Genomic DNA, 1,153,433 nt, shown 5'->3' with positions numbered 1-1,153,433 from the left:
CTCAGGTCTATGCTTATCGACCTCAGCTGACATTACTGATCTCATTCTTGCACAAGACCTTGACCTTCTTATCCCAACTGAAACATGGCTCAATGATACCTCCTCACCCATTCTGGACATTCTAGTCCCCCCAAATATGACATCACAAGAAGAGCTGGGGGCGTGTAATGCTATGTGGACCAAGCGGGTGACCATTGACTCCATTTTGTGTGAGTGACTCTATTTTGTGCCCCCCGGCAGCTGCAGGGCAAATGTGTTTTTCTACAACATGTTTTTCTTTTCACAAGTACAGAGTAGGATAGTTTTATGTGGGATGCGCATTTGATAACATTCACAATGTTGAGTTTGTTTTTGCCAGAGGAATGTACGGCTCTGTCTCGGACCAAACATAGGAGCCTGGCCAGCTCCTGTGAGTGATTTAGATGCAGATGAGTACAGCCAGCATTAATTTCACACCAGAAGAGAGAGGGTTTTTATAACACTCTCTCCTTGAGTTGTTTAAGGTTTAAAAGACAGGAAGACTTGGCACTCGTGCAGGAGCTCGCTGTGGAACAGACGTGTTGCTCAGAGGCCTATTGGTGGTCCCAATCGAGACTCCCTGTCTGCCTTCCTGCTGAGGGCTCCCCAGTGACTGCAAAGATGTTCTCGGCAGCTCAGTCGGTGATGTACTCTAAGACTTGATTATTTGGTTCATGAACACATGTTCTGTTGATGTATTACACATTTCTTCTGTTGAGATATCTTAAATCTTGATCACTTGATTCATACATTTCTTCTTGTATATTTGTCTCTTTTACTTAATGTTTGGGAAGTGCCTTAATAAATACAGTACTTCATATTAAGAGTGCTAAGTCCCTGTGACACTGTGTCCTATGGCTTCAAGTGTGGCGCAATACAAGGTGGCTTAGAATGCATCTACCACTCCATACTCACTGTGAAATAATCACAAATTGTGCTAATACACTCCTGTGAATACCTAGGTATTGAAATCTTTAGCAGTGACATGGTAATATGCAAGCTGCACATGATTTACCACCCCCAAGAGCTAACCTACCTTTCAACAAACAAATAAACGAGGCCATCTCTTCCAACTCGAACCAGCACACCAACCATATCTTCCTTGGGGATTTCAACATACACTGGAATGACTCTAATGACCATATACTTAACACCTTTAAGGCTTTGCTCACAGATCTCAACCTCACCCAATCTTGTACCAGCCGAGCACACAGTAGAGGCTCCACCCTCGACCTAATCATCGCTAAGGTCAACATCATTCAGCTTGAATCCATAACCCCTTGTGGCTAGTCTGACCATTACCTAATCTCCTTCCTCATCCTAGAGAAGGTGCTCTCTAGAAAGGGCCAGCCTCTTAAACTTACACAATGGTCCAGAGACTTGAAGAAAATGAATCTAGCTGATCTGACTTCTATTAGCAACAACATCCTTCCGCCTCCCACAACTATGACGAATGTGAATGATCTTACTGAATACTATATCCATTCAAAGCCAGACATACTTGATACAAGTGCTCCGAAGTAGCTAAAAAGACTACTGAATAGACACTTTAAACCCTGGTTCAACAACAGCCTAAATAATGAAAGGCACAACTTAAGGCTTGTGGAGAGATCATGGAGAATCTCTCCCTTCTTCTCATGCCTTAAACACCTGAGGTCGACAAGTAGCTAATACAACAAAAACATCCGAAATTCCTAAGCAGAACACTTTAGGATGCAACTAGACAATGCCAAAAACAGGCCCAAAAACAGTTTGAAATCATCAAACTACAAGCAGTCTGCAAATCTAACCATCACTTGGCAAACACTGGCCCCCTGTCAACCAGTGATGAGTTCTCTGCCTATTTCATTGAAAAGTCAAGGAGGATTGAATCTGATCTGCAACTTGCCTGACAGCTTCTGCAATCCCTGGTACAACCCAGTATCCTACTTGTAAAACACCAGGTAAGAGCCCCTCCTGTACCCTATTCTACCAAAAACAATACTACTTGGAATGCCTTCAGAATCCCAGATGAAGCCGATTTACTCTACTCACAATGTTAACATCAATAAAACCCTCCAACCACTTCAATTAATCTCTGCCCCCAAGGACATCAAACAGCTCAGTCCTCCCATACTCCCTCCTTAAACTAAGATATTAGACACATGTCTCTCGCTCTATCAGGGCTTGTTTCCTGACTGCTTAAAAGTAGGACAGGTCACCCCAATTCCAAAAAAGACAAATGCGGACCTGTCTGACCTCAACAATTACTGCCCAATCACCAATATCCAGACACTAGAAAGATATTAGAGAAATGCATGCATCTGAAACTCTGCAACCACATTAAGCAGTTTCAACTCCTAGATCACCATCAATCCGGCTTCAGAATGGCTCATAGTACTGAAACAGCTTTCACTCACATTGTTGATGATGCCCTGGGAATGTTGGACCAGAACAAACCCTACCTAATTATACTACTTGAGCTCTCCTCTGCCTACAACATGGTCAAACATGCACGATTTACCTTCTTGAGAACTGCTACAGTGTTAAAATGGTTTGCTTTGTTACTTCATAATACAGCACAAAGAATCAAAGTCAATCAAACACTTTCGACACCTCATCCGTCACAATGGGAGTTCCTCAAGGATCTACGCTCTCACCCACGCTATTCAACTTGTTTATGGAACCTCTTACCGAATTTCGGAAACTCTCAAACCTCCATTACCACATGTACGCGAATGATACACAACTATATTTGAAAATACCCTCACCCAGTGATATCAAAGTGCTCAACTGCACCCTTCTGAAAATCCAACAATGGCAGACCTGCAATCACCTTATGCTTAACATTCTCAAAACTGAATTCCTCTTGATCACCCCTCACAATCAAACTGCTCCCAATAAAAATTATCAAAATACCTCACTGTCCTCAACTGCACCCCACATATTATTGACTCCACAAGATCATGAGGCATAACATTGGACATATCAGTGCAACCACCAGAGGAGATGATTACCAACTGAACACACAAGCGAAAATCAAACCCTTCTTGCCACCCGATGACTTTCAGTTAGCGGTCCAATCCTTAGTCATCTCTCAATTTGATTAAGGGAACACTACTCTGGCAGGCTTACCCAGTGTAAAGTTGGAGCCATTAAGAGCCAAATTGAACTCAGCCGCTTGGCTCATCACTGCATACAGACGATTCAACCACATAACATCAGACCTAAACCATATAAATTGGCTATTGTTTGAATTAAGAGTTCACATAGCTTACATGACCCACAAGACCCTTCACCACAACACACATGTCTACATGGCTAAAAAAAACTCAAACTATCCAGTTGTAGTCATTCCCTGAGAAGCACTAGCTCCCTATTACTAAAACCACAGAAGTTTATCAAAAAGAAAACTTACAAGCACTCATTTTCCGGTCTAGTCCCAAGAACATGGAATGCTTTGCCACCTGAACTTAGGACAAACCCCTCTGCTACATCATTTAAAGAAGAGGTAAAATTCTTCTGATGAACTGTCTCCTTCAGAAGTAGCCATAATGTCACTCAGCATGACCATCTCACGTAGGGAGCTCTGGACCCTGGACCTAACAGGCTGATTGCTATATTGTATCTGTATTGCTCCCTGCATATTGCTTCTTGTAATGTCTCTTGTATACACAACCTGACTGCTAAATGGACAGCACTCCGATACCCTGATGGGTCAGGTTCACGCTATATAAAGCTCCACAAATAAATAAATAAAATAAATAAAAGGACTGGACAAACATCCCTTGAACCCAGGAACCCAGAGTGACTTGGAGGGCTAGTTGACTTGCCTCCTGATGTGAAGTCTCAGGGATAAAAAAGACTACCAATAACCCGGCTTTTGCACTTGGACACTGCCATCTTTGATTCTACCCTGGCAAGGGGTGCCACCCCAGTCCTGGACCCTTGGAAGTGGGCCTGAGGTGTTTTCTCAGCAGAACAAATGCATCCTCTGCTGAGTGACACATCCTGAGCAGAACAAATGCAGCTCCTTGGCTCCGTTAGGGCGTTGGGACATTGCTGAGCTTATATTTTGCCCCCTCAGCTCCCCAATTAATATGAGCGAATTACTTACTTTTATCTTTAATTGCTTTCATTCTGTCCACCCACAGCAGGCAGCCTTTGCCACTGGGCGTTGCATAATCGAGGCTGAGGCAGGTCCTAAGCCAGTGCAGGTATGAGGGAGGTGGGGTTTACTAAATATTATTAACAATGACAGATAGTCAATAGAGCTAGCCAGTGCAACTGAGCTCAAGTGTGCATGTCAGGTTGGACAGCTGCCTCTCTCCAGCCAGCCAGCCATGCGCACTAGAGGCTGCCCAGAGTCTCCCCTCCTGCGCATTAGTGAGCCAGGGGTGACTCAAAGTCTCACTAATGAACATTGAGGTTGCCTGCCCTAGCCAATCCAGGCATTGCTATAACCGCAGGAGCAGCATCTGGATTGGCTTAGAGGCGTGGTAGTTTAGTTACCACGCAGGCCCCTGCTCTGGTGCAGACTGTGTGTGCGTTTGACTGAGACAGCGCAGGGGGAGGAGGCTGTCTCTCTCTCTCTCCTTTTCGGCATGAACAGAGACAGGCATTGGTGGTTGCTAGTTTTGCATTTGATTTGAAAAAAACTTCTGTAGCAGGTAAGTAACTAAAGGATGTTTTGTTTGCAATGCCGAAACTGCATGTTCCACTTTATTTTGACTAGTTTGATTCAAGCTGACATCTCAGCTCAGAAGAAGGCTGAGAAGATGTGCAAGATCATGGCAGAGGTTGTGGGTCAGGCTAGCAGGCTCAGATGATGCTTTGTAGGTCGGACATGCCTTTCTAACAGTGAGGCAGACCTTTCTGACAGTGGAACAGGCTTTTCTAACAGTGGGGCAGGCATCACATCCTTACTGAAAAAAATACCGGCACTATCTGTTGGTCTAATGCACTCTCTGGCAGTTGAACAGGCTATCTTTGGAAGTCCCATGTTATCGCTGCTAGTCTAGCATCTTCGCTGAGACTGAAACAGGCACTCTCTGGAGTCTTCTCGGACCGCGACAGGTCCTCTCTCTCAGTCTTGTGTTCTGCCTGACAGTCCCACATCCTAGATGAGATGGACCCTGTCTTGCAGCATCACTTTCTCACTACCACTGAGGCAGACTATGTCAATCTCACACTTTCACTCTCAGATACATCTACCTGTCTCAAGTTTCTCTGATCCATGTGTGAGTTCCTCACCTAGTTCTAGATGCTCAATTTTGTGTTGGAACGTCTGAATTTATATAGCAATAAACAGTACTACATGTGCCAGAATGCAATGGAAAACAACCGGATGAACACTGGAGGCTTGTGAGAGGCTTGCATGGGAGGTGTGTGGCTCAGGCTAGCAGCTTAAAAGCTCGGGTTGACTGTGTAGGGTCACTTGAGGATTTATAGGTCAGCCTAGTTCCTCAGAAGCTCAGGAGAACCTGTGCAGATGCCTAGGGAGCGACGTGGATGGGGTGACCAGCCAATTATATATTGTTCAATGGCATGGGAGAAGTTGAACCGCCATATAACTGTGGGTAGGATCAGAAGTGTATGTCAAACCCAAAAGGTTTGGAAGGTTTTTTGTGTGCACCTTTAAAAACTATTGTTATGCAGGAGGTTGAAGAATACTTTATTGGCTGAAATATACACTTGTTCACATTTGTTGCACTCTGACCTCCAGAGAGATGGGGTATATGCAAGGGTGCCTCCTTCGCTATGGCGAAGGAGCGTCACCCCTCTAGCCAAGAGCCAGGAGATGAAAAATTAAAGGATGTTTTTTTGTCACTTCATTTTTCATTTGCTGGCTCAGCCAGCAGTACAGGGAGGGGTGGGGCTGGGCTGTTGAAGGTGGGAGGGGGGAGGAGTAGAGAGTGCACCTAAGTGCGCATGTGTGTTTGGCCGGCCATCTGAGGCACTGCACCCTGAAGGACTGCAACATCTGCACACTTGGGCTTCACCACAAAAAGGACTTTGCCTGGCTTCAACTGGTTCAAGAAGGGACTCCTTGTTTGCTACAGGTAGAAAATAGCTAATCACACTCCCCTGCATCAAACCCTGAAGAAACCGACCAGCTGCTCACTGTCCAGTTGTCATTTTTAAGTCTGAGCCAGGTGCATTCTGGGAGTTGGAGTTCTACTTCTCAAGAAGCAACTCAGAGCTTCTGGACCATTGGGGTGAGCTGTGGACTCCTAAGGGACCTTCAAAGACCTTCTGGAAAAAAGTTGCATAAAGGGACCGATCCTATGTTGTGAGTTAAGCCGGCTTATGTCGACCTCGACCTGGCCTGACTTGCAGGTTCCCCCCCCCTGCTGAAAAGCTCCGGAGCCCCAGACTTGCAGGATTTCACCCATATGATGTTAACTCAAATTCAGCTTGCTAGGTCGTTCAAAGCCGGAGAGAAAAAGCTCCAAAAAAGTGACAAAGTCTGAACATAAAAAGTTGACCGAGGCTTCCCGCGCAGCATATTCAAGGGCGGCTCAGGGTCGTCGGATCCAATTTCAAGTTCAGCGGGGATGAATATTTCCATTCCAAAAAATCAACTAAGTCCGAAGGTAGCATTCTCCACAGAGGTCTCCTGCGACATGTATCCACACAGGGCTCCTGGGAGGTCAAAAGAAAATCCTGGAGAAAAAGACTAAGGTCCGCATTACAACCCTGGCGGTAAATGCCGCTTACCGCCGTGCAGAAGACTGCCAACATACTGTTGCGGCCGCTGAATTCCGCTACAGCTATTACGGCCCACAGCTCGGAATCCGCCATAATACAGACACCCACACAAGTCTGCCACACCAAAGGTCAGTGATAAACTGGCGATTACAAAACCGACACCGTCACGCCAACAGGAATACGCCCACACTATCACAACCCACGAATCAATGCAGCGGTCTTTCAACTGCGGTAATCCATTGCTCAAAATACACACACATATACAAAACACAACCACATTGGACAATTCGAAATACACACACCTGATACACATACACACACCACACCCACACACTCACAAACACTATAAAACACCCACCTACATTACCCACAATCCCTTACTACCAGAAATTTTAAAGCAGGCCAGAGAGAGACACTACCTAAAACAACACCAGCATCATTAGACACACAACACCATCACTTACACAACATCTACGCACCTCAAACAACACACACCAATACATCCCCTCACACATCACAACACACACCACCTCACACATCACCAACACCACATCATGGCACCTCAACGACACCCCAGGTTCTCTGAGGAGGAGCTCAGGGTCATGGTGGAGGAAATTGTCCGGGTAGTGCCACAGCTTTTCGGATCACAGGTGCAGCACACCTCCATTGAAAGGAAGATGGAGCTATGGTGCAGAATTGTTGACAGGGTCAACGCAATGGGACAGCATCCAAGAACTAGGGATGACATCAGGAAGAGGTGGAACGACCTACGGGGGAAGGTGCGTTCCGTGGTCTCCAGACACCAGATTGCTGTACGGAGGACTGGCGGTGGACCCCCACCTCCTCCCCCACAACTAACAACATGGGAGGAGCAAGTCTTGGCAATACTGCATCCTGAGGGCCTCGCAGGAGTAGCAGGAGGACTGGACTCTGGTAAGACATATCTTTATTACCATATCCCCCACCCCACCTGCATGCCATCACATACCCCCACCCTCACCCTCACCCCCGTCACTCCAACACCTCACATATGCCCCACGATCACAACCCAGCCATCCCAATACCAAGTCCTGCATGCAACACCAAAGCATGGACACCCATTACCAAAGCATGTCCACTACAGATACCCACACAGACCCCAAACCAACTATCACACAAGGACCAAGCCAAGAATGCAAGCACTGGAGTACAGGGTCACTCACCCATTGCACACGATGGCACACACAGATGCAATAATCATGCCTTTACACTCCTACAGGACCCCTACCCAACATCACCGAACAAGTGACATAGCCAGTCCCCCCACAGAAGAGACCCACAGTGATGACAGCAGCTCTGCACAACTGGATCAAAAAGACCAGCACAGCCCATCAGGGACCTCGGGACAGTCCGTTCCCCTGACACAGTCACAAACCACCACTGAACCTCCCCCCACAGGAAACACCAGCACAGCACCCACCCAGCGGGCCCATCCCTCTGTCCCCAGGACACGTCAATCAGCAGTGTGTCCACCACTACAGGGAACCCAGGCAAACCCACTAACACAGGACGATCAGGGACCTGGGGGCAAAGGCAGTGGGCACACGGTTCAGGGGACAGAGGCACAGGAAAACAGGGAAGCTGGGAGGACTGCTGTGCGACATCATGGGAGCTTACCATCATTCCCAGGAGACGATGGCAACGGTACTGGCCAAGTTTCAGGAGACCCAGCGGCTGCAGGAGGAACACTACCTTGGGATCAGGGAGGACTTGAAGTCCATTAACAACACCCTGGTCACCATTGCAGGGGTGCTGCAAGACCTTGTCAAGACCAGGAGGGACACAGTGGCACAACAAGGGGCCCCTGACACTAGCCTGGACGATGAACAGCCCTCCACCTCCGCTGGCGCTAGTAGACAGGAGGCACCGCCACAGGAACACAACACCAGCACCCCACGCCCTGCAGATGGAGAACCACCCCGCAAACGGTCCCTGAGATCCAGGAACAAGACAGAGAACATTTCCAAGACCCCTGCCAGGAAATGAGACCCCCCTGAATGTCACCTTTCTGTCCCACTTTGTCACCCTGTCCATCCTTCAACTGCCATTGCTCCACTTCCTAGGCCCCTTTGGACAATGCACCTGTGAAACAAATAGACTGGACTCTGCCATGGACATTCCTCCACCATCCCCCAGCCCATTTTACAACCCCCTCCACTTATTTGCACAGAAATAAACACACTTCAGTCACAAAACAATCTGGAGTCAGTCTGTGCTTTCACAAACGTGTAATAGCAATAACCATGGAATACAGCAACGTCAATTTACTTGTGCACATACCGATGTAAAACAGCTGTAGGCCTGGAGGAAATATAGCAGAGGGCACAAAGTGGGACCCACATCTGTGAAATGGAAAGGCAAAGTGACAAGTCAGGGTCCATACACTGAGTGAAATGACAGACTTATGCTAGCTCCAGAAATTGTATGAGATGTGGGAGGCAGTGACATGTTCTTACCTGTGTCTCACTGGAAGTATTGCATGATTATGTTGTTTCGGTTGTCGATATCCTCTTCTTCTGCCTCCTCTTCTTCACTGTCCACAGGCTCCACAGCTGCCACAAGACCACCAGCTGGCCCATCTCCTCCTGCAGAAAAGGCACCTGCCATCGCAAAGCCAGGTTGTGCAGCATACAGCAGGCCATGATGATCTGGCACACCTTCTTTGGTGAGTAGTAGAGGGAACCACCTGTCATATGGAGGCACCGGAATCTGGCCTTCAGGAGGCCGAAGGTTCATTCGATCACCCTCCTAGTTCACCCATGTGCCTCATTGTAGCGTTCCTCTGCCCTTGTCCTGGGATTCCTCACTGGGGTCAGTAGCCATGACATGTTGGGGTAACCAGAGTCACCTGCAAATATGGAAGGACAACTGTTAGACACACACTAACCCTTAGGGGCAACCCCATACCCAGACATCTATTCACACTGTATTGGCTCCTTGGCCTCACCTATTAGCCACACACGGTGCATCTGGAGTTGCTCCATCACATAAGGGATGCTGCTATTCCTCAAAATGTAGGCATCATACACTGAGCCAGGAAACTTGGCATTCACATGGGAGATGTACTAGTCTGCCAAACACACCATCTGCAAATTCATAGAGTGGAAGCTCTTCCGGTTTCTGTACACCTGTTCACTCCTGCGTGGGGGTACCAATGCCACATGTGTCCCATCAATGGCACCAATGATGTTGGGGATATGTTCCAGGGCATAGAAGTCACCTTTCACTGTAGGCAAATCCTCCACCTGAGAGAACATGATGTACCTGCACATGTGTTTCAGCAGGGCAGACAACACTCTGGACAACACGCTAGAGAAAATTGTCTGGGACATCCCTGATGCAATGGTCACTGTTGTTTGAAAGGAACCACTTGCCAGGAAATGGAGTACTGACAGGACCTGGACTAGAGGGGGTATCCCTGTGGGATGGAGGATAGTTGACATCAGGTCTGGTTCCAACTGGGCACACAGTTCATGGATTGTTGCACGATCAAGTCTGTATGTGATAATTATGTGTCTCTCTTCCATTGTGGACAGGTCCACCAGGGGTCTGTACACCGGAGGATGCCGCCATCTCATCACCTGCCCCAGCAGACGTGCCCTATGGAGGAGAACAGCGAGCAGAGAGTCAGCCAACACTGAGGTATCCCAAAATGACATTTGCACAAAATTATTAATCCGCAATGCGCCTGTAACTGTGAGTATTCCAGGCCTACATAGGTGTGACGCAGTTATTATTAATGCCATTTGGCCCCCTGAAATGGCGGCTGTCTGACCTGTAAGGTGGGACAAGGGGATATGAGGTAACTGCGCTGGCGTTCTACACCGTCGCGGTGGGCGGTCAAAGACCGCAGCGCTATTCTGCATTGGTTAACATTGGGCCCTATGGGTCTGAGGAGCCAATGACGATGTACGCCGGCAGTGACGGTACGCACCCCCAAGGACGTGACCGCCATTTTCTGTCTGTTTTCTCACTTGATACCTGACCTTCAACAGTAGAGGACCTACACTGCAAGTGCTGCTGTGACCTGTGTCTAGAAGCAACAATGGCTCATGTGTCTAGGGAAAGGGCCCCTGCCTTCACTTTGGAGGAGTTGGAGGGACTAGTGGATGGGGTCCTCCCCCAGTACACGCAACTGTACGGTCCTCCAGACAAACAGGTGAGTACACTGTGAGCATGCTTCATGGGCAATGCCTGTTTTGAGTGGTGTGGATGGAAGATACATGGGGGGGGATGAGGCCTGCATGTGCGGATGGGGAGTGTATGTGCATCAGGGCAAGGGTGGGAACGGGGGGCAATGAGTATGACGGTCCGGACGGGAAAGTAATGTCCTCTCCCCCTGTACCATACCTCTAGGTCAGCGCCCACCAGAAGAAGGGTATTTGGCGTGCCATCGCCAAGGACGTCTGGACCCTGGGAGTCCACCACAGATGGAGCACCCACTGCCGGAAAAGATGGGAGGACCTGCGCCGCTGGCGCAAGAAGATGGCGGAGGCCCAGCTGGGGATGGCCTCCCAACGTGGGAGGGGTGCCTGTCGCACCATGACCCTCCTGATGTTCCGGATCCTGGCGGTGGCGTATCCGGAGTTGGATGGGCGCTTGAGGGCATTACAGCAGCCACAAGGGGGTGAGTACACTCTCATTCAGCTGACTTTGCGCGCATTACAAGGTGTCTGGGCCGGGGAGATGGGCAGTGGGTTCCCCTAGGCCAGGGCGATCTTGGTAGGCAAGGTCCCTTGTGAGGCAGGCTATGTGGCACCCCAACCCCACTGGTGGTTAGAGCAATCTACACCTAGTCAGGCTCCTGTGACTTCCAGGTGTGCAGCAATTGGGCTTAGGCCTCATACCCCATGGGCATGTGATTAATCTAGGAACTATAAGTACATGGCGTAGTGCAGAGGGCTGCTCACTGTCTGTTGTGTCTGCCAACGGTAGTGGTGTTGCATGCACTGAACATGTCTTTCTTCTGTCCCCCCCCCCCTTTTTGTGGTCTCCCTGTTCTTGTGTGCAATAGCATCATCAGGCGGAGGAGCATTGGCACCGGAGCAGCAGGGAGCTGCATCCCACTTGGCCCTGGAGGTTGACGCAACGGAGTCTGAAGCTACCAGTGGGATGGAGGGCGAGGGGAGCTCCACGGCGGGGACAGGAGCAGAGACCAGCGACAGCGACTCCTCCTCTGATGGAAGCTCCCTTGCGGTGGTGTGCCCCTCTGTGCCCACCGCATCAACAGGTACAGCCGCCACCCCCCCTACCAGCACCGCCCTCCCATCAGCCCCTCAGCGTCTGTCCCGTGCCCGCTCACCCAGGAGGGTGGGCATCTCCTTTACCCCAGGCACCTCAGCCCCTGCCCCATTCAGCCCTGCTGCCCTCAGTGAGGAGGCTATTGACCTCCTGAGATCCCTCACTGTTGGACAGTCTACCATTCTGATGCCATCCAGGGTGTTGAGAGGCATTTGCAACAAACAAATGCATACCTGGAGGGCATTCATTCTGGCCAGGCAGCCCAACAGAGAGCATTTCAGGCTCTGGCCTCAGCACTGATGGCAGCCATTGTCCCTGTGTCCAGCCTCCCCCTCCAACCTCCTCCACCCAGACCTGCATGCACACACATCAACACACAAGATTGGCTCAGGCAAACATAAACCACACAACCCACAGGCACACACACAAGCATCATACCCATGCACATATACCAACATCCACTTCCTCCACTGTGTCCCCCTCCTCCACGTCTCCATCCTCCCTCCCAGTCTCGTCTCCACTCACACCTGCATGCACTACATCCTCAGCCACTACCTCCATCACCAGCACGCCCATCACCACACACCGCTCACGTGCACTCACCACCCCCACTACCATTCACACATCCCCAGTGTTCTCTCCTAGTGTGTCAGTGAGCCCTTCTCCCAAAGTACACAAACGCAGGCACACACCCACCCAACAGCCATCCACCTCACAACAGCCTCCAGCCCATGCACCTTCACCCAAATTCAGCAGACGTCCACCTCCTACAACCACTACCTCTTCCTCCACTCCCAAACCCCCTACATCTACCCGTCCCAGTGTGTCTAAAAAACTTTTCCTGGCTAACATTGACCTCTTCCCTACACCTCCCCCCCGTCCTTCCCCTAGGGCCAGGCTTTCCAGGTCCCAGCCCAGCACCTCAGCCACCACATCCCCAGGCACAGTGGTGCCAGCAACTGCGGGGTCACGGAGTGCGCCAACCATCAGGGCTGCCAGCATGCCACGGAGCGAGGGCAAGGATATTCCACCACCTGCCAAGGTGAAAATGAAAGGGGATAGTGGCAAGACAACTGCGCCACCATCAAAGGTGGGGAAGGGCCAAAAACTGAAGGGCAGGTCAGGAGAGGGCATGGTGGCACCAACTGAGGGACCAGTGTCACACCTTCTGTCCACGTCCATGCCAACCTGTACGGCGGCGAACACCGCCACCTGCACTGCCACCTGCACTGCCACCTGCACCACCACCTGCACCGCCTCCGGTCCCCAGCCTCTTCCCCGGTGGGCTGCAGGAGACATCCAGCTTTCTCCCTCAGCAGGTGCTGACACATGCCCCGCCGCCACAGACCCCGCCGACAGCACCGCCGCCACAGACCCCGCCGCCAGCACCACCGCCACAGACTCCGCAGCCAGCACCACCACGACTGACACCGCCACAAGCACCGCCAGCGGCCGGCGACGTCCTCGGACAGTGGCACCACCGCAGACATGCCTACCATGCCCTGTGGTCAGTCGTCCGAGGCTGGTGGTGAGTTCCAGGACCCTGGGTAGCTTCCATGAAGCATTACTGTCATCACAGTTGTCACCTGCAGGTTGAATGCGAAGTCGCAGCAGTGTGGGGTATGTTGCAGCCTCCATGGCGTATCATGCTACCTGTACCTCGGCAATCTCGTGTCACACACACCCAGGTGAGGGAATTGTACCGGCCATACTGCACGTGGAGAACTCTGGGCACCAAGCCCCCTCCAGAAACAGTGGACAGATACATCCCCTACCTCAGTCCTTGGCAGGATGAAGCAATCTGGGCACCAAGCCCCCTCCAGAACCAGTGGAGAGATACATCCACTACCTCAGTCCTTGGCAGGATGAAGCACTCTGGGCACCAAGCCCCTTCCAGAACCAGTGGAGTATCACATCCACTACCTTAGTCCTTGGCAGGATGAAGCACTCTGGGCTCCAAGCCCCCTCCAGAACCAGTGGAGAAAGGCATCCCCTACCTCAGATCTTGGCAGGATGAAGCACTCTGGGTGCCAAGCCCCCTCCAGAACCAGTGGAGTATCACATCCACTACCTCAGTCCTTGGCAGGATGAAGCACTCTGAGCACCAAGCCCCCTCCAGAACCAGTGGAGACTGTTATCCACTTGAGAGACTGTGGCTTTGCACTCCCCAGGATAAAGCAGTGGGCAAACCACCCACTTGAGAGACTTGAAAGACTGTGGCTTTGCACTCCCCAGGATAAAGCAGTGGGCAAACCACCCACTGGAGAGACTCGAGAGACTGTGGCTTTGCACTCCCCAGGATAAAGCAGTGGGCAAACCACCCACTGGAGAGACTCGAGAGACTGTGGCTTTGCACTCCCCAGGATAAAGCAGTGGGCAAACCACCCACTTGAGAGACTCGAGAGACTGTGGATTTGCACTCCCCAGGATAAAGCAGTGGGCAAACCACCCACTGGAGAGACTCGAGAGACTGTGGCTTTGCACTCCCCAGGATAAAGCAGTGGGCAAACCACCCACTAGAGAGACTCGAGAGACTGTGGCTTTGCACTCCCCAGGATAAAGCAGTGGGCAAACCACCCACTTGAGAGACTTGATAGACTGTGGCTTTGCACTCCCCAGGATAATGCAGTGGACAAACCACCCACTGGAGAGACTTGAGAGACTGTGGCTTTGCACTCCCCAGGATAAAGCAGTGGGCATCGAGTCCCCTCGTGCAGCAATGGCATTGTGCGTTCATCTGGCTGAGGTGCCCACCCTCCCACTCCCCCTGAGGTGCCTGTTTCATTTCGATCTGATGCCCCTGCATTGTTCTCTCCCTTTCCAGTCAGGTGTCATGTGTGGGCTTCGCCCATGCATTTTGGGCCCAGTGGTCCACGGACAATGATTGGTGCACTATCCGGACTTGTGTAGTTGGTGTACATAATTGCGTTTACTGGATTTTTAACTTTGATAATGATATTTCACATGATTACATTCATTCAAATCAATTCCTTTTGTCCTTGCGTTCTTGCAGGGGGTGGGGGGTGTATGTGTACTGTTGCTGCATGTATTTGTGTGTATGGTGTTTTGGGTGGGGGTGGGGGTGTTGCGTGTTGCGTGTGTGTGTCACTCTCTTTTCCCTCCCCTCTCGCCTGTGTTGTAGGTGCAGTACTCACCGTGGTCATCGCCGCCGTCGTTGGTGCTCCTGATAGAAGAGGAGGAAGACCATCATCGGCAGTATCTTCAATTCGGGCTCCATGGCGTCCTGGTTCCTCGTGGGGTGTGAAGAGGTGAGTGTTTTCCCTTCTGTGTACTGTTTCCGCAGCGTTTTTGTTTGCGTTGGTTCCGCCCCGGAAAAGGTGGCGGATAGGCATCTTGTGATAGGGTGGGCGGGACATTGTCTTCCGCCTGTCTGTTGGTGGTGTCCGCCGCGCTGTTTGTTTGTACCGCCGTGGCAGTCGGAGTGTTAAAGTGGCTGTCTATGTTGGCGGTTTCCGCCACGGTTGTAATCCCATTTTTTTTTTCGCCGGCCTGTTTGCGGTATTACCGCCGCTTTAACACTGACCGCCATGGTTGTAATGAGGGCCTAAGTCTGAAGGTAAATTTTTGACCGAAGCCTTCCGCTTGCTGTAGCCAAGTAGGGCTCAATCACAGACGGCCTCAAATTTTGACTTTCCCCGGTGCCCGGGTAGAGTGCGACCAGATGTCCAGATTGGCTAAAAAACATTTATTCTTTAAAAAATCATATCTCTGGTTCCCCTTATCCAATTTTAATTGTTTTGGTGTCAAATAGTAAATAAAAAATATTTGCTAGTTCTCTAGATCGGTTTTGTATTTTTAAACTGTTTCCTGTGTTTTATTTAATTACTGTTTTGTAATATTTGAATGCTTTACATACTTTGGCCCTCATTATGACATTGGTGGTAAGTTCTGCTTACCGCCATGCCGACTGCTGCCAACATACCACTGTGGCGGCGGTTTACAGCAACCAAAAATTATGACACACACATAGCAAACCATTACTATACTGACACACACACAAGTCCGCTAGCCCAAAGGTCAGTGATAAACTGGCAGTACCAAAACCCACACCGTTACACCAACAGAACTACGCCCAGAATATTATGACCCATGAGTCACTGTGGCGGATATTCAACTGCGGTAAACCATTGGCGGTACATACCGCCGCGCTCAAAATACACACAACCTAACAAAACAACACTACATTGGACAATTCAAACTACACTCACCTGACACACATACACACACCACACCCATAGCACTATAAAACACACACACTACCCACATCTTATTACACTCACTTTAATCAATTCCTTTTGTCCTTGCATTATTCCTGAAGGGTACGGGGTGGATATGTAATGTTTGTGCATCTGTTTGTGAGTATGGTATATGGGGGTGGGTGTGTTGCATGTTGGGTGTGTGTGTCACTCTCTTTTTCCTCCCACCTCCCTTGTGTGCTAGGCGGCAGTAATCACTGTGGTTGTCTTCGCCAGTGTTGGTATTCATGGTGAAGAAGGAGATAGATGAGCATGGGGAACACCTGCAACTCGGGCCCCATGGCTGCGTGGTTCTTCTTTGATTCTTCAAAGGTGAGTTGTTTCCCTTCTGTGCACTGTTTCCGCAGTGCTTTTGATGTTGTTAGTACCGCCCCGGAAAAGGTGGCGGATAGGCCTGTTGTAATAGTGTGGGTGGTACATTGTCTTCTGCCTGGCTGTTGGCGGTTACCACTGTAGTGCTTGTTGCTACCGCCGTGGCGGTTGGTGTGTTAAAGTGGCTGTCTGTGTAAGCCGTTTCCGCCGTGGTCATAATTCCATTTTTTACCGCCAGCCTGTTGGCGGTGTTATCGTCTCTTTGTCACCGACCGCCAGGGCTGTAATGAGGGCCTTTGTCTCCTATGTTAAGCCTTGTTGCTCATTGCCTAGCTACCAAGGTTTCAGCTGGGGTTAATTTATGAAGACCTAACTGGACTCAGTGGGGGTTGGTGGCCTATTGCTAATTGTAGGTACTTACCTGCCCTGACCAATAATCCACTTTCCAACAAGTGGCATAGCAGAGAGTGGATTACCGTGATGTAGACCAGAGTACCACAGAGTGGAGTGGAGTGACGTGGCGTAGTATACAGTGGAGTAAGATGTTGTAGAGAGCAGTGATGTGTGGTACAGTGGAGTTTACTGGCATGTTGTAGAGTGTCAGAAACTGTCATAGAGTGGAGTAGAGTAGAGTGCCACAGAGTGGATTACAGTGTTGTACAGTGGAGTGGCATGGAGTAGAGTACAATACAGTATGGTAGAGTGGAGTTACATAGATTGTGATAGAGTAGAGTGGCACAGAATAGTGTACAGTGGGGTGGTGTATAATGCAGTAGAGAACTACAGTGGAATAGAGTAGCATACAGTGGAATAGAGTGCAGTGGAGTGGCGTAGAGTGGGATGGCATGGAGTGGAGTAGCAAACAGTGGAGTAGCATGCATTAGAATACAGTACAGTGGAGTGGTGTAGAGTGGAGTGATGTAGAGTGGAGTGGGGTAGTGTATTGACATACAGTGGAATAGCACACAGTGAAGTAACTTACAGGGGAACGGAGAGAAGTGGAATGACATACAGTGCAATAGTGTACAGTGAGGGAGGCAGAGTGGTGTTACAACGCTATTACACTACAGGCCTGATTTGGAGTTTGGCGGAGGTATTACTCTGTCGCAAATATCCCATCTGCAGTATTACAAGTTCCATAGGCTAAAATGGAATTGTAAGATGGCGGACCATATATCCGTCATGTTTGTGATGAAGTAACCCCCTACGTCAAACTCTAAATCAGATCCATAGTGTAATAGCGTTGAATACAGTGGTGTAAAGTGGAGTGGTGGACACTGGAGTGGCATTGACTGGATTGGAGTAGAGTGGAGCAGTATACAGTGAAATAGCATACAGTGGAGTGATGTAGAGTGGAGTTGGGTAGAGTGGAGTGGTGTCAGTGGAATAGAGTATAGCAAAGTGGCATATAAGTGAGTGGTGTACAGTGGAATTGTGGACAATAGAGTAGTGTATACCAAAACAGAGTAGAGTAGAGTAGTGTACAATGAAGTAGGTGCAGTGGAGTGGTGTACACTAGAGTGGCATAGAGTGGAGTGGCATATACTGCAATAGTGTATAGTGAAGTGGCGAAGAGCAGAGTAGCAGTCAAGGCAGTAGAGTGGAGTGGCGTAGAGTGGATTGGCGTACTGCGAAATGGCACACAGTGGAGTAGCACACAATGGAATAAGGCAGAGTGGAGTGATGTAGAGTTGAATAGTGTAAAGGGTAGTTGTGTACAGTGGGAAAGCATATAGTGGAGTGGTGTAGAGTGGAGAGGGGTACAGTGGAGTGCTGTAGGGTAGAGTAGGGTACAGTGGAGAGAGGTTGAATAGTATAGTGTACATTAGAGTCTTATAGAGTGGAGTAGCAGACAGTGGAGTGGCCTACAGTGGAATAGCATACAGTGGTGTAATGTAGAGTGGAGTAGGATAGAGTGTAATACCGAGTAGCATAGAGTGGAGAGGCATACAGTGGAGTGGCATACAGTGGAGTGAGGAAGAGTGTAGTGGCATATAATGGAACAGCATAGAGGGGAGTGGAATAGAGTGGAGTGGCACAGAGTGGAAAAGCGCACAGTGGAGTGGCATACAGGGGGTCATTACGACCTCGGCGGTCTTTTGAAAAGACCGCCGAGGCCACGGGAGACAGAATACCGCCATTGCCGGCGGTATTCCTGTCTCCCTATTATGAAATTTCCGCTGGGCCAGCGGATGGTAACAGTGTTACCGTCCGCTGGCCCAGCGGAAATGTCACATCAACATTGCAGCCGGCTCATAATAGAGCCGGCGGCAATGCTGATGTGCAGCGGGTGCAGTAGCACCCGTCGCACATTTCACTGCCCGAAATTCGGGCACTGAAATGCGCGACGGGGCTATGCCTGCGGGCCCCTGCACTGCCCATGCCAAGCGCATGGGCAGTGCAGGGGCCCCCAGGGGCACCCCAAGTACCCTTACCGCCGGCCTTTCAATGGCGGTGTGTACCGCCACGGACAGGCCGGCGGTCGGGAACTCATAATCCCCAGGGCAGCGGTGATTGCACCGCTGCCCTGGGGATTATGACCGCCAGGCGGAATCCTGGCGGGAAAATGGAGGGGACGGCGGTATGGCCGTGGCAATTCCGCCACGGTCATAATTGCTGGCGGAACACCGCCAGCCTGTTGGCGGTGTTACCCCCAACATACCGCCGGCCGCCAGGGTCGTAATGACCCCCACAGTGTGGTGTCTTAGAGTGGATTAGTGTAGAGTGGAGCGGTGTAAAGTGGAGTACAGTGGAATAGCACAGAGTGGAGTAGCATATAAAGGAGTTATGCACACTGGAGTGGCAAAGAGTGGAGGGGCATTGAGTGTAATAGCTTAGAGTCGGGTAGCATGGAGTCAAAAAGCATATAGTAAAATAGCATACAGTGGAGTGTGAAGAGTGGGGTGGCATAAAGTGGAATGATGTAGACAGGAGTGGCGTTCAATGGTGTTGCATATACTGTAATAGTGTGGAGTGGCATACAGTGTGATGGTGTAGAGAGGAGTGGTGTAGAGTGGAGTACAGTGGAATAGTATAGTGTAGAACAGCATAGAGTGGAGTAGCATATAATCAGACCTCCTGCCCCAGGATACTGCGGCATATATTTCCAAATTTTGCTGTGCTAAAATGGAAATTTTCGGGCACAAAAAGGGAAATTTTGCTGCATTATCGCAGCACTTGATTTTACTTGTAATCATTCCTTTTCAGCCTTAATTTAAAGGAAACTGTTTTAGCAGAGTATTCATCTTTGAAATAGGCATGTTTATAAAGTGCCTGAGAGTGTTTGTTTACTATATTCGCCTTTGTGGTAACATTCTGGATCATAGGTTAAGGCAAGCACAATATCACAGGGTTGCTGGTCATCCTGTTTTCTGTGCTGACTATGCGCTAGCAGATCCAAGCACAAGAACCCTCTGCTGTAGGACACCATGCTCTGATATTTCTACTATTGGAACCTTGAAGAACATAAATGGAATTCAACACCCAGTTACCATGAGCCACAGAAAGAGACCCAAACCCACAGCACATAACGATGTTACATAAAGGAACCCATTTATGAGGTTCTTAGCAGACTTTAGGGGGCTGTAGATTTTTATATCACTAGTGGTACTGGAAAAAAGGGTTTGTACGCCTAAACTATCAAGTTAAGTTTGACTGAATATCAGTATCCATTTGGGTTGGATTGACCTATGCGGCAATCAGGCAGAGCCTGATGGGATGGGCAGATATGATAGAGTCTGAGCCGTTTTATTGGAGGTTCGAGGGCCTGTTTTATGGTCTGGTGGGAAGGTTTTTACTGTTTATTTTACTGATATTACTACAAACATTGCTTGTAGCAAACAAATGCATGCATATGTTACAAAACACCTATACAATGTGACCCAAAAACTCCAAGAGGCCGATGTGGCCCATGATTTTAGCTATCTGATGCACTAATGGGGGTGCCACTTTTATTTTGGTGCCCTGGCCTATTTTCTATCCCAGTCCGACCCTGGTCTCCATATAATGTGATTTGAGAGTGCAGTATTCACCCTCTTTTGTGGTTACTGGTTCAGTTTGGACCCACCTTCTTGCAAGCAGAGACTGTTGCTCTTATGGGAAATGTGTGTCAAGGACTACATTAAGCACTCTCAGTGATGGTCAAAATACATAGCAGAACACAAAAAGTTGAAAAGGGCCATGATGGAACATCTTTGCTTGGCACATGAGCAGTTTTGGGCTTAGGCTAACTCCAAATGTAACCAGACTGGTTGAGGGAAATTGTCATTGCTTAGTGAAACAGTCGTTGACAAAGCGTGTAGGTTTGGCTCTTGTATAAAACACACATGAAGAGGTACACAACAAATAGTTACAAATGCACAGATAGATCATAACACATGCACATAGGTCAGCACCATCCATTTCAATGAAGCCCAGCTATCATAAAAGTGCACATTCACACAGAGCAAGGAGCACCAGTGATACATTTCAGGGGAGCATTAGGTGTAGGGGGCACTGAGAAATGTTCCTCAGGGGTGCACTGGGAGATATGCAGCATGGCAGCCACAGGTGCTGTCTACTGGTAGTGGGGGCAGGGGGAAGTAAGCACTGATCTTTGTGCATGAGATACTGATTTCTTGCCAATGGGTGTTTTCAAGTCATTGCGGTCTTGCCATTAGTTCCTATGACTTTGACTCATGCTCAGTGCACTGCCCTACTTTTCCTGGTTTGTTTGTTACAGGCTCTCTGCCAAGATCACACATTGTCTCTGCAGCTTCACTCTAGCCTTTTGTAGACACAGGTCCATTGCTTGCTTCCAGTTGCTTATTTACACCCCAAGAACTCCATCCTTAGGCTTTGCTCAAGCATTTGAGTGCTAATATTCCACTACCAAAGGAAAAAATACACAACACTGTCTGACAGCCAATGGCATAAACTTAACCCCACCTTCAAAGCAGTTAGTCAACATCGGTATTTGCATTGCTGAAACTCCGACTCCAGGGAGAAATCAGCACGCACAGTTCCATGACTGGATGTATTCCATTTCATTATTGAATTTACATTTTGGGTTACGGATCGTTATGAGGTTTTATAGGTTCCTTCCCATTAAGCCCCTCACTATGTACCTCACTCAGCTGCTGCAGTCTCTGCTTGCGATGACTCGGTTTTGTAGGACTCTTACAAGTGGTCCAGGCCTTGTGAATCCTTCCAGCTGCTTTCAGAAGGACTGAATAGGCCCCTCATCCATGTTACGTTCGCAAAAGCCTATATAAAAAAGCTTAAGGGGCGTTGATAAAATTGTACTCACATTTTGCTTTTGGCACTGAGGCTGCTGGCAGCTCTCTCTCTTTCTCTGTCCCCTTATGTTGCCACTATCTTGCTCCTCCTCAAGTGCTGAAAACCGTGACCTCAAGAAACGGCTCTTACTCTCTTTTTTCTCTCCTTCCCTTCATTCGTTCCCATGTGAAACGGATCTAAAGAAACAAAAAAAATATATTGCTGAAAATGTGACCTTTTCGGACATTTTTCCCTTCCAAAGTGCAACTTCGGGACAGAGTAAAAAAAAGGAAGAAAAAAAATGTTCAAAGTTCGTCAGAATAACTAAATAAATTAAAACAAGACAAAGTGGCCACAAAGTGGCCAGATTCGTTTTCTTCACACCCAAACACGAGCGCCACTTCAGAGTTTGCCAATAAAGCTCTACTTTTGTTTTCTCGTCGTTCTTTCAACAGTATTGTTTTGACTTTTGTTCTGTGAGGTATTCTGAACGTGATGTCTCGCAGGGCCCACTGAAACTATTGTACATTTGCTTCTGTAATTCCTAATGAGTCAGGAGGAAGCAGACCGCTATTATTGCTGTAGGTCGCCACCTAGTGGTGAGTGTGCGCGTACAGCCGGAGGACTTTGCAGCCAAAAAGATAACTAATGAGGTCATCGCACTCCTCAGCTGAATTTGCCATTATTTCATGAATTGTGAAATTGCAAAATGCTGGCTTTGAGTATACTGGAGTGTCATAGAGTGGAATAACATAAATTTGAGTAGCATAGAGGGGAATTGTGTATAGTGGAGTAGCATGCAGTGGAGTGTGTAGAGTGGAGTGGCATAGAGTGTAATAATCTAGAGTGGAGTGGCGTACAGTCTCCATGCATATACTGGAATAATGTAGAGTGGAATAGTGTGGAGTGGAGTGTAGAACTGTAGCCTACCATGGAATAGATGACAGTGGGGTGGCATAGAGTGCAGTGGCATAGAGTGGAGTGAAGTAAAGGGGAGTGGCATAGAGCGGAATAACATACAGCATAGTGGTGTACAGTGGGATGTCATAAGTGGAGTGATGTAGAGTGGATTACCATACAGAAGAGTGGCCTATATTGAAGTAGTGTTGAGTGCAGTGGTGTAGAGTAGTGTGAGGTCAATGTATTGGTGTACAGTAAAATAGCATACAGAGGAGTGGCATAGAGTAGAGTGGCATACAGAGGGGTAGCGGAGGGTGGGATAGCTTACAGTGGAGTGGTGTAGAGCTGACTACTGTAGCATGGAGCGTTGTAGAGTGGATTGGGTACAGTGTAACGGGCAGACAGTAGTGATGTAAGTGTAATAGTATACAGTAGAGTGGCATAGAGATGAGTGCAGTAGTGGTGTAGAGTGGAATGGTGTAGAGTGGAGTGGCATACAGTGGAGCAGCATACCGTAGAATGATGTAGAGTGGAATAACGTTAAGTGTAGTGACAAACAGTGGTGTGACATAGAATAGAGTGCCATATAGTAGAATAGCAGAGTGGAAAGGTGTAGAGGAAGTGTTGTACAGCAGAATAGCATAGAGTGGAGTGGTTTACATTGAAGTGACATAAAGTTAAGTGGTATAGAGTGGAGTGATGTACAGTGGACCTACATAGACTGAAACAGTGTAGAATATTGTCTTGTATATTATATTGTGGCAATAGCCACTCTTAGAAATAATTAGGACTTCCAAATATGGGAATTCCTCAGATTTTATTTCTTGCTAACCAGTTTCACGAATCTTCACAAAACGTTGCAGACCTATTCTTTTTTCTACATTGGCGGATGATGCAAAGTTTTGCAGATGTTCGTAAAGGGGGTACAAAGCAAAAAGGGTTTACTGATTCCATTCAGGTGGTAACTGTGTGAAAACTATAAAGGCTGGCCCAGACTGCATGCTGCTCATGTTTGTGTCTGCTCTCTATGTGATTGCAATGATGTTGCGACTCCTGGCTGCCCAGCAGAGGACGAGGAGGAGGAGAAGACAGGAGAGGATCTTTAGAACCAGGCTTACCATTTTCTAACAGACAGAAGAGGAAATCTTTGAGAAATACAGGCTGAGTAGTGCAGTGATATTAGATTGTTAGATTAACTTAAACCACACCTAGAAAGCAATACCCTGCGCAACAGTGGCATTCCCACTCAGGTTCAGGTGTTGTGCTCACTTCACCTTTTAGACTTAGGTAGCTAACAGGGTGTGAATGCTGTTGCTGGTGTGGTGTCTCAAAGTACGCCATCAAGTTTTCTCAAGACGTTCCTTGATGCCATGCTCCTACACGTGAACAGTTAAATATACCTACCCAGGAATGCAGAGGAAATTCAAATTACAAAATAAAACTATTACAGGCTTGTCAAATTCCCCCATGCCTTAGGGTGTATAGATGGAATGCATGTTCTTATTTATCCTCCAGCCCATATAGAATACCTGTTTCCGAATAGGAAAAATACACATTCACTCAACATGCAAGTTGTATGTGATACCCATAATATAACCACAATAAGAATGGGCAAATACCCAGGGAGCACCCTTGATGCATACATCTTCAGGCACAGTGGAATACAACAACGCCTGCAAAGAGGGGGGTTTGAGGATGGCTATTTACTAGTGAAGTGATGCTGCAACATAACACACATGAATGTGTGCGTCAAATCTCAGGTCCTGACATGCTCACGCTTATATTTCTTCTTCTAGTTACAGTTCATAAGTATTAAGGCCTAGGATATGAACCTCATACCTATCACCAGCTAATCAAAATGAAAGGTGTTACAACATTGCCCATCCATGCTCCAGAGCGGTAATTGAGCGAACATTTGGTGTGCTGGTTTAACTTTGGTGTTGCTCGGAAGCAGAAGCTGTGTGTGGACTGTCATGTTGTTGCGGGGGAGGAAAGACAACGGGAAGCGGGGCCGAGAACGCCAAGAACGCTAGCTGGTCGCTATTTGCTTTGAAGCAGGAGGTGCTCAAACAGGGTTGAAGCGGGGCTGAAGAGGAAGGCACCCACTTTGTGGGAGAAGGCAAGAGATGACAAATTGAGGAAGTGAAGACAAAGCACAAGCCGCTCACTCTGCGACTGTAGGAGGCTGTCCTGGCTTATAGTGGGTACCTGATAGTACTTACACCTTGTGCCAGGTGCAGTTATCCCTTATTAGTAGATTAGTAGTATTCTAGCAGCTTAGGCTGATAGAGGTAGCTCTTCACAAAACATTGCAGACCTATTCTTTTTTCTACATTGGCGGATGATGCAAAGTTTTGCAGATGTTCGTAAAGGGGGTACAAAGAAAAAAGGGGGTCCCAAAATGTGTTTTGGCACCAATGCAATTTTGGGTAGTGTAAAAACAGTAGAATGGACTTAAATTAAATTTGGCAAGAATATAGATTATCAGTGTGTAGATGATCCTTTTGGGTAGTACAGGCAAGTATTTTTAAAGTTAAAATGTACTGAACTAAGAGAACTAAGTGACATGCAAAGCTCCTACTATACCACTTATATCACATAACACTATATCATAAGAATCACAATACTCAGGGTTACTAAAAATAAAGGTACTTTATTTTAGTGACAATGTGCCAAAAATATCTCAGAGGATATATTACCTTAGGAGGTAAGTAATATACACAAAATATACACACAAATCGAAATCAGGTAAGTAAACAGTTAGAAAAGTAGTGCAAACACTGTAGAATACAATAGGATGCAATAGGCCTAGGGGCAACACAAATCATATACTAAGAAAGTGGAATGCGAACCACTTAGGGACCCAAGGCCTCGTGTAGTGTGTAGAGGGCCGCTGGGAGTGTAAGAAAACACTAAGGGTGTCCAAGATACCCCACCCCAAGACCCTGAAAAGTAGGAGTAAAGTTACCCTACTTCCCTAGAAACACACTAAAGTCGTGATAGGAGATTCTGTAAAGACCACAACAGACTGCAAAGCACTGAAGACGGATTCCTGGATCTGAGGACCCTTAGAGGAAGAGGGCCAAGTACAAGAGTCATGAAAGTATTGAGTGGGGGCAGGAGCCCACTAAACCCCGGATGAAGTTGAAAAATGTCTGCCTCCGGGAGGAAGAAGCTGAAGATTCTGCAACAACGGAAGATGCCAGGAACTTCTCCTTTGCACAGAAGATGTTCCACGACATGCTGGAGGATGCAGAGTTGTTTCCACGCAGAAAGACTGCAAATAAGCCTTGCTAGCTGCAAAGGTCAGGGTTGAAGAAAATGGGTGCTGCCCGGGCCCATGAATGACCAGGAGTTCGCCCCTTGGAGGAGGAGATAGAGGGGGCACTCAGCAACACAGAGAGCCCATGCAGAATCAGGCAGCACATGCAGGTGCACTTGAACACAGGTTCAAGAAAACTGAGCACGGCAGTCGTCTCAACACTACAAAGGAGGGTCCCACAAAGCCGGTGGTCAACTCAGCAAGTTGAGCAATGCAGGACGGAGTGCTGGGGACCTGGGCTGTGATGTGCACAAATGATTCCTTGCAAAAGTGCACAGAAGCCCTAGCAGCTGCAGTTCACGCAGTACATAGGATTACTGTCTGGTGTGGGGAGGCAAGTACTTACCTCCACCAAATTTGAACAGATAGAACACTGGACTGTCTGGGTCACTTGGATCCAGCTCCTGTGTTCCAGGGACCACGCTCGTCACGATGAGAGGGGACCCAGAGGACTGGTGAAGCAGAAGTTTGGTGTCTGCATTAGCAGGGGGAAGATTCTGTCGACCCACAGGAGATGTCTTCTTGGCTTCTAGTGCAGGGTGAAGGCAGACAGCCCCCAGAGCATGCACCACCAGGAAACAGTCGAGAAAGCCTGCAGGATTAGGCGCTACAATGTCGCTGGTGGTCTTCTTGCTACTTTGTTGCAGTTTTGCAGGCGTCCTGGAGCAGTCAGTGGTCGATCCTTGGCAGAAGTCGAAGCGGGAGATGCAGAGGAACTCTGGTGAGCTCTTGCATTCGTTATCTGAAGAGAAGCCCACAGGAGAGACCCTAAATAGCCCTCAGAGGAGGATTAGCCACCTAGTCAAGGAAGCACCTATCAGGAGGGGTCTCTGACATCACCTGCTGGCACTGGCCACTCAGAGGCCTCCATTGTGCCCTCACACCACTGCATTCAAGATGGCAGGGGTCTGGGACACACTGGAGGAGCTCTGGGCACCACCACTGGGGTGGTGATGGACAGGGGAGTGGTCACTCCCCTTTCCTTTGTCCAGTTTCGGGCCAGAGCAGGGGCTGGGGGATCCCTGAACCGGTGTAGACTGGTTTATGCAAGGAGGGCCAAACTGTGCCCTTCAAAGCGTTTCCAGAGGCCAGGAGAGGCTACTCCTCTCAGGCCCAAAATACCTATTTCTAAAGGGCGAGGGTGTAACACCCTCTCTCAGAGGAAATCCTTTGTTCTGCCTTCCTGGGACTGGGCTGCCCAGACCCCAGGAGGGCAGAAGCCTGTCTGTGGGTTGGCAGCAGCTGTAGTTGCAGTGAAAACCCCAGAGAGCTGGTTTGGCAGCACCCGGGGTCCATGGTGGAGCCGCCCGGGATGCATGGGATTGGCACCCCAATACCAGATTTGGCATGGGGGGACAATTCCATGATCTTAGACATGTTACATGGCCATATTCGGAGTTACCATTGCGAAGCTACATATAGGTATTGACCTATATGTAGTGCACGCGTGTAATGGTGTCCCTGCACTCACAAAGTCTGGGGAAATTGCCCTGAACTATGTGGGGACACCTTGGCTAGTGCCAGGGTGCCCTCACCCTTAGTAACTTTGCACCTAACCTTCACTAAGTGAGGGTTAGACATATAGGTGACTTATAAGTTACTTAAGTGCAGTGTAAAATGGCTGTGAAATAACATGGCTGTTATTTCACTCAGGCTGCAGTAGCAGTCCTTTGTAAGAATTGTCTGAGCTCCTATGGGTGGCAAAAGAAATGCTGCAGCCCATTGGGATCTCCTGGAACCCCAATACCCTGGGTACCTAGGTACCATATACTAGGGAATTAAAAGGGTGTTCCAGTGTGCCAATTAGAATTGGTAAAAATGGTCACTAGCCTGCAGTGACAATTTTAAAGGCAAAGAGAGCATAAGCACTGAGGTTCTGGTTAGCAGAGGCTCAGTGATACAGTTAGGCACCACACAGGGAACACATTCAGGCCACAACTATGAGCACTGGGGTCTTGGCTAGCAGGATCCCAGTGAGACAGGCAAAAATAAACTGACACACAAGTAAAAAATGTGGGTAACATGCCAGGCAAGATGGTACTTTCCTACAGCGACTCTACAGGGCTGCTGACCTTTAAGAATTGGTGCTGTGGCTTAACGAAAGGCAGTGGCAGTCAACGTTAGACAACGAGAGGAAAGCTACCAAAAAAACACTGTCCAGTGCAATTAAGGGCACGGTAAGCCCATGGTGGCTGGGTGGAGCCTGTATTATTTGTGCCCCCCCGGAGTACAAATACAAACACTAGTCAAGGGAGGTCAGTGAGCTCTCATTGAGCTTCTTAGTGTGCTGCCTAGTTCTCCCATGCCCACACTTCTGCTGTATGACTGTGTTGGAGCCTAACGACTGTTGCCACTGAACTATTGCTAAACTGTTCTTGGGGTTTTCGGACTTGAGTTTGCTTAATTACACCCAGCACAAGGTGGTGCAAAGGTGTGGCTGGAGTAGTTGGAATAAGGAGGATGAATTCTAAGGAGGTGAAGGAGCACATCGTATGTTCCCCCTTAAGGGGAGCCTCAACAGGGAGTTAAGCTGAGGGAAGCAGAAGCAGATGAGCTAGTTTTCTGTGTGGCTTGCGGCCCGGTACACCCCCTAGCTAGGCCTGGGGGTAGTTAGCATAGCAGCAGTAGCAGAACTACGCAGAGGCAAGAAAAAACTCTGTTGCGCTATGTGGAGGTCCGCTAGCGGACGGAGTTTCTTACTGCGCCCATTCACATGATGTTTAACGTCACTGACAACGCAAAGTTGTACCTCGCATTGGAATTCTCACGCAAATGGCACCACGCGGTCCGCATGGGTGTGGCCATCTTGGTTTTTTTGCTTGTGGTGCTGGGGACTACTTTTTTATCCATTTTTATCTCTCCCATCCCTCTGTTTTCAAACATATTTTCCCCTGGTCTATTTTTATCATATTACCTTTTCTCTTTCTCTTTTTATATTTTAACTTTTCTCCTAATTTTTTTGTGCTTTTGCAACTTTAACCTCCTCTTTTTTTCTTTTCTTTTTTTTTCTCTTCCGTTTTTCTAATTGTTCCTTCCTTATCTCCCCCCCCCCCAAGTCCCCAGTGCCATGGCCCAGCAGGGAAGTGGCAGAGCCAGCCCCCTTCCTTGCAGACGGCGGCGATGTCAAGGGTTGCAGCCAGCGCGCCATATTTTCTGAGGTGGAGGTGGCTCCCTTGGTGTTCCATGTGCAGTGCCACCTACCCTCTACCTTGGCAGCAGACAGCAGGCCCGGGTCTAGGTTCGGCGTCTCGGAGTGCCAGCAGCACAGGAGAGGGTGCGCCGGGCTGTCTGCTGCAGCTCTGGGGTCCCGTGCACCCAGCAACATCTGACGCAACGGTGGGCCGACATCCTCAATCGGGAGACGAACCTGCTTGACCTGCTAGGCATTGAGGTTGCGCACAGACTCCTCCTGTGTCCTGTCAAAGATAGTCATCGTTAATATATTCATATTAGTGATTTTTAATGTTCTCTCACTTCTCTGTGCCTTTCTTTTTTATAGCTCGTACAGTGCCAATTGCCAAGCAATTTCCCAGTGATGTATAGTAGTTTTGCATGCATTCAATCTATGCATTGAGAGATTGAGAATGAGATGAGAACTGTAGAAATCATTCATTGCAAGTTATTAGTAATTCCAAAATGTGGTTTAGGGAATTAGGAATAGGGTCAGGAAATCTGAAATAGGATGGTCCTTGATACTAATATTATTACTATACAGGCCCCCCTGAAACTCTGATGTAGAAATATTACTGTGTTTTTATTTTGCTGTAAAAAAAAAAATATTCTTGGAAAGATTTTTTTATCAACAGTGCCACTAATCTTTGCAACAAAAAAAAATTCTTACATCATTCAGCATCCAGGGGCAGGAGGAGAGCTGTTGTTGAGGTGAGCGAGGCAGCTGAAGATGACCTCTCCACACGTGCTGGGGCAGATGGCTCTGCTGGCCCATCCTGTTGTTGTTAATATTATTCTATATTTCCCGGATTTTTACCGCTCCACACTTAGAATTATTTTCTACCTTTTTACTGTGGCTTTCTCCTAATTTTTTTCCAACTCCACTTTGATTTATCTGTCTCGTAAAATCTTCTTATCCCTGCATTATTCAATGTACTTTTTGTCTATACTTCAGATTTCATGAGAAAGCTTTATTTTTCTTGCTCCAGCTCAATCATTTAAAAAAAAGAAAAAAGGGTGTTTTTGAACATGGGCATGTAATTGTTTTTACCTTACAATGTTGTGTATGTATTATTAGCATACTACAGCTGATGACTGAGCGCCATGGTTGGAAGTATGAGGAGGATGGCCCCATTGCATTAGCTAATATGTCCTTCATTGGCCAATTCTTGCACCTTTTTATTTCTCTCGAAAAACTCAGATTCATCAGTAGCTATTTCAGCTCCTCCATTATCATTTTGTTTATTTGAATACCAGGCTTTTAAAAACATCCCAAACAACAAAGTCCCTCATTACATTCCTGGCGGTCGGCGATAAAGCGGCGGTAAGACCGCCAACAGGCCGAGGGTAAATAAAATGGAGTTACGACCATGGGGGAAACTGCCAACACAGACAGCCACTTTAACACTCTGACCGCCACGGCGGTAGAAACAAACACCGTGGCGGCAACCGCCAACAGACAGGCGGAAGACAATGTACCGCCCACACTATTACAAGGTACCAATCCACCAGCTTTTCCGGGGCAGTACCAATGCCATCAAAAGGACGGCAGAAACAGTCTTTGGAAGGGAAACCACTCACCTCTCGACACCCAACGAGGAACCAGGAAGCCATGGAGCCTGAACTACATGTGTTACCAATGTTGGTGTCTTCTCATCTACCAGGAGTACGAACGGCGGCGGCGACGACCATGTTGAGTACTGCACCTAGCACACAGGGGAGGAGAGGAGGGAAAAGAGAGTGACACACACACACAACACCCCCACCCACAACAACACACACACATATCCATTCACATCACAGATACACCCGTCACCCCCTGGAAGACCGCAAGGACCAAACAAAATGAGTTTAACTAGTGTAATATTCAAACAATCATCTAGCCCAAGAGAACAGTAAATAATCAGTATATACAAATATTTACAGCAAGTTCACAAGTCCGTACACTGTCCCATTAAATGTCCGTGGACCAGTGGTCCCAAAAAGCATGGGTGAAGCCCACACATGACACCTGCCTCAAAACGGAGAGAACACTACAGGGGCATCAGGTTGATAAAAAAACAGGCACCTCAGGGGGAAGGGGAGGGGGGGCACCTCAGCCGGATGATGGGATGACGCCACTGCTCCTCGAGGGGGCTCCATGCCCACTGCTTGCTCCTGGGAAGTGCAAAGCCACAGTCTCTCAAGTGGGTGGTTTGCCCACTGCTTGGTCCTGGGGAGTACAAAGTCACAGTCTCTCTAGTGGGTGGTTTGCCCACTGCTTGCTCCTGGGGAGTGCAAAGCCACAGTCTCTCTAGTGGGTGGTTTGCCCACTGCTTGGTCCCGGGGAGTACAAAGCCACAATCTCTCTAGTGGGTGGTTTGCCCACTGCTTGGTCCTTGGGGAGTACAAAGCCACAGGCTCTCAAGTGGGTGGTTTGCCCACTGCTTGGTCCTTGGGGAGTGCAAAGCCACAGTCTCTCAAGTGGGTGGTTTGCCCACTGCATGGTCCAGGGGAGTGCAAAGCCACAGTCTCTCAAGTCGGGGACATGTTCCACTGGTTCTGGAGGAGACTTGGTGCTCAGAGTGCTTCATCTTGCCAAGGACTGTGTTAGTGGATGCTTTTCTCCACTGGTTCTAGAGGGGGCTTGGTGCCCAGAGTGCTTCATCCTGCCAAGGACTGTGTGAGTGGATGCTTATCTCCACTTGTTCTGGAGGGGGCTTGGTGCCCAGAGTGCTTCATCCTGCTAAGGACTGTGTTAGTGGATGCTTTTCTCCCCTGGTTCTGGAGGGGGCTTGGTGCCCAGAGTGCTTCATCCTGCCAAGGACTGTGTTAGTGGATGCTTTTCTCCACTGGTTCTGGAGGGGGCTTGGTGCCCAGAGTGCTTCATCCGGCCAAGGACTGTTTTAGTGGATGCTTTTTTCTACTGGTTCCGGTGGGGGCTTGGTGCCCAGAGTGCATCATCCTGCCAAGGACTGTGTTAGTGGATGCTTTTTGTCCGCTGGTTCTGGAGGGGGCTTGGTGCCCAGAGTGCTTCATCCTGCCAAGGACTGTGTTAGTGGATGCTTTTCTCTACTGGTTCTGGAGGGGGCTTGGTGCCCAGTGATGCTGCACCTGTGGTGTGGCTGTTCCCATTCCCTCACCTGGGTGTCTGAGCTACGAGATTTTCAAGGAACAGGTAGCATGATACTCCATGGAGGCAGAGCCACGCTCCACCTTGCGGCGACTTAGGCTGCAAACTGCTGGTAGTGCCAGTGGTGGTGGTGGTGCCTCATGTAGTGTGTGCAGGGTCCAGGCCGTCTCCTGCAGCATCGGAAGGCTGCCAACTGGGGATGCTGCTGATGTCCGCTGTAGTGGCACTGGCTGGGCACGTCGCAGGGCAGGTGGCGGTGGCTGCGGCGGTGGCTGCGGCGGAGATGCTGGCAGTGCTGCCCATGGAGCAGGTGTCTGTAGTAGTGGAGGGAGACACCAGGCCATCTCCTGCAGCCTTGGACGGCTGCCCACTGGGGATGCTGCTGATGTCCCCTGTAGTGGCACTGGCTGGGCATGTCGCGGGGCAGGTAATTGTGGCGGTGTCTGCGGTGGAGATGCTGGCGGTGCTGCCCATGGTGCAGGTGTCTGTAGTAGTGGAGGGAGACACCAGGCCGTTTCCAGCAGCCTCGGACGGCTGCCCACTGGGGATGATGCTGGTGACTGTAGTTGTGGCAGCTGCCGTGCAGGTGGCGGTGCAGATGGCGGTGCAGGTGGCGGTCGTTGCGGCAGTGCTCACCGTGGTACAGGTTGCTGGCCTATCTTGAGAAATGGGGGTCACCAGTCTCTCACCAGGAGGCTCCGTGCCCTGAGGTGACTTTCCTTTGCTTTTGTGTCCCTTCCCCACGTTGGTAGTCGCTGCTGGGACCTTGGCACTGTCCTCTTGGGTTCTGGATGAGGCCTTGCTGGGTGGATGGTGCGGCTTTTCCCTTCTGCATGTTGGCCCCTTCTTTACCTTGGCATTTGGTGGAATCGGGTGGTCCCTAGCTTCAGTAGGTGGCACACTGGCAGCCCTGATGGATGCCCCCTTCGATCCTCCCGGACTTGCAGGGACCACAGTGGACGATTTGGTGGCTGAGGTGTTGGTCTGGGCTCTAGACATCCTGGCCCTAGGGGAAGGATGGGGCGGGAGGCGTAGGGAAGAGGTCAATGTTAGCCAGGAAATGTTTTTTAGACACACTGGGACGGGAAGATCGAGGGGGTTTGGGAGTGGAGGAAGAGGTAGTGGTTGTAGGAGGTGTACGTCTGCTGAGTTTGGGTGACGGTGCATGGGTTGGAGGCTGTTGTGAGGTGGATGGCTGTTGAGTGGGTGTGTGCCGGTGTTTGTGTACTTTGGGAGGAGGGCTCACAGACACACTGGGAGAGGACACAGGGGACGTGTGAATGGTAGTGGGGGTGGTGATTGCACTTGAGCGGTGTGTATTGATGGGCGTGCTGGTGATGGAGGTAGTGGCTGAGGATGTAGTGCATGCAGGTGTGAGTGGAGACGAGACGGGGAGGGAGGTGGAGGGCGTGGAGGAGGGGGACACAGTTCGAGGCAGTGGATGTTGGTGTGTCTGCATGGGTATGGTGATTGTGTGAGTGCCTGTGGGATGTGTGGTGCTTATGTTTGCCTGAGCCACTTTTGTGTGTTGATGTGTGTGCATGCTGGTCTGATGGTGTGCTTGGGATAGGCTTAGGTAGAGGGGGTTGGGTCTGGGTAGTGGAAGTTGGAGGGGGGAGGCTGGACACAGGGACAATGGCTGCCATCAGTGCTGAGGCCAGAGCCTGAAATGCTCTCTGTTGGGCCACCAAGCCAGAATGAATGAACTCCAGGTATGCATTTATTTGTTGCAATTGCCTCTCGACACCCTGGATGGCATTCAAAATGGTTGACTGCCCAACAGTGAGGGATCTCAGGAGGTCAATAGCCTCCTCACTGAGGGCAGCAGGGCTGACTGGGGCAGGGCCTGAGGTGCCTGGGGTGAAGGAGATGCCCACCCTCCTGGGTGAGCGGGCACGGGAAACACTGAGGGCCTGCTGGGACTGTGGTGCTGGTAGGGGGGTGGCAGCTGTACCTGTTGTTGCGGTGGGCACAGAGGTGTCTGCCAACGCAAGGGAGCTCCCATCAGAGGAGGAGTCGATGTCGCTGGTGTCCCCTCCTGTCCCCGTCGTGGAGCTCCCCTCGCCCTCCATCCCACTGGTGCCTTCAGACTCCGTACATTCACCCTCCTGGGCCATGTGGGATGCCGCTTCCTCCATCTCCGGTGCCTCTGCTCCTCCGCCAGATGATGCTAATGCACACAAGGACAGGGTGACAAAACAAAAAGGCGGGAAAAGACAGAGGAGACACATGGTCAATACCAACAACACAACTACCTTTTGCGGACACAACACATAGGGAGCAGCCCTATGCACTAGGCTATGCACTAGCAGTTAGTAGGAAAAACACCTGCCCATGGGGGACTATGCCTAACCCCATTTGCTGCACACCTGGAACCCACAGGAGTCTGACTAGTTGTAGATGGCCACTACCACTATTGGGGTTGGAGTGCCACAGAGCCTGCCTAACAAGGGACCTACCCTACCAAGTTTGCCCTGGCCTAGGGGAACCCACAGCCCACATTCCCCACCCAGACACCTCGTAAAGCGCGCAGAGTCAGCTGAATGAGACTGTACTCACCCCCTTGTGGCTGCTGTGAAGCCCTCAGCTGGGCCTCCGCCGTCTTCTTGCTCCAGTGGCGCAGATCCTACTATCTCTTGCGGCAGTGGGTGCTCCGTCTATGATAGACCCCCAGGGTCCGCACTTCCTTGGAGATGGTACACCAGATACCCTTCTTCTGGTGGGTGCTGACCTAGAGGAAAGGTAAAGGATGAAAGGAAATTACTCCCCCGTCCGGTTCGTCATACTCATTGCCCACCACTTCCCACCCATGCCCTGACACACTTACACTCACCATCCTCACATGCAGGCCTCAGCCCCCCCACATATGGCTTACACACACAGCACTCCATACATTCATGACCCACGCATCATGCTCACAGTTTACTCACCTGTTTGTCTGGAGGACCGTAGAGTAGCGTGTACTGGGGAGGACCCCATCCACTAGTCTCTCCAACTCCTCCGAAGTGAAGGCAGGGGCCCTTTCCCCAGACACTTGAGCCATGGTCGCTTCCAGACACAGGTCACAGCAGCACTTGCAGTGTAGGTCCTGTCCTGTTGAAGGTCAGGTATCAAGTGAGTGAACAGATAGAAAATGGCGGTCACGTCTGCGGCAGTGTGTACCGTCACCGCTGGCGTACATCGTCATTGGCCCCTGGAACCCATAGGGCCCAATGATAACCAATGCTGAATTGTGCGGCGGACTTCGACCACCTACCGCGATGCTGCACAACGCCAGCGAAGTTACCTCATTTCCCCTTGTCCCTCCTTACAGGTCATGCAGCTGCCATTTCAGGGTGGCACATGGCAGGGAACCTAACTGCATCACAGCACAATTGGGCAGGAATACGCACAGACAACACCACACACGGATTTACTCACATTACAGCAAAAACACTTGTGTGACCTACGTGGTACATGACCCTCTGCTCACCAATCTCCTCCATAGGGCACATCTGCTGTGGCAGATGATGAGATGGCGTCATCCTCCGGTGTACAGACCCCTGGTGGACCTGTCAACAATGGAAGACAGACACATCATTATCACCTACAGACTTAATTGTGCCACAATCCAAGAACTGTGTGCCCAATTGGAGCCAGACCTGATGTCAGCTATCCGCCATCCCACAGGTATCCCCCCTCTAGTGCAGGTCCTGTCAGTGCTCCATTTCCTGGCAAGTGGTTCCTTTCAAACAACAGTGGCCATGGCATCTGGGATGTCTCAGCCAATGTTCTCTAACGTGTTGACCAGAGTGTTATCTGCCCTGCTGAAACACATGCGCAGCTACATCGTTTTTCCCCAGGTGGAGGATTTGGCCACAGTGAAAGCTGACTTCTATGCCCTGGGACATATCCCCAACATCATTGGTGCCATTTATGGTACACATGTGGCATTTGTCGCCACGCAGGAATGAACAGGTGTACAGAAATCAAAAAAGCTACCATTCAATGAATGTGCAGATGGTGTGTTTGGCAGACCAGTACATCTCTCATGTGAATGCCAAGTATCCTGGCTCTGTGCATGACGCTTAGATTTTGAGGAATAGCAGAATCCCTTATGTGATGGGCCAACCACAGAGGCACCGGGTGTGGCTAATAGGTGAGCCCAAGGTCCCAACACAGTCTGAATAGGTGTCTGGGTACGGGGAAGTCCCTTAGGGTTGGTATGTGTCTAACAGATATCCATCGACATTTGCAGGTGACTCTGGTTACCCCAGCTGCTCATGGCTATTGACCCCATTGAGGAATGCCAGGACAAGGGCAGAGGAACGCTACAATGAGGCACATGGGTGAATTAGGCGTATTATTGAGTGGACTTTCGGCCTCCTGAAGGCCAGATTCCGATGCCTCCATCTAACAGGTGGCTCCCTATACTACTCATCGAAGAAGGTGTGCCAGATCATCATGGCATGCTGTATGTTGCACAACCTGGCTTTGCGATGCCAGGTGAATTCTCTGCAGGAGGATGGCCCTGATGTTGGTCTTCTGGAAGCTGTGAAGCCTGCGGACAGTGAGGAAGAGGAGGCAGAGGAAGAAGATATTGACAACCGAAACAACATCATCACGCAGTACTTCCAGTGAGACAGAGGTAAGAGACTGGTACTGCTCATCTCATATCTGACTACTGTAGGACATTGTATAAGCCAGCCTTTTAACCTCTGTGTACGGACCCTGACAGTTCACTTTGGCTTTCATTTTCACAGATCTGGGTACCTCATCCTGCCTTCTGCTATGTTTACTGCTGCCCAACAACTGTCATACAATGGTATGTGCTAATGAACTTTTACATTGATATTTGTCGAATAAGTTGTAATAATACATTTGTGAAAGTGCAGACTGACTCCAGATTGTTTCGTGATTCAAGGGTGTTTATTTAAGTGCTAATAAGTAGAGGGGGGTGTGCAATGGGCTGGGGTGATGGTGGAGGAATATCCATGGTAGAGTCCAGTCTCTTGGTATCACAGGTGCATTGTCCGAGGGGGCATAGGAAGTGGAGCAATGGCAGTTCAAGGTGGGGAGGGTGACATAGTGGGAAATAAGGGTGACAATCAGGAGAGTCTTATTTCCTGACGGGGTCTTGGCAATGTTCTCTGTCTTGTGCCTGGATCGCAGGGACGGTTTGCGGGGTGGTTCTCCTTCTGCAGGGGGTGGGGTGCTGGTGGCCTGTTGGTCCTGTGGCGGGACCTCCTGTCCACTAGCGCCGGCGGATGTGAAAGGCTGTTCATCGTTCAGGCTGGTGTCAGGGGCCCAGTGGTATGCCACTGTCTCCCTCATGGTGTTGGCCATGTCTGCCAGCTCCCCTGGAATGGTGACCATGGTGGTGTTAATGGACTTCAAGTCCTCCCTGGTCCCCAGGTACTGCTCCTCCTGCAGCCGCTGGGTCTCCTGAAACTTGGCCAGTACCATGCCAATGGTCTCCTGGGAATGGTGGTATGCTCCCATGATGTTTGAGAGTGCCTCATGGAGAGTGGGTTCCCTGGGCATGTCCTCCCCCTGTCGCACAGAAGTCCTCCCAGCTTCCCTGTTATCCTGTACCTCTGTCCCCTGAACCGTGTGCCCACTGACCCCAGGTCCCTGATCGTCCTGTGTTTGTGGGGTTACCTGGGATCCCTGTAGTGGTGGACATTGCTGATTGACGTGTCCTGGGGACAGTGGCATGGGCCCGCTGGGTGTGTGGTGTGGTGGTGTTTCCAGAGGGGGAGGTTCAGTGGTGGTTTGGAACTGTGGCAGGTGAACCGACTGTCCACAGGTCCCTGATGGGCCGGGCTAGTCATCTTGATCCAGGCGTGCAGAGCTGCTGTCGTCACTGTGGGCCTCTTCTGTGAGGGGACTGGATATGTCTGGCACCTTCTGTCCGGTGACGTTGTGTAGGGGTTCTGTTGGGGTATAAATGCATTGTTATTGTATCTGTGTCTGCCATCTTGTGCAATGGATGTGTTTCCCTCTACTACTGTGCTTGCAATATCGCCTCAGCCCTTGTGTGAGTGGTGATTCTGTGCCCTGGGTGAGTCACTCCGTTGGACATGCAGGTCTGTGATTGGTGTCCATGCATTGTTGTCACATGCAGGGCTTGGTATTGGGATGTGTGGGTTGTGATAGTGGGTTATATGTGAGGTGTTGGGGTGATGGGTGTGAGGTTGTTAGATGTGGGGGAGGAGGTGGGGGTCCACCGCCAGTCCTCTGTACGGCTACCTGGTGTCTGGATACCACGGAACGTACCTTCCCCCCTAGGTCATTCCACCTCTTCCTGATGTCATCCCTTGTTCTTGGATGCTGTCCCACTGCGTTGACCCTGTCGACAATTCTCTGCCATAGCTCTTGTGTCTATGTAGAAGTATATGTTGAGATATCACTGAAAAGTGATATAAAGGGGGTCATTACAACATTGGCAGTAAATCCTGCTTACCGCCATGCAGAAGACTGCCAACACACCGCCGCGGCCGCGGAATTCCGCCACAGCTATTACAACCCACAGCTCGGAATTCGACAAAATCTAGACACCCACACAAGTCCGCCACACCAAAGGTCAGTGATAAACTGGCGAGAACAAAACCTCCACTGTCACGGCAACAGGAATACACCCACAAAAACATGACCCACTAATCCACGCGGCGGTCTTTTAACCGCGGTAAACCATTGGCGGCACACACCACAGCGCTCAAAATACACACACATTTACAAAACACTACCACATTGGACAATTCCAAATTCACACACCTGCCACACATACACACACCACTCCCACACACCCACACCAATATAAAACACCTGCCCACATCACCCACAAACCCTTACTACCTAAAATATTGACGAAGGACAGAGAGACAGCACAGCAAAGACAACACCACCATACAGAGGCTCACTCATACACATTCACGCACAAAACACCACACACCCCTAAACATCACCCCACACATCACAACACACACCACCTCACACATCTCCCACACCACTTCATGGCACCGCAAAGACACCCCAGGTTTTCTGAGGAGGAGCTCAGGGTCATGGTGGAGGAAATCATCCGGGTAGAGCCACAGCTATTCGGATCACAGGTGCAGCACACCACCATAGCTAGGAAGATGGAGCTATGGCGCAGAATCGTGGACAGGGTCAACGCCGTGGGCCAGCACCCAAGAACACGGGATGACATCAGGAAGAGGTGGAACGACCTACGGGGGAAGGTGCATTCAGTGGTATCCAGACACCACATCGTGGTTCAGAGGACTGGCTGCGGACCCCCACCTCCTCCCCCACAACTAACAACATGGGAGGAGCAGGTATTGGCTATACTGCATCCTGAGGGCCTCGCAGGAATAGCAGGAGGAATGGACTCTGGTAAGTCAAATCTTAACTATTACATCCCCCACCCTACCTGCATGCTAACACATACCCCCACCCTCACCCTCACCCCCATCACTCCAACTCCTCACAAATGTCCCATTATCACAAACCACACATCCCAACACCAAGCCCTGCATGCAACACCAAAGCATGGACACCCATCACCAATGCATGTCCACTGCACATACCCTCACAGACCCCTAAACAATGAGCACACAAGGTCCCACACAGGAATGCAGGCACTGCAGTACAGGGTCACCCACCCATTGCACACCATGCCACACACAGATACTAAAACTATGCCTTTACACCCCTGCAAGACCACTACCCAACGTCAATGGACAGGAGGTTCCAGACATGTCCACTCCCCCCACAGAACAGGCCCACAGTGATGACAGCAGCTCTGTCCAACTGGATCTAGATGACCAGCCCGGCCCATCTGGGACCTCGGGACAGTCGGTTCCCCTCACACTGGTACAAGCCACAAAAGAGCCTCCCCCCTTTGGAAACACCAGCACAGCACTCACCCAGCGGGCCCATACCTCTGTCCCCAGGACACATCAAGCAGCAGTGTGTCCACCACTACAGGGAACCCAGGCTTACCCACAAACCCAAGAACAGTAGGGACCTGGGGGCAGTGGTAGTGGGCACACGGTTCAGGGGACAGAGGCCCAGGAACACAGGGGAACTGGGAGGGCTGCTGTGCGACAGGGGGAGGACAGGCCCAGGGAACCCACTCTCCACAAGGCCCTCTCCAACATCATGGGAGCCTACCACCATTCCCAGGAGACGATGGCAATGGTACTGGCCAAGTTTCAGGAGACCCAGCGGCTGCAGGAGGAACAGTATTTGGGGTTCAGGGAGGAACTCAAATCCATCAATACCACCCTGGGCACCATTGTAGGGGTGCTGAAGGAACTCGTGAACACCAGGAGGGACACTGTGGCACCACAAGGGGCCTCTGACACTAGCCTGGACAATGAACTGCCCACCACATCCGCCGGCGCTAGTGGACAGGAGGCACCGCCACAGGACCACAACACCAGCACCCCACCCCCTGCAGATGGAGAACCACCCCACAAGCGGTCCCTGAGATCCAGGACAAAGATGGAGAACAATGCCAAGACCCCTGCCAAGAAATGAGACCACCCTGATTGTCATCCTTCTGTCCCTCTTTGTCACCCTGTCCATCCATCAACTGCCCCAGCTCCACTTTCTATGCCCCTTGGACAATGCACCTGTGAGACAAATAGACTGGACTCTGCCATGGACATTCCTCCACCATTACCCCTGCCCATTTTACATCCCCCTCCACTATTTTGCACTTAAGTAAACACCCTTAAATCACAAAACTATCTGGAGTCAGTCTGTGCTTTCACAAATGTGTATTTGCAATAACTGAGAGAAATAGCAATATCCATTGTATTGTCAACATACCTATGTCACACAGCTCTTGTCCATGAGGAAACATAGCAGAGGTCACACAGTGGGACCCACATCTGTGAAATCGAAAGGGAAAGTGACAAATCAGGGTCCATGCACTGGGTGAAAGTGACAGACAGATGAGAGGTAGAACAAGTGTATCAGATGTAGCAGGCAGTGATGTCTTCTGACCTGTGTCTCATTGGAAGTATTGATGAATCACGGTGTTTCTGTTGTCAATATCCTCTTCTTCTGCTTCCTCTTCTTCACTGTCCACAGGTTCCACAGCTGCCACAACACCTCCTTCAGGACCATCCTCCTGCAGAAAAGGTACCTGTAGTCGCAAAGCCTAGTTGTGCAGCATACAGCAGGCCACGATTATCTGGCACACCTTCTTTAGTGAGTAGAATAGGGAACCACCATTCATATGGAGGCGCCTGAACCTGGCCTTCAGGCGGTCGAAGGTCCTCTTTATAACCCTCCTAGTTCGCCCATGTGCCTCATTGTACCGTTCCTCTGCCCTTGTCCTGGGATTCCTCACTGGGGTCAGTAGCCATGACAGGTTGGGGTAGCCAGAGTAACCTGCAAATGTTGAGGGACAACTGTTACACACACACTAACCCTTAGGGACAACCACAGACCCAGACAACTATTCACACTGTATAGGGTCCATGTCCTCACCTAATAGCCACACACAGTGCATCTGGAGATGCCCCATCACATAAGGGATGCTGCTATTCCTCAGAATGTAAGCGTCATGCACTGAGCCAGAAAATTTGGCATTCACATGGGAGTTGTACTGGTCAGCCAAACACACCATCTGCACATTCATAGAATGGTAACTCTTCCGGTTTCTGTACACCTGTTCACTCCTGCGGGGGGACCAAGGCCACATGTGTCCCATCAATGGAACCTATGATGTTGGGGATATGTCCCAAAGCATAGAAGTCACCTTTCACTGTAGGCAAATCCTCCACCTGAGGGAACACGATGTAGCTGCGCATGTGTTTCAACAGGGCAGACAACACTCTGGACAACACGTTGGAGAACATAGGCTGGGACATCCCAGATGCTATGGCCACTGTCATCTGAAAAGACCCACTTGCCAGGAAATGGATTACTGACAGCACCTGCACTAGAGGGGTTATCCCTGTGGGATGGCGGATGGCTGACATCAGGTCCGGCTCCAACTGGGCACACAGTTCATGGATTGTGGCATGGTCCAGTCTGTAGGTGACAATTACATGTCGCTCTTCCATTGTCGACAGGTCCACCAGCGGTCTGTACACCGGAGGATGCCACCATCTCCTCACCTGCCCCAGCGGACGTGATCTATGGAGGAGAACAGCGAGCAGAGGGTCAGCCAACACTGAGGTACAAAACACAACTTCATTTCACAAATTTTTCAATTCGCTATTGGCCTGTCTTAGTGTGTATGCAGGGCCTAGATATGTGTGACGCAATTAAAAATTATGCCATGTGGCCCCCTGAAAAGGCGGCTGCCTGACCCGTAAGGTGGGACAATGGGATATGAGGTAACTGCGCTGGCGTTGTACACCGTCGCGGTGGGCGGTCGAAGACCGCAGCGCAATCCTGCATTGGTTGACATTGGGGCCTATGGGTCCTAGGAGCCAATTACAATGTACGGCGGCAGTGACGGTCTGCACCGCCGCGGACGTGTCCACCATTTTCTATCTGTTCACTCACTTGATACCTGATCTTCGAGAGGACCTACACTGCAAGTGCTGCTGTGACCTCAGTCTGGAAGCGATAATGGCTCATGTGTCTGGGCAAAGGGCCCCTGCCTTCACCACGGAGGAGTTGGAGAAACTAGTGGATGGTGTCCTCCCCAGTACACGCTACTCTACGGTCCTCCAGACAAACAGGTAAGTACACTGTGAGCATGCTGTATGGGCACTGCCTGTGTGGAGTGGTCTGGATGTAAGATACGGGGGGAGAATGAGGCGTGCATGAAACAACAGTGAGTGTATGTGCATCATGGCAAGGGTAGGAACGCGGGCCAATGACTGTGACGGTCCGGACGGTTATATCTTCTCCTTTTCCCCTGTACTATTCCTGTAGGTCAGCGCCCTAGAAGGATGTTTGGCATGCCATCAGCAAGGAAGTCCGGACCCTGGGGTCCACCACAGACGGAGCACCCACTGCCGGAAAAGATGGGAGGACATTCGCCGCTGGAGCAAGAAGACGGCGGAGGCCCAGCTGGGATGGCCTCCCAATGTGGGAGGTGTGCCCGTCGCACCATGACCCCCTGATGTTCTGGATCCTGGCGGTGGCGTACCCGGAGTTGGATGGGCGCTTGAAAGATTCACAGCAGCCACAAGGGGGTGAGTACACTCTCATTCAGCTGAATCAGCGCACATTGGAGGTGTCTGGGTGGGGGAGGTGGGCTGTGGGTACCCCTAGGCCAGGGCGAGTTTTGTAGGCAAGGCCCCTTCGTAAGGCAGGCCATGTGGCACCCCACCCCACCAGTGTTAAGAGCCAACTACACCTAGTCAGGATCCTGTGACGTCCATGTGTGCAGCAATCGGGCATAGGCCTTGTACCCCATGGCCCTGTGATTAATGAGGGAACTCTAAGTGCATGGCGTAGTGCAGAGGGCTGCTGTGTCTGTAGTGTCCGCCAGCGGTAGTAGTATTGCATGCACTGAACATGTCTTTCTTCTGTCTCCCCCCCCAATATATGTGGTCTCCCTGTTCTTGTGTGCAATAGCATCATCAGGCGGAGGAGCAGTGGCACTGAAGCAGGAGGGAGATGCATCCCACATGGCCCTGGAGGGCGAGACAACGGACTCCGAATTCCCCAGTGGGACAGAGGGCGAGGGGAGCTCCACGGCAGGGACAGGAGCTGAGACCAGCGACACGGACTCCTCCTCTGATGGGAGCTCCCTTGCAGTGGCGGACCCCTCTGTGCCCCCGCATCTACAGGTACAGCCGCCACCCCCCTACCAGCACCGCCCTCCCAGCAGCCCCTCAGCGTGTGCCCCCTGGCCGCTCACCCAGGAGTGTGGGCATCTCCTTCGCTCCAGGCCCCTCAGGCCCTGCCCCTCTCAGCCCTGCTGCCCTCAGTGAGGAGGCCACTGACCTCCTCAGATCCCTCACTGGTGGGCAGTCTACCATTCTGAATGCCATCCAGGGTGTAGAGAGGCAGTTGCAACAGACGAATACATACCTGGAGGGCATTCATTCTGGTCAGGCAGCCCAACAGCGAGCTTTTCAGACTCTGGCCTCAGCACTGATGGCAGCCATTTTCCCTGTGTCCAGCCTCCCCCTCCAACTTCCTCCACCCAGCTCCAGTCCCCTGTACCTCAGCCTATCCCAAGCACACCCTCAGACCAGCATGCACACACCTCAACACACAAGGGTAGCTCTGGCAAACATAAGCACCACACATCCCACAGGCACTCACACAAGCATCATACCCATGCACACATACCAACATCCACTGCCTCCACTGTGTCCTCCTCCTCCTCGTCTCCCTCCTCCCTCCCTGTCACGTCTCCACTCACACCTGCATGCACTATATCTTCAGCCACTATGTCCATCACCAGCACGCCCATCACCACACACTGCTCACGTGCACTCACCACCCCAACTACCATTCACACATCCCCTGTGTCCTCTCCCAGTGTGTCTGTGAGCCCACCTCCAAAAGTACACAAACGCAGTCACACACCCACCCAACAGCCATCCACCTCACAACAGCCTCCAGCCCATGAACCTTCACCCAAAGTCAGCAAACATACACCTCCTACAACCACTACCTCTTCCTCCACTCCCAAAAACCCTTCATCTACCCGTCCCAGTGTGTCTAAAAAACTTTTCCTCTTAAATGCTGACCTCTTCCCTACACGTCCCCCACTCCTTCCGTCCCCTAGGGCGCGCCTTTCCAGGTCCCACCCCAGCACCTCAGCCACCACATCTCCGGGAACAGTGGTGCCAGCAGTAACCGGCTTCTGGAGTGCGCCAAGCAGCAGGGAAGCTAGTGTGCCACAGAGCCAGACCACGGACAGTCCACCACCTCAGAAACATAAGAATTTGGCCACAGCCCGGAGGGAAAAGGGCAAAACACCTGCTACCAAGGGCTCTCCTACGACTACAGTTGGGAGTGGCAAGACAGCTCCGCCACCATCCAAGGTGGGGAAGGGGTAGAGAAAGAAAAGGAAGACGCCGCCAACCTGCACAGCGGACAAGACCGCCACCAGCACCGCTTCCCAGGACACCGCCGCCACCCATAAATAGGGGTGTTCGCCAGGGATGTGTGTTGGCACCGATCTTGTTTTCTTTGTTTATTAATGAGGTGGTACAGGCTATGATGGCCTGTCAGGGCGATGCCCCTACTTTGGGGACCCAAACAATTCCTATCCTTCTCTTTGCCGATGATTCGCTTTTAATCTCAAAGACGCCTATGGGTTTGCAAATTCTCATTGATAGGTTTAGTGCATTCTGCCAGGATTATGGACTAGAGCTAAATCCCAAGAAAACAAAGCTAATGGTTTTGCGCTCTGGGAAACAGAAGAAGTGTACCATCAATTTAAAAGGTGATTCCCAGACTAAGGTCAGTTCTATAGATTATCTAGGAGTAAGGATAACTGACAACTTACATTGGGAAGAACAGATTAATAAAAGCACTGGTCTTCTCCAGCACAATGCAGCATCTATCCTTCGTTTTATTAGGAGTACCTCTACAAAAATGGTCTCCCCAGCTATTAAGATCTATGTAGCAAAGGCACAGGGAGCTGCTGTATATGGTGCGGAAATATGTTTTTTTTTTTATACCAACAAGCTCACCCTAGGAGAGAATAGCTTTGCAAGGGCCCTTAGTGCTTTTCCCCCTAGTACACCTTTGATCCCACTGTTTTTAGACTTGGTATAAAACGGATAGCCGACCTGATAAACTTAAGACCATTGTTGTACTGGGTCAGGCTATGGACCGTCCCTGAATTAGGTGTCTCTAAAGCCTCACTTCTAGACTTGCTAACATGCACCAACTCAGCTTCTATTCCGTGGGTTAAGCACATATCCACCTGGCTCAAGATGTTGGGGTTAGGAGATTATTGGGAGAACCCTCACAAACTTGAGAAAGTCCATCTCCAAGCACTGAAGCGGGTTTATTGGTCTTATTTGAGGAACTATGTTATCAATCATAAATCATGCGGTCGTTTAACCAACTCATTTATTGATATTAAGTGGTACCCAAGGTTTGAATCTTATCTAGACCTTATACCTGACATTTTTGGCAAAAGCATATATGCTAGATTTCGCTTTGGGACTTTACCATTGAAGACCGTAGTGTGCAGATGGGATCCAAATGCGACTAATGATACTTGCCCTGTGTGTGGCAACACTTCGAATCAATTATGTACATTATGTTTTTTTGCCCTGCATATAAAGTTCCTAGGTCTAAGTGGATCCGTGATCTTTGCTGAGAAATGAGAATAATGGAATGCGCAGTAGCATTGAGGATTTTAAAAAGCGATACTACCAAAATGCTAATATATTCTGTTAGCAAATATTTATTGTCAGCATGGCGTATAAGGATCTTTTATGTTAGTAAAACCGATGGATGAGGCTTTTCTGTTAAGTCGGTCAGTGGAGGGGATATTTTTGCTTAATAACATGATTTTAGGATTTGTATTTATTTTTTAGGTGGTGTTACCATGTGGTTTTATGCTTTTGGGATGGAATTGTAATTTATATTTTTATATTTTATTATGATGATATTGATTATGCACTGCTTTGATGATCATTGATCGAATAAAGCTTTTGTTGACACACACACCGCCGCCACCAGCACCGCTGCCAAGGTCACCGCCGACACCAGCACCGCTTCCCAGGACACCGCCGCCACCAGCACCGCTGCCAAGGACACCGCCACCACCAGCACCGCTGCCAAGGACACCGCCGCCACCAGCACGCTCAATGAGCCACCCACCAGCACCGCAGGCCCATGAGCGCCGCACCACTGCTACTGAGGCCGCCGCAAGCACCGCCAGCGGCCACGACACATCATGTGCCAGTGGCACCACCGCAGACATGGCTGCCATCCCCAGTGGTCAGTCGTACGAAGCTGGTGGTCAGTTTCAGGGGCCTTGACAGCTTCCATGTAGGCTCACCGTCAGTGGAGAAAGGCATCCACTACCTCAGTCCTTGGCAGGATGAAGCACTCTGGGCACAAAGCCCCCTCCAGAACCAGTGGAGAAAGGCATCCACTACCTCTGTCCTTTGCAGGATGAAGCACTGTGGGCACAAAGCACCCTCCAGAACCAGTGGAGAAAGGCATCCACTACCTCAGTCCTTGGCAGGATGAAGCACTCTGGGCAAAAAGCCCCCTCCAGAACCAGTGGAGAAAGGCATCCACTACCTCAGTCCGTGGCAGGATGAAGCACTCTGGCCACAAAGCCCCCTCCAGAACCAGTGGAGAAAGGCATCCACTACCTCAGTCCTTGGCAGGATGAAGCACTCTGAGCACAAAGCCCCCTCCAGAACCAGTGGAGAGTTACATCCACTACCTCAGTCCTTGGCAGGATGAAGCACTCTGGGCACAAAGCCCCCTCCAGAACCAGTGGAGAAAGGCATCCACTACCTCAGTCCTTGGCAGGATGAAGCACTCTGAGCACAAAGCCCCCTCCAGAACCAGTGGAGAGTTACATCCACTACCTCAGTCCTTGGCAGGATGAAGCAATCTGGGCACAAAGCCCCCTCCAGAACCAGTGAAGAAAGGCATCCACTTGAGAGACTGTGGCTTTGCACTCCCCAGGATGCAGCAGTGGGCAACCCACCCACTGGAAAGACTTGAGAGACTGTGGCTTGGTACTCCCCAGGATAAAGCAGTGGGCAAATCACCCAGTGTAAAGACATGTGAGACTGTGGCTTTGCACTCCCCAGGATGCAGCAGTGGGCAACCCACCCACTGGAAAGACTTGAGAGACTGTGGCTTTGCACTCCCCAGGATACAGCAGTGGGTATGGAGCCCCCTCGTGGATCTGGCGTCGTGCACTCATCCGGCTGAGGTGCCCCCCCTTCCCTTCCCCTTGAGGTGCCTGTTTTATTTCGATCTGATGCCCCTGCAGTGTTCTCTCCGTTTTGGTCGAGTATCTTGTGTGGGCCTCGCCCATGCATTTTGGGCCCAGTGGTTCACGGACTATGTATGTGCAGTACATGGACTTGAATTCTTGGTGTATATATTTGTTAATAGTGTATATATATTTTATGAGTACTGGATTTTTATTGATTACAATCGTTCAACTCATTTTTCTTTTGTCCTTGCATTCTTCCGGGGGGGGGGTTGGGAGGTGTAAATGTAATGTATCAATATATACTTGTGTGTGTGTTGTAGTGGGTGAGGGTAGGGGTGGGGGTGTTTCGTGTGTGTGTCACTCTCTTTTCCCTTCCCCCTCCCCTGTGTCGTAGGTGCAGTACTCACCGTGGTCTTCGCCACCGGCGTTCGTGCTCCTGGTAGAGGAGCAGGAAGACAATGGCAGGTAGAATATGGAGTTCCGGCTCCATGGCGTCCTGGTTCCTCGTGGGGTGTGTAGAGGTGCGCGTTTCCCCTTCCAAGTCCTGTTTCTGCCGTGTTTTTGTTTGCGGGGAATCCGCCCCAGGAAAAGGTGGCGGATTGGCCTCTCATGATACTGTGGGCAGTACATTGTCTTCCGCCTGTCTGTTGGCGGTGACCACCATGCTGTTTGTTTGTACCGCCGTGGCGGTCGGAGTGTTAAAGTGGCTGTGTCTATGTTGGCTGTTTCCGCCACGGTCGTGATTCCATTTTTTTTACCGCCGGCCTGTTGGCGGTTTTACCGCCGCATTAACACTGACAGCCAGGGTTGTAATGAGGGCCAAAGTGTCTTAAGTCTTTTAAAAGCAAACAAAGGGGGTCATTCTGACCCCGGCGGTCATGGACCGCCGGGGCCAGGGTTGGCGGGAGCACCGCCAACAGGCTGGCGGTGCCCGCAGGGCATTCTGACCGCGGCGGTTTGACCGCTGTCAGATGCGGAAAACCGGCGGTCTCTCACCGGTTTTCCGCTGCCAGAATGAATCCTCCATGGGATTCTGACACCCCATACCGCCATCCTGTTCCTGGCGGTTCGCCCGCCAGGAACAGGATGGCGGTATGGGGTGTCGTGGGGCCCCTGGGGGCCCCACTTTGTATTTCAGTGTCTGCTTTGCAGACACTGAAATACGCGACGGGTGCCACTGCACCCGTCGCACCTTCCCACTCCGCCGGCTCAATTCTGAGCCGGCGTCCTCGTGGGAAGGGTGTTTTGCACTGGGCTGGCGGGCGGCCTTTTGGGGTCGCCCGCCAGCCCAGTGCAAAACCCAAAATACCCTCAGCGGTCTTTCGACCGCGGAGCGGTATTTTGGAGGGGGGAACTCTGGCGGGTGGCCTCTGCCGCCCGCCAGGGTGAGAATCACCCCCAAAGTCTCTTTGAAGCACAAAGTACATGGTTCGTGTGAAAAATCTCCGCAAAGAACCGCAGAGGAGGAGAAGCGTGGAAACAAAGGGGTGTGCGTTGAATTCTCAGGCCGCACACAGCGATGCATCGTTTAGTTTTCACGCAGGGATGGCTGTGTGTCGATTTCCGGCTCTAATTCGTGGATCCTCTTTGGGTTTCAGGGCTTTCAGATGCCCCGGGGACGATGCGTGAATTTCCGGCACTGGCAGGATGAAGTCACAGGAGCTGCGTCGATCCGGTGGGGGTAGCGTCCAATTTTCTACCACACGGCAGGGGCTGCGTTGATTCCTCTCTGGAAGTTGGGCTGCGTCGTTCTGGCTCAGCTTTGTGTCGATCTTGTGAGGCTGGGTGTCGAATTTCCAGTCACTACTCTGGCGTTGCATCGATCTTCTTGTTGTGAAGTCTGGCTGCGTCATTCAGGTTCGGCGTGCAGTGACATTTTCACTGTAGTGCAGGCTGTGTGTCATTTCTGGCAGGCTGTGTGTCAAATTTCACCGCACAAGGAGTCCTTCTTGTAGAGACAAAGGGGGTTATTCTAACTTTGGAGGAGGTGTTAATCCGTCCCAAAAGTGACGGAAAAGTGACGGATTTACCACCAGCCGTATTACGATTCCATTATATCCTATGGAACTCGTAATACGGCTGGTGGTATATCCGTCACTTTACCGTCACTTTTGGGACGGATTAACACTCCTCCAAAGTTAGAATAACCCCCAAAATCTTTTTGGTCCTGATACTTCAAGGAATAGGAGCAAGCGCTATCCAAGCCCTTGGAGAGCACTTCTTCACCACAGCCAGAGAGCAGCAAGGCAGCGGGGCAACAGCAAGGCAGCAGTCCTTCGAAGAAAGCAGACAGGTGAGTCCTCTGAGCAGCCAGGAAGGTCTTCTTGGCAGGATGCAGGTTCTGGTTCAGGTTCTCTTCTCCAGGAAGTGTCTGAGTTGGTAGGGGCAGATGCCATGTTTAAATTCCCAAATGTGCCTTTGATGAGGGAGAGACTTCAAAGAGTGGCTTAGAAGGGCATAAGGTCCCCTTTCAGTTCAATCCTGTCTGCCAGGGTCCCAGTAGGGGGTGTGGCAGTCCCTTGTGTGAGGGCAGGCTACTGTCCTTTGACATGCAAGTGTCTGGCCCTCCACCCTCCCAGCCCAGAAAGACCCATTCAAAATGCAGATGTCTGTAAGTGAGGCTGATTATCCTGTGTTTGGGTCGTGTTTGAGTGAATGCACAAGGGAGCTGTCAACTAAACCCAGCCAGACATGGATTGGAAGGCAGAGAAGAATTTAAGTGCAGAGAAATGCTCACTTTCTAAAAGTGGCATTTCTTAAATTAAATCCAACTTCACCAGTCAGCAGGATTTTGTATCACCATTCTGGCCATACTAAATATGACCTTCCTACTCCTTTCAGATCAGCAGCTACCCCTCAAACAATGTATGAGGGCAGCCCCAATGTTAGCCTATGAAGGGAGCAGGCCTCACAGCAGTGCAAAAATGAATTTAGGAGTTTTACACTACCAGGACATGTAAACTACACAGGTACGTGTCCTGCCTTTTGTCTGCACAGCACCCCGCCCTATGGGTTACCTAGGGCATACCTTAGGGGCGACATATGTAGAAAAAAGGGATTTTAAGGCTTCGCAAGTACTTTTAAATGCCAAGTCGAAGTGGCAGTGAAACTGCACACACAGCAATGGCAGGCCTGAGGCATGGTTAAGGGGCAATTTATATGGGTGGCACAATCAGTGCTTCAGGCCCATTAGTATCATTTAATCTACAGGCCCTGGCTCATGTAGTGCACTTTACTGGAGACTTATAAGTAGATTAAATAAGCCAATTGGGTGTGAACCAATGTTACCATGTTTGAAGGGAGATAGCATATGCACTTTAGCACTGGGTAGCTGTGGTAAAGTGTGCAGAGTCCTAAAACCAGCAAAAACAGTGTCCAAAAAGTGGAGGGGGCAGGCAAAAAGTTAGTGGTGACCACGCTAAGACTGGCAGGTCTAACAATCAGCATTGCAACGCCAGTAGAACACCGCCAGCCGTATTATGACCATCAATACTGCCTTGCAGTGTTCTGCTGGTGGGGCCCTGCTGGCAGTAGCAGCACCCCTTCCCGTTCCCTGTCGGATGACCTCCTCGCCCAAGGCAGGACAGGGAAGGGAGGTGGGAGGGTGGGGGATGTTGTGTGTGTGTGTCTGAGTGTGTGCATGAATGTCTGAGTGTGTATGTGAATGCGTCTGTATGTGTTGTTTGCGTGGGTGTATGCGTGTGAGTGAATGTGTGTAAGAATGGAATGGTGAAGTGAGTGTGTGTCTGCATGTCAATGTGATTGTGTGTAAGAATGTGTGTGAGCATGTCTGGAAGTATGCATGAATAAATGCATGTATATCAGTGTGTGAATGAATGGGTGTATGTCAGTGTAAGTGAATGGGTGTATGCCTGGTGCGTGTGGGTGTCTGTGTGTGTGTGTGTGTGTATGAGGGAACGGGGGTGTGAGGTGAGGGGCGCTGTGACTGTAGTGGGGGTGGGGGTGATGAATGCTTGTGTGGCTGTGAGGAGTGGGATAGGTTGTGTTATGTGTGCGTGTATGGGGGTGAGTGAGTGGATCAGAGGGAAGTGGGTGGGTTTGTATATGTATCTGGTGGGTGAGTTTGGATGGAGAGGGGCATCATGTGAGTGTTGGGGGTGGGGGAGCCATCTACCGGTGACACAGAAAGAATTCCCTGTGACCGATAGGGCCTACTGCCATGGTTTTTGTGGTGTTGCTAACGCCACGTCAACCATGGTGGTAGGCTACCTCATAATGCCATGGGTAGTACTATGCCGGCTGCCAGGCCGGAGATAGACATCTCCGGCCCAGCGGCTCATATCACCATTGCAGTATGAGAGGAGAAGTGGCGGGTTTGCTGCAGCCTTCTCACCAATCTCATAATGTGGTGGTATATACCACCAGCCTGTTGGCGGTCATACCCCCACATTATCCCTGGTGGTCAGAAGACCGCCAGGGACATAATGAGGGCCTTAGTTACATATTCTGCTGCTGTGATTTTGTGGTACACCGCAGCAGATGCGATGAGAAGGCAGTATGTGATTGGCTAACGGCTGTGTTTACAAAATGTAAAAAGCAGCCACATAGTTTTTAGCACACTTTTGCTGCATTCTAGGTTAGGGACTTTGGTATAGGTAAGTAATAGGTTTGATTGTTGTTCCCCACCTATTCCCACTTAATTAAAGGAGTAATAAGTAAAGCAATGTATTTATATTTCTATATATTTGTACAGGACTTTAAAAAAAAAACTTTTTAAGAAGCATGGTAATTTTTAGGTTTTATGGTACTAACCTCTGGACTTTTTTGGTAAATAATTCAGGGCCACATGTACAAACAAAAAGTTTTGTTATTTCCAAATTGCAATTAAATGTGAATCGCAAATAGGAAATCGCAATTCCTTAGCGTGCACAATGTTAGTCCACAAATAGCGAGTCGGTAATGAGTCGCTCCTCAATTTTGGTAATCACAAATAGTGACTACCAAAATTGCGACTTGTGTCGCAAATTCCAAATGGCACTGCAAATAGGGAAAAAACACTTCCTGGTTATGGGTAAACACCTCTGACCCAGGAAGTGCCTCACAGTTCCTGCCTGGAGACCAGCCTGAATGGAGGTGAGGTGCAGCTGCCATTTACAACAAAAGTTGAACAAACCCAAAGGAGATCAAGTAGCACTAATGACCAGCGAAAGTGGGGAAAAAAGTGCTGGAAGAAGAAAAATAAAAATAAACTTTTCGGTAAAGGAGTTGGATCTATTGGCAGAGGAGTGCTCTGAGAACCATGAGGTACTTTTTATAAGGGCATCTATGACGGTCCTAGAATCACAGAAAAAAAGAATCTCGCATGAACATCCAACCAATATTGATGCCATTGGAGTCACCCACTGTTCCATGGTTGAGATCTGTAAGAGGTGGTATGACCTCAGGTATTGTACTAAGGAAAAGGTAGCAACAGGAGTTTCTAAATCCCGGGCAACAGGAGGTAACCCTCCAACTGTATCACCACCTACTGCACAGGAGACCATGGATCAGACCACCCTGGAGCTTCCTCACTTCCCGCATGCTACATAAGATCTTATAGAGACTACCCCTCTACATGAGCTGCACCGTGACACAGGCCTTCATCACCAGCCGACTGGATTACAACAATGGCGTAGGAATCGGCCACACCTTCTATAGAGACTTCAGACCACACAGAACGCCACTACCAGACTCATCTGTGGCCTTTCCCAACGATTTCACATCACACCCCGCCTCAGGCAACTCCACTGGCTCCCTATACAGAAGAGATGCCAGTTCAAGCTGCTAACCCATGAACACAAGGCTCTACACAACCAAGGACCCCATATATTAACACCCGCCTGAACTTTCACCAACCGTTGAGAATACCATGCTCTGCCTTCTTTTCACTTGCCCATTCTCCCCGCATCTACCAAAGCAAAAAAGGAGGACGCTCCTTCTCTCACATTGCAGCAAAAAAACCTGGAACAGCTTTCCCACGCACCTCCGGACCATCACCTCACTTCTCGAATTCCGAATGGCCCTCAAAACCTGGTTGCTCTATTAAGCCTCGGGACCTGCAAGCACCTGGATATCTTATCGTATGGTTAGCAGTGTTTAACAAATCCTGATTGATTGGAGCCTGAGGCTATTGTGAGGATTGGAAATATCACAGTTCTGAACCTGGAACCTCACAAAGTAAGTGTTAAATATTTAATATTGTCACATCTCAGATCTCATATCTATGTCCAAGTCCACATAGAACTGCAGCATACATCAGACGGTTGTTCTCCAAATTTGTTTCACAATGTACCACTGAAGTGCAATATGGGTCATGTAGACCAAAAGTCAGCTTAGGAGTCACATCTACACATTTATTGGGCTACTGCTACAAAAACATAGGCATTTTATTCTCATCATATCAGTGAGTAAACTGAATCTCATTTGCCCCACAGATATTCCTTAGGTACAAAGTGTTGACACCAATGTGGAGGGAGTAGAGGACGTAAACATGGCAGCTGAGGAACCCATCCCTTTTGACAGTCACCCAAGCACTCCAGCACCTCAATGTAGCAATGTGTCACTTTTGCCACAGGCAGCATCAATGGAGGATGACAAAGTCTCTCCGCAAACAAGTCTCATCCAACAGTCATGTGTGAGGCAACACCTGCTTATTCCAGGGAGTGGGCGCAGTAGGTGCCATGAGGCACATCTAGCTGTAGAAGCTGTAGAAGCTGAAGCCAAAGCACAGTTGTGTAAGTCTGGAGCCACCTGTCATGGGAACATACACCACTGATTCCCTAGAGAATTATACAGCGCCCCCATCATAAATTTCTGGACCAACGTAGTCCTTTCATGGACAATTCGCAATTCTACACAAATGAAGCACATGTTTGAACCAACTAAGACTGCATAACGCTACTAGTGCTTAAATAGATTAACAAAGGCTGCCTAACCCCACTAGCACTTTTAACCCTCATAAATATGCCCAAATGTTAGAAAGGCTTATGCATGCAGACTAACCTAAGAATGACTTGTTTGTTAGTGTGTTATTTCTAGCATCTCAAGGTATATGGATGCAGCATCTACACAGGATAGATGACCAGCTGCAAGGGGTAGGGTCAGAAACAGTTGTACGCATAGCGCTTAGAAATTTACTGGTATGCAGCTGGAGCCAGTGAAGTAACTGCTGCCAAATGTCTGCTGATATCATTAGCTAAATGCTGGTCTGCTCATGTGAGAGGTAATAATGAGGAATAAGTGATTGTACACAGGAGAGAGTGCAAGACAGAAATGTTGAGTAGCATAGTAATTTGTTTATATTATCTTACAGTGCACACTAACACACAGACGAGAGTGACAGCTACCCAATAAAATCAGACAAGGGTGACCAGTGGAGCTGTGGACCAGATCTCCTTTATTATTTTGTCACATTTCCCCATTCCCTTCATTGTGACCTGGGCCGGCAGTAATGCAGTCCGCATTGCTTAAGAGGGTGTGTTTGGACAGTCTACAAACATCGCTCCTGCTGCGTCAGGATTATATGCCAAGTTACTGCAACTGAACATACTGAGTTCTGACACATTGCCTAGCCCATGTATGCTACCGGCCTGAGCGATGGATGCAAATCACACCTTGACATCTATTTTGGAAACAATTACCAGTCTGCAAGTCGAAGTACAAGCTTCATGAGCAGAAAGTCAAGAATTACACAGGGAATTAGGGACTGTACATAGGGAAGTAGCAGGGTTGTCTTGTAAAGGGAAATTAGGTCCCACCAGTAGTAAGGGAAACCCATGGACACCTCTGCCACCCTTACATACCTCAGGTTGTACATTTTCTAATCACACTTCCCCTCCTTTTCCTCCTCTTGCTCAGTCAGGAGCTGGAATGAATACCACACAGCACATAGCACACATGTAGTGCAACCCCCTATTTCGGTGGTGGCTCAGGAGAGATTCTATGGGGACCCCAAGAAGTTCTCTATATTTCTCAATCAGAGCAAGCTACATTTCCTATGCAAACAGTTGACCTTTCCAGATGACCAGAGTAAAACTGCCTTTGTTCTGTCGTATCTAGGGGGTAATGCTGCCAGTTGGTCAATTCCCATCATTGAACACAATTACCCCATTGTGTACAATTTCACAGCTTTTTGTGAAGAGATGAAAAAGCTTTTTGAGTGGAGGACACATGGGCTTTACTTAGATTGATTACCCTACGTCAAGGCACACAAGATCTTTGTAATACATCACCACGTTTAATAGGCTAATAGTAGAAACAGCATGGCCAGAAGCCAAAAGTGCCTCCTTGTTTTATCAGGGTCTCCATGAGCTCAAGGACGCGTTTGCAGGGGTGGTTAATGGTGGTTAATCAACCTGACACATGTGCGGAATTAATTAATTTGATGGTACTGTTAAACCACAGGCTATTGGAGCATAGGGGAGGTAAATTTAGGCCAGACTCTAAGGTCAGAGTTGTCAGCTCCAAACCTACAACAGCAGAGAAGGGTATCAAAGGTAATAATGACCCCAAACCTTCTTATGCAGTTGAATGGAATCTGAGCAGCTCTCACCCAGGAGGAATGCGAAAAAAGGAGAAAGCAAAAATTATGTCTGCAATGTGGAAAGCTTGACCATTTTATTAAAGACTGTGGAAGTTACCCCAAGTTAGGTGAGAGAACGCCAGGCAAGAAGAAGCAAAGCAGTAGTAAAGACCCGGATTAACCAAGAGGGAGTGGAAAACTAGAGCTCTCAAGTATGATAGAGATCCCTGACTTGAGAGTAAAGACTAACCAAGAGATCTCCAACTTTGTGACTAATACACAACAGGAGGCGGTAGCTCATATCCGTTTAAACAAATCTCTGACATTGCTGGATGGCAAACAAGTACTGTTAGTGGCTCTTATCGACTTCAGAGCTATTGGTAATTTCACTGACCAATCTTTAGCTGGTCAGCTAAAAATACCATGTGTTAAAATGGCCATTCCTAAGCCAGTTAAAGAGGTCGATGGGATGGCTCTAACTTCCGGGCCAGTACGTTACAATACTCACTCTCTGGTCATGCTCTTAGGGTTCAGCCTTTATGAGCACATTCAATTTAAGCTTATTGATGCATAAAATGTCAAACTTATCTTGGGAATGCCTTGGTTAACCTTGCACGATCAAACTGTACACTAGAAGGCCCAAACCGTTACTCTTGACTCATCCTATTATAGTCAACATTGCACAAAACAAGCAATATACCACAATTTGTTGGACAATTGACCTGCTCATTGCCTGTCATATAGAAATGAGGCCCAAAACTGTTATATCTCTACCTTACCCCAAGAATATCAAGATTTCCACAAGGTCTTTAAAAAGGAATAACGATGCCAACTACTTTTGCCTCATGAATACAATTGTAGAATACACCTAATACCTGGAGCCAGTATCCCTTTTATTAGGATTTATGCACTTACAGAGACAGAGAACCAACACCTTCACCAATACTTGGATGAAAATCTGGCTTCAGGGTTCATACATCCCATCCAGTCTCCAGCGTCTTCACCTCTTTTCTTAGTTCATAAGAAAGGAGGTGACTTACTCACCTGCATAGACTACAAGGTGGTGAATAAAATATCGCTACCCATTACCACTAATACTTGTATTAATGCACCAGCTAAAGCAGCCAAGTTCTTCACTAAACTAGACCTTAGGGGTGCATACCATCTTGTGCGAGTCCGAAAGGGGGACGAATGGAAGACTGCATTCAGGACCATGTTCGGCCTGTTCAAATATCAGCCCATGCCCTTCGGACTTTGCAATGTCTCTGCTGCCTTCCCATATTTTATGGATGACATCTTACAAGGGAACCTGGGCGTTTTCTGTGAGGTATACATAGACAACATTCTAATTATTTCAGACAACCTGCAGGCACATGCTCAGCACATCAAGGCCGTGCTCACATGCCTAAAACAAATCACCTTTTTGCAAAGCTGGAGAAATGTCAGTTTCACGTATCCAAGATTGAGTTTTTAGGATATGTCATCAACCCTGAGGGAATGATGATTGGCGAACATAAGGTATCCACCTTCAACCAGTGGAAGGATCTAATGACTGTAAAATCTTTTCAAAGCTTTCTCGGTTTTTCACATGTTAATCTGAGATTTATACAGATTTTTTCCACTATTGTACACCTCTTGACATAACTCTTGTGGAAGAAAGCTGCCTTCCCGTTGACCGCAAAAGCTGAACTAGCATTTGGCCAGCTAAAGACCACTTTACCCAGGCTCATATCCTACAGCATCCTGATGTAACCTTGCCCTTCCAGTTGGAAGCTGATGCCTCATAGCATGCGATGGGGGAGTCCTTTGACAGTGGCATCCAGTCACTGGCCAGATGCACCCAGTGGTCTTTTATTCCTGGAAGTTCCCTCACAGTGAAGTAAATTACACTACCATGGACAGGGCATTACTAGCCATCAAGAAAGCTTTTGAAAATTGGAGACATTATCTGATTGGGAGCTCCCCAGACAGTCAAGATTTATACCAACCATCAGAATTTCCAGTTTCTGAAGTCAGCCAGAGCTCTCACGTCACAACAACTAAGATGGTGTCTTCTGATTTTGATTTTCTTAGCACATATTGCCATGGATCCCAGAATAGCAAGGCTGATACTTTATCATCGACGCAAGCTCAGCCACCCACCATAACAGTGCTGCTATCCAGACAGCCACAGTTGATTCTTAATGGAGGACTGCCCGTGGAAGAGCACTTATTGCATATAAATGCCACATTATGGTATCATGAATTCTTATCAGACGTAAGAAAAGTCAGTCGAGACATAGATGTTCGGACCTGGATTTCCACTGAAAACAAAAGGAAGAACACAACTTGTTATTCCATCAGGAAACATTGTACCAACCAAAAAAAAGTTATGGCACAGGGTCATGGTTCCGTGACTGGGAGTTAGCAGGACACCTAGGAATCCCGAAAAAACAAAGACATTTTTGGTGGCCTACCTCACATGAAAATGGCCAGAAGCACATTTTAACATGTATGTTGTGTGCTAAGGCTAAGGTAGATCACAGAAAGCCTACTGACTTACTCCGAACCATACCAACATCCCTTAGTTCATGGCACACAGTGTCCATGGACTTTATTGTAGAAACGCCTGTGAGTCAGGGACATACAGTCATCCGCGTTGTGTTAGATCATTTAACCAAGGTAGGGCATTTTAAAGCATTACTCAAATTGCCTTCAACAGAGACCTTAGCCTGCAGGTTTACACAACACATTGTGTGTTTACACGGAATACCCAATGTGCTAATCACTGACATGGGAACACAATTTACTGCACATTTCTGGCAGCAAATCTGAAAACTCATGAAAATTGACATTAGACTATCCACGAGCTATCATCCCCAGATGGACGGTATCACAGAGAGACTTAACCAAACCTTACAACAATATTTGCGCTGCCTGGCACTTATGGATGGCAGAGTTTGTGTACAATATCGCTGAACATTGAGCATTAGGGTATTCCCCTTTCTTTGTCTCCTTTGGTTATCACCCAAATGTTCTGCCATTCAAATGGCCTGCCCAATCCACCAATCAAATAGCATTAGAAAATCATCAAATCTTAAGAACCATTCATAACCAAGCTAGGAAACATCTAGAAATGGCTAAGACTTAGGCAAAAGCCTATGGAGTCAAAAACAGATATCCAAATCATATATACGCAATAGGAGACCATGGGGGTTATTCTAACTTTGGAGGAGGTGTTAATCCGTCCCAAAAGTGACGGAAAAGTGACGGATTTACCACCAGCCGTATTACGACTCCATTATATCCTATGGAACTCGTAATACGGCTGGTGGTATATCCGTCACTTTACCGTCACTTTTGGGACGGATTAACACTCCTCCAAAGTTAGAATAACCCCCCATGTCTGGTTGTCAACCAAACATTTGGCCATTAGAGGTCATTAGCAAATGAACCGAAAATGAATTGGCCCCTATATGGTTAATACAATTATTAACCCTGTGGTAGTCTCATTGGGCTTACTAAAAGCTGTAGACATCCACCCCGTCTTCCATATCTCACTTCCCGAACCCTGCCATCCAGACTTGCGTCAGACACAGGCCCCAGTGCCTATAGAGGGGGAGCTCGAGTACGAAGTGAAGAAAATATTAAACTCCAACACCATCCAAGGACAATTGTATTACTTTGTGGGCTGGAAAGGGTTTCATTTGCATGCACCTCGATTAGTAACACAACTCCATCAATTACACCCCACAAAACCAGTCCTTCCATTTTCGCAGAGACAACCACCAAGACAGTGGTCATTAAGGAGGGGAACTGTCATGGGCATATACACCACTGATTCTCTAGAGAATTATGCAGTGCACCCTACCATGAATTCCTGGACAACTTAGTTCATTCATGGAGGCTGTGCAATTCCACACACTTGATTTAATGTGTGCATGTATATATGAGGCAACCCTACCAGTATGAGCCCGTTTGATTGCAGTACTAGTGCTGATATTATATGTATAGTTCTATGTTCTCAGTGAGCCTGATTGTGTTGTCTGATGACTAAGCAATCAGGAGATTGCCTGATGACTAAACAAACAGGAGGATGCCTGATGAGTTGCCTGATGACTTAGCAATCAGGAGTTTGCCTGATGACTTAGCAATCAGGAGGTTGTCGGATGAATAAATAATTGGGAAGTTCCCTGAGGACTCAGCAATCAGGACACAAAGCTATTATCTATCAGTGGCCATCTTGACAAGACTGAGTTTACAAATAGCTATGCCCAGTTTGCACCCATTTGCCAGGCAATTGGGAATTCAAGTTGTGCCACACATCGTCGGACCATTCCAGTGTTCTGCACTTGGCTGGGCAAGCGGCCTATTCCTTTTAAGACAGCACCTCCAGTTGAGCTTGGAGCTCCTACCAGCTCCGATACCCCCTGCATGTAGACTCACGAGCGAGGACAAAGACCACAGTAAGTCACCCACGGATGGGAAGTGTTTCCTGAGGGAGGCCTGGTAACTCTGACCGCATGCCTCACTACCAGAACAGTGCAACTTACAGTTCCGATTTATCAAGGGCATGACATAGTATCAGTTGTGCCAGTCTTTTAAAAGCACACCCAGACAGAGAGCTTCACCCGTGCTACAAGCCAAATGGTACACCTGAAGTACTTATGTGAACCAAGACTGCATAATGCTACTAGTGCTTCAATAGACTAACAAAAGCTGCCAAACGCTGCTAGCGCTTTTAACCCACATATATATACACAAATGTTAGAAAGACTTATGCATGCAGACTAACCTAAGAAAAACGTGTTTGCTAGTGTGTTGCTGGCGTGTTATTTTTAATGTTTCAAGGTATATGGATACTGCACCTGCGCAGGATAGATGACCAGCTGCAAGGGGTATGGTCAAAAACAGTTGTACACATAGCGCTTTGACATATAGATGTGAGGAACTAGAGCCAGTGAAGTAACTGGTGCCAAAAGTCTACAGATCCTATGGACAATAAGCAGACACCATTGGCTGTATGCTGATCTGGTCACATGAGAGGTAATAATGAGGAATGAGTGACTGTACACAGGAGAGAGTGCTTGTGAGTGATTATGCTTGTCTTATAGTACACTACATTTTCAACGCCACCTGACACGCATGGATGAGGGTGACTGCTATCCAATAACATTAGACATGGGTGACCGGTGAAGCAGCAGAACAGATCACATTTATTATTTTGTACCATTCCCTTCATTGCGAACTGGGCTGGCAGTAATGCAGTTCGCATAGCTTTAGAAAGTGTGTTCAGACAGACTGCGAACATCGCTCCTGCTGGGTCAGGATCATATGCCAGGTTAGAGCAACTGAACATACTGTGTTCAGACAGCATCCATGCTCTATGCTCAACGCCTGCAAAACAAGCAGTTGAAAATCATCAGTAGGAAGATGTAGAGCATGCAGAAAAACATATCATTTGGATTTGACAACATTGGGACACAATTGGCTACAATGAACACCAATGTGATCAGCCACACCACCGTCATAGAGGAATCACAGAAAATCTAGTGGCTTACTCCAACCCATACCAACGTGGCCATCAAAGGCATTGTGATCATAGTGCTGCAGCTGGAATGGACTGCCTAAGCCATTCCATTGGTTGTTCTGCCAATTCTACTTCCAGCCTATCAAGGAGAAGAGTTACATTACATGTGGTAATAGGATACTTTAGTGGTGACTTTGCCAGGGGCCCAGGGCATGTCACATCTGCAATTGAAGTGCTACAATAGATACTGGCAATGTGCTTCAGAATAGTGAAGATACCTCAAGTGATAGCAGTGTATCTGCCAGTGATGCACGTGACCTGCAATGCATCAGCAGCCATACCCCTGTTGGAGAACAAGCAGGGAGAGGCCATGGTGGACGAAGCTGCAAAAAACAGTGATGGACACATCATCTTGTAATGTCATATTGACATGGTTATAGTTCGTTTGGTGTTGTAACCAACATTTATTTGTCCTTTTGTGACCACTTGGTAATCATACTGCTTACATCTTAAACCATCAATATAGTAACCTGACATTAAAGGTTGCTTTGGTGTGTAAAATTGTCTGTGCTTTCATAATTTCTGTGAGTGTAGTGCTGTACATAAGTGACCTGGCAAAGTAATGTATTGGTATGTGATCCCGTCAGCATTTCCCTCCACTGCTGTACTCTGGCCTCCAGGCTACTAAAGAGGGAGTTCTGGGTAATCATCTTCAAAATCCATGTCCTCCAAAGTGATGTGTATCCCTTGCCTGGTCGCTATGTTGTTCAACATCGCACGTGTTGCAACAATCTCAGGAGCATCTGTAGTGCACCTCTACTCTTGTGAAAGGCACCTGAATCTGGATTTCAGCATACCACGTTTCAAGTTTATTTTATTCATGTTACAGAACTCCAAAGAGATCCACAAAAAAGGAAAACATTCAAATAACCTTATATAAAAATATACTATACATAAATTCTATAAAACCTTCAAATTCATGGAATTCATTACAGACCATACGGAATCAAATCAGTAACCCCAGATATACAATAAGATCAATACAAATTTAAAAAACACTTTAAAAAGCAAAATGTTTGATAACAAAACAGTTCATGGGGATGTGGGGTGCCACAAAGTACCTGCAGGACTTCTGAGGAGGCTCGCATAGACAACTTCAGAAAGATAGGCCTCAGCCATTTTTGACGATACTGTAAAAGAGCTGGGAAAATGAAAAAAAATTACTCACGTTTTGGATCTCACTCTGACAAAAGTTACATGATTTAAATGTTCCATACCATTTAGCTGTAAGACAATTTAAAGGAAGCATGTATGTCTAGCCACAACAAGATCCAAAATCGTTTAACTCCGTGGGGCAGATTCCGTGTGATACAAGGTTGTGCTTTATTCCTTTAGATCAAGTCTTTTATTTTTTCGTTCCCCTCTTTTTGAAACACACTTCACTATCCAGGTGACAGCTTAGGCTTGTGAGGCCTGTTTTAAGCTGTCTTTTAACCCGCAGGGTGCCTGGGGCGAGTAGGTCTCGTCCAGGCACACGGTTCTCCTGTGCCTGGGATGAGACCAGCTCGTCCTGCACCCGGCCCACGGGGGGAGCACTAGCGCTCCCCTCATGGGCCTCCCACCCACACCCCCAGTCAGGACTGGACGGGGAATTGCTTCCCCCTCCACCCGACCCCCTCCTCTGCAATCTGATGACGTCAGCGCGCTCAAAGCGCGCCAACGTCATCAGAAGCTGCAGAGGATGCGCTGGAAGCCATTTGCTTCCAGCGCGTCTAGAGAGAGGATGTATTTTTGGTAAGTCCTTCTCTTTTTGGGGAGAAAACAGACACAGAGGGAAAGGAAAGAGTTTTTCCTTTCCACCTGTGCCTGTTTTCAATGGATTCCTTTTTCACGATCGTGGGTGGGGCCCACGATCGTGAAACAGGAATCCCCACTAGGCACCAGGGATTTACGCTGGCATTAATTTTGGGGAGCGACCCATTAGGCAAGGGTCGCTCCCCTTGGGGGCAATAATAAATCCTGTTTCGGCCTCCCCGGGGGCAGATCAGCCGTTTTTTCGACCGATCTGCCCCCAGGGGGCATTGAAACCCACTAGACACCAGGGAATATGTTTATTACAAAGTTTTAGGGAAGCGACCCCTTAGGCAAGGGTCGCTGCCCCGGGGGAAATATTTTTTTATATGTTTCGCCCCCCACCGGGGCTAGATCGGCCATGTTTTTGGCTAATCTCACCCCCGGGGGGGTCGAAACCCACTTGGCCCCAGGGATTGTGTGTTGTGTGTCTGTTTTTTGTGTCTGGGGGGGCACCCCTTGGGCAAGGGTCGCCCCCCCAAAGGGGGGAAATTAGTGTTGGCCATTTCTGCCCCCCTTGGGGGCAGATGGGCCTATTTGTCAGGCTCCGGCACGGGCGCGGTTTCAATCGCATCTTTCCTGAGGCTTCCCCAGATAAACTACGTTCCTGCTCCATTGTTTCTAATGTCAGATGGTTCTTCTCCCGTCCCCTTTGTGGCAAGGTTCATTTGCCAGGAGGTAGCAACAAATGGTGGCTTAATTGCCCTCACCCTTCACACACGGTGCCTGGGACTTCATATCCCAGCAATCCTCAATAGTAGCCATTTTTTGGGTGTGGCTCTCCTATATAAACCAGCCACACCCAAGCTCCAGTGCACACTATTCTGGAGCCGTCCTTGAACTGACTTTGTTTCCTGATTCTGCTTCAGAAAATTACTAACGAGTGTTCGAACTCGTTCCCGGTGAGCTCGTTCCATCGGGGCTTTCCCTGATGGTGTTTACTTTTGTTGCTAAGCAATTGTAATTGTTGGCGAACTCTCCTCCGGCCTTCGGAGTTGAGTAACTGCTTGTTTCTATAGTTACAGGTTTCCTTTTACCGGAAAATCTGTTTAGAATTCTTTCTTGAATACAATGTAGCTAAATAACTGAAATTGCTTGTTTCTATAGTTACCAGTTTCCTTTTACCGGCAACTCTGTTAAGAAATCTTTCTTGAATACATTGTATCCAAATAACTGTCAATTGCTGAAAAGAACATTTATTTCCTGCTGATTGATGTTTTAGATCGTTTGTGATGTTTATTCAATACATGTTACAGAAAATATAAGAAAGGATCTTTTAATTGTTTACTCTTGTAGAATATCGTTGTTTTTTTATTAAAAGACAAAAAGGAAGCGAGTGGACTCCAATGTAGAACGATGTTCTTGTGTAATTAACCTTTGGCTTCCTGGTTTCTACTTTGGGATTTGTTTCTCCTGAGCTTCTGGCATATGCTCTTTGGTACATTCTTGTTTTGGTCTGGAGTGCCAATTCTTTTAGGTTCCCAAGCGAGATTAGGGAGCTTTAGTTCGTTTAATATGTTTGATTGAAAAAACATATGCACTGTATTATGACGTCTGATTTGTAATTACTCTATTGATGTTTTGTTTTGTGTCTAACATTTTTTCCTTTTTAGATCTCCCTCCTGGCTGTTCCTATCCTACTTTCCCTTCCCCCCACCTGGCCGCTCCAATCATCAGTGCTATTACGGCATACTGAGTTGGTGCTGCCTGGAGGCGGGCCTCTAATCATCAACGCACAGACCCCGAGGAATTGGGCCCTGACAGAATAGTGTGCCCATGAGTTTTTTACATTCCTCTTGGTCTGTGTGGTTGTTGGTTAAGATGGCCACCTTAGATACCGTAATGCAAGCCATTACGCAGTCACAAAAAGAACTCCAAGACTCTAAAAACACAATGGCGGCGCTAGTCACAAAAGTGACACAGTTACAAGCCAAGGTAGACGGCGCAACACCCCAACCACGTGTACCTCCCAGTAATATATCTGTGAATGCTCCTCTTGCGGCCCCTGAACGCTTTTCGGGAGACCCTTCAAGAGTACAAGTTTTCCTTACTCAGGTGGAGTTACATTTCACATTCCGCCCTACTGCTTTTCCAGATCCACAATCCAGAATAGCATTTCTCATTTCGTACTTGACTGGTGATGCTGCCTCTTGGGCAGTCCCCCTGGTGCGTCAGGATAGTCGATTATTATTATATAATTGGCGTCTTTTGTTGAAGAATTTGAAAAAGTATTTGATCGACGCGCTGTTACCATGTCAGCTGACAGAGAACTTCTTGAGTTAAGACAAGGCAATAAAGACCTCATCTCTTACCTGTCTCATTTCAACCGTTTGGTAGTAGAAACTTCTTGGCCGGAGGAGAAAAGATCAGCCCTTTTTTATCAAGGACTTAAAGAGGAATTAAAAGACATTCTGGCACAAATAGACCCGCAACCCAAGACCTGTACGGATCTAATTAACCTCACTCTGAGATTAGATCATAGACTCACCCTCGAACGAAAAGGAAACAAAAAACGCCCTGAGCGTAGTTCTTGGTATCCAGACAGATACAGAAATCCTTTACCCTCAGCATCGTCGGGGAATGTGGGAGAGCCTATGGAAATAGGAACTCTCCGCCAGCCTTTAACCAAGGAAGAAAAGGATCTTCGTTGCCGCAAGGGACAATGGCGGTCATTCTGACCCTGGCGGTCAAAGACCGCCAGGGCGGAGGACCGCGGGAGCACCGCCGACAGGCCGGCGGTGCTCCAATGGGGACCGGTAAAGCCGCGGTCGGACCGGCACCACTGGCGGGCTCCCGCCAGTGTACCGCCGCCCCATTGAATCCTCCACGGCGGCGCAGCTTGCTGCGCCGCCGAGGGGATTCCGACCCCCCCTACCGCCATCCAGATCCCGGCGGTCCGACCGCCGGGATCCGGATGGCGGTAGGGGGGGTCGCGGGGCCCCTCGGGGCCCCTGCAGTGCCCATGCCACTGGCATGGGCATTGCAGGGGCCCCCGTAAGAGGGCCCCTAAATGTATTTCACTGTCTGCTGCGCAGACAGTGAAATACGCAACGGGTGCAACTGCACCCGTCGCACAGCTTCCACTCCGCCGGCTCGATTCCGAGCCAGCTTCATCGTGGAAGCCTCTTTCCCGCTGGGCTGGCGGGCGGCCTGAAGGCGACCGCCCGCCAGCCCAGCGGGAAAGTCAGAATTACCGCCGCGGTCTTTCGACCGCGGAACGGTAAGCTGACGGCGGGACTTTGGCGGGCGGCCTCCGCCGCCCGCCAAGGTCAGAATGAGGGCCAATGTCTCTATTGTGGAAAGAAAGGCCATTTTGTGAGGGATTGTTTAGCTAAACCAAGAAATAAAACAGATTCTACAAACATTCCACAGAAAAAGGTAGCCATGTTAGATAATCCTGAGGAAAACTAGGAAACCCAAGAAGCAAGGAAGGGGACCTCTTGGGTAATTTAATGATCCCTTCAGTACACTCTGATTCTAAGTGCCATAATAGACATCTGCGGCTCTCCATGCAAATCCTGGATTTGGGGAAATGGCAAAAGGTTCAAGCCCTAATAGATTCTGGTGCAACAGGAAATTTTGTAGATTCACAAACAGTCAAAACCTTACAACTCTCTTGTTACCGGAAATTGTACAAGCCGTGGATGGGAGTGAGTTATCTGGAGGACCAGTAACTATGTGTACTTCCTCCATTCACACAATTTGTCAAGACATCGATGGTCATAATCATTCTGAGAAACTCCTTTTTGATATTATTCAGGCCCCCCAATATGGCTTCATACTTGGCATGCCTTGGTTAATACTGCACAATCCTCACATAGATTGGAAAAAACAAACCTTAAAGTTTTCCTCAGCGTTTTGTCTAAAGAATTGTTTGCATGATAAACAAGAAAAAACATCTCAATGCATAGCCACGGCTGCAGAAAAAGCTATTGTCTTACCTGATATATATTCTGAGTATGCCGATGTTTTCTGTGAGAAAGCTGCAAGCACTTTACCTCCCCATAGGCCGTACGATTGCCAAATAGACCTTTTACCTGGTGCTGCCATACCTAATTGCAGAATATACGCTTTGTCGGAAAAAGAAAACTTATATCTGCAAGAATATCTTGATCAGTGTTTAGAAAACAAGTTAATTCGACCCTCACGCTCTCCAGCAGCCTCTCCGCTATTCTTTGTACCTAAGGCAAACGGAGAGTTAAGACCTTGCATAGACTATAGAGCCATAAACAAAATCACTGTCAAAAACAAATATCCATTGCCACTAATCCCCGTCTTGTTAGACCAAGTTAAAAGTGCAGTGATTTATACCAAGCTGGACTTACGTGGAGCCTACCATTTAGTTCGCATACGTGAAGGAGATGAGTGGAAAACAGCGTTTAAAACCCGCTATGGGCTCTTCGAGTATCAGGTAATGCCCTTCGGACTGTGTAATGCTCCTGCTGCATTCCAATATTTTCTTAACGATGTACTAAAGGAATATCTCGATATTTTTGTGATCGTCTACATCAATGACATCCTGATTTACTCCTATTCAGATGATCTTCATAGAAAACATGTGATACAAGTATTACGCACTTTACGAAGTCATCGTTTATTCTGTAAATTGAGTAAATGTGAATTTCACGTCAGAACTGTGGAATTTCTAGGTGTCACTCTAACTCCTGATGGAATGCTGATGACAGAACGAAAAATCCAAGCAGTAGTAGATTGGCCTATGCCTAAATCAGTAAAAGACGTGCAATGTTTCCTAGGCTTTGCAAATTTTTACCGGCATTTCATAGACCATTTTTCTTTAAAGGTATCTCCTATCACTAGGTTGTTACGTAAAAACATTCCTTTCCAGTGGTCTACTGAAGCCAATGAAGCTTTTATCGTACTCAAAAAGGCCTTCACTAATGCCCCAGTTCTAGCCCACCCCAGAGTCACAGAACCTTTTATTGTAGAAGCTGATGCCTCTGATGTAGCAATAGGAGCCATATTATCACAGCGTTATCCCTATACTGGGCAATTACATCCAGTAGCCTATATGTCACGAAAGTTGAATGCTGCCGAACAAAACTACACCATCGCTGAAAAAGAATTATTAGCAATTTGAGACGCTTTTAAAGAATGGAGGCATTATCAGGAACACTGCACAAAATCACAGTATACACTGATCATCGGAACTTGCAATTCATGAGCTCAGCTAGGGTGTTAACTCCTCGAAAACTACGATGGATGTTATTTTTCTCAGAATGTGATTTTGTTGTAACCTTTTGACCAGGCACGGAGAATAGAAAAGCAGATGCCTTAACAAGACAAGACTCTTCTCTCTCACACAAGAAAACTAGACCACAGCCGATCATAGATCCTACAAAGGTTTTATGTTTGATAGCCGCTGAAGACTTCCTTGACATTATTCGCTCTCACTTCCATATTACAGAGTGGAAAAATTGGTTGCAACAAGGTACCATGTATACCATCCAACAAGGCTTACCACTATATGCATCTCAAGTTTTTCTACCAACTATAGATTTAAGACAAACAGACTTTCATTGGCTACACACTCACCCAGTAGCAGGACATCCAGGCCCCCAAAAAACTATAGATCTTATGAAAAGATACTTCTGGTGGCCCTCTTTCTCTAAAGATATTAAATCCTTCATACAATCATGCGAAATCTGTGCTCGCTGCAAGAAAACACACAATAAACCAAAAGGATTGTTAATTCCCTTACCAACACCAAGTTATCCTTGGGAACACATTAGCATGGACTTCATCACTGGACTTCCAGAAGCGTGCCATCAGAATACTATGTTAGTGGTCATAGACAGTTTCACAAAGTATGCACATTTTAGCGCTTGCAAAGGTCTACCAACATCCTGTAATTTAGCCACCCTTATCCTCCAAAATGTCGTCCGCCTTCACGGACTCCCAAACACCATTCTATCTGATAGAGAAACACATTTTTCTGCCCGTTTCTGGCAAGCATGGTGTCGAGGATTGCAGATAGACTCTGCCCTATCCACCAGTTACCATACCCAAACTGATGGTCAAACAGAAAGGCTAAACCAAACCTTAAAACAATATTTTCGATGTTATGCTTCTGACGCCCCTACCACATGGCCTGATCTTCTTTGGCTCGCTGAATTGGCATACAACAATTCATATCACTCACAAATTATGGAAACCCCTTTCTATGGGTTATACGGTAGACATCCTGAAGTATTGCCAGTTAAATTGCCAGTCGCAATCCGAACTTTATCTGCTGTCCAAGATGCGTTATCTCACATGTTAAAAATACACTCAAACTACAGACCAACTTACAACAGGCGAAAGCGAATTACAATTTGCAATATGATAAGAAACATCAAATTGGTCCAATATATAAAGAAAAGGACAAGGTCTGGTTATCTACAAAAACTTTTATGTTTAAGGATCATAACATGTTTAAACCTAAATTCATCGGTCCTTACGAGATTCTTCGTCAAGTCAACCCAGTGACATACAAATTGAAACTACCGCCCTCTTTAAAAATTCATCCGGTCTTTCATACATCCTTGTTGAAACCCGCCAACTCCTCTAGCGTACCTCGGCCACCTCCGATATTGGTGCAAGGGCAATGGGAGTATGAAGTGCAGGCTATTCTAGATTCTCGGTTCCGAGGCTCCTCGTTGTGGTATCTGGTGGCATGGAAAGGATATGGACCTGAAGAAAATTCCTGGGAGCCTGCCACTCAAATACATGCCCCACGCTTGATACAGCGGTTTCATCATCTACATCCCACTAAGCCCGGTCTTCAACCGTGCTCGGGGAGGGGGTGTACTGTCAGGCTCCGGCGTGGGTGCAGTTTCAATCGCATCTTTCCTGAGGCTTCCCCAGATAAACTAAATTCCTGCTCCATTGTTTCTAATGTCAGATGGTTCTCCTCCCGTCCCCTTTGTGGCAAGGTTCATTTGCCAGGAGGTAGCACCAAATGGTGGCTTAATTGCCCTCACCCTTCACACCGGGTGCCTGGGACTTCATATCCCAGCAATCCTCAATGGTAGCCATTTTTTGGGTGTGGCTCTCCTATATAAACCAGCCACACCCAAGCTGCAGTGCACACTATTCTGGAGCTGTCCTTGAACTGACTTTGTTTCCTGATTCTGCTTTAGAAAGTTACTAACCAGTGTTCGAACTCGTTCCCGGTGAGCTCGTTCCATCAGGGCTTTCCCTGATGGTGTTTACTTTTGTTGCTAAGCAATTGTAATTGTTTGCGATCTCTCCTCCGGCCTTCGGAATTGAGTAACTGCTTGTTTCTATGGTTACCGGTTTCCTTTTACCGGCAAATCTGTTTAGAATTCTTTCTTGAATACAATGTAGCTAAATAACTGAAATTGCTTGTTTCTATAGTTACCAGTTTCCTTGTACCGGCAACTCTGTTTAGAATTCTTTCTTGAATACAATGTAGCTAAATACCTGAAATTGCTGGTTTCTATAGTTACCAGTTTCTTTTTACCGGCAACTCTGTTAAGAATTCTTTCTTGAATACAATGTGGCTAAATAACTGAAATTGCTTGTTTCTATAGTTACCAGTTTCCTTTTACCGGCAACTCTGTTTAGAATTCTTTCTTGAATACATTGTATCCAAATAACTGTCAATTGCTGAAAAGAACATTTATTTCCTGCTGATTGATGTTTTAGATCGTTCGTGATGTTTATTCAATACATGTTACAGAAAATATAAGAAACGATCTTTTAATTGTTTACTCTTGTAGCATATCGTTCGTTTTTTTTTTAAAAGACAAAAAGGAAGCGAGTGGACTCCAATGTAGAACAATGTTCTTGTGTAATTAACCTTTGGCTTCCTGGTTTCTACTTTGGGATTTATTGTTTCTCCTGAGCTTCTGGCATATGCTCTTTGGTACATTGGTCTGGAGTGCCAATTCTTTTAGGTTCCCAAGCGAGATTAGGGAGCTTTAGTTCGTTTAATATGTTTGATTGAAAAAACATATGCAGTATATTATGACGTCTGATTTGTAATTACTCTATTGATGTTTTATTTTGTGTCTAACATTTTTTCCTTTTTAGATCTCCCTCCTGGCTGTTCCTATCCTACTTTCCCTTCCCTCCACCTGGCCGCTCCAATCATCAGTGCTATTATGGCATACTGAGTTGGTGCTGCCTGGAGGTGGGCCTCTAATCATCAACGCACAGACCCCGAGGAAATGGGCCCTGACACTATTTCTTTTAGGCCCATCTACCCCCAAGGAGGGCAGAAACCACCAATACAGCAGGGATTTATTTTTGTCCCCCCCCTTTTTTTTGTGCTGGGGGCACCCCCTTTTGCCCCCTTTAGCAAGGGTCACGCCCCAAAGGGGGCACAGACCTGATTGGCCTATTTTTTTTAGGCCCATCTGCCACCAAGGGGGACAGAATCCACTTAGGCACCAGGGATCCTGTGTGTGTTTTTGTGTGGGGGGGGCAGCACCTTTGGCAAGGGTCGCCCCCCCAAAGGGGGCACGTTACTGATGGCCATTTCTGACCCCCTTGGGGGAAGATCTGCCTATTTTCTTTAGGCCTATCTGCCCCCAAGGGGGCAGAAGCCACCAAGACGTGAGGGATTTTTTTTTTGTTCCCCTTATTTTTTTTGTGCTGTGGTGCCCCCTTTCGCAAGGGTCGCGCCCCAAATGAGGTCCAGAGCTGTTGGCCATTTCTGCCCCCCTTGAGGACAGATCGGCCTATTTTATTTAGGCCCATCCGCCCCCAAGGGGGACAGAATCCAGTTAGGCACTAGGGATCTTTTGTGTGTATGTGTGTTTTGTTGAGGGGGCATCCTCTTTGACAACGGTCGTCCCCCAAAGGGGGGCACATTACTGATGGCCATTTCTGCTCCCCTTGTGGGCAGATCGGCCCATTTTTTAAAATCCCATATGCCCCCAAGAGGGGCCGAAGCCACTTAGGCACCAGGGACAATTTCTAAGTTCTTGGTGGCGGGGTGTATGTCAACTGGCGAAGTATTTGTATTTGTGATTATAACAGTTTATTTCTTCTTTTTGTTCTAGTTCAAAGCTTTTGCTTCCTTTGCTGTGGATCATTGCGGTTTTGGCAGTAGTTGCCCTATGGTTTGCATAGTTGCATGTTTTAGGTAAGTAAAAGCAATTTACTCCAAAGGAGTATTGTTGACATGCATGAATGACATGTTTGTAGGTGGTGTACTAAATGCAGGATTGTGTGAAATTGTCCTTAGATTTGAGCACAATGATATTTGTGTTGTCATATGTCAAATTTTCTTTTTTCTATTTAGTGGGATATCATTGGTGATTGCTGTGTCTGTGCAGAGTAGTTGCTGGTGAGCAGCTTTTTCAGGCAAGTGAGTGGTATAGTTGTTTTAGTAAATAACTCTTTGTGATAAAGCTACACTTTATTACTTATTTTAGTGCTGGTTGTTGTTGGCAAACCATTTGTTGTTAGAAAGGATCATGGCTAGCCGCAGAGTGGCTGCTCAGCAGGTTGTTGGCATGTTTTTTGAGTCGTCTTCAGACCATGATTATGAGACTGACTCTGCATCTGAGGCAGAGGAGGAAGTGAGAGATTCTGGCAGTGAGTTTTCTGTCCAAGAGGATTCTTCTGATGAGGAAGCCACACTCAGTGCAGATAAAGGGCCTGTTTTAGAGAAGGACATTGATGTTCCAAGAGTACAGCAGCCTGGGGCTGAAGGGTTTCCTATTAGAAGACCTGACACCTGGATTGCCCCAAACATGGAGCAGCCACAGTTACCTGCATTTACTGGTCTCTCAGGGTGTAGTCAATATGGAAAACTTTTTGCCTGTCAATTTCTTTCACTTGTTTATGGATGATGTATTTTTGGAAGAGATTGTGGAGCAGACTAATTTGTATGCGGAGCAATATTTCAGGGACAACGCTACCAGACTTAGGCCTCAGTCTAGAGCTGCTCAGTGGGTTCCCACATATCTGGAAGAGGTGAAAAAGTTTTTAGGTTTGACTTTTTTGATGGGATGGATAAGGAAGCCGTCACTGGCTTCCTATTGGTCTACTAGTTCCTTGATGGCAACGGCTATATTTCCTGCAACTATGACACATAATCGCTATTTGCTTCTTCTTCGTATGCTGCATTTTGTAGACAATGCTTTAGCCTTGCCATGACATCACCCTGATTGTGACTGTCTTTTTAAGAATAGGCCTGTCCTTGATCATTTTGTAGATCGGTTTTCAGAAGTCTATGTTCCAAGCAAAGAGATAAGTGTAGAAGAAAAGGGGCGTTTAGTTTTTAAGCAGTACATTCCTAGTAAGAGGGCATGGTATGGAATTAAATTGTATATGCTGTCAGAAAGTATTACAGGACACATGTATAATTTCCAGGTCTACACTGGTAGGGATTCCAGTATTGACCATCCTGGTTGTCCGCCCACTTTTGGAGTTAGCAAGAAAATTGTGTGGGAACTTGGTAGACGACTGTTTAACAAAGGTCACAATTTGTACATAGATAATTTCTACACTGGAGTGCAGTTGTTCAAGGAGTTGTTTAGAGTGGACACTGTTACTTGTGGCACAATCCGTTCTAACCGGAAAGGCTATCCAAGGGAGCTTGTCTGTAAACAACTTGAGAGGGGATAGTGCAGTGCCTTGCGAAATAATGAGCTGCTAGCTCTGAAATTTTCAGACAGGAGGGATGTGTACATGCTATCTACCATCCATGATGAGAGTACTTCCCCTGTGACTGTTAGGGGTCAGGTTGCCGAAGTGCGCAAACCTGTGTGCATTTGGGACTACAATAGGCACATGGGTGGTGTTGATAGAGTAGATCAGAGGTAGGAACCTTACACTGCTCTTCGTAAGTCTTACACATGGTATAAAAAGTTGGCCCTACATTTATTTCATTTGGCAACTTTTAATGCTTTTATTGTGTTCAAGGATTGTTCACCTGAATCAAGGATGAAATTTGTTACATTTCAGGAGTCAGTGATAGAGAGCCTTATTGTGGTGGAACAGGCAAGAGTTCCTAGAGTAGCAGTGGTGGACGATGTGGCTAGATTGAATGATCGCCACTTTCCAGATCACATTCCTCCCACTCCCAAAAAAGACTTGCCCACTAAGAAATGTAGAGTATGTGCCCGAAGAGGTATCTGGAGGGAGAGCCGGATGTACTACCCCGATTGCCCTTCAAAGCCTGGGCTGTGTGTGGCCGACTGTTTCAGAAGTTACCACACGAAGAAACAATTTGGGGAAATACCGTGAGCGTAAACTGCTTATTTTATATTTTCATATGCTCAGTTTCATGGTTGGCATTACTGTCATATATTTAGTTAGAGCTTTTGTGTTTGTAGTTTTGTATTTATTTTATAATTAGTTAGTAGTTTCTTTATTGTTTATAAACAAAAAAAGGTGATGGCGGTGTGCGTGGGGTGGCGCTTGTCTGGCGGTGTGCGTGGAGTGGTGCTTGTCTGGCGGTGAGCGTAGGGTGGCGCTTGGCTTGCGGTGTGCGTGGGGTGGCGCTTGGCGGGCAGTGTGCTTGGGGTGGCGCTTGGCTGGCGGTGTGCGTGGGGTGGCGCTTGGCTGGCGGTGTGCTTGGGGTGGCGCTTGGCTGGCGGTGCCAGCCAAACGTCAGTCCACACACTCCCATCAGCTAGTGTGACTGCTGTATCAGGCATGTGGGTGTATGTAAGTGATGGGCCCTTGAGTGGCGCTGTCTGTCGATGTAAGTGTTATAATGTGCTGGGCCCGTGGCTGGCGGCGTGAATGGTTTTGTGCATGTCATGTATGAAAGGTGTGTGAATGGATTGTAAAATGGTTGGTGCCTTGACGCGGCTTTACAGCTCACGAGCTGTGAGTCATTGGTTCAGTTTTTTGGCCTTTCAGTTATTAACAGTGCATTTCACTTTTGTGAAATCTCTTGTTAATAAAATTTTATCTACTGAACCATCACTCACCCTCGTGCCAAATCCAACCAGTATGTGTGGTAAAAATGACAAAACCTGCTGCGCTGTAATCAGGTGTCACAGCACACTTGTGACATGCTAGGTGTCTCAGGTGGGACCCCGATGATGAAGCATGCCACCAACTTGGTTGGTGGGTGAGGGGTCTTTTTCACATAACCTAAGTGCGTTTCTTTTCAAATTTTGTGTTTGGCACATCACAGACGTACGTGGACACATCAAAATGATATATTACAAAACTACCTGTGTTTGGGGGGGAGGGGGCACCTATGTTTTTGGTCCTGAGTGCAGCCTTCATCTAGGAAAACCTACCAAACCCAGACATTTTTTAAAACTAGACACCCCAAGGAGTCCAGGGAGGTGTGGCTTGCATTGATCCCCCAACATTTTCTTACCCAGACTCCTCTGCAAACCTCAAAAGTTGCTTAAAAAAGCATATTTTCCTGAATTTCTTTGTAGGATCACCGCTCCAGCATAAAATTCCTACTCCCTAGCATTCCCCTCAGTCTCCCAAGTAAAATGACACCTCAGTTGTGTGGTTCCCGAAAGCAGAGTCAGCCTAAAGATGTATAAAAGAACAATATGTGCTTATCAACTCGCTGTGATATCCCCTCAATCTCTACAAGTTTTTGGCCTTTTTTTGTTGCAGGCACCTGGCCCACCCACACAAGTGAGGTATCATTTTTATCGGGAGACTTGGGGGAACGCTGGGTTCCTCTCAGATTCCAGAACTTTCTGTCACCGAAATATGAGGAAAAAGTGTTTTTTTAGCCAAATTATGAGGTTTACAAAGGATTCTGGGTAACAGAACCTGGTGAGAGCCCCACAAGTCACCCCATCTTGGATTCCCCTAGGTCTCTAGTTACCAAAAATGCACAGGTTTGGTAGGTTTCCCTAGGTGCTGGCTGAGCTACAGGGAAAAATCCACAGGTAGGCACTTTGCAAAAGACAAAAGATCAAACCCTGAGGAAGTACATTGGCAACAAACCAGAGGTATCCTATAGAAGAGGAAACACACTTAATATTATTCTTAGTCCAAGTTATCTAGAAGATAAAACTAAGCCCAATTGGCTGAATTCACAAAATATTTGTTTTTATAAATGCGGTTGTTGTGCAATGTGTAGGTGGGCGTGGCATGCAAAGAAGGATTTTCAAGGTATTGGGAAGAATAAACATTATTCGGTCCCATATAGATTGTAAAAACTAAATACGTAATATACATGCTAATTTGCAAATGTGGAAAGATATATGTGGGTAGTACTATTCGCCCCCTTAAAGTGAGAATATCAGAGCATTGGAGAGCAATAAGACAGGAAGACGAGCGTTATCCCACAGCCTCTTATATGAGAGTATGCAATTACAGGGAGTCTACAAAGACCTTAAGTTTTTTGGTTTTGAGCATTGTGAACAAAATCCACGAGGTGGTAACAGGGAATTACCCCAAAGAAGAAAATAATCCGTTTGGATTATGCGTTTAGGGGCAGTAGAGCAAGGTTTGAATTCCGATCATGAAATGGAGTATTTCCTTGGTGATAGATAAGGAGTTTAATTGGGTATAATAATTGAACTCAACTTACGAAAACCATAGGATTGTGGCAAAAACATGAATGTGGTAGAGAAATTGTAGATATAAAATATGCAGGGTGGATATTATACTTATATGGCTTAGTAGTATAGACTATAGGTAGACAAGATACATAGGGCCTGATTCTGACCCCGGCGGTTCCTTACCGCCGGGGCCAGGGTCGGCGGGAGCACCGCCAACAGGCTGGAGGTGCCCCGCAGGGCATTCTGACCGCGGCGGTTTTGCCGCGGTCAGAAGTGGAAAACCGGCGGTCTCCCGCCAGTTTTCCGCTGCCCATTAGAATCCTCCATGGCGGCGCAGCTCGCTGCGCCGCCATGGGGATTCTGACAGCCCATGCTGCCATGGGCACTGCAGGGGCCCCCGTAAGAGGGCCCCACAAAGAATTTCACTGTCTGCATTGCAGACAGTGAAATTTGCGACGGGTGCAACTACACCCGTCGCACCTTCCTACTCTGCCGGCTCAATTCTGAGCCGGCGTCCTCGTGGGAAGGGAGTTTTACACTGGGCTGGCGGGCGGCCTTTTGGCGGTCGCCCGCCAGCCCAGTGTAAAACAAAGAATAGCCACAGCGGTCTTCCGACCGCGGTGCGGTATTCTGGAGGGAGGAAGTCTGGCGGGCGGCCTCCGCCGCCCGCCAGACTTAGAATGAGGCCCATAGATAGCAACGGAGTGGTTAATAATTTGCTAATGTGTACAATGACAAATAGCCATGATTTATGATAAAAGAAGATATGAGGAATCAGACATATTGAGCTGCCTATAATGTGGCTTATTTATTCTGTTGGTGAAATTATATAAAGGAGTGCCTCAGGTAGCAGAATATATGTAATGTAGTGAGATATAGAAAATATGATTTTATTCTCCATGCCCATGATCCGGGTTGTGTGGGTCGGAATACGATATAGTAACATACTTGCAGGGTTAATACATTACATATAAAGTACCCATTTATTTGGGGCAATGTGTGGTGATGACTAATGAATAAGGACTTATACATTTGACACCTAAAGAGCAATGTGTTTATTTGTGGCATTGCGTGGTGAGGGATAGCGAATAAGAACTTATGTTATTGATGTAAAGAACAAGGCGATGAGAAGACGAGTCTGTCTTCTATGTTTATATGCGATACGAGGATTAGTCCTTCCTTTATGTTTGCGTACGATGAGGGCGGGCTTTAAAACGCAGACGAGGAAACTATGTTCCTCCCTGCTGCTCATCCGACTTACTCGCGGATTGTACACAGAGAGAAAGGAGTAAGGTAAGAGCTCGTGGGAGGGAAATTGGACGTTTGTACTTCGAAATATATTAGGGGGCTACTAACTTGCAGTAATATCTTTAGGATACGCCGCTTTATGGCTCAAGGCATCCAGATACAAGACTCTTAAGGGTAAACACACACAGTCAGGTAAGCGGCATGATTATAACATTGTCCTGTAGGGCATTTATGACTTAGGGGGTCATTCTGACCCTGGCGGTCCATGACCGCCATGGCGGAGGGCAGCGGAAGCACCGCCAACAGGCTGGCGGTGCTTCCTGGGCGATTCTGACCGCGGCGGTAAAGCCGCGGTCAGAAAAGGGAAGCCGGCGGTTTCCCGCCGGTTTCCCGCTGGCCCAGGGAATCCGCCATGGGATTCCGACCCCCTTCCCGCCAGCCTGTTTCTGGCGGTGTCCACCGCCAGAACCAGGATGGCGGGAACGGGTGCTGTGGGGCCCCCTAACAGGGCCCCACAAAGATTTTCCCTGTCTGCTTTGCAGACAGTGAAAATCGCGACGGGTTCCACTGCACCCGTCGCACCCCTGCAACTCCGCCGGCTCCATTCGGAGCCGGCTTCATTGTTGAAGGGGCTTTCCCGCTGGGCCGGCCAGCGGTCTTCTGGCGGTCGCCCGCCGGCCCTGCGGGAAAGCCGGAATGGCTGCCGCGGTCTTTTGACCGCGGAGCGGTCTTTCGGCGGGAACCGCTTGGCGGGCGGCGACCGCCGACCGCCGCGGTCAGAATGAACGCCTTAATCTGATACATGAGAAGACACTAACTAGAGAATACATATGTATTTCAGCATTAAGGACTATTTATGGCAGCACAGTGAATAGTTTGCAAAGATTAGTGAGAAGGTACAAGTTTCCTTTTATATTTGTGTTTTTGAAGATGTAAGAGCACACTTATTGCATCACTATACTTTTAGGCATGCTCTCCACATTTATAAGGATTCAGTTTACAAAGGCCAGGACACAAGGAATGAGATATCAAATGATTGCATTTTGACAATTGGGATATGTATTTGAACAAATTAATATATTTATAGAAGGTATTGGTACTTTGGACTACGTTAAATGGATACACTGCTATATACTGAAAAATTCACGGTTTTCACATTGAGGCATGTATTAAGCTTGTCACTGTTGATGGTGAGGGACTCGTATAGTAATACAATGTTTTATGTTAACTACATATACAATGAAACTGTTTATTGTAGGAAGTCCTGATGAAGTCAAGGGGTATTCCCCAGACGAAACACGTGTTGACGGGAATGTGAGCAATTTTTGGATACCAGATTTTTCAAGAAGAATAAATTACAATTTGATTCAACTTATGAAGATTGTTTTGATGAGGACTCTTAAAGCGACCTATACGAACATGAACTATTGAAGTCGACAAATCTGTAGCGTGTGCTGCTACATCTTTATACCTGGCATTTATGGTCTGCCTATTGAGTTCTATGCCATGTACCGTGCCAGTTTAGCTCTACGATTGCTTGCTGTCTATAATCGAGTCAAGGAATAAGGATGCCTTCTGAACAGCATGGGAATGACATTAATCACGGTTCTCCCAAAACCTGCAAGAGATCCACTCGGGGTGGCTTCATACCACCGGCTCTCATTACTTATCCTAGATTATAAGGTACTAGTGAAGGTTTTAGTGAATAGATTGACTCTGATGGTGCATACGGTGATCCATATAGATCAAAACAGGTTAATTCTAGGTAGGAATACATTTCTGGATATCTGTTGTTTATTTGGCACCATAGGCTGGGCCCATAAAATTGACACACAGGGCTAGGTGACCTTCTTAGACATAGAGAAAGTATTTGACACCCTGGGGTGGAACTACCTACTTGGTGGTCTGCACAAATTAGGATTTGGTCTTAAAATCCGTAGGTAAATCCAGATCCTTTATAATTAGCCAGCGGCAAGAGTGCTTAGGGGAGACATTATTTCAGATAGCTTTTGTATAGCATGAATAATCACCTGTTAGTGTCTCAAGGTGCTGGGGGGGTGTTTGTGCAGTTCACTCGAAGAGCCAGGTATTGAGGTCCGTCCTGAATTGAGGCAAGGAGGGTGATTGCCTGAGATGTAGTGGTAGAGAGTTCCAGCTCTGTGCCATGAGGTAAGGGAAGGATCTTCCTCTGGCCGAGATCTTGCGGCTTCTTGGGATAGTGGCCTTGCCCAGGTTGGCGGAGCGGAGATGTCTGGTGGGTGTGTAGAAGGTGGTGGTTGAGGTATGCAGGTCTGGTGTTATGGAGGGCCTTGTAGGCATGCGTGTGGAGCTTGATAGTGATTCTTTTGTTGATCGGGAGCCAGTGAAGGTCTCTCAGGTGACCAGAGATGTAGCTGCGGTGGGGGATGTTCAGGATAAGTCTGGCCCGAGGCGTTCTGCATTCACTGCAGTTTCTTTTGGAGTTTTTGGGTGGTGCTAGCATAGAGTGTGTTGCCGTAGTTGAGCTTGCTTCTGAGGAGCACCTGGGTGACCATTCTCCTGAACTCAGTGGGGATCCACTTGAAAATCTTCCAAAGCAGGCGGAGCATGTGGAAGCAGGAGGATGAGACGGTGTTGATTTGGTGGTTCATTGAGAGCAAAGAGTTGAGGATGATGCTGATGTTACCTGCGTGGTTGGTGGGTGTAGGGGAGGTTCCGATCACTGTGGGCCACCCAGAGTCGTCCCAGGCAGAAGGGCTGGTGCCCAGGATGAGAACTTCGGCTTTGTCGGAGTTGAATTTGAGGCAGCTGTCCTTTATCCTGGCAGCGGCTGCCATCGTTGTGAAAGTTGCTCATAGTGGCTGTAGGTTCGTCGGCGAGGGAGAGAATCAGTTGGGTGTCTTCGGCGATTTTGAGTCTGTGGTTTCTGACCATGTCTGCACATGGGGCCATGTAGATGTTAAAGGGGGTGGGGCTCAGAGGGGAGCCCTGAGGAACTCTGCAGCTGATCTCTATAGGTTCCGAGAAGAACAGTGGAAGCTTGGCTCTCTGGGTTCGGCTGGTGAGGGAGGAGAGGATTCACTCTAATGCTTTGCCGTGGATTCCGGGGTCGTGGAGTGTTGTGCAGAGGGTGTGGTGGGAGATGGTGTTGAAGTTGGCAGAGAGGTCCAGGAGGATGAGGGCTGAGGTTTCGCCTTGGTTGAGGAGAGGGTGGATGTTGTCTGTTGTGGCAAGGAGTGCAGTCTCAGTGCTGTGGCTGCTTCGGAAGCCTGATTGGGAAGTGTCCAGGGCATGGTTAGTTTCGATGAGTTTGGTGAGTTGGGCGTTGATGGCCTTCTCAATGACTTTGGCTGGGACGGGGTGCAGCGAGATAGGTCTGTAATTTTTAAGGTTTGTCGGGTCGGCAGAGGGTTTTTTCAGCAGGGGGTGATTTCTGTGTGTTTTCAGTCTTCAGGGAAGGCCGTAGACTTGATGGAGCAGGTGATGGTGTGGCAGAGTTTGGGGGCAACGGGGGTGCCAGCTTGGTTGAAGATGCTGTGGGGAGAGGTCTGAGGGACTATAGAACGTGGGACTAGGCAAGGCTCCCCACTATCCCCCTTATTCTTTGCCCTTGCCATAGAACCCTTGGCTTGTTTGCTGCATACACAGGCACTTGCATGGGTATATAGGGTTGCAGATCACCCACAAATAGTGTCAATGTATGACAATGACACCCTGATTTACTTAAAAGCAGATCCATTGATTCTGCCAGCGGTTATGGCACCTCTGAACAATTTTGGTGAAGTGTCTGGGCTCCGGATTAACTGGGGGAAAGCCGTGCCTTTTCCCACTTTTGCTTACACCCGAGACACATTATTCTCAAGACACAAGTTCTCCCTTACCAGGGGCATCTGATACCTTCAAATATCTGAGAGTCCATCTTTACCACTGGGAAAAGGATCTCATTGATGGCAAATTAGGTAGAGTGCTTACTTCAATCAGGCAGTCATTACCCTTTTGGACACAGCTACTGCTGTCCCCAATGGAGAGAGTTGCTGTAGCAAAGATGTTAGTTCTTCCCCGACTCCTTTATTTCTTTGCAGCACTTCCAGTTATTCTGAGAAAACTGTTTTTCTCTGAACTTCGATGGTTAATTACCTCCCTCATCTGGGGCATGAAAGATATTGTCAGCGTTCATGACACTGACCCCAACATTGGAACCGGGAGGCTTAGGTGCCCCTAATGGCCATTGCAATGGTTACACTATGGATCTTGCTCTGGAAGAGACACTTTGGGTACTGAACAAAGAGAGAACGCACTTTTGGGGTGGCTTTTGCGCTGTCCCTACCCTCTTGCGGAACCAAACATTTTAGTAAAAGTGGCAGCATGGTGTTGGAGGAAGTATGTGTTTTATGGGCGCAAGGGTGTACTATCTGCTCCCAGTTTAGCTTTATTGGAACTGCCACCTTGCAGAGCTTTAAAGGTGCTTCACGTAGTAGATGCTTGGACGTAAGCGGGACACACGACGTGGGGCAACATAGTAAATTGTGGTAGATGGTAAATTGTGCACATTTCATGATTTAGTACAGGGGAGGCTTACCACACGGACAGTTCTGTTAAACTCGGCCCTCCACAAGGTGGCTGGTTGACTGTGGAATCCTGAATAGGATCTTTCATGAGTGGCAGGCCCTCTTGAATTAATTCTGACTACGGAATGCTCAAAGCGGGTGATATCAGTTATCTACGGGACTCTGAATCAGTATCATTTGGATCCCTACTTCCGGCCCCTGAAGGAGTGGTGGCAGGTTAAATTATCTATAGAACTGACTGACACTGCTTGGAGGAGAAGCCTTGGATACCTCAAAACGATAAAGTGGAATGCCAGGTTCTGCTTTACACAATTTAATTACTTTCACCACACATACCTCTCCCCATAGAGAAAAGGCAAAACTATACCCGGGGGGGAAAACACAATGTCCCAGATGCCATCAAGAGGGGTGGACTATCTGCATATGATATGGGGTTCCCCAGTGATTGTGGATTACTGGCAATCTGTGCCAACTTGTATTTCTTCCGTAACCAATTCTGTTCTACCTCGTGATCCTGCTTGTTGTATCCTACACACATTGGGGTGACGAAAAATAAAAGCAAGTGGTGCGTTTTCATGGTTTTGAGCTTATTCTTGTGAAGCGTAGCATCGCTATGATTTGGAAGGCGGTGGCGGCCCCCTCACTTATAGCATAGTGTAAGGATGTGGTGAGATGGGCATCCGCTGAGCTTTCAAAACAGATTAATACAAGTGCCAGGGATGGGAGGTGTAACTTAATGGAGCAGTGTGATGATTATTTGACTAAGTTGAAGGAAGTGAACGCTTAGTCTGATGGACACTCTCCTGACCACTTGTGACAACTATGAGAATGCTCAACTTCATGCTGTATGTCCACCGAGATATGTTTGTGTTGGGAGGGTGGGAGCGAGCAGGGGGACGTTGTGTTGAACCTCGTTTTTCAAGAGTGCACAGTTGATACATTGATTGTTTCTACTGATTTCCAGGTTCCTCCGCTTGAATAGCGGGAGAACCATTGATACAGACAATTGTACATGTCTACAGTGATTGTTTGACTTCGGCCACATGCCATGGCCCATAGGAACTAATGTGTAGTGTACTTGTTTGGTGATTGCTGATGGCTTTGTGCCCTTACATAGTGATGTATGTAGCAGTTGTTTTTTTTAAATAGAAATATTTTTTTTAAAAATAAAAAAAGTCTCCCACTCAAACAGCAAGAGCCCCACACCAGTGAATTGACACATGTCCTACAAGACCTTTCTGCTATTGGATTCAGTGGTAAAAGTGGGATCAGTTACTGGTGTTCAATGAAGATGCAATTCAGTTTCACTGGAGACTAAAATCATATTAGGACCAAACAGTTGTTATCTGTTCAGTAACAGTACGTACATTTTAGATGTTTAGAGTTTACTACCTACAGTCAAAAAATCCTGGTGTCATTAGAACGCACAGCATCCACTGCTTCACAACCTCCTACTGAGGACTTTATTTAATGGTCTCTTTATTAGCAAGTTCTTTGTTTTGATGTTGCCCCGGTTGTAGTTTAAACATTTAGGTTTTCAGTTGTTGACAATGTTAAATTTTGAGCATCACAAACAATTTCTAAACATTTCATCCCTGATTAAGGGTGCATTTCAGTAGTCCAAACACATGCTATATCAATTTTCATGTTCTTCAGTGTGCCTCATTGTATGTTCATTGTTAATTTGTAAATAAAATGTGCCTGTGCCAAAAGCTCTCCTCTGAAACAGCAGCTGATGTATTCAAAAGTGTGCACACAGAATACTGAAGCCATCTTGGGCCTGATTAATCCATTCACAGCCACTCTCTGTCCCTTCAGGCCACTCTTGCAGCTTTCTGCTTTCTCCCTTTGTGACATATTTCTGTCTTTCTTTGCTTCATCTTTCCTATATGTGTCTTTTGCTCAGAATAATTGCCCGATACAGAAAAATACGTGCTAGCCCTCAAAAATAAGTGCTGGTGCCCCCCACAGTAACCACTTGCTCACATTAAGCACTGGAGTGGGTTATAGGATTACAAGTGGGTGTAGTCAGAGATTCATGCAGTGGATATTCTGAGTTACCTGAATGGTAAGAAAACAATTAAGGAAAATTTAACAAGGTACATGACCAAATTATAGCCCTAGTTCAAATATAGCCAACATATAAATAACTATTATCTAATTTGTTCTTTCAACTTGTTGGATCAGCCCCACACGTTTTGCCTTCACCCTTTCTGTCTTGCTGAATTCGTTTTTGTTGGCTTTAGGACTCTGTGCACTTTAACACTGCTAACTGGTGGTAAAGTGCTTGTGCTCTCTGCTTCAATCATTGTAAAATTGGCATATCCTAAATTAGGTCATTTAATTTACTCAGTCCTTAGTCTTCAACAGAGCTGCAACCAGCACCCAAACCACATCCACAAACACACCTATCAACCATCCCCTCTCCCTCCACTCCCAACGCCTTACCCATGACCTACCCGCTGCACCTAAGAAAAGATTCCTGCATGAGTTTTCACTGTTCCCATCCCCTGGTCCAGTCCCTGTTCCCCCCAAATGCCCTGCTAGCCTTCCCACTGCCCTGCCTTCCACGTCACTGTCCTCCTCTGGGCTCGGCCATGCCCCGCAGTCAGCAGTCTGCAGTGCTGCCACAATAGGCACACCTGCCCCTCACACCCCCAGCCCTGATGGCACTCCATCTGGGTCCCCTGCTGTGGTGGCCTCCACCGCCGTGCCACCTAAGAAGGCAGGAAAGAGGGGCAAGGCTAAGACGTTCCCCAAAAGCAGGACAGTAAGGGGGGAAGCCTAATAAGAAGAGGAAGGACACCCCCCAAAACCCTGATCACCCCCCACCTTCCCATCCCTGAGATGTCTGCATACCCCATTGATGCCCCTGCCCTGTGGAGGTCTGCACATTACAGTCCGGAGTCAAGTTGGGCAGTCTTCACATGCCCAGTGTGCCTAGGACATTTGGACACTGATGCACTGGCCTTTGTGGTATTTTGTATATAGTTATTGTCATGACATATTTGTTATTTCCAAAAATATTTTTACTACAATGGCACCATTGGTGTTGGTGCTACATTGCTTGTCCTGGCTTTCCTTGCACATGCATGTATGGAGACTGTGCGTTTGCTTGTCTACTAATGTCCTTCCCTCCAGTGTGTGCTAGGCTAGGGTTCTTACGGCTGGTGTCTGTGTTGACGTCACTAGTCCTGGATGTCAATGGCCAGCAGGAGCATCGGAAAAACTTGCAATTCGCGTGCCATGGCGTCTACGGACATGCTTGTGTTCCAAAAGGTGGGTGCTTCCTTTTATGTTGTTCGTTTCCGCCATGGTTTTCATGGTGATTGCACCACCCCGGAAGTCCTTGCTGTGCGCAAGCTCGTAATACGGTGGGTGGAAACTGTCTGACCACCAGCCTGAAGAGGCCTTCTGCTGGCAACAGCGGTGCGTCCACAATGGCGGCCTGGACGGAAACTTGACTGTGCTCTGCAGGTGCCTTCCCAGTACTCGTAATGTGGCGGTCCATGGCACCGGGCTTACGGTGGTGCGACCGCCATCTCCACCGCAGCGTTCCACCTACCGCCAAACTCGTAATGAGGGCCTAGGTGTATATTTGCATGAATGATGTTTTGTGGGGGTTTATGCATTTATATTTTTATTTTAAATAATTGTGTACATGATTATGCAAACAATTGTGTATTATTGCCACTAGAGTGCTACAGAGTAATTTGTCACCTTGGATGTAGGTATTTTTAGGTTCATTAAATGTATCACATGGTCTGAGCAGGAGGTTTTTAGTTGGCAATTCCCCACCTTAGCAAGGTTCAACTGCTATTTGTAATAGGACTTTTCTTTTCCGCGCCTGGTAAATCCGAAAGCGATCTTTCCACACCGGGGAAAACCAGGCGCATAAAAATCGAACCTGTGCCAGTGAAACTATTGCTGGCTTGAAACTGTATGAAGAAAACACGCTTGACCGTAAGTCTGTAGTTACTATTCCAATTCCACGTGCGCTTTCAAACTGGGGTAGATTGTTAAGCTGAAATAAGCAAATATAATTGCACTTTTAGCTTTTTTATACACTCACTTGAAAGTACCCCAAATCACTACTGGGACTGCTCCTTATAGTGCACTGATCAGATCCTCACCGTTTCCAGTTCTCCAAACGCAATACTGCAGATTCATTTCATAGTGGTTTTCTTATCGTTGTTGAATCACTCACAAGTATAAAAGTGTTGGTTACCATCGTGGACATGTGCTTCGTAGTTGTATGGGTGTACTTGAAATCACACTTGTAGTGTATCAGGTAAATTACCAGTCCAAATCATGTAGGCGCATGGCATGTCTCTTGAACCAAATTATTCCAATCAAGTTAGGGGAGAGCACACGTCCAGCAAGTAAGCACCTACTCTCCCATTGCATTATGGTAGATGCAGTTCAGAGCGTTTTTAAATTACTCACAAGTATCAACATGTTTGTCGCCATTGTGGGCGTAGCCAGTGCTTGTATTTCTACACTTTTGTTTCCAGGTCCTCAGTAGAGAGTAGCTGGTAGGTTTGGATGTGCCTGAAATGCCGCTCCGACTATTTTAGTAAAGTACCAGTCCAAAACATGCAGTTGCATTCCATGGTTGCAGTTCAGAGTGTTTTTGAATTACTCAAGCTGAAGGTGTTTGCCACCAGCATGGTGTAGTCAGTGCTTACACTTCCGCATATGTCTTTCCGGGACTATGCCCATTTTAAGCAGAAATTAGAGGTGGTAGGTTGAACTGGAAGAGAATATTGAAGATCTGAGCCTAGTGATTGCTAATTCAAAGCACTTCCTATCTACCAAACCCTGTTGATATCCCTTTTATTTAGTGCAGTGAAATGTCTACATAACAGACAATTTGTGTGCAGGTCCAGCACCTTCCAAATGATATTTGAAAAATGCAAATCTTTCCATATTCCATATTTACCAGAGTGCCCTTGTGTGTCAGCGTCCGTGACAGACGGTGCTCAAGACTCATTAGAAGGGTGTATAAAATGCCAAGCCTAAACTGGGCCAATCAGAATTGCTGAGTTTCTGGTTTTCGGTAGTTGCAAGGAAATAAGCTATCGTCTCATATGCGTAGAACATGTTCAGTGTCCTGCAACAATTCAGACTTGATTATTATTCCTGTATTTTTAAACTTAATTTGTAGCATTTCCTGTATGACAGCTGTCCAAAATTGTTTCTATATTCATAACACTACACATGGGTCAATGAAAGGATTACCCTCGTCGTACTGGACATCAGATGCAGACACTGTAGCAAAGGAAGGTACAGCAGCTCCTGGACTGAGGGATGGGCCATCTGAGTCTCGCGCACAAAAGTATTACTGTTTTACTTTAACAACTGACTGCAGTGATGCCAACTGATCTATACCCAACACCTTTCAAGTTTCATATCGTGCTGCACAGCCACAACATGGGGCAGATTTATCAACACCTTGCGCCGGTCTAAAGAGACAAAAAGACACGCAAACAGACACAAAGGGGGTCATTCTGACCCCGGCGGTCATGGACCGCCGGGGCCAGGGTTGGCGGGAGCACCGCCAACAGGCTGGCGGTGCCCCGCAGGGCATTCTGACCGCGGCGGTTTGGCCGCGGTCAGATGCGGAAAACCGGCGGTCTCCTGCCGGTTTTCCGCTGCCCATTAGAATCCTCCATGGCGGCGCAGCTCGCTGCGCCGCCATGGGGATTCTGACAGCCCATACCGCCATCCTGTTCCTGGCGGTTCTCCCGCCAGGAACAGGATGGCGGTATGGGTTGTCGTGGGGCCCCTGGGGCCAATGGCATGGGCACTGCAGGGGCCCCCGTAAGAGGGCCCCACTTTGTATTTCAGTGTCTGCTTTGCAGACACTGAAATACGCGACGGGTGCCACTGCACCCGTCGCACCTTCCCACTCCGCCGGCTCAATTCTGAGCCGGCGTCCTCGTGGGAAGGGTCTTTTGCACTGGGCTGGCGGGCGGCTTTTTGGGGTCGCCCGCCAGCCAAGTGCAAAAGCCAAAATACCCTCAGCGGTTTTTTGACCGCGGAGCGGTATTTTGGAGGGGGGAACTCTGGCGGGCGGCCTCCGCCGCCCGCCAGGGTGAGAATCACCCCCAAAATGTTGATTAAGTATTTAGGGCGATATTTATACTTTTTGACGCAAAGCTGCGCCGGCGCAGTTTTGCGTCAAAAAAATTACCGCCGGCTAATGCCATTTTGATGCGGCGTACGGGCGTCAAATTTATACTTTGACACACGGCGGCGCAACCAACAGGTGGGAGTCATTATTTCGTGATGCACACAGCGGCGTCAAGTCGTAAAGGAAACCAACGTTAACGTGACGTAAATGACTATGGGTCGATTTACGACAGCGCAACCCGGAAAGCGCCGTTTGTTTTGACGCAATAGCGTCAAATTTACCCGCGAACACTGCCCTTTCAGCAGAGGAGAGCCAAAATGGATCCCAAATGCCACAACAGACCCCAGGAAGATGACAGCAGACCAGGAACCAGCCAGGATGATCCATACAGGAACCAAGACATATATAGAAAAAAAAGAAAGTGGCGCTTCAGTGCAGAGGAGCAGGAAATCCTGGTTAAAGAGGTGAAGGAACACCAGCACCAACTGTTCATCACCTCTAAGTTGCCAATCAGCAGCAGAGAGGCCATATGGCAACAAATTGTGGACAAGATCAACAGTGGGGCTGAAGAACGCAGAACAGTCACCGAGTGTAAGAAACGCTGGCATGACTGCAAACGTAGGACAAAGGAAAAAATGGCCAGGAACAGGAACAGGAAGGCAGCACTGCAGACTGGAGGTGGGAGTCCAGCACACCAGGAGGCCCTGGACCACATGGAGGAGATGGTCGCAGCCGTCATCCCTGAGGAGATCGTCACAGGGATTCAAGGACAGGACAGCGCAGACTACCACGAGACAACGCACATGCAGGGTAAGTCGCATGGGGAATTATAATGCAATAATGATAACTGCAACCGGGGTGGGGAATACCTACTACACAATGCATGTAAGTCAGCATATATATGAAGTGGCATGGGTAAAGGGGCATGGCAGGGGGGCATGCCCAGCATAGACAGAAGCTGGGGCACGACAAAACACAGCACCAACAACAGTCCCATGGGGCCATCCTGTCATGACAACAATGGAGCTAAGGGAAAGCCGCGACAGGTGGGAAGGCCACTACGTCAAACTTACATCCAGGCACTTGTCAGTCAAAATAGATCCTACATCAACTAGGTCCCTATCAGTAATCCAGTAGCCAAAACAACAACTGCAATGTAACTGTGACAACAGTTGACACTAACACCTCTGATCTCTGTGCAGCTATAGTAGCTAATGGCAGGAACCTCCCCATGGAACATACATACCTAAATTAGGGGGTGAGGATGACATCTGCAAATATTTCCAGAAATAAGACAAAGGCACCAGTACACTCAAATGCCAATGCCCATAGTTGACACATACATCAGCCAAAGAAAACAGCAATAGTAGCCACACAGCACTAAGGACACACACATGCTGCATACGTCAGGGTCCCTCACGTGCCTGGCTAACAAGGCAACATCACTAATGTCATACTGCTCAGACAACAACATTGAGGAGGGGACACAAGCAACTGGTCACTGAAACACACCTGCACAGTCTGAGAACCAAATAGGACATTGATACGATAAACAGGGCAATCCAATTAAACACACATTACCCAACATCAGCTGGAAACATCAACAATGTCTACATCCATATCACATCGTAACATTGCCATGCATAGGATATGCCACAGAACAATTACAATTAGGTCAATGTGAATAAAAAGATTTTGGGGCAGGTCCTGAGAGGCAAGTGTGCTGCCAGGGCAATCACAACACCCACAGCCAGTGAAAGTGTAGTGTGGTTAGTTTTACGTATCCTTTGCGCATTAGCTTCAGGCTTTAGGCCTTTGTGCACTTTGCCCTGAATGTATTTAATTCATTTGCTGACAGCTTAGAGCCTCTGTGCATTTTGCTCTAAAGGCTTTTTATTTGGCTTCGTACTGTTATTTTTCAAATAGCCAGTTCTACAGTGTTGTTTTTTATTCATATCACACTGTTTTGCCTACTTCAGCACTGGAGTTCTCCATAACATATTCACTCTGTGCTTCAGTCAAGGATACAGTCTGGTACATTGCCGATAGACGTGGTAGGAGTTTAGATTTGGCATTCCTGCGTAGGGACATTTTGTGATCACGATGACATGTTAGTTAAAAAATCACTTCCTTGTCCCAATACACGCACGAGGGAGATTCCGACCAGAGAACCACAACTAGACGCTGACTGCCTCGTTGCAGATGCTGAACCAGATCACATGCCTTTGCTCAGGTATGAGGGCTGATGTCTCCCCAGTGATTCGGAAAGGCAAGCTAGAAGCTTAACATGCTGTGCTCTAAATAGAACAAGCAGAGGGAGAGTAGAAACTGTTAGGCACTATGATAGCTTTGTTTTTATGTTTCACTCTCCTGGTGACTATTTCAATCCTACTATGTTGTATTGTTCTGGTTATTGCGGCTCACGCCTTATTATCTAAAATACAGTCGTTTTATGAAAACATTATATAAAACTTATACTGTCTTTGTCATTTGTATATGAGATCATATTGTAAATGAGAGAGTTAGTTTGGATCTGAGTGACCACGACTTCCCTGAGAAGTTCCAAAGATGTCATGCGCTCGGCTGCCTAATCATTTCTTCCCCGTGGGAGAAATGAGGCACTGCTAGTTAGCCGGAGCAAAAACCGGATTTAGGGTGACAGAGTTCTTTACAAGTGGGTCAGACTCAGTCCCCCACACCGTTATCGATCCTGCTGCCTAGAAATCCAGTAGTCTCATTTAGGATAATGAGAGCCCACGCGACAAAAGGTCTCACCATAAGAATAGATATACACGGAGGGACGAGTAAGACAAAAAGATGGCTATTCCCTAATTGGTACAAAGCAACACCTAGAGGCGATTAGGCAGACAAGTCTGATAACTCTATGTCATACATGTGACACACAGGTGGGCCATAGGCCTATAACAATGCCCATATGAAGGACAGCCGATACCAATACCAAACCAGAGCACAAAGTAAAGTCATCAAAAGGCTTGCATGTTACGGCAAAATTGTCACAACACAGACACACTAATTGTACCCTGTTTCATTGCAGAGGAACATGGATCTCCTGCCGATATGCCTGTCCCTGATTTCCCTGAAGACATGGATGACGAGCCCATAAACGTGTCCCAGGAGACCATCCAAAAGGTCCTTGAAAGCCTCCAGACCCCACCTTCAGTCACAAGGAGGAGCTCAGAACAAGCAGCCATCACAGAAGACCCACCCACCACCCCAATTGTAAGACCTGCCAGCTCCAACACAGCTGAGGACTCTGACGACACTGGCACCAGCTTTGAAAGAACTGTAGTTGGTGTACAGCGGGAGCTGGCCAAGGAGGTGCGGGTGGGGATGCAAAATATGGCAGCCAGCCTTGAGGGGGTGCGTTCGTGCATGACGTCATTTGCAGATCAGGCAGCTGCTATGCAAGCCCTAACATCTCTCTTGCAGGAACTTGTGAAAACACAGAAGGAAATTAGCACAGCTGTAATACAGTTGACACAACACCTACAACTGCAATCCAGTCAACGCGTGCACAAATGCAACATTGAACCCCTCAGGGCCGACCTGGCTGCCTACCATCGTGATGTGGCTGCTATTCTCAAAAACCAGCAGGCCCTCCTTGCAGCAGTACTGCCCTTAAGAACTTCACAGGGAGCAGCCCCCGGGATGTCTGACTCCACGTCTTCTAACACTGAGGTGTGTGTTGCCCCTTCACAACCAACAACAACAAGGACAAACCAGGCAACACACACATCAGAAGAAGAAGACATGGAACAGATCACATTCTCATGGAAGAGTACCCGGAAGCACTAGTCCCTGCACCATGGCCTACTTTGACCAAGGTCCTACGTTTTGTCAAATGACAGTCTCACTACAACTAAACTCAATGACTGTTCTGCTAACCACTGTATGACTTGTCACCATTGCCAGTGAATGTCTCTCTCCTACTATTCGGCAAATCCTGTCCCTCTGCACTGTCTGTGACATCACCCCAGCATGTCTGGGGCATCATCCACACCCCTTCTGTAGGATCACCATGTAAGAATGCACCAGAACGGACTCAGCAAACATGGACAATGGACATTTTGCACTGCAGCACCTATCAATAAATAGCACTTGCACACCTAATATGTCTCTGTGTTATGTGACACATCAACTGTGCAGTAGATAACTCTAAAGTGCCTGTGTGACAACCATGTAGCTTGTCAATACAACTGTCCTGACATCATGTAGTATGATACATCTGTGCAGTGGCCAGGATTGCATCATAGCCTTACCATCCTGAGGAGAATAACTGATGAAGGGACAAACCACACACAATCATGCTGTGTTGGACAGAATAATGCTCCATCTATAGCAATTCAAGTCAACTAATGGTGGCTGATAAATGTAGGCACCATGCAATACTAAAACATGAAATTATGCAGCATAATCTAAGCAAACACAAATAAACACTGCATCAATCACCCTTTCTTAGTATACTTCCATGAACGGAAGTCATGCTGAATTATTACACACATGATCTATATCAGCAATGAAGGCAACAAGACAAGAGTGTTAACAACACCTCATCTACAAAGATCTCCCTGAACATCACACTGCAGTCCGACCTAATAAATTACCCACAATACCAAGTCTGGAAGCACACTTTGTGATGTAGAATACCTACTCATCAACACAAATTCTTGGTGATCGATGTAAACTACCAATGGTGGGTCTCCCAAATGGTGGATACTTACCAAGTTAGCACAGGGGTAGCTGCCATGTTAAACTCCATTTTCTGTGGTGGGTAGCATAGGACACAAATGTCATAAAAAAACATTCACCTACACTGATGTCAAGGCCATGATAAAGTAGCAGTTAACGCATAATGCAAAGGGTTAACTATATGTTTATTCCTATGTATTCACACCAGAGGCAACTAAGGGAAAAGTCATACCTACACTAATCTAACCTGGCTACTCCTAACCCACAACTGTCCCTAACTAACCTAAGCTAAACTTACTCTACACATATAACAAATCGATCTAAACATCAACCCCCCACCCACCATTATGAGACAGGACACATACAGGACAACACATACTAACCTACACACATACTATACTATCCTAAACAATCATATATTTTTTTGGTGTTTTTTTTTTTTTTTTTTTTTTTAATAACAAACAGGAATTCCAACATTAACCCCCACCACCCACCCCAAAAAGAAAAATAGAAAGAATAAGGACCCCCCCACCCTCCTCCCTAACACTAACTAAGTTAACAACCTACACTAACCTAATACTAATCCCCAAAACCCAACTATCAGTACAAAAAGGAAAGAGGAGAGAGGGGAGGGGTAAATGTAAAACATGCAAAAAGTCCTAGAGGTTGGCCCTCCGTAGGGTCCGCCTGATGGACCGAACCCTTTTCTTAATATATGCCACATCCTGGCTTAGCTTGTCCACCTTTGAAATAACTTTGTCCATTTTACCACTTAATGCCAGGAATGCCGCTGGGTCTACAGGAGGGGCTGCTGCAGTCTGTGTGCTGGCCGAGGTGGACGGTGTGGCAGTAGTTGTATGCCCACTGGACTGTCCTGCATGTTGGAAATGGCTGGGTCCAGGTCGTGCTGACGAGGCAGGGTCAACTGTCCCCGCCATTGCTGGGGCCACTTGGGGAGACCTGGTGGATGTGGTGGCTGTTGTGTGCAATGTAGGGCCACCCTGTGGTGAGGCCCACCATGCCCCGGAGGCCCGATTGGCTTGGAATTTGCGGGCCATCCTCCTGAACCCTGACTGAACCTGCAGGATGTGCCGGTATCACATTGCACGCCGTTCAACCTGGTGTCTCTCTGCTGCACTCATGTTTGCAGCTGTGAAGAGATATGGCAACTATTTACCATAGGAAATGCATTGGGTGGAATAGCACAATGGGTCAATTGCACATTACTTGTACTGTATTTGTTACAGCGATTGTCACAACATAGTTCATTGAAAGTCTCAGAGAAAGTACATGTGAAGCCTGCATACAAAAGCCCATCTCACACCTAGCATATCCATGTCTCTACATGATGGGTGACATCTGCCTAAACTTCTCATCCAAATAATGGCTAATGCAGCTGACATTATGGCTGAACCTCTTCCGCATACTGACTTCACTACATATGTCACTCTATGTGATAACTATCACAACCCTCACTCAATGCCATTTGTAAATTGTTGTTTGCAAATATTGAACTCATGTGCCATAACCGAATGTGTACACTAGGTTCTAAACAAAGTTGCAAAAGGTCACAAGTATGTGTAACATACTGGTTGCTACAGTCCTAGGTACCCTATTCCCAATCACATGGCAGTCTTTGAGGGTGGGGTGGGAAGAACAACCAACAATCCCAGATTCAACGCACACCCAGGAGTGTATAGAAAGGTTAACAAGTATTTGCCTCCACACACAACACCAATGAAGGGCTAGCAACAATTTGGAGTCAGCCAAACATTGTCCTATCCAAGGTCCACACATGTCAAAATGCACTGACTTAGGCCAACATCACATACTACCAGTGAGGCATATTTAAACACACACACAGAGGAGCAAGAACACCCATGATCATGAGTAGAATGAACACCTAGGCCATTGCACTCTAGTCCCACACACTTCTAGTTCAACTTGTGGAAGTACATGCCCCCGGAAGATCCAACCTACAGTGTACTCAGTCCATCCTCAACTAGGAAGCTGCATATTTAAGACAAGCCTTTTGCAGAAGCTATCTGGGAGAATGTCAGTCTGAAATGCAGACTCAGTCCAAGCCAAGTCCCAGAGCAACTCTTACATTAACCAGTGTATTCCACATGACTCATCCCACTCCCCATAGCGGGGCCGACTGGAATGACCACCAGCCCCTAAATCTGAGAGATGGATAAGCATTGGTCTACAGAAACTGAAGTGATATTTGAAATCCCACTAATGCAACAATACCAATGAACGGGCAGCGCATCAAACCTTGAATTCTGTTGAACACACAGTAGTCCATCATGCATCACTAGCAAACAATAAAAATAGCACTCATGCCACACTCACTGTAGGTGTCGGGGTCCTCAAAATGAGCCACCTCTCCCACGGTGTACGGTGCAGGTCCACCTGTAAAGCATGGAAGGAAGAATATACTCAGACTCCGTGCACTGACAAACAATTGCAGTTACAATGACAATGTGAGAATATGACATGCGTAATGAAACACTTTGACACATGCTCATACTGCATGGAAGATTTCTTAATCAACATTTACATTGGAGGAGTCTCCTGCTACAGTTACACACCATACTACACACATGCAGTGGCCAGGACAGTCATGTGGTGTCAAAGATACACCTCCATTAGTATGCCACAACAATATCGGGGTGCATTCATCTCATCATGTGCATCCCAGAGAGACATCCAAAAGCTGGTTACTTGAGGACTGCATGACCCCTCAAACTCAAACAGGCTATGTGGTAATTTTCAACACACACCAACCAGACACACATGTGACATATGTGTGGACAACATAGCTAACTTCAATTGACGTGAAGGCACCACTCATTTACAGCATCATAATGGTTTTACAAATTTCTGTCTAGCTATGGCGTCTACATATGTAGGTATGATGTTTCAACATCCCTTTTTCACTGGCAATTATGACCTGTAGAGTTCAAATAGAGGCATTAACGTGTTGCTTGTCTGACACAAAGGCAACACTACATTACATACAGCTACAGGCATCCGGTATGTGTTGAAAACATGAGCTATCTGACTGCTAGCATTTGTCTTCCTACACATTGTGCAACAATTTCCCAGTAGGTTTCCCTAGCAATACACACAGTCAGCTACTTATCTAGCAGATTGGGTAACAAACATCACATGTCCCCACACAGCTTTCAATTATTCACATGTAATTGATTTGTACTCACCAACATGGCCACCAATCCTGATTCCCAGGTGGTTGAGCAGATCCTGCTCCCTGGATATCAGATCAGCCCAGCGGTGCTTGAGTTGATGGTCATTCCTCATGCTACCGTATACCCGGACCAAGTGATGGCGCACCTTCCCCCACCGGACTTTACGTGCCTCCGTGTGATAACCCTGTATCACACGGCCCCCAGCCTCCAGCATGAGTGGGAGGAAATGGAAAAAAAGCCAAATAAATCCCCCCAATTCCTCCTCACCCATCCTGGAAAGCCGTGGCCTACCTGACATCTTTACAATTACAAAGGTGAAAAATGTTGAACAAAAAGGAAAAGGGGGAAATGGGGAAAGGTAGAGTAATGAAGGAAAAAGAAAACTTAAGAAAAATAGCCCAACTAACCCCAAATTTAAACTACCCAGAACAGACTCCCACAGACAAAAAAAAGAAACACTGGATTTGACAAAAGTATACAAAACAGACTCAGACAATATTAGACAACAAGACAATGATCACAAAAGCACAATAGAGAAGGTACACTGGACACAAAAGCACTACAACACAGGACAACACTTTTCACACAGCCACACAGTCTAAAATAATCTAAGACTGCAAAGTGAAAGTGAAAGTACACTCACAGTACAGATTCTGTAAACAGGATATCCTATTACATCACATCCTGCATAAAATGGCCGCCGTTTTTATTTTTCCGTTATGCGTCATATTTTCACGCATACAGATTGTGCGTCATATTTTTTGACGCATAACAGTGCACATAATGCAGAGTCAAAAATAATTTCTACATTGTTCCCTTACATTTGTGTGAGGCTGAGTTTACAGTTCTAAAGTTGAAATGTAATTCGCTGGCAAATATGAGAACCAAATATGAAAATTATTTTTGACTCTGCATTCTGTGCACTCCAGAATGTCAAAAAATGATGACGCCCATGCTGTATGCGTGGAAATATGACGCATCATAGAAAATATGGTGGCCATGTAATGCAGCTTATTAATCTATTATTTTTAATATGATATTTTTTGACTCTGCATTCTGTGCACTCCTGTACATCAAAAAATTATGACGCCCATGCTGTATGCGTGGAAATATGACGCATCATAGAAAATATGGTGGCCATGTAATGCAGCTTATTAATCTATTATTTTTAATATGATATTTTTTGACTCTGCATTCTGTGCACTCCTGTACGTCAAAAAATTATGACGCCCATGCTGTATGCGTGGAAATATGACGCATCATAGAAAATATGGTGGCCATGTAATGCAGCTTATTAATCTATTATTTTTAATATGATATTTTTTGACTCTGCATTCTGTGCACTCCTGTACGTCAAAAAATTATGACGCCCATGCTGTATGCGTGGAAATATGACGCATTATAGAAAATATGGTGGCCATGTAATGCAGCTTATTAATCTATTATTTTTAATATGATATTTTTTGACTCTGCATTCTGTGCACTCCTGTACGTCAAAAAATTATGACGCCCATGCTGTATGCGTGGAAATATGACGCATCATAGAAAATATGGTGGCCATGTAATGCAGCTTATTAATCTATTATTTTTATTATGATATTTTTTGACTCTGCATTCTGTGCACTCCTGTACGTCAAAAAATTATGACGCCCATGCTGTATGCGTGGAAATATGAAGCATTTTGACAAAAATGTCTTAATTTTGTCGAATTGTGAAAGGAATTTTGTCAGGACCAAACGGTGCTAAGTGATACACATTTGTGGTTAGCTATGGCACATGTCCCTTATTGGATGTATAGAAGGCATTCACAGTGTAATATTAATGATTGCTCAAAATGGTTATTACCCATATTTGTACACATATTTTGGGTAATTGCTGATGGCTAATTTCAAATGATGAATGGGATACCAGGATGGATTCCTTAGCAACAATGTGTCCACAGTTATCACGGTAATCCATTTATCTATAGTCCAAACAGGTAGTGCAATTGTCACTTACACTTTTTATGGGGCTAACCATGTCCTAATAATGATTTTGTGTATTTTATATGTGTTTTACATTTCACATGTAGGCCACACATGCTCCTTATGCATGTGTTTACTTCACATGTCATAATTCTTGTATATTTGGGGGGCGGTAGAGGTGGACTTAGGCTCCCAGCACCCTAGGGTTTGCCCTTCCAGATTTGCTAATTTATCCACGGCTTTCATTTATTCTGTTATGCTAAACCTGCAGCGGCAGGCTCATGGAAGGCCATAGGGTATGATTGACTGTTAGCCATTCAATAATCCCATTTGCCCATTTGACGTTTGCCCTATTGATTATTTGGAGCAATCTGACATACCATTTTGCACTGAAATTTTTTGCTAAATCTCGGCGTTCCTCATGTGCTGATGACAAATAGGTTGTTGATGTGTGTGGCCCTTTATGCATTACCTGGTTTAGTGGCATGTTTCATTCTTCCTGCTAGGTTCGAACTGGGACACTACTGTGATCGGCTGCTTGCAAATATTTGGTTGATTGGATGGCATATGTTTATATGTGTGGTCCAATGTAGATCCACTATCAACTGTCTGGGTGAATGTTGTCACTGTAACTTCAAGGTTTCCTCATGAGTTAGTGGCAGCTAATCTTGTTCCAATTGGGCATTGTTTGTAGCAAAAATCGAGAGAAGCCATTGAGGACATGGTCACGTACACATGGATGGTCCCACCCTGTCACTGAACACGTGTAATGAGACTTTCAAATGAGCTACATTTTTGTGCTGAGTGAGAGAATGTCTCAGGTGTCTGGATCAGGCATGTGTCATTGCCACATTTGTACTCCTGTTGGCCTCTGTGGATGGTAATGTATCATGAAACATCATAGCCTCTGTGCAGACATTTGTGGTGTATATTTTTTGTGTGATGAGTGTTATGTCATTATTGCTCAATGAGACGACATTCTTCTTCAGCAATTTCAAACTTAAGGTGGGCAGAAATGAATAGGCCAAACCATGATGTGGTGTTTGTTATCTGTGTTTATTTACAATTGTGCAATAAGTGGTGATATAAGAAATTATGAAAATAAATTATTTACAATCTGTTGGCGCCTACGCACTCCAGCAGCTGTGTTTGGTTGTTCCCCCTCCTGTTGCAGGCCAGCATCCTCCTCTTCTTCGTCTTCAGGCATGTCTGGGTCTGGTTCTAGGAGGGGAATGTTCCTTTTTACACAAATATTGTGCAATATGGCACAAGTGAGTATGATCCTACAGACCATCTCTGGGGAATATAGTAGGCTACCGCCAGTGTTGTCAAGGCAGCGGAACCTTGACTTGAGGATCCCAAAGGTCCGCTCAACAATGCTGCGTGTCCTCTTCTGGGCGTCGTTGTATGCCCGCTCTGCAGCAGTAGTCGGGTTCCCAAATGGTGTCATTAGCCAAGGCTGGATGCCATATCCCTGATCAGCTGAAAGAAAAACACAGAATGGGATCATGTAGATGTAGGAGGCACTCTTGTACAGACCTTTGATGGCAGTAGTTGTCTGGTGTTGTCTGTGACTCTTTTGTGTACTAATGTGACAACCTATACTTGTAGGCTAAAACTTTTGCATTGAGTTTTTTCCTTGGCTGAGCAAGTGTTTGTTAGCTAACCGTTTGTCAGCAGTATGTTTTGGGATTTTCAGTACAGTGTGCCCTCCCTAGCATTGTGACTTGTGATACAGGTGTCCGTGTGTCTTCACTGGGGGTGAGATGATAGTTCCATGCAGAGTTAAAAATGAAAGTGTAGTTAACACGTTCATATGAAAGTACCCTGGACATCCCATACCTTAAGACTTATGCAATGTATTAATGTACAGGTTATTGTGACACTTACAATTTGCAAGGTGAGATTTAGGCAACCACACTCATTAATGTCTTCTCATTAAGCTGTACAGTAAATTCCAATGTGTGACAGGTTCAATGGTGACTTCAGAAACATGGCTTGTGATGTGAGGACCTCAGTGTGTTCCTGGCTAGGTGTTGCTATTGTGGTGTATGTGTTGTGTGTCCTAGAGGGTTGCTGTGCAGTGTGTATATAAGTTGGATTTTTGTACTTACCAACAAGTAGTCCATTGCCATACCGTCCATCCTGGAAGTGTTGGTTGATGGTAGAGTGACGGAAGATGAATGCGTCATGTACACTCCCAGGATATTTAGCCACAATGTTGCTGATCAGTCCTTGGTGATCGACTATGGCCTGCACGTTGATTGAATGTGTATGCTTCCTGTTGCGGTAGAGGTGTTCTGTTGCAGCAGGTGGCACAAGGCGTACGTGTGTGCAGTCGATTGCACCAAGGACGTGTGGGAAGCCACTGATGGCGTAGAACCCCTGTTTTGTTTCCTGCTGCTTCTGCAGTGTGTTAGGGAAGCAGATGTGGAGGGGTGTCAGGCGAATTATGGCATCCAGTACTTTTGGCAGAAATGCGGAGAATGATGGTTGTGATATTCCACCAACCAGGGCACCAGTTGTTTGAAACGAGCCACTTGCCAGCAGGTGAAGTACGGCAAGCAGCTTTGTTTCTGTTGGGATGGTGTGGGGTGTCACCAAAGTGGGGGCCAACTGCTGTTCAATATTTCTCAGGAGCTGCTGAATGGCCTGCCAGTTCAACCGGTACCTCTGTATGATGTTGTGTTCCCTGAGGCCATGCAGGGTTGTTCTTGGGCGGAATATCCTCTCCTGCCTTCTGCGCTGCCTTTGGGGTCCCTGCTGTTGTTGTTGTAGCTGCTGTTGTTGCTGCAGGGCTCTGCGTCTACGTGCACGCTGGATAAAAATCACCTCCATGTCTCCCTGTTGCTGCTCTGCTGCTCTGCTGCTCTGTTGTTTGTTCTGTGTGTTCTGATTAAATACAGGTGTGTTTGCCCCATTTTAACGCCTGCCCTGACCCAGGCGTTAAATTTTGACGCACATCCCGGCCGAGAGTCATTTTGCTCCGGAAGCATAAATACGACGCACGGCTGCGTGCGTTGTTTTTTGGACGGGAACGCCTACCCTGCATATCATTAACGCAGGGCGGGTTGCCGCATCCAGAAAATGGCGCACATTGCGGATTTTTATCGTCCGCGGGCTCGGGCGTCAGGGTTTAAATATGGGGCAACGTTTGCGCTGATTGTGCGTCAAAAATGTTGACGCACATTCGGCGCAAACGGAGTATAAATATGCCCCTTAGTTTCCAGTGCCAAACTTTTTGGCACTGGAAAGTATCCCTACAAGTAGTGGAAACAGCGCATGGTGCATTATGCTACTTTGCATCATGTGTGGTACATCAGCAGTTCCCAAGCTACCACTCATAGTTAATTATGCAAATCCCTGTCACCACTTGTAGATAGGGCTTTAAGCTAAAAATAATGCCCCTTAAGGCAGGCACTAACAAGGAGAAATGGTTTGATTTCTTCTAACTTTTCCCACATTTCATGTGTGCTGCACTGTACAGCACGCTTATAAAGTGTGAAGTATGTCTAAACATAGGTGGTCATTCTGACCGCGGCGGTCGGCAGTCGCCGCCCGCCAAGCGGTTCCCGCCGAAAGACCGCACCGCGGTCAAAAGACCGCGGTGGTCATTCCGGCTTTGCCGCTGGGCCGGCGGGCGACCGCCAGAAGACCGCCGGCCGGCCCAGTGGGACAGCCCCTTCAACAATGAAGCCGGCTCGGAATGAAGCCGGAGGAGTTGAAGGGGTGCGACGGGTGCAGTGGCACCCGTCGCGATTTTCACTGTCTGCTAGGCAGACAGTGAAAATCTTTGTGGGGCCCTGTTAGGGGGCCCCTGCACTGTCCATGCCAGTGGCATGGGCAGTGCAGGGGCCCCCAGGGGCCCCACGGCACCCGTTCCCGCCATCCTGTTTCCGGCGGTGGACACCACCAGAAACAGGCTGGCGGTAAGGGGGTCGGAATTCCCATGGCGGGTTCCCTGGGCCAGCGGGAAACCGGCGGGAAACCGCCGCCTCCCCTTTTCTGACCGCGGCTTTACCGCCGCGGTCAGAATCGCCCAGGAAGCACCGCCAGCCTGTTGGCGGTGCTTCCGCCGTACTCCGCCATGGCGGTCATGGACCGCCAAGATCAGAATGACCCCCATAGTCTTTTCATCTAGAAAAGGTCTAGTACAAACTCTATGCTAGACACCGCACAGACTTTTGCACTATGGTGCTAGCCAGCCTTAAAGAGTGCTGTCACTGGGGAAAAGAGCAGTAGGGATGTATATTATTAGTAGATATGGTGATGTCCCGCCTGCTCCTCCAAGTGCAACTATATATTATCTATGATGTGAATGGCTGCCAAGCAAACAGCAAAAAAGCTTTATTATTTACCCGACCAGCAGCTAAACAGCAGGAATTAAATACTGTTTGGAAAGCAGCCAACTAAATAGCAAATACACTTTGATATTATTCAGACTGCTGGATGAAGAGTTGTCTTTATTATCTATTAGGCCAGTGGACATGCAAATAGCAATGAAACATCATTAATCACCAGGGTGCTGTCTAAAGCGATGATTTTATGTACAATGTGAATGGTGTCTGAGCAAATTGCAAAGAAACATCTTTATTTACCTGACCGCTGGATAAATGGTAGAAATTATGTACGTTTGAGCTATATAGAGTATCTGAAACAGGAACTCCATATTCAACCAAACAGGAAACTGGGATCTACTGCATATACTGTGTTCCACCTTAAAATAAACTCGATATTATTATCATGGGGTATAGTACCAAAGGTAAGAATATAACTGTTTTAGGTAGTAGAGTGGGAAATGTTTTTAAGTTGTGTAATTTATAATTGTTTCCAAAATTGTTAGTTGCCTAATTAGTTAATTACATTAGTTTGATATGTGTTTACTAATTAATTGTGTAGTTATAGAATGTTTATTTTCATACTTTAACATTTAACATATGGTATTGATTGATTGTAATTATTTGTTTCTACATTTTAATATATTAATTGTATTAAATTTAAAATGTGTTTTATTATTTTATTTTGCTGAGGATTTATCTGGTTCAGAGTGGACTAAGTTGAAATGTTCTTTTCAATTTGCATGATTAAGAGTTATAGTTTTATTGTTTTTTAATGTTTAATCCAGTAATTAATTAGGTAAATTATTTAAAAAATATTTAGTTGTTAAATTGTCATTGTTTTACTTGTAATTGCAGACATTTTTATGGACTCCTTTAAATGTCTACAATTTAATAACTGGAATGATTTGTAATTTTATTTGATTACTTTATTTTTAAAGGATTGATTTGTAAAGATTTAGGATAAGAAGTTTACATTTGATGATTACATAAAAAATAAAAGTATAATTATTTAGATGTTTTATCATTTTTAACTCTTTTAAAAAAAAAGATTTATTTTCCTTTATTTAATTTTTCAAAAGTTAATTTTTTATAGCACTGCATTGTTTGAAAGAAAGAGCAGGATAACCCAATATCTAAAAATATATAGTGCTTCTGTTGTCTTCCAAAGCACTGGTGCACTTTTTGACTGCTTAGTGCCACACACCCATTTGCACCATAGTGCAAAGGTGTATATGGTTGTTTAGCATGGGTTTTGTACTGGAAGGATAGGCTTTGTGTAAAAAATAGCTGGCCTAAATTTACATTTAAACATTCCCAGGGTGTATGTGTGCTATACTGTATAAAACACATGAACAGTTAGATAAGTTTGGAAAAAATAAACTTTTCTCCTTCTTTGCACCTGCCTTAAGGAAGTGTACATTTTTGGTGCAACACCCTGTCTACAAATGTTAGTAAATGGGACTTTGCATCAGAACTTATGGGTGCTTATTATATGTTAATGTATAAACACTTAATATAGTGCAACGAATCACCCCTGAAGGGGTCTCTCGGCGCTGGAACACAATCCAGGTAAATAAGAGAAATGGAAGATTAGCATACTAAGAAAGGCAGGCTTTGAGGAGCTTTTTGATGCGGACAAGGTCAGGACATGCACAGATGTGCAAAGGTAATCTAATCCAGTTATGTGGGCAGAGATAAGAAAAGGATCAGCCTCCATATTTGGTAGCATGAATACGATGGGCACAGAGAAGGAGCTGGTCTTTCGATCTCATATTTGTGCTAGGGAGATGTAGGTGAAGTTTGTTATGAAGATATGCAGGTCCCTTACCAGCTAGGGATTTCTGCAACAAGCACAAGATTTTGAAAATAGAGCTTTTCCTGGTTGGAAGCCAATGAAAGGATTTTATAGTGTGCTTTGAGGGAGATCTTGGAAGAAGTTTGCAGACTGGACAATTCATCAATTAGAATGCCAAGATTTTTTACCACTTTTTTGGGATATGGGTGATGTCCAGTTCAGACGTCTACAAGTCGTCTGACCAGTACGCCTGGTCCTTGCCGAACAGCAGAATATCTGTTTTGTTGCTGTTCAACTTTATGCAATTCTGGGACAGCCAGGAAGTGACTTTCCTCATACATTTCTTCTTTTGAATTTGCATTTTGTGGATTTGGGGTTGGGACCCATGGAGATGATCAATTGTGTGTCATCTGTGTATAAGATAACATTGAAGCTGCTAGATTTTACCACTTCAGCTAGTGGGGCTATGTTAGACGTGCCGTCCTTGGGGTGGTCTTCCCTACCTTTTTGCCTCTGTTTCCCAGGCTGTTGATGTATGCTGGACTCTGTTTTGCTGTTTTTTGTTACTCTGGGCACTGTACCCCTGCTATCCAGTGTTAAAGTGCAAGTGCTCCTATGTAATATGTATGTGTAATTGACTTTCCATGATTGGCATATTTGATTTACTAGTAAGTCCCTAGTACAGTGCACTAGAGGTGCCCAGGGCCTGTAAATCAAATGCTACGAGTGGGCCTGCAGCACTGGTTGTGGCACCCACTTTAGTAGCCCTGTAAACATGTCTCAGACCTGCCACTGCAGTGTCTGTGAGTGCAGTTTTAAACTGCCAATTTGACTTGGCATGGTACCCACTTGCCAGTCCTAAACCTTCCCTTTTTATACATGTAAAGCACTCCTAAGGTAGGCCGTAGGTAGCCGTATGGGCAGGTGCAGTGTATGTTAAAGGTGGGACATGTACTTCTGTGTTTTACATGTCCCAACAGTGAAATACTGCCAAATTCGGTTTTCACTGTTGCAAGGCCTCTCTCTTATAGGTTAACATGGAGGATTGTCAACATCGGGGCAGTGCGCGCTCTACGGCGACTAGAATGCAAAAACCCAGCACTTTCAAGATAACGTAATTTATGCATTGTGCTGATATGCTGTTGTTTAACCTTTTGCATTGCAGAGTTTAATCCTGAAGACTTATGTTTAAGGTGCTTATAAATACTGTTCATTTGCAATGTACTGCTGCAGGCTTTCAGTGTGTGTCAGGGTGTGGTCCCTTTCCAGGGCCTTCTAGAAGCTTTCCCTGCAGCATGCCTGGGTGTGGTTTGTGGGCTGGGCCAAGACTCTATATAAGGGAGCCAGCCCAGCTCCACGTGCTCACTATTCAGGGGTCCCGGTGCAGAGCAGCAGCAACTTCCTGAGCTCCTGTTCCGGAGGCCTACTTTGATCTTCCAGGCCTTGCCCTTTCACTTTGTCGGTGACTCTTGATCATGGCGGTAAGACGGAGGTTGGGCTGGGCCCCCTATCCCTTCTCGAAGGTTTTTGAGTTCTTGGGCCTAATTTGCATGATAAAACAATTTTGCTCTTGTGCGTGTGAATGTGCGCTTGATTTTTTATGGCATTTACATGCTGACACTCGAATCGGCAAGATGCGCAATTCTTTACTTGTGTGCAAATCTTGATATTCATTGTACGCTACCATTTCATGGCATTCACATGGTGGCATCCGAATCGGCAAGACGCACAATTCATTTCTTGTGCTTAATTCATGTTATTCATTGTACGCTACCATTTCTTGACATTCACATGGTGGCATCCGAATCGGCAAGACGCGCGATTCATTTCTTGTGCTTAATTCATGGTATTCATTATGCGCTACCATTTCTTGGCGTTCACATGGTGGCCTTCGAATTGGCAAGGCGCGCAATTCATTTCTTGTGTTTAATTCGTGAATATTCAGTGTGCGCTACCATTTCATGCCATTAACAAGGTAGCATTCGAATCGGCAAGACGCGCAATTCACTTCTTGTGCTTAATCCATGAAATTTATTGTGTGTTACCATTTTATGGCATTTACGTGGTGACATTTGAATCGGCAGGACGCGCGATTCATTTCTTGTGCTAAACTCATGTTACTCATTGTGCGTTACCATTTCATGGCATTTACGTGGTGACATTTGAATCGGCAGGACGCGCAATTCATTTTTTGTGCTAAACTCATGTTACTCATTGTGCGCTACCATTTCGTGGCATTCACATGGTGGTATTCGAATCGGCAAGACGCGAGATTCATTTCTTGTGCTTAAATCACGATGTTCATTGTGTGCCACCACTTCATGGCATTTGCTTTGTGGCCTTTGAATCGGCAAGTCGCGCAATTCATTTCTTGTGTCTAACTCATGTTATGCATTGTGCACAATCATTTCATGGCATTTATAAAAACCCTTCTGGAAATCCGCAATGTGCACAATTCATGTTCCTGCATTTTAAGAAAACTAAGGTGTTGGAATTCTAGATGTTATATTGTATGTGCATAATAAGTCCCCTAAGTACAATTCATATGGTGTTATAGAAATCATTCAGATTATTTCCTGGTCCTCATGCTAAAGACTATGCTTGAATTTGAAAGCGTAATTCTAAAAGGTTCTGATGTTTCTAATCCATGTGTAACATTTCATTGAGAGGTTCATTGGAAAGTTGTATTAATCTTTCTTGACTCCTTCACAGGTATCCAGACATCGTGAGGCCTGGTTATTTTAGTCCATGCTTAAGTTATCCATGTTTCCAGTATGACAATGCTTAGAATCATAGTCTAGTAATGATTAATATGATATAATCTTGATATTGTGTGTTTTAATCTTTTTGATTCCTACAGGTCTCCTTCCCAGCTGTTCCCTACCTATTCCCCTATTCCCCACTTGGACTTTCTTAGACTCTGTGACATTCTAATCAGAGTATTGGAGCTGTCTTGTGGTGGACGTGTTGGGAACGTGCACAGACCCGAGGATCTGGTGACTCTGACAGGGATGCCTTTAAATATTATTAAAGTGCAGATTCCCTTAGGGTGCAGACAGAAATCTGAAGTTTAGGGTCTTTGAGCACACAATTTAAAAATGCATCTTTTAGTGAAGTTGGTTTTTAGATTGTGTGTTTGAAAATGCCACTTTTAGAAAGTAGGAATTTCCTTGCTAAACCATTCTGTGACTCTGCCTGTTTGTGGATTCCCTGTCAGGATCAGTTTAACAGTTGGGCTGTTTGCACCTCTCTCTAGACAGTGACACAAATGGAGCTCGGATGTAGCCTGCATATCCTGATGAGCCATCTGTGCTAGGAGGGAGGGGAGGAGTGGTCACTTACACCTGAAAGGGCTGTGCCTGCCCTCACATAATGCAGTCTCCAACCCCCTGATGTGTGTCTGGGGCCTGGCCTGGGCAAGGCAGGATCTTACAAACAAGAGAGACTTTCCTTTGAAGTAGGCCTACTTCAAAGGCAGAAAGGGGTATAGGAAGAGCCCCGTAAACCCCTGAAAGTCAGATCACTTCTGGAATCAAGAGAAGAGCTGAAGAGCTGAGGAGAAGTGCTGCCCCTGCCTGTGACTGTGCTTTGTTCGGCTATCCTGCAGTTGTTGCTTCTGCGAAAGGGGACAAAGTCTGGACTTTGTGGTATAATCCTGCATGAGAATAATCTCCAAGTGCTTGGACTGAGCTTGCGCCCTGTTCTGAAGTCTCAGGGCCATCAAACACTTCCCCTACCAGTACCTGGACTCTCTGTTGAGACTCCTGCCCTGACAAGTGGTGCCCTATCCAGTCCCTGGGCCCTTGAAAGGAGAAGCTGGTGAAAATCCAAGAAAACCGACCTCGGACGACTCCGGACCGACGCCGCTGCTGAATCCCATGACGCCGCCTGCAACCGACTCTGTGGTCCTCGCTGGAGTGTGACAACCCTCGCAGGCCTGACCCAGCTGCAGCCCTGCCAAACTTCGCGACTCCGTGGAAGTTGCTGCACCACGTCGTGACCGCCGGAGATCGACTCTGCCCGAAGTGCATGGATTCAACGCTTCACACCGACACCGCCTCACCTCCACTGCTCTGCAGCAAGAACCCAACGCCTCTTTATGACGCCTCAGCTTTTTTGCCCCACAGCACCGGACCCAACACCGCCTCGGAACCAGCAACTCCAAAGATACTTTGCGCACCGGCTTGTTTTCACACTTTACTAAGGTACTGTACCTGGGGGTCTGCGTGACTCCGTGCCGGCACCGTTGGCGTCGGATTGTTGGGAACGACTCCATCACGATGCTGTGTTAACACCTCATTGAAGCATTTTGTGTTTCTAAGCGCTGTTTTTGAGTGTAATCTTTAAAAATTCATAACTTGACTTGTGTATGTCGGATTTTTGTCATTTTGGTCTTGTTTTGCTTAGATAAATATTACCTATTTTTCTAAACCTGTGTTGTGTCATTTTGTAGTGTTTTCAATGAGTTACCGTGTGTGTTGGTACAAATACTTTACACCTTATCTCTGAAGTTAAGCCTGCCTGCTCGCGCCAAGCTACCAAGGGGGTGAGCTGGGTTTAACTGAGGGTGATTCTCCTTTACCCTGACTAGAGAGAGGGTCCTTGCTTGGACAGGGGGTAACCTGACTGCCAACCAAAGACCCCATTTCTAACAGGCTACATATATTAAAGAGCATGAGGCTCAGCGAGGAGCCCTATTGTACCCTTTTGTCTAGTGACATGACACAAGGATTAAATAGTCCCAAATGTCTTGTCTGTGTCCGATTGCTAAGGAAATTATTGAGCCACCTTAGGGTTTTTCCGCAGACACAATCTCTGTATGTCTGTGAACCATGATGGAATCAGAGATGGTGTTGAATGCTGCAAATAAGTCGAGTAGCATCAACATGGCAGACAAACCATCATCTAGGGAGTGTCTGATGGCGTCCTGCACAACCATTAGTGTGTTTTCTGTACTATCTGAAGCTCTGAAACCTGATTGGAAAGGGTGTAAGATGGCACTAGTTTTCAAGTATAAGGTGAGTTGTTTATTTACTAAGGTTTCCAAGTTTCTACTTAGGGAGAGGTGAAGTAATATGGATCTGTAGTTTAAAAGTTTCAGGGGATCAGGGTTAGTTTTAAAAAAAATGGGAATGACTAGTGCAGTTTTCCAAGCTAATGGTACAGTCGCAGTACTGAGAAAGAGGTTAAACAAAGTAGTGATGGCTGGAAGCAGAGTGGTGGGATGTGGGTCACCATGATATAGGGTGTGGTGGGATTGTAGGGGGGAGGAACAGATTTGATTTTGTTCATTGTTTCCAAATAGGTTGGAAAAACTCCAGAAGAGTGGGGCAATTGCTGATCCGGGGAGTAGTGGGTCAGTTGGGGGGTTGGTGAGAGAGTTTCTTATAGATAATCATGATTTTCTCTTCAATATGACCTGCCAAAACATAGCAGTGGGCATTATGAACATTTTCAAAACTTTAAAAGCCTTTTATGATTGCTCCTTAATGCCAAAGATTTTTTATTGTGTTCAAATGATTGCTTTTAATGAATTAATTTTTTCAGTTTTTTTTATAGTGTTTGTTTTAATGTTTGTATTAATTTCAGAATAGTTATTATGAAATTCATTGTATAATAATTCATAAAATAAATTTATTGGATATTGTCATGAGGCCTTCTTGGGCCAACCTTGATTCTACATTTTAGTTTTACATTTTACATTTTTTAGGCTGACATCCTTTTTTAGCAATATTATTTTACATGTTTATGTTTGCACGATATTATTCTGAGAATATGCTGTACATGCTGCTTGCTTTCATTAAGCCTTTCTCACCGATCTGTACACTCTGTCCAAATCTAGGAACATAGAACAAGATTTCCTAGTGCCTGTGTTGACCATTTGGAGTCAGCTTCATGAATCTAGAAATATCATCACATCAGATCTGTGCCTCTAGCACAGTGTGGTTTTGATTCTGTAAACAGTGCACCGCCCTGCAGGGGTCAGAGGAGCACTGCGGCTGTGATTGTCCTGGAACTGTTCCTGTGCTTGATATGCAGCTCTGCTGATGCTGACTCTTTACCTTGCAGAGGAGGATTGCCATCTTCAGCCTAGACCAACTCCCTGGCTCAAATATCCAGGTATGGGGGCTCAGGCTATTCTTCGAGATCTGGCAGGGGGTACACCTAGCTCTCAGAGTTTAAGTAGTGGTAGGTAGGAAGATAGAAAAATAAGATTGCCACGGGTGGATTATTTATTCTGGTCATCATGTTAGTAATGCTGGTTGCAATGCTTTGTTTCATCTGCATAATTATCACATCTCATTCTCTCTGTTCAAGAATACAATTATTTCAGCAAATGTTTGTATCTTTCTTTTGTGTTGTAATTTTTTATTACGTATAACAGCAGGTAACATACAGTATAAAATACAGTATAACACAGCCTCACTGGGCAAGTAAATAAGCCATATGAATAAGACTAATAAACATCAATTCGTGCACAATATGGTCCCAAAAAGAAACGCAAGAATATTGCCTAAGGTACGGCTGTAAAAACATGACATGTACATCAGTATCTATAGAACCAAACAGTGTCAGGGAAAGAAAAAGGAAAGAAGATCAAAGGGAAATAATAGTGATGGGGGCGACCAGCGACAGGGAACGAATCGGTCAGTACTAAGAAAGGGGAGGGGGAAGGAAACGAGAGGTGGAGGGAAGTGGGCGGGGGATGCAATCCTTTCAGAAATCTGCTGACAAAAGAAGGTGGGGGAGGAGGAAGGGGAGATCGGCCAACAGATTTGGACAGTGTTCTGAGGTGTATTCGTCGCATATGGTTCCTACTTCTCTGTGTATCATCTCCTCCCTCATTAATGACTGATGTGAGTAAATAAGCATGCATTTGTCGCAAGCAGGATCCATCTCGTAGCAGAGGCTATCAGACAGGGCATATGTGGGGGCAGGGAAAGCCGCTCCATGATAGTTGGGCAATTCAAGAGCAAGGGTTGCGGAGGCAGGTGTGGTAAAAGGGTGGGATTTCCAGGTCTTGCAGGGTTAGTCGGTAGATGGATAGAGAGGAAAGAAGAGAAGAGCAGGGGTAAAAGGAAGGAAAGGGATCTGGTGCTGAAGAAAGGGAGAACATAAAATTAGAAATAAATATAGGTGGGAGGGGTGGGGGGAGTGAGAGGGTGTGAGAGAAACCAAACAGCCAAGTACAGTGATCCCAAGACTAGGAGAACAAAGAGGGGGAGGTATGGAAAGGGGCAATGATAGGGGGCTATGGGTGGGAAGGGGGAAGGGAGAGGAATAGGAGAAAGAGAAAAAGAAGAGGAAAATAGGAGGTGCATGAGGTTAACTGGGGAGCAGCAGTAGTGACAATGGTACAGTCTAGACGTCAGTAAGGAAGGGAGTCCATACCTGAGCATAAATGGCAGCCTGGTCCTGAAGGTTGTAAATGACTCTCTCATGTGTGGCTATGCTAATTGTTAGAAATGGGGTCTTTGGTTGACAGTCAGGTTACCCCCTGTTCAAGCAAGGACCCTCACTCTAGTTAGGATAAAAGAGAATCACCCTCAGCTAACCCCTGCTTACCCCCTTGGTAGCTTGGCAGAGCAGTAGGCTTAACCTCAGAGTGCTGGGCGTAAAGTATTTGTACCAACACACACAGTAACTTAATGAAAACACTACAAAATGACACAACACCAGTTTAGAAAAATAGGAAATATTTATCTAGACAAAACAAGACCAAAACGACAAAAATCCAACATACACAAGTCAAGTTATGACTTTTAAAAGGTTTAAAATAAAAAGAGTCTTTAGGTAGTTGTAACAACACACTAGCGCTGCTAGCGTGTAAATGTACCTGGTTTGCGTCAAAAATAACCCCGCACGGGCGGTGTGCGTCGAAAGTAACCCTGCACGGCTGTGTGCGTCGAAAACAACTCGGCACGGCGGTGCGCGTTGAAAAAGCCAGCCACACGACGATCCGAAAGTCCCGCGGCGCAGGGTGCGATCTCTCAGCCTCCGTCAGCGATGCTGCGCGTCGTTTCTCCTGCTCCGGGCGTCGGTTTTTCGGTCGCGTTTCCTGCGGCGTCGTTTCTCAGCTGCGGAACCGGCGTCGCGTCGTTTTCTCAGCCGCGATCGGATTCGCGTCGATCTTTTCTCCGCACGGCGCTCGGTGCGTGTATTTTTGTCCTTAGGCTGCCAGCCTCTCCTTTCAGGGTCCCAGGAACTGGAAGGGCACCACAGAGCAGAGTAGGGGTCTCTCCAGAGACTCCAGGTGCTGGCAGGAAGAAGTCTTTGCTATCCCTGAGACTTCAACAACAGGAGGCAAGCTCTACATCAAGCCCTTGGAGATTTCTTCTTCAAGATGGAAGGCACACAAAGTCCAGTCTTTGCCCTCTTACTCTGGCAGAAGCAGCACTGCAGGAAAGCTCCACAAAGCACAGTCACAGGCAGGGCAGCACTTGTTCCTCAGCGATCAGCTCTTCTCCAGGCAGAGGTTCCCCTTGATTCCAGAAGTGTTTCTGAAGTTTGTAAGTTTGGGTGCCCTTCTTATACCCATTTTAGTCTTTGAAGTCACCTTTCTTCAAAGGGGACTCACACCTTCTTGTGAAATCCTGCCTTGCCCAGGCAAGGCCTCAGACACACACCAGGGGGCTGGAGACAGCATTGTCAGAGGCAGGCACAGTCCTTTCAGATGAGAGTGACCACTCCACCCCTCCCTCCTAGCAGAGATGGCTAATCAGGAAATGCAGATCACACCCCAGCTCCCTTTGTGTCACTGTCTGGTGTGAGGTGAAAAACAACCCAACTGTCAAACTGACCCAGACAGGGAATCCACAAACAAGGCAGAGTCACAGAATGGTTTAAGCAAGAAAATGCTCACTTTCTAAAAGTGGCATTTTCAAACGCACAATCTCAAAATCCACTTTACTAAAAGATGTATTTTTAAATTGTGAGTTCAGGGATCCCAAACTCCACCTGTCCATCTACTCTCTAGGGGAATCTACACTTTAATCATATTCAAAGGTAGCCCCCATATTATCCTATGAGAGAGAGACAGACCTTGCAACAGTGAAAACGAAATTGGCAGTATTTCACTGTCAGGACATATAAACCACATTGCTATATGTCCTACCTTATCCATACACTGCACCCTGCCCTTGGGGCTACCTAGGGCCTACCTTAGGGGTGCCTTACATGTAAGGAAAGGGAAGGTTTAGGTCTGGCAAGTGGGTACACTTGCCAAGTCGAATTTACAGTGTAAAAATACACATACAGACACTGCAGGGGCAGGTCTGAGACATGATTACAGAGCTACTTATGTGGGTGGCACAACCAGTGCTGCAGGCCCACTAGTAGCATTTGAGTTACAGGCCCTGGCACCTCTAGTGCACATTACTAGGGACTTACTAGTAATTCAAATATGCCAATCATGGATAAAACCACTTACATATAATTTAAACAGGAGAGCATATGCACTTTAGCACTGGTTAGCAGTGGTAAAGTGCTCAGAGTTGAAAAGCCAACAGCAACATGTCAGAAAAACATAGGAGGTAGGAGGCGAAAAAGACTGGGGATGACCCTGCATAAGCAAAAGTCCAACACGACCCCCTACCAGCCTAAAGCCAGGGGAGAACAATCAATACCTTGATGTACTTCCCTGATTGGGGCGATAGAACAGGGACCCAGGCCCACAACAGCAGGGGCATGTTCCAGTTCTACGCCTTCCTGACTCCAGTTGGATCCCTCTGTCCATACTCTCAGGGCCCACTAAGCTAACCCATGGGGAACCCTTCTCCACATCTACAGACACCATCTGTGCAACACCTAACTTTACTTTGCTCACAGATGTATTGCAATGGGCAGATAGTACCACCAGGGCCAACACAGTGGTGTTGCCCACTCCACCCCTGGGGTGTGACTCTCGTCCTCCCCCCCCCAGGGGCAACTCTGTCCACCAGGACAGCAAGCCACAGTGGCCCCAGACAACTGTCAGGGATGAGAGCCCGACCTCAGGCCTCTCTAACCACTGTGACTGTGGAGAGTGGGGGGTGGTAGCCCCGGGTGCCTGGCACCCTTTGACCACTCTCTCTTCCACCAGGCCAGGGATGACAACCTGACCCTGGTCCTCCCCTCTGGGGCTCTGTACCCTCCCTGCAGAAGCGGCACCCCCAGAGTCAAAAACTGTCAGGGTGCTTGTAGAAGCAGTCCTGCACAATTCTTCCATCAGTGCAGGGATGTTAACCTGCAACTGATCCTCCAACCTGGGGTCTGTACCTTCAGGTTGGACCAGGGCCAGGGGTGAGGCTTCCCTCCCCCTGCCCTCTCTTCTGGGGTCCTGAACCACCCAACTAGGAGTGGCCCCCCCAGAAGACAACATGGTAGGGGCACTGTTAACAGTAGCCCCTTCCTCCAGGTCAGGGGGGACACCCTTAACCTGGCCTCCCAATCCAGGGTCTGTACCCACAGACTGGATCACTGCCTGGCAAACCAGGGCTTCCTGGGGGGCATACCTACCCCCTACCAGGTCAGAGTTTACCCTCTGAACCTGGTCATCCAACCCAGGGTCACCACCCTGCGGTTGAACCACTGCCTGGCACACCAGGACTTCCTTGGGAGCACACTTACCCCCCATCAGGTCAGAGTTTACCCCCTGAACCTGATCATTCAACCCAGAGTCACCACCCTGCGGTTGAACCATTGCCTGGCACACCAGGACTTCCTTGGGAGCACACTTACCCCCCATCAGGTCAGAGTTTACCCCCTGAACCTGATCATTCAACCCAGAGTCACAACCCTGCGGTTGAACCATTGCCTGGCACACCAGGACTTCCAGGGGGGCACACTTACCCCCCTCAAGGGACACACTGTCCCGAAGGGCCACACAAGAGTCTGGCTGGCGCAGGTCTCCTGACCTCTGCCCATCTGACAGAGTCTGGATTCCCCCCAACCCAGAAATGGTCTCACCAAGGTCATTCATGGGGGGCTCTGCTCTCAGAGCTGACTCCTGACCCTCCAGGTTCTCCACTGGGGTCCGCAACCCCCTCTCAACCCTCTGTCTGGACTTCTGCACCCCCTCACTAGGAGTGGTACTGCCAGACACCAGAACTGGTGGGACGCTGGCTACAGCGGCCCCCCCAAGTTCTCCTGACACTGTGGGGTCTCCCTCAACAGATGGCCCTATGGTACAGGCTAGGCTCCCCTCCTGGGGTTCCCGCAGGGAACCCTCCAGGACCTGGGACCGGATCTCGGGCACCTTGGGCCTCAACCCATCCCCATTCCCTCTCCTCTGAGACTGGACATGGGGTCCCTCACCCATCCCACTACACTGGGACCTACCTGGGACACTACAATCCTTCCCTACCTCACCTGGTTGGGAACTACCTAGACCACTCCTCTCAGGAGCACCCCCAAATGCCTCTTCAGACTCTCTGGTACTCACCCAGAAGTCTGCCTCCATTGTAAGCTCCCTGGGGTCAGAGAACTCACACTCCACCTGGTGTTGGCATAGCTCTGGAAAATAAGGACTAGACATATGCTCTCCAGCAATTACATCACTCAGCCCCTCACATGAATTAACCAAAGTACCCTTCACCCAACCATCCAGTGACTCTGCCTTGAAAAAGCACCCCACATCACCCTCCTGAGACTGGTGAGACAGTACCTGACTGTCCCTGACACTCAGCCCACACTCTTCTGGGATGTTTTCACACTCCATAACCAGGACTTCTACCTGGGGGGAACCCCTCTCCCTGTCACTCTCACCTAGAGTCAGTAGAGTGTCCCTCCCACCAGTAGGAATATGACTCCCCATGCCAGTTCCCCAATCCACCTCAGGGACCCTGTGCATCACTGGAGCTACCTCATACCCCTGAACCTCCTGGCGTGTGTTAACTCCCTCCTTCAAGTAGGGCACCACCTCTCTGGGCATGTGCACTTCTGCAGCATCACTGGATATACAATTGTTGCTGCCACCATTCCAGCTGGACTCAGCCCTCATGACTTCCAGCTCTTTCAATTTAAGCTCGTAAGCATAAATCATTTTTTTAATCTCTAAGTTCCTCCTCCTTTCTTCCAGCTCCCAATCGAGCTTTTTCTGTTCCACCTCAAGGGTCAGCTTTCTCTGTTCCACCTCTAGACTGAGCCTTTTCAGCTTCAACTGGTACTCCCTCTCTGCCTGTCTGTCCTGTAACTCTCCAGGTGTCAGACTCTTGGAGGACACACTGCTACCTGCCCTGGAGATTCTCCCCTGAGACATAGCAGGCCCACCCACTACATCAGTGTGAGTGACTTGCAACTCCTCTTCCCCCTCTGGCTCCTCATCTGTGTGCCCCTCAGCTGCTTTGGCTGTCACCCAGGCCCTCAGCGCCTTTTGCAGCTCATCCTTCTTGGATGAGCTCTTAATGGGACAGCCAACATTACTACAAAACTGCTTCAACTGAGCCACTTTGTAGCTCTCCAATTTCTCCAAGTCAAAAGCAGCTTCAGCTAGGGCATCTCCAGACTGAGACATGATGAGAGGTTAAAAAAAAATATGCACAGTTCCAAAAACAGAAAAGCAAGTTCTCAAATGAAGTTTCAGCAAAGTCAATCACGGGATCAGCGAAAAAAGAGAAACTGAATGCAGAGAAAAACAGTCCAAGTAAAAAAACAAAAATCACAAGACTAGTAGTATGTGGTCACGTAGTGGTCTGAGATCAAAACAGTAGTGTACACTTAATTACTGTATGTCAAGTACAAATACAAGTCCAAATCCCACCGCTGCCACCAATGTTAGAAATGGGGTCTTTGGTTGACAGTCAGGTTACCCCCTGTTCAAGCAAGGACCCTCACTCTAGTTAGGATAAAAGAGAATCACCCTCAGCTAACCCCTGCTTACCCCCTTGGTAGCTTGGCAGAGCAGTAGGCTTAACCTCAGAGTGCTGGGCGTAAAGTATTTGTACCAACACACACAGTAACTTAATGAAAACACTACAAAATGACACAACACCAGTTTAGAAAAATAGGAAATATTTATCTAGACAAAACAAGACCAAAACGACAAAAATCCAACATACACAAGTCAAGTTATGACTTTTAAAAGGTTTAAAATAAAAAGAGTCTTTAGGTAGTTGTAACAACACACTAGCGCTGCTAGCGTGTAAATGTACCTGGTTTGCGTCAAAAATAACCCCGCACGGGCGGTGTGCGTCGAAAGTAACCCTGCACGGCTGTGTGCGTCGAAAACAACTCGGCACGGCGGTGCGCGTTGAAAAAGCCAGCCACACGACGATCCGAAAGTCCCGCGGCGCAGGGTGCGATCTCTCAGCCTCCGTCAGCGATGCTGCGCGTCGTTTCTCCTGCTCCGGGCGTCGGTTTTTCGGTCGCGTTTCCTGCGGCGTCGTTTCTCAGCTGCGGAACCGGCGTCGCGTCGTTTTCTCAGCCGCGATCGGATTCGCGTCGATCTTTTCTCCGCACGGCGCTCGGTGCGTGTATTTTTGTCCTTAGGCTGCCAGCCTCTCCTTTCAGGGTCCCAGGAACTGGAAGGGCACCACAGAGCAGAGTAGGGGTCTCTCCAGAGACTCCAGGTGCTGGCAGGAAGAAGTCTTTGCTATCCCTGAGACTTCAACAACAGGAGGCAAGCTCTACATCAAGCCCTTGGAGATTTCTTCTTCAAGATGGAAGGCACACAAAGTCCAGTCTTTGCCCTCTTACTCTGGCAGAAGCAGCACTGCAGGAAAGCTCCACAAAGCACAGTCACAGGCAGGGCAGCACTTGTTCCTCAGCGATCAGCTCTTCTCCAGGCAGAGGTTCCCCTTGATTCCAGAAGTGTTTCTGAAGTTTGTAAGTTTGGGTGCCCTTCTTATACCCATTTTAGTCTTTGAAGTCACCTTTCTTCAAAGGGGACTCACACCTTCTTGTGAAATCCTGCCTTGCCCAGGCAAGGCCTCAGACACACACCAGGGGGCTGGAGACAGCATTGTCAGAGGCAGGCACAGTCCTTTCAGATGAGAGTGACCACTCCACCCCTCCCTCCTAGCAGAGATGGCTAATCAGGAAATGCAGATCACACCCCAGCTCCCTTTGTGTCACTGTCTGGTGTGAGGTGAAAAACAACCCAACTGTCAAACTGACCCAGACAGGGAATCCACAAACAAGGCAGAGTCACAGAATGGTTTAAGCAAGAAAATGCTCACTTTCTAAAAGTGGCATTTTCAAACGCACAATCTCAAAATCCACTTTACTAAAAGATGTATTTTTAAATTGTGAGTTCAGGGATCCCAAACTCCACCTGTCCATCTACTCTCTAGGGGAATCTACACTTTAATCATATTCAAAGGTAGCCCTCATATTATCCTATGAGAGAGAGACAGACCTTGCAACAGTGAAAACGAAATTGGCAGTATTTCACTGTCAGGACATATAAACCACATTGCTATATGTCCTACCTTATCCATACACTGCACCCTGCCCTTGGGGCTACCTAGGGCCTACCTTAGGGGTGCCTTACATGTAAGGAAAGGGAAGGTTTAGGTCTGGCAAGTGGGTACACTTGCCAAGTCGAATTTACAGTGTAAAAATACACATACAGACACTGCAGGGGCAGGTCTGAGACATGATTACAGAGCTACTTATGTGGGTGGCACAACCAGTGCTGCAGGCCCACTAGTAGCATTTGAGTTACAGGCCCTGGCACCTCTAGTGCACATTACTAGGGACTTACTAGTAATTCAAATATGCCAATCATGGATAAAACCACTTACATATAATTTAAACAGGAGAGCATATGCACTTTAGCACTGGTTAGCTGTGGTAAAGTGCTCAGAGTTGAAAAGCCAACAGCAACATGTCAGAAAAACATAGGAGGTAGGAGGCGAAAAAGACTGGGGATGACCCTGCATAAGCAAAAGTCCAACACTAATCATAGCCACAATCCATTCCTCTGGTGTAGGGGGAGTCGGCGACCTCCAGTGTCGTAGAATATATATTTTCGCAGTTGCCAAGGCTGTATGCAAGAGTCTTTTTTGCGGTCGTGATAAAGCCGGAAGGGAGGCTGTGTCGTGCAGCATGAGCAATGAAGGAGGTAAGGGGGTTGGAAGCAACATGGAGTCCGCCAGGACATTCTCCACCGCCTTCCATAGAGGCTGTACCGACGGACAGCTACTGAGTACGTGAAGTAGATCACAGCGCGGGTCTGTGCAGCGCAAACATGATGCATGCGGAAGAAGGACAGTCTTATGTAGATTCACCAGGGTCCAGTACCAGTCGTGGAGTATCTTGAAGAGGCAGAACTTTAATCGAGCCTCGCGTGTTCCTCTGTCTAACGCTTCAACTGTGTCTGCCCAATTCTCCTCTTCAAAAGTCTGCTGAAGGCGGGTTTGCCACTGCAGACGCAGCTTATCCAGAACCGGTCAGGAGAATAGATGACTTATAAGGACTTTGTACAGGCCAGCCATAACATCCTTATGCTTACCCCATGTCGTCAGGTAGGCTATTATAGGTGAGGGTTGTAGTCCCCGACGAACAATATCAGGGTTTTGGCACAAACAATGCTGGAGTTGTAGGTACTTCCACTTCTGTGTAGAATGGAGATGAAATTCCTCCCTCAGACTAGTGAAAGGTTTGAGTCTGTTGGTCTCCAGCACCAGATCTAGGCAGGTTATACCGGCGTCCCTCCATTGCGGCCAGTTGAGGGCTATTCCCCCTATGCCTATACTGTTGTTGTGCCACAAGGAAGCCTGGGTGTGGAGAAAGGGGTGAACCCCTAGGAGGCAGTGGACCCTCTGCAAAGCCACATGCCTCACCTTCAGAATCGGATTTTGGTCACCAGGGGGGACAGAGGTCATGCTGTAAAGCCTGTTAAGGCCTCCTCTGTGGGAGAGCAACTCTCTCTCCACTGATACCCACTGTGGCGACTCTGCAGGGCTAGACAGTGTGGCAGCCAATGGTGATAGATGGAGGGCTAGAGCATAATGCTTCACCGAGGGGAGTCCCATTCTGCCGTGTGACCTGCTTGCTATTAGCTTGGCCGATGCTAGACGGGGGGCGTAGTTCCCCACACAAAGGCCCTGATTGCAGCGTCTACCGACCTCAACGTGGAGAGGGGTATCTGGAGCAGGAGAAGTCCCAGTACATATGTGAAGCGCGGTACCGTGACCATTCGCACCGCCTGCAATCTGCCCCACATGGAGGGGCCTAGTTGGGCCCATTTGTCAAAGTCGAGTCTCATACGTGCAATGAGAGGCTCTAGGTTGTCCGCTGTCATTCGCTCCAGGCCGCGGTTAACAAGGACCGCCAAGTATTTAAGGCGCTTTGGGGTCCAATGGAATGGGAAGCCCAGGATCACTGATTTCATCGTCCCTCGTGACAGAGGGAGAGCTTCGCTCTTGTCCCAGTTTACCCGATATCCAGAGGGAGGAGCAAAGCCATCTATAATCTCCATAATGGCAGGCAATGAGCGGTCAAGGTCACTTAGAGTGAGTAGGATGTCGTCAGCATACAAGTAAAGTTTAGAGGTGATGCCACCCGGCAGGGGAATGCCTGCTAGCCCAGGGGATGCGCGGCCGCCAGCAGCTCCAACGCTAGCAGAAAAAAAAGAGGGGAAAGAGGGCAGCTCTGCCTTGTTCCCCTGCAGATAGGAAAAGGATCCGAGAGAAAGCCCCCACAGTTGACCCACGCCGTAGGATGGTCGTATAGCAGACGGACTTTGGAAATAAAGTGGTCTCCCAGGCCGTATTTTGTCAGTGTTGGGAAGAGGTATGGCCATTCTATGCTGTCAAATGTTTTTTCAGCGTCAAGGGACAATGCTTGGGCAGCCTCAGGGATGGCCCGAACGCCCCAAAGGGTGTGGCATAGGGTACGAAGATGATTCTGTGAGCTGCGACCCAGCATGAAACGGACCAGCGACTGGTGTATGAAGGACAGTATGACCTTGCGCAGACGGATCGTCAAAACACTAGCCAATATCTTAATATTGCAGTTTAAAAGAGATATGGGTCAGTAACTGCTGCAAAGCAGAGGGTCTCGCCAGGCTTTGGTATGACAGCGATTACGGCGGCAGTGGATGTCGCACCCAGCAAGCTAGTCTGACAAGCTTCGTCCAGCGCCCCATGTAGAACATCAAGCGTTTCTTCCGCTGCCCACTTGTAGAATTCCACTGGGAATCCATCTTCTCCAGGCGACTTGTGATACAGGAGACCAGAGACGACCTGCAGAATTTCCTGACAGGTGATGTCTCCCCCCCCCCCAGTAGTTTCCGGCCCTCGTCGGAAAGTGAGGGCAAGGTGACAGTACTGAGGAAAGCCTCTATCTGGGCAGGAAAGGACTGTGATTCCGGGGTTTAAAGGCAGTGGTAAAAAGTCGTAAATTCACCCACTATATCCTGCGCATGCGTGAGAATCTCCACCGATTGAGCCTTAATGGCCGGTATAGCTAGGGTCGCCGCTCTCTGGTGAAGTTGTGTGGCCAGTAAGCGGACAGCCTTCTCCCCTTGTTCGTAATGCCGTCCCTGCAGGCGTTGCAACGCATATTCAGCCTGAGAAGTAAAGAGTTCATTCAAAGCCATGTGGGCTTTCTCCAACTCCCTGCGAGTGAAGAGGGAGGGGCGGGCTGTGTAGTGCCGCATCAGGCGTTCAATGTCCTTGTTTGCCAGTGCGGCATCACGCATAATATGGCCCTGTATCGTTGCTTTAGCCGCAGCCCAGGTGACCCTCCTGGACGCCACTGACCCAAGATTGTCCCGGATGTATGTGGATGTGTGTGCCTGCAGCTGCGCCTTCCCCTGAGGAGTTAGGTAGCAGTGGACAGCGAATCGACATGGCTTACGGCCTAGGGACACCATGCCCAGCTGAATGACTAAGAGAATAGGGGAATGGTCCGACAGGCCCCCCCTCAGTATGTGAGAGTCCTGCGCGGGTGCCACAAGGTTGTGTGAGATGTGAAAGTAGTCCAGTTGGGATTGGGTACCATGGACTGGGGATAAGAAGGTATATTCCCTATCACCTGGGTATGTCAGTCTCCAGACCGTTGTCGTGCATTACGTCAGACCGTAGGGCTGTCTCCATTATTGATGGTGTCCAGAGGCCCGTCCAGTCTAATATGGCATCACAAGCCAGATTCCAGTCTCCGCCGATAATGTACCGGGAAGCTCCAATCTCCCTCAAGCGGCGGTTGATGCAGAGAAAAAATTGTCTTTTAGGGCCTACTGGGGCATAGACAGATCCCACACAAAGCGAGGCGGCTCCTAACTTCAGTTTGGCAAATATATATCACCCCTCAAGATCAGCCCATGATTTGGTAAATGGAAAGGGTAGGCTCTTTCGCAGCAATATCGCAACCCTGCATTTCCACAAAGCACCACTCTGTTCATCCAGCGAGGGTGCTACAGCTGGATAGCGCAGTCCACATCCAGTCCCTTCGCAGCTTATCAGATTTGAGCCTGATCAAGTGGGTTTCCTGAAGGAGAGTTACATCTACCTGCTTGGTATTGAGGTACGAAAGTATTTTCTTCCGTTTAATTAAATGGGTGAGGCCATTGACGTTCCTAGAGACAACCCGTAACGGGGTAGGTGGGGCATACTGACGTCCAGTCATGGGAAAAAGCTAGAAGGAGCGGCGAGGGCGAGAGATGCAGAGAGGTGAGGTAGAGAGATAGGGAAGGGGGATGAGGGGTACGGGACACTTTATAATATAAGACCAAGAGAATTGTGAGTGAGGGAAAGGGGTGTGAAGGAAGATAGAAGGAGGAAAGTGTGAAATAGAAAGAGGCACCAGGGGGAGGAGAAAAAAGAGGAGAGCAAAAGGCGGAGGACAAGAATATAGAATATAAAGTGTGGGAGGGGGTAGAAGGAGAGGGAGGAGGGAAAAAGAGAGGGTATGAGGGAGGGGTGGGGACGAGAGCGGGGCGAGGACAGGCAAAGAAACAGACACAACAAAGCAGAACCAGTCCCAATCAGGGGAGGGAGGATAGCAAAGAGCAAAAAGAAAAGAGAGGAAGGAAGACCAAAGAAGAGAAGAGTCGTGAAAGGGAAAGGAAAGGAGGGAGGCAGGGGAGAGAAGGAAAAAAAGGAAAGAAGAAGAAAAAATGGAGCAAACTAAAGCCCCAGAGAACCTAAACTTTAATCTGCGGGTCTATACCCGGACCTTACAAGTCCCAGCGCAAGGCAAGGCCGGCGGGGCCACAGACAAGAACGGGGGCGCAGCGCAGGGCTACCATTGTCCATTGGTACTAACTTCCCAGGGTCCCGGAGCCGGGTTCCCCCAGGAGGGCATGACGCTATGAGATGTAATTTGATCTGGTATCCCTTAGCAGAGAGCCAGATAGAGCAGCGTCACACAGCTGGAGAACAAACCCGCCGAGGTGGGGGGCCGAGGGACGCCACAGCAGAGGCAGTAACAAGCCCCCCCCGGGGAAGGATGAAGGGGGAGGGGAAAGGGTGGGAATGGGGGGAGGGAGGGGCAGTAAAGGCCATGATTGTGTCAGTGTTGCTGGATGCACATCAAGGGGGGAGGAAAGGGGGGAAGGCGGAGCGTAATGCAAAAAGAAAGGAGGAAGAAAGGATGCAGAGAGCAACACGAGAGCCCCAAAAAGGGAATACAACAATGAAAACAATTGTGGGGCTATTAGGCCTAAGGAGCATGTATTGTCCCACATACCAGCAGTTCCAACGTGGTCTGGACAATCCTCATGAATCTACTCGACCCCCACATTATGTCTGTAAGAAAACTTTGCTTGACGAGGATAACAAAGGGATAACAAAACACCCAACATTGTGCAGGAATAAAAGAAACTGTACTCAGCCAGCTGACGGGTCAATGAAGGATCCGCTGTCCCCAGGCTAGGGGGGCCGTGATCACCAGGCTCTCAGTTCCTGCAGTCCAATAGGGGTATAGCAGGTTCAAGTGGGCTCTGCTGGGGCCTTCAAAGGGGAGCGGGATTTGTCTCTGTCCGCCACCTGCGTATGAAGCGCCACCGCTTGCAGCACCTGCCCTCTGTCATCGTGGTTGTTGAGGAGTCTCTCCAAGTCCCGTCCCCTGGGGTAGGAGAGAGGAGGCTGATGGACAGACCATGACCCTCCTGGGGCAAGGTCGTGAGAGGGAGTGTTCTGATCCGCAACCATTGTATCTCGATGTGGAGTCGGGGTGGAAGAGTCCATGAGCGACAGGCCATCCAAGAAGGAGCGTAGGTCTTCTGGGTCATAGAAGTCTTTGGATGCGCCATTTTTTTTTATCCACATTCGCGCTTAGTCGAACAGGCTGTATTTCACCTCCATCTGGCGTAGCTGAGGGCCAGGAATGCCCTTCAACGTTCACTGGTTTCTTTGGAGAAGTCTGCCGATATTCGGATCGCGTGTCCATCCAGCTGGCAAGGACCCTGTGTATGTGCTCTCTGTATAAGTTGGTGGGCTTGTGCATGGCAAAGAAGGCAGGCTATGATCGGTCGGGAGCGGGCATCCATGCCGGGTCTCCTGGGGCCCAGTCTGTGAGCTCTTTGGAACTCCCAGGGTGGATCAAAGGTAATACCAGTCAGCCTAGGCAGCGTATCTCACAGGAATCCCTGAAGGCCCTCTCCCTCAATATTTTCAGGAAATCCTAGGAAGCGGACGTTGTCCCTCTGGCTCCTGTCCTCCAGGTCTGTCAGCTTACTGCAAAGAAAGAGGAGTTCCTGATTTCTGTCCTGGAAAGAAGAGGCGTGGGTCTCCACTGTTGACACGGGTTGTTCCAAACCCAGGACGCGGGTCTGAAAGCTTGCAATTTCCGTATGGATGGATTTAGTTTCTGCAGTCAATGAGACCATTGCACTATCCATCCCCTCCAACCTACGGCCAACTGCTGAAATTTCCTGGAGGATACGATCCATAGTGGATTCCTGGGCTGAGCCAGCCATATTGTGGTGTGTGGCAGATGGCTGTGCAGCCGACGTGGTAGGAGGGGGGGCCTTTTGTCTGGAGTAAGGCCTCAGAAAAGAGCAACTTTCTCGCCGGCTTGCCCGAGTTCTTGTGGGACGACCGTCCGCCTGGCATCTCCGGCCCTATCGCAGAGCCTAGTAGCGGCGGTATGGAGGACCGGGGGTCCCAGGGGTCCTCTCTCGAAGCTGTAGTTGGTCCCACTCTGCGTGATTGGGCAGATGGGTGGGAGGGGGGGATAGGCTGAAGGGCCCTGGTTCCCACAGTAGCTTGGCCGGTGAGTGGCACAGTCCCAGTGGGGTCCGCGGTGCAGTCCGTGCTCTAGTAAAGGGAGGAAGTCGCAGCCTAGAGATAGAAGGTGTCTGTCTGTCGCGATAGCAATGTGATGACAGAGCGAGGGCCTCAGTCTCAACGTGCAGGGGTAAGAGTACTCCGCTAGGCAGGGGGCACCGGCTCCCTACGCGTCGTGGGTCGTTTCCCGGAGGTCCCTGCGGTAGACGGTGCATCCCTCCACACCTGTACCTCACAATGATGAAAGGGGGGGGTGAAGCAGGAAGCACTAGTTCCATTCGTCATCTCAGTCATTCGGTGTTAGACCCCCAAGGGTCCCGGCAAACTCCCAAGGGGACAGCCGTGAGGCCTAGATCCCGCAAAACCCCTCCGTTGGTATAGTGTATCTACTAGGCCCCGTCCAAGATAACTGGGCAAAGACAAAGTCCAGAAGGCAGCCCAGCGGGGATATCATTCAAGCTGTGGTGGTAAACTCCATCTTGTGTTCCCCGGCACTGTACCCGGCTCCGTTGGGGGCTTTTCCAGGGCTCCCAGATGTTGCCTGTAACGTGGGGGGACACGGGTGTACCAGGTCCAGCAGGCGTGGCAGGGCACCCAGCACCAAGAGGAGACCGACCTCCCCGTCCGTCCTACGTCGCGGTCCCCAGTGGTCCTCAGCCCCCCCTCCTTGACAGCAGGATGGGAGGGTGGGCAGGCAGGCGCGGAACCTCCAATGGGGGAGCAGGGTCCCGCAGGGCCCCCAGCACAGCGCGAGTCCTTCTGCAGCGCCTGCGCCCCTCATCTGCAGCTGGAAGGGTGGCATCAGGCGCGGCGCAAAAAGCAGGCCACAAGGGGTCAAGGTTCCGAGCCCCCCCGCAGACTGCGCACCAGCGGCAAAGTAGGAAGATGGTCAGAGCGGCAGTGGGGGGGAGTCGCCAAAGTTTAGGCGCCCAGGAGAGTCCGCTCTACTCCTAGGCTGCCGGGTCATACTCGAGAGCACCGGGCTCCGAGAGTACTGGAGGCCGTGTCTCCGGGCTCTCTCCTAGGCCGCTCTGACGCGGCGCCGATCACTCCGGGGCCGCAAGCCCGCGGCGTTCACAGGAAGCGTCTTCGTCACCACAGCGCTTCTCTGGCCACCTCTACACCCCCGGGAAGAGGCTCCGTGCCCCCGCAGAGGCCCCGGCCCAGGCCCAGCCGCCTCACGGAGCACAAATTTTAGGCGGCCATCGCACCCCGTGGCCAGACCACACCCCCTTGTATCTTTCTTGTGTTTACCTTGGGCATGCATGAGTAAACAATGAAAGGGTAAGATCTGTTTCCATGACTTCCTTGGGAGTCAGAGTGGTCATGTTTCAGGTTGCCAAAATCATCTGTTACCCTGGGAAGGTTAGGGGTTCAGGTTAGACATTGTGAGCTAGCTTGGAATTGGGCTGAGATTTCCTGATGGTGTAGACAGAATCAGGGGGTCATTTTGACACTGGTGGTCGGTGGTAATGTGGCAGTGGTACCGCCAACAGGCTGGCAGTACATACCACCACATTATGACACTAGCAGGCAGCTGAAGCCAACCCGCCAATGTACCACTCCAACCGCAATGGCGGTAGCAGCCGGCGGGCTGGAGATAAGAATCTCCAGGCGGCGGCGGCTATTGTACTGCCTCAGGCATTTCGACCCAGCCTACCACCATGGTTTCCGTGGTGTCTGTAGGCCCTATCAGTGACAGGGAATTCCTCCCCTTTCACTGAGAGGAGGCCACCTCACCCCCCCACAACTTCCCAGATGCCGCCCACCCCCCATCCATGCTCCCCCCTTCCATTCCCCCACCCTCCTACACACACACATGCAGACACGCACCATGCATACACACACCCACTCACATAGGCATACATGCATGCATCCATTTATTCATGCACACATCTGCACCACATTCACACTGACACGCAGACACGCATTCACATATCCATTCAGACACGCATTCTCACACATGCATACATGCACGCAAACAACACTACACATACATTTGCATTCACGTAGACACTCACACACTCATGCACACACACACCCACACCCACACAACAACCCCAGCCCCCCTCCCCTGTCGTAAACCCAACTTACCTGGATCCAGGGGTCTTCCGGCCGGGGATGGGACAGGGCGCTGCAATCACCAGCAGCGCCCGCCAGCAGAACACCACCAGGCCTTATTATTTGTCATAATACGGCTGGTGGCTGTCTACTGGCGTAGCACTGCTGGTGGTAGCAGTGCCACCTTAATGCCATCTGCCAGCATGGCCACAGCCCGTTTTTCCACCATTCTTGCGGTGGAAATCCAGCTGTGGTCATAATTCGGTGGACGGCTGTCAGCCATGGTGATGGTCTTTTGGCAGCCGTTGCCGCACGGGTAGGCAGCACTTACCGCCAATGTCATAATGTAGGCCTCAGTCCCTACATGCTGAAGTTCTGTCTTCCTAATACGCAGTCCTACTTTTTGTGGAAACTTTATAATATGGCATCTCCAACGTTTATGGCTCTGGTATGTATTTAAGTGGTCTCCTGAGCAATTTGTGTGTGTACTAAAGGTCTACTATTCACCTTTAAAACGGAGACATCCATGGTGTTAGGGATTACTCCTGCTCATCATTATAGGAGTTACTACTTTTGTCTGTAGGTTGTTCAAGCTTGACTTTTGAAAGGATGCCCCACTATGGAATTTTCCTCTCTCAATTCCATTAATTAAAATGGCATATGTTATTAATATTCCTGCTAATTGCAGACATGCTGCTACAGCACACTTAACATTACATTGACTACCTAATCGGGGTGGAGATGTTACCTTTGTGGTTAAGGCTCACAAAGCTTATAAAATGGAAGTATTGTACTCATGGGTCACTATTCCTGCAGTTGATGCTAATACACAGACGTTTCACACACACACTGGCCAATAAAGAGCTGAAAATGATTTAGAAAGGGTATTAACATATCAGGAAAATAAAAATTGGTTCCAAAGCACCCTACCACATGTATAACAAAATATTAGGCTAGGTCAGCTCAGCAATGATAGGGCTACATGGCCATTCTTAGCTGGCTAAACACCATTTAGCACCACTAAATGTGGGTGAATCAGGTGTTCTATACAATGGTCTAGTTAAACTGTATAGATATTTAACACAGTTTGTTATGAGCACAATAACAACTGCCCCAGCAAGGGCGGTTCAAGCTGCCTAACCACAGATAGCTGTGCCTGTAAAATTGTACAGTAAATACCAATGCAATTATGGGTAATATTCCCACCAGATAGGAGGAGATCCCGTTCTGGATTACATAAACATCATACGAGCGTGAAGCAGTGTTCCCCCATATGGATCCCAGGACCAACATGGAATTCTCACAATGTGCTTACCGCTTGGAATGGTTCCCCCTAATGACGACTGCGCCACTTGGGGTACAATCTTAGATTACCAACATTTAAATAGTCACACACGCACATTTGCAATTCAAAACTCAAACAGTACGGCTTTAAAGAACAAACACTATAAAAAATCTGAGCAAATTAAATAGTCCATAAAAATATAAAACAACCTTGGATATTTCCAACAGTTTTTTCTGCAGAAATATAGCACTTGAAAGCAGGTATCTAATTGTGTTCTCAGTGCTAGGCTCTCACCATTGCTTTTGTCGACTCCCTCAGGGGTATAAGAACAGTCCTGGACTTTTTGCTGCCCGCGTAAAGACAACTTTACATGATATTGACCCAGAAGCATCATCCTATGTTGATGATATATATCTAACAGATGGTGACTTAAACACACATTTAGGGGGTGATTCTCACCCTGGCGGGCGGCGGAGGCCGCCCACCAGAGTTCTTCCCTCCAGAATACCGCACCGCGGTCATTAGACCGCTGCGGGTATTCTGGGTTTTACACTGGGCTGGCGGGCGACCGCCAAAAGGCCGCCCGCCAGCCCAGTGTAAAACAACCTTCCCACAAGGACGCCGGCTCCGAATGGAGCCGGCGGAATGGGAAGGTGCGACGGGTGCAGTGGCACCCGTCGCGAATTTCACTGTCTGCAATGCAGACAGTGAAATTCTTTGTGGGGCCCTCTTATGGGGGCCCCTGCAGTGCCCATGCCAATGGCATGGGCACTGCAGGGGCCCCCATGGGCCCCACGACAACCCATGCCGCCATCCTGTTCCTCGCAGGCGAACCGCCAGGAACAGGATGGCGGTATGGGCTGTCAGAATCCCCCATGGTGGCGCAGCGAGCTGCGCCGCCATGGGGGATTCAAATGGGCAGCGGAAAACTGGCGGGAGACCGCTGGTTTTTCACTTCTGACCGCGGTCAAACCGCCGCGGTCAGAATGCCCAGCGGGGCACCGCCAGCCTGTTGGCGGTGCCCCCGTCATTTTAGCCCTGGCGGTCTTGGACCGCCAGGGTTAGAATGACCCCCTTAGTCAGAGTAGATCACTCCCAGTATATGTCAAGGCACTGCACTTGAGCTCTGTTTCTACAGGAGAGTGCTTCAGAGAAGAGAGTGATGGTGAGATGTCAGATGTCAGACGCCAGTTGCCGCAGATGCACTGCTTCTCTGAGGTTCTGCAGACCCCCACTGCTGCTCCAGGAGCCAAGCGGGCTGAGCAGGGGGCCGAGCAGGAGGGTCAAACGAAGGGTCATGCAGCAAGGGCCAAGGCATCTGCCTCTTTTTAGTAATCGCTCGCAGGTTCTGGCTGTAGCAGGGGGCCACGTCCTACCCTCCTGGAATCTAGGGGTCACTGGGAGGACACAGGAAGTGGACTGTGGTCACAGAATACCAGTGCAGTGTGGCGCTAACCACATGATCCTGATCCTCTCCTTCGCCCTGACAGTTCTTCGCAGTTGCTCTGCCTGTCTTACCACCTGTTTGCTGCCCAGCCCACCCAGACCAAGAGGATAGGTCCTCTCTCTGCCTTTCACTGCCCTCAGAGCCACCTGCAGCATTTTGTCCCCGGGTCTGGACTGTTCTATTTTTCCACTCCATCCACTTAGCTACCCATCCCATGCTGAAGAGGTTGCAATATAGTCCTCTTGAATTGAATCGATCTGCACACCTTTGATCTCAGCATGCTCGTGCCCCTTTCCAGGCAGCCCCAGACTGCAACAAGGACCAGGGAAGGTGAGGTGGAGTATACAGAAAGTCTACTGTTTTTGATCACCGATCTCCTGGCTACTCCTGGTCTTTGGATTTGCGCTGCTCAGGGGTCATCACCACCACCAGATCAGTGCCAAAAATTAAGCTGCGGTCTGGCCAGGCCTGACCAGGTTTTCCTTTTCCAGCAGCAAGATAGGCCATCTGCAGTGATGCCTTGGAGGAAGCAGGTGACCCATAAAAAAAGACTTGGTGGAGGAATTGTCTCACCTGTCCTCACCTTCTGCTCACCCTACATTCCCTACTCCTTCTGGCAAACTGGAGGGGAAAAGGAGCGACTCAAGTAGCTCCCCAGTGTAGAAAATAATATCCTCAAAGGGGATGATAAGACAGTTTTTTTTTTAAAGCCACTGACATTGCTCCATTTGGTACACTTATCAATACACTAGTGTTTTCAACAATTCACACTAGTCCGTTCATGTGCCCTCTCATTTCTAAATGTGAAGGTCCGTTAACAACTGGCCCAACAACAGACCTAAAATTCTGCAGGTCATAATCATGTCCATGGGTCAGGGTAGAGCATTTGATAATTGATCTACTGTCCCAGTCCTATACTTCGCCATCAATGGATGCAAACCACAGGTGTGAAAGCATACTGGATAAGCAAGCTCCACTCCACCAACTACTCGGGCCCATTGTAGGGCCCCAGTATTAGCCACAGTAAAGCAAAGCACAGTGACAGTAGCACCCCAAATTCATCCAAGTCCATGTCCACGTTCATGTCCAAGTCCAATGTGGTTGCAGAAGTGTGGAGAAACATGATTGCCCACAACCATAATGCCAATGACTGCCAGGAGGGACAGCATAACTGACCAAGAACTGGGCAATCCTTTGGACTGTGTCCTTTCCACAATAGAGGCCCAAATAAACAAGACATTTTGTCATATTCCAATATTGGGAAGGGGCCATACAGACAGGGTCAGCAGCCTCTCTCAGGACTGGCACCCACCAGTCCCTCACTGGCTCCCAACAGCACTTTAAAGGACACAATCGCCAGAATGTTGTTCTGTCAATCAAACAAGATGGAGCTCCAGATTGACCTGATACAATCACTGTCAACTCACCTGGCTGAACTAGAAACCAAACTAAGTAACCTGGAGGCGCAATGAGGACTATGGGGAAGAAGAAATCTTGCCCTTGTTCCCTGGTTATAAATTAGCTAAGCACTTTACTCAAGATATTAGCCACTTTAGTGGATACTGCAAAGATCAACATATCAAGGATCCCACCAACTAACCAGGAAGCAATCTTTAATACTTATGAGTCTCCTATCTCATCTACTAGTACAACTGGCTCTGTTGAAGCAACAGCATAGGTGGGTGAGATTAATACTCATCCAGCACCCATCAACCACTATGCAGGTAAAGAACCTACAAGAATCCTGTCCATTTTAGCACCAACAGGAAATGCAGAACACCACGGGCCACCGCAAATGTGGTCACACTGGCTCCCCCAACAGTCACCATCCAATCAAGTAAAAATCAAGAAAAGGATGAAGAAGCATATTTGTGCATCTACCAAAAACAAACTCCAGTGGGACTGGCCCAAAATGCAAATGAAGGATTGCTCAATCCAGTACAATGCAATCGGCCCACAATGAAGCGCTCCACCTCTGAGAACACACTGTCGGTCACACCAAGGGCATCAATCTCTGTCCCAGCAACTAAGAGCCAATGAGGACAAGAAGCATTGGGGCTATTTTAGGAGTGCCGGTGGTCAGCCAAATGCTGCCTCCTGGCGCTGTGAGAAGTGTGGTTGACACGGGCACTCAGTCAAACAGTAACTATCTAGGTCCAATATCCAGTCTTCACCTTGGGGGACAGCATAGGGGTCCTCTGTCAAACCCAGACACTATTACTTCTCCATCTAATGGAAGAGGGCAGGAATTAGCATATTCTAGACACCTAGGCCTAGATTTAAGAAGCTTTAGCATCACAGTAGCTTCATTTTTTAAGCAAATGTGGCATTAGGCTTCAAAAATAGCTGCACCATATTTACAAAGTGGCGCAATGTGTGCATTGTGCCACTTTGTAACCCCTTGTGCCACCTTATGCCTGCACCAGGCATAATGTATGCAAGGGGGGCATTTCCCCATTAGGGGGGCCAAAATAATGGTGCAAAGAAATCTAAAAGATTTCTCTGCACCATTTTTTTGCTGCATTTTAACACCTGCACAGAGCAGGAGTTATAAGGGGTATACCAATATTCATAATAGGCCTCAATGTGCTTTGCAGAATCAGCATCAATTTTTTTGACGCTAATCCTGCAAAGTGCCAAACTAGTGTCAAAATGTTGACTCTAGTTCCCTGACTACTGCCATTGTGTGCCGTATGTTAATTATGGAGCACACATTGTAGCATTAGCAGGGTGCTAAGGGGCACAAGAAACTTGGCTCTGCATTGGATGCAGCGCCACTTTTCTTAAATTCGGCCCCTAGTGCCTTCTTGCCAGCTGAAGTGAGAGCCAACACTAACTCAATCAGGCAGAAGCATTAAGGAGGAACGATGTGATGGCTCTGAGTTGATCTTCATACCCCAATACTGCCCTAAGGGCTCGCATGGCATTCTCAATAGAGGTAATCTTCTGCAGTTGTTTGGGCACATTACCTCTCCGAAGTACCTCACCTTGGAAGACATAGTGTGGGTTAGGTTTGATACCCCAACCTCTGGCTCAAACATAGAAGTCACCACCAAGGTTTGGTGGAGGGAGGGCCAGAGAGATGCCGTCTGGGCTAAAAATAATATATTTGCTGAATGGGGGATCGATCTCTAAAAGCCTCTGCCATTGAAATATCCATACGTCCTTCTACCACAGCCTCCTAGACAAACAGCCACAAGGGTAATGAAGGGCACAAGAGGGGTAACAGGCGGCATAGGTAAAGCAGCAGCCTAGGAAGCCCTATACCTAACAATATCATGCTTAAACAACCAGAGGGATGTGCGCTGTGACAAAACAGCCAGTACATACTTTGAGGAGGGGGTGGCCAGAGAAAACCATCAATGGGAGACTGAGGTATCATCCATAGCCCAGAATTGGACCACCGCCACCAACCCTTGAGAACAAATGCCACATCAAGCATCACAATAGCATTATGGAATGTGTTTGGGCTCAAAAGCATTAGAGCAAGCAAGCAAGCAACAGCCTACCTGCGGAACAGTGACATCTTGTACCTCCAAGAGACCTGGGCCCCCTCCCTATTGATCTTTCCCGGTTTCTATGAAATCTGGCACTTCAGCTCAGCCTCTTTGGGCGTCCATCTGGAGGCCTATGGATCTTTATCAAGCATAGGAGCAAGTTAGAGGCCACTTCAATCCATTCAACTTTCCCGTGGCCACGGGCAGTCTCAATTACAGTTATGGAAATTAACCTAAAACAGATCGGGTTGTTACTTGTCAACTGCTACCTCATGGCTCCTAAAAAGGCTAAGACAACCATGGCAGAAGACCTGCGTGTGAGCTTGGAGGCTCTCTTCTCTGACTTTCCACGAAATGAAATCATGCTTGTAGGTGATTTCAACACGCACTGCCAGGGGAATGCAACTGATACCTTCTCTCCGTCCAAACAAATTACAAACTAATTTCGGTACAACAACAGACAGAGGCTCAAGGAAACCAGCAGACGTTTCCCCTAACTTGCAAAGAAATTTGACAATCGATTATGTCTTTCTTTTAGAGAGTTTAGTGGGTCAGCTCACAAACTTTGAGATAGATAGCAGAACAGAAAGTGACCACAACCCACTAAGGTTCTCTTTGTACTCAAACATCTCCTATGACAGACAGAAGTAGATACTAAGGTTGGGCGGAACTCGCGGAGTTTCACTCTGCGCAATTCTGCGTAGTTAAATGAAAACTCTGCTGGATTCCGCTGAGTTTCATGGAGCGGGCAGAATTGGCAGCACATCGTGCTGAAATACAGAAAAGAAAGCACTTGGGTTATCTATCAGGGTTATTTACTAATTTCAGTGAGTGCTTCAATCACAATTGCAAATTAACTGGAAATGCGGCATTTTAAAGATCAGAACATTTTGTAAGAAGAATCGTTATGAAGTACATACCGACGACCGGTGGGTTTGCTAATAGTACTCCTGCAGTCCTGCACAGTGCAGAGGATGTCGCACTTGCTTCACCTCACCCATATCAAGCTGTAACATGTGGCTTTATGATCTCCCAGTGCTCTCAGGAGAAATCAACTTCATCCCGCGGGCTCCCTCTGTTGGCAGTCTGTTTGGCCGCCGTTATCAATGCAGCGGGACCAACTGGCCACTGACGACCAAAAACGAAAGCAGTTACACTGTCCTCACTTGTGCGGCAGAGCTAGCGGAAGGTCCAATAATGATGAAGAATGTAGACTGGCCTACAAAACGCGCACATGACGAACATATGAGACCCTTACACGTACCAGTGCTTAGCTAGAGCATTAAGATTGGCAGGGGGACAATTGTTTTTGGTCAGCTGCTGTAAGTGGGCTGAATTTTATGTGAGCAATCAGTGAGGTTTTTTACTGCTCTGTGATCACACGGCTAACCTATTGGATTGTCCAGTGTAGCTAATTAGCTCCAGAGTTCCGTGGATGCAACAGTGCCAGTGCTTTTCAGTCACAAGATGCGCTGACGATGCCTCCTCGCAGACAAGCAGTGAAACACGAACATGGGCTGTTATTAGAGAACCATGCTGGGGGATGAATTAAACGGAAGGAAGAAGTACCACCCACCCCTAGTAATCACATGGGTTGCTCAACTGGGGACGAACTTGAAAGCTTAGTGAGGGGAACTACATGGAGACTGGAATTCTCCCCAATAGTCAATGCCTGGATGGATATGCGGGATGTCAAGTTAATTACAAAACCCCCAAAAACTGTGCATCAGGTGAGGCAACGTCATGGAAGATCTTAGAGATCATATGGCAGGCCATGGCAGCAAGCTGATTCGCATAAGAAACGGCAACAAATGGATGCAACAAATTCACTTTAACAAAGCTATCATCTTCACTAGCTGAGCTTTATGTAAAGCCCAGTGAGTACTTAAACAAAGCCTACTGTAAGGTCAACAGTGATGTTGCACTCGCCAGTCAAGACTAAGGGCCTGATTCTGATCTTGGTGGATAGAAAACTCCACCACTAACGCGACAGATATTCTGTCCGCCATAGTATGATCTCAATTGTATATAATGGAATCGTAATATGGTGGACAGGATATCCTACATGTTTGTGAGAGAGTAACCCCCATTTGCCAAAATCTATATTGGGCCCCAAAACTGCAATTAGGTCTTGTGAATCGGTCCGTAGACTGCAAAACCTCTCAATTAAAAAACTACATCAGGAACAATGAAGGCCCCCACTAACTCATCAAAGGGTAATTTGAAATTTGTCTTTGTGAGGGAAGTATCTTACATAACCTGGGAAAAAAACAATAAATAGATGTTGGACTTTTGGCCTTACGCAGGGTCATCCCCAGTCTTTTTGCCTCCTTCCTCCTTGTTTTTCTGACCTCTCGCTGTTGGCTGTAGGACTCTGAGCACTTTATTACTGCTGACCAGTGTTAAAGTGCAGGTGCTCTCCCATCTAAAGTTGGTATGATTGGCTTATACCTAATAGGCATATTTAATTTACCTATAAGTCCCTTGTACAGTGGTATCTCTATACCCAGGGCCTGTAAATTAAATACTACTAGTGGGCCTGTAGCGCTGCTTGCGCCACCCACTGAAGTAGACTTTCAAACCTGTCTTAGGCCTGCTAGCGCAGGGCCTGTGTGCGCAGTTTTCTGCCACAGGGACCTGGCATCTAAACTTCCTTGCCAGGCCCAGAACTCTCCTTTTACTACATGTAAGTCACCCCTAAGGTACGCCCTAGCTAGCCCTGTGGGCAGGGTGCCATGTATGTAGAAAGGCAGGACAAGTGCCAAGTTGCGTGGCCTGTCCTGGTAGTGACAAACAGCCTAACTGGTGTCTCACTGCTGTGAGTGCTGCCTTCTCATAGGATTGCATTAGAAATGCCCTGCCTTATGTGTAAGGGGTATTGTCTGATTTATGAGGGGTAGCGTAGGCGTGTTTGGTATGGTTGTGATGGTGATAATAAATACTGCTTACTGGTGTGGGTGTATTTTTTATTACTATCACAGAAATGGCACTTCTAGAAAGTGCGCATTTATCTGTGCTTATGACTCTGGTGTTTTGCAGCTTGACTCCAATCCACGTCTGGGCAGAGTGACAGTTGGGGCTTTGTGCATACTTTTCAGACAGCCTGTACACAGGGAGGGTGGAGGTGTCACCGAGGTGCATCTACATACTGAATAGTCTTCCTGGGCTGAGAGAAGGGAGAGGCGGGGCACACCTACATTTGTAAAGGCTGTGCCCTGGCCTCACACAATAGGGTTGTTACCCCCACTGATGTTTGGAGCCTGTGCTGAAAGGAGAGAGGGGGCACTCCCAGAACCAGTTGTAACTGGCTGGAACCTCCTCTCCCTATCATTGTAAAACACTGTAAAAACGGACTATAAGTACAGGGGAATTTCCCACACAATTTGAACATTCTTGGAACTTGAAACTGGACACAGAACGCTGATGAATGGACTCACCAGGAAACCGCCTTTGACTGCTGCTGCTGTGCTGACCTGTGACCTGCCTTGTCACTAGGAGGAACTGCCACCATCTGCACCCCTTGTGCTGGCCTGTAGCTGGGCCCACCAGCCCTGTACCTTTTCCTTGCTTATTGTTCCCAGGGGCAGGGTGCTGTGGCCCCTGACCCCTGTAAACAATCTCCACAACTTGTCCAAGGGCGCTCTTCTAAATTGCTGAGGAAGAATCACCGCTGCAGCCCAGGCTGCAGATCGTGCCTTAGCACTGTGAAAAGCGCTTTTTTTGGAGCCCCCGGATCACCGCCGCAGCCGGGTTGTTTGATGGCTTCAGAGCGCGAGGATCGCGCTCAGCTCAGTGCCCCCGGGGCACGAGAAAATCAACACAGAAGGAATCAGGAGCAAGCCTGCTCCTAGCGGTGCCCCAGGGTAGGGATCGCTCCGAGGAGCACCCCTGGGGCACCAGAAGGCCCTGCCTTGGGCCGGAGAATCATCGGAGAGGCGAGAGGAGAGGAGGACGCCTCTCCCTCGCCTAGAGAAGCCTCTGAAGGCTTCGGTTGTCTGGTGAGCGGGCAGCAGCCTCATCGGAGGCTCACCGCACCCCCAGATCCCTCAGGGCCCCTGCGAGGGCCAGCCTTGCAGTGAACGGGTCTCCCTTTGTGAAAGGGCCGACGGAGGCCCCGGGAGACCCCAGGATTTCGCCTCCTTACTTGCAGGATTTCCCTGACTTGGGCCCCCCCTGGAAAGGGCCGGTGGAGGCCTGGGGGCCCCCCAGTGATCACGGGTCCCAGAAGGGGCCCGTCAGGAATTCAGAGAGGGTGCGTGCTGCCCCTCTCGGTCCTCAATGCTCCGGGAGGCCCCCGTTTTGTGCAGAGGAGCGCCGGGGGCCCCATTGTTTGTTTTAAGCACTGGAAGTGCCTCTTCATCAAGACAGGTACTTTTAAAAGGACCAATATAACTATAATTGAAGTTCTTTCTACAGACTTTGCTAATTGTGATATATTGCCTGCCTGTTCTATGATGCTTTTACATATATGTGCAAATGTTCCTTTTATGGGCATGATTTCTAATGTTCCTACTATGGGCGTTTTATGATATTCTTATGACAAGTGTTCTAATGTGATAACGTGTTTCCTGACTACTGCTTATGTTGCAGAATACTGAGTAACCTGTGCGTTAGGTGTGACTACTGCTAGTTTCCAGAGTAACTAATGTGTAACGTTCTGACAACTGCTAAGGTAGCAGGATAGTACTGTTATGTGATGTTTGGTCTGATAATTGCCTTGTGGACAATACAGTATATTTTCATATAATCTGGTGTTGTGTTTCCTTTGTGGTGGGGATATTGCGTCACATGTGTTGTGTGTGTTGTGCAAACGCTTTACACATTGCCTCTGGGTTAAGCCTGACTGCTCGTGCCAAGCTACCAAGGGGGTGAGCAGGGGTTATCTTGGACGTGTAACTCCCTTGCCCTGACTAGAGTGGGTAAGTTCTGCCTGGCCGAGGTGCATACCCTAGCCAACCAGAAACCCCATTTCTACAAAATAGACAATTGAGGAAAGGTCAAGGGAGCAAAATCACTAGACAACTCGGCCCCTTTTCAGACCTTGAACTACCTGGTGGGAAATCCTCAACTATACCTCCTGGAAGACATGTAGGGTGATCCTGTCCATGCGACTTCTAGTGCAAGCAGTGAGAGACTTCAACCCAGCTTGGGCTGGCCAAAGTGCAATGGGGTACTGTAGGTTGTGCAGTTGCAGTCATGAGACATGGCTGCACCGGATATGTTGCTGCCCTAATAATACACCAAACGGAGGCCACTGATAAAGCCAATTTTTCTCATGCAAGGGGTACAATTGTACCAGGAAGCATCCTCCTAATGTTTCACAGACGTTGATGCATAGGTCCTGGTGAGATGTGTGAAATTCGTGAACAAACTCAGGTCTCAGCTCTGTCTGCCACCTGAAAACGCACCCTGTCAAAAGAAAGTCCAAAAATGTATAATGCACTATTTTCCTGAACTGGACTGATACGCAGCCCCAGGGTTGATACAGTGACCTGAATAGGGAATTAGGCTGTGCGCAGCATCAAATCCAGGACCAGGACATCATTCGCTATGATAATAACTGTGGTTTGGGCTACTAATCTAACAGGCTAAGCTTGGCTTTTAAGAAATGCTTGAATTTTAATAATGTCTTTGATAATAAGTTTCACTAGATCACACTGAGGTCAATCAACCTACCTCCCTGAAACAATGCTATCCCTTCTCAAACATTGCTCAAATGTACTTTACTACTACTACGAGAACATGAATCAGTAAATGCGAGCTGTATCCATAAGAAAAAAATTGGGAAAATGCCAATTTTTATTGCACCCTTTTAGCTGTATAGTGAACTGCTTTTGCTCACAGATGTTATGGTTTTTATTGACCAAACAATAACGTTTTCTGTTAATAGAGCACATTGTTTTTGGATTGGCTAAACATGGTTAAAAACTGAATTTCAAGAAAAAGAAAATTGCCTTCTTCAGTGTCCTATTTTTAGGGTACTAGTTCTCATATGAGGGCAAGAGCCTGGAACCACATTCCCTAGAAAAATTTGCTCTTTTGGAATTAGGTTTTCTCAACTTTGGTAGAACATACATAAAGGATTATGTACAACACATAAAACCTTTGTATGACTTAATTCACGCTAATTTCTCCAGTACACATTGGACATCAGGACGTACACAAGTTCTTAGGTCACTACAGACTGACATGCTTGCATCTACACACTTACACATGTGTCAATAAAACAAACTTGATTGTCCATATAATTGCGGGTTCCACTGCTTACACACATGTCACTTTTAATGAAGGTGGCACAGTGCTCATTGCATATAAAATTACATTTATATTCTAAGGATGAAATGTGTTTTGCACCCACTGAAAAAATACTGACTGCAGTTCTGATGACAGTTATAAAAGAAAGACCTTTGGATCAGGGGAAACGCATAATTGTGGTTACTCCTGTCCCTGCCTTAGAGGCTGTCACAAAGGCCAGCATTCCTAACACGATCTTACATCATAGATAATTAAAATGGGCCACTTCCCTGACAGCTACTGATGTAGACTATGGGGGTCATTCTGACCTCTGCGGTAAAAGGCGCTTACCGCCGGTCAGAAGACCGCCATAACACCGCCGCGGTAAACCGCCACGGTCATTCTGACCCGCAACTGGCAAACCGCCAAAAACCCGACATCAACAAAAGTCCGCCACAGCAACGGCCAGTGAAAAACTGGCGATGACCAAACCTCCACCGTCACGCCAACAGAAATACGCCCATGCCATTCCGACCCACAAATCTCCGCAGCGGTCTTTCAACCGCGGTATTCCATTGGCGGTACACACCGCCGGGGTCAAAATACACACATCTTTACAAAACACTACCACATTGGACAATTCAAAATACACACACCTGAGACACATACACACACCACTCTCACACACCCAATTAAATATAAAACACACACCCACATCACCCACAAACCCTTACGACCACAATTGCGACTGAAGGACAGAGAGAGACAGCACAGCATAGAGTAGACCATCACACAGAGGCAAATCACAACATAACCCACACAATATCCACGCACAAAACACCATACACCACCACACTCACCTCATCCACACCACCCCATGGCACCCCAAAGACACCCCAGGTTCTCTGACGCCGAACTCAGGGTCATGGTGGAGGAAATAGTTCGGGTAGAGCCCCAGCTTTTCGGGGCACAGGTGCAGCACACCACCATTGCCAGGAAGATGGAGCTATGGCAAAGAATAGTGGACAGGGTCAACGCTGTGGGACAGCATCCACGAAATCGGGACGACATCAGGAAGCGGTGGAACGACCTACGGGGGAAGGTGCGTTCCATGGTATCAAGGCACAACATCGCGGTACAGCGGACTGGCGGCGGACCCCCACCTACTCCCCCAGAATTCACAGCATGGGAGGAGGAAGTCTTGCACATCCTGCATCCTGAGGGCCTCGCAGGAGTAGGCGGAGGAATGGACTCTCGTAAGTCAAATCTTCACTACTTCATTCCCCCCACCCCACCTGCATGCCAAATAATACCCCCACCCTCACCCCCACCCCCATCACACCAACTCCTTTCAAATGGCTCACCATCACAACTCACCCATCCCAAAACCTAGCCCTGCATGCCTCCCCAAAGCATGGACACCCATCACCAAAGCATGCCCACTGCACATACCCATCTCCCCCACAAGCCACCGTCACAAAAGCCCCCACAAGGGAATGCCAGCATTGGGGTACACGGCCACCCACCCATTACACGAAATGGCACACACAGAAGCAATAACCATACTCTTATACCCCTGCAGGACCCGAACGCCACCACACCGCCCAGGAGGGTCCAGAGATGTCCATCCCACCCCCAGAAGAGGCCCCCAGTGATGACAGCAGCTCTGTCTCCCTGGACCCAGATGACCAGCCCAGCCCATCGGGGACAGTCGGTTCCCCACAGACAGCCACAGGCTACAGCAGACCTAACCCCCTCTGGGAACACCAGCACAGCTCCCACCCAGCGGGCCCATGCCTCTGTCTCCAGGACACGTCAATCAGCGGTGTGTCCACCACTACAGGGCACCCAGGTTGACCCACCACCCCAACAACAACAGGGACCTGGGGGCAGTGGTAGTAGGCACACGGTCCAGGAGACAGAGGCCCAGGGAAACAGGGGAACTGGGAAGGCTGCTGTGCGACAGGAGGGGGACAGGCCCAGGGAACCGACTCTCCAAGAGGCCCTCTCCTCCATCATGGGAGCATACCACCACTCCCAGGATACAATGGCTACGGTACTGGCCAGGTTCCAGGAGATCCAGGTACTGCAGGAGGAACAGTACATGGGGTTCAGAGAGGAACTGAGAAACATTAGTTCCGCAATGGCGACCATTGTCGTGGCCCTTAACCAGATAGTCACCACATTGCGGGACCATGTGGCACCACAAAGGGCCCCTGTCACTAGCATGCACCAGGAACAGCCTACCACCTCCGCCGGCGCTAGTGGACAGGAGGCCCCCACACAACGACAGGCCACCAGAACCCCACCTCCTGCAGAAGAAGAACCACCCCGCAAGCGGTACCTGAGATCTCACAAGAAGACAGAGTAGGATGCCAAGACCCCGCCAGCAAACGATACCCCCTGATGTCATCCCACTGTCCCACATTGTCACCCTGTCCAAACTTAGACTGCCCCTGCTCCATCCTTCCACAGGCATATGGACAATGCACCTGTGAGACTGAAAACTGGACTCTGCCATTGACATTACTCCACCATCACCCATCACCGTTTTACAATCATGTCCCTAAATTTAGCACTTTAATAAAATCACTTATTGCACTTAAAAAATCTGGAGTCTGCTTGCATTTTGAACAAATGTATTAGACATAACGTTGCCAAAATGTTCAGTTACATTGTGATGACAACATACCACTGTCACACAGCTGTAGTCCATGGGCAAACAAAGCAGAGGTCACGCAGTGGGGCCCGCAGCTCTGAAAACGGAAGGGAAAGTCACAACTCAGTTAACAGGAACTGGGGGGAAACACAGACAGTAGAGAGGCAGGAGACTTTAAGTAAATGTAAAATGGCGGGGTTGATTCGTACCTGTGTGCTACTGAAAATACTGTTGTATCACTGTGTCCCAGTTGTCTGTGTCGTCCCCGTCGTCTTCCTCCTCTTCACTCTCCACAGGCTCCACAGCTGCTACAACACCACCATCTGGACCATCCTCCTGCAGGAAAGGCACCTGGCGTCGCAAAGCAAGGTTGTGAAGCATACAGCAGGCCATGATGATATGGCACACCTTCTTTGGTGAGTACATTAGGGATCCACCTGTCATATGCAGGCACCTAAACCTGGCCTTCAGGAGGCCGAAGGTCCGCTCGATCACCCTCCTAGTACGCCCATGGGCCTCATTGTACAGTTCCTCTGCCCTTTTCCTGGGATTCCTCACTGGGGTCAGTAGCCACGACAGGTTGGGGTAACCAGAGTCACCAATTAGCCACACACGGTGTCTCTGTAGCTGTTCCATCACGTAAGGGATGCTGCTATTTCGCATGATGTACGCGTCATGCACTGACCCAGGGAACTTGGCATTTACATGGGAGATGTACTGGTCAGCCAAACAGACCACCTGGACATTCATCGAATGATAACTTTTTCTGTTCCTGTACACCTGCTCACTTTCACTGGGGGGAACCAAAGCCACATGGGTCCCATCAATGGCACCAATGATGTTGGGGATATGGCCAAGGGCATAGAAATCACCCTTCACTGTAGCCAAATCGCCCACCTCAGGGAAAACAATGTAGCTCCGCATGTATTTCATCAGGGCAGACAACACTCTGGACAAAACCTTAGAAAACATTGGGGGTCATTCTGACTTTGGCGGGCGGCAGAGGCCGCCCGCCAAAGTTCCGCCGGCAGAATACCGCTGCGCGGTCAAAAGACCGCCGCGGTAATTCTGAGTTTCCCGCTGGGCTGGCGGGCGACCGCCAGAAGGCCGCCCGCCAGCCCAGCGGGAAACCCCATTCCATGAGGATGCCGGCTCCGAATGGAGCCGGCGGAGTGGAAGGGGTGCGACGGGTGCAGTTGCACCCGTCGCGATTTTCAGTGTCTGCGTGGCAGACACTGAAAATATTGTTGGGGCCCTGTTAGGGGGCCCCTGCAGTGCCCATGCCATCGGCATGGGCACTGCTGATGCCCCCAGGGGCCCCACGACACCCGTTACCGCCAGCCAGGTTCTGGCGGTCAAAACCGCCAGAACAAGGCTGGCGGTAAGGGGGTCGGAATCCCCATGGCGGCGCTGCAGGATTCCCTTGGGCAGCGGGAAACCGGCAGTACACCACCGGTTTCCCGTATCTGACCGCAGCTGTACCGCCGCGGTCAGAATGCCATGGGAGCACCGCCAGCCTGTTGGCGGTGCTCCCGCGGTCGTTGGCCCTGGTGGTCCATGACCGCCAGGGTCAGAATGACCCCCATAGGCTGAGACATCCCTGATGACATGGCCACTGTTGTTTGGAATGATCCACTTGCCAAAAAATGGAGTACTGACAGAACCTGCACCAGAGGCGGAATCCCTGTGGGTTGGCGAATGGGGGACATCAGGTCTGGCTCCAGCTGGGCACACAGTTCCTGTATAGTGGCTCGGTCAAGTCTGTATGTCAGTATGACATGTCTTTCTTCCATTGTCGACAGGTCCACCAGCGGTCTTTACACGGAAACATTCCTCCATCTCCTCGCAAGTCCCAGCGGACGGTGCCTAGGAAGGACAACATGGAGCACAGAGTCAAGCAACCCACAGGTACGTAACCACAGCTTGCACAGAACACGATTCGCTATGCATTGAATGGCTTGTATGAGTGGCAATGCAAGGCCTAGGCCTGTGTGACGCAGTAGAAATTAAGCCATGTGGGCCCTTGAAATGGCGGCTGCCTGACCTGTGAAGTGTGACAATGGGATGTGAGGTCAATGCGCTGGCGTGGCACACCGTGGCGGTAGGCGGTTGAAGACCGCGGCGCAAAGCAGCATTGGTTAACATTGAACCCTATGGGTCTCAGGAGCCAATGACGATGTGCGCCGGCGGTCGCAGTACACACTGCCGCGGTACGCACCGCCGCGGGCATGACCGCCATTTTCTATCTGCTTAATCACTCGAGACCTGATCATCCACAGGAGAGGACCTATACTGCAAGTGCTGCTGTGACCTCGGTCTGGAAGATACAATGGCTGCTGCGACTGGGGAAAGGGCCCCTGCCTTCACTTCTGAGGAATTGGAGAAACTTGTTGATGGGGTCCTCCCCAGTATGCGCTACTCTACGGTCCTCCAGACCAACAGGTAAGTACACTGGGACAATGCTTTGTGGGCAATGCCTGTGTTGAGTGGGGTGGATGAAAGATGGTGGGGAGGGGAGCGAATGAGGCATGCATCGCACGACAGATGAGAGCATGTGCCATATGGCAAGGTTGGGGAGGGGGGGCCACTCACATCGACCATGCAGAAAATGATGATATTTATTTTCCCACCCTGTCCATGTCACATAGGTCAGCACCCATCAGAAGATTGACATTTGGCGTGCCATTGCCAAGGACGTCCGGACCCTGGGGGTCCACAACAGACGGGGCACCCACTGCCGCAAGAGGTGGGAGGACATCCGCCGCGGGAGCAGGAAGACCGCGGAGGCTCTGCTGGGGATGGCCTCCCAACGTAGGAGGGGTGGCTCTCGTCAATTGACCCCCCTGATGTCCCGGATCCTGGCGGTGGCCTACCCCGATTTGGATGGGCGCGTGAGGACATCACAGCAGACACAAGGGGGTGAGTACCAGCACATTCTGCTATGTTAGCGCACAGTGGAGGTGTCTGGGTGGGGGAGGAGGGCTGTGGGTATCTCTAGGCCAGGGCGATTTCTGAAGGCTGGGCCCCTCCGTAAGGCATGGCCCTGTGCCCCTGCCCCCCACCTCTGTAGGGTGCTAAGTACAGCTATCCATGGCCCTGGGTCACCTATGTGTGCAGTTGTCGTCCATAGGCTTGTAGGCCAAGTCACAATAATTGAGTAGTGTACACCGAGTGGGCGGCGTAGTGCAGGGGGCTTCTGTGTCTGTCCTCTCCGCCAACGTTGTCGCCAATGCATGCACTCAACATGTCATTTTTTCTCCCACCCCCCTTTTTTGTGGTCTTCCTGTTCATGTGTGCATTAGCATCATCAGGCGGAGGAGAAGTGGCATCGGAGCACGAGGGAGCTGCATCTCACATAGCCCTGGAGGGCCATGCAGCCGACTCCGAGTGCACCAGTGAGACGGAGGGCGAGGGGAGCTCCACAACGGGACCCGTGGAGACGTCAGCGACACAGACACGTCCTCGGAAGGGAGCTCCCTTGTGGTGGCGGCAACATCCGTGCCCACCGCTACAACAGGTACAGCCGCCACCCTGCGCACCAGCTCCGCCCTCCAAGCAGCCCCTCAGCGTTCGCCCCGTGCCCGCTCGGCCAGGAAGGCGGGCATCTCCTTCGCCCCAGGCACCTCAGGCCCTGCCCCAGTTACCCCTGCTGCCCTCAGTGAGGAGATCATTGACCTCCTCCAGACGCTCATTGTTGGGCAGTCTACCCTTTTGAATGCCATCCAGGGTGTAGAAAGGGAGGTGCACCGGAGCAATGCATACCTGGAGGGCATTCATTCGGGTCAGGCTGCCCATCAGCGATCGTTCAACGCTCTGGCCTCAGCACTGACGGCAGCCATTGTCCCTGTCTCCTGCCTCCCCCCTCCAATTTCCTCATCCCAGTCCCACTCCCCTGTTCCTCTGCCTATCCCAGCCACACCTACAGACCAGCCTGCACACACATCAACACCCAAGGGCAGCTCATCCAGACATAAGCACCACAGATCACACAAGCATTAACACATGCAACATCCACATGCAGACATGCCAACAGCCACTGCCTCCTCTGTGTCCCCCTCCTCTTCGTCTCCCTCCTCCCTCCCTGTGACGTCTCCACTCACACCTGCATGCACACCACCATCAGCCAGTACGTCCATCACCAGCACACCCACCAGAACACTCCGCACACGTGCAGTCACCACCCCCACTGCCATTTACACGTCCCCTGTGTCCTCTCCCAGTGTGTCTGTCACCCCCTCTTCCAAACCACACAAACGCAGGCAGCCACCCACCCAACAGCCATCCACCTCACAACAGCCTCCGCCACAAGCACCTGCACCCAAAGACAGCACACTTGACTCTCCTACAACCACATCCTCTTCCTCCACTCCCATACCCACTGCACCTCCCCTTCCCACTGCTCCTAAAAAGTTTTTCCTCTCCAAAATTAACCTCTTTGCATCACCTGACCCACCCCCTCCATCTCGTAAGAGTCCAAACAGCACCTCAGCCACCACAAGCCCTGCACCTACAAGGAACATAGTCCAGGGCTATTGGAGTCCACCAGCTTCTAGGGCAGCAACATCGGCCAGCAGCAAGGGGACAGCCAGCCCACCCCCTGGGAAAAAAACTAAAAAATGGAAGGGCCGGCGCGAGAGGCCAGAGACGGCAGCCCCCAAAGGCACTACCCTGGCACCGTCACCTGGCACATCCACAAAGGGAGGCAAGGGCCCCAGAGAATCGGCGAAGGAGGACAAGGGCAGCAGGGCAGACATTTCCGGCAGCAGACGAGCTGTCCAGGAGGGCCCCACCAGCCCCATTTCGGGTGTGAAGGAGGACACCCACGGGCCCAGGACTCCAGCACAGGAAGGCCCCGCAAGCGAAAGGTCGGATTGCGACTGAGCGGAAAATGTTGGCCCGATCTGGTTCCCTGGGAACACATGTCAAGCACCGCTGAACAGGGCCCCGCCGTGACAAGCACCGCTGAACAGTGCCCTTCCTGTCAAGCACCGCTGAACAGGGCCCCGCCGTGACAAGCACTGCCGAACTGGGCCCCGCCGTGACAAGCACCGCTGAACAGGGCCCCGCCGTGACAATCACTGCCGAACAGGGCCCCGCCGTGACAAGCACCGCCGAACAGGGCCCCGGCGTGACAAGCACCGCTGAACAGGGCCCCGCCGTGACAAGCACCGCCGAACAGGGCCCCGCCGTGACAAGCACCGCCAAACAGGGCCCCGCCGTGACAAGCACCGCTGAACAGGGCCCCGCCGTGACAAGCATCGCTGAACAGGGCCCTTCCTGTCAAGCACCGCTGAACAGGGCCCCGCCGTGACAAGCACCGCCGAACTGGGCCCCGCCGTGACAAGCACCGCTGAACGGGGCCCTTCCTGTCAAGCACCGCTGAACAGGGCCCTTCCTGTCAAGCACCGCTGAACAGGGCCCCGCCGTGACAAGCACCGCCGAACTGGGCCCCGCCATGACAAGCACCGCCGAACAGGGCCCCGCCGTGACAAGCACCGCTGAACAGGGCCCCGCCGTGACAAGCACCGCCGAACAGGGCCCAGCCGTGACAAGCACCGCTGAACAGGGCCCCGCCGTGACAAGCACCGCTGAACAGGGCCCTTCCTGTCAAGCACCGCTGAACAGGGCCCTTCCTGTCAAGCACCGCTGAACAGGGCCCCGCCGTGACAAGCACCGCTGAACAGGGCCCCGCCGTGACAAGCACCGCCGAACTGGGCCCCGCCGTGACAGGCACCGCTGAACAGGGCCCTTCCTGTCAAGCACGGCTGAACAGGGCCCTTCCTGTCAAGCACCGCTGAACAGGGCCCCGCCGTGACAAGCACCGCTGAACAGGGCCCCGCCGTGACAAGCACCGCTGAACAGGGCCCCGCCGTGACAAGCACCGCTGAACAGGGCCCGCTGTGACAAGCACCGGTGAACAGGGCCCTTCCTGTCAAGCACCGCTGAACAGGGCCCCGCCGTGACAAGCACCGCCGAACTGGGCCCCGCCGTGACAAGCACCGCCGAACAGGGCCCCGCCGTGACAAGCACCGCTGAACAGGGCCCCGCCGTGACAAGCACAGCTGAACAGGGCCCTTCCTGTCAAGCACCGCTGAACAGGGCCCCGCCGTGACAAGCACCGCCGAACTGGGCCCCGCCGTGACAAGCACCGCTGAACAGAGCCCGCCATGACAAGCACTGCTGAACAGGGCCCTTTCTGTCAAGCACCGCTCCGCTGGGCCCTTCATCTCAAGCACCGCTCCGCTGGGCCCTTCCTGTCAAGCAGTGCTCCGCTGGGCCCTTCCTGTCAAGCACCGCTCCTCTGGGCCCTTCCTGTCAAGCACCGCTCCGCTGGGCCCTTCATCTCAAGCACCGCTCCGCTGGGCCCTTCATCTCAAGCACCGCTCCGCTGGGCCCTTCCTGTCAAGCACCGCTCCGCTGGGCCCTTCATCTCAAGCACCGCTCCGCTGGGCCCTTCATCTCAAGCACCGCTCCGCTGGGCCCTTCCTGTCAAGCACGGCTCCGCTGGGCCCTTCATCTCAAGCACCGCTCCAGTGAGCCCTTCATCTCAAGCACCGCTCCGCTGGGCCCTTCCTGTCAAGCACTGCTCCGCTGGGCCCTTCATCTCAAGCACCGCTCCGCTGGGCCCTTCATCTCAAGCACCGCTCCGCTGGGCCCTTCCTGTCAAGCACCGCTCCGCTGGGCCCTTCATCTCAAGCACCGCTCCGCAGGGCCCTTCATCTCAAGCACCGCTCCGCTGGGCCCTTCCTGTCAAGCACCGCTCCGCTGGGCCCTTCCTGTCAAGCACCGCTCCGCTGGGCCCTTCATCTCAAGCACCGCTCCGCTGGGCCCTTCCTGTCAAGCACCGCTCCGCTGGGCCCTTCATCTCAAGCACCGCTCCGCTGGGCCCTTCCTGTCAAGCACGGCTTCGCTGGGCCCTTCATCTCAAGCACCGCTCCAGTGGGCCCTTCATCTCAAGCACCGCTCCGCTGGGCCCTTCCTGTCAAGCACCGCTCCGCTGGGCCCTTCATCTCAAGCACCTCTCCGCTGGGCCCTTCATCTCAAGCACCGCTCCGCTGGGCCCTTCCTGTCAAAAACCGCTCCGCTGGGCCCTTCATCTCAAGCACCGCTCCGCAGGGCCCTTCATCTCAAGCACCGCTCCGCAGGGCCCTTCATCTCAAGCACCGCTCCGCTGGGCCCTTCCTGTCAAGCACCGCTCCGCTGGGCCCTTTATCTCAAGCACCGCTCCGCTGGGCCCTTCCTGTCAAGCACCGCTCCGCTGGGCCCTTCATCTCAAGCACCGCTTCGCAGGGCCCTTCATCTCAAGCACCGCTCCGCTGGGCCCTTCCTGTCAAGCACCGCTCCGCTGGGCCCTTCATCTCAAGCACCGCTCCGCTGGTCCCTTCCTGTCAAGCACCGCTCCGCTGGGCCCTTCATCTCAAGCACCGCTCCGCTGGTCCCTTCCTGTCAAGCACCGCTCCGCTGGGCCCTTCATCTCAAGCACCGCTCCGCTGGGCCCTTCCTGTCAAGCACCGCTCAGCTGGGCCCTTCATCTCAAGCACCGCTCCGCTGGGCCCTTCCTGTCAAGCACCGCTCCGCTGGGCCCTTCCTGTCAAGCACCGCTCCGCTGGGCCCTTCATCTCAAGCACCGCTCCGCTGGGCCCTTCATCTCAAGCACTGCTCCGCTGGGCCCTTCATCTCAAGCACCGCTCCGCCGGGCCCTTCCTGTCAAGCACCGCTCCGCTGGGCCCTTCCTGTGAAGCACCGCTCCGCCGGGCCCTTCCTGTCAAGCACCGCTCCGCTGGTCCCTTCATCTCAAGCACCGCTCCGCTGGGCCCTTCCTGTCAAGCACCGCTCCGCTGGGCCCTTCATCTCAAGCACCGATCCAGTGGGCCCTTCATCTCAAGCACCGCTCCGCTGGGCCCTTCCTGTCAAGCACCGCTCCGCTGGGCCCTTCATCTCAAGCACCGCTCCGCTGGGCCCTTCATCTCAAGCACCGCTCCGCTGGGCCCTTCCTGTCAAAAACCGCTCCGCTGGGCCCTTCATCTCAAGCACCGCTCCGCAGGGCCCTTCATCTCAAGCACCGCTCCGCAGGGCCCTTCATCTCAAGCACCGCTCCGCTGGGCCCTTCCTGTCAAGCACCGCTCCGCTGGGCCCTTCATCTCAAGCACCGCTCCGCTGGTCCCTTCCTGTCAAGCACCGCTCCGCAGGGCCCTTCATCTCAAGCACCGCTTCGCAGGGCCCTTCATCTCAAGCACCGCTCCGCTGGGCCCTTCCTGTCAAGCACCGCTCCGCTGGGCCCTTCATCTCAAGCACCGCTCCGCTGGTCCCTTCCTGTCAAGCACCGCTCCGCTGGGCCCTTCATCTCAAGCACCGCTCCGCTGGGCCCTTCCTGTCAAGCACCGCTCAGCTGGGCCCTTCATCTCAAGCACCGCTCCGCTGGGCCCTTCCTGTCAAGCACCGCTCCGCTGGGCCCTTCCTGTCAAGCACCGCTCCGCTGGGCCCTTCCTGTCAAGCACCGCTCCGCTGGGCCCTTCATCTCAAGCACCGCTCCGCTGGGCCCTTCATCTCAAGCACTGCTCCGCTGGGCCCTTCATCTCAAGCACCGCTCCGCCGGGCCCTTCCTGTCAAGCACCGCTCCGCTGGGCCCTTCCTGTGAAGCACCGCTCCGCCGGGCCCTTCCTGTCAAGCACCGCTCCGCTGGGCCCTTCATCTCAAGCACCGCTCCGCTGGGCCCTTCCTGTCAAGCACCGCTCCGCTGGGCCCTTCATCTCAAGCACCGCTCCGCTGGGCCCTTCATCTCAAGCACCGCTCCGCTGGGCCCTTCCTGTCAAGCACCGCTCCGCTGGGCCCTTCCTGTCAAGCACCGCTCCGCTGGGCCCTTCATCTCAAGCACCGCTCCGCTGGGCTCTTCCTGTCAAGCACCGCTCCGCTAGGCCCTTCATCTCAAGCACCGCTCCGCTGGGCCCTTCCTGTCAAGCACCGCTCCGCTGGGCCCTTCATCTCAAGCACCGCTCCGTTGGGCCCTTCCTGTCATGCACCGCTCCGCTGGGCCCTTCATCTCAAGCACCGCTCCGCTGGGCCCTTCATCTCAAGCACCGCTGGCCCATTGGCAGGGCCGGATCTGTGTCGGCCAGGGCTTCACGGAGCACTCTGGGCACCATGCCTCCTCCAGAACCAGTGGAGTCTGTAATCCACTTGATGGACTGTGGCTTTGCACTCCCCAGGATGGATCAGTAGGCAAGCCACCCACTGTAGAGACTTGAGAGACTGTGGCTTTGCACTCTCCAGGATGGTACAGTGGGCAGCCCACCCACTGTAGAGACTTGTGAGACTGTGGCTTTGCACTCCCCAGGATGGTACAGTGGGCATGGAGGCCCCTCGTGGATCTGGCGTCGTGGACTCAACTGGCTGAGGTGCCCCCCTTCCCTTCCCCCTGAGGTGCCTGTAGTTTTACTATCTGATGCCCCTGCAGTGTGTTCTCTCCAATGGAATTGGGTCTCGTGTGTGGGCTTTGCCCATGTGTTTAGGCCCATTGGACCACGAACAATGGATCATAGCCAATATGGCCCGGACTTTTGACCTATGTATATATTGTTCATTATGTAATATATTTTATTTATATATTTCATATTTCACTTAACTTCAATTATGCTATAATATACTTCATTTTTAATGATCATTTTATTTTGTCTTTGCATTCTTCCGGGGGGGTTTGGGGGTGTCACTCTGACTTGTTGCTCTGCATTGATGTGTGTGTTGTAGTGGGTGAGGGTGGGGGTGGGTGTGTGGCGTATGTGTGTCCCCGTAATTTTTTGCCTCCCCCCTCCCCTGTGTCGTAGGTGCAGTACTCACCGTTGTCTTCTGCGCCGGCGTTCGTGCTCCTGGTAGAGGAGCAGGTACACAATAGCTGGTAGGATGTGTAGTTCGGGTTCCATGCTGTCCAGATTCCTCGTGGAGTGTGTAGAGGTGAGCGTTTTCCCGTTCGAAGTCTGTTTCCACTGTGTTTTTATCGGCGGGGCTCCCGCCCCGGAAAAGGTGGCGGATTGGTGAGTTGTGATAGGGTGGGCGGTACATTGTCTGCCGCCTGTCTGTTGGCGGTGACCGCCGCGCTGCTTGTCTGTACCGCTGTGACGGTCGGAGTGTTAAAGTGGCGGGCTGTGTTGGCGGTTCCCGCCAGGGTCAGAATTCCATTTTTTTGCCCGCCTGCCTGTTTGCGGGTTGGCCACCGCTTTTACACCGACCACCAGGGTCGGAATGACCCCCTATGTCTTTGACCCTACTTTACCCTTTCTAGAATGTCTCCAATATGAACAAGAATATCCCTTGCCCAGTGATATGTTGCCTCTTGAACAGTATTAATATATTATATATATACTCCTGGTTCGGCTCAGCGTGCTAAAGGCACTAAACACCATTACTCAGTGGCCTGCACAAGAGTACACAGTGTCTTGAAGGATCAACAATTCCATCCACAAAAAACAGTTACACAATTCTTAGGGGATTGTACTACACAATTGGCTGAATTGAAAGTTTTAATTCTCGTACTAGAAAATATGGATCCGGAATTTCCCACAATCATAGTGTATGATTTTTATTATTGTGCCCAGTCTTTTAATGAAAACTTATATTATTGGTGCCTGAATGGATTCAATTACTCAAAAGGGAATACTATCAAGTATAAACTGCTTTGGTGAAAGTGGCACAACTTAAAGACAGTTTGCCACAGGCTCATGTCATACACACATTGAGCAATCATCGTGTTGGAGTACACACTGTAGGGAAATCATTGGCTGATGAAACTGCCAAATCTGCAGTCAAGACCAAGTATATCTGTGAATATTTCTTCACGTACAAAGGTGGATGAAGTTATTATGGCTGCTGTCAATGCTTTGTGTAAAGGCACCCCTTACATAAAAAATATCCAGCAAAATATTCTTACCACTGGAGTGTCTAAAACATTCCTTTTGCAGGCATCTCTGGGGTGGCACATCATGTGATATCTAACCAGTAAAACAGACTAGAACTAACAATAGATGTTCATGAGGGTGTAGCATCTTCCCATGCACGTGTGGCAAGTTTCTGTGCTGCAGAAGCGGAATTGGTGGCATCGTCTGTACAAGCAGACAAAACAATATGTCCTTAGCTGTGACAATTGTCAACAAAATTAAGGCTCCACCATTGCTCACCCACCACAGACACACCTCTTAGTACCAAATAAACTGCTTTAATGCATGCATCTTGATCATTGCGGACCTCTAAATTCAGATAGCGCATTGACGTTTATTCTACTTGTAGATTCTTTCTCCAGGTTCCTAAGTGTGACCACAGTGACTGGCTGATGCTCGAACTGTTAATAAAGATTTGACATAAATGACCCTTTCTCTGTCTTACAGAACTGCAAGAATTCCAATATGAACGATCAAAGTTTCCAAATGTTCTGCCACTGAAGGAGTGAAGGAGCAACCAGTATCTTCCAGCTGGATTCCAAATGTTGGGGATCTAGTTCGATAGAAAATTGCAGCGGAAATTTTAGTGCCCATCATACTGTGCACTGGTGCCAGTGCTCCACATTCAAGGTAAGAGAACAGTGATTTTGCTACTACTTGCTGGTTGTAAAGACAAATGATTTGTCTCAATTGATCAAGTAAAATTGCATAATGGGATCCATCCTACACAGTAGGCCATGATGACTCCTGAGTAGCTCTGTAACTCCTCTCACTACCCTACAGGGAATACCTCTACAAGTATTGAATAATACCAATATTATTTCCCCTCAGCTAGGTAGGGTTGAGAATGAACTTTTGTTGATTCTGCTACCACTGCAAACACAAGCCATATATCAGGTGTAAGTCTACAACTTTCCAATGATACTTCTAACAACGGAGTTGATATTGATGAACCACCAGTTCTACCAGTGTCTACCAGTTCTATTTCACCAATTGAGACCCCTGTTTTTACACAGAGTGCTTCTGAATATTTTGTTGAAGCTGATGATTTTTCTTCTGATTTCTCATATATTTCACTACATGGTGTACATGATATTCTTCACTGGTTGAACCACACTTATCTGCCTCCTCTATGGTCTTACATTTTGTTAGAAATTGGGTCTCTAGTTGGCAGAGGTATGCACCCTGTCCAAGTAGGGACCCTAATCCTAGTCAGGGTTAGTCATTACAAAACCTAAACTGTCTTGTGTTAACCCTACGGTAGCTTGGCATAGAGCAGGCCGGCTTAACTTGGAAAGAAATGTGTAAAGTATTTGTGAAATACCTTATACAGTAACACAGTAAAAACACCACAGAAAGTACTCCACACCAGTATAGGAAAATAGATATTGTTTATCTGAATAAAACAAGACCAAGACTACAAAGATCCAGTATGCACAAGACAAGATACCACTTTTCAGAGGTTTAAGTAGTCTTAATACATAGGAATCAATAGATGTATCCCTTTAGCACAAAAATAATGCCACTGCGGGCCACAGAGGAGGTGAGGCTGCAGAAAGTGAAGATATGCATCAATTATTCCAGCATGACAGAGGTGATGGATTCATTCTTTTCTCACAGGCAAGGTGATGCATTGGTTTCCGGGCACGCAGCCTTGGTTCCTTTCTGCGATGTGTAGTTTGATGACAAATTGGTGCACAGGGATGATGTGTGGAAAATCCAAACATGATGAAACAGTTGATGATGAAACAGGTGCTGCGTTGATTCCGTAGGCCCTATGGTGATTTTTCAGCCATGAGACAGGCCCTGCGTTGATTCTGCAGACGTTGTGCTGATTTTTCTAGCACAGTGGATTTTCACTTGTATGGGGAAGGCAAAGTCCTTCCAGCAGAGTCAGGGAGCAGCAGGCCACAGGGCAACAAACAGGAGAGCAATCCTTCCAGAAAAGCAGTCCAGATGAGTCCTTTGGGCAGCACTGTATTCCTTCTGACAGAGCAAATTTGTAGGTCCAGAACTGTCTAATTTGAGCGGGTCACAGACCCTATATATTCATATATATACCCAAATGTGCCTTTGATGTGGGGGAAAATTCAAAGAGTGGTTTTGAAGTGCACCAGTTCCCCTTTCAATCCAGTCCTATCTGCCAGGAGATCTGTCCTTTGTGTAAGTGAGAGCCCTTCCACCCTTCCTGCCCAGGAAGACCCATCAGGCTGTCTGGTTCTCATATGATATTTTTTACCCTACAGAATCTCTGCAGATTCCTTATGTATTTAAAGTAGCCATGGGTGTCTTGTAAACCCCCGGTTCTACTTTTGATGATTGGGACATCAGAACACCATCTATGCACTCTGAGCTTGAATATTATACAGTATTTGAAAGTGGGAACTGGTATATGAAACTTGCAAATTATCCTGAAATGTTTTGTTACTATTGCTATGCCCATTACTAATTACACAGGGCTAGTACTCCACGTGCAGCTTTGAATTACACACGGTGGGAACATTGCCCTACTCCACCAGCTCCAAAAGATAGTTGGACAAGTTTGCATATTTCTCTGGTCTTAATACCTAAGATCCAGTGTCTTCTTATTGTAAACTTACCCCAACAAAAATAAATACAAATATGCTGACCCATACAAAACTGATTAATTCAAATTAATTTATTTGAATTCAATAATTTCCCAACTAGCAATAAAAAACTATGACTATTGAAAAGAAACTATTGAATTAAAATCAGCTTGAGTAACCACACATTGGCAAGTGCAAGGCAAGATGCCTTACTAACCCCTTCGCTGCCAGGCCTTTTCCCCTCCTGGGGCGAGCCTTTTTTTGGCTATTTGGGGCAGTTTGCGCTTAGGCCCTCATAACTTTTTGTCCACATAAGCTAGCCACGCCAAATGTGCGTCCTTTTTTTCCAACATCCTAAGTATTCTAGGGGTACCCAGAGCTTGTGGGTTCCCCTGTATGAAACCAAGAAATTAGCCACAATATAGCTAACATTTAGTTTTTTTTTAAAACATTGAAAAAAAGGACTGCAGAAGAAGGCTTGTGGTTTTTTCCCTGAAAATGGCATCAACAAAGGGTTTGCGGTGCTAAAATCACCATCTTCCCAGCTTTCAGGAACAGGCAGACTTGAATCAGAAAAACTAATTTTTCAACACAATTTTGGCATTTTATTGAGACATACCCCATTTTTACTATTTTTTGTGCTTTCAGCCTCCTTCCAGTTAGTGACAGAAATGTCCCGGATCCCGGAAAGATAAACATTTTTGAAAAACAAACAAAATTATGAATTCAGCAAGGGGTCATTTGTGTAGTTACTACAAGGATTCCCTTCAGAAAATAACAGCTGAAATTAAAAAAAAAATTGAAATTGAGGTAAAAAACAGCCATTTTTCTCTACGTTTGAATCTGTAACTTTTTCCTGCGATGTCAGATTTTTTAAAGCAATCTACTGTTACGTCTGCTGGGCTCTTCTGGTTGCGGGGATATATAGGGCTTGTATACCGGGTATGCAGCAATTCATTTGCTGAAATATAAAGAGTGAAAAATAGGTATCAAGAAAACCTTTGTATTTACAAAATGGGTACAAGATAAGGTATTGAGAAGCAGTGGTTATTTGCACATCTCTGAATTCCGGGGTGCCCATACTAGCATATGAATTAAAGGGCATTTCTCAAATAGACGTCTTTTTTACACACTGTCTTACATTTGGAAGGAAAAAATGTAGAGAAAGACAAGGGGTAATAACACTTGTTTTGCTATTCTGTTCCCCCAAGTCTCCTGATAAAAATGGTACCTCACTTGCGTGGGTAGGCCTAATACTCTAGCTCAGCCGGCACGTAGGGAAACCTACCAAACCTGTGCATTTTTGAAAACTAGACACCTAGGGGAATCCATGATGGGGTGACTTGTGGGGATCTCACCAGGTTCTGTTACCCAGAATCCCTTGCAAACATCACAATTTGGCCCAAAAAAACTACTTTTTCCTCACAGTTCGGTGACAGAAAGTTCTGCAATCTGAGAGGAGCCACAAATTTCCTTCCACCCACCGTTCCCCAAGTCTCCCAATAAAAATGGTACCTCACTTGTGTGGGTAGGCCTAGCGCGACATGAAATGCCCCAAAACACAAAGTAGACACATCACATTTTCCCAAAGAAAACAGAGCTGATTTTTGCAAAGTGTCTAGCTGTGGACTTTGGCCTCTAGCTCAGCTGGCACCTAGGGAAACCACCAAACCTGTGTAATTTTGAAAACTACACACCTAGGAAAATCCAAGATGGGGTGACTTGTGGGTCTCTCACCAGGGGCCATATGTATGAAAGCTTTTTACCATAGACACAGAATGGGTAAAATCCTTTCGTACATCTGGCCCCAGGTTCTGTTACCCAGAATCCTTTGCAAACCTCAAAATTTGGCTAAAAAACAATTTTTCCTCACATTTCGGTGACAGAAAGATCTGGAATCTGAGAGGAGCCACAAATTTCCTTCCACCCAGAATTTCCGATAAAAATGGTACCTCACTTGTGTGGGTAGGCCTAGTGCCTGCGAAAGGAAATGCCCCAAAACACTATCTGGACATATCAAAATTATCAAATACAAAACGACCTGTTTTTGCGGAGGGGGGAGGTGGGCACCAGTGGTTTTGGTCCTGGGCTCATCAGCCATCTAGGGAAACCTACCAAACCCAGACATTTCTGAAAACTAGACACCCGAGGGAGTCCAGGGAGTTGTGACTTGCCTGGATCCTCAAATGTTTTCTTTCCCAGAATCCTCAGCAAACCTCAAATTTAGCTAAGAAATCAAATTTTTCCCACATTTCTGTGTGGGATCACTGCACCGGGACACATTTCCTACCACCCAACGTTCCCCTCAGTTTCCCGGTAAAAATGATACCTCACTTGTGTAGGTGGGCCAAGTGCCTGTGATAGGAAAGAGCCAAAGACATGTCAAAATTGAGGGGGAACCAAAGCGGGTCCAGGGGCAGTATGAAAAAAAACATTTTTAGGATGGCAAGTGCAGCAGAATTTTTATCGGTATAGATGAGACAATGCTGGGTGGTAGGAATTTTGTGGATTCCTGCAGATTCCGGAAGGTTCCATCACAAAAATGTGGGGGGAAAAATGTATGATTTCCAGCAAAGTTGGCAGTTTGCAGGGTATTGTGGGTAAGAAAATGGTGCGGGGTGCATGTGAAGCATACCACCCGGGAATCAACCAGATGTTTAGTTTTCAGATGTGTCTAGGACTTGTGGATTTTTCTACATGGCAGCGTCCCAAAGTCCAAAAAGTGCAGCCCTCACCATTCCAAGTGGGATGATTTTGAGAGTTAGCCAAGCTCTCATGGCCCAAATGTAAAACCAAAATCCAAAATAATCAAATGTCCTCTTGCTTGCCATGGGACAAGATGTTTTAGTGTGCGGGGAAAGAGATGAAAGACTTTTACCCACTTCATTTGGGGTGGGGGCATAACCAGGCCCATACTGGTTGGTAGCCACCACCCCACTATTTTTTTTTAATTTCCTGGCACCTAGTAGACTTTTCTGACCCCCCAGGGTGTGGATCGGGGGTAATTGCCCCATCTACCCAATGGTGGGCAGAACAACTTTGGCCCCATTTATTTGGGGTGGGGGAATGGCCATACCCCCACCATCTTATTTAGAAAAAAAAACCTTCCTTAGTCTCTGGTGGGCCTTCCAAAAATAGGCCGATCTGCCCCCCAGGGGGGCAGATATGGCCAACAGTAATGTGCCCCCATGGGGAGTGACCCTTGCCCAAGGGGCTGCCCCCCATACAAAACACACACACCAATCCCTGGTGCCTAAGTGGTTTGTGCCACCCCGGGAGCAGAAATGGCCTAAAATAAATTTACCACTCCAGGGGAGTGACCCTAGACTAAGGGGTTGCTCCTCTTGCGTGAAATTGGTGCAAAAAAAAATCCCCAGTGCCTACTGGTTTCTGCCCTCCTTGGGGGCGGATCGGCCTAATAAAAATCAGCCGATCTGCCCCTAAGGGGGACAGAAATGGCCTAAAATAAATTTGCCCCCCAGGGGAACAACCCTTTCCTAAGGGGTCGCTCCCCTTGTGTGAAATTGACGCAAAAAAAAAAACCTTGTGTCTAGTGGTTTCTGCCCCCCTTGGGGGAAGATTGGCCTAACAAAAATAGGTTGATCTTCCCCAAGGGAGGTAAAAATGGCCTAAATACAATTTGCCCCCCAGGGGAGCGACCCTTGCCTAAGGGGCCGCTTCCCTTGTGCACAAGTATAAAAAAAATACCCTGGTGTTTAGTGGTTTCTGCCCCCCTATATACCTGGTGTCTAGGGTACCCCCCCCCCCCTGTGGCACATCGGCCTAATTATAATAGGTCGATCTGACCCCGGGGAAGCAGAAATGGCCTAAGGCCCGCTGGGGAGCGACCCATGCCTAAGGGATCGCTCCCCACATATAAAAAAATAAACACATTTTTTTTATCCCTGGTGTCTAGGGGGTTTCTGCCCCCCTGGGGGCAGATCACCCTAATTCTATTAGACCGATCTAAATGGCCTAAAAACAATTTGGTCCCCTGGGGAGCGGCCCTTGCCGCTTATGAGTAATTCTGAAGAAAAAAAATTACCTGGTGTCTAGTGGGCATTTCAGCTGCCGATGGCATCGCGATCGGCCAGCAGTAATGCTTGCAGAGACATGAAAGGAAAGGAAAGGCCTTTCCTTTTATTTCATGCCTCTTCCTGCCCCCTCCTCCCAAGCGGAAGAGAAAGGCTGAGCATTTCTCTTCCGGATCGTGCTGGAAGCACGCTTCCAGTGCGATGGGAGGTGACCTCTGATGAGGTCAGCACCTGATCGCATGCTAACGTCATCCGACGTCACTGGGGGGGGTCGGGGTGGAAGGGGAAGTGATTCCTTGCCATGGGGGGGGGGGTTAGACTCATGGAGGGAGCGCTTCCGAGCTCCGGTGCCAGGACGTAATGGTTACGTCCTCGGCACAGGAGCACTGCAGGATGTAACCATTACGACCCCCGGCACAGAAGTAGTTAAGAGCTTGTTTGAATCCTATACAAATGACCTTTCTGAAAGAAACAGTTCAGCCAACTACTTGCTTGGGTCTATCAAAAATTAAAGAAATGAATATGTCCAGTATTTACTTTATTGCACGTTTTGATAATTAGCACCACATAAATTAGATAGAAGAACAGTTCAATAATATGGTACAGAATGATCATATAACTCTCCACTTTCAGGTCCAAACGGGTGGTTAGTGTGTCCAGTAGACACACAATTTTTAAACTCCACACAGGTTTTAAAGCAAGCAGACGAGATCATTGTTCCATCCAGTCCCAACACTCAGGGTTGAGTTCCTACTCAAGAGTGTAAAAAAAGGCATGCCAGCAATAGATACAACATTACACTTTGGAAGTGCTAGTTATCTTGATTCATCCAGTGTTTCGATTAGTCTCAAATGGAAGTTATTTAATGTTCAACAATCAAGGCTGAGTGCAGGGGTCCCATATGTGGTTTCAGTCTCTCACATAGTTACATGTTATAAAAACATGCTCTTCCCTCCAATGCACATGATTGGAGTAGTTAGCCTGTTGGTTAACTTTGACAAACTGAGCAGAATAAAAGCCTCATTGTTTCAGAGATTCGTGACACTTACATCTGCTCAAGAAACTTTTGAACTACAAGTTGCAAGGTCATCCTCTGAAATTAATTTGCTACTGAGCACAAACTTCCCTCGCCATTTTGGTGAAAGTGTGCATCGAATACCTAACACTTCTAGCAATGCAGGTGTGGTGCACTTTATTAAAGCTGTTGGGTCTGGCTTTGTCAACACATTTCAGACAGTTTTTGGAGTGATACAGTCTTTTATCCACTATTGACTGTGAATTGTATAGGTTTGTGTGAATGGTGGGGGATGTGAATTAAAAGTCCCATCCATTAACCATGTTTTGCTTTGAGTATGGGCTAGTAAGTTATTGGGGGTGGAGAAAATTATTTTTCTTTTTTCTTTGCTTCCATTGTCAGATAAATAACATTTTGGTTTCTATGGATTTAGTTTAAATATTGTGTAATTTCTATTTCTGGTAAGGTTATTGGCATCCTTATTGTTTCCTGGCTGGTCTTTGTTTTCTACTTATTAGACTTTTGAGGTTAGAACTTTTGCCTAGTTCCCAATTGCTTCTTCAATGAATGAATCAATCAAACATTTATAGAGCACGGCAAATCACCCATGAGGGTCTCGAGGCGCTGCAGATTTGTGCTGCTGTGTGGGGGAATGATTATTCAAACATCCAGGTCTTTAGTTCTCTTCTGGAGTAATGGTGTGGTCCTGAGGTACAGGGGGAGGTTGTTCCAAGCCTTGGCTACCAGGTGAGAGAAGGAGTGTCCTCTGCTGCTGGCTCGACAGATCCGTGGTTTGTCTGCGAGGGAAGGAAGCTGATCAGAGGTGTTGTGTTGGTTGGTGGAATGTCAAACATTTGTTGATGTTTGCTGGTTCTTCATTGTACAGGGCCTTGTAGGCGCGGGTCAGCATCTTGAACTGGCATCTTTTTTTAATTGGGAGCCAGTGTAGATTTTTGAGATGGGGTGTTTTGTGGGACCTTCTGGGGAGGTCTGGTGCGAGTCTTGCAGCTGAGTTTTGTATTGTCTGGAGGCTCGTCAGAAGGCGTGCTGTGATTCCTACATACAGCGTATTTCTGTAGTCAAGTCTGCTGATGATGAGGGCCTATGTGATTGTTCGTCTGGTGTATGCTGGAGCCACCTGTCAGAGTCACCAGATCCTCGGGGTTTGCGCACGTTCCCAACACGTCCTCTAATGAATAACTCCAAGACTCTGATAGACAATTCACAGAGACTGTGAGACTTCAAGAGGGGAAGAGGGGATTAGGAAGGGTACTGCTGGGAAGGAGACCTTTAATGGGAAAAAAGGTTAGAACACACAATATAACCTGAAGTAAATATTAATAAACATAGTCTTTCTGAAAATATGAGTAATCTTGAATTGCAGTTTTAAAAATGAACAGCTTTTGTGATGATCAGATACCTGTAATGGAATCAAGATTAATTGAAATAAAACTTTTCTTATTCAAGCATGAATTAGAATAACAAGAATATGCATAATAGGAGCATATAATATTGCATCTAGAACTTCTGATCCTATATATATTTTCCTTGAAATGTTTTCAACACAGATTACACTCTTAAAACACTAGAGAAGAAATATTTTTCAATGGGTTCAATAGTTCAAGAAATATTTCCCATACTTGTCAACTCGAATTGTATCAAGCAATTATCCTGGAATGGTAATATGCAGTTCACAACATAAATAAACTCTAATAAAAAATTGCATGTCCTGCTGACTCGAATGCCACCATGCAAAGTCAAGAAATGGTTGCACAATAAATAGCGACAGGTTTTGAAATTATCTTAAATTGAAATACATCGTGCCACTTCAAAACCTTCTTTTAAATGTCAATAAATAGTAACACACAATGTTCCACAAGCTTTTAAAGCTTCATAAACAAACCGCGCCTCTTGCCGATTCGTGATCAATCATGTATGTGTCAATAAATGCCAGTGCGCAATGCAACTCAAGATTTCAAAGCTTTTCAAACGAATCGCGCCTTCTGCTGATTCATAACTATCCACGTGTATGTCAATAAACACTGGCGCGCAATGTAACATGAGTTTCAAAACTATAAACGAATCGCGCTTCTTGCCGATTCATAAACATCCATGTACACACTTTAACAAAAATACTCGAGTGCACTTTTTATGACTATGACCTTAAAACAAATTGTTAACATAAATAAACGATCAGATCTTAGAATGAGATAATTCTAGATAAAATAAACGGTATTGGGAATAAACCCAACTACCGTCTTACCACCCAGGAACAAGATGCACCAATGAAGATTTCAAAGCAGAACTGGGAGATCAAAAAGGCCACTGGAACTGAAGTTCTGGAAATAGCTGCTCTTCTGCACTGGAACCTCTGAATAGTGAGCACTGGGAGTTGGGCTGACTCTCCTTATATAGAGTCTTGGCCCAGCCCAGAACCACGCCCAGGCATGTTGCAGGGAAAGTCTCTGGAAGGCCCTGGAAAGAGGCCACACCCTAACCCACTCTGAAAACCTGTAGCAATACCTTGCAAAGAAACAGTATTTGTAAACATATTAAGTTAAGAATAAGTGTTTAGGATTGAACTCTGCAATGCAAAAAGGTAAAATACAACATATCAGCACAATGCATGAATCATGTTGTTTTTAAAGTGATGTTTTTTTGCTTTTTTTTACGCCAATAGAGCGCGTACTGTTCTGGTGTTGACAGTACTCCCCTCTCCCATCGTGCTCTAGGGCCTGGTTTGCTTGGATTAAGAGGATGAAAGTGTCTCACAAGTACTGGAGCATGAACATCAGATGCGGAAACCCACGAGTTACTTTCAGGACCATAACCTTTCCATGAGATTAAATATCAAAGATTATGTCCTCTCAGTTTAGAATCCAACACTTTCTTGACTTCATATTCTTCTTCCCCTTGTACTAAAACAGGAGCTGGATGAGGATGGACCTTTTGGACTGCCTTTTTCAAGAGGTAAGTGTGGAACACTGGATGAATCCGTAAGGATCCGGGCAATTGTAGTTTATAAGTCACTGGATTGATTTGCTGAAGGACAGTATAAGGACCTATGAATTTGGGGTTAAACATGTGCTTCTTCTTGAAGTCTATATGTTTTGTGGAAAGCCACACTTTGTCACCTGGTTGATATTGCAGTCCCTCACAATGTTTCTTATCATAATGTCTTTTATATTTTTGTTTGTCTTTTTCTAGATACTGTTGAATCAGCTTCTGGGTTTGATGTAAATGCTGAATGGTTTCTGACACAGCTGGAGTAAGAGAACTTTCTTGAGGAATTGTGATGGGCAAGGTGTCAGGATGATAACCAAATAAACCAAAAAAGGGTGTAACGCCAATGGAAGTGTGGAATGAGTTATTGTAAGCTAACTCAGCTAAGCAGAGCATAGATGTCCAAGAATGAAGTGCCTTTTCAGCGTAGGCACGTAGGTATTGTTTTAAAGTCTGATTTAGTCTTTCTGTTTGACCATCTGTTTGAGGATGGTGACTAGTGGATAGTGTAGATGTCACTTGGAGTGTTTTACACCATGTCTTCCAGAAATAGGAGGAAAATTGTGACCCCCGATCGGAGAGGATAACCTTTGGTAGTCCATGATAACGAACCATTCTGTTCAGTAAAATGTTTGCCAATTCACTAGAAGTGGGCAATTTTTTACAGGCAATAAAATGTCCATATTTTGTGAGACTATCTACTACCACCAGAATTCCTGAATGCTGTTGAACCACTGGCAGACCTGTAATAAAGTCTAATGAAATGTGTTCCCATGGACGACTTGGAGTTGGAAGTGGATGTAATAATCCTTTTGGTTTAGAATGACTTGTTTTAATGTGAGCACAAACTTCACAGTTGTTTACCATTGCTTTTACATCTTTTGTTAGGGTAGGCCACCAAAAATAACATTGGATCAGTTCAAGAGTTTTAGGAATACCTGGATGACCTGCCGTAGGTATAACATGTAACCAATGAAACACTATCTTGCGAAGTTTGATAGTGGGTATGAATAAACGAGTGTCATGAAAGGGTAAACCTTGTTTGATTGACCTTTTGGGATCAGCTTGGGCCCATGTTTGCCATTTTTCAACAGTGAAGGAATTGCGAATTTCTTCAAAGAAATCTTCAGTTTTTATGATACATAGAACCTTGTCTGGAGCAATGATAGCTCTGGAGGCTTGAAATGCAGGCAACGTGGTAGACTCTTGATGGGACAAGGCGTCAGCCTTGCGATTATCTTTACCAGGCCAGAAGGTTACTACAAAATCAAATTCGGCAAAAAAAAGCATCCAGCGTAATTGCCTAGGGGTCAAAAGTCTGGCGGAACTCATGAAATGAAGCTTACGATGATCAGTATATACTGTAACAGTGTATTTGGCACCCAATAAAGGATGTCTCCATTCTTTAAAGGCGTCCCGAATTGCCAGAAGTTCTTTTTCAGCAATGACATAGTTTTGTTCGGCTTCGTTCAACTTCTGAGACATATAAGCTACAGGATGAAGTTGACCAGTATCTTTATTTCGTTGTGATAAGATGGCTCCTATTGCTACATCTGAAGCATCAGCTTCCACTATAAAAGGTTGATTCGCATCAGGATGAGTTAAAACTGGGGCAGTGGAGAAAGCTTTCTTTAAAGTCGAGAAGGCTTGATCAGCTTCTGGGGACCATAAAAACTTTGCTTTCTTTCTTAGTAGCTTAGTGATTGGAGCCACTGTCTGGGAGAAATGACTTATGAACCTCCGGTAAAAATTTGCAAACCCCAGGAAGCACTGTACATCACAAACAGTTTTTGGAATGGGCCACTCAGATACAGCTTTTACTTTCTTTTCTGTCATCACCATACCTTGAGGGGTAAGAATAACCCCCAAAAACTCCACAGTGGTAACATAAAACTCACACTTGATTAGTTTACAATATAAATGGTGTTTTCGAAGGGCTGCAAGAATTTTCTTGACATGTTGTACATGTTTGTTTTCATTGTCTGAGTAGATCAAAATGTCATCGATGTAGACTATGGCAAATATGTCAAGGTACTCTCTAAGAACGTCATTCAAGAAAAATTGAAAAGCTGCTGGAGCATTACACAGACCAAAAGGCATGACGGTATATTCAAATAGGCCATATCTTGTCTTGAACGCTGTTTTCCATTCGTCACCCTCTCTCATTCTGACCAAATGATAAGCACCTCGAAGATCAAGCTTCGTGTAGATCTTTGCTCTCTTTACTTGTTCCAATAAAACCGGAATTAGGGGTAAAGGATATTTATTCTTGATGGTGACTTTGTTTAAACCTCTATAGTCAATGCAAGCTCGAAGTTCTCCATTAGCTTTTGGAACCAAAAATAAAGGCGAAGCTGCAGGAGACTTAGAGGGGCGAATGAAGCCATTCTCCAAAAATTGATCTAGGTATTTTCGTAAATGTTGGTTTTCATGTTCTGACAGAGCATATACACGACAGTTGGGAAGTGTCGCAGCTGGGGCTAGGTCAATTTGACAGTCATAAGATCTATGAGGAGGTAGAGTCTCTGCTCCTTTCTCATCAAATACATCTTTGTACGATGAATACTGTTTGGGCAACTGAGTTTCTTTCTCCGCAGCAGTAGCTATGTTAGAGTTGCAAACTGTTGGTACTTGATTTTTTTGGAGACATTGTTCATTACATAGCGCAGATGAGAACACGATTTGTCGTTCTGCCCAATTGATTTCTGGATTGTGATGAGTTAACCATGGCAAGCCGAGGATAATCCCATATTGGGGAGCATGGATCACATCTAGAATGATTTTCTCTTCATGTTTCTTTCTTAGAATCTTATCTTCACAAATCATTGACAAGGGGATAGTCTGAAGAGTTACCGGACCACCAGTCAAGAGTTTTCCATCGACTGCCTGGATGATTTCTGGGTTTTTCTTTTCAATACATGGGATCCCCCATGCACGAACCAATTGGACATCAACAAAATTCCCAGTAGCTCCAGAATCGACTAGAGCTTTTTTGAAATAGATCTCTTTCTTGACCTGAACTCTTATTTCCAGTTTAAGATGTCTAGATTGTGAAGGGTCCACGGTGACACCCAAGAGCAACCCTTCTCTGCATCTCGGGTGTTTTAGTTTTCCAACTCGACTGGTGCATTGGCTGCGACCTTCTGAACTGGACCTTGCTTGTTCTTTGGTTTGATGGGACAATCTTTGGCAAAATGACCTTTTCGCCCACAATAAAGACATTGTCCATTTTTTCTGCGTAAGTCCTTTTCATCTTTAGTCAAAGGTCTTCTGATGGTTCCAATTTCCATCGGTTCCGACGTTCTTTCTTTCGGAGTTCTTGAATCTCTGTTATCATGAACGCGCCATGAATATTTTTCAATCTTTTTGTGCGTTCCTTTACGTTCTGCTAAACGATGGTCAAGTCTCAAGACAAGATTTATTAACTCTTGACAGTCTGTAGGTTGTGGATCGATTTGCGCTAAGATATCTTTTAATTCCTCTTTAAGTCCCTTGTAAAACAAGACCGCTTGTTTTTCTTCAGGTCAGGAAGTCTCGGCAACCAGCTGGTTGAAGTTGGCTAAATACGACACTAGGGGGGTCATTCCGACCCCGGCGGTCAAGGACCGCCGGGGCCGGGGATGCGGGAGCACCGCCAACAGGCTGGCGGTGCTCCTTAGGACATTCTGACCGCAGCGGTTCAGCCGCGGTCAGAACAGGAAAACCGGCGGTCTCCCGCCGGTTTTCCGCTGTCCTGCAGAGTCCTCCATATTCTGACACCCCATACCGCCATCCTGTTCCTGGCGGGTCGCCCGCCAGGAACAGGATGGCGGTATGGGGTGTTGTGGGGCCCCTGGGGGCCCCTGCAGTGCCCATGCCAATGGGCACTGCAGGGGCCCCCATAAGAATGCCCCACTTTGTATTTCAGTGTCTGCATTGCAGACACTGAAATACGCGATGGGTGCCACTGCACCCGTCGCACATACCCACTCCGCCGGCTCCATTCGGAGCCGGCTTCCTCGTGGGGAGGGGTTTCCCGCTGGGCTGGCGGGTGGCCTTCTGGAGGTCGCCCGCCAGCCCAGCGGGAAAGCCAGAATGGCCTCCACGGTCTTTCGACCGCGGAGCGGCCATATGGCGGCTCCCTCCAGGCGGGCGCCTCCCGCCGCCCGCCGCCCGCGGGGGTCAGAATGACCCCCTAGGTCTTGATTTCCTTGGCGTAAGTTTAATAATTCATGATCTGCTGACTGTGTTACAGTTCTACGATCAAAAACTCTCTCAAATTCACGAACAAAATTTCTCCAATTATACAACAAGGGACTATTTTTACGCACAAGAGGAATTGACCAAGTAGCTGCATCTCCAGTCAGATATGATAACAAGAAAGCTACTTTGGACTGGGCATCGGGAAAGGTATTTGGTCTGCAGGTGAAGTGTAGTTCCACTTGAACCAGGAAAGATTGCGCTTTCAATGGGTCACCTGAGAAACGTTCTGGGGGAGCTAAAGGAATAGCAGCAGGAACATTTAGGGAAATTGGACTACTTCCAGAAGCCTGAGAAGAAGTACCTGGCCAAAACACCCCTGTGGGACTTTGCTCCTTCTTCTCTACTTTATCTTGCAACTGACTCACTCTCTCTGCTAAGCTGGTTGTCAATTCTTTGGATGATACCACCTCTGCTTGGAGCTGGGTGATAGCCTTAACTAACTCGTCTAGCGTGGCCATGCTGAGAACATACACAAACCAGGAGGATAATAATTCGTGGGCTCACTATTCTGTCAGAGTCACCAGATCCTCGGGGTTTGCGCACGTTCCCAACACGTCCTCTAATGAACAACTCCAAGACTCTGATAGACAATTCACAGAGACTGTGAGAGTTCAAGAGGGGAAGAGGGGATTAGGAAGGGTACTGCTGGGAAGGAGACCTTTAATGGGAAAAAAGGTTAGAACACACAATATAACCTGAAGTAAATATTAATAAACATAGTCTTTCTGAAAATATGAGCAATCTTGAATTGCAGTTTTCAAAATGAACAGATTTTGTGATGATCAGATACCTGTAATGGAATCAAGATTAATTGAAATAAAACTTTTCTTATTCAAACATGAATTAGAATAACAAGAATATGCATAATAGGAGCATATAATATTGCATCTAGAACTTCTGATCCTATATATATTTTCCTTGAAATGTTTTCAACACAGATTACACTCTTAAAACACTAGAGAAGAAATATTTTTCAATGGGTTCAATAGTTCAAGAAATATTTCCCATACTTGTCAACTCGAATTGTATCAAGCAATTATCCTGGAATGGTAATATGCAGTTCACAACATAAATAAACTCTAATAAAAAATTGCATGTCCTGCTGACTCGAATGCCACCATGCAAAGTCAAGAAATGGTTGCACAATAAATAGCGACAGGTTTTGAAATTATCTTAAATTGAAATACATCGTGCCACTTCAAAACCTTCTTTTAAATGTCAATAAATAGTAACACACAATGTTCCACAAGCTTTTAAAGCTTCATAAACGAACCGCGCCTCTTGCCGATTCGTGATCAATCATGTATGTGTCAATAAATGCCAGTGCGCAATGCAACTCAAGATTTCAAAGCTTTTCAAACGAATCGCGCCTTCTGCTGATTCATAAATATCCACGTGTATGTCAATAAACACTGGCGCGCAATGTAACATGAGTTTCAAAACTATAAACGAATCGCGCTTCTTGCCGATTCATAAACATCCATGTACACACTTTAACAAAAATACTCGAGTGCACTTTTTATGACTATGACCTTAAAACAAATTGTTAACATAAATAAACGATCAGATCTTAGAATGAGATAATTCTAGATAAAATAAACGGTATTGGGAATAAACCCAACTACCGTCTTACCACCCAGGAACAAGATGCACCAATGAAGATTTCAAAGCAGAACTGGGAGATCAAAAAGGCCACTGGAACTGAAGTTCTGGAAATAGCTGCTCTTCTGCACTGGAACCTCTGAATAGTGAGCACTGGGAGTTGGGCTGACTCTCCTTATATAGATTCTTGGCCCAGCCCAGAACCACGCCCAGGCATGTTGCAGGGAAAGTCTCTGGAAGGCCCTGGAAAGAGGCCACACCCTAACCCACTCTGAAAACCTGTAGCAATACCTTGCAAAGAAACAGTATTTGTAAACATATTAAGTTAAGAATAAGTGTTTAGGATTGAACTCTGCAATGCAAAAAGGTAAAATACAACATATCAGCACAATGCATGAATCATGTTGTTTTTAAAGTGATGTTTTTTTGCTTTTTTTTACGCCAATAGAGCGCGTACTGTTCTGGTGTTGACAGTACTCCCCTCTCCCATCGTGCTCTAGGGCCTGGTTTGCTTGGATTAAGAGGATGAAAGTGTCTCACAAGTACTGGAGCATGAACATCAGATGCGGAAACCCACGAGTTACTTTCAGGACCATAACCTTTCCATGAGATTAAATATCAAAGATTATGTCCTCTCAGTTTAGAATCCAACACTTTCTTGACTTCATATTCTTCTTCCCCTTGTACTAAAACAGGAGCTGGATGAGGATGGACCTTTTGGACTGCCTTTTTCAAGAGGTAAGTGTGGAACACTGGATGAATCCGTAAGGATCCGGGCAATTGTAGTTTATAAGTCACTGGATTGATTTGCTGAAGGACAGTATAAGGACCTATGAATTTGGGGTTAAACATGTGCTTCTTCTTGAAGTCTATATGTTTTGTGGAAAGCCACACTTTGTCACCTGGTTGATATTGCAGTCCCTCACAATGTTTCTTATCATAATGTCTTTTATATTTTTGTTTGTCTTTTTCTAGATACTGTTGAATCAGCTTCTGGGTTTGATGTAAATGCTGAATGGTTTCTGACACAGCTGGAGTAAGAGAACTTTCTTGAGGAATTGTGATGGGCAAGGTGTCAGGATGATAACCAAATAAACCAAAAAAGGGTGTAACGCCAATGGAAGTGTGGAATGAGTTATTGTAAGCTAACTCAGCTAAGCAGAGCATAGATGTCCAAGAATGAAGTGCCTTATCAGCGTAGGCACGTAGGTATTGTTTTAAAGTCTGATTTAGTCTTTCTGTTTGACCATCTGTTTGAGGATGGTGACTAGTGGATAGTGTAGATGTCACTTGGAGTGTTTTACACCATGTCTTCCAGAAATAGGAGGAAAATTGTGACCCCCGATCGGAGAGGATAACCTTTGGTAGTCCATGATAACGAACCATTCTGTTCAGTAAAATGTTTGCCAATTCACTAGAAGTGGGCAATTTTTTACAGGCAATAAAATGTCCATATTTTGTGAGACTATCTACTACCACCAGAATTCCTGAATGCTGTTGAACCACTGGCAGACCTGTAATAAAGTCTAATGAAATGTGTTCCCATGGACGACTTGGAGTTGGAAGTGGATGTAATAATCCTTTTGGTTTAGAATGACTTGTTTTAATGTGAGCACAAACTTCACAGTTGTTTACCATTGCTTTTACATCTTTTGTTAGGGTAGGCCACCAAAAATAACATTGGATCAGTTCAAGAGTTTTAGGAATACCTGGATGACCTGCCGTAGGTATAACATGTAACCAATGAAACACTATCTTGCGAAGTTTGATAGTGGGTATGAATAAACGAGTGTCATGAAAGGGTAAACCTTGTTTGATTGACCTTTTGGGATCAGCTTGGGCCCATGTTTGCCATTTTTCAACAGTGAAGGAATTGCGAATTTCTTCAAAGAAATCTTCAGTTTTTATGATACATAGAACCTTGTCTGGAGCAATGATAGCTCTGGAGGCTTGAAATGCAGGCAACGTGGTAGACTCTTGATGGGACAAGGCGTCAGCCTTGCGATTATCTTTACCAGGCCAGAAGGTTACTACAAAATCAAATTCGGCAAAAAAAAGCATCCAGCGTAATTGCCTAGGGGTCAAAAGTCTGGCGGAACTCATGAAATGAAGCTTACGATGATCAGTATATACTGTAACAGTGTATTTGGCACCCAATAAAGGATGTCTCCATTCTTTAAAGGCGTCCCGAATTGCCAGAAGTTCTTTTTCAGCAATGACATAGTTTTGTTCGGCTTCGTTCAACTTCTGAGACATATAAGCTACAGGATGAAGTTGACCAGTATCTTTATTTCGTTGTGATAAGATGGCTCCTATTGCTACATCTGAAGCATCAGCTTCCACTATAAAAGGTTGATTCGCATCAGGATGAGTTAAAACTGGGGCAGTGGAGAAAGCTTTCTTTAAAGTCGAGAAGGCTTGATCAGCTTCTGGGGACCATAAAAACTTTGCTTTCTTTCTTAGTAGCTTAGTGATTGGAGCCACTGTCTGGGAGAAATGACTTATGAACCTCCGGTAAAAATTTGCAAACCCCAGGAAGCACTGTACATCACAAACAGTTTTTGGAATGGGCCACTCAGATACAGCTTTTACTTTCTTTTCTGTCATCACCATACCTTGAGGGGTAAGAATAACCCCCAAAAACTCCACAGTGGTAACATAAAACTCACACTTGATTAGTTTACAATATAAATGGTGTTTTCGAAGGGCTGCAAGAATTTTCTTGACATGTTGTACATGTTTGTTTTCATTGTCTGAGTAGATCAAAATGTCATCGATGTAGACTATGGCAAATATGTCAAGGTACTCTCTAAGAACGTCATTCAAGAAAAATTGAAAAGCTGCTGGAGCATTACACAGACCAAAAGGCATGACGGTATATTCAAATAGGCCATATCTTGTCTTGAACGCTGTTTTCCATTCGTCACCCTCTCTCATTCTGACCAAATGATAAGCACCTCGAAGATCAAGCTTCGTGTAGATCTTTGCTCTCTTTACTTGTTCCAATAAAACCGGAATTAGGGGTAAAGGATATTTATTCTTGATGGTGACTTTGTTTAAACCTCTATAGTCAATGCAAGCTCGAAGTTCTCCATTAGCTTTTGGAACCAAAAATAAAGGCGAAGCTGCAGGAGACTTAGAGGGGCGAATGAAGCCATTCTCCAAAAATTGATCTAGGTATTTTCGTAAATGTTGGTTTTCATGTTCTGACAGAGCATATACACGACAGTTGGGAAGTGTCGCAGCTGGGGCTAGGTCAATTTGACAGTCATAAGATCTATGAGGAGGTAGAGTCTCTGCTCCTTTCTCATCAAATACATCTTTGTACGATGAATACTGTTTGGGCAACTGAGTTTCTTTCTCCGCAGCAGTAGCTATGTTAGAGTTGCAAACTGTTGGTACTTGATTTTTTTGGAGACATTGTTCATTACATAGCGCAGATGAGAACACGATTTGTCGTTCTGCCCAATTGATTTCTGGATTGTGATGAGTTAACCATGGCAAGCCGAGGATAATCCCATATTGGGGAGCATGGATCACATCTAGAATGATTTTCTCTTCATGTTTCTTTCTTAGAATCTTATCTTCACAAATCATTGACAAGGGGATAGTCTGAAGAGTTACCGGACCACCAGTCAAGAGTTTTCCATCGACTGCCTGGATGATTTCTGGGTTTTTCTTTTCAATACATGGGATCCCCCATGCACGAACCAATTGGACATCAACAAAATTCCCAGTAGCTCCAGAATCGACTAGAGCTTTTTTGAAATAGATCTCTTTCTTGACCTGAACTCTTATTTCCAGTTTAAGATGTCTAGATTGTGAAGGGTCCACGGTGACACCCAAGAGCAACCCTTCTCTGCATCTCGGGTGTTTTAGTTTTCCAACTCGACTGGTGCATTGGCTGCGACCTTCTGAACTGGACCTTGCTTGTTCTTTGGTTTGATGGGACAATCTTTGGCAAAATGACCTTTTCGCCCACAATAAAGACATTGTCCATTTTTTCTGCGTAAGTCCTTTTCATCTTTAGTCAAAGGTCTTCTGATGGTTCCAATTTCCATCGGTTCCGACGTTCTTTCTTTCGGAGTTCTTGAATCTCTGTTATCATGAACGCGCCATGAATATTTTTCAATCTTTTTGTGCGTTGCTTTACGTTCTGCTAAACGATGGTCAAGTCTCAAGACAAGATTTATTAACTCTTGACAGTCTGTAGGTTGTGGATCGATTTGCGCTAAGATATCTTTTAATTCCTCTTTAAGTCCCTTGTAAAACAAGACCGCTTGTTTTTCTTCAGGCCAGGAAGTCTCGGCAACCAGCTGGTTGAAGTTGGCTAAATACGACACTAGGGGGGTCATTCCGACCCCGGCGGTCAAGGACCGCCGGGGCCGGGGATGCGGGAGCACCGCCAACAGGCTGGCGGTGCTCCTTAGGACATTCTGACCGCAGCGGTTCAGCCGCGGTCAGAACAGGAAAACCGGCGGTCTCCCGCCGGTTTTCCGCTGTCCTGCAGAATCCTCCATATTCTGACACCCCATACCGCCATCCTGTTCCTGGCGGGTCGCCCGCCAGGAACAGGATGGCGGTATGGGGTGTTGTGGGGCCCCTGGGGGCCCCTGCAGTGCCCATGCCAATGGGCACTGCAGGGGCCCCCATAAGAATGCCCCACTTTGTATTTCAGTGTCTGCATTGCAGACACTGAAATACGCGATGGGTGCCACTGCACCCGTCGCACATACCCACTCCGCCGGCTCCATTCGGAGCCGGCTTCCTCGTGGGGAGGGGTTTCCCGCTGGGCTGGCGGGTGGCCTTCTGGAGGTCGCCCGCCAGCCCAGCGGGAAAGCCAGAATGGCCTCCACGGTCTTTCGACCGCGGAGCGGCCATATGGCGGCTCCCTCCAGGCGGGCGCCTCCCGCCGCCCGCCGCCCGCGGGGGTCAGAATGACCCCCTAGGTCTTGATTTCCTTGGCGTAAGTTTAATAATTCATGATCTGCTGACTGTGTTACAGTTCTACGATCAAAAACTCTCTCAAATTCACGAACAAAATTTCTCCAATTATACAACAAGGGACTATTTTTACGCACAAGAGGAATTGACCAAGTAGCTGCATCTCCAGTCAGATATGATAACAAGAAAGCTACTTTGGACTGGGCATCGGGAAAGGTATTTGGTCTGCAGGTGAAGTGTAGTTCCACTTGAACCAGGAAAGATTGCGCTTTCAATGGGTCACCTGAGAAACGTTCTGGGGGAGCTAAAGGAATAGCAGCAGGAACATTTAGGGAAATTGGACTACTTCCAGAAGCCTGAGAAGAAGTACCTGGCCAAAACACCCCTGTGGGACTTTGCTCCTTCTTCTCTACTTTATCTTGCAACTGACTCACTCTCTCTGCTAAGCTGGTTGTCAATTCTTTGGATGATACCACCTCTGCTTGGAGCTGGGTGATAGCCTTAACTAACTCGTCTAGCGTGGCCATGCTGAGAACATACACAAACCAGGAGGATAATAATTCGTGGGCTCACTATTCTGTCAGAGTCACCAGATCCTCGGGGTTTGCGCACGTTCCCAACACGTCCTCTAATGAACAACTCCAAGACTCTGATAGACAATTCACAGAGACTGTGAGAGTTCAAGAGGGGAAGAGGGGATTAGGAAGGGTACTGCTGGGAAGGAGACCTTTAATGGGAAAAAAGGTTAGAACACACAATATAACCTGAAGTAAATATTAATAAACATAGTCTTTCTGAAAATATGAGCAATCTTGAATTGCAGTTTTCAAAATGAACAGATTTTGTGATGATCAGATACCTGTAATGGAATCAAGATTAATTGAAATAAAACTTTTCTTATTCAAACATGAATTAGAATAACAAGAATATGCATAATAGGAGCATATAATATTGCATCTAGAACTTCTGATCCTATATATATTTTCCTTGAAATGTTTTCAACACAGATTACACTCTTAAAACACTAGAGAAGAAATATTTTTCAATGGGTTCAATAGTTCAAGAAATATTTCCCATACTTGTCAACTCGAATTGTATCAAGCAATTATCCTGGAATGGTAATATGCAGTTCACAACATAAATAAACTCTAATAAAAAATTGCATGTCCTGCTGACTCGAATGCCACCATGCAAAGTCAAGAAATGGTTGCACAATAAATAGCGACAGGTTTTGAAATTATCTTAAATTGAAATACATCGTGCCACTTCAAAACCTTCTTTTAAATGTCAATAAATAGTAACACACAATGTTCCACAAGCTTTTAAAGCTTCATAAACGAACCGCGCCTCTTGCCGATTCGTGATCAATCATGTATGTGTCAATAAATGCCAGTGCGCAATGCAACTCAAGATTTCAAAGCTTTTCAAACGAATCGCGCCTTCTGCTGATTCATAAATATCCACGTGTATGTCAATAAACACTGGCGCGCAATGTAACATGAGTTTCAAAACTATAAACGAATCGCGCTTCTTGCCGATTCATAAACATCCATGTACACACTTTAACAAAAATACTCGAGTGCACTTTTTATGACTATGACCTTAAAACAAATTGTTAACATAAATAAACGATCAGATCTTAGAATGAGATAATTCTAGATAAAATAAACGGTATTGGGAATAAACCCAACTACCGTCTTACCACCCAGGAACAAGATGCACCAATGAAGATTTCAAAGCAGAACTGGGAGATCAAAAAGGCCACTGGAACTGAAGTTCTGGAAATAGCTGCTCTTCTGCACTGGAACCTCTGAATAGTGAGCACTGGGAGTTGGGCTGACTCTCCTTATATAGATTCTTGGCCCAGCCCAGAACCACGCCCAGGCATGTTGCAGGGAAAGTCTCTGGAAGGCCCTGGAAAGAGGCCACACCCTAACCCACTCTGAAAACCTGTAGCAATACCTTGCAAAGAAACAGTATTTGTAAACATATTAAGTTAAGAATAAGTGTTTAGGATTGAACTCTGCAATGCAAAAAGGTAAAATACAACATATCAGCACAATGCATGAATCATGTTGTTTTTAAAGTGATGTTTTTTTGCTTTTTTTTTACGCCAATAGAGCGCGTACTGTTCTGGTGTTGACAGTACTCCCCTCTCCCATCGCGCTCTAGGGCCTGGTTTGCTTGGATTAAGAGGATGAAAGTGTCTCACAAGTACTGGAGCATGAACATCAGATGCGGAAACCCACGAGTTACTTTCAGGACCATAACCTTTCCATGAGATTAAATATCAAAGATTATGTCCTCTCAGTTTAGAATCCAACACTTTCTTGACTTCATATTCTTCTTCCCCTTGTACTAAAACAGGAGCTGGATGAGGATGGACCTTTTGGACTGCCTTTTTCAAGAGGTAAGTGTGGAACACTGGATGAATCCGTAAGGATCCGGGCAATTGTAGTTTATAAGTCACTGGATTGATTTGCTGAAGGACAGTATAAGGACCTATGAATTTGGGGTTAAACATGTGCTTCTTCTTGAAGTCTATATGTTTTGTGGAAAGCCACACTTTGTCACCTGGTTGATATTGCAGTCCCTCACAATGTTTCTTATCATAATGTCTTTTATATTTTTGTTTGTCTTTTTCTAGATACTATTGAATCAGCTTCTGGGTTTGATGTAAATGCTGAATGGTTTCTGACACAGCTGGAGTAAGAGAACTTTCTTGAGGAATTGTGATGGGCAAGGTGTCAGGATGATAACCAAATAAACCAAAAAAGGGTGTAACGCCAATGGAAGTGTGGAATGAGTTATTGTAAGCTAACTCAGCTAACCAGAGCATAGATGTCCAAGAATGAAGTGCCTTTTCAGCGTAGGCACGTAGGTATTGTTTTAAAGTCTGATTTAGTCTTTCTGTTTGACCATCTGTTTGAGGATGGTGACTAGTGGATAGTGTAGATGTCACTTGGAGTGTTTTACACCATGTCTTCCAGAAATTGGAGGAAAATTGTGACCCCCGATCGGAGAGGATAACCTTTGGTAGTCCATGATAACGAACCATTCTGTTCAGTAAAATGTTTGCCAATTCACTAGAAGTGGGCAATTTTTTACAGGCAATAAAATGTCCATATTTTGTGAGACTATCTACTACCACCAGAATTACTGAATGCTGTTGAACCACTGGCAGACCTGTAATAAAGTCTAATGAAATGTGTTCCCATGGACGACTTGGAGTTGGAAGTGGATGTAATAATCCTTTTGGTTTAGAATGACTTGTTTTAATGTGAGCACAAACTTCACAGTTGTTTACCATTGCTTTTACATCTTTTGTTAGGGTAGGCCACCAAAAATAACATTGGATCAGTTCAAGAGTTTTAGGAATACCTGGATGACCTGCCGTAGGTATAACATGTAACCAATGAAACACTATCTTGCGAAGTTTGATAGTGGGTATGAATAAACGAGTGTCATGAAAGGGTAAACCTTGTTTGATTGACCTTTTGGGATCAGCTTGGGCCCATGTTTGCCATTTTTCAACAGTGAAGGAATTGCGAATTTCTTCAAAGAAATCTTCAGTTTTTATGATACATAGAACCTTGTCTGGAGCAATGATAGCTCTGGAGGCTTGAAATGCAGGCAACGTGGTAGACTCTTGATGGGACAAGGCGTCAGCCTTGCGATTATCTTTACCAGGCCAGAAGGTTACTACAAAATCAAATTCGGCAAAAAAAAGCATCCAGCGTAATTGCCTAGGGGTCAAAAGTCTGGCGGAACTCATGAAATGAAGATTACAATGATCAGTATATACTGTAACAGTGTATTTGGCACCCAATAAATGATGTCTCCATTCTTTAAAGGCGTCCCGAATTGCCAGAAGTTCTTTTTCAGCAATGACATAGTTTTGTTCGGCTTCGTTCAACTTCTGAGACATATAAGCTACAGGATGAAGTTGACCAGTATCTTTATTTCGTTGTGATAAGATGGCTCCTATTGCTACATCTGAAGCATCAGCTTCCACTATAAAAGGTTGATTCGCATCAGGATGAGTTAAAACTGGGGCAGTGGAGAAAGCTTTCTTTAAAGTCGAGAAGGCTTGATCAGCTTCTGGGGACCATAAAAACTTTTCTTTCTTTCTTAGTAGCTTAGTGATTGGAGCCACTGTCTGGGAGAAATGACTTATGAACCTCCGGTAAAAATTTGCAAACCCCAGGAAGCACTGTACATCACAAACAGTTTTTGGAATGGGCCACTCAGATACAGCTTTTACTTTCTTTTCTGTCATCACCATACCTTGAGGGGTAAGAATAACCCCCAAAAACTCCACAGTGGTAACATAAAACTCACACTTGATTAGTTTACAATATAAATGGTGTTTTCGAAGGGCTGCAAGAATTTTCTTGACATGTTGTACATGTTTGTTTTCATTGTCTGAGTAGATCAAAATGTCATCGATGTAGACTATGGCAAATATGTCAAGGTACTCTCTAAGAACGTCATTCAAGAAAAATTGAAAAGCTGCTGGAGCATTACACAGACCAAAAGGCATGACGGTATATTCAAATAGGCCATATCTTGTCTTGAACGCTGTTTTCCATTCGTCACCCTCTCTCATTCTGACCAAATGATAAGCACCTCGAAGATCAAGCTTCGTGTAGATCTTTGCTCTCTTTACTTGTTCCAATAAAACCGGAATTAGGGGTAAAGGATATTTATTCTTGATGGTGACTTTGTTTAAACCTCTATAGTCAATGCAAGTTCGAAGTTCTCCATTAGCTTTTGGAACCAAAAATAAAGGCGAAGCTGCAGGAGACTTGGAGGGGCGAATGAAGCCATTCTCCAAAAATTGATCTAGGTATTTTCGTAAATGTTGGTTTTCATGTTCTGACAGAGCATATACACGACAGTTGGGAAGTGTCGCAGCTGGGGCTAGTTCAATTTGACAGTCATAAGATCTATGAGGAGGTAGAGTCTCTGCTCCTTTCTCATCAAATACATCTTTGTACGATGAATACTGTTTGGGCAACTGAGTTTCTTTCTCCGCAGCAGTAGCTATGTTAGAGTTGCAAACTGTTGGTACTTGATTTTTTTGGAGACATTGTTCATTACATAGCGCAGATGAGAACACGATTTGTCGTTCTGCCCAATTGATTTCTGGATTGTGATGAGTTAACCATGGCAAGCCGAGGATAATCCCATATTGGGGAGCATGGATCACATCTAGAATGATTTTCTCTTCATGTTTCTTTCTTAGAATCTTATCTTCACAAATCATTGACAAGGGGATAGTCTGAAGAGTTACCGGACCACCAGTCAAGAGTTTTCCATCGACTGCCTGGATGATTTCTGGGTTTTTCTTTTCAATACATGGGATCCCCCATGCACGAACCAATTGGACATCAACAAAATTCCCAGTAGCTCCAGAATCGACTAGAGCTTTTTTTAAATAGATCTCTTTCTTGACCTGAACTCTTATTTCCAGTTTAAGATGTCTAGATTGTGAAGGGTCCACGGTGACACCCAAGAGCAACCCTTCTCTGCATCTCGAGTGTTTTAGTTTTCCAACTCGACTGGTGCATTGGCTGCGACCTTCTGAACTGGACCTTGCTTGTTCTTTGGTTTGATGGGACAATCTTTGGCAAAATGACCTTTTCGCCCACAATAAAGACATTGTCCATTTTTTCTGCGTAAGTCCTTTTCATCTTTAGTCAAAGGTCTTCTGATGGTTCCAATTTCCATCGGTTCCGACGTTCTTTCTTTCGGAGTTCTTGAATCTCTGTTATCATGAACGCGCCATGAATATTTTTCAATCTTTTTGTGCGTTCCTTTACGTTCTGCTAAACGATGGTCAAGTCTCAAGACAAGATTTATTAACTCTTGACAGTCTGTAGGTTGTGGATCGATTTGCGCTAAGATATCTTTTAATTCCTCTTTGAGTCCCTTGTAAAACAAGACCGCTTGTTTTTCTTCAGGCCAGGAAGTCTCGGCAACCAGCTGGTTGAAGTTGGCTAAATACGACACTAGGGGGGTCATTCCGACCCCGGCGGTCAAGGACCGCCGGGGCCGGGGATGCGGGAGCACCGCCAACAGGCTGGCGGTGCTCCTTAGGACATTCTGACCGCAGCGGTTCAGCCGCGGTCAGAACAGGAAAACCGGCGGTCTCCCGCCGGTTTTCCGCTGTCCTGCAGAATCCTCCATATTCTGACACCCCATACCGCCATCCTGTTCCTGGCGGGTCGCCCGCCAGGAACAGGATGGCGGTATGGGGTGTTGTGGGGCCCCTGGGGGCCCCTGCAGTGCCCATGCCAATGGGCACTGCAGGGGCCCCCATAAGAAGGCCCCACTTTGTATTTCAGTGTCTGCATTGCAGACACTGAAATACGCGATGGGTGCCACTGCACCCGTCGCACATACCCACTCCGCCGGCTCCATTCGGAGCCGGCTTCCTCGTGGGGAGGGGTTTCCCGCTGGGCTGGCGGGTGGCCTTCTGGAGGTCGCCCGCCAGCCCAGCGGGAAAGCCAGAATGGCCTCCACGGTCTTTCGACCGCGGAGCGGCCATATGGCGGCTCCCTCCAGGCGGGCGCCTCCCGCCGCCCGCCGCCCGCGGGGGTCAGAATGACCCCCTAGGTCTTGATTTCCTTGGCGTAAGTTTAATAATTCATGATCTGCTGACTGTGTTACAGTTCTACGATCAAAAACTCTCTCAAATTCACGAACAAAATTTCTCCAATTATACAACAAGGGACTATTTTTACGCACAAGAGGAATTGACCAAGTAGCTGCATCTCCAGTCAGATATGATAACAAGAAAGCTACTTTGGACTGGGCATCGGGAAAGGTATTTGGTCTGCAGGTGAAGTGTAGTTCCACTTGAACCAGGAAAGATTGCGCTTTCAATGGGTCACCTGAGAAACGTTCTGGGGGAGCTAAAGGAATAGCAGCAGGAACATTTAGGGAAATTGGACTACTTCCAGAAGCCTGAGAAGAAGTACCTGGCCAAAACACCCCTGTGGGACTTTGCTCCTTCTTCTCTACTTTATCTTGCAACTGACTCACTCTCTCTGCTAAGCTGGTTGTCAATTCTTTGGATGATACCACCTCTGCTTGGAGCTGGGTGATAGCCTTAACTAACTCGTCTAGCGTGGCCATGCTGAGAACATACACAAACCAGGAGGATAATAATTCGTGGGCTCACTATTCTGTCAGAGTCACCAGATCCTCGGGGTTTGCGCACGTTCCCAACACGTCCTCTAATGAACAACTCCAAGACTCTGATAGACAATTCACAGAGACTGTGAGAGTTCAAGAGGGGAAGAGGGGATTAGGAAGGGTACTGCTGGGAAGGAGACCTTTAATGGGAAAAAAGGTTAGAACACACAATATAACCTGAAGTAAATATTAATAAACATAGTCTTTCTGAAAATATGAGCAATCTTGAATTGCAGTTTTCAAAATGAACAGATTTTGTGATGATCAGATACCTGTAATGGAATCAAGATTAATTGAAATAAAACTTTTCTTATTCAAACATGAATTAGAATAACAAGAATATGCATAATAGGAGCATATAATATTGCATCTAGAACTTCTGATCCTATATATATTTTCCTTGAAATGTTTTCAACACAGATTACACTCTTAAAACACTAGAGAAGAAATATTTTTCAATGGGTTCAATAGTTCAAGAAATATTTCCCATACTTGTCAACTCGAATTGTATCAAGCAATTATCCTGGAATGGTAATATGCAGTTCACAACATAAATAAACTCTAATAAAAAATTGCATGTCCTGCTGACTCGAATGCCACCATGCAAAGTCAAGAAATGGTTGCACAATAAATAGCGACAGGTTTTGAAATTATCTTAAATTGAAATACATCGTGCCACTTCAAAACCTTCTTTTAAATGTCAATAAATAGTAACACACAATGTTCCACAAGCTTTTAAAGCTTCATAAACGAACCGCGCCTCTTGCCGATTCGTGATCAATCATGTATGTGTCAATAAATGCCAGTGCGCAATGCAACTCAAGATTTCAAAGCTTTTCAAACGAATCGCGCCTTCTGCTGATTCATAAATATCCACGTGTATGTCAATAAACACTGGCGCGCAATGTAACATGAGTTTCAAAACTATAAACGAATCGCGCTTCTTGCCGATTCATAAACATCCATGTACACACTTTAACAAAAATACTCGAGTGCACTTTTTATGACTATGACCTTAAAACAAATTGTTAACATAAATAAACGATCAGATCTTAGAATGAGATAATTCTAGATAAAATAAACGGTATTGGGAATAAACCCAACTACCGTCTTACCACCCAGGAACAAGATGCACCAATGAAGATTTCAAAGCAGAACTGGGAGATCAAAAAGGCCACTGGAACTGAAGTTCTGGAAATAGCTGCTCTTCTGCACTGGAACCTCTGAATAGTGAGCACTGGGAGTTGGGCTGACTCTCCTTATATAGAGTCTTGGCCCAGCCCAGAACCACGCCCAGGCATGTTGCAGGGAAAGTCTCTGGAAGGCCCTGGAAAGAGGCCACACCCTAACCCACTCTGAAAACCTGTAGCAATACCTTGCAAAGAAACAGTATTTGTAAACATATTAAGTTAAGAATAAGTGTTTAGGATTGAACTCTGCAATGCAAAAAGGTAAAATACAACATATCAGCACAATGCATGAATCATGTTGTTTTTAAAGTGATGTTTTTTTGCTTTTTTTTTACGCCAATAGAGCGCGTACTGTTCTGGTGTTGACAGTACTCCCCTCTCCCATCGCGCTCTAGGGCCTGGTTTGCTTGGATTAAGAGGATGAAAGTGTCTCACAAGTACTGGAGCATGAACATCAGATGCGGAAACCCACGAGTTACTTTCAGGACCATAACCTTTCCATGAGATTAAATATCAAAGATTATGTCCTCTCAGTTTAGAATCCAACACTTTCTTGACTTCATATTCTTCTTCCCCTTGTACTAAAACAGGAGCTGGATGAGGATGGACCTTTTGGACTGCCTTTTTCAAGAGGTAAGTGTGGAACACTGGATGAATCCGTAAGGATCCGGGCAATTGTAGTTTATAAGTCACTGGATTGATTTGCTGAAGGACAGTACAAGGACTTATGAATTTGGGGTTAAACATGTGCTTCTTCTTGAAGTCTATGGGGGTTATTCTAACTTTGGAGGAGTGTTAATCCGTCCCAAAAGTGACGGTAAAGTGACGGATATACCACCAGCCGTATTACGAGTTCCATAGGATATAATGGACTCGTAATACGGCTGGTGGTAAATCCGTCACTTTTCCGTCACTTTTGGGACGGATTAACACCTCCTCCAAAGTTAGAATAACCCCCTATATGTTTTGTGGAAAGCCACACTTTGTCACCTGGTTGATATTGCAGTCCCTCACAATGTTTCTTATCATAATGTCTTTTATATTTTTGTTTGTCTTTTTCTAGATACTGTTGAATCAGCTTCTGGGTTTGATGTAAATGCTGAATGGTTTCTGACACAGCTGGAGTAAGAGAACTTTCTTGAGGAATTGTGATGGGCAAGGTGTCAGGATGATAACCAAATAAACCAAAAAAGGGTGTAACGCCAATGGAAGTGTGGAATGAGTTATTGTAAGCTAACTCAGCTAACCAGAGCATAGATGTCCAAGAATGAAGTGCCTTTTCAGCGTAGGCACGTAGGTATTGTTTTAAAGTCTGATTTAGTCTTTCTGTTTGACCATCTGTTTGAGGATGGTGACTAGTGGATAGTGTAGATGTCACTTGGAGTGTTTTACACCATGTCTTCCAGAAATTGGAGGAAAATTGTGACCCCCGATCGGAGAGGATAACCTTTGGTAGTCCATGATAACGAACCATTCTGTTCAGTAAAATGTTTGCCAATTCACTAGAAGTGGGCAATTTTTTACAGGCAATAAAATGTCCATATTTTGTGAGACTATCTACTACCACCAGAATTACTGAATGCTGTTGAACCACTGGCAGACCTGTAATAAAGTCTAATGAAATGTGTTCCCATGGACGACTTGGAGTTGGAAGTGGATGTAATAATCCTTTTGGTTTAGAATGACTTGTTTTAATGTGAGCACAAACTTCACAGTTGTTTACCATTGCTTTTACATCTTTTGTTAGGGTAGGCCACCAAAAATAACATTGGATCAGTTCAAGAGTTTTAGGAATACCTGGATGACCTGCCGTAGGTATAACATGTAACCAATGAAACACTATCTTGCGAAGTTTGATAGTGGGTATGAATAAACGAGTGTCATGAAAGGGTAAACCTTGTTTGATTGACCTTTTGGGATCAGCTTGGGCCCATGTTTGCCATTTTTCAACAGTGAAGGAATTGCGAATTTCTTCAAAGAAATCTTCAGTTTTTATGATACATAGAACCTTGTCTGGAGCAATGATAGCTCTGGAGGCTTGAAATGCAGGCAAAGTGGTAGACTCTTGATGGGACAAGGCGTCAGCCTTGCGATTATCTTTACCAGGCCAGAAGGTTACTACAAAATCAAATTCGGCAAAAAAAAGCATCCAGCGTAATTGCCTAGGGGTCAAAAGTCTGGCGGAACTCATGAAATGAAGCTTACGATGATCAGTATATACTGTAACAGTGTATTTGGCACCCAATAAATGATGTCTCCATTCTTTAAAGGCGTCCCGAATTGCCAGAAGTTCTTTTTCAGCAATGACATAGTTTTGTTCGGCTTCGTTCAACTTCTGAGACATATAAGCTACAGGATGAAGTTGACCAGTATCTTTATTTCGTTGTGATAAGATGGCTCCTATTGCTACATCTGAAGCATCAGCTTCCACTATAAAAGGTTGATTCGCATCAGGATGAGTTAAAACTGGGGCAGTGGAGAAAGCTTTCTTTAAAGTCGAGAAGGCTTGATCAGCTTCTGGGGACCATAAAAACTTTTCTTTCTTTCTTAGTAGCTTAGTGATTGGAGCCACTGTCTGGGAGAAATGACTTATGAACCTCCGGTAAAAATTTGCAAACCCCAGGAAGCACTGTACATCACGAACAGTTTTTGGAATGGGCCACTCAGATACAGCTTTTACTTTCTTTTCTGTCATCACCATACCTTGAGGGGTAAGAATAACCCCCAAAAACTCCACAGTGGTAACATAAAACTCACACTTGATTAGTTTACAATATAAATGGTGTTTTCGAAGGGCTGCAAGAATTTTCTTGACATGTTGTACATGTTTATTTTCATTGTCTGAGTAGATCAAAATGTCATCGATGTAGACTATGGCAAATATGTCAAGGTACTCTCTAAGAACGTCATTCATGAAAAATTGAAAAGCTGCTGGAGCATTACACAGACCAAAAGGCATGACGGTATATTCAAATAGGCCATGTCTTGTCTTGAACGCTGTTTTCCATTCGTCACCCTCTCTCATTCTGACCAAATGATAAGCACCTCGAAGATCAAGCTTCGTGTAGATCTTTGCTCTCTTTACTTGTTCCAATAAAACCGGAATTAGGGGTAAAGGATATTTATTCTTGATGGTGACTTTGTTTAAACCTCTATAGTCAATGCAAGTTCGAAGTTCTCCATTAGCTTTTGGAACCAAAAATAAAGGCGAAGCTGCAGGAGACTTAGAGGGGCGAATGAAGCCATTCTCCAAAAATTGATCTAGGTATTTTCGTAAATGTTGGTTTTCATGTTCTGACAGAGCATATACACGACAGTTGGGAAGTGTCGCAGCTGGGGCTAGTTCAATTTGACAGTCATAAGATCTATGAGGAGGTAGAGTCTCTGCTCCTTTCTCATCAAATACATCTTTGTACGATGAATACTGTTTGGGCAACTGAGTTTCTTTCTCCGCAGCAGTAGCTATGTTAGAGTTGCAAACTGTTGGTACTTGATTTTTTTGGAGACATTGTTCATTACATAGCGCAGATGAGAACACGATTTGTCGTTCTGCCCAATTGATTTCTGGATTGTGATGAGTTAACCATGGCAAGCCGAGGATAATACCATATTGGGGAGCATGGATCACATCTATAATGATTTTCTCTTCATGTTTCTTTCTTAGAATCTTATCTTCACAAATCATTGACAAGGGGATAGTCTGAAGAGTTACCGGACCACCAGTCAAGAGTTTTCCATCGACTGCCTGGATGATTTCTGGGTTTTTCTTTTCAATACATGGGATCCCCCATGCACGAACCAATTGGACATCAACAAAATTCCCAGTAGCTCCAGAATCGACTAGAGCTTTTTTTAAATAGATCTCTTTCTTGACCTGAACTCTTATTTCCAGTTTAAGATGTCTAGATTGTGAAGGGTCCACGGTGACACCCAAGAGCAACCCTTCTCTGCATCTCGGGTGTTTTAGTTTTCCAACTCGACTGGTGCATTGGCTGCGACCTTCTGAACTGGACCTTGCTTGTTCTTTGGTTTGATGGGACAATCTTTGGCAAAATGACCTTTTCGCCCACAATAAAGACATTGTCCATTTTTTCTGCGTAAGTCCTTTTCATCTTTAGTCAAAGGTCTTCTGATGGTTCCAATTTCCATCGGTTCCGACGTTCTTTCTTTCGGAGTTCTTGAATCTCTGTTATCATGAACGCGCCATGAATATTTTTCAATCTTTTTGTGCGTTCCTTTACGTTCTGCTAAACGATGGTCAAGTCTCAAGACAAGATTTATTAGCTCTTGACAGTCTGTAGGTTGTGGATCGATTTGCGCTAAGATATCTTTTAATTCCTCTTTGAGTCCCTTGTAAAACAAGACCGCTTGTTTTTCTTCAGGCCAGGAAGTCTCGGCAACCAGCTGGTTGAAGTTGGCTAAATACGACACTAGGGGGGTCATTCCGACCCCGGCGGTCAAGGACCGCCGGGGCCGGGGATGCGGGAGCACCGCCAACAGGCTGGCGGTGCTCCTTAGGACATTCTGACCGCAGCGGTTCAGCCGCGGTCAGAACAGGAAAACCGGCGGTCTCCCGCCGGTTTTCCGCTGTCCTGCAGAATCCTCCATATTCTGACACCCCATACCGCCATCCTGTTCCTGGCGGGTCGCCCGCCAGGAACAGGATGGCGGTATGGGGTGTTCTGGGGCCCCTGGGGGCCCCTGCAGTGCCCATGCCAATGGGCACTGCAGGGGCCCCCATAAGAAGGCCCCACTTTGTATTTCAGTGTCTGCATTGCAGACACTGAAATACGCGATGGGTGCCACTGCACCCGTCGCACATACCCACTCCGCCGGCTCCATTCGGAGCCGGCTTCCTCGTGGGGAGGGGTTTCCCGCTGGGCTGGCGGGTGGCCTTCTGGAGGTCGCCCGCCAGCCCAGCGGGAAAGCCAGAATGGCCTCCACGGTCTTTCGACCGCGGAGCGGCCATATGGCGGCTCCCTCCAGGCGGGCGCCTCCCGCCGCCCGCGGGGGTCAGAATGACCCCCTAGGTCTTGATTTCCTTGGCGTAAGTTTAATAATTCATGATCTGCTGACTGTGTTACAGTTCTACGATCAAAAACTCTCTCAAATTCACGAACAAAATTTCTCCAATTATACAACAAGGGACTATTTTTACGCACAAGAGGAATTGACCAAGTAGCTGCATCTCTAGTCAGATATGATAACAAGAAAGCTACTTTGGACTGGGCATCGGGAAAGGTATTTGGTCTGCAGGTGAAGTGTAGTTCCACTTGAACCAGGAAAGATTGCGCTTTCAATGGGTCACCTGAGAAACGTTCTGGGGGAGCTAAAGGAATAGCAGCAGGAACATTTAGGGAAATTGGACTACTTCCAGAAGCCTGAGAAGAAGTACCTGGCCAAAACACCCCTGTGGGACTTTGCTCCTTCTTCTCTACTTTATCTTGCAACTGACTCACTCTCTCTGCTAAGCTGGTTGTCAATTCTTTGGATGATACCACCTCTGCTTGGAGCTGGGTGATAGCCTTAACTAACTCGTCTAGCGTGGCCATGCTGAGAACATACACAAACCAGGAGGATAATAATTCGTGGGCTCACTATTCTGTCAGAGTCACCAGATCCTCGGGGTTTGCGCACGTTCCCAACACGTCCTCTAATGAACAACTCCAAGACTCTGATAGACAATTCACAGAGACTGTGAGAGTTCAAGAGGGGAAGAGGGGATTAGGAAGGGTACTGCTGGGAAGGAGACCTTTAATGGGAAAAAAGGTTAGGACACACAATATAACCTGAAGTAAATATTAATAAACATAGTCTTTCTGAAAATATGAGCAATCTTGAATTGCAGTTTTCAAAATGAACAGATTTTGTGATGATCAGATACCTGTAATGGAATCAAGATTAATTGAAATAAAACTTTTCTTATTCAAACATGAATTAGAATAACAAGAATATGCATAATAGGAGCATATAATATTGCATCTAGAACTTCTGATCCTATATATATTTTCCTTGAAATGTTTTCAACACAGATTACACTCTTAAAACACTAGAGAAGAAATATTTTTCAAAGGGTTCAATAGTTCAAGAAATATTTCCCATACTTGTCAACTCGAATTGTATCAAGCAATTATCCTGGAATGGTAATATGCAGTTCACAACATAAATAAACTCTAATAAAAAATTGCATGTCCTGCTGACTCGAATGCCACCATGCAAAGTCAAGAAATGGTTGCACAATAAATAGCGACAGGTTTTGAAATTATCTTAAATTGAAATACATCGTGCCACTTCAAAACCTTCTTTTAAATGTCAATATATAGTAACACACAATGTTCCACAAGCTTTTAAAGCTTCATAAACGAACCGCGCCTCTTGCCGATTCGTGATCAATCATGTATGTGTCAATAAATGCCAGTGCGCAATGCAACTCAAGATTTCAAAGCTTTTCAAACGAATCGCGCCTTCTGCTGATTCATAAATATCCACGTGTATGTCAATAAACACTGGCGCGCAATGTAACATGAGTTTCAAAACTATAAACGAATCGCGCTTCTTGCCGATTCATAAACATCCATGTACACACTTTAACAAAAATACTCGAGTGCACTTTTTATGACTATGACCTTAAAACAAATTGTTAACATAAATAAACGATCAGATCTTAGAATGAGATAATTCTAGATAAAATAAACGGTATTGGGAATAAACCCAACTACCGTCTTACCATCCAGGAACAAGATGCACCAATGAAGATTTCAAAGCAGAACTGGGAGATCAAAAAGGCCACTGGAACTGAAGTTCTGGAAATAGCTGCTCTTCTGCACTGGAACCTCTGAATAGTGAGCACTGGGAGTTGGGCTGACTCTCCTTATATAGAGTCTTGGCCCAGCCCAGAACCACGCCCAGGCATGTTGCAGGGAAAGTCTCTGGAAGGCCCTGGAAAGAGGCCACACCCTAACCCACTCTGAAAACCTGTAGCAATACCTTGCAAAGAAACAGTATTTGTAAACATATTAAGTTAAGAATAAGTGTTTAGGATTGAACTCTGCAATGCAAAAAGGTAAAATACAACATATCAGCACAATGCATGAATCATGTTGTTTTTAAAGTGATGTTTTTTTGCTTTTTTTTTACGCCAATAGAGCGCGTACTGTTCTGGTGTTGACAGTACTCCCCTCTCCCATCGCGCTCTAGGGCCTGGTTTGCTTGGATTAAGAGGATGAAAGTGTCTCACAAGTACTGGAGCATGAACATCAGATGCGGAAACCCACGAGTTACTTTCAGGACCATAACCTTTCCATGAGATTAAATATCAAAGATTATGTCCTCTCAGTTTAGAATCCAACACTTTCTTGACTTCATATTCTTCTTCCCCTTGTACTAAAACAGGAGCTGGATGAGGATGGACCTTTTGGACTGCCTTTTTCAAGAGGTAAGTGTGGAACACTGGATGAATCCGTAAGGATCCGGGCAATTGTAGTTTATAAGTCACTGGATTGATTTGCTGAAGGACAGTATAAGGACCTATGAATTTGGGGTTAAACATGTGCTTCTTCTTGAAGTCTATATGTTTTGTGGAAAGCCACACTTTGTCACCTGGTTGATATTGCAGTCCCTCACAATGTTTCTTATCATAATGTCTTTTATATTTTTGTTTGTCTTTTTCTAGATACTGTTGAATCAGCTTCTGGGTTTGATGTAAATGCTGAATGGTTTCTGACACAGCTGGAGTAAGAGAACTTTCTTGAGGAATTGTGATGGGCAAGGTGGCAGGATGATAACCAAATAAACCAAAAAAGGGTGTAACGCCAATGGAAGTGTGGAATGAGTTATTGTAGGCTAACTCAGCTAACCAGAGCATAGATGTCCAAGAATGAAGTGCCTTTTCAGCGTAGGCACGTAGGTATTGTTTTAAAGTCTGATTTAGTCTTTCTGTTTGACCATCTGTTTGAGGATGGTGACTAGTGGATAGTGTAGATGTCACTTGGAGTGTTTTACACCATGTCTTCCAGAAATTGGAGGAAAATTGTGACCCCCGATCGGAGAGGATAACCTTTGGTAGTCCATGATAACGAACCATTCTGTTCAGTAAAATGTTTGCCAATTCACTAGAAGTGGGCAATTTTTTACAGGCAATAAAATGTCCATATTTTGTGAGACTATCTACTACCACCAGAATTACTGAATGCTGTTGAACCACTGGCAGACCTGTAATAAAGTCTAATGAAATGTGTTCCCATGGACGACTTGGAGTTGGAAGTGGATGTAATAATCCTTTTGGTTTAGAATGACTTGTTTTAATGTGAGCACAAACTTCACAGTTGTTTACCATTGCTTTTACATCTTTTGTTAGGGTAGGCCACCAAAAATAACATTGGATCAGTTCAAGAGTTTTAGGAATACCTGGATGACCTGCCGTAGGTATAACATGTAACCAATGAAACACTATCTTGCGAAGTTTGATAGTGGGTATGAATAAACGAGTGTCATGAAAGGGTAAACCTTGTTTGATTGACCTTTTGGGATCAGCTTGGGCCCATGTTTGCCATTTTTCAACAGTGAAGGAATTGCGAATTTCTTCAAAGAAATCTTCAGTTTTTATGATACATAGAACCTTGTCTGGAGCAATGATAGCTCTGGAGGCTTGAAATGCAGGCAACGTGGTAGACTCTTGATGGGACAAGGCGTCAGCCTTGCGATTATCTTTACCAGGCCAGAAGGTTACTACAAAATCAAATTCGGCAAAAAAAAGCATCCAGCGTAATTGCCTAGGGGTCAAAAGTCTGGCGGAACTCATGAAATGAAGCTTACGATGATCAGTATATACTGTAACAGTGTATTTGGCACCCAATAAATGATGTCTCCATTCTTTAAAGGCGTCCCGAATTGCCAGAAGTTCTTTTTCAGCAATGACATAGTTTTGTTCGGCTTCGTTCAACTTCTGAGACATATAAGCTACAGGATGAAGTTGACCAGTATCTTTATTTCGTTGTGATAAGATGGCTCCTATTGCTACATCTGAAGCATCAGCTTCCACTATAAAAGGTTGATTCGCATCAGGATGAGTTAAAACTGGGGCAGTGGAGAAAGCTTTCTTTAAAGTCGAGAAGGCTTGATCAGCTTCTGGGGACCATAAAAACTTTTCTTTCTTTCTTAGTAGCTTAGTGATTGGAGCCACTGTCTGGGAGAAATGACTTATGAACCTCCGGTAAAAATTTGCAAACCCCAGGAAGCACTGTACATCACGAACAGTTTTTGGAATGGGCCACTCAGATACAGCTTTTACTTTCTTTTCTGTCATCACCATACCTTGAGGGGTAAGAGTAACCCCCAAAAACTCCACAGTGGTAACATAAAACTCACACTTGATTAGTTTACAATATAAATGGTGTTTTCGAAGGGCTGCAAGAATTTTCTTGACATGTTGTACATGTTTGTTTTCATTGTCTGAGTAGATCAAAATGTCATCGATGTAGACTATGGCAAATATGTCAAGGTACTCTCTAAGAACGTCATTCAAGAAAAATTGAAAAGCTGCTGGAGCATTACACAGACCAAAAGGCATGACGGTATATTCAAATAGGCCATATCTTGTCTTGAACGCTGTTTTCCATTCGTCACCCTCTCTCATTCTGACCAAATGATAAGCACCTCGAAGATCAAGCTTCGTGTAGATCTTTGCTCTCTTTACTTGTTCCAATAAAACCGGAATTAGGGGTAAAGGATATTTATTCTTGATGGTGACTTTGTTTAAACCTCTATAGTCAATGCAAGTTCGAAGTTCTCCATTAGCTTTTGGAACCAAAAATAAAGGCGAAGCTGCAGGAGACTTAGAGGGGCGAATGAAGCCATTCTCCAAAAATTGATCTAGGTATTTTCGTAAATGTTGGTTTTCATGTTCTGACAGAGCATATACACGACAGTTGGGAAGTGTCGCAGCTGGGGCTAGGTCAATTTGACAGTCATAAGATCTATGAGGAGGTAGAGTCTCTGCTCCTTTCTCATCAAATACATCTTTGTACGATGAATACTGTTTGGGCAACTGAGTTTCTTTCTCCGCAGCAGTAGCTATGTTAGAGTTGCAAACTGTTGGTACTTGATTTTTTTGGAGACATTGTTCATTACATAGAGCAGATGAGAACACGATTTGTCGTTCTGCCCAATTGATTTCTGGATTGTGATGAGTTAACCATGGCAAGCCGAGGATAATCCCATATTGGGGAGCATGGATCACATCTAGAATGATTTTCTCTTCATGTTTCTTTCTTAGAATCTTATCTTCACAAATCATTGACAAGGGGATAGTCTGAAGAGTTACCGGACCACCAGTCAAGAGTTTTCCATCGACTGCCTGGATGATTTCTGGGTTTTTCTTTTCAATACATGGGATCCCCCATGCACGAACCAATTGGACATCAACAAAATTCCCAGTAGCTCCAGAATCGACTAGAGCTTTTTTGAAATAGATCTCTTTCTTGACCTGAACTCTTATTTCCAGTTTAAGATGTCTAGATTGTGAAGGGTCCACGGTGACACCCAAGAGCAACCCTTCTCTGCATCTCGGGTGTTTTAGTTTTCCAACTCGACTGGTGCATTGGCTGCGAACTTCTGAACTGGACCTTGCTTGTTCTTTGGTTTGATGGGACAATCTTTGGCAAAATGACCTTTTCGCCCACAATAAAGACATTGTCCATTTTTTTCTGCGTAAGTCCTTTTCATCTTTAGTCAAAGGTCTTCTGATGGTTCCAATTTCCATCGGTTCCGACGTTCTTTCTTTCGGAGTTCTTGAATCTCTGTTATCATGAACGCGCCATGAATATTTTTCAATCTCTTTGTGCGTTCCTTTACGTTCTGCTAAACGATGGTCAAGTCTCAAGACAAGATTTATTAACTCTTGACAGTCTGTAGGTTGTGGATCGATTTGCGCTAAGATATCTTTTAATTCCTCTTTGTGTCCCTTGTAAAACAAGACCGCTTGTTTTTCTTCAGGCCAGGAAGTCTCGGCAACCAGCGTCGCCCGCCAGGAACAGGATGGCGGTATGGGGTGTTGTGGGGCCCCTGGGGGCCCCTGCAGTGCCCATGCCAATGGGCACTGCAGGGGCCCCCATAAGAAGGCCCCACTTTGTATTTCAGTGTCTGCATTGCAGACACTGAAATACGCGATGGGTGCCACTGCACCCGTCGCACATACCCACTCCGCCGGCTCCATTCGGAGCCGGCTTCCTCGTGGGGAGGGGTTTCCCGCTGGGCTGGCGGGTGGCCTTCTGGAGGTCGCCCGCCAGCCCAGCGGGAAAGCCAGAATGGCCTCCACGGTCTTTCGACCGCGGAGCGGCCATATGGCGGCTCCCTCCAGGCGGGCGCCTCCCGCCACCCGCGGGGGTCAGAATGACCCCCTAGGTCTTGATTTCCTTGGCGTAAGTTTAATAATTCATGATCTGCTGACTGTGTTACAGTTCTACGATCAAAAACTCTCTCAAATTCACGAACAAAATTTCTCCAATTATACAACAAGGGACTATTTTTACGCACAAGAGGAATTGACCAAGTAGCTGCATCTCCAGTCAGATATGATAACAAGAAAGCTACTTTGGACTGGGCATCGGGAAAGGTATTTGGTCTGCAGGTGAAGTGTAGTTCCACTTGAACCAGGAAAGATTGCGCTTTCAATGGGTCACCTGAGAAACGTTCTGGGGGAGCTAAAGGAATAGCAGCAGGAACATTTAGGGAAATTGGACTACTTCCAGAAGCCTGAGAAGAAGTACCTGGCCAAAACACCCCTGTGGGACTTTGCTCCTTCTTCTCTACTTTATCTTGCAACTGACTCACTCTCTCTGCTAAGCTGGTTGTCAATTCTTTGGATGATACCACCTCTGCTTGGAGCTGGGTGATAGCCTTAACTAACTCGTCTAGCGTGGCCATGCTGAGAACATACACAAACCAGGAGGATAATAATTCGTGGGCTCACTATTCTGTCAGAGTCACCAGATCCTCGGGGTTTGCGCACGTTCCCAACACGTCCTCTAATGAACAACTCCAAGACTCTGATAGACAATTCACAGAGACTGTGAGAGTTCAAGAGGGGAAGAGGGGATTAGGAAGGGTACTGCTGGGAAGGAGACCTTTAATGGGAAAAAAGGTTAGAACACACAATATAACCTGAAGTAAATATTAATAAACATAGTCTTTCTGAAAATATGAGCAATCTTGAATTGCAGTTTTAAAAATGAACAGATTTTGTGATGATCAGATACCTGTAATGGAATCAAGATTAATTGAAATAAAACTTTTCTTATTCAAACATGAATTAGAATAACAAGAATATGCATAATAGGAGCATATAATATTGCATCTAGAACTTCTGATCCTATATATATTTTCCTTTCCTTGAAATGTTTTCAACACAGATTACACTCTTAAAACACTAGAGAAGAAATATTTTTCAATGGGTTCAATAGTTCAAGAAATATTTCCCATACTTGTGAACTTGAATTGTACCAAGCAGTTATCCTGGAATGGTAATATGTTCACAACATAAATAAACTCTAAGGAAAAATTGCATGTCCTGCTGACTCGAATGCCACCATGCAAAGTCAAGAAATGGTTGCACAATAAATAGCAACAGGTTTTGAAATTATCTTAAATTGAATTATACATCGTGCCACTTCAAAACCTTCTTTTAAATGTCAATAAATAGTAACACACAATGTTCCACAAGCTTTTAAAGCTTCATAAACGAACCGCGCCTCTTGCTGATTCGTGATCAATCATGTATGTGTCAATAAATGCCAGCGCGCAATGCAACTCAAGATTTCAAAGCTTTTCAAACGAATCGCGCCTCCTGCTGATTCATAAATATCCACGTGCATGTCAATAAACACTGGCGCGCAATGTAACATGAGTTTCAAATCTATAAACGAATCGCGCTTCTTGCCGATTCATAAACATCCATGTACACACTTTAACAAAAATACTCGAGTGCACTTTTAATGACTATGACCTTAAAACAAATTGTTAACATAAATAAACGATCAGATCTTAGAATGAGATAATTCTAGATAAAATAAACGGTATTGGGAATAAACCCAACTACCGTCTTACCACCCAGGAACAAGATGCACCAATGAAGATTTCAAAGCAGAACTGGGAGATCAAAAAGGCCACTGGAACTGAAGTTCTGGAAATAGCTGCTCTTCTGCACTGGAACCTCTGAATAGTGAGCACTGGGAGTTGGGCTGACTCTCCTTATATAGAGTCTTGGCCCAGCCCAGAACCACGCCCAGGCATGTTGCAGGGAAAGTCTCTGGAAGGCCCTGGAAAGAGGCCACACCCTAACCCACTCTGAAAACCTGTAGCAATACCTTGCAAAGAAACAGTATTTGTAAACATATTAAGAATAAGTGTTTAGGATTGAACTCTTCAATGCAAAAGGGTAAAATACAACATATCAGCACAATGCATGAATCATTTTATTTTTAAAGTGATGTTTTTTTGTATTTTTTTTACGCCAATAGAGTGCGTACTGTTCTGGTGTTGACACCACCTGAAGATCTTGCAAAGGGTGTGGAGACTGCGTTGACTTGTTTCTTCGTGGATAGTTTGATATCCATGATGATACCAAGTATGCAATTTTGGTCTGTAGTGGTGGTGATGTGCCAATCTCTGGGGGCCACCATGTGTCAGTCCATGGTGAGGTGTTGTTCCTAAAAATGAGGACTTCTGCTTTTATGGTGTTGAGTTTGAGACAATTGTTCTTCATCCAGTCTGCTATGTTCATCGTGCATCTGTAGAACTTAGCTTTTGTGGTGGAGGGGTCTTCGGACAGTGAGAGGAAGAGCTGTGTGTCAACGGCGTAGGAGATAATGTTGAGTCTGTTTGATCTGATGGTGTTGGCCAGGGGGGTCATGTAAGTGTTGAAGAGAGTGGGGCTGAGGGACAATCCTTGGGGGACTCCACAGATAATCTTCTTGGGCTCTGAGGTGAACGGTGGGAGACTGATCCTTTGGGTTCTGTCAGTGAGGTATGAGGCAATCCATTTGACGGCGTTTCCTTGAATCCCAATGTGGTGGAGTCTGTTTATGAAGATGTAGTGGGAGACGGTGTCAAATGTGGTGGACCAGTTCAGGAGGATGAGGCCTGCTGTTTCCCCATGGTCCAGGAGGACATTGATGTCATCTGTGGCTCCAATCAGGGCTGTCCTGGTGCCGTGGTGAGCTTGAAATCTGGATTGGGAGGGGTCCAGGAGCTGGCTTTCTTTAAATTTTGTATTGCATTTCTAACTTATACTTCTGATTCATTAGGGATATGGTTGTGTTCTCTTACATTCTATACAATATAATTTACTGTGGTTGCTCTCCCATTGCAGTCATTGGAATGATATTTTATGCATTTCCACTGGGCTATTTCATTAGCTCTAGGGTCCTTACTGTATGTGTAAAGCATGCAGCCCTAAAGGTGTTTTCCTTATGTGATGTGACATAATTTGCTCTTTCTGTAATATTGTGATCTGTGGATCATAATACTATGGAAAATGTATATATTTTGTATTTAAAATGACATTAATTTGTAGTTATTAATTTTATTACATACATTTTTTATACTTCACCTTGCATTCTTACATGATATCTTTTCATTTTTTCCAATTGTAGAGTTTCTGAAGTGTTTCTTTTTTTCAAGCAGTTCAGTTTGTTTTTTGTGCTTTTTTTCTTGGTTTGAATATTTAAACAAAAAATGTTGTTTTATAAATTTGTATTTTAAGTTTAATTTTTACTATTTGTGTTTATTTATAATTTTTTTTTTTATTGTTGGTGATTTAAAGTTGTAAAATATACTTTTTTACATTTTAATTTTCATACTCATTTTTTGTGGATTTTCTTTAGATTTTCTTTTGTTTCGGTATTCAGGTTTTTTCTTTTTTTCTTCACGCTTGTTTGTCACTTTTTCTTTGGCTTTTTTAATCTTTATTGTGAATACGAAATGTAATAATGCAAACAATTGGGTGCATCTAACCTCTATGCTGTAAGAAGCAGCCTTCATTAGCTCTCTGACTACTGCAGGATTCCGGCAGTACTCCTGGAGGCTGAGGACCAAAATAACAGGCAGAATAGTCTTCTGAACACTTTCTGATGAAACGGAGAACTGCTGCTGATACGGCTTTGCTATTTCCAAGGATGAGACAGCTGTTGTCAACCTAGGCAAATGAGGGCCACAGCGGAGATAGCAATGTGGAGATAGCCTGCACCATGTCCTACCTCCAGTCAGAGGAGAGACATCTTCTCTCTTTTTTCTTGTGGAACTCCAAATGAGAAATACACAGTGAGTCATTAGCGCTCTATTAGAGAATGGGGAAAACACAAAAACATAGGGACGAGGTCCCAGTAGATGCCTCTGCATCAAAGACAAAAATATGTCTGGGTCAGTGGATCAGCGTGCTATTGATACTAAGAAAATGGGTAAATTTGACACTATTTTAGCAGCTATTGAATTAACTTGACACTCTCTAGAATGCATATTAGGCTCACTGGTAGTAGATTTGGTAGTTCAGAGAGATGATTACAGGAAAATGTCACAGCTTGTGCAAAAGGTGGAGTCTGTAATATGAGAACTTATCCCCACGGCAGAAAGCCTTAAAACCAAGTTAGTAGCTATGACTGACCACTAAGTGCTACAAAGCAGAGTGAAAGATTACGAAGGTCAGGCAAGGTGTCACAATATATATGTGGTGGGCCTCCCAAGAAGTTAGAAGGTCCTACCATGGTCTTTTCCTTGAGGACTGGCTACAGGAAGTGGGAGAGCTCGAGCCACTCTCTAAAGTTTATGCTTTTTAAACTACACACAGAGTTCCTGTGCACCCCACCCCACAAACCTTTTGGATTGCAAGACCAGTGGTGGAGCGACTGCTGCATTTCAGAGACCAAGGGGCGTATTTATGTTTTTTGCTGCAAAACTGCGCTAATGCAGTTTCGCTGCGAAATCCTTAGCGCTGGCTAGTGCCATTCCATAGGGACAGACATGTGCCATATCTATGGAATGGTGCATGCCGGCACTAAGGTTCAGCTAGCGTTTAATAAAAATACGCTAGTGGGGGGGTGGCGGTAGGGTAGAACACGCTAGTGGGCCAGAAATGCTGCTAGGCTGGATAGCGACAATAGCTATGCTGCTAACCAACTTATCGTCATTTTCTGATGCACTAGCACCCAAAAATTACTCCTGTCTTAATTAAGACAGGAGTCATGCCTGCCACCCCAATGGCCAGCACAGGGGACCAGTGTCCCCTGTGCAAGGCCATAAGACCCAGTGCCAGGTAAGGGCCCCCCAATGGCACATTAAAAACATATATATATATTTCCTATACTTACCCAGGATGGGGTCCCACATCCTATGGTGTCCCTCTGGTGGGTGGGGTATTCCTGGTGCTTGGGGTGGGCATCTGTGGGCCCATTCCATAGTGTTTGGCCATGGAAATGGGTCCACAGGTACCGTAACGCCTGGTCTGACTCAGGCGTTAAATAATGGCACTAAGCAGGCTTAGTGCCATTATTTGGATCCGCCTACTCCGTGCGTGTCGTTTTGGCACCGGAGTATAAATAAGGGGATAGGGCGTTAACGTTATGTTGTGGACAGGAACACCTACCTTGCATCTAATTAGCGCAAGGTAGTTTGCTGCATCCACAACATGACGCTAACTCCAATATTTTGACGCTAGACAGGTCTAGCATCAAAATGTATATATGGAGTTGGCTCAGTGCCATTTTAGCGTCAATATTATTGATTCTAAAATGGTGCAAGCAAAGTATAAATATGCCCCTAAAACTTTATACTATGCCAGACACATACCACTGTCGTCCCCTTCACAGCCAATTATGCAAGGATGGAAATGCTTCTGGATTTTACAGTTGTGGAGTATAGGCAGAGGGCATCATTTATTATGGTAGAGAAGAGACCACACAAACTTGGAGCGCATTATAGTTTTCAGTTAAACTGAGGATCGACGTGGACAGTAAGTCCTTCTTTTTCATTAACCCTATGGCAGCATAGGACTGGTTGGACAACTATAAGGATGGAAGCCAATCAATTGGGAGACTAGAGATTAATAAACCACAAAAAAGTGGAACAAATGGCAATCGGCTGGGGGGGGGTGCACCCAAAGCAGCAGCAGAATAAATCTGGGTAAGAGCTGGTAGTTGTATCAGCAGTGATGCTGGGAATCCCTGTGTGAAGCACAGAGGGGACAGTGGCCTCTCAAGAAGACTCAGGTTGTTGAAGTGAAAAGCCTGCAGGGCTCTGAGGATAGCGACTGTAGGCCTGAAATAGCGCCTGACATGGTGGATGACATAATGTAAGCAGTTTCACGCATGCACTTTAGTAGACAGCTATACCGATACTCGTGGTCCGGGTAGCCATCTATCCTTTATGCTTTGCTGGTGACCTGTGGAGAGTCTGGTGAGGGCTGACTAGTGCATTGATCCTTTTCCCCTTTTTCTGTCCTTATCCTAATGTATTGATGTGGCCCCTTTTGTGGGTTGTGTTGAGGGTGTAGTTATAGATGTTCTTTTACAGTTCGGATGACATGCAGTGTTGTGCCTTTCCTGGGTGGGAAAAGTTGGAGACACATTGGTCGAAATGCCCATCTTGTGTTGTTAGCCCCTTGATTTTTGCCTAACTCTTTGGTTGGCTGAGATGAGTGGACATTGGCATATATCTGATTGGCACATTTAATTTACATATGTCACTAGTATATGTCACTACATTTTCCCAGGACCTGTAAATTAAATACAGCTACTGAGTTGCAGCAATCATTATGCCACCCGCTACAGTAGCACTGTAAAACTTGTCTCCAGGCCTGCCAATGCAGCTTGTCTGAGCAGTTTTTTAACAAGTCAAAATCAAACTTTTGACAGGTATAAGCCTGTCCTTCATTTTTTTTCAACTACTTTACTTTTTTTGTTTTCTTGCACAATAATCATAGAACATGTCAAAGCAATATAACTTAAAAAGGGTAAAGGATAACAAACAAGAGTGGGAATCACAAACCACTGATAGATATGACAAAGTCAAGTAAGAGGATCGAATCAAAATATGAGGTTTCAGAAACTGCATAGATATGTTATTAGGTGTGTGGCACTAATGTCATTGGCAGTCTACAGTTAAGGGTGCGATTACCAGGTGAGATCAAATTCGACTGCCAACATCACATGCTTTGTCTAAACGCTTTTGTCCAGAGTGGTGTAGGAGAGGTGTCATTAAAGGTGGATTCCTACCACTCTCTGCTCTCTTTTCAGATATGTGACAAAGGGACCCCAGGTCTTCACAAATTTGCAGTTGTGAACCAATGCCATCCATCATTCCATAGCATAAATTGACCATACACCCCCCACCACATGTTAATGGAAGGTGTTGAAGGGAGTTTCTACAAATGAGCTATGCCAAGTCGGGCAGCTAGTAGAAAATAAGATCAGTATTCCCAATTGGAGAGGTCAACCAATAAGACTCCCTGGTTACCAAGCAGGATAGTTAAGGGTCAGTGAGGAAGAGTAATGTATGTTATCTGATGTATTTGAGCTAAACTCTCCCGCCAAAATGTTTATATGTGTGGATGAGACCAGCAGATATGGAGTATTGTGCCTCATTCCCCATATCCCCATATCCCTTCCGGCAGCTGTCTGAGCTGCTAAACATGGTATGTAGCATGAGGTACCATTTGGTTAATAGTTTGTAGGCGCTAGTTATGTGTTGTATGCACTTGAATGAGCCCACTGCTGTCCTCCATAACACCCTCAATGCATCATCAGGAATAAAGTCAAGAGATACCCCTTTGTCAGAAATTCCAGGCCATCTCATTGATCAACCATGGATGAGAAGATGGTTTCTATGGTGGGTGGGAGCACTCATCAGGAGCCAGGTCAGGGCATGATCCAATAGTGATCAGACATCAATGGAGGTGACTACCAATTTGGACCGCAATGTCCTAATAACCAAAAAATAGTCCATTCATGGGTATGTCTTGTGTACATTTGAATAGAATGTATAATCTCTATCAGAAGGGTGGTGAAGGCACCAAATGTCCACTAGGTTCATGTCAATGACCAAATGGGTTAGGGAAGCTAGACGCAATGAGTCAGTGTGTTGAGGGTGGGATCAGACCATGGGAGGGACAAGGGGAATGTTATAGTCACCCCCTTGAATTATTTCTCCTTCTGCAAAGTAGGCAACTGTAGGGAAGAAGGTGGCATAGAATCGTTCTCTGCCTTTGTTTGGTCCATTAATTGAGAAGACAGGCAAGAAGGTGAAACCGAATTTACCTTTAATCACCACCATGCATTCTTCTTGTCCCTCAGTATATCTTCCATTTGGTAGGAAAGCCATCTCCGTAACAGGATCACCACCCCTCTTGTTTTGCATATATTAGATGCATGAAATTGTAAAGCAAACCAAAAGGATCTAAGAGCCAGATGTATGAAGCATTTTTCTACTCACAAACGCCCCCCTTTCCCATGTACCAACTCTATTCTACAAGTCAATAAACTACTACGGACTTGCATTTAATGGTTTGTAAGTCACTATTAGGACGAGGCATGTAAAGGGCATCCCTTCTTAGTGGTGAGTCGCATTGGCATGCATGAATGTTTTGCGACTGAGTTGCAAATCATTCATACTTTACCCACTCTTTTAAGGAGGTGGCAACCCATTAGCAAACGGGAAGAAGTCCCCAAGAGACCACTTGCCCTTTGTGAATGGGGTGCCAACATTTTTTCAGAGCAGGCAGTGGTCCCACGGACCACTACCCACTCTAAAAAAATGAAAAGAAAACTTTTCATTTTTATTTTTGGACTGGATCCTCTTCTTCTGTAAGGAAAACGGGCTGCATTTGAAAAAACGTGGCTTCAGCAGGCCACCATTCCTGTGAGAGCTGGCCACTCCCAATGGGTCGTAATGGCAACCTGTCTCATGAATATTAATGAAGCAGGTCCCTTGTGACCCATTTGGGAATCTCAAACAGTGTTCCAGACACTGTTATACATCACTGTTTGCAACTCTCAACATGCGAGTCGATAAAAATTTCAAATTGCGAGTCGCAAACTCTGAGGGTCGTATATCTGACCCATAATCTCCCAGTGTCTGTTTTCAATAAGTGGGTCTCTTGAAATAGGGCTATATCAGTCTCCTTGTGTTTCAACCACTGAAGCAGTGCTTTCCACTTTGTGGGAGAATTGAGGCTTTCAACGTTAAATGAGACTACCTTGATTGTTGTCATTCAGGTGAGTAGTGTGGTGGTGCTTTATAAGCAGGTGGCTGAATCATTGTAAAATTTAGACAAGTGGTGGGGGGGCGGTCGCAGTGGTATTTTGAAATGGTCTACCTGTATGGCATGCCCAGTTGCAGGGTGTCCCCCCCATTTCTTATATCTTAACAGGATAAAAAGGAGACTGGGGAGAAAAACGTGACAGAGAAGTGGGCAGTAAAAGTGTAATAGAAAAACACAACCAGTAAACAAGAAGAAGAATGCCTGGGCAGTTGTACTGGGGGCGGGGGGCAAAGGGGCTGGCTCGGAGAGTGGTGAAACTAAACCCCTCCCCATTTTACTACTGAGCAAAAACCTGTTACCAATACAACATGGATGTTTTCTGTAAGATTCAGATGTAGGTAAAAACATCAAACGAGGCAATTCATGTCAACATGTCCTCTTCTGAAGACAGAGTGTGATTCTGGAGTTTTGGAATTGCTAGCCACCTCCAACATCTGTAGGGTTGCTGGAGCTGGGATCCTGCTTGGATAGTGCCATGGTATGGAGACCAAGGGCCCTCCACCTTTTCTGGACATCTAGAATCATAAACTGTTTGTCTTTAATTATAAACAGGAGCCTGAATAGGCACCCCTATCTCTACAGGATATTTTATTGCTGGAGGTACTCCGTGATCTCTTGGAGATCCTTTGCAAACAAGCATTTGCACTGAAATGTCTTGGAACAAGAATATTGAGTCTTCACGGAATATCATCAGCTTTGGTCAGGCCACGATCAGGATTTTCGCTTACATATAGTAATAGTGAACTCGGGTCAGAACATCTGGAGGCAGATTTCTATGCTGTTGAATTGCTTAGTATACCTTATCAGTGAGAGGGTGTAGCTTACATAACCTATATTGAAATGAAATGCTTATATCAATGTATAATGATGCTGCATAGAAAACAATAACAATAACGATTTTGCTTAAACGTGCACCTGAATTATAATTACAGTAAATGGCCACCAATGTATACGCAAACTAACAATGATGAATAAAATGTTTATGTTATGTTTAATTAAGCTTATATTAACATTTATGTTACTCTTTATAGGCCTTAAGTTAGCGTGAGCTGTGGGTTTTAGCTGCCCAGCTCTCATATTAAATGCATTTTTAGGTTTTTCAAGTGTGCTGACTCGCAAAGGGCCATGACCCTGCAAATGTTCTTTTTCTTCAATTTGGAAGACGAATGTATCTATGTCGATTCCGTTCCCAAGCTCATATTTGGTGCCTTGGTTTAAAAGGTTATGTGCATACTGAAACAAATGTAGATTAATGTAATGTACAAGGTCACTTAGACCGAAGGACAATGGATCTGCTGACCCAAAAGACGTGCCAAAGAGTGAAGTAACACCGGACGTGCCACCTCCGAAGACGTCAATTACGAAGATCAATCAAAGTGTTATGAATAAATGTGGGGTGGCAATTGGGATTACCTAATGCTAAGTCTGATAGGTTAAAGATAGTGGGGTATAGTTAATGTCCAATAGAATTTTGGGGGAATGTACTACGAAAAGGGATAAAGACCCATGTCACAGAAGGGCGAGGGGAACTAGGTAGGGAATGCTATTGATTTTATCCAGAAACTCTGTCACTCTGTTCGGTGACTTGGAGAATTATTAAAACCATCCTCACCCATAGTCTGCCCATTTACACTTCTCCTCCTTATGAGGGGAGTGTCCCCTATACCCTTTAGTTAAGCTTGGACGGATGGTGTTTTGACCGATGTCCTGAAGACGAAGACTGATCCTGTGTGCTGATCTAATCCTTGGAGGGTAATTATGACAATGCAATTTGTAATTTGTCTGTTTGCTTTTCCTTTCTAGGTACCAACTGCTTAATTTTGATAGAGACCATAGTCAGATGTTTTCCAAATTGGTGACTGACATTATGCTATGTTGAACTGACACGCATTTGACAGTTTGCTGTGTTCTGATCTATGTTTGCGCTGTGTTATATTTTGATGTTTATGATTCTTGCCTTATTGAAATCTTACCAGAGTTGCCATATTGTAACTATGCTGTTGTGTTTCTTGGTTTTGAGATTGACGCACTTACTTTTAGACTGTAACTAATAGGGAATAAACTTCATAAAATTCTATTAAAGGTGTGGTTATTCATGGCTGAAAGGTCATGGTTGCGTCATCAATTTGATTAATGTCTTTGACCAAAGCGAAATGTATTGTGGTGATAAACATTGATGACATTATTGATATATTGATTGACATATTGATCAGCTATCTCGTCCTACGGTGTCTCTCAACTGGGTCAAAAAATGTATTGGCCTAAAACGAGTCCTAATGTGTAATAAATTAACATTAAAGGACGCGTTAACAGTTCTGGTAGCAGAGCAACGGTTTTGGCCCTTTGGGGCCCTAGGACGGGGAATTATTGTTTAAATTGTTTTTCTGTGATAATGCAAATTGGAGGTATGATGGGTCTCTAAATTCACCATGACTTTCCCAGGATCTCGGAGCCTGCCTAAGTGAGTTGGGAATGTTCTCGGCATCATAGTGTGTGTGGTATAGGGTTTTTTTTTTTTGCGCTTGCTCAGCTTATGCCTTTTTGCAGGTGATCAGTGAAGTTTGTGTGTATTTAGGTCAAGTAAATGTTGTTTTAGTAGGAGTGGGCGTACTCCGCAGTATGAGAGTAGCGAAGTTGGCGTACTTCATGTGAGTGTGGCGCTTTGTGCTCAAAATTATCCACGTGGTTGGTTGTTTATGTACGGACCCGTCGTGGTCTAAGACTCCGGAGTATATTGACAAGTGTAGGAGACACTTGAGTTTATGTTGTAATCTGTGCGGTTTAATAGGTCAATCAGGCGTGGTTGAAAAGTCAAGTGTGAGTCGAAATGTATGCATGAAACCTTCGATGGAGATTTGGCAAGTTCTAAAGTGCACTAGGACGAGCCATTGACAAGTCGAGAGTAGAGTTTGCGGGTCAAATTCTGCTTGCATATGCGGGAGCTGAGAAGGAGAGAGTAGCGGCCGAGGCTTCAAGTGAAATCTCTGTAAAGTTCTGAAGCGAACGTGTTACCCTTCCTGTAGTAAACCGGCAGATTTGTGTTGTCATTAAAGGTGCTCGCAATAGTTTGCATTAGTTTGTGTGAATTCAGTGAGGGGCGGACGAGCCACAAGACTTTGTCAGCTGCAGTGTGTGAATGTGACGTCAGTGGTGCCGCGCTGAGATAGGTCAGTTGTCGAGAGGGGTCGCGCACGGATTGGCTGCCGTCCGTGAGAGGCAATAGGTTGAGAAAGGTGGGTGAAGAGTGTCCTGGGAACTAAGTCGCTTTCTGATTAAATACAAATAAGAGAAAATCGCAAAATGAATTTTGTCAAGGCATTTAAGAGTGCTCTGAAAGGAGATGCGTATATTATGGCAACTGATGGGGAGCCTACACCGCCCGAGGGTACTCCAGCTTACATGGTTATGGAAGAGAAGGGTGTTGCGCCTTGTTTATGGATGAAACAGTGGCGCAAATTAACAGAGAAAGAGGGATGTCTAGCGTTCCCAGAACATGGGACGTTCAATCCGAAGGTGCTAGAGAACTTAAGGAGGATGTTAAGTACACAAAAACCACCTCCGAGGCCAGCTCAATATGAGGCTTTAGCGATTTGGGATCTGATGGCTCTTAAACATAGACAAGAAAGGTTTCAAAGAAGACTGAAAAGGGCAGAAAAATCTTATGCAGAGGCTAGGTGGGATAACGAGAACAAAATGTGGAGACGGGGAATTGTAGACGGATTAAAATTGTTCCCAGCGATAGCACAGGGAGAAGAGACACAGTGAAAGAAAGCCTCCTGTAAACCAGATAAAGACTCTAATAAATCTAAAGAGAATAAAAGACCTTGGGAAGAAGAAGATGATTCAGACGATGAGGAATTCATGGACAGATTATTACATGATCGTCCGCCACCATATGCGGTGAGCGACAGTGCTACAAGCACTAGTGTAGATCCTGGGAACCAGACACAGGAGAAGGGAGTTGCTGATACGGTGCAGGCTAGTGATATGATTTTGATACAGAATGGTGTCAGTGTACCCACTGCGCCAGACATGCAGAAACAGTTGCAACCTCCACCGCAGATACAGAGAATCTACCCAGACGTTCCAATACTTGAGACTACTACAAATCTGATAGTGCCACCAGACCCGATATATACAAAATCAAGGTTAGTGCAGATTGAGTCAACTCCGAAACTGCTGTCCCAGCCGCAACCACAATTGATACCAGGGTACAACCCAGTAGCTGGTCCTCCATTAGTACCTGTCCCGGGTACTTTGGAACAGACCTATGGAGTTACTGCTCCACGGAGTTTGGGACCAGGTCAGACACCTGCTGCCATATCGTTACCAATTACTGTCGGTCCACCAGTGCCATTGTATGCACAAGGCAAATCTGGCGTATGTGATCAGGGAGTAATGACCCAAGATGCGATAAGAGGAGGGTCCATAGGAACTCCCCAGATAATGGCTCCGGCAGAACAAGCAGTTGAAAAGCCGAGGTCCTTAATAGACCTTAGCCCAGTAGAGGCACCCTTGGAAGCAATGCGTCAGGCAGGGTTAGGGGTTTTAACTCCACAGACGATAAGTACGAACAGCTCACAGTCGTCAATGATACATGCAGGGAAATTTCACTGCAAGGTTTTACAGTGCAACAGCTGAATGAATGGCTAGAAAAAACGTATACTTCACAAAAGACTACAGTGACTGCAGTGGAACCGGAAAAGGTAGGGCAAGATGACTATCTAAATTTTGTAAGACTGGGAGTGGAAGCTGCTGAATTAGTGGAATGTACGATGGGGGTAAACAGATTAGAGTCCTAAACTGAAGCAGAACTGAGATTCTTGTGCCCTAAAATTACCAAAGAAGTGGGCAAGGTGCATCAGAGATTAGCAAACCTGGCAGACAAATACAATATTGACATTGAAAACACTAAACATTTGAAAAGAAGCTACAGATTAGACTTTGATTCAAAAGATTTTGAGCACATAAGTTCTGCTGGAATGAAGGCGCATTTAAAAGAACTATTTCAAAGTGTGCAAATTTGGGGTGCATTAGAAAAATGGGAAGGCAGACGGGCAAAGAAAAGAGATAAGGAAAAAGGTGACAGTCCAGGGTCAAGTCAGACCAAAGCCTCACCCGATACAGAATCAGTAAAAATACTACCCATGAGAGAAATTGCTGGTGGAGTTTTGGTACATGTACCGTGGTCCAGAGGAGACATCCTATCCTTTACAAACGATTATCCCAGATTGAGGGAGAAACCGATCGAGTGGTATCAGCAAACAGATAGGTTTGTGAAGCTTGCGAATTGTCTTTGGGAAGACTTGAATACCTTGTTTGAGATCATTGTTCCGCCTGATTTGTGGCTCGAGTGTAAGAGAGGGGTAGATTGGCTGACGAAGGATCCGGCAAGGGATAAGGTGACTGGAGCTCCCTCTGAGGAGGTGATGAAGTACTATCATAAGGTGATTGAGTTTTTGAAACAAAAGGTGTCGCCGAAGGTGACTGATTGGCAGAAGATCGACCGGACCTCGCAAGAGGTTAAGGAATCAATACATGCTTATTATGAGAGGTTGTTAAAGGCATTCAAACACTACAGCGGTACTGAGACAATTGAGCTGAAGGACATGAACCATCTTGTGTTCAGATTCGTTGAACGGCTGAGACCAGAAGTTAGTCAGATGATTAAGAATCATTTGATTTGTTGGCAAGCGAAGCCGATTGATGAAGTATTGCAGTATGCGAAATACTGTAGTGATGAGATCGAGCTGAAGCAGAAAAAGCTGAAAGAGAAAGTGATGGTGATGCAGATAAGGGCTGCACAGGCAGGAATACAGGGAAAATGAGTTCAACAGATGATACAGCAACAACCGCAAATGAATGGTGTGTTTCAGGCGCAACCGACAGGTTGAGGCCGAGGGTTCGTGAATCGCGGTCCAGACTTGAATACCGTTGTGGTTCAAAATGACATACAAGGGATGAAAAAGATGTCACCATGTCACGTGTGCGGGGCGTGGGGCACTGGAAACGGGAGTGCCCGAATGTGGTGCAGGATGGTGTTGTTCAGCAAAGCACTAATGTCGGTACATTGCAAAATGTGAGAGGTCCAAAATTGAGAAATCAAAACCCAAAAAATAATCTGGTACAAATGCAAGGGGTACAGCCCATGCAGCAGATGCAAATTCAGCGTTTCCAGCCAGTGCAGATGCAGCAAGTACAACAGCAGGTTCCCATGGTACCTAGACAGCAAATGCAATTACCCATGGCTCCAATGGGACAGCATCAGGTCATGCTTCCTCAACAGGTCACAGGTCAGGTAATGAGTCAAAATAATATAGTACAACAATTCCCATTACGAGGTGAAAGTGGCATGAGTGAAGAATGGTCGGATGATAGCTCAGATAGTGAAGAGTGCAGGCGTGCAGCATCCTTAGAGGTGGATCAAAGGGGTCCCTATGTGGAAGGGAAGGTAATGGGTTACAAAGTCTCGTTTTTGGTCGACACTGGAGCTACACGCTCTACAGTCAGGAGTGCGGAGATTCAGAAGCCACCACTTTCGGGACATACCATAAGGGTAGTCGGAGTGGCAAACCAGTACCTGACAAATCCGATTACAGATCCAGTACAGGTTGAGATTGGCAACTTCCAGGGACTACATAGATTTGTAGTCTGTGATTCAAGTCCGGTATCCCTACTGGGAAGGGACTTACTGTGCAAGACAAAATGTTCAATTACCTGTTCCAATGATGGAATCAAAGTACAGACAAACAGTGACGATGAAGGAGACAAAGGTCAGTTTTCAGAAGAAGAGATAGGGACAACAAATGAGGATTATCCTTTAATCACCTTGTTTCCGATGCTTACAATGATTGATCTACCTGTCGAGTTACAGGGAACAGTGACAGAGAGAGTGTGGGATCTGACAGGAAAGGACGTGGGGCTAATAAAAGTTGTAGAACCAGTTAAAGTACAAGTAAAACCAAATGCAGTGTTTCCCCAGGTGACACAATATCATATGGCACAAGATGTTCTTATTGAAGTGTCGCAGATAATTGCAGATTTTCTAAGACAGGGAGTCCTGAAGGAAGTTTTGAGCAGTCCATGTAATTCTCCAACAATGGGTTTGAAAAAGCCCTGTGGGAAAGCCCGAATTGTACAGGATTTGAGAAAAATAAATGAGATTGTGGTAAAATGTTGCCCCATAGTGCCCAATCCAGCAGTGATAATGTTTCAGGTTCCATGTGATGGTGAGTGGTTCACTGTTATAGACCTGTCACAAGCCTTCTTTTCGATACCTCTTCATGAGGACAGCCAATTTTTGTTCAGTTTCAAATTCCTGGATAAAGTGTACAGTTGGTGCAGAATTCCTCAAGGGTTTTTTGAATCACCGTCCATTTTCAATCAGATATTGAAAAAGGATTTGGAATCCTTAGTATTGCCTTTTAACTCGACCCTAGTAAAGTACATCGATGATTTGCTGATTGCATCCAAAACAAGGGACAACTGTAAATATGATACCATTGCCTTACTGAATCATTTGGAACAGAACGGACACAAGGTGTTACCTAAGAAGCTGCAATACTGCCAGAAAGAGGTAAAATACCTAGGGCATCTAATTGAAAGAGGGTCCAGAGTATATCGAAAGAAAGAATAACAGCCATTTTGCAAATGAACCCTCCAACGACAAAAAGGGATGTCCAAGATGTTTCTGGAAATGGTGGGCTACTGTCGTCAGTGGATGCCCAACTTCTCGATCATCTCAAAACCTTTGATAAAACTGACAGGTAAAGAGATCAAGGATGAGCCATATACCATAGCTTTGTCCAAAGAAGAGCTTGAGTCATTCATGGAATTGAGAGAGTGCATGTGCAGGGCACCAGTGTTAGGTATGCCTGATTATACAAAGCCTTTTCTATTGTTCTGTCATGAACGTGATGCATGTTCTTTGTCTGTCTTGACACAGGTCCATGGAGGTGCAAATCGCCCTGTAGCATATTTTTCAGCTACCTTGGACCCCGTCGCAGCAGCCTTACCGGGTTGTTTGCGTGCAGTTGCAGCAGTTGGTCAGAGCCTTATGCAGTGTGAAGGCATAGTCATGGGATACCCTCTAATAGTAATGGTTCCGCATTCAGTTGAAATTTTGTTGACTCAAACTAAAACTCAGCACATGACAAATACCCGTCTTACTAAATATGAGACAATCATACTGGGGTCACCAAATGTTTCGCTGAAACAATGTACTGTATTGAACCCGGCAACTTTACTTCCTGCTGAAAATACTGAAATTAACAATGAGGAAGAATTTGAACATGACTGTCCACGACCAGATATTCAAGACACACAGCTGAAAGAAAATGATTGTATCATGTTTGTCGATGGGTCCTGTTTAAGAGATTCCGTCGGAACACTAAGGGCTGGTTACGCTGTATGTACTATAGCTGGTATCATTGAAGCTTCCTGGCTCGAGAAAGTGTTTTCTGCACAAGTGGCAGAATTAATTGCCCTTACTAAGGCATGCCACGCAGCTGTGAATCTGAGTCACTATCTATACTGACAGCAGATATGGATTCGGAATTGTACATGATTTCGGCCAACTGTGGTGACAGAGAGGTTTCATGACCTCTTCTGGTTCTCCTGTGAAAAACGGTGAACAAATAAAGGATTTGTTATATGCAATTCAGTTACCTCTTGAAATTGCCGTGGTGAAATGCAATGCTCATGTTAAGTCCCAAGACTTTGTGTCCATGGGAAACGGTTATGCAGATCAAGTCGCAAGGTTTCGCGCATTGAACTGCATATTGTTCAAGGAACAGTGGGAATTGTTACCGCAAACTGAAAATGACACATGTTTGAACCTTGCATTAAGGGTGGTCGATACCCTAGATGAGTTAAAAACATTACAGGGTCGTGCTAGCAAAGAGGAAAAACAATCCTGGCAAAGGATGCAATGTGTACAGAGAGCTGATGATTTGTGGGTCTCAGAAGAGGGAACATTAGTCTTACCAAACAGCCGTCTGTCCCAGTTTGCCAGGCTATACCATGGACAAGCTCACCTTGGGAGAGATGCAATGATCAGATAATTTAAAATCGATTGGTTCAACCCAAAGTTCAGACATGCCGCAGAGGTTACCTGTCACAGGTGCATCATCTGTCAACAGATGAATGCTGGAAAAGGGACTGTGGTAACCTTGAGCCACATTGGGAGAGCTGGTGGTCCGTTCAGCAAAATGCAAATGGACTTCATTGAGATGCCTGTTTGTGGAGGATTGAAGTACGTGTTGGTAATTGTGTGTGTTTTCAGTCATTGGCTTGAAGCCTACCCCACACGTAGAAATGACAGTCTCACAGTTGCAAAACTGCTGCTTAGGGAACTAATACCAAGGTTCGGGTTTCCGGTCTCTATAGAGTCAGATAGGGGCAGACACTTCCACAATGAGGTGATTAAACTCCTGTGTGCAGCATTAGACATCGAACAAAAACTGCATTGTAGCTATTGCCCTGAGGCATCAGGCCTAGTAGAACAAATGAATGGTACTCTGAAATCAAGAATGGCAAAGATGTGCGCAGCTACCAATATGAAATGGCCAGATGCATTGCCCTTAGTGCTGATGTCAATGAGAAACACCCCTGACAAGAAAACAGGACTATCCCCCATGAGATCCTCATGGGTAGAGCTATGAGGTTGCCAGCAGTACCAGCAAATGCTCTAGTGAATATCACAGATGATATGGTGTTGGACTACTGCAAGGGTTTGGCTGATGTGATTCGCTCTTTCTCTCACCAGGTAGAGGCTAACACATTGCCACCGATTGCGGATCCAGGTCATACCCTACAAGCCGGTGACTGGGTGGTTGTCAAGAAGCACGTGAGAAAGTCGTGTTTGGAGCCACGCTGGAAAGTGCCATATCAAGTAATCTTGACAACAACCACTGCCGTGAAATGTGCAGGCGTTCCAAACTGGATACATGCCAGTCACACAAAGAAGGTAACGTGTCCAACTGACAAGGAACTTGAAGTTTCCGGCACAACAGTTCCAGGAAGAGAAGTCTCAGGGCCAGAAAACAACCAAGAAGGAACTGAGACTGCAGGAGAGCCCACTGAGAACAGCCTTGTCCCTCAACCAGTGAATGAGTTCGAGAGAGGTGACAGAGTGCCTATCTCAGTAGAGGTGGCAGGAGAACTAAGTCAAGAACAGGTTCTCCCAGAAGAAGACGGATACGGATTAGAACTTGAACCCGTTACAGATCAAGAAGAAGAAGAAAGAGAAGAAGGAGAAATAATAGAAAGAGATCAGAGTGTGCCAGCATCCCCTGAGCCAGTTGCAGGTCCATCAAGTGAAAACACCATATCACAAGAGGAGGGTGCTGACCAACGTCCTGAAAAGACATATCGGAAGAAGATGCATAAGGGTGATAACTGGCCAGAGAAACCACTTTTAAGGATAAGAAACATACCAGATGAAACAATAATAGAAGAAACTGATACATCCCGAGTGGAAGACCTAAGTGAAGGAGAACAGCAAGGTGAAAGAAGGTTGAAAAGAAAGAGAGTCGCAAACAGAAGATATACAGGTCCTGAATGGGCGTATGCTACCACATCTGAATGGCAACAAGAATTCTTAGCATTCTGTTTTGATCGAGAAGTACCAGGCCAATACTACGGTACCTGAACTAATTCAAAGATTCAAAGAAAGAGTTTGTTAAAAAAAAAAAATTGAAATTGAAAACTAAGAAAGAGACTTATAAATTACCGGATGTGACATTAGAACCGGATTCGACTTTGAGAAACCTGATTACGACAAGCTGCTAACCTGATTTGACAAAGGGGTCCTGGAGCAAGTGAAAACGCGGTAAATACACGCAGAGAGCAAGAGAGAAAAGAGTTCTAAAATCATCCTCTAGTTGATTGTTATTCTGCTATCTGATTCCATACAGACATGGCTTATAATAGAGGTAGTAACAAGGGAAGTAAGGTGTGTGGTTGGTTAAGCCTTATAATAGCTATTGTGTGTGCAATAATAATTGTGGGAGTGATTGTGGGAATGCCATGGTTCGAGAAAAAGACTATTAATGCTACTTCAAAACATGAAACTACAACACTAACACAGTGGGAAATTTTTTAGCAGGATGCAAGACACTCGCATGAGGGAACTAATTCAAAAGGGGAACTTCTACTAATGTCTTCTATCGCTTACTGAATGGGTATGTAGAGACCATGGATACGAAAGACTGTTATGTGTGTACCAAAATTCCTTCGTCTGTGCAAGAAAGGGTTACCTATCATAGCCTCCCCCTAACGTACGGGATTAGCTGTAGTTTGCTACTAACCAGATTCTATAATCAAGAGCATGTGCAATACTTTTATTCAAATCTGGATGTTGTGTTTTCGTTTGTGCCTGTTATTGAATTCTTGAACAAGCTGGCTAAGGAACATGATATAAAAATAGTTAGAGGATTCTTTGAGCCGACACTTACATTTGGAACTGCTTATGCACATCGCAATAATCTGACCTGCTTATTGTCACCTGTAGAGAAAAGCTTTTTAGATCACACTGATGATAGACGCAAAGCATTGAAAGATTAGAAAAAGGGTTTGAGAAACGCACATATGCAAATGATTATGCTTACACTGCGATAAAAACACAAGGCAAACTAGCTATAGATGCATTGCATGTAGGTAGGCTTTGTATATATAGGCCAAAATCTGAACAGGACAATTTGTTTGGGGGAACGAGTGAATGTAGACATGTGTTTTTGTTTCAGAGTAAATGGACATTTATGTTGAATGGACAGGATCCAGCGATCCCTGGGATCTATTACATCTGTGGACTTAATGCTTATTACCGTCTCCCTAAGGGATGGTATGGGACATATTATTTGGGAATAGTCTTCCCAAAGATTTACCAGATTGATGGCTTAAAACAAATACCTAAAACGTCTGAATTACAACAGTCTAGGCAAAAACAAGAATCCGTGGCTGCTGTCATTGGTGACATATTTGGAGCTATAATCCCTTCAGTAGGGGTTATCTTGAATTCTATGAAGATCCAGAAGTTGTCTACTATTGTGGATAACATGCTGACGAATTTTACAGGGGCTATACTCCTGATGGATACTGAACTTGCTGCAGAAAGAGCTATGACTCTTCAAAATCGGCTTGCTTTAGACATTCTTTTAGCAAAGAGTGGAGGGGTCTGCAAGATGCTCAACGAGCGCCATTGTTGCTCGTTCATTCCGGACAATAGTAAAAAGATTAGAGGTATGCTTACTAACCTAACTAGAGATAGTGCAGATTTGAAGGATTTGAAAGAACCTGGAGTTTGGGAGAAATTTCGAAAAGGAATTGCCAGAGTAGGGAGCTGGTTTACCAACATTTGGAATGGGGTACTTGCAAAAATACTAATGGGTCTATTAATTGTCCTGGCCTGTCAATTAGGATTATGGGAGGTATGCAAAATCAATGATAAAATTAAGAAGAATTGGACCAAAAGCACCAGAAGAAATGAAGAAAATGAAAGAGAGAAAATATTCAATGAAATTTGGGAGAGTTCACGTAAGGGACAAGATGTTGAAATGCGCATTATGCGTAAAGTGAAAAATTAAAGGTTAAAGGGAAAGGTTTGTGTGATGACGAGCGTCATCAGAGGAGGGACTGAGCGGGCATAGCTTACATAACCTATATTGAAATGAAATGCTTATATCAATGTACAATGATGCTGCATAGAAAACAATAATAATAACGATTTTGCTTAAACGTGCACCTGAATTATAATTACAGTAAATGGCCACCAATGTATACACAAACTAACAATGATGATTAAATGTTTATGTTATGTTTAATTAAGCTTATATTAACATCTATGTTACTCTTTATAGGCCTTAAGTTAGCGTGAGCTGTTGGTTTTAGCTGCCCAGCTCTCATATTAAATGCATTTTTCTGTTTTTCCAGTGTGCTGACTCGCAAAGGGCCATGACCCTGCAAATGTTCTTTTTCTTCAATTTGGAAGACAAATGTATCTATGTCTATTCCGTTCACAAGCGCATATTTGGTGCCTTGGTTTAAAAGGTTATGTGCAAACTGAAGCAAATGTAGATTAATGTAATGTACAAGGTCACTTAGACCGATGGACAATGGATCTGCTGACCCAAAAGACGTGCCAAAGAGTGAAGTAACACCGGACGTGCCACCTCCGAAGACGTCAATTACGAAGACCAATCAAAGTGTTATGAATAAATGTGGGGTGACAATTGGGATTACCTAATGCTAAGTCTGATAGGTTAAAGATAGTGGGGTATAGTTAATGTCCAATAGAATGTTGGGGGAATGTACTACGAAAAGGGATAAAGACCCATGTCACAGAAGGGCGAGGGGAACTAGGTAGGGAATGCTATTGATTTTATCCAGAAACTCTGTCACTCTGTTCGGTGACTTGGAGAATTATTAAAACCATCCTCACCCATAGTCTGCCCATTTACACTTCTCCTCCTTATGAGGGAAGTGTCCCCTATACCCTTTAGTTAAGCTTGGACGGATGGTGTTTTGACCGATGTCCTGAAGTCGAAGATTGATCCTGTGTGCTGATCTAATCCTTGGAGGGTAATTATGACAATGCAATTTGTAATTTGTCTGTTTGCTTTTCCTTTCTAGGTACCAACTGCTTAATTTTGATAGAGACCATAGTCAGATGTTTTCCAAATTGGTGTTCTAAATTGTTTTGCATAAAGCCCAACATGCCGATGCTAATTAGTGGTTAGGACAGGCGATCATCAAATTGACGCAAATAGACAAACGACTGACATTATGCTATGTTGAACTGACACGCACTTGACACTTTGCTGTATTCCGATCTATGTTTGCGCTGTGTTATATTTTGATGTTTATGATTCTTGCCTTATTGAAATCTTACCAGAGTTGCCATATCGTAACTATGCTGTTGTGTTTCTTGGTTTTGAGATTTACGCACTTACTTTTAGACTGTAACTAATAGGGAATAAACTTCATAAAATTATATTAAAGGTGTGGTTATTCATGGCTGAAAGGTCATGGTTGCGTCATCAATTTGATTAATGTCTTTGACCAAAGTGAAATGTACTGTGGTGATAAACATTGATGACATTATTGATATATTGATTGACATATTGATCAGCTATCTCGTCCTACGGTGTCTCTCAACTGGGTCAAAAGATTCATTGGCCTAAAACCAGTCCTAATGTGTAATAAATTAACATAAAAGGACGCGTTAACATCAGTCCAGTCCAGGAGTACTAGGGCATTGTCACGGAGGTTCCAAAGATGGCCAAATAATGCTTGGACATGTGACTCAAGCTCTGCTGCTGCCAGAGTGGATGATAAGCCGAGGTACGAATATTGTTTTGATGTAATCTGTTTTGAAGATTGTTGAACGTTTCTTCATCTCCAAATGGGTTGTATGGTTTCCTTTGTCACAAATGCTTTCTGCCAGGTTGACCTCTACTTTAGCCAGTCTCTATTCTGTTTTACGTAGAGAATGATCCAGATCTCATATGGTCCTTCAATTGAGAACAGATAGGGCATGGACAGACATAGAGCTCAGTGTCTTGTCAAACTGAAGCCACCAAAAAGAGTGAAGCACAAATTTGAGGGTGACTTTGCTGCCTCTGAGTCAAATGATCAGAGAGCCATGAAACATCTTCAATATTTCTACTCTTAACTCCATGGAAAGGATAAATTGAGTTTTACCCTAAAAGACTGGACTTTCTTATGAACCAGTCCTTGCAAGTGGACCATTGCATCTTCTGAAATTTGGTGTAGCTGTTTTGCATCTTGTCAATCCAACAATGCCTTGAGGGTCAGGGTATCCACAAGAGATGGTATCAGCCAAAATGTTTTGGGACCTAAAATGTGAGTAATGAAAATATCGTACTGATTGAAAAATAAGCCCAATGAGCCTGTTGATTTTTCGGACATTGTATGTTTTCTAGACCTTGGCGAGTACGGTGGTCTGTATGAATCTCGAAAGGCTCACATGTACCCATCAAAAACTGCCACCATTCCATACAGGTAATTTTCATCATCAAGAATTCTCTTTCAAAGACTGAATAATTTCTCTCTGAGTCCGATACAATGTGAGGTAAACAAAAGATGGAATGCTCTAGCCCATCCTCTTCTTCCAACTGTAAAAGTACTGCTCAGATGGCTTGATCAGATTTATCAGTTTTGACCACAAACTTCTTTGTTGTATCTGGAGGATCTAGAACTGGTGCCTGGGTAAAGGCTTGCTTTAGTTTGAGGAAGGCCTCCTCAGCCTGGTCATTAGATTGGAAAGCTTTACTTAACATGTCCTTAATCAAAATGTGAGTAATGTTGCTGGTTAGATGCACCACATCTCCAATGAATTGTCAAAAAGAAGTTAGTGAACTTCCGAAAACATTGAGGCCCAAATTTATACTTTTTTAGCGCTGCATTTGCAAAATACAATTGTATTTTGTAAGTTTGTGCCGTTTTTGCGTTAAAACGCAGCGCAAATGCAGCGCTAAAAAAATATAAATATGGGCCTGAGTTTATTTGACATTCATAAGAGTAAGCCAGTAAAGAATGGCTGAGATCTTCTTTAGAGCCATTGAAGTTGTACTGTTCAATCAAAATCCCAAATATCCTACCTAGTATTACTGGAAATCACACTTTCTGAGTTTGCAGTAAAAAAGCACTTGTTTGACATGTTGACAATGGGAAGCAAGATCTTTCAAGAAAATACAAATGTCATCAAGATAGGCAACAACAAACTGATTCATCATACCTGCAAACAAAATGGTAAATGAAGCGCTGAAACAAATTGCAGGTGCATATCTGAGGCCAAACCACATAGGGGCAGATTTATGAAAAGATGCCCCCTTAGCGCCCCCCTAATGCCACCGTGTGTGAACTGTATTTAAAATACAGCACACCATGGCGGTAGTTAGGGGTACTAGTGTCCTTATTTTTTTACTCTAGATGGGCGCTTTGCAGGATTAGCGTAAAAAATGTTGACGCTAATCCTGCAAAGCGCCCAGAGGCCCATTGAAAACAGTGGGAGCCTCCCTTTAACTCCTGCTCTTAGTAGGCATTGAAAATGACAATAAAAATTATGCAAAGAAATCTCTTGGATTTCTTTGTGCCATTTTCTCAGCCCCCCCAATGCCTGAACGTTTGCTTGCATTGTGCAACTTTGTAACCCCTTGCACCACATTATGCCTGCACCAGGCATAATGTATACAAGGGTGGCATTCCGTCGCACGGGGGGCTGAAAAAATGGAGCAAAGAAATCTAAGAGATTTCTTTGTGTCATTTTTATCTGCATTTTTAATGCCTGCTAAGAACAGGTGTTAAAGGGAGGCTCCCGTTGTTTTAATGGGCCTCTGGGTGCTTTGCAGAATTAGCATCACATTTTTTTACGCTACTGCTGCAAAGCGCAGGACTAGCGTAAAAAAGAATGATGCTAGTACCCCTGACTACTGCCATGGTGTGCTGTATTTGAAATACGGTGCACACATGGATGATGGCATTAGGGGGGCGCTAAGGGGCTCAAGAAAAGTGGCACATAAATCTGTCTCATTATGCCTGGCGCAGGTACACTGTGGCACAAGGCGTTACAAATTGGCGCAATGCAAACACTGCACCACTTTATAAATATGGCGTGGTGTTTTGGCCTCCCAATGCCACATTAGCATCAACAAAATAATGCTACTGTGGCGTTGGAATGGTGCTAGGCCCTTTTAAATCTGAGCCATAACTCTGTATTCAAAATGTCCTAGAATGGTTCTAAAGGCAGTTTTCTACACTTCTGCCTCTCTAATCCAAAGGAGGTGGTAGGCTCCACAAAGATCCACTTAGTAAAGATCTTTGAATCCCATATAGATTCTAATATATCCTTTATTAAAGGTAGACTACATTTGTCCTTAATAGCAATTTTATTTAGTTCCCTATATTCGATGCAGGGTCTTAGACCACCAGTCTTTTCAAGGTCATGAACATAGAGGCAATGCTGGAGAAGATGATTGAGTGATAAGGCCGTGCTTCAGATTTTCTTTCAGGTAAGCTCTGGGGACTTCTAGTTCAGAATCAGACAGGGAATAAATGTGTCTGAAAGTAATTGTACTATCAGGCTTAATGGATATAGCACAGTCAAATTCACGGTTAGGAAAGATGCACTTCCTTAGGTTTTTCAAAAAGGTCAACAAATTCATGATATTGAGAAAATAAACCTAGGAGAAGATTAATTGTCTGGAATCCATAATTTGGCTTGCTGAAATTTCTTTTAAAGTCCAGTAATCATCTGATGTGTAATAGTTTTAAATGCAAAACTGGGAGCACAAGGCTATTGATCTAGTTTCCCAGTTTATCTATGGGTTATGACGGATAAGCCAAGGAACCCCAAGAACTACTGTGGGACTGGGAGTGAATATTAGGTCGAAAGCACTGTTCTTTTGATGTTTTCCAAGGGTTAATTTCAAAGGAACTCTCACTTCCTTGACTGGGCCTTAGGTTAAAAATGTACCATCCACCATCTCCACTTGTTCTGGAACTTCTTTGGAAACTTGAGAAATATTAAAATCATGATTACAGCTAAAATCCAGATATACTCCACTAGTTCCACTGTCCAAAAGAGCCAGAATTCTCTCTTTCCTTCCAGTTGTTAACTCCAAACATATCAGTAAAAAAACAATGAAACGTAAGAATCATCTGAGCAGCCGATGAAAGGGACTTGACATTTTTCCATCCAAGGGAAGGGATCTGACGTTTCCTGACTGCTTCAGACGGCATACAGGGTAAACATGGACTAAATGGTCTGGTGGCCCACAATGCATGCACAGGCCATTTTCATATCTATATTATCTTTCAGATTCAGTAAGGGCCCCAGAAGTGATGCCAAACTTGCAATTGTTGTTCATTTGAGGAGGCAGATGGATCTTCAGTAGGCGTATCAGTCCTGGGCGTCCATATATTAGCCAAGGGCAGGGAAGATCTAAGTCTTTGTCTCTCAGATTTTTTTCTCTTTTAGATGATGTTCGATAGTCAAGGCTTGAACCATGAGTGAAGACAGAGGCTGTGATCTGACAGAGTTGACTAATTCATTTTTTATTTCTTACCGCAAACCCCAACTGAGAGCAATTAAGATTTGCTCATTCAAAGTAGCTTCTGCTAACAACTGAACAGAACATCTTTACTTTCCTGCTGGAGGTCACAAAAAGCCTCCTCTGCCGAGATTGAAAATCGGGTTCCTCAAAAAGTTGTTTAAAGCTGATTTGAAACAGAATGTATTCAGAAAGACTAGGATCTTTTGAGGCAACAAGAGGAGTCACCCAGGCTAACAATAGTTTAGACAAGGCACTAATCAGGTAACAAACCTTAGCCTAATCTTGAGTAAATTGAGTGGGGTGGACGGTAGATAACACTTTTAAGGATTCCAACAATTCCTTCATCTTATTTGGAGTGTGAAGGCAATAAAGAAACCACTGGAACATTTGAAATTCTGGCAGAGACAGCTGTCGCAGGGCAATATTTTCAACTCTTAACTGCTGCAATTCTTGTGTTTGTTGCTGAATTGCTTGGACTAAGGCTTAGTCTCGAATAACCTGGGCCACCAGAGTAACGTGCCATTTGCTCTCCCTCTGTACTGGAATAGTGGCATTGCATACTGTCAGGGAACTGACACTTAGTCGAGGATCCCTGGTCGCAGACTGATGGAGAACTCCAGGTCCTGACTGTTTTTGCCTGCAGGAAGTCAGAGTGACACTTTTCTAGTACCCATGTTGTAGTAGTCATGTTGCTGCTGGCGCAGGAAGTGCCCAAGCAAGAAAGTGCTCTCCAGAAGGAATCCCAACAAAGAAAAAAGCCAGAGGGCAAACAACCTCCATGAAGGCAGTGGAATTCCAAGTGGAGAAAACCAGGGCAAAGAACTAGAAGGATTCATGCAGGATGGAACCCAGGAGGAAATGGCAGACTTTACAAAGAGTTACTTAAATTGCAGGGGAAGAAAACCAGTAGATAAAGAAGTGATAAATAATAAGGCAAGGAGCACGAAGCGTTGCAACGCAAAGCATAACATGGACAAGCTTCCTTGTATAGGCCCACAAATAGGAAGATACTAGGAATCCATCTTGGAATGCGAAAAGTAATGAATAGCAATGAGGGGTGGTCATCTTGTATTGAGCTTAATTTGAGCTCAGAAGTCCTCCTAGTGAATTCTGGGAAGGAAAAGACCTGGCGCAATGGAGATGCTGATAGTGTCCTCCATGAGCAGCCCCTGTCACGCCACAGGAAGAGGCATGACAACACCAGCAGGTCAGCCACTGTATGGTGAATGCAGGTATGTGGCACTGCGACCCGCCGGTGTGCAGCCCGTGCTCTCTCCGTTGGCACCCAGTAGCACGTCCCGCCCACCCAACAGGAGTTCAGGCATTGGGATTGGGCAGGACATGAGTGGCAGAGCCAGACAATGACATGAGTAGCCTTGCCCTTTTTCTCATTCTTACTCATGGTCATACCAGCCTGCGCAGCCAATAGTCCTTCACTCCAGGTACTACAGGCAACTGTTTGAAAGTCAAAGCAGCGCCAAATCGCTGGTAGCTGACAGTGTGTAAACCTAGCCCCACCTAGTGATATAACAAAGTGGAGAGATTTTATAAAAGAAATTTGTGGTTTTATGAGGAACTTTGACTTGAGCCAGTGAAAACGCTTGTGTTGATTACTGAGCTGGGACATTATAATTCAAAGCGGAGTACTCTGCACCTGGATTTGTTTCTAGAGAAATATTCTGTTTAAAGAGAAACAAACAAACAGTTCACCACCAAAATAGTAAATCCGAGCTATAGCTCACATTACAACCCTGGCGGTTGGTGATAAAGTGACGTTAAGAGCTCAGATAGACAGCCACTTTACCACACCGACCGCCAGGATGGAAATAACAGGCACCACAGCAGTAGCTGCCTACAGCCAGGCGGAAGTCAATGTTCGCCCACCGTATTAAGACCCTGCAATCCGCCACCTTTTCCAGGGTGGTACCAACAACATCAAAAGCCTGGCGGAAACATTGCACAGAAGGGAAACGACTCACCTTTGGAGACACAGGCAACAACGCCGCCGCCACTGAGCCTGAGATGCAGATCTTCCCAATTATCTTCTACGTCCTGCTCCACCACGATCACCAATGACGGCGAAGACGACGATAGTGAGTACAGCCGCCTAGCACACAGGGGAGGGGGAGGAAAGAAAGAATGATACACACAACACCCCCCCCAACACCATACACACAATCAGATGCACAAGAAAACATTTTTACCACGTAACCATCAGGAATAATGCAAGGAAAACACCAATAGATGAAGGTGAGTGTAATAATATAAATACATCAAAAATACATACATCCAATCAAAATGTATATACATATGTATAAATCAAGTGGCACAGCCCAGTCCTCAATTTGTATGGGCCACAGGGCCACATCACAAAGTCCAAGGCCCCACTTGTCTCCTGCAACAACACAGAGAGAACACTGCAGGAGCATCAGTTGGAAAATAGGCAGGCACCTCAGGGGGACATGGAATGGGGGGGCACCTCAGCCGGCAGATGGAACAAGACCAGTGGTTCTGGAGGGGGCAACATTCCCATTGCTCTTTGTCCTGGGGAGTGCAAGGCCACAATCTCTCAAGTGGGTGACTTGCCCACTGGCTCTGGAGGGGGCAACATGCCCATTGCTTGGTCCTAGGGAGTGCAAAGCCACAGTCTCTCAAGTGGGTGACTTGCCCACTGCTTGGTCCTGGGGAGTGCAAGGCCACAGTCTCTCAAGTGGGTGACTTACCCACTGGTTCTGTAGGGGGCATCGTGCCCTGTGATCTTCATCATGGTGAGGATGGGGTGAGTGGGTGCCATACCCACTGGTTCTGGAGGGGCCATCGTGCTTTGTGATCTTCATCCTGGGGAGGATGGGGTGAGTGAGTGCCATACCCACTGGTTCTGGAGGGGGCATCATGCCCTGTGCTTCTGATCCTGTTGAGTGCAAGGTCACAGTCTCTCAGCTGGGTGTCATACCCACAGGATTTGCAGGGGCAGGCTGCACAATAGCCCATGGATGCAGGTCTACTGAATGACCGCAGGTAGTGACAGCTGCTCAGTGGTGGCAGTGGTGCTGCTGCTGCTGGTAGTGGCAGTAGTGGGGGGAAGCTCCAACCCATCCCCTGCAGCCTCAGACGGCTGCTCAGTGGTGGCAGTGATGCTGCTGCTGCTGCTGGTGGTGGCAGTAGTGGGGGAAGCTCCAGCCCATCCCCTGCAGCCTCGGACAGCTGCTCAGTGGTGGCAGTGGTGCTGCTGTTGCTGCTGGTGGTGGTAGTGGGAGGAAGCTAAAGTCCATCACCTGCAGCCTCGGACGGCTGCCCACTTCTGGTGGTGGTGCTGATGGTTATGCTGGTGATGATGGTGGAGGTTGTGGGGGGAAGCTCCAGCCCATCCCTCGCAGCCTAGGATTGCTGCACAACCATGGTTGGTGATGGGGGCTCCAATTGAGGCCTTGCACCAGGCTCCTTCTCCTTCCTGCCTGCTGGTGCAGGCCCCTAGCCCTTCCTGGCAGCAGCTGGGGATGGCTCCTTGCTCTTAAGGCAGGAGCTGGTGCAGGCCCCTTGCCCTTTCTGGCAGCAGCTGGGGATGTCTCCTTGCCCTTCCTGGCAGCAGCTGGGGATGTCTTCCTCCCCTTCCTGGCAGCAGCTGGGGATGGCTCCTTTCCGTTTCTGGCAGCACTTGGGGAAGGCACCCTTTCCGTGAGGCTGGCTGGTGGCCTGGATCCTTTACCACCACGAGCTGCTGTGGACACTACTGGTCCCCTGGACTAGGTGGCTGAGGTGCTTGCCTGGGTTTTACACACCCTGGGCAGATGTGAAGGACGGGCGAAGGGGTAGGGAAGAGGTCAATGGTGGAGAGGAAAAGAGGAAAAACTTCTTAGGGACAATGGGGCGGGAAGAGGGAGAAGGTTTGGGCGTGGAGGAAGAGGGAGTGGTTGTGGGAGGCGTCTGTCTGCTGTGTTTGGGTGCAGGTGCAGGTGCATGGGCTGGATGCTGTTGTGATGTGGATGGCTGTTGGGTGTCTGAGTGCTTGCATTTTGTGTACCTTGGGAGAGGGGACACAGACACAGTAGGAAAGGACACAGGGGACTTGTGCATGGCTGTTGGGGTGGTGTCTGCCAGTGAGGTGTGTGTTCTGATAGGTGTGCTGGTGATGGTGGTAATTGTTGAAGATGTAGTGCATGCAGGTGTGAGTATAGACGCAACCGGGAGGAAGGTGGAGAATGAGGAGGAGGGGGAGCCAGTGGAGGCAATGGATGTTGGTATGTCTTCATCTGGATGGTGTTTGTGTGAGTGCCTGTGGGATTAAGTGTGGTGTTTGTGTTTTCCTGAACCACTCTTGTGTGTTGTCTTGTGTGCATGCTGGTCTACCTGTGTGCTTGGGATAGGTTGAGGGGAATGGGATTGGGTAGAGGAAGTTGGAGGGTGGAAATAGGGACAATGGCTGCCATCCGAGAGGAGGCAAGAGCCTCAATTGATCGCTGCTGGGCCACCAAGCCAGTGTGAATGCCCTCCAGAAATGCATTGGTTTGTTGCATTTGGGCTGCCAGCCCCTGGATGGAATTCACAATGGTTGACTGCCCAACAGAGATGGATCTCAGGAGGTCAATAGCCTCCTCACTCAGGGCAGCAGGGCTAATTGGGGCAGGGCCTGAGGTGCCTGGGGCAAAGGAGGTGCCCACCCTCCTGGGTGAGCGGGCACGGGAAACTTGCTGAGGGGCTGCTGGGAGGGCGGTGCTGGTACGGGGGTGGTGACTGTACCTGTAGCTAGGGTGGTCACAGAGGTGTCCGCCACCACCAGGGAGCTTCCATCAGAGGAGGTATCTGTGTCTGAACTGTCCCCTCCAGTCTCCGACGTAGTGCTCTCCTCACCCTCCGTCCCACTGGTGCCCTCAGCATCGGTGGACTCAGCCTCCTGGGTCCTGTGGGATGCAGCACCCTCTGCTCCCCCGCCAGATTATGCTTATGCACATAAGGACAGGATGACAAAACAAAAAGGGGGGTAAAGAGACAAAGGAAACACTTGGTCAATGGCTGCACCAATACCACCGTTGGTGTACACAACAACCTCACACACAGGTAACAGCCCTACGCACTATGCAGTACACTACCAGTAACAATGCTAGTCACCAGGGCATGGGGAGGGACACATACCACCAACTGCAGCATACCTGGGACCCACACAGCCCTGCCCAGTAATGGATGCTTACTAGCTAGTTAGGAGGAATATCACTTCTGAAACCTGCCGAACATGGGTCCTACTCTGCGATGTCAGGCCTGGCCTAGAGGCACCCAAAGACACACATCCCACCACCCTACCATGCGTAAGTTGTAATGATGGGCACTGTACTCACCCCCTTGTGGCTGCTGTGATGCCCTCAAACGCCCATCCAGCTCCGGATAGGCCACCACCAGTATGCGGGCCATCAGGGGGGTCAGGGTTCGAAGGGTTCCTCGTTGGGAGGCCATCCCCAGCTGGGTCTCCGCCGTCTTCCATGCCCAGCATCTCAGGTCCTTCCACTCTTTGTGACAGTGGGTGCTCCGCCTGCCGTAGAACCCCAGGGTCCACACATCTTTGACGATGGCATGCCATATACCCTTCTTTTGATGGGTGCTGACCTGCAGTGAAAATACAGACAAGGAAAGGCATTACTCAGACCGTCCTGCCTGTTGCACTCATGGCCCACCATACCCCTTCCCATCCCCATTTGCGCAGACATGGCCTAGCACACAAGCTGCACATCGCCCAGGAGACATACACCAACCTCCCCTACACAAGGCCTTCACACACACCACTCCATGCATTCATGCCCCAGGCATCATGCTCACAGTGTACTCACCTGTTGGTCTGGAGACCCATACAGCAGTTGGAACTGGGGTAGGACCCCATCCACCAGTCGCTCCAACTCCGCCGAGGTGAAGGCAGGGGCCCTTTCCCCAGTCACACGAGCCATGGAAGGTTCCAGACACAGGTCACAGCAGCACATGTAGTATAGGTCCTCTCCTGTTGAAGGTTAGGTAGCTAGTGAGAGAACAGATAGAAAATGACAGTCACAACCGCAGCGGTGCATACCGTCACCACCGGCGTACATCACCATTGGCCACTATACCCCATAGGGGCCAATAATATCCAATGAGGTGTTGAACGGTGGTTCACGACTGCCTCCCGCAACGGCGCACAACGTCAGCGGAATTACCTCACTTCCACCTGTCCATCCACAGAGGACAGGTGGACACCATTTCAGGCAGAGGGCAGGCCCTGGATTACAACTGCTTCACAGTTCACAATTGTACAATCTGGACAAATGCAACAAATACTTTTCACAATTACATCATGCATTGTACTGCTGTGGCTCCAATGTACAGTTTATGACCACCTCCTCAGTCTTTTGCCCCCTAGATTGCATCCGCTGTGGATGAATAGGAGATGGAGACATACCCCCCATGTACAGACCCCTGGTAGACTTGGCAATAATGGAGGACAGGCACATTATCCTCACCTACAGACTTGACAGGTCCACAATCACAGATCTGTGTGCAAAACTGGAGCCTGACCTGATATCTGCTATCCGTCACCCCACTGGGATCCCCCTCCTTGTGCAAGTCCTATCAGTGCTCCATTTTCTGGCAACTGGTTCTTTCCAAGTGACAGTGGGCTTGGCAGCAGGAATGTCACAGCCAATGTTCTCAATAGTTCTGACCAGAGTGTTGTCTGCCCTGATTAAACACATGTGCAGCTACATTGTTTTCTCCCAAGTGGATGATTTGGCCACAGTGAAGGCTGACTTCTATACAATGGGACATATCCCCAAATAATTGGGGCGATTGATGGAACGCATATTGCATTTGTCGCCTCCCTGGCAGAATGAACAGGTCTACAGAAATCGAAAAAGTTTTCATTCAATGAATGAGCACATGGTGTGCTTGGCGGACCAATACATCTCCCACGTCAATGTGAAATATCCTGGGTCTGTGCATGATGCCTTTATCCTGAGGAATAGCAGCATCCCAAATGTGATGGCCTAACTACAGTGGCACCATGTGTGGCTAATAGGTGAGCCCTGGTTCCCACCCAGTAGATGTTGGTGTATGGGTATGATGTGGGCCATAAGGGATAGTGTGTGGCTAAATGTTGTCTCTCGATATTTGCAGGTGACTCTGTTCACCCCATCCTATCATGGCTCCTGACCCCTGTGAGGAATCCCAGGACAAGGGCAGAAGAGCGTTACAATGAGGCACATTGGTAAACCAGAAGGATTATAGAATGGACCTTTGGCCTCCTGAAGCCCAGGTTCAGATGGATCCATGTGCTACTCACCCAACAAGGTCTGCCAGATAATAGTGGCATGCTGTATGTTGCACAACCTTGCCCTGAGACACCATATGTGTTTTCTGCAGGAGGGGGTTGGAGATGCCTGTGTGGCAGCAGTGGACCCTGTGGGCAGTGAGGATGAGGAGGCAGAGGATGAGGACAGCAGAACAGCAGTGATCAGACAGTATTTCCAATGACACACAGGTAAGGCAGTGTTACTTCACATTTCATTATAATTATATTTAATTTCTGTGGCACTGACATGCTGTTATTTCCCACTTCTATGACTACTTACTGTACCCTTTGGCATATCATGTCACAGCTGTTGGTGCCTCACAATACTGTAGTTCCTGGTGTGATCACTGCAGCCTGCTACAGGTCATTAACATATGCTCATTTACTGTTCATTTGAATTGCATTGTTTGAACCTGGTTAAATGATTACATATTTGAATAATTTGACATACTCCATATGTGTATTTTTTCCAAGGGTGATAGGCAAAAGAGGGGCACGTGCAATGGGATGGGGTGATGATGGAGGAAAGTCCAGGGTATTGTCCCAGTCTATTTCTAGCACAGAAGCATTGTTCAAGGGGAGCAATGGCAGTTCAAGGTCGACAGAGTGACTGTGTGGGACACAAGGGTGACAATCAGGAGAGTCTCATTTCCTGGCGGGGGTCTTGGCAAGTGTCTCTGGCATCAGTCTGGATCACAGGGAATGTTTGCGGGGTGGTTCTTCTTCTGCAGGGGGAGGGGTGCTGGTTGGCTGTTGGTCCTGTGGCGGGGCCTCCTGTCCACTAGCAGCAGCGGAGGTGGAAGGTTGTTCAATTGACTGGCTAGTGGCAGGGGCCCGCTGTTGTGAGGCTGCCTCCCTCATAATGTTGGCAATGTCTGCCTACACCCCTGCAATGGAGACCAGGGTGGTGTTCAGGGCCTGCAAGTCCTCCCTGATCCCCTGGTACTGTCCCTCCTGCAGCCGCCTGTTCTCCTGCACGTTGGCCAGTATCTGGCCCATCGTGTCCTGGGAATGTTGATATGCTCCCAGGATCTCTGCAAGCGGCTCCTGGAGAGTTGGTTCCCTGGGTCTGTCCTCCTCCTGGCGCACAGCAGTCCTCCCAGCTTCCCTGTTGTCCTGTGCCTCTGTCCCCTGAACCGTGTGGCCACTGCTACTGACCCCAGGTCCCTGATTGTCTTTCGCATGGGGGGTGCCCTGGGGTCCCTGTAGTGGTGGCACACTGCTGATTGATGTGTACTGGGGCCAGAGGTGTGGGTACGCTCGGTGGGTACTGTGGTGGTGTCTCCAGATGGGGGAGGCTCTGTGGTGGTGTGTGACTGTGCCTGGGTAACCGACTGTCCAGAGGTACCTGATTGGCCAGGTCATCCAGATCCAGGCAAGCCGAGTCGCTGTCATCACTGTGGGCCTCTTCTGTGGAGGGACTGGCTAGAGCTGGCCCCTCTTCTCCAGTGACATTGGCTGGAATACCTGTGGGGATGTAAATGCAGTGTTATTGTTTCTGTGTGTGACATTTTGTGCATGGGTAGGTTGCCCTCTTAGGTTATATGTGCCCTGGCAGCTTTAACTTATGTGAGTTGGTATATGGTGGGCTAGCTGATTCTCTCCAGTGTGCATGCTTTAGTGATAGGTGTCAATGCAGGTCTGTGAGTGGTGTCCATGCAGGGCTTGGCATTGGGATGGGTGATATGTAATCGTGGGGTGTGTGGGTAGTGGTGGAGTGATGGGAGTGAGGGTGGGGGTATGTGATTGCATGCAGGTGGGGGTTGATAGTAATAAAGAGTTGACTTACCAGAGCCCAGTTCTCCTGCTACTCCTGCCAGGCCGCCAGGATGCATGATTGCCAAGACTTGCTCCTTCCATGTTGTTAGTTGTGGGGGAGGAGGTGGGGGTCCACCGCCAGTCCTCTGTACAGCTAGTTGGTGTCTTCCTGCAATGGAACGCACCTTCCCCCGCAGGTCATTCCACCTCTTCCTGATGTCGTCCCTTGTTCTGGGGTGCTGTCCCACGGCGTTGACCCTGTCCGTGATCTTCCACCATAGCTCCATCTTCCTAGCAATGGCTATCTGCTGCACCTGTGCTCCAAATAGCTGTGGCTCTACCCAGATGATTTCCTCCACCATGACCCACAGCTCCTCCTCAGAGAATTTGAGGTGTCACTGTGGTGCCATGGGTGTTGTGTGAGTAGTGAGGGTGAGGGTGTGTAGGGTGATGTGTTGTGGTGTGTGTTGTGAGGTGCTTGGATGGTCTCTAGGTGATGGTGGTGTGTGCCTCTGGTTGTGTGAGTGATCTTGCTGTCTCTCTCTGGTGGCAATTATTTATAGTGGTGTGGGTGTGGTGCGTGTATGGGTGTCAGGTGTTTGTAGTTTGAATTGTCCAATGTGGTGCTGTTTTGTTTGAGTGTGTGTATTTTGAGCATGGCAGTATGTACCGCCAATGGTTTACCACCATTGAATGTCCACTGTGGTGATTCGTGGATCATAATGTGGTGGGTGTAGTTCTGTTGGCGTAACGGTGTGGGTTTTGATACCGAAAGTTTATCATTGACCTTTGGTGTGGCGATATTGTGTCTGTGGCTGAATAGTGACGGATTGGTGTGTGTGTCATAAGATGCTGAACGGATAGCTGCTGTGGTGGCGGTATGTTAGCGGCAGTCAGCATGGCAGCAAGTGGGATTTACCGCCAATGTCATAGTGAGGGCCTATGTGTCCAGCCCGATGATTAAATAACAGAAAGTATTGATGATAAAGAAACTGTTCTACAGCAGGCGTTTAAAATACAGAACTAGGCCTACACAGAGTACTAATCTTTAGGATTATTCCATGTATAAAGAAACTGGTGATTCTAATGTAAATTAGTGGGGAAGGCTAATATACTCTTGCCTAAACATGGTTTATTTTTCTTGCCATTTCAGAACTCCCTCCAGATGTTCTTTTCCACAACACCCTACCCCTCACCTGGCAATCCCAACACTCTGTGTCCTTTGTGGTTGTCCCTTTTGAGCATGACAACACTCTTGAGGATACTTACAGCCTGATAGAGCAGTCCTGGGTTGATTTAGTGGATTACTGTCTTAATGCACTGGATGGTAGGGTGAAGGGCAGACAAGTGAGTGATTATGATGGGCTGGACACTCTATTTATGAGTCAGCCCATATTCAGTGATATTTGTGCAGAGCTATGCCAACACCTTATTGACTCAAAGCTCACTGTATCCACGGATCCCACAAAGGAGACGGACCTCTGGATTAGTACCAGAGTGTTCAAAATAGCTTTGAAGGGGACTCTGAGAAAGGTGGATAGGATTCCTACCTGCAGAAAGAGGCTAGAGTATTGATGGGGATATTTACCTGTGTGGGTTTCCTCAAAGTGGTTATATCAGACAGGGACACCAACTTAGGGCGTGATTACGACCTTGGCGGAGGGGATTACTCCACCCCAAATGTGACGGATATCCTGTCTGCTGTGTTACAAGTTCCATAGGATATAATGGAACTTGTAATACGGCGGGCGGGATATCTGTCACATTTAGGACGGAGTAATCCCCTCTGCCATTGTGGTAATCGGCCCTTAGTGTTTGAATACATGAAGTGAGATGAATGTGGGGTTAACCTACAAGTTCTCCACACCAAACCATCCCCCGAACAATGGGCTTATTGAGAGATTGAAAACGCTCACCCACTGGCAATCACAGTGGCATGCTTCATCATCAAATTCTCCCTGACACAAGATGTATCGGCCTGCTTCTTACCTTGACCCAACGAGGGATCACTAATTTAATGGGTGGGGATCTTGAAACATAAAATTGCCTCAATGGTACCTTGATATTTAGTTTTAATATGGGTTTGTATGACAGGATTAACAGGAGGCAATGCCTGCAAGTTCCAATCACTCACGAATCTACTTTGGTCTACATGTTTTGGCCACCTTGACAGCCAAAGAATGGTCCCGTGGCTTTTCTCAGGACTGAATCAGATCCCTAAATTACTCAGATTCTTATATTTGTAACCTATTCCACAGAGCACATTTTGCCCAGCCTCATTCAAACAAAACATTTATGCAAACTGATCCAGGAGGACTTCTCAGTAATCTGTAGGTAGAAAAAGGGAGAAAAGAGAAAAGGAACAAATATGTTGTGTATATGTTATTGTTCTATTGTTTGGCTTTCAAAACTATTTTTTTTTTCTGTGTACTGTTTCACTTTCACAATTTGTGAATCCATTCCAGTGTTTGAAGCAGGCAATCATGCATTTCTCGAGGTTGTGGTATACATCCAGCTCACTCCCCTCATTGTTTCCAAATCCTCCATGCCCCTTGTGAACATCCTTAGTGACAGTGAATACATTCGTGTACACTACAAGAGACTGGTGATTTTAATGGTTTTTAAGGGTTGAATAGACCCGTATTAGTCTCACACTCTCCCCAGGTATAAACAGAAATAAATATAGTATATCTAGGAGATCAGTATAACTCTCTCACTCCTTATGGTGCAGGAGGGGGGGGGTACCTTGCAACCACACACTGTTGAATAATCAGAGAAACAGAAAAACAAGATCCAATGAGGGCGTCTAGTAAAAACAGCAAGTCATGTAGAGGGAATTACCACATGCTTGTCTCTACTTACTTCATCAAAGGATCACACCCTCAGTTCAGCCTAGATACCTTCTCCAGCCCTTGCACGGTGAACAGGACGGAACGACAATGTGCCTTTTCAATTGCTGGCTGCTTCTGTGTCACATGACTGCATCAACGTGGTGATGTGACACGTCACGTTGGACTGGGGCATTATCTTACAACCCTCCCACCTTATGTTTCTTTTCGAATAATTATGAGCGCAGAGCAGAAACCTGCGTTGCGTTGTATATTATATATTCTATAATATACATAGAGGTTATTAAAGCAACACAGGTTTCTGCTCTGCGCTCATACACAATCCAAAAGAAACATAAGGTGGGAGCTTTGTAAGATAATATCTCTGACTGCCTGTCCGATAAAAGGTTTGTTAGAAAATACCCATTACTAAACATCGGTGATCAAATGGCTGGGTGCTATTTTGCTATAATTGTAAACAACTCCAAACATTTTTCATATAACCATTTCTTATTGTTAACTCTGCTGATTACACCGGCATGGTAAGTATGACCCATATTGATATCTGATTTATATGAGTCATGTGCCACTATGTTTCCTTCATGAAAAACGGAGAGGGGGGATTGGTCAATAGCGACTTGCTATTTATAGGCATGCCCATATGGTTACTGAAAAGAGGAACGAGTCATATATATTTAAAGGTGTTGGGCCACTTGCCATTTATAAAAGTGACCCCCAAGGGATATCATCATTCAATCCAGCCTTGTCCGTGGCTATCCTGTACACCCACCATTGCTCTTTCTCATTTAAGTAACGTATCACATCACTTTTCAAGTTGTCCACCTCCTCAAAGGCTACCCAACGGACGTCCTTCACATTGTGTTTCATAGATGTGTAGAGATTTGACACACGAGTTGTGTTCCACTTGCATTGCAAATTGCTGTGGTACTCACATATATGTGTTCTTATTTCTCTGCAAGTCATTCCAATGTATTTCAGTCCACAGCTACAGGTTATCATATATATAACCTGTGCTGATGTACAATTGGTATGTCTTTGTAGGATCCAAGGTTTTCCCAGTCCCAATGTTTAAGTTGGCTCTGTGAGAAAGCATACACTGCAGCTGCCACAAGGAAAGTGGTCAGCTATGATAGACAGACCCCCACATGTTGGCCAAGCTTATTGGGTTTCTCAAGATTAAGGTGACTAGTGTTGAGTATTCACCAGGTTTGTTTTTATATATTATTCTCCTTGATAAGGTTGGAAGTTACACGGGTCAGTCTATTGTCATTCTTCTCTCTTATTGTGTTTTCCAACAGAGCTTTCTGTTGCTGGTCATTACCCTCGTTACAGCTTTCTGTATGATCTTTTCAGGATATTTCCTGTCTCTCACTTTGTCCACTAGGGACAAAGGCTGCTCCTTGTACTCTTGGAGGCTAGTGCAGTTTCTCCTTGTTTGTATAATCTGGCCATATGGGAACATCTCCCATAGAGGCCTTGGATGGAAACCGTCAAATCTAAGTAACTTGTTTTTCAAAATGTACCTCTCATATGCCATTGTACTCAGTCCACCCCACTCAGGAAAATCCTGATGTCCAGAAATATGAGCTGGATGCTCCATGGGTCTGTAAATAGAGAGTACCCTCGAATTAGAAAAAAATCTTAGTTAAGCCCATTTTAGCACTCTCTAGAATGAAATGTCTTGGGACTGAGCCTTGAGGCTGAGTAATTCCAAAGTGGTGTTGGACCTCTTCAATTACCTCTATTATTTCTGTTGGGGTAAGCTAATATACAGGCTTTCAATATCTAGGCCTATAAGAAGTTGATACTCTCGGCTCAAACTCCAAATCTCGTAAAAGGCATAGTAGATCTTTTGAGTTCCACAGATAAGTTGATGTACTTTTGACTACTGTGCATAGAAAAAAAAGCTACAGAATTGTGAAAGTGGTTCTAAAATGGAATCTATGCCCAAAACGATTGTACGTCCTGGTGGGGGAATTTCATTCTTGTGGACTCTGGGAACTGAATAGTGGGGTCACTGGTTACTTGTTTACCAGAAACTCTGCATCTCTTTCTGAGATCCAGCCACATGATAATCCTTCTTTAATCATAAAACCTCTCTCTTTTGAGAGTCTGTGTTGGATCCTGATCCGAGATCCTATAGTTTTTTTACCCACTAGTAATTGTTGGCATTCTCGTCTGCAGGCAGTGGTTGCTTGTATCACAATCCCTCCACCTTTATCTGCAGGCTTTATTGTTAAATCTTTATTTGATTTTAAAGCCTCTAGTGCCTTTCTCTCTGCTTGGGATATTTTATGAAAGGTTCTTAGTTTGGCTGCATCTAGTGTGTCAATCTCATTGAAGGCTGCTTTTTCAAAGGATTGAACCTCTACAGGTGAAGTGACAGGAGGTGTAAAGGTCGATTTCCTCCTAAGTCCAGTGTGTCACTGGCTGTGTTATCTTGTGTGTTTTTATCTCTAAAGAAGCCTCTAAGTTTGGTTCTTCTGAGAAATGCTGCTAATTCACATTTGACTTTGAAGCTGTCAAAAGTGGGAGTAGAGGTGAAGCCTATCCCTTATTTAGGACTCTCATTTTTAGGCCTATTTGCTTCGGTTTGAAGGTTGTTTGAAGGATACCCACTCGGGTTGAGCTGTGCTGGTCCCCAAGGCTGCTTCCCTGGTCATGCTTTGCATGTGTACTCTCTGTGAGTTGCTGTTGTCTTCCGACTGAACATGTGCCTTTCTTTTTGAAGGTCCCTGACCACCCCTAAAAAAGGCAGGTCTGAATTTCGTGGTGTGTCTTGGGGGTTTGTATTGGTTAAAAGGGTGTGACCATCCTAAATATGGTTTCATGTGGTACTAGGGGGTGGAGGTTGGTGTGAAGAAGGATAAGTCAGAGGTAGGAGATTAAAAGTTCCCCATGGGTGTCCTCTACATTTGCCTCAAATTTTACTTCTTTTGTTGTTCATTGATTCCTCCCCCTGCTCACTATCAGCCTGGCTATAAAGCATGGGTGATGGGGGTCTTTTGAGCTCCGGGCCTTGCAGGAATGGTGTAACAGGCCCTATGAGGGGAATGAGAAAAAAGGGAGGTCATCTACCTTACGGATGTCAAGACATCAAGTAACACCCTTAGGGTCCTGTATGCAAACTACCTCAAGACCCACTTTGAGAGGTCTGAAGTCACTGTGCTTTTGGTGACAGATGGTTATGAGGAGGAGAGTTAACCCATCTCTGAACTCCTGCTTCCAAGGAGCAAGATGGGTCAGTGAATGCAGTCATCCTCTCCCCTACCCAGATCAAAGAGCAATTGAGGGATTGTCACCAATTGCTGAAGCAATTTACCCTTCTATTCTTACTTGCCACAGGGCTCACTGACTGGTGTACCCACATACATGACATAGACACAAAGGACAACATGCCTGTCGAAATAAAATTTACAGATTCATTTTTAAAGCATTGAGGACAGGTGGTGTGGATGGCACCATATGCCTCTGAGCCCCTAATGCCAAGGCTCTTAACCTAGGGGGTGCCATGGGGCTACTCTTTAAGCCCTACCTTATTTAACAGCTATATGCCTTCTCTAGCCCCCTCGGTCAATTCATTTGAGGCCAAATATATCTTGTATTTCGATGACACTGTTCCTATCATTTAAGGACCAATCCCTTGGCTGCCTGATAGTCTTTAAAAACCTGATTGGAGACCATGTTGAACTGGATGCGGGTCAACAATCTTCAAAGTAATTCTGTTAAGACTGAGTCCCTCATTACGAATCTGGTGGTCCTAGAACCGCCAGACTTGCGTTGGTGGTTGGACCGCCGCCATTGCAGCGGTCCGGCCTCCACATTATGACTGTGGCAAACGCGCCACAGCACCGATCGGCACTGCCAATGCTTTTTCCACATTCTGATCAAGAAAACCCAGAATCTGGAGATAAAAACGCACCAGGGGGATAAACTCACTGCACTATCATTACTGTGCTATCCATTACTTTGACCAGAAAAACTCATAATCACGAGGTAACACCACACTGGTAAATACAAGACCTTGGGCCCAATTACATGTCTGGCATTTCCGTTTTCAGCTCAAAACAGGAGTTTTTGGTCAGAAAGTCAATCACAAGTGTACAGGTGCCTATCCACCTGCTGAAATGTTAAAATGTGCCTGGGAAATAGACTATAAAGGGAGGATAACATACAGAAATCGATGTAGTAATGCCGATTTCCAGATTTGGAAACTCCTACTATCACGGTGAAGAAGCAAAAATACTGTCTGGTTTTAAGCAGTGCCAGGTGCGTTATTACCAAGTTTTATCACTGGACCACATGTTAATCACCTGCGATCCTGTTGCACGTCCGTTTTCCAGTTGCGTCATTAGCTCTCCAAATTTAAGGCCTTGCTGAATGAGGGCCTCAGAGTCTTGCACTGCATCTTAAGAGGGTTGAAACATTTCTACAGACTTCAGCATTCTTTTCAGAAACAATAAGTTAGGTTATGGCAGGAGACAGATTCACATGAGTAAACTGTGTTTCGCAATCCTGAATAATGACATGTTCCAATATCAGCTAAGAAAGAAGACAGGGAATGCGGCATGAGGCGAAGAAGAAAGAAGATGGCAATGAAGAAAGAAGACAGAGAAGATGGCATTGGCAAAGAATATGGCAGTGAAGAAAGAAGACAGGGAAGATGGTATGCGACGACGAAGAAAGGAAACAGCAGCAAAGAAAGAAGACAGAGAATTCAGCATGCAACAAAAAAGAAAGAAGAAGGGCAGCGAAGAAAGAAGACAGAGAAGACGGCATAAGGCGAAGAAGACAGCAGTGAAGAAAGAGGACAGAGAGATGGCATGTGGCAAAGAAGAAGGGCGGCGAAGAAACAATCCAGAGAAGATGGTATACGGCGAAGAAGATACAAGACTGCATGCGGCAAAGAAAGAAGACTGCATGCGGCATAGAAGAAAGAAGATGACAGTGAAGAAAGAAGACAGAGAAGATGGCAAGCAGCGAAGAAAGAAGGTCTATTTTAGTGGGTGGGACAGTGAGTGCCCAGTAGAAGCATTTAATTGACAAGGGCTGACTACCCTTAGTGACATTTACTAGGGACTTCCAAGTAAATTAATTATGGCAATTAGGTGTAGGGCAATTCACCATGTTTAGAGAGAAAACAAGCACTTAGCATTGGTTAGCTGCGGTAAAGTGCATAGGGTCCTAATGCCAATAAAAAACGAGTAGAGAAAAGTAAGGGGCTGAAAGCAAAAAAGTTTGGGGTTATACCACGTCAATAATGTCAAGTCTAACAATAATCCTGTTTCAAATTAGTCATCATTTAATTACTTTTATTTACTTACTTTTGTAAAGATTAAAATACTTTCCTTCATTAGTGAGGCAAAATTGTTCTTGGTAGACTTTCACTCAGACAGTCTGCTGGTATGGAGTCTTCAAGTTCAGACGTCTGGTTCATTTTGTTGTTTTTTTTAAATACTTTTTTGAATTAGGCAATTGTCTCTAGGTGTTATTTCTTTTTAGGCTTAATTGCCTAAATGTTTAGCTAGGAGTTTGGTTAGAAGAACTTATTTTTTATATATTTTTTTTATATGTATTATTTTTATTTTCGATTTATTTTATATTGTCAAATAAATACTTTTAACCTTTCTTAATAAAATAATAAATATTTTTAACATTTTTTATTTTGTGACATTTAAGTGTTCGATATTTATGCTATTTTTATTGAGGTTATAGTTCATGTGTTGTTTTAGTTTGTTGACATTTTTTCAATATTTTTGTCTTTTATATTGTTTTTTAATATATTTTATTGCCAATATTTGTGATCGATCTATTTGTCTTTTGCATTGAGTTTTACCAACGAGGTTTTACATCACAAAAAAAAAAAAAAAAGGTTACAGGGTTGTTATAGTTAGGTTCACATTTTGAATGCACAAAACCATAGAAATTCAGCAGTTAGAGTTATCTCAAGTAACTATGACTTGTGACCTAAGGTAATTATGACTCTGCTATGCACAGTTTTCTCATCAATAATTTCAGAGCAAATGTTGCAGTGATATTATTTATGATGTCATAGAAGATGTTATGAGTTCTGTAATATGTGGGGTAATTAGCAGTGCATGACAAGGGCACAAGCTATAGTAACCTGAGTGCCGAATGTCTATGGTTTTGTGCAAGTAAAATGTGAACCTAAACATTATGTCCATGTAACCTTTTTTTTTAGTGAATTTCTAAGGTGTTTTAAATTCTATATCATAACTCTGATGTCCCTGAAACCTTTGTTTTTTTTAGTGAATTTCTAAGTTTTTTTTTTTTAGTGTAAAGTAATATTTAATTACCATATGGTAATACAACCTCTGCCTCACAGGGCCCTGTAGCAAACCCACCGCATGCAGCCACAGCCAACCCCATGCCATGCATGGCCTTCTGCCGTGCGCAGCAGAAGGTTGGCAATTGGTCCTGGGCTGTCGTTAGGCCCTGTCACCAACCCCCCCTAAGACTGTCAGTCTGGGTGGGGGCATGCAGCCCCATCCCCAGGACTATTTTGGCCCCAGGACACCATCCCCCATGGCCTGCCATCAGCTTTTTAGGGGAGGGTGGCATGTGCCCCTCCTCTGTGGCTATATTTGCCCCCTGGGGCCCGATCCCCCAAAGCCTTCCAGTAAATTATGGGTACCCTGGAGCCCACCAGGGCACCCACTTCATAACTGAAAAGGGGAAGGGGGCACAGTGCCCTTCTCCCCAGGCCTATTTTGGCCCCGGGGACCATATCCTGGTTAGCTCCTGCCAAGCAAGAACAAACAGATTTTTCCTACCCACACCAGTGCAGGCAGGGAAACCTCTTTGTCCCAAGGGGTGGGCACCCCAGGACACAGCAGGAGCTGGGCCTGGGGGTTGGCAGTCACCAGGGCCATTAATGGCTGACGCACCACTGGGGGGCGGATATAATTGACAGTGAGCAGGACCTGCTAGGCGTTGAGATTCCAGGGCTTGGGTAGTATTAAATTATTGTGTTTGTGTTCTACAATGCTAACTTTGTTTCCAAATAGAATGCAGCTTGCACTCAGAGGTAACTTATGTTTAGTTCACGTTAAGAATATTATTTATTTTGTGATCCAGTTAGAGCTAGGCAGGTGCTTGGTGCTACATCATTGTACTCGTAGGCACTCACTTTGGCTGACTATTTAAGAAGCCATTGCAACGCAGACTCCTCTGTCCTGCTGTCTCCATAATGAATTAGAGATGTGTCCTGCCATTTGATAAAGTTTGTTTTGACCAATGACTTTGTGTTTCACCACTGCGCATATTAGTTGCTCAATGTTCACCAGTAGCACATGGTATGTTTTGTTCAGTTGAGCCGCCTATTGGCTTTGACATGGCATTAGCCATTACTTTCTGTATTCAGTTTAGCCGTCTATGGGCTTTGACATTGCATTAGTCATTACATTCTGTATTGTGCCTATAGGCTTTGACATGGCATTAGCCATTACTTTCTGTATTCAGTTGAGCCGCCTATGGGCTTTGACATTGCATTAGCCATTACATTCTGTATTCTGCCTATTGGCTTTGACATGCTGTATCCAGTCTAGCCGCCTATTGGCTTTGACATTGCATGCCTATTGACTTTGACATGATGTATTCAATTTAGCTGCCTATTGACTTTGACATGCTATTAGATATTCTGCCTATGGGCTTTGACATGATATTATATAATGCATTTTGTATTCAGCTTAACTGCCTATTGGCTTTGACATGATATTCAGCTCCGCTGCCTATTGGCTTTGACATGATATTATACATTGCATTTTGTATTCAGCTCAGCTGCCTATGGGCTTTGACATGATATTATACATTGCATTTTATATTCAGCTCAGCTGCCTATTGGCTTTGACATGATATCATATATTACATCCAGCTCCGCTGCCTATTGACTTTGACATGATATCATATATTACATTTTGTATTCAGCTCCGCTGCCTATTGACTTTGACATGATATTATATATTGCATTTTGTATTCAGCTTAGATGCCTATTGGCTTTGACATGACACTAGACATTGCATTTGATATTTAGGTTAGCTGCCTATTGCCTTTAACATGACATTGCATTTGATATTTAGGTTAGCTGCCCATTGCCTTTAACGTGGAGTTCTGTATTTTTCCAAGCTGTGTTTTTGCACCAGAGAACCAAGATGTTTTGCTCTCACAGTAGACTAGACCTGATAAGAGAGAGTACATGGGCGTTGTTTCTCTTCCCTTGAGCTTGGGAACAGGAGTAGTCTTGGAGACCTGGCCAGTCTCCAAAGGGCTTGCTCAGTTTCCCAGGTCTGAGAGGAGGGGGCACACCTTTGTAACGAATGTAACAGGCTGCAGAGAGTCAGATTCGAATCTGCCGGACCTCGTGCTGGAGCTTGGCGCCAGCTGCCAGCATCCTGTGTGGGTAGATGACACTCTTTCTCGCGGCTGACAGGGGTCCTCAGCTTGCAGACCTTAGAAAGATGTAGCTGTAAATAGTTCCTACACGGTGAAGTATTTGTTTTGCTTTGCATTCAATATCTTATAAATATAACCTGCTGTGTATATTGCAAACTGATATATTTTGTTTGATTAACGCGGACTTGAAAGCTACTAATTCGTCATTCATTCATAAACATTGTGGTTGGGGAAGAATAAAATAACAATAAAAGTCTTCTTTGACCTCAGAAGTGCATTTCTGTTGTGTTATGTTAGTGCTTAGAAACTAAATAAGAGGAAAGCACTACAATTGGTACCTGGAGTCGTGGGGTCGGTCATTAAGAGGTGATTAAAGGGGTTTGACGAGTTAGTAGATTTCTAAGTGCACACTTTAAAAGTGTAATTGTTTTTTGTTGTTTGGAGAATTACAGAAATTGTTTTCTGTTTGGAGAATCACAGTAGCACGGCAGACCATGTCTGAGAATACATGTGTTGATGAACTGCCTGATGGTGCTAAGAAAAACTGTGAATTGTTTTCTGTTTGGGGAATTACAGAAGAAAATGCATGTGTAGCTAAAAGGCCTGATAATGCTTTGAGAAATAATTCCCGTTGTATATATGTAGAAAAAGTGTGTTTTGGAAGTAATGATGACAGAAAGGTCTGGATACCTTTATCTGCTTACAGAGAAATGCAGGAGAAATGTAGGCAGTTGGAACATGAAAATAGGAATTTACGTGAGCAAATTAGCCCGACTGAAAGTTATAAAACTGCTGTTTTTGAAGAATCTTTCTTGTCCCATTCCAGTAATGAGGGGGTTAAGACAGCTCCGAGCTGCACTGAGTTTCCGTGTGAGCCAGGGTTTTTGGCAGCCAAAATGCATTCCTTAACTGATAACACGGACGAGAGAGCTCAGAATGTGATTTACGAGTTACCATTGCAAAATGCACAAGTAAAACGAAAGATTTTAGAGCAAGAGCCGACTTTCATTAGCTTGTTTGATTTTTGGAAAAAGAATAGCCCTCATTTGAGAGAAATCCTAACACTTTTGTACATGGTCACTGTGAAAAATTATATGCAGTTGCGCGCTTGTGATTTGGCAAATGAAATAATGCAGACTTTAGGTTTCTGCGCAGTGCAAGAAGGAAATACTTATGTACATGTAATTCAAGAACAAGGGAAGAAAATACTGCCCCTAGCTAGAATCATACAATGGATCTGGTACTTGCAAGACAGGGCTAGAGTACCACAGATAAAAGAGTTACCAATGAAATTGTGTGCACCATTTGAATTCGTGTCTACTGAAGATAAAAAGCATGTTTGTTTTACTGATGATTCATTGACTGAAATGTTGTTTTCTGGCACCGTAGAAGGAACAGAGTTGTATAATGTGTGTCAGATTTTAAAGCAAGAGCTACGTGAGATGTGTCATTTTTACGCTGATTTTTGGTTCTTTGATAATTTTTTAGCCACATGGCTTGTACCTAACTGGTTCAATTACCTTGCAGATGTTAATCAGAAAAATTCAGAGAGAGAAGTGTTCACCCAGAATTCTGCCTTAGTGGGGATGGCTATGTGGGTGCCCCAGAACTGTGAAAAGGCCACTTACAGGTGGGCAGAGATGAGAGAGATGCACATTCCCCTAGATTTGATAAAAACTGTGCAGCACGCACAAAAGCAATCTGTCATGCAAGCAGTCACAGAGCAGTTGGGGAGAGGAAAGTTACCAGAACAGAAATGGCAAAGTGATCAGGTTTTAGGGAGAGTGATTGCTGCAGATTACCAAGGAAAAATCGAAATTATGCTGATACCTAGAAAAGAATCTGATTCATTCATACAAATTGGAGACAGAATGGCCCAAATTGACAAAAGTGCAGTGAATGGAGGTTTGGTAAAGAATGAGTCTGCCCCAGCCCTTCTGACAGTGCAAGAAAAAGGAAGCTGTGGCGCAGCAGATAAAAACCTCAGTACTGATGTGTGGGCTGAAGCCCCAAGTGACCCTCCAGAACCTGCAGAAAATATAACAAAGGGCCCCAAAAACATCCTGCTGATTATAAAACAGGGAAAGAAAGAGGAAGGGTGCAGTTTAAATGAAAAATGTTATTTGCAAGAAAAGTCATACTTGTTTCTTTTGCAGATCCGACCACGTTTCGCCACTGTCCCTGAGTGTGCTGTGTGGTCCCCCTTCCGGTGTGTGCGTGTGGGGTCGGGGAAGGGACCGAATCCCCAACCTGAACCTGGCTGAGTAAAGTGCCAGCACCATGGATCCACTTTGCGCAAACTGCGCCTTCAGTTCAAGTTCAACTTGTTTGCTGTGTTTTTTTTTTTTCCCCTCTCGTATGGAACTCTGACTTTTGCTTACCTTCCAGAAAACCTTTCAGGTGGACCGTGCACCTTTACATGAGCAGAATTCATGCCACATCAAATTGCTAACACTGTTGAATTAGAGACTCATTCAGAGAAAAAAAAAAAAAAAAAAAATTGCCCAGTCTTTTCTATGTATATGTATCTGATGTGAAAGGTTATGAAATCAATGTGTTAATTCACTTCTATTGCTTTACAGGGATTGCTTTGATCATTGAAATTTGATTTGATCATAATGTTTTTTTTTTTGTGCTGATGTTTTTTTTGTTTGTTTGAAATATGAGATATGTGAAACAAAAATTCATTGGTCAAAGGGCGGAATGTCCTGCCATTTGATAAAGTTTGTTTTGACCAATGACTTTGTGTTTCACCACTGCGCATATTAGTTGCTCAATGTTCACCAGTAGCACATGGTATGTTTTGTTCAGTTGAGCCGCCTATTGGCTTTGACATGGCATTAGCCATTACTTTCTGTATTCAGTTTAGCCGTCTATGGGCTTTGACATTGCATTAGTCATTACATTCTGTATTGTGCCTATAGGCTTTGACATGGCATTAGCCATTACTTTCTGTATTCAGTTGAGCCGCCTATGGGCTTTGACATTGCATTAGCCATTACATTCTGTATTCTGCCTATTGGCTTTGACATGCTGTATCCAGTCTAGCCGCCTATTGGCTTTGACATTGCATGCCTATTGACTTTGACATGATGTATTCAATTTAGCTGCCTATTGACTTTGACATGCTATTAGATATTCTGCCTATGGGCTTTGACATGATATTATATATTGCATTTTGTATTCAGCTTAACTGCCTATTGGCTTTGACATGATATTCAGCTCCGCTGCCTATTGGCTTTGACATGATATTATACATTGCATTTTGTATTCAGCTCAGCTGCCTATGGGCTTTGACATGATATTATACATTGCATTTTATATTCAGCTCAGCTGCCTATTGGCTTTGACATGATATCATATATTACATCCAGCTCCGCTGCCTATTGACTTTGACATGATATCATATATTACATTTTGTATTCAGCTCCGCTGCCTATTGACTTTGACATGATATTATATATTGCATTTTGTATTCAGCTTAGATGCCTATTGGCTTTGACATGACACTAGACATTGCATTTGATATTTAGGTTAGCTGCCTATTGCCTTTAACATGACATTGCATTTGATATTTAGGTTAGCTGCCCATTGCCTTTAACGTGGAGTTCTGTATTTTTCCAAGCTGTGTTTTTGCACCAGAGAACCAAGATGTTTTGCTCTCACAGTAGACTAGACCTGATAAGAGAGAGTACATGGGCGTTGTTTCTCTTCCCTTGAGCTTGGGAACAGGAGTAGTCTTGGAGACCTGGCCAGTCTCCAAAGGGCTTGCTCAGTTTCCCAGGTCTGAGAGGAGGGGGCACACCTTTGTAACGAATGTAACAGGCTGCAGAGAGTCAGATTCGAATCTGCCGGACCTCGTGCTGGAGCTTGGCGCCAGCTGCCAGCATCCCGTGTGGGTGGATGACACTCTTTCTCGCGGCTGACAGGGGTCCTCAGCTTGCAGACCTTAGAAAGATGTAGCTGTAAATAGTTCCTACACGGTGAAGTATTTGTTTTGCTTTGCATTCAATATCTTATAAATATAACCTGCTGTGTATATTGCAAACTGATATATTTTGTTTGATTAACGCGGACTTGAAAGCTACTAATTCGTCATTCATTCATAAACATTGTGGTTGGGGAAGAATAAAATAACAATAAAAGTCTTCTTTGACCTCAGAAGTGCATTTCTGTTGTGTTATGTTAGTGCTTAGAAACTAAATAAGAGGAAAGCACTACAAGATGTCAGTGAATTAATGTTCTCTGTGACTTTTATCTATGCAGCTCGTACAGTCCCAAGCAATTTCACAGTGATGCTAGTATGCATCTATGCACTGCAAAAAACAGAGACTGTGTTGGTCCATCAAGGGGGGTTGAGAACTGAGAATAGATTCAAAGATCATTCAATGCAATGCATTTGTTCCAAATGTAGTTTTTGGTAAGTAAAATTTGGAATAGGTATTTTGTAGAATAGCTAACTCAACTATGGTCATTCATACTAGTACCATAGTCGATCTGATTTAATCACAATGGTATTGCATTTGCCTCTTATATAATAATTAACCGTACCACTAATGTATTTTGTTAACTTCTTTATTTCTTACATCAGCACCCAAGGGCAAGAAGTGGGGCACTACAGCAGGTCCAGCAGGACCTGGGGAGGCGCCGACCACCAGCGCCGATGCTGATGGCACTGCTCATTCTAGTAAGTCCTTTTATTTAATATTATTATTATTTCCCTAATTTTTATCCTCTTCCCACTATTATAATGCTTTTAATTTTGCCTTGTTTACTTTTTTTATACTCTGTCTCCAAGTTTTTATTTCAACTCCCCAATCCAATTTTTGTTTAATTCCTGCTATCCCTGCATTATCTTTTATTCTGTCTTTCATTGACAATTTTGTATTCCACACCTTCACTGCGCTTCAATGTTTCTGAGTTATCATCATCATAGGCTATAACTCTGCCTGTCCATTACTCAAAGATTTTGGTTGGCTTGATTTCCTGGCTTTTCTAACATTCCAAGAAAATAGCCAGAGTGATATTTTTGATTGAAAATACTGAAATGCTAACTGAACTGTAACAATGTATTGCAGTTGCATTTGTTTGATTAAAAAAAATAAGAAGGGGAGGTGTACCTGTTATATAAAAATTGTATACTGTTTTTTTCAAGCCACACCTACCAGTGGAGCTGGCTCAAGTTTCATCACAGCAGGAGCAGATGGAACAGGGGGATACGCGGCGGCAGGGTTGGGCGATGGCAAGTCACACTGCTTGCTTATTGACAATTACTTTTACTCACTAGCTACAAGGATGTTGCGACCAGAATCGTGAACCCCCCACATTACAGCTACAGCCGTGGTTGGGGTAGTATAGCCACTTCTATCTGCAACTCAGCAAAAGCACATATAATATAAGCTACAAAATGATGGCTTGAGAGAAACAGGAAAGAACAGAAAGTTAAAAGAAAGGATGGGTCAAAAGAATGAAAGGAAAGGATGCATTTGTGGATGAAAAAGGATGTGTGGGTGAGTATAGGGTCAATGGATGGATGGGTGAAAGGATGATTGAAAGAAAGGTTGGATAGTGGGTACTGATTGTGATTTAGGTGAAAGACTTGATAAGAGAAAGTAAAGCTTAAATCATGATGTCTATGAGTGAATAAAGTAGAAAGAATGAAAGGATGGTTGAATATTTGCTTGGATGAATAAAGAAGAGAACTCTTCTGTAGAGGTAAATTCCATTAAGTTTGAAAAACCAATCACTTTAAGGATAAAGGCGGTCATTACAACATTGGCGGTAAAAGCCACTTACCGCCGTGAAGAAGACCGCCAACACACCGCCGCGGCAGAGGAAATCTGCCACAGCTATTATGGCCCACAGCACGGAATCCGCCAAAATTCAGACACCCACACAAGTCCGCCACACCAAAGGTCAGTGATAAACTGGCGAAAACAAATCCTCCACCGTCACGCCAACAGAAATACGCCCACACTATCACGACCCACGAATCCACGTGGCGGTCTTTCAACTGCGGTATTCCATTGGTGGTACACACCGCCAAGCTCAAAATACACACACTCTTACAAAACACTACCACATTGGACAATTCGAAATACACACACCTGATACACATACACACACACCCAATACAATATAAAACACACACCCACATCACCCACAAACCACAATTACTGAGAGAAGGCCAGAGAGAGACACGACCATCAACAATACTAGCATCCACAGGCACACAACACCATCACCCACATAACTTCTACGCACCTCACACTACACACCACTACATATCAGCACACTTATCACCCCACACACCACCCCACACATCACCTACACCACCCCATGGCACGGCAAAGACACCCCAGGTTCTCGGAGGAGGAGCTCAGGGTCATGGTGGAGGAAATCGTCCGGGTTGAGCCACAGCTATTCGGATCACAGGTGCAGCACACCTCCATTGCAAGGAAGATGGAGCTATGGCGCAGAATAGTGGACAGGGTCAACGCAGTGGGACAGCACCCAAGAAATCGGGAGGACATCAGGATGAGGTGGAACGACCTACGGGGGAAGGTGCGTTCCGTGGTCTCAAGACACCACCTGGCAGTGCGGCGGACTGGTGGCAGACCCCACCTCCTCCCCCACAACTAACAACATGGGAGGAGCAGGGCTTGGCGATTCTGCATCCTGAGGGCCTTGCAGGAGTAGGTGGAGGAATGGACTCTGGTAAGTCAAATCTTAACTATTACATCCCCCACCCTACCTGCATGCCAGCACATACCCCCACCCTCACCCTCACCCCCATCACTCTAACTCCTCACAAATGTCCCAACATCACAAACCACACATCCTAACACCAAGCCCTGCATGCAACAACAAAGCATGGACACCCATCACTAAAGCATGCCCACTGCACATACCCATACACCCCCCTAAACCATCATCACACAAGGTCCCACACAGGAATTCAAGCACTGGGGTACATGGTCACCCACCTATTGCACACCATGGCACACACAGATGTAATAAACATCCTTTTATACCCCTGCAGGACCCCTACCCAACGTCACCGGACAGGAGGGTCTACACATGTCCACACCACAAACAGAAGAGACCCACAGTGATGACAGCAGCTCTGTCCAACTGGATCTAGATAACCAGCCTGGCCCATCGGGGACGTCTGGACAGTCGGTTCCCCTCACCCAGTCACAGGCCACCACAGACCTTCCCCCCTCTGCAAACACCAGCACAGCACCCACCCAGCGGGCCCATACCTCCGTCCCCAGGACACGTCAATCAGCAGTGTGTCCACCACTACAGGGAACCCAGGCTAACCCACCACCCCAACAACAGGGACCTGGGGCAGTGGTAGTGGGCACACGGTCCAGGGGACGGAGGCCCAGGAACACAGGGGAACTGGGAGGGCTGCTGTGCGACAGGGGGTGGACAGGCCCAGGGAACCCACTCTCCACAAGACCCTCTCCAACATCATGGGAGCCTACCACCACTCCCAGGAGACGATGGCAAAGGTACTGGCCAAGTTTCAGGAGACCCAGCGCCTGCAGGTGCAACAGTATTCAGGCTTCAGGTAGGAACTCAGAGCCATCAATTCCACCCTGGGCACCATCGTAGGGGTGCTGAAGGAAGTACTCAACACCAGGAGGGACACTGTGGCACTACAAGGGGCCCCTGACACTAGCATGGACGATGAACTGCCCACCACCTCCGCCGGCGCTAGTGGACAGGAGGCACCGCCACAGGACCACCACACCAGCACCCCACCCCCTGCAGAGAGAGAACCACCTCGCAAACGGTCCCTGAGATCCAGGACAAAGACAGAGAACGATGCCAAGACCCCCGCCAAGAAATGAGACCACCCTGAATGTCATCCTACTGTCCCACTGTGTCACCCTGTCCATCCTTAAACTGCCCCAGCTCCACTTCCTATGCCCATTAGGGCAATGCACCTGTGAGACTAATAGACTGGACTCTGCCATGGACATTCCTCCACCATCACCCCTCACCATTTTGCTACCCCCTCCAATATTGAGCACTTAAATAAACACACTTAAAGCACAATCTGGAGTCAGTCTGTGATTTCAGAATAGTGTATTAGCAATTACTGTGGCAAAAAGCTCTTTCATTTGTAATGTCAACATATCTATGTCACACAGCTGTAGTCCATGAGTAATCAAAGCAGATGTCACACATTGGGACCCACATCTGTGAAATCGTAAGGGAAAGTGACAACTAAGTGACCATACACTGGGTGAAAACGACAGACAGTAGAGCGGTAGTAGTGTTTAAGTACATTTATATTCTTACCTGTGTTTCACTGGAAATATTGCTGGATCACTGAGTCCCTGTTGTCCATGTCTTCTTCTTCTGCTTCCTCGTCTTCACTGTCCACAGGCTCCACAGCTGCAACAACACCGCCATCTGGACCATCCTCCTGCAGAAAAGGCACCTGTCGTCGCAAAGCCAAGTTGTGAAGCATACAGCAGGCCACAATGATCTGATTGTTGAGTAGAATAGGGATCCACCTGTCATATGGAGGCACCTGAACCTGGCCTTCAGGAGGCCGAAGGTCCGCTCGATCACCCTCCTAGTTCGCCCATGGGCCTCATTGTAGCATTCCTCTGCCCTTGTCCTGGGATTCCTCACTGGGGTCAGTAGCCATGACAGGTTGGGGTAACCAGAGACACCTGCAAATGGCGAGGGACAACTGTTAGACACACACTAACCTGTAGGGATATACCCAGACCCAGACCACCATTCCCACTGTCTTGCTTCCAGGTGCTCACCTAATAGCCACACAGGGTGCCTCTGGAGTTGACCCATCACATAAGGGATGCTGCTATTCCGCAGGATATAGGCGTCATGCACTGAGCCAGGGAACTTGGCATTCACATGGGAGATGTACTGGTCTGCCAAACATACCATCTGTACATTTATCGAATGATAACTCTTCCGGTTTCTGTACACCTGTTCACTCCTGTGGGGGGGGGACCAAAGCCACATGGGTCCCATCAATGGCACCTATGATGTTGGGGATTTGTCCCAGGGCATAGAAATCACCTTTCACTGTCGGCAAATCCTCCACCTGAGGGAAAACGATGTAGCTCCGCATGTGTTTCAGCAGGGCCGACAACACTCTGGACAACACGTTGGAAAACATAGGCTGGGACATCCCTGATGCTATGGCCACTGTTGTTTGAAATGACCCACTTTCAAGGAAATGGAGCACTGACAGCACCTGCACTTGAGGGGGGATTCCTGTGGGATGGCGGATAGCTGATATCAGGTCTGGCTCCAACTGGGTACACAGTTCCTGGATTGTGGCACGGTCAACCCTGTATGTGATGATCACATGTCTTTCCTCCATTGTCAACAGGTCCACCAAAGGTCGGTACACCTTAGGATGCCGCCATCTCCTCACATGTCCCAGCGGATGGTGCCTATGAAGGACAACAGCGAGCACAGAGTCAAACAACTCAGAGGTACGTACCCACAGCTTACACAGAACACCAATCATAATCTAAAAAGTGGCCTGTATGTGTGTTGAGTCTAGGCCTAGGTATGTGTGACGCAGTTAAAAATGAAGCCATGTGGGCCCCTGAAATGGCAGCTGCCTGACCTCTAAAGTGGGACAATGGGATGTGTGGTAGCTGCGCTGGCGTTGTACACCGTCGTGGTAGGCGGTCGAAGACCGCGGCGCAATGCTGCATTGGTTAACATTGGACCCTATATGTCCCAGGAGCCAATGACCATGTACGCCAGCGGTGACGGTACGCACCACCGCGGACGTGACCGCCATTTTCTATCTGTTCAATCACTCGATACCTGATCTTCAACAGGAGAGGACCTACACTGCAAGTGCTGCTGTGACCTCGGTCTGAAAGAGACAATGGCTCGAGTGTCTGGGGAAAGGGCCCCTGCCTTCACATCGGAGGAGTTGGAGAAACTCGTGGATGGGGTCCTCCCCCAGTACACGCTACTCTACGGTCCTCCAGACAAACAGGTAAGTACACTGGGAGCATGCTGTATAGGGTATGCCTGTGTGGAGAGGTGTGGATGTAAGAAGGAAGGGGGGAGAGTTCGGCATGCATGAAACAACGGTGAGTGCATGTGCTACATGGCAAGGGTAGGGCTGGGGGCCAATGACTGTGACGGTGCAGTTGGTAATAAATTTCTCTTCCCCCTGTACAAATCATGTAGGTCAGCGCCCACCAGAAAAAATATATTTGGCGTGCCATCGCCAAGGACGTTCGGACCCTGGGGGTCTACCACAGACGGAGCACCCACTGCCGGAAAAGATGGGAGGACATTCGCCGCTGGAGCAAGAAGACGGCGGAGGCTCAGCTGGGGATGGCCTCCCAACGTGGGAAGGGTGCCCGTCGCACCATGACCTCCCTGATGTTCAGGATCCTGGCGGTGGCGTACCTGGAGTTGGATGGGCACTTGAGGTCATCACAGCAGCCACAAGGGGGTGAGTACACTCTCATTCTGCTGATTTTGCGCGCAGTGGAGGGGTCTGGGTGGCGGAGGTGGGCTGTGGGTTTCCCTAGGCCAGGGCGAGTTCCGTAGACAAGGTCCCTCCGTAAGGCAGGCCATGTGGCACCCCACCGTTCCTCTGTAGAGTGCCAAGTACACCTAGTCATGCCCCTGTGTGCAGATGTCGTCCATAGCCTACTAGGCCATTTCCCAGGAATTGAACAGTGGAGCCCGAGAGCGCGGCGTAGTGAAGGGGGCTTGTGTGCCTGTCGTGTCCGCCAACGGTAGCAGTAATGCATGCACTCAACATGTCTTTCTTTTGTCGTTCCCCCCCCTTTTTGTGGTCTCCCTGTTCTTATGTGCATTAGCATCATCAGGCTGAGGAGCAGTGGTACCAGAGCACGAGGGGGCCGCATCCCACATGGCCACGGAGAGCCACACTATGGAATCGGACTCCACCAATGGAACGGGGGGCGAGGGGAGCTCCTCGGCGGGGACAGGAGCTGAGACCAGTGACACGGACTCGTCCTCTGATGGGAGCTCCCTTGTGGTGGCGGCAACAACTGTGCCCCCCCCCATCTACAGGTACAGCCGCCACCCCCCCTTCCAGCACCACCCTCCAAGCAGCCCCTCTGCCTTGCCCCGTGCCCGCTCACCCAGGAGGGTGGGCATCACCTTCACCACAGGCACAACAGCCCCTGCCCCAGTCACCCCTGCTGCCCTCAGTGAGGAGGCCATTGACCTCCTCAGGTGCCTCACTGTTGGGCAGTCTACCATTTTGAATGCCATCCAGGGTGTAGAAAGGCAGTTGCAACAAACAAATGCATTCCTGGAGGGCATTCATTCTGGTCAGGCGGCCCTTCAGCGAGCTTTTCAGACTCTGGCCTCAGCACTGATGGCAGCCATTGTCCCTGTGTCTAACCTCCCGCCTCCAACTTCCTCCACCCAGACCCAATCCCCTGTACCTCAGCCTATCCCAAGCACACCTCTAGACCAGCATGCACACACGTCAACACACAAGAGAAGCTCAGGCAAACATAAGCACCACACATCCCACAGGCACTCACGCAAGCATCACACACATGCAGACACACCAACATCCACTGCCTCCACTGTGTCCCCCTCCTCCTCATCTCCCTCCTCCCTCCTAGTCTCGTCTACACTGACACCTGCATGCACTACCTCTACAGCCACTACTACCATCACCAGCACACCCACCACCACACCCCGCTCACGTGCAGTCACCACCCCCTCTACCATTCACACGTCCCCTGTGTCCTCTCCCAGTGTGCCTGTGACGCCCCCTCCCAAGATACACAAACGCAGGCACACACCAACCCAACAGCCATCCACCTCACGACAGCCTCCAGCGCATGCACCTTCACTCAAAGTCAAAAAACGTACACCTCCTACAACCACCACCTCTTCCTCCACTCCCAAACCCCCTCCAGCTACCCGTCCCAGTGTGTCCCAAAAACTTTTCCTGTCCAACCTTGACCTCTTTCCCACACCTCCCCACCCCGTCCGTCTCATAGGTCCCGAACTATCACCTCAGCCACAACATCTCCGGGACCAGTGGTGCCTCTAGTCACCGGAATCTGGAGTGCACCGGCCACCAGGGCAGCCAGTGTGGCACTGAGCCACAGCACAGACAGTCCCCCACCTGTGAAGCATCAGAAGTTGGCCAGTGCCCAGCGGGAGAGGGGGAAGACTCCAGCCACCAAAGCCGCTCCCAGGGGTCCCGGTGGGAGTGTGGAGTCAGCTGCGACACCTTCCAAGGTGGGGAAGGGCCACAAGAAACCAGGAAAGTCTGGGAAGAGCACCACGGCAGAGGAGACCACCATCATCCCTGCTGCCCAGGAGGCCACAGCCGTCATCCCCGCTGCCCAGGAGGCCACAGCCGTCATCCCCGCTGACCAGGAGGCCACAGCCGTCGAGGCCACAGCCGTCATCCCCGCTGACCAGGAGGCCACAGCCATCATCCCCGCTGACACAGAGAGTACCGCCAGCACAAGCCCCGCTGGGACAGAGAGGACCACCAGCACAAGCCCCACTGGGACAGAGAGGACCGCCAGCACAAGCCCCGCTGGGCCATGAAGGACCGCCAGCAGCTGAGTCACTGCAAAGGAGCCCGCCGCTCCAAGAACCAGTGGAGAGATCCATCTACTACCTCTGTCCTTGTGCCCATTCCCCCTCCAGAACCAGTGGAGAATGACATCCACTACCTCTGTCCTTAGCAGGATGAAGCACTCTGGGCACAATGCCCCCTCCAGAACCATTGGAGAGATCCATCCACTACCTCTGTCCTTAGCAGGATGAAGCACTCTGGGCACAATGCTCCCTCCAGAACCATTGGAGAATGACATCTACTACCTCTGTCCTTAGCAGGATGAAGCACTCTGGGCACAATGCCCCCTCCAGAACCAGTGGAGAATGACATCCACTACCTCAGTCCTTGGCAGGATGAAGCACTCTGGGCACAATGCCCCCTCCAGAACCAGTGGAGAGATCCATCCACTACCTCTGTCCTTAGCAGGATGAAGCACTCTGGGCACAATGCCCCCTCCAGAACCAGTGGAGACTGTTATCCACTTGAGAGACTGTGGCTTTGCACTCCCCAGGATTGAACAGTGGGCAACCCACCCACTGTTGAGACTTGAGAGACTGTGGCTTTGCACTCCCCAGGATTGAACCGTGGGCAACCCACCCACTGTATAGACGTGAGAGACTGTGGCTTTGCACTCTCCAGGATTGAACAGTGGGCAACCCACCCACTGTAGAGACTTGAGAGACTGTGGCTTTACGCTCCCCAGGATTGAACAGTTGGCAACCCATGCACTGTAGAGACTTGAGAGACTGTGGCTTTGCACTCCCCAGGATTGAACAGTGGGCAACCCACCCACTGTAGAGACTTGAGAGACTGTGGCTTTACACTCCCCAGGATTGAACAGAGGGCAACCCACACACTGTAGAGACTTGAGAGACTGTGGATTTGCACACCCCAGGATTGAACAGTGGGCATGTGGCCCTCTCGTGGATTTGGCGTTGTGCACTCAACCGGCTGAGGTGCCCCCCCTTTCCCTCCCCTGAGGTGCCTGTTTTCTTGCTCTCTGATGCCCCTGCAGTGTTCTCTCCGTCATGGTCGGGGATCTTGTGTGGGACTCGCCCTTACCGTGTGGGCCCAGTGTTCCACTGACTTAATTGGAGCACTACCTGGACTACTATGCTTGGTGTATATTTTGTTAATGGTGTATATATATATTTTAGCATACTTGATTTTAATATATTACAATGGTTACACTCATTTTCTTTTGTCTTTGCATTTTTCCGGGAGGGTTGGGGGGTGTAACTGTGATGTATCAATATGTATTAGTGTGTGTGTTGTCGTGGGTGAGGGTGGGGGTGGGGGTGTTGGGTGTTGCGTGTGTGTGTCCCTGTTTTTTCCCTCCACCCTCCCCTGTGTCGTAGGTGCAGTACTCACTGTGGTCTTCGCCGCCGGCGTTCGTGCTCCTGGTAGAGGAGCAGGAAGACTATCGCAGGGAGAATTTGGAGTTCCGACTCCATGGTGTCCTAGTTTCTCATGGAGTGTGTAGAGGTGAGCGTTTTCCCTTCGGAATCCTGTTTCTGCCGTGTTTTTATCTGCAGTGAATCCACCCCGGAAAAGGTGGCGGATTGGTAGGTTGTGATACTGTGGGCAGTACTTTGTCCTCCGCCTGTCTGTTGGCGGTGACCGTCGCGCTGTTTGTTTGTACCGCCGTGGCGGTCGGCGTGTTAAAGTGGCTGTCTTTGTTGGTGGTTTCCGCCACGGTCGTAATTGCACATTTTTTACCCCCGGCCTGTTGGTGGTCTTACCGCCGCTTTAACACCGACCGCCAGGGTTGTAATGACCACCAAAATGATCACCCATCAGCCCCCAGCCATTGCAAATCATCGGAAACAAGTTTACAAATTGTTGAACTCCCTCCCTCCCTCACTGTCAGCCACCAGATACATAAGTCATCACTCACAAATTCACAATAAAAAATTACCACTCATTGGTGCAATAGTTACTTAGTAGTCGCCTCTTCCAATTTAAGCACAGTGGCTGAACAAAATATCTCCTCATTGATGATATCAACACATTGGAATTTGGCATTGGCACTGGCAGTCTTTTAATCAATGATCTTCTAGGGCAGCCCTGCTAGGTGAAGAAAAAAAGAGGATAGGCAATGGCATGTGAGGGAGGTAGGCATTGTCTCCAGTGTCCTGAATGGTATGCAGGGGATTCTTTACTGCACATGGGTCCAACTTCAATTCAGGCTTATATGTGAATACAAATGGTAGGGCAGCATAAATTCAACACTAACATAATGGTCCACTAGCATTTTTGTTTGCAAAGAAATAAATAAAAAAAGAGGTTCAATGAGAAATAAATAACAAGTTCTATGGTGGCACTGGCCTACTCAGTCCAGGAAGTGGAGTTTGTCCTCAAACTCTGGTGGTCCACCCTGAAGTTGCTCATCTAACACACTTGATTCTGACCAATCAACCTCTTCCTCCTCCTGTGGTGTTTTGGGAACAGTGTAATCAGTAGTATAAAATCCTGGTTCATTTTGATCATGTTTAATCTCTCCATGTTTTGAGATGAGAGACTGGTCCTTCTCACTGCAACAACTGCACCAGCTGCACTGACACATGTTCTACAGGACAAGCCAGAAACTTTACTGCCAGCCTGCTGAGCTCTGGCCATTGGTGCATCTTCCCATACCAGTGCACCAATCCACATACACCTCTTTTGGGTCATCCAGATATTCCTGGAACATCCTCTGAATGGTCACTGGTGATGCTACTTGCTCGACCGCTTTTGCCTTCACCCCTGCACTGGACTTAAGACCTGCCACTTGAAACCATGCCAATGCAGAAGTTGAGTCTGATTCTTCTGTTGCTGTTGTTGTCTGTTTTCTTGTTGGTGGGGTTGGCGGATGTGAGACAACAAGACTGCCCTTCCTGTAAGTTGAAGGCAGCACCCCAGAACTGTGGAGTGGGGATTTAAGTTCCAGCCGTTCTTCTTCCAGTTTTCCTGCTTGCTCAACAATCCACCTCTTGTATTGTGTAACATGCCCTTGAGAAAAAGGAATGAAAGTGGGAAGAATTTATTTGTAGCGTAGATCGAATAGGGTGGCATAGATGTACTCTTTGGAGGAGTATATGTCATTTTGCAGCCTCTCATTACGAGTCAAGCAATAGTTTAGGCTCTCAACCAAGGCATGCACTTCTGGGTTTCTGTTGGCACTCTTGAATGCAAACCTGTCTTACACCTTATTTAGCTGCTCCAGTAGCAAATGCAATAACGGTATAGTTTAGCCCATTGTACTGTCCACCTTGCTAACTTCCCGCGTGAAAGCCTCAAAAAGGAGCAGCATCTAAGTGAAACATTTGACTAGGCCCCATTTGTCCGCATCCGTGGTCATAGCTTTCCCTGTTGCATTTCCTCCTCTTTAAATTACATAGTCATTGATTTGTTTCTACTGATCAAACAGACTTTGCAACATATAATATGTTGAGTTCCAATGTGTTGGTACCTCCTGTATCAGGGCTTTAACTAGTATTCTGTTACCAAGCTGAATAATCCGTAACTGTTTCCGGGCTTTAAAAGAATGGCTGAAATGAGAGCAGATGTTTCTGCAGGTGGTCACTATGTTGCTGACTAGGTCTTCTTTTTTAAGAAAGTCTTGCACAACCAGGTTGAAGCAGTATGCCGTTTACAGGACCCTGAACTAGCCATCTGCCATGGCTTTGACTATGGTACTGCCATTGTCTGTGAAAACAAATCCAATTTGAAGACCTCTGAGTCATAGCCATTCAGTCACCTTGCTATTATTTTTGTCCAAGATGTTTGCAGCTCGGTGTGAATTCTCCATGGCGAACATGGCTGCTGTTGCATGCCACTGAACACTCTTACAAATTTCATCAGGGCCAAGACCTGTAAATAGCTTTTCCTTTACTCCCTTAAAAGAAATCTAGTGTGCAGTGATGCACATGTAATCAGTCCCCTTAATACTGGTCCACATGTCTGTCGTCAGGTGGATAGGGTGGACAACACTTTGCTGCAAAGCTTGTCTAAGCAATTGCAGCACTTTGTGATGCAGCGCTGGAACAGAAACGCTGGCAAAATAGGTACGACTTGGAACCTTCCATTTCAGGCAGATGGCTGCCACAAACTCTAAGAATCCCACTCCTTCCACAAAAGAAAAAGGGAGGCGGTCCAGAGATAACATTTCTGCCAGCTTCCCATTGTGCAAACCTGCCATTGGGCGTTACGGTCATAGGACAACTCCTGCCTAAACATACCAGTAATAGTAGCCTGTATTTTCTTCTTTTGTGGGGCCACTGACGCCGGTGACTTTTGAGATGTACGTGTTGGTAGACTCAATGTACGTCATGGTGCAGTCACCATATGCCATGGTTTTGCCATCTGACTCTGAGTCTTCTTGTGCTATTGTGAGGTCGCTGAGGCGGATGGTTCTGATACACTGCTGGGTATAGGGCTGCTTTGTGTGAGGATGATGTCACCCTCTTCTTCCTTACCTTCTACCATGATTTGACCAGTTGTACCTGGTGTTTCCCAGCTCTCCCCACCTTCACCATCGCTACAACGTTCAGCCGTTTTTTTATGGTGATCCTCCCACCGAATTGTGTGATGTTTTTTCATATGGCTCGTCTGTTCTCCAGTACCATAATGTGAACCAGGCTTACCTTCAATGAACCCCTGCTTGGCAAATTGAGCATATCGCAATGTTCTCCTCCTTTTGGCTAACCATAAAAAAGTCCCAAACTGGGGAGGAGTACTTTCTTCTTGGGCCACTGCCTATACCTGATGATTAACTGGAGGTAGGTGGGTGTGTAGATTGCCTGTCTGCAAAACATACTTCTACTGTGGTAAGGGTTGGTGCAGGTCTCTGCTGGGGCCTTACAAATATGGGTGCTGCCTGTGCCACATCAATCAAAGCAGGTTGGATAGCAATGTCAGACTCCTCTGTGCCAGCTTCCACAATGACTGGCTCGTCGTCATCATCCCCTTCCATGATTCTAAGGCTTTCTGGAACTTTTCTTTTCCCTTGCCTCTACTGGTATCTCCCAAACTCTGCCAGGGTCCACTCCATGTCTCTATCATCATCATCAGAAGTGGTGCTTGGAGAAGATTGTGGAGTAGTATCATTCCTTATTCTTGCTGGGAATATGGGAGCCCTTGATTCCAAAAGAGGAAGAACAGAATGCTTGACCTTGTCAGGAATAAAGCCATGCGCGGTCCAGGTCCCGCCTGAAACTCCGTTGTTGGCTCTGCGGCACTTTATGCGCACCACTTGTCATCCCTTCTTGTTCCAAAGGTGGCCATCAGCGTCATCTGCCCTGTGGCAAAGCTCATAGAGCTGCAGGTTCAGGACATTGTTGGACAAGATGCACTTATCAGTGCTATTCCCTGAAGGGACTGCAATTCCCATGTTTTTAGAGGCAGCAGCCATCTTGGGGTGTGGCAGGCCTATAAAGCCCAGTCACACCCAAGCACGTTGCTCAGTATTTTGAAGACTTCGATGCAGTCAGACCTCGTGGAGGGCTCTCTGAAGAAGAGCAGAGTTCCTGCATGGCAGAGTGACATCCAATCAAAGTATCTTTGTTTCCATGGTGAATTAAAACACAAGTAGGTCGTACTCGTAGAGGTAAGGTCTTGATGAATCCAATTTTGGAGGAAGTCATTACTTCCAGAAGGAAAGCGCCCATTAGCACAATGAGCAAAGCGTTTTCAGTTTCCAGAGTACAGAGGCCTTGGCGCGACGATTAAAGGCATTTCAGTTCACAGGTGTAAAAGCGCTCTTGCACGGCAATTAAGGTGCTTCAGTCCACAGGTGTAAAAGTATTCTTGGCACGGCAATTCAAGCGCTTCAGTCCACAGATGTAAAACGGTCTTGGCACGGCAAATCAAGCGCTTCAATCCACAGGTGTAAAGTGCTCTTAGCACGGCAATTCAAGCGCTTCAGTCCACAGGTGTAAAGCGCTCTTGGCACGGCAATTCAAGCGCTTCAGTCCACAGATGTAAAACGCTCTTGGCACGGCAAATCAAGCACTTAAATCCACAGGTGTAAAGCACTCTTGGCACGGCAATTCAAACGCTTCAGTTCACAGATGTAAAAGTGCTCTTGGCACGGCAATTCAAGCGCTTCAGTCCACAGATGTAAAACGCTCTTGGCATGGCAAATCAAGCGCTCCAATCCACAGGTGTAAAGCGCTCTTGGCACGGCAATTCAAGCGCTTCAGTCCACAGATGTAAAACGCTCTTGGCACGGCAAATCAAGCGCTTCAGTCCACAGGTGTAAAGCGCTCTTGGCACGGCAATTCAAGCGCTTCAGTCTACAGGTGTAAAGCGCTCTTGGCGCGACAATCAAAGCGCTTCAATCTACAGGAATAAAAGGCTCTTGGCACAAAAATCAAAGTGATTCAGGCCACATGAATAAAGCACCCCCTTAGCATAACAAGTGTAGCGGTTCAGGCAAGACATGTAAAAGTATTCCTGGTATTATAAGTAAAGTGTGTCAAGTTCAATGAGTAAAAACATTTCGGCCTGTATAGTTGTGAATGTGAAAGTTTTTTTGGAGATAAGCAAATCACAGTTTTCATTGTTTTTTGGAAAGCATACTATGTGAAAAGCATATTTAATTCTTTGAGATTTTCTAGGTCATGATCAAAGGTTTATGTTATGAATGCATAGATGTTACAGGATTGATAATCTGAGTATGATCGTAGTCCAAAGCTCTTGCCATCTCTTGGTTCAGAGGTCGTAGTTTATTCTTGTTCCATTATGATCATAGTCCAAAGCTCTTGCCATCTCTTGGTTCTGAGGTCGTAGTTTATTCTTTTTCCATGGTTTAAAGAAGGGGCTTTGCCCTCATTTCAAAAGGGGTCTCCATCTGATATCGGAGACGCATTTAGTCAAGAGTCTATTGAGGAGTTATATTTCTATGAATGAGTAAGTGCACATTTGTTCTAACCTTTCCTTTTCAGATCTCTCTCCCTGCTGTTCCCTACCCCCCGACTGGCTTCATCATAACTCTATCCTGTAATAGCTTTCTGAGTTGGTGACGCCAGAAGGTGGGCCTTTTGTTCAGCAACGTGCAGATCCAGAGGAAAGGACACTGTTTTGCTCCAAATTCGGGAAAATCTACTATTGCTGGCTGCGACTGATTCCCACTTTGCTCTGTTTTGTGAAATGATTGGGTATTACTTTGCAAAAAGGACAAATCAAATTTTACATCACTGTTCGTCGGCGCCACCATGATTGCAGTGGCTGCCTCAATGACAGACATGGTCTTGGGCTTAGGTTGGGGAAGTGCTGTTGATGCAGGAGTGCTGCTCCCAGGTTCCCCCCTGGCAAGCACACGTCTCCCACTGGTGGAAAGCTGCTTCTTCTCACTGGCAATGTTTATGGGAGCAGCTTTCTTTAGGGCTATCTGCAGCTCTAGGCTGGCATTGGCACTTAGGGCCTCTTTACATGGCTGGCGGTAATGAGACCCCCAGCCACGCTGTGGCTGTCAGACCGTCTCACTCCTGCTGGTCCGACTGCCACATTATACCTTGGTGGCCGGTGGTCACACCGCCAGGGGACCGCCATCCCCACCAGGAACATGGTTCTCAACAGGCTGATGGCAGTTGGACTTGTGGACAGCCACAGCAACGTTGAGTTCAGCACCGCTATGCTGATCATGAGTCCCCTTTCCACCAGCCTTTACATGGCGGTTTAACCGACATGAAAAAGCTGGAAGAAAGGAAGTTCTGGTGGGTGCAAGGGGAACCTTGCTCTGCCCACGACCATGTTGTGGGCAGTGCAGGGCCCCCCTGACCATCACCCTCAGAATGCACACTCTCTGCTATGAAGAGAGTACACTTTCCGAGGGTGCTGTTGTGCTAGGGTATTGGTTTCGGTTCCTTTAAGGGAGCCGAAACCTATACCGTAGCACTGTTCCTGCCATCTGACCGGCAGGAATATGGTGATACAATATTCCCGCCAGTCAGCCTGATGAGAACATCATGATACGACTGAGGGTGAGGCCTTTGGGTTGACGGGGCTTCATGTCTGTAAGTTTTGCAGTCGGCTCGTCCAACCGCCAAACTCGAAATCAGGCCCTAAGATGCTCAAGCAAAAGAGTTTGGAGGACCAAAGTAACTGTAAGGTCTTTTCTTTGATAGTACAGTAGGTGATGTGGGTCTCTTCTCTTGTGCATCTAAAAACAAGAAAGAAAGAAAAACACATAGGCCCTCATAATGAACACGGCGGTGTTTACCACCGTGTTCAGGCTGGCGGTCATTTAACTGACCGCCAGTCCCCCTGAAACCTCGTCGGCCGTATAAAGAACGTTCTGCTGGGCTGGCGGGCGGAAACATTGTCTCTGCCCGCCGGCCCAGCGAATGCATGGCCGGGACATTGCTGGTGGCTTCACATGGAGCCGCCGTCAATGCCTCTGTGCGGCGGGTGCAGCTGCACCCGTCGCGCAGATCACTGCCCGTAAATCAAGCAATGACCTGCACGATGGGGCACTGCTCAGGGGCCTCTGCACTGCCCGTGCCAAGTGCATGGGCAGTGTGGGGGCCCCCAGGGTGGCCCCGGAGCACCCCTTCCGTCGGCCTTTTGCTGGCGGGGGAACCCGCCAGGGAAATGCTGGGGGCAGTAGGGATCATTATCCGAGGGACAGCAGCACTGCCCTGTCGGATAATGATTCCTTCCACCGTCAGGCTGCCTGACGGAGGCAGCCTGGCAGTGGAGGGCGGCCCTCCATGTGTTCATTATATGGCGGTTCCGCCCGCCATGCCTGTGGCGGTCTTTTAACCCGCCGCCGGCATGTCGGACTGAACCACCGGGATTCATAATGACCTCCATAGTTAGTGAAGCGTAGCATTGTTGCAGGTTGTACTAGTACAGATAAATGCAATCTTAGTGGGATTGGTTACCTATCTAATGTATACCAATTTAATCAAGCATTGTAAAGTCAAACCACAACACCATACCATAAAGAAATTACATTTCAAATCAGACAGCAAAACATGCAGATTTAGCTCTTTGCTTTATCTCCATCTGTTTTAAAGGGGACCGCTAGGGTAGTCAAAAAAAGATGCATGGGTAGATGGAATAATCCTTTAAAAAACCTATGGCAGCAAGATGGTCCAGGGAAAATGGAATAATCATTAACAAAATGAATTATGCTGTTGGTTTGTCTGCAGTGCTCTGCAGCCAGGATGTCCTAGAAACCGAATGCTGTATGTCTGCTGTGCATCTTTGGTGGATGGATGGATGAATAGATTGATAAATGTATGGACGTGGATGGATGGATAAAGGCAAAATGCAGAATAAAACAAAATTAAAAATAAACAATTATAAAAACATTTAAAAACAAAAATGCAAAAATTAAAATTAAAATCAAATTAAAATCAAATTAAAATTGTAATAAAAAATCAAAGCATAAAAAATTAAATAACTAAAATGTAAAAATTAAAATAAAAATAAAAAATAAAATATAAAAAATGAAATAAAGAATGAAATAACAAAGTAAAATTAAAAATTAAAATAGAGAATTCAAATAAAAAAAGTGAAATAAAAAGTTACAATTACAAATTAAAATATTAAAAGAATTTAAACTTAAAAAACAAATAATCAATAATTAACAATGTTTGTATGCAAGAATATGGCAAAGACACACTGGCTACATGCACAAAAATGGCTGCCACCCTGTTCCCACAACAACAACAAGGAGGAAGGAGGCATGGAAAACAAAGGACATATGCAAGCCTATGATCAAGTGACACTGGCTGAATCTACAAAATGGCTGCTAGCCACATGGTCAAACAACAACAATAAGGAGCAAGGAGGCATGGAAAACAAGGGACACATGCAAGCCTATGACAAAGACAAAGTGGCTGCATGCACAAAATGGCTGCCAGACAGCTACATGGTCAAACAGCAACAACATGGAGGAAGTAGGTATCGCAAACAAAGAACACATGCAAGCCTTTGGTAAAAGGACACTGGCTGAATAGACTAAATGGCCAACAACCACATGGTCAAACAACAACAACAAGCAAGGAGGCATGACAAAAAAGGACACAAGCAAACCAATGGCAAATACACACTGGCTGCATGCACAAAATGTCTGCCAGCCAGCCACTTGGTCAGCCAACAACAACAAGGAAGAAGGAGGCATGGCATACAAAGAAAACCTGCAAGCCTGCGGTAAAGGACACAGGCTAGATGGACAAAATGGCCATCAGACACATGGTCAAACAACAAAGAGCAAGGAGGCATGGCAAACTGAGAACACATGCAAGCCTATGGCAAAGGGACACTGACTGCATGCACAAAATGGCTGTCAGCCATCCCCCATGGTCACACAAAACAACAAGGAGGAAGGAGGCATGGTAAACAAAGAACACATGGAAGCCTCTGGAAAAGGGACACTGGCTGGATGAACAAAACCACCACCAGCCACATGGTCAAATAACAACTGCGAACAAGGAGGCATGGAGAACAAAGAACACATGGAAGCCTATGGACAGAAAATGGTCCCTGGCCATACTACATGGAGAACAAAGAGAAATGGTGGACGATAACAAACACACACTGGCCATAAGGAGGCATGGTGGTGGTAACACTGAAGAAAAGTGACCAACATTAATTCAGCATTGCAAAAAATGAAAATTAACTGAGATATAAAAATCCTTCGATGCCGTCAGATATTACCCCTGAACATGTACAGTTTTGCAAACAAACATTAAATGCAAACAATAGCCAACATTTTAATATACCACTGAAATATTTATTTCATTTTCATACACTGATGACTACTAGTGCTGGCGCATACTGGCTAGATAGCCCTTTGGAAATCTAGGCCACATAGTAAAATAATATTGCAAATGTAACAAATATGTAGAAAAGGTATTGAGCTGTGCAACAATTTTCCTTTACAAAATGTGAAAAATCAATAAAATTAAAAATAAATAAGATCAAGGCCTATACTAAAACACCAGCCCACCCACCACTATAAAATTAAAAAATATAATTAAAGTACAAATAAATACTGGTGCATGACCAAGCAAACAAACAACAGCCTTATTCAACAGTTTTTAATACTTGTGGGATTCAACAAAAGAAAAGTCCTTACATCCAAAAGTATATCCAGGAGACAAAGAGAGTGAGCCTTCCACCTCTAACAAGTGAAATGTGACCAAGAGATGGACAAAGCACTGGTAGGAGCCTGCCCGACAGAAAAAGGAAGTTTGAGTCTCTGACTCACTTCCTTCCTGCTTGACAAAAAAAAGGCTTCTCAATCTGAAAAACACATTGCCGGGTCCATGGAGAAGAAAATCTGGTCAAAATCTCTTTTTGACTAGATTTAGTGGCTCTGGAGTGGCAAATCCACTCCAGAAGTGAGTTTGCACATGCAAGTGGCACTGTTTTGCCCGCCGACGTAGCCAGACGCAGCGCAAGTGAATGCGAAGTCTTGTGTGCACTCACTAGTGGCCCAGGAGTATCGTCGCACTCGCAAGAGAGCTCCAAAACCCAATCTCGGTAGTGCGAACATACTCCTCTCCGTGCTGGAGTGGGGAATTCAGGAACTCTGTGCTACGCTGCGCAGCAGAAAGTGCCCAAATTCTGCAAACTCTGCTGGTGGGGTGGAGTTCTATGCCCAGGCCTAATATTTATAGATATGTCACAACATATAGAACACTAGCTTGCAGTGGTATAAGTAGAAGCAATTAGATATAAAGGAAGAAAAAGCACATTTTCTCAAATGTGTATTAATCAACAAGTTCTGCCATTAATTGCTTTATCTAAATTAATGAATATATGCAAGAATAAACAAAAAAAAGCCAAGTTTCTCAGTTCTCCGGTGATCACACAGTTATATTTCATTTAGAAATAGGAGATAATTTACAGAACATTTCCTTACAGGCGTTTCTAAAATGCATATCATAAATTTGCAACCAAATACCCCCATGTGTTGACAGCATTTTGACCTCACTACAAGGCAAGAGGTCATCATCAGCACATAGTTAGAATCCAAACATTCAAGCACAATGTCTGAAAAGGTAAGTGTGCCAGCCAGTCAGACAATGAATGAAGAATCTGAAGGACATGAAGGACTAGGTTAGGAGCTGAACTGAAATGAGTAAAACAATAATGCATACCACATCCTGCATTAGGATCACTAATAGGAGACTGTAAATTTTGATTTGGTGACTGGAAACTGGACATTTTTAGATATGGATAGGACCCAGGACAACTAGCTTGGGTAAAGGAAGGGACGGAGGTCAAGTTATGGAACCAGTGATACCCAATTATGGGTACCCGTATGCCCAGTGGACTCAGACAGACTCAGCTGAGTATACCAATTTTGCTTAATTTATCAGTGCTAAGTGATTCTTACAAAGCAGCACGTACGCAGAGCTGTTTTTTGCTGGCTGTGGGATCCCATGTATCCAATTGCCTCATTCTAGCTCCTGTCCAGGTCAATACCCACTCTATGTATATTGTAAGCAATAAGGGGGTCATTCCGCCGGGGACCACGAAAGCACCGCCAACAGGATGGCGGTGCTTCCAGGGCCATTCTGACCGCGGCGGTAAAGCCGCGGTCAGAAAAGGGGAACCGGCGGTTTCCCGCAGGTTTTCCCCTGGCCCAGGGATTCCGACCCCCTTCCCGCCAGCCTGTTTCTGGCGGTTTACACCGCCAGAACCAGGATGGTGGGAACGGGTGTCGTGGGGCCCCTGGGGGCCCCTGCACTGCCCATGCCACTGGCATGGGCAGTGCAGGGGCCCCCTAACAGGGCCCCATGAAGATTTTCACTGTCTGCTTTGCAGACAGTGAAAATCGCGACGGGTGCTACTGCACCCGTCGCACCCCTGCAACACCGCCGGCTCCATTCGGAGACGGCTTCTATGTTGCAGGGGCTTTCCCGCTGGGCCTGGTTATACAGCTACATACACAATATCTCAGTATCATCATTGTGAAAGTGGAACCTACCTGGGCCTGAAATTGTACTCCTAAAATGCTTTAATGAAGGTAATGTGTTGACTGAAGCATCCTCACCATTGAGACAGTTTCAGGTATCTGATTCTTCCTGCACTTCACTTATAATCAGCTTTGCTACCACTAACGAAGAATGTGGCCCTCATTAAAACTGGCAGTCTTCTTCCCACCATGTCACGAGTACTGCTGGATTTCTGCCACATTTTGGGTGGAAATCCAGCAGTAGTGGTGCTGTCGGATGGAGGCACTGGGGCAGTTCCACCGCCCTCCCCGTCCCACCAGAAGGACTCCACCCACCGAATTATGTGCAATAATATGGCGTGGCGGTGTCCTGATGGCGGGGCACTGCTGGAGGTGGAAGAGCCCGTTCCCATTCCCTGCCAGACGATCTCCTCCCTGGACCAGGTAAGTCAATCGTCCATCAGGGGAGAGGCGTGGGAGGGTGGGTTGTGTTGTGTGTGTGTGTGTGTGTGTGAATGGGTGTTGTGTGCGTGTGTGAGTGGTTGTTGTCTGCGTGTGTGCAAGTATGTGTGTATGCATAGTTGTATGCGTGTATGAATGTAGAAGTGAGTGTGTGTATGAATGTAAATTTTTATGAATGTAGAAGTGGGTGTGTGTATGAATGTAAGTGTGTATGCGTGTGTGTATGCAAGTTTGAGTGGTGTGGTGAATGTGTGTATGGATGCATGTGAGTGAATGCGTGTATTTCAGTGTTGGTGAAAGGGTGCGGTGCATGTGGGTGTCTGTGCACGTGTGCATGTATGCGGGGGTGGGGGATACTGTACCTGGAGGGGGCTGGGGAAGGGGGTGCTGTCCCTGGAGGAGGTGTGTGGACGCTGTACCTGAAAGGGGAGTTAGGGGTGCTGTACATGAAGGTGGGGGGTTGGTGGATATTGTGCTTGCTGGGGGGAGTCGTCTGCCAGTGACAGGGAAGAAATTCCCTGTCACCAGTAGCCTTTCCGCCAGGGTTTTCATGGCAGTGCTACCGCCACAGAAACCCTGATGGTAAGACGACTCCTTATACCGCCGGCAGTCTTCTGTGGACCGCCGGGTCAGAGATACTTATCTCCAGCCCAGTGGGTCCGACCGCCCTGACAGAATGAGTGAGGATGTGGTGGGTTGGCAGAGGCCAAACAGCCACACTTATAATGTGGTGGTCTTCACCGCCAGCCTGTTGGCAGTGAGACCATCACCTTTGCCCTGGCAGTCAGAAGACCTCCAGGGTCATAATAAAGGCCTATGTGTATACATAGGATATTGGATGCTTTCACACTGAACCATTTAAATTGCACCCATCCAAACTGCCAGACAGAAGAGGAATGTGAAACGTGATGGGACACAGATTCCTCTGTTGGAGTCTCTGGAAGAAATGCATTGCATACCCTTGTGCGGGTCCATTAGAGAAATAACAAATGGTCATGAATATTCTTCTACTTATAAAATGTGTAATAAGTTATATCTCCTGTGGCAGATATGTAGGCAGATAGCCATCTGCAGATTATCATTAATCCTTAGATATATTATAATCCAACAAATTTAACTGAATCATTATCAGATGAGTACCTGGACTTTTTTTCAACCAGCAAAGACAAATACTAAATACTTTCAACTAAAGTGAGTGTTATCAGGCACTTCCTTTACCACAATCCATCTGGGTGAATTGTGTGCTTGTATGCCAAGCAGTATGATCTCACCCCTATTTTGTTCTTGCCTCCTGGTTGACTTATTGGCCTGACACCACAAGATTGCCGCTCCTCAACAGCGAGGCACAGCTCAAGGAGTTGCCAGTGTGTACTATTTCTCCCCTGCCTTCCACAGTCCACCTGAATACAGTAGGGTCATCATTGCTCTTTCCCTTAAAAAAAAAAAAAAGGGAAGGGAAAGGAAAAATAATAGAAAAAAAAGCTCAAAAGCAGAGATCAATTCTCACGATTGACAAGAGGAACAAAGGGATGTGAATGTGCGGCTGTGACACCTCCTGGACATCACTAACATAGACAGAGAGACATGTTTGTGATGACATATAGCACAGACATATCCCATAGGCATCAGAGCAATTTTCAATAAAGCAGAATGTAGTAATAACAAATAGAAAATGTTGGAAATGGCCCTCTCTGCAGGGTCACCCCCAAACATTTTGCCTTTTTATTCCTCCACTTTTGCTGAATATGTTTTTTGTTTGGCCTTATGATTCTGGGCACTTTACCACTGCTAACCAGTGCTAAAGTGCATGTGCTCACTCATCCAAAATTTTGAAACATTGGTGTATCCACAGCATATTTAATTTACTTATAATTCCCTACTTAAGTGCACTATATCTGCCCACGGTCTGTAAATTAAATGCTACTAGTGGGCCTGCAGCACTGATTATGCCACCTACTTACTTAGCCCTTTGAACATGTCACAAGCTTGCCACTGCAGAGCCTGTATTTTCACTATCACTGCCTTGTCAACTTGGCATTTAAAACTCCTTGCCAAGCTTAAAACTCCAATTTTATTACACATAAAACACACCCCAAAGGTAGGCCCTAGGTAGGCCACAGCGCAGGGTGTGGTGTAAGTAGAAGACAGGACACAGGCTTTTTAGTTTTACAAGTCCTGATAGTGAAAAACTGCCAAATTAGTTTTTCACTACTATGGAGCCTACCCCTTTAAGAGGATAACATTGTGGATTTCTTAATACATTTATTCAGTGTAATTCCTGATTGAGAAGGAATAGGAATGATGTGTTTGGTACCTAGGGACCTGTAATAATAAATCCTCCTTAAGGGTAAGGTTGGATTTATGATTGCAACTTTAAAATGCCACTTTTAGAAAGTTGTCATTTTTCTTCTCTGTGCCTACCACTGATATATTTGTGGGTTGGGCGATAGCTGGGTTTTGTGAATTCCCTCTAGACAGTCACACACAAAGGAAGCTGAGGTATGCCTGATAGGCCATGCACATCCTAATGGGCCATCACCTGGGCAGGATGGGAAGGAGGAGCTGACATCTGCATCTCAAAAGGACTGTGCCTGTCCCTACACTATGAGCTTCATACCCCCCTGTAGTGTGTCTGGAGCCAAAGGAGAAAAGGGCTTACCTGTCTGCACTTCAAAGCCCCTCTTTGAAGTCACCCCCACTTCAAAGGCACCACTGGGTGTAAGAACTAGACTTCGGACCCCAGCAAATCAGTATACTTCTGAACCTGTGGATAGTCTGTAGGAAGAAGGACTGCTTTCTTGCCTGTGCTGACCGCCTGCCCTCCTACTGCCCTCCTGCTGTGAGAAGGACTGGCCCAACATCATCCCCAGAACCAAAGTGACTTGAAGGGCCTGTTAGCTTGCCTCCTTTTCTGACATCTCAGGGACACCAAATACTTCATTCAACTTCCCTACAGCTGATAACTGTGGGTCTTACCCTGATAAGTGGTGCCATTCCAGTCCTGGACCCTTGGAAGCACGTTTTGCAGCTGCCTTCTACAGAAATTCATCCATCAACGTCACTGCACCAATCGGAATTGCTGCATCTCTCCTGTCTCTGAGGATGAGGACATCCCAACACCGACCCGCTGCATGTCTCAGAAGTGACTCAGCACCCTTGGCCCGATGCATTGCCTTCGCATCGCCGGCTGCGCGTGCAATGACGATGCATCATATTTATTGTAAAGGGTTCGATGCTGCACCTTGAGAACATCGCGGCAATGAGTGTGCACCTTGACGATGGTGCATCCCGGTCTGAGTGGATCAGAAACATCATTACATCATCTCACCCTGCTCTTCGCCTCGATTTTTGATGTGGAGCAATCCTCCACACAAGGTACTGTACCAGTGGGACACGGTTAGTCCCTGTAGCCAGCCCATGCTCCATTGCAGTCAGTTTGACCTTGCAGATTTCCCCAGTCAAGCGCAACCATATAGCCCCAGTTTGCATCTTTATGTTACTAAGCACTATGGCCCTCATTACAACATTGGCGGTAAAAGCCGCTTACCGCTGTGCAGAAGAACGCCAACACACCACCGCGGCCGCGGAATTCCGCCACAGCTATTATGACCCACATTTCGGAATCCGCCAAAATTCAGACACCCACACAAGTCCGCCACACCAAAGGTCAGTGATAAAATGGCGAAAACAAAACCTCCACCGTCACGCCAACAGAAATACGCCCACACTATCACGACACACGAATCCACACGGCGGTCTTTCAACCACGGTATTCCATTGGCGGTACACACCGCCGTGCTCAAAATACACAAACTTTTACAAAACACAGCCACATTGGACAATTCGAAATACACACACCTGAAACACATACACACACCACTCCCACACACCCATTACAATATAAAACACACACCCACATCACCCACAAACCCCTACTACCAAAAATTCAGAAAGAAGGCCAGAGAGAGACAGCACCAGCAGGAACAACAGCATCCACAGGCACACAACACCATCACCCACAGAACTTCCACGCACCTCACACAACACACCAATACATATCAGCACACTCATCACCACACACTCCACCCACACATCACCTACACCACCCCATGGCACGGCAAAGACACCTCAGGTTCTCGGAGGAGGAGCTCAGGGTCATGGTGGAGGAAATCGTTCGGGTAGAGCCACAGCTATTCGGATTACAGGTGCAGCACACCTCAATTGCAAGGAAGATGGAGCTATGGCGAAGAATAGTGGACAGGGTCAATGCAGTAAGACAGCACCCAAGAAATCGGGAGGACATCAGGAAGAGGTGGAACGACCTACGGGGGAAGGTGCGTTCCGTGGTCTCAAGACACCACCTGGCGATTCAGCGGACTGGTGGCGGACCCCCACCTCCTCACCCACAACTGGGGAGGAGCAGGTCTTGGCGATTCTGCATCCTGAGGGCCTCGCAGGAGTAGGTGGAGGAATGGACTCTGGTAAGACAAATCTTAACTATTACATCCCCCACCCTACCTGCATGCCAGCACATACCCCCACCCTCACCCCCAGCACTCCAACTCCCCACATATGTCCCAACATCACAAACCACCCATCCCAACACCAAGCCCTGCATGCAACAACAAAGCATGGACACCCATCACTAAAGCATGCCCACTGCACATACCCATACAACCCTCTAAACCATCATCACACAAGGTCCCACACAGGAATGCAAGCACTGGGGTACACGGTCACCCACCCATTGCACACCATGACCCACACAGATGTAATAACCATCCTGTTATACCCCTGCAGGACCCCTACCCAACTTCACTGGACAGGAGGGTCCACACATGTCCACACCACCAACAGAAGAGGCCCGCAGTGATGACAGCAGCTCTGTCCAACTGGATCTAGATGACCAGCCCGGCCCATCGGGGACTTCTTGACAGTCGGTTCCCCTCACCCAGTCACAGGCCACCACAGACCTTCCCCCCTCTGGAAACACCAGCACAGCACCCACCCAGCGGGCCCATACCTCCGTCCCCAGGACACGTCAATCAGCTGTGTGTCCACCACTACAGGGAACCCAGGCTAACCCACCACCCCAACATCAACAGGGACCTGGGGGCAGTGGTAGTGGGCACATGGTCCAGGGGACGGAGGCCCAGGAACACAGGGGAACTGGGAGGGCTGCTGTGTGACAGGGTGCGGACAGGCCAAGGGAACCCACTCTCCACTAGGCCCTCTCCTCCATCATGGGAGCCTACCACCACTCCCAGGAGACGATGGCACCGGTACTGGCCAAGTTTCAGGAGACCCAGCGCCTGCAGGAGGAAGAGTATATGGGCTTCAGGGAGGAACACAGAACCATCAGCTCCACCCTGGGCACCATCGTAGGGGTGCTGAAGGAACTCGTCAACACCAGGAGGGACACTGTGGCACTACAAGGGTCCCCTGACACTAGCATGGACGATGAACTGCCCACCACCTCCGCCGGCGCTAGTGGACAGGACACCCCGCCACAGGACCACCACACCAGCACCCCACCCCCTGCAGAGGGAGAACCACCTCGTAAACGGTCCCTGCGATCCAGGAACAAGACAGAACTCGATGCCAAGACCCCCGCCAAGAAATGAGCCCACCCTATTGTCATCCTACTGTTCCACTTTGGCAACCTGTCCATACTTAAACTGCCACAGCTCCACTTCCTAAGCCCATATGGGCAATGCACCTGTGAGACTAATAGACTGGACTCTGCCATGGACATTACTCCACCATCACCCCTCACCATTTTGCTACCCCCTCCAATATTGAGCACTTAAATAAACACACTTAAAGCACAAAACAATGTGGAGTCTGTCTGTGCTTTCGAAATAGTGTATTAGCAATTACAGTGACAAAATGCTCTTTCAATTGTAATGTCAACATATCTATGTCACACAGCTCTAGTCCATGAGGAATCTAAGCAGATGTCACACAGTGGGACCCACATCTGTGAAATCGTACGGGAAAGTGACAACTCAGTGACCATACACTGGGTGAAAACGACAGACAGTAGAGAGGTAGTAGTGTGAAAGTACATGTAGTAGGCAGGTCTGTACTCTTACCTGTGTCTCACTGGAAATATTGCTGGATCAATGTGTCCCTGTTGTTCATGTCTTCTTCCTCTGCTTCCTCGTCTTCACTGTCCACAGGGTCCACAGCTGCCACAACACTGCCATCTGGACCATCCTCCTGCAGAAAAGGCACCTGTTGTTGCAAAGCCAAGTTGTGAAGCATACAGCAGGCCACGATGATCTGGCACACCTTCTTTGGTGAGTAGAATAGGGATCCACCTTTCATATGGAGGCACCGGAACCTGGCCTTCAGGAGGCCGAAGGTCCGCTCGATCACCCTCCTAGTTCGCCCATGGGCCTCATTGTAGCGTTCCTCTGCCCTTGTCCTGGGATTCCTCACTGGGGTCAGCAGCCATGACAGGTTGGGGTAACCAGAGTCACCTGCAAATGGCGAGGGACAACTGTTAGACACGCACTAACCAGGAGGGATATCCCCAGACCCAGACAACCATTCCCACTGTCTTGCTTCCAGGTGCTCACCTAATAGCCACACACGGTGCCTCTGAAGTTGACCCATCACATAAGGGATGCTGCTATTCCGCAGGATGTGGGCGTCATACACTGAGCCAGGGAACATGGCATTCACATGGGAGATGTACTGGTCTGCCAAACATACCATCTGTACATTCATCGAATGATAACTCTTCCGGTTTCTGCACACCTGTTCTCTCCTGTGGGGGGGAACCAAAGCCACATGGGTCCCATCAATGGCACCTATGATGTTGGGGATGTGTCCCAGGGCATAGAAATCACCTTCACTGTAGGCAAATTCTCCACCTGAGGAAAAACGATGTAGCTCCGCATGTGTTTCAGAAGGGCAGACAACACTCTGGCCAACACGTTGGAAAACATAGGCTGGGACATCCCTGATGCTATGGCCACTGTTGTTTGAAAAGACCCACTTGCAAGGAAATGGAGCACTGACAGCACCTGCACTTGAGGGGGGATTCCTGAGGGATGGGGGATTGCTGACATCAGGTCTGGCTCCAATTGGGTACACAGTTCCTGGATTGTGGCACGGTCAAGTCTGTATGTGATAATCACATGTCGCTCCTCCATTGTCGACAGGCCCACCAACGGTCGGTACACCGGAGGATGCCACCATCTCCTCACATGTCCCAGCCGACGGTGCCTATGAAGGACAACAGCGAGCACAGAGTCAAACAACTCAGAGGTACGTACCCACAGTTTACACAGAACACCATTCATACACAAAAGGTGGCCTGTATGTGTGTTGAGTCTAGGCCTAGGTATGTGTGATAAAGTTGAAAATGAAGCCATGTGGGCCCCTGAAATGACGGCTGCCTGACCTGTAAAGTGGGACAATGGGATGTGAGGTAACTGAGCTGGCGTTGTACACCGTCGTGGTAGGCGGTCGAAGACAGCAGCGCAATGCTGCATTGGTTAACATTGGACCCTGTGGGTCCCAGGAGCCAACTGACGATGTACGCCGGCGGTGACGGTACGTACTGCAGCGGACGTGACCGCCATTTTCTATCTGTTCAATCACTCGATACCTGATCTTTGACAGGAGAGGACCTACACTGCAAGTGCTGCTGTGACCTCGGTCTGGAAGAGACAATGGCTCGAGTGTCTGGGGAAAGGGCCCCTGCCTTCACATCGGAGGAGTTGGAGAAACTCGTGGATGGGGTCCTCCCCCAGTACACTCTACTCTACGGTCCTCCAGACAAACAGGTAAGTACACAGGGAGCATGTTGTGTGGGCTATGCCTGTGTGGAGAGGGCTGGATGTAAGAAGGAAGGGGGGAGAGTGCTGCGTGCATGAAAGACGGTGAATGCATGTGCCACATGGCAAGGGTAGAGATGGGGGCCAATCAGTTTGACGGTGCAGTTGGTAATAACTTCTCTCTTTCCCCTGTACATTTCATGTAGGTCAGCGCCCACCAGAAAAAAGATATTTGGCGTGCCATCGCCAAGGACGTCCGAACCCTGGGGGTCTACCACAGACGGAGCACCCCCTGCCGGAAAAGATGGGAGGACATTCGCCGCTGGAGCAAGAAGACGGCGGAGGCTCAGCTGGGGATGGCCTCCCAACGTGGGAGGGGTGCCCGTCGCACTATGACCCCCTGATGTTCAGGATCCTGGCGGTGGGCTACCCGGAGTTGGATGGGCGCTTAAGGGCATCACAGCAGCCACAAGGGGGTGAGTACACTCTCATTCTGCTGACTTTGTACGCAGTGGAGGTGTCTGGGTGGGGGAGGTGGGCTGTGGGTTTCCCTAGGCCAGGGCGAGTTCCGTAGGCAAGGCCCCTCCATAAGGCAGGCCATGTGGCACCCCACCCCACCTCTCTAGAGTGACAACTACACCTAGTCATGCCCCTGTGTCATCTATGTGTGCAGATGTCATCCATAGCCTTGTAGGCCATTTCCCAGGAATTGAACAGTGGAGACCAAGAGCGCGCAGTAGTGCAGGGGGCTTCTGTGTCTGTCGTGTCCGCCAACGGTAGCGGTAATGCATGCACTCAACATGTCTTTCTTCTGTCGTCCCCCCCCTTTTTGTGGTCTCCCTGTTCTTGTGTGCAATAGCACATGGCCCTGGAGGGCCACACTACGGAATCGGACTTCACCAGTGGGACTGAGGTCGAGGGGAGCTCCACGGCGGGGATAGGAGCTGACACCAGTGACACAGACTCGTCCTCTGATGGGAGCTCCCTTGTGGTGGCGGCAACATCTGTGCCACCCCCATCTACAGGTACAGCCGCCACCCCCCCTTCTAGCACCGCCCTCCCAGCAGCCCCTCAGCCTTCGCCCCGTGCCGGGTCACCCGGGAGGGTGGGCATCACCTTCGCCCCAGGCACCTCAGCCCCTGCCCCAGTCACCACTGCTGCCCTCAGTGAGGAGGCCATTGACCTCCTCAGGTCCCTCACTGTTGGGCAGTCTACCATTTTGAATGCCATCCAGGGTGTAGAAAGGCAGTTGCAACAAACAAATGCATTCCTGGAAAGCATTCATTCTGGTCAGGCGGCCCTTCAGCGAGCTTTTCAGACTCTGGCCTCAGCACTGATGGCAGCCATTGTCCCTGTGTCTAGCCTCCCCCTCCAACTTCCTCCACCCAGACCCAATCCCCTGTACCTCAGCCTATCCCAAGCACGCCTACAGACCAGCATGCACACACGTCAACACACAAGGGAAGGTCAGGCAAACATAAGCACCACACATCCCACAAGCACTCACGCAAGCATCACACACATGCAGACACACCAACATCCACTGCCTCCACTGTGTCCCCCTCCTCGTCGTCTCCCTCCTCCCTCCCAGTCTCGTCTACACTCACACCTGCATGCACTACCTCTACAGACACTACGTCCCTCTCAGCACACCCACCACCACACCCCGCTCACGTGCAGTCACCACCCCCACTACCATTCACACGTCCCCTGTGTCCTCTCCCAGTGTGTCTGTGACGCCCCCTCCCAAGATACACAAATGCAGGCACACACCCACCCAAGAGCCATCCACCTCAGGACAGCCTCCAGTGCATGCACCTTCACCCAAAGTCAGCAAATGTACACCTCCTACAACCACCACCTCTTCCTCCACTCCCAAACCCCCTCCAGCTACCCGTCCCAGTGTGTCCAAAAAACGTTTCCTGTCCAACCTTGACCTCTTTCCCACACCTCCCCCACCCCGTCCGTCTCATAGGTCCCGAACTAGCACCTCAGCCACATCATCTCCGGGACCAGTGGTGCCTGTAGTCACCGGAATCTGGAGTGCACCGGCCACCAGGGCAGCCAGTGTGGCACGGAGCCACAGCACAGACTGTCCCCCACCTGTGAAGCATCAGAAGCTGGCCAGTGCCCGGCGGGAGAGGGGGAAGACTCCAGCCACCAAAGCCGCTCCCAGGGGTCCCGGTGGGAGTGTGGAGTCAGCTGTGACACCTTCCAAGGTGGGGAAGGGCCACAAGAAACCTGGCAAGTCTGGGAAGAGCAGCACGCCGGAGAAGACCACCATCATCCCCGCTGCCCAGGAGGCCACCACCAGCACAAGCCCAGCTGCCGAGGACAGGACCGCCAGCACAAGCCCAGCTGCCGAGGACAGGACTGCCAGCACAAGCCCAGCTGCCCAGGACAAGCCTGCCAGCACAAGCCCAGCTGCAGAGGACAGGACCGCCAGCACAAGCCCAGCTGCCCAGGACAGGACCGCCAGCACAAGCCCAGCTGCCCAGGGCAGGACCGCCAGCCCAAGCCCCGCTGGGCCATGAAAGACTGCCAGCACAAGCCCCGCTGGGCCATGAAGGACCACCAGCAAAAGCCCCGCTGGGCCATGAAGGACCGCCAGCACAAGCCTCACTGGGCCATGAAGGACCGCCAGCAAAAGCCCCGCTGGGCCATGAAGGACCGCCAGCAAAAGCCCCGCTGGGCCATGAAGGACCGCCAGCACAAGCCCCGCTGGGCCATGAAGGACCGCCAGCAAAAGCCCCGCTGGGCCATGAAGGACCGCCAGCAAAAGCCCCGCTGGGCTATGAAGGATCGCCAGCAGCTGAGTCCCTGCAATGGAGACCGCCGCCTCAAGCACTGCTGAACAGGGCACCGCCATCTCAAGCACCGCTGCACCGCCATCTCAAGCACCGCTGAACAGGGCACCACCGTCTCAAGCACCGCTGAACAGGGCACCGCCATCTCAAGCACCGCTGAACAGGGCACCACCATCTCAAGCACCGCTGAACAGGGCACTGCCGTCTCAAGCACAGCTGAACAGGGCACCGCCATCTCAAACACCGCTAAACAGAGCACCGCTGTCTCAAGCAACGCTGGCCCATGAGCGTCAAGGGCACTGACGCTACTGAGTCCGTCACGGGCAGAATGAGGCACTCTGGGCACCATGCCCCCTCCAGAACCAGTGGAGATTGTCATCCACTACCTCTGTCCTTAGCAGGATGAAGCACTCTGGGCACAAGGCCCCCTCCAGAACCAGTGGAGACTGTCATCCACTACCTCTGTCCTTAGCAGGATGAAGCACTCTGGGCACAAGGCCCCGTCCAGAACCAGTGGAGACTGTCATCCACTACCTCTGTCCTTAGCAGGATGAAGCACTCTGGGCACCTGGGCACAAGGCCCCCTCCAGAACCAGTGGAGACTGCCATCCACTACCTCTGTCCTTAGCAGGATGAAGCACTCTGGGCACCAGGCCCCCTCCAGAACCAGTGGAGACTGTCATCCACTACCTCTGTCCTTAACAGAATGAAGCACTCTGGGCACAAGGCCCCCTCCAGAACCAGTGGAGACTGTCATCCACTACCTCTGTCCTTAGAAGGAGGAAGCACTCTGGGCACAAGGCCCCCTCAAGAACCAGTGGAGACTGTTATCCACTTGAGAGACTGTGGCTTTGCACTCCCCAGGATTGAACAGTGGGCAACCCACCCACTGTAGAGATTTGAGAGACTGTGGCTTTGCACTCCCCGGGATGGAACAGTGGGTAACCCACCCACTGTAGAGACTTGAGAGACTGTGGCTTTGCACTCCCCAGGATGGAACAGTGGGTAACCCACCCACTGTAGAGACTTGAGAGACTGTGGCTTTGCACTCCCCAGGATGGAACAGTGGGCATGTGGCCCCCTCGTGGATTTGGCGTTGTGCACTCATCCGGCTGAGGTGCCCCCCTTTCCCTCCCCCTGAGGTGCCTGTTTAGTTGCTCTCTGATGCCCCTGCTGTGTTCTCTCCGTCATGGTCGGGGATCTTGTGTGGGCCTTACCCATACCGTGTGGTCCCATTGTTCCACGGACTTTCTTAGAGCACTACCTGGACTACTATGCTTGGTATATATTTTGTACATGGTGTATATATATATATTTCTGACTACTTGCTTTTAATATATTACAATGGTTACACTCATTTTCTATTGTCTTTGCATTCTTCTGGGGTGTTTGGGGGTGTAACTGTGATGTATTGATTTGTATTAGTGTGTGTGTTGTAGTGGGTGAGGGTGGGGGTGTTGCGTGTGTATGTCCCTGTTTTTTCCCTCCCCCACCCCTGTGTCGTAGGTGCAGTACTCACTGTGGTCTTCACCGCCGGCGTTCGTGCTCCTGGTAGAGGAGCAGGAAGACTATTGCAGGGAGAATTTGGAGTTCCGGATCCATGGCGTCCTCGTTCCTCGTGGGGTGTGTAGAGGTGAGCGTTTTCCCTTCGGGATTCCTGTTTGCGCCGTGTTTTTATCCGCGGTGAATCCGCCCCGGAAAAGGTGGCGGATTGGCCTGTCATAATAGTGTGGGTGGAACATTGTCTCTCGCCTGTCTGTTGGCGGTGACCGCCACGCTGTTTGTTTATACCGCCGTGGCGGTCGGAGTGTTAAAGTGGCTGTCTTTGTTGGCGGTTTCCGCCACGTTTGTAATTGTAATTTTTTTTACCGCCGGCCTGTTGGCGGTCTTACCGCCGCTTTAACACCGACCGCCAGGGTTGTAATGACCACCTAAATTTGCAGGTATTCTTTAAAAATTGATATGTTGACTTTTACTGATTGGATTTTTGTTGTTGTGGTATTATTTTGCTGATTAAATTAAGATCTATTTTTCTAATCTTGTGTGGATTTTTTTTATGTGGTGTTTTCACTGTTTTACTGTTTCAAGTGTTGCACAGATACATTATACATTGCCTCCTAAATGAAGCCTGCCTGCTCTGTGTGAAGCTACCAGAGGATGAACACAGGCTATGGTGTGTAACTGACCTGTGCTGACTAGGACTGTGCTCTCTAGTTGGATAGGATGCATACTTCTGCCAACTAGAGACCCAATTTCTAACAGAAAATGAAAAAGTAACATTAAAGAGGGAGAGAATACCAGGTTAGCCTCCCCGGGAGGTAGAACACTTCACAGATTTTTTGTAAAACATAGCAGTGACAGTCCAGTGGTACAGTACCACGAGCTGGACAATAATTGTGCTAGTTGAGTTAGTCTGCAGTTGACAGGGGCATTAGGGGGCATGAGCAGGTTAGGTCACGTGTCATTCAAAGAGAAGAGCTTTGAAGTAATTTATGAAGGTGACATGACGTGCTCTGGCGGAGGCTCGACAGTAAAGAGTTCCATATTCTTGTGACGCCTCATGTATCACTCATGCTTGAAGGTGGGGGTGTTCCAGGAGGAGCAATTTGACGTTTCGTGAGTCTTGGCCACCACTTGAGATTTTCAGTTTCTCTTAAAGGTATGTGGGTAAAGAGGAGTTCAGAGCTTTATACGTGCTATATTCCTATAAGTACTTGTATAGGAAGCCACTGAAGTGAGCATAGAATGGGCTAGATATGACCACATTTCTTGTGCCCTGTCACGAAGCGGGCTGCAGCATGTAGGAATGCTATGAGAGAACCTAGGTGATCTTTAGGAATGCCGGAAAGGAGTGAAATTCCATATTCAAGTCTGGAGAGTACAAGTGCCTGGACAACAGATTTAGGGTCATGTTAGGGATAAGGTTCCTGATTCCCCAAAGAAGACTTAGCTTGAAACAATCACTCTTAGCCGTGGAGTCGATCTGGGTCTGGAGGTCTGGACATCGTAGAGGGTGAATCCCAAAGATTTAGCATTCTGAATTGACTGACACTGAATGTAGGGCGGAAAATGCAGATCAAACTGTCAGCTCACAGGAAGCAAAAGGTCTCATTTGGAAGTACGTGGGATCCAATAGAACATGGGTACTCGCAAACATTTTCCAGGGGCCAAAAAGTTTGGTATGTGACACACCTGGTGGCCGCATTGATGCCAGGGCAGTGGCAGTCAAGTGGGGTGGTTGGGGGGATTGGTGGCAAGGTAGGTATAGGAGAAACAAATGATATACATCTAGTGGCTGAAATAAACAATGGGAAACCAGAAAACCTGGAATGAATCCCGGCTTACCCACTTTTCCAAATTGTGTGATCTTAGGCAATTGTTTAGTCTCATTTTCCCTCCTCTTTCTGCATTATCACATTTAAGATGACCTCGAAATACATGATTCATGGTGTGCGCTGCACAGAACGGTGTGCGCTGCACAGAACATGCTTCTGGGTTTGATTTAATAAATGATAATGTTGTTAATGTATGATAGGAACCCAGGCCACCCATAAAGTGCACATACCAAGTGACTTGCCTCTTTAATTTACTATTGGTGGTGTTCTTAGGGTAAGGGAAATAATTAATGTTTCAAAATGCATGTTTCCAAATGTATGTTTGAAAACTATCACTTTTAAAGGAATACATCTCAATGCACTGATGAAATGAATTGTACTAAGGCAAAAAGTTTCTTCATGGTAACTAAATACACTTTTTTTAATTTTGAAGAGACTGTCTTAGTTTTACACTTGTGCTACAAGATGTCTTTAAAAATTAAGGCGTTTCTAAAGTTAAGTGCAGGAGTCCCTAGTTACTGCCTTTCTTTAACACCAATTACGTTTGAAATAAATGATTGTGTGTCTATTTAATATTTTTATTGTAAGTGCTGAGTCACAAACAGCTGCCCAGTGCTCCTGTTGCCCAAGGGGCCGCTTGTAAAGGTCAGAGGGGCCGCGTGAGGCCCACGGGCCGTACTTTGAGTATCCATGCAATAGAAGAACCTTAAGCTTGTTGTCCTCTAAAGCTTTTTGTCCCTTCAAAGAGAAGAGAAATAGAATAACCCAGGCCCAAAAAGGGGAAAGCTGGAGAAAAAATGTAAATCATTGCGTGGAAAAGTAAAGTCAGGCTAAGGAAGCAAGAAATACACTTTCAGACTGAAGCCTGTGACCATTAAAGATTTAATGTTCAGTTTAATGTGCACAGCACATACATCAAAAAAAGTAACAGTCCTGTATAAAACTACAGACACATTTTGATAAATGTACCACAACATCAACAAACGGTAGTTTATCTAATTCACAAATTTGGTTTATTTCATAAGTAGCATTCTTTGCATAGGTATCGTCACAATTAAAAGTGGCACATTTAGCACTTGTCGTAATTCAGTTAAAGTAGCAGGTACAACTATAGCAGCATAAAATGTGAAGTAATATAGTTTTCAACAACACAAAGTGAAAAAGAAAAGCACGTGAAGTTTGAGCACCTTCTTGCACTTCAATATATTGCCCTGTTAAAAGTTACTGATTTGTTCATCCATCTCAAAAAAATTGTAGTAGCGTGGCAGTGATTAAATACATTGTTCATTCGTGCTGGTGCATATGGCAGATGTCTGGATTCAGGACACTCAAATCTCTTATGACAAGCACTTTGGCCCGAGTTACGACATTGTTCACGATTTGTGTACCAAATAAGGAATACAATTACCGATTCATACTATGGTTGCCAGAAGGGGCATTACTTCGGGGATGTGGGTATTTGGGGTGTTACACTCCACCTAATAATTGTTTTGAAAATTCTCAAAAGTATTGGTTAGTTTACAAAACATTGTGTTTTTTTCTTTTAATACTCCTACCAATCCGCAGTCCTCTCCCTTTCCACGCCCTTGGTTGCAAGGGGCATAAGTTGGTCTGTCAGACTGGGAGGGGGTGGGGGTGAGCTTCAGAATTCCAACAATGGTGCTGGTATATCATGTTAACATATATTATCCGACAAGCAGGGCGTATGAGAGGGGCTAAAGGGGCAGTGGAAATGGATAGGAATGCAGGCTGGTATGGGTACTAAGGGAGAGAAAACATATTATGTTGTAAAATAACCAACATTTTTGGAGACATGTGTAATACCCCAAGCACCCCCCTGAAGTTACGCCCCTGGTAGTTGCATTATGGGAAAGTTATCAAATTTCGTCCCGCATACCAATCAACAAATTTATGAAGGACACCTTTGTGTCAATTTCGTTTATATTTTCAAATCAAGTACTTAATAGGATGGAAGGATTTTAATTCACGAGATAAAATATTTAGTTGTTATTTTTTCAGTTACTGAACGCCTAGAATGGAAATTTACTTGGAAAATTATATGTCAAAAGTTAAAATAACTGAGAACTGATTTAGGCAGATCTTGGGAGAATAAAGTGGTAGTGGTACAAATACCACTGTAAATATAATTACCTCCCCTTCCGTTTTCCTTATCCGAGGTCTAACAGATTAGGCCTCGCCTCCAGCCATAGAAATCGTTTTACCTATTCCAGTAAACCTTTAAAAAACACAGAATGATAACAACGTCATGCTGTTTAATATTTCGGAACGTTCTGGCGAGTGGTTTACGTGTTTCAAGCTCAGATTAAATATAACGTATGACATCTTTAATTCTGAGATAAAGGCGTTTTTCCAAGGAACTTCATAATAGAAAAAATCGATTAACCTTTCTCCGATGTTTGACGAGCACTTTCTATTAGTTCATTTTCAAACGTTCCAATAGAAAGCCAACACATAAATGCTACTGGAGATATGAGAAACGTGTTCTAAAGTTAACAAATCCTCCCTATTTAGGGTTTCAATGGAAACCTGAAAGTGTGTTCAGATATTGGTATCTAGGTTTGGTTTTTAGAGCCTTTGAATGCTATTCGTTTGTACTATCACGACGTTCACTAGTCACTCAAAATTTAGAAAATAAAATGTGTTCTTTCTATTTTTGTGACACACCGGTTTTTAAAAACACGTGCCCAGTGTGGCCACCTTAACGATGAAAAGGCTGAAGCGTGCAGTACCCCAGGTTTGATCGCCCAGCCCTGACCTGACCATGTTAGAAGTGTTTTTTAAGAACTGCAAAGTAAAATGAGCTGTTTTGTAATACTTACATATAGTATCTGAAAGTAGGTGAACTATGAATGTGACTGTACAAAGGAGCAGAGTTATACAACTAGAAATTAAATGAAGTTGGAGAATGAATTTCCTGTCAGTTCCCTCCCACTTCCAGCTCCATCTAGTAAATGGACAGAGGGGGCTTACTAGCCGTGGTAGAGCCTTTATGCTGCTGCACAAGTGCCAGAGTAAAATTAGGCTGGAGTGTTCAGGGTAGTCAGTGCCATATAAGCAGACTTCCCTTACACCCAGCACTCCCTCCACTGGCCCCGCGCACACACACGGACGATCCCATTCCTAATTTGCTTTGCATGACAGTCATTGATGTACAACTAAGAAGGTGACCATCTGACTCCATGTCACCAAGGACACAGCGCTCCTGGCCTGGTTTTTCGTTTAACAAGCTAATGCATTTTGGGAGTTGTAGGTTGGTTCCTTTCAGTTACTTTCACTGAACTAACACCTGAAAGCAATGAGGCCAGGAGTGGCGAGTTATGTCCTTTGAGTCATATGGTAGGCTTAATATTAATTAATTAATGGGATTAATGCTCTCTGTGTTTAAACCTGCATTGCACTTCCATTACATACCCAGCAGCCCTGGATGTGTTTTGAAATACACATCTACTTTTCATTAGCCCTCTCCCCAGCTTTAGAAACGATTGCAATTTAATTTAATGATTTCACCGTCCCCACAGCCAACAATAATTCAGCCTCCCTTACCGCTCTAATTTATTTGCAAAAGTTAAATTTGCAAAATATGTAGGGAATAAATAGGGTCACTTGACGCCGGTCTAATGCAGCCTAGCAGCTGCGTGCACATAGCTTTGACGTGACGTCCCTGTGCTGGAAGGTAATGCGCATGTAAAGATAGCTCTAGCAAGGCCGAGGGGCTCAGAGGGGACGAGGCTGGCGTCAGACATTCGTATCAGGATGCAAACACGCAAACCTTGCATTTGAAAAATAACATTTCTAGAAATAAGGGAAACAGTTGTCTCTAGAGGCACCCAGATATTGATGAGAGATTGACTTGGTGAACCAATGAGCTAGACATGAAGTAACTCTTTAATGGATTTGATAACAAAGTCAGCACCGTGGTGTACCATCAAAACCTAAAATGTTTATGCGCCTGGAAATACATTCACACTCACAACCCACTTAGATGTTTTTACAACAAACTGCTTAATAGAATTTTTTTACCTAAAAACCTAAACAGTAGATATATATCTCAACTGTATATCGTATTTTAAGTCAAATGGTTTCTTAGGGAGTTACTTCTCAATAGTTCAGCAAGTGCTGTGCCCAGACATACCAGGGTGCCACTGCACCGCAAAAAGAGTTTTTGTCATTTAATATATAAGACCTTTTAACTACCACGGCACGACACGGGGGACTATTTCCTTGCTTGCTATGGAGCCCATGGGACCTCTACTGTGCCACTGGCCTAACAAAACTGGATCACTTAGAGACCACGTATTTGAACCAAGAGCTGCCAGGTGTTTAGCACTTTACAAAAAAACATATTTCTGCCCACACCTTTAAAAGCGTGATTTGAAATTTCATTTTGGAAATCGTAGTTTGTCAATAAAGTGCGATGCGGCAAATCAGAGAAGAACTAATAACAGGCAACACTCTCAGACAGTGTGATGTCATTGTATGCGAGAAAATGTAGTTATGAGTTTTTGGGTCAGGCATAGGATTAAAACTTAAAACGACAGAGAACTTTATTCTCTGTCGTTTTAAGTAGGAGTTTGTTCAGCAGGAGTAGAAGCAAAAATATGCATTCTAACCAATGCCTTTGCGTAAGGGGCGGAATCCACGGTTGCTATTTGTTTAGAAAAAGTTGAGAGTGTTTAATGTATCATCTTAAACTATTAGCAGCTTAGAAAAATCAGCGCGGTTTCCTGTGGGGTTGGATGCCAGCTTGGATTTGCAAAGTTGCCACGTGTCTCCTTTTCTTGTGTGACCCTACAAGTCGTGGTTTTGCAGCCAGTGCGGATGACTTGGCGGTCACTTCTCTCACACCGGAACCTTTAGGATCACACAAACCATGGGGAATGTAAAACTACAAGTCCCAGAAGGCAAAGTGCTGCTGATTTCCCTCCATTTGGATGTTCAACGCATGACTTCAGTTTAATTTCCACCTATGGACGACTCACGCATGCCATTGGACAACCTGAGCATTCTGTAAAGTGTTTCATGTATTCATATGAAAGGTCTGTGTGGGGCAAGGGAGGGAGATGGAAGCTTAAAACCCGTCACAGAACAGTGAAAAAATACCAGAGACGTGAAGTGTTGGAAATAAACAGAGGTGTGGACAGCCAGACACTTTCATTGACTTCAAGGTTTTGCCAAAAGAAATCAAAGACTAAATGAATTGAGCGGTGAAATCAATGACAGAACCCTGCCAAATTCGATTGGGATGTTCTGTCAGCCATGAAGTTCAATTTACTTTATGCCTGTGAGTTTAATTGCCATGCCACTACCACTAGTGGCATAGTTGTGAAGTATTGCAGTGTCACGCATGACACCTTCAGCCTGCCCTGTGTGTTAATCCAACAGTACTCTGTGTGTTGGGGAAAAATAATCTTACACGTGCATTGGGGAGAATTTAACTACAAGCCCCAGAATGCAACATATTGTTGCCTGAAAAGCACTGACTGACATGGTTTGTAACTTTCAAGTGTTTTATTAGACCAACCCCTTTCCCTCTCACGCCCCACAGTGGAGAAAAACAACAGGAGTGGTTACTAGGCATTGAAACCTGATGGTTTTTACAGTGATCTGTGGCATTAGAAAGTGGGGTTCCTCTACCCTCAAAGAATGTTTCACTTGTTTATTTTGTCACCACAGCTCTCAAAATATCTTTGCTATTAGGAGAAGGGAGAACAGAGGAAGTACCAGTGGACATCAGTTCTTTTTATGGGAGGGCAAGGAGGTGGCGTGTAGTGGGAGAGAAAGCCAAACATACACTTCATGCCTCAGTGTATTTTTATGTTTTAAAGAGGGAGGTAGGTCATGCGCCCAGACTCCAAAACATATCTGTCCAAACTTTCCACCTGTCCCTCGTCAGCATGACAATCTTGACCTATATTTGCAAATGTGTATTTATTTTAGATATTTACCCTTTTGAAGAATCCCTTGTGCCAGTGTTTTAAGACACTTTTTTGAACTCTAAGAGAACTGAGCAGGAGCTAGAGAATCAGAAAGGTTTTACTTGCATACAGCAAGAGCTTTAGTTAGCATCACATTGAATATTCTCGTTTTACTCTTGTAATCTGCGACCTGGGTTCCAAACCTGGTTGTAGCAGGTGTCCGAAGGCAAATGGCTGTACGTCACTGTAGTTTGAGTAATGTATAAACACGTGCAATGTAAAGCCCGATTGTGCACCATACTTCCTGTGATGTCCCACTACATGGTGCAACCCCCATCTCTTCATCAGCTTTTTTTTGTGCAATTGGTTTCAACAAGATTGCACACGCACACACACACATCACAACACCGTTATATGTACAGCACCTCAAAGCTAAATGCCACTGCCACAAAAATATTCATTGTAAAGCCCTCCTCCACTCCTCGGAGATAGGTGAACACTATATCAAATGCCTAATATAAAAAAGTAGCTGTACGCACACATTGACTCCGCATGTCTTTTGCTCTTGCTCTGTTTGGGCAGCAAATGGATTAGCCCATCATGGTCTCTTACTGGCAGTTGGAACTGTGACCTATAGGTTACAAACAGATCACTGCTGCAAACTTTGAGTAACATGAAGTGGGATTTTATGCCCAAATTAGTATTACAAGTTATTTAATTCAAAATGTCTTATTACCGTACATCAAATTGCTGAGGGGTTTTCAGAGAACATATTTGCCTTGTCAGATCTGAAGGACCTGGTCTCCGGAAAATTGACTAAAATTTTGAAATGGCATGTAGAAGTCGGTGTGGAAACACACACTTCGGTTGTCACTCCCCATCTCCTAGGGGATAACTTTGGATACTGTGGTAATTCCACACTACGAAACTACAAATACCCGGGTATTATGAATTTCAGATGCAAAATTACTGCACTGCATTAACTCCAATGGAAATCTGTAGGAGTCATAGTTCCTATGGCATGTTGTCAGCTCAGTCTATTTATCTCCTGCTTTTCCCGGGCTGACTTTATTCAACACATAGGGGCTTTAACACATGGATAGATTTTAGAGTGTTCAGGAATGTTATTGACTTTAGAATAACGCCCTCCCTCCCACTGGAATCCCTAACATTGCTAACCCTTGAAATGCTCTTCTCCACCCCTGCCCCCTCGCTCGTCTCAACATATTTTTAACTTGGTGCCCCGCGTACTAGGAAACCACAGAACACCCCTACAACCTCACTTTGATATGCCTCTGTTCTAGAATGGACAGTGGCCCGGGTGTTGGGAACATGCATGTAGAGACTGCCAGACAGAGTTGTGAACTATACAGTCTACCTTTTCTATCGACCAACTTGTTTGATGCAGCCATTAGAGGGACAGAAGTAATTAAGCGGTGTTGCCTCCATCTGACTGATGACTTTTAAATATGCTGCAGGTGGCCTACATGCCTGGTTGACAACTCAGGATCCAAAGCGATACCCTAATCAATGGTCTAGTAAATGACCAGAGCTTACAATTCACTGGAAAGGAAAATCCGATTGATTGTGACAAATACTCATAGTAGTGGGGCATGCTTCCAAGTTGGTGACCACCTCAATATGGAAACTGTGGTTCTTGATTGATTTCGTTTTCTCTGGTTAGCGCCCCTGCCTCCATGGTGGGGAATGGTTGCGCTCCTCACAGCCATCACCCTACGTAAAACTCCAATATCACCAGGTAATTTACATCAGCCATAACATCAGCCCTACTTCTTTTGTTATTTTTCATTCTATACTCCAATGGGTGGCTAGTATGCCCAACTTCCCTCTCACTCTTATCCTCCTTTCTTATCAGAAACAGCACAAGTGCTAACACAGTTTCACAAACTATCTATATGTAGCTAAATTTGAGTATCATCACCACAGATTTATTAGCACGATCAAATACATTATTGTATCCACCAACGGGTGATACAATGAGTAGACAAAAGAAGAGATAATGCAGATCCCTGTGAAACACCACACTTATGAGAGCCAGCCAAGGAAGTGGAAAATATCACTAGGTCTTACCAGGATAAGCACTCAAAAGTATGGCTCATGAGATCCCTTCTCTCTTACAGATGAGACAGCAGGATCTGATGGCTCCTATATGCTTCTGACTGATCAACAGGATCTTTCCACTGGTAACATGGCATGTGCTGCAAGCCACGAGTCTTCGAACAAGGATACTTGTATTGTTCTGGTCTGCTTACCTAATCTGTATTGCAACTCAATTCGCTTTGTATTCTAGTTTGTACAATCACTTGTATTGTTCTGGTCTGCTTAGCTAACCTGTATTGGAATTCAATTTCCTTTGTATTTGTGTGTAGCTGTTATATGATTGCACTGTTTATACCTCTGTGAGTTCAGATGTTCGTCTGAAATTCCCTAAATTCCATATATTAACCCCTTTTTTCACCAATGTAGGATCCAAATCTGCCTTTCCCCAAAGAAGGGCACCTCCTCTCCAAGTACAATTGGCTCAATTAAAACCACAATGAGCTAAAGAAGTACATCGATGTTCACAGAGTAACATCTAAGGGTGAAACCGTTGACTTGTATTTCGTAGGACAATGATCGGGTAAAATAACACACAGTAACTGTGTTGGAACAGTATTCACGTGAAATACATCACCTTCTGTATGTGTATGTACAATAAGGTGCTTTCGTCTTTCCAGCTACTGGCCTGATGTAAATTGAGGCGGACAGTATATCAGATTGTATAAAAAGAAGGATTTGGCTTCTTACACTGACTCTTAAACCCACATCAGATAGCTCACTGGTGGTTGCCTTGACCACCGCCCTGTCTACTCTTCTGTTTTCAAACATTTCACATGGGGTCACTAAGGCTCTCACTCTTTCTAGCTTATATTACAACAACTTCATCTTGTGTGAGGATACATTCTTAGAATAGATCTATTTTTCAACTGCCACCAAACACAGTTCCCAGATCGAAAGCATGTATCCCCAGCATTGCATCAATGTTAGCGGCCTGAAACACGGTGAGGAACCTTATGCATAGCTCCTAACTCCAGTTCAAACAAGCTAACTTTTCGATCTTCCCAAAAAACTAACATACTCATTCTCTCCACCTCTCATTCATTGCCTTAATTGTTAGGCAAACACATATTGGGTTAACGCCAGTGGTTGTTCCTTTTAAGTGCTTGACCAATATGCGAAAATACCCTCCCAGTTCAACGTGCTTATCTGAAAACATCCAGCGTAAAAAAAAAGATAATGTAGGATTTCCATTCTTAACCCATCAAAGTACCACCACTTGGTCCAGTAAGTGATGGAAAATTAAAAATCGATATGACGAATTATATAAAAGATCTAGATAACCATTGTGGAAACGAACTGCATATTTTGTCAGAAGTGAATGCAATTAGTAGGGCTGCAGCTAAATACTTTTGGACGTTTTTAAGGCTGCAAAAGTAAAACAAAGAAGTGCCAGAAAGTCAAAGATTTCTATAGTTGACCGTTGAAATGTTTAATTTGTTTTGACCCTGCCCCCACTTTTTTTTACTTTTTCCCCACCTGCAGCTTACAATGCATGGCAGAGTTCATAATGGTTGAATGAAAATAGCAGCGCTATAATTTGCGGCGATGGGCTCCTCCCAAGATTGATACAACGTGGGCCGTTTCTTTCAACAGTCCTTTCTCCCGGTTGCCAGCATTTACTTCTAGGTGCGTTTCACTGCAATATATAAATTGCCATTTACATTGTGCTAATGCCAATGATCAAATATTTTGTATTATACCACTATGTCATTTTGACAACACACAAATGGATAGCACCAAACAAGACGTCAGATTTCCGGAGGCTCCAATATAAATATAAAAATATACAGTCCTCTAAAATACAGAAATATATCAATTTCGTATACCTTAAGGCTATGTTACACTCACAAGGATTGAACATTGCTGCGAGTCAGTGGATCCTGAGACAGAATTCATATTTTTCTAATTTGGCTTAAACTGCCATATTACCTCACCATAAATTAGGTGTATGAATAAATATGATCACTTCTGTTAGAATAAGGAAATAACTAAAGTTGTTGTAATTAAGGTTTTAGACACAGTTGCATTTGAGCTAATCATTTCTAAAAGTAAGGGACACACATGTAAAAAGAACCGAAAGCCATACATAAATGCAGCAACGTTTCGATGAGAACGTTCTACTAGAAGGGTAGCCCCAGTAAAAAAAAATAACTTTCTTTCTTGCTGGAATCCCCTCAGCTGGTTGATCACCACAGGGCTTTTTTGGAAATTACCCAGCGACTTGAAACTGAATATAGGAAGTTAGCGGATCTATTTCCTCGCGATTACAGTTTTCCTGAGTCAAGACATACTGTGTGAGATGGTATGCTGCAAACGAACCCACAATTTACATATTTTTCATTAATGCTGTGCAGGCTGGTCACCCAAATGTCTCGAAATGGCGGATTTATGCTAGGTGTTGAGGATGTCCACAGACGATAAATTTACATACAATGAATTCAAACAGTACTTAGTTGTATAGTCCATGGTAATCCTACATTTCAGACAGGGATCCACCACACTTGGACCTACCTTAGCCAAAACCGATCTACAACATTACCTGTAATCCAACACACATGGGGGCATATTTATAAGCCACATTAGCGTCATTTTTTTAGGCTAACATGGCCCAATGAGGCCAAAATCCTTGCACCAAATTGACAAAGTGGCACAATGCATGCATTGCACCACTTTGTACTCCTTTGCACTACATTATGCCTGCACAAGGCATAATGTATGCAAAGGGGGAGTTCCTCTGTTAGTGGGGCCGAAAAATGATGCAAGATTTCCTTGCCTCATTTTGTATGGCACTTTTAACGACTGCTCAGAGCAGGCGTTAAAAGAGGGCTTCCATTATTTATAATGAGCCCCTATGTTCTCTGCAGGAGTAGCACCATTATTTTGATGCTACTCCTGCAGAGCACATCAATAGTGTGAAAAATGACGCTATTGCCCCCTAAACTGCACCATTGTGCACCGTATTTTAAATACGTCACACACATGCTGGCGGTATAGGGGCGATAGAGGGCACCCCCTACCTCAACTTTTCTTAAATATGCCCCATGGAAATCGTATCTCTGGAACATCGCAAGAGGCTGGAAGCTGGTAGTCTGATTTTTTTTTTTCAGTAGGAGTTACTTCGCTGCTGGCTGAAAACAAAAGACCTTAGAAGATCAACCGGCTGGCTAGGGACGACTTAATTAAAAATTGTGACTGGGGTCCCTTAAATATTATTAATGGTGCAACTCACTGTATGCCAAAAACACTTTGTTTGTGTTCATCGCAAAATAGCAGCTTATTTAACAGCTTCAATAAACAAAAAAATAAATATATAACAGGCTTGAATCTGATTGCACCATAAAATAAAGTGTATCCGTTTTTAAAAAATAAATAAATAAATCCATAAATTAAATATTCCTGAGCAATATATACAAATTTCAGTCATTCTTATGTATATTTTACACCTACTAGGGTGTAAAAGTATACAGTGAAAGTGCATTAAGTTTTTTGCTGATCATCTTCAAAATTTGGAAGTTGACTTTTAAAAGAGAAGTCAGATTCTGGGAAGAAAATGTGTTACTGTCATGGTAGGAGACACTTTATTTCCTTTCTTTGCCTTCCCATTTTTGCTCAAGGCGATGTACATCCCAGGGTAACGCCAAGATTCATATGCGTTGTAGTTATTTGGTAGAAGCATTTCTTTGAACTTGCACTCATCGCTGAAATATTTCTAAAATGCAAAAACAGAGATATATTAATGTCAATTATTCCAGTTAGGAATAGCAGTTGTCACATATTTAACTAATAAAGTATTTGTTACCAAGGGATTCATGTCAGCATTCTGATTCCACAACATTAAGGGCCTCATTATGAGGCTGGCAGTCTGAAGACCGCCAGCCTTGCAGTGGCGGTCAGACAGCAACGCTCCAGGTGGTCTGACCTCCACAGTACAACCCTGGCAGACGGACCGCCATCCCCAAGGGTTGACAGCGGCCGGAGTCGTGCTCAGCCATGGTGGCTCTGAGTCCAGTGCTGCCACGCTGATCACAAGTCCATTTTCTGCCAGCCTTTTCATGGCAGGGATCCTGCCATGAAAAGGCTGGCAGAATCGGACCGCCATCCCCAAGGGTTGAAAGCGTCCGGAGTCGTGCTCAGCCATGGTGGCTCTGAGTCCAGTGCTGCCACGCTGATCACAAGCCCATTTTCTGCCAGCCTTTTCATGGCAGGGATCCTGCCATGAAAAGACTGGTAGAAACCCAGTGCTGGGGGCCTCAGGTTGCCCCTGAACTGCCCAGGACCATGTTGTGGGCAGTGCAGGAGCCCCCCACCTGTCCATCCCCCTCAGGATGTGCACTGTGTGCTACGGCAGACAGTGTGCATTCTAAAGGTGCGGGGACACCCTCTGTACAGCAACATTGGACTTGGCTTCATGAGGAGCCGATGCCAATGCTGCTGCATGGTTTCCACTGGGCTGACCAGTGGAAACCTCTGATTTCAGAGGTTTCTGCCAATCAGCCCAGTGGATACCTTGTAATGGGGCCTGGGGGAGACCACCAACTCTGCAGTGGTCTCCTCTCCACAGGCCTGGCGGTCCGGGTTTTGGACCGCCAGACTCGTAACGAGGCCCTAAGTCTTGTTGCCAAAAAGTAAAGCTTCCTCTTCCAATAAGAGCCCCTTTCTCCTTCATATGAGTTAGGCGACGACGTTGCACGTATCTGCTGGGAGATGACATTTGGCACAGAATTTGATAGAAATTTTACTTCTGTAGTACACAGGTGTCTTTGTACTGTGTGTAACAATTTAACAACATTAAAGAAATAGAGAAAATTATACCCAATAAAAGAGGAAACAACAAGTAAAGCAAAGGGCATTTATACCCAGATTTATACAAGCAGGTCAGTTTCTTGCAAATTATGTTTGTCTACCTCCAAATTGTCCCACATCTTAAACACCACTGTTATGGAACGCTCTTTACAACAAATTTAATCTGTGCTAGCTTCAAAATTATTGTTCACAAATTAATGCAAAAGTATCCGTCGAAGGCCCCCTTAAAAGTCCTTGATCATGACTTATCAGGGCCATTAGTGAGTTTGTATCCTCACAACCTGTCTGATTGAACATCTTTTTTTCAGTAAAGCACATTGGTCTAGTGTCTGCCCTTACGAATGTCCTACTGAGAGATGCTGCAGGAAATCTCTAGATCTGAAAAATAGAACATTCAGTTCAAGTCTGACTTTTTCGGTTCTGGCCAAGACAGCCAAGAAAGTGCATTTCACAAAACAAATTGTCAGACAGGAACCATCTACCATTGTTGATTCAAAGTTGGTTTAACACCGTTTTTCTCAATAGACTTCTTTGAAACCATCTGACAAAGGCCATTATTGATAATAAGAATACTAAATAATGTTAAAAAGAACCAATATGTGCTCCTTTTCTACTCCACTTCCTACTCCATTATTCTTCTGCTCCTCTCAACCGATATAGCTTAAAGTCATGTACCTTATGGCTGCTGGTAAAACACTAAGGCCCATATTTATACTTTTTTAGCGCCGCATTTGCGTAGCGTTTTGACGCAAAAACAGCGCAAACTTTTAAAATACAATTGTATGCAAAATGATGCAAATGCGGCGCTAAAAAAGTATAAATATGGGTCTAAGCTCTTCTTTTCATCCTTGTCAAGCCTCAACACTATCTGCCAGGGTGTTTTTTTCAAACCCAAAGGTAGAGATTTTTTTGACAATGTTTCTGTTGGCTCTTCATACATACTTACCTTGTTAGCCCTCTTAAACAACCTGAAAAAATACTTCTCATTCCGAAATAGTCCAGGATATTTATCAGTACACTGTTTGTTTTAAATATGGTTACACTTATTAGATATTTAGAAAAAAGGATTTATGTGAATTAGTGGAAAATGAAAACTGTGAAACCACATTGGAGAAAACCAAATCATTGGAAACAAATTTTAAGGAAAGACAATTTTAAAGAGAAACAAATACATTTGAAATTTAATGAAACATTTTGAAAAAAGATACATTTAAGTAAAAATCCAAAATGACATTAAACTTGGGGTAGTTTAGTACCAGTGAGGGTTTTTTGGGTTTACTAATGGGTAATGTTTAGGAGTGATCAGGGGCTTTAAGAATTCAGGAATGCGTGGAGTTCAGGCATAGGAAGGGATTTTTAGTGTTCAGGGATGGATTGAGATTAGGGGTTGTGAGGTTTTTTCATAGGTATCAGGAATGGGTTGGTTTTAGGGGTATGAGGGATGTTTAGGGTTCACAAATGAGTGGTGTTTATGGCTGTATGTATTTATAGACCTCAGTGATGGGTAGAGTGTAGGGTTGTTGAGGGATGTAAGGTTCATGGATGGTTGGAGTTTAGGGTTGGTGAGGGCGTTTAAGGTTCAGTAATCAGCAGAGGATATGGGTGGTGAAAAGATTTTAGGGTTTAGGATTGTGCGGAATTTAGGGTGGTGAGGGGTTTTAAGGATGGGTGGAGATTAGATGTAGAAAGGGAATTTTAGGGTTCAGGGATGGGTGAAGTTTAGGGGTGATCAGGGACTTTAGGGGTCCTGGATGGGTGGTGTTTAAGGGTGGTGCTGGCCGTTTTATATTTCAGGGATGGGTACAGTTTAGCTGTGGTGAACTGTTTTAAGGGGTCAGGCATGAGTGTGGTTTAAGCGTAGAAAGGGTTAGAGTATTGAGGAATTGGTGGAGTTTAAGGATAGTGGGAGTTTTTACACTTCAGGAATCGGTTGAATGTAGGGGCAAGAAGGACTTTTGTAGTTCAAGGATGGGTGTAGTTTTGGTGTAATGAGGGGTTTCAGGTTTCTGGAAAATAGGTGAAGCTTAGGGGTAGAAATGTCTTTTAGGGCTCAGAGACAGGCATAGTTTAGGTGTGCTTAGGGTTTTTTAGGGGGAAGGGATTGATAGTGTTTTGGGTTGCCACAGGTCAGTGAATTAAATGCATACAAAGGAGGTGTAGTCTGGGATCACACTAATGCTTTGTATTTGTACATTTGTCTGTACATAAACTCACATTAAAGAATCTTCCTGCTTGGTATTTGTCTGCCAAAGAAGGAATGTGGCCAGAAAAGAGGTACTTTTTAATTTCTGTAAAATAAACTTGGATTTTCTTTTCTTGCTACCCCATGCAGGAATATGCCAATTGGGAATGTGATTGCACATTTTGATCCCTTTGGGTCCGCTGAATATGAAGATACCATTTTCTGTTTCTGTTAGTGAAGCTCTATATTCTGAATGCTTTCTAACACAGATTGGTAATTTCAGAAGGTTTAACAAGCTTGTTGTTGCTGTTATTATTAATATTATTGCTAATATTACTATTACTTCTATCCTACTACTAATAATAATATTTCTCGTCAACATACATGCTGAATGTATATCATTTATTGCAAACAATAGTATATTTCATTAAAACAATTAGTACAGTTTATAGAAATTGTTAGAAATAGGGTCTTTGGTTGACAGTCAGGTTACCCCCTGTTCAAGCAAGGACCCTCACTCTAGTCAGGGTAAAAGAGAATCACCCTCAGCTAACCCTGCTTACCCCCTTCGTAGCTTGGCAGAGCAGTAGGCTTAACTTCAGAGTGCTAGGTGTCAAGTATTTTTACCAATACTCACAGTAACTTAATGAAAACACTACAAAATGACACAACACCAGTTTAGAAAAATAGGAAAAATAGGAAATATTTATCTAAACAAAACAAGACCAAAACGAAAAAAATCCGACATACACAATTCAAGTTATGAATTGTTAACGATTAAACTAGAAACACAAAATGCTTCGATGAGGTATTAACACGGCATCGTGACGGAGTCATTCCCAACAAGCCGAGACCAGCGGCGCCGGACACGGAGTCCCGTAGACCCCCAAGTACAATACCTTTGGTGAAGAGCGAAAACAAGTCGATGCGTGAAGTCGGGGATCGCGGCGTCTATGCGAAATGTTGAATCCGTGCACTTCGATCAGCGTCGGTCACGATGTGGTGTGGCGACTTCCACGGAGTCCCGGACTTGCGAAGGTCGTACCGTCCCAGCGAAGATCACAGAGTCGGTTGCAGGCGGCGTCACCGGATTCGGCAGCGGCGTCAGTCCGAAGTCGATTTCATTGGATTTCCACCAGCTTTCCTTTCAAGGGCCCAGGGACTGGATAGAGCGCCACTTGTCAGAGCAAGAGTCTCTCCAAAGACTCCAGGTGCTGGCAGAGAGAAGTCTTTGCTGTCCCTGAGACTTCAAACAACAGGAGGCAAGCTCTAAATCAAGCCCTTGGAGATTTCTTCACAAGATGGAAGGCACACAAAGTCCAGTCCTTACCCTCTTACTCTGGCAGAAGCAGCAACTGCTGGATAGCTCCACAAAGCACAGTCACAAGCAAGGCAGCACTTCTCCTCAGCTCTTCAGCTCTTCTCCAGGCAGAGGTTCCTCTTGATGTCCAGAAGTGATCTAAAGTCTGTGGTATTGGGTGCCCTTCTTATACCCAATTTCCCCTTTGAAGTAGGCCTACTTCAAAGTAAAGTCTCTTTTGAATGTGAAATCCTGCCTTGCCCAGGCCAGGCCCCAGACACTCACCAGGGGGTCAGAGACTGCATTGTGTGAGGACAGGTACAGCCCTTTCAAGTGTGAGTGACCACTCCACCCCTCCCTCCTAGCACAGATGGTTCATCAGGAAATGCAGACTACACCCCAGCTCCTTTTGTGTCACTGTCTAGTGTGAGGTGCAACCAGCCCAACTGTCATACTGACCCAGACAGGGAATCCATAAACAGGCAGAGTCACAGAAATGGTATCAGCAAGAAAATGCTCATTTTCTAAAAGTGGCATTTTCAAACACACAATCTTAAAATCATCTTTACTAAAAGATGTATTTTTAAATTGTGAGCTCAGAGACTCCAAACTTCACATGTCCATCCGCTCTCAAAAGGAATCTACACTTTAATCAGATTTAAAGGTTGCCCCCATGTTAACCTATGAGAAAGACAGGCCTTGCAACAGTGAAAAACGAATTTAGCAATATTTCACTTTCAGGACATATAAAACATATTACTATATGTCCTACCTTAACCATACACTGCACCCTTCCCTTGGGGCTACCTAGGGCCTACCTTAGGGGTGTCTGACATGTAAGAAAAGGGAAGGGTAGTCCTGGCAAGTGGGTACACTTGCCAAGTCGAATTTACAGTTAAAACTGCACGCACAGACACTGCAGTGGCAGGTCTGAGACATGATTACAGAGCTACTCATGTGGGTGGCACAACCAGTGCTGCAGGCCCACTAGTAGCATTTGATTTACAGGCCCTGGCACCTCTAGTGCACTTTACTAGGGACTTAATAGTAAATCAAATATGCCAATCATGGATAAACCAATTACATATAATTTTACACAGAGAGCATATGCACTTTAGCACTGGTTAGCAGTGGTAAAGTGCTCAGAGTTCAAAAGCCAACAGCAACAGGCCAGAAAAAATAGGGGGCAGGAGGCAAAAAGATTGGGGATGACCCTGCATAAGCAAAAAAAGTCCAACAGAAATAATGAGAACGAAGAGTTTCTAATGATTTGTGGGAATGTTTGAGTTTTTATGATGATGTGTCTGGTGCAGTTTTTAAAGTAAATCATTACTTGTAGATGGTTATTGTTAGAGCTGGGGTTTCTCATTGGCTAGGGTATGCACCTACGCGGGACAGAAGCCAAGACTCTATTCCAGAGGTCATGTGTAAAGCATTTGTGTAACACCCTTGCACCAATGACACTATAAACACACCAAAAAAGAGACTCCAAAAAGGGTTATAAAAATATGTGATGCATATTATTTATAAACATAGACAAAAACAACATTATTCATAAGCATTGTACGTACTAGTTTGTTACCCAAAAAGCACTAAGGCCCAAATTTATACTTGCTTTGCGCTGAATTTGCGTCATTCTTTTGATGCAAATTCAGCGCAAAACGAACTACAACTAATCATGGATAAACCTAAACCAATTAACAGTACAATTTACACAGAGAGCAAATGCACTTTAGCACTGGTTAGCAGTGGTAAAGTGCTCAGAGTTCAAAAGCCAACAAAAACAGGCCAGGAAAAATAGGAGGAAGGAGGTAAAACGTTTGGGGATGACCCTGCAAAAAGGGCCAGATATAACAACTACCTTGCGTCAATGAGATGCAAGGAAGACGTTCCGGGCAAATAATTACGATATAGCCTTAACGCTATATTTATCCCCGTGCTAAAATCAAGCACAAGGGAAGGGGGCCTTAAATAATGTTGCTAAGCTTGCTTAGCACCATTATTTAACAGCTGGGTCAGGGCAGGCATTAAAGGACCTGTGAACCTATTTCCATGGTCAGAGACCATGGAATGGGCCCACAGGTGCCCTTTCCTAGCCCCAGGACACACCCACCCACACCAGAAGGGACGCCAGAGGATGGGGGACCCCATCCCAGGTAAGTAAGTTAAGTACAGGTAGGTTTTCTTTATTTTTTTAAAAAGTGTCATGGGGGGGCCTAACGTGGACCTCCCTACATGGCACTGGGCCCAATGGCCATACCCATGGGACATATGTCCCCGGGGCATGGCAATTGGGGTGGTGGTCATGAGTCCTGTCTGTATTAAGGCAGGAGTCATGTCCATGGGGGTTTAATGTAAAAAAATGATGCTAATCTGGTCTGCCCCTACTAACGTCATCCTTTGATGCACAACCTCCTGTTCCCCCTACGCCTCCCTCACCCGGCTAGCATCCTTTTTGATTACGCTAGCTGGCCCTTACCGCCGGCTACCATAATTCCATAAATATGACACCCGGCAGGCGTCTAGGAATGGTGGTAGCCGGCGGTATACTTTTTCAGTATAAGTATAAATATGCCCCTAATTATCCCAAACACTGAAAAGCAAAATTAAATATACCATTGAATATGCTGGGCATGGGATGCAATCGATCATGAACAAGAAGGTACATAGTTAATCACATTAGTAGAGTAATGTTATCTGGTTTGGTGGTAAAATACATGAGGCACCATACATTACCATCACAATCTAGGTCACCAAATATCTTTGTAAGACCCAACATAATAGTGCACCTGCCCCTTCGTTAGGCCTTATACATTCTCGCCTGAGGACAACAACTAGTAGCTGGAAGGGGGCATCTGTCCAGATCACGCTGTGTGGTCCTCGGTCCAGTGGGTCATGCTCAGGGATCCGTTATTGGGTTGTCAGCCCTCTCCCTAGGAAAATGGCAGGCAGACCATACAGGACTGACCTCACCCTGTTGAGGCAGTCTTGGCGGTTGCAATCAACTCATGGCTCCTCAGGCAGGGTGACCTCTCTCCCCACCGGTTCCTCTTCTCGGCACAGTTTTCACAGGCGGAGTCCATGATACTACGTCAGTGCGGGGTATAGTTGCAGCAAGCCTAGTGCACATACTGCTCCTTGTGAAAAGGCAGTGCTGTGGGGCTCACGCTGCTGAGGGTGAGGTAGAGCACTCCTCCTGCAATGCCTGAGGGAATTGCCCGTGCTCAGCACACACCAGTGGGCGAGAACACGTCAAGAGAAAGTAAGCACTTACCATGTGCTAGTTGTAACAGGTGAGAGGTGCCAAAAACAGTGCCTCTCACACTCTGGGCTCCCCAGAGAGCAACAGAAGGGGGGGTTCTGAGGTGCAGCAGGCATATGAGGCAGCACATAAGCAGGGAATACTGATGGCTGTCTCCCCTGGCATCCCATCAGTCCTCCATCGATGTTGCCAGCAATGCCTGGCTACAAGTCCCACTCAGTCCCTGGGCAGAAGAATGTCAGGGAGTAGTTAGCATCAGGGCAACACACACAAAAGCAATCCACTGAGCCCTTTGTGCCTCCCATCAGGCAGCAGGACAACAAATGAAGAGCAGTCCAGATGAGTCTTTTGAGGGAGCACAGCCGTCCCTCTAGCAGAGATTCAGTCCCAGTTCCAAGATGCTCTAGAAATCATGGGGTAGGGGCCCTGTACTTATACTCCAAAATGTCTTTGTTCAGGGGTGACTTATAGGGAACGGTTTCAAGTGTAACACAACCTCTTTGAACCCAGCCTTTGCTCCAGACATCAGTAGAGTGTAAATCAGCCCATTGTGTGAGGCAGGGACATAGTCTATACAAATGAAAGTGTGCCTGCCTCCCTCTCTCCCAGCCCAGGAAGACTATCAATATGCAGATGGATGCAGATGCCTCTCCTGTTACACCTAGCCCTTCCTGTGTTGTGGCTATCTGGAAAGTATGAACCAAGTGCAGTCGTCACTCTGCCCTAGAAGTGGACTGGAGTCAGGTTGCAAAACATACCAGTTATAATGACAAAGAAATGCCCACTTTCTAAAAGTGCCTTTTCTAAAATAGTAATGCAAAATTCAACTACACCAGTAAGTTTCTCACTACCATTCCAAACATACCAAACATGCTAATGCTTCTTCTTCCGGATCAGAAAAAATGACTTAAAAATATATAAGGGTATCCCTAATGCTAACCTATGAGAGGAGCTGCCCTCAAAGTAGTGAAAAACTAAATAGACTGTTTGTCATTACTAGGACATGTAAAACATATTGTACATGTGCTACCTTTTACATAAACAGCTCCCTGCCCAAATGAGTATCTAGGGCCTACCTTAGGGGTGACTTAGGTGTAGTAAAAAGGGAGTTTAGGTCTTGGCACATAGTTTGAGATGCCAAGTCAATGTGGCAGTAAACTATGCATGCAGGCATAGCAGTGGCAAACCTGAAACAAGTCTGAAAGGCTACTTCTGTGGGTGGCACGATCAGTGCTGCTGGCCCACTAGTGGCATTAAATTTACAGACCTTTGGTATATGGTATACCACTTTATGAGGGACTTACAGGTAAGTTAAGTATGCTAAACCGGTGTAAGACAATCATACCAAGTTTGAGGGGAGAGAGTACATGCACTTTAGTACTGTTTAGTAATGGTAAAGTAAATTAGACAATCGCAGTGATGTAGCATCAAGCGGGATAGTGGAGGATTTGTTTGCCTTGCTTCCACCTATACAACAATGTGGCATGGGCCTCATGGTGAATATAGCAACAAAAGGAGGAGCAGTGCTCTAAACCCCCACTCCTTACTGGTGTACCACAATTTGATACACATGGAGGTCTCTTTTAGCTCGTGTCAAATGTGGGTAGTTAATCCTGTCCTAACATTTCTTTGCATACTTGTACTCGGAGATTTAGCTTTCCATTACAAATGCAGTGTTACAAGTAAGATAATGAAGAGAAAAAATCCATAAAATTATTGTTTAAACAAAATAAATGTGCCAAAGCATTGTCGGAACTAGGCTGTAAATAATGTTTCTTTTGCACATTTGTATCTTATTTAGTTGTATCCAACATGGGACATCTTGCAATATCTGTAAATTGTCATTTAGCGTGTGCTGTCACTAGATGTGATAGATTTGTTCAACAGTCACTGCAAAACCAATTGGTCCAGCTTGCATTTAGAGCCATGGATAAACATTTTTTTTAAAACTAACACAAGCAAATCATGATTGCTTTCGGTATATAATGCTTCTACCATACGAAACATTTAGGGCCAGATGTAGGTAGCAAAAAATTTGCGAGTCGGAAATTGTGAGTTGTTGCGACTCGCAATTTCCGAATCGCAAAATGGTATCCAAGAAGAAAAAGCGACGACTCGCAAATGAAGTAGCACCGCAGATTGCGAGTCCGCTGTTAGCGAGGTCGCTTTTTGCGACCGCGCTAAAAACGAACACGCAAATTGCGAGTGGGTGTTGCAAATTGCGACTGTGCCGCAAATTGAATGCAGGTGCAGCAGAACACTCTGGAAAACACTTCCTGGCTCTTGATGATGACATCACAGCCAGGAAGTTTACTAATACACCTGGGAGGAGGGAGGACCACACCCATTTTAAACTGCTGAACAGCCAACAGGAAGAACAGCAGCTACAATGGCAGAAACACACAGGAAGAGAAAGCTGAAATTTGCAGAGAAAGAACTGGAGGTGCTGACTGAGGAATGCTGCCAGCACCACGAACAACTATTTGGGAGCGCAGCCCTCAGTGTGCCAGAGCAGGAAAAAAGGTGGATTTGGAGTGAAATCCAGGACAAAGTCAACTCAATGGGTGTGAGCCACAGAAGTATTGAGGAACTAAAGAAAAGGTGGTATGACCTGTGCTCCCGGACCAAGGAGAGGGTGGCAGAGCGGCTCCGGGAGATGAGGGGCACTGGAGGGGGACCATCAACCATACCACCACCCACACCCTTGGAGGAAAGAGTGGAGGAGACCCTGGAGCTAGAGGCAGTCTCCGGGATAGGACAGCTGGACACGTCAGCGCCAGGACCATCTACTAGTGAGTACCATGAGACATGCATGTACACCCATATCTGCCATAACCCCACCCACCTAGTACACAGCAGCGTGCACAACCAAAATAGCTCCATTTCAGAGTAGCAGCCACCTGCATGGTGCATTATGGGCAATGTAGTCAAGTAAGCAGTTGATAGGCAACAGTTTATTAGGAAGCAGATAACAGATGGTAGATACTGACAGTGTGTTCCCTATGTCCTACAGGTCTCCCACACGACACCACCTCCAGCCACAGCGTCCAGGGGCCACAGGTCAGCCACCAGCCAGCACAGGACCCAGGACCAGCCACCACAGGGACCTGCACCACCCAACCACAGTCCCCTCCTGATGCACCAGTGGCCATACTGGAGAGTGAGCCAGCACCCGGTCCCAGCCACAGTGCCAGTGTACAGGACACAGAACCTCCAACCCGTCGCAGGCGACGTCTCAATGTCCCTCCAGTGCCACAGGGTGAAGTACGGGACGCCTCCATATCCGCCGCCGAGGCTGCACTCCTACATGGTCAGCGCCTGCAGACAAGGGAGATAAGAATTATTTCAGGGGCCATGCGGCGCATGGAACTCAACCAGACCACAGGGCTGCAACAGGTCCACATTGAGCTGCAACATCTCAACAGCACTGTTGGTGACCTTGCGCTCTCAATAAGACAACTGGTGTCAGAACTTGTCACTGAGAGAGAGGGTGCAAGGCGCCGTGACCGGCAGCTCATCCACCTCCTGGACCGCATGGCTGCCTCCATGGTCCGGCTGGCTGTTAACACCACTGGGCTGTCACGGCGCACAGTCAGCCTCCAGGTGGACATGGGCCACTTTGCCAGCGATGTGGCATGTGGGCTGGGACGTATTAGCAATGCAGTCGATCTGATGGAGGCACGACAGGTGGCTAGGGGCGCGGCAGACACGCTGCAGGACATTGAGGAGGGCTCTACCATTAGCAGTGTCTCAGCCACAGACACCAGGGTGTTGCGCAGTGGTAGCGCACGGCAGGGCACTGCAGACGCACCAGGAACCAGCCATGCTGGGCGAGCATGGCGTAGGGTGTGAGCTACGCACTGTCATAGACTGGAGGCACATGAGGTTAATGTGTCCTCATAGCAGGTGGACTTTTACAGCCCCTGATCTGTAGTTTGTGTAAATAGTTTATTGGTGCACATCTTTAAAGTTCTTGTTTGTTCAACTTCACACCTGGACTCTTTGTGAGTGACATTCGTGTGTGTGGTGACATTTAGCACGTATCTTCCAAAGTGTTGGTTTGCAATGTGGTCCCGTCTCTGTCTGCCTTGATTTGCAATGCTTCTATCCCCATGATGGCGATGTGGTAGCTCTTGCTCGTCATCCTCCGAATCTGGATCTTATGGGGTGAGAGGTAGCCCACGTCTGGTGGCAATGTTGTGCAGTATAGCGCATGCACCAACGATCTTGAATGCTGTTATTGGGGCATACTGGAGGGCACCTCCACTTCTGTGGAGGCATCTGAATCTTGCCTTCAACAGTCCAAAGGTCCTCTCTATAATATTTCGGGTCCTCCTATGTGCACTGTTGTATCGCCTCTCTGTCTCATTGCTTGGTGTTAAGTGCGGGGTAAGTATCCATGGTTGTAGTGCATATGCACTGTCACCTGTTTAGCACAAAGGGCCAGATGTAGCAAACAAAAATTTTGCGACTCGCATTTTGCGAGTGAAGCGACTCGCAAAATGCGAGTCGCAAATTGGAATGCAGGGAAAAAAAACGTGCAGAAATAGCGACTCGCACCCGGACTCGCAACGCAGTGTGCGAGTCCGCCGATTGCGAGGTCGCTTTTTGCGAGTGTGCAAAAAACAAACTCGCAATTAGCGAGTACATGTCGCAAATTGCGATTAACTTGTAAAATGATTTTAGGTGCAGCAGAACACTCCAGAAACAACTCCAGAACACTCTGGAAACACTTCCTGGCACATGATGATGACATCACAGCCAGGAAGTTTACTAATACACCTGGGAGGAGGGAGGACCACACCCTTTTATAACTGCCAAACTACACACAGGACAAACAGCAGCTGCCATGGAGGGAACACCAAGGAAGAGGAAGCTGAAATTCTCTGAGAGGGAGCTGGAGGTGCTGACAGAGGAATGCTGTCAGCACTATGATGACTTGTTTGGTAGATCAGCCCTCAATGTTCCTGAAGCCACCAAGAAACAGCTGTGGCAGGACATACAGGACAAGATTAATTCCCTGGGGGTGAGCCATAGGACCATAGACGACATCAAGAAAAGGTGGTATGACCTCCGCTCCCGGACCAAGGAGAGGGTGGCTGAAAGGCTCCGGGAGATGAGAGGCCACCACCCACACCCCTGGAAGAAAGGGTGGAGGAAACCTTGGAGCAGGAGGCAGTGTCTGGATTTGGGGACACCTCAGAGCCCACCACATCAACCGGTGAGTACCATGTGATATGCCTGTACCCCTATCAATGCCATACCCCCACCCACCATGTACACAGGGGCATGCACAACCATGATAGCTCCATTTCAGGGTAGCAAACACCAGAATGATGCATTATGGGAAATGTAGTCAAGTAGGCAGTTCATAGGCAAATGTTTATTGTGAAGTGTGCAATAGATAGTAGACACTGACAGTCTGTTCCCCATGTCCCACAGGTCTCCAACAAGACACCACCACAAGCCACAGCAGCCAGCCCCATGAGGACACCTCAGGACCCGCCAGCACCCCCACCTGCACGGTCAACAGCATCCCTGCAGTAGCCACACCTGCTGCAACAGTATCCCAAGAGGCTGCCCCAGCAACAGGCAGGGATGAGACAGGTGAAAGCACAGGGCAGCCACCGCTGCGCAGGAGTCGTAGATCCATTACACCAGGGCTGCAGTCTGCATCCGGGCTACTTCCTCCCAGCACCAGTGAGGCACATCTGCTGCATGGTCAGCGCCTACAAAATCGGATTTTAGGGAGGATTAGTGGTGTGCTGCACCGCTTCGTGGGCAATAACCATGCCAGCATGCAGCACCTGAACTCAAGGATGGACATGACTTGCAATAACACTGGGGACCTTGCCCTTGCCATGAGGGAACTGGCGGGAGGACTACTGGCCCAGGCCGAGGGTGGGCGGCGCAGGGACCGTCAGCTCCTGCACAGACTGGACTGGATGGCCACATCCATCGGCAGGCTCGCCATGAACACCACAGGCCTGTCGAGGAGGACAGTTGGGCTGCAGGTGGAAATGGGCCATTTTGCTGGGGATGTGGCTAGGGGCCTGGGACGTCTGACCCACATCATAGACATGATGGAGACACGGAATATGTCGAGGGGCACAGGGGAAACACCCCAAGACAGTGAGGAGGGCTCGACAGTGAGCAGTGTCTCTGTAACTGACAGCAGGGTGCTCAGGAGTAGCAGGCAGGGCACGACGGAAGCACCAGGGAGCAGCCAGGCTGGCAGGAGGGGCAGAAGGTCTTAGAGATCACCCTGGACCATAAGATGTGGCACATGACGTTAATGTGCCACATGCCTGGTTTGCATTTTCATGCCCATGGACAATCAGTAATTGTAAATAGTTTCATTAATGCACAAATAAAACAGTTATTTTTGTTCCACTTAACAAATTGAGTTTTTGGTCAATAGGTGAATATGGTTGGAGTTGACACGTACCTTCCAAAATATTGTGTTGCGATGTGTTCCCGTCTCAGTCTGCCTTGATTAGCGATACTCCTATCCCCATGATGGCGATGTGGTTGTTCTTGCTCTTCATCATCAGGATCTGGGTCTGCAGGGGTGAGAGGTAGCCCACGTCGGGTGGCTATGTTGTGGAGGATGGCGCATGCGACCACAATTTTGAATGCGGTAATGGGGGTATATTGGAGGGCACCTCCACTGCGGTGGAGGCATCTGAATCTTGCTTTCAGGAGTCCGAAGGTGCGCTCAATGAGGTTCCTGGTCCTCTTATGTGCATTGTTGTATTGCCTCTCTGAATCATTGCTGGGTGTTAAAAACGGAGTCATGATCCAAGGCCTAAGAGCATATGCACTGTCACCTGTTGGGCACAAAAAGTAAACTGTTAGGAAGTCCATATTGTCGTGCACAGTGACCTGTGTGTATGTCTGCAAGTGTCTGTAGCTCTACCTAGGAGGTAACCGTCTCTGAATTCCCCACGTTCCAGGCGTTGATGTATCCCACTATGCCTAAACATGTATGAGTCATGGGTACTGCCTGGAAACTTAGCTACAATGTCCGTGATGACATAATGGGCGTCACAAACAACCTGAATACTAAGTGAGTGGGTACACTTTCTGTTGCGGAAAAGGTGTTCAAGATTTGCAGGGGGGCATATTTGAATGTGTGTCCCATCTACACACCCTATGACATGGGGAAAGTGGGCAATGCGGTAAAAGTCCAGCTTGGTGCTGTTCATTTCTGCCTCATTCCTTGGTAGGTATATGAAGTGAGACATGTGCGTGACTAAGGCATCTAGGAAGGCCCTGAGGAACCTTGACACTGCACTTTGGGATACCCCACCTGCCACAGCAATGACCCCCTGATAGCTCCCTGAGGCCAAGAGGTGCAGTGAGCATAGCACTTGCACATGCGTAGGGATGGCGCAGCCACGCATAGTCTGGTGTTCTAGCTGTGGTTTGAGTAAATCAATTAATTCTAGGATGGCTGCGCTGCTAAGGTGGTATTTATTGTATATCTCATCCTCAGTTTGCTGAAAAAGAGTCTGCCTTGTTCTATATATCTTCTCCTGTCTGTGGCCCCTCCTCCTCCTCTGCTGGGCTGCGTGGACTCTCCTTCTCACTGCTATCAGGTATATCTCCGCCATCTTGGTGAACCCAGATGCCTTCTGGGTCTCCTTTTATACTTTGGTAATGGTTACCACCTGCTCTGAGTTAGTGGTAAATGGGACGTGCAAAATGGGCTTTTTGCGACTAGTCGCAATTTGCGAGTTGCAATTGCATAAGGGTTGCGACTCGCAAATTGCTACTTGCTATTTGCGGGTCGCAAAATGGGGTCACAACTGATGCGAGTTGCAAACGGGTCCCATCGCTTTTTGCAAGTCGGTAATGGGCTTTTTGCATCCCATTTCCGATTTTGCACTGTCGCAAATAACGATTCTGCCCGTTTGTGACTCGCAAAACTTTGCTACATCTGGCCCAAAATGTACAATGTTAGCTGGGCATAGATGGGTTCCACATTGACCTGTGTGTATGTCTGCAAGGTGTATTCAGCTATACCTAGGAGGTATCCGTCTCCAAACTCCCCACGTTCTGGGCGTTGGTGTATCCCACTGTGCCTGAAAATGTAGGAGTCATGTGTACTCCCTGGAAATTTGGCAACCATGTCAGTGATAACATAATGGGCGTCACATACCACCTGGATGTTCTGTGAGTGGGTACACTTCCGGTTGCGGAACAGATATTCCAGATTTGCAGGAGGGCATATTTGTATATGTGTCCCGTCGACACACCCTATTACATGGGGGAAGTTGGCAATCCTGTAGAATTCCAACTTGGTGCTGTTGGTTTCTGCCTCATTCCTGGGTAGGTATATGTATCTGGGCATGTGTGTGAGTATGGCATCTAGGAATGCTCTGAAGAACCGTGGGAGTGCACTTTGGGATACCCCACCTGCCACGGCAATGACCCCCTGATAGCTACCCAAGGCCAAGAGGTGCAATGAGCATAGCACTTGCACATGTGTGGGGATGGTGCTGCCGCGCACAGTCTGGCGGTGAAGCTGCGGATTGAGTAGATCTATTAAATCTAGTATTGCTGCACTGCTAAGTCTGTATTTATCATATATCTCCTCCTCAGTTTGTTGGAAAAGTGTCTGTCTGGTTCTGTATATCTTCTCCTGTCTCTGGCTCCTCCTCCTCATCTGCTGCGCAGCGTGGGCTCTCTTCCTCCTTGCTATCACATATATCTCCGCCATCTTGAGTAACCCAGGTGCCTTCTGGGTCCCCTTTTATACTTTGGTTATGGTTACCACCTGCTCTGAGTTAGTGGTAAATTGGAAGTGCAAAATGGGGTTTTTGCGACCAGTCGCAATTTGCGATTGGCTATTGCACATGGTTTGCGACTGGCAAATAGCGACTTCCTATTTGCGGGTCGCAAAATGGGGTCGCTATTTTTGCGAGTCGGTAATGGCTCGAGTCGCATTTTGCGATTCGGAAATGGGATTTTTGCACCCCATTTCTGATTTTGCGGGGTCGCAAATTGTGATTCGGGCCATTTGCGACTCGCAAAAGTTTGCTACATCTTGCCCTTAATGTGTGATGACTCTGGACTTTTGAGTTGTGAAACAGTCCCTTAGCATTGTAATGCGAGTACTCTGGAAGAGGGAGAATAATAAATTGAATAGCCAATAGCATAAGGTGAGAATGAAATGCTCCTCTGGGTGGAGCCAAAGCACACTCTGTGTATATTTACACACACTATTAACAATAGGTAAATGGCAGTATCACTGTCAAGCCACGTTAAAAAATCGAAAACAAATTACTACTTTGCGGTTTCATTTTCGTCCCACTTGAGGCAGCCATATAACGACCACACAACAAAATGATGTGGAATGTATTAGCTTTGGTAGGATGAGGCGCAAAACCGTGTTAAAAGTGTTGGTAACCAAAACTTTATTTTCACTGGCTATTTACTGTAGCACCGACACTGTGTTACAAATAACTACTTGTGAGTGCACTTATATTCAAAACAAAGAGACACATAATACCAGCATTGAAAATGACCTTCATTTTAGATTTTCGGTTTCAGAAGGAAATTGCCATCCTTATTTTAATTGGTTACAGTAGGTGCATACGGTTGATTACTGTATCCTGAAGTTGACTGCAGTAGATTAAGATTTGAATTCCCTTCCCACTAGTGGATTGTACAATGCGATCACGTTATTTCTTTGACCGTGCATAGGCCTCCACTTGATAATAGGCAATTGCTGAGACCAACCGTTACACCAAATACAGTAGTTGTTCAATTAATATTCTTTTTTTTTTCAGAATAATTTACTTTTAATTACAGAACAAAATGACTCTGGTTAGGATATCTTGCATTTGATTTCAGGACATCGGGCCACTGGAAATACGTGATGGAGAGGATAACATTATGCATCAGGGTTGACCAGATTATGGGGGTTATTCCAATTTTGGAGGAGGTGTTAATCCGTCCCAAAAGTGACGGTAAAGTGACGGATATACCACCAGCCGTATTACGAGTTCCATAGGATATAATGGACTCGTAATACGGCTGGTGGTAAATCCGTCACTTTTCCGTCACTTTTGGGACGGATTAACACCTCCTCCAAAGTTGGAATAACCCCCTATGTGACAAAAAACACAATTTATGTTGTGTAATGTGGTAAATGTTGCGACAGTATTAATACATTACTTTGTCTTTTTTATATGTGATAACACTGTCTGGGCAGAGTTACCACCATACTGGTAGGAGTTTAACACTCGATAACAGCAATAGCCAAATGAAAGGTGACCTGGCTTCTTTGTGAAGTGCCTTCCACTGTGCAGCAAAATCTCTGCCTTTTGAGTAACCTTTGGTATGTTTGAGCTAGAAACATGTTTTGGGTGAAATGTGGAAATAAGCAGATGATGGATTATGTGGTAAATGCGTAAAAAACCTGTGGCCACAGAGTCGCTTAATTCCCGTGGCCCCCGAGAGATTACTCAGAACCTGTAACCCTTTATTAAATTATTGAACAATACTACATTTAACCATTCATAACATGGCAGAAGGAAAACAACTCATTATTTCACTTTGTTATCCATTAAAGCAGATTTTTAAGATTATTAATCCACTCTGCTGTAGAACACAGAGGCAGATTACTCTGAATGATTTACCCTACAATATAATAAGGGACATTATTGCTTTGATTACTTTACCTTTTACTTGTTTAGTAAAGGAAATGTGGTGTTTGCTTTACTCTGCATTATATTGCAAAAAGAATTTAGCCTTCACTGTTGTGTTGGAGATTTATTTGACTGCATTGCTCTGCATTAAATTACACAAGGTAATAACTCTGAATTAGATGATAAGGTATTACCTCTTCGTCCCCTTCCCTGTTCCTCTCATTACGAAATGAGGCATTCATGCCTCTACAGATACTTTTCTAAGCCCAAATTCCTGTAAAAAATATACTTAACACAAACCGAACCTCTCACTCCTGATACATATAGGTCCTCATTATGACCCTGGCGGGCGGCGGAGGCCGCCCGCCAGGATCCCGCCCTCCAAATTACCGCGCCGCGGTCAAAAGACCGCGGCGGGTATTACGAGTTTTCCCCTGGGCTGGCGGGCGGTTCCAGTAAAACCGCCCGCCAGCCCAGGGGAAAACGACCTTCCCACGAGGATGCCGGCTCGTAATCGAGCCGGCGGAGTGGGAAGGTGCGACGGGTGCAGTGGCACCCGTCGCGTATTTCAGTGTCTGCAAGGCAGACACTGAAATACTTTTCGGGGCCCTCTTACGGGGGCCCCTGCCGTGCCCATGCCATTGGCATGGGCACGGCAGGGGCCCCCAGGGGCCCCGCGACCCCCCCTACCGCCATCCTGTTCATGGCGGCTTTCCCGCCATGAACTGGATGGCGGTAGGGGGGGTCAGAATCCTCATGGCTGCGGAGCGCGCTCCGCAGCCATGGAGGATTCCAAAGAGCAGCGGAAAGTCAGCGGAAGACCGCTGACTTTCCGCTTCTGACCGCGGCTGAACCGCCGCGGTCAGAATGCTCATTGGAGCACCGCCAGCCTGTTGGCGGTGCTCCCGTGGTCGGTGGCCCTGGCGGCCACCGGCCGCCAGGGTCAGAATGACCCTCATAGTTTTGGCTCACCTGGAAATAGCCAAGCTCCATAATCATTTGAATTAAGTACCGGAGGCAGGAGAGAGGGGTCTAATGATGGGAACAGGGAAGTTTGGACTCAGAGTAAAGATGTTACCAGTAAGAAATCTTGCAATAGTAGTAATATTTTACCATGCATTAAATTGAATACAAGCTTCCTCTAACTACATGATCTTGTATTAGGTTAAATAAGTTCATGCCAATTGCCTTATCCAGCACTGGATGTTAACAAATGAAGCTTATTACCTTATTTTAGTATTTCATGTTCTACATTGGATTACGGCGATTCCATTACTGCTGTCAAATAGAGTTGATTACTCAGATTTATTTATCCTACATCAGATTGCAGGACATTAATATACTTACTTCACATGCATTATATTACATCCTGGTATTACTCTGACTATTGTGCCCTTTTCTGGAATACAGCAGAGTACTTCTGTTGCTGCTCACTGCTTAACGCTAGATAAATTAATCGAAGGTCATTTGTCTTGCTTCCTTTTACTGAAGTAGATTATGGAGGTGACTACTTCAATTATTATTTAGACAGCTTTTCAGAAGCTTATTACTTTTATTGCATTCCTTTTCATTAGATCAAAAGAAAATACTCTGATTATTTTATACAGCGTGTGATCACAAATTACTTCAATTGTTTTACCCTTTGCAGGATTTATCTCACTACTTTACACTGCATAAGTATACAGAAATAGATTCCACTGCTTAATTTCCCTACACCAGAACTGAGAAGGCAATTACAGTATTTACTTCCCCCGAATAAGAGAGCAGAAAATTGAATCACACAAGTAAACCTCAGGCAACTTCAATGCAACCTTCTGTCACACACAGCACAGATGCAGTACAGACAGTAGCAATACCACCTTCTCAAAAGAGAATGGGCAATAGTAGTATATGCTGGTATTGCCACATAAGGGACAGGACGGTCAGCAAAAGTGTGGGTTCATGTCACACAAAGAACAGATTCAGCACAGGAAAAAACAATTCAAAATAAATATTTTAGAGTAGCTAAATTAACACTGTTCACAAAAATAATGAAACTTAGATGATATTCTTAAGTTTAAAAGTTTTATTTAGATAATAAAACACAAACCAGAGATTTACAAGAACAAAGTATAGCTTATAACATCTCGTAAGAACAGTAAAGCAATGGGAAAACAAGAATACAGTTTATGTAGAGCTATATTAAGTAAGTAATATACTAAAACTTATTTTTAACTTTTATAGGGAGAAATGCTAAACAAGATAAATAAAGACACAAAAGTAAAAGAAACAGAAAAGGCAAGGAATAGCATAGTGAAGACCAGGTAGAACTATAAATAGTGAAAACTAGTAAGAAGGAATGATAGCAGTGATAAGAAAGAAGTTAAAGAAGTAAGTAAATGATTATGCCAATTGTGTATAAATAGACAGACAGTATACATTTCAAACAATTTAAACTTCTCCAATGTGACAGAAGATACATGCAAAAGGCTCTCAGAAACAGTGCTTCAATAGGTTGTTATTGGGAACCAAAATGTGTTTCTATTGGTTGTTTAAGTTGAGGAACCCACAAACGCTCTATCCAATCGATGGTAATAAAAAAACAGCACACCATCATACTTTAAAAGAAATATCTGAAGACCATTTCTAATTGATGATTATTTGCTGAAAAGCAATAACTAATAACAAGCCTAACAACCTAGTGCAGAATGCTAGATGATGTTCTTGAACCTTGCTCTAAAGCTGCACTTTCCTTGTAGAGAACAGCTGTTTTAAAATACGGTCAACATTTAAAGATGGCTGCTCATTTAGAGGAGATCACCAACCAATCGCTGTGTTGCAATACCAGTCATCATTTATCATAGATTGAAGCGCTACCTTTGCACTCATAGGCAATACAGTATGATGCACTGGTTGAATGCGGAGCAAAATTGAAACCATTCATTATCCTCTTTACCATGATTTACCTTCAGTAATACTACTGTAACAATGGTTTTACACTAATGATGCTGAATTGCCAGCCCACCAAAATATAAAAAGAAAAATCCTATGAATTAGGACAAGAGCAGAAGCGCTCATGAAATATGAAAAATATAAAGAAAGAAGAAGCACAGTCTTAGAATTCAGCAACAGAACGAGATCCAGGGCGGTTCTTTTCCTCACCGCCCAAAGCATCCTTATAGAGATGTAGAGGAAACAAAGGAAGGAAGGAAGGAAGGAAGGAAGGACAAGGCAAAGGCCAATCAATGCCTATTGCAGAAAACTTGTGAACATTACAAGGATGCTGCACCCCAACCCCTAGAAGCAAGTACACATTTTACCATTCCAGACTATACACCTGGTACTAATACCGCCAGAAGAAAGTCAAAGGGCAAGGGTTCCCATTCCAAATACAAAGAAGACTGAAAAAGAATTGTTCTAATTTTCAGAACCTGGAAAATCATTCACCCTATAATGTTTACAAAAACCTTGGCTATGGCTGAGAAGTGATCTCATGAATACATTGTAGCTTCTTTTTGAATCTGGAGCTTCCACAGTGCTCAGCTGCGAATCTGTGGTATTAGAAACATTATGGGGGTCATTCTGAGCCCGGCGGTCCTTGACGGGCTGGCGGTGCTCCTCAGGACATTCTGACCGCGGCGGTTCAGCCGCGGTCAGAACAGGAAAACCGGCGGTGTCCCGCCGGTTTTCCGCTGTCCTGCAGAATCCTCCATGGGGATTCTGACACCCCATACCGCCATCCTGTTCCTGGCGGGTCGCCCGCCAGGAACAGGATGGCGGTATGGGGTGTTGTGGGGCCCCTGGGGGCCCCTGCAGTGCCCATGCCAATGGCATGGGCACTGCAGGGGCCCCCGTAAGAGGGCCCCACTTTGTATTTCAGTGTCTGCTTTGCAGACACTGAAATACGCGACGGGTGCCACTGCACCCGTCGCACATACCCACTCCGCCGGCTCCATTCGGAGCCGGCTTCCTCGTGGGGAGGGGTTTCCCGCTGGGCTGGCGGGCGGCCTTCTGGCGGTCGCCCGCCAGCCCAGCGGGAAAGCCAGAATGGCCTCCGCGGTCTTTCGACTGTGGAGCGGCCATATGGCGGCTCCCTCCAGGCGGGCGGCGACCGCCGCCCGCGGGGGTCAGAATGACCCCCTATCTTTGTAATCTATTTGAAGAGATATCAAAACCTTACATGAATAATGGAGCACATTTCACGACAGGTTTTGTTCCATTGTGGAATGGTTCGATCATATATGCAGGTCCATGAGGCATGTCACTGGGGTTAACATAATTTTCCTTTATCGTATTAGAGACCTATGTGAATGCTGAAACCTCTAATAGTGGATGTCCTAGAAGGACAACTGGTCTGTACAGTGAGTAAACTAGTGTGAATTTGTCACAGTGAAGACTAAGTAATATTTTGTGAAGGTTGAGAACTGAAATTTTAATGAAGCCTCCAGGGGCGGCCCTTCCATAAGAGAGTGGAGCATTGCCCCACTAAAAAAATGCTCCAAAAATTCCAGAGAGCTCAAAAATCTAATGGTAATAAACTCTGAATCAAGTGTCAGGACGGGACAGGGCAAGTTCTGGTCTGCTGCTGAGTGACAAGTTAGTTTAAAGTGTGCATGTCACTTTTCATCAGAGGTCACCTCCCATTGCCCTGGAAGCTGAGCTTCCAGCGCGATCCGGAAGAGAAGAGAAATGCAAAGCATTTCTCTTCCGATCGGGAGCTGGGGGCAGGCAGAGGCATAAAAGGAAACAAAGGCCTTTCCTTTCCTTTCCTTTCCTTTCCTTTCCTTTCCTTTCCTTTCCTTTCCTTTCCTTCCTCTGTGAGCATTTCTGCATCCGCGATCGGGCTGCAGAAATGCCCACTAGACACCAGGGATTTCATTTTTATGTGTGTTTACTTATAAGGGGAGTGGCCCCTTTGGCAAGGGCCGCCCCCCCCAGGGGGGTAATCATTATTAGGCCTTTTCTGCCCCCCTGGGAGCAGATCGGCCTATTTTAATTAGGCCGATCTGCCCCCAGGGGGAAAACAACTCACTAGACACCAGGGATCATTTCTTTTTTGTTTTTTTACATGCGGGGAGCGACCCCTTATGCAAGGGTCTATCCCCTGGGGCAAATTATTTTTTGGCCATTTCAGCTCCCCTTGGGGGCAGATTGGCCTATTTGTTTAGGCTAATCTGCCTCCAGGGGTGGGCAGAAACCACTAGACACCAGAGATTTTTTTTTTACTCAGTTTAACGCAACGGGAGTGACCACTTAGGCAAGGGGAGTGACTCTGGTGGGATGGGGTGAATTTATTTCAGGACATTTCTGCCCCCCTTGGAGACTGATTGGCCTATTTTAATTAGGCCGATCTCCCCCCAAGGAGGGCAGAAACCACTAGGCATCAGAGATTACATTTGGGCACATTACTTTTGGGGATTTTTGTCCCCTTTGGGGGCAGATCAGCCTATTTTTGTAAGGCCCATTTGCCCCCAAGGGGGAGAGAAAGACCACCAGAGACCAGGAAAGATTTTTTTTTTTTAAATAGGGTGGGAGTATGGCCATACTCCCACCCCGAATAAATGGGGACAAAGTTGTTCTGCCTACCAGTGGGCAGACGGGGCAGTTACCCCTGTTCTACTCCCCAGGAGCAGAAAGCCTACTAGATGCCAGGGAATTAAAAAAAATAGTGGGGGGTGTGGCTACCAACCAGTATGAGCATGGTCATGCCCCCACCCCAAATGAAGGGGGTAACAGTCTTTCAGCTCTCCCCTTACACACTAAAACATCTTATCCCATGGCAAGCAAGAGGATATTTGATTATTTGGGGTTTTGGTTTTACATTTGGGCCATGAGAGCTTGTCTAACTCTCAAAATTGTCCCAGTTGGAATGTTGAGGGCTGCACTTTTTGGACTGTGGGACACTGCCATCTAGAAAAGTCTACAAGACGTAGACACATCTGAAAACTAAACATCTGGGTGAGTCCAGGGTGGTGTGCTTCACATACACCTGCATCATTTTCTTACCCACAATGCCCTGCAAACGTTCAACTTTGCTTGAAATCACACACTTTTCCCACATTTTTGTGGTGGAACCTTCTGGAATCTGCTGGAATCCACAAAATTCCTACCACCCACCATTGTCGCATCTATACCAATAAAAATTCTTCCCCACTTGTCAGTCTAACAACTTTTTTTTTCAAACTGCCCTTTTGGACCCGCTTTGGTTCCCTCTCATTTTCAAAATGTTTTTGGCTCTTCCTGGTCACAGGCACGTGGCCCACCTACACAAGTGAGGTATCATTTTTACCAGGAGACTGAAGGGAACATTGGGTGGTAGGAAATTTGTCCCGGTGCGGTGACCCCACACAGAAAAGTGGGAAGAATTTGATTTTTTAGCTAAATTTGAAACACTGGGGGATCCAAGCAAGTCACACACCCCTGTACTCCCTTGTGTGTCTAGTTTTCAGAAATTTTGGGGTTTCAGTAGGTTTCGCTAGATGGCTGCTGAGCCCAGGACCAAAAATGCAGGTGGCCCCTCCGCAAAAAACAGGTAGTTTTGTATTTGACAGTTTTGATGTGTCCACATAGTGTTTTGGGGTATTTCCTGTCATGGGCACTAGGCCTACCAACATAAATGAGGTACCATTTTTATTGGGAGACCTGAGGGAATGCTGGAAAGAAGGAAGTTTGTGGCTCCCCTCAGATTCCATAACTTTGCAGCACCGAAATGTGAGGATTGTTTTTTTTTTTTGGCCAAATTTTGAGGTTTGCAAAGGATTCTGGGTAACAGAACCTGGTGAAAGTGCCACAAGTTACCCCATCCTGGGTTCCCCTAGGTTTCTAGTTTTCAGAAATGTCCATGTTTGCTAGGTTTTCCTAGGTGCCGGATGAGCTAGAGCCCAAAATCCACAGCTAGGCACTTTGCAAAAAACAGGTCAGTTTTCTTTGGGAAACTGTGATGTGTCCACGTTGTGTTTTGGGGCATTTCCTGTTGCGGGCACTAGGCCTACCCACACAATTGAGATACCATTTTTATTGGGAGACTTGTGGAAATGCTAGGTGGAAGGAAATTTGTGGCTCCTTTTACATTCCAAATCTTTCTATCTTTTTTTGCCAAATTTTGAGGTTTACAAAGGATTCTGGGTAACAGAACCTGGTGAGAGTGCCCAAGTCACCCCATCTTGGATTCCCCTAGGTGTCTAGTTTAAAAAAATGCACAGTTTTGGTAGGTTTTCCTAGGTGGCCGCTGAGCAACAGACCAAAATCCACAGCTATACACATCCATTTCAAGACCACATTGATCATTTCCACACAACAGCTTAAAGTAGTTTATCCATGCTCACTATTGCGCAAGATGGTCAGCAGATGTAGGCTATTTATATAGAAGGCCTATCAAGCAGGTGCCGAACAACACAGACTCAACCAAACCACAATGCTACAGACAACAGGGTTGAAGAACAAGGATTTTTGAAGTGCAAAAGGTAAGTATGCTATAGCTTTATAAACAAACCTTGCACAGCCTACCACATTTGGCCTTAATTTCTATTATGTGGACTAGGAACAACAGGGAATAATAAACACACATTGGCTGTTCTTAATGTTCCTTTAGACAGGAGCATGCAGATAATAGCAACTTAGGGAATACAGCAATAAGGAGACTTCTTTCAGTCCCAAGACTACCCCTACATGCATTGCAGACCCAGACCTGACAACAAGTCAAACATGATTTACTCCCAATGCTAGCTTTCCACAGAACAAATACTGTTCTAATTGCTGATTGCAGTACTTCTAATAGATGAATACCTTTGCATTTGCCAGATTCTGCAACGTCCATCGTGAATATCCCAGACCATCCACATCCGAGTACTTCTGGAGGAGAGATACTACTCAATACACAAGCAGAACAGCCAGGTCTTAGTGCTCAAGAATTGGATGATCGGCTCAAGGGTATAGATGTCCCAAATGAGAATAGAGGTTCAGGATACAGGGGGAGGACGTTTCAAACCCCAGAGAAAGAAATGAAAAAAGATGTGTCCAAATTGAATTTGGAATTGAATGAGATGACACTGGGAACACTTGACACAGCCCAATTAGACACCTATCAAGAAGGCGAACTAGTGTCCGTATGCAAAGACATTACAAGACGTATAGGTCAAGCTCATGAGAGACTGGCTGCATTATTCCAGAGATATGAAGTTGATTAAATAAGTCCAAAGCATTACAGAGGAACTATCGCTTGAGCTTTAATGATCGAGACAAGGCAAACATGAATTAAATTACAGATGAGGGAATTAATTGGCTACATTCCAAAATGGAATTAGATAGATGGGAAAGCACAAGGGTAAGGAAGAAGGATGCAAAGAAAGTGAAGTTAGAGATGCCTCAGACCAGAGCATATAAGAATGAGGAAGATGTCCAAATGCTTCCAATGAGAGAAGTTCCTGGTGGAGGTTATGTTTATGGACCTTGGAGTAGAAGTGATATTGGGTAATTTTCAAATGATTTCCCAAAGTTGAAAGAAAAGCCTGTGGAAGGATACAGATAAGCTCAGCGATTTTTGAAGCTTTCAAATATTTTGTGGGAGAATTTGAACACCTTGATTGACATTGTTTTTCCAAGTGATCTGTGGGTTGAATGCAAAGCGCCTGGCGATTAGCCTGACAAAGAATCCTTTAGGTATTCATTCACTAAACATCTGGCTCCAGTAGTGATGAAGAAGTATCATCCAGTGATCTCACTCTTGAAATTAAAAGTGTCACCTAAAGATATTGATTGGGTCAAGATTGACAGAATGGCCCAAAAGTACAAAGAGTTAATACATTCCTATTATGAGAATTTTTTGTAGGCGTTCAAACAGAGTACTGGCACAGAGACTGTTGAGCTGAAAGGTATGGGACTTTTTGTTTTCAGATCTGTGCAGGGATTGACTCTTGGAGTTAATACAATGATTCAGCAGCAATTGATATGTTGGCATAGTAAGCAGATTGATGAAGTCCTGAGATATGCAAGATATTGCAGTGATAAACAGGAGACGAAACAGAAGATGTTGAAAAGAAAATGTATGATGGTACAGATGAAAGCTGCATAGAGGAGTCAGAATCCACAGTTTGTATAGGATGTTGGTGCTATGCAGGGAGTCTATCAGCAGGGAGTTCTGTTGATGTAAGGCGGTAATGGATTTCAACAGCAGGGTTTTGGATGAGGAGTTCCAATAGAACCAAACACATGAGTAGATTTGGCCACTTTGGAAAGGACTAATCTGTGTCATGTTTCTGGCAATGTGGATGATGGAATTTCATTTTAATCTGAATAATGTGAATCAGCTACAGAATCAGTACCCCACGATCCCAACAGATGAGGATTGCAATTCTGATTAATCCTAATGACGGTGCCTGAGTGGGGAGCAGGAATGCATACTTGGTGCATCCTTAGACTTAGTCCAGAGTGGTCCATTCACAGATGGTGAGGTAAATGGCCACCGTGTCATTTTTAATCGACACGGTGCTACCCACTCTATTTTGAGAACAGCGAAGGTTCACAACCTATGCCTATGAAAAAGAATCCATGTTTTCAGAGTTGCAAATAAACAGTTGAAAAGCCACTTAACAGAAGCTGTACCTGTAAAAATAGGGTCATTTGAAGAGAACCACCAATTTTGTGGTGTGTGATTCGAGTCCTGCGAGTGTACTTAGACACGACCTCTTGTGCAAACTTAACTGTTCTATCAATTGCACGCCAAGAGGCATAGAGATACAGACTCATAATGAGGATGTTGTATTTAAAATTGTGAATTAAATCCCAGAAGTCATATTGTCCCCCAGGCTGACAAGTGATGGTTTACCTACAAATCTGAGAAACAACATACTACCTGAAGTCTGGGACTTTTCAGGGAAGGATATAGGTGTCATCAAGGGTGTTGAGCCTGTACGGAAAACTGTAAAGCCAAATGCTGGGTATCTGAGAATCCCACGATTAAACATGACCCCAGAAACATTTGCAGGGATTACTCCATTGAACGGCTCCATGATTGAGCAAGGGATACTAAAAGAGATCATGGGGAGTCCATGTAACCCACCCATCATGGGACTGCGGAAGCCCCATGGAGAGTACTGCATTGGATTTGAGAAAGATCAATGAGATTGTAGTTCTTTATTCCCTTGTGGTACCCAATCAGGCTGTGATGTTGTTTCTGATTCCGTGTGAGGCTAAGTGGTTCACTGTAAACGACCCTTGCCAAGCATTTTTCTTTATACAGTTGCAATAGGAAAACCAGTTCATCTTCACAGTTCGGTTTGGTAGTCGTATTTTGGCATGGTGCCAAGTCCCATGAGGGTATACTGAGAGCCCATCCATCTTCAATCAGGTTCTGAAAAGAAATCTGGAGTCTCTTGTGATGCCCTATTATTCAGTCCTGATCCATTACATTGACACAATACTGGTTGTGTGAAATACACAAATAGCCTGCAAATGAGACACAATTACCCTGTTGAACCACTTAGCTAAGAATGGACATAAAGTATCCCTGACCAAATTGCAGTACTGTAAGAAAGAAGTCCTATACCTTGGACATCACATTGAGAACGGTGCACAGAAGGTGTCGCAAGAGAGAATTTCAGCAATTCTGCAAATGAATCAACAACCAACTCATAAAGAATTCAGGATGTTCTTGGGAATAGTGGGCTACTGTCATCAGTGGGTTCTTAACTTTTCCCTTGTGGCCAAGCCTTTACAGAGGCTGACAAACTAGAATGTGATGTGAACCTGTACCTTTGGATGACACTTGCATGCGTGCCTTCTCAGTGCTGAGAGAAAGTCTCTGTCATGCCCCTGCCTTGGGAATGCCTGATTACAACAAATGTTTTATTTGTATTGCAGTGAGGAGGAGGGATGTGCTCTCTCAGTGCTAACACAGTTACATGGCAACACTCACAGGCCTGTTGCCTATTTTTCAGCTACACTTGACTCAGTAACTTCGGCATTGCCCAACTGTCTTAAAGCCAGTGGCGGGCGGCAGCTTTAGGAGGGAGGGGGGCGGGCGGGGCACACACACACACACTCATTCTTTCACACACAGACACACACGCATGCACGCACATCCATTAACAGCACTCATACCATTCAAACATGCAAGCACGCACCAAACATTGTTTTTAAAAAATCACACACACTCATTCTTTCACACACGCACGCACATCCATTAACAACATTTATACCATTCAAACATGCACGCATGCACCAAACATTCAATTTGTAACATCACACACATACACACACACTTACCTTAGGCCTCCAGGTCCCAGGAGGGCTGGGACTGCTGCCTTCCCTCATTGGCTGACCTTAGGTCAGCCAATGAGGGAAGGCAGCAGTCCCAGCCTCGTCACAGAGTGGGATGGGGTCAGTGAGACTGCTGACCCCACCCCACCCCACTCTGTGACGAAGTGTCACTGATTGACACTCACCCTGGGCACTTCAGGGCTTAAACTGAAGCGCCCAGGGAGAGTGTCAATTGGTGACGCTTTCCTCGTCACCCAGGGGAGGGCCTCGAGGCACCTTTGCTGGGCCGAGGAGGTCACGCCCATGGGAGCTGTGATCTCCTCAGCCCAGCAAAGTTCAGCTCAGGCAGCCAGGAGTCTGTGCAAATCGCTCATGTCTGCTCCTGGCTGCCTGATCTGAACATGAAGAGTGTCTGTCAGGCTGACCTTTGTTCAGCCTGACAGACACTCTTCATGGGGGGCAAAAGGTGGGGGGGCGTGGCCCCTCCGCCCTAAAGAACGGACTGCCACTGCTTAAAGCCGTTGCCACCACCAATCTCAGCATTTAACAGAGTGAAGGCATTGTCATGAGTTATCCTTTAAATGTTTTTGTTCCCTACTCTGTAGTTATTTTGTTGACCTGAACCACAACTCAGCACCTTACAAGCAATATATTGACATGTTATGAGCAGGTGATTTTAGCCACTTCAAATGTGAATCTGAAAAGGTATACTTCACTGAATCCTGCAAATTTGTTGCTGTTTCCTGTAAATGGTACAAATGTTGATGATGAATTTGAGCATGACTGTCTAGATGTCACTGAAATGTGCACCAAGCCAAGACCTTGACATACAAAAATATGCCACTTTCTGAATACGACTTTGTAATGTTTTTGGTGGCTCCTGCTTGAGAGACCATGAAGAAAACATGAGAGCTGCCTACACAGTCTGTACCATCTCAGGTGTGGTCAAAGCTTTCTGGCTTCAAGGGGTATTTTCATCAAAAGTGGCTGAATTGATTGCCCTTACGAGAGCATGCTGTGTTTTAGACCAGCTGAAGGTGACCATTTTTACTGAAAGTCAGTATGGCTTTTGTGTCATCCATGACTTTGGACAATTATGTTCGCAACAGGGGTTCATGACTTCTTCTGGCTCAACCGTTCGCAATGGCAAAAGGGTCCATAACTTGTTGAAGGCATTACAGCTGCCTGCCCAGATTGTGAAGTGCTCAGGCACTGCAAAGGAACTGATTATGTGACTGTAGATAATAACTATACAGACAAAATAGCCAGGTACGGTGCTTTAAACTCCTGTTTTTTTCAATGATAAACATAACAAGCATTTGAAATGCAACAGGTCTTGCATTTCTCCAAGTTAGAGCTATTAGCAGTTGTAAACTCCCAACCGGACTTTTCTTGCCACTTTAAACTTATCGGCAAAAGTGAAATTATCTACTTAACAGGTAAAAGTGCAATTAACTATGTAACAGGGTCGATGTCATGCAAAGCGCTCGACTTCGGCCAAGTGAGATGGTGCTGCAAAAAAGATAAAAATTAGTCCACAAACTGGACGGAAAACAGCGAGTCTCTCATGTTTTCTGTACTTAGGCACTGCGCTCGAGGAGGGCTAACCACCCTGAATGCTCCCGATCTCAAAAACTAAGCAGGGTCGGGCCTGGTCAGTACTTCGATGGGAGACCTCCTGGGAATACCAGGTGCTGTAGGCATTTTGCCTCTCGCAGACACTAGGTGCTGCACGTCTTAGCTCAATTACACAGCTTCCTCGCTAATTTCATTTTCCACTTTTTATTTCCTGCACTCTCTTTTTTCCTGTCTTAAAAAAAGAAATAAAAAAGAACAGCAATAACAATTAAATACACACTTTCCAAAGGAAAACGTGCAATTATTCTGCACTTTACACTTGGCTCAAGCTGAAGAAAACATTTGCTCCACGACGGGCAAAGGAATCCCTAGCTAAGGCTTTGCTTTCTTGTGGTAAGCATATGCGTGAGGTCTTAAGACCAGATCTCACTTCTTGTGATGTCACTTCCTGTTAGGTCATGGGTTGTGATGCCACTACCTGTAATTCCAGGTGCGATTTCACACGCCGTGGTGTCATGTGCCAGGATGTCACTTGCAAAGTAGCAAAGTTGTTATTAGGAGATCTCATTCCACAATTCAGGTTCCTGACTTCTCTGGGGTTAGACCGAGGCACTCATTTCAAGAATGAGGTTCTGAAATTACTGTGTGCAGCATTGCAAGTGGAGCAGGGACTACATAGCAGTTACATACTGGAGGCTTCTAGTCTTGTTGAGCAGGTTAATAAAATGCTGAAATCCAGACTGGATAACATATGTGCTTTTACTTCATTGAAATAGCCTGATGCATTGCCTCTTGTATTGATGAGTCTTTGCAGTGTTCCAGATAGGAGAATAGGACTGTCTCCCCGTGAAATCACCATGGGATGAGCCATGAGATTACTAGTTGTTTCTGCAAATGCGCTTGTGACTATAACGGATGACATGGTTCTTGATTACTGCAAGGGACTGGCTGATTTGATTCATTGTGTGTCTCATCAGATTGGAGATTACTGCAAGGGACTGGCTGATTTGGTTCATTCTGTGATTCATCAGATTGGAGGGGCTACAGCTCAGCCGCAGCAAAAGCAGTGCTATGTCCTCAGTCCTGGCAACTAGGTTGTGGTGAAAATGCACATATGCAAGACATACTTGAAGCCTTGGTGGAAGGGTCTGTTCTGGGTAATTTTAGTCACTACAACTGCTGTTAAGTGAGGAGGTCTCCCAAACTGGGTGCATGCAGTGCAAACTTGTAGAGTCCCATGTCCCGTTGATGATACAAAAGCACCTGTTTCTGAAAGGCCGGTTCCAGAGAGACGAAGGGAGCAGGTTAGTCAAGCTGCTGGAGATAAGAAAGTAATAGGGATGGCACATGTTTGGTCAGAGGGGGGGTCTGAGTGAGCCTACAGGTGACATCCGTGCAGAAGAGTCGCAAAATGAGACGTTGACTGTGCAAAACTCAGATGCTGACGAAGGACCTAGTGCTATAGTAAAATGAGTTGTGTCTGGAGACCAGTGGCCAAGACAACAGGCTGTGTCTGAAGTATGAGTTTCATTAACTATTGCAGAAGAGACTGAGGAGTTTGAGCAAGGTGATGGTGAAGGGCCAGTAGTCCACAGATCAAAGAGAGCAAGGGTACCCTGTCGGAAGTATGACACGCCTACATGGAAATATCTTGCTGCCAATGACTGGGAGAGAGAATTTGGAATCTTTTGCTATAACAATTCAAATTCAGCGGAGTCTCCTTGAACTGATCTTTGAAATTTCATTGCCACTTGATAGACTGAGACATTATATGCTGGATGCGATTATTAGTGAATTTCGAAGTTTATTACAGACATTTGCTAGACTTTGTGGAGAATAAAGAAGAGTACCAAGTTCTGAGTATGCAAAATTCCTCATAGGGTTGTCATTTAGAAGATCACGGAGTAGGGTTAAGGAAGACTAACAAAGAAATTGCAATTAACATTCAAACTTTGTTGCATAGGCAATTGCTTGCTGTTGCCTTGCTGGATCAAAAGACTGAAAAAGACTATTGCTATTGCTGCTGCATTTTATTAAACAGTCTGAACCAAGCTACCTTAACACTAGACTGTAAACATCGAGGGAAAGTATGTCTATATAGACTACAATCAACAACAGACACAAAGTTTGTAGGAAAGAGTGAGTGTGAACACATATTTGAATTTAAGAACAGTTGGACCTTTCTGTTATTTGAATGAGATCCTGCTATACTTGGAGTGCATTTCATTTGTGGAGATCCAGATATTTTAGGGTGCCTAAAGGATGGTATGGAATATGCTATTTATGTATAGTTTTCCCAGGGATTTATCATGGGGAACATTTCAATGATCCTGTGTGAGAAACATAAACAAGATTCAAGAGGGGTGCCAGTGGTTCAGAAATTATAGGACATATTTTTGATGCAATGATTCCATCTGTAGGAGTGCTTTTGAATGATCTCACAATAAGAAAGTTGTCCACAATTGTAGATAAGTTGTTCGCTAGCAAAACAGGTGCCTTAATACTAGTTGATTCTGAGATGGTTGCCATACGATCAATGGTTTTGCTTTAGACATCCTACTTGCGAAGCAAAAGAAAAGAGCTACATTTTGAGGATGGGCACCTGCAGAGGTAGCAGGAGACAACCCTGGGGTGGTGGTGGTCTCCAGGGCAATGTATGGCTCCAAAAGGGGGGCTGCGCAACCCCCCTCCATGTTTTCGATTTTGTCCCAGGGACTCATTGTTACATATCATAGCCCGGGGAGGTGGTAGTCTCCAGGACTCTGGGGGCCCCGTCTAATTTACTACATTTGGTCCTGGGGAGGTGGTGGTCCCTGGGGCTGGGGGGGGGGTCTGCATGGCCACCATCTAATGAACTACATTTGGCCCTGGGGAGGTGGTGGTCCCAGGCCCTTGGGGGTTTGAGTACCCCCCCATCTAATTTACCAGATTTTTCCCCAGAAAGGTGGTGGTCACAGGGCTTCCTAGGGTTCACGTGGTCCCTGCGCATTCAATTATTACTACCCAGTGAAGGTTATGGTCCCAGAAACCCGGGGTGGTCCGTGGGACCACACTTTTAATTTCTATTACTTGCCCCCGGGAGGTGCTAGTTCCGGGTCGTTGACGGGGTCCAAGCACCCCCATACATTACATTACTGTAGCCCCGGGGAGGTGGTGTACCTGGGGCCCCTGCAACCCCCCCTATATTTTTGGAATGCCCCCAGGACCTGGCCCGCCTGTGGACCAAATAAAAAGCAAGCGCAGGACACCTCCCTTGTCTTTTTATTTTTTAAATCCTTCACAAAATCTGCAAATATTTGTGAATTTCACTGTGAAAAGAAAATGCTTCTTAGCCTTGGCAGGGTCCCAGGGGTATCCCTACCCTGGCCCCTTTTCTTTTTTTGCTCATTTTTGGGGGGACTCGGCTGAAACCAAGTCCCAAAATGACTCCCAGCCTTTCCTGGTTGAAGTGTTGCCAGCCAAATAAATCGCTGCATGAGATCGGGAGTATTTGGGAAGTCGTAGCGACCCTACACATACACATTTGAATTTCCTTTGATTTCTCTTAAACTATTGAACAGATTTACACCAAATAGGAAAAAGGGTGATCTGTGGATCATAAATCTACCTTCCGGCCAAGTTTGGTGTAATTCCATCCAGTGGTTCGGGTTGCAGGCCTGTCTAAAGAGAAACACACTTTTTTGACCCCCTTTGTTTCATCCCCTGCTTGATGGATCACCCCAAAACCTTCCAGGTACACTGAGATCCTAGAAGGCACTCTTTTTAGAAAATCGTGTGTAGATTAGTCAAGCGGTACTAAAGATATAGGCAAGTAAAAAAATGCTGGAAACTAGGTCCTAACTATAACTACTTACTGGCGACTGCCAGTAGGTAATATATATATTTATATTACCTACTGACAGTCGCCATATATATATATGTATATACACAGATATACGTGACTCACAGCCCTCTCCAGCTAGGGCCCTGCGACCGCGGGTGACATACCTGCTCAATATCTATCTACTCCAGTGCTTAATTTGTAAATAAAGAGGTGCCGGTGCTGCAATTAAATGTGTGAACACAGAATACTGAAGCAGCGTAATCCTGAAGCCATCTTGGGCCTCTTCAATCCATATACAGCTACTCCCTGCCCAATCAGCTCACTCTTGAATCTTTCTACTTTCTTCCTTTGTGACGCTTTTTCGTTTTTCCCATCTTCCGTCTTCCCCATATGTGTCTTTTGCTCGCAGCAAATGCTTGAGGCAGAAGACTAAGCCCCGGCTCTCAAGAATAAGTGCCGGTGCTCAGCACTGGAAACAACAAGCACAAATTAAGTACTGATCTACTCCTTTATGACATAAATATGCGCACTCCAATGCAGACACATCAAAAAGTTCAGCTCATATTGCAGAAAACTTTGTTAATTCCAGTGCAGTCACCACAAAAAAAAAAAAAAGAAACTGTGTAGGTCATGCCGTAACCACAGGTTGAGTAAACACTCAAAAACCCTCAACATAAATAAACACCGTAGTGAACATAAACAAAGGGTGAGGGCAAACATCAACACAACAATGTAAACATGGCAGCCATCTTAAAATCCGATTAGGGGACAGTTCTGTAGTCCATATAGCAACCTGAGGGAATAACGTCCTGGAAACTGAATATCATGGATTTAGGAAAAAACGGAGCATGTATCCAACAGAAAAACTCCTGCTGAGACCCCAATTTAGCTATTCATAATAAAGATATGTCCATTTAGTTACTGTACATGATAGTTCATAAAGCAGATAACTGCAATGCCAACACAAAAACAAGGTAGAACAAATTGGAACAATTGTCAAATTATTACTGGAATGCAGAATTAGAATTAGGCCTGAGCTGGGCAAATAAAGAGTATAATATAGTTTCACATCACGATGAGCACCAAAAGGAACAAAGGGTCCAGCTCAAGTGGGCACCAGTCAGTGTCTGGGTATAAAAATGCACAACGGAAAAAGTTGCAAAGGTGTCCCCTGTGCCTTGGGGGAAAAAATACTCATCTGAGCCAATAGAAGTACAACGAGCACCCTTTGCCAGGACAAGCACACAATGTCTGCCCAATCAAATCCTGCAGGGAAGATGATCAACATGTGGTGGAGCCAAACCCCCACTCTTAGAAATGAAGAAACATGGACATTAAAGAGATATCTTTGCAAATGAAAAGAAGATATGGTTTGGAATTCCATAGTGCAGCTCAACACACAGAAAAGGGCTTCAACTTCACGTTCCCAAGGTGGCTGATATTCCAAGTAGGTTGTAAGAGAATGTAGGGGCAAGACATGAATTTGTGGTTCAGTGACCTATAGTCAGAGGAATAGGAATAACTACACCAACCTTTAGGTTGAGTCTTGTGGCAAAATGCAAGCAATACACTGTGGCAAGAGGAAGTGTCATTTTAACATTTTCTCAGAGGCAGAAGCAAACAAGCTATAGTGTTCTACACAATGTGAGTTCTGCGTGTGATCATTTTGATGATCACGATTCCTTCATGCCATGCTCGTGGCCTTCATCCTACATCCTTCCCTCATTAAATTGATGCTCACACTATACAAATAACCCAAGGCCAGAATATGTATTAGGTGGCCTGTCGAATACATTTACTCTCCAACCAAGTACCAGGCAAGGCTGCCCTCTCTCACCATTACTATTCCTCCTAACACTTTAACTCCTTCTGATACAAATCAGGTATGACCCCTCCCTCCCAGGCTTTCCTTTCAAAGCAGGCCAGCAAAAAGTGGCAGCTGATGCAGATGACATTTTTCTGTTTACTACCCAAGCAAATATAGCTCTACCCTACCTCATGTCCATTAAAAGCAAATATGCTCAAGTCTCAGGTTACTGTTTTAATAAAGATAAAACGGACGTACTGCCTTTCAATATACACTCTAATAGCTCCATTGCAAGTAACCTTGACCTCAAATGGTCCCCTGACGACAAAATACTTGGACTATGATTTTACAAAAACTCAAATGAATCCAGGGGACCCACTGGACCCCCATCAAAATGTTTAAACTGGGTCTCCAGGACTTTAGCACTTGTTGGAGCTGTAAGAAAGAACTAAATGACATGGAACAAACACTACTAATCTGTGTCTTCTCTAAAACCTCTGGGCTGAAATCAGTATTACTATATCTAAAATTATGAAACTAACATGGACACCTACCCTGGCCTCTAATTTCCCTCGGTACCCTCTCCCCCGACTTGCACCACAAACTAAACGAAGTAGACTACCAGCTTTGGGATACCCTTGTATCAACTGGTCTCAAAGTCATTCTCTCTGAATGGAAGGATCTTTCCAAACTCAGCCCTCACACATGGTGGGAAGGAATACAATTCACCAGAAGGATAAAAAACTCCTTGAATACATCCCTAAAGACTAACTCAAAAAAAGAGACAGAGTATGCCCAAATTAGTCAAAATACACATCCATAATCTCTGCCAACCCGACCCTTCTCTCCCATACCCACCCCCTTCCGTTACTCCATTTCCTCGACTACCCCTTCTCATACCTCCCCCATATCTCTTACATCCTCTCTTCTATCACCTGTCCTATCTTCTACCTATTCCTTCTCACCTTATTCCCATACTCACACGATCATCAGGGGCAACGTACTTTTGAATGGCCACCTACCAGTCAGTTCATTGAAATCCCCATACACTGCTTAATTTGTAAATAAAATGGTGCCCTTGCCCAAAGCTCTTCTCTGAAACACACGGTTTCTGCAATTAAATGTGAGAGCACGGACGTAGCATAATCCCAAAACCATCTTGGGCCTCTTTAATCCATTTACAGCCACTACCTTCGCCTTGAACTCACTCTTTCAGCTTTCTGAGTTTTCCCTTTGTGAAACTTTTTCTTTTTTCTCTTCCTCAATCTTTCCTATCCGTCTCTTTTACTTGCAGTAAATTCCTGATGCAGAAAAATAAGTTCTGGCCCTAACAAATATGTGCAGGTGCCCGCACCGGAAACCAGATGCTAAAATTAAGCACTGCTCCCATACAAATGTCATATTTAAACCACATTCACTCTTCATCCATACATAGATACTCATCCCCGTCATCACGTATGCTAATCTACTTACACATACCTATAATATTGTTCAGCTATGTGTTAGAAATGGGGCTCTAGTTGGCAATTAGTTTGCACTCTGTCCAAGCAGGGACCCTCAATCTAGTCAGGGTAAGGTAGATACACACCTAGGATAAACCCTGTTCAACCCCTTGATAGCTTGGCGGCTTATCTCAGAGGCAATGTGTAAAGTATTTGTACCAACACACACAGTAGTATTGTCGAAACACTACAACATGGACACAACACCAGTTTAGAAAAATAGCCAATATTTATCTAAATCAAACAAGTCCAAAATGACAAAAATCCAATAGACATAAGTAAAGCCACTAATTTTGAAATTAAAAAGAGTGTTACTCCACAGAAAACAATGGTTGTGTTACTCAAAGTACCTGGTTTGGGTCAAAAATAAAGCTGCATGGGTGAAAGTGCATCCAAAAAGACAGCGATGCGTAAATTCTTTAATTGCAAGTGAGACCGTGCATCGTTTTTCTCCGGTTGGGTCGGTGATGCGTTGTTTTTCTCTCCTGCAAGAGAGTGATGCATCGATTTCTGGATGGGCACCTCTGGATGGGTCCGCACAGTTTCACATTGATTTTGATGCCCAGCGACGATGTGTGCGAAATCCAGCCACACTGTGGTGAAGAACCGTGCTGCGTAGGGTTTGAGTCAATTTTAGCAGCAGTAAGCGGGTGTTGCGTTGATTTCACAGCCGCAATGCAGGTGATGCAATGATTTCCAAGCTGCAGTGCAGGTAATGTGTCGACTTCCCAGCCGCAATGCAGGTGGTGCGTTGATGTCTCAGCCGCAATGCATGTGGTGTGCCAAATCTTTCCCCGCCCGGCTCCTGTGCATGTATTTCAGCCTTGGTTCCATCAGCTTCAACTCTCTGGGGCCCAGGGACTTGATAGGGCACCACTTGGCAGGGTAGGAGTCTCAGCAAGAGAGTCCAGGTGCTGGTAGAGGAAGTCTTTGGTGGCCCATGGACTTCAAAACAGAAGGCAAGCTCAGTCCAAGCCCCTGGAGACACTTCACAAGTAAGAATATACCACAAAGTCCAGTCTTTGTCCTCTTTCAGGCAGAAGCAACAACTGAAGGCCAACCCACTGAAGCACAGTCACAGGCAAAGGGGCAGTACACCTCCAGCTCTTCAGCTCTTCTCCTTGGCAGACGTTCCTCTTGACTCCAGAAGTAATCTAAAAAGCTGAGTTTGGGTCCACTATTTACACATCTTTCTGCCTTTTAAGTAGGCAAACTTCAAAGGAAAGTCTCTGTTGTTGACAAGATCCTGCCTTGCCCAGGCCTGCCCCACGGCACACACCAGGGGGTTGGAGACTGTCCTTTCAGGTGTGAGTGTCAGCTCTTGCCTCGTCCTTCTTGAGCCCAGGAGACTCATCGGGATTTGAAGGCTATACCCCAGCTCCCTTTGTGTGATTGTCTAGTGGAGATTCACAAACAGCCCAACTGTCAGTCTGACCCAGAGATGGAATACACAAGCAGACACAGGCTCAGGCACAGAATAGTTAAGCAAGTAACGTCCACTTTCTAAGAGTGGCATTTTTAAACTGACAATCTAAAAAAACATTTTTACCAAAAGATGTGTTTTCAACTTGTGAGTTCAGAGACCCCAAACTCCAAATCTCTATCTGCTCCCAATGGGAAACTGCACTTAAATGATACCTTTACCTTACACTACACCCTGCCGATGGGGCTACCTAGGGCCTACCCTAGGGGTGCTTAACAGGTACAAAAAGGAAGGTTTGGGCCTCGAAAGTGGGTACACTTGCCAGGTCGAATTGGCAGTTTAAAACTGCACACACAGATACTGCAATGGCAGGTGCGAGCCATGTTTAAAGGGCTACTCATGTGCGTGGCACAATCAGTGCTGCAGGCCCACTAGTAGCATCTGATTTACAGGTCCTGGGCACCTCTAGTGCACCTTACTAGGGACCTACTAGCAAATCAAAAATGCCAATCATGGAAAAGCCAATTACTTATACAGTTTAAACAGAGAGAGCTTGCACTTTAGCACTGGTCAGCAGTGGTAAAGAGCCCAAGGTACCAAAACCAGTAAAAACAACATCCATCCAAAAACTCAGGAAGCAGAGGCAAAAAGACAGGGGAGACCACACCAAGGATGTCAGGTCTAACATGTGTCCCATCAAGCTGAAAGTAGGGAGAATTACCCAACCTCATGGGAGTTCTCATCACTAAGGCAGAAGAATCTAGACAGACCATCAGGATTGGAGTGTTCAGTTCAAGGGCATTGTTCAACTGTAAAGTCCATTCCCTGTAGGGAGATAGACCACCTCAACAGTTTTGGGTTCTCACCCCTCATCTGCATTAACGATGTGAGGGGCCTGTAGTCTGTCTGAACCTGGAAGTGAGTCCCAAACAAGTCTTCAGTACGCAGACCACAGCAAAAGCTTCCCGCTCAATTGCACTCCATCTACGTTCCCAGGGAAGTAACCTCCTAGGCTACAGGCTGGTCTAGACATTCTTCATTTAGCTCTGCAAGTACTGCTCCCACACCATGCTCTAAAGTGTCAGTCTGCACAACAAATTCCTTGGAGAATTCAGGTGCCGTGTACATGGCTGCCTTCAGGGCATCAAAAGCGGTCTGGCAAGCCTCAGTCAAGATCATCCTTTTGGGTTGTTTCTTAGAGGTCCACTCATTCAAGGGGGCATCAATGGTGCCATACCCCTTTGCAAACCTCCTGTGGTACCCCGTGAGATCTAGAGAGGCTCTCAACTCTGTCTGGGTCTTGAGGGGCTGCCAAGCCCGAATGGTATACATTTCTGGTTGCAGGAGTGCCACCTGGCCTCTCCCCGCCTGGTGTCCTAGGTAAACCACAGATCCATGCCCGTTTTTGCACTTACTGGCCTTAATAGTGAGGCCGGTTTCTGCAGAGCGTTCAACACTTTGCAGAGGTGCTGCAGGTGTTCCTCCCAGCTGGAGCTGAACACTGCAATGTCATCCAGGTAGGCTGCACTGATATCCTCCAACTTAGCCAAAACCTGGTTGACCAACCTCTGAAAGGTGGCAGTGGCATTTTTAATCTCAAAGGGTATAAGCCTAAACTGTTTTTCCCCATCTGGGGTGGGAAATACTGACCTATCCTTTACCCCATTAGTAAGGACAATCTGCCAGTAATCAAAAGTGAAATCAAATGTACTGAGGCAGCTCTCAACCGATCAATGAGTTTATCAGCTCTGGGGCTGGGGTGAGCATCAGTCTTCGTGACAGCATTGAGTCCACAGTAGTCCACACAGAATCTGAGTCCTGGGGTGGAACTGGGGGGCAGCAACTTTTGGGACCAAGACCACTAGGCTGACCCAAAGACTGCTGGAGAACTCTACCCCTAACGCTAACATCTTGGAAACCTCATCCTTGATGCTAGCCCTGACCTTGTCAGTCACTCTGTAAATCTTGTGCTTTACAGGGGGACTGTCCCCAGTGTCTCCATTATGTGTTCACAGATGAGTGACCCCTGGGATCAAGGAGAACAAGGAAGCACACTGCACCAACAACTGGAAACAGTCTCTCTGTTTATTTGGGGTCAGTGTGGGGGAGAGGTTCACACTTTCTACAGACCAATCTTTCTCCTGGGCAGACAGGAGGTCAGGAAGAGGCTCACTCTCCTCCTCCACCCCATCATCTGTCACCAAGAGCATTGTTAACTCAGACCTCTCAAAGTGAGGTTTGAGGGGGTTCATATGCAGGACCCTTAAAGGGTTCCTTGGAGTCTGTAAGTTCACAAGATAGGTGATATCACTCTTGTGCTCCACCACCTCAAAAGGCCTAGTCCACTTGCCCTGGAGAGCGTGGGCTCCACTGGGGCCATGACCTACACTTTCTGGCCAAGTTGAAACTCAAACAGAGTGGCATTCTGGTCATGCAAGCATTTCATGTCTTCCTGGCTTGCTTCCAGGTTCACCTGAGCAAATTTCCTGAAGCGGGCTGTCTGGTTTCTAAAAGCCAGCATGTAACTAAACACATCCTGGGAGGCTTACTAGAGGTCTTCTCCAAGCCCTCCTTTACCACACTCAGAGGTCCCCTCACAGGGTGGCCAAACAACAGTTCAAAGGGGCTAAAACCAAGTCCCTTCTGTGGTACCTCCCTGAATGCAAATAGAAGGCATGGCGAGAGGACGTCCCACTCACGTCTCGGGGGCTCGGGCAGGCCCATTATCATGCCCCTCAGGGTTCTGTTGAATCTCTCAACCAACCCATTTGCTTGGGGGTGGTAAGGAGTGGTGAACTTGTAGGTCACCCACACTCCTACCACAGAGACTTCACATAAGTAGATATGAAGTTGGTAACCCTGTCAGATAACACCTCCTTGGGGAACCCTATGCAGGTAAAGATCCCCATCAATGTACGGCCCACCACCTGGGGCTGTGATTGATCTCAGAGGGATAGCTTCCAAGTACCGGGTGGCATGGCCCACCAAGACCAGGATAAACCTGTTGCCCATGGCTGTCTTGGGATCAAAAGGCCCCACAATGTCAATGGCCACCCTCTCAAAGGGTGTGTTGACCACAGGAAAAGGATGGAGGGTAGCCTTACGTTTCCCCCCCACTCCTGCCCTTGCTTGACAAGTTTGGCAATACCTGCAATATGCATCAGAGTGCCTGCACATTTGGGGCCAGTAAAAGTGGGTGTCAATCCTTTTAAAAGTTTTGTCCTGCCCCAAGTTTCCTGCCAAAGGCACATCACAAGCCAAACCCAGTATGAAGGCTCTGTAGCACTGGGGTACCACCAGCACACGTGCTACCTCAGGCTGAGCAACCTGACGCTTACTATTCAAGAGGCCATTCTCCCAATAGATCCAGTGTGATACAGACTCCTTGCCGAATGCCTGGTCTGCAGCCTGCTGCCACAGACCCTCAAGAGTCTGCCATGCCTTCTGTGCCTCACAGAATTCCTCCCTGGTGGGACCGCTTACCTGCTGCCAATGGGTCAGCTCGGGCACCTCTCCCAGTTCAGCCACTTGTTCCCCTGTAGGTTCCGGGGCGTCCCCCTCAGGTTCATCCTTCCAGACTGTGGGAACTTCTGGGGCTGGTTTCCTGCACCCCTTGCCCTTCCTCTTTCTGGCAGGCCCTAGGGTCACTATTTCAGGCTTCAGGTCCTCCTGATCACCCTGAAGGGCTGCCATTGACTGGCTGGTCATGCATGCCCACCCAGGCAGACCCAACATCTCCAAGTGTGACCTGCGTTCCACCTCACTCCAAGGGGAATCCTACAGGTCATTGCCTAGCAGACAATCAACAGGCATGGTTGGACTCACAGCTACTCTCAAGGAACCTGAAACCCCCCCACTCAAAGGGAACCTGCACCACTTTGCACAGGCACTTTGAGTTCTCTACTGCAACTACTTTGTGAAGTACATGGGGAACTACCTGCTCTTCAGACATCAGGTGACACCTCAAAGTAGTCACACTGGCTCCTGTGTCTCTCAGAGTCCCCACCTTCTGTCCATTGATGGGCACCCACTGCCTGTGCTTCTTAGTGTTTTCAGGCCAGAGACAAGGATCATCTCAGCTGGCTCCCACCCTTTTCCTGGAACCAGCTCCTCCCCAAGCGCTACACTGGCCAAACCCTGTGACTGAGCACCAGTGGGTGCCTGTGCCTCCTTGGGGCATTTGGGGTGTCCCCTCATGTGACCCACCTGATCCCATGCATAGCACTTGCAGAGACCCCTCTCTGCAGGTTTCCTTGTAGAGACCAATGGTTTCTTCTCACTGGGGGCTGGGAATCCTTACCCTGGGAACTAGGTTGGGGTCCTTTAGAGAACTCCACTGTTTACCCTTACCCTACTCCTCTTTTGGACCCTGGTGCTCTCCCACTGGTCCGCGTCCTAAGCAAGCTTCCTGGAGTCAGTCAGCTTGCTGTCAATTAAGTGCTGGCGCAGCTCTGGAAAACAAAGACTATACATGTTCTCCTAAGCAATCAAGTTGCACAGCCCCTCATAAATCTTTACCTTACTGCCCTTCACCCAACTATCCAGTGACCTGCAGTAAGAATCTACACATTCCAGCCACGTTTGTGATTCCTTTTTCTTATATGATCTAAACTTCTCTTTGTACTGCTCAGGAGTAAAACCATATCTGGAGAGTAGGGTTTCCTTCAAGATAGAGTAGGTTAGTCCCTTAGAATCTCCTAAGGATGTCAGACTGTCCCTCCCCTCTACCTCAAAGTGCTTCCACAGACCCACCACACAATGTGCTTCAGGGACCATGTTCATGTGGAGACCTGACTCATACCCCTTAAACCACAGATAGATGTGATCCACAATCCTTTATTAAGTCCTTTGGAATGTGTACTCTCCTTTCAGGCTGTACTGAGATACTGCTGCCACCATTTCTGCTTGACTGAATCCTTTGGTCTAGCTCCCTCAAACTTAGCTCATGAGGCAAAAACATCTGTGTTTCCTCTATGGCCAGTTTTCTCTCTTTCATCTCTATTTTAAGTTTCTCTAATTCAAATTGGTGCACCCTCTCTGTTTGTCTGTCCTGCAACTGTTCAGGTGTCAGACTTTTGGAGGAACCACTACTGCCCACCCTGCAGATCCTCCCCCCAGACAGAAATGGATTACCTAACACAACATCATGAATACTCTGCACCTCCTCACCCCAATCCTCCTCCTCTCCGTGCCCCAATCCTCCTTTGCTACCACCCAGGCCTTCAATGCCTTTTGGAGCTCCTCCTTCCTAGTGGATCTCTTGATTGGGCAGGCAAAATTGCTTAAGTTGAGCCACTGTATACACCTCCAGTGTCTCCAACTCAAACACAATTTTTGTAGCCACAGCTGGTGCATCCCCAGATTGAGACATGCTTATGGGTGAGTTTCAATAAAGATGCAAGAGTTCCAAAAAGGCAGAGAGATCCCAATAAAAACCAAAAAAAGGAAGCAGAAAAAAATCCAAAAAGAGAAAAAAAAAAAGAATAGTTTGTGGTCACGTAATGGTCTGCACAGAAAACAGCAGTGTACACTTAATCACTGTATGTCAAGTACAAATACAAGTTCTATCTCATCCTGTCACTAATGTTAGAAATGGGGTCTCTGGTTGGCAGTCAGTTTGCACTCTGTTCAAGCAAGGACCCTCACTCTAGTCAGGGTAGAGGGATGCACACCTAGGATAACCCTTGCTCACCCCCTTAGTAGCTTGGCACAAGAAGTCAGGGTTATCTCAGAGGAAATGTATAAAGTATTTGTACCAACACACACAGTAATTCAGTGAAAATACTACAAAATGAACACAACACCAGTTTACAAAAATAGCCAATATTTATCTAAATCAAACAAAACTAAAATGACAACAATCCAACATACACAAGTAAAGTTATGAATGTTTAAATTAAAAAGTATTATTCTATAGAAAACAATGGATGCGCTGATGTTACACAAAGTACCTGGTTTGCGTTAACAATAAAGCCGCACAGACGGGCGTGCATCAGAAAAGTCAGTGATGCATCAATTTCTTACTTGCAAGTGAGGCCGTGCATCATTTCTTCTCTGGTCAGGTAGGTGATGTGTCGTTTTTTTTCTCCTGCAAGAAAGCGATGCATCAATTTCCAGACTGGCACCGCAGGTCTGCACAGGTTCATGTTAATTTTGACGCTCAGCGATGATGCATGTGAAATCCAGCCGCACAGTGGTGAAGAACCACATTGAGTGGGGATTGCATCAGTTTTAGAAGCTGCAAGCGGGTATTGAGTCGATTTCTCAGCCACAATGCAGGTGATGCATTGATTTCCTGCCCGTGATGCAAGTGGTGCATTGATTTCTTAGCCACGATGCAGGTGGTGCAACGTTTTTACAGCTGCAATGTAGGAGGTGCGTCAAATATTTCCCTGCTTGGCTTCTGTGCATACATTTCCACCTTGGTTCCATCAGTTTCACCTCTCAAGGCCCCTGGGACTCGATAGGGCACCACTTGGCAGGGTAGGAGTCTCAACAAGAGAGTCCAGGTGCTGGCAGTTGAAGTCTTTAATGACCCTGAGACTTCAAAACAGGAGGCAAGCTCAATCCAAGACTTTGGAAACACTTCACAAGTAGGAATATGCTACAAAGTCCAGTCTTTGTCCAGACAGAAACAGCAACTGAAGGCCAACCAACCCAAGCACAGTCACAGGCAAAGGAGCAGTACTCCTCCTCCAGCTCTTCAGCTCTTCTCCTTGTCAGAGGTTCCTCTTGACTTCAGAATTAATCTAAAAATCTGGGGTTTTAGGTTCACTACTTTCTGCCTTTGAAGTAGGAAAACTTCAAAGGAAAGTCTCTGTTGTTGACAACATCCTGCCTTGCCCAGGCCTGGCCCCAGGCTTACACACGGGGGTTGGAGACTGCATTGTGTGAGGGCAGACACAGCCCTTTCAGGTGTAAGTTTCAGCTCCTCCCTCCTCACTTTAATCAAGGAGAGTCATCAGGATATGCAGGCTACAGCCCAACCCCCTTTGTGTCACTACCTAGAGAAGAGGTGCAAACAGCCCTAGTGTTAGTCTGACCAAGACATGGAATACACAAGCAGGCAGAGGCACAGAATGGTTAAGCAAGAAAATGCCCACTATCTAAAAGTGGCATTTTCAAACTGACAACCTGAAAACCAACTTTACCAAAAGACATATTTTTAAATTGTGAGTTCAGAGACCCCAACCTCCACATATCTATCTGCTCCCAATGGGAAACTGCACTTAAAATATATTTAAAGGCAGTTCCCATAGTGATCTATGAGAGTTATAGGCCTTGCAATAGTGAAAAACGAATTTGCCAGTATTTCACTGTCAGGATATATAAAACACATCACTACATGTCCTACCTTTAACATTTAGTGCACCCTGCACATGGGGCTACCTTGGGCCTACCGTAGGTGTGTCTTACAGGTACAAAAAGGGACGGTTTGAGCCTGGCAAGTGGGTACACTTGCCAGGTCGAATTGGCAGTTTAAAACTGCACAAACACAGACACTGCAGTGGCTGGTCTGAGCCATGTTTAAAGGGCTACTCATGTGGGTGGCACAATCAGTGCTGCAGGCCCACTAGTAGCATCTGATTTACAGGCCCTGTGCACCTGTAGTGCACTTTACTAGGGACTTACTAGTAAATCAAATATGCCAATCATGGAAATGCCAATTACACATACAGCTTACACAGAAAGCACTTGCACTTTAGCACTGGTCAGCAGTGGTAAAGTGCCCAGAGTACCAAAACCAGCAAAAACAAAGTCTAGCACACAGCCAAAAACACAGTAAGCAGATGCAAAAAGACAGGGGAGACCACACCAGGCATGCCAGGTCTAACACAATGATACCACCACAATACACTTGTGTCTTCTCTTATATCCTTACTTGTATTGTACGTTTGTTGTTCTTTACTCATGTAAAACCCTAGTAAAATGTATCTTGAAATAAAAAAGGATTTTGAGATTTTGAGCCCATATAGCAAATAGTGCCATTGTCTGGTCTGGTTTAAAAGAGAGGGCTGTCTCTAATTCCTCAGAATGGAGTAATGGAAGATTTATTTCTAAACATCTCAATAAGACCACCTTATAGACTAGCAGGGCACACAGAAGAGAGGAGACAAGTTGATGTTGAAGTTACAGACTGTGCTGACAGGATTGGGCAGTGGTCTGTGTATTGTCCTTCCCATCCTGGGTACTTGTCAGTAAATATGCCACATACAGAGCTATAGTAAAAGACATCTTTATTCTTTGGCGTGTAACCGCAAACTCAACATTCTAAACTAGCTTTCCCTTCATAGCTTTCTAAATGCTTTCATCACCAAGCTACAGAGTCCATCAGGAACCCTTATAGTTCTGTCATTCACAACTCACACAACACTACACCCTCTCTGTTAAGTGAAAAATTGCAACTTTAAAAAAAACATACATATATACAATTATAATTCTTCAATGAACCTTCTAGGTGCTTTTATGGATCATCCCAGGCGTGTCATTAGGATCTGTGAATGATTACCATTGGTGTCCATGACATGAGTTGTTAATGTGGGAGCCCCTTCAGTCAGAGTTTCATCACATCAGTTTTCTTTCCTGCACAGATGTCTGACGAGCACTGAACTACACATTTGAAGTGCCAAGAGTCCAGCATAATGGACTTTCCAGGACATTGGGCAGTCATCATGTTTCCTTTCATATTAAAAACCTGAAAAGGGTCCGAGTCAAATGGAGCATCAGATTTACTCTTGCATGACTGACAATCACTCCACCTCCTGGAGTGAACATGATTTCTTTAGCATGCTGTTGTCAAGCTGCATAGGCCTTCATTTTTTCCATATGACTCTAATCTTTTATCTGTACTTTTTTCTCAGAAAGTGAGCGCTGGTTGGTCCATTTAGGTAACTTAGTTATCATAGCTCTCCCGAACATCAACTCTGCAGGACTTTTGCCTGTGGTCAAGTGAGGATTAAAACAATAAGCTTGCAGGGTAGAATTCAGTACAGTTTTGAGGTCAAGCTTTTCTAAAGCAGCAAGCTGAACAGCTTCCTTTAATGTGCTCATGAATTGTTCAACAAGGCATTTGGCCTGGGGTCACAGAAGTGTGCTCTTCTGATGCTTCACATTTAACTGACTGAGATAATGTCTGAACTCTTGAAAGTTAAAAGGTGGGCCATTGTCAGACTTCAAGATTGCTGGAACACCCCATGTCACAAAGAGAGTGTCTAATCTCTCAATAGCTTTTTCTTGTGTGATGGATGAGAGATCTTCAACCAAAAGAAAACAAGAGTATTCATCACCTACTACCAGCAGGTGATATCCATTATTAAGAGGCCCAAAAAAAGCAACAGCAATTCTCTACCACAAATGCTTTGGCAACTCTGACATGTTTAATGTGTGTTGAGTGGTCTTCGACTCCTTTTCAACTTGTTCATCAGATAAGGGAAGCTTATTTGGTAGCAACAATTCCAAGATGTCCTTCCTGGGCCACTTCAATTATCCGTTGACTTAAACTCTCCAGAAATACAATTCTTGACCCTCTCAGTACTATGCTTTGTTGAGTTACAGAGAATTGATCTTTAACATTTGTGAATTTCTGATACTCACTGTCACAGGCAAGAGGTCCATTGTACTGGTTCCACGATTGATGTGTTATAATATCTTTCAGTTTCAACATGTCACTGTCTTCGACTCATAGCATTAACTATTTGCTCCAACAAAATGGAAGCTGGTGTATTCGATTTTATAAAGTTAATGTAAGCTTCAATCATTTTGGTAGGAGATTCAAAACACGGCATAGGGTCTCTGCAAAAATAGTCAGCAAGATTTTGATCTTTTCCCGAATAATGCACAATTGTCTAATTGTACTCCTGCAGTGGTAGACCCCAACATTCAATGTGAGGAGACATCTTGGCCCTTGGAATGACAAAGATGGTTAACAAAGCTTGATGATGTGTCATTAGTGTAAAAGGCTTTCCTTACAAGAACACATAAAAACGTTCATAAGCCCACACAACTGTTAGACTGCCTTTCCCAGGTTGAGAATAAGCATGTTCAATTTGCAACAAACTTTGACTTGCATATGCCACAATATGTCTTTGAGCGTTCGGGTGCCCACTGTGCTGTGCAAGCACTGCACCTAACCGGACAGGGCTAGCATCAGCAACAACTTCCCTTTGAAGCTTTAAAATTGAAATATGCCATTGGAGCCACATTCTGGATTGCTTGCTTGATATTCTTAAATCCTGTCTCACAATCATGTGACCAATGAAATGAAAAGTTGTTTTTCATCAACTCTCTCAATGGAGCACTCACAGTGGCAAAGACTCATATATCTGGAACAGCAGCTGGCAATGCCAAGGCATGAGCTAATTGAAACATCTTGTAGGAGACTGGCAGGTGACAACACTTACTCTTTAGCAAGGTCCAGTGTCATATCCCCACCCAAAAAGATATGGCCAAAGAGTTTTAGCTTTCTTTTGTGGAATTCATACTTTTCAGCATTCAAAGTTGAACCTGCATCAGCAAGCAACAGACAGACCTGATTGGGAGCTTTGTCATGCTCTTTCTGTGATGCTCTTTCTGTGTAGCTCTGAAAACCAATATGTCATGCTCAATGATATCATGTTTAAGCAATGATTTAAGTTCCTTTTCAACAGCTTCTTGTAAATGAAATGCAATTCTGCTGTGTCTTTGAGTAGGAGGACGAATGTCCTCATTTATGTGCATTTGTACTCTCATAGTCTTCTATTTTCCTTACCCATGAAATGATGAAGGAAACAGGCTTACTATTTTATGATAAGCATTCATGTTGTAATTCACTGAAATCAGTCCCATGTCAGTGGCTATACTGAAACTGTGTAAACAGGCACTTGAGGCCGTACCTTGAAATACATGAATGTGCGCTCGCACTTTAGTCTTCTTGTGCTTCATTGTCACTAAAAATGAACCTTAACTTTTCAAAGGCTTCGATGCAGCCCATGTGTACCCTTTTGTTTATGTTTTTCTTCAGGCATAATATTTATTGATGTTCTGTTGTATATATTGAAAGGTATTGAGCAACCATTTACTTTCAGTGTAATCTTCGGACAATGTTTGAATGACTTTGGTGCTTTGTCATGTCGACTGTTCTTTGACTGATATTTTTCTTTACAGGCAGCCAGTTCAACATCTGCTTGTTTTTCTGAGGTAGACATTGACGTACAATTATTTTTTTCACTTTCACTTGAAACAGGTAGTGACAAACTCTTTGATGATGATTTAGATGGCATTCAACTTTGTTGGGTGTCGATTTGTCTCAACTGGTGTCACTTGGCCTTGTGGGCATGCAAGTCGCTCCTGGAATGTTTGGTCGGCCATTTTGTCTTCATGCTGTGGCACGCTCACTTGTTCCTTCACCCTGTAAACTGTGACAAAATGGTTCTCCTTTTTACAGCCTTTATATATTTGTCCAATAGCAGGACATTTACCTTCATGAAGAAATGCAAAGCCACACCTAAAGCACAACTTATTTTTCTGTGGTGACATCATTTTGCAGCCTTAAGCTTTGTACTTTTGATTAATTTCCATGTTCATGTATAATTCACTCTCGGCACCTCCAGCCTCTGTATCAGCAACTTGTCAATCAGCACGCTTTTCAGCTCTGGCATCCATGAAAACTCTATTCAGACTTAGATTTCCTCTCAAAGTTCGTCTTTGGAATGAGTCTGACAAGCATCTCTCACTCACTCTGAGAAGTATGGCTTCTTCATTCTTAAATTCATGGAACTTATAGTGTTTGATGAGCATATTCAGTCTCCCAAGAAATTCATCAATGGTTTCACCAACTCTCTGTTGTTGTTGACTAAAGATGTATCTTCCGTAATCCACATTCGGCAATGGATTGGGTTTGAGATTCAAAGCATCTCTGTTGTGATGGTAAATGATTTCATCATCTCTCTGAATCTCCTTTATGGCTTCTTTTACATACTCAGCAGCCAGAGTCTTAAGGTATTTGATAATCTTCTTGTTATCTGTTTCTTCTAGTGCATCAATGAAAAATGTGAATGTATCTATCCAAGCAGTCTATCTATCTCTAATTTTGTGCATTCTAGTGGTGTTGAAAGGTACTGGCAGTTTCAGGAAGGCAGCATCCCTATAACCAGTGGTGGAACTTCATGACATTGAGAGTAGGTCCTGTTCCCCTTTTATTTGTTGTCCTCTAGGCTCTGTCCCATTAATACCATTTCTAAGCCATTGTGACATACTGGCTTCTGGGTCATCCTTGATAACAGCAGGAAGTGCAGCCTTTTACTTCATCTCAATGGGTCAGACAGTCTTTCGTTCACTTACCGCCCACTCTTGGTGTTTCAACTTTTGAAGACGTGCAGTTTTTGAACCTCACCCTGCAATTTTGGTAGGATGGTCACTTTGGTAGGAATGGCTCTGCAAGCACAACCGTGGGCATTGCATCTTCAAGGGTTCTCTTTTTGTTGCTGACACCTGGTTAATCTCTGCCACATGTTACAATTACTGTTTGCTGCATATTCAAAACCAGATGCATCTTCCTTCAGCAGTTTAGATACATCCGACATATAACTTTATATTGTGTAGCAGCGTGGTCCATCTTTGTATGGCCTCACCAGCAGATTCTAGACCAATAACCGCCCTCATTATGACTTTGGCGGTCTATTCCAAAGATGGCTGTGGTGATGCCTGCCAAAAGACACCCTCGGGCGGTAATCCGCCCGCCGTATTATGAGTTACAAAAACAAAACCACCGGAAAGCAGCCACAAAATCAACACTTATACACCCTTCACGCATCACACACCACACATCATACTTCTACACCAAACCCACACAACACCACTGCACTCAATCACTACTTCACAGCATTCCACATACTCACACACCCTGCACTCCTACGAAACACCCCACCCTCTGCACAACACACACACTACACCCACTACACAATCAGCATGTCTCAACAAAAGTACCCCCATTTCACTGATGATGAGTTGCAGGTCGCCAGGGCAGAGCCACAGCTGTTCGGTGCACAGGTTCAGCAGTTATCCATTGCCAGGAAGATGGAGTTATTGTGGAGAATCATAGACAAGGTGAGCTTTGTGGGAACCTATCCACACACAAGGGACAACATAAGGAAGAGGTGGAACCGTCTATGGGGAAGGTCCGTGCAATGGTATCCAGATACCACATTGCCGTCATGAAGACTGGCGGTGGACCCCCACGTCCCCCACCACAGTTGACAACATGGGAGGAGAAGATCTTGGCTATCTTGCATCCTGAGGGCCTCTCTGGAATAACTGGAGGGCTGGACTCTGGTAAGTCACCCATACTTCTCTACCACCATGTACACCTGCATGGCATGCCTCCCCGTCACCCTATCTCCCTTCAACCAACTCCATCCCAAACTCATACCCACACCCTTCACCATCCTTATCAATTTCCCTTGCATGTCCAACCCACTAAAATAACACCTCTCCAACGTCATCATTCATACACATAAGTAATACATGGTTAGCATGAAGCACTACGAATCCCACAATGCATTACCATACACAAACAAAATGTTTAAATCACAACACCCATCACATAGGGAAACCCCTCATTGCTGAACATATATACACCTGGGACACCTGAGGTGGTAATAACAAACCAGGATATGGCAATGACATTTACTGCTAAATACATATATACAAAATTAATTTTTCAATAAAAATATTCAAATGAATATCGGTAATACAGGAAAAAAATAATTGTCAACTGCCAATGCAATACCTGGAGAGCAAGCACCCTGCACTAATTCCCTGCTGTAGCTATATTAATATCTGAGGATGATATAAATAACTATCATACATGTCCACAGGTACCCCAGCTATTGCAATCCGGCAGCATGTGCCACGTCTACCCAGTTCTCCACCAGAAGAAGGCCCCAGTGATGACAACTACTCTGGATGTCTTTGTCTGGAAGATCTCCCTGGCCCATCTGGCACCACTGGTCAGTCAGACACCACAAGACTCATGCAGCCCACCCAAGAGCACCCCACATCAGACTCCACTACAACAGTAGCCACCCAACGTCCCCAAACCTCTGTCCCCAGGACACGTCAATCTACAGTGTGCTCACCTGCATAGGGACTGGAGTCAACATCTCTCAGGCAAGACGAAGAAGGTCTTGTTGTAAGTGGGAGTGGGCACACAGTTCAGAGGACACGGGCATCTGTGTGCTAAGGGGTGGGCCAACCCAGGGAACCGACTGGCCAGGAGGCAGTGTCACAAGTCCTAGGAGCATACCAGAAATCTCAGGACAGGATGGTCCAGGTAGTCACCACCTTGCAGGAGAACCAGAGGCTGCAGAGGGAACACCACCAGGAGGTCATGCAGCAATTGCAGGTGCTCAATGCCAACATGGCCTCCTTTGCAAGGGTGCTCAGTGAAATCGCCACCATCATGTGTGAGTCCTCAACACACCAGCTGGCCCCTTCCACTAACCAGAGTCCTGACCAGCCCTCTACATCTGCTGTAGCTAGTGGACTGGAGGCCCCGCCACAGGACTCACAGCCCACCAGCACCCCTCCCTCTGTATCAGAGGAACCACCATGCAAACATTCCCTGTGAGCCATACCTCCTACTGAGACTGTAGCCAAGACCAAAACCACTGCCAGGAAGTGAGCCTCTCCTACATGTCTCCATTGTGTGCCACTGAGACACCTTGTTTGCTTTGGACTGCCATTGCTCTTTTTTCCTATGGCCCCATGGATACTGGACCTGTGCTACAAACTAACTGGGCCACTACACTGAAGATTTAATCCAGCATCACCCCACTCTATTGCACTATCCCTTCCTTTTTGTAATTAAAATAACCACACTTCAACACAACTGAAGGATTTGTGCATTTATTTTATCAATATGCAATGTCTTGACTTTTATTTTCCTGTGCAAATGTAATGTAAAATGTGAATCCATCCAATGTACAGTCAGCTTGGGGTACACATTACCAGTGTAAGTGCTTGCCACAATTCACCATCCAATAACTGTGTGAAAGCAGTCTGTAGGCATTCAATGAGTACACAGTAGTGACCACACCAACAGCTGAAAGAGATTAAACATTTAGTGACAATCAAATTAGAAGTAAAGGGAAGTCAAGCAATATGAGCCCCTGTAACAGAAAAGCCTACATTCATCTGGTCACATCAAGTTAATACTATGCACTGCCATTAACTCCAAACACTAATAGTGACAAGATACACCTTTTGTAAGTGCCTTAGCCAAGATACCATGGTTTTAGCTATGTCATGTTATTAGTAAGCCAAATTCCTCCTCTATAACACCTAGTCTAGGCCAAACTGTCATGGATAGTAAAATCACAGAGCAGTTGTGTAAGCACATTGAAACTCACATTACATTTCCAGCAACAAATGGTAAGTACTGTATGAAATGAGGACACCGTTTGATGTGGGCATGTATTTGAAACTGCAAAACAGTTGATACATTAAGCTTTTTTCCATTAATCATACCACTGGCAACATTAACCACTAACGGAACAGTGTTAGGTTTCAATATGCACACATTAGAGCTTGGTACATTATAGCTGCCACACAGCTCTTCATTAAAATAGTGGTATGAACAGCACTACAAACTTATCTGACTGTCATTGGAAGTTCTGGTGTATCAGATTTGTCCTGTTGTCCGCATCTTCCTCCTCTCCTTCTTCATCACAGTCCTCAGTTTCCTCTGCCGGCACAGGTGCATTGTCTACCCCCTCCTCCTGCAGTAAAGGCACATGCCTTCTGAGGGCCAAATTGAGAAGTATGCAGCAGGCCATGACTATCTGGCAGACCTTTACAGGGGAGTAGAGTAGGGATCCACCAGAAATATTTAGCCACCTTAATCTGGCATTCAGTAGCCCAAATGTTTCTATCACTCTTCTGGTCCGTCCATGTGCCTCATTGTAGCAATTCTCCACCTCTTTCCTCGGATTCCTCACTGGTATCAACAGCCAGGATAGGTACGGGTAGCCTGAGTCACCTGGAAATAGTGAAAATCCCACATTACATGTGTACAATACTACAGAGGACAACTTAAAGGTTATATAATGTAACATTCATTGAATGAAAACATCATACTCACCAATGAGCCAGACTGTCTCTCTCTGCCGTTGTGCCATCATCTGTGGTACTCTGCTGTTCCTCATTATGTAGGCATCATGTACAGATCATGGAAACTTGGCAGTAACGTGAGAAATATACTGATCAGCAAGGCACACAATCTGCACATTTATGGAATGGTAACTGCCTATTTCTAAACACCTGCTCATTTATCCTCAGGGGAACCAAAGCAATGTGGGTCCCATCAATTGTCCCAATCACATGTGGAATATGTTCCATTGTATAGAAAGCAGCCTTAACAGTGGCCAGATCATCACTTTGGGGAAAGTTATATAGCTGTACATGTGTCTCAGCAAGGCATTCAGAACTTTTTTCAGCACTATAGTAATCATTGGCTGAGACATACCAGCAGCCAAGCCCACTTTCACCTGAAATGATCCACTGGCCAGGAAGTGGAGCACTGGCAGCACCTGTGCTGTTGGAGGTATTGCAGTAGGACTACGAAGAGCAGGAAAGAGATCTGGCTCCAATTGTGCACACAGTTCAATTATTGTCGCCCTGTTCAGACGATAGGTGAGAGTTATATGGCGTTCCTCCATTGTACCCAAGTCGTCAATTAGGAGTCCGTACATGGGTGCATTCCTCCTTGTGAGAAAACAGGGCTGATTGCAGAGGCCCCCTAACTTTTTGCCCCCATTTTCCACTTTATGCTGGTGTTTTCCTGACTCTGATGGTGCCCTGGGTACTGCTAACCAGTCCCAGGGCCTGTGCTCTGTGTAAAATGGATATGCAAATTAGGCTAATTATAATTGGCTAAGTTAACCTACCTATAAGTCCCTAGTATATGGTAGGGCATGTAGGTTTAGGGACCACAGCATAGGTAGTGCACCCATAGGTGCACTGCTGAGGTGTCCAGTGTCATTTTAAAGGCAGGCCTGCCTTGCTGGCTGCTTTTAAATTAAAGTTATATGCAAATTCGACTTTGGAATTAAAAGTAGTTCCAAAGTCTTAAACTACCTTATTTGTACATATAAGTCACCCCTAAGGTGTGCCCTATGTGCCCCTAGGGCTGGGTGCCATGTAACTATAAGCAGGGACTTTATAAAAATAGATTTATAAACCCTGGTGAGGTAAAAACAGCCAAATTCGTTTTTCCCTCATTGAAGTAAATGGCCTTCATAGGCTAGAATGGGGAGACTTTATTTTAAATTTTAAAGTCTCCTTAAATGTTGCATACCAAGAATTTGGTATCAAATACATTTTTGTAATAAATCCCACAACTTCCAGTTGTTGGATTTAATATAACTTGTTCAGGTAAAGAGTTTTAGACTTTACCTAAAAAGTTGCCAATTTCTGCCCTGCATTGTTTTTGCTGCTGTGCTCTGATTGGCCAGCCTGCAGCAGCTTAGTCAAAGCTGCCTTGATGAGGTGTGAAGTGGCCTGGCTTCACACAAAGGAATGTGCTTGTGGGAGAGAATCTCCCCTCAGCAGATGGTGAGGCAGGAAGGGGGAGGGCTGCCAAACTGGTCTTCAAAGGCAGAGAAGGACATTTGGAGCAACCAGCAACACCCCCACATCCTGCAACCCCAGACAACTAGGTGCCCCCTTGATTAGATTAGGAGAGGGCAGGAGAGGGGTGTGTTTATGATTTTTAGCCACACCAGTGGGTGGGCTCAGCCAGATGTAACCTCCAAAAATCAGATTCAGCCATGTTGGATTTTTAGAGAATGTTGCCTTTTGGGATGGATTTTTGCCACACTTCCCAGGAAGTAGTCATCACAGGGGGACGACCCTGTACCTGATTGGAGAACCAGGACCCCCCTGCTTTTCACCCAGGAGCAAGGATAAAACTGGCAGACCTGCCCCCACACCTCAGATCCCTACCAGATTTCAACAAGAAAAGAACTAAAGGAGAAGAAGGACTGCCCTGCTGGACCCCTGGCCTGCACCTGGAACCTGCACTCAGAAGGACTGCACCAGCTGCACACTTGGGCTTCACCACAAGAAGGACTTTGCCTGGCTTCAACTGGTTCAAGGAGGGACTCCCTGTTTGCTACAGGTGAAAAATTGCTATCCAGAGTCCCCCTGCACCAACTCCTGAAAAGTGACCAGCTGACCACTGTCTAGTGGCCAAAAAGGAGTTTGCGCCAGGTGCATTCTGGGAGTTGAAGTCCGCACCCCCCAAGGACCATCACAGAACTTCTGGACCCTTGGGGTGAGCTGTGGACCCCAAAAGAACCTTAAAAGAACATCTGGGTGAAGCCCCAGAAGTTTGGAGAAGATTTGAAATTTTTGAAAAAAAGCTCCAGAGAGGGACCGACCCGCCGCGGAAATTCTAGCCGGCTTGCCTCAACCGCGACCCGGCCTGATTTGGTGGTTCGTCCCGGTAAAGAAAAATCTCCGAAAAAGAGACTAAGTCCGAAGGTAAAAAGTTGACCGGGACCTCCCTGTCAGGTGCTAGCCGGCGCCTACAGGGCCGATCGGGAGATTATAGTCATTAAGGACTACACTTCCCATGAAGCCCAGCGCGGTAGAGATCGCGTAAAAGTCGGCGCACCCTGGAAAGGGTGTGCGTTATTTGTGCTAATGAGGCAGGTCGGAGCCTCAACGAAGTAGGAGCGGACGGCGTTCCCCAAAGGGGGAATTCATCGGCGGCCCGAAAGGAGGAATGAGATTCAGCATGGCCCCCTCCTGGAAACTGACCTTTTACCGGCAGAAAGAGTTCCGAGCTGCTCCTCTTTTCGAATTCCGAGTACTAAGAAGGTGGTAAGCGGCAAGCTTGCTACTTGCCGGAGGCTATCGCCTTTCTTTATTTCGGCATTCCTTACGGCCAGGTTGGGGGTGACTGTCATAAATTGGAGCACTTTACTTTTGAGGTACCATAATAAAGGAACGACGATCTTATGAGACATAATCTTTTGGCTTTTTGTTGGCGGCGATTCAGAATGAGATTTACTGTTTGCAGGATTCCAAACAGCCGGGACAAATAATTCTTGTCAACATTCACTGAGATATGAACGACGTACTTCTTCAAATATACGTGACATTAACGAAAGGCTTAGTGGGTTAACTGAATCATAGGAAGAAGTACAAAAATAGATTTTCTTCACCTTATTCTTTCTCCTCATGTTCGTTTCGTTATACGTTCTGTAGTATTGTTTAGGAGGAAGGGCGGTGAAACCCTTAGGTGATTATTAGTGGCCGTAGGAGGCTTGGGGCATCCATTGGTGATGCTGATGGAACATAGTCAGGCTTTGGACTAGTTCTGCCCTTATGAGTTATGGGCAGTCCAGGTCGTTTTGGTTTTAGTGAGACCTTATGAGAATAGACAGACAATGTGATAATTAACACTGTGTATTTTTCTTTACAGTTATCCCGTCCCTGCTGATCCTTCCCCTTCCTTCCCTCGCTTGATTACTCCAATGCACTGTGGTTTTTTATCAGTGACTTGGTGGTGTCAGGAGGTGGACCTTGTTTGCATCACACCGAGTCTGAGGAGTACCTACACCGTGACAGAATAACGCACCCACGAATAATACTCCTCCTGCTCGGTGTAATGCAAAGATGGCATCCATGGATGATGTCTTACAGGCGTTAGTGTTAGTGCAGCAAGAGTTGGCAGATTCGAGGGTGGAGGCAGCGGCACTAAGGGACAAGGTAGAAAGGCTTACTAGGAATCCCTTCGATGCCTCAGCATCTACACCGCAGATAACCGTGAACGTCTCCCCTCCAATTCCTTTGGCCAGTCCGGAACGGTTTTCAGGGGACCCCAGGAAAGTTCAGGCTTTTTTAACGCAGTTGTCTCTCCAATTCTCATGTAGACCGGCGTCTTTTCCCTCTAACCTTTCCAGGGTAATGTTCGCTATTTCTTATCTCTCGGGAGATGCAGCCAATTGGGCAGTGCCGTTAGTTAGAAACGATGACCCATTATTATCGGATTGGAATGCCTTTCGGTCGGCCTTTGAGAAGGTGTTTGATCACAGAACAACCACCTTTAGTGCTGATAGAGAACTGCTGGAACTGAGACAGGGGAGGTCTGACCTGGTTACTTATCTTACCACCTTCAATAGACTGGTAGCGGAATCAGAGTGGCCAGAGGAGAAGAGAATGTCTCTCTATTATCAAGGATTAAGAGACGACATGAAGGATATCCTAGCCCAAATAGATCCACAGCCTTCCACGTGTACTGAACTTGTGAATCTTACCTTGAGATTGAATCATCGGCTAGCAGAGAGAAGGGGAGAGCGTAGAGCGGGTGATAGGCGGCCGGTCATTCCAGAAAGAGAGGGGCGACCAGTTCCTAATTCCCCTGATTTATGCGGGGAACCTATGGAAGTGGGAGCCGTTAGGGCACCTCTGTCAAAGGCCGAAAAAGAGAGTAGGAGGGTACAGGGGTTGTGCATGTATTGCGGCAGGAAGGGTCATTATGTGAGAGAATGTCCCCAAAAACCAAGAAAAAGGTTCTCCTACTCCCCCACTCAAAAGGCCGCGGTGACGTCAGGGAAGATATCAGAGAAAGAGGATTTGCCCTTTATAGAACCCCTATCAGGGTTCCGGTTGACTTCTTTAACCCTCTTGCCACCAGAAGAAAAGGCGTCACACCTGTTGTTATCCGTAGAGCTGGTGTCCCAAGATCGAAACCATCCTGTATGGGCAATGATAGACTCAGGAGCCACGGGAAATTTCATAGATGAAGGGGTGGTTAAGAGACTGGGACTTCTGAGAATTCCAAGAAAGAACCCCGAAATTGTGTTGGCAGTTGACGGTACACCACTGAAGTCTGGACCCCTTACTGAACAAACTGAGGATGTGGGCTTGGTTTTCAGTGGAGTATCTCCGGCACGCAGAGAAATAATCAGGCTAGATATAATAGAGGCTCCTCAGTATGAAATAATTTTGGGAATGCCCTGGCTAAGAAAGAGCAATCCTGTTATCGATTGGCAAGCCAAGACGGTTAGTTTTCAGTCCGTGAGGAGTGAGAAAGTCGGTTCCTTATATGATAACCCCCCCGCGTTAGCGTTGGCTCAAGGGTTACAGTTGGCCACAGTGGTGGAGAAAGCGGTGATATTGCCCTCTGTTTACGCCAAGTTCAAGGATTTGTTCGACGAAGGTCAGGCGGAGACATTGCCACCCCATCGTATATACGATTGCAAGATAGATTTGATTCCGGGAGCACTCCTTCCTTCTTGTAGGGTATATGCTCTATCAGACCCAGAAACCAAACATTTGCGAAGATATCTGGACCGTTTCCTGGAAATCGGGTTCATTAGACCATCTTGTTCTCCGGCAGCTTCTCCACTCTTTTTCATAGCTAAAGCGAATAAAGAGTTGAGAACCTGCATCGATTATAGAATGCTGAACAAGAACACGATAAGGAATAGATACCCTCTTCCCCTCATTCCTGTGTTATTGGAACAGGTGAAAGAGGCAACTATCTATACAAGGTTAGATCTGAAGGGGGCTTACCATCTGGTCAGAATCCGTGAAGGGGATGAATGGAAGACGGCGTTTAAGACCCGTTATGGCCTGTTTGAATACTTGGTAATGCCGTTCGGGTTGTGTAACGCCCCGGCGGCTTTCCAATACTTTCTGAACGATGTTCTCAAAGAATACGTAGACCACTTTGTGATCGTTTATATAGATGACATATTGGTGTATTCTACCTCCTTAGAGCGGCACATGGAACATGTTTCCCTAGTACTCCAAGCATTGCAACAGCACCATCTTTATTGCAAACTGAGCAAATGCGAGTTCCATGTACAGAAGGTTGAGTTCTTGGGGGTGGATTTAAGCCCGGAAGGGTTCTGCATGTCGACAAGAAAAATACAGGCGGTTCAAGAGTGGCCAGTGCCCACTAGTGTGAGAGACGTGCAATGCTTCCTGGGGTTTTCTAATTACTATAGAAGATTCATCTGTCATTTTTCCCACATTGTGTCACCTATAACAAGGTTGCTAAGAAAGGGAGTGTCTTTTGTTTGGTCAGAGAAGGCAGAGGAGGCCTTCTGCTTCTTAAAACAGGCCTTCTGCTCAGCGCCTATACTCCAGCATCCACAGCCAGAAGTACCTTTTATAGTCGAAGCAGATGCCTCGGATATAGCCATTGGGGCTGTGTTATCCCAAAGAAACAAGACCTCAGGACAGCTTCATCCGGTGGCGTTTTTATCTAAGAAGCTATCTGCTGCGGAACTCAATTATACGGTGGCAGAAAAAGAACTACTAGCCATCAAGAAGGCATTTCAGGAATGGAGACACTATCTCTGGGGGGGCCCAACACCCGGTCACGGTATATACTGATCACCGAAACCTGCAGTATATGAAGGAGGCTAGACAGCTTACCCAGCGGCAAATGAGGTGGATGCTGTTCTTTTCAGAATATGAGTTTGTAGTAACCTTCCGTCCTGGGGTCGACAATCGCAAGGCAGATTCACTGTCTAGACAAAGGGACGCGAGGAACGTCACTTCAAGACCTGATGAAGCAATCATCCAACCGGAAAAAGTGCTTTGTGCCCTTCATATATCTCACTTCCTAGAAAAGGTCTCTAAGCATAAGTCTGCTGCTCAGTGGAAGGAGTGGGCCGAAGTAAGTCAGGACCGTACCCTTAAGCACGGAATACCGTTGCAAGGTAATCGTTTGTATTTACCAACACCTGAACTTCGAATGCAAGCCTTCAATTGGTGTCATGATGCGGTAACAGCTGGTCATCCGGGGTACACAAAAACTGCGCAAATAGTGCAACGACATTTCAGGTGGAAAGGTTGGGCTAAGGACGTTGCGACATGGGTAGCTCGGTGTGAGATATGTGCTCGATCCAAGGGAGAAAATGCGAAGAGCCAGGGCAAGCTGATGCCTTTGCCCACTCCGGAAAAACCATGGCAAACCATCAGCGTGGATTTTGTGGTAGGATTGCCAATGGATCAGGGGTACAATGCTATCATGGTGGTAATTGATAGTCTTACCAAGATGGGTCACTTTCTCCCTTGTAGAAATCTACCTACAGCAAGTCAGACCGCCCATCTAATTCTGTCTCAAGTGGTGCGGTTACATGGTTTACCAAGAACCATTATTTCGGACAGAGGCCCCCAGTTCGTTGCTAGGTTTTGGCGCATGTGGTGCAAGGTTCTGCGCATTGAATCCGCCCTATCCACCAGTTTTCACCCACAAACCGATGGCCAGACGGAGCGTCTCAACCAAACCCTGAAGAAATATCTGAGGTGCTATGCAAAAGACGCGCAGGAATCGTGGGTGTCATTGCTATGGCTGGCCGAACTATCGTACAACAATGCTTGGCATAGCTCGATAAGGGAGTCTCCTTTTCGTGCTAACACAGGGTACCACGCGGAGATGTTGCCCATAATCATACCTCGGGAAGTCACGGATCAACCTACTGTCCATGCTATGGTTAAGAACCTACAATCCATGCAAAAGAAAATACGATTTAATTTGGATAAAGCCAAGGAACAGTATAAGAAATGGGGTGATGTACATCGGCGTGAGGGGCCGGTGTACCAGCCAGGGGACCGAGTGTGGCTTTCCACCAAGTATATACGTTTTAAGATGCGTAGCATCTTTCATCCTCGTTACATTGGTCCTTATGAGGTGGTACGCAAGATAAACCCTGTGGCTTACCGTCTCAACTTACCTGCTTCCTTAAGAATCCATCCGGTGTTTCATTGCAGCCTTTTGAAGCCAGCTCTGTCCGCGACCCGGCGGGCGGTGCCTCCGGTGGTTAGAGACGGACAGCTGGAGTATGAGGTGCGCAAAGTGTTGGATTCCAAACTACGGGGGGGTAAGTTATGGTACTTGGTGTCGTGGAAAGGGTATGAGGCCGAGGAGGATTCATGGGAGCCGGAAGGCAATGTTCATGCCCCTAGGGCGGTGCAACGGTTTCATGCTTGTCATCCCACTAAACCTGGCCCTAGGAGGCGCTTTGGAGGTGGGCGTACTGTCAGGTGCTAGCCGGCGCCTACAGGGCCGATCGGGAGATTATAGTCATTAAGGACTACACTTCCCATGAAGCCCAGCGCGGTAGAGATCGCGTAAAAGTCGGCGCACCCTGGAAAGGGTGTGCGTTATTTGTGCTAATGAGGCAGGTCGGAGCCTCAACGAAGTAGGAGCGGACGGCGTTCCCCAAAGGGGGAATTCATCGGCGGCCCGAAAGGAGGAATGAGATTCAGCATGGCCCCCTCCTGGAAACTGACCTTTTACCGGCAGAAAGAGTTCCGAGCTGCTCCTCTTTTCGAATTCCGAGTACTAAGAAGGTGGTAAGCGGCAAGCTTGCTACTTGCCGGAGGCTATCGCCTTTCTTTATTTCTGCATTCCTTACGGCCAGGTTGGGGGTGACTGTCATAAATTGGAGCACTTTACTTTTGAGGTACCATAATAAAGGAACGACGATCTTATGAGACATAATCTTTTGGCTTTTTGTTGGCGGCGATTCAGAATGAGATTTACTGTTTGCAGGATTCCAAACAGCCGGGACAAATAATTCTTGTCAACATTCACTGAGATATGAACGACATACTTCTTCAAATATACGTGACATTAACGAAAGGCTTAGTGGGTTAACTGAATCATAGGAAGAAGTACAAAAATAGATTTTCTTCACCTTATTCTTTCTCCTCATGTTCGTTTCGTTATACGTTCTGTAGTATTGTTTAGGAGGAAGGGCGGTGAGACCCTTAGGTGATTATTAGTGGCCGTAGGAGGCTTGGGGCATCCATTGGTGATGCTGATGGAACATAGTCAGGCTTTGGACTAGTTCTGCCCTTATGAGTTATGGGCAGTCCAGGTCGTTTTGGTTTTAGTGAGACCTTATGAGAATAGACAGACAATGTGATAATTAACACTGTGTATTTTTCTTTACAGTTATCCCGTCCCTGCTGATCCTTCCCCTTCCTTCCCTCGCTTGATTACTCCAATGCACTGTGTTTTTTTATCAGTGACTTGGTGGTGTCAGGAGGTGGACCTTGTTTGCATCACACCGAGTCTGAGGAGTACCTACACCGTGACACTCCCAGCCATCGTATCCGAGAAGGGCTCCACGACGTCGGATCAAGATCCAGGTTTACCCCGGTCGAAGGATTTTCACCTCGAAAAAACGACTAAGTCCGAAGGTAAAAATCTCCACCGAGGAATCCAGCATTGCATATCCGGACAAGGGCTCCAGGAGGTCGGATTCGACTGGCAGGCTCGTCCCGCTGAAGAAAATCCTCAAAATAAAGACTAAGTCAGAAGGTAACTTTTTAACCGAGGCCTCCCGCGACCTGTAGCCGAGCAGGGCTCCATCGCGGTCGGCCTGAAAGTTTGACTTTGCCCCGGTCGAGGTGCAACCAGATGACCCGATTGGCGCTTTTTGTTTCTAAGCGCTAGAAAAGTAATAATTCTTTAAAAATTCATATCTCCGGTTCCCTTTATCCGATTTTATTCGTTTTTGTGTCATTTTAAAGATAAAAATAGAAACTATTTTTATAAATTGGTTTTGGATTTTTAAACTGTTTCCTGTGTTTTATTTAATTACTGTTTTGTGATATTTGAATGCTTTACACACTGTCTCCTAAGTTAAGCCTTGACGCTCGTTGCCAAGCTACCAAGGGTTGAGCTGGGATTAATTTACTGAGACCTAACTGTACCTAAGTGGAGGTTGGTGGCTTGTTGCTAGGTGTAGGTACCTACGTGCCCTTACCAATAACCCATTTTCCAACACTCCTCCTCTGCAGTCGTTGGTATCTAAACAGACCAAATATCACAAGTGTGAGAAAGCATGAAGGATTTGACCACACAATATTACAGTATATAGAGCTTTCCAATACATTTCAGACATCCAGTGTTTGAAATCTGATCAGATTGCCTCAACATGCAAACGGATGTCTAATACTATCCAATATTATTATATGTTCATTCTGCTACACAGTTGTAGTCAAAGTAGTAAGCTGTTATTGTATCATTACATTTTCAATGCTCATCAACTACTCTTATTCAAGCAGTGTACTAGTATGAGCACTAGATTGTAAGGCAGATATCTTCCACCAAATGAACAATGTTAACGTGAAGGAATTGCCTTGTTGTGCACTATAAGTACCTATGACGCACATACCATTGACTACAATGATAACAATCTTCAGAAAATGGCATTAGCCTGTCCTGCATGCGGAGGAGAGGTGGAAGTGAACTCACTCCCCCGGTGTTAGTCGTCATGGCGGAGGGAGGTCAGAACCGCTGTGCAACTGCTCATTGGTTAACATTGATGTCTATGGAGAACAGGGGCCAATGATGATCACTGCCGGCAGTGACGGTGATTACCAGTGCAGACGTGACCGCCATTTTCAGAAGCACTTTTCACTACAATCCCGACTCTCACCATGTCAAGTCTTCCAATGCGTGAGCTGCTGTGTCCTGTGTCTGGGTGCCACAATGTCCTGTGCTACAGGGGATAGGGCCCCAGCCTTCACATCCGAAGAACTCAAGAGGCTTGTGGATGGAGTCCTACCCTTGTATGGACAGTTGTATGGGGCTTCAGATCAACAGGTGGGCACAATGTTGGTATTTTAGATGCAACATGACTGTATGTTGATGAATGTGTGTGCATGAAGTGTGTCCTTTAGGGAGTATTGTCTGGTGCATGCAAAATGTACACAGAGGTACGAGTAATGTGTTTGATGAGATCTATACAGTATGTAGTCCATTACTTTAACTGACTGAAGCGTATAGTTAATGGTGTCTTTCTGTCTGTGTCTCCTATGCAGGTCCGCGCCCATTAGAAGAAAGGGTTATGGAGTGCCATCACCAAGGACGTGTGGACCCTGGGGCGGCAGAAAGCAGTGGGAGGACCTGAGACGCTGGGCCCGGAAGACCGCAGAGGCCCAGCTGGGGATGTCCCCCCAACGAGGGAAGGGTGCCAGTCTGACCCTGACCATCTTGATGGCCCACATACTGGCAGTGGCCAACCCAGAGTTAGATGGGTGCTTGAGGGCAGCACAGTAGCCACAAGGGTGTGAGTACTCACAGTGATCTTTTGTTTCCTTATGACTGGCATGGTCTTTGGATAACAAGGTAGTAGTCAGTGTGTGCCTCAGTATGCCATTGTTTGTAATGTTGTGTAGTTCTGCATTGCTATGGTGAGTGGTATGTACAACAGGTATCAGTTATATGCTGGGATTTCTACATAAATAAGGGCCTACATCCTGACTCTCCAGTGTATGATTGATACTCTGATGTCCACTATCTAAGTGGGATGTCCTGGCAATTGCAAGTTGTTCAGACACTGTAACGGAGTAAGTGAAGCTGTACCTTTCCAACAGGCAGACATGGATTAGTAAGTCTTAATAGGTGTGCAGATTTCAAAGTACAGGGTTGCTTATGGAGGATGGTAGTTTCTTCAGATTTCATGTTCAGCTGTTGTTCCCAGGCAATGGTGCGGTATTGTGGTTGTCACTGCATAGTGTAAATTACCAATGAGTCATTGTGATGTGTATACCAAATGTGCTGTAATTGCTGTAATTGACCCTGTTTTCCCTTACTTTCTCCCCCACCCTCCCGCCTTTCCTTCTTCTGTCCTTGTGTGCAATAGCATCATCTGGTGAAGGAGCAGGGGCACCGGTGAGTGGGGGAACTACAGCCCACGGGAACCAGGAAGCAGTGTCCACTAACACTGAGGGGACCAGTGGGTTGGAGGGTGAGGGGTGCACCACAAGGGAGACAGGAGCTGCTACAACTGACTCTGATTCCTCCTCTGATGGGAGCTCTCTGGTGGTGGGAGACCCCTCTGGGAGCACCCCGGAAACATAATTTTCCATTCCAGCCCCACCCTCCAGTAGCCCCTCCACCCAGTTGCCCGTGCCAGCTCACCCAGGAGGGTGGGCGTCTCCTTTGCCACAGGCACCTCAGCCCCTGCCCCAGTCAGCCCTGATGCCCTCACTGAGGAGGCTATTGACCTCATGTGGTCCATCTCTGTAGGGCAGTCATTCACAATGCAATGCCTACCTGGGGGGCATTCATGTTGACTTGGCTGCCCTACAGAGATCGTTTCGGGCTCTGGCCTCCTCTTTGACGGGAGCCAGTGTCCCTAGTTCTTCGGTCCCCCCTCCAACTTCCTGTACCCAGTCCCAGACCCCTCTCTCCCCACCCATCCCAAGCACACAATCAGACAAGCATGCAACCAAAACAACAGACAGGACTTGCAAATACAAGCACAAGCACCACTGATCACACCACAAGCATACACACAGCCAACACACAGAAGCACACACAACAACAGCCACTGCCTCCACTGTCTCCCCATCCACCTCCTCCCTCACAGTCTCATCAGTACTCACACCTGCAAGCACTGCATCCTCAGTTCCTAATACTGCCACCTGTTCAGCCTTGCCCACAGTAACCACAACAGAAGACTTGCATACTAGCACCCCATTTACCACATGCATAGTCAACACCATCACAACCACATGCAGCACACCAACCTTACGTGCTGACACCACCCTAACATAAATTCACACAACCTATTTGTCCTCTCCCTCCCTCCCTTCCCCCTCCTCTCAAAACACATAAACGCTCCCACTCTTTGCATGCACCTACAGCCAAGCCCAGCACACCTACACCTCCTACAACCACGACCTATACCTCCCAAACCTGCTCCCACAGTCTGCCCCACTGTACCTAAAAATCTTTTCCTTGCCCACCTTGATCTCTTCCCTCCTCCTGACCCACCCCATGTTGTCCCTAAATGTCACGTTCCTCTCCCCCAGCCCAGCCCCTCCAGCTCCCAGTCATCCCATGCCCCCCCTAGTGTTTCCAATGTCCCTCCCCCACAACAAAAACCTCCCTCTGTGAAGCACAAGGTAGCTACTCCCACCCCCACTCTAGACCCACTCCCACTACCCCGGCCCCTAAACTCAAAACCAAAACCCCACCCCCTCCCAAACCAAAGTCCAAGGACCCCCCTTCCAAAAAGAAAACCCCGCACCGCCCCCACCCCCTGTCCCCTAGGGTGCCTGCCTTCCACATGGATGTCTCTGCCCAGTGGAGTCAATTAGGCTGTCAGGAGTAAAGTTGGGCCTATTTGTGGGCCATTCGTGCCCTGTGAGTTGGTATGGACATTTGGACTGGCCAATGGCCCTTTGTTCATAGTTTTTGTTTAATTTCATGCCTATTTTCAGAGCAATACCCAGCTCAATATAGTGGTTAAATCACAGTTACTTGTCCTACCTTTCTTTTCTTATGGTTTATGTCATTGTTGTATTTTACAGCGGATTGTTCTCCATGGGTGTGGTATGTGTGTAAGGTGTGTGTTGTGCGTGTTTGTGTGAGTGTTGGGTGTGCGTATCTGTAGTTTGTGTGTGTTTGTGTGCGCATCGGAACAGGTGTTTGGGGTGTATGTATGCATCACTGTCCGTGGCGGGTGTGTGCTTTGCGTGTAGGTGTGTCACTCTCCCCTCCCTCCCTTGTGTGCTAGGCAGCTGTCGCTGCTCCTGAACTTCCATTGCGTGATACAGCACTGGGAAGACTTCCAGTTCGGGTTCCATGGTGGCCACGGACTCCTCTGTGTCCCTGGAGGTGAGTGTCTCCTTTTATAGGGCTCATTTCCGCCAGGCTTTTCATGGCGGTGGTCCCGCCCCGGAAATCCTGGCAGTCTGTTAAGTTGTAAAATGGTGGGCGGAGAAGGGTCTTCCGCCGGCCTGAAGAAGGCAACCGCCGTAGTCGGAGGCCGAACTGCACTGGCGGTTCTGGCGGGGAATTGGCTGTAAGTGGGTGGGATCACCACTGTGGTCATGATATGGCAGTCTTCACCGCCGACCTCGTGGTGATACAACCACCACCGCCAACATGGCTGTCTATCCATGCTTCCATGTACCTCTTCACCCCATGTACCTGCATCCTCCCTGAAAATCAACAACTTGTTCTCTTTCTTTTCCTTAATGTCATGCTACCTTCCTCATTTCACTGTTTCCCACTCGCTTTTATGTCTCCACTTCCCTACTCTCTCCATTCTCCACTGATGTTTTCAATACCAAATATATATCTCCCTAGCTTCCCCTTCCCTTTATCATCTTTTTCACACTCCTTCCTCTGTTCCTTATTCAATTTTCCTTAATTTTCTGCAAAGTATTTATAGTATGCATTGGTTAAATGTGCCCTACATTCTGTACAGAAGTGCATGGTTTGGTTTGGGTGACAGTTGTTTCCTAGTGCTATTACGAGTTACCGAGTTACCGAGTTACATGAACAAAGCAAAGCTGCTTTCAACACAATTTGTTTCTTCAAGTTATTGGTACGCAGCCACTACCATTTGGCAACGATTTGCTTCAGACCCACCAGCCACGAATCACTGTAGTCAAGGTTGTACTTCAAACTTTCGTTTTGGAGGGAAAAGGATCAGTGTTCGTAAGATTACTACAACAAAAGTGTATTTTGGTAACCAGTGCTGTGTTTGTGGTATTTTTTTGTACACCACACAGTGTACCGAGGTACGTGACTGGGTATATTGTCACGTGGAGCGGTATCGCTTCAACAAATTTGGGGTCCGACGCAAGTACAGTGAGGAGCTATGTTTCTGGGAAATTAGTTCAATTTCCAGGGTAACATGGTGTGACATTTGTGGGCCGAGTTTGTTGTTTACCTTTATTTGTGCTTGGGTGACTGTTTCCAAGCTGCGTGTACAGCAACGCAGAAACTGTTACCAAACCACGCGCACTTCAACATGGTATCTGCTATTCTTGCACCTAACCTGCCATTGCGTGTATTTGGGATTCTAGTAATCCAGTCCTGCTACCAAGTGGTACTTTCAGCATGTAGGCATTACCGCATTCTGCAGTTCATCATGTGGATACCATGTTGTTCATTATCTAGAGCACAGCCATGCCCAAGCAATCACGGGGAGTTAGAGGGCCATTTTTATTTGGGTAACTCAGTGACACGTACACTTGTGAAATCTGAGCATGCCGTTTCTAACAGATGTTGGTTCATTGACACGCACACTTGTGAAATTCTACGTCAAACATGGGGCATTTTGAGTGCCATTCGTACTTCGGAAGTTTACAGTAACACACACTTGTGGAAAATGAGTTTGTGACCTATAACAGATGTTTGTTCAGTCACACACACACTGGTGAATTTCTTGTTTTTCGTGCTGTGGGAAAATTTAAACCATTGTTGGATACAGTGATAAGCACACTTGGTAAATTAAACATCAGGTGTTGCAAAAAGAACACAGGGGTGTTGTCAGTGACATGCACACTTAAGTCAGAGACACAATAATCTTCTTCATTGTTAAAGCCCGCTTGTTGTTCCAGTGTCCAATTCTACAATGTTAGTAGCACAATTTCTTGCCAGGAATTGTCAAATCTCATTTTGTCTAATAGTTTTGGATGGTGTAGTACTGTGCGTTAAATATGCAAAGTGTAAATGCACATCCACCCTCCCACCCCCCAATTAATTGGAAAACATGGGTTAGAGCCTTCACAATATTTAGGTGCCGTCGGAGGTAACAGCTGGTGTGCAGAGAGGAAAAGGTTCATAGTAGAGCACAACTTAGGTTTTGAGGGACATGTAATCTATGAACATTTGCTGCAGGAGGCTCTGCATGAAAATGAGGATGAGTTAGATGTATACTAACAAGCGGTAAAAAACAACTGGAGAAACAGTTTGATTTTCAGGCAAGCTTTATAGTAAATAGACATAAGTTTTCCACACGTGAACAGCACCAGGAAGAGTCATTAGATGCATATGTTGCAGTGTTGCGATGCTAGCTGCTGATTGTGAGTTTGAAGAATTCTCTACACAGTAAATGAGAGACCAAATTGTGGTCATGTGTTGGAACAAGTAAGTTCAGAAGTTACTCACATTGAAGAACCTGTCTCTTGCGGAAACTATTGATATTGGTAAAAGTAAGAAAATATTGAACAAAGCTTGAAGTGAATAGCTAGAAAACGAAAATGCTGGTGTACGTGTAGTTTCAGAAACCATTAGTAAAGATGAAAACATGAGTAAAGTTGGGTATCAGAGAAAGAGACAGCAGGAGAGTAAGGGAGACAAAGGTCAGCTTTTGGTACACCTATAGGGCAACCTTGTCGTTCGAAAAAGGCGACATGCAAAAATTGTGGTAAAATTGGCAATATCAGAAAAGTATGTCAAAGTAAAAGGAACATCGTGAATAATATTGCTGAAAGTGCAAATGAGGAGGAATGTGTTGAAGTTGTGGTAAGAATAAAATATGTTGTTTTGGTTGTTGCTGATGGAGAAGTTACTCACATTGAAGAACCCATCTCTAGCAGAGAATATTGATATTGTTAAAAGTATAGAAATATCCCACAAAGCTTCAAAAGAATGTTAAAAAAAGAAAATGCAGGTGTACATGCAGTTTCAGAAAACAGTATTAAAGATCAAAACACGAGTAAAGTTGGGTATCAGAGAAAGAAACAGGCGTCAAGCAAAGGAGACAAAAATCAATTTTCAGTCAAAAGAACATGGCCCTCATTACAACCCTGGCGGTCGATGATAAAGCGGCGGTAATACCGCAAACAGGCCGGCAGTAACAAAAATGGAATTACGACCACGGCAGAAACCGCTCACACAGACAACCACTTTAACACACCGACCGCCACTGCGGAAGCAACAAGCACCATGGCGGTAACCGCCAACAACCAGGCAGAAGACAATGTACCATCCATTCTATTACAACAGGCCTATCCGCCACCTTTTCCGGGGCGGTACCAACGACATCAAAAGCACGGCGGAAACAGTTCACAGAAGGCAAAGGACTCCCCCCTGGACACACAAGGAAGAACCACGCTGCCATGGAGCCCGCGTTGCAGGTGTTCCCCATGCTCGTTTAGCTCCTTCTTCACTATGAGCACCAACACCAGCAAAGACGACCACGGTGACTACTGCCACCTAACACACATGGGTGAGGGGAGGAAAAAGAGAGTGACGCACACACGTAACACGCAACCCCCCAACCCCCAACACCGTACACATAATCAGATGCAGTAACATAACATATTCACCCCATACCCCTCAGGAATAATGCAAGGACAAAAGGAATTGATTAAAGTGAGTGTAATAATATAAAAGTGTTGAAAATTGCACTTCAAAATCGCAACAGTATATACATATATAAAAATGGAGGGACACTGCTCAATCCACAATGTCCGTGGGCCACAGGGGAACATCACATAGGCCAAGGCCCCATTTGACTCCTGCAACAACACGGAGAGAACACTGCAGGGGCATCAGGTTGAAAATACTCAGGCACCTCAGGGGGATGGCTAACGGGGAGCACCATAGCCGGAAGATGGTACATCACTACTGGTCCTGGAGGGAGCTACATGCCCTGTGTGATGTCCTGGGGAGTGCAAGGCCACAGTCTCTCAAGTGGGTTTGCCCACTGCTTGGTCCTGGGGAGTGCAAGGCCACAGTATCTCAAGTGGGTGGCTTGCCCACTGCTTGGTCCTGGGGAGTGCAAGGCCACAGTCTTTCTAGCTGCTTGGTCCTGGGGAGTGCAAAGCCACAGTCTCTCAAGTAGATGGTTTGCCCACTGCTTGGTCCTGGGGAGTGCAAAGCCACAGTCTCTCAAGTGGGTGGTTTGCCCACTGCTTGGTCCTGGGGACTGCAAGGCCACAGTCTCTCAAGTGGATGGTTTGCCCACTGCTTGGTCCTGCGGAGTGCAAAGCCACAGTCTCTCAAGTGGGTGGTTTGCCCACTGCTTGATCCTGGGGAGTGCAAGGCCACAGTCTCTCATTTGGATGGCTTCTCCACTGGTTCTGGAGGGAGCCTTGTGCCTAGTGTGCTTCATCCTGGCAAGGATAGGGTGAGTGAATGGCTTCTTCCAATGGTTCTGGAGGGGGCCTGGTGCCCAGTGTGCTTCATCCTGACAAGGATTGGGTGAGTGGATAGGTTCTTCCACTGGTTCTAGAGGGGGCCTTGTGCCCAGTGTGCTTCATCCTGGCAAGGATGGGGTGAGTGGATGGCTTCTTCCACTGGCTCTGGAGGGGGCCTGATGCCCAGGGTGCTTCATACTGGCAAGGATGGGGTGAGTGGATAGCTTTTTCCACTGGTTCTGGAGGGGGACTGGTGCCATGCGATACACCACTTGGGGAGTGCAAGGTCACAGTCTCTCACCTGGGTGTCACACCCATAGAATTTGCAGGGTCTAGGACGCACTACAGACTACGGAGGCAGGACTACACACTGCCCGCCGGCGATGGCATGGCTGCCTACTAGGGCTGCTGCAGCTGGCAGTGGTGCTTGCAGTGGTGCTGGTGGCGGTGCTGATGTAGGGAATGCCAGTGGTAGGGGGAAGGTCCAGCCCCTCCCCTGCAGCCTCGGGCGGCTGCCCACTGGGGCTCCTGCTGCTGGCAGTGGTGCTGGTGGCGTTGCTGGTGGAGGTGCTGGTGACGGTGCTGGTGGCGGGAATGCCAGTTGTGGGGGGGGGGGGGGGCTCCAGCCCTTCCCCTGCAGCCTTGGGTAGCTGTACCACCATGGTTGATGTTGGGGGCTCAGAATCAGTCCCAGCACCAGTCCTTCCTGCCTGCAGGGGCAGGCCCCCTGCCCTTGCCCATGGCAGCTGGTGGTGCCTCCTTGACCTTGCCCTTTGCAGCTGGTGGTGCCTCCTTGCCCTTGGCAGCTGGTGGTGCCTCCGTGCCTTTCCCCTTGGCACTTACCACTTGGTAGCTGGTGCAGGCACACTGTCAGTGCTGATGGTTGGTTCCCTGGAGTCTCTCACACCTGTAGTAGCTGCCAACACTACTGTGGCCGTGGACTGGGTGGCTTAGGTGCTCGGCTGTGTTCTGACCACTCTGACCCGATGTGAAGGACGGGGAGGTTGGGGTAGGGAAGAGGTCAACGGCAGAGAGGAAAAAGTTCTTAGGGACACTGGGGTGGGAAGAGGGTGAAGGTTTTGGGATTGGAGGAAGAGGGAGTGGTTGTAGGAGGGGTCTGTCTGCTGTGTTTGGGTGTAGGTGCATGGGCTGAATGCGGCTGTGAGGTGGATGGCTGTTGGGTGTTTGTGTTTGTGTACTTTGGGAGGAGGGGACACAGACACAGTGGGAGAGGACACAGGGGACGTGTGCATGGATGTGGGGGTGGTGACTGCCAGTGAGTGGTGTGTAGTGATAGGCGTGATGATGATGGGGGTAGTGATGAGGATGTAGTGCATGCCGGTGTGAGTGGAGATGCTACAAGGAGGGTACGGGGAGGGTGGTGGACGACGGGGAGACAGTGGAGGCAGTGGATGTTGTTGTGTCTGCATCTGGATGGTGTTTGTATGAGTGCCTGGGGATGATGTGTGGTGCTTGTGTTTGTCTGAGCCACGCTTGTATGTTGTCTTGGGCGCACGCTAGAATGTATGTGTGCTTGGGATAGGTTGGGGTTGAGTGGACTGGGACTGGGTAGAGGAAGTTGGAGGGGGAGGCCAGGGACAGGGACAATGGCTGTCATCAAGGAGGAGGCCAGAGCCTGGAATGATCTCTGTTGGTCTGCCATGCCAGAGTGAATGCCCTCCAGGAATGCATTTGTTTGTTGCAAATGGCCTGCCAGCCCCTTGATGGCATTCACTATGGTTGACTGCCCAACAGAGATGGATCGCAGGAGGTCAATAGCCTTCTCACTCAGGGCAGCAGGGCTTACTGGGGCAGGGCCTGAGGTGCCTGGAGCAAAGGAGATGCCCACCCTCCTGGGTGAGCGGGCACAGGAACTTGCTGAGGGGCTACTGGGAGGGCGGTGCCAGTACGGGGATGGCGGCTGTACCTGTAGTAGGGGTGGGCACAGAGGTGTCCGCCACCAGCAGAGAGCTTCCATTGGAGGAGGTATCACTGTCAGAACTGTCCCCTCCTGTCTCCTCCGTGGTGCTCCCCTTGCTCTCCGTCCCACTGATGCCCTCACCATCGGTGGATTCAGCCTCATGGACCATGTGGGATGCAGCTCCCTCTGTCGTCGGTGCAACTGCTCCTCCACCAGATGATGCTAATGCACATAAGGACAGGGTGACAAAACAAAAAGGGGGGGAGACAAAGGATACACTTGGTCAATAGCTGCCCCACCAACACCGTTGGCGTACACAGCACCCTCACACGGGGAACAGGCCTACGCACTATGCAATGCACCACCAGTCACAATGGTAGTTACTAGCCCAAGGACAGGAATACCTAATGCCAATAGCAGCATACCTCACACCTACAGACCCCTGCCCAGTAGTGGATGCCTACTAGCTTTGTAGGAGTTGGTGTTCATCAGCCCCTGCCCAACATGGGACATACCCTGAAATGGACCTAGGGGCACCCACAGGCCCACATCCCCCACCCGTAGACCACCCCACCACGCACAAGTAGTAGATATGGAAACTGTACTCACCCCCTTGTGGCTACTGTGATGCCCTCAAGCGCCCATCCAGCTCCGGATAGGCCACCACCAGTATGCGGAACATCAGGCGGGTCAGGGTTAGGGTTCGATGGCACCCCTTCCTCAATGGGAGGCCATCCCCTGCTGGGCCTCCGCCGTCTTCCGTGCCCAGTGTCTCAGGTCCTCCCACCGTTTGCGACTGTGGGTGCTCTGCCTGCAGTAGACCCCCAGGGTCCGCAATTCCTTGGCGATGGCACGCCATATACCCTTTTTCTGACCTGCAGAAAAATACACATAGAAAAAGGTATCAGCCATACCGTCCGGCCTGTTACACTCATGTCCCACCATAGCCCTCCCATCCCCTTACACACAGACATTGCCCACCATACATGCAGCACGCTGCCCAGGACCCTTCCACCACCCCCCCTTACACGAGGCCCTCACACACAGTACTACATTCATTCATTCATTCCCCATGAATCGTGCTCACAGTGTACTCACCTGTTGGTCTGGAGGCCCATACAGCATTCGGTACTGGAGTAGGACCCCATCCATCAGTCTCTCTAACTCTGCAGCTGTGAATGCAGGGGCCCTTTCCCCAGTGACTCAAGCCATGGTCTGTTCCAGACACAGGTCACTGCATCAGTGTAGGTCCTCTCCTGTTGAATGTCAGGTAGCAAGTGAGAGAACAGATAGAAAATGGCGGTCACGTCCGTGGCAGTGCGTACCGTCACTGCCGGCGTACTTCACCATTGGGCACTGTAACCCATAGGGCCCAATGATAACCAATAAGGAGTTGCACGTCGGTACTCGACCGCCTCCCGCAACGGCGTACAACATCAGCAGCATTACCTCATTTCCACATGTCCATCCACACATGACAGGCGGGTGCCATTTCGGGGGGGGGGGGAAGGCCATGTCACGTAACTGCGTCACGGTACACATAGGCACCATTTGGGCTTATCCAAAAACATACTGTTACTGTCACAATATGCAATACAGTGTACAGTTTGGAAATGTGGAATACTGATCAGCTGCTCACTCTTTTGCCCCCTAGAGTAAAACCACTGCAGATGAATAGGAGATGGAGACATCTGGTTGACTTGGCAACAATGGAGGACAGGCACATCATCCTCACCTATAGGCTGGACAGGGCCACAATCACAGAGCTGTGTACCCAATTGGAGCTAGACCTGATATCTTCTATCCGTCACCCCACTGGGATCCCCTCTCTTGTGCAAATCCAATCAGTGCTCCATTTCTTGGCAACTGGTTCTTTCCAAGTGACAGTGGGCTTGGCAGCAGGAATGTCTCAGCCAATGTTCTCAATAGTGCTGACCAGAATGTTGTCGGCCCTGATTAAACACATGCACAGCTACATCGTTTTCCCTCAGGTGGAGGATTTGGCCACAGTGAAAGCTGATTTATGTGCAATGGGACATATCCCCAACATAACTGGGGCTATTGATGGTACACATATTGCATTTGTTCCCCCCCAGGGAAATGAACAGGTGTTCCGAAATCGAAAGAGCTTTCACTCCATGAATGTGCAGATAGGGTGCCTGACGGACCAGTACATCTCCCATGTCAATGCAAAGCATCCTGGGTCTGTGCATGATGCCTTTATCCTGAGGAATAGCAGCATCCCATATGTGATGGCTCAACTCCAGAGGCACCTGGTGTGGCTAATAGGTGAGCCCATGGTTCAAACCCAGTATATGTTGGTGTATGGTGTTGGCCCTAAGGGTTAGTGTTTGGCTAACAGGTATCCATCGATATTTGCAGGCGACCTTGATTACCCCAACCTCTCCTGGCTACTGACCCCGGTGAGGAATCCCAGGACAAGGGCAGAGGAATGTTACAATGAAGCACATGGGCGAACAAGAAGAATAATCGAGAGGACATTCGGCCTCCTGAAGGCCAGGTTTTGTTGCCTCCATCTGACAGGACATCTGTGCTACTCACCCAAGAAGGTGTGCCAGATCATCGTGGCATGCTGTATGTTGCATACCCTTGCCTTGAGACACCAGGTGCCTTTTTTGCAGGAGGATGAGGCTGGAGATTGGCGTATGGCAGCAGTGGACCCTGTGGACCGTCACAAAGAGGAGGCAGAGGATGAGGATGAGGACAACAAAACATCAATAATACAATAGTACTTCCAGTGACACACAGGTAAGACACTGTAACTTCACCTTCCATTCACAGTTTTGTGTTGAACATTGTACATGGCAGGCTGATTTTCCCACTACTCTGGCGACTTACTGTACCCTTTGGCATCTCTATTTTCAGATATTGTGCCCCACTCTGGCTCCTGGTGTGTTGACTGCTGCCAACTACAGCTCATACCTATGTATACATTACTGTACAGTTGAATTGCAATGTTTACAGCTTGTTAAACAAATACATATTTCAATCAATTGACAGACTCCATACTTGTATTTGTTCCAAGCATGTTGATTTAGGTGATAATAAGTGGAGGGGGTATTGCAATGGCCTGGGCTGCTGATGGAGGAAAGTCGAGGGTAGAGTCCAGTCTATTGGTATCACAGGTGCATTGTCCAAGGGGGCATAGGAAGTGGAGCAATGGCAGTTCAAGGTGGACAGGGTGACTGAGTGGGACACAAGGGTGACATTCAGTGAGTGTCTTATTTCCTGGTGGGGGTGTTTGCAATGTTCTCTGGCTTCTACTTGGATCGCAGAGACCGTTTGCGTGGTGGTTCTCTGTCTGCAGGGGGAGGGGTGCTGGTGGCCTGTTGTTCCAGTGGCGGGGCCTCCTGTCCATTAGCAGCAGCGGAGGTGGAAGGCTGTTCATCAGTTTGGCTAGTGTCAGGGGCCCGTTGGTGTGCCACTGCCTCCCTCATGGTGTTGTCCATGTCTGCCTGCACCCCTGCAATGGTGACCGGGGTGGTGTGGATGTCCTTCAAGTCCTCCCTAATCCCCAGGTACTGTCCCTCCTGCAGCTGCTGGGTCTCCTGCAACTTGTCCCGTATCTGGCCCATCATCTCCTGGGAATGGTGGTATGCTCCCAGGATGTTAGTGAGTGCCTCCTGGAAAGTCGGTTCCCTGGTCCTGTCCTCCCCCTGTCGCACAGCAGTCCTCCCAGCTTCCCTGTTGTCCTGTGCCTCTGTCCCCTGAACCATGTGCCCACTGCCACTGACCCCAGGTCCCTGATCGCCCTGTGTTTGTGGGGTGGCCTGGGGACAGTCGTTTGGGCCTGCTGGGTGGGTGCTGTGGTGGTGTTTCCTGAGGGGGGAAGCTCTGTGGTGGTATGGGACTGTGCCTGGGTTATCAACTGTCCGGAGGTCCCTGATGGGCCAGGTTGATCATCCAGACGCAGGCGCCCAGAGCTGCTGTCATCACTGTGGACCTCTTCTTGGGGGACCTGTGGGGATGTAAATGCAGTGCTATTGTTTCTGTGTGTGCCATCTTGTGCATGGGTGTGTTTCCCTCTTTGGTTGTTACTGCCCTGGCAGCTTAGCCTTGTGTGAGTTGTGATTTGGTGGGCTAGGTGATTGTCTCTAGTGTGCATGCTTTAGTGCTGTGTGTCCATGCAGGTCTGTGATGGGGGTCTGTGCATTGGTGTTATGTGCAGGGATTGGCATTGGGATTAGTGGGTTGTGATGGTGGGGTGTATGTGAGGTGGTTGGGTGAGGGGGGTGAGGGCAGGGGTGGGGGTATGTGATGGCATGCAGGTAGGGGGTTGATAGTAATAGAGAGTTGACTTACCAGAGTCCAGCCCTCCTGCTACTCCTGCCAGGCCCTCAGGATGCATGATTGCCAAGACTTGCTCCTCCCATGTTGTTAGTTGTGGGGACGGAGGTGGGGGTCCACCGCCAGTCCTCTGTACTGCTATCTGGTGTCTTGCTGCCACGGAATGCACCTCCCCCGTAGGTCGTTCCAACTCTTCCTGATGTCATCCCTTGTTTTTGGGTGCTCTCCCACAGCATTGACCCTGTCCATGATCCTCCGCCATAGCTCCATCTTCCTTGCAATGGAAGTCTGCAGCACCTGTGATCCAAATAGCTGTGGCTCTACCCGGATGATTTCCTCCACCATGACCCTTAGCTCCTCCTCTGAGAACCTGGGGTGTCTTAGTGGTGTCATGGGTGTAGTGTGTGTGGTGTGTGTGAGGGTGTGTGGTGTGATGTGTTGGGGTGTGTGGATGGTGTATGGGTGATGGTGTTTTGTGGCTCTGGTTCTGTGGGTGCTCTTGTTCTGTCTCTCTCAGTTGGCAATATTTTTTCTGTGTAAAGGGTTGTGGGTATTGTGTGTGTGTGTTTTATAGTGTTGTTGGTGTGGTGTGTGTATGTGTGTCAGGTGTGTGTAGTTTGACTTGTCCAATGTGGTGTTGTTTTGTTAGGTTGTGTGTATTTTGAGTGCGGCGGTATGTACCGCCAATGGTTTAGCGCCATTGAATGTCTGCCACAGTGATTCGTGGGTCATAATGCTGTGGGCATAGTTCTGTTGGCGTAATGGTGTGGGTTTTGGTACTGCCAATTTATCACTGACCTTTAAGGCTGGCGGACTTGTGTGTGTGTCTGTATAGTGACAGATTGGTATGTGTGTGTCATAAAATGGGTAGCAGTAATCTGCTGCGGCGCCGGTTTGTTGGTGGCGGTCAGCATGATGGTAAGCAGGACTTACCACCAATGTCATAATGAGGGCCTATATGTTTTAGGTGTGGTATCTCAGTCATGTATTTGAGTCAACCTTGTCCTGTGAAAAAAATGTGCCATGCAAAAATTGTGGGAAAATTTATAATTTCAGAAAAGTTTATCAAAGTAAAAGTAAAGGTTATTGCTGAAAGTGAAAATGAGGAGGAATGTGCTGAAGTCGTGGAAAAAACAAGAGATGTTGGTTTAGTTGTTGCTGAAGGAGATGAGCAGGAGTGTTTGGATCCCTACACTGAGATTTGTTGTGATAGGAAAATTCTTAATTTGCTTGTCAATTCAACTGCCAAAATGGCTATAGATACTGAGGATCTGTTCGAAAGAATTGCGCCAAGAAACAACTTTTCCCATCTGATAGGTGTTCTGTGTCTTATGAAGGGAAAAAAATGATCTAGTAGGATATTTTAAAAGCTAGTCTACAATTCAAAGGGAAGACTATGGCCCTCATTATGACCCCGCCAAGGCCATGGTGGCGTTCTCACCACCGACTGGCCAGCGGTGAAGACTGCCACATTATGAGTGTGGCGGGTTTCCCTCTGTCAAGCCGCTACATCCCCGTCTGTACCATCAGGGCAGTTGGACTCGCTGGGCTGGAAATTAGCATCTCTGATCCGGCAATCCAATGAAGGCTGCCAGCGGTAATATGAGTCAGCTTTCCACCAGTGTTTCCGCGACGGTAGCACCCCTACGAAAACTATGCCGGAAAGGCTACCGGTGACTGGAAATTTCTTTCCTGCCACGGGCAGATAACTCCCCCAGCCCCCTCTACAAGCCCAATACCGCTCCCACCCCCCTCCATACCAGAACCACCACCCCCTACCAGAACAGTGGTGGAACCGCCTACGCGCCTCCAACCGCCACCACGACTACTTGAGGATTTCTACCTAAAATGTGGTTGAAATCCTGCAGTACTCGTAATGGGCAGTCTTCTGGTGCCCATGGCTTTGGCAGTCCTAGTAAAGACTGGCGAAGTCATAATGAGGGCCTATATTTGGAAAAGTGTATGTGGCCACAAAGGGACAGAATATCTTGGGATGGTACCATCAGGGTTTGTTTGGGATGACACTTAGACTTGGGAGAAGAGTAGAAGTGTTATTGTTTAGTGAAGAAAATCTGAGTAGATGATATACTCACAACTTTTGCAGGAGCATGAGTTTTTAATAAGATCAACTTAACGTTTGCGTACCACCAGGTTCAACTAGACCAGTCATGCAGACATTTCACTGCTTTTGTGTCACCTGTGGGTATGTTCCGGTTTAGGAGAATGCTGTTTGGGCTAGCCTCACCGGCATCAGTTTTTCAGCACATAAAGGAATCAGGTTTTGAGTGGGGATTGTTATATTTCAAGACAACATCATGACAGTGGCAAGGGATATCCATGAACATGATGAAGTTTTGAAGGTTGGTTAAAGGAGGCTTGAACAAGCAGGAATTCTAGCTAACATCAAGAAATGTGTGTTTGGCAAGTCAAGCATGGAGTACTTAGGCCATGTGATATCAGAGAAGAGGGTTGAACCACGTCCAGGGTTGGTAGATGTGATTAAGAATGCTCCCATCCCTGAAAGCATAGAATATGTTTTGTCTTTCTTTGGTGTGTTTGAATTCTATGCAAAGTTTATTAAGGTTTTTTCAAGTAAGACAGAAAATGTGCATAGGATTCACAACGAATCCTGTTCCTTGCTGTCAGAAATTGGAGTGCTCTTAATTGTATCTACCAACCCTGGATGTGGTTCAAACCCCTTCTTTTACATCACATGACCTAAGTATTACAAGCTACACTTGCCAAACATACATTTTTTAAATGTTAGTTAGAATTCCTGCTTGTTCAAGCCTTTTTAAAACAACCTGCAAAACCTCATCATGTTCTTTGATATTCCTTGCCACTGCCAGGATGTCATCTTGAAATGTAACCACCCCTTTGATACTTCTCAAAACTGATTCCATTATGCACTGAAAAACTGATGAAACAGAGGCTAGCCCAGATGACATTCTCCTAAACTGGAGCATACCCATAGGTGACACAAAAGCAGTGAAATGTCTGCATTACTAGGCTAGTTCAACCTGGTGGCACGCAGATGCCAAGTTGATCCAACTAAATACCCATGCTTCTGCAAAAGTTGTGAGTATATTACCTATACAGGGTGACAGGTGAGAATTCACCCAAATGACCTTGTTAAGGCTCCCTTTCGATCAACTCAAATGTGCAAGTCTCCTTTTTTTATCAATGACGAATGGTGAAAGCCTTAACAATGACTCCACAGGTTCAATTGCTGCATCTATGTATATTTCTTCTTAACATTTCTGCCAATTCCTCTATAACACTGAATGCTACATCTCTCATTTTGTGGACTTACTCCACCATGCGTGCAAATCTTGTGTTTGAAACCTTTGATTTTTCCTAAACTTCTGCTGAAAACATTCTTAAACATGTCCAACTCCTTATGGTCATTGGTTGTTCCTCTTGTGTAACCACAGGTGAAGCACACAGATTGTCTTAACTAACCAATGAAACCTGTGCTCTTCTCCCAGGTTTAAGTGTCCTTGGCCACACACACTTTTCCAAATATAGTCTTTCAGACAAGCTTCAAAATATCCCTCCAGATTGTTTTTTTCCCTTCATAGAATACACGACACCAAGCAGGTGGGAAAAGTTCTTTCTTAGCCCAATTTTGTGCAAACAGATCCTCAGTAATTATGGCACCTGAAATGGCAGGCAAATTAAGAATTTTCCTATCACACAAATCTCAGTGAAGGAATCCACACACTCTTGCTCATCTCCCTCAGCAACAACCAAAACAACATCTCTTTTTCTTCTGACAACTTCAGCACATTCCTCCTCATTTTCTCGTTCAGCAATAACCTTCACTCTGTTCCTTTTACTTTGATAAACTTTTCTGAAATGACCAATTTTATCACAATTTTTGCATGTCGCATTCTGTTGCAGGACAAGGTCAACCCATAGATGCATGACTGAGATACCACACATAAAACATACATTCTTTTGTCTCCCTTACTTGCCTTCTGCTTCTTTCTCTGCTCCCCAGCTTTACTCATGTTCGGATCTTTACTACTGTTTTCAGAAACTGCATGTACGCCTGCATTTCCTTTCTTTAACAATTATCTTGAAGCTTTGTGGGATATTTCTATACTTTTAACAATATCAATATTCTCTGCTCGAGATGGGTTCTTCAATGTAACTTCTCTTGGACTTTCTTGTCCCAACACCTAACCACTACTTGGTCTCTGATTAACTGTGTAGTGAATTCTTCAAACTCACAATCAGTTGCTAACATGCTCAATATCCATCTATTGACTCTTCCTGGTGCTGTTCACATGCCAAACTTTTAAGCCGTTCAACTGCCCAACTACAGGCCAACAACTCCTTCTGAATCACAAAGTACATTTTTTTCATTGTCACGTAATGCTTTAGATGTGAAAGCAATCATTCTTTCTCCTTTTCCGGTGTACTGCGGAAGAGGCTCCCCTAAACCACTGTTTCTGGCATCCACAGTAATCAAGAATTGGCAATCAGAATCAAATGGGGATGTATTACTCTAGAACGAAAGCCGTAACACCGACGGTTTCAGCTGGCATTATCGCACCAGTTTCTGAAATGATCTGTAACAGCACACCGGCACGTAGAGAGCTATGAAACATACTGTTAGAAATGGGGTTTCTGGTTGGCTAGGGTATGCACCTCAGCCAGGCAGAACTTACCCACTCTAGTCAGGGCAAGGGAGTTACACGTCCAAGATAACCCCCTGCTCACCCCCTTGGTAGCTTGGCACGAGCAGTCAGGCTTATCCCAGAGGCAATGTGGAAAGCGCTTGCAAAACACACACAACACACATGATGCAATATCCCCACCACAAAGGAAACACAACACCAGATTAAATGAAAATATACTGTATTGTACACAACACAATTATTAGACCAAATATCACATATTAGTACTATCCTGCTACCTTAGCAGTTGTTATAACGTTACACATTAGTTACTCTGCAAACTAGCAGTAGTCACACATAACACACAGGTTACTCAGTATTCTGAAACATAAGCAGTAGTCAGGAAACACGTTATTACACCAGGACACTTGTCATAAGAATATCACAAAATGCCCATAGTTGGAACATTAGAAAACATATAGCGAGTTAGAAAATACATATCAGCACGTCATGCCCATAAAAGGAACATTAGCACATATATGCAAAGTCATGAAAGCAGGTAGGAACATATAAACCCCCCAAGGTTCATAATAGGCTTAAGCTCACTGAGCCAATATTCCCTAAAAAGTACCTGATTTCCTGAAGAAGAGGCACTCCTCATGCCTAAAGAGAGAGGATAGAGGGCCCCACAGTGCTCCTGGGGAGAGGGGTGGTCGGCACCCTCTCCTCGTAGAAAACAGGCCCCTCTGGGGGCCTGCGATTTGGATGGGGGCCGGCCTCGGCCTCCTCACACCCTGTCCTCAGGGTGGGGGCCGGGCACGGCCCAACAAACAATTATGGGGGCGAGGGGGAAGGGACCTCCGTCGAGGTCTCCCTTCCTGGGTTTCCTGGGGAACCAGAAATGCCCCAAATCGTGTGAAAAAGGAGCATCCTGCTCCTACGGCAGCGACCGGGGAAGGGGGCACTTCCCTCGCCTTCCCCGAGTCCTGCCCTACAGCTCTCAAGAGATCGGACCCGTCCTGGGGCCCGAAAAGGCACTCCAGCAGGCAAAAAGCGCTCTTAAGAAGAAGCGCTTCTAGGCACAAAAGAGCGCTCCTCAAGGCGCTACACAGCCGAGGTAGCACTCCTCGTACTGAGGAGAGTTCTTCAGAGGTCAGGGGCCACAGCACCCTGCATCTGGAGGCAACTGATGAGCAAGGGGGGCACAGGGCTGGAGAACCCAGCAGCAGGTCAGCACAAGAAGGGGGTGCAAGCAGTGGAAGTTCCTCCTGGTGACCCAGCAGGTCACAGGTCAGCATAGCAGCAGCAATCCGAGGTGGTCTTGGCGTGTCCTTTCACAGCGCCCTGTCCAGCTCCAGGTAAGGTTCCTGGAGTTCCCAGAATGTCCAAAATGATGTCTAAATTGTGGGGAAAATTCCCTTCTACTTATACTCAGTCCTTAAAATGATTTGCAATGGTAGGGAGAGGAGGTTCCAGCCAGTTACAACTGGTTCTGGGAGTGCCCCCTCTCTCCTTTCAGCACAGGCTCCAAACATCAGTGGGGGGGTAACAACGCTATTGTGTGAGGCCAGGGCACAGCCTTTACAAATGTAGGTGTGCCCCGCCTCTCCCTTCTCTCAGCCCAAGAAGACTATTCAGTATGCAGATGCACCTCTGTGACACCTCCACCCTCCCTGTGTATTATCTGTCTGAAAAGTATGCACAAAGCCCCAACTGTCACTCTGCCCAGACGTGGATTGGAGTCAAGCTGCAAAACACCAGAGTCATAAGCACAGATAAATGCGCACTTTCTAGAAGTGGCATTTCTGTGATAGTAGTAAAAAATACACCTACACCGTAAGTAGCATTTATTATCACTATCACAACCATACCAAACACGCCTACGCTACCCCTCATAAATCAGACAATACCCCTTACACATAAGGCAGGGCACTTCTAATGCAATCCTATGAGAAGGCAGCACTCACAGCAGCGAGACACCAAGTTACGCTGTTTGTCACTACCAGGACAGCCCATGCAACCTGGCATATGTCCAGCTTTTCTAAATACATTGCACCCTGCCCATAGGGCTAGCTAGGGCGTACCTTAGGGGTGACTTACATGTAGTAAAAGGGGAGTTCTGGGCCTGGCAACTAAATTTAGATGCCAGGTCCCTGTGGCAGAAAGCTGCGCACACAGGCCCTGCGCTAGCAGGCCTGAGACAGGTTTGAAAGTCTACTTCAGTGGGTGGCGCAAGCAGCGCTGCAGGCCCACTAGTAGTATTTAATTTACAGGCCCTGGGTATAGAGATGCCACTCTACAAGGGACTTATAGGTAAATTAAATGTACCAATTAGGTATAAGCCAATCATACCAACTGTAGATGGAAGAGCACCTGCACTGTAGCACTGGTCAGCAGTGATAAAGTGCTGAGAGTCCTAGAGCCAACAGCGAGAGGTCAGAAAGACTGGGAATGATCCTGCGTAAAGAAGAAAGTCCGACACATGCCAAAACAATGAATTCCTTAATCATGCGGCCACTAACAATGTATGCGTTTGCAGTAAAAACATTTCACTCACTTTTGCTCATTTTAATACCCATATCACATTGCAGCTTTGCAGAAATGCATTGCACAGTACTTCAAGTGTTCTGGTTTGTTTCGAATGCACAAATGCATTGAGGTAATGGACATGCAGTCCTACCTTACTGTTTACTTATCATGTCTGCACTCTGGCCAGGTCCCATGAGGATGTTTCGGCGCTACCTCAGACAGCTGCTGGTAGGTGTACGTTTACTGAAAATGCATCTAAACCCCATTATCCATACTTTCACTGCAGGACATAGATGTATAATGCAACAACAGAAGCCGGAATCCGGGTGCGAACCCCCGCCACCCATAGCCCTAAAAGCACCCCTTCCCTTGTTATGAGCCATAATTCGACTTGCGGATGAAACCCCCACTCATGCCCTAAATCTGTCCCTGGGCCCTAAATCCGACATCCGGGTGCAATCCTCCCCCCCCACACACACCCTTAGCCCTAAAACAGTCCCCTCCCCAGCCCTGAATCCTAAATCCGACATCCGTTAATATTTCAGTGTAAAGACTAGTGTTGTAATGCCATTCTTGTTAGAGAACTTTTCGGTGAAAAGACGGCATTGTAATGCCTCCTTGGCTGTGCCGGTTTCAGTGTAAAGGCTCTGCTTGATAAAGCCTTCTTGCAAAAGGATGTTTCTGGCCAAATGGTGCTAACACCTTAGTGGATACAACTTCCACCTCCAGTGTCTCGAATTTCGCCTTATGTTTATCATCCCAGACAAAAACGTTGTTCTCTTTTAGTAAACCCTGCAAATGTTCTGTTATGCTTCAAAAATCCTTAAAACATTTTGTGTAGAATTGACACACACTCAAGGAACGATGAAACCTGTTCCTGGCTGTCATGAATGGGAGCGTTCTTATTTTCATCATGGAATCATACCTGGTTGGACTATTAATTTACTTATAAGTCCCTAGTAAGGTGCACTCTCTGTGCATAGGGCTGGTAGATTAAATGCTACTAGTGGGCCTGCAGCACTGGTTGTGCCACCCACTTAAGTAGCCCCTTTTCCTTGTCTCAGGCCTGCCATTGCAAGGCCTGTGTGTGCAGTTTCACTGTCACCTCGACTTGGCATTTAAAAGTACTTGCCAAGCCTAAACCTCCCCTTTCTCCACATATAAGTCACCTCTAATGTGTGCCCTAGGTAACCCCTAGAGCAGGGTGCTGTGTGGGTGAAAGGCAGGACATGTACCTGTGTAGTTTACCTGTCCTGGTAGTGTAAAACTCCTAAATTCGTTTTTGCACTACTGTGAGGCCTGCTCCCTTCATAGGTTAACATTGGGGCTGCCCTCATACAGTACTGAAGTGGTAGCTGCTGATCTGAAAGGAGTAGGAAGGTCATATTTAGTATGGCCAGAATGGTAATATAAAATCCTGCTGACTGGTGAAGTTGGATTTAATATTACTATTCTAGAAATGCCACTTTTAGAAAGTGATCATTTCTTTGCACTTAAATCTTTCTGTGCCTTACAATCCACGTCTGGCTGGGCTTAGTTGACAGCTTCTCATGCATCCACTCAGACACACCCCAAACACAGGGTACTCAGCCTCACTTGCATACATCTGCATTTTGAATGGGTCTTCCTGGGCTGGGAGGGTGGAGGGCCTGCTCTCACACAAAGGACTGCCACACCCCCTACTGGGACCCTGGCAGACAGGATTGAACTGAAAGGGGACCTGGTGCACTTCTTAGCCACTCTTTGAAGTCTCCCCCACTTCAAAGGCACATTTGGGTATAAAACAGGTCCTCTGCCCTACCTCATCAGACACTTGCTGGAGAAGAAACCTGAACCAGAAACTACATCCTGCCAAGAAGAACTGCCTGGCTGCTCAAAGGACTCACCTGTCTGCTTTCTACAAAGGACTGCTGCCTTGCTGTTGCCCTGCTGCCTTGCTGAACTCTTGTCTGGCTGTGAAAGTGCTCTCCAAGGGCTTGGATAGAGCTTGCCTCCTGTTCCTTGAAGTCTCAGGACCAAAAAGACTTCTCTCTTTTACTTGGACGCTCCGTGCGGCGAAAATTTCGACGCACAGCTTGTTACGCGGCGAGAAAAACGCCGCACTCCGACGCTGATCGACGCGACGCTCATGGGACGATCGAAGATCCGACGCACGGCCTCGCAAGGACAACGCCGCCCGACCTCTAGAGGAGAAGTCGACGCGACGCCTGCAGTGAGATCGTAATTTCAACGCGCAGCCCCGCAGATCGAAGTCTAGAGGAGAAATCGACGCCTGCCGTGAGATCGTAATTTCGACGCGCAGCCCCGCAGACCGACGCGCAGCCGGAGAACAAGCAGGAAAATCCCCGCACAGACCCGGGACATCTGGTAATCCCCGCGATCCACAGAAAGAGACTGTCCGCACGCCGGAAAACGACGCCGACTTCCCCGCGTGGAAAATAACGACGCAAGTCTGTGTGTGCTGAGGAGAAATCGACGCACACACCCTTTTTCCACGCACCTCTTCTCTTGTGGCACTCTGAGGAGATTTTTCCACTCCCAACCAGGTACTTGTGCTTGAAAGAGACTTTGTTTATATTCTAAAGACTTAAGACACTTTATATCACTGTCCTGTGATATTTCTACAATTTTCCATTGCAACTTTATTCTTTTTGACCTACAATTATCCTGATAAATATTATATATTTTTCTAAACACTGTGTGGTGTATTTTTGTGGTGCTATATGGTGGTATTGTATGATTTATTGCACAAATACTTTACACATTGCCTTCTAAGTTAAGCCTGACTGCTCGTGCCAAGCTACCAGAGGGTGGGCACAGGATAATTTTGGATAGAGTGTGACTTACCCTGACTAGAGTGAGGGCTTTTGCTTGGACAGAGGGTAACCTGACTGCCAACCAAAAACCCCATTTCTAACATTGGTGATCAGCGGTGAGGATAGGACTTGTATTTGTGCAGTGACATACAGTAGCTAAGTATATCACTTCCTACCCACAGTTGAAGGTCAACTTGGTTTTTATCTCTTTTTTTGAAAATCCGATTTTGTTCCTGACAATTTTCAAAAACTAAATCCTCACTCAACATGTCTCTGACTGGGTCTCAGACAGGGGACTTTGACCTAGTCCAGTTGGATACAAATACGGTCAAACAACTAAGAGGATTCTGCAGGGCATTGAGGGTACCCACCCAAGGGGCCTCCAGAAAGGAGGACTTTCAAGTGGCGCTGAGGGCCTGGGCAGAAGCCCATTTAGAGGATGATGAGGAAGAGGAGCCAGAACATGGCCCCTCAGAGGAATTTTCACTATCTGTGGATGGTGTTACCACTGCAATTGTGCCCCCTTCCAGACCAGGGAGCAGTGTCTCTATGCAAAGCCTGACCGCAGAGGAAAGGAGAGAGGAAAGGGAGTTCCAATTGCAAATGGCAAAACTGAAAATTGAGGCTCAACAGGAGGAGAGGAGGGCAGAAAGAGAAGCCAAGCAAGCTGAGGCTGAAAGAGCAGCCAAACAGGTGGAAGCTGAAAGAGCTTTGGCTGAAAAGAAACTATTGTTGGCTCATGAACTGAGTCTCAAAGAACTGGAGATCAAGGCGAGACAGTCTGAATCCAGCAATAATGGTGGCAGCATACAGACAGGACCTGCTGGAGAAAAAAAGGTTTGTATACCCAAAAATGTGGTGCCCAGTTTTGTGGTGGGAGATGACATAGACAAATGGTTAGCTGCTTCTGAAGTTGCACTAAGGGCTCATGAGGTTCCTGAAGGGCAATGGGGGGTAGCTATGTGGGGTTATGTTCCGCCATTGGGGAGGGACACACTTCTCACATTGGATCAACCTGATCAAAACATATACCCACTTTAGAAAGCCACTTTACTTGCCAAGTTTGGGCTGACCCCTGAGGGATACCGTCAGAGGTTCAGGGACAGCACCAAACAAACCACACAAACATGGGTAGATTTCTTAGATTTCTCCAGTAAGGCAATGAATGGATGGGTGCGGGGCAACAAAGTAGCAGATTATAAAGGTTTATATAACTTTATTCTGAGAGAGCATATGCTTAATACTACTTATACAAATTTGCGCCAGCACCTAGTGGATAGTAAGCTGACTGATCCCAGGAAGCTTGCTGAGGAGGCGGACCTCTGGGTTAGCACCAGAGTGTCCAAGAAGGTGCCTGGGGGGGACTCCCACAAAGGTGGTCAGGGTTCCCAACAGAAGAAAGAGGGGGGAGATAAACTTGCAGATAAGGAACTCTCCAAAGGCCCCCAAAAGAATTCCCAGGGAGGGGGTGGCAACCCTTCCTTTTCCAAATTTGGGAAAAAGCCAGGGACATATGACAAGTCAGGGAAATCTAGCCCCAAATGCATGGAGTGTTACCAGTATGGTCACTACAAAGGCGATCCACAGTGCCCCAAGAGGGCACCGTCCACTACTGGACAGGCACCTGGGTTGACTAGTGTAGCGCTCGGGAGGGAGATGGACCCAAATAGCTTTGGGGAGCAGCTGGGGATTTCCCTAGTGTCCCTGGGAGAAGGAGAAATGGTGCCCAAGGCCCACATGCCCAGAAATACTTCTAAGTACCGGCAGTGGGTCACCATTGATGGGCAGAAGGTGGAGGCTCTGCGTGACACAGGAGCCAGTATGACTACTATCAAGAGTCAGCTGGTGTCAACAGAGCAGATAGTACCTAATACATTCCACCAGGTCAGAGTCGCTGACAATCGCGAGAGTCACCTACCGGTGGCTCTGGTTCCCTTTGAGTGGGGGGGGGTCTCTGGTACTCTGAAAGTAGCTGTGAGTCCTGCCATGCCTGTAGATTGTCTGTTAGGCAATGATCTTGAGCACACTGCTTGGAAAGAAGTGGAGCTCAGGTCTCACCTGGAGATGTTAGGGTTACTGAGAGGGTCTGCATGACCACACGGTCCATGGCTGACCGAAAGGAAAGTCAAGGGCATCTGGAGCCTGGAACGATGGCCCAGAGAGCTGCCAGGAGGAGGGACCAGGGGCGTGGGAAACCGGCCCCAGAAGTTCCCACAGTGGCTGACGGGGCTCCTGAGGAGGAGGCTCCCGAGCCAACTGGGGAAGACATTGCCGCCCTAGGTGACTTACCTGAGCTTGCTGGCTGGCAAGTTGAGGGTGGACCCACCAGGGAGGAATTCTGCAAGGCGCAGAAAGAATGTCCCACTCTGGAAGGTTTGAGGAAACAAGCCTCAAACCAGGCAGCCGGCGACGCCTCTGGCGATCACCACCAATATTGGGAGAATGATCTCCTCTACAGTGAGCCTAAGGTTCCGGCCTTTGGGGCAGCACGTATGCTGGTGGTCCCCCAATGTTACCGAACCTTCCTACTGGGTCTGGCTCACGACATTCCCCTGGCAGGACATTTGGGGCAGGGCAAGACCTTTAACAGGCTTGTCACCCACTTTTATTGGCCCAAAATGAGGACACACTCAGATAAGTTCTGCAGATCTTGTCCTACCTGCCAGGCCAGTGGTAAAGCAGGAAAAAGGGTTAAAACCCCCCTGATTCCACTTCCTGTCGTTGGCACCCCCTTTGAAAGGGTGGGCATCGACATTGTTGGTCCCTTGGACCCCAAAACTGCCTTAGGCAACAGGTTCATCCTGGTTTTGGTGGACCATGTCACCCGCTACCCAGAGGCAATCCCTCTGAGGACCGTAACTGCACCGGTGGTGGCCAGAACCCTGATGGGGATATTTACCCGTGTGGGATTCCCCAAGGAAATAGTGTCTGACAGAGGCACTAACTTCATGTCTGCATACATGAAGTCTCTGTGGGATGCGTGTGGTGTAACTTACAAATTCACCACACCCTATCACCCTCAGGCTAATGGTCTTGTGGAGAGATTCAACAAGACCCTGAAAGGCATGATTGGTGGCCTCCCTGAGGGCATGAGGCGTAAGTGGGACGTCCTCTTACCATGCCTTGTCTTTGCTTACAGAGAGGTCCCCCAGAGGGGGGTAGGGTTCAGTCCCTTTGAGCTTCTCTAGGGGTACTCTGTCAGGGGACCCTTAAGCATTGTCCAGGAGGGGTTGGCGAAAGCTCCAAAGACACCCCCTCAGGATGTGGTCAGCTATATGTTGGCCCTCCGCAACCAGATGACCCGCTTCTGGAAAGAGGCCCAAAGTAACCTTGAGGCCAGTCAAGAGGTCATGAAACACTGGTATGACCAGAAGGCCACCCTGGTAGAGTTTCAACCTGGAGACAAAGTGTGGGTAATGGAGCCAGTAGAGCCCAGAGCTCTCCAGGACCGCTGGTCTGGCCCATTTGAAATAAAGGAGCGGAAAGGGGAGGCCACTTACCTAGTGGACCTCCAAACCCCTAGGAATCCCCTAAGGGTGCTCCATGTGAACCGACTAAAAGCTCATTTTGAGAGGTCGGAGATCAACATGCTTCTGGTCACGGATGTGGGAACGGAAGAGGAGAGTGAACCTCTCCCCGACCTCCTCTCTGCCCAAGAAGGTGATGGGTCAGTAGGCGGGGTCATTCTGTCTGACTCCCTGACTCTAAACCAGAAAGTAGACTGCTATGAGCTGTTGGAGCAGTTCTCCCCCCTGTTCTCCCTTACTCCTGGACTGACCCACCTCTGTGTTCATGATATTGACACTGGGGACAGTCTCCCTGTGAAGAACAAAATTTACAGGTTGTCGGATAAGGTGAAGACCAGCATCAAGGAGGAGGTTTCTAAGATGTTGACTCTAGGGGTTATCGAGAAATCCAGTAGTCCCTGGGCCAGCCCAGTGGTGTTGGTCCCTAAGGCTACTGCCCCAGGTGCGAAGCCAGAACTCCGGTTCTGTGTGGACTACCGGGGTCTCAACTCAGTCACACGGACTGATGCTCACCCCATCCCCCGAGCTGATGAGCTCGTGGACAGGCTAGGCACTGCCAAGTTCCTGAGTACGTTTGATCTTACTTCAGGGTACTGGCAGATCGCCCTGACTGAGGGGGCCAAGGAAAGGTCTGCATTCTCAACCCCTGATGGCCATTACCAGTTCCGGGTGATGCCGTTTGGGTTGAAAAATGCCCCCGCTACCTTCCAACGGTTGGTTAACGGGGTCCTAGCTGGCAAGGATGCCTTCTGTGCAGCCTACCTGGATGACATAGCTGTCTACAGTTCCAGCTGGGAGGAACACCTGCTCCACCTCAAGTCGGTGCTTCAGGCCCTGCAACAGGCAGGCCTGACCATCAAGGCCAGTAAGTGCCAGATTGGGCAGGGTTCCGTGGTGTACTTGGGACACCTAGTGGGTGGTGGCAAGGTGCAGCCACTCCAGGCCAAGATTGAAACTATCAAGGCCTGGCAACCACCACGAACGCAGACTGAGTTGAGAGCCTTTCTAGGCCTCACCGGATACTACCGCAGATTTGTCAAGGGCTATGGTACCATTGTAACACCCTTGACAGAACTCACTTCCAAGAAACAACCTAGGTTGGTGAATTGGACAGAGGCTTGTCAGAAAGCCTTTGACACCCTGAAGGAAGCCATGTGCACGGCCCCCGTACTCATGGCCCCTGACTACTCCCAGGAATTTATCGTGCAGACAGATGCTTCAGAGCATGGCATAGGGGCAGTCCTAGCACAGCTGAATGAGGAGGGAAGAGATCAACAGGTAGTCTTTATTAGCAGAAGGCTATTACCACGGGAACAGAGGTGGAGTGCTATTGAGAGAGAAGCTTTTGCTGTGGTCTGGGCACTGAAGAAGCTAAGACCCTACCTGTTTGGGACTCACTTCCGGGTTCAGACAGACCACAGGCCCCTCAGATGGCTCATGCAGATGAGGGATGAGAATCCAAAACTCTTGAGGTGGTCCATTTCCCTACAGGGGATGGACTTTACGGTGGAACATCGCCCAGGGGTTGACCACGCCAATGCTGATGGTCTCTCCAGGTACTTCCGCCTTAGCGATGAGAGCTCCCAGGAGGTCGGGTAGCTCTCCCAACTTTCAGCTGGGGGGACACATGTTAGACCTGACAGCCTTAGGGTAGTCACCCCTAACTTTTTGCCTGCCTCCCTCCACTTTTTTGACACTGTTTTTGCTGGTTTATAGACTCTGCGCACTTTACCCCTGCTAACCAGGGCTAAAGTGCATATGCTCTCTCCCCTAAAACATGGTAACCTGGAATCATACCTGATTGGACTATTAAGTTACTTATAAGTCCCTAGTAAGGTGCACTCTATGTGCATAGGGCTGGTAAATTAACTGCTACTAGTGGGCCAGCAGCACTGGTTGTGCCACCCACTTAAGTAGCCCCTTCTCCTTGTCTCAGGCCTGCCATTGCAAGGCCTGTGTGTGCAGTTTCACTGCCACATCGACTTGGCATTTAAAAGTTCTTGTCAAGCCTAGAACTCCCCTTTTTCTACATATAAGTCACCCTTAATGTGTGCCCTAGATAACCCCTAGGGCAGGGTGCTGTGTAGGTAAAAGGCAGGACATGTACCTATGTAGTTATATGTCCTGGTAGTGTAAAAACTCCTAAATTCGTTTTTCACACTACTGTGAGGCCTGCTCCCTTCATAGGCTAACATTGGGGCTGCCCTCATACACTGTTGAAGTGGCAGCTACTGATCTGAAAGGAGCAGGAAGGTCATATTTAGTATGGCCAGAATGGTAATACAAAATCCTACTGACTAGTGAAGTCGGATTTAATATTTCTATTCTAGAAATGCCACTTTTAGAAAATGAGCATTTCTTTGCACTTAAATCCTTCTGTGCCTTACAATCCACGTCTGGTTGGGCTTGGTTGACAGCTCCTTGTGCATTCACTCAGACACACCCCAAACACAGGGTACTCAGCCTCACTTGCATACATCTGCATTTTGAATGGGTCTTCCTGGGCAGGGAGGGTGGAGGGCCTGCTCTCACACAAAGGACTGCCACACCCCCTACTGGGACCCTGGCAGACAGGATTGAACTGAAAGGGGACCTGGTGCACTTCTTAGCCACTCTTTGAAGTCTCCCCCACTTCAAAGGCACATTTGGGTATAAAACAGGGCCTCTGCCCTACCTCATCAGACACTTGCTGGAGAAGAAACCTGAACCAGAAACTACATCCTGCCAAGAAGAACTGCCTGGCTGCTCAAAGGACTCACCTGTCTGCTTTCTACAAAGGACTGCTGCCTTGCTGTTGCCCTGCTGCCTTGCTGAACTCTTGTCTGGCTGTGAAATTGCTCTCCAAGGGCTTGGATAGAGCTTGCCTCCTGTTCCTTGAAGTCTCAGGACCAAAAAGACTTCTCTCTTTTACTTGGACGCTCCGTGCGCCGAACATTTCGATGCACAGCTTGTTTCGCGGCGAGGAAAACGCCGCACTCTGACGCTGATCAACGCGACGCTCTTGGGACGATCGAAGATCCGACGCACGGCCTCGCAAGGACAACGGCGCCCGACCTCTAGAGGAGAAATCGACGCGACGCCTGCCGTGAGATCGTAATTTCAACGCGCAGCCCCGCAGATCGAAGTCTAGAGGAGAAATCGACGCGACGCCTGCCGTGAGATCGGAATTTCGACGCGCAGCCCCGCAGACCGACGCGCAGCCGGAGAACAAGCAGGAAAATCCACGCACAGACTCGGGACATCTGGTAATCCCCGCGATCCACAGAAAGAGACTGTCCGCGCGCCGGAAAACGACGCCGACTTCCCCGCGTGGAAAATAACGACGCAAGTCCGTGTGTGCTGGGGAGAAATCGACGCACACACCCTTTTTCCACGCACCTCTTCTCTTGTGGCCCTCTGAGGAGATTTTTCCACTCCCAACCAGGTACTTGTGCTTGAAAGAGACTTTGTTTATATTCTAAAGACTTAAGACACTTTATATCACTGTCCTGTGATATTTCTACAATTTTCCATTGCAACTTTATTCTTTTTGACCTACAATTATCCTGATAAATATTATATATTTTTCTAAACACTGTGTGGTGTATTTTTGTGGTGCTATATGGTGGTATTGTATGATTTATTGCACAAATACTTTACACATTGCCTTCTAAGTTAAGCCTTACTGCTCGTGCCAAGCTACCAGAGGGTGGGCACAGGATAATCTTGGATAGGGTGTGACTTACCCTGACTAGAGTGAGGGCTTTTGCTTGGACAGAGGGTAACCTGACTGCCAACCAAAAACCCCATTTCTAACAGTGACCATACTGGTAACACTCCATGCACTTGGGGTTAGATTTACCTGACTTGTCATATGTCCCTGGCTTTTTCCCAAATCTGGAAAAGGAAGGGTTGCCACCCCCTCCCTGGGAATTCTTTTGGGGGCCTTTGGAGAGTTCCTTATCTGCAAGTTTATCTCCCCCCTCTTTCTTCTGTTGGGAACCCTGACCACCTTTGTGGGAGTCCCCCCCAGGTACCTTCTTGGACACTCTGGTGCTAACCCAGAGGTCCGCCTCCTCAGCAAGCTTCCTGGGATCAGTCAGCTTACTATCCACTAAGTGCTGGCGCAACTCTGTATAAGTAGTATTAAGCATATGCTCTCTCAGAATCAAGTCATATAAACCTTTATAATCAGCTACTTTGTTGCCCGCACCCATCCATTCAGTGCCTTACTGGAGAAGTCAAAGAAATCTACTCATGTTTGTGTGGTTTGTTTGGTGCTGTCCCTGAACCTCTGACGGTATCCCTCAGGGGTCAGCCCAAACTTGGCAAGTAAAGTGGCTTTCTGAAGTGGGTATGTGTTTTGATCAGGTTGATCCAATGTGAGGAGTGTATCCCTCCCCAATGGCGGTACATAACCCCACATAGCTACCCCCCCTTGCCCTTCAGGAACCTCATGAGCCCTTAGTGCAACTTCATAAGCAGCTAACCATTTATCTATGTCATCTCCCACCACAAAACTGGGCACCACATTTTTGGGTATACGAACCTTCTTTTCTCCAGAAGGTCCTGTCAGTATGCTGCCACCATTATTGCTGGATTCAGACTGTCTCGCCTTGATCTCCAGCTCCTTGAGACTCAGTTCATGAGCCAACAATAGTTTCTTTTCAGCCAAAGCTCTCTCAGCCTCCACCTGTTTGGTTGCTCTTTCAGCTTCAGCTTGTTTGGCTTCTCTTTCAGCTTCAATTTGTTTGTCTGCTCTTTCAGCCTCAGCTTGCTTGGCTTCTCTTTCTGCCCTTTTCTCCTCCTGTTGAGCCTCAATTTTCAGTTTTGCCGTTTGCAATTGGAACTCCCTTTCTTCTCTCCTTTCCTCTGCGGTCAGGCTTTGCACAGAGACACTGCTCCCTGGTCTGGAAGGGGGCACAATTGCAGTGGTAACACCATCCACAGATAGTGAAAATTCCTCTGAGGGGCCATTTTCTGGCTCCTCTTCCTCATCATCCTCTAAATGGGCTTCTGCCCAGGCCCTCAGCGCCACTTGAAAGTCCTCCTTTCTGGAGGCCCCTTGGGTGGGTACCCTCAATGCCCTGCAGAATCCTCTTAGTTGTTTGACCGTATTTGTATCCAACTGGACTAGGTCAAAGTCCCCTGTCTGAGACCCAGTCAGAGACATGTTGAGTGAGGATTTAGTTTTTGAAAATTGCCAGAAAAAAAACGGATTTGCAAAAAGAGATCAAAACCAAGTTGACCTTCAACTGTGGGTAGGTAGTGAAATACTTAGCTACTGTATGTCACTGCACAAATACAAGTCCTATCCTCACCGCTGATCACCAATGTTAGAAATAGGGTTTTTGGTTGGCAGTCAGGTTACCCCCTGTCCAAGCAAAAGCCCTCACTCTAGTCAGGGTAAGTCACACACAATCCAAGATTATCCTGTGCCCACCCTCTGGTAGCTTGGTACGAGCAGTCAGGCTTAACTTAGAAGGCAATGTGTAAATATTTGTGCAATAAATCATACAATACCACCATATAGCACCACAAAAATACACCACACAGTGTTTAGAAAAAGATAGAATATTTATCAGGATAATTGTAGGTCAAAAGAATAAAGTTGCAATGGGACATTTGTAGAGATATCACTGAAAAGTGATATCAAGTGTCTTAAGTCTTTAGAATATAAACAAAGTCTCTTTCAAGCACAAGTACCTGGTTTAGAGTGGAAAAATCTCCTCAGAGGGCCACAAAGGAAGAGGTGCGTGGAAAAAGGGTGTGTGCGTAGATTTCTCCCCAGCACACACGGACTTGCGTTGTTATTTTCCACGCGGGGAAGTCGGCGTCGTTTTCCGGCGCGCGGACAGTCTCTTTCTGTGGGTCGCGGGGATTACCAGATGTCCCGGGTCTGTGCGTGGATTTTCCTGCTTGTTTTCCGGCTGCGCGTCGTTCTGCGGGCTGTGTGTCGAAATTACGATCTCACGGCAGGCGTCATGTCGATTTCTCCTCTAGAGGTCGGGCGGCGTTGTCCTTGCGAAGCCGTGCGTCGGATTTCCGGTCGTCCCAAGAGCGTCGCGTCGATGAGCGTCGGTGTGTGGCGTTTTTCTCGCCGCGGAACAAGCTGTGCGTCGAAATTTTCGGCGCACGGAGCGTCCAAGTGAAAAAGAGAAGTCTTTTTGGTCCTGAGACTTCAGGGAACAGGAGGCAAGCTCTATCCAAGCCCTTGGAGAGCACTTTCACAGCCAGACAAGAGTTCAGCAAGGCAGCAGGCCAACAGCAAGGCAGCAGTCCTTTGTAGAAAGCAGACAGGTGAGTCCTTTGAGCAGCCAGGCAGTTCTTCTTGGCAGGATGTAGTTTCTGGTTCAGGTTTCTTCTCCAGCAAGTGTCTGATGAGGTAGGGCAGAGGCCCTGTTTTATACCCAAATGTGCCTTTGAAGTGGGGGAGACTTCAAAGAGTGGCTAAGAAGTGCACCAGGTCCCCTTTCAGTTCAATCCTGTCTGCCAGGGTACCAGTAGGGGGTGTGGCAGTCCTATGTGTGAGGGAAGGCCCTCCACCCTCCCAGCCCAGGAAGACCCATTCAAAATGCAGATGTATGCAAGTGAGGCTGAGTACCCTGTGTTTGGGGTGTGTCTGAGTGGATGCACAAGGAGCTGTCAACTAAGCCCAGCCAGACGTGGATTGTAAGGCACAGAAAGATTTAAGTGCAAAGAAATGCTCACTTTCTAAAAGTGGCATTTCTAGAATAGTAATATTAAATCCAACTTCACCAGTCAGCAGGATTTTATATTACCATTCTGGCCATACTAAATATGACCTTCCTACTCCTTTCAGATCAGCAGCTACCACTTCAATACTGTATGAGGGAAGCCCCAATGTTAACCTATGAAGGGAGCAGGCCCCACAGTAGTGCAAAAACGAATTTAGGAGTTTTACAAAACCAGGACAGGTAAACTACACAGGTACATGTCCTGCCTTTCACCCACACAGCACCCTGCTCTAGGGGTTACCTAGGGCACACATTAGAGGTGACTTATATGTGGAGAAAGGGGAGGTTTAGGCTTGGTAAGTACTTTTAAATGCCAAGTCAAGGTGACAGTGAAACTGCACACACAGGCCTTGCAATGGCAGGCCTGAGACAAGGAAAAGGGGCTACTTAAGTGGGTGGCACAACCAGTGCTGCAGGCCCACTAGTAGCATTTAATCTACCAGCCCTATGCACAGAGAGTGCACCTTACTAGGGACTTATAAGTAAATTAATAGTCCAATCAGGTATGATTCCAAGTTACCATGTTTTAAGGGAGAGAGCATGTGCACTTTAGCACTGGTTAGCAGTGGTAAAGTGCGCAGAGTTTAAAAACCAGCAAAAACAGTGTCCAAAAAGTGGAGGGAGGCAGGCAAAAAGTTAGGGGTGACTAGCCTAAGGCTGTCAGGTCTAACAGACACCATAACCAAGCTTCCCATCCCCTTACAGTAACACCTATGTACTCACAGTGACACCATAAGCAAGCTTCCCATCCGTCTAACATCGGTACTGAGCTGCCTATTCCCTCAGAGTGCTATCGCCTCCAAGATTCCTTTGTACTCGCAGCCAAACCATCACAAGCATTCCTGGACGCAAGCCCTCACATTGCGTCATCAGAACAACAGACAAACTGCACAGCTATATGTTAATGCTACGGTCCAAGATGGGTCATGTTGAAAGCGTTACTTCCCTCAGGTGCTTGGATGGACGTAGGTGTGATGTAAGTACTTGGACGGAGGAAACAGAGGGAAAGAGAGGGACGAGGATAGGAAAAGCAGGGAGGACAGAGCAAGAAATGGAGATGCTGAGGGTGAGGGACAGAGACACCAGGAGGGACTGCAACAAGCAGGGAAAGGGAAAGAGGGAAGGACAAAGACAAAGGGAGATCAGGGGCAGAAAAAAAGATAGAGACAGCTATGCATAGGTTGATAAATGGATAGATAGACAGATAGATAGATAGATAGATAGATAGATAGATAGATAGATAGATAGATAGATAGATACAGAGGTGCACACAAATTGCCAGAGATATGTAAGTATGCATAGATAAATAGTAATGGACAGGTATACGTAGATACGTATAGACACACCTATATAGGTATAATTGGTAGGAATATGTACATTCATAGAGATAGAAAGGTATCATCGCTTTAGAAAACAAAGATATGTATATACCTATCTACATACTGCAGATTTGAATAGGTATATATCATTATAAATAGGTATTAGAAGGGTACTGATGGGTAGGTACTCACAGAGAGGAATGGATAGTTTGACATAGATAGGTGCCTGTAGAAATGATAGATAGATAGATAGATAGATAGAAAGATAGATAGATAGATAGATAGATAGATAGATAGATAGATAGATAGATAGATAGATAGATAGATGTGGGGGACAAGATACATGGAGTTAAGTACAGTAAAATTATATTTACTTGTTGATATTTTGGTCAACAATAATTTTTCTATAATATGCCATACCATCGAGAGATTGGTATTTATGGGTGTTCAATTGAGCAGGCTTTGTATTATTTCCCCTATGAAGTAGTTCAATTGCTCATTATTGCACATCTCTGGCAACCATATTTGACAGATGATTTGTATACAGTAATCCTTGAAAATTACAATAGAGACGGTTTTCACATTGTGAACTATCTGATAAATATATTAGAAAAAGTGTTCTTCCTGGTAAATGTGTCAGTGAGAGGTTTTACATTGAGAACCGAGATACAAATAATAGGGGGTGTTGTGCTTTTTGCACGCCTGTGGTTATACAAATCGCCACCGTCCCTGTCTAAGGCTTAGACTTGCTCATGACCCTGACGGTCACAATTATAGGGGTGTACTTGATGCTCAGCTTAGGTGCACAAGTAAGATGGCTCCAGGGCTCCGATTCTGCCACTCTGTTGATTTTCTTCTACACGGTTATTTAAACGAACAGTAGTTATATTAGCTTGCCATTAAATAGTTCCATTGCTCATAATTGATAGAGCCCTTGTTAATGCAGACCTATGTCAAATATATTGGGGGGCTTTGTATTGTGTAGTCCTTTGATGAATACAGTAGGAAGGAGTTTTATATTGTAAATTCTATCGTAAAAGCAATAGCATCGGGGTTATATTTGAAGTATATGACAAATGCAGTAAGAGGTTGTTTTGAACTGTGAACTCAAAGGCAAACACAAAAGAGAGGGGGTTTACATTATTAATTCCCTGACTTATTCAATATTAAGGATGTGAGGAAGTAGGTGGTTAATTTTGGAAGAAGGGGAACCCTTGTCAACTTAATAAACACATCCTAGTTTGGTTTCAACACTAGTCTTAGTGTAATTTTGCTCAACCACTTGTAGCATTGGTACAAGCAGCATGCACTTTCACCAGGTAGAAATGATAACAATAGATAGATAGATAGATAGATAGACAGAAAGATAAATAGATAGATAGATAGATAGATAGATAGATAGATAGATAGATAGATAGATAGATAGATAGATATGTTTGAAAAGCTTCGGTTTCTGTTGGAAAAGGTCTGTTGCTGCAGCTCCTGAAAAAATAACCTCTGGTTCTGACCGCGGGTATGCTTTTTTGGTCTAACAATCTATAAAAAGCAAAAGTAGTGCATATATAAACTTACTGAACTGGATTGGCTTTAGTTCAGCCTTTTTCCATTTTAGGATTCTTCAGTCAGGGACTAAGCATGAAGTATTGCAATTCTTTCTCGTCATTCCCTGTTTTGGATATAACAATCTGTGTCATTACATTAACATCCAGCTTGCTTAGTCCGCATGTGGACAAAACTTGAACATTCAAACTCCAGCCTGGTGGAAAACCTTAGACCAGCTATGCTTGATATGTCAACAAGCCCTAGATACCTTCTTCCACATAATATGGTAATGCCCTGTCTTACAAGGGTAATGGCAGAACATGTGCACCACACTATCACAGGGAAAGGGTAGGATAATAACTCCGGAACTAAAGCTGATCTTACTGGGGCTGATGGATGAATGTGGTGGAGTAGACACACAAGATCACTCATTGCAACAGTGTTAGACCTGACAGCCTTAGGGTGGTCACCCCTAACTTTTTGGGTGCCTCCCTCCACTTTTTGGACACTGTTTTCGCTGGCTTTTAGACTCTGCACACTTTACCACTGCTAACCAGTGCTAAAGTGCATATGCTCTCTCCCTTTAAACATAGCAACCTTGGATCATACCTGATTGGACTATTTAATCTACTTATAAGTCCCTAGTAATGTGCACTATATGTGCCCAGGGCCTGTAGATTAAATGCTACTAGTGGGCCTGCAGCACTGGTTGTGCCACCCACTTAAGTAGCCCCTTTACCTTGTCTCAGGCCTGCCATTGCAAGGCCTGTGTGTGCATTTTCACTGTCACCTCGACTTGGCATTTAAAAGTACTTGCCAAGCCTAAACCTCCCCTTTCTCTACATATAAGTCACCTCTAATGTGTGCCCTAGGTAACCCCTAGAGCAAGGTGCGGTGTGGGTGAAAGGCAGGACATGTACCTGTGTAGTTTACATGTCCTGGAAGTGTAAAACTCCTAAATTCCTTTTTACACTGCTGTGAGGCCTGCTCCCTTCATAGGCTAACATTGGGGCAGCCTTCATACAGTATTGAAGTGGTAGCTGCTGATCTGAAAGGAGTAGGAAGGTTATATTTAGTATGGCCAGAATGGTAATACAAACTCCTGCTGACTGGTGAAGTTGGATTTAATATTACTATTTTAGAAATGCCACTTTTAGAAAGTGAGCATTTCTCTGCACTTAAATCTTTCTGTGCCTTTCAGTCCACGTCTGGCTAGGTTTAGTGTGCATTCACTCAGATACACCCCAAACACAGGGTACTCAGCCTCACTTGCATACATCTGCATTTTGAATGGGTCTTCCTGGGCTGGGAGGGTGGAGGGCCTGCCCTCACACAAAGGACTGCCACACCCCCTACTGGGACCCTGGCAGACAGGATTGAACTGAAAGGGGACCTGGTGCACTTCTAAGCCACTCTTTGAAGTCTCCCCCACTTCAAAAGCACATTTTAGTATAAAACAGGGCCTCTGCCCTACCACCTCAGACACTTGCTGGAGATGAAACCTGAACCAGAACCTGCATCCTGCCAAGAAGAACTGCCTGGCTGCCTAAAGGACTCACCTGACTGCTTTCTACAAGGGACTGCTGCCTTGCTGTTGCTCTGCTGCCCTGCTGAACTCTTGCCTTGCTGCTGAAGTGCTCTCCAAGGGATTGGATAGAGCTTGCCTCCTGTTCCCTGAAGTCTCAGGACCAAAAAGACTTCTCTTTTTCAACTGGACACCTTGTGCGCTGAACAATTTGACGCACAGCTTGCTCCGCGGTGAAAAATTCACGCACGCCGATCCGGAAAGACGCTGCTCGACGCGACACATGCGGTGCGACTGGAACTTCGGCGCACTGCCTCGCCTGGACAACGCCGCCCGACTTCAGAGAGGAAATCGACGCAACGCCTGCTGTGAGGGAGAAGATTCCATGCACAGCCCACCGGAACGACGCGCAGCCGGATAACAAGCCTAGGATTCCACGCACAGACCCCTGGACATCTGGTAATCCCAGGAACCACAGAAGGAGACTGTCCGCACGCTGGAAAACGACGCACGACTTCCCCACGTGAAAAAAAAACCACAAGTCCGTGTGGGAAGTGGCGAAACCAAACGCACACACCATTTATCCACGTATCTCCTCCTCTGCGGCCCTTCGTGGAGATTTTCCACTTTAAACCAGGTACTTTGTGCTTGAAAGAGACTTTGTTTGCTTTTCAAAGACTTAAGGCACTGTCGTGTGGGCTCTCATTATCCGAAATGAGACTACTGGATTTCTAGGCAGCAGGATCGTTCACGGTGTGGGGGACTGAGTCGGACCCACTGGAAGGACCTCTGTCACCCTAAACCCGGTTTTGCTCCGGCTAACTAGCAGTGCCTCATTTCTCCAAAAGGGAAGAGATGATTGGGCAGCCGAGCACATGACATCTTTGGAACTTCTCAGGGAAGTCGTGGTCACTCAGGTCCAAACCAACTCTCTCATTTACAGTATGATCTCATATACAAATGACAAAGGCAGTGTAAGTTTTATATAATGTTTTAATAAAACGACTGCATTTTAGATATTAAGGCGTGAGCCGCAATAACCAGAACCATACAACACAGTAGGATTGAAATAGTCACGAGGAGAGTGAAACATAAGAACAACGCTATCATAGTGTTTAACAATTTCTACTCTCCCTTAGCTAGTTCTATTTCGAGCACAGCATGTTAAGCTTCTAACTTGCCTTTCTCAATCCCTTGGGAGACATCAGCCCTCATACCTGAGCAAAGGCCTATGATCTGGTTCAGCATCTGCAACGAGGCAGTCAGCGTCTAGTTGTGGTTCCCTGGTCGGAATCTCCCTCTTGCGTGTATTGGGACAAGGAAGTGTTTTTATAACTAATATGTCAGCGTGATCACAAAATGTCCCTACGCAGGAATGCCAAAGACTAAACTCCTACCACATCTATCGGCAATGTACCAGACTGTATCCTTGACTGAAGCACAGAGTGAACAGGAATGTGTTATGGAGAACTCCAGTGCTGAAGTAGGCTAAACAGTGTGATATAAAAAATAAAACAAGACCGTAGAACTGGTTATTTGAAAAATAACAGTACGAAGCCGAATAAAAGCATTTAGAGCAAAGTGCACAGAGGCTCTCAGCTGCGAGCAAAGGAATAAAATACATCCAGGGCAAAATGCACAAAGGCCTAAAGCCTGAAGCTAATGCGCAAAGGATACGTAAAACTGACCACACTACACCCTCCCCTTGTCGGTAGCAAGTGGTTCCAATAATATAAAAGTATGCCCTAGATAGAAACAACACATCAAAATATATATTTCAACAGGTCAGAGGACAACAAAGTCATAAATTTGGGAAGCATGTGACGGTAAAGCCAAATTCAATATAGGGTCAATTTTTGAATTAATCAACGAAAAAAAAAAAACATCCAATTGTCAGACAGAAGCCATGGAAAGCAGGAGTTCCTCCACTTCGATATATGTCAATATCGGAATATCCACGCCAAAAAGTACCATGGAGCAGGTGTGTTCCAAAGCCCCAAAACCATTCAGGGCGGCACCCCGTGCAGGGCCTATGAATGAGACAATACCATCTTCCTCCAGGAAGGGAATCTCATAAACTGCCTCACGAAGCAAACGCAACCATAGTGCACAAGTCTGGGAATGAGCCCTAATCGGGAACATCAACAGATCAGTATCAACCGCTGGGGGGCACTGCAGTGAGAGACAGAGAGCCAGTGCATGTTCAAACGAGCACCAAAGGCACCGAAACACGGGTTGCACACAATCCAAAACCGGCCGGAATGTCAGAGACCAGTCACACTCCAATTGTCCCAGGAGTGTCGCTCCAAAATGCTGCATCATGCGTTCATGAAATAGCTGCGCTGACGGGAGCGCCAATATGGGATCTCGTTGCGGCGGGACAGCCATTGCGGAAGAACAGCAGCAACAGCAAAACCCCGGCCAATAAAGCCAAAGTAATCGGGAATCCCCCAAAAATGCTTCCAAAAATAGAGTGAATAGCCGAAGGTATTAAACCGAATATGGAAGAGAAGGTGTGAGCAAAACCAATACCAACGGCTTTAAAAAAATGTGCAATTCCAGCAGTTCTGGATGCATTAAATATACGTCCCACGAGTTCACCAAAGTGACTCGGAAAGTTAGTATTCAAAAGGGTCTGTATTTCCGTCGATGACCTTGCCACCTGAAGTGCGTAGGTCTCGCTAGCAGATGTAAGGGCCACATGCTTTTGAAACAATAGAGCCTTTAGTCGACTCAACTTGTCAAAATGTACCTTGGAAGTAGCAATATGAGGTCAGATGTCCACTAACTCCCTAATTTGAGTGGGGGGAAACAACACATTCCCGCAGCACGTAACGGCCTTGGTGACAACGACTACGTAAACTATTCCGGCACGCATGCCACAACAGGGTTCACTGTTAAGAAGGACGTAACTGCCGTTTGAAAGCACCTGGAAAGTGTTTTTAATTACTGGGACTGGAACTCACTACAGATAACAAGCTAAGTTAGCAATCGAGGCATTACATGCCCCGTGCAAGGACAGCTGTTTACAAACCATGGAATGGCTGACAGAAGTTTCGCATTCGCTACCGCTAAGAAAAACCTCCCTCAAACCATTAATACATCTGTATAGAAAGGGAAGCTCCCACACCTCGTGTATGTAACTGTCTCTCAACCGCTCATATCTACCCACCGGAATGTGCTTTAAACAAGAAGTAAATTGCAGAGTGGAGATAGGCAGATTAATAACCCCATGAATCAACCACTCAGCTGACGGAATCTCAGCAACCGTAAAAGGCAGTTTCTCAAATTTTCAATATTTAACAGAACATATGTTGCTTCCTTTTTAGCCATCAGTTGTTGTTGACGAGTCAAACTAAAGGAAATAAATATCTCCCTGGCACGAATGTGCTGCCACAGAACGCGACCTGCCTTCAAGGTGTGTAGAGTCCAACCCAGCTGCATGATGGACCGCGTCTGACTCTGCCCATGATATAAAGAAGACATATCCGATTTAATAATGTCTATAGCAGAGGAAACAATGTTGTCAATTGTGTAAACACGGTCTGAAAGGGTATGCATCCCATTATCCACAACAGACAACGCCTGTGTCAAATTTTCCTGATCAATTTGTCTCAACCGGGCCGCTGCCTCTTGTTGTGAAAGCTTCCAAATCTCATTATATACTTCATATAGAAAACACTTCTTCCGCGGCATTCGTGGTCCTGACAAAAATTCTTGTAAGTCATTATCATTAGACAGTAACGTGAGATGTGACTTAACTGCATCCAGCGTGGATGACTTCAACCATTGTTTACAAAGCTTCCCCACGCTGTATGTAGTAATGATATCATCATGTTCTGGTGATATGTAGCGAGGGTCTGCCCTACTAGTCCTGAAAACCCCCCGAAGAGGTGACAAAACGCGGATGACACCCATTAGTGTCTATGGGCCATAATAACCACACGCCCGGATGTATCAATGAAGTGTTAAGCGTACCATTCTGGACTCAGTGTGTAAGCTCACTAAACGTGGTATTAACATATCGCTGCCAATTGTTCAATTTGGAAGGGACAGGTATACTAGGCAAATTCAAATTTCCAATCATTGCTAAACCCAAACAGCTAGTCTGTTGCACAGTGTCATTGAGGAAAATCATTTGGACAGGAATAATACAATAAAGGGTCCCTGCCTCGCATTTGCCAATTTTTCGTTCCCCAGACACTTTTCAAGTCAACAGTCTTGGACCAATATTCATACCCCTCAACCGAAAGTTTAGACACAAACAAATTTGAATACAGTAATTTAGTATCGGTCAATAACATTTGCTTATTAGCATGCGGAGTAACTTTAAAATAGTAAGACTTAGCATTCTGTTGATTATGCCCAGAAAAATATGCAAATTTATCATAATACGTTTTAGAACTCCCCTGTGGAGGAGTCGGGCAATGTTCCCATTGCAGATATTCAAATATCGACTTAGGGCTACTCGCTTTATGAATAAAGTGGTGTCCATAATAAGTGTAGCAAAACATGTCACCATGATTATCTCTAAATAGGTAAGCATCTTCATTGTCATAGACAGTATAATATTGCAATTCTGTCAGCATGTGCTCAATGTCACCTCGTTCAGGAAGAAAATGACCATGTATTACCAAAAAAAAAAGTAACCACAAATCCCAACCACAAGAAAAGAGTCATTACAGTCATAAAAAGCCACAAATAGTTCCAAGGAAAAACAAAATATGTGTGTTTAAGCCAACACAGCAGCTTACGTGGACCCCGGGCTGAAAATAGAGAGGACGTGGAGTCTGACACGGCATCATCAGTGTCGTTGAAGCAGCCAGAGGCAGTTCTTGCAAAAGGTGCAACCGTGAACAAAGAAGCAGATGGTGGCTCTCGCATTGGCACGCTATAAACCACCTTTTCAGAAATATCAGTAGAACGTACAGCAACTTGATCAAAAGATTCCCAATCAATCGTCGTCTGTGGAACAATCGCAAGATCAGCTTCCACCCTCCCCAAGCTCGGAGAGGAAACAACATCGGTGCAAATCACCTGCAGCAGGACTTCTTCCCCAGTAGTGAGAGGGATTCCGGAACTACTGGGTGTCCCTCTTGGTCTGCTGTGCAGAATCGGCCACATGTTGAAACTTGACATTATCAATGGAAATAAAGCGATTTCCTTTGGCCCCCTACAGCGGCGGTAAAATTACAGTTCTCGTGCCGCTGATCCCTAACACAGGGACAGGCACCCGATAAGAAGGACCAAATTCTTTCTTTACTGTGACCTTTTCACGCACAAGATCCCCAATCCTGGGTATCCAACCAGTAGGTGTTACTGGCTCATCCTTAATTCCTGTGGAGGCAGCACTTGCAGAAGAGTTATCTTCGCAGAATTGTTGTAAATCCTGCAAAACAGTGACACGATCATTTATGTCAAAGGGCGTATCTGCCATCTTCACACCAGGACCATCTAGATCAGGAACATACATTTGTGTTCGAAACAGGCACTCATATGAAGTACGACCCCCCAGGGACCTTCTAGGCAAGTTATTAAGTGCTCTCTGTACTCCATACAGGTGGGCTAGCCAACTACGACCCGTACTTATAACTCTGGCCGTTAAGGATTGCTTTAAATCACGATTTAAATGCTCCACGACAGAATTTCCCTCGGGATGAAATGGAGACGAGAACTGGAGTTGGACCCCCAACGAAGCCATGGTGTCCCTGAATGCCTTAGAGGCAAAAGCAAGGCCCTGGTCCGAATGAAAAGCCGCTACTGCAATTGTATCGACAAAGATGCGCAAATCTTTAATAACAGTCCGAGCGTCAGCCGAGCGCTGTGGCCAGACCCACACAAATCTGGAGCACGAATCTACAGCAACCAATATATATTTGTATGCACTATCCGGTGTCAGCGGATCACAATGATCCAAGTACACACACTGTAAAGGTTTATTAGAAATCAGAAGGGGCGTCTGCTGCGGGCGTCTAGCCGTCGAAGCTTTAATTTGTTGACAGACGTCACAACAAAGGACATACTGCTTTGTCTCTTTATAGAGACCAGGCCACCAGTAACGAGCCTGTAAAAGTGAAATTGTGGCAGCAACACCAGCATGTGCAGATGCCGCCTCCTCATGTGCTGCAGATATTAATCGAGGTCTCTCAACTTTATTGGGCATTTCACGTACACCAACGCCTGGAATTTTAACTACAGCGTTTAGCATACTACCCATGCAGTAACTATATTTAGAAGGGAATCCTTTAGGAAATGGCGCGCCATTAGCCGTAGCTTTTATGGCAGCCGAAATCTCTGTGTCTGGTTTGGAACTCGAACGAGTCACTGCGGCCACAGTGGCTACCGCCACTGCCGATTTTGCGGCTTCATCAGCCAAGGTGTTTCCAGCAACGTGTATTCCAACGCGCTGGTGTCCAAGTGTATGTACAACATGGACCTTAGGAAGCGTTTCTTTCAGATTCGCATCCTTCCCCCACAGCAATTTGTGTTTAATGGTGTTGCCTTTGGAATCTCTGAACCCATTCAACCTCCAGTAGTGCAAATATTCATTGAAAGACTGAACACAGTAGTATGAGTCACAGACCAGCAAGGTAAGTATCGCCGGATCCACGTGTTCTAAGGCTAACAATAGAGCCTTGAGCTCAGCCAACTGTGCCGTACAATCTCCCAAGGTCTGTGTATAAGTATGTCAGGGACAGAACACCTCCCCCTCCATAGTGCCACTCACCACTGCACATGCAGCAGAATACTGCTGTTTAGTCCCAACCACTGGCTGCGCAGAGCCATCTGTATACATGACTACCTGATATTGGTCAATAGGCAACGTGCCATCGGGAACTGGGTATTCCATTTCATATTGAAGAAATTCTTGAGTCTGCAGTTGAGGGTCAAATATGTAATCTACATCAGTGGCTGTCTAAGACGTAGCCCATTGTATCCATCGCGGGTGTAAAGCTTTCGAATTAGGAACACTCACTCTAGTAACAGCCTGTAAGGCTGGAATCGGGGAAACAACAATGATGCGTTGGCCCTGGGCAAGAGGTCTTTCTTTAAGCACAGCCATCTGTACAGCAGTGAGTATTTTCTCAGTTTGTGCAAATCGTTGTTCTGCAGCAGAATACAAGTGCGACTTGTATGCTATCGGGACTGTCTCACCCTCATTAAAGGTGACATCTGTAAACCCAACTGCACCAGGTATTACCCTGATGACCAGATGAGTTTTATTGTCCCGAGAGTGTAAATGTTTAACTGCTAAGAGATCAGTTTGTAGATCTCGAAGAATATGTGTATGCTCAATCGTCCAAAATCTACTCGAAAAATTTGGGCGAATGAACTCGTATAAGGGTTTTATACGTGTAGCATAATCAGGAATGTAAGTTCTGCCAAAATTCAGAAACCCCAATAATGACTGGAGCTTCCGAACCGTATTAGGAGGCTGCAATTGAGCACATTTCTCCAAAAAATGTGGCGCCAAGCTCTTGCCCTCATTCGACAACTCATATCCCAGGAAAATGACGCTGAGGAAGGCAATCTTCGATTTTTTAAAATTAAACTTGTAGCCAATTTCAGCAAACCCCACAACAATGCGTGCTACACACCTTAGATGTTGCAGAATCTCATTGTCCGTCAAATATATATCATCAACATATGATAACGCTTCAGGGTCCAACTTGTGCAGAATTTCAGTTACACAAGCAGAAAATAGTCCTGGGCTATTCTTATATCTGAGGCAGACGACAAAACTTTTTTTGAGAGCCAAACGCACTGAAGCTGGTATAGTCCCGACTTTCGGGCGCTATATTTTGGCAGAAGAATCCATTCGAGATATCTAATGTTGTTTTGTATTTTTTACGCACAATATTATTCATAAGCGCTGCGCTGTGTGAATTCTGTATTGCATATTTGCGTGTATGTCTATTTAAGTGTCTGTAATCCACCACTATCCTATATGAATGGTCCGGTTTAGCAACTGGAAATAAGGAATTATTCATCGGCGAGACACAGGGTTCAATTACTCCCTGGTACTCCAATTGTGTAAGAATTTTCCTAACCGATGCCCTTGCCTCAAATTTTATAGGATACTGCAGCTGCGGCTGAGGTTCGCCCTTTATCGGAATTACATGATAAGGTGATTGTCTATCCCACCCCACGTGATTTCTATATAGGGCGGGGGCATGTGCCAGAGCCCATGATTTACTATAGGACTCCGCTAGTTCTCTCGGAACAAGTGGTGGAATGAAGGTGTAATAACCTCCTCCCCAACTTGACAGTCGTGAACAAAGTCAGGTGGCCAATCTTGTTCTGCCAGCAGAACGTCATACGATTTTACCACATGGTCCCAAAAGATGGCGTGTACAATGCGGTCAATGTCCCCTTCTAGTTGCAAAGTTACTTTATATACTCTATCGGGATCAGAGACACGCATATCTGCCGTTTCGACTTGTATGAAGTCATCAGTTGCTTTCACCCCCAGATGCTCTAGACTCCGGCGAACTATTGTGACCTCTGCCGTGCTGTCTAACAGTGCTAACGCCCATGTCTTGTTCTTCAAGAGAACTCTCTTCTTGAGCGGCATGTCTAACTGAGACTGCCGCCACTTTCTTCTTCTTAAATTGTTACTTTTGTTGAAACGGTTTCTCTTCCTGTTTAACAGAAACCTCAGTTGAGCGTTGTGATTCCTGTCTCGGTTTCACATACTCAGTTCTCCGCTCTGACCGCCCACCTCTCTCCCTTCTCTTGTCCGAGGAGTCCTGAAAGGAACGAGATTGGCGTGTATCAGTATATTGATATCTATCAGGCGTTTTCAAATTATCCCTATTCCTGAGATTATACCTATTCTGCGCGGTCTCTGGTTGTGGAGACTTTCCCCCATCTTTCTTAGGTGTCTGTTGTTTTTTCTCCCAGCGCTTCTTAGTGCCCTCAGGCTGCTGTTGTTTAGCATTATCTTTACTATTTTTACCCTGTAATTGGGGTTTTTGCAGTCTAGCCCCTAGGCTATCACGACCGATACTGGAATATGTTTCTGCAATTATTCTCGGGAGTTCCCGCTCCTGATTAAGTTGCGGAACGTCTCGAAGACGCATACGCACGGCCAGCGCCACTGCCTCTCCCTTGAGATTACTCAAGATAATAGAAGAAACTGCGGCAAAATTGCCCATCAGCTGCATCCCCAAATCTAAGGCTGGGGCAGCCCCATATTCATCTTGAATTTGTTTAAGCACTTCCGGTAGATTAGCCAATGTTGGTGTACCGTGTGCTGTAGTGTAGAGCGCGGCAAACACCGTGCCCCATGTATTACAATGGTCCACAGTGGGAACCATTCCATACGGCAAACACATCGTCAATATTCTATGTTTATCCTGAGGTCCTGTATGGGGAAATACTGCTTCCAGCGTATTAATTTTTTGCGCCAGCCAAAACGGAGTTTCCTCACGTTTAGCCGGTACCTTACCCATAACTGAGTGTATAGTGGCCGGATTGATACCAGGAACCACCGCCTGTGGGTGCGGCGGAGCAGCACGTGCTGCATTAGTATTTAAGGTCTGCATTACAAATTGAACCAGTCTTCTGTATGTAGTTGCTAAGTCTATATATAAACGAGGAACGTCAGCCACTACCAAGTTAGCAACCACAGGATATGGTGTATATGTAGCCAATAAAGGCCAGGTCGGACCATCATTACTCAGTGGACCTAACCTAACTTGTGCTACTGTGTGTGGGAGGGCGCCATCAAGCCAATTATGGTGTTCTTGATAAGATAAAGGTATCTCTAAGTATGCATAAGCCCTGTACTGTGCAGGGACATTCGCAACAGTGTAGTCGTGAAAAGTGTTTGTACCCCCATCAACTGCTGGAAATACGACCCAAGAATAAAAATGTTCTGTTCTATAGGCTGCATGGGCGTCCACCACAAAAGTGACCAGACCCCCTGGACCATCAGTCCATGTGCTATCAGATATCCCGTGAGCGGATGGCGCATATTAAGCGCTATGTTCACTACTTGAGAATTCGCCATTAAGAAAAATAGCACCAGGGCAGAGAAGGCACACCGATAATGGGGCTTTCCCTTCAAAGTTCAAGCTTGAACAACCGCCCACTAAGTAATAGGATGCACCTATCCCGTGGCGGCGGAAATCCCCAGCCCCACGGACGTCTCCGCTTACAGAACCGAGGAGTCAATATATATATGAGACCGAGAGAGTCAGCCGGACACAAAAATTAGAGCCAGACCAAACATTGGCGGCGCCATGTCACGTGGGCTCTCATTATCTGAAATGAGACTACTGGATTTCTAGGCAGCAGGATCGTTCACGGTGTGGGGGACTGAGTCGGACCCACTTGGAAGGACCTCTGTCACCCTAAACCCGGTTTTGCTCTGTTTAACTAGCAGTGCCTAATTTCTCCAAAAGGGAAGAGATGACTGGGCAGCCGAGCACATGACATCTTTGGAACTTCTCAGGGAAGTCGTGGTCACTCAGATCCAAACCAACTCTCTCATTTACAGAATGATCTCATATACAAATGACAAAGGGAGTATAAGTTTTATATAATGTTTTAATAAAACAACTGCATTTTAGATATTAAGGCGTGAGCCGCAATAACCAGAACCATACAACACAGTAGGATTGAAATAGTCACGAGGAGAGTGAAGCATAAGAACAACGCTATCATGGTGTTTAAAAATTTCTACTCTCCCTTAGCTAGTTCTATTTCGAGCACAGCATGTTAAGCTTCTAACTTGCCTTTCTGAATCCCTTGGGAGACATCAGCCCTCATACCTGAGCAAAGGCCTGTGATCTGGTTCAGCATCTGCAACAAGGCAGTCAGCGTCTAGTTGTGGTTCCTTGGTCAGAATCTCCCTCTTGCGTGTATTGGGACAAGGAAGTGTTTTTATAACTAATATGTCAGCGTGATCACAAAATGTCCCTACGCAGGAATGCCAAAGACTAAACTCCTACCACGTCTATCGGCAATGTACCAGACTGTATCCTTGACTGAAGTACAGAGTGAACAGGAATGTGTTATGGAGAACTCCAGTGCTGAAGTAGGCTAAACAGTGTGATATAAAAAATAAAACAAGACCGTAGAACTGGTTATTTGAAAAATAACAGTACAAAGCCGAATAAAAGCATTTAGAGCAAAGTGCACAGAGGCTCTAAGCTGCGAGCAAAGGAATAAAATACATCCAGGGCAAAATGCACAAAGGCCTAAAGCCTGAAGCTAATGCGCAAAGGATACGTAAAACTGACCACACTACAGCACTTTCTATCACTTTTCAGTGATATCTCTACAATTTCATATTGCATCTTTATTCGTTTTGACCTGCAAATATCCAGATAAATATTATATATTTTTCTAAACACTGTGTGGTGTATTTTTGTGGTGCTACATTGTGTTATTGTATGATTTATTCCACAAATACTTTACACTTTGCCTTTTAAGTTAAGCCTGACTGCTCATGCCAAGCTACCAGAGGGTGGGCACAGGAAAATTTGGATTGTGTGTGACTTACCCTGACTAGAGTGAGGGTTCTTGCTTGGACAGAGGGTAACCTGACTGCCAACCAAAAACCCCATTTCTAACATTGGTGGCAGCGGTGGGATAGGACTTGTATTTGTGCAGTGATATACAGTAGCTAAGTATTTAACTACCTACCCACAGTTGAAGGTCAACCTGATTTTTATCTCTTTTTCAAATTCATTTCTTCCTGACAATTTTCTAAATCCAAATCCTCACTTATCATGTATCTGGCTGGGTCTCAAGCAGGAGATTTTGACCTAGCCCTGATGGATACATATACTGTCAAACAGCTAAAAGGGTTCTGCAGGGTGATGAGAGTACCCACCCAAGGGGCCTCCAAAAAGTAGGACTTTCAAGTGGCGCTGAGGGCATGGGCAGAAGCCCGTTTAGAGGAGGATGATGAGGAAGAGGAGCCAGAAAATGGCCTCTCAGAGGATTTGTTGCTATCAGTGGGTGATGTTACCACTGCAATTGTGCCCCATTCCAGACCAGGGAGCAGTGTCTCTGTGCAAAGCCTGACCGCAGAGGAAAGGAGAGAAGAAAGGGAGTTCCGATTGCAAATGGCAAAACTGAAAATTGAGGCTCAACAGGAGGAAAGAAGGGCAGAGAGAGAAGCCAAGCAAGCTGAGGCTGAAAGAGCAGCCAAACAGATTGAAGCTGAAAGAGCTGAAGCTGCAGCTGAGAGAGCCTTGGCTGAAAAGAAATGTTTGTTGGCTCATGAACTGAGTCTCAAGGAGCTGGATCTCAAGGCAAAGCAGTCTGAATCCAGCAGTCATGGTGGCAGCATACAGACAGGACCTGCTGGAGAAAAGAAGGTTTGGATACCCAAAAATGTGGTGCCCAGTTTTGTGGTGGGAGATGACATAGATAAATGGTTAGCTGCTTATGAAGTTGCACTACGGGCTCATGAGGTTCCTGAAGGGCAATGGGGTACAGCTCTGTGGAGTTATGTGCCACCTTTGGGGAGGGACACACTTCTCACATTGGACAAACCAGATCAAAACACATACCCATGTCAGAAAGCCATTTTGATTGCCCAGTTTGGACTGACCCCTGAGAAATACCGTCAGAGGTTTAGGGACAGCACCAAACTATCCACACAAACATGGGTAGATTTCTTTGACTTTTCCAGTAAGGCACTGAATGGATGGGTGCGGGCTGCAAAGTAGATGATTACACAGGACTGTATAATCTGATTCTGAGAGACCATATGCTCAATATTTGTTTTACAGAGTTGCGCCAGCACCTAGTTGACAGTAAGCTGACTGATCCCTGGAAGCTAGCTGAGGAGGCGGACCTCTGGACTAGTTCCAGAGTGTCCAAAAAGGTATCTGGGGGGGACACCCACAAAGGTGGTCAGGGTTCCCATCAGAAGAAAGAGGGGGGAGAAAAACTTAAAAACAAGGAGTTCTCAAAAGGCCCCCAAAATAGTTCCCAAGGGAGTAATGGTAACCAGTCCCAGTCTGATTCTCAAAAGAAAGGTTTCACTGACTATAAGCAGGGAGGTTTGTACACCACTGTTCAGAGTGCAATAAGTATGGGCACTCTGAGGGCGACTCCAAGTGCCCCAAGAGGGCACATCCCACCGAAGGAGGGCAGACACCTGGGTTGCCTAGCGTAGCGCTCGGGGAGGAGATGGTCCCAGACAGTTTTGAGGTGCAGACAGAGGTAACCCTAGTGTCCGTGGGGGATGCAGAGATGGTGCCAAAAGCCCACATGCCTGCCAATACTTCCAAGTATAGACAGTGGGTCACCATCAATGGGCAAAGGGTGGAGGCTCTGCGTGACTCAGGAGCCAGCATGACTACTGTCAAGGGTCAGCTGGTGTCAGCAGAGCAGCTCATCCCCAATACATTTCAACAGGTCATAGTCGCTGACAATCGTGAGAGGCACCTCTGTTCCCTTTGAGTGGGGGGGGTCTCTGGTGCTCTGAAAGTAGCTGTGAGTCCTGCCATGCCTGTAGATTGTCTGTTAGGCAACGACCTTGAGCACACTACCTGGAAGGAGGTAGAGCTAAGGTCTCACTTGGAAACGTTAGGATTGCCTGAGTGGATCCATGGCTGACCGAGAGGGAAGTCAAGGGCGTCTGGAGCCTGGAACAATGGCCCAGACAACTGCCAAGAGGAGCGGCAAGGGGCACGGGAAACCGGTCCCAGAAGTTCTCGCAATGGTTGACAGGGTTCCTGAGGAAGAGGCCCCCGAGCCAACTGGGAAAGGCATTGCCGCCCTAAGTGACCTACATGAGCTTGCTGGCTGGCAAGTTGAGGGTGGGCCCACCAGGGAGGAATTATGCAAGGCGCAGAAAGAATGTCCCACTCTAGAGGGCATGAGGCAGCAAGCCTCAGCCTAGGCATCAGGTGAAGCCTCTGGCGATCACCACATATATTGGGAGAATGATCTCCTCTACAGTGAGCCTATGGTTCCGGCCATTGGGGTAGCACGTGCGCTGCTGGTAACCCAGTGATACCGAACCTTCCTACTGGGTGTGGCTCACGACATTCGCCTGGCAGGACATTTGGGGCAAGACAAGATGTTTAACAGGCTTGTCACCCACTTTTATTGGCCCAGAATGAGGACAAACTCAGATACGTTCTGTAGATCCTGTCCTACCTGTCAGGCCAGTGGTAAAACAGGAAAAAGGGTTAAGGCCCCTCTGATTCCACTTCCTGTCGTTGGCACCCCCTTTGAAAAGGTGGGCATCGACATTGTTGGTCCATTGGACCCCAAAACTGCCCTGGGCAACAGGTTCATCCTGGTTTTGGTGGCCCATGCCACCCGTTACCCAGAGGCAATCCCTCTGAGGACCGTAACTGCACCGGTGGTGACCAGAACTCTGATGGGGATATTTACCCGTGAGGGATTCCCAAAGGAGATAGTGTCTGACAGAGGCACTAACTTCATGTCTGCATACATGAAGTCTATGTGGTATGTGTGTGGTGTAACCTACAAGTTCACCACACCCTATCACCCCCAATCTAATGGTTTTGTGGAGAGATTCAACAAGACCTTGAAAGGCATGATTGGTGTCCTCCCTGAGGCGTAAGTGGGACGTCCTCTTACCATGCCTTCTCTTTGCTTACAGAGAGGTACCCCAGAAGGGGGTAGGGTTAAGTCCCTTTGAGCTTCTCTATGGGTACCCTGTCAGGGGACCCTTAAGCATTGTCAAGGAGGGGTTGGAGAAAGCTCCATAGGCACCCCCTCAGGATGTGGTCGGCTACATGTTGGCCCTCCACAACCAGATGAACCGCTTCTGGAAAGAGGCCAAAAGTAACCTTGAGGCCAGTCAAGACGTAATGAAACGCTGGTATGACCAGAAGGCCACCCTGGTAGAGTTTCAACCTGGAGACAAAGTGTGGGTAATGAAGCCAGTAGAGCCTAGAGCTCTCCAGGACCGCTGGTCTGGCCCATTTGAAGTAAAGGAGCAGAAATGGGAGGCCACTTACCTAGTGGACCTCCAATCCCCTAGGAACCCCCTAAGGGTGCTCCATGTCAACCGACTGAAGCCTCATTTTGAGAGGTCTGAAGTCAACATGCTTCTAGTCGCAGATGAAGGAATGGAAGAGGAGAGTGAACCTCTCCCCGACCTCCTCTCTGTCCAAGAAGGTGATGGGTCAGTAAGAGGTGTCATTCTCTCTGACTCCCTGACTCTAAACCAGAGAGGAGACTGCTATGAGCTGTTGGAGCAGTTCTCCCCCCTGTTCTCCCTTACTCCTGGACTGACCCACCTCTGTGTTCATGACATTGACACAGGTGACAGTCTCCTTGTGAAGAACAAAATTTACAGGTTATCGGACAAGGTGAAGGCCAGCATCAAGGAGGAGGTCTCCAAGATGTTAGCTTTAAGGGTTATTGAGAAATCCAGTAGTCCATGGGCCAGCCCGGTGGTGTTGGTCCCTAAGCTACTGCCCCAGGTGTGAAGCCAGAACTCAGGTTCTGTGTGGACTACCGAGGTCTCAACTCAGTCACAGGGACTGATGCTCACCCCATCCCCCGAGCTGATGAGCTCATTGAGAGACTAGGTGCTCCCAAGTTCCTGAGTACGTTTGATCTTACTTCAGGGTACTGGCAGATCGCCCTGACTGAGGGGGCTAAAGAGAGATCCTCATTTTCCACACCTGACGGCCATTACCAGTTCCGGGTGATGCCATTTGGGTTGAAAAATGCCCCCGCTACCTTCCAACGGTTGGTTAACGGGGTCCTAGATGGCAAGGATGCCTTTTGTGCAGCCTACCTGGACGACATAACTGTCTACATTCCAGCTGGGAGGAACACCTGCTCCACCTCAAGGAGGTGCTTCAGGCCGTGCAACAGGCAGGCCTGACCATCAAGGCTAGTAAGTGCCAGATTGGGCAGGGTTCCGTGGTGTACTTGGGTCACCTAGTAGGTGGTGGCAAGGTGCAGCCACTCCAGGCCAAGATTGAAACTATCAAGGTCTGGCAACCACCTAGAACACAGACTGAGGTGAGAGCCTTTTTACGCCTCACTGGATACTCCTGCAGATTTTTCAAGGGCTATGGTACCATTGTGTCACCCTTGACAGAACTCACTTCCAAGAAACAACCTAGGTTGGTGAATTGGACAGAGGCTTGTCAGAAAGCCTTTGACTCTCTGAGGGAAGCCATGTGCACGGCCCCCGTGCTCAAGGCCCCTGAATACTCCAAGGAATTTATCGAGCAGACAGACGCTTCAGAGCATGGCATAGGGGCGGTCCTTGCACAGCTAAATGAGGAGGGCCTAGACCAACCAGCAGTCTTTATTAGCAGAAGACTATTACCACGGGAACAGAGGTGGAGTGCTATTGAGAGAGAAGCTTTTGCTGTGGTCTGTGCACTGAAGAAGCTGAGGCCATACCTGTTTGGGACTCACTTCCAGGTTCGGACAGACCACAGGCTCCTCAGATGGCTCATGCAGATGAGGGGTGAAAATCCTAAACTCTTGAGGTTGTCCATTTCCCTACAGGGGATGGACTTTACGGTGGAGCATCGCCCAGGGGTTGACCACGCCAATGCTCTCTCCAGATACTTCCGCCTTAGCGATGAGAGCTCCCAGGAGGATGGGTAGCTCTGCCCACTTTCAGCTGGGGGGACACATGTTAGACCTGACAGCCTTAGGGTGGTCACCCATAACTTTTTGGCTGCCTCCCTCCACTTTTTGGACACTGTTTTCGCTGGCTTTTAGACTCTGCGCACTTTACCTCTGCTAACCAGTGCTAAAGTGCATATGCTCTCTCCCTTTAAACATGGTAACCTTTTATCATACCTGATTGGACTATTTAATCTACTTACAAGTCCCTAGTAATGTGCACTATATGTGCCCAGGGCCTGTAAATTAAATGCCACTAGTGGGCCTGCAGCACTGGTTGTGCCACCCACTTAAGTAGCCCCTTTACCTTGTCTCAGGCCTGCCATTGCAAGGCCTGTGTGTGCAGTTTCACTGTCACCTCGACTTGGCATTTAAAAGTACTTGCCAAGCCTAAACCTCCCCTTTCTCTACATATAAGTCACCTCTAATGTGTGCCGTAGGTAACCCCTAGAGCAGGGTGCTGTGTGGGTAAAAGGCAGGACATGTACCTGTGTAGTTTACATGCCCTGGTAGTGTAAAACTCCTAAATTCGTTTTTTACACTACTGTGAGGTCTGCTCCCTTCATAGGCTAACATTGGGGCTGCCCTCATACAGTATTGAAGTGGTAGCTGCTGATCTGAAAGGAGTAGGAGTTCATATTTAGTATGGCCAGAATGGTAATACAAAATCCTGCTGACTGGTTAAGTTGGATTTAATATTACTATTTTAGAAATGCAACTTTTAGAAAGTGAGCATTTCACTGCACTTAAATCTTTCTGTGCCTTTCAATCCACGTCTGGCTAGGTTTAGTTGACAGCTCCTTGTGCATTCACTCAGACACACCCCAAACACAGGGTACTCAGCCTCACTTGCATACATCTGCATTTTGAATGGGTCTTCCTGGGCTGGGAGGGTGGAGGGCATGCCCTCACACAAAGGACTGCCACACCCCCTACTGGGACCCTGACAGACAGGATTGAACTGAAAGGGGACCTGGTGCACTTCTTATCCACTCTTTGAAGTCTCCCCCACTTCAAAGGCACATTTTAATATAAAACAGGGCCTCTGCCCTACTACCTCAGACACTTGCTGGAGAAGAAACCAGAACCTGCATCCTGCCAAGAAGAACTGCCTGGCTGCCTAAATGACTCACCTGACTGATTTCTACAAAGTACTTCTGCCTTGCTGTTGCCCTGCTGCCTTGCTGAACTCTTGCCTTGCTGCTGAAGTGCTCTCCAAGGGCTTCGATAGAGTTTGCCTCCTGTTCCCTGAAGTCTCAGGACCAAAAAGACTTCTCTTTTTCAACTGGACGCCTTGTGCACTGAAAAATTAGACGCACAGCTTGCTCCGTGGTGAAAAATTCACTGCACGCCGATCCGGAAAGATGCCCTCGCCTGGACAACGGCGCCTGACTTCAGAGAGGAAATCGACACGACGCCTGACGTGAGGGAGAAGATTCCACGAAAATCCCACCGGAACGACGCGCAGCCGGGTAACCTGACTGCCAACCAAAAAACCCATTTCTAACAAACAGGAGTCCTTATTGACAGGAGGGACACAGAAAGATATTGGTGCTCCACACAGCCACCCCGAATAGCTGAAAGGACATGTTGGATGGTCTATAGCGCCACAGCAGAAAAAACACATATACAAATCCTGTGGCTGTCCTGAGAAGCATTGGAAGATCTACTAAGAGGGGATGAACCATACACATGGCTCTAGTTTGTACGATTAACAAACTCACTGTGGATCTGAGCATTGTTACTGGTCGAAAGGAGTGAAGCTTGCAAATGTGCAGTATCGTTCACGTGTTTTTACAGGCACTGTTGTTCACTGCTTAAAACACAATAAAAAGTGTTATAAAAAATAATCAAGCCTGGAGACATGCCTGGGGCTGATTCTGCTTGAAATCTGAGACCTCTCTTCTGACCTTGAGGTTCCGGGCTGAAGCTTTATAACAATCACTCCAGTCGGCACCGCCATCATCTGAAATACACGTATGTTCAAGAGAATCAAAGGGGAGACCTTAATAGGACAATGGCATGATTCTTCATAGGGTCTGTTTCCTGTTTACCTTATTGCCATCTTTATATTATCCTGAAAATAATTGTTTTATTTGGTACCTATGCTGGTTTAGTGTCCTTTGCCATATGTACACTTTATTAAGTACTGCAACTCCACTTTAATAAATATGTTGCATGCTTTTTGTATTTTGTATGTTTCACATTTTGTTATCTAACGTAAGCAATGCCAGGGGTGCATTTTACACCCACTCAAAACCTGAACTTTTAATCTTCATGCTGCTATATACATTTATATTCTTTGTCATTTGTCATCTGATGATTTTATGCATTTTATTCATGAATCATTATGCTGCTAAATACATTTATCTATATACATTTATATTCTTTGTCATTTGTCATCTGATGATTTTATGCATTTTATTCATGAATCATTATGCTGCTAAATACATTTATCGTTTTTATGGCTGTTTGCAGCCGAATAAAGTTGGTTCTGATTCTGAGTAAACTGCGCATTCACAGGCACCTGGTCTCACGCATGTCTGACCAGGCGTGCAAGATGCTCATAGTTACCCTGCTTTGGCAACCTGCAGAGAATGCCCTGCCCACAAAATGTAGGCCCATATGTATGGAAAGTTAGTGCCACCTTAGCATCATTTTTTCATAAGCTAAAGCAGCACTAACTGAACTCCATATTTATATTTTGACGCTAGACCCATCTAGCGTCAAAATATCTGATCAGTGTAATTTTCTGGAAGTGCCAACCCACCTTGCGTCGCATTGCGACAATGATATGCAAGGTAGACGTTCCCTTTCAAAAAATTACGCTAGACCTCCAGTGCCATATTTACCTCCCGACACTAAAACGACACACACTAAGAAGGCTGACCTAAAAATGATGCTAAGACTGATTAACATAAAAATGTAAGGCCTGGTCAGGCCAGGCGTTAAAGAGAGTCCAAAAACCACCACTTAACCCCTACGGTGCTTGGGACAAGCTGTTCTCGCCCTTGGCCACAGTTCCTATGTGCCACGGACGAGACCAGCTCGTCCTGCACCGGGCCCAGGGGAGCGCGCAAGCGCTCCCCCTGTGGCCTTACCACCCACACCCACCGTCAGGAATGGAAGGGGAATCGCTTCCACTTCCACGCCGACCCCCCCTAACCATCCCCCTGTGACGTCTGATGACGTCAGCACGTGATCGTGTGCTGACCTCATCAGAGGTCACCTCCCATTGCGCTGGAAGCATGCTTCCAGAGTAATGCGGAAGAGAAATGCTAAGCATTTCTCTTCCACTCGGAAGGAGGAGGGAGGCAGAGACATCAAAAGAAAGGAAAGGCTTTTCCTTTCTTTCAATGTCATTCTGAGCATTTCTGCTGCCCAATTGCGATGCGATCGGGCAGCACAAATGCCCCCTAGACACAAGGGAGTTTTTTTTTTATTTACATATAAAGGGGAGCGACCCTATTGATTAGGCCGATCTGCCCTAAGGGGAGGGCTACTAGATGCCAGGGAATTAAAAAAAAAAATAGGGGGTGGTGCTCACCAACCAGTATGGGCATGGTTATGCCCTCACCCCAACTGAAGGGGGTAACAGTTTTTAAGCTCTCCCATGCACACTAAAACATGTTATTCAACGGCAAGCAAGAGGACATTTGATTATTTTGGTTTTACATTTGGGCCATGAGAGCTTGGCTAACTCTCAAAATCGCCCTACTTGGAATGGTGAGGGCTGCACTTTTTGGACTTTGGGACGCTACCATGTAGAAAAATCCACAAGACCTAGACACATCTGAAAACTAAACATCTGGGTGAGTCTAGGGTGGTGTGCTTCGCATGTAAACTGCACCATTTTCATGTCCACAATGCCCTGCAAACCTCCAATTTTCTGGAAATCCCACATTTTCCCCACATTTTTGTGATGGAACTTTCTGGAATCTGCAGGAATCCACAAAATTCCCACCACCCCGCATTGTCGCATCTATACCAATAAAAATTCTGCCCCACTTGTCAGCCTAAAAATATTTTTTTTCAAACTGCCCTTTTAGATCCGCTGTGGTTTCCCCTCAATTTCGACATGTTTTTGGCTCTTCCCTGACACAGGCACTTGGTCCATCCACACAAGTGAGGTATAATCTTTATCGGGAGACAGAGGGGAATGTTGGGTGGTAGGAAATTTGTCCTGGTGTGTTGATCCCACATAGAAATGTGGGGGAAATGTGATTTTTTTTTTGCTAAATTTGAGCTTTGCTGAGGATTGTGGGTAAGAAAACACTGGGGAATCCATGCAAGTCACACCTCGCTGGACTCCCTTGGGTGTCTAGTTTTCAGAAATGTTTGGGTTTGGTAGGTTTCCCTATATGGCTGCTGAGCCCGGGGAACAAAAACGCAGGTGCCCCACCACTGCAAAAACAGGTAGTTTTGTATTTTATAATTTTGATGTGTCAAGATAATGTTTCGGGGCATTTCCTTTCACGGGCTCTAGGCCTATCCACACTACGAGGTACCATTTTTATCAGGAGGCTTGGGGGAAATGCTGGGTGGAAGAAATTTGTGGCTCCTCTCAGATTCCAGAACTTTCTGTCACCAAAATGTGAGGAAAAAGTTTTTTTGGGCCAAATTTTGAGGTTTGCAAAGGATTCTGGGTAACAGAAACTGGTGAGAGCCCCACAAGTCACCCCATCTTGCATTCCCCTAGATGTCTAGTTCTCAAAAATGTATAGGTTTAGTAGGTTTCCCTTGGTGCAGGCTGAGCTAGATGCCCAAATCCACAGCTAGGCACTTTGCAAAAACAACAGCTGTTTTCTTTGGGAAAATGTGATGTGCCCATGTTGTGTTTTGGGGCATTTCCTGTCGCGGCCACTAGGCTTGCCCACACAAGTGAGGTACCATTTTTATAGGGAGACTTGGGGGAATACTGGGTGGAAGGAAATATGTGGCTCCTCTCAGATTCCAGAACTTTCTGTCACCGAAATGTGAGGAAAAATTCTTATTTTGGCCAAATTTTTAGGTTTTTAAAGGATTCTGGGTAACAGAACCTGATGAGAGCACCCACAAGTCACCCCATCCTGGTTTCCCCTAGGTGTCTAGTCTTTCAAAATGCACCGGTTTGGTAGGTCACTTTCTAAAAAAACACGTCAGTTTTCAATGTAAAAATGTGATGTGTCCATGTTGCGTTTCCTGTCGCTGGCATTAGGCCTAACCATGCAAGTGAGGTACCATTTTTATCGGGAGACTTGGGGAAACATACAACAGCAAAACAAGTGTTACTGGCCCTTGTCTTTCTCTACATTTTTTCCTTCCAAATGTAAGACAGTGTGTAAAAAAGAGGTCTATTTGAGAAATGCCCTGTAATTCACATGCTAGTATGGGCATCCCGGAATTCAGAGATGTGTGAATAACCACTGCTTCTCAAAACCTTGTCTTGTGCCCATTTTGGAAGTACAAAGTTTTCCTTGATAACTATTTTTCACTCTTCATATTTTGGCAAATAAACTGCTGTATACCCGGTATACAATAAAAACAGATTGCAAGGTGCAGCTCATTTATTGGCTCTGGAGACCTAGGGTTCTTGATGAACCTACAAGCCCTATACATACCAGCAACCAGAAGCATCCAGAAGACGTAATGGTATATTGCTTTAAAAAATCTGACATTGCAGGAAAAAGTTACAGAATAAAACATGGAGACAAATAGCTGTTTTTATCCCCTCAATTATAATATTTTTTTATTTCAGGTGTTAGGAAAACCTTGTAGGATCTACACAAATGACCTCTTGCTGAATTCAGAATATTGTCTATTTTTCAGAAATGTTTTGCTTTCCAGGATCCAGCATTGTTTCACTGCCATTTCTATCACTAACTGGAAGGAGGCTAAAAGCACGGCATATAGTGAAAATGGGGTATGATCCAGTAAAATCCCAAAATTGTGTTGAAAGATGTAGTTTTCTTATTCAAGTCTGCCTGTACCCGAAAGCTGGGAAAATGGTGATTGTAGCATCACAAACACTTTGTTGATGCCATTTTCAAGATAAAAACCACAAGCCTTCTTCTGCCCCCCCTCCCTTTTTTCCCATTTAAAAAAACAACCACATTTTTTGCTGTATTTTGGCTGGTTTCTTGGTCTCCTTCAAAGGAACCCACAAATTCTGGATACCTCTAGAATCCCTAGGAAGTTGGGAAAAATGGACGCAAATTTGGCATGGGTATCTTATGTGGACAAAAAGTTATGAGGGCCTAAACGTTAACTGCTCCAAATAGCCAAAAAAAGGTCTGGCAGTGAAGGGGTTAAGGAAAACACACATAAGCATCATTATCAACCTCCATGACAACATGGAAGTGCTACTGCTCCAGCTTGGCACACGCCACTGACGTCAGCGATGACAAGAGTTCCCTCGACCACCGGGACCACAAAGCAGTGCAGAAGGAGGGAGAGGATCTAACAACAGTGTACACTTGCGCTTCATCCTCTCCTCCTGGGACTTTGCTGGACCCTCCTAGCTGGTACTTGGGTGATTGGGGTCTACCTGAGGTATCTCCTGCCCTGCAATCCCCATCTTGTGTTAGTGTTTGTATGTTTCCTTGCTTGTGCATTGATTTTTTAAGCTAATGAGGTAAAAAACGTCGATAACCCTTTTTGCGTGATAAATACGTGCCGCAAATTGGTCTAGCGCCACTTTTGCTGCATTAGTGTCATTTTCCCTTAAGGCATGTTGCAATGGTTAGCATCATTTATTATGACGCTAACCATTCCTTAGCACCATCATGCGTCAGTTTTTAAATATGGCGCACGGATGGTGCCATGGAATGGCGTTAGCTCTCATTAAAAATTATGACGCAACAGTGCAGTTGTGCATAATTTTTCATAAATATGGGCATAAGGCGCTCTAATTGGAATTAACTTACCCGTGAAAGGCACTCTTGAGATAAACGAAGGCAGTAATGCAAAAATCCTGTTGCTTGTGGTCAGGGTTCTACTGGCTGAAAGTATCTAACTCGGTTGCAAATGACAGTAACCAAGAAATACTACAGATTATACATCTAGTGAACAATGATTCTCCAATTCAACAAGTTTTGTCATGGACAAATTCATCAGGGCCGAACTCACCATTCTGACTCTTTGACATTACCAAGTAGGCTGTAAGCTGTCTGGGGAGACTGCTTTCAGAATAACTTTTTAACAACTTTCTTACTCAGGCATAAATGTGTGCACTGACCCTTTATTGTATATCTAACTTTATGGGGCTGGTTTGTGGTTTTGTGTATTGTGACATATATGCAATAGTGATTGCAATGCCACCTGGATGACTGGGAAAGAAAGGTGTTAAGAAAAATTGAGAAACTCTCTTTGGCACTAGCTACTATTCTTTATTAATAATAAATATATTTTTTAAAAGAACTGAAATTGTGCCATTGAGTCATACAATTCATTGAGGTGATTCATGGGTAAATTATGCTATTTTAGGGATTATTGTTTTACTAAGAAGGCATTCGTGGCATGGTTTCTCCTAACGTTTTGCCCTCTAAGCTCCTGTTTTTGCTGACCTAATTTTTCCTGGCTTTTAGGACTCAGGGCACTTCACCACTGCTAACCAGCGTTAAAGTGCAGGTGCTCTCTGCTTAAAACATGGTAGCATTGGCGTATCCACAATTGGCATCTTTAATTTACAGAAATTCCCTAGTAAAGTACACTACCTGTGCCCAGGGCCTGTAAATTAAATGCTACTGGTGGGCCTGCAGCACTGATTGTGCCACCCACTTCAGTAGCTCTTTAAACATGACTCAGGTCTGCCATTGCAGAGCCTATGTGTGAAGATTTAAACTGCCATGTCAACCAGCCAAGTTAACCATCTTGCCAGGCTCAAATCTTTCTTTTTAATAAATATAAGTTACACCTAGGTTAGACCCTGGACAGCCCCAAAGGCAGGGTGCAGTGTATTTAAAAAGTTGCACATGTGTTTTTACCATTAATGTTCAGGTGGTGAAAAAATCATATTCGATTTTCACTACTGCCAGGCCTATCCCTCCTATAGGACAACATTGGGACTGCCTTATTTTTAGAAATTGGGTCTTTGGTTAGCAGTCAGGTTACCCCCTGTCCAAGCAAGGACCCTCACTCTAGTCAGGGTAAAAGAGAATCACCCTCAGTTAACCCTCCCAACCCCTTGGTAGCTTGGCACAAGCAAGCAAGCTTAACTTCAAAGTCTAGGTGTAAAGTATTTGTACCAACTGTAGTGAAATGTGTGTTTTGACCACTTACTTTGTGTTGCACCACTGTGCACTTCGATTAGCTGTCCAGTGTTCACTAGTTACAGACTACATTTTGTATTCAGTTTAGCTGTAGATTCATTCTGCCTATTGACTTTATCGTAGCATTAGACACTGCCATGTTAAAAGCTGCCCGTGATTTTCCACATTGTAAACTTGCATTCTGTCTTGTTTTCGTGCTCTTTCTCACCGAAGAGCTAGTACATAATATGGAGGAGTTAGTCAGTCAGCATTATAAGGATGATCTAGAATGATGTTTATGGTACAGCAGGTAACGGCTTAGGCTTGAGAGAGACACCTTGGGAAATTGGCCAGTTCCAACCTGTTTCTTTCAACCCTGACCTAAACTAGCCAGCATGTTTGAATTGCAAAATGAGGGTTTTTTCCAGAAAGCTCCTTTGGTGTTCTAAGATAGAAAAAGACCCAGTGCGACAGTGAGAGGGTCAGTGGCCTCAATCAGGATTCTAGACGTTGGATGCCTGGTATCTTTCCCGTGAGGGTAGAGATCTCTTTCACTTTCGCAGTCGAATGGGGTCATCGTCTTGCTGGCCTGAGAAAGATGAAGAATCTGGCAGGCCCTACGGTGATGCATTTTTAACTCACTATTTGCTTTGCCTTATAATATAAATACATATATTTGCTGTGTATATTGCAGTGGAGAATCATTTTGGTATATTTTCCTTACAAGAGTCTTAAATCCTTAGAAAACAGTGCTAACACTGTTAGCGTAAAAAAAATACCTGGGTTGCCACAAAATAACACCGCACGGGTGAGTGTGCATCAGAAAAGGCCAGCGATGCGTCAAATTCTCACTCGCAAACTAGACCGTTCCTCCTCCAATCAGGTCGGCGTGCCTCGTTTTTCCTCCCCGCATGAGAGCAATGTGTTGATCTGGACAGGCACCCTTGGGTCCAGGCAGGCTTTGCATTGCTTTTCCGTGCCAAACGATGCTTAGTCGAAAATCTGGTTGTATAGTATCACAAAACGGCACTGCGTGGGATTTGCGTTGTTATCAGCTTCCGTCAGCCGGTGTTGCGCGTCATTTCTCCAGCCATGCTGCATCAATCTTCCTGCTGCAATGCAGGTGGAGCATAGAATTCAGCCGCGAAACCGGCGGCGTGTCGTTTCTCAGCCGTCTCTCGGAAGGTGAGTCGAAAATTTCCCCGCACAGTTATCTGTGTGTGGATTTTCAGTCTTTGTCTGCCATCTTCACCTTTCAAGGGCCCATACTGGATAGGGCACCACTTGGCAGGGCAGGAGTCTCAGCAGACAGTCCAGATGCTGGCAAGGGAAGTCTTTGATGGCCCTGAGACTTCAACAACAGGAGGCAAGCTCAGGTCAAGCCCTTAGAGATTTCTTCACAAGCAGGAATGCACAACAAAGCCCAGTCTTTGTCCCCTTTCACAGGCTGAAGCAGCAACTGCAGGATAGATCCACAAAGCACATCACAGGCAGGGCAGCACCTCTCCTCAGCTCTTCAGCTCTTCAACTCTTCTCCTTGGCAGAGGTTCCTCTTGATGTCCAGACGTGATCTCATTTTTCAGGGGTTTGGGTGCTCTTCTTATACCCATTTTGGCCTTTGAAGTAGGCCTACTTCAAAGGAAAATCTCTCTTGTTTGTGAGATCCCGCCTTGCCCAGGCCAAGCCCTAGACACACCAGGGGGTTGGAGACTGCATTGCGTGAGGGCAGGCACAGCCCTTTCAGGTGTAAGTGACCACTCTTCTCCTCCCTCCTAGCACAGATGGCTCATCATGATATGCAGGCTACACCCCAGCTCCCTTTGTGTCACTGTCTGGAGAGAGGTGCAAACAGCCCAACTGTCAAACTAACCCACACAGGGAATCCTCAAACAGGCAGAGTCACAGAATGGTTTAAGCAAGAAAATGCCTACTTTCTAAAAGTGGCATTTTCAAACACACAATGTCAAAACCAACTTTACTGAAAGATATATTTTTAAATTGTGAGTTCAGAGACCCCAAACTCCACATGTCCATCTGATCCCAAAGGGAATCAACACTTTAATCATATTTAAAGGTAGCCCCCATTTTAACCTATGAGAGCGATAGGCCTTGCACAGTGAAAACCGAATTTTGCATTATTTCACTGTTAGCACATATAAAACACATTAGTATTTGCCCTACCTTGAACATACACTGCACCCTGCCCATGGGGCTACCTAGGGCCTACCTTAGTGGCGTCTTACATGTTAGAAAAGTGATGTTTAGGCCAGGCAAGTCGGTACACTTGCCAAGTCGAATTTGCAGTTTAGAACTGCACACACAGACACTGCTGTGGCAGGTCTGAGCCATGTTTACAGGGCTATTAATGTGGGTGGCACATCCAGTGCTGCAGGCCCACTAGTAGCATTTGATTCACAGGCCCTGGGCACCTCTAGTTCACTGTACTAGGGACTTACCAGTAAATCAATTATGACAATCATGGAAATCCAATTACACATACATTTTACATAAGAGCACTTGCACTTTAGCACTGGATAGCAGTGATAAAGTGCCCAGAGCAACAAAAACAGCAAAAACAGAGTCCAGCACACATCAACAACCTGAGAACAGAGGCAAAAAGTTAGGGGAGACCACACCAAGGATGCCAAGTCTAACACATGTCCCCCCCAGCTGAAAGTGGGGAGCAACTACCCAATCTCATGGCAGTTCTCATCACTAAGGCAGAAGAATCTGAACAGACCACCAGCATTGGCATGTTCTCTGCCAGGGTGGTGTTCCATCATAAAGTCCATCCCCTATATGGAAATGGACCACCTCAACAGTTTTGGATTCTCACCCCTCATCTGCATTAGCCATATGAGGGGCCTGTCTGAACCCGGAAGTGAGTCCCAAACAACTAGGGTCTTAGCTTCTTCAGCACCCAGATCATAGCAAAAGCTTCACACTCTATGGCATTCCACCTACGTTCCCTGGGAAATAACCTCCTGCTAATGAAGGCTACAGGTTGATCTAGGCCCTCTTCATTAAGCTGTGAGAGTTCTGCTCCTATAACATGCACTGAGCCATCTGTTTGCACAACAATCTCCATGAAATAGTCAGGTGCCTTCAGCACAGGTGCTGTGCACATGTTGCCTTCAGGGCATCAAAATCGGTCTGGCAAGCCTCTGTCCAGGTCACCTTCTTTGGTTGCTTCTTGGAGGTCAACTCAGTCAAGGGGGTAACAAGGTGCCATACCCCTTGACAAACCTCCTGTAGTAACTAGTGAGGCTTAAAAAGGCTCTCACCTCAGTCTGGGTCTTGGGAGGCTCCCAAGCCAGAACAGTGGCAATCTTTGGCTGTAGGGGTCCCACCTGGCCACTCCCCACCTGGTGTCCCAAATACACCACAGAACCCTGCCCTATTTAAGACGTCCTTGCCTTAATGGTGAGGCCTGCCTTTTGCAGGGCCTCCAACACTTTGCAGAGGTGTTGCAAATGTTCCTCCCATGTGGAACTAAAGACAGCAATGCCATCCGGGTAGGCGACACTGAACTCATCCAGCCCAGCCAACACCTGGTTGACCAACCTCTGAAAGGTGGCAGGGGCATTTTTCATCCCAAATGGCATCACTTCAAACTGAAAGTGCCCATATGGGGTAGAAAATGCAGACCTCTCCTTGGCCCCCTCAGTCAAGGCAATCTGCTAATACCCAGAGGTTAAATCAAATGTGCTGAGGTATTTGGCAGCTCACAACCGATCTATGAGCTCATCAGCTCAGGGGATCGTGTGCGCGTCAGTCTTACTGACTGCATTGAGTCCCCAGTAGTCCACGCAGAACCAGAGTTCTGGAGTGGCACCAGGTGCAGTGAACTTTGGGACCAAAACCACAGGGCTGGCCCAAGGACTGCTAGAATGCTCAATAACCACTAGGGTTAACATTTTGGATACCTTCTCTTTGATGCTAGCCCTGACCTTGTCAGTCACCCTGTAAATCTTTTGTTTAATGTGTGTACTGTTCCCAATGTCCACATCATGTGTGCACAAGTGTGTGTCCCCTGAGATCAAGGAGAACAGTGAGTACCTGGCAACAATCCCTCTGGTGCTCTGCCGTCATGGAAGGGGAAATTTTCACACCCTCCACAGACCCATCTTTCTCTCCTGCAGACAGGAGGTCAGGAAGAGGCTCACTCTCCTCCTCCACCCCGTCATCTCTCGCTAGGAGCATGGACAATTCAGTCTGCTCAAAGTGTGGCTTGAGCCGGTTCACATGCAGGACCCTCAAGGGGTTCCTGGGAGTCTGCAAGTCCACCAGGTAGGTGACTTCACTCTTGCGCTCCACCACCTCAAATAGCCTAGTTCACTTGTTCTGGCATGCTCTAGGCTCCACTGGCACCATCACCCACACTTTCTGACCAGGTTGAAACTCAACCAGAGTGGCATTCTCCTCATACCAGCGTTTCATATCCTCCTGGCTTGCTTCTAGGTTCTCCTGTGCGAGACCCCTGAAGCTGGCAGTCTGGTTTCCCAGAGCCAGCATGTAACTGAATACATCCTGGGGTGGTTTACTAGGAGCTTTTTCCATAGCCTTCTTCACCAGACTTTGAGGTCTCCTCACAGGGTGGCCATAGATCAGCTTAAAAGGACTAAAGCCAAGTCCCTTTTGAGGCACCTACCTGTAAGCAAACAGAAGACATGGCAAGAGGAGACAGGCCCATGATCATGCCCTTCAAGGTGCGGTTAAATCTCTCAACCAGTCCATTGCTTTGGGAGTGGTAAAGTGTGGTGAACTTATACATTACCCCACACACCTTTCACAGAGACTTCATATAAGTAGATATGAAGTTGGTACCTGTATTATTTACCACTTCTTGGGGAACCCCATGCGGGTAAAAACCCCCATCAATGCAAGACCCACCACATGGGAAGTGATTGACCTCAGAGGAATAGCTTCTGGGTATCGGGTGGCATGGTCCACCAAGACAAGGATGAACCTGTTGCCCATGGCTATCTTGGGATCCAGAGGCCCCACAATGTCAATACCAACCCTTTCAAAGGGGGTACTAACTACAGCAAAAGGTTGGAGGGGAGCCTTACATTTCCCCCCACTCTTGCTGCATGCCTGACAAGTTTGGCAAGACCTAAAATGAGCATCTGAGTGCCTGTGCATTAGGGGCCAGTAGAAGTAGGTGACAAGCCATTCAAGGGTCTTATCCTGCCCCAAATGTCCTGCTAAAGGCACATCATGAGCCAACCCCAGTAGGAAGGCCCTGAAGCACTGGGGTAACCCAGGCTCAGGAACCATAGGCTCACCATAAAAGAGGCCTTTGTCTGAGTAGATCAGGTAAGATACTGGCTCCTTACCAGCCGCCTGGTCTGCAGCCTGCTGCTGCAAACCCTCTAGAGTAGTGCATGTCTTCTGTGCCGCACAGAATGCCTCCCAGGTGGGCCCCCCTTCCTGCTTCAACTGTGACAGCTCAGGGACCTCCCCCAGTTCAGCCACCTGTCCCCTGTAGGCTCTGGGGCATCACCTTCAGGATCCGCCTCCTCCCGGACCGTGGGAACTTCTAGGGCCCTTTCCCTGCTCCCCCTGCCCTTCCTCTTTTTGGCAGTCCCCTGGGCCACTGTTTCAGGCTCCAAAGGCTCTTGACCACCCTTACAGGCTGCCATTGACCTGGTGGATACGCATACCCACCCAGGCAAACCCAACATCTCCAAGTGTGACCGGTGTTCCACCTCCTTCCAAGGGGAATCCTCCAGGTCATTGCCAAGCAAACAATCTACAGGCATGGTTGGACTCACAGCTACCTTCAAGGAACCTGAGACCCCCAATTCAAAGTGAACCTGCACCACTCTGCACAGACGCTCTGAGTTGTCCACTGCAACTACTTGGTGAGGTACCCGGGGATCTATCTGCTCTTCAGACACCAGGTGACTCCTCACTGTAGTCACACTGGCTCCTGTGTCTCTCAGATCCTCCACCCTCTGTCCATTGATGGTCACCTACTGCGTGTACTTCTTAGTGTTCTCAGGCACTAGTGTTCTCTGGACCATCTCACTGTCCCCTAGTGAGACAAGGGTCATCTCAGATGGCTCCCACCCACCTGGAACCAACTCCTTCCCAAGCGCTACACTAGCCAAACCATGGGAATGCGCACCAGTAAGTGCCGGTGTACTGTTGGGGCATTTAGGGACCCCCCTCACATGACCCACCTGGTCACACGCATAACACTTACGTGGGGAACCCCCTTCCACAGGTCTTTTTTTGGAGAACCATGGCTTCTTTTCACTGGGGGGTTGGGAATCCTTACCCTGGGAAATAGGTTGGGGGCCTTCAGAGAACTCCCCCTGTTTACCCTTACCCCCCTTTCTTCTGAGAGGGACCCTGCCCACCCTTGGTGTGGTCTCCCCCATACCTCTTCTGGGCCCTGGTGCTCTCCCAGTGGTCCGTTTTCTGTGCAAGCTTCCTGGGGTCAGTCAGCTTGCTGACAATTAGGTGCTGGCGCAACTCTGGAAAACATAAACTTTACAAGTGCTCCCAAGCAATCAAATTGTAAAGCCCATCATAAATTGTCACCTTACTGCCCTTCACCCAACCATCCAGTGACCTGCAGAATGAATCAACACATTCCAACCATGTTTGGGATTCCTTCCTCTTACAGGACCTGAACTTTTCCTTATACTGCTCAGGGGTGAGACTGTATCTGGTGAGTAGGGCATCCTTCATGATAGAGTCGGTGAGTCCCTGAGGATCCCCATGGATGCCAGAGTATCCCTCCCCTCTACCTCGAAGTGCTTCCACAAACCCGCCCCCCAATGAGCTTCAGGGACCAGATTCATATGGAGCATATGGAGAACAAACTCATACCTCTTCAACCACAAGAATATGTCATCCTCCCTTTTGTAATCCTTCACAAGATCTTTAGAAATGTGCACCCTCCTCTCAGGCTGTACTGTGATATTGCTGCCACCATATGTACTAAACTGTCTCCTCTGATCTAGCTCCCTCAAGCTAAGTTCATGTGCCAATAGTATCTTCTTTTCCTCAATGGCCATCTTTCTCTCTTCCCTCTTCCTCTCCATCTTGAGCTTGAGCTTCTCCAGCTCCAATTGGTAGTCCCTCTCTGCCTGTCTGTCCTGTAACTCTTCAGGTGTCAGACCCTTAGAGGACACCCTGCTACCTTCCCTGGAGACTCTCTCCCTGGACATAACAGGCTCACCCTCTATATCATTGTGAATGGATTGCACCCCCTCCTCTTCATCCTCCTCCTCTGTGTGCCCCTCCGCTCCCTGGCCAGTGTCTTCTGCAGCTCCTCCGTCCTGGTGGAGCTTTTAATGAGACAAGCAAGGCTTTTGCAGAACTGCTTTAACTGAGCAACTGTATAGCTCTCCAGTTTCTCCAAATCAAAAGCAGCTCCAGCTGCTGCATCTCCAGACTGAGACATGATAAAAAGTGAAGAATGCAAAGTTCCAAAGGAAGAAAAACAAGTTCCCAAATGAAGTTAAAAAAAAGTCAATCAGGGATCAGAAAATATGGAAGTCGAACAAAAAGAGTCCCCGAAGAGAAAAAGCAAAAATGACAAGACAAGTAATATGTGGTCACTTAGTGGTCAGCACAGAAAACAGTAGTGTACACTTAATCACTGTATGCCAAGTACAAATACAAGTCCAATCTCAACCGCTGATCACCAATGTTAGAAATGAGGTATTTGGTTGGCAGTCAGGTTACCCCCTGTCCAAGCAAGAACCCTCACTCTAGTCAGGCTAAAGGAGAATCACCCTCAATTAACCCCCTTAGTAGCTTGGCTCAAGCAAGCAGGCTTAACTTCAAAGTCTAGGTGTAAAGTATTTGTACTAACACACACACAGTAACTCAGTAAAAACACTATAAAATGACACAACACAGATTTAGAAAAATAAGTAATATTTATCTAAACAAAACAAGACCAAAAGGACAAAAATCCACCATACACAAGTCAAGTTATGAATTAAAAAGCAAAAAGAGTCTTAACTCCTTAGAAAACAGTGCTAACACTGTTAGTGTGAAAAGGTACCTGGGTTGCATCAAAATAACACCTCACGGGCGAGTGTGCATTGGAAAAGGCCAGCAATGTGTCGATTTCTCATTCGCAAGTGAGACCGTGTGTCATTCCTCCTCCGGTTGGGTCAGTGTGCGTCGTTTTTCCACTCTGCAGGAGAGCGATGCGTCGATCCGGACAGGCACCCTCAGGTCTGAGCAGGCTTTGCGTTGTTTTCTGCACCCAGCGATGTTGCATCGAAAATCCTGTTGCACAGTATTACAAAACCACGCTGCGTGGGTTTGCGTCATTAACAACTTCTGTCAGCGTGTGATGTTCATCGTTTCTCCAGCCGCATTGCATCGATATTCCAGCTGCGATGCAGGTGCAGCATAGATTTCAGCCACAAAGCCGGCAGCACGTCGTTTCTCAGCCACGCACGGAAGGTGCGTTGAAATTTTCCCTGCACAGCGGTTTGTGCGTGGATTTTCAGTCTTTGTCTGCCAGCTTCACCTTTCAAGGGCCCAGGAACTGGATAGGGCACCACTTGGCAGGGCAGGAGTCTCAGCACAGAGTCCATGTGCTGGCAGGGGAAGTCTTTGATGGCCCTGAGACTTCAACAACTGGAGGCAAGCTCAGGTCAAGCCCTTGGAGATTTCTTCACAAGCAGGAATGCACAACAAAGTGTGGTCTCTGTCCCCTTTCACAGGCAGAAGCAGCAACTGCAGGATAGCTCCACAAAGCACAATCACAGGCAGGGCAGCACTTCTCCTCAGCTCTTCAGCACTTCTCCTTGGTAGAGGTTTCACTTGATGTCCAGACGTGGTCTAATTTTTCAGGGGCTTGGGTGCTCTTCTTATACCCATTTTGGCCTTTGAAGTAGGCCTACTTCAAAGGAAAGTCTCTCTTGTTTGTGAGATCCTGCCTTGCCCAGGTCAGGCCCCAGACACACACAAGGGGGTTAGTGACTGCATTGTGTGAGGGCAGGCACAGCCCTTTCAGGTGTAAGTGACCACTCTTCCCCTCCCTCCTAGCACAGATGGCTCATCAGGATATGCAGGCTACACCCCAGCTCCTTTAGTGTCACTGTCTAGAGAGAGGTGCAAACAGCCTAACTGTCAAACTAACCCAGACAGGGAATACACAAACAGGTAGAGTCACAGAATGGTTTGAGCAAGAAAATGCCTACTTTCTAAAAGTGGCATTTTCAAACACACAATGTCAAAACCAACTTTACTAAAAGATGTATTTTTAAATTGTGAGTTCAGAGACCCCAAACTCCACATGTCTATCTGATCCCAATGGGAATCAATACTTTAATCATATTTAAAGGTAGCCCCCATTTTAACCTATGAGAGCGATAGGCCTTGCACAGTGAAAACCGAATTTTGCATTATTTCACTGTCAGGACATATAAAACACATTAGTATATGTCCTACCTTAAACATACACTACACCCTGCCCATGGGGCTACCTAGGGCCTACCTTAGGGGTGTCTTACATTTAAGAAAAGGGAACGTTTAGGCCTGGTAAGTGGGTACACTTGCCAAGATGAATTGGCAGTTTAAAACTGCATACACAGCCACTGCAGTGGCAGGTCTGAGCCATGTTTACAGCTCTACTAATGTGGGTGGCACAACCAGTGCTGCAGGCCCACTAGTAGCATTTGATTTACAGGCCCTGGGCACCTCTAGTGCACTGTATTAGGGACTTACCAGTAAATCAAATATGCCAATCATGGAAATCCAATTACAAATACATTTAACATGGGAACACTTGCACATTAGCACAGGACAGCAGTGGTAAAGTGCCCAGAGTAACAAAAACAGCAAAACAGAGTCCAGCACACATCAACAACCTGGGAAACAGAGGCAAAAAGTGAGGGGAGACAGCGCTAAGGATGCCAAGTCTAACACTTATTTTTACATTTTATAAGTGTAATGTCTAATTGGGGAGAGATGGGTCCCCAATGTTTGGTATCTATGAAGTCATAATTTAATGGAATCACAATTTAAAATCACAACCAATGGGAAAGTCGGATTTTGAGCTGAGCTGACATTTTCTTACCTTAAAAAAGCATCCAGTACCTTCTGCCTGTGTCTGAATACAGCTCGGCTCTTGTGCATTCCTTCCAGACAGACACACACAAAGGGACTTTAGGTGTGACTGATGGCTCATCCTGCCTAGGTTTCGGGTCCCTACTTGGAAAGGGTTCATACCTCTGCCAACTAGAGAGCTGATTTCTAACAGATAGTATGTTATCGGTACTGCTGTAATAGGTTACTTTCAAGAGTAAGCTATTATACCACTATCTCTCTCAGCTTGAATGTATTTTTCTAGTAAAGTGCTTTCACTTTCCGAGAGAAAACATTTTAGCTGGCAAAATAGAGGTTGGCTGGTGCAGCTGTGTGTTTTTCTTGGAATTCTCATCTGAAAGGGGAGCTTCTGTTTCTGCTTTTCATAAACTAAGCTCCACCCTAGTAGAGGGTGACAACTGACTGTTAGGAAACAAGATTATGCTACTTGCAGAGGTCAAAGAGCACTCAATACCCTAAAGAAAAATTATCCATGAAAGGAGATGATAAAATGACATTCAGATCAAACTGGGCATGCAGTCAGGGTCCGTTGATTTTCGGGGAAATTACGGCTTCAGACGGTTACCACATAAGGAATCTAATAATTTGCCATGGACTGAGGGTGGTAGAGTTGTAAGAATTGGCGTCAGAACTGAGAGAGTGAAAACTGGGGTTGTGAACAAAACCTTGTACATTTTGAGCCAAGAGCGTGGTGATGGAACACGGAAGGAAACAAGGAAAAGGTGGTAAAAGGGTGGAGACTTCCAAAGATAGCATTACAGTAAGTCTGCTACAGGTAACTAATTAAACAATCGCGATTTTGCTAATGTATTTCAAATCAGATGTTCACACTCCACCAGCGGAAAGAACAAAGCAGACAGAACAAAACAGATTCCTAAATGATCAGGTTTCGAAGCTGTCAGTGTATGAGGTTAGAGCAGTGTAAACAATACACGAGAGCTGGGATTGATTTAAATGTGTATATTGCCATATAGGCAACAATGAGCAACATGCTAGCCTTTCCAGTGCTGAACATATTTTCCTAATTTTAGCATTATTGTAGTTTACACTTGGTTACGTCCGCCATCTGGAAGATTTTCTAGACAGGTGATTTTGTATTTTTGGTGCCAAAAGTGGAGCTTCATCTCGCTTTAAACGAGCCAGCTATAAAACAACAAGTGCTACTGCTAAATTCATTTCAATATGAGCACAATTGTTGCAGAACCCAAGCCAAAAAATTCTTACTTTATCATTCCAACCACTGTAATGAATTCTGATGCAGACCATTCCTTTCCGACGGTCTGAGGATGATGCGTATCTAATGGGGGGCTCTTAAAATATGTTATTTACAATCATATTCTGCATCAGTCACTGACGAATATGTCAAGCGGCAGTCAAACCCACACATCAGGCTTGAACAGGGACCTTGTCTGTATAAAAACTGATGGATTCTCAATAAGTTGTTTGTTGATATGTTGTGTATTAGGCAGATTCCTCTTTGCCACCCAGACATTTGGCATTTTAGAAATGCATAGTCAAATATGAATGTTGGCGAAATGTATGTTTTCACATTGAAAAATATCACATAGAATGTATTTCTCAATTTCCATTTGAAAGCAACTGTGCATACTGATCAGATGCAGATTCCTACTCTTCTAGCAAGAGAGCCCAGCCATACAGCAGTGGGAGGATGATTCTTCAAGGCAATGATATATGGGGCAGCCACGCAAGGTGAAGAGAACACACAAAAAATGAAGACAGCATTGATACAACAGTGCATCAAAGGTAAACCATAATCTACTTGAGCTTGATTGACCTGTAGAAGTCCCTTCAACTGACACAGGTAAGTAGAGTCGAAACTTCACCGTGTTGCAATACAAACGCAGTGTGTACCCTTGCTTGTGCTCCTCACGTTCTCCATAATGGTCTATGGAGGTGCAAACTGCAGTGTAAGTCTAGTGGGCCTTCACATGGAGAGAAGTTATGATCTAGTTATCTGAATGAGAAATTATTAGAAAGGAGGGAAACAGCAGAGGGTTGATGCTGAATTAAACAGTATTACACCTATACATGTTTAGTGGTTTTGTGGGATCATCACACTTTATTTTTACCAGTTTTATTCAACATGTTCCTCTTCAACAATACCTTCAAGTTGGAGGTAAAGAAATCCAATTATTGCAAGTATGGTCTGTTGGACTTTGAAATTCTCTTTTCTCTGGCAATAATAGGAATTTGTTGGCTGATCACCAGGGCCCAAACACAACAAAGCTAAGCGTCTGTGTGAGTCTAGCATAGGCTTTGTTTTGTAAGGGTAGCCTTTCAGTACAAAATGCTATGCTTAAACTAGCTTAAATATTTCCCACTTTGTATGTGTGCTGTACAACAGAGCATATAAGCAAAATTCGAAACGTTTTGTGACAGGAAAACTTTTCTCCTTCTTTGCACTTGCCTCGAAAAGGTGACATTTTTTGCCTCAAAGTCCTGTCTACAGACTATAGGTGGTTGCATGGTAATGATTATCTACCATCCACCGGACACCCCCTTGATGGAAAGTAGTGCAAAGCAGTGCAAAGCTCCGCTTTGCATAACATTTAGGCAATTTGGCAGTGCAGAACAAGTGGTGTGCTGTAACGTAAATAAAAATCCAACACTTTATGTCAGTTTATTACAATTTTGCTGAATTTGCACCAGTGCAAAGTGTTCATAAACGTGGTCCAAAAAGGACTACGATTAATATAAAACCAGTGTTAAAGTGGTGATATAAGTAACAGTCAGGTTTGAACTTTTATAGACTTTTGTCATTAATGGTGCATCTAACATTTTTACGAGCCCTCCTTCCCACTAGGCAGCAGCCATGTTACTTACAGATCCAAAGAGCCGGCCTTTGCTGTTCATGGCCAGGAACAATCCACTCTGAACTCCAAACATGCCGACTACCCCTCTTTCCACTGGGGAGATTTCCAGGAGACCTATGATAAAAGTAACACAGATCAGGTCTGGATATCGTCACTTACAGATATTAAAGCATTGTAATTTACAAGCATGCGTTGTTTCAGCTGTTTATCGACCTAGAGTTTCATTTGGGGTCGAAAAAAATAAGTTCCCCTAGATCACACTATTTGTTAGTGAAACTAGTTCTGAAACCAATGGCTCCTTGTTGAAGACACAGAGCATCAATTCGTGCACCACACTAAGTTCATCACATATACTAATGAGCATTGGTCTGGCGTGGATTGCAAGCATTCTGACTTTGTAAAAGCTAGTTTTGTTTTTGTATGGCTTTTAAAACATTTATTGTTGATGGAGCTGAAGGGCCCTTACCAATATAAAAACAATTGTTCACATCCAAAAATCTGTTTTTAGTCTCAAAAAGAACATATTACTATAAAATTCCTGACACTAAAGAGAAATACTTTTTGTGTGGAGGCGTTTTCTGTGAAACAGCAAAATTCCGTCACTCAATATCTATCTATCTATCTATCTATCTATCTATCTATCTATCTATCTATCTATCTACATGAATTTAGATTTAAATTGGCGCTGGCATATCATGCAATGCAGTGGTCAGGCTCATCCTTTTTCAGACATTGCTTGACAATTGATGTTTTAATCATCCTCGGCGTTTCTAACAGTGTTATATTTATTTGTAGATGGCTCTCGTTTTTAACAACAAAACCCAAGCCCGGCAATGTTGGCTTGAGGCATGCAAGGCATGCCTTCTCCCGGCTGAGCAGAGACTGCTTTGTTATGGGATATGGAATGGATCTTTGGGGCCAAGGGGTTATGTCACGAACAGATGCCTTTCATGCTACCCCTCGCCTCCTGAAGCTGACGTTCTTCCCCACAATCTTGGCCAAATATCAGAAAAAAGCAGTGTGCTCAGATCCGGGCGTAGGAAAGCCGTTTGGTCATATTGCTGTGGCAAATAAAGGGAGCGGACTGTTCAAATAATGATAGTGCGGGAACATGTGATGCCTGGCCCAGTCCGGGGCAGAGGCTCTGAAGAGGATTATGACTGCAGTCTGAGTCACCAGCCCTCTAGAGTTACACCGCAAATACATTCACGATGGGGTTAAGTACAATTAAAAAATATATATACTCGGCTAGCCCACAGGGGTAACAACTGGAGTCATAAACTATTGCAATTTACACAATGCTTGACTGCAAAGTACATTTGTTTCAAATAGTATTATTTGATTTGACGTAGTTTGATCTACTGAAGTCCATGTCACCGGGACACGTTGTTTCCTGACCTAAGATTTTCTTAAGCAGTCCAAACTGGGAGCTCTAGTCACGCACCAACACATCTGAAAACAATACGTTGATAAAGGAAAACTCAGAACTGCAAAAGTGTGTCCCATTTTCACGTGGCCGTCGGGTAATACCACGTCAACAGTATGGCAAACACTTACTAGAATCCGTCATGCAAAACGTGCCTCTTTCTGTATTTCTTCTGTTATCAGAACTGTGTGATTCGGAAAAAAACACATCCACAGACGAGCACAATTCAGATAGTCACAAAAAACTACAATAAACGGCTGTGAGTTTAAGGTATTCAAAGGGATGAATTGCCAATATGAATTTTTTAAATTTTCTTCTCAGTTGGTTAAACTATTCATGCTTCTGGGAGCTGCAACATTAATACATATGAAGTTATTTTCTGATTACTACGTTTGCCCTAAGGACATATGCAGTCCCCGCAGAGCTGCAGCACGTGTGAGGTAGACAAATGAACAAGATATGAACATTGTCTCAATGAGCCCCTCCCTCCCCATCCTGCATAGGTGCCTTCAGAATTGCAGAGAGAGATAGCATTGCGCGTCATGCAATGTCACCTTAATGCCGATGGGCCCTGTTGAGTGCGTTCAAGGCCGAGGGTACATCCTGTTCGGTATTCCAGGAAAATGAGCACTTACTGTATCGACTTTCGCTGTGCATGCCATGTATCCGGCCATCAGGCAGGACTTGGAGGTGAAACCCGATGCCCACATTGCAGTAGAGTCGCCGCAGCCTCTTGATGCCCAACAGATATTCTCCGTAGCGGTGGACGTCTGTCCTCTGCCCACCTGCAAGCCGGGCGAGGGACTGGGAGTACAGGCTCTCCCAGCTCCATTCCAGGGTGCCGTTCCCCGGGGATGGCATGGGAAGGCAGCGCGCTAGCCCCGAAAGCAGCCCCAGGAGCACGACTGGCAAGAGGGCCGGTGCAAGAGTCATCCTGATCAACATGGGCACACGTGGCTTAGGGTGTCAATGGCTCTAAAAATACCTTGCCTCAGTATACTTAGATCAGAGCTCGCTTCCCAAGCGGAACCGTGGAAAGACTCTGCACTGGGATGTCTCTCAAAGAGCAGGGGGGCAGAGGGGCTGAGGTGATGTCACCTCAGACAAAGTACATTCAAACTTTATTTCCACCTGTCATCCACAGTCCAAGCATCTTCCAGATATGAGTTTTGGCCTTGAAGCGGTTTGTAAATCCAAAATGCTCTGAAGCTTTCCAGGGAGAGTATAATGAGATGCAGAAGTTAAATCTAACCAAACGCACCTCTCATTTACCAAATGAAAACGTTGTTGCAGTTTAAATCACTTTAATCAAATGAAAAAACAGACTCTCCTCTCTAAAAGCGTAAATAATCCCTTATTTCACTTAGTGCTTCCAGGGACAAGTGAAGCATCTGTGTTTTCATCATAACACTGGTTAAAGTTAGAGGCGCTAAACAGAATATAATTTATAAGGATTTGCATTATATTTCAAGCACATGTAACTCCAGGAAGTCTGCTTTATATGGCTTGCCTGAGACAGTGTATGCACTGTCGCTTGTGAGACATTTTGTTTACTAACAGAGAGCTTTGAGCCTGCCCACTGCTTGTCATTGGTTGGCTTCTTCATCACTCTGATTTCCTTGCTTTGGTCAACACATACCTGCTTCACATCCTGTTGTGTGTTTGTCCCTCCCCTAGAACGTGGACCAAGTTCTGTTTCCTTGTCTAGTCCCTTGTCCTTCCACTGCTCACACTCTTTTGGAGGTGCATTTTTCTTTTTCACTTGCAGCACTCTATAAGGGTGCATGTGTTTGCAGGCTGCCCCCCATTGTCCCTATTTGTGTTGTTGCTTGCCCCATTCTCCGTTGTTTCCCTATCATCATTGTTTACTCCATCCCACTCCCCCACCCTCGTCGTTACTTGACTCATTCCCCTCTCCTCCCCACCGCGTTCCTTCCCACATTCCCTCCCCCCTTTGTCTTTTACACAGTCCCACTCCCATGTTGTTGCCGTGTCATCCTTGCTTGCTCAGCCCCCTCCCGCATTGTAGCTTGACTCACTACCCCTACCACACCCCTCACTCCATCATTCCATCTCCCATCTCTCACTTCCCTCCTCCATCATTGTTTGCCCTGTACCCACACTCCTTTTCCTGTCATTGCCCTGACCCCCTCCCATGTCCACCCTTTGGTATGTGTCCCTTACCTCTGCCCCATTCCGCCAACAAAAAAGGTGCTAGGACGTGGCCATCCCTGGCCACATCATAGCACTTAGTTGCCTAACATTTAGCCGTGCAGCACTGCAGCCGAACTGCGGTACGACATAGCTAAAATATAATGACAAAGCCGATAGCTCTTGCGTAGGCGAGACCTATTGCCTTTGCCAGTGCTTGTTGTCTCTACTAATCAAATTGAGGGGTAGATTTACACCTCATACATCCCTAGGCCTAGCAGATTTACCTCCATGTGCCAGGTTCGCACCCTGTAGCGCAGTCCAACTGTTTGCAGTTTTGGAGAAAAACACGTAAAAAGTGATGTAATGTTTGACTGTACACAAATCTGCTCTTGCATCTCGAAATGTAAACGAGCTGGTCCAACCCACCCGTGCAGTCAGATGATCTGCTTGCTGAACACTGTATTAGTTAGTAGTGTCTTTTCTATAGCCTACTTATGTAAGGATCTAACAACTCTAATGGGAAATTTGAGATTGGTCACCAAATTATCAGAAGATAGTACAGTGTCCTAGGGGCCACAATGGACGTCATTTAGGTGTCGCCAAGGGTCGCCGCTGCGACCCCCAGCTTGCTCCTTGTGACCCCTGGCACTGCTTTTACGACCCCTGGCCTCAGGGGTGTCAACATCATTGCCAGAGGGGTAGCTCGTCCTTATGGAAGCTGCTTGTAGCTGCACTTCCTTGTTTTCAATCAGTTTTTTTAAAAAATCTCACCAACAGTGAATAATATTATATTATTGACTACTAGTGTAATAAAAAGTGGAATCCAGTTAGCTGGAATACGACCCCCCCTTGGTACCAGAGGTAACTAAAAAACACTTTTAAAAGTAAGTTATGTTTATGCGGGTGAGAGTGTGCATATGTAAAAAAGTGTGTATATGAGTGGTGAATGTGTGTGTATGTGTAAGGATGTGTGTATTAGTGAATGTAAAGATGAAATGGCGTGTGATGTCACTTCCACTACCCCTGGCATTTTTGTGAATTGACGTCCATGAGGGCCACTATATTTAGTGAAATTCTTTTAATGCCAGCTGTGCCCATTGAAGAGCAACTCATTGCACAGACCTGTCCTAAACATGCCTCTGATCACCACAGACTCAGTACTGGCAGTAAAAAGTTACGATGAAAAAGTCGGACAGACAGTGAATATATTTTTTGGAGCAGAAACTGATACTGCCTAAGGCAGGGGTTGGCAATTGTAGAAAACCAAGTCTGCTATGACTTGATGTAATCTCATGCATCTTTCTTCAGGTAGAGTACACTTCGTTCTCTTTATGACAATCTTGAAAGATATGTTTTCTTCCTTCTTGTTCTCTTTGACACTGTTTTCCTACTTTTTTCTGTGTTTTCTGCTTTCCCCCCTCAGATGATCCCTTGTGCAAAACACTTAACTGTTGATCAAAGCAGTTCCCACATGTACAACATTAAAATATAGGCATTCAGTTGCACCAAATTTAGGATAAACTGAAACAGTAACAGCCCTCAATACTTTGAAAAGGTGCAGCAGAGAGGCAGGGTTTACAAAGCAGCTGTTTTACATGGCTTTAAAGCCTTCTTGAAGAGGTTGGCATCAGTGTCTCTGTATAAAGCATTGTTGTTTAGGCTGTGGCCGGGCTGCTTCAAATAACAATGACCTACCTACAAGTTAACAGCTGCTTCTGAATACGCGGAAAACCAAAGAATCAACACAAACAGCAGGTATCCAAGAGAGAGCAGTAGAACTTTCAGGATGCTGACGTGGAATCTCACCTAAGTGGGGATGGTTTCAGAACTCACATATTTACTGACTCACCCACTTATACATTCCTCTCAGTAAGAGCCCAGTCCAGAGATCTATCTGTAACCTACACAACACTCATGTCGTATGTGTGCGTTTTCTGTGAGCGATGAAAGTCTTTGCTAGACTGCCCTGCTGGATATGTTGTGAGGGGAATGGAACATTGCATTTGATATGACAAACAAGGCCCTTAAAACACAAGCTATTCCCAGCTGGAAAACAAAAGTTCCAGTCATGAGAATTCTTAAAAAAACACTGAATTGTAGGAGGGGTTATTATTTTGAGAGATGACCTAGTCAGAAAGAGCACAAAGTGACATAACACAGGTTTAAAAAAATAGTTATTATATTATCTAAATAAACAAGACCAAATACGATAACAATCCACAATACACAGTTAAAAATGTGACTTTAGCACTTAAGAGCATAAAATTATTGCCTAGAGGCATAAATGCTGCAAGTTGGCATTAAGTGGCATCGTGACAGAGGTGTTTCCTACAATGCGACGCCACTGGCACCATTTACGGAGTTGTTGGACCCCCAGGTACAGTACCTTAGAAAACAAGTAGAAAACCGTCCGGCGCACAGAGTCGGGGAGCGAGGCATCGCTGGATCCAATGCGGGATCGGTTCCGGTGCTATGGGGCAGAAGGGCAGAGGTGTCATGCAGAGGAGTTGGGTCCTTACTGCAGAGCGGTGGAGGTGAAGCGGCATTGGTTGCCAAGTCGGTCCCTTGGTTCCAGCAGGCACGAAGTACGGCAAAGTCACAGTGCTCTGAGGCGACTTCACGGGGTCGAGATGATGTCACAGGGCTGCAGGCGCTGCAATAGTGTCAGATGTTATGGACATCGGACTTACGACACTCCGAAGTCAGCAAAGTCAGTCGGGATCAGTGGCTGCAGTGATGCAAAGCCTACAGGGTCGTCCGGGTCGTTGCACTTCTGCTAGGTCCACGGCCTCAGAGCAGGTGGCGTCGCATTTCTGGGACGGGGCGTCCTTTATGAAGTTGCACATCATCATCCGGTGTCGTTAGACAGTTTTTTGTCCAGAAATTCACTTCTAGGGGACCAGGAACTGGAATGGCACCCTCTGAGTGCAGAGCAGGCAGACTTAGAACTGGGTGGTGAAGCCTTTGCTATCTCTGAGGTTTCGAAACAGGAGGCAAGCTCTACTCCAAGCCCTTGGAGTTACCTCTCAAGCAGGAATGCAAAACAAAATCCAGTCTCCGTCTCCATGCACAGGCAGAAGCAGCAACTGCAGGATAGCCCAACACAGCACAGTCACAGGCCAGGGCAGCACTTATCCTCAGCTCTTCAGCTCTTCTCCAGGCAGAGGTTCCTCTTGAATCCTTGAAGTAATCTAATTTTCAGGGGTTTTAAGTTCCCTACTTATACCCTTTCCTGCCTTTGAATTTGGCAAACTTCAAAGAAAAGTCCCTGTTGTTCACAAGATCCTGCCTTGCCCAGGCCAGGCCACAGACACACACCACAGGATTGGAGACTGCATTGTGAGAGGGCAGGCACAGCCCATTCAGGTGTAAGTGACCACTTCTCCCTCCACTCTATTACAGATGGCTCATCAGGATATGCTGGCTACACCCCTCCATTTTTGTGGAGAAACAAGGCAGTGCAATCACATCTAATCAGAAGAGACACACACTAGCTTGTCATAGTGGCATTAAACACAGTGATGATCCCCGCGATGGCAGTGAGGGACTCCTCAGACTCCCATATCTAAGATATATTCAAAGATCTTGTTTGACAGGGGCTCCTCTAAAAAGGTGGGAGCCCTCCTGCACTGCTTGGTTAAGCCCATGGCCTGCTGCAGAACACTTCAGCCCTTGGTGTGTTTGTATTTCAGACCTGGCTGTTTCAAGATCTTTGTGTGGATTATTCTTTATTCAGGTAACTTCCGCTTATATAACGTTTTCTCGCCTTAGGCTTCCTTAAGCTTAAGAATCCATTGTTGTAAACCCCCTTTTTGGTCACATTCTGATCCATCCTTGCCCTCTTTTCTCAACGCCCTCCTGGGGGGAACACAGCAGTACTGCAGGCTGCAAACATCAGGACAGAAAATGCAAACAGCACAGTAGGCATTAGGGCTAAAGTACTATAAGTCCACACTGACCTGCAAACTCATTGTAATATTTTGGTTGAGCATAGCAGCATGCAAGCACTGCTTTTCCAACGTGTTGGTATCTATGTGGGCTTTTCACCATGCGCACCTCATGCCCATCACTTTCACTCGTTCGTGGGCTTGCCTTTCAAAAATTCTTTAATGACATTGGTAAATGCTTTACATTTTTCCCTTCTTGGGCAGTTTTGTTACCACCTTGGCCATCTACCCTGTTACATGGATAAATGTAAGTTTGCCGATACGTTAGAGTGCGAGCAAACTTCTTTTTCCTTTTGTGTCTATCCTTTGCGCTCATGCTCACTGCAGCCATGGTACTTTGAATTGGCCTGCTTATGTCAGCTGTTTTACTTTTCATTTTCAATTTATGTTGCAAGAAAAGTCCAGTTAGGAATTTACAACAGTAATAGCCCTAACTCAGGCAAACGCAAGACCCATTGCATTGCAAATGCTTGTTTAGTTTCCCCGAGTTCTTGATAGCATATCAGAGAACTAGCATCCATAAAGGTCTATACCCTTTTCCTCTCCACCTTCAAAGTGTTTACATTGCCCGATAGTTCGCTACCTGAACTGGCAAAATTAACCATCCCAACTCTTCCAACAGACCGGTGCCGCTTCTAACAACATATGTTTCCAGAATAAATAGCTACTGCTGCATTTTTCATCACTACCATCCAAATGTAAAACCCACATAATGTGACACGACAATACTGATTCCGTGAGCCTCATGCAATTCCGTAACACCAAAGTCTGCCTTAATTCGAAAATCCATTGAGCAGAAAGCACATTTAGACAACTCCAGAAAAACATAGTGATGGAATAAAATCCCCAAAATCTTTCAAAAGTCCACGATCAGGATATACATGCGCTCAACTCAAATTCCTATCAGAGTATGGCATAACAGAAAAAAAACGCTAAAGCCCTTCATATAGCTATTGCAGCACTCAAGGAGATTTAGGGCCAGATGTATCAAACATTTTTGCAATCGCAAACTGCCCGTTTTGGTATGTTACAAGTTCAATTTGCGATTCGAATCGCAAATTGGATTTACGACTACTTACCGATTCGGTATTAGGAAGGGGCGTGTCAAGGGCATCCCGTCCTAATACCGAATCGCAGAGGAATGTATGATTGTTTTGTGACCGTGAATGTGGTCCAAAACAATCGCAGTTACCACCTTCTTCAAGTAGGTGGTAACCGATTCGCAAAGGGACCTCTTCCCCTTTGTGAATGCATGCAAAAACGTTTTTTAAGAGCAGGCAGTGGTCCTTTAAGGAAAACGGGCTGCATAAAAAAAAAAAAAATTGCTTTATTGAAACACAATCATAGACATGCAGGCCACCATCCCTGTGACTCGAGCCATTCGCAATGGCTCGCAAATTGCGATGTACCTCATGAATAATAATGAGGTAGGTCCATTTGCGAGCCCATGCGAATCGCAGTATGAAATTCCTGGAGTTTCATACATTCCAGTAGTGATGACTTAATTGCGATTTGCTATAAATCGCAATTAGGTAATCGCTATTGTTAACAATAATACATCTGGCCCTTAATCAACTAGACCTTCCAGATAAATGTGGGTTGGAAAACCATTTCAAAATGTTCATAAAGCAATCAGCCTTCTAACAAGTTCCCATCAAAATAGACGAGTGCATCAAAATACTCATCATCTGGTATTTTAACTTCCGTCAAGATTACCATAATGTATTTCGTTTCCTGTCTGACACTTTAACAAAGAGAGAGATCCCAAGTGCACACAAGCAATAAGCAAAATATGGGTGGATATTCCTTTTTCATTAAAAATGTATTAGCGTTTTAATAAAGACAGTCAATAAATCTAAATATGCACTGTTTTCTGAACTCATTATCGTTATTGAATAAAAGTTTGATACAAAATCGCAGGACTGTGAGCTAACACGAATGTGATCCAGTATCTTGATTCCTTTAATATGGATTCACGAAAGATTACAAAGTTGAAAGTCTTAATTGTCAGACCTGACATCCTTAGTATGGCATTCTCTTACCTTTTGCCTTCATCATTCGATTTTTGCTGAGCTCGTTTTTGTTTGCATTAGGACTATGTGCACTCCACCTCCCTTCTGCTAACCAGCAGCAAAGTGCTCTTTTTTGTGAACATGGTAAAATTGGTCTACACCCGCCTTGCCACATTTATTTCACTTATAAGCCTTGCCCAATGCCCAATAAATGGTACTACCTGTACCAAAGGGCTGAAAAATAATTGCTCCTAGTGGGCAGCAGCACTCATTGTGCCAGGCACTAAAGTAGCCTTGTTAAACATCTTGGGCCTGCCACTGCAGCCTGTAGTGCAGTTTTAAACTGCCAAGCTGACCTAACAAAATAAATCTTATGCAGGCCTACACCTTCCTTTTTAATACATATGTCGCCCCTAAGGTAGGCCCTAAAGACTCAAAGGGCAGCGTGTGTTTAAAAAGTTAGACATGTGTGCTTAATTTTTACATGTCCTGGCAGGGAAAAACACTACTAAAGTTGTTTTCACTGCTGTAAGGCTATCTCTCCAAAAGACTGACACAGACTGACACGTGAGTTACCTTACTACACTTAATAAGTGCTAACTTCAGTTTGGCACCTAGTAGAGAAATGATGTTTCCACTCAAATGAATTGCAATTTAAACTCCACCTTGATGGTAAAGGCTGACTTCAAGATACATTTTTGAAAATTACACTTTTAGAAATTTTCTGCCCAAAACAACTGTGCCTTGTCTGCCAGGGCCTGAGTCAAATGACTGTTGTGGGTAGTGTATTGCTTCCAGATATTGAGACAAATGAAGCATATGCTTGTGGGGAGAGGGTGAACCTGACAGGATGCTTGGGAGGAGTTGTGCCCTGCCCAGACTACACTTCAAAGGGCCCTGTCTGCAGCACAAACAAAGGAACCTGACACATGGCCTTCCCTTGCCTTTGTTGCCCTAGACAGTTTGGAGCCAGCACCAGGAGAAGAATTGAAAACATACACAAAAAACAACATCCTACTTGACCTGCATTGTTTCTATTGTAGATTTCTTTCACTGTGGTCAGACCAAAAAAACAGATTCTGCCAATTGAAACAATTATTTTTACATATATTTTATTTACTGCCTATTCATCATTGTTTTATATATGTTTCATTCCCCTTTTCACATGTCAAAACTTTACTACAAGACTCAAAACCACCATTTTGTGAGCTAGCAGGACATTGAACATATTCCATAAAAACAGCATTATTACATACACTACTAGTATCTCCCCCATTCGTTATTTGAGAGGGAGAGAGTGGATTGTCAAATATGGTGGATACTATTAATGTATGTACTGATGCTGTAATACACTGTATTGTCAATGTTTTATGGATTATGTTTAGGAGTCTCGTTTTATTTGCCACAATCAGCTTTTGGTGAAATATACTCTAAGTAGGGAGCTGAATTTGATAAGAATGAAATATGACACAATCGCTGTAACCTGTAAAGCCATTAGAGCTGCCTCCTGTTGTCTGTCCACCAATGCACATAGGCCAATCTCCCAAGCAATCTTAAATTTGGAAAACTTGTTAGTTTATCAGTGATAATGGTCCTATATACTGTAGATATTTTCTTATTGCGTGTTTAATCCATTGTAAGTTTTGCCTTTGACTGGCTAAATTCTGGAAGGGACTCTGCAGTGTAAAAGCATGGGTTCAGAGTGTGGTGATGTTGTAAGTAAAGATTGAACTGTGAGGTATTGCTCCTATAATTCCAGATGAGATTTCATATGCGATTATGAGACCGTAACTCCCACATTTGAGATACCTGACACATTATTCGCGTTTATGAAATGCTCTGATTCAGGTAAACATGACTTTGAAAAGGCCTTTGACAACCTAACCTGGCATTACTTGATTGCAATCCTCTCCAAGATGAACTGTAGTCATGAAATAATGGCCCCTTGTTCTGTATCGCTTTAGCTTAATCTCTAAGGACTTGGCAATATCTCATTTGGGATCTTTCTAAGTCATGCAATAGCGTTTCTTCTCCTCTCTCTCTTGGTACTTGGTTTACAGTTCCTGGATTCTCAATTCCAGTTGGAATAAAATGTGAAGTTATTCACATGTAAGTTTCAAAATGCAGTCCATATCTCTTCCCATGAGTATATTTCACTGGTTCCCATATGGTCAGTGGGAAGTCTATTGAGTCTATGTTATTTTTAAAGTACTAATCTATCTTGTCTCTGAGAACTCCCCTTAAATACTATCATAATTCACAAAGCTGAAAGTGCCACCTATTATCATGACCCTTGTAATGTGACTTGAAGCATAGCAAGGTTAATTCCACTGTTTCCCCTCACAAGTGGTCCCTGTATCATTCTCAAGCAGAGTAGAAAATGCCTGTGCCGATTATTGTATTTTTTATGAACATTCCATATTTGGAGTTCATTACACCCATCTTTGTCAATTGTTCATCAATAAAACACTTGTGGTGGGTCAGACCAGGTGTTAGGGTAGCTGTGGACCCAATTCCATAGCTTAACACCATGGAATGGGCCCACAGATGCCCACCCCATGCCCCAGCAACACCCCACCCACACCAGGGGGACACCAGAGAATGGGGGACCCTATTCTGGGTTGGTTTGGGTAAGTATAGGTAAGTATACAATAATTTTTGGCTGTGCCATTGGGGGCCCCTTACATGGACCCCCCTGCATGGCCATTGAGATGGTGGGCATGACACCTGTCTTTACTAAGACAGAAGTGATTTTTTAGGTGCTATCACAACAAGAAATTACGCTGGGCTGGTTAACGCCATACATATTGATGTTAATCAGCCTAGCATCATTTCTGGTACCCTAACACCATTTCCCCCTACCGCCACCCCCCCGGCTAGCGTATTTTCTTTTGACGCTAGCTGATCCTTAACTACGCTTGTGCCAGTTCATAAATATTGTGCCTGGCTTCCGCTCAAGAATGGTGCAAGTCGGCAGTAAACTTTTTGACCCATAACTGCATTTGCACAGTTTTGGGTCAAAAAGCATAAATATGGGCCGTAGTCTTTCCATCTATCTGTCGGTCTGGGAATAATAACCTGGGGACATAAAATGTACTACCCTATATTGTTTTAATTTATGATTTAGCTGAGGAGTACTGATGCTAGGGTAGGAGCGATGTGATTTTTTTCTGACAGGAAGAAATGTCCTCTTTTAGTAAGATAGTCAATTACTACCAACATTAGTCTTTCCTACTGATGAACGTACATCTGTAGCAAAATCCATTGAGCTCTGTGACCATGGTTGTTGAGGGGGTTCCGACTTCCTCTCACACTTCACATTGTATGTGTCAGAGGTTTGATAATGTAAAACCATCTTCTTTTGTGTTTGCCATTGAGTTCACATTTCAAAACCCTATCTCACTGCATTTGTCAGATACCTTACAATATAACCCCCATGCTATTGCACTTGACTATATAAAGCTCCTTCCTACTGTATTCATCACATGGCTACACCATGCAAAGTCCCCTCTAATGTATTTGATAGTTCTGTATTAAGAATATCTCTATCCATTATGATCAATGGAACTACTTCATGGCAAGCTCATAAAACTGCTGCCCAATCAAATAACCATAAAGAAGAAAATCAACAGAGGGGCAGAATCAGAACCCTGGAGCCAACTTACCTTTGCACCTAAACTGAGCACCAAGTACCATACTATAAGTGTGACCCTCAGGGTCTTGAGCAAGTCCAAGCCTTAGGGACAGTGGTGTTTTGTATAATCACAGACCTATGCAAAAAACACAATATTCCCTATTACATGTGTCTCGGGTCTCAATGTAAGATCCCTCACTACCACATTTGTCAGGAACATCACAATGTAAAAGTTTTCTACTGTATTTGTCAGATAGTTCACAATGTGAAAGCCATTTCTACTGTAATTGTCAAGGTGTACTCTATACAAATTCCCATTCAAATGTGTTCGACAAAGATGTGAAATTAGGAGCAATGGAACTACTTTGTAGGGGAAATGGTACAAAGCCTGCCCAATTGAACACCCATAAATACCAATCTCTAAATGGTATGGCATATTAAAGAAAATGTATTGTTGACCAAATATCAACAAGTACATAAAAGTAAATATAATTTTGCTATACTTAACTCCATATATGCATCTTGTCCCCTCTATCTATCTATCTATCTATCTATCTATCTATCTATCTATCTATCTATCTATATATATATCTATCTATCTATCTATCCCCAGCCACATAGGTGGGAAGCATTTTTATCAGGACAAGTGGGGGGACGCTGGGTGGTACAAACTATGGGGATCCTGGAGGATTCTGCCACATAAATTCATGATTTCAGGCAGAGTTTGAGGTTTGCATGGCATTGTAGGTAAAACAAATGTCATGGGATCCACCCAAACCACACTACCCTGAACTCCCCCGAGTTTCTAGTTTTCAGAAATGTGTGGGTCTGGTAGTTTTTCCTAGATGCGGCTTAGCCTTGGCCCAGTTAATGTAGCTACCCCAATGCCAAATTAGGTTCGTTTTTTGACAGGAAATGTTGATGCTTCCACATTTTTTGTTTTTGGGCTTTTCCTGTTGGAGACACTAGGCCTGCCAATACAAGAAGGGTAGTGTTTTTCTCAAAACATGTGGGGAAATGCTGGGCAGTAGAAATTGTGTGGGTCCCCATTTATTATGGATTTTTACATCATAGAAATGCACAAAAAATACATGATGTTAGGCAGTTTGAGGTATGTAAAAAAGATCATGATATTCACACAAGGCATCCTACCCTGGACTTCCCTCGATGTACCGTTTTGTGGCATTTCTGGGTCTAATAGTTTTCTCCAGGTGGTGGCCCACCCAAGTCCAAAAAGTTCAGGCGGTCATCATGGAAAATGGGATGATATTGAGATTCGTCACACTCTACTGGCCCATATGTAAAAACTACACCCCAAAAAAACTCCTTTTCATTGGGATCGGATGTTTTAGTCTTCAGGGAACAGTAAGACTGAGGGTTTAGCGGTGAGGGTGGCACCTGATGTCAGGCTGTTCCGGACGCACCCCATTATTTTATTAAAACAGTCTTCAGTAGGCTTTCTTTTCCATGGGGGAAAATTAGTGCCAAACTCATTGTCTTTCCCTTGGGGACGCCAAACTATTGGTTTCTCCACTGGGGTGGGAGTATGGTCTAATGCCAGAGTGTAACACCCACAACCCTTTCTTTTGCCCACAGTGCAAGATCCCTGCTGACTTCTGGGCTTTCTATCATCAGTGGGCAAATTTTGGCCAACCACTCCAATTGGGAAAAGCCTCCTATCTGCCCCATGAGGGGCATAAAGACACTATCAGCATTACTAGGGCAGAGGTATGGCTTAATAGCAGGGCAGGCCGCCCATCCTTTTCATTGTTTTGGTGTCATTTTGAAATCCCTGGTGTACAGTGGGCTTTCTTCCTCACTGGGCAAATTGAGGGCAAACTTTCTGTCTGCCCCTTGGTGGGGGGAGGGAAGAAAGACTACTTTGTCCATTTCGGGATACTTTTATGGCCAATGCCCGAATGCAACACCTACATCCCTTTCTCTTGCCCCGAATGCAAAATCCCTGGTGTCCAGTGGGCTTCCTACCCCGTCAGGGGACAGATTTGGAGCAACCTTTCAACTGGGTAAAGCCTTCTATCTGCCCCCAGGGGGGCAGAAATACACTATTGCTACCACTGGGGCACGGTTAAGGCTCGATGCCAGGGTCGGCAACCCTATCCTTTTATTTGTTAAGGCACCATACTGAAATTCTTTGTGTCTCTTGGGCCTTCTGTCCCATCAACCTCCCCGAGGCAAAAAGTTTGTTGGGACTTTCAAAGGAGGGAGGATGGGAAGGGGGGCTCATGTCGAGTGTTCAGGTCCCCCACAAAAAACATAATTTTGCATGAATGCAGTCCATGGTGTCCAGTGGGCTTTCTGCCCCCCAGGGGGCAAATTCAGGGTGAGTACCCCTCTCCACCACCCGGGGAAGGACAGAAACTATATTGGGCCTGAGGTGGCACCCCCCAAAATATACTGCCCCATTCTTATATTTTTATTTCCTTGATGTCTAGTGGGATTTACCCTCTTGGGGGAAAGATTGGGAATAACCATCTTCATCTGCCATCCCGGGGGGGGGGGGGGATGGCAGTAAGACAGTTGGACCATTTATTTGGGCTGCAGCCATGGCCCCCAAACTTATAATGAAAAGAACAATACCTTTCTGCCTTTCTGCCACACTGTGGGTTAGATTAGGGGAAGTTATCCCCACCTGTACCCAAGAGGGGCAGAAAGACTGAATTTTTAAGGAGGGTTGGGAAGCACAAGCTCTTACCTTAGGGTCTGCTCCCCTCTTTTCCTGGTGCCTAATGGGTGTAACCTCGCTTGGGGATCACTCTTCTCTGGCGATCTGCAATATTGTCCCCTTTGCAATGATACCTCTCCCCAGAGAATCAATGCCCAGGGGGCTGAGATATGCCCCAAAAGCACTGACGCAGTGAAAGCAAAACAAGCCCTGCCCTGATCGTCATTATAGTAAAAACAAAATCCTCTGGCTGCTCATGAAGGTCTTCCGGGGCAGCCTGAGACAGATATAAAAATAAAATAAAATAAAATAAAAGAATCACTCTGGTGCAAAGCACCAGAGGGCCCTTTGTACACCTCTTCAGTGTCAGTCAATGGCCAACAGATGCACTTGGGAGGTAGTGTAGCTGTCGGCCTTTGGGCAATGGCTGCACTTAAGAGGTTAAATTGGTACTCAGTGCAAACCCATGAGTGCAGGTGGCAATATCAATCTTGATTGTGTTGACAAGCAAAGCATATTGCCAGAGAATGTAGTGAAATTTAGGGTGTGTTTAAGTAATGTTTATTTGAGTAAAAGTTGGTGCCCAACATGTTGCTGGCAAGGTGAGTGTAGTGCTAGAAAGTCTGAGAAAAGCTTTTTCCTAAACACTGTGGAAATTATGTAGAATGTGAGGAATAAATACAGTAAAAGTTGCAGAATGGGTGGGCGCTGTGGAACCCCTGAAACATGAGACTTATGTGGAGATATAATGGAACATGGAATGGCATAATGCTTATGAAAGAGTAGGCACAGGGGAATTCCAAATGATTCAATTGCTCTGGAGAAGCTATGCTGGAGGTTTCCCACTTTTTACTTCAGAAGAAAATAAAGTAAATCAATTGAAGAAGAACGTTTACATGTGTTACTACATAAATTGGTGACAAGTGCCGTGCAGGGGGCAGACAGTGGCACTGGAGTGCACGGTGGCCTCCACCCCTAGAAAATATTTCTAGTGGAAAGAAAGAAACAGAATAAATAAGGAACCATTGAATATTGAAACTGGACAGGCACCGGCAGGTGAAATGGACATGAACCCGCAACAAAAAACTGAGTTAAAGTTGGTGTGCATGCTGTAAAGAGACTTTTCTAGTCAGAGGTTAAACGTGGGCATTAACAGATCGTTTTGATTGTTTGATCATAAGGGTCGGGCCTGTGAGTGCATACGCTTGCGCATGTGTCTTACATGTGAGGCACTGTTGTGTTCAGTAAATGGCTTGGAACCCACCTATCGCTCATCATTTGTTGGTTTGCATGACACTTTTCTTTACAGCCTCATAATTCGTCATGGCACGTCTGGCATAATTTCCGTTACTCGATGTGGAGCAGGGATCAAGCACTAATTAATTTCAACGTAATTAGTGCTCCTCCACTGCTCCCGACGTGATTGAGGTATATTTGGTTCTAACTTCCAGTGCCCTACAAACAGAAGGCTTGTAACTGGCAAAAACGTGACCAGCAGGATGAACAAAATTGTAAAGTTTTATTTTTTAAACTAACTTTATTTTATTTTGTTAAGTTGTCTTTTCTCAGTTTCCACTCATGTTTTTTTTTTGTTTTTGCTCGAGAGCACTGTTTTCAAAAGATGACAATTAATTTGTTTGAAATATGTGAGACTTATTGCATTGCAAATGCTTGTTTTTGTTTTCCCCCCTTGATCGTTGAACATTTAATTTCTTTCTTGAGGGATGATAAGAATTAGGGAATTCAAACGTATGCATATATTACTATATACTGGTGATCGACACTTCAAATAATCATGCTGTTTGAAAATAAACACTGTATCTTGCGCTGTTGGTCTTGAGTGGCCCTAGAGCTGTTAATCTGAGTGCATTCATGGAAGAACTCAAGCGCATCGACTTGCTCCAGTAGAGGTGCATACCTTGTGCCTTACCTTGTGCTTCGCAAGCCTTGCTGGACGACCATGACTCAAGAGCACAACTCATGCTCTGTGAATAACTTCTCCTTGAGCACATACCTCATGCTTCACCAGAGATTTACCGGCTTGTACAGTTGAAACATTTCTCTACGTGAGTCATGTGTGCAGATCTAAGAAACACTAGAAGGCACTCACAAATAGGAAGTGAGTGGAACATTGCAAGGCACAAAAACAAAGGAATGAAAGTGAAAAGAGAGTATTTAAGGAAGACAAAGACGGACTATATCAACTCAGATAATTATTTTAGATAATTATTTTAACTCACTGTTTTCATTTATTATATTAACTCAGTATTTTAGTACATTGTTTTAGTCTGTTAATGTTAAATCTTCTTGTAAGATGGCTGACCAAAGCATGGCAGCACCACCGGCTTTTCTACCAACACCAGGAGAACAAGTAATTCCATGGAAAAGATGGAAAAACATATTTTCACATTTTTCATACGGTCAAGCCATGAATGTGTATGACATGCCTCTTCAGATGTCAGAGAAACATTTTGCGGCTAAAGTCAGCGTTGTTTTTGAAAGACATGACTTCTACCATAAGCAAGTTCAGGATCAAGACATAATTAATTATGTGGTCACTCTTAGGGGGTTAGCTGTTTCATGTGATTTCCAAAATTTGACTGAGTCCTTACACGGGATCTAACAGTAAGATGGACAATCAGTCCAAAAGTGAAGGAAAGACTATTATTAATGAATCCTAGTTTAGAGGAATCCATACAAATTGCAAGAAGTATGAAACATACTACTGTATGGATGAAAGAATTTGACAAAGGGAAAGATAGTGTCAAGAATTTGGACAACGAGTCTACAGCAGAAGTGAAAGAAATAGGAATAAAGAAACCCATAAAGAACAAAAAAACTAGCCATAAAAGCACTAGCAAGCAGTGGAATTTTGTGTGTTATAGATGTGGATTTCCAGGGCACATTAGTTCAAGCACTGCATGTGGGGCAAGATATTTAATTTTCAGATCATATGAGAAGAGAGGACTTTGGCTAAAGTTTGCAAATCTACAGGGAAAACACAAGGTGAAACTGTTGAGACAATTGATGATCAGAGCAATGATATAAAGGAAGTTATACTTACTGTCAATTAAATAGATGATACTAGGCAAAATATTCAGGGAAGGTAGAGAAGCCACATTGTGACACTGAATTGGGAAACTTAAAGGTTAGAGTATTCGCTGATTCCGGAAATCAGTTTACTTTTAACACCAAAGATACTTACAAGCCTGTATTAAAAGAAGAAATTGGTGAATTGCAACAATCAGACTTAAAAGCAGTAGGCTAGGGAGGCAAAACAATGAACATAATTGGGATTCAATGGATGGAGGTAAAATTCAAAGGGAATGGTGTACATGGTAGGGTATATGTGACAAGTGAGTGCTTGGATCTTTTAGGATGGCATCACCAAAAATATTTAAATATATTTCTTGATTCCAATGCCAGAGAACCAGTGACGAAAGTAGAACCTATAAATGAAAACAAAGTTGAAAGAAGGGGTGCAGATATGGAATGGAGTGAAAAAACTATGAGAACATTTTCTCATGTCTTCTCCGATAAATTGGTGTTATGGAAAGGTATTATGCATAAGATAATTCTAAAGAAAAACACCATGTCTCCTGTAATTAAAGTAAAATCCATACCACTCCTGAAGAGACAACCTCTTTAACAAGAGTTGGATAAATTGCTTAGTGAAAACATAATTGAGCCTCTTGAGTCGCCAGAGGGGCTTGCCCCCATAGTAGTAGCTCCTAAAGAAGGCAATAAGATCCGCCTCTGCATTAACCTTAGAGACCTCAGTGACCCTAATAAGTACATATGGGTGGGCAGACAACCTCTACCTAATATCACAGAGATATTGAGCATGATGGGTGAGGGAAAAGTGTTCACTGGTCTTGATATGTCTGCCGCATATCACCAAGTTAACTTGCATGCAGAATCCAGACCGTTAACCTCCTTCATTATGCTATTGGGTGCATATTGATACTGTAGAATACCGTTTGGATTAGCATGGCCATCGGCTGTCTTCCAGAGGATAATGCAAAGGGTTTTTGAGGGTATGACCAAGGTGCTCTGTTTTCAAGACGACTTCATGGTAGTGGGTGAGTTGATAGAAGAACATGACAAATTACTGTAAGAGGTGTTGACAGAAATTGAGAAGCATGGGTTAACTATAACGAAGGAGAGGAAAGAACTGGTAAATTACATAGTACACAAAATATCTGCAAATGGTATGCAGCCAAAGAAAAGTATTGTGAGGCCCATTGAGGATGCCCCTCAACCCATGAACAAGTAACAGTTGAAATCTTTCTTGGGGCTTGCAGAGTATTGTTTGAAATTCATATCTAGGTTTGCTTATGTAGTGGAACCTATGAGGATGCTTTTAAGAAAAGGATGCATATTTGAGTGGAGAGTGAAATGTGAGTCTGCATTTATGAATGTTAAAAAAATCTATTATTCATGCACCTACACTGGGCCATTTTGAAGTCACAAGGAGGACCCTTGTGGCAACTGATGCCAGCAGCATATATCTTCGAGCAGTATTATCTCAGAGAGTGAAAGGTGGAGAAACTGTAATTAGCTTTGGAATGCACTGAAAACAAGAAGCAGAACAATCATATTCAGCTATAGAGAAAGAGGCACTAGTATGTTGTTGGGGCATGAAGCACTTCCAATATTATGCGTGGGGACTACCTTTTGTCCTCAAAACAGACCATAAACCATTGCTGTATATTTTTAAGTGTGGTAAGGAGTTAGAAGGAATTGTAACACAAAGAATAGCAAGATGGTTGATATCCGTTATGGAGTATGTCAAAGGCAACAAAAATACTGTGCTGATTGTTTATCAAGAATGCCAATAGAGGATATAGCACTCACACAACAGGTGGAGAATCAAATAATTTGCGTGGAAGAAGAATTTGCTCTTACTGAGGAAGAATGGAAGGCAGCTACAGCAAACGTTGTAATGTATCGTGAGTTAAAATTACTCATAAGAAATGGATGGGAACAAGCTAGTGCATTGTCTGAAGAAGTAAAGACGTATATAGTGGTAAAAGATGAGTTAAGCATCCAGGGTGAAAAAATATTGAGACGTGATCACATTGTCCCTCCTACTTTGTTGAGGACAAAGCTGATGAGAATTATGCATGAGGGACATCTAGGTAGGAGCATAACAAAAAGAAGATTAAGGCACTTTTTGGTGGCCTAAAATGGACAGGGAAGTAGAAGAAATTGTAAGAGATTGTTATGCTTGTGGTAACAGTGACAGGCCTGAGGTGATTAGACATCTACCCTTAAAATGTATAGAGTTACCAGGTAAGCCATAGGAGAAACTTGCTGTGGATTATATTGGCCCAATAGATTGACTAGGAAGAAGAGATTGGTTTTGAGTATTTCTGGCGGAGTACCATAGTAAGTGGCTTGTGATAAAGTCAATGGAACAGATTACCACAAACAATGTCATGAAATTGTTTAAGAAAATGTTAATGGAGGAAGGAGTAGCAAGAGTGTTAGTTACAGACAATGGGGTACAGTTGATTTTGGCATCCATGAACGAGTACTTGACAAGCTTTGGCATCAAACATGAACAAGTAGCATTGTTGTGAACGCAGGCCAATGGTCTATCAGAAAGAGCGAATTACATTATAATGGATAACATTCACTTATGTTTGGCAAATGGTTTGAAGAGGAAGTTATAGTAAAAGAGTTGGGCTCACATGGTTACACCTCATTCCATGATGGGGGTATCTCCATTTATAGCTCTTAAGGGAAGAGAACCAGGTCCGAAAGAGTCTCCCATGTGGTTACAAGACAAGAACCAAGTTTTGAGTGAATGGGTAGAGTAAGACAATGAGAGTAACAAATTTCAAAAAAGCTTGTGAGGAAAATTATGGTAATTGGAAGGGTGTGATGAATGTAAATTCAAAGTGTGGAGATTGGGTGGTGGTAAAGAAAGCTGGTCATGTGAAAAAAGGAGAAAGTACATTTTCCAAACCACAAAAGATAATAAAATTCAAGAGATCAGAAGCCACTTTAGATAATGGAAATAAATGGAGTTTTGGATCCTATGTAAAGTCAAGGAACCAGAAGAAAAAAAAAAAGAACCTGAAAAGTATGGAGAGTAATGTTGTTTAGTCTTGTGTACCAGTATACTGGTATAAATGTTAGTTCTGATAATGACTAAAGGAGGAGATGTGTGGCGATGTAATGGAACATGGAATGGCATGACGTTTATAGAACAGTAAGCCAAGGGGGATTCCAAATGATTCAGCTGTTCTGGAGAAGCTATGCTGGAGGTTTACCACTGTTTACGTCTGAAGAAAATAAACTAACTCAATTGAAGAGGAAGTTCTACGTGAGTTGCTACAGTTATGCATGGACATTAGAGAACTTAACAAATGTATGACCATGATCAGGTACCCTTTCTAAGTATTGGGAAAAAGTACCGCTAACAGTCTTACAGATTTTCACAAAAATAGGCCTAGTTTCATCATATCACAAGATGCTTTTGCTTAATGAGTCAAACTATTTTGTTGTCTTTATTACACTACAGATGTCATTCACATTTTGAGAGATGCTGTTTGGACTTGTTTATACAGCACTTGCTGTTCAAGAGGTATTAACAAAGGTTGGGGAAAATGAACTGGTTTTACATTTTTGTGACAATATTGAAAGTCACAGTAGAAATTAAAAAGCTCATAGTAAGAAAGAGAGGCTCTGGGCACAATTGGGCCAGTCATTAACAGTTAATAATAATTATTAGTTTAGAATAGTGGAGGTAAACTACTAAGGGCATCTTGTTATTGGAAAATTGGTGTGGCCCAAAGATAGCCTGATGAAGATCATGCACAGATCCACACAACTAAAAATTAGGACATTTGTTGAGATTTGTGGCAGAATTTTATTCAACGATTGTGAGAAACTTCACCAATAAAATGGTTTGTATAAGGTGTTTGCTGAATAAAAGAAAGAGTGTAAGAGGAATGAGGAAAGTAAGAATGAGTTTACAAGGATAAAGAAAGATCTGAGTAATACAATCAATTTGCAGTGTTTAATTCTAGATATGGAAGTAGCATCACAAAGGATACAAGTAATACGGGTTTGGGGAACGATTTAATTCAGTATATCAAGGGTGAAGAAAAAGAATTGAGGATGTTAAGAAACATTACTCTGCCAAAGAGAGGGGCAATTTAGCCATGGTTTCAACACCACAAACATTCAAGTATTTTGTGTGGGGCAAAACGTTTACTATAAAAACAGATTCTAAGGTCTTAAAACTAATTGAATTCAGTTTTGAGTTTCATTTGTAACTGGATTATACATTTAGAGGAGCACATTTTCAATATTGTCTAATTTGCTGGAGTTGACAATAGAGCTGCTGACTGTTTGCCAATGTAGTAAGATGAGAGTAGTGATGAGAATGAGGAATGTAAGTAACCAAATGAACTGTGAAATTTTGGGAGAGTTTGCATAGTTACAGAAGGTGTAGTTTGGGAAATAAACACCAGCAGGTGATGGTGATCTATGGAAAATATGCAAACCAAGAGAGGAGAAGTTGAAAGACAAAAGAAATCATCATAGCAGTGGAGAATAAACTGGAGTGAAGAGGTACAGGAAAGGTTGGTGGCACACTAAATATACCAACATGCTACAATGGATAAAATTCAGTTTGAACGATTAAAAAGATAAGAAGCACAGCAAATCAGTGTATCCAGGGTACATGAGTTGCAACAAAGGGATGGTTAGTAGGACTATTGAAGGTGAATGGAGAAAGGTGAGGTTGCTAAACAGAAATGGAGAAGGGAAAGATATGATGTGTGAAAAGATTTGTGTCACTACTTTATAAGGAGGGATATGTTAATGGTGATGATGCAAGTTGGTAGCAAAGAATAGGTTTTGTTTTTCAAACTCAAAAAGTGTATTAGACTGTTCACCCATGATAGTTACATTTACAATCTCAAGAGTGTGACAAAAGTCCATATTATATTAAGTACCCCAGGGCATAATAGTGTGTGCACCTGCTTCCAGCACCCCCACATCACTTTATTATTACAGATGCAGCAGCAGATATTTGTACAGCTCATTCTGCAATTCAGGTCATGTTGGCATTGCATTTGTACTAGTGCCATCTGAAGTGGACATTCCCTCATTTACATTTACAGATCAATGAGTGACTGCTCCCTTCTGCAGAGGGATCCCTGACCCTCTTTAAAATGCAGGCCAGATTGCTGCCAGCAGAGTGAAAAACAGACTTGTGGATTCAAACAGCTGAACAACTTTCAGTAAATCAGCATTGTGTGTGGACTGGGAACAGCACATTTATTGCGAGAAGGTACACTAAGCCGGTTTACACCCAGCACACCAAGTTAACAATGCGCCATGGCACAGATTATGGCAGCGCACCCCATCTGTAGTACAAAACCTGGTGTCCAGGTGTCTGGAAGGTACCAATGATTGGGAAGTCGTTTGCAATTTGCAAGGTGATGTCATAGGTAAAACTTTGTTTGAACTAAACAAAGAAAAAAGCCCAACACATCAGAGTATCTAGGCTGGGTGGGATGGAACAAATGGATGGTCAGTAGGAGTACTAAAAAGGACTAGGTTTTCAAATAAAGGAGAGAAAGGAAATGTGGGATTTCGGAAGAGTTATGAGGTTCACTTCTTTAAAATGGAAGCTATAGGAACGATAAAGATAAGAGTGGTCATGGTTATTCAGACTCCAGAGAGTTGTTAGATTTTTCAACAATGATGGTCACGCTTGTAATGTTAAGAATGTGACCAGATGTTCAAGAGTCTGAGAGGTACCAATTTTCCGAAAAGTGGGATACTATCTGCAAGCTGAGGTCACTGACTTCTTTTTTAGAGGCTCAGAGGAAAATAGAACTCACCCTGAAACTTTATTGTCTGACTAAGATAAAACACACATAAAAGAGAGGTCGAAGGATTCCCTGTGCTAAAAAGAGCCTGACAGCACCAGAAGGAAAAGGTCCCAATGTAGAAAAAACCTCCACATTACTTGGTCCTAACTGCAAGAGAGTTCTTGTAAAAAGGACATTGTTAAGATCAGTACCTATACACAGAGAAAGCTGGCAGAACTGGACTTGGAGTAATATCAATGACCTGGTCAGTGAACTGCTCTGCCTCCCGTAGCTCCACCTGCAAATAGAGCCCTCATTTCTCTGAACTCCTGAGCTCTGTCAGGAGTTCGAGGCCCTCCTCCACCCGCAGGCTTCTGCGTACGCCTCATCCCTGGTGTCTAGTGGTAGAGCTCTGCCCTTCTACCTGGCTACCCTAAACATAGCACCTTAAATCCTGGTTTGTGGAGCATTGCGAGGATCTATGACAAAGATGCATTGCGCAGCTGAAGTAATGCATCTGTTCCAAGATGGAGCAAGGCTGTGGTGCAAGATCCTGCATCGTCATTGAAGATCCCATTGACAAGGGCTTCCGATGCAAAATTTGGTGTTCAGGATGCGTTGCCCATTCGGTGCGCTGCATAGGTTAATTTTATTTAATTTACAGGTCCTGAGTACATGTTGTACCACTTTACTAGCGACTTATAAGTGAATTTAATGTGCAAATTGGGTATAATCTAATTTTAACACTTAGAGCAGTGAGAACAAGCACTTTAAAACTGGTTAGCAGTGGTAAAGTGCACAGAGTCCTAAGGCCAATTAAAACAAATTCAGCACAATTGGGAGCAGTGAAGGCAAAACATTTGGGAATGACCCTGCAGAAAGGGTCAAGTCGAACAATGCCACCCTACAACACTCTACTCCACTCCACTTCATCTTGTGACATTTTACTACACTCTTTCACTCTAAAACACTCTACTGTACCTCACTCTACTCTATTCCACTCCACTCTATGCTTCTCCACTGTACACTTTGGCACTGTACGCCACCAGAATGTATGCTACAACACTCTATGTGACAACACTGTACACCATAACACTCTACAACTCTCCACTCTAAATTATTCCATTGTACTCCACTTCTCTGCCTGCCACTCCATTATATGCCCCTCAATTTTTCACCACTCCACTCACTACCCCTCCACTGTAAGACACTGCACAATACTCCACTCTATGACATGACACTCCACTCTACATTACTACATGCAACTCCACTTTACGCACTCCACTGCACTCTACACCACTCAACTTTACGCCACTCCTCTCTACACCACACCTCTTTAGACCAGTCTTACTCTACGATATTCCACTCTACGCTGTTGCACTGTATTCCATTCCACTCTGCACCGCTCTTCTCTACACCACTCCATTGTTTGCCACTCCACTCTATGCCACTCCTCTTTATGCCAGGACACTATGGCCCTCATTACAACCCTGGCGGTAAATCCCGCTTTCTGCCACGCTGAAGACCACCAACATACTGTTGCGGCGGCAGAATCCGCTACAGGTATTATGACCCACATCTCGGAATCCGCCACAATACAGACACCCACACAAGTCCGCCACACCAAAGGTCAGTGATAAACTGGCGATACCAAAACCTACACTGTCACGCCAACAAGAATACGCCCACACTATCACGACCCGCGAATCAACGCCACGCTCAAAATACATACACACTAACAAAACACAACCACATTGGACAATTCAAAATACACACACCTGATACACATACACACACACCACACCCACACACTCACAACACTATAAAACACACACCAGCATTACCCACAAACCCTTACAACGTAAAATTTGGAAGAAGGCCAGAGAGAGATTAGCAAACATAACGCCAGCATCCACAGACACACAACACCATCACTTACACAACATCCATGCACCTCAAACAACACACACCAACACATCCCCCCACACATCAGAACAGACAGCGCCTCACACATCACCCACACCACATCATGGCACCTCAAAGACACCCCAGGTTTTCAGAGGAGGAGCTCAGGGTCATGGTGGAGGAAATCATCCGGGTAGAGCCACAGCTTTTCGGATCTCAGGTGCAGCACACCTCCATTGCGAGGAAGATGGAGCTATGGCGGAGAATCGTCGACAGGGTCAACGCAGTAGGACAGCATCCAAGAACACGGGATGACATCAGGAAGAGGTGGAACGACCCAAGGGGAAGGTGCGTTCAGTGGTTTCAAGACACCAGATTGCTGTACAGAGGACTGGCGGTGGACCCCCACCTCCTCCCCCACAACTAACAACATGGGAGGAGCAATTCTTGGCAATACTGCTCCTGAGGGCCTCACAGGAGTGGCAGGAGGACTAGACTCTGGTAAGTCAAATCTTTACTAATATATCCCCCACCCTACCTGCATGCCATCACATACCCCCACCCTTACCCTCACTCCCATCACTCCATCATCTCACATATGTCCCACTATCACAACCCACACATCTCAATACCAAGGCCTTGTATGCAACACCTATGCATGGACCACCGTCACCAAAGCATGTCCAGTACAGAAGCCCACAGTGATGACAGCAGCTCTGCACGCCTGGATCAAGATGACCAGCCTGGCCCATCAGGGACCTTGGGACAGTCGGTTCCCCTGACACAGTCCCAAACCACCACTGAACCTCCCCCCTCAGGAAACACCACCACAGCACCCACCCAGCAGGCCCATCCCTCTGTCCCCAGGACACATCAATCAGCAGTGTGTCCACCACTACAGGGAACCCAGGCAAACCCACCAACCCAAGAAAATCAGGGACCTGGGGTCAGTGGCAGTGGGCACACGGTTCATGGGACAGAGGCACAGGATAACAGGGAAGCTGGGAGGACTGCTGTGCGACAGGGGGAGGACAGGCCCAGGGAACCGACACTCCACGAGGCACTCTCCAACATCATGGGAGCTTACCACCATTCCCAGGTGACCATGGGCACAGTACTGGCCAAGTTTCAGGAGACCCAGTGGCTGCAGGAGGAATGCTACCTGGGGATCAGGGAGGACTTGAAGTCCATTAACACCACCCTGGTCACCATTGCAGGGGTGCTGGCAGACCTTGTCAAAACCATGAGAGACACAGTGGCACTCCAACGGGCCCCTGACACTAGCCTGGACGATGAACAGCCCTCCACCTCCGCCGGCGCTAGTGGACAGGAGGCACCGCCACAGGAACTACGGGCCACCAGCACCCAACCCCCTGCAGAAGGAGAACCACAACCGCAAATGGTCCCTGAGGTCCAGGAACAAGACAGAGAACATTGCCAAGACCCTCGCCAGGAAATAAGACCCTCCTGAATGTCATCCTCCTGTCCCACTTTGTCACCCTGTCCACCTTAAACTGCCATTGCTCCACTTCCTATGTCCCATTGGACAATGCACCTGTAAGACCAAGAGACTGGACTCTGCCATGGACATTCCTCCACCATCACTCCAGCCCATTTCACACACCCTCCACTTATTTGCACAGAAATAAACACCCTTGAATCACCAAAAAATCTGGAGTCAGTCTGTGCTTTCACAAATGTGTAATTGCAAAATCTGTGGAATATAGAAATGTCAATGCTCTTGTTCACATACCAATGTTACACAGCTGTAGGCCAGGAGTAAACATAGTAGAGGGCCCAAATTGGGACCCAGATCTGTGAAATGGAAAGCCAAAGTGACAGGTCAGGGTCCATACACAGAGGTAAAAAGGCAGACTTATGCTAGGTCCTACAATAGTATGAGATGTGGGAAGCAGTTCCATCTTCTTACCTGTGTTTCACTGGAAGTATTGCATGATGATGTTGTTTCGGTTGTCTACATCTTCTGCCTCCTCTTCTTCACTGTCCACAGGCTCCACAGCTGCCACAAGAGCAGCATCAGGCCCATCCTCCTGCAGAAAAGGCACCTGCTGTCGCAAAGCCAGGTTGTGCAACATACAGCAGGCCACGATGATCTGGCACACCTTCTTCGGTGAGTAGTATAGGGAGCCACCTGTCAGATGGAGGCGTTCCTCTGCTCTTGTCCTGGGATTCCTCACTGGGGTCAGTAGCCATGACAGGTTGGGGTAACCAGAGTCACCTGCAAATATCGAGGGACAACAGTTAGACATCCTCCAAACATTGGGGAATCTCCCCCATACGCAGACAACAAATGAAACTGTGTGGGGACTTTAGACTCACCTATTAGCCACACACGGTGCCTCTGGAATTGCCCCATCACATAAGGGATGCTGCTATTCCTCAAAATGTAAGCGTCATGCACTGAGCCAGGATACTTGGCGTTCACATGGGAGATGTACTGGTCTGCCAAACACACCATCTGCACATTCATTGAATGGTAGCTCTTCCGGTTTCTGTACACCTGTTCATTCCTGCGGGGGGGACAAATGCCACATGTGTACCATCAATGGCACCAATGATGTTGGGGATATGTCCCAGGGCATAGAAGTCACATTTCACTGTGGGCAAATCCTCCACTTGAGGGAAAACGATGTAGCTGCGCATGTGGTTCAGCAGGGCAGACAACACTCTGGACAACACGTTAGAGAACATTGGCTGGGACATCCCTGATGCCATGGCTACTGTTGTTTCAAAAGACCCACTGGCCAGGAAATGGAGTACAGACAGGGCCTGCACTAGAGGGGGTATTTTTATGGGATGGCGGATAGCTGACATCAGGTCAGGCTCCAACTGGGCACACAGTTCCTGGATTGTTGCACGATCAAGTCTGTAAGTGATAATGATGTGTCTGTCTTCCTTTGTCTATAGGTCCACCAGAGGTCTGTACACCGGAGGATGCCGCCATCTCATCACCTGCCCCAGCGGACGTGCCCTATGGAGGACAATGGTGAGCAGAGGGTCATACAACATTTAGGTATCACAAGGCTGTTTAGCAAAAACGTTGAATTTTCTCTATGTGCCTTTGTCTGTCCATATTCCTGGCCTAAATAGGTGTGACGCAGTTATCTGGCCTGCCATGTGGCCCCCTGAAATGGCAGCTGCCTGACCTGTAAGGTGGGACAAGGGGAAATTAGGTAACTGCGCTGGCGTTTTACACGTCGCGGTAGGCGGTCGAAGACCGCGGCACAATTCAGCATTGGTTAACATTGGGCCCTATGGGTTCCAGGAGCCAATGACGATGTAGGCTGGCGGTGACAGTACACACCGCCGCAGACGTGACCGCCATTTTCTATCAGTTCCCTCACTTGATACCTGACCTTCAACAGGAGAGGACCTACACTGCAAGTGCTCCTGTGTCTGGAAGCGACAATGGCTACAGTGTCTGGGGAAAGGGCACCTGCCTTCACTTCGGAGGAGTTGGAGAAACTAGTGGATGGGGGCCTCCCAAAGTGCACGCGACTGTATGGTCCTCCAGACAAACAGGTGAGTACACTGTGAGCATGGTGGATGGCACATGATTGTATGGAGTGTCGTGGATGGAAGAGGGGGGGACAGGCCAGCATGTGAGGATAGTGTGTGTATGTGTGTCTGGGCCTGGATGGGAGGTTTGTAGGCAATGTGTGAGAAGAACTGTACGGGAGAGTGACATCCATTATAGCTTCACTTTTCCTCTAGGTCAATGCCCACGAGAAGAAGGGTATTTGGCGTGCCATCGCCAAGGGAGTGCGGACCCTGGGGGTCTACCATAGATGGAGTACTCACTGCCAGAAAAGATGGGAGGACCTGCGCTGCTGGAGCAAGAAGACGGTGGAGGCCCAGCTGGGGATGGCCTCCCAACGTGGAAGGGGTGCCCGTCACACCATGACCACCCTGATGTACCTGATCCTGGCGGTGGCATATCCGGAGTTGGATGGGCACTTGAGGGCATCACAGCAGCAACAAGGGGGTGAGTATGCTCTCATTTAGTTGACTCTGCGTGCTGGACGAGGTGTCTGGGTGGGGGTGGTGGGCTGTGGGTTCCCCTAGGCCAGGGCAGACGCGCAAAGGTAGATCCATTGTTTTGCAGCCTCATTCCCACTCCAACCCCAAAGGTGGTATTTGCCCTCTACACCTAGTCAGGCTTCCCTGGGTTCCAGCTGTGCGTGAAATGGGTCTAGACAGAGTCCCCCTTGGGCATGTGCTTAGTGCATAGGGCTGCTCCCTGTGTGTTGTGCCCGCCAACTGTAGTGGTGTTGCATGCATTGACCATGTATCTCTTCTGTCTTCCGCCCCCCTTTTTGTTTTGTCACCCTGTTCTTGCAAGCATTAGCATCATCTGGCAGAGGAGCAGTGGCACCGGAGCAGGAGGGAGCTGTATCCCACATGGCCCTGGAGGGTGAAGTAACGGAGTCTGAAGGCACCAGTGGGACAGAGGGAGAGGGGAGCTCCACGATGGGGACAGGAGCATACACCAGCGACAGCGACTCCTCCTCTGATGGGAGCTCCCTTGTGGTGGCGGGCACCTCTGTGCCCACCGCATCAAAAGGTAGAGCCGCCACCCCCCACCAGCAGACCCTCAGCGTGTTTCCCGTGCCCTCTCATCCAGGAGGGTGGGCATCTCTTTTGCCCCAGGCACCTCAGCCCCTGCCCCAGTCAGCCCTGCTGCCCTCAGTGAGGAGGCTATTGACCTCCTGAGATCCCTCACTGTTGGGCAACCTACCATTTTGAATGCCATCCAGGGTGTTGAGAGGCATTTGCAGCAAACTAATGCATACCTGGAGGGCATTCATTCTGGGCAGGCGGCCCAACAGAGAGCATTTCAAGCTTTGGCCTCAGCACTGATGGCAGCCATTGTCCCTGTGACCAGCCTCCCCCCTCCAACTTCCTCCATCCAGACCCAATCCCCTGTTCCTCAGCCTATCCCAAGTACACCATCAGACCAGCATGCACACTCATCAACACACAAGAGTGGACATGGTAAACATAAGCACCACACATCCCATAAGCACTCCCACAAGCACTATCCCCATGCATACACAGCAACATCCACTGCCTCCACTGTGTCCCCCTCCTCCACGCCCTCCTCCTCCCTCCCTGTCTGGTCTCCACTCACACCTGCATGCACTACATCCTCAGCCACTACCTCCATCACCAGGATGCTCATCACCACACATCGCTCACGTGCAATCAACCCCCCACTACCATTCACACATCCCCTGTGTCCTCTCCCAGTGTGTCTGTGAGCCTTCCTCCCAAACTACACCAACGCAGAAACACACCCACTCAACAGTCATCCACCTCACAACAGCCTCCGCCCATGCACCTTCACCCAAATTCAGCAAACGTACACCTCCTACAACCACTATCTCTTCCTCCACTCCCTGACCCCCTCCATCTTCCCGTCCCAGTGTGTCTAAGAAACTCTTCCTCGCAAACTTTGACCTCTTCCCTACACCTCCCCCCATCCTTCCCCTAGGGCCAGGCTGTTCAGGTCCCAGGCCAGCACCTCAGCCACCAAATCATCAAGCGCAGTGGTCCCAGCAACTCCAGTCTCATCGCGGGCACCACCCATCAGGTCTGCCAGTGTGCCACCTAGCGAGGCCAAGGAGCAGGCCATTCCGCCACCTGCCAAGGTTAAGAAGGTGCCCACATGCCGGAGGGAGAAGCCGCACCTACCAGCAAGCAAGGGCTCCTCCAAAACAAAAGGGGACAGTGGCAAGGCACCAGCAGCAATGTCAAAGGTGGGGAAGGGACACAAGCCGAAGAGCAGGTCAGGACAGGGAACGGTGGCTCCGGCTGAGGGACCAGAGTCACCAATTCTGTCAACCACAACATCAACCTGTACGGCGGTGGGCACCGCCACCTGCACGTCTGCTGCCTCAGCAACAGTCCCCACCATCATCCCCAGTGGGCAGCCTTCCGAGGCTGCAGGAGACGTCCTGCTGTGTCCCTCAACAGGTGCAGACACATGCACCACCGCCAGCACCTCCGCCATAGACTCCGCCGCAACCTCCGCCACCAGCCCCGCTACGTGCTCAGACAGTGCCACCACAGCTGACATGGCAATCATCCCCAGTGGGCAGCCGTCCGAGGCTGCAGGAGACATCCTGGAGCCTGCCCAGCATACATGAGGCATGACTCCCAGCACTTTGTACCTGCAGGTGGCAGGCGAAGTCGCAGCAGGATGGAGTGTGTCTCTGCCTCCATGGCGTATCATGCTACCTGTTACCAGGCAATCTCGTGGCACACACACCCAGGTGAGGGAATCGGACCTGCCACACTGCATGTGAAGCACTCTGGGCACCAAGCCCCCTCCAGAACCAGTGGAGAATGACATCCACTACCTCAGTCCTTGGCAGGATGAAGCACTCTGGGCATGAAGCCCCCTCCAGAAGCAGTGGAGAATCACATCCACTACCTCAGTCCTTGGCAGGATGAAGCACTCTGGGCACAAAGCCCCCTCCAGAACCAGTGGAGAATGGCATCCACTACCTCAGTCCTTGGCAGGATGAAGCACTCTGGGCACAAAGCCCCCTCCAGAACCAGTGGAGAATGGCATCCACTACCTCAGTCCTTGGCAGGATGAAGCACTCTGGGCACAAAGCCCCCTCCAGAACCAGTGGAGACTGTTATCCACTTGAGAGACTGTGGCTTTGCACTCCCCAGGATACAGCACTGAGCAAACCACCCACTGGAAAGACTTGAGAGACTGTGGCTTTGCACTACCCAGGACCAATCAGTGGGCATGGAGCCCCCTCGTGGAGAAGTGGCATGGTCCATTCATCCAGCTGAGGTGCCCCCTTTCCCTCCCCCTGAGGTGCCTGTTTATTTTCCATCTGATGCCCCTGCAGTGTTTTCTCCGTTTTGAGTCAGGTATCTTGTGTGGGCTTCGCCCATGCATTTTGGGACACTGATCCACGGACAATGATTTAATTTATATCCGGACTTATGCAGTTAGTGTAAATATTTGTATATACTAATTTTTGAATTTGGCCTATCTGATTTTTATTGATTACACTCGTTACAATCATTTCCTTTTGTCCTTGCGTTCTTCCTGGGGGTGACACGGTGTATATGTAATGTTGCTGCATGTATTTGTGTGTATGGTGTTGTGGGGGAGGGATGGGGTGGGGGTGTTGCATGTGTGTGTCACTCTCTTCCCCCCCTTCCCTGTGTGCTAGGTGCAGTACTCACCATGGTCGACGACGGCGTCTTTCATGCTCCTGATACAAGAGGAGGAAGACTAGCATGGGCAGGACCTGTAGTTCGGGCACCATGGCGTCCTAGTTCCTCGTTGGGTGTTGAGAGGTGAGTGGTTCCCATTCCAAGTCCTGTTTCCGCCGTGCTTTTGATAGCATTGGAACCGCCCCGGAAAAGGTGGCGGATAGGTGTGTTGTAATACAGTGGGTGGAACCTTGTGTTCCGCCTGTCTGTTGCCGGTTACCGCTGCGGTGTTTGTTTCTACCGCCGTGGAGGTCGGAGTGTTAAAGTGCTGTCTATGTTGGCGGTTTCCACCATGGTTGTGATTCCATTTTTTTTCCCGCCGGCCTGTTGGCGGTATTACCGCTGCTTTAACACCGACTGCCAGGGTTGTAATGAGGGCCTATGTGTCACAACACTGTATGCCACAATACCTATGTGACGACACTCTACGACATCACAATACATGACATTCCACTCTATGCCACACCACTCTATTCCACCCACTCAATGACACTCTGCACCTCTCCACTCTACTACACTCTACTACACTTTATGGCACTCAACTGTACAACACTCTACTCCAATCTATGTCACTGTACAACACACTACTCCACTCTACAGCACTCTATGTACCTTCCTCTATGCTACTCCACCCCAGTCTTCTCTGACACACTACTCTACTCTACTCAACAGCACTCTATGCCACTCAGCTTTCTGACACTCTATGCCTTTCCACTCTACTGTATGTTACAGCACTCTACTCCACTCCAATGTATGACAGGCTACCCCAATCTTTACACTTTTCTCCACTCTATGCTACATCACTCAACTCTACTCCATCCACCCCACTCTACTGTACAACACGCCACTCCACTCTTACACTTTACTTCACTTTGACTATGCCACTTGTGAGAAAACAGGGCTGATTGCAGAGGCCCCCAAACTTTTTGCCCCCATTTTCCACTTTTGGCTGGTGCTTTCCTGACTCTGATGTTGCCCTGGGTACTGCTAACCAGTCCCAGGGCCTGTGCTTTGTGTAAAATCAGTTTACAAATTAGGCTAATTATAATTGGCTAGGTCAACCTACCTATAAGTCCCTAGTATATGGTAGGGCACGTAGGATTAGGGACCCCAGCATAGGTAGTGCCCCCATAGGTGCACTGCTGAGGTGCCCAGTGTTATTTTAAAGGCAGGCCTGCCTTCCTGGCTGCTTTTAAATTAAAGTTATATGCAAATTCGACTTTGGAATTAAAAGTAGTTCCAAAGTCTTAAACTACCTTATTTTTACATATAAGTCACCCCTAAGGCGTGCCCTATGTGCCCCTAGGGCTGAGTGCCATGTAACTATAAGCAGGTACCTTATAAAATAGTTCTATAAGCCCTGGTGAGGTAAAAACAGCCAAATTCGTTTTTCCCTCATTGTAGTGAATGGCCTTCATAGGCTAGAATGGGGAGGCTTTATTTTAATTTTGAAAGTCCCCTTAAGTGACAGGTACAAAGAGTTTGGTATCAAATGAATTGTTATAATAAATCTCACAACCTCCAGTTGTTGGATTTAATATAACTTGTTCAGGTAAAGAGTTTTATACTTTACCTGAAAAGTTGCCAACTTCAGCCCTGCATTGTTTTTGCTGCTGTGCTCTGATTGGCCAGCCTCTGGTGAGGCAGGAAGAGGGAGGGCTGCCAAACTGGTCTTCAAAGGCAGAGAAGGACATTTGGAGCAACCCAGCAACACCCCACATCCTGCAACCCCAGACAACTAGGTGTCCCCTTGATTAGATTAGGAGAAGGCAGGAGAGGGGTGTGTTTATGGTTTTTAGCCACACCAGTGGGTGGGCTCAGCCAGATGTAACCTCCCAAACTCACTTTCAGCCATGATGGATTTTTGAGGAATGTTGCCTCCTCAACCGCGACCCGGCCTGATTTGTGGGTTCGTCCCGGTGAAGAAAATCTCCCAAAAAGAGACTAAGGGGGTCATTTCGACCTCGGCGGGCGGCGGGTGCCGCGGCGGTCATTCTGACTTTCCCGCTGGGCCGGCGGGCGATCTTCAAAAGATCGCCCGCCGGCCCAGCGGGAAAGCCCCTGCAAAGAGGAAGCCGGCTCCGAATGGAGCCGGCGGATTTGCAGGGGTGCGACGGGTGCAGTGGCACCCGTCGCGATTTTCAGTGTCTGCAACGCAGACACTGAAAATCTTTGTGGGGCCCTGTTAGGGTGCCCCTGCACCGCCCATGCCAGTGGCATGGGCAGTGCAGGGGCCCCCAGGGGCCCCACGACACCCGTTCCCGCCAGCCTGATTCTGGTGGTGTAAACCGCCAGAAACAGGCTGGCGGGAAGGGGGTCAGAATCCCCATGGCGGCGCTGCAAGCAGCGCCGCCATGGAGGATTCCCTGGGCCAGGGGTAAACCGTCGGGAAACCGCTGGTTCCCCTTTTCTGACCGCGGCTTTACCGCCGCGGTCAGAATGGCCCAGGAAGCACCGCCAGCCTGTTGGCGGTGCTTCCGCGGTCGTTGGCCCTGGCGGTCGGTGACCGCCAGGGCAGAATGACCCCGTAAGTCCGAATGTACAAAGTTGACCGGGACCGCCCAGCCAGCGTATCCGAGAAGGGCTCCAAGGACGTCGGATCAAGATCCAGGTTTACCCCGGTCAAAGGATTTTCACCTCAAAAAAATGACTAAGTCTGAAGGTAAAAATCTCCACCGAGGGCTCCTGCGGCAGGTATCCGGAGAAGAGTTCCAGGAGGTCGGATTGGACTGGCAGGTTCATCCCCCTAAAGAAAATCTTCAGAAAAACGACTAAGTGTGAAGGTAAACTTTTGACCGAGGCCTCCCGCTGCCTGTGGCCGAGCCGTGCTCCATCGCGGTCGGCTTTAAACTTTGCCCCAGTCGAGGTGCGATCAGATGACCAGATTGGCGCTTTTTGTTTCTAGGTGCTAGAAAACAATAATTCTTTATCAATTCATGTTTCCGGTTCCCCTTATCCGATTTTATTTGTTTTTGTGTCATTTTAAAGATAAAAATATAATCTATTTTTATAAATTGGTTTTGGATTTTTAAACTGTTTCCTGTGTTTTATTTAATTACTGTTTTGTGATATTTAAATGCTTTACACTCTGGTGGTCATTCTGACCCTGGCGGTCTTTGACCGCCAGGGCGGAGGACCGCGGGAGCACCGCCGACAGGCCGGCGGTGCTCCAATGGGGATTCCGACCGCGGCGGTAAAGCCGCGGTCGGACCGGCACCACTGGCGGGGTCCCGCCAGTGTACCGCGGCCCCATTGAATCCTCCGCGGCGGCGCAGCTTGCTGCACCGCCGCGGGGATTCCGACCCCCCCTACCGCCATCCAGATCCCGGCGGTCGGACCGCCGAGATCCGGATGGCGGTAGGGGGGGTCGCGGGGCCCCTGGGGGCCCCTGCAGTGCCCATGCCACTGGCATGGGCATTGCAGGGGCCCCCGTAAGAGGGCCCCTACATGTATTTCACTGTCTGCTGCGCAGACAGTGAAATACGCGACGGGTGCAACTGCACCCGTCGCACAGCTTCCACTCCGCCGGCTCGATTCCGAGCCGGCTTCATCGTGGAAGCCTCTTTCCCGCTGGGCTGGCTGGCGGTCTGAAGGCGACCGCCCGCCAGCCCAGCGGGAAAGTCAGAATTACCGCCGCGGTCTGACGTCGGGACTTTGGCGGGCGGCCTCCGCCGCCCGCCAAGGTCAGAATGAGGGCCTCTGTCTCCTAAGTTAAGCCTTGTCGCTCGTTGCCAAGCTACCAAGGGTTGAGCTGGGTTTAATTTACTGAGACCTAACTGGACCTAAGTGGAGGTTAGTGGCTTATTGGCTTATAGCTAAGTGTAGGTACCTACCTGCCCTTACCAATAACCCATTTTCCAACACCACTCAACTCAACACCACTTCACTCTACTCCACTCTTTGCTACATCAGTATATGCCGCTCCACTCTATGACACTCTACTCCACTCTGTGCAACTCAGCTATACAACATTCTACTACACTCTGTCACTGTACAACACTCTGCTTCACTGTATGCCCCTGCACTCCATTCCACAACACTCTACTCCACTCTATGCCAATGTACAACAGTCCACTCTATGACACTCTACAACATGCCACTCCTCTCTACTCCGCTCCACTCCACTCCACTCTATAACATGCCACTTTAGTCTGTTCCACTACAATCTATGCCCCTCCACTCTGAGACACTGAATGACACGCCACTTTACTCCACAGTTTGACACACCACTAGAGTCTATGCCACTCCACAACACTCTACTCTATTCTATGCCCCTGCACTGTGTGCCTCTCTAATCCACTCTATGACACTGCATGATAAGTGGCTCATCTCTATGACACCCCAGTCCACTCTATGACACATCACTCCATTCTATGCTACTCCATCAATGCCAAGCCACTCTATGCAACTCTACTCCACTCTATGACACTCTATGCTACTCCACTCTATGACACTCTACACCACTGTATACCACTCTGCAACTCTGCAACACTCTACTACACTCTATGCTAGTCAAGGACACTGTACTCTACCACACTCAACTCTACACCACTCCACTCTGCCTCTCCACTGTATGCTATGACACTCTGCAACAACACTGTATGCCACTCCACTCTATGCCACTTCACTCTACACCTCTCCATTATAAGACACGCCACTCTATAACAAGACAATCTACTTTACCCTCTGACATGCCACTCCACTCTATACCACTCCACTGTACTCTATGACATGTCATTCCACAGTACAACACTGTTCGTAACTCCATCAATGCCTCTTCACTGCAATTTACTCCACTCTACTCAGACACACTAGTCCAAGCTACTCCCCTCTAATTCACTATTCCAGTCAATGCCACTCCACTCTCGCCACTGTATGCCACTCAACTCTACGACACTCCATGCCATTCCACTCTACCACAGTCTACACAGTTCTGCTTCACTCTATGCCACTCTTTCAGACACTCTGCAACACACCATTCCACTCAACTGTATCACATGCCCCTCCACTTAATGACTCTTTACTAAACTTATGCAACACCACTACACTCTACTGCACACCAATGTACTCTATGACATGCCAGTCCACTGTATGACACTTCACTTTACTCCACTCTATGCAATTCTACTCTACTACACTGGATGCCACTGTACAGCACTCTACTCCACTCTACACACCCTACACCCTAATCTACAACACTTGACTCCATGCTGTCACTTTACAACACTCTACTCAACTCTACTCAACTCTACAACATTTTACACACAACAGTCTATGCCACTCCACCCCATTTTACTCCACTTTACAGTCTGACACACTAGTCCACTTTACTCCACTATTCCATTTGACACCATTCCACTCTATGGCCCTTGACACTGTACAACATGCCATTCAACTCCTTTGAATGACACACACTTCAATTTATGACACTTTATTTGACTCATACTATGCCATTCCACTCTACTCCACTCTACTGCACTACACTACACTCTTTGACGCTTTACTCCACTCTATGCTGATCTACTCTATGACACTCTACTCCACTCTATGCAACTCCAATCTACAACACTCTACTACACTCTATGTCACTCTATGACACTCTACTCCACTTTATGCCCATCTAATCTATGCCACTCTATTACACTGTATGAAAGTCTTTGAAAAGCCTTTCCACTCCTCTCTATAACATGCCTGTGCACTGTAAAACATGACACTCCTGTCTATGACACATTCATCCACTCTACTCTGACAATCTACTCAACAACACTAAACTGTATGACACTCTACTCCACCCTTCTCCACTCTATGTCACTCCACTCAATAACACTCCTCTGAACCACATTTAACTGAATAATACTCATCTCTACTTTACTTGACTGTACGACACTGCACTTTACAACACTCCACTTCACTCTGTGACACTCACCTGTACTCCACAACATGCCACTTCATTCTATGCCACTTCAGTGTAGAAGACTCTACTCCACCTTATGGCCATTCACTCTACACCACTCTACTCCACTCCACTGTATGAATCTCCACTAAACTCTATAACATGCCACTTAAATATATGCCACTTCGGTTTACAAGACTTGACTCGACTGTATGCCCCTCTACTCTACACAAATTTACTCTGTGACACTCTACCACAAGCCACTGTGCAACACACCACTTTAGGATACTCCACTCCACAACAGTATATTGTACAACCCTGTCCTCCGTTCTACTGTGTGACATTTCACTTGACAATAACTACACTCTACATTACTCTACTTCCCTGTACTACCCTTTATGGCACTCCATTGTACAACACTCTACTCCACTCTATGCCACTCTACAGGGCTGCACTCGAAGACAATCCACTGTACTGCTCTACTCTCTATGAAATTCTCCTTCATTCTACTTTACAACACCCCAGTCGATCATGCTCCGCTGTATGGCACTCTTCTTCGCTGTACTCCACTTTTTTCCACCGCACTCTACAACACTATACTCCACTGTGTGCCAGTATATTCCTCTTGATGACACTCCATTCAATGACTCTCCATTCAATGACACTCCAATTATAAAAATAAAAGAAATGAAATTAATGCAAACCAAAGTTTAAAACTTATTTACATTTAGGAAAATGTTATTTATTCTTTCAATCTAAAACCATATTAAGCAACGCAAACATTAGAAATTCTAAAACAATAGTTATAACTTAGAGTTATAACTTGTGTTCCCGTCTGAAAAAACCCTAAAACTTGTGCACCTCCGTACACAGTGTTGTGAACTCACTAGCCTCACAAAAGGCTGCATAACCCATGTACTTAGTCTGGAACCAGGGCAAGTAGGGCATGAAAGCTGTGCAATTCAATGAAAAATCTCTATAAGCTTCTTCCCCTTCAAAGGAAGGCCCAGGTTATAAATAATGGACATCAAACACCAACTCTTCAATACACTTCTGGACCTGTGGATTGTCTTCCAGGAAGAAGGACCGTCATGCCGTTGAAAGGACTGCCACTCTGGTGGACTCTAGCTCTGAATAACTGCTGCCCTGCTGTGCTGACCTGCTACCCTCCTGCCTGGGTGAGAAGAATGAGACCTGCATCTGTTGAACCCAGGACCCCAAAGTGACTCCAACTGTTAGTTGGCTGTCCTGACTAGAGCCTTGGGGACAGAAGGCTACACAAGCTTGAATTCAGCACCTGGACTCTGCCATCTGTGAGCCCTACTCTGCCAAATGGTGTCACCCAAGTCCTGGGCTCTTGGAAGTGGGTTTGAAGGCACTCTGTCAGCCCATCTGTGGATCAAACAGAACTGACGCTTCCCCGACTCAAGCGCTCACATCGCAAATCTCTCATTGATGGCAGCCTCGACAACGGCGCAGGTTCTTGCATTGCTGCCTTGCAGCACTTGGGAAGCGATATATCTCTTGAACTGCGAGATGCATTCTCAATGCCATATTCACATCACAAGCCCTCATCGACGGTGTTAGAAATGGGGTCTCTAGTTGGCAGAGATATACACCCTTGTCCAAATAGGGACCACAATCCTAGTCAGGAAAAGTCACACACAATCCAAATTATCCTGTGCCCACTCTCTGGTAGCTTGGCACTGAGCAGTCAGGCTTAACTTAGAAGGCAATGTGTAAAGTATTTGTGCAATAAATCATGCAATAACACAGTGAAAACACAAACAAAATACACCACACAGGTTTAGAAATATATAGAATATTTATCTGAATGAAGTAAGGTCAAAATGATCAAGATTTGATAAGTACAAGTTGAAATATCACTTTTGCAATGAGAAGATGATTACTAAGGCCCTCATTCCCACCCTGGCGGTCTCTGACCGCCAGGGCAGCGGAAGCACCGCCAACAGGCTGGCGGTGCTTCCTGGGCTATTCTGACCGCGGCGGTAAAGCCGCGGTCAGAAAAGGGGAACCGGCGGTTTCCCGCCGGTTTCCCGCCGGTTTCCCGCCGGTTTTCCCCTGGCCCAGGGAATCCTCCATGGCGGCGCTGCTTGCAGCGCCGCCATGGGGATTCCGACCCCCTTCCCGCCAGCCTGTTTCTGGCGGTTTTCACCGCCAGAACCAGGCTGGCGGGAACGGGTGTCGTGGGGCCCCTGGGGGCCCCTGCAGTGCCCATGCCACTGGCATGGGCAGTGCAGGGGCCCCCTAACAGGGCCCCACAAAGATTAAGCAGACAGTGAAAATCGCGACGGGTGCCACTTCACCCGTCGTACCCCTGCAACTCCGCCTGCTCCATTCGGAGCCGGATTCATTGTTGCAGGGGCTTTCCATTGTTGCAGGGGCTTTCCCGCTGGGCCGGCGGGCGCTTTTTTGGAGGGCGCCCGCCGGCCCAGCGGGAAAGTTGGAATGGCCGCCGCGGTCTTTTGACTGCGGGGCGGTCATTCGGCGGTGACCGCATGGCGGGCGGCGGTCAGAATGACCGCCTAAGTCTTTAAAAAGCAACAAGTGTCTCTTGCAGAGCAAAGTACCTGGTATGCGTCACAATTACACACACAGAGACCACAGAGGAGGAGATGCATGGAAAACAAAAGGTGTCCTTCGGATTTCGGGCCGCACACAGACAATGCAATGCAATGCAATTCTTTTCCACGCGGCAAGGACTTTGCGTTGAATTTCCAGCACCCAGGCTTGAATCCTCTTGGCGATGCGGGGTCTTTTGATGCCCAGGGACGATGCGTGGAAATCCTGGGCTTACAGGGTGAAGTCACAGGTGCTGCGCCGATCTGGTGGGAGATACGTTGGAATTTGTATCACACGGCAAGCGCTGCATTGATTCTTCTCACAGGAAGTCGGGCTGTGTCATTCCGCTCGGCGATGCATCAGTCCTGTGGGCTGTGCGTCAAAGTTCCAGTCGCAACGCTGGCACTGCTTCGATCTCCACTTGGGGAGCTGGGCTGCGTCATTCCGGTGCGTGATGCGCTGATTCTTTCACCGCTAGGCAAGCTGTGCGTCGATTCCGGCAGGCTGTGCATTGATTTTCGCCGCACAAGGAGTTTCTTTGCAGAGATTAAGGCGGTCATTCCAACCCTGGCGGTCGGTGATAACAACTCACCAATCCGCCACCTTTTCCGGGGCGGGAGCCCCGCCGATAAAAACACGTCGGAAACCGACTACGAACGGGAAAACGCTCACCTCTATACACTCCACGAGGACGGAGGACAGCATGGAACCCGAATTAAACACCCTACCAGCTCTTGTCTACCTGCTCATCTACCACGAGTACGAACTCCGGCGCAGAAGACAACGGTGAGTACTGCACCTACGACACAGTGGAGGGGGGAGGATGAAAGGTTACGGGCACACACATACGCCCCCCCCCCAACTATCAACATACCAATGCAGAACAACAACTGAGTGACACCCCCCAAACCCCCCTGAAAAATGCAAAGACACAATAAAATTTTAATTTATATTTATGTATAAATTAGGTTCATTGAAGTCATGGAAAATTATCGTCATGAAATATCAAAGCAAAAATCATGAACAGTGCAAAAGCTATGTACATAGTCAATAAGTCCTGCTCAGTGTGTCAAATATCCACAGTCCGTGGGCCAATGTCTACCAAACACATGGGCAAAGCCCACACAGGAGACCTGAGTCCGTTGGAGAGAACACTGCTGGGGCATCAGATGACAAAACTACAGGCACCTCAGGGGGAAGGGAAGGGGGGGCACCTCAGCCACAGGAGTCCACGACGCCAGAACTACGAAGGGGCCACCATGCCCACTGTGCCATCCTGGGGAGTGCAAAGCCACAGTCCATCAGGTGGATTACAGACTCCACTAGTCATGGAGGAGGCAGGGTGCCCAGAGTGCAGCGTGAACACTAGCTCGACACAGAACCGGCACTGTCAATGGGCCAGTGGAGCGGTGCTTGAGACGACGGGGCCCAGCGGAGCGGTGCTTGACAGGAAGGGCCCAGCGGAGCGGTGCTTGACAGGAAGGGCCCAGCGGAGCGGTGCTTGAGACGGCGGGGCCCAGCGGAGCGGTGCTTGAGACGGTGGGGCCCAGCGGAGCGGTGCTTGACAGGAAGGGCCCAGCGGAGCGGTGCTTGAGACGGCGTGGCCCAGCGGAGCAGTGCTTGACAGGAAGGGCCCAGCGGAGCAGTGCTTGACAGGAAGGGCCCAGCGGAGTGGTGCTTGAGACGGCGGGGCCCAGCGGAGCGGTGCTTGACTGGAAGGGCCCAGCGGAGCGGTGCTTGACAGGAAGGGCCCAGCGGAGCGGTGCTTGACAGGAAGGGCCCAGCGGAGCTGTGCTTGACAGGAAGGGCCCAGCGGAGCGGTGCTTGACAGGAAGGGCCCAGCGGAGCGGTGCTTGAGACGGAGGGGCACTGTTCAGCGTGCCTGTCTTCACGGCGGGGCCCTGTTCAGCGGTGCCTGTCTTCACGGCGGGGCCCTGTTCAGCGGTGCCTGTCTTCACGGTGGGGCCCTGTTCAGCGGTGCCTGTCTTCACGGCGGGGCCCTGTTCAGCGGTGCCTTTCTTCTCAGCGGGGCCCTGTTCAGCGGTGCCTGTCTTCACGGCGGGGCCCTGTTCAGCGGTGCCTGTCTTCACGGCGGGGCCCTGTTCAGCGGTGCCTGTCTTCACGGCGGGGCCCTGTTCAGCGGTGCCTGTCTTCACGGCGGGGCCCTGTTCAGCGGTGCCTTTCTTCTCGGCGGGGCCCTGTTCAGCGGTGCCTGTCTTCACAGCGGGGCCCTGTTCAGCGGTGCCTTTCTTCTCGGCGGGGCCCTGTTCAGCGGTGCCTGTCTTCACGGCGGGGCCCTGTTCAGCGGTGCCTGTCTTCACGGCGGGGCCCTGTTCAGCGGTGCCTGTCTTCACGGCGGGGCCCTGTTCAGCGGTGCCTTTCTTCTCGGCGGGGCCCTGTTCAGCGGTGCCTGTCTTCACGGCGGGGCCCTGTTCAGCGGTGCCTTTCTTCTCGGCGGGGCCCTGTTCAGCGGTGCCTGTCTTCACGGCGGGGCCCTGTTCAGCGGTGCCTTTCTTCTCGGCGGGGCCCTGTTCAGCGGTGCCTGTCTTCACGGCGGGGCCCTGTTCAGCGGTGCCTTTCTTCTCGGCGGGGCCCTGTTCAGCGGTGCCTGTCTTCACGGCGGGCCCCTGTTCAGCGGTGCCTTTCTTGTCTATCAAGGGAGCCAGACCTGGCCAGGACTCCCTGCTTAGTCGCCCTCCGACCGTGCAGTTGCCGGACCGTCCTGTGACGGAGTCCTGGGCCCGTGGGTGTCCTCCGTCACACCCGGGATGGGGCTTGTGGGGCCCTCCTGGTCCGCGCCCCTGCTGGCTGACTTCTCCGCCCTGCTGCCCTTGCCCTCCTTTGATGAGGCTCTCTGGCCCTTGCCTGCCCTTGATGTTGTGGCAGGTGACGGGCCACGACTTTGCTCCTTGGGGGCAGCCGTGTCAGCCTTCTCACGGCGGGCCTTGTTTTTACGGGTTCTCTTTCCGGGGGGGGGGGCTGGCTGTTCCCTTGCTGCTGGCCGATGTATCTGTGCTGGGAAAGGGTGGACTCCAAAACCCGTGCACAATGGTCAGACTTGATGCAGGGCTGGTGGTGGCTGAGGTGCTCTTCGGACTCTTACCAGATGGAGGGGGTGGGTCAGGTGGTGCAAAGAGGTCAAGTTTGGAGAGGAAAAGTTTTTTAGGAGCAATGGGAAGGGTAGGTGCAGTGGGTTTGGGAGTGGAGGGAGAGGATGTGGTTGTAGGAGAGTCTGGTGTGCTGTCTATGGGTGCAGTTGCTTGTGACGTAGGCTGTCGTGTGGTGGTTGGCTGTTGTGTGGGTGGCTGCCTGCGTTTGTGTGTTTTGGAAGAGGGGGTGACAGACACAGTGGGAGAGGACTCAGGGGACGTGTAAATGGCAGCGGGGGTGGTGACTGCACGTGTGCGGACTGTACTGGAGGGTGTGGTGGTGATGGAAGTACTGGCTGATGGTGGTGTGCATGTAGGTGTGAGTGGAGACGTCACAGGGAGGGGGGAGGGAGACGAGGAGGAGGGGGACACAGAGGTGGTAGTGACTGTTGCCATGGCTGCATCTGGATGTTGCTTGGGTGAATGCTTGTGGGATCTGTGGTGCTTATGTCTGGATGAGCTGCCCTTGGGTGTTGAGGTGTGTGCAGGCTGGTCTGATGTTGTGGATGGGATAGGCTGAGGAACAGGAGACTGGGAGACGGTGGAGGCAGTTAGAAGAGGGAGGCTGGAAACAGGGACAATGGCTGCCGTCAGTGCTGAGGCCAGAGCATTGAACGATCGTTGATGGGCAGCCTGACCCGAATGAATGCCCTCCAGGTATGCATTGCTCCGATGCACCTCCCTCTCTACCCCCTGGATGGCATTCAAAAGGGTAGACTGCCCAACAATGATGGTCTGTAGGAGGTCAATGACCTCCTCACTGAGGGCATCAGGGGTAACTGGGGCAGGGCCTGAGGTGCCTGGGGCGAAGGAGATGCCCGCCTTCTTGGGCGAGCGGGCACGGAGCGAAGGCTGAGGGGCTGCTGGGAGGGCGGAGCTGGTGCGCTGGGTGGCGGCTGTACCTGTTGAGGCGGGGGGCACGGATGTTGCCGCCACCGCTAGGGAGCTCCCTTCCGAGGACGTGTCAGTGTCGCTGGTGTCACCACGGGTCCCCGTTGTGGAGCTCCCCTCGCCCTCCGTATCACTGGTGACCTAGGTGTCTGTAGCATGGCCCACCGGGGCCTTGTGAGTTGCAGCTCCCTCGTGCTCCGATGCCAATTCTCCTCCGCCTGATGATGCTAATGCACACATGCACAAGAAGATAAAGAAAAAGGGTGGGGGGAGAAATAAAGACAGGTTGAGTGCATGCATTGTCAACACCGTTGTCGGAGAGGACAGACACAGGAGCCTCCAGCACCACGCCGCGCAATCGGGGTCCACTACTCAGTACTTGTGACTAGGCCTACAGGTCTATGGACAACAAATGCACACATGGGTGATGCTGGACCATGTATTGCTGTACTTGGCACCCTACAGAGGTGGGGGGCGGGGGCACAGGGCCATGCCTAAAGGAGGGGACTACACTACAGAAAGTACCCTGGCCTAATGTCACCCACAGCCCTCCTCCCCCACCCAGGCACCTCCACTGCGCGTAAAGATAGCAGAATGTGCTGGTACTCACCCCCTTGTGTCTGCTGTGATGTCCTCACGCGCCCATCCAAATCGGGGTAGGCCACCGCCAGGATCAGGGACATCAGGGGGGTCAAGTTACGACTGGCACCCCTCCTACGTTGGGAGGCCATTCCCAGCAGTGACTCGGCGGTCTTCCTGGTACCGCGGCGGATGTCCTCCCACCTCTTTCGGCAGTGGGTGCCCCGTCTGTTGTGGACCCCCAGGGCCTGGACTTCCTTGGCGATGGCACGCCAAGTGTCGACTTTCTGATGGGCGCTGACCTATTTGACATGTACAGGGTGGGAAAGGAAATTTCAACATTTTTCTGCATGTTAGATGTGATTGCCCCCCCCTCCCCAACCCTGCCATGTGGCACATGCTCTCATCTGTCGTGCCTTGCACTCCTCATTCGCTCCCCACCCCACCATCTTACATCCACCATACACAACCCAGGCATAGCCCATTCAACGTGCACCCAGTGTACTTACCTGTTGGTCTGGAGGACCGTAGAGTAGCGCATACTGGGGCAGGACCCCATCCACAAGTTTCTCCAACTCTTCTGAAGTGAAGGCAGGGGCCCTTTCCCCAGTCGCAGCAGCCATTGTCTCTTCCAGACCGAGGTCACAGCAGCACTTGCAGTATAGGTCCTCTCCTGTGGATGATCAGGTCTCGAGTGATTAAGCAGATAGAAAATGGCGGTCACGCCCGCGGCGGTGCGTACCGGTGCGGTGCGTACCGCGACCGGCGGCGCACATCGTCATTGGCTCCTGAGACCCATAGGGTGCAATGTTAACCAATGCGCCTTCGCACTGCGGTCTTCGACCGCCTACCGCCACGGTGTGCCACGCCAGCGCGTTGACCTCACATCCCACTGTCACACTTCTCAGGTCAGGCAGCCGCCATTACAAGGGCCCACATGGCTTAATTGCTACTGCGTCACACAGGCCTAGGCCTTGCATTGCCACTCATACAAGCCTTTCAATGCATAGCGATTCGTGTACTGTGCAAGCTGGGTGAACGTACCTGTGGGTTGCTTGACTCTGTGCTCCATGTTGTTCTTCCTAGGCAGCGTCCGCTGGGACTTGCGAGGAGAAGGATGAATCCTCCCGTGTACCGACCGCTGGTGGACCTGTCGACAATGGAAGAACGACATATTATACTTCGATACCGACTTGACCGAGCCACTATACATGAACTGTGTGCCCAGCTGGAGCCAGACCTGATGTCCCCCATCCGCCAACCCACAGGGATTCCCCCTCTGGTGCAGGTTCTGTCAGTACTCCATTTTTTGGCAAGTGGGTCTTTTCAGACAACAGTGGCAATGTCATCAGGGATGTCTCAGCCTATGTTTTCTAAGGTTTTGTCCAGAGTGTTGTCTCCCCTGATGAAATACATGCGGAGATACATTGTTTTCCCTGAGGAAGGTGATTTGGCCACTGTGAAGGGTGATTTCTATGCCCTTGGACATATCCCCAACATCATTGGTGCCATTGATGGGACCCATGTGGCTTTAGTACCCCCAAAAGACAATGAGCAGGTGTACAGAAATAGAAAAAATTACCATTCGATGAATGTCCAGGTGGTCTGTTTGGCTGACCAGTACATCTCCCATCTAAATGCCAAGTTCCCTGGGTCAGTGCATGACGCGTATATCATGCGAAATAGCAGCATCCCTTATGTGATGGAACAGCTACAGAGACACCATGTGTGGCTAATAGGTGACTCTGGTTACCCCAACCTGCCTTGGCTATTGACCCCAGTGAGGAATCCCCGGACCAGGGCAGAGGAACGGTACAATGAGGCACATGGGCGAACTAGGAGGATTATAGAACGGACCTGCGGGGTCCTGAAGGCCAGGTTTAGGTGCCTGCATATGACAGGTGGATCCCTAATGTACTCACCAAAGAAGGTGTGTCATATCATCGTGGCCTGCTGTATGCTTCACAATCTTGCATTGCGACGCCAGGTGCCTTTCCTGCAGGAGGATGGTCCAGATGGTGGTGTTGTAGCAGCTGTGGAGCCTGTGGAGAGTGAAGAGGAGGAAGACGACGGGGACGACACGGACAACAGGGACACAGTTATACAACAGTATTTTCAGTAGCACACAGGTAAGAATCACCCACGCCATTTTACATTTACTTCTGGCCTCCTGCATCTCTACTTTCTGTGTTTCCCCCCAGTTCCTTTTAACTGATTTTTGACTTTCCCTTCCCTTTTCAGAGCTGTATGACCCACAGCGTGACTTCTGCTTTGTTTGCCCATGGACTAATGCTTATTGACATTGGTATGTTGTCATCACAATGTAACTGAACATTATTGCACCGTTATGTGTAATACATTTGTAAAGAATACAAGCAGACTCCTGAAATTTGAAGTGCAATTGGTGATTTATTTTAAGTGCTGCATATAGGTCCATGATAGTAAAACGGTGATGGGTGGGGGTGGAGTAATGTCCATGGCAGAGTCCAGTTCTCAGTAGCACAGGTGCATTGTCCATATGCCTGTGGAAGGATGGAGCAGGGGCAGTTCAAGGTTGGACAGGGTGACAATGTGGGACAGTGGGATGACATCAGGGGGTATCTTATGCTGGTGGGGGTCTTGGCATCCTACTCTGTCTTCTTGTGTGATCTCAGGTTCCGCTTGTGGGGTGGTTGATCTTCAGCAGGAGGTGGGGTTCTGGTGGCCTGTAGTTGTGTGGGGGCATCCTGTCCACTAGCGCCGGCGGAGGTGGTAGGCTGTTCGTCGTCCGGGCTTGTGACAGGGGCCCTTTGGGGTGCCACATGGTCCCGCAATGTGGTGACTATCTGGTTGAGGGCCAGGACGATGGTCCCCATTGCGGTACCGATCTTCCTGAGTTCGTCTCTGAACCCCATGTACCGTTCCTCCTGCTGTGCCTGGATCTCCTGGAACCTGGCCAGTACCGTCGCCATCGTCTCCTGGGAGTGGTGGTATGCTCTCATGATGGTGGTGAGGGCCTCTTGGAGAGTGGGTTCCCTGGGCCGGTCAACCCCCTCTCGCACAGCAGCCCTCCCAGTTCCCCTGTTTCCCCGGGCCTCTGTCCCCTGGACGGTGTGCCCACTACCACTGCCCCCAGGTCCCTGTTGTTGTTGGGGTGGTGGGTCAGCCTGGTGCCCTGTAGTGGCGGACACACCGCTGATTGACGCGTCCTGTAGACAGAGGCATGGGCCCGCTGGGTGGGAGCTGTGCTGGTATTCCCAGAGGGGGTTGGGTCTGCTGTGGCCTGTGTCTGTGTGTGAGGAACCGACTGTCCAGAGGTCCCCGATGGTCCGGGCTGGTCATCAGGTTCTAGGTCGACAGAGCTGCTGTCATCACTGGGGGCCTGTTCTGGGGGCGGGATGGACAAATCTGGACCCTCCTGGCCGGTGTGTTGGCGTTCGGGCCCTGCAGGGGTAAAAGAGTATGGTTATTGCTTCTGTGTGTGCCATGGCGTGCGATTTGTGGGTGCCCTTGTCCCCCAGTGCTGGCATTCCCTTGTGGGAGGAGTTGTGAGGGTGGTTTGTGGGGGGGAATGGGTATGTGCAGTGGTCATGCTTAGGTGATGGGTGTCCATGGTTTGTGTTGGCATTCAGGGATTGGTGTTGTGTTGGGTGGGTTGTGCTGGTGAGACATTGGCAGGGAGGATGTGTGCTGGGGGGTTGGGGGTGAGGGTGGGGGTGTGGGTTGGCATGCTGGTGGTTGGGGGGGGTGAAGTAGTTGGGATTAGACTTACCAGAGTCCATTCCTCCGCCTACTCCAGCGAGGCCCTCAGGATGCAGGATGTTCAAGACCTCTTGCTCCCATGCTGTGAATTCGGGTGGAGTGGGTGGGGGTCCGCCGCCAGTCTTCTGGACAGCGATGTTGTGTCTTGACACCATCGACCGCACCTTCCCCCGTAGGTCGTTCCAGCGCTTTCGGATGTCTTCCCGGTTTCTGGGATGCTGTCCCACAGCGTTGACCCTGTCGACGATCCTTTGCCATAGCTCCGCCTTCCTGGCTATTGTGGTGTGCTGCACCTGTGTGCCGAATAGCTGGGGCTCTACCCTAATTATTTCCTCCACCATGACCCTGAGTTCTTGGTCCGAGAACCTGGGGTGTCTTTGGGGTGCCATGGGGTGGTGTGGGGTGGTGTTTGTGGTGATGAGTGTGGTGTGTGTGGTGGTGTGTGGTGTTTTGTGCGTGGATGTAGTGTGAGTGATGATGTTGTGTTCCTCTGTGTGTTGGGGTTTTCGATAGCTGTGCTCTCTCTCTCTCTCTTGCCTTCTCTCCGAATTTCTAGTAGTGGGGGTTTGTGGGTGATGTGGGTGTGTGTTTTATAGTTGATTGGATGTGTGGGAGTGGTGTTTGTATGTGTATCAGGTGTGTGTATTTCAAATTGTCCAATGTGGCTGTGTTTTGGAGCTGGGTGTGTATTTTGACCGCGGCGGTGTGTAATGCCAATGGAATACCGCGGTTAAATGACCGCCGCGTGGATTTGTGGGTTGTAATGGCATGGGTGTCTTTGTGTTGGCGTGACAGTGGAGGTTTGGTCATCTCCAGTTTATCGCTGACCGCTGATGAGGCGGCCTTCCGTGGATGTCGGGTTTTTGGCGGTTTGGCAGTTGTGGTTCAGAATGACCATGGCGGTTTACCGCGGCGGCGGTAGAATGGTGGTCTTCTGACCGGCGGTAAGAGCCTTTTACCGCTGAGGTCAGAATGACCCCCTAAGTCTTTTTGGCCCTGAGACGTCAGGAAACAGGAGGCAAGCTAAATCCAACCCCTTGGAGAGCACTTCTCAGCAGAGCCAGAGGCTACCAAAGCAGCAGGGCAGCAGCAAGGCAGCAGTCCTTTACACCAAAGCAGTCCATGTGAGTCATTTGGACGGCCAGGCAGCTTCTCTTGGTAGGTTGCAGGTTCTGTTGCAGAGTGTCTGTCCCAAGAAGTGTCTAAGTTGGTAGAGTCAGGGACCCAGTTTATATACCCAAAAGAGCCTTTGAAGTGGGAAAGACTTCAAAGAGTGGTTTTGAAGTGCACACGGTCCCCTTTCATTACAATCCTGTCTGCCAGGGTCCCACTAGGGGTTCTGGTAGTCCTTTGTGTGAGGGCAGGCCACTGTTCTTTGAAATGTAAGTGTCAGGCCCTCCACCCTTCCAGCCCAGGAAGACCCATTCAGTATGTAGATGTATGCAGGAAGTGTCTGAGCATCCTGTGTTTGTGGGTGCCTGGGTGAAATGCACAGAGGAGCTGTGAACCAGCCCAGCCCATACGAGGACTGGAGACAGGCTGTAAGGCACAGAAGGATTTTAAGTGCAGAGAAATGCTCACTTTCTAAAAGTGGCATTCCTAGAATAGTAATATTAAACCCAACTTCACCAATAAGCAGGATTTTCTATTACCATTCTGGTCATACTAAATATGACCTGTCTACCCCTTTCTGATCAGAGCCTGCCACTCAAACAGTATATGAGGGTAGCCCTAATGTTAGCCTATGAAAGGAGCAGGCCTCACAGCAGTGTAAAACGAATTTAGGAGTTTCCCACTTCCAGGACATATATAACACACAGGTATATGTCCTGCCTTTTGTCTACATAGCACACTGCCCTGTGGGTTATTCAGGGCCTACATTAAGGGTGACTTTTATGTAAAAAAAGGGGAGTTTCAGGCTTGGCAGCTACTTTTAAATGCCAAGTTGAAGTGGCAGTGAAACTGCACCCACAGGACTTGCAATGGCAAGCCTACGACATGGTTAAGGGTCTACTTATGTGGGTGGCACAATTAGTGCTGCAGGCCCACTAGTAGCATTTACTTTACAGGCCCTGGGCACATGCAGTGCACTTTACTAGGGACTTACAAGTACATTACATATGTCAATTGAGTATGAGCCAATGTCACCATGTTTTAAGGGAGAGAGCATGTGCACTTTAGCACTGGTTAGGAGTGGTAGAGTGCGTAGAGTCCTAAAACCAGCAAAACAGTGTCAAAAAGTGGAGGGAGGCAGGCAAAAAGTTGGGGGTGACCACCCTAAGGCTGTCAGGTCTAACAGACGGGATCCTTGACAATGATGCAGTTCATCACACAGTGGTTTGCAAACCCTCGGAACCAACACAGTGACACAAATGTGCAACGTATCCTCAGTGCAAAAACTTGCAATGCCCTGCAAGAAGGATTTAAGGTATTCTTGTTCAGCGGGTTCCCTGGACCCCAGTAGCCAGTGGCTTTGTCATGTTCTGACATGACCAGATATCCGCAGTTGGCACTTTGGGGGTCATTCTAACTTCGGCGGGCGGCGGAGGCCGCCCGCCAAAGTTCCCCCGCCAGAATACCGCAGCGCGGTCAAATGACCGCCACGGTAATTCTGACTTTCCCGCTGGGCGGGCGGGCGACCGCCAAAAGGCCGCCTGCCCGCCCAGCGGGAAAGCACCAGCAACGAGGATGCCGGCTCCGAATGGAGCCGGCAGAGTTGCTGGTGTGCGACGGGTGCAGTTGCACCCGTCGCAATTTTCAGTGTCTGCCAAGCAGACACTGAAAATCAATGTGGGGCCCTGTTAGGGGGGCCCTGCAGTGCCCATGCCAGTGGCATGGGCACTGCAGGGGCCCCCAGGGGCCCCACAACACCCATTCCCGCCAGAACCAGGCTGGCGGGAAGGGGGTTGGAATCCCCATGGCGGCGCTGCTTGCAGCGCCGCCGTGGAGGATTCCCTGGGGCAGCGGGAAGCCGGCGGGAAACCGCCGGCTTCCCTTTTCTGACCGCGGCTTTACCGCCGCAGTCAGAATAGCCCCTGAAGCACCGCCAGCCTGTTGGCGGTGCTTCCCTCGTCCCCTACCCTGGCGGTCTCGGACCGCCAGGGTAGGAATGACCCCCTTTGTGCTTTTTGCTGCTATTTTCACTGAAATCTTTAAAATTGCATCTCTCCAATTCTAATGATTGGATTTGTGTCATTTTGCTCTTGTTTTATATCTTAAAATTTACCCTGTTTTTCTAAATTGATGCAGCATTTTTCTTGGGGGGTAGTTTCACTTTATTACGATTTGAAGTGCTACATAAATACTTTACAGAATGCTGCTGAGTTAACTGACTGCTGACTGAATCTGGCCTAAGGTTTCAGCTTTCCCAAATAAAACCAAACATTGAAATGTTAGTCCTCCAGATGCAGCACCAACCTTCTGATTAAAAGTTTTTGATTTCTTCAGATTTGCTCATTATAAAATAATTATATATTTAGTAATTTGAGTGTTTGTTTGGTGTGTACTTGTTTGTGTATTTTTTGCAAATTACTATTCTTACTGTTCTAATGTTTACAATTTAAGTCATACAAATTGCTTAGGGCTTCCAGTAGTGATTCAGAGGGGGTCCTCAGTGGTCAAAAGTTTGGGAAACAGTGGTCAAGGGCCAAGACACTCACAAATTACGTTGACTGGCAGGGGATCTGCAGGCTTCAGGATTGTCAAAACATGCATGAAACAGACAAAAGGGCACAGTGGCCCTCTGGTGGACATTACATGCAAACTGGATATTGAGATAGGTGTTAATTTGTTATAATATAAAAAGGTGTGTTTTGTGTATCAACAGATCCCGTGAAGAGCAAAAACAAATGTGTTTTGGGCTATGATAATGAAATATTGGAAGAAATTACTATTTATCATGCTAAGAAAGGAAAATATTGGACGAAATTAATTGTTATCAAGCTTTGCTTCATTGGAAAGACTGTAACCTTACATTAGATTAATACTTTGACCAGTATGCACAGGGAGGGCTACTTAGGCATATTTCGCTCCATATCCACAAATGGTGGCTATTTGTCCATGACATTCCTGTTTTCATTGCCACCACAAGGAGATTGTTGTTGCATACAATGTTACCCAGGTCTGATGGCTGTGCACCAGAGAGGGATGACCCTTGCATTAACATGAGTTTCAATAAACTGTTAAGAAGGCACTGGTCTTTAAGTGTTATGCTGCAAACACGTTTGGCACTTAGTACCTGCTGTGCTCCACTAAAGAGCTCACAAGTAGTGAAACATGTGCCTGGAGCTATGAAAATGAAATATTGGAAGAGATGAATAGTTATCAAGCTTTGCTTCATTGGGAGAACTGCAACCTTTCCACGATGACTCACATTGACAATAATGAATTGAGTGGGCTACTGAGTTGTATGTCATTTGAAATCCACAACTGCAAACTATAGGTGAATGCCAGTGCTATTTTGAGTGTGACTACATGGAGGTTGTGTTACAAACGATGGTTCCTGGGGCCAGTGGCTGCTCACCAGAGGAGGATGGCCCTTGCAGTAACACACTATTTGACAAATAGTTAACAAGCTGTGCTTCATTGGAAGGACTGCAATACTGCATAGATGAACCACAATGACCAGAATGCAGTGTCAGGCTACCGGGTCATGTTTCACTTGAAACCCACAGCTAAAGGCTATTGGTGAGTCCTAGTCATGTTTTGAATGTGGCCGCATGGAGGCAGCTATTGCATACAGTGGTTTCCAGGGCCACTGGGTACCTACCATTGAAGTGACATGCTGTTTAATGAACAGTTTAAAAAGCACTGACATTTTGAAATGTTATTCTACAAACATGTTAGGCACTCTGCACCAGCTGTGCTCCACTGAAGAGCACAAAGAGTGTCTAGGGCTACGAAAATGACATTTTTGCAGAAATTAGAACTGCAACTGTCCTGAGGTTACCTTAGCTATTACACAGGCACCTTATTTTAGCCTAGGCTTGCGGCTTGTGCCCTTTCGCATTCTTATTTCTCTATTATTTTACCAGAAGCCTTATTTTAGTGGAGATGGGCTCCAGATTTCACGAATGACAGCTCTTCTCTGATGGAACGAGTCATTAATCTACTTTGTATTTTCACTGACATGATGCTGCACTAGCAAACATAAGGTACAATGTTAGCAAGTGGTAACATTAGAGATACAATATCGGAGAATGACACAAGTGATGAGAGTCTACAATTTGCCTTCCTATCTTATCCCAGGCTTCATACCAGATCCTTTACTGTGGTAGATCTAATGATGGTGAACCGGACACCGGGCCTGGCACCACGCCATACAATCTAGTGTATGTGAAGACTGACACTCGTACATTGATAGGCATTTGAATTTGACTTTTAAGTATGAGGTGGTAGAACCATTGGGACCACATAGCCGTGTTGATATGAGGTGCTGCGAACTTTAAAAGAAGTAGAATGATGGCAATATGCCCAGGTTATATGCGCAAACGGGATATGATAGCCTGCAGATTTTTACATATCCATTTGCTTTGGAAAATGTTCCTTGAACTCTGACTCGAACAGATCACTGTTCACTATGCATAGAAGCTAAGAATGCATATCACTGTACAAAGGTAACTACGGAATAAAAGTATCATAATATTTCCCAGTTGTTTCTGAACATATTCCAGATTCCTCATTGACGCTATAGTCACTTTCTATGTATTCATTTGTAAATTCACGGCATTTACGCCAAGCCTGGCCGTGAACTCGGACTTTTAGCCTATCCCCTTCAGAACACAAGTTACTAAACCAGCTACAAATATTAAGCACGTGATCCATGTCATACAGATATATAGAAGTTGAATATATGCAGAAGCAAGAGTTGTGAAAGGGCGTGCAGGCCTAACCAGCAATTAAGAAGTGGGGCGTTTGGGCTATATAATGCCAAGGGTGATTGATCGAGACATGACAGCATGGAAGAAAGACCTACATTAGTCACTACTTACCTAAAGGCGCTGTTACCGTAGGTTAACAGTTTCGAAGGTCAATGATAATGAACTAATGTTGCTATTCTCTTATCTAAAGAACTGTGGTAGTTAAGTCGGCACACAAACTGAGCAGACCCACGAGTAGAGTATAAGAAACGCTTGACATATTTGGTCAAGAAAACTGAATGAGAGGGCATTGACCAATCTATTACGGGCTGCATGAGAATCTGGTCGGACTAGTATAAAAAATATATTTATGCATCACAATAAACGTCATCGCCATTAGTGAATCATTTGACGAAAAAAGCTTCCAACATTTGCAAATTAGGGTACTTTGAACTTCTAAACCCTTACTGTAAAGATATTTGGCAAGGTGTAGAAGACTGCATGTAATTGTGCTTTCTGCGGTTTGATGTAATAATGGGGAAATCAACAGTAAAAATGGACCCACCAGACCACAAAACAGGCCCACATACTGACCTATCAGACTAGCACTTTTGGCACTGCCATATTGCCCTATAGAACAGTCCGAATCTTATGAGGATTTTCAGAGGCACCAACCAATGCCTTAGTTTCAAACACTTTCTCTCACACACTTTCTCTTATGCAGACAGCAACCTGATTAGGAAAGAACATTATCCACTCATTATTTGTTCATTGTTGCAAATTTGAGTTGCAATAGCTCTGAAATTCTTTTAACTATAAATAACCCAGTGATGGTTGTTAGAAATGGGGCTTCTGGTTGGCTAGGGTATACACCTAAGCCAGGCAGAACCCACCCACTCTAGTCAGGGCAAGGGAGTTACATGTCCAAGATAACCCCTACTCACCCCCTTGGTAGCTTGGCACGAGCAGTCCGGCCTATCCCAGAGGCAATGTGTAAAGCGTTTGCACAACACACACAACACATGGGACGCACTATCCCCACCACAAAGGATTCACAACATCAAGTTATATAAAAATAAATTATATTGTACACAACATAATTACTGTAGACCAAACCCAACATGTCAGTAATACCCTGCTACCCAAGTAGTTGTCAGAACGTTACACAATAGATACTCTGCTGAAACCAGCAGTAGTCACACATAACACACAGGTTACTTATTATTCTGCAACATATGCAGTAGTCAGGAATCGCATTACTAAAGAAATGCACTTGTCATAAAAAATATCATGAATGCCCATACCAGGAATATTAGAAAACGTACGGCAAGTCATAAGAACATATCAGCATGTCATGCCCATAAAAGGAACATCATCACATATAAGGCACATCATCAGAGAACCAGGTTAACATAATAGTCCACAGTGTCCATACCAGGAGCATTAGAAATCATATGTCCATTAGCACAAAGGACCTGTTTCTATAATGAAGACGGCGCCTCTAGTGCCACGAAGCACAACAAGGGGGCCCCTGGTGCCCCTTGCGCACAATGGGGGCCTCGTGGTTATGTTAGGTGGAGGGGGGCTGCACGCACCCCCTCTGGTTTTAATATCAGGCCCCTCCAGGGCCCGTGATCTCTGCCCTCCCCACCGGACCTCCACTGGCCCTCCAGAACAGGGTGCAAAGCCACTCCAACAATAGGGGGCAAAAGGAAGGGGCCTCCGATGAGGCCTCCCTCCCCGATCCACAAAGCCAAGGGCAAAGGGAGAGAGGCTCGTCGGCTGGGGAACCTCCGATGAGGCTTCTCTCCCCAGTCCGCGAGCCAAACTGGGGCTTAGCACCTTCCAGGGTCCGCCACCTGTACAGCACCGGCGGTGGCTCCATCTCTTGATCCGGCCCGATCCTTCGGGTGGGCCTGAGGGAACCACAGTCCTCTCCTGCCCTTCTCCCTTCCTACAGCGGCACAGCTGCAGGAGCGCAAGGCACCAGGAATGGATGCCTGCTTGTGTCCCGGGGGCACTCCTTACAGCGGCTCAGTCCCCTGGGGGAACAACAACACCGTGCTCACTTTCTCCTTCTTCTCCTCATGCCCTGGCAGCACCAGATGTAGCCCGTCTCCGACACACTTGGATTTTTAGAGAGTCCTGGTCGCAGTGGTGAATTTTGCATGGCAACTCGCTCTTCAAGCACTGGGGGCAATTTTTGCAGCGCCCGGGTCGCGGCAGTGTACAAGGATTTCCAAATAAAACAAAATCGCTCCTCGAAGCGCTAGGTAATTAAAAGAAAAGGCGCTCACCAAGCCAAGCCCCTCAGAAAGTGGAACAAGAGCAGCACACCTCACGTGCTGAAGCAGGTAATGGCAGGGGTCAGGGGCCTCAGCACCCAGCCCCTGGGAACACAAAAGATGGAGCACAGGGTGGTAGGGTCCAGCAACAGGCCAGCACAAAAGGGATGCAGACAGTGGCAGTTTCTCCTAGTGACCCAGCAGGTCACAGGTCAGCACAGCAGTAGCAGTCCAAGGCAGTTCCTGGTGAGTCCCTCCAGCAGCATTCTGTGTCCAGTTACAAGTATGTTCAGTTCCTAAGAGTCTCCAAATTGTGGGGAAAAATCCCCTGTACTTATACTCAGTTTTGCAAGGGTTTCACAAAGACGGGGAGAGGAGGTTCCCACCAGTTACAACTGGTTCTGGGAGTGCCCCCTATCTCCTCCAGCAAAGGCTCCAAACATCAATTTGGGGTAAACGACACTTTTGTGTGAGGCCAGGGCACAGCCTTTACAGATGCATGCGCGCCCTGTCTTCCCCTTCTCTCAGCTCAGGAAGACCATTCAAAATGCAGCTCTGTGACACCCCCACCCTCCCTCTGTACAGGCTGCCTGAAAAGTATGCACAGAGCCCAACTGTCACTCTACCCAGACATGGATCTCACTTTCTGTCAAAGTAATACAAAATCCACTTACACCAGTAAGCAGCATTTCTCTCTACCATTACTACCATACCAAACATGCCTATGCTGCCCCTCATAAATCAGACAATACCCCCTAGACCTAAGGCAGGGCATTTGCAATGCAATCCTATGAGAAGGCAGCACTCACAGCAGTGAGAAACCAAATAGGCTGTTTGTCACTATCAGGACAGGCCACACAACCAGGCACATGTCCTGCCTTCTACATGCATGGCACCCTGCCCATAGGGCTAGTTAGGGCCTACCTTAGGGGTGGCTTACATATAGTAACAGGGGAGTTCTGGGCCTGGCAAGTACATTTAGATGCCAGGTCCCTGTGGCAGAAAACTGTGCAGGCAGGCGCTGCGCTAGCAGGCCTGAGACAGGTTTGAAAGGCTACTGCAGTGGGTGGCACAAGCAGCACTGCAGGCACACTAGTAGCATTTAATTTACAGGCCCTGGGTATAGAGATACCACTGTACAAGGGACTTACAGGTAAATTAAATATGCCAATTAAGTATAAGCCAATCATACCAAATTTAGAAGAGAGAGCACCTGTACTTAAGCACTGATCAGCAGTGGTAAAGTGCTCAGAGTCCTAGAGCCAACAGCGAGAGGTCAGACAAAATCGGAGGAAGGAGGCAAAAAGTCAGGGGATGAACCTGCCAAAAGGGCCAGGTACAACAGTGGTCAAGTATCACAACACTGTATATCTGACTGTTTGTTATGCTGTGGATATAATAATTTATAATTGTCTTCATTAATGTTGTGTTGAATAATATCAATTTCGGTAGTTGATTCTTTATTAGAGAAGTATCGCAGGTCTGATTTAACTTGACTTTTGCTGGCAATCTATTCAATGCAATTTTGTTAATTAAGATTAATATTAGTTTGGTAGGGCTGATATTTCCAATGCTTACAATCAGCAATATGTTTTTGAGGTAAGAGTGACAAAGCTGGAGTCTTTTCTTCTGTGTTGCCTAGAGCTGACATATTCATGTTGGAGTTCCATTTAAAGTCCTTTCTGGGTTTACAGACACAGAGAGGATTAGGAACCCTGTGCTGAGCTGGATATGAAGATGTTAGGTCTGAATATTCCTCCAGAGGAGTTTGTTCATTGATGTGACAATGGGTGGATAAACTGTACAGCACTGGGCAAGTCAGCTATGCAAAGAGAACCTGACACCTGCTTATCACACAGTATCAGCAGCAACATGCATGCAAATGTAGATCAAATAAATAAATTAGTCAAGGAAACTTCTGAACTGAAGCAAGTTTATTCGCCGCACCTGAAAAAAAGGTGGTTTAAGGTAGAGCAAACACAGTAAATATTTATGGTACTTGTGAAACTAATGAGCCTCCTTTAAAACAAGAGTTTTTTCTAAACCTTGGTGTTAGACCTGACAGTCTTAGGGTGGTCACCCCTAACTTTTTGCCTGCCTCCCTCCACTTTTTGGACACTGTTTTTGCTGGCTTTTAGACTCTGCGCACTTTATCACTGCTAACCAGTGCTAAAGTGCATATGCTCTCTCCCTTTAAACATGGTAACCTTGGATCATACCTGATTGGACTATTTAATTTACTTATAAGTCCCTAGTAATGTGCACTATATGTGCCTAGGGCCTGTAGATTAAAAGCTACTAGTGGGCATGCAGCACTGGTTGTGCCACCCACTCAAGTAGCCCCTTTACCTTGTCTCAGGCCTGCCATTGCAAGGCCTGTGTGTGCAGTTTCACTGTCACCTTGACTTGGCATTTAAAAGTACTTGCCAAGCCTAAACCTCCCCTAACTCCACATATAAGTCACCCCTAATGTGTGCCCTAGGTAACCCCTAGAGCAGGGTGCTGTGTGGGTGAAAGGCAGGACATGTACCTGTGTAGTTCACATGTCCTGGTAGTGTAAAACTCCTAAATTCGTTTTGCACTACTGTGAGGCCTGCTCCCTTCATAGGCTAACATTGGGGCTGCCCTCAGGCAGTATTGAAGTGGTAGCTGCTGATCTGAAAGGAGTAGTGAGGTCATATTTAGTATGGCCAGAATGGTAATACCAAATCCTGCTGACTGGTGAAGTTGGATTTAATATTACTATTCTAGGAATGCCACTTTTAGAAAGTGAGCATTTCTTTGCACTTAAATCTTTCTGTGCCTTACAATCCACGTCTGGCTGGGCTTAGTTGACAGCTCCTTGTGCATTCACTCAGACACACCCCAAACACAGGGTACTCAGCCTCACTTGCATACATCTGCATTTTGAATGGGTCTTCCTGGGCTGGGAGGGTGGAGGGCCTGCTCTCAAACAAAGGACTGCCACACCCCCTACTGGGACCCTGGCAGACAGGATTAAACTGAAAGGGGACCTGGTGCACATCTAAGCCACTCTTTGAAGTCTCCCCCACTTCAAAGGCACATTTGGGTATAAAACAGGGCCCCTGCCCTACCTCATCAGACACTTGCTGGAGAAGAAACCTGAACCAGAACCTGCATCCTGCCAAGACGAACTGCCTGGCTGCCTAAAGGACTCACCTGACTGCTTTCTACAAAGGACTGCTGTCTTGCTGTTGCCCTGCTGCCTTGCTGAACTCTTGTCTGGCTGTAAAAGTTCTCTCCAAGGGCTTGGTTAGAGCTTGCCTCTTCTTCCCTCAAGTCTCAGGACCAAAAAGACTTCTTTTTTTCATTTGGACTCTTCGTGCACTTAAAATTTCGACGCACAGCTTGTTCCGTGGCAAGAAAAACACAGCACACCGACGCTGATCGACGCAATGCCTTTGGGACGACCGGAACTTCGACGCATGGCCTCCCAAGGTCAACTCCGCCCGACTTCCAGAGGAGAAATCGACGCGACGCCTGCCGTGAGAGCGAAACTTCGACGCACAGCCCCGCGGAACAACGTGCAGCCGGAAAACAAGCAGGAGAATCCACGCACAGACCCAGTACATCTGGTAATCCCCGCGACTCACAGAAAGAGACTGTCCGCGCGCCGGAAAACGACGCACGACTTCCCCGCGTGAAAAATAACGACGCAAGTCCGTGTGTTCTGGGGAGAAATCGACGCACACACCATTTTCCCAGGTATCTCTTCCTCTGCGGCCCTTTGCGGAGATTTTCCACTCCAAACCAGGTACTTTGTTCTTGAAAGAGACTTTGTTTGCTTTTTAAAGACTTAAGACACTTTGGGGGTCATTCTGACCTTGGCGGTCCATGACCGCCATGGCGGAGGGCGGCGGAAGCACCGCCAACAGGCTGGCGGTGTTTCCTGGGCGATTCTGACCGCAGCGGTAAAGCCGCGGTCAGAAAAGGGGAGCCAGCGGTTTCCCGCCGGTTTCCCGCTGGCCCAGGGAATCCGCCATGGCGGCGCTGCTTGCAGCACCGCCATGGGGATTCCGAGCGCCTTCCCGCCAGCCTGTTTCTGGCGGTGTCCATTGGCATGGGCAGTGCAGGGGCCCCCTAACAGGGCCCCACAAAGATTTTCAAATCTGTGCAGACAGTAAAAATCGCGACGGGTGCCACTGCACCCGTCGCACCCCTTCAACTCCGCCCGCTCCATTCCGAGCCGGCTTCATTGTTGAAGGGGCGGTCCCGCTGGGCCGGCCGGCGGTCTTCTGGCAGTCGCCCGCAGGCCCAGCGGGAAAGCCGTAATGGCCGCCACGGTCTTTCGGCGGGAACCGCTTGGCGGGCGGCGACAGCCGACCGCCGCGGTCAGAATGACCGCCTTTATATCTCTACAATTTCACATGGCATCTTTATTCGTTTTTGACCTACAATTATCCTGATAAATATTATATATTTTTCTAAAAACTGTGTGGGGTATTTTTGTGTTGTTATATGGTGTTATTGTATGATTTATTGCACAAATACTTTACACATTGCCTTCTAAGTTAAGCCTGACTGCTCGTGCCAAGCTACCAGAGGGTGGGCACAGAATAATCTTGGATTGTGTGTGACTTACCCTGACTAGAGTGAGGGTACTTGCTTGGACATAGGGTAACCTGACTGCCAAACAAAAACCCCATTTCTAACAATTGGAATCTGGTGCTCACAGATTGTGTCTTAGTTGTGAAATGTCTCTTGATGGTGAATGAGGAAACGTACAGTTTCACACAAAGGGGCATATTTAAGAAAAGTGGTGTTGCACACAGTGCAGCACCACTTTTCTTGCGCTCCTTACCCCCCCTACTGCCACCATATGTTCGCCTATTAAAAATACGATGCACCATGGCACAGGGTATCGGGCAATAGCGTAATTTTTCATGATGCTATTGATGTACTCTGCAGGGGTACAACAAAAATGTTGGCACTACTCCTGCAGGCTACATAGTAAACAATGGAGTGCCCCCTTTTAACGCCTGCTCTGTGCAGGCGTTAAAAGTGCAAACATAAATGATGCAAGGAAATGTGTTCGATTTCCTTGAACCATTTTTTCGGCCCCCCCTAACAGGGGAACTGCCCTCTTGCATACATTATGGCTGGTGCAGGCCTAATGTAGCGCAATGGGTTACAAACTGGGGCAATGCAAGCATTGCTTCACTTTGTAAATATGGCATGGGGATTTAGGCCTTGTTGGGCCACATTAGCGTCAGAAAAAACAATGTTAATGTGATGCACGGAGGCACTAGGGGCTCTTAAATATGCCCCAAATTAACACTAAATGATGTTTCCTTGTGGTTGATGGTGTTCTTCTGGGGTTGTAACCTCAACTTAGAAGACGATGGGTTGTGCACTGAGCGGGAGCACATCCTGGTGTGCGCATGGCCAACACATTGGCACAAGATAGGTGGCTTTGGTGCCAGGAATCGGTTTTTGACAGGTTGGCAGCCTTGTTTGGCTCTTTGTTGTAAGACCACAGGGCTCCTGGTTCCAGAAGGGGCACAGAGAAATGTGGCTGGTATTAGAGCTGAAACAGTAGATGCTAAATATTCTTCTTCTAATTTTCTCTAAGTATTCACAATGATCAAGTAGGGCATACGTCTGTGGACTGCCTGGCTGAATCAAAAGTCTCAAAGCAGATGTTCACTGGTTACCTACGGCTTGCTGAAATAACCCCTCATTGAGTTCCCCTTAAATAAATAACGAGGCATTTAAAACGAGTGTATGCTCCTTTCCCCTATGGTGGATGACCTTTCCACCATTGGAGAATAAGGGTTTCCCACTGGGCTTATTCTAACAAGGAAGAGGAAGTGAGAATAAACGTTTTACAGTATCCATTGTCCCTGGGTTGGTCTCTATGCAGAAGCACCGAGTAGGCTGGTCGATGCCAGATCATCAGGCATTGCAGTTACAGGCTTAATGGATAGGCAAACAAACCACCTGCGGTCTGCAGGCAGAAAAGGGTCTCTGATGTAGGGAGTGTACCACAAGCGAAGGACATTCTTTACATTCTCAAGGAGCTGGCAGCACCTTGAAGAGAACACAGTCTGAGGAAAAGAAACCTTTGTGTGGGGGCCCATAGATTCAATGGAGCTGGGGGAGCACCAACATGAACTGGGATGGAGAGACAAACTTCCATGCATGGTTCTTCACGCAGGCATTCTTTTGCCAAAAGGGCGTACAGGCACTAACTCCCTGTCTTTGCAGAGCTGCCAAATCAGTTCGAAATAATGATGTGCAGTAGCCTCTCAAATTTCCTCACCTACAAAGAGCATGGAGTGCGACCTTGGCCATGCTGTCTGACACCCCTTCTGAAAGGCCTACCTAGACCTAGGCGAGCTGGCCAGTGTAGGTGCCAGTGGTTAATGCCTCCTGCCCTCACCATGACCACCTTCTAACTGGACAAAACCTGTTTGTCAATTACCCAATGGGTAATGGCCCTGCCCTAGAAGCAAGGAAGGAGAGGTCTTCGTTTGGCTATCGTCTCCTGTGGCTGTGGCTTTGCTTGGCAATAAGAAGTGCCTGTGAAAGAGCGAAGGGCCCAGTAGAAATGAGTAGCCTTGCACTGTCATACTCCATGTGGTGATCACCCTTCCACAGAAGCATCAAGGGTCAACAACGTGAAGGTCCCATAGGAGGATCCCCGCATACAGTGATGTTAAAGTCCCAAACTGTGAAGGAAATAAGGAACTCCCCCTGAAGACATAAGCCTCCTTCCCTATCCACATTAAGAGTCTACAGAGTTTCAAACACAATGACCACAGACACATTTGGCCATAAATTAAGGAAAAACATAAATATACGCGTTAAAGCTTATGACTTTATTTTAATCCTTACACAACTTTTATTTTTACATTATTCGTAGATGTGTCACATCTATTATTCCAGACTGTTTTAAGGCTCTGGAACAATAGTTCTCTTCTGCTCCAACCTCCGTGATCGTACCGATGTCAACATTAGGCATTCCAGTTCTTCCTTTCCCAGTGGAAATGCACCTGCGTTTTGGCGCCTTAGTTTCCTGTCCATGATTAGTCGAGGGTTGTTTTGCAGGGTATACATTAGCCACCATTTTATTCTGAACTTCTTTCCTTTGCAAGCTTCAAGAACATCTGTAGGGTACAACCAAAGAAGGAGGTTTGAAGTGCGTTTTCTAGGACTAAATTAAAGGGCCATAAATAGTCACGTAGTTTATTGTACGACTTCAAATATATGGATTGCACCCAATAAGCTGCTGGAGGTCTTGCATGAAAACCTTATAGGTTATTAGAAATAATGAAGTAGGTTAAAGAAATTAAAGGTAAACTTTATGAGAGTTGAAAAATGAAGAAAAAAAAACATAATATAGGAACAAGAAGCATAAAAGATACTAAGATATAGGACAGGAAGAACTGAAGGTAAAAATGGAAAAATATCTAAAACTATGAAGGTTTAGATACATTAAAGGAAATAAATATCAAGGGCAAAGTATGTGAAATAAACCGCAAAGCAGAGGAAGCTACTCCGAGAGAGCACACAACTGTGGACCCAAAATATGTAGTTTCAATTCTGAGATCATCCCCATGCTTGCACCTGTGTGTAACCCTTTCCAAAGCCTATCCCTGGGTCTTTTTGATATTCCAAACCTCCCGCTATATGCAGTTCCCATCATTTTACCGTAGGCCTACAGCACTAAACCAATGACTGTTCACACCCCTACCTCGAGTACTAATTCTCAGTTTCATGCTTTTACTTAATTTGCTGCATCATGTGCAAACCTTCATCACCCAGTTTACCACACCTTAATATTTCAATAGACTCACATGAAACACAAATGTAGAAAAAGAAGGGGAATACTTCACAGATCAGCCCAACTTTAGACGTTTGCTTCTCCACTTCATATATAGCTGCTTGATCAAGACCTTTAGGTCTCCCTTGTCTCCTTCAAACACATAGATGGATTCCATGTGTTTAGTTAACTCTTGTTGTAATACAGGCATTGAACATGTCTGTGAGAAATTGGGTTGCTGGTTAAGGGGGGTGTGACCCTTCTCAAGCGGAAGCCACAATCCTTGTCATGGTGAACCACAAATTAACTTGTGCTTAACCCTATGGTAGCTTGGCACAAAAGCAGTCAGGGTTAACTTAGAGGCAATGGGTAAAGTATTGATGCAGCACTTAATCAGCAAAGCAAACCGTAGCACAACACACACAAAAAATCCCACATCAATGAAAAGAAATAGAGGAGAATGTAATAAATTGACACTAAAATAAAAATAATCCAATCAGTAGAACCTGAGATATGCAATTTCAAAGATTTAAGGTTAATATAGCACCTAAAAGCAAAAAAGTCCCACTCGTGGTTATCTGGCCAAGTGAAACCAAATGAAAGTCACAAGCTCATGGACTTTCACCTGAAGTGTGGTCCTGATATAGGGACCAGGTTAGCCTTACTGAAAAGTTATCTTCTAAAGTCCAGCACAAAGAGTTCTGTCTGTGGTGAAGAAGGCTGCGAGGAGCAGGTAGAGTGTCGCTGATGATCATCGCTGTAGCATGAAGAGAAGGATGGGTGTCGTGGACAGTTTTGTTGAAGTGCGAAGAACCTGTCTGCAGCACAGACAGTCGTTGCTGGAGATTCGTGTTGGCAGTGAATGTGGGCTGTAGTGCTAAGTGCAGATCTCGCATTGCCAGTTTTCGCTGGCAGTTGCTGTAGCGTGAAGAGCCAGGTTCACCAGAGCTTTGTGTTGGTGGTCAGTGTGGGCAGCAAGATCTTGGCGTGAACAAGTCTGTTCGCAGTCGTGAAGAGACCCAAATGTAAGGGTGTCTCATTTCTTTAAAAATGAAGCTGAACTAATGCCACAACCAGGGCCCAGGCCTTGGGAGGGACCTCTTGGGGATCAGGAGCTCATTCCATCAGAGGCTAGCAAGGCTCAGGCAGTCTAGTTGCAGGTCCAGGCCGGTGCAGTTCCAGGAAGTCAACTGAGCAGATGCATAGAGGCTTCTGCAGCTTGTTGTGTCCCTGTAGCTCAGAACAGGAGGTCAGTTAGCTGACCCTTAGGGTCACTTGAGCCTAGGATAAAGGGTGTAGGTCCAGTTTCCCTTCTCAGCAAGCAAGACAGGCCTCAAGCAGCAAGGCAGCAGGGTGTCCTTCCTCTGCAGTGTCCACAGGTCCAGGAGTGTACTGAAGAGTGGGTCTGAGGGTCCTAATTTTATACCAGGTGAGCCCTTTGAAGGTTCTAGAGTTTCCCCTTACAGAAATGTCTGGAATTCTCTGCCTCCCTCTCTTGGTACCAGTCTGACTAGCGGCGCAATAGGTTAGCCTGAAGTCCTTTCTGTGTGTGAGCTGGGCCAGTGCCTTTGAAGTGCAAGTGTGGTAGGTGACAGCTCTGTGCCCCTTCCTGCCAGACATAGCCCATCCTGCCAACATGCAGAGCCTCTATTGTGACAATGTCTGGGAGGAATACAAAGAGGCCAACTGTCAACTACAGCTAGTCATGTGACCCAGGAAGCAGGCTTCAGACACCAAATAGTTTGAATAAGAAAATGCAAACTGTCTAAAAGTGGCACTTTCAGAATTGTCACTTAAAATCCGAATTTACGGGTAAAGAGGATTTTAAATTACAATTCCTCAGACACCAAACATGACTTTCCTGCCTGTTCATAATCAAACGTTGTCACATATTACATTTAATGCAGTACCCAATGTTTTCCTATGGGAGAGGTAGACTTTGCAGTAGTGAAAACAAATATGAGAGTTTTTCACTACTACGACATGTAAAACTTTTAAATACAATGCACCCTGCCCTATGAGCTGTTTAAGGCCAACTCTAGGGGTGACTTGTATATATTAAAAAAGAAGGTTTGGGCACAGCAAAAGGTTTATGTTTCCAGGTCAAATTGGCAGTTTAAACTGCAGGCACAGGTTGCAGTGGCAGGCCTCAGACATGTTTAAAGAGCTACTTAAGTGGGTGAACACTAGCAGCATTTAATTTACAGGCCCTGGGTATCTGTGATTCCACTTTACTAGGGACTTGTGAGTAAGTGAAATGTGCCAATTGGGAGTAAGCCAATTTCACCATGTCTTCTTGGTAAAATTGGCTTAAGAGCATAAGCATTTTAGCACTGGTTAGTAGTGGTAAAGTGTGCAGACTACTAAGGCCAACATGACTTCAAAGGCCAAAACATGACTACTGAGGCCAAAACGAATTCAGCAAAAAGTTGGTGGAAGATCATTCTCAGGCCGACAGACTTAACAGTGTTCCATACCCCTTTCTGCTAAAACAAACGTGTAACAGCAATAAGAAAAGGGGTGAATTTAAAAAGAAAAGAAGGTAAAATATGTCAATGGCAAGGGATTTTAGAGGTAAACAGTAAAAATAAAGAAAGATATGAATATAGCTAGAACATACAAAAGGTAAAACATCTAAAGGGTAAGAAAAATGCAAACATATTAAGGAACTCACATTGGGGAACTGTTTTTTGGTAAACTGTCTGGGAGGCACTGTAAGAAGGACCTGTTTTAAAACCAGCAATGTTTTCACTGCACAGATTCACTCAATTGTATTTATTGGCAGCCAGTTATTAACTTTCAGTGAATTTTTATATTACATTTTCAGAAATGAAGGATAAAGGATATATGCAAATCTAAAAGACGCTCTGAGTGGAAGAGAATGTTTGATCAAATGTGCAAACGTGATATTGTGCAAACCAATATTGAAGTGATTTGAGAACCTGGCATTTTGGGACAGGTTGAGGATTTATAGTAGCTGTTCCCGTGTTCCCTTAGTGATTGCACCAGTATGGAACATTGGATACGGGGGCTGATTGCAGGGTTTACCAGGCACGAGGTGCTGATTGCACATCATTTGGAGGTTCACTAAAAAAACAGTAAGTGCACCCCTTAGTGTATACCTGTATCTGATAGTTGCCACTTGCTCAATGCAGATTATCTTCCACTAGAATTCCACTGACTTTAACAGTCAGTCTATTAATCTGGACATGGTGATATGAAAATGTGAAAGTAGTTCTTAGCTTCATGGACCAGAAAATGAATTGTTCAGTATTCAGAGCTGTCAATGTACAGTCTTCACAACACTAACCACACTTGTAAGGCACCAGATGAACATAAATCATCAAACTGCAATCCAACTGTATACCCAACTGGCTGTAGACATTTCCAAAGACTTTCTACAGTGATCTCAAGTTTGGTGTATATTTGTGATGTTAACGTGGTACTCTGAAATGAAGAGGTAAGATGTAGAATTGGAAATGTAGAAGCAGAATCAAGCACTTTTAAAACCGAAGCTATCAAAGTCTTGTTACTAAATTTCACTTTGATTTCTTCTACAAGTAGAGAAGCCACAGAGCTGATACCTTCATAGACACTTGCTAATACTGGCCTCTTTAGTCAGGGCCAGTTTATTGCATAAAGAGCCCTTTAGGAAACCAAACAGAATGTATCGAAATGCTGGGGTCAGCTGAAGGAAAGCAGTCAAATGGTAAGGCTTTACACGGTCAGTCAAAACCTGGTGGTCTTTTCGGAGCATAGTGGTAAGTTTGCAGTTACTGTACCTTTTCCTCAAAATCAAGAGAACAGGATAGCGGTATGTTGGGCCATGGATGTTCTCCTGCACAATAGCCTGGAGTCGAGCAGGGACCTTCTTGTCCCATTCATATATGTATTGTAGCTCTGATACCTTCTTTACTACAAGTCTTGTAATAGATCAAAATGAGAGACTTCTTGGGACTCCTGCATGCCCGTAACTCAAGGCAAGAGCTTTTGTCCTCTTAGCACTCTCAGCAATTAAATTCCTGAGGCCAGAGTCAGTTTGGGAATTGTAACTGCACCCCTACAGTAGATACGGCTCAGGTAGAGCTTTTGCAGCAAAATCTAGCCGATTGTCTGAATAAAAAATGCTAATACTACCCAACAATACTATGAAGAGCAAATCTCTTGCATTAATGCAAGTGTGTGTTGTGGGGACGCCCATTAAAAAGTCTAACACAAAGGTTAAGAGCATCCAAAATATATTTATATTGGTTCATGGAGATTAAATTGATGCCCACTTCAAATAGTGGTGATGCTCATATGAGCATGGTGGGATTTGTCTTTTTTATTGTAGAAGGTATAATTAGCTTAAAATTTGTGCATTGTAAGACATATTTCTTTGCTTTGAAATTAATGGCTACCACTAGCTCTGTTAGAGCAAGGTTAGCCTTGCTCTTTTTCCAGCAGTGGCCAAAACCAGTGCATTTTTTGTTTCCCTAATAAGCTCCCTCCAACGTTCTATTTAGAAATGTCATAATTTCAGATCCTAGGCATGGAAATTGTCAGTATGCCCCGATCCCAAAGTATGCCTGCAGTGGTTTGAAAAAGAAAGAATACCCTCTTAGGGCTGTATGGTTTTCAATATTAAAAATGCCTGACATACATCTGCTCCTCCACAATGCTTAAAAGCCATAAAAACCCAAGCTCATGTGACATTTAACACCCACAAGTTTCTCTTTGTCATCAATTATGAAAATGAAAGAGCCAACATTTAGAAATCTTGTGGTTAAGGTAAGAAAATACTAAGGGGCATATTTATACTCCGTCTGCGCCGATTGTGTGTCAAAGTTTTGACGCACAATCAGCGCAAACGTTGCCCCGTATTTAAACTTTGAACCTACTTATATACACACTGCACAGCAATCCTCTAGGACACACAACACATACACCACAACAGCAACAAGTCAACAGGATCACACTGAGGTTGTGACATCGCTAGCCATGTTTCTTAGGTCACCATTGAACCTGTCACACATCGGAAATTAGTGTACAGCCTAATGTTAAGACGTCAAAGATCATAAAGTGTGGAGTGGGTTGCCTAAATGTCACCTTGCAAATTGTAAGTGTCCCCATGACCTTTACATTAATCCATTGCATAAGTTTCAAGGTATGGGATGTCCAGGGTACATTGATATGAACGTGTTAACAACACTTTCAATTTTAACTGTGCATGGAACTATCATCTCACCCCCAGTGAAGACACACGGACACCTGTATCACAAGTCACAATGCTAGGGACGACACACTGTACTGCAAATCCAAAAACATACTGCTGACAAACGGTTAGCAGACAAACACTCGTTCAGCCAAGGAAACAACACAATGCAGATGGTACAGCCTACAAGCATAGGATGCCACATTAGTGCACAAAAGAGTCACAGACAACACAAGACAACTACTGCCATGAAAGGTCTTTTCAATCGTGCCAGCTACATCAACATGATCCCAATCATTTTCTCTTGCAGCTGATCAGGGGTATGACATCCAGCCATGGATTATGACACCATTTGGCAACCCAGGTACTGCTGCAGAGCGTGCCTACAACGACGCCCATAGGAGGACACGCAGCATTGTCGAGCGGATCTTCGGCATCCTCAAGTCAAGGTTCATCACTGGTGGTAGCCTCCTATATTCCTCCGAGATGGTCTGTAGTATCATCCTCACATGTGCAATATTTCACAACATTTGTAAAAAAAAAAACATTCCCCTCCTGGAACCAGAGCCACACATGCCTGAAGAGGAGGAAGAGGAGGATGCTGGCCTGCAACAGGAGGGGGAACTACAGAACACAGCCGCTGGTATACGCAGGCGGCAACAGATTGTAAATAATTTCTTCTGAATATGATCACCTTCACCACTTTAGTTAACGAATTGAAATAAACACCTATTATAATCACCATATCATGGTCTGGCTATTCCTTTTTGCACACCTTCATCTCTACTTATCAGAATAAGAGTGTTGCCTCATGGAGCATTGCTGAGATACTGAGTAGGACACGGAACATCCCAGAGCTAATGTGATGCCTAACATACAATGGTCACATACACACACACTCGTAATGACATATATCATGTACATATCTCCTTTGAAGGACAATAGCAGAGGACCACAACTATTTCACACATACATGTAGAAAGCAAGGTCCAACGCAGCATATGGCACACAACTAAGACACCATCACTCAATAAGGGGAAAACAAGCCTCATACATGAGGCAGTCAATGTGCTTTGGCATCAGTAACAGGAATGCCTGACCAGACCCTTGACAGCAGTAAGTCCAACTGCATCCAATATTTGCAAGGACTATCTGTGACTAGAGTTCCCTAGAAGCAGAACATAGACAGCACAAGTGCCACACATATGACATGCATTGCGCACATGACATTCCACGTACATGTCAGCCCATTTCCTAACTCCTGACACACCCATGCACCTGGTCACAACCCACCTGTCGGAAGAGGTCCCTGGAATACTAAGAAGTGTACCCTGATATTACCTCCTCTACACACACAGACCAACATTAGCAAACCAGTGTGCTACACCCTTTCCTATGTTATGCCATTGTCATAGAACATCTGACTGCAAGGACATCAGGTCAATTTATACACTGTCTTCTAGTTTCAAAGCCCTGTTAGCACATGTAGATTGCTTCCCCTTGTGAAAATGTCTGTTGGCCCTTAGAATGCAAGTCTCACCTACAGGATGGGTGAGAAACAGATGCAGCCCACACCTGTGATCACCTCCATGCACAACACCCATTTAAAAAAGCACTGCCCCTGATGATGCCTGGAACAGCATAGGAGTTGTCATTATGTCAAATACACCGTCAAGCCTTGATACTAATTAAGCCATGCAACACAGCCCTTGGGTTCATTTGTCACCTTCAAAAACACAGGACGTACACAGTTTGACATGTCAACTGTCTAGTTTGTCCTCCAAACAGTATCAGTCAGACCACTGATTACGTAACTTGTCAAGTAACTGGATCCTGAATCACCTTGCATTCTGTAAGCCTGACTGGCAACTGTCTGTGCGTCACACTAAAGTATCCCTGTGTCTACATATGTACCACACTTGCGTTAGCAAACCTCTCATTCATCAGGGGGCATTGGGCATGGGCTTCTTCCATGCATACTCAAATACATTCTATAGCATCATCTGCCTTTTAACTGTACCATTTGAGTTACATCCTCTTGGAAAAGTAAAATTCATGGCCCATCCCTTGTCTGGGTTGCATTTATGCATGAATGACAAAGTGTGACAGTGTCCCAGGGCCGTAGGCAGGGATTGGGTACGGGGCTTTCAGCACAACCAGCAACCTCTGATAATGTCCATGAATAAAACACAAATGTCAGGACCCTGACAGTTCACACACAGCATCACAGTGCTCACAACATAGTGATGGGCTGTGTGTGGTGAATAGCTGCGAGAATAATCAGCACAGAGGCTATGATGTTCCCCGATACAGTGGGAAGTTCAGAGGCCAACCTCTGTACAAATTTTGTAATGACACCTGCCGGAACATGACACCTGAGACATTATCTCACTCAGCACACCAAGGTTGCCCTGTTGACTGTCTCATTACACGTCTTTAGTGACAGGGTGGGACCATCCACATGTTGGTTCACATGTCCACATCTACTTCACTCACATTGATCAACTAAGGATACTCAGTAGATACAGAAACAGCTGCCACTGACTCATGATGAGTCCTGGACCGAACTGTGACAAATTACACCCCAAACAATCTACAGGATCATCATTGGACCACACACATGAACAAGACACCTATGTGCAATTGATCACTGGAAATAAGTGGACACATGCTGTCTTGTATGCTGGTCCACCACAGCCACTTGATAGTTGGGGCTCACTTCTATGGCCTCAACTGTGGTGTCATCATACATATGAGATTCACCCTTGTCTGTCTGTGCAAACAACATGGTACCCACTTCCTCAATGCATGTGTATGACTCACTGTGGGATTCTCCAAGTAGTGCCTAGGAAGCTGTTACCAATACTCTAGGACATAGGATGTAGAAAATGTGGACCATTGACATGAACAAGCGTCTGCCATCCATCTGGTGCATGCTATGTCACATGTGGTGTCTACGTGACCCTAAAACTTGGAAGTACACTTTACGGGTGTTGTTAACTGTATGACTAACACATGCCCTCGCTCATTTTCAATATGACTTGCATCTAAGGATTAGACACATGGACGTCACATTCATACAACCATATGTACAATTATGCTTCATCTGATACACACACACTTGGTCAACCAACACATTAGTTGTCAAATCACACAATTTGAGCCAAAGGCACTTAGGTATTGTACATATGTGTGTCACATTGCTATCCTCTCCTTATGCCAAACATGCACAATTTCTGAAACACATACAGTATATGTAGGCCACACTTATGACCATCTATTGCGTCAGCCAACTGTAAAAATACTGTGAAAGGTGTAGTGGATCATGTTCCGCTGCAGTATGATGTCACACATGTGAACATACACCATCAACACCATACTGTCTTCAATTAGCCAATCTCTGATGTGTTTCAAATGTAAAATAACCAAAAAACAAGTAAAAATGGCCCAAACCAGTTAATGCACTGTAATTTTGATGTCCCTAGTGGTGTGCGTCATTTTTTGACAACCAAAACTGTATTTGCGTCATTTTTTTACGCACAGGAGTGAAATTTAGCCCGCATCTAGATATTTGTACAGTCCATGTATCCTTATGTGGATGCGGGTTAATATTCACGTCTGTGCGTCAAAAAAAATTACGCAAATACAGTTTTGGTAAACAAAAAATTACGCATAACACGAAAAAGGCGTGACTTTTCATACAGGAAGTGATGTAATAGGATATCCTGTTTACAGATCATGTACAGTGGGTGTACTTTCACTTTCACTTTGCAGTCTATGATCCTTCTAGACTGTGTGGCTGTGTAGAGAGTGTTGTCCTGAGATTTTGTGCTGTTTTTGTCCTGTGTGCTATCTGTAAAGTCAATTTGTGAAATAAATATTGTTTGTGTATACTGTACTACTGTGTTTTGTCTACATTTGTCCATTTATCTTGTGTTTTTCTTGTTTGTGGGAGTCTGTTGTGGGTAGTGTTAGTTTGGGGATAGTTGGGCTCTTTTAGTGTTTAGGTTTACTTTTTTTCTGTCTTTGTACCCCTACTTTCCCCCTTTTCCCCTTTCTATTTATTTTACCCCTATTCCATATCACTTATAAGTATGTCTGGTAGGCCACGTCTTGGCAGGATAGGGAAAGAGGAGTTGGGGGGCTTCATCTGGCTGGTGACACATTTCTTGCCGGTCATGATCCAGGCAGGGTGATATAGGGGTATCCGACAGAGGCACGCAGAATCCGGTGGGGAAAGGTGCTGCATCACCTGCAGCGTGTGTATGCCAGCCAGAGGAGTGACCACCAGCAGAAGACCGGTGGGCTGACCTCATCGCATAGCAAGGTGTGATGCATTGGGCAAGCTTTTCTCTTGTTCCATGAGTGGGAATGCAGTTCTCACATGTTTTGAGTTGGCCAATGCGTATCCAATGGTATCATGTAGGGATTGTAGGACATCCCTGTAGGCCCCACTGTGAGTACAGGGGATAGTCATGTGTGTGACACTTGTATCACCAAGAGTCGCAATGGAAGTCAGCCCCAATTTAGTCAGCCTGTCAGACCCACATTCTCTAGGACTGGTAGAGCTAATAGCTTTCCAATAGACATCTGCTTCCCTATTTGCCTACGTTATTTTGAAACAGTAGGTAGAACCTCCTAGCAGCATGTACTTCCACATGTAGTGCAACAAGTCTGTGGAACTTGAGTGCAATGGCCTAGGTGTGCATGCAATTCATGATCATGGGTGTTCTAGCAACTCTGTGTCTGATGTAAGTCAGGCCTCACTGGAAGTATATGTTGTGTACCAAGTTCTGCATTTCCTGACATGTCTGACCCTATGAGTGCTCTAGGGTTTGCTGACTCCTAATTGTAGATAGACCTTACCTGTGTTGTGTCTGTAGAGACAAACATGTGTGGAGTTTCCTATACACTCCTCTGTGTACATGTTGTTGGCAAATTATAGTTGTGTATCCACCGCCCCCCCTCAAACACGGCCATGGGTTTGTGAATGGGGTACCTAGTACTGATGCTACCAGTATGTTACACATATATGTGAATAAGTGGCGGTTTGGTTGCATACTAGTATACACACTCAGGTTTGGCACTTGGTACTATACTGCCAAGTCCAGTTACAACTTACAGACCATGTGGCTTCAGTTTTGCTTTCCGTACACTGACATTTGTAGCCCAGCTCTTGGCGGAGGATATGCAGCATGATTCTTAGATGATAACTGTCAGAACTCGGATTGCAAGTCAAAGCCAGTTATTACCCATCTTGTAGGTTATGGATGTGCTTTGTGTGATGTGACCTTTGTAGTCTGGCCTGCCATATACTTCCTCAGGGACATTCAATGCTCTGTATTGTGATATGAGCTGTTACAAGTACAGTAGATGTAATGTCTGATTAACTTGCTGTGCCATTTCACACAATGCAGTTACCAATGTAGAATATCTGCATTTGTCTTCACAGCTGCTAACATGACTCCAGACCAGGTCCGCGAATTTCACCGCCGGGCCATGCGATATCAGCGCATCCTGCTGGTGGAGTCGGGGTTCCGGAGGATGGCCCAGCGATATCACCATGAACGGGCCTCCGGGGAATGGAGAGCCTTCCCACAGGGTGGGCCTACTTTGCCCACCACAGCCACCACCAGCACAACCACCAATCAGAGCCAGGTGGCCCCACCCACAGCTGCCACTGTTGGTCCAACATTTGCTGGACTTCCTGGCCCCATCATTGCCACCGGTGCAGGACAGCCCACTAGGCCCACACAGACCTCCTCCACCGGTACCCAGACTGCCACTGCTCCATCTGTTGACCCTGCAGCCTTCAACAGAATGGAACATAAGATGAACAAAGTGCTGCGCAAGTTGAGCCACCTGAGCCGGGACGTGCGGCACATTAACCGGCGGGTCAAGTCCATTAAGAGGACCCTCCGGAGGGCCAACCTCTAGACACTTTTTTGATTGACATGATTCCCTCCCTCCCCTCCCTCCTCTTTCCTTGTTCTTATAGTTAGTGGGCTTAGGGGGCTTAGTGTTAGGTTAGCATAGGCTGTTAGCTTAGTTAGTGTTAGTGTGTGGGGGGGTCCTCATTCTTTATATTTTTACTTATTAAGTGTGATTGGGCTATGTTGGGGTTCTTGTGTGTTAAAAAATAAAATAAAATAAATAAAAATTAAAATTAAAAAATAAAAATACCAAAAAAATATATATTTGTATAGGATAGTATAGTATGTGTTTAGGTTAGTATGTGCTGTCCTCCATGTGTCCCGTCTCATAAGGGGGGTGGGAGGTAGATGTTTAGAACATTTTGTTACATGTGATAAATAAGTGTAGCTTAGGTTAGTTAGGGACAGTTGTGGGTAATGAGTAGTCAGGGTAGATTAGGGTAGGTAAGATTTTTCCCTCGGTTTCATCATTTGTGATTTGTATTTAATAAATATTTGGTTACCCCTTAATAGTATGTGTTGAATGGTACTTGATCGTGGGTTTGGATTCAGTGTACATCAATTTGGTACTATAACATCTATGTCCAATGCTACAAACAAATCCCAACTGAGCTGTACGATTGGCAGCTAGCCCAGAGCTACCTTGCAAAGTGTCGACCCTTTGTTGCAACCACCAATCACAGTTAATACGGATCCCAATGTGTTTCTGTTGATAAGTGTTTTTTCAAAGTCACTAACAGTGCTTCCAGACTTGATATTGGGGAAACAGTTTTAGGTCTGATTGCAGTGTGATGATCATGCACACCCTTATAAGATGAGTTCTCATTGGCAATCTTGTATTCTTGTCTTCATGACCCTCATACATCATTTGTGACACAGTTCGGCATGATTACTGTTGGAAGGTGGGTCATTAGTTGTGTGGCCTGCACAAGTAACGAGTCCACACACGACCGCCACTGGGAACCAAACACCCCATTGTAGCGCTTGACTCATAGGGTAGCGTTGCAGAGCAGGCCAAGGCTTACTCAAGGGAGGTGGTGTGGGCTAGTAATCCCCATTCACAAGCACGCAAGCATGACTCTCAATAAATGAATGTCCAGTCTGTGCTTTTTCTTTTGATAAAGTAAAAGTACATTTATTATTCACACACACTACTCAATACTATGCAACAATCTACAAATATATACAAAGTGATAAAATCACTCTGGACCAACAGTATGTAATCGTTCAGGTCTCCTTAAGGGAGAATATAATCCAACAACCCACATGGCAAAACAATCCCAGTGCCCCCTTGCAATACAGTGCAATGATGACACCTACATTTGTGAATAAATACTTTCATCCTGCCAAGATGTGACTGTCAATATCATTATTCAAATTAGCATACGCAGGGAACATAAGAGACCAATTTCTAGCATCTAACCATCAGGATTACTCTTATTTAAACATAAAATAACAGTAGAATACATGGGGCCATACCAACCTACACCTATGGTAGGCACCCGTGCACAAACAGGAACAAAAGTTTACTGAAGCTTGTGCTTCAAATATCCATCCAACCCTGGAGGGGTTATCTCTCAGGTGCCCCACCACACAAAGGGTGGGGACACCAACAGATGTTGGGGGGAGGCTGCACTGCTTCTGCAGCTCCCCCAGCCTCCTAGTTCTCCGTTGGTGGTGGCCCCCATCTCAATGGGACCACCACATGCGTTTTAAGGGCTCAAAAAGCAGCCCCTGCCCCGCAAAGCATGCTGGGGCGGCTGCATAATTGATGAGCGGCTCTCCCGCTGTGCTGGGGAGAGCCGCAATGCCTTTTCCTTTCTTCCTTGGTTTTTTTCTTTGTTGTTGGGGGTGCCGGTCCCACCCGGACACCCCGCACCCCAAAAAGCGGATCCCTCGTTGGAGGGCGGCTCAGGGAGCCCACCCCTGGCCGCCCCTGCCGGCTCCCCGCACGGCCAGCACCTCCGGGTGCTGCCGCGGGAGCCAGCCAGCTGTATTGGAGTGGAGCGGGCAGACTCGGGATGATGGCGGCCGCTCGGGCCGCGCGGGGGGAGTGCAGCGGCACTCCCCCTTCCTCCTGGCGTCGTCGGGGCCCCGGGATGGGGTCCGGGGCCCCTCCTCTGCACGACGGGGAGTGCGACGGCGCTCCCCGGAGTCCTCTTCTGCACGGGGCCCCGGGATGGGGTCCGGGGCCCCTCCGGCCATATTCACGGGGAGCGCGACGGCGCTCCCCGACTTGTCTTCGGCTGGGGGTGCGCCCCCACACTCCCGCCTCTTCTCGGGGCCCCGGGATGGGGTCCGGGGCCCCATGGGACCATCTTCACGGGGAGCGCGACGGCGCTCCCCGACTTCCCTTCTGCTGGGGGGTGCGCGACGGCGCCCCCCCATTCATCCCTTCTTCACGGGGAGCGCAACAGCGCTCCCCTGCTTGTCTTCGCCGCCGGGGGCCCCGGGATGGGGTCCGGGGTCCCCTTTCCACAGCGGCAGGGCGGTGCGCGACGGCGCCCCCCATCTTAAACCTCCACTGGACCAGGCTTCACGGGGCCCCGGGATGGGGTCCGGGGTCCCTTCTTCTTCCGAGAGGGGGAGTGCGACGACACTCCCCTGTTCTCCTCTTCTTCCTGGGCAGCCCTCCAGGCCCTGGCCCACCCTGGGAGCACAGTCTCAAGCAGCTGCGGAGCTCCACTCGCTTCGTAGCTGCTTTCACAAAGGTCAAAGGACGCCATTCTTTGTCCTGTGATATTTCGGGCCCCCAAGGGCCGATTTTCTTCATTCTTGCGTCGTTCCGCTCCTGGTGACAAGCCCTTGCCACCAGGAGCACTCTCCTTAGGCCTCCTGGCCTCGAAGGGTCCCAGATCATCAGGGAGCCAGTCCCACTGACTCCTGCGCCACTCTTTCCTCTGGGTTCCCTCTTTTCCTTCTGGGCAGCGCGCTCTCCTTGCACTAGCCCAGTCCTTCCCCCAACTAGTTCTCTGGGGGGTAAGGGGGCCAGCTTGCCTGGCCCTGGCATTCGCCTCGCTGGCCTGGGATCCTTCAGGGGCAGAGTCCCTGCCCCATGTGCAGTCAGGAGGTTCTTCCTTCCAGTTGTCCATGACGCCCGTCTGCAGTCCCAGTGTCCCACAGTGAAGCACAGCCAAGAGAGAGAGCTCTCCCCTGTGCAGGACCTTTTAAGTGGGGGCGGAAGTGTCCAGCAGGTCTGCACCTCTGGCCTATCCAGATGTGCCACATCACTTCCTTGCTCCCATCCCCTCCTTCTTGCACAGTCTTCTGGGATAGCTCAAGATGGCATCCTCCAGGAGTTAGTTGCCACATGTGCTCTGAAAGTCTCGGCCCCTCCTACCTGACATTCCTCGCAGGGCTTCTCCAGCCTGCTCCTGGCACGGAATGACAGCTGGCTGATTGATGCTAGGCCCTGCTCCAGCAACTGGACAGAGCAGTAATTGGCCTTAATCCTGAGCTGAGGCAGAGAAAGATGACATCCCTGGATGACCCATAAGTTGTACAACTATGCACTTGTAACCTACTGCATCATTCTTTTCTTACAGGTTACAGTATACTTTGGTGTGACTCTGGTCTCGGTGGACCCCAGAGAACTGGAGTTGCACCCTAGGCCCTCCTTTCCCATTGACATTCAATGGAGTATCCCCCAATGCAAATATCTTAAGCACCCTGACTTTGGCATTGAACTGGGCGTCCCTACAGTGAAAAGACAGTAAGCACACTGACTCTCCCTCACATGTATACACCCCTCTCATGAGACCTACTCCAGGTCACCACCCACTCTGCATAGTTCCTCCTGCACCAGGACTACCTAAGCGCAGTTCTAGGGCTGCGCACACTAGGAATCATCCTCCCACAGCCCTCACATGGGTGCACATCCATGCGCACACATGATCACATGTAACCTGCCTGGGGCCTCCTGCCTTGCTGCGCCACAGCAGCCTTTCCTTAGCACGGCGATACCAGCGGTAAACATGTGCAGTCCATTTTACCATGTGTTTATTGTGCGGGAGTCACCTCATAGGAGGCTTCCTCACAGTAAACAGTCAAAAAACCAGGTGGACGAAAATCAAAAAATCAGGGCAGTCCTGATGGTCAGAACCGTCCTCTAACAATTACCTATTTGTATGTTAACTCAGACACCTTCATTTGTGCAGTTTTTTTAGTGTTTACTTAGTTTAGTGTGGCATGTTTATTGTGTTATTTTTGCATGTTTACATTTTGCGACCACTATTTGATGACTTAGTTATCCCCTGAGGAAGCATTCTTCTGTCCAACACAGCATGGTGGTATATGGTTTCTCACTTCATCCAATTTGTCCCTCAGGAAGGGCAGAGTATGATGCAATCATGGGCACTGTGCAGAATTCTCTGACTACATATTATCAGGACAGTTATATTGACAAGCTACGTAATTTGACAGTAGGCACTTTTCAGTTATCTACTTCACAGTTGATATGTCACATTACCCAGCGACAGATTTGTTGTGTAAGTGCTATTTATTGAAATGTGCTGTAGTGCTATCTGTACATTGTCCATGATTGTGAGTCCATTATAGTGACATTTTAAATTGGGATCCAACACAAGGGTTACGGAAATGCTTTTGACATGCTGGGGTTCATGTTTCAGACAGTGCAGAGGGACAGGATTTGGCAATGAGTAGGAGAGAGACATTCACTGGGCTGGGTGACAAGATATACAGTGGTTTGCAGAATAGTGCTCGAGTAAAGTTGTTGCAAGACTGGCAAGTTACAACGCGCAGGACCTTGGTAAATGTGGGCCATGTGGCAGGGACTAGTGCTTCCGGGTCATTTTCCTTGTGAATGTGATCTGTTCCATGTCTTATTCTTCTGATGTGTGTGTTGTCTGCTTTGTCCTTGTTGTTGTTGGTTGTGAAGGGGCAACACACACCTCAGTGTTAGAAGACGTGGAGTCAGACATCCCGGTCGCTGCTCCCTGTGAAGGTCTTAAGGGCAGTACTGCAGCAAGGAGGGTCTGCTGGTTCTTGAGAATAGCAGCCACATCACGGTGGTAGGCAGCAAGGTCGGCCCTGAGGGAGTCATGATTGCATTCGTGCATGCAGTGGAAGGTTTGGGGTGCGAGGTGTTGTGGCAACTCCCTTACTGCAGTGGTGAATTCCTTGACAGTGTCTTGTAGTCCTTGCAGTATGGATGTTAGGGCTTGCATAGCTGCTGCCTGATCTGCAGATGACGTCATGCACGAACGCACCCCCTCAAGGCTGGCTGCCATAGTTTGCATCCCCGCCCGCACCTCCTTGGCCAGCTCCCGCTGTACTCCAACTACAGTTCTCTCAAAGCTGGTGCCAGTGTCATCAGAGTCCTCAGCTGTATTGTAGCTGGCAGGTCTTACAATTGGGGTGGTGAGTGGATCCTCTGCAATGGCTGCTTGTTCTGTGCTCCTCCCTGTGACTGAAGGTGGGGTCTGGAGGGTTTCAAGGACCTTTTGGATAGTCTCCTGGGGAATGTTTATTGGCTCGTCATCCAGGTGATCAGGGAAATCTGGGACAGGCATATCGGCAGGAGATCCATCTTCCTCTGCAATGAAACAGGGTACAATTAGTGTGTCTGTGTTGTGGCAATTTTGATGTGACGTGCCTGCCTTTTGATGAATTCACTTTGTGATCTTGTTTTGTGTTAATTTCTCCAGTCCTTCAGATGGGCATTCTTCCAGGCCTATGCCCCACCTGTGTGTCACATGTATGTTATTGAGTTATCAGACTTGTCAGCCTCATCGCCTCTAGGTGTTGATTTATGCCAAATAGAGAATTGCCACCTTCTTTTCCTACTCGACCCTCCGTGTACATCCATTCTCACGGTGAGACCTTTCACTGGATGTGGGTGTACTGATGGCCCTGGCAGCACACTTAACAATCTGGACCTGCCCCAATCTCTGATCGTTCACATCCACTTAAATGTAATCGACATGTGGCATATCCTATGCATGGCAATGGTATGATCCAATATGGATGTTGACATTGTTAATGTGTCCTGCTGATGTTGGGGAATGTGTGTTACATTGGATTGCCCTGATAGTCGTATCAGTGTCCTATTTCCTCCTCTGACTGTGTAGGTGTATTTCAGTGACCAGTTACATGTGTCCCCTCCTCAATGCTGTTGTCTGAGCAGTATGACATTTGGGATGTTGCCTTGTTACCCAGGCACAGGATGGACCCTGACATTTGCAGCATGGGTGTGTCCTTAGTGCTGTCTAGCTCCTATTGTTGTTTACATTGGCTGATGTTTGCGACAACTATGGGCATTGACATTTGAGAGTACTGGGGCCTTTGTCTTGTTTCTGGGGATTGTTGCAGTTGTCATCCTCACCCCCTAATTTAGGTGAGTATGATCCATGGGGAGGTTAATGCCATTGGCTACTTGAGCTGCACACAGAGCAGAGGTGGTAGTGGCAACTGTTGTCGCAGTTATATTCCAGTTGCCGGTATGGCTAGAGGATTGCTAATAGGGCCCTAGTTAATGTAGGGGGTATGTTGGCTGACGTGTGCCAGGATGTCAGTTTGACGTAGTGGGCTTCCCTCCTTGCGTGGCTTTCCCTTTGCTCCATCGTTGGCATGACAGCATGCCCCCATGGGACTGTTGTTGGTGTTGTATAATGGTGTGCCCCAGGTCATCTCAGAACGGGCCATGCCCCCATGCCGTGCCACTTTACCCATGCCACTCCATGAATTATATGACTTCCATGCATTTAGTGGTCGGTAACCCCCCCACCGGTTGTAGATGACATTATTTCATTTTAATTCCCCATGCGACTTACCCTGCATGTGTGTTGTCTCCTGGTAATCTGTGCTGTCCTGTCCTTGAATCCCTGTGACGATCTCCTCAGGGATGACGGCTGCGACCATCTCCTCCATGTGGTCCAGGGCCTCCTGGTGTTCTGGACTCCCACCTCCAGTCTGCAGTGCTGCCTTCCTGTTCCTGGACATCTTTTCCTTGGTCCTGCGCTTGCAGTCATGCCAGTGTTTCTTGCACTCGATGACTGTTCTGCGTACTTCTGCCACACTGTTAATCTTGTCGACAATTTGTTGCCATATGGCTTCTCTCCTACTGATTGGCAACTTTGATGTGACAAACAGTTGGTGCTGGTGTTCCTTCACCTCTTTAACCAGAATTTCCTGCTGCTCTGCCCTAAAGCAACACTTTATTTTCTTCTTAAAAGTGTCCTGGTTCTTGTGTGGGTCCTCCTGACTGGTTCCTGGTCTGCTGTCATCTTCCTGGGGTCTGTAGTGGCATCTGGGATCCATTTTGGTTCTCCTCTGGTGAAATGGCTGTGTTTGCTGGTTTGTTTTACCCTATTGCGTAAAAACACACGGCGCATATCCGGTTTGCGGTGTCGTAAATCGACCCACAGTCATTTCTGCCGCGTTAACGTCGTTTTCCTTCACGACTTGACGCCGCGGTGTGCGTCAAAAATAATGACTCCCACCTGTTGTTTGCGCCGCTGTGCGTCAAAGTATAAATATGACGCCCACACAGCGCACCAAAATGGCGTTAGCCGGCTGTAAAAAAAATTACGCAAAAAGTATAAATATGGGCCTAAGTGCTTCCATATCAGTTATGAAGGCAATCAGATGCTGCTAAAAGAGTCCAAAGACGTACTTGATTATCAAGAAGTAACTAAAAAAGACAATGGTCTGAACCATTCAGATTTGTGGTAATAACATCTATGTAAGTCAAAAGATATATGTTCCAGCTTCAGACAATTGTAACAGCACATCAGTCTGAGAAGTATCATAAATACATTCTCAGCAATTTGAAGTCTATCATTCCACAGTGAAAATGACTATGAATCTAGAAAATTCAAGATAGTCACTTTTTTACATGGAGGGGCAGTCCCACAAATTTAACCCAAGATCAGATTGTATGGTGCTCCTGCTTATTGCAAAAAAAACATAGCTACATCAAAAGATCTAAAGACCTCAGCAAATAAAATAAATATTAGAGTCATAATTCTACCATCCTAAAAGACAGAACAAGCACAGGCATTGCCAAAACTCCTTTATCTTCAAAATGAAAGCAGCTGCATGATCAGGTTTGCTAAACAGCACCTGAGCCACTAGACTTCTAGAACAATGTCTTTTGGCCATATGAGACCAAAGTGGACTTGTCTGACTATTATGCTCAAAGACATGTTTGGTGAAAACTAACCAGTGGGTGTCACCGATGTAACCTATACCAATCATCAAGTATGCTGGTGGGGGAGTGATGATGTTGGGCTTCTTTGCATACTGAGAACTTGCAGGCCTCACAGTCACAGAGTCCACCATGAATTCCTCTCTGTACCTTTGCATTTTAGATGAAAATGTGAGACCATCTGTCGATCAGCTAAAGCTTAGACGAAAGATGATCACAAAAAAAGGACAATGGTAAAAAACACAGCAGTAAATCTATAATTGAGTAGCTGAAAACAGGATTTTGGAATGGACAAGTCCAGACCTCAATCGCATTCAGAAGCAATGGTGGTACCTTAAGAAAGCTGTGCGCAAGATAATGCCTTCAGATATTACTGACCTTACGCAATTGTTTGAGGTGTGGGCAATAATTATTCCCAGGTGACATTTTAGAGTGAAAAACTGTTACTTTAAGTATTGTAGCTAACATGGGTACTAACCATTAATGAATCACTCAAGGCTACAGAATGTTGGCTGATTTTGTTGTTTAATAAATAATGACAAAGTGAAGTTTGTGTCTGTTATTAGTCACAGGAGGTTAGAGGTATCTACTGTTAAGGCATGCTCAGGACCAGATCAGGGATGAGAAGTTCAGTTCTGTGTTCATGTATTAAACCATAGAAACCTAAAGGCTGTATTTTTTGGTCGAGTGTGCAAGTGCTTCAGACCTGTTATAAGTATTGTGGGCTTTTAACAATGTCCGCCTCATGCCCATCACTTCCACTTGTTTGTGGGCTTGCCTTTCAAAAATCCCTTGATGTCATTGGTAATTGCTTTACGTTTGTCCCGCCTTGAGGGGGTTTTGTTACTGCCTTGCAGACTAAGGGGGTTATTCTAACTTTGGAGGAGGTGTTAATCCGTCCCAAAAGTGACGGAAAAGTGACGGATTTACCACCAGCCGTATTACGAGTCCATTATATCCTATGGAACTCGTAATACGGCTGGTGGTATATCCGTCACTTTACCGTCACTTTTGGGACGGATTAACACTCCTCCAAAGTTAGAATAACCCCCTAACCCTGTTAAATGGTTAATTGTATGATTGCCAATATACTTCAGAGTGGTCAAACTATTTTTTTCTTTTTCTTTCCCCTTCATGCTTCATGGCAGCCATGGCTCTCACAGCACTTACAGAGCCAACAGCGCAAACTCTATTGGTGGTATTGGAGCGCTGGTCACATTGTTACCTAATCAGAGTCATTTCTTTTGGCTCTACCCTTCACGCTTCATAGCTTTTCCAAAAAAAGTATAACGGATAAATGATTCACTAAAAAACACAGAAATTCACAACATGGCTCTCCCGGCACAGCGGGAGAGTTGATACTACAATATTCACTGCACACGGGAAAAGTCACCCCATAATGCTTTGCAACCCTTCTTTTTCACAACATTTTTACACATAACTCAGCATGTGGCGGTCATAGGACAATGGGACCACCAGCAAAATGTTCAGCATGAGGCACTCTTTCCTTTAGAACATTGCAGGGCCCCTTATTAGGTCAGTGGGGACCCCAAAATAATAACCCCTCCCACCATTCAGTGCCTTTTTAAGTTCTCTTATAGTTGGAACTTTTATATTACAGCTTGGAGTAGTTTGCTTTCTAAGTCCCTTAGTATTGCAGTAGGCCTAAAATGCTTAAGGCACTACTTTCTCTAGGGGCTAAATATATGGTTGCACTACATTACTTTGTGGAATTCTATTTTCATGTGATTATGCTCTCTAGGGTCTAATTATATGGTTACATGACCATATTTCATACAAGTTATATTTTATTGTGGTGTCCTCTAGGAGCTGTTCTGAACATTACAGTCAACATACTACAATCGTTGTTGCCCCATAATGCTTTGCTGGGCATTCTTTTACAAAACAGTTTTGCTGATAACTCAGCCTGTGGTGGTCCTAGGACAATGGGACCACAGTTAAAATGTGCACCACAACCTGCTCTTTCTGTCTACATCACCTCAGGGTCCCCACACTAGGTTAGCAGGGATCTCAAAATAAAAATCCCTCCCTCCATTTAGTGTCTTTTTAATCTCTCTCATGGAGGGAACTTTTGTTTTACAGCTGGGAGTAGTTTGTGTTTTATGGGTATTGTTTGTAATGTCATTGTAGTAGACTTGATAGTTCTGAAAATGTGTAATGTACTGTGCCCTAGAGGGGCTAAATATATGGTTATACTGCAATACTTTAAGTCATTATTTTTTTTAAAGTGTTTATGTTCTCTAGGGGCTAAATATATGGTAACGTGGCTTTGTTTCTTACAAATATAATTTTTATTGTAGTGTCCTATAGGAGCTGTTATGAACGTTATAGTCTAATGCCAAACATTTATTTATGATAAAGGTTTTTGTTGAATGTATATGATAATTGTATATGTTTTATTAATATCTCAGTTTTCAATTATGACAATGATTCAGGCCAACTTAACATCCTTATTACACTATGACTGTTTAAACACTCTTGATATGTTTGGGTGAACCTTCTAGTTTATTTCTCTCGTTACTCCTCCGTGGCAGTCTTCTTTGGGAATTGTGTTAGACAGCCAGCAACTCTGATGGCAGGGTGGTGAAAATGGCATTCTATTGGAATTAGCATGGAAAATTTAAATTAGGAAGATCAATGGCAACACTTTAATTTGTGGCCGCAGATAGAGGAACAAGGTAAATGGAAGTGCTTTAGTTATATGCAGGGTCACTGGAATTATGTGGCAGGAAAAGACCATATTATGAGGCAGTGTTGACTAATTTATGAGGCAAGAAAAGTCCAGTTATGAATTTATAATGCCAATAGCTTTAACTTAAGCAAAAGCGAGGCCCATACCATTCCAAATGAGTGTTCCTTTTACAAAACACTCTTGACTAAACTGGGAAAGGATTTGGTGGACTGTGTTGTATTAATGTTCCTAATTACATATCTGGATCAATGTTAGTTTGTGATCTAGTTAAGGCCACCACTTAACAGTTGGTTATAGCCATTCTCCCAGCAGAGTCTGCTGCAGCATTACCTCTAGAGTGTGTGACACACAAGAATGTCAGCATACTCTCTAGAGGTAATGCTGCAGTGCCAACACTTTGGTATACCACTATGTGCTGCATATGCAAAAGGTTCTCATAATTTTGAAATCAACACCCTCAATCCCGAACCTGTTTTGCTTTTATTAGCTATCCCTTTGAATCTTCAAGGTGGTCTGCTGCCAATATTTAGTGTATCCAGACTCCCTGAGCAAAGAAAGCTGAGTATCAAACTATGAGAGCGGGTAACTTTTGGTTGCCTTTTTATAGAGATAACAATAAATCTTGCATTTCTGTTAATTGAGAAATTTAGTCACCTTAGCTTTTTGTATATGTTTGAAGGGGTTAAAACTTGGTATCTTTGAACTTTCCCACCTCCAGTTCACAAGCAACAGAAAATGTATGTTTTGTACTGACAACAGGCGGTGCTGACCTGTCTGTTTAAAAGATGGTGTGATATGCACCTAAAGGTAATATGGGTGGAGTTCTTGCTTCTGCCTGTCGTCATTGGAAAAACCTCTTTATTCCTTAGTAATTGCTCACATTGATATTGTATACCGAGTACCCTCTGCATTTCAAACCATTGCATCCAATGAAGGTGTAAAGATCTAAACTTTGGAAATTTAAATGTTCGCTTTCATGGCAGCCTCCACCGTATGTGCTGGTGACACTACAACAATACTGTTCTACTGAGCTCTACATCTCTTCTTTATTAAAGCTATAGTAATTCATATCCTGAGAAATAGACAACTGAAAATGCAATTTTACATTTACAAAGATGTACTAGGGCATTATTTGGTACACATACTGCCCTCAAGAAGGTCCTCAAGCAAATCATCATTTGAAAAATGGATATCATCAATATAAGAAAGAACTTCTGTATCATCTTGTAAGAGCTCCTTAATACTTGGGGGAAATATGTATTTGTATAACCCAAAAGGAAAACGTAGAAAATACTGCCAAATATTGTGATGCAAACTAGCCAACCGCATTCACACACTACATCAGCACTGTGGGGAATGCGGGTTGGTCTTTTGATTGGGATACACCAGTGGCATCACCTTGTTAAAACTAAGAAGGTGACTGTGCCAGTTTGTAACCTGTTGGTACCAATGTATAGGTTAAGGTGGCAGTCCCAGCCTCGGTAGCCCTGATGTGTGGTATTCTAATAAAACACTATTATGCAACAACCCTGTTAGGGCGTTTATGGCTATCATGGACCCTGCAGGTACCCCAGATTCCAACCCCAACGTTAAAAACATGGACATGTACTGCTGTTTCAACATGTTATTTACTTGAAAATGATTACCTGGAGGTGCGAAATCTTCTGACTGACCCTGTTGTTTACTCAACTCTCTTGTTTGCATCAGTAGATGGCAGAAAGCCACAGCCACAGGATGAGTGTGGTAGAAGTCCACGCGGAGCATTCCAACCCAGGTGCAGTAACCTAAGGATGGACAGAAAACATAAGGGAAATTGGCACCACTCTGGAAATGTTGAATCATCACGTGTCCAAACCTAACACAGAATGCATATCACCATTGAAGCTTTCCTCCTTTCCAAGCCTCATTTGTCACGACAGATGCTGGTGTTAACGCGTCCCTTTATGATATTTTATTACACATCAGGACTCATTTTAGGTCAATGAATCTGTTGACCCAGTTGAGAGACACCATAGGACGAGATAGCTAATCAATATGTCAATTAATACGTCAATAATGTCATCAATATTTATCACAACAATGCATTTAACTTTAGTCAGAGACATTTATCAATTCAAGACACCACCATGACCTGGCAGTCATGAATAACCACACCAGTTTAGTAGAATTTGATGAGTTTATTCCCTATTAGTTACAATTCTAAGAGCAAATGTGTTAATCTTAAAACCAAGAAGCAAAGTAGCATAGTCACAATATGGCAACTCTGATAGGATTTCATCAAAGCAAAAATCACGAACATCAGAACATAACACGGCGTAAACATAGATCAACTTTAGCAGAGTGTCATTAGTGCGTCAGTTCAACAAAGCATAGATTCAGTCGTTTGTCTATTTGTGTCAGTTTAGTGAACACCTGTCCTAACCACTGATTAGCATTGGCATGTTGGGCTTCATGCAAAACAATTTAGAACACCAATTTGGAAAACATCTAACTATGGTCTCTGTCAAAAGTAAGCAGTTGGTACCTAGAAAGGAAAAGCAAACAGACAAATCACAATTTCATTGTCATAGTTACCCTCCAAGGTTTACGTCAGCACTCAGGTTCAGTCTTCGTCTTCAGGACAGCAGTCGATTCGCCATCAGTCAAAACTCAGCTCTGGGCAAAAGGGGCACTTCCCTCATAAGGAAGCAAAGTGTAAAATGGGCAATCTAAAGAAGAGGATGGTTTGCAGAAACCAATAAGTCATCAAACAGAGTGACAAAGTTTCTGGATAAAATCAATAGCATTCCCTAACACCTCTCCCAGGTTCCCCGTGTCATGGGTTTTTATCCCTTTTTCGTGGTACATTCCCCTAAAGTTTCATTGGTCCTTGGTTATACCCCACTATCTTTACCCTATTTGAAAACAGATTATGTCATTAATCTTTCACCCCATATTAGTTTACAGACATTTTATTGGTCCATATGATTGACGTCTTCAGAGGTAGCACGTCCGGTATGATTTCATCCTTCTGTAATTCTTTGCACATCTTTTGGTCAGTAGCTCCATTGTCTTCACCGGTTTAAACGACCTTGTACATTATATTAGTCTACACTGTTGCATTTCGTCTAAACATTTCTACAAGCAGTATGAATTTCATGAGAACGGATCCATTATGGTTACATTCAGCTTCTAGTTTGAAGAAAACAAGAGGTCATGTCCTTTTGCGAGTCAGCACACTGCACGTTGGAGAAACACATTTTAATATGAGAGCCAGGCAGCTAAGCTTCGGCTCATGCTAACTTAAGGCCTACAAGATTTATTTAACATAACCTTAATAGCATAATCATTAATAATTAGTGCAAATCATTCATTAATCTGAATATTCATAGGCATTACTCATTTTTATTAATCCAAGTATATATTGGCGGTCACTCCCTGTGGTCACATTTCAAGTGCACGTTATAGTAAAACAAGTTAATACATCTTCTATATGGCATTACCACACATTAGTTCATAAACATTTCATGTTAATATAGATTCTATAAGCTACGCTCTCTCACTGGCATAGACACAAACAGCAATAGAACGCTTAATTCACCTTCCAAACTCTCCAATGCCTTTTGTGTTTTTCGTTATTCGTCAAAGCTTTAGAAAATCCTATTGTCCAGTTATCAGGTCAGTTTATTTACGTATTTTCTAAATTGTGCTTCAAACTATTATTTTTGAACTCGGCCAAAGCTAACCTCAATAAATGAAACTGTCATCTCAAAAAAGGCCCTGGGGAGCCTTTTGCTATAAAAATAAAAGAAAACCAGGTTCAGTACACGCCATACTTCAGGTGGCCTTAATTCCAGTGTCCGATTTTGGCATAGCATCCTTCTTTCCTTAATTTCCTTATTGGCACGCTTGACGGCTCAGGCGCTTCATGACACACAGCATTCTGTCTTTTGCTGTAAACACATACTGTGGCCTTATTTACAAGAGGGCTGCGCCAGCGGAGTGCCACTTTGCCACTTTTTTAGATGTTCTGGTGGCGCAGGCCTCACAATCATATCTATGAGGTGACTCAAAGACACTGAGTGGCTTTGCCTGGCTCATAGCTATGGATTAATGCAGCGCAACGCGCTGCCTTGCCTTACTCTGCGTCAAGGAGGCGTTCCATGCACATTATGTTGGGTTTTCCCATACAACGCCCATGGATTTTGATGCTGCCCCAGATTTACAAAATCACATAAATCTGGGGTAGCACCAAAACCTTACGCCTCCCCAGAGCAGGATAACGAGGAGAAATGTTTTCATTTCTCCTCTTTCTGTATGTTCTGCATTCTGCGGCACACATAGATCTAGGAAAACACCTCCAAGGATTGTTTTTCTGCAGGAAGGTGTCCTGTCCTGCACAAAAACAATCCTACCAACAATACAGACATCCTTGCATGATGGAGCATGGGTACCTGCGTTGGCGCTAGGCACCAAATTCTGCGTCAGCGCTGGCTGAAAGGCCAGCAATACACTGTAAGTTGTAGATACGCTGCAATCCTGCCCTTTAAATTTGACTAAGTGCAGCAAAAAGACTTGCACCACTATCCTATGCCAAATCTTTGTAAATGAGGCCCTGTGGGATTATATATTTGGTATAAAGAACTGTTCTTGAGAGTCTGCTAGCGCTTGTCTACCATGGATCCTCTGATAATGTCACTATCTGCTTATTATTGTTAAAGCCTGCTATTTTTACAATGACAGTGAAATAGCTCATGTTCATTGTGTCTTAAAAACAACTTCATAGACAACTTTCCTCCTCAAACTGCTCTAGTTTTATGCCGCGGCAGCCCCTCCACGAGAGCGGAGAAGCGCTGCGCGCTAAGAAAAATGCCCCTGGGACAGAAAAGTAAAATGGTAATAAACTTTTTTTATTACCATTTTATTTTTCAGTACCCCGTGCTGAACCAAGTGTCAGAATGGGGCGGGGCAATTGTTGCTGAGTGGCAGCAGGGAGCTGTGCACTTGTTTAAAGTGTGTATGTCCCTTTTGCTGGCCATCTTGCAACGGCCAGCCTGACATGCACACTTTAAACATCTCTAATCCATCTATCTTAGAGAAGGCACAGGCCTCCAGTGCTCTTGTGAGCACTGAGAGAGCCCGCTCCCATCAATCCTTATGCTCCTTTCATGCTGGTAACGAGCATGTGCTCTTGATAACCTCCGGAGGATCAACAACCAAGCACATAGGTTAGTTCTAGGCAAGAAGGTCGCAAAAGGTGTTGTCTCCAAAATGGTGGAAAGAGAGTTGTGACTCCAGACATAAGAATTTCATGGCCTCAAGACTGATGGCAAAAAACAAAACACCTTATGATGTAAATTGGGCCTTTTCAAATAGAGTTCAGTTAGCGCAAACTTGATACAAAAGTATTACAGCGCTTTACATGAGCACTGGTTACACTACACAAGAACACAATCATCTTTGGTAAAAAGGGGAGATTAAGTGATTTGCCTAGAAACACAGGATGTTGAGCCGGCACTGAGGCTCAAGCTCTGTTCCCTAGCACCAAGGTCAGCAGCTCTGGCCCTTACACCACGTCCTATCACGTAGGGTTCTTTGTCTGGTGCGTGTTGGGGCAGTCTGGGAATAACTTTTATTTTTAATATAGCGCATGGTAATGCAGGTTCTGTAGTTTCATAGTGCTGCAAAGCAAGTACCATTCGTAACACATTTGCTATATTTCATTTGCAGTTAAGCTGCCTCTTTTGTATTCTCTTTGTATACAATGTTTTTGAAAGTTAGGCTTGTATTGCCAATGTAGAGGAGTCATTTCTTTCAAGGTTTAACACAGAAATACGTGACTTCCCCCTTTTCTTTGCTCCTAACTCTTTTGCCTCCCTCATTCTCACAAAGGTGCCTCTTTGTCGTTTGTTCAGTGCTACAAAAGTTTAGGTAAATACACTAGAAAAGGTTGCATCTTTAGGGTATCACAGCTAGTCTGCAGGAATGAGACAAAAACACTCCCAAGATGGTGGCCTTGTTGTGTCTTCTCTCCTGCAGCGACAGGCCTGGGATGGTTGCTGAGGAACCCGGCATACATCGACCACACTCCAAACCAAAACACATAGGTAAAATACATTGTCATTTACAATTCCAATAGCTCTAACTCTAACAAATGTGAGACCTATAGCATTGCAAATGCTTGTTCAATTTCTTTTGAAATACATGTCCGCAATGATGGTTTGGTATCCTATATTGTTTTATGGAACATCTAGAGAAAAATCCATTCAATGTGTAGGCCATGTTTGTAAAATATAATACACAGTTTGTGGAACAGCTCAGGAAGTTTAGGATGTCATGTAAATTGCAGCAAGTTGCAGAATTTAGTAGCATGCTGTGGAATGAAGTGGTAATCTCCTCAACTAAGTGTATGATCGTACCTGTTAGAATTGGGCTATTTGGCTGGCAGTCAGGTTACCCCCTGTCCAAGCAAGGACCCTCACTCTAGTCAAGGTAAAGGAGAATCACCCTCAGTAAACCCCCGCTTACCCCCTTGTTAGCTTGGCACAAGCAGGCAGGCTTAACTTCAGAAGCAATGTGTAAAGTATTTGTACCAAAACACACAGTAACTCAATGAAAACACTACAGAATGACGCAACACATGTTTAGAAAATAGATATTTATCTAAACAAAACAAGACCAAAACAATACAAATCCAACATACACAAGTCAAGTTATGAATTTTAAAACGAATAAGAGTCTTAGGTCCTCATTACAGCCCTGGTGGTTGGTGTTAAAGTGGCAGTAATACCGCCAACAGGCTGGCGGTAACCACCGCCAAATTATAAACATGGCAGAAAGATCTCCGATAGACAGCTAATGTACCACACCGACCGCCAGGGCAGAAACAACAGCCACCACGACGGGAGCCACCTACCGTGAGGCAGAAGTCAATGTTCCACCCACCATATTAAGACATTGCAATCCGCCACCTTTTCCGGGGCAGTACCAACGACATCAAAAGCCTGTCGGAAACACTGCACAGAAGTGAAAGGACTCAGTATCGGAGACATAGGGAACAACCACGCCACCATGGAACCCGAACTGCATTTCGTCCCCATGATCTTCTACATGCTGCTCCACCACGAACACCAATGCCGGCGAAGACGACAACGGTTAGTACAACCGCCTTGCACACAAGGAAGGGGGGGGAATGACAGTGACACACACATGCACAATACCCCCCCAAGACCATACACACAAGCAGCTGCATTACTAATACATTTTGACCCCGTAACTCGGATGAATAATGCAAGTACCAAACAATTGCGAAAAAGTGAATGTAATGAGAGAAACACATCAAGAAAAATAAGTTAGGCAAGATAATAGATATATACATATACAGAAAAAGGGACACAGCCCAGTCCACAATGTTCGTAGGCCACATGGCATCAACACGGAGAGAACACTGCAGGGTCATCAGTTGTTAAATCGGCAGGCACCTTAGGGGGACGGGGGGCACCTCAGCTGGGAGATGGAACAGACCACTGGTTCTGGAGGGGGCAACATGCCCTGTGCTTGGTCCTGGGGGGTGCAAAGCCACAGTCTCACGAGTGAGTGACTTGCCCACTTGCCCTGGAGGGGGCAACATGCCCTGTGCTTGGTCCTGGGGAGTGCAAGGCCACAGTTTCTCAAGTGGGCGACTTGCCCACTGGTTTTGGACGGGGCCTCGTGCCCTGTACTCTTGATCCTGGGGAGTCTTGGGTATGTGGGTGTCTTACCCACTGGTTCTGGAGGGGGCCTCCTGCCCAGTGCTCTTGATCCTGGGGAGTCTTGGGTATGCAGGTGTCTTACCCACTGGTTCTGGAGGGGGCCACGTGCCCTGTGCTCTTGATCCTGGGGAGTCTTGGGTATGGGGGTGTCTTACCCACTGGTTCTGGAGGGGGGCGTTGTGCCCTGTGCTCATGATCCGGGGGAGTCTTGGGTATGTGGGTGTCTTATCCACTGGTTCTTGAGGGGTCATTGTGCCCTGTGCTCTTGATCCTGGGGAGTGCAAGGTTACAGTCTCTCAGGTGGGTGTCATACTCACTAGATTTGCAGGGGACAGGCCGTGCAGCAGCCCATGGAGGCAGGATTACATAACGTCTGCCAGCAGTGATGGCTGCTCATTGGAGGTGGTGGTGCTGCTGGTAGAGGGAGGATCCTGCCCATCCACTGCAACCTTGGACGGCTGCTCACTTGAGGTGGTGGTGCTGCTGGGGGGGGAGGCTCCTGTCCATCACCTGCAACCTCAGGGGGCTGCTCACTGGAGGTGGTGGTGCTGCTGGGGGGGAGGCTCCTGCCCCAGCCCTGCAACCTCCCCTGCAACCTCAGGCAGCTTCTCAGTGGAGGTGGTGGTGCTGCTGTGGGGGGAGGCTCCTGCCCATCCCCTGCAACCTTGGATGCTGCTCACTGGAGGTGGTGGTGCTTCTGGTGGGGGGGGGAGGCTCCTGCCCATCCCCTGCACCTCCTGTGCAACCTCAGGCAGCTGCTCAGTGGAGGTGGTGGTGCTGCTGTGGGGGGGAGGCTCCTGCCCATCCCCTGTAACCTCGGATGCTGCTCACTGGAGGTGGTGGTGCTGCTGGTGGGGGGAGGGTCCTGACCATCCCCTGCAACCTCGGACGGCTGCACAACCATGGTTGGTGGTGAGGGCTCTGTCACTGTTCCTGCCCCAGGACCTTGCTCTCCCTGGCAGCTGGGGCAGACTCCTTTCCCTTCTTAGCAGTTGCTGCAGGCTCCTTTGTCTTCCTTGAAGCTGGGGAAGGCTCCTTTCCCTTCTTAGCAGCTGCTGCAGGCTCCTTTGTCTTCCTGGCAGTTGGGGCAGGCTTGTTTCCCTTCTTAGCAGCCGCTGCAGGCTCCTTTGTCTTCCTGCCTGCTAGTGCAGGGGGAGACCGTGGAAATAGTGGATGTTGGTGTGTCTGCATCTGGATCGTGTTTGTATGAGTGCCAGTGGGATGAAGTGTGGTGCTTGTGTTTGCCTGTACCGCTCTTGTGTGTTGTCTTGTGTGCAGGCTCGTCTGCCTGTGTGCTTGGAATGGGTTGGGGTTGAGGAGACTGGGCCTGAGAAGAGGAAGTTGGAGGGGGGAGGGTGGAAACAGGGACAATGCCTGCCATCAGAGAGGAGGCCAGAGCCTGGATCAACCTCTCTGTTGGGCCACCAAGCCAGTGTGAATGCCCTCCAGGAATGCATTATTCTGTTGCATGTGCGCTGCCCGCCCCTGTATGGCATTCACAATGGTTGACTGCCCTACAGAGATGGATCTTAAGAGGTCAATAGCCCCCTCACTCAGGGCAGCAGGGCTCACTGGGGCAGGGGCTGAAGTGCCTGGGGTGAAGGGTGAGTGGGCACGGGCAACTTGATGAGGGGCTGCAGGGAGGGCGGTGCTGGTACGGGGGTGGTGGCTGTACCTGTAGCTGGGGTAGTCACAGGGGTGTCTGCCACCACGAGCTTCCATCGGAGGAGGTATCTGTGTCAGAACTGTCCCCTCCAGTCTCAGCCATGGTGCTCCCCTCGCCCTCCATCCCACTGGTGCCCTCACCGTCGGTGGACTCTGCCTGGGTCCTGTGGGATGCAGCTCTCTCCGTCGCCGGTGCCTCTGCTCCTCTGTCAGATGATGCTAATGCACACAAGGACGGGGTGACAAATAAAAAGGGGGGAAAGAGACTCTTGGTCAATGTCTGCACCAACACCACTGTTGGCGCACACAGCACCCTTACACACAGGGAACAGCCCTACTCAATATGCCATAGCACTACCAGAAAAAAAGTTAGCAGCCAAGGCATGGGGAGGGGCACACACTGCCAAATTCAGCCCACCTGGGACCCACACAGCCCTGACCTGTAGTGGATGCCTACGAGCTAGGTTGCAAGATTTTCCCTTCTGAACCCTAGCCACCAGGGGACTTGCACTGCATTGTCGGGCCTGGTCTAGGGGAACCCACTGACACAAATTCCCAACCCGGATACCAACCTACCATGAGTAAGTTGTAATGATGGGCACTGTACTCACCCCCTTGTGGCTGCTGTGATGCCCTCAAGCACACATCCAGCTCAGGATAGGCCACTGCCAGTATGCTGGGCCATCAGGGGGGGTCAGGGTTTGACGGCCACCCCTTCCTCGTTGGGAGGCCATCCCCAGCTGGGCCCCCTCCGTCTTCCGTGCCCAGCATCTCAGGTCCTCTCACTGTTTCCGACAGTGGGTGCTCCGCCTGCCGTAGGCCCCCAGGGTCCACACCTCCTTGTTGATGGCACGCCATATACCCTTCTTTTGATGGGCGCTGGCCTGCAGTGGCAATACACACAGGAAAATGGAATTACACAAACATTCCTGCATGTTACACTTATGACCCACCATACCCCTTCACATCAAAATTTAAACACACATGGCCCTTCACACAACCAATATGCCACCCAGAGGACATCCACCCACCCCCTTACACTAGACCTTCACACACACCACTCCATGCATTCATGCTACATGCAGTGTGCCCACAGTGTACTCACCTGGAGGCCCATACAGCAGTCCGTACTGGGGTAGGACCCCATCCACCAGTCTCTCCAACTCCTCCAAAGTGAAGGTTGGGGCCCTTTCCCCAGTCACACGGGCCATGGTAGGTTCCAGACACAGGTCACAGCAGCACATGCGGTGTAGGTCCTCTCCTGTTGAAGATCAGGTAGCGAGTGAGGGATGAGATAGAAAATGGCAGTCTCTTCCGAAGTGGTGCATACCGTCAGCGTACATCACCATTTGCCTCTGTAACCCATAGGGCCCAATGTTAACTAATGGGGAGTTGCACAGCGTTTCCCAACCACCTCCTGCAACGGCGCACAACGTTAGCAGAATTACCTCACTTTCACCTGTCCCTACACACAGGACAGGCGGACGCCATTTCGGGGGGAGGGGGGCAGGCCCTGGAAAACTTGCTGCGTCACTGGTGAAATTAGGACATACTGCACAAATCACACTTACCCATTACAAGTTAACAGCATGCAAAGTTCTTTTGTATCTCCATTGTTCAGTTTGTGACCGGCTCCTCACTCTTTTGCCCCTTAGATTGCTACGGCTGCAGATGAATAGGAGATGCAGACATACCCCTGTGTACAGACCCCTGGTTGACTTGGCAACAATGGAGGATGGGTACATTATCCTCACCTATGAACTTGACAGGGCCACAATCACAGAGCTGTGTGGCCAATTGGAGCCTGACCTGATGTCTGCTATCCGTCACCCCACTGGGATACCCCCTCTTTTGCAAGTACTATCAGTGCTCCATTTCCTAGCAACTGGTTCTTTCCAAGTGACAGTGGGCTTGTCAGCAGGATTGTCACAGCCAATGTTCTCAATAGTACTAACAAGATTGTTGTCTGCCCTGATTAAACACATGTGCATCTACTTTGTATTTCCCCAGGTTGAAGATTTGGCCACAGTGAGGGCCAACTTCTATGCAATGGGACATATCCCCAACATAATTGGGGTGATTGATGGAATACATCTTGCATTTGTGCTCCCCTGTCAGAATGAACAGGTGTTCAGAAATCGTAAGAGCTTCCACTCTATGAATGTACAGATGGTGTGCTTGACGGACTAGTACATCTCCCACGCCAATGCTAAGTATCCTAGGTCGGTACATGGTGCTTTTGTCCTGAGGAATAGCAGCATCCCAGATGTGATGGCCCAACTACAGAGGCACAGGGTGTGGCTAATAGGTGAGCCCTGGTTCCCATCCAGTAGATGTTGGTGTATGGGTATGGTGTGGGCCATGTGGGATAGTGTGTGGCTAAATGATGTCCCTCAAAATTTGCAGGTGACTTTAGTTACCCCAACCTATCATGGCTGCTGACCCCTGTGAGGAATGCCAGGACAAGGGCAGAAGAACGTTATAATGAGGCCCCTGGGTGAACCAGAAAGATAATAGAAATGACTTTTGGCCTGCTGAAGGCCAGGTTTGGGTGCCTTCATCTATCAGGTGGATCCCTGTGCTAATCACCCAAGAAGGTCTGCCAGATAGTAGTGGCATGCTTCATGTTGCACATCCTTGCCCTGAGACGCCATGTGCATTTTCTTCAGGAGGAGGAGGCTGGAGATGCCCGTACGCCAGCAGTGGACCCTGTGGAAATTGAGGAGGCAGAGGATGAGGACAACAGAACATCAGTGATCAGACAATACTTCCAACGACACACAGGTAAGACGGTGTTACTCCACATTTTATTTACATTTGTTTGAATTTCTGTGGCACGGGCATGCTGTTATTTCCCACTTCTATACCCACTTACTGTACCCTCTGGCAATTTATTTTGCAGATGTTGGTGACCTGACATACACTCCTGGTGTGATCACTGCAGCCAGCTACAGGTCATTAATCTAAGCTCATTTTCTGTACAGTTGAATTGCAATGTTTGTACCTGTTTCAATGAATACATAATTGAAAATATGACTTACTCCAGACTTCTTTTTTTCCCAAGGGTGTTTATTGAAGTACAAAAATATAGAGGGGTAAGTGCAATGGGATGGGGTGATGATGGAGGAAAGTCTAGAGTATTATTCAAGTCTATTTGTAGCACAGGTGTATTCTCCAAGGGGACATAGGAAGGGGAGCAATGGCAGTTCAAGGTGGACAGGGTGACTGAGTGGGACACAAGGGTGACAATCAGGAGAGTCTCATTTCTTGGTGGGGGTCTTGACAAGTGTCTCTGGCTTCTGTCTGGATCGCAGGGAACATTTGCGGGGTGGTTCTCCTTCTGCAGGGGGAGAGGTGCTGGTGGCCTGTGAGTCCTGTGGCGGGGCCTCCTGCCCACTAGCGGCAGCAGAGGTGGAAGGCTGTTCAGATGTTTGTCTAGTGGCAGGGGCCCACTGTTGTGTGACAGCCTCCCTCATTATATTGGGCATGTCTGCCAGCACCCCTGCTATGGAGATCAGGGTGTTGTTGATGGCCTGCAAGTCCTCCCTGATCCCCTGGTACTCTCCCTCCTTCAGCCACCTGTTGTCCTGCACGTTGTCCAGGATCTGGCCCATTGTGTCCTGGGAATGTTGATATGCTCCCAGGATCTCTGCAAGTGCCTCCTGGATAGTCGATTCCCTTGGCCTGTCCTCCCCCTGGCCCACAGCAGTCCTCCCAGTGTCCCTGTTGGCCTGTGACTCTGTCCCCTGACCTGTGTGCCCACTGCCACTGAACCCAGTGTTCTGATTGTCTTGGGTAGGAGGTGTGGCCTGGGGTCCCTGTTGAGGTGAACACACTGCTGATTGACGTGTCCTGGGGACAGAGGTATGGGTACGCTGGGTGGGTGCTGTGGTGGTGTTTGCTGATGGGGGAGGCTCTGTGGTGGTGTGTGACTGGGCCTGGGTAACTGGCTGTCCAGAGGTCCCTGATGGGCCAGTTGGTCATCCAGATTCTAAGACCAGAGCTGCTGTCATCACTGTAGGCCTCTTCAGTTGGGGGACTGGATGTTGTTGGCACCTCCTCTACGGTGACATTGGCTGGGATACCTGTGGAGATGTAAATGATGTGTTATGGTTTCTGTGTCTGACATATTGTGCATCCGTGGCTTGCCCTTTTTGGTTGGATTTACCGTGGCAGCTTTCACTTGTGTATGTTGGTGTATGGTGGGATTGTTAGTTCTCTATGGTGTGCATGCTTTAGTGATAAGTGTCCATGCAGGGCTGTGAGTGGTGTCCATGCATTGGTAGAGCATGCAGGGCTTGGCATTGGGATGGGTGAGATGTGATGGTGGGGTGTGTGGGAAGTGGTGGAGTGATGGGAGTGAAGTTGAGGGTGGAGGTATGTGATGGCATGCAGGTAGGGGGGGTAGTAGTAGTAGAGAGTTGACTTACCAGAGTCCAGTCCTCTTCCTACTCTGGCCAGGCCATCAAGATGCAGGATTGCCAAGACTTGCTCCTCCCATGCTGTTAGTTGTGGGGGAGGAAGTGGGGGTCCACTGCCAGTCCTCTGTACGGCGAGTTGGTGTCCTGCTGCAATGGAACGTACCTTCCCCGTAGGTCATTCCACCTCTTCCTGATGTCATCCCTAGTTCTTGGGTGCTGTCCCACGGCGTTGACCCTGTCCACGATTTTCCACCACAGCTCCATCTTCCTAGCTATCGATAACTTCTGCTCCAAGTTGCTGTGGCTCTACCCTGATGATTTCCTCCACCATGACCCTTATCTCCTCCTCTGTGAAGCGGGGCTGTCTTTGTGGTGCAATGAGTGTAGTGTGAGGTGTGTACGTGAGGGTGTGTTGGGTAAAGTGTTAGGGTGTGTGATGTGGGGTGCGTGAGTGATGTATAGGTGGGTATAGTGTGTGGCTCTTGTTGTGTCTGTGGTCTTGATGTCTATCTGGTGACAATGGTTTGTAATGGTAAAGGGTTGTGGGTAATGTGGGTGGGTGTTTTATAGTGGTGTGTGGGTGTGGTGTGTGTATGGGTGTCAGGTGTGTGTTGTTTGAATTGTTCAACGTGGTGTTGTTTTGTTTGTGTGTGTTCATTTTGAGCGCAGCGGTATGTACCGCCAATGGTTTACCGCCGTTGAATATCCACCATGGTGATTCGTGGGTCATAATGTGATGGGCTTAGTTCTGTTGGCATAATGGTGTGGGGTTTTGATACCGCCAGTTTATCACTGACCTTTGGTGTGGCAGATTTGTGTATGTGGCTCAATACTGACGGATTGGTGTATGTGTGTCATAATATGGTACCGCAGCAGTAAGTTGGGGGCAGTGAGCATGTGGGTAAGTGGGATTTACTGCCAATGTCATAATGAGGGCCTTAATCCTTAGAAAACAGTGAGAACTTTGTTATTTCACAAAAGTACCTTGGTAGCATCAAAATAAAGCCGCATTGGCAAGTGTCCGTTGAAAAAGGCCAGCAAGGCGTTGATTTCTCACCCACAAGTGAGAACATGCGCCGTTTCTCCCCCAGTCGGGACAGCATGCGTCATTTCTTCTCTCCCGCAAGAGAGCAATGAGTTGATCTGCACGGGCACCTCTGTCCGGGCAGGCTTTGTGTTGATTTTCCGCACCCAGCGATGTTGCGTTGCAGAGTCAAGAAACCGCGCTGCGTGGGGCCTGCATCGTTAACAGCAGCTGCTGTGGGTGTTGCGTGTTGTTTCTCTAGATGCTTTGCATCGATCTCCCAGCCGCGATGCAGGATTTTAGCCGTGAGGCCAAAGGTGCATCGTTTATCAGCCGTGAGGCGGGTGGTGCGTCAAACGTTTCCCCCCACATCGATCTTTGCGTGGATTTCTGTTGTTTCTACCAGCTGCACCTTTCAAGGGCCCAAAGACAGATTAGGGCACCACTTGGCAGCAGGACTCTCAGCTGAAAGCCCAAATGCTGGCAGAGAGAAGTCTTTGTTGTCCCTGAGACTTCAACAACAGGAGGCAAGCTCAGTTCAAGCCCTTGGATATTCTTCACCAGTGGGAAGTCACAAAAAAGTTAGTCTCTGTCCTCTAGAAGAAGGTAGAAGAAGCTACTGCAGGCCAACCCAGCAAAGCAGAGTCACAGGCAAAGGGGCAGTACTCCTCCTCTAGCTTCTCCAGCTCTTCTCCTTGGTAGACATTCCTCTTGGTTTCAGAAGTAATCTGATTTTCAGGGGTTTTGGGCACTCTTCTTATACCCCTTTCTGTCTTTGAAATAGGCCTACTTCAAAGAGAAGTCTCTGTAGTTTTCAAGATCCTCCCTTGCCCAGGCGGGCCCCAGGCACACACCAGGGGGTTGGAGACTGCATTGTCTGAGGGCAGACACAGCCCATTCAGGTGTAAGTGACCACTCCTCCCCTCCCCTAAGCTCAGATGGCCCATCAGGATATGCAGGCTACACCCCAACTCCCTTTGTGTAACTGTCTAGAGGAGAGGAGCAAACAGCCTAACTGTCACACTGACACAGACAGGGAATCCACAAACATGCAGAGTCACAGAATGGTTTAAGCAAGAAAATGCCTACTTTCTAAAAGTGGCATTTGCAAACACACAACCTCAAAACCACCTTCACTAAAAGATGTATTTTTAAACTGTGACTTCAGAGACCCCAAACTCCACATGTCTATCTGCTCCCAAAGGGAATCTTTGCTTTAATAATATTTAAAAGCAGCTCCCATGTTGACTTGTGAGAGAGATAGGCCTTGCAACAGTGAAAAACAAATAAAACACTTAAGTACATGCCCCACCCTTAACATACACTGCACCCTGCCCATGGGGCTACCTAGGGCCTACCTTAGGGTTGTCTTACATGTATAAAAAGGGAAGGTTTAGGTCTGGCAAGTGGGCACACTTGCCAAGTCGAATGTGCAGTTTAAAACTGCACTCACAGATACTTCAGTGGCAGGTCTGAGCTATGGTTACAGGGCTACTAATGTAAGTGGTACAACCAGTGCTGCAGGCCCACTAGTAGCGTTTGATTTACAGGCCCTGGGCACCTCTAGTGCACTAAGGACTTACTAGTAAATCAAATATGCAAATCATGGATAAGCCAACGTACACATATACTTTATACAGGGAACACTTACACTTTAGCACTGTTCAGCAGTGGTAAAGTGTCCAGAGCAAACATAACAGCAAAAATAGAGTCCAGCACACAGAAACAACCTGGGAAGTAGAGGCAAAAAGTTAGGGGAGACCATGTCAATGATGCCAAGTCTAACAGTAACAATCAAGTGCCCAGAGTAAGGGTCTTTGGAATCTTGACCAAATCTGTAGTTTATGGTCTCAGAGTTCATGTAGGATCTCTAGGACAGGCCATTGTCCTCCAGTTGAAAGAACAGATATACAACTCATCCACTTAGAACCTTCCTCCAAAGTGCAGATGTCAAACCATACTCATCACCAGATCTCTTTCCTTCATAGTAGTGTCCCTCTTTGGAGAGTTGCAGAGCAGTGGATTTCATACAAGTCCTTTAAGAATAGTAAGTGGAAGTTTCCAAGCTGCAATCTTTGAATTGATTTAGTAGTGATACAATTATGGGGAGACTCCCTTGGCAAGGCAATGAACTCTGAGACGTTGTAGAGGAAGTTTGTTTCTTATGGGCAGCATATAGTGGTCATATTTTTGAAGCACTATGTCCATGGGGTTCATGTGCAGGGTCTGAAGTCTGTCTTTGAGGTGGGTCACAGGCAGATGAAGTGGTCTTGTATGCCCTAAGATACACAGTTCAAATTAACACTCCATGAAGGACATGGGAGGGAGACAAGTGCTGTTAAATATATGCGAGGTATGATGTGGATATACGGTGTCAAGCCCAATGAGGTGTAAACATGCTGAAGCTGAATGCCAACAGGTTGGATGTGTTGATCCTTGTCCAAGACAATTGTGGATCTCGGAGGTTTGGCTAACTCAGATGGGATCTCTTCCCACCCCTGTGTTCCAGTTTAGAAACTTTATAGGTCCTGTATTAACATAGACTTGCATTTTAGCAAACAGGTGAACTCTGTGGCCACCACCACCTTTTCATATATGAGCATTTTAGGTAATATTCTTCCTTTTATGTGTCAACATTTTCCAGTTCAGGTTCTGAGAGACAGGATTATGACAATGCTTTTCACTTGTGTTTACTTCCAGGGTGATCTAAAGGCTGTTTAGATCATGGCGGTCAAGCTAAATTATCAACCTCTGAAAATCTTCTCAGGTGTCTGAGACTCAGCACAGGCTCCATTAACTTCTGGTGCCTACTGGATTCAGTTCAAGGTCCTCTACCTTTCCCACTGGACCGTCTTTGAACAGGGACCTATTTGAATTCTGAGGAGACAGAACTATTATGTACTCTTCTGTCAGCCGCAGTCAGGAGCAAATCTCTCTATTGCGGTTCAGGTCAACTTGTCTTGAGGACAGGTCCTTTTCGGTCCTGAGTCTGCAGTGTTAAAATCATCTGCTGCATACTCTTAGTCAGATTACCGCCAATGGGTACTTTCTCAGGGCCCTTTAGTCCCACCAGTAAAGTTAAGAGTTTTGACTGCATTTGCTTATGACCTGATTTTTAGATGCCTTAGGCATATATTGTGTTTTACAAGTTAATCATGTACTGACGGTAACAAAATGAGATTCACAGACTGATTTAGAGCCTAGGATAAAGATTTTCCTGTTTTTGCTTTTGTAGCTAATTTCCCTCTTCCTACAAGGAGGTGGTGGAAAATATGCTGCATTCAAATATCTGCCAAGACAACAGAGGAATGCAAAACAAAGTTCCTCACTCTGCCAATGGAAAATATTCTTAAACTGGAAACCGTGAGCAGAAAATCCATCAATGCCTGTGTTGAATGGTGTAATTTGAAATACAAAATGTAAGCACTAGATTTTACCCCCGAGGTTTGGGTTCTCTGTCAGTGGCCAAATATCTGGTCTCACTAAGAAGCTGATGGGATTTTCCTAGCATGTAATTATACTATACTTACCATTTCATGAAAGTCAGTCAGTTTCTGCCTGTTATGCTTTCATGAAGTTAACTCCACCAGTCATGATGGCGGATTAGCCTCTCTAGATTTGGTGTTTAACATAATTCCAGGTGAAGCTACATCCACACACTGGAGGTGGCATGGAAGAGCTGGAGAGGTTTCTGACATCAATGTCTGCCATCCTCCACATTCCACTGGGGGAGTTAGAAATGGGGTCTCTGGTTGGCCAGGGTATGCACCTAAGCCAGACAGAACCCACCCACTCTAGTCAGGGCAAGGGAGTTACACATCCAAGATAACCCCTGCTCACCCCCTTGGTAGCTTGGCACGAGCAGTCAGGCCTAACCTGGAGGCAATGTATAAAGCATTTGCACAACACACACAACACATGTGACACACCATCACCACCACAAAGGAAACATAACACCAAGTTATATGAAAATATACTGTATTGTACACAACGCAATTATTAAACCAAACATCACATATCAGTAATATCCTGCTACCTTAGCAGTTGTCGGAACGTTACACTTTAGTTACTTTGCAAACTAGCAGTAGTCACATATAACACTTAGGTTACTCAGTATTCTGCAGCATATGCAGTAGTCAGGAAACATGTTATTACACCAAAGCACTTGTCATAAGAGTATCATAAACACCCATAGTAGGAACATTATAAAACATATGGCAAGTCAGAAAAACATATTAGCATGGCATGCCCATAATAGGAACGTTTGCATACATTTATGAAGGCATCATAAACAGGTAGGCAATATATGCATCAACAAAGTCTCTAGAAAGAACCTCTGATATATATTGTCCCTTTAAAAGTACCTGGTCTGATGATGAAGGCATCTCCAGTGCCTGGAGAACGAAAACATGGGGCCCCCGGTGCTCCTCTGCGCAAACGGGGACCTCTGATAACCTTTGAGGCAGAGGGGGTGGCATGCACATCCTCTGTGCTACTGACAAGCCCCTCCAGGGGCCCGCAATCACTGGGGACCCCCCGGGCCTCACACGGCCCTCATGAGGGCAGCCAAAGTCCTCCAAATAATTAGGGGGGAGGGGTGCCACGCACCCCCTCCGATTGGTGACGGGCCCCTCCCGGGGCCTGCAATCTCTAGGGGTCCCCCAGGACTGCACTGCCCCTCCAAGGCAGGGGGGAACCACAGAGCTGGCACTGGCCCACAAGGGACCAACCAGGGGCCTGCGGCGCAGCGAGCCTCCAGCAAGGCTGCCGCCCCACCTGCGGTCCGACAAAGAGCACTCCTGGGCTCGGCAGGGTAAGGAGAGGTGCCCTCCTCTCCTTCCTGCCTTCAGCATCATCCAGGCCTGAATCAGGGTTGTCTGGTGCCCTGGGGTCACGCCACGGAGCGAACCTAGCCCTGGGGACACCAATAAGAGCATGCTTTCTCCAATCTTCAGCAACAGGATTTCCTTTGTGCCCCGGGGGCATTGTGAAGCATACTTCACTCGCCCTTTGGTCACACAGCCTCCCCGGGCTGCGACGGTGAACACGGGCACAGTGACACGCTTTTACACAGTGCCTAGGGCAACATCGTAGGTCCGGGTCGCAGCGGTGATTCCTTACCACAGTTGGAGAGAGCGCTTTTCAAGCGCTCACAATATTACAGAAGCAGCACTTTCCACAGCGCTCATCACCAACACATGTTGAGGCACTCTTCGTGCCTTAAGATTGTTGCAGAGGTCAGGGGCCACAGCACACTGCCCCTGGGGGACAAGAGTCAGGGAAAATGGCCCACAAGGGGAGGGGCCCAGCAACAGGCCAGCACAGAGGATGCAAGAAGGTGGCAAGTCCTTTACAGTGACCAAGCAGGTCACAAGTCACCACAGCAGCTGTCGGTTCCTGGTAAGTCCTTCCAGTCCTCTGTGTCCAGTCCCAAGATGATTTCAAGAGTCTCCAAATTGTGGGGAAAATTCCCCTGTACTTATACTCAGTCCTTACAGGTTTTTACAATGATAGGGAGAGGAGGTTCCAACCAGTTACAACTGGATCTGGGAGTGCTCCCTCTCTCCTCCAGCACAGACTCCAAACATCAGTGGGGGGTAAGCGACCCCATTGTGTAAGGCCAGGGCACAGCCTTTACAAATGTAGGTGTGCCCCGCCTCTCACTTGTCTCAGCCCAGGAAGATTATTCAGTATGCAGATGCACCTCTGTGACACCTCCACCCTCCCTGTGTACAGGCTGTCTGAAAAGTATGCACAAAGCCCCAACTGTCACTCTTCCCAGACATGGATTGAGTCAAGCTGCAAAACACCAGAGTCATAAGCACAGAGAAATGTGCACTTTCTATAAGTAGCATTTCTGCAATAGTAATAAAAAATACACCTACACCAGTCATCAGCATTTATTATCACCATCACAACCATACCAAACATGCCTGCGCTACCCCTCATAAATCAGACAATACCCCTTACACATAAGGCAGGGCATTTCTAATGCAATCCTATGAGAAGGCAGCACTCACAGCAGTGAATCACCAAGTTAGGCTGTTTGTCACTACCAGGACAGGCCACGCAACCTGGCACATGTCCTGCCTTCTACGTACATGGCACCCTGCACATAGGGCTATCTAAGGCGTACCTTAGGGGTGACTTACATGTAGTAAAAGGGGAGTTCTGGGCCTGGCAAGTAAATTTAGATGCCAGGTCCCTGTGGCAGAAAACTGCGCACACAGGTCCTGCACTAGCAGGCCTGAGACAGGTTTTGAAAGTCTACTTCAGTGGGTGGCGCAAGCAGCGCTGCAGGCCTACTAGAAGTATTTAATTTACAGGCCCTGGGTATAGGGATACCACTGTACAAGGGACTTACAGTAAATTAAATATGACAATTAGGTATAAGCCAACCATACCAACTTTAGATGGGAGAGTACCTGCACTTTAGCACTGGTCAGCAGTGATAAAGTGCTCAGAGTCCTAGAGCCAACAGCAACAGGTCAGAAAAAATAGGAAGCAGGAGGCAAAAAGACTGGGAATGACACTGCATAAGGAAAAAAGTCCAACAGGGGGTGAGTATGCTCCAAGGGTAGATGGTATTTGCTCCGATGTTTGGCAGATATTTCCATATCACCGTTCTTTTATTCGAGATTTTTAATCTATAAATAGGTTTGTTACACTATGATGGCATCAAACTAGACATGAAAATTAGCCATTGGGAAAATGTTTCTTCAGAAAATTTCTGTCTTTGGGTTGCATGAGAGACAGGGTATATTATTGTTACAGCGCTTAGAAGTCAACGTATAGTGAACACTGTGTACATATGATCAGGTTATTGTTTTCATGGACAACGTGTCTGTAAAACCTTACTTTTTGTTTCAATGTTCGGCCTTGGTTATAACAAACTAACAACCCTGGAGTAATTGCAAGGAAGAATGAGCCGCTTCATAAAATCCACAATAATAGACCGTGGTAATGCTCTTTCCTTTATGGCCAACCACATAAGGGGAACAATTCTTCCATATACATACATCTTCTATGGAACAATTGCTTCCATATACATACCCATATCGATGGACTCATATCCTCTGGGGTATAGAGGTCTGTCAATTCTGGCAAACAACCAGCTGCTCAGAAATATATTGATTAACAGTCGTAGTACACAGGTTCCAAACCCGAGCATCGCAGAGTAAAACAAGAAGAAATAGCTGAAATTCTGGAATGCTCTCCTGAAATGCAACACAAATATCACAATGTTTATTAAACTTTAAAACAAAAACAAGAAGGCGACATCGAAACTGTTGGTTAACGTAACAATGATGTTATCTATAGCTTCCACTGGACACAAGCAGCGTGAAAACTGGATTTGAAGCCTGGTTATTCGTTGCTGTTATACAAAGCAGTATGAAACAAACGTTGTTTCCAATTATTGGGAGATCACAGGGAAGTTCAGGCTGTGTTGACAGGGCTCTCAGATAGCCTGTCAGTGCTGCATTATCTCTTTGGTCTAATGGAGAGTAGCGAGCACAAATTAGGTGGTGGGTCTGTGGAAGACCTGTTATACATTTTAATATATCTGGGGGGTAGGGTTTGGAAGAGAGAATCGCTTGGGTGGGTGAAAGGAAGCCAGTGTTTTTCATTTTGGGCAGGGGGTTGGTAGAATGCAGAGGGACATATGGATGAGTGGCAGGACGCCAGATATTTTTTTAGCAATTTGGGCAAGGTGTGTTTGGAAGTGTGACAGCATACAAGATGCTATAGAGAGGGTACTGCTGAAGGGGTCTCTGTGAGGGGAGAGGGATGGTTGGATGCCCTACACCGTTTCTAAAATGTGAGTGCTGGACGGTAGGAATGGAAAGATGGCGATGAAGGTTGCTGAAATGACATCAGGTTTAATAACAATAGTGGTGGGCACACGATATTATTACCACTCCCCCATGGTTCCTCTACTCCTACACAGCCGATGTTTGCAATGGGAGTTGAAACGTGGGAGGCCATTCATAACTCTACTCGCTGTTTCCTTGATGTCACTAAGAACTCGTTTGGGAAAACATCCTTATTATTAAAAGTTACCGTACTATAAGTCTTTATGAGACATATCCAAACCCTCCTTTTGCTTCCCCATTCAAAATGCTATTGGATGGCTCTACCGGCCAATAGAGATCCCCGGCGAAACTGCTTGTGATCATGGGTACCTTAGCATCAAGAAAAGAGCTGCCCCGGGCGTGGTCTGGCCGCGATCCATGATGGCCGCCTGAGAGCCGAGCTCCGCACGGTGGCGGGCCACGCGGCGGTGGCGGCGGCGCTGGGGGCGCTCCACGGGACCCCCGAACGCAGCGGGGGCCGACGTAGGAGTTGGAGACAGTGAACGACCGACGTCCGTGACGTGGGGGGAGCGCCCTCCCCGGAGGCGCCGAACGGAGCGAGGGGAGGAGGCCTGAGGCCTACGGCAGGCCCCTGCGCCGCGGCCTCGAGTGTGGAATCACCCCGACATGGAGAGACGCGTCCCTCGCTGAAGCCTGAAGTGGGAGAGAGCGCGTCCTTCGTCCCTGCCCGCGCCTTGACAGCGGCTCAATTGCGGCTCCCGGAGCCGGCAACAGGCCGGGACGCCGCCTGACCCCTCCCTCCCTCCTGATCGATAGCTGCCGAAGGGGGAGAACGGAGCCGACCACCCTCCCCCTTTCTGCCGGGGGTGACGGGATCGGCGACAAGAGGCCTCACCACCAGCGGAGCGCAACGGACGGCTACCCCCACCCTCCCAGCCTTACCTGCTCCAGAGAAGACCCCCTGAGAAATGACAGATGCCCCGGAGAGGTTGGAGAGGTGAGAGCCGAGCTGGTGAGTCAGAGAGGATGAGAGACGTACAGAGAGGAGGGTGGTGGATGAGTGTGAGAGGGGCCGGGAGTGGGGAGAGAGAGAGAGGAATATAACAACGAGCGGAGAGAGGAGACGAAAGGAAGAGGAGAAGGCAAAGAGTAAAGGAGCAAACTACCTAATAAAAAGAGGGGCAAGCACAAGAGGGGGCACAGAGTAAGAAAACAAAAAAAGAGGAGAAAAGGAAAAAAAGAGAAAGGAAAACAATCAACACAAACATAACGACAAAAGACGCAATACCACACTAACAGGAACTGACGAGGCATGAAGAGCAAAGAGGGCCAGGAGTAACATCGGACCTCGGCTCGGCTCCAAAACAACCCCTCTCTCCACGGAACAGCCCTGCGTGACGCTGAACACTATAGAGCCAACATCATGATCCTTCCCCTCATACATATACACCAACGACAGACCCCCAGGAGGCCATTTAGAGAGGTACCCCCCTGAACTCTGAACCCCACCTGCCACCCTCTCTCCTCTTCTGCCCACGCTGATCGCCCTCATTGAGACACGGACAGGCACCCCCTGGGATCCCCACCTGCAGGGAGAAACCTGCAATGCCCAGAGGCAAGACGGCGGGTAAAGCACCGTGTAAACCCGCTCGCCAACTACTCTTCTCTGAAGCCCTGCGTCAACAGAAATATCCTGCTCCCGCAGCCTCTCCACCCCCCTCACACGACACCATGTCAGACAATACTCAAGGAGCATCAATGGATCGTATACTGCAGGAGATATCGGCAGTAGGCCGCAAACTGGAAGGTATGGACACTGCCATGTCAGCATTAACAGCGGAAACGAGATCCATGCGCTTGGAAATATCGGGCTTCCAGTCACAAATCTCCGGACTGGACCATCGAGTAGCGGCCGTGGAAAGTCAAGTGGTCTCACAGACTGACAGAGATCAGGAACTCTTGTATCTTCGCAGCAAGTTAACCGACCTTGAGGACCGAAGCCGCAGAAACAACATCCGCTTCCTCGGATTTCCGGAAGGCATTGAGGGTACAGATATCCTCGCTTACCTGCGAGACACGTTTCCCAATTTAGCCGACGTAACATTTGACCCCCCTCTGGAATTTCAAAGAGCGCATAGACTTGGTCTCAAGAGACAAAACGGACAAGATCGTCCTCGTCCAATCATAGCCTGCTTCCTCCGGCACGGGCAGGTCCGCCAATTGTTACAGCTGTCCCGAAGGCAAGGCCCACTCCGGCTCGGTCCCCTCGAAATCCGCCTTTCAGCAGACTTCTCCAAAGAAACAGCAGATCGAAGAAGAGCCTTTCTCTCCTTCCACCCTCGCCTTCGCCATCTGGACGTTAAATTCGGCCTCTTCGAGCCAGCCAGGATGTGGATAACTAAGAACGGAGAGTCACGAACCTTCTATGACCCAGAGGATTTGAAGTCATTCCTAGAGGGGCTGCATGATCCGACACAATCCATGGAATTAACAACCCAACCCCCCCAAGACACACAGAACCAAACCAGGGGAATTGGCCAATCGGAAATTGCTCTGGACACCGACGGAAGACTTACTACAGACCCCCAAACCAGGGGCAGAGACCTGGAGAGGTTAACAAAAAGTTTTGATGACAGGGGCCAAGTCCTACAGGCGGTGGCGATGCACACACAACTGCCGGACAGAGACAAGTCCCGCTCCCCTTTGAAACCCTAGGTGCCTAATACCTGAAACCAACATGGACACAGTTCTCCTACAAGCCCTCGATATCTACAACCACAGACTGCCATAGAAACGTTGCAGGAAACATTGGAACTTTGATGAAAAAGCCCAGACATAGAGACATGATGAGTACTCTACTTTAATGTACACTCCTCAAACATGGAACCACGGAGAACCGCCCCCCACCCCCCAAGAAGGCTTTAACCGCCTCGGACTGCTCAGACTGTTCGGATTGTGTGATAGTTTTTGTTGGCCCCCGATTACCTTTACTTTTGTTTCTCAATGTCCCTCCCTTTCATGCCGGGTAACACTTTCCATGTCCCTTATCACTTCTCCCATCTAGAATCAGGACCCATAACGTCCTCTGGAAAAATATGGGAACTGACGCAATACTCTTGCACACTACTGGCTTGCCCTGGCAGGGCTGGGGCAAAACGATTCTGAACTGGGTTTTGAGCTCTAGACCCCGATCTACTACCAAACGCAATAGTGACATAATGATGGGCGTTGGTGCAAAGCAGAACAGACCACAGATGCCAAGTCCCAGAGCATATACATGCCACAACTCCTCAGAATAACCAAGGGGAAGCGACCTTAGTAACAACAATACTTGCCCCTGTCCTTTCCTCGCGCTTCCTCCATCCCCCCCCGCAAAGGGACGCGGCCAACATGCGCCCTCCCCTCCTCCCCCCATCCTCTGGTCACAAACACATTCCACACCCCCCCGACATAATTGGATGCACCCACGCGGAGGTCTGGGGCGCCCCGTGGGCGCCGCCTCCCTCTTCCCCCCCCGGCGCGGGGCCCGCTGGCCGGGCGTCGAAGCTCATTCGGCCTAGGTTTTAGACCCGCCGGTCAAAGTTCGTGCACTTCGGGATTTGTATCCCGGTCTCCCCCTCTTTACCTTCTTTTTATTTCTTCTCCCCCCCCACTGTCTTCTCTTTATTCTCTTTTCAACTCCTCTTCGTATCCAACGCGCCCGCCACCTACCATTCCCCACCTTCCCTCTCCCCGACATCCTCTTCAGTTCACGGAGTCCACCCCACTCCCCCGAGCTCATACCCCCGGGTGGGGGGACACAGGAAACAAGGATACTCAACCAGATGGGAGCACCGGTGGTTCCCCTCAGGGTGATATCATGGAACGTAAACGGCCTTACCCACTTTATCAAACGGAAGAAAGTCCTATCCTACCTTAATTCTAAGCAGGCAGATATTGCCTTATTGCAAGAGACACACCTAGACTGTCTTGAATCTGATAGATTACGACGTGACTGGGTGGGAACCGTCTTGTTTAGTTGCACTCCACCCTCACCCGATACGGAGAATGTCCCAAGAAAAAGCGGGGTGGCGATCCTCTTACGCAAAACCCTCCCTTTCACGGTCGTCAAATCGTGGACAGACCCCGAGGGCCGATACATATTTACCAAACTGAAAATAGGGGACTCAACATTGTGTGTGGGATCAGTTTATGCACCAACAGGTCCCAAACGCCTCTTCTTTCTCCAGCTCAATCGACTTCTAACCGAGATAGGGGCATCCCGTTACGTTATAGGAGGAGACTGGAACCTAGCAAGGGACGCAGCACTGGACAGGACAGGGCCTCTAGACATGAGTAACAACGCAGACAGGGCCATCCAGTCTGATATACTCGCAGATAACGGTTTGGTTGACCACTGGAGGCTGACTCACCCAACGGACAGAGAATTTACCTTTCTCTCGCCGGTGCACGGTACCCAATCACGGATCGATTACTTTCTCCTATCCCACAATCTTATGGCCCACACCGTGGAGGACGATATACTGGAGAGAGGCCTATCAGACCACTCCCCAGTCCTTATAGCCATCCGCTTAGGCCTGGTATCCCCGGGCCGTAAACTCTGGAGATTAGCGATCCATCGATATCGATCCCCCCAAGGTAAGTTGCAGCTACAGGACCATGCGACCACTTTCGCCCAAGACAACCTTGGTACAGTTGATTCGAGTCGAACGATGTGGGCTGCAGCCAAAGCCTCGATACGGGGACAGCTCATGCGGGATGCGGCGATAGCAAACAAAGACAGAAAAGAGCAACAAGCGGCTCTGGAACTCGACATACGCCGACTAACCAGACAATACACGGCACACCCCTCCTTTCCAGGCCGCCGAAGTTTAGAGCAAGCACAAATGGCCCTTAATGAGTTATACACCACCCAGGCCGAATTTGCATTACAGAGACTCCAAGGGAGACACTATGAACAGGGTGAGAAGGCGGGACGACTGCTCGCAGCCCAACTCCGTCAAAGAGCTGCTGCCCTAGCCATCCCAGCCATTCGCTCTCCCTCCGGGGACATACTGACCCACCCGCAGGCCATTGCAAACGAATTTGCCCAATTTTATAGACACCTTTACACGCCGGAAACCACGACTAACCTAGCGCAAGCTACCACCTTTTTAAAGAAGCTAGACCTCCCCTCCCTAACAAACGAGGGCCGTAGCCTATTAGAAGGGGAAATAAGCAGACAGGAGATAGATAAAGTCATCTCTGACCTCCCGTACCACAAATCACCCGGAGAGGATGGATAACCTGCAGAATTTTACAAATGGGTAGGGGCAGAGGCGATTGATATCCTATTCGAAGCCCTCAATGAAGCCTGTGAAACACAGACATTAGGGGCCATATCCAACAATGCCACAATAGGTGTCATACCGAAGCCTGGGAGAGATCCTTTATTATGCGGCAGCTACCGACCCATCTCTCTACTAAACGGGGACATCAAAATTCTAGCAAGCGTCCTGGCAAACAGACTACGTAAAGTAATCCCGTCCTTAATACACTATACACAGGTGGGGTTTGTACCGGGCCGCACGTCTAGGAACCACCTACGAACCCTATGCCATACCTTATGGGCGGCCAGAGACTCCCCGGAGTCGGCGCTGGCCCTGTCCTTAGACGCCGAAAAAGCGTTCGACCGCATAGAATGGCCCTACCTATTTGCAGCCTTAGAGAGATTTGGCCTAGGCAACAAATTTATCTCCATGGTACGACTGCTCTATGACCAACCCGCGGCCAGAGTCAACTGCGGAGGCTTCCTCTCAGACCCTTTCCCTATCCGAAGGGGTACACGGCAGGGGTGCCCCCTTTCACCTCTCCTGTTCCTTTTGGCGATGGAGCCCTTGGCGGCAGCCATCCGGTCCTCCCCCTCCATAACCGGCCTACCACTACCCGAAGGCACCTCCAAGATATACCTCTATGCTGACGATATCCTCTTAACACTCACGGACCTGGAAAGATCCATTCCGGCCCTATTAGAGGTAATTGAGGACTTCGCAGCCCTATCGGGATACCGTATTAACTGGGACAAAAGTGAGGCACTTCCGCTATCGCGAGTAACCACAAAAGCGGCACTCCTAGGCTACCCATTCCGGTGGACGCCAAAACGCCTTAAATACCTAGGAGTGCTCGTTAACCCTGGACTGGCACACATGGTTGCGGACAACATTGATCCTCTCATCACGCGGACGAAACTGGACTTTGCGAAATGGACCCAGTTAGGCCTTTCCATGTGGGGCAGAGTACAAGCGGTTAGAATGGTGACGGTACCCCCGTTTCACCTATATCCTAGGTCTCCTGCCCTTACAAGTGCCCCTCTCCACACTAAGAGGCATTGATGCACTAATTAGATCATTCGTGTGGGGCACTATGCGACCGCGGCTATCACCAGCCAAGCTTTTGGCCCGCCGCATAAACGGGGGAATGGGACTCCCATCAGTGGAACACTACTCTTTAGCCCTCCAAATGTCTCAGTTATCCAATACACTGTCGAATATACCAGATCCCCCCTTGTGGATAGCAGTGGAAAAATTACTCCTGACTGCGAACGAAGGACTCGGTGGACCCTACCGTGCAGACCTCGCAGCCACTAACTCAGTGAATCCTATCCTGGCGGCGACCAGGGCATCCTGGCAAAGGGCCCACCGGCTGTTTGGGGTCCACCCCCTTATACATGCCCAAGCGCCCCTGTGGCACAACAGTGGCCTACGCATAGGTGGCGAGGTACTCCATTGGCCGCAATGGAAACAGGCAGGCATCCTTACCCTCTCACAGGTTCTGGAGAACGATGTGCTCAAACCATTCCCCAAGCTACGGGAGGAGTTCGGCCTACACCCGAACCAGGAATGGAGATACATGCAACTCAAGCATTGTCTCTCCCAAGGGAATACACCTCCGCAGCCAGGATCCCTGCCCTCACCGATAGTGGCTTACCTGCAGCAATGGGGACAATGCAAGGGAGTAATGTCGGGTCTATATGATCTAATTATTCGACGGCTTTACTCCCAACCGCTAATGGACAAACTACGTCTACGGTGGCAAACCAGGCTGCAGCAGGATCTAGACCCAGACGATTGGGAAGCTACCCTAGAGGCACTAGACAGAGGCACCCGGGAAGCACGCTTGAAATTCTGCCTCTTTAAAATCTTACATGAATGGCACTGGTCCCCAGCGAAACTGCATAGGACCAGACTCCTCCCGCATGCAAACTGCTGGCGATGTCCAGAAACATCCTGTGACCTGATACATATCTTAGTAAACTGTACAACAGTAAGACCACTCTGGGATGCTGTGAGCTCCACTCTGGCTGAAGTAATGTCACTTCCGTCACCACTTCCTCCTGCCCTTATACTTCTGCAAGATACGACCTCCCTACCAGACCTCCCTAGACCACACAAGCGACTGTTGCACACAGCGTTAGCTACTGCCAAAATTTGCATACTCAGACACTGGCGGTCAGAAACCCCCCCAAGCCCGGAGGAATGGATTACAGCCATGATCCGCACTGCTATGCATGAACGGATCATCTATAACTTACAAGACCAAGCTCAATTATTCCTACAGGTATGGGCTCCCTTCCTCACAAGGGGGCAATAGTGCCCTACCCGGAACCACCACTGTTCCCTTCTCCCTTCCCTCTCCCTCCCCTCCCCCACATGCGTCTCTTCCCCACTCTCCCTCTCGCTCCCGTACCTCCCCCTCCCTCTGTATTTTCCCCCTCTCCCCCTCCTTATCTCCCTTTCTCTTCCTCTCTTTTCTATTCTTTTCTCCTCTCCCACTCTTTCTTTTCTTTCCTCTTCTTCCCCTTCTCCCTCTCCCTTTTCCTACTGTTTCTTCTTCTTTTCTCCTTTTTCCTCTTTCTTACTCTCTATCCTCTCTCATTCTCTTTCTCTCTCCCTCTCGCCCCTTATCCCTACGTCCCTTTCTAAAACACCCACTAGAGTCGGAACGTCGCCTTCCAGCAACGCTCCAAACAGACCTCCATGGTAGATTCTTTTCCCCATGTCGTCAGCTAGTCACCTGGTCCCAACTGATACTGACCACAGAGTTGACATGAGCTGCAACACCCATTATCCGTGCAGCAACATCCCTCGCTTCCCAGGGTGGCACTCCCCGGTCCTTTCGTCTGAACAGGTACAACCTACCCTTTACCCTTATATCTTTACCCTTTTAAACCCCCCCACATAGCCTAAAATATGTTGGAAGTGAACTCTACCTCAAGTTTTTATATTATGACTGATACCTTGTTTGTGCCTTACGAGTCTTTTTTTTTTTTCCTTTCTTCTTCTTCTTCGGTTTCCTAATATCACTGATGTGTAATTACTCCTGATTGACGGGACCCTGATCCCACTGACTCTGTGTCATATTGTGTTATTAACAATAAAAGAAAAGTTAAAAAAAAAAAAAAAAAAAAAAGAGCTGCCCAGGTGCACACAGTCCAAGACAGTACGTCACAGCATGGGCATATAAAGTGTCACACCTGTCTTTAGAAGTAGATATTGCGGATGGCATAGGAGCAGCCAGTCCTTACAGGGGCTGTGCTGCACTCAGTGTGTATACTTAGGAAGTGTAATTACCTCCTAAATGACAAATGGATAAACTCTACTGTTAGACCTGACAGCCTTAGGATGGTCGTCCTACAACTGTTTTGCCTTTCACCTCCTGTTTTTGCTGTATCATTTTGTTGTGTTAGGACTCTAAACACTTTACCACTGCTAACCAGTGTTAAAGTGCATGTGCTTTAATTCAATTTGGTAACATTGGTGTATCCACAATTGGCATATTTAATGTATTTGTAAGTCCCTTGTAAAATGGTATACCATATATTCAGGGCCTATAAATTAAATGCTACTAGTGGGCCTGCAGCACTGATTGTGCCACCCACTTCAGTAGCCCTGTAAATATTTCTCGGGCCTGCCATGCCAGAGCCTGTGCGTGCAATTTCAATGCCTCTTCGACTTGGCATTTAAAACCTCTTGCCAAACCTTAAACTCCACTTTTATTTTAGATCTGACAGCCATAGGGTGGTCATCCTCTAATCTTTTCTGCCTTTCACCTCCTGTTTTGCTGTATCTTTTTGTTGAATGTAGGACTCTGAGCACTGCTCCACTGCTAACCAGTGCTAACGTGAATGTGCTTCTTTCTTAAACATGGTAACATTGGGGTATCCACAGTTCGCATATTTAAGTTATTTGTAAGTCCCTAGTAAAGCGGTATACCATAGATAGAGGCCTGTAAATTAAATGCTAGTAGTGGACGTGCAGCACTGAGTGTGCCACCCACTCAGGTAGTCCTGTAAGCATGTCTCAGGCCTGCCATTGCAGAGCTTGTGTGTGCAGTTTCACTGCCACTTTGCCTTCACTTTGAAACCTCTTGCCAAGCCTTTAACTCCCCTTTTATTACATATAAATTACCCTTAAGGTAGGCCCTAAATATCCAATAAGACCGGGTTCTACTTTAGAAATGTCACTCTTAGAAAGTGGGCATGTCTCTGCTCTTACTGCACTGTGTGCCTTACAGCCTGTCTCTAATACAAGTCTGGCCTAGGTGACAGCTACACTGCATGCATTCCCTCTAAACAGCCACAAACACAGGAAGTGTGGGTGTGACAAAGGACTCATCTGCATTCGTTTTCATTCTGATGGGCCATCCTGGGCTGGAATAGGGAAGTGCCTGCTCCCACAAGGGCTGATTACCCCCTACTGGTAGTATTGAGCTAGGGTTGGGATGAAAGGGGGACCTGTGCACTTAAAGAAACTACTTTAAAGTCACTCCCATTTCAAAGGCACTTTTTTGGTATACGTACTGGGGTTCTACCCTAAAAATCAGATCACGACTAGACATGGGAAGAGCTCTTCTGAAGTAAAGACTAATGTGCTGTAAAGATTGCCATTCTGCCTGGACTGACTGTTCTAAGGAACTGCTTCTCTGCTTTGTTGTGCTACCCCGCTACCTGCTGATCTCTGCCCTCCTGAGGACAAGGACTGGACCCATCCTGCTGAACCCAGAGCAACTGCAAAGGTTTGCTGACTTTCCCTCATTTCTTCTGCAGACTGAGGGACATCTAAGACTGCCTACAACTCTCCTGGTACTGCATGACTTTACCATCTTAGAGTCCTACTGTTGCTTGAGGTGCCCCATGCGATCCTGGTCCTCAGAAGTGGGTTCTGCAGCTGATTTCTGCAAAAATCGTCACATCATGCCCATGACGTCAACACTTTGCACCAGATGCTGCTCGATGGCATGGGATCCAGAGCCTTTGTGGCTCAATAACGACGCTCGGCATGATGACAATACATTGAATTGACTTTAACAGAGCTTGGGGATGACGCTGCACCCCCTTTGCACAGCTCGACAGTGACGCATTTGATTCTTGATGTAGACCGTAGCTCCATCCGAGGTACCTTGTTAGAGTGGCTTGTCTGGGTCCTGTAGCCGGCCTACTCTCCATCGTAGACAGTCTGAACTTACGATCTGTACTGGTCTCTCATGACCTCAAGTAACCTTTTGACTGCTAGTGACTTCTAAGCACTATTTGTAATTTAATCTTTGAAAAATAATATTGCAACTTCTACTTATTGGATGTTTGTCATTTTGGTCTTGGTTTACTCTGAAAAATTGTCTCTGTTTTCTGAAACACATGTGGAGTCCCTTTGTGGTGTTTTCATTGTGTTACTGTGTGTGTGTGTTGCACAAATGCTCTACACATTGCCTCTTGAGTTAAGCCTGACTGCTCTGTGCCATGCTACCAGAGGGTGTGCACTGGTTAATTTAGGGTATGTATCTGACTTACCTTGTTGAATATTGTGGACCCTACTTGGACAAGGTGCATACCCCTGCCAACTAGAAACCAACTTACCCATATTTACAAGGTGGCGCAAACCAAGTTTGCGCCACCTTGTAAACACTTTTTCGCCACATCATGCATAATATATGCATGATGTATGCAAAGGGGGTGTTCCCTCATTAGAGGGTCACTAAAAATGGCTCAATAGAGTCTACAAGATTCCATTTAACCATTTATAGTGTCATTTTTAACGTCAGCTTAAAGCAGGCGTTAAAATGAGGCTCCCATTGATTTCAGTGGGCCCCTTAACACTATACTGGATTAGCGTAATTTTTTTTCGCTAATCCAGTATAGTGTTACAAAAGCGTTAAAAAATGACTCTATTGCACCTAACATGTGCCATGGTGCGCCATATTGTGAATACGGCGCAACCATGGTGGCATTAGGGGACGCAAGGGGACCGCAAGAAAAGTGGCACATCACTAATGATGCACCACTTTCTTGTAAATATGGCCTTAAGTTTATATTTTTGGTGCATCAGTAGTATTGAATTATGCTCATCCAATCAAGCCTCTGTACCAAGATCCTAATTCTGGGACAATCAAAAACACTTTTATTTAGTGATATTATGAGACGTGATTAACATTTTTCTCTTTAGTTTGCAGTTTTCCCCCTAAAATCCAGACCAGGTATACTGTGAAAGGATAGTATAAATTTAGGAGAAATAGAATTCATTTTTATTTCAACGGTTTTGCATTGTCAATCTTTAATGTAATTATTTTCCTATAAATGCTTCTTTTGTTTTTTCTGAAAAAATAATAAAAGTGGTGTTGACAAACAAAATGAAGAGTATGTACTTTATGGTTAGTTAGAATACTGCTTATTTTGATGTAGTTAGCAAAATAAAACTAAAACATATCTTGGCAAACCTAAAAGGCCTGGCTTTATGTTAGGGCAAGTGTTTGATAATTGTTCAGAATCTGTTTGTATTGCTCACAGCAATTTTAAATGAAAAACCAATAATGAAGCAACATCCTGGTAAAAAAATGGGTTGCTGGTTGGGGGGGGGTGAAACCCTTCTCAAGCAGCAACCACAATTCATCTCAGGGCAAAGACACAAGCAAATCCTAAATAAACCTGTGCTCAAACCTCGGTTAGCTTGGCATAGAGCAGTCAGGCTTAACTCAGAGGCAATATGTAAAGTATTTCTGCAACACTTCTAACAGTAAAACAGTCAAAGACACCAGAAAAGGAGCCCAAAGCAGAATTCGAAAAATAAAGTAACTTATAACAAATAAAACAAGACTAAAATGACAAAAGTTTCATTAGTAGAACTGGAGATATTGTATTGTAAAGTTTCTAGAGAAAATAGCAGCAAAAGGCATAAAGTGCCAACTTTAGATATCTGGTCATGACAAACTGGGACAAAGTCACAAGTTCAGGTTGACAGTATTGGAATGTGGGCCAGCTATAGAAAGCTAGTTACACCCACAGAACAAAAGTACCTTAAGTCTGGGCATTGCAGAGTGTTGCGTGGATCCTCGTTGAAGATGGGTCACACAGCCAAAGCGATGCATTGGTTCAGAGATGCAGAGATGCAGTGAGCCATGCTGCATGAGGGCCTGTTGGTCGAAGATCCCGTCTCTGAGGCTTGCAATGCAAAGCCCAGCGTTAAGGATGCTGCATGCAGTCAGGGGAGCTGCCTCAGTTGCGAAGAGCTGTGAGGCTGCGATGCAGATTCCAAGGTTGTCATTGAGGATTTTGTTGACGAGGGGTGCGAGAGCCTGCACCAAGGATGCTTTGCACATTGGCAGTTAGGAAGACGATGTGGGCTTTGGTGGCTATGAGGTTCTTTGCAATAGGTCCAATTGACGCAGCATCAGCAATGTGTCAGTTCTGCTCGGGGTTGAGCCACACAGCAGATGAAATGTGTTGGTTCCACCTGATACACAGAGGCTGGTAAGCACCTTAAGCCCTTAAGCCCAGCTCCAAGGGTCCAGGACTGGGTTGAAACAACTTGGCAGGGTAGGTCCACAGATTTCAGAGTGCAGGTGCAGATGCAAGTTGTTGGAAACCTGTTATATGCCTAAGCCTTCAGATCAGGAGGACAGTCGACTATCCATTTGAGTCACTTTGGGTTCACAGAGATGAAGGTCCAATCCTTCTAAATCCGGCTTGAGGGCAGCAGGCAGCAAGTCAGCACAGTAAAGCAGGAGTCCACCGGAGTGGCAGTCCTTCAGCAGCACAGCAGTCCTTCTTTGTGACAGAGTATCCACGAGTCCAGAAGTGTACCGAAGTGCTGGTGTCTGAGGTCTAGTACATGCCCGGTTGGGCCTTTGAATTGGGAGAAAAGCTTCTAGAGGTTTCCCTTTGAAGTCCTTAGACATCGTGCCTCCACTGCTATGGCTCCAGACTAACTACAGGGTGTATGCAGTCCTTTCTGTGGAGGCAGGACACAGCCTGTTCAGGTATAAGTGCGACTGTGCCCAGTTCCTCCTTCTATCCTGCCAGTGATTACCTATCCAGGCACACCTAAGCTCCCTATTGTGTGTAGCTGTCTAGGAGGAATACCCAAAGATGATTTGGGCCTGGTAAAAAGTTTATTTTGCCAGGTTGAATTTAAACTGCACACATAGGTACTGTAATTGCAGGCCTGAGATATGTTTATAGGTGTCTTAAGTGTGTGGCACAATCAGTGTTGCAGGTCCAACAGAAGCATTTAATTTACAGGGCTTGGGCACATGTAGTGGCAATGTATTAGGGTCTTACATGTAAATTAAACATTCTATTTGGAGATCAGCCAATGTTACCATGTTTTAAGGAGTGAACACATGCTCTTAACCACTGCTTAGCAATGGTAAAGTGTTCAGTACGAAGGCCAGCAAAAACCAGATAAAAAACTGGACGAGGTAGGCAAAAGGTTTGGGGGAAGACCACCCTTAGGCTGGCAGGTCTAACAATCTTCAGCTACAGCATTATATGAGTGGGGGGGAGGAATACTACTTTGTTGAACAGACTGCTTTAGCTGAGGTAATCTGTACCCTCAAACAAGGGTATTGTGAAAAGGAGTCAGAAGATGAGGTTTGCATACTAAGTGGAAACTTAAAAGCAAAAGGAAAATATTGCATAGTAGATGCTTTTGCCAATGTGTGCATATGTGTGTTTTGGGTGAACACAAAAAGTTGTAAATCCAAAGTGTTATAGTGGCAGCAGAGTAAAAGAAATGAACTCACAATAGTTGTTAGTGCATAACATTGTGGGTGACTTAACCTGTTTTAAAGACAAAAAAAACACACACTTCCAGACCAAGAAATCCACAAATCAGCAATTGGAATCTCCAGTCATATACACGCTGACTCTGAAAGTTACAACTCGTGTTTCATCTGCAGTTTAACAAAATTAGTTCTAGACCCCATTACCAAAAGCTAATAGAAAGATAAACTAAACAATGTCACCACCGAACACATGCTGTGGCCTTGATTGGTAGCCCATCTGTGCAATTGAAAATCATGAAAAGCACACGAAAGCCAATGACTGAATGGGAATAAGACACAATCCATAATCTCTCTATATAGTTCTTAGTCTACTTTTGTTGAGGAGCTGATGAAGTAAGGTGTGTCAAACAGCTGAAGTTGTCTGTAATCAGACTTAAAGGGCATGAACAAAGAATGCCCCTCTGGGCTGACCCTCTTCACCTGGCTGCCCATAGCTGTATTGGCAGCACACTGATGAACTTGTCTGCTCGCATCTTGGATATTACATCAGAGATAGAACGAGTCATCTCCGTGCAGTATGCCTGAGTGAGGGGTGCTGCACGCAGTCTCTCAGTGAAATGCGGATGCACAGCAGAACAAACCATCACATGCTTAGAGGAAGTTAAGGCCTTGTGGTCACAACTTGGTGGGTTAAACAGTAATAGTTTGTGACCTCGGTACAGTGGGATGGAAGTTCATAGTGTTGCCCTTGTGAGGGGGAATGAAGTTGAAGTGGTAGCTTATTGGCATGTCTCGACAGCCTACGCAGTGCACAAGGAAAGGAGTTAAATAGCACTAACATTCCTCTATCCTTGCAGAGACAATTACACTGATGTTCTCTTAGCATTTAAAGATCCATGGCCATTCTCCCCCCATTGTTCCCATTTGTTAATTGAACTGCTTTGAGTTCCTCCTTCCACATTTTGTTTTAACATTTTGTAGATATTAAAACTAGTTGCAGCCTTTTAACTGCAAATATCTGCTGAGACTATATTATGGAAATGGATGCTGTTAATCTCCAGATGATGTTGAGGGATGAGTCTTCATTAGGTTTTTCTTGGGCAGCTGGGCTCCCAGGGTGACGTCTGATATACTCTTCCCCCACCCCTCACTGTGCTAGCGCACAACTTTTTCACATCTCCCATTATTTGGGCTCACAATTCTGTTTATTTTAAATCATTTTAAGAGATTAAGTCAAACTCATTGGCACCCATCAGTTCTAATTTCTCATGCTTGGCAGACCATGCAGCCCAAGCTGTGAGGGGAAATTGGCAACTTTTACTGACCCCACCAGCGTTCCTCCGTCCTCTATGTCGCTCCCTCCAACTCCAGGTTATCCGCCCTGCCTCCTCCCGGCTTTAAAGTTTAACTTGATATATATTAACTCTTTTTAATGTATAGCAGTTTTACGGTTTTATTATACTCCTTTGGCAACTCGATGTCTTTGTCCATCGAGTGTAAAATGGGAAAGAGCTTTGAGATAGTATGGGAAGATAAGGAGCCATGATAGGAGTGCTGCACTATCATGTAAAATATGAAGTACACAAGATTTTTGTAGGAAGTTGCCTAGTAGATACAACACACCATAAAACCTGGTCCGACTTACCTGTTGTTTATTGCTAATGGCCTGGCGCTGTCAGATGGGTGAAGTTTGTCTTGTAGAAAGCAAAACTGAGATGCCAAGACTTGCGCGATTATCACGACAGCCATCAGTACCGCTCCAAGCCTACATTCAAAGTACAGAGTAAAACAGTGTTTTGCGAAGCCCAGAAATCAAACATTGCATTGGTACTTCGATGCTAAGGAGCTTTGCCGTCTGCAAACATCTTAAGTAAATCATTAAAATAGAAAGCAAGAGTGGCTTAATGAATCCTTCGAATCTATCTTAACTAGAATGTAATTTGGACGGTTCGTGTAACAAGGTCCTTTTTTTCTGTTCTCGTTCATGTAGTAAGTGAAAACATGCATGGCAATGTGTGCGACCATTACTGGTTAGGAGCTTAGGGCCAGATGCATCAAGTTTCCCAATAGCGATGAACAAATAGCGATTTTTTGCAAATCGCAATTAAGTAATCGCTATTGGAAATTAGGAAACTCCAGGGGTTTCATATAGCGATTCGCAAGGGCTCGCAAATGGACCTACCTCATTAATATTCATGAAGTAGGTCGCAATTTGCGACCCATTGCGAATGGCTACAATCACAGAGATGGTGGCCTGCTCTGCGCAGCAGACCACCATGTCTGTGATTGCTTTTCAATAAAGCAATCTTTTTTTTATTTTTTTTAATGCAGCCCATTTTCCTCAAAGGAAAACGAGATGCGTTTAAAAAATTAAAATAAAAAGTTTTCTTTTAATTTTTTAAGAGTAGGCAAGAGTCCGTGGGACCACTGCCTGCTCATAAAAAATGTTTTCACATGCATTCCCAAAGGAGAAGGGGTCCCCTGAGAACTCCTTCCCCTTTGCGAATGGGTTACCACCAATTTTAAATTGGTGGTAAATGTGATTGTTTTGCGACCGCATTCACGATCACAAAACAATCATGCATACCTCTGAGATTTGGTATTAGGAAGGGACGCCCTGTGTTGTGGATGTCTGAAGAGAAAGCACAACTATAGCTGTCACCCAGCTTAGACCATACTCGTATTGGAGACAGGCTGTCAGGAACGCAGAGCAGAGAGAGCAGAGAAATGTCTACTTTGGAAAAGTGCCATTTCTAAAGTCGTAATAATAAATTTACAAGTAAAGAGGATTTATCATTATCATTCCAGTTATATGAATCATAAATCAGCTTCTCTTTTTTTATCAGGAATTACAGCTTAAAAGTTTATTAAGGAATTTCAAAATGCTGGGCTATAAGAAGAGGAGGCCTCACAGTGATGAAAAACGACTTTGTGAGTTTTTCATCACCAGGACATGTAAAACTTAAAAGTACATGTTCTGCCTTTTATGTACATGGCACCCTGCCCTATGGGCTGCCTATAGCCTACCTTAGGGGAGACTGATATTTAATAAAAGGGGAGTTTAAGGCTTGGCAAGAGGTTTAAAATGCCTAGCTGAAGTGGCAGTGATACTGCACACATAGGCTCTGCAGTGGCAGGCCTGAGACATGCTTACAGGGCTACTAAAGTGGGTGGCACAATCAGTGCTGCAGGCTTTCTAATAGCATTTAATTTACAGGCCGTGGGTATACAGTATACCACATTTGCATATACAGTATACCAATTTACATAGGGCTTACAGGTAAATTAAATGTGCCCATGTTTACACCAATGGATACACCTATGTTACCATGTTTAGAGGAGAAGCCGGTGCTAAAGTGCTCAGACTCCTAAGGCCAACAAAAGATATAGCAACAAAACAGGAGTTGAAAGGCAAAAAATCTGGGGTAAGGCCACTGTTAGAAATGGGGTCTTTGGTTTGCAGTCAGGTTTCCCCCTGTCCAAGCAAGGACCCTCACTCTAGTCAGGGTAAGTCACACACAATCCAAACTATCCTGTGCCCACCCTCGGGTAGCTTGGCACTGAGCAGTCAGGCTTAACTTAAAAGGCAATGTGTAAAGTATTTGTGCAATAAATCATACAATAACACCATATAGCACCACACAAATACACCACATAGTGTTTAGAAAAATATATAATATTTATCTGGATAAATGCAGGTCAAAACGAGTAAAGATGCAATAAGTAAATGTTGCCATATCACTGAAAAGTGATATAAAGGGCCTGATTCAGACCCTGGCGGCCGGTGACCGCCAGGGTCACCGGCCACGGGAGCACCGCCGACAGACCGGCGGTGCTCCAAAGGGCATTCTGACCGCGGCGGTTCTGCCGCGGCCAGAAAGGGTAAACCGGCGGTCTCCCGCCGGTTTACCGCTGCCCTTGGAATCCCCCATGGCGGCGCAGCTTGCTGCGCCGCCATGGGGGATTCTGACACCCCCTACCGCCATCCTGTTCCTGGCGGTTCGCCCGCCAGGAACAGGATGGCGGTAGGGGGTGCCGCGGGGCCCCTGGGGGCCCCTGCCGTGCCCATGCCAATGGCATGGGCACGGCAGGGGCCCCCGTAAGAGGGCCCCACTGTCTATTTCAGTGTCTGTCTAGCAGACACTGAAATACGCGACGGGTGCAAACTGCACCCGTCGCACATGCCCACTCCGCCGGCTCCATTCGGAGCCGGCTTCCTCGTGGGGAGGGGTTTCCCGCTGGGCTGGCGGGCGGCCTTCTGCCGGTCGCCCGCCAGCCCAGCGGGAAAGCCAGAATGGCCTCCGTGGTCTTTCGACCGCGGAGCGGCCATATGGCGGTTCCCTCCAGGCGGGCGGCGACCGCCGCCCGCCGGGGTCAAAATGACCCCCAAAGTGTCTTAAGTCTTTTAAAAGCAAACAAAGTCTCTTTCAAGAACAAAGTACCTGGTTCACTTGAAAAATCTCCACAAAGAAACGCAGAGGAGGAGATGCGTGGAAACAAAGGGCTGTGCGTCGATTTCTCGGGCCGCACACGGCGATGCGTTGTTTAGTTTTCACGGAGGGGCGGCTGTGCGTGGATTTCCAGCGCTCGGTCATGGATCCTCTTCGGGTTGCGGGGTTTTCAGACGCCCCGGGGACGGTGCGTGGATTTCCTGCACTGGCATGACAAAGTCACAGGAGCTGCGCTGATCCGGAGGGCGTTGCTTGGAATTTTCTACCGCACAGCAGACGCTGCGTTGATTCCTCTCTGGAAGTTGGGCTGCATCATTCCAGGTCGTCTGTATGTCGATCCAGTGGGCCGTGTGTTTAATTTCTGGTTGCTCCCTGGCGCTGCGTCGATCTTCTTGTTGCGAAGTCAGGCTGCGTCGTTCCGGTTCAGCATGCAGTGAAATTTTCACTGCGGTGCAGGCTCTGCGACGTTTCTGGCAGGCTGTGTGTCGAATTTCACCACACAAGGAGTCCTTCTTGAAGAGTTAAAGTCTTTTTGGTCCTGAGACTTCAGGGAACAGGAGGCAAGCTCTATCCAAGCCCTTGGAGAGCACTTCTTCACCACAGCCAGAGAGCAGCAAGGCAGCAGGGCAACAGCAAGGCAGCAGTCCTTCACAGAAAGCAGTCAGGTGAGTCCTTTGGGCAGCCAGGCAGTTCTTCTTGGCAGGATGTAGGTTCTGGTCACAAGTTTTTTCTCAAGGAAGTGTCTGAGTTGGTAGGTGCAGAGGCCCTGTTTATATACCCAAATATGCCTTTGAAGTGGGGGAGACTTCAAAGAGTGGCTTAGAAGTGCACCAGGTCCCCTTTCAGTTCAATACTGTCTGCCAGAGTCCCAGTAGGGGGTGTGGCAGTCCTTTATGTGAGGGCAGGCCCTCCACCTTCCCAGCCCAGGAAGATCCATTCAAAATGCAGATGTATGCAGGTGAGGCTGAGTATCCTGTGTTTGGGGTGTGTCTGAGTGAATGCACAAGGAGCTGCCAACTAAACCCAGCCAGACGTGGATTGTAAGGCACAGAAAGATTTAAGTGGAGAGAAATGCTCACTTTCTAAAAGTGGCATTTCTAAAATAGTAATATTAAATCCAACGTCACCAGTCAGCAGGATTTTATATCACCATTCTGGCCGTGCTAAATATGACCTTCCTACTTCTTTCAGATCAGCAGCTACCACTCAAACAATGTATGAGGGCAGCCCCAATGTTAGCCTATGAAGGGAGAAGGCCTCACATCAGTGTAAAAATAAATGTAGGAGTTTTACACTACCAGGACACCTAAACTACATAGGTACATGTCATGCCTTTTGCCTACACAGCACCCTGCCCTATGGGATACCTCGGGTATACCTTAGGGGTGTCTTATATGTAGAAAAGGGGGGGGGGGTTAGGCTTGGCAAGTATTTTTAAATGCCAAGTCGAATTGGCAGTGAAATTGCACACACAGGCCTTGCAATGGCAGGCCTGAGACAAGGTTAAGGGGCTACTTAAGTGGGTGGCACAATCAGTGCTGCAGGCCCACTAGTAGCATTTAATCTACAGCCCCTAGGCACATATAGTGCACTCTACTAGGGACTGATAAGTAAATTAAATAGTCCAATTGGGTATGACCCAATGTTACAGTGTTTAAAGGGAGAGAGCATATGCACTTTAGCACCTGTTAGCAGGGGTAAAGTGTGCAAAGTCTTAAAACCAGCAAAAACAGTATCTAAAAAGTGGAGGGAGACAGGCACAAAGTTAGGGGTGACCACTCTAAGGTTGTCAGGTCTAACAGCCACCCTAAGGATGCCAGATATAACACACCTCAATCAAACATCAGGATGGAATAACCACAGCAAAGACACAGTGACAAATGCCTTATCCATGAGACCAGCCCACTATTGGGAAACTAACAATATGATGCGTGAATGTTTGCCTGAGTAGCAACACATTTTGTTTTAAAAAGTAATATTACATTCAACTGCAAAGGACAGTGATTGGAGCAAAATGTGCTCCATCACATGCCTGCATTTTGATGGAAAAGGTTGAAAAGCAAAAGCTCTGGGCTGACAAGGACCAACATTTACACACACAGATCATCATCTGAAGTCGTTAATCAGCAGCATTCTAACTATATGACCAGACCCCAGTCTACATTCACCAAATTAATTATAATTACATCCAGATCCCCCTCATCAGTCTTAAAGCAGATCGCTAACTCCCTTGATCTAACCATCTGTTTAGAGAAACAAACTAGGACTCATCAGAAAGAAACTGTTGCTAATGCAAACTAAAGAGCTGACAGCTGTCATCCTCAAATCATAATTAGAAAAATATGCAAAGAAGAATTACTTAATGCCTAGAAATACTGCAGTACAGATGAGATCTACAACAACACCAGTGAATGGATCACACAGAGACTAATTGCATAGGTGACAACCCTTGACTGCTTCACCAAATTCTAGATGAAATCAAGTAGAATGACCAAGGTTCCATTCTGAGGGGAAAAAAACAGGCCCAGCTTCCATAATGGCCACACTGACATTAGAAAAGCTTTCAAAAATACATTGGCATTTGCTAGAAACCCTGCTTGCACTACAAGGCAGTACCAATAATTATCCCCAAATAGGTTTTAGAAGAACAACAAGTCTCAAACAACCTTCACACTTTGAGAACAAGTTGACTAAAACTGAAAGAATAAACAGCAAGACTTCTGGTTTCCTCACTTGCCCAAACTGCACTATCTGCAAACTAGGCATAAATAAAATGAAGGAATTAACTCTCAGCAACAAATGCCAGCACATTTGCAAACAGCTGATAATGTGCAACTGTATATTTGTCATTTGCATCTTAAAATGCTCAGGTGACAAATATGATATTGGTAGCAGAACTAGAAACTAAACTGGGGTGACATTTTTTAATTCCGCTGGCGGAATCGGAGGAATTTTGTAATTCCGCATTGTTCTTGTAATGTAGAACTACTGAATAATTCCACAGGTTGAACAGCAGAATTTATCTGCAGTAAATTGTTTCTAAACAGGGCTGGAAGACGGGAACGGCCCTCTATGTTTAAAGACCACTGTGGATTAAAGTTTAATCTGCTGTGGTTTTTTAATTTAGAAGGGCTACTCCCTCTTGTGGCCCTGTTCAGAAACTACTGTAGTGCATACATCTCGGCACCCTTAAATATTCTTCAGTAGTCACTGCAGAAGACCTTTCAGTGCCGTTACATACTTTGCTGTAGTTACTGCAGACTCTGAAAGGGCACCGAGGGATATGTACTGCAGTGAATTTCAAACAGGGTTGGAGAAGGGAGCAGTCCCTCTAAATTTAAAAAGCACTACAGGTTAAAATTTAATCTGCAGCGTTTTTTAACACAGAAGGACTGCGGACTGCGCCCTCTTCTGGCCCTGTTCAAGGATCACAGCACATCACAGCAGTGCAAACCCTCGGCTCCCTGACATACTCTGCAATGATTACTGCAGAGTATGTAAGGGCGCTGAGGAGTAGGCACTGCAGAGCAATATGCAGTGGTTCTTAAGCTTAGAAACCATTACATACCACTCAGCGGTGGCACCTGTACATACTCTGAAGCGATCACAGATGAGTATGTAAGGGCGCCAATTGGTATTTGGTTATGCTATTTTCTTAACGTCAAATGCATTCTGGCATCCATATTTGGTCATGACGGTGTCTTTTACAAAAAGAAAATAGCCCTAAATGTCCACTTTACCCCGTCGCGGAATTTTAATTTCATTACGGTGAATTAAACTCTGACGATTCTGCCCACCCCTGCTAAAAACCCAGATCAAAGAACATTTTCTTAACATTTACAAAGCAGACACAAAACAACCTTTGGTCCAGCATTTTCTCCTAAAGCATGAACATAATAGGACCTTTCAATTCATAGGAAAATAACATGTTCCAATCCAAGGCAAGAGGAGGCAACCGAGAACTCAAACTACTGTCAAAATAGGCCTACATTCGGACTCTTAAATGCATTAATGACTACTTTAAGAACTTTCCCTTAGCTGAACTCTCTAGCTTAACCAACACATTCTTTATCAATACTCTTGAGTTGTGGTTCATTAGCAAAGGGACATTCCATCACTCTTTATTGTTTGGACAGAGTAGCTTCCAATACCTTAACACCCCAGTACTGTTTAATGACAGATGTTCAGGTTCATTACATACTGAAACCTTTTGATGATAAGCCCTTAGTCCCACAATCACACATAAGAGATGAATGAGTTCTAATTTATTGACTACAATGAATCATTCATATGGATAATGATGGAAACTGGGTTACTGGTTGAGTGGGTGTGACACCCTACTCAAACAGCAGCCACAATTTCTTTCATGGTGAAGTCAGAAGCAAACCTCAAATTAACCTGTGATTAATCCTTTGGTAGCTTGGCACAAAACAGTCTGGCATGCAATGCGTAATGTATTTATGCTGCACTTTAAACAGCAACAACGTGAAGATTCAACAAGAACGATCCCACACCAAGTTAGAAAAAGAGAGTAAAATTTGTAAAAAATATTTAACACCAAAACAATAAAAAACAAATTAGTAGAGACAGAGATATGCAATTAAAAAAATGTAAGTGACAATCGTACCAAAAAGCACAAAGCACAACTCACAGCTTTACGTAATACGAGACTGGGTAAAAGTCACTACTTCAGGCTGAGAGCGATGGATGAAAGAGTTACCATCAAAGGCCAGTACAAGAAGTTCTGTTTGAGGCGGAAGGGTCTGCAAGGAGCAGAAAGAGCATCGCTGATGATCGCCAATGTAGAGAGAAGAGCAGGTCTGAGCATTGCAGGCAATCATCTCTATAGTGCAGAACTCCTGTTGGCATCGCAGATGGCCATTGCTGAAACTTCGCACTGGCGCTCACAGCGAGCTGACAATGCTTTATTGCAAAGTGCAAATCGCACACTGCCGGGCATCGTTAGTGATCAGGGTTGTCAGTACTTTGTATTGCTAGGCGTCATGGGCTGCAAGATCTTGGAGTGAATGTGCAGGTTTGTATTCATGAAAAGCCCTAAAACTTCAGGGGAGGTCACTAAAACCACACCAAGGGTCCAGGATCAGAGGGGCACTACTTTGGGGGTCACCAATTCACTTCAGCAGAGGCCACCCTGGCTCAGACAGGTCCATTGGCAGGTCTAGTTGCAGGTCGACTAGGCAGTTGCAGGGAGCCTTTAAAGATTGTTATGTCCCTGTAGCTCATTTATGGATGTCAGCTGGCTGATGCTTGGAGTTATTCAGCCTGGAAATGAAGGGTGCAGGTCCAATCTTCCTTGTTAGCAAGCAGGACAGCAGGCAGCAGAGTAGTAGGGCAGCAGAGGGATAGTCTGTCTGTCAGCAGAGCAGCACATCAGTCCTTCTTTTTTTAGTATCCACAGGTCCAGGAGTGAACTTAAGAGTTTGGTCCTGAAGTCTGATATTTATATCTGGTGCTGGTGCCCACTTTGAAGTGGGAGACTCTTCTTGAGCTTTCCACCTTCAAGAGGTGCTTGGAATTTCCTGCCTCCCTGTCCTGGTGCCAGATGGTCTAGAGTCACAAGAGACTAGTGTCAAACCCTTTATGAGAGTGTTTAGATAGAGCCATTTGTGATGTGCAAGTGTGGTAGGTGACAGCTACTCCCCCTCATTAACTCAGAGTGGCCCATTCTTGTCCTCCCCCTCACCAACTCAGAGTGGCCTGTCCTTCCAACATATACACAAAGACTACCTACCAACTACACCTAACCATGTGATCCAGAATACAGACAGCAGACACCAATTGGTTAAGACAAGAAATTGGCAACTTTCTAAAAGAGCATTTTCAGAATTCTGACTTCACCATTAAAGTGGGCTTTTAATTGCAATTCCATAGATAGCAAACTCGGTATTTCTACCTGCTACCAATTGAAAGTTATCACTTATTAAATGTAATAAGGAAACCCATTATTATCCTACAGAAAATGTAGGCCTTGTAGTAGTGAAAAACAAACTTAGGGGGTTTCCCTAACATGACATGTCCAACTTTTTAAATGCACTGCACCACACCATCTAGGATGTTCAAGGCCTACCCTAGGAGTGACATATACATATAAAAGGAAGATTTGGGTCTGGCGTCAGGTATTTTTGCCGGTTTAAATGGCAGATTAAAACAGCACACACAGGCTGTGACGGCAGGCCTGAGACATGTTTGAAGGGTTACTTAAGTGGGTGGTACAATGAGTATTGCAGTCTGTTAGAAATGGGGTTTTTGGTTGGCAGTCAGGTTGCCCTGTGTCCAAGCAAGAACCGTCACTCTAGTAAGGGTAAGTCACACACAATCCAAAATCAGCCTGTGCCCACCCTCTGGTAGCTTGGCACGAGCAGTCAGGCTTAACTTAGAAGGCAATGTGTAAAGCATGTGTGCAATAAATCATACAATACCATAACATAACAACACAAAAGTACACCACACAGTGTTTAGAAAAATATATAATATTTATCTGGGTATTTGCAGGTCAAAACGATCAAAGATGCAATATGAATTTGTAAAGATATCACTGAAAAGTGATATAAAGTGTCTTAAGTCTTTAAAAAGCAAACAAAGGGGGTTATTCTAACTTTGGAGGAGTGTTAATCCGTCCCAAAAGTGACGGTAAAGTGACGGATATACCACCAGCCGTATTACGAGTTCCATAGGATATAATGGACTCGTAATACGGCTGGTGGTAAATCCGTCACTTTTCCGTCACTTTTGGGACGGATTAACACCTCCTCCAAAGTTAGAATAACCCCCAAAGTCTCTTTCAAGCACAAAGTACCTGGTTTCTGGTGGAAAATCTCTGCAAAGGGCCGCAGAAGAAGAGATACGTTGAAAAATGGTGTGTGCGTCGATTTCTCCCCGGCACACACGGACTTGCATCGTTATTTTTCACGCTGGGAAGTCGTGTGTCGTTTTTCGACGCGCGGACAGTCTCTTTCTATGGGTCACGGGGATTACCAGATGTCCCGGGTCTGTGCGTGGATTCTCCTGCTTGTTTTCTGGCTGCGCGTCGTTCCGCGGGGCTGTGCGTCGAAGTTTCGATCTCACAGCAGGCGTCACGTCGATTTCTCCTCTAGAAGTCGGGCGGCGTTGTCCTTGCGAGGCCGTGCGTCGGAGTTCCGGTCGTCCCGAAGGCGTCACGTCGATCAGCGTCGGTGTGCGGCATTTTTCTCACCGCGGAACAAGCTGTGCGTGGAAAATTTGGCTCACGAAGCATCCAAGTGAAAAAGAGAAGTCTTTTTGGTCCTGAGACTTCAGGGAACAGGAGGCAAGCTCTATCCAAGCCCTTGGAGAGCACTTTTACAGCCAGACAAGAGTTCAGCAAGGCAGCAGGCCAACAGCAAGGCAGCAGTCCTTTGGAGAAAGCAGACAGGTGAGTCCTTTGAGCAGCCAGGTAGTTCTTCTTGGCAGGATGTAGTTTCTGGTTCAGGTTTCTTCTCCAGCAAGTGTCTGATGAGGTAGGGCAGAGGCCCTGTTTTATACTAAGTTGTGCCTTTGAAGTGGGGGTGACTTCAAAGAGTGTCTCAGAAATGCACCAAGCCCCCTTTCAGTTCAATCCTGTCTGCCAGAGTCCCAGTAGAGGGGGTGTGGCAGTCCTTTGTGTGAGGGCAGGCCCCCCACCCTCCCAGCCCAGGAAGACCCATTCAAAATGCAGATGTATGCAAGTGAGGCTGAGTACCCTGTGTTTGGGGTGTGTCTGAGTGAATGCATAAGGAGCTGTCAACTAAACCTAGCCAGACGTGGATTGAAGGGCACAGAAAGTTTTAAGTGCAAAGAAATGCTCACTTTCTAAAAGTGGCATTTCTAGAATAGTAATATTAAATCAGACTTCACCAGTCAGCAGGATTTTATATTACCATTCTGGCCATACTAAATATGACCTTCCTGCTCCTTTCAGATCAGCAGCTGCCACTTCAGCAGTGTATGAGGGCAGCCCCAATGTTAGCCTATGAAGGAAGCAGGCCTCACAGTAGTGTAAAAACGAATTTAGGAGTTTTACACTACCAGGACATATAACTACACAGGTACATGTCCTGCCTTTTACCCACACAGCACCCTGCTATAGGGGTTACCTAGGGCGCACATTAGGGGTGACATATGTAGAAAAAGGGGAGTTCTGGGCTTGGCAAGTACTTTTAAATGCCAAGTCGAAGTGGCAGTGAAACTGCACACACAGGCCTTGCAATGGCAGGCCTGAGACAAGGTTAAGGGGCTACTGAAGTGGGTGGCACAACCAGTGCTGCAGGCCCACTAGCAGCATTTAATCTACAGGCACTAGGCACATATAGTGCACTCTACTAGGGACTTATAAGTAAATTAAATAGCCAATCATGGATAAACCAATCAATAGTACAATTTACACAGAGAGCATATGCACTTTAGCACTGGTTAGAAGTGGTGAAGTGCCCAGAGGTCAAAAGCCAACAACAACAGGTCAGAAAAAATAGGAGGAAGGAGGCAAAAAAGTTTGGGGGTGTCCCTGTCAAAAAGCCAGGTCCAACACAGTCAACTAGTAATACTTAATTTACAGGCCCTGGGTACATGTAGTACCACATGATTAGGGACGTACAAGAAAAATAAAGGTGCTATTTGGGGGTAAACTAATGTTATCATGTTTAGATGAGAGTGCATGAGCACATTAGCACTGGTTAGGAGTAATAACGTGCACAAAGTCATAAGGCCAGCAAAAACTAGATCAGCAAAAAAACAATAGAGGAAGGCAAAACAATTGGGGGAAGACCACTGTGAGACTGCCAGGTCTAACACATAAGGGTATACAATGAAATATATTGTCTCACTCAAGTCATTTATTATGGAGCGCAACAGACACTCTATGGGGGTCATTCTGACCCTGGCGGTCACCGACCGCCAGGGTCAACGACCACGGAAGCACCGCCAACAGGCTGGCGGTGCTTCCTGGGCCATTCTGACCGCGGCGGTCAGAAAAGGGGAACCGGCGGGAAAACGGTTTACCCCTGGCCCAGGGAATCCTCCATGGCGGCGCTGCTTGCAGCGCCGCCATGGGGGTTCCGACCCCCTTCCCGCCATCCTGTTCCTGGCGGTTTTTACCGCCAGGAACAGGATGGCGGGAACGGGTGTTGTGGGGCCCCTGGGGGCCCCTGCACTGCCCATGCCACTGGCATGGGCAGTGCAGGGGCCCCCTAACAGGGCTCCATAATGATTTTCAGTGTCTGCTTTGCAGACACTGAAATTCGTGACGGGTGCCACTGCACCCGTCGCACCCTTGAAAATCCGCCGGCTCCATTCGGAGCCGGCTTCCTCTTTGCAGGGGCTTTCCCGCTGGGCCGGCGGGCGATCTTCTTGAGATCGCCCGCCGGCCCAGCGGGAAAGTTGGAATCACCGCCGCGGTCATTTGACCGTGGTGCGGTGTTTGGGCGGTTTCCGCCCGGCGGGCGGCGCCCGCCGCCAGCCAGGGTCGGAATGACCCCCTATATATCCTCTAACAATGCTTACATTTATTCTGACATCACCTTAATTGTAATGTATTCTTGAATTAGCAAATAGATTTTGGAAAATGTTTCCATCACTCTGAGGGCCAGATGTATCAAGATATTTTGCATTCCCAAATGAAATAATTCTGACATGTCTTTCACTTGTATCTCTTCTCTCCCTCTATGCACCTATATGCAATAGTAAGTCGATTAGGATACAACACTGTCAGTTGCACTCACAACATTTTTATTTTCATGTCCAGTTTTTCTACTCAAATCATGACAACTAGATTTATGTATAGAACTCTGTCTCTACACCAATCTGTTCTCACTCTTTTTCCCATCTAGAAAGCTCTTCTTTAATTATTACCTCCATAACCATTCCCAATCCCATATGGTGACCGGGCGTGGGTCCTTCTATTATGAAGTGATCCACTAACATGCTACTTTCCAGGGCAAACACTCCTTGATACATAGTGATCAGAACCATCACACAGACCACATCTGATGCTGCCCAGGCAGTGCTTATGGTGCCTCCCACTGAACGCCAGACCTGAATATAGGACAAACACTTCTATGACCATTGTATGTACTTGTGTGAGTGTCTTTCCACCTTGAGAACCATTCCCTTGACTGACAGACTTTCATTGTTTCTCTGTGATTTTTTTTTCCTGCAGATAGATACCTGTCAATCTTTTGTTCATTGACTCAGGACTCTGACCCCACTACCTACTTAATATTACTAGTAGGCCTGACAATAAGTCGTACACAGGTATTGTAATTCAAGTTTTGGCCTCTATTTATTTCTACTACTGATTCACCAATATTACAGCTGCTTTATTGAACCTCGTTTTTTTCCTAGATATGCTATGTACAACATTGTTCCTCAGGAGCAATGTGAATTGTAAGTGGTACCCCCTTTTCATGGTTAATGCTCACACAGCCTTACTGTCTGATAAATTCTTAAATTTCTATATACATTTTCCTCCTGGACATAGATACTGAACTTCCAAGCACATACGGACCCTAACTCATTATCATAGCCAGGCGAGGTTTTTTCAAAGAACCTGACTAGTTTCTTAGGTACACTTTATATACAATCTAACTATGTCTCAGAATCTTTGATCCGCTTGTATTTTCTACAAATATAGGCATGCTCTTTCTTGAGTTTCAGGCAATGCCTACTTTTTTCTGGATCATCATCACATACCCGCAAGATATGCATCACATGTGTAGCACCCTGAGGCCCATATTTATACTAGGTTTTTTACTCTAATTCAGTGCAAACCTAACTCCATATTTATACTTTGGCACTAGACACGTCTAGAGCCAAAGTTATGGAGTTAACCTTGTTTTCTGGACATGAAAACCTATCTTGTATCAATGAGATGCAAGGTAGGAGTTCCCGTCCATAAAAGGACAATGTGGCCTTTGCGTCATATTTATTCCCCGTGCTAAAATCCAGCATGGGGATGGGGGATTTAATAATGGCGTTAAGCTTGCTTAGCACCATTATTTAACGCCTGGGTATGGGCAGGCGTAAGGGGATCTATAGGCTCACAGGTGCCCTTCCCTGGCCCCAGGAACACCCCCACCCACACCAGAGGGACACCACAGGATGGGGGACCCATCCCAGGTAAATCCCAGTAAGTATTTTTTATTTTTCCCCACTCGGGACCCTGACTTCGTCCCATGGGCATGGCTATTGGGGTGGTGGGCATGGTTCCTGTCTTTACATGGGGGTTGTGTGCCAGAAAATGGCACTAACACTGCTTAGAGGCATTTTTCTGCCTCTAAACAGTGTAGTGCCATAAATCTGCGCATATTCCCCAGTTACCCCTATGCCTCCCCTGCCCTGTTAGCGTTTAGAAGGATGCTAACAGGTCATTAGCTCCAGCTAGCTCCGGCTTGTGCCATTCCATAAATATGGCACCTGGGTCTTGGAATGGCGCTAGCTGGCGCTATACTTTTTCTCGCAAAACTGCGCTAATGCAGTTTTTGTGAAAAAGTATAAATCTGGCCCTGAATCTCTTGGATTGTTATCATGTGTGCAGGGTTCACCAAATAAGAACTAAGGGCCAGATGCATAAAACTCACAAATGGGATTATTCACAGAATTGAGTGATTTGAAAAAATGCTTTTTTTGTATTTACCAAGCCCAATATGTGATTTAGTAACCTGTTACTGAATCTCAATTTGGGTGTCGAATTGGTATTTGGAAGGTGCATGCGTGGTTGGGGGTGTCCCTTCCAAATACTGATTTGCATTGGCATGTATGAATGCTTTGCAACAGAAATGCAGTTGTAAAATATTCCCATTTTACCACCAACTCGAAGTTGGTGGTAAGCCATTTGCAAAAGGAAAGCGGTCCCTGTGGGATCCCTTCCCGTATGAGAATGAAAAAAACGTATTTTTTAAGAGCAGGCAGTAATCCCACGGACTTCTGCCTACATTTAAAAATGAAGAGAACATTTTAAATGTTCCTTTAAGGAAAATGGTCTACTTTCAAAACAAAAGATTGCTTTATTTAAAAGCAACCACAGACATGGTGGTCTGCTGACCCCAGCAGGCCACCATGTCAGTGATTTTTGCGATTCTCAGTGGGTCACAAACTGAGACCTTCCTCACCATTATTCAAAGAGCTGGACTAGAAACGCAAAGCAGCCCTGGCAACCTTGTCAGACCAGCCCGGATAAGAGGTAGTTTGGACATTTGGGGGCTGGGGATGCAAGAGTGAAGAACTGCTACTTTTGTTACTGTGGGCCGATACTGGAGCAACACTGCAAAACCGCCCCCCAGTAACAAAACTGGCCCCTACTGTCGTAAAACCGGCCCCCACCCTTCCAGCCTCCCGGGGAATCACCTGATGCCCACTACTGCCAGTCAGGCCTTGATTTTTCATGAGGTAGGTCTATTTGCGACCACTAGGATTAGCAAAAAGTGTAAAACAGACTTTAGTGCAAATAGTGAATCACAAAACTTGCTAATTTGGTAATCACAAACAGTACTGTTAGAACATCTGGCCCCAAATGATTGTTTCCGTAATACTAATTGCTAATTAAATATATATTGTTTTCTATGTTGTTGTTTTCTCCTGTTTTTTCTGTGTTTTTTTCATTTTTTTAATTCTTATTAGTTTTTTCTCCTTTTTTAATATAATCCATTTTTCTTATAGTTCCACATTCCGTTTTCTGTATTTAATTAACCTGATTGCTATTTTCTCTTCAATTATTACTACACTTTCAACATATTTTTTGTAATAAATATATTACAGCTTTGACAAAGCCCTAGGCCTGTGTGCCATGTACAGGGAGAAACGTTGGCTGATAATTGGAAACAATAAATAATAGTAAACTTATCTTTGAAGAATTATTATGTTATTCTGATTAAGGTTTACAAAATTTTTGCTAGATGTTTTATAGAAAAAAAAAATAACACTAATAGAAACAACCAATAATAACGTTTTTATTATTTGCATGATAATTCACATAGCTTTGCGCTTATAATGCATAAAGTAATACGATTTCGGTATAAGTATCCCCATAGGACCAAGGATTTAACTAACTAGATTTGGGGCTAAAGCCTAAATCGGATGCACAACTAAACATTGATTTTACTTTTTTACGAGTGGGCATTAGGGCCCATATTTATACTTTTTGACGCTAAACTGCGCTAACGCAGTTTAGCGTCAAAAAATTTAGCGCCGCCTAACGCCATTCTGAAGCGCCATGCGGGCGCCGTATTTATGGAATGGCGTTAGCCGGCGCTAGCAGACCGCGCTGCCTGGTGTGCGTGGAAAAAAACCACGTAGACCAGGCAGCGCCGGCGTAGGGGGAAAATGGTGTTAGGGCGTCTTAAAATGGGGCAAGTAAGGTTGAGGCAAAAAAAATCGCCTCAACCCGATTTGCGCCATTATTTTCGACGCCCAGACGCCATTTAAATGACTCCTGTCTTAGTAAAGACAGGAGTCATGCCCCCTTGCCCAATGGCCATGCCCAGGGGACTTATGTCCCCTGGGCATGGTCATTGGGCATAGTGGCATGTAGGGGGGCACAAATAAGGCCCCCCTATGCCACCCAAAAAAAATTACAAAATATAAAAAATTATACTTACCTGAACTTACCTGAATGTCCCTGGGGTGGGTCCCTCCATCCTTGGGTGTCCTCCTGGGGTGGGCAGGGGTGGCAGGGGGGCTCCCTGGGGGCAGGGGAGGGCACCTGTGGGCTCATTTTGAGCCCACAGGCCCCTTAACGCCTACCCTGACCCAGGCGTTAAATAGTGGCGCAAATGCGGGGTTTTTTGACCCGCCACCTCCCGGGCGTGACTTTTGCCCGGGAGTATAAATACGACGCATTTGCGTCGCCGTCATTTTTTTAGACGGGAACGCCTTCCTTGCATCTCATTAACGCAAGGAAGGCGTTCACGCAAAAAAATGACGCTATTTGCCCATACTTTGGCGCTAGACGCGTCTAACGCCAAAGTATAAATATGGCGTTAGTTTTGCGCCGAATTTGCGTCGAAAAAAACGACGCTAATTCGGCGCAAACGGAGTATAAATACGGGCCTAGGTGAGAGTAGTATTTTGGCGAATAGCCCTTCTGTTTTTCCACAGTTTCCACTTTGTGGATGCTCTTAGCGATCAATTAAACTACTATGGTAACGACCTCCAGAGCGACCGCAATCAAGCATACTCATCCTTGCAAGTCGCATTGAGGGTAGTTTCCCTTTTATTCTTTACCTTGCTTTTAGCTAAGAATTTCTATTTAAGTTTGTACAACTGAAAGACTTGCAGTTAATGCAGGACATCCGGGCCAAGATCTCTTTATTTCCTGAATTGTCGCAAGAGACTTTTAAAGCTTGTTAAACTGCTCCGGGTTAAGAAGAGGTATCTAAACCTCACTCAAGGCTGAATCACTTATCAGAGAATAGGAAGCACCTTTTACAAGTTGCAGGTGAAGTGCCAACTCATACTTCACTAGGAAGAAACTGTTCCAGCTTTTCACACGCTACAGGTGTTACTCTCTGGTTCTCTTTCTCTTTCTGAGAAATCTGGATAATGAACACAACGCTTCATACCAAATCATAGATCTTGCATTTGGACCAATCACTTCCTAGAGATCATCTTTATGCGTTATCCACAGCCGTTTGGCTTGTTCATGTTAGTGTGATACTTACAAAGTATAGCCGATGCCTTGTAAGAGCTGCATTCCTTGCCCGTCCTGTATGGGCACTACAATGCCAAAAGCAATGATAAGACTTATTAAAAAATAAAGAATGCGAAGAATCAAGTATCCTGAAAAGAAAAAACAAAATTATGTCTCAAAATATAGGTGGATAAGATCCCAAAAGCAGTAGACTGACTGGAACCAGCACTTGCATTTACACTTCTAAAATTCACAACACAGATATTTGGACACACCAAGAACATCTGAGACCCATGTTGTCTTTTACAAATCCAAGCCCACATGTGGTTGTGTACATGCAGATTTATTTGTTGTCTAAAGTACAGTATTTTAGAGGAACATTTAAAGGCAGCAGCAAAACTGGAAGAGAAAGTCATACAAATGACACGTTTGAAAATTAACAGACTTTCCTTTTTTGTCAAAATACTTCCATGCTTTAAAGTTGGGGAACAAATGACTACATTGAAAGATCTCATGAGGTGCAAGGACAACTCCTTTTTCAGATTTTCAAATTTGTAAAGAAATCGGTCGATAGTGAAACAATTGTCAATTAGTGAATTAAGTTATATTTATAAAGTACTATAGTTGGTCGTTGTGTAGTGAAATTTATAAAAGTCTTTCGACTTCCTGACACACAGCTCTGCATAGTTTTGTTTTTTGATAACTTCACCGAAGTCCAGAAGCAGACTAAACCAATGTATTGGGTTTCTACCCCCGCAAACGTTTGTGATGAAAAGGGATAATCATGCTATTTTCTGCTTTCTCGATGAAATTATGAATTACATTTGTTTACACTGTTTTATGCAAGTTTCTTAAAGCACCAATACTCACTGAATGTTTATAGGTATTTTAAGCACCTATGCCCATATTTATGAAAAATGGAGCAGTACAACATAGCAAGTCACCTTGCAGCGCTTCACTGCGTCACTGGGAAAGGGCAGGAATGTGCTTTATTTAAGGCATACAGCACATTCTGGTCCATTTCCACTGTGCTGGTGCACAATGGGTTGCCTAGCACCAATGCAGGCACCCTTGAACCATGGTGTAATGGTGCCTGCATTGCATGCATGATTCTTTTTGTGCAGGAAAGGGAACCTTCCTGCACAAAAACAATCCTGGGAGGCATATTCCTCTTTCTCTTTGTGCTACAGAATGCAGCAAACATAGAAAGAGGAAGAAATTAGGAAAAATAAAGATATTTCTCCTCGTTAGGTCTTCCTGGGGACTCATAAGGTATTGGCACATTCTCAGGTTTACAAATTCTTGTAAATCTGGGAATGCGTCAAAATCCATGGGAGTTGCGTGGGAACACCCACGCAATGCCCATTAAACACCTTCCCAGGGCAGATTAAGGCAAAGCAGTGCTGCGTTGCCTTACTCTATATTTTTGGAGCCACTGAAAGCCACACAAAGTGGCTTTGCATGGCTTCAAAAATATGATTTAAGGTTTGTGTCACATATGTACCATGTTGCATGGTGTAAGTGTGACACAAACTACTCATACATATGCCCCCTAGTTGGTTACACCAACAGCTTAGAAGCCAACTGATAGCAATAAATATAGTTTACTCAGATACTGCAGTGGTAGATTCAGATGCTGGTGTCATGTCACAGAACAATATTCTTCTCCAATAAACCCTTTACATTTTTGGGGTCTTAATGTTAAACTTGTTTTACATCTCAATGCCTTGCCCTGATTTTTCTTATTTTATCTACTTTCTGTGATTTTGAGTATCACATTTCAATATTTAGTACTTGGTCTCTTTTTGTGGAGTAAGCAGAAATCAACTCAGTGTAGCAGCCAATAGGTAACATGAAGCCCAATACAACTCCTTTATTAAGTACCTTACACATTTAAGGTATTGTTACTAGGTGGAGAGCAAAATGCACATTGAAGGCCATATTTATGACAAAGTGGTGTGGTGCAGTGCAGCTCAGCAAGTCACCTTTGCCGCTCTGCATTGCATCACTGGGAAAGGACATGAATGTGCTGTATTTAAGGCACATGGTGAATTCCTGTCCTTTCCCCCTGCACTGGTGCACAATGGGCTGCCTAGCGCCAACACAGGCACCCTTGTACCATGGTGTAGGGGTGCCTGCATTGCATGCAGGATGTTTTTCAATGCATATCAATGAGAATTACATTCTATATGCTTGGGGCATTCCCAGAGAAGGTGTGAGTGAGGATGAAGGTCTTTTAGAAATACAAGGTTTCCTTTTTTCTTCATTCTTTTCTTTATTTTGGTACAAAAACCATGAAAGTACACATAGGAACAGAAGTACAAAAACATAATGGAGTATAATCATTTCAATTCAGCAAACATCATTAGAAAAAAGATCTATTTCCAAAGAACAAGAAACTTTATAGGGCCTTACGACAAGACCCTATTATCTAGCAGCGGTTCATGTATAAAAACATGAGTCACCTAAAATCACTTATAAGGAGCCATAAACCCAATTAAACTTAAAGTGCATGGTGTGTTAGGGTATTGTTACCTCTTCTTCTGAGATGCCATATAGAATTTAAGTAGCTGGCAACTGAATAAGCAACACAACTCCTAGTATCTGCCCTGCATATTCTCAAGGCACAATTAATGCCTAACGTCACACTCCAGAAAGGGGAGGCACAGAGGCATAATACAGCTGGTACGCTGTTGGTGCATGCACCACAAAAGAGCAATAGGTGCTTATCATTCTCTACTGACTGACAACCCACAGAGCAAAGAAAGGAGTTGTTAACATTACTCCTCCAGGAGGAGGTAAATGAATCAATTGGTAAAATCCCCAGACTAAATTTACTATAAAGAGACCTAGACATTGGTGTATTCATATAGTGCATTTAATCTTCAAAATAATGACCACATTTAGAAGAAATATTCTGGTCCGTAAGACTGCCCGAGGGAACAGGGGAAATTTTAGCTCAAAAGACAACATTTCAGTAATGGTCTCAAATGAGACCACAGGAACTGCTGTTCATTGATGTTGGTTGAAGCCAAAATTCAGGCAATCCTAGGGATTAGAATAGGTAGAGGCTTTAATTGCAAATCTAACAATAGACCCGACTTGGTGCTTAAGGGACAAGGAGCTTTTTCCTATCTGCACTGACCAATTAGTGGAGCCTGACAACCTCACCCCTACATAATCAAATTCAGTCACCCTATCTAATTTGGCTCCATCAAGAGCCACATTTCCTTTAGCTTTCTTGTTATAAATGAATATCATGTATTTTGTTTTACACTTGTTTATTTCAAGGCCATGGTCTTCACATAATTTGTTGAACTTCTCTAAAAGGACATTAAGATCCACAGCAGTTTTAGATAAAATAAATGTATTGTCTGCAAATAGCAGATAAGGTATTTTGGAGCAGGCAATTTGGGAGCATCATTCACACAATTCATTCAATAGGGTATACTTTCATTTATGAATAATAAAACAAGGGTGGGAACAAATACACACCCTTGCCAAAAGCCATGCCCTATTGGAAAGTTTTCTGTGGTCCATCTCACCCTGCCCCCCGTTCCCATCTAACTCTGGCAAAACTATTGGTGTACAAATTCCAGATCAACATCAATAGCCCTGAGGGAACCCTGATTTTTGTGAGAACCTCCCAAAGTTTTGCACTTGGGACAAAGTCAAATGCTGTACAAAGATCAATGAAGGCAACAAAGAGAGCCCCCCATTCCAGGTCAACAACTTTCCATTTTAAGGTCAAAAGCCAAAAGACTTGGTCCACAGTGCTTGTAAATAGGTATTATTTTGGCCCGTCTCCATGAGTTAGGGATAAGGCACCTCCCGCGATTTCATTAGTCAGGATATTAATAGAGGGAGTCCATATCAGAGGAACACCAGAGAAGACGTCTGAAGGGACCCCATCAATGCCAGAAGCTTTCCCCACTTTTCTGCTTCTTTAATGCATTGAGGGATTCTTCAATGGTAAAAGACACTACCTCCTCCATTTCGGCCCTACTAGTGGGCTGGATTTCAAGGTTAGCTGGTGGTGTTTTGGAGCGTAGCTCTGCATAGAGAGTCATGAAGTGCTCCACTCAGCCTTAGAACTGTGGCATTCAGGAAAAACATAGGGGGTCATTCTGACCCTGGCGGTCGGTGACCGCCAGGGTCACCGACCATGGGAGCACCGCCAACAGGCTGGCGGTGCTCCCTCGAGCATTCTGACCGCGGCGGTTCAGCCGCGGTCAGAAGCGGAAAGTCGGCGGTCTCCCGCCGACTTTCCGCTGCTCGGGAGAATCCTCCATGGCGGCGGAGCGCGGTCCGCCGCCATGGGGATTCTGACACCCCCTACCGCCATCCTGTTCCTGGCGGGTCTCCCGCCAGGAACAGGATGGCGGTAGGGGGTGCCGCGGGGCCCCTGGGGGCCCCTGCAGTGCCCATGCCAATGGCATGGGCACTGCAGGGGCCCCCGTAAGAGGGCCCCACAAAGTATTTCAGTGTCTGCAAAGCAGACACTGAAATACGCGACGGGTGCAACTGCACCCGTCGCACCTTCCCACTACGCCGGCTCAATTCTGAGCCGGCGTCCTCGTGGGAAGGTAGATTTGCCCTGGGCTGGCGGGCGGCCGCCCGCCAGCCCAGGGCAAATCCCAAAATACCCTCAGCGGTCTTGCGACCGCGGAGCGGTATTTTGTCGGGGGAAGACTGGCGGGCGGCCTCCGCCGCCCGCCAGTCTCAGAATCACCCCCATAATCTTTCTGGCCATTGTGGGTAACCAAATGCCAGAGCAATCTAGCGCCCTACCCCTTAGCTGCTTCCAACAGCTCCTCCCAAACCTTGACTTCCCACTGGGACTTGGGATTTAATTTTTGGGCATAGATCCGTTTAGCATGTAAAATATCCAGCCTCATATTGCTTTGTAAGAATTCTATCATAGCTCTTTTACACACTCTGCACTTTTTATTAAACTATTTGTGTGATCTAGGGGCCGCTTTGCGAGGTAGGATCTCAGATTCCCAAATATTGATTAGTGCATGGCCAATATCTCAAGGGGAGTGCAAGCCTGCTCTATACAATTAGATAGTGCACTATAGACAACACCATACATCTCTTTGAATGAGGCCTCATTGCTCGCAATATCCATCCACTTTACTTTATGCCTATTGTTGCTCAGGGCCATGGTATTAAGGAATGGGGTCCCCAAACAAACTTTACCCTTGATATAAGTTCTTTTAAATGTAAGGGCAAGATGTAGGAGGCTGGACTGGCTTGTAGTGAGTACCAAGGGGTACTTGCACCTTGCACCAGGCCCAGTTATCCCTTATTAGTGTATAGGGTGTCTAGCAGCTTAAGCTGATAGATAATGGTAGCTTAGCAGAGCAGCTTAGGCTGAACTAGGAGACGTGTGAAGCTACTACAGTACCACTTATTGTCATATGCACAATATCATAAGAAAACACAATACACAGTTATACTAAAAATAAAGGTACTTTATTTTTATGACAATATGCCAAAGTATCTTAGAGTGTACCCTCAGTGAGAGGATAGGAAATATACACAAGATATATATACACAATAGCAAAAATATGCAGTATAGTCTTAGAAAACAGTGCAAACAATGTATAGTTACCATAGGATGCAATGGGGAAACATAGGGATAGGGGCAACACAAACCATATACTCCAAAAGTGGAATGCGAACCACAAATGGACCCCAAACCTATGTGACCTTGTAGAGGGTCGCTGGGACTATTAGAAAATAGTGAGAGTTAGCAAAATAACCCTCCCCAAGACCCTGAAAAGTGAGTGCAAAGTGCACTAAAGTTCCCCTAAGGACAAAGAAGTCGTGTTAGAGGAATAATGCAGGAAAGACACAAACCAGCAATGCAACAACTGTGGATTTCCAATCTAGGGTACCTGTGGAACAAGGGGACCAAGTCCAAAAGTCACAAGCAAGTCGGAGATGGGCAGATGCCCAGGAAATGCCAGCTGCGGGTGCAAAGAAGCTTCTACTGGACAGAAGAAGCTGAGGTTTCTGCAGGAACGAAAAGGGCTAGAAACTTCCCCTTTGGTGGACGGATCCCTCTCACCGTGGAGAGTCGTGCAGAAGTGTTTTCTCGCCGAAAGAACGCCAACAAGCCTTGCTAGCTGCAAATCGTGCATTTGGCGTTTTTGGACGCTGCTGGGGCCCAGGAGAGACCAGGAGGTCGCAAATTGGACCTGAAGAGAGAAGCGACGTCGAGCAAGACAAAGAGTCCTCACTAAAGCAGGTAGCACCCAGAGAAATGCCAGAAACAGGCACTACAAGGATGCGTGAAACGGTGCTCGCTGAAGTTGCACAAAGGAGTCCCACGTCGCCGGAGACCAACTTAGAAAGTCGTGCAATGCAGGTTAGAGTGCCGTGGACCCAGGCTTGGCTGTGCACAAAGGATTTCTGCCGGAAGTGCACAGGGGCCGGAGTAGCTGCAGAGTCACGGTTCCCAGCAATGCAGCCCAGCGAGGTGAGGCAAGGACTTACCTCCACCAAACCTGGACTGAAGAGTCACTGGACTGTGGGGGTCACTTGGACAGAGTCGCTGGATTCGAGGGACCTCGCTCGTCGTGCTGAGAGGAGACCCAAGGGACCGGTAATGCAGCTTTTTGGTGCCTGCGGTTGCAGGGGGAAGATTCCGTCGACCCACGGGAGATTTCTTTGGAGCTTCTGGTGCAGAGAGGAGGCAGACTACCCCCACAGCATGCACAAGCAGGAAAACAGTCGAGAAGGCGGCAGGATCAGCGTTACAGAGTTGCAGTAGTCGTCTTTGCTACTATGTTGCAGGTTTGCAGGCTTCCAGCGCGGTCAGCAGTCGATTCCTTATCAGAAGGTGAAGAGGGAGATGCAGAGGAACTCGGATGAGCTCTTGCATTCGTTATCTAAAGTTTCCCCAGAGACAGAGACCCTAAATAGCCAGAAAAGAGGGTTTGGCTACCTAGGAGAGAGGATAGGCTAGCAACACCTGAAGGAGCCTATCACAAGGAGTCTCTGACGTCACCTGGTGGCACTGGCCACTCAGAGCAGTCCAGTGTGCCAGCAGCACCTCTGTTTCCAAGATGGCAGAGGTCTGGAGCACACTGGAGGAGCTCTGGACACCTCCCAGGGGAGGTGCAGGTCAGGGGAGTGGTCACTCCCCTTTCCTTTGTCCAGTTTCGCGCCAGAGCAGGGCTAAGGGGTACCCTGAACTGGTGTAGACTGGCTTATGCAGAATTGGGCACATCTGTGCCCAAGAAAGCATTTCCAGAGGCTGGGGGAGGCTACTCCTCCCCTGCCTTCACACCATTTTCCAAAGGGAGAGGGTGTCACACCCTCTCTCAGAGGAAGTTCTTTGTTCTGCCATCCTGGGCCAGGCCTGGCTGGACCCCAGGAGGGCAGCTGCCTGTCTGAGGGGCTGGCAGCAGCAGCAGCTGCAGTGAAACCCCAGGAAGGGCAGTTTGGCAGTACCAGGGTCTGTGCTACAGACCACTGGGATCATGGGATTGTGCCAACTATGCCAGGATGGTATAGAGGGGGCAATTCCATGATCATAGACATGTTACATGGCCATATTCGGAGTTACCATTGTGAAGCTACATATAGGTAGTGACCTATATGTAGTGCACGCGTGTAATGGTGTCCCCGCACTCACAAAGTTCAGGGAATTGGCTCTGAACAATGTGGGGGCACCTTGGCTAGTGCCAGGGTGCCCTCACACTAAGTAACTTTGCACCTAACCTTTACCAGGTAAAGGTTAGACATATAGGTGACTTATAAGTTACTTAAGTGCAGTGTAAAATGGCTGTGAAATAACGTGTACGTTATTTCACTCAGGCTGCAGTGGCAGGCCTGTGTAAGAATTGTCAGAGCTCCCTATGGGTGGCAAAAGAAATGCTGCAGCCCATAGGGATCTCCTGGAACCCCAATACCCTGGGTACCTCAGTACCATATACTAGGGAATTATAAGGGTGTTCCAGTAAGCCAATGTAAATTGGTAAAAATGGTCACTAGCCTGTTAGTGACAATTTGGAAAGAAATGAGAGAGCATAACCACTGAGGTTCTGATTAGCAGAGCCTCAGTGAGACAGTTAGTCACTACACAGGTAACACATTCAGGCACACTTATGAGCACTGGGGCCCTGGGTTACCAGGGTCCCAGTGACACATACAACTAAAACAACATATATACAGTGAAAAATGGGGGTAACATGCCAGGCAAGATGGTACTTTCCTACACAAGAGAAAAGTGATCGGTCTCCAGGCGATCGATAATCTCTATGTGTACCATCTCATGCCACATAGTAAGGTCAAGTAATATGTAATTAGTGTTACTGAAATAATCTCCCCTCTTAAAAGTTGGCTTGGCAGTTAGACCCAATAGGGTATGCTCATTACAAGCTCTTAGGTTATGGGGGGCTGTAAAGTCTGACATCTGGATGGCAGTTGCACTCATCTTGGGACACTTCTTGCCTGAAGAATAGGTGTGAACTCCCCAGCATTCATCCTGTAGTCGAAACAAAACTAGCAGGGGTTGGTAGGGTTAAAAGCAGCAGCTAAGATCACCTGCAATAGCCTTGTAGATACCTGACCCCTAGTTTTCTAGCACAGTGTTGAAAAGTTTCATAGTTTGAAACAACTTGTTAAAAAGAGACAACTTATTGAACACATTCACCAAGAGGTAGGGAGTGCCCTGCTTCGGGGAGAGTATAATTGCAAAGAGGTCGGCGGAATTAATATTGATTACCTTAATCAAGCAATCTAAGAAAGTTTAAATCCATATGAGCAAACCACCCGACAGTCTACCTGCTTTAGAGGGGAGGGCATCAATGCTATGTGAAATAGCCTTGCTTATCAACTTCAAAAGTTTCTTAGAAAATATAGATTTGAAATCCCTCCGGAAATCGGCACCAAACCACATCCATCAGATTGGATTTCAAGTCTGCTATGTTCCAGCTCACAAGCCAGATACCCTCAGGTCTACTGTTAGGGCACACGGTTACAGAAGTAGGAATACCTGAGCTGTTGGAAATGCTGCAGGCTATATTCAATTTATCAGATACAAAGTCTTCAGGGGAAGAAGGAGCATCTAGTATGATGCCTTTTCCACTAGCCACAGAACCCAAATGGCAGAGTGCAACAGTCTTGTGGGATTGACGTGAGGGATCTAGCTTAGGTACTATGGGAGGAGCAGTTGAAAGACTGGCAATGGGCACACAGGGTGGATTGATTTGGGCCCCAGTCTTGCCAATATGGGGTGAGATGTTAGCCCTACTCCCCCTGTTGAGGAGACCCAACCACACGGCAGCCATCCGTTACCCCTTCTGAAAGGCTATTGCTCTGGAAACCCACTCCATCAGTGAGTCGATCAACTCTAGCCAGAACACCAAAGTGATTTGAAATTAATAAATTATAGATCATATTGGAACAGTATTGATCATAAGAAGGAACCTTGATGGAGGGCTTGGGTAAAAGCAGTGGCTTACGCTAGTCATATCTTAAAAGTATCTGGGTCTGTAGAAATAACCATGCTTGCACCACACAACGTGATATATACGTGACGAAAACCTCTAAGTCAGATGTTTTAAGCCATGCAAATCCACTTTGTGTGGCTTTGAATGGTTTAAAAAATCTGGAGTAATGCAAAAAAAGCGTAAATAGCTGCACTGCATTACTCTGAGGAAAGGAGGCGTTCCATGGGTGTCAAAGGGCATTCCCATGCAACTCCCATGGTTTCTGACGCATTCCTAGATTTACCTATTTACCAAACCTGGTAAACCTGGGAATGCGCCAAAAAGATATGCCTCCCTAGAGAGGCGTTTCAAGGAGAAATATCTTTATTCCTCCTTGTTACTTCCCCTTTCTACGTGTGTTGCATTTTGCTACACACAAAGAGGAATATTCCTCATGGGATTGTTTTCGTATGTGTAGGAGGATGATCCTGCACAAAAACATCCTGCTTGTAGAAATAGCTCAGGGGTCAAAAGGCAATCTTCAACTCCCCTACCTGTGTATGCACATCTTCACATAAAAACGTTCAAACCAAATTGGGATCTTTAAAGTTAATAATAATGCAATCACCTGGACAGTCTACCCCGCCCTGCCCAATCCACCCAATTCAACTTTTTTCTTCTTGAGCCTCTCTTTATTCAGGAAAATTAAGTTTTTGAGAGAGATAATGGAGCAATTTAGATGTATGGCTTTATATCTGAGACATAAAGGTGGTCATTTTGACCTCCAGGGTAAATGTGGCGGTCCCACCACCAACAGGCTGGTGATGCAGACTGACACATTATGAGTGTGGTGGGTTGGCCATGGCGGAAAGGCTACCAGTGACAGGGAATTTCTTCCCTGTCAGTGGTAGATGGGTCTCCCACCCCCCAGCAAGCACTACAAACCCTGACCCCTCAAACAAGCATTAGATCTCCCACTCATCACAGCACGTACTAGACCCCCCTCCCAGCCCCCTTCAGCCACAGCGGACACCTCCCACCACCCCCACCGCCCTTCCCACATACATGTGCACAGACACCCACAGGCACCACGCATACACCCATTCACCTACACTTACATACACGCATTCACAACAGCATCCATACACGCATTCACAACAGCATACATACACACATTCAAACACGCATACTCACACTCATTCATAACAGTATACATACACACATTCAAACATGCATACTCACACGCATACACACTTACATTCAGACATGCATACAACTAAGCATACACACATTCATACACACATGCAAAAACCAAACACTCAGACATGCACACACAACAAACCCCAACCTCCCACCCCCTTACCCTGTCGGATGATCACCTTACTTGTTCCAGGGAGAAGGTCGTTCAGCAGGGAAGGGGTGCTTCCGAGGCCGGCAGCGCCACACCAGAGGTACACCACCGTATCATAGCCCATAATACGGAGGGTGGGGTCCTACTGGCGGGGCGAGGCATGTGGTGGAACCACCAAAGAGCTTCCCCCCGCCAACACGACTACTGTCGGATTTCCACAAAAGTATGGGGGAAATCCATCAGTACCCCTAATATGGTGGACGGGCGCCCTGGCGCCCGCGGCTTAAGTCGTAATGAGGGCCAAACTCTAGTAAATGAAGCATGCTTTAATAGTGAGCTATTTTAGAAAGCCAAGGGCAGGTGTGATTCTGGCAACTGTTCTTGTTCGAATAATCAAGATGGCTACATAGTGGGGGATGACTTCAAGGGTGACAAGGCAGGATTTACGGAATTCAATTTGTAGGGAATTCTCATATTGAATGCAAGATATCACCAATATCTGTATGCCACTTTTGAAATTATTTTTGGGGATGAAGGGTCCAGCATTGAGTAATAGCTTTAGTTGGAATCTGAAACTTTGTGGTACTTTTTAAGATGAATGTTAAGAATGATAAGTCTGTCCAGTGTAAGGCCTAGCGATTTGCCTAGTTTGACAAACATAGGGGACCTGATTTGTGTCTCTTGTTTAGTAATCAAACCTTGGGAGAGGGCACTGTTGTTGTTATATCATGGAAGAAGGCACTTTGGGGCTTATTTTTAAGCCCCTTGCACCACTGGTGTGTCACTTTTTCCCATTTAGAAAGTGATGCACCGGCAGCACTTGTAAATAAGCCCCTCTTTGTTCTATTCATGTTGTTAGAGTCTAAGATATTCATAACAAGCTGTCACGGAAGCATTGGCGAAAGTATGAATGTTACCTGTGGTCCAGCTGCTTGTTATCTGCATTTTGTTAGCAGTCGATGCTAGCTCTGACAAGAATGGAACCTTGTGGTACACAATGTTGGACTGCTGTGGGGGCCTATATGGTGTTACCTGTTTTGATGCATAGGGTTCTGTTGGACAGGTATGACTGGAACCAGTCATACAACTGATTCCCATTTTGTTGGATAGTAATTTGTCGGGGATGTTGTTACCACTGATTTTGAAGGCAGTAAACAGGTCAATGAGTACTTATCAAAGAACTGAAGTGAGATTTTGTGTGTACAGTTTTCAGTACAGAAACCTGGTTTAAATCCAGATTGATGTAACTGATTATCATACATACATTTCTCCACTTGAAAGGTGTGAGAAATTGGATTACTGGTTGACTGGGGTGTGAGCCTTGGTAAAGCAACAACCACACTCTTTGTCAGGGTAAGACAGAAGCAACCCACAAATTAACCTGTGCTTAATCCCCTGGTAGCTTGGAATATAGTGGTCAGGCATAACTTAGAGGCAATGGGTAAAGTATGTTTGCAACACGTTATCAAACAGCAAAACAGTGGAAACGCCACACAAAAGTACCCAACACAAGGTCAGCAAAATAGAACAGCATTTAATAAATAGACCAAAACCAAAATGGCAGAAATCCATTCAGTAGAACCACATATATGAATTTTTAAAGAATAAAGTGAAATATAGCACCTAAAAGCACAAAGCGCCAACCTTGGATATCTGGTTGTGCTGCACCAGGTCAAAGTCAAAAGTTCAGGCCAACCATGATAGAGCGCAGGTTCCATACAGACCCAGATTAGTCCCAGTAAAGGTTTACCTTTTCAAGTTTTGTGTCATGAGTCCCGTTCACATTGGAGAGGGCTGCGAGGATCAAGGGGAGAATCGCAGAAAGCTGTCGGCGTGGTGCAAAGAGCAGGCCGGGCATTGCAGATGAGCGATCTGGAGCTTCACATTGTTGGTCCCCCATGAGCAGTCGATGCTGCAGTTCCAATAGGTGGGCTTGGGATGCTGCACACTAATTTCCTGGCCCACAGTGTGGTCTTAGTGCGAACAGGCCTGTTTGCAGTTCCAAAGTGCCCAAAACCTTGATTTAGGATCACTGAGCCACACCAAGAGCCAAGGGCCTGAGGGGTACCACTGCAGCTGGGTCCAGAAGCTGGTTTGGAAGCCTTTTATGTCCCTGAGACAAAGATCAGGAGGCCAGAAGACTAGCCTTTGGGGTCACTCTGGGGCCCTGGGTTCAAGATGAAGTTGCAGGTCCACTTCTCCTTCCCCAGGCAAGAGGGCAGCAGGTGACAGATCAGCATAGAAGGTCAGCAGTTCCTTTAGAGCAGCAGTCGAACACAGTGGCAGTCCTTTCAGCAGCACAGCAGTCCTTCTTCCAGGCAGAACATCCACAGGTCCAGAAGTGTACTGAAGAGCTGGTATCTGACGTCCATTATTTATACACAGTTGTGCCTCTGAAGGTAGGTAGAAGCTTCTAGAGGCAGGTCTCTGATGCACACAGATGCCTTGCCTTTCTGGCCCTGGCTGTTTACTAATTACAGGGGATATGCAGCCCTTTGTGTGGTGACAGGACACAGCCTACTCAAATGTAATTCGGGCCATCCAGTCACATCTAAGCTCCCAATTGCTTGTGGCTGTCTAGGAGGAATACAAGAAGCCCAACTGTCAGCTACACTCAGTCATGTGACCCAGGGAGAGGCTGCAGGCACAAAACGGGTAAGGCAGGAAAATGCTAAGCTTCTAAAAGTGACATTTTCAAAATTGCAATTTAAAATTCAACATCACTATAAGGTAGAATTTTAAATTGTGATTCCACTGAAAACATGACCTGATTATCTCTTACCATTTGGAAATTCCCCTTATAAAATTTGATAAGGCAACTCCAATGTTATCCTATAGGAGAGAGAGGCCTTGCAGTAGTGAAACACAAATTTAAGAGTTTTTCACTACCAGGACAAGTAAAACTTAAATGTACATGTCCTCATTTTTAAATACGTTGCACCCTGATGGACTTTCCTGCTTAGGTGATAGAACATGGATGAAGGCCCTGTTATGCAGGGCACTTTCTATGTCTCTAGGAATTCAGTTGGATCCCTCTGTCTACACTCTGCTGAGCCACTGAATTGGCCCATGGGGAATGCTTCTCCTCAGTTGTGGACCCCATCTGTGCAGCACCTAACCTTAACTTGCTCACAAATGAATACCAGTATGTAGACAGTACCAGTATGGCCAACAAAGTGATGCAGCCCATTCTGCTCTTTGTATCAGACTTCTGTCCCCAATCTGAGGAAAACTTTGATCCTAGGACAGTACCCAACAGAGGCCACTGACAGCTGTCAGTGTCAAGAGCCAGGCCAGAGGCCATACGAGATTCTCTGACTTCTGAGGTTTCTCAGAGTGGGAGGCGGTAGCCCCGGGTGTTTTGCACCCCCTTCCACTTTCTCTTCCACCAGTCAAGGGGTGGTAGCCTGATATTAGCCACTTAGCAGAGGGTCTGTACCCTGAGGCTGAACATTTGCCTGGTGAGCTAGGACTTCCAGAGGGGAACCACCATGCCTCCCAAGAGTGACACATTCTGTGTCATTCAAAAGTCTGCCTGGTGCAGGCCTCCAGCCCTCTGTCTCTATGACAGTGCAGAGAGCACCCCCAAGCCGGAAGTGGCTTCACCAGGGTCAGTCTTAGGGTGCTCTGTTTTTAGAGCTGGCAAAGCCCTGACCAACTGGTCATCCCACTGTGGACTATTTCACCCTCTGCCCCTCCATCTGGGCCTCTGCACTCTCTTCTATGGAGTGGTTTCTTTAGAATTGGCAGGGTGCCTTAGGCGGTCTCCCCACCCAACTCCCCCAGCACTGCGGAGCTCCCACCAGTGTATGGTGTCTTGGTGCAGGACCAGGTCCCCCACTTGTGCCCCACTGGGAGCATCCCAAGCAACTGGGCTGAAAATAGGGTGCCCTGGGCCTTTGCCCACCTAACTCCCTCCCTACACTTAGAAGGGGCATGGGGTCCCTTCCCCCCATGCCATACTGGGACCTGTCTGGATCACTGTGTAGGTCCTCCCCCGAATCTTTCTAGCAGAATGGGGGTAGGTGATAATTGACTGACCCTCATATGTGAAGAAGTTAGAAACAGGAGTGAGTGCAGTGACTATGGAATTACATACATGGAGGTCATCTTAGATGGGATGGAGAAGATTGTGAGTTGAGGCACAGTGAATGATGCAATTGATGTCTACATGAGAGGAATTTGAGTTAGGAGGCAGCCTGATGTTTAGATTTAGAATAGGGGCAGCACAAGTATTAGTTAAGCAAAGGAAAGGCAGCAGGGTAGTTGAAGCGAGGCAGGTGGTTGCCAGTGAGGAAAAAGTGATTGAACAGGGGAAACAAGTAATTCCAGAAGGTAGTGTGCAGCTATACAGGGAACCGGGAGGGACAGAGAAGTCAGGCACACAAACATTAACAGCAAAGACTTGCAAGGAGAGAACAAAACACACTTTATTTGGGTTTTGACTTACCCCATAATAAGTAAGCAATTTGATATCCAGCATATCGAATGCTTGCTGCCTGCAATAAATGTTTTATGTATATGTCAGCATACTTTGTAATATATCAAAGCATAACATTGAAAAAAACAGAAAACTTGTTGGGAAGGAAGGACTCTCACCAGAACTGCAGGTGGGCGTTTTAATGGCATATATTTCTTCTCCCCTTTAAATAGACTTTTTATCTGGGTCCTGAATGTAACAATAAAGTACAAAATAGCATAATTGAAAGATAATTATTGTACAGAAAAGCTGATTGTATTGACATTATATATGAACGTATTCAACCAGCGGCCAAGGAGACAGAAGAGTGGAATATAAAACCAAATGCCATTGAGGTAAATGCATTTGGAAAACCGTGACACTATACTTCGCAAAGGCAACTTTAGAAGAAATTAAGGGGCAGATGACCAGTCCTCTGTCTTCAGAGTGCACATATACACATATACATATCTGAATAAGGAGGGCGGGTTATCCTAACCTCCCTGGTCTTAATGGATTCAAACACTCGAGTAGGGTGAACGGGACATCCAGCAATGTTTGGCCGAGCTCAAGGATCTGCCCAGGGGATTACGAGTCCCCCTCCCGCCAGCCTTTTCATGGCAGTAGGAACCGCCATGAAAAGGCTGGCGGAAAGGGGAGTTGCGGGCCCCCTGCCATGGCCCCATGGAGCTTTTCACTGTCTGCATAGCAGACAGTGAAAAGAGCGACGGGTGCAACTGCACCCGTCGCACCGCCACAACACCGCCGGCTCCATTTGTAGCTGGCTCCTGTGTTGAGGCCGACATCCCCGCTGGGCCGGCGGGCGGAAACTCGGTTTCCACCCGCCGGCCCAGCGGGGATGTTGAAATGGACACCGCGGAAGTGCGGCCGCATTGGCAGTCACGCGGCGGTTACAACTTGGCGGGCGGCGGTTGTCGCCCGCCAAAGTTGTAATGAGGGCCTTTATGCTGAAAAGTGAGACAACGGATGGTGTAGACGCACATAGATGTAAGAAAGGTACCAATATATTTGAGACAACAAAAGTGTGTACAGAGCAATAGGAATAAAAAGATAGAGAAAGAGATCAATTAGATCAGAGAATGCCCAAATAGAAGAGCTGAAAAATAAATGAAGGAATGGTACACCAGGTAGAGAAAAAAACAAGACACTGAAATGGGCAACAAACAGGGAATTAAGGGACATCAACATGTGAATGTAGAGAGAGAACATTCCTTTAGACAAGAGAGACAAAGACCATGGAGAAGAGACAGACAACAGAGAGAGAAAGAGGAGGGTGAACACAGAGTATGCACCAGATACATTTTAGGAAGGGACAATATTTTGAGAGAAAAACAATTGATGTGTGATTGAGACAGAACACATGAAGAAGTAAGGTATATAAAATAAAAGATATATAACTCTGTCAGGAGACACATTACAATTGTCAGAGATAGGTATCACTGAAAGAGAGAAAGGCACTACAGGGATGAAGAAAGACAAGATTGATGAGAGGTGCTATATGGATTGCAAATTGAGACAAAAGTAAAACGAGGATAGATTCACTACAGATTAACACAAGTTTACAAATGAGAGAGACAGGCACTTTTGAGACAATTAACACAGATGTGTCCAGTTGCTGTTTTCACTCACTCATGGAAAGAGTCACATTGTCTGCATCCTTTATGTGTACATAATTTTCAAGCCAGTAACATGGAAACACAAAAGCATTTTCTACCAAATAAGGTGGACCCACAAATGCATATCAATTATATAAAAACAATTGACATGCATTTTCACCCTGCACGAAAAGGTAGAAAATAGCTGAGTAATTTTACCTGTTTCTGAACCTTAAAGGGACTTCTTCCAAACTTGACACCTATCTCAAGAAAGTGATATTTTTGTCCCCACACCACAGAAAGACACCAACATCTTCCAGGAAAGGTGTGAGACGTTTTCCACTTTCTTTGTAGCTTAAGAGTCAAAAACAGAAGTCTCCCTCAAACGCCTCATGGAAACTCAGGATTACTTTTCAAAAGGCTGATTTGGAACCCCTTCAAAAAATCCCCTCCAACCTCAAAAGAACTGTGAAATATAATTACCAAAACTGGACATTCCTCTCATGCCACCCTTATTTTTCTGGAGGAATAGCCCCAGAATACTTAAAAATAGTCGAGGTCATCCCTTTACAAAAAAAAAAAAAAACTTCTGGGACAGATCCTGTTGATTTGAATAACTTTTGCCTGATCTCTAATCTTCCCTTCCTGGATGACATCTTAGAGATCTGCATCAAGAAGCAGCTTAAACGTTTTATTGGTGACCATGACATATTGGATGGCATCCAGTGGGGCCTCATGGCAAAATGCAACACTGCAACTTCAAAAATAGTCAATGATGCTTTCTACATCTTTGAAAAATGTGACTCCTGTCTCATTAGCCTTCCTAACCTATCAGCTTGCTTCAACACTCTTAGCCATGACATGCTCTTAAAAATCCTCAACAACATATGGGGGATTAATGGCATAGGTCTCAGCTGATTGTCGTCATTAGAAATACATGAAAACTGCCAACCTCTGACAACCTCCAATGCACTAGCAACAGATTTCTATCCTCTGTTATGTCACCTACATACTTCAATTGATACCTGAAGCCTTTATCTTCCACTCTCAGTTACTTCAGTGTCGCCTATCACTTCTACACAGAAAACATCCAGCTCCACCTGAAAACTTCCTAATCAAAAGATATTGAATTCATGGCTAAAAAAAATTCAGGACATTCAAGACTGGATGTCACACCACTATCTAAAGCATAACTCACTTAAAATGGAGTTTCTCCTGCTTTCCAAAACTAAATGACCTTTTTAGGTTTAAACTTGGCACAACTTACAGTGAAAAACTGTAAACCTTCAGTCAGCTCAAGTTGGTAAAGACATAGTACACATTCTGCAGCACTGTCCAATGATGCAGACCTTGTGGAACTCAGTCTGACGCCAGATGAAAGGTCCAAGTGAAAGCACCTCATTTTTTCACTGAAACTAGCCTTACTTCTTGATACCCACAATATTCCAGCGATTACCACAAAAAAAATGGTTGGACTCTGTCGCCAAATTATGTATATTGAGAGTCTGGAAAATGATGCTGCCTCCATCAATGTGAGAGTGGATAGATGCAATGATGACAATGGCATCACATAAAGGATCCATTTATAAACTGAACACCTGCAAGCGTATGATACGGGGCTCACACATTAAATGACTTCATGGGCGAAAAATAGTTAATATGTCAGGCTTTAATTACTATGTACAGGGATATCATTTAGTATTAATATGTAATAAAAAGATTTTCGGTGTAATCAGAAAAGTTTCCAAATATTACTAGTGATTTTCATGATGAGACTAACACTACGCAATAATTTTTACAACTGCTTGGAGTATGATTAATAATGTAACATTGCAAGCAGTTTAAATAAAAAGTAATGGGGGGAGAGCGGTGGGTCCATACTACACTAAGGGCCAGATGTAGCAAAGAGTTTTTTCCATTCTGTGTCAATGGGAAAATGTGTTCATACATATGGCCCTAAGTCCTCAACATTGTTCAGTTCTGCCTCTTGTGTTGTGGCGACCCCTATGAGATCTGACTGTGGAACTGGGTGCCTCTGTGCATCAGAATGACGTTCTGCTCAGTCTTAAGTAGTCACATATTGAGGATATCAACTACGTGAAACAGTGCCTTTAGGGCTATTTTCAAACCCCCATCCCACTAAAACAGAATATTGTTTCTTCTATAGGTGAGAACAACTGTTGTTAACTGGCACATTTCTAGCAAGACAAACTAAATACTTTTTTTAAAATAGCTAAAGCACAGATGCATTTTTATAACTTTAAAAATCTAGAGTCTTCATTTCTTGTTGGGATTACATGTTTATTCATGCAGATAAATTATCCTAAACACATACATTAAAAAAAATTATTAGTATTATTGGGTAATTTTTGGTTATCACATTATTAAAATCCAGTGGCAGTTTTACCTGTAGCAAGCAAATATGCGGAATATGTAGGTAACACTGACAACGATAGCTGGGAAGGCAGAGTAGAACCAGCTCTCTAGAAAAGTAGATGAAAACAGTCAGATCAACTATGAACAATGAACAATGACTAAATAAATTTTGGACCCAATGAACTAGGCATAGTACAATTGATGTAGGTAAAAATTATGTTTTGGGGCCCTGGTCTTCAGTCTCACTTCTGAAGCATATACTTGTCACACACTAGACAGGATTGGCCTCCACCCACAGGCTGGCATGGGCATAAAGGTGGCACCCCTGTATCACTCCTGGATCTGTGAAGACTCTGAAGATGAACTGTCATGCTGTCTGAAAACTAAAGGAAGACTGGACCTGCTTGCCTTTAATCCAGGGCCAAAGTTGTCTGACCACCTGCTTGAACCACAGGGAAACCACAAGCTTCCAGAGGCCTTTCCCACCAACTGCCCAGCTGACCAGTACCAACTGACTTGCCCTGGACCCTGATTTCCTCTGCTGGTGTGAGTCCTTCAATCAAATGGTGTCCCATAGGTCCTGGACCTCTGGCTGGTGTTAGAGGGTACTTCTCCTGTCCCCAAACTGCAAGAACTGTGACTTAGAAACTTTTCGCCAACTTTCTGCCTCAAGAGCCCTCAGAGTCCGGGACCAAAATCAAAGCTGCAGCTTCCGACATCGAATCACCGTCTGCCTTCAACAAGTCAGTTTTGCCTCGCTGAAGTAGAGCAGACTTCCAAACAAGTTTCTAAGTTCAAATGTAGAGGGCTTCTCCGGAACTGACATCGAGTATCATCCGACCATCATCATAACATTATTATATTCAACATGGCAACAATGACTACCCTAGATGCACATCCCTACAATTTCAAAAAGTGCGATATTATTAATACATATGGTGCTACTGACACTAAATACACACCTGTTGCCAATGTATGTGAACTGGAACCTAAGAGGGGACCTCGTGTTTTACTGAATAGAAAAACGTGGGGCACACATATGTAAATAATCATTAATTTCAAAAATATTTGTTCAGTCATCTATAATAGTTCAATTCAGAAACCTCCTTAATACAGTAAATCCTCCATTCAAATTCAGGACATCGTAATGTGGTTATTTAAAACATCTATAATAATTATAAATACCTGTATACATATTTGGCTAATACATACATTTTAATGTTATACCATATAATCCTCAATAAAAAAACATAAAAATACATTTGTTGAGATGATGTTACACGATCAAATATTGTACTTGTTAAGTCAATTTGTTGTAACTTTATTATGTACTAATTGATATATTCTTATTTAAATGGGTCAGCAATCAAGTCTATGTTATAATACCAGTATTATATTTCATCAGCCCTGAAGACGCCACACAGCATCTGAGATGAATGATCCTGAACTATTAGGGCACTGTTTTGAGGGTGAGGCAATGGTAGAAGCTCTGTTAACATATATAGGTGTTGGAAGGTGATTTGGAGACAGTGTAAAGAAGAGTTTGCTGTCAGATGGCACACCAAGCATTTGGGCTTTTTTGACTCAGATACCAATAAATCAAATAATGGACACAGGAGAGCTGGCATGACAGCAACAGGAGCAGCATTACTGTTTTCCTACCATTTAAGCAAAGCAATTGTTCTTCATAGAGTGTACTTGTGGTAGGCAAAGTGAGGTATTTGGAAGGTTTACAGATCCTTATTTTAGTTAAGGTACAGCTGGGTGTCATCTTCGCTTAAATGGTAGACAATGTCACGTGTCCAGAATAAATAGTATGACCGTGTAAAAGTAGAATAGCATGGGTGAAAATGCTGAACGTTAATCTCAGGGAGGTGGATTTGGGGGTTACACCACCCCAATAAATGTATTTTGTAATGAATATTTGGGTACAGGTGTTTTCAGTCAGGTATGGTGAAGAGTCTGTTGGATTTCCGCAGGACCTTTTACACACAGAAAAAAACACACAAAACTCTCTCCCTCTTATTGCACAAAATATTGTATTTTCTCTCACATAGAACCCTTACCAATCTGCATTCCTCTCCCTTTCCACTGCCCCTTAAGCCCCTCTTGCACACCCTGCTTGTCGTATAATGTATTTTAACATTATGTGCCAGCATGATTCTTGGGAGATCTGAATCTCACAAGCCCCCAATCTTATTGGCCAAGCTACGCCCCTTCTTGAACTATTACACTTGTGATGCCGACTGACATGAACTGATGTGGCCCATTTTAAATGAACGTGGTGTTGTAAGAAGAACATAAACCCAGGATAGTGATGTACCATTGAAGTCTGGCAAATGTACCAGTCTGTCTGGGAGCATCTTGTGATTCATAGTATGAAGTGCAGCTAAGCAGTCCAGCAATATCTAGGGATGCCCTCATATTGAGTGTTAAATAATTCCTCCCTGATATTCGGTAGCAATGCTTTCAGGTGAGAGAAAATATTTCAGATAATTCATTTTTTACCAGACCCTTTGTATTACAGGATAGACCTGGCGATGAAGGTTAGAGGGACAGATTGAGATATGAATTAGGAGCTTATGAACCATTCAAAGAATGGTAACACATCAATGAGACCTAAGCTAACATGCCTAGCACTATATACATCCCATGATGGGGTTGATTTTCTCTACATCCACTTCAGAAATAGGTTTGAATTAAAGGGTGACTAACTATACGTGTACAATAATTTGAAAATCCTTATGCCCAGGAGCATTTGGAGGAATGCTTGATTTCATATCATAAATTGTTTGATTAATAGAAGGATGTCTGAAAGATGTTAGGAGGCACCCAGATGCCACAAATTGTGCTTGTATTAATCACCTTTTTGTGGATTCTAAACTGCTTAGTTGAATTGCCGGCTTCAGCTATGTGGTTATAAAATAATTATTTTTTGATTCACGTTTGTAGCCTCTGAAACGTTGTTTGCATGTAATGCCATGCAGATACTAGTTTTAATAAACTCTAACATTGTTCCAGAAGTGCGACTGTTAGAAATGGGGTCTTTAGTTGGCAGACAGGTTACCCCCTGTCCAAGCAAGGACCCTCACTCTAGTCAGGGTAAAGGAGAATCACCCTCAGTTAACCCCCGCTCACCCCCTTGGTAGTTTTGCACAAGCAGGCAGGCTTAACTTCAGAGGCTAGATGTAAAGTATTTGTACCAACACACACAGTAACTCAGTGAAAACACTGCAAAATGACACAACACAGGTTTAGAAAAATAGGTAACATTTATCTAAACAAAACAAGATCAAAACAACAAAAAGCCACCATACACAAGTCAAGTTATGAATTAAAAAGCAAAAAGAGACTTAAATCCTTAGAAAACAGTGCTAACACTGTTAGCATAAAAAAGTACCTGGGTTGCGTCAAAATACCACACAGGCGAGTGTGCATCGGAAAAGGCCAGCGATGCGTCGATTTCTCACTCACAAACGAGATCGTGCATTGTTCCTCTTTCGGTCAGCTCAGCGTGCGTCATTTTTCTGCTCCACAGGAGAGCGATACATTGATCCGGACAGGCACCTCGGGTTCTGGGCAGGCTTTGCGTCTTTTTTCCGCAGCCATCGATTTTGTGTAAAAAATCCGTCCGCGCGGTATCATAAAACTGCGCTGCATGGAGTTTGCGTCGTTATCAGCTTCCGTCAGCGGGTGCTGCGTGTCGTTTCGCCTTTGGCTGCCAGCTTCACCTTTTAAGGGCCCAGGAACTGGATAGGGCACCACTTGGCAGAGCAGGAGTCTCAGCAGAGAGTTCAGGTGCTAGCAGGGTAAGTCTTTGATGGCCCTGAGACTTCAACAACAGTAGGCAAGCTCAGGTCAAGCCCTTGGAGATTTCTTCACAAGCAGGAATGCACAACAAAGTCCTGTCTTTGTCCCCTTTCACAGGCAGAAGCAGCAACTGCAGGATAGCTCCACAAAGCACAGTCACAGGCAGGGCAACACTTCTCCTCAGCTCTTCAGCTCTTCTCCTTGGCAGAGGTTCCTATTGATGTCCAGAAGTGATCTAATTTTTCAGGGGGTTGGGTGCTCTTCTTATACCCATTTTGGTGTTTGAAGTAATCCTACTTCAAAGGAAAGTATCTCTTGTTTGTGAGATCCTGCCTTGCCCAGGCCAGGCCCCAGGCACATACCAGGTGGTTAGATACTGCATTGTGGGAGGACAGGTACATCCCTTTCAGGTGTAAGTGACCACTCCTCCTCCCCTCAAGCAGATGGCTCATCAGGATATGCAGGCTACACCCCAGCTCCCTTTGTGTCACTCTCTAGAGAGAGGTGCAACCAGCCCAACTGTCAAAGTAACCCAGACAGGGAATCTACAAACAGGAGAGTCACAGAATGGTTTAATCAAGAAAATTCCTACTTTCTAAAAGTGGCATTTTCAAACACACAATCTCAAAACCATCTTTACCAAAAGCTGAAGTTTTACATTGTGAGCTCAGAGACCCCAAACTCCACATGTCCATCTGCTCCCAAAGGGAATCTACACTTTAATCATATTTAAAGGTAGCCCCCATGTTAACCTATGAGAGAGATAGGCCTTGCAACAGTGAAAAACAAATATGCCAGTATTTCACTCTCATGACACATTAAACACATAAGTACCCTGCCTATGGGGCTACCTAGGGCCTACCTTAGGGGTGTCTTATATGTAAGAAATGGGAAAGTTTAGGCCTGGCAAGTGGGTACACTTGCCAAGTCAAATTGGCAGTTATAACCTGCACACACAGACACACCAGTGGCAGGTTTGAGCCATGTTACAGGGCCACTAATGAGGGTGGCACAACCAGAGCTGCAGGCCCATCAGCAGCATTTGATTTACAGGCCCTGGGCACCTCTGGTGCACTGTACTAGGGACTTACCCGTAAATCAAATCTGCCAATAATGGAAATCCAATTACACATACATTTTAAATAGGAGCACTAGCACTTTAGCACTGGATAGCAGTGGTAAAGTGCCCAGAGTAACAGACAACAAAAACAGAGTCCAGCACACATCATCAACCTGGGAAACAGAGGCAAAAAGTTAGGGGAGACCGCACCAAGGATGCCAAGTCTAACAGCGACTTTTTATTTAATTTAACAAAGCCTTTCCAAGAAGCATTCTGTCATGGGGTTTGGCGTACAAGAGTGAATGAGGGCAAATGTGTGGAGGGCAGATTTTAGTTTCATTTCTAGATGTGCTAAGATCACTTACATGTTTCCATGTGGGAATCGGCTGAGTCATTGAACAATTACATGAAGCCCTCAGGTTGTTACTTCTGCAGAATTCACCCATGTGAGAAAGTCACCCTTTTAGCATGTTCACGCCAATATCTCTGACTGATACTCATGGTAACTGACCCTGACTGTGCCTGGGCTCTCTTTAACAGGCCCAGGGCCAGTGCGCTGAATAAAAGGTATATGGTCAAATGGCACAATGTTATAATTCCAATTGGCAATGGCAGAACATGTAAGTCCCTAGTAGATAATAGTTCAAGGGGCATTCAAACTACCTATAAGTCCCTAGAATATAATAGGGCAAGGAGGTTCAGAGGTTTGGTAGATTTCCTGCACTTGAGTGTGCACTCTTGTGCACCTGCTTTCAGTTTTAAAGGCAGTCCTGCCTTGCAGACTGTCTTTAAATGTAAACATTTATTCAAATTCGACTATGGAATTAAAGGTACTTCCAAAGTAACAATCTACCTTATTTTTACATGTAGTTCACCCCAAGGTCTCCCCTAGGCGCCCCAGGGGTAGGGTGTCATTTAACCATAAGCGGGGCATAATAAAAGATGTTTTATATGTGCTGGTGAGGGAAAAATTGAACCTTTCATTTTTCCCCCATTGAAGAAAGTTGGCTCCATAGGCTAAAAAGGAAATATTTTTCATAAGACTAAATATTGCTAGTAAAAAGATAAAAAAAATACCATGAAAGGACTCAAATGAATGGTAATGATAAATGCAAAAAAATTAATTTGTCATGTATATAGAAAAGAAATTATGAGACTGCCAAATTCCAGCCTGCTAGTGGTTTCTCCTGATTGGTCATCCCTAACAGGATTAGCCAGGCTGCTTTGATGAGGTGATAAGTGTCCTGCACTCAGCAGAGGTTATCTGACTGGGGACGAGGGCAGATTGTGAAGCCATGCCAGGAACGGGGCTGGCTGAATCAAATTGATACTTCAAAAGAATACCAGTCAGAAAGGAATGCAGCCAGCTCTGCCCTCTCACCCATGTAGTCCACAGACAGATGGTGGGCTTGTGAAAGAAATTTGCAGATGTCCAGAGTTGAAGGTAATGGAAATGAGCTACACCATGGGGGTTGTCTGGCCAGATCTAACTCGTCTGGAGGACAAATATTCCACCCTGGAATGTTTAAGTGCAGTGCTTTATCGGACAAGAAGATGCCACACTTTGGAGGAAGTTGTCATACCTCTGGGTGGCACTCTGCAGCTCATTGGATGAGGATGCCCACTGACTGTCCTCAAAGATGATTAAATAAAAGTGTCTGATCTGTATTGGAATTCAGATTTGCTGCCTGAAACAACAAGAAGAAGGATTGCCCTGCTAGAACCCTGGTTTACAACGCAGAAGCCTGCACACTTAAGGACTGCACCTGATGCACACTGGAAGCACAGCCCAAAGGACTTTAACTTGCTTCAAAAAGGACTCAGGAGTGAACTCCCTGAAGCAACAGGTTAAAAGAGCATCCCTGCACAAACTTCCACAAAAGTTCCCTGCCCGGAGTGCATCCAGTGGACGTGCAAGGATTTTGACCAGGTGCATTGTGAGAATTGTGGTCCCAAGGACCAATTCAGAGATTCTGGAACCTTAGACTGGGGTTGTGGGTCACCTTCCTGCATCAAGAAACACTTCTGCAAGTAAGTGTAAAAGTGTTACAATGTGGACGTCTGGAGTTCTTGACTCTGTCCAGGTCCAGTGCAGCTTTCCCTTGAGCCCTATTTGCTTCTAAGTGCAAGTTTTACTTCTAATATTTAAACATTCATATCTCATGTTCCTGATATTGGATTTTTGACTTGGTGTCATTTTAAAGATATAAATATTTACTATGTTTATAAATTGATGTGGGATTTTTATTGTGTCTTGTGTCTTACTTATTTACTGTATTGGTCTATTTAAATGATGTACATACATGTCTCCTGAGTTAAGCCTGACTGCTCATTGCCAAGCTACCAGGGTTTGAGCCAGGGCCTACTTTGTGGGACCCTGACTGGGCAAAGCCATGTGTTGGAGGGGTATTGCTAGTAGTAGGTGTGTACTTACCCCTACCAATACCCATCCTCTAACAACCCAAAAGTGCACTGTGCCAGATAAGAGAGGCATATGATATGGGGGTCACTTTCAGTGAAGAAGTTGGTTAAATTAGGGTCACACTAGGATAGCTAGAACAGGTTGGAACTCAGGTGTTGTGGAGAGCAGTGGTCAACACTAAGGGGGTCATTCCAACCCTGGAGGTCGGTGTTAAAGCGGCGGCAAAACCGCCAACAGGCTGGTGGAAAAAAAAATGGAATTCCGACCCTGGCGGAAACCGCCAACAGAGACCGCCACATCAACACACCGCCCGCCACGGCGGTACAAACAAACAGCGTGGCGGTCACCGCCAACAGACAGGCGGGAGACAATGTACCGCCCACTGTATCACAACCTACCAAGCCGCCACCTTTTCCGGGGCAGTAGCCCCGCCGATAAAAACCCGGCAGAAACAGCCATTTTGAAGGGAAAACGCTCACCTCCATACACCCCACGAGGAATCAGGACAGCATGGAACCCGAACTCCACATACTCCCAGTGATAGTCTTCCTGCTCCTCTACCAGGAGCACGAACGCCGGCGCAGAAGACAACGGTGAGTACTGCACCTACGACACAGGGGAGGGTGGAGGGGAAAATATTACGGGTACACACATACGCGACACACCCACCCTCACCCACTACAACACACACATCAATGCATAGCAACACATCAGAGTGACACCCCACAAACCCCCCGGAAGAATGCAAATACAAAAGGAAATGATTCTATACATTGGAATATATTGTATTAGCTGCAAAAAAATATATATACACATCAAAAACTCTTATATACATAAATGTACAAGTCCGAGCATTGTAGCAGGCATTGTTCGTGGACCACTGGGCCCAAATCACATGGGCAAAGCCCACACAGGATACCTGACTCCAACGGAGAGAACACTGCAGGGGCATCAGATAGCAAAACTACAGGCACCTCAGGGGGAAGGGAAGGGGGGGCACCTCAGCCAGATGAGTGCACGACGCCAGATCCACGAGGGGCCTCCATGGCCACTGTTACATCCTGGGGAGTGCAAAGCCACAGTCTTACAAGTCCAGACAGTGGGTGGGCTGCCCACTGTTACATCCTGGGGAGTGCAAAGCCGCAGTCTCTCAAGTGGATAACAGTCTCCACTGGTTCTGGAGGGGGACTGGTGCCCAGAGTGCCCCGTGCAGCCCTGCCCGACACAGATGCAGGCCAGCCCCTGCCGCTCATGGGCCAGCGGTGCTTGAGATGAAGTGCCCAGTTCAGCGGTGCTTGAGACGGCGGTGCCCAGTTCAGCGGTGCTTGAGATGAAGGGCCCAGTTCAGCGGTGCTTGAGACGGCGGTGCCCAGTGCAGCGGTGCTTGAGACGGCAGTGCCCAGTGCAGCGGTGCTTGAGATGAAGGGCCCAGTGCAGCGGTGCTTGAGATGAAGGGCCCAGTTCAGCGGTGCTTGAGACGGCGGTGCCCAGTGCAGCGGTGCTTGAGATGAAGGGCCCAGTGCAGTGGTGCTTGAGACGGCGGTGCCCAGTGCAGCGGTGCTTGAGATGAAGGGCCCAGTGCAGCGGTGCTTGAGACGGCGGTGCCCAGTGCAGCGGTGCTTGAGATGAAGGGCCCAGTGCAGCGGTGCTTGAGACGGCGGTGCCCAGTGCAGCGGTGCTTGAGATGAAAGGCCCAGTGCAGCGGTGCTTGAGATGAAGGGCCCAGTGCAGCGGTGCTTGAGATGAAGGGCCCAGTGCAGCGGTGCTTGAGATGAAGGGCCCAGTTCAGCGGTGCTTGAGACGGCGGTGCCCAGTGCAGCAGTGCTTGAGATGAAGGGCCCAGTGCAGCGGTTCCGGCCATGGCGGGGAGGTCATTTGCCACCTGTCCTGTGGCTGGCGGGGCCCTCCTGGCCATCTGTCCTGTGGCTGGCGGGGCCCTCCTGGGCAGCTGTGCCGGGCCTGTTGGTGGCCTCCTACCCACCTGGGGCTGGCGGGGCCCTCCTGGCCAGCTGGGCTGATGGCGGTGTTGTCGTGCGTGCTGCCCTTCCCAGCCTTCCCTGATGGCCTGTGGCCCTTCCCCACCTTGGGCGGTGTGCCAGCTGTCTCTACACTTCCTGCCGGAGCCACAGTAGGGTTTTTAGTCCCTGGTGTTTTCACCCTCTCGCGCTGGCCACTGCCTATCTTGGGATGTTTCTCCGGGGGTGGGCTGCCCGTGCCTTGGCTTCGCACCAAACTCGCTGCCCTGGAGGGTGGGGCACTCCACAGTCCATGGCAGACTGTGATGACAGGGGCTGGTTTTGTCGTGGCTGAGGTGCTGACTGTAGTCCTATGACATGGACGGGGTGGGGGACTTGGTGGAAAGAGGTTGAGTTTAGACAGGAAAAGCTTTTTAGGAGCAGTGGGACGGGTAGGTGTAGTGGGTATGGGAGTGGAGGAAGAGGTTGTGGTTGTAGGAGTTGTAAGTCTGGTGTCTTTGGGTGCAGGTGCTTGGGCTGGAGGCTGTCGTGAGGTGGATGGCTGTTGGGTGGGTGGCTGCCTGCGTTTGTGTATCTTGGAAGAGGGGGTCACAGACACACTGGGAGAGGACACAGGGGACGTGTAAATGGCAGTGGGGGTGGTGACTGCATGTGTGCGGGGGGTCTGGTGTGTGTGCTGCTGAGGGACGTAGTGTCTGAAGATGTTGTGCATGCAGGTGTGAGTGGAGACGTGACAGGGAGGGAGGAGGGAGACGAGGAGGAGGGGGATACAGTGGAGGCAGTGGGTGTTGGTATGTCTGTATGTGGATGTTGCTTGTGTGAATGCCTGTGTGATGTGTGGTGCTTATGTCTGGCTGAGCTTCCCTTGGGTGTTGAGGTGTGTGCAGGCTGGTCTGATGGTGTGTCTGGGATAGGCAGAGGTACAGGTGATAGGGTATGGGTGGAGGAAGTTGGAGGGGGGAGGCTAGAGACAGGGACAATGGCAGCCATCAGTGCTGAGGCCAGAATCTGGAACGATCGCTGAAGGGCAGCCTGACCAGAATGAATGCCCTCCAGGTATGCATTACTCTGGTGCACCTCCCTTTCTACACCCTGGATGGCATTCAAAATGGTAGACTGCCCAACAGTGAGCGTCCTCAGGAGGTCAATGACCTCCTCACTGAGGGCAGCAGGGGTGACTGGGGCAGGGCCTGAGGTGCCTGTGGCGAAGGAGATGCCCACCTTCCTGGGTGAGCGGGCACGGGCCAAACGCTGAGGGGCTGCTGGGAGGGCGGTGCTGGTGCGGTGGGTGGCGGCTGTACCTGTTGTTGCGGGGGGCACAGATGTTGCCGCCACCACAAGGGAGCTCCCTTCAGAGGACGAGTCGGTGTCACTGATGTCTGCACGAGTCCCCGCTGTGGAGCTCCCCTCGCCCTCCGTCCCACTGGTGAATTCGGAGTCTGTTGCATGGCAGTGCTCCGATGCCACTTCTCCTCCGCCTTATAATGCTAATGCACACATGAACAGGAAGACCACAAAAATGGGGGGGGGGAGAATAAAGACATGTTGAGTGCATGCATTGGTGACACCGTTGGCGGACAGGACAGACACAGAAGCCCCCTGCACTACGCCGCGCACTTGGGGTCGACTACTCAATCCGTGGGACATGGCCTACATGCCTATGGACGACATCTGCACACATTGATGACACAGGGCCATGGATACCTGTACTTGGCACCCTACAGAGGTGGGGGCGGGGGCACAGGGCCATGCCTTACGGAAGGGCCTAGCCTACCGAAATCGCCCTGGCCTAGGGATACCCACAGCCCTCCTCCCCCACCCAGACACCTACACTGCGCGCAAAGTCAACAGAATGAGAGTGTACTCACCCCCTTGTGTCTGCTGTGATGTCCTCACGCGCCCATCCAAATCGGGGTAGGCCACCGCCAGGATCCGGGACATCAGGGGGGTCAAAGTCAGACTGGCACCCCTCCCACGTTGGGAGGCCATCCCCAGCTGAGCCTCCGCCGTCTTCCTGCTCCAGCGGCGGATGTCGTCCCATCTCTTCCGGCAGTGGGTGCCCCGTCTGTGGTGGACCCCCAGGGTCCAGACGTCCTTGGCGATGGCACGCCAAATATCGATCTTCTGGTGGGCGCTGACCTAGGTGAAATGTACAGGGGAGAAGAATAGTCATCACGTTCTGCACCCTCAATGTGAGTGGCCCCCCCATCCCTACCCTTGCCATGTGGCACATGCTCTCACCGTCGTTTGATGCATGCCTCAATCGCTCCCCTCCCCACCATCTTTCATCCACCCCACTCAACACAGGCATAACCCATAAAGCATGCTCCCAGTGTATTTACCTGTTTGTCTGGAGGACTGTAGAGTAGCGCGTACTGGGGGAGGACCCCATCCACAAGTTTATCCAACTCCTGAGCAGGGAAGGCAGGGGCCCTTTTCCCAGTCGCATGAGCCATTGTCTCTTCCAGACCGAGGTCACAGCAGCACTTGCAGTGTAGGTCCTCTCCTGTCGAAGATCAGGTATCGAGTGATTAAGCAGATAGAAAATGGCGGTCACGCCCGCGGCGGTGCGTACCGCGGCGGTGCGTACCGCGACCGCCGGCGCACCGCGACCACCGGCGCACATCGACATTGGCTCCTGAGACCCATAGGGTTCAATGTTAACCAATGCTGCTTTGCGCCGCGGTCTTCGACCGCCTACCGCCACGGTGTGCCACGCCAGCGCATTTACCTCACATCCCATTGTCGCACTTCACAGGTCAGGCAGCCGCCATTTCAGGGGCCCACATGGCTTACTTTTTACTGCGTCACACATACCTAGGCCTTGCATCAACACTCATACAAACCATTCCATGGATTGAGAATTGTGTTATGTGCAAGCTGTGGTTACATACCTGTGGGTTGATTGACTCTGTGCTCGCTGTTGTCCTTCATAGGCACCGTCCGCTGGGACATGCGAGGAGATGGAGGAATCCTCCGGTGTACAGACCGCTGGTGGACCTGTCGACAATGGAGGAAAGACATGTCATACTGACATACAGGCTTGACCGAGCCACTATTCATGAACTGTGTGCCCAGCTGGAGCCCGACCTGATGTCACCAATCCGCCAACCCACAGGGATCCCCCCTCTAGTGCAGGTGCTGTCAGTGCTCCATTTCCTAGCAAGTGGGTAATTTCAAACAACAGTGGCCATAGCATCAGGGATGTCCCAGCCTATGTTTTCCAAGCTGTTGTCCAGAGTGTTGTCTGCCCTGCTGAAACACATGCGCAGCTACATCGTTTTTCCTGAGGTGGGGGATTTGCCTACAGTGAAGGGTGATTTCTATGCCTTTGGACATATCCCCAACATCATAGGTGCAATTGATGGGACCCATGTGGCTTTGGTTCCCCCCCACAGGAGTGAACAGGTGTACAGAAAAAGGAAGAATTATCATTCGATGAATGTGCAGATGGTGTGTTTGGCAGACCAGTACATCTCCCATGTTAATGCCAAGTTCCCTGGCTCAGTGCATGACGCGTACATCATGCGGAATAGCAGCATCCCTTACGTGATGGCTCAACTCCAGAGGCACTGTGTGTGGCTAATTGGTGACTCTGGTCACCCCAACCTGTCATGGCTACTGACCCCAGTGAGGAATCCCAGGACAAGGGCAGAGGAACGCTACAATGAGGCCCATGGGCGAACTAGGAGGGTGATCGAGCGGACCTTCGGCCTCCTGAAGGCCAGGTTCTGCTGCCTACATATGACAGGTGGATCCCTATTCTACTCACCAAAGAAGGTGTGCCAGATCATCGTGGCCTGCTGTATGCCTCACAACCTGGCTTTGCGACGACAGGGGCCTTTTCTGCAGGAGGATGGTCCTGATGGTGGTGTTGTAGCAGCTGTGGAGCCTGTGGAGAGTGAAGACGAGGAAGCCGAAGAAGACGACATAGACAACAGGAACACAGTAATACAGCAGTATTTCCAATGACACACCGGTAAGAATACACACCGGCATATTACATATACTTAAACACTACTACCTCTCTACTGTCTGTCCTTTTCACCCAGTGTATAGTAACTGAGTTGTGACTTTCCCTTCCGATTTCATAGATGTGGGCCCCACTGTGTGACATCTGCTTTGTTTCCCCATGGGCTACAGCTGTGTGACATTGGTATGTTCGCATCACAATGTAAATAAGCATTTTGGCACGGTAATGTCTAATACATTTGTTCAAAATCACAGCCAGACTCCTGATTGTTTTGTGCAATAACTGTGTTTATTACAGTGCTCTATATTGGTGGGTGGTTTGCAAATCGGTGAGGGGTGATGGTGGAGGAATGTCCATGGCAGAGTCCAGACTATTTGTATCACAGGTGCATTGTCCAAATGCCTGTGGAAAGTGGAGCAGGGGCAGTTTAAGGATGGACAGGGTGACGATGTGGGACAGTGGGATGACAATCAGGGAGGTATCCTTTCCTGGTGGGGGTCTTGGCATCTTACTCTGTCTTCTTCCTGGATCTCAGGGACCGCTTGCGGGGTGGTTCTCCTTCTGCAGGGGGTGGGGTGCTGGTGGCCTGTTGGTCCTGTGGCGGGGCCTCCTGTCCACTAGCGCCGGCAGAGGTGGTAGGCAGTTCTTGGTCCATGCTAGTGTCAGGGGTCCTTTGTGGTGCCACAGAGTCCCGCAATGTGGTGACTACCAGATTCAAAGCCCCTACAATGGTGCCCAGGGCGGAACTGATGGTTCGTAGTTCCTCCCTGAACCCCAAATACTGTTCCTCCTGCAGGAGCTGGATCTCCTGAAACCTGGCCAGTACCGTTGCCATCGTCTCCTGGGAATGATGGAAGGCTCCCATGATGGAGGAGAGGGCCTCGTGGAGAGTGGGTTCCCTGAGCCTGTCCCCCCCCTGTCGCACAGCAGCCCTCCCAGTTCCCCTGTTTCCCTGGCCCTCTGTCCCCTGGACCGTGTGCCCACTACCACTGCCCCCAGGTCCCTGTTGTTGTTGGGGTGGTGGGTTAACCTGGGTGCCCTGTAGTGGTGGACACACCGCTGATTGACGTGTCCTAGGGACTGAGGGATGGGCCCGCTGGGTGGGTGCTGTGCTGGTGTTCCCAGAGGGGGGAAGCTCTGTGGTGGCCTGTGGCTGTCTGAGGGGAACCGACTGTCCCGAGGTCCCAGATGGGCCGGGCTGGTCATCTAGATCCAGGTCGACAGAGGTGCTGTCATCACTGTGGGCCTCTTCTGGGGGTGGAGTGGACATTTCTGGACCCTCCTGCGCGGTGACGTAGCGTTCGGGTCCTGCAGGGGTATAAAACCATGATTATTGAATCTGTGTGTGCCATAGTGTGCAATGGGTGGGTGCCCGTGTACCCCAGTGCTTGCATTCCTCTGTGGGGGCTTTTGTGACGGTGGTTTGGGGGTGGATGGGTCTGTGCAGTGGGCATGCTTTGGTGATGGGTGTCCATGCTTTGTGGTCGCATGCAGGGCTTGGGGTTGGGATGGGTGGGTTGTGATGGTGAGACATTTGCAAGGAGTAGGTGTGATGGGGTGAGGGTGAGGGTGGGGGTATGAGTTGGCATGCTGGTGGGGTGGGGGGATGAAGTAGTGAAGATTAGACTTACCAGAGTCCATTCCTCCAGATACTCCTGCGAGACCCTCAGGATGCAGGATCGCCAAGACCTGCTCCTCCCATGTTGTAAATTCTGGGGGAGGAGGTGGTGGTCCTCCGCCAGTCCGCTGAACCGCGATGTTGTACCTGGATACCGTTGAACGCACCTTCCCCTGTAGGTCGTTCCACCACTTCCTGATGTCATCCCTATTTCTTGGGTGCTGTCCCACCGCGTTGACCCTGTCGACTATTCTGCTCCATAGCTCCATCTTCCTGGCAATGGAGGTGTGCTGCACCTGTGTTCCGAAGAGCTGTGGCTCTACCCGTACGAATTCCTCCACCATGACCCTGAGTTCATCCTCAGAAAACCTGGGGTGTCTTTGCAGTGCCATGGGGTGGTGTGGGTGATGTGTGGGGTGGATTGTGTGGTGCTAAGTGTGGTGATGTGTATTGGTGTGTTGTGTGAAGTGCGTGGTAATAATGCTGGGTGATGGTAATATGCGCGTCTGGGTGCTCGGATCTCTATTTCTCTGTGCGTGGTCCCGATTCTCTAGCAGTGGAGGTTTGTGGGTGATGTGGGTGTGTGTTTTATATTTAATTGGGTGTGTGGGAGTGGTGTGTGTATGTGTATCAGGTGTGTGTATTTCGAATTGTCCAATGTGGCTGTGTTTTGTAAAAGTGTGTGTATTTTGAGCGCGGCGGTGTGTACCGCCAATAGAATACCGCGGTTGAAAGACCGCCGTGTGGATTCGTGTGTCGTGATAGTGTGGGCATATTTCTGTTGGCGTGACGGTGTCGGTTTGGTTATCGCCAGTTTCTCGCTGGCCTTTGGTGTGGCGGACTTTTGTGGATGTCTGTATTTTGGTGGTTTGCGTGTTGTGGGTCAGAATGACCGTGGCAGTTAACCGCGGCGGTATGTTGGCGGTCTTCTGACAGCGGTATCCGCCTTTTAACGCCAAGGTTGGAATGACCCCCTAAGTCCTAATGTACGTTTTTGGATATTGACAAATTGAGAGAACATGGGACTCCATATATGTTCATATCTTCATTGTTGTTCTGTCTGTACAAGACTGATAAGCCATCCTCCCAGCTGTTCCATCGTGAAGTACAGAGGAAGATTAGAGAAGAAAAGTATGTGTTGAGCGATGTCTGGGAGTTCTGAAGAGAAAATTGTAAGGCATTTGTGGTAGATCACTGAACAGACAAAAGAGGTAGTTTGGGTAGAAGGTATTTGCAGGAATAACGTATGTATGTATTTAAGTGGATATGCATGCCTGAATGTGGTATTTATATAGCACAAACGTAGTCGAAAGGCAGCAGAGTGATATACAGGATGAAAGGCAAAGACACAATGAATACGTGATACGAGGGGTAGTAGGTGTGTAGATCATTACTGCATCTTGATGAAATGTTCTTCAAAGTAATATAATGGCAGTATGACAAAAGGAGACCTGTAATCTCGAATCCCTTAAGTGATAGGCATCCTTTTCCTGTGCACTACCAGTGCTTAGCTGTTTCTTGAACATTTCAGGCACGTTGCAGTTTGGCATTTGAAACTATTTCACCAAGGAATATCCAGGCCACACATGCATAATCTTTCTGCATGGGTTCGTGGTTGTAAAGGTACCCACGGTTTTGATTTGCATTGGAGACCTCTAAGAAAATAGTTAAAATATGTCAAAATTATGGTTTCGTTTACAAAAAAGCGGAAAGTGCTGTGCCAGAAAGTGTCGGTTATTCTAAAAAAGGTCACCAACAAAATGTTTGTTATGCTAAAATTGTCCTTTTCTCTACTTTTAGTTTAGATTTATTCCTACGTCATTACAGTACTCTGCCTTTTTGTTTCTATTAACTATGTGGAATAGTGCTGCGGGGGGAGGGGCACATTATGTGGCAGGGTTGACTAAATCAGGAGGCAAGAAAAAGCAAACTATCTGGCAAAATAAAGCACATAGGTGGTCATTACAACCCTGGCGGACAGTGTTAAAGCGGCGGTAAGACCGCAAACAGGCCGACGTACAAAAAAAGGGAATCATGACCCTGGTGGAAACCGCCAACAAAGACAGCCACTTTAACACACCGCCCGCCACGGCGGTACAGACAAGCAGCGCGGCGGTTACCGCCAACAGACAGGCGGAAGACAATGTACCGCCCACACAATTACAACCCGCCAATCCGCCACCTTTTCCGGGGTGGATTCACCGTGGAGAAAAACACGGCGGAAACAGCTTTTGCTATGGGAAAACGCTCACCTGAACACATCCCACAAGGAACGACGACTCCATGGACCCGGAACTCCAAATACTACCTGCCCTTGTCTTTCTGCTCCTTTATGACCAACAGCGACGTAGGCGCAGAAGATACCGGTGAGTACTGCATCTACGACATGGGGGAGGGAGGAGGCAAAAGTTAGGGGGACACCCACCAAACACCCCCACCCCCACCCTTGCATATTACAACATACACACCAATGCAGTCAAAAATATCACATTAACAACCCACAATCCCCCCGGAAGAATGCAAAAACAAAGCGAATTTCGGTCAAATATTGTAATGTGCAAATATACATGTCATACAAAAATATACAGATATATATCTCTAAATCACTCATAATAATATATACAATACAAGAAGTAGTGCAGATATGTACACAATAATGTCCGTGCACCAACAGTCCAAAAATACATGGGCGAGGCCCACAATAGATACCTGACCAAAATCGGAGAGAACACTGCCGGGGCATTAGATAGAAACACTACAGGCACCCCAGGGGGAAGGGAAGGGGGGCACCTCAGCCACATGAATGCGAAGCCAGATCCACGACGGGGCTACATGCCCATTGATGTATCCTGGGGAGTGCAAAGCCACAGTCTCTCAAGTCTATACAGTGGGTGTGTGGCCCACTGTGCCATCCTAGGGAGTGCAAAGCCACAGTCTCTCAAGTCTATACAGTGGGTGGGTTGCGCACTGTGCCATCCTGGGGAGTGCAAAGCCACAGTCTCTCAAGTCTATGTAGTGGGTGGGTTGCCCACTGTGCCATCCTGGGGAGTGCAAAGCCAGAGTCTCTCAAGTAGATGCAGGTCGCTACTGGTTCTGGAGGGGGACTGGTGCCCAGACTGGATGAGTCTCCCCGTGAAAGTTCCTGTCCTGTCACTGTCCCAGCTGCACATGGGATAAGGATGGCTGATGTGGCGGTACATTCATTCCTACATGGTCTTTGCCCTGTTCAGCCGTGCTTTACCATGGCGGTCTTTGCCCTGTTCAGCGGTGCTTTGACATGGCTGTCTTTGCCCTGTTCAGCGGTGCTTGGCCATGGCGGTCTTTGCCCTGTTCAGCGGTGCTTTGACATGGCGGTCTTTGCCCTGTTCAGCGGTGCTTTGACATGGCGGTTCAGGACTGTTCAGCTGTGCTTTGCCATGGCGGTCTTTGCCCTGTTCAGCGGTGCTTTGACATGGCGGTTCAGGACTGTTCAGTGGTGCTTTGCCATGGCGGTCTTTGCCCTGTTCAGCGGTGCTTTGACATGGCGGTTCAGGACTGTTCAGCGGTGCTTTGCCATGGCGGTCTTTGCCCTGTTCAGCGGTGCTTTGACATGGCGGTTCTGATACTGACATTGGTGTGTGGCATGATGATCTCCACACTGGACATTGGTGTGTGGCATGACAATCTCCACACGGGACATTGGTGTCTGGCATGACGATCTCCACACGGGACATTGGTGTGTGGCATGACGATCTCCACACTGGACATTTGTGTGTGGCATGACGATCTCCACACGGGACATTGGTGTGTGGCATGACGATCTCCACACTGGACATTGGTGTGTGGCATGACGATCTCCACACTGGACATTGGTGTGTGGCATGACGATCTCCACACTGGACATTGGTGTGTGGCATGACGTTCCATCATTGGCCAGCGGGGCTGTGGCATCCTGTCCCCTCCTGGGCTGTGACTTCAGCGGTGGTATCCTGACCAGTAATGATACTTGGGCCCTCCTGGGCACTGACTCCGGCGGTGGTCTCCTGACCAGTAACGATACTTGGGCGCTCCTGGGCTGTGACTCTGGCGGTGGTCTCTGGACCAGTGACGATACTTGGGCCCTCCTGGGCACTGACTCCGGCGGTGGTCTCCTGACCAGTAACGATACTTGGGCCCTACGGGGGACTGACTCCGGCGGTGGTCTCCTGACCAGTAACGATACTTGGGCCTTCCTGGGCTGTGACTCTGGCGGTGGTCTCTGGACCAGTTACGATACTTGGGCCCTCCTGGGCACTGACTCCGGCGGTGGCCTCCTGACCAATAACGATACTTGGGCCCTCCTGGGCTGTGACTCTGGCGGTGGTCTCTGGACCAGTGACGACGGTGCTGGCGGTTGTGTCTGGACAGCCGGAAATGATGGCGCACTTCTCCGCCGTGACACTCACAACAGGCTGGGCAGACTTCCTCTGGACCTTCCCCACCTTTTTTGGAGTTACAGCTGACTCACCAATTGCCTTCGATCCCATTTCACTTGTTGTCCCACCAGGAGTCTTGACACGGTCCTGTCGTCCACTCTCCAATTTCAGAGCCTTTACAGGGGGTGGGCTGCCAGTGCCTTGGCTCCGGGTCCTACTGCCTGCCCTGGTGGACGGTGCACTCCAAAAACCTGGAACACGCACCACTGGTACTGGAGGCTTTTTGGCTGAGGCGCTATGACAGGACTGATGAATTGGATGGGGGGGTGGAGGCAAAAAGGTCAATTTGACATGGGGACAGTTTCTGACGGACACTGGGATGGGTAGCTGGAGGGGGTCTGGGAGTGGAGGAAGGGGAGGTGGTTGTAGGAGGTGTCAGTTTAGGTGTTTTGGGTGCAGGTGCAGGTACTGGAGGCTGTCATGAGGTGGATGGATGTTGGGTGAGTGATTGCCGGCGTTTGGGTACTTTGGGAGGGGGCGTCACAGACACACTGGGAGAGGACACAGGAGACGTGTAAATGGCAGTGGAGGTGGTGAGTGCAGGTGAGCGGCTTGTGGTGCTGGGTGTCCTGGTGCGAGTCTAGTGCCTGTAGATGTGGTGCATGCAGGTTTGTGTGTAGACGAGACTGGGAGGGAGGAGGGAGAAGAGGAGGAGGGGGACACAGTGGAGACAGTGGATGTTGCTGTATCTGTATGGGTGTGATGCTTGTGTGAGTGCCTGTGGTGTGTGTGGTGCCTATGTTAGCTTGAGCTACTTGTGTGTGTTGACTTGTGTTGACTTGTGTGCATGCTGGTCTGTAGGTGTGCTTGGGATGGGCTGGGGTACAGGGGATTGGGTCTGGGTGGAGGAAGTTGGAGGGGGGAGGCTGGACACAGGGACAATGGCTGCCAATAGTGCTGAGGCCAGAGATTGCAGGGTTCGCTGAAGGGCAGCCTGACCAGAATTAATGCCCTCCAGGAATGCATTACCGTGTTGCAACTCTCGTTCTACACCCTGGATGGCATTCACAATGGTAGACTGCCCAACAGTGAGTGACCTGAGGAGGTCAATGGCCTCCTCACTGAGGGCAGCAGGGGTGACTGGGGCAGGGCCTGAGGTGCCTGGGGCGAAGGTGATGCCCACCCTCCTGGGTGAGCGGGCACGGGGCGAACACTAAGGGGCTGCTGGGAGGGCGGTGCTGGTAGGGGAGGTGGCGGCTGTACCTGTAGAAGTGGGGCGCACAGATGGTGCCGCCACCACAAGGGAGCTCCCATCGGCGGACGAGTCCGTGTCGCTGGTTGGTGATCCGGTGGCCGACGTGAAGCTCCCCTCGCCCTCCGTCCCACTAGTGCATTCAGAGTCTGTGGTGTGGCCCTCCATGGCCATGTGTGATGCAGCTCCCTCGTGCTCCGGTGCCACTGTACCTCCGCCTGATGATGCTGATTTACAAAAGGACAGGGAGAGCAGGAAAAGGGGGGGGGAGACAGTGAACTGCACCCGTCGCCCCCCTGCAACTCCGCCGGCTCCATTCGGAGCCGGCTTCCTCGTTGCAGGGGCTTTCCCGCTGGGCCGGCGGGCGGCCTTTTGGCGGTCGCCCGCCGGCCCAGCGGGAAAGCCAGAATGGCATCCGCGGTCTCCTGACCGCGGAGCGGCCGTTCGGCGGTAACCGCATGGCGGGCGGCGACCGCTGCCCGCCGCGGTCAGAATGACCGCCATAGTAATGTGATTTATATGTCCTGACAGTGAAATATTGCTAAATTTGTTTTTTCACTGTTGCAAGGCCTGTCGCTCTCATAGGTTAACATGGGGGCTAACTTTAAATATGATTTCAGGGACAGCAAAGACTTCTCGCTGCCAGCACCTGGAGTCTCTGGAGAAACTCCTGCTCTAACAAGTGGTACCATATCCAGTCCCAGGGCCATTGAAAGGAAAGCTGGTGGAAATATAAGGAAATCGACTTCGGACGACTTTGGACCGATGCGCCCGCTGAATCTGGTGACGCCGCCCGCAACCGACTCCCTGATCTTCACTGGAACACAACGACCTTCGCAGGCCCGACACCCCTGCAGCCCCGCTGAAGTCCGCGACTCAGTGGAAGTCGCTGCACCACGTCGTGACCGACGCCGCTCAAAGTGCGCGGATTCAACGTTTCGCACAGATGGCGCGATCCCCGACTTTGCACTTCGACTTGTTTTCACTCTTCACCAAAGGTACTGTACGTAGGGGTCCACGCGACTCCGTGTCCGGTGCCGCTGGTGTCGGCTTGTTGGGAACGACTCCTTCACAATGCCGTGTTCACACCTCATCGAAGCATTTTGTGTTTCTAACCACTATTTTTTATGTTTAATCTTAAAAAATTCATAACTTGACTTGTGTATGTACGGAGTTTTGTCGTTTTGGTCTTGTTTTGTTTAGATAAATATTTCCTATTGTTCTAAACTGGTGTTGTGCCATTTTGTAGTGTTTTCATTAAGTTACTCTGTGTGTTGGCACAAATACTTTACACCTAGCACTCTGAAGTTAAGCCTACTGCTCTGCCGAGCTACCAAGGGGGTAAGCAGGGGTTAGCTGAGGGTGATACTCTTTTACCCTGACTACAGTGAGGGTCCTTGCTTGAAAAGGGGGTAACCTGACTGTCAACCAAAGACCCCATTTCTAACAGATCTTTAATGAGATGACTCTTCAGAATAATAAAATGCGTCACAGTAGTACTATATAGTCCCTTAAATCCTCCAGTGCTGAGCCCTTTTTGCAAATTTGTATTTATTACCGTTGTCCCACAAGGGATATCTAGGCCAAACTTTCATCCCATTCCCCACATAATAGGGGTTGTAAAAGTACATACAATTTGTTATTTTCCCTGCAGGAGCTTCAGAATAGAGCCAACACATGGCAACATTTTTGTTTTTTGCTCATGATGGGAAAAACTTGCTGTCCACAAAAGTGTGTGTGGTGTTCCGAAAAATGACATTAACAAAAAGCTTTCTGTGCTAAGAGCCACATCTCCCAAGGTTTCATCAACTGCGGGTGTGCAAAAGATATTTTTTTCCAGCAATAGTTTTTAAGTGATGGCCAAGTGAGTTATTTCTGCAGTTTCTTCCGCCTTCCAATTTGATAGGGGGAAGAGGTTTAAAACCCATGTTTCTACTAAGAAGGGTATACATTTGTTAAAATTAGACAATATTCTGAATTCAGCAAGGGTAGAATTTGGTAGATTTCTCAAGGTTTCCTAAATAAAATAATTATTGACATAAGAAATAGTTAACTGCTCGCATGTAGAAGAGGAGACATTCACATCCTGAAGTATTGCAGAGAATGTGAACATCTCCTACTTGCCATTAAGGGAGAAAATCCTTCTGGTGCAAACACCAGAAGGATTTTATTTTTGGAAAATAATGCTGGAATGGAAGAGAAGAGTTTGCTTTGCATACCAACATAATTTTTTCAGGCACTCTGACACATAGACGCTGATATCACACTGATTGAAATTTAAACCAGTCGGCGCCAGGGGCGGCTCCTCTGCAATGGCGTTGCCCCCTGGCCAAGAGCCAGGAGATGAAAAATAAAACGATAGTTACACTATCATTTTATTTATTATCTTCTGGCTCAGTCAGCAGGTCAGAGGGGTAGGGCCGGGCTGTGGGAGGTGGGAGAAAGAGTGATGTGCACCTAAGTGCACATGTGTGTTTGGCTGGCTTCTTAGGCTGGACAAACACACATGCACACTTAGGTTTCTCCTGTCCGACTGCGCTGTACAGTTGGGCTGGAGGAACTGCACAGACCCCAGGGCTGTGTCTGAGCGACTAGCCAAGCTGCTGAGACCAGTCCTGACGCTGCGGTCATGCTATGCTTTGCATGAAAGCAGCACCAGGATATCTGGGGAGCCTATGCTGGTGTTCCAGTGAATGGTGGGACACCAACCATCAGGAGCAGATGAGCACAAGGTGAAAGGAGATGGCGGGAAAGTTAAGTGCTTTTTAAATTAATTTTTTTGTTTTCCCATCCCCGTTGTCCCTCCCGCTCCACCTTTGACATTTGCAGTGGCCCCCGCTGGTCGGCACCATCAGTACTGACTGGATTCACTTTGATCAGTGCTTGAGGAGGTATGCCCCTCTGTAATACATTTATTAAGGCACTTCCCAGATATCAAATAAAAGCACATGAAAATATGAACATAAGCATTTAACTTGAATGCAGTGAAACAGGTGGATATGCCAAAATACTCACAGCAGTTAAGCAATGATAGGCAAGAAATGTGCACTACACCAACAGCTAATATATATATATATAGTCAAGCTAAATAATTAAGAATTAAAATGCATCACCATAGGGGTTGAATCCATCATCCTTGCCAGCATCACGATGAAGAGCCCTAAATGGCTGAGGCCAGAGAACGTTCCCAAAATGGGAACCTGAACAGTGCATCCACTTTCATGTGAGCTCATTCCTTAGTGCCAGGTTTCCCCGTCTTGTATACCTTAAACTAACTCAAGAGGAAGATTCTAGTAACCACCTCCCTGCAGTTTCAATTCAAGCGCTGGCTGTACTCGGTCTGTGTCGAAAACATGCAAAGGAACGGGCCCTGCCCCAATGCACATTCCAGAGACAGAGCTGTACTTTTCCGTGATGAAAGCATTCCCAGCCTGAGGCTCTCTTTTTTTGTCTTCTTTCCAATATCCACCATGTAATGTTCCTGCACAGTGTGACCCTGTTCTGGTAAGAAGAGCGAAAACACGTTCTGTGTGGAAAACAAGCTCGGTGTGGAAAAAAAATTTGTGACGGCACCTGAAGCTAAGTGGTCAAGTTGGAGTTGGTTGTCAAATACACATAGCATTACACATAGGACTACACCCTCAGCCCAAATTGACCTCAACAGTCCTAACGCCTACTATAGACAAGGAACATTGTTTAAAAAAAATATGTGGATGTGGCCCACCCATGCACTGGGCTGTGCCTTTCCAGCCTACAATGGGCACTCACGTCCACTAGAAACTAGGGAAAATATTTTTAAAAAGTTAAGAAGGGGTATTGATGGCCCACAGAGGCTTTTGGCCCTTCCCACACCCCACAGAGAGCCCCGCAGTCTTTCTGCTCCTGGGGAGCAAAAAGCCCACAACACTCATGGATTTTTTTTTTTTTTTTTAAAGAATGGGGTGGTGGTCGGCCCGTATTAGGTCATATCCCCCTCTTAGGTCTGAACAGTCTTTCTGCCTTTCCCACCCAGGGTAAGATTGGATAATGTAATGCCAATATGCACCTCAAGAGGGAAGAAAGCCAGCTGAATACCCAGGATATTTATATATATAAAAAAATGGGTGGAGGCCACCTGTCCTGACCTTAGGTCGCATACCCACCCCTACAGCCCTAACAGTCTTTCTGCCCAATGGAGACTACAGCATCCCCATCCCCATGGCAAATGAGAAGCACAGCCTTGGCATGTGTGCTGGATGAGACAATGTAAATCACATATTGTCCTCACATTTTTTAGAGGAAAAGTTCTGGAATTTGTGAAGATCCACAAATTCCAACAACACAGTGTTCCTACACTTAGCTAAGGGGTTAAAGGAATTAGGAAAAAGTAGAATATGCATAAGGTTTCACCCTGTAATGTTGTGCACTGTAGGTCTATCTACAAAATGAATAATACTGTTATTTCTGGCAGCCTGTTCTGGTCGCAGAAATATATAATGTACCACTTCAAATGTTCCATTACAAATAATGCATGACAATTACCCATAATGCATTGTGATTCTGGAGCTTTTTCAAAATGTGTTTTTGAGCAGAAAGTCTCTTGATAGAAATGGTACTGCACACATTTGGGTGGGCCTATCCCATTGGCCAAAACTATGTGAAGAGAGGACGTGGTGTTCAGATAACATGGACTTTTGTGATGGTGGTTGTCTCTCACCTTTCTCACGGAGTAGGAATTCACATGAAGAAACCAACCTACCAACCCCAAACATTTTTGAAAACAAGAGATCAGAGCAGGTCCAGGGTGGAGAAGCTTGCATGGATCCTGCCAGCTTTTCTTACCCAAAATGCTCTGCAAATAGAAAGTTAGGTCCAAAGTTTGACATTTGTAGGGTATTCTGGGATACAGTACTGGGACTCATTGGGTATCAAAATGAGTTGAAGTCCATGCAAGCCACACCACCCTAGAATTTCCTGGGTTTTGTTTTTTCAGAGATCTGGGATTGAGTCCATGGGTTTTTGGTAGACCTCGGGCCCAAGCACTACATGGAAATAGAAAGGAAATTACTTCCTTTTAAATATAGTGCATGCAAGGCACCCCCTTTTAGACTGATCTAAGCCCACGTTATTCAAACTTGTGTGAGGAAACTAGATTTTCCTGGGCACTGACAAACCAGAAATGCAAAGCTTACTTTAGTTGAGTTTTCATCCCCAGTGTGGTATGATCTTCCACCCATCTTATTTAGAGAGAGATGTGGGGGGCAGCCGAGTGAAGGGGCTAGGCAGTAGAAATAAATTACCTCTTTAACTTAGTAGACTTGACCTACCGTAGACTGAGCCCAAGGGGTGCAACTAGTTGTGGCCCATGTGCTTCACATGGGTACCTGCAATGCAAAAGGGTAATACGGGTCTTAGAGAGGAACGTCTTTTGACAAGAAGTCCCTATCTCAACTCTGTTTCTATTTGTTCGCTAGGCCAAACATAAGCCCAATGCCTAGGGAACATTTTGGATCCCAAAGATGACAGATGTGTGGATAATATCTCCTACCCAAAAAAGAATCCTATTCTGTGGCTGCAGCTGAATCATAATCACTAATCAAAATTGTTTCTGGAGGAAAATTGTGCCCTCTGAAATGCTGCAACCTTTGTTTTTTGTGCTCTTTCTTTAGTACCTGAGCAAGCCTCCTTTTAGAAAGAATGTTGCTTGAAAGTGGGGAAGATAAGAGCATTAACCCCATTTCCTGCATTTCCCCCATTCCTCTGATATGCCCTCTGGACCTATGCTAAATTTCTTTTTGAAAAAAACCAAGAAGTATATGTGGCCAAAATTTATTTAGGCCAGCAACACCCCTACCTTCTATACAGCACTACACGCTGCCTCCAAAACGTCTGCCAAAGCTTGATACAAGCAATCAAGTAAAGTGAGGAAAACAGTTTCCCACAAGAAGGGCTCTCCTGGCACTTTCAGATTTAAACAACTATGTTAATTTCTTCACACACTTTCCCATAGAATTGTAATAACAAATGGCCTAATGTGTGCTCTCTGTGAGCTGCAGAGGGACCTTATTTTGCATGATCACATAGTAAGAACTTCTTTATGACAGAGTGGCTGGTAGTGCCAGAATCTTGCACTGGCTTTAGCCTCAATGCCAGGGCTGTCAGTTATACTGTCATTAATACCAATCTACTTCCTGAACTCACCCCTACAGCTGCAACATATTTTGCACCATGAGCTAACCAAGACTTATTTGTCACATTAAAAACAAAAGTGCAGAAATATATCTCAGGAGCAAACATTTTGTTTGCCTATAAAGTTAATGACTTGAATGGCAGGATATGATTGGGGTCTGTTTTATAATCAGTTTTTGAATATTGCCAGCCCTGAGCACCAACCCCACATAAAGCCCTAACACACACAATCACCCTACTTCCTGGACACTTGGGATGATTTTTTAAAGTAAAAAAATGTGGGAAGCCAGGCTTCCTGGCAGAAGGCGTGGCATGCTCTAGCTTTTGACCAACATAGGTCCCATGAGTCCACATCATTGGTTTTAACCCCTGATCTGCCAACCTTCGATGATGAAATGCTCTCTGAACACCATTGATCAGTGTTGGTCAAGCAGCAAAAACAGAGTAGGGAGCCAAATTTTCTAGCACAAGGCATGCCTTACTCTGGTCCTTTCTTACATCGGATCATGGATAGTTTTGGGTCAAGGAACAAAAAAGACATGGGATGGGGATTTAGTTTTCTAACAAGAGGGAAGGCTTAATGTAGCCTTTACCCACCAACTCCATTTCAGCTTCTTGGGGTAAGCAGATCATGGATGTTATCCCTAGGTCTACCAGCTTCAAAGGGACTGAAGTGGGGAATGGGGCTTCCTAGCACATGTGGTGCCTCAATTTGGCTTGCTTCCTTGCTTTTCTCACTCTTGGTGGGCAGATTAGGGAGAAACACCAATCTGTTCATGCTGTAGAGGAAAAACACCTGCTAGGGCAATTAAATTGGTTCAGAAGAGCTGCACACTGTTGGCCTTGGACCTCTGTGCTTGTGAACCAGTGCTACCATGCTTCTGCTCTCACCCCTAAAGCATACTTAAAATGGCCTATAATTAATTGCCATGTTTAATTTACTTGTAGAGTGGTAGATCTTGTACCCAGGTACTATAAATTAAATGCTAAAGAATGGGCCTGCAGCATCTATTGTGCCACCTACTTAACTAGCACCTTAAATCATGTCCTATGTCTGCCACTGCAGCCTGAATGCAGTTTTAAACTGCCTTGTCGACTTGACATTATAACCCCTTTGGCAAGCTTTAAACTCCCATTTTATTGATACAAATCACTCCTAAGGTAGTCCCTAGGTAGCCCATAGGGCAGGTTGCTGTGTAATTAAAAGGTTGGATGTGTGCTGGTAGTGACAAATGCCTCAATACGATATTCACATCTGTGAGGTCTACCCCCCATGGGATACCATCGGGGATTCTTTTATATATTTAATAATAAATAGTAATTTCTAATTGGGACCAGTAACTATGTCAAGTTTGGTATCTATGGAATTGGAATGATAAATCTTCTTTAATGGTGAAGTCAAATTTTTCATTACAATTTTACAAATGCCACTTTTGGAAAGTTGGCATTTTCCCACCCTCAGCCTTTTTGCACCAATAGACAGTTTTGGGTCACACAGCTGAGTGTAACTGAGAGTTAGAGTTTGCAAAATCTTTCCAGACAATCAAGCAATAGAGGTATAAGAAGTGCCTTGATCAGCCATCTGCTGGTAGGATAAGGGGGCGGAGCTGAGCACAGTCCCTCTTTCAACTTAATAGTAAGTGCTCTGCTCTCACACAAAGAACTCTCACCTCCACCTTGTTGCTGCAGCCACCTAGGAGCCAGGGCAGGATAGGCAGGAAATTCCATGCACTTTGAAGAACCTTTCTAGAAGCTTTTCCCACCCTACTGAAGAAGGGCTCCAGGGTATAAAAATAGGACCTTCAGACCCACGCTTCAGTTCACTACCGGACCTGCGGACGGACTCTCAGAGGACTACCTGCTGCTGTGACATGCTGTGCACTCTGTAAGACTGCTGCTGTACCTGGAAGGACTGCTTTGTTGTCTGGAGCAATGCCTTGAACCCCCGGAGCCAGCTCTGCTGTTAAGCCCTGTCTCTTCACCTGAAACCAGGACTATCAGAATAACTCCATGGGCTAGTTTGCTGCCTTCCTGTTCAGAGTCACCAGGACGCAAAAGCCTCCCACTATCCTGAACCCACACATGGACCCAGACTGAGTGAGTCCTGATCCCCCAAGAGGTTCCCCACCAGTCTTGAACCCTTGGTTGTGGTGCTGAAGGTGCCTAGATGGCCAAATCCCCAAACTGGGGACTTTTGGCCAAAAACTGCTCTGAGAACCAGGAGGAGATTGGTGCACCTTTTTTTCAGAACTTTTTCTAAGTCTGTAGGAGCTGGGCGGGTCCAATCCACTTATTGCTTCCGAACTGCGCTCCTTCGTGGTCAGAAATATTTTTCGTCTTTGAGTCGGTCTCAGGTGCCTAGATCTCCGTGGTTGGGATGTTGATCTTTTAGGCACTAATTTTTTTTTAAACGTTAAGAATTCATAACTCTGGTACTACTGATTGGATTTTTGCCATTTTGGTGTTAAATAAGTTATTACAAATGTACTCTGTTTTTCTACATTGGTTTGGGATTCTTCTAGTGTTGTGTTTTCATTTTATTAATGTTTGTGTTCTGCATAAATACTTTACACATTGCCTCTAAATTAGGCCTGACTACTTTGTGTGCCAATCTACCCATAATTAAGCACAGGTTAATTTAATGACATTTTGTGGTTCACTCTGCAAGGGATTGTGGCTGTTGCTTGACCAGGGCTCACTCCCCGGTCAACCAACAACCTAATTTCTCACAACCAGTGTCTGTGGTTTGATGTCCGGTAGTGCCTGCCTTCTTCGCAGTACATTTATTACTAACCCCTGGTTTCTGCAGTCCTGATGAACATCTGTGGTAAACTCTTTAATCTGCTCCTGGGTGCCCACAACCGAATTTTACCTAATAATAAATAATCCCTGGTATCCAGTGGACTTTCCATCCCCTCTCGGAAGGTCCGGGATGGAGGGCAGAACATGGTCACAGGATGTGGGCCAGCCTCCCATCCACTACATTTTTATTGTTTATTTCTCTGATTCTTTAGTGGACTTAATAGACCTTTGGGTGGCTACTGATCAGTAAGCCCTGAAATCTACCAAAAGTATGTATTGATCCAAGGGTGGGGGGATAGTCCACATTCCATTTATTGACAAAAATCACTGATGTCTAAAGGTATTTTTAATAGAAAAATAGATTGGGCGCAAACTTCCTAACCTGCCATACAGGGCATAAAGGCTAATGTGCCAGAGTGTGGCTCATGGTGAGTAAGGATAACATTTGTTTGATACATTAAAAGCCCTAGTCACACCAGGAAGAATAAAAACTGTCAGGGACCCAGTGTTGGCAACAGCTTTCTCCTTCCTTCATGTTCCCTGGCAGTCTATCAGAGTGGATTCCTTCTCAAAGACTGACCTCTCACAGCAGTTCTTAGCTTTCTCCACTTTTCTTCAGTACCTTTCATCTTGTGAACGGTTTGAGCTGTGACTTCAGAGCACCAGTCACCCTGAAAGCACAGACTGTAAGCAGCTAAATCTTCAGTGCTTCAGCTGATTCCAATTTTATTTTCAACAACCTCTGCACAAAATTTTAAAAAACAATGCCTCTGTATGCAAGGGAAGTACTTTCCTTGCAGTCCAAGGTGTGAGCCAGCAAACATGAAAGGACATGAGAGATTCTTAGTCCTGAGTGCGAAGTGTGACCTTTATGTCCTTGTAGTGATGACGTGTTCCTTACTAAAGGTTAAAAGAAAACGAGTTATGGCTCATCTCACTGGCTAGTTTTCCTATTATTAGTAAGGTTTGTAAAAATTAACAGGGAGGAGACTGATAATATTAAGCAAGAAAAAGGAATTGAACGATATCAGTAATGGCCAGTATATTGTATGCATAACTTAGAATGAGGTCTTGGAAGTTCTGTGAATTTCTGACAGCAGGTTGAGCTAGGAGGAGTACAAACACTGAGACCTTGATAGGAAAGGAAGGGGTGTCTGGATCAATAGTAAGAGAGATGAAAGATATTGGTGTGGTATCCGGGAGGCTAAAATGGGCAAGAAATCCAGTCCTCCTTAAGCTGCCCAATGAGTGAAAAAAAGTCTTGGAAATACCATGAGTATCCCAGTTTATCTTTATTAACCCTTTTGCTGCTGAGCCTTTCTCCCCAATGCCAGGCCATTTTTTGGCTATTGAGAGTAGTTTGCACATAGCCCCCCCCTATAAACTTTTGTCCCCATAAGCTACCCACATGAAATGTGTGTCCTTTTTCCCCCAACATCCTGGGGATTCTAAAGGAATGCAGGGTTTGTGGACTCCCCAGGAGGGGTCCAAAAAGTTAGGTAAAATGCAGCTAAATTCTGGGGGGTTTGGGAAAAATGGGAAACAAGTGCTGTAGAGGAAAATAACTGTTTTTTTCCCTGTTAATAGCATCTACAAGGGATGTGCAGTGCTACAATCACCATCATCCAAGCTTTTAGGAACAGGCAGACTTGGATCAGAAAACCACATTTTTCAACACATTTTGGCATTTGACCAGGATATAGCCCAATTTTTCTCTGTTTTGTGCTTTCAACCTCCTTCCTGTTAGTGATAGAAATGGGTATGAAACCAATAATGAATCCTTGACAGCTATACATTCCTAAAAAGAAGATACAATTATGAATTCAGAAAGGGGTCATTTGTGTAGATCCTTCAATGTTTTCCTATAGAAGGTAACAGTTGCAGGAAACAAAAATGAAATCATTGAGATGAAAACAACAGCCATTTGTGTCTACGTTTTCATCTGTAACTTCTCCTAACTATGGCAGATGTTCAAAAGCAATAAACCGTTACTTCCACTGGGCAATTCTGGATATGGAGATACATAGGGCTTGGGGTTCACTAAGAACCCTAGGCACCCAGAGCCAATAACTGAGTTGCAGTTTGCAATCGTTTTCCATTGTGTACCGAGTATCCAGTAATTACTTTGGTTAAATATAAACTGTGAAAAATAGGTATCAAGGAAACCAACGTATTTCCAAAGTGGGCGCAAGATATGGAGGTTAGAAGCAGTGGTTATTTGCACATCTCTGAATTTGTGGATACCCATACTAGCATGTGAATTAGAGGTCATTTCTCAAAATGACTTCTTTCTTACACACTGTCCAACATTTTGAAGGCCCAAATGCCGAGAAAGACAATTGGTAATAACACTTACTCTACTATTCGGTGTTCCACTGAGTCTCCTGATAAAAAATGGTACCTCAATTGTGTGGGTAGGCCAAGTGCCCGCGACAGGAAATGGCCCAAAATGAAATGTGGACACAGCACATTTTTCCACTAAAAACTGACCTTTTTTAAGATTGTGCCTAGCTGTATAAGCTGTGGATTTTAGGCTCTAGCTCAGCCAGCACCTAGGGAGACCCAGCAAAGCTGTACATTTTTGAAAACTAGACACCTAGGAAAATTCAGGATGGGGTGACTTGTGTGGCTCTCACCAGGTTCTGTTACCCAGAATTCCTTGCAAACCTCAAAATTTTACTACAATTATTTTCCTCACATTTCCGTGATGGAAAGTTCTGGAAATTGTGGGGAGCCACAAACTTCCTTCCACCTGGCTTTTCCCCAAGTCTCCTCATAAGAATGGTACCTCACTTGTGTGGGTAGACCTAGTTCTCGTGATAGCAAGCAGCCCAAAACACAACATGTGTGCAGCACATTTTTCGACCGAAAACTGACCCTTTTTTTCCCATGTGGGTAGCTATATATTTTGGACCCAATCTCAGCCAGCAGCCAGGGAAAACTAGCCAACCTGTACATTTTTGAAAAAAAGACACATGGGGTAGACAGGGTGGGCTGACTTGCAGGGCTCTCCCGATGTTTTTTCACCCAGAATCCCTTGCAAACCTCAAACTGTGGGGAAAAAACACATTTTCCTTATGTCTGTGATGGAAAGTTCTTGAAACTGTGGGGAACCACAAACTTCCTTCCACCCCGCATTTCCCCAAGCCTCCTAATAAAAATGGTAACTCACTTGTGTAGGTAGACCTATTGCGTGCAACAGGAAACAGCCCAAAACACAATGTTTGCAGCACATTTTTTGACCGAAAACTGATCCTTTTTTTCCGATGTGGGCAGTTCTAAATTTTGTACCCTAGCTTAACCAGCAGCCCGGGAAACCTAGGCAACCGGTACATTTTTTTTAAACTAGACACAGACACATGGGGTATCTAGGTTGGGTTGACTTGTGTGGCTCTCCCCATGTTTTTTCACCCTGGATTCCTTGCAAACCTCAAACTGTGGGAACAAACATATTTTTCTCACATGTCTGTCATGGAATGTTCTTGAAACTATGGGGAACCACAAACTTTCTTCCACCCCGCATTCACCCAAGTCTCCCAATAAAAATGGTAACTCACTTGTGTAGGTAGACCTACTGCGCGTGACAGAAAACAGCCCAAAACACAATATGTATGAAAGACATTTTTTCTACAAAAAACTGACTCTCTTTTTCTGAAGACGGTAGCTCTAGATTTTGGACCCTAGCTCAGCCAGAACTTAGGGAAACCTAGCCAACCTGTACATTTTTGAAAACTAGACACCTAGGGGAATCCGGAAAATGGGACATTCCTGGTCATTAGGTTTTCTTACCCACAATGCCCTTCAAACCTCAAACATTTCCTGAAATCACCCATTTTCCTTACATTTCTGTGATGGAATCCCTAAAATTCCTATTACCCAGCATTGCCCCATCTGTGCCAATAAAACGCTGCCCCACCCATGTGGCTAAGCCTAGTGCCGCAACAGAAACTGATCAAACCAAAAACAATGGGAGCACTTGCATGGAGACTCCTATTGACCTCGGTTGAAACAGTTCCTGTCACTGGCACTAGGCCCAGATACACAAGTGGGGTAGAGTTTTCATCGCCACAAGTGGGGCAATACTGGGTGGTAGAATTTTTTAGATTCCTGCAGATTCTGGAAGTTTCCATCACAGAAATGTAGGGAAAATGTGTGACTCAGGCAAAAATATAGGGCATTGGAGTTTTGCAGGGCATTGTGGGTTAGAACATTGTGTGGGGTGCCTTTGAAGCACACCACCCTGGACTTCCACAGATGTCTACTTTTCAGAAGTGACTGGGTCTGGTAGGTCTTTCCAGGTAGCAGCTTACCCAAGCCCAAATGTGCAGCTGCGCACCATTGCAAGTCCATCATTTTAAGACCATACAAAAGTTAGCAGGTTCATAAACTCATAAACAGGTTAAAAAACAGAATCCATTTGTACTGCTCACAATTCATAAGGCTTATCAGTTTGAACAACGCCTGTCAATAAAGTACATTCATACCATAAAGGTTTGGGGAAAAGGGCCACGGCTTGAAGCTATAAGTGACCGCAGTTCAACTGGGGCATTATGGGGTGAAAGATGGAAAGTAAAGCTAACTTGTTCACTTCAACATTAAAGATCTCCAGAAAACAGCTAAGAGACAAGGTTTTACATTTGGGCATGTTATACAAGAGCAACTGTATTGCTATGAAGCCGCAAACCATGTTTATGCAGTAGAAACTCGCAGAGAGAGGCCGAATGCTGCAAGATGCCAACTAAGCCAAACATTACACTTCAGATACAGCAAGACAGCATTGTTTATACAGGCTTTCCCTCCTGCAGTAATTGGTGTGAATTGTAAATGTTGTTTTTCTACCTGTACAAGTGCAGCATAAATGAATTTAGTCAACCCTGCCAATCAGCTGACTTGACCCATAATTCATGCAGAGGTTGCCTCCCTAACTGTACAAGCTCACAGTCTTAAAAAAACACGACTTTAATAAAATGACCCTTAGACCAATGAGGCATGGGCACACACATAATTTATGGAATAGCGACTCTTGTAGCAACATCCTCTGCAACATTTGAAGGATTTCCCACGGTGAGTAATCCTGTTTGCTCTTATGTCTTTCAGTGCTAGCATTTGAAATCTAATGGCCAGATGTATCAAAGTATTTTACCTATTCTGTGCCTATGGGAAAAAGCTTTCGTACATATGGCCCTAAGTTTCATAAATTTTGAGGTTTCAGGTTTATAGACACATAGCCCTGGGGCTTAAATGGGTTGTAGGTAGGTAGCAGGAATTCCTATTATTAACCTCGGAAACTCATTTACATTCTCTGTAAATGACTCTGTTAGTGAAGATTCCTTTGCAAAGTTCTTACCCCAATGTACTGCCTCAGGCCTCCTTAAGGCTGAAATCATCTAAGATTCAAATAAAGTTCTTAATGACATTAGTTGTATGGATCTCCTAGTAACTGCAGATATCTCTATAAGGTGCATTCTTAAGTGTACCAAATGCTGTATTTTTTCATCCTAAAATAAGACTTGATAAATAATGATCAGCCATTCTAACACAATTGACAATCCCAAATCCAAGCCTTAGCTGATAGTCTGGGGTACATTTGGGGAGCCCACAAATGGTTATAATAGCAGCAGCCAAAATTGTTTCTACAGCCTTATACAGTTTTTCACCATATGTTGGATGTGAGAAACTGGATCTCCACTTGGCAGTGGTATGCACACTGTCCAAGTAGGGGACACAATCCTAGTCAACATAAGTCAGATACACAACCTAAATTAACCTTTGCTCATCCTCTGGTAAAATGGCACACAGCAGTCAGGCGTAACTTAAGAGGCAAAGTGTAAAGTATTGTGCAACACAGTGAAAACACAAAAAAACTCCACACCAGTTTAGAAACATAGGGAATATTTATCTGATTAAAACAAGACCAAAATGACAAACATCCAATCAGTGGAAGTTGATGTATGAATTTTTAAAGATAAAGGCCCTCATAATGATGCTGGCGGTCTTACTACCGCCAGGGCCACAGTGGCAGTTTCACCGCCGATAGGCTGGCAGTGAAGCCCGCCACATTATGAGTGTGACAGGTTGGCCTCTTCCAACCCACTACATCCCCGCCTGTACCGCCAGGGCGGTTGGACCCGCCAGAGATTAGCATCTCTGGCCCAGCAGTCCAATGAAGACCGCCACGGGTATTAAGAGTCGGCTTTCCACCAGGGTTTCCGTGGCTAATACAGTGTCCCCTTCCCCAGACCCACTCTCCTTCGCTCTACCCCCACATGTATGCACACAGACACCCACATGCATCCTGCATACACTCATTCACGCACACCCATACACTCATACACCAACACTGACATACACACATTCACTCACAAGCATCCATACATGCATACACTCACAAGCATCCATGTATGCATACACTCTCAAGCATCCATACAAGCATGCACCTCAGCATTAATACATGCACTCACCTCACCACTCATACACACACTCACCTCAACATTCATACAGGCACTCACTTCAACATCCATACACGCACCCACTTCAACATTCGTACACGCATTCAAACATGCATACACACATACATTCACACACCCATAAAGACACACATGCACAAACAAACAAGCACACACGCAGACAACACCCACTCTCACACACACACATAACTCCCCCTACCCTCCCACCCCACTCCCCTGTTGCACGTCTGTAAGGAAATACCTTTCTTGGCATGGTTACCCCCTGACTTTTTTCCTTTTGTTGATGACAGTTATGATTGAAAGTGTGCTGGGACCCTGCTAACCAGGCACCAGCACCAGTGTTCTTTCCCTAAACTGTACCTTTGTTCCCACAATTGGCACAGCCCTGGCACACAGATGCCTCCCTTGTAAATGGTACCCCTGGTACCTAGGGCCCTATTGCCAGGGAAGGTCTCTAAGGGCTTCAGCATGTCTTATACCACTCTGGGGACCCCTCACTCAGCACATGCACACTGCCTCACAGCTTGTGTGTGCTGGTGGGGAGAAAATGACTATGTCGACATGGCACTCCCCTCAGAGTACCATGCCCACATCTCACTGCCAGTGGCATAGGTAAGTCACCCCTCTAGAAGGTCTTACAGCCCTAAGGCAGGGTGCACTATACCACAGGTGAGGGCCTAGTTGCATGAGCAATATGCCCCTACAGTGTCTAAGCAAAACCTTAGACATTGTAAGTGCAGGGTAGCCATAAAGAGTATATGGTCTGGGAGTTTGTCAAATATGAACTCCACAGTTCCATAATGGCTACACTGAAATCTGGGAAGTTTGGTATCAAACATTTCAGCACAATAAATGCACACTGACACCAGGGTGGGATTTATTGTAAAATACATCCAGAGGGCATCTTACAGATGCCCCCTGAATACCAGTCCGACTCCTAGTGCTAGACTGACCAGTTTCTGCCAGCCTGCCACAACCAGATGAGTTTCTGGCCGCATGAGGAGAGTGCCTTTGTCATTCTGTGGCCAGGAAGAAAGCCTGTACTGGGTGGAGGTGCTTCTCACCTTCCCCTGCAGGAACTGTAACACCTGGCGGTGAGCCTCAAAGGCTCATGCCTTTTGTTACAGCACCCCAGGGCATCCCAGCTAGTGGAGATGCCTGCCCCTCCAGCCACTGCCCCAACTTTTGGTGGCAAGGCTGAAGGAGATAATGAGGAAAACAAGGAGGAGTCACCCGCCAGTCAGGACAGCCCCTAAGGTGCCCTGAGCTGAGGTTACCCCTGCCTTTAGAAATCCTCCAACTATAGATTGGAGGATTCCCCCAATAGGAATAGGGATGTGCCCCCTCTCCTCTCAGGGAGGAGGCACAAGAGGGTGTAGCCACCCTCAAGGACAGAAGCCATTGGCTACTGCCCCCAGAACTGAATGTACCCCTAAATTTAGTATTTAGGGCCGACCCTGAACCCAGGAAATCAGATTCCTGTAACCTACAACAACAAGAAGGACTGCTGACCTGAAAGCCCCGCAGAGACGAAGGAGACAACAACTGACTTGGCTCCAGCCCTACCGGCCTGTCTCCAGACTCAAAGAACCTGCACAGCGATGCATGCGATAGGGACCAGCGAACTCTGAGGACTCAGCCCATTTGGTGGCTGGCCCGAGAAGCCCCCCTGTGCCCTGCCTGCATCGCCTAAGTGACCCTCGGGTCCCTCCATTGCTTTTAATGGTAAACCCGATGCCTACTGTGCCCACTGCACCCGGTCGCCCCTGTGCCGCTGAGGGTGTGTTTTGTGGACTTGTGTGTGTGTCCCCAGTGCTCTACAAAAAAACCCTGGTCTGCTCCCCAAGGACGCAGGTACTTACCTGCTAGCAGACTGGAACCGGAGCACCCCTGTTCTTCATAGGCACCTATGTGTTTTGAACCCTCCTTTGACCTCTGCACCTGACCGACCCTGTGTTGCTGGTGCTGTGGCTTTGGGGTTGCCTTGAACTCCCAACGGTGGGCTGCCTATGCCAATGAGACTGACTGTGTAAGTGCTTTACTTACCTGAGAAACGTAACCAAACTTACCTCCCCCAGGAACTGTTGATTTTTGCACTGTGTCCACTTTTAAAATAGCTTATTGCCATTTTAACCTAAACTGTGTGTACTACTGCTTTGAATCAAAGTTTTCAGCCTGGAGTTAAGTCTTTGAGTGTGTGTTCCTCATTTATTGTCTGTGTGTGTACAACAATGCTTAACACTACCCTCTGATAAGCCTACTGCTCAACCACAATACCACAAAATAGAGCATTACTATTATCTAATTTTGCCACTATCAACCTCTAAGGGGAACCCTTAGACTCTGTGCACACTATCTCTCACTTTGAGATACTATATATGGAGCCAACTTCCTACAACGTCCGACTTATCTTGTCTGGTGCTGAGGTCGTCCGGCAGGGAACGGGAATGGATGCTTCCAAAGACGGCAGTGCCCAGCCACCAGGACACCGCCAGGCCTTTTTACTGCTCATAATACAGCTGGTGGAGTCTTTTGGACGGGGCTGGTGTAGAACCCCCCCTTGCGCCTCCGACCACCAGATTTACAGGCCCTGAGCACTTATAATGCACTTTACTCGGAACTTAGAAGCAAATTAAATATACCAACTGTGGAGAAGCCAGTGTTACCATGTTTTATTACAAAGAGGACCTGCACATTGGCACTGGTCAACAGTGGTAAAGTGCCCAGAATCCTAAAACCAATAAAAACAAGGTCAGAAAAGAAGATGGAGGAAGGCAAAAAGTCTGGTGATAACCCTGTGAAAAAGGCAATTTCCGATATGTGTTATCCATATAGAATTGCTGGCAGAAAGTTTGATCTGAACAGTTTTAGTATGAAGTCTCTAGAGGGACTACAAAGTTTTAAATTCATTTGTTGAAGTTGGTAACACAGATAACTGGCTGTGTTTGCCATAGCCTTGTACTAGACATTGTGACACAGGTAAATGTGTTTCTGCAAAGATTTTTGCCGAGGAGGGCAATGGTTCTATAATGTTTTGGGTCGTGAAGGCTGCCCTCCTTGTGCAGGGGATGTAGAACTGAATCTCTCCAGGAATCAGGGATTATTTGTGTTTCCAAAACTTCCAACTTATTGTTGTTTCCAAAACTTTGAATTATACAGATGACATATTCGGGCTTCCAGAGTCTCTTTATTATATTTATTTATTAGATTTATGATATTTGAATATATTAATGGGAACCCCCATTTGGGCAGGGAGAGGTATTCCCTCTGCTTACTTCCAGGAATTTGGCAACCATTTTTACTGTGAATGTATAAGTAACATCATGCTCTGAGCATACAGCTGTGTATTTCAGGTTGATCAATAAAATACAATTTGGAGAAAAACCAAGGGTCTGCACCAATATTATTGGCCTCAATTTTGGGCATTCTAACAACAGAATTAGCCTCAGAACCTTTTAGATTTGTGTTAGGCTGCCAACTCTTGGATACTATGCCATCACTTCAAATTGAAGGTATGTTTTTCTTTTGAGTATTTATGCCTCCAGTCAAGTGTTAAGGCTTTCAGTTCTTGAGAATAGGCATTATTTCCAGAGCTGGCATTTATCTTCTGCAGCTGTGTTAATTGCTCTTTCATAATTCCCAATTCTGCTATATAGCAGTTGCCAGCTGCCCACAGGACCCCCCTTGTGCATTCTGCTGTGAAGACGCAAAATGGTTCACTAAGCTTGAAAGGACCATGAACTATTCTGTAATGATTTCAGGGGCCATTTACTTGGAAGTCAGTCTGTTCGTAAGGCTGCTACCTAAGAAGCTAAACCACCTATCGTAGAGCCTGGTCAAGTGCAGGCTCGTTTTAATTTTCTTCAGTTCTGGTGCTTCCCCTGTCACTGAGATTGTTTCAAATGACACGTTTTGGCTGATCCTCCAGTCCACTTTGCTAGGCAGTGAGCAATGATCACTATATTTTCAATGTGTAATTTTGAGCCAATTTGTTGGAATAGAGAAGGTGATTGTTATATTATGCTTAAGCAGCTTTAGCCACGCTGAGGCTGAATGCCTCTCTGACATTTTCCTATTCCTATGGGTGCTGTGATTTCAGTGAGGCAGATCAGTTGCTAGCTGTGCCTGGCCTGACTGTGTGTTGGGGGTTTTCTCTGATGCATGAAACTAAGTGAAAGAAGACACTTCAAGAGTGCTCCTCCTTTATAACTACAATTTTGGCAGCGATGGCAGCCAGGCACAAATCTGACATCAGAGAAACCCTGCTCAGTGTTAAGAAATTACAACAACTACCTCATGTGGACCACCCGTCTACCCTGCTACCTGCACAGCTGCATTTTAAGCAGCTTCTGATATCTTCAGCATCCTCAAGTTTCTCGAAACGTTGACTCAACTTAAGATAATCGCCGCCATTCACCAGTGCCTGCAGGATAAACATAGTTGCAGTTCAAGACCAACCTCAAGGCAACTACCCCTGCCCCTCAGCACCCACAGTATAAACACAATGGCAGTCCAAGGCCGACTTCATGGTCACCCCCCAGCAGCACCTGGAGCATTAGCATAATTGCAGTTCAAGCCATGCCACCTTAGCGTGAAGTTAGTTTGCTCAGGCTGTGCTGATTCAGCACAACATAGGTTCACAAACTGATTTAATTGCTTCTTGACACCTCAGCCCAAGCACCCTTACCATTAACACTCTAAACAAACTGACTGTATCCCTTCCCTTTGGTGCATCATCTTGATGAGCAGGACTTCTCATAGGATCCACCTACTCCGTATGCAGCACCTACAGGTTTTTTACAACAGTTTCCTTCATGCTGCTTCCTAACAACATGCTACTGCCACCTACTGGCTAATATGTAAATGTATATATGATTTCACATGTTCAGCTCAAAGTATTTAAAGTCAGCTGTCCTGATGGATTTGGCTGCTTCTATTGTGACACCTTTGCCTTTCTTGATGTTACATGGGGATCCTTTGATTGAGTGGAAGGACTGGATTGACAGTTTTGAGAACTATATATTGTCACTTGATGGGTCGAAGTTTCTGTCTATCAGAAAAAAGTCTTTACTAGTAGGCTCCCTAGGCAGAGGGATGCTGAGGGACATGAAACAGAAGATGTATTTAAGCAGGCTGTACTGTGCCTGCATACCTAATTTTCCAAACAAGTTAAAGTTGTAATGCATCGTAATAAGTTCTATACACAACAACAATGAACAGCTGAATCCATTGATGACTTTGTGGACAGACTGAGAGAATTGGCTGCAATGTGTCAATTTGGACAAATGACACAAGAAATGATAAGAGATACATTAATTGTGCAGTGTAACAGCAAAAAAATACAGGAATGGTTATGGACTGCAAGTGACCGCCACGTTGAGAGATACCATAGCCATTGCAAAGGTAAAGGAATAATCTGAGAGATGCATGTGGGAAATGAAAAATATCAGAGCGGAGAACAAAGTGGCTAATGTAGCAGCACTTGATGATGAAGTTGAACTTTTTAACATAGCAAAGAAATAAAGTGTTGTCTGCTAGAGTGAACTCCAGCAAATGTAATGTTTCCAAGTTTGCCACAACTTCAAATTCACTGCGGATGTCCTCACCCTGTTTCTGTCACAGGTGTCGTAGTAATTATCACTTGGTAAGTTCAAAGAACTGTTTTGGGGTAAGGCAAGTGTGAGAGGAAAGGACATTTTACATGCATGTGAAAGGCTGAGGGCAGAAATATAGCTGTTATGGATGATGACACTGAACTGGACCATAGAGGACTAATAGTGGATGGTGAAGCTGGAGAGAGAAGTGTTGATCTTGAAAAAAGGGCAAATTTTGAAGTGAATAGTAAAACACTATAGTTGATGGTGAATACAGGCTCTTTATACACATAAAACCAAAACACATGTATGACGCCACATAGCCTGGAGGACATTTGGTGCACATGGATTTTGAAGGCGCATCAAGGAGCTGACAAAGGTGCCATGGGCTATATCACTGCACAGATCAAATTTGAACAGATCAAATTAGAAGAACAGCAGACCACAGGAAAGGACTTTGTTGCCCCTGATGGTCCGTCAATTTTGGAATGGTAACATCAGTTTGATCTCTATAAAGGGGGTGAATCCCAGAGCTGACAACCAAGTCATGGTCATTGATGTCAATGGCTTGAAAGACATCTCATCCCGCCATGAAAGAGTCTTTGAGAATAGCCTGGGAGAAGCCAAGTACTAAATGCACAAGATTAAACTTAAAAAGATTCGGTGCTGGTTAAGCATGTATCCAGGAAGTTTCTGGTAGCAGTGAGAACAAAATTGAAGGAAAATCTACAACAACTGTTGGAGGACAGAGTTATAGAAACAGTGGATGCTACAGAGTGGCTTTCTCCTGTTGTCATCACAAAGAAGTCTGATGGTTCACACAGGATTTGCGTTGACTTACACAGCCTCAATGAGAAGGTTGTGATGGGCTGTTTCCCCTTGCCCACCATACACAAATTGATTCTTATGTTGTCCAGGTGAAAATATGTGTCAATACTTGATTTGTGAAGTGCATATCATCATGTGAAGCTCCATCCACACTCCGAACATCTTACATAATTTATCACTTCTGAGGGCACATTTCAATTTTGTAGACTTCCATGTGGCTTGCACTTAGTGGCAAGTGTTTTTCAGAGGTTCATATCCAAAGTCCTGTCAGATCCCAACAAAGTAATTTTCTTTCAGGGCGATATTCTAGTGTTTGGAGACGATGTAGAAGAACACAACAAAATCCTGAGTGAAGTCTTTTCTTGAATTGAAGTGGCAGGTTTAACTCTGCGTAGTGAGAAGTGTGTGTTTCTTATGCAAGAGGTAGAGTATTTGGGTTACCTTATCACAAAGGAGGGTGTCAAGCCAAAACTCAAAGTGGTGAGTGCAATAGTGAATGCTGAGTTGCTAAATGACAGGGACAAACTTAAGTCATTTTTGAGTTTAGTGAAATATTGGTCAAAATGTGTGCAAGACTTCACTCATAAAACAAAGCCGTCTAGAGCTTTGCTGTGTACAGGTAGGATTTCTTTCTGGGGTGAACAGCAGCAAGCAGACTTTTCTCTCATCAAAGACAACATTGCTGAAGTTGGAGTCTTGGTGCCCTTTCAGGCAGGATTGAAAACCATAGTCACTGTGGATGTCAGTGCTGTGGGTATTGGGACAGTTTTAACACAGTTGCATAGAAAAGTGGAAAGAACAGTTGCATTTGCTTATGGTTCTCTGACGGATGCTGATAGAAATTACTCTGTCATTAAATGGGAGGCATTAGAAGCTGCTTGGGCAGACAGTTATTTCAGTGTGTTCCTTTGTGGAACCATGATAATATTGAGGACAGACTACAAACACCTCTGTAAGGTTTGGGGTCCTGGAGGCAAAAGAAACTGTTTAGGTAGGTTGGCAAGACTGGCAGTCAAACTGCAGGAATATCATTGTAGAGTGGAGTATGTGCCTGGAGGGTAGAAAAAGATGTCTGACTATTTGTCAAGACTGCCAGACAAAGTGGCAGAGCAGTGTGACCTGACTACAGAGAAAGTGGTGGCTAGAGTGGATGATGCCACAGAAGGTTTAGGAAGTTATGTCTCTATGGAGGACTGGATCAGGGCCATGGAACATGCTGATGCTGTTAAAGGTGTTGTAAAATTGGTGAAAGGAGTAGTCATGCCAGACATGGCAAAATTGTTCCTCAAGATTGTGCCTGTCACACCACAGTGATTCCCAGTACAGGTAGGACCCTATATGAGATGACGACAGGTAGACAGCCTGGGACTAAACTGGGCCCTTGTTTGATGCTTGATGGAACCTCAAGGAAAAGGGGGGGTCCCAAAGTGAACCAGCAAAAGTGTTACATTGATGTATGTGATTGGGTCAAGGTCAAGACGGGTGGAGTTGGTAGCGGACTATCCAAGTTTTGGGGACCTTATAGGGTCAAAACTGTGGGTGGCCATTGGGTCAAGTTTGATAACGGGCAAATGTGGAATCTGAAAAGAGTTGCCTTGTACAAAAGACAGGGAGTGGTGGAACTGAAGTCTTGGAATGATGAAGGGCCTTGATCTGTTTACTTATGAGAGACAATGAACTAACAAACCATCAAGAAGGTCGGCCTCTGGAAGCTCCTGAAATTCCTGGTATTGGTGATGAGAGGACAGTCAGATTACAAGGTATAGGAAAGTACCCTCTTTCTTGGTATGGGGACCCCCTTTTCTGCCTGATGTCAGTGTGTTTGACTGTGTTCACTGGGCACCTGCTAACCAGGACCCCAGTGATTATGCTCTCTCTCCCGAAACTCTGTATTTCACCCACATTTGGCACATTGGTGCCCCATTTTAAGTACTATTTGTATCTAGGTACCCAGGGTATTGGTGTTCCAGAGGATCCCTATGGGCTGCAGCATATTTTTTGCCACCCATAGGGAGCCCATGCAAAGATTTCTGCAGGACTGCCATTGCAAGTACCCTTTCACTGCCACTTTTGAATGCACCAGGTCACTTATAAGTCACCCCTATGGCAGGCCTTCCAGCCCAGAGGGCAGGGTGCAAAGTACCTGTGTGTAAGGGCACCCCTGCACTAGCAGAGGTGCCCCCATGAACTCCAGGCCCATTTTCCCAGACTGCGTGAGTGCAGGGATGCCATGTTATGCGTGTACTGGACATAGGTAACTCTGAACATAGGCATGTTAGGTATCAAACATGTTTGAATCATACCGCAATGTTTTTGTAAGTATTCGTTGTATGACCCCATGCACTCTGGGGGCTCCTTAGAAGACCCCCTAGTATTGCCATTACAGCCTTCTGAGGGTTTCCAGACAGCCCAAGCTGCTGCCACCTCCCAGACAGGTTGCTGCCTTCTTGTTGCTTGAGAAGCTCAAGCCCAGGAAGGCAGAACAAAGGATTTCCTTTGGGAGAGGGGTGTTACACCCTCTCCCTTTGGAAATAGGTGTTACATGCCTGGGAGGGGTACCCTCCCCAAGCCACTGGCAATGGTTTGAAGGGCACATTTGGTGCCCTCCTTGCATAAACCAGTCTACACCGGTTCAGGGACCCCCAGTCCCTGCTCTGCCGTAAAAATGGACAAAGGAAACGGAATTGATCCATACTCTGTCCATCACCACACCAGCGGTGGTTCTCGGAGCTCCTCCAGAAGGTCCCTGGGTTTTGCCATCTTGGATTCCAGGTTTGCAGGGAACTCTGGGAGCATCTGAGTGGCCAGTGCCAGTGGGTGACATCAGAGCCCTCTCCAGATAGGTGGTCACCCAGCTAGGTGACCAATCCCCCTTTCAGGGCTATTTAGGGTCTCTCCCTTGGGTGGTTCCTCAGATTCAGATTGTAAGACTCCAGCAGGAATCCTCTGCACCCTCCACTTTGACTTCTGACAATATAAACTGCATCTGGATGTTCCAGGAACCGGCAAGCTGTAACAAAGTAGACATCTTCTGCAACATTGTATCCACGGCTCCTTTCAGAAACTGCAACATTTCCCCAGTCGTGCATCATTGAGGACAGACCATCTTCAGCCTGGATCAGAAGGAAGGAAGAATCTCCCTTGGGGTGAAGGATTCACTCCCCTGCTTCTGCAGGCACAAACTGCATCAATTACTGGCTGCATGGATCCAGTCTCCTGCTGAGTTGTATGGATCCTGCATCACGGGTGGTGGACTGAAGTACCCCCATACACTGTGTCCTTTGCATCTGCCAAGGCTTGGTGGCAACTTCTCCACAAGATCTTCAGGCATCTTGAAGCTCCAGCCCCCAGCACTCCATCCTGCGACGCACAGCTTCCTGAGTGGATTTCTGTCAGCGTGGGATCCTTGATCATAGTGCTGCTTGGGCCTCTTCCTCGACCTTCATGTCCTCATCCTGTGGAACTCCTGTGGGTGCTGCCTGGGCTTCTGTGGGTTCTCTGTGTTGCAGAGGGCCCCCTCTGACTCCACCTCCTGGATAGAGTCCACCTGGTCCTTCCTGGCCCCCGGCAGCTCCACCTTCTGCTAACCGTAAGTTTTGCATGTGGCAAGGCTTGTTGGCAGAATCCGAAGATGCAAACCCAATTGAAATACTCCTTCCGGCATGGGACATCACTTGCATCCTCCAGGAACTCGATTTTGTCTTCTTTGGTGCAGTGCTGACTCTCCTTCTTCCGCGTTGACTCACTTCTTGCACCTTCAGTCTGGTGGGTAGGGGCTCCTGCCCTTCCTGGATTCTTATGTGCTTCTTGGACTTGGTACCCTTCTTCTTCAGGTCCTCTTGTCCTGGAATCCACTGTTGGTGTCTTGCAGTCTCTTCTGGGTTTTGCATAATTCTTCCTTTCTTCTCTGTGTGTGTTCCAGGAAACTTACTGTGATTTAATCCTGCTTTCTTGGTCTCTGGGGTGGGTTATGGTACTTACCTTTGGGTTTTCTTAGTACTCCCAGCTCCCCACTACACGCTACGCTTACCTAGGTGGGGGACCCACTTTTGCATTCCACTTTTTTTTAATATCATTTGTGCTCCCTTAGGCCTATTTCTCTCTATTGTGATTTTCAGTCATTGCACTGTTTTCTAACTGTTTTAATGCCTATTTGTGGTACACTAGTGTGTATAATTTGTGTAGTACTTACCTCCTATGGGAGTATAGCCTCTATGGTCTTTGTGGTATTTGTGTCACCAAACTAAAGTGCCTTTATTTTTGTAACACCTAGTTGTGAGTACTGTGTGACTGTCATGGCCCCTCAACCTGCCATGTTGTAATGGTAAAACAGCTAAGAAAAGCAATAAGGATGCAGGCAAAAAGGTATCCACAGTGGAGACAGCGAAGTCCTAGCTGGAAGAAGGTTTTCCAAGCTGTATTGCGTTTGTTACAAAGAAAAGGCCAAAAAGAGGAATCCAAGATGGCCAATGAGAATCCAGAAAGTTGAGTTGCATTATTAGTGTTGCATTCAGTTTAGTTGCTAGGATATGCGCGCGGCGCTTAGAAGCTTTGCACTTCAACTGTGTTCTGACAGGAATCCAGATGTGTGGAGAGAGCGAGCTTTCAAGGTAAATGTTCTTGTGAGGAAAACTAGATGTCATGCATTTTCACAGATAACGAGTTGACTGCAGATAATAATAATTCATGGCAAATGAGCATTTATAGACACAAGACGTTTTTACGGAAGGAACGAACTATAACAAATAAGCATTTACAGATACAGAAAGTTCTTGACAGCTCTAAAGAGTTTATGGAAGGAACGAACTATTAGCAAATAAGCTTTTACGATACAGAAAGTTCTTGACAGCTCTAAAGAGCTTACAGAAGGAACAAACTATTAGCAAATAAGCATTTACAGATACAGGAAGCTTTTGACACCTCTAAAAAGGTTACAGCAGGAACGAACTATTGACGAGTAAGCATTTACAGAGACAGCATTTAAAAGACAGTCAAAAGGGATCAATACCTCACCTAATTCAACCATAAATAACTATATATATATATATATATATATATATATATAGCAACCCAACAGAATAATTAAGAACGAACAGAGAAACGCATTCAGAACCGAAAATTTAATCACATAAGTAAAGAAGCTGACAACTCTTTGTGTTTATTTGATAACTGTTCCACAAAGTTCATTATCATATTCATAACACTCAAATACAGCAACAGAGAGAAGCAAGACCTCAGGGATCTCAGGGTCAGTGAGAATAACATTGAATGTCAGAGACAAATTAATAAGAAAGTATAATAACTGATAACAGTGTACCCCCTAGTGATTATGAATGTAATTTTTTCAGGTGCCGTTATCCAGTCATATAAGAAGTGAGGCATCAGACTGAATATTTGACAAACCATCATCTCTGAGGCAGTCTCTCTGAGTCCCATTCCCCTTTACCCCTCCAGGGTGCTCAATACGAATATTCTAACTAGTTATGAGTAGTCTGGGTTGGCTCTGGGGATTTATCATCCACTCCTGAGGAAGTCAAATCAAGGTACTCTGAAAGTGACCACAATGATCTTTGCATGTCTCCTAGATAAGCCTTGGCTGCTCATCCACAGCTACCTGTAGAGAGCCTGGCTTCTAGACACTGACTACACTACACCAATAAGGGATACCTGGACCTGGTATAAGGTGTAAGTACCATAGGTACCCACCACACAGCAGGTTTGTTTGTTTGTCTAGTCTTTGTTCTGTGTTCTGCCAATGTGTGTTCTCTGTTAGTTGATCTCTTAGTTTTGGCTTGGCTTACATGTCCCATTCTGAATCTGCCTGTGATTTATAATCAAATCGACAGTTTCAAAAGAGGCACAGATGATTTTTGTGGATTCAGATTGTCTCTACCTTAATAGCATCAGATTGGATATAAATTCTACTGACTTGATGTCTGTAGTTTTCGTTGAAGCAAGCACTGGCACCACTGACAAAAAATACAGTAGTGTACATCTGTTGAGTACATCATGGGGGCCTTTACTGTTTTACTGATTGGTATACTGAGGAGAAAATAAATATCACAGCATTGTTATAAATGGCCCGGGCCTGCTTTCCACCCTGTGGTATAGGGCAATCTAGACAATTGAACCTCAGCCCTAAGTCTCCTTCTGCCCTTGGCCATGTTCTAAAGGTGTCTCATACAGTTGTGGTCAGTGTGGAGGTTTGTCCAATAGCTTCCTGAAAATGTGGAATAAAACCCATTTCTGGCGAGGCAAAGTTGTATTTGCAATATTTGTTACTTCATCCCCTGCATTTCGACAATATACATCTATTCTTGCTATTTCTAGTTACGCTATCTCAGTGCATGTCTCAGTTGCCACTGTTATCCCTGAGGAGCACTTCCCAGTTAAATTGCACTGTACCTCTTAAGTTACTGTTGATTTTACCAAAGGTGCTACAATAATGCTGGTTCTAGCAGTTACAAACCCTTCCACTACAGCATATGTAGGAGGCAAGCGGTGGCCAATATTGAGGGTAGGTTTCAATAAGCGTTTTAAAGAACATGCAGCCTCTACACTGCAGCAAAAAGCTTGTACGATCTCCCCCTGCACTTCAGACAAAGCCCGTCACTCACCATCTTCAGGAAGAACCTCAAGACATGGCTGTTTGGATGAGGCCCCTCCCACCGCCTAGACTGTCACGGGTGAGTAGCCACGCTTTACAAATATTGATTGATTGATTGATTGGCCTTGCGTGCTTAGTTAATGATGACTTGCTTGGAATCTCTATTTTAACAATCACCTTGGTCGATTTGTTTAGTAAAGTTAGAAAACAGAAATCTTTGAGATTAGTTTTCCTAGATTTCATTAGTTTCTTAACTTCTTATTTTTCTGTGAAAGGTGATTTGAATCTCTTTAGCTGTCTTGGGTTCGTCAATGGAGGTAGCATTGGCCTTTTTCTTCCCATACTGTGTATGTCCAAAGGAGGGGATCCAATGGACTTCACTGTCTGGACATTGTGCTCTCCTAACTTGGGACTATGTGGTGGGTCTGGCCCCTAGGGCTGATTCAAAGACTTATCCATAGTAAAAACCTCTCAGGGACCCTGTTGAAGCAAGTGAGGGACCATGTTCACCGGCAATTGAACACCTGTACAAATCTTTTCTGCAGAAGAATTATGCTGTAGCCTAGCTAGCATATCACACTGAGGGGGTCATTTTGACCTTGGCGGACGGCCTCCGCCGTCCGCCAAGGTAGCGCCGCTGAATGACCGCACCGCAGTCAAAAGACCGCGGCGGCCATTCAGACATTTCCTCTGGGCCGGCGGGCGCTCTCCAAAAGAGTGCCCGCCGGCCCAGAGGAAATGCCCCTGCAACGAGGACGCCGGCTCAGAATTGAGCCGGCGTAGTTGCAGGGGTGCGACGGGTGCAGTTGCACCCGTCGCGTATTTCAGTGTCTGCTTAGCAGACACTGAAATACTTTGCGGGGCCCCCAGGGGCCCCGCGGCACCCCCTACCGCCATCCTGTTCCTGGCGGGAGACCCGCCAGGAACAGGATGGCGGTAGGGGGTGTCAGAATCCCCATGGCTGCGGAGCGCGCTCCGCAGCCATGGAGGATTCACAAGGGCAGTGGTAAACCGGCGGGAGACCGCCGGTTTACCCTTTCTGGCCGCGGCTGAACCGCCGCGATCAGAATGCCCTCGGGAGCACCACCAGCCTGTTGGCGGTGCTCCCGTGGTCGGTGACCCTGGCGGTCACCGGCCGCCAGGGTCAGAATGACCCCCTGAGTCTTTTGCAAATTGAAGATCACTGGAACACTGAGAACACTAGGAAGTGTCCCAAGCTTATCAGTGATTTCACTGCAGAAGCAGTGGGTGATTCCTTGCAGGCGAACATTGCTAAGTTATTTTCCAGATTGGGACAATTTGATGTCAATTCCTTGTAGTTGTTGAGTATATTTAAACAAAATGTCTATTTGTGTATCCATTTTTGTTGATTGATATGCATCAACTTTAGTGGTCAGCAACGTTGCCATGGACGTTAAAGTAGTTGACAGCAAATCATTTGAAGGTACCAACGAGCTAGGGCCATGCCTACATATCAGAGATTGTGGTTAGGGCCTAGATGTGGTATAGGGTCCATTTGTCACACTAAGTGGCTCCTTGATGCACAAGAGACTTGAATTCAACAGGTTGCCTGTGCTTAGGTCCCTATTGGGCTCGGGCATATCATATGTTGATCCAGTTGATGGAAGTAGTGGCTCTGTGACTTTTGAGTCAATGCCAGACGATCCTATCAAATTCCCTCTCCATTGGAGGGTACTCAGGTGTATTTCATTTTGTCTACTTTGTCTTGTTCAGCTCAGTGGCGGGGTGAGATTGTGATGTGGGTCAATGTTGTTCTCCACTAGTTCAATCAAAGTGGAGTCATAGAGTTTACCCTGGCCCTGTGGTGTGCTATTGTCTGTAGGAATCATTTGCTTCAATGCTCCTATTTGACTGTTATATTTAGTTCTATTTCAGCTATATTTTTGTTTTGGGGTACTGGGTTTGTAGGGTTGTTGGGTGAGAAGTCAATTAAGTAATCATTAATTAACAATTACTTATTAATTGTTAATTAGTTATGGAATTGACACTTAATTAATATTTGTTAATTAGTTATGTAATTTATTATCAATTGTGTTATACTAATTTATTTTAGTTGTATTTTAGGAGTGGGTTGCTAGCTTTGTAAGGGTTTATGATGGCTAGTAAATTAAGTAATAATTAAATAACTGTTCTTTTTTAATTGATAAATTATTAAATTGTTTATGAATTTTGTAAATTTGTTGTTTTTAGTTTGTTTAATATATATGTATATTATGTTAAGTATTACTGTTTATATTAGGAGTCTCAAATTTTGTCCAAGTTAATAAGGTTGTTAAAATATGTAATGTTCCCTAGGCTCTCATTATCCTAATGAGACTACTGGATTTGGGCAGCAGAATCACTTGCACTGTGGGAGACTGAGTTTAAACCCACTACAGGTGACACCTGTCGGACTAATCAGGGTTTTGATCCGGCTAACTAGCAGTGCCTCATCTCCACCCAAGAGCAGGGATGATTGGGCAACCGAGCGCATGACACAATTGACTCCTCAGGTAAATCGTGGTCACTCAGATCTCTTCCGTTTCTCTCATTAGTCTCACAAATGAAAGGACAATCAGAGGCAGAATATAGTTCAATAAGGTTTTATTGAAGTAACTGCATCTTAGATAATAAAGCATGTATTTCAATAACTAGGAAGATTAAGCATGACAGGATAAAAATTGTGACAAGTAGAGTGAAACATAAAAATAACGCTGTCATATTGTCACTACGATCGTTAAGAATAGCTCCTACCCAGGCTATCTTATAGCACAGCATGTTAAGCTCTAATTCTGCCCTTAAGGTTCCCCTGAGAAGACATCATCCCTTATACCTGAGCAACCTGTCTATGATATGATCCTTGTGAGAAATTGGTGTCTCTAATTGGCAGAGATATGCACCCTGTCTAAGTAGTGACCACAATCCTAGTCAGGGAAAGTCAGTAACACTTCCTAAATTAACCTGTGCTCACCCTCTAGTAGCTTGGCACAGAGCAGTCAAGCTTAACTTAAAAAGCAATGTGTAAAGTATTTGTGCAAAACTTGAATTAAGGTAACACAGTGAAAAGGAATATTTATCTGATTGATTTAAATAAGATCAAATAGACAAAAATCCAATAAATATTCAAAAAGCATGTAATCAGCAACCGTGGAAGCTGCTGTGTGCTTCTATTCGTGTATTTATGGTACGTTTCTTGGGTGTGCAGTGGTCCCCATCAGGGCTCGACAGTTAGATTTCTGACACGTTAGATCGGGATGAAAACAATGCTCCACAAGTCCCTACAATGGTTCGCAGATGGGAGACCTTGCTCAGTTCATCACGATCGTGAATTCACAACTCCCACTGTCCGCAAAAGCTCAGTGTGATTACTGAAATCACAATACCTTCCCGTCATCTGGGCCTGCATCACCAGAGACCTCCTCAAGTGGACATGAGATGTGTTGTCACTCTGGTTGTTCCGAAAACGCAGGGTTGTCGGGAGTGGCTACAGAAATCCAAGTACCTTCCCACAGTTTGGGCCGGCATCACCAGAGGCCTTCACAAGCGATCGGGACCTGCGGCATCACTCTCATTGCTCTAGGGACACAGGAGCATGGAGCGGCACTGAAAGATGGCTTCCTCCAATGCCACATTCTTCATCAGTGGCTCCAATTGGCTCACTTGGGAGCCGTAGGCACAGGTCGGGAGCAACCCAGTTTTGAGGTGTGTGCCCTGGGCTCTCCTGCTGCTTGTGGCACATACCAATCAGGAAAGTTATGAATGCTGATCCTTCAAGGCATCCACAGTTGTGGGGATGCCGGTGAAATTTTGATGGTCCAGTGACTTCCACATCATGGGGCAAGCTAACAAGCCCATGAAGTTCTTGGGTTAAAAGGGTCGTACAGGGGCACTCTTTATCCTCCCTCACTGCAAGCAGGCAGGAGACCAACACAGCAGAGCACATTGCAAAGTGGCAGTCCCTCCTGGCAGCATAACAATCAGCAAGCCAACACAGCAAAGCAAGTATCAAAGTGGCAGTCCCTCCTGGCAGCACAGTTCCTCTTCATTGCAGAGTCTCCTCAGAACCCCATAGTGAACTAGCTTCTGGGGACTTGGGTGCAGTACTTTGCTTGGCTTTGAAGATCACAAGGTCCCTGACTTTCCTTCTCTGCCTCCAGACACCCTACGGGGGATATGTAGCCCTTTGTGTGAGGACAGGCATAGCCCTCCCTCCTCATCTAACCCACAAAAACCCATCAGCTGAGTAAGGGGCCATCAGAATACAAATGTAACACCAAAGCTCCCTTTGTGTGGCACTGTCTAGAGGGAATGCACAAAGCCCAGCTGTCATCTACTCCAGACATGCATTCAGAGACAAGCCTCTGCTTGTATGTAGGCTGGTAGTACCCAAATTACATATTTTGCTCAGGCTCTCCATATAGAAAACATCAAGCTTGTTGTTTCCTCTTTGGCTTTACAAGGCCATCAATATATTGTTTTTACATAAATTAATTACTAGTAGGATTGACAGGCAGATAGCCAGAGAGGGATGGGAGCTGCAAAGACCTAGAATGGTGGGATATAAAAGGCAAAGTACCACTAACAGTAGATAACCCAAAACCACTTTTTGCTTTTTTGCTCAGTGAACCCTCCATATGGCTATTAGCCTTGATTTTACTAGGTACCATGCCCTTAATTACCTCATAATCACTTCGCATATCATATTAGTGCGCTCCCACCACAGGTATCCAGACTAAATCCATATTATCAATGGTGATTTCAGTCAATTTATTATTGCAATTGAGATTCGCATATGGCTGTACCTCTAATCTATTGACTGTTTCTGCAGGTTGTGAAACCCCAATGCCTACAGATAATCTCTGATCTCCTCTTCAGAGGTGTCTCTCATTTTCTCTTCATGAGGTGGATACATTCTGAAGCAATCTCAGCTTCAGCTCAGCTGGGAGATTCAAATGCAGGGTTATGTATAGTTATTAAAATGATAAAACAAAATCACACATTCTCAATTGGTGTTGTTTCTCAACCCATCAGCTTGACAGTTCTTTATGCAGGGCCTTATTCCAACTCCAGAATAAATCACAGCTATGTCTGAAAGATTTACTGAAACCTAATAAATGTAAAGATAATATAGTGTTTGAGTTTAAAGTCACTACAAGAAGTGAATGTGATACTAATGGTACCGCCATATCATGTTTAGAATATCACCTGATATATAGTGCCCTATAGAAAATATCCCAAAATATCTCTTCATTGGCCTTAAAAGAAAGAAAATCAGCAGACTATAGGACAATATTTTTAAACTTTGTTTAGGGCACAATATTTTTGTTAGACGAGATATCCGTACCTGATATCCTGACACACTATAGAGTATCACTTTATATTTTGATAAAACATTGAAATAAAAAACATGTTTTCATTTTTTGCATGAAATACAAATTAAGTGCATAAAACAAATGCTGCAAAATGTTGACCAGAAACACTGAATTCCTACAGAACTAATTTGCATATGAACAGTTAAGCTGATGTGATAGTATTATATGTCCATGACCTATGCCCATTCAAAAAAATTCACTTTAAGATATATCTAGTCAAGAAATAATGCTTGCATTAAAACATGGCTTGACCTTTTAGAATGAATAGAGTCCTCTTGGTCTCGTCAGTATATGACTTGTTAATGGCTTCCAGGATAATGGTGTCCAACTTCGTCACAGCTTTAGGCGAGATATAAAAATCCACTAGAATGAACTGAAGATACATTTTGGGTTATTACACATACAGACAAATTCATGATGTTGTCCAACTGAACACCAACTATCTATGTTTAACGCACATGATCAAGCATTATGAAAAATATAAATTATTGGTTGGCCTACAATATATTTTTAGGCCCATGAATTATGCTCCCTTAAATTCTGTCAATCTCAAGGCTTCCACGCAAGTCAACCACATTTCTCTCAACATAGTTAACAAATTTCCTTTCAGTCTCTTTGAACATACTTCGTATCATCTGACCCAAAGTATACTTTTTTTTCTTGCAACCCACCCTTAGCCTTGCATTGTCTAAGACCATTTGCAGATGAATGACATAAACGTTCACTTTTCAAATTACCCCACAGTATTACCCGAACGGCTGAATGTCCACAAATTTACCCAAAAAAGTGGGCTGATAGAGTCTCAATACAAAGGCATCCATCAGGAAATTCAATATCATCAGGGATCATGAGAGAGTGTAATGAGAGAGATCAGTGAATACACAGAACAGAGACCCACAATGTATTGATAATGACTTCAATGTAGCAGATCTACAAGACTGCGAAAATGTCAGTGTTATGTCAGATAATATTTGATTTTAGCTTCTAAATTGTCTACCACATACATCTTAGGTGTAGACAAATCATCACTACCTACGAGATGGAGCTGGAAGAGACAGAACCTTTTCTTTCCTCTCTACGATGAGAAACAGAAGAGGAAACGAAGACTGGTGAGTCCGAAGATGTCCAATAAATCACAGAAATCCTATCTTACATATTCTTGTGGAAACTGTATGAAGAGGAGAGGATTTGGGGTGAATTCAGAGTCCTGAGGCCACTGGAACTGAATGTTCACACACAACAAACTTTGATTGTACTGCGTCCCTCAAGTGAGCATCTGTGTTTAGGACAAGATGAGTCAACCATAGGCCCTTGTTCATAATGTCCGTATATCACCCCAAGTGGAAGTCTCCTTTTTTAAACTTCAGGGCTGGCATCCCAACAAGTTTAGGTGCAAGCAGGTAAATGGCACAAAATGCTTACGCTACATCCTGCTCATGCTACCACCTGCACACAGGAAAACATGTCTCCCAGACAGATCAGCCATTGACAAACTGTGCTGCTCTATCTATTCTATTGACTGTGTTCTCCCAGTTCTGGATCTAGCCTAGGTCTTTTAAGAAATAACGCATATCCAAATTACTTTGTTAACCATAGCATCCATCACCATCTGCAATTGCTCTACCACCATAGGAGCCACAGGTTCTGGCCAAGACTTCAACCTTGTATCAATTTGTTTTGTTGGAGCTTGAGTAGGAAGCTAAGCAAAGCCACTGTAAGCTCCCTGTGAGTGTCCCTTGGTGAGTCTGAGTACTCCATAGGGTAGTTTGTGTCATATTTCTTCCAGGGCGTTTTTGTGTCTCTGCCCTCAAGAGCAAGCAGCCATGAAAACATATCTGTAAAATATGGGAGGATTTTGAGCCTACTCCCCTTATCCCCTGCGCTAGTATTTTGGCAAGAATTAACAGGCCTACTAATGCCAGGACCTCCCTGAACTGGAACACTACAATCCAGGACCGTTTTCCCTCCTGTTATGGGCTCATCAGCTGGGTATAGCTTGGTTCCAGTGACACAGTGTGCTTGTGACCCATATCTCGGCATACCGCCCCACTTAGGGCGACACACTAAATTATACAAAAAAGTGATGTATGGAATGTTTGACTTAATTTCAGTCAATTGTAATAATACATGCCACATCTCAATCCACTGTTGTTTTCACTCCATGCCACCTCAGGCTGCTGTTCCATGTAGCATTTAACACAGATCTATTCATAGGCTGAGACACTGAGGAGAGATCAGGGGATGACAGCCTTTCAGACTTCTTGAATGCACGTTAAAAGGCACGAGGTACATGAAGCAATCTTCTCTGCCGTTTCATCTTTACAATTGAGAGAGTGTTTGTCTAGATCTGAGCATTTCAATTCTTATGGATTGAAATTAGCAACATTAGCTTTTGGTATCAACTTGAAACATAAATGAGAGCAGGCTTGAAGCAACGTGAGATGATATGAGTGAGAATCAACATGAAACAACACGACTGAACAGCATTACACAATAACATGACATAGAGCACAAGTTACAGGCAATATGAGACAACATCAAACAGCATTACTGATCCTCACTTGCATTGACGCCATGTTTGTTTCACACATCCTTCAGCAAGGTATAGATAGATAAGGGATAACTGGCTCGTTTACTTACATTGTATAGGCAGATGATGCACAGTATTCCCGTCACAATCATCCTCAAGGGGAATTTGAAGGTGGGGTCCCATCTGTAAATCCTTTTAATGAAGCATGATTTCCCGCTGTTTCCACTACAAATGTAAGTTCGTGTAAGGGCGTGTATGGCCATACTATGAGTCATAGGTTGAAGACAAAACAATAAGCATAGGAAAACAGCACATTGGAGTTAGTTGCAGTACACATCTGATATCCACTTGATTGGTTCCTGAGATCCATAGGGTGGGTATGACTCAGGAATGACTCAGGAACAGGAAAGTCTAAGGTGTTTACCGAAGCCTTTCAACAAAACGATTACCCTTTGTTTATGCCCTTAAGTTGACATTCATTTGGGTGCCCAACACCATTTGTCAACTTTCTTTCCAGGTTTGCAGTTACATGAATGTTTGATACCAGCGCTAATCACCTTTCATTCCCAGCACATCACATAGACTTCCATTTATTCACACTATGCTCTTTAACACATTATAGGTTTACTTTGGACAACCCATGCTTTGACAAATTAGTCAGTTGTATATTCATTGTGCACGTTTACCTCGCACATGAACAGTGTCTGAGCGTGTGCACCCTCGGTATTCGCAAGCAGGAAATGTAGCCACAGACCTGTTCGTGTTTTTTAGGCGGTTTTAGAATTAGAAATTTCGGAGAACCCATGATGGTCGTATTTCCTTTTAATTTTGGAACTTGAAGTTTAGTACCATTTGGAGAAACAATTACACAATTGCATTGCTATTGCAAGAAATCGATCACTAGGACAAGAAGCGACAAACCACATCACATATCAGGGGCCTGAAAAATAATGGTCCATGGAGTACACTAAAATAAGCAGTGCGCACTAAGGGCCTGATTCAAGAAAAGTGGCGCTCCAACCAGTGCAGCGCCACTTTTCTTGCGCCCCTTAGCGCCCCCCTAATGTCATGATGTGTGCGCTGTATCTAAGAAAAGGCACACCATGGCAGTAGTTAGGGAACTAGCATCAACATTTCTGACACTAGTTCGGAGCTTTGCAGGATTAGCATCAACATTTTTTACCCTAATCCTGCAAAGCCCATTGAGGCCCGTTGTAACCAATGATGTACCTCCTTTTAATGCCTGCTCTGAACAGGCATTAAAAGTGCAGAAAAAATGACACAAAGAAATCTTTTAGATTTCTTTGCTCCATTTTTTTGCCCTCCCCTAATGGGGGAATGCCCCCTTTGCATACATTATGCCTGGCACAGGCATAATGTACCTCAAAGGGTTACAAAGTGGCGCAATGCATGCATTGTGCTACTTTGTAAATTTGGTGTGGCAATTTTGGCCTCGTTGGGCCATATTAGCATTAAAAAAATGATGTTAAGGTGGCACAAGGAGGCACTTGGAGCTCTTAAATCTGCCCCTAAACCTTTTGTGCTAATTAGATATCATCATTTATTAACCCCACTGGTGCCTGGAGCGAGCTGGTCTTGTTCAGGCACACGGTCCCGTGTGCCCTGGACGAGACCAGCTCGTCCTGCACCCCGCCCACAGGGGGAGTGCTAGCGCTTCCCTGTGGGCCTCCCTCACACACCTCCCACTAGGGGATGGAAGGGGAATTGCTTCCCTTTCCACCCCGACACCCCCCTCAGCAATCTGAAGACATCAACACGCTCACAGCACGCCGACGTCATCAGAAGCTGCCCAGGACACGCTGGAAGCCATATGCTTCCAGCTCGTCTGCAGGAGAGGACTTCTTCAGGCAAGTCTCTCTCCTTTTGGGGGTTTTGGTGGGAAAACAGACACAGGGGGAAAGAAAAGAGTTTTTCCTTTTCCCCTGTGCCTGTTTTCAGTGGATTCCTGCTCCACGATCGCGGACGGGGCCCACGATCGTGGAGCAGGAATCCCCACTAGGCACCAGGGATTTCCTTTTAGTTTTATTTAGGGGAGCGACCCCTTGGGCAAGGGTCGCTTCCCTGAGGAGAAATTTTAAATCCTGTTTCGGCCCCTCGGGGGCAGATCGGCCGTTTTTTCGCCCGCTCTGTTCCCAAGGGGTGTCGAAACCCACTAGACCACCAGGGATTTATTTTATTGAAGTATTTGGGCAGCGACCCCTTAGGCAAGGGTTGCTGCCCGGGGGCAATATTTTTGTATATATTTCGCCCCCCCTCGGACTAGATCAGCAATGTTTTTGGCCGATCTCGCCCCCGGGGGGGTCGAAATCCACTAGGCCCCAGGGATTGTGTGGTGTGTCTTTTCAGTGTTTGGGGGCACCCCTTGGGCAAGGGCCGCCCCCCCCCAAAGGGGGAGAAATTATTATTGCCCATTTCTGACCCCCTTGGGGGTAGATGGGTCTATTTGGGAAGAAACCACCAATACGCAAGGGATTTATTTTTTGTTCCCCTTTTTTTGTTTTGTGCTGGGGTGTCCCCTTTTGCCCCCTTTGGCAAGGGTCGCCCCCTAAAGGGGGCACAGAGCTGTTGGCCATTTCTGCCATTTTTTAAACGCCCATCTGCCCCCAAGGGGGGCAGAATCCACTTAGGCACCAGGGATCCTGTGTGTGTGTTTTGTGTGGGGGGGATGGCCCCTTTGGCAAGGGTCACTCCCCAAAGGGAGGCACATTACTGATGGACATATCTGCTCCCCTTGGGACAGATCGGGCTATTTTTTTTAGGCCTATCTACCCCCAAGGGGGGCAGAAAACACTGAGATATCAGAGATATTTGTTTTATGGTTCCTTTGTTTTTTTGTGTGCTGGGGGTGCCCCTTTTGACAAGGGTCGCCCCCTGAAGGGGGCACAGAGCTGTTGGAAATTTCTGCCCCCCTTGGGGGCAGATTGGCCTATTTTTTTAGGCCCATTTGACCCCAAGGGGGGCAGAATCCACTTAGGCACCAAGGATCTCGTGTGTGTGTTTTGTGTGGGGGGTCCCCTTTGGCAAGCGCCGCTCCACAAAGGGAGGCACATTACTGATGGCCATATCTGCTCCCATTGAGAGCAGATCTGGCTATTTTTTTTAGGTCTAAGAAGCCACCAAGACGTGAGGGTTTTATTTTTTTTGTTCCCCTTAGTTTTTTTGTGCTGCAGGTGCCCCCTTTTGCCCCCTTTGGCACGGATCACCCCCCCCCCAAACAGGGTACAGAGCTGTTGCCCATTTCTGCCCCCCTTGGGGGCAGATCGGCCTATTTTTTTAGGCCCATCTGCCCCCAAGGGGGGCAGAAGCCACTTAGGCACCAGGGGCAATTTCTAAGTTCTTGGTGTCGGGGCATTTGCTAACAGGCAAAGTTTTTTTATTTCTGATTATAACAGTTTTTTTCTTCTTTTTGTTGTAGTTCAAAGCTTTTGCTTCCTTTTCTGTGGATCCTTGCAGTTTTGGCAGTAGTTGTCCTGCGGTTTGCATAGTTGCATGTTTTAGGTAAGTAAAAGCAATTTACTCCAAAGGAGTATCGTTGACATGCATGAATGACATGTTCGTAGGTGGTGTACTAAATGCAGGATTGTGTGTGAAATTGTCCTTAGATTTGAGCACAATTATATTTGTGTTGTCATATGTCTAATTTTCATTTTTCTTTTGTCTTTTAGTGGGATATCATTGGTGATTGCTGTGTCTGTGCAGAGTAGTTGCTGGTGAGTAGCTTTTTCAGGCAAGTGAGTGGTATAGTTTTTTAGTACATAACTCTTTGTGATAAAGCTACTCTTTGTTTATTACTTATTTTAGTGCTGGTTGTTGTTGGCAATCCATTTGTTGTTAGAAAGGATCATGGCTAGCCGCAGACAGACCGCTCAGCAGGTTGTTGGCATGCTTTTTGAGTCGTCTTCTGACCATGATTATGAGACTGACTCTGCATCTGAGGCAGAGGAGGAAGTGAAAGATTCTGGGAGTGAGTTTTCTGTCCAAGAGGATTCTTCTGATGAGGAAGCCACTCTCAGTGCAGATGAAGGACCTGTTTTAGAGGAGGACATTGATGTGCCAAGAGTGCAGCAGCCTGGGGCTGAAGGGTTTCCTAGTAGAAGACCTGAAACCTGGATTGCCCCAAACTTGGAGCTGCCACAGTTACCTGCATTTACTGGTCTCCTAGGGTGTAGAGTCAATAGGGAAACATTTTGCCTGTCAATTTCTTTTATTTGTTTATAGACAATGTATTTTTGGATGAGATTGTGAAGCAGACTAATTTGTATGCGGAGCAATATTTGAGAGACAATGCTGCCAGACTTAGGCCTCAGTCTAGAGCTACTCAGTGGGTTCCCACATATCTGGAAGAGATGAAAAAGTTTTTAGGTTTTACTATTTTGATGGGGTTGATAAGGAAGCTGTCACTGGCTTCTTATTGGTCTACTAGTCCCTTGATGGCAACGGCTATATTTCCTGCAACTATGAGACGTAATAGTTATTTGCTTCTTCTTCGTATGCTGCATTTTGTAGACAATGCTTTAGCCTTGCCACAAAATCACCCTGATTGTGACCGTCTTTTTAAGATTAGGCCTGTCCTTAATCATTTTGTAGATCGGTTTTCAGAGGTCTATGTTCCAGGCAAAGAGATAAGTGTGGACGAGTCTTTGGTCCTTTCCAAGGGGCGTTTAGTTTTTAAGCAGTACATTCCTAGTAAGAGGGCACAGTATGGAATTAAATTGTATATGCTGTCAGAAAGTAGTACAGGATACATGTATAATTTCCGGGTCTACACTGGTAGGGATTCCAGTATTGACACTCCTGGTTGTCCACCCACTTTTGGAGTTAGCGAGACAATTGTGTGGGAACTTGGTAGACGACTGTTTAGCAAAGATCACCATTTGCTGGTAGATAATTTCTACACTGGAGTGCAGTTGTTCAAGAAGTTATTTAGAGTGCACACTGTTGCTTGTGGCACAATCCGTTCTAACCGGAAAGGCAATCCAAGGGAGCTTGTCTGTAAAAAAACTTGAGAGGGGGCAGTGCAGTGCCTTGCAGAATAATAAGCTGCTGGCTCTGAAATTTTCAGACAGGAGGGATGTGTACATGCTATCTACCATCCATGATGAGAGTACTTCCCCTGTGACTGTTTGGGGTCAGGTTGCCGAAGTGCTCAAACCTGCGTGCATTTTGGACTATAATAGGCACATGGGTGGTGTTGATACAGTAGATCAGAGGTTGGAACCTTACACTGCTCTTCGTAAGTCTTACGTGTGGTATAAAAAGTTGGCCCTACATTTATTTCATTTGGCAACTTTTAATGCTTTTATTGTGTTCAAGGATTCTTCACCTGAGTCAAGGATGAAATTTGTTAAATTTAAGGAGTCAGTGATAGAGAGCCTTATTGTGGTGGAACAGGCAAGAGATCCTAGAGTAGCAGTGGTGGAGGATGTGGCTAGATTGAAAGATCGCCACTTTCCAGATCACATTCCTCCCACTCCCAAAAAAGACTTGCCCACTAAGAAATGTAGAGTATGTGCCCGAAGAGGTATCCGGATGGAGAGCCGGATGTACTGCCCCAATTGTCCTTCAAAGCCTGGGCTGTGTGTGGCCGGCTGTTTCAGGAAATACCACACGAAGACAAATTTTAGGGAAATGCTGTGAGCGTAAACTGCCTATTTTATATTTTCATATGTTCAGTTTTACGGTTGGCATTACTGTCATGTATTTTGTTAGAGCTTTTGTGTTTGTAGTTTTGTACTTATTTTATAATTAGTTAGTGTTTTCTTTGTGTTTTATAAACAAAGAAAAAGTGATGGCGGTGTGCGTGGGGTGGCTCTTGGCCCGTGGTGTGTGTGGGGTGGTGCTTGGCTGACAGTGTGCATGGTATGGTGATTGGCTGGTGGTGTGTGTGGGATGGCACTTGGCTGGTGGTTTGCGTGGGGTGGTGCTTGTCTGGTGGTGTGGCGCTTGACTGGCGGTGTGCGTGGGGCGGTGCTTGTCTGGTGGTGTTCTTGAGGTGGCACTCGGCTGACGGTGTGCGTGAGGTGGCGCTTGGCTGGTGGTGCCAGCCAAACATCAGTCCACACACTCCCATCAGCTAGTGTGATTGCTGTATCAGGAATGTGGGCGTATGTAAGTGATGGGCCCTTGAGTGGCGCTGTCTGTCGATACGAGTGTGGTAATGTGCTGGGCCCGTGGCTGGCGGCGTGAATGGTCTTGTGCATGTCATGTATTAAAGGTGTGTGAATGGACTGTAAAACAGTTGGTGCCTTGACGCGGCTTTACAGCTCATGAGCTGTGAGTCATTGGTTCAGTTTTTTGGCCTTTCAGTTATTAACAGTTGTTGGACTTTTTTGCTTATGCAGGGTCATCCTCAATCTTTTTGCCACCTGCCTCCTATTTTTCTGACCTGTTGCTGTTGGCTTTTAAACTCAGAGCACTTTACTACTGCTAACCAGTGCTAAAGTGCATATGCTCTCTCTGTAAATTGCATTGTTGATTGGTTTATCCATGATTGGAATATTTGGTTTAATAGTACGACCCTAGTAGAGTGCACTAGAGATGCCCAGGGCCTGTAAATCAAATGCTGCAACCCACATAAGTAGCTCTGTAATAATTTCTCAGACCTGCCACTGCAGTGTCTGTGTGTGCAGTCTTTAACTGTAAATTCGACTTGGCAAGTGTACCCACTTGCCAGGCCTAAACCTTCCCTTTTCTTACATGTCAGACACCACTAAGGTAGGCCCTAGGTAGCCCCAAGGGCAGGGTGGAGTGTATGGTTAAGGTAGGACATATAGTAATGTGTTGTATATGTCCTGACAGTGAAATATTGCTAAATTTGTTTTTCACTGTTGCAAGGCCTGTCCCTCTCATAGGTTAACATGGGGGCTACCTTTAAATCTCATTAAAGTGTTGATTCCCTTTGGGAGCGGATGGACATTTAGAGTTTGGGGTCTCTGAGCTCACAATTTAGAAATACATCTTTTAGTAAAGTTGATTTTAAGATTGTGTGTTTGAAAATGCCACTTTTAGAAAGTGAGCATTTTCTTGCTAATACCATTTCTGTGACTCTGCCTGGTTGTGGATTCCCTGTCTGGGTCAGTTTGACAGTTGGGCTGGTTGCACCTCACACTAGACAGCGACACAAAGGAAGCTGGGGTGTAGTCTGCATTTCCTGATGAGCCATCTGTGCTAGGAGGGAGAGGAGGAGTGTTCACTCACACCTGAAAGGGCTGTGCCTGCCCTCACACAATGCAGTCTCCAACACCCTGGTGAGTGTCTGGGGCCTGGCCTGGGCATGGCAGGATTTCACATTCAAAAGAGACTTTACTTTGAAGTAGGCCTACTTCAAAGGAGAAATTGGTTATAAGAAGGGCACCCAAAACCACAGACTTTAGAAACCCTTCTGGAAACAAGAGGAACCTCTGCCTGGAGAAGAGCTAAAGAGCTGAGGAAGAAGAGCTGCCCTGCATGTGACTGTGCTTTGTGGAGCTATCTTGCAGTTGCTGCTTCTGCCAGAGTAAGAGGGCAAAGACTGGACTTTGTGTGCCTTCCATCTTGAGAAGAAGTCTGCAAGGGTTTGATTTAGAGCTTGCCTCCTGTTGTTTGAAGTTTCAGGGACAGCAAAGACTTTGCTCTGCCAGCACCTGGAGTCTCTGGAGAGACTCCTACTCTGCCCTGTTGTGCCCATCCAGTTCCTGGGAACCTGAAAGGAGAAGCTGGCAGCCTAAAGACAAGGAAATCCACGCGCAGAGTGCCGTGTGGGGAAAAGATCGACGGGACTCCGATCTGCAGCTGAAGAAACGATGCGCCGCCAGCTCCGCAGCTGAGAATCGACACTCTCAGGAAACATGACCGAAGAATCAATGCACGTAGCAGGAGATACGATGCACAGCATCGCTGATGGAGGCTGGGGGATCACAACCCGAGCTGCAGGGTTTTCGGATCATCGTGCGGCTGGATTTCCGACTCAAGTACTGCTGGGCGTGGAAAAACAATGCAAGGCCTGCCCGGACCCATGAGTGCTGACCGGATCGACGCATGGCTCTCCTGCAGAGCGAAGAAACGACGCGCCCCAACCCGGCGAAAGGAGAAACGACTCAAGATCCCGCTTGTGAGGAGAATCAACGCTTTGCAAGTCCTTTTTGATGCACACTCGCCCATGCGGGGGTTATTTTTGAAGCACTCACTGTACTTTTTCTCTCTAACAATGTTAGAGTATGTTCAAAACTACATAAATACCCTTTTCGCATTTTTATTAATAACTTGACTTGTGTATTGTGGAGTTTTGTTGTTTTGGTCTTGTTTTGTTTAGATAAATATTTCCTATTTTTCTTAACCTGTGTTGTGTCATTTTGTAGTGTTTTCATTAAGTTACTGTGGGCCTGATTCTAACTTTGGAGGACGGTGTTAAACCGTCCCAAAAGTGGCGGATATACCACCTACCGTATTACGAGTCCATTATATCCTATGGAACTCGTAATACGGTAGGTGGTATATCCGCCACTTTTGGGACGGTTTAACACCGTCCTCCAAAGTTAGAATCAGGCCCTGTGTGTGTTGGTACAAATACTTTACACCTAGCATTCTGAAGTTAAGCCTACTGCTCTGCCAAGCTACCAAGGTGGTAAGCAGGGGTTAGCTGAGGGTGATTCTCTTTTACCCTGACTAGAGTGAGGGTCCTTGCTTGAACAGGGGGTAACCTGACTGTCAACCATCGACCCCATTTCTAACAACAGTGCATTTCACTTTTATGAAATCTCTTGTTAATAAAATTTGATCTACTCAACCATCACTCACCCTTGTACCAAATCCAACCAGTATGTGTGGTAAAAATGACAAAACCTGCTCTGCTGTAATCAGACGTCGCAGTACACTTGTGACATTCTAGGTGTCTCAGGTGGGACCCCAATGAGAAAGCATGCCACCAACTTCGTTGGTGGGTGAGGGTTCTTTTTCACATAACCTAAGTGCGTTTCTTTTCACAATGTTAGTTTCTTATCCAGACTCCTCTGCAAACCTCAACATTTGCTTAACAAAGCATATTTTCGTGACTTTTCTTTGTAGGATCACTGCTCCAGCACAAAATTCCTACTCCCCAGCGTTCCCCTCAGCCTCCCAAGTAAAATGACACCTCAATTGTGTGGGTCCCCAAAGCAGAGTCATTCTAAAGTTGTATAAAAGAAATATATGTGCTTATCAATTCGCTATGCTATCCCCTCAATCTCTAAAGTTTTTTGGCATTTTTCTGGTGCAGGCACCTGGCCCACCCACACAAATGAGGTATCATTTTTATCCGGAGATGTGGGGGAACGCTGGGTACAAATTTGTGGCTCCTCTCAGATTCCAGAACTTTCTGTCACCTAAATGTGAGGAAAAGGTGTTTTTTAGCCACATTTTGAGGTTTGCAAACAATTCTGGGTAACAGAACCTGGTGAGAGCCCCACAAGTCACCCCATCTTGGATTCCCCTAGGTCTCAAGTTTTCAAAAATGCACAGGTTTGGTAGGTTTCCCTAGGTGCTGGCTGAGCTAGAGGCCAAAATCCACAGGTAGGCACTTTGCAAAAAACACCTCTGTTTTCTGTGGAACAATGTGATGTGTCCACGTTATGTTTTCGGGCATTTCCTGTCACAGGCACTAGGCCTACCCACACAAGTGAGGTATCATTTTTATCGGGAGACTTAGGGGAACGCTGGGTGGGAGGAAATTTGTGGCTCCTCTCAGATTCCAGATCTTTCTGTCACCGAAATGTGAGGAAAAGGTGTTTTTTTAGCCAAAGTTTGAGGTTTGCAAAGGATTCTGGATAACAGAACCTGGTGAGAGCCCCAGAAGTCACCCCATCTTGGATTCCCCTAGGTCTCTAGTTTTCACAAATGCACAGGTTTGGTAGGTTTCCCTAGGTGCCGGCTGAGCTAGAGGCCAAAATCCAAAGGTAGGCACTTTGCAAAAAACACCTCTGTTTTCTTTGGAAAAATGTGATGTGACCACGTTGTGTTTTGTGGCATTTCCTGTTGCGGACACTAGGCCTACCTACACAAGTGAGGTATCATTTTTATCAGTAAACTTGGGGGAACGCTGGGTGGAAGGAAATTTGTGGCTCCTCTCAAATTCCATAACTTTCTGTCACCGAAATGTGAGGAAAAAGTGTTTCGTTAGCCAAATTGTGAGGTTTGCAAAGGATTCTGGGTAACAGAACCTGGTGAGAGCCCCACAAGTCACCCTATCTTGGATTCCTCTAGGTTACTAGTTTTAAAAAATGCACAGGTTTGATAGGTTTCCCTAGGTGCTGACTGAGCTAGAGGCCAAAATCCACAGGTAGGCACTTTGAAAAAAACACCTCGGTTTTCTTTGGGAAAATGTGATGTGTCCACGTTGTGTTTTGGGGCATTTCCTGTTGCAGGTGCTAGGCCTACCCACACAAGTGAGGTATAATTTTTATCGGGAGACATGGGGGAACATAGATTAGCAAAACAAGTGTTATTGCCCCTTATCTTTCCCTACATTTTTTCCTTCAAAATATAAGAGGGTGTGTAAAAATGATGTCAATTTGAGAAATGTCCTGTAAGTCACATGCTAGTATGGGCACCCCGGAATTCAGAGATGTGCAAATGACCACTGCTCCTCAACACCTTATCTTGTGCCCATTTTGGAAATACAAAAGGTTTTCTTGATACCCAGATTTCACTCTTTATATTTCAGCAAATGAGTTGCTGTATACCCGGTATAGAATGAAAACCCACTGCAAGGTGCAGCTCATTTCCTGGCTCTGGGTACCTATGGTTCTTGATGAACCTACAAGCCCTATATATCCCGGCAACCAGAAGAGTGCAGCAGACGTAACGGTATATTGCTTTAAAGAATCTGACATCGCAGGAAAAAGTTACAAAGTAAAACGTAGAGAAAAATGGCTGTTTTTTTTAACTCAATTTCAATATTTTTTTATTTTATTTGTTACTTTCTGTAGGAAACCCTTGTCGGATCTACAGAAATGACCCCTTGCTGAATTCAAAATGTTGTCTACTTTTTATAAATGTTTAGGTTTCTGGGATCCAGCATTGGTTTCATACCCATATCCGTCACTGACTGGAAGGAGGCTGAAAGCACAAAAACTCGTTAAAATGGGGTATGTCCCAGTAAAATGCCAAAATTGTGTTGAAAAATTGGGTTTTCTGATTCAAGTCTGCCTGTTCGTGAAAGCTAGGAAGCTGATGATTTTAGCACCGCAAACCCGTTGTTGATGCCATTTTCAGGGGAAAAAACACAAGCCTTTTTCTGCAACCCTTTTTTCCCATTTTCTTTTTAAAACGAAATTTTCACTGTATTTTGTCCAATTTCTTAGCCTCCTTCAAGGAAACCCACAAAGGCTGGGTACTGCTAGAATCCCTAGGATGATGGAGAAAAAGGACACAAATTTGGCATGGGTAGCTTATTTGGACAAAAATTTATGAGGGCCTAAGCTCGCCCTGCCCCAAATAGCCAAAAAAAGGCCTGGCACCTGAGGGGGAAAAGGCCTGGCAGCGAAGGGGTTAAGGGCGATCTACCTTCCACCATTAGATAGCTTGGATTTAAATGGTCGAAATTATTTTGCACCCTTTCCTCTTAATTAATGTTCTCACTTTCATTGTGTATAGCGGGGTGGATAAAGCTACGTTTTCAGCTGTCTCCTAAACACAATCAATGAATCTTCTGCTCTTGCGGTTCCTGTTTTATCTCATTTTCCAACATAGACTTGCATTAACCAACCCCTATCCCTACAAGCTGTTCATGTCTCTGCTATGTCATAATCCCTTCCTCCCATGAGTCCTTCTTAACCCTGGGACTTTCCCCTATTTTATCATGGTCATGGTTGGCACTCAGGTTATAAAGATTGCTTAACACACATGACTACAATGATATGGCCGACTAATACCGTCAGGCCTTAGAAATATGAACAAAAGACTAAGGGCCATATTTATACTCTGTTTGCGCCGGATTTGCGTCGTTTTTTTTAACGCAAATTCGACGTAAAACAAACTCCATATTTATACTCTGGCGTTAGACGCGTCTAGCGCCAAAGTTCATGGAGTTTGCGTCATTTTTTTGCGTGGACACCTACTTTGCGTTAATGATATGCAAGGTAGGCGTTCCCTTCTAAAAAATGACTCCGAGGCATGTGCGCCGTATTTATACTCCGGGGCAAAAATGACGCCCGGGAGTGGGCGGGTCAAAAAAAATGACGTCCAGCCGCTTTTGAGTTGTTTTTTAGCGCCTGGTCAGGGCAGGCGTTAAGGGACCTGTGGGCTCGGAAGGAGCCCAGAGGTGCCCTCCCATGCCCCCAGGGACACCCCCTGCCACCCTTGCCCACCCCAGGAGGACGCCCAAGGATGGAGGGACCCATCCCAGGGAACTTAAGGTAAGTTCAGGTAAGTATATATATATTTTTTTTTTTTGGGGCATAGGGGGGCCTGATTTGTGCCCCCCTACATGCCACTATGCCCAATGACCAAGCCCAGGGGACATAAGTCCCCTGGGCATGGCCATTGGGCAAGGGGGCATGACTCCTGTCTTTGCTAAGACAGGAGTCATTTCAATGGGGGTTGGGAGTAAAAAAAAATGGCGCAAATCGGGTTGAGGCGAAAATTTTGCCTCAGCCTGACTTGCCCCATTTTTTGACGCCCAAGCTCCATATTCCCCTACGCCGGCGCTGCCTGGTGTAAGTCTTTTTTTTTTACGCACACCAGGCAGCTCCGCCGGCTAATGCCGGCTAACGTCATTGAATAAATACGGCGCCCGCATGGCGCTTCAGAATGGCGTTAGTCGGCGTTAGATTTTTGGACGCACAACTGCGTTGGCGCAGTTGTGCATCGAAAAGTATAAATATGGCCCTAAACGCTGAGGTGGGAGGGACAGAAGAGTTGTTTTCCTACGTCTCACAATGCAACGGTCATGCGCGAGCTAGTGTATTTTTAGGTCTCAAATGGCAAGCTGTTGTAGGTATTGTGAATTTGTGCAGGGGTTAGTTAGAACTGCTGACTCACGTAGTGGGTTCGTGGGTGCAGTCACTATATCTCCCACCAACTGCTGCTATAAACAAAGCATTCTCCCAAGCCTCTTCACAATTTGGCTTCTGTTGGCGGCACTGTATCGTGTCCCTGAACAACTGCGACTATTAACAAGGACCTCTCTCTCGAGACATTAAGCCCAGATTTAAGAGGGCCTAGTGCCTTCTTGCACCACATTAGCGTAATTTTTTATGATGCTAATGTGGCCCAATGAGGCCAAATTTCCCACACCATATTTACAAAGTGGTGCAATTCATGAATTGTGCTACTTTGTAACCCCTTGCGCCACATTATGCCTGAGTCAGGCATAATGTATGCACAGGAGGTTGTTACCCCATTTGGGCGAATCGCAAAAATGGTGCCGTGGAATCTCATAGATTCCACGCCTCCATTTTTAGTGGCTATTTTTAACTCCTACACAGAGCAGGCGTTAAAAGGGGGCACAACATTGTTTTCAAAGGGCCTCTATGTACTCTGCAAGATTTGCGCCAACATGTTAGTGCTAATTCTGCACAGTACATCAATTGTCCCTACCCTGCGCCATGGTGCGCTGTATATTAAATACAGCACACACATGGTGGCTATTGGGGGGCACTAAGGGGCGCAAGAAATGCAGTGCCACTTTTCTTAAATTCTGCCCTTGAAATTTTACTTCCGTAAGAGCATTATGGAGGTACACTCCTTTGGTTGCTTAATCACCACCGTCTTCGAGTAGATGATTATACTTGCAGATGTCTGCATATTGCGGAAAAGTGAGCTGTTAGGCAACAGCAGAAAAGGATAGGGTGGGTGTACAAACTGTAATTAACAATTCTTACTATCACCACATACATGCATCCCCTCCCTGCTGACCAACATACGGTATCAAACCCAACGAAAAGCTGCATACACAGAATTTTCAGAAGCACGGTTAACATAAATTAGTTAGCTATTCTCTGACAGTGCTCTTAGGCATCCTCATATGACCAACCCCACTTCCGGTCCGCATGCTTCCTTTGTTCGAGAGTTGACTAAACTTAAGGTGGACAGGCCAGTGGCCTTCAGGCGTGCCACAGACCACGACGTTTCACAGACTTGGAGTTCGTTCTTCTATTATCACCAATTCCTTTCCATTTTTGTCTCACTGTCACACTTGTAGCTACTCTATGACCTTTCACTTCAACAGTTGTTGGGCTCTTTTCTGAGCAGGGACCTGAGCGGACACGGTTTTATGCAGTCATGAAACATCATTGTGTACTCATATTGGAACACTTCAGGTGCATGTACGCATGCTTTACGTGCATAGATGTTCAAATTGAAATGTTTAGTGTCTGTCCTGTGTCAATGGCTGCTATAAGGAACCCACCCACCATGACCCACAGGTTTCAGAACCAAAGGACATCAGAGCACCTTCTCTATAAATGAAGAAGATGCTGGGTGGCGCCACCTGTTAGTTTTCTTAACTATCCACAATCTGATGCAATTTCGCTGAGATTTATAGTCAAGCGCCCCTCTCCACGTTCTTCAAAATGTTATGCTATTCTCTACCAACCGTTCCTATTCCATACTACAATGCCTCATGTGCAGTGGTCTGTAATGTTATCCAGTGTTACGTGAATAGCATATGAAGTGATGCACGTTTTGATATTCCTCTATGTGCACTAGGTTGTTTTATTCTACGCTGTGTTACTAAAGTTGTGCTCTGCCTCTTATATTCCGTATTGTGTACATCATAGCTGTGTACGCGTTCATGTTGCTCCTCAGTGCCCGATCATGCCAACATGCTTCTCCTCCCACCTTAAACTCGGGTACCTCTCATGTTTTCGCCTCTCTTTTCGTCTGTCTTCCATTTCCTCTTTCCCTCTGTTCTCTGCTCTTTTCCTTTCATCTGTGTTCGCACTTTCCCCATTACCGTTTCCTCTCCCATTCCCTCACAATTTCTTTGTGTTCCCTTTTCCCTGTCCCTCTCCTTTTTCTCTTTCTTTCCCTCTTCCCCTTTTCTCTATCCCAGTTCCCCCTCTTCCTTCATTGCCTTCTTTCACATCCAAACTTCTTTTATATCCCTTTGTGATCCTTCTTTTGGCACTCCCTCTTTCACTCATCTCTTCTGTTCCCCTCTATGCCCTTCTTCCTTCTTCCTTCTCCTAACTTCATTCTTGCTTAATGCCACTTTGTAAATATGACCCCTTCCCACGCAGCACTGTGCGCAGAAGGGGCGTGCACTGGGTGTTGCTGTGGACGTGCCACAGCAACACCCACTGCATTTTGATGCTGTCTCAGATTTATGAAACTTCGTAAACCTGAGGCAACGCCAAAATCTAACGCCACCCCAGGGGTGGCTTTAGCAAGACTCAACGAGGAGGAATACTTTAATTCCTCCTCATTTTTTGCTTTTTCTATGCATGCTGCATTCTGCAAGAGAAAAATAAAAATGCCAGAAATTATTGTTTATGTGCGGGAAGGTGTCCCTTCCTGCACATAAACAATCATTTGAAAATGAAGATTTTGCACGATGGTGCAAGGATGCCTGCTTTGGGGCTGGCAGCTAAACTTAGCGCCAGCACAGGTGGAAACTAAATACGGCGTATCCCTGCAGTTCTAAAGTGACGCTGCACCACATTTCTTTCAAACTGGCCCCTAGTTTACATAGAAAAAGTAGTTTTTGTTTTGATAGTAAATTTGTCACTGTTTGACCACCTTTCGCAAAATTTTCAATACCAGTTTGCCTCTCACTTCAGCTGCTGCCTTAAAAGTGTTTTGAGATGTTTGTCAAGGAAGGGCCAACAAAGGGGGGGTTCCAAAATGTGTTTTCCCCAAGCAATTTCCCATAGAGATTTTGGAAGAAACTTCATCTTGAACCGCTGAATGAGATTACACCAAATTTGGCAGAAAGCTGGCTGGTAGTCCAGAAAGATCCCTTTTTGAGATTTGGTGTAAATCCATTCAGTAGTTTTTGAGTCATTAAAGAAGAAGGAAATGTATGCATTTAGGGACGTGGGTCCCCATGGATCAAACAGATTTCATGCTGAGATCTGACTGGCTGCCAATACTTCAACCAGGAAGTGTTGGCAGTCAACCAGGAAGTGTTGGCAGCTATTTCGGGACTCAAATTCAGCTGAGCTCCCAAAAAAAGGTCCAACTAAAGAGAAGTGTGCAGGGTTGGAATACCTTGACCACGTTGGCCTTGTAGGGGGGAGCCCACAGGAGCCATGCTGGGGCCACGAAAAGCACGGAAGATTCACATAAGTCAGCAAAGTTAAGAAAAAAACAAGCATGGTCTCCCGTTCTTGTTTTTACTTCAGCCCTGGGTGGGCCATATTCCAGGGGCGAATCTTAATTAGTATATTTGGAGGGGGTTGTGAATGCAGCCCTCTCCACATTGCTGATTTTGGCCCCCGGGGACAGCCACCTACCTGGGGCAGGCCAATGTAAAGCAAGGGGGGACAGGTCCGCAGGGACCCCTCCCCAGGCCATTTATGGCCATGGGGACCACTACCTACCAGGGGCAAGGCCTATGTTTCCAAGGGGAGGGGTGGCCACACAGCGCCCCTCCTGCAACCATTAGAAGAAGAGAAAAGCAGGGTATTCAAATGGAGCATATGACAGTCACCCGAATATTAAAAAGCAACAGTCCAAGATATGTGCTTTGAGAGAGTGCTGTGCTATGAGAGAGTGCTTAGATGTCTGATACTGGTGGTCTGATACTGGTGCAGAGTTGACATGGGTCTATGTGTTAGGGCTTTTCCGATTCCACAGACATTTTGCTCTGCTCTATACACTGCCTTTGTCAGTCACTGCATTATGGCAGCCTGACCTGCCAAGCACCCCAGTTCTGCCTTGCCGATCCATGTACAGTTGTAAATGTTAAGCGGGGTTGGCCTCCAGCATGTGTGCAGAGCAACTGATTCCCTTTCTAAGTCACCTCCTGCTGATCTTGGTGCATATGTCTTCTCTGAGATTTGTATCTACTGCATTGTTTGTCGCTTACGGAAGGGTTACATCTCCAAGCAATGTGTTCTTTGTGGACCTCAAGCATCCTGCAAACAAAACTATATCTGAGCAGAGAATGACCTGCAGCTCTCAGGAGGGCAGCTGGGGCATCCCACCTTGTGTCAGTGGCATTATTCGCTCCTAATTAGAAAATGAGATTAGTGCCAGATGCCTTCCCCTGGGCTAGATTGGATTTAACCACTTTGCTGTCATTGAGGACTGCCCCCCAGTTTGGGTGCTTTGCAACACCTCCCAGAGTAGAACCAACAATGTACAAAAACAAACTGGTGTCACCATTAGTTTCTTCCTTTCAAGTTTTCCCATGCTGGTTGCCCACCCTTTTTCTCCATCATTGATCGCAGCTCTTAAGGCCCTTATTCACTATGGATGCAGCAGCTCAGGATCAACTGTGAAACTTCTACAGAGCACTTTAAAAAGTCCCAGGGAAAATTTCATGTGACGCTTTCCCGCCAATTGGCGCACATGGGCTGTACAGAGTGTCACTGTAAACTTCTGCCTTGGAGGAGAAACGGGAAGGTTTGTCTCTTTTCAGTGAACGCCAGAACACAGTAGGGTCCATTGATAGGTGACCCAGGGATCATTGACCAAACTTGCTCATGTACGCTTCAGTCCTTTCTACGAGCATTGCCCGACCATAGAGTGACTGGTCGCGCATCCTGTAGTCACTGGGTTTCTACAAAGGGATCTCCACTTCAGTGCATAATATTTTGAACACTTGTGTTTTAATAATAATAAACTCTTCCTCCTAGAGAAATGTTCCAGCGTAGGTCAGCCTAATCGTTCACCGTGCCGTCTCTGCTGACGTGCTTCAATTTTTTATTTGGAATATGTTCCAATGCAATGTATATCAAATGTACAGTAGTGGAGCACAGACTACATAATCCATTTCTAGGTACTCTTCCCTCCTCAATCTCGCCTTTTATTCATCTCAAACCTCATCTTATTACTATGATCTTCCAAATAACAATTTCTAGACTCTTCCCTCTTCTGTCCCTCTATTATCCTATTCAATCCAACTGACAGATGCCACATTAATTAACTCATATTTCCCTATACTAATCTACCAGTAATCCTTTTTGGGTTCTGGAGTAGCGTGCTACTCACCAAAAAGTGCTTTGACGTCTCATCAGGGGTAGTAAGTGCTATATAAATACAAATACAATTAATGGCCTTGGGGACCGCCTCACCCCAGGGCCAGTTCATATGTTCTGAGACTCCCACCCCCAGGACAAAGTTGTTTGCTCTTGCTTGGCAGGAGTTTTGACAGCTCCTGACAGGGAAGAACAAACAGCAAGTCTACTCCCAGCGGGCTGGAGCAGGAATGTTGCTCCCGCCCGCTGGGAGCAGACTTTTCATCTGTTTCCCTGCCCATTGTCAAGCAGGCATGGAAACCATATTGAATCCCACTCAAGCCTCAATTCTGCTTTATCCAGCCTTCTATCCTGTGTAAAATCCTTTTACCTGCTACCTTGAATACAGAGTCAAGGAGTGATGTTGGCCTGTAACAGAGGGGATCCTGCCTGAGGCCCTTTTTAAATATTGGGACAATATTGGCTTGAGCTATGAGGCAGGGATCGTACAGGAAACTGCAGCATTCAGGGCAGTGGCCCACAGATCAGTATTATCTTAATACATATCCATAGGAACCCGATCCGGTCATGGGGCTTTATTTGAGTGGCTATCAATCGAGGTAAAACCTAACTATTAAGGGTAAAGAAGGACTAATATCATCAAACCCATCAGGTGTTGGATTCCCAAAGGAATAATATGCTTAGAATTGTCAATCCATCTCTGAGGACTAATATTTGAGCCCAAACCCTCACTTTTATTTGTAGGGTGCTGCTTTTCATTGACAGTTGCCCCAAATCTTTTGGAGTCCCTTTCCTTACATGCAATGATAAGGCCATTCCAAGCTTCCTCCTTGATAGTGATCTTATGCTTTGAAATTTTAGACTTATAACACTGTCTAGCTTTGAGTAGGTTATCCCAGTCTCTTGGTCTGGAATTCAGGGCAGCCCTCTGTTTCGGACTACCAAACCCCAGGGACCACAATTTTTCCCAAGGGCTGTATAACATTGGAGGGGGGACACACGCCCCCCCCTTGAGGAGCCAATGATGGCCCCTGCTATGTCCCGGGTGCCCACATCCGGGACATAGCGGTTTGCTTTTGCTTGGTGGGAGCTGAAAGCAATCAAAGTATGCTTTTACTAGTGACTATCTGCATCCATTTTGCTGCTTTTATCTTATTATAATGAAATAGGCACATTCACATGTATCTTTTTTTTTATTTACTTTGTTTTCACTTTCAAACTAATGCACGTGGTGTAATTTATGTAGTTTAGCACAATCAGAAATAGTAAAAAAAAAAAAAGGAACGACAAAATAATATAGACATCGACAAACGTTTATTCTTGTATTCCGTGAGAAAGGTGCAGGAGGCACTGAAACATGTTGGGTGTTTTCACTCATCATTCCTCTTTGTGCAATTAACCAAAGAATGTTCCTGACTTAAGAGTGTAACTCTTGTTGAGTGATGCCTTGACACTAACACGCGGGATATTATAAGTGGTGTGGTCCTGCCACTTGAGCTCGCACAGCTGTAGAGAAAGAGCACTGCAGCAGCCAAACAAACGGACTGTCTGGATATATATATCCACTCGAAGGCACCAAAGCACCAGGAATCGCCACCTCCCATTAATAAAAAGCAGTGCAGGGCCCTTTGTGGAGCCAATAATGGCACTGGGGACCCGCAATATGCAGGCACGGAAACAGGGAAAAACTTTGCTCTCACAGAGAGGGAGCTACTTGCCGGCAATGCTAGCTACCACAGGAGGTGGGAGCCGGCTGGGACATCAGACTCTGCCGAGGTTCCCCAACATTGTCACTGGGTGCCCTTGGGAACACCCAGGTAACATGGCCTGGTCCCGGAGTTTGGGGTCCCTGGAGCTGAGATCGGCCTGAGGAGGTGGCCCGCACCCCCACCAAAAGAAATGAAATAGTTAGCCAGGGCACTGGGTGGTGGGGTCGCCGCAGCCGAGATCAGCCTGGGGGGGCCACGCAGCCCCCCGCCCCAAACAAAATTATTTAGACTGCCCCTCGGGGGATGGTGTCCCTGGGACAAGATCAGCCTGGGGAGAGGGGCCAGGTAGCCCCTTTCCTCCCCAAAAATTACATTTTAAAAGGCTGGGCCCGGGGAATGTGTGAAGTCAGCCAGGGGAGAGGGGCATGAGGACCTGCAGCCAACTACTGCTGCGCATGGCCAAAGACTGTGCGCGACGTGGGGTTGGCTGGTTAGGGGTTTTGGCAGCAGGGTTGGCCAGGCCAATCCCTGCTACACACAGCCAAAGGCCGTGTGCAGCACCCGGTTGGGTGGATATAGGAGCTGGTTGCAGGGCCTGGCCCAAGGCCATCTGCGATGGTGGTGGGAATAACGTATAATGAAAATTACGTACTCGTGCTCTAAGGTAACTATAACTTGCGCCCTTGCCATGCACTGCTAATTACCCCACAAATTACAGCACTCAGGAAATCTTTGCTAACATCATTGACAATATCAGTGCCATTTTTGATGAAAAAACTGTGCATGGCGGGCACGCAATTTATAGTTGCCTTAGGGCATGAGTTATAGTTACTTGAGATAACTCTAACTATAACAGGTACATTTCTGTGGTTTGGTACATTTAAAATGTGAGCCTAACTATAATGTCCCTTTAACCTTTGTTTTTTAAGTGAATACATATGTCTATAAATATATATATACACATATATATATATATACTGTATATATATATATATATATATATACTCACAAACATATGTGTATGCTGCATGAAAATATAACTGAAAAAATGCTGAACATGTGAAAATGATGCTAAATGTGCTGCTTGTACATTTTTCATGCGAGGTACTTACGTGTCAGATTGAGCTTTGAATAGATTTGTGACATAGTTGTATTGATGGCTCGGTAAGAAAGGTTCTTCTTCCTACAAAGTGAGTTTAGACCTTGAATTAATATTAGCATAGCTAATTGGTAAAATAGCTCAGTGGGTCATGCAATGAAGGAGCACTGACCAGAAACCAACCTTGAGTCTGCAGTTAAAATATATAATATAAATGGAAATCATGAAGGAAAATCATTTCATGTACAAATAAGATTTTAAAGCCAGGGTAAAAGTAAAGATTTAGGGCCCGATGTATAAAAGTACAGTTTAACATTTCCTAAATAGCAAATTTTAAGAAATTTGAGAAATGCAATCGCTATTAAGGAATCGCTATGAGGAAATGGGACTCCATACACCCCTATGGACCTGAAAGCCCATAGGTGTGAATGGTTTTGTATTTCCTAATTTGTGAATTCCTTTTAGGAATTCACAACTTAGGTAATGTAAATCCATGTGTGCGCTACATGGCACTTTAAAAAATGCATGTTCAATGCATGTTTTTAAACTGCACATGGTTGCTACTGATGACGCAGAAAAGAAGGTTCGACATATATTCATGTACACCGTGTAACCGACATATATATTGAAGTGTGATTTTAAGTAAAAGAAATAATGTACGAGGGAAATTGTGCCCTCGGGGTAGTTTGCCATCATTATAAACGAGCTTTATTCATCATGAAGTATTAAAAATGTACTAATCCGTCATAATCGCAAATGTATGCCATGATTTCCTGTTTGAAAACTGTTTTGCTTAGCTTAAATTTAGTACAGGCTTTGGCCTAGTTGCTTGGTTTCAAATTCTAACTGTGTGATTTTTTTTTCCTGAACTAATGAAACATATATTCTTGCTTGAAGTTGTATTTTTGCAGTAGAAACTGGCTGGTACACTTATCTCCAAGGTTTCGTGCTAGGCCGGTTACATCCCTTTTGATACAAGGTCAGTCTCTGCAGGTGCGGACAATGAAGGTACAGATAGTAAAATAATTGGCAAACCATGATACAATTTGTGTTCCAAGGCGCCAAGGACAGTGTATGCATAAATGAGCGCTAGTAAAAGACAATTTTTGATTGGACAATTTGAAGCCAACCTATGAACCCTCCAATGGAAGACCCTACAGAATTTGGAATGTTTCTTACTTAAACCCACCGGACAAAGAGAAGTCAGCCATTTTCCTCGATGCCAGTTTGAAGCCTGATGCCAGACTCCATTTTGGACGACACCCTGATGCCCTTTTCTCTATCTAAGAGAAAGAGACTTTAAGAATTCTCACCCTAGAGACTTTAACTTTGCTTTGCCCCCGTCTTGCCCATGCAGTAACTTTGCCCCATTCTCCTTGCCGCTGCAGGGAAACTTGCCCTTAACTTTGCCCCTTTGAAATTTGTCCCATGCTGATCAACCGGTACCTGAAGGACGAAGACTTTTCTTGAATGCTGATTGTATTTGGTAAATATGAAAGGATAAATGTATTATGCATTGTGTTTTTCCTTTTAGGTACCAACTGCTATTTTTGATAGGATCCTAGCTAGAAGTTTTTCCAAATTTGTGTTGACTAAATTCGTTTTGCATGAAGACCCACATGCCAATGCTAATTAGAGGTTAGTCGAGGTATTCATTCAATGTACCATGAAAAATTGAAATCTTGTTATGCGGACCGAATGTACGCAATTAGTCAAATACAGTTAGTCACATTGGTGATTTGCATTGCTATAACAGAGTGTATCATTATTCAGATTTTGCGTAGATTGCGTTTCTTCCGCCGTTATGGACAGCTAGTAATGTTCATATACATATATCAATTGGTTTTGAGACACATATATATTGTGCTAGCTTTGTTAATATAGGGAAATAAATTCACTAACTTTTAATAAACTGGTGTGGTTATTCATGACTGAAAGGTCATGGTGCGCCGAAATACCAACTGTTATTGATTTCTGATGTGTTGTATTGATTTATTAATTGAGTATTGATTACCGATTACAACAGTTATTGATTATTGATTTGAGTGACTCGACTATTGAGGATGAGGAGAGCCCGACTCGGTTAAAAGATTCACCGACCTCCAACGTGTCCAGGTACAGGTAATTTATAAGGGCTGGACGCGTTATCAGTAGATGGTAGCAGAGATTGATGGTTTAGCCCTTTGGGACCTCATCCGAACAATAGACAGAGTCAGGTTAGAATTTTCTTTGATGAAACAAGTTGGAGAGATGATGATGCCCTAAGTCCCCGATGACTTTCCCGGGATCTCGGAGCTTGCGAATGAGGAACATGCAGGTATGAGAACAGTCTCAGCGTTTCTAGTGACGGTATGAGTGAAGTTAGGGTTTCGCGCTTGCACAGCTTATCGCCGCAGATTAATTGAGAAGTTTGTGAGGATTTTAAGGGGGGTTAAAAGATATTAGAGGAGTGTTACTCCAAAGGTGTGAGAGTAGGGAAGTCGTCGAACTTCACGTGTGTGTGGCGCTTTGAGCAGAAAAATTGTCCACGTGGTTGTTGATGTTGAGACGGGCCATGCAAGGTCAAGAGACTCCGGAGTATGTTGAAAAGTGTATGTGACACTTGTTTGATGTTGTGATCTGGTCATGTTTAATAGGTTGATCGGGCGTGGTCAACAAGTCGGTATGAATGTTGCAGAGTGAAAGAAAACTTCGACTTTGAGATTTGACGAATTCTAAAGTGCACTAGAATAGTTCATTGATCAGTTGAGAGTAAAATTTGCGGGTCAAATTTTGCTTGCGAAAGTGGGAAACCGAGAAAGATGGAATAACTGCTGAGGCTAGTGAAAAATCCCTAAGGTTTCTGAAGCGATTGTATTACCTTTCCTGTAGTAAACCGACAGATCTGTTTTATTCTTTTGGTTAAGTGCTCGCGTTATATTGCAGAAATTAGTTTATGAGTGAAGCCGAATGAAAAAAGGACAAGCCGCGGGACTTTGTCAGCCGCAGTGTGTGAGTGTGACGTCACTAGGAGCCGCGCTGGGATAGGTCGGTTGGTGAGAAGGGTCGCGCACGGATAGGACGCAGTCCGTGAAGCGCAATTGGAAGGGGAAAGGCAAGCGAAGAGTATTCAGGGAATTAAAGTCGCTTATTGATTACATATTTTAGAAAAACAAAAGACGGAAAGATTAAATTTTTCAAAGCATTTAAGAGTGCCATGAGGGGAGATGTTTATATTAAAGCAAATGTAGGAGAAGAAACACTGCCTGAGGGTACACCAGCTTACATCGTCATTGAAGAAAAGGGTGTAGCGCCGTGTCTTTGGTTAAAACAATGGTGCAAATTAACAGAAAAACATGGAAGTGTAGCGTTCCCTATCCATGGGTCGTTTAACCTAAGGGTTTTAGAAAATCTGAGATTTGCGCTATACGACATGAAAGTACCTCCAAGGCCAGTTTGAGGCATTAGCAATTTGGGAGCTAATAGCTAGAAACCAACAGCAAAAGAAATTCGAGACAAGAATAAGAAAAGTAGAAAAGACACTAGCGGATGCTAGATGGGACAGCACACAAAAGGTTTGGAGATCAGACGTATTGCAGGGGATTAAATTGTTTCCAGCGATTACCGAGGAAGCGGAGACGGAAGGGAGGAAAGCTACCTGTAAGACAAACAGGAGTCGGTCCAGAGAAGGAGAGAGCAATAGAAACTCAAAAAGGGGAGACGAGTCAGATGATGAGGAGTTCATTATACAATTGCTGAATGATCGCCCACCACCATACGTGGAAAGCGAAAAAGGCTCAAGCATTAGTACTGCCCCTCCAGAGCCAATACAGGGTAATGTAACACCAAATTTGAGGGTATCTCAGAGACCGAGCAGCTCTGACATGCCTTTCTCACCACAAATACCACGGATTCAGAGAATGTACCCAGACGTGCCAACATTGAAACCTGCTGATAACTATCAGCCACAGGTTCAAAGGCACTATTGCGATGAGCATAATGTGGGAATGACTTCCGATTCAATGGCGCAGGGAGGACAAAACTATCAGAGACCGACATTGATTCAAGCTGAATCAACACAGTTCTCGATGCACCAAAAGCAGACACCAGAAGTGCGAGTGGTAGAAAGCCAGTTAGGTATGCCAGCAATGATGAACCACAATGTGGGGATTAACATGCCACAGAATTCGGGGAACAGACAGAATCCAGATGCAATATCTCTACCTATCACTGTAGGTCCACCAGTACCACTGTACATACAGGCAAATTCAAGCACCAGCGACCAAGGGTTAATGATACAGAATGGGACAGGGAGAAGATGCATAGAAACCACTCCAGAGACAACTCCGATAGCGGCACTGCCAAATGGATCTGGGTCTTTGTCGGAATTTAGTCCAATTCCAATTTGCGCTCCGTCAACCGTGGTAAGGTCACATCCACCACTATTAGTACCGTTAACCTCACAGACTGAAGCATTACAGAAACCGTCGATGGCAGTTGATGTAACTGCTACATTGATGGGACTGAACGCGCAACAGTTGACACAATGGTTCAACAGCCTGAACTCCCCACAGAGTACATCAAGCGGGAAGGGAGAAGAATACCTGAATAAAATAAGTTTGGGGATGGAGGCAGATGAACTGGTAGAAGGGACAATGGGTTTGAACAGATTAGAATCATACACAGAGGAAGAACTAAGATACATGTGCACTAGGATTACAAGAGAAGTGAGCAACATACATAAGAAATTACAAGAAATTGCAGACAGAAACGGGATCGATATAGGTAAGACCAAACATCTAAGCAGAAGCTACAGGTTAGACTTTGAGACAAAAGATTTTGAACACATGAGATCCGCAGGGATGAAAACACACCTTAAAGAGATACTGCAGAGTGCACAGGTTTGGAGATGTTTAGACAAGTGGGAAAGCAGGTGGGTCAAGAAAAAGGATAAAAAGAAGGAAAACACTTCAGAACGAAGTGAGAAAAAACAACAGAAAGACGATCTGATAACCATGTTACCAATGAGAGAGACAGCAGGGGGAAAGCTTGTGCATGTACCATGGCACAGGTGCGATATTCAATCCTTTACGGATGACTTTCCCAAATTAAGAGAGAAGCCGATTGAGAGGTATCAACAAACGGATAGATTTGTGAAACTCGCGAAGTGTCTCTGGGAAGACCTGAATACCTTATTTGAAATTGTGGCTCCGGCAGATTTGTGGGAAGATTGTAAAAGGGCTGTGGGTTGGCCGACGAGTGAACCAGAGAGAGATAGGGACACAGGTGCGCCATCACCTATGGTAATGAGTTTGTACCACAAGGTGATCGAGCACTTGAAAACCAAGGTTGCGTCGAAAAATGTGGATTGGCAAAGGATTGACAGGACCGCTCAAGAGGTTAAAGAATCTATACATGCGTATTATGAGAGGTTGTTGAAAGCGTTTAAAAATTACAGTGGCACGGAAACGATTGAGCCAAAAGACATGCTCCACTTTGTGTTGAGGTTTGTGGAAGGGCTGAGACCCGAAATTAGCCAGATGATTAAATCGCATTTGATTTGTTGGCAGTCAAAGTCGATCGATGAAGTGTTGAACTATGCAAAATACTGCAGTGATGAGATTGAGACAAAGCAGAAAAGATTGAAGGAAAAGGTGATGGTGATGCAGCTCAGAGCAGCTCAGACAGGTTTACAAGGTTTACAAGGGTTTCAACAACAGATGCCGCAGCAGCAGCAACAGGGAAATGTTATGTTTCAGCCACAGATGAGAGGCAGAGGTCGAGGAGGTTTTGTGAATAATGGTCCTGATTTGAATACCGTTATGATTCCAAATGGTATACAGGCAATGAAGAAGGTGATGCCATGTCACACGTGCGGAATTGTTGGGCATTGGAAACGGGAGTGCCCAATGATGGTGCAGGAAGGTGTAGGTCAGCAAAACAATGATGTCAATGCATTTCAGACTATGAGAGGACTGAAACTGAGAGGTCCGAACCCAAATTTTCAAAACAATATGAACCAGATGCAGGGTCTACAACCCATGCAACCGCAACAGGTGCAAATGCCTCGTGTACAAATGACACAATTGCAGCCAATGCAACAGCAGTTTCCTATGGTACCTAATCAGCAAATGCAAATACCCTTAGCACCAATGAATCAGCAGCAAGCAATGCTTCCTCAACAGGTCACGGGTCAGGGAATGAGTCAAAATGACACAGTACACCAATTCCCACTACACAGCGAGAATGGAATAAATGATGCATGGGAGAGTGAAAGTTCAGATGAGGAGGGAAATTGTGTGCTTGCAGCATCCTTGGAAGTTGATCAAAAGGGCCCGTATGTGGAGGGAAGAGTTATGGCCCATCGCGTTTCATTCTTGGTTGACACAGGAGCTACAAGTTCCACTGTTAGGAGCATTGAAGTACCAAATCTGCCACTTTCAGGGAGAACAGTTCAATTAGTGGGAGTAGCAAACAGGTACCTGACGAACCCAATCACAAATCCAGTACAAGTCAGAATTGGTAATTATCAAGGGTCACATAATTTTGTGGTATGTGACTCAAGCCCGATATCACTATTAGGGAGAGACCTATTGTGCAAATTGGGATGTTCGATTATGTGTTCGAACGATGGAATTAGAATTCAGACGAGCAGTGATGGGGAAGAAGAGGACAGTGTAGAAGGGGATGAGATGGAAACTGTTGATGAAGAGTATCCTCTGATTACCCTTTTTCCGATGATCACTGAAGCAGATATTCCAGCTGAATTACAGGAAACAGTGGGAAAAGAAGTGTGGGATATGACAGGAAAAGAGGTGGGATTGGTGAAAGGAGTGGAACCAGTGAAAGTGACCGTAAAACCCAATGTAACCTTTCCCCAGACCCCACAGTACCATATGGCACAAGACACCCTCATGAAAGTCGCCCAACTCATTGATGAGTTTGTAAAACAGGGAGTACTGAAAGAAGTGTTAAGCAGTCCATGTAATTCACCAATCATGGGACTAATAAAGCCAAGTGGAAAGGTCCGAATTGTGCAGGACTTGAGGAAAATAAATGACATCATAATTAAATGCTGCCCTGTAGTGCCAAATCCAGCTGTGATAATGTTTCAAGTCCCTTGCGATGCCGAGTGGTTCTCAGTCATCGACTTGTCACAAGCATTCTTTTCGGTGCCTCTTCATGAGGACAGCCAATTTCTCTTTTGTTTCAAATTTTTAGACAGAGTTTACAGTTGGTGTCGAATTCCTCAAGGGTTTTCGGAGTCACCGTCCATTTTCAATCAGATTCTAAAGAAAGACTTGGAAGCGTTAGAATTGCCGTTCGAGTCAACCCTAGTACAGTACATTGACGACTTACTGATTGCATCCAAGACAGAAAGTGACTGCACAGCCGACACCATTGCCCTATTGAACCATTTGGGAAGGAATGGATACAAGGTGTCTCCTTCGAAATTACAGTTCTGTCAGAGGAAAGTGAAATATTTGGGTCACCAAATAGAGAAAGGGTCACGAAAAATTATGAAGGAAAGAATAACAAGTGTACTTCAAATGAGTCCCCCAAAGACGAGGAGGGAGGTGAGGAAGTTTTTGGGAATGGTGAGCTACTGTCGCCAATGGATTCCCAACTTCTCAACCCTAGCAAAACCTTTGCTGAAACTGACCCAGAAGGATGCATTGGATGAAATTGAACTGAAAGGAGAAGAGATGGATGCTTTTATTGAATTGAAGGAATGCATGTGCAGGGCTCCAACTTTAGGTATGCCTGACTACACAAAGCCTTTCACATTGTTTTGTCATGAACGTGATGCATGTTCCTTGTCTGTCTTGACCCAAGCCCATGGTGGCGTAAACAGACCAGTAGCATATTTTTCAGCTACTTTGGATCCGGTTGCAGCAGCACTGCCAGGGTGCTTGCGCGCCGTAGCCGCAGTTGGTATCAGCCTCACTCAGAGTGAAGGAATAGTGATGGAACACCCTTTAACAGTCATGGTCCCTCACTCAGTTGAGATACTTTTGACACGTTCCCGAACACAGCACATGACTGGTGCTAGACTCACAAGGTATGAAACAATAATTCTGGGATCACCTAATGTGCAGCTGAAAAGGTGCACTACGTTGAATCCAGCAACCTTGTTTCCCAGTGAAAATGCTGAAATTGAGAACGCTGAAGACATCGAGCACGACTGTCTTCAGGTGACTGAATTTTGCACCAAACCAAGACCTGATACCAATGATACCCGATTGGAAGAAAATGATCAAATTATTTTTGTTGATGGTTCATGTTTAAGAGATGCACTGGGTGTATTGAAAGCAGGATACGCTGTATGCACAGTAACAGGTGTTCTGGAAGCATCTTGGCTTCAAGGAGTTTACTCTGCACAGGTAGCAGAATTGGTAGCCCTTACTAGAGCTTGCCAACTTTCTGCATTGATGAAAGTTACCATTTACACTGACAGCCAGTACGGGTTTGGAATAGTGCATGATTTCGGACAATTGTGGTCACAGAGAGGTTTCATGACCTCTTCAGGATCGCCAGTGAAAAATGGCGAAAGAATAAAAGAATTGTTACATGCCATCCAACTACCAGGAGAAGTAGCAGTGGTAAAATGCAGTGCACACTCGAAGGGACAGGATTATGTTTCTCTGGGAAATGGATATGCGGATCAAGTCGCAAGGTTTTGCGCCTTGAACTGTATATTGCTTAGGGATGAATGGAATTTGATAAGTGAACCAGAACTCGAACCAGCGGAATATTTGCTCTAAAGGTGATAGATACGATGGACAAATTGAAATCCCTACTGAATGATGTTAGTGAGGACGAGAAACTTTCTTGGACCAAATCACAATGTGTAAAGAGACTAGATGAATTATGGGTTTCAAGTGAAGGGAAATTCGTTCTTCCAAACAGCCTTTTGACACAGATAGACAGATTTTACCATGGACAAGCTCATCTTGGGAGGGATGCCATGATTAGGTTGTTTAAAACTGATTGGTTTAACCCTAAATTCCGTCAAGTTGCTGAAGCAGTTTGCCACCGTTGCGTCATTTGCCAACAGATGAACGCAGGGAAGGGAACAGTAGTAAATTTGAGCCACATTGGAAGAGCAGGGGGTCCATTCAGCAGGATGCAAATGGACTTCATTGAGATGCCTGTGCATGGAGGCTTGAAGTATGTGTTGGTGGTTGTGTGCATTTTTAGTCACTGGATTGAAGCATACCCTACACGCAGAAATGACAGTCTCACAGTTGCAAAACTACTCTTGAGAGAGTTAATACCACGTTTCGGATTCCCGATCTCTTTAGAATCAGATAGGGGAAGTCACTTCAATAATGAAGTAATAAAATTGCTTTGTGCAGCACTGAACATTGAGCAAAAGCTGCATTGTAGCTACCGCCCTGAAGCATCAGGTCTAGTGGAGCAAATGAATGGCACATTGAAATCAAGAATGGCGAAAATATGTGCATCAACAAACTTGAAATGGCCTGACGCATTGCCTTTGGTACTAATGTCAATGAGAAACACCCCTGACAGAAAGACTGGACTGTCCCCACACGAGATTCTCATGGGCAGAGCTATGAGACTTCCAGCAGTTCCTGCAAATGCGCTTTTGAATATTACAGATCATATGGTGTTAGACTACTGCAAAGGTCTAGCTGATGTGGTTCGATCTTTCTCTCACCAGGTGGAGGCAACCACCTTGCCACCGATCCAAGGTCCAGGACACACCCTGAAAGCAGGTGACTGGGTCGTGATAAAGAAGCACGTGAGGAAGTCGTGTTTGGAACCCCGTTGGAAAGGACCTTTCCAAGTGATTTTGACGACTACCACCGCTGTGAAGTGTGCGGGAGTTCCCAACTGGATTCACGCCAGTCACACAAAGAGGGTGTTGTGTCCCACAGATGAGGAAGTTGAAGCGCTGAAACTGCCAGTACCTGATAACAGAGTGCCGACCGCTGAGGCAGAGCAAAACAGAACTAGAAGCGAACAGGCAGAAATAGAGGAGGGAGAAATATTCTCTGAGGACGAAGCAACAGATTCACTTGGGGAAGACCAAGGAGGAGCCTCAGACAGCGACGAAGCAGCTGAAGGTAACAAAGAGCCTGAAGCAGCCGAAAGTGACAAAGAGCCTGAAGAAAGTAACGGTGACAAAGGGCTCGAAAGAGGTGAAGAAGCAGGAGAGCCTGATCAGAGGAGGGCTTTCCCAGAAGCAGACGATACAGAAAAAGAAAAGGAAAACCTGATTGACTCCCCAGAAGGAGGAGACAAGGCAGAACAGAACGAAACTGCTCAAACTTCTTCAGAAGAGATCGCAGGTCCATCAAGTGGACCTAGTGCAAAAAGAAGACCAAGCATATCACCAGTAAAACTAAGAACTAGAGAAACGTTGAACGACAGTGAAGGGCCAAGAGTGAAAGAGAAAAGAAAGGAAATGTCTGTTGTGGTACCAACACCAAGTGAAGAAAAGGACTTGGCCAAAGAGGAAAGTACCAGTGAGAAAGAATCAAAGAGAGATGCAAAACTGAAAAGAAAAAGGATACCGAGCAGGAGGTATTCCGGTCCGGAGTGGGCATACGTAGCCAATAACGATTGGTCAGACGAATTCGTATCCCTCAGCCTTGAGAACGAAGAGGCAGAACTTCATTTTGGAAATAAAAACTTTATGGACTCTGTTGATTGAAACCATTGATCACTTGATTGATTTTTTTAACCGGCTAAGACATTGCTAACTTGACATTGCTAACCTGATTGACTTTTCAACCGGCTAAGACATTGCTAACCTGATTGACTTTGAAACCGATTTTGAGACAACGCTGCTAACCGATAAGAGACTAAGCTGCTAAAGGAACTGTGTGAACATTGAACTCGTTCAGCTTTGTAAATACCTGCAACTTAGAAAAAAAAAAAAAAAAAAAACTGCTAATACGCTTTGATAAAGTGTTTTCAGCTTTCTGATTCTATACAGATCATGACTAGCTTCACTACACAGGGGCGTAAAATGAAGTATTGTAAATACATGTGTATAGGCTTACTGATCGCATGCGTACTAATAATTATAGCAATAGTTCTTGGAATGCATGGTAAAAGCGAGAGTGAGACGAATGATGCTTCTACTTTTAAACCTATTATCGTTACTGAACTAACAGCTCTGAAGAGACTCGAGCAAGACGAGAGACACTTGCATGATAAAAAGGAACTTTCATCTAACGTTTTCTATCGCTTGCTGAGTGAGTATGTTGAGACCATGGATGCGAAAGATTGTTATGTGTGTACACAAATACCTACCTCAGTAGTGGAAGGGGTAACGTATCACAGCATGCCTCTTACGTATGGAATTACATGTAGTATAGTAGCTTCCAGATTTTATGCTCAAAGAGACATTCATTATTTCTATACTAATTACGATGTTACTTTTGCATATGTCCCCATAGTAGGGTACCTAAGTAAGATAGCTAGAGATTGGTCTGCCACATTAATGAGGGAATTTTTCGAACCAATGTCACCTTTCCACACAGCTCACGCACATAGGGAGAATCTTACATGCTTGCTTTCACCAGTAGAAATAGAATTTTTAGACCGCACTGATGACAGAAAGCACGAAATGAGGGAGAAATTAGAGAAGGAATTGCACGAAAGGACGTCTGTAGATAATTATGCTTTTGCCGCAATAAAGACACAAGGGAAAATAGCTTTAGATACATTGCATGTGGGTAGATTTTGTATACATAGATTTCCATCATATTATGACACAGTTTTCGTGGGAACGAGTGAATGTAAACACACATACGCATTCCAACAAAAGTGGACGCTCATGCTGAATGGACAAGACCAAGTTATTCCTGGAGTATATTATATTTGTGGACTCAACGCCTATTATCGTCTTCCTAAAGGATGGTATGGGAGGTGTTATTTGGGAATATTGTTCCCAAAGGTTTACCAACTAGATGACTTAAAGAAATTTCCAAGGCTGTCTGAATCACATCGTGTTCAGAAAAGGGAGACAGCTGCTGGTGTGGTAGGAGATATATTTGGAGCTATGATTCCTTCAGTAGGAGTCATATTGAATTCAATCAAAATACGAAAGTTGTCTACTATTGTGGATAACATGTTGACAAAGTTTTCGGGAGCTATAATCCTGATGGATGCTGAACTCGCTGCAGAAAGAGCTATGACTCTTCAAAATCGTCTTGCCTTAGACATTCTTTTAGCAAAGGATGGCGGCGTTTGCAAAATGCTTGGCACGCGTCACTGTTGTACATATATACCCGACAACAGTGGAAAAATTAGAACGATGCTTACAAATTTAACTAGAGAAAGTGTAGATTTAAAGGAATTGAAAGAACCCGGAGTTTGGGAGAAAGTTGGAAAAGGATTTGCTTCTGTGGGAAATTGGCTCAGCAACGTTTGGAACGGATTGTTACTAAAAATAGTAAAGGGAATATTAATAATATTAATTTGTCTATTAGGTTCTTGGGGAACATGGAAAGCTTTCAAAATGTTAAAAGCAAGGAACAAAAGAAAAAGAGAAGAGAAAATAGAGAACAAAATGGTGGAAATTTATAGGGAGAAGTCAAAAGGGACTAAAAGAAAAAGGGAATTGACTGAAGTGCCAAATTACTATACAGAATTTTAATGGAATAAAATTTGTGGGTAGATTTGATGTGATGACATAATTAGTCATCAGAGGAGGGATTGATGATGCAGAAAAGAAGGTTCGACATATATTCATGTACACCGTGTAACCGACATATATATTGAAGTGTGATTTTAAGTAAAAGAAATAATGTACGAGGGAAATTGTGCCCTCAGGGTAGTTCGCCATCATTATAAACGAGCTTTATTAATCATGAAGTATTAAAAATGTACTAATCCGTCATAATCGCAAATGTATGCCATGATTTCCTGTTTGAAAACTGTTTTGCTTAGCTTAAATTTAGTACAGGCTTTGGCCTAGTTGCTTGGTTTCAAATTCTAACTGTGTGATTTTTTTTTCCTGAACTAATGAAACATATATTCTTGCTTGAAGTTGTATTTTTCCAGTAGAAACTGGCTGGTACACTTATCTCCAAGGTTTCGTGCTAGGCCGGGTACATCCCTTTTGATAGAAGGTCAGTCTCTGCAGGTGCGGACAATGAAGGTACAGATAGTAAAATAATTGGCAAACCATGATACAATTTGTGTTCCAAGGCACCAAGGACAGTGTATGCATAAATGAGCGCTAGTAAAAGACAATTTTTGATTGGACAATTTGAAGCCAACCTATGAACCCTCCAATGGAAGACCCTACAGAATTTGGAATGTTTCTTACTTAAACCCACCGGACAAAGAGAAGTCAGCCATTTTCCTCGATGCCAGTTTGAAGCCTGATGCCAGACTCCATTTTGGACGACACCCTGATGCCCTTTTCTCTATCTGAGAGAAAGAGACTTTAAGAATTCTCACCCTAGAGACTTTAACTTTGCTTTGCCCCCGTCTTGCCCATGCAGTAACTTTGCCCCATTCTCCTTGCCGCTGCAGGGAAACTTGCCCTTAACTTTGCCCCTTTGAAATTTGTCCCATGCTGATCAACCGGTACCTGAAGGACGAAGACTTTTCTTGAATGCTGATTGTATTTGGTAAATATGAAAGGATAAATGTATTATGCATTGTGTTTTTCCTTTTAGGTACCAACTGCTATTTTTGATAGGATCCTAGCTAGAAGTTTTTCCAAATTTGTGTTGACTAAATTCGTTTTGCATGAAGACCCACATGCCAATGCTAATTAGAGGTTAGTCGAAGTATTCATTCAATGTACCATGAAGAATTGAAATCTTGTTATGCTGACCGAATGTACGCAATTAGTCAAATACAGTTAGTCACATTGGTGATTTGCATTGCTATAACAGAGTGTATCATTATTCAGATTTTGCGTAGATTGCGTTTCTTCTGCCGTTATGGACAGCTAGTAATGTTCATATACATATATCAATTGGTTTTGAGACACATATATATCGTGCTAGCTTTGTTAATATAGGGAAATAAATTCACTAACTTTTAATAAACTGGTGTGGTTATTCATGACTGAAAGGTCATGGTGCGCCGAAATACCAACTGTTATTGATTTCTGATGTGTTGTATTGATTTATTAATTGAGTATTGATTACCGATTACAACAGTTATTGATTATTGATTTGAGTCACTCGACTATTGAGGATGAGGAGAGCCCGACTCGGTTAAAAGATTCACCGACCTCCAACGTGTCCAGGTACAGGTAATTTATAAGGGCTGGACGCGTTATCACTACCAACTTGGAGTTGGTGGTAACTGCAGTTCCTAAATGCACAGTTCGCATTTAGGAAATGCATGATACATGTGCATAGGTAATTGTAAATAGGTATTCCCTATTTGCGATTTGCTGTTTAGGGAATCACAAATTGCGATTCATAATTTTAAGGAAATCGCTAACAATTGTGATGCCCTAAAATTGCACTGCTATGCCTTTCATACATCATGAAAGGCGATTTTGCATTCGCAAACGGTGGAATCTTGTGATTCGCACCGTTTGCAAATCCAAAATGCCTTGATACATCTGGACCTTAATTTCAGTTGCTGTCTAAAAGGATTCGTGATTAATTCAAAAATAATTACAAACAGATAACCTATGTAAAAAAGTATATTCACCTTGCTTTAGAACTGCGGAGTCTCATTAGGGTATCTCAAGGTTCTAAATTTATTTATCATTATATTATCGGTAACAAGGCTAAACATCAGGAACAAGGTGCGTAGGCAGCAGGACCAACAGCGTAATTGGGAAAGTGTGTACAGGATAAATATGCTGTTAGCGAATGAAAACCTACTTACATCGTCGACTTCGCCACAGTGAAATCCTTTCACATGCCTCACGAATATTTGGATGAAGCGTCCCATTAGAACCAGGCAGCAGATCAGAGACGGCACAGGAATTGACTTGCTGAAGAGTGTCTGTAAGAGGAGAGCTTTATACTTTAATTACTCCAGCCACTTTCTGAGGCTCACAGTAGCATATGCCACTCAACTCAGATGGTGTAATACCACATTTTAGCCCATATTTAAATGAAAATGATGGAGCATGACGCTGCACCAAAATTGGCAGTGCCGCGCTCCATCATTTCCACAATGCAGGGATGCGCCATAGTTAATTGAATATGGCGCATCCCTGTGTTGTCCCGTGCGCTGGTACTAAATTTAGCTGCCAGTGCCAATGCAGACATCCTTGCACCATCTTGCAAGGATAACAGTGTTGAGGGGTCTGATTGTTTATGTGTGGGAAGGTGACCCTTCCTGCACATAAACAATCAATGGCGATTTGGCACTTCTGTGTGTGCTGTAGAATGCAGCACGCACAGAAGTGCCAACGCGTTATTTTGAAATGATTGTTTATGTGCAGAAAGGGACACCTTCCCACACATAAACAATCATGTTTGGCAATTTGCTCTTTCTATGCGTGCTGCAGAATGCAAAAGCAAAAGCAAAAGCAAAAAAAGAGGAGGAATAAAAGTATTCCTCCTCGTTGACCTTGCTAACTCCAACTCGTAAATCTGAGGCAGCGTCAAAATGCAAAGGGTGTTGCTGTGGCACTCCCAGAGCAACACTCATTGCACACCCCTTTCCACACAAAAAGGACTGCATGTGAAGGGGTTGTATTTACAAGGTGGAGTTAAGCCACAAAAAGTGACTTAACGCCACCTTGTAAATACGGCACAGGGTATAGTGCCACCGTATCATCACGAAAAGTGACGCTTCGGTGGCGGTAGGGGCTCTTAAATATGCCCCCTTAATGCTCCCCTTGAAATGAGGGCATGTAATTCTTTGACTTCCTCCCCCTTCTGGAATATTCAGAGAAACTGCAGAAGCTCCTTTGGTGTACATTAAGAAGGCAATCACCCTCCTAGACATCAGCCAGTACTGATTAATCCAATTGTTTCCTTATGTTAACAATTCGTGTACATCATTCTTAACCACTTTTGGATGTGTTTTAGGCTATTTAAAGAACATTTTTAGGTTCTTTGATATTTTGGCATTGTGAATAAGCAGATGCTTTATTCATATATTTCTTATTCAATTTTAAACTTGCTATAACATTTTGGTAAAAAGGTAAGAACACTGGTTATATTTTCCTTTAACAGTTGAAGGCCTATTTCCTTACAAAGTAATTTCTTATAAAGGTATTACTTTACAATGTAAACATGGAATATTTGATTTAATGATTTCCATTGCACTTAGATGAATTACAAGAATATAATGTTAACTAATCCAGGGGCGGCTCCTTGCAGTGGTGAAGGAGCGTTGTCCCACTGACTGTGCCAGCAGCTGAAAAATAAAACAATATTTTACTATTTTTTTAAAATTTTCAGCTCCTGGCTCAGCCAGCACGTGCAGGGAGGGGCGGGAAGGGCCATGGGAGGAGGGGAAATGGAGGAATGAAGTGAGTGCACTAAGTGTGCATGTCAGTTTGGACGACTGTCTTAGGCCAGCCAAGCTGACATGTGCACTTAGGTTTCAGAACCCGGCTGTGTTGCACAGCTGGATCTGAGAAACTGCACAGACTCTAGTGCGCTGTATGAGTGGCAGACCAAGCAGCTCAGACCAATCCTGATGCTGCTCTCATTCTAGGTATAGCATGAGAGCAGCACCAGGATTGCTTGGGGAGCCTGTGCTGGTGATCAGGGACTGCTGAGGCACCAACGTCATCAGAAGAGGAGTGAGGCAGCCAGCAGCAGCAGTGGCAGGAACAGGTTCATTTTAATTATTATTATTTTATTTCCTCCTGTTCCCCACCTGCCCCTCGTCTTGAGATTTGTGGCTGCTGCCGCTGAACTAATCACAATTTTGTATATGCATATATACATTATTTTTAATATGAAAATTGAAGTGCAACTCATAGAGTAGAATACTAAGGTGGTCATATAGACCTCATTTGGTGGCCCTGTTGTCAACAAAGGCCATGGACTTCGTACCCCACCCACATTATGAGCTACTGACTTGTCTGACAGTGATCTCAGTGTTCTCTGTAGCTGCCACTGCAGCAATTGAGAGAAGGGAGGGCAGTTTCCCGCAAGGCACCATGGGGGTCATTCTGACCTTGGCGGTCCATGACCGCCATGGCGGAGTGCGGCGGAAGCACCGCCAACAGGCTGGCTGGCGATTCTGACCGTGGCGGTAAAGCCGCGGTCGGAAAAGGGGAGCCGGCGGTTTCCCGCCAGTTTCCCGCTGGCCCAGGGAACCCGCCATGGCGGCGCTGCTTGCAGCACCGCCATGGGGATTCCGACCCCCTTACCGCCAGCCTGTTTCTGGCGGTGTCCACCGCCGGAACCAGGATGACGGGAACGGGTGCTGTGGGGCCCCTGGGGGCCCCTGCACTGCCCATGCCACTGGGCAGTGCAGGGGCCCCCTAACAGGGCCCCACAAAGATTTTCACTGTCTGCTTAGCAGACAGTGAAAATCGCGACGGGTGCCACTGCACCCGTCGCACCCCTTCAACTCCGCCGGCTCCATTCCGAGCCGGCTTCATTGTTGAAGGGGCTGTCCCGCTGGGCCGGCCGGCGGTCTTCTGGCGGTCGCCCGCCGGCCCAGCGGGAAAGCCGGAATGACCGCCGCGGTCTTTTGACCGCGGTGCGGTCTTTCGGCGGGAACCGCTTGGCGGGCGGCGACTGCCGACCGCCGCGGTCAGAATGACCACCCATGTGTTTTCCCCACTTGCCAAGGTTTTTGATTTTTCAGAAACAAATCCCCAAATCTGAGATTCCCTCGTTCCTCGTTCCTCAGTACCTAATCATAAATAGTGCAATCTATCACCCTTGTTACTTCACTGTTGTTTATAAAGCAGGTTTCTGTTTTTTGGAATAGGATGACAATTATGTCTCTGGTATATATAAGCATGAACTAATGTTCATGATTTTATTGTTTCAATTCATACAATAGCCTACTTTTGTACCAAAACAGAGATCTTCAAACTATTCTGTAATCACTGCAATGATGTTCAATGAACATCACTCAAGCTTCTAATATTATTAGAATTTTGATAGTGAACACATCACACAAGATAACATTAGAGGCTACCATATGGAGGGGGAGGAGCCAAGATGGCGACCGGGATGGACGGCTAGGGAACGCGCTCCATCCCGGACTCGCTTTGAACATCCTGTAGGGTGCCCCCGGGGCGAAACCAGCACACGGGGGCGCAGGAACGGCCTCCAAGACACCGGCGCGCCTCGATGGTGCCCAGAGACACCGCATAAGGAGCTTCCGATCCAGAGATCGGACGCCGGCGCGCGGGGCGCCAGCCATCACGGGCCTAAAAGGACTTGCCAGGCGCCGGTAGCATCCGGACGCAGGAGCTCGCCCCACATGGAGGAACCGGCGCTTCGGGACTACCCGCGCCGAAAATACACAGCGGGGCGAGACAAGGGGGGATCGGGCGGGGCGATCTGCCCGGAGCCTCGCGGACCGAACCTGGCGAGATTGCGGTGAAACACGTGACTTCAACGTCGTGCTTGTGGGGGCATCAGGGCACTTTTCAGCCCCTCTGCAAGCTGGAAGAAACAGCGCCCGAGTGTCATGCGAGGACGGGCGAACAGCTGCTGCAACATAGGGTGGTAAGAGGGGGCACGGGAGGTGTGCTGTGGCCTATGCCACAGAAAGAAATAGCATGGCCGGACCTGCGCCCCCCCCCTTCTCTAGCCCCCCTCTCTCCTCCTCCTCGTTTTCATCCCCACCTGGGCGGAATAAAGCGGTGAAAACTCGCAAACACTGGCACCCTTCCGGACAGTACATGTCCCGGGGGACCATAGGGTGAAGAGGCGGATCTGACGGGAGCGGGGAACAGCATAGGCCGTCCCTGGCCGCGTCGGACAGCTCGCTCCCCTCTACGGCACTGGGGGCCCCGGATCCCGCCTGCACGGGGCCCACCCCTGAAGCCTACTGTCACTGGCGCACTGCCCCCCAGGCATCTACGCCCCCGCTGGACACCACGCGACCACCAAGGCCGGTGTCGCCACGCTACGCAGCATCAACACTGGGCAACAGCAAAATATATATAAGTTACCACGTACGAAATAACTTCAACAACAAATAATTGGGGCTGTTAGCGTGCTTGTTGGGAGGATCCCCTGAAATACCCCGTCGGCAGATGGGAGCAAGCCGCAGGAAGCCAAAACACACACAAGGCCCGGTTAAAGATCATCCCCTCTTACACAGAACCTGCGAAAACAGGGGCAGGCTCACTGAATCACCGCAAAGAGACCAGAGGGCGGCCCGCTGTATAATAACCCCCAGTAAAGTTCCACCACACCCCACTAATCCTACCTCGGACACACACAATGGCAGGCAGGCTTAAATCAGCTAAGAATCAAGACCGTGCAGTGCATGGACCAGCGCCCACTGACCAACAAACAAATCCAACCCTACAATCACTGGAGAGCACACTCATGACTCAATCTGTGCAACTAGAGAAGGTACTACAGGCGATTATGGACACTAAAACGTCCTTGGAAAATAGAATAGACGCAGTATCGCAAGACCTGAACCTACCCAGGGTGGATCACCGCAAATTATCAGAAAGAGTCAAAACGGCGGAAGAGGGGTTGGCCGAACTATCTCCTACGGCTCAGGACAACCAGAAACAGATTCAACGCTTCGACGCGGAGCTGAAGGCGCTATGGAGAAGGGCGAAAGAGGCTGAAAGTAGATCGCGCCGAAACAACATCCGCTTCCTGGGATTCCCCGAAAACATGCTGCAACAAAACATGGAAATAACTTTAGAACAATGGCTGATTAAAGAGGTGTTAAGCGGGGCCCCATCTAAGTTCTTCACAGTCGAAAGGGTACACAGAATTCCGATCAGGCCCCCGCTTCCGGGGCAACCTTCCAGGCCACTGATTGCCAGATTCTTAAACTTCCGGGACCGTGATGCAATACTACAACAGTTTCGCAACAAAGGCCCGTATAAATACGAGGAATCAACTATCAATGCCTACCCCGACTTCACTCAAGAGGAGCAAAGAAAACGTAACTCTTATGTAAAGGTCAAACAACGACTGCGCGAACTCAGCATTAAATACGCTTTACTGTTCCCAGCCAAACTGAGAGTGATATCAGAAGATCGTGTGCATATATTTACCTCTCTGGAAGACACCTGAACATGGCTACATGCTAAAGGTCTTGCGCAGATGTGCGACGACGAGGGGAAGGGAGATGAGTGGTCGCTCTCGACGTCAAGGAAGCGCTCCAAGAGGCGCACAAAGGTTCAACCATCTGCTCAACAAGCAGCTGAGGAAAGAGCAAAAGTTCCGAAGGAAACCCCTCTGCTGACACAAAATAACTTTGAGACGATAAGGGAGACTCCTGAGATCAGCATAGATTCGGACACAGCTAGCTCTGACTCTACCATGACGGGGGAACCGAAAGGACCGAGGGTCACCCTTAGAACAGCGGATGATCTTTTACTCTGATTTACAGCACTCAATCCGCTTCAGAACTTGGAGAAAACAGGACTGGTAGACGCAGCGGATCTCGGAATGACGCAGGACCCCGAAGCAAGAACATTCTCTAAAACAAAGAGTATCTTTTGCATAAACCTATGGCTGCCCAGGGGGGGCCACATCATGGGGGAGGGGGCAGCCTCAGGGGAGGAGGAGGGATCGAAGGGACCACACGCATCGGGGTGCAGATAAATAATTGCAGACAAAGTCTGCGGCCTGTTGCGAGCACTATAAATGAGCCACATCAGACCGTCACGATAATACCACCACGGATATCCAGAAGGATACAGGTTTTTCTACATATACACTTCTTAAGTAGTTTTATATCAGTTGTTAGAAGAGTGGGTGATTTAATAGGGGGGGAGGGTAGAAGCACGTTAGCCAAAATGCACACCTTAGTCACATTTCGAACAAGCGAAACTACTGAGAGATGCGAATACAGTAGGCAGCGCTATCAGAGGGGCAGCAAGGGGAAAGCTCGCAGTCCCAGGCGGAGATATAAGGACAGGTTCACCCCATAATCCCTAATGGCACCACAAACTAAACGCAACAGCAACCAATATGACATAATGACATGGAACGTGAGAGGTATGGGCACGCTGAATAAAAGATCTCAAATTTATGCACGCCTTAAGCGACTGGGAATACATATCGCTATCCTCCAAGAGACACACTTAACGGAACCGGATCTGCTGGAGCTATGCGCGAAGTGGGGAGGGCAACTGGTAGGCACAACATATTCAGCATTCGCAAGGGGAGTATTGATATGGATCGCAGGAGGCGTCCTATTTCACCAAACTGCACATAAAATAGACTCAGGGGGCAGATTCGTAACAGTGGAAGGCCAGCTAGAAGGCAGACAACTATCAGTGGTTGGCATATACGCCCCAAACGGTGGCACAGCGGGATTTCTGGGCACACTCACGCCGTCATTGCTAGCAAACCCATAATCCCCGGCTATATGGGGAGGGGACTTTAATAGCATACCGGACCCCGCACTGGATAGATCTAACCCGCAAGGGGGCCCGAGCACGAAGAGGAGCATTACAAGTCCATTGCAACACTGGGCGGGTGACATGAGATTATACAATATTTGGTGCATAAGACATCCCCACCAGAGGGAATATTCATTTTATTCACCCCCGCATAAAACATACACCAGAATAGATATAATATGGGGTACGCAGGACATATCTGACCTGATAAATGAGACAGAATATCTAGCGAAGACACTGTCAGACCACTCACCGCTGAGAGCAACATTAAACTGGGGCAGGAGTCAAAAGGGGATCTCTATTTGGCGCTTACAAGTAGAAGCGCTACAAGACCTGGCATTTGTAGACACATTGAGCACCACACTACGCCAGTATTGGGATACAAACGATCTTACTGCAAATTCACAGGCGGTGGAGTGGGATGCTCATAAAGCGGCGGTCAGAGGCCAGTGTCTCTCCGTGGGTTGGGGAGTGAGGCGCACACTGAGTGTAGAAATTGCTAAACTAGAAAATAAATTAAGAATCGCTGAAATAGCAGTTGCAAGGGGCGAAATCCCATACACAGTACTAAGAGCAGCCCGCACAAAATACAACGAAGCAGATAGTAGACTTCGGTGCCATGATTACAACTATCATTTAACGCACCTGCAATCGGAAGGAGATAGGTCTGGGAAAATGCTGGCATGGCTACTACGGGAAGATAGACAACACTCTCCCATTGGTGCTATTAGGATAGATAACTGCACTACGGTCATTACACAAGCAGAGATAAATGGAACGTTCAAAGAGTACTACAGAAAGTTATATTCCAAACGCACCTTGTGCACGGCCGCACAATTTGAGTCTTTCCAGGGAGACTCCCCCTTACCGCAATTATCCCAAACAGACAGGGACACACTTGAAGCCCCTCTCACAACAGGGGAAATAGATTTAGTTTTTTCGCAGATGCCCAGGAATAAAGTGCCGGGAATTAGATGGCCTCCCAATAGAATACTACTCCACATATTCATCCCGCCTGAAGCCCCAACTGCTGAGAGTATACGAGGAGGCGTGGGCTACTGAATTACTACCGCCATCCCAGGGAGATGCCCTGATAGTGGTACTCCCCAAACCGGGACGGGACCCTACAGATGTCAAATCTTACAGACCACTCTCGCTGTTACATTTAGATTGCAAAATACTGGGTAAAAGACTGGTGTTAGACCTGACAGCCTTAGGGTGGTCACCCCTAACTTTTTGCCTGCCTCCCTCCACTTTTTGGATACTGTTTTTGCTGGCTTTTAGACTCTGCGCACTTTACCACTGCTAACCAGTGCTAAAGTGCATATGCTCTCTCCCTTAAAACATGGTAACCTTGAATCATACCTGATTGGACTATTTAATGTAATTATAAGCCCCTAGTAATGTGCACTCTATGTGCCTAGGGCCTGTAGATTAAATGCTACTAGTGGGCCTGCAGCACTGTGTGTGCAGTTTCACTGTCACCTCGACTTGGCATTTAAAAGTACTTGCCAAGCCTAAACCTCCCCTTTCTCCACATATAAGTCACCGCTAATGTGTGCCTTAGGTAACCCCTAGAGCAGGGTGCTGTGTGGGTGAAAGGCAGGACATGTACCTGTGTAGTTTACGTGTCCTGGTAGTGTAAAACTCCTATATTCGTTTTTGCACTACTGTGAGGCCTGCTCCCTTCATAGGCTAACATTGGGGATGCCCTCATACAGTATTGAAGTGGTAGCAGCTGATCTGAAAGGAGTAGGAAGGTCATATTTAGTATGGCCAGAATGGTAATATAAAATCCTGCTGACTGGTGAAGTTGGATTTAATATTACTATTCTAGAAATGCCACTTTTAGAAAGTGAACATTTCTTTGCACTTAAATCTTTCTGTGCCTTACAATCCACATCTGGCTGGGCTTAGTTGACAGCCCCTTGTGCATTCACTCAGACACACCCCAAACACAGGGTACTCAGCCTCACTTGCATACATCTGCATTTTGAATGGGTCTTCCTGGGCTGGGAGGGTGGAGGGCCTGCTCTCACACAAAGGACTGCCACACCCCCTACTGGGACCCTGGCAGACAGGATTGAACTGAAAGGGGACCTGGTGCACTTCTTAGCCACTCTTTGAAGTCTCCCCCACTTCAAAGGCACATTTGGGTATAAAACAGGGCCTCTGCCCTACCTCATCAGACACTTGCTGGAGAAGAAACCTGAACCAGAAACTACATCCTGCCAAGAAGAACTGCCTGGCTGCTCAAAGGACTCACCTGTCTGCTTTCTACAAAGGACTGCTGCCTTGCTGTTGGCCTGCTGCCTTGCTGAACTCTTGTCTGGCTGTGAAAGTGCTCTCCAAGGGCTTGGATAGAGCTTGCCTCCTGTTCCCTGAAGTCTCAGGACCAAAAAGACTTCTCTTTTTCACTTGGACGCTCCGTGCGCCGAAATTTTCGACGCAAAGCTTGTTCCGCGGCGAGAAAAACGCCGCACACCGACGCTGATCGACGCGACGCCTTCGGGACGACCGGAACTTCGACGCACGGTTTCGCAAGGACAACGCCGCCCGACCTCCAGAGGAGAAATCGACGCGACGCCTGCCGTGAGATCTAAATTTTGACGCGCAGCCCCGCAGAACGACGCGCAGCTGGAAAACAAGCAGGAAAATCCCCGCACAGACCCGGGACATCTGGTAATCCCCGCGATCCACAGAAAGAGACTGTCCGCGTGCTGGAAAACGACGCACGACTTCCCCGCGTGAAAAATAACGACGCAAGTCTGTGTGTGCTGGGGAGAAATCGACGCACACACCCTTTTTCAACGTATCTCTTCTTCTGTGGCCCTCTGAGGAGATTTTCCACTCCAAACCAGGTACTTTGCGCTTGAAAGAGACTTTGTTTGCTTTTTAAAGGCTTAAGACACTTTATATCACTTTTCAGTGATATCTCTACAAAATAACATTGCAACTTTATTCGTTTTGACCTACAATTATCCTGATAAATATTATATATTTTTCTAAACACTGTGTGGTGTATTTTTGTGGTGCTATATGGTGGTATTGTATGATTTATTGCACAAATACTTTACACATTGCCTTCTAAGTTAAGCCTGACTGCTCGTGCCAAGCTACCAGAGGGTGGGCACAGGATAATCTTGGATTGTGTGTGACTTACCCTGACTAGAGTGAGGGCTTTTGCTTGGACAGGGGGTAACCTGACTGCCAACCAAAAACCCAATTTCTAACAACTGGCAAATAGGCTCGCCCCCATTATACACACCTTAATCCACGATGACCAAAACGGCTTCATCCCGAAGCGTAACACCTTCTTAAATATCCGTAGGCTCCTGAGTGTAATAGGTGATGCCCCCTCTGATGCATATGAAGAAATGGTGCTTTCACTGGATATTGAGAAGGCGTTTGATACATTGGAATGGGACTTCCTCCTGGTCACAATGAAGCAAATGGGAATAGGCCCTAACTATATGCGCTGGGTCTGCACACTATACTCAAACCCAAGTGCCAGAGTGAAAACGGGGGGAGTGATCTCTGACAGCTTCTCAATCTCCAGGGGCACAAGGCAGGGCTGCCCCCTCTCCCCATTATTATTTGCTATAGCTATGGAGCCGTTAGTGTCTAAAGTACGTTCTATGGCAAATGACTGGGGTATACATAGAAACGAAACACACCACGCAATATCGTTATATGCCAATGATGCTCTAATATACACCCGGAAGGGCACGAAGTCATTGCCTTCCATAATGTCACTCCTAGCTGAGTTTGGATCGATATCTGTCTTAGCAGTAAACTGGGAAAAATCGTTTGTGTTCCCGCTGATTAGATGGCCACCAGGGAAACAGGAAGAGGCCCGAGCGGGCGCCTGAAATGGTGTTTCGAAACGTTTAAATACCTAGGGGTTCACATATATTATAAAGCAGAGGACCTCAGAGATGGCAACTTGGGGAGAGCGCTGGCCTCCATAAAGGGTTCTCTACGTTTCTGGAACAAACTACCGCTCTCCCCACCAGGCAGAGTGGCGGTGGCAAACATGCTGATTCTGCCCAGGCTGCTATATTACTTCGCAGCCCTGCCACTCATCCTCCCACTGAGTTTTTTTAGCAATCTGAATACAACATTGCTACAGCTCATATGGGGTGGCGGAAGAGCGCGTGTGGCTCTAACCACATTGCAGCGACCGGTGGAGTTGGGTGGAATGGGAGCCCCCAACTTGGAACTCTATTATGCAGCAGCACAGCTACAGTGGATACAGCAATGGTTTTACAGACCAGCGACAGCCGAGTCTGTATGGCTGCAGACTCGGCTAAAAGGAACCCAACTGCTGACATGGCCATCTGATAAGCATCCCAAAACTGAAATTATCAACCCATTGCTAGCCGTGGCGTGTGCTTGCTGGCGGAGATATGTCCAGAAGGGACATGGAGCACTCCCATACACCCCGCTAATTCCGCTGGACTGTCTCTCGGGACGGCATAGGATTGAGCCGCACTCGCTGTCGCAGTGGCTAGAGGCGGGGATACAGACAGTGGGAGACTGTTTTGAGGACGGCAAACTAAGGTCGTTCGAAGCCATCCAGGCCCTCACTGCAGTGAACTCTGGTCAATTCTTAGCATATTATGCAATATGCCACGCAATTAAGAACACATGGGGAGGAGGCGCCCTAGAACCAGAGTCCTCTCCCATAATATATCGTATTTTGCCAGGCGACGCACAAACTAAAGCAATATCAAGCCTATACAAGACACTCAGTAAACTCCCGGAACCCTACTTGGAGAGGGCCATGGAGAGATGGAACACAGTCCTCCCTGTTCCGATCGTTCTAGAAGACTGGCCGAAAGCCCTGTCTTATGCCTGGGGTGTATCAAGGAACCCTACATTCCGATACACCGAGTTCAATTTTATACACCAAACGTACCTTTCACCGGCCAGGTTAAAGCGGATGTTTCCGGGCACGGGCCCGACGTGCCCCAGATGCCTGGAACCATCGGCCCACTTCTATCACATGGTATGGGTCCTCAAGTGCAAACAGAATGGGGAAAGGTGGTGAAGGAGACATCAGAATGGACGGGGCTAGCGCTGGCAGCAGACCCCAGATCTTGTTTACTGGGAGTGAGGTCTGGAGCAAAAAAACATAGACACTTATACAAGTTTGTAGACTTGGCCTATGTGATGTACAAAAGACTGATAGCAATGCACTGGAAAGCACCCAGTGCCCCTGATCAGAAGTCCTGGCATACCCTCACACTACGCTGGGCCCGCACGGAGCTTCAGGCGCTTAAAAAACTGGCACGGAATGGCCAACCACACACAGGGTGCGACACTTGGGAAACACTAATAACCAAACTCGAGACAAAAAACGATAATAAACCTCCATGAAGGGGGCGGCAGAGCACATAAACTGAACACACCAGAATCCCTACTAGAAATAACAGAATAGGAGCCCATCGGGATAAGTAAATAGTTAATGGGTATAATCCCCCACACCTCTCAAATCTGCGGCTAATTAAAGTGAGGGCAATAGTGCTGGAGCGAGTTGGAAGGTAAAGAGGAAGAACTAGTTATATCCTCAGCCTACCTATCCCGAACACACGCAAGAACGCACTCGGCCACCCCTGGGAACTGATTCAATAAAAACCGGAGTACCACAATAGCCGCAAATGGGGCTTCTCTGAGCAGCAACAAAAATATAGCACAATGAGCAAAGCAGTGGGAAATAATTACTGAATGTAATGGTTGTAACAAATGTTTCGATAGGTGTGTAACTGGGGGGGGGGTTGTTTGTTTCTAAGTAATTTTAATCAGATAAATATGATCCTGTAATAGTATTCGACAATTGCTTGTATTGTATATCTGCTATATAAAATCAATAAAACATATATAAAAAAAAAAAGAGGCTACCATATGGAAGATGACCCGCAGTGACCACCTCAGCACATCAGGTAAGATTGCAAGCAGTAATCTCAAACAGGCTTTGTCAATGTTGAATGCATCTTCAGGTTTATCATATACCGGCACTATCAGCTTCTCCTCTAGCACCAAGTAAATAATATTAGCAATAAATCTCCCCAAAGCTGCACGATTTAGCACTTAAATATCAGCTTTAAGTGTATTCTAAAATTTGACAATTTGTCTCCAAACTTAAGCTTCTGAGTTCTGAAAATACATACATTTTCAATTGTGGCACACATATATCAATTCAGCCAAACAAAAGCATCTACTTTAAATGACTGGGCTTCACACAGGAGAGCTACTTGCAGTTAGTTAAAGGCTACAACTACCTGGAAGTAGCTCTCCTGTGTGAAGCCCAGTTGATTAAAGTAGATGCTTTTGTTTGACTGAATTGATATATGTATGCCCGGTCCACGATAACTAAATCATCTGTATTTTGCATTATGGGCATTTCTGGGCACTGCTTGGTGTAAATAGTATAGACTTTCCTAGACTACGACTGATGTCAGTGACTCTGGAAAAAGCACACACCTCTCTGGGTTTTCTGTGAGAATTGACAGCCTCCCAAACGTTACTCCGACCCTCTGTATAAGCCTTTTTTGCTATAATTGACCTCCATCCATTGACCTCATTAAATGCTTTAGTACAATCAGCAAAGCGACCATACTCTAGATTGCTGGAACTGTATTATATTTTTACGTGCCCCACAGTTAAGGTAAAAGCTGGTTGAAATGACAGGATTAACTAATCACCTTCAGTCCCAGAGGCACAACGTCCATTGAGATAAAAGGGCTTCAGTCCCCTCCCTATACCACCACCCTCGTCGCCTGCCATTGCCAGAGCTGCGGCTTCGTGTGTGCTTCTCTCAGAGAACACCTGGGCAGGTCACTGGTTGGGAAGCCAGCATGGGAAAAAACATTACAACTAATGGCTAACAAGTGTTAGTAAATGCAACAAGCATTTGCAATGCAATATGTCTCTCTTAAACCTGACAGCCTTTGGGTGATCATCCCCCAACTTTTTGGCTGCCGCCTTACAAGTTTCTGACACTAGTTTTGCTGGTTTTAGGACTCTGCACACTTTACCACTGCTAACCAGGGCTAAAGTACATATGCTCTCTACCTTAAACATGATAACATTGGTTTATCCCCAACTGGCATATTTGATTTACTTATAAGTCCCTTGTAAAGTGCACTACATGTGTCCAGGCCTGTAAATTAAATGCTACTAGTAGGCCTGCAGCACTGATTGTGCCACCCACATAAGTAGTCCATTTACCACGTCTCAGGCCTGCCATTGCAAGGCCTGTGTGTGCAGTTTCACTGCCACTTTGACTTGACATTTAAAAGTACTTGCCAAGCATTAAACTCCCCTTGTTCTAGATATGTCATAGGGCAGGTTGCTATGTGAGTAAAAAGCAGGACATGTACATTTGTGTTTTATATGTTGTGGTAGTGAAAGACCCCTACATTCGTTTTCCACTACTGTGAGGCCTGCTCTTTTCATAGGCTAGCATTAGGACTGCCCTCATATACTATTTTGAGTAGTAGATTCTGATCTGAAAGGGGTAACCAGGACATATTTAGTATGGCCAGAATGGTAATAGAAAATCCTGCTTAATGGTGAGGTTGGATTTTATATTACTATTTTAGAAATGCCACTTTTAGAATGTGAGCATTTCTCTGCACTTAAAACTATCTGTGCCTTCCAGCCTTTCTCCAATCAATGTCTGGTCAGTGCTGGTTGACAGCTCCCTTGTGCATTTCACCCAGACAACCACAAACACAGGACACTCAGTCACATCTGCATTCATCTGCATACTGAATGTGTCTTCCTGGGTTGGAAAGGTGGAGGGCCTGACACATTTCAAAGGCCAGTGGCCTGCCCTCACACAAAGGGCTGATAACCCCCCACTGGGATCCTGGCAGACAGGACTGGGCTGAAAGGTGAACTTGTGCACTTCAAAACCACTCTTTGGAATCTCCCCCACTTCAAAGGCATTTTGGGGTATATAAACTGGGTCTCTGAATCCACCAACTAAGACACTTCTGGACCTGCACCTGAACTCTGTCAGAAGACCCGCCTGGCTGCAAAAAGGACTCTCTGGACTGCTTTGCTGGGAAGGACTGCTGCCCTGCTGTTGCCCTGCTGCACTGCTGGCCTCTGACTATGCTGGAAGGACTCTGCCTTCCCCCAAAAGTGATCTCCAAGGGCTTGGATTGATCTTGCCTCCTGTTCTGAAGTCTCAGGGACAGCAAAGACTTCATCTACTAGCTTTTTGCTAGTACCCAACACCAGCGTTACTGGAACAACTTCAGCTATGCCAGAAATGCCTCAGCCTGCTCCCGCTCTGTGGACCTCACTGCACGCAATGACCACGGCCTGCAACGCAAGTCCGGTGTTGCTGCGCCTTTGCTGACATCACTCAGGGTCATTGCAACACTGCGAAGTCGACACATCACGCCCTGACGGACCGGAACTAGAGACCCCGCCAGCTCACAAGGAGTTGACGCATCACAGACAATGACACATCATCTCCCCCTGCATCTGGATGGAACAGACGCCTCACCTCCACCTGCTTCGCTGTGTGGAACCCATGCATCTTTCCTTTGAAGGGACTAACACCGCTCCGACTCCAGCAATGCTTTTTACCAACTCTGCGCGACCCCCTTGTTCTTCGTTTTCAAACGGTACTGTACCTGGGGGTCTGTGTGACTCTGAAACCAGCCGCAGTGGTGTCAGATTGTTGGGAACGACTCACTCAGTCACGCCGTGATAGCCCCAGTTGGAGCTCTATTGTGTTTCTAGGCTCTTTAGTCGAATTTAATCTTTAAAAATTCATAACTTTGGTTGCGTACATTGGATTTTCCTCATTTCAACAGTATTTCATTCAGATAATTATTCTCTATTGTCTTTCACACCTGTGTGGCACCTTTTTGTGTTTTTTCACTATGTTATGGTATAAATTCTGCACAAATACTTTACCCATTACCTTCTAAGTTAAGCCTGACTGCTCAGTGCAAAGCTACTGGAGGGTGAGCACAGGATAATCTGGATTGTGTTGTGACTTACCCTGACTAGGGTTGTTGTGCCTGCCTGGACACTGGAATATACCTCTGCCAACTAAAGACCCCATTTCAAAAGGTCTCACATTTGTGAGAATTAGAGCTATTGGCACTGTAAATGCCTAATTGGAATTTTCTTGATACATAGTTTGGTCAACCCTGCTTTACATTTGGTCCTTCCCTGCCACATAATTCCAGTGGCCCTGCATATAATTGAAGCACTTCCATTTACCTTCTTTCTCTATCTGCAGCAAAAAAGTAAAATGTTGCAATTTAGCATACGAATTAAAATCTGCCATGCTAATTATAATAAAAATGCTTGTTCGCTTGGGGGGGAGGGTCAAAGTTTTTAATTTGGAGACTTGAGGGGTTAATGGGGATGTCTTTACTTTGAGAGAAAGTCCTAGCTTATGGAACTGGGTGGATTTATTAGTGGGAGTGTTAACTGTAGAATATTGAAGTAGGCTTGGCATAGAGACTTAAAAGTATGGTGAGGAGCTAACTGAGCTTGGGAGAAATCTTGACCACATTCAGCGGTGCAGTGCCCAATATTATGTAACGAGGGCCTAAAAGCGAACATTAATGGGCTTGGTGTGTGTGCCCATGCCATACTATGCTCCTTACACTGTAAACTATACACTGAGAGCAACATCGGCACAAGTGAAGGGAGAAGTGCAAAGAGTGCATGCCAAGAAAATGACGGACTAGGACCCTGGTGTGAATGGAACATACAATGAGACTGCGTGCCCAGAAATATAAGGAGCTGTCTGGAAAGAAGCAGGCTCTGGGCTCAAGAGTAGCACAGATGAGGCGGGCAAGAAAAAGGCTGACTCTGGGAAATAATGGCCCCTGGAGACAAAGATGGCCCACATAAGCCTTGGGATGAGCCAAAGCCTGACTCTAGATGGGCTAGAGAGGGATGAGTTTACAATAGCGAGTTAAGCTTAGCTTCTATATGGACGAAGAACTGAACACACTGAAACACAATCTGTTGTTTACATGTGCCTTAATTTACTTAAATTAGTCTAAAATGGAGAGAAATACCTAACTAAATTTTGCACTGAGCAACCAGTCTGCAAGCAGTGGACAAAATATAGATCATAAATGTGCAGTAATTGGAACTCCTTAGAAACGCTACGTCTAGTAGTAGCATTATTTAACCAAGCAACATTCGAAGGAGTTTGTGGCTCAATGGCACAAGTGCTTGGGTTTTTCACTAGGAAGTTCACTTTCTTTAAACCGTCAAGGGTCTTTGGTTTGTATTTTAGCATCTCTTGTGGTCGGCGTCACGTGCATTCCCTTTGTTTACACAGCTGTAGAGCGCTGCTCTGGTGGGTTAGTTTGCATCATAAACAGAACAAGCATTTGCAATGCAATGGGCCTTGCATTTGCTCGAGTTAGATCCATTAGAGTTGTAAACCTCTAGCTGGACTTTTTTTGCCACTTAAATTGAAAATGAAAAGTAAAACAGTTGACATAAGCGAGTCATTTCAAAGCGCCACAGCCGCGATGAGCGTGAGCACGAAGGAGAGACACAAAAAGAAAAAGAAGTTTGCTCGCAGTCAAACGCAATTATCCATATTACAGGGGCAGTCTGCAAGGCGGTAACAAAACCGCCCCAAGGAGGGACAAACGTAAAGCATTTACCAATGATAACGAAGGATTTTTGAAAGGCAAGCCCACGAACGAGTAACAGTGATGGGCGTGTGGTGGGTGTGGTTAAAAGCCCACAATTCTTACAACAGTTCAAAGCGCTTGCACGCTAGACCTAAAAACAGAGCTACAAGTAAAGTAAATGCACTAGAATGGAAAAAGGCACTAATTTTAGAGGAAATTCTTTCTTTGCATTGTGAAAATGCAGGGCTCAACTGGTCCTCCAAGTGGCTTATTGAAAGCTCACAATGCTTTAGCTGTTTTGTTCCATTACCAATCCCTAAGAATTCCCCAGGATGAAAACCAGAGGTCTGTGGTATGGGGAGATGGCAGAACACACCTCTTAAAGGATTCCAGGTCTTAAAACCCAACCAGGCACCGGCAAAGAATCATTCTGGAATGCCTACTGCTATTAGTGATGCGTGGCTGAGTAAAGAAATAGAACTGTTTTCTTCTGTTCCTCTACACTCCATAGCCCAGTGATTTTGTGCCAAAATAGCCTGGATAGATATCTGCAAAAATAATTTCCTTAATTTTCAGGCACCAGGGACTCGTTCAGTAGGCACTCCAAGAGCAGACAAAAAGGGACAATGAGGCAAGAGCCATGATAAAGGCAAGTCTTGTATAACCACCCTTGGAATTAATTCCCTTTGTTACTATTTTTTTATTTAGTGTATAGTAAAGTCACGACTGGCCTTTGTGCAAAGTGGAAGTGGGATCACAGGAAATTCTTCCCAATGTATTAGGTGAATGGAACAAAACCAAACATTCGCAGAAAAATGAGTGTCAAGAGGTCAGAAGCTACTTAAAGAAATTAGACTATATGGGGCACATGCTACTAAGCCCTGAGTGCTTTACAACACTAAATACCAGTTGTTTTCCCAACTCCAAAGAGGTAATCCGTCAACGGGCACTGGTTGGGACTTGTTCTTGTACAGAGATGTAGCGGAAGGCACACAACCACAGGCCTTTTGGCACACTCCATGGTAACAGGATTATGGGGATGCTCTTTTAGTGGGCCCTTGTGATTAGCAGTTGACATGGCTTCAACATGTTCAAAACAATGCAATCTTTGCTCATTGTTTGGTACATCCAAGCATGATGCTGTATCCCATTTGAGGTAGCTCTCCATTGGTTACCAGTAAAGCGATCAATGAAGTGTGAAATTTTGCCTTAAATTATAAATGCCTCATGGTGCTGTACCGTTTTTTTGACACACAAGATGTAATGTTATCATCTCAATCGCACAGTCCGCTCCGCACACCTCTCCCTGCCAAACCAACTACACTCTTGGGTAGTCAGGAGAGTAGGGGGCATCTCAATGGTGGAACCCAAAGTGTGAACCCAACTCCCTCCTCACACGAGACCATCCCTTATTTTTAGGAAAAACTAAAATGCTGGCATTTTCTGCCAACTCCTGGTTGCCCATTACTGCTCCAATGAGGACCTCTGTCCCGCACCTAGAAACATATTAGTGCACAGAATATGTATTATAGAAAAAAAAATAAAGACCTAAATAGAATGACTCCAGGTAGCAAGACTCACACAGTTGCTTCAATCATATGAACTCAATATCTTTCTCATTCTTCATGCACGGACTGGTCATGTACAGAAGAATGGGTCATGCAGGTGTGGAGGCTGAACCTGTCACAGATGACGATCTTGGACTTGCGTCTCATGGGAGTCTCAAAGCACTTATGAGCTAATGTCACAACAGTTCTCAAAACCCAGAACTCCTGGATTATTTTTCGCTTTAGCTAGATAGTTTTTACCCTAATCAGTACAGGAATGTGACCCAATATAATGGTAAATGTGAATGATGAATCATCCTTAAAGTAATCGAAACAGCGCAATTCCATTAGTCTGAACACTGACTGCTAGTCTTCTAGCAAGTGCATTGGACATCTCTGAAAGGTCAGTGTACCTGGCTGAGAAAGCCAATTTAAAAATAACACTTTCTTTTGGGTGCCAGATGCCACTTGCAAGATGAACTACGCTAGAAGGATATTTGATAGAGTGTGTGACTTTGTATATTGAAGGAGAAAGATTCCATAATGTAACATCTCATCGCAAAATACTTGCCTGGTGAGCCAGCTCTCTGCCTTCCATCCCCGTTTATTTCGACAGTGAAGCTTTCATGCCAGCAAGACATAATGTGAGGCGCGTGGACGGCAGGAAGACTTCAGGTCTAGTTTTATAGCACAACTATCTCGCTGATCAAGTGTTACAAGTTAGTTTAAATATACATATAGTTGGGTTTTGGTACTTCCAGGGGAGTTAAACACTCACATGAGGCAATTGGCTGTTTGGTGCATCATTTCCCCTACAGTGGAGTAATTGCAGTTCGAAAAGGACTATTCTAACATCGTAAAAGTACCTTAATTCACTAGATTTTAAATGATTTATTTCTGATGCATTTTATGCATAATGCAATTGTTTTTTTTGTTTTTTTTTTAAGCAGCAGACATTTTTTTAAGTAGGACTTAAAACAGAAGCCAAAACCATAAGCTTGCTTGCTTTTTTCTTGCTGCCTAGTTTCCTTCTATTACCGTTTATGCTGCGTGCCTTACATCTTAAATAGTGACGTTTATCAGATTTTGTACTGGAACTAATGAGGCTCCAATGTGTCAATTAAAAGGTGCATGGCAGCGCATTTCACGTGTCTGTGTCTTTATTCTTCGATGAAATCTTTGAATCCATATAGATGGTAGTCCCCGGACCGGCCTGAGGCACATGTGGAGAGGGGACTCAGGAAACGTGAGTTGTATAGGAATTCAAGCCAGAATGCGAGTAATCCGGAGCAGTCTCCAGTGTGAGCCTGAGCAGCAAGTGGCGGGACCCTTTCAGGTTCCAGGAGGAGTGCTAGCACAAGTGTTTTGATAAAAATTATTAATGAGTGTTTATGTATTCTGAATAATAAGTTTATGTAGAAAATAAAATAATGTAGAAAAATAATGAACGCATTTGAAAATGTGATTACGGAGAATGGCCACCAATGTTAACAAAATGTACTAATCAATGATTTAATATTATGAAATCTTGAATATATATTTGACTAATGTAGTAACATGTCATATTAAAGGTTATGCAGTAAGATTTAGCTTTATAAATTGTAGGCCTTAACTTAGCGAGTGTCTTGGACTGCTTGCCATGCCTCATGTAAAAGCTGTATTTCTTAGCGTTTAATAAATTGGCTGTCCTAGAGAGTTAAACTATGAATTTCCATTGTATTGTTTAAATGTGCTCATAACGGAAGCTTCTCATGAGAATCGACTGCTAGAAGATAATGTTCCTGCTAATGCAACATTTTATATGTAATGTGTGTGATACTGACTTTCCCAGGACAAGAACAATGAAGATACTGACTAGAGTAGAAGCTGCAGCAATATTGTTACCTGAAAAGCCGGATAATGAGGACATTGCAAGACAATCAACGACATGTGAACAGAGTAATAGTAGAATTCATAGATTTGGGATTTTAGTTTTATTGGACAAAGTGTGAACATATGATTAACTGACCAATAGGGATTTGGGGGATAGTTTTAGCAGTTTTGACTTAATAGGGATAACACTGAGAGAAGACAGCCCATTGCCCATTTTCTTCCTGGCCAAAAGGTTACTACTTTCTTGTACGTTTCTATAAGACATGCTTAACTTTAATGCTTAGAGATTTTGCATTTTTACGAACTATGATGCTGAATCCTGATGGTTTGCTGATCGACTGATGTCCTGAGGACGAAGACTGACTTAGCTTGCTGATCCACATTGAGGATAGGTATAATATAACAGACTGTTAATTAATATGCATATTTGCCTTTTCTTTCTAGGTACCAACCGCATTATTTTGATAAAGCCATAGTTAGATGTTTTTTCCAAATTTGTGTTACCAAATTGTTTTGCATGAAGCCCAAAATGCTGATGCTAATCTGATGTTAGTTAAGGATCCTCACTAATGAAATTATAATAAGAGGGACTAATGCTTGATGAATTTCTCTGCTAAACTTCATGTATATAATTACATTGACACAGTTGACTTTGCTATTGATTTGCACCATAACCTTAGAATGTGTTGTTGTTCAAGCTTTGATTAGATTAAGCTTCTTCTACCGCTTTGGACAGCCAGTATTGTTTCTGTATGTGTTTCATTTGATTTTGAGATTAATCTACATGACCTTAGAATTGCTAATATAGGGAAATAGATATTCTAACTCTTACTAAAAGGTGTGGTTATTCATGACTGAAAAGTCATGGTGCGTGACAATCACTGACTCCATTGATTAGTGATGTTATTGATTACTAATGATTATTGATTATTGTGTACTGATTATTGATTATGTACTGGAGCTATGGTGAGAAAAATCTTAATTGCGAGTCAAAAGGTTCATCGACCCATTCGCATCCCCCTGTAAGTTTAATTATTAAGGTCAGACACGCTAACAGGATCCTGCAGGCCTTTCTCATTCCCACTGCCCATTACCGCTGCAATCGATAAAACAGATAGTCAATTAATTTAAAGTCACAATTTGATCCAGGCAAGATTCATTTCCATTAGTAAACAGGTCAGCGAAGTTGGCATGTTTTAGCTGATCGGCCCTGGACCACTCATGGAGACGCAAAACACTGGCGCACAGGGACTGAGAGGCGCAGCAATGCAGGGTGAGGGAAGGAGGAAAGAGAGGAGCGGAGAGGGTGTCGGGTGAAGGGACGGGGGCTAACGACTAAAAGGAATGTTAAAAATTAAGGGTGGCTGATGGCGAGAGTAGTGCGAAAAGAAAACGAGTTAAAGCTATTGCCTTGTTGGTTACTCCTAACTGGACTTTTCTAGCCACGTAAATTGAAAATGAAAAGTAAAACAGTTTCACATAAGCCAGCCGAAGGGCTGCCAGTGTAAGGGAGACACACAAATGGAAAAAGGAGTTCGCTCGCAGCCAAACTTATTGGCAAAAGTGCGATTAACCATGTAACAGGGGAGATACTCAATGATAACAAAATATTTTTGAAGGGCAAGCCCACAACGAGTAACCGTGAAGGCCTTGAGGTGGGCGTGGTTAAAAGCCCAAATAGATAACTTCACGTTGAGAAAAGCAGCGCTTACACTGCTCTGCTCGACCTAAAAACTCTGTTGGGGGAGGCTCTGCAAGTAGAGAGATAGAAGTGGACGGATGAGTGGATAGGGGTTGGGGGATACTGATGGACAGGCAAACAAATGGACCAATAAATGACCAAGCAAAAAAAGGAAGGGCTGAATAGCTATTTCTATTATTCCAAAATGTTACCATGCAGTAGTCTTCATTAACATCGAGAAATTGAGAAAGGAATCAGCCCCGACCCTGGACTGGTAGCTTTGAAAGGACCATATACATTTATATTTACCATTATATTTACCACTATGTGGTACACAAAAATAATTCAATATAAAATTAATGTTGAAGGAAATAAACTGAGAAAGTGAAAAAGGGTTATTAAAGTGGTGACTGGCGCATCAGAGAACCTGAAATAAAGGAAGCAGAATAAACAGGGGTTGAATGAAAGAACAGAAAGGCATCGGGAACCATGCAAAGGAAGGCAAACTGTGACCTCTTACACACCACTAAAGCAAAAAAGACATACGTGCTAAAGAGGGAAAATATCGGTGTTCACCATGAAGCAGCCTTTCTAAACTCTACCTGTCTGCTGGCTTGATCAGAGAATGTAGATGGCACCGCAACGCACACACTGTATAAGAGACTGCTACAAAATGTGCACAACATTTTAAAATATGACAATGGGGATTCCAAAATATAGATTTATGAAATACCCAGACTGTGTGTGTGTGTGTGTATATATATACATATGTGTGTGTGTGTGTATATTTTATTTGTTTTACATAACTGTCACTTCAACACTTCCTCCTTTCTGAAAGTCCCCAAGATGACCTTAGCAAACCACACAGCTCTGCTGTTGCCTCCCGGAATGAAATGTTTTGGTGTGTGGGCTGCTCAGTAGTGATGACCTAGTAAATAAAGTACCGGAAATACTGTTATGCACGGCACTAGTCCCTAATTCTAACGCGCTAGCACTCTTATGTTTAGAAAGAGCAGCAATGAAAAAACATGACGATTAGGTGACTAGTCTCAGCATAAAAAGCACGCCGAGCCGAGTGCACATGGCGCTTAAACGGCCATTTATTAAAATATTGCGTCCAGCGCAAGGAGGTTGGACCTATTTGTGTGTACCTGGTTGTTTGAGGAAGTGAGAATACATCGGCTTTTTGAAGGAAGCACAGCATCAAGGGAGATCAATAAACAACTAAAGTAGCAACTCCATTTACAAGCTTTCGCTAGCTAGCGACTTTGATTCAAAATTCTTTCTGTCACTTACATATCCTGGAAACCAGATGCCCTTTGACAAAATCCTGAAGTAGGAGCGGATATCATCTACGTAATTATAACTTTTATAAACTTTATGTTCTGCTTTGGAAGAGTTTTTCCTTCCCAAAATTAACTTCTTAGAAAAACAGGGATTCTTATTTCATTGGCTGGCAGCTATAGCGAAGGAGCATCGCCCCCGCAAAATAAAAAATTAAAAAAGATAATAAATAATGTTTATTATCATTTTTATTTTTCAGGGGACTGGGCCACGGGGATGACAGGCACTCCACTCAGTGCGAATGTATATTTGGCTGGTCGTCTCGGGCCGGCCAAACACACATGCACACTGGGCTCTGTCCAACCTGGCACTGTGTTGCCGGGTTGGAGAGAGCAGGAGGAGGCTCCCACTCTGCCTCAGAATCCCAAGCCAGGGTGGTCCGGCCAATCCTAACACTGGTATCATGCAAGAGCAGAATTAGGATTGGCCGCAGGGCAGGCTGGGAGCCTGTGCCTACAGCGAGTGGAGCGGGAACCACAAGAGCAGCATGGCAGCGGCAAGGCAGCAATTGTGGAGGTAAGTTTATTTTGTTGATTTATTTATGTTGTTGTGCTCCCATCCTGCTGCATTGTCCCTACAGAAGGCACCCCTGGTAATGTCTTGGACATAAACAGTTATATTGAACGGGATGGAAGCCCTAAACTGTTAATTTGCACTGTTAGTTAAACTGTTATGTGTTTTACAAGCAAATGTTTTAATCTTGCTCTTGTATTAGCAATTGTTCCACTCTTCTGCATCAAGCATGTGACCAAAGAACTTCCCGAAAAATATTTGACTTTCACTGTGTGCTTTCAGTCATTCCTTCCTATAATCATATTAAACGGCCAGCAAGCCAAAGACCAGATGTGCAAACCACATACTATTGAGGTTTTTAACATTCAAGACATATTTGAGCAAATCAAGCTTCTTTTAGAAGGTCAGGGATCTGTCCACCGTCCTAAAATATTTTATTTCCACATTTTCAAAAAAGTGTGAAGTAGGGTTCTAGGGTGGAGGAGGCTGGCCATCTATATAGTGTGCAGACAAAGGCATACTGTGAAAAGGGTCCAGGCGACCACAAGTTGATTTACAGAGATACAAACTAAACCACCTAATGCACTAATTTGTACTGTATCTTGGTGGAGCAGTTAGTCTAATCTTGGAGAAGGGCAAAGCATTTGCTGCACTCACAGTATCAATAAATGAGACTACACACTCAAATGAATAACTTGAGAACAATTTACAAAAATATTCCAGTTTTAAAAAGATTTGAAGACCAAGATCATAAAAATAGAGTAAGTACTTTTTAAGTTAAGAATTTTTGAAGATTCAGCAAAAATATTATTTTTGTGCGTAATTACACATCATAGGAATCAGTGGAGAAATACTTTAGAGATGCAGCTAAAATCAGTCAATGTCTCTTTTTGCAGGTATGTCAAGGTCGTCATTGGGCACTATGAACCAGCTGAAGAAGTTTGGGTGGCTCCCGGTTTTGGTGGGAGAAGCTGCAGAAAGTCGTTGGAGCTTGTGCCAGCCCAATACGGGGGAACACCTGGAAAAGCACTGCACAGGTGGACTTAAAGGTAAGTCTGGTCGGTCCCTTTGGAGTGTCGAAGTCACAAGAGACCCTTAGGGCACAGCTGGATCTTCAGTGCGAGGCACAGGGCGGCTGGGTGCAGAGGGAATCAGTGAGCCAGGAGCTCTGGGCAAAGGTGTCCCTGGAAGCAGGAGGTAGGTCACTTTGAGGGTCGCTTGCAGGTCAGCCGGGGCACTCTGGTGGCAGGTCCTGGTGTTTTCTGAAGTCCCTCAACTGGGGCTTCCTTACTGGTCCTTTTACAATCTGGAATGGACTGTCCTTCTGGGTGCCCGATATTAGGTGACCAGTACCTAGGAATATTGCATGGTTTGGCAAAGGTGGTGCCAATTGTGCCAATGCATCACAACAGTTTCAGGGAAAAAGATCTGGTTCAGGGAAAATGGTTAGCAGGGGCCCTGGACCCTAACAACTTTGAGACTACATCAAAATACCAGGCAAAAGGTAGGGGCTAACCAAGAAAAAAGAGACCTTTTCTCACATAGGGTTCACTTTTTTATACAAGTTTGCGATAAAGACATATGCCCTGACAGTAGGTCCTTTAACTAAGTATGTAATTTCTCATTATACCACTGAACACACATACTCCCCAGGAGTTGGTTATTTTTTCCCAGTCTTTACCATGTGTGCCCCCACAAGTGAAGAATATCTTCATCTTGTCAGAAACAATATTTTTAAAGGGTGCCATCTTATGCCAATAACTACGTACAAAGTACCACAGTCAGACTTTTGCTACTGATCCCGCTCACATACCACCGGTACACATATGCCAAAGATATCTCCAGTATTACAGGCGCAGCGTTTTGTCATGGTGGTCGTACTTTATGACAGCTACCTTCAATTTGCCATCATTAGCATGCTACTGTGTGTGATTCCATAACCAAGGTGTCACAAAAACACTGGGAAAGCCAATAGCCTATGGGAGAGCTATAGTCTTTGAGCCATGTTGCACAGAAGCGTGGCTTTGTAACACAGCTGAAAGTAAAGTTAGAAAAAAAAGAGCTTTGTTAAATTTACCTTTATCTCAGTCGATCTGGCTCGCCGATCTCAGTGACACAGAAGTAGTTGAACAACCTGCACTCATAAATTGTGCACACCTGATCAGAACATTTTCAATCTCTACAGCATCATGCGTGACATTTGTGACAATAACATATAGCCTTTTTGGAAGGATGCCAATTGTCACGCTAATGCACTAAAGTGCGTTTCAAGGAAAAACTGTGGCGGGGCAAAATTCTATTGCATGCCCAATGCCTGAGGATCGATCATCCCTGCCCGTAAGTGCAGAGACCAACAAGGCCTCTTGCAGCAGTCCAGCCACCAAATTCCACATCCAGAACACTTGATAGTAGGTGTGTCTCCTTCCCACTAAAGGGCTCTCATCTTGTAGCCAATACTCACTGCATGCGGCACGGAGAATCGGTGCACAGTAACTGCCAGAGTGCGTGGTCCACCTGAGAACGTTATTTGTTGGATGCCAAGCAGACTCCCTTTCAGCTTCAAGATTGTTTTATTTCAGTTTCTGCCATCAGAAACGTCACAGACAGAGACAGTGCAGCTGCCAACATCAACAAGCAGTCAGTAGAGACCCGGGAGTGAGTTGAGGGATTGGGGTGCAGGCTCTGATTGGCCCTAAGTTAATAGTTCTCCAACTGGCTCAAGCAGGCGCCAGCCTGGAATTCCCACTGTGATTGGTTTTAATGTCAGCAGCGTTAATAGCTGCCCTGAGACACCAAGAATTCAGTGAGCCTGCAGCCTTTAAAACATAAATAAAATAAAAGGCATTCTTGAATGCTCGGACCTTCGAGCACTTGTTGGCCTCATTAGTGACACCATGGGAGCATGAGGGCTCGGAGAAAGGAGGGGGAGTGGGAGGGGCAAGCACCACATGGGAGGAGGCTAAGCTTCACTGAACACAAACAGGAAACAAAGAAAAAAAATCCACTAATAAACAGAAAAACAAGGCAAAGAGTAATTATACAGTAGTTGATCCCTGCTCCCAAAGAAAAAGGAGGGACGAACAGGCTTAACTGACTGCTAGCAAGGAAGGATTTTTAAATAACACTGAAACAAGCAAATGAAATGGCTTTAAGCCCACGGAAGAATTATACTTAAAAGTATACAAGAGGCCATACGCTTACACTCGACCTAAAAATGACAAAATGATGAAGTAATATTGTCACAAAATGTGCCACATTATGCTGCATAATTTGTCTTTTCCTGCCACATAATTTACTCAACCCATAAATCCCCCCCCCCACTGTCGCCTTAACGCTAGTGGCAATGATTGTATGTGAACAAATTTACATTGCTATTGCCATCCTTTACAAGGGGTAGAAAGCGCTACATCCATGCAAAAAAAGGAGAATGATTTTTTAAATGGGATTGCAGTGATTCAGTTCAGAGATTTTTATCAACAGCACCTTGCAATGTGGGGCACTTGTGTTTTGCTTCTAAAAATTAGAAATACTAGCTAAAAAGTCAAAACATGCAAGTAATGTTGGGAAATATGGGTGAAGGCATCAGTTACTTTGTTTTAGTGGTTGATGGTAGGTGGCATCAGCACTTATTGGTAGGGTCAGAGATCTTTAAAAGAGTCCTGTGGACAAGCTCTGAGTAAAATGCTCCTGGATGCCTGTTCGGTCCGAAAAGGAAGACCAGTCATGGCACAAGCGTTGGTGTTGCCTGTGAGTCTGTCAGGCAGTATTGGCATCAGGGTGATGGTGTGACAATATTGTCATGTTACACAGTTACCTTAACAGTTATGCAGTTACTTTAACACTCTGTGAAAAAGCAGCTGAGAAGAGCAGTCATTCACTGTGCTTCTTTACCACATGATTGCTATGTAGTTCAGTGTGTGGGGGGCGGTACATGTGCACCACAGTAGGGACACATGTGGTTTTCAATATTCTACTGTGACTTATCAAGGGCCGCTGGGTGCTGACCTCTCACTCCACCTCACAGAACACTGTGTATGCCTCTTGACCTGGGTACTTGTTTGGTGAACATGTAGCAAATAGACTGATAAGTGGATCTGCATGACAATGTGCACAGACAGCACCTGGCACTGTGCCCACCAAAGCTTTCTGCTGCAGCAATTGGTACCCATCTACCCTGACTTCTGATACCCTATGACAACTTTAATCTGGAAACTGTAGTTATGTGTGTTAATGCACCTCCTGCTGAGACACAGTATAGATACCTCCCACTGTTTGAATGCCTGCCTGAAGAAGGGATTTTAAACCTCAGGCTTGGTTTCAGACAACATTTCACATTAACATGGGGGAAGGGACTCTCCGAGGTTGAGTGGAAATTACATCTGGGTGAAAACACTACAGCAGCCATATTTCCCATTAAAGTAATGAAATGGACTGAGGCCACAAAACCTGGCATTAAGAATTAAACATTCTCTGGCCATATATATTTTCCTAAAGATCCATTCATAAAATCTCTTGATATTGACACACTTCAAAATATTTATATCATGTATATCGACCATCCATATCACTACAAGACTAAACATTAATATTTTCTGTCTGGAATTCGCATGGCTACCCACCGAGCTGGCCCACCCCCAAGAAAATGCTAATAGATACCCCAAATTCCCACTATGACCCTTACTTAGAACTCAACAAGGTGAACTGAGCCAGCCCCCGACCAGTGGTGGTGTAGTGCGGTGAGGGCATAGAACAAGGAGCAGTGCCCCACCATACCCCGTGCCTGCAACCTGTGTCGACAGTCCTCAGCTGTTGTGTGCCGCTTTTCTGCTTTACCGCAGTGCTGTTGAGCCACCATGACTTTACGGCCCCACTGGCTGTTTTTATAGCCAGAACCCAGTAAGGGCTTAGCGGAGTGCGGGGTCCGAGTGCTGTGTGGAAGCTGATTGCAGCAGGAGCAGGAGGCTGCAGGAAGCCATGGTTTGACTGCTGACTGTTGGCCTGTTTTCCATCACCCCTAGGGCTGTTGTCACCCCATCCCCACCATCGTGAGCTGGAGCCTGATGTGCTAGGTGAGTTTAGTTGCTTGTGTGATCTGGGTGAGTCAGGGGGACAACGAGATTGAGGATTGTGAGATCACAAGGCAAGCCACAGGAGGGATCCTGTGACCTATATCTTCTGGCGAATTCTCCGCAGCCAGACACAACCCCCTGACCTCCCTGACACTACTGACTCTTAGAACCACTAGCCCCCTCATATAAAGGCCTGGAGAACCTCGTTGAGCCCGGGAGAACCTATGAAGAACCTATGAAGGCCTCAAGTAATAGAGTTCAAGTTTAGTCTCAAGATTATCCTAAGACCAGCTGAAAACCATCTGGAGGCACGAAGCAAGAGGTGAGAGGTGTGAGGTGTGAGCACAGCGGGCGTAGTCAGCTGCTGCAGAGAGTGTGCCCTGTGAGCCTTGCGGTAGCAGTCCTGCTACTGCTGGGTGCGGCTTGTGTGCCCACTCAAAATTCCTGCCTTGTGCCCGACGTCCTGCAGCCTGTTCATTGCTTTTTATATCGCTTCTATTCACTTACAGTGCCTTAATTACCCTAGAGATGAGATATGGGAAGCCATGGGGCAGAGAACCAGCTGTAAATAAGAGGAAGCCAGAGTCAGAAAAGGAGAGAAGGCAGTAAAGAGGACCAAAGACACAAAACCAAGAGGCTGTTCCCTGGACAATAGTACATCAGACCTGGAGCACAACCCAGAGTATTCCGGGTGTGGTTTTAATGGACTTCTTGCAGAGTATCGGGACCCCGGGTCTTCTTGGGGTGGATCAGAGTGGGGAAGTGAGGGAGCCAACAGAAGACACAAAGGTCCAGTCTGGCCAACAGGAACAACCCAAAATATCCAGGATAACAGATTTCTTTCAGTCACTAAGCAATTGAGAAGGCAGATATTTACAAGGTACACCAGGGGTAATAGGTCCATCAAGTGTATTAGATTGAATCCAGGACGGAAAGGAGACTGAGAAAAAGGAGTATGAGACACTGAATCCCCTTCCGCCCGATCCCCTGTCGCCAATAATTATCTTCTCACATAAGCCGCAAAAAGTAGCTGGATAACCAAACATGGTCCTCACGACATGGGACAAGAAAATGTAGCACAAGCAGGTCTTGTGATAACTGAAGCCCAGTCAAATAAAACAAATAACAATTCTTTGGAGATGTCAGGGTACTCTCAGTCGGAACTTTTCTTATTTCCAGAGTTTAAGGTTGGTGAAACAAAGGAGCAGCCCTTCGTAGATCGGTGCAGTGACTAACATGATGACCTGCGGTCATTCTTTAGAGATGGTGATATAAACCTAACAGCGTAAGAAAATTAAGGCAATAATGACCAGCAAACCACAAGTAATAAAGTTAAAATGTGGGTGAAAATTTTTAAACTCCATGCAAGTGACAGTAACAGCCCTTAAGCACCACTAAAATAAAATGTACAAACAGGTGGACCTACTCAATGCTATGGCAGTATTTCTGGGTTCAGTAAGATGCTTGAGAGATTAAACTCATTGATCACAAGGGTACAGGCAATTCACTTAACTTATTATATGAAATGCTTGCGTAAGCAGGTGTTGAATAGACTACCACAGCTGCCGGCAACCAGGGAAGTAATATTAGGGGAGGTCAAAAAAGGCCTCAATCTGGGGGGCCAGCTACTCTTGATTCTCCCTGCCGCCTCATTAGTCAAGTGTTCAGACAGTTGCCTTCAAACAGGACAGGAGTATGATGATGATAAAGATCTTAAAAGAACAAGCTGTCATGCGGATACAGAGGCAGAAGAGGGCACAAATGAAAGGCCCATTAGACAAAAAAAGAACATAAGGATCTGATGCATGTGTCAGGTCAAAATCAACATAAAGCATGTGGACCAGTGGAGCTGACAAAAAGGGAGTGGGAAGGTGCAAGAAAGGGGAGGAAAAGGATCCGCACCAGATGCGTTGGACTCAAAAGTGGGCTCGCTGGCAGCTAATGTGCACCATGCCATGCAAGTAAATCCCACGAGGTGGAAACCCCCAAGGAGAATAACGTAATGTCACCCAAAACAGTTTTATTACCAAAAACCCCCATTGTGAGTCTGTAACATCTTTAAATCATCAGCAAATAAGTAAGGAGGGCATTCCTGAATTATTTATAGCAAGAGGCAGATCACATCGGTTTCACCGGCTGGTCACGATTCATTAGATGAGGATAGCATTGCAATTGTCATTAATCCAATCCCCATAAAACTTAGCGTGGATGCGAGTGGTGCAATATTAGCTGCAGATGGTTCCAAACATGACATGGAGGAGCAGAATGTAACGGAAGTGTCAACTTATACCATGTTATTAGCGGGGCAGAGCTTACAGGGAACATCGCTGCAACCAACTAACAATAGGGATATCCCCCTGGAACCTAATGTTGGAAAAGTATCGGATGGGCTCAGGCATTAGCGACATTTAACAGATTGTTCTTGGGTGTCCTAATACCCTGGCACGGTTTTTATGGGTCCCAGAATTCAAAACAAGGGGTCCACATGATACTCTAAATCACTCAATGTTGTACCTGGCCCTTTTTACAGGGTCATCCCCAAACTTTTTGCCTCCTTCCTCCTATTTTTCCTGACCTGATGTTGTTGGCTATTGAACTCTCGGCACTTTACCACTGCTAACCAGTGCTAAAGTGCATATGCTCTCTGTGTAAATTGTACTATTGATTGGTTTATCCAAGATTGGCTATTTGATTTACTTGTAAGACCCTAGTAGAGTGCACTATATGTGCCCAGGGCCTGTAAAATAAATGCTACTAGTGGGCCTGCAGCACTGGTTGTGCCACCCACTTTAGTAGCCCCTTTACCTTGTCTCAGGCCTGCCATTGCAAGGCCTGTGTGTGCAGTTTCACTGTCACTTCGACTTGGCATTTAAAAGTACTTGCCAAGCCTAAACCTCCCCTTTCTCTACATATACGTCACCTCTAATGTGTGCCCTAGGGAACCGCTAGAGCAGGGTGCTGTGTGGGTAAAAGGCAGGACATGTACCTGTGTAGTTTACATGTCCTGGTAGTGTAAAACTCCTAAATTCGTTTTTACACTACTGTGAGGCCTGCTCCCTTCATAGGCTAACATTGGGGCTGCCCTCTTACATTGTTGAAGTGGTAGCTGCTGATCTGAAAGGAGTAGGAAGGTCATATTTAGTATGGCCAGAATGGTAATACAAAAGCCTGCTGACTGGTGAAGTTGGATTTAATATTACTATTTTAGAAATGCCACTTTTAGAAAGTGAGCATTTCTCTGCACTTAAATCTTTCTGTGCCTTACAATCCACGTCTGGCTGGGTTTAGTTGACAGCTCCCTGTGCATTCACTCAGACACACCCCAAACACAGGGTACTCAGCCTCACTTGCATACATCTGCATTTTGAATGGGTCTTCCTGGACTGGGAGGGGCTGCTCTGACACAAAGGACTACCACACCCCCTACTGGGACCCTGGCAGACAGGATTGAACTGAAAGGGGACCTGGTGCACTTCTAAGCCACTCTTTGAAGTCTCCCCCACTTCAAAGGCACATTTGAGGATAAAACAGGACCTCTCCCCTACCACCTCACATGCTTCCTAGAGAACAAACCTGAACCAGAACCTGCACCCTGACAAGAAGAACTGCCTGGGTGCCTAAAGGACTCACCTGACTGCTTTCTACAAAGGACTGCTGCCTTGCTGTTGCCCTGCTGTCTTGCTGCTCTCTTGCTTTTCTGCAGAAGTGCTCTCCAAGGGCTTGGATAGAGCTTGCCTCCTGTTCCCTGAAGTCTCAGGAGCAAAAAGACCTCTCTCTAGCAAGTGGACTCCTTGTGCGGGGAAAAATTTGACGCACAGCTTGCTTCGCGGTGAAAAATTCACCGCACGCCGAACCGGAAAGATGCCGCTCGACTTCGCAAGGAAAAGATCGACGCGGCGCCTGCGGTGTGACCGGAACTTCGATGCACGACCCGCCTGGACAACGCCGGCCAACTTCCAGGGAGGAAATCAACGCAGCACCTGCCGTGAGGGAGAAAATTCCACGCACAGCCCACCGGAACAAAGTGCTGCTGGACTACAAGCCTAGGATTCCACGCACAGACCCCGGAGTGTCTGAAAACCCCACGACCCACAGAGGAGATCTGTCCGCGCACCGGAAATCGATGCAACGTCTTCCCCGCGTGAAAAATAACGACGCAAGTCCGTGTGTGAAGGGGCGAACCCGACACACACACCATTTTCCACGCATCTCCTCCTCTGCGGCCCTCTGCGGAGATTTTTCACTCCAAACCAGGTACTTTGTGCTTGAAAGAGACATTGTTTGCTTTTTTAAAGACTTAAGACACTTTATATCACTTTCCAGTGATATCTTTACAGTATCTTATTGCATCTTTTATCGTTTTGACCTACAAATATCCAGATAAATATCATATATTTTTCTAAACACTGTGTGGTGTATTTTTGTGGTGCTATATTGTGTTATTGTATGATTTATTGCACAAATACTTTACACATTGCCTTCTAAGTTAAGCCTGACTGCTCAGTGCCAAGCTACCAGAGGGTGGGCACAGGACAGTTTGGATTGTGTGTGACTTACCTTGACTAGAGTGAGGGTCCTTGCTTGGACAGGGGGTAACCTGACTACTAACCAAAGACCCCATTTCTAACATTGGTGATCAGCGTTGAGGACAGGACTTGTATTTGTGCAGTGACATACAGTAGCTAAGTATTCCACTACCTACCCACAGTTGAAGGTCAACTTGATTTTTCATATTTTTGCTTTTGATTCTCTGATGTCCTCCTGGATATATTGTTGATCTATTTTGGTCTTTGGTTTTGGGTTTTGCCTGTGATACCTTGCCAGATTGGGTATGGATACCAGCTTCACAGAAGACTACGATGTGTCAAACCTTGTACCTGTAGAATCCCTCACCAAGGCTGAGCTGAGGGTGCTTTGCAGAAATAAGGGACTTTCTATATCAAGGAGATCCACTAAGATGGAACTGCTTGATATCTATGTAGCCTGAGGGGAAGCACAATGGGCAGAGGAACAGGCAGCAAAGTACCAAAGGAATAATAGCCCTGAGAATGATTATGAGGAGGAGGACTACTCAGATGAGGAAAGAGAACCAGTGAGAGAGGAATGGCTCCTAGCTCAAGAGCGGTGGATGGAAGAGCTAGATGAGGAGCTTGAGAGGGCTGAGGCAGAGAGAGCTTTAGCCCAGGAAAAAGAAAGGATTGCAGCTCAAGAGCTGAGCTGTGAAGAGCTGAAACTGGAAGCCAGAAGGGCTGAGTCCAGTTCAGATGGTGGCAGCAAAAATCTTGTTTCCAGTGCTGCTGAAGAAGTGCACAGGCCCAGAAATGTGGTGCCCGACTTGAAGAAGGGAGTTGACACACACCAGGCGGTTCAGGAGTATGAGGTAGTTCCCGTTATGCCCAGGGTCCCTGAGGAGGACTGGGGAACTGGCACAGGGAGGAATATTCCTACTGGGGGGAGGGACACTTTACTGGCTCTAGAGGAGAGTGACAGGGAAAAGGGTTCCCCCCTGGTGGACGTCCTGGGTATGGAGTGTGGAGGCATCCCAGAAGATTGTGGGTTGAGTGTCAGGGACAGTCAGATACTGTCTCACCAGTCTCAGGAGAGTGATGTAGAGTGCTTTTTCAAGGCTGAGTCACTGGATGGTTGGGTGAAGGGTACTTTGGTTAATACATGTGAGGGGCTGAGTGATGTAATTGCTGGAGAGCATATGTCTGGTCCTTATTTTCCAGAGCTACGCCAACACCAGGTGGAGTGTGAGTTCTCTGACCCCAGGTAGCTTACAATGGAGGCAGACTTCTGGGTGAGTACCAGAGAGTCTGAAGAGGCATTGGGGGGTGCTCCTGAAGGGAGTGGTCTAGGTGTTTCCCAACCAAGTGAGGTGGGAAAGGATTGCAGTGTCCCAGGTAGGTCCCAGAGTAGTGGGATGGGTGAGGGACCCCATGTCCAGTCTCAGAGGAGAGGGAATGGGGATGGGCTGAGGCCCAGGGTGCCCGAGATCTGGTCCCAGGTCCTGGAGGGTTTCATGAGGGAATGCCAGGAGGAGAGCCTAGCCTGTACCGTAGGGCCACCTGTTGAGGGAGATCCTGCAGTGTCAGAAGAACTTGGGGGAGGTGACTGTAGCCAGCATCCCACCAGTTCTGGTGTCTGGCAGTACCACTCCTAGTGAGGGGGTGTAGAAGTCCGGAGAGAGGGTTGAGAGGGGGCTGCGGACCCCAGTGGAGGTCCTGGAGAGTCAGGGGTCAGCTCTGAGAGCGGAGCCCCCCAGGAATGACCCAGGTGAAACCTTTTCTGGTTTGGGGGAGATCCAGACTCTGCCAGGTGGGCAGAGATCAGGAGACCTGTGCCAGCCAGAATCTTGTGTGGCCCTTGGGGACGGTGTGTCCCTTGTGGGGGGTGAGTGTGCCCCCCAGGAAGTCCTGGCGTGCCAGGCAATTGTTTAACCTCAGGGTGGTGACTCTGGGTTGGATGACCAGGTTCAGGGGTTAAACTCTGGCCTGGTGGGGGGTCAGTGTGCCCCCCAAGAAGTCCTGGTGTGCCAGGCAATGGTTCAACCTCAGGGTGGTGACTCTGGGTTGAGGGACAAGGTTCAGAGGGTAAACTCTGACCTGGTGGGGGTAGGTGTGCCCCCCAGAAAGTCCTGGTTTGCCAGGCAGTGATCCAGTCTGAGGGTACAGACCCTACATTGGAAGTCCAGGTTCAGGGTGTCCCTCCTGACCGGGAGGAAGGGGCTACTGATATCAGTGCCCCTAACATGTTGTCTTCTGGGGGGGGCACTCCTACTTGGGGGGTGCTGGACCCCAGAAGGGAGGGCAGGGGGAGGGATGCCTCACCCCAGGCCCTAGTCCAACCTGAAGGTACAGACCCCAGGTTGCAAGACCAGTTGTAGGTTAACAGCCCTGCACTGGTGAAAGAATGGTGCAGGGCTGCTTCTATAAGCACCCTGACCATGTTGGACTCTGGGGGTGCCGCTCCAGGAGGGAGGGTACAGAGCCCCAGAGGGGAGGACCAGGTTCAGGCTGTCATCCCTGACCTGGTGGAAGGGAGAGTGGTCAAAGGGTGCCCAGCACCTGGGGCTACCGGCCCCCACTCTCCACAGTCACAGTGGTCAGGGAGCGTTGAGAGGCCTGGGGCCTGGCTCTCATCCCTGACAGCTGTCAGTGGCCACTGTGGCTTGCTGTCCGGGTGGACAGAGTTACCCCTGGGGAGGGGACAAGAGTCACACCCTGGGGGTAGAGTGGGCAACACCACTGTGTTGGCCCTGGTGGTACTATCCGGCCCTTGGGATACATCTGTGAGAAAAGTAAGGTTAGGTGCTGCACAGATGGTATCCGCAGGTGAGGAGAAAGGTTCCCCAAGGGTTGGTTTAGTGGACCCAGAGAATATGGACAGTGGGATCCAAATGGAGTCAGGATGGGGAAGAACTGGAACATGCCCCTGCTGCTGTGGGCCTGGGTCATTGTTCTATCGCCTTAAACAGGTAAGTACACCAGGATAGTGATTGTTCTCCACTGGCTTTAGGCTGGTGGGGGGCCATGTTGGACCTGGCCCTTTTTACAGGGTCATCCCCAAACTTTTTGCCTCCTTCCTCCTATTGTTCCTGACCTGATGTTGTTGGTTTTTGAACTCTGGACACTTTACCACTGCTAACCAGTGCTAAAGTTCATATGCTCTCTGTGTAAATTGTACTGTTGATTGGTTTATCCAAGATTGGCTAGTTGATTTACTTGTAAGACCCTAGTAGAGTGCACTATATGTGCCCAGGGCCTGTAAATTAAATGCTACTAGTGGGCCTGCAGCACTGGTTGTGCCACCCACTTTACTAGCCCCTTTACCTTGTCTCAGGCCTGCCATTGCAAGGCCTGTGTGTGCAGTTTTACTGCCAATTTGACTTGGTATTGAAAAGTACTTGCCAAGCCTAAACCTCCCCTTTCTCTACATATAAGTCACCTCTAATGTGTGCCCTAGGTAACCCATAGAGCAGGGTGCTGTGTGGGTAAAAGGCAGGACATGTACCTGTGTAGTTTACATGTCCTGGTAGTGTAAAACACCTAAATTCGTTTTTACACTACTGTGAGGCCTGCTCCCTTCATAGGCTAACATTGGGGCAGCCCTCATACATTGTTGAAGTGGTAGCTGCTGATCTGAAAGGAGTAGGAAGGTCATATTTAGTATGGCCAGAATAGTAATACAAAATCCTGCTGACTGGTGAAGTTGGATTTAATATTACTATTTTAGAAATGCCACTTTTAAAAAGTGAGCATTTCTCTGCACTTAAATCTTTCTGTGCCTTACAATCCACGTCTGGCTGGGTTTAGTTGACAGCTCCTTGTGCATTCACTCAGACACACCCCAAACACAGGGTACTCAGCCTCACTTGCATGCATCTGCATTTTGAATGGGTCTTCCTGGGCTGGGAGGGTGGAGGGCCTGCTCTGACACAAAGGACTGCCACACCCCCTACTAGGACCCTGGCAGACAGGATTGAACTGAAAGGGGACCTGGTGCACTTCTAAGCCACTCTTTGAAGTCTCCCCCACTTCAAAGGCACATTTGAGTATAAAACAGGGCCTCTGCCCTACCACCTCAGACACTTCCTGGAGAAGAAACCTGAACCAGAACCTGCACCCTGACAAGAAGAACTGCCTGGCTGCCTAAAGGACTCACCTGACTGCTTTCTACAAAGGACTGCTGCCTTGCTGTTGCCCTGCTGTCTTGCTGCTCTCTTGCTTTGCTGCAGAAGTGCTCTCCAAGGGCTTGGATAGAAGTTGCCTCCTGTTCACTGAAGTCTCAGGACCAAAAAGACTTCTCTCTTGCAACTGGACTCCTTGTGCGGCGAAAAAATTTACGCACAGCTTTCTCCGCGGTGAAAAATTCACTGCATGCCGAACCGGAAAGACGCTGCTTGACTTGCAACCGCAACTTCGACGCACGGCCCGCCTGGACAACGCCGCCCGACTTCCAGAGAGGAAATCGACGCAGCGCCTGCCGTGAGGGAGAAAATTCCACACACAGGCCACCAGAACGATGCGCAGCTGGACTACAAGCCCAGGATTCCACGCACAGACCCCGGGGCGTCTGAAAACCCTGCGACCCACAGAGGAGACCTGTCCGCGCGCCGGATATTGATGCAACGTCTTCCCGGCGTGAAAAATAATGACGCAAGTCTGTGTGTGAAGGGGCGAAACCGACGCACACACCATTTTCTACGCATCTCCTCCTCTGCTGCCCTCTGCAGAGATTTTTCTCTCCAAACCAGGTACTTTGTGCTTGAAAGAGACATTGTTTGCTTTTTTAAAGACTTAAGACACTTTATATCACTTTCCAGTGATATCTTTACAATCTCTTATTGCATCTTTTATCGTTTTGACTTACAAATATCCAGATAAATATTATATATTTTTCTAAACACTGCGGTGTATTTTTGAGGTGCTATGTTGTGTTATTGTATGATTTATTGCACAAATACTTTACACATTGCCTTCTAAGTTAAGCCTGACTGCTCAGTGCCAAGCTACCAGAGGGTGGGCACAGGATAATTTGGATTGTGTGTGACTTACCCTGACTAGAGTGAGGGTCCTTGCTTGGACAGGGGGTAACCTGACTGCCAACCAAAGACCCCATTTCTAACACTCAAGCATACTAAAATTGATAAAGGGCTAGGACATGTTGTATCAGAAGATTTCCTAGCCATTAAGTTCTTACCAGCAAGAGGGCAGCAGCATTCAGTCCCCAACCTTGTCACCTTTGCATCCTCGCAACATGCGGCCTCGATTTTGGAAAGGACAAAGCTGATGGAAACATGGGGCATCGAACTAATACCATATCAAGGGGACAGAAACCTCTACCCTTTAGTAAATGAACAGCAGCCAGACAAAAACCTGGCAGTACTGCATCGATATTAAGAGGGGCAGTAGGGCATGTTTCCATCTCAGACCACACCAAAGATGCACCAAAACAACATACAGTAAACATTTAAGTAATAGAAGCTGAAGGGTTACTCCAACAGCAGAAAGTCTCGATAAATCATGTCACTGACAGCAATTGGTCCTGGTTGATTCAGCGTTATCTCAATGGCGTAATTGTGGAGACTGAGCAGTAAAACTTCCCATCGCCTCTTCACAAGAAGGACTGACCGTCTGTTAGGTCGGTTATCATCAAAGGCCGGGATCACGATGTCTTGCATTTTTGGGGAATGTTCGACATAATAATGTTACAGGAGAGCTGGTTGCAAGACAATATACCACCAATTTATATCAATACCAATCTGCAAATAGAGAACACAGAGATTTACACGGATGATACAAGCCTCCTCGTTATGCGACTGGATGGGTGGTCCCAGCATTTGAAGCAATCCCTGATTCTTGCAAACATATATATTAATCCCAGGAGAAAAGCGGCAACAGCAGAAAGACTTGTAGCGAATGTGCAATGCATAAAAAACAACTAGCGCCCATTATATTGGTTAATTTCGGGAGATTTCAATCTCAATCTTTTCCAGAACCCATGCAAAGAGCATACAGCAGTTGTGGGGGTCCTACCTGAACCGAGTTTTACCCTTTACTGCCAAAAGGATAAAAGGAGAGGAATTAATTAAAATGTGCAAACTATATGGTCTACTCACCTTGAATAAACGCAAATCAAGTGACACTCCTCCTGCATGGACCCGAGCATCTGGTAAGGCAGTCTCTTATCTTGATTACACTTTGGTGATGCTTCCTTTATATATAACTAGCACAGGACTTTCTAATATTGCAAAAGCGAGGAGAGTGATCACCATCCTCAGGAAGTCACGATAGGTGCATCCACCGGCAAACATAGGCGGTCATTCTGACCTTGGCGGGCGGCGGAGGCCGCCCGCCAAAGTCCCGCCGTCAGGTTACCGTTCCGCGGTCGAAAGACCGCGGCGGTAATTCTGACTTTCCCGCTGGGCTGGCGGGCGGTCGCCTTCAGACCGCCCGCCAGCCCAGCGGGAAAGAGGCTTCCACGATGAAGCCGGCTCGGAATCGAGCCGGCGGAGTGGAAGCTGTGCGACGGGTGCAGTTGCACCCGTCGCATATTTCACTGTCTGCGCAGCAGACAGTGAAATACATGTAGGGGCCCTCTTACGGGGGCCCCTGCAATGCCCATGCCAGTGGCATGGGCACTGCAGGGGCCCCCAGGGGCCCCGCGACCCCCCCTACCGCCATCCGGATCCCGGCGGTCGGACCGCCGGGATCTGGATGGCGGTAGGGGGGGTCGGAATCCCCGCGGCGGTGCAGCAAGCTGCGCCGCCGTGGAGGATTCAATGGGGCGGCGGTACACTGGCGGGAGCCCGCCAGTGGTGCCGGTCCGACCGCGGCTTTACCGCCGCGGTCGGAATCCCCATTGGAGCACCGCCGGCCTGTCGGCGGTGCTCCCGCGGTCCTCCGCCCTGGCGGTCTTTGACCGCCAGGGTCAGAATGACCCCCATAATGTCTTGCAGGTCCTCCAGGGTGAGATTGTAAATGAAAATCCGAAGCGCCTGAAATGGCCTGACAGATCAGTTAAATCTCTTGCAGAAGAAGCCTTGACTTACCTTGAGGGTATGGCTGGGGAGGACCCTAATCGGCTTTCAACATGGAAAGCTTTTGCAAGCAAACTAATAAGCAAATTCCAACTTAATAGGGTTAATAGATTTCTATAGGGGCCTGGCTCAGGCAACTCAAGATTAAAGTGATGCCAAGACCCATTCGTCAAAAAAGATCAACTATAAGTAGGCTTCTTAGCTAGCTGCGAAGAACCCCGGAGGACAAAAACTTACTAAAAAGTGTGCGAAAGGAGTGGCCTTTTGAGAAGGGAGACCAGGGCCTTCAGAAAGTCTAAGCAGGAGGAGTTGTGGGCCAAGCTGTTTTGTGCTTCAAAATCAAACGATTTGAAAAACTTTTGGAAAATAATTAATGATATGTAAAAGGGCCCAAGAGCCGCCAACAATGCAACCATAACTGAATTAGACTAGGTTGAGCATCTGAAATTACATTTTAAAGGGAATTCGAACAATGCAATTGGATAAATCAGCTCATAAAGGAGGACGTTCAACCTGACTTTTTGGCGCACCAAGTGCATATACAAAGCAAGACGCAAATGATGGACGGAATGCGGAACCAATCAAACATTCACCCCCAGTCACAGATCTGGGTTTCATCCATCGTTCTTTTGCTCACCATGCCACCCCAGTTTCGACCCAGCCATATGCAAATCAGTCTTGACCCTGTTCCTCATGGGAACAGTCCAGCCGAAACTGCCAGGCCAGGTCCTCCCTGGACTGGAAACAAGCATCCTGGGACCGGTTTCAAGGTTTCACCCTTCGTCAGCCAGGCTAGCTTGAATCCAGTGGCATAGTGAGCCCGGGACCCACTTGTTCTTTTTGCATTTGTCGCCACAAGTGGGAAGGGTATGCCCAGACGTGGGTCCCGTGCTCCCCATGCCACTGGAATCAAGCTAGCCTGGCTGATGAAGGGTGATACCCTGGAACCGGTCCTAGGATGCTTGTTTCCAGTCCAGGGAGGCCCTGGCTTGGCAGTTCGGGCTGGACCGTTCCCTTTGGGAACAGGGTCAAGACTGATTTGCATATAGCTGGGTGCAAACTGGAACGGCATGGGTGGCAAAAAAACAATGGATTTAGGCCCAGATCTCTGTACTGGGGGTGAAAATTTTACATTGTTCAGCATTCCGTCCATCACTTGTTCTTTTCGCATTTGTCGCACCAAGTGTATACTCCCGATGACATAAGGAAGATTATTTAAAATTCACCCGCAGATTGCGCCCCACGACCGGATGGGTTCCCACAGGCCCTGTTTAAATATTCATTCCCAAGATGGGTAGGCTTTCTGGAAGACATATTTGACTTGATTTTGGTAAAAGGAGTAATACCTGAAACTTGGAAAGGCTCTTTAACCTACCCTATTTATAAAGGAGGTGCAGCTTCTTCTACAAACAATTATCGTTTGATTGCACTTTTAGATGTCGACCATAAAATGTTTTTCACTCTGCTCCTACGTGATCTGGAGTCCGGGGAGCCAGACTCTTATAGACTCCTGTTTAACCAGACTGGCTTCAAAAGAAGCCAGCGTACTCTAACCAACGTAATGGCTTTGAGACTGATAGATAGCAGAGCAAATGCCTTATGTATACCTCTCTATATGTGTTTCATTGATTTTAAGGCAGCAATGGACCAGTGCGGCTTGTGGAACGGAAAGTGGCGGGTGGTGCAGCGGGGGGGGGTAAAATAAAACAATAAAAAACGTACCTTAATTCAGTGCGCCCTGCTCCTCCATCATTGCTCCAGGCTGTAGACACAGGTTCCCAGCCTGCCTTGCGGCCAATACTGAAGCTGCTCAGAGCAGCATCGGGATTGGCTGGGAGTGCCGAACCAGAGTGCTCACAGGCAGACTGGGAGCCTGTGCTGGCTATCTCCAGCCAGGCAACACAGTGCTGGAGAGAGCCCTGTGCGTATGTGTGTTTGGTCGGCCGGCCAAATATACATGCGCACTGAGGGGAGTGCTTTGTGCACTCCCCTCAGTGCTCGTCACCCCCAATGCCCCACCCCTCTTAACACAAAACAATAATAAACATAGTTTAGATAAATATAGTTTATTATTGTTTTGTATTAAAAGGTTTGCAGCTGCTGCTGCTGGCGGAGGGCGATGCTCCTCCATCCTAGAGGAGGAGCCACGCCTGCATTGGACTGTGTTCCCTGCAATAGGCTCTGGGCTAAACTACAACAATGAGGAGTACCTCCACCTCTCTTGAGCGCAATCAGGCTGTTATACATAGATACGTAGGTCAAGATAAAGATTGGATATGGTACACATTTGTCAAGGAAGGTGGACACATCATCTGGCCTAGAACAAGGCTGTACTCTAGCACCCTTTCTTATTTAATCCATATATTTCAGACCTTTCTGCAGAACTGGATGCTCAGGTATCCTATGCCCAAGCCTAGGTGGTCGGAGTTTGTCAAATATTTTGCATGACGAGGACCTGTTACTTCTCAGTAACACTAGAATAGGCCTATAGAGACTATTGAACGGAAGCATATGCAGTGGATAATGAGCTGGGAATAAACTGAGAAAAAACAAAACTGATCCAGTTGAATTGCCAGCCAATAAATAAAGGCATGTGTAGCCTTAGTGGAAATACAATTGAAGAGTCACAAACCTATAAATATTTGGAACTAATAATAGATGCACATGCTAGGTTTTCACCACAATGAGAGGCGATCGAGGGGAAGACACAGGCACTTAATCACGCCTTCTCAACACTTGCTAGGTCTATTCACTGCCACAATTTCAAATCATTAGCTGCAGTAATAAAGGCCAAACTGTTACCCACACTGATCTATGGAGCAGCAGTCATGCTAGGAGCTGAGGCTGCACTTCTGGATAAAAAACAAAACAGTCTTCCGGCTGCACAGATCGGCATCACTAGCGCAGGTGAGGTTGGAATTTTCCTTAATGAAACAGTAACTCACCAGGCCTGTGGCATTTGTTAAGAGTTGTTATAAATTGAAAACTGCCGCCTAGGGCACACTGGCCAATTTAGTCTGTGCAGAAATCAATTTATCTGGAAGAAAATATTGAGATGCTTTAGCTGGGTAACCTATGGAATAGTGGTGTATCTGCCACAGCTTGTAGACTGGCAATCAATAAATCTGTAAAACTGCAAAGTATAGTAGCCGATAAACAACAGGTGGCTAGTTTTGAAATCCTATACTGCTGGGAAAGAAACCCCTCTCCTAGAAGCCACTTATCATTGGAAAATAAAATAGAGTCTTCGGAGACTGGGGCATATCCCCACATTTGATTTTTGCCCAAAAAGGAAGCAAGGGGGTCCAAGTATGGATAAGAAATGTTGTTTACGTTACTTGCCAGACAAAACTTTAAAACATATTATATGTATCTGCCCTGCCTTGGCCACTCAACAAAAAACACTGCTGAAAAAAATAATTGAATAACTCAGGGATCAGGTCGTGCCGATCAGCTTTGGTGGAGTCATTAGGTCCAATGCTGAACATTAGACTGACTCAGATCCTGGAAATAAATATTTAAATTGCCCACCAAGGCCATTGCATGCCAATAAGTGGGGGACCATGAATGGAAACTGAGTGCCTTGATAAGACATATTACAAGGGTTTGCACCTGATGGGTTGCTAGGGTCCTAGTTGCTCCACAGGCTCCCATCCCATCAGGGTGAGCATAAGTTAGTACCTCACCATCACCCTTTAGCCAGCAGTCAATAAATTGAAATGTTATATGACTATTATTAGTCCAAGGCAGCGCATGGTGATTTAAGATGGGCTACTAGGCCCAATGATGTTTTTTGGTCCCTTATCCCATCAGGCTAAGTAATATAGCACCTTACTATTTTTTACTGAGCACCGTTGCTTAAGTGAAACATTTATGATTTTACTAGCTTGTATTATCAATATGTTAAAAGGTTTTATTTCATGTACTATAGGCGCTATTTGGATAAGATGAAATATCGGGGTTGTTAGGTATATCTTTAACTGCAACATTTTTATGCAAGTTCCACATTTGTTACACAAATTTAGGTTGATTTACATATTTGTATTTTTGTCTCAAATTGATTTCATCGTATGTCTGTTTTAATGGATGATTATGGCTTAATTGACTAATAAATGGATTTACTTACACTCCCTCATACCAGGGGATTCCCCTTGGGTCTACCAGTAAGTTGGACCCTAAACCATTTCAGAGCAATTGAACATTGGATACCTCTGGCACCTTTAGACAATGGACCTGGGTAACTTGGTTATATCTTGGTCCCCTGGTGCGAGACAATCTGATAAACCACCCCTATGCATTGTTAGAGTAGCTATTGGCAGTGAAAACATAGCTACTGTAGCGCCCAAGCAGTAGCTGCTTGCAGACCTCTGCTCCCATACTCCTCGATGGAGTATTAATTAGCGCCAAATCGGGAATTCACCTGACCTTAAAGGGGTCCCGTTTTCACATACTTCGTTGCCTGATCTCTGACTCTAGCTGAAATCTGAATTTTATACATGATGTCAAGAACTCTCATAGGGCACCATCTCTCTCTTCCCACTGACCCCTGCCTATCTGCTTGTGGCTCCAACATGGAGCACCCTTTGTTCATATTAGTTCTTAGTCTTTCGCTTTTCTGCCCAGGTCCACTTTTTCCTTCCTGTGTACTGCTGTGTATTTTCACATCTACCACATTGGCCATAGGAAGTCACCAGGGCTTCAACACTATTTTATACTTTCATACTACTCTCTGTCCCTGTGGTCACACTTTTCATATACAGCTTTCTTGTTCCTGCTCCCAGAAACCCAAAAATGAAGTTGGTTGCATTTCTAGAGATGCACCGGATTACCTAGAAGATATAAATGAGTTCCTGTACAAATAAAATTAGTTCTTGCACATGCAGAGACAGTAGGTCTCTATCATAAACAGACCCCGTACTACTGAAGAATTGAGCACTTTCACAGATATAGTTGGCCTTCTTTTCACAGTTTTATATAGCACAAACTCGACTTGAAGGTAATGGAACACTTTACAAGAGTACCAGTGACATTACAAAAGGTCGCATTCATTTCTTCAGCATGGGCAGATTAAGGGATTTGCCCAAAATCAGGGGATGTTGACTCAATCCAGGCTCCTCAGTTCCAAATTCGGCAGCTCTAGCTGTAATACTACAGCTGAGTCCATACCTGGTACTGAACCCCTGCACAGATACAGCAGAGTTTATGTAAAGATGGAGCTAAGCTCCTCCAGATATAATTTTGAGTTTCTTTGCAGACAGTTTATTTCTTGCACAAAACAAGAGCAGAGTCCCTGTGTACGTAAAGCTGAGCCCTTACACACAAAGAATTGTGTTGATTCATAGACTGGTTGAGTCAGTTCAAGGCAGAGTTCAGTTCTTTCAGTATTCATGTCTGCAATGTAAAAGCTGAACGTCTGTGGGGACTTAGATACCAATCACTAGCTCCTATTCTGTGGGAGTAGTCAGAGTCTGATATAGCCTCTCTCTTATAGGGAGTCAGGAGGAGAAGGTAGAAGAATAGCAGTGAAAGGGAAGGGATTGAGGAAAGAAACTGTGAAAAAAAGAGTGACAGAGACAAGATAGAGAATAGTGACAGAGAGAAAATACAGGGCAATAAGGAGGATGAAAGAGAGGAACAATAAATGGGAGGGGAATGTGAATGAGATAGGAAGAAGAAAGAAAACAAGTGAAATGGCATGCGAACAAGAAGGAAGAAATTATGCTAAGGTAAACCTTACTGCACATTTAACCTATTTCTTTTGTTCTCTTCTTCACCAAAAGTCTGACTGCCACTGATAGCGCTGCAAGTGCAAAGAAACATTTTGGATAACAGCACTTATGCTTTTTTTTTTTTACACACTAAACACTGTTGGAGGGTGAAGTTCTTGCATATCTATACTATGCTGTCACTTCCTGCTGCTTTCACTCTGAGTACTACTGTCAATGAATATAACTCATGCCAGTGCCCTGTTTCTTCAGGACACCATGCACAATGCTCATTCTAATCCTGCATCAGTGTATCTTTTGCTGTTGATGCTCATCATAACAAAGATTAATGTCATTTTTACACAGCTTCGGCTCCTTCATAAGCATGACTGACAACATTATTTACCAATATGAATTTCAGGTGCAGCATACACACATTTAAGTTTTCGCATCTTTAGCCAACCGTCTTTCATTCAGAGAAAAAGAAAAGGTGACTGAGTGTAAATGTGGCCTTGGTCGGAATCTGTATTTTTGTGAAAGATATTTAAACTGCAACTCTTAAACCAAAACTGGCTTTATGAATGAAATTAAAAATATTGGTGCTTTCCTGGCACAGCACCACATAGCTGTTTCAATAAATTACTGCAGTGCCAAAGACTGAAAAAAGATTCATCGACACTTTGTATGTTATTTTAAATGAGAGCAAATACCACAGTAAAAAAGGTACTCATTATCTGGACCGTGATCTCTGTTTCACCATTATGGTTACAATGGAGATGTATCACTATTAAAAGATTCATGACATTGTTTAGAACTGCATATATATTAATGTTATATATCACTTTATACTTTGACACATAGCGCATATGCAAATAGAAAAAACTGAATCTTGTAAAGAAATGTCTCTTTTTGCATGTTCACCCCACATTTTTGGACTGATGCTGTTGGATTTTAAACTCTAAGGCCCATATTTACAGGAAAATGATGGAGCGCGACGCTGTGCCAAAATTGACAGCTCCGCGCTCTGTCATTTTCACAATGCAGGGAAGTGCAGTATTTAATTGAATACGGCACACCCCTGTGTTGTCCCCTGCTCTGGCGCTAAATTTAGCTGCCAACGCAGGCATCCTTGCACCATCGTTCAAGTATGTCTGCGTTGAGGGGTGTGATTGTTTATGTGCGGGAAGTTGTCCCTTCCTAAACATAAACAATCACTAATGGAGATTTGGCACTTCTGTGTGTGCTGCAGAAAGCGTCATTTTTAAATGATTGTTTATGTGCAGGAAGAGACATATTCCAGCACATAAACCATCATTTCTGGCATTTTGCTCTTTCTATGCGTGCTACATAGAAAAAGCAGAAAAAGCAAAAAACAAGGAGGAATAAAAGTATTCCTCCTCGTTGCACCTTGCTAACGCTACCAGTGGGGTGGTGTTAGATTTTGGCGCTGCCTCAGGTTTACAAAATCTGCCTCAGGTTTACGAAAGTTTAAGAGAAACTCACCCCCAAAACAGTTTTACCAGGGGTGTATAGCCCTCAGGTAGCCACTCCTCTAGCGTGGGCTACCAAGCTCTTGACAACCGAGGAATGGTTGTGCCATCTTGAAGAGGGCAAGAATATGGTATTCTGGGTTAACCAGATGCCAGACATCACAGGAACGTCATCACTAGTTAGGAGGGAACACAGAGTCCATTGGCTAGTGACCACATGGTCTCCTCAGGGCACTTTCCTGAGATAAATATGGCACCTGTGGCAGCATGACCATCAGACCAGGCTGGATTCGGAAAGAGGATTGAAGAAGGATTGCCCAGCTACCCTTGGATCCACACAAAGAGAGGTTGCACGCTAGAAAGAACTGCACCTGCTGCACTTTGGGCTAGCAAAGATTGGGTTTTGCATATGGCTCCTGACTCAGGGAAAAGCTGATTCCTGACATCCAACACCAGCAGTGACTCCAAGGATTAGTCAGCTGATCTTCTGGAGCCAGCTCCAGGGACACAGTTGCCCAAGTCTCAGAGTTGGTAGCCATCACAGTATTTTTGCCACTACCAGTCACCAGACACCCCAGAGGACATCCATGACTACTGATCCTGAACCACGCCACCATGGAACCCGAACTGCAAGTCTTCCCGATGATCTTCTACGTTATGGTCCACCTGTAACACCAACGCCGACGCAGACGACGACAGTGGTACAGATGCCTAGCACACAAGGGAGGTAAGGAGGAAAACGAGAGTGACACACACGCACCACACACACACCATACACACAAACAGCTGCACAAGAAAAACAATTTGTCCCTGAAAATCAGCAGAATAATGCAAAAACAACAGGAATTGACGAAAGTGATTGTAATCAGATCAACAACAAAATAAATAATTCAATTTGGTAATGAAACAGATATGTACACATGTACAAAAAGGGACACTCTCTAGTCCAAAGTCCATAGGGCCCACATAGCCACAGGGCACAATATAATGCCCAACTCGAATCCTGAGCACATCCAGATAGAACACTGCAGAGACATCAGTTTGCACATAGGCAGGCACGTCAAGGGGAGGGGGGGCACCTCAGCCGGATACGGGAACAAGCCCATTGGTTCTGGAGGGGGCAACATTCCCATTGCTTTGTCCTGGGGAGTGCAAGGCCACAGTCTCCGGAGTGGGTGTCTTCCCCACTGGTTCTGGAGGGGGCAACATGCCCTGTGCTTTGTCCTGGGGAGTGCAAGGCCACCGTCTCTGGAGTGGGTGTCTTCCCCACTGGTTCTGGAAGGGGCAACATGCCCATGCTTTGTCCTGGGGAGTGCAAGGCCACAGCCTCTGGAGTGGGTGTCTCCTCCACTGGTTCTGGAAGGGGCAATATGCCCTGTGCTTTGTCCTGGGGAGTGCAAGGCCACAGCCTCTGGAGTGGGTGTCTTCCCCACTGGTTCTGGAAGGGGCAACATGCCCTGTGCTTTGTCCTGGGGAGTTCAAGGCCACAGTCTCTGGAGTGGGTGTCTTCCCCACTGGTTCTGGAGGGGGCAACATGCCCTGTGCTTTGTCCTGGGGAGTGCAAGGCCACAGTCTCTCAAGTAGGTGTCTTCCCCACTGGTTCTGTAGGGGGCAGCCCGCACAGTAGCCCCTGAAGGGTAGACTACATGGCGTCCACCAACGGTGATGGCTACATGGTGGTGGTGGTTGGGGGAGGCTCCTGGGCAGCCCCTGCACTCACTGATGGCTGCACAACTACATCTGGTGGTGGGGGCCCCATGACAGCTGGTGGTGGTGGCGGTGTTTGCCTGACAGCTTCCGCTGGTGTAGAGTGCCTCTTCTCCCACTGTTCATGGTTCGGGGATCCCTTTCCCTTCCTTGCAGGGGTGGATGGGCTTTGCCCTCTCTGCCTGGTGGTGCAGACTCCTTCCCCTTCCTCACAGCTGGTGCTGGCTCCTTCCCCTTCTTCACAGCTGGTGCAGGCCCCTTCCTCACTGCTAGTGCAGTCCTTTTAATCCCTGGTGATGCTGGCTCCTTCCCCTTCAGTGTTGTAGGTCTGGTATCCTTACTACCACGAATAGGTGTTGCTACCACTGTCCTCGTGGACAGTTTGGCTAAGGTGCTTGGCTGTGTCCTTGGTACCCTGCCCATACGTACAGGACGGGGGAGAAGAGGGGTAGGAAAGAGGTCAAGTTGGGCAAGGAAAATCCCTTTGGGGCGGGAGGAGGAAGGAGTAATGGGAGTGGAGGATGAGGGATTGGGTGTTGGTGGTGTATGTCTGCTGGATTTGGGTGCAGGTGCATGGGCTGTATGCTGATGTGAAGTGGATAGCTGTTGGGTGTCTGAGTGCTTGCATTTATGTCCTTTAGGAAGGGGAGGACAGACACAGTGGGAGAGGACACAGGGGACGCGTGCATGAATGTTGTAGATGTGTCTGCCGATGAGGTGTGTGTCCTGCTTGGTGTGGTGATGCTGGTAGTGGATGTTGATGTAGTGCATGCAGGTGTGAGTGTGGACGTAACAGGGAGGGGGGTGGAGGAGGAGAAGGAGGGGGAGACATTGGAGGCTGTGGATGTTGTCATGGCTGCAATGGTATGTTGTTTGTGTGAGTGCCTGTGGGATGAAGTGTGGTGCTTGTGTTTGCCTGTGCCACTTTTGGCTGTTGCCTTGTGTGCATGCACATCTGTTTGTGTGCTTGGGATGGGTTGGGGTTGAGGAGAATGGGACTGGAAAGTGGAAGTTGGAGGGAGGAAGGTTGAAACAGGGACAATGGCTGCCATCAGGAAGGAGGCCAGAGCCTGAATCGATCTCTGTTGGGCCGCCAAAACACCTTGAATGCCCTCCAGGAATTCATTGCATTGCTGCATCTAGGATGCCAGCTCCTGGATGGCATTCACAATGGTTGAATGACCTACAGAGATGGATCTCAGGAGGTCAATAGCCTCCTCACTCAGGGCAGCAGGGGTCACTACGGCAGGGTCTGAGGTGCCTGGGACGAAGGAGATGCCCACCCCCCTGGGTGAGCGGGCACAGGCAACTCACTGAGGGGCTACTGGGAGGGCGGTGCTGGTATGGGGATGGCAGCTGTACCTGCAGTTGGGTCGGTCACAAAGGTGTCCGCCGTCACCAGGGAGCTCCCATCGGAGGAGGTATCAGAGTCTGTGTCATCCCCTCCACTCTCCACAGTGGTGCTCCCCTTGCCCTCCATCCCACTGGTTCCCCTTCGGCGTCGGTGGACTCTCCCTCCAGGGTCCTGTGGGATGCAGCTCCCTCTATCGCCGGTGCCTCTGCTCCTTCTCCAGATGATGCTAATGCACACAAGGACAGGATGATAAAACAAGAAAGGGGGGGAAGAGACAAAGGATACACTGGGTCAGTGACTGCCCCAAAACCACAGTTGGCGTGCACAGCACCTTCACACACAGGAAACAGGCCTACGCACTATGCATTGCACTACCAGTGATATTGCTACCCACCAACGCATGAGGAGGAGCACAAACCGCCAACTGCTGCACACCTGGGACACACGCAGCCCTGTCTAGGAGTGAATACTAACAAGCTAGGTTACCTGTATTTGCCATGCAAACCTTCCTCGTTAGAAGGCCATCCCCTGCTGGGCCTCCGCCATCTTCCGTGCCCAGCATCTCAGGTCCTCCCACCGTTTCCGACAGTGGGTGCTCCGCCTGCCATAGACTCCCAGGGTTTGCACCTCCTTGGCGTTGGCAAGCCATATTCCCTTCTTTTGATGGGTGCTGACCTGTAGAGGCAATAAAGACAGGAAAACACCATTAAACTAACAGTCTAGGCTGTCACACACATGGCCCACCATACATTCCATCACCATTGGCACACACATTGCCCAGAGCACAACATGTACACCGCCGACAGACAATCCGCCATCCCCCCACCCACCCTTACACAATGCCTTCACACACATCTCCATGCATTCATGCCACATGCATCGTGCCCACAGTGTACTCACCTGTTGGTCTGCAGGCCCATACAGCAGTCCGTACTGGGGTAGGACCCCATCCACCAGTTGCTCCAACTCCTCATAAGTGAAGACTGGGTCCCTTTCCCTGGTCACATGGTAGGTTCCAGACACAGGTCACAGCAGCACATGCAGTGTAGGTCTTCTCCTGTCAAAGGTCAAGAAACGAGTGAGGAATGAGATATAAAATGGGGGTCACATCTGCGGCGGTGTATATCATCACAGCCGGCGTAAATCCCCATTGGCCACTGTTCCCCATAGGGCCCAATAATATCCAATGATGAACTGCGCGGCGGTTTGTGACCACCTCCCGCCATGGCGCACAACGTTGGCGGATTTACCTCGCCTCCACCTGTCCCTCCAAACAGGACAGGTGGTCGCCATTTCAGGGGGGGGAACAGGCCTATCAATACTTGCTGCATCACAGGATGAAAATCACATACTTTTCAATTCCACTGTCCCATCACATGAATGCTCTATATACACTGAGGTTGGGGTTTCATTGATCAAATTGTGACAGCCTACTCACTCTTGTGTCCCTTACATACCTACAACTGCAGATGAATAGGAGATGGAGATATACCCCTGTGTACAGACCCCTGGTGGACTTGGACGACAGGCAATTCATAATCAGCCATAGACTGGACAGGACCACAATCACAGAGCTGTGTGGCCAGTTGGAGCCTGACCTGATATCAGCTATCCGTCACCCCACTGGGATCCCCCCTCTTGTTCAAGTTCTATCAGTGCTCCATTTCCTGGCAACTGGTTCCTTCCAAGTGACAGTGGGCTTGGCAGCAGGAATGTCACAGCCAATGTTCTCAATAGTTCTGGCAAGAGTCTTGTCTGCCCTGATAAAACACATGTGCAGCTACATAGCATTCCCCCAGGCTGAAGATTTGGCCACTGTGAATGCCGGGTTTTATGCAATGGGACATATCCCCAATATAATTGGGGCGATTGACGGTACACATATTGCGTTTGAATCCCCCCCCCGGCAGAATGAACATGTGTACAGGAATCATAAGAGTTTCCACTCCATGAAAGTGCAGATGGTGTGCCTGGCGAACCAGTACATCTCCCACATCAATGCTAAGTATCGTGGGTCAGTGCATGATGCCTTTGTCCTGAGGAACAGCTGCATCCCAAATGTGATGGCCCAACTACAGAGGCACAGGGTGTGGCCTATAGGTGAGCCTTGGTCCCCACCCATTGTATGTTGGTGTACGCCCATACTGTTGGCCAAATAGGATAGTGTGTGGCTAAATGTTGTCCCTCAATATTTGCAGCTGACTCTAGTTACCCAAACCTATTGTGGCTGCTGACTCCTTTGAGGAATGCCAGGACAAGGGCTGAAGAACATTAATTAAGAGAACCTTTGGCCTCCTGAAGGCCAGGTTCAGGTGCCTCCATCTGAGAGGTGGATCCCTGTGCTACTCACCCCAGAAGGTCTGCCAGATAGTAGTGGCATGCTGCATGTTGCACAACCTGGCCCTCAGACGACATGCACCTTTTCTGCAGGAGGAGGAGACTGAAGATGCCCCTGTGGCAGCAGTGGACCCTGAACACAGTGAGGATGAGGAGGCAGAGGATGAGGAAATGGGCAACATAACATTAGTGATCTCTCAGTACCTCCAATGACACACAGGTGAGACAGTGAAACTTCACATTTCCATGAATATTGTATTTTGTGTGGCATTGGCATGCTGGCATTACCCACATGTTTCCTCCACTTACTATTACCTATGGATTGTCATTTTACAGATGTTGGTGATATGACAACAATGTCGTGATGTGATAACAACAGCTTGCCACGGATCATTTATTCTATGCTCTCACTATATACAGGCCATTTGCAATGAATGTAGCTGTTTCAATCAATACAGATTTTCAAAACATGAAATACTAGTAGTCGAAGTTTGTCCAAGGGTGTTTATTGTAGTGCTAATAAATTGAGGTTAAAGTGCAATGGAATGGGGTGATGATGGAAAAATGTCCAGGGTATTGTTCCAGTCTGTTTGTAGCACAGGTGCAGTGTCCAAGAGGGACATAAGAAGGGGAGCTATAGCAGTTCAAAGTGGACAAGGTGACAGTGTGGGACACAAGGGGGACATTCAGGAGAGTCTAATTTCCTGGTGGTTGTCTTGGCAAGTGTCTCTGGCTTCTGTCTGGGTCGCAGGGAATGTTTGCGGGTGGTACACCTTCTGCAGGGGGGGTGCGGGTGGCCTCTGGGTCCTGTGACGGGGCCTCCTGCCCACTAGCGGCAGCAGAAGTGGAGGGCTGTTCAGTTGACTGGCTAGTGGTAGGAGCCCGCTGGTGTGCTGTTGCCTCCCTCATGATGTTGGCCATGTCTGCCAGCATCCCTGCTATGGAGATCAGGGTGTTGTTGATGGCCTGCAAGTCCTCCCTGATTCCCTGATACTGTCCCTCCTGCAGCCTCCTGTTCTCCTGCACGTTGTCAAGGATCTGGCCCATTGTGTCCTGGGAATGTTGGTAGGCTCCCAGGATCTCGGAGAGTGCCTCCTGGAGAGTCGGTTCCCTGGGCCTGTCTTCCCCCTGGTGCACAGCAGTCCTCCCAGTTTCCCTGTTGACCTGTGCCCCTATCCCTGAATGGTGTGCCCACTGCCACTGACCCCAGGTCCCTGATTGTCTTGTGGGCAAGGTGTGGCCTGGGGTCTCTGTACAGGTGGGCACACTGCTGATTGACCTGTCCTGGGGACAGAGGTGTGGGTACACTGGGTGGTGCTGTAGTGTTGGATCCTTATGGGGAAGGCTCTGTGGTGGTCTGTGAGTGGGTGTGGGTGATCTACTGTCCAGTGGTCCCTGATGGGCCAGGTAGATCCTCCAGATCCTGAAGTCCAGTGTTACTATTATCACTGGGGCATTTGCTGTTGGGGGACTGGATAGTGGTGGCACCTCCTCTCCACTGACATTGGCGGGGGTACCTGTTAGGATGTAATTAGGGCTCATGTGTCTGACATTTGTACTTCCCTAGTTTCCCCTCTATGGTTGGTGTTACCCTGCCAGCTTTTGCTTGTGTATGGTGATGTATTGTGGGATTCTTAGTTTCCCTATGCTGTGCATGCTTTAGTGATGGGTGCCCATGCAGGGCTGGGAGGGGTGTCCGTGCATTGGTATGGCATGCAGGGCTTGACATTGGGGTTAGTCAGAAGTGAGGGTGCAGTGTGTTGGATGGAGTGGAGTGATGGGGTGAGGGTGTGAGATGGCATGCAGGTATTGGGGGGGGTGATAGGTAGTAAATGTAGACTTACCAGTGTCCAGTCCTCCTGCAACTCAAGCGAGTCCCTCAGGATGCAGTATTGCCAGTACCTGCTCCTCCCAGGCTGTGAGCTGTGGGGGAGGAGGTGGCGGTCCACGACGAGTCCTCTGTATGGAAAGCTGGTGTCTTGCTGCAATGGAACATACCTTCCCCCATAGGTCGTGCCACCTCTTCCTGATGTCATTCCTTGTTCTTGGGTGCTGTCCCATGGCGTTGACCCTGTCCACCATTCTCCACCATAGCTCCATCTTCCTTGCAATGGATATCTGCTGTACCTGTGCTCCAAAGAGCTGTGGCTCTACCCTGACAATTTCCTCCACCATGACCCTTTACTCCTCCTCAGTGAAACGTGAGTGCCTTTGTGGTGCCATGGGTGTTGTGTGATGTGTGTTGGCGAGGGTGTGTTGGGTAATGTGGTGGGGTGTGCGATGTGGGTGCATGAGGGGTGTATGAATGTAAGTGGTATGTGTGTCCAGTTGTCTCTGAGCTCTTCTTCTCAATCCCCTGTTAGCAAATTGTGTTCGTAAGGAGTTGTGGGTATTGTGGGTCTGTATTTTATAGTGGTGTGGGTGTGTGGGTGTGGTGTGTGTATGTGTGTCAGGTGTGTGTTTTTGGTATTGGACAATGTAGGGCAGTTTTGTATTTGGGTGTCCGTTCTGAGCATGGCGGTATGTACCGCCAATGGTTTACCACTGTTGAATGTCTGCCATGGTGATTCGTGGGTCATAAAGTGAAGGGCATTGTTGGCGTAACGGTGTGGGTGTTGGTACCACCACTTTATCACTGACCTTCGGGCTGGTGGATTTGTGTATGTGGCTGTATTCTGTTGGACTGGTGTGTCTGTGCCATAATATGGTGAAGGATATTCAACAGCGCGGCAGTAAGTTGGCAGCCATCAGCGTGGCGGTAAGCGGGATTTACCGCCAATGTCATAATGAGGGCCTTTGTTTCTTTTATGTCGTGTGACTTTCCTATTTTCTTACTCTGTTGTTTGGTGCTGTAAAATGCTTTAAACATTGTTCCTTTGCTAAGCCTTACTACTTGCAGCTACAGCTACCCAGGGTTGAGCTTAAAGTCAAGTAAACATACCTGACTGAACCCAAGATGGTATTTGCAAGTGTACTTCATGATAAGGTCTCGCTGCCATATCATATAGTACGCCCAAATCCTCATAAATTGTAAATGCGAGACAATATATTCAGGATGTGATCTCTGTATAATACCGACTTGCCACAATAATTTGCATTTCGGTCTATTCACTAGACATCAAAGGGAACACAGCATAATGCCTAGGGGAAAACATCAAAAGAATATAAGTGTTCACAAGGATTGGTGAAGGTGAACTTTGGGAGCACTTTCAATTCTTAACCTTTTTTGGATATGTGATCAACTAAGGAAGAAGATGTGGTGTAGTGACTAAGTCAACATAGGGACCTGGTTTTGAATCCAGCTGTGCAGTTGACCTAATATTTTGCACTTCTGGGCAAATCACTTAGGTGGTCATTCTGACTTCGGCGTGACCGCCATATTCCAAGTACTGAAGGATTTTCGCCACAATTTGGGCAGAGATCCTCCAGTAGTCATGCTGCCGGTCAGTGGTGCAGAGGCGGTTCCACCATGGCCCGCCCCACCAAAAGGACTCCGCCAGCCGTATTATGACCTGTAATATGGCCTGGTGGTATCCTGATGGCGAGGTGCTGCCCGCGGTGGGAGCACTGGGTCCCGTCCCCTCAGGGAGGAGCACCTTGTTGGATGAGGTAAGTGTCCTCTGCAAGGGGAGGGGGGTGTGAATGGATGTGTATGTGTGTGTGTGTATGCGTGAAATGAATGGGGGAAGGATGGGGAGTGTTTGTGCATGCGTGTGTGTCTGTTTGTAAATGTGGTGATGGCAATGCGTGTGTGGGTGACTGTGAATGCTGGGTTGTGGTGCGTGTGTGCATGCATGTAGACAGGGGTGGGGGTTGTGTGTGTATGTATGTTGAGGAAAGGAGGGGTGGGAGATGGAGTGTGTATGCGTGTCAATGGGGTGACTGTAGTGAGTGCGTGTGTCAGTGGGGGTGTTGTGCATGTGTGCATGTACGTGTGTATGGGTTTGGGGGGTTGCATGTGTGTGTGTGCGGGTGAGTGTAACGGTGTTGTGAGTGGGTAAGGTCAGGGTGTGCATGTCTGTGGGTGCGTGTGTGTATGCGGGGGATGGGGTAAGTATGTGTATCGAGGGGATGGGGGTCACTACTGGGAGCGGGGGTGGGAGGGTGTTACAAGGTGGTTCAGGGAGGTGGGGGGAGGGAATTTTGTAAGGGAAGGGGGCTGTTTGGTAGATGGGGGTAGGGGAGTTGTCTACCAGTGAAAGGAATGCAAATTCCTGTCGCTGGTAGCCTTTCCACCAGGAAATCCCTGGCAGAAAGGGGACTAGTAATACCGCTGGTGGTATTGGGTGGACCACTGGGTCAGGGATGCTTATCTCCGGGCCGTTAGTCCGACCCCCCTGGCGGGAAGCATGGGAAAGTGGTGGTCTGGCACAGGCCAAATCACCACACTCGTAATGTGTGAGACTGCCACCGTGGCCCTGGCAGTCTTCAGACCGCCAGGGTCAGAATGACCACCTTAGTCTCTGATGATGCCTTAATTATGTGTAACTGTATGTAACTTAAATATTTAAACCCTCACTTTATGTATTCAATCATGCTTTGGCTTCCATCACTCCCCATAATATAAAACACTATGGGGGTGATTCTGACCGCGGCGGACGGCGGTCGCCGCCCGCCAAGCGGTTCCCGCCGAAAGACCGCTCCGCGGTCAAAAGTCCGCGGCGGTCATTCTGGCTTTCCCACTGGGCCGGCGGGCGACCGCCGAAAGTCCGCCCGCCAGCCCAGCGGGAAACACCCTTCCCACGCGGACGCCGGCTCAGAATGGAGCCGGCGGAGTGGGAAGGTGCGACGGGTGCAGTTGCACCCGTCGCGAATTTCAGTGCCTGCAAAGCAGACACTGAAATTCTTCGTGGGGCCCTCTTATGGGGGCCCCGCGGCACCCCCTACCGCCATCCTGTTCCTGGCGGGAGAACCGCCAGGAACCGGATGGCGGTAGGGGGTGTCAGAATCCCCATGGCGGCGGAGCGCGCTCCGCCGCCATGGAGGATTCTCAAGGGCAGCGGGAAGTCGGCGGTACACCGCCGACTTTCCGTTTCTGGCCGCGGCTGAACCGCCGCGGTCAGAATGCCCAGCGGTGCACCGCCAGCCTGTTGGCGGTGCTACCGCCGACCTCCGCCATGGCGGTAATTACCGCCAGGGTCAGAATGACCCCCTATGTTGCTCCCCAGCTAAGTCTGTACTATAACAATATAAGTTTTTACATTGTGAAGTTATCCCACCTACTCCTCTCTGAGAATGCACCTCCCTTTTGAGCTGTTTGTGACACCCCTCATTTTAAGACATTCAGATAGAAGTCCTATTTAATTTTCTTTATCCCAGCACATGTGTCACACTTTTATTAGGGTTCATACAGGTCTACTTTTTGAAGTCTCTGGGAGGACTTTCTTGTGTTTATTGGAAGATCTCCATGCACATCTTCTTGTTCAATGGACAATTTGTCTCTTATGTGTCTATAGTTGCTTTTGGTAAGAGAAGGCGATTTTCCAATAAGGCTTCACTGCTTTCTTTTCTGTGTGTCAGATATGCACACATGCACAAAAACTCGCTTGGCATGAACCGTCTTGCAGACATCTGATTCTCACAGGTGTGATGAATACTTTCTAAGCTTCTGCAGTGCTTAGTGTCTGAGTGGAAATTATTGGCAAAGCCAATAGATCTGGACGTAATGAGCTGAAGCATGAAAATACAGACAAGTACAAATGATGTTTGCATGCATTAGTACATTAAACCCAGACAGGGTCAGATTGGGATCAAAAATAGGCCCGCTCAACCTAAAAGTAGTGTCTCTACATTCGCAGATTGCAGCCTTTCATGAGGCACTGCTAGATTAATATCAGGAGACTCATTTTTGCAAATATGTATGGTAAATTAGTCATTTAAAAGCTTATAAGAGAGTCATTAACTTTGGCAAACACTAGAAACACTGCACCTTTGAAAGCTGAATACTTACTTGGAGTGTATCCTGTCTTAACCAATATGTCCTGAACTATATCCATCATAGAAATGTAGTCTAAAGCCAAGATGGAAGGGTTTGGATCAGCCTCTATTGGTCAGTCCTCGAGGTAGGAGAGCGGAGTAGAAAGATGAAATAGATGGTCCTCTAGAGTTGGTGCTCTGGCCCTGGAATACTCCTGGCTTGGCAGAGTTACGGAAAAGATAGAGCTTGGTGGCTCTGGTCGAGTTTAGGTGAAATATTTGTAGTCTGACTCCTAGCTAGGCCTCAGTAACTGAAATAGGTCACTGAAGGCCTTGGTCTAGGCCATGATTTCTTCCTCTTAGGCAGGACAGGAGGTGGGTGGGACATAAGGAGTTAAAGAGGTGGTCTGAAGCAAAAGTCTGATGAAGCATGGTCTCCTCACTACCTGTGGCATAGTTAGCTCTTTGCTTTGTCCACCTGCTGCAACCTTTGGATCCTGCTGGTAGTGGCCACTGCATAATTCGTCTCTCTCACCTGGCAAATGTGGGAATGGAAATCAAGAGGTGAGAAGGAAATATTATCACTCTTCCCTCTAGAGATCTGCGACTGGATGAGAAAGCGGTGAGGTCAAATCCTCGAGACAGGAACCGCCCCAGGCCTGCGATTTTCAGTGACATTGTAAGCATTTAAGTCTCCCTAGCCAAGAGCTATCTTGGGGGCCATTTTTTAGAAAAAATTTGAATTTTTGACTAATTTTCAGCGATCCTCATGATTCGAAACAACACTGAATTTAACCTTTCAGAAATTGGGGCGTGCAATAACAGCTGCAAGATGAATCTGCTCAGTCTGCGCCAGCCAAATAGTACCAAAATAAAGCTTAAACAAGCCATTTCTTTTTGTGTTGGATCTCCATATTTTGTCATGTAAAATAGTTTACATTGAAATCAGTGTCTAATTAGCTGGTTTCTATCAATTGAGGAAAGACATAGTAATGGTCACTTGGTTGATGCTTAGCGGACTAGTGCATAATTTGAAAACACATGCACGTATCACTTGAGATTGTACCTTTTTTGCTGAATAACAACAGTGAGGTAGAGAGAGGGACAGAATGAGAAGCTAGGTTAGGTAAAGTGGGCAGTAAAGTAGAGAGAAAAGCCCACTGGGGATGAATGTTAAAAAAAACTGATTAGTAGTACAGAAAAGAGATGAAGTGGGGAGACAGAGAATGAGGCAGAGAAAGAGAGGGGACATTCAGACAGAGAAAGAATGTCAGTGTGAGGAAAAGCCTGAGAGGTGCAGCAGAGATATTAAAAGAAAGAGGCAGAGAAGGTATGTTGAAGAAAAGTGGCCCAGTGACAGATTTAAAAGGGAGTGAAAAAATGCAATGATGATTTAAAAGGAGGATTGGATGTAGAGAAAGAGGGTTAGTAATAAAGGAGTAAGTTTGTGATAGTGGTGACACAGAGGTAGAAAGAATTGGAGTGGAGAGACAGTGACCAAATGCAGGCAAATGAGAGGTTAGGTATTTGGAGAAAGAGAAATGTAAGGGATAGAAAGATGACGTATGTGTGTGAGATGTAAAGTATATAGAGGCATAGGAGAAAGTAGAGAGAGGGGGTGAGGAAGGTAGAGAGAAGTGAGACATAGAGATGGAGTGGAGAGGTTAAGAAATAGATAAGGTTGAGAGAGGGGTAAAGTAGATTAAGGAAATAGGGCAGTGAAATGTAAAGGACTGTGAGGTAGAGATGGAGTGGGGAGGAAGAGATAGTAGAGAGGGAGGTTATGACAGGTGGGATACAGTGAGGTCTATTTTAAAGTGAAATTGATGAAGTAGACAGAAATTGAGTACTAAGTGCGTAGAGGTGTAGAGAGCAGTGAAAAAAGGTGGAAAGAAAAGGAGTGAGATCTGAGGACAGAAAGATAATTGATGCTTAGAAAGAAAGGTGGGTCTAATAAGAGGTAACATAAATGTTGTCAAAGAATGGAGGAAGATAGATCTAGCCAAGGGATTTAGTAACTGGTGAGGTGAAGAGAAATAAGGCAAAGAGATAGGTAGAAAAAGAAAGGAAGTGAAGGTTGAGGAGAGAAAGAGAGGTAGACTGAAATGCAGAAAGTGGTGAAACATGGACAGAAAGAGAGACACAGTCAGAGGCAGAGAGAGGGAGAGAGAGAGAGTGTTACAAAGAGTTACAGGTGAGGAAAAAAGAGAGCAAGAGATCATTTTATCAGGACAACCTTGGAAGGTGGGGACCTTTGCAACTGTCCAAATTGCCCATTCCTTAAAATATTACTGGCTGTTTTCGTGCTGTGGCAGGGTGGAGAGTAAGGAAGGTAGCCCAGCCATAGGGAGGTGAGACAGGAAGCTTGAATTTCTCTTACTTCTGGGGAGGAACATCACCCAACATCATTAAGATCCTTGTTAGAAATTCAGATATTGTCTCATTGAAGTGTTACCAATGTGTTTAGAAGTGTCCTTGCTGTCATAGAAGTGACAGTACTCATTCAATTGTATTTAATGTGTTATTAGAAACCTAGAGTGCTCCAAAGGTTGGGAAGGGGTATGCTCAGCATGGTTCACTGCTGAGCTCTAGGACATAAGCAGCAGTGAGTGCAAAGGCCTTGTGAACATCCCCATTAAGGCTCCAAAGTATACTGATTCTCTACACATACACACTACAGATAAACAGGTAAGTGCATCAAGTGTTGTCCCAGCTGCAGAGCTTGCATCACAAAAAATGAAAGTAGAGCACCTGCACACCTCAAGGAAATGCAGCTAGTGAGGCATATGGACCCACTTTTCTTTCTCTTAACTCCCAGTCTCCTCTTTTGTTCATATGAACATACAGAATTCACTACTTTTCGCCTTCTCATATATCCTTTATCTCACTGGTTCTCATCCTTTTTCAGGGCTTTCAGTGGGATTACAAAATTGGAGTGTGGGTCTCTCAAGGAATGAGACTAATGTAGTTAAGGGTGTAGCTTAAAAACATACACACAAAAAATCTATGCCTAACATAATGTGCCTCTCAACTGGTATTTTGCCAGTACTATGGGCTTTGTCAGTGGTTCTTGGTTGCATAAGATAAATAAGTAACAACAATGGCTTCTTTGCATACAAATTTTAAAATACTTGAGTTCTGAAGTGATGAGACTGTGAAAGAACTGTAATAAGTCTCTTTGAAGTTACTTCAAAGGCAGTGAAGGGTGGTACCTTTGCTGTGTTAAGATTTTTTTCACCCTGTTGGTGAGGGCAAAAATGGAGATCCTAATAGGGACTCATCTCAGCATCTACTTTTCAGAATTGCCGGTGCTGAGCACTGGCAGGACCCGACCCACTTGAAACCCTATTTTTTTAGGTCAAGCGTAAGCGTACAGCCTCTTGTATAACTTAATATACTTCTGTGGGCTCAAAGACATTTTATTTCATTTCAGCTGCCTTTTCAACCCACGGAGCTGTGTCCCAGTACTTGTCTCATTATGTCATCTGTGTAGGATTACTTTTCCCTTTTCTAAGTGCATTTGACCTGAGTGCTGGATGTTTTCAGTGCTCTAAGGTCTGTTTCTGTACGCAGGGCTGTAAATCATGTTGTTATCTCATTCTCATTACAATTTCTGTGCATTCAAAGACAGAGGTCAAATGTTAAAGGCTGTTTTCTAGGGCACTTGTTTGTTTATCCTAATAGGCCCTGAAGATGTGGAGCCACTGCTCTGTGACCAGACACTGCAGGGCATTTTCAGTCACATCTATATTACACAGTGTACCCTGCAAGCCTCAATCATTCTAGGTGCTAGAGAATGGTAATTACTGTTACAGTGGAAGTAAACCATTCTACTAAGGTTAGACACACAAACCTCTCTGCAGCAAGTAGTCCATACAAGTGTTGTTTTAACCACTTAACTATGGTATTCCAGGATGTGTTTTCTAAATGCAGGGTCGACGTGTCTAATTTGGCAGAGGGACCTGCTTTGCTAACCCCTTGGAATTAAAGCATCCCGTATACAACAGAGGAGGAGTAGAAGGGTCTTCATCAGGCACAGGCAATCTGGCCTGCATTTGGAGGGGGCGATGTGCCCCTAAACCAACAAAAGTAGAATTAGGATTAAGCTGCGTTATCCAGTGACTGAACATGCCCGTGGGGAGGCGGAGCAGGTTAAGAGACACCTCCCTAACCAGCAACATGCATGGGGCTGTGATTGAATGGCCTCTTCCGTTAGCTGTCGGCACTTCCATCTTTGTTCTGGATGAAAAGTTTGAGTAATCTCAAGTGCTTGGTGTAACTGCAGGAGGCTCAGATAATCAGGTTTTGGGGAAGGGGAGGGCTGGGTGTGGGTCTGTTCTCACACAATGTGTAGTGTAGCAGTTATTTTTGTGATTAGGTGGCCCTGTCCACAAACTCTTCTGCAGTGAAGTGGTGTGTGTGGGGGGTCACTAGTTGACATCTCAGTCACATAAGATCAAACCTGCAACAACCCTATATCCGTCCCCTTCTACCCCAGACCCCTCAGATATTCTTGAGAAGGACAAGTTTACCTGGAGGAACACTTTCATCAGTGGAACCGTTTCGTTGGAATTCGCTAGTGGGAAGTTGACCCACTAAACAGCAGCAGTGCAACTTTTCCTCCAATGAACATTTTTGACCAGTTGACAGTGGTAGAGCCCATAAAAGTCTGAGGTTCACAAGTGAGTCCCATTTATTTTTTGCTTTGCCTGTGGGTCCTGTACTCATCTTAAACTCATTATAAAACCTGCTAAACCCATTATAAAATCAGGACAAGTACCAGCACCCCGCTTGGTTGAGCTACTGACGGATAGAGCTGGGGCGCATCAACAGTCACATTGATTTCAGCTTTTGAAGATAGAGCAATTGTTACATAGTTTGAAGAGTTGAAGCACAAACTGTAACTTGGGGCTTTAAAAATACTAGGCTTCTCAATGTCACCTGAATCACAGTTTTTGGCTTTTCTTTAATCACCTAGTGCTTTCTGGGAGTTACATTTGTCGTTCATGTCAACTAAAGCAACTGAAATAACACACCTGAAGGCAGTGATTTAAAAGTGAGAAGTCCAAGACTGGAATATGGGGTCCCTGAATGCATGGAGACGTCTTATAAACTTAGCAATGTTTCTGTACCTGGAGCCAAAGCAAACCGGTCAAACTTGCAGTTCTCAAGTTTCTTAGGTCCTTACATGAGCAGCTCACCTGGTCCATGGTTTTGCTTTACATTCTATGTTTTGTAGTCCACTTTATACCATAATAAAATCAGGAATACGGGTTTCAGAATGCACAGGAAAAAAACATGTGGTCAGTGAGATATGCGTGGTTTGGATAGCCTGAGAGCTCTGAATTCCTCCCTGAAAAAGTGCATGCTCCAAGTTCCTGCCTGTGAGCGGGATCTGGATAGACATCCTATACAGGGGATGAGCCCACTTTCAACAAAGTTGGCTTACTCGCTCTGTGTAGCTGGCATAAAAGAACACTGAAATCCCCCCTTTTCTGATTGTCTGTTGACCGCAAAGCTTATTTTCTACAGGCTGGTTCCTTGTTACATAAAAACATGGGTGCCAAGAGGACCCATATCATGATGTGCAACACTTCAGGCTTTTCATCCAATATAGTTGTGCATTCTGGGACTTGTAATTTTCTTCTATTAGAACAAAAATAAAAAATCACAGCATGCAAATAAACTATAGATAAAAGGGCTCAACTGGCTAAAGGTGTAAAACATGACCAGGGAGCACTCAGCCCTGCTAAGTTTCCCATGTCCATGTGTGATGTGCTACTCCAATCCTGTTTTTTTCTTTGATTGTTCGGCTTTGTAGTCTTGTTTATTCCATTATAAAACAGGACTGAAAGTTCCACAATTCAAAGAAAAAAACATTAACTGGAGCAGGACTTAACACGTGTATGTTGGGTCTGTTCTATCGAGTCTCGTGCTTATTGAAGAATCTTGGGGGCACGAGACTCAATGGAATGTGAGCGGTCGGGAGGACGGTTGGAGGAGTCAGTAGAGGTGGATGCGAAGTTGTTTTGTCCTGCTATTGAAAATGGAAATAAACTTACCTTGCTAACCACATACCTTGTATTGGCGACGAGGGACGCTGCAGGACAGTACGAGTTTCCACATGTGCACTGTGGTCACTTCTTCAGCTTCGGAGGCGGTTGCGGAGCTGTCTTCAGATTTCCCTGCGTTTCTCTTCCGACGATTTCCGTTTCGGGAGACGTCGTCCGCCCCCTTTCGACTGGTGTTCCTGGTGTTACCGAAGTCGTTATTTGGCTGCCAGGAGGCAGAGGAGCTGATTTTGTAGGGGTGTGGTGTCTCAAGTAACGCGCAAGGTGTAGGAGCCGATTCCTTAGGCACGCACTGGCTCGTGGAATGTGCGCGCCACATACGTTGCTGTTGTGGGCGTGTCTCTTGGTATGATGCTACCAGCACGTTGCTTGGATACCTTGTGTTTACAATTCCTATGCAGGCGTGTCCCCATGTGATACGCTTCCAGCGCGTTGGTGCTGAAGGTTTCAACGAGTGATGCTTTGTAATTTCGATACAAATTAAATTGTTGGCAACGGAAGGGAAGGAAAGAGAGGCAGTGCTGTCATCTTCCAGCTCTAGTTTTTCTTTAAGCCAGTTGAGATTTATTGTAAAGGTCAGCATTTTATGTGGTCTTTATTAGGAATTTCTCTATTTCACTGCACTCTATTGCTGGTATTAAGTGTTCCTGTGGGTTACAGCGTTTCCACCTGTTATTAACGCTTGTAATCTTCTGTTCCTATTATCAAGTGGTCACACGCACACCTTGTTAAATGAGCGTGTCACTAACTCCTGGGTAATTTACATTTTGTTTTCGCTTTACGGTGACACGCATACCTTACTATTTGAGGGTGATTAACTTGGATTGCCATGCAGCATTCTATTATACCTCCTCCTGTTTTTTCTCTGGATCAAGTTTCTTCAGAGTCTAACTGGGAACTGTGGAAGGAAGGTTTTGAAGCTTATTTGGATGCTCTGGATGGTGATTCCTTTACTCATAAGAAAAAAATCGCCATTCTTCGACATTGTTTAGGACCTGAAGGTCGTAAAATTTTAAAACACATTCCTCAAGTTACCATGCCATTGGCCAAAGCAGAAGGGGATGGACGAATTGATGATTATTCATCTTCCATTAAGTGTCTTGATGTTAGATTTAAAGCGTGTAAAAATTTAATTATGGAGAGAAATACGTTTTACAAGAGGGTGCAAATTTCTGGTGAACCCGTTGCAAGCTTTGTGGGGGCTTTAAGAATGTTAGCTGTTTCATGTGATTATAAAGTGTTTGAGGACAAAATGATAAGGGATCAACTTGTTGAGAAAACTAATAAGAAGAAGGTACAAGAGACTCTGTTGTCGATGCCAAACTTAACTTTTGAGAAAGCGGTGGAAATAGCCACTAGAACTGAAAATACGACAACGTTCATGGAGCAAATAAATACACCTGATGACAAAGACTTACATCAGAGTGTATCATTAGTTAAACAGAAGTCTAACAAAAATCATATAAATGTTAGACCTGAGACATCTGTTAAAAAGGAGAATTTCAAGAAGCTAGAATGTTATAGGTGTGGTAGCTCTTCCCAGTTAGGTAATGCAAGTGGTTGTCCAGCATTGGGAAAGAAGTGTTCCAAATGTTTTAAAGTGGGTCATTTTGCAAGGGTATGCAGAGCCGGTAGTAAGATGGTGTCTCATACAAAAGACAAAGGGGGTCATTCCGACCCCGGCGGGCGGCGGAAGCCGCCCGCCTGGTGGGGACCGCCAGAAGACCGTACCGCGGTCAAATGACCGCAGCGGTCATTCTGACTTTCCCGCTGGGCCGGCGGGCGACCGCCAGAAGGCCGCACGCCGGCCCAGCGGGAAAGCCCCTTCAACAATGAAGCCGGCTCCGAATGGAGCCGGCGGAGTTGAAGGGGTGCGACGGGTGCAGTGGCACCCGTCGCGATTTTCAGTGTCTGCTAGGCCAGGATGGCGGGAAGGGGGTCGGAATCCCCATGGCGGTGCTGCGAGCAGCGCCGCCATGGAGGATTCTTTGGGGCAGGGGTAAACCGGCGGTTAACCGCCGGTTGCCCTTTTCTGACCGTGGCTTTACCGCCGCGGTCAGAATTGCCCATGAAGCATCGCCAGCCTGTTGGCGGTGCTTCTGCGGCACTCTGCCCTGGCGGTTTTCAACCGCCAGGGTCAGAATGACCGCCAAAGTTCTTAAAGTGCTTAACGATAATGTTGGTGGATTGGAGTTTACAACTGGTGAGGAGGATGAAATATTAACTGTCACCAATGATTCTAAAGTAAGTGAAGGAAGTAATGGTGGAATGTTTTCCAATAGGTCTAAAAAGCCTTTCTGCAAATTATTAATCAATGGCTGTGAAGTTGTTGTTGTGGCTGATTCAGGCTCACCGTATACTCTCTTGAGTGAGAGGAAATGGAAAGAATGTTTGGACCATATTGAACTTAGGGCATCTCACATCAAGCCAGTGGGCTATGGAGGACAACCTGTTGAGGTGTTGAGTGAATGCGATGTTGATTTCTGTTTCCAGGGAAGCACTTCTAAATGAATGGTGTATGTTGCAAAGGATGATACACGCTTGTTAGGTTGAGACGATCAAAAGAGTTTAGGAATTTTATTGGATCCTAATAATCCTGAACAAGTAATTTTAAGCAAGAATTATAAACATGTGTTGTAAATCGGACATACATGGTTAGATGCTTTTCCTGATGTTTTCAAGGAGAGGATTGGAATGTTCAAAGGTTTTTTGCACAGGATTAGGCTAGTAGATAAGGCTGTTCCTAAAGTACATAAAGTGTGAAGGGTACCTTTGGCATTAAGAGCGGAGTTGAGGAAGAATTGGACAGGTTGCGTGAACAAGATGTTATTGAAAAAATAGAAGCCTCTGATTGGGTGACTCATGCTGTGATTGCTCACAAGGCTAACGGATTGATTCGTATGTGTGTGGACTTGCGAGATCTTAATGCACAAATTTGGGTGGACCGCCACCTCTTGCCTAATATTGCTGAAATGTTGTCTACTGTTGGCAATGCTAGTAAATTTAGTTTGTTCGTCATGGCCTCAGCATATCATGAAATCAATTTACATCCTGAGTCAAGATACTTGACGGCTTTTATTACGCCTGAAGGGTTGTTCGAATTTAAACGCATGCCATTTGGTTTGGCATCAGCTTCTGCTGTGTTCCAAAGAGTTGTGGATACTTTATTCAAGGATGTGGAAGGAGTCATTGCATTCCAGGACGATATTTTGATTTTTGGGAAGGATCAAGTGCAGCATGATGAAAGGATAAAACAAGTGTTGTCTGTATTAAATGATAGAGGGATCATTCTCAGAGCGAACAAATGTAAATTCAGTACTACATGTATTGATTACTTAGGTTATAAGATATCAGAACGAGGGGTGGAACCGAAAGAGAGTTTGATTAAAGCCATTGAGGATTTCCAATCACTGTGTAATAAGGATCAAGTTAGATCTTTTCTGGTTGAGTTTTACACCAGATTTATTCCCAATTGTGCAAGCAAAACTCATAACATTGGGAATCTTTTAAAAAATATGTTACATTTGAATGGTGCTTGGAATGTGAGCAGGAGTTTGCAGTTATAAAAAAAGAAGTTACACATGCCATGCCAGCCAACTAGGTTTGTGGGCTATATTGTTGCAACGGAGGCGTGAAAAGGATGAAGTGATTGCATTTGTGTCATGGAGTCTGAGAGGTGTTGAAGCTACTTATTCAACTATAGAAAGAGAAGCTCTTGCATGTTGGTGGGGAATTATGCACTTCAAATCTTATCTGTGGGGTGTACATTTTACGGTCAGGATGGATCATAAACCCTTAGTGCAATTGTTTTCTTCCACTGGTGCACAACGTGCTACTCCAAGGATTGCCAAATGGCAATATAGGTTGCAGATGTGTGATTACCATGTGGGATATGTGCCTCATGCTAGAAATGTGCTTGCTGATTGCCTTTCTCGTCGTCCTAGTGGAATTGTGCATGATGAAGAAGGAATAGTTGAGGATGATGTTTTGGTATGCTCCTTAGATTGTCATCTGGATGGTGCGGTAACAGAAGTTGAGTAGAAGGAAGCGTGTGAAAAGGATGAACAAATAAAAGAGGTTATCGAGGGCATTCTACAAGGGTGGTCTACATGCAAATCCGATCATTGTGAAGCTTACAAACAAGTCTTTGAAGAATTGTCTGTAGTGAACAACATTTTAATGCGTGCTGGTGTTCTGGTTGTGCCGGAAGGCATGAGGAACAGGATATTAACAATGGGGCATGAAGGGCACATTGGAATGGGGGCCATGAAGAGAAGGATTGGGGAGATTTTTAGGTGGCCTGGTTTGGATAAGGGAGTGGAACATTTTGTGAGAGTTTGCTTGGTGTGTGCTATAAGTGACAAGTCTCAGGTCACTCTACCCTCTCCTGTTAAAGCAATTGAGGTGCCCAGTAAAGCATGGAGTAAAATTGCACTGTATCCTAGTGAAAGGGTCACCCTAATCACAGAGCAACTCTATCCATCACACACCAAAAGTGGAGGAAATAGTCATAAAAACAACACAAATAAATAAATTATATTCTGGGCAAAAATAAGGGAAGTGTGGTGGTGCCTGGATGATGACAGTAAATGAGTTTGTTGTTCTGCATTTTCAGCCCTTTGAATCGTGCCGTCTGACATGCATACTTGCTTCAATATAAGGAGGGGCTAGTTTTTTAGGCTGAGTGTAAACGTATGACATCTTGTATACATTTAGTATACTTCTGTGTGCTTAAAGCCATTTCATGTGTTCATTTCAGTGTCATTTAAACATCCTTGCTTGCTAGTGTTACCTCTTTGTCCCTCCTTTTTCTCTTTTGGAGCAGGGACTAACCACTGTATAATTACGCTTTGTCCTGTTTATCTGTTCTTTGGAGAACTTTTTTTTTCTTGGTTTCCTGTTCGTATTTGGCGAAGCTTGCCTTTTCATTTGCAGAGCATTCTTGCTCTCAGCTTAGCTTTGCTGCAATGCTGTTTCTGAAAACAGGGCTGTAAATCAGGCTGTTATCTTGGTCACATTTTCTCTTCGTCTGCTCTCTGCACCCTCTCTTGCAGCTCTCTTTCTCTCTCAGCTGCCTGGCTCCCGCCCTTCCTTGGCTTGGATTTTCTTTACCAACTGTGCCTGCATGCGGGCTCCTGTGGTGGGAGCGAGGTCAGAGGCCCACTTGTTGTGGTAGTATGACTGCAGTAGGCACTTTAACAACGTTCTTCATCTCCTGGGTTATGAAGTTTTAAACAACATTGACTGATTGTTGCTGGCTTGGCAGGCACTCTGAATGTGCACCGAGCACTTTCCTCAAAGTGTGTTTGTTTTTTGGGGCAGTGTGACTGCAGTAGGCGCTTTAACATTGTGCTTCCTCTTATAACGTTTTAAACAACACCGGCTGACGGTTGCTGGCTATACAAAGCACTCTGAATGTGCATCGAGCACTTCCCTCAAAGTGTGTTTGTTTTTGTGGTAGTATGACCGCAGTAGGTGATTTAACATTACCCTTGATCTCCTGGGTTAAGTTTTAAACAGCTCCCTGGTGGTTGCTGGCTTAGCGCGACATAGTTGGGAAATGTGTTAAAAGTAAAATATGCAGGACAGGCACAAACAATGCTCCTCTGAGACCATTCTGAGCGGTGGACAGCAGCAGGTGATCTTGCACTTTTTCTCTATTCAATCCATAGTTTAATACATTAGGATATTACACAGTGCTGTTTCCTGGTGTGATAACACAGTGGAAAGGTACACACGGTTTAAGCTACATAGAATTAAACAGATGTGCCTTTATGGCTACTGCTGCAGACTTTTAGTCTTGGGAACTAGGCTGCTGGCTTCAGATCCTGTGTTTTTGGGTAATTTACTGTATGGCGTCCTGAAAAAAAAAAATGCAGCTAGTAAAGAAGATAGCAATCTTTATGACCATGCTAATCTTTTGGCTCATCTGTTCCAGCTGGCTTATTTAACAAGCATATGCAATGCAACGGGTCTTGCGTTTGCTCGTGTTAGAGCTGATAGCATTGTAAACTCCTAACCCGACTTTTCACTGGTAATGAAACCTATCGGCAAAAGTGCATTTATGTACGTAACCCAAAAAAGTGCAATTAACTGTGTAACAGGGCCGATATTATGTAAAGCGCTCGACTTCTGCCAAGCAAGATCACGCTGGGAAAATAGAGAAAAAGTAGTCCACGAGGCGGACAGAAAACAGCGAGCCTCGCATGTTTTCTGTACTTGGTCGATGCTCTCCAGGAGGGCTATCCACCGGAAAAGGCATGACATGTGCATGCCTTCCACTAATGAAATCAAGCACATTCTAACAGGCAAGCCCAAAAGCCAATGACAGACATTGACGTGACGTGGACAGGGCTCCGAGCCCTTTTTAATTACTAAAGCGTCTCGCTTAGCGAAAAGCATGCGCAAGCGCAAGCGCATGCGACGCAGGCTCGACCCTAAAAAGAAAACCAGCAGATTCTCTATTTTTCTCGGCCATATGTGACACCATCTTGATGCTGGTTTCAGCAAAAGAAGGGGAGAGAGACTGCGAAATTCATAAAAACTACATAGGAACTATGGGTTCTGTAAGGCTAAATTCTCACTATACTGCTATTAAAACACGTGTGCCACATCTTTAATTTCCTTTAAAGGATTATGGGGGTCATTACAACATTGGCGGTATAAGGCGCTTACCGCCGTGCAGAAGACATACACCGCTGCGGCCACGGTAGACCGCCACAGCTATTATGACACACATCACGGAATCCACCGAAATTCAGACACCCACACAATACCGCCACACCAAAGGTCAGCGATAAACATGCAGAAACAAATCCTCCACCTCCACGCCAACAGAAACACGCCCATGCCATTACGACCCACGAATCCACGTGGCGGTCCTTCAACCGCGGTATTCCATTGGCGGTACACACCCAGCGCTCAAAATACACACACATCTACAAAACACCGCCACATTGGACAATTACAAATACACACACCTGATACACATACACACACCACCCCCACACATCCAATACAATATAAAACACACACCCACATCACCCACAAACCCCTACAACCAAAAATTCTGAGAGAAGGCGAGAGAGAGAGCACAGAATAGACAACCCCATCACACAGAGGCACACAACACCATCACCCACACTACATAAAGCACAAAACATCACCTACAACTACACTCACCACACTCATCAACACATACACCACCCCACACATCACACACAACACCCCATGTCACGCAAAAGACACCCGCTTCTCCGAGGAGGAGCTCAGGGTCATGGTGGAGGAAATCCTACGGGTAGAGTCACAGCTATTTGGCTCACAGGTACAGCACACATCCATAGCCAGGAAGATGGAGCTATGGCAAACAATAGTGGACAGGGTCAACGCAGTGGAACAGCACCCAAGAAATAGGGAGGACATCAGGAAGAGGTGGAACGATCTACGGGGGAAGGTGCGTTTCACGGTCTCCAGGCACCACATCGCGGTACAGCGGACTGGCGGCGGACCCCCACCTCCTCCCCCTCAACTAACAACATGGGAGGAGCAAGTCTTGTCCATCTTGCATCCTGAGGGCCTCGGAGGAGTCGTTGGAGGAACGGACACTGGTAAGTCAAATCTTCACTATCATATCCCCCACCCTACCTGCATGCTATCACACACCCCCATCCTCACACCCTCCCCTATCACCCAAACTCCTCACTAATGTACCCACAACACCAACTACACATCCCAACCCCAAGACCTGCATAACACAACTAAGCATGGACACCCATCACTAAAGCATGCCCACTGCACATACCCAGAACACCCCCCAACCATCACCACACAACCCCACACACAGGAATTCCTGCACTGGGGTTCACGTACACCCAACCATTGCACACCATTACACACACACATGCAATAATCATGTACTTATACCCCCGCAGGAACCCGAAGGAACGTCACCACACCAGAGGGTCCAGACAACACCACTCCACCCCCAGAAGAGGCCCATAGTGATGACAGCAGCTCTGCCCTACTGGATCTTGATGACCAGCCGGACCATCGTGGGCCTCAGTACAGTCGGTTCCCCTTGCCCAGCCACAGCCCAACACCGAGCTTACACCCTCTGGTAACACCAGCACAGCACCCACCCAGCGGTCCCAAACCTCCCTACCCAGGACAGGTCAATCAGCGTTGTGTCCACCACTACAGGGCACCCAGGCTAACCCAACACCCCAACAACAACAGGGACCTGGGGGCAGTGGTAGTGGGCACACGGTCCAGGGGACAGAGGCACAGGAACACAGGGGAACTGGGAGGGCTGCTGTGCGACAGAGGGAGGACAGGCCAAGGGAACTAACTCTCCACGAGGCCCTATCCTCCATCATGGGAGCATACCACCACTCCCAGGAGACGATGGCGACGGTCCTGGACAACTTGCAGGAGACCCTGCGTCTGCAGGAGGAACAGTATTTGGGGTTCAGGGAGGAGCTCAGGACCATCGGCTCCGCCCTGGGCACCATCGTAGGGGTGCTGACGGACATTCAAAAGACCTTGAGGGACACTGTGGCACTCCAAGGGGCCCCTGACACTAGTCAGGACGACGAACTGCCCACCAACTCCGCCGGAGCTAGTGGACAGGACGCCCCGCCACAGGACCACCACACCAGCACCCCATCCCCTCCAGAAGGACAACCACCACGCAAGCGGGCCCTGAAATCCAGGAACAGGACAGAGCAAGATGGCAAGACCCCCGCCAGGAAATAAGACCACCCTGATTGTCCCCCCACTGTCCCACTTTGTTACCCTGTCCAAATTGGAACTGCCCCAGCTCCACTTCCAATGGCCAGATGTGCAATATACCTGTGAGACTAATAGACTGGACTCTGCCATGGACATTCCTCCACCATCACCCATCCCCATTTCACAACCCCCCTTCATATTTTAGCACTTAAATAAACACCCTTGAAACACTAAAAAAAATGGAGTCAGTCTATGATTTGTAATTTTGTATTATCAATGACAGTGTCATAATGGGTTACCCATTGGAAGGCTAACATACCAATGTCACACATCACAAGCCCTTCAAGGATGCAAGCAGTTGACACGTAGGTTACCACATTTGTGAAACTGAAATGGAAGGGGACAACTCAGTTAACAAATAGTGAGTGAAATGTCGGTACAGGATAGAGGTAGACGTGTGAAAGTTAATATAATGTTAAACCTGAAAATGTACTCACCTGTGTTTCACTGGAAATATTGCTGTATGACTGACTCCCTGTTGTCGTTTTCTTCTTCCTCAGCTTCATCCTCATCACTGTCCACAGGCTCCACAGCCGCTACAACACCGTCATCTGGATCATCCTCCTGTAGAAAAGGCACCTGGCGTCGCAATGCCAAATTATGGAGCATGGAGCTGGGAATGATGATGTCGCACACCTTCTTCGGTGAGTAGAATAGGGACCCACCTGTCATATGGAGGCACCTGAACCTGGCCTTCCGGAGGCCGAAGGTGCGTTCATCACCCTTCTAGTCTGCCCATGGGCCTCATTGTACCGTTCCTCTGCCCTGGTCCTGGGATTCCTCACTGGGGTCAGTAGCCAGGAAAGGTTGGGGTAACCAGAGTCCCCCAATAGCCATACACGGTGCCTCTGGAGTTGACCCATCATATCAGGGATGCTGCTATTGCGCAGGATGTAGGCGTCATGCACAGAGCCAGGGAACATAGCATTTACCTGCGAGATGTACTGGTCTGCCAAACAGACCATCTGGACATTCATCGAATGATAACTCTTCCGGTTTCTGTACACCTGTTCACTCCTGCGGGGGGGACCAGAGCTACATGGGTCCCATCAATGGCACCTATGACATTGGGGATATGTCCAAGAGCATAGAAGTCACCTTTCACTGTAGGCAAATCCTCCACCTCAGGGAAAATGATGTATCTCCTTACGTGTTTCAGCAGGGCAGCCAACACTCTGGACAACACGTTGGAAAACATAGGCTGGGACATCCCTGATGCCATGGCCACAGTTGTCTGAAAAGACCCACTTGCAAGGAAATGGAGCACTGACAGCACCTGCACGTCAGGGGGGATTCCAGTCGGATGACGGATTGGTGACATCAGGTCTGGCTCCAACTGGGTACATAGTTCATGGATAGTGGCACGGTCAAACCTGTAGGTGACAATTAAATGTCTCTCTTCCATTGTCAACAGGTCCACCAGCGGTCGGTACACCGGAGGATTCCGCCATCTTCTCATATGTCCCAGCTGACGGTCACTATTCCTCCAGGTATGTACCCAAAGTCACACACAAGACTACACCAGACAATAAACCCTTCCTGGATGTGTGTTGAGTGTAGGCCTCGGTATGTGTGACGCAGTAGTAAATGAAGCCATGTGGGCCCCTAAAATGGCGGCTGCCTGACCTCTAAACTGGGACAATGGGATTGTGGGGTAACAGCGCTGGCGTTGCACACCGTCGTGGTAGGCGGTCGTAGACCGCGGCGCAATGCTGCATTGGTTAACATTGGACCCTATGGGTCCCAGGAGCCAATGAACAGGTGCGCCGGCGGTGATGATGCGCACTGCCGCGCACCTCACCGCCGCGGACGTCACTGCCATTTTCTATCTCTTCAATCACTAGATACCTGACCTTCGACAGGAGAGGACCTACACTGCTAGTGCTGCTGTGACCTCGGTCTGGAAGCGACGATGGCTGCTGCGTCTGGGGAAAGGGCCCCTCCCTTCACTGCACAGGAGTTGGAGAAACTTGTGGATGGGGTCCTCCCCCAGTACATGCTACTCTACGGTCCTCCAGACCAACAGGTTAGTACACAGGGAGCACGTTGTATGGGCTAGGCCGGGGTGGACAGGGCTGGGTGGAAGAGGGAAGGGGGCAGAGTTGATACTACAGTAAAGCATGGGAATAAAAGGCCCACATGGCCAGAGTAGGGAGGGGGCCACTCACAACGACGGTGCAGTTGGTAATGACTGTTTATTTTTCCTTGTGCATGTCATGTAGGTCAGCGACCACCAGAAGAGGGACATTTGGCGTGCCATCGCCAAGGAGGTCCGGACCCTGGGGGCCCACCAGAGACGGGGAACCCACTGCCGTAAGAGATGGGAGGACATTCGCCGCTGCAGCAAGAAGACGGCAGAGGCTCAGCTGGGGATGGCCTCCCAACGTGGGAGGGGTGCCCGTCGCACCATGACCCCCCTGATGTTCCGGATCCTGGCGGTGGCCTACCTGGAGTTGGATGGGCGCATAAGGACATCACAGCAGACACAAGGGGGTGAGTACAACCTCATTCTGCGGACTTTGCGTGCAGTGGAGGTGTCTGGGTGGGGGAGGTGGGCTGTATGTGTCCCTAGGCCAGGGCGAGTTAGGTAGGCAAGGCCCCTCCGTAATGTAGGCCATGTGGCACTCTACCCCACCTCAGAAGAGTACCAAGTTGAGCTATAGTTGCCCCTGTGGCATCCATGTGCGCAGATTTCCAGCATTGCCATGTAGGCCATATCCCAGAAATTGCATGTGCAGAGGCCAGGAGCACGGCGTAATGCATGGGGCTGCAGCGTCTGTCTTGTCCGCCAACGGTAGCGGTATGCCTTGCACTAAAACTCTCTTTGTTCTGTCTCCCCCCCCTTTCCCTGCTCTCCCTGTCCTTTTGTACATCAGCATCATCAGGCGGAGGTACAGTGGCACCGGAGCACGAGGGAGCTGCATCCCACATGGCCATGGAGGGCCACACCACAGACTCTGAATGCACCAGTGGGACGGAGGGCGAGGGGAGCTTCCTGTCAGCCACCGAATCACCAAGCAGTGACACTGACTCGTCCGCCGATGGGAGCTCCCTTGTGGTGGCGGCACCATCTGTGCCCCCCACTTCTACAGGTACAGCCGCCACCTCCCCTACCAGCACCGCCCTCCCAGCAGCCCCTCACCGTTCACCCCGTTGCCGCTCACCCAGGAGGGTGGGCATCATCTTCGCCCCAGGCACCTCAGGCCCTGCCCCAGTCACCCCTGCTGCCCTCAGTGAGGAGGCTATTGACCTCCTCAGGTCACTCACTGTTGGGTAGTCTACCATTGTGAATGCCACCCAGGGTGTAGAAAGGGAGTTGCAACACGGTAATGCATTCCTGGAGGGCATTCATTCTGGTCAGGCTGCCCTTCAGCGAACCCTGCAATCTCTGGCCTCAGCACTGATGGCAGCCATTGTCCCTGTGTCCAGCCTCCCCCCTCCAACTTCCTCCACCCAGACCCAATCCCCTGTACCCCAGCCCATCCCAAGCACACCTACAGACCAGCATGCACACAAGTCAACACACACAAGTAGCTCATGCAAACATAGGCACCACACACACCACAGGCACTCACACAAGCCTCACCCACATACAGACACAGCAACATCCACTGTCTCCACTGTGTCCCCCTCCTCCTCTTCTCCCTCATCCCTCCCAGTCTCATCTACACACACACCTGCATGCACCACATCTACAGGCACTAGGACTCGCACCAGGACACCCAGCACCACAAGCCGCTCACCTGCACTCACCACCTCCACTCCCATTTACACGTCCCCTGTGTCCTCTCCCAGTGTGTCTGTGACGCCCCCTCCGAAAGTACACAAACGCCGGCAATCACTCACCCAACATCCATCCACTTCACAACAGCCTCCAGTACCTGCACCCAAAACACCTAAAGTGACACCTCCTACAACCACCTCCTCTTCCTCCACTCCCAGACCCCCTCCAGCTACCCATCCCAGTGTCCGTCAGAAACTGACCCTCTGTCAAATTGACCTTTTTGCCCCCCCCTCCCCCCCTCCAATTCATCAGTCCCGTCGTAGCGCCTCAGCCAAAAAGCCTCCAGTACCAGTGGTGCGTGTTCCAGGATTTTGGAGTTCACCATCCACCAGGGCAGGCAGTAGGACCCGGAGCCACGGCACTGGCAGCCCACCTCCTGTAAAGGCTCTGAAATTGGGGAGTGGACGACGGGACCGTGTCAAGACTCCTGGTGGGACAACAAGTGAAATGGGATCCAAGGCGATTGGTGAGTCAGCTGTAACTCCAAAGAAGGTGGGGAAGGTCCAAAGGAAGTCTGCCCAGCCTGTTGTGAATGTCACGGCAGAGAAGTGCGCCATCATTTCCGGCGGTCCGGACACAACCGCCAGCACCGTCGTCACTGGTCCAGAGACCACCGCCAGAGTCACAGCCCAGGAGGGCCCAAGTATCGTCACTGGTCAGGAGACCACCGCCGGAGTCACAGCCCAGGAGGGCCCAAGTATCGTTACTGGTCAGGAGACCACCGCCAGAGTCACAGCCCAGGAGGGCCCAAGTATCTTCACTGGTCAGGAGACCACCGCTGGAGTCACAGCCCAGGAGGGCCCAAATATCGTTACTGGTCAGGAGACCACCAGAGTCACAGCCCAGGAGGGCCCAAGTATCGTTACTGGTCATGAGACCACCGCCAGAGTCACAGCCCAGGAGGGCCCAAGTATCGTTACTGGTCAGGAGACCACCGCCGGAGTCACAGCCCAGGAGGGCCCAGGTATTGTTACTGGTCAGGAGACCACCGCCAGAGTCACAGCCCAGGAGGGCCCAAGTATCGTCACTGGTCAGGAGACCACCGCCAGAGTCACAGCCCAGGAGGGGACTGGATGCCACAGCCCCGCTGGCCAATGATGGAACGTCATGCCACACACCAATGTCCAGTGTGGAGATCATCATGCCACACACCAATGTCCAGTGTGGAGATCGTCATGCCACACACCAATGTCCAGTGTGGAGATCGTCATGCCACACACCAATGTCCAGTATCAGAACCGCCATGGCAAAGCACCGCTGAACAGTCCTGAACCGCCATGCCAAAGCACCGCTGAACAGGGCAAAGACCGCCATGTCAAAGCACCACTGAACAGTCCTGAACCGCCATGGCAAAGCACCGCTGAACAGGGCAAAGACCGCCATGTCAAAGCATCGCTGAACAGGGCAAAGACCGCCATGTCAAAGCACCGCTGAACAGGGCAAAGACCGCCATGGCAAAGCACCGCAGAACAGTCCTGAACCGCCATGGCAAAGCACCACTGAACAGGGCAAATACCGCCATGTCAAAGCACCACTGAACAGTCCTGAACCGCCATGGCAAAGCACCGCTGAACAGGGCAAAGACCGCCATGTCAAAGCACCACTGAACAGTCCTGAACCGCCATGGCAAAGCACCGCTGAACAGGGCAAAGACCGCCATGTCAAAGCACCGCTGAACAGGGCAAAGACCGCCATGTCAAAGCACCACTGAACAGTCCTGACCCGCCATGGCAAAGCACCGCTGAACAGGGCAAAGACCGCCATGTCAAAGCACCACTGAACAGTCCTGAACCGCCATGGCAAAGCACCGCTGAACAGGGCAAAGACCGCCATGTCAAAGCACCGCTGAACAGGGCAAAGACCGCCATGTCAAAGCACCGCTGAACAGGGCAACGACCGCCATGTCAAAGCACCACTGAACAGTCCTAAACCGCCATGGCAAAGCACCGCTGAACAGGGCAAAGACCGCCATGTCAAAGCACCACTGAACAGTCCTGAACCGCCATGGCAAAGCACCGCTGAACAGGGCAAAGACCGCCATGTCAAAGCACTGCTGAACAGGGCATGCACCGTGTAGGAATGAATGTACAGCCACATCAGGCATCCTTATCCCATGTGCAGCTGGGACAGTGACAGGACAGGAACTTTCACGGGAGACTCATCCAGTCTGGGCACCAGTCCCTCTCCAGAACCAGTGGAGACCTGCATCTACTTGAGAGACTGTGGCTTTGCACTCCCCAGGATGGCACAGTGGGCAACCCACCCACTGTAGAGACTTGAGAGACTGTGGCTTTGCACTCCCCAGGATGGCACAGTGGGCAACCCACCCACTGTAGAGACTTGAGAGACTGTGGCTTTGCACTCCCCAGGATACATCAATGGGCATGGAGCCCCGTCATGGATGTGGCTTTGCAGTCACCCGGCTGAGGTGCCCCCCCCTTCCCTTCCCCCTGAGGTGCCTTTAGTGTTTCTATCTGATGCCCCGGCAGTGTTCTCTCGGATTTTGGTCAGGTATCTATTGTGGGCCTCGCCCATGCATTTTTGGACTGTTGGTGCACGGACATTGTTGTGTACATATCTGCACTACTTCTTGTATTGTATATATAATTATAAGTGATTTAGAGATATATATCTGTATATTTTTGTATGACATGTATATTGGCACATTACAATGTTTGACCGAAATTTACATTGTCTTTGCATTCTTCCGGGGGGATTGTGGGTTGTTAATGTGATAGTTTTGACTGCATTGGTGTGTATGTTGTAATATGCGAGGGTGGGGGTGTTTGGTGGGTGTCCCCCTGACTTTTGCCTCCCCCCTCCCCTGTGTCGTAGATGCAGTACTCACCGGTATCTTCTGCACCTACGTCGCTGTTGGTCGTAAACGAGCAGAAAGACAAGGGCAGGTAGTATTTGGAGTTCCGGGTCCATGGAGTCGTCATTCCTCGTGGGATGTGTTGAGGTGAGCGTTTTCCCATAGCAAAAGCTGTTTCCGCCGTGTTTTTATCCACGGTGAATCTGCCCCGGAAAAGGTGGCGGATTGGCCTGTTATAATAGTGTGAGCGATACATTGTCTCCCGCCTGTCTGTTGGCGGTAACCGCTGCGCTGCTTGTCTGTACCGACGTGGCGGACAGTGTGTTAAAGTGGCTGTCTTTGTTGGCAGTTTCCGCCAGGGTCATGATTCCCTTTTTTTGTCCGCCGGCCTGTTTGCGGTATTACCGCACCTTTTCCACCGTCCGCCAAGGTTGTAATGACCCCCTATGTATTTAAAATGCATTTACTAGAAAATATTATTTTTGTATTAAAAAAAAAAAAAGCAGCGACAGTCCTCTTTAGAGGTCACAAAGAAGTGTGCTCAGAAATAGCTTTTAAAGTTTTCTGCATGATAACTTGCTGATATGCAGTTTGGTAAATTTTACAATGTTTGTTAGCAAGGAATAAACAACGAAAACATATGGGCATGTTACTTTGGTGATTGTGAAACTGAATTTGTTTCCAGGGGTTCAGTTTTGGACACAGTGGCTGCTTTAACATCCCAAGTTATATTAAGGCTTACTCTTTTGCTTGAAGCATAATACAAACAAAAGTCTCTTGTTTGTTTTTCACAACACAAATTATATTGCTTTGAAATGGACAGCAATGTGGGAAATGCAAAGGCACTGGTTGGAGCACTTCCTTCAATTGCTCATGTTCTGCATGATTTGATCAGTGGAGCACCTGCTTTACAGATGCTGCACTTTAGCTGTCATCATTTCAGCCGAGCTAAATGCTGCCTTGCATCTGAAACCTTTAGGGGCAGATGTAAGAGCCCCTAGCGCCTCCTTGCACCACATTAGCATCCTTTTTGTTTTCCGCTAATGTGGTCCATCAAGGCGAAAGTCGCTGTGCCAAATTTACAAAGTGGCGCAATGCATCCATTGTGCCACTTTGTAACCCTTTGCGCTACATTATACCTGCACGAGGCATAATGTATGCAAAGAGGGCGTTCCCCCGTTAGGGGAGCCAAAAGAATGGAGCAAAGAAATCTAAAAGATTTCTTTGTGCCATTTTGTTCGGCTCTTTAAATGCCTGCTCAGAGCAGGTGTTAAAATGATGCACACAATTGTTTACAGTGGGCCTGAATGGGCTTTCCAGGATAAGTGTCAACATTTTTTATGGTAATCCTGCAAAGCTCCAAACTAGCGCCAACAATTTTTATGCTAGTTCCCATAACTACTATCATAGTGCACCATACCTTAGATACGGTGCACACATGATGCATGAGCGGGTCACTAAGCGGTGAAAGAAAACTGGTGCTGCACTGGGTGCACCGCCACTTTTCTTAAATCAGGCCCTTAGTTTTTTATATAACAAAAAAAACATTAAACTCTTCTTTCTACTATGTTTCAATTCTAATGGACTGTGGGGTTGAAATCCAATTACTAAAAAGCTTTCTCTTTTGCTCTTCAAAGCAGTATATTTAACATTTCTATTTTGTTAAAGGAAATATCTCCTAATACACTGGAGAAAAAATACTACCTTTCAACACTTAAAAAAATTAGGTACAATCTTTAAATATACATACACTAATTATATGGTGTTAATTTTAAAAAAAGCAAAATACATCACTGTGCTTTTCACGCACATAAATAAATTTGGGGTATAAGCAAATGAGTGCTATCTTTCACTTACAAACAAAACACAGTCACTGCAAACACACTTCCATACAAATTGATTGCTGTTAAGCAACTTGCATGACACTTTAATTTTAAAATACCACAATAGCTTTAAAAACAAGAGTAGGCATCATGTGCTTTTCCATTTTACAAAAAAAAGAAGGTACAGCTACAGACATTACATCTGGTGACACAGGTTCCTGTCGCCACATCCATTAACATATGTGAACATTTACAATAATACAGTACTAAAAACAATCTAAGAAATGTTCAAGGTCTTCAGGGTAAGACTCTGCTGTAAATTGAAGTGCTTTAGTTATATGTAGGGCCACTGGAATTATGGGGCAGACAGGACCAGATTATGTGACAGGGTTGACCAATTTATGTGGCAAGATTAATCCAGTTATGCATTTACAACACTAATAGCTCTAACTCAAGCAAATGCAAGACCTATTTCATTGCAAATGCTTGTTGTTCTTGTTTTCACCAAATCTAAGCTCTCAATCTCTCTTCCACTCATGGTATTTCCTCTGCAGTTTCTCTCACCCGCTCCTTTACCACATTTGTACTCTTTCCATTTAGCACTTTTTTTACTAATCTCCACTCATTGAGTCTTTCTGCGATTTGTACTCTTTCCATAGCCCTGTTGCTGCTTTTTCCTCCATCCTATCCCACACCTCGCCTGCTCTTCTCTTTCTTTTCAGCATCTTTTCTACCCTTTCTCTTCCACTTAGTCATTAGCTTGTCTCTCCTCATTCTCCCCACTTGCATCCTCCTTCAGTAACCCCAGGAATGGTGGGCTCTCATGAACAATATCACTGCAGGGCATGTGCAGTGAGCTTGACATGGCAGGGGCAAAGGCAGTGCAATGCTTGTGTCCTGCAAGTAAGGGAGAGTGTGAAATGGCCCATCTCACCTGGGCTCCAGCAAAGCTTTTCAGCACCTAACCCCTGTGTCTATCATGTGCCGGATGGGAAATGGATAGATCGGATGAGATACTGTCGGCCTTATCCATTGAGCAGAAGTGTGAAAACGGCTTTTGACATCTGGGCTTCAGAGGTGCTGCTCGTAAACAATACTGCTCCTAAACACTCTTCTCTCCTACTCTCTCAGCTCAGTTTGCTCACGTTATTGCATGTCCATAGCCGGCCCAAGTGAGCCCAACCCACTGATATGTGCCGGCCGAGTAGGGGACTGGTGAGGATGCTGCCAGCTCCTGCAAGAAAGTGAGGGGATAAGATTGTGTGTGTCACTGCTGCAGGCTTACAGAGTGCGTGCTTAGGCTGCAGAGAGTCACTGGCAAAGGCAGACACCACGGCTGATCCTGAAACCACTCAAAATGAGCAGAACAGAGCAAGTATTGGCCCACAACTTGGCTTCAGGCACCGGCCCATTGCCAAAATGCCTGGTTTACCAATCCAAACCTGAACCCGACACTTTGGCAATGCAGGCTCTCATACTAGATCTGAGGATGTTTCTGTCCATAGTGCATGATGTGGTAGGCCAACCTCTGCAGCTTGAAGCAAAAGCCCTCCCCACCCCCAAAGTTCGGGTCTAGTTGCGCCCTTGTCTAGTCCCTATTATGAATAATGGGAAACCGTTCAGACTGTTGACCTGATTATGACCTTGGCAGATGGGATACTCTGTCACAAACGTTCCATTATCCTGTGGAACTTGTGAAATGGTGGGCGGAATATCTGTCAGGTTTGTGATGGAGAATCCCATCCGTCAAGGTTGTAATCAGACCCCCTGTGTCAAGTAAGACAGTAAGACTGTAGTTGCCACAGTCTACTGGATCTCCTATTTTGAACCATGTACGAAGTAGACGTAAATAAAGGTGTAGACCATTGAGTTTTACTTTGAACAAAGAAGCTTGAAGACTATTTTGTCTAGAAGTGTGAACTATTTATCTCAATATTTATTTTTTCAGTTTTGAGCAGAGAAGCTGGAAGACCATTTGGTCTTGAGGTCCATTCTCTGTCAAAATTGTGAGACGAATAGTGTGATCCTCTAATTTAAACAAACTCATTAGATCGGATAAATCATTAAAGACTGTTCTAAGATAATAAGGCAAAAGTAAGACTTAATAATTTCTAAGAAAGATTATGGCGGTCATTCCGACCGCGGCGGGCGGCGGTCGCTGCCCGCCATGCGGTTACCGCCGAATGACCGCTCCGCGGTCAGGAGACCGTGGCGGCCATTCTGGCTTTCCCGCTGGGCCGGCGGGCGACTGCCAAAAGCCCGCCCGCCGGCCCAGCGGGAAAGCCCCTGCAACAAGGATGCCGGCTCCGAATGGAGCCGGCAGAGTTGCAGGGGTGCGACGGGTGCAGTGGCACCCGTCACGATTTTCACTGTCTGCTAAGCAGACAGTGAAATTCTTTGTGGGGCCCTGTTAGGGGGCCCCTGCACTGCCCATGCCAGTGGCATGGGCAGTGCAGGGGCCCCCAGGGGCCCCACAACACCGTTCCCGCCATCCTGTTCCTGGCGGTAAGAACCGCCAGAAACAGGGTGGCGGGAATGGGGTCGGAATCCCCATGGCGGCGCTGCAAGCAGCGCCGCCATGGAGGATTCCCTGGGCCAGGGGAAAACCGGCGGGAAACCGCCGGTTCCCCTTTCCTGACCGCGGCTTTACCGCCGCAGTCAGAATAGCCCAGGAAGCACCGCCAGCCTGTTGGCGGTGCTTCCGCTGTCCCCTGCCCTGGCGGTCCTGGACCGCCAGGGTCGGAATGACTCCCTATGTCTTGTGAAAAGCAAAGCAATACAGGGTTCATGCATGGATTTTTAATATGGCTAAAGCAGTCATCTATCAAATGATTATTACATTTTGATCTGTCATAAATATCCAGAGTTTCTGATTATTTTCCTCTTTCAAGATTTGGTAAATTTCTACCCACTTTTGCTTAATTTTCTTTTGTTCTCCTGTGCAGTCAGGTTTCTTTTGGATATTCTTTCTTAAGTCTAAACCTTTAACAATTCGAATGAGATAATAGGATGTTTATTAATTGCCCAATACGTCTATTAGTATCAGATGTTTTGTCTACCAAGGGGAGCAGTTACCACGCACCAAAATTTACGATCATAGTTTGATTCATTTACTCTATTGCCTCTAGTATTTGAAATAACCAATATATGTTTTAACAATAATCCAAGTGACATACCCATAGCTGTTTACATTAATTAATCTGACCAATAGTAGGCAGCACATGAAGAGGTTCTGTGGTCTTGCGAAGTCTAGAGCTGCAATACTCCCCCACCTAAGGAGCTCTTCATTTGCACTGTGCTTTCTATGACACTATTCTCTCATTCTCATTTCACCTATCAACTCACAACCTCCAAAAAAGTCAAATTTACCCACAAATATGTATTACAACGGGAATGAATTGGGCACGGGTACATGGGTGCCTGTCAGTGAAATCAATCAGCCCTGGATTTAAGCAGCTGGATTTAAACTCTGCAGCCCATAATACTTTACAGTGGCAAATCCAGAGAAACTGTGAGATTGGTATTTTACTACGTACATTTGATGAGTCTGGTTTGATTTTATTTAAATATCTTATTGTTGAAAATATTCTGCAATTCACTAGTAAACAGACCCAGTGATTTTGAATTGAGACAGACGTTTGGATGTTTGCACCTTTAAGTGTTTAAAATAAGCACACTCAAGTAAGGAACAGATGAAAAGAGTTATCAGCCTCAGTGAACTCAGCTGCATGAAGGTATCTTATAAGGTCTCTTGCAGGCAGTGCCAGCTAACTAAGCCTCTGGCTGGGCAGCCACAATCTTGTGCTGCTTCATGGCTGAAGACGCCGTCGCAGATCACAGAGCAGCATAAGAACTGAGTACTATCAACAGCGGATTTGCAGTTAAAGTGATGTTCAGATGGCTCAGCAGGTTTAAACAAACATTTGCAATGTAATAGATCTCTCATTTGCTTGCGTTAGAGCTTTGGCATTATACATGCCTAACTGGGCTTCTCTTGCCACATAACTTGGTCAACCCTGCCGCATAATTTGGTCCTATTTGCCTCATAATTCCAGTGGCCCTGCATATATCTAAAACATTTCCATTTACCTTCTTCCTCTATCTGCAGCAAAAAATTAAAATATTGCCATTGTTTATTATATGTTTTCATATTAATATTTTGTGGTCCCCCGACCTGGTGTGGGGGCCCAGAGATGACCTAGACAGGAAGAGCACACCGTGTAGTGAGTTATGGCCAAAAATGTTTCGTAAGAGGAATGCTCTGCAAAGTATTATGAGGTGAATCCAGCAAATATTGCTCAAAACAGCCCCTAGAGAACACCATAATAAAAATAGCATTTGTAAGAAACATATTCATATAACCATATAGTCAGCACCTAGAGGGAACAACGACATGAAAACAGAATGTCAGAAAGTAATACAGTGTAACCATATATATAGCCTCTAGAAGGTGTAGTGCCTTACACATTTTCAGGACTAGCAGGCCTACTGCAATACTATTAGAAACAAGGCCCTTAAAACATAAACTACTCTCAGTTGTAAAACAAATGTTCCAGCCATGAGAGAGCTTTAAAAGACATTGAATGGTGGAAGAGGTTAATATTTTAGGCCCCCCAACCTAGTGTGGGGACACAAAAATGACAGAAAGAACGTGTCATTCTGAACGGTTTGGTGGTGGTGGTCCCATTGCCGTAGGACCACCACAGGCTGAGTTATGGGCAAACATGTTTTGAAAAAAAAAAAATGCTCCACAAAGCATTACGAGGCGAGTCTCCCTAGTGAAGTGAATATTGCAGTATCAGCTCTCCTGCTGTGTTGGGAAAGATGCGTTAATGATTTCTGTGTTTTCTTCTGTTAGAAATGCTCGTTAGTATATTTTTCAACTGCTAAACTTTCACATAAGTGGCAGTCATGTGAAGCGCTCCACTGATCAAGTTCGCTCTGGATGAACCTTCACGTAATCATGTAAAGCACCCCCTGATCAAGTTTGCTCTGTATGAAACTTCATGTGCTCATGTGAAGCAATCCTCTGATCAAGTTTGTGCTATATGAACCTTTAAAAAAAATATTAAATAAATAAAAAAGAACACCCCTCCAGCTTGCAGCCTCCGTGCAGACACCACAAAGAAACAGCGGTATACCCAAAACACGAAAGAGGAAGAAACAACATAGAGCCATGCAAGCAAGGAGGCAAAAGAAATAAGTAATGAGCCACACTAAGGTATATGGCAGATCGTTCAATAATCCATGTAACAGGGTCAGTCTCCAAGGCGGTAACAAAGCAGCCTCAAGGCAGGGCAAACGTAAAGCATTTGCCTACGAAATCAAGAGAATTTTGAAAGGCAGGGCAAGGAACAAATAAAATTGATGAGCATGAGATGGGCTTGGTGCAAGCCCATAGGTGTAGATTACAACATGTCAAGAGACAGCGCACACACACTGCCTAGGCTCGACCTAAAACATATGTTAAGAACTATCAACCGTAATGTTATCAATCTAATACAATCCGACTGGTAGTCAACCCAGTACATTCCTGTCCATACTGTAGATAGTCCAGTCTACTAATCCTATTTTAGAAACAACTGACAGTCTGGAAATAGTTCCAGTACTTAGTTAAGGACACCACCTAGTTGTGGTATAACATTCCTTTTTTAGTGCATGAGGAGTACTCCAGCTTTCTCTTCAGCACAGTGGCCAGATCATAGCACATTTCCCTTATCTCTGGCGCATCACCTTGCACTTTATGATAAAGAAAAACAGCTACTGAACCACACACAGAGTAGTAATGTGGTTTTTACAAAGAGGACACATTAATTATACTATTCTTTGAAGACATCACACACTCACATAAATACACATAAAAACAACTGGTAAATTAGAACAACCATGGTTCTGAAACATTTCTTTCCCCATCAACAATGTTGTGTGCCACCCATTGATTTGCTGTTACATGCCACCTTGTTTGCACTTTTGTGGAAATAAGCTGCCAGAATTTGGCCAGTGGTTTGCTGTGCTGGCGGTATTTGCAAATGGCACTAAACGCATTTCTGAACAAACGAGGGGATAATCTGTTCTCATTCTGTGACAAACACATGCGCATTTTGAAGAAAGAAAAACGACTGAACAGAAAAAGCTGGAATATTTGGCCAGCAGTTGCGGTGACGGCTGTGTGCACTGACTGAATCCACCTTCTGAGCAATTGGCCCATTCCTTCAGAGATTAAAGTATTGTGTGAGCAGTGTTTGATAAATGTTAACGCATTTCATTTCATAATCTCAGAAGTTCTGCATTTTAAATCACTGAATCTTCTGTTCTGGCTAATTTAAGAAGAAAGGAACCAACCAAATGGACTATTAATGGACTGCAACATGAGTTCAGTTTTGATTACCTTCTGAAAGCTGCCAGAGATTTAGTTTTTAGTGGTGAGATGAGTGTTAGGAAAATATCACTATTACATGGCATTAATAAATTTAACTAGTAGTCTGATATAGCTGTGCCCTCTTCCAGCAGCAGTGTAACCTGTGCGCTATTGGCCTAATGGCAGGAAAAAAAATAGTCTCCTTACTGCTGTTCCAATAAAATACAGCAATAAATAGGGTTCAGCAACCCTTCAAGCCTCTGGGCCCCAGTGCCGCTGGACAGGAGCTGGACAGGAAGCAATTTACTGTTGTCCTGAAATCACCCAAGTCATGACGTAGGGGTCAGGGGACTCCGTAAAAGACGGGAACACTTTCATATATATTTACAGATCTGTCTACAAGGGCAAAACAAGTGTCATCTTTTGACAACAGCGCCCACAAGCGCCCACGAGCACAAACAAAAGAAAACATGAGTGGAAACTGAGAAAAAACAACTTAACAAAATAAAAGAACGTTAGCTGTAAAAAATAAAAATGTTCAACCTTGTCTGTTCTGCTGGGCACGTTTTTGCCAGTCACAAGACTTCTGTTTGTGGGGGACTGGAAGTTAAAATGAACAAAATAGTACCTCGATCACATCGGGGGTACTAATTAAGATTAAATTAATTAGTGCTTGATCCCTGCTGCACAGAGAGGAACGGAAATGATTTCGGATACCTCTTGATGAATTACGAGGCTGCAAAGAAGAGTGCCACGCAAAACCAACAAATGGTGAGTGACAGCATGCAAGACGCATGCACCAGCACTTGCAAACTTGACCCTAAAAACGTGGGAATGGATTGAAAAATCAACAGAATCGCAAAAAAAAAAAAAAAACGAGTCTTCCATATGATTCAGAGGAGTTAGCAAGTATGGACGAGCTGAATGATTTCTAAAGTTTTCTATGAAAACACTTGACAAAATTGCGATTGTATGCAAAAGATGATATTGCACGTGTACAAATGTATTTCTGCTGATGATTCTTTAATGGTTCAATAGGAGCATTATTTTCCCTATATGTTATGCAATTTTCATCTGTGTTTATTTGCAAAAAGGACCCATTCAGCGTAAACTCGTTAACCTCGGATGTACTTCTTCCTTCCTGGGAGTTTGCCTCATTTTTATAGCAGCCTTTTCAAATTATTGTTCAGTGTTTGTCCACACAGTGGCACTATGGCACCATGTCCTGCAAACGGGAACCTCGACCGACACAATTTTCAAGTGAGTTTGTTTCTGCTCATAGAAAAATGTATTTAACCTCTTGTAGCTATGAGTGAGTGCTTTCGGCAGGGACTTTAAGGTACATAGGGGTATATATAGAAGCCCCTTGCACCAGCTTAACGCCGCCGTAGTGTAATTTTTATGATGCTAAGGTGGCGTGAAGGTGGCCATTGCCCTGTGCAATATTTACAAAGTGGTGCAATGCATGCATTGTGCCACTCTGCAACCCCATATGCCACATTATGCCTGCGCCAGGGAAGCCCGGAAAAATGACACAGTCAAATTTACAAGTTTTCCCTGTGCCATATTTTACGTCATTTTTAATGCCTGCTCAGGGTAGGCATTAAAGTGACGCACCCATAATAATCTATGGGCCTCCCAGTGCTTTGCTGCACTAGCACCAACATTTTTGGCGCTAGCGCAGCAAAGAGCCACAACAGCGTCAAAAATGTTGATGCTGTTGTGGTAACAACCGCCATGGTGCACCATATTGTAAATACGGCACAACCATGGTGTCGTTAGGGGGGCAAGGAGGACGCAATAAAAGTGACACATCGGGACCTATGTGCCACTTTCTCATAAATACACCCCTTAGACCCTCATTTACAGGGGCATTGCACCACCGGAATGTCACTTTTACCAATGTTCTGTTGGCGCAATGCCCTGCCCATTTTTACAAAGCAGCGTAAAGCCACTTTGTTGTGGCTTAACACCACTTTGTATATACGTCCCATTACACACATGACTTTGCGTGAAAGGGGTGCTGTGGGCGTTCCACTGCAACACCCATTGCATTTTGACGCTGCACCAGATTTATGAGGATTCAGAAACCTGAGGCAGCGCCAAAAACGAACGCCACCCCAGGGGTGGCATTAGCATGGCACAAAGAGGAAAAATAGCCTAATTTCTCCCCGTTTTTGCATTTCCTACGAGTGCTGCATTCTGCAGCACACATAGAAAGAGCAAAACACCATTAATGATTGTTTATGTGCAGGAAGCAATACCTTCCTGCAAATAAACAATCATTCCCTGTAACACAGGCAAACTTGCACTATGGTGCATGGTTGCCTGCATTGGCGATATGCAGGTAATTTTAGCGCCAGTTTTAGGGAAATCACAGGGGTGCGCCATATTGTATTAAACACGACACATCCCTGTGTTCCTGAAGTGATACAGGTTGGCACTGTGCCACTTCTCAGTAAATAAGGCCATTGATACCTGTGCTTATTTAATTTGTAAGAGATAGCACCTGCACTTGGCAGCACTGCTCAAACATACATGCCAAAATTTTAGACGAAAGAGGTAGTTTTTAAAAAACGAATGGAGAGAATGTATTTCCCCCATTAACTTCTATTGAAGTATAGGCAATTTAAAGTGGAAGGCAGCCAAAACAAAGTCATTTTTTGTTTCACAAATCGAGTTTCCTGCCCGAATCTGGTCTATTGGCATGTGTGCTCCAATGCCTTTAATCAATCAATCAATCATTTTATTTGTAGAGCGCACCACTATCATCCCTGGGGCTATCTGGGCACTCAGGTGAAAGGTTTCCATCGAAGACCCAGGTCTTGAGTTTCTTCCTGAAGTCTGCTAAGGAGGGTGCAGTACAGTGTTGGAGGGGTAGACCATTCCAGGCCATTCCAGGTTCAGTCAGTGGTTCTTGGATGTGTAAGCATTTTTTAGGTTCAATGGAGAGTTGAAGCACTTCTCAGCAGGATAAAAGATATTCTGAGTCAAAGAGTGCCTGCACTTCTACATCTCCATTTCAAGCACTTTAAAAGTCCATATAAAACTACCCCTCAAATATACTATGGTTTTGTGGGGTCTGTCAGGCTAAGTTAAGCAGTGCTTGAAAATGCAAACAGCAACAAAAAACACTTTTGTGTCAACTATTGATACAAGTGCAGCACCAATTATCTTTGTGATGCGTCGTGCCACATCATCAATAATGTATCAAAGGGGGACTTGGACTTAGGATAGGCACATACTAGGATTCTGATGTACTAAACTAGTGCCACCTGGCTTTGCTTGGCATCTTAGTGCCAAACGAAACTAGGCACTAAAAATGGGCAAGGGGAGTATTGCGTGATATTCCTACATTTGAAATTTATGAGAAATGACATTTTTTAGGTTGCTTACCTACATTTGAAATTTATGAGAGATGAAATTTTTTAGGTTTATAATCGATGCAACTACTTCCTGCCAGGGGGTCCATCTTTATATACAGTCCAATACATTCCCCTAGTATCTTTTGCATGCAGCCACACTAAAATGTAACTGATGGGCGAATCTTTTTTCTGGGCGAGCACAAAGTGCTCCGTCCATTCTGTAATCTCTCTTTGGGCTTGAAACCACGCCCATGCCACATCAGTCACGTACATTGGTTCGTGGGCTTGCCTTTTGAAATCCGCTTGCTTTCATTTGTGAAAGGCATGCATACGTCATGCCTTTTCCGGTGTTTAGCCCACCTACACAGCAACGGTAAAGTACCAAAAACATACGAGGCTCGATATTTTCAGCCTGGAGTCCGGACCACTTTATCTGTTTATTTTCCACGCAGCAATGCTAATAGCTCGAACAAATGCGAGACCCGTTGCATTGAAAATGCTTGTTCTTATATTCTATGCAGTCAGTGCTGCTAGTGTTACTCTTCCCCTCAAATCAAAACACAACACGCTGGATAGGGAAATCTCAGCATCAAGGTAAACAAAAAGCTGCAGCTGAAAAAGCTGTCATTAATCTCCTCCTCGGATCATCACAGAGTGTGGAGGTGCTCCACAGGCAAAGTTTAAAACAGAATGATTATACAAGAAATTTATGTCGATTGAAGAGTATCAACATGTTTTGTCATAATCACATTTATGCTATGTTATTCGGCTCGTTGAAGCCTGCTTACACCCTCTGGTCTCAAGGTGCTGAAGCCCGACTACTACCATAGCTCATACAGTACCATTAATTAGTAAAAAAGTACAGTTTTCAATCTTTCCCTACAGAATGGGACTGAGGAATTAATCTAAGAGACAGTGGTAGCTGATTTCATTCCTTAGCAGCAAGCACAGAAAATTTCTTCATTTTAGTCTAGTTTTTTTTAAATGAGAAATGATGTAGTAGTATAATATGTAATGTGCTTTCTCAAACAGCACAGGGATGATCCATGTATGCACCTATGGGTGATGCACAATGCATAGAAGACCGTTATTTATGCTAACTTGAAGCCAGTGGAGCCTAAAAAGCAATTGTAAGGCATCAGCAAATCTTTCAAACCGCAATATATTCTGGCTGCTTGATTTTGAAGTTTTTGTACTCCTTATGTTAGCTTTTTGGATATGCCTAAATATAAAGTATTACAATAATCTAGTCACGAGCCTATGGTGGCTGCAATCACTGCCCTTCTGGCATCCTCGGACAGTAATGGAAAAATAGGTTTCAGAGATTTAACATGTAGAAGCAAGAAAGATGGCCCACGTCTGGAACCGAGGTTTTGGAGGTGAACTTAAGTTTGAAGGCCATGGGACATGAGACCAGATTGACGGATCTGTGCCTACCAGTGGCACCTCTTTTGCTCCATATTTACCTTTAAGCCGTTTCTGTCCATCCAGCCTTTAATAAATTGTAGGCATCCATTTCATTAAGCCTAAATATAAACTTTGAGTCATCCGCATAATAAAAAATTAAACAGCCAAAAGTCTACATATAACTTTTTAAGAATTAAATTCAATATTTTGAAAATAAGGTTGAAATTGACGGCATTAGAAGTGGCAGAAGAAAACTCTTTCACATATTGTGGTAAAACAATGACAGTTCTAGGGTTCTGAGATGTTCTTTCTTGTATATTGCGTTATCGTTTTGTGTGGTGTAAACATACATGCCAACAATGCCGAACATCTAAAAGACCGATTTAGAGAAGCAATGCGTGAAATTAATTTTGTCATGAACATCTATTGAGTTGGATGAAGTATCAGGCGAAAGAAAGCTAAAGTAAGATTACTTTTAGCTAAAAACAAATTGGCAGTTTCTCTCCCAAATAAGGAATGTTGGCATGTATGCACATAAATGTGGCCTAGCAAGCATGTCATTTTATCGTACTATAGATTATTCTCTATTAATACATGCATAATTCAAAGAATAACCAATTAAATGCAGCTAGAGTCACCATCATTTGACAGAAGGGTCTCCTAGTTTGATTGACCTGTTCCAAGAGGACAGAGTCAAAAACCAGCACTGGGCCTGATTTATTAAGGGTTTTTCATGACCTTAGTCAGTTTTGGTTTTGCTTAAGCTAGGAATAAATCTTCATAATTCCGACATATTGTTTCCAACAAGTACAGATTTACTTTTGATATCTCAGCTCTCACTATCCTTTGTGAAATTCGCACTAATAGAGTTACAAATAATTGTTACTGAATTCAATTGCCCCTATGTGTTTTTGCACATCCGTTAAACTACTATAGAGCAAAATATACTTGATTTCAGTTGTTCAATGTGTTTGTGTCTATTGATTTCAGCCTACGTTTGTTTAGTCAGAGCATTCTCCCTTGTGTTTTTTAGTTTAGCCAAATAAGCTCAGTGCCCAAAAGCTCAAATTCAGCAACTGAATTGAATTGAGTAAAAACCTTTTGTAACTTGTCAACTGCACTTTCCACTATGGAGGAATTTCACTGTAGCACTTAGGCCCATATTTATACTTTTTTAGCGCCGCATTTGCGCCACTTTTTGACGCAAAAGTGTTGCAAACGTACAATAATACAATTGTATTTTGTAAGTTTGCGCCGTTTTTGCATCAAAAAGCGGCGCAAAAACGGCACTATAAATGTATAAATATGGGCCTTATTTTCTCTACCAAAACCATTCTGCCCTTCAAACACTAAGGCCCATATTTATACTTTTTTAGCGCCGCGTTTGCGCCGCTTTTTGACGCAAAAACAGTGCAAACTTACAAAATACAATTGTATTTTGCAAGTTTGCGACGCTTTTGCGTCGAAAAAAGACGCAAATGCAGCACTAAAAAAGTATAAATATGGGCCCAACTGAGAACCTGGCACTGAACTGTGTGAAAAGAAAAGAATTGGAGGACTGCAGGGATTCTGCCTTTTTTATAGCCACCCGGGATTTTTCATCCTTTTGGACGCTATCTTTTCTGGTATTAGGACTCTGCACTGTGACACCGCTATTCAATGTGCTCTGGTCTTAAAATACCTCTGTTAAAATTGGTTTCACCGCATTGGGGCAACCCCTGATGGAGGAAAAAACAGTTTATATCCCTGACAGAGGAAAAGTTGCATAATTTAAGTAAGGAAATGATATAGGGAGATTGAAAGGAACGTCTGGTAGAAAAAGGGGTTAGACTTTTTGGATTCATGGCTTCAGGCAATGTTTACAGTGAAGCTAAGAGGAGGTGCTCTTAAAAGGGATGGATATGGGGTAAAGACGTAATCAGAACTCCATAGGAAGATTTTTCCAACCACTAGTTAATACACAGAATAGTACTGGCACCTCACCACTACCTATTTACAACATTCCTGGGCCTACAAACACTGCACCCGAAGAAAGAAGATCCTGTTGAAAAAAAAAAAAGACTGAAGAACTTCTGACTCCTGCCGGCTTCCAGGGACTGCAACTGCTCTACAAGCATCAGGTGGCGGACCTTCAGCAAGGCTCAGTTGATTGCTGAGGACTGAGCCTTACAGGAGACCTGGCTGAAGAGACACCTAGGGCCTAGAAAACTGCCCTGATGAGATGAGGGCTGCAGGAGTGGCCAAAGAGGAACCTTACCAATAGATGATGTAAAGTGAGACTTAGGGCCAGATGTACTAAACTGTTAAGTGTGGCAAAACCCTCTGATTTGCGAAATCAGAGGATTTACCATGCTAAAAAGTATTTTACTATATAAATGGGTTTAGAAATGGAAGCTGAATTGCACTACAAAAGGGGCGTGATTATGGCATCTCTTCCAAATTGTGATTAGGTACCAAATGTATCAAGGTTCGCTACCGGGAACCCAGTCACAAACCATTGAAAAGTTATGGATTTCCAAGATAGGGTAGTTACTCATTTACAAAGGGGAAGACGTTTCCTTCAGATCGGGGAACATTTGCCCTTTCCAAATTGTTGTGGCAGCTTCATTTGCAAATTGTTGTGGCATCTTCATTGAGCAGTGGTTCCCAACCTTTTCACTTCTGTGGACCCCCATTTTATCAATACTGGAGCCCGGGGACCCCCCACTGAATCATTATTGGAACCGGGGGACCCCCACTGAGTCAATACTGATAGCTAGGACCTAATATTATTACATTTTTTAAGCAGCCGCGGACCCCCTGATGAGGCTTCGCGGACCCCCAGGGGTCCCCGGCCCACAGGTTGGGAACCACTGTTCATTGAGAGTAGGTAGTGGTCCATGAAAGTTCATGTCATTCTCCCGTCTGACCTGCAGAATTTGGAACTGGAAGGCACAATTACCTGGGGAATAAAACCACAATGTGTGGTAAAAGAATCTCCCCCTTAGTAAGAGCTACTTCCACTGCCAGAACCAAACTAAACTCACGAGTGCATATTTGTCAATTAACCAAGCACGGTATTTTGCTGCTTTTCACCTGGATATGTGCTCTATAAATAAATACCAATATTTTGCTGCTTTTCACCTGGATATGTGCTCTATAAATAAATACCAAATATAAACACCACACCCCATCCCCTCCCCCCCCCACACACACACTCCACCCCTTGATAATTCAAACATCAATTCAAACGTCATAAAGGGCTGTGTATATAATGCAATGCTAAATGGCTAATTTGATAGTCTCTTGCCCCACCAGTCCCTTTTACTGTGCTACTGTGGAATACCCGCAAATTTGTACCACTGTTCACCTATTTCAATCCTTCTTTTAGAAGGGTTAAATAAAACAATAAATACACCGATACTTACGTTTTCATTCTTCTGACAGTCAAATATGTAAACAAACTGCACACAAAACCTGCAAAAGTCACATACAGGTACTTTACATCGATGAAAACACATATCGGCAACTTAGTGCTAAAGTAAAATTATAAGAGCTGATCATGCACAGTGATATTAATTTAATAAAAAGCAATTATTTAGTTTGTATTTTGTTCACATGTGGTCAGTAGTTTACTGAAAGCTGAACATTCATCATGATCATAAAACTTTACAGTCTACGAATTGTGTAGAATGATACTGAGCTGACCCCTTTCATGCCACAAATGTTGAATCACAAGACTGTCAGGGGCAAACCAAGTGTGATAACACACTTTCTGCCCCATGATGGTGCCCATGTGTCCATCCCTTAACCTACTGTTCACTTCTCATCAGGGCCTGCTGAGGGGGTAGTGTAAAGCCAAGGAGTTATGTCTTCAGAAAGTAAACATGGGTCTTTAAACGCTGTTTGCTTTCTGTTGCTAAGGGTCACTTCTTGACCTCTGAGACCAGAGGTACCACAGGCGTAGGTAGACATGTTTGTAGTGTTGTGTCAGTGATGTAACTGGACGCTGGGCACTACGTATACTGATGGTACTGGAGGGGTGTGGTGCTCCTCTGCACCTCTATGATTCCCCCCCTATTTCTGTATGGTTTGGTTTAACCGTGGTCAGGTGACCAGGGTAATAAAGGTTGAAGGGGTCATGGGCGTGGCAACAAAGAGGCAGCGACCCGTACGAGAAAGCATCGTAGCGGTGTGCCGAAGTGTTACGCGCACAGGCCCGAAACGCTAGCAAACAACCATGTGTGTCTGCGGTATTTATTTTAGAAGCAGTGCCGGCAGCCGCCGACACTACAGTGTTAGCAACTGTGCTTCTAGCGACCCCTAAACGGCCTCCATAGGAACTGCATAAATCTAGGAGTGCCTTACCAGACCGCGTGGCTGCATGCCTGTTCCCTTGGCCCCGCCCATGAAGACAGGCCACGCCCCAAGGCCCCGGGTGCTGTACGGCCGAGTATTTCTGGTCCCGAGCGAGACTGGCTTTTGGAAATTCTTCCATGTCAGACACAAAAGACCCAAGGAAGGGAGTGGTGCTCCACATGGTTGGAGGTTTCACTGCAGGTGAGCCTGACAAGGACAGTTCACTGTTACAAAGGCCGCGCCCTGGTACCACCACAGACCCCCTGCATTCAGACAGATAAGCTCACCATCATCTATCATGTCAGTTATTCTGCCCATAGAACCTTTTGAGGTGGAAGGAGCTTCTTCGGCACAAGCTCCAAAGTGGAGAGACTGGGTGGAAAGGGTCCTATTATTTTTTGAGGCAACAAAAGTGGAGGACGCTCAGAAACAGACAATGATTCTCCATTTAGGGGGAAAGGATATTTATAAAATATCAAAAAACCTTACAGAAGACACCCCCAAAACACATGACACCCTGATAGCGGCCCTGAACAGACATTTTGAACCAATGGCCAACTCTGATTACGAGCGTTTCATCTTCAGACAAGCCTGACAGCAACCGGAGGAGTCTATCGACTCGTTCCACATGAGGCTTTGCAAATCTGGCCAGTGCCTGTAGATTTGCAGATGAAGCGGAGGAGATACAAGGGCAGATAATACAGGGGTGCGCATCAATAAAGCTACGAAAACGGATCCTTGAGGAGTCAGGGAGGTCCCTGGCTGACATCCTCATGATGGGACGCACCAAGGAACTGTCACAGGCATGAGCGTCTCACATGGAGGCAGCGTTGCAGAGACCAATCAAGGAGGAGTCTCTAAATATGGTGGTTGCACCCACGAGTAAAGCAAAGCAGTGGCCGCAAAGACCGCAGCAAAGACAATGTGGATACTGTGGTGGCCCACCTCACAGACTGACGGAATGCCCGGCAAAGGGAAAGAAATGTGCGGGCTGTGGGAAGCTGAACCATTTTGTGAAAGTATGTCGAAAGTATGTTGATCAGGCAAGTCACGTACTGGCAGTCAACATAACAGCATGTAAATCGGAACATGATAGCGACATGGATGACAATGAGGCAGAAGAGCATGTCATTCATTCACTATTTACCATCGGAAACACAGCACAGTCATCGAAGAAGTTACCCAGATGCCCAGTAAGGGTGGACACTCATGATATCCTAGCAGTTGTCGACACCAGGGCATCCATAAACATTCTTGCTGCCAGTGAGTACCACAGAATGAATCTGATACCGGTGTTAACTGAGACCAAAGTCAGAGTGTGTGCATATGGACAGAGCACACCGCTTGCATTAAAAGGTATGTTCCAAACCACAGTCAAGCATGAGTCCAAAACAGTAGACCCCAAAATATACGTAGCTGAAGAAGGACACGGAATGTTACTAGGCTGCCAGACGGCGGAAGAACTGGGAGTAGTCACGTTTGCGTTTGGCATACACAGGGAGATGGTGGCAGAACTAATCGCCCAGTATCACAAGGTGTTCGATGGAATTGGGTGTTTGAAGAACAAGGAGGTGAGATTATACATCGATGAGACTGTTCAACCTGTTGCACTCAGGCACAGAAGGATAGCATTCCATCTCAGGCCCCAAGTGGAAAAAGAACTCGACCAGCTCAAGAGAGCTGGCATAATTGAGAGAGTGACAGGGCCAACGCTGTGGGTGTCGCCCATAGTGGTGGCGTGCAAAACAAAACAACCGGGAGAAATCCGCATATGTGTGGATATACGCCTCCTCAACACAGCTATCAAGCGTGAGAGACATCTAACACCCATGATAGATGACCTAATAGCGGAGCTCAGTGGGTCATGTTGGTTCTCCAAACTGGATTTACGATCAGGATACCACCAGTTAGTTCTGTCCAAGGAATTGCATTACATAACGACCTTCTCCACACATATCGGTTTGAGGCATTACAAACGTTTGAGATTTGGGATATCGAGTGCCGCTGAGGTGTTTCAGAACACTATACAGGAACTATTGAGGGATCTGCCAGGTACGAATAATGTCAGTAACAACATTTCGGTTCATGCCCCCACGATCTCAGAGCACCACTCTCGGCTCAGAAATGTACTACACCGGATCCAAGAGTCGGGTCTCATGCTCCATCGACGAAAATGTGAGTTCTTAACCGAACATATACAATTATTCGGAGATGTGTTCTCCGCTGCTGGTGTAGCTCCCGACCCCGCCAAGGTACGGGATGTCAAGGAGGCCCCTCCCCCTACCTGTGTGACCGAGGTCCGAAGCTTTTTGGGGATGGTAAATTATTGTGGCCGATTTATCCAAGACTTGGTGTCGTTAACCCAACCTCTTTGAACCCTGACCAAGTTGTCAGAACCTTGGAGCTGGGGCTCGACCCAGCAAGAAGCGTTTGAAGCAATCAAAAATGCTCTTTCGAGTGACACCACGTTAAGATATTTTGACCCAAAGAAAGAAACCAATGTGGCGGTGGATGCGGGCCAAAAGGGGTCAGGTGCCGTACTGTTTCAAAAACAGAGCAGTAACGACTGGTCCCCTGTGGCGTTTTCAAGCAGGTCTTTGACTGAGACGGAGCAGAGGTACTCCCAAATAGAGAAGGAGGCCATTGCGGTGCATTGGGGCTGCAAACATTTTCACATCTATGTATATGGTTGTCCTTTCTTAGTCACTAACGACCATAAGCCTCTCATACCTCTGTTCAACGGTACTGCCTCAAAGCCTCCGCCGAGGATTGAGAAATGGATGCTCCAGTTGCAGGGCTACATGTGCCAGCTCGAGTATCGTCCGGGGTCAGACAATCCTGCAGACTACCTGTCCAGGCACCCCCAGCGAGATCAGTGATGCAGAGGAAACAGAGGAATATGTCCGGTTGGTCTCCGACCGGCCCAGGCCGAGACCTCTGTCAGTGAGTGAGATCGTTTAAGCCACAGCCAACGATGAATGCCTCCAAAAGGTTTTAAGTGCCATCTGAGACAATCAGTGGTTTTTGACAAAGAAATAGATCCCCACGTTGACTGCCTCATCCCAAAGGGTTCTGGGAAGTTTGTATCATGTCAGAGACGAATTGACTGTAGATGCCGAGGGGTGTCTCCTCAGAGGGTGCCGATTGGTGATACCGTTGTCTCTCACCTCCAGAGTGGTGCAATTGGCTCACAATGGACACCAAGGAATGGTTAATACAAAAAGCTGACTAAGGTCCAAAGTATGGTTCCCACTCATGGATGAGCAAGTAGAAGGGGTGGTGAAAACCTGTGATTGGTGTCAAGAATCGGGGGAATCGTGCCGCCCTACTCCAGTAGAAACTGAGCCCGGTCCAACTTCCCCTTGAACATCCACCAGTATGGATTTCAGGAGCCTTTCTGATGGCTGACACACTTTGGTCCTGATGGATGATTTTTCCAAATATCCGGAAATCGAAATAATCTCCTCTCTCACCTCAGAAGTGGTAATTCCGCACATTGAAAAAATAATGGCAACTCATGGCCTCATAGCCGAGATCAAGACTGACAATGGTCCACCATTCCAGAGCACTGAGCTATCCGAGTATTTCTAAAAATCTGGTGTCCATCATCAAAGGATCACCCCAAGGTGGCCCCAGGCCAATAGTGAAGTTGAACGCTTCATGTGGACTTTAAACAAGGTGTTACGCATCGCCCATGCCAGCGGTCAACCCAGTGAATATGTGATATATTTGTTTCTAAGAAACTACCATCAGACTCCCCATTCCACAACGGGCAGGGTCCCGGGGCATGTTGTATTTGGGAGACCCGTGGTGGACTCAATACCTCATCATCAATCATGGGTTCCCGATCCTGTTGATCCTGGTCAGGTCCAGGAACGCCGATCTGCCACTAATAGGTATGTCAGCCGCCGCCGGCGAGCTCGAACATCTGAACTGAAAGTGGGGGATCAAGTGTTGCTCAGGGCACTAGCTCCAGGAAGTAAGTTCCGTATGCCGTTCGATCCCTCTCCATGGGTAAATTGTTCGGCGACATGGGTTGTTGGTAGTTGCTCGACGAGGTGCTGAAGTGGTGACCCGGAATGTGTCTGTGTTCAAAAAGTTCCACTGTTCGGAAGGGCCTCAGTTGGATTCGGGAGTCCACACATCCAGTGACAACCAGTCTTCAGTTGACAACAGTGAGGACAATGAAGTTCGCTGTCCAGATGCCCAGGATGGTGTCCCACCAGTCTCCACGTCCGGGAAGGTGTCTTCCAATGACTTGAACCCCTCTGCAAGTGCCGGGCGTGCTGACAGCACTAGATATAATTTGCACAGTAATCCTGCCCCCTCTGTGAGGCTCTGTGACCATGTTATGGATGTATGACAATTTTTGATCTGTATCTGTATCATTGTTTTCATTTCATTTTTAGGAGGAATGTAGTGTTGCACCAGTGATGTAACTGGACACTGGGCACCACGTATGGATGGTACTGGAGGGGTGTGGCACTCCTCTGCACCTCTATGATTCCCCCCCCCCCTAATTCTGTATGGTTTGGTTTAACCGTGGTCAGGTGACCAGGGTGATAAAGATTGGAGGGGTCATGGGCGTGGCAACAAAGAGGCAGCGACCCGCACGAGAAAGCATGGTAGCGTGCCAAAGTGTTAAGCTCACAGGCCCGAACCGCTAGCAAACAACCACGTGTGTCTGCGGTATTTATTTTATAAGCAGCGCCGGCAGCTGCCAACACTACGACTGTGTAGCAACTGTGCTTCTAGGGACCCCTAAACGCCCTCCATGGGAACTGCATAAATCTAGGAGTGCCCTACCAGACACAGTAAGTGGAACAGTGACAGGTGTAGTGAGCACACATATATGCACAAAACAAAGCTAGTATGCTCTTTCACAAACACAACTGAGCAGAAGTGTTCAGTCTGGCAGGGACGATGGCATCATAAAAGGCGGTTGCTGTCCCTAGTGAGCAGTGTTATCTGAAAACACTGAAAGCAGAATTAAACCTAAGCCCATAAGCGGTGTTTGGTCTGTGACCGTAGCCCCTCTGAAAGGTACAAGACTGAAAGCACTAGACAGACAGTAAGGACTTCCTGGCACCATGCGCCATAAAATTGCAAATCTTTAGATTTTGGGAGGACGAGCTGAAATTATTATGCTAACCTTATGACAGATACAATTCTACCATAGACTGCCCTCCAGATTAACTACTTCCTACAGAAATTGGACGATTTTGTTTTAGCGCCAACACTTAATCGGGCCCTTACATCATGGCCAATAGTTTAGGTTAAATGTTCAAAGGTCTGTACGGCTGTACCCGCTGCGATGGTCAGTAAGTGGGGATTTCAAGTTCATATTTATTGCGAACGGTGCAAGTTACTTTTAGTTTGTATTAACCTGAATTTCTTGCTGTCCCCTTCAGTATGAAATGATGAATGTTATTACGCCTTGATAAAGCTCAGCTGCCAACCATTCAAGAGTTAAACGTGCCGCCTGTACATTTGAACTAATCAATTTTGAGTCAGGACCTTTATCAGGAACATTAAGTTTGTAAAGCAAATAATAATTTGCTGAGAAACATAACATGCTTCGGGGGCTTAATCATTACACCAGGGGACGAGTGCTGTGATAACAACTCAAACTCCTGTGTAGGCGGCCCGTTGTAGCACCTCCAGAAGGAAGAGGAAGTAGATTCAAATGGGCTAAATGAGAAAAGGCAGCAGATGGGGTGCTTAAGGAGGAGGGCTTACTTCAGACCAATATCGACTCTAAAGATGATTGGGGTGAGGAAATAATGTGACTCTAAGCAAATACTCACATGTCCAATCGTGGCATTCTTTTAGGTCCTCACACAACAATCATTCTGCTTACAGAGTGCCACACATTTTAGGCATGTGGTTTGTATCTTTCGTCTACCAAATCCGGATGTCTGCAATCCGATTTTTAAATTCAAGTTTATGACTTTCTCTTGATTAAATGAAAAACAAATTCATATTCACCAGCTGAGGGCGTAGCAGAAACCGAGCACGGAGCCAATGAGCTTGTGGCGTGTTGACAGGCAGGCAAAGAAGGGGTAATAGTCGATTCCCGCCTCGAGGGCACAAAGTAGGTAGATGAAAACTGCAGAAGAATAAGAAGAAACGTATTCGAGTACAAAGCCTCTAATTATTAATTCTGCTGCACACACATCGCATAAACCCTTACAAGGTTGCCTATTTACACAGGGCTGCATCTTGCAACATTTACCATCTTTGTAAAAAAAAACACTAGACTAGCTCTGAAACGTATTACAGGCTTATAAAAGGCTCAAATCAAGTAGTGACAGAAAGCTTTTAGTGTATATGGTGAAGTTGTTACTCACGCAGTCCCTGATTTTCTAATAAATACGCATATTCAACAGCATAAGCTAACCAAGATATCCACATGCTTTGCATGGCCACCTATCTCGCGTAGAGGTTCCCCCAATTGTTGAGTGTACATTTCTTAGCCTTTCTACATTATTACATGTAACCATTTCAGTCCTGATCATTGAACGGGTTCTAATAGTCCGGTGTGTCATCTCAATTTTCCGGTTTCTGCTGCCACATGACATTCTCTGCAACTAAGAATATTTTAAGGCCTTAGGGCCACATGTACAAAGGTTTTTAGCGGTGGCAAATGGCCCGATTCACAGAATCGTACCGTTTGCAACCCCTAAATACCATTGTGGGATGTACAAACCCTATTTTGCGATTTCCATTACCGAATTGCAAAATAGGTTTACGATTTGGTAGTAGGAAGGGACGTGTTAAGGACATCCCTCCTAATAGTGAATAGCAGTGGGTTGTACTCGCACAGAAATACAGTTACAACACATTCCCCATTTGCAAATGGGAAGGAGTCCCACAGGGACCCTATCCACGTTGTGAATGTGGGTGCAAACATTTTTTAAGAGCAGGCAGTGGTCCCAGAGCCAATGCCTGCTCTAAAAAATTACAAGAAAACGTTTCATTTTACTTTTTGAATGCATCCTATTTTCCTTTAACCCCTTCGCTGCCAGGCCTTTTCCCCCTCCTGTGCCGAGCCTTTTTTTGGCTATTTGGAGCAGTTCGTGCTTAGGCCCTCATAACTTTTTGTTCACATAAGCTACCCACGCCAAATTTGCGTCCTTTTTTTCCAACATCATAGGGATTCTAGAGGTACCCAGACTTTGTGGGTTCCCCAGAAGGAGGCCAAGAAATTAGCCAAAAAACAGTGAAAATTTCGTTTTTTTTAAAAAAATGGGAAAAATGGGCTGCAGAAGAAGGCTTGTGGTTTTTCCCCTGAAAAGGGCATCAACAAAGGGTTTGCGGTGCTAAAATCACCAGCTTCCCAGCTTTCAGGAACAGGCAGATTTGAATCAGAAAACCCAATTTTTCAACACAATTTTGGCATTTTACTGGGACATACCCCATTTTTACGATTTTTTGTGCTTTCAGCCTCCTTCCAGTCAGTGACAGAAATGGGCATGAAACCAACGCTGGATCCCAGAAACCACAACATTTCTGAAAAGTAGACAAAATTCTGAATTCAGCAAGGGGTAATTTGTGTAGATCCTACAAGGGTTTCCTACAGAAAATAACAACTGAAAAAGAAAAATATTGAAATTGAGGTGAAAAAAACATCACTTTTTCTCTATGTTTTACTCTGTAACTTTTACCTGCAATGTCAGATTTTTGAAAGCAATATACTGTTACGTCTGCTGGACACTTCTGGTTGCGGGGACATATAGGGCTTGTAGGTTCATCAAGAACTCTAGGTACCCAGAGCCAATAAATGACCTGCACCCTGCAGTGGGTTTTCATTCTATGCCGGGTATACAGCAATTCATTTGCTGAAATACAAAGAGTAAAAAATAGCTATCAAGAAAACCTTTGTATTTCCAAAATGGGCACAAGATAAGGTGTTGAGAAGCAGTGGTTATTTGCACATCTCTGAATTCCGGGGTGCCCATACTAGCATGTGAATTACAGGGCATTTCTCAAATAGACGTCTTTTTTACACACTGTCTTACATTTGGAAGGGAAAAATGTAGAGAAAGACAAGGGGCAATAACACTTGTTTTGCTATTCTATGTTCCCCCAAGTCTCCCGATAAAAATGATACCTCACTTGTGTGGGTAGGCCTAGCGCCCGCGACAGGATATGCCCCAAAACACAACGTGTACACATCACAGAAAACAGAGCTGTTTTTAGCAAAGTGACTACCTGTAGATTTTGGCCTCTAGCTCAGCCGCCACCTAGGGAAACCTACCAAACCTGTGCATTTCTGAAAACTAGAGACCTAGGGGAATCCACGATGGGGTGACTTGTGTGGCTCGGACCAGGTTCTGTTACCCAGAATCCTTTGCAAACCTCAAAATGTGGCTAAAAAAACACATGTTCCTCACATTTCTGTGTCAGAAAGTTCTGGAATCTGAGAGGAGCCACAAATTTCCTTCCACCCAGCGTTCCCCCACGTCTCCCGATAAAAATGATACCTCACTTGTGTGGGTAGGCCTAGCGCCCGCGACAGGAAACGCCCCAAAGCGCAACGTGCACACAGCCAAATCTTTGAAGGAAAACAGAGATGTTTTTTGCAAAGTGCCTACCTGTAGATTTTGGCCTGTAGCTCAGCCGCCACCTAGGGAAACCTACCAAACCTGTGCATTTCTGAAAACTAGAGACCTAGGGGAATCCAAGATGGGGTGACTTGTGTGGCTCGGACCAGGTTCTGTTACCCAGAATCCTTTGCAAACCTCAAAATTTGGCTAAAAAAACTCATGTTCCTCACATTTCTGTGGCAGAACGTTCTGGAATCTGAGAGGAGCCATGAATTTCCTTCCACCCAGCGTTCCCCCACGTCTCACGATAAAAATGATACCTCACATGTGTGGGTAGGCCTAGCGCCCGTGACAGGAAACGCCCCAAAGCGCAACGTGGACACATCCAAATTTGTGAAGGAAAACAGATGTGTTTTTTGCAAAGTGCCTACCTGTAGATTTTGGCCTGTAGCTCAGCCGCCACCTAGGGAAACCTACCAAACCTGTGCATTTCTGAAAACTAGAGACCTAGGGGAATCCAAGATGGGGTGACTTGTGTGGCTCGGACCAGGTTCTGTTACCCAGAATCCTTTGCAAACCTCAAAATTTGGCTAAAAAACACATGTTCCTCACATTTCTGTGGCAGAAAGTTCTGGAATCTGAGAGGAGCCACGAATTTTCTTCCACCCAGCGTTCCCCCACGTCTCCCGATAAAAATGATACCTCACTTGTGTGGGTAGGCCTAGCGTCCGTGACAGGAAATGCCCCAAAGCGCAACGTGGACACAGCCAAATTGGTGATGGAAAACAGAGGTGTTTTTTGCAAAGTGCCTACCTGTAGATTTTGGCCTGTAGCTCAGCCGCCACCTAGGGAAACCTACCAAACCTGTGCATTTCTGAAAACTAGAGACCTAGGGGAATCCAAGATGGGGTGACTTGTGTGGCTCGGACCAGGTTCTGTTACCCAGAATCCTTTGCAAACCTCAAAATTTGGCTAAAAAAACACATGTTCCTCACATTTCTGTGGCACAAAGTTCCGGAATCTGAGAGGAGCCACGAATTTCCTTCCACCCAGCGTTCCCCCACGTCTCCCGATAAAAATGATACCTCACTTGTGTGGGTAGACCTAGCGCCCGCGACAGGAAACGCCCCAAAGCGCAACGTGGACACATCCAAATTTGTGAAGGAAAACAGAGGTGTTTTTTGCAAAGTGCCTACCTGTAGATTTTGGCCTGTAGCTCAGCCGCCAACTAGGGAAACCTACCAAACCTGTGCATTTCTGAAAACTAGAGACCTAGGGGAATCCAAGATGGGGTGACTTGTGTGGCTCGGACCAGGTTCTGTTACCCAGAATCCTTTGCAAACCTCAAAATTTGGCTAAAAAAACACATGTTCCTCACATTTCTGTGGCAGAAAGTTCTGGAATCTGAGAGGAGCCACGAATTTCCTTCCACCCAGCGTTCCCCCACGTCTCCCGATAAAAATGATACCTCACTTGTGTGGGTAGGCCTAGCGCCCGTGACAGGAAACGCCCCAAAGCGCAACGTGGACAGAGCCAAATTGGTGAAGGAAAACAGAGGTGTTTTTTGCAAAGTGCCTACCTGTAGATTTTGGCCTGTAGCTCAGCCGCCACCTAGGGAAACCTACCAAACCTGTGCATTTCTGAAAACTAGAGACCTAGGGGAATCGAAGATGGGGTGACTTGTGTGGCTCGGACCAGGTTCTGTTACCCAGAATCCTTTGCAAACCTCAAAAGGTGGCTAAAAAAACACATGTTCCTCACATTTCTGTGGCAGAAAGTTCTGGAATCTGAGAGGAGACACGAATTTCCTTCCACCCAGCGTTCCCCCACGTCTCCCGATAAAAATGATACCTCACTTGTGTGGGTAGGCCTAGCGCCCGTGACAGGAAATGCCCCAAAGCGCAACGTGGACACAGCCAAATTGGTGAAGGAAAACAGAGGTGTTTTTTGCAAAGTGCCTACCTGTACATTTTAGCCTGTAGCTCAGCCGCCACCTAGGGAAACCTACCAAACCTGTGCATTTCTGAAAACTAGAGACCTAGGGGAATCCAAAATGGGGTGACTTGTGTGGCTCGGCCCAGGTTCTGTTACCCAGAATCCTTTGCAAACCTCAAAATTTGGCTAAAAAAACACATGTTCCTCACATTTCTGTGGCAGAAAGTTCTGGAATCTGAGAGGAGCCACGATTTTCCTTCCACCCAGCGTTCCCCCACGTCTCCCGATAAAAATGATACCTCACTTGTGTGGGTAGGCCTAGCGCCCGCGACAGGAAACGCCCCAAAGCGCAACGTGGACACATCCAAATTGGTGAAGGAAAACAGAGGTGTTTTTTGCAAAGTGCCTACCTGTAGATTTTGGCCTGTAGCTCAGCCGCCACCAAGGGAAACCTACCAAACCTGTGCATTTCTGAAAACTAGAGACCTAGGGGAATCTAAGATGGGGTGACTTGTGTGGCTCGGACCAGGTTCTGTTACCCAGAATCCTTTGCAAACCTCAAAATTTGGCTAAAAAAACACATGTTCCTCATATTTCTGTGGCAGAAAGTTCTGGAATCTGAGGGGAGCCACGAATTTTCTTCCACCCAGCGTTCCCCCACGTCTCACGATAAAAATGATACCTCACTTGTGTGGGTAGGCCTAGCGCCCGTGACAGGAAATGCCCCAAAGCGCAACGTGGACACAGCCAAATTGGTGAAGGAAAACAGAGGTGTTTTTTGCAAAGTGCCTACCTGTAGATTTTGGCCTGTAGCTCAGCCGCCACCTAGGGAAACCTACCAAACCTGTGCATTTCTGAAAACTAGAGACCTAGGGGAATCCAAGATGGGGTGACTTGTGTGGCTCGGACCAGGTTCTGTTACCCAGAATCCTTTGCAAACCTCAAAATTTGGCTAAAAAAACACATGTTCCTCACATTTCTGTGGCAGAAAGTTCTGGAATCTGAGAGGAGCCACGAATTTTCTTCCACCCAGCGTTCCCCCACATCTCCCCATAAAAATGATACCTCACTTGTGTGGGTAGGCCTAGCGCCCGTGACAGGAAATGCCCCAAAGCGCAACGTGGACACAGCCAAATTGGTGAAGGAAAACAGAGGTGTTTTTTGCAAAGTGCCTACCTGTAGATTTTGGCCTGTAGCTCAGCCGCCACCTAGGGAAACCTACCAAACCTGTGCATTTCTGAAAACTAGAGACCTAGGGGAATCCAAGATGGGGTGACTTGTGTGGCTCGGACCAGGTTCTGTTACCCAGAATCCTTTGCAAACCTCAAAATTTGGCTAAAAAAACACATGTTCCTCACATTTCTGTGGCAGAAAGTTCTGGAATCTGAGAGGAGCCACGAATTTCCTTCCACCCAGCGTTCCCCCACGTCTCCCGATAAAAATGATACCTCACTTGTGTGGGTAGGCCTAGCGCCCGCGACAGGAAACGCCCCAAAGCGCAACGTGGACACATCCAAATTGGTAAAGGAAAAAAGAGGTGTTTTTTGCAAAGTGCCTACCTGTAGATTTTGGCCTGTAGCTCAGCCGCCACCTAGGGAAACCTACCAAACCTGTGCATTTCTGAAAACTAGAGACCTAGGGGAATCCAAGATGGGGTGACTTGTGTGGCTCGGACCAGGTTCTGTTACCCAGAATCCTTTGCAAACCTCAAAATTTGGCTAAAAAAACACATGTTCCTCACATTTCTGTGGCAGAAAGTTCTGGAATCTGAGAGGAGCCACAAATTTCCTTCCACCCAGCGTTCCCCCACGTCTCCCGATAAAAATGATACCTCACTTGTTTGGGTACGCCTAGCGCTCGCGACAGGAAATGGCCCAAAACACAACGTGGACACATCCCATTTTTTCATAGAAAACAGTGCCTACTTGTGGATTTTGGCCTCTAGCTCAACCGGCACCTGGGGAAACCTAGCAAACCAGCACATTTTTGAAAACTAGAGACCTAGGGGAATCCAAGATGGGGTGATTTGCGGGGCTCTGACCAGGTTCTGTTACCCAGAATCCTTTGCAAACATCAAAATTTGGCCAAAAAACACTTTTCCCTCTCATTTCGGTGACAGAAAGTTCTGGAATCTGAGAGGAGCCACAAATTTCCTTCCACCCAGCGTTCCCCTAAGTCTCTCCATAAAAATGGTACCTCACTTGTGTGGGTAGGCCTAGCGCCCACGAAAGGAAATGGCCCAAAACACAACGTGGACACAACATATTTTTTCACAGAAAACAGAGGTGTTTTTTGCAAAGTGCCTACCTGTGGATTTTGGGCTCTAGCTCAGCCGGCCCTGGGGGGTGGGGGGGGGGGTCGGGGGGAAATGCCCTAAAATAAATTTGCATCCCCAACCCCCACCCCCCCCACCAGGAGCGACCCTCGCCTATGGGGTCGCTCCCCCTGCGTGACATTGGCGCCAAAAAACAAATCCCAGGTGCCTAATGGTTTCTGCCCCCTTGGGGGCAGATTGATCTAAAATCGACCAATCTGCCCCCAAGGGGGGCAGAAATGGTCTAAACACAGTTTGCCCCCCAGGGGCGCGACCTTTGTCTGATGGGTCGCTCCCCATCTCTAAAAAAACAAACAAAAAAAAAAAAATCTGCCCTGGCGTCTAGAGGTTTCTGCCCCCCCCCCCGGTGGCAGATCGGCCCAATAATAGGCCGATCTGCCCCCAGAGGGGGCAGAAATGGCCTAAAATAAATTTGCATCCCCAACCCCCACCCCCCCACCAGGAGCGACCCTCGCCTATGGGGTCGCTCCCCCTGCGTGACATTGGCGCCAAAAAACAAATCCCCGGTGCCTAGTGGTTTCTGCCCCCTTGGGGGCAGATTGACCTAAAATCGACCAATCTGCCCCCAAGGGGGGCAGAAATGGTCTAAACACAGTTTGCCCCCCAGGGGAGCGACCCTTGTCTGATGGGTCGCTCCCCATCTCTAAAAAAACAAAAAACAATAAAAAAAAAAAAAAACACAAAAAAAAATTGCCCTGGCAACAAGAGGTTTCTGCCCCCCCTGGGGGCAGATCGGCCTAATAATAGGCCGATCTGCCCCCAGGGGGGGCAGAAATGGCCTAAAATAAATTTGCCCCCCTTCCCCCCCGGGAGCGACCCTCGCCTATGGGGTCGCTCCCCCTCCGTGACATTGGCGCCAAAAAAACAAATCCCCGGTGCCTAGTGGTTTCTGCCCCCTTGGGACAGATTGACCTAAAATCGACCAATCTGCCCCCAAGGGGGGCAGAAATGGTCTAAACACAGTTTGCCCCCCAGGGGAGCGACCCTTGTCTGATGGGTCGTTCCCCATCTCTAAAAAAACAAACAAACAAAAAAAAAAAACACAAATAAAAAATCTGCCCTGGCGCCTAGAGGTTTCTGCCCCCCCCCCCCGGTGGCAGATCAGCCCAATAATAGGCCGATCTGCCCCCAGGGGGGGCAGAAATGGCCTAAAATAAATGGGCATCCCCAACCCCCACCCCCCCACCAGTAGCGACCCTCGCCTATGGGGTCGCTCCCCCTGCGTGACATTGGCGCCAAAAAAACAAATCCCCGGTACCTAGTGGTTTCTGCCCCCTTGGGACAGATTGACCTAAAATCGACCAATCTGCCCCCAAGGGGGGCAGAAATGGTCTAAACACAGTTTGCCCCCCAGGGGAGCGACCCTTGTCTGATGGGTCGCTCCCCATCTCTAAAAAAACAAACAAACAACAAAAAAAAAACACAAAAAAAAAATCTGCCCTGGCGCCTAGAGGTTTCTGCCCCCCCCCCGTGGCAGATCGGCCTAATAATAGGCCGATCTGCCCCCAGGGGGGGCAGAAATGGTCTAAAATAAATTTCCCCCCCCCCAACCCCCCTCCCCCCCCCCGGGAGCGACCCTCGCCTATGGGTCGCTCCCCCTGCGTGACATTGGCGCCAAAAAACAATGGTCTAAACACAGTTTGCCCCTCAGGGGAGCGACCCTTGTCTGATGGGTCGCTCCCCATCTCTAAAAAAACAAAAAACAATAAAATAAAAAAAACACAAAAAAAATTTGCCCTGGCAACAAGAGGTTTCTGCCCCCCCTGGGGGCAGATTGGCCTAATAATAGGCCGATCTGCCCCCAGGGGGGGCAGAAATGGCCTAAAATAAATTTGCCCCCATTCCCCCCCGGGAGCGACCCTCGCCTATGGGGTCGCTCCCCCTCCGTGACATTGGCGCCAAAAAAACAAATCCCCGGTGCCTAGTGGTTTCTGCCCCCTTGGGACAGATTGACCTAAAATTGGCCGATCTGCCCCCAAAGCGGACAGAAATGACCTAAATACATTTTGCCCCTCCAGGGGAGCGACCCTTGTCCAAGGGGTCGCTCCCCATCTGTAAAACAAAAAAACAAAAAAATCCCTGGTGCCTAGTGGTTTCTGCCCCCCTTGGGGGCAGATCAGCCGGATCAAAATAGGCTGATCTACCCCCCAGGGGGGGCAGAAATGGCCTAAAATAACCCCCCCTCCCCCCAGGGAGCGACCCTTGCCTAAGGGGTCGCTCCCCTTGCGTGAAATTCACGCAAAAAAAAAAACTCCCTGGCATCTAATGGTTTCTGCCCCCCTTGGGGGCAGATTGGCCTCATCAAAATAGGCCAATCTGCCCCCAATGGCCCTAATATAATATTGCCTAAGGGGTCGCTCCCCACCTAAAAAAAAAAGAAAACATAACAAAAAGAAAAGAAAAAAAAGAAATGATCCCTGGTGCCTAGAGGTTTCTGCCCCCTCTGGGGGCAGATCGGCCTAATGATAGGCCGATCTTCCCCCAGGGGGGGCAGAAAAGGCCTTCCCCAAAAAATGCCCCCCCTGGGAGCGACCCTTGCCCAAGGGGTCGCTCCCGTTGCGTAAAATTCGCGGAAAAAAAAACTCCCTGGTGTCTAATGGTTTCTGCCCTCCTTGGGGGCAGATTGGCCTCATCAAAATAGGCCAATCTGCCCCCAAGGGGGGCAGAAATGGCCTAAATATATATTGCCCCGTAGGGGAGCGACCCTTGCCTAAGGGATCGCTCCCCACCTAAAAAAAAAAGAACATCACAAAAAAAAAAAAAAAGCTCCCTGGTGCCTAGAGGTTTCTGCCCCCCCTGGAGGCAGATCGGCCTAATAATAGGCCAATCTGCCCCCAGGGGGGGCAGAAAAGGCCTTCCCAAAAAAATGCCCCCCCTGGGAGCGACCCTTGCCCAAGGGGTCGCTCCCGTTGCGTGAAATTTGCGTGCAAAAAAAAACTCCCTGGTGTCTAATGGTTTCTGCCCCCCTTGGGGGCAGATTGGCCTCATCAAAATAGGCCAATCTGCCCCCAAGGGGGGCAGAAATGGCCTAAATATAATTTGCCCCCCAGTGGAGCGACCCTTGCCTAAGGGGTCGCTCCCCACCTACAAAAAAAGAAAACATCACCAAAAAAAAAAAAAAAAAAAAAAAGTCCCTGGTGCCTAGAGGTTTCTGCCCCCCCTGGGGGCAGATCGGCCTAATAATAGGCCAATCTGCCCCCAGGGGGGGCAGAAAAGGCCTTCCTAAAAAAATGCCCCCCTGGGAGCGACCCTTGCCCAAGGGGTCGCTCCCTTTTGCCAATTTCATTGAGAAAAAAAAAAATCCCTGGTGTCTAGTGGGGTTTCAAAAGCCGGATTGCAAGCAATCCGGCTTTTGAAACCTGTGAGAGACTTCAAAGGGAAGGAAATACATTTCCTTCCCTTTGAAGCCTCTCGGGGCCTCCCCCATGGGATTGAAAAAGAAATGCAAAAGCATTTCTTTTTCAATCGCGCTGGAAGCTCTGCTTCCAGCGCGATGGGGGAGACCCTGTGACTGATCAGCGCGCGCTCGCGCGCTGACGTCACAGGGGGGGTTGGGGGGGGTCAGGGGTGGAAGGGGAAGGGCTTCCCCTTCCATCCCCGACTTTGGGGGGTGGGAGGGAAGCACACAGAGGGAGCGAGAGCGCTCCCTCTGGGCTGTGTGCCGAGGACGTAGTGGTTACGTCCTCGGCACAGCAGCACTGTGCCGCGGGACGTAACCACTACGTCCGCGGCACAGAAGGGGTTAAGGAAAACAGACTGCACTCAAAAAATGCTTTATTTAAAAATCAGTCATAGACATGGTGGTCTGCTTACTCCAGCAGGCCACCATCCCTGTGATTTTGTGCATTGCCAATGGGTCGCAAATTGAGACCTACCTCATGAATATTGACGAGACTGGCCCATTTGCAATCCACTGGAAATAGCTAAATGTGTCTGAGACACATTAGTATATCGCTGTTTGCAATTTCCTGACTGATTTTCTAATTGTGTTGCAAGCTTTCCAGTCTGCCTGCTGAGAAGGCATTTTGTAAATTACCCCACTTCCTGGTTGTAGGTGAGGCTTGCCAAGTCCACCATTTTGGAGGTTAGCAGCCCAGTTGGTAGCAGTTATACACTATAAAAGTGGATGCAAACACGGAAGTGCTGCTACTGTGCCAAAGGTGTGCCGATTGCAAGCCCGTCCGCCCCTGTCCACACCCAAACATCACCAGGACCCCTGCTCTTTTCATTACAAAGGTCTGTTGTTCCATTAAAAGTTGCTACTCTTCGTTGGCCTTATGCCATTTTGGAGACCTATTTATGTCTCTTGCAACACAGGTTAAACACTGTGCTAGCTGTTTCCCTCACTGTTTAGAATGTCCTGTGGCCTGTAACTTCACTTGTATTTATGATACTCGTAGAGTTAACACACAATAGGTCCTGCTGGCAACACCATTTGTGTGGCTGGGGATACAGCACAGGAGACGTCTTGAGCTATCATATATCCCACATATCCCCAGACTCTATCTCCGTTTAATAGCATCCTCCCCAATGTGGGATCCTTACCCAAACACACAACCAAACTTTGGGACCTCATTTTTATTTTGTCAACAGTGGTCTGTTTTCTTACAGAACCCAGTTGAGTCCCAATGCCCTATTTTCTATTACATTAGCACTGCCGGGAAACAACCGAATACTCAGACTTGACAGAGAAGCTAGAGCTGGTGGTGGCATTTCCATCGTCTTTCCAGACACAAGTAAAGTCTCTCTTTTTGACAGTTTCACAAAAGATTGGGTGGAATTATGCATTTTTGAAATTGAGATCTCTTGTGAGGATAGGTGGAAAGAAGCACGTGTATATCCTCCCCAGGACTGAGAAAAGAGTTTAGCCATCATTTAGCTGAATACATTGCCCCACATGTATTGTCATCGTGGAACTTTCTTTTATTGGGCAACTTTATCTATCATGTGGAAGACTCCTCAAACCCAGAGGTCATGCAACTCATTATGGATCTGGAGATGTTGGGAATGCACAAGAAAATTACAGGCCCTGCCCATTCACCAGGCCATTCTTTAGATTTGATCTTCACAAACTCTAACTCTTTGATCAGTGACCTCCCCCCTACCTCTCACCTGGACCGATCACTTCATGATCCGTTTCTAGGATTCTAAAATGGTTGGGACAAAAAAGCTAAAGACAGTCAATAAAAGAGCCTCAAGACAATGGTGGCTAGTGTTCCCTGACTCTTTCTCCAAAGATTTTGAGTTCTCAGTGGCATCCTAGAACATAGGAATCAACCAATCTCTAGCAAAATACCATAGGTCTTTAAATTCTGATTTTGAAAGCATCTTAAAACAGGATCTAAAACTCATTTTAGATTTCAAGGTCTATAGTACTCTACTTAGCTGATATATAAAATATCTTCTTGTATAAAGTTGGAAAGAACATGGTGCTAGACAAAAAAATCAAAGTGATAAAGATGCATATAAATCTATTTCTTCTTAGCACGAAAAACCTATTTGATCAATCATATCTGGGAATTCATCTAAAGAATCTCAAAGCTCTCAATAATTTTGTGAAACCTCTCACCTGCTCTCAGTTAGTCCCAGCCTCGCAAGAATTATGCTATTCGCTTGCAGATTTTTTTTTAGATAAGATAAAGCTAATTTATTAGAATTTCCCTAGCCCTTTTGACCTGTCTGATTATGTGCCAAGCTACAACTCCCCCCTCACAACAGCTTTTGTAGTTTGGAAAAGTTTGAATCTTTTTCAATTGAGCAGATTCAGAAGACTTTAGCAAAAGCCAAATCTGGGGCTTCCTTCGATCCATGTCCTCCAAGTATAACATCTAATCTTTCCATTCAGATTGCACCTGCCATTAGGTCATTGTTTAATCTATCTGTGGACACTAGGGCAGTCCCTCAGCCCTGGAAATCAGCACAGGTCTCGCCCATACAAAAGAAGGCCAAGGTGGACCCTAAACATTTAGCAAACTATTCCCCCATCTCGCTGCTTTCACTTCTGGGCAAGCTGTTAGAAGGCCTAATAAATAAACAACTTTCATCCTATGTCAAGAAAATGAAGATCCTGGACCCATTGCAATCGGGGTTCAGAGCCTCTCATAGTGCAGAGACTGCCTTAGTTGCGGTCACATACCCCACAAGACTGTTGCTTGACGCTGGTATTCCATCTATGCTAGTGCTGCTGGACCTAACCGCAGCTTTTGATACTATGTCCCACTTTAGGCTGTTTCAAAGATTTCATGAGATAGGCATTTTTGAGACAGCTCTTCAGTGGTTCAAAAAATGTCATGAAAACAGAATGCAAACAATGTCCCTTGGTGCATTCAAGTCATGCACCATGCTGATCGACAAGGGGGTCCAGCAGGGCTCATGTTTAAGCCCCACATTGCTTAACATCTATGTGCCCCCCACTTGCCAAAAATACTATCAAAAGCTGATGACACTCAGCTTGTTATTTCCTGTGATAAAGACCTGGATGATGTCAAAGACCCTTTTTCTAATGGCATGAAAGTGATTGCAGATGGATGACAACACATTGTTTACAGTTAAGATTGTCTCCTGAATGGTGGCCTCCACAGTTAGGTCATAGCCCTACTCCTATGCAGGTAGTCAAGAATCTTGTTTTTACAATGGATTAATCCATGAAAGAACATGTTGTATCTATTAGCGCTATTTGCTTCAACACAATGCAGCTGTTGAGGAAAACATTTCCTTTTCTTCCTCTCTCTGACAGGAAACCTTTAGCCCAAACACTGGTATTAGTCGATTAGCCTATGGAAATGCACAATTGCATCAATAAATTATACTTTGATGTCCAAATTGCAAGTAGTTTAAAACACGGCAGCCCAACTGGTATGTAATCTTCCTTCCGGCTCTGCATCTGCACCTCTACTGAGAGCCTTAAACTGGCTGGGAGTCACGACAAGAACATTCTCCAAACTCTATTTCCTTACGCATAAATCTTTAATGGCAAATGGTCCCAGCTATATACATCAGAAACCTACTTATTATCATCCAATCAGGAACTTGAGACCTAAGGATAAAGCCTTACTCACGGTTCCCTGTATTCGACTAGCAAGATGCGTAGACAGATCCTTCTCTTACCAGGTCCCTTCCTATTGGGAGAGGTTACTTTATCATATCCGGACCTGTATAGATTATGTCAAATTAAGGAAACTGCTTAAGACAGTTCTATTTTAACTTAGCATACTGACTTGCCTATGTTTATCCACAGTGCAGAGATACACCTTTGGGGGTGATTTGTGCCGTATAATAACATAAATTAATAACTGTAACTCTTACAGTTTACAGAGAAAATCGAAATGCAGCTATTGTCCCCCCTCCCCCATTTATTTGATACTCTTTTCAAAGACAACTACAGGTGGGGGAGACTGGAAATCTCGTGATTCGGCAGAACACCTTGTATTAAAATTATTTTTGGGGCCAGGCTTCTTTATGTGGTTCAGACGACTTTCCTCTCGATACCAAGGGAGACTATCCAGATTATTACACGGAAACACCTTTCCTTTGTGTGGGGTTGAAAACCACGAATATATTGTATAAAACACTTTACAGAAGTAAATCAAAGGGTAGGGTGGGATTCCCTCAAGTGGATCGCTATATTCGGGTGAGCCAGCTTTGTCCCTTGCTGGACCTCACCAATACTAATAGTGGTAAATTGTGGATGCGAGTAGGGGTGCATTTCTTGACTAAACTTGGCTTCTGCTGCAACATCGTTACCAGTCCACTTGCAGCTCCCCATGTGCATCCTATTGATTCATTGGTCTACGAGTGTACAGATCTCCAAAATCACATCATACCCTTCCCTGATGTCTCCAGTATAGATTAACCTTGACTTTCTCCCTGGCTGGACAGACAAAGGGTTTCACAAATAGTTTAGCAATAGCAGGTTACCTCAGCTGACCTCTATTCTAAGGATAAACATATTTTTCCTGCTGAGCTTACACGGTGGTTGTCCCTTGATAACAATTATCCTATTTATTTGATGCAGCTTTTACAATGGGCTGCCTTAGAACCTTGCCTCTTCCAAGCCCAGTTCAATATCACACCCACTGAAGCTCTTATGAGAGAACACTTACCCAGGAAAGGAACGCTCTTGTTTGTACCGATTGTTGAAGACTTTACCTTCGGATAAGGAACCTCTCAACTGGATGGAAGGATTGGGAATTTCCTTAGACGACTCCTCCCAGTCAAACATCTGGATGAGGACTATAGTTTCCTTTGTGCGCTCGTTGTATAAGGAAAGCAGTTATAAGACTATTATGAGGTGGTACTTGACAAAGTCCATTTAGCGGCCATGTAAGCGTCGCCTGGTGATTTAAGAGAGAGGCACGATGACACATATGCAGGGGTTTTGTGTGTAGGTCCAATCGTTTTGGAAATCTATAATACTGCACATAAAGGTAATAACAGGCTTGGTTTTATGACTAGACCCCACAACCCTGGTGCTGGGTGCAGGGGCAGCTCCTCCGCTATGGTGGGGGGGCATCCTCCCCGCCCTCCAGCATAAGCTGGAAAACTTGTTTATTATTGTTTTCTTGTAAAAGGGGTGGAGCCATGGGCAATGACAGGGACAGAGGGGGAGTGCAAAGCACGCCTCCCCAGTGCACATGTTTGTTTGGCCTGCTGTCTTGGCCAGCCAAACACACATGCACACTAGGCTCTCTCCAACCCAGCACTGCGTTGCCGGGTTGGAGACAGCAGGCAAAGACTCTCACTCTGGCTCGGAGTGCCCTGGCTGGGTGCTCCGCCCAATCCTAATGTTGCTTTCATGATGTCAGCAGCATGAAAGAAGCATTAGGATTGGACACAGGGCAGGCTGGGAGCCTGTGTCTGCAATGAAGGACAGAGGAGCGGATCTGAGTGGCACAGCCAGAAAGATATGTTTAAAAAAATATTTCTTTGTCGTCCCATCCCCCGCCATACGCCACGCTGCCCGCCCCTTTTCCCTCCCATGATCCACCACCGGCTGGGTGACACCAGCGAACATTCGGTCTGTCTTTTCACAATACCTGGGGAGAGGTTTCTCACTCAGATACTCATTGCAGCATGACTGACAGTGGCTTGGCAGTGGCGCCTCCAACCTTCATTATCGATCCCTTTATGATGGGCTAAGGTACGGTCACTATATGGAATGAAGAACCAAACAGGTGTGGAGGGGATAAGATTTCCAGATTGTAAAGAATCTGGTCGCCTTTTTGTATATATCTAAAAAAAAGGGGAGAATTGGCTTGGCCCCCAGCTGCATTCCTAAACATTTATGTCCATGGGGTTTATGTGATACGAGTTCCTCTGAAATTTCTGGTGGACAAATTGTTGAAGTGCTGGACTAGAGCTATGCAGGAGATGGAGCAGAGTGGGCGAACAGAGGAGATAAAGACCTGGTTATCGGGATAGAGAGGCACTGTAACCTGTGTAGTGCAAATAATGAGATATTTGGTCAGGCTGTTGCACTGAATGGAGACTTTGGGGGTTATTACAACTTTGGAAGAGGTGTTAATCCGTCCCAAAAGTGACGGTAAAGTGACGGATATACCACCAGCCGTATTACGAGTCCATTATATCCTATGGAACTCGTAATACGGCTGATGGTATATCCGTCACTTTACCGTCACTTTTGGGACGGATTAACACCTCCTCCAAAGTTGTAATAACCCCCTTTGTTTGGTTCTAATGTGTTTTTATCTTGCCTACATCATTGTAATCAGCAGCCAAATGAGGATCATCTTCCAAGTATTATGGGCTTTCGATTGACTGTTTTAAGACAAAAATCTGACAAGGACTGCATTTTCTTCATTCTCATCATATTGTGATGTGACAGTTTAGATCAATGCAAAACATTTCATCAAAGCCCCCAAATTCACATTATAAATATTTCTTCTCACCAAGTCTATCATGCGTTAGGTAGAAAACTGTCTGGTGTTGCCTTACCATCTGCCCAAACTGGAGTTTTAAATGGAAAGTAATCCTGATATCCCTTGATAAAAAGCAAGAATACTGTGGTGGCTGTTGAACCACATGCCGCTGCGAGAGACCATCGGTTCGAAGAGGAACTTCCAAAGTTGGCAGGCCTGCACATATATAAACAAAATCAACTGAGACAAAGCATAGGCAAGAAGATGACATAAAATGTGTGAGTGGTTGGATGAATGGCTGAATGAGTGAATGGCTGTGTGGTGCACATCGCCATACAAATAAGAATGTGACTTTCCAGGGATCAATATCTGTCAGTACAGCAACTGAGACTTAAATTCATTAGTTCGAAACTTCATGTAGTATTGAAACCATACCTTTTATACCAAGTGCCTTATGTGTATTTTAGGCTCAGATTCGTCCTACAACAAGGAGATAGATGCATGATGCAATTTTGTGCTCACAAAAGGCAAAATTCGACATTTCCGACTGCAAAATGACCTTGTACAATGTACTACCCCTGTTTTGTGAGTCTGTATCCAGTTACCGACTTGCAAAATAGGGATTGCAATTCGCAATTAGGAAGGGGCTTCCCGAGGATGTCCCTTCCTAATTACGACTCGCAGGGGGATGTATGATTGTTTAGTGACCGTGAATGTGGTCGCACAACAATTGCATTTAACTCCAATTTCAAATTGGTGTTAACTCATTCACAGACCTGAAGGGATCCTCATGGGACCCCTTTCTCTCTGTGAAAGGTAGCAAAAATGTTTTTTCAGAGTAGGCAGTGGTCCCACAAACCACTGCCTACGCTGAAAAAATGAAAAGAAAGTTTTCATTTTTATTTTTGAAATGCATCGCGTGTTACTTCAAGGAAAACAGGCTGCATTTAAAAAAAAACGGCTTTATTGAACAGCACTTACAGACATGGGGGTCGGGTGACCCCAACAGACCACCATCAATGTCAGTGCGACCATTCCCAAATGGGTTTTAAATGTGACCTGCCTCATAAATATGCATGAGGCAGGTCCCTTGCAACCCACTTGGGAATCGCAAACATTATGGTTAACACTGTTGTACATTTTGCTTTGCGACTCGCAATTTGCTATTCGTAAATGGATCGCAAATTGCAAGTTGCAAAACAAAAGGCCAGACACATCTGGCTAAAGATGCACAGTTGTCTAATTTGGACAGACGGTAAAGTTTCCAATAGATGACAAAGTGACTCTTCTTAACAACGTCATTAGAAATGGTACAGTAAAGACGACATCATCATCATCAATAGATGTGGTTATCGCAGTTGCACAATGAAACTGTTAAAGCAAAATCATTTAAATAAAAATGATTATTGCGTGTTTATGTGTTCAAATAATGAATTTGTTAGAAAATGGATAACGTAGAAAAATTAATGTGCATGTTTGAAAATTGTGACCTTGGAGATTGTCCACCAAGATTTACGAATGTACTAATAAAAAGCCTAGTATACATGAAATATCGAGAAAAACGTATAAAAATATTGCAGTAATGTGTCATATTGAGAGATATAACTTATGTTTGCAATGATGGCAGACCTTAACTTAGTTTATGTCTTGGCCTAGTTTTGCCAGGCCTCATGCAGAAGCTGTATTTCTTTGCGTTTAATGGAAAATGCTGACAAGCTGAACTAACCGTGAACTGTTCATTGTTTAATAAAATTTGCTTAGCTGAAACCTCTACGTGAACCGACGGACAGGAAATGATTGAACTAGAATTGTAGCAATTGAGAGTGTAAAGCGCACTGAGTGTACTTTCCCATGACTTGAACAATGAAGGCACTGACTGGAGAAGAAGATGCAACATTTCCGATACCTGACGAGCCGGATGATGAGGACATCGTAAAGCGGACCAATCAACAACATGAGAACTGTGGAAAATTAGAATTCATAGATTTGGAATAAAACAACTTTTGGGTAGAGTCATAAATGGTGACTAATTGAGCAATTGACCAATTGGAAATTGGGGGACAGTCTGGGTAACTTCAATATAACATACTGACAGAGGGGAGTGAGACTAGATGGATGGAGAGAGATGTCAAATGCCATACGCAGATGCTGGGTGTTGCTAGGGTGACTTGAGATTCTGTCATTGGGCTCATACTTTTGTGAGTCTGATCTGATGCTGACCGATTGATGACCTGAAGACAAAGACTGACTCTGTTGCTGATCCATACCAAGGATAGGTAGATATGATAATGTGACTGAATATAACTTTATGCCTTTCATTTCTAGGTGCTAACTGCACTTTCTAATTAGTTTTCTTAGCTAGATGTTTTTTTCCAAAATTCTTGTTTTCTAAATTGTTTGCATGAAGTCCCACATGCTGATGCTGATCTGGACTAGATGAGGTTTCCCCTTATATGACAACCTGACTGACTTAAGAGACATATGATTGACAGACTGTTTTGTTGAACTCTATGAAAAGGGAAAACTTGTTACCTTTGATCTATCAATTGAATCTTACTAATGCATTAGAATATGTTTTGATACAAGTTTTGGTTAGATTATGTTTTGGCACCTTATAAAAAACGAATATGAAATTCTTTTGATTTGATTTGAAATGAGTTGAATTAATCTTATGACTTAGTATTACGACAAATAGGGAAATAAAAATCACTAAACGTATAACAAGTTGTGGTTATTCATGACTGGAGGGTCATGGGAAGTTGTGTTCTTTTGATTCATTGCTGATGATGGCTCATGTTTATTGAGTTGTGTATTGATTGTTAGAGTACCAGCCATACCCTAGCTAGGATACTCCATGAGAATCAAAAGGTTCATCGACCTATGTGTGTCCCCTTATAAGTTTACTTACTAAGGACCAGGCGCACTAACAGTTTTTGGTAGCAGCTTGATGGTTAATTTTCTTGGAGAACTAGTTAGGTGGTTATGGTGGTAGTTTAAGGTTGGTTAGTTATTCATTATTGAGATTAGGATTTTTTTTTTCTGAATGGCAATTGTAGCAAGGATGATGTCCTCTTAAGCCCAGAAATGACTTTGCCAGATCCTGGATCCTCCTAGTAGAGTTGGGTATTTTCTCGGTGTTCTAGTGATAGAGTGAAAGGGACAAATTGCGCTTGCACGGCTTATGCAAAATGCAGGTGAATTGTGATGTATGTGAGGGAAATTAGGGAGCCTGCGTACTCCAGATGAGGTTTTAGTAGGAGTGTGCGTATTCCGCAGTATGAGAGTAGGGAAGTCGTCGAACTTCATATGTTTGTGGCGCCTTGTGCCCAAAAATTGTTCACGTGGTTGTTGATGTACGGACCCTGCGTGGTGAAAGACTCCGGAGTATATTGACAAGTGTAGGAGACACTTGGTTATAGGTTGTAATCTGACTGGTTTGGTAGGTTGATTGGGCATGGTCAACAAGTCGGTGTGAGAGTTAAAGTATACGGGAGAAATTTTTGACTGAGATCTGGCGAGTCCTATGTGCACCAGGACAGACCCATTGATTAGTTGAGAGTAAAACTTGCGGGTCGAATTTTACTTGCGAAAGTGGGAGATTGAGAAAGAGGAATAGCTGTATGAGTTAAAGGGCCATAAAGAGAAAACTGGAAGGTCTCAAAAGCGATTGTGTTACCTTCCTGTAGTAAACCAGCAAATTTGTTTTGGTTATTGGTTTGGTTAGTGCTCGCAATAATTTGCATTTGTTTTGTGTGAATTGAAGTTTAGGAGGATGAGCTGCAAGACTTTATCAGCTGCAGTGTGTGTGAGTGTGACGTCATTGGAGCCGCGCTGGGATAGGTTGGTTAGTGAGAAGGGTCGCGCACAGATTGGCAGCCATATGTGAAAGGCAGTTGGTTGAGAACACAGGTGAAGGGAATCTTGGGAGTAAAAGTAATTTCCTGATTTGATTTGAATAATCAAAATGTAGAAAAGATTACGTTTTTCAAAGCTTTCAAGAGTGCCCTGAAGGGAGATACATACATTTTGGAGACTGTGGGGGAGCCTACCCCACCGGAAAATTCTCCGGCTTATATTGTGATGGAGGAGCGAGGTGACACGCTGTGTCTTTGTTAAAGCAATGGTGCAAATTGACAGAGAAACAAGGAGCTTTAGCGTTTCCTGAGTATGGAACATTTAATTTGAGAATATTAGTCAGTTACGGATGACGTTGTTTAAAACAAAACCCCTTTGGAGACTGGGACAGTTTGAGGCGTTAGCAGTTTGGGAACTGATAGCGAGACAGCAGCAAGAAATAAAGTTTTAGAGGAGAATAAGAAAAGTGGAGAAGTCTCTAGCAGAAGCGAGATGGGATTGGGAACATAAGAAGTGGAGAACAGTGACATTGCAGGATGTTAAATTATTTTCTGCTATCACAGAAGAAGATGAGGCAGAAGGTAAAGAGGAGACCAGCAAAAGTGATAAGAGTTTGTCTGGGAGTAAAAAGTAGAAAAAGGCTTACATAGCAGAAGAAGACTCAGATGTCGAGGATCTTATTACACAGATGCTGAGGTACCGACCTCCACCATATGCGATGCATGAGGGGGTCAGAGTACTAGTTCTGCTCCAACTGCCCCAGCACAAGTATAGGGGACAGTGGGACCAGTGCAGACAGATAATGAACAGGACAGGTACAAGGGGTAGTGCAGATTATCCCTAATGCATTGTCTGCTTTGGTAGTCCAAGCACAGATGCATCCGCCACCGATACAGAGAATTTATCCTGAAGTACCAATTCTTGAGACAACTTCAAACCTAGTGGTACCTTTGTAACAAGTGATTCCAAGACCATTAGTAGTCCAGACTGAGCCAACTCCGATATTGATGCCCCAGGCACAGCCACAGGGTATGCCGAGGTTTTCACCATTAACAGGGACACAGTCAGATTTGACTTGCGTAATAAATCAGAGAATGGGAGTAACTCTTCCACAGAATGCAGGAGCTAGAGCAGCCCCAGATACAATATTGCTGCTGATTACTGTTGGTCCAGCTGTACCATTGTTTGCACAGCAGAAATCAACCACTGGGGAACAGGGTAAAATGTCACAGAGCCTCATGAGGACGGGAGTGAGAAAACATGTGCAGGTAATTTCTTCCATGGGTCAGACTTTTGATGAATCCAGGCCACTGATGGATCTCAGTCCACTAGTCACACTTCCCAATACGGTAAACGGTTCACGTGCAAGTCAGAGCCTGAAGCTCCTGACACCGCAACCTCCAGGTGCAGTGGTGCAGCAGGTGCCATCACCAAATGCGAGTAACATTAGGTTACATGGATTGACAGCACAGCAGTTGAATGAGTGGTTAGATAGTTTGAACACTCCACAGAATATGTCCAAGAGAGAAGAGCAGATTGATCGTGTTAGGTTGAGTACAGAAATAACAGAACTAATCGAAGGGACAATGGGGGTGAACAGGTTGGAATCCTATACAGAAGAAGAGCTGAGATACTTATGCCCGAGAATCACAAGAGAGGTGGGCAGGATACATCAGAGATTGGCAGACTTAGCACAAAAGCACAATATTGAAATTGGAAAGACAAAACATTTGAAAAGAAGTTACAGGTTAGATTTTGAGGCAAAAGATTTTGAACACATGAAGTAAACTGGAATGAAAGCACATCTTAAAGAATTATTGCAGAGTGCTCAGATATGGGGAGCATTGGAAAAGTGGGAAAGCAGATGGTCAAATAAGAAGGACAAATTGAAACAAGATTCACAAGAAGGGTCTGAAAGTGTACAGAAAGATAAGGATCCAGTGAAAATTTTACCATTGAGGGAGATTCCAGGAGGGCAGTTCATTCACAGTCCTTGGCACAGGAGTGATATTCTGTCGTTCACAAACGATTATCCAAAATTGAGGGAGAAACCGGTTGAATGGTACCAGCAAACAGATAGATTTGTGAAGCTTTCAAAATGTGTATGGGAGGACCTGAATACTTCATTAGAAATAGTTGTTCCAGCTGATTTGTGGGTGGAATGCAAAAGATCTGTAGATTGGCTGACGAGCGAACTACAGGTGCACCATCTCCTGAAGTAATGAAGCATTATCATAAGGTGATGGAATTCATGAAGACAAGAATTTTGCCTAAAAATATTGATTGGCAAAGGATTGACAGGACAGTACAGGAGGTAAAAGTGTCAATACAAGCATACTATAAGAGATTGTTAAAAGCATTCAAAGAGTACAGTGGCAAGGAAGCGATCGAGCCAAAAGACATGTTCCATTTTGTGTTCAGGTTTGTGGAGGGATTGAGACCTGAAATAGGTCAGATGATTAAGAGTCACTTGATTTGCTGGCAAGCGGAGCCAATTGATGAAGTGTTGCAGTATGCAAATTACTGTAGAGATGAGATTGAGTTGAAGCAGAAAAAGCTGAAGGAGAAAGCAATGGTGATGCAGATTAAAGCAGCACAAACAGAAGTTCAAGGGACTTTTGTTCAGCAGATATCACAGCAGCAGGGAACTGTCATGTTCCAGCCTCAGATGAAAGGTAGGGGTCGTGGAGTCAATATAAATCATGGTCCATATGTGAGTACTGTAGTGGTTCAAAATGATGTGCAAGTGATGAAAAAGATGTTACCGTGTCACATTTGGTGGAGTCGTGGGACACTGGAAGCAGGAGTGTCCGACGATGGTGCAGGAAGGTGTTGTTCAGCAAAGTGGTAACATCAATACATTTCAAAATGTACAAATACCAAAAATGAGGGGTCCAAATCCATTTTTTTTAGAATAATGCGAATCAGATGCAGAATTTTCAACCCATGCAGCAGATGCAAATGCCTTGTGCACAGTTGACACAGTTACAACCATCCAGCTCCCAGTCCTCCCCTGGCCCCCCTAGTGTTTTGAATGTCCCTCCCCCTGCTAAGAAACCTTCCACTATGGAGCACAAGGCAGCCACTCCCACCCCCTGCTCCAGACCCACTCCCCCTCCCCCTAAAAAGAAGAGCAAGATACCACTCCCTACAAAACCAAAGCCCAAAGACCCCCCTTCCAGGTAGAAACCTTTTGGTGGCCAGGTCTATGCAAACACACCAAGCAATGTGTCCTTTATTATGACATTTGCCAACAAATAAAAGGATCCACCATTAAACACCACTTCCAACATCCCTTTTAGTGTCACACATACCACTACAATGTGTGTACCTGGACCATTGTGGTCCCTTACGACCTGATGGTGCATACAAATACATCTTAGTCACTGTTGATTCCTGTTCTAGATTCCTGTGGGTATTACCACAATGCTCGGCTGATGGTCGAACTGTTAATAAAGATTTGCAGACCTTTATTGGTACATATGCGGCTGCAGCATTCCATTACGGACAGGGCCCTGCTTTTGCCTCAAGGGCATTCAGGTACACCATGAGGACGATGGGTGTTGGGCTTCATTACTTCTCCCTTACCATCGTGAGGGTAATTCAGTTGTGGATAGGAGGAATTGAGACTTAAAGCAATCCTTAACAGCACGAGTATTAGGTTCAGGCCATAGTTGGCTTCATCACCTATATGGGATCCAGGGAGCATTAAATAATCTGCCCAGAAGGTCCTTGGGATGTCGCACCCTTTATGAGATGTTTCTTGGGATACCTATGTATGTCCCAGATCTAGATGATTCTGGCATGGTGGCAGCAGACACACTATTTGACATGAATGAATGTGTTGCTATTTTACAGGGGCTACAACAATTTTGAGATGATAATTTATCCACCTGTACTGCCACCTTGGAAACAAGGGATTTGCAGATAACATCTACAAGCTGGGTTCCTAAGGTTGGGGATCTGGTTTGCGAAAAGATTGCTGTGAAGAAGGAGTTTGGTCCATCCGACAGAGCACCAGTTCCAGCCCACTGAATACACTGTACCAGAACTGTCATCCTACCACCGCTACCTGGGTCCAAAAGGAACAGATATGTCTCCATTGACAGCGTCAATTTGCACTATGTGGCCGGTCCTGCAAAGTAGACCACGAGGTCCCATTCTTCTCTCACTACCCAACAGGACATACCTGTCCAAGCAGCAAACAATGTTTCTGCAAGCACCATTATTGCCCAACAATGCTATAACTGCCTCCTCGAGCATGGGGAGGGCCGAGAATGAGCTTCTGCTGATTCCAGTTACCACTTCATTGAAAAGATTATGGGGGTCATTCTGACCCTGGCGGTCCATGACCGCTATGGCGGAGGGCGGCGGAAGCACCGCCAACAGGCTGGCGGTGCTTCCTGGGCTATTCTGACCGCGGCGGTAAAGCCGCGGTCAGAAAAGGGGAACCAGCGGTTTCCCGCCGGTTTTCCCCTGGCCCAGGGAATCCGCCATGGCGGCGCTGCAGGCAGCCCCGCCATGGGGATTCCGACCCCCTTACCGCCAGCCTGGTCCTGGCGGTTTTGACCGCCAGAACCTGGCTGGCGGTAACGGGTGTCGTGGGGCCCCTGGGGGCCCCTGCAGTGCCCATGCCAATGGCATGGGCACTGCAGGGGCCCCCTAACAGGGCCCCACCAAGATTTTCAGTGTCTGCCAAGCATACACTGAAAATTGCGACGGGTGCAACTGCACCCGTTGCACCCCTTCCACTCCGCCGGCTTCATTCGGAGCCGGCATCCTCATGGAAGGGGGTTTCCCGCTGGGCTGGCGGGCGGCCTTCTGGCGGTCGCCCGCCAGCCCAGCGGGAAACTCAGAATTACTGCGGCGGTCTTTTGACCGCGCAGCGGTATTCTGACGGCGGAACTTTGGCGGGCGGCCTCCGCCGCCCTCCAAAGTCAGAATGACCCCCTATATTTTTAAATGAACTGTCCAATAAGCGTCCTGCTTGGGATTAGCAAAAATAAAATAACTGAACATGCCCAGCATCCCCACGCCAGCAAAATTTGACAGTTGGCAAATGTTTTTAAATGTGACTAAAGATCAGCTCAGCTTGGGTTCAGAATGGTACCTTTAATTCCTCACCTGCAATTCCCAACGGGTGGTTACTGTGGCCAAAAGACACAAATGGTTGTCATGCACATTTTTCTAATTCCTCAGGAGGTTTCAAAGCAAGCCGTCCAGACCCTCTCTATGTCTAGGGCCAGCACTCGGGTATTGCCTCTACAAACAGTATGGGTAAACTGTGGAAACAATGGTTATGTTCCTCCTTAGCAGCATTAAAAGAACATCTTAGTCTCCTTTCTGAGGAACTAGATTTACAAGATTTCTTCTTAGGACCTAAGAAGCCACGCTTAAAATGTTTTGTGTATGTCATATGTAATGAGATCTGGAAGCTTTCTCAAATGGAAGCTGCTACACGTTTGAGGTAGATAGATAAGGAAAACATGGAAAAGCTTTAGCTGTTGTTGATAATGGCATGAATACTTTTTCCTACAGAATTTACACCTTAATTAATTTTGTGTCATCTGTGATTAGCATCATTCAGAATGGCGTCCTTTTTACAGTATGGGAAAAGTGAGCTGCGTTTCATTATGCAGTTGGGTTGGACATTGCAGGTTCAGAAAAATGGCCCCATGCCTTGGAAACATAAAAAGTAAAGAATTATTTGCCCATTTTAATTTGTCCAGGCAACATCAGATAATGGCAAAAAAAAGCTAATTACATCATGCTTAATATTGAAAAGTTAGAAAATGTGCCTTTTACTGTGGCAGAAATTCCCTCAATGGCTAATACATGGAGTTATAAATCGGTCCTTTTCCACCGTTCATTTCACAAACATTTTGCTGTAGGCAGATATGAACAGCTAGGAGACAGGGACATATATGAAGTGTGGTAGTTGCCTTTTCGATTTTAAATGTCTGTACGGTGAAACTGAGTGCTTTCTTAGCAGAAGCAAATGTGAGAGTACTGTTAGTCATTCTATGATTTGCAGGCAGGTGTCCATTCATGGCCTTGGCAATGCTGAGATTGGTAACTTAGAGGGTCATTCTGACCTCGGCGGTAAAAGGCCCTTACCGCCGGTCAGAAGTCCGCCATTCTACCGCCGCGGCCGCGGTAAACCGCCACGTCATTCTGACCCACAACGGCGGAACCGCCAAAATCCCGACATCCAAGGAAGGCCGCCACATCAGCGGGCCGCGGAAAACTGGAGATGACCAAACCTCCACCGCCACGCCAACACAAACACGCCCATGCCATTCTGACCCACTAATCCACGCGGCGGTCTTTCAACTGCGGTATTCCATTGGCGGGACACACCGCGGCGGTCAAAATACACACACAGCTCCAAAACACTGCCACATTGGACAATTCGAAATACACACACCTGACACACATACAAACAACACTCCCACACATCCAACCAACTATAAAACACACACCCACATCACCCACAAACCCCTACGACCGAAGATCATAGACGAAGGAGAGAGAGACACATCACAGAATAGAGAGCTACATCACACAGAGGCACACTACACCATCACACACACCACAAAGAAGCACAAAGCACCACACACCAACACACTCTTCACCATATACACCACCCCACACCTCATCCACACCACCCCATGGCACCCCAAAGGCACCCACGCTTTTCGGACCAAGAACTCCGGGTCATGCTGGAGGAGATCATAAGAGTCGAACCCCAGCTCTTCGGCTCACAGGTGCAGCACACCACTATATCCAGGAAGGCGGAGCTATGGCAGCGGATCGTGGACAGGGTCAACGCGGTGGGACAGCATCCCAGAAATCGAGAGGACATCCGCAAACGTTGGAACGACTTACGGGGAAAGGTGCGCTCGATGGTCTCGCGACACAACATCGCAGTGCAGAAGACTGGCGGGGGACCCCCACCAACACCACCCGAATTCACAGCATGGGAGCAAGAGGTACTAAACATCCTGCATCCTGATGGCCTCGCTGGAGTACACGGAGGAATGGACTCTGGTAAGTACAATCTCAACTACTTCACCCCCCCCCAGCATGCCAACCCCCACCACCACCCTCACCCCCAACCCCCCATCACACATCCTCCCTGAGAATGTCTCCCCAGCACAACCCACCCAACACCAACCCCTGCATGCCACCACAAACAATGGACACCCATCACCTAAGCATGACCACTGCACATACCCCCCCCCCAACACCCCCACAACACCTCCCCCAAGGGAATGACAGCACTGGGGGACAAGGGCACCCATAAATCGCACACAATAGCACACACAGAAACAATAACCATACTCTCTTACCCCATGCAGGACCCGAACGCCAACACACCGGCCAGGAGGGTCCAGAAATGTCCATCCCCCCCCGGAAGAGGCACCCAGTGATGACAGCAGCTCTGTCGACCTGGAACCTGACGACCAGCCCGGACCATCGGGGACCTCTGGACAGTCGGTTCCCCACACACAGGCCACAGCAGACCCAACCCCCTCTGGGAACAACAGCACAGCTCCCACCCAGCGGGCCCATGGCTCTGTCTCTAGGACAGGTCAATCAGCGGTGTGTCTGCCACTACAGGGCCCCCAGGCTAACCCACCACCCCAACAACAACAGGGACCTGGGGGCAGTGGTAGTGGGCACACCGTCCAGGGGACAGAGTCCGGGGGAAACAGGGCAACTCGGAGGGCTGCTGTGCGACAGGGGGGGGAGGAGAGGCCCAGGGAACCGACTCTCCAAGAGGCCCTCACCACCATCATGGCAGCCTACCACCGCTCACAAGACACGATGGCGACGGTACTGGCCAGGTTCCAGGAGATCCAGGCACAGCAGGAGGAACGCTACATGGGGTTCAACAATCATCTCACCACCATCTCTACCGCCATGGGGAGCCTAGTCCAGGCCCTCCACCGGATAGAAGACACGTTGCGGGACCATGTGGCACCACACAGGGCCCCTGTCACTAGCCCGGACCAGGAACAGCCTACCACCTCCGCCGGCGCTAGTGGACAGGAGGCCCCACCACAACGACAGGCCACCAGAACCCCACCTCCTGCTGAAGAACAACCACCCCGCAAGAGGAGCCTGAGATCAAAAAAATCGACAGAGTAGGATGTCAAGACCCCCGGAAGCATGAGATACCCCCTGAAGTCATCCCACTGTCCCACATTGCCACCCTGTCCAACCTTGAACTGCCCCTGCTCCATCCTTCCACAGGCATATGGACAATGCACCTGTGAGACTGAGAACTGGACTCTGCCATGGCCATTACTCCACCCCCACCCATCACCGTGTTTATATCATGTACCATAATCTAGCACCAAAAATAAATCACTCAATGCACTGAAATCATGCTGGAGTCAGGCTGTATTATTTACAAATGTAAAAAACATTACCGATCAATTATGTTCTGTAAACTTTGTGCTGAACACATACCGAGATCAATAAGCATTAGTCCATGGGCTAACCAAGCAGAAGTCACGCAGTGGGTCATACAGCACTGAAAAGGGAAGGGAGAATCAAACATCAGTTTCAAATAACTGGGGGGTCATAGACAAAGTTGAGAAAAACGAGGCAGTCAGGACAATTAAAATGGCGTGTGTGATTCTTACCTGTGTGCTACTGAAAATACTGTTGGATAACTCTGTCCCTGTTGTCTGGGTCGTCCTCTGAGTCTTCCTCCTCTTCACTCTCCACAGGCTCTACAGCTGCTTCAACACCACCATCTGGACCATCCTCCTGCAGGAAAGGCACCTGACGTCGCAATGCCAGATTGTGAAGCATACAGCAGGCCACGATGATCTGGCACACCTTCTTTGGTGAGTACATCAGGGATCCCCCTGTCATATGCAGACACCTAAACCTGGCCTTCAGGAGGCCAAAGGTTCTTTCAATGACCCTCCTAGTTCGCCCATGGGCCTCATTGTACCGTTCCTCAGCCCTGGTCCGGGGATTCCTCACTGGGGTCAATAGCCAAGGCAGGTTGGGGTAACCAGAGTCACCTATTAGCCACACACGTTGTCTCTGTAGCTGTTCCATCACAAAAGGGATGCTGCTATAACGCATCACATACGCGTCATGCACTGACCCAGGGAACATGGCATTCACATGGGAGATGTACTGGTCAGCCAAACAGACCACCTGGACGTTCATCGAATGGTAACTCTTCCTGTTTCTGTACACCTGCTCATCGTCTTTTGGGGGGACTAAGGCTACATGGGTCCCATCAATGGCACCAATTATGTTGGGAATATGTCCAAGGGCATAAAAATCACCCTTCACAGTGGGCAAATCAACCTCCTCTGGGAATATAATGTAACTCCGCATGTGTTTCGTCAGGGCAGACAACACTCTAGACAACACCTTAGAAAACATTGGCTGAGACATTCCAGATGACATGGCCACTGTTGTCTGGAATGAGCCACTTGCAAGAAAATGGAGGACTGACAGCACCTGCACCAGAGGGGGAATTCCTGTGGGTTGGCGGATGGGGGACATCAGGGCTGGCTCCAGCTGGGCACACAGTTCATGGATGGTGGCACGGTCAAGTCGGTATCGTAGTATGATGTGGCGTTCTTCCATTGTCGACAGGTCCACCAGCGGTCGGTACACGCGAGGATTCATCCTTCTCCTCGCAAATCCCAGCGGACGGTGCCTAGGAAGGACAACATGGAGCACAGAGTCAAGATAATCACTGGTACGTTCACCACTGCTTGCATGGCACACGGTTATCTAGGTATTGAAAGGCATGTATGTGTGGCAATGCCAGGCCTAGGCCTGTGTGTCGCAGTAGAAATTATGCCATGTGGGCCCTTGAAATGGCGGCTGCCTGACCTGTGAAGTGGGACAATGGGATGTGAGGTCACTGCGCTGGCGGAGCACACCGTGGCGGTAGGCGGTCGAAGACCGATATACGGAGCCGCATTGGATGACATTGAAGCCTATGGGTTTCAGGAGCCAATGACGAGGTGCGCCGGCGGTCGCGGTAGGCACCGCCACGGTACGCACCGCCGCGGGCGTGACCGCCATTTTCTATCTGCTTAATCACTCGAGACCTGATCATCCACAGGAGAGGACCTATACTGCAAGTGCTGCTGTGAACTAGGTCTGGAAGTGACAATGGCTGCTGCGACTGGGGAAAGGGCCCCTGCCTTCACGTCTGAAGAGTTGGAGAAGCTCGTGGATGGGGTCCTCCCCCAGTATGCGTTACTCTACGGTCCTCCAGACCAACAGGTGAGTACACCGGGTGCACATGGAATGGGCGATGCCTGTGTGGAGTGGGGTGGATGTAAGTCGGTGGGGGGCGAATGAGGAGTGCAACGCACGACAGATGAGAGCATGTGCTATATTGCAAGGTTGGGGAGGGGGGCCAATCACATCTAACATGCAGTAAGTTGATGATTGTTTCCTTCCCACCCTGTACAGGTCACATAGGTCAGCGCCCATCAGAAAGTCGGGATTTGGCGTGCCATCGCCAAGGAAGTCCGGGCCCTGGGGGTCCACGTCAGACGGGGCACCCACTGCCGCAAGAGGTGGGAGGACATCCGCCGCGGAACCAGGAAGACTGCCGAGTCACTGCTGGGGATGGCCTCCCAACCTAGGAGGGGTGCCAGTCGTACCCTGACCCCCCTGATGTCCCGGATCCTGGCGGTGGCCTACCCGGAGTTGGATGGGCGCTTGAGAGCATCACAGCAGACACAAGGGGGTGAGTATCAGCACATTCAGCTATCTTTCTGCGCAGTGGAGGCGTCTGGGTGGGGGAGGAGGGTTGGGGGTGACATTAGGCCAGGGCGCTTTCTGTAGTGTAGTCCTCTCCCTTAGGCATGGCCCTGTGCTCCCGGCCCCCACCTCCGTAGGGTGACAAGTCCAGCTATTGATGGTCCAGCCTCACACATGTGCGCGCTTGTCGTCTCCTGACCTGTTGTCCGAGTCAGAAGTACTGAGTAGTGTGCCCCGAATGCGCGGCTTAGTGCATGCGGCCCGTGTGTCTGTCCTCTCCGCCAACGGTGTTGACATTGCATGCACTCAACCAGGTCTTCTCTTTCTCCCCCCACTCTTCTTCTTCATCTTCTTGTGCATGTGTGCATTAGCATCATCAGGCGGAGGAGATTTGGCATCGGAGCACGAGGGAGCTGCAAGCCACAAGGCCCCGGTGGGCACAGGAACAGACACCGAGGGCCCAAGTGAGCCGGAGGGCGAGGGGAGCACCACGACGGGGACCGCTGGTGAGAGCAGCGACAGCGACACGTCCTCGGATGGGAGCTCCCTAGCGGTGGCGGCAACATCCGGGCCCCCCACCTCTACAGGTACAGCCGCCACCCAGCGCACCAGCTCCGCCCTCCCAGCAGCCCCTCAGCCTACGCTCCGTGCCCGCTCACCCAGGAAGGCGGGCGTCTCCTTCGCCCCAGGCACCTCAGCCCCTGCCCCTGTTACCCCTGCTGCCCTCAGTGAGGAGGTCATTGATCTCCTCAGGACACTCATTGTTGGGCAGACTACCCTTTTGAATGCCATCCAGGGGGTAGAAAGGGAGGTGCATCGGAGCAATGCCTACCTGGAGGGCATTCATTCGGGTCAGGCTGCCCATCAACGATCGTTCAATGCTCTGGCCTCAGCACTGACGGCAGCCATTGTCCCTGTTTCCAGCCTCCCTCTTCTGACTGCCTCCACCCTGTCTCTGTCTCCTGTTCCTCAGCCTATCCCATCCACACCATCAGACCAGCCTGCACACACCTCAACACCCAAGGCCAGCTCATCCAGACACAAGCACCACAGATCCCACAAACACTCACCCAAGCAACACACAGATGCAGACATGCCAACAGTCACTACCACCCCTGTGTCCCCCTCCTCCTCGTCTCCCTCCTCCCTCCCTGTGACGTCTCCACTCACACCTGCATGCACACCAACATCAGCCAGTGCTTCCATCACCACCACACCCTCCTGTACAGCCCGCACGCGTGCAGTCACCACCCCCACTGCCATTTACACGTCCCCAGTGTCCTCTCCCACTGTGTCTGTCACCACCCCTTCCAAGACACACAAACGCAGGCAGACACCCACCCAACAGACATCCACCTCACAACAGCCTACAGCACCTGCACCTTCACCCAATGACAGCACACCTGACTCTCCTACAACCACATCCTCTTCCTCCACTTCCATCTCCACTTCTCCTACCTTTTACCTTGGCCCTAAAAAACTTTTCCTGGCTAATCTTGACCTCTTCCCCTCCGATGACCTACCCCCTCCATCTGCAAAGAGTCCCAAGAGCACCACAGCCACCACCAGCCCAACTTCGGGTGTCACTGTTGTGCATGGGTTCGGGAGCCCACCCTTTGCCAGCAGTGACACCTCCATCAGCAGCAAGGACACATCCAGGCCCCCCCCCGGCAAGAGGACCAGGAAACACAAGGGCCGCCGTGCGAAGACTGACACGGCTGCCCCCAAGGAGCAGAGTTCGCCCACTTCACCAGCCACAACGTCTAGGGGAGGCAAGGGCCCGAGAGCCCCATCTAAGGAGCGTAAGGGCAGCAGGGCGGAGACGTCAGCCAGCAGGAGCCCGGAGCAGGTGGGCCCCACATGCCACATCCCAGCTGGAAAGGAGGACACCAAAGGGCCCAGGACCCCGTCACCGAAGGGCCCAGGAACATCACGGCCGGAGGGCGTCTGAGCACGGAGTCCAGGCCAGGTCTGGCTCCCTTGAACCTACTGGATGTGCACCGCTGAACAGGGCCCGCCGTGGAGAAGAGCACCGCTGAACAGGGCCCGCCGTGAAGATAGGCACCACTGAACAGGGGCCCGCCGTGCAGAAGAGCACCGCTGAACAGGGCCCGCCGTGGAGAAGAGCACCGCTGAACAGGGCCCGCCGTGTAGAAGAGCACTGCTGAACAGGGCCCGCCGTGGAGAAGAGCACCGCTGAACAGGGCCCGCCGTGAAGATAGGCACCGCTGAACAGGGGCCCGCCGTGCAGAAGAGCACCGCTGAACAGGGCCCGCCGTGGAGAAGAGCACCGCTGAACAGGGCCCGCCGTGGAGAAGAGCACCGCTGAACAAGGCCCGCCGTGGAGAAGAGCACCACTGAACAGGGCCCGCCGTGAAGATAGGCACCGCTGAACAGGGCCCGCCGTGCAGAAGAGCACCGCTGAACAGGGCCCGCCGTGCAGAAGAGCACCGCTGAACAGGGCCCGCCGTGGAGAAGAGCACCGCTGAACAGGGCCCGCCGTGGAGAAGAGCACTGCTGAACAGGGCCCGCCGTGGAGAAGAGCACCGCTGAACAGGGCCCGCCGTGAAGATAGGCACCGCTGAACAGGGGCCCGCCGTGCAGAAGAGCACCGCTGAACAGGGCCCGCCGTGGAGAAGAGCACCGCCGAACAGGGCCCGCCGTGAAGATAGGCACCGCTGAACAGGGCCCGCCGTGGAGAAGAGCACGGCTGAACAGGGCCCGCCGTGGAGAAGAGCACCGCTGAACAGGGCCCGCCGTGGAGAAGAGCACCGCTGAACAGGGCCCGCCGTGGAGAAGAGCACCGCTGAACAGGGCCCGCCGTGAAGATAGGCACCGCTGAACAGGGGCCGGCCGTGCAGAAGAGCACCGCTGAACATGGCCGGCCGTGGAGAAGAGCACCGCTGAACAGGGCCCGCCGTGGAGAAGAGCACCGCTGAACAGGGCCCGCAGTGAAGATAGGCACCGCTGAACAGGGGCCCGCCGTGCAGAAGAGCACCGCTGAACAGGGCCCGCCGTGGAGAAGAGCACCGCTGAACAGGGCCCGCCGTGAAGATAGGCACCGCTGAACAGGGGCCCGCCGTGCAGAAGAGCACCGCTGAACAGGGCCCGCCGTGGAGAAGAGCACCGCTGAACAGGGCCCGCCGTGAAGATAGGCACCGCTGAACAGGGCCCGCCGTGGAGAAGAGCACCGCTGAACAGGGGCCCGCCGTGCAGAAGAGCACTGCTGAACAGGGCCCGCCGTGGAGAGGAGCACCGCTGAACAGGGCCCGCCGTGAAGATAGGCACCGGTGAACAGGGCCCTTCGTGAAGATAGGCACCGCTGAACAGGGGCCTGCCGTGCAGAAGAGCACCGCTGAACAGGGCCCGCCGTCTCAAGCACCGCTCCGCTGGGCCCCTTCATCTCAAGCACCGCTCCGCTGGGCCCCGCCGTCTCAAGCACCGCTCCGCTGGGCCCCGCCGTCTCAAGCACCGTTCCGCTGGGCCCCGCCGTCTCAAGCACCGCTCCGCTGGGCCCCGCCGTCTCAAGCACCGCTCCGCTGGGCCCCGCCGTCTCAAGCACCGCTCCGCTGGGCCCCGCCGTCTCAAGCACCGCTCCGCTGGGCCCCTTCATCTCAAGCACCGCTCCGCTGGGCCCCGCCGTCTCAAGCACCGCTCCGCTGGGCCCCTTCATCTCAAGCACCGCTCCGCTGGGCCCCGCCATCTCAAGCACCGCTCCGCTGGGCCCCGCCGTCTCAAGCACCGCTCCGCTGGGCCCGGCCGTCTCAAGCACCGCTCCGCTGGGCCCCTTCATCTCAAGCACCGCTCCGCTGGGCCCCGCCGTCTCAAGCACCGCTCCGCTGGGCCCGCCGTCTCAAGCACCGCTCCGCTGGGCCCCTTCATCTCAAGCACCCCTCCGCTGGGCCCCGCCGTCTCAAGCACCGCTCCGCTGGGCCCCGCCGTCTCAAGCACCGCTCCGCTGGGCCCCTTCAACTCAAGCACCGCTCCGCTGGGCCCCTTCATCTCAAGCACCGCTCCGCTGGGCCCCGCCGTCTCAAGCACCGCTCCGCTGGGCCCCTTCATCTCAAGCACCGCTCCGCTGGGCCCCGCCGTCTCAAGCACCGCTCCGCTGGGCCCCGCCGTCTCAAGCACCGCTCCGCTGGGCCCCTTCATCTCAAGCACCGCTCCGCTGGGCCCCTTCATCTCAAGCACCGCTCCGCTGGGCCCGCCGTCTCAAGCACCGCTCCGCTGGGCCCCTTCATCTCAAGCACCGCTCCGCTGGGCCCCGCCGTCTCAAGCACCGCTCCGCTGGGCCCCTTCATCTCAAGCACCGCTCCGCTGGGCCCCGCCGTTTCAAGCACCGCTCCGCTGGGCCCCGCCGTCTCAAGCACCGCTCCGCTGGGCCCCTTCATCTCAAGCACCGCTCCGCTGGGCCCCTTCATCTCAAGCACCGCTCCGCTGGGCCCCGCCGTCTCAAGCACCGCTCCGCTGGGCCCCTTCATCTCAAGCACCGCTCCGCTGGGCCCCGCCGTCTCAAGCACCGCTCCGCTGGGCCCCGCCGTCTCAAGCACCGCTCCGCTGGGCCCCTTCATCTCAAGCACCGCTCCGCTGGGCCCCGCCGTCTCAAGCACCGCTCCGCTGGGCCCCGCCGTCTCAAGCACCGCTCCGCTGGGCCTCTTCATCTCAAGCACCGCTCCGCTGGGCCCCGCCGTCTCAAGCACCGCTCCGCTGGGCCCCTTCATCTCAAGCACCGCTCCGCTGGGCCCCACCGTCTCAAGCACTGTTTATGGTTCACTGTGCCCACCATGCCTCCTCCTTGACCAGTGGAGACTGTTATCCACTTGAGAGACTGTGGCTTTGCACTCCCCAGGATGGTACAGTGGGCAAGCCACCGACTGTACAGACTTGAGAGACTGTGGCTTTGCACTCCCCAGGATGGTACAGTGGGCAAGCCACCCACTGTAGAAACTTGAGAGACTGTGGCTTTGCACTCCCCAGGATGGTACAGTGGGCAAGCCACCCACTGTAGAGACTTGAGAGACTGTGGCTTTGCACTCCCCAGGATGGCACAGTGGGCATGGTGGGCCCTTCGTGGATCTTGCGTCGTGGACTCATGTGGCTGTGGTGCCCCCCGCTTCCCTTCCCCCTGAGGTGCCTGTAGTATTTTCATCAGATGCCCCTGCAGTGTTCTCTCCAAAGGACTCAGGTCTCCTGTGTGGGCTTTGCCCTTGTGTCGCTACACTGTAGCCCACGGACTGTTCCATTTGACTTGGATGTAGCGGACTAATTGCCTCGGTTCGCCATGGCAGTGTGTATAGTATTATTTTGTTATGGATATTTTGCATAGTTGCCGATACGTCTCAGAGACAATTTTTTATATAAAAATTTGGTTCACAATTTAATTATGTCTTTGCATTTTTCAGGGGGGTTTGGGTGGTGTCACTGTGCATTGTTGCTCTGCATTGGTGTGTACAAAGTTTGGGGGGTGGGGGTCGCATATGTGTGTGCCCGTAACCTTTCCTCCTCCCCCCTCCCGTGTGTCGTAGGTGCAGTACTCACCGTTGTCGTCTGCGCCGGAGTTCGTACTCGTGGTAGATGAGCAGGTAGACGAGTGCAGGTAGGATGTTTAATTCGGGTTCCATGCTGTCCTCCGTACTCGTGGAGTGTGTTTTGGTGAGCGTTTTCCCGTCCGTAGTCTGTTTCCGCCGTGTTTTTATCGGCAGGGCTCCCGCCCCGGAAAAGGTGGCGGATTGGTGAGTTGTGATACTGTGGGCGGTACATTGTCTGCCGCCTGCCTGTTGGCGGTGACCGCCGCGCTGTTTGTCTGTACCGCGGTGGCGGTCGGAGTGTTAATGTGGCGGGCTGTGTTGGCGGTTCCCGCCAGGGTCAGAATTCCATTTTTAGGACCGCCGGCCTGTTGGCGGGTTGGCCGCCGCTTTATCACCGACCGCCAGGGTTAGAATAACCCCCTTAGTATGCCATCTGAAGGGTACTCCCGTCCCTTTCATTTGTCCAGTCTTTCAGATACTTTCAAATGGAAGTTATGTGGTTCTGAACGATGAAAGCTGCTACAGCATGAAGTCTGGAATTTCTTATGTTGTTTCAGTTTTTCAAATGATAACTTCTTGCGGCCATGTTTTCTCCCCGCTCCCCCACACAAGAGATAAGAGTAGCAGACTTGTGGCCATATACTGATACTTCTAATGTAAATTTTGACAAGCAGAGGAGACTAAGGGGGTCATTCTGACCCCGGCGGTCTAAGACCGCCGGGGCCAGGGTCGGCGGGAGCACCGCCGACAGGCCGGCGGTGCCCCGCAGGGCATTCTGACCGCGGCGGTTCGGCCGCGGTCAGAAGAGGCAAACCGGCGGTCTCCCGCCGGTTTACCGCTGCCCTTAGAATCCCCCATGGCGGCGCAGCTTGCTGCGCCGCCATGGGGGATTCTGACACCCCCTACCGCCATCCTGTTCCTGGCGGTTCGCCCGCCAGGAACAGGATGGCGGTAGGGGGTGCCGCGGGGCCCCTGGGGGCCCCTGCCGTGCCCATGCCAATGGCATGGGCACGGCAGGGGCCCCCGTAAGAGGGCCCCGAAAAGTATTTCAGTGTCTGCTAAGCAGACACTGAAATACGCGACGGGTGCAACTGCACCCGTCGCACCCCTGCAACTACGCCGGCTCAATTCTGAGCCGGCGTCCTCGTTGCAGGGGCATTTCCTCTGGGCCGGCGGGCGCTCTTTTGGAGTGCGCCCGCCGGCCCAGAGGAAATGTCTGAATGGCCGCCGCGGTCTTTTGACCGCGGTGCGGTCATTCAGCGGCGGTACCCTGGCGGACGGCCTCCGCCGTCCGCCAGGGTCAGAATGAGGCCCTAAAGGTTTTACTGATTCAAAAACAAGTAGCCTTAATATCGGCTAGAGAGACATACGATCTCCAGATAGCAAGGTCAGCAGCTGAGATACAGTCCCTATTAAATACCAATTTCCCCAGGCACTTTGGAGAATTGGTGAGCAGAATTTTGAAGGCTTTTAGTACAGTAAGGCTGTTGGTTCTGGATTCATTAGCACCTTTTACAATGTGTTTGGAGTCTTACCTTCAGCCATACATTCACTCTTTTCGAGTGTCTTTGGCGGAATGGCAATTATTTTGGCATTAATTGGCAGAATACTCCTGCTGTTATTTTTGCTACGTAGTGGCTGTCCTACCTCAGAAAAGGGGCGTGATGGAGCTACCACCAGCCCGGCTGTGTCATGATCGCATGATGCAGTACTTCGAAGCCTTTTTGCTGGAAAAGCTAGAGCATGATTGGTCATTGATGGTCTAGCCAGTCCTAACATGTGTGCAGCCAGTTTTTCACTGCATTTGGTGCTCCTTCGCATGTGCACCAATAGTGTGTCTTGCCGTGCAGCCTGTGCCTCCTGTGGACTAGGATCCATTAATGTTCTCGATGGAGGTTCATTAATGGACATGCCCCTTTAGACTGAGGTTAATTCGTGAGGCATCTAATGAGCCACTGCTTGTGGATTTCCTGGCTCCAATAACATCTGGCACAAGTGATGGTGCCACCTCTGCAGGTCATTCTGCGTTTAAGATTCCTGTACACTTCTGCCCTGTGGATCCCTCTGCTAATCCTTTGATCCATCTATTGCCTGCCGAAGTGGAGTCATTTCTGGTCTCAATCTCCATTGATGACATTGGAAACCTTTTGCAAGACCATGACTATTGTTGACTTGACCATTGTCTTTTTTTCAAAGTGTAAAATGTGACACCGAAATGCCTTTAAATTTGGTCTGTCTGCTGGCCTGCTTTACTTGTCACTTTTGACATTATGGGTCTCATTACAAGTGTGGCAGTCTTCAGACCACCACACTCATTGTGATGGTCAGGACCGCCATTGTTTCAGCGGTCCGACTGCCACATTAAAACCCTGGTGGTCAGACCACCAGGGAACTGCCAGCACCATCAAGATCCATGATCCCAGCTGCCTGGCAGTGTCACAGATCGTAATCTGCCAGGGCAGCGCTGCATGCAGTGATGCCCTACGGATTACGACCGTGTTCTCTGCCAGCCTTTTCATGGTGGTAATACTGCCATGAAAAGGATGGTGGAAAATAGGTGCAGGAGGTCGCAGGGATCCCCCATGCCTAGCACCATTGCAATGTTCACTGTCTGCTGTGCAGACAGTGAACATTGAGAGGGTAATGGTGCACCCTGTGGGCTACAGCATTGCCGATGGCTCGATTACAAGCCAGAGACAATTCTGAGGCCTGTTTCCCCCTAGGACAGTGGGCGGAAACTGAGGTTTACATCAGCCGACCTAGCAAGAAACTCTTAATAACTTCAGCGGGGTGGTCGCCACAAAAGCACTGGCCTCCCTGTTGGGAGTTTGGTGGATGATTTAAAATTTGCTTTTAGATTTTTAAGTTAGAGAATTTTTAGACTTTGGAATTAGCACCCTTGTTTCAGCAATAGGGGAAGGTGTCATGGGTCGATTTTAGTTTTGCCTGGGTACAAGAGTTTAGCTGAGCTTCGGCTTGCAGGTCTGTGCCTTTTTAACTAGATAACATGCTCTATTATTTGTTTTAATTTATTTTAGTACTGTTAGTATTTTATAACAAATGTTTTTATTTTATAATCAGTTGCCATTCCGTGAAAGCATCATTATCAGTAATGTACATATTAGATTGACATTTGACAAAGAACAGAATGTGAACATGCCAGGCATTTTGTTATAATATTGCCGATACAAATTTGTGCACACAATCTAACGTTTAGGTACATAGCCACATAAGCATGTCTGCACGAACAATAACATGTGCCTAATAAAAAACACCTTGTGAAACCAAGGCCATTAGAGGGGGTTCCACCCAGGATATTCCATCTATACTGCAAGTTACTTTGCATCAGACCTCTGACTTTGTGTCTCTACGAAGCCTGATTTGGGGACTGGAAGCCAACCTTGTCATAAAGTAATGGGGGTTGGGGTGCTTCTCATGGACACTGCATAGGCACATTAGGTTTATCACGCCTTGCTCTCTTTAGGGTAGAAAATATGCTATTGGGAGAAATTTGCAAATTCATGTTTATTGCAATATGTTGGGGTTGTTCATATTCACAATGCTTATTTTTATAATCCTGTTTTTGTTACGTCGTTATCCTAATCATTGCAACTCATGCACTTTATTGAAGATTGCAGTATTTTCAATAAATGTATTGAAAACTATCCTGCATCTTCTTTCTCGCCTGTGTGTTTGTAAGAGACTCATTGCTAATGAGAGAAAAGCATAAGACTTGTTCCACTGCGATTTCCCTGAGAGGTTTTCAGAGTCCATGCGCTAGGCTGCTATAAATCAGCTTTACTATTTGGGTTTTGGTGAGGTGCTGTTAGAGAGCAGGTAGGATTGGGCAGACAGCTGCCAACTGGTGTAGGAGTGACTCAATCACCTACAAGCAGAAGTGCTGCCGTCGCAATCCAGCAGTCTCATGAGAGTCCTCATGACAGTTTAGATGGTCCATGCTGCCAACACCCAGTCCCCCTATTGTGTGGCTGTCTGGGAGGAGTAAACAAAGGCCAACCACAAACTACAGCCCAGATTTAAGAGGGCCCTGCGCCATTCGAATGCCACATTAGCATCATTTTTTACGCTAATGCAGCATTATAAACCAAAAACGAAGCGCCATATATTCACAAAATGGCGCATTGCTTTCATTGCACCACTTTCTAACCCATTGCACCACATTGTGCATAATGTATGCAAGGGTGACATTCCGGTGCTAGGGGAGCTGAAAAAATAATGCAAAGAAATCTAAGAGATTTCTTTGCGTTATTTTTATCGGCATTTTTAACACATGGTAAGAGCAGGCGTTAAAGGGAGGTTCCCATTGTTTTCAATGGGCCTCTGGGTCTTTTGCAGGATTAGCGTCCACATTTTTTAAACTAATCCTGCAAAGCCCCAGAGTAGCATCACAAATAATGACATTTGTACCCCTGACTACCGCCAAGGTGTGCCATATATTAAATACGGTGCACACATGGTGGCGTGAGGTGGGCGCGAAGGGGAGCAAAAAAAGTGGCCCTGCACTTGGTGCACCACCACTTTTCATAAATCTGCCCTACGTGTGACCCAGGAACAGACAGCAGGCACCAAATGGTTAGGACAAGAAAAGTGCAGATAACTTTCTAAAATTCACAGTTTCAGAACTCTGGTGGTCATTATGACATTGACGAAAATCCAACTTACCGCCATGCTGACTGCCGCCAACATACCGTCGCCGCCAGAGATATCCGTTCACTATATTATGACACACATACAACAATCCGTCACTATTCAGCCACAGACACAAGTCCGCCACACCAAAGGTCAGTGATAAGCTAGCGGTACCAGACACCACATCGTTATGCCAACAGAAATACACCCATCACATTATGACCCACAAATCACCATGGCAGACATTCAATGGCGGTAAACCAATGGCGGTACATACCGCTGTGCTCACAATCCACACACACACATACAAAACACCACCACATTGGACAATTCGAACTACACACACCTGACACCCATACACACACCACACCCACACACCCACACCACTATAAAACACACACCCACATTACCCACAACCCTTTACGAATACAAACCATTGCCAACAAATTTACATCACAACTACAGACAAGACGAGAACTACATACCACCCTCACCTACACACCACCCACGCACCTTACATCGCACACCCCAACACATCACCCTACACACACTCACCCGCACCACTCACACAACACCCATGGCATCACAAAGACACGCCCAATTCTCAGAGGAGAAGCTAAGGGTCATGGCGGAGGAAATCATCTGGGTAGAGCCACAGCTATTTGGATCACAGGTGCAGCAAATATCCATTGCTAGGAAGACGGAGCTACGGCAGAGGATCTTGGACAGGGTCAACACCGTCGGACAGCACCACAGAACCAGGGACGACATGAGGAAGAGGTGGAATGACCTAAAGGGGAAATTACATTCCATGGCAGCATGACACTAACTCGCAGTACAGAGGACTGGTGGTGGATCCCCATCCTCCTCCCCCACAACTAACAACATGAGAGGAGCAAGTCTTGGCAATCATGCATCCTGAGGCCTGGCAGGAGTAGCAGGAGGACTGGACTCTGGTAAGTCAACTCTATACTACTATCACCACCCTACCTGCATGCCATCACATACCCCCACCCTCACACTCACTCCCATCACTCCATCACCTCTCACTCCCCCACAATCACATCTCACTCATCCCAATGCCAGGCCTTGCATGCCATACCAATGCATGGACACCACTCACAGCCCTGCATGGACACCTATCACTAAAGCATGCACACTAGAGAGAATCAGCTAGCCTACCACATACCAACTAACACAAGTAAAAGCTGCCAGGGCAAATACAACCAAACAGAGCAACCCACTGATGCACAATATGTCCCACACAGAAACAATAACACTGCATTCACATCACCACAGGTACCCCAGCCAATGTCACCGGAGAAGAGGTGCCAGCAATATCCAGTCCTCCCACAGAAGAGGCCCACAGTGATGACAGCGACTGTGGATGACCAACCTGGCCCAACAGGGCTCAACAGGGACCTCTGGACAGTTGGTGACCCAGCCACAGTCACACGTCACCACAGAGATTCCCCCATCAGGAAACACCACCACAGCACCCACCCAGCGTACCCATACCTCTGTACCCAGGACACACCAATCAGCAGTGTGTCCACCTCTACAGGGACCCCAGGGCACCCCTCATACCCAAGACAATCAGGGACCTGGGGTCAGTGGCAGTGGGCACACGGTTCAGGGGACAGAGGCACAGGACAACAGGGAAACTGGGAGGAGTGCTGTGTGCCAGGGGAGGACAGGCCCAGGGAACCGACTCCCCAGGAGCCACTCACTGAGATCCTGGGAGCACACCAACATTCCCAGGATACGCTGGGCCAGATCTTGGCCAACGTGCAGTAGAACAGGCGGCTGCAGGAGGGACAGTACCAGGGGATCAGGGAGGACTTGCAGGCCATTAACACCACCCTGGTCGCCATTGCAGGGGTGCTGGCAGACATGACTAACATTATGAGAGAGGCAGCCTCACAACAACCGGCCCCTGCCACTAGCCAGACATCTGAACTGCCTTCCACCTCTGCTGCCGCTAGTGGACAGGAGACCCCACCACAGAACCAACAGGCCACCAGCACCCCTCCCCTGCAGAAGGTAAACCACCCCGCAAACGTTCCCTGTGATCCAGGCAGAAGCCTGAGACTATTGCCAAGACCCCAGCCAGGAAACAAGACTCTCCTGAATGTCATCCTTGTGTCCCACTCTGTCACCCTGTCCACCTTGAACTGCCATTGCTCTCCTTCCTATGTCCCCTTGGACAATGCACCTGTGCTACAAATAGACTGGAACTATACCCTGGACCTTTCTCCATCATCACCCCAGCCCAATGCACTTGCACCCCTACTCCTTAGCACCTAAATAAACATCCTTTGAAAAAATACAAGTATGGAGTATGCCAAATGATTTCATTATGTATTTGTGTAACCAGATTCAAACATTGCTTTACAAATGTACAGTAAAGTTCACATTTTAAAGACCTGAATTTGGCTGCAGTGATCACACCAGGAGCGATAGTGGGGCACCAACATATGAAAAATGAGTTACCAAAGGGTACAGTGAGTGGGCATTGAAGTGAGAAATAACAGCATGCCAGTGTCAAAGATAATCAAAAAATGATAATGAAATGTGAAGTAGCACTGTCTTTCCTGTGTGTCATTGGAAGTATTGTCTGATCACTGCAGTTCAGTTGTCCTCATCTTCATCCTCTGCCTCTTCATCCTCACTGTCCACAGGGTTCACTGCTGCCACACGGCCATCTCCAACCTCCTCCTACTGCAGAAAAGGCACATGGTGTCTAAAGGCAAGGTTGTGCAACATGCAGGATGCCACGATGATCTGGCAAACTTTCTTGGGTGAGTAGCTCAGGGATCCAACTGTTCCTTCTTGTACACCCAGGTGCTTCATTGTAACATCCACTGGGTTGGAACCAGAGCTCACCTATTAGCCACAGCTTGTGCCCCTGTAGTTGAGCCATCACATTTGGGATGCTGCTATTCCTCAGGATAAAAGCATCATGCACTGACCCAAGATACTTAACATTGACATGGGAGATATACTGGTCCGCCAGGCACACCATCTGGACATTCAAGTAATGATAGCTTTTTCGATTTTGGAAAACCTGTTTGTTTTGCTGGGGGGGAGGTGGCGAATGCAATATGTGTTCCATCAATTGCCCCAATTATGTTGGGGATATGTCCCATTGTATAGAAGTCAGCCTTCACTGTGGCCAAATCCTCCACTTGGGGGAAAACAATGTAGCTGCACACATGTTTAATCAGGGCAGACAACACTCTAGTCAGCACTATTGAGAACACTGGCTGTGACATTCCTGTTTCCAAGCCCACTGTCACTTGGAAAGAACAGTTTCCAAGAAATGGAGCACAGATAGAACTTGCACAAGAGGGGGAATCCCAGTGGGGTGACGGATAGAAGATATCAGGTCAGGCTCCAGTTGGGCACACAGATCCGTTATACTGGCCCTGTCCAGTATGTAGGTGAGGATAATGTGCCTGTCCTCCATTGTTGCCAAGTCCACAAGGTGTCTGTACACGGGGTATGTCTCCATCTCCTATTCATCCATAGCGGTTGCAGTCTAAGTGACAAAGGAGTGAGGAGCAGGTCACAAACTGAACACTGGAGCCACAACAGTCCAATGCATGATGTCAATTAAAATGTATATGTGACATTTGTCTTGTATGTACGATTGTGAACCATGATGCAGTTATAATCCAGGGCCTGCACCCTCCCCCCCCTGAAATGACGTCCGCCTGTCCTATGTGGAGGGACAGGTGGAAGTGATGTAATTCAGCTGACGTTGTGCACCGTTGCAGGAGGTGGACAATAACCGCCGTGCAACCCCTCATTGGATAACATTGGGCCCTATGGGGTACAGTGGCCAATGGTGATGTACGCCGGCAGTGACGGTATGCCGATATTTTCTATATGTTCTCTCACTTGCTACCTGACCATCAACAGGAGAGGACCTACACTGCATGTGCTGCTGTGACCTGTGTCTGGGACCTACCATGGCGTGTGCGACTGGGGAAAGGGCCCCTGCCTTCACCTCGGGGGAGTTGGAGCGACTGGTGGATGTCGTCCTACCCCAGCACAGACTGCTGAATGGGCCTCCAGACCAACAGGTGAGTACACTGCTGAGAACGATGCATGGGGCATGAATGCACTGGAGTGGTGTGTGTGAATGGCTTGTGTGGGGGTGTTGGTGGATGTCTCCTGGGTGGCATACAGCTTGTGGGATGGGCGCTTTGTGTGCAAATGACGATGTGAAGCGGTATGGTGGGCCAAAAGTGTAACAGGCAGGACGGTCTGACTAATGGCTTTCCCTCTATGTATTTCTCTGCAGGTCAGCGCCCATCAAAAGAAGGGTATATGGTGTGCCATCTCCAAGGACGTGTGGACCCTAGGTGTCTACCGCAAGCGGAGCACCCACTGTTGGAAACGGTGGGAGGACCTGAGACGCTGGGACAGAAGACCGTGGAGATCCAGCTGGGGATCACCTCCCAAGGAGGAAGGGGTGCCCATTGAACCCTGAACCCCCTGATGGCCCGCATACTGGCGGTGGCCTATCCAGAGCTGGATGGGCGCTTGAGGGCATCACAGCACCCACAAGGGGGTGAGTACAGTGCCCGCCATTACAACTTACACCTGGTAGGGTGGTATCCGGGTGGGGGATGTGTTTCAGTGGGTGCCCCTTGGCCTGGCCTGACATTACAGAGTATGTCCCATGTTGGGCAGAGTTCGAAGTGATATTCCTCCTACCTAGCTTGTAGGTATCCTCTACTGGGCAGGGCTGTGTGGGTCCCAGGTATGCTGCAACTGGTGGGATGTGTCCCACCCCATACCCTGGAGGCTAGCATAGGTACTGTTAGTGAATTGCATAGTGCGTAGGCCTGTTTCCTGTGTGTGAGTGTGGTATGTACACCAACAGTCGTGTTGGTGCAGCCATTGACCAGGTGTATCTGTTGTCTCTTCCTCCCCCTTTTTGTTTTGTCATCCTGTCCTTATGTGCATTAGCATCATCTGGCGGCGGAGCAAAGGCACCGGTGACGGAGGGAGCTGCTACCGCTGTGGTGCCTTTTGTTTCCGCCCTGTGGTCGGTGTGGTAAAGTGGCTGTCTATCTGAAATAATTTGGCGGCAGTTACAGCTAGCCTATTGGCGGTATCACCGCCACTTTATCAGCAACCGCCAGGGTTGTAATGATGGCCTCTGTCTTAAAATCTGACTTTACTATTAAAGAAGATTTCAAATTACAATTATTTAAACACCACACATGATCATTTCTAACTGTTCCCAAACAAAAGCTATGACTCATTATTAAATGTAATACTGTAACCTAATGTTATCCTATGGGAGAGGTAGGCCTTGCAGTAGTGAAAAACAAATACAAGGGTTTTTCACTACCAGGGTATGTAAAACTTAAAACTATATGCGTTACTTTTTAAATATACTGCACTCTGACCTAGGGGCTGTTTAGGTCCTACCTTAGGAGGTACCTATATGTATTAAAAAGGAACATTTAGGCTTGGCAAGGAGTTATTTTGCCATGTTGAATTGTCAGTTTAAAACTGCCTACAGGATGCAGTGACAGACCTGAGACATGTTTCAAATAGCTATTTAAGTTCTACAGGCCCAATAATTTAATTTATGGATATTGGGGACATTTTTTACTAAGTTGAATTGACAGTTTAAAACTGCATAAAGTTTGCAATGGCAGGCCTGAGGCATGGTTAGCAGGGCTGCTTAAGTGGATGGCACAATACGTGCTTCAGGCTTATTAATAGTGTTATGTTTACAGACCTGGGTAAATGTAATGCCAATTTAGTGGGGACTTATAAGTAATTTAAATGTGCCAAATGGCTCTGGGTACATTTTACCTTGTTTAAAGAACTGAGCACAAGTGCTTTAGCACTAGTTAGCAGTAGTAGAGTACACAGAGGCCTAAAGGCCAACAAAAACAGATTCAGAAAACACGAGGAGTGAAGGCAAAATGTTTGCATGTGACCCTGCAGAGAGGGCTAAATCAACATTAGCCCCTTCAGCCGAAGGCCAGGGTAGAATAATTAATAATCTGATGGGCTTCCCTACTTAGGTGATAGAATGTGGGCAATGGGCTTCTTCTGCAGTGACACTTGTCAGTCCTATACCCCTCTGAACTCAGTTGGATCTCTCAGTTTTCTCTCTCCTTCCTGTCACTTGTAGAGCCCATCTGTGAAGCTCCTAACCTTAACTTGGTCATAGATGTATTGTAGTGGGCAGATAGTACCACCATGGCCAAACAAGTGATGTGGCCCAAACCACTCCTTGGATCAAACTTTCTCCCTACTCCAAAGAAAACATTGCTCATAAGGGCAGCAACCAAGCTCTCAGTGTCAAGAACCAGGCCCCAGACGATCCAGGGTTCTCGGACCACATAGGTTTCTCAGAGTGGGGGGCAATGGCCCCAGGTGTTCGGTATACTTCTTCCACTCTCCTTTTCACCAGTTCTGGGGTGGTAACCTGAGACTGGCCACTCTGTCTATGGGCTGTACCCTAAGATTGAACAGGTACCTGGTAAGCCAGGGCTTCTTGTGGGGGGAGGCACACTCATGTAGGGGTTTTCCTGGTGCAGGTCTCCAGTCCTCTGTGTCTGTAACAATGCAGGGAGCCCAGGTCAGATGTGGCCTCACCAGGGTGTGTCTTGGAGTTCTCTGTTTTCAGAGCTGGCACACCGTGATCCACTGGTCCTCCCACTCCTGTCCCTCTATTTGGGCCTCTGTACTCTGCTCCCCCTGTGGAACTAGATCCCCCAGAAACATGATCTTTCAGGGCACCCCCCGTGACAACCCACTTCCCAGATTGCAGTCACTGGGGATCTGCTGGCTAACTAGGACCCTCTTCTGGGTCACCCCTCTCCCCTCAAGGGATACCAGGAAGCGCCACCTGTGGTTATCTTGGTTGCAATGGACTGGCACACAGTCACAATTTCAGGCCGACCATGATAGAGCATGGACTGCGTACAGGGACTAGGCTAGTTCCACTGAGAATTGTACCTTATGGCCTTGAAGTGAAGCATTAAGTTGTGCTCCATGGATTCCGATGAGGAGCTGTGAGGTCTGCAATCCAAGGTCCTGCAGTAAGTTGCATCACACTGCATTGGTTCTGATGAGGTGCAGCAAGTTCCTGTGATGAAAAGTCCTGCATCAAGTTGCATTGCTCTGAGTCGGTTTTGATGGAGTCCACATTTAGCCTTCTACATCGCCATTATTGCTACTTCCAAGGATCCTGGGCTGGGAGGTACTAGTTGGGGGTCAGGACTTCCTGCAGGCGAGGTGCAGAGTATAATGGTGTTGGAGTTTATGTCCCTGTAGCTCAGTACTGGAGGCCAGCCAACTGGCACTTGGAGTGACTTTGGTGGTCCTGGGCCCAAGAAGCAGGCCCAGTCCTTCTTCAGTCAGCAGGGCAATAAGTCATTCCTTCAAGCAGCAGGGAGGCACGGCGATCCTTCTGGCACGTCCAGTAGTGTACTAAAAAGCGTTTCTGAGGGTCCTAATTTCATACCTGGTGCCAGCTTTGAAGTGGAAAAACTTCTGGAGTTTTACCCCCTCTGAAGTGTCTGGAATTTCCCACCATCCTGTGCTGGTCACAGGATGTTGGTAATTAAAAAAGGCTAGTGTGAAGTTATTTGTGTATGTGAAGAATCAGTGTCTTTGATGTGCAAGTGGGGCTGTACCCCCATCCTGTCCAGATGGCTCATCCTCCCAATGCTCAGCCCCCCGAGTGTGTGTCTGTCTAGGAGGAATACTCAAAGGTCAACTGCCAACTATACCTAGACATATGACACAGGAACAGGAACAGGCTGTAGACACCAAGGCCCTCGTGTTAAAGTGGAAGTAATACCGCCATCAGGCCGGCGGCAACTACTGCCAAATTATGACCATGGTGGAAAGATCTCCGAAAGACAGCAAATGTACCACACCGACCGCCAGGGCGGAAACAACAGCCACCACAGCTGTAGCCGCCTACAGCCAGGCGGAAGTCAAGGTTCTGCCCACCATATTATGACCCAGGAAACCGCCACCTTTTCCGGGGCAGTACCAACGACATCAAAAGCCTGGTGGAAACTGAGCGCAGAAGGGAATGGACTCACCATTGGAGACACAGGGAACAACTACGCTGCCATGGAGCCTGAACTGCATGTCTTCCCCATGACCTTCTACGTTCTGCTCCACCATGAACACCAACGCGGGCAAATATGATGACAGTGAGTACAGCCACCTAGCAAACAAGGGAGGGGGGGAGGAAAAAGAGAGTGACACACACACACGCTCAACACACACACACCCAGCACCATACACACAATCAGCTGCATTACAAAAACAATTTTACCCCGTAACTCGGATGAATAATGCAAGGACAAAACAATTTCGCAAAAGTGAATGTAATGAGATCAACACAGCATGAAAAAAAAGGTAGGCAAGATAATAGATATATACATATGCACAGAAAAAGGGACGCAGCCCAGTCCACTATTTGCGCAGTCCACATGGCCACAGGCCAAAGCCCAAGGCCACACATGTCACCTGCTTCAACACGGAGAGAACACTACAGGGGCATCAGTTGGCAAACAGGCAGGCACATCAGGGGGACGTGGGAAAGGGAGGGCACCTTAGCCGGGAGATGTCACAAGACCACTGATACTGGAGGGGGCAACATGCCCTGTGCTTGGTCCTGTGGAGTGCAATGACACAGTCTCTCATGTGGGTGTCTCACCCACTGGTTCTGGAGGGGGCATATACCCTGTTCTTGATCCTGGGGAGTGCTGGGCCACAGTCTCTCGAGTGGGTGTCTTGCCCACTGGTTCTGGAGGGAGCATTGTGCCCTGTTCTTAATCCTGGGGAGTGTTGGGCATGTGGGTGTCTTACCCACTGGTTCTGGAGGGGGCATTATGCCCTGTTCCTGATCCTGGGGAGTGTTGGGCTTGTGGGTGTCTTACCCACTGGTTCTGTAGGGGGCATCGTGCCCCGTTCTTGATCCTGAGGAGTGTTGGGCCACAGTCTCTTGAGTGGGTGTCTTGCCCACTGGTTCTGGAGGGGGCAATCTGCCCTGTTATTGATCCTGGGGAGTGTTGGGCATGTGGGTGTCTTACCCACTGGTTCTGGAGGGGGCAACCTGCCTTGTGCTCTTGATCCTGAGGAGTGCAAGGTCACAGTCTCTCAGATGGGTGTCTTACCCTCCGGCTTTGCAGGGAGCAGGCCGCACAGCAGCCATGGAGGCAGGATTACATACCGTGATGGCTGCACAATGGTGCTGCTGCTGTTGTTGTCTTGTGTGAATACTCGTCTGCCTGTGTGCTTGGGATAGGTTGGGGTTGAGGAGAATGTGACTCGGCAGTGGAAGTTGGAGGGGGAAGGGTAGGAACAGGGACAATGGCTGCCATCAGACAGGAGGCCAGAGCCTTAATCTATCTCTGTTGGGCCGCCAATCCAGTGTGAATGCCCTCCAAGAATGCATTTGTTTGTTGCATCCGAGCTGTCAGCCCCTGGACGGCATTCACAATGGTTGACTTCCCTAGAGAGATGAATATCTGGAGGTCAAAAGGTCCTCATTCAGGGCAGCAGGGCTCACTAGGGCAGGGCCTGAGGTGCCTGGGGCGAAGGAGATGCCCACCCTCCTGGGTGAGCGGGCACGGGCAACTCAATGAGGAGCTGCTGGGAGGGCAGTCCTGGTACAGGGGGTGGCGGCTGTACCTGTAGTTGGGGTGGTCACAGAGGTGTCCGCCACCACCAGGGAGCTTCCAGTGGAGGAGGTATCTGTGTCAGTACTGTCCCCTCCAGTGTCTGCCGTGGTGGTCCAGTTGCCCTTCGTCCCACTGGTGCCCTCAGCATCAGTGGACTCTGCCTCCTGGGGCCTGTGGGATGCAGCTCCCTCCATTGCAGGTGCCTCTGCTCCTCCACCAGATGACACTAATGCACATAAGGACAGGATCACAAAACAAAAAGGGTGGCGGAAGAGACAAAGGATACACTTGGTCAATGGCTGTACCAACACCACTGTTGGCGTACACAGCACCCTCACACACAGGGAACAGGCACACGCAATATGCCATAGCACTAGCAGAGAAATAGTTAGCAGCCAAGGCATGGGGAGGGGCACACACCATCAAATGCAACACACCTGGGACCCACGCAGCCCTGTCCAATTGTGGATGCCTACGAGCTAGGTAGTAAGATTTTCCCTTCTGAACCCTAGCCACCAGGGGACCTATGATGCAATGTCAGGCCTGGCCTAGAGGCACCAACTGACACACATCCCCCACCCAGATACCACCCTACCATGTGTAAGTTGTAATGATGGGCACTCTACTCACCCCCTTCTGGCTGCTGTGATGCCCTCTAGCGCCCATCCAGCTCAGGATAGGCCAATGCCAGTATGTGGGCCACAGGGGGGGTCAGGGTTCGACGGGTACCCCTTCCTCATTGGGTGGCCATCCCCAGCTGGGCCTCCACTGCCTTCCGTTCCCCAACATCTCAGGTCCTCCTACCGTTTACGACAGTGGGTGCTCCGCCTGCCATATACCCCCAGGGTCCACTCCTCCTTGGTGATGGCATGCCAAACACCCTTCTTTTGATGGCCGCTGACCTGCAGAGGCAATACACACAGGAAAATTGAATTACACAAACAGTCCTGGCTGTTACACATGTAGCCCACCATACCCATTTTCATCACCATTGGCACACACATGGCCCAGTATACAACCTATACGCTGCCCAGAGGACATCCACCCACCCCCCTTACACGAGGCCTTCACACACACCACTCCATGCATTCATGCCACATGCATCGTGCCCACTGTGTACTCACCTGTTGGTCTGGAGGCCCATACAGCAGTCCGTACTAGGGTAGGGCCCCATCCACCAGTCTCTCCAACTCCTCCAAAGTGAAGGCTTGGGCCCTTTCCCCGGTCACACGGGCCATGGTAGGTTCCAGACACAGGTCACAGCAGCACATGCAGTGTAGGTTCTCTCCTGTAGAAGATCAGGTAGCAAGTGAGGGATCAGATAGAAAATGGTGATCACGTCCCCGGTGGTGCATACCGCCACCGCCGGCGTAGAACACCATTGGCCACTCTAACCCATAGGGCCCAATGTTAACCAATGAGGAGTTACACGGCGGTTACCAAGCGCCTCCTGCAACAACGCCCAAAGTCAGTGGAATTACCTCACTTCCACCTGTGCTTCCACACAGGACAGACAGACGCCATTTCAGGGGGAGGAGGACCTGGAAAATTGTTGCATCACTGGTGAAATTAGGACATACTGGACAAATCACACTGACCCATTACAAGTTCACAGCATGCAAAGTTCTGTTGTAGCTCCATTGTTCAGTTTGAGACTGTCTCCTCACTCTTTTGCCCCACAGATTCCTACCGCTGTGGATGAATAGGAGATGGAGGCATACTGCTGTGTACAGACCTCTAGTGGACTTGGGAACACTGGAGGACAGGCACATAATACTCACTTATAGACTTGACAGGGCCACAGTCACTGAGCTGTGTGCCCAATTGGAGCCTGACCTGATATCTGCTATCCGTCACCCCACTGGGATCCCCCCTCTTGTGCAAGTTCTATCAGTGCTCATTTCCTGGTAACTGGTTCTTTACAAGTGACAGTGGGCTTGGCAGCAGGAATGTCACAGCCAATATTCTCAATAGAGCTGACAAGAGTGTTGTCTGCCCTGATTAAACACATGTGCAGCTTCATTGTTTTCCACCAGGTTGAAGATTTGGCAACAGTGAAGGATGAGTTCTATGCAATGGGACAGATCCCCAACATAATTGGGACGATTGATGGAACACATATTGCATTTGTCCCTCCCGTCAGATTGAACAGGTGTTCAGAAATCGGAAGAGCTTCCACTCTATGAATGTACAGCTGGTGTGCTTGGCGTACCAATATATCTCCCACATCAATCCTAAGTATCCTGGGTCAGTGCATGATGCCTTTGTCCTGAGGAATAGCAGCATCCCAAATGTGATGGGCCAACTACAGAGGCACAGGGTGAGGCTAATAGGTGAGCGCTGGTTCCGACCCATTAAGTGTATGGGTATGGTGTGGGCCATATGGGATATTGTGTGGTTAAATGGTGTCCATCAATATTTCAGGTGACTCTGGTTACCCCAACCTCTCATAGCTGCTGACTCCTGTGAGGAATGCCAGGACAAGGGCAGAAGAAGGTTACAATGAGGCCCATGGGTGAAGAAGAAGGATAATTGAAAGGACCTTTGGCCTACTGAAGACCAGGTTCTGGTGCCTCCATCTAACAGGTGGATCCCTGTTCGACTCACCCAAGCAGGTCTGCCAGATAGTAGTGGCATGGTGCATGTTGCATAACCTGGCCCTCAGGCACCATGTCCCGTTCCTGCAGGAGGAGGAGGCTGGAGATGCCTGTGTGCAAGCAGTGGACTCTGTGGACAGGGAGGAGATGGAGGCAGAGGATTAGGATGAGAACAACAGAACATCACTGATCAGACAATACTTCCAATGACACACAGGTAGGACAATGTTTCTTCACATTTCAATGACATTTGTTTGAATTTCTGTGGCACTGGCATGCTGATATTTCCCACTACTATTCCCACTTACTGTTCCCTCTGGCAATTCATTTTGCAGATGTTGGTGACCTCACACATATTCCTGGTGTGATCACTGCAGCTAGCTACATGTCATTAATCTATGCTAATTTTCTGTACAGTTGAATTGCAATGTTTGTACCTGTTTCAATGAATACATATTTCATATACATGAACTACTACAAAATTCTTTTTTTCCAAGGGTGTTTATTGAAGTGTTAAAATATAGAGGGGCAAGTGCAATGGGATGGGATGATGATGGAGGAAAGTCCAGGGTATTGTTCCAGTCTGTAGCACAGGTGCATTGTCCAAGGGGACATAGGAAGGGGAACAATGGCAGTTCAAGGTGGACAGGGTGACTGGGTGGGACACAAGGGTGTCAATCAGGAGAGTCCCATTCCTGGCAGGGGTCTTGGCAAGTGTCTCTGGCTTCTGTCTGGATCACAGGGAACGTTTGCGGGGTGGTTCTCCTTCTGCAGGAGGAGGGGTGCTGGTGGCCTGCGAGTCCTGTGGCGGGGCCTCCTGTCCAGAGGAGGTGGAAGGCTGTTCAGATGTCTGGCTAGTCACAGGGACCAGCTGTTGTGTGACTGCCTCCCTCATTATATTGACCATGTCTGCCAGCACCCCTGCTATGGAGAACAGGATGTTGTTGATGGCCTGCAAGTCCTCCCTGATCCCCTGGTACTATCCCTCCTGCAGCCGCATGTTCTCCTGCGCATTGTCCAGAATCTGGCCAATCGTGTCCTGGGAATGATGATAAGATCCCAGGATCTCTGCAAGTGCCTCCTGGAGAGTCGGTTCCCTGGGCCTGTCCTCCCCCTGGTGCACAGCAGTCCTCCCAGTTTCCTTGTTGGCCTGTGCCACTGTCCCCTGAACCATGTGCCCACTGCCACTGACCCCAGGTCCCTGATTGTCTTGGGTATGAAATGTGGCCTGGGGCACCTGTAGAGGTGGGCACACTGCTGATTGACGTGTCCTGGGGACAGAGGTGTGGGTACACTGGGTGGGTGCTGTGGTGTGGTTTCCTGATGGGGAGGCTCTGTGGTGGTGTGTGATTGGGCCTGGGTAACCGGCTGTCTAGAGGTCCCTGATGGGCCAGGTAGGTCATCCAGATCCTGAGGACCCGAGTTGCTGTCATCACTGTGGGCCTCTTCTGTTGGGGGACTGGATATTGCTGTCACCTCCCCTCCACTGGCTAGGGTACCTGTGGGGATGTAAATGATGTGTTATGGTTTCTTTGTCTGACATATTGTGCATCCTTGGCTTGCCCTGGCAGCTTTCACTTTGATTACGTTGGTGTATGGTGGGATGATTAGTTCTCTATAGTGTCCATGCTTTAGTGATGAGTGTCCATGTAGGGCTGTGAGGGGTGTCCATGCATTGGTAAAGCATGCAGGGTGTTGCATTGGGATGAGTGAGATGTGATGGTGGGGTGTGTGTGGGATGGAATGGAGTGATGGGAGTGATGGTGGGGGTATGTGATGGCATGCAAGAAGGGGAGTAGTAGTATTAGAGAGTTGACTTACCAGAGTCCAGTCCTCCTCCTACTAGGATTGCCAAGACTTGCTCTTCCCATACTGTTAGTTGTAGGAGAGGAGGTGGGGGTCCACCGCTGGTCCTCTGTACAGCGAACTGGTGTCTTGCTGCAATGGAACGTAGCTTCCCCCATAGGTTGTTCCACCTCTTCCTGATGTCATCCCTAGTTCTTGGGTGCTGTTCCACGGCATTGACCCTGTCCACAATTCTCCACCATAGCTCCATCTTCCTAGCTATCAATATCTGCTGAACCTGTAGTCCAAATAGCTGCGGCTCTACCCTGATGATTTCCTCCACCATGACCCTTATCTCCTCCTTTGTGAAACGGGGGTGTCTTTGTGGTGCCATGGGTGTTGTGTGAGGTGTGTAGGTGAGGGTGTTTTGGGTAATGTGTTGGGGTGTGTGATGTGTGGTGCGTGAGGGGTGTATAGGTGTGTATAGTGTGTGGCTCTGGTTGTGTCTGTGGTCTTGATGTCTTAATGTCTCTCTGATGGCAATGGTTTGGAATGGTAAAGGTTTAAAGTTGTGTGGGTGTGTGTGTGTATGGGTGTCAGGTGTGTGTTGTTTGAATTGTCCAGTGTGGTGTTTTTTTGTCTGTGTGTGTCCATTTTGAGCATGGCAGTATGTACCGTCAATGGTTTACTGCTGTTGAATGTCTGCCGTGGTGATTTGTGGGTCATAATGTGGTGGGCGTAGTTCTGTTGGGGTAACAGTGTGGGTTTGGATACCACCAGTTTATTACTGAGCTTTGGTGTGGCGGATTTGTGTCTGTGGCTGAATACTGACGGATTGGTGTGTGTGTGTGTCATAAAATGGTGAACGGATATCCGCCGCCGCTGTGGTAAGTTGGTGGCAGTCAGCGTGATGGTAAGTGGGATTTACCACCAATGTCATAAGGAGGGCCCAAATGTTTAGTGCAAGAAAATGCCAACTTTCAAAAAGTTTCATTTTCAGGGTTGTGACTTGAAATCTGAGCTTACCATGAAAGAAGATTTTGAATTAACAATTGTTTAGACACCACACATAACATTTCCAGCTGTTCCCAAACAAACGTTATCACTTATCAAATGTAATAAGGTCACCCGATGTTATCCTGTGGGAGAGGTAGCCCATACTGTATTGAAGAATACATTTTAGTTTTTTTAACTACCTGAGCGTGGAAAACCTAAAAATTCCTGCCCCACTTTTTTAAATACACTGCATCGTGCTCTAAGGGCTTTTTAGGACCTAACTTAGACGTGACATATACATTAAAAGGAAAATTTGGGCTTGACAAAAAAATTTGTCAGCCATGTTGAATTGGTAGGTAAAACTACATACCTGATGCAATGACAGACCTGAGACATATTTAAACGGGCTACTCAAGTGCTCAGCCCCACTATGAGCATTTAATTTATAGTCCCTGGATACATGTAGTACTACTTTACGAGGGACTTATAAGTAAATTAAATGTGGCAATTGGGTGTAAGCCATTTAAAAAAAAAATTGTGGATCGATCACAAGCACTTTAGCACTGGTTAGCAGTGGCGAAGTGCACATAGTCCTAAACGTCATCGGAAAACAAGTGAGGTGAAGGCAAAAGGTTTGCGGGGTGGCAATACAGAGAGGGCCAAGTACAATAGTTTGCATCTGTAAACTGCCATTTGGAGTGAGTTTGCTTTGTGATAGCACAGAAACAAGAGATTGCATGCATTGGTACTTACTCAATTATACCAAATCTCTGATCCAATGGCAGGTTATCATCAATACGGTGACGTTGAGCTCGCCGTTGTAAGAAAGACAAGAGGACTGTAATGAGTACCTATGTAAACAAATTCATTTTCCTCAATTAGAAAATATACACTTACCAATATAAATTTTATTGCCAATTTACTGCAGAACAGAGATTGATTGCAATTGCAGCCTGTCCATCATTCTATCACATTAATGTCCCTCATCACCTTAAGCAAACAAAACAGCACTATCAATTTGCCAGAACCACCACACTCCTCACACTAACAACCCTCTACAGTCTCCTTTAAGTGAGGGGAGTCTCACGCATCAGGAGGCAGCCTCATGTTGTTATGAATGTTATTGGTGTCAAACCATTAGATTACAGAAATATGACATCATATACCTGTCGGCTCGCTGGCTCCCAGAACTTAATAGACTGTGCAGCAGAACATAATCCAAAGCATCTATCAATCAGTATTTGAATAGCACTATCACCCCAAAAGGGGTATCCGGGCGCTGAGGATTCACAGGTCTTAGTCAAAGATCCAGGCCTTGAGTCTGCTTCTGAAATCCACCAGGAAGGGAGCTGTTCAAAGGTGGAGGGGTAGGTCATTCATAGCCTTGGGGCTGAGATAGGAGAAGCAATGACCCACGCTGAGGCTGTGACGGACGGAAGGGGTTTGTGCGAGGGCTAGGGAGGCAGAGTACAGGTGTCTGGTGGGTTGATGGAAGTTCACATGGTGGTTGATGTAGGCTGGTCGCTGGTCATTTAGAGCTTTGTAGGTGTGTGAGAAGCTTGAACAGGCATCTTTTCTGGATCAGGAGCCAGTGGAGGTTCTTGAGGTGGAAGGTGATGTAGGTTCAACTAGAAATGTTCAGTATGAGTTCTGTATGGTGTGGAGTCAATTGAGGATTGGGGAGCTCAGTGGAGATACAGGAATAGATAGCAATGCCGTAATCCAGCCGACTAGTATTGATGGCCTGGGTGACAGTCTTTTTGGTGTTGACAGGGATCCATTTGAAAATTCTGAGGAGCAGGTGGAGGGTGGGGAAGCACGAGGAGGAGAATGCGTTGATTTGGGGCTTCATGGCGAGTTTACTCTCTAGTTTGATGCTGAGGTTGCTTGTGTGGTCTTTTGGTGTGGGTACTGGTCCGGAGAGCCACCAACTGTTGTTCCATGGGAAGGTTTTCTTTCTGAAGGTCACTACTTCCATCTTGTCTGGCTTTAGATTCTGGCAGTTGGTTTTCATCCAGTCAGTGGCATTGATCATGGGATTTCATAAGGCAGATTATCTTTGTTCGTCCTGTGAGGAAATAGGTGATCCACCTGAGGGATTTCCCCTGGATGCAGATGCTGTTGAGTATAGTCATGAGGGTGTGGTGGGCTACGGTGTCCAATGCTGCTGATAGGTTGAGTCGGATCAGCGTGGACGAGGAGCGAATCTGATGTCATCGGTGTCTGCATCATGGCAGACTCCATGCTGTGGTTGGCAGGTGTAGGAAAGTACCATCTTGCCTGGCATGTTACCCCCATTTTTCACTGTATATATGTTGTTTTAGTTGTATGTGTCACTGGGACCCTGGTAACCCAGGGCCCCAGTGCTCATAAGTGTGACTGAATGTGTTACCTGTGTAGTGACTAACTGTCTCACTGAGGCTCTGCTAATCAGAACCTCAGTGGTTATGCTCTCTCATTTCTTTCCAAATTGTCACTAACAGGCTAGTGACCAATTTTACCAATTTACATTGGCTTACTGGAACACCCTTATAATTCCCTAGTATATGGTACTGAGGTACCCAGGGTATTGGGGTTCCAGGAGATCCCTATGGGCTGCAGCATTTCTTTTGCCACCCATAGGGAGCTCTGACAATTCTTACACAGGCCTGCCACTGCAGCCTGAGTGAAATAACATCCACGTTATTTCACAGCCATTTTACACTGCACTTAAGTAACTTATAAGTCACCTATATGTCTAACCTTTACCTGGTAAGGGTTAGGTGCAAAGTTACTTAGTGTGAGGGCACCCTGGCACTAGCCAAGGTGCCCCCACATTGTTCAGGGCCAATTCCCCGGACTTTGTGAGTGCGGGGACACCATTACACGCGTGCACTACATATAAGTCACTACCTATATGTAGCTTCACAATGGTAACTCCGAATATGGCCATGTAACATGTCTATGATCATGGAATTGCCCCCTCTATACCATCCTGGCATAGTTGGCACAATCCCATGATCCCAGTGGTCTGTAGCACAGACCCTGGTACAGCCAAACTGCCCTTCCTGGGGTTTCACTGCAGCTGCTGCCAACCCCTCAGACAGGCAGCTGCCCTCCTGGGGTCCAGCCAGGCCTGGCCCAGGATGGCAGAACAAAGGACTTCCTCTGAGAGAGGGTGTTACACCCTCTCCCTTTGGAAAATGGTGTGAAGGCAGGGGAGGAGTAGCCTCCCCCAGCCTCTGGAAATGCTTTCTTGGGCACAGATGTGCCCAATTCTGCATAAGTCAGTCTACACCGGTTCAGGGGACCCCATAGTCCTGCTCTGGCGCAAAACTGGACAAAGGAAAGGGGAGTGACCACTCCCCTGACCTGCACCTCCCCTGGGAGGTGTCCAGAGCTCCTCCAGTGTGCTCCAGACCTCTGCCATCTTGGAAACAGAGGTGCTGCTGGCACACTGGACTGCTCTGAGTGGCCAGTGCCACCAGGTGACGTCAGAGACTCCTTGTGATAGGCTCCTTCAAGTGTTGCTAGCCTATCCTCTCTCCTAAGTAGCCAAACCCTCTTTTCTGGCTATTTAGGGTCTCTGTCTCTGGGGAAACTTTAGATAACGAATGCAAGAGCTCATCCGAGTTCCTCTGCATCTCTCTCTTCACCTTCTGCCAAGGAATCGACTGCTGACCGCGCTGGAAGCCTGCAAAACTGCAACATAGTAGCAAAGACGACTACTGCAACTCTGTAACGCTGATCCTGCCGCCTTCTCGACTGTTTTCCTGGTGGTGTATGCTGTGGGGGTAGTCTGCCTCCTCTCTGCACTAGAAGCTCCGAAGAAATCTCCCGTGGGTCGACGGAATCTTCCCCCTGCAACCGCAGGCACCAAAAAGCTGCATTACCGGTCCCTTGGGTCTACTCTCAGCACGACGAGCGAGGTCCCTCGAATCCAGCAACTCTGTCCAAGTGACTCCCACAGTCCAGTGACTCTTCAGTCCAAGTTTGGTGGAGGTAAGTCCTTGCCTCACCTCGCTAGACTGCATTGCTGGGAACCGCGACTTTTGCAGCTACTCCGGCCCCTGTGCACTTCCGGCGGAAATCCTTTGTGCACAGCCAAGCCTGGGTCCACGGCACTCTAACCTGCATTGCACGACATTCTAAGTTGGTCTCCGGCGACGTGGGACTCCTTTGTGTAACTTCGGGTGAGCACCGTTTCATGCATCCTCGTAGTGCCTGTTTCTGGCACTTCTCCGGGTGCTACCTGCTGCTGAGAGGACTCCTTGTCTTGCTCGACGTCCCCTCTCTCTCCTGGTCCAATTTGCGACCTCCTGGTCCCTCCAGGGCCACAGCAGCATCCAAAAACGCTAACCGCACGATTTGCATCTAGCAAGACTTGTTGGCGTTCTTTCGGCAAGAAAATACTTCTGCACAACTCTACAAGGCAAGAGGGATCCGTCCTCCAAAGGGAAGTCTCTAGCCCTTGCAGAAACCGCAGCTTCTTCTGTCCAGTAGAAGCTTCTTTGCACCCGCAGCTGGCATTTCCTGGGCATCTGCCCATCTCCGACTTGCTTGTGACTTTTGGACTTGGTCCCCTTGTTCCACAGGTACCCAAGATTGGAAATCCATTGTTGTTGCATTGTTGGTTTGTGTCTTTCCTGCATTATTCCTCTAACACGACTTCTTTATCCTTAGGGGAACTTTAATGCACTTTGCACTCGCTTTTCGGGGTCTTGGGGAGGGTTATTTTTCTAACTCTCACTATTTTCTAATAGTCCCAGCGACCCTCTACAAGGTCACATAGGTTTGGGGTCCATTCGTGGTTCGCATTCCACTTTTGGAGAATATGGTTTGTGTTGCCCCTATCCCTATGTGTCCCCATTGCATCCTATTGTAACTATACATTGTTTGCACTGTTTTCTAAGACTATACTGCATATTTTTGCTATTGTGTATATATATCTTGTGTATATTTCCTATCCTCTCACTGAGGGTACACTCTAAGATACTTTGGCATATTGTCATAAAAATAAAGTACCTTTATTTTTAGTATAACTGTGTATTGTGTTTTCTTATGATATTGTGCATATGACACTAAGTGGTACTGTAGTAGCTTCACACGTCTCCTAGTTCAGCCTAAGCTGCTCTGCTAAGCTACCATTATCTATCAGCCTAAGCTGCTAGACACCCTATACACTAATAAGGGATAACTGGGCCTGGTGCAAGGTGCAAGTACCCCTTGGTACTCACTACAAGCCAGTCCAGCCTCCTACAGCAGGGAAGCTGGATTCAGAGACATCGAGCAGGTTGTTTTTCTCTGTGTTTTTGGTGAGCTGGTGGTTGATGGCTTTCTCAAGGACTTCGGCGGGAGCAGTGAAATGGGGGTGTTAGTTTTTAAGTCCACTGGGCTCGGCAGAGGGTTTCTTCAGGAGGAGTCTGACCTCAGCGTGTTTCCATCTGTCAGGGAAAGCTGCCATGGTGATAGGGACGTTAAGGATGTGGGTGAATTTTTTGCTGACTTCCTTGGTTCCGAGGTTGAAAAACTTGTGGGGGCAGGGGTCGGTGGGTGCTCCGGAGTGGATGTAGGACCTGATGGACATGGTTGTCTGTGTGGGGAAAGGAGTTCATGTAGTGATCACATGGCTGGTGTGCGTTGGTGGGCCGATATTGTTGAAGTTGGAAGAGGTGTATTGTAGGTCAAAGTTGTTGTAGATGGTGGCTATCTTGCTGTGGATTTAGTTCAACAGGGTGTCACAGAGTTCTTGGGAAGGGCGAATAGTGTTCTCATAGACTGATGAGCAGGAGAATTCCCTGACTCTGATGAATAGTTCCTTTGTGTGGTTGGTGCTGGTTTCAATGAGGTCCATGAGGGCTGCTCTTTTGGTTTCCTTGAGGAGTTGGTGGTACTTGTTTAGGGCTAATATGTAGGTGGTTTGGGTGTGTTTGTTTTGGTGGTGCACCATTGTTTCTCTAGTTGTTTGCAGTTGTGGTTGATATGCTCTGAGTTCTGAGGTATACCAGCTAGCTTGTCGTTGAAGCTTTGTTGTTTTTGACAGGCTTCATGGGGGCAACTCTGTGAGCACATTTGATGATCCAGGTGAAGAAGTTCTGGTTTGCTTGGTCCCGGTCTGATGTTGCTTTGGGCTGGATGGCGTTAAGGGCCTGTGTCCACTGGGACTCGGTCACTTTGCTCCACCTGCAGTAAGGGGAACTGAAGGGCTTGACTATCCTGGGAGCCTGTGATGGTGAAGTGGATAATGGTGTGGTCAGTTTAAGTGAGTTCAGTGACAAGGCTGTACTTGACTCGGATGCTGCAAGTAAATATTGGGTCCAGCGTGTGTCCTGCACCGTGTGTGGGGTTGGTTACCAGTTGGGTGAGGCCATTGTTGCTCATGCTTTCAAGGATACTGACATCACTGGGGTCATCAAGGTGAAAGTTGAGGTTGTCGAGTAGGATGAAGTGCTTGGAGTTGATAGCTCGAGGGATGATGAAGTTGGAGATGGTTTTACAGAGTGTGGAGGCCCATGGGGTCTGAAGGGAAGGGTGCCTATGATGGTTAAGAGTTGGAAGTTGAGGTGTTCCATGATTGGTGTGAATTTGTCTTCGGTGGCGATGCAGCGGATAGTTTCCTTGCGGATGATGGTGATGCCTCTCCCAAGTTTGTTTGTGCAGTCTTTGTGTATCATCTTTTAGCTATCTTGGATTGCGGTGGTGATGTCTGGGGTAACATTCTTTATACTAGGGGCACACTTTAGGATATAGGTTTGGGGTGTATTGTATAACTACATATTTGGGACAGTGTGTGATAATTTTTGCTATACAACATTGTATTTTCACAGCCTTGAAAAAATGTCTAAGATGAAACACGTGTCGGCTGCCAGTTCATTATGGATTAAACATCAAATTTCTCTACTGTTTCCTCACGTGAACTGGATTTAATAGAGATACTGGATTCCTTACCAATAACCTATGAATAAGATTGTTCTGCTCTGGGTGTTTTTTTGTTATTGTTCATGTGAAATTATCTCTTACTGCTTATAGCACTAAGTTGGTGGCTCATTACTCTCAGCCATTGAACAATCTACTATAGCTTAATAGTAAATACATTGCTTACCTAAGGAAGATGCAACATTGGCCATACCACTGCCACCAGTCCTCTGTGTGCAATTAAAAAAATGGCACCTGCGTCATTTAATAGGAATACCCATGTCTGTTGGCTTGGCAAGTTGATGTATTATTGCTATACATTGCAATCAGTGCATTCCCCCTGACTCTTAGAGAACAGCTCATTCAAACGTTGTGCACATAGGCTATAGAGCTCTGTTGTAGCAGGGGGGTAACATCCTTGAAGGAAATACTATTACTGAGAGAAGTGTAATTTTCCTGGTGCTGTTCTGCTGGTTAGAATGGTAAATAACACAATTATGCTGTTTAAGTATCTCTACTCCAAGCTGAAAAACATGAACACCTTCTGTTCTGATAAACAAATTTGACCCAATTTTAAAACCTGAAAGAAATTGTGCCAGGAATAAAGTCTGGATCAATTGCACACTAGTTGTGATCCCATTCAAAGTGCAAACTCCTCTTTGCTCCTAAATCTGGATTACAGTGGCTACTGGAATGAAGATGTCATCCTTTTAAATATTAATCAGCTGCTCTCAAGTCACCGTACAACAAAGTACACAAATATATTCTTTATTTTAATTTGACTTTTGGCTTAAGAACTGTTGGTTTCTTGTGCAATTGTAAACATGATGTATGTATTGCGATCCAAAATAACATAAAGTACAGTAAAATACAAATTCAGTGCACAAAATATGTACTGTGTTAGCTCTCAAAGTAATACAAAGGGTTGCATGGACTAAATCTTTGTAACTATACACAAGATCAATAATGCTTGATTACTTGATCACTTCAGTCGAGCATGCAGCTACATAAACATGGACGGTTACAGTAAATAGTTTGCCACAAAGTTACTTTGAGTGAGAAGAGAACTTCTTTAAAGTGCCATAGCAAATGCCACATTAGCATGGGAAAACAGCTAAAGTCTACACACCATTTATGACCAGCATATCTCCCTGGGCTAATTCAAGACGTAAACCTACAATTCCTCCTAGCATATACCAGGACCTAGGGGGTCATTACGACTTTGGTGGTCCCACCACGGGCCCGCCAAAGCTACCGGGAGGATGCTGCCATAATGAAGGCAGCATCCCCGCCGTCGTATTACAATGTTCCTGCTGGGCTGAAAGGCGGGAACATTGTATTACGACATTCACAGGGCTACGGTATTGTCCTCAGCTCCCTTAAGGAAGCTGAGGCCAATACCATAGCACAACAGCACCCTCTGAATGCACACTCTTTGTCATGAGCAGTGCAGGGGTGCTCCTGTGGTCCCCAGCACTGTGTTTCCACCAGTCTTTCCAAGAAGGGGTCCCTGCCATGGAAAGGCTGGTGGAAACAGGAATCGTGATCAGCACAGAGTTCATTGCCGCTGTGGCTGACTACAAGTCCGACTGCCACCAGCTCATCGAGAACCTTGTACCTGGAGGTGACAACGGTCCCCTAGCGGTCCAACCACCAGGGTCACAATGTGGCGGTTGGACCACCAGACTCATAATGTGGCCCCTAGTTCCCGTTTTTCCCAAGTTTTGTGAAGCAGCATTAATGTAAGGGAAGACTAAAAAACAACTGTCAAGAAGGATATTGGACTTGTGTAGAAGTATCTAAGCATTTATAAACTTACTGCAGGTATGAGTGAGAAGTGAACAAACATGTCCATATGGATCATTGGCTGGCATTCTTCCACTGACGAACCATTTGTAATATTCCTCTGTGCTCCAAGCCTTTTGAAAGGAAAAGATATGGATTTTAAAAAAAAATCTTTTTGTTTCCTAAAAACGGTATTCCTTATTATAATTCCATTTTACTTGATATTAAAAAATTGGTTGTTTACAACAAATAATTTATTGTATTTTGAGTTTCCCGCACATAATCTTTAAACAACAAAATTACAATTTATGATTTAGCAGCCCTCCTGTTCATAGTACTTTGTCAGTAGGTTAATACGTTCATGTAACCAAAGTTTATTGCTGTTCACCCTTTCCATGTTTGTCTAACCATTCCGCAAAAATTGATGCAACAGATAATTTCCTCTTGGCCTAATAATAATTCAAGCTGTACGCATTGAAATGAAGATTACAAATTAACCACAATGATCAATCATAATATGTTATTCTCCCAAACCAAAATAAACACACTTTGCTGTGGGAACCTGTAACAAATAAAATTCCTAATTCTTAAATTCCTAAAATCACATACAGCAAAATATTCCAAAAACATGTGGTTCAAATCTCACTGTAGATTATTGGCACACCAGAGGGAATGAATGATGTACCAGAGGAGAATTTGAACAGTTTGACCAGCATATAAAATAACATCCACCTGTCGACAAGCATTATGCAATGGAAATTATGTCTTCTTTACTGGACATGTATATACATCTACTAATTGTAAGCCAGTTATCATTATTACAAACCAAATCGGTTTGATACCCCATCTACCTTTAATACAAGTAAGTTTCAAAGAAGCTTCTTCTAATGATTTAGAAAACCGAAAGCCCACTTTAAAGTTTGAATATTTAATATTGGAGAGGAAATTCACCAAGGAGTTTGCAGTTTTTCTAGAATTGGAAGCAACTTTTCTATCCAGGATAATTAAATAAATGAATTTTGGTTCCATCATATGTCCTTTCTCGCTCCTAACTGGAAGATTTAAAAGTCTTAACATCTTTCCTGTGAAAAGGCGTCCTATCTTCAAGACCCCCACCTCCTTCCAATTTTGAGCCAATTAATGTGTCTTTACTTGGGGGAGATCTCGGCATTCTTCCAAGAGATTTTAAGCACGTATAAATGGTATTTTTCTCAGTGCTATTTTCACTCACGATTATTAAGGCCTTATAAGAGACTGTGTTGGGGAGGTTGGTGAGCTTAATGAAATTGGTCAAATCTGGAATCTTAATACCTCCTAACAGTAACCCAACAATTTAGTTAGCAACCAGATGTATTATTAGTTACCAATCTCTAAAAGGTTGCTAAGTATAACTTGCGAAGATCGGGGAGGGATAAGCCCTCCCCAACCATTGGAACGTTTTAAAGTTTTAAAAAATGGAGTATGTATTGGCTTAAGTAAAGCTTGAAAAAGGATGCAGGGCACATACATAGCACAGGGTGAAGAAGCCAATTCTGGCACATGATGATGTGCCTGAAGGAAGACCAGATATGCTGCCTCAAGGGAGCACTGAGTTCTTAGTATCAGGTACCATATAGTGTTGTGATATTGCGATATAGAAATGTAATTGGACAGAGAGAAGCATGGAATCACTTATCTGAATTTCACATCCAAATGCCTTGAAAATATATGTGTGTGTGTGTGTGTGTGATTAAAGTGCATTTAAGTTTAAGTGGAGTTTGGCATAGAAAATCTGCATATACTTACCTTTCAATGTTTTGTCCCTTGATGTTTTGTCCATGATATTAATGTCCCATTAGATCCTGGGCTCAAAATTCATAAACCACACCCAATCTTGAAATAGCATTTAACTTCCTCTTGGGATCCAACTACATTATTTAGGGCTGTCGGTAAGAATAGGTAGTATCATCTGCATACTGTTTTATCACAGGGAGACCAAACAATGGAGGTTGAACAGTTTAAAAAGACTGAGTATAGGTCCTCTGGGTTCAATGAAAAATACAAAAAGAACTGTGGACACTGGCACCAATGCCAAGTACCCATTTTTGGTGTCGCAATATCAGTGTCATTATTATTTATAATAACCAGAGCCATGGACATCTTATAGAGGGAAGTAATCAATCCAGTGAGCTTGTAATGAAATTTGAGCACTTCTCAAAGTATAAATAAAATTCATAGCTCACCGAATTGAAAGAATTCTGTATGTCAAACAATCTAACATCTGCCAGTATTTTATTTAGGTGAACATAAATGGCTGTTTCTGATAGGTAATATGTTGTATAAACTACCTGATAATAGACGATTTCGATTCTTAAAGCTTAGGAATGGATGTAGTTTTTCCACCCCCATCTAAAGTAACATCAGGTTGATCAGTTAATTCAGTTAAACTGCCATTTCCTGGGTGAATGAGTTGTTGGTTTACTGGGGTGTGAGCCCTGGTGAAGCAGGAACCACAATCCTTGACAGGCCAAGGCACAAGCAATCTCTAAACTAACCTGTGATTGACCCTCTGGTAGCTGCACACAGAGCAGTGAGATTTAACTCAGAGGCAATAAGTAAAGTATTTGTGCACCGCTTCAAACAGTAACTGAGCGCAACAAAGTCACAAGTTAAGGCTGACCATGAGGGACCCAGTTAGGTCCACTGAGCAAAGTACCTTAAAGCCTAGTTTGCGGAGCTTTGTGAGGATCCTCTACGAACATGTGTTGTGCAGCCTAATCAATTCATTAGTTCCAAGATCTGGCGAGGGTGTGATGTGAGGTCCAGCTTACCCCTCAAGGATAAAATCGATGAGAGCTTGCAATGAAAAGTACGGCATTGAGAATGCATCGCTCATTCAGGCGAATTGTCAGTTCTGAGGAGCTGTGAGTCTCCAATGAGGAGTCTGGAGCCATCGTTGAGGCTGCCATCAATGAGGGATGTGAGGGTCTGCACCAAAGATGCATGGTGCGGAGGCTGTTCCGAAGAGGTGGCAGGCTGCAAAGGCGATGGGTGTCTTTGCGATGTGTCCAATCCGTGCAGCAGTGATGATGCATTGATTCTGCTTGGGGTTTCACAGAGCAGCAGAGGAGATGCATCAGTTCTGCTGGGTTCACAGAGGTTAGCAGAGCACATCAGGCCCACCTCCAAGGTACCAGGACTGGGGTGGCACCACTTGGCAGGGTAGACTCACAGATGGTAGAGTCTAGATGCTGGGGTCAAAGTTGTCCCTCTGTCTCTGAGGCCCAAGTTAGAAGGCTAGCCAACTAGCCCTTGGAATCACTCTGGGGTCCTGAGTTCAAGCAGGGCCAATCCTTTTCACCCAGGAAAGAGGGCAGCAGGCAACATGTCAGCAATGCAGGGCATCAGTCCTTCAGAGCAGCAGTCCAGCAGAGTGGCAGTTTTTTCAGCAGCACAGCAGTCCTTCTTCTTGGCATAATAGCCACAAGTCCAGAAGAGGTGGTGTCTAAGGTATAGTATTCATACCTGGAGCACTTTGGAAGGCTGGAGAAGCTTCTAGAAATTCTCTTTAAAGTGCACAGGCTTCCTGCTTTCTCTGTCCTGGCTCCAGACTAACAACAGGGGGTATGAAGCCCTTTGTGTGGATACAGGACACATCCTATTTAAGTGTAAGTAGGGCTCGGCCCAGCTTCGTCCTCCCATCCTGCTAGTGATGACCCATTCAGGCATAACTAAGCTTTCTATTGCATGTGGCTGTCTCGGAGGAATACACAAAGCCAGCCTGTCAGCTACACCCTGTTATGTGACCAAGGGGCAGGCTACACACACTAAATGGCTGAGGCAGGAAAATGCCAACATTTTTAAAAGTGGCATTTATAAAATTGTAATTTAAAATCAGATGCTACCATGAGAGAGGATTTTTATTACAATTGATAAGACACAAACATGGACTAGTTAACTGCTCCTATTTGGAATTTATCACTTATTAAATGTTTTAACATAACTCCAATGGTAGCCTATAGGAGAGGTAGGCCTTGCAGTAGTGAAAAACGAATTCAAGAGTTTTACACCACCAGGACATGTTAAACATAAAAGTACATGTCCTACCTTTTAAATACACTGCACCCTGCCCTCTGCGCCTACCTTAAGGGTGACTCTCATGTGTTAAAAAAGAGAGTTTGGGCGTGGGAAAAGTTTGTTTTGCCAGGTTGAGGTGGTAGTGCAACACTGCACATACAGGCTGCATTGGCAGGCCTGAGACATGTTTAAAGGGCTACTTAAGGAGTGGCACAATCAGTGATTCAGGCCCACAAGTAGTATTTAATTTACAGATCCAAGGTCACAGAGTACCACTGTACTAAGGTACAATGAGTAAATTTAATATACCAATTGGGAATAAGCCAATGTTATCATGTTTTAAGGATTGAAAATATGCACTTTAGCACTGGTGAGCAGTGGTAAAGTGTGCAGAGTCTAAAGGCCAGCAAAAACTAGATCAGGAAAAATATGGGGAGAAAAGCAAACAGTTTAGGGGAAGACTACCCTAAGGCTGACAGGGCTAACACACCTGAATATTTATATATGTGTGATTAATCTACTTTCCAGTTTTATATGAATTCCATATATCTGGGAACAAGTTCGAGGACATCATGTAGACAACAAACTGACCGGTCTTATAGTGCTCATCTTAAAATCTAAGTAAAATTCTGCCCTCGACCCCTCCGTCACCTGAGAAGAGGGTTTCTCCATTCACCTCACTAACCTCCACTGGCCTCTTCCCTGCAAAATCCAAAACTGTTCCTTCCTTAATTGACCAGCTTTTGGGTTAATTTTCAGTTTCGCTGGGTGAGATCAGTAGGGTTGAGAAGGCGGTGGTTGCTAAGCAGCTGAGTTCTCCTCAAGGAGCTCCCAACTGAGGGGACAAGCACACTGCCTTGAAGTGGTTACTTGAATAAAAAATAATATCCCAAACCACAAATCACACACATATTATTGATTTTTTGGTTTGCTAACATTGTCACTGTTAGACAAATGTTCACTAAACTTTACAAAACAAAAAAGGTTTGTACAAAGGTTTTAGAGTGATCTGTCAAGCAAGATCCAAGGCAAAGGGAGGGGCTAAAATAGTGTTTTCCTGAATGACACCAAATTTTCCCCAAAAAATAAAAGTTTATCCAAAAAGTATACTTATGGGGTTTCGGTGTAACTCAGTTCAGTTTGTTTTGAGAAATTAGGGTTTAAGATTGGTAGATATTTTAGATTGCAGAACCTTTGCGAAGTACTGCAATACTGTAAACTCCAAATAAGTGTTTTCATTGTCTAGCCGCAACATGAAGAGAAAGTTGTGGCTGTCATTTTATGGCTTGAAGACCTAGGGCCAGATATAGCAAAATAACATTTTTCGACTTGCAAATAGCGAGTCATTGCGACTCGCTGTTTGCAAGTCGCAAAATGTTATGCAGAACGGTGTCTCAGACACCGTCTGCAAGTCGGTATGGGGTCGCAATGACCCACCTCATGAATATTCATGAGGTGGGTCGCAAATTGCGGCCCCATACCGACTATGGGCACTCGCAAACATGGAGGCCTGCTGTAGTCAGCAGACCTCCGTGTTCGTGACTGCTTTAAATATAAATAAAGTTTTATTAACTACAACAAAGGATAAACTTTGCTTTATAATCAAATGTGATTTTTTTAAAATAAAAGTATGTTTTAAATCGTAGCGCTAACTGTCATTGAGTTGAGTGCCATTAATTGGAGTGTGGTTCAGTAATGTGAAGGAGATTGTCATACAGTGTACTGTTTTAAAGTGTGGTGTTGTAGAGCGCAGCAGAGTGGAGTGTGGTACAGTGGAATGGAGTGGGGCAGAGTGATGTTGAGTGGTGTAGAGTGAAGTGGAGTAGAGTGGAGTGGCATAGCATATGGTGTAGGAGTAGGCTTAACTTGCAGAGTTTACTCCACGTGAGTATGTGAAGTTCCAACAATGGGTGGAAATTATGCATGTTGCACTGCCATTTAGCACTGGTAGTGCGAGCAGCTGTGAAAAATCAATGTGAACTGCACCATGCAGTGCACAAGAGCATGCGACCATTTATGTTGATTTTGTTGCCGCCTAATAAATATGCCTTCATCAGGTAACTGTTTAACAATGATACAATACCACCTTGTAAGAAACTGAGTTGTTGGTTTATTGGGGTGTGTGCCCTGGTCAAGCAAGAAACACAATACTTGACAGGGCAAGGGAAAATCAATCCCTAAATTAACCTGTGCTTGATCCTCTGGTAGCTTCACACAGAGCAGTGAGGTTTAACTCAGTGGCAATAAGTAAAGTATTTGTACACCGCTTCAAACCTATATACTTTAAAAAACATTATAAGGTACCACCTGACATACATTACAAGGAAATTGCAAGTCACCAGGAGGTTCCATGACCATATAGAGGAAGGAGGTTGAAGGCTGAGTTTATAAGGTTACGGAACTTCGAGGAAGGTGGTACTTTATTTCTTATAATACTTAGGCCCTCATTATGACATTGGCGTTAAGTCCCGCTTATCGCCATGCCGACTGCCTCCAACATACCACACCGCTGCGGTTTATCGCTACCCATATTATGACACACACGTAGCAATCCATCACTATACAGACACACACACACAAGTCCGCCAGCCCAAAGGTCAGTGACAAAATGGCGGCAGCAAAACCCACACCGTTACGCCAACCAAACTACTCCCACAGTATTATGACCCACAAATCACCACAGCGGGCATTCAATCGCGCTAAATTATTGGTGGTACATACCTGCCGCGCTTAAAGTACACACATCCTAACAAAACAACATCACATTGGACATTTTGAGTAACACCCACCTGACACCCATACACACACCACACCCACACACCCACACCACTATAATACACACACACACATTACCCACAACCATTTACAACTCAAGAAAATTGATAACTGAGGGAGAGACACACCAAAGCACCCACAGAGCCAGAGCCACAGAACACCATCACCCATACACCATCCACGCACCTCACAGAAAACACCCCAAAAGATCACCCCACACACCCTCACACCCACCACTCACACTACACCCATGGCACGACAAAGACAGCCCAGGTTCTCAGAGGAGGAGCTAAGGGTCATGGTGGAGTAAATCATCCAGGTAGAGCCACTAGCTTTTTGGATCACAGGTGCAGCAAACATCCATTGCAAGGAAGATGGAGCTATGGTGGAGGATCGTGGACAGGGTCAACGCTGTGGGACAGCACCCAAGAACAAGGGATGACATCAGGAAGAGGTGGAACGACCTATTGGGGAAGGTACGTTCCGTGGTTGCAAGACACCATATAACAGTACAGAGGACTGGCGGTGGACCCCCACCTCCTCCCCCACAACTAACAACATGGGAGGAGCAAGTCTTGGAAATACTGCATCCTGAGGGCCTGGCAGGAGTAGCAGGAGGACTGGACTCTGGTAAGTCAAATCTCTATTGCTATCACCCCCCCTACCTGCATGCCATCACAAACCCCCACCCCTACCCTCAACCCCATCACTCCACCACCTCACATACACCCCACCATCACAACTCACCCCTCCCACTACCAAGCCCTGCATGCAACACCAATGCCTGGACACCCATCACAGACCTGCGTGGACACCCATCACCAAAGCATGCACACTTGAGACAATCACCTATCCAACCAAATCACCACTCACACAAGCCTAAGCTGCCAGGGCAATCACAACCATATAGGGTAACACACCCATGCACAAGATGACACACGCAGAAACAATAACACTGCATTTACATCCCCACAGGTCCCCCACACAACGTCACCGGAGAGGAGGTGCCAGCAACATCCAGTCCCCCCCAGAAGAGGCCCACAGTGATGACAGCAGCTCTGCACACCTGGATCAGGATGACCAACCTTGCCCATCAGGGACCTCCGGACAGTCGGTTACCGAGGCACAGTCCCATACCACCACAGAGCCTAACCCCTCAGGAAACACCACGGGCACCCACCCAGTGGGCCCATACCTCTGTCCCCAGGAAACGTCAATCAGCAGTGTGTCCACCACTACAGGCACCCCAGGCAACCCCACAAACACTGAAGGATCAGGGACCTGGGGTCAGTGTCAGTGGGCACACGGTTCAGGGGACAGAGGCACAGGCCAACAGGAAAGCTGGGAGGACTGCTGTGCGACATGGGGAGGGCAGGCCCAGGGAACCGTCTCTCTAGGTGGCACTCACCAACATCATGGGAGCATACCACAATTCCCAGGAGGCGATGGGCAAGATACTGGTCAAGTTGCAGGAGACCCAGCGGCTGCAGGAGGGACAGTACCTGGGGATCAGGGAGGACCTGAGGGACATCCACACCACCCTGGTCATTATTGCAGGGGTGCTGGCAGACATGGCCAACACCATGAGGGAGGCAGTGGCACACCACCGAGCCTCTGACACTAGCCACACCGATGAACATCCCTCCACCTCTGCTGATGCTAGTGGACAGGAGGCCCCGCCACAGGAACAACAGGCCATCAGCACCCCTCCCCCTGCAGAAGGAGAACTGCCACACAAACGGTCCCTGCGATCCAGGCAGAAGCCAGAGAACATTGCCAAGACCCCTGCAAAGAAATAAGACTCTCCTGAATGTCACCCTTGTGTCCCACTATGTCACCCTGTCCACCTTGAACTTCCACTGCTCCAGTTCCTATGCCCCCTTGGACAGTGCACCTGTGATACAAATAGAATGGAACTTTTCCCTGGACTCTCCTCCATCACCACCCCAGCCTATAGCAATACCCCATCCACTTATTAGCACATAAATAAACACCCTTTAAAAAAAATACAAGTATTGAGTCTGTCAATTGATTGAACTCTGTATTCGTTTAACAATCTGTAAACATTGCAATTCAACTGTATAGTAATGTACACATAGGTGTGACCTGTAGGTTGCTGCAGTCAACACACAAGGAGCCAGATTGGGGCACACATATCTGTAAATAGACATGCCAAAGGGTACAGTAAGTGGCTATAGTAGTAGGAATATCAGCCTGCCAGTGCCAATATCCAATAGAAAACTGTCAATGGAAGGGGAAGTTACAGTGTCTTACCTGTGTGTCACTGGAAGAACGGTCGTATGGTTGATGTTCTATTGTCCACATCCTCATCCTCTGCCTCCTCTTCGTCACTGTCCACAGGCTCCACCGCTGCCACACGCCCATCTCCAGCCTCATCCTCCTGCAGAAAAGGCAACATAAGGCAAGGTTGTGCAACATGCAACATGCAACATGCCACGATGATCTGGCACACATTCTTGGGTGGCTAGCACAGGGAACCACCTGTTAGATGGAGGCACCGAAACCTGGCTTTCAAGAGGCCGAATGTTCACTCTATAATTCTTGTTCACCCGTGTGCCTCATTGTAACTTTCCTCTGCCCTTGTCCTTGGATTCCTCACTGGGGTCAGTAGCCATGAGAGGATGGGGTAACCCGATTCACCTGCAAATATCGAGGGATACCTATTAGCCAAACACTAACCCCATACCCATACACCAACATATACTGGGTGGGAACCATGGGCTCACCTATTAGCCACACCCGGATCTTCTGGAGTTGAGCCATCACATATAGGATGCTGCTATTCTTCAGGATAAAGGCATCATGCACAGAGCCAGGATACTTTGCATTGACATGGGCGATGTACTGGTCCACCAGGCACACCATCCCCACATTCATCGAGTGAAAGCTCTTTCGATTTCTAAACACCTGTTCATTTCTCCGGGGGGTTGGGGGGTCAAAGTCAATATGTGCACCATCAAATGCCCCAATGAAGTTGGGGATATGTCCCATTGCGTAGAAGTCAGCTTTCACTGTGGCCAAATCCTCCACCAGGGGGGAAAACAATGTAGCTGCTGATGTGTTTCATCAGGGCCAACCACACTCTTGTTAGCATTATTGAGAACACTGGCTGTGACATTCCTGCTGCCAAGCCCACTGTCACTTGGAAAGAACCAGTTGCCAGAAATGGCGCACTTGCAGAAGAGGGAGGATCCCAGTGGGATGACGGATAGCAGAGATCAGGTCTGGCTCCAATTGGGCACACAGCTCTTGGACTGTGGCCCTGTCAAGTCTGTAGGTGAGGATAATGTGACTGTCCTCCATTGTTGCCAAGTCCACCAGGGGCCTGTACATGGGGTGATGTCTCCATCTCCTATTCATCTGCAGGGGTTGCAATCTAGGGGGCAAAATGATGAGCATCTTGTCAGTATTCAACATTTCCAAATGTACAGTGCATTGCATGTTGTGTCTGAAACAGTATGTTGTTGTATAGGCCCAAATGGTGCTTCTGTGTGCTGTGAAGCAGTTAGGTGCCATGGCCTGCCCCCTCCCCCCGAAATGGCATCCGCCTGTCCTGTGTGGATGGACAGGTGAAAATGGGGTAATGCCGCTGACGTTGTGCGCCGTTGCGGGAGGCGGTCGAGTACCACTGTGCAGCTCTTCATTGGTTGTAGTTGGGCCCTCTGGGTTACAATGGCCAACGGTGATGTACGCCGGCGGTGGCGGTATGCATCGCCGCAGACGTGACCGCCATTTTCTATCTATTCACTCACTTGCAACCTGACCTTCAACAGGAGAGGACCTACACTGCAAGTGCTGCTGTGACCTGTGACTGGAACCGACCATGGCTCATGTCACTGGGGAAAGGCTCCCTGCCTTCACAGCTGCGGAGCTGGAGAGACCAGTGGATGGGGGTCCCACCCCAGTACCGAATGCTGTATGGGCCTCCAGCCCAACAGGTGAGTACACTGTGAGCATGATGCATGGGGCATGAACTCATGGAGTGCTGTATGTGAGGGCCTTGTGTAAGGGGGGTTGAAGGGTCCTGGGCAGCGTGCTGCATGTATGGTGTGCAATGTCTATGGCGTGCCATCCTCAAGGATGTGTGGACCCTGGGGGTCTACGGCAGGCGGAGCACCCACTGTCGCAAACAGTGGGAGGACCTGAGGCACTGGGTAAAGAAGACGGCGGAGGCCCAGCTGGGGATGGCCTCCCAACGAGGAAGGGGTGCCCGTCGAACCCTGACCCCTCTGATGTTCCGCATACTGGCAGTGGCCTATCCAGAGCTGGATGGGTGCTTGAGGGCAACCCAGCAGCCACAAGGGGGTGAGTACAGTTACCCATTATACTACTTGTGCGTGGTGGAGTGGTCTTCGGGTGTGGATGTGGGCCAGTTGGTGTGCCTAGGCCAGGCCAGACATTGCAGGGTAGGTTCCATGTTGGGCAGGGGCTGATGAACACCACCTCCAAACCAAGCTAGTAGGCATCCAGTACTGGGCAGGGCTCTGTGGGTCTCAGGTATGCTGCAATTAGCGTGAGGTATTCCTATCAATGGACTGGTGACTAGCATTGTGACTGGTAGTGCATTGCCTAGTGCGTAGGGAGGTTCCCTGTGTGTGTTGTGTATGCCAACGGTGGTGTTGTTGCTGCCATTTACCAAGTGTATCCTCTGCCCCCTCCCCCCAGTTTTTGTTTTCTCTGTCCTTCTGTGCATTAGCATCATCTGGCAGAGCAGCAGAGGTACCGGCAATAGAGGGAGCTGCATCCCACAAGGCCCATGAGGCCGAATCCACCGACGGTGAGGGCACCAGTGGGACTGAGGGCAAGGGGAGCACCACGGCGGAGACAGTTCTGACAGTGATACCTCCTCCGATGGATGCTCCCTAGTGGTGGCGGACACCTCTGTGGCCACCATAACTACAGGTACAGCCGCCACCCCCTTACCAGCACCACCCTCCCAGCAGCCCCTCAGTGTGTTTCCTGTGCCCGCCACCTCCATACCAGCACCGCCCTCCCAGCAGCCCCTCAGTGTGTTTCCCGTGCCCACTCACCCAGGAGGGTGGGCATCTCCTTCGCCCCAGGCACCTCAGGCCCTGCCCCAGTTAGCCCTGCTGCCCTGAGTGAGGAGGCTATTGACCTCCTGAGATCCATCTCTGTAGGGCAGTCAACCATTGTGAATGCCATCCAGGGGCTGGCAGGCCATTTGCAACAAACAAATGCATTCCAGGAGGGCATTCACTCTGGCATGGCGGCCCAGCAGAGATCAATTCAGGTTCTGGCCTCCTCCCTGATGGCTGCCATTGTTTCTGTCTCTAGCCTCCCCCCTTCAACTTCCTCTGCCCAGTCCCATTCTCCTGAACCCCAACCTATCCCAAGCACCCATTCAGACCAGCATGCACCCAAGACAACATACAGGAGTGGCTCAGGCAAACACAAGCACCACACATCATCCCACAGGTACTCAGACAAACACCATCCAGATGCTGAAACACCAACATCCACTGCCTCCACTGTGTCCCCTTCCTCCTCCTCGTCCACCTCCCTCCCAGTAGCGTCTCCACTCACACCTGCATGCACTACATCCTCATCCACTGCCTCCATCACCATCACGCCTATCACTACACACCCCTCACTGGCAGTCACCACCCCCATATCCATGCACACTTCCCCTGTGTCCTCTCCCACTGTGTCTGTGCCCCCTTTTCCCAAAGTACACAAACACAAGCACTCAGACACCCAACAGCCGTCGACCTCACAACAGCATCCAGCCCATGCACCTGCACCCTCACACAGCAGAAAGACACCTCCAACAACCACTCCCTCTTCCTCCAGTCCCAAACCTTCACCCTCCTTTTCTTCTCCGCCATTGAACTCTTCCCTACCCCTCCCACCCATCCTTCATGTCGGGCTAGGGTGGTCAGAACCCAGGCTAGCACCTCAGCCACCCAGTCCACGGCCACAGTAGTGTCGGCAGCTACTGCAAGTGTGGAACCACCCATCAGCACTGGCAGTGTGCCTGCACCAGCTGCCAAAGGAAAGGCAAGGATGCACCACCAGCTGGCACGGGCAAGGAGGCACCACCAGCTAGCAAGAGCAAGGGCAAGGAGGCACCACCAGCTGGCAAGGGCAAGGAGGCACCACCAGCTTACAATGGCAAGGGAAAAGGTCTTGCACCTGCAGGCAGTAAGGACAGGAGGCCTGGTGCTGGGACTGATTCTGAGCCCCCACCACCAACCATGGTGGTTCAGAGGTCCGAGGCTGCAGGAGATGGGCTGGAGCCTCCCCCCACCCCTGGCATCACCACGACCAGCACCGCCACCTGCACCGCCACCTGCACCACCACCAGCACTGCTGCCAGCAGCAACAGCCCCAGGGGGCAGCAGTCCGAGGCTGCAGGGGATGGACTGGAGCCTCCCCCCACCACTGCCAGTACCGCCACCAGCACTGCCACCTGCACCACCACCTGCACCGCCACCAGTACCACTGCCAGCAGCAGCAGCCCCAGTGGGCAGCTGTCCGAGGCTGCAGGGAAAGGGCTGGAGCTTCCCCTCATCAGTGGGTAGCCGTCCGAGGCTGCAGGGGATGGGCTTGAGCCTCCCCCCACCACTGCCAGCCCCGACAGCAGCACTGCCACTGCCACCACTGAGCAGTCGTCGCCGCCGGCGGGCAGTGTGTAGTCCTGACTACATGGACTGTACTGCATCCTGACCCCTGCAAATCGTGTGGATGTGACACCCAGGTGAGAGACTGGGACCTTGCACTCCCCAAGATCTGCATCACAGAGCACAAAGCCCCCTCCAGAACCAGCAAAAGAAGGCATCCACTCAGCCCCTCCTTGCCAGGATGAAGCACACTGGACAGAAAGCCCCATCCAGAACTAGTGGAGAAGCCTTCCACTCACCCCCTCCTTGCCAGGATGAAGCACACTGGGCACAAAGCCCCCTCCAGAACAGCGAAAGAAGGCATCCACTCATCTCCCCCCCTTGCCAGGATGAAGCACACTGGGCACAAAGCCCCCTCCACAACCAGTGGAAGAGGGCATCCACTCACCCCCTCCTTGTCAGGATGAAGCACACTGAGCACAAAGCCCCCTCCAGAACCAGTGGAGAAGCCATCCACTTGAGAGACTGTGGCCTTGCACTCCCCTGAAACAAGCAGTGGGCAAACCACCCACTTGAGAGACTGTGGCCTTGCACTCCCCAGGACCAAGCAGTGGGCAAACCACCCATTTGAGAGACTGTGGCTTTGCACTCCCCATGACATCACACAGGGCATGTTGCCCCCTCCAGGACCAGTGTCGTTGTACCATCTTCCGGCTGAGGTCCTCCCCTGTTCCCTGTCCCCCTGAGGTGCCTGTGTGTTTTTTTGATCTGATGCCCCTGCAGTGTTCTCTCCGTGTTGATGCAGGAGTCAAGTGGGGCCTTTGCCTATGTGATGTGGCCCTGTGGGCACAGACATTATGGACTGGGCAGTGTCCCTCCATTTGTATATATGTATATACTGTTTTGATTTTTGAGGACATATTTCTAGTATTTTATCTTATTACACTCACTTTAATCACTTCCTTTTGTCCGTGCATTATTCCTGAGGGGTACAGGGTGAATATGTAATGTGGCAGATAGGCCTGTTGTAATTCGGTGGACGGTACATTGTCTTCCGCATGGCTGTTGGCGGTTACCGCCGCTGTGCTTGTTGCTACCGCCGTGGCGGTCGGTGTGTTAAAGTGTCTGTCTGTGTGAGCAGTTTCCACTGTGGTCATACTTTTTTACCACCGGCTTGTTGGCGGTGTTACCGCAGCTTTATCACCGACCGCCATGGTTGTAATGAGGGCCTTAGTCACACATCATCTTGCCCACAAACCACTTAAATTATTGGTGCGTAGCTCTTTCATATGAAAGGGAGAGCATGTTTACAAACATGAAGAATACAATTAGAATCTCTAATACAAATTTAAACACATTAAAAAGCTGTTAGATATTTTTTGAAAATATATATTAGAAATACATTTTTTTTTTTTAAAGAAAGGTGCAGTAGTCCAAATGTGTAAAAACATAAGAAAGATTCAAATATTCTATAATTACAAATGAAGTTCAAAAACATGTTGCCAGAAATATCTAATTTTTGCTTGTCAGTACAAAGCTAAAAAAACAGAGGACCAATATTTGGTTTTTGTTAATTAAACAACTGGGTAAATTATGCTCCGTGACCTGACCTGCCTTTTCCCTCTCTGGCTCTTGCAGTGTTCATTGTGACTCCAAATCTCAACTGTAATCATTTTGTACTTTTAAGTTCTGACGTAATTTCTTTATAATAGGTGACTGGGTGTGTCACAAGTCTCCTATTATGAAGACATTAGAGACAAGTTTTTTTTTACAGGGATTTCAGAATTCTATTTGTTAAAAACAATAACATTGTTGTGCACATTATATTTATTCTGAGTGATACTTGCCCTGACTGACGACCTACTCAAGACCACCAACCAAGAGTAAAGCTTGACTTCTCCACTTCACTACCAAGCAGAGTCAAAGCCTAAAGGAGAGCTATTGATTAAATCACTGAGACCACACTAGTTCCTGAATTGCGTGTTCTCTATCGCACAGTATCAACATTTGCCCTAAAGATTGTTTAAATGCCCTTCAGTCAGACATGGCCTGAAGACCCTGGCTGACAAGACTACAAGTGACACCTCTCATTTCATTGGTCCAAATAGACTACAGGCTTCTATAAACTGGCAGCAGATGCTACACTCCAGATAAAGGTCACAGAATAACTGTCATGGCAAAGCATTGGCCTGCAGATTAGAACTATCCTGCCTATCAAAGCACATCGCTCATCCTTTATGACTGCCCAAGGGATATTTCAAACTACATCGCGTTAGATTATAATGATTTCCAGTGGTGTTGGCACTGTGTCAAACTGTGTGCAGTTCTCTAATTGCTTCATCATGCACAACTAAGAAACTAATCTACTTTCTACACCGCATGCCATAATACTTTCCAAACTGATAACAATACCACATGATTCCCACTTTATCAATACAGTTGGCCCTGCTCAGCTGGGGGTCACTGTCCGTCATTTGCTTTCTCACGGGCCAATTCACAGCTACAGTGCCATGCACTACCTCGCCAAGAAGGCCGCAAGAAGGCAGTGGGCAACCCAAGCATAGATTCTGATTCCATTCTCGTGGATGACATCTGTAAGTAGCTTTTTTTGGTTATCCCAGGGCACCTATACTCCTAAATGTACCTCTTCATACGCCGTCAACCACAGGAACGACATTTCCCAAGTGGTCACATTGCAAGAAAAACAAAATTGCTTAAATAACGTGTAAAAAAATATATGTCCATCATTATTACAAAGTACAGCAATGAGCCATCAATTCTTCCACTGGCATTTATAAATCATTAAGAAAGTTTAACCACAGTCAAAACAATATTTCGTTTTGCTGAGAGGACCATCAATAATTCTACCTATAGATCACATCCTAACAATTATTTCTCAAACTTTTTTAGATTTTAATGTACCATAGAACAAATGCTGTACCTTGAACAATAGTCTTTTGAGGTCCCTGCTTAATTATTGGGAGAGCGTAGCTTATATTAATACGAAATGTATATGAACTAACGTGTAATAATGCTGCATAGGAAATGTGTTAATGTATTTTGCAAAAACGTGCGCTTGAAATGTGCCCACGGAGAGTGGCCACCAATATATAAAATGACTAATGAAACTGACTAATAATGTTGAAATGTTATATTATGATATGATTTTGCACTAATAATAATAGGTTATATGTAAAAGTTGTGCTAATAAATCATTAGGCCTTAGCATGAGTCGAGGCTAGATGAATGTAACTGTAGTAGATCCGTTCCCATGAAATTCGACTTGCTTAGTGAAACATTATTGCTGAACGCAATAGTGTAGACTGTTCGCAGGTACAAGGTCGCCTGAACCGGTACAGACAATGGAGCCACTGACTAAAGATGCAAAGAAGACCACAAGAGTACGAAATCATACCGGACATTCTACCTACTGAAGACGTCAATCATAAGGACGAATAAACTACGTGAGAACAGTTATGGGGTGACAAAATTCAATGAAGTAATTGAAAAACTATTGGATAGAGATAGTGTGGTACTGACCCCAGCCAATTAGCTTTTAGGGGATTGTACAACAGAAAAGGGGATAAAAACCCTTGTCACAAGGAAGTAAGTCAGAACAGGAGAGAATAGGAGAGAGAATTAGGGAGAGGCTGATGCGATTTGCTATGACCCAGACACTTTGTCACTCTGCATAGAGACTTTGCTGTTTGGTTCTTAAAAACATCCTCGCCTTATATTGCCCGTTCACACTTTACCTCCTTGTGAGGGAAGTGCCCCCTTTTACCCGATTGCTGAATTTCTGACGGAGAATTAACTGATGTCCTGAAGAGGAAGACCAAACCTGAGTGCTGACCCAATACAGAGGGTAACTATATGACAATGAAATTGTAATTGTCTGTTTGCTTTTCCTTTCTAGGTACCAACTGCTTCTTTTGACAGAGACCATAGCTAGATGTTTTCTAAATTGGTGTTACTAAATTGTTTTGCATGAAGCCCAATATGCCAATGCTGATTTGAGGTTAGATGAGGGGTTCACTAAACTGATGCAAATAGACAAATGACTGAATCTATGCTTTGTTGAATAACGTGATGATGATGATACTTTGCTAAGGATAACCTATGCTGACGCCGTGTTATATTCTAATGTTCGTGATTCTTGCTTTGATGAAATCTTATCAGAGTTGCCATATTGTGACTATGCTAATGTGTTTCTTGGTTTTGAGGCTAATAAACTTGCTAGTAGAATTGTAATCAATAGGGAATAAACTTCATATAATAGTACTAAACTGGTGTGGTTGTTCATGACTGCAAGGTCATGGTGGTTTCTGAGTTTTATTAAATGTCTTAGACTAATTTGAATTGTCATGTTACTGTGAACTTTGATGACATTATTGACATATTGATTGACTTGCTGATTAGTTATCTCGTCCTAAGGTGTCTTCAAACAGGGTCAAAAGATTCGTTGGCCTAAAACGAGTCCCAAAGTGAGTAAATTAGTCATAAAGGGACACGTAAACATTATCTTATCTAATGTTATGTATTTCGACCGACAGAAGATATGTGCTAATACTATAAGTGTGTGTCACTGTCATTAAGAAAACAGTGTGTGTAGTGTTGGGGGCCCTAGGCCCTCATGCTACCAAAATATTAGACACAGACTCAGTAGCATGGTATTTGGAACTGGCCATGAGCATGTGCACCTGCCCCCTTTTATTGACAGGGTCACCTAACTGGTGACGCCTGTGTTGGGTGGGTGTGGGGTGTGCATGGAAGACCAGCCCTCAGCCGAGTGGCTGGCATAAACACTGAAACGTGTCCAGCAGGACACTAAAGCGGTCATTCTCGCCCGCCATGCGGTTACCGCAATATGGCCGCTCCGCGGTCAAAAGACCGCGGACGCCATTCTGGCTTTCCCGCTGGGCCGGCGGGCGCCCGCCAAAGGAGCGCCCGACGGCCCAGCGGGAAAGGCCGTGCAACACAGAAGTCGGCTCCGAATGGAGCCTGCTGTGTTGCAGGGGTGCGACTGGTGCAGTTGCACCCGTCGCGATTTTCACTGTCTGCTATGCAGACAGTGAAAATCATGCTGGGGCCCTGTTAGGGGGCCCCTGCACTGCCCATGCCAGTGGCATGGGCAGTGCAGGGGCCCCCAGGGGCCCCACAACACCCGTTCCCGCCATCCTGTTCCTGGCGGTCAAAACCGCCAGAAACAGGCTGGCGGGAAGGGGGTCAGAATCCCAGCGCCGCCATGGAGGTTCAGCCCTGCCAGGGGTATTCCGGCGGGAAACCGCCGGATCCCCTTTTCTGACCGCGGCTTTACCACTGCGGTCAGAATGGGCAATGAAGCACCGCCAGCCTGTTGGCGGTGCTTCCGTTGCCCGCGGCCCTGGCGGTCTAGGCCCGCCAGGGTCAGAATGAGGGCCTAAATCCCTTCCAAACTTTATTGAGGAACGAAACAACAAAGTCCAACTTGTGGGAGAGAAACAAAGACACAAAATATATACACAGAATTCTCTTCAGGCAGTCCACCTGAGCTGTGGCATGGAATAGGTGCAGCTGGGCACTCGGCATCACAGCACACCTCTGTGGTTAAACCAGACTGCGCTGGACACGAACAGCAGTGCAGATGAAATCCGGATACTTCAGTCGCTTCTCCACGACCTCACAGATCGCTGGATACTGTTGGTCCGGTCCCGCCTGGGCTCACTTTGTCATAGTCTATTTACAGTTTTTGATGCGGGTGCATCTGGAGCAGTGAAGAGTCCACTGTACACAGTTTGGGACGGCATTCTGGCTGTGGAGATTGTCTACCTCCTATGACTGCAGATGACGTAACGGCCTGGTGCACCTGGGAGTCCAGTGGCAGAGCAGTGGCAGTCTTCCCTCTTGTGCCAGACCTCCATCAAACAGGAGTCTCCTCGAGGACCTTTGGCGGGCTGCCACGGGACTGCGGGGACTGTGCCGGCCTATCGCAGGCCCAGCAAAAACTTTGCAGAGGAACAGCAGGGTCAGCTCGCTCGAGCCATCAGGATTCAGGTGCTCTGGTCATAGTGCAAAGTCTTCAGGTAATCAGTCTCTGTATGAGACCTCCATGCTTCCCAATGCCTGATGTGGAGCTGTCTCAGATGCATTCTCTCTCCCCGGGATTCCTCTCTCACAGGAATTCGTTGGAGGCCCTTGCCCCTGGGTTGCGTGGGCTGTGCTGGCCAACGGAGGCCACGCCAAAAGAGTCGTTCTGAACTACTGGAGAAGCCATCCACTTGAGAGACTGTGGCCTTGCACTCCCCAGGGTCAAGCAGTGGGCAAACCACCCACTTGAGAGACTGTGGCTTTGCACTCCCCAGGACCAAGCAGTGGGCAAACCACCCACTTGAGAGACTGTGGCTTGCACTCCCCAGGACCAAGCAGTGGGCAAACCACCCGCTTGAGAGACTGTGGCCTTGCACTCCTCAGGACCAAGCAGTGGGCAAACCACCTACTTGAGAGACTGTGGCTTTGCACACCCCAGGACATCACACAGGGCATGTTGCCCCCTCCAGGACCAGTGTTGTTGTACCATCTTCCAGCTAAGGTCCTTCCCCCGTTCCCTGTCCCCCTGAGGTGCCTGTGTATTTTCAAACTGATGCCCCTGCAGTGTTCTCTCTGTGTTGATGCAGGAGTCAAGTGGGGCCTTGGCCTATGTGATGTGGCCCTGTGGGCCACGGACATTGTGGACTGGGCAGTGTCCCTCCATTTGTATATATGTATATACTGTTTTGATTTTTGAGGATGTATTTCTAGTATTTTATCTTATTACGCTCACTTTAATCACTTCCTTTTGTCCTTGCATTATTCCTGTGGGGTACGTGGTGAATATGTAATGTTACTGCATCTGGTTGTGTGTATGGTATTGGGGTGGGGGTGTTGCATGTTGCATGTGTGTGTTACTCTCTTTTTCCTCCCGCCTCCCTTGTGTGCTAGGCGCAGATCCTCTTGGTGGACCGCTCCTTGGCAGGAGGGTCACCACTCTCTTCCTCTATCTCTTCACCCGAGGGTGCCACTGTTGCACCTCAATGCTGTGCAGTTGTGGCGCTCACTCCTGGCTCCTTCTGCTTTAGCAGGGTCGGTCAGTTCTGATGACCTGCTCACTGATGGGCCAACGGTGGCCATCTTCTGTCGTTGTGTGGCTGGCTGACATGGCCTATTTTTCTGTGCATTATGTCACACTCTCGTGTGCTCCCTCCATCTTCTCGGACTTTGCCTGTGTCATCACGTTCTCTGACCCAGCTCTCTGCGCACATGTGACATAGTCTCTTTTTTTTCTTTCCACTTCTGGGTGTCCTTTGTTAATGCGTGGTATGTCTCTTTCTTGTCCTGTGGTGATGTCCATCACTGCTGGGGCATGTGGCGTTCTTTCGGCGGCGGCGGCGGCGGACGGCCGCCATGGGCTGCGCAGGCCATGCGCGCTCTCCTCGTACCTCACATGGCACTTACGTCTGTTTCTCATTATTGCAGCTTGGCTGGGGCAGCTGCAGTCTTCTCCATCACTCTCTGGGGTGTTGCTGTAGACTTTTCTTCAACACAGCCTGTTTCCCTGTTAAAGCCGAATCAAGGCTGCAGTACCTACTTTGGCAACTAGATGCCAGTGTTGCACTTGCTTCTAGCTGGAAGGCAGTCTTTCTTCCTCTTGTGCCTCGTTAGTTGAAGGCAGACACCGCTATACATAGTATACGCTAGGTCTCAACAACATTTAGCTGGATGTGAAATATCTGAGACTGGGTCAGTTCCAGATTGTGAAGTGTGGTGCTAGTGTCATCAGAACAACCACAGCCAGTGCAAGGCTTCACCATGACAATGGAAGTAGACGGAGGGTTGAGTAGGACAAGAAGGTGGCAATTCACAAATTGGCCAGAACCAACACCTAGAGGATGTGATGCTGACAAGTCCCCAAACAGACCACAATACATGTGACATGCAGGTGGGGCATAGCCCATGGGAGAATGCTAATATGAAAGACAGTAATGAACCGGAACCAAGATCACAATGTGCAACAAATAGGAAGGCAGGCACGCCACATTAAAAATCCCACAACACAGACACACTAATTGTACCATATCTCATTGCAGAGGACGATGGCTCTCGTGGGGATATGACTGTCCTGGGCTTCACTGATGACATGGATGACGAGCTTACAACCATCAGCCAGCAGTCCCTCCAAGATGTCATTGGGACCCTCCAGACCTCACCTTCAGTCGCAAGGAGGAGCACAGAAGTAGCTGCCATCACAGAGGACTCACCCACCACCCCAATTGTACAACCTGCCAGCTCCAACCCAGCTGAGGACTCTGATGACACTGGCACCAGCTTTGAGAGAACTGTAGTTGGAGTACAGTGGGAGCTGGCCAAGGAGGTGCGGGTGGGAATGGAAAATATGGCAGCCAGCCTAGAGGGGGTGCGTATGTGCATGATGTCAGCTGCGGAACAGGCAGCAGCCATGCAAGGGCGAACATCAATCTTGAATGAACTCGAAAAAAGTGTGAAAGAAATGAGCACAGCTGTAAGAGAGTTGACACCGCACCTCCAACAACAATCTTGTCAACGGGTGCACAAATGCAACATTGACCCCCTCAGGGCCGACCTGGCTGCCTACCACAGTGATGTGGCTGCTATACTTAAGAACAAGCAGCTCCTCCTTGCTGCAGTACTGCCCTTAATAGCCCCACAGTTTCCAGCTACCGGGATGTCTGACTCCAGGTCTTCAAACACTGAGGTGTGTGTGGTCCCTTCACAACCACCACCACCAAGGGCAGAGGAGACAACACACAGATCAGAAGTTGAAGACGTGGAACAGATCACCTTCACCCATAAGGGTACCCGGTAGCACTAGTCCCTGCCATATGGCCACCTATACCCAAGGTCCTGTGCTTTGTAACATGGCAGTCTTGCAACAGCTGCTCACAAGAATTGTTCTCCAGCCCACTGTTTATCTTGTCACCCTGCCCTGTGATTGTCTCTCACTAACTCATTGGCAAATCCTGTCCCTCTGCACTGTCTGACACTTCACCCCAGCATGTCCAATGACATGTCCTTTTGCACTTGTGTAGGATCACAATGGAAAGTGTCACGCTAATGGAGTAACAATCAAGGACAATGTACATATAGCAGTACAGCACTTTAAAATAAATAGCACTTACACAACAACTTTGTCTCTGTGTAATGTGACACATCAACCGTGATGGAGATCAGTGTTGTTTACCTCAGGTCAATGATTATAAAATGTCAATACAACCGACCTGAAAGAATGTTGGCTGCTAACTATGCACTGTGGTCTGGATTGTACCATCATCTGCCCTTCCTGAGGGTTAATTATGAGGGAAATAGAAACTATACAGTGTAATGCTGTGTTGGACAGATTAACGCTTCCTCAAGGGATGTCTAAGCCAAAAATTATTGCCTTCAACTTTTTCTTCAAGCCAATATTTACGTATGTGACATTTGACCCACATTTCTACTAACACACCATAGAGCATGAATGGATGTGTATGAGTGTACGTATAAATATGTAACCTGGCTGAACAATGTAACAAATGATAGGTATGAGTTATGTATACCATACTACATTAGATCATACTACAACTCACCTTATAAGGCTTCACTTGAACATAAGGCTGCAGGCAGACTTAACACAGTGTCCACAATACCAAATCTGGTCACAAAGTATGTGAGATTCAAAACATACTTCAGAAATTAACAACACTTTGGGATCCATAGTAACCTTGAGTGGTGGGTGTAATGGATGACATATTCTTAGCAAAGTAGCTCTGGTGTAGCTATTAATGTAACAGCTCAATTGGGATTTGGTTGCAGGATTGGACACAAATGCAAATACTAAAGAGACACTGTTCACCCATGCCAAGGCCCTGATCCCCAAGCATGTGACACATACTGTAAAGGATTACCTAAATATTTATTTAACAGTAAAAAAGGAAGCTAAAACCTGGGGAAACACCTTACCTAACCTATCCTAACTACACATTACCCAAAACTGGCCCTAACTAACCTAAGCTAAACTTACTTATCACATTTAACGAAATGATCTAAATATCAGTCCCTCCACCCCCCTTATAAGACGGGACACATGGAGGACAACATATACTAACCTAAACACATACTATCTTATACTAAACAAATATATATTTTTTGGATTTTTTCTTTTAATATATTTGTTTTTGATTTATTTTTTTTAACACCAAAACCCCAACATCATCAAACACCCACCCACCCACACACGTAATAAAAACAGATATTCAAAGTATCATACCCCCACCCACTACTACTAACTAAACTAACAGCCTATTCTAACCTAACACTAAGCCCCCTAAACCCACTAATGAAAAGAACCAGGAAAAAAGAGGGAGGGGAGGAAATCATGGCTGAGGGTAAAATGTTTACAAGTTCACCCTCCGTAGGGTCTTCTTTATGGCACACACCCTCCGATTTACTTGTGCCACCTCCTGCTGCAGCCTGTTTCTTTTCCTTAACATACGGTCAATTTCACGTTGCATCCATTGAAAATCTGCTGGGTCAATGACTGCAGCAGGGGTGGTCTGTGTGCCAGTTGAAGATGTATGTCCAGTTGTCGGTGCCATGCGTGTAGGAGGAGGTGCAGCTGGTGCTGTGATAGGTCCAGGAGCAGTGGAGGTTGATGGTCCAGCAGTGGTGCCTGCTATGGTTGGTGCCACCTGGGTGGTAGTGGTGGTGCTGGTGGTGGTGGCTGTGGTGGACACCGAAGGGCCCCCTTGAGCAAATGCCCTCCACACTCCGGAGGCTCTTTCATGGCAATAACGCTGTGCCATGTTGCAGAACCCAGACTCCACATCCAGAATGTGGTGGAAACGCATCGCCCAACGCTGAAACTCCCGAATCTGGATGGGATTCACATTGGCTGCTGTTAAAAAAAATATAAAACCAAACATTAGGTACTTCATTGTGTGATATGGCTCCAGAAGTAAATCAGACAATACATATAATGTACCAGAAACAGGCCATATCATCATACAGATCACTGATTGTCCCGGAGGAAGTACATGCCAACGCAGCCTACACATGTCCTATCAAATAGCACAGCAATGCTCTAAATGATGTGTACCAACTTAAATGACCTGTGCATCATTGTTCAGCCATTTGTCACGTAAAAAATGCTGCAAGTCTTCCACATGTGACAGGCCATCTAATGACTAACTTCTGGATGACAATTAAGGGCCACAAGATCTATGATTTGTAAATGGGATTGCCAGGATAGAATGCAGTTGCTAATCATGAGCGGGTATCCTAATTTTGGACAAGTGATTTACAGATTTCCATATCTGTGTCCTAAACTTGGATCATCAGTCCTAGGTACACATTTCATAACCCTACGCCTGTGCCTGAGGGGGGGATGGACAAGCAACAAATACTTTCCAACATCTAGGACACCCAGGAAGCTTTGGACAGCTGTACATGGGTTTGGGCAGTCCACCACAGGTAAGGAGGATGTTCAACTAGAATACACCCAAACCTTGGACAATCCCATCCACATTTATATTTGGAAATGCAGACAAATGTCAACATCATTTCATACCAGTAATACATGACTTACAACAAGCAGATAGATGCAAGGACACATCTGGTCATGAGCTGCATGCACACCTTTGACATTGTACTCAAGTGCCACATACAGGTAGAACAACATGTGGAGCTACATGCTGCTAGGAAGTGAAACATACAGTCAAACACGTTCATTAGTGAACAGTGAGGCTAAATTCTGTGGGTAAGACTTTGGCATGCCTATTCTGTGAGATTCAGGGTCTGACTTGCTGACTAAATCATAAATATGGTCCTCTGCTAAATTTTCTTAATAAAAGTTTTATCAACAAAAGTCACGGTATTCACATGGCGTGCCTACAGGGCTGCACTACAATCCCAAAATATGACTATACGCTAATGATTGTCCAACTTAAAGATGGAAAAAAATAATACTCCACTCAAGTAACATATCCGATCATTTACCAGCGCATCATACCTTGCTATGTGTCCAACACACAGGAGTCAATCACACAACAGCAGCAAACACACACAGAACATAAATATCAACACTTACTAGAGATGTCTGGGTCCACAAATCGATCCACCTCCCCGATTGTGTAGGGGGCAGGTCCACATGTAAAGCATGCAAGGGAGAAATGTGCTCAATGTCTGTGCACTGTACAACACTTCCAAATACAATCACTGTGTGTAAAATTAAATCAGAAAGTCCTGCCTCTCAGGCATGATGATAATGCAACCAACATACCACTGCAAACATGTACAGACCCGGGCACTCCAGTGAGTGATAAACACATATCTGCACACATGCAGTGGCCCTAACTATCCTGTGGTGGCAAACATGCTCCCTCATTTGTTTGCAGACTCATTTATGGAGTGTACTCCTCTCATCATGTGTGTCAATGAGAGATATGCAAATCCACTTTCCTGGAGGACTACAATACCAGTCACTCAGGTATTGTGGCTTGGGCATCAAAGGACAATCCTTTACTGTATGACGCACCTGTGGGTTGAATTAAGGGCATGATTTAGCACGCTTTCTATGGTCCCTTACATGTAGGGCCTGTGTTGTGTCTAGGTTACATATGCTACATTAAAACGGTACCTGAGCCACATATGCCCCCTATGACACCATAATGGCAGGGATCCTGTGCATTATTTGGTGACAGTTGAGGCCAGCCATGGATTGATCAGTTTTCGTATTTGGATACAACAAGGAGATATATGTTGACAGTGTACACTGTAGTCATCCATGACAGACTGCATGGGCACAGGTGTAGTTGTTGCACCTGAAATGTGTCTCTCATTGCCCTGTTTACCCAATATGGGTTTTGGAAATCACAGATGAGCCACATTCATCATCTTACATTTGCCAATTTGGTTCATCTGTGGATATATAGCAAACTGACACTGTGATATTATTAATACATGGTTTGGCAAATGTACCAGTGTGTCAATCATGATGAGGTAGGTTTCAATTTGTATGTACCTTCGGAATGACAGCAGTCACAGGAATGCTGGTCTACTGATCTTAGCATACACCCATGTCAGTGATAGCCTCCATACTGGGAGGTTAGTTATTAAACATATGCTGCACTTGATTAGCATTGGTGTGCCAAACTAAACTAGCTAAGTATTTTAGCCAACTTTATATGTATGATGGAATTGGTCAGTGGTCCCTTGCATGACATCATGCACTTAATCCATTGTGATCATGCATTCCCCAACGTCAGGTATTCCATGATGATCCCATAACTTATGAGAAGAACATGACAATAGAGTAACACAGATGGCAAAAGCATTAGCTCGGGGCCAGCTACTGTGGACTAAGACCAATGTAAAACACACAGGTACAATGTACAGAGGGCCATGGATAGTTGTTACCCCTCAATTTGTATCATTTGCTTCATTTTATGTGCCACAGCGATGGTAAATTGTACCCAACATTTTGATATGAACCCATGTGCATTACTTTTTGCATCCATCCCTAATTTAATTGCGGCACAACCAAGTCCAACTATCAGCCTAAGATGTTACCTGAGGTCAGATATAAGTTGTTAGGTATGTGTCAGAATCCAGTTCAGACATGTATCAGACATAATTGGGGGATACATTATTTCTTGAAAATATCTGGATTAAAAACATGTATTTCCTGGTACACTCACAGACCATGCATAAAACATATGTTAGAGCCACATTTACATGATCGATTGACATGAAGGCAGCACTAATTTACAGGCTCCTGTTGTGGTTTGTAAGTTAGTGCAGCTGTTGTGTCAACAAATGACGGTAATGTGTAGGAATTATTGCATAAATCACGGCCACTGTATGTTTAACTTGCATTCCACATGTCCAAAAACATTGCCTGCAGCATATGAACAAATCTGCTACTGTCACTACAGAGTATTTAAATGTGCACATTATTCTGAATTGTACTCACCAACAGGGCCACCAATCACAATCCCCAGGTGGTCCAGCAGGTCTTGCTCCCTGGCAACCAGGTCAGCCCAACGGTGATTTAGCTGGTGGTCATTGTGCGGTGTGGTGTATATTCTCTTCAGATGATACAGGACCTTTGCCCACCGGAGCCTCCTTGCCTCTGTGTGATAGCCCTGTATCACACGGCCACCTGCTTCAATCATTAATAGGAGGAAGTGGCACACCAGCCAAATAAATGCCCCCAGCTCCTCCTCTCCCATCCTACCAAGACATGACCTACTCAACATGCTTGTAAAAAAAAGAAGTTATACAGGGGTACAGAGGATAATGAAGGGAAAGTAGGAGAGGGAAATGAAAACTAATTAACAGTAAAACAGCCCAACTATCCCCAAACTAACACTACCCACAACAGACTACCAACAGTACAAAGACAAAATTAGACACCAGAAATGACAAAAATACACTTACACAGGATAACACAGACACTTAGTAAACACTAAAAGACAATATAAAGACCACACAGGAGACAAATTCACAATATGCACAGAGAGGCAAGTCCAAACACAGCCACACAGTCAAGAAAAATCACAGGCTCCAAAGTGTAAATGAAAGTACACCCACTGTACCAATTCTGTAAACAGGATATCCTATTACATCACTTCCTGCCTCAAATGCGGTGCGTTTTTATTCGAATGCGTAAAAATATTATAACGCTTACAGTCTGTGCGTAATTATTTTTTTACGCACATGCTTAGAAATTACCCCACATCCATTTTTTCAATTATTTTTCATACTTAACCAATTTCATGGGGTACAGTGTGGGAATTACAGCTTAGGGCCAATGGATGTATCATGGCAGTGAGCGTCATTTTTACACGCATATATGGCATTTTTTGATGCATGTGCTCCTTTTTTGACGCATATGCGTCAAAATTTGTCTTTTACTGGGTTTGGGTCATTTCTCAATTTTAATAGTACATGACAGTTGTGACTATACAGAGATATGCTGTTTGCACCTACATTGTGCATTCTGGTGTATGGGCACATGTGACAGATCATACTACTGCGGACCATGATCCCCTAGTTGTTGTAGAGGATTTGCACTCTTCACTGAAGCAATACATGGCCAAACGTGTGGAATACAAAATTGGTATTACCTAGTTTGGGCATGTTGTGCGTCAATAGAGGATAGCAAGGCTACGCAACTCAATACAGTAACTCATTGCCTGTGTGTCAATGTGTGTGAATTGGCTCTTACTAATGTAGTTGTCCCACTGTGTGAACATCACAAGAACATGTTTTCTTAAATGTGAATGTATGTATGTGTTCTCAATGTGGCCAACCATCAGATGCTATACAGTGTGGAAATGGGAAAGGAAATATGTTTGTCATACACGTAGCAACAAATGCTGTGTGAACTTCCCAGGTTTTTTGGGACATAAGCATCTCCAATGACAAACCATACACAGGATAGATAGAAGACGGTTGATCATGGCAAAGTTCCAAGACTAGGCCATCACATGTCCTGGAATGTTGGATACCACTTCCTAGGCACTTGTTTGTATACTACCCGTGAGTCAGGCATTGGAAAGTGCTATGTGGGTACGGTGTTTGTGACACCGAGTCCTAAAACCAATCCACAAATGTTACGTCACACCACAGTTTGAGTCATATAAATGACCTATGTTTCTCATGTGGCAGTGGAGGACCAGCAGACCAAGTAGCACGTGTGCACATATTTCCAGTGGTTAATTGCACAAAGGTGTCCATTTCAAGTCTGTGGGGCCATGTGTAGCCTGTGTCATTATAGGGGTCTTTGTTGTCACAGTTACGTGCAAGTCTACTCATGAGTCTGCAGAGCCATTTCCTGCATTTGCAAAGTATCCTTCACAGCTGAATTGAAGGAAAGCCGAAGAGTAATTGAGAACACACATGGGGATAGTCCAGCTATGGCACTGCAGACGTTTTATGAGACTGACAACAGGGCAACCTTGGTGTGCTCACAAAGTTAATGGATCAGAAAATGTAAACCGGCAGGTTTCATCACAACATTTGTACACAAGGTGGCCTCTAAAATTCCCACTGCAGCCGGGAACATAAGTGCCTCTGTGCTGATTAATCTCACAGCTATTCACCACGCAAGTCCCATCAATATGTTGGGGGCCATGTGAATCAGTGTGTGGACTGTCAGGGTACAAACATGTGTTGACATTTCATGCACATTATCTAAAGTAGTTTGTTGTGCTGTAGGCACCATACCCAATCCATGCATACATCCACGGTACACTGACACGATTTGTCACTCATGCATACATGAAACCCAGACAAGGGATGGGACATGATTAGGCTATTTGAAGACAAGTTCCACCCCATGATACGGTAAGTAAACTGATTACGCTATGCAATGTATTTGAGTATTCATTGTAGACCTAGATGACACAATACCCCAGGAGGAGAGTGAGGGCATGGAAAACAACTATGAGATAAATGTAGCCACAGGGAACCTTTATGGTGACTGAAAGACAGGAACCAGTCAGGCTAACAGGATGCAGGGTCAATCAGGAACAAAAATGAATAAGGCAAATACACAGTGAGCAGACTGAGACTGGTCAAAGCTGGAACAACACTGTGGAAAATGAAAACTGTATTTGTCCTGTGTGTTGGAACGTAACACAATAACCAAAGGCCTGTGTTACCCAGGTGATTTATACGGCAATGCATAACAGTGTTATACATATAATGGCAGTTCCTATGCCATTCCAGGCATCTGCAAGGGCAGTGCATGTTCAAATGGCTGGTCTGCATGGAGGTGCACACAGGTGTGTGCAGTTTCAGTCTCTCACAAGTCCTATAGGTGAGAATCAAGTTCAAAGGGCCAACAGTACCTTTCACATGGGAAGCAATGGACAGATGATTACAGGTCCTACAGACTACAAGGCAGTGCATTATTCAACCAGAAGTCCATGCAGACAGAAGAACAATGACTATGGCATACCACACTAAAGAGGGAAGCACACTGGAGTCAGAATGTAAGTCTGGGTGTGTGTAGATGAGGGATTATCTGGGTAAAAATATTCTATTGCCAGGGCCCCCTGAAGAAGGGTGGGGTGAGACTAAGAACATGGCAGTGACAGGACTTATGACCTGGGATGACATGTGCAGGGGATGTCTTGTGAGCAATGCTAGTCATACCTGGGGCACTCGTGCTATCCATTTGCTGCTTACATGGATTTCTTGTCACATATACTCCTTGCAAAGATAGCTGATGTCACACTTACTTCTGTCAAGGGTATGGTCATACCTTCTTGTTACCAATGCTATTGCACATCCACTGCCTCATGCATGAGGCATTTTTTTCCTTAGTGAATGATGGTGTCTTAGTTGTATGCCATATGCTGCAATGAACCATGTTGCCAACATGTATGTGTGAAATAGCTGTGGTCCTCTGCTATTGCCCTTCAAATGTGAAATAGACATGATATATGTCATTTACAGTGTGTGTGAAGTTGGGTGTACATTCATACCCATCAAATGTGATGTGGGTTTTTCAGTATCCTAATATGTATTTCTGCAATGCTCCATGAGGCTACACTCTGATTATGATTCTTAGGGATAATGTGATGCAAAAATGATTACCCAGACCATGATATAGTGATTAGAATAGGTGTTTATTGACATATGGTAAGTGTTAGACCTGACAGCCTTAGGGTGGTCACCCCTAACTTTTTGCCTGCCTCCCTCCACTTTTTGGACACTGTTTTTGCTGGCTTTTAGACTCTGCGCACTTTATCACTGCTAACCAGTGCTAAAGTGCATATGCTCTCTCCCTTTAAACATGGTAACCTTGGATCATACCTGATTGGACTATTAAATCTACTTATAAGTCCCTAGTAATGTGCACTATATGTGCCTAGGGCCTGTAGATTAAATGCTACTAGTGGGCCTGCAGCACTGGTTGTGCCACCCACTTAAGAAGCCCCTTTACCTTGTCTCAGGCCTGCCATTGCAAGGCCTGTGTGTGCAGTTTCACTGTCACCTCGATTTGGCATCTAAAAGTACTTGCCAAGCCTAAACCTCCCCTTTCTCCACATATGTCACCTCTAATGTGTGCCCTAGGTAACCCCTAGAGCAGGGTGCTGTGTGGGTGAGAGGAAGGACATGGACCTGTGTAGTTACATGACCTGGTAGTGTAAAACTCCTAAATTCGTTTTGCACTACTGTGAGGCCTGCTCCCTTCATAGGCTAACATTGGGGCTGCCCTCATACAGTATTGAAGTGGTAGCTGCTGATCTGAAAGGAGTAGGAAGGTCATATTTAGTATGGCCAGAATGGTAATACCAAATCCTGCTGACTGGTGAAGTTGGATTTAATATTACTATTCTAGAAATGCTACTTTTAGAAAGTGAGCATTTCTTTGCACTTAAATATTTCTGTGCCTTACAATCCATGTCTGGCTGGGCTTGGTTGACAGCTCCTTGTGCATTCACTCAGACACACCCCAAACACAGGGTACTCAGCCTCACTTGCATACATCTGCATTTTGAATGGGTCTTCCTGGGCTGGGAGGGTGGAGGGCCTGCACTCACACAAAGGACTGCCACCCCCCCTACTGGGACCTTGGCAGACAGGATTGAACTGAAAGGGGACCTGGTGCACTTCTTAGCCACTCTTTGAAGTCTCCCCCACTTCAAAGGCACATTTAGGTATAAAATAGGGCCTCTGCCCTTCCTCATCAGACACTTGCTGGAGAAAAAACCTGAACCAGAACCTGCATCCTGCCAAGAAGAACTGCCTGGCTGCCTAAAGGACTCACCTGACTGCTTTCTACAAGGGCCTGCTGCCTTGCTGTTGCCCTGCTGCCTTGCTGAACTCTTGTCTGGCTGTAAAAGTGCTCTCCAAGGGCTTGGATAGAGTTTGCCTCCTGTTCCCTGAAGTCTCAGGACCAAAAAAGACTTCTCTTTTTCATTTGGACTCTTCGTGCACCGAAAATTTCGACGCACAGCTTGCTCCGCGGCAAGAAAAACACCTCACACCGACGCAACGCCTGCTGTGAGAGCGAAACTTCGACACACAGCACCGCGGAACGACGCGCAGCCGGTAAACAAGCAGGAGAATCCACGCACAGACCCCGGGACATCTGGTAATCCCACGACCCACAGAAAGAGACTGTCCGCGCGCTGGAAAACGACGCATGACTTCCCCACGTGAAAAATAACAACGCAAGTCCGTGTGTGCAGGGGAGAAATCGATGCACACACCATTTTTCCACATATCTCTTCTTCTGCGGCCCTTTGCGGAGATTTTCCACTTTAAACCAGGTACTTTGTGCTTGAAAGAGACTTTGGCCCTCATTCTGACCTTGGCGGTCTTTTCGCAAGACCGCTGAGTTACCGCCGCGGTGAAGACCGCCGACCGCGGCGGTGTGCCGCTGTGCGCATTCTGACCGCTGGGAGCGTTCCGCCGGAAAACCGCCAGCAGCCACACTGGTGGTCGGCGGGAAAGTGGAGACTGGTCAACCTCCACCGCCACGCCAGCAGAACACCGCCCACAGAATTACGACCCACATTTCTGTGTGGCGGTCTTCTGTTGGCGGTCTTCTGTTGGCGGTCACGTCCCTATGGCTCCCGTCGCCTCCCGGAGGACCAACGCACAAGGTAAGTTGATCGTCCGTGAGGGGAGGGGGTGGGGGGGTGTTGTGTGATGTGGGCGTGCATGGGGGTGTGCGTGTGAGTGTGTAGAGGGGGTGTGTGAGTGCGTGTATGCGGGCGGGGGGTGCTGCTGTGTCTATGGGTAATGTGTGCTGTTCGGCAGGTGCGCATGTCGGCATGTATGTGTGCGGGTATGTGTCCCCGTTGTGTATGTGTGTGTAGGGGGTGTGTATATGTGCATGTTGGGGGTGTGTGCATGTCGGGGTACATGTATGTGCATGTCGGGGTGGGGGTGGGGAGGGGGTTCGTACCACCTCTGGGGGGTGGCAGGGGGGTGGAGGGTGTGGGGGGAGGACTCGGGTGGGTAGTGGGGGGTGGGGGAGACCCCTATCAGTGCCAGGGAAGGAATTCCCTGGCCCCGATAGTGCTTACCGCCATGGTTCGCACGGCGGTTCCCGCCTGCAAGAAACCGCGGCGGTAGGCAGGGTCATAATACCCTTGGCGGTCTTGGGACGACCGCCGGGCCGGAGTGCGCAAACTCCAGCCCCGCGGTCATGACCGCCGTGGCGGTCGGAGTGGAGAAGTAGCGGTCGGTCGCGGCGGGGACCGCCGCGGTCAGAATGCCATTTTTAATACCGCCGGTCTGTTCGCGGTCCGACCGCCGTCTCTCCGCCGACCGCCAGGGTCAGAATGAGGGCCTTTGTTTGCTTTTTAAAGACTTAAGACACTTTATATCACTTTTCAGTGATATCTCTACAATTTCACAATGCATCTTTATTCGTTTTGACCTACAATTATCCTGATAAATATTATATATTTTTCTAAACACTGTGTGGTGTATTTGTGTGGTGCTATATGGTGTTATTGTATGATTTATTGCACAAATACTTTACACATTGCCTTCTAAGTTAAGCCTGACTGCTCGTGCCAAGCTACCAGAGGGTGGGCACAGGATAATTTTGGATTGTGTGTGAATTACCTGACTAGAGTGAGGGTTCTTGCTTGGACAGAGGGTAACCTGACTGCCAACCAAAAACCCCATTTCTAACAGTAAGACAGTGGTGATGGTGAGTAGAGTTAAAAGAAATTTTGGACAATGTGTTGTCTCCGACACAATCCTGTAGCTGTTTTTGGATGGTCCACCTCATGTTGAGGGACAACGTCCTCCTCTTCCTCCTCTTCAGCCATTTGTGGGTTGGGTTCATATAGGGGAAGGTTCCTCCTTACACATATGTTGTGCAGGACGGCACAGGTCAAAATGATCTTGCAGACCATTTCTGGTGAGTATAGGAGGCTGCCTCCGGTGATGTCGAGGCACCTGAATCTTGACTTCAGGATGCCAAAGGTCCTCTCGACTATGGTGCGTGTCCTCTGATGTGCCTAATTATAGGCACGCTGTGATGCTGTGCTTCGGTTTGCAAATGGGGTCATGATCTATGGCTGGATCCCATACCCCTGATCAGCTGAAAGAGAAAATGAGTGAGAAAATGTTGATGTTGCTTGCACCATGATTATCACTTTGCATGGCAGTTGTTCTCTTGTGTTGTCTGTGACTCATCGGTGTTTGTGTTATTGTATGGAATCCTAGGCTTCTAGGATGTACCATCATCATTGTCCTGCAGAGAAACACATTACACACCCCTTACCCATTACTTTTTGCTTGGTAGGGTGTTTGATTGAGTGTTATTGATGTGATATTGAAAGATTAATCTTCCAAGTTGTACTGCCAATTAAGGCCATGTCATTGTCATTGTGTTGTTTTAAATTGTTCCCTTGTGTCTGTGGAGTGGCATCTGTTGTGGATTGATCTGTCATTTGTACATAGGTGTGTATCCAAATGGGTCAGAATATCACACATGCCTAGCAGTGTCAAAACCTCAGTGTCTTCCTGCCCACATGTCAATGTAGTGGTGTATGTGTTCTGTGTCCTACAGGGTTGCTGTGCTGTGTGTATATAAGTAGGTTTCTGTACTTACCAACAAGTAGGCCATCGTCCATCCTGGAAGTGTTGATTGATGGTGCAGTGACGGAAGATGAATGAATCATGTATACTTCCAGGATACTTTGCCACGATGTTGGTGATCAATCCCCGGTGATCAACAATGGCCTGCACATTAATGGAGTGTTTGTGCTTCCTGTTGCGGTATAGATGTTCGGTTGCAGCAGGTGGCACAATGGGTACATGTGTGCAGTCAATGGCACCAAGCACATGTGGGAAGCCGTTGATTTGGTAGAAGCCCTGTTTGGTCTCCTGCTGCTTCTGCCGTGTGTTTGGGAAGCTGATGTGTCGGGGTGTGAGGGAGATGATGGCATCCAATACCTTGGGTAGGAAGGCAGAGAATGAGGGCTGTGAGATCCCGGCAACCAGGGCACCTTGGTTTGAAAGGAGCCACTTGCCAACATGTGGAGTACAGCTAGCAGATTGGTTTCTGGTGGAATGGTGTGGGGTGTCTGCAAGCTGGGTGCCAACTGTGGCTCAATGTTGAGCAGCAGCTGCTGAATGGCTTGCCAGTTGAGTCTGTACCTCTGGATGATGTCTTATTGCCAAAGTCCCAGAAGGGTTGTCCTGGTACGGAATATCCTCTCCTGCCTTCTGCATTGCCTTTGGGGTCCTGCTGGTGTTGTAGAAGCTGCTGTTGTTGGTCCTGTGCTCTCCGCCGTTGTGCATGCTGGATGAAAAGCACCTCTGTGTCTTCCTTTTGGAGCTCTGCGGTTGCATCTGTGTGTTTTACTTAAGTAGTGGTGTGTTTGTCCCATTTTAACGCCTGCCCTGACCCAGGCATTATTTTTTTACGCAAATCGGGCTGGGCACCATTTTCCGCCTCCGCCTCCCGGCCGTGCGTAATTTTTGCGCACGGGTGTTTAAGTCATTTTTTGGACGGGAATGCCTACCTTGCATGTCATTAACGCAAGGCGGTTTCCCGCATCCAGAACATGACGCACACAGCCGACTTTTGGCGTTTATGAGCTCGGGCATCATTGTATAAATATGGTGCACGGGTTACGCCAAATGTGCGGCAAAACTGTTGACGCACATTTGGCGCAAACAGAGTATAAATATGCCCCTGCATGTATGCTGAGTCATGTTTGCGCGTAAGGGGATGGGAAGGGATATGGTGGGCCATGAGTGTAACAGGCAGGACGGTCAGTCTAATACCTTTCCCTGTGTATATCTCCTCTGCAGGTCAGCGCCCATCAAAAGAAGGGTATATGGCGAGCCATCAGCAAGTATGTGCAGACCCTGGGGGTCTACAGCAGGCAGAGAACCCACTGTTGGAAACGATGGGAGGACCTGAGATGCTGGGCACGGAAGGTGGCAGAGGCCCAGCTGGGGATGGCCTCCCTACGAGGAAGGGGTGCCCGTCGAACTCTGACCCTCCTTATGGCCCGCATACTGGTGGTGGCTTATCCGGAGCTGGATGGGCGCTTGGGGGCATCACAGCAGCCACAAGGGGGTGCGTATAGTGCCCATCATCAGTACTTACGCCTGGTGGGGTGGTATCTGCGTGGGGGATGTGTGTCTGTGGGTGCCCCTAGGCCAGGCCTGACATTGCAGAGTAGGTTACATGTTGGGCAGGGTTTTGATGTGAAATTCCTCCAAACTAGCTAATAGGCATCCACTACTGGGAAGGGCTGTGTGGGTCCCAGGTATGCTGCAGTTGGAGATATGTGTCCCTCCCCATGCCCTGGTGACTAGCATTGCTACTGGTAGTGCATTGCCTAGTGCGTAGGTCTGTTCCTTGTGTGTGAGTGCGTTGTGTACGCCAACGGTGGTGTTAGTGCAGCAATTGATCAAGTGTATCCTTTGTCTCTCTCCCCCCCTTTTTGTTTTGTCACCCTGTCCTTATGTGCATTAGCATCATCTGGCAGAGGAGCAGTGGCACCGGCGACGGAGGGAGCTGCATCCCACAGGACCCAGGAGGCACAGTCCACTGACAGTGAGGCCACCAGTGGGACGGAGGGCGAGGGGAGCACTACGTTGGAGACTGGAGGGGGCAGTTTAGACATGGATACCTCCTCTGATGTAAGCTCCCTGGTGGTGCTGAACACCTATGTGCCCACCCCAGATACAGGTACATACGCCACTGCCCATACCAGCACCGCCCTCCCAGCAGCCCCTTATTGAGTTGCCCATGACCGCTCTCACAGGAGGGTGGGCATCTCCTTTGTCCCAGGCACCTCAGGCCCTGCCCCAGTGAGCCCTGCTGCCCTGAGTGAGGAGGCTATTGACCACCTGCAATCCATCTCTGTAGGGCAGTCAACAATTGTGAATGCCATCCAGGGGCTGGCAGCCCAAATGCAACAGTCCAATGCATTTCTGGAGTGCATTCACACTGACTTGGCAGCGGCCTCCTCTCTGATGGCAGCCATTGTCCCTGTTTCCACCCTCCAACTTCCTCTACCCAATCCCATTCCCCTCAACCCCAATCTATTCCAAACACAGGCAGATGAGCATGCACACAGGACTACACACAAGAGTGGCACAGGCAAACACAAGCAGCACACATCATCCCACAGGCACTCACACAAACACCATCCAGATACAGACATATCAACATCCAGTGCCTCCTCTGTGTCCCCCTCCCCCTCATCCTCCACCTCCCTCCCACTTGCGTCTAAACTCATATCTGCATGCACTACATCGTCATCCACTGCCACCATCATTAGCACACCTATCAGAGCACACACACCTTACTGGTAGTCACCACCCCCACATCCATGCACACTTCACCTGTGTCCTCTCCCACTGTGTCTGTGTCCCCTCCTCCCAAAGTACACAAATGCAAGCACTCAGACACCCAACTGCAATCAACCTCACAACAGCATCCAGCCCATGCACCTGCACTCAAACACAGCAGACAGAGACCTCCCACAACCACCCCCTCTTCCTCCACTCCCAAACCTTCTCCCTCTTCCTGCCCCAATGTCCCTAAGAAACTTTTCTTCTCCACCGTTGACCTCTTCCCTATCCCTCCTCCCCCCATCCTTCACATCTGCCAGGGTGTGTAAAACCCAGGCAAGCACCTCAGCCACCCATTCCACGAGCCCAGTTGTGTCCACAGCAACTCCTGGTGGGAATGGATCCCGGGCATCAGGCAGCCACACAGAAAGGATGCCTGCCCCAAGTGCTGCCAGGAAGGACAAGGAGCCACCCCCAGCTGCTGAAAGGAAGGGAAAGGTGCCACCCACAGCTGCTGAAAGGAAGGGAAAGGTGCCACCCCCGGCTGCTGAAAGGAAGGGAAAGGTGCTACCCCCAGATGCTATAAGGAAGAGCAAGGAGCAATCCCCAGCTGCTGCCACGAAGGGGAAGGAGGAATCCCCAGCTGCTGCCAGGAAGGGCAAGGGGTCTGCACCAGCAGGCAGAAAGGACAAGGGGCCTGGTGCTGGGACTCAGTCGGAGCCCACAGCACCAACCATGCTGGTGCAGCCATCTGAGGCTGCAGGGGATGGGCTCGAGCCTCCATCCACCACGACCACTAGGTCGACCAGCAGCACTGCCACCAGCAGCAGCAGCAACATTGGGCAGCTGTCCAAGGCAGCAGGGGATGGGCTAGATCCTCCCCCCACCACCAGCACCAGCTCCACTGGAAGCACCACCACCCGCACCACCACTAGCACCAGCAGCAACAGTGAGCAGCCGTCCGAGGCTACAGGGGATGGGCTTGAGCCTCCCCCCCACCACCACCAGCTCCAACAGCAACACTGCCACAAGCACCACCACCAGTAGCAGCAGCTACAGTAGGCAGCCATCCAAGGCAGCAGGGGATGGGCTGGAGCTTCCCCTCACCAACACCACCAGCTCCACCAGCAGCACCATCACCAGCACCAAAACCATTAGCACCAGTAGGCAGCCGTCCGAGGATGCAGGGGATGGGCTGGAGCCTCCCCCCACCACTACCAGCAGCAGCAGCAGCACCACCACTGCCACAACTGAGCAGCCGTCACCGCCGGCGGAAGGTGTGTAGTCCTGCATCCATGGGCTGTTGTGTTAGCTGCCCCTGTAAATCCTGTGGGTATGACACCCAGCTGAGAGACCTTGCGCTCCCAAAGATCTGCATCACAGTTCACAATGCCCCTTCCAGAACCAGTGGAGAAGCCATCCTCTCACCCCATCCTCCCCAGGATGAAGCTCACAGGGCACAATGTCCGCTCCAGAACCAGTGGAGAAGCCATCCACTCACCCCATCCTTCCTAGGATGAAGATCACAGGGCACAGTACCCTCTACAGAACCAGTGGAGAAGCCATCCACTCACCCCATCCTCCCCAGGATGAAGATCACAGGGCACGATGCCCCCTCCAGAACCAGTGGGCAAGTCACCCACTTGAGAGACTGTGGCCATGCACTCCCCAGGACCAAGCACAGGACATGTTACCACCTCCAGAGCCAGTGGGCAAGTCACCCTCTTGAGATACTGTTGCCTTGCACTCCCCAGGACTGTCAAGATGGGACCACTCACCTGAAAAGCAGGATAACTGCAGGGGCAATGGTATACCCCCTGACCTCCTGGAACACCTCTTGGCACTTCCTGGTGGATACAGAAACACCTGCAGGTGTCCCAAAAGGAAAGGGGGAGTGGAAGAGAAAGAGACAAAACACTGCCACGTCTTGCCGGTCCAGCCAGTCTCCAGTGGTAAAAACAAGCATTGATAAAACCAATTGTGTAACACAGCACATTATGTTTACTTAGGCACATGAAGGTTTAACCAAGAACAGAGATATGATTTAACCCTAATCCCAGGGGATGCTGACAGATAACACAGGAGGCACCTTGGGGATTCCTGACAAGGACCAAGCAAAGGGCATGTTTCCCCATCCAGGACCAGTGGATTTGTTCCATCTTCCGGCTGAGGTGCCCCCCATTCCGCGTCCCCCTGAGTTGCCTGCCTATTTTTTAACTGATGCCCCTGGAGAGATATGATTTAACCCTAAGCCCTGGAGATGCTGACAGATAATGCAGGAGGCACCTCGAGGATTCCTGACAAGGACCAAGCAAAGGGCACGTTGCCCCATCCAGGACCAGTGGATTTGTTGCATCTTCCGGCTGAGGTGTCCCCCATTCCGCGCCCCCCTGAGTTGCCTTCCTATTTTTGAACTGATGCCCCTGCAGTGTTCTCTCCGTGTTGTTGTATGAGATAAGTGGGGCCTTGGAATTTGTAATGTAGCCCTGTGGCCCACGAACATTGAGGACTGGGCAGTGCCCCTTCATTTGTAAATATGTATATAGTTTTAGGTTTGGATGCACATATTACTACTATATTTATCTTATTACACTCACTTTGATCTACAGTATTGGTGTTGTCCTTGCATTATTCCTGAAGGGTACGGGGTCAATATGTTATGTTACTGCATCTGCTTGTGTGTATGGTGTCGGGGGTGGGGGTGTTGCATGTTGCATGTGCGTGTCACTCTCTTTTTCCCCCCTCCCTCCCCTGTGTGCTATGCGGCAGTACTCACTGTGATCGTCTTCACCGGCGTTGGTGTTCGTGGTGAAGCAGGACATAGAAGAGCACTGGGAATATAGGTGAGTCATTTCCCTTCTGTGCAGTGTTTCTGCCACGTTTTTGATGTCGTTGGTACCGCCCTGAAAAAGGTGGTGGTTTCCTGTCTCATAATACAGTGGGTGGAACATTGACTTCCCCCTGGCTGTAGGCGGTTACTGCCGTGGTGGCTGTTGTTTCTGCCCTGGCTGTCAGTGTGTTAAAGTGGCTGTCTGTCTGAGCTGTTTCCACCATGGTCATAATTTGGCGGTATTTACTGACAGCCTGTTGGCAGTATTACTGCAGCTTTATCACCGACCGCCAGGGTTGTAATGAGGGCCTATGTTTCCAGGTGAGAATTAACCCTATTTGGGAAACTGAAGGATCAACGATATCTGTCATTGTTGTGAGAAGGCTTAATTAAACACATAGCATATTGACTTTGTTTGCGATGTTTTAATTATGTGTTGCAGAACATTGCACCTGCTATTGCAAATATGACACCCTTACACGAATGTCACCAATTTTATTAAAATGCAAAATGCACAAATTGGATATAACATTTTTATTTGGCAATTGAATTGGGTAATTAAGAAAGAGGCAGCTGGATAGTGTTGTCAACGATTCCCTGTAAGATTATTCTTGTTAATGTTTAGTATTTCACATAGTAGTTGTTTTATTGATGATACCATTTTAAGTACTTTTATCTCACCGAAAAGTAAATATGATGTTCTTATGTTTAATGTCCTATTACTTACTGGTAATCTTCATTCCTCCTGGCCCTGCTCTCCTCTTCTCATTCATCACTAATAAGGTGAATCCACCGTGCGGGACAGAAAAAAAAAGAAGAAGAATGCTGTAAGTATATACCTCTCCCAAAAGGCTGGTGCCTATAAAGCCTATACTTTCCCAGCATTCCTTGTGTAAACCCAAGACTCCAAAATCTGAAGGCTAGGAAGACAGGAGAGAGGGAGGGGCGTGATGAATGGGACAAGAATAACAGGACCAGGAGTAATGAAGAATGTTGGTAAGTAATATCACAGTACCCCTACACCAAAATTTGCACAATCGGACAACACATTTTGCAAACATTAGTGGTGTTGCCCAGGTGGCAGCACAACAGATCTCACCAATGGAAACCCATGACTCTCCTCCCAGGAAGCAGGCACCCCTCTGGTGGAACATCCCTGCACCCCCTCTGGAGGAGAAGATCCTGACAAAGAATAAGCTAAGGGAATCATCTACTTACTACAGTGACCAAGGGACAATAATGAAGCTTTATTGGAGGACCCAAAGGACGCAAAGCATTAGAGCAATAAAGGGAGTTAGATCTATTCACATAAACCCAAGTACCCTCTTCACATCTAACAATTTCCATTGAAAATTCTCTGAAGAATCATCACCAACCAAAGCAGGTAAAACAATCTCTTGATCCCTATGGAACTGAGATGAAACTTTAGACAAAAAGTAGGGATCCAACCGAAGCACAACAGCATCATCACAGAAAGAGAGAAAAGGCTCCCTCACCAACAGAGCCCTCCAGCTCCCCCAGATGCTCGGCCGAAGTTATGGCTAGAAAAAAAAGCGCTTTCATAGTCAGGAACTTAACATCTACAGTTTCCAGAGACACAAAAGGATTTTTCAAGACCAGGAGGAGACTTCAAGACCAAAGGTAAGTCTCATAAATGGTGCAAAGGATGAACAAAATGCATTTCAGTGGAGGAACTTCTTAACAAACAAGCCACCAGATCATTTGTATCAGAAAGATTTCCCCAGGGAGCCCAGAAAGCCTTAACAGCAGCTTATTGAGCTCGTAAAATGGAAATTGACAATTTCTTCTCAAATCAATCCCAGAAGAACTGAAGAATTTAGTTCAAAGCACAATCCAGTGGGGAAAGGCTCAAGGGGGGACACCATGCCTGAAAACTACCCCAGTGACAGCAATAGGATTTCAAAGTAGAAGGAATCCTAAACTGCTGCTGGCAATAGCTAAATCCCTAGGCAACCCGCTGAAAACTACCCCAGTGACGGCCATAGGATTTCAAAGTAGAAGGAATCCTAGACTGCTGGAATGCAATAGCTAAATGCCTAGGTTGTTTTGTAACACCCTACTCTCAGCCTCTACACCTAGAGAAAAAGCATCTAGATTGAGGGAATATGAGACACCCTCAGAGGAGAAGCCAAGAGAGGATGAAACCATGGATCTTGAATGACATGGGACCTCAGCAGAGGAAACCACAAATGTCTTAGCCAAAATTGGACCACCAAGATCATTTCCGTGTGCTCCCCCATCAGTCTGGCCAAGAGATTGGGAATTAGAGGCATAAAAAAGAGACCTTGGTCATTGGGTTAGTAAGGCATCCACCACCCAAGCCTCCTCCTGAGAAACCCTTGCACAAAAACAGCATGGAGTAGCCAATCACACAAATAAGGGTAGATGTGAAACCCCTGCAGATGGAATATAGCAATCAATAAAGCTGACACCTTCGTGAACATATGGGGTGCTGAAAGGCAGAACTTAACACTGAAAATGCTGGGACTGAATAAAAAATCTTAGGAATTTCTGCTCTAGGGGATGAATTGGCACATGATAATAGGCGTCTTGGAGGTCTAGAGGTCACAATAAATGGTCCTCTTCCATTACTACTGGGATTACTCACTAAAAGACTCCTTCTTGAAAGGTAGGGTTCTCACAAGCAGGGAAAGCTGCCTGTCGCCTTCTCTACCAGAAAAACAATCAAGTAGTACCCCCACCCATTTTCAAAAAGAGGCACCTGCACTATTGCTTTCTTCTGCAGAAGAGATTCCATTTCTTGAGTCAGAGCTAGATGTTTCACCCAATTCCAAGGTCACAGAGTTGGTCTCAACCCAGAATCCCTTGAGGGAGTCACACATTCAACCCTCTAGTCCTCCTTCACAAAACACAGAACCCACTCTCCGGGAGTAGATGCATCCCAAGCTGGTTGAAAATAGAGAAGTCAGCTGCCAACAGCAAACCCTGATCATCAGTCCTAGGTACACATTTCATAACCCTACGCCTGTGCCTGAGGGGGGGATGGACAAGCAACAAATACTTTCCAACATCTAGGACACCCAGGAAGCTTTGGACAGCTGTACATGGGTTTGGGCAGTCCACCACAGGTAAGGAGGATGTTCAACTAGAATACACCCAAACCTTGGACAATCCCATCCACATTTATATTTGGAAATGCAGACAAATGTCAACATCATTTCATACCAGTAATACATGACTTACAACAAGCAGATAGATGCAAGGACACATCTGGTCATGAGCTGCATGCACACCTTTGACATTGTACTCAAGTGCCACATACAGGTAGAACAACATGTGGAGCTACATGCTGCTAGGAAGTGAAACATACAGTCAAACACGTTCATTAGTGAACAGTGAGGCTAAATTCTGTGGGTAAGACTTTGGCATGCCTATTCTGTGAGATTCAGGGTCTGACTTGCTGACTAAATCATAAATATGGTCCTCTGCTAAATTTTCTTAATAAAAGTTTTATCAACAAAAGTCACGGTATTCACATGGCGTGCCTACAGGGCTGCACTACAATCCCAAAATATGACTATACGCTAATGATTGTCCAACTTAAAGATGGAAAAAAATAATACTCCACTCAAGTAACATATCCAATCATTTACCAGCGCATCATACCTTGCTATGTGTCCAACACACAGGAGTCAATCACACAACAGCAGCAAACACACACAGAACATAAATATCAACACTTACTAGAGATGTCTGGGTCCACAAATCGATCCACCTCCCCGATTGTGTAGGGGGCAGGTCCACATGTAAAGCATGCAAGGGAGAAATGTGCTCAATGTCTGTGCACTGTACAACACTTCCAAATACAATCACTGTGTGTAAAATTAAATCAGAAAGTCCTGCCTCTCAGGCATGATGATAATGCAACCAACATACCACTGCAAACATGTACAGACCCGGGCACTCCAGTGAGTGATAAACACATATCTGCACACATGCAGTGGCCCTAACTATCCTGTGGTGGCAAACATGCTCCCTCATTTGTTTGCAGACTCATTTATGGAGTGTACTCCTCTCATCATGTGTGTCAATGAGAGATATGCAAATCCACTTTCCTGGAGGACTACAATACCAGTCACTCAGGTATTGTGGCTTGGGCATCAAAGGACAATCCTTTACTGTGTGACGCACCTGTGGGTTGAATTAAGGGCATGATTTAGCACGCTTTCTATGGTCCCTTACATGTAGGGCCTGTGTTGTGTCTAGGTTACATATGCTACATTAAAACGGTACCTGAGCCACATATGCCCCCTATGACACCATAATGGCAGGGATCCTGTGCATTATTTGGTGACAGTTGAGGCCAGCCATGGATTGATCAGTTTTCGTATTTGGATACAACAAGGAGATATATGTTGACAGTGTACACTGTAGTCATCCATGACAGACTGCATGGGCACAGGTGTAGTTGTTGCACCTGAAATGTGTCTCTCATTGCCCTGTTTACCCAATATGGGTTTTGGAAATCACAGATGAGCCACATTCATCATCTTACATTTGCCAATTTGGTTCATCTGTGGATATATAGCAAACTGACACTGTGATATTATTAATACATGGTTTGGCAAATGTACCAGTGTGTCAATCATGATGAGGTAGGTTTCAATTTGTATGTACCTTCGGAATGACAGCAGTCACAGGAATGCTGGTCTACTGATCTTAGCATACACCCATGTCAGTGATAGCCTCCATACTGGGAGGTTAGTTATTAAACATATGCTGCACTTGATTAGCATTGGTGTGCCAAACTAAACTAGCTAAGTATTTTAGCCAACTTTATATGTATGATGGAATTGGTCAGTGGTCCCTTGCATGACATCATGCACTTAATCCATTGTGATCATGCATTCCCCAACGTCAGGTATTCCATGATGATCCCATAACTTATGAGAAGTACATGACAATAGAGTAACACAGATGGCAAAAGCATTAGCTCGGGCCAGCTACTGTGGACTAAGACCAATGTAAAACACACAGGTACAATGTACAGAGGGCCATGGATAGTTGTTACCCCTCAATTTGTATCATTTGCTTCATTTTATGTGCCACAGCGATGGTAAATTGTACCCAACATTTTGATATGAACCCATGTGCATTACTTTTTGCATCCATCCCTAATTTAATTGCGGCACAACCAAGTCCAACTATCAGCCTAAGATGTTACCTGAGGTCAGATATAAGTTGTTAGGTATGTGTCAGAATCCAGTTCAGACATGTATCAGACATAATTGGGGGATACATTATTTCTTGAAAATATCTGGATTAAAAACATGTATTTCCTGGTACACTCACAGACCATGCATAAAACATATGTTAGAGCCACATTTACATGATCGATTGACATGAAGGCAGCACTAATTTACAGGCTCCTGTTGTGGTTTGTAAGTTAGTGAGCTGGTGTGTCAACAAATGACGGTAATGTGTAGGAATTATTGCATAAATCACGGCCACTGTATGTTTAACTTGCATTCCACATGTCCAAAAACATTGCCTGCAGCATATGAACAAATCTGCTACTGTCACTACAGAGTATTTAAATGTGCACATTATTCTGAATTGTACTCACCAACAGGGCCACCAATCACAATCCCCAGGTGGTCCAGCAGGTCTTGCTCCCTGGCAACCAGGTCAGCCCAACGGTGATTTAGCTGGTGGTCATTGTGCGGTGTGGTGTATATTCTCTTCAGATGATACAGGACCTTTGCCCACCGGAGCCTCCTTGCCTCTGTGTGATAGCCCTGTATCACACGGCCACCTGCTTCAATCATTAATAGGAGGAAGTGGCACACCAGCCAAATAAATGCCCCCAGCTCCTCCTCTCCCATCCTACCTAGACATGACCTACTCAACATGCTTGTAAAAAAAAGAAGTTATACAGGGGTACAGAGGATAATGAAGGGAAAGTAGGAGAGGGAAATGAAAACTAATTAACAGTAAAACAGCCCAACTATCCCCAAACTAACACTACCCACAACAGACTTCCAACAGTACAAAGACAAAATTAGACACCAGAAATGACAAAAATACACTTACACAGGATAACACAGACACTTAGTAAACACTAAAAGACAATATAAAGACCACACAGGAGACAAATTCACAATATGCACAGAGAGGCAAGTCCAAACACAGCCACACAGTCAAGAAAAATCACAGGCTCCAAAGTGTAAATGAAAGTACACCCACTGTACCAATTCTGTAAACAGGATATCCTATTACATCACTTCCTGCCTCAAATGCGGTGCGTTTTTATTCGAATGCGTAAAAATATTATAACGCTTACAGTCTGTGCGTAATTATTTTTTTACGCACATGCTTAGAAATTACCCCACATCCATTTTTTCAATTATTTTTCATACTTAACCAATTTCATGGGGTACAGTGTGGGAATTACAGCTTAGGGCCAATGGATGTATCATGGCAGTGAGCGTCATTTTTACACGCATATATGGCATTTTTTGATGCATGTGCTCCTTTTTTGACGCATATGCGTCAAAATTTGTCTTTTACTGGGTTTGGGTCATTTCTCAATTTTAATAGTACATGACAGTTGTGACTATACAGAGATATGCTGTTTGCACCTACATTGTGCATTCTGGTGTATGGGCACATGTGACAGATCATACTACTGCGGACCATGATCCCCTAGTTGTTGTAGAGGATTTGCACTCTTCACTGAAGCAATACATGGCCAAACGTGTGGAATACAAAATTGGTATTACCTAGTTTGGGCATGTTGTGCGTCAATAGAGGATAGCAAGGCTACGCAACTCAATACAGTAACTCATTGCCTGTGTGTCAATGTGTGTGAATTGGCTCTTACTAATGTAGTTGTCCCACTGTGTGAACATCACAAGAACATGTTTTCTTAAATGTGAATGTATGTATGTGTTCTCAATGTGGCCAACCATCAGATGCTATACAGTGTGGAAATGGGAAAGGAAATATGTTTGTCATACACGTAGCAACAAATGCTGTGTGAACTTCCCAGGTTTTTTGGGACATAAGCATCTCCAATGACAAACCATACACAGGATAGATAGAAGACGGTTGATCATGGCAAAGTTCCAAGACTAGGCCATCACATGTCCTGGAATGTTGGATACCACTTCCTAGGCACTTGTTTGTATACTACCCGTGAGTCAGGCATTGGAAAGTGCTATGTGGGTACGGTGTTTGTGACACCGAGTCCTAAAACCAATCCACAAATGTTACGTCACACCACAGTTTGAGTCATATAAATGACCTATGTTTCTCATGTGGCAGTGGAGGACCAGCAGACCAAGTAGCACGTGTGCACATATTTCCAGTGGTTAATTGCACAAAGGTGTCCATTTCAAGTCTGTGGGGCCATGTGTAGCCTGTGTCATTATTGGGGTCTTTGTTGTCACAGTTACGTGCAAGTCTACTCATGAGTCTGCAGAGCCATTTCCTGCATTTGCAAAGTATCCTTCACAGCTGAATTGAAGGAAAGCCGAAGAGTAATTGAGAACACACATGGGGATAGTCCAGCTATGGCACTGCAGACGTTTTATGAGACTGACAACAGGGCAACCTTGGTGTGCTCACAAAGTTAATGGATCAGAAAATGTAAACCGGCAGGTTTCATCACAACATTTGTACACAAGGTGGCCTCTAAAATTCCCACTGCAGCCGGGAACATAAGTGCCTCTGTGCTGATTAATCTCACAGCTATTCACCACGCAAGTCCCATCAATATGTTGGGGGCCATGTGAATCAGTGTGTGGACTGTCAGGGTACAAACATGTGTTGACATTTCATGCACATTATCTAAAGTAGTTTGTTGTGCTGTAGGCACCATACCCAATCCATGCATACATCCACGGTACACTGACACGATTTGTCACTCATGCATACATGAAACCCAGACAAGGGATGGGACATGATTAGGCTATTTGAAGACAAGTTCCACCCCATGATACGGTAAGTAAACTGATTACGCTATGCAATGTATTTGAGTATTCATTGTAGACCTAGATGACACAATACCCCAGGAGGAGAGTGAGGGCATGGAAAACAACTATGAGATAAATGTAGCCACAGGGAACCTTTATGGTGACTGAAAGACAGGAACCAGTCAGGCTAACAGGATGCAGGGTCAATCAGGAACAAAAATGAATAAGGCAAATACACAGTGAGCAGACTGAGACTGGTCAAAGCTGGAACAACACTGTGGAAAATGAAAACTGTATTTGTCCTGTGTGTTGGAACGTAACACAATAACCAAAGGCCTGTGTTACCCAGGTGATTTATACGGCAATGCATAACAGTGTTATACATATAATGGCAGTTCCTATGCCATTCCAGGCATCTGCAAGGGCAGTGCATGTTCAAATGGCTGGTCTGCATGGAGGTGCACACAGGTGTGTGCAGTTTCAGTCTCTCACAAGTCCTATAGGTGAGAATCAAGTTCAAAGGGCCAACAGTACCTTTCACATGGGAAGCAATGGACAGATGATTACAGGTCCTACAGACTACAAGGCAGTGCATTATTCAACCAGAAGTCCATGCAGACAGAAGAACAATGACTATGGCATACCACACTAAAGAGGGAAGCACACTGGAGTCAGAATGTAAGTCTGGGTGTGTGTAGATGAGGGATTATCTGGGTAAAAATATTCTATTGCCAGGGCCCCCTGAAGAAGGGTGGGGTGAGACTAAGAACATGGCAGTGACAGGACTTATGACCTGGGATGACATGTGCAGGGGATGTCTTGTGAGCAATGCTAGTCATACCTGGGGCACTCGTGCTATCCATTTGCTGCTTACATGGATTTCTTGTCACATATACTCCTTGCAAAGATAGCTGATGTCACACTTACTTCTGTCAAGGGTATGGTCATACCTTCTTGTTACCAATGCTATTGCACATCCACTGCCTCATGCATGAGGCATTTTTTTCCTTAGTGAATGATGGTGTCTTAGTTGTATGCCATATGCTGCAATGAACCATGTTGCCAACATGTATGTGTGAAATAGCTGTGGTCCTCTGCTATTGCCCTTCAAATGTGAAATAGACATGATATATGTCATTTACAGTGTGTGTGAAGTTGGGTGTACATTCATACCCATCAAATGTGATGTGGGTTTTTCAGTATCCTAATATGTATTTCTGCAATGCTCCATGAGGCTACACTCTGATTATGATTCTTAGGGATAATGTGATGCAAAAATGATTACCCAGACCATGATATAGTGATTAGAATAGGTGTTTATTGACATATGGTAAGTGTTAGACCTGACAGCCTTAGGGTGGTCACCCCTAACTTTTTGCCTGCCTCCCTCCACTTTTTGGACACTGTTTTTGCTGGCTTTTAGACTCTGCGCACTTTATCACTGCTAACCAGTGCTAAAGTGCATATGCTCTCTCCCTTTAAACATGGTAACCTTGGATCATACCTGATTGGACTATTAAATCTACTTATAAGTCCCTAGTAATGTGCACTATATGTGCCTAGGGCCTGTAGATTAAATGCTACTAGTGGGCCTGCAGCACTGGTTGTGCCACCCACTTAAGAAGCCCCTTTACCTTGTCTCAGGCCTGCCATTGCAAGGCCTGTGTGTGCAGTTTCACTGTCACCTCGATTTGGCATCTAAAAGTACTTGCCAAGCCTAAACCTCCCCTTTCTCCACATATGTCACCTCTAATGTGTGCCCTAGGTAACCCCTAGAGCAGGGTGCTGTGTGGGTGAGAGGAAGGACATGGACCTGTGTAGTTACATGACCTGGTAGTGTAAAACTCCTAAATTCGTTTTGCACTACTGTGAGGCCTGCTCCCTTCATAGGCTAACATTGGGGCTGCCCTCATACAGTATTGAAGTGGTAGCTGCTGATCTGAAAGGAGTAGGAAGGTCATATTTAGTATGGCCAGAATGGTAATACCAAATCCTGCTGACTGGTGAAGTTGGATTTAATATTACTATTCTAGAAATGCTACTTTTAGAAAGTGAGCATTTCTTTGCACTTAAATATTTCTGTGCCTTACAATCCATGTCTGGCTGGGCTTGGTTGACAGCTCCTTGTGCATTCACTCAGACACACCCCAAACACAGGGTACTCAGCCTCACTTGCATACATCTGCATTTTGAATGGGTCTTCCTGGGCTGGGAGGGTGGAGGGCCTGCACTCACACAAAGGACTGCCACCCCCCCTACTGGGACCCTGGCAGACAGGATTGAACTGAAAGGGGACCTGGTGCACTTCTTAGCCACTCTTTGAAGTCTCCCCCACTTCAAAGGCACATTTAGGTATAAAATAGGGCCTCTGCCCTTCCTCATCAGACACTTGCTGGAGAAAAAACCTGAACCAGAACCTGCATCCTGCCAAGAAGAACTGCCTGGCTGCCTAAAGGACTCACCTGACTGCTTTCTACAAGGGCCTGCTGCCTTGCTGTTGCCCTGCTGCCTTGCTGAACTCTTGTCTGGCTGTAAAAGTGCTCTCCAAGGGCTTGGATAGAGTTTGCCTCCTGTTCCCTGAAGTCTCAGGACCAAAAAAGACTTCTCTTTTTCATTTGGACTCTTCGTGCACCGAAAATTTCGACGCACAGCTTGCTCCGCGGCAAGAAAAACACCTCACACCGACGCAACGCCTGCTGTGAGAGCGAAACTTCGACACACAGCACCGCGGAACGACGCGCAGCCGGTAAACAAGCAGGAGAATCCACGCACAGACCCCGGGACATCTGGTAATCCCACGACCCACAGAAAGAGACTGTCCGCGCGCTGGAAAACGACGCATGACTTACCCACGTGAAAAATAACAACGCAAGTCCGTGTGTGCAGGGGAGAAATCGATGCACACTCCATTTTTCCACATATCTCTTCTTCTGCGGCCCTTTGCGGAGATTTTCCACTTTAAACCAGGTACTTTGTGCTTGAAAGAGACTTTGGCCCTCATTCTGACCTTGGCGGTCTTTTCGCAAGACCGCTGAGTTACCGCCGCGGTGAAGACCGCCGACCGCGGCGGTGTGCCGCTGTGCGCATTCTGACCGCTGGGAGCGTTCCGCCGGAAAACCGCCAGCAGCCACACTGGCGGTCGGCGGGAAAGTGGAGACTGGTCAACCTCCACCGCCACGCCAGCAGAACACCGCCCACAGAATTACGACCCACATTTCTGTGTGGCGGTCTTCTGTTGGCGGTCTTCTGTTGGCGGTCACGTCCCTATGGCTCCCGTCGCCTCCCGGAGGACCAACGCACAAGGTAAGTTGATCGTCCGTGAGGGGAGGGGGTGGGGGGGTGTTGTGTGATGTGGGCGTGCATGGGGGTGTGCGTGTGAGTGTGTAGAGGGGGTTTGTGAGTGCGTGTATGCGGGCGGGGGGTGCTGCTGTGTCTATGGGTAATGTGTGCTGTTCGGCAGGTGCGCATGTCGGCATGTATGTGTGCGGGTATGTGTCCCCGTTGTGTATGTGTGTGTAGGGGGTGTGTATATGTGCATGTTGGGGGTGTGTGCATGTCGGGGTACATGTATGTGCATGTCGGGGTGGGGGTGGGGAGGGGGTTCGTACCACCTCTGGGGGGTGGCAGGGGGGTGGAGGGTGTGGGGGGAGGACTCGGGTGGGTAGTGGGGGGTGGGGGAGACCCCTATCAGTGCCAGGGAAGGAATTCCCTGGCCCCGATAGTGCTTACCGCCATGGTTCGCACGGCGGTTCCCGCCTGCAAGAAACCGCGGCGGTAGGCAGGGTCATAATACCCTTGGCGGTCTTGGGACGACCGCCGGGCCGGAGTGCGCAAACTCCAGCCCCGCGATCATGACCGCCGTGGCGGTCGGAGTGGAGAAGTAGCGGTCGGTCGCGGCGGGGACCGCCGCGGTCAGAATGCCATTTTTAATACCGCCGGTCTGTTCGCGGTCCGACCGCCGTCTCTCCGCCGACCGCCAGGGTCAGAATGAGGGCCTTTGTTTGCTTTTTAAAGACTTAAGACACTTTATATCACTTTTCAGTGATATCTCTACAATTTCACAATGCATCTTTATTCGTTTTGACCTACAATTATCCTGATAAATATTATATATTTTTCTAAACACTGTGTGGTGTATTTGTGTGGTGCTATATGGTGTTATTGTATGATTTATTGCACAAATACTTTACACATTGCCTTCTAAGTTAAGCCTGACTGCTCGTGCCAAGCTACCAGAGGGTGGGCACAGGATAATTTTGGATTGTGTGTGAATTACCTGACTAGAGTGAGGGTTCTTGCTTGGACAGAGGGTAACCTGACTGCCAACCAAAAACCCCATTTCTAACAGTAAGACAGTGGTGATGGTGAGTAGAGTTAAAAGAAATTTTGGACAATGTGTTGTCTCCGACACAATCCTGTAGCTGTGTTTGGATGGTCCACCTCATGTTGAGGGACAACGTCCTCCTCTTCCTCCTCTTCAGCCATTTGTGGGTTGGGTTCATATAGGGGAAGGTTCCTCCTTACACATATGTTGTGCAGGACGGCACAGGTCAAAATGATCTTGCAGACCATTTCTGGTGAGTATAGGAGGCTGCCTCCGGTGATGTCGAGGCACCTGAATCTTGACTTCAGGATGCCAAAGGTCCTCTCGACTATGGTGCGTGTCCTCTGATGTGCCTAATTATAGGCACGCTGTGATGCTGTGCTTCGGTTTGCAAATGGGGTCATGATCTATGGCTGGATCCCATACCCCTGATCAGCTGAAAGAGAAAATGAATGAGAAAATGTTGATGTTGCTTGCACCATGATTATCACTTTGCATGGCAGTTGTTCTCTTGTGTTGTCTGTGACTCATCGGTGTTTGTGTTATTGTATGGAATCCTAGGCTTCTAGGATGTACCATCATCATTGTCCTGCAGAGAAACACATTACACACCCCTTACCCATTACTTTTTGCTTGGTAGGGTGTTTGATTGAGTGTTATTGATGTGATATTGAAAGATTAATCTTCCAAGTTGTACTGCCAATTAAGGCCATGTCATTGTCATTGTGTTGTTTTAAATTGTTCCCTTGTGTCTGTGGAGTGGCATCTGTTGTGGATTGATCTGTCATTTGTACATAGGTGTGTATCCAAATGGGTCAGAATATCACACATGCCTAGCAGTGTCAAAACCTCAGTGTCTTCCTGCCCACATGTCAATGTAGTGGTGTATGTGTTCTGTGTCCTACAGGGTTGCTGTGCTGTGTGTATATAAGTAGGTTTCTGTACTTACCAACAAGTAGGCCATCGTCCATCCTGGAAGTGTTGATTGATGGTGCAGTGACGGAAGATGAATGAATCATGTATACTTCCAGGATACTTTGCCACGATGTTGGTGATCAATCCCCGGTGATCAACAATGGCCTGCACATTAATGGAGTGTTTGTGCTTCCTGTTGCGGTATAGATGTTCGGTTGCAGCAGGTGGCACAATGGGTACATGTGTGCAGTCAATGGCACCAAGCACATGTGGGAAGCCGTTGATTTGGTAGAAGCCCTGTTTGGTCTCCTGCTGCTTCTGCCGTGTGTTTGGGAAGCTGATGTGTCGGGGTGTGAGGGAGATGATGGCATCCAATACCTTGGGTAGGAAGGCAGAGAATGAGGGCTGTGAGATCCCGGCAACCAGGGCACCTTGGTTTGAAAGGAGCCACTTGCCAACATGTGGAGTACAGCTAGCAGATTGGTTTCTGGTGGAATGGTGTGGGGTGTCTGCAAGCTGGGTGCCAACTGTGGCTCAATGTTGAGCAGCAGCTGCTGAATGGCTTGCCAGTTGAGTCTGTACCTCTGGATGATGTCTTATTGCCAAAGTCCCAGAAGGGTTGTCCTGGTACGGAATATCCTCTCCTGCCTTCTGCATTGCCTTTGGGGTCCTGCTGGTGTTGTAGAAGCTGCTGTTGTTGGTCCTGTGCTCTCCGCCGTTGTGCATGCTGGATGAAAAGCACCTCTGTGTCTTCCTTTTGGAGCTCTGCGGTTGCATCTGTGTGTTTTACTTAAGTAGTGGTGTGTTTGTCCCATTTTAACGCCTGCCCTGACCCAGGCATTATTTTTTTACGCAAATCGGGCTGGGCACCATTTTCCGCCTCCGCCTCCCGGCCGTGCGTAATTTTTGCGCACGGGTGTTTAAGTCATTTTTTGGACGGGAATGCCTACCTTGCATGTCATTAACGCAAGGCGGTTTCCCGCATCCAGAACATGACGCACACAGCCGACTTTTGGCGTTTATGAGCTCGGGCATCATTGTATAAATATGGTGCACGGGTTACGCCAAATGTGCGGCAAAACTGTTGACGCACATTTGGCGCAAACAGAGTATAAATATGCCCCTGCATGTATGCTGAGTCATGTTTGCGCGTAAGGGGATGGGAAGGGATATGGTGGGCCATGAGTGTAACAGGCAGGACGGTCAGTCTAATACCTTTCCCTGTGTATATCTCCTCTGCAGGTCAGCGCCCATCAAAAGAAGGGTATATGGCGAGCCATCAGCAAGTATGTGCAGACCCTGGGGGTCTACAGCAGGCAGAGAACCCACTGTTGGAAACGATGGGAGGACCTGAGATGCTGGGCACGGAAGGTGGCAGAGGCCCAGCTGGGGATGGCCTCCCTACGAGGAAGGGGTGCCCGTCGAACTCTGACCCTCCTTATGGCCCGCATACTGGTGGTGGCTTATCCGGAGCTGGATGGGCGCTTGGGGGCATCACAGCAGCCACAAGGGGGTGCGTATAGTGCCCATCATCAGTACTTACGCCTGGTGGGGTGGTATCTGCGTGGGGGATGTGTGTCTGTGGGTGCCCCTAGGCCAGGCCTGACATTGCAGAGTAGGTTACATGTTGGGCAGGGTTTTGATGTGAAATTCCTCCAAACTAGCTAATAGGCATCCACTACTGGGAAGGGCTGTGTGGGTCCCAGGTATGCTGCAGTTGGAGATATGTGTCCCTCCCCATGCCCTGGTGACTAGCATTGCTACTGGTAGTGCATTGCCTAGTGCGTAGGTCTGTTCCTTGTGTGTGAGTGCGTTGTGTACGCCAACGGTGGTGTTAGTGCAGCAATTGATCAAGTGTATCCTTTGTCTCTCTCCCCCCCTTTTTGTTTTGTCACCCTGTCCTTATGTGCATTAGCATCATCTGGCAGAGGAGCAGTGGCACCGGCGACGGAGGGAGCTGCATCCCACAGGACCCAGGAGGCACAGTCCACTGACAGTGAGGCCACCAGTGGGACGGAGGGCGAGGGGAGCACTACGTTGGAGACTGGAGGGGGCAGTTTAGACATGGATACCTCCTCTGATGTAAGCTCCCTGGTGGTGCTGAACACCTATGTGCCCACCCCAGATACAGGTACATACGCCACTGCCCATACCAGCACCGCCCTCCCAGCAGCCCCTTATTGAGTTGCCCATGACCGCTCTCACAGGAGGGTGGGCATCTCCTTTGTCCCAGGAACCTCAGGCCCTGCCCCAGTGAGCCCTGCTGCCCTGAGTGAGGAGGCTATTGACCACCTGCAATCCATCTCTGTAGGGCAGTCAACAATTGTGAATGCCATCCAGGGGCTGGCAGCCCAAATGCAACAGTCCAATGCATTTCTGGAGTGCATTCACACTGACTTGGCAGCGGCCTCCTCTCTGATGGCAGCCATTGTCCCTGTTTCCACCCTCCAACTTCCTCTACCCAATCCCATTCCCCTCAACCCCAATCTATTCCAAACACAGGCAGATGAGCATGCACACAGGACTACACACAAGAGTGGCACAGGCAAACACAAGCAGCACACATCATCCCACAGGCACTCACACAAACACCATCCAGATACAGACATATCAACATCCAGTGCCTCCTCTGTGTCCCCCTCCCCCTCATCCTCCACCTCCCTCCCACTTGCGTCTAAACTCATATCTGCATGCACTACATCGTCATCCACTGCCACCATCATTAGCACACCTATCAGAGCACACACACCTTACTGGTAGTCACCACCCCCACATCCATGCACACTTCACCTGTGTCCTCTCCCACTGTGTCTGTGTCCCCTCCTCCCAAAGTACACAAATGCAAGCACTCAGACACCCAACTGCAATCAACCTCACAACAGCATCCAGCCCATGCACCTGCACTCAAACACAGCAGACAGAGACCTCCCACAACCACCCCCTCTTCCTCCACTCCCAAACCTTCTCCCTCTTCCTGCCCCAATGTCCCTAAGAAACTTTTCTTCTCCACCGTTGACCTCTTCCCTATCCCTCCTCCCCCCATCCTTCACATCTGCCAGGGTGTGTAAAACCCAGGCAAGCACCTCAGCCACCCATTCCACGAGCCCAGTTGTGTCCACAGCAACTCCTGGTGGGAATGGATCCCGGGCATCAGGCAGCCACACAGAAAGGATGCCTGCCCCAAGTGCTGCCAGGAAGGACAAGGAGCCACCCCCAGCTGCTGAAAGGAAGGGAAAGGTGCCACCCACAGCTGCTGAAAGGAAGGGAAAGGTGCCACCCCCGGCTGCTGAAAGGAAGGGAAAGGTGCTACCCCCAGCTGCTATAAGGAAGAGCAAGGAGCAATCCCCAGCTGCTGCCACGAAGGGGAAGGAGGAATCCCCAGCTGCTGCCAGGAAGGGCAAGGGGTCTGCACCAGCAGGCAGAAAGGACAAGGGGCCTGGTGCTGGGACTCAGTCGGAGCCCACAGCACCAACCATGCTGGTGCAGCCATCTGAGGCTGCAGGGGATGGGCTCGAGCCTCCATCCACCACGACCACTAGGTCGACCAGCAGCACTGCCACCAGCAGCAGCAGCAACATTGGGCAGCTGTCCAAGGCAGCAGGGGATGGGCTAGATCCTCCCCCCACCACCAGCACCAGCTCCACTGGAAGCACCACCACCCGCACCACCACTAGCACCAGCAGCAACAGTGAGCAGCCGTCCGAGGCTACAGGGGATGGGCTTGAGCCTCCCCCCCACCACCACCAGCTCCAACAGCAACACTGCCACAAGCACCACCACCAGTAGCAGCAGCTACAGTAGGCAGCCATCCAAGGCAGCAGGGGATGGGCTGGAGCTTCCCCTCACCAACACCACCAGCTCCACCAGCAGCACCATCACCAGCACCAAAACCATTAGCACCAGTAGGCAGCCGTCCGAGGCTGCAGGGGATGGGCTGGAGCCTCCCCCCACCACTACCAGCAGCAGCAGCAGCACCACCACTGCCACAACTGAGCAGCCGTCACCGCCGGCGGAAGGTGTGTAGTCCTGCATCCATGGGCTGTTGTGTTAGCTGCCCCTGTAAATCCTGTGGGTATGACACCCAGCTGAGAGACCTTGCGCTCCCAAAGATCTGCATCACAGTTCACAATGCCCCTTCCAGAACCAGTGGAGAAGCCATCCTCTCACCCCATCCTCCCCAGGATGAAGCTCACAGGGCACAATGTCCGCTCCAGAACCAGTGGAGAAGCCATCCACTCACCCCATCCTTCCTAGGATGAAGATCACAGGGCACAGTACCCTCTACAGAACCAGTGGAGAAGCCATCCACTCACCCCATCCTCCCCAGGATGAAGATCACAGGGCACGATGCCCCCTCCAGAACCAGTGGGCAAGTCACCCACTTGAGAGACTGTGGCCATGCACTCCCCAGGACCAAGCACAGGACATGTTACCACCTCCAGAGCCAGTGGGCAAGTCACCCTCTTGAGATACTGTTGCCTTGCACTCCCCAGGACTGTCAAGATGGGACCACTCACCTGAAAAGCAGGATAACTGCAGGGGCAATGGTATACCCCCTGACCTCCTGGAACACCTCTTGGCACTTCCTGGTGGATACAGAAACACCTGCAGGTGTCCCAAAAGGAAAGGGGGAGTGGAAGAGAAAGAGACAAAACACTGCCACGTCTTGCCGGTCCAGCCAGTCTCCAGTGGTAAAAACAAGCATTGATAAAACCAATTGTGTAACACAGCACATTATGTTTACTTAGGCACATGAAGGTTTAACCAAGAACAGAGATATGATTTAACCCTAATCCCAGGGGATGCTGACAGATAACACAGGAGGCACCTTGGGGATTCCTGACAAGGACCAAGCAAAGGGCATGTTTCCCCATCCAGGACCAGTGGATTTGTTCCATCTTCCGGCTGAGGTGCCCCCCATTCCGCGTCCCCCTGAGTTGCCTGCCTATTTTTTAACTGATGCCCCTGGAGAGATATGATTTAACCCTAAGCCCTGGAGATGCTGACAGATAATGCAGGAGGCACCTCGAGGATTCCTGACAAGGACCAAGCAAAGGGCACGTTGCCCCATCCAGGACCAGTGGATTTGTTGCATCTTCCGGCTGAGGTGTCCCCCATTCCGCGCCCCCCTGAGTTGCCTTCCTATTTTTGAACTGATGCCCCTGCAGTGTTCTCTCCGTGTTGTTGTATGAGATAAGTGGGGCCTTGGAATTTGTAATGTAGCCCTGTGGCCCACGAACATTGAGGACTGGGCAGTGCCCCTTCATTTGTAAATATGTATATAGTTTTAGGTTTGGATGCACATATTACTACTATATTTATCTTATTACACTCACTTTGATCTACAGTATTGGTGTTGTCCTTGCATTATTCCTGAAGGGTACGGGGTCAATATGTTATGTTACTGCATCTGCTTGTGTGTATGGTGTCGGGGGTGGGGGTGTTGCATGTTGCATGTGCGTGTCACTCTCTTTTTCCCCCCTCCCTCCCCTGTGTGCTATGCGGCAGTACTCACTGTGATCGTCTTCACCGGCGTTGGTGTTCGTGGTGAAGCAGGACATAGAAGAGCACTGGGAATATAGGTGAGTCATTTCCCTTCTGTGCAGTGTTTCTGCCACGTTTTTGATGTCGTTGGTACCGCCCTGAAAAAGGTGGTGGTTTCCTGTCTCATAATACAGTGGGTGGAACATTGACTTCCCCCTGGCTGTAGGCGGTTACTGCCGTGGTGGCTGTTGTTTCTGCCCTGGCTGTCAGTGTGTTAAAGTGGCTGTCTGTCTGAGCTGTTTCCACCATGGTCATAATTTGGCGGTATTTACTGACAGCCTGTTGGCAGTATTACTGCAGCTTTATCACCGACCGCCAGGGTTGTAATGAGGGCCTATGTTTCCAGGTGAGAATTAACCCTATTTGGGAAACTGAAGGATCAACGATATCTGTCATTGTTGTGAGAAGGCTTAATTAAACACATAGCATATTGACTTTGTTTGCGATGTTTTAATTATGTGTTGCAGAACATTGCACCTGCTATTGCAAATATGACACCCTTACACGAATGTCACCAATTTTATTAAAATGCAAAATGCACAAATTGGATATAACATTTTTATTTGGCAATTGAATTGGGTAATTAAGAAAGAGGCAGCTGGATAGTGTTGTCAACGATTCCCTGTAAGATTATTCTTGTTAATGTTTAGTATTTCACATAGTAGTTGTTTTATTGATGATACCATTTTAAGTACTTTTATCTCACCGAAAAGTAAATATGATGTTCTTATGTTTAATGTCCTATTACTTACTGGTAATCTTCATTCCTCCTGGCCCTGCTCTCCTCTTCTCATTCATCACTAATAAGGTGAATCCACCGTGCGGGACAGAAAAAAAAAGAAGAAGAATGCTGTAAGTATATACCTCTCCCAAAAGGCTGGTGCCTATAAAGCCTATACTTTCCCAGCATTCCTTGTGTAAACCCAAGACTCCAAAATCTGAAGGCTAGGAAGACAGGAGAGAGGGAGGGGCGTGATGAATGGGACAAGAATAACAGGACCAGGAGTAATGAAGAATGTTGGTAAGTAATATCACAGTACCCCTACACCAAAATTTGCACAATCGGACAACACATTTTGCAAACATTAGTGGTGTTGCCCAGGTGGCAGCACAACAGATCTCACCAATGGAAACCCATGACTCTCCTCCCAGGAAGCAGGCACCCCTCTGGTGGAACATCCCTGCACCCCCTCTGGAGGAGAAGATCCTGACAAAGAATAAGCTAAGGGAATCATCTACTTACTACAGTGACCAAGGGACAATAATGAAGCTTTATTGGAGGACCCAAAGGACGCAAAGCATTAGAGCAATAAAGGGAGTTAGATCTATTCACATAAACCCAAGTACCCTCTTCACATCTAACAATTTCCATTGAAAATTCTCTGAAGAATCATCACCAACCAAAGCAGGTAAAACAATCTCTTGATCCCTATGGAACTGAGATGAAACTTTAGACAAAAAGTAGGGATCCAACCGAAGCACAACAGCATCATCACAGAAAGAGAGAAAAGGCTCCCTCACCAACAGAGCCCTCCAGCTCCCCCAGATGCTCGGCCGAAGTTATGGCTAGAAAAAAAAGCGCTTTCATAGTCAGGAACTTAACATCTACAGTTTCCAGAGACACAAAAGGATTTTTCAAGACCAGGAGGAGACTTCAAGACCAAAGGTAAGTCTCATAAATGGTGCAAAGGATGAACAAAATGCATTTCAGTGGAGGAACTTCTTAACAAACAAGCCACCAGATCATTTGTATCAGAAAGATTTCCCCAGGGAGCCCAGAAAGCCTTAACAGCAGCTTATTGAGCTCGTAAAATGGAAATTGACAATTTCTTCTCAAATCAATCCCAGAAGAACTGAAGAATTTAGTTCAAAGCACAATCCAGTGGGGAAAGGCTCAAGGGGGGACACCATGCCTGAAAACTACCCCAGTGACAGCAATAGGATTTCAAAGTAGAAGGAATCCTAAACTGCTGCTGGCAATAGCTAAATCCCTAGGCAACCCGCTGAAAACTACCCCAGTGACGGCCATAGGATTTCAAAGTAGAAGGAATCCTAGACTGCTGGAATGCAATAGCTAAATGCCTAGGTTGTTTTGTAACACCCTACTCTCAGCCTCTACACCTAGAGAAAAAGCATCTAGATTGAGGGAATATGAGACACCCTCAGAGGAGAAGCCAAGAGAGGATGAAACCATGGATCTTGAATGACATGGGACCTCAGCAGAGGAAACCACAAATGTCTTAGCCAAAATTGGACCACCAAGATCATTTCCGTGTGCTCCCCCATCAGTCTGGCCAAGAGATTGGGAATTAGAGGCATAAAAAAGAGACCTTGGTCATTGGGTTAGTAAGGCATCCACCACCCAAGCCTCCTCCTGAGAAACCCTTGCACAAAAACAGCATGGAGTAGCCAATCACACAAATAAGGGTAGATGTGAAACCCCTGCAGATGGAATATAGCAATCAATAAAGCTGACACCTTCGTGAACATATGGGGTGCTGAAAGGCAGAACTTAACACTGAAAATGCTGGGACTGAATAAAAAATCTTAGGAATTTCTGCTCTAGGGGATGAATTGGCACATGATAATAGGCGTCTTGGAGGTCTAGAGGTCACAATAAATGGTCCTCTTCCATTACTACTGGGATTACTCACTAAAAGACTCCTTCTTGAAAGGTAGGGTTCTCACAAGCAGGGAAAGCTGCCTGTCGCCTTCTCTACCAGAAAAACAATCAAGTAGTACCCCCACCCATTTTCAAAAAGAGGCACCTGCACTATTGCTTTCTTCTGCAGAAGAGATTCCATTTCTTGAGTCAGAGCTAGATGTTTCACCCAATTCCAAGGTCACAGAGTTGGTCTCAACCCAGAATCCCTTGAGGGAGTCACACATTCAACCCTCTAGTCCTCCTTCACAAAACACAGAACCCACTCTCCGGGAGTAGATGCATCCCAAGCTGGTTGAAAATAGAGAAGTCAGCTGCCAACCGCAAACCCTGATCATCAGTCCTAGGTACACATTTCATAACCCTACGCCTGTGCCTGAGGGGGGGATGGACAAGCAACAAATACTTTCCAACATCTAGGACACCCAGGAAGCTTTGGACAGCTGTACATGGGTTTGGGCAGTCCACCACAGGTAAGGAGGATGTTCAACTAGAATACACCCAAACCTTGGACAATCCCATCCACATTTATATTTGGAAATGCAGACAAATGTCAACATCATTTCATACCAGTAATACATGACTTACAACAAGCAGATAGATGCAAGGACACATCTGGTCATGAGCTGCATGCACACCTTTGACATTGTACTCAAGTGCCACATACAGGTAGAACAACATGTGGAGCTACATGCTGCTAGGAAGTGAAACATACAGTCAAACACGTTCATTAGTGAACAGTGAGGCTAAATTCTGTGGGTAAGACTTTGGCATGCCTATTCTGTGAGATTCAGGGTCTGACTTGCTGACTAAATCATAAATATGGTCCTCTGCTAAATTTTCTTAATAAAAGTTTTATCAACAAAAGTCACGGTATTCACATGGCGTGCCTACAGGGCTGCACTACAATCCCAAAATATGACTATACGCTAATGATTGTCCAACTTAAAGATGGAAAAAAATAATACTCCACTCAAGTAACATATCCGATCATTTACCAGCGCATCATACCTTGCTATGTGTCCAACACACAGGAGTCAATCACACAACAGCAGCAAACACACACAGAACATAAATATCAACACTTACTAGAGATGTCTGGGTCCACAAATCGATCCACCTCCCCGATTGTGTAGGGGGCAGGTCCACATGTAAAGCATGCAAGGGAGAAATGTGCTCAATGTCTGTGCACTGTACAACACTTCCAAATACAATCACTGTGTGTAAAATTAAATCAGAAAGTCCTGCCTCTCAGGCATGATGATAATGCAACCAACATACCACTGCAAACATGTACAGACCCGGGCACTCCAGTGAGTGATAAACACATATCTGCACACATGCAGTGGCCCTAACTATCCTGTGGTGGCAAACATGCTCCCTCATTTGTTTGCAGACTCATTTATGGAGTGTACTCCTCTCATCATGTGTGTCAATGAGAGATATGCAAATCCACTTTCCTGGAGGACTACAATACCAGTCACTCAGGTATTGTGGCTTGGGCATCAAAGGACAATCCTTTACTGTGTGACGCACCTGTGGGTTGAATTAAGGGCATGATTTAGCACGCTTTCTATGGTCCCTTACATGTAGGGCCTGTGTTGTGTCTAGGTTACATATGCTACATTAAAACGGTACCTGAGCCACATATGCCCCCTATGACACCATAATGGCAGGGATCCTGTGCATTATTTGGTGACAGTTGAGGCCAGCCATGGATTGATCAGTTTTCGTATTTGGATACAACAAGGAGATATATGTTGACAGTGTACACTGTAGTCATCCATGACAGACTGCATGGGCACAGGTGTAGTTGTTGCACCTGAAATGTGTCTCTCATTGCCCTGTTTACCCAATATGGGTTTTGGAAATCACAGATGAGCCACATTCATCATCTTACATTTGCCAATTTGGTTCATCTGTGGATATATAGCAAACTGACACTGTGATATTATTAATACATGGTTTGGCAAATGTACCAGTGTGTCAATCATGATGAGGTAGGTTTCAATTTGTATGTACCTTCGGAATGACAGCAGTCACAGGAATGCTGGTCTACTGATCTTAGCATACACCCATGTCAGTGATAGCCTCCATACTGGGAGGTTAGTTATTAAACATATGCTGCACTTGATTAGCATTGGTGTGCCAAACTAAACTAGCTAAGTATTTTAGCCAACTTTATATGTATGATGGAATTGGTCAGTGGTCCCTTGCATGACATCATGCACTTAATCCATTGTGATCATGCATTCCCCAACGTCAGGTATTCCATGATGATCCCATAACTTATGAGAAGTACATGACAATAGAGTAACACAGATGGCAAAAGCATTAGCTCGGGCCAGCTACTGTGGACTAAGACCAATGTAAAACACACAGGTACAATGTACAGAGGGCCATGGATAGTTGTTACCCCTCAATTTGTATCATTTGCTTCATTTTATGTGCCACAGCGATGGTAAATTGTACCCAACATTTTGATATGAACCCATGTGCATTACTTTTTGCATCCATCCCTAATTTAATTGCGGCACAACCAAGTCCAACTATCAGCCTAAGATGTTACCTGAGGTCAGATATAAGTTGTTAGGTATGTGTCAGAATCCAGTTCAGACATGTATCAGACATAATTGGGGGATACATTATTTCTTGAAAATATCTGGATTAAAAACATGTATTTCCTGGTACACTCACAGACCATGCATAAAACATATGTTAGAGCCACATTTACATGATCGATTGACATGAAGGCAGCACTAATTTACAGGCTCCTGTTGTGGTTTGTAAGTTAGTGAGCTGGTGTGTCAACAAATGACGGTAATGTGTAGGAATTATTGCATAAATCACGGCCACTGTATGTTTAACTTGCATTCCACATGTCCAAAAACATTGCCTGCAGCATATGAACAAATCTGCTACTGTCACTACAGAGTATTTAAATGTGCACATTATTCTGAATTGTACTCACCAACAGGGCCACCAATCACAATCCCCAGGTGGTCCAGCAGGTCTTGCTCCCTGGCAACCAGGTCAGCCCAACGGTGATTTAGCTGGTGGTCATTGTGCGGTGTGGTGTATATTCTCTTCAGATGATACAGGACCTTTGCCCACCGGAGCCTCCTTGCCTCTGTGTGATAGCCCTGTATCACACGGCCACCTGCTTCAATCATTAATAGGAGGAAGTGGCACACCAGCCAAATAAATGCCCCCAGCTCCTCCTCTCCCATCCTACCAAGACATGACCTACTCAACATGCTTGTAAAAAAAAGAAGTTATACAGGGGTACAGAGGATAATGAAGGGAAAGTAGGAGAGGGAAATGAAAACTAATTAACAGTAAAACAGCCCAACTATCCCCAAACTAACACTACCCACAACAGACTTCCAACAGTACAAAGACAAAATTAGACACCAGAAATGACAAAAATACACTTACACAGGATAACACAGACACTTAGTAAACACTAAAAGACAATATAAAGACCACACAGGAGACAAATTCACAATATGCACAGAGAGGCAAGTCCAAACACAGCCACACAGTCAAGAAAAATCACAGGCTCCAAAGTGTAAATGAAAGTACACCCACTGTACCAATTCTGTAAACAGGATATCCTATTACATCACTTCCTGCCTCAAATGCGGTGCGTTTTTATTCGAATGCGTAAAAATATTATAACGCTTACAGTCTGTGCGTAATTATTTTTTTACGCACATGCTTAGAAATTACCCCACATCCATTTTTTCAATTATTTTTCATACTTAACCAATTTCATGGGGTACAGTGTGGGAATTACAGCTTAGGGCCAATGGATGTATCATGGCAGTGAGCGTCATTTTTACACGCATATATGGCATTTTTTGATGCATGTGCTCCTTTTTTGACGCATATGCGTCAAAATTTGTCTTTTACTGGGTTTGGGTCATTTCTCAATTTTAATAGTACATGACAGTTGTGACTATACAGAGATATGCTGTTTGCACCTACATTGTGCATTCTGGTGTATGGGCACATGTGACAGATCATACTACTGCGGACCATGATCCCCTAGTTGTTGTAGAGGATTTGCACTCTTCACTGAAGCAATACATGGCCAAACGTGTGGAATACAAAATTGGTATTACCTAGTTTGGGCATGTTGTGCGTCAATAGAGGATAGCAAGGCTACGCAACTCAATACAGTAACTCATTGCCTGTGTGTCAATGTGTGTGAATTGGCTCTTACTAATGTAGTTGTCCCACTGTGTGAACATCACAAGAACATGTTTTCTTAAATGTGAATGTATGTATGTGTTCTCAATGTGGCCAACCATCAGATGCTATACAGTGTGGAAATGGGAAAGGAAATATGTTTGTCATACACGTAGCAACAAATGCTGTGTGAACTTCCCAGGTTTTTTGGGACATAAGCATCTCCAATGACAAACCATACACAGGATAGATAGAAGACGGTTGATCATGGCAAAGTTCCAAGACTAGGCCATCACATGTCCTGGAATGTTGGATACCACTTCCTAGGCACTTGTTTGTATACTACCCGTGAGTCAGGCATTGGAAAGTGCTATGTGGGTACGGTGTTTGTGACACCGAGTCCTAAAACCAATCCACAAATGTTACGTCACACCACAGTTTGAGTCATATAAATGACCTATGTTTCTCATGTGGCAGTGGAGGACCAGCAGACCAAGTAGCACGTGTGCACATATTTCCAGTGGTTAATTGCACAAAGGTGTCCATTTCAAGTCTGTGGGGCCATGTGTAGCCTGTGTCATTATTGGGGTCTTTGTTGTCACAGTTACGTGCAAGTCTACTCATGAGTCTGCAGAGCCATTTCCTGCATTTGCAAAGTATCCTTCACAGCTGAATTGAAGGAAAGCCGAAGAGTAATTGAGAACACACATGGGGATAGTCCAGCTATGGCACTGCAGACGTTTTATGAGACTGACAACAGGGCAACCTTGGTGTGCTCACAAAGTTAATGGATCAGAAAATGTAAACCGGCAGGTTTCATCACAACATTTGTACACAAGGTGGCCTCTAAAATTCCCACTGCAGCCGGGAACATAAGTGCCTCTGTGCTGATTAATCTCACAGCTATTCACCACGCAAGTCCCATCAATATGTTGGGGGCCATGTGAATCAGTGTGTGGACTGTCAGGGTACAAACATGTGTTGACATTTCATGCACATTATCTAAAGTAGTTTGTTGTGCTGTAGGCACCATACCCAATCCATGCATACATCCACGGTACACTGACACGATTTGTCACTCATGCATACATGAAACCCAGACAAGGGATGGGACATGATTAGGCTATTTGAAGACAAGTTCCACCCCATGATACGGTAAGTAAACTGATTACGCTATGCAATGTATTTGAGTATTCATTGTAGACCTAGATGACACAATACCCCAGGAGGAGAGTGAGGGCATGGAAAACAACTATGAGATAAATGTAGCCACAGGGAACCTTTATGGTGACTGAAAGACAGGAACCAGTCAGGCTAACAGGATGCAGGGTCAATCAGGAACAAAAATGAATAAGGCAAATACACAGTGAGCAGACTGAGACTGGTCAAAGCTGGAACAACACTGTGGAAAATGAAAACTGTATTTGTCCTGTGTGTTGGAACGTAACACAATAACCAAAGGCCTGTGTTACCCAGGTGATTTATACGGCAATGCATAACAGTGTTATACATATAATGGCAGTTCCTATGCCATTCCAGGCATCTGCAAGGGCAGTGCATGTTCAAATGGCTGGTCTGCATGGAGGTGCACACAGGTGTGTGCAGTTTCAGTCTCTCACAAGTCCTATAGGTGAGAATCAAGTTCAAAGGGCCAACAGTACCTTTCACATGGGAAGCAATGGACAGATGATTACAGGTCCTACAGACTACAAGGCAGTGCATTATTCAACCAGAAGTCCATGCAGACAGAAGAACAATGACTATGGCATACCACACTAAAGAGGGAAGCACACTGGAGTCAGAATGTAAGTCTGGGTGTGTGTAGATGAGGGATTATCTGGGTAAAAATATTCTATTGCCAGGGCCCCCTGAAGAAGGGTGGGGTGAGACTAAGAACATGGCAGTGACAGGACTTATGACCTGGGATGACATGTGCAGGGGATGTCTTGTGAGCAATGCTAGTCATACCTGGGGCACTCGTGCTATCCATTTGCTGCTTACATGGATTTCTTGTCACATATACTCCTTGCAAAGATAGCTGATGTCACACTTACTTCTGTCAAGGGTATGGTCATACCTTCTTGTTACCAATGCTATTGCACATCCACTGCCTCATGCATGAGGCATTTTTTTCCTTAGTGAATGATGGTGTCTTAGTTGTATGCCATATGCTGCAATGAACCATGTTGCCAACATGTATGTGTGAAATAGCTGTGGTCCTCTGCTATTGCCCTTCAAATGTGAAATAGACATGATATATGTCATTTACAGTGTGTGTGAAGTTGGGTGTACATTCATACCCATCAAATGTGATGTGGGTTTTTCAGTATCCTAATATGTATTTCTGCAATGCTCCATGAGGCTACACTCTGATTATGATTCTTAGGGATAATGTGATGCAAAAATGATTACCCAGACCATGATATAGTGATTAGAATAGGTGTTTATTGACATATGGTAAGTGTTAGACCTGACAGCCTTAGGGTGGTCACCCCTAACTTTTTGCCTGCCTCCCTCCACTTTTTGGACACTGTTTTTGCTGGCTTTTAGACTCTGCGCACTTTATCACTGCTAACCAGTGCTAAAGTGCATATGCTCTCTCCCTTTAAACATGGTAACCTTGGATCATACCTGATTGGACTATTAAATCTACTTATAAGTCCCTAGTAATGTGCACTATATGTGCCTAGGGCCTGTAGATTAAATGCTACTAGTGGGCCTGCAGCACTGGTTGTGCCACCCACTTAAGAAGCCCCTTTACCTTGTCTCAGGCCTGCCATTGCAAGGCCTGTGTGTGCAGTTTCACTGTCACCTCGATTTGGCATCTAAAAGTACTTGCCAAGCCTAAACCTCCCCTTTCTCCACATATGTCACCTCTAATGTGTGCCCTAGGTAACCCCTAGAGCAGGGTGCTGTGTGGGTGAGAGGAAGGACATGGACCTGTGTAGTTACATGACCTGGTAGTGTAAAACTCCTAAATTCGTTTTGCACTACTGTGAGGCCTGCTCCCTTCATAGGCTAACATTGGGGCTGCCCTCATACAGTATTGAAGTGGTAGCTGCTGATCTGAAAGGAGTAGGAAGGTCATATTTAGTATGGCCAGAATGGTAATACCAAATCCTGCTGACTGGTGAAGTTGGATTTAATATTACTATTCTAGAAATGCTACTTTTAGAAAGTGAGCATTTCTTTGCACTTAAATATTTCTGTGCCTTACAATCCATGTCTGGCTGGGCTTGGTTGACAGCTCCTTGTGCATTCACTCAGACACACCCCAAACACAGGGTACTCAGCCTCACTTGCATACATCTGCATTTTGAATGGGTCTTCCTGGGCTGGGAGGGTGGAGGGCCTGCACTCACACAAAGGACTGCCACCCCCCCTACTGGGACCCTGGCAGACAGGATTGAACTGAAAGGGGACCTGGTGCACTTCTTAGCCACTCTTTGAAGTCTCCCCCACTTCAAAGGCACATTTAGGTATAAAATAGGGCCTCTGCCCTTCCTCATCAGACACTTGCTGGAGAAAAAACCTGAACCAGAACCTGCATCCTGCCAAGAAGAACTGCCTGGCTGCCTAAAGGACTCACCTGACTGCTTTCTACAAGGGCCTGCTGCCTTGCTGTTGCCCTGCTGCCTTGCTGAACTCTTGTCTGGCTGTAAAAGTGCTCTCCAAGGGCTTGGATAGAGTTTGCCTCCTGTTCCCTGAAGTCTCAGGACCAAAAAAGACTTCTCTTTTTCATTTGGACTCTTCGTGCACCGAAAATTTCGACGCACAGCTTGCTCCGCGGCAAGAAAAACACCTCACACCGACGCAACGCCTGCTGTGAGAGCGAAACTTCGACACACAGCACCGCGGAACGACGCGCAGCCGGTAAACAAGCAGGAGAATCCACGCACAGACCCCGGGACATCTGGTAATCCCACGACCCACAGAAAGAGACTGTCCGCGCGCTGGAAAACGACGCATGACTTCCCCACGTGAAAAATAACAACGCAAGTCCGTGTGTGCAGGGGAGAAATCGATGCACACACCATTTTTCCACATATCTCTTCTTCTGCGGCCCTTTGCGGAGATTTTCCACTTTAAACCAGGTACTTTGTGCTTGAAAGAGACTTTGGCCCTCATTCTGACCTTGGCGGTCTTTTCGCAAGACCGCTGAGTTACCGCCGCGGTGAAGACCGCCGACCGCGGCGGTGTGCCGCTGTGCGCATTCTGACCGCTGGGAGCGTTCCGCCGGAAAACCGCCAGCAGCCACACTGGCGGTCGGCGGGAAAGTGGAGACTGGTCAACCTCCACCGCCACGCCAGCAGAACACCGCCCACAGAATTACGACCCACATTTCTGTGTGGCGGTCTTCTGTTGGCGGTCTTCTGTTGGCGGTCACGTCCCTATGGCTCCCGTCGCCTCCCGGAGGACCAACGCACAAGGTAAGTTGATCGTCCGTGAGGGGAGGGGGTGGGGGGGTGTTGTGTGATGTGGGCGTGCATGGGGGTGTGCGTGTGAGTGTGTAGAGGGGGTGTGTGAGTGCGTGTATGCGGGCGGGGGGTGCTGCTGTGTCTATGGGTAATGTGTGCTGTTCGGCAGGTGCGCATGTCGGCATGTATGTGTGCGGGTATGTGTCCCCGTTGTGTATGTGTGTGTAGGGGGTGTGTATATGTGCATGTTGGGGGTGTGTGCATGTCGGGGTACATGTATGTGCATGTCGGGGTGGGGGTGGGGAGGGGGTTCGTACCACCTCTGGGGGGTGGCAGGGGGGTGGAGGGTGTGGGGGGAGGACTCGGGTGGGTAGTGGGGGGTGGGGGAGACCCCTATCAGTGCCAGGGAAGGAATTCCCTGGCCCCGATAGTGCTTACCGCCATGGTTCGCACGGCGGTTCCCGCCTGCAAGAAACCGCGGCGGTAGGCAGGGTCATAATACCCTTGGCGGTCTTGGGACGACCGCCGGGCCGGAGTGCGCAAACTCCAGCCCCGCGGTCATGACCGCCGTGGCGGTCGGAGTGGAGAAGTAGCGGTCGGTCGCGGCGGGGACCGCCGCGGTCAGAATGCCATTTTTAATACCGCCGGTCTGTTCGCGGTCCGACCGCCGTCTCTCCGCCGACCGCCAGGGTCAGAATGAGGGCCTTTGTTTGCTTTTTAAAGACTTAAGACACTTTATATCACTTTTCAGTGATATCTCTACAATTTCACAATGCATCTTTATTCGTTTTGACCTACAATTATCCTGATAAATATTATATATTTTTCTAAACACTGTGTGGTGTATTTGTGTGGTGCTATATGGTGTTATTGTATGATTTATTGCACAAATACTTTACACATTGCCTTCTAAGTTAAGCCTGACTGCTCGTGCCAAGCTACCAGAGGGTGGGCACAGGATAATTTTGGATTGTGTGTGAATTACCTGACTAGAGTGAGGGTTCTTGCTTGGACAGAGGGTAACCTGACTGCCAACCAAAAACCCCATTTCTAACAGTAAGACAGTGGTGATGGTGAGTAGAGTTAAAAGAAATTTTGGACAATGTGTTGTCTCCGACACAATCCTGTAGCTGTGTTTGGATGGTCCACCTCATGTTGAGGGACAACGTCCTCCTCTTCCTCCTCTTCAGCCATTTGTGGGTTGGGTTCATATAGGGGAAGGTTCCTCCTTACACATATGTTGTGCAGGACGGCACAGGTCAAAATGATCTTGCAGACCATTTCTGGTGAGTATAGGAGGCTGCCTCCGGTGATGTCGAGGCACCTGAATCTTGACTTCAGGATGCCAAAGGTCCTCTCGACTATGGTGCGTGTCCTCTGATGTGCCTAATTATAGGCACGCTGTGATGCTGTGCTTCGGTTTGCAAATGGGGTCATGATCTATGGCTGGATCCCATACCCCTGATCAGCTGAAAGAGAAAATGAATGAGAAAATGTTGATGTTGCTTGCACCATGATTATCACTTTGCATGGCAGTTGTTCTCTTGTGTTGTCTGTGACTCATCGGTGTTTGTGTTATTGTATGGAATCCTAGGCTTCTAGGATGTACCATCATCATTGTCCTGCAGAGAAACACATTACACACCCCTTACCCATTACTTTTTGCTTGGTAGGGTGTTTGATTGAGTGTTATTGATGTGATATTGAAAGATTAATCTTCCAAGTTGTACTGCCAATTAAGGCCATGTCATTGTCATTGTGCTGTTTTAAATTGTTCCCTTGTGTCTGTGGAGTGGCATCTGTTGTGGATTGATCTGTCATTTGTACATAGGTGTGTATCCAAATGGGTCAGAATATCACACATGCCTAGCAGTGTCAAAACCTCAGTGTCTTCCTGCCCACATGTCAATGTAGTGGTGTATGTGTTCTGTGTCCTACAGGGTTGCTGTGCTGTGTGTATATAAGTAGGTTTCTGTACTTACCAACAAGTAGGCCATCGTCCATCCTGGAAGTGTTGATTGATGGTGCAGTGACGGAAGATGAATGAATCATGTATACTTCCAGGATACTTTGCCACGATGTTGGTGATCAATCCCCGGTGATCAACAATGGCCTGCACATTAATGGAGTGTTTGTGCTTCCTGTTGCGGTATAGATGTTCGGTTGCAGCAGGTGGCACAATGGGTACATGTGTGCAGTCAATGGCACCAAGCACATGTGGGAAGCCGTTGATTTGGTAGAAGCCCTGTTTGGTCTCCTGCTGCTTCTGCCGTGTGTTTGGGAAGCTGATGTGTCGGGGTGTGAGGGAGATGATGGCATCCAATACCTTGGGTAGGAAGGCAGAGAATGAGGGCTGTGAGATCCCGGCAACCAGGGCACCTTGGTTTGAAAGGAGCCACTTGCCAACATGTGGAGTACAGCTAGCAGCTTGGTTTCTGGTGGAATGGTGTGGGGTGTCTGCAAGCTGGGTGCCAACTGTGGCTCAATGTTGAGCAGCAGCTGCTGAATGGCTTGCCAGTTGAGTCTGTACCTCTGGATGATGTCTTATTGCCAAAGTCCCAGAAGGGTTGTCCTGGTACGGAATATCCTCTCCTGCCTTCTGCATTGCCTTTGGGGTCCTGCTGGTGTTGTAGAAGCTGCTGTTGTTGGTCCTGTGCTCTCCGCCGTTGTGCATGCTGGATGAAAAGCACCTCTGTGTCTTCCTTTTGGAGCTCTGCGGTTGCATCTGTGTGTTTTACTTAAGTAGTGGTGTGTTTGTCCCATTTTAACGCCTGCCCTGACCCAGGCATTATTTTTTTACGCAAATCGGGCTGGGCACCATTTTCCGCCTCCGCCTCCCGGCCGTGCGTAATTTTTGCGCACGGGTGTTTAAGTCATTTTTTGGACGGGAATGCCTACCTTGCATGTCATTAACGCAAGGCGGTTTCCCGCATCCAGAACATGACGCACACAGCCGACTTTTGGCGTTTATGAGCTCGGGCATCATTGTATAAATATGGTGCACGGGTTACGCCAAATGTGCGGCAAAACTGTTGACGCACATTTGGCGCAAACAGAGTATAAATATGCCCCTGCATGTATGCTGAGTCATGTTTGCGCGTAAGGGGATGGGAAGGGATATGGTGGGCCATGAGTGTAACAGGCAGGACGGTCAGTCTAATACCTTTCCCTGTGTATATCTCCTCTGCAGGTCAGCGCCCATCAAAAGAAGGGTATATGGCGAGCCATCAGCAAGTATGTGCAGACCCTGGGGGTCTACAGCAGGCAGAGAACCCACTGTTGGAAACGATGGGAGGACCTGAGATGCTGGGCACGGAAGGTGGCAGAGGCCCAGCTGGGGATGGCCTCCCTACGAGGAAGGGGTGCCCGTCGAACTCTGACCCTCCTTATGGCCCGCATACTGGTGGTGGCTTATCCGGAGCTGGATGGGCGCTTGGGGGCATCACAGCAGCCACAAGGGGGTGCGTATAGTGCCCATCATCAGTACTTACGCCTGGTGGGGTGGTATCTGCGTGGGGGATGTGTGTCTGTGGGTGCCCCTAGGCCAGGCCTGACATTGCAGAGTAGGTTACATGTTGGGCAGGGTTTTGATGTGAAATTCCTCCAAACTAGCTAATAGGCATCCACTACTGGGAAGGGCTGTGTGGGTCCCAGGTATGCTGCAGTTGGAGATATGTGTCCCTCCCCATGCCCTGGTGACTAGCATTGCTACTGGTAGTGCATTGCCTAGTGCGTAGGTCTGTTCCTTGTGTGTGAGTGCGTTGTGTACGCCAACGGTGGTGTTAGTGCAGCAATTGATCAAGTGTATCCTTTGTCTCTCTCCCCCCCTTTTTGTTTTGTCACCCTGTCCTTATGTGCATTAGCATCATCTGGCAGAGGAGCAGTGGCACCGGCGACGGAGGGAGCTGCATCCCACAGGACCCAGGAGGCACAGTCCACTGACAGTGAGGCCACCAGTGGGACGGAGGGCGAGGGGAGCACTACGTTGGAGACTGGAGGGGGCAGTTTAGACATGGATACCTCCTCTGATGTAAGCTCCCTGGTGGTGCTGAACACCTATGTGCCCACCCCAGATACAGGTACATACGCCACTGCCCATACCAGCACCGCCCTCCCAGCAGCCCCTTATTGAGTTGCCCATGACCGCTCTCACAGGAGGGTGGGCATCTCCTTTGTCCCAGGCACCTCAGGCCCTGCCCCAGTGAGCCCTGCTGCCCTGAGTGAGGAGGCTATTGACCACCTGCAATCCATCTCTGTAGGGCAGTCAACAATTGTGAATGCCATCCAGGGGCTGGCAGCCCAAATGCAACAGTCCAATGCATTTCTGGAGTGCATTCACACTGACTTGGCAGCGGCCTCCTCTCTGATGGCAGCCATTGTCCCTGTTTCCACCCTCCAACTTCCTCTACCCAATCCCATTCCCCTCAACCCCAATCTATTCCAAACACAGGCAGATGAGCATGCACACAGGACTACACACAAGAGTGGCACAGGCAAACACAAGCAGCACACATCATCCCACAGGCACTCACACAAACACCATCCAGATACAGACATATCAACATCCAGTGCCTCCTCTGTGTCCCCCTCCCCCTCATCCTCCACCTCCCTCCCACTTGCGTCTAAACTCATATCTGCATGCACTACATCGTCATCCACTGCCACCATCATTAGCACACCTATCAGAGCACACACACCTTACTGGTAGTCACCACCCCCACATCCATGCACACTTCACCTGTGTCCTCTCCCACTGTGTCTGTGTCCCCTCCTCCCAAAGTACACAAATGCAAGCACTCAGACACCCAACTGCAATCAACCTCACAACAGCATCCAGCCCATGCACCTGCACTCAAACACAGCAGACAGAGACCTCCCACAACCACCCCCTCTTCCTCCACTCCCAAACCTTCTCCCTCTTCCTGCCCCAATGTCCCTAAGAAACTTTTCTTCTCCACCGTTGACCTCTTCCCTATCCCTCCTCCCCCCATCCTTCACATCTGCCAGGGTGTGTAAAACCCAGGCAAGCACCTCAGCCACCCATTCCACGAGCCCAGTTGTGTCCACAGCAACTCCTGGTGGGAATGGATCCCGGGCATCAGGCAGCCACACAGAAAGGATGCCTGCCCCAAGTGCTGCCAGGAAGGACAAGGAGCCACCCCCAGCTGCTGAAAGGAAGGGAAAGGTGCCACCCACAGCTGCTGAAAGGAAGGGAAAGGTGCCACCCCCGGCTGCTGAAAGGAAGGGAAAGGTGCTACCCCCAGCTGCTATAAGGAAGAGCAAGGAGCAATCCCCAGCTGCTGCCACGAAGGGGAAGGAGGAATCCCCAGCTGCTGCCAGGAAGGGCAAGGGGTCTGCACCAGCAGGCAGAAAGGACAAGGGGCCTGGTGCTGGGACTCAGTCGGAGCCCACAGCACCAACCATGCTGGTGCAGCCATCTGAGGCTGCAGGGGATGGGCTCGAGCCTCCATCCACCACGACCACTAGGTCGACCAGCAGCACTGCCACCAGCAGCAGCAGCAACATTGGGCAGCTGTCCAAGGCAGCAGGGGATGGGCTAGATCCTCCCCCCACCACCAGCACCAGCTCCACTGGAAGCACCACCACCCGCACCACCACTAGCACCAGCAGCAACAGTGAGCAGCCGTCCGAGGCTACAGGGGATGGGCTTGAGCCTCCCCCCCACCACCACCAGCTCCAACAGCAACACTGCCACAAGCACCACCACCAGTAGCAGCAGCTACAGTAGGCAGCCATCCAAGGCAGCAGGGGATGGGCTGGAGCTTCCCCTCACCAACACCACCAGCTCCACCAGCAGCACCATCACCAGCACCAAAACCATTAGCACCAGTAGGCAGCCGTCCGAGGATGCAGGGGATGGGCTGGAGCCTCCCCCCACCACTACCAGCAGCAGCAGCAGCACCACCACTGCCACAACTGAGCAGCCGTCACCGCCGGCGGAAGGTGTGTAGTCCTGCATCCATGGGCTGTTGTGTTAGCTGCCCCTGTAAATCCTGTGGGTATGACACCCAGCTGAGAGACCTTGCGCTCCCAAAGATCTGCATCACAGTTCACAATGCCCCTTCCAGAACCAGTGGAGAAGCCATCCTCTCACCCCATCCTCCCCAGGATGAAGCTCACAGGGCACAATGTCCGCTCCAGAACCAGTGGAGAAGCCATCCACTCACCCCATCCTTCCTAGGATGAAGATCACAGGGCACAGTACCCTCTACAGAACCAGTGGAGAAGCCATCCACTCACCCCATCCTCCCCAGGATGAAGATCACAGGGCACGATGCCCCCTCCAGAACCAGTGGGCAAGTCACCCACTTGAGAGACTGTGGCCATGCACTCCCCAGGACCAAGCACAGGACATGTTACCACCTCCAGAGCCAGTGGGCAAGTCACCCTCTTGAGATAATGTTGCCTTGCACTCCCCAGGACTGTCAAGATGGGACCACTCACCTGAAAAGCAGGATAACTGCAGGGGCAATGGTATACCCCCTGACCTCCTGGAACACCTCTTGGCACTTCCTGGTGGATACAGAAACACCTGCAGGTGTCCCAAAAGGAAAGGGGGAGTGGAAGAGAAAGAGACAAAACACTGCCACGTCTTGCCGGTCCAGCCAGTCTCCAGTGGTAAAAACAAGCATTGATAAAACCAATTGTGTAACACAGCACATTATGTTTACTTAGGCACATGAAGGTTTAACCAAGAACAGAGATATGATTTAACCCTAATCCCAGGGGATGCTGACAGATAACACAGGAGGCACCTTGGGGATTCCTGACAAGGACCAAGCAAAGGGCATGTTTCCCCATCCAGGACCAGTGGATTTGTTCCATCTTCCGGCTGAGGTGCCCCCCATTCCGCGTCCCCCTGAGTTGCCTGCCTATTTTTTAACTGATGCCCCTGGAGAGATATGATTTAACCCTAAGCCCTGGAGATGCTGACAGATAATGCAGGAGGCACCTCGAGGATTCCTGACAAGGACCAAGCAAAGGGCACGTTGCCCCATCCAGGACCAGTGGATTTGTTGCATCTTCCGGCTGAGGTGTCCCCCATTCCGCGCCCCCCTGAGTTGCCTTCCTATTTTTGAACTGATGCCCCTGCAGTGTTCTCTCCGTGTTGTTGTATGAGATAAGTGGGGCCTTGGAATTTGTAATGTAGCCCTGTGGCCCACGAACATTGAGGACTGGGCAGTGCCCCTTCATTTGTAAATATGTATATAGTTTTAGGTTTGGATGCACATATTACTACTATATTTATCTTATTACACTCACTTTGATCTACAGTATTGGTGTTGTCCTTGCATTATTCCTGAAGGGTACGGGGTCAATATGTTATGTTACTGCATCTGCTTGTGTGTATGGTGTCGGGGGAGGGGGTGTTGCATGTTGCATGTGCGTGTCACTCTCTTTTTCCCCCCTCCCTCCCCTGTGTGCTATGCGGCAGTACTCACTGTGATCGTCTTCACCGGCGTTGGTGTTCGTGGTGAAGCAGGACATAGAAGAGCACTGGGAATATAGGTGAGTCATTTCCCTTCTGTGCAGTGTTTCTGCCACGTTTTTGATGTCGTTGGTACCGCCCTGAAAAAGGTGGTGGTTTCCTGTCTCATAATACAGTGGGTGGAACATTGACTTCCCCCTGGCTGTAGGCGGTTACTGCCGTGGTGGCTGTTGTTTCTGCCCTGGCTGTCAGTGTGTTAAAGTGGCTGTCTGTCTGAGCTGTTTCCACCATGGTCATAATTTGGCGGTATTTACTGACAGCCTGTTGGCAGTATTACTGCAGCTTTATCACCGACCGCCAGGGTTGTAATGAGGGCCTATGTTTCCAGGTGAGAATTAACCCTATTTGGGAAACTGAAGGATCAACGATATCTGTCATTGTTGTGAGAAGGCTTAATTAAACACATAGCATATTGACTTTGTTTGCGATGTTTTAATTATGTGTTGCAGAACATTGCACCTGCTATTGCAAATATGACACCCTTACACGAATGTCACCAATTTTATTAAAATGCAAAATGCACAAATTGGATATAACATTTTTATTTGGCAATTGAATTGGGTAATTAAGAAAGAGGCAGCTGGATAGTGTTGTCAACGATTCCCTGTAAGATTATTCTTGTTAATGTTTAGTATTTCACATAGTAGTTGTTTTATTGATGATACCATTTTAAGTACTTTTATCTCACCGAAAAGTAAATATGATGTTCTTATGTTTAATGTCCTATTACTTACTGGTAATCTTCATTCCTCCTGGCCCTGCTCTCCTCTTCTCATTCATCACTAATAAGGTGAATCCACCGTGCGGGACAGAAAAAAAAAGAAGAAGAATGCTGTAAGTATATACCTCTCCCAAAAGGCTGGTGCCTATAAAGCCTATACTTTCCCAGCATTCCTTGTGTAAACCCAAGACTCCAAAATCTGAAGGCTAGGAAGACAGGAGAGAGGGAGGGGCGTGATGAATGGGACAAGAATAACAGGACCAGGAGTAATGAAGAATGTTGGTAAGTAATATCACAGTACCCCTACACCAAAATTTGCACAATCGGACAACACATTTTGCAAACATTAGTGGTGTTGCCCAGGTGGCAGCACAACAGATCTCACCAATGGAAACCCATGACTCTCCTCCCAGGAAGCAGGCACCCCTCTGGTGGAACATCCCTGCACCCCCTCTGGAGGAGAAGATCCTGACAAAGAATAAGCTAAGGGAATCATCTACTTACTACAGTGACCAAGGGACAATAATGAAGCTTTATTGGAGGACCCAAAGGACGCAAAGCATTAGAGCAATAAAGGGAGTTAGATCTATTCACATAAACCCAAGTACCCTCTTCACATCTAACAATTTCCATTGAAAATTCTCTGAAGAATCATCACCAACCAAAGCAGGTAAAACAATCTCTTGATCCCTATGGAACTGAGATGAAACTTTAGACAAAAAGTAGGGATCCAACCGAAGCACAACAGCATCATCACAGAAAGAGAGAAAAGGCTCCCTCACCAACAGAGCCCTCCAGCTCCCCCAGATGCTCGGCCGAAGTTATGGCTAGAAAAAAAAGCGCTTTCATAGTCAGGAACTTAACATCTACAGTTTCCAGAGACACAAAAGGATTTTTCAAGACCAGGAGGAGACTTCAAGACCAAAGGTAAGTCTCATAAATGGTGCAAAGGATGAACAAAATGCATTTCAGTGGAGGAACTTCTTAACAAACAAGCCACCAGATCATTTGTATCAGAAAGATTTCCCCAGGGAGCCCAGAAAGCCTTAACAGCAGCTTATTGAGCTCGTAAAATGGAAATTGACAATTTCTTCTCAAATCAATCCCAGAAGAACTGAAGAATTTAGTTCAAAGCACAATCCAGTGGGGAAAGGCTCAAGGGGGGACACCATGCCTGAAAACTACCCCAGTGACAGCAATAGGATTTCAAAGTAGAAGGAATCCTAAACTGCTGCTGGCAATAGCTAAATCCCTAGGCAACCCGCTGAAAACTACCCCAGTGACGGCCATAGGATTTCAAAGTAGAAGGAATCCGAGACTGCTGGAATGCAATAGCTAAATGCCTAGGTTGTTTTGTAACACCCTACTCTCAGCCTCTACACCTAGAGAAAAAGCATCTAGATTGAGGGAATATGAGACACCCTCAGAGGAGAAGCCAAGAGAGGATGAAACCATGGATCTTGAATGACATGGGACCTCAGCAGAGGAAACCACAAATGTCTTAGCCAAAATTGGACCACCAAGATCATTTCCGTGTGCTCCCCCATCAGTCTGGCCAAGAGATTGGGAATTAGAGGCATAAAAAAGAGACCTTGGTCATTGGGTTAGTAAGGCATCCACCACCCAAGCCTCCTCCTGAGAAACCCTTGCACAAAAACAGCATGGAGTAGCCAATCACACAAATAAGGGTAGATGTGAAACCCCTGCAGATGGAATATAGCAATCAATAAAGCTGACACCTTCGTGAACATATGGGGTGCTGAAAGGCAGAACTTAACACTGAAAATGCTGGGACTGAATAAAAAATCTTAGGAATTTCTGCTCTAGGGGATGAATTGGCACATGATAATAGGCGTCTTGGAGGTCTAGAGGTCACAATAAATGGTCCTCTTCCATTACTACTGGGATTACTCACTAAAAGACTCCTTCTTGAAAGGTAGGGTTCTCACAAGCAGGGAAAGCTGCCTGTCGCCTTCTCTACCAGAAAAACAATCAAGTAGTACCCCCACCCATTTTCAAAAAGAGGCACCTGCACTATTGCTTTCTTCTGCAGAAGAGATTCCATTTCTTGAGTCAGAGCTAGATGTTTCACCCAATTCCAAGGTCACAGAGTTGGTCTCAACCCAGAATCCCTTGAGGGAGTCACACATTCAACCCTCTAGTCCTCCTTCACAAAACACAGAACCCACTCTCCGGGAGTAGATGCATCCCAAGCTGGTTGAAAATAGAGAAGTCAGCTGCCAACCGCAAACCCTGAAGGAGGGTCCATATGAATAGGAACCCTTAGTGGGAAGCTTAGCCTTCTACTGACCCCCCCACCCCGCCTTTTTTGCATAGAATTTTATTTGTGGCAATGTTGCAACTGTTGTTCATGCCTAGAAGGTTGGTGAAAAGGTGGTCTCTTCGGAACCTCAAACTTCTCCACTCCAGGCTGTTTTAGAGAAGAAGATTGCTTTTTCTCTTTAAACAATTTATGCAACTTTCTGTCAAATTCCCAAAAAGTTGAGACCCCTGGAAAGGCAATCTTAAAGCTGATGATTTTTTTAGCAGTGTCTGTGTGCCAGCCTTTCAAAATCAGATTACACCTTGCTACTATACAGGCCCCACCAGTCAGAGCTGAAGTTTGAATGACACCAAAAACAATGTCGGACATGAATTCCACTTGCTTTTCAATTTGATTTAGCAAAGCAAAACATTCAGAGGTATCTTCTACTGTCCAAAACAGCTTTCTAATGTCCGAAACAAAAGACTGAGAGACTTAGGATCCATACATTTAAGCCCTCAAGGCCAATTATGAACCAGAATAAACCTTTCTGAGAGTAGACCCTACCTTTTTATCAGGCATGTCCTTGACAATAGAATATTCAGTCAAGGAGCTTCTCCACACCAGATTTGCAACAAAGGAGTCATTTGGAATGGAATTAGGCAAATCAACATGCATTTAAGAGGATACAATTTAGGCAAAGTGATTTTTTCTGGGTCTTTCCTCTCCCTTTTAAGTACATTCAAAATGAAGGGATGCACAGGAAAATCCATGTTTGACATACTGTGGAATTGGTGCAAAATACCAGAGAAAGAAGTTTCCCGGACTACCTTTTCATGAAAACCAATATTTTCCTTACGTGTCCCAGCCATTCAATCAACATGTCCTTTCCAACATATTTGCCCCAGTGCTCCTCCTGTTCCTGAACCTTCACCTCTGACCCAAAAGAGACAGGAGGCTAGAATCTACAACACTCCTGGTGCCCTTTCTTAACAGGGGTTATTTCCAACAAAGCCTCCTAAAAGAGGCATTTCAGTCGCTCCTCCGACTCTCCTGAACAACATTTAGCCCGAGTGGGGGGTGAAGAGTACTCAGATGAAGAGGAGCTCAACCTCCTCCTTTTGTTGGAATGCTTGCTCTTACTGAAAACCCTCCAAATCACCAAGAAAAACACAATCGAGGAAGCGTAGGAAATATAGAGCACAGCTACACAGACCTACCTGCTCCAGCGCCTTTGAATCCTCACCCGAATCCTGGAGAAAGACGTACCTGATACTAATTTACTAGTACTAATTTACACCGCTTAGCTGATTCACAAAACATACTGGCCTGCACGTAAACAGTCTGTTTATGCCACATACTCTCTATTAAGGTACTTTGAATTCATAGCAAAAGGAAAAAAGCTAATTTATGCTAATTTTCCAAGCTCCATTGGCTCCATTTGCTCCTTCCCTAGCAACAGCACTGCTCAATCACTTTTGTGCAAAGGAAACCAATCCAGGTACAGGCCAAAAGCAGTAGCATCTCCTTTTAATAAAGGTTGGGTCTGTGCCTACCTCTCTCCTGGCCATACCCAGCAGACACCTTTTGTCCATGTTCTCTACGAATGCATGCATTTGGAATCATTCATGCTACATATTTTGTAGTAGTATAACATCCGTTTGCAAATCTCCAATATGCGCAAAATATGTTTTTTTTTCTAATTTTGTAGCTTTAACTTGGAATCCAGTCTCTTTAAACCTGTTATTCACCTTAATTAGCAACAGTATATAAACGAATGTAGATGCAGAGCCAGCAATAAAGATACTATTTTGGGCCACTGCGGTTCTGCCACTGGCCAAAAGAAAAACAGCTTGGCCACATAATGGCTCACCCACTTACGAAGCATATTTCCATATATTAATAAGGTTAAGAGAGTAGCACAGAGGAAAGGCGAAGATTCCCCTTAATAGGATTTAGGTAGGCTGGATTTTAAGGGAAATTCGAATTAGAATTAAAACAAACTATTTCTGCTTCCAAATTCAATATTTCACTTCCTATCGATAGGCATTCCTGACGTTTCCGGAGTTTATTCACCCTAATTCAATATTAGCGTGTTTTTGGACAATTTGAAGTGCAGGGCTCCCACTAGTTCATCAAGAAACACCTTTCCTTTACCTTTCTCAATGTAGGATCATTCAGCTTAACTGTGGAAGAATTCCTACAGGACATGGATTGGGAGTACTGCTGTCACCTACCTTCGATCATGTTCTGCTTTGACCTAACATTATCTTGCAACAAAAGACTGAGCACAATCCTCAAAGAGTTTTCAGTAATTTGGTGACCACTGTAAGATATGAAAGCCTTCATAACGCAAGTCATTATTTATGTAAATCAAACTATAAGTATGATCTCTATGTACGTTTGCCTGAGGTACTTATTACAAGTGGCCTGTATATTTATCACACATACTGGAATTATAAGTTGCTGGCTAACACTGCCCTCCCACAGATTTCCCCAAATACATTTCAGGAACTTCGAACATGTCGTAATTCATGTGGTCAACAAAATGTGCATTGCAAAAAACAAATATCAAATGTGAATAATGCTGTAAGATAAGATTTGATAGAAATGCTGTTTTTATGATTTATTAAAGACAACATTACAGTAGAGAAAGACAATCAGATATGCATAAGGCACTTTGGAAATCTGCAAGATTAAAAATGTATCTGAACTAAAATGTACCTGACCACTGTTTCACTGTTTACTGATGTCAAAATAAAGCTCAGACTGATAATGGACTGCAAACTTTACAAGGGAAACATGTGACAAGAAGTGCATTCTACATCATGAAAAACTCTTTGGCACCTCTTCCCTTTTCTAGTCCATCTGCAGACAATACAGGCCACTAACACCCGTGTCATTGTCAGGTAGATTTGAAAAACGGTCTTTAATGGGGGGGGACTGCTCTTCCTACTTTGGAAATTGTAAAGGATCCAAAATGCAGCACCAAGAAGCCCTATACCTCAGCTGTAGCGAGACAGTCTGCCTTCAAGGCACTCTACATTGACTCCACAGGTCGATCAAGGCAAACGTCCATTGTTCATCCAAACAAAGTTCCAAAGGGATTCACACTTTAGCCTCACTCCCCAAAAAGAATCATGTCAGCTAATTCTCCTTCTCTGTACAGACTGCACAATTATGGAATACCTCCCGACAAAAGACAAGAAACATGCAAGATCACCTGCAATTTCAGAAAAAAGTAAAAACTTGGCTCTTCCCAATCTAATCCTGCAGAATCACACTCACCAACAAGCAATTTCTATTGACAACAAGGAAAATATGAGGCGTCTATTCCATTACAGAACCCAAACTTACCAATGATCAGGGAATGGAGGTATATGCATCAATCTATCACTTACTCTAATTCATGAACACAGCTAAGCAATTGCAGGATCATGAGATGTACAATCAACTACACATACTCACACAGAATAATGAAATAATGGAAGACAAAGCTATTCTTCACTTATACGCACCCCACTCCCTATCTAAGCTTGGAGACCTATGTCAAGAAAAGAGAACCACGCTGTATGCCATGCACAACAACAAACTCCTGCTCACTAAGGCAGCATTTCAACTCAATAGTCTTTCAGCTAAGCACAACATATGATTTGTTGCCATAGTAGAAGCAAGAAGCACTATATAAATGAAATTGCATTACATCATAAAACACGTACCAAGACTGTACAGCCATTGGCTGTAGAAAGCAAACAAAAGTAATCTCTCAGCTTACACAGATGTTACATATGTTTCCTTTGCGTAGCAGAGACACGTTTTGAATCCAATGGGTCCATACTGTCTTTCATCCTCCTGTAGTTGATAATATGGGGATCATAAATGGGTAACATTAAGGTGCATGTGTGCTTTAGAAATATATATTATGTTATATAAAGGCCTATTCCCTAGGAGGCAGAATTAAGCGTAGCTTTTACGTATCCCCTAGCAACAGGAGTTCAGAGGCAGATATAACATGCATGGGCTTGGGTGACATTGTTTATGAAGAGTGGTGGTGATGGGCCAGCATCATGAGATGGTGTAGGTCTACCTGCATGCCTGGGTTCTGAAATCAGTCCGTTGGGAGTCTCCAGAGAGTGTAGTGGGAGTTGCTGCATAGCCTGCCATTCCCCTTGTATTTGCCAACCTGGAATGTATCGACTTTGCCACTCTGAGTGCCAGTGAGGAACTAAGGGCTACAAATGCCCTTCTGGTAAAACTTTGAGGAAGGTTACAGAATAGGGGAACATTTTAAAAGAAAACCAAGCAGTGGCAAAGAATATTAAAGCAGGCTTTTATACTTTGAGAGGCACCAGGTGAAGTTTGTGGGTGTGATCATGTTTGAGTGCTTTTTGAGTGAACAAGGTTTTGCCAAGAATTAATGTATTAAGGCCCGTATTTATACTTTTTGACGCTAAACTGCGCTAACGCAGTTTAGCGTCAAAAAATTTTGCGCCGGCTAACGCCATTCTGAAGCGCCATGCGGGCGCCGTATTTATGGAATGGCGTTAGCCGGCGCAAGCAGACCGGCGCTGCCTGGTGTGCGTGGAAAAAAACCACGTACACCAGGCAGCGCCGGCGTTGGGAAAAATGGCGTTAGGGCGTCTTAAAATGGCGCAAGTCAGGTTGACGCTAAAAAATCATCTTAACCCGATTTGCGCCATTTGAAACGACGCCCAAACGCCATTTACATGACTCCTGTCTTAGTAAAGACAGGATTCATGCCCCCTTGCCCAATGGCCATGCCCAGGGGACTTATGTCCCCTGGGCATGGTCATTGGGCATTGTGGCATGTAGGGGGGCACAAATCAGGCCCCCCTATGCCAAAAAATATATATAAAAAAAAAAAAATGTATACTTACCTGAACTTACCTGAATATCCCTGGGATGGGTCCCTCCATCCTTGGGTGTCCTCCTGGGGTGGGCAAGGGTGGCAGGGGGGGGTCCCTGGGGGCAGGGGAGGGCACCTGTGGGCTCATTTTGAGCCCACAGGCCCCTTAACGCCTACCCTGACCCAGGCGTTAAAAAGTGGCGCAAATGCGGGGTTTTTTGACCCGACCACTCCCGGGCGTGATTTTTGCCCGGGAGTATAAATACGACGCATTTGCGTCGCCGTCATTTTTTTAGACGGGAACGCCTTCCTTGCATCTCATTAACGCAAGGAAGGCGTTCACGCAAAAAACTGACGCTCTTTACTCATACTTTGGCGCTAGACGCGTCTAACGCCAAAGTATAAATATGGCGTTAATTTTGCGCCGAATTTGCGTCTAAAAAAACGACGCTAATTCGGCGCAAACGGAGTATAAATATGCCCCTAAATTTAGGCGATAAGAGGGCAGTCTGTTCTTGGAATATGGCAAGGATTGGTTGCTGGATGGCTACAAGTAGTTAACAGAATCATGAAATTTTCACAGGATTGGTGGATGACTATTTCTGTCTGAAACTGCACAGATCCCTCGATCATTTTTAATTGTCATTCATTTTGATGGATTGTCAACTGTCACTTCTAATTGCTAGAATTGCTAATTTCCACATCCAAAATGGCTGTCGTTCTCTTTTGATTTTTATAAGTGAAACACTTCTCTTCCCCGGGTGCATTGTTATTTCATTCTAGAGTGTCTACTACTTTATTTCAGGTTTTGCCCGTGATGGGAGAATGGCTGAAAGTAAACATTTTGGATCCAGAAAGACAAATGTGACCTGGCTTCCATAGCTAGTTCACTACTTTCACCCACTTACAAAAGTATTTTTTGGCAACACATATCTGTTAGTCTGTCACACAGTGAAGCTTTATGACGGGGTACAAGACCTTGAGAAGATATGCATGAGGCATTTCAACTCAGCTTCTGAAGCAGCATTACTTAGTCGTAAAAGAAGGCTTAAAAAGTTTGTCCCTAAAACTGATTTGCACTTCATTTCCTGCTTTTGGTATTAACATCTGTGTAGTCTTGCATGAAGTCATCGTTCGGTTCTGTAGCCTGTTGATTGTGCCACTGTGAGAGTGAAAAGTGTTAGTTTGGGTGGGCGAACAACCACTTTACAATTTCCCTAGAACATTTTTCTAGCTCTAGTAAAATATTGTTTGCTCAGTGTTCTCTCTGTGAAACAGCTGCAAGCTAGCAATCTCAGTTTGTCCTAACAAGCTGTCTTAAACAAACAACCTACAAAGAGTCTTTCATAAAAAGTGTACACTCTGGCTCTCATTGCAATTAGCCCTTTGACGCACTCGGTCAGAAATTATGGTTGATAAAGATCTACCAGTTACAACTTTGTCATAGTTGTCAATAACACAGGCTTACCACCAAAATTCTTAGGCACTAATTTAGCTCTGTGAAGTAAACCTATAAAATAAAAAAATTGGAAGCAGAATGAGATATAGAGCTAGTGGCTGAATTGCACAACCTGCAACCAGGAATGAAACCTTGCTTAAACCCCGCCTTCTGCACCTGATGAAACGTTGTGATCCTGACCAAAGATATTTACTTTAGTAAGAAGCATTTTATTTGACTATCAAATCTGAGAGGAACATGAAGTAATTCAAATCAAGATATCTGCCATAGAATCACCTCACTCATATGTGGTTTAATAAACTATTCTCCTTATATAGCAACGATGTTGGCCCTATATAAAGTGCAGAGAGCTGCCTTGTCTCATGGTTGACTGATGACATTCTGTCCCCTGGGCATGGTCATTGGGCATAGTGGCATGTAGGGGGGCCCAAATTAGGCCCCTCTATGCCACTTAAAAAAAACGTAAGAAAATACTTACCTGAACTTACCTTTACTTCCCTGGGATGGGTCCCCCCATCCATGGGTGTCCTCCAGGGGTGGGTGACGGTGGCAGGGGGTGTCCCTGGGGGCAGGGGAGGGAACCTCTGGACTCCTTCCGAGCCCACAGATCCCTTAACGCCTGCACTAACCCAGGCGTTAAAAAACGGCGCACAACAGGCTGTGCGCCATTTTTTAAGGCCCACCCCCTCCTGTGCATCAAAATGACGCTGGGGTATAAATAAGGTGCACAGGCCTTAAAGTCATTTTTTGGAAGGGAACGCCTACCTTGCATATCATTAACGCAAGGCAGTTTCCCGCTTCCAAAAAATGACGCACATGGTGGAATTTTGACGTCCGCGGGGTCGGCGTCAAAGTCTAAATACGGGGCAGGGTTTGCGCCGAATGTGTGTCAACATTTTTGAAGCACATTTGGCGCAAACATAGTATAAATATGCCCCTCAGTTTCTTGATAGAAAGCCTGCGTCTGCAGAATGGATACATTATTACCTGTGCTGATTCCATGCTCCTCACGTCATGGACCGTGCAAAAAATCATGTCATTAATGCAATGACATTCATGCACAGCACTATTTTTGGGCCAGAGCCACTAGTATAATAGGTCAGAAAGCACTTGCATCAATGACCCGCAAGCAATTCGAACACATACATAACCAATATATGAAAGGATGTGTTATGAACTCCTGGCATTGCTGGGAGCTTTTTTCACATTTAAACTAAAATGAGCATCAATATTAGTCGCTCTGCATCTTGATTCACACATGCATGATGACACAGAGCTAGTGAAATTGTAACAAAATCATTACAATGTATTACAGTCTTATTTTCTGGCTTCGGCTAACTAGGCCTCTGTTACGACTTGGAATCTTGTCCAAATTGAAGCCCTATAATGATGTTCATTCTGTGTTTATATTTATTGTCTGACTATGTCCACAGTAAGATGTGGGGTTGTTTATTTCAAAATGGCACTCTTCTGGAAGAGCCTGATAGCAGAAATAATTTTGCTACAAAATGCAAAGTCTTCCCTGCCTACACACTCTATTACATTCATTCACAATGTTTTTCTGTTGTTTATGTAACCAGTTTGCTCTAACACCTCTGGGTGATATTAGCTTGGAAGGAGGCAAATCAATATTCATGAAGTGCGTGAGTGCTAAGGTGATATGGTTATGAAGTTTTAAAGTCTAAAAATGTGATTTGCTGCAACCCTGATCGTGCCAGGCTGACTTTGCAGTTCCTGTAATTTCTATGCAAGAAAACTGTATTTAAAACCTTGACTTTAGTGGTGAACCAAAGATCTTTCGAAGACCTTTCCTGAACCTCTAAGGTTGCTGTCTGACTTCTTACTAATTTTGCTGCACACTTGAGACTTAGGCCCATATTTAGACTTTTTCATGCAAAACTGCGTTAGCGCAGTTTTACGTGCAAACTTATAGCGCCTGATACCGTCATTCCAAGACACCGGCTGGACGCCATATTTATGGAATGGCGCTAGCCGGCGCTAATGCCCTGTTACCGTTCTAGTAAAGGACGCAAACAGGGTGGGGGAGGCACAGAGCAAACCGGAGGTCGTGTGCCGAATTATGGTGCTACACTGTTTAGAGGCAAAAAAATGCCTCTAAGCAGTGTAGTGCCATTTTCTGGCGCACAACCCCCATGGACATGGCTCCTGTCTTAATAAAGACAGAAGCCATGCCCACCACCCCAATGACCATGCCCAGGGGGCAAATATCCCCTGGGCATGATCATTGGGCCAGCGCCATGCAGGGGGCCCCAAGTCAGGACCCCGAGTGTGGAAAAAAAAAAAAAACCTACAGGGATTTACCTGTGATGGGTCCCCATCCTGTGGTGTCCCTCTGGTGAGGGTGGGGGTGTCCCTAGGGCCAGGAAAGGGCACCTGTGGGCTCTTCCCATGGCCTCTGACCATGGAAATATGCCTACAGGTCCCCTAACGCCTGCCCATACCTAAGACTAGATCGTCCTTTTCTGGACGGGAACGCCTACCTTGCATCTCATAGACACAAGGTAGGCTTTCACGTCCAGAAAACTACGTTAACTCCATAACTTTGGAGCTAGATGTGTCTAGCGTCAAAGTATAAATATGGAGTTAGGTTTGCGCTGAATTAGCACAAACATAAAATGACGCTAATTTAGCGCAAACCGAGTATAAATATGGGCCTTAGCATTTCTCTGATTTATGCCCATTATCATATTATTTTGCATTTGGTGGCCTAAATGGCAAATGACTTCTATGTAATTTAATGAGTTTACGGTTGCATCTGCAAATTACTATTTCTATATTGTACCTTCAACTTATGTACTACACCTTAATATTTTTTTAATTTCCGATCTCAAGCTCTTTTTTTTGAGCCAGCCCTGTGTTATTGACCGTATTGTGAAATGATGTTTTGAATCTTATTTCTAGGGATATATTGCTTCAGATTTTTAGATGAATTCATACGTGATTCACCAAATGTTTAGGTGTGCCAATGTAATGCATATTTCTTAGGGTTCCGAGTGCCCACACATCTATCACATACACATATTGGGCAAACGCTAAGTAAATTCTGAATGTTTAAATGTTAGTACGTGCGTGCTTCATAAAAATGAACAAGCTGAATCCAATCGATGTGAAATAAAAAATGCTTACTGAATTCAATGTTGCTCACAATTTGTGTAATGGTTACAGCACCACAATACCAAATTGAATAATAGTATTACTAAAGGCTGCAGTGGTGCCAACAGTACTGGGCAGTGGACAGATACTCACCCTGAAAAAGGTTCAGGGGAATAAGGTTCTGTCCTGACATACACTACACTGTGTGGTACTATGACCTGTCTGCCTTTCTTAGGTTTGAAGTGTAATGAAGCTTGAGTCATTCATTGAGTTTGATATGTGACCACAACAGTGGTATGGTTGTTGAGCATATTGGGGGTCATTACGACCTCGGCGGTCTTTGAAAAATACCGCTGAGGCCGCGGGAGACAGAATACCGCAATTGCCGGCGGTATTCCTGTCCCCCTATTATGACATTTCCGCTGGTCCAGCGGAAATGTCACATCAACATTGCAGCCGACTCGTAATAGAGCCGGCGGCAATGCTGATGCGTTGCGCATTTCACTGCCCGAAATTCGGGCAGTGAAATGCGCGACGGGGCTATGCCTGGGGGCCCCTGCACTGCCCATGCCAAGTGCATGGGCAGTGCAGGGGCCCCCAGGGGCACCCCAAGTCCCCTTACCGCCAGCCTTTCAATGGCGGTGTTTACCGCCACGGACAGACTGACGGTCGGGGACTCATAATCCCCAGGGCAGCGGTGCATGCACCGCTGCCCTGGGGATTATGACCGCCAGGCGGAAACCTGGCGGGAAAGTGGAGGGGCCGGCGGTATGGCCGTGGCTTTTCCGCCACGGTAATAATTGCTGGCGGAACACCGCCAGCCTGTTGCCGGTGTTACCGCCAACTTACCGCCGGCCGCCAGGGTCGTAATGACCCCCATAGTAATCTATACAGAAAGTGGCTTTGTGGCATCCTTGCTCAAATCATTGACTTGTTTACTTTAACCCCCTTCAGCAATTCTCTGAAATACAGTAAATCACATTTTGGATCAGCCAGAAGAGTAGTTTAGTCTCACTATCATTCTACTTATGATTTAGTGTATCGTTCCATCTCGTAGGAAGCTTCCATGGAAGGCATGAGATCTATTTTAAATGTAACAAGTACATTTCTTCATCACACTTTACATGATTTATCTCATACATGTATACTTTAAATTAAGGTGTCCTTTTTATGTTTTTTTCACTGAAGCGTGCATGATTTTTGTGATCTCACTACAGAGAGCTCCAGCTGCCAAAGGCAGCACGGTACACAGCATTCCTCAGAGCCAATCTTTGCTAAACATTGGAAAGCTTTTGTGTCAGTCTCATTTGTCTTGCTTGTATCGGTGGCTTTCCTTCCTCTTCAGTGTTTGATCCACCCACAGCGACTTTTTAGTTTCACCATTGGTAAATTCATTATTCATCCTGCTAGTCCCTCATTAATTAAGGATTTTAAAACAAAGTGGAGGTTGCATACTTTCCACTGAATACTACTGGGAGCACAGCAAAAAACATCTAGCATACTCTTTAAAACACATGTATGTATCGAAAGACTTAAGCCATTTCCCAGACGTTTCACAAAGAAGTCCCAGCTGGATGTTTATTGAATATTGAGGTATTGACATGAACCACTGAGGGGTGAAAGCAAGCAATACGCCAGATTTTAGATTTTCCTCTCTGAAAGGAGAAGGCACTAATATCTTATCAACTAGTGTGACAACGTGCCTATTTCAGATTAGGCAGAATTCCCACAGTTAGTTTTACTGTATATAACAAGATACTTTTTTCTGTTGTTTTTATTTAATGTTACTGTGTTGTAATATTATTCTGTAATGCAAATCAATGATTGTTTGTGGAAGGTGGTTAGTTTAGAAACAGAAAAATTAAAATGCTGCTTCTAAGTCCAACACTCATTTTCACGCCTGCTTGCACATAAAGGGCTGGCGACAGGCTCTGCCAACAACTGTAATGGAGGTGGGAGGTGGACACTAAATGAGGCTGATCTTTCAACCCTCTTTTCCCTCATCAGAGAGAGGATAAGGAATACATTGATTTCTAAATGATTTAGGACCCGAATTAAATGTTGGCAGAAAGGGTACTCTGTTGCAACAGCAATAGAGTAAGTACCCTTTCAACAGTGGCATGACTTAATTTGAGGGGGTTCCCCGGCAAAGTACATGAGGGCCCCCCCAAACCAGCCAGGAGCTCTCAGGCAAGGGCCTGATGCCTGTGCACAATGGACTGTAATGAGGGGCAACCATGGAACTCAAGCCCCACCCCCCACAGTGCTGCGGGAGCTAATGTTACACCACTGCCTTTCTGTCAACCTGAGGATCTGTGCACCTGCGGACCTTCAGTATGTAATCAGTGTAGACTTCTTTGTCTCCATAGCCTAAATATTTCTCCAATGGACCATCTGAGGTTTGGCCATGTGTCCGCCCACCCAATTTAAAGTGGAAGGATAGACGGTTTTTACTTTTAGAAACCACCACCCAAAATGTGGCGGTATGTAAAAGTAAAAACTTTTCAGTGACCCCCACACCATAGAAGAACACTCCCATAGCAAGGGATCATTTAAAAAATACATTTCTAAAACAATATCCCACTTTAGGATTTTGTTTATGACAATAAAAAAAGAAAGTGAAGGTATGGCTTGCGGCGCATCATGTTGACAGAGCAGCAAGGCACACTTTAATTGCATTTACAGGAACCGCCATGACAGCAGTTCCTGTAAATGCAAGAGATGTCTGGTGGGCTGGGTGACATCAATAAATGAGGCAGGTAGAGTAACATTCCATGGCGGGAGTAAAGTACCCCACCATGGTGACAGTACTAATACCACCCCCAACATTTAAACCAGGCCCTTAGTTCATATTAATTTTAATAATTAGTTTATTTTACAGAAGTCTTGCCCTGTGAAGGCATGACACAGTAGTTACAGAAAAGCTGACTATCAATCATTGAAATGGGTAGTTAATACAAACAAGCATTGGCAATACCAATAGGTCTCGTTTGTGTGTAAACACACATGTGAAAGCTATTGGCATTGCAAATGCTTGTTTTTAATATTCTTGTTGGGACCAAAAGAAGGGGTGTCTTTACACTAACACCACCTCTCTCACACATGCAGTCCTGTGAAAGGAGTGAAGAACATCACCAGTAGGAGAGGACTAGTGCTAAATGCGCTCGATGCATGAGCTGTTAATTATAGGCAGCAAGGATTGAAAAAGTAATTCAATTACAGGTTCAACACATTTTATCCAAAACTATTCTTGCCACTTAAATGCATCTTTTTCCTTTCTTTTCTCTTATTGACACTAATATATTTCTATAGACAAAGGTGGAGGTGGTATGTGATGCTGCTGCAGCTGTCACCTGCAATTGACTAGATATAGAAACTGTGGAAAGGAAATATTAAATGTGTCAACATCAGTATTTTCAGTATTTACGTCTACAGATGTGATGGGCAAACCGTGTGTGGCTGGACTGGCGTGTAAAGAGAGATATATGTATAGGAAGGAATACACTGGAAATCAGGAATTAATTGAACCATAGAGCTGTGTTGTTCTTACCTGGCCTGATATTAGGATTCCCTGGAATATACAGGCCTTACAAAAACTCAGGTTGCATGACGAAGAGTATTCGCTCATTGAGGGAAGTGAGATAGAGGCAGTATCCGGGTCTGCAGGCAGGTAGAACCTTTGCCACCTACATCGTGGAAAACATGCCATTCGCCCTCTTCCAATCATCCTGTTATTTTCTCTTGATGTGCTTTGCAAAGGACACCTCCACTGAAATAGCAGTCACCCTGTTGGTAAGGTCGTACCTCATGTCTACCTTATGCAATCCACTGAATGTGCGTGGACGTAAATAATGCACTTCCCTGTAGTGGTCTGCTACATAGCTCACCACAATTTCACTCTACTCCTCGGTGAAGTTCCTTTTCCTCTTCATAGTGGGATGGCCTGCACCATGTTGGCTACAGCTAGTGTCTGTCTGGACTGCATCTCACAGCAAAAGGGGAAGCAGGCAGATCCTAGGTCTAGGGACTATTTATGTGTTCTCAGTAATTTAGTTGATCAGTTGTATGTTATTTTCTTTTGGTCATTCTTATTTGCCTATATTTTTCAATTCTTGGTTCTTCATAGCCTAGGTACAGCTCTCCAACCATGCTCTGCAGAATTATGTTTGGCAGACAGATCCCTAAAATATATCCATAAAGTTACTACTAGTAACTTTTTTGCTCATACTATGAGTCATATGTATTTCTACACCCTCATGTAATGGGTCGGAGAGACAAACTCCCACTAAGAGGCATAAATCTCCATCTGGAGTTGCTGAATTGCGTTTAAGTGGTGATTTCTGCACCAATGGAGGCATAAATCTATGCATGCAGAGAGCTCAGTCCATTGATTTGCTCTTCTCTATTATGCCCTTGGTTTGGGCTCTTACGTCTGAAAGCACTTTTTGTAATTCTGAAATGTTCCTGTTCGCTGAAGTTCTACATTGTGTGTCAAAACTACACTGCTGGAAAGCAAGACAACTGTTTTGTGCAACCAATAGTCCACAAATATTTTCAGTAAACTGGGGTAGATGGATGGCTCATGAAAGATGTGAATGCATGCAGGTTCCCCTTCCTGACGAATACATTAACTACTTTCAGGAAGACTGTGAGAAGATTCTGGATATTTGCATTATGGAAAAAAAATAAAAAAAGTGTATTTACCTTGAAAACATTTGTATTCTAAGTATTAATGTGAATTAATTGTCTACATTTATTTAAAGTGTACCGTGAAAAAAGATGCTATAGCACTTTTAAATTCATTTTGAAATAAAACTATAATTAATCAAACTATATTAAATTACATGAAACTTATTTTCAGAATTATAAATTAAAAACTAATTTCCAAGCTAAAACCATTTAATGTGCATTATAAATGATTAAAAGTGGTGTACAGAATCATTTAAAATCAGTTGTAATTATTTTTCCATAAAAATGTATTGTGACACTATTGTTACATTCAAAAGAGATTATTAAAATATTTTAGAATTGAATAATACATTGTACTTACTTTATATATGCTTTACATTATATTTTCAACTATTTTAATTTAACATTATTTCATACGGGGTTTTATTTTTAGTCCTTGCCTCCAGTTTTTAGTGTCGAGCCTGCATCGCTTGCGCATGCATTTCGATTGCAAGACGCTTTAGGAGTTAGAAAAGGGCTCGGAGCCCCGTCCATGTCACGTTAGTGTCTTTCATTGGTTCGTCGGCTTGCCTGTTAAAATATGCTTGCTTTCACTAGTGGAAGGCATGCATACGTCATGCCTTTTCCGGTGGTTAGCCCTTCTCGAGCGCAGCGACCAAGTACTGGAAACATGCGAGGCTCGCTTTTATCCATCTGGTTTGTGGACTACTTTTTATCTTTTTTCGCAGCGCGATCTCGCTTGGCAGAAGTCGAGCGATTTCCATGACATCGACCCTGTTACATAGTTAATTGCACTTTTGCCGGTTACATAGATAATTGCACTTTTTCCGATTGGTTTCACTACGAGTGAACTGTCGCGCTCTTTTTTTGTCCATTTAATGTTGCAGGAAAAGTCCGGTTGGGCGTTTACAACTGCTAATAGCTCTAACTCGGAGAAATGCATGACCCGTTGCATTGCAAATGCTTGTTTCTTTTGGATGGGTGTTGCTGTACCTGTGGTTAGCCATGTGATGTGCTAGCCATACTACAGTTTTATTTAGTAGTAACTTACAATCGGGTTTTGTGAACAGCAAAAAGTAAGAAACGTACTAAAAACTGTAAACTTACTCAAATTTGTATGCTACCTCTGTGAATTGGGCACATTATTTTCTTTTTTGCATCTCACCAAACACTAGAACTGACTTTTAGCCGATTGCATTGTCTATGACCACAATATAACAGCTTCAGAACCTGTAATAGGAATTTAAGTAGAACTGCTCAAGGCCCTTCTATTAAATTATATTTCCCAGTGGCATTTTTTTTATGCATCATTGGGTGTGCACCAAATAATATCTGCCTGAAGTCTGTTGGTGCCTGTTCACTTGCCATCATACTCTCACAATCTAACCAACCCTCCGTTCACTAACCTGCTCAGCTGTTATCCTGTTACTGAGGTGCATACCTTTACATATTTTGACTATTTATCCCCTGCACTTTGCCCATGCAGCACAGTTTCACTACCTCTACCATATACACCACTGATTCACACACTGCACTTATAAAAATATTAAGTGTACGCCTATGATATTTTACTTAAAAATGCGTTGTGAACGGGTTCAAATGAGGCAGCTAGCCAGAAATGCCTCAAACAGTACTTCAGGTGTCAAGGTGTATTAACCATTTAATAACTTAGCACTCGACATATATGTATGTTAACCATTAAATAACATTAGTACACAACATATTTGTACATATTGATAGCAAACTGCATGTGTATCCTGCATGCAAATGTATTGAAAATATTTGCCAAAGCCTGCTCTAGAACCGAAACATAGAAGTGTTGTACTGAAGCACATAAAGCTTAATTTAATTTGACCCCTCTTGAGAAAAGTCCATCTGCGTAGTGAGAGAGGGCAAACTTTAAAATAGAGCTCTATTTAGATCGAATAAACAGCATGCAATCTCTTAATAGGGTTAAATAGTCTCTTATTGGAGATTTTATGGTAGGACACCGCCTCTAGCTCTCCAGTGCTTTATCATTTGCAAACATGTTGCAAATGCCAAACTAGGGCTTTCTCAATGCTTGCTTTTCTTTTAAAACCACGAGTTTACAAGATGAGGATGCGTGGGACAGGCAGGGGTGTGCCGGGGAGCTCCTTTTCTAAAGAATTCTGATGCTAGAATTCTCTGTAAAGAAGCACCGCCATACTTGACCAGTGCAGCTGCCAAGGAATGTAACAAAAAACTAAAACGAGTTTGGAATTTGTGTTCGCGTGTGTGTGCACCCAGATTATAGTTTTGAGAGACTGAATTCATTAGCTTGGGAAAGAACAGCATCACGGAAGCTATTGTTATTTAGATTAAGGAAAAACGTTGCTGCTATAGTTTTGCAATTCATTTCCTGTGGGATTGTCGTTCTACTTTCTGGGTTCAGTAAGACGTGTGTTATAAGAGTCACTTCTGTATATTCTAGAAAACTGAGTAAGGATTTGGGAACGAAGCCTGAGGACAACCTTCAGTTAGAAACAAAATATTGTTTCCCCACGCGCATTCCCGTGTTGAATGCAAATATAAATAGGTTCGGGAAAATCCTGCCATCTTCTTGTCAGTAAGAGAATATCCTCACCGCTCATCATACCTGTGGTGCTTCACATTGCTTGCTGCATTTGCATCTAAACTGGTCTGAAAGGTTAAGTGTACATCACCTTTTGTTGTATGCAAGGACGTCAATTCACCAAATTGTTAGGGGTAGCGGAAGTGACATCACATGAACTTTGTCTACACAGATGACTTTAGAAGAAGTAATGACATATAACCTTTGAACCGGTGACATCACAGAAAGTCACATCAAGTGATCTATGAGACTGTTGTTGCCATTACAAGAAGTGCTCTTGTAATGGCAAGTTTAAAAACTGCAATCATTGATAATGGGAAAAGGGTTCTAAATTAGCTAAAAGTGCATTTTACAGCCTATCAATATGCTGACTAGGCAACTGTTGTAATATGCCAGTGACGTACCCCAACTAGCCAGGAACACAGCCATCAAGGCAAGGAGCAGAAATATTACAGGTCAGCTTCAATCATCTTCAATATAGCTTCAAATACCCAGGCACAGACTTAAGTGCTCAGGTGTGCCATCATTTGCTAACCACAACCATCAAATTCACATGTACATCTATATTTGTCTTAGAAAAATACACCAATGTTCAAATGCGGTCTCAAAAGTCTAGGTAGAATGTCTGCATGCAAGAGCAAATCCAATTTATTTTATACAAGATGTTATTGAAGTTAATTTGCCAACACTGGCATCTGCGCCTCCAGAAGAAAAGACCTCCTAGACCCTTCTAACCAAATTCCGTTTATTGTGGGGTCAGGGCGTTGTCATGCTCTTGAGGATTGGCTAGTCTGGCATCTGTGCAGACCTCTTTATTGATGTTCACTGATGAAGTGCTCCTACACGCACTGGAATCCACAGTGAGGAGCTGGCACTGTTTATAAATTCCAAACATTTTTGCCTATCACAGTCTACAGAACTGATGGAAACTTCATTAAAATGTTGGTAACTAGCGACCCCAGCATACGAAAAACCCTGCACCGGCAGTTTCCTGATAAGCCTCCGGATAAGTCTGCTGAGCTGCCAGCTGACGACAAATGATATATAGAATTCAAGAAACACATTCAGTGCAAATGGTGGGTGAATTGCCTTTTAATAAGGTATCCCCATTAACTCACTTTTAACACTGAACGCCCTCCTCACATTCAATCACAAGTATGTCGCCAATGCATGCTCATCTGTAAAGGCTACTGTACCTGCTTACCCTACGCACGCAATAGCCAGGCAACTACGAGCCTGCTTCTGGATCTGAAGCACTATATGCATTGTAAGCAGTGCACTATTGGGCATATTTATTCTCTGTTTGTGCTACACTTGCATCATTTTTCTTTACGCAAATTAAGCGCAAACTTAACTCCATATTTTTATTTTGACACAAGACCCCTCTAGTGTCACAATATTGGAGTTAAAATATTTTTGGGATGGGTGAAACCACCTTGCGTCAAAAAGATGCAAGGTAGGCAATCTCTTCCAAAAAATGACTCAAAGCCCCTAGTGCCTTATTTATTCGCCCATGCAAAAAAGGTGCATGGGTGAGAGGCGGACCCAAATAATGGCACTAAGCCTGCTTACTGCTATTATTTAACACCTGGGTCAGAGCAGGCATTAGGGGACCTGTGGACCCACTTTTAAGTGCCATTGGGAGCCCTGAAATGGGCCCCCCTACATGACACTGGGTGCAACGGCCATGCCCAGGGGACACTGGTCCCCTGTGCTGGCCATTTGGGTGGTGGGCATGTTTCCTGTCTATGGATGGTTTTGCATAAAGGAAATTACGCTAGGGTGGTTAACAGCATTTTTCTTGCTTCTAATCAGCCTAGCATCATTTCTGGAGGCAAAGCCCCCTCCCCCCGTACCGCCACCCCAACCCCTACCCGGCTAAAGTAATTTTACCAGATGCTAGCCCACCCTTAACGCCAGCTTGCGGGATTCCAAAAATGTGGAGCCTGGCTGGTGCTCTAGAATGACACAAGCCGGTGCTATACTTTTTGACACAAAACTGTATTTGTACAGTTTTGCGTCAAAAAGTATAAATATGGGCTTATGTATGGTGCGCCATACCAGTGTCATATTTCTATATTTACTCCACCATAGCAATCGGAAGCATCTGCGTGGGGCTCCAATAGCCAAGCAACCCCAAGCCTGCTTTGGGATACAACGCGCTATATGCACATCAAGCAGTGCACTAATAATAATGGAGTGCAGAGTTCTTGATCCTGTGTGTAAATCCTAATGGACGTAAATATTTGGTATTTTATGCTCCAGGTTACGGTGGGAACACCTCCAAGTGTTGGCTGCTTTCATATTGCTTGGATTAATTATTTGCTATTCACCATAGCAGTTAATAATATGCCGAATGTAACATCTCCTCAACATTTCACTTCTTCTTCTGGTGAGTCTTATTTTAAATGGCAAGAATGACATAAATATTTTTCAAATTATATATCTACTTTTGATGACGATAAAGATGTCACCCTTGAAAAAAATATATTTTCACACTGTCTAGGGTCGTCAGTATTAAAAACCTATAATCGTATAGAAAAGAAGCCCATACAACCTGGTCAAGGTGACATTTTTTACCAATGTGTTTGAAGATTTAGATGTTTATTATGTGCCTACAGTTTGCATACGTATTGATAGGTACAAAGTCTACGACAAAAGTAAATTCAAACACAATTCTATTGAGGATTATAGATCTGCATTAAAAAACCTTGCCGTGACATGCCGCTTTGGGGTAGTAGATGACAAGCTTATTTGTAATAAAATGATCAGGCATTCTGCAAATCCGGAAATACAGGATAATTTATGGGCAAAGGGGAAGCCCCATTACAGGAGGTAATAAACATTGTCAAGCATACAAAATTGAAAGGCAGATGTGCCAAGGCTGTACTTTCGGTAAGTAACAAATAGCTGTAGGAGGCTGTCCTGGTTTGTAGTGGGTACCTTGGGTACTTACACCTTATACCAGTCCAGTTATCCCTTATTACTGAAGTAGTAGTGTTTTAACAGCTTAGGATGATTGAGGTGGCTATAGCAGAGCAGCTTAGGCTGAATTAGGAGACATGCAAAGCGCATGCAATACCACTTATGGTTACACAGAACTTATACACAAACAAAGATAATACTCAGTGTTACCAAAATAAAGGTATTTATTTGGGTGACAGAGTACCAAAAATATCTTAGAGACAATACTCCTTCTGGAGGTAAGTATTATACACAATATATACACTAGACACCAAAATTAGACAAATAAATAGTCATAGAACAATGCAAACAGCAATCCTATAGAATGCCATGGGAGAAAACAAGTCTAGGGGCAACACAAACCATATACTAAAAAACTGGAATGTGAATCACAAATTCCCTCCTAGACAAGCGTAGTGTGTGTAGAATCGCTCGGAGAGTAAGAATACAGTAAAGGTAAGTAAATGACTCCACCCAAGAGCCCAAAAAAGCAGAAGTAAAGTACTGCAAGATTCCTTAGGACACACTACACCTCGTTTTGGGGATTTTGCAGCAGCCAACCAAGTCTGCAAAGAACAACTGCTGGATTATTGGACCTGAAGACCTGCAAAGGAAGGGAACCAAGTCCAGAAGTCGAAAGAAGTTCCAGGAAGGACAGGAGCCCCTGCCAACCCAGAAGAGGGTGCAAAAGAAGAGTCCCTGGTTAGTCGAAGACTGCAGAAATGAACCCTAGGAAGATGCCAGCGGGTTCCTGCATGATGCAAAAGATGTCCCACGGCGCGAAGATCGCTGCAGATGCAATTTCAAGTTGGAAGGTGCCAACAATTTTTGGCTACGGCAACAGTGCATTTTTCATCAAAATGGCACTGGATGGACCCAGGAGGGATCTGGGGGCCTCAACTCTGTGTGAGGAGGAAGAAGGGGCTCTCAGCACTTTAGAGAGCCCTCAGAATGCCAGCCAACACCCCTAGAAGCCACAGGATTTGGGTTCAAAGGAGGTGAAAAATGCGGTTGATGCAGCACAACAAAAGAAGGTCCCACGCCGCCGGAGAACAACTCAGCGAGTTGAGCGTCACAGGGTTGAGTGCTGGGGACCTGGGCCTGGCTATGCATGAAGGAATTTTACAAAGAGTGCACAGAGGCCTCAGGAGGCGAAGAAGACACAAGACATAGGGGTACCATTGTTCTCGGAGAAGTAACGGTCTTACCTCCTCCAAATTGCGTCAGCAGGACCTCAGGATAGTCTATGTTGACGATGTCCACCCTCTGTGTCCTTAGGAGCACACTCGTTTCCGTGAGAGGAGTCCCAGGGTACCGATCGTCGCTTTGGAAGGTGCCTGCTTGGAGCAGGGGAGTGACTCCGTCACTCCACAAGAGATTTCTTCGGTCCTTCTAGTGCAGGATGAAGACAGGGAGTCCCCAGAGCATGCACACCATGGAAACTGTTGCAGTTGCTGACTTGGAGCTGAGGTTGCTGAAGAAAAGTGTCTCTTGTAGACACTTTGTTGCAGTTACAGCGTTTCTTGGAGCAGGCTGCGGTTGATCTAAGGTCAGAAGAGTCTGAAGTTGTTGCAGAGGATTCCTGAAGGAAACTTGCAAGCAGAATCTGAAGAAAACCCACAGGAGAGACCCTAAATAGCCCTGAGAGGGTGATTGGCTACCTTATCAGGTATGGACCTATCAGGAGGGGTCTCTGATGTCACCTGCTGGCACTGGCCACTCAGAGCCCTCCAAGGTGCCCCCACACCTTGCAAAGCAAGATGGCTGAAGTCTGGGACACACTGGAGGAGCTCTGGGCACCACCCCTGGGGTGGTGATGGACAGGGGAGTGGTCACTCCCTTTACTTTGTCCAGTTTCACACCAAAGCAGGGGACAAGGGCTCCATGAACCGGTGTAGACTGGTTTATGAAAGGAGGGCACCCTCTGTGCCCTTCAAAGCATTTCCAGAGGGTCGGGGAGGCTACATCTCCCCAGCCTGTAACACCTGTTTCCAAAGGGAGAGGGTGTAACACCCTGCTCTCAGAGGAAATGCTTTGTTCTGCCTTCATGGGACTGGGCTGCCCAGACCCCAGGAGGGCAGAACCCTCTCTGTGAGGTGGCACCAGCTGTAGCTGCAGTGCAAGCCTCAGAGAGCTGGTTTGGCAGTACTCAGGGGCCATGGTGGAGCCCCCAGGATGCATGGAATTGGCTCCCCAATACCAGATTTGGAATGGGGGACAATTCCATGATCTTAGACATGTTACACGGCCATATTCTGAGTTACCATTGTGAAGCTACATATAGGTATTGACCTTTATGTGGTGCACACGTGTAATGGTGTCCCTGCACTCACAAAGTCCGGGGAAATGGCCCTGAACTATGTGGTGGCACCTTTGTTAGTGCAAGGGTGCCCTCACACTTAGTAACTTTGCGCCTAACCTTCAGCAAGTGAAGGTTAGACATATAGGTGACTTATAAGTTACTTAAGTGCAGTGAAAATGGCTGTGAAATAGTGTGTGCACTATTACACGGAGGTTGCAGTGGCAGTCCTGTGAAAGGGTTTGGCTGGGATCCCTATGGGTGGCAAAAGAAATGCTGCAGCCCAAATGGATCTCCTGGAACCCCAATGTTGTGGGTACCTAGGTACCATACAGTGGGGACTTATAAGGGGGGTCCAGTATGCCAATTGAAATTGGTAAATGAAGTTACTGGCCTACAGTGACAAATTTAAAAGCAGAGAGAGCATAAGCACTGAGGTTCTGGTTATCAGAGCCTCAGTGACACAGTTAGGCACTACACTGGCATACACATTAGGCCACAAACTATGAGCACTGGGGCCCTGGCTAGCAGGATCCCAGTGAGACAGGCAAAACACACTGACATATAGGTTTTTATCTATGAGCCCTGGGGTCCTAGCTAGCAGGATCCCAGTGACACAGTAAAAACACACTGACACACACTCACAAACAGGGCAAAGGTGGGGGTAACCATGCTAGAGATAGGCTATTTTCTTACAATAGCTAATAGAGGACAAAATTCACAAAGCTGGGAATGTAGTGCATCAAATGAACACGACACAGAAAATAAGTGGGGGGGGGGGCAAATTAGGGAAGATTTATATGGTCCTGTGAATCAGTCTCCCTTATCACAAAAGAACCAAAAGAATGCACAGTTCAGAGCAAAGGGGCGCCATACTACCTACTTGTGCAGGAGTAGTTAGGTCTCTGCGAGCACAATGTACTAGAACAAGGGCCCTTACTCACCAACCAGTGACCTGCTTCATCATTGGGCCATTCTCCTCGTCAAGCGGCACTGCAATGCCTGACGAGCCCCTCGAGGTGGCTGTTTTCTGGAGATCTTTTCGATATATTTGCCAGAGATGAATGCAAGAATGTGGGATTGGAACAAAAGAAAGTGTTAAAATTGACTAAGGGATTCCAAAGGACAGACCTTTATTGTAACCTGGCACCCTGGTCAAGATTAAAACGGAAGCAAAAGATGGGGGAAGGTAGAAACAATGCTCTAGTTCCCCTCTAGTCTAATGTGTGTCTTGCACCTCAACTATAGGTAACCGCAAAAAGAGAGGGGTTGTTTGTGGATAATTTCCACACTACCTACCCTAAAAAATTGGTCAGCATGTTTCTCGCTCTAATAGTCTGAAGATCTAGTCGTGATTCACCAGGACCTAAAAAATCCTAATCCTCACTAAGAGAGTAACAGTACTCACTGTCAAATAGACACATACCACAGCACTTGCTATAGTACTTGTAACACAAGCAGGGACCCTTCTAGATTCAAGAAATCACACCCATGGGGATAGCATGGACGCTGATCGTTCAAAAAATATATTAATTTTTGCTGCAAACGCAGCAGTCAGATACACCTACCACTACTCCATGCTTAAAATTAAATCCAGCAAAAAACAGATAGAAACTTTCTGAGCGACTGGGAAAAAAACAACAGTACTCTGAAATCTAAAACAGAAAATCCTAGGAATAAGGTCAAATGTTACTGGTTTGGTCTCTCAGGCCCTTTCACCAATGGCAAAAAATTACCTGCATATAATCATTGTTGTTCAGAAAGTCCCACACAGGTATTTCCCAGAATGTTTGCAGGAAAGAGAAAGGAAATGACATAAAGGTGTTGGAAGGAAATGCAAGCCAAGAATCACTGGATAGCACTGGCAATGAAGACACTAATGTGTTTGAGTTTAGATTCTTGTTTGGATTCGAAAAAACTTTCCTAGATCTAGGAGGAAGAAACCAAAGTGTGAGTTAATAGTTGGAAGCATTAATATAATATTTACAGCAGGTTCTGGTTCCCCGCATATAATTGCCAATGAAAGTGTATGGATGAACAAGTTTGCATCACAATTTGGGGAAAAATTACAACTGCCTGATGTTTCCCTGAAAAGCTTTACGAGGGGTCACATCAATCTCTTGGGCTACAAGGAATTACCGTTTGTATTTAAAAACAGGGAGGCATGCAAATTACGTCTCTAAGACAGGCCCGTCTATGTTAAGCTGGTGGGACCAAGGGGATCTTGGTATTATCCTTAATCCCAATAATCGTGAGCCAGTCTTAACCATAAGGGAGATGTTAAAGAGGAAGCTGAGATTGTGAGTTCATACCCCAAAGTGGTTTATAGTTGTAGGAGGCTGGCCTAGTGTGTAGTGGGTACCTGTGTTATTAACACCTTACCCGAGGTCCAGTTATCCCTTATTAGTTAAGTGTAAGCAGTGTCTAGAAGCCAGGCTCTCTAGAGGTAGCTGTGGATGAGCAGTCAAGGCATATCTAGGAGACATGCAAAGCTCATGCAATACCACTGTAGTCACACAGTACTCACAAACATGAAAGAAAATACTCAGTGTTACAAAAATAAAGGACCCAAAAACTAAAAATACCATAGAGACTATACTTACTTAGGAGGTAAGTAATACACAAATTACATACACTACTAAGGAGAAATAGGCATAAAAACAGTTAGAAAACAGTGCAAATAGTGAAGATCGCAATAGTTAGAAATGGGCATGGGGGAGAACAAACCATATACTAATAAAGTGGAATGTGAAAGTTGGTCTCCCACCTAGGCAAGTGTAGTGTATAGAGGGGAGCTGGGAGTACTAGAAAACCCCAAAGGTAAGTACCAGAACGCACCCCAGTGACCAGGAAAGCAGGATTAAATCACAGAAACTTTCCCAGAAAACACACAGAAACGAGAAGAAGAATTATGCAAAACCCAGAAGAGACTGCAAGACACCAACAGTGGATTCCTGGAGAAGAAGACCTGTGGAAGAAGGGGACCAAGTCCAAGAAGCACAGAAGAATCCAGGAAGAGCAGGAGCCCCTTCCAACCCAGGAAGAAGGTGCAAAAGCTGAACCACAGGTGAAGAAGAAAAGTTAGCACTGCACCCAAGAAGACGAAGTCGGGTTCCTGGAAGGTGCAAGTGATGTTCAACACCGGATGGAGGATTGCAGTTGGGTTTGCGGCATCAGAGTCCACCAACAAGCCTTAGCACATGCAAAGCTCGCTGTTAGTGGAAAATGGTGCTGCCCGGAGCCAGGGAGAACCAGGTGGACTCTACCCAGTAGGGGGAGTCAGAAGGAGCTCTCTGCAACTCAGAGAGCCCACAGAAGACCAGGCAACACACACAGGTGCCCCACAGCATGGGGACAAGAAAGTTGCAGAAGAGACCCATTCAGCACTACGTCAAAGGCTCCCACGCTGCTGGTGAACCACTCAGGAAGCTGTGCATCACAGGATAGAGTACTGAGGGCTGGAGCTACAAGATGCACAAAGGACTTGGAGGAAGGATGTCAACAAGTTTTGGCAGCTGCAAAACACTCTGTGCACAAGGGTACTGTCTTGCATGGGAAGGCAAGCTCTTACCTCCACCAAAGTGGGACAGTTGGAAGAGAGGACCGTCAGGACAACTTCAGTCTCGTGATGCAGGATCCATGCAGCTCAGCAGAAGAGGAGATCCACGCAGCCAGTCATTGTTGCAGTTGGTGCCTGCAGAAGCAGGGATGTGACTTCTTCACTACAGGGGAGGTTCCTTTGCTCTTCTGATGCAGGCTGAAGACGGGCTGTCTTCAGAGGATGCTCGACTGGGAATCAGTTGCAGTTGTGGGCAGGAGCCGGAGATGCAATGTTGCAGAAGGCGTCTTGCTTGTTTGTTGCAGCTTGTAGAGTTCCTGGAGGGTCCAGATGCAGTTTCTAAAGTGGGAACTCGAAGTGGAGGATGTAGAGGATTCCTGCTGGAGTCTTGCAATCCTAATCTGAGGAACCACCCAAAGGAGAGACCCTAAATAGTCCTGAAAGGGGGATTGGTCAGCTAACCAGGTAAGCACCTATCAGGGGAGCGCTCTGACGTCTCCTGCTGGCACTAGCCACTCAGATACTCCCAGAGTTCCCTGCCAACCTTCAATCCAAGATGACAAAACCCAGGGACCCTCTGGAGGAGCTCTAAGCACCACACCTGGGGTGGTGATGGACAGGGGAGTGGTCACTCCCCTTTCCCTTGTCCAGTTTTGCACCAGAGCAGGGGCTGGGAGTCCCTGAACTGGTGTAGACTGGTTCATGCAAGGAGGGCAATAAATGTGTCCTTCAAAGCATTTCCAGTGGCTTGGGGAGGCTACCTCTCCAAAAGGTAACACCTATTTCCAAAGGGAGAGGGTGTAACACCCCTCTCCCAAAGGAAATCCTTTGTTCTGTCTCCCTGGGCTCGAGCTTTTCAAGCAACAGGAGGGCAGAAACCTGTCTGTGAGGTGGCAGTAGTTGAGGCTGCCTGGAACACCTCAGAAGGCTCGAATAGCAATACTGGGGTCCTCGTAGGAGCCCCCAGGGCACATGGAATCATACAACCAATGCTTGCAAAAGCCTTGGGGTATGATTCTAACATGTTTGATACCAAACATGCCTATGTTCGGAGTTACCATTATGTAGCTGGACATAGTGACCTATGTCCAGTACAAGTGTAAAATGGCATCCCTGCACTCATGAAGTCCAGGAAAATGGTCCTGGAGGTCATGGGGGCACCTCTGCTAGTGCAGGGGTGCCCTCACACACTAGTACTTTGCACCCTGTCCTCAAGGCTGGATGGCCTGCTATAGGGGTGACTTATAAATTACCTAGTGCAATGAAAATGGCAGTGAAAGGGTTGCTTGCACCTTTTCACGCAGGCTGAAATGGCAGTCCTGCAGAAGCCTTTGCATGGGCTCCCTATGAGTGGCAAAATATATGCTGCAGCCCATAGGGATCTCCTGGAACCCCAATGCCCTGGGCACCTAGGTACCCTATATTAGGGACTTATAAGGGGGCACCAGAATGCCAATTGTGAGTGAAATACAAAGTTCTGGGACAGATAGCAAAATCACTGGGGTCCTGGTTAGCAGGATCTCAATGAACACAGTCAAACACACTGACATCAGGCAGAAAATGGGGGTAACCATGCCAAGAACTGGTACTTTCCTAAAATAGTGTCATTGAGGAATGGAAAGGGTTCCAGTGCAAACTTATTTTGAGGAATAATTCCTTACCTTGTGTCCAGAAAGCCAGGAATGTGCTGATGAGTATCAGAAAGGATGTATCCTCTGCGTTAAAGAAGTTACAAGCCTCAAGCATCATCAAACCTGTGGAATCTTAAGACTGGATTGCGCCTCTTGTGGTACTGCAATCACCAAATGGTAAACTCAGGCTCTCTATTCATTTGAGAGACTTAATTAGGAACATTTTAGTAGATCAGTTTTCCCTCCCTAAAATCCATGGAATGCTATAGTTAACCAAAGCAATTGAATGGTTCACCACCATAGATTTGAAGTCAGCGTATCATCAAGTGTCCCTTCACACTGACAGTCGTAGGCTAACTGCATTCATTACTCCTTTTGGATGCTTCTGCTTCTAATTTGTAAGGGTTCCTTTCGGTCTAGCATCAGCCGCTGCCCCATTTCAGTGAGTCATAATTAAGGATTCAAGGATGTCTAATTTTTCTAAGATAACATACTGGTCGTGGGTAGAAAGAGAGCAGAGCATGACTCAAACTTGATTAAAGTTTTCAATTTATTGAAAGTAAAAGGATTAACTGTCGAATACCGTAAATGCGAGATACCAAGGAAGAATGTCACATATCTTGGGCATGAGATAAGCAGTATAGGAATTGTACCAAATGCAACTTTGGTTGAATCCATGAAGGATGCACCAGCTCCCTCCAACAAGGACAAATTAGGGTGTTTATCGGGCTGGCTGAATTTTATTCAAAATATGTGTCAAATGTGTCTAATAAAACATACAACACAAGGCAACTCCTTAAAATGAAAAATTAATTTAACTGGTCTCAGGAGTGTGAATGTGCCTCTTTTTATCAATAAAAAGGGACATTACACCCACACTGCAGGGATTTGATCCCAGTTTGAAAAGCATAGTCACCACTGATGCAAGTAATAAAGGCCTGAGTGCTGTCCTTATGTTAGTGGATAAGCAGGGGAAAGAGTGTGTAATAGCTTTTATGTCAGTCCGAAGAAAAATATTCTGTGATTGAGCGAAAGATTTTAGCATGCGTATGGAGCCTAGAACATTTTAGACCATTCATATGGTGGCCACAAGTTGAACTGCGGAGTGATCATACGCCTAGTGATCGTAAGCCTCTCACCACAGTTTTGACTACCAAAGATTTGTTCAATGCGCCTCCTCGCCTAGATCATATGCCCATTAGATTGTTAGATTACTATATTAGCATTATAGCATTAGTTATGGATTACATTTATAGCATTACTTATAGAGCTAGCTGGGGTAAAGAACAAAATTGCTAACTTTTATAGCTGTTTACCCATTTCTAATAAAGTCACAGGTAGAATGTGTGTAGGGGTAGAGGATGTTCAGGATTGCTGTGTGGCAGGCATTAGAGACATCGTTAACAGTGTCTTGAAGAATGAATGAAAGGATGCTTTGGAGAAAGATGTAGTGTTACAAATAGTATGAAACTGGATACACAATAGCTAGCCTAAAAATAACAAAATGAAGGAAGACACATGCATCTTTTGGGAACTGACAATCCGTCCAAGGAGGATGGTAAAGTGGTACGTAATGGAAGAATGATTCCCTCCCTAGTGTACTCAGAAACAAAGTTTTGGACATATGTTATGAGGGGCATTAAGGGGTCATGAAGACAAAAAGCAGAGCAAAAAAAATCATATTGGTGCCTGGGGATTGATGTGGCAGTCAAAAGGAAAGTAAGAGAATGTGAGTTTTGCAATGACTCGGAGGAAACTTTGATCACCTTTAATCTGCCATTGATTCCCATTAAAACTCTCCAAACATGCCATGGGAAAGGATCTGTTTAGATATAGCTGGTTACATTTATGAAGACACAGTGTATATAATTGTGTGTTTTGATCACTTTGACAAATGGCCCACAAAAGAAGTTGTGTCGAAGGTTGATTCCAATACTGTGGTGAGTTTTCTGGACAGAATTCTTTTGAGAGGTTTACACAAATGCATTAATACTAACAATTGTCTCCAATTCCCTGGAGAGATATTTATAGAGAATTTGTGCAGAAATGGTGCTGTTGAGCGCATCAACAGGGTTATAAAGAATACCGTACAACTTGCAAATAATGCGGGGTTGTAATGGAAAAGTGAGATATGGAGAACTGTGTGGGCGTCCAGAGTGACTACTGGATTCAGTCCCATTGAACTTATTAGAAGAAGATTTCCATTAAGGAAAGACAATGTTGTTTGGATGAGTAACGCCAGGAAGAGTGGATGGACTCCAGAGGTGGTTAAGACCTGGTAAAAGCACAGGAACATTGCAAGAGGTTCAATGACTGCAAACATAATTGCAAGCAAGTTCACATAAATGTGGGTGAATCGGTAAGACTTAGTAGCTGGGTGTTTACAAGAAAAGTGATGGAAGATTTTATGATTCTGTAAGAGTGGTGAAAGTGTTCTAGTTAGAAATTGGGTCTTTGGTTGGCAGTCAGGTTACCCCCTGTCCAAGCAAGGACCCTCACTCTAGTCAGGATGAAGAAGAATCACACTGTTAACCCCCGCTCACCCCCTTGGCAGCTTGGCACGAGCAGGCAGGCTTAACTCAGAAACAATGCGTAAATTATTTGTACCAACACGCACAGTAATACAGTGAACCACTACAGAATGACACAACACAGGTTTAGAAAAATAGTTATTGTTTTATCTAAATAAACAAGACCAAATACAATAAAAATCCACAATACACAGTTAAAAATATAAATTTAGCACTTAAAAGCACAAAAATAGTGCCGAGAGGTACAAATGCTGCAAGTTGGTAATAAGCAGCTTTGTGATGGAGTCGTTACCTAGAATGCGATGCCAATGGTGCAGTTTATGGAGTCGTTCGACCCCCCGATACAGTACCTCAGCAAACATGTGGAAAACAGACCGGTGCACGGAGTCCGGGAACGAGTCGTCACTGATCCGAGCCGGTGCTATGGGCAGAAGGGCAGAGGCGTCATGCAGTGCGTTGGGTCCTTACTGCAGAGCAGTGGTTGCGAAGTCGGACCCTCGGTTCCGGCAGGCACGAAGTCTGGCAAAGTCAGGATGCTGTGAGGCAACCTCACGGGGTCACAATGAGGTCGTAGGTCTGCAGGCGCTGCAATGGCATCGGATGTCATGGACGTCAGACTTACGACTCTCCAAAGTCAGCGAAGTCGGGTGGGATCAGCAGCTGCAGCGACGTGAAGCTTACAGGGTCGTCTGGGTCATCGCACTTCTGCGAGGTCCACGGCATTGGGGGAGATGGCATTGCGGTGTGGTTAGACAGGTTTTTCCCCAGAAATTCACTTCCAGGGGCCCAGGAACTGGAATGACACCCTTTGGCAAGCTAGAATCCACAGGTTCAAAACAGGAGGCAAGCTCTACCCCAAGCCCTTGGAGATACTTCTCAAGCAGGAAAGCAAAACAAAGTCCAATCTCTGTGCCCTTGCACAGGCAGAAGCAGCAACTAGAGGATAGCCCAACACAGCACAGTCACAGGCCAGGGCAGCACTTCTCCTCAGCTCTTCTCCATGCAGAGGTTACTCTTTAAGCCTTGAAGTAATCTGATTTGCAGGGGTTTTGGATCCAATACTTATACCCCTTTCTGCCTTTGAAGTTGGTAAAGCATTTTCAAGCTCTTCCATGGCCGGAGCTTTTGTTTTACAAACAATGGTAACATTTTAGATGGCCAGAATGGCCTAAAAATCTATAATGCACTTTTCAGGTAGTTACACCCTCTAGGGGCAGATTGTATGGTTGGACTGCAATGCTTTTTCACCATGCTGTTTCTCTGTGATATCCTCTAGGGGTTGTTTTGACCATTACAATATAATGCCAAGCATATGAGAGGGTGCACAAACACAAAGGGGGTCATTCCAACCCTGGCGGTCATCGACCGCCAGGGTGGATGACCACGGAAGCACCGCCAACAGGCTGGCGGTGCTTCCCTGCCCATTCTGACCGCGGCGGTAAAGCCGCAGTCAGAAAAGGGGATCCGGCGGTTTCCCACTGGATTTCCCCTGTCTGAGCTGAATCTCCATGGCGGCGCTGCAAGCAGCGCCGCCATGGAGATTCTGACCCCCTTCCCGCCACCCTGTTTCTGGCGGTTTTTACCACCAGGAACAGGATGGCGGAAACGGGTGTTTTGGGGTCCCTGGGGGCCCCTGCACTGCCCATGCCACTGGCATGGGCAGAAATGGACCATACCATGAAGATACAGCATATTTCTGCCCGTTCCCTGTGGCACAGGGCAGTGCAGCAAGATCACTTGCTGTACTGCCCTGCACCATAGGGCTTGTAAATAAGCCCCTCTGTACAGTAAGATTGAAGAATTCTTTGTATACAATTATCACTATCCTTATAATGTTAAAGGTACTGTAAAAACCAATGAAGTGGCATAACAGGTGATGCCACTGGCATGGGCAGTGCAGGGGCCCCCTAACAGGGCCCCAGCATGATTTTCACTGTCTGCTTAGCAGACAGTGAAAATCGCGACGGGTGCAACTGCACCCGTCGCACCCCTGCAACACCGCCGGCTCAATTCGGAGCCGGCTTCTATGTTGCAGGGCCTTTCCCGCTGGGCCGGCGGGCGCTCCTTTGGCGGGCGCCCGCCTGCCCAGCGGGAAAGCCAGAATGGCCTCTGCGGTCTTTTGATCGCGGAGCGGCCAAATGGCGGTGACCGCATAGCGGGCGGCTACCGCCGTCCGCCGCGGTCAGAATGACCGCCAAAGTTTATTGCTGATAAATGTTTTGTTGGGTTTTCATGATGAATGTATATGTTTTATTGATTCATCATTATTACAATTATGAAAATGATTTATGCCAAAGTAATATAGTTATTACACAATGGCTGTTTAAACTCACTTGATATGTTTGGATGCCCCTCTAGGGGGTCACCAGTGATTACACAATGCCATCTATGGTATGTTCCATCTACCAATGTATCTATTTGTAAATTATTGCATAATAGTTACTAGTGTGTACGTAATAAATGTACTTCTCCCTTTTCTAAAGAAAGAGTACTGACTGGATAATCATGTATTAAATGTTATTATTGCTTCCAGAGATTGGTGATTACTAGCCCACACCACCTTCCTTGAATAGACCTTAGACTGCTCCGCCTCGCTATGCTGTGAGAATAAAGCAATACAATGGAGTGTCTGGTTCCCACTGAGGACAATTGAGGAACTATTACTTGTGTTGGCCACACAACTAATAACCCAATTTCCAACAGTAAGGTTTGGCACCTTAGTCAAATTTCTAAACATAAAGGGAAGGATAAAGTAATTAAACTTTCTGATATGAGGGAAGGGGAAGTGGGGCCTGACACAAGGAACTGGTTAATTGAAAATGAACCTTGTCAGGAGCAAATTGCCAGATATGTAAATGGAGAGGGAGTAGGTAACACATATGACAGTTTTTCGTAGTGTCCACCTCAGTGTTTGTATCAAAGCTTCAATGAATTACCTTCACACAGTGTTGGCAGAACCAGGTATAGGGGATTTGGCAGGAGTATTGTCAACCTCATAAAGTTCAAAGATTTTATATGAGCAGAATAATTTGTACGTGATACTCTGTAATGCCTGTGGAGTATATAAGTACTACTGTACTTATATGCCTTTTAAATGATATATTCATTTATCTTTTTATGTGTCTGTATCTATATCTCTTTTTAATTGCTTATTTAAATAACTTTTTATGTATTTTTTTGTTCTTGTTTTAAAGGGGGAAAATATGTCATGATGTAATGGGGTAGTGGAATGTGCAGAGTTAGAACGAGATGACACATGTTGGACCCTGACATGCAGAAGAACCCCTGTGGTTTCTAACACTATTTGATTGACCTTCTCAGCACCTTTCTTTGGCAACTTCATCTACTTAATGCCATTCATACAAGTAAATATATTGCATGTCGCTTTTTTGGGGCCACTTACTTTAACTTTGTACTCAGAGGAATTCCAATAGTAGTCCCAACGTTCATTCCAGTGTGGCTCAGATCACTGAACTGCAATATCTCCTACGCCTTGCAACGCCTATGGTGCCTGATATCATCATTCACTGAACATGCAGCGTAATGTACTGCCATTTTACTTTGGTCTACAATTAACACATCGTGTATCACGTGATCCAACACAAAATGTCAGCGTATTTTGTCATACTGAACCATCTTTTGGAAATATTTTGTTCGTTCAATTTGAGGCAATAAAACACAATACACCACATCACCTGTTATGCCACTTCATTGGTTTTTACAGTACCTTTAACATTATAAGGATAGTGATAATTGTATACAAAGAATTCTTCAATCTTACTGTACAGAGGGGCTTATTTACAAACAATGGATTGTCTAGCGCTGATGCACGTACCCTTGCACCATTGTGGAAAGGATGCTTGCATCACAGATAGGATAGTTTCTATGCAGGAAGGGACACCTTCCTACAGAAAGATAATCCATGGAGGCTTTTACCTCTTTCAATGGGTGCTGTAGAATCCGGCACACACAGAAAGAGGAAAAAACAAGGAAAAATAAAGATATTTCCCCTCATTGTGCCTCCCACTATGAGGCATAAGATTTGGATGCATTCCCAAGTTTACAATGCCTTGTAAGTCTGAGATTGCGTCAGAATCCATGGGTGGTGTTTGGGAAAACCTACCTCAATGCCCATGAGATGCGTCCCTGACACAGTGTAAGCAACACTGTGACTTGCTCTGCGTTGCATACTATATCTACAAGGCCATGAAAAGCCACGCAAAGTGGGTTTGCATGGCCTTGGAGGCATGGGCCTGCACAATGTGCTGCTGCTGCATCACAAAAAATGACGCACCTGTGGTGCACAAGGCTTATAAATAAGCCCCATAGTTTTTAGTGGAGAGTATTCTTGGACAAATTTCTCTTTTAACAATTCACTCCAGTATTAGTGTATTGTCTATTGACAAAGTTAATGGGGTACGCCTATTTTATTCTAAATCTGAACCTGGCACACTCATACAATTTTAATTTGTGTACTCTACTCTACTGGCAGGTATAATGGCTTCTGGCAATGTTTGGAATCTTTCAGCTCCATAACCATTTTTACCAGCTTCTGGGGAATACACATTAAAATGGGAAGAATGGCGAGATTATTTTGTGCATTGTATTTCTTCATTTGATGATGCTGAAGATCTTACTGCAGAAAAGAAAAAGAAAATACTCTTGCACTGTTTGGGTCCTGTATATTTAAGGATTTATAATCACATAGGGAAAAAATAAAGACCTGAAGGCCAACAAGATGTATTAAAAGATTTAGGGCCAGATGTAGCAACTTCCGCATTTGCGATTCGGAAATTGCGAGTCTGTGCGACTCGCAATTTCCGAATCGCAAATGCGGATGCAGAACGGTGTCTCAGACACCGTGTACGACTCGCTATGGGGTCGCAAAGACCCACCTCATAAATATTAATGAGGTGGGTCGCATTTTGCGACCCCATAGCGAGTCCCTGCACTCACAGGGATGGGGGCCTGCTGAAGTCAGCAGAACTCCATGTCTGTGACTGCTTTTTAAATAAAGCAGTTTTTTATTTTATTTTGCAGCCCGTTTTCCTTAAAGGAAAACGAGTTGCAAAATAAAAAAAATAACGAAACCATTTGGTTTCGTTTTTTCAGAGTAGGCAGTGGTCCATTGGACCACTGCCTGCTCTGAAAAAACCTTGAGGGCAACATTCACAAAGGGGAAGGGGTCCCATGGGGACCCCTTCCCTTTTGCGAATGAGTTACCACCAGTGTGACACTGGTGGTAACTGCGAATTGCTTTGCGACCGCATTCGCGGTCACAAAACAATTCTGCATTGCGATGCGAGTCGCAAATAGGAAGGGAACACCCCTTCCTATTTGCGAGTCACATTCACAATTTGCGAGTCGGTACCGACTCGCAAATTGTGAATGTGCATCGCAGAAGGCTGTTTGCATGGCGCAAACTGCGATTTTCGAAGTTTGCACCATGCAAACAGCTTACTACATCTGGCCCTTAGATACTTATTTGAAACCCAATGTGTGCATTGCAGTAGACCTTTATAGATTCTTCCACAGGAAGCAAGGGAAGGAGGAATCCAGAGAGGATTTTGTGTCTGCCTTAAAAAATCTAGTACTGACAGGTTGGTTTTGTAATCTTCACGATGAACTCTTCCGTGACCAAATTGTAATGCATGTGGCAAAGGGGGAGTCTTGTCTTCCAGATGTGATAGACATTGTCAAGAGGGTAGTGCTGACTGACAGATGTGCTAAAGCTGTGCTATCTGAAGGGAAATAAAAAGTGAATAATTCAGCGGTTGCCAAAACAGGAAATGCCAAAATCACTTCCTATGGATCTTTTGGAAGAAATATCCATATAAGTCAGAAAATGAGAGGATATCTATCCCAATTGCCAGTGGTATAAAATGCTATAGATATGGGAGTAGCAAACAGTTAGAAAATTATTTTAAAAAATGTCCAGCACGCAAGCAGAAATGCTCCAAGTGAGTAATTGTAGGACATTTTTACAAAGTTTGCCAGATGAAAGCATGGAGCACTGTTAAGATATTCAGTCGTTACTTACCGGTAATCTTCATTACTCCGATTACAGTCCTCCTCGTCCCAGTCCTTACATTAATGAGGCGATCCCACCTCTAGACAGGCCTCTGAAATGCTGGTATTCTTTTCATTTCTATTATGAAAACCCTTCGACTCTCCGCTATCCCTCCTAGTAACAAGACCAAACAAAACAACAGCTGGAGTGATGGATGGGAACAGGAATGGGATAAGAAGGACCTAATTGGGGGGTCATTATGATTATCAGTAAGTAACGACCCATTACCCCCTCATAGGACCTCCTCGTCCCCGTCGTTACATTACTGAACACTTCACAAGCCAAAACGCAAAAAGAAAGCATGACACCAAAGAGACATGCTAAACACAGAGTTTAATCAAACAAAACAAGCTTAAGACAGAGCTGCGCTCATACCACCAACAGCAAAATTGCCCAAGGAATCATGAAACACATCAAGACGATAATGCTTGATAATATCTCTGGGATAGAGATACCAGCCCCCTCGAAGCAGGATGCGGACACAGACTGAGTGGAGTATCCCTAAACATGTGATGGAGGAGCCAGCCGCATAGACTTATAAGACTGGCAAACTACCAAGGGCACCCATTGACTGATGGTGGATGTTGAATACTTCTTCCCCTTAGCCACTCCCCCACAAGACAGAAACAGAGCCGGGGTAAGATGAAAGCCCTGTGTACGCTGCAGATAAATCTGAAGGGCTCTCTAAAAATCCAACTCCTCCTACCCTGGAAAATCAGGAAGAATCATCTCTTGCTGCAAATGTTTTTTGAGGAGACTTTCGGGAGAAAGACCAGATACAGCCATTAAAACCACCCTGTAAGGTAGAAACTGCAAATAGGGGAAAGAGATAAGCAAGGTTCCCAATTCACCCAACCAGCAAGCCGAAGTAATGGCCAACAGGAAGGTCAACCACAGCAAATCAGCTTCCAACAAAGGCTCAAAAGGGGACAATTGGAGACTTTGCAGTACAGTTGGCAGATCCCAAGAGGGAGCAATCACCAGAGAGATGGGCCACAAAGCTGAAAACTCTGCAGCAGCCGAGCCACCAAAGGAGCCACACCCTTCAGTGCAACTCCCTAAACCCTGCAGGAGCAGATAGCAGCCCACTAAGCAGCAAAAGTAGAGGGGGAAAGATTCTTTAGAAACCCATCCCCGAGAAACACAAGAATTTGTGTTGGTTCCCTAGCAAATGGATCCACCCCACATGAACCACACCACCTAACAAAGGGGCCCCAAAGCTTACTATAAGACTTAAGGGTGGAAGCCATACAGGAATATTGATTATCCAATGCCACCAAGGAAGGGCAACCCAAAGACTCCAACGTTAAACGCTCAAGAGCCAGACCGTTGAGCTTCAACTGGCAGAAATGAGGCAATGACAGGTGGGGGGAATGAAGTGGGGATGGGATCACCCGAAGCCAAACAAATCTGCCCCAAACAACCACAGCAACAATGGGAACCAAAGGCAGTGAGGCCAAAAAGGAGCAATCAGTACAACAGACACCCTCTCCACCTGAATCTTCTGCAGCACCTTCGGAAGTAAGGGAATGGGAATGAAGGTGCACAGAAGGCCCGAAGGCCATGGGATTCAAAGAGCATCCACTGTCTAAGCCTGAAGACACACCACCTTGGAACAGAACTGGGGAAGGAAAGCACTGTGAGGAGATGCAAAGAGGTTGATCCATGGCTCCCCAAACCAAAGACAAATGTCCTTGAACAGGGGTGCAGAACTGAAGAATGCAAGTTTGGCGCAGACTGTCTGCATGAAAGTTCAACTGACCTTGAATGTAAACATCCCACAAAGCCCTGAGGTGTGACTCTGTCCAGGAACAAATTAGGGAAGCCAGATGATTCATAGAAGCTCAACTCGTCCCCCCTTGGCAATTCAAGTAACAGTGAGCCACTTGGTGTAGGTGGACCTGAAAAAACTGCATCACCTGCCAAACGGCTGCCAACTCCTGTCAGTTCGAAGAGCGTGCGCTGTCCTCCCAAGACCAGTGACACTTGACCTCCAAAGACCCCAGCATTGCCCCCAAACCATACAGACTGGCTTTGGTTGTAAGCAACAGAGGAGGAGGAGGCTGGAAACAGATCTCCTTCTCTAGATTGGGAGTGTGGAGCCACCAACTCTGGTCCTGGATTAGAACAGGAAAGAGAGGAACCCGAGAATTGTAATCTGAACGGGAGGGATCCCAGTGGGACAACAAATGATTCACCTGTGGCTTGAGGTGCAGATGAGCCCAGGGAACCACAGCTGTGGTAGCAGCCATCAACCCCATGGACCCTTAACCAAGTCCGAGCCAGGGCCGACTGCTCAGTCAAAAGATCCAGCAGAAGATGCTTTAGTGTACCAATGAGATATGGTGGGAATAAAATCGCCCCCTTCAGATAAACTGCAGCCTCTGACAGGGACCAGATGAGACTTCGCCAGCTTCAGCTTGAAGCCCAAGTGTTGGAACATGGTCATAGTTGCTTCTATAGCAAGTAACGAGTCCTGCTCTCAGCAAACCTCAGAAACCATTGGCTTTCTAGATAACTAGGCATGTGAAAACATGTGCCCTCCAAATCCAGGGTTGCCAAACAATCTCCCAGTTGGATGAGGGGAATGATAAACTGCAAAGTGGTCATCAGAAATGGGTCCTGCCTCCCCATTTTGTTCGAAGCCTTCAGATTCAGACTTGGGCAGTAAAAACCATCTGGTTATGGAACCAAGAAAAGAGTCGAGTAGAAGCCCAGGCCAGTCTCCACCTCTTTCACCCCGGCAATAGCGCCCTTTGCAAGCTAATTCTCCACTCCTGACAAACATAGCAGTCCTCCTCCTGGAGTCTCCTGATAACAGAGTATTCTGAAAATGAGGCTGAGGGAAGTGCCCAGAAATGGGCTCGCTATCTCGGACTGATGACTGACAGAACCCACTGGTTAGAAAGCAAGCTGAACCATTGATCCTAAAAAAAAACAAAGCTGGGCCCCTATCCTGGCATAGTCACTTCTGACAAGCACCTTGGAGTTTCTGATTCTGTGATCTGGATTTGTTGGAGAATGCAGATCCCCGACCCAGGGCCCATCCACGAAAGGGCTGAGAAGAGGAGAGCACACCCTGAAAATTCTGCCTATAGAAAGCAACATTTTTCTTTTTCACAGACCCGAAAAGTCTTTAGCCATTTCTTCTACTCTGTAGAATACTGCACCATTGTGTTCAACTCATCTCCAAAAACCTTAGGACCTTCAAAGGGCAGCTTGTGAATTAGGGCATTTTGAGCCTCTTCCAGATGCTAAGGCTTTGTCTATAGTGCCTGTCTCCCAGCCAACACTACCCCTGTCGAAGAAGAGAAAGCCCACAGCGGTATCAAAGGTAACCTCAGACAGAAATTGGGCCAACACCTCCATCTGTGCCAGGATAGGAGTGGGATCGCCCTGATCCTGGAGACAATCAAACAATCTCTCAAAATCTTTTATAAGGACTTGGGAAGCATAGGCCAAATACGTACTTCCTCTAATCCCACAATTAGAGAAAGTGTAAACCTGCTTTAAGGCAGCCTTCACTTTCTTCTCAACAGGATTCAAAATTGAAGCCTCTTCAGAAGACAAGGAAAATGAAGAAGCCATAGAGGACAAAATGGAATTGGCCTTATGGACCTGCGGAAACTGGTCATCAAAATGAGCCCGGTGATATCTCCTGGCCAGAAAGCTTATTGATGTCCTTCCATTCCTTCATAAGGATCTCCTTTATGATATCATGCGAGGTAAAATCACCCACCAACAAATCACTATACTGGGAATAGAAGCCATCATCCACCAAAAATTTAAGCTCAAAAGTTAAAACGAAAAATGTCCAGAATATGCACCAACAGGTTGGAAAAAACTTTACCCTCGACATATTTGCCTTTTGGAAAATTGTCCAGCTCCTCATCAACATCTCCTTTATGTTTTTTAGTAGAAGGCTCAGTCAATGCAGACTGAATTGCAGGATTAATGAAATCCTGCAACTAAGCACTGGTATTCTGTAAAAGGTCCTCTACCTCTAGGTCCTGAACATGTTTTCCCCTGGAAAACTTGCTATGCACAGCACAGGCTCCTCACCCCCCATGATTGCAGGTATTAAGCAGGAAGTTAACTGCAACTATTTCCCAATTATAATTGTCTCCTAGCACCCAAGTCTCAAGCCTTCCAAGACTCTGGAAGCTAAAAAGACAACCTTGACGCCAAAGGAGACGCGGCCATGGGGGCCACATGGTGCTAAAGTGTCCTTAGCACCCAAGTGGCTCACCAGCATCTGCAAAAAATACTCCCTGCCACAGTCAATCAAATGCGCAGGGAGCACTATCACGAACAGAGCTAGTACGTGATCCACAACTTAATGACTAATGTGGTAAGGGCAGCGCTAAAACAAAACAAAGAAAGTTGAGATGAAAGATTTGATATCAAAAGAAAATGAAAAATTTACTCACGGGAGTCCCAAACAGCACAGCATTCCAACAGTCTGTCTAGGGACAGGAAAACTAGCAGACAAGGTGGAAAGTCGCAGTATTTTGCAAATGCATGCTCTTGTCAAGGTGTTTATTATAGTGTTAATAGCTGGGTTTTATTTCATGTTTTATTTGTCGTAGTTATTATTCTGGTTATGTTTCTTTTGCTGGGGATTTTTGTTTTGTGAAGATGTTATGTAGTATTCTGATGTGAGAAGGCCTGCAGGGCATTTCAGAAGAATGTCAGGCATGTCATAAAAAGAATGTAGATAGATAATATTGAGGATGTTGAGAGTTTACTGCGTTGGTGTTACAACACTGGTGCTGTGGCAGTTTCTATTAATAAAGTACTTTTTTTCAACAACTCACATGCTGGATCCAGTTTCACGTGTCATTACTGGTGATCGAGCTGTATGTGTGGATCCATACATTGATGTTGGGTTTGGTGACAACATGATAAAACTATTGGTGGATTCAGGTGCCAGAATTATGATTACAGAAGAATTTTTTCATGAACAGTAGCCAGGTAGAGTTTTGGCACCTCCTGATAGGGCTCCCAAGTCCTTTGTGGGGAGAAGAATTGAACTTGCCCCATTTAGTGAAGACGTTTTGATGTTCAGAGGAAGGAAGGAAACTTGTTGGCAAAGTTTGTCATAGTTGAAGGATTGTGCATTTTAGGCTGGTTCGATTAGGGTATGTTCCACATGGTGTTGAGACCAGGCACCAAAGACCAAGTATCAATAGTAATTGACAGTTGTGTAGAGATTACAGCCAAACTCCCTTCAGTGTTTTTGAAAACGTTAGGTACTATCAAACACAGAACAAAAGTCAAAGATGAAGCTATTCCAAATAAATATAAATTGTCTCATAAGAAAATAATCATTAAACAGAGGGTAGCCCGGTGTGGAACACAAGTAGAGCCCCCCCATCACAACAAGTCTATACACAGACAGCACAGACCCAGTCCTGGGCAAAAATGACTCGCCAAAAATGCACTTACTCATCTCACGCACAATTCTCAGTTCTCTGTTGTTTGCACAGGAAACCAGGCTGCTCATTCTGGGAGTAGAATGTTTAGTTCATTAAATGGATTCGTGTGGCCAACATAGGTCCAGGAGTTTTACTATCTGACAAATTTGAGCTCAATCAGTAACTCTCTAAATAGGTTGGATTTAGATCATTTCTATGTGAATATATTTTATGTGGCTAGCATAAAAATCTGGTATGGATCTGGCATTGGCCCTGTATCCCTGGATCTTGGTTGGTCACTGTATTCTAATTATGTTAGTTATATATGTAGCACTTTGCCAAGTCTCACATGTGTGAATCATCTGCACACCTGACTTGTTCTCACTTGTGTGCACCTAGACACTCCTCACTTGTGTGCACCTACCTCACTTACACCTATGTTTACTAAGCCACATCTCACTTGTGTATACGTGATGGCCTTACGCGTGTTGTCATAGGTCACTCTCACACCTGTGCACACACAGTCACATCTGACCTGTGAGCACCTAGCTCTCTTTCACTTGTGTATGCCTTGCCCCTATTAGCTGTGTTCAATTCTTCATATCACCTACATCCAGCAAACACTGCTCAGGTGTGTAAACATAGGAATACCTCACCCATATACAATTTGCCCTTACCTGTGACTAGTACTTTTTTTAAGTTTCAAAAACTATGATAAAAGAATACTAATCATAATAATCTATGTACATCTTCTTTTCTCAAATGAATTACATTACTAGGTCTTATGATTAAGATGTTTGAATTAACCCTTTCATGTAATCAAAATGAGTGACACACTGGCCAAATGAATTATTTTTGTCATATGATCTCAACAGTGACAGAGAAGGAAGAAATTACATGAGTGACCAGTACACACTGAAGGAAGAGGGATGAAGAGTAGAAAAAGAGAATCAGACTGGGAGGAAGAGACAGTGATGGAAACAAGATAGAATGGAAAACGGGACACCCAAACCAAACAGATGAGAAAGGAGTGAAGAATAAAAAATACTGGAGGAGAGAGGGGAGAGAGACAAAGGGAGAAGACTGGGATTTGAGGTTAGAGGAAAACAAGGGTGATAGAGAAACAAAGGGAAGACAATAGGTCGACTTAAATGTTTGCAGAGAAAAATGGGGAGGCAGGGAAAAAGATAAAGAGACTGATTTAGAATTTGAAAGATAGTACTCTTTCATCAGGGAGTGGAGGCCATTGCCTATGCTGCCCTGATTGACTATTGTCCATTACATTTAGAAATCACTGTCAGCCCAACGGTCATCGCTGTACTTTGAAAGGAACCACTACCCGGCTGTACATTGCAATGTGCAAAGCTTTGTTGGACATCCACCATCATTTTTAGCATCCATCCACTAAACCTTTAACATTGTTTTGATTTTCAGCAGGAGTCTTACCTGAAAACATACACTGTCCTGGAGGTGATGGACAGGATAAAAATAACATAATACCCTAAATAGGGTGGACAGTGTAATGTCATTCCTACAACTGCCCTACTTCGTTGGCTCTGTGGATGGAAAAATTGGGACTAGTGAGAGAAAAGGAGAAAGGAGGGGTTGAAGAGGCAGAAGAAAGACAAAAGAGAAGAGGAGAAAGGCAAACTAAGTAAAAGGGACAGAAGAGTGAGAAGCCAGATGCGGGAGGAAGGAGAGCTAGTGAAACAGGTGCTGAGAGAAAGAAATGAAAAAAGTGATTGATTGAGGGAAGACAGGAAATAAAAGAGGGAGAAAGGAGGAAAGATGGAGTGAGTAAAGCGAGTGAGAGAATACAATGTAGAGAGTAAAGTGAGGACAGTTGTAAGTGAAATTTGGGGAAAGAGAGAATACAAAAGTAGGGAGGGATCAGTGCATGGCAAAGTCAAGGATGTAAAAGGAAAAGATGGGATAGAGAGTGCTAGATGCTTTCTTCTTTAATAACATGGAACATATGACTACGGTCTCACAAATACAATTTTGTTAATGTACTTTTAGAGAGTTTTATACAGTGCTGAGATATTACCTTGGTTGCCTCTGGCGACTTTCTAAATTCCCTTGGGGATAGAAGAACCTGGATCTGGTTTGTACGTGGTTGGGTAGTGGAGACTTCTCAGGCTCCTGGTGAACGTACTAGTGTGGGGTATGGGGATCTTTTGGTCAGAAGTTTATTCACCTTAGGGATACTATGTTGTTCAAGTAGATTTGATTGCCCTGTTTTTGTCACTTCCTCCAGGTGGTTTTTTTTCCATGGTGATTTACCTCTAAATCAAGCCCTAACTCTGCCCACTGTCAGAAGCAAAACAAGGCCTCCTCACTCTCCTAGCTCGCCTTTGAAAGTGTGTGATGTTTAAGGTGCTTACTACACATGGACAGTGGGGCACTACAAGTGTATGCGGAAAGGTGCACCGCTACAAATGTCTGCAGATATGTTATTTATTTTGGCCAGGATATAGCTGATACAATTCTGGTTCAAATCTTTCTATCAACAGAGGGATCAGAGGTACACAATGAGAAGAACATTGAGGTAGCAAGCTGTTAGGTGCCCTCGGTCATGATTTGAAAATAATAAAGTTAGTAACCTTCCTTAAGTACTTCAAGTGTGTTGCAGCTGTTTTAAGGCAGTTTGTAGGCAATAACCGTGTGTAAAAAAGGAATTGTGTTCTATTTATTTATTTATTTACCATGTACTGTGAAGCACTAAAACATCTTAGATTAAACCACCATAAATAGGTCAATGTCACATGTAACCGTACTCTTTCAACTGATTAATCTGATAGCCATTCTCCACCTATGTCGGTGAAGGGCTATCTTTATTGGTCAGTGTGATAACGCATCATTGATTTGGGAAGAGCCAAGCGTGAACTATTTTCTGAATTCCAAATGATCTAGAATATTTCATGTCTGACTAGATGGAATTTCATAATTGTGCCAGATGAGAGGAGGTGTTCTACCTTCAAGTTTATTCTTGTAGGGGTGCATGACCAGCTGAGGTATTAGTCTGTAAACGATCACTGGAAGTCTTAGTAGTGGGACAATGGTGCGTGGTGTAAGTCAGGTTACAATTGTATTGCCAAAGCCCTGTGAAATTCTTACTTGGATAGTAATACAGGGTGGAACTAGCGATAAGGATGGACTGCAGGAGCTTTATGGAAATCTTATGCATTGTAAAGGTCAGAGGAAAGCTGCATTGCAGGTGCTCTGTGTGAGTCATACTGGTAAAACAACACATGGTGCAAGCTAGGGGAGGGACACGCTGCAGTGTGAGGGTGCTTTAGAGCCTTACTGGGACAGCAGCATGTGGTGCAGTCAGGGTAAAAATGCATTGCAAGTGCTCTGTGGAAATCTTACTAGGATAGTAGTGCTTGGTGAAAACACGGGGAGCAATACCCTATGAGAACTGTGTAGAAAACCTACTAGAGTAGGTCTTATTGGTTTAGGGCAAAGTAGATCTGTGTTAAAGGAGCTCCTTGGAAATCGCATTGGAGTAGCAATACAGGATACAAGTGACGGCAGACAGACATTATGAGAGCTTGTTCAACTCTTCACGGGATAGCTGTTTGTAGTGCGGGCCAGAGTAGAGCTACATCACAAGAGCTCTGTGGAATTCCGAAAGGGATAGTGCAACTGAGGGTAAAGGTCTCTGAGGAGGTCTTCATCCTGGGATAGCACTACATGAAACACGAGGACGGAGGTACATTATAGGAGCTCCATTGAAATATTTGTCCAGCGGTAGCATTGTAAGATATAAGTGAGGAAAGAGATGCAATGTGAGAGCTTATTCTGCAGGACTACAAGTAGCAGAATACAAAGTTAAACTTAGACTGAATGAGCTCCTATGCCTGACCTGGAATACTTTGAGAGCTAAGGGAACAACATTAGGAAGTGTCATCTGCAGTTCTCTTCCACTCTCACCTGACGCTTACAGATGTTGAGGGCTCTATAGTGCTGCGATGCCTGTGAGAGGTCTCAGGGTGTCAGCTTCTTTGCTGGTGGAAGTAACGGTTCTCTAAACAACGAGAGAGGGTAACAGGATTAAGCAGGATGACTGAACTGTCGGTCTTTCAGCATCCTGTTCTGGATGAGTGGAGGTGCCAGCAGCATGTTCGAAGGACCACAAACAAGAAGTTCCAGGCACTATTCATTCTGCATAACTCTTGCAGCCCCTGGGTGAGGGTTTGGGGAAGGAGGCAGCCATTACTCTCAATATGAGTTGTTCTTGATTGTAACATTTCTCTCAGGAACTGGCTGTTCTTCTCAGGGATCTTCCACTCTAAGTTCCTTTCTCATGAAATGTGTCTATTTAGCCCATTCGAAATATGCCCCCCACCTTTGTCCTAAAAGGAAGGCCGGAGTATAAAGAAGAAAACAATAACTGTTTCAACATTTTGTTTCAAAACACATGTGCCTCGTAGCAGCCTTCTGTGAATGGAGAAAAAGCAGCTTTTCGATGTGTTCAATGTTACTGCTTGTTTTATCCTGGGCAAATGCAGAGGCTAGGGGGTAGCAAGGATGGTGCCAGCGGTCAGAAGAGGGATACCAGGGGTTGCAACTGCTATGCTGGAGACCCCTAAATGACGCCGATGGCTTGTGAAAATTCAGCGATGGCACTGACACTGTGATCGTCCTAAGTAATGTCAGTGCTGAAATGAAGTGACCATGAAATCTCTGTAGGGTCTGGTGATAAAAGCTGCAGGCATCTCAAAAGAGAGTACAGTGATTTAAAACTCAGGCGCCTGCCCTAAACTCAGTCATAAACAGATGGAACTCATGGATTGGATTGGATTGTGTTGCATTGTATTGAGCACAAGGTTTGCCAAAAGCACTAGATGTACAAAGCCATTTTGCATTTCTTGACGGTCCGAATCACTATTTCGGGCCATTAAGAAATGCAAAATGGGCTTTTCAGATGTACAAAGCCCTTTAGGGAATCGCAAATTGTGATTTCTAGCCAGTTCAAATTGCAATTTGCGATCCTCTGAATAGGAAGTTGGAAATAGGGACTACTTACTTGAGATTCCTATTCAGATGTACAAAGCATTTCCTAAATGCAACTTGGACATTTAGGAACTGCAACTACCATCTACTTCAAGTAGATAAGTCGATGGTAACCATCCGCAAAGTGCAGTAGAACACACACATGCCCCTTAGGCATATATGCGCACTCTACATATGCACCACTATTTTCGGGGTGCATTTCGGGGGGCCTTTTGCCCATAGCCATCTTTGGTTTCGCATTTCCAAAATAGCAATTTCCCAGTAGGAAATCGCTATTTGGGAAATGCAAAACTGGCCTGTTGTCACAAATGGCATGGGATTTCTTATTTGTGATTTCCTAATAGCTATTCCTACTTGTAGGAATCACTGTTAAGAAATCGGTATATTGGTACATAGTATTTTGTATTTCCTAAATAGCAATTTTTTTGAAGTTGCTGTTTAGGTAGTACAAAATTGCATCCATGTTCATCTGGCCCAAGATGTTTTACACATTATCAATAAACACAGATCGTGTGATAGTCCTTTGTTAAGCATATGAAGGCTTCATGCAGTGGCTTCCCTATTTGGGCTTCTCAGTGTCTGGAAAAGCCATAGGGCATAAATCCCTGACATATTTCACTTCCTTGAATCCTTCCCTCACCCATATCATTTCTTATAGCTATCCTCCTTGGGAGGAAAGGAATCAGAACTTGACTGCACTACAGGGCCATACTGATAACAATTCAGTGCACCCTCTAAATTGAACTATGGTGCCTGACATCCACCGTAAGGGGTCTTGCACCTGTTTTCCCACATTACTGGCAGTAGCATTTGTGAACGAGCTGAATGTAACAATAACTTTTTTTGTATATGCTGTTCCATGGGCTGTATATAACAAATAATACACAAAAAGTGATGGGAGACATGCTTGCAGTAAGTCTAACTAATGACTATCGCTTGGGGTAGCATTTCAAGTCAGTGTTCTTTTGTCCACCACACCACCTCAGGTTGGACCTTTCCTTTTGCAAATCAGTCTTGACCCTGCTACAAATGGAACAGTCCAGCCCGAGCTGCGATGCCAGTGTTTTGGATATGGTTGGATATGGGTCCCACATAACTGTGCCATTGGAACATAGCTACACCTGATTGAAGAGCCCCAGTCAGGGCAAAACTAGTCTCGGATTGCTTGTGTTCTTGCTCCGGGAGGGACTGGCTTGGCAGTTTGTGCTGGACTGTTTGTACTGGAGCAGGGTCAAGACTGTTTTGCATATGGCTGGGTCCAAACTATGGTGACATGGTGTGCAAAATAACGATAGACTGGGATGCTTCCTTAGCAATCACCAGTGGCTGAGATTAAGGCAAGCATTCTGCCCATCACTTTTTTGTGTACTTCTCAATATATGTCACTAATACACAATATATGATGCTCATCTTAGCTGACTTGCCAGACTTTACATTATAGCCTGCTGATCACCACTTTGTTCAAGTGATGAATGATTAGCTTACTGAGTTATCGTACCAGTAGCCTGCCAGAGAGTTTCACAACTGGGAGAATAGTGCAGCATCACAGTGTCCATGTATATAACTTTTATTAATTTGTTAAATATCTCATTAAATCAGCGCTTCTTCAGTGTGCTTTAAAATACACCTTGAAGCCCAAGGAAATTTAGAAAGTGGCAACTAACAATATCTGCACGCTAAAATAATTCATTTTGCAAAGTGAATGTTCTCAACAGTGCTCATTTTATCAACATTAGAATGGTGAGTGACTGCAGAATCTGCTGAAGTAGCTTGCCTGAATGTGACTCATTGATCAGCAATGATCATATTTTGGTTTTTGAACTTCTTAATGGAAAACTGAGTTGAGAAATGAAAGAAATGCACTGAAAGAAATAGTACTTGTCCTAAGAGCACGTCTTCCCTCCTTTACAAACGTTTTTAGCTGACATATATGAGGATACACCTGGAAACAATTGTATACATTCCAATAAAACACACCGAGGCACACGAAAGTTAAAGCAAACGGTGAAAGGATCCGACATTACAGAAGACCTTCTCCTGTACATTTCACAAAAGCTGGGCTCAACCTAGAACTATCTATTGCCTACATCAGTACGATACTTGCTTAAGAGTGTATACCGAGCAGATACCAACAGTACACATCATCAATGTACAAAAGCCCATAGTGAAATTCAGCAGCACCCAATAAGCAACGCCATTCAAGTAGATAATATGAACATATTCTGCTCTGAAGATCGTAAACTGGTTTGTCAAAAAACAATGTATAGACCGTGTAGGTGATAACAAGACTTCTGTGCTTAATGCACGGTTTTAGTTTATAGCCGAAAGCGAAAATCCCTTTTTTAGTTCGCAGAGCGTGTAGAGTTAACGTAACTATAAAAAGATACACCCCAATTAAAAATTGTTCATGAATTGTTGACCATATACTACTTATTGGTTGGTCGCTCTTCTTTTGAGTTTTGCTTCGTAAGCACTGTGAAAGTCAGTCTTCCCATTGCTTCACATCGTTACCGACTTTAAGTGTTATTAATTCACTTTCAAGGTATTTTCGCAGAGTGAATTCCTAGACATTCACCCCTGTCTACTCACGTGGTAGCCGGCCATGCTGGGTCTTGTGCCATGGCGTTTCTGCGCCAGCTCCCTCCTCCGGCGCCTGTCTTGAAGAACGAAAAGTCCTCTGTACCATTTGAACAAGGAGCGCAGGAATCAAAGGTGTGTCTGCAAACAAATTTAGAAACCAAGAAAAAAGGCTTGTAAAAGATTAAGACGTATGTTATCTGCCTCAACCCAATAAGAGAAGGGCTGTTAGGAACTAACTGCTTTGTGCTGCCAAAGAAAGTCATGTTTAGTTTATTTATCATCCACAGGGCGTGTGAACCGGCAAGGCTTCAAGCAACAAGTCAAGCAGTCCAAAAAACAGGGGCTGAGTTCTAAACAACTGCAAAGTATGCATTTGGTCTTCTTATCTAAACGGGGAGTTGAAGCCGTAGCAGAAATGGACGTGTTTTGCAAAGTAATATCCCTGAGACTCAAACAAAACATTGGCACATTGCTTGTATTCGGAAACAAAGTTTTCTCATTCTGTGACATTCTCCCTTGAATTAGGTGACATATCTGGGTGTGGTATCAGGATGTACAGGAGTGGGTAAACATTACTGATCCATGGAACTAGTGTAGTTTGGGGGCAATATAGCACTTTTAGACACCCTTGGTGCCTGCGCCTTGTTATTATGTTCCTGCAGCATGTACCCACCTTCTGCTAAATGTGAATCAGTGGTTTCAGGTGCCCGTAATTCCTCTGCACCTCACACCTGTTGTGAAAAGGCTACAGCATATGTCGCCTGGGAAACCTGCTCTTCGGTGGCATAGATCTGACCAAGTGCCACACTGTCCAGTCGTAGGGTCACCATATTGCGGTCAACCAGTCGGTAAACTGCCTTGCTTTTCTCCTGCCCTGCAGTGCTGCTCAGTGGGCAGTTTCCTATGGACGCCTCATCTCACCTCTATAGATGTAGGGGCTTCTTTACCAGCCCTGTGTGTCTCTGGTGCGTCACTTTTTATGATACACTGGCGGCGCATTGTGCAGGCCCATATCTACAAGGCCATGCAAAGCCACTTTGCATTAATCTCGTGATTTATTGCAGAGGTGCAGTATTACTGTTCTCAATGTATTTATCTGATTATGGCAAAAAAATACTTTCACTTCTAATGCCATGTAGAATTGTTGATAATAAATGGCTAGAACCAACATACTTGGCTCTACATTCAAAGATTACCACAAAATAATCTGGGCATTACCCTGTCATCCCCTTTCCAGGCCTTACTTTATTAAGAATATACCAGAGCATCAGATCTTTGTTTCTTTCTCCACTACTAACCAAATCAAAACCACCAGTCCAGGAACATGCAACAGCTAATGCCTTGCATGGCAAGCTTGTAAGCAAAGACTTCTTATGCTGGCCTCACTACATAGGGGAACCTGAGACCTCAGTCCTATCACTATCGGGAAACTGAATATAACATTAAAGAATTCTCAGAAACTGAAGTCTCTGTCTCTGAAATGTCCATACTTAAACTTCATGCTTTCAGCATCAAAATATCTCCTTTATACGATACAAGAATCTAGAAATAGCCAAACACACATTCTCCTAAAAGCATTGAACCATTCACTGTACACCCTCAGATCTGAAAGAAAACATTTCAGGCAAAGAATTAACATAATGAACCTAAAAAAAGACTTCCAAGCCCGATTTTTTTGTCATATAAGGCTGCAAAATCAATCTAGACTATTGTGTTAAAAGGTTCCTACAAATTAAGTAGGACTGTGTATCAGGGCAACATAAATGTCAGGATATAGAGACTCATTTCAGTTATATTGTCAGGAAAGTTTGACACAACTCCTAGCTAGGTCACTAGGGTACCAGATAGTATCTGCAATCGCGAACAGGACTATTTAAATTCCCAAAGAAATTGTGGAAATAGATCTTTTTTTTTGTTGTCACTTTGCATGCCGAAGGAAAGACACAAGAAAGGTATGAAAATATATTTTCAAAGCATTTATTGCAACAATCATATATTTCCATAGAGAGCACGAGCTGTGATTATTAGGCGGATGAAACAAAGCATGGTAAGCAGAATTATAACAATAGTGAAAAAGATAAACAGTTCAATCATGATAATGTTTCGGCATTGTTGCCCTCCTTTGTGTTATAACCACATTGTCAAGAGCACAGAGAGAGTACCCTCTGCCAAATCAGTTGGGATAACCTTATCACCCATACCTGTGTAAGATGTACTGGAAAGCCAGGAAGTCGGTCTGGTGAAGTGCAGGCTATCGTCCCCTGCAGGATAGAGGTCAGAGTCTGCAGGGCTGCATCATGGTCTCAGTGCGCAGCGTGTCAGGATAATCCCAGCAGAAATGCTTCTCTGTTAAATGTAGCACACAGGCAGTTTTAATAATAAAAGCACTGCTTTGATAGCATTGTGTCAGAGGTGCAGAGCCGATGTGATGATATGTCTGAAATACAGAGTTGTATCCTACGGACAATCATGATGTAAGGGAATTGTGCCCTGTGTCCCTAGTCTTGGACAGACTGTACAGACTGCATGGCAGCATCACTTACAAGGAAAAGGCTGCATGTACAATGTCTTCCCAGTACTTTATCGCATGAGTGTAAGACCATGTAAATAGATCACCATCAGAAAATGATGGCAAGATAAAGTGTGCAATATAAAATGGAGGCTCCACACAGGCCCTGTTGTGCTTCACCACAATTGTGTTGCACTCTGGATCATTCATCCCTTGTGCTAGCAAACACCTGTAGTGTCTGATCACTAGGATGTTAAAAGGACAATCTGAGAAATTATTGCAGGTGTCAAGAAAATGTGATCCATTCCCTAGAGGCATCTCACTTAATGGTGAATCACAGAGCCCCTTTCCACCTGCATTGCCTCACCAGCAAGATGTACTGTGAACCAACAATGCAGGAGATCAAATCAAGAAAAAGATGCAGTTGAACAAGATAGCCAGAAGACCCTGAGAAATATCGCTAGCATTGCCTATTGTAAAGTCCTCATGAAGTCATACCAGTCAATGCAAGGAAATAACTTGATGGAGCAGAGGCGTGTCCTCTTACAGCCAATGGGAAGACTGCTTAAAAATGGCACGAGCAACCTATAGGAACCGATACCCATCCCACACATTTCTCTGTTTCATTAGAGAACAACCATAATTTGTTTAGAGGTCGCCTAGCCCAAATGGAGATATAGAGCAGAAAATTGGAAACCTGCTTGGGAAAATCAGAGAGGACAGACTTTGAATAAAGTCTTTCAAGATGGGTGATAGTGCACTTTACATAACATAAATAAACATGCAAGAAGATCAGACATTGCCTGTGGGCAGAATCATGTGTTACCTCTCATGCTTTCCAAAAGCCACCATCCACACTCTGTAGGGGAAGAAAGGAACTCAGAAGATGCAAGGCTAAAAATTGCTGAGCAGAAGATTTTATCTAAGTGCAATAATTACAGAAAAATAAATTCCTAAACATATTATTGCTTTCCTCATGAGCTACTCACTAACCTTACCAGCAAAACCACTGCCCTCAAGTTTCTTGATGTATGAACATTTAACCCATTTAGAGGCTACCAATTTCCTTCCCACGAATAGCAACTTAAAACTAAGAAACGTTTCAGCCTCAGCTTATCCAGGGCAATTGCATATCACTAGTCTGCATCATTCTAGAGAACCTGGGACCACAACAGGTTTTGGATTGACCAATTCATTTGAGGAGTTACAGTAAAGAGTAGCACCCTCGAATCAGAAATAAAAAGCTCCTACTGAGTCAGAAGTGGCCTTTCTAAAGGTGATCTTTTGCCTCTCCCTGGTATAACTTTCTGCTACTGGGAGATTGCTTTTATCCTATCAGTATCGTAATCTACTGCTAGAGAAAACTCAACAACACTGGAAGGAGATTCAACAGCAATCACCTAGCTAATGAAATAAAAGTGCAAATAAGAATAAAAAAATGCTGCCTTTTTCTGGATGTATATCTTTAAACTGACTCAGTTTAAGAGTCTCTTTTAGTCAATGCCAGAGCCAAAAGTGCTGATAATCAAGAATTTATTTCTCGTACATGAAACCTGTGAAAGGAGGTACAGCATTGGCATGGCCTTTAGTACAACCAAATGACAACATTCTGCCCAAACTCCTCTGTCCCTGAAACACGTTGTCAGGATGGGATGAGGCCCACACCCTTAATGTAATTGGAGATGACACATTGTGAGGATGGGCTAGAGTCCTACACCCTAAAGTTAATCAGACCTTAATGAGAACCTTAGAGTCAGTCCGCTTATAGAATGAGTCGCTGAAGTGGAGCTATTGTATATTCCCTACTATGGGACCTTAAGAAGGTTTAAAGGTGGTTCAGAAATAATTTTCCTTTAAATATCAAATACAAATATACACACCACTTAATGATGGGGCTCCATAATGGTAATCATTTTTGGCATAAGGTGGATGACATGAAAGTATGCATATCCAGCTAATGTTGGTCCTGGAATAGTTTTGGGTAAATACTGATATATTGTGACTGTTAGACCTATCAGCATTAGGGTGGCCAACCCCAAACATTTTGCCTACCATTTTTCTGCTGATAATGTTTCTGCTGGCCTCAGGACCTTGTGAACTTTACCAGTGTTTACGACTCCTAGCGTGTATTTGCTAACTCCTTAAAACAGTGGTTCCCAACCTGTGGTCCGGGGACCCCAGGGGTCCGCGAAGCCATCTCAGGGGGTCCGCGAGAGCCTAGAAAATTAAAAAGTATTAACAAATATTGAAAATTAGGTCCCCGGCTTCCAGTAATGACTCAGGCGGGGGTCCCCGGATTCCCATGATGATTCAGTGGGGGTCCCTGGGTTCCGTTAATGTTAAATTGGGGGTCCACAGAAATCAAAAGGTTGGGAACCACTGCCTAAAAACATGAAAATATTGGCTTATCCCCAATTGGTGTATCTAATTTACTTATAAATCCCTAGGTACATAGTACTGCATGTACCCAAAACCACTTCAGGATCCTTTTAAACATGCCTAAGGCCTGCAATTGCAGCCCACGGGTTAGGGTGCAATGTGTTAAGAATGAGGACATGTCATTTTAAGTTTTACATGTCCTGGTCATGAAAAACTCTTTGTGCTTCACTACTGTAAGACCTACCTTTTCCATAGGATAACACTGGAGTTACCTTTTTACATATAGGTAGTTGTAATTTTGAAAGGGGAACAGATAACCAGTTCATGTTTGGTGTCTTTGGAACTGTGATGATAAATCATCTCTTATGGTAAAGTCAGATCAGAAATTATAATTCTGAAAAAGCCATTTTTAGAAAGTTACTTTAATAGAAAAGGTGTACGGCCCCTAAAACAGCAAGGATAGGCCAATAAAATAACCAAAAGGAAACAAAAGCCAACACTGTGAAGTACTTGAAAATAATTATTATTCACAATAAGAAGGCAAAACCAATTACCTCTCACTTACATCAATTCATAACATTTATCAAAAAAAGCAATTTTAATATTATTTGAAAAATATGTGTTGCAAAAAGAAAGACAAAACCAGAACTGAGCAATTACTTCATGTAAATAATTGGCAACACACAAGCATTGCTTACATCAAAAACACATGACAATAATACAAATGAAAAAAAAACAATAACACATCTACTTGAAAGCTAAAATTACCAATTTACATTTTTCTTCACAAATGTTTTGGTTCCACCTTAGAAAGCAAAATTGTGTGGAGGCGCTTATTATAGGTCTCTGTGATAGCTCAATCAGAGATGATGTGCATTTCAAGACAGTACTTTGAATTCCCCATGAAGGCCTCATCTTCTTTAATAGCGCTCACCGCCACTCCCTATTGTTGATGCATTTCGATCCCACTGGATTCAAAGGTTCTCTTCAGGACACCTGGTCCCTGCATCTGACCAGTGCTCCATCATGGTCTGCCTGAACCTGTGACTTTCTCCATGCCTCTATTGCCTGACGTGGTAGCTGTGAGTGAACCGTTAGGCATTTTGGTGCTATTTTCACCAAAATCTTTAAAATTGCATTTTTACTGTTCTACTGATTTGCTTTTTGTCATTTTGGTCTTGTTTTATTTAGTAATATTTACTCTATTTTTCTAGATTGGTGTGGGATTCTTTTTCTGTAGAGTTTTCATTCTACTACTGTTTGAAGTGTTGCACAACTACTTTACACATTGCCTCTAATTTAAGCCTGATTGCTCTGTGCCAAGCTACCATAGGGTTGAGCATAGATTAATATGAGGTTTGCTTGTTTCTTCACCCTGACAAGGACTGCGATTGCTGCCTTGAGTAGGGTTTCACTACCCCTCAACCAGTAACCCAATTTCTTACAGAGGCCACATTTAGTATCATAGTGCCCATCCTGGCATAATGCAACTCCTGTCATTAATGGCAAGATGGCACCTGCATTTTGCATAATGCTGACCCTGGAACGGCAACATTTAAAAGAAATTGTAGGAATTAATTTGCATGCACTACCAGTTAGATGGAAGTAAAACTATAAATGTCATTCTGTAACATATTTAACAGATTGAGGAACCGCGTTCTTGCTCAGGCAATGGCCACATTCTACATAAACATTTCACACAAGTGATTCATCGAACCATCTCTGCACTCATTCACCATCTCCTCCAGTTTGTGCCCGTGCCTCCCACCCCGCCCTCGCTGCTGCTGTAAGTTCAAGGCCCTCCACCACCAGCAGGCACCCGCCTGCGTCTTATCCCTGGTGTCTAGTGGGGTCCGTATTTAATGTGAGTTTTTTCTTGTTACCGTTCGTATTCTTTTTGTTTTATTGCCTCTTTGTGTATTCTTGTTACCGCTTGTATTCTTTTTGTTTTATTGCCATTTCTGTGCTTGTTCCAAATTTTGTGTGCTTTTAGCCATCTCTCCGCCGCGCTGCTTTGTGCTCCCCCTCCCGCCCGTTTTCGGCTCCTCTGAGCCGTCCGTTTCCCACCGCTGTATTCCTGCAGCCCGCCCCACGCACCCTCATTCGCCCTCACCTCCCGCCTCCCAGCTGCTCCTCCCTCTCACCTCCCCTTCTTAATGGCGGCTGCTGCACAGTGCAAAGAGTGACCCCTGACCTGCTTTTAAGGTCTGGGCTCACCCCTCACGCAGCGCAGCTCCTCCAGTTTGTGTCCGTGCCTCCCACCCCACCCTCGCTGCTCCACGTCCTCAAACCTGGCTGCTCCACCCCCTGCGTCCTAGCCACCCCATGCCACTGGTGCACCAGAGCCACACCAGAGGCAAGCCCACATGCGCCCATCTGTGCCTGGACCACGCCCTGCTCCAGTCCCCCTGCCCCGTGCGCCCCCGCATCACCAGACACTGCTACATGGCCCACAAACTCCACGCCCTCAACCCTGGCCACTCCACCCCCTGCGTCCTAGCCACCCCGAAGCACACCCATGGACCCTTCTCCTGCCGGATGTGCAACTTCACCTCTACTCATGCCACCAAGCATCGCAACAGCTCCACCCACAAAAAACACCTCAGCTGCATCCTCCTCAACACCCGCTCCGTCCACAAGCACGCTGTCCAACTTTGGGACCTTCTCACTTCAACCACCCCAGACATCGCCTTCCTCACCGAAACATGGATGACCCCCTCCTTGGACCCTGACATTGCCATAGCCATCCCGGAAGGCTATAAGATTACCCGCAGAGATCGCACCAACAAACCAGGAGGAGGAATCGCCATAGTCCACAGAAGCACCATCAGGATCTCAACTAACACCCTCGACACCATTGATGCCGCCGCACACCTGCACTTCCAGATTCACGTCAACGCCAACACCACCCTCAGAGGAACCCCTGTCTACAAACCTCCAGGCCCCAAACCTCAGTTCTGTGACGCCATCGCCTACACAATCAGCACCCACGCCCTCGCTCTCTATGGACTACATGCTCCTCGGCGTCCTGAATTTTCACCTAGAGAACACCAACGACAGCAACTCCTCAGCCTTGATTGACAACCTCGCCAACAAACAACTCTTCACAATGCCCATCCACTCGGCTGGCCACACACTCGACACCATCTTCTCCATCAGCAGCCACATCACCTTTACCCATACCACCGAACTCCACTGGATCGACCACCGCTGTGTCCACTTCTCCTTCCAGAAATCCACTGCTCACCACCACCAGCAACGGACACCTCGCTGCAGCTGGAACAAGATCTCAAAGGACTAACTGATCTCCACCCTCACCCACGCCCCACCACCCAACACCAGCGATCCCAACACCGCCCCCTCAACCTCAAACAATGGCTAGACGACTGCGCCAACACCCTCGCTCCACTTAGGAAACCAACCAACAGCCGTACCAGCAAGAAAGCACCCTGGTTCGCCGCCGACCTTTAGGCCTCCAAGTGGAACTGCCGGAAAACCAAGATCAAACACAGAGCAACCACGCCGCCCTCAAGACTGCCATCCGCAAGCATCACCAGCTCATCCAGACAGCCAAAAGATCATTCTACAAAGAGCGAATCGACAACAACGCACACAACAGCATCTTCAGCATCATCAAAGAACTCACCAACCCCAAGTCCTTCTCCGTTAACCTCCCCTGCTCGCAAGACCTTTGCGACTCCCTCTCCACCTTTTTTCACCTCAAGATCATGGACATCCACAGCAGTTTCGCCGCCCCGATCCCCACGACCTCTGCTGCCAACACCAACCCCAACGCACCCAACCACACCAACCTCCTGAGCGACTTTGACCCACACCAACGACAAGGACACCACCAAAACAATGAGCACCATTCACTCCAGATCACCCGCTGATTCCTGCCCTCACCATGTCTTCAATAAAGCCAGCCAAATCATCGTCCCCCCAACTCCGTACCATCATCAACAGCTCCTTTGAGACCGCCACCTTCCCGGACAGCTGGAAACATGCCGAAGTCAACGCCCTGCTCATAAAACCCAAGACAGACCCCGAAGACCTCAAGAATTATCAGCCCATCTCCCTCCTCCCCTTCCCAGCAAAAGTCATCGATAAGATAGTCAACAGCCAACTATCACGCTTCCTGGAGGACAACAGCCTGCTCAACATCAAGCAATTCGGCTTCCGCAAGAACCACAGCACCGAGACCGATCTCATCGCCACTACCAACAACATCAGGATCATGCTTGACAAAGATGAAACGGTGGCCCTCACCCTCCTTGACCGCTCGGCAGCCTTCGATACCGTCTGCCACCACACACTTCGCACACGCCTCCACGACGCCGGAATCCGCCACAAGGCCCAGACTGGATCACATCCTTCCTCTCCGGCAGAACTCAGAGTGTCCGCCTCCCTCCGTTTCCGTCGAAAGCCACCAAGACCATCTGCGGAGTACCCCAAGGATCCTCTCTCTCAGCCCCACCCTTTTTAACATCTACATGGTGCCGCTCGCCAACATAGTTCGAGCCCACGGCCTTAACATCATCTCCTACGTGGACGACACACAACTGATCCTCTCACTCACGAAGGACCCCGCCAAGACGAATCTCCACAATGGACTTCACGCCATTGCCATCTGAATGGAGGTAAGCTGCCTCAAACTAAACTCAGACAAGACTGAGATCCTCTTCCTCGGCTCCAACAGATCAGCATGGGATGACTCGTGGTGGCCTGCCACAGTAGGAGCTGCTCCAATTCCCACCACCCACGGACCAACTTGGCTTCATACTGGACTCATCGCTCACCATGACCCAGCAAGTCAACGCCATCTCATCCTCATGTTTCAACACTCTCCGCATGCTTCGCAAGACCTTCAGATGGATCCCCACCGAAACCAGAAGAACGGTCACCCACGCCCTCGTTAGCAGTAGACTAGACTACGGCAATGCACTCCATGCAGGAACAACGGCCAAGCTCCAGAGGAAACTTCAGCGCATTCAGAACGCCTCCGCACGCCTCATCCTTAACCTCCCTCGCCACAAACATATCTCAGCCCACCTCAGAGACCTTCACTGGCTTCCCGTCAACAAGAGGATCATGTTCAAACTCTTGATCCACGCTCACAAGGCTCTCCACGATGCAAGCCCTGCCTACCTCAATGAGCGTCTCAGCTTCCACGTTCCCACCCGCCAGCTCCGCTCCGCCAACCTCGCCCTCGCCACCGTCCCACGCGTCCACCATACCACAACCGGTGGCAGAGCCTTCTCCTACCTCGCTGCCAAAACCTGGAACTCCCTCCCCGTCAACGTATGTCTGACCCATGACCTCCTGACCTTCAGGAAAATTCTCAAGGCCTGGCTATTCGAGCAGTAGCATCCCCACCTGCCCCCCCAGCGCCTTGAGACCCTATTGGGTGAGTAGCATGCTTAACAAATGATTGATTGATTGATTGATTGATCTGGTGCCCTCATGCAGTTTTCCATCAATTCAGCCAATAATTGACTCATTTTCACATTCATACACTTACCCATTAACAGAACCAGACACACACAAACTCACCATTCAAGAAGAAAACATTGTCACTTTTTAAAAAAACAGGCCAACTGACTTTGTCATGTCAAAACCTTGTATTAGGGATTTAACAGGCAAGAGCCATCATACAGTATCAGGTATGAGTATCCAACTGTTGTAAATAGTGGAAATCACAAAATCACAAACACATACCAACGTGCTATTAGTAAGAATATTCAATAATTGCTAACATAAGACTCTTCCCCTTGACCTGCAAGGGCCTTTCCTAAATAAAGAGCAGAGCCTTGGTAGTTTATTTTCAAAACCACTTAAGCACAATCAAGAATGTAAGGTCCCCAAATCTCCTCATATAGGTTCAGCTGATCATTTGCCATGTATATCAACCACTCATATGTAGCCTCGATGGACATGGTCTGTGTCCAATGCCCAATGACACTGTCAATGATTGTTTATTATCTTTATTAGACTAATGTAATTGTAAGGATGATTTGCATGTCAGCTCATAGAGGACCCGTGTGTGTCAGGATTTAGGCACTTTTCTGGTTGAGGTGAATGCAACTGAAGACAGTTGAACACAACTTGGTCAACCGTCATTTTGGTGAGAGAAACTAGTCTACGGTTTAGTCTCTCCCAGGCAGGATTGAATGGACGGCTTCCATTCCCGCATGTAAGCGGATAGAGACGCGGCCGTGCGGTCACAGTGACTGAGGGGACGACCGAATATAATTTTTTAATCATTTTTTATTTGACTTTTTTTTTTTTTATTGTTACGGGGCAGAAGGGCACTCTTACTCTCCCTTAACTTTTTTAATGTGATCTTTACTGTTTTTATCGCTTTAATTATTATTGTATTGTTGAGTACAGCGCACTTTGAATATTGCATCTCTCTGACTCTCAATAGGCTCGGGCAGCTTGCCCTTGCCCTTTCACTGAAATTTCACTATTCATCCTACCTGTATAGCTTCCCTTGCCTGTTCATTCTTTGATTTTTCTCCCTTTAAACCTCCGCCACGGATGTCTTGCATTCTTGAGGTTAGGGCCTGTTAGAGCCCGCCTCGTTTGGTACTGCAGCACTGCGGCGACCATTTTGGTGGGAGAAACTAGTCGACGGTCGAGTCTCTCCCATGCAGGATTGACCGGACGGCTTCCATTCCCGCATATAAGCAGATGGAGACGCGGCCGTGCGGTCACAGTGTGTGAGGGGACGACCGAATATAATTTTTTTAATCATTTTTTATTTGATTTTTTTTTTTTTATTGTTACGGGGCAGAGGGGCACTCTTGCGCTCCTTCAACTATTTTAATGTGATCTTTACTGTTTTTATCAATTTAATTAATATTGTATTGTTGAGTACAACGCACTATGAATATTGCATTTCTCTGACTCTCAATAGGCTCGGGCTGCTTGCCCCTGCCCTTTTGCTGAAATTTCACTATTTATCCTACCTGTATAGCTTCCCTTGCCTGTTCATTCTTTGATTTTTCTCCCTTTAAACCTCTGCCACAGTCAGCTTGCATTCTTGAGGTTAGAGCCCGCCTCGTTTGGTACTGCAGCACTGCGGCGGCCATTTTGTGGGAGAAACTACTCAATGGTCTAGTCTTTCCCAGGCAGGAATGACCGGACGGCTTCCATTCCTGCATATAAGCGGATGGAGACGTGGCCGCGCGCAGTGGACCCAAGCAGCGGTGCACCAATGGCGCACCTAAGGCAAGCCCGTCTGTGCCCATCCGCGACCGGATGGGGCCGTGGGCCACACATTCTACTCTAAAGCCCTCCCCCGTCTCAAGACCTTCTCAAAACAAGAGCTCCTAGCCCTTAACTGTGAGGCCACTAACTTGCACTGTACTCCAATGAATCCCGACTGCTTTAGTACTCTAAACTGTGAGCAGCTGGAGTTCCAACACAACACCTAAGAAAAGCAGCCCCATACTCAAGATACAAACGGAGGGGCGAGATAATAAGTTGACAAGCAGTGAGCAATTTAACATTACTTAAGGATTAATTAATGCCCGCTCTCTGGGGAAAAACACACTCGAAATCAGGGAACTGACTGAAGCGGCTCACTTTGATTGCCTATCTATCATGGAAACTTGAGCTAAAGAATATTCTAACCCAGACTTTTTATTGGCTTCTCCCCCAGGGTACTCTTTTTCCAGAGTTGACAGGCTAGAGAAGAGAGAAGGTGGGCCTGCAGTTCTCTTTAAAAATCATTTTTGCTGTACGTTGGAGGGGCTCAACATCAACCAGAACATTTGTGAAGGAGCTTTTTTTAAGATTTGCCTCCAGTGTACAATTCTTCTTGAGGGACTACTAGTATATAGACCGCCTCACTCTCCTCTATAGCTCAAGAACTCGATCTCGAGACAAACCAATATTTTCCCCTTGGTCTTAGACCCAAATCTATTTTCACTCCTATTCTTCCGACTGGTAATTCTATTGATTTATTTTCATCAGAGGTATTGAAAGACCTTGATCGTGAGTACAAAAGATATTGTAATCAACGGAAATATTTACCCTCAAATATCAATCGAGATCAAGCATTTGCCTTGTCACAACTGTCCTCCAAACATCATGTTATAATCAAAGAGGCAGATAAAGGAGGGAACATTGTTATCCTCAATACTCATGACTATTTGAAGGAAGCATACCGACATCTTCAAGATAAAAACTGCTATAAAAAACTCACACATAATCCAACAACTGAAATACAACATAAATTGTCTGATCTTTTGGATTTTTGGCATTCACGACATATCATCTCAAGTCAAGAAAAATCAGCTCTCTTTCTTCAGTTTCCTACTATACCTACACTATATCTTCTACCAAAAATCCATAAAAAGAGTCATCCACCCAAGGGCAGGCCTATAATCTCAGGGGTTGTAGGAAAGTCCTCCTTTTTGCCCTGGTCACCCCCACACTTTTTGGACAGGTACTGGTGGTTACTGACTCTTGGCTGTGCCATGGGTACTGCTTACCAGTCCCAGGGCCAGTGCTCTGTGTAAATTGGATATGCAAATTAGGCTAATTATAATTGGCTAAGTTAACCTACCTATAAGTCCCTAGTATATGGTAGGGCATGTAGGTTTAGGGACCACAGCATAGGTGGTGCACACCTAGGTGCACTGCTGAGGTGCCCAGTGTCATTTTAAAGGCAGGCCTGCCTTGCTGGCTGCTTTTAAATTAAAGTTATATGCAAATTCGACTTTGGAATTAAAAGTAGTTCCAAAGTCTTAAACTACCTTATTTTTACATATAAGTCACCCCTAAGGTGTGCCCTATGTGCCCCTAGGGCTGGGTGCCATGTAACTATAAGCAGGGACTTTATAAAAATAGATTTATAAACCCTGGTGAGGTAAAAACAGCCAAATTTGTTTTTCCCTCATTGAAGTAAATGGCCTTCATAGGCTAGAATGGGGAGACTTTATTTTAAATTTTAAAGTCTCCTTAAATGTTGCATACCAAGAATTTGGTATCAAATTAATTGTTGTACTAAATCCCACAACTTCCAGTTGTGGGATTTATTATAACTTGTTCAGGTAAAAAGTTTTAGACTTTACCTAAAAAGTTGCCAATTTCAGCCCTGCATTGTTTTTGCTGTTGTGCTCTGATTGGCCAGCCTGCAGCAGCTTAGCCAAGCTGCCTTGATGAGGTGTGAAGTGGCCTGGCTTCACACAAAGGAATGTGCTTGCGGGAGAGAATCTCCCCTCAGCAGATGGTGAGGCAGGAAAGGGGAGGGCTGCCAAACTGGTCTTCAAAGGCAGAGAAGGACATTTGGAGCAACCAGCAACACCCCCACATCCTGCAACCCCAGACAACTAGGTGCCCCCTTGATTAGATTAGGAGAGGGCAGGAGAGGGGTGTGTTTATGATTTTTAGCCACACCAGTGGGTGGGCTCAGCCAGATGTAACCTCCAAAAATCAGATTCAGCCATGTTGGATTTTTAGAGAATGTTGCCTTCTGGGATGGATTTTTGCCACACTTCCCAGGAAGTGGTCATCACAGGGGGACGACCCTGTACCTGATTGGAGAACCAGGACCCCCCTGCTTTACACCCAGGAGCAAGGATAAAACTGGCAGACCCACACCTCAGATCCCCACCATATTTCAACAAGAAAAGAACTAAAGGAGAAGACGGACTGCCCTGCTGGAGCCCTGGCCTGCACCTGGAACCTGCACTCAGAAGGACTGCACCAGCTGCACACTTGGGCTTCACCACAAGAAGGACTTTGCCTCGCTTCAACTGGTTCAAGGAGGGACTCCCTGTTTGCTACAGGTGAAAAATTGCTATCCAGAGTCCCCTGCACCAGCTCCTGAAGAAAGTGACCAGCTGACCACTGTCCAGTGGCCAAAAAGGAGTTTGCGCCAGGTGCATTCTGGGAGTTGTAGGCCGCACCCCCCAAGGACCATCTCAGAACTTCTGGACCCTTGGGGTGAGCTGTGGACCCCAAAAGAACCTTAAAAGAACATCTGGGTGAAGCCCTAGAAGTTTGGAGAAGATTTGAGAATTTTTGTAAAAAAGCTCCATAGAGGGACCGACCCGCCGCGGAAATTCTAGCCGGCTTGCCTCAACCGCGACCCGGCCTGATTTGGTGGTTCGTCCCGGTAAAGAAAAATCTCTGAAAAAGAGACTAAGTCCGAAGGTAAAAATTTGACCGGGACCTCCCAGCCATCGTATCTGAGAAGGGCTCCATGGACGTCGGATCAAGATCCAGGTTTACCCCGGTCGAAGGATTTTCACCTCGAAAAAACGACTAAGTCCGAAGGTAAAAATCTCCACCAAGGAATCCAGCATCGCTTATCCGGAGAAGGGCTCCAGGAGGTCGGATAGGACTGGCAGGTTCGTCCCGCTGAAGAAAATCTTCAAAATAAAGACTAAGTCAGAAGGTAACTTTTTAACCGAGGCCTCCCGCGACCTGTAGCCGAGCAGGGCTCCATCGCGGTCGGCCTGAAACTTTGACTTTGCCCCGGTCGAGGTGCAACCAGATGACCCGATTGACGCTTTTTGTTTCTAAGCGCTAAAAAAAAAAAAATTCCTTAAAAATTCATATCTCCGGTTCCCTTTATCGGATTTTATTCGTTTTGGTGTCATTTTAAAGATACAAATATAAACTATTTTTATAAATTGGTTTTGGATTTTTAAACTGTTTCCTGTGTTTTATTTAATTACTGTCTTGTGATATTTGAATGCTTTACACACTGTCTCCTAAGTTAAGCCTTGACGCTCGTTGCCAAGCTACCAAGGGTTGAGCTGGGGTTAATTTACTGAGACCTAACTGGACCTAAGTGGAGGTTAGTGGCTTGTTGCTAGGTGTAGGTACCTACCTGCCCTTACCAATAACCCATTTTCTAACATTTTTGGTGGCATCGGTGGGATCCTGTACTTGTGTTCAGTATCACGTTACAGTTTTAAGTAAAGCAAATTAAAAATCCTTTAAATTGTCCTAGTGCAAAAAAAGTTTTTTATTTTTTATTTTTTTTTATTAATATGGATTAATTTCAATTATTTAATTTTTGTAATTTTTCTAAATTCTTGTTTCTAATTTTTGCAAAAAGTTTTTGTTGACACAAAACCAGGGAACCATGGAGCTTGATCTGGCTAGCCTACCCACACTGACAGTAGTCCAGCTTAGGGGGTTGTGTACTGAAAGAGGGTTGCCTGCAACCACTGACCTCAGGAAGGAAGTCCTGATCAAATCCCTGACAGCATGGGCTGAGGCCCAAGAGGTAGACCTAGGGGAAGCTCCAGAGGAGGAAGAAACAGGGGAGGATGCTAGCTCTAACCACTCAGGGGAGGGCATCTGAGCCTAAGTGAGGATGAGGAAGAACGGTCCTCAGTACATACAGTCACTAGGGGCAGACCCAAAGCTAGTGGTGGGAAGGGGGTCCTTACAGAAGGAGAAAACCCATCCATCAGGGAAAGAGAGCTGGAGGCCCAGCTAGCATACATAGCTTTGGAAGCAGACAAGCTGGCCCTAGAAAAGAAAAAGTGGGCAAACAAGGAGAAAAGAGATGGTGGCAGCGATAAAGAAGCTGAGGTGTCCCTGGGTGGGGGTTTTTCCCCCAGATTACCCAAAGGGGTGGTTCCTGCCTATGTAGAGGGGGATGATATAGATAAGTGGCTGGGGGCCTTTGAGAGGGCCCTCCAGATGAGGAGAGTCAAGCGTCAGTACTGGGGTTCACTTCTTTGGGAGTTAGTTCCCAACTCTGGGAGGGATAGGCTCCTAACCATGAGGGGGGAGGATGCAGACTCATACCCCAGTATGAAGAGTTGCTTGACTAAAAAGTTTGGTCTGACCCCAGAGCAGTATAGGCTCAAGTTTAGGGACACCCAAAAGACAAGCACCCAGTCCTGGGTGGACTTTGTGGACATTTCAGTAAAGACATTGGAGGGCTGGATACAGGGCAACAAGGTAAGTACCTTTGAGGGGCTGTACAATTTGATTATGAGGGAGCACCTTCTAACCAATTGTGTCCAAGAGAAGCTCCGCCAGTATCTAGTAGACTCTAAGTTGACCAACCCCAGAGAGCTTGGGGAGGCAGCAGATGACTGGTTAAGAACTAGGGTTAACCAGAAACCCCCAGGGGGTGATCAGAAAAAGGGAGGACATGGTTCTTCTCAGGGGAAGAACCAAGGGAAAGATGATAAAAAGCCCAAGGAGTCCTCACAAGAGTCCCCAAAAACTTCTCAGGGTGGGGGAGCCCCGAGCCATTTCACTTTTAAAGGGAAAGGGTATCAGGGAAAGAATTATGATCCTGCTAAATCAGGAAGGTTTCAGGAGCTTGCTAAGGCCGGCAAGTGTTTTGAGTGTCATCAACCTGGACACAAAAGAGGAGATGCTATCTGCTCCAAGAAGCCCCCCACTGGTGGGCAATCCCAGGGGATTGCTAGTGTAGGGTTGGGGGGTGGAAGTTGGTCCAAGGCTGGAATCAGGGTACACAGAGGTCACCTTAGTATCCGTGGGTGGGGTGGACATTGCAACTATGGCCAACTTACCTCCCATCATGGAGAGGTATAGCCAGAGGCCTAAAGTCAATGGGACTGAGGTGGAAGCTCTGAGAGATACAGGAGCCAGTGTGACAATGGTCACAGAGAAGCTGGTTTCTCCAGAACAGGTCTTACCTGGTGTCTTCCACCAAGTGACTTATGCAGATAGCAGAACCAAACTCCATCCCATGGCCATGGTGAGTCTGGAATGGGGAGGTGTGACTGGCCCTAAGAAGGTAGATGTAGCTCCTGCCCTCCCAGTAGAGTGTCTGCTGGGAAATGATCTTGAAGCATCTGAATGGTCAGAGGTGGAGAGAAGGGTCCATGCACAGATGCTGGACCTCCCTGAATGGGTGTGTGCTGTGACCAGGTCACAGGCAGCACAACAGGGAAGTGCTGGACACTTGGACCCTGGAACAATGGGCCAAGCCTCCAAGAAGAAGAGAAAGGGCACTGGGTCTGGCTTGCCAGCCCCTACAAGTACAGAGGGTCAGCAGGAATCCAACCCTGAGGGGGAGGATCTGACCTCTGAGGGAGGGACACTTCCCCTGCAAGCTCTGCCTGACTTGGCAGAACTGCAAGGGGCAGGTGGGCCCACCAGAGAAGATTTGTGCCAGGGATAAAGAGAGTGTCCCACTCTTGAGGGCCTGAGGCAGACTGCTGCCAGGCAACAACAAGGGGATACCAGTGGGACCCACAAGGTTTACTGGGAGGATGGAGTTCTCTACACTGAGGCAAGGGCCCTCAAACCAGGGGCTACCAGGAGAGTAGTGGTCCCCCAGAAGTATAGAGAATTCCTCCTTACCTTAAGCCATGATATCCCCTTAGCTGGACTTTTGGGACAGACCAAGACCTGGAACAGGCTGGTCAACCATTTTTATTGGCCCCAAATGTCAGAAAAAGTCAAGGAGTTTTGCAGCTCCTGTGTCACCTGCCAAGCCAGTGGCAAGACAGGGGGCAAGCCAAAGGCTCCCTTGATACCACTGCCAGTGGTTGGGACTCCCTTTGAGCGGGTGGGGATTGACATTGTTGGTCCCCTAGACCCACCAACTGCCTCAGGTAACAGGTACATTGTGGTGGTTGTGGACCATGCCACCAGGTACCCTGAGGCAATACCCCTCCGGACAGTCACTGCTCCCACAGTGGCTAGGGCCCTACTTGGTGTGTTCACCAGAGTGGGGTTCCCAAAGGAGGTGGTCTCAGATAGGGGCACAAACTTTATATCAGCCTATCTGAAAGCCATGTGGGATGAGTGTGGTGTTACTTATAAGTTCACCGCCCCCTATCATCCACAGACCATGGAAAGATTTAATAAGACCCTGAAGGGCATGATCATGGGTTTGTCTGACAAACTCAGGAGGAGATGGGATGTCCTCCCCCCATGCCTGCTGTTTGCCTACAGAGAGGTGCCACAGAAGGGGGTTGGATTCAGCCCCTTTGAGATACTGTTTGGGCACCCTGTAAGAGGCCCATTGTGCTTGGTGAGAGAGTCTTGGGAAAAGCCTCTCAAAGAGTCCAAGGAGAATGTGCTAGATTATGTGCTGGGCCTGCGGTCACGCATGGCTGAGTACATGAAGAAGGCAAGCAGAAACCTGGAGGCCAGCCAGGAGCTCATGAAACTCTGGCATGATCAGAAGGCTACCATGCCTGAGTATCACCCAGGACAGCTGGTGTGGGTTTTGGAGCCCATGGCTCCTAGGGCACTTCAGGCCAAATGGACTGGGCCCTATCCAATTCTGGAGAAAAAAGGTGAGGTCACCTACTTGGTGGACCTTGGCACCCCCAGGAATCCTCACAGGATCCTGCATGTTAACAGGATGAAACCCCACCAGGACAGGGCAGACATGACCATGCTGATGGTCACTGATGAAGGGAAGGAGGAGGAGGGTGAACCTCTGCCAGACCTCCTGTCCTCAAAGGCACAAGATGGGTCAGTGGAGGGAGTGGTACTCTCTCCCAAGTTGACAGACCAGCAACAAAAAGACTGCAAACAAGTTCTGGAACAGTTTGCTAGTCTGTTCTCCCTGACCCCTGGACTCACCAATTGGTGTCTCCATGACGTTGACACTGGTGACAGCTTGCCTGTCAAGAACAAGCTGTACAGGCTGTCTGACCAGGTCAAGTCCAACATCAAAGCTGAAGTGGCTAAGATGTTGAAGCTCAAGGTAATTGAGCCCTCTGATAGTCCTTGGTCCAGTCCAGTGGTACTGGTGCCCAAACCTAATCCCCAAGGTGGGAAGAAAGAATTGATATTTTGTGTGGACTACAGAGGTCTAAACGCAGTCACTAGGACTGATGCTCACCCCATACCTAGAGCTGATGAGCTCATTGACAGGTTGGGGGCTGCCAAATTCCTGGGGACACATTTGATCTGACCTCAGGATATTGGCAGATTGCCTTAAGTCCAGGAGCTAAGGAGAGGTCAGCATTTTCCACACCAGAGGGCCACTTTCAGTTCAAGGTGATGCCCTTTGGCATGAAAAATGCTCCTGCCACCTTCCAACGGTTGGTGAATAGAGTCCTATCTGGGTTGGAATCTTTCAGTGCAGCTTATCTGGATGATATAGCTGTATTTAGTTCCACCTGGAAGGACCACCTGGTCCACCTGAAGGAAGTGCTTCAGGCCCTGCTTCAAGCAGGCCTGACTATCAAGGCAAGCAAGTGCCAGATAGGGCAAATCTCAGTTGTGTATCTGGGCCGCCTTGTTGGTGGAGGCCATGTACAACCTCTCCAGCCCAAGATCCAAACTATCCTGGATTGGGAGGCTCCTAAAACCCAGACTCAGGTCAGGGACTTTCTTGGCCTGACTGGGTACTACCGGAGGTTTGTTCAGAATTTTGGGACCATAGTGGCCCCTCTGACTGAGCTTACCTCCAAGAAACAGCCCAAGAAGGTCATTTGGACCCCAGAATGTCAGAAAGCTTTTGACACCCTAAAACAGGCTATGTGTTCAGCACCAGTGTTACTGGCCCCTGACTATAGCAAGGAGTTTATAGTGCAAACAGATGCTTCAGAGGAAGGGATTGGGAGAGTGTTAGCACAAGTTAATGAAGAGGGCCAAGATCACCCAGTTGCCTTCATCAGCAGGCGACTACTCCCCAGAGAGAAAAAATGGAGTGCCATTGAGAGGGAGGCCTTTGCTGTGGTCTGGTCCCTGAAGAAGTTGAGGCCTTACTTGTTTGGCACTCACTTCCGTGTACAAACTGACCACAGACCTCTCGGATGGTTGGTGCAGATGAGGGGGGAGAACCCAAAACTGTTAAGGTGGTCCATTTCCCTACAGGGGATGGACTTCACAGTGGAGCACAGACCTGGGACTGCCCATGCCAATGCAGATGGCCTTTCCAGGTTTTTCCACTTAGCTGATGAGGACTACCAGGGTGTAGGTTAGTACCCATCACCTTTCATCTGGAGGTGGGCAGTGTAGGAAAGTCCTCCTTTTTGCCCTGGTCACCCTCACACTTTTTGGACAGGTACTGGTGGTTACTGACTCTTGGCTGTGCCCTGGGTACTGCTTACCAGTCCCAGGGCCAGTGCTCTGTGTAAAATGGATATGCAAATTAGGCTAATTATAATTGGCTAAGTTAACCTACCTATAAGTCCCTAGTATATGGTAGGGCATGTAGGTTTAGGGACCACAGCATAGGTGGTGCACACCTAGGTGCACTGCTGAGGTGCCCAGTGTCATTTTAAAGGCAGGCCTGCCTTGCTGGCTGTTTTTAAATTAAAGTTATATGCAAATTCGACTTTGGAATTAAAAGTAGTTCCAAAGTCTTAAACTACCTTATTTTTACATATAAGTCACCCCTAAGGTGTGCCCTATGTGCCCCTAGGGCTGGGTGCCATGTAACTATAAGCAGGGACTTTATAAAAATAGATTTATAAACCCTGGTGAGGTAAAAACAGCCAAATTCGTTTTTTCCCTCATTGAAGTAAATGGCCTTCATAGGCTAGAATGGGGAGACTTTATTTTAAATTTTAAAGAATCCTTAAATGTTGCATACCAAGAATTTGGTATCAAATTAATTGTTGTAATAAATCCCACAACTTCCAGTTGTTGGATTTAATATAACTTGTTCAGGTAAAAAGTTTTAGACTTTACCTAAAAAGTTGCCAATTTCAGCCCTGCATCGTTTTTGCTGCTGTGTTCTGATTGGCCAGCCTGCAGCAGCTTAGCCAAGCTGCCTTGATGAGGTGTGAAGTGGCCTGGCTTCACACAAAGGAATGTGCTTGTGGGAGAGAATCTCCCCTCAGCAGATGGTGAGGCAGGAAAGGGGAGGGCTGCCAAACTGGTCTTCAAAGGCAGAGAAGGACATTTGGAGCAATCAGCAACACCCCCACATCCTGCAACCCCAGACAATTAGGTGCCCCCTTGATTAGATTAGGAGAGGGGTGTGTTTATGATTTTTAGCCACACCAGTGGGTGGGCTCAGCCAGATGTAACCTCCAAAAATCAGATTCAGCCATGTTGGATTTTTAGAGAATGTTGCCTTCTGGGATGGATTTTTGCCACACTTCCCAGGAAGTGGTCATCACAGGGGGACGACCCTGTACCTAATTGGAGAACCAGGACCCCCCTGCTTTTCACCCAGGAGCAAGGATAAAACTGGCAGACCTGCACCCACACCTCAGATCCCCACCAGATTTCAACAAGAAAAGAACTAAAGGAAAAGAAGGACTTCCCTGCTGGACCCCTGGCCTGCACCTGGAACCTGCACTCAGAAGGACTGCACCAGCTGCACACTTGGGCTTCACCACAAGAAGGACTTTGCCTGGCTTCAACTGGTTCAAGGAGGGACTCCCTGTTTGCTAAAGGTGAAAAATTGCTATCCAGAGTCCCCTGCACCAACTCCTGAAGAAAGTGACCAGCTGACCACTGTCCAGTGGCCAAAAAGGAGTTTGTGCCAGGTGCATTCTGGGAGTTGTAGTCCGCACCCCCCAAGGACCATCTCAGAACTTCTGGACCCTTGGGGTGAGCTGTGGACCCCAAAAGAACCTTAAAAGAACATCTGGGTGAAGCCCCAGAAGTTTGGAGAAGATTTGAGAATTTTTGTAAAAAAGCTCCATAGAGGGACCGACCCGCCGCGGAAATTCTAGCCGGCTTGCCTCAACCGCGACCCGGCCTGATTTGGTGGTTCGTCCCGGTAAAGAAAAATCTCCGAAAAAGAGACTAAGTCCGAAGGTAAAAAGTTGACTGGGACCTCCCAGCCATCGTATCCGAGAAGGGCTCCATGGACGTCGGATCAAGATCCAGGTTTACCCCGGTCGAAGGATTTTCACCTCGAAAAAACGACTAAGTCCGAAGGTAAAAATCTCCACGAGGAATCCAGCATCGCGTATCCGGAGAAGGGCTCCAGGAGGTCGGATAGGACTGGCAGGTTCGTCCCGCTGAAGAAAATCTTCAAAATAAAGACTAAGGGCCTGATTCCGACTTTGGCGGGCGGCGGAGGCCGCCCGCCAAAGTCCCGCCGACAAATGACCGCACCGCGGTCAAAAGACCGCGGCGGCCATTCTTACATTTCCGCTGGGCCGGCGGAAATGCCCCTGCAACGAGGATGCCGGCTCCGAATGGAGCCGGCGGAGTTGCAGGGGTGCGACGGGTGCAGTGGCACCCGTCGCGTATTTCAGTGTCTGCATTGCAGACACTGAAATACTTTGTGGGGCCCTCTTACGGGGGCCTCTGCAGTGCCCATGCCATTGGCATGGGCACTGCAGGGGCCCCCAGGGGCCCCGCGGCACCCCCTACCGCCATCCTGTTCCTGGCGGGAGACCCGCCAGGAACAGGATGGCGGTAGGGGGTGTCAGAATCCCCATGGCGGCGGAGCGCGCTCCGCCGCCATGGAGGATTCTGTAGGGCAGTGGTAAACCGGCGGGAGACCGCCGGTTTACCCTTTCTGGCCGCGGCTGAACCGCCGCGGTCAGAATGCCCTTGGGAGCACCGCCAGACTGTTGGCGGTGCTCCCGTGGTCGGTGACCCTGGCGGTCACCGGCCGCCAGAGTCAGAATGACCCCCTATGTCAGAAAGTAACTTTTTAACCGAGGCCTCCCGCGACCTGTAGCCGAGCAGGGCTCCATCGCGGTCGGCCTGAAACTTTGACTTTGCGCCGGTCGAGGTGCAACCAGATGACCCGATTGGCGCTTTTTGTTTCTAAGCGCTAGAAAAATAATAATTCTTTAAAAATTCATATCTCCGGTTCCCTTTATCCGATTTTATTCGTTTTGGTGTCATTTTAAAGATAAAAAAATATAAACTATTTTTATAAATTGGTTTTGGATTTTTAAACTGTTTTCTGTGTTTTATTTAATTACTGTCTTGTGATATTTGAAGGCTTTACACACTGTCTCCTAAGTTAAGTCTTGACGCTCGTTGCCAAGCTACCAAGGGTTGAGCTGGGGTTAATTTACTGAGACCTAACTGGACCTAAGTGGAGGTTAGTGGCTTGTTGCTAGGTGTAGGTACCTACCTGCCCTTACCAATAACCCATTTTCCAACAAGGGTAAACTCTGTTTGCTCCAAATTGGGAGCTTTGATTGACAAAGAGCTTCAACCCTTCATGATTAATTTACCTTCTTACGTCAGAGACACCAAAGACATTCTTCAGAAACTACAGAACATAGATTGGCAACCTGATTTTCTCCTAGTCACTATTGATGTAGTTTGCCTCTACACCTCAATTAAAGACAGTGATGGTCTAGCGGCAGTAAGCAAATGTCTCTCTACCAAATCAGTTCAATATATGGCAAGGAATTCCATGATACTGGATATGCTCAAATTTAGCTTAGAAAATAACTATTTCCTTTTTGACAGCCAGTTTTACCTACAGCTCCAAGGTACAGCGATGGGGGCATCGCCCGTATGCCTGTATCCTAATGGGAGCAGTGGAAAATTCATGGCTTTGGAATGACCAATCAGAGCACTTTACCGAACACATCATATTTTGGGGTCGTTACATCGATGATATCTTGCTAATCTGGCAGGGTCATCAGGCTCTCCTTCACCAATTCATTCAGTCTTTAACACCTAATATTTGGAATATTGACATCACCTACCAAATTTCCAACTCTTCAATTGAGTACTTACACCTATTGATATTCGTGAAAGATAATAAACTTCAGACAAAGTTCTTTCGGAAATCCACAGCAGCTAATTCGATTCTTCATGCTACCAGCTGCCATCCTTCCAGCACCATCCGAAATATTCCCAAAGGAGAGCTTAGGAGAGCGAGACTCAACTGCACCAACATCTCTGATTATGATACTATTTCCACCCAAATAATTGAGAGACTCACTGCTAGGGGCTATAATCGCAACTCACTAGACATTACTAGGGGACATCTGAGAGATATGGACCGCAATCTTTTGCTTAACAAATCTAAACAGACCAGCAACCATCAGTTAATTAGGTTTATCACAGTATTTCACAATGGCCATCACCGCATTCGGAAACTGCTCAGCAAACAATGGCATTTACTTTTCAACAACCCTTCCATCCGTCAATACATCACACACTCTCCCCATATTGGCTTCAGACGGGCCCCAAACCTACGCAATAAACATTGCTCATCATTTTTTCAACAAAAAGCAGCATCCACCTTTCTACCGCCCAAACCAAAGGGATTTTATACCTGTAGCAAATGCTCTGTTTGTAAATTGGGCCTTTCTAAATTCAGAACTGTCACCATCAATCATTTAGTCCACCATATCCATGATTTCATTAATTGTGACAGCTCCTATGTTGTTTATGCTATCTGGTACCCATGTAATTAGGTCTATATAGGCAGTACTATTCGGCCCTTAAAGACAAGGATCCAAGAACATTATCGTAATGTACAGAAACTAGACAGCAAAGCACCATTAGTAGATCATTTTACCGAAGTCCATTCTCAACAACGTACATTCACTTTCAGTGGACTCCGCCATATTACATCATCCCCACGAGGCGGTACTGCTACGACTACGTCAGGAGGAAAGTCGTCTTATTATTAAGTATGACACAGTTAATCATGGATTGAACAAGGACCACGAATGGCACTTCTGGTTCATGTAATTTCAGCATTTTTTCTAGCACTAGGCTGCTTTACCTGTTTTACCTCAGAGAGTTTGCTTAATTACTTATGTTTCCTTTTCTTAATCATATATGTGTCCTTTTTGACAGACAAGAGTTTTTGAACAGGAGTTGTACAAAGAACATGGTAATAGTCAGTCCGTGCAGTTTTGCTTGCCTTTATTCTTTTCTGCTCATTTCCCTTAATGATAGTTTGTTTTTTCAAACTCTTTAATGGTTTAATTTTATTCACATTTTCATTTTCCATCTTACTTGGTTCAATTATTGACCTTTTACTTTACTCATCTCACTTCGCCACTTTATAAAGGAATATGTATACCTTTGCCTGTTTCCAAAATGGCGCCGCCCGTCATGGACCTTTGTAGTCCTTTCTTTCTTTTTGTACCCAGCTTTCCCCATTAGAGGTAGGACCATAATTCTCCTGCTATTTATACACACTGTCGGCGCCCCCGTGTCCGTCTCGGCTTCTTACAAGGAGACGGACGCGTTTCTAGGTTCGTTGCCGGTTTCCTGAGGTGAGTCCGATGGCTACTTTTCATGCACCACCGTTCGCTCACCTCTCTGCTTTCTAATAGCATTAATGAGTTTAACTTTTGGCTCTTATTTATTTCTATTTTAGGTTACATTCTACCGCAGTTTTCCTCCGTCCAGACGAGGCTTTAAATAACTTTAATTACTTATAAGTCTTTCAACCATATCGCACCCGCGCTACGGGTGTTATGCCTTCTCGTAAACATTTAGATAAATTTACGTTCTCACTGTATACTTTTCACTAGTTATTTCTACCTTACATGGTAATTGAACGGCATTTCTATTTTTCCATTTTTCTCTTTTCCCTTGTTCCTGAGGTTTATGACACTTACGTAAAGCCCATGGTTTTCTGTTGGTTTTACCTCAATATCCCAAATGTAATTATCACTACAAGGAAAAAGTATTATAAAGTTGGGAATGTTCTAGTTATGTTTAGGTAAGGCTCTTTCTGCTGTTTTCATGTTAACCAAAAAGCATACAATCATGTGTATTTGTTCCAGATTAAGGACAGACCGCATGATTATATATATTACAGAGTGTTCTGCATTGCTCTACTTTACCAAATGTAGTATGTCTGTTCTAAATGCTTATTTCCTTTGTACAACCTATTTTCACTTATCATTATTTTTTAACTTTGGTTACTATTTTGCATTCGGTATTTGCATCTAGGCACTATATTGGAGTCCACTTCTTCAAATTTTTCTGATTTTTCTAACATTTCTTACCAACACTAATTTTTTCTAACATCTCTTGACTAACACCGTTTCCTCCTCATGTATCTCCTTTCTCAGGTTTATCGACCGGGTTGATTATCTTTCTTCACGTCTATGGTTCACTTAATGTACATTGTCTCTTTTGATTCCCGAAAGATTAACACTCACCATGTGTTCATTGAATTGCACTTTGGATTTCTCTGGATATTTCTCTTGGGATCACTTTTACTTGAGAACGCCAATGATCAGCATGCAACTAGGTATTCCCTCACTCCCTGGTGTTTTTTCTATACTAGTCCTTCGCTGTCTTAATATTAGACCCCCCTAAAGATTATTTGTCTGAGTGGGACCTTGTTTCCCTTTTTCTTCCAGCCTTGAGAAAGCCCTGGCTTACGTGCCCCTGGGGCGAAACACGTGTTGGCTGAAATTTCACATGTTGTTGTTCAGAGTTCATGATTGATGTTACCTACACTGGAAATCTTTGTCCTATCAATACTAACTAATAAGGAATTTGTGGACCGGCTGAAGTTTCACATGTTGTTGTTCAGAGTTCATAATTGATGTTACCTACACTGGAAATCTTTGTCCTATCAATACTAACTGAACTTGTGGACCAATAATGAAGTGGAAAACTTTTTGTTCTACTCATATCATTAAATAAGGAACTTGTGGACAAATCACGAAGTAATTGTGTTTACTATATTTTTCCTCAAATCCTAAGTATTTGGACTTTTTTTGTAAAGTCTTTAATTTTAAGGGACTTTCCCATATATTCATTTTCTACTTTTGTATTTTAGGAGGACTAGGGTCCATCCCCGGCTAAGTCCCTTTGTACTATTTGCTCATACAAATTAGGCACTCTTACAGGAAGCTAGTTTCTTTGGACCCTCTCCATTCTTTGGAGCACACCTTGTACCGCCCGGCCCCAAGAAGGATTTTCTTTCGGCCTGGTCATTTATACTGGAACCCATGATTCTGTTTCCTAAAGCAATTGTCTTAGGCAACTTCAACCTTCATTTAGAAGATCAGTCCGATCCAGCTATATGTGAATTTCTGAGTTTGATGCTGAGTCTGGATTGGCTTATCGGGGATCTGACTCCATCACATTGAACAGGGCACACGCTGGATGGCATTTTCATTCGGCATGGAAATGGCACCAGATCAGATTATAGGGCCCTGGACTGGACTGGCCATCATCTGCTGTCCTTTAAGTTAGTAGGCACAGATATTGCCCCTGAAATTCATCCTTTGATCAAACTTAGGAGACCATGACATAAGGTACAGGAGACTAACCTCGCCCGGGCTCTTAAGGCAGGCTGGGAACAGGTGAAAGCGTTGGTCCATTCGAATTTGGAGATCTTTGAAACGGGAACGAGAGCAGCTATAGATACTCCAGCTCCTCTGGTCCTATTTAATCCTAAACAAGGATGCTCCCTATCTGCTCCATGGTATTGCGAGGAACTTAAAAATTTGCAGAGAATTTATCAGAAGCGCAAATGGCAGCTTAATAAAACCAAGATGGAGAGGGATAAAATTAGGAGGACCCTTGAGAACTAGAAATTGGCAATCATATCAGCAAAAACTTAATATTTTTCCTGTATTACTGGAGAGGCTCAGAGCGAACCGAAGGAACTGTTTAAAGTAGTTTTCTCTCTCACTCTACCACACCCGCCTTCCAGTTTTGAGAATTCAGAAACTTTTTGCTGAAAAGTTGCAGTTCCTTAAAAACAAAATCACTCAACTGCAGGCCAATTTTGCACAAATGACTCCGGCATTAGAGGGGAGCATGCGGGAGAACTCATTATCTCCTGGCGCTGCCAATAGGCTAAATTGCTTTCAGCGTTTGTCGTCCAAAAGAATCTCTGAATTACTATCTGCAGTCAAATCCAGCCCTCCGAATGATCCCTGCCCCCGTGGATTCTCAAGTTAGTTCCCGACTTGATATCTACTACCTTGGAACCAGTATATGCAGACATCCTGCAGGAAGGATGCTTTCCGGAGACCTGGAAAGATTCCATCGTTATTCCATTAATCAAGAAACCAGGCATGGACGTAATGGATTTGACAAATCTTCGTCCTATTTCTCTCTTACCTACCTTAGCCAAGATCCTGGAAAGGCACCTGAATACAGAACTGGCGGACTTTTTACGGACGAATGGCAGTTTGGATTCATCTCAACACGGATTTCGCAGTGCTCATAGCACGGAAACCAAGCTGATATCTTTGGCAGATATTATACACAGAAGAGTGGATCAGGGGGAGGGTACCATTCTTGTCTTGCTCAATTTTTCCACACCCTTCGATACTATATCTCCGCAACTTCTTATCCAGTGTCTACATCAGGCAGGAGTAAGAGACAAAGCACTTGATATTCTCACGTCCTTTCGGACTAACAGATCTATTACAGTGTCCTGCAGAGACCACAGGGCTACTCCTTTTCAATTGCCTTGTGGTGTCCCTCATGGGTCTTCTCTTAGTCCTACCTTATTTAGGGCCATATTTATACTTTTTGACGCAAAGCTGCACCGCCGCAGTTTTGCGTCAAAAATTTTACCGCCGGCTAACGCCATTTCGATGCGCCGTGCGGTTGTCAAATTTATACTTTGACGCACGGCGACGCAATCAACAGGTGGGAGTCATTTTTTTTTACGCACATCGCGGCGTCAAGTAGTAAAGGAAAACAACGTTAACGCGACGTAAATGACTGTGGGTCGATTTACGACACCGCAACCCGGATATGCGCCATTTTTTTTGACGCAATAGTGTCAAAATTACCAGCAAACACTGCCCTTTCAGCAGAGGAGAGCCAAAATGGATCCCAGATGCCACTACAGACCCCAGGAAGATGACAGCAGACCAGGAACCAGCCAGGATGATCCATACAAGAACCAGGACATATATAGAAAAAAAAGAAAGTGTCGCTTCAGTGCAGAGGAGCAGGAAATCCTGGTTAAAGAGGTGACGGAACACAAGCACCAACTGTTCATCACCTCTAAGTTGCCAATCAGTAGGAGAGAGGTCATATGGCAACAAATTGTTGACAAGATCAACAGTGTAACTGAAGTACGCAGGACAGTCACCGAGTGTAAGAAACGCTGGCATGACTGCAAACGTAGGACAAAGGAAAAAATGGCCAGGAACAGGAAGGCAGCACTGCAGACTGGAGGTGGGAGTCCAGCACACCAGGAGGCCCTGGACCACATGGAGGAGATGGTCGCAGCCGTCATCCCTGAGGAGATCGGCACAGGGATTCAAGGACAGGACAGCGCAGACTACCACAAGACAACGCACATGCAGGGTAAGTTGCATGGGGATTTAAAATACAATAATGTTGACTGTAAGCAGGGGGGGAAATACCTACTACACATTGCATGTAAGTCAGCATATACATGGAGTGGCATGTGTAAAGGGGTATGGCAGGGGGGCATGCCCTGCACATACAGAAGCTGGGGCACAACATAACACAACACCAACAACAGTCCCATGGGGGCATCCTGTCATGACAACAATGGAGCTAAGGGAAAGCCTCGACAGGAGGGAAGGCCACTACGTCAAACTTACATCCTGGCACTCGTCTACCAAAATATCTCCTACATTAACTAGGGTCCTATCAGCAATCCTCTAGCCAAAACAACAACTGCAATGTAACTGCCACAACAGTTGACACTACCACCTCTGATCTGTGTGCAGCTCAAGTAGCCAATGGCAGTAACCTCCCCACGGAACATACATACCTAAATTAGGGGGTGAGGATGACATCTGCAACAATCTCCTGAAATAAGACAAAGGCCCCAGTACACTCAAATGTCAATGCCCATAGCTGTCACAAACATCAGCCAAAGTAAACAACAATAGGAGCGGCACAGCACTAAGGACACACCCATGCTGCATATGTCAGGGTCCTTCACGTGCCTGGCTAACAAAGCAACATCACAAATATCATACTGCTCAGACAACAGCATTGAGGAGGGGACACATGCAACTGGTCACTTAAATACACCTGCACAGTCAGAGGACCAAATAGGACATTGATACGATAAACAGGGTAATCCAATGTAACACACATTACCCAACATCAGCAGGACACATTAACAATGTCTACATCCATATCACATCATAACATTGCCATGCATAGGGTATGCCACATGTCAATTACATTTAAGTCAATGTGAACAATCAGGGATTGGGGCAGGTCCTGAGAGGCAAGTGTGCTGCCAGGGCAATCAGAACAACCACAGCCACTGAAAGGTCTCACCATAAGAATAGATATACACGGAGGGTCGAGTAGGACAAAAAGATGGCTATTGCCTATTTGGTATAAAGCAACACCTCGAGGCGATTAGGCAGACAAGTCTGATAACTCAATATCATACATGTGACACACAGGTGGGCCATAGGCCTATAACAATGCCCATATGAAGGACAGCAGATATCAATACCAAACAAGATCACAAAGTAAATTCATCAAAAGGCTGGCATGTTACGTAAAAATTGTCACAACACAGACACACTAATTGTACCCTGTTTCATTACAGAGGAACATGGATCTCCTGCCGATATGCCTGTCCCTGATTTCCCTGATGACATGGATGACGAGCCCATAAACATTCCCCAGGAGACCATCCAAAAGGTCCTTGAAACCCTCCAGACCCCACCTTCAGTCACAAGGTGGAGCACAGAACAAGCAGCCATCACAGAAGAACCACCCACCACCCCAATTGCAAGACCTGCCAGCTCCTACACAGCTGAGGACTCTGGCGACACTGGCACCAGCTTTGAAAGAACTGTAGTTGGAGTACAGCGGGAGCTGGCCAAGGAGGTGCGGGTGGGGATGCAAAATATGGCAGCCAGCCTTGAGGGGGTGCGCTCGTGCATGATGTCATCTGCAGATCAGGCAGCAGCTATGCAAGCCCTAACATCTATACTGCAAAGACTACAAGAAACTATAAAGGAATTCATCACTGCAGTAAGGGAGTTGCCACAACACCTCGCACCCCAAACTTTCCACTGCATGCACGAATGCAATCATGACTCCCTCAGGGCCGACCTGGCTGCCTACCATCGTGATGTAGCTGCTATTCTCAAAAACCAGCAGGCCCTCCTTGCTGCAGTACTGCCCTTAAGACCTTCATAGGGAGCAGCCACCGTGATGTCTGACTCCACGTCTTCTAACACTGAGGTGTGTGTTGCCCCTTCACAATTAACAACAACAAGGGCAAAGCAGGCAACACACACATCAGAAGAAGAAGACATGGAACAGATCACATTCACACGGAAGAGTACCCGGAAGCACTAGTCCCTGCACCATGGCCTACTTTGACCAAGGTCCTACGTTTTGTCAATTGCCAGTCTCACTACAACTATACTCAATGACTGTTCTGCTAACCACTGTATGACTTGTCAGCATTGCCAGTGAATGTTTCTCTCCTACTAATCGGCAAATCCTGACCCTCTGCACTGTCTGTAACATCACCCCAGCATGTCAGGAGCATCATCCACACACCTTCAGTAGGATCTCCTTGTAAGAATGCACTAGAACGTACTCAGTAAACATGGACAATGTACATTTTGCACTACAGCACCTATCAATAATTAGCACTTGCACATCTAATATGTCTCTGTGTAATTTGACACATCAACTGTGCAGTAGATAACTCAAAAGTGCCTGTGTGACAACCATGTAGCTTGTCAATACAACTGTCCTGACATCATGTAGTCTGATACATCTGTGCAGTGGCCAGGATTGCATCATAACCTGACCATCCTGAGGAGAATAACTGATGAAGGGAGAAACCACACACAATCATGCTGTGTTGGACAGAATAATGCTCCATCAATAGCAATCAAAGTCAACTAATGGTGGCTGATAAATGTGGGCACCATGCAATACTAAAACATTAAATTATGCAGTCTAATCTAAGCAAACACAACTAAACACAGCATCAATCACCCTTCCTGAGTATACTTCCAAGAAGGGAAGTCATGCTGAATTGTTGCACACATGATCTATGTCAGTAATGAAGACAAGAGTGTTAACAACACCTCATCTACAAAGATGTCCGTGAACATCACACTGCAGTCCGACCTAATAAATTACCCACAATACCAAGTCTGGAAGCACACTTTGTGATGTAGAAAACATACTCATCAACACAAATCCTTTGTGATCCATGTAAACTCTAAATGGTGGTTCTATCAAATGGTGGATACTTACCAAGTTAGCACAGGGGTAGCTGCCATTTCAAACCTCTTTTTTCTTCGGTGTGTAGCACAGGACACAAATGTCATAGAACAACAATCACCTACACTGATGGCAAGGCCATGATCAAGTAGCAGTTAACACATAATGCAAAGGGTTAACTATATATTTATTCATAAGTATTCACACCAGAGGCAACTAAGGGAAAAGTCATACCTACACTAATCTAACCTGACTACTCCTAACCCACAACTGTCCCTAACTAACCTAAGCTAAGCTTACTCTACACATATAACGAATTGATCTAAACATCAACCCCCCATCTACCATTATGAGACAGGACACATGCAGGACAACACATACTAACCTACACACATACTATACTATCCTAAACAATCATAGATTTTTTTGTATTTTTTTATAAAAAAAAGTAATTCTTTTTTTAAAAAAACATTTTTTTTCGAACAGACAGGAATCCCAACATTGACCATCACCCACCCACCCACACACTCAAAAATGAAAAATAGAAAGAATAAGGACCCTCCACCCTCCTCCCTAACACTAACTAAACTAACAACCTATACTAACCTAACACTAATCCCCAAAACCCACCTATCATGATAAAAAGGAAAAAGGAGAAAGGGGAGGGATAAATTAAAATAGACCATATAAGTCCTAGAGGTTGGACCTCCGTAGGGTCCGCCTGATGAACCTGACCCGCTTCTTTATGTACGCCACCTCCTGGCTCAGCTTGTCCACCTTCCGAATAAACTTGTCCATTTTGCGGTCTAAAGCCTGGAATGCCGCAGGGTCAATTGGAGGTGCTGCTGCTGTCTGTGTGCTGGCAGAGGTGCTCTGTGTGGGAGTTGTTTGTAGCCCACTGGACTGTCCTGCAGCTCTGATATTGCTGGGTCCAGGTCGTGCTGCAGAGGCAGGGACAACTGTCCCCGCCGGTGCTGGGGCCACTTGGGGAGAACTGGTGGTTGTGGTGGTGGTGGCTGTAGTGGGCAACGTTGGGCCACCCTGTGGTGAGGCCCACCATGCTCTGGAGGCCCGAGCCGCCTGGTATTTTCGGGCCATCCGTCGGAACCCCGACTGCACCTGCAGGTTGTGCCGGTATCTTATGGCCCGTCTCTCAAATTCATGCCTCTGTGCGGCACTCATGTTAGCAGCTGTGAAGAGAAAGGGCAACTATTTATCATAGGAAATGCATTCGGTGGAATAGCACAATGGGTCCATTGGAAATTACTTTTACTGTAGTTGTAACAGCTCATATCACCACATAGATCATTGAAAGTCTCAGAGGAATTACATGGGAAGCCTGCATACAAAGGGCATCTCACACCTAGCATATACATGTCTCTACATGATGGGTGACATCAGCCTAAACTTCTCATCAAAATAATTAGTAATGCAGCTGACATTATGGCTGCACCTCCTCCGCCTATTGCCTGGACTACATATGTCAGTGTATGTGATAACAATCACAACCCTCAATATCTGCGATTTGTAATTGGATTTGCTAGTATAGAACTCATGTGCCATAACCGAGTGTGTACACTAGGTTCAAAACAAAGTTTCAAATGGTCACAAGTATGTGTAACATACTGGTTGCTACAGTCCTAGGTACCCTATTCCCAAACACATGGCTGACTTTGAGGGGGGGGTGGGAAGAACATCCAACAATCCCATAATCAATGCACACCCAGGAGTGTATTGAAAGCTCAACAAGTTTTTGCCTCCACACACACACCACCAGTGAAGGGCTAGCAACAAATCGGAGTCAGCTAAACCTTGTCCTATCCAAGGTCCACACATGTCAAAATGTACTGACTTAGGCCAACATCACATACTACCAGTGAGGCATCTTTTTCTACAGACACAGAGGAGCAAGAACACCCATGATCATAAGTAGAATGTACACCTAGGCCATTGCACTCTAGTCCCACACACTTCTAGTACAACTTGTGGAAGTACATGCCCCCGGAAGATCCAACCTACAGTGTACTCATTCCATCGTTAACTAGGGAAGCAGCAGATTTCAGACAAGCCATTTGCAGAAGCTATCTGGGAGAATGTCAGTCTGAAATGCAGACTCAGTCCGAGACAAGTCCCAGAGCAACTCTTACATTAACCAGTGTATTCCACATGACTCACCCCATTCCCCATAGCGGGCCCTACTGGAATGGGCTACAGACCCAAAATCTGAGAAATGGAGAAGCATAGGTCAACTCAAAATGAAGTGATAACTGAAATCCCAATAATGGAACAATACTAATGAATGGGCAGTGCATCAAACCTTAAATTCTGTTGAACACACAGTAGTCCATCATGCATCACCAGCAAACATTAAAAATAGCACACATGCAACTCACTGTACGTGTCGGGGTCCTCAAAATGAGCCACCTCTCCCACTGTGTACAGTGCAGGTCCACCTGTAAAGCATGGAAGGAAGAATATACTCAGAATCCGTGCACTGACAAACAATTGCAATTACAAAGACAATGTGAGAATATGACATGAGTAATGAAACCCTTTCACACATGCTCATACTGCATGGAATTATTCATGAGCAACATTTACATTGGATGAGTCTCCTGCTACAGTTACACACCCTACTACACACATGCAGTGGCCTGGACAGTCATGTGGTGGCAAAGATGCACCTCCATTAGTATGCACCAACAATATAGGGGTGCATTCATCTCATCATGTGCATCCAAGAGAGACATCCAAAAGCTGGTTACTTGAGGACTGCAGGACCTCTCAAACTCAAACAGCCTATGTGGTCATTTTCCATACACACCAACCAGACACACATGTGACATATGTGTGGACAACATTGCTAACTTCAATTGACGTGAAGGCAGCACTCATTTATAGCATCATGTAGGGTTTACAAATGTCAGTCTAGCTATGGCGTCTACATATGTAGGTATGATGTTTCAACATCCATTTTTCACTGGCTATTGTGACCTGTAGAGTCCTAATTGAGTCATTAATGTGTCGCTTGTCTGACACAAAGGCAGCACTACATTACATACTGCTACAGGCAACCTGTATGTGTAGAAAACATGAGCTACCTGACTGCAAGCATTTGTCTTCCTTCACATTGTGCATCAATTACCCAGTAGGTTTCCCTAGCATTACACACAGTCAGCTACTTATCTGGCAGATTGGGTAACAATCATCACATGTCGCCACACAGCTTTAAATTGTGCACATGTAAATGTTCTGTACTCACCAACATGGCCACCAATCCTGATTCCCAGGTGGTCCAGCAGATCTTGCTTCCTGGATATCAGATCAGCCCAGCGGTGCTTCAGTTGATGGTCATTCCTTTGGCTACCATATAGAGGGACCAAGTGATGGCGCACCCTCCCCCACCAGACTTTACGGGCCTCTGTGTGATACCCCTGTATCACCCTACCCCCAGCCTCCAGCATGAGTGGGAGGAAATGGCAAACAAGCCATATAAATCCCCCCAATTCCTCCTCACCCATCCTGGAAAGCCGTGGCCTACCAGACATGTCAGCACTGACAAAGGAGAAAAAGTTGTAGAAAAAGGAAAAGGGGGAAATGGGGAAAGGTAGAGTGGTGAAATTCATAAAAACTTAAGAAGAAGAGCCCAACTAACCCCTATATTACAGTACCCACAACAGACTCCCACAGACAATAAATAAAACACTGGACTTGACAAAATAATACAACACAGACTCAGACAGTATTCAACAACAAGACAATGATGACAAAAGCACAATTGAGATGGTACACTGGACACAAAAGCACTAATACACAGGACAACACTTTCCACACAGCCACACAGTCTAGAATAATCTGAGACTGCAAAGTGAAAGTTAAAGTACACCCACTGTACAGATTCTGTAAACAGGATATCCATTTACATCACATCCTGCATAAAATGGCCGCTGTTTTTTCCCCGCTATGTGTCATTTTTTCACGCATACAGGTTGTGCGTCATATTTTTTGACGCATAGGAGTGCAAATAATGCAGAGTCAAAAACATTTTCTTCATTGGTCTATTATATTTGTATGAGGCATATTTTACAGTTATAGGGTTGAATATTAAGCCGCTGGAAAATATGATATCTAAATATGAAATAATTTTTTGACTCTGCATTATCTGCACTCCTGTGCGTCAAAAATTATGACGCACAAGCTGTATGCATGGAAATATGACGCATTATGGACAAAAATGAAGGCCATGTTATGCAGGATATTATGATATCTATTTTTGAAATAATTTTTTTACTCTGCATTATCTGCACTCCTGTGCGTCAAAAATTATGACGCACAAGCTGTATGCGTGGAAATATGACGCATTATGACAAATATGTCTTTCATTTGTCAAATTGAGAAATGAATTTTGTCATGACCAGACGGTGCTAAGTGATACACATTTGGGGTTAGCTATGGCAAATGTCCCTTATAGGATGTATAGAAGGTATTCACAGTGCAATGGTAATGATTGGTCAGAATGGATATAACTCATAATTGTACACATATGTGGGTAATTGCTGATGGCTATTTTCAAAATATGAATGGGATACCAGGATGTATTCCTTAGCAAAAATATGTCCACATTTATCACGGTAATCAAAATTATATAAAGGCCAATTAGATAGTGCAATTGTCGCCTACACTTTTTTAGGGGGTAACCATGTCCTAATTACGAGTTAATGTGTTTTACTTTTGACATGTAGGGCACACATGCGCCTTATGCATGTGAGTGCTTCACATGTGCATAAATAATGTATATTTGGGGGGCAGTAGAGGTGGACTTAGGCCCCCAGCACCCTAGGGTTTGCTCTTCCAGACTTGCAAATTTATCCAAGGGTTTCCCAAATTCAGTAATGCTAAACCTTCAGCAGCAGGCTCATGGAAGCAAATAGGGTATGATTCACTGTTTGCCATTCTGTAATCCCATTTGCCCATTTTACGTTTGCCCTATTGATTCTTTGGAGAAATCTGACATACCATTTTGCATTGATATTTTTTGCAAAATCTCAACGTTCCTCATGTCATGATAGCAAATAGGTTGTTGATGTATGTGGCCCTTTATGCATTACCTGGTTTAGTGGCATGTTTTATTCTTCCTGCTAGGTTACAACTGGGACACTACTGTGATCGGCTGCTTGCAAATATTTTGTTGATTGGATGGTACATGTACATGTGTGTGGTCCAATATTGATCCAGTATCAACTGTCACGGTGTATGTTGTCACTGTAACTTCCAGGTCTCCTCATCCAGAATCTTCTTCCTATTGGGTATTGTTTGTAGCAAAATTTGCGAGAAGCCATTGAGGACATGGTCACCTACACATGGATGGTCCCACCCTGTCACTGAAAATGTGTAATGAGACTTTCAACTGGGCAACCTTGGTGTGCTGAGTGAGAGAATGTCTCAGGTGTCTTGATCCGGCATGTGTCATTGCAACATTTGTACTCCAGTTGGCCTCTGTGGATGGTAATGTATCAGGAAACATCATAGCCTCTGTGCAGAAGTAAATGGCTGGTATTCAACACACACGACTCATCTTTATCATTTGAACAATGTTACCCAGCGTTTGAACAGTCAGGGTCCTCATATCTGTTGACTTTTCATGGACATTATCTGAGGTTGCTGGTTTTGATGGAGGCCATTTACACCATCATACACTATGGTCCTGGTCCACTTTCACACTTTGTAGTTTAGGCATTAATGAGGGCCAGACAACAGAAGGGCCAAGATTTGGCTAGTCAAGGGCACTGTCACAAATCGGATGCAAATAACAGTCAGATGATGCAATACTATGCATTTGAGTATACATTGATGAAGCTAATGACAAATTAGTGTCTGAGGTACAAGAGGTTTTGGACAGCACGTGTGGTCCATAGGTGGACCCCAGGTATCTGTAGAATGACACACGGACAGGTGCCAATCAGGCTGACAGGATGCTGGGTCAATCAGGAACAAGTTCTTTCAGTAATTACATGATCAAGTGTTCTGACTAGGACTGGTCTGACAAACAGTTGAGATGTCACACTGTGTATGTCCTGTGTTGTTTTGAAAGTGACACATGAACCCTGATAAAGTTTTCTACGGCAACATTAGTGTCAAAGCTTAATGATGTATTAGCTCAAATTCAAACATGTATGCAGTAGGAGGCATCAGCAGGGACGGGGCATGTACATTTGGGTGGTGTGCATGGAGGGGATCACTGGTGTGGCCTCCATCAGTGGCTCACTAGTCCTGTCAGATGGGATTTGCTGATAATTAGCCTACAGTACCTTTCACAGAAGAATCAATCTACAGGTGATTCCAGGCCTTAAAATCTCCAAGCCAGTGTATTATATGAGCTGAGTTCCATGCAGTGAGATGGTACTATGACAATGGTAGGCATAGGAAAGGGTGTGGCACACTGGATGACTCTTGTGAGTGTGTGTGTGTGTGTAGATGAGGGAATCTCAGTGTACACAAATCGGCATTCCAGGGACCTCTTCAGACAGGTGGGGTGTGAGCAGCTGCAAGTGTGTGTAATGTTTTTAGAAAAGGGCTGACATGTAGATGGGATGTGATGTGCTGGATGCTTGTCATAGGTGTAGCACTTGTGCTGTGTATGTTCTGCTTATGTGTAACTCTAGTGACAGATAGTCATTGCAATGATAGTAAGTAGTTGGAATTACTGTTGGCAAGAGTCTAGTACTACATTCCTGTTCCTGAAGCATTAGCATGTGAACTTCCTGATGTATGAGGCCTGTTTTCCCCTAGTGGAGTGATGGTGTTTTAGTTGTGGGCCATCTGCTGCGATGATCCATGTTTACTACATGTATGTGAGTCATATGTGTGGTCCTCAGCTATTGCCCTTCAAAGGTGAACTGTACAGGATATCTGTCATTTACATTGTGTGTGTATTTGACCATTGTATGGTGGCCATTACATTTGTGGTGTATTTTTTAGTGTGATGATTGTTATATCATTATTGCTCAATGAGACGACATTCTTCTTCAGATATTTCAAGCTAAAGGTGGGCAGAAATGAATAGGACAAACCATGATGTGGTGTTTGTTATCAGTGTTTATTTACAATAGTGCATTAAGTGGTGATGGTGATAATTATGCAGAGAAATTATTTACAATGTGTTGGCGCCTACGCACTCCAGCAGCCGTGTTTGGTTGTTCCCCCTCCTGTTGCAGGCCAGCATCCTCCTCTTCTTCGTCTTCAGGCATGTATGGGTCTGGTTCGAGGAGGGGAATGTTCCTTTTTACACAAATGTTGTGCAATATTGCACATGTGAGTATGATCCTACACTCCATCTTGGGGGAATATAGTAGGCTACCGCCAGTGATGTCAAGGCAGCGGAACCTTGACTTGAGGATCCCAAAGGTCCACTCGACAATGCTGCGTGTCCTCTTATGGGCGTTGTTGTATGCCCGCTCTGCAGCAGTACTCGGGTTCCCAAATGGTGTCATTAGCCATGGCTGGATGCCATACCCCTGATCAGCTGAAAGAAAAACACAGAATGGGATCATGTAGATGTAGCTGGCCCTATTGAAAAGACCTTTAATGGCAGTAGTTGTCTAATGTTGTCTGTGACTCTTTTGTGTACTAATGTGACATCTTATACTTGTAGGCTATACCATCTGCATTGTGTTGTTTCCTTGGCTGAGCAAGTGTTTGTCTGCTAACCGTTTGTCAGCAGTATGTTTTGGGATTTGCAGTACAGTGTGCCCTCCCTAGCATTGTGACTTGTGATACAGGTGTCCGTGTGTCTTCACTGAGGTTGGGATGATAGTTCCATGCACATTTAAAATTGTAAGTGTTGTTAACACGTTCATATCAAAGTACCCTGTACATCCCATACCTTTAGACTCATGCAATGTATTAATGTAAAGGTCATTGTGACACTTACAATTTGCAAGGTGACATTTAGGCAACCACACTCATTAATGTCTTCACATTAGGCTGTACAGTAAATTCCGATGTGTGACAGGTTCAATGGTGACTTAAGAAACATGGCTAGTGATGTCAGGACCTCAGTGTGTTCCTGTCTAGATGTTGCTGTAGTGGTGTATGTGTTGTGTGTCCTAGAGGGTTGCTGTGCAGTGTGTATCTAAGTAGGTTTCTGTACTTACCAACAAGTAGTCCATTGCCATACCGCCCATCCTGGAAGCGTTGGTTGATGGTGCAGTGACGGAAGATGAATGAGTCATGTACACTCCCAGGATATTTAGCCACGATGTTGGTGATCAATCCCTTGTGATCGACTATGGCCTGTACGTTGATTGAATGTGTGTGCTTCCTGTTGGGGTAGAGGTGTTCTGTTGCAGCAGGTGGCACAAGGCGTACGTGTGTGCAGTCGATTGCACCAAGGACGTGTGGGAAGCCACTGATTGCGTAGAACCCCTGTTTAGTTTCCTGCTGCTTCTGCAGTGTGTTAGGGAAGCAGATGTGGAGCGGTGTCAGGCGAATGATGGCATCCAGTACTTTTGGCAGAAATGCGGAGAATGATGGTTGTGATATTCCGCCAACCAGGGCACCAGTTGTTTGAAATGAGCCACTTGCCAGCAGGTGTAGTACAGCAAGCAGCTTTGTTTCTGTTGGGATGGTGCGGGGTGTCACTAAAGTGGGGGCCAACTGCTGTTCAATGTTGCGCAGCAGCTGCTGAATGGCCTGCCAGTTCAACCGGTACCTCTGTATGATGTTGTGTTCCCTGAGGCCATGCAGGGTAGTTCTTGGGCGGAATATCCTCTCCTGCCTTCTACGCTGCCTTTGGGGTCCCTGCTGGTGTTATGGTAGCTGCTGTTGTTGCTGCTTGGCTCTGCGTCTACGTGCACACTGGATAAGAATCACCTCCATGTCTCCCTGTTGCTGCTCTGCTGCTCTGCTGCTCTGCTGTTTGTTCTGTGTGTTCTGATTAAATACAGGTGTGTTTGCCCCATTTTAACGCCTGCCCTGACCCAGGCGTTAAATTTTGACGCACATCGGGCTGTGCGTCATTTTTTTGCTCCGCCTCCCGGCCGAGAGTCATTTTTTCCCGGAAGCATAAATACGACGCACAGCCATGTGCGTCGTTTTTTGGACGGGAACGCCTACCCTGCATATCATTAACGCAGGATGGGTTGCTGCATCCAAGTAATGACGCACACGGCTGAATTTTGTCGTCCGCGGGCTCGGGTGTCAGAGTTTAAACATGGGGCAACGTTTGCGCTGATTGTGCGTCAAATTTTTTGACGCACAATCGGGGCAAACAGAGTATAAATATGCCCCTTAATCTTTATGTTGCCCCATTGGCCAGCCTGGTGCGTTCTTTTGGCTTCCACATTGTGTCCTACGCAGACGACACGCAGCTAATTATCCCAGTCTCTCGCAAATGGGAAGAAACAAGGGATAGATTTCAGCAATGTATGATTGCGATTAACAGCTGGATGTGCAGCAATTGGCTCAAACTAAACTAAGACAAGCCAGAAATCATTCTTTTTGGTCTAGACAGCAAACTTTGGAGTGCTCGTTGCTGGCCGGAGTCCTGCAGCGAGTGCCCGGTTCCGCGCACTTCAGCTAGAAATTTGGGGATGGTTTTTGACAGTTCCCTTTCTTTTGAGCAGCAGGTTTACCAGACGGTTAAAGGCTGTTATTGGGCTCTGAAAACTCTGAAGAAAATTTTTCAATTTTTGCATGAAAATCTGAAAGTTGTGGTCTTGGCACTAGTCATATCTAGACTAGACTATTGTAATGCTCTATTGCTAAATATTACAAATCCGCCCTCCACAAACTTCAACTTATTCAGAACACAGCGGCTCGCCTGATCCTGAATCTACCCCGCTCATCTTCTGCCAGTCGCTGCCTCAGGCAGCTTCACTGGTTACCAGTTGACAAAAGGATCAAGTTTAAATCCCTTTGTTTAACATACAAGGCCTTCCACTCAGAGGGTTGTGAATATTTGAGTTCAGTTCTACAGCCGTACCAACCATCTAGGATTCTTAGATCTTTGTCTAGACAACTTATTTCGGTACCCCGCTGTCATAGGGTCAGGTGGGGGGACAGAGCCTTCTCTGTGGAGGCGGCCAGACTTTGGAACTCCCTACCCCGGATGATCAGACAGAGACATACTTTGCCTTTAGAAAGAAATTAAAAACTTGCCTTTTTTCCACTAGGTTGGGATTTCTAAGCACCGCTCATTATGGATGGTCTTGGTCTCTCTATATCTCATTAGGACTAGCGCTTCAATGCTATTTGCCCGAATGCGCTCTATAAAAGCCTTACAATACAATACAATACAATACGTGGACTGGGGAGCAGAGGGCTCCTGCTGAGATAGATTTTCATTCACTAAGTCAGGGGGGATAAATCCTTGTCAGGTGCACTAGGATATAATTAATGAAACCCATATTAAGAGGAATAAGCTTAGCTATATGCTACCTTCATTTTATTTGTTCTGCAAAGAGGTACTGAGGATAGTGGTATATGATACTAATCTAATAGGTCTATCTATAAAGAATGTTGAAGAAAGCAGAGTTCTGTTTGTGATGCAACAAGGAATTGAATAATTATAGGCCCAGATTTAAGAGGGCGTAGCTCCTCCTTGTGTCACATTAGCATCATAAAAAATTTCGCTAATGTAGCCCAATGAGGCCAAATTCGCTACACCATATTTACAAAGTGCCACAATGCATGGTTTGTGCCACTTTGTAAATCCTTGAGCCACATTATGCCTGTGCCAGGCATAATATATGCAAGGGGTGCACAGAACAGGCTTTAAAAGGGGGCATACCATTGTTTTCAATGAGCCCCTATATACTCTGAAGGATTAGCACCAACATTTAGGCACTAATCCTGCACAGTAGATGATAGCATCAAAAATGTTGATGCTATTACCCCTACCCTGTGCCATGGTGCGCGATATATTAAATACGGTGCGCACATGGTGGTGGTAGGGGATGCTAAGGGGCGCAAGAAAAGTGACATTGCATTGGGTGCAGTGCCACTTTTCTTAAGTGCGGGCCATAGTTTCGAATTACTCACCTTACCTTACTTTATTTTGTTATGTTAAAAAATGTTATAGTGGTTAATGTTTTAGCTTTTATTTTAAGAATAAACACACATAATGGACTGAAGTGAACGTGCCATATATTTACTTCAGAGGTTTAAATCATCCCAGAATGAGATTTAAATTTGACATCAAATGTATCATATGCACTAGAAGTGGAAGTCGTACTCAAGGACTACTTAGATTCGATCATGAAAATTGACTTCATACAGGCCTCACCGGTTTAAAAATTATCCATTTGCAAAAGTCTCAAAATAATACAGGATAGCGATTCCTTGAAATTGAGACTACATTTAGAGAATCACAAATTGTGATTCTCTAAATAGGAAATCACAAATAGGGAATTCCTATTTGTGATTGCTAAAGCACATATATCAAGCATTTCCTAAATGCGAATTGGGCATTTAGGAAATGCAATTACCACCAAACCCAATTTGGTGGTAAGCATGTGCAATTTTTAAAAATGCATTATGCATTATGCAATATCACATGTCCCCAAATATTTTCTTGGGGTGCATCAGAGGGGGCCTTAGGCCCCCAGCACCCTGGGGTTGGCATTACCTAATTTGCGAATTCCTAACTGGAATTCACAAATTAGGTAATGCAAAACCATTCGCACCTATGGGCCTACAGGCCCATAGTGATGAATGGAGTCCCATTCCCTAATTGCGATTCAGTAATAGCGATTGCGCATTTTAAGAAACTGCTATTACCGACATGCAATTTTCATACATCCCATTTTTTTGATTTATTAACATTCGCTACTTAGGAAATGCATACCGGGAGCTTGATACATCTGTCCCAAAATCACGAATTTTAAGGGACATAGTAGTTTTCCAAGCCATAACCACATGCAAAGTTACTGCTGATGTTCCTAGACAGACATTGGCAAGGTCAAAGCTGGAAGAATGTGTCCCTGAAATATGGCCCGAGATTTAGGAACCAGTTTCTGAAATCAGTATCGAAACGGCCAATAGAAATGCTATGCCCCTTTCCAAAGGGGACTACATGTAACCACTGCAGTGATTTTGCCTCTGAAAAATATTCGTATCTTTTCTATCCGTAAATCTGTGAAATTGCTGCATCAAAATTACCAATACACTTTCGAGTCCTAGTGGACTTTTTGCTACATATCTGAAATCTGTGCCAGTAATCGACTATCATGCCCGCATCCCTTCCTTCATCCCTTTCCTTTTCACTCTACTACACTATCCATAACTTTGTAGAGTGCTCAGATGTGTTGTAGATAGAATCTTGCTATGTAGAGTTGTATGCAGAGTTGTATTCTATATTCCAAAGACACATTTAATCAAAAATGTAAACATTTAGGGAGAAGGGCTTGTTGGCAATACCCTTTTTATGGGCGAGCACAAAGTGCTCCGTCCATTCTGTAATCTCTCTTTGGGCTTGAAACGATGCCCATGCCACGTCAGTCACTTACATTGGTTCGTGGGCTTGCCTTTTAAAATCAGCTTGCTTTCATTTTTGAAAGGCATGCATACGTCATGCCTTTTCCGGTGTTTAGCCCACCCAGTGCTTAATTTGTGCTTGTTGTTTCCGGTGCTGAGCACTGGCACTTATTTTTGAGGGCCAGGGCTTAGTCTTCTGCCTCAAGCATTTGCTGCGAGCAAAAGACACGTTTGGGAAAATCTGAGGAAGAGATAAACGAAAAAGTGTTACGATGAGAGAAAGCAAAATGCTGCAGGTGTGAGTTGAAGGGCCAGGGAGTGGCTTTAAATGGATTGAAGAGGTCAGAGATGGCTTCAGGATTACGCTGCCTCAGTATTCCATGTTCGCAGATTTTATTGCATCAACCGCTTGTTTAAGAGGAGGGCTTTGAGCACCAGCACCTTCTTATTTACAAATTAAGCACTCAGACCACCTACACAGTACCATTAAAGTACTAAAAACATAAGACGCTCAATGTTTTCAGCCTGGAGTCCGGACTACTTTATCTGTTTATTTTCCACGCAGCGCGATTGCGCTGCATTTTACATAGCACGATCGCCCTGCGTTATTTTTTGCTTTACAACACTAGTAGCTCTAACTCGAACAAATGCGAGACCTTCTGCATTGAAAATGCTTGTTACTCTTTATAAGAACAGAAGGTAAACGATTTTTATTTTAATGGCATCTCCAAAACACTCTGGGGTACAGAGGTTTTTTCAATTTAGTGACATTTCAATTCCTGATTTTTTCAAATTCTTTTTTATTTTTCATTTATTTCTTGGATTTTCATGCACATGATTTCGTGGTCGTGTTTGCCTTGAAATATTACGTTTATACCGCTTTTTATTATATTAATCTATTTTATGTAGTTCTAAATACAGCTTAGAACTTGCCTCACAGTATATTGTCAAAAACAAAATGAACAGAATAAACAGTGATGATGTGAAAGTTTGAGGAAGTGAGGCAGAGGTGAACAGAAGAAAAAAACATCAGCAACATCGAGAAGGGGTAATGGTAGCTTGACTTTGGGCCTCATTACGAATTTGATGGTTGGACTGCCAGACCGTCATGTTGACGGTCCTAAAAAGACTGCCATGTGGACGGTCTTTCAGACTGCCCTATTTCGAATTACACATACAGGACCACTGATCCCCAAGCAAAAAAGGCAGACCGCTTGCAGCTCGGAAGCCTGAAAATAACCAGGCAACCACCAAGCATGTTACAAGCACACAGTCTCCATGACGGTCCCTTCACTGGGATCAGCCAATGGCGGTTCACGGTCAGCAAAGTAACAGACAACTGCACATTGGATGATTTAAAAAACAACACAGATGACACACATTGTCACAGTGAACACTATAAAACACACCCCTGTTTAGGAAGCCACTGTCACCATTTTCTTTTCCACTGTGTCACTTTCTAAAACCTGGTCAGACGGCAACACCTGCAAAGGACTATAATACACACCCATTCACAGACCACAATCCTTTGCATCTTTACTGCGTGACGAAGAACACTGATTTCCCATTAGTCCATATTATAGGCATCCCTATTTTTTCACCACTCCATAGAACACCCTGCACACACTTTTGTCCATTCACACCCTTTTGCACTTCCCCTGTTAAGTAGGTCACTGTCACCATTTTTTCCACTGTCACATTCTAAAAATCAATGAATGTTTTTCAGAAGATGAGTTAAGAGTGTTGGTGGATGAAATCATAAAAGTAGAACCACAATTGTTTGGAGCACAAGTCCAGCATACCCCTCTCAGTAGGAAAGTGAAAATGTGGACAGGATTGTTGAAGAGTGAATTCTGTAGGCACCACCCTGCGCACACAGGAGGACATTAGGAAGAGGTGGAACGACCTCAGGAGCAAGGTGTGTTCCCTGGTCTGGCACCAGCGGCAGGCTAAGAAGACTGGTGGTTGCCCTCACAGTGCCCCATTAAATCTCTTTCCATGGGAGGAGAAGGTGTTGTCCAGTCTGCATCCTGAGGGCTTGACAGGAATTCCAGGGGGAGTGGAGTCTGGTAAGCCACAACACAAAACATGTCTCAAAAAATCCAATGCATGCTCTTAGCTCACCTTTACACACTGTCCTGTTCATGTACCCCACCAACATTCAATACCCAGAGTATCTGGGTGTTGACACTGTCAATCTATATTGTTGGACCCAACTTCACAGCTACTAAGGCCCATCACATTCCACTGGTACAAATGGGGCCTGTAAGTCAATCAATATACAGCAATAATCCTAGGACTCATGGTATGACCCAACAGGTAAATGTATGCCCAAACCTAAATGCAGTCTGCATACATATATGCAAGAGCCAAAATTTGTATAACGTTTGTAGCAGAGAGAATGAAATGACTGCAACTCCCAGAAGGCACTGTTTCTGTAACTCCAACAATGAGCCCAGTGGTCACTTGTCACAATACACCTGTTTGTGAGCTCCCAAATGAAGTGTACTAACCTGAGAGGATACCATTTGTATATTCTGTGTAGAAGAGAGAGTGATCTGAATACAATGCACAATAGTCCCTGTTCCAGTAACTCCAAACACGAGCCCAGTGTGCACTTGTCCAAATAACCCTGTTTGTGAATTCTCCCTTGAATGTACTTACCTAGGGGAATAGCATTTGCATAGTGTGTGTAGTAGAGAGAGTGATCTGAATACGAAGCTGGATAGACCCTGTTCCAGTAACTCCAAGCACCAGCCCAGGGGTCACTTATTCAAATATCCCTGTTTGTGAACTCTCACTTGAAGTGTACTCACCTGGGGGATACCATGTGTATAGTATGTGTAGTAGAGAGAGTGACATGACTGCAACTCCCAGGAGGCACTGTTTCTGTAACTCCAACCACCAGCCCAGTGATCACTTATCTGAATACCCCTGTTTGTGAACTCTCACTTGAAATGTACCCACCTGGGGGATACCACATGTGTAGTGTTTGTAGTAGAGAGAGTGACATGACTGCTAAATGCCAGGATGCTCTCTATATGTAATTCCAACCACCAGCCCAATTGTCCAAATACCCCTGTTCCTCAACTCCCAATTGAAGTGTACTCACCTGGGAGAATACTATTTGTCAAGGGTGTCAAGTAGAGGGACTGACCTGACTGCAACGTCCCGCAGGCCCTGTGTCTGTTACAATAAACACCAGACTAGGGTTCACTTGTCCAAATACCCCTCTTCCTCAACTCTCAATTGAAGTGTATTTACCTGGGAGGATAACATTTGCTAACTGTTGGGAAGTAGAGAGACTGACCAGACTACAACTCCCATCAGGGCCTGTTACTCTTACTGGAACCACCAGCATAGTGGCCACTTGTCGAAATACTCTTGTTGGTCAACTTTCAAATGAAGTATACTCACCTGGGAGTGATTAAGCACAGATCATGCCCAAATCATAGACATATCTGTCAGCATAGCTCCATCTTGACTTGCTAACCAAAGATGAAATATTTGAGGACAGGAAAGACACTCTACCAAGTGTGAATTAACACGCATTCTCCATGCCTCAAGATGCCTCACCAGATTGGTATTGGCAGCAGACAAATTCACACTGCACTGTGCACATGATGACTCCAGTCACATATACAGCAAAGTCCTGGGTTTGCCTGCTTCACACTCAACTAGGCCTCAAATGGGGAAAGCTAAAACCTTCCTAGCAACTATTTCGCCTGCACTGGTGTTAAGATGTCGTTTTCAGGCCATCCTCCAAAGTGCAGATGATCTGCACATTTCAGTAGCTGCTTTAGTCAAAATGAATTGACAATGCACCCAATTGCACGGCTAATTGGCACAATAGGATTAACTGCAACTTAACTTTGTACAAGGTCTCTGCTCACTGTAACTCTAAACCGTTGGAGGTAGATGTCAAAATACAACCAGTAACAATGTACGTTTAACATCAACAGGTGGAGCTGCCGCTGGGCACACAGAGGTCACAGAACAGACTGCCTCTAGCCCCGTGGATGAAGCCATCAGTGAAGAAGACACTCCTGGAGGTCTGGACATGGAGGACAGTTCTGGCCCATCTGGGCACCCTCATCAGAGAGCAACAGTGAGTCTCACTGTGCCTACAACTTCACCTCCCAGCCCCATTGCCTCAACATCAAAGGCTACTATTAGCCCCCAACCTGTGTACGTAGAACAGTGTCTACCATCTTGTGTCTACCATCTCGTGTCCCCTAGTCCTGGATCATGAGCAGTGCAACACTTCAGACAATGAGGGTCCAAGAAGAAGTTGGAGAGGACACTCTGTGGCAAAGGCATAGGCCCATGGGAGTAGGAAGTGTGGGAGAGATGCTGTGGGCCAACGAGCTGAGGCCAGTGGAGCTGCTCTTGACCAGAACACCATCAGCCACGTCTTGGGGATATATCAGGAGTCCCAAGGCGTGATGGGCAAGGTGTTGACTAAACTCAGGGAAACCAAGCAGCTACAAAGGGACATGCACAGAGACATGCGGGAACAGATGGGGCCTACCAACGTGAGTAGGCCTTTTCACAAACAGTTTACCCCTTCCTTTGGCTCATTAACAACAGACACATCAACATTGGTGCCGGTCACTGGACAGGAGGCCCTGCTAGCAGAAGAACCAGCACCAGACACCACTGCCGCTGTAGGAGCAGATCCCCCTGCAATTCAGGGACGTCCAGCAAAGAATCCAGGAGGTACGGTTGGCAAGACGCCCACCACTGTCAGCAAGTAAGTTCTTCCTAAAGGACCTCCTTTGTGTGCCACACATTCACTCTGTGGACTGATCCTGAACCACCAACCAGTTCCAATGGGAGGACTACAATGGACTTTGGACCCCCAATGGGGTGGCTTCTACTCCAATGATTTCATTCACCATGGCTTAACCCTTCACTTTACATTTTTGTTTCTTTGTGTCCAAAATGTATTTTCTGTCTCAGCATTGTAATAAATTCACCCATCACAAACTCATTGCCTGCTGTCTTAAATTTCTCATTTAGCAATGTAGAGATGTAAGACAATGTGAACCATATGATGAAGATACACGCTACATGTGCAAGCAGAGCTATGTTGTAGCCACACAGGCCCTCATTATGACATTGGAGGTAAGTACAGCTTACCGCCATGCTGACTGCCACCAACATACCGCCGCAGCGGCGGACCACCACTACCCATATTATGACAAACACATAGCAATCCGTCACTATACAGCCACACACACAAGTCCGCCAGCCCAAAGGTCGGTGATAAACTGGCGGTAGCAAAACCCACACCGTTACGCCAACAGAACTACGCCCACAACATTATGCCCCATAAATCAAAATGGTAGACATTCAATGGCAGTAAACCATTGGCAGTATTTACTGCACGCTCAAAATACACACACACATACAAAACAACACTACATTGGTCAATTCAAACCCCACACACCTGACACCCATTCACAACCCACACTCACACACCTATACCACTATAAAACACACACCTACATTACCCACAACCCTTTACGAATACAAACAAGTGCCACAAGAGAAATAGCAAGCCCACAGACAAGATCACAGCCACACACCACCATCACCTATACACCTTCCACACACCTTACATTACACACCCCAACACATCACCCTACACACCCTCACCCACACCACTCACACTACACCCATGGCACAACAATGACACCCCAGGTTCTCAGAGGAGGAGCTAAGGGTCATGGTGGAGGAAATCAGCTGGGTAGAGCCACAGCTATTCGGATCACAGGTGCAGCAGAAATCCATTGCTAGGAAGATGGAACTATGGCAGAGAATAGTGGACAGGGTCAACGCCGTGGGCCAGCACCCCAGAACAAGGGATGACATCAGGAAGAGATGGAACGACCTACAGGGGAAGGTGTGTTCCGTGGCAGCAAGACACCAAGTAGCAGTACAGAGGACTGGCAGTGGACCCCCACCTCCTCCCCCACAACTAACAACATGGGAGGAGCAAGTCTTGGCAATCATGCATCCTGAGGGCCTGGCAGGAGTAGGAGGAGGTCTGGACTCTGGTAGGTCAAATCTCTATTACTATCACCCCCTACCTGCATGCCATCACATACCCCTACCCTTACCCTTACTCCCATCACTCCACCACCTCCCACACGCCCCACCATCACAACCCATCCATCCCAATACCAAGCCCTGCATGCAACACCAATGCATGGACACCCATCACAGACCTGCACGGACACCTATCACTAAAGCATGCACACTAGAGGGAAACAGCTAGCCCACCAAATAACAACTCATACATGGCAGAGCTGGCAGGGCAAAAAAAAACCTTAGAGGGCAACACCCCCATGCACAAGATGTTAAACGCAGAAACAATAACACTGCATTTACATTCCCACAAGTCCCCCAGCCAACATCACCGGAGAAGAGGTGCCAGCAACATACAGTCCCCCCCCCCAGAAGAGGCCCACACTGATGAAAGCAGGTCTGGACACCTGGATCTGGATGACCAACCTGGCCCATCAGGGTTCTCCGGACAGTCAGTTACCCAGGCACAATCCCATACCACCACAGAGCCTCCCCCCTCAGGAAACACCAGAACAGTAACCACCCAGGGGGCCCATACCTCTGTCCCCAGGACACGTCAATCAGCAGTGCATCTACCACTACAGGGACTCCAGGCCACCCCAAAAACACAGGACAATCAGGGACCTGGGGTCAGTGGCAGAGGGCACACGGTTCAGGGGATAGAGGCACAGGCAACAGGGAAGCTGGGAGGACTGCTGTGCAACAGGGGGAGGACAGGCCCAGGGAACCGACTCTCCAGGAGGTACTCACCAAGATCCTGGAAGCATACCACCATTCCCAGGAAATGATGAGCCAGATACTGGACAAAATGCAGGAGAACCAGCGGTAGCAGGATCGACAGTACCTGGGGATCAGGGAGGACTTGAAGGACATAAATACCACCCTGGTCACCTTTGCACTACATCCTTATCCACTCCCACCATCACAATCACACCTGTCACTACATGCCCCTCACTGGCAGTCACCACCCTCACATCCATGCACACGTCCCCTGTGTCCTCTCCCACTGTGTCTGTTCCCCCTCCTCCCAAAGTACACAATCACAAGCACTCAGACACCCAACAGCCATCCACCTCACAACAGAATCCAGCCCATGCACCTGCACCCAAGATCAGCAGACAGACACCTCCTACAACCACTTCCTCTTACTCCACTCCCAAACCTTCACCCTCTTCCCACTCAATGTCGCTAAGAAGCTTTTCCTCTCCACCGTTGACCTCTTCCCTACCACACCCCCACACCCATTCTTCAAGTCGGGCCAGGGTGGTCAGAACCCAGGCGAGAACCTCAGCCACACAGTCCACCGCCACAGAAGTGTTGACAGCTACTCCAGGTGGGAGAGGATACCAGGCACCTGACAGCCACTCTGAAAGGGTGCCTGCACCAGGTGCTGCAAGGAAGGTTAAAGAGGCACCACCAGCTGCATCAAGGAAGGGCAAGGAGGCACCCCCCGCTTCAAGGAAGGGCAAGGAGGCACCCCTAGCTGCTTCAAGGAAGGGCAAGGAGGCACCCCTAGCTGCTACAGGGAAGGGCAAGGAGGCACCCCCAGCTGCTACAGAGAAGGTGAAGGAGCAATCCCTGGCTGGTGACAGGAAGGGCAAGGGGCCTTCACCAGCAGGCAGGAAGGACAGGAGGCCTGGTACTGGGACTCATTCGGAGCCCCCACCACCAACCATGGTGGTTCAGCCATCCGAGGCTGATGGGGAAGGGCTGGAGCCTCCCCCCACCACTGCCAGCATCGCCACCAGCACTACTGCCACCAGTCAGCAGCCGTCACCTCCGGCGGACAGTATGTAGACCTGCATCCATGGGCTGTTATGCGGCCTTGCCCCTGCAAATCCTGTGGGTCTGACACCCAGGTGAGAGACTGTGACTGGCCAAGATTTGCATCACAGGGCCAATGCCCCCTTCAGAACCAGTGGAAGAAGCCATCCGCTCACCCCATCCTCCCCAGGATGAAGCTCACTGGGCACAATGTCCCCCCCAGAACCAGTGGAGAAGCCATCCACTCGTCCCATCCTCCACAGGATGAAGCTCACTGGGCACAATGCCCCCTCCAGAACCAGTGGAGAAGCCATCCACTCACCCAATCCTCTACAGGATGAAGCTCACTGGGCACAATGCCCTCTCCAGAACCAGTGGAAGTAACCCTCTACTAGAGAGACTGTGGCCTTGCACTCCCCAGGACCAAGCAGTGGGCAAACCACCCACTTGAGAGACTGTGGCCCTGCACTCCCCAAGACCAAGCAGTGGGCACACCACCCACTTAAGAGACTGTGGCCTTGCACTCCCAAGGACAGCACACAGGAAATGTTGCCCCCTCCAGGACTAGTGGTGTTTTACCATCTTCCAGCTGAGGTGCCCCCAATTCCCCTTCCCCCTGAGGTGCCTGTCTATTTTTGACCTGATGCCCCTGCAGTGCTCTCTCCGTGTTGTTGCAGGAGTGAGGTGGGGCCTTGGCCTATGTGTTGTGACCCTGTGGCCCACGGACATTGAGGACTGGGCAGTGTCCCTACATTTGTGAATATGTATATACGTTTCTATTTTTATGAACTTATTCATAGTATTTTATCGTATTACACTCACTTTCTTCAAATCATTTTGTCCTTGCTTTAATCCTGAGGGGCATGGGGTAGATATGTTATGTTGCTGCTTCTGGTTGTGTGTATGGTGTTGAGGGTGTGTGTGTTGCGTGTGTGTGTCACTCTCTTTTTACTCCCCCCTCCCTTGTGTACTAGGCAGAAGTACTCACAGTGGTTGTCTTCGCCGGCGTTAGTGTTCATAATGAAGCAGAAGGTAGACGAGCATGGGGAAAATTAGCAACTCAGGCTCCATGGTGTCATGCTTTGTTCCCTGAGTGTCCACAGGTGAGTCCTTTAACTTCTGAGATCTGTTTCCGTCAGGCTTTTGATGTTGTTAGTACTTCCCTGGAAAAGATGGAGGATAGGCCGGTCATAATAGAGTGGCGGGTACATTGCCTTCCGCCTGGCTGCCGGCGGTTACCGCTGTGATGCTTGTTAATTCCACCCTGGGGGTCGGTGTGTTAAAGTGGCTGTCTGTCTGAGCGGTTTCCGCCGTGGTCTGGTAAAATCCAAATATTTTATTACAGTTTTCAGCACATAGGCCGTCAATATGTCTGGGCTATTGGAAATCAAGTATGAGTGGCTCATACTGAGTAAATGAAGATATTTACAAGTAAAGACCCGCAGACTCAGGAAAGAAGGGATTTGCCCGACATTGATCCAAATTTACAAAGCCCTTGCGCCCCTTAGCGCCACATTTGCGGCAAACGTTTTGTTGCAAATGTGATGTTAACGGGCCACTACCACAGTACCATATTTACAAGGTGGCGCAAATTAGGTTTGCGCCACCTTGTAAACCCTTTGCGCCACATCATGCACAATATATGCATGATGTATGCAAAGGGGGCATTCCCTCATTAGAGGGTTGCTAAAAATGACACAATGGAATCTAAAAGATTCCATTGCTCCATTTCTAGCATAATTTTTAACGCCTGCTTGAGGCATGCGTTAAAATGAGGCTCCTACTGATTTCAATAGGCCTCTTAACACTATACTGGATTGGCATCATGTTTTTAATGTGAATCCAGTATAGTGTTACAATAGTGTCAAAACAATTATGCTATTGCCCATAACATGCGCCATGGTGCGCCGTATTGTAAATACAGCACTGCCATGATGCATTAGGGGACGCAAGGAGGCCGCAAGAAATGTGGCGCATCACTAGTGATGCAACACTTTCTTGGAAATATGGCCCATTGCCCTATATAATAGGCCAACAATAAAGTGGTTGATGTCAGCAGATTGGCCTTATCACATACCACATCAACGTAATCCAACATCACATAATCCAAGATACAGACTGATAGCAGGACAACAGTCCCTTATCACAGGGCCATCATAATCCAGTTACCATGCATCTGGTGGTATGACAAACACATATGTCAGTGCTGTGAAACAAATCTACTGCTATATACAGATCATACAAAATAGTAGCTAGCCAATGTGAAGCAAAAAGGACCTTGTTGAAAACTAGGACTACATTTTATGACCACATAATGACACACATGATGAATCAGGCCCACTACAAAACATTAAACAAGTGCAATGGTGACCTCTGTACCTTGACCCAAACAATGTGAAAACTGTCTTGGTACATGTCTCATACATCCAAACTCTGCGATCTACATTACCTGGAACAATCCATGTACTTTGTATGTCAGAACAGCATCAGATACCTGCCAATGTCACAACTCTGAAATGCCCACGTAAAGATGTCAGAGTGAAGGTACCTGTACAAAGAACAAAACAAGGAGTATAGGCTTGAAGCCATACCTATGGCACAAAACAATAAACTGGAAAAAAGTACATTGCAAGGAAACCGACACAAACAAAATAACATCATCTAGTTTGGGATGTGTCAAAAGCTATCTCATCAAGCACCCTTTGGCTGACTATTGCAGAGTATCAGCTCCCTAGCTGTTTCCAAAAAGTGCAACTTCACACATTCTCACAACTACAGTTCATTGTACAATCACAGTCATTACATAATATGACATACTTATACTCATGAAAAGTAGCTGTTGATGAGATCTTCCCGCAGGCCAGCTCCTTCCTTTTCACCACTGTCATCCTCATTTGACATTTCAGGTGTCACACCCAGTGGCACTGCAGACTCCCCCTCCTCTGGGATGTGTGGGATATTCCACTGCAGGGCAAAGTTGTGGAGCATGCAGCATGCTACAGTGATCTGACACCTTTTACCGGGTGAGTAGAGGAGGTCTTCACCAGTTCAGTCCAGACAACGGAATGTGACCTTCAGGAGCCCAGATGCCTGCTCCATGTTTTTCCATGGGCCTTTTTGAAGTAGACTTCCCCTGGCGTAGTTGGTTTTCACTCTGGTGTCAACAACCAAGGATGGTTTGGATATGTAGAGTTGCTTGTTAAGGAATGGGACATACACGCAACAATGAGTCACTCACTTCATGAGTGTAGCACCTGACATTGCACACACACAATAAGGACAGATGTTACTTACAATCCAGCCAGGCCCTCTCTGGGTACAGTTGTGTCATCAGCTGGGATATGGGCTTGTTCAGCAGTATGAAGAACATGGGTTGATCCAGGGTAAAGGGCAGAGACATGTGCTATGTAGAGATCTGCCAAACAGACAACTTGCACGTTGATGGAATAGAAGTTCTTTCTGTTTTAAAAGACTTGCTCAGAGGCCTGCAGTGGCACCAAGCCAACATGTGTGCCATCAATGGCCGCCACCACATATGGGAGGGAGCCAAAACCATAAAAGTCAGCTTTCACATTGGCTGAATCCTCACGTCAGGGGGAACCTACTATAGCTGTCAATGTGTTTCAATATTGCTGAGATGGAAATCCTTCAGCACAAATCTGAACATAGGTCCAGACATACCAGCAGATAGGGCCACTATACGTTGGCAGGATACTGTGGCCAGGAAGGGTAAAAGTAACATGACTTGTTCAATGGATGGTATGTTGGTTGGATAACTAAAAGCTGGCATTAGATCCAGCTGACAGCATACATCCACTATTGTTTGCCTATCTAGGCGGTACAACATAATAATATACCATTGCTTCATGGTCTGAAGGTCTGGCAGTGGACGGTAGAATAGAGGTTGTCACATCTTCCCTCTCCCAGGGTACCTGTGAGTGACAATACATGAACTGTAACATTATTCAGTGTGTCCATAGCTGCATACATTATGCATGCCAATTTTATAATTTGACATAGCATTTCTTACTGTATAGACATGACACCCAATACACATCACAGCTGGCAAATCCACAAGGGTCACGTGTGACCCCATGGTTATCAACACGTGTCAACAACAAGGATTTGGATGAAACTGAAAGTTGTACTACACAACTAGCCCTCGAAATGTGACTGTATATTATGTCCGCCAAAACAACTGTCAGAGTTGGTCGACTGTGCACCATCATCAAATGCCATCTGTCCCCTGAAACACACTACACTGGTGGTTGTGTAGAAGGACCTACATGACTACACAGAATAACTGTTATATCGTGGTATGACACAGCTTACAAATCCATAAACAGTATTTCAGGCCGCCACAATGGTGGACACCCGACCTTTAGAAACTGTGGCCCACATTACGACTTTGGCGGTCCTCCATTAAGACCGCCAAAGCTGCGGGTGCCAGGAGACCACCAGTGCTGGCGGTCTCCTGTCCACAATATCTGCCACATTTTGGGCGCAAATTCAGTAGTATTTGTGCTGGTGGGTGGAGGCACTCCGATGGTTCCACCACCACCACCAGTAGGACACCACCTGCCATATTATGGGCCGTAATAAGGCCTGGCGGTGTCCTGCTGGTAGGGAGCTGCCAGCGGTGGAAGCGCCCCTACCCTGCCGGATGACCTTCTTCCTAAAAGAGGTAAGGTGATCGTCTGAAAGGGGAGGGGGTTGAAAGGGTGGGGGGTGTTGTGTGTGCATGTATGAGTATGTGATGTCTGCATGTGTGCATGTATGTGTGGTTGTATGCGTGTCTTAATGGATGTTGAAGTGAGTGCATGTCTGCAGGTGAGTGTGCATGCATGTGAGTATACATGTTTGGATGGGTGTGAGTATGCATGCTTGAATACGTGTATGAATTTTGTTGTGAATGCTTGTGTGGATGTGTGTGAGTGGATGCGTATATGTAAGTGTAGGTGAATAGGTGTATGCGTGGTGCATGTGGGTGTCTGTGTGCATGGATGCGGGGATGGGGGCATGGGGGAACTGTGGCTGAAGGGGGTGGGGCGCTGTGGCTGAAGAGGGTGTGGGAGATGGGGCACTGTGGCTGAAGGGGGAGTTGGGGCTGCTGTGGCTGAAGGGGGGGTGAGGGATCTAGTGCTTGCTGTGGGGGAGCCATCTACCGGTGACAGGGAAGAAATTACCTGTTGCAGGTATCATTTCCGCCATGGTTTTTGTGGTGGTGCCACTGCCGCGGAAACCATGTCGGAAGGATGGCTCCTAATACCACCGGAGGTCTTCTGTGGACTGCTGGTTAAGAGATGATCATCTCCGGCCTGGTGGTTCTGACCGGAGATGTGGCTGGTTGGCAGAGGACGACACGCCATACTCATAATGTAGCGGTTAGTGGTGGTGGAACGGCCACATTTACCCTAGCGGTCAATATGACCACCTGTGTCTCTAGTTTTCAGAGGTATGTACTCTATCCAAGTAGAGACCACAACCCTAGTCAGGGTAAGTCACAACACAATCTAAATTATCCTGTTCCCACCCTCCGGTGGCTTGGCACAGAGCAGGCAGGCTTAACTTAGAAGGCATTGTGAAAAGTACTTGTGCAATAACTCATACAGTATCACAGTGAAAACACCACAAAAAGTACTCCAAAACAGTTGAGGAAAGTAGATAATATTTACCTGAATACAATAAGACCACAATGTTAAGAATCCAATGTACACAAGTATAGTTATGAATTTTGCAAGATTAAATTCTATTATGACGCTTAGAAACACAATAGCCTCACCTGGAGCTATTACAACTTGACGTAGTAGTTCCCAACAGTCCAGCACCACTCGTAAGAGAGTGTGGGCTGGTCATGGAGCCACACGGACCCCAGACACAGTACCTTTGGAAAATGAGGAAAGAAATATGTTGTATGAAGTCTGGAGATGAGGCGTCGGTGGAGCCAGTGCGGCGGCGGTTTTTACTTTGGCCGGGGAGGTGAGGCCTCGGTCCTTACTGCCAAGAAGGAGAGGTGATGCATTGGTTCCGCCCGGTTGCAGGGGAGGTGATGCAGCTTTGGTGGTGAGGCGTTGGTTCCTTATGACGTGGTGAGGTCAATGAGTCCAGCAGTTCAAGCCACTGTGAGTCACAGTGTCACAATGACACCATGGCACTTCAGCCGCATCGCGGCGACATCAGGGTTGCATTGCAGGTTCTGGTCTTTGTGCTCAGTGAGGACCACGGAGCCAGAGCAGGCAGAGTCGCAGCATTGGACAGGGGCAGCAATTCTGGAGTTGCTCTGAAGTTGGTGGACCAGCTAGTAGATGAGGTTTTTGTTGAGCCTGAGACTTCAGAACAGGAGGCAAGCTCAATCCACACCATGGGGAGCACTTGTGGAGGAAGGCAAAGTCCTTCCAGCAGAGTCAGGGAGCAGCAGGCAGCTGGGCAACAAGCAAGAGAGCAGTTCTTCCAGAAAAGCAGTACAGCAGTCTTTCTGACAGAGTCTAGTTGTATATCAAGAAGTGTCTGATTTGGTGTGGTCAAAGAGCCAGTATACATACCCAAAAGTGCCTTTAAATTGGAGGAAACTTCAAAGAGTGGTTTTGAAGTGCACAAATTCCCTTTTCAACCCTGCCATGTCTGCCAGGAACCCTCTGAGGGGGTTATCAATGCTTTGTGTGATGGCAGGCCACTGGCCTTCAAAGTATAAGAGAGAGCCCCTCCTCCCTTCCTTCCCAGGGAAAGCCATCTGTATGCAGATGAATGCAGATGGAGCTCAGTGTCCTGTGTTTATGGCTATGAGGGTGGAATGCACAAGGGGAGCTGTCAACCAGTGCAGACCAGACATGGATTGGAGGCAAGCTGTAAGGCACAGATGGCAGTAAGTGCAAGGAAATGCCTACTTTCTAAAAGTGGCATTTCTGAAATAGTAATATAAAATCCAACTTTACCAGTAAGTAGGATTCCTTACTAACATTCTAGTCCATACCATATATGACAACTCTATTCCTCTGAGATCAGAAATTACCACTTAATAGCATATAAGGGAATCTCTAAAGCCGGTCAGGCTTCACAGCAGCAAAAAATGATCTTGGAAGTTTTTCACTATCAGGACATGTAAAACGTGCCTTTTACTTACATAGCACTCTGCCAATTGAGTTACATAAGGCCTATCTTAGGGGTGGCTTACATGGAAGAACAGGAGAACTTAAATCTTGGCAATTAGTTTTAAATGCCAAGTCGAAGTGGCAGTGAAACTGCATACACAAGCCTAGCAATGGCAGATCTGAGACATGGATGAGGGGCTACTTATGTGGGTGGCACAATCAGTGCTGCAGGCCCACCAGTAGCATTTCATTTACATGCCTTGGGCACATCTATTGAACTTTACTAGGGACTTAAAGGTAAATTAAATATGCCAACTGAGAATGAGCCAATGTTACCATGTTTTGGGAAGAGAGCACAAGCAGTTTAGCACTGGTCAGCAGTGATAAAGTGTGCAAAGTCCTAAAGTCAGCAAAAAGGAGATAAAAAAAATGGAGGGAGCAGGCAAAAAGTTGGGGGAAGACCAGCCTAAGGCTGTCAGATCTAATTTGTATCCCCTTTAGCTGAAAGTAGGGAGAGACCATCAGCCTTGGCATGGTCAGTCTGGTGTGCTTCTCAGAAGTCAGCTCAGTTACGGGGGCAACAATGGTACAATATCCCTTATCAAATCTTCTGTCATGGCCAGAGAGGCCTAAGAAGGCTTTCACATCTGTTTGGGTTTTAGTCTTGGCCTGAAGGGTATGCATCTTGCCACCACCTACCAGGTGTCCCAAATGCACCACAGAACCCGGCCCAATATGGCACTTGCTGGCCTTGATTGCCAGGCCTGCCTATTATGGGGCCTGAAGCACCTCTTGAGGTTATGCAGGTGTTCCTCCCAGCTGCACCGTAAATGGCAATGTCGTCTAAGTAGGTGGCAAAGAAAGCCTCCTTGCCAGCTAGGACCCTGTTAACCAAACGTTGGAAGGTAGCATGAGAATTCTTCAATCTAAAGGGCATCAACTGGAATTGGTAATGGCTAGGCCTGAGTGGAGTGCGTGGAGTCGCGCTACTCGGAACTCCACAAAGTGGTAAACGAGCGGAGTTCTCTGCTGGGCCCATTCGCATTGCGTTTGATGTCACTCGCAACATGAAGTGCTTACTCGCAGTCAAAATCTTGCGTGAACGGCACCACACTGTTTGCATGGGCACAGCCATCTTGTTTTTCACGCTATTTATGTGTTTTTTGTGACTTTTTATATTCTTATTTATTTTTCCCTTTTTTCTTCCTTTTACTCCTGTTTCTTTTTCCTTTCTCCTACGGTACTCATCCAGCATAAGCACCATGACAGGGCAGCAGTCAGGCGACAGCAGTGCCATGCCTTGCAGACGGTGCCACCGTCAAGGGATGCAGCCCCACCTGATCTTCAGCGAGGTGGAGGTAGCAGCATTTGTTTTTTTATGTGCAGCACCACCTCCCCTCCATGCAGGCAGCAGGCAGCAGGCGTGGAAGCAGGTACCCCCTGAGGGAGCATTTGCAGTGCTGGGCTAGGGTGTGCAGGCCGCCACCCAGGTCCAGCGCACCACCCAGCAACTGATGGTGTGGAGATCCCGGGGCTTGGTGAATATAATATTTTTATTGTGTTTGTGTTCTACAATGCTATTTGTTTTTTCTGAAAAGCATGTGCCTTCTACTCAGAGGTAAATTACGTTTAGTTTACGTTCTAATATTATTTATTATGTGATCCAGTTAGAGCTAGCCAGGTGGTCAGTGCTACACTCACTTTGGCTGATTATTTAGGAAGCCATTGCAATGCAGACTCCTTTGTCTTCCTCCTGACTCCATAGTGAATTATTGATATTAGTGAGTTAGGGTTCTCTGTGACTTTATGTAGCAAGAATGCATGCAATACAAAAAAACGAGAATGAGTTGGTCCATCAAGGGGCTGGAGAAATGAGAATAGAATGAAAGATCATTAATTGCAGTGCAGTAGTTCTAAATGTAGATTTTCTTAAAGAAATTTGGAATGGGGATTTTATGAGTATAGCCAACTCAGCGTTAGTTGATCATACTAGTATAGTACCATAGGCGATCTGATTTCAGTACAATGTTACTGCATTTGGCTGTTATAATAATTTTGTGGAGATTAACAGTACTACTAATGTTTTATTAATATTCTTTCTAATTTTACATGAGCACCCAAGGGCAAGAAGATGGGAACTGCACTGGTGAGACCGACAGGAGCTAGGGAGGTGCCGTCCACCAGCACTGATGGCTCTACTCATCCCAGTAAGTCCTATTATTTAATATTATTATTATTATTTCCCTAACTTTGATATCTCTCCACTTGTATACTACTTTTAATTGTGCCTTAATTAATTCCGATTTTTCCCTGCATTATTTTTTTTCTGTCTTTCATTGACCATTTTGTATTCCACCCCTTTGTTGCTTTACAATGATTCCGAGTCATCTTCAATCATAGGCTATACCTCTGCATCTCTATTATGTGAAGCTTTTAGTTTGGCTTGTCTGCCACTCTATTATGTGAAGCTTTTGGCTGGCTTGTCTACCTGGCTTTTCTAACATCCAACAAAATGCCTGGAGTGATATTTGTGACAGAAGATACTGCAGTGCAAACCGAACTGTGGTTGCATTTTTTTATTTTAAAAAATAAGAATGGGATCTAGGATCTAAAAACGGTATACTGTTTTTTATAGCCACACCAACCACCAGTAGGAAAGGCCAACTCATGTTCCACCGCTGTAGGAGCAGATGGAGTAGGGGGTGACGGGGCAGCAGGGATGGGTGCTGGTACGTCAAATTGCTTACTTATTGACAATTACTATTACTAGCTATAAGGGCATTTTGGGATCAGATTCATGCTACATTAGAGCTACAGCAGTGGTTGGGTTACCTATGACCTCTTCTATCTGAAACTCAGTAAAAGCACACATAGGGCCTCATTATGACCCTGGCGGGCGGCGGAGGCCGCCCGCCAGGATCCCGCCCTCCATTATACCGCTCCGCGGTCAGAAGACCGCGGAGGGTATTATGAGTTTTTCCCTGGGCTGGCGGGCGGTCTCCAAAAGACCGCCCGCCAGCCCAGGGAAAAACTCCCTTCCCACGAGGATGCCGGCTCGTAATCGAGCCGGCGGAGTGGGAAGGTGCGACGGGTACAGTGGCACCCGTCGCGTATTTCAGTGTCTGCAAGGCAGACACTGAAATACTTTGCGGGCCCTCTTACGGGGGCCCCTGCCGTGCCCATGCCATTGGCATGGGCACGGCAGGGGCCCCCAGGGGCCCTGCGACCCCCCCTACCGCCATCCTGTTCATGGCGGCTTTCCCGCCATGAACAGGATGGCGGTAGGGGGGGGTCAGAATCCCCTCGGCGGCGCAGCGAGCTGCGCCGCCTTGGAGGATTCTAAGGTCAGTGGAAACCGGCGGGAGACCGCCGGTTTTCCCGTTCTGACCGCGGCCAAAGCGCCGCGGTCAGAATGACCAAGGGAGCACCGCCGGCCTGTCGGCGGTGCTCCCGCCCCCGTTGGCCCTGGCGGTAGAGAACCGCCAGGGTCAGAATGAGGGCCATAATGTATGCTAAAAATGATGGAAACGGTAAAGAATGAAAGGTTAAAAAAAGTATAGGTGAACTGCCCAGCGAATCAATGTGTTGGAAAGAATTTGTGTTGCTGGGCAAGACCACAGTGAGTAAAGTGTGACTATTAAGTGCCTGATTTGATTTCAAGTTTGGCGTAGGGGATATTCTGTGACGAACATCCAAAATATAATCTATATAGTTCATTCCTTTCCCTGTAGTACAGTGCATCGTCCACCCCATCTACTTACTGCAGAAAGGAAAATATATCCTCATTTTATACACGACATGTGTGATGTATTTTATTCATTCATCTGCCTCTTTGGAGTCAGGGTAGAAACAAGACTTGGTGAAAGGCATGTGGGGAAGAGCAAAGCCATTGGAAGTAAAGATAGATAATTGTCAGCTACAGCTGCCTGAGCTGCAGACAATAGCAACGTATTTGAAGTGCTGGCTAGCATGCCTCCAATGATTTGGCACAGAAACTTGTACTCCATAGTGCATAATGCCTTACTCATCATAATGAGAGGCAATTCTGTTTTATTTTTCCACTAAATGCGTCTAATTAGTTACTAGAAAAGCCTTTAAAAGGCCATTGTTTATAAACTGTTTTTTGTTATTCTTCTTTTTCTCGATGTAGCTAGTCCTGCCCGACGACCACCACCAACTAGGCAGGAGATAGTGGGTCATGTGCAGCAGCAGAGGCTGGGGAAAATTCAGGCCGAGTAGCTGCACCTGGTGATCCTGGAGGAGGAAGGGGCCTAAACAGCTGCTTGGACCCAGGATCCAGCAGAAGAGAATGCCAGCCTCCCAGCCACCACATTGCCGGTGCCACCGCCAGCAGCCAGGGTCCCTGACTGCACCAGCTGCTGCACCCTCCCACTCCACCAAGGCATTTTGAAGTTTCATCCTGCAGCGGATGGACCATTGGGAGAGCTGGCTCACTAGAATAAAGCAGAGCATCGACCAGCTCCAGACCCATATAGACAGTGCCCTTTTTAAAACCCTTTTTAATTTTTTTGTTTTGGTGGGAGGGAATTATTGTGAGTGAAGAGGGTGGGGAGGGAGTTGGGATGGACTTCAAGTCTGGACTTTTCGTTGGGCGTTTTGAGGGCAGGGTTATATTTGATAGGGCAGAGGAGTGGGACTGTTGTGGGTGGAGAGGGAGGGTTTTATATTTGTAAAGAATAAAGGGGATATTATTTGTTTTTACTTCATTTACGTCTCAAATGTTTATTTTGGTGATTTATACTTTTAATTTCTACTGCTGTCTTTTCGTGTAGCCTGTTATTTTAAATCTGTTAAAAAAAAGTGTATGTCATTTACTTAGACCCTTGCTCTATTGCCCTCTGCAACTAATATTGACCAATAGGGGATGATTGCCCTTCCCTATTTTGCCTACAAAAAAACAGTACACACAGACATCTTCTTCAGCAGGAGTTAAATATTAACTAAAAAAGTTCATTTCAATCCATACTACCTCTCCTACCTGAATAGATGAAGTGAGGGAGTCTTCTTCTTACTGCAGGGTTTTTCCAAGATGGCATCTTAAGGGGGTGGTAGGTAGGTAGTAGTACTAGTAGGCTAGCACACTAACAGGGAGTACAGAACTTGACAGAAAGTGCCACTCCCACCTATGCAAACTCCAACTACAGGATTAATCAAAGGGTTATCCATCACTAACAACTCTGAAAGAAAATAGAGAGTTAGTGGGTCATCATCATGTGTCATAACTGGAGGAAGACTGAGACCAAACTACCACAATGACAGTATTAATACACAGCAAAGAAGACCTGATATTATAATAAAATATAGGAATATCAATTTCTTTTGAGCAATGGTGGGGAGCTACAATATAATAAAACTAAACTTAGGAAATAAGATCATGGAGTCAGAAGCGAGCTCAGACTCAAGAGTGTTTGGACAAGTTTAAGCATTTACGAAACACACACACAAGACATGAATAAAAATGTTGATGGGGCCTGTGTAGAATATTGCTCAGGTAATAGAAGGTAGAAGGTCATATAGTGAGTTGGTGTTGCTGACTTGCTTTCACCACATCTGCACCAGCAAGTGTGTGATTCATTTCTGGTGTAAAATTAATTCACACCTCAGTAAATCACGCAGCCCAAGACAAGAGGGTTAGGGGCTCAATGAATGGATGAGAAATGGGATTTGGGGTATGACAAAGACAAACACCATACAAAAGAAACCACTGCAATATTTGATGGGCTGCTGAGTAGCACACCATAATCAATCTGTGGGGATGGAAGCAAAGGCATAAGTAAGAAAGTACGACACTGGAAACAGTCCTTATGCCCCAGAGAGACCCCCAGATAGTATATCCTAAGTGTTATGTTTTTCTAGTTTTGAAATATGAAAGATTGAATGTAACCCACCCAGTTCTGAAAATTATGATCGTCAAAAGGAAAATGATACTGTATTGCCGAATTGGGAAATGCATCTCTATTCTTCTTGGCATGTGTGCCCCTCTGGTGCCTGTCTAAACCTGTCCGGTATACAAGCTGTATTATAGAGTAAAGGAAAAGGAAAAAAGAAAGCAAAGTAAGCTTCATGATGAGTCAGGAGGACTCAGGAATGTACCATGAAGTCCCAGAGGCATAGCAAAAACATACAGGAGTTTCGCGTTTGAGATAGCAATGCAGCAACCACACACTCAGCAGCATTTCCAAATAAAAGCATCAATCTCCAGTTCACAGAGCTGAATGAGCACTAGGCATCAGAGTCTTTGCCATCATCCTGGGGTCTCTTTGAAGACGAACATTTTCTCCTTTCTAGCTGTTGAAGTAGACTTACCCTGAGTCCTTCCATCTTCCTCCTCCAGATTCAGAGTAACTCTGTTTCAGTTCTAAACCAAGCAAGGTAGACTTGTGAAGTGCACTACTGTTGAAGAACAGATAGAGAAACAGAACTGGAGTATTTTTGTGTGTAGATTTGTGTTTTGTAATCAAAAGGCTTGTTTGTTATGAAGAACCAGAAAAAAAGGAGCAGACCTTGCAAGTTAATTTCACTACTTTTGGAAGGCCTTTCACTTTCAGGAAAAAATTATCACCCATCAGCCCATGTAAGGAAATCAGCCCTCAAACAATGCAAATCATCAGAAACAAGTTTACAGTTTTGTTGAACTTGCTCTCTCAATGTCAGTCACCACATACATCAATTAGCACTGACAAATTCACAATCACAATCAATCAATATATCACCATACATTGGTGCAATAGGTACTTAGTTACCTCTTCCGAATCAAGCGTGGTGGTTGAACAAAATACCTTTAATGGTATTCACACATTGGAATTAGACATTGCCACTGGCATTCTTTTAATCAATGATTTTCTATGGCAGCTCTGATAGGTGGCGTTTAAGATAGGCAATGGCATGTGAGGGAGGCAGGCAGCATCTCCAACGTTCTGAAGGGTATGTGGGGACTTCTTCATTGCACATGGGTCCAACTCCAATCCGGGCTTGTATGTGACTATAAAATCAATGGTGGGGCAGCATAAATCCAATACAAACATAATGTTGCACTAGCATACTTTTTTTTAAACAAAGAAAGAGAAAAAAGAAGCTGAACGAGAAATAATAAAAAATGTTTTAGTGGTGGCACTGGCATACTCAATTCGGGAAATAAAGTTTGTCCTCAAACTCTGGCAGTTCACCCAGAAGTTGTTCAGCTAACACCCTTGATTCCTACCAATCATCCTCTTCTCTGTCCTGTCGTGTTTCAGGAATGGTATAATCATGTGTTATGAAATGCTGGTTCATTTTTATCTTGCTCAATCTCTCCATGTTTTGAGGAGAGAGACTGGTCCTTCTCACTGTAACAATTGCACCTAGCTGAACTGAACACAGGTTCAGCAGGCACATTGGCTACAGGACAAGCCAGAAAATGTATTGCCAGCCTGATGAGCTTTCGCCATTGGTGTATCTTCCCATACCAATACACTATTGGGTTTTGATTCACATACACCTCTTTCGGGTCATCCAGACACTCTTGGTACATCCTCCGAATGGTCACTGGTGCTGCCACCTTCTCGACCAATTGCTCCTTCACCTCTGCACTGAACTTAAGACCTACCACTTAAAATCAAGCCAATGCAGAGGTTGGATCTGATTCTTCTGTTGCTGTTGTTGCTGTGGCGGACGGATGTGAGATAAGACTGTCCTCTCTGGAAGTTGAAGGTTGCACCCCAGAACTGTGGAGTGGGACTCTATGTTCCAGCTGTTCTTCTTCCAGTTCTCCTCCTTGCTCAACAATCCATCTCTTGTATTGTGAAACATCCTCTTCAGAAAAAGAAATGATAATAGGAAGAATTTATTTGTAGCATGGATCAAGCAGGCTGGCACAGATGTATTCTTTGGACAAGATGACGTCATTTTGCAGCCTTGCATTACATGTCAAGCAATAGCTTAGGCTAGTAACCAAGGCATGCACTTCTAGGTTTTTGTTTGCATCCCAGAATTCAAACCTTTTAGAAACCTTCTTTAGTTACTCATGCAGCAGATGCGATAACGGGATAGCTTAGCCCATTGTAATGTCCTACTTGTTAACTTCCCGCGTGAAAACCTCAAAAGGGAGCAGCATCTGTGTAAGGCAATTGACTAGGCCCCATTTTTCTGCATCCGTGGTCATAGCTCTCCAATTGCATCAGCTCTTCTTTCATTGACATACTAATTGACCTGTTTGTACTGCTCAAACAGATGTTGCAACATATAATAGGTTGAGTTCCCGCGTGTTGGCACCTCCTGTATCAGGGCTTTAACTGGTTCTCTGTTATAACGCTGAATGATCTCCAACTGTTTTAGGGATTTATTAGAATGGCTGTAATGAGTGCAGATGCGTCTGCAGGTGGTCAGTATGTTGCTGACTATGGCCCTCATTATGAACACAGTGGTGTTTACTGCCGTGTTCATCCTGGCGGTCATTTCACTGACTGCCAGCAACCCTGGGACTCCGCCAGCCACATAATGAACAGTCTGCTGGGCCGGGACATTGCTGGCGGCTCCACATGGAGCTGCCGCCATTACTGCTGTGTGGCGGGTGCAGCTGCCCTGTCGGTTAGGGATACACCGCCCCCGCCAGCATTACCGCTGGTAGTGGCAGTGCCCAGACCCATGGTGGCCCCAAAGACTTCTTTTTTAAGAACGTCTTGCACAACCAGGTTGATGCAGTGCGTGAAACACAGGACCCTGAAATAGCACCGTCTAACATGGCCTTGACTATGTTACTAATCAATACCTTTCCCTGAAAGCAAGCAATATAGTAGCAGGGCAGGGAGAATAACCAAAACAATAAAACTACCCACCTCCAATTAGGCTCTACTAAGTAGAATCCCACACTGCAATAGCAGATGAAAATTAATCAAGGATGCATTCTCCTAGTGCCTCCCTCCCTTATTCCTCATTTTACTCCTGCTGCCCATTTTCAATGACAGCAGGTGGGGCTAGCCACCTATTGTGGCTTACTTTTAATTGTTTTTATACCTTTTATTCTCCCTGTCCCTCCCCACCTCATTTCACATTTGGCCCCTACTGCCCATGTTCAGTGGCAGCAGGTGGTGCTAGTCGCCTATTGCAGCTTACTTGTAATTGTTTTTGAGACTAGAAGGGTGCCAGTTTTCCTCTAGGCTTCTGTGCCCCGAGGTGACGCCATTTTGGTTGCCGGCCTAGCTGCACTGTCCACTGCATCTCTGACCCCTTTACAAGGGTCATGAAACAGCGGACACGCAGCCGACTTGCAGACACTTGGTAAGACAGACTATTGCTGTCTATCGCTGTGCCTTATTGCTCTGTCTACCTTATCACAGGCAAGCCTGTCTGCGCCCAGCAGGGGCCAGGGATGCTACCCCCTCTGGCCTAGATTTTCAGCTAGTCAAATCCTTGCCCTCAGAACGTCTGTTTTAAACTGCTGCCAGCACTCTTCTGACCCTGGTCTCCCACACTGGGTCTGCAACAACTGCTTATGAGCTCCTCAGAGAATAGTCGTGCAGCCCCGAAGGAAGTACAATCGGTCAGGCAGCAGGTTCCTTCTAGTCAACTGCAGACCCCTACCCACCCACAAAATATATATCCATTTACTGTTGAGTGACTATACCCCAGAAGCTTTATTTCTGACAGAAACTTGGCTCTGGGAGGAATGCCTTCCAGATGTCACCTTAGTTCTGCCTCATGGGTTCTCAATAAACCGATTAGATGGGGCACATACATTATCGTTGAGGACTCCATTAAATGTCTCTCTCAACCTCAGATGATTCCTGACTGTGAACGCATGTCCTTCTCCCTCGCAGTGAACTCTACATTCACATTCTCTGGGGCTTTTATTTACCGCCCCCCTGGCCCTCACAATAGGTTTGTTCAAGCTCTTCCTGAACAAGTTGCTGATGTAGCTGGTAGTAAATCTAATTTTACTATTCACTGCGATTTTAATATTCATGTGGATGAACCAAGTAATGGCGCGGCTGAAACACTACTTAAAGACCTTGAGGAGCTAGGTCTCACACAGATGATTAATGGCCCTACACATACCAAAGATCATATGATCAACCTTGTGTTCAGCATCATCTCAGAACTTTCAGCTCAGACACCCCTTCTTCTGTCATGGTCCGACCTCTTTTTAATTAGGCTCATGATACCCAATACCGCCACTGACACAGGTCTGCTAGCAAACACGTTAACTGGTCGGCACTGGTCTAAGATAAACTGCATGGAATGGACCTCTGCCCTTGAGAACACAAGAGCCATTCTCCTTAATTCCTGAGGTGAAGGCCATAAAAAATCTCCATGGTTCACTCCTCAGCTATGGTAAAAAAGAAGTGTAAACGCCTTGCAAGAAAGTGGAGGAAAACTTACAATATGTCCGCAAAAAACGAATCTAGGATAACAATTAGACACTTCCATACAGAAATTAAAGCCACACAGTCATCACATTAGACATCTAAAATATATCAGTCCTCCAATTCTCCCAAAAAATTATTCTCAATATTTGAAGAAATAATTCATGTGCCCCCTCGCACCGATCTCACTGAAGCATCCAAGGAGCATAGCAATAATTTGGCCAGTTTTTTTCAAAAGATAATTCTAGACACCTATTTAGCTTTTCCAGAGATGACCACCCAAAATGACGACCTTGCAGGACAGGCTCCTCTATTCTATTTTCCGACCCTTACAAAGGAATCAGTAACAAACCTGTTATACACTATTAAATCAGGATCTCCACTGCACCCTGCTCTTCCTCACATTTTGGTATTAGGTTCAGATATGATTACCCCTGCTCTGACTAAGGCCCTTAACGAGTCTTTAATATCAGGCCTTATTTTGTCACATTGGAAACATGCTATCATTAGACTTTTATCTAAAATGCCTCATCTAAATAACGTCCTATTGAGTAACTATAGACCAATTTTTCTCTCTTGCCTGTTGCAGCTAAACTGATTAAGAAACATGCCAATAGACATCTGTTAGGTTTTCTTGAAGAACACAAGATCCTTCATCCTATTCAAATGTGCTTCAGACCCCAACATAGTACAGAGACTGCCCTTCTGGCAGTAGTCAGAGATGTTCAATGACAACTGGATCTAGGGGGCGCTGCTGCCATCATTCTATTGGACCTAGGTGCTGCTTTTGACACCGTAGATCATAACATTCTGCTTCACATGCAGGGATCAAGGGGCAAGCTTTGAAATGGGTCTCCTCCTTTTTGAGGGATAGAACCTTTCATGTTCTTGATCGCTCCTTTTTTCCAACAGCCTTCCACTCAGCTGTGGTGTGCCCCAGGGCTCCTCTCTCAGACCTACATTGTTTAATATCTAGATATCACCTCAGGCTGAGATTGTGGATCCTTACAGCTTGTCAGTGGTTTCCTATGCTGACGATACACAGCTGGTCTTCTCATTCTCAACCATCTCTAAGACAGGTCAGTCCAACCTGACACCCTGTCTTCAAGCAGTAGCTAGATGGATGGCCAGCAGTAAACTTAAGATGAATAAAGAAAAAACTAAAGTCCTGCTGGTGGGTAATTATGGCCCACTTAGATCCCTTTCTCTGCTCCCTGATGGGTTGGAAGGCCTGCCTCCACCAAGAGAAAACTTAAACTCCTTGGGTCTTTGGCTGGACTCCCACCTGACTATGGACTATCAATCTAAAAAGCTGACAGCCACCTGTGTTAGTCTATTAAGACTTCTTAGAAAAGTCTTTAAGATACTTCCTTTTCAAGCTAAAAGCCTAATCACTCAGGCTTTCATAATTTCGAGCCTGGACTATGGAAATAGCCTCTATCTAAGTTCACCTTGATATGTACTAAAAATACTTCAGGTGGCGCAGAACACCGCAGACACCTGTCCGCAAAACCTGCTTTAGTTTCCCTTCACTTGCTGTCTGTAAAACAACAGATAAACTTCAAGACACTCTACACTTTGCACAGAGCTCTGCATAATAAGGGTCCGGTCTTCCTTAAACAGATTGCAACGCCCTACATCCCTCAAAGGGCTCTTAGATCCTCGATGGCCTCCCTAATGAATGTTCCCCAGATTAAGAAAGCAAGATGGGGAGGTCGATCTTTAGCATTTAGAGTCTCAAATCTCTGGAATTCCCTTCCCTTGGAGCTCTGCCAGGATAGTCAAGAAATTTCCTTTTGTAAGAATTAGAAGACCCTTCTGTTCAAAGCATAAGTTGCCTTCTTGTCGTTCTGCTTCTGATCTAGCACTGGGAGGCCTTCTGGTAGCCATGTGCTTTACAAAATCCTAAACTAATCTAAACTAAAATATGTTTCAATTATAGCAAATTCTGATATCACCAACATCATTTTTATTACTCATATTCATGATTATACTTTCAAACATTAACCATAATATAATACTCTGAAATGCAGGACCTGGATATCACGCTCCCTTGTTTAAAAAACTATCATTCAGCTACAATCATACCACACATACTCACTCATCACTCTAAAAACCATTTTATAAGCAAAACTATTTTTCTTCTCAATGGAATCCCCCAAAAGTCCTAACATAGAAAAATGTATTTAAATAATGCAATATATATATATATATATATATATATATATATATATATATATATAAAATCTTTTTCCTATATAGAAGTCACAATATTCAAAGACTGCACTTAACAATATATCATTTTCTTACTACATGTATATCTTCCAAGGATAATTAATCCATCATTACTGAAGCCCCCCTTTCAACATAGTCCAAGTTCCATGTATCTGACTGGAGAGAAGAAAGAATAAGGGAATCGTGTCCTACCAATGTCGTGCCGGCGGGTCACCCACCTTCCTCAGGGCACATGGCAAATATCCCAATGCCTTATGAAAAGAACACAAGGGAGTCTTTGGTCCTATCGCCGGCCATATCTACAAACAATAATTCAAAATAAATCACAATATAACTTGAACATGTTAAGCCTAAACTCAGTAATCATATCTCCAACTACACCAAAGGAAACAAGAATAAAAAGAAACAATAAAAGAAGATTAAATACCGATACAATCGCCAAAGTATTACCACCAAAATATACATGCAGACAAACATTAAGTGACTAGTAGACAGGAATGAAGTAAAACACCATTGTGTAATGAAAAATAAATAAATCACACCTCTCATGTATTTCTCAGTGTGTACAATCCCAAGCCTATTCCAAAAACAAACTGAAACAAAAATGAAAATTGAAATGAAAAAAAAAAAAATAGGAAAAATAGGAATACAAATAGTGGCCTCTATTTCAAAAGACCAAATACAAAGGAGAAGGAGAAGGGGGGAAGCTAGAATGCCCTCCTTCGCCTCCCCGTCATCAAATAAACCACATACTACATGCAGAGACCTGATGAGCGAGAGCCACAACTTTCACATACTATCATTTCAAACGGTATTTGATGCGTAGAATCATCTTGTAAGTACCTTTTATGTGCCAACTAGATGCCAAAATCTGAAACAGGAAACCCAAAGTGGAACACACATGGAGGGAATCATATGGTACTAACCATAAGTTTCCTTTATACATATCACCATTTACAACAACAGTGGTGATTCCAAGCTTCAAACTTAAAGGGTGAAAGGAAGATGTTGTATAACTCATCAAACAGCATTGAGTTTCCTTGTAGTTTATTCAAATAAGAAAGCACGCCAACACCAGTGTCTGCCTGTTCTCCACCCTGGTCAACTCCAACTGCCCCTTCCTCCAGTTCTCCACATCCTCCCCATTCCATTCTTTCAACTACAAACATTCCACTAACTCTACATTCTAAGTAAGAACTACATTACACAACAGAAGATTATACCTAAATTGCGGGCCAGCAGACCAACCAACATATTTTAAGGATAGGCACTGTCATTCACATTAGGCACCATAAAGGGATAGCAAATGTCAAATTCCTGCTTATTTCTTCATTCTTAAAGCGACACCTTTATCTGATAAAGCAGTAAATACACAATCACTACACTACATTCCTCCAGTTCTCCACATCCTCTCCATTCCATTCTTTCAACTACAAACATTCCACTAACTCTACATTCTAAGTAAGAACTACATTACACAATACATCTTCCCCCTTTGGGAAATAAACAATAAGTAAAACATATATCACAAGGAAGGAAAGGAAGGAAAATGATACAAAGTAAACTAATTTACAATACAGATCCTAATTTACAATGTAGTCCTTTAAATGCAAAGGTTTCTTAATCATTCTACCCAATCTGCTCCTGTAGGTTACATTCCTTCCAAGATTGTTCGGAAGGTCCTTGGACACTTCCACTTCCTGTGCCGGGATGTCATAATTGTCCATAACATCTTCTGATGCCAAATCAGCTTCTAGGATGTTAGCAGCTCCAGAGAAAGTGTCTTCATAAACAGGGTCTAGCCACAAATAATTCTTCATAGGTACAGTAGAATTCGCCCCAACAGCATCACCCAATAACTTAGCACAACGACTCATATGCCACACACGACCGTCACTTAATTTGGCAGAGTTTTTGTATACTTCAAGAACTGTTTTAGGCTCTGAAAACTTAGTATCACCTTTTTTAACTTTACCTGGTAGTTTAACTCGAACAACATCACCTTTCTTCAGACCAACGTCTCTTACCCCTTTTTTAAAATCCACATAGGTTTTATACAACTCCTGTGCTTTCTGAATATTCTCCTTAATTTCAGCAGGTGACCATTCTTTTACTCTAGATTTGCTTAACCAACCCTGATTATCCTTTGTAAATGGAATTCTACCACTCATAACTGTAAAAGGGGTATAGCCTGTTACCGTTGGGGTGGTTCTGTACATCCAGATCATTTTCTTAACACTAGTTTTCCAATCAACATTTCTAAATTTAGCTAGTTGTACAGAATCTTTAATAACTCGATTAAACCTCACCACTTCTCCATTTCCACTAGGATGGTAAACAGAAACTAACTTGTGTTCTATGCCATTTCTCTCAAAAAATTATTCAACCTCCTCACTCTTAAATTGCACCCCATTATCAGTTATTATCTTCCTAGGCAGCCCTTCCCTTTGAAACAGTTCATCCAAGAATATCAGAACATTCTTTGAATTAGCTTTAGAAACAATTTTAATCTCTGGCTACTTTGAGAAGTAGTCTACTGCTACTATAATGTACCACTGCACATTCTCCTCTACAATTGGTCCCATTATATCCAGACCTATAACTTCCCAAGCCATCTCAGGGCAAGGCACGGGATGTAAAGTAGGTTTTAAGGTCACCAGCGATTTGTCAGCATTCACGCATAAATCACAACTCCTAACAATTCTTTCAATATTGACATCCATACCAGGCCACCAATAATTCTCCTTAACTTTCTTTTTAGTTTTGACAATGCCAAGATGTCCTTCATGATTTATTTTAATAATGGAGTCCCTTAATTTCTCAGGTGGAATTATCCTATCACCCCTCAATACCTTATCCTGTTCTACAGATAACTCATCTCGTAACTCAAAGAAAACTCTGAATTCTGCTGCCATTCCATTTTTCCCTGGCCAACCTTCTTGAATATACTGTTTAAGCGTGGTTAATATGGGGTCATTTGCTACAGTTTCATTCCAAACCTCAGAACTAATGGCCTTCCAATCATAACTCCCTGACCAGGCGACCATGAACTCTTCGTCATCACCCACTAATTCTTTAAGTGGTAAGGGCAATCTGCTCAAACAGTCCGCCACCTTATTTTTAACTCCTGGAACATATACCAAATTGTATTTGAAATCCAACAATCTTATGGACATTCTAGCTATTCTTGCCGTTGCCTTTAACAAACCTTCCGTAGTCAACACCTTGATTAGGGGTTTATGATCGCATCTGATTTCAATGTGAAAGCCCCACAGAAAATTTCTGAAATGTTCGAATCCCCAAACAACCACCAAAGTCTCTCTCTCAATAACTGAGTACCTCTCTTCTGTGGGAGAAAGCGCTCTAGAGGCAAAGGCTATAGTAACTTCCTCACCAGTGATACCTTTTTGGCTTAATACAGCACCAATACCTCTATTTGATGCGTCAGTAGTGAGAATAGAAGCAAGGTTAGGGTCAAACCCTGACAACGCTTTGCCCTCACAAATCTCTCGTTTTATACATTCAAAATCTTCTTGTAACACATCCGTCCATACAAATTTACATCTTTCTTTCAGCAGTTGTCTTAAGTTAAACGTTTTCTCAGAGAAACTCCTGACAAACCTTGCATAGAATTCTGCTAAGCCAAGGAACGACCGTAATTCGTCCTTATTTCTAGGAGCTGGGGCACCCCTAATGGCTGATAACAACTCTTTTTTTGGTTTAATCCCCCTCATAGTGATTTCATGTCCTAAATAATTTAAGCATTGAACTCCAAACTTACATTTCGAAAATTCAGCTGTCAGGCCATTCTCTCTTAAGATACTTAATACACAATTAACCCTCTTATCATGTTGCAGTCTGTTCCTTCCCATAATTAAAATGTTATCTTGAAAGACAACTACACCTTCCATATTCTTAAACAGTTTGTGCATCAATTTCTGAAAGACCACTGCCGCTGAGGCCAGTCCAAAAGGCATACGAACATAACGGAAACAACCCTGAGAGGTCATGAACGCAGTCAGATTCTTACTATCTTCATGTAATCTCACCTGATGGTAAGCGGACGATAAGTCAATGGAAGGGAACCATTCCATGTCTTTTGTCAGGGCAAGCATTTCAGAAATTTTTGGTAAAGGAAACCTCTCCACTACTATGTTGTTATTTAGGTACGCAAGTCGATGCATAGACGAATCTTCCCATTGGCTTTGCGTACTGCGACCAAAGGTGAGATCCATTCAGAGGCATCCACCTCTTCAATAATACCCTTGCGTAGAAGAGACTCTAATTCTTTATTTACTTCGTCTCTTATCACCCAGGGAATATCACGTGATTTGTGGACTTTCGGTACAGCATTATCCTTCAGCACAATTCTATGTGTAAAATTCTTAAGGGCACCAATATTCCCAGAAAAAAGTTCTGGAAATTCGTTCCTCAAAGTAACACTATAACTTTTATAGTCACCCACTACCTTAACCTGTTCCACACCGTTGGGATCCAAAACAATATTCAGGGCCCTTTGATCCAACCAACCCAATACTGCTGGTCCTTCTTCAGCAACATATAATTTGCCCACGGTTCTCCTGCCCTTGAATTCAAAAACCACTTCTCTAAAAACCAATCATAGGAATGGATGCACCTGTAAAACTCTCTGGAGACACATCTGTTGGATTTAATGTGGAGTCCAGAACATTTTGAAATTTATGCTCCCACATATTCTTGTTTATAATTGTGTACGGGGAACCAGAGTCTGCTACGATCAGTACACGCACTCCCCCCAAGAAAATTTCACAAACAGGCTTATTTCTAGATTGTAAACTTAAGTGTGATACACAAGAATTTTCTATTTGATTTACTTCTACGCAATCTTCTACATCAAAATCACTGTTAATACCTAAGACATACTCATGGCCCTTTGAATCGGCACTAGAATCAGAATTGAATTCCGAATCTGATTTACTGATCACCCTGCAACTTTTCTACCTCATCTACACACTTTAGCGAAATGGCCCTTAATGCCACACTTAGCACACTGTTGGTCTCGCGCCGGACATTTCTTGTAAAATGCTAAGTGCTCTTTACTCCCACATCGAAAACATTTTCGTTCAATATTCTTTGTTTCCACCTGTTTCCTATGTGTTTCTTCCTTATTCCTTTTAAATTTAACCTTGCTAACTACTTCATTCTGTACTTCTGTTTTTACACAATAAATAGCCTTTGCACATTTATTCGAAATTTCAGCTTTTTTGACTAGAGCCACAACTTCCTCCAACTGTGACTCTCCATGTACCCACAATCTCTCTTGAATGTGAGAATTATTAACATGCATAATGATTTGATCCCTGATAAATTCATTATGCAACCCACCAAACCTACAAGTAAGTGCTAGTTTTTTTAGCTCGGAAACATATTCTTCAATAGATTCTGTTTTCTGTTGTTTCCTACTGAACAAATTGTATCTGTCAATTGCAATACAGACTGATGTTGAATAATATCTGTCGAGGTCTTCTAAAGCATGAGAAAACACATTCAAATCCCCATCTTGTTGAACTTTTTTTTCTATTGAGTTATACACCTTAAGACCCATAGGACCCAAGCAGTGTAATAAAATTTTCTTCTTTCTAGTTTGAGTCAAATCTTCATCATCAATAGTATCTAAATAGTTCAAAAAGTATTCTTTCCACTCTAGCCACTTGACATGTTGATCTCCAGTGGAAGTCAGAAAAGGTTGTGGAGGAGTAAGAGTAAATGTTTGAGCAGCACTCATTTTTGTTTCTTTACTTTACAAAATTATGTAGGAAGTCTCTCAAAAAACAAAAAGGTACATCCAATATGGCCGCCAAAAAGACACCTCAAAGAGTTCTAGTGTCCAGGAGGATGTAGCATTTAGTACACGCCCTGATCACAACACCGAGATCACAGTGAGTGCGAAGGAGCGGGCGTGTGAAGTAGAGGAAGGTAAAGCAGACACTTGGGCTTCTTTACTAGCTATTTCTGCAGAGCTTTGTTGTGGACTGAGCGCTGTGTAAGACCTCTTTTGCCTGGGCACGTGTGTAGCAGTGGAAACAGCGCGCTCCTCTTAATAAAAAAACACCTTGCGCCCTTCACCGAAGCTTGAGCTCGAGCATTGTATGTGCACACGCAATACAACACAGCCGAGATCGCACAAGAGAAACGGTTGATGCCTCGTGGCGTTGATGTCTCACGACTTGAGACAGCACTGCGCTAGTCCGTTCGTCCACATAAAAAAAAATAATAACAACACACGGTGCAGCGCAGCGGTACGGGCGGGATAAACTGCTTTAGAGATGCCCAGTCACAAAAAGGGGAAGGTGTTGGCGCGCTACTCACTCCGGATGGTCCTTGGACACTCTCAAAGACGAGACGAATCAGCGAGGGTTTCAGACTTGAAATGTAGTCGTCGCCAAAATTCTTGTTGTATAACTCATCAAACAGCATTGAGTTTCCTTGTAGTTTATTCAAATAAGAAAGCACGCCAACAATAGTGTCTGCCAGTTCTCCACCCTGGTCAACTCCAACTGCCCCTTCCTCCAGTTCTCCACATCCTCCCTATTCCATTCTTTCAACTACAAACATTCCACTAACTCTACATTCTAAGTAAGAACTACATTACACAACAGAAGATTTTACCTAAATTGCAGGCCAGCAGACCAACCAACATATTTTAAGGATAGGCACTGTCATTCACATTAGGCACCATAAAGGGATAGCAAATGTCAAATTCTTGCTTATTTCTTCATTCTTAAAGCGATACCTTTATCTGATAAAGCAGTAAATACACAATCACTACACTACATCCCACAGATAGGTACAATCACCTCAATATATATGATTGTCAAATAACTACAGATGCCCTCTTACCTTTACATGATCTGACCACTGGAGCCTGCTTTACTTCTGTCTCGTCGGGTTACAGAACGTGTCCATCAAGAGAATGTAGCAATCACAACGGACACTACTCCATCTTTAAAAACTCACAGGAAGCACTTGGCCCAGTCCCCATGTCTGTTCTTTCCAGGCGTATCAAGGGATGCAGGGAAAACTAGACCGCTGCTCTTTCGAAGAAGTACTGTTGTTATATAAACAAAACAATACCAGTGGAAAAAAAGCGGCGGCCATGTTTGCACGGTTAGGATAGTAAGCAGTTTAACACTTCCCAAGTGAAACTCTGATAGTAAGAAGACAAAAATAAAGCATGAAACATAAGAAAAACCAAAATAAATAGTGTGATTATTTTTTCAAAAATATGGCCTATAAATGTCAATATAAATATATTGGCAGAAGCAAAGGACCAATATAACCTGTAGACAGCTCCCTATAAATAAAAATTCTATTAAAAAGATTACATTAATAAAGGGAACTGAACACTTTAAGATTCACGTCCCTTGACCATATTTTCAAGGCATAATTCCTACAGGATGCTAGGCATAAATTGCCTCTTATGGCCAGGTGTGAGGAAAGTCTATCCCTGTACCACTAAAAATCACTAACTATGTATTTCCTCAATCCATCATCTAGAAAGTTAAACCATGGGGTAAGGAATCCATTCACCATACAATTACGATGAGCAAAACAAAAATGCGGATCCTATGGATTTACATAGTGTAACCTCACAGTACTCGATTCTAAAACGCATTTTCCCAAGGGATCCCATCCTTCAATCCAGATAGAAAATCCAATATATCTATCTCTTTCTTCGATAGGTGTCTAAATTTCCAGAGTTGGGAGATGTCACTTTTTCCAAAATAACCCATTTGAGATCATTTTCCTTATGTTCCAACTCCAAACAGTTTGGAACTAATGGGGCTTGAAGGCCTTGGTTCCTTATAGATGATTCATGTTCACTAAATCTAATTTTAAATTTTCTTGCTGTTTCTCCCACATACCCTAAATTACAAGGGCAAATAATACAATATATTATGCTGCAGCTCAGGTAATTGGATATTTTCTTCAGTTGAATTGTTTTATTGTTATTTACACAATGGTTAGATACGATCTCTTGCATACATGCCTGGCACTGTCCACATCAGTAGTTTTCTAAAATGGAATTGGATCCAACAATTGATTTCTGTATAAATCTGTTCTCTTTCGGTAATCTAGCTCTGACCAATGTATCTCCTATGGTACAGTTTTGTTTAAACACAAAGACTGGAACAGACAAAATGAGATCATCCTCACTACTATTTAAGATATTCCATTGTGTATTTATAATGCCTCTTATTTTGTTGTTAATTTTAGAGTGCCTAAAATATAAACCACACTATCTTTGTTGGTCAGCCTTCTGCTGGGCTCTCAAACATGCTTTCACGTTTGTAGTATTTTACCCTTTTGGATGCATCACAAATTAAACTTCTGAGATTTCTCTTTCAGTTAATTTGCATGCTTATCATATTCCAGCATATTGGTACAATTTCTCCAAACTCTGAGAAAAAGACTGAATGGAATATCTTGGCGCTGACACATCAGGTGGTAGCTTTCAAAATATAAGTTGGTTTTGATATATAAAGTGACCTGAAGATGTTTGTTGTCTTCATAAATCAAAATATCCAGAAACTCTACTTTTTGATTGCTGATTTTGGGAGTAAACTTGAGATTGACATCACATAAATTGAGCCACTTAGTACATTCACAGAGATTCTCCATCTCTCCTTCCCAGACAAAAATATAGCATCAATATACTGATCCCAGTGTTTAATAGTTTACAAAAAGGGGGACATTTAATTTGATATAAACATCCTTTCAAACTGGCTCATATATTTATTTGCCACACTAGGGGCACATGCTGCCCTATGCTAACCCCTTTGACTTGTTTGTACATATCATCATCAAACTCAAAACAAATTCTTGTAATACAATCCTCAAACAGTTAAGAATAAATCTCACAGAGGCTTCTGGTGTTTCCTCCAATGTCAACCTCTTGACAGCTTCATAGACACCAAAAACTTTCTGTTTGGGTTAAACTCTAAACCTTCCACTTTTGAAATCATATGGTATTTGACTATGTTACTGACACTGTCTGTGGCAACAAATCCAACTTAAAGACCTCTGGGTCACTGCCATTCAGACACCTGTGTGTGACTTCTCCATGGAGAATTTGGCTACTGCTGCATGCCGCCGAATGCTCTTAAACATTTCTTCAGGGCCAAGACCTGCAGATAGCTTTTGCTTTACCTCCAAAAAACAGATCCAGTGTGCAGTGATGCACATGTAATCAGTCACCTGTCAACTGGTCCACAAGTCTGTCGTCAGGTGGATATCATCGACAACACTTTGCTGCAAAGCTTGTTCAACCAAATGCAGAACATCATAATGTAGTGCTGGAACAACAACTCTGGCAAAATAGGACCAGCTTGGAACCTTGCATTTTGGCTGCCACAAACTCTAAAAATCACACTCCTTCCACAAAATAAAATGGGAGAAGGTCCAACGCTAACATGTTTGCCAGCTCGCCACTATACAAACATGCCATTGGGTGGTTGTGGTCATCTGGCCCCTCCTGCCTGAACATGCCTCTAATTGTAGACTGGATTGTATTCTTTTGTGGGGCCGCTGATGCAGGCAACTTTTCAAATGTAGGTGGTAGTAGACTCAATGTGCATCGTGGTGCTGCAGTCACTGTATGCTGTGGTGTCTCCATCTGACTCTGAGTCTTCCGATGACATTGAAGGTCGCTGAGGTAGATGATTCTGGCGCACTGTTGGGGACAGGGCTGCTTTGCATGAGGATGATGTCACCCTCTTCTTCCTCACCTTCCACTGTGATTTGACCAGGTGTAGCTGATGTTTCCTGACTCTCCTCACCTTCACCACCGCAACAACATTGGGCCGTTTGTTTAAGGTGCTGCTCCGACGAGATTGCGTCATGTTTTTTCATATGGGTCACCTGGCCTCCAGTACCATAATGTGAACCAGGCTTACCTCGATGAACACTCACATGCTTAATGGAGCCTATGACAATATTCTCCTCCTGTTTCCTAATCAGAAAAATGTCTCAAACTGGGGAGGGATACTTTCTTATTGAGCCTATGCCTAAAGAAGAACTGGATGTAGGTGGTTGTGGTGATTGCCTCTGCAGTGCATACTTGTACTGAGGTAGGGGTTGGAGCAGGTCTCTGCTGGGGCCTTACAAATATGCTAGCTGGAGGTGCTGTCTGTGCCACATCCCTTTGTGCAGGTTAGATATTAATGTCAGACTCGTCTGTCACAACAACAACAACAAGGAGCAAGGAGGCATGGCAAACAAAGAACACATGCAAGCCTATGGCAAAGGACACTGTCTGGATGGGCAAACTGGCTGCCAGCCAGCGACATGGTCAAACAACAACAAGACACAATGAGGAAGCATGGAGAACAAACAAGACATGAAAACCTTTGGGCAGGGACACTGGCTGCATGAACAAAATGGCTGCCAGCCAGCCACATAGTCAAACAACAACAAGGAGCACGGAGGCATGGCAAACAAAGAACACATGCAAGCCTAAGGCAAAGGGATAATGGCTCCATGCACAAAATGGCTGCCAGCCACATGGTCAAACACCAACAACAAGGAGCAAGGACGCATGGAAAACAATGAGCACATGCATGCCTATGGCAAAGGACACTGGCTGCATGCACAAAATGGCTGTCAGCCAGGCAAATGGTCAAACTACATCCTCCTATGCCTTCAAATATTATTAGTGCACAATATATGAACGTTTTGCAAAAAAATGAAATGCAAACAATATCCAACATTTTAAATTTAGATTAATCCAATGTCAACCCTGCCCCACATGAAGATTTAAAAACATATACTACTGAAAAATGTATTTCATTCACTGATGATTCCTAGTACTTGTCTGGGACAACTGGTTTCGTGGCCCTTTGGAAATTTAGAACACATGCTAAAATAATATTGCAAATGGAAACATAAATAAAGGTACTGAGCTGTGCAACAATTTGCAAAAGGTGAAAAATTAATGAAATGCAAAATAAATAATACCTAAGCCCATACTTAAACTCCAGGCTATCCACTACCACTCTACATTTTAAATCAAATTAAAGTACAAAGAAATACTGGTGCATGCCAAAGCAAACAAACATCTTCGAGACTTCCTCCTCCACACCCTCATCTGTCACCAGGAGCATGCTTACTTTGGACCTCTCAAAGTGAGGTATCAGTCTGTTTATTTGGAGCACCCTTACAGGGTTCCTAGGGGTCTGGAGGTCCACTAGGTTACTGGCCTCCCCCTTATGCTCCTTGATCTCATATAGGCCAGTCCAGTAGTTCCAGAGAGCTGTGGGGTTTACTGGCTCTATGACCCATACATTATGGCCAGGTTGAAACTCCACCAGAGTGGCCTTCTGGTCATACCAGCGTTTCTGACTTGCTCCAAGGTTGCTCTTGGCTTTTTTCTAGAAGCAGTGCATCTGGAATTGGAGGGCCAACATGTAGCTGACCACATCCTGAGGGGGTTTCCTGGGAGCTCCCCCCCCCCCTTGACAATGCTTTGAGGTCCCCTGACAGGGTAGCCATTAAGGAGTTCAAAGTGACTGAACACTACCTCTTTCTGGGGCACCTCTCTGTAAGCAAAGAGAAGGAATGGCAAAAGGACGTCCCACTTATGCCTCATGGCCTGAGGGAGACCAGCAATCATGCCCTTCAAGATCTTGTTGAACGCTTCAACCAGATCATTGGATTGAGGGTATTAGGGTATGGTGAGCTTATAAATTATACCACATGCATCCCACATGGACTTCATGTATGCAGACATAAAGTTAGTGCCTCTGTCAGACACTATCTCTTTGGGGAACCTCACACAGTTAAAGATCCCCACCAAAGTTTTGGTCACTACAAGTGCATTCACCGTGCTCAGAGGGATTGAGGTCCAATGGACCAATGATGTCATTGCCCACCCTTTCAAAGGGGGTGCCAATGATGAGGAATTGGGATTAGGGAGCTTTCAGATTTTACCCTGACTTCCCACTGGCCTGGCAGGTGGGACAGGACCTGCAGAATGTATCTGAGGTTATCTTCATGTAGGGCCAATAGAAGGGGCAGCAAGCTTGGCAAAGGTCTTGTCTTGCCCTAAATGTCTTGCCTGTGGTATGTTGTGAGCCAGACCCAGTAGAAAGGCCCGGTAACACTAGGGGATCACCTGCACATGTGCTGCCCCAGTACCCAGACCTTTAGGCTTGCTGTATAGGAGATCATTCTCTCAGTAGATTAGGTGATCCCCTGAGGCTTCACCTGCTGCAGAGACTGAGACCTGTAACCTCAAGCCCTCAAGAGTGGGACACTCTCTTTGTGCTTTTTGTAGAATTCCTCAACTTGCCAGCCAGAAAGCTCAAGTAGGACACCTAGGGCGGCAATGTCCTCCCCAGTTGGCTCAGGAGCCTCCTCCTCAGGGACCCTGTCAACCTCCACCGTGGGAACATCAGGGACCAATTTCCCACAGCTCTTGCCCCTCCCCTTGGCAGCTGTCTGGGCCTTTTCCAGGCTCCAGGCTCCAGATGCCTTTGATTCACTTCCTGGGCAGCCATGGACCGTGTGATCATACAGAACCACTCAGGCTATCCCATCATCTCCAAGTGAGACCTGAGCTCTACCTCCCTCAAGGTAGTGTGCTCCAGGTCACTGCCTAACAGACAACGTACAGGCATGGCACGGCTCACAGCTACTTTCAGAGTAGCAGAGACTTCCCTCCAACTCAAAGGGAACCAGAACCACCTGTAGATGGGTCTCACTATTGTTAGCAACTATAACTTGGTGGAATGTGTTCGCTAGTGGAGTGACAGTTGTCATGGTGGCTCCTGTGTCACACAGAGCCTCCACTTGTTGCCCATTAATGGTGACCCATTGCCTATACTTTCACGTATTGGCAGGAATGTGGGGTTCTGGGCCCATATCTTCCTCCCCCAGGGGCATGTTACCTTGGTCTGTTACCCAAAACTATCTTCTCCCCGAGCTCTACACTATCCAAACCCAGGTGTCTGCCCACCAGTGGGGGGCTGTGCCATCTTGGGACACTTGGAGTCATCCTTATAGTGACCATACTAGGAGCAGTCTGCACATTGGGGTACAAATCTCCCTGTCTTGTGATCAAAGAACTCCTTCTTCTTAGGATCAGACTCGGACTGGTTACCACTACTCCCTTGGGAATTGTTTTGGGGGCCTTTAGAGAGCTTCTTTTTTCTGTTGAGAACCCTGTCCACCTTTGTGGGTGCTCCTCCCACATACATTTTTGGACACTCTGGTGCTAGCTCAGAGGTCTGCCTCCTCAGCAAGCTCTCTGGGATCAGTCAGCTTACTGTCACCTAGGTCCTGGCGCAACTCTGTAAAACAAATACTAAGCATGTGCTTTCTCAGGATTAGATTGTACCATTCAACATAATCAATGACTTGGCTGCCCTGCACCCAGCCTTTTAGTGCCTCAATGAAGAAATCAATAAAATCTACCCAGGATTGGTTAGGGAGCTTCTTACTGACCCTGAATCTTTGGCAATACTTCTCAGGGGTCAGTCCAAATTTGGCAGTCACAGTGCCCTTTCCTCGGGATCTGCACGCTGCTGAACAAAAGGTCCACCTCCAGGCGTCCCCAACTCAGAAAGCTATCAGAGGACAGAGTTATGATGAAGCCAGGAGGGGGGAAGGGAATTAGGGTAGGGAACTGCAGAGAGAGAGATCTGAAAAGAAATGGTTGGAACAAATATGCATATACTCATTCATAACAGTATAAACTCACCAATAGACTCTTGAATAAAGGCATCTCCGTGGTATCACATTGAGTCCCTTTGTGAATTGGACGTAGCCCCTTCTTTGAATCATGGAACAAGAACAAACTGCAACCTCTGAACCTAGAGATGGCAAGAGCTTTGGACTATGGTCATACTCTGAATATCAATCATGTAACAATTATGCATTCATAAAATAAAAGTTTGATCTCAGCCTCAAAGAGTTGAATATGTATCTCACATATTATGCTTTCCAAAAAACAATGAAACTATAATTTGCTTATCTCCAAAACGTTTTCACATTTACTACTAAGGCCTGAAAGTTTTACTCATTGAACTTGAAGCGCTTTGTTTGTTGGGCAGAAGCGCCTTGTTTATTGTTCATGAAGCGCTTTGATTATCATACATGAAGCGCTTTGTTCATTATGCCAGAGAGCACTTTTACTTGCTTTGTCTGAAGCGCTACGCTCGTTGTGCTATGGGGCGCTTTACTCATGTGGCCTGAAGTGTTTTGATCCTAGTGCCAAGACCACTTTACTCATGTGGCCTGAAACGCTTTGATTGTCATGCCAAGGGTGCTTTACTCTTGTGACCTGAAGCGCTTTGCTCGTTGTGCTAAGGGGGCGATTTACTCATGTGGCATGTGGCATGAATCGCTTTGACTATCGTGCCAAGGTCACTTTACTCGTGTGGCAGAAACGCTTTTGATTGTCGTGCCAAGGGCGCTTTACTCGTGTGGCCTGAAGCACCTTTGATTCTCTTGCCAAGGGCGCTTTACTCGTGTGGACTCAAGCAATTTGATTATCGTGCCAAGGGCGCTTTACAAGTGTGGCCTGAAGCGCTTTGCTCGTTGTGCTAAGGGGCGCTTTACTCATGTGGTCCGAAGGGCTTTGATTGTCGTGCCAAGGGTGCTTTACTTGTTTGGCCTGAAATGCTTTTGATTGTCGTGCCAAGGGTGCTTTACTCGTGTGGCCTGAAGCACCTTTGATTGTCTTGCCAAGGGCGCTTTACTCGTGTGGACTGAAGCACTTTGATTATCATGCCAAGGGCGCTTTACACATGCGGCCTGAAGCGCTTTGCTCGTTGTGCTATGGGGCGCTTTACTCATGTGGTCCGAAGCGCTTTGATCGTTGTGCCAAGGCTGCTTTACTCGTTTGGCCTGAAGCGCTTTTATCATTGTGCCAGGAGCGCTTTACTCTTTGGACTGAAAGCGCTTTGCCCATTGTGCTAAGGGGCGCTTTACTTTTGGAAGCAACAACTCCCTTCAAGATTGGGCTCATCAAGACCTTACCGCTACGAGTACGACCTACTTGTATCTGAATTCACCATGGAAACAAGGATACTCTGATTTGCTGTCAATCTGGCATGCAGGAAATCTGTTCTTCTTCAGAGGAACCCCCACAAGGTCTGACTGCATCGAAGTCTTCAAAATAGTGAGAAATGTGCTTGGGTGTTTCTGGGCTTTATAGGCCTGCCACACCCCAAGATGGCTGCTGCCTCTAGAAACCTGGGAATTGTTGTCCATTCATAGAATAGCACTGATAAGTGTATCTTGTCCAGCAATGTCCTGACCCTGCAGCTACATGAGCTTTACCACAGGGCAGGTGATGCTGATCACCACTTCTAGAACAAGAGGGGATGACAAGTGGTGCGCATGAAGCACAGCAAATATGCGCATCGGAGTTTCGGACGGGACCCGGACCACGCAGAGTATTATTCCAGACACAAAATGGCTTTCATTGGAGTGTACCTGGTGTGGTCCTCAACCTCTAGTGTTAGACGTGTGTCCGTCTCAAGTGTTTGGCATGTGTTTCCACAGACCTGTCCCCACTGCTCTTCAGGAGCTCCATGTACCCTCAGTGCAACTTCATAAGCAGAAAACCACTTGACAATGTCATATACAACCACATAAGTAGGCAACAAGTCCTTGGGTATACAAACCTTCTTGTCTCCATCAGGTACTCTACCTATGCTGCCACCATCACTACTGGAATCTGCCTGCCTGCCCTTTAGTTCCAGCTCCTTTAGATTCAGTTCATGAGCCAGAAGTAGTTTATTTTCTGCCGAGGCTCTTTCAGACTTTCTTTCAGTGCTTTCAATTTGCTTTGCTTCCCTCTGAGCCTCTATTTTTAATCTTGCTAAATGCAGCTGAAATGTTCTCTTCTTTGCTCAGCTGCCTGGTTGTGGTTTGAGGCACTGCTCTCCGCCCTCACAGGTAACATAATTTCCAGGGTGTCACCCTCCAGTGCTGCAGGTAGCTCAACAGAAGTGCCAGTCACAGGCTTCTCCAACTCATCATCACCCTGGGTACAGGACTCTGCCCAGGCCCTCAATGTCTTTTGGAATGCCACCTTCTTGGTGGCCCCTTGGGTAGGTACCCCCATTCCGTTGCAGAAACTTTTAAACAGGCTAACACTGTATAGCTTGACCAGCTCAAACACCATGGCTCCACTTGCAGATCCAGCCAGAGACATGCTGTATAGAATGAATAAAAAAAAAATTGAAGAATTGTAGAAAAAAATCAAAACGGTCTTTAAATGTGGGTATATAGTGTACAGGTTGTTATTGTTAGGCACTGCACAAACAGAAGTCCTATCCTCACTGCTGATCACCAATGTTAGAAACTCTGTCTTGAGTTGGGAGAGGTATGCACCCTGTCCAAGGAGGGACCACAATCCTAGTCAGGGTAAGTAATAACACAACCTAAATTATCCTTGGCCCATCATTCCATATCTTGGCACAAAGCAGGCAGGTTTAACTTAGAAGGAAAGTATGTGTGCAATAACGCATGCAGAAACACAGTGAAAACACCACAAAAAGTCCTGCACAGCAGTTTAGCAAAATAGATAATATTTATCTGAATAAAATAAGACTATAATGTCAAGAATCCAATGTACACAAGTAAAGTTAAGAATTTTGCAAGATTAAATCCTATTATATTGCTTAGAAACACAATAGCTCCAACTGGGGTAGTTACGACGTCTTGACGGAGTCGTTCCCAACCACCTGAAGCCACTTGCGAGGGAGTGCAGGACGGTCATGGAGTCACACAGAATCCAGTTGCAGTACCTTTAGAAAAAGAGTAAACAAAGAAGTTGAATGGAGCCATGAAGATGAGGTGTTGCTAGAGCCAGTGGAGCGTTGGTTCCTTACTGCGGCTGGGAGGTGAGGTGTCAGGTCTTTACTGCCAGGCAAGGGATGTGATATGTTGGTTCTGTCCAGTTGCACAGGAGGTTATGCTGCGTTGGTGGTGAGGCATCGGTTCCTTAGGACCCGGTGGGGTCGATGAGTCCAGCAGGTCAAGATGCAATGCATCGACTTCATAGTGTTGTGTTCACTCCACAGGACTTCAGCAGCATCGCGGTCGTTGTGCTCAGCAAAGCAGCAGGCAGCGCAGCAGCATCGGACAGGGGTGCCAGTTCTGGAGTTGCTCTGAATTTGGTGGACAAGTTAGGAACTAGCAGATGAAGTCTTTGTTGGCCCTGAGATTTCAGAACAGGAAGCAAGATCAATCCAAGCCATCGGAGAGCACTTGTGGAGGAAGGCAGAATTCTTCCAGCAAAGTCAGGGAGCAACAGGCAGCAGGGCAACAGACAAGAGAGCAGTTTTTCCAGACCTAGTCAAAGCTGTGGGAGAGTCACTGTGGCTATGCTTCTGTGGCAATGTGCCCACTCCCTGACCACCAGTAGATTCTGCCACATTGACAATATGATGATATAGAGGCAAAACATGGCATGAGTCCATTGATTAGATTAGAAATGGGTACTGAGGTACATCCCAGAAGTAGTCCACTTGTATATTTCGATCGTTGTCAATGTGTGTCTTTGACTCATGACAGGTCCCTTACTCTCACAGCTCTGTTGTCACCTTCACAGAAGTCATATTTGTCCTGTACAGGCTTATTGCAAAAATGAAAGTTCCCAGTGCAGTGTGTTGATTCCTGGGAGGCTATGATATGTAAGTCAGTACCTTGGTCACATAACAGAAATTGTACATTTAAAACCTTTATATGTTAAATGCCAACTCTAACTCTGTAGGATAGACACATGTGTCCAAAGGAGTATTCTGTGGTAGAGGTACATACCACAGAACCCACCTCCAGAAGTGGCATGAGTCTGTATTTGGTACTTTGCAGGCATGTTACTGGATCATCTGCTGGCATGTGCTACCGAAAAGGAAATAATCCCTACAATTCAAACAGGATTCTCCAAGCATACCGGCACCACCACGAACATCACAGCCATTGCCCTCTTAAGTGACAAAGCAAAAACACTGAAACTTCAGCTCCATCTATGCTTTGTTGACTTTAAGGCGGCATTCGACCATGTCGACAGAAACCGGTTGTGGAAGAAGCTTGCAACCTGGGGGTTTCCCCATCCACTTCTACGCCTAATAATAGCTCTCCATACAGACACATGGGTCCAGTTAAAACTAGGCACAGGCACTTATCTCTCAAGGCAGATCCTTACAGCCAAAGGCCTAAAACAGGGCTGCGTTCTGGCACCCAAACTGTTCAATTTATATCTAGCAGACTTAGCGGGTTCACTCACCCTTACAAACTTGCACCATCCAAAAATTGGGGACCGCGAGCTACCATGTCTCATGTACGCCGACAATCTCGTACTACTCAGCCACACAGAGGTAGGCCTTCAGAGACTACTCAACGCCACTCAGCTCTACACAGCTACGAATGCCTTGACAGCAAACTTTGGCAAAACATGCACACTGTCAATTAGGTCAAAGCCATCCACGAGATCCTGGTTTTGGTCCACACAGATAAGTACAAATATCTTGGAGTCACTGTTGACAAATCGTGGAACTTCGATCATCAAAGGAAAAGCCTAATGGGAAAAAGTCAAGCCATAGCACTCTCACTAAAAAGACTAAAAACCCTTCTGAATGGGCCCTCATACACCCCCCTCTTAAAAGTGCTAAAGGCCAAGCTCCTCCCCACTATAACATACGAGAGTGAAGCTCTAAGAGATAGGGACTCTGATATCTTAAATCGTGCAGTGAGCAAAGCTTACCGGATGATCTTTAACATCCCCAGAGTCACCTCCCCTCTCCAACTGAGATTGGAGTTTGGTCTGCTGAACCAAACCCTGGCTCGACCTGTCGCCTACATAAGCTTTTGGAGCAAAGCTCGTGGTGCCTCCCCGGGCACTCTCAACTAGCATTTGTGGCGAGAGCTTGAACGTAAGAACACCTCCCCATTCAGAATTCACTTAGATGACTCTCTTAAGAAGACTGGACTAACAGACTTGTGGAGGACCTCAATCCCACACAATGCCTTTAAGAAAGCAGCTAGGAAATCACTTAGGCTCCAGTCACTACTGGAGGACAAAGCAGCCTTCTCACGGAGGTCTCATGTCTGGATGACCCTGCACACCTACATGTCTTTGACACCACAGCCATACCTAGGCCAGGGCTTCTCGAACCGAACAAAGGACGACTTCTTAAAGAACCGACTTGGACTCCTACCACTTGCTTATATGCGGCCCCCTGGTTGAGGGACGTAACCAACTCTATGTGCCGCCTGTGCGGTGAGGACATGGAAGATCTCCTCCACGTCCTTTGTTCTTGCAATCATCTCGCACTAGAACGAAAAGCCCTACTGAAGTGCAAATTTAATGAAAAGGGCATACGGGCAAGCAGTAATGGCATGCTTTGCACCGGGTGACCTACAGTTGAATTGTGCCTTGGTAAAGTTTCTACTGCAGGTGTCACAAAAGCAGGAGATAAACAAGCAACATTGCCCCCCTGTCGCTCTAAAGGAGGAGGACAGGCTTAATGCCTGAGAGTGGACTACAATGGCATTAAGCGCTGCTCTACTCACACTGGAGCAACACAAATTTTTAAATAGCAACACTTAACCATCATTTAAAGTGAGCTCCTATGCAGTCGAACTGAAATGACTGAACAATGATTTTTCTTTTTTATCTTTTTATATAGTGCTTATCTATTTTTATTTCTTGTGTTATGGATTTAAGTAAATAAACAATAAAATCCCTCTCTCTCTCTCTGGTAGGCTACATGTCAACACATGCACAAAAAACACACTCTCTGTACCGGCCATGTCAGCCCCTTCATTGCCACTGAAGTATAATGGTGAAGTCTGTTCTATGGAAGTGGTCTGTATGGACTGTATGCAGTGAGTCAATATCAATAAGTATGAATGTGTTGGTCCATTCAGGCCTGAGTTTAACCTTCAGAGCACACATAGGTGTGTAGTGTTTTATTGTGGCACACATCATAATACATGTTGCTGGAGCATGGGCTACCTGATGTCAGTAGGCTTGCTTAGTTATGGTAGGCCCTGAACATGGTAGTGGGTTCATCTGCAGATGGATTTGAATGACTGCAGTCATGGCCCTGTACTTAGTGCCTTGTGTGCTTTACACTTGGGGTTGGTTAACAAATTGCCAATTTCTAGCTTGGTATTTCTCACATGTGTGTGATTCAACCATTTGTGCGAAAACTTGTGACTGTAGTCTCTTGATTTGTTTGTTGTATCCATGCAGGTCAACACCAATCAGAAGTAGGGGATAGGGAGATCTATTGCACGGAATGTGCAGAACCTGAGGGTCCACAGATGGTGGAGTGCCCACTGTCGTACGAAGTGGGAGGACCTGAGAAGCTTGGCCCAGAAGATCAGGTAGGTCCAGCTGGGGTTGTCCTCCCAACATGGCCAGGATGCACATCTGACCATGAGCTTTCTAATGTCACACATCCTGACAGTGGCGTACCCAGACCTTGATGGGCATTTGAGGGGAACACAGCAGCCACAAGGGGGTGAGTACAGAACATATTCCTACCTGTCACATTGCCAAGTTAATGTGACGATTAAGGATGAGCCATGTGTGACACAGTAGATGAGTGACTGTTTGTGTAGATATGTCAAGTGGTGCATACTGATGTGCCTTGCCTATTGGCCCAGGGACCTAGGACACAACTGGGTACAATCCTCAAAAAAACAGTTCTCTCATGACAACACATGGCTGTGTACATTGATCAATGCAACAGACCACTACTACTCAGTGTTACAGGCCAAAGGTAAGGAAGTCATGGATCACTGTCCTCAGCCATGTGTCTGGTCAAATTAGTATATTTGCATCTGCCCCCCAGAGGCTACTTGTCTTCAGCGTGTGAAGGGTGCTTGTGCCTCACTGCTGTCTGTAATGTAAAGATGGCCATCATACATGTGACAGTGCATACATTGTTCTTTTGGTGCAGCTACAGATCAATACTTTCCCTTGTTAATTGGGGAATGTCCATTGACATGATTTATGTGTCCTCACTGTTGCCAACATTAATTCTGCCTACATGTTAGCATGTGTCCCTTTCTCTTTTGACAAAATGTGTATGCTGATGTTTCATGCATAGTCTACCTGTGTTCATAGGATGATTCCTGTATTCCCTCACATATATGTGCATGCCAACTTGTGCGTAGAACAAGACATTTGCAATGGGAGTACATTTCATGTGGTGCCACAGACAGGAGTATGTCACCATTGATTTTTGGCTCACACCCTGTCATTTGGCATGTACAACTGCAGTAGCAATGAGGGACAATAAGTGTATGACTAGATGTTTTAGCCACAATGTGCCTTTCTAGGCCATTGATGTGGCATAATGTAGCAAAGTGTACTTCACATTGTAATGGGGAAGGTTTGTAACCTGACTGTTGGCATACATCATGGATTGACCTGCAGTTATGTTGGAATCACGTGTTTGGGTATAACCATTCATCCATAGACATCTTGGTTTGCAGGACCAAAATGGAGACAGTGATGCAGCTTCCAATTATGCAACATGTTCAGAGCCTTCTGCAGGTACTTGCAAATCTCTGGGCCTCCACAACATTCAAAGGACTATTGGTGTCTACAGATGCAATCAGAGTATGTAATTGTAAAGGGTGGCAGACCTTAGTGGTGATTTCCCTGAGGCCTGGTGATTCATTGTGTTTTGGATTTTAGGGACATATCTCCCTGTCAATGTGCACATGATGTCTACAGTGTCCATTTCCATGCCAAATGTGTGGCATTTCAGAGCAATATTAGTACTAGCTTCATGACTCTATTAGACAAATTTCACTTGGTGAAGTGTGCATTGTTGATATGTTTCCCGTGTGACATGAGTAATTCCATGTCACCCTCTCCAGACTACTGCACTGTTGTCAGAAACATGGCATGTTCTGGCCTCTTTTCTTTTTGTTGTGTGTTTGTGTATGTGACAAATATAAATATGTGTATGACCTTGTGTTCATCGGGCAAGGCTGCAGGAGGTGTTCGAGGAGGTAGGTGTTTGAGGTGGAAGCTTCATCATCTGATGGCCTTGGGTCAAATCTGGGCTGAAGATTTCTATTTTAGGACTTAGTCGCCAAAATGGAAGTCAAAAAACTCCAGTGAGACGAGGTAGAGGACTGTAGCAAAAGGCAGTTCAATGAGGTCAGGTACCCCTTTGGTGAAGTACAGCTAAAACTGATTTCCTGCTGCGGAGAAGAATTTAGCGGGAGAAGCTGTGAAGTCAATCCAACCAGTGATGCACCTCGGACAGATAGGCAGGCAGGTTGGTCCTGGTCTCATCCTGGTTCTCACACCACGTTTTGGCCAGATTTTGTCTAAGTCCCAGGTTTTGGAGATTGGCCATCTGGGCACTCTTAGCACCACAACCAAGGGTTCAAGACTGGTGGGACACATCTTGGGGTGTTCAGGACTCACTCAGGTAGGCTCCAGGTATGGATTCAAGATGTGGGAACCTTTTATGTCCCTGTAGCTCTGAATAGGAAGCCACCAAACTAGACCTCTGAGTCACTTCTAGTACTCCTGCGTGCAGGTGAAGATGCAGGGCTCAACAGCAGGGTTTGCCTCTGGGGATTGAAGGCAGGCTCCGGGGAACCAAAGTAGTCCTTCCAGGCACAGCAGCAGCCTGGAAGAGTGCACAGTAGCTCACAGGAGCAGACAGTCCTCTGAGAGTTCATCCACAGGTCGAGTAGTGAGCTGATGAGTGGGTCTGAAGGTCCTATTTTTATATCCTGGTATCTTTCTTTTGGAAGATGGGAGAAGCTTCTGGAAAGTTTCTTTGAAGTGCATTGAATTTTCTGACTCCCCTGCTGTAGCTCCAAGCTGACTGCAGTGAAAATACAGTGTTATTAGGCCCTCTGTGTGAAGGCAGAGCACAGGTTAGTCAGGTGTAAGTGGGGCTGTGCTCAGTTCCACCTCACCCTGGTAACAGATGGCCAATTAAGGCCCACCTAATCCCTCCATAGTGTTACTATCTGGGAGGAATTCACACTGGCTGTCAGCTGCACTCAGTCATGTGCCCCAACACTGGTGGCAGGCACAAAAGCCTGAGAGCTGGAAAAAGCCAACTTTCTTAAAGTGCCAACTTTCTAAAAGTGTCCTTTTCAAACTTTTAATGAAAAATCTGGCATTTCCATTAAAGCGGGTTTACAATTCAAATTCATAGATACCAAACATGGCATATCTACCTGCCCCCAAATTGAAATTACAACTTAGTAAATATAATAAGGAATCCCCAATGTTCTACTACGGGAAAGGTAGGCCTCGCAGTAGTGAAAAATGATTTAGGAGTTTGTCACTATCAGGACAAATAAAATGTAAAAATAAATGTCCAACCTTTTATTTACACAACACCCTGCCCTATGGGCTATCCATGGCCTACCTTACGGGTGACTTATATGTAATAAAAGGGATGTTTAAGGCTTGACAAGGGGAATTAAATTCCAAGTCAACATGACAGTTTAAAACTGCATTCAGACTGCAGTGGCAGGCCTGGGGCATGTTTTAAGGTGCAACTTAAGTAGGTGGCACAATCAGTGCTGCAGGGCCACTGGTAGCATTTACATTTACAGACCCTGGGTATACAGTATACCACTCTACAAAGACCCTATAAGTAGATTAACTAAGCCAAGCAGGTGTAAATCAATTCTGCCATATTTTAAGGCGAGACCACAAGTAATTTAGCACTAGTTAGCAGTTGTAAAGTGAACAGACACCCTGGGCCAACAAAAACAAATTCAGCAAAATAGGAGGAGGAAGACAAAAGGTTTGGGGGTGAACTTGCAAAGAGGGTTGGGTCCAACAGAAAACATGGGGAAATACATTACACATATTGTTGACTATACAAAGATAATGCAATAGAAAAAAGGAACAAATGAAGAGATAAATAAAAATTTAAGATAGAATGAAATATATAGTTGTCAAACAAATACATATTGTAGATGAACATAAATAAATGGATCGATTAAGTAATTATGGATACATGATGAAAAAAATCAAATTGTAGGGACCACAAAAAAGAGGGGAAATTAAATGAAATGTAGATTTATGTAGCGCGGCTTATTACCTGTGAATGTCTCAAGGTGCTGTCTGTGGACATAGGGAGATTAAGTGATTTGTTCAGAATCATAGGATGTTGTACTGATGCCGAGGCTTGAACCATTCATTGATATGCATAAATTTAATAATATTGTTCTCAGTAGAAACAAAATTAACTAAAAGTCTAGAAACATAATGAGCAGCAATGAAGGAGGTTTCCAGCTATTTTTAATCAAATGAGATGGGCTAAGTAATCAGTTAATGGATGCCAAATGTTCTCCTTTGTTCAATAGATGTAGAGATGTAGCATTGTATGTATCTAATCTATGGCTCTTACATACTAATGGCCTGATTTATGAAAAGTTTGCACCACCGTTGCATAATTTTTTGATGCAAAAGCATCGCAAACTTACAAAATACAATTATATTTTGTAAATTTGCACCGCTTTTGTGTAAAAAAAAAGGCACACAGGCGGCGCAAACATTTCATAAATCCGGCCCTAAATTCCACCAAGACCGCAAACAAATATTATCAGTAGATTTCTAGTTTGACATAATATCTGGAATAGCATTTGCAGTCAACATTTGTATACATTTGGCAGTACATTTCTGATGTTTATACATGTTGTGACAAACACCTAGAAAAATGTATGTTTTTTAAATGCATGTATGCTAGTGATAACCCTAAACTGAATTACTCTACTTACCACACACTCCACAACCTATGATGCAGCCTATATCCCAAGTATACATTACTACATCAAAATCACAGCTCAATAAATCTTGCACATAATATCAAGAGCAGGATGCACACTTATAAGTCAAACAATGTCCTTATATTATAGACCTAAGTGTAGGCGTACATTTTCTATTGTAAACCCTGACATCTGAGGATGTTCCTACATTTTAACATACAAATAATTAGATAAAATGCAGTCACACACACTTCACTGTAAATGGTACATACACTAACCCCTCAAGACAATACTCCCAGTTCCTTTGACACTCATAGGGAAAGGAACAAACTACATCTCCCTCAATGCAATACACAGGAAATCAGAAAACCTGGAAATGGAAGTAAATGGTTGACATAAGCAACATATTGGAATACACAGTCCTATTTAGTAAATATTATAACATGTTCAAAAACAAACTTTATCTAGAAGTAAACAACAGACATGTAAGTTTCAATTGTAACTTCTTTAAATATCAAATAAAATGGGGCAAAACAATTTTTATCCTCTGGAGGTATAGGTGTATCAATAAAAAAATAATTCAAATCCAAGTTTAAGGTGAAGAATAAAAAAAAAGTGCTCTCTCATGGCCTTTTCCATAGTCTCCAGGCCTTGCGCTTGCATCCACACCTTTGCAGCAATGTCCTCATCATAGGGTTTGACATCCTTTAGGACGAAATTGGAGTGGGCTTTAGAACTCACCCAAGGGTTTGTTTGGGCTCAGGTAGTTGAAGGGAATCATGGGTTGGACTGGGGCAGAATGAGGAATAGGGGCAGGTGTACTGTAAGCAATTATGTGAAAGGAGCCGTTAGCAGAGACAGGACCTCTCTGTTTGTCAGACAAGGTTGGAGCACATGTCATTCAGGATGTCAATCTCTTGAGACAGTTACTAACTGACACCCTAGATGGCATGCAACAAAGGTGGCAGGTTCTTAAGTACCACCAGTGCCTCTTCTGGCACCAGTGCTTGTGGGATGGGAACAAAGGGAGAGATGCCCAGTCCATTTATGGACTGGATGCTGGTTTGGTAACGGGAGGGACAGGAGGGACAGGAGTGACACTGGTGCTGGGCTGGTGCTCATGGTGCTCACAGGAGCAGATGTAGTGTCATGTGATGTTTCTGCCTCCACCACGAGGGGATGGTCGGAGTCAGAGGCCTCAAAATCGGATGGTGACCAGCCCCCACATCCTCAGTGCCATTGGGTTCCTCAGTGTCGGTAGCACCACCTTCCCAATCCCAGGGGCCTTCTAGTAGTGGCCTGAATTGTGTCCAGCATCTCCCTCGCTTGCTCCAGAGGAAGCTGAAAGCAGGCATATGTATATGTTGTACTTGACACTATCATCAGCATTCCTATGATGTCAGAGTGTTGAAGGTTCCAGAGTCAGTTCAGAGCTGCTGACTGACTAAAAGGGTTCACCACTTTCTGACCTGCTACATAATAAAGATAGAGTTATTAATGACAAAAACAGTCTGATGCCATCACTACAAATTGGCGACGACCGTCACCAGCAGCAACTAGACCACTCGTCTTGCAACGGTCAAAAAAGTGGAATACATTTTAACCCAAAATGCACCTACAGAAGACTACAAAGCTGTTGAGGGCAGTTAAAAAACCATAAACTACAGTGGAATTGGTTAAGGTACTGTTCATCTATTTTGGAGATGCATGTTCTTATCAAATAGTTACCGTTTGTAAAAGCAGGGCAAACACATACCTCATGAGCAAAAGCGACGTTATCATGACGACAAGTACAGTGGCTCACCTGATAGCATTTAACTTCAGGCATATTTAGAAAATCAGGATCACACCCTGATACTGACATTCTGTGCTTGTTTGTGTTTTGTGACCCAAACCGCTCTCTGTGTGTCGAACTCTTAACCGATTGGGTGCCTATGATGAGCTGGGCTCACCCTCAGCCACAGTTGCTGTGTGCCAAGTACAAGCCCAGCTCGTCCTGCATCCGGCCCACACACCCCCGTCAGAGCGGGAAGAGGAAAAAGTACACGATCGCGAGCAAACCTCATCGGAGGTCACCTGGGGATGAGAAATGCTAAGCATTTCTCTTCCACTCAGGAGGAGGGGGCAGGCAGAGGCAAGAAAGGAAAGGAAAGGCCCCCACAAGACACCAGGGAGGTTTTTTTTGTGTGAGTGTTTGGACCTAAGGGGAGTGGCCCCTTGGGCAAAGGCTGCTTCCCAGGGGGGGGGGAAATAATTATTAGGCCTTTTCTGCCCCCTCGGTGGCAGATCGGCCTGTATTGATTAGGCTGCACAGGTTTGGTAGGTTTCCTTTGATGCCGGCTGAGCTAGAGGCCAAATTCCACAGCTAGGCACTTTGAAAAAAACAGCTCTGTTTTCTTTGGGAAAATGTGATGTGTCCACATTGTGTTTTGGGGCATTTCCTGTTGTGGGCACTAGGCCTACCCACACAAGTGAGGTAGCATTTGTATCAGGAGACTTGGGGGAGCGCTGGGTAGAAGGAAATTTGTGGCTCCTCTCAGATTTGAGAACTTTCTGTCACCAAAATGTGAGGGAAAAGTGTTTTTTTGGCCACATTGTGAGGTTTGCAAAGGTTTCTGGGTAACAGAACCTGGAGAGAGCCCCACAAGTCAACCCATCCTGGATTCCCCTAGGTGTCTAGTTAAAAAAAATGCACAGGTTTGTTAGGTTTTCCTAGGTGCCGGCTGAGCTAGAGATCAAAATCCACAGCTAGGCACTTCACAAAAAATCACGTCAGTTTTCAACGTAAAAATGTAATGTGTCCATGTTGCATTTCCTGCCGTGGGTATTAGGCTTACCCACGCAATGGAGGTACCATTTGTATTGGGAGACTTAAGGAACACAGAATAGCAAAACAAGTTTTATTGCCTCTTGTCTTTCTCTACATTTTTTCCTTCAAAATGTAAGACAGTGTAAAAAATACGTCTACTGAGAAATGGCCTGTAATTCACATGCTAGTATGGGCATCCAGGAATTCAGAGATGTGCAGATAACTACTGCTTCTCAAATCCTTATCTTGTGCCCATTTTGGAAATACTAAGGAATCCTTGACACCTATTTTTCACTCTTTATATTTCAGCAAATGAATTGCAGTAGATCTGGTATAGCGTGAAATCCCATTGCAAGGTGCAGCTCATTTATTGGCTCTGGGAACCTAGGGCTCGTGATGAACCTACAAGTCCTACATATCCCTGCAACCAGAAGAGGCCAGCAGATGTAACAGTATATTGCTTTTAAACATCTGACATCACAGGCAAAAGTTAAAAGTAAAACGTGGAGAAAAATGGCTGTTTTTTTTCACCTCAATTTCAATATTATTTTTATTTCAGCTGTTATTTTCTGTAGGAAAACCTTGCAGGATCTACATAAATGACCTATTGCTGAATCCAAATTTTGTCTACTTTTCAGAAATGTTTTGCTGCCCAGGATCCAGCATTGGTTTCATACTTATTTCTGTCATTACTGGAAGGAGGCTAAAAGCACAAAATATAGTAGAAATGGGGTATGTCCCAGTAAAATGCCATAATTGTGTATAAAAATTTGGTTTTATGACTCTAGCTAGCTTGTTCCCGAAAGCTGGGAAATGGTGGTTTAGCCCCACAAACGCTTTGTTATATATATATGGTTTGAATGTGGTGTTGAGAATTGATCATAAGCCTTCATTGAGGGTATCAGAACCAGAGGGAGCAAAGAATGTGTCTGCACGTTTCACAAGACTAGAGTCAAGGTTACAGGGCTACCAATACAAGTTGGAACTCATCCAAGGATGGTGTAATCAGCAGGCACATTGCCTTTCTCTCCTGCCAGTAGCTGTGGCTGCTGAAAGTGAGGATGTTGCTGCAAATTAAATAGTACCCTGTGTTCATGATGTACTAGAAATTTGCTATAGTTACATTTCAAAGGAGGAATGGATGAAAGCACATGTGGAAGATGATGTTTTGTTGGAAGTATGCCAGTTACTTAAAAGAAAAATGTCAGAGAAAATACTTTGACTGTGAGTGCCAGACCCTTTCTTAAGGTTTTACATTAACTGATGACAGAAAATTATTGAGTGCTGAGGCCATATAAGAGATATGTACCACCCAACAAATTGAGAAGGAAATTGTGTGAGCTTGCCCACAAGGGTCACCTGGGGACAGACTATGACTCTCAAGAGAGTGAAAGAACACTTTTGGTGGCCTAAAATGTATGACAAGGTTGTGCAATTTGTGAAAGAGTGTGCCAGGTGTCTAAAAATGTGAAGAAGAGATTAAAGGATCTTGTGTCCATTTTGGAAATACATAGGTTTCCTTGATACCTATTTTTCACTTTTGGTAGACAATGAAAAAACATTGGAAGGTGCAGCTGAGTTGTTGATGCTGGGAACATATGGTTCTTGGTGAATCTGCAATCCCTAATTGGATAAGAAGGTGCAGCTGTTACTTACCACACTTGCACATCACAAAGGATCTGGCTCAGCACATTCGCAAAAAGGGTTTCATACTAGTCTTTTGTGTTCCCAGACAAGCTGGGGCCAGGCCAGGAAGGAAGGAAATTCCAGCACCTTTGGGGGTGGAAACATCCAAAACTTTCTCCTACTTCAGAGCTGGCACCAATAATAAATATTGGACCCTCAGACCCAACTCTTCAGTACACATCTTGATCTGTGGAAGACTCAGAAGAAGGACTGCTATGCTGCTCTACCGCAAGAAGGACTGCTACTCTTCTTCCCTTCTACTATGCTGCCATGATGCCGGAGTGAAAAGAACTGGACTTGCATCTTGAACCCAGGACAACCAAAGTGAAACCACACACTATAATCTATTAGCAGAGGTGTCTTTTGCAAGTAGATAAGTGAGACAGCTATGCCATTCTGTTCAGCAGACACGAGTGACTTCCAAATATATCACTCTATTTCCACTTCAATGTAGAAAAGCTAATAGATGTGTGTTTTTATAATATAAATGAGAAGTCTGTGCACTTTTTAAGGCCCAACCTGCTCAATGTTGTGTCAATAGAGTGTGTGTTGCCATGGTATATTACATGGTTGAATACATGGATGTGACACATTATTTGAATCATGTGTGTTTGATCAGTAGTCCAAATAAAATAATAAAATTAAATTGAACTCCCACAATGTAGTGAATGTTCATTGAAAACCCAGAACTTCAACATTTCTGTCCTGGTGACATGGATTCGTCTGACCCAACTTGCACTATTGGAAATGTTTAATCTGATATTGTAGGCAATCTAGAGAGTTAGTATGTGTTATGTTAGTATGATAAGAGTGGTTATAGCTCACATTGTTCTGAATAACTTGATAGATGTGTTGGTATATAGGGCACAAATGTGAAGTCACACCTCTTTGATTGTGTTTCATATATGAATTGTGCTAGGGAAGGATAGTGTTCCAGTGTAAATAAATCATCGGTTGTAATTTCATAGGGAATTTAGTGAGTTGTGACAGACATCAGGTTGCGTACCTGTGTGAATAGTTTGTCATTAGCGCAGAGATTTGCGTTAAGGAATAGGGGTGGCAGAGTACAGCTAGAGATAATTTATTGGTGAAAGAGAGCTAGTGTTAATAGTTGCCAGACCCACTCTGCATGTAATTCCCACATTGCTTTCAAGGTATGGGCAATAGCTTCCCCTCACAGGATAAGGGTTGAGAGGCCTGGAAGACACACCATCATTTGCCCAGAACCTCTTGGAAGAAAGAGAATGGATTCTCCCCACACGACATTCCACTGCTTCCAGATGTCCTCCTGTGATCACACCCACAATTCGGACCCATATTTCCCTTCTGAAGCTCATACTTGTCTGGACCAGTGATCTGAACAACTGGAGCTCAACCCTACTTTCTAAGCCACCATCACTGTTAACTCATTTGCTGAGAAGCTGGATTGCTTTTTCCAGACATGTTAAACAATAATTATTAAGTAGCTCAGCTTCCAGCACTTAATACTGTGAGAGGTAAATGGTTTGTGTGGTTTGAGGAGTGTCTTTTGTATTGGAAGCTGTAGGTGTTTTTGTTGAGTAGAGTTTGATTATATGTGCACTTGCTATAATGATGGTCTTTTGTATTGGAAGCTGTAGGTGTTTTTGTTGAGTAGAGTTTGATTATATGTGCACTTGCAATAATGATGGTCATGTCTGACATCCAAATCCCCATCCACCATTGCTGTCCTCTTAGCATTATGATCCCTCACAATAGATGGCATCTGAAGGCGGACAACTTAAATGTCCCTGATTGATGTCCACCATACTAATGTTGACAAAGTGGTGTCTCACAACGGAGGTCAGGGGACCGACAATGGAGGACTGAAGTTCAGATAAAGGACTTTTCTCCATCATGATGAATGGCGGTCCATGAGGTTAAACTATAAGTATGGAGAATGAATAACTGCTGGCCTGATGAATGGATCAGATGCATCAAGGCAAAGGACTAACAATTAGCGTGCCAAGCTCTAGATAAAGCCTTCAGAGTTGGCCTTTCTCCTTGTACTTGTTGCTGAATGCTGTTATGTACATGTTTGGAAGGATGATTGCATCTGTTAGTTTCTTCTGACACACCTTTGCAGTTGACCAACTTAGGTGGGAGTGGGCTCCAGCATCTATGGGGCCTTCTTGTTCTTGAAGTGGGTTACAGTTGTCTGAGCAGATGAACTCTTGCAACAAAGCCTTTTATGTTCAAGTTGACACCATTATCAATTTAACTATTTGCTTGCAGTGAGGACGCTCTTGATATTCTCATTCTATCCTGCCCATGTGTTGGCTATCATGGTCAATTCCTCTTGGAGAGGAATTATTTCCTTTACCTGACTTTTGAATTACAGTACCACATCCTCATTTGATGGGTGGGCAGCTTTAATTAGCATTGCCCTACACCTTACCCTCACCCCTTCGGCCTGGAGGGGAACATAAAGGTCATCACCCATCCTCTTTGGGTATACAGAGCATTAAATATGGTCTTTCATTTTAACACAGAGCATGAAGTAGTCATCCTTGACGGCATGGTCATCTTTACCTTCCATCAATTTCTATTTATGTATATATTAGTAATAGGAAAGTTCTACAAACATATACAATTTAGGGCCAGATGTAGCAAGATTCCAAATTGCGAGTTGCAATTTGCGAGTCCCAGCGACTCGCAAATTGCAACTCGCAATTTGGAATGCAGAAAGGTGTCTCAGACACCTTCTGCGAGTCGCTATGGAGTCGCAAAGACCCACGTCATTAATATTAATGAGGTGGGTCGCAATTTGCGACCCCATAGCGATTCAGGGCACTCACAGGGATGGTGGAAACAGCAGACCACCATGTCCGTGACTGCTTTTAAATAAAACAGCTTTTTTTTTTCAAAGTGTAGCCCGTTTTCCTTAAAGGAAAACGAGCTGCACTTTGAAAAAAAAACCGAAACCTTTAGTTTCGGTATTTTTCAGGGCATGTAGTGGTCCCTTGGACCACTGCCTGCTCTGAATTTTTTTTTACCAGACACAAAGGGGAAGGGGTCTCATGGGGACCCCTTCCCGTTTGCGCCTGGGTTACCATCCACTTCAAGTGGATGGCAACTGCGCTTTCACTAGCGACCGCAATCGCAAATGAAAATGCATAGCATTGCGAGTCGCAAATAGGAAGGGAACACACCTTCCTATTTGCGAGTTGGAAATGCATTTTGCGAGTCGGTTCCGACTCGCAAAATGCATTTCTACATAGCAAAGTGCCTTTAGCGACTCGCAAACGGCGATTTTCGCCGTTTGCGACTCGCTAAACACTTGCTACATCTGGCCCTTGGTATAGTAATAATTTATCCTGAGCCACCACTCTCAAAAATCTAACTATCCACTAATTAAGAAGGGTAGGTGTTGGATTCTACCTTGGAATTATGTGGTTTTCATGGCACAAAAATGTTGGTATGGGGTGAAGGGGTGCTTCTGAGTGGACTGTTAGGGGTGGCTGTTGTGAGGAAGCGTCGGTGTCAAGCAGATGTATGATTTGTCCTGCTGGAATATATATGCACTCAACTAAATCTTACCTGGAGATCCACAACTCGGTATTGGTGACAAGTGGTACCTCAGCAGCACGATTTCACCCATATGGGCGTGTTCCTGTTCTTGATGCTTTTATTTGGTGGGTTATTCTTGAGGTGAGTTGAATCCCATTTTTCTGCCCTGGGGGCCCCGCATGCCGCGAAAGCTTCTTTGTCTGATTTGAATTTCCTTGATTGCAGAGGGGGATGCAGGTTTCCAGTTGCACTTGTGGACTGGTCCTCACTGTGCACCATAAACTTAATTTCTGGCTCGACGTGAGCTTCAAGAGAGCCATCAGATGCATCTCCCCCCCACCCGCCAGCAGCAGCTGCAAAACTTCTATAGTAAAACCAATATAAATTATGTTTATTATAGTTTTACTGTAAAAGGAGCAGGGCCATGGGGCATGACAGGGACAGAGGGGGAGTGCACAGCACTCCCTCTCAGTGCACATGTATGTTTGGCAGGCCGTCTTGGGCCTCCTCTCTCCACTGTGTTGCCAGGTTGAAGAGAGCAGGCAGAGACTCTCACTTTGCCTCGGAGTGCCCTGGCTGGGCGCTCAATCCAATACTAAGGCTTCTTTCATGCTGCCAGCAGCATGAAAGCAGCCTTAGGATTGGACGCAGGGCAGGCTGGGATCCTGTGCCTGGAGTGGAGGACCAGAGCGGATTGAAGCGGCGCTGCGAGAAAGGCAAGTTTGTAAAAAACAATTATATATTTTTGCAACCCCATCAAGTGCTGCGCCGCCCTGCCCCTTTTCCCTCCCAAGAGCTGCGACTGAGAGCCATTAGTCATAGCAGTGGCACAACCTTTGCATGCACTGCTGTTCCTTTGAAGCCAGTGTTTTAGTTTATAGTGACACGCACACCTGTGTTGTGTGTCTGCTGTTATTACATGAAGGCAGTAACTCAAACTGTGATACGCACACCATTGCAGTGTGTTACTAGTCTCAACGAGTAAAATGAGTGATGCAGTCTGTGATGACATGATGAATCTACTTACCTGACTTACCTACTTATCTACATGTGTCTTCATTCGCGGTGATAGGCACACCAATTGCCAATTTCAAATACAATGTTTTTACCTGATCAATTTTTGCCTTCTCTTGCAGTTCCAGGCATACCATTTATAATTGTATGCAAATTGTAGCTTTACATAGTGACTGGCACACCAATTTCATATGTGCTGTATTTTGCAAACACTCTCAAGTATTTCTGTATAACAAGTATATTGCATATATATTTGCTAGTTGAGCAATCCTACACATAATCTTTCTGTAAGATATATAGAAATCCATCTCCATCCTTGTAATGCAGTAATCAATAGTTCCACCTCCAGCCTTACACCAAATCCAACAGCTTCTGAAATGGATTCGGAGTTGTGGAAGGAGCGTTTTGAGGAATATCTGGATGCCTTAGAAGGCGAATCCTACCCCAATGAGAAAAAAATGCTATTCTTTTGCACTACAGCAGGAAGTTATTGTATTAGAAGACGGTGAAGGTGATGGTGGTATTGACAAATATGCTCCAGCCATGAACTCTTTTATGTAAGATTCAAGGCACGCAAAAATGTCATCATGGAAAGGCATAAGTTCTACAAACAAGCTCGAATTGCCAGAGAGTATGCGTCAAGTTTTGTCGGTGCTTTAGGGATTCTGGTTGTATCTGGTGAATCCAAAGTTTTATAGTAAATAATGACTAGGGATCAACTTGTTGAAAAACTAATAATAGAAAGGTGCAAGAAACTTTGCTGTCAACTCCCAATCTAACATTAGGAAAGGCAGTAGAAAAACCAGCCAGAACTGAAAATACCATGTCGTACATGGAACAAATGACAGAATCAAAATCTCAACCTTAAAATGTGTTGGCCATCAAAAGTAAAAATAAGAAAGGCAAAAAGAAAGAAGACAATGAAAAGTTGACTGAAAAATCCAACAAAAGGCAATCTTTTAAACGGTTAGAGTGCTATGGGTGTGGCAGCACATCTCATTTAGGAAATGCCAGTGTGCGTCCTACCTTAAATGAAGCATGTGCAAAATGCATTAAAAAGGGCATTTTGCCAGGCTTTGTAGGTCATTGAGCAAAATGCAATGAACAAAGGGGCATATTTATAAGGCCCTTGAACAGCCGGTGTGTCACTTTTTGTGACCCCAGGTGGTGCATAGTGCAGACCCACATCTACAAGGTCCTGCAAAGTCACTTTGCATGGCTTTTCATGGCCTTGTAGATATGGTGTAAGGCAACGGAGCGCAAGTTACTACGCTGCTTTACACTGGGTCAGGGAAGCATACTATGGCCGTTGCAGTGGGTGTTGTCATGCAACACCCATGGGTTTTGACGCATTGCCAGATTTACAAGAATCTGTAAACTTGGAAATGCATCAAAAATGTTCGCCTCCCAAGGGCAGACGCAAAAAGGAGAAATATTTTTATTTCTCCTTGTTGTTTCCGCTTTCCATGCTTGCACATGGACAGAGGAAAATGTCTTGCTGGATTGTTTTTGTGCAGGAAGTTGTCTCTTCCTGCACAAAAACAATCCTGCTGACAATGCAGACACCCTTGCACCATGGTGCAAGGATGCCTGCATTGGCACTAGCCAGCAATTTGTGTGCCACTATGGGGAAAGGACGGAAATGCACCATATCTTTTAAATATAATACATTTCTGCCCTTTCCCTATGGAGCAGGGCAGAGTAGTAAGGTCACTTTCTGTACTGTCCTGTGCAATGGGTCTTCTAAATATACCCCAAAGTTCACAGAGTGGAAGCTAACAAGTTGTGTGAGAATAATATTTTCACTAGTGATGAAGGAAAACTATTAACAATCTATGATATGTTTAGAAATGATGAACATAATTAAGTGGTGTGTCCTTATACAAGATAAAAAGGCCTTTTCCCATCATGTCCATCAACGGGATTGAAGTAAAGGTTATGGTAGATTCAGGATCCCCTTTCACTCTGTTGAGCGAGAACAAATGGAAGGAAACTTTTAGTGAGGTTCAATTGAAGGACTCATTGATTCAACCCATTGGTTATGGAGGCAAAACCATGTTCTGTGGGAGTTTGAGGCTAAATTTACTTTTCAAAATAATATTACGAGAGGAATTGTATATGTAGCAAGGGATGATGCTTGTTTGATGGGTTATTATGATCATGCGAATTTGGGTATATTGTTAGATCCTAAAAACCCAGCCAAGGTAGTGTTAAGGAAGGAGAACATGCAAGTTCTTTCTGTCAAAAATATTCCATTGGAGGATGCATACGCAGAAGAATACAAAGAAAATCTAGGTGTATTCAAGGGCTTTGGACATAAGATTAGAGTGGTTGAAAATGCTAATCCAGTGATGCCCAAAGTTTGTAGCGTACCTTTAGCTTTACATACTGAATTAAAGAAGGAATTTGATACACTTTGTGGGCAGGGTGCAATTGAACCTGTGGAATCATCCGATTGGGTTGCCCCAATTATCACAGCTCACAAAGGTAATGGATCTATTCACATGTGGGTGAATCTGCTTGATCTTAATGACCAAATATGGGTTGGTCACCACCTACTGCTTAACGTTACAGAAATGGTATCCACTTTGAAGGGAGGCAACACCAGATACCACATCAGCATACCATCAAATCGAACTGCATCCTGATTCTAGGCAATTAACATTGTTCATAACTTCTCCAGGTCTGTTGCAATTTAAACACATGCAGTTTGGTCTAGCATCGGCTTCTGCCATGTTTCAGAGGGCAGCAGAAATTTTATTTAAGAGCCTAGAAGGTATCATAGTATTCCAAGATTATGTGCTCATTTTTGGGAAGGATCAAGAATATTACGAGACCAGGTTACATCAAGTTTTGTATATTTTGAAGGAAAGAGGAGTTACTCTTGGTGCCAACAAATTCAAATTCAACACTCAATGTATTGATTATTTGGGATATAAATTGTCAGCAAAAGGGGTGGGACCTAAGGAAAGCTTGGTCAAAGCCATTGAGGATTTTCAATAACCTGAAAACAAGGATTAACTAAGATCCTTTATGGGGCTGATTGAGTTCTATACCAGATTTATTCTGAGGTGTGCAGAAAAACATATATAATGAGGAAGCTCCTTAAATACAATGTGAAATTTAAATGGGTGTTGATTGTGATCAAAAATTCAAATTAATCAAGAATGAAGTAATGCATGCTATTCCATTGAAATCATTTGACACTCGAGATGAAAGTACAATAATTACTGATGCAATCCAGAAAGTACTAGGCATACGTTTCACAGTAACTGTCAATCACAAACCTTTGGTACAGCTGTCCACCACCAAAGGTGTAGAAAGTGCCACTCCCAGGATAACCAAGTGGCAATATAAGCTACGGGAGTATAATTATAGTGTTGAGTACGTGCCTGGTGGTAAGAATTTGCTAGCTAATTGTCTTTTTCGACTTTCTGCTCAGATTCAGAACATTGAGGAAGAAGGATTGTGCAAGGATAATGCAGAATTAGTGTGCACTGTTGAAGGTCATTCTGAAGGTTGCATATCAGAGGAAGAATGGAAAGCTGCTTATGATGCAGACGAACAGATGAAGGAGGTGAAGCTTGGTATCCTCCAAAACTGGACATGATGGCAATCTCAGGGAAAGTTAAAAGAGGCACATAAACACGTTTTTAAGGAATTGTCCATTGTCAATGGTATTCTATTGCAGTCCAATGTTTTGGTGGTGCCTGAGGGAATAAGGAACAAAGTATTGTTTTTAACTCATTAGGGACACATAGGTATGCACGCAATGAAGCGAAGGGTTCATGCTAATTGTTGGTGTCCTGGTTTGGATAAAAATTTTGAATATTATGTAAGGGATTGTATAAAGTATGTGATTAGTGATAAATCCCAGGTCAAGGTGCCCAGTCTTGTGGAGGCAATACGTGTACCTTACAAAGCTTAGAGCAAACTGACCATAGTCCGATGGTCCTTTCTGGTGGTGTGTTGGAATAAGGCGTGGTAGTTGTAGATTTTTGACAAGGAAGGTATTCCCTGTCAATTTACTTCTGCACAATTTTCAGTTTTTTTGCAATTTGTGGGAATTAAACACATTAAAACTTCTTTCTATCATCTCTGAAATAATGGTCTTGTAGAAAGAGTCAACATAATTATTCAGGATAATTTACAGTTGGCCAGAGTCAATAAATTGAACTGTAAATTGGAATCGAGGAAATTGCTGTGGGCCTAATGTGGTCACGGTCATATCACCCTTTTAATTAAGGGGAAGTGTTTTAGCATCTAAATTACCAAGACGGCGGATAGTGGATAGGTGAATTTTACATCAGCAAGTACAAGGTGGATGAGGTGTGCAGTAAAAGAGTACAAGCCCAGAATAAAATAAATATGTTGTCAAGCAAAGAAAGGCAGTTAACTATGTGGTGGGAGAGTCAAGATTTTACAAATTGTACCCATGAGGGAGTCTAAATTATCTGCACCTAAGAAGCTCTAGAAGGGATGGAAGTATGTGGTCAAGATTGCAGATGGGAAGAAGTGGAATAAATACACGTTAGCAATAGCTCATTTTATGAAGAGAAAAAATAGTAGCAAACCTAACATTGCAAGTAAGGAGTGTGACAATGAATGATGAATGTTCAATGTAGAAGTTACTTCAAAGAAAAATACATTGTCAAGCAAATTTCATGATTATATACTTGGCATCTCGAAGGAATAGAATATAATCTACATTTTGCATGATAGTATGTTGCCAATTGAATACGTTTCTTCCTATTTTATTGATGTATTTGTTTATCAGAAGGTTTGCATACCAATGAGTGGAGCTACAGCATGCCAAGGGAGTGCCTTGCAAACAAGAACAGTAGGTGGATGCAAAAATAGTTTGGCGGGTTTATGCAGAGTAAGATTACATTTGGCTCAGGTCCTAGACTCCTACATGTTCTGTTTAGTTCACTTTGGAGTGGCACTAAATTTTTGAATCACATGATCTTATAACTGGTAGAAATTGGGCAATGCAAACACCATTTAAAAACGTTTTATTACTTGATGGCGTTCTTGAGGGGAGTGCCTTCCTTTGGGAACATATCTATACACTGCACATGTGACATGCTCATTCTTGGCATTTATATAAGAAGGGAAGTTGTGTTTTTTTACGTCTGACTAGAGACATTTTTAGCTGATTGTGAGCGTTCCTGTGCACACAAAAGTGATTTGAAAATCAGTATAGCAAAGGGCTTTCGATCTGCCCCCATGTTTACCTTCTTCTCTTTAGGCACTTGATTGGACAACAGTTGTGTTAATAGACTTATTAGGTAATTCCTTTAGTAGATACCAGCAAGTTTTCCTCCACTCAGGCAGTAATTGCAACCCACTATAGAGAAATCCACTTTTTTAAGAATCATGGAAAGCAGGCCTGATAGGCAGCTGTTACAGCCAACAACAAAGTTGACCACTTGCTGAGAATGAGGACAAGTAGATCTGGGAGATCTCCTTAACCTCAGGCAGAATTTGCATTTCACAACAGAGAAACCTGCCTGGTTAGAGTGACAGCAAGCAGGTATGGCAGCTCTTCTTACTCTCAAACATTAGTCGCTGCCCATAAAAGTGGTGAAAAATGGTTTGGAGGACATAAAAGGGTCTTTCAAGATGACGGAGGATATTACTGCCATTATACCGAGGGTCTTTCATCTGTCAAAGTTAGAGATGACCACTGCCCCAGCAGTCATCTCTGTACATTAAAATGAACTGCCATCACAGTGGTTCCTTTTGATATACTAAGGCCCTGATTTAAGAAAAGTGTTGCTGCGCCCCTTGGCATTCCCCTATGCGCAATATCTATGATACGGTGTACCATGGCAGTATTTAGGGGAGCTAGCGTCAGAATTTTTAAGGATAGTTCAGAGCTTTGCAGGATTAGCGCCAAAAATGTTGACGCTAATCTTGCAAAGCCCATTGAGGCTCATTGACAACACTGGTGTGCCTCCATTTAAATAAATGATGCAAAGAAATCTTTTAGATTTTTTTGTGCCATTTGTTCGGCCCCCCTAATGGTGGAACGCCCCATTTGCATAAATTATGCCTACATTATGCCTGTAGCGCAAAGGTTTACAAAGTGGTGCAATACATGCATTGTACCACTTTGTAAATGTGGCGCTGCGATTTTGTCCTTGTTGGGCCACATTAACGTAAAAAATAAATTACACTAGTTTGGCTCAAGCAGGTGCTAGGGGCTCTTATATCAGCCCCTAAATGTTTAGTGGACGACCGCCGTCAGTTTTGACAACAGTCCATCAACATTTTACAGAGTTTCTGTTTTTCAGAAACATACTCCCAAAATGGGAGTATGTTTATGAAGAACAAAAAACATAATGAACCTCACGACCAGGTATCTTTGTTCCTGTTTTTCACTGCCAGACTTTTTATAGCGGTGAGGAACAGGACAAAAAAGGGATTACACCATTCAATCTAAATGGGGCAGATGGTGTAATGTAATTTGGCCAATGGCGCTTACTCTGTCAGGGCATTTGGGCCTCCTCGTGCTCCTTCGATTAATTATTTAAGGTACATCTGTCTTTAAATGAGGCGAGTGGACCTAGGGTTTGGCAGGCAGGGTCACGTTTGGGATGGAGTACCCTGTCTGGGAAGCTCCAAATTGAGCCTCAAGTTTGCAAACAGGCCTCACGTGTCTCCCTACCCTGAGGCATTAAGTATAGCCCATAACAGAAGATGCTTGGTGAACATGAAGGCAAGCAGATGAGGCAAGTCTTGGTATCCTCGGGCCCACAAAAGAGAAAATTGGTCCTCCTACCCTTAGGCAGTACTCCCAACCGACATAAAATAGTAAGACACATTGTGAGAATGAGTGCAAACAGGTCGGGCTGGTCTGCAAAACCTAGGCAGCAGTCACCGCTCACAACAGAGAAAAACACTTCTTAACAAAGACAGCAAGAATGTCTGTCTGGTCGACCTACTCTCAGGTAGTAGGCACAGCCTGCAACATAGAAAAATATTTGGGGGCATATTTATACTCCGTTTGCGCCGAATTAGCGTCGTTTTTTTCGACGCAAATTAGGCGCAAAACTAACGCTATATTTATACTTTGCCGTTAGACGCGTCTAGCGCCAAAGTATGAGGAAAGAGCGTCATTTTTTTGCGTGAACGCCTTCCTTGCGTTAATGAGATGCAAGGTAGGCGTTCCTGTCCCAAAAAATGACTGCGACACAAATGCGTCGTATTTATACTCCCGGGCAAAAATCACGCCCGGGAGTAGGCGGGGCAAAAAAACCCGCATTTGCGCCTCTTTTTAATGCCTGGGTCAGGGCAGGCGTTAAGGGACCTGTGGGCTCAAAATGAGCCCACAGCTGCCCTCCCATGCCCCCAGGGACCCCCCCTGCCACCCTTGCCCACCCCAGGAGGACACCCAAGGATGGAGGGACCCATCCCAGGGACATTCAGGTAAGTTCAGGTAAGTATACATTTTTATTTTTTTTATATTTTTTTTGGCATAGGGGGCCTGATTTGTGCCCCCCTACATGCCTCAATGCCCAATGACCATGCCCAGGGGACATAAGTCCCCTGGGCATGGCCATTGGGCAAGGGGGCATGACTCCTGTCTTTACTAAGACAGGAGTCATGTAAATGGCGTCTGGGCGTCGTTAAAAATGGCGCAAATCGGGTGGAGGCGATTTTTTAGCGTCAACCTGACTTGCACCATTTTTAAGATGCCCTAACACCATTTTCCCCAACGCCGGCGCTGCCTGGTGTACGTGGTTTTTTTCCACGCACACCAGGCAGCGCCGGTCTGCTAGCGCCGGCTAACGCCATTCAATAAATACGGCGCTCGCATGGCGCTTCAGAATGGCGTTAGCCGGCGCTAAACTTTTTGACGCTAAACTGCGTTAGCGCAGTTTAGCGTCAAAAAGTCTAAATACGGGCCTTGATGTGAATGAGGACAATAGGCCTCGCCAGTCTCCCTACCCTCGTGCAGTTGTCGCAGCCACAACAGTGCCCACTGGGTGAGAGAATGACGGCACTCTATCCTCATGCAAAAGTCATACCACAAACAGATAAAACAGCATGGGGAGAATCACTTCAGGAAAGCGTGTCAGGCCTCCTGAGCCTCAGGCATTGATCGCAGGCGGCAACAGAGAAAAACCCTTGGCAAGAATTAGTGCAAGCAGACTGGGAGACTCTTGCTACTCATTCACAATAGTGGCAGCAGGCAACAGGCAAAACTGCTTACCAAGAATTACTGCAAGCCGGATTTACAGGTCTCTGACTCTCAGGCAGTAGAAGCAACATTAAAGGGGTGGCAAGAGGTACCCCCGCGAGGGCTTTTGGGATAGTGGAAGGGAGATTATGAATTTGAAGAAAAAAAAAACATTGTGTGTGTGCAACACTGGTAAGGGTTGAATATTATTTAAAACAATTTTATTGAAATGTTTGGAGTTCTCGCCTGGATCCTTTTTGGGTAAAATTGTGCGATCGAGCATTGTAATGTAATTTGTGCAGTCCACATTTTTACTTTTGCGAACATATATCGATGCAAATGCTTCATGTTTGGGCCGTGACAAACGTATGAATCTCTGAAGGCCTAAGAGTGTGGTCTGTCTGATCTGTTTTTCCCAAAGGAAACCCCCAGTTTACCTATAGCCGTTCTACATGTGACAGGTGAAGGATCAAACCCTGCTGGCTCCTTCCTCCTTTCATTGGTATATTATATTTTACAGAGCATAAAATATAATTCCCTCTCAAGGAGCCAACAGTAAATTACACATGATGGTTCTCACTAGCGAACCCAGGAATATGTCGTTGCTTAACATTGACAGCAGATGGAGCTAAAACCTTCCTCATTCAGAACATTCTCAAGATTGGCTCCACTCTTCTGCTGTATCTGCTCCCAGGGCTGTAAAAATACAACTCATCACTTTTATCTGGTAAGCACTTCTGGTGTTTTTCATACACACGGGGGTGATGAGGGATAATGGAAGTTAAGTCCTGACATCATTATCTGCCTCGGGAAGTGGATTTGAGAGGTCAGCTTTCTTAGGACGTTTAGTCAATGAGACAAAGTTACTGAATTCGATTAGTGCAGGATGAAACCCCACCGAAGGGGACTGCCTCTGCCTGGGATCAGCTGGCCTCTCTCTAGTGGTGCTTCTGTTGCTATGGCGATGGACACCATCACAAGATTCAAATGGCAGGCTTTATCTCCGGCGCCCCTGATGAAGATTCAGACGAATATGTGCAGAGAAGAGGTTTCTAGCATCGCATCTCTTTCCGCCCATCACTGGCCTTTCTGTCTCCACTTCGAGCTCTCTCCTTCCTATCCCTGACATTAGCCTCCGATTTTCAACGTATCCAGATAAGGATCATCATCCCCACTATAATCATTACAACGAAAAAAATAAGAACAAATGGAAAAAAATAATTTAGCATTATAGTTCGTTGCCAATGGCTATTAACGTTGTTAAAAGCTCTGAAACCTGTACAGAATCAGAGGCCCTTGAACAACGTTGTGGGCAGGGACAGAAGGACTATGATGCTACCAGAACATTCCCCCCCCGCTGGGGTCAAATGTTCTAAATTAAAACAGAGAGAAACAAAAAGACAAACATTGAAATGTTGGAGCAGAAGGCCTGGACCAACAGCTATTAGTTGCTACACTCTGTTGTCTTTACTGGATTCCAGTGCTCTAATTATAATTAAATAAATATGATTGCTGAATGAAAAATTCATGCCCTCTAAATGTGCCTGAATTACCTACTTCCATATTTATTGATATAAACTTTGAACTGCATGATTCCTTTTGTGATGGAAAGGGGGAAATGTGTGCTTCTTCCATCTCTCTTATACCTACTCTCTCTCTCCGCCCATCTCTCTCAATCTCTCCATCTCTCTCGCTAAAGTACATATGCACACATGTACACTTAAGGACACACACATCCGCACACACAGCACATTTTAATAGTAATTGGACTCAGAAACTGTGACACACCCGCCGCCAAATTAAAATGTAAAATGGTTTGTAACTGGCTATATATTGGCTATGTATACGCTTATTTAATATTCCTTACTTTAGGACCCAACCATAACACAGTACATTTAATGCATTGTGAAAGGATAGAGTTGGTGCAGTTGACAGTTATCACTCCTGCTGTCACTCACAGTGACACACACTCTATGGAGAACTGAGGCCCTATCCCCTGACAGAACTTTCTCTGTGAACTCAGTCCTCTCTGAACTGACTCTGGGGATGCCACCCTGGCATGAAGAGATGCTGTTTCTCACCTGCAGTGGTCAATAGCAGTGTCTTTCTTGTTCAAAGGCCCAACTCTGAGTCATGTCTGAAACCTGGCATGTTCATGCTACTAAGTGATTCAAATGGAATCATTCTGCTTCTCTGGTTTCAGGAAATCTTTGCTTCCATCATGCTTTGGCTTTTATATGGATGATGAGTGATCTTGATGACTGTCAGCACCATCTGCCTGATCAGAGATGTGGTCTTTCTTATATAGCTCCTACTGGAGTCAGCAGCACAGTTTTGATATCATGTTGTTGGGATGGAAAAATCACTTGCATAGTGACGTACCTGCCCTATTTGCACACATATCAGGATCCCTACTACTGTTTCATTGTCATGGGTGAACACGAATCATGCATGTTCACCATGACCTAAGCCTGTTTCATGGTAATGCAGCCTTGCTAGACTGGGAGTGGTCCACCAAGTGCTACCCTCATAGTGGTAGAGGGCTACTGCCCTTGCTAGGAGTTAAGTGACATAAATGCAGTGGTGGCAGTATACCCTTTTTTGGGTTAGTAAGGATTGATAGGTCTGTTTTGTGGGTAAATCAAAACTGGAGCTGCTTCTCCTTTGACAGACAGACCCTTTGACACAGAACAGTAGAGGGGAGAAGGAACTTCAAAAAAGACTACAAGGATGGGAACCTGAGTCCCACAAGTTGTTCAACAGCATTGTTCAACAGGAGAGAAGATTACAAAGTTTTCTAGTTACTGAAACCAGGACTAGGGACCAAGCTCTGCTAATCTCCCTCCTGAAAAAAGGGTCCTCACCCATGAAGGCAAGACCACTTGCCCTGAACCTGGAGAATCACCCTTCTGTCTACCTACCAAAACCAGCAGACCCTGTGGGAAGGAGAGTACCTGGAGGTGGCGAGGCTCAGCATGGATCCTGCCAAGTGGATCCCGGTGAGCGAAGTGTAAGATGCCCAGTCTGGTTGGACCAATGTGAAATTTTTGGCGCTTACTCGTTCTTGCAAAGTCGGCGACCCTTATGTGCCAGGAGAGCACCACAGTGAAACTAAGGCCTTCGCTCTTGTGCCAATGAAGTTTGTGATTGCCTTGTGCCTGAAGGCGATCATCATGAAACCAGGGCTGTCACCCTTGTGCAATTCAAGTCAATGACACGTATGAGCCTGGAGGGGGGGGCACAGTGAAGCTAGGGCTGTCATCCTTGTCCAGGCGTTATACCAGGGCTACTGTGAAGAACACTTATCTCTTATCTACACCGACATAGTCCATCTGAAGATTGAGGAGGCCCAACGTGTTATAGGGGAAAGCCCACAGGAGGTTGCTGGCCCATAGCAGCAAAAAAAACAGAGCCCGCAAAGACACAACCCAGTTTACCTGCACTGGCCGACAGCCATCAGATTTGATAAGATTGTTTGAGGTCCTTAAGAGACTGTGTATATTATTTAGTTTGTTGCCTCTTTGCTTGTATGCTTATATTAGTATACTATGATTTTTCAATAAAAGCAAACATTTGACCGGACATCTTAATGCAATTACTGTTTGGACTTTGATTATTGTGCAAGTTATGCAGAAACCTACTTCTACCATAAATGTCCTTGAGCTTCTTGAAGTGCACTATCATTGTTAGGCAAGTGCCGAAAGGGGTGGTACTTGGCCCAGCTTCTCAGGATCCATTGTAGGTTGGGCCTCGGGACAGCCAGAGTAAAAGGCCACAACCCCATGATTGGACCCAGTATCCCCTGCTTGCCTCTGAAAGCAGTTTTGACACACGCATACAATGCAAAAGAGATGTAGATTGTAACACAGTGTCGCGTAGGCTCTCATTATCCTAATGAGACTACTGGATTTTTGGGCGGCAAGATCGTTCGCAGTGTGGGGGACTAAGTCTGACCCACGGTGAAGGACCCTTGTCACCCCAAATCCGGGTTATGCTCCCTCTAACTAGCAGTGCCTTATCTCTCCCGAAGGGAAGAGACAATTGGGCAGCCGAGCGCATGACATCAGGTCACTCAGGTCACAACCGGTGCTCTCATACACAGTACAGTCTCATATAAAAATGACAAAGGCAGTTTAAGTTTTAAAGATTGGTTTAATAAAACAACTGCATTTTATATGTAACGCGTGAGTTGCAATAACCAGAACGAAACAAAACAGTAGGATTAAAATAGTAACGATGAGAGTGAAGCACAAGAATAAGGCTATCATAGTGCAACTATATTAAGTTCTCTCTAAGTTATATTATGAGCACAGCATGTGAAGCTCTAAGCCTGCCTTTCAGATTCCTCCGGGAGGACATCAACCCTCATACCTGAGCAAAGGCCTGTAAGCTGCATCAGCATTTGCAACGGGGCAGTCAGCATCTAGTTGTAGGTTCCTGGTCGGAATCTCCCTCTGACCTGTACTAGGACTAGAAAGTGATTTTATAACTAACACGCAGATGTTCTAAGAAAATGTCCCGATGTAAGGATGCATATCGTTTATGAACACTAGAGACTAAGGCCCTTATTTATACTTTTTTTACAATTGTATTTTGTAAGTTTGTGCTGTTTTTGCATCAAAAAACGGCGCAAACGCAGCACTAAAAAAGTATAAATATGGGCCTAAACTTCTACCACGTGTACCAGCAATGTACCAGATTGTAGCCTTGACTGAAGCACAGGGTGAGCAAGAATGCATTGTTTGAGAACACAGTGCTGAACTAAGCTAAACAGTGTGATAGAAAGAAAGAAAACAAGACCGTAAAACTGGTTATTGTAAAATAACAGTGCAAGGCTGAATAAAATGTATCTGTCTGGTAATGAGCCCTCATCGAGAACATCAACAGATCAGCATCAACCACTAGGGGGCGTTGCTGTGAGAGACAGATGTCCAGTGCATGTTCAAAAGAGCACCAACGGCACCGAAACACGGGCTGCACACAATCCAAAACCGGTCTGAATGACAGAGACCAGTCACACCCCAAATGTTCCAGGAGTGTTGCTCCAAAGTACTGTAACATGCGTTCACGACACAGCTGCGCTGATGGGAGTGCCCACATTTGTCCTTGTTGTGGCGGGACAGCCATTGCGTAAAAACAACAGCAACAGTAAAATGCCGGCCAATAAAGCCAAAGTTATCGGAAATCCCCCAAAAATGCTTCTGAAAATTGAACCAATAGCCGAAGTTATTAAACCGAATATGGAAGAAAAGGTATGAACGAAACCAATACCAACAGCTTTGAAAAAATGTGCTAATCCAGCCGTGCTGGACGCATTAAATATACGTCCCATGAGTTCACCAAAGTTGCTCGGAAAGTTGGTATTTAAAAGGGACTGTATTTCCGCCGATGACCTTGCCACTTGAAGTGCATTGGTCTTGTGTGCAGATGTAAGGGCCACATGCTTCTGAAACAACAAAGACTTCAGTCTGCGTAACTTGTCAAAATTCACCTTGGAAGTAGCAATGTGAGGCCAAATATCTGCTACCTCCCTAATCTTAGTGGGGGGAAACAACACGCTACCGCAGCAAGTAACGACCTTAGTGACTGAAACAACGTAAACTATTCCGGCCCGCATACCACAACAGTCTTCACTATTGAGGAGGACGTATCTGCCATTTGAAAGCACCTGGAACGTGCGTTTAATCAAGGGGACTAGAACTCCCTTCAGATGGCAAGACAAATTCGCAACCAAGGCATTACACGCCCCATGCAAGGACAGCTGCTTACAAATCATCGAATGGCTGACAGAAGTCTCACATTCACTGCCGCCAAGAAAGACCTCTTTCATGCCATTGAGGCATTTGTACAAGAAGGGAAGCTCCCATACCTCATGGATGTAACTATCTCCCAGTTTCTCATATCTGCCTACCGGAACATGTTTCAAACAAGAAGTGAATTGTAATGTAGAAATAGGCAGATTAATAACCCCGTGAATCAACCACTCTGCAGAGGGAATCTCGGCCACGGTAAAAGGCAATCTTTTTGACTTTTCAATGTGAAGCATGACATAAGTTGCCTCCTTCTTAGCCATTAGTTGTTGTTGTCACGTCAGATTAAAGGAAAAAAATATTTCCCTGGCACTGATGTGCTGCCACGGAACGCGACCCGCCTTCAATGTCTGAAGCGTCCAACCCAACTGCATAATGGACATGGTCTGACTCTTTCCATGATATAAAGAAGACATATCAGATTGTATAATGTCTATAGCAGAAGAAACAATGTTGTTAATTGTATAAATCCGGTCGGACAAGGTGTGAATTCCATTACCCACAACAGCTAATGCTTTTTTCAGATTTTCCTGATCTATCTGCCGTAACCGTGCTGCAGCTTCTTGCTGTGAAAGTTTCCAAATTTCATTGTATACTTCATACAAGAAACGCTTCCTACGTGGCATTTTCGGGCCTGACAAAAAATCTTGTAAGTCAGTGTCATTAGACAGGAGAGCGAGATGTGTCTTAACTGCATCTAGTGAGGATGATTTTAGCCATTGATGGCACAATTTTCCCACACTATATGTCGTAATTATTTCAGCATGTTCTGGTGATATATAGTGAGGGTCTGACCTACTAGTTCGGAAACCCCCGAGGAGGTGACAAAACGTTGATGACACCCGTTGGTATCTATTGGCCACAATAACCACCCGCCTGGACGTGTCAGTGAAGTGTTAAATGTACCATTCTGGACCCATTCACTAAGCTCACTAAAAGTTGCATTTGTGTACTTTTGCCAGTTATTAAATTTTGCAGGGACAGGTATACAGGGCATGTTTAATTCTCTGATTGTAGCTAAACCTAAGCAGCTGGTCTGCTGTACTGTTTCATTCAAAAAAATCATTTGAACGGGAATGAGACATGCTCTAAACAGTGTTTCTCTACCCTTAGTTTGCCAATTCTTTGTTCCCCAAACACTTTTCAAATCAACTTTTTTTGACCAATAGTCATAACCTTCAATTGACAACCAGGAAACAAAGGAATCCAAATATATCAATTTTGTGTCGGTCAATAACATTTGTTTATTCTTAGTCGGAGTTAACTTAAAGTAATATGACTCAGCATTCTTTTGATGGTGCCCAGAAAAATACATACATTTATCAAAATAAGTTTTGGAACTCCCTTGCGGGGAAGTCGGGCAATGTTCCCATTGCATATAGTCAAATATCGTTTTGGTAGTACTTGCTTTATGTATGAAATGGTGCCCATAATAATTATAGCAAAACATGTCACCATAATTGTCTCTAAACTGGTAAACATCTTAATTTTCATCAACACTGTAATATTGCAATTCTGTCATCACTGAGTCAACTGTTTTCACAACCCAATCATCAGATACAATGCCTGGTATTGCTATATCATTCATAGATAACTTTAGTACATACGGTATTTGAATTATCTCAGTGGGACCATATCAAACATTACTTTATCCCACACAATCCCATCAGGAATTGGCACTGCAGAAATGTTCACAAAGGACAAGTCTCTTCGAACCCTATGTGATGAAAAATGTGGTTTCAACACCTCCTCCACCTGTTCAACCGGTGACCTCTCAGGAAGAAAATGACCATGTATCAACAGAAAAAAGGTAATGACAAACCCAAACCAAAGAAAAAACTTTAGCACAGTCAATAAAAGCCATAGATAGTTCCATGGAAAAACAAAATACGTATCTTTAAGCCAACGCATCAGCCTACATGGACCTCACAGGTCAGTAGTCGAAGAGGCAAACGAGTCCAATAGACCATCGTTGTTGTCTGCAAAATAACCAGAGGCAGATCGTGCAAAAAGCGTTGCCGTAGTCAATGGAGGAGTTGGTGTTTCTCACGGTGGTATAGTGTAGACAGCACCATCCGCCACGTCCGTATTCATGGTGGCTCGATCAAATGTTTCTAATTGGTCGTTGTTAATGGAACTAATGCGAGATCATCATCCACCCTCCCCAAGCTCGGAGAGGCAACAGTGTTGGTATAGACACCTTGAAGCGGAACTTCTTCTCCAGTAGTGAGAGGGATTGGGAAACTACTGGACGTTCCTCTTGGTGGGCTGTGTAGAATCGGCCACATGTTGTAACTTGACATTGTCAATAGAAACAAAGCAATTTTCTTTGGCACCTGGCAACGGTGACAGAATAACAATTCTTGTTCCGTGTATCCCCAACACAGGGACTGGTGCACGATAAGAAGGACCAAATTATTTTTTTACTGTGACCTTTTCACGCACAAGATCCCCAACCCTGGGAATCCAGCCGGTAGGTGTTACTGGCACATCCTTAATTCCCGTGGAGGCAGCACTTTTAGAAGAGTTATCATCATGGAACTGCTGTAATTCCTGTAAAACAGTGACACAATCATTTATGTCAAAAGGTGTCTCCGCCATACTGCTAGGACCATCAAGATCCGTAACAAACATTTGTGTTCCGAACAGGCACTCATATGAAGTACGACCCCCCAGGGACCTTCTAGGCAGGTTATTTAGTGTTCTCTGAACTCCATACAGATGGGCTAGCCAACTACGACCCGTACCTAAGACTCTGGCTGTTAAGGATTGCTTGAAATCACGGTTTAAATGCTCCACGACAGAATTTCTCTCGGGATGAAATGGAGACGAGTACTTGAGCTGGACCCCCAACAAAGCCATGGTGTCCCTGAATGCCCTTGAGGCGAAAGCATGGCCCTGGTCTGAATGGAACGCCGCAACTGCATATATACTGACAAAGACTCGCAAATCTTTAATAACAGTCCGAGCGTCAGCCGAGCGTTGTGGCCACACCCACACAAATCTGGAGCAAGAATCAACAGCGACTAGGATATATTTGTATGCACTATCTGGTGTTAATGAACCACAATGATCCAGGTACACACATTGTAATGGTCTGTTTGAGATTAAGAGGGGTGTCTGCGGTGGGTGCTTAACTGTTGAAACTTTAATTTGTTAACAGATGTCACAACAAAGGGCATACTGCTTGGCCTCTTTATATAGACCAGGCCACCAGTAGCGGGCCTGTAATAGTGAAATTGTAGCTGCCACGCCTGCATGTGCAGATGCCACCCCCTCATGCGCTGCATTAATCAATTGTGGTCTTACATTTTTATTGGGGATGTCGCGTACGCCTACGCTAGGAATTCTAACTTCAGCGTTCGGCATACTTCCCATAAAATATTGATATTTATTCAGAAATCCTTTTGGATAAGGCTTGCCATCAACCGTAGCTGTTATGGCAGCCAAAATCTCAATGTCTGGTTTGGTACTCGAACGAGTCACTGCAGCTACAGTGGCAACTGCCACTGCCGACTTTGCGGCTTCATCAGCCAAAGTATTACCAGCAACGTGTATTCCAACGCGCTGGTGTCCAAGTGTATGCACAACATGGACTCTGGGTAGAGTCTCTTTTAGGTCTGCTACCTTCCCCCACAGTAGTCTGTGTTTAATGGTGTTGCCTTTTGAATCTCTGAACCCATTCAAGCGCCAGTATTGTAAGTATTTGTTAAAAGACTGGACGCAATAATAGGAATCACAAACAATCAGTGTGTACTGCGTCGGATCCGTATGTTCCAGTGCCATTAGTAGAGCTTTTAGCTCAGCCAATTGGGCAGTACAATCCCCTAAGGTCTTGGTATAAGTATGCTGGGGGCAGGATTTCTCCCCCTCCATATAGCCGCTCACAACCGCACATGCTGCAGAATATTGATGTTTTGTTCCTATCGTTTGTTGCGCAGAGCCATCGGTGTACATGATTACCTGATATTGGGCAATAGGCAATGTGTCAACGGGAACTAGATATTCTACTTCATATTGTAGAAATTCCTGAGTTTGTAACTTTGGGTAAAAAATGTAGTCTACATCAGTGGCTGTCAAGGACGTGGCCCATTGTATCCATCTTGGGTGGAGCGCTTTTGCGTTCAGGACGCTAGCTTTTGTAACAGCCTCAAGGGCCGGAATAGGAGAAACGACAATAATGCGATTTCCCTGGGCCAGAGGTCTTTCTTTAAGAACAGCCATCTGTACAGCTGTGAAAATTTTCTCTGTGGGTGCAAATAGTTGCTCGGCAGTGGAATACAAGTGTGACTTGTATGCTATGGGGATTGTCTCACCTTCATTAAATGTGACATAAGTAAACCCAATGGCCCCAGCTATCACTCTGATGACCAAATGTGTCTTATTGTCCCGTGTGTGTAGATGTTTCGCTGCTAGCATATCTGCCTGTAACTCCCGAAGAGTATGTGTATGGTCAATCGTCCAGAATTTGCTCGAAAAATCAGGACGTATTAATTCATATAAAGGTTTTATGCGTGTAGCATAATCAGGAATGTATGTTCTGCCAAAGTTTAGAAAGCCCAACAATGATTGGAGTTTCTTAATCGTATTTGGTGGTTGCAATTGTGCCGATTTTTCAAAAAATTGTGGCGCTAGGCTCTAACCTTCACTTGACAGCTCAAATCCCAGGAATATGATGCTGAGGAAGGCAATTTTAGATTTTTTGAAGTTAAATTTGTAGCCGATTTCGGCACACCCTACAACAATGCGGGCTACCCGTCTTAAATGTTGTAGCAACTCGTCATCCGTGAGATATATACCATCCACATATGATAATGCTTCAGGGTCGAGCTCGTGCAAAATATCAGTCACACGAACTGTAAACAGTCCTGAGATGTTCTTATACCCCTGAGGCAAACAACAGAATTTTTTTCTGGGAGCCTAGTGTGCTAAAGCCTGTTAAATCCCTGCTTTCAGGGGCTATATTCTGGCAGAAGAATGCATTCGAGATATCCAAAGTTGTTTTATATTTCTTCCGCACAATGTTGCTCATTAGTGCAGTGCTATGTGAATGTTGTATAGCATATGTGCGTGTATGTCCATTCAGATGTCTGTAGTCTAAGACTATTCTATATGAATGGTCCGGTTTAGCTACAGGGAATAAGGGATTATTCATCGGTGAGACACAGGGTTAAATTACCCCAGGGTATTCTAATTGTGTAAGTATTTCTCTCACAGGTGCCCTTGCTTCATGTTTTATGGGATACTGCGGTTGTGGCTGAGGCTCATCTTTAAAAGGAATTACATGATATGGAGAATCCCTGTCCCACCCAACGTGATTTCTATATAACACAGGTGCCTGTGAGAGAGCCCATTTAATAGAATAGGACTCAGTGGGTTCCTCCGGAACAAGGGGCGAGAAGGAAGGTTTAATAACCCCCTCCCCAACTGGGCAGGTGTGGACAAAATCTGGCGGCCAATCCTGTTCAGCCAGCAAAATGTCATATATCTTAACTACACGATCCCAAAAGATTGCGTGTATAGTGCGTTCAATGTCTCCTTCCAATTGTAAAGTCACTGTATACACCCTATCGGATTCGGAGGCACGCGTGTCTGCTGTTTCTACTTGTATGAAGTCATCCGTTGCTTTCACCTTCAGATGCTCTAGAAGATTCTGGCGAACTATTGTGACCTCTGCCGCGCTGTCTAGCAGTGCTAGAGCCCATGTCTTGTTCTTCAAGAGAACCCTCTTCCTGAGTGGCATGTCTAACTGAGACTGCTGCCACCTTTGTCTTTTTAAACTGTTGTTTTTGTTGTACTGGTTTCTCTTCCTTCTTGACAGAAACCTCAGAAGAGTGTTGTGATTCCTGTCTCGGTTTCACGTACTCTGGTCTCCGCTCTGACCGCCCACCTCTCTCATTTCTCTTTTCCGATGAGTCCTGAAAGGAACGAGATTGTCGTGTATCAGTATATTGATATCTATCAGGCGTTTTAATATTATCCCTATTTCTGAGATTATACCTATTCTGTGGGGTCTCCGTACACAGAGATTCTCCCCTTTCCTTTTTAGGCGTTTGTTGTTTTTTCTCCCAGCGCTTCTTATTACCCTCAGGTTGTTGTTTCATATTATCTTTAGTAATTTTCCCCTGAATCTGAGGTTTTTGTGGTCTAGCCCCCAGGCTATCCCGACCAATACTGGAATATGTTTCCACTATTATTTTAGGCAGATCCCGCTCCTGATCTTGTTGCGGAACGTCACGAAGACGCATGCGCAATGCAAGCGCAACTGCTTCCCCTTTAAGATTGCTTAGGATTATTGTGGCAAAATTGCCTATCAGTTGCATTCCTACATCTAAGGCCGGGGCAGCCCCATATTCATCCTGAATTTGTTTAAGCACTTCCGGTAGGTTGGCTAGTGTCGGTGTACCGTGTGCGGTGGTATGGAGCACGGCAAACACCGTACCCCATGTATTACAATGTTCCACTGTGGGAACCATCCTAAAGGGTAAACACATGGTTAATATCCTATGTTTGTCCTGAGGTCCAAGTATGGGGAAATACCGCCTTCAGCGTATTCATTTTTTGTGCCAGCCAAAACGGAGTCTCCTCTCGTTTTACTGGGACTTTACCCATAATAGATTGTACAGTCACTGGATTTATACCTGGTGTTACTGTATGTGGTTGTGCTGGAGCAGCATGCGCAGGGTTAGTTTATAGTATCTGCATTACAAATTGTACTAAGCGTCTATATATTGCCGTTAAGTCAGTATATAAGCGTCGAACCTCAACCACTGCCATGTTCGCAGCCACAGGATGTGGTGTATAGGTGGCCAATAAAGGCCAGGTCGGACCGTCATTACTTAGTGGACCTAAGCGGACTGGTAACATTGTATGGGGTGGGCCGCCATCAAGCCAATTATTATGGTCTTGATAAGATGGAGGAATCTCCAAATATGTGTACGCCCTGTATTGTAAAGGCGCGTTCACTACTGTATATGTATGGAATGTATGTGTGTTCCCATCAACTGCTGGAAATGCGACCCAAGAGTAAAAAGTTTCTGTTCTATAGGCTGTGTGGGCGTCCACCACAAACGTGACTGGACCACCCTGGGTCGTAAGGCCGTGTGCTAGCAAATGTGCCATGAGCGGTTGCCTCATGTTAAGAGTAATTTGTATAACCTGGGGATTCGCCATCAGTAAGCATCATGAATTTAGAGAAGGCACACCAAAAGGGGATTTTTTTTTTCCTTTTAAGATTCAAGCTTGAACAACCATCCGCTGAAAATAGGGTTACCTATGCAACGGTGGTGGAAGTCCTCAGTACCACGGACGTCTCCGTATACGGAACTGAGGGATCATTATATTATATGAGACCGAGATATACCGGTGGACCCGAAAATTAGAGCCTGACCAATCGTTCGCGGCGCCATGTCGCGTAGGCTCTTATTATCCTAATGAGACTACTGGATTTTTGGGCGGCAAGATCGTTCGCAGTGTGGGGGACTAAGTCTGACCCACGGTGAAGGACCCTTGTCACTCCAAATCCGGGTTATGCTCTGGCTAACTAGCAGTGCCTTATCTCTCCTGAAGTGAAGAGACAATTGGGCAGCCGGGCGCATGACATCTTAGTACTTCCCAGGGAAGTCGTGGTCACTCAGGTCACAACCGGTGCTCTCATACAAAGTACAATCTCATATAAAAATGACAAAGGCAGTTTAAGTTTTAAAGATTGGTTTAATAAAACAACTACATTTTATATAGTAAGGCGTGAGCTGCAATAACCAGAATGAAACTACACAGTAGAATTAAAATGGTAACGATGAAAGTGAAGCACAAGAATAAGGTTATCATAGTGAAACTATATTAAGTTCTCTCTAAGTTATATTATGAGCACAGCATGTGAAGCTCTAAGCCTGCCTTTCAGGTTCCCTCGGGAGGACATCAACCCTCATACCTGATCAAAGGCCTGTAAGCTGCATCAGCATCTGCAACGGGGCAGTCAGCATCTAGTTGTAGGTTCCTGGTCGGAATCTCCCTCTGAGCTGTACTAGGACTAGAAAGTGATTTTATAACTAACACGCAGATGTTCTAAGAAAATGTCCCTATGTAAGGATGCGTATTGTCTACGAACACTAGAGACTAAACTTCTACCACATGTACCGGCAATGTACCAGACTGTAGCCTTGACTGAAGCACAGGGTGAGTAATAATGCATTATTGAGAACACAGTGCTGAACTAAGCTAAACAGTGTGAGAGAAATAAATAAAACAAGACCGTAAAACTGGTTATTGTAAAATAACAGTGCGAGGCTGAATAAAATGTATCTAGGGCAAAGTGCACAGAGGCCTAATATGTTAACCTAACGTACATCAGTATCTGCAACGGGGCAGTCAGCATCTAGTTGTAGGTTCCTGGTCGGAATCTCCCTCTGACCTGTACTAGGACTAGAAAGTGATTTTATAACTAACACGCAGATGTTCTAAGAAAATATCCCTACGTAAGGATGTGTATCGTCTACGAACACTAGAGACTAAACTTCTACCACGTGTACCGGCAATGTACCAGACTGTAGCCTTGACTGAAGCACAGGGTGAGTAATAATGCATTGTTTGAGAACACAGTGCTGAACTAAGCTAAACAGTGTGATAGAAATAAATAAAACAAGACCGTAAAACTGGTTATCGTAAAATAACAGTGCGAGGCTGAATAAAATGTATCTAGGGCAAAGTGCCAAGGGGCCTAATATGTTAACCTAACGTGCATAAAGCTATATTAAAAATGGCTACACTACAACAGAAGTGTTACTTTGGTGAATGTAGCACCCTTCTCCTCAAACTTTCTTCATCAACTCTACTCTTCCTCCTCCTATCTCAGTTTCAGATATCCTGGTTTGATCATGTGTCCACCATCCCTGCCAGGTTGCGCAATGACCCCTGCCTCTCTCTGTTAGATGCCGAACTCCCAGTGTTTCCGGGAATCCTCTAATATCTAGTGCTATCAGGAAGCAGAACGCACAACACTACTGTTGTGTGGGTTCTCATTATCCTAATGAGACTACTGGATTTGGTTGGCAGAATCACCTGAGCTGTAGGGTATTGAGTACAATCCCACACCATGTGGCACCTGTCAGCCTAATCTGTTTTTTTTCCAGCAAAGTAGTAGTGACTCATCTCCACCCAAGAGCAGGGATGATTGTGGCAACTGGGCACGTGGCAGGGAGGACTCCTCAGGGGAATCGTGGTCAATCAGATCTCATTCCTTTCTCTTGGTTACATAAGTCTCACACAGACAAAGACAAACAGAAGCAGAGTATAGTTCAATAAAGTTTATTGAAGTAACTGCATCTTAGGTAAAATGGCATCTATTGCAATAACTAGGATGATAAAACACACTAGAAGCAAAATTGTGACAGGGAGAGTGAAACACAAAAACAGTCCCACCATAATGTCACTAGGAATTATTATTTATTTGTTTCCTACATAAGCTATGTTAGAACACAACGTGATAAGCCCTAATCCGCCCTTCAGGTTTCCCTCCTGGGAAGACATCATCCCCCATACCTGAACAAGGAAGCCTGTTGTCTGGAAAGACCCCGTCCCCATATAGGCCAGGGATTCAGGTCTAAGCAAGCAGCTGTAGCAAAGACGCTCAGGAATCTGCATGCAGTCGTGGTCATCTGGCGGAATCTCCCTCTAACGTGCATGTGACAGAGAAGTGTTTTATAATAAAACAACTGATGTTCTAAGAAAAGGTCCCTGTGTCAGGATATGTATGTTTCTGTGAATATCAGAGACACAGCATACCACTTTTGCCGGCAACCCTTTCTGACTGTAGCCTTGAGGAAAACACAACGTGAAATGAATGCAGTGCTAAGAACGTGATGCTTTCCTAGGCGAAGGAGCAACTACTGTAGATAGAGAAAACAAAACAACACCGCAAATGTGACTAATGCTAGAAAAGTAAAGCAATGCTGAATGAAATGTAACTGGGCAAAAGTGCACAGTGGCAGGTCTAGTTTGCTAAAATAACATGTCTAAAATATGGCTAAAATAGCTATGCAACTCTACAGCCTACTACTAACTAAACCCTCCATCAACATAGGCTACGATAACCTACTTCTCTTTTTCACTGACTACTGGGCCTCTCTTTATCTAGTCTCTAAAAACCTCCTACTGTTTACCACTAGACTTACTTAAACTGCATGCTACCAGACACTTTGGCATCAATAGTGGACCAATGGTAGCTGGTGGAGAATAATGCCTCTTGGTCCAAAGACTTCTCAAATGGTTTCTATTTATACTGTATTTCAATATTTCTACCATCCTTTACACTACTCCCAAGTCAGGGTTACCTTCTCTCACTGCTAGTTACAATGGCACTTCCGAATACAGGCCTCCTCCACTTTTATATATATGGCTCAAAACCTCAGTTAATATGGATAAGTCAACTTGCTGTTTAATTTTATACCCTTGTGACAAACACACAGACCAATCATGCCCGTGCATATCACTGTTAGTGACAAAAGCTATCCTCATCTGACAAAATCTTTGGGAAAAAAAAGGAAAAATTGGATGTAATTCCCTTGAGACTCCCTAATGTGATTTTTGAGCCACAGGAAACAGCCTCAACATAGAACAAGTACTAGGAATCCCGGTAATAACTACTTGTGTGGAGACAGCAAGTGCTGATGCACTTAGACCTCCAACAGCCCACTTTCATGCGAGCCCCCATGAACATCACTGCTGCCACTGTCTCTGTTGGTGTAACTATTTTAAAATAATGTGCTCCTTATTGTCTCTGGCTTAGGTTATCTTTCTTGAGCACAACCTTCCTCTTGGCACTTGGTATAAAAATATCTAAAAGGAATTCCTTTTACACCACTAGTTTCCCAGTGTTATACCTTCAACAGTAAGTCAGACAACATCACTCACACAGGGAAAACCATGATGTTTACTCCCAGACTGACCCATGTGCCATGAAGCATTTTAGAGTTAATGGTCTTAAATCCCATTCTAACTTGTACGACCAAGCAGGACTTTTCTGCATTGAACCTGACTTCATTTTTTCTCTTTGACCCAAAGGATGCTGGATAGAATCACATTGTGTGCTCCAGCATTATCGGTATTACAGAAGGGGCTGCATATTTTGCGACCACCTTCTGTAATACCATGGGGGTTCGCAAAGCTGGAGCAAATTCCCAATGCGCCCCCAGGGCACTTTTATGTAATATAGCCCCAGATCCTGAGGGACATAGGTACAAGAAGTGATGCATCTCTGCGTTTGTGCCAGCAATTCGTCAAAATAACTTGTGCTGCAGTACGAAAGAATCTTACACTATGGATGTGTCATATTCACAACATGGTGAACCATGGCATAAGGATTCAGTGCGTCAAAAAAATGATGCATCAATGTGCCATGTCTTAATGTTTTAATGAAATCTGACGCGTCTGCTGCAAAAGTGATGCAGGGCTGACTTGTGGCACGTAGAGTAACGCTACTTGGCCTTGCGTCACTTTTAAGCGCAAAATGAGTAAAAAAAAGAACAAAAAATATTGAATTTGGCAAAAAAATAACACACTTCACAGAAGGCAGCCATGAAGCAGGAAGCAGACAGCAGAAGCAAGGACAACAAACCCAGCACCAGCCAGGATGTCCAGACAGACTCCCGGGGGAAGAGGAAGAGGTAGTGCAATTTAATTGAGAAGGAGAATGACATCTTGATCACTGATATGACAGAACACCAACATCAGCTCTTTGTCACCTCTAAATTGCTGCTTGGGATGAAAGAGGTCATTTAGCAGTCCATATTGGAGATGATCAAAAGTGTGGGGCAAGCAAAGAAGACTGTCACTGACTGCAAGAAATGCTGCCATGATTACAAACGTCAGATGAAGGAGAAAATGGTCAACAACATGAAGCCAGCATTGCAGACTGGAGGAGGGAGCCCAGCACTCCAGTAAGATCTGAATGCCTTGGAGGAATGGGTGGCAGCTGTCATCCCAGACAAGTTGTTGGCTGGAGTACCAGGACACAACAGTGCAGCATACTAGGAACAACCAGAACCACAGGGTAATTATCAACAAGGGGCAATGTGGGCAAAAAGGTCATGTTGTGCAGTGCTGCAAGATGTGTGCCAGCACTCCACTGTGCTGTGTGCAGGACAAAGGGCAAGAATCTGGATTATGTCTCATTAAGTGGCACAGAAATGTCAGTCACGGTGACCAGTTACATGTTGCACAGCTCAGTCATGTTCTGTCATGTTTCTTCATGTCATTAGTGGAGTGCAGCACCAGTCCAGGTCCACCTTTGCATAGTAGCACATATAGTGGAATGTACAACATGAGTCACCGGAGCTACAAGTCTAACAATATAAAGTAAAACATGGACTGGAACAACACAGCATGCATGGACACTTGAATCCTGCACAGCCTGATGGTGACAATGCAGGCCAATTTGCACCATGGGGCCACTGTGTCTTACTTGGGCCCATACACACCAATCTGGAATGTAAAGCAATGGAATGGAATGGGCTTGTCAGAGGAGAAACAGCTGACCTGGGATGGGGTCAGGTATGGGGAATGTGAAGTATCAACACATAGGAAAGTGCTGAGGGCCACATGTATATTAACTGGCATGACACTACATAGCACACAGCTGGCCCATATGTAGGGTGAGACCAAACAGGTATCAGTTGCCAAGGTAGGGACCACCAGAGCTCATGCCATGTACAAAATCCGACTGGGTCAGGGTGAATGCCAGTGATGCATACCAGATTACCATGTTTGTTTAAACCAAAGACGATCTGTTGTCCCTGGTTGTGCAGTGCATTGTAAGTGCTGGCTGAGTAGGTTGAACTGTGTCTGAAGGGGGAGACATTGCATAGCAAGGAGGTCAGAATGGATATGTTGTTCTGCAAGGTAGCCTGACCAATACACATGCACTGCTGTGTCGGACAGTGTCACGCTTGTGTTGCAGCTGGGAAGGGATGAGAAATAAGCGCCCATTGGGGTAAACATCCTACATTTGATGTGGTCCTGGGTGAAGAGATAGCACGTGTCAGGAGGGAATCTAAACGGAAATTGTCTCACCATGCTGCATGTGTCTCAGTTGGAGGATGTGAAGTGGGATCTGTCAAAGTACATGAAAACCTAGTCTGCCACCACAAAGGGCAGTGCAATGGTTGGAGACTAAGGTGGATGTGTCCAGATATGTTGCAAACCTGGGTAGGTACATGCCACCAATTCCAGCACTACTACCATGTGGGGTACATCGTGACCCATAGTCCTCAATAACAGCCACCCATGTCAGTCCATTGGATATGGCCACTCATATTGTTGGTGTTGTAGGAACATTACAGTCAATGTGTGATCTGTGTTCCATCACTGTGTGGCATTAAGCTGCGTCCCTGGCAACAAAGAGGAGTGGCAGAGGAGGCATGTTCATGTACAACTGAGCAGGCCTGAGTCAAAGGATGTGTTATACTATGTAGATACCCAACTCTGGCAGTGATCAACTGTGGTAAGCTTCAATGCTAGCAACCTACCAAGTATGACTGGACCCATCCCCTCAGATTTGGTACGCAGTGCCCACTGTCCACATATCTGAAGCCAAATGTGTATCCAATCCAATCCCAAGAGGACACACAAATAGGAAATACATGGTAAGTACATGCTTCACACATTCCTGAAGTGTAGCAAGGGTGTTTGGTGTGTAGAGGTGTGCAGGATATGTTTTAGAAAATCAACCCTTGGCCACATCAATGCACAATGTATGCTCAAGACAGCACAGCAAGACAGAGTGCCATAGTGTATAGTTCGAAAGCCAGATGGCAGGATCATAAGTAATTCATGGCCAGACCCACATCACCTGCATAGGAGCTGTTGGCTGATTACTTGCTACAGGGTATGTAGGCATCCTGGGGATTAGGTGAATAGTAATGGTGTCAATATGTCAAAACATAATCAGTATAGGCATTGTGGAAAAGAATGCAAATGACCATGGATGATGTGGACCTGACTTCTTATCACATGTGCAGAAATGATAGGCCCAATGACCTTCGTAACTGTGTTGCAATATATGTGTCATGACACAAAAAGTCAGTCTTGTCACACTAATTGTATGAACAAGGTAGAGGTAGAGATTCTGCCATCTGAAAGGCAACTACAGTGCAACTTGAGCTCAAAACCTCTGTGTAACAGACATCCTACACATCAATAGTTGTAGAGAAAGTCAAATATTAGCAAGTCAGACTTTCAATCAGATTACTCATGTCAACATCTAAATTGGAACACCATTAACATTTCTCTATCCATTGCAGATGATGTACCTATACCTCCTGACCAGCTGCCTGTCTTGGATGGCAATCTTGGTGAGGATGGCAGCATGCGAACCCTTGATCAAGACACCCTCTGGATAATCCTGGCCTCTTTGAATACACCATTTCCAGTTGTGTGAAGGGCCAACAGCGTTGTGGGCCTCCAGAGGATACACCCACCACCCAACAAATACCACCTGCCAGCCCACCCTCAGACCTTGACTATGAGGTCTTCCAAGTTGAATTCCAATGTTGTGCAGTAGGAGTCCAGCAGGAGATGGTAGATGTGGTAAGGGTGGGGATGGAGACTGTGGCAGGCACCCTAGAGGCAGTCCGTAGATGCCTCAGTCACAATACGAACACCTCAGTGGCTATAATAACTATCTACCCTACTCTCTGTGGCCTCGAACAGTCCCTGGCTGACATTGCTAGTGTCATGAGGCAGAGTCATGAACAGCTGCCTTGCTAAAGTGGCACCACAAAAGTTGTCAATGAGTTGGGATGATCCGGAACATCCTGGGGTCCATGGAGCGTATGCAGGACACATGCATCATAACAATGGGTGCCTACCACCGTGACATTGGTACTGTGCGTACAAATCAGCAGGCCCTTCTCAGTGCAGTGCTGCCTCACTTGTTGGCACAGAAAAATGCTGCTGCGGACAAGGATCCACATCTTCTGCCCCTGATGTGTGTGCACCTCCATCGCCGGCGGCACAGACACCATTCCTCTCACAGGAAGCATCACGTACATCAGAGAAGGAAGGTGTGGACATCACCTCTTTCCACCCTAAAACTGCCCAGTAGAATTTCTTTGTGCTAAATTGCTAGTTTCTCCTTTGCCCAGTGCTGATAACCATGCTAGTGTAGTTCTCAACTGGTACTGTCCTCAATTTGCTGTGCCCAGTGCTGATAACCAGGCCAGTGTAGTTCTCAACTGGTACTGTCCTCAATTTGCTGTCCCACCTGTTGATCTCACCCATTTTTGGACTGTTGATGTGGCTTATCTTCCTTATTGGCAACTTGCTCCTACTCTCCCTCACTGAAACCCTCCTCTCCTCCACATGTACCAGGCTATGTATCCCCCATGGACTCTGTCTAGACATCCTATGGTTCAAAAGAACTGTTGAGGTTGTGCAGAAATAACTGTGCCTGTGATCCTCAACAGGTTTACACATGTAAATAAATGCCCTGAGTTCAACCCATGTGTTGTATGTCTGTTGGTGTCTGGGCTAAGTAGACCATGGTGGATGTTGTGACCCAAAGACACCAGCTACTACCCAAAGGGACATGTGTGTCATCGAGCCATGGACAGAGCTACACAGTCCAAAGGAAATATATTTGGTGAACCCTACATGTATCAAAAATAGCAAGTAGTCACTCAAGCTTACAAGCATGAAGTGCAACAAGTAGCACTGAGTCACTGTTAATGGTGAATGAAGTCACATCACTGGTGGGGAGCACATCAATGGTTACTAGCCAGCAAACAACACTGCTGTGACAAGCCAATGATGCAAGAGTGAGTCTGTAAGTGGTTGGCATCAATGTGTGAGCCAACGTATCCTTGATTAGTGACAATGGTTGGACATAACCATCCATTTAATGCATGCTGCATGACTTTTACACACAGTGCAACAGTAGCTGAATACCAGTTTTGGGTTGTGTATCCAGCAAGTTACAGTACTCAAGTATGTTTAAAGAGCCTTTAAGGGATTCCATGCCACATCTGACATGTTCCTCGCTATAGGTATTTCACCAAGTCACACGTCTACAAACACTGTTTACAAATCCTACTGCATGCACTTAACACAACCTAAGCAGATCTGACAACTCCTACACAGTAAATCATGAAGTGGACTTTTCTGCATCTCACAGGCATTTTGAAGTTAAATCATCCAAAGCCATGTTCACCAATAATTCCTCTCCCATATACTTTACCATATTGTCATTTTGGTCATGGTTCCTTTGTTATCCCATCTATCATGTGGGCCTGCATATTTTGGCAATACATGCACACTGAAATTAGTCCCTATCTAGTGCACATGCTACATTGTCCTATTTCATTTGGGATGTACCATGAATGTAACAAATGTGTTCATTGGAATTAGGGTGCCCCTTGCCCATGCCATTGCAATCATTATCTGACATCACACACAATCCTTGCACAATACAGAAGTCATTCAGGTGACACTCACTGGTAGCATCTGGAGCCTTGAATCTGTCCACCTCAGCTCTAGTGGGTGATTTGGGTCCACCTACAAGACATAACATTGTTTATTGCACTGTGAATGTAGAACACATACACTGTGGACATAAGAAGCACAGTACATAGAATTAGCAACTGTCTGTGTAAGTCTGCACGTAAGATATGTAGCATATGGCACAGTTGACATGGCTTAGTGATATACATAGATAAGGCAGGTTGAAGTATTCACAGACATGATAAGCCAAATCAGGAATCAGGTGCACAGAGTGTGGACCAAGAATAAATACTTCACTCCTTGTAGACCTAATGATTTGAAATACCATACTCTGCAAGGTGTCACATTAGCTGTCACTTTCTCATATCAATACATGTCCATGACAATGCTCCAAATATAAGACAGTAACCATGCTTGTTCTTTGCCTTCACCAAGCTCAGTACATGTTAATGCTGCACAGTAAATAGACATTGTCCATCCATGCCCTATATGGGTACAATGATGAATTGTGAACATCTCCACAACGTGTTTGAGAAATGGTTAGATGAGACCCAAACAGCCTGTCAAACGTTTGGAGTGAGTACATATGAGTGGGCTCACCTGTAACATACATTGAGTTTGGTACACACATTTGTGTGTCAGTAATGACCTTAAATGCCAGAGCACTTTGAACTTAATGCGGCTAGGGACCGGTAACCAGTGAAGGGAAGCCTTGTAGGTAAATGTAATGGAAGCATAAAAAAGCTGGAATATGACTCAGACAGCCACATACCAGACCGAAGAGAGCCTGGTGATGGAGGAGGAGAGGAAAGTTAGAGTAGAGATTGCTACAGGAGTTCAAGTGAGAAAGAATCACCTCCTGTGTCACGCTGCTTGGGACAGACAAGGAGTGAATTTGTAAAGTGTGTGATACAAATAAGAGGATATAGTTATGTGATCTGAGAGAAGAGATTGAGCAAACGGTCAACGTAGCTGGGGCTGGCATGCACTGCATGGTCTGTATGGGCTAATGCCAGCCCAGTGTTAACATGCCTCTGTTGTATGCTTCTCTTCCTTAACTTAGTTAGGTTGTAGCATCGCGTTCTAACCATAAACCATGTGTGACTCTTAGAATAATTGAAGCAATATCAGATATAAGCAAAGGAGCCTCAGCTGCAAACTTCTGGCTTATATGTACTTACCAATTAAGTCAGTCTCCCTGCTGCCCACATCTGCCCAGTGATGCTTGAGCTGATGCAGTGAGTGTCATGTCTACTTTGAAGATCCAGAGCATATGCAGCCGTACCATCTCCCAATGTTTCTTCTGGTCTTGGCTTGGGTACCCCTGTTTCACACGACCATTACTGGTAATTATGAGAGGCAGGTAGAGTGTGATTAGCCAAAGGAAGCCACAAAACTCCTGCTCTGACATATTTCTCAATCTGCTTCTCCCAGATATTTCCCTCCCAAAATAAAACAAAACCTTTAAATAACAAGAATTCTACCTAAAACCCCAAAACTACCACATACGATAAAATTCCCTCAAAACACGAAACATCTGACAATACACTGAACAAAACAATACAAATTACAACTACAAGATACAAAATACACTTTTGGAAAAACAACAGGAACAGCACATACACCAACAAGACCAATAAACTGCACCACACCCTCCAGCAACAAACAAACACTTCCACCATCCAGCACAGATAAAGGACTATAAGGGAAAGTGAAGGTAACTTCATGCTTGCTGCTTTGCAGCATGCAGAGCCACTGCATCATTTCCTGGCTGGATGTGTCACGTTTTCACCAAATGCGTTGTTTTTCAAACACATCCTTGGCAAATTAGGCAATGCGTGATTTACACACAAAACATGTCAATGAACAATGCTGTTTTTATGACCCATCGGCTTAGATACATCTCATCCTGATGATGTGATGTGTGCAATGCATCATGCATTAGACTAGTGCATGTGTTTAAATTGACACAATGGGACAAATGTGTGTTTTACAGTGTAGTGTATTGTGCAATGCACATAAACAATTTCAGGGATCAATGTTTTGGCTGTGAATATTTGAGGTGACATGTATGATATCTTGGAATGTGTTGCATGTGTCTGTTGATAGTGCACATGTGTGCGACTGATTGCATTACTGGTGTGAAAACTGGGGCACAAAAAGTATCAGTGTGAAATTGTGTGGTCTATTGAGTCATCTGGAGAGGTGTACCTTAGGGGGGTCACACAAAGCCACCCTGTGTGACTTGGCATAGCCTCATAGATATTGAGTAAGGCAAGACAGAGCAAAGCACCACAGAGGCTTTTAATGGGCCTTGCTGTGGGTGTCCCCATGCAACACCCATGGAGTTTGATGCTGATCCAGTTATCTGACTCACATGAATCTGGTGCAGTGCCAAAACCTTACGCCTCCCCAAAAAAGGTGTAATAAGGAGAAATGTTTTATTTCCTCCTCATGTTCTCCTCTTTCTATATGTGTTGCATTCTGCAGCACACTAGAACAAGCAAAACCCCACCATAGATGGTTTATGTGCTGGAAGGTGCAGGAAGTACTATAACGTCATGTGATGTCAGATCGGGGGAAGGCATCTTTAAGTTAATCTGGGTCAGCCTGGATAGCAATGGATGTTGCCCTGGAAATCCCCTTGCAATGCCCCCATGGCACAAAGTTAACTAAGCTAGCCTATTGCAGTGCCTTTATTTACCCCATGAGTCCATGATGAGCCATGAAAAGTGACTTATCAATTTAGTTGAGAGGCCTGTGCCCCGTGAGTTCCAAAAGTAGTGAGCCACCAGTGGCACCAGCCTCTGGTACACAGCCCCATATCTGGATCCACTGCTATCCTAGGATGTGCTATGGATACATAATCCACCCAGGAAATGACATACACTGGCTGGTTCTGTCAGTCTAGAGTGTATGTGGCATCCAGGGGACAGATTGACTGTCTAGATATGTAATGTATGTGGCTAGGCATATATGACACATGTTGATATGTGCAAAACAACATTTACCAGAGAGTAATACCCAACAACCACTGTATAATGTTGTGGTACATACACATCTCCTGTATGGGCTTGGGTCTAGAAGAATATTTGTGGCACATGCACAGTGCCAATACACATTACTGTTTGCCTCAAATATTTGCCTATATTTTGCTGATCACAAGGCCAGCTTGGGTAGCCAAAACAAGCATGATTTATTCCAAGGAGGTATATGTTTACAATAGGCATGCTTGTTTTGCTATATTGAGCGGTTAATTGAACTTAGGATGTGGGTATGCTTTCACCCAAGATACTCATCTGAGGCTTTAATGTTACATTCTGCCAATATGGCCTGGAACGCACCAGTGCATTACACCTTGGCAGGAGTTACCTTGCATACAGTAATTGCTTCAAAGTAATTGTTTTATTTTCAAACTCTTTGTGTCATGTTTTTACCAGCACACACAGATGGAGCTGTAGGACTGACCTCATTGTTTGTATCGGAGTGAGACACACCAACATGGCAATATACCTCCCGGCACAGTTGGGAAATCCACATTTATATGTGGTATGTGAAAGATGATCACAACATGTTGAAACTGTGTCAAATTGCTATCTTTGTTTGGTTTATGTCTTCCTAATGTTCATGCATTTGGCACCTGTTGTTGTCATGCACACATTTTTTTATAGAGAAGATGTCCGGCGGTGTTTGTTACACATTGCTACATACCTTTGTAATGGGCAAATTACTATCATGTGTGATGTGAGTATTTTGATGTTTACAGTGAGTATGAAGTAAGATGTTCATAAATTTGAAATTTTAAAGCACTTTTTTCATGGAGTCCATATATTTGTGTCCATTGATGTGACATGTGTCAGCAAAACAATTCTGTACTCTTTGGTCTCTCCGCCGCATCCCAGCAACTGTACGCACATTTTCAAGTTGTTGCTCATCTTCCTCATCATCATCCTCCGGGCCTTGAGGGTCCTCATATTCCTCGGCCCATGGGACATTGGTCTGCACACATATGTTGTGCAAAATACAGCACACAAGTATGATCTTACATACCAGATTGGGGGGGTAGAGCAATCTCTCCTGCCACATTACCCAAGGACTCCAAACGTCCACTCCACTATGGACTGGGACCTGCTAAGTGCATGGTTGTATCTCTGTTGACCCTCTGCCTGGGAATGTGCGAATGGGGTCATGACTTATGGCTGCAGACCATTTCTTTGGTCAGCTGAAAAGACAGGAGAGGAACAATCAGTCAATAGGCATGATGGTTGATGGACACACATTCAAGTACATGTCTGTTAAGACTCATACAAATTTCCAATAGTATGGGATGTGCACTGACATTGTTTGGCATACACACACTTTCCAATTTGGTATGACTGACACTGTACTACACACACAAGCTACTCTTGGTATTGCTGATATACTACATGTCTGATTTTTCAAAATTTACCCGGTGCAGATGATGTGGTCCCATTCATTCGCACATTATTTGGATGTGATGGTAGTAGTCACCTTTGTTCAGTAGCTACTTCCATGGATAGATTAGCGAGTGGATGTCAATGTGGGACATCATTGTGTACACATGGCAGTTCACTGTGTCTACTTTGTTGGCAGAACACGAGGGGAGAGATATGTGGGCTCCTTGTGCTATACAGTACAACTGGTAAACTATAAATGCTGCACTGCCTCACTGACTGAAGGCAGTGTAGGACATATGTTTGGGCATACTGCAATGTCCTGAGCTTGCAGACTATGCTGGCATACAATGGGCAGCATAGCACCAGGACAGGCACATCAGCAACATGGTGAATGTGTGGTTGCATTTCCTATGGGATGTACTCTGTGCATGAGGGTCAACCTTGCTGCACAGTTTGAGTCCTTGAAGGACTGATAGAATGGGTATGTGTGCCGCAAAATGGACCACACACATATGATGACAAGAGAGTACATGATGAGTAATGTTAATGTCCATGTACACATGACCTGGAGAGGGCCAATTATTTGAAACATTTATCTGTTTGACAGGTTTTGGATACATGCCATGGCTCATGACACTGGGAGTTTTCTGTGGACACACAGACAACAGAAATGGAGGCCCTTCCTTCAACGCACTGTTGCAACACAGCATTTTTCATAGTGTTGCACTGCTGAGGATCTTACCACCATTTCGAGACACACACATGGCCTCATTTATGAATTGTTGCTGCAGGTCAGTGCAGCTAAGTGACTTCCAAAAAGAAAGGGCAGGAATGTGCTGTATTATTGAAATACCATGGTGCAAGGGTATCTGCATTGTTTGACTGATTGTTTTTGTGCAGGAAGGCAATGGAGGTGTTTTAATCTTTCTATGTGTGCTGTAGAATGCAGCACAGATAGAAAGATGAAAAAACTAAGAGGAATAAAGTTATTTCTCCTCGTTATGCCTCCCCTGGGGAGGTGCATAGTTTTGACACATTTCCAGGTTTACAGATCCTTGTAAATCTGGAAATGTCAAAACCCAGTTGTGTTACATGGGAAAACTCACTGCAAAGCCTATGGGACGCTTCCTTGACTCCATATCTATGAGGCCATGCAAAGACATGCAGGGTGGCTTTGCATCACTTCATAGATATGATTGAGAGGCCTTCGCCACCAGAGGTTCATAAAAACTGACACTCCAGCAGCGCAGGTCTCTTGTAAATGAGGTCCACAGTGGCTTGGCAGGTCTTAACATGTGTAGCTCGCTGGGCTGTATTGTACATACGCCATGTTGTATGGTGAAACTATGGGGCCAGCACCTCCTACGTATGCACTGTCTTATTCACCAAACACAAAGATACCTATTGTATCCAACATGATCGACTGTCATGCGGTTGGACATGTGCTTCAGATGTATTTACCAACAAGTAAGCCATTCCCATATCTCCCATTCTGGACGCGCTTGTTTATGATGGAATGCCTGAATATGTATGCATCATGAGAACTCCCAGGCTACTTTGCAAGCACATTGATGAACATTCCCAGATTGTTCACTATTCACTGCACGTCTATGGAATATGTGTGCTTCCTATTATGGTACAGGTGGGATGTAGCAGCAAGAGGCACCAGTTGCATATGTGTGCAGTCCATTGCCCCCAACATGTGGTAATCCAGCAATGGCATAGAAGCCTTGCTTATTTTCCATTTGTTTCTGCTATGCGTTGTAGAATATGAAGTCCTGGGGTGTGAGGCTTATGATATCATCAAAAACAGAGGGGAGAAATGCCGAAAGGATGGCTGGGTGATTCCTGCCACTCTGGCTGTGGTGGTTTGGAATGAGCCAGACGCCAGCATGTGGAGTACTGCCATCAGCTTGGCCTGCCTAGGGATGTTGGTGTACCTCTGGGATGTTATCTGCAGCCTTGGTGCAACTTGGCTCAGGAGCTGAATGATGGACACCCTCCTGAGCCTACAATAAGTGATGAACACCTCCTCACTGAGGTCAATGAGGGTAGTCCTCTGGAGGTATATCCACTCCCATCTTCTGCTCTGCCACCTTGGTGGTGGTCATCATCTTCTTCCTGCTTCAAGCTGCAGTATGAATATCTCCATGGCGTAGCTGAGCATGCCAAAGTGCTTTGGGTATGTTCTGCTTATATACCAGTGCCAATGTGCAGGAATTTTGACACATTTCCCAATGATGTGTCACTTTCCCATAAACTCATAAATATTGATGTGCCAGCTGTGCCTCAGATTTTATGGGGGAACACCTACCTTGCATATGTTTAACATTACCTGACGCGAGGTGGTTGAAGCCCAGGAAAAAAACAGCACAGGCCGGTGAAAAGTGACACCTTGTGCCTAATGCATCACTTCATGGCTATAAAGCACGGAATGCACCGCACCTGCATAAAAAAAATAAGTAGTGGTGGCGCCCCTTTGATTCTTTGTGAGAAAACCTGTTAAAGCCTCAATGAAGGGAAAGCCCATCATAAAGTTAGACATTCACTTCACAAATTGCTATCTTCACAAAGTGTGCATGAATAATACAATATTCAGCTTTCGTTACAACTAATCCAAACCAACTTTATTGTTGTTGAGAATCAAGACATTTCATGCTACACAAAATACCTGCAGGAATTTAAAAGATGAAAAGTACATTTCATATTTCATATTTCTGAAATGCCTCGTCAATAATATTATAGACATACTACTCAGATTTTGTACGAACTAGTGTGCAATACTAGGCAGATGTGTAGGCATGCTCATACGATTTAAAGGATAAACACATTAGAAATTAAGCATTTCATCTTCCTTCTGTCCAAATGGCTGATTGGCAATTGAACATGCACAACTCTAATTTACAGTACAATTGAGCTATTATCCTGGTTCAGGAATGCCCAAGTAAGCCCTGTGTCTAAAATACGGCAGTATCTAATTGCAGTGCTGGATTAGTCTCTGATTAATATGATAATAACAGAGCACCTCCCATTCCTCTTACAATGTAAAGCCAATGCTTGCACTGTGTATGGGAGTGAGGCAAAGGCCCCTGCACGACAGTGTGCAGTATAACTTAAAACACAATTAACCTGTGTCCGCCATGTGTTCTTGGGTAATGAGGCCACTCCAGATTTTCCTTCACTTCTCCTGTCTGGTGCCCTTGCGTCATCTGGTCAGCCACCTTTGACTATGCCTTCACTTCTTCCAAGGGTCTGTGGGCTGCACTACGCCTTCCTGCTTTCTGATGCAGGTCCACCTGGAGATCTGTTGAAGCAATGAAGAATCCCAGTGTGTTGAGGTCACTCAGTGATATGGTTAAGGGCACCCATACCCAGTACCTTTCCTGCTAGCTGTTTTCTCTACTAACCTCAGCTCCACCCCCTGCCTCTCTCCTGAAACCCTGTCTTCTCCCTTTTTAGGATTCTCCCTGCTAACCTTTTCCCTCCTTCCATTCTCTTTTAGAGACTTCCTTCTTTTAATGAAGGCAAGCTCATCTTCCTCACTCTCCGCGAGCTCATTTCATCCCCTCCCCCTTGCTCCACATTCACATTGCAGTGGTGAGCACTGTTGCCTTTCCTGCCTGCAGGGCCTGCTGATAGGCTTCACTGCCCCTCCTTAAATGCTTCTTGGTCAGGGCTCTGCCACCTGCATCCATGTAATTCTGCTTAGGTGCAGTGCATGCAGAGCTGAAACAACTCTGCAGTGCCTGTGCCTCCATGTATCTTCCTCCTGCCACTACAAACTGCCTCATATCTCTACTTCTCCTCTGCAGTCTTGCACCAGTTGACCGGCAGCCCCGAAGTGCTGGATCCACAGATAGCAGTTCACCACTGACCACATCATGTACACTTATTCTCCCTCAGTTCCCCAAGCACCTAGATAATGTGAGGCCCAAACACTTCTCCACTCTTCCCTTTCTTAAAATCCTGACTCAACTGACTTACTTCTCTTCAACTTGGGGTGTAGAGGTGAACACGAAAACACTGCTGTGGCCACTTCATCAGCTAGGTGCTGAACTTGGTGTACACACGTCACTAAACCCCAACTCTGTCAGCACCCTCACACCAACCAGAAGGGCCTCTGCAACTCCTGTGTCTTGTCTAGCTCCATACCAACCCACAAGTCACCTGTGTAATCAACCTACCCTCCCTCATTCTGCACCACCCAACTAGCTTTATAATTCCAACCACTAACATCTGATCCATATCCGAACCAGGGACTCAGTATAGCTACAAAGCCAGAATCAATCAATTAAAAGAAACTATCTGCCTGCCACCAACACCTGGGAACCTAGTCCATAGAATTGTGGCCAGCTGTCGCCTGACCTTACTGTAATCCCCAGTACCCTTCCTCCAAGCAACTTCTGACCAATAGTAGCCTCCCAGTCCCTTTGATTGTTCCTATGCACCAAAACAGCCATGGGGCTGAGCTCTTAAGTCAGTTGCCCCCCTTTCCCTGGTGTTCAAACTTTCACAGTTGCTAAGGAGATCAAATAGTCATAAGGAAATGGTTCTATCACACGAATATCAATTTGCCACGTACAGCAACACGCTATAATGAGATATTGTGAGGACAATATCTCAGTTCCACATGGAGAGGGGCACACAATAGTTAGTGTTACTATATCTTCCTGTAAGCTCTGACTATCTGTAGTAGGAGGTCAAGGGAGGAGCTGGAAAATTAAAATATCCCCAACTTTGAACCAAAGCTCTGATGGTGACGTGAGCTCAACCCTCCCCTGAAGAGCTCCCTTGCCTCTTCCATCCAAGCAGCTATCTATTCATCCTTTCACTCTTCCATCCGTCCACTGATAGCCACCATTTCACGTTTACATTCTGTCACTCATTCATTCTTTCATCTATCATTCAATCTTTCATCATTTTATTCATCCATTAAAAAATCTTCCCTCTATGCATGCATCCATTGATACATCCGTGGGCTCATATATCAATTCATTGACTTACACGTCCATCAATAAAGCCTTTCATTCATCAGTTGACCATTTCTGCTGTGCATCGACTCACATTTTCATTTACCTTGCCATCTTTTCACCTGTCCATTCATCACCCCATCACATTTCCATTTACTCTTCCTTTCATCCCTCCTTCCCCCTGGCCATTCACCATCCATCCTCCCATTCATTTGAACACCTACTCATGTATCCTGGCACTTTTCCTACCTTTCTTCCACACTTCCACACTTTCACCTTTCCTTTCTTTCAACAATTTCTTTCCCTTTTCAATTAACCCATGTTTCTTCCTTGCTTATGTTGTGTAGGAAATTGGGTTCCTGGTTGAGGGGGGTGAAACCCTACTCAAGCAGCAACCACAAATTTTGCCAAGGTGAAACACATGCACACTCCAAATTAACCTATGCGCAACCCTCTGGTAGCTTGGCACAAAGCAGTAAAACTTAACTTAGAGGCAATGTGTAAAGTATTTATGCAGCACTTCAAAAAGTAATAAAGTGAAAACACAACATGAAAAAATCCACAACAACTTAGGAAAACAGAGTAAAATGTAATAAATTATTTGGCACCAAAACAACAAAAATCCAATTAGTAGAACCAGAGATATTCATTTTTCAAGATTAAGTAAAAATAAAGCGCTAAGAGGCAAAAAGTGCCAACTGCTGTTACCTCGTCACAGTAGACCAGGTTTAAGTCACAAGTTCAGGCTGAATGGGATGGGGCATGGGCTGGATACAAGACTGAGTTCAGACCACTGTAAAGTATCTTGTAGCCTGGGTGTTTAGAAGCAAAGTCCTTGGGTCAAGATGAGTGGGCTGGTATCGAGAAGCCATCAATGAGAAACTGCAACGCGAGGTACGGCATAGAGATGTACTGTACAGCAGCAGAGTCGATGACAGTCATTGAAGAGCTGTGATGTGAGGTCGGTGTCGTCATTGAAGGAGCTTGTGGAACTTCCTGTGTTGGCGCAGGGAACGAGATGTGTCTCACTGGGCTGGTGTTGGGCTACGTCAGTGTCGAAGAACCACGGATGAAAGCAAGGACTTGCGCTGAGATATGTTGTCCTTGAGGACGAGCGCGTTGTATTGGGCTGGCATCGATGGTGGGCGATGCATTGACATTAAAGAAGCCTGTTTTGTCCCTGTGGCTTGAACAGGGGACCAGCCAACTCACCCTTGGAGATTTCCTGGAGTTCAGAGTCCACATAGACAGGCTGGAATGAGTAGGGAAGTTCACAGCAGTAGAAGAGCCTGGTGCAGCTACACAAGGCCTTGGGCAGAAAAGTAATCCTTGATCAGCAAGCTGGTAAACAGGGCAGACTTCACTGCTAGGTAGTCCTTCTTCCTGACAGGGTCCACAGGTCCAGAAGAGATCTGAAGGGCTGGGTCTGAGGGTCCAATATCTATACTTGGTGCTCAGTTTGAAGTGGGAGGAGATTCTAGATGTCTCCTCCTACAGAGGTGTCTGAAATGTCCTGCATCCCTGGCCCCAGCTTGTCTTGGGGCACAAAAGACTTTGTGAGTGTGATGAGGCAGACCCTTTATGATGTGCAAATGTGGAAGGTGATAGCTCCATCCACTATCAAGCCAGAGAGCCAACACTTATTTCCTCTTCGTCTAGGAGTAATACACAAAGACCAACTGCCAGCTACACTTTATCATGTGACCAACGATACAGGCTGCAGGAACCAAATGGTTAGGAAATGAAATGACAACTTTCCAAAAGTAGCATTTTCAGAATTGTGAGTTAAAAACTTGACTTCCCCATTAAAGAGGGTTTTAAAATATAATTCTTTAGGTACCTAATTTGACATGCTCCCAATTGGCAGTTTCTGCTGCTTGTTAAATGTAATATTGTGACCCAATGTTATGCAATGGGAGAAGCAAGCCCCGCATTAATGAAAGACAAATTTAAGAGTTTTCACTACTAGGACATATAAAAAGTTAAAATAAAATTTCAACTTTTTAGATACACTGCTCCCTGTCCTATGGGCTGTTTAGGGCCAACCATGGGGTGACTTATATGTATTACAAATGAGGTTTAGGCATGGCAAAGGGTTTATTTTGTCAAGTCGAATTAGCAGTTTGAAACTACACCCTGAGGCTATAATTGCAGACATGTTTAAAAGGCTACTTATGTGGGTGGCATTATTGGTGCTTCAGGGCTACAAGTAGCATTTAACTTACAGGCCCTGTGTACATGGAGTATTTCGTTGTAAGCCAAATTCACATTGGTAAAATCAGAGAGCACAACCACTTAAGCATTGGTTGTCAGTGGTGAAGAGTGCAGAGTATTATGGCCAACAAAAACGAGTTCAACAAAAACAGGAGAGGAAAAACCAAAACTTTTGGAGATTATGCTGCGGAAAGGGACAAGTACAACATATTGTAAGTTGTGAGCTTTTGTTTGCCGAGTTTTACACAGACGAGGCCCATGAAGAGCCCCAGTGTCGCTGTAGCAGCCCTAAGGGGAGCCACTACTCTTCAACAGCAGCAAAATGCTCCCATTTACTTCCCCACACACACACACACACACACATCTGCTATTAGTTTTACTGACAGGCCCAAGCCAAGAGGAACCCATAGACAGGCAAAGCACATCAAAGCAATCAGGCCCTCAAACAGCCCTGCCTTAATCACTGACGAGTCATCAGTCTGACAGGGTCACTAGGAACAAGCAGTTTGTGGTGTTTCCACCAGTATGACGCAGACAGAATGAGCAGTAAAATGACTTGTTTAGAAACCAGAACCTCTTCAAACTCTGTGGCTGGTCTGAATGTATCTGACTAAATTAGTCTTTTCTTGTGACATATGTAATGATTTACATTGTTGGTGTAAGTCACATTAAATGAAACTACAGATCTTTAGCACAGTCGCACATCAGATCTGAATCTATTTATGAAAACACAATTTCACACTGAAAATCTACCCCACGACCACTAGAGTTCGCTATAATGCTAAATATTAATTTCGCTCGAATAAAAATGCCTCTAAATTCTCACACACCAAATGGTAGTGGAGGGCATTTTATTTATCTCCTATTCATTGCTGTCATACTGGGACACGTGTGACGGCAGAGCGAGAAATCAATGTATTATTACGACTCAGCCTAGCCGAGATGGCGCAAAATACCCCTAGAAGCATTTCTTCAACAAACAAGAATCCTGGCTCAGGCCGGGGCCAAGCAAGGTCAACATGTGGAAGGAGACAGATACCAGAAGCAGTACTTGGACCCGAGGCTAGTCTTCACTGCACAACACGGATTCGAGGAGGCGTTGACCAGCTAACAGCCATGTAGGAGCAAACCAATGATAAGGAGAGCAAGGTAGAGGCCACGTGGGAGCGAGCCAATAGTAACTAATGTTATGTAGGAGCCACTTGAGAGACGGACAGTGGTAAGTCAAGGTAAATAATGGTTGGGATCTAAGCCCCCTTTAAGATTTTTTTCCTTCTAAACATAAAAGATTTCACAAGCACTGTGCAGGTGAAACTTAAAAGGACTTTGAGCAGTCAGCATTGCAGGATGGGACCTGAAACAACATGGAGCTAAGGCGGTGAGGTGATACAGTGGTGAAAACAATATGATGTGGCCAGCATTGTCCACATCATAGTACTTTTGTTTTTGTTATGGCAGATGGGGAGACAACATGGACAGCAGAGGGATGGTAGACAGATGAAAGGGGCAACACGAACAATGGTAGGGGAAAGGGTGAGAAGCACTAGGATGCAGCCAACAGTATCTGAGTCATAATGCTTTTTTTGTTATGGCAGGAGGGCAGCAAGGACTGCTGAGGAAGGACAGACCGTTTAGAAGAGCATCGTAGGCAACAGAAAGAGGGAGGGCTAGTGGGAGCATGGCAACATGGACAATTTAGAAAGACAACACAAACAACGGGTGATAGCAAGACAACATGGACAACTGGAGGGAGGAACTAGCAAGACAACACGAACAGTGAGAGGGAGGGTGGGGGCAAGGTAGCACAAAGAATGGAAGGAGGGAGGGTGGGTGGGTGGGGTAAGGCAACATGCACAACTGGAAGGAGGGTGGGGGCAAGGCAACATGGACAGTTGGAAGGAGGATGCGGGCAGGGCAACATGGACATCTTTAGGGAGGGTGGGGGAAGACAACATGGATAGCGGGAACGGGGTAGGGAAAGGAAACATGGAAAGCAGGAGGACCAATAGGGGAAAGGCAACACAGACAGCGGGAGAGAGGCTGGAGGCAAGGCAAAAAGACTATGCAGGGAGGGACAAGGCAACATGGAGGATGGGAGGGAGGATGGGGCAAAGTAATATTGTCAAGGGAGGGAGGAAGGTGCAAGGCAACAGGGACAATGGGAGGGAGGTTCAACCAGCCAAACTGTCAAACTGACCCAGACAGGGAATCCAAAAACAGGCAGAGTCACAGAATGGTTTAAGCAAAAAAATGCTCGCTTTCTAAAAGTGGCATTTTCAAACACACAACCTTAAAGTCAACTTTACTAAAAGATGTATTTTTAAATTGTGACTATCCGCTCCCAAAGGGAAACTACACTTTAATCATATTTAAAGGCAGTCCTGATGTTAACCTATGAGAGGGATAGGCCTTGCAACAGTGAAAACTGCATTTAGCAGTATTTCACTGTTAGGACATATAAAACACATTAGTATATGTCATACCTTAAACCTACACTGAGCCCTGCCCCTGGGGCTACCTAGGGCCTACCTTAGGGGTGCCTTACATGTAAGAAAAGGGAAGGTTTCGGCCTGGCAAGTGGGTACACTTGCCAAGTCGAATTTGCAGTTGAAAACTGCACACACAGACACTGCAGTGGCAGGTCTGAACCATGTTTACAGAGCTACTATTGTGGGTGGCACAACCAGTGCTGCAGGCCCACTAGTAGCATTTGATTTACTGGTTCTGAGCACCTCTAGTGCACTGTACTAGGGACTTACCAGTAAATCAAATATACCAATCATGGATGAACCAATTACATACACATTTTGATTAAGAGCACTTGCACTTTACCACTCGTTAGCAGTGGTAAAGTGCCCAAGAGCACTGGTTAGCAGTGGTAAAGTGCCCAGAGTAACAACAACAGCAAAAACAGAGTCCAGCACACATCAACAACCTGGGAAACAGGGGCAAAATGTTAAGGGAGACCACACCAAGGATGAAAAGTCTAACAACAAGTTACTCTAAAAATCTCATGCCTAACTGCCTTAAAGCTTTTTGGAAACCATAACAATATCTATTAATCCCAGCTAGAAATTGTGTCTCACCTAGCCCTGCTCTAATGATCACATCTCTGTGGACAGTTCCCACAAAGAAACTGGTGTGAATGCATGGAATGAACATGCAAAACTAACCCCAATAAGCAGTTGACTGACTAATTTGGATCCTGAGTAGCGTGCTACTCGCTTCAAAGCGCATTGAAGCCTTGTCAGGGGTAGTAAGAACAAAACAAATATAATTTATTATTATAAATATACAAGGTAGCACAGTTCCCCAATGTAAATGGCTGTGTAAATGACACACATGTTGCCTTATGCCCCCTCTAAGCAACAGAATAAATCTACAGGAAAAGCAAAGGCACACTTTCATTTAATGTGCTGGTAGTGTGTGACGCCTCCTGTATCATTACAGACCTTGTGGCCAGATTCCTAGGTAGCACCCATTACTCCTATTTGTTCCACTACAGTGGAACTGACAACCGACCGGAACAGGGGAAATTTGGTGATGGTTTCCTACTTGGTAAGAGATTTGCACACTCAATATACACATTAGACACCACTGTGTGTGTAATGTGAGCTAAGTTTTATTTTTATCATGCTCTTAAGGTGACAGTGCATATGCCTTAGGGCCCTGGCTACTCACACCATGCACAGTCCAAGGACAAGAATTGAGAGGCACTATAACCACACACACAGGACAACACGCACCATCATTGAGCGAACCTTTGGGATCCTGAAGTCCTGCTTCCGCTGCATGACGTGGGATGTGCACGATGCACAGATATCACAAACAACTATTTCTGAGATAAGATACTTTAATGCAGGTATCAACAACCTTGTAACACTTAAGGATAGACTTATCCTTATGTAAGTAACAAGCGTAAGTTAGTATATGTGCAATAAAAGTAACAAATGTAAAACAAAACAAAGGCGATTCATTCCTCTGAGTGTACAGTTCTTCTCTTCTTTCTGGGTTTTGGTGCTTTGTCAGCAACATTGGGCTGTGGAACTGGCAACATGTCAGTCCGAGAAGTAAGTGTGCATGAATGCCTGGTACTTCATATCTTCTGAATGGATGTTAAACACAACAAATAAAAGAGCAACCCAGAATGTTCACGTGAATCTGGGTATAATTACAATGAAACACACATTTATGTGAAGCTCACTTACCAATTCCTATTCAGGCAAAACAAAAAAATGTTGCCACTGACTTAATCAACCAAAATGTTAGAATGTGGAGAGTTAATAATCTGTAATAAACATCCAATAGGCTGTCTTTTTTGTGATATACCAGAGATTGGAAGAATAACAGCAATTCTTTGATTATGTTGGTTTTTATGTGGTGTTCTTTGTCACTTGGGGTGCATTTCTTTCACCATTACGTCTGCTATTGGTATCACAAAATAAATATTTTATGCCATGACAACGGTTCTTAATAAAAATAAGTATGTGTCTTTCCATATTTATGTTTGTGTACTGGTTGTATTCTTATATCGGATGTTAATAACAGGTTATCAACTGTACCCATACTATCATTTTGGTTGATTAAGTCAGTGGCAATTTTTTTCTTTTTGCTGAATAGGAATTGTTCTTTAAGTGAGCTTCACATGAATGTGTGTGTTTCGTTCTGAATGGATGTGGCACTAAGGCTAGAGCCCTCTTCGCTCTCAGGTGGGGGAAGGATGTTGGGGACGCAGAGGATGTGGCTCTGGATATTCTCTAGGGCTTTGGTAGCATGCACAAGCCCACGTGCAATGTCCTGAAAGCAGTGCCCCATCTCAGTCTGAATTTTTACATTAAGGCTTGCTAGCATTGTTGTGGATACTGCCAGGTGGTTGAGGGAGTATATGAAGGAATCAAAGCTTCCCAGGTACAGCATGTGTCTGTTTTTCCCCACGGTGCACCTTTTTCATTGCTTCCAGCCAACGGTCCTGACCTTTCTCCAGGCTCCACACATTGCAGCGGCCTACTAACTGTTCGTATCTACTTTGTCTGCAGACGCTATACTGATATGATGGATCTTTCCAACCACCATACACAGGAGCACTATCTGACATGTTGTCTGACAAGTTCTCAGTGCTGACTGCTGTTTTTTGCCCTCTGTGCTGTCTGTGTGTCCTGGCCTCCTATATTGTGGAGTCCATGCTCTGTGATTGGCCCGCATCGTAGTCCACAAAATCTGGCAGCAGTGAGAGAGTTGCCGTCTTGCCAGTTAAAGTTGGGATGATGGGTGGAGGGGTTGACGATGTTGTGTGCTGCATGACCAGATCAGTATCAGTTGGCCCTTCAGCTGCAGTGGGTCCTGTCACGTCCGGGGTGTGATCTGTGTAAATGGATGTAAATAGTTATTGTAAATAAATTTCTATATTTCTATATTTTGGCCACAATGATGATGTGTCTCTGTTGCATGTGTTTGTGGCATGTTAATGTAGCAAGGTTATATTTTGGGCATTAATCAACATGTGTACTAAAACCCCTAAGATGCATTGCCAAGATGTTCAAACACATCAATGGACCTAATCATGCTGTGTGCATGTTATATGGATTTATTAACATTCTGTTTTATTAAGTAAGTGAAGGGAAGTAGATTTACCATGGATGGTGCCTAGGTGTTGATGTCACTTACTCCCTCCACAATCTCAGGTTCCAGGGTCCCCTCTATCTGCTATCCTGCCAGCTTCTCCTTAGTACCTCAGGTCGACCCACCTTTTGCATAGCCCAGGGATGGTCATCTGGGTGACTCCTAGGGAGTTCACCTTCTCCAGGATGATGGTCCATATCTGGAGCTTTTGACTCTCTGGCACAAAGAAGGAGGCCTTTACAAACAGTTGCTTCATATGGGCCACACACTTCCCTGCCAGGAACTCCAGCTCCTTCTCAATAAACTTCACTTTACGCTTTTTGGAGCCTGAATCCTTTCTCCCATCCTCTGTGGCCATGGTATCCACTGGGGATGATGTAATCCAGAGCAATAGTGCTGTGCTCCTTCCTTCAACTGTAGGCCTTTGTTTTCAGGACACATCATATATTTGTAACCTCCCTCCTGTGAAATCATCAGTATGCACCAGGACACAGGATTTTCAAAATTACGTTTTCCTAATTGCAATTGCAGCTCCATAAGAATCGCAATTAGGACATCACAAATTTAGTAAATTCCTATGTGCGATTCCCAAATTGCAAATTCTTATAATTCACAATTTAGGAATCATAGATGGAAGTTTTTGGACATGTGGGACTTAGCCCACTGACAGAAACCAAAGTGGCATATTTACAATGAACTAGCACATAAGCTCTGATGCACCAGTTTCCTTGTGTTGATCTGCGCCCACCTAACAACACCATGGTAGCACTGTATTTACAATACAGTGCACCATGGTGCTCATTAGCGCAATTGTTTTTGATGCTATTGTGGCGCTTTGCTAGGCAAGCGCCAAAAATGTTGGCGTTAGTCCAGCAAAGCTCAGGGAGGCCCATAGGATAATGCAGTAGTGTCATTTGTTAAAAATTTTACTAAAATGGTGCAGTGAAATCTTCTAAATATCTCAGCACCATTTTTTTGGGCTTCCCTGTGAGGGAATGCCCCCCTACACACATTATACCTGGCACAGGTATAATGTGGTGCAAGGGGGACAGTGTGTGCAATGCTAGCATTACCCCTCTTTGTAAATATGATGCACCATGGGGGCCTGCTTAACGCCTCCTTAGCATAAAAACAATGACACTAGGGCAGTGCAAAGGACATGTAAATATGACCCAAAATATCTTAAAGTGGCAGCGAATGTGCTGTCTAGGGTAGATCTAAAAACAAGCATTTGCAATGCAACGGGTCTCACATTTTTCCGAGTTAGAGCTATTAGCAGTTGTATACTGCCAACCGGACTTTTCTTGCCTCATTAAATGGAAAAAAATTAGCACCATCGTGCTGCTAAAAAACGGAAATGGAAATAGAAACGGTCTCAGTGTCGATGTCATGTTCGACTTCTGCCAAGCGAGATCGCGCTGAGAAAAAAGATAAAAAGTAGTCCACAAACCGAACGGAAAACAGGGAGCCTCACATGTTTTCAGTATTTGGACACTGCGATCGAGGAGGGCTAACCACTGGAAAAGGCATGACGTATGCATGTCTTCCACTAATGAAAGCAATCACGAACCAATAAAGAAACACTGATATGACATGGGCGGGGCTCCCATCCCTTTTCTAACTACTACAGCTTCTCGCAAGTGATATGCATGCGCTAGTGCATGCTATTGCAGGCTCGACCCTAAAAAGGAAGAGCTGGAGGAGGTTGTGCAGGCAAGGGCTGCAGTGGACTCCTGACGAGCCCCCCAGCAATTGTTTTGTCCAAATTAAACACTGGTCCTAATTTCTTTTCTGTGCTCTGCTAAGGTGGGAATTTACTAGACATTCAACAAGCCAGTAGGGTAAGATCAGTTGGCAACATCATTCTCTGGGAAATCAAATAAAAAAGCTAATTGCATAAGTATCCAGTTTGTTTTCCCTGCTGTATGCACTCCTTAGATTGGGGGAATTCCGGCAGTTTTATAAGATTTATATAAATGGTGAAATATGCCAGAAAACAGATTGTTATAATTCTTTGGTGTTTAAATTGCATTTATATAGCGCTTAGTATCCCCGAGGAAGTGTTGAAAGCGGTGTAATCAGAGCACAAGCATTAACATAGACCGTGAACACTTGCACACGAGCCACAGCTTTAATTACCAGGAAACGCCCTTCCAAGTGGTCAGTCTTGCGTGCACGAAATGCCCTCCTGTGGGACTGTTGATAAGATCCTGTTGCAGTTAAAAGCTAGTGAGCTCTACGTATATCTTGCATAATGTATGAAAATCACAGCTCTGTTCATAAGCGAGACCTAATTCTAAAACTACTGAGCCTGATTTAGAAGGCTTAAGTGCGAATTTCACTCTTTGATTATCTACGCGTGACTGCCGAAAAAAATGCACCACGAGGGTCGTTGTGTTATATATTTTTTTAACAACAACACCGTCCTTCCAAGGTATAGGACCAAACCTGTGAAGGTGCCTTGGCGTTGCCTCCAACCATCCCTGGCTAGGTAATACTAATTGACAAACGCCAGTTCTAGATACAAAGTGGCCTGTATCCATCACTCGCTCAAAATAGAATCACAGCTGAAGCAAGAGCCACACGTGCAATATTAGCAGGCATCCCAGGACCAAAATATGCTACACACTGTACATGTATGGATCACAGCGCATCTCGTTACCTTCCCATGCAATCACAGTGACACATCCAGGATACATGACTTTCACCAAGTATTATTTAATTCCAGAGCTGGCAGTTCTTATAATTACACTATATGGCATTTCCTCTGTGAATTAGATTTTTTATTATTTATAAGTCCCATTGGAAGGAGAAAAGAGAAAGAAATCACCGGCTATTATATGCTCACTACACTGTTTCTCTGCTTACATTTGTATTCATTATTGGATGGTGTTGAGGGGGCGTTCAGTGCAAAGATTCACGCGTGTTTTAGGGTTATATTTTCGATTGACTTGCACAAACTGGTGAATCCTTTCCGTTTTTTTTTTTTTGCAGTTTTATATAACACGAACTCGACCAGGAGTTATTTCAGAGCTTTCAGTTAGCACCAGCTACATTACAAAAGGGCACATTCATGTTTTTTAGTCAGGGGGCAATACGCTGATTTTCCATGAATCAAGGGCTATTAATGCGATTCCAAGACATAAACCTGCTTCCCCACTACCAAAGTCAGCAGCTCTGGCCGTAGCGCCACATCCTATCTCAGACTGTCTGTCAAACCTACTGCCATGTTCATGTTTCTAGTAAGCATGGAGTGTTTTGTAGAAAGAGGTATTCCGCCCATGCGCAATTCTTAATTTGAACCAGCGGAGAACACTGGCACTCATTTTTGGGGACCGGTACTTACTGTACTTCACCGGACATTTCCTGACATTATGGGAGAGAAAAACTCACAAAGGGGAAACGAGAAGGAAGAGAAAGACAGAAAAAAACATCAAAATGGAGAAAGCGGGTGCCTACAAGAGTGAGGCAAAGGGGCAAGGGGTGTTTGGTGGTGGATAAAAGAGGCATGCGGTGGATTGAAGGATTCGTAGCCTTGGAATGTGGTGAGCTGACATCTAATAGTGACAAATTAAGCACTGGCCATGAGCCAAAACACAGTCGTTGCCTCAGAAGTAATATCCTCACCTACACATTATGTTCCAACATTGGGTATTTTCAACCAGGATGGATGAAATAATAGGAGTATGTCACACAGGAAGAATGTGTGTCAAAATCCTCACCAAAGCCTCATAATATAGTAGCAGTATCATTATCTAGACCATGCTCTCACCCGTCACCCACATTAAAAATAAATTAAAAGAAAATTGTATTCAAAACAATCTGTTTGAAAAGTATTCAAGGTCATCAGCACTGCAGAACAGAGCTTGTTCTTTCATGGGGAAAGGCTGGGGCCATGGTACAGAGCCCACTTTGCCCATGTCTTAAAACGTCTCTGAATAAACAGAAATACAATTTTTGTACAATTGTTGTAAGCATATTTAACATAATATTTATGTTAAATACAGCCATTTTGCTGTGGCCAACTCATGGTCTGATGACATCTGACCTGATATAAAATATAGCTCATGCGTTATCTTCAATTCGCACTCACTATCGTGCCCGTCCTTATTCCACGTGGCCACCATAGGCTGCTATAATAATGTTTTGTCTGGCCCCCATTCCCCGATCAGTATTTTGGGGGGTACTACCGTGCCCTGAATCAATGGCAGAATTTCTACACACGACAATAATGTCTGCTCATCTGAAGTGGCTAAAAATGAATTAAGGGCTAGATGTAAACAAATAGCAACAAAGACAAATGCATGGCATGCTGTCCTGCATCAGCATAGCGCCAGAACTGTGGCACTCATTCCACGACAATCACAAGGGAATATCTTCACCCACGGGCCAGGCAGAACTATTTGTGGTTTACTCAACTTCCAGTGGGGTTGAGGATTTTCCGCTGTCCTTCTCGTGGCCTACTTATGAGATTTGTATAAGGGGCAGTTTTAAGGCAACTATACCAACATGAATGAATAACTTTGTGTTGAAAAGTAGGCTCTGTCCAGCCTGTATCAAGCTAAGGAGTGAAGTTGTAGGCAACTGGTGGGGGCCACAGGCGGGGGATTTTCAGCAGTGAAACTATCATCTTGCTGGTCCTGTGCATCAAACCCATTAGGGATGATTGGCAGTGGTTCTGGTGCCCGCCGCCTTAACTTGGAGATTACAGACTGGTTCACGTCCCTATGGGCATTTGTCCAACTCATTAAAAGACCCCCACCCCAGATGACCATGAGGCTGGCAACCTACAGCTCATATATTTGCATATATTGGGTTGGCGCTAAGCAGCGTGCCTTTCCAGTTAATGTTTATAGGCTCCTGTTTCAGGCCAGCCACAGCAGTCTGCCTAGTAAAACGTTCTTACTTTGTACATGCAGCTCACTGAGAAATCAGGCGTTGTGCTGTCACTTTAATTGAGTTCAGAAAATTGCTTTGTAATTGTGCGATATATCCTGAGCATTTGTGTTCAAGGATGGCATTACAATCTCATCAATAACTTTCTGCTAAAGTAAATAGGCACTGAAGCTGGACACTCACTCTAATGGCACAGCAAAGTAAATCTCCTTGGAGCGCTCTTCCACACCTGTTTAGGGTAGTGGTCACCTAAGCATTTTCTATGATACAGGGGAGGGAAGAAACCAACCACAGTGATACAGAGATTCTTGTTTCAAAGGATATTTTGGCATATGTGCAACCCATAAAAGTCACACTCCTCTATAAAATTATATGTGTGCTATACATACATATATGGGGCCCGATTCACAAAGGTAAACGTAGACCAAAAGTTTATCTTTAGACCAGAAGTTTGAGTTTAGACCTAAATTCTAACTTTACTATGAATATTGTTAGACGTCTGGTCTAAGTTTAGACTTTTGGTCCAAGTTTAAACCAAAAGTCTAAACTTAGACCAAAAGTCTAACTTTACTGCGAGTAAAGTTAGAATTTAGGTCTAAACTTAGGCTTTTCATATAAACTTAGACTTTTGGTCTAAGTTTACCTTTGTGAATCTAGCTCATGGGCTTTCAGTGCACCCTTGTCATCCATTGGTCTATTGGTGTGTCATTAACATTTTTCTTCACATCCCCTACAGCATGCAGTATTGTGAAATGGGTCACCCTACTTCAATGATTGGCTAACTTCATTGTGAGTGACAGCATTCTGCTTTTTCGCAATGACCACATACTTGAACAAAGTAGTTCCCTTCTGTGCCACGGACTACTATGGAAATTTGTGCTTTTTGAGACTAAAAATACATTTTTGCCATTAGGCATTTCAAGGGACCAGCAGACTTGCCAACAATAAGGTTTCATCAGAGCCATGACAAAACTAAACAAGCATTGGCGAAGTTAAATGTCTGATAGCCAACATCAGGTCTATTGGCTTTGCCAATACTTGTTAATAAGGAAATCACAAATATTCAGCTTCAAACATGAAAAATAATTATTTAGCCAGGGGTGTTTTAATGCAAAGTACAAGTTGGATCAGAAATCCAGTGTAAAACAATTAGCCTAAATATGAATATGCACTTTAAACCAGTCAGGGGCATATCAATCTCAACCACGACTCTTAGAGTTCAGAAACAGGCTGAAGAAGGAGCATCTATCTCTGATGAGGTATCTCCCAGCTACTTGGACCTCTCTCCTAAAAGTAAGCAGCCTCTCTCTGTAGACTATCTAAACTCATACCCTAA

General features: G+C 46.4%; 2 protein-coding genes and 1 long non-coding RNA gene across 4 annotated transcripts; 1 reads left to right on the top strand and 2 right to left on the bottom strand.

Moving 5' to 3' along the window:
- Positions 1-242,086: 242,086 nt before the first annotated feature.
- On the top strand, positions 242,087-247,394 carry LOC138284005 (uncharacterized). The gene is made up of 2 exons (XR_011201338.1): positions 242,087-243,336; positions 245,402-247,394. It is a non-coding gene; the product is annotated as an uncharacterized lncRNA (long non-coding RNA).
- A 45,086-nt stretch (positions 247,395-292,480) lies between these two features.
- LOC138284004 (fibroblast growth factor 4A-like) lies at positions 292,481-439,641 on the bottom strand. The gene is made up of 3 exons (XM_069222340.1): positions 439,332-439,641; positions 437,281-437,384; positions 292,481-294,898 (listed from the first exon to the last, which is right to left on the bottom strand). The coding sequence occupies exons 1-3, from the start codon at positions 439,639-439,641 to the stop codon at positions 294,722-294,724; spliced, it is 591 nt and encodes a 196-aa protein (XP_069078441.1). The 3' UTR covers positions 292,481-294,721.
- A 63,314-nt stretch (positions 439,642-502,955) lies between these two features.
- On the bottom strand, positions 502,956-992,871 carry LOC138284003 (stimulated by retinoic acid gene 6 protein-like). 2 transcript variants are annotated; one of them, XM_069222338.1, is made up of 18 exons: positions 992,794-992,871; positions 862,928-863,027; positions 854,968-855,065; positions 814,436-814,575; positions 797,651-797,771; positions 790,732-790,780; positions 693,546-693,665; positions 678,739-678,809; positions 657,909-658,062; positions 655,521-655,641; positions 600,957-601,032; positions 597,074-597,143; positions 596,925-596,973; positions 581,709-581,826; positions 564,237-564,356; positions 547,797-547,960; positions 527,550-527,687; positions 502,956-503,240 (listed from the first exon to the last, which is right to left on the bottom strand). In XM_069222338.1, exons 1-18 carry the CDS (start codon positions 992,823-992,825, stop codon positions 503,026-503,028), a joined length of 1,956 nt encoding a protein of 651 aa, XP_069078439.1. In that variant the 5' UTR covers positions 992,826-992,871; the 3' UTR covers positions 502,956-503,025. The 2 variants fall into 2 exon arrangements, with proteins under 2 accessions (XP_069078439.1, XP_069078440.1); XM_069222339.1 differs by having other exon boundaries at positions 657,909-658,023.
- Positions 992,872-1,153,433: the final 160,562 nt, after the last annotated feature.

The sequence above is a fragment of the Pleurodeles waltl genome, chromosome 3_1 (genome assembly GCF_031143425.1).
Source record: "Pleurodeles waltl isolate 20211129_DDA chromosome 3_1, aPleWal1.hap1.20221129, whole genome shotgun sequence".
Lineage (NCBI taxonomy): Eukaryota > Metazoa > Chordata > Amphibia > Caudata > Salamandridae > Pleurodeles > Pleurodeles waltl.
This window is presented reverse-complemented; position numbering and strand designations above follow the sequence as displayed.

Excerpts from the sequence above, each read along its gene's own strand:
- LOC138284004 (XM_069222340.1), bottom strand. The coding sequence starts at position 439,641 with ATGTTGATCAGGATGACTCTTGCACCGGCCCTCTTGCCAGTCGTGCTC. Across the intron at positions 437,385-439,331 it reads GCACAGCGAAAGTCGATACA|GTCTCCTGGAAATCTCCCCA; the intron begins GTAAGTGCTCAT and ends CTTTTATCATAG. Across the intron at positions 294,899-437,280 it reads AAGGCCGGCTCTTTGGATCT|AAATATTTCAGCGATGAGTG; the intron begins GTAAGTAACATG and ends TTTGCATTTTAG.
- LOC138284003 (XM_069222338.1), bottom strand. The coding sequence starts at position 992,825 with ATGGCACAAGACCCAGCATGGCCGGCTACCAC. Across the intron at positions 790,781-797,650 it reads TTCTGCTACGCCCTCAGCTG|GTTTTGTGTGCAGTTTGTTT; the intron begins GTGAATATGAAT and ends TGACTTTTGCAG. Across the intron at positions 655,642-657,908 it reads GCATCATCTGCCTATACAAT|TTCATTCTAGTGGATTTTTA; the intron begins GTAAGTAAACGA and ends ATGTATCTTCAG.